Genomic DNA, 1,079,733 nt, shown 5'->3' with positions numbered 1-1,079,733 from the left:
ACGAAAAGTGTAGCCGTTTCATACAGAAGAGCGGACGATGTGACGATCTGTCATTAAGTCGATTCGATAGCAAATCTCGAAAACGGGCGGATTTCACAGGTTTTTACTACATATGAACACTTTTCACATTTTCTCGGGCAACTTGGCTTCTAGTCCTCATTTCAGGCAAAATCATAAGGTCCTAGCTCATGTCCAAGGCACCAAAGCCGGCTAAAAAGTCAATAATCGATAACAAAAACTTGAATTCTACTGCTTCTTAGTGACTATTACATCAACTTAGAAGCTTCTTCTGAGTACTACTATTGTGCTTTTAGTGTCTACGCATACCGCAGCACGCGACTTAGCTTTGCTGACGAAAAGTGTAGCCGTTTCATACAGAAGAGCGGACGATGTGACGATCTGTCATTAAGTCGATTCGATAGCAAATCTCGAAAACGGGCGGATGTCACAGGTTTTTATTGCATATGAACACTGTTTACTATCTCCCGTGCAACTTGGCTGCTAGACCTCCCTTCAGGCAAAATCTTAAGGTCCTAGCTCATGTCCAAGGCACCAAAGCCGTCTAAAAAATCAATAATCGATAACAAAAACTTGAATTGTACTGCTTCTTAGTGGCTATTACATCAACTTAGAAACTTCTTCTAAGTTCTACTATGGTGCTTTTATTGTCTCCGCATACCACAGCACGCGACATAGCTTTGCTGACGAAAAGTGTAGCCGTTTCATAGAGAAGAGCAGCGATGTGACGATCTGGCATTAAGTCGATTCAATAGCAAATGACGAAAACGGGCGGATTTATCATGTTTTTACTACATATGAACACTTGTTACATTCTCTCGTGCAACGTGGCTGCTAGTCCTCCCTTCAGGCAAAATCTGAAGGTCCTATCTCATGTCCAAGGCACCAAAGCCGGCTAAAAAGTCAATAATCGATAGCAAAAACTTGAATCGTACTGCTTCTTAGTGGCTATTACATGAACTTAGAATCGTCTCCTGAGTTCTACTATGGTGCTTTTAGTGTGTCCGCATACCGCAGCACGCGACATAGCCTTGCTGACGAAAAGTGTAACCGTTTCATACAGAAGAGCGGACGATGTGATGATCTGGCATTAAGTCGATTCTGCAAATGACAAAAACGAGCGGATTTCTAAGTTTTTAATTACATATGAACACTTCTGACATTTTCCCGTGCAACGTGGCTGCTGGTACTAGCTTCAGACAAAGTCTTAAGGTTCTAACTCCTGTCCAAGGCAACAAAGTCGCGCAAGAAGTCAATAATCGATAGCAAAAACTTGAGTTGTACTGCCTCTTAGTGGCTATTACATCAAGTTAGAAGCTTCTTCTGAGTTCTACTATGGTGCTTTTAGTGGCTCCGCATACCGCAGCATGCGATATAGCTTTGCAGACGAAAAGTGTAACAGTTTCATAGAGAAGAGCGGACGATATGACGATCTGGCATTAAGTCGATTCGATAGCAAATGACGAAAACGGGCGGATTCCTCAGGTTTTTACTACATATGAACACTTTTTACATTCTCTCGTGCAACGTGGCTGCTAGTCCTCCCTTCAGGCAAAATCTGAAGGTCCTAGCTCATGTCCAAGGCACCAAAGCCGGCTAAAAAGTCAATAATCGATAGTAAAAACTTGAATTGTACTGCTTCGTAGTGGGTATTACTGCAACTTATAAGATTCTTCTGAATTCTACTATGGTTCTTTAAGTGTCTCCGCATACCGCAGCACCCGACATAGCTTTGCAGACGAAAAGTGTAACCGTTTCATAGAGAAGAGCGGACGATGTGACGATCTGGCATTAAGTCTATTCGATAGCAAATTTCGAAAACGGGCGGATTTCTCAGGTTTTATTGCATATGAACACTGTTCACTATCTCCCGTCCGACGTGGCTGCTAGTCCTCGCTTCAGGCAAAATCTTAAGGTCCTAGCTCATGTCCAAGGCACCAAAGCCGGCTAAAAAGTCAATAATCGATAGCAAAAACTTGAATCGTACTGCTTCTTAGTGGCTATTACATGAACTTAGAAGCTTCTCCTGAGTTCTACTATGGTGCTTTTAGTGTGTCCGCATTTCTCAGGTTTTTACTACATATGAACACTTTTCACATTCTCCCGTCAACGTGGCTTCTGGTCCTCCATTCAGGTAAAATCTTACGTTCCTAGCTCATGTCCAAGGCACCTAAGCCGGCTAAAAAGTCAATAATCGATAGTAAAAACTTGAATTGTACTGCTTCGTAGTGGGTATTACTGCAACTCAGAAGCTTCTTCTGCATTCTACTAAGGTTCTTTTAGTGTCTCCGCATACCGCAGCACGCGACATAGCTTTGCAGACGAATAGAGTAGCCGTTTCATATAGAAGAGCGAACGATATGACGATCTAGCATTAAGTCGATTCGATAGGAAATGTAGAAAACGGCAGGATTTCTCAGGTTTTTACTACATATGAGACGTTTCACATTCTAGCGTGCAACGTGGCTGCTGGTCCTCCCTTCACGCAAAATCTTACGGTCCTAGCTCATGCCCAAGGCACCAAAGCCGGCTAAAAAGTCAATAATCGATAGTAAAAACTTGAATTGTACTGCTTCGTAGTGGGTATTACTGCAACTTAGAAGATTCTTCTGAATTCTACTATGGTTCTTTAAGTCTCCGCATACCGCAGCACCCGACATAGCTTTGCAGACGAAAAGTGTAGCCGTTTCATACAGAAGAGCGGACGATATGACGATCTAGCATGAAGTCGATTCGATAGGAAATGTAGAAAACGGCAGGATTTCTCCGGGTTTGTACTACATATGAGACGTATCACATTCTAGCGTGCAACGTGGCTGCTGGTCCTCCCTTTAGGCAAAATCTTACGGTCCTAGCTCATGTCCAAGGCGCCAAAGCCGGCTAAAAAGTCAATAATCGATAACTAAAACTTGAATTGCACTGCTTCTTAGTGACTATTACATCAACTTAGAAGCTTCTTCTGAGTTCTACTATTGTGCTTTTAGTGTCTACGCATACCGCAGCACACGACATAGCTTTGCTGACGAAAAGTGTAGCCGTTTCATAGAGAAGAGCAGCGATGTGACGATCTGGCATTAAACCGATTCAATAGCAAATGACGAAAACGGGCGGATTTATCATGTTTTTACTACATATGAACACTTTTTACATTCTCTCGTGCAACGTGGCTGCTAGTCCTCCCTTCAGGCGAAATCTGAAGGTCCTAGCTCATGTCCAAGGCACCAAAGCCGGCTAAAAAGTCAATAATCGATAACAAAAACTTGAATTCTACTGCTTCTTAGTGACTATTACATCAACTTAGAAGCATCTTCTGAGTTCTAGTATGGTGGTTTTAGTGTCTCCGCATACCGCAGCACGCGACATAGCTTTGCAGACGAAAAGAGTAGCCGTTTCATACAGAAGAGCGGACGATATGACGATCTAGCATTAAGTCGATTCGATAGGAAATGTAGAAAACGGCAGGATTTCTCAGGTTTTTACTGCATATGAGACGTTTCACATTCTAGCGTGCAACGTGGCTGCTGGTCCTCCCTTCAGGCAAAATCTTACGGTCCTAGCTCATGTCCAAGTCGCCAAAGCCGGCTAAAAAGTCAATAATCGATAGTAAAAACTTGAATTGTACTGCTTCGTAGTAGGTATTACTGCAACTTAGAAGATTCTTCTGAATTCTACTATGGTTCTTTAAGTGTCTACGCATACCGCAGCACCCGACATAGCTTTGCAGACGAAAAGTGTAACCGTTTCATAGAGAAGAGCGGACGATGTGGCGATCTGGCATTAAGTCGATTCGATAGCAAATCTCGAAAACGGGCGGATTTCACAGGTTTTTATTGCATATGAACACTGTTTACTATCTCCCGTGCAACTTGGCTGCTAGCCCTCCCTTCAGGCAAAATCTTAAGGTCCTAGCTCATGTCCAAGGCACCAAAGCCGTCTAAAAAATCAATAATCGATAACAAAAACTTGAATTGTACTGCTTCTTAGTGGCTATTACATCAACTTAGAAGCTTCTACTAAATACTACTATGGTGCTTTTAGTGTCTCCGCATACCACAGCACGCGACATAGCTTTGCTGACGAAAAGTGTAGCCGTTTCATACAGAAGAGCGGACGATATGACGATCTAGCATTAAGTCGATTCGATAGGAAATGTAGAAAACGGCAGGATTTCTCCGGTTTTTACTACATATGAGACGTTTCACATTCTACCGTGCAACGTGGCTGCTGGTCCTCCCTTCAGGCAAAATCTTACGGTCCTAGCTCATGTCCAAGTCACCAAAGCCGGCTAAAAAGTCAATAATCGATCGTAAAAACTTGAATTGTACTGCTTCGTAGTGGGTATTACTGCAACTTAGAAGATTCTTCTGAATTCTACTATGGTTCTTTAAGTGTCTCCGCATACCGCAGCACGCGACATAGCTTTGCAGACGAAAAGAGTAGCCGTTTCATACAGAAGAGCGAACGATATGACGATCTAGCATTAAGTCGATTCGATAGGAAATGTAGAAAACGGCAGGATTTCTCAGGGTTTTACTACATATGAGACGTTTCACATTCTAGCGTGCAACGTGGCTGCTGGTCTTCCCTTCAGGCAAAATCTTACGGTCCTAGCTCATGTCCAAGGCACCAAAGTCGGCTAAAAAGTCAATAATCGATAGTAAAAACTTGAATTGTACTGCTTCGTAGTGGGTATTACTGCAACTTAGAAGATTCTTCTGAATTCTACTATGGTTCTTTAAGTGTCTCCACATACCGCAGCACCCGACATAGCTTTGCAGACGAAAAGTGTAACCGTTTCGTAGAGAAGAGCGGACGATGTGACGATCTGGCATTAAGTCTATTCTGTAAATGACGAAAACGGGCGGATTTCTAAGTTTTTAATTAAATATGAACACTTCTCACATTTTCCCGTGCAATGTGGCTGCTAGTCCTAGCTTCAGGCAAAATCATAAGGTTCTAACGCCTGTCCAAGGCAACAAAGTCGCGCAAAAAGTCAATAATCGATAGGAAAAACTTGAGTTGTACTGCCTCTTAGTGGCTATTACATCAAGTTAGAAGCTTCTTCTGAGTTCTACTATGGTGCTTTTAGTGGCTCCGCATACCGCAGCATGCGACATAGCTTTGCAGACGAAAAGTGTAACCGTTTCATAGAGAAGAGCGGACGATTTGAGGATCTGGCATTAAGACGATTCGATAGCAAATGACGAAAACGGGCGGATTCCTCAGGTTCTTACTACATATGAACATTTTTCACATTGTACCGTGGAATGTGGCTGCTGGTCCTTCCTTCAGGCAAAATCTTACGGTCCTAGCTCATGTCCTAGGCACCAAACCCGGCTAAAAAGTCAATTATCGATAGTAAAAACTTGAATTGTACAGCTTCGTAGTGGGTATTACTGAAACTTAGAAGCTTCTTCTCAATTATACTATGGTTCATTTAGTGTCTCCGCATACCGCAGCACGCGACATAGCTTTACAGAAGAAAAGAGTAACCGTTTCATAGAGAAGAGCGGACGATATGACGATCTGGCATTAAGTCGATTCGATAGCAAATGACGAAAACGGGCGGATTTATCATGTTTTAACTACAAATGAACACTTTTCACATTGTACCGCGCAACGTGGCTGCTGGTCCTCCCTTCAGGCAAAATCGTACGGTCCTAGCTCATGTCCTAGGCACCAAAGCCGGCTAAAAAGTCAATAATCGATAGTAAAAACGTGAATTGTACTGCTTCCTAGTGGGTATTACTGCAACTTAGAAGTTTCTTCTCAATTCAACTATGGTTCTTTTAGTGTCTCCGCATACCGCAGCACGCGACATAGCTTTGCAGACGAAAAGTGTAACCGTGTCATAGAGAAGAGCGGACGATGTGACGATCTGGCATTAAGTCTAATCGATAGCATATATCAAAAACGGGGGGATTTCTCAGGTTTTTATTACATATAAACACTGTGCACTATCTCCTGAGCAACGTGGCTTCTAGTCCTCCCTTCAGGCAAAATCTTAAGGTCCTAGCTCATGTCCAAGCCACCAAAGCCGGCTAAGAAGTCAATAATCGATAGCAAAAACTTGAATTGTACTGCCTCCTAGTGGCCATTACATCAACTTAGAAGGTTCTTCAAAGCTCTGCTATGGTGCGTTTAGTGTCTCTGCATACCACAGCACGCGACATAGCTTTGCTGACGAAAAGTGTAGCCGTTTCATAGAGAAGAGCGGCGATGTGACGATCTGGCATTAAGTCGATTCAATAGCAAATGATGAAAACGGGCGGATTTTTCATGTTTTTACTACATATGAACACTTTTTACATTTTCTCGTGCAACGAGGCTGCTAGTCCTCCCTTCAGGCAAAATCTTAAGGTCCTAGCTCATGTCCAAGGCACCAAATCCGGCTAAAAAGTCAATAATCGATAACTAAAACTTAAATTGCACTGCTTCTTAGTGACTATTACATCAACTTAGAAGGTTCTTCTGAGTTCTACTATGGTGCTTTTAGTGGCTCCGCGTACCGCAGCATGCGATATAGATTTGCAGACGAAAAGTGTAACAGTTTCATAGAGAAGAGCGGACGATATGACGATCTGGCATTAAGTCGATTCGATAGCAAATGACGAAAACGGGCGGATTTCTCAGGTTTTTACTGTATTTGAACTCTTTTCACATTGTACCGTGCAACGTGGCTGCTAGTCCTCCCTTCAGGCAAAATTTTAAGGACCTACCTCATGTCGGAGGCACCAAAGCCAACTAAAAAGTCAATAATCGATAACAAGAACTTGAATTGTACTGCTTCTTAGTGGCTATTACATCAACTTACAAGCTTCTTCTGCGTTCTACTATGGTGCTTTTGGTATCTCCGCATACAGCAGCACGCGAAATAGCTTTGCAGACGAAAAGTGTAACCGTTTCATAGAGAAGTGCGGACGATTTGAGGATCTGGCATTAAGACGATTCGATAGCAAACGACGAAAACGGGCGGATTTCTCAGGTTTTTGCTACATAGGAACACTATTCACATTGTACCGTGCAATGTGGCTGCTGGCCTGCCTTCAGGCAAAATCTTACGGTCCTAGCTCATGTCCTAGGCACCAAACCCGGCTAAAAAGTCAATAATCGATAGCAAAAACCTGAATTGTACTGCTTCTTAGTGACTATTACATCAACTTAATAGCTTCTTCTGTGTTCTACTATGGTGCTTTTAGTGTCTCCGAATACCGCAGCACGCGACATAACTTTGCAGAAGATAAGAGTAACCGTTTCATAGAGAAGAGCGGACGATATGAAGATCTGGCATTAAGTCGATTCGATAGCAAATGACGAAAACGGCCGGATTTCTCAGGTTTTTACTACATATGAACACTTTTCACATTCTACCGTGCAACGTGGCTGCTAGTCCTCCCTTCAGGCAAAATCTTACGGTCCTAGCTGATGTCCAAGCCACCAAAGCCAGCTAAAAAGTCAATAATCGATATTAAAAACTTGAATTGTACTGCTTCCTAGTGGCCATTACAGCAACTTAGAAGCTTCTTCTGAGTTCTGCTATGGTGCGTTTAGTGTCTCCGCATACCACAGCAAGCGACATAGCTTTGCTGACGAAAAGTGTAGCCGTTTCATAGAGAAGAGCGGACGATGTGACGATCTAGCATTAAGTCGATTCGATAGGAAATGACGAAAACGGTCGGATATCTCAGGTTATTACTACATATCAACACTTTTCACATTCTCCCGTGCAACGTGGCTGCTAGTCCTCTCTTGAGGCAAAACCTTAAGTTCCTAGCTCATGACCAAGGCACCAAAGCCGGCTAAAAAGTCAATAATCGATAGCAAAAACTTGAATTGTACTGCTTCTTAGATTCTATTACATAAACTTAGAAGCTTCTTCTGAGTTCTACTATGGTGCTTTTAGTGACTCCGCATACAGCAGCACGCAACATAGCTTTGCTGACGAAAAGTGTAGCCGTTTCATAGAGACGAGCTGCGATGTTACGATCTGGCATTAAGTCTATTCAATAGCAAATAACGAAAACGGGCGGATTTCTGATGTTTTTACTACATATGAACACTTTTTACATTCCCTCGTGCAACGTGGCTGCTAGTCCTCCCTTCAGGCAAAATTTTAAGGTCCTTGCTCATGTCCAAGGCACCAAAGCCGACTAAAAAGTCAATAATCGACAGCAAAAACGTGAATCTTACTGCATCTTAGTGGGTATTACATCTACTTAGAAGCTTCTTCTGGGTTCTGCTATGGTGCTTTTAGTGTCTCCGCATACCGCAGCACGCGACATAGCTTTGCAGACGCAAAGAGTAACCGTTTCATAGAGAAGAGCGGACGATGTGACGAACTCGAATTAAGTCGATTCAATAGCAAATGATGAAAACGAGCTGATTTCTCAGGTTTTTACTACACATGAACTCTTTTCACATCCTCCCGTGCAACGTGTCTGCTAGTCCTCCCTTGAGGCAAAATCTTAAGATCTAGCTCATGACCAAGGAACCAAAGCCGGCTAAAAAGTCAATAATCGATAGCAAAAACTTGAATTGTACTGCTTCTTAGTGGCTATTACATCAACTTAGAAGCTTCTTCTGAGTTCTACTATGGTGCCTTTAGTGTCTCCGCATACAGCAGCACGCGACATAGCTTTGCAGACGAAAAGTGTAACCGTTTCCTAGAGAAGAGCAGACGATTAGACTATCTGGCATTAAGTCGATTCGATAGCAAATGAAGAAAACGGGCGGATTTCTCAGGGTTTTACCACATATGAACACTTATTACATTCTCTCGTGAAACGTGGCTGCTAGTCCTCCCTTCAGGCAAAATCTTAAGGTCCTAGCTCATGTCCCACAAATGACGGAGAAAAAGTCAATAATCTATAAAAAACGTGAATTTTACTGTTTCTAAGTGGCTACTACATCAACTTAGGTGCTTCATCTGAGTTCTACTGTGGTGCTTTTAGTGTTTCCTCATACCGCAGCACGTGACATAGCTGTGCAGACGAATAGTGTAACCGTTTCATAGAGAAGAGCGGACGATGTGACGATCCAGCATTATGTCGAATCGATAGGAAATGACGAAAACGGTCGGATATCTCAGGTTATTACTACATACGAACACTTTACACATTCTCCCGTGCAACGTGGCTGCTAGTCCTCATTTCAGGCAAAATCTTAAGGTCCTAGCTCATGTCCAAGGCACCAAAGCCAGCAAAAAGTCAATAATCGATAACAAGAACTTGAATTGTACTGCTTCTTAGGGGCTATTACATCAACTTAGACACTTCTTCTGAGTTCTACTATGGTGCCTTTAGTGTCTCCGCATACAGCAGCACGCGACATAGCTTTGCAGACGAAAAGTGTAACCGTTTCCTAGAGAAGAGCAGACGATTAGACTATCAGGCATTAAGTCGATTCGATAGCAAATGAAGAAAACGGGCGGATTTCTCAGGGTTTTACCACATATGAACACTTTTCACATTCTCCCGTGCAACGTGGCTGCTAGTCCTTCCTTGAAGCGGAATCTTAAGCTCCTAGCTCATGTCCAAGGCACCAATGCCAGCAAAAAGTCAATAATCGAAAACAAGAACTTGAATTGTACTGCTTCTTAGGGGCTATTACATCAACTTAGACTCTTCTTCTGAGTTCTACTATGGTGCTTTTAGTGTCTCCGCATACCATAGCACGAGACATAGCTTTGCTGAAGAAAAGTGTAGCCGTTTCATAGAGAAGAGCGGCGATGTGACGATCTGGCATTAAGTCGATTCAATAGCAATTACTACATATGAACACTTTTTGAATTTTCTCGTGCAACGTGGCTGCTAGTCCTCCCTTCAGGCAAAATCTTAATGTCCTAGCTCATGTCCAAGGCACAAATGCCGGAGTAAAAGTCAATAATCGATAACAAAAACTTCAATTGTACTGCTTCTAAGTATCTACTACATCATCTTAGAAACTTCTTCTGAGTTCTACTATGGAGCTTTTAGAGTCTCCGGATACCGCAGCACGTGACATAGCTTTGCAGACGAATAGTGCAACCGTTTCATAGAGATTGAATACTACAGGCACCATGTGGTCTCTCCTCCATGGGAGTAATGTCTCTAACTGTGTATGCTTTGATCGATTTCTGTAAGTCTCCATTGGAGGAATGTCTCAAACTGTCTACGCTTTGATCGTTTCCTGGAAGACAACTAATAGTTTCCGAAGTACAGCTGTACGCATTCTGTAATCAGTGGACCTTTAGAGTGTTGATAAAACACAGAAATTGCATCGGGATTGAATACAACAGGCACCATGCGGACTGTTATCCATGGGAGTGATGTCTCAAAGTGTCTACGCTTTGATCGACTTCTGGAAGACTCCATGGGAGTAATGTCTCAAACTGTCTACGCTTTGATCGTTCCCTGGAAGAACAGTAGTAGTTTGCGAAGCACATCTGGAATCATTCTGTAATCTGAGGACATTCAGAATGTTGATGAAACACAGAAATTGCATCGGGATTGAATACAACAGGCACCATGCGGACTCTTCTCAATGGGAGCAATGTCTCAAACTGTCTACGCTTTGATCGAAAACTATAAGACTCCATGGGAGTAACGTCTCAAACTGTCTACGCTTTGATCGTTCCCTAGAAGACCAGTAGTAGTTCCGAGGCACATCTGGAGCCATTCTGTAATCTGTAGACCTTCAGAGTGTTGGATGAAACACAGAAATTGCATCCGGATTAAATACAACAGGCACCATGCTGACTCTTCTCCATGGGAGCAATGTCTCAAACTGTCTACGCTTTGATCGATAACTGGAAGACTCCATGGGAGTAATGTCTCAAACTGTCTGCGCTTTGATCGTTCCCTGGAAGACCAGTAGTATTTTCCGAAGCACATCTGGAGGCATTCTGTAATCTGTGGACCCTCAGAGTGTTGGTGAAACACAGAAATTGCATGGGAACTGTATACAACAGGTACCATACGGACTCTTCTCAATGGGAGTAATGTCTCAAACTGTCTACGCTTTGATCGATTTCTGGAAGACTCAATGGGAGTAATGTCTCAAACTGTCTACGCTTTGATCGTTCCCTGGAAGACCAGTAGTAGTTTCCGAAACACATCTGAAGGCATTCTGTAATCTGCGGACCTTTAGAGTGTTGATGTAGCACAGAAATTGCTTGGGGATTGAATATAACAGACACCATGCGGTCAATTCTCAATGGGAGTAATGTCTCAAACTGTCTACGCTTAGATCGATTTCTGGAAGACTACATGGGAGTAATGTCTCAAGCCGTCTACGCTTTGATCGTTCCCTGGAAGACCAGTAGTAGTTTCCGAAGCACATCTGGAGGCATTCTGTAATCTGTGGACCTTCAGAGTGTTGATGAAACACAGAAATTGCATCGGGGTTGAATACAACACCACCATGCAGACTCTTCCTCATGGGAGTAATGTCTCAAACTGTCTACGCTTTGATCTATTTCTGGAAGACTCCATTGGAGTAATGTCTCATACAGTTTACGCTTTGATCGTTCCCTGGAAGACCAGTAGTAGTTTCTAAAGCACATCTGGAGGCATTCTGTAATATGTGGACCTTCAGATTGTTGATGAAACAAAGAAATTGCATCGTGATTCATTACAACAGGCACCATGCGGACTCTTCTCCATCGGAGTAACGTCTCAAACTGTCTACGCTTTGCTCGATATCTGGAAGCTTCCATGGGAGTAATGTATCAAACTGTCTACGCTTTAATCGTTCCCTGGAAGACCAGTAGTAGTTTCCGAACCACATTTGGAGGCATTCTGTAATCTGTGGACCTTCAGAGTGTTGATGAAACACAGAAATTGCATCGCGATTGAATACAACAGGCACGATGCGGACTCTTCTCCATGGGAGTAATGTCTCCAACTGTCTACGCTTTGATCGATTTCTGGAAGACTCCATGGGAGTAATGTCATAAACTGTCCACGCATTGAACGATTTCTGGAAGACTCCATGGGAGTAATGTGTCAAAATGTCTACGCTTTGATCGTTCCCTGGAAGACAAGTAGTAGTTTCCGAAGCCTATCTGGAGGCACTCTGTAATCTGTGGACCTTCAGAGTGTTAATGAAACACAGAAATTGCAGCGGGATTGAATACAACAGGCCCCATGCAAATTCTTCTCCGTGGAGTAATGTCTCAAACTGTCTACCTTTTGATCGATTTCTGGAAGACTCTATTTGAGTAATGTCTCAAACTGTCTACTCTTTGATCGTTCCCTGGAAGTCCAGTAGTAATTTCCGAAGCACATCTCGAGGCATTCTTTAATCTGTGAACCTCAGAGTGTTATTGAAACACAGAAATTGCATCGGGACTGAGTACAACAGGTACCATGAGCACTCTTCTCCATGGGTGTAATTTTTCAAACAGTCTACGATTTGATCGATTTCTGGAAGACTCAATGGGAGTAATGTCTCAACCTGTCTACGCTTTGTTCGTTCCCTGGAAGACCAGTAGTAGTTTCAGAAGCACATCTGGAGGCATTCTGTAATCCTTAGACCTTCAGAGTGTTGATGAAACAAAATTGCATCGGAATTGAATACAACAGGCACCATTAGGAATCTTCTCCATGGGAGTTATGTCTCAAACTGTCTACGCTTTTATCGATTTCTGGAAGACTCAATGGGAGTAATGTCTCAAACTGATTACGCTTTGATCGTTCCCTCGAAGACCAGTAGAAGTTTTCAAAGCACATCTGGAGCCATTCCGTAATCTGTGGACCTTCATTGTGTTTATGAAACACAGAAATTGCATCGGGATTGAAGACAACACGCACCATGCCGACTCTTCTCAATGGGAGTAATGTTTCAAACTGTCTGCGGTTTGATCGATTTCTGAAGGACTCCATGGGAGTAATGTCTAAAATTGACTACGCTTTGATCGTTCCCTGGAAGAACAGTAGTAGTTTCCGAAACACATCTGGAGGCATTCTGTAATCTGTCGACCTTCAGAGTGTTGTTGAAACACAGAAATTGCATCGGGGTTGAATACAAGAGGCACCATGCCGACTCTTCTCCATGGGAGTAATGTCTCAAACGGTATACGCTTTGATCGATTTCTGGAAGACTCAATGGGAGTAATATCTCAAACTGTCTACGCTTAGATTTTTCCCTGGAAGACCAGTAGTAGTTTCGGAAGCACATCTGGAAGCAATTTGTAATCCTTGGACCATCAGAGTGTTGATGAAACAAAATTGCATCGGGATTGAATACAACAGGCACCATGCGAACTCTTCTCGATAGAATAACGTCTCAAACTGTCTACGCGTTGACCGACTTCTGGAAGACTCCATGGGAGTAATGTCTCAAACTGTCTACGCTTTGATCGCTCCCTGGAAGACCAGTAGTAGTTTCCGAAACACATCAGGAGGAATTCTGTAATCTGTGGAGCTTCAGAATGTTGATGAAGCATAGAAATTCATCGGGATTGAATATAAAAGGCACCATGCGGTCTCTTCTCCATGGGAGTAATGTCTCAATCTGTCTACGCTTTGATCGATTTCTGGAAGACTACATGAGTGTAGTGTCTCAAACTGTGTACGCTTTGATCGTTCCCTGGAAGACAAGTAGTAGTTTCCGACGCACATTTGGAGGCATTCTGTAATCTGTGGACCATCTGAGTGTTGATGAAACACAGGAATATCATCGGCATTTAATACAACAGGCACCATGCGGACTCTTCTCCATGGGAGTAATGTCTCAAACTGTCTACGATTTGATAGTGCCCTGGAAGACCAGTAGTAGTTTCCGAAGCACATCTGTGAGGCATTGTGTAATCTGTGGACCTTCAGAGTGTTGATGAAACAAAGATATTGCATCGGGATTGAATACAACAGGCACCATGCGGACTGTTATCCATGGGAGTGATGTCTCAAAGTGTCTACGCTTTGATCGACTTCTGGAAGACTCCATGGGAGTAATGTCTCAAACTGTCTACGCTTTGATCGTTCCCTGGAAGAACAGTAGTAGTTTGCGAAGCACATCTGGAATCATTCTGTAATCTGAGGACATTCAGAATGTTGATGAAACACAGAAATTGCATCGGGATTGAATACAACAGGCACCATGCGGACTCTTCTCAATGGGAGCAATGTCTCAAACTGTCTACGCTTTGATCGAAAACTATAAGACTCCATGGGAGTAACCTCTCAAACTGTCTACGCTTTGATCGTTCCCTAGAAGACCAGTAGTAGTTCCGAGGCACATCTGGAGCCATTCTGTAATCTGTAGACCTTCAGAGTGTTGGATGAAACACAGAAATTGCATCCGTATTAAATACAACAGGCACCATGCTGACTCTTCTCCATGGGAGTAATGTCTCAAACTGTCTACGCTTTGCTCGATATCTGGAAGCTTCCATGGGAGTAATGTATCAAACTGTCTACGCTTTAATCGTTCCCTGGAAGACCAGTAGTAGTTTCCGAACCACATTTGGAGGCATTCTGTAATCTGTGGACCTTCAGAGTGTTGATGAAACACAGAAATTGCATCGCGATTGAATACAACAGGCACGATGCGGACTCTTCTCCATGGGAGTAATGTCTCCAACTGTCTACGCTTTGATCGATTTCTGGAAGACTCCATGGGAGTATTGTCATAAACTGTCCACGCATTGAACGATTTCTGGAAAACTCCATGGGAGTAATGTGTCAAAATGTCTACGCTTTGATCGTTCCCTGGAAGACAAGTAGTAGTTTCCGAAGCCTATCTGGAGGCACTCTGTAATCTGTGGACCTTCAGAGTGTTAATGAAACACAGAAATTGCAGCGGGATTGAATACAACAGGCCCCATGCAAATTCTTCTCCGTGGAGTAATGTCTCAAACTGTCTACCTTTTGATCGATTTTTGGAAGACTCAATGGAGTAATGTCTCAAAATGTGTACGCTTTGATCGTTCCCTGGAAGACCAGTTGTAGTTTCCGAAGCACATCTGGAGCCATTGTGTAATCTGTGGACCTCAGAGTGTTGATGAAACACAGGAATTGCATCGGGATTGAATACAGCAGGCACCATGCGGACATTTCTCCATGTGAGTTATGTTTCAAACTGTCTACGCTTTTATCGATTTCTGAAGGACTCCATGGGAGTAATGTCTCAAACTGTCTACGCTGTGATCGTTCCCTGGAAGACCAGTAGTAGCTTCCTTAACGCACCTGGAGCCATTCTGTAATCTGCGGACCTTCAGAGTGTTGATGAAGCACAGAAATTGCATCGGGATTGAATATAACAGGCACCATGCGGTCTCTTCTCAATGGGGGTAATGTCTCAAACTGTCTACGCTTAGGTCGATTTCTGGAAGACTACATGGGAGTAATGTCTCAAACTGTCTACGATTTGATCGTTCCCTGGAAGACCAGTAGTAGTTTGCAAAGCACATCTGGAGGCATTCTGTAATCTGTGGACCTTCAGAGTGTTGATGTAACACAGAAATGGCATCGCGGTTAAATACAACACCACCATGCGGACTCTTCTCCATGGGAGTAATGTCTCAAACTGTCTACGCTTTGCTCGATTTCTGGAAGACTCTATTTGAGTAATGTCTCAAACTGTCTACTCTTTGATCGTTCCCTGGAAGTCCAGTAGTAATTTCCGAAGCACATCTCGAGGCATTCTTTAATCTGTGAACCTCAGAGTGTTATTGAAACACAGAAATTGCATCGGGACTGAGTACAACAGGTACCATGAGCACTCTTCTCCATGGGTGTAATTTTTCAAACAGTCTACGATTTGATCGATTTCTGGAAGACTCAATGGGAGTAATGTCTCAACCTGTCTACGCTTTGTTCGTTCCCTGGAAGACCAGTAGTAGTTTCAGAAGCACATCTGGAGGCATTCTGTAATCCTTAGACCTTCAGAGTGTTGATGAAACAAAATTGCATCGGAATTGAATACAACAGGCACCATTCGGAATCTTCTCCATGGGAGTTATGTCTCAAACTGTCTACGCTTTTATCGATTTCTGGAAGACTCAATGGGAGTAATGTCTCAAACTGATTACGCTTTGATCGTTCCCTCGAAGACCAGTAGAAGTTTTCAAAGCACATCTGGAGCCATTCCGTAATCTGTGGACCTTCATTGTGTTTATGAAACACAGAAATTGCATCGGGATTGAAGACAACACGCACCATGCCGACTCTTCTCAATGGGAGTAATGTTTCAAACTGTCTGCGGTTTGATCGATTTCTGAAGGACTCCATGGGAGTAATGTCTAAAATTGACTACGCTTTGATCGTTCCCTGGAAGAACAGTAGTAGTTTCCGAAACACATCTGGAGGCATTCTGTAATCTGTCGACCTTCAGAGTGTTGTTGAAACACAGAAATTGCATCGGGGTTGAATACAAGAGGCACCATGCCGACTCTTCTCCATGGGAGTAATGTCTCAAACGGTATACGCTTTGATCGATTTCTGGAAGACTCAATGGGAGTAATATCTCAAACTGTCTACGCTTAGATTTTTCCCTGGAAGACCAGTAGTAGTTTCGGAAGCACATCTGGAAGCAATTTGTAATCCTTGGACCATCAGAGTGTTGATGAAACAAAATTGCATCGGGATTGAATACAACAGGCACCATGCGAACTCTTCTCGATAGAATAACGTCTCAAACTGTCTACGCGTTGACCGACTTCTGGAAGACTCCATGGGAGTAATGTCTCAAACTGTCTACGCTTTGATCGCTCCCTGGAAGACCAGTAGTAGTTTCCGAAACACATCAGGAGGAATTCTGTAATCTGTGGAGCTTCAGAATGTTGATGAAGCATAGAAATTCATCGGGATTGAATATAAAAGGCACCATGCGGTCTCTTCTCCATGGGAGTAATGTCTCAATCTGTCTACGCTTTGATCGATTTCTGGAAGACTATATGAGTGTAGTGTCTCAAACTGTGTACGCTTTGATCGTTCCCTGGAAGACAAGTAGTAGTTTCCGACGCACATTTGGAGGCATTCTGTAATCTGTGGACCATCTGAGTGTTGATGAAACACAGGAATATCATCGGCATTTAATACAACAGGCACCATGCGGACTCTTCTCCATGGGAGTAATGTCTCAAACTGTCTACGATTTGATAGTGCCCTGGAAGACCAGTAGTAGTTTCCGAAGCACATCTGTGAGGCATTGTGTAATCTGTGGACCTTCAGAGTGTTGATGAAACAAAGATATTGCATCGGGATAGTATACAACAGTCACCATGCGGACTCTACTCCATGGGAGCAAAGTCTCAAACTATCTACGCTTTGATCGATTTCTGGAAGACTCTATGGGAATAATGTCTCAAACTGTCTACGCTTTGATCGTTCCCTGGAAGACCAGTAGCAGTTTCCGGTACACATCTGGGGGCATTCTGTAATCTGTGGACCTTCAGAGTGTTGATGAAACACAGAAATTGCATCGGGATTGACGACAACATTCACCATCCGGACTCTTTTCCATGGGAGTATTGTTTCAAACTGTCTACGATTTGATCGATTTCTGGATGACTCCATGGGAATAATGTCTCAAACTGTCTACGCTTTTTAATCGTTCCCTGGAAGACCAGAAGTAGTTTCCGAAGCACATCTGGTGATATTCAGTTATCTGTGGCCCTTCAGCGTGTTGATGAAACACAGAAATTGCATCCGGATTGATTACAAAGGGCACCATTCGGACTCTTCTCCATGCGAGTAATGTCTCAAAATGTGTACGCTTTGATCCTTCCCTCGAAGACCAGTAGTAGTTTTCAAAGCACATCTGGAGGCATTCTGTAATCTGTGAAACTTCATTGTGTTCATGAAACACAGAAATTGCATCGGGATTGAACACAACACGCACCATGCCGAATCTTCTCAATGGGAGTATAGTTTCAAACTGTCTGCGCTTTGATCGATTTCTGGAGGACTCCATGGGAGTAATGTCTAAAATTGACTACGTTTTGATCTTTACCTGGAAGACCAGTAGTAGTTTCCGAAACACATCTGGAGGCATTCTGTAATCTGTGGACCTTCAGATTGTTGATGAAACACAGAAATTGCATCGGGATTGAATACAACAGGCACCATGCGGACTCTTCTCCATGGGAGTAATTTCTCAAACTGTCTACGCTTAGATCGATTTCTGGAAAACTCCATGGGAGTAATGTCTCAAACTGTCTACGCGTTGATCGTTACTTGGAAGACCAGTAGTAGTTTACAAAGCACATCTGGAGGCATTCTGTAATCTGCGGACATTCAGAGTGTTGATGAAAAGCAGAAGTAGGATAGGGATTGAATACAACAGGCACCATGCGGACTCTTCTCCATGAGAGCTATGTCTCAAACTGTCTACGCTTTGATCGATTTCTGGAAGACCAGTAGTAGTTTCCGAAGCACATCTGGAAGCATTCTGTAATCTGTGTAACTTCAGAGTGTTGATGAAACACAGAAATTGCATCGGGATTGAATACAAAGGGCACCATTCGGACTCTTCTCCATGGGAGTAATGTCTCAAACTGTCTACGCTTTGATCGATTTCTGGAAGACTCCATGGGAATAATGTCTCAAACTGTCTACGCTTTGATCGTTCCCTGGAAGACCAGTAGTAGTTTCCGAAGCACATCTGGAGGCATTCTGTAATCTTTGGACCTACCCTACAGAGTGTTGATGAAAGAAAATTGCATCCGGATTGAATACAACAGGCACCATGCGGACTCTTCTCCATGGGAGTTATGTCTCAAACTGTCTACGCTATTATTGATTTCAGGCAGAGTCAATGCGAGTAATGTCTCAAACTGTGTACGCTTTGATCTTTCCCTCGTAGACCAGTATTAGTTTTCAAAGCACATCTGGAGGCATTCTGTAATCTGTGGACCTTCATTGTGTTGTTGAAACACAGAAATTTTATCGGGATTGAATACAACAGGCACCATGCCGACTCTTCACCATGGGAGTAATTTTTCAAACTCTCTACGCTTTGATCGATTTCTGGAAGACCCCATTGGAGTAATGTCTCAAACTATATACGCTTTGATCGCTCCTGGAAGACCAGTAGTAGTTTCCAAAGCACATCTGGAGAAATCCTGTAATCTGTGGACCCTCATTGTGTTGATGAACACAGAAATTGCATCATGATTGAATACAACAGGCACCATGCGGACTCTTTTCCATGGGAGTAATGTCTCAACTGTCTACGCTTTGATCGCTTTCTGGATGACTGCATGGGAGTAATGTCTCAAACAGTCTACGCTTTGATCGTTCCCTGGAGGTCCAGTAGTAGTTTCCGAAGCACATCTGGAGGCATTCTGTAATCCATGGACCATCAGAGTGTTGATGAAACAAAATTGCACCGGGATTGAATACAACAGGCACCATGCGGATTCTTCTCCATGGGAGTAATTCCCCTAATGTCTACGCTTTGATCGATTTCTGGAAGACTCCATGGGAGTAATGTCTCCAACTGTCTACGCTTTGATCGTTCCCTGGAAGACCAGTAGTAGTTTCCGAAGCACATTTGGAGGCATTCAGTAATCTGTGGACCTTCAGAGTGTTGATGAAAACCGAAATTGCATCGGGATTGAGTACACAAAGCACCATGCGGACTCTTCTCCATGGGAGTAATGTCTCAAACTGTGTACGCTATGATCGATATCTGGAAGACTACATTGGAGTGATGTTTCAGACTGTCTACGCTTTGATCGTGTTCTGGAAGACAAGTAGTAGTTTCCGAAGCACATTTGGAGGCATTCAGTAATCTGTGGATCTTCTGAATGTTGATGAAACACAGGAATTGCATCGGGATTGAACACAACAGGCACCATGCGGGCTCTTCTACATGGTAGTAGTGTCTCGAACTGTCTACGCTTTGATCGATTTCTGGAAGACTCCATGGGAGTAATGTCTCAAACTCTCTACGCTTTGATCGTTCCCTGGGAGACCAGTACTAGTTTCCGAAGCACATCTGGAGGCATTCTGTAATCTGTGGAACTTCAGGGTGTTGATGAAACACAGAAATTGCATCGGGATTGAATACAAAGGGCACCATTCGGACTCTTCTCCATGGGAGTAATGTCTCAGCTTTGATCGCTTTCTGGAACACTCCATGGGAGTAATGTCTCAAACTGTCTACGCTTTGATTGTTCCCTGGAAGACCAGTAGTAGTTTTCGAAGCACATCTGGAGGCACTCTCTAATCTGTGGAACTTCAGAGTATTGATGAAACACAGAAATTGCATCGGGATTGAATACAAAGGGCACCATTCGGACTCTTCTCCATGGGAGTAATGTCTTAAACTGTCTACGCTTTGATCGATTTCTGGAAGACTCCATGGGAGTAATGTCTCAAACTGTCTACGCTTTGATCGTTCCCTGGAAGACCAGTAGTTGTTTCCGAAGCACATCTGGAGGCATTCTGTAATCTGTGGATCTTCAGAGTGTTGAGGAAACAAAGAAATTGCATCGGGATTGAGTGCAACAGACACCATGCGTACTCTTCTCCATGGGAGTAATGTCTCAAACTGTCTACGCTTTGATCGATTTCTGGAAGACCAGTAGTAGTTTCCGAAGCACATCTGGAAGCATTCTGTAATCTGTGTAACTTCAGGGTGTTGATGAAACACAGAAATTGCATCGGGATTGAATACAAAGGGCACCATTCGGACACTTCTCCATGGGAGTAATGTCTCAAACCCTCTATGCTTTGATCGATTTCTGGAAGACTCCATGGGAGTAATGTCTCAAACTGTCTACGCTTTGATCGGTCCCTGGGAGACCAGTACTAGTTTCCGAAGCACATCAGGAGGCATTCTGTAATCTGTGGAATTTCAGGGTGTGATGAAACACAGAAATTGCATCGGGATTGAATACAAAGGGCACCATTCGGACTCTTCTCCATGTTAGTAACGTCTTAAATTGTCTACGCTTTGATCGGTTTCTGGAAGACTCCATGGGAGTAATGTCTCAAACTGTCTAAGCTTTGATCGTTCCCCGGAAGACCAGTAGTAGTTTGCGAAGCAGATTTGGAGGCATTCAGTAATCTGTGGATCTTCTGAATGTTGATGAAACACTGGAATTGCATCGGGATTGAACACAACAGACACCATGCGGGCTCTTCTACATGGGAGTAGTGTCTCGAACTGTCTACGCTTTGATCGATTTCTGGAAGACTCCATGGGAGTAATGTCTCAAACTGTCTACGCTTTGATCGTTCCCTGGAAGACCAGTAGTAGTTTCCGAAGCACATCTGGAGGCATTCTGTAATCTGTGGACCTTCAGAGTGTTGAGGAAACACAGAAATTGCATCGGGATTGAGTGCAACAGACACCATGCGGACTCTTCTCCATGGGAGTAATGTCTCAAACTGTCTACGCTTTGATCGATTTCTGGAAGACTCCATGGGAGTAATGTCTCAAACTGTCTACACTTTGATCGTTCTCTGGAAGAAAATAGTACTTTCCGAAGCACATCTGGAGGCATTGTGTATCTGTGGACCTTTGGAGTGTTGATGAAAAACAGAAATTGCATCGTTAGTGAATACACAAGGCACCATGGGGACACTTCTCCATGTTAGTAGCATCTCAAATTGTCTACGATTTGATCGGTTTCTGGAAGACTCCATGGGAGTAATGTCTCAAACTGTCTACGCTTTGATCGTTCCCTGGAAAAACAGTAGTACTTTCCGAAGCACATCTGGAGGCATTCTATAATCTGTGGACCTTCATGGTGTTGATGAAACACAGAAATTGCATCGGGAGTGAATACACAAGGCAACATGCGGACTCTTCTCCAAGTTAGTAACGTGTCAAATTGTCTACGCTTTGATCGGTTTCTGGAAGACTCCATGGGAGTAATGTCTCAAACTGTCTACGCTTTGATTGTTCCCTGGAAGACCAGTAGTAGTTTCCAAGGTACATCTGGAGGCATTCTCTAATCTTTGGAACTTCAGAGTATTGATAAAACACAGAAATAGCATCGGGATTGAATACAAAGGGCACCATTCGAACTCTTCTCCATGGGAGTAATGTCTCAAACTGTCTACGCTCAGATCGATTTCTGGAAGACTCCATGGGAGTAATGTCTCAAACTGTCTACGCTTTGATCGTTACTTGGAAGACCAGTAGTAGTTTACAAAGCACATCTGGAGGCATTCTGTAATCTGCGGACATTCAGAGTGTTGATGAAAAGCAGAAGTTGGATAGGGATTGAATACAACAGGCACCATACATACTCTTCTCCATGAGAGCTATGTCTCAAACTGTCTACGCTTTGATCGATTTCTGGAAGACCAGTAGTAGTTTCCGAAGCACATCTGGAAGCATTCTGTAATCTGTGTAACTTCAGAGTGTTGATGAAACACAGAAATTGCATTGGGATTGAATACAAAGGGCACCTTTCGGACTCTTTTCCATGGGAGTTATGTCTCAAACTGTCTACGCTTTTATTGATTTCTGGCAGAGTCAATGCGAGTAATGTCTCAAACTGTGTACGCTTTGATCTTTCCCTCGTAGACCAGTATTAGTTTTCAAAGCACATCTGGAGGCATTCTGTAATCTGTGGACCTTCAGAGTGTTGATGAAACAAAGATATTGCATCGGGATAGAATACTACAGTCACCATGCCGACTCTACTCCATGGGAGCAATGTCTCAAACTATCTACGCTTTGATCGATTTCTGGAAGACTCTATGGGAATAATGTCTCAAACTGTCTACGCTTTGATCGTTCCCTGGAAGACCAGTAGCAGTTTCCGGTACACATCTGGGGGCATTCTGTAATCTGTGGACCTTCAGAGTGTTGATGAAACACAGAAGTTGCATCGGGATTGACGACAACATTCACCATCCGGACTCTTTTCCATGGGAGTAATGTTTCAAACTGTCTACGATTTGATCGATTTCTGGATGACTCCATGGGAATAATGTCTCAAACTGTCTACGCTTTTTAATCGTTCCCTGGAAGACCAGAAGTAGTTTCCGAAGCACATCTGGAGATATTCAGTAATCTGTGGCCCTTCAGCGTGTTGATGAAACACAGAAATTGCATCCGGATTGAATACAAAGGGCACCATTCGGACTCTTCTCCATGGGAGTAATGTCTCAAACTGTCTATGCTTTGATCGATTTCTGGAAGACTCCATGCGAGTAATGTCTCAAAATGTGTACGCTTTGATCCTTCCCTCGAAGACCAGTAGTAGTTTTCAAAGCACATCTGGAGGCATTCTGTAATCTGTGAAACTTCATTGTGTTCATGAAACACAGAAATTGCATCGGGATTGAACACAACACGCACCATGCCGAATCTTCTCAATGGGAGTATAGTTTCAAACTGTCTGCGCTTTGATCGATTTCTGGAGGACTCCATGGGAGTAATGTCTAAAATTGACTACGTTTTGATCGTTACCTGGAAGAACAGTAGTAGTTTCCGAAACACATCTGGAGGCATTCTGTAATCTGTGGACCTTCAGATTGTTGATGAAACACAGAAATTGCATCGGGATTGAATACAACAGGCACCATGCGGACTCTTCTCCATGGGAGTAATTTCTCAAACTGTCTACGCTTAGATCGATTTCTGGAAAACTCCATGGGAGTAATGTCTCAAACTGTCTACGCGTTGATCGTTACTTGGAAGACCAGTAGTAGTTTACAAAGCACATCTGGAGGCATTCTGTAATCTGCGGATATTCAGAGTGTTGATGAAAAGCAGAAGTTGGATAGGGATTGAATACAACAGGCACCATGCGGACTCTTCTCCATGAGAGCTATGTCTTAAACTGTCGACGCTTTGATCGATTTCTGGAAGACCAGTAGTAGTTTCCGAAGCACATCTGGAAGCATTCTGTAATCTGTGTAACTTCAGAGTGTTGATGAAACACAGAAATTGCATCGGGATTGAATACAAAGGGCACCATTCGGACTCTTCTCCATGGGAGTAATGTCTCAAACTGTCTACGCTTTGATCGATTTCTGGAAGACTCCATGGGAGTAATGTCTCAAACTGTCTACGCTTTGATCGTTCCCTGGAAGACCAGTAGTAGTTTCCGAAGCACATCTGGAGGCATTCTGTAATCTTTGGACCTACCCTACAGAGTGTTGATGAAAGAAAATTGCATCTGGATTGAATACAACAGGCACCATGCGGACTCTTCTCCATGGGAGTTATGTCTCAAACTGTCTACGCTATTATTGATTTCTGGCAGAGTCAATGCGAGTAATGTCTCAAACTGTGTACGCTTTGATCTTTCCCTCGTAGACCAGTATTAGTTTTCAAAGCACATCTGGAGGCATTCTGTAATCTGTGGACCTTCATTGTGTTGTTGAAACACAGAAATTCCATCGGGATTGAATACAACAGGCACCATGCCGACTCTTCACCATGGGAGTAATTTTTCAAACTGTCTACGCTTTGATCGATTTCTGGAAGACTCCATTGGAGTAATGTCTCAAACTATATACGCTTTGATCGCTCCTGGAAGACCAGTAGTAGTTTCCAAAGCACATCTGGAGAAATCCTGTAATCTGTGGACCCTCATTGTGTTGATGAACACAGAAATTGCATCATGATTGAATATAACAGGCACCATGCGGACTCTTTTCCATGGGAGTAATGTCTCAACTGTCTACGCTTTGATCGCTTTCTGGATGACTGCATGGGAGTAATATCTCAAACAGTCTACGCTTTGATCGTTCCCTGGAGGTCCAGTAGTAGTTTCCGAAGCACATCTGGAGGCATTCTGTAATCCATGGACCATCAGAGTGTTGATGAAACAAAATTGCACCGGGATTGAATACAACAGGCACCATGCGGACTCTTCTCCATGGGAGTAATTCCCCTAATGTCTACGCTTTGATCGATTTCTGGAAGACTCCATGGGAGTAATGTCTCCAACTGTCTACGCTTTGATCGTTCCCTGGAAGACCAGTAGTAGTTTCCGAAGCACATTTGGAGGCATTCAGTAATCTGTGGACCTTCAGAGTGTTTATGAAAACCGAAATTGCATCGGGATTGAATACACAAAGCACCATGCGGACTCTTCTCCATGGGAGTAATGTCTCAAACTGTGTACGCTATGATCGATATCTGGAAGACTACATTGGAGTGATGTTTCAGACTGTCTACGCTTTGATCGTGTTCTGGAAGACAAGTAGTAGTTTCCGAAGCACATTTGGAGGCATTCAGTAATCTGTGGATCTTCTGAATGTTGATGAAACACAGGAATTGCATCGGGATTGAACACAACAGGCACCATGCGGGCTCTTCTACATGGTAGTAGTGTCTCGAACTGTCTACGCTTTGATCGATTTCTGGAAGACCAGTAGTAGTTTCCGAAGCACATCTGGAAGCATTCTGTAATCTGTGTAACTTCAGGGTGTTGATGAAACACAAATTGCATCGGGATTGAATACAAAGGGCACCATTCGGACTCTTCTCCATGGGAGTAATGTCTCAGCTTTGATCGCTTTCTGGAACACTCCATGGGAGTAATGTCTCAAACTGTCTACGCTTTGATTGTTCCCTGGAAGACCAGTAGTAGTTTCCGAAGCACATCTGGAGGCATTCTCTAATCTGTGGAACTTCAGAGTATTGATGAAACACAGAAATTGCATCGGGATTGAATTCAAAGGGCACCATGCGGGCTCTTTTCCATGGGAGTAATGTCTCAACTGTCTACGCTTTGATCGCTTTCTGGATGACTGCATGGGAGTAATGTCTCAAACAGTCTACGCTTTGATCGTTCCCTGGTGGTCCAGTAGTAGTTTCCGAAGCACATCTGGAGGCATTCTGTAATCCATGGACCATCAGAGTGTTGATGAAACAAAATTGCACCGGGATTGAATACAACAGGCACCATGCGGATTCTTCTCCATGGGAGTAATTCCCCTAATGTCTACGCTTTGATCCATTTCTGGAAGATTCCATGGGAGTAATGTCTCCAACTGTCTACGCTTTGATCGTTCCCTGGAAGACCAGTAGTAGTTTCCGAAGCACATTTGGAGGCATTCAGTAATCTGTGGACCTTCAGAGTGTTGATGAAAACCGAAATTGCATCGGGATTGAGTACACAAAGCACCATGCGGACTCTTCTCCATGGGAGTAATGTCTCAAAATGTGTACGCTATGATCGATATCTGGAAGACTACATTGGAGTGATGTTTCAGACTGTCTACGCTTTGATCGTGTTCTGGAAGACAAGTAGTAGTTTCCGAAGCACATTTGGAGGCATTCAGTAATCTGTGGATCTTCTGAATGTTGATGAAACACAGGAATTGCATCGGGATTGAACACAACAGGCACCATGCGGGCTCTTCTACATGGTAGTAGTGTCCCGAACTGTCTACGCTTTGATCGATTTCTGGAAGACTCCATGGGAGTAATGTCTCAAACTGTCTACGCTTTGATCGTTCCCTGGGAGACCAGTACTAGTTTCCGAAGCACATCTGGAGGCATTCTGTAATCTGTGGAACTTCAGGGTGTTGATGAAACACAGAAATTGCATCGGGATTGAATACAAAGGGCACCATTCGGACTCTTCTCCAGGGGAGTAATGTCTCAAACTGTCTATGCTTTGATCGCTTTCTGGAACACTCCATGGGAGTAATGTCTCAAACTGTCTACGCTTTGATTGTTCCCTGGAAGACCAGTAGTAGTTTCCGAAGCACATCTGGAGGCATTCTCTAATCTGTGGAACTTCAGAGTATTGATGAAACACAGAAATTGCATCGGGATTGAATACAAAGGGCACCATTCGGACTCTTCTCCATGGGAGTATGTCTTAAACTGTCTACGCTTTGATCGATTTCTGGAAGACTCCATGGGAGTAATGTCTCAAACTGTCTACGCTTTGATCGTTCCCTGGAAGACCATTAGTTGTTTCCGAAGCACATCTGGAGGCATTCTGTAATCTGTGCACCTTCAGAGTGTTGAGGAAACAAAGAAATTGCATCGGGATTGAGTGCAACAGACACCATGCGTACTCTTCTCCATGGGAGTAATGTCTCAAACTGTCTACGCTTTGATCGATTTCTGGAAGACCAGTAGTAGTTTCCGAAGCACATCTGGAAGCATTCTGTAATCTGTGTAACTTCAGGGTGTTGATGAAACACAGAAATTGCATCGGGATTGAATTCAAAGGGCACCATTCGGACACTTCTCCATGGGAGTAATGTCTCAAACTGTCTAAGCTTTGATCGTTCCCCGGAAGACCAGTAGTAGTTTCCGAAGCAGATTTGGAGGCATTCAGTAATCTGTGGATCTTCTGAATGTTGATGAAACACTGGAATTGCATCGGGATTGAACACAACAGACACCATGCGGGCTCTTCTACATGGGAGTAGTGTCTCGAACTGTCTACGCTTTGATCGGTTTCTGGAAGACTCCATGGGAGTAATGTCTCAAACTCTCTACGCTTTGATCGTTCCCTGAAAGACCAGTAGTAGTTTCAGAAGCACATCTGGAGGCATTCTGTAATTTGTGGACCTTCAGTATGTTTGTGAAACACAGAAATTACATCGGGATTGAATACAACAGGCACCATGCGGACTCTTCTCCATGGGAGTAATGTCTCAAACTGTCTACGCTTTGATCGATTTCTGGAAGACTCCATGGGAGTAATGTCTCAAACTGTCTACGCTTAGATCGTTCCCTGGAAGACCAGTAGTAGTTTCCGAAGCACATCTGGAGGCATTCTGTAATCTGTGGACCTTCAGTGTGTTGATGAAACACAGAAATTGCATCGGGAGTGAATACACAATGCACCATGCGGACTCTTCTCCATGGGAGTAATGTCTCAAACTGTCTACGCTTTGATCGATTTCTGGAAGACTCCATGGGAGTAATGTCTCAAACTGTCTACACTTTGATCGTTCCCTGGAAGAAAATAGTACTTTCCGAAGCACATCTGGAGGCATTCTGTATCTGTTGGACCTTTGGAGTGTTGATGAAAAACAGAAATTGCATCGTTAGTGAATACACAAGGCACCATGGGGACTCTTCTCCATGTTAGTAACGTCTCAAATTGTCTACGATTTGATCGGTTTCTGGAAGACTCCATGGGAGTAATGTCTCAAACTGTCTACGCTTTGATCGTTCCCTGGAAAAACAGTAGTACTTTCCGAAGCACATCTGGAGGCATTCTATAATCTGTGGACCTTCGGAGAGTTGATGAAACACAGAAATTGCATCGGGAGTGAATACACAAGGCACCATGCGGACTCTTCTCCATGTTAGTAACGTGTCAAATTGTCTACGCTTTGATCGGTTTCTGGAAGATTCCATGGGAGTAATGTCTCAAACTGTCTACGCTTTGATTGTTCCCTGGAAGACCAGTAGTAGTTTCCAAAGCACATCTGGAGGCATTCTCTAATCTTTGGAACTTCAGAGTATTGATAAAACACAGAAATAGCATCGGGATTGAATACAAAGGGCACCATTCGGACTCTTCTCCATGGGAGTAATGTCTCAAACTGTCTACGCTCAGATCGATTTCTGGAAGACTCCATGGGAGTAATGTCTCAAACTGTCTACGCTTTGATCGTTACTTGGAAGACCAGTAGTAGTTTACAAAGCACATCTGGAGGCATTCTGTAATCTGCGGACATTCAGAGTGTTGATGAAAAGCAGAAGTTGGATAGGGATTGAATACAACAGGCACCATGCATACTCTTCTCCATGAGAGCTATGTCTCAAACTGTCTACGCTTTGATCGATTTCTTTAAGACCAGTAGTAGTTTCCGAAGCACATCTGGAAGCTTTCTGTAATCTGTGTAACCTCAGAGTGTTGATGAAACACAGAAATTGCATCGGGATTGAATACAAAGGGCACCTTTCGGACTCTTTTCCATGGGAGTTATGACTCAAACTGTCTACGCTTTTATTGATTTCTGGCAGAGTCAATGCGAGTAATGTCTCAAACTGTGTACGCTTTGATCTTTCCCTGTAGACCAGTATTAGTTTTCAAAGCACATCTGGAGGCATTCTGTAATCTGTGGACCTTCATTGTGTTGTTGAAACACAGAAATTCCATCGGGATTGAATGCAACAGGCACCATGCCGACTCTTCTCCATGGGGGTAATTTCTCAAACTGTCTACGCTTTGATCGATTTCTGGAAGACTCCATTGGAGTAATGTCTCAAACTATCTACGCTTTGATCGTTCCTGGAAGACCAGTAGTAGTTTCCCAAGGACATCTGGAGAAATTCTGTAATCTGTGGACCTTCATTGTGTTGATGAAACACAGAAATTGCATCATGATAGAATACAACAGGCACCATGCGGACTCTTTTCCATGGGAGTTATGTCTCAACTGTCTACGCTTTGATCGCTTTCTAAATGACTGCATGGGAGTAATGTCTCAAACAGTCTACGCTTTGATCGTTCCCTGGAAGACCAGTAGTAGTTTCCGAAGCACTTTTGGAGGCATTCTGTAATCCATGGACCATCAGAGTGTTGATGAAACAAAATTGCATCGGGATTGAATACAACAGGCACCATGCGGACTCTTCTCCATGGGAGTAATTCCCCTAATGTCTACGCTTTGATCGATTTCTGGAAGACTCCATGGGAGTAATGTCTCAAACTGTCTACGCTTTGTTCGTTCCCTGGAAGACCAGTAGTAGTTTCCGAAGCACATTTGGAGGCATTCAGTAATCTGTGGACCTTCAGAGTGTTGATGAAAACCAGAAATTGCATCGGGATTGAATACACAAAGCTCCATAGGGACTCTTCTCCATGAGAGTAATGTCTCAAACTGTGTACGCTATGATCGAATTCTGGAAGACTACATGGGAGTAATGTTTCAGACTGTCTACGCTTTAATCGTTCCTGGAAGACCAGTAGTAGTTTCCCAAGCACATCTGGAGTAATTCTGTAATCTGTGGACCTTCATTGTGTTGATGAAACACAGAAATTGCATCATGATTGAATACAACAGGCACCATGCGGACTCTTCTACATGGGAGTAGTGTCTCGAACTGTCTACGCTTTGATCGATTTCTGGAAGACTCCATGGGAGTAATGTCTCAAACTGTCTACGCTTAGATCGTTCCCTGGAAGACCATTATTAGTTTCCGAAGTACATCTGGAGGCACTCTGTAATCTGTGGACCTTCAGGGTGTTGATGAAGCACAGAATTTGCATCGGGATTGAATAGAACAGGCACCATGCTGTCTCTTCTCCATGGGAGTAATGTCTCAAACAGTCTACGCTTTGATCGATTTCTGGAAGACTCCTTGGGAGTAATGTCTCAAACTGTCTACGCTTTGATCGTTACTTGGAAGACCAGTAGTAGTTTACAAAGCACATTTGGAGGCATTCTGTATTCTGCGGACCTTCAGAGTGTTGATGAAAAGCAGAAGTTGCACAGGGATTGAATACAACAGGCACCATGCGGACTCTTCTCCATGAGAGCAATGTCTCAAACTGTCTACGCTTTGATCGATTTCTGGAAGACCAGTAGTAGTTTCCGAAGCACATCTGGAAGCATTCTGCAATCTGTGTAACTTCATTGTGTTGATGAAACACAGAAATTGCATCGGGATTAAATACAAAGGGCACCATTCGGACTCTTCTCCATGGGAGTAATGTCTCAATCTCTCTATGCTTTTTTATCGATTTCTGGAAGACTCCATATGAGTAATGTCTCAAACTGTCTACGCTTTGATCGTTCCCTGGAAGACCAGTACTAGTTTCCGAAGCACATCTGGAGGCATTCTGTAATCTGTGGAACTTCAGAGTGTTGATGAAACAAAGAAATTCCATCGGGATTGAATACAAAGTGCACCATTCGGACTCTTCTCCATGGGAGTAATGTCTCAAACTGTCTATGCTTTGATCGATATCTGGAACACTCCATGGGAGTAATGTCTCAAACTGTCTACGCTTTGATTGTTCCCTGGAAGACCAGTAGTAGTTTCCGAAGCACATCTGGAGGTATTCTCTAATCTGTGGAACTTCAGAGTATTGATGAAACACAGAAATTGCATCGGGATTGAATACAAAGGGCACCATTCGGACTCTTCTCCATGGGAGTAATGTCTCAAACTGTCTACGCTTTGATCGATTTCTGGAAGACTCCACGGGAGTAATGTCTCAAACTGTCTACGCTTTGATCGGTCCCTGGAAGACCAGTAGTAGTTTCCGAAGCACATTTGGAGGCATTCTGTAATCTGTATACCTTCAGAGTGTTGAGGAAACAAAGAAATTGAATCGGGATTGAGTGCAACAGACACCATGCGGACTCTTCTCCATGGGAGTAATGTCTCAAACTGTCTACGCTTTGATCGATTTCCGGAAGACTCCATGGGAGTAATGTCTCAAACTGTCTACAATTTGATCGTTCCCTGGAAGAACAATAGTACTTTCCGAAGCACATCTGGAGGCATTCTGTAATATGTGGACCTTCAGAGTGTTGATGAAACACAGAAATTGCATCGGGAGTGAATACACAAGGCACCATGCGGACTCTTCTCCATGTTAGTAACGTCTCAAATTGTCTACGCTTTATCGGTTTCTGGAAGACTCCATGGAAGTAATGTCTCAAACTGTCTACGCTTTGATCGTTCCCTGGAAGGACAATAGTACTTTCCGAAGCACATCTGGAGGCATTCTGTAATCTGGGGACTTTCAGTGTGTTGATGAAACACAGAAATTGCATCGGGAGTGAATACACAATGCACCATGCGGACTCTTCTCCATGTTAGTAACGTCTTAAATTGTCTACGCTTTGATCGGTTTCTGGAAGACTCCATGGGAGTAATGTCTCAAACTGTCTAAGCTTTGACCGTTCCCCGGAAGACCAGTAGTAGTTTCCGAAGGACATTTGGAAGCATTCAGTAATCTGTGGATCTTCTGAATGTTGATGAAACACTGGAATTGCATCGGGATTGAACACAACAGACACCATGCGGGCTCTTCTACATGGGAGTAGTATCTCGAACTGTCTACGCTTTGATCGATTTCTGGAAGACTCCATGGGAGTAATGTCTCAAACTCTCTACGCATTGATCGTTCCCTGGAAGACCAGTAGTAGTTTCAGAAGCACATCTGGAGGCATTCTGTAATTTGTGGACCTTCAGTATGTTTGTGAAACACAGAAATTGCATCAGGATAGAATACAACAGGCACCATGCGGACTCTTCTCCATCGAAGTAACGTCTCAAACTGTCTACGCTTTGATCAATTTCTGGAAGACTCCATGGGAGTAATGTCTCAAACTGTCTAGGCTTTTATCGTTCACTGGAAGACCAGTAGTAGTTTCCGATGCACATCTGTTGGAACTCTGTAATCTGTGGAGCTTCAGAGTGTTGATGAAGCACAGAAATTGCATCAGGATTGAATAGAACAGGCACCATGCGGTCTCTTCTCCATGGGAGTAATGTCTCAAACAGTCTACGCTTTGATCGATTTCTGGAAGACTCCTTGGGAGTAATGTCTCAAACAGTCTACGCTTTGATCGTTACTTGGAAGACCAGTAGTAGTTTACAAAGCACATCTGGAGGCATTCTGTATTCTGCGGACCTTCAGAGTGTTGATGAAAAGCAGAAGTTGCATAGGGATTGAATACAACAGGCACCATGCGGACTCTTCTCCATGAGAGCAATGTCTCAAACTGTCTACGCTTTGATCGATTTCTGGAAGACCAGTAGTAGTTTCCGAAGCACATCTGGAAGCATTCTGTAATCTGTGTAATTTCAGAGTGTTGATGAAACACAGAAATTGCATCGGGATTGAATACAAAGGGCACCATTCGGACTCTTCTCCATGGCAGTAATGTCTCAAACTGTATACGCTTTGATCGATTTCCAGAGGACTCCATGGGAGTAATGTCTCAAACTGTCTACACTTTGATCGTTCCCTGGAAGAACAATAGAACTTTCCGAAGCACATCTAGAGGCATTCTGTAATCTGTGGACCTTCAGTGTGTTGATGAAACACAGAAATTGCATCGGTAGTGAATACACAAGGCACCATGCGGACTCTTATCCATGTTAGTAACGTCTCAAATTGTCTACGATTTGATCGGTTTCTGGAAGACTCCATGGGAGTAATGTCTCAAACTGTCAAAGCTTTGATCGTTCCCCGGAAGACCAGTAGTAGTTTCCGAAGCACATCTGGAGGCATTCTGTAATCTGTGGACCTTCAGAGTGTTGATGAAACACAGAAATTGAATCAGGATTGAATACAACAGGCGCCACGCGGACTCTTCTCCATGGGAGTAATGTCTCAAACTGTCTACGCTTTGATCGATTTCTGGAAGACTCCATGGGGGTAATGTCTCAAAGTGTCTGCGCTTTGATGGTTCCCTGGAATACCAGTAGTAGTTTCCGAAGCACATCTGGAGGCATTCTGTAATCTTTGCACCTTCAGAGTGTTGATTCAACACAGAAATTGCATCTCGATTGAATACAACAGTTACCATGCGAACTCTTCTCCATGGGAGTAATGTCTCAAACTGTCTACGCTTTGATCGATTTCTGGAGGACTCCATGGGAGTAATGTCTAAAACTGTCTACGCTTTGATCGTTCCCTGGAAGACCAGTAGTAATTTCCGAAACACATCTGGAGGCTTTCTGTAATGTGTGGACTTTCGGAGTGTTGATGAAACACAGAAATTGCATCGTCATTGAATACAACAGGCACCAATAGGACTCTTCTCCATTGGAGTAATATTTTAAATTGTATACGATTTGATCGATTTCTGGAAGACTCCTAGGGAGTAATGTCTCAAACTGCCTACGCTCTGATCGTTCCCTGGAAGACCAGTAGTAGTTTCCGAAGCACTTCTGGAGGCATTCTGTAATCTGTGGACCTTCGGAGTGTTGATGACACACAGACATTATAGCGGGATAGAGTACAACACGCACAATGCGGTCTCTTCTCGGTGGGAGAAATGTCTCAAACTGTCTACGCTTTGATCGATTTCTGGAAGACTCCATTGGAGTAATGTCTCAAACTATCTACGCTTTGATCGTTCCTGGACGACCAGTAGTAGTTTCCCAAGGACATCTGGAGAAATTCTGTAATCTGTGGACCTTCATTGTGTTGATGAAACAAAGAAATTGCATCATGATTGAATACAACAGGCACCATGCGGACTCTTTTCCATGTGAGTTATGTCTCAACTGTCTACGCTTTGATCGCTTTCTAGATGACTGCATGGGAGTAATGTCTCAAACAGTCTACGCTTTGATCGTTCCCTGGAAGACCAGTAGTAGTTTCCGAAGCACTTTTGGAGGCATTCTGTAATCCATGGACCATCAGAGTGTTGATGAAACAAAATTGCATCGGGATTGAATACAACAGGCACCATGCGGACTCTTCTCCATGGGAGTAATTCCCCTAATGTCTACGCTTTGATCGATTTCTGGAAGACTCCATGGGAGTAATGTCTCAAACTGTTTACGCTTTGTTCGTTCCCTGGAAGACCTGTAGTAGTTTCCGAAGCACATTTGGAGGCATTCAGTAATCTGTGGACCTTCAGAGTGTTGATGAAAACCAGAAATTGCATCGGGATTGAATACACAAAGCTCCATAGGGACTCTTCTCCATGAGAGTAATGTCTCAAACTGTGTACGCTATGATCGAATTCTGGAAGACTACATGGGAGTAATGTTTCAGACTGTCTACGCTTTGATCGTTCCTGGAAGACCAGTAGTAGTTTCCCAAGCACATCTGGAGAAATTCTGTAATTTGTGGACCTTCATTGTGTTGATGAAACACAGAAATTGCATCGTGATTGAATACAACAGGCACCATGCGGACTCTTCTACATGGGAGTGGTGTCTCGAACTGTCTACGCTTTGATCGATTTCTGGAAGACTCCATGGGAGTAATGTCTCAAACTGTCTACGCTTTGATCGTTACTTGGAAGACCAGTAGTAGTTTACAAAGCACATCTGGAGGCATTCTGTATTCTGCGGACCTTCAGAGTGTTGATGAAAAGCAGAAGTTGCATAGGGATTGAATACAACAGGAACCATGCGGACTCTTCTCCATGAGAGCAATGTCTCAAACTGTCTACGCTTTGATCGATTTCTGGAAGACCAGTAGTAGTTTCCGAAGCACATCTGGAAGCATTCTGTAAACTGTGTAACTTCAGAGTGTTGATGAAACACAGAAATTGCATCGGGATTGAATACAAAGGGCACCATTCGGACTCTTCTCCATGGCAGTAATGTCTCAAACTGTATACGCTTTGATCGATTTCCAGAAGACTCCATGGGAGTAATGTCTCAAACTGTCTACACTTTGATCGTTCCCTGGAAGAACAATAGAACTTTCCGAAGCACATCTGGAGGCATTCTGTAATCTGTGGACCTTCAGTGTGTTGATGAAACACAGAAATTGCATCGGTAGTGAATACACAAGGCACCATGCGGACTCTTATCCATGTTAGTAACGTCTCAAATTGTCTACGATTTGATCGGTTTCTGGAAGACTCCATGGGAGTAATGTCTCAAACTGTCAAAGCTTTGATCGTTCCCCGGAAGACCAGTAGTAGTTTCCGAAGCACATCTGGAGGCATTCTGTAATCTGTGGACCTTCAGAGTGTTGATGAAACACAGAAATTGAATCAGGATTGAATACAACAGGCGCCACGCGGACTCTTCTCCATGGGAGTAATGTCTCAAACTGTCTACGCTTTGATCGATTTCTGGAAGACTCCATGGGGGTAATGTCTCAAAGTGTCTGCGCTTTGATGGTTCCCTGGAATACCAGTAGTAGTTTCCGAAGCACATCTGGAGGCATTCTGTAATCTTTGCACCTTCAGAGTGTTGATTCAACACAGAAATTGCATCTCGATTGAATACAACAGTTACCATGCGAACTCTTCTCCATGGGAGTAATGTCTCAAACTGTCTACGCTTTGATCGATTTCTGGAGGACTCCATGGGAGTAATGTCTAAAACTGTCTACGCTTTGATCGTTCCCTGGAAGACCAGTAGTAATTTCCGAAACACATCTGGAGGCTTTCTGTAATATGTGGACTTTCGGAGTGTTGATGAAACACAGAAATTGCATCGTCATTGAATACAACAGGCACCAATAGGACTCTTCTCCATTGGAGTAATATTTTAAATTGTATACGATTTGATCGATTTCTGGAAGACTCCTAGGGAGTAATGTCTCAAACTGCCTACGCTCTGATCGGTCCCTGGAAGACCAGTAGTAGTTTCCGAAGCACTTCTGGAGGCATTCTGTAATCTGTGGACCTTCGGAGTGTTGATGACACACAGACATTATAGCGGGATAGAGTACAACACGCACAATGCGGTCTCTTCTCGGTGGGAGAAATGTCTCAAACTGTCTACGCTTTGATCGATTTCTGGAAGACTCCATTGGAGTAATGTCTCAAACTATCTACGCTTTGATCGTTCCTGGAAGACCAGTAGTAGTTTCCCAAGGACATCTGGAGAAATTCTGTAATCTGTGGACCTTCATTGTGTTGATGAAACACAGAAATTGCATCATGATTGAATACAACAGGCACCATGCGGACTCTTTTCCATGGGAGTTATGTCTCAACTGTCTACGCTTTGATCGCTTTCTAAATGACTGCATGGGAGTAATGTCTCAAACAGTCTACGCTTTGATCGTTCCCTGGAAGACCAGTAGTAGTTTCCGAAGTACATCTGGAGGCACTCTGTAATCTGTGGACCTTCAGGGTGTTGATGAAGCACAGAATTTGCATCGGGATTGAATAGAACAGGCACCATGCTGTCTCTTCTCCATGGGAGTAATGTCTCAAACAGTCTACGCTTTGATCGATTTCTGGAAGACTCCTTGGGAGTAATGTCTCAAACTGTCTACGCTTTGATCGTTACTTGGAAGACCAGTAGTAGTTTACAAAGCACATTTGGAGGCATTCTGTATTCTGCGGACCTTCAGAGTGTTGATGAAAAGCAGAAGTTGCACAGGGATTGAATACAACAGGCACCATGCGGACTCTTCTCCATGAGAGCAATGTCTCAAACTGTCTACGCTTTGATCGATTTCTGGAAGACCAGTAGTAGTTTCCGAAGCACATCTGGAAGCATTCTGCAATCTGTGTAACTTCATTGTGTTGATGAAACACAGAAATTGCATCGGGATTAAATACAAAGGGCACCATTCGGACTCTTCTCCATGGGAGTAATGCCTCAATCTCTCTATGCTTTTTTATCGATTTCTGGAAGACTCCATTTGAGTAATGTCTCAAACTGTCTACGCTTTGATCGTTCCCTGGAAGACCAGTACTAGTTTCCGAAGCACATCTGGAGGCATTCTGTAATCTGTGGAACTTCAGAGTGTTGATGAAACACAGAAATTCCATCGGGATTGAATACAAAGTGCACCATTCGGACTCTTCTCCATGGGAGTAATGTCTCAAACTGTCTATGCTTTGATCGATATCTGGAACACTCCATGGGAGTAATGTCTCAAACTGTCTACGCTTTGATTGTTCCCTGGAAGACCAGTAGTAGTTTCCGAAGCACATCTGGAGGTATTCTCTAATCTGTGGAACTTCAGAGTATTGATGAAACACAGAAATTGCATCGGGATTGAATACAAAGGGCACCATTCGGACTCTTCTCCATGGGAGTAATGTCTCAAACTGTCTACGCTTTGATCGATTTCTGGAAGACTCCACGGGAGTAATGTCTCAAACTGTCTACGCTTTGATCGGTCCCTGGAAGACCAGTAGTAGTTTCCGAAGCACATTTGGAGGCATTCTGTAATCTGTATACCTTCAGAGTGTTGAGGAAACAAAGAAATTGCATCGGGATTGAGTGCAACAGACACCATGCGGACACTTCTCCATGGGAGTAATGTCTCAAACTGTCTACGCTTTGATCGATTTCCGGAAGACTCCATGGGAGTAATGTCTCAAACTGTCTACAATTTGATCGTTCCCTGGAAGAACAATAGTACTTTCCGAAGCACATCTGGAGGCATTCTGTAATATGTGGACCTTCAGAGTGTTGATGAAACACAGAAATTGCATCGGGAGTGAATACACAAGGCACCATGCGGACTCTTCTCCATGTTAGTAACGTCTCAAATTGTCTACGCTTTATCGGTTTCTGGAAGACTCCATGGAAGTAATGTCTCAAACTGTCTACGCTTTGATCGTTCCCTGGAAGAACAATAGTACTTTCCGAAGCACATCTGGAGGCATTCTGCATTCTGTGGACTTTCAGTGTGTTGATGAAACACAGAAATTGCATCGGGAGTGAATACACAATGCACCATGCGGACTCTTCTCCATGTTAGTAACGTCTTAAATTGTCTACGCTTTGATCGGTTTCTGGAAGACTCCATGGGAGTAATGTCTCAAACTGTCTAAGCTTTGATCGTTCCCCGGAAGACCAGTAGTAGTTTCCGAAGGACATTTGGAAGCATTCAGTAATCTGTGGATCTTCTGAATGTTGATGAAACACTGGAATTGCATCGGGATTGAACACAACAGACACCACGCGGGCTCTTCTACATGGGAGTAGTATCTCGAACTGTCTACGCTTTGATCGATTTCTGGAAGACTCCATGGGAGTAATGTCTCAAACTCTCTACGCATTGATCGTTCCCTGGAAGACCAGTAGTAGTTTCAGAAGCACATCTGGAGGCATTCTGTAATTTGTGGACCTTCAGTATGTTTGTGAAACACAGAAATTGCATCAGGATAGAATACAACAGGCACCATGCGGACTCTTCTCCATCGAAGTAACGTCTCAAACTGTCTACGCTTTGATCAATTTCTGGAAGACTCCATGGGAGTAATGTCTCAAACTGTCTAGGCTTTTATCGTTCCCTGGAAGACCAGTAGTAGTTTCCGAAGCACTTCTGGAGGCATTCTGTAATCTGTGGACCTTCGGAGTGTTGATGACACACAGACATTATAGCGGGATAGAGTACAACACGCACAATGCGGTCTCTTCTCGGTGGGAGAAATGTCTCAAACTGTCTACGCTTTGATCGATTTCTGGAAGACTCCATTGGAGTAATGTCTCAAACTATCTACGCTTTGATCGTTCCTGGACGACCAGTAGTAGTTTCCCAAGGATATCTGGAGAAATTTTGTAATCTGTGGACCTTCATTGTGTTGATGAAACAAAGAAATTGCATCATGATTGAATACAACAGGCACCATGCGGACTCTTTTCCATGTGAGTTATGTCTCAACTGTCTACGCTTTGATCGCTTTCTAGATGACTGCATGGGAGTAATGTCTCAAACAGTCTACGCTTTGATCGTTCCCTGGAAGACCAGTAGTAGTTTCCGAAGCACTTTTGGAGGCATTCTGTAATCCATGGACCATCAGAGTGTTGATGAAACAAAATTGCATCGGGATTGAATACAACAGGCACCATGCGGACTCTTCTCCATGGGAGTAATTCCCCTAATGTCTACGCTTTGATCGATTTCTGGAAGACTCCATGGGAGTAATGTCTCAAACTGTTTACGCTTTGTTCGTTCCCTGGAAGACCTGTAGTAGTTTCCGAAGCACATTTGGAGGCATTCAGTAATCTGTGGACCTTCAGAGTGTTGATGAAAACCAGAAATTGCATCGGGATTGAATACACAAAGCTCCATAGGGACTCTTCTCCATGAGAGTAATGTCTCAAACTGTGTACGCTATGATCGAATTCTGGAAGACTACATGGGAGTAATGTTTCAGACTGTCTACGCTTTGATCGTTCCTGGAAGACCAGTAGTAGTTTCCCAAGCACATCTGGAGAAATTCTGTAATTTGTGGACCTTCATTGTGTTGATGAAACACAGAAATTGCATCGTGATTGAATACAACAGGCACCATGCGGACTCTTCTACATGGGAGTGGTGTCTCGAACTGTCTACGCTTTGATCGATTTCTGGAAGACTCCATGGGAGTAATGTCTCAAACTGTCTACGCTTTTATCGTTCCCTGGAAGACCATTAGTAGTTTCCGAAGTACATCTGGAGGCACTCTGTAATCTGTGGACCTTCAGGGTGTTGATGAAGCACAGAAATTGCATCGGGATTGAATAGAACAGGCACCATGCGGTCTCTACTCCATAAGAGTAATGTGTCAAACAGTCTACGCTTTGATCGATTTCTGGAAGACTCCTTGGGAGTAATGTCTCAAACTGTCTACGCTTTGATCGTTACTTGGAAGACCAGTAGTAGTTTCCGAAGCACATCTGGAAGCATTCTGTAATCTGTGTAACTTCATTGTTTTGATGAAACACAGAAATTGCATCGGGATTGAATACAAAGGGCACCATTCGGACTCTTCTCCATGGGAGTAATGTCTCAATCTCTCTATGCTTTTCTATCGATTTCTGAAAGACTCCATTTCAGTAATGTCTCAAACTGTCTACGCTTTGATCGTTCCCTGGAAGACCAGTACTAGTTTCCGAAGCACATCTGGAGGCATTCTGTAATCTGTGGAACTTCAGAGTGTTGATGAAACACAGAAATTCCATCGGGATTGAATACAAAGGGCTCCATTCTTACTCTTCCTTATGGGAGTAATGTCTCAAACTGTCTACGCTTTGATCGATTTTTGGAAGACTCTATGAGAGTAATGTCTCAAACTGTCTAGGCTTTGATCGATGTCTGGAAGACTCCATGAGAGTAATGTCTCAAAATGTCTACTCTTTGATCATTCCCTTGAAGACCAGTAGTAGTTTCCGAAGCACATCTGGAAGTATTTTGAAATCTGTAAACCTTTAGAGTGTTAATGAAACACAGAAATTGCATCGCGATTGAACACAACAGGCACCAAGCGGGCTCTTCTACATGGGAGTAGTGTCTCGAACTGTCTACGCTTTGATCAATTTCTGGAAGACTCCTTGGGAGTAAGGTCTCAAACTGTCTACGCTGTGATCGTTCCCTGGAAGATCAGTAGTAGTTTCGGAAGCACATCTGGAGGCATTCTGTAACCTATGGACCTTCAGAGTGTTGATGAAGCACAGAAATTGCATCGGGATTGAATAGAACAGGCACCATGCGGTCTCTTCTCCATGGGAGTAATATCTCAAACTGTCTACGCTTTGATCGATTTCTGGAAGACTCCATGGGAGTAATGTCACAAACTGAATACGCATTGATCATTCCCTGGAAGACCAGTAGTAGTTTCCCAAGCACATCTGGAGGTATTCTGTAACCTGTGGACTTCCAGAGTGTTGATGAAACACAGAAATTGCATCGGGATTGAATAAAGCAGGCACCATGCGGACTCTTCTCCTTGGGAGTAATGTCTCAAACTGTCTACGCTTTGATAGATTTCTGGAAGACTCCATGGGAGTAATGTCTCAAAGTGTCTGCGATTTGATGGTTCCCTGGAAGACCAGTACTAGTTTCCGAAGCACATCTGGAGGCATTCTGTAATCTGTGCACCTTCAGAGTTTTGAATCAACACAGAAACTGCATCTCGATTGAATACAACAGGCACCACGCGAACTCTTCTCCATGGGAGTAATGTCTCAAACTGTCTACGCTTCGATCGATTTCTGGAAGACTCCATGGGAGTAATGTCTCAAACTCTCTACGATTTGATCGTTCCCTGGAAGACCAGTAGTAGTTTCCGAAGCACATCTGGAGGCATTATGCAATCTGTGGACCTTCAGAGTGTTAATGAAACACAGAAAATGCATCGGGATTGAATACAACGGGCACCATACGGACTCTTCTCCATGGTAGTAACGTCTCAAACTGTCTACGCTTTGATCGTTCCCTGGAAGACCAGTAGTAGTTTCCGAAGCACATCTGGAGGCATTTTGTAACCTGTAGACCTTCAGAGTGTTAATGAAACACAGAAATTGCATCGGGATTGAATACAACAGGCACCATGCGGGCTCTTCACCATTGGAGTTGTGTCTCGAACTGTCTACGCTTTGATCGATTTCTGGAAGACTCCATGGGAGTAATGTCTCAAACTGTCTACGCTTTGATCGTTCCCTGGAAGACCAGTGGTAGTTTCCGAAGCACATCTGGAGGCATTCTGTAATCTGTGGACCTTCAGAATGTTTGTGAAACACAGAAATTGCATCGGGATTGAATACAACAGCAACATGCGGACTGTTCTCCATGGGAGTAATGTCTCAAACTGTCTACTCTTTGATCAATTTCTGGAAGACTCCATGGGAGTAATGTTTCAAACTGTCTACGCTTTGATCGTTCCCTGGAAGACCAGTGGTAGTTTCCGAAGCACATCTGGAGGCATTCTGTAGTCTGTGGACCTTCAGAGTGTTGATGAAACACAGAAGTTGCATCGGGATTGAATACAACATTCTCCATGCGGACTCCTTTCCATGGGAGTAATGTTTCAAACTGTCAACGATTTGATCGATTTCTGGATGACTCCATCGGAATAATGTCTCAGACTGTCTACGCTTTGATCGTTCCCTGGAAGACCAGTAGTAATTTCCGAAGCACATGTGGAGGCATTCGGTAATCTATGGACCTTCAGTGTGGTGATGAAACACAGAAATTCAATCGGGATTGAATACAACAGGCACCATGCGGACTCTTCTCCATGGGAGTAATGATTTTAACTGTCTATGCTTTGATCGATTTCTAGAAGACTCCATGGGAGTAATGTCTCAAACTGTCTACGTTTTGATCGTTCCCTGGAAGACCAGTAGTAGTTGCCGAAGCACATCTGGAGACATTCTGTAATCTGTGGACCGTCAGAGTGTTGATGCAACACAGAAATTGCATCGGGATTGAATACACAATGCACCATGCAAACTCTTCTCTCTGGGAGTAATGTCTCAAACTGTCTACGCTTTGATCGTTCACTGGAAGACCAGTAGTAGTTTCCGAAGCACATCTGGAGGCATTCTGTATTCTGCGGACCTTCAGAGTGTTATTGAAAAGCAGAAGTTGCATAGGGATTGAATACAACAGGCACCATTCGGACTCCTCTCCATGGGAGTAATGTCTCAAACTCTCTATGCTTTGATCGATTTCTGGAAGACTCCATGGGAGTAATGTCTCAAACTGTCTACGCATTGATCGTTCCCTGGAAGACCAGTACAGGTTTCCGAAGCACATCTGGAGGCATTCTGTAATCTGTGGACTTTCAGAGTGGTGATGAAACACAGAAATTCCATCGGGATTGAATACGAAGGGCACCATTCGGACTCTTCTCCATGGGAGTAATGTCTCAAACTGTCTATGCTTTGATCGATTTCTGGAACACTCCATGGGAGTAATGTCTCAAACTGTCTACGCTTTGATTGTTCCCTGGAAGACCAGTAGTAGTTTCCGAAGCACATCTGGAGGCATTCTCTAATCTGTGGAAATTCAGAGTATTGATGAAACACAGAAATTGAATCGGGATTGAATACAAAGGGCACCATTCGGACTCTTCTCCATGGGAGTAATGTCTCAAACTGTCTACGCTTTGATCGATTTCTGGAAGACTCCATGGGAGTAATGTCGCAAACTGTCTACTCTTTGATCGTTCCCTGGAAGACCAGTAGTAGTTTCCGAAGCACATCTGGAGGCATTCTGTAATCTGTGGACCTTCAGAGTGCTGAGGAAACAAAGAAATTGCATCGGGATTGAGTGCAACAGACACCATGCGGACTCTTCTCCATGGGAGTAATGTCTCAAACTGTCTACGCCTTGATCGATTTCCGGAAGACTCCATGGGAGTAATGTCTCAAACTGTCTACAATTTGATCGTTCCCTGGAAGAACAATAGTACTTTCCGAAGCACATCTGGAGGCATTCTGCAATCTGTGGACCTTCAGAGAGTTGATGAAACACAGAAATTGCATCGGGAGTGAATACACAAGGCACCATGCGGACTCTTCTCCATGTTAGTAACGTCTCAAATTGTCTACGCTTTATCGGTTTCTGAAAGACTCCATGGAAGTAATGTCTCAAACTGTCTACGCTTTGATCGTTCCTTTGAAGCACAATAGTACTTTCCGAAGCACATCTGGAGGCATTCTGTAATCTGTGGACCTTCAGTGTGTTGATGAAACACAGAAATTGCATCGGGAGTGAATACACAAGGCACCATGCGGACTCTTCTCCATGTTAGTAACGTCTTAAATTGTCTACGCTTTGATCGGTTTCTGGAAGACTCCATGGGAGTAATGTCTCAAACTGTCTAAGCTTTGATCGTTCCCCGGAAGACCAGTAGTAGTTTCCGAAGCACATTTGGAGGCATTCAGTAATCTGTGGATCTTCTGAATGTTGATGAAACACTGGAATTGCATCGGGATTGAACACAACAGACACCATGCGGACTCTTCTCCATCGGAGTAACGTCTCAAACTGTCTACGCTTTGATCAATTTCTGGAAGACTCCATGGGAGTAATGTCTCAAACTGTCTACGCTTTTATCGTTCCCTGGAAGACCAGTAGTAGTTTCCGATGCACATCTGGAGGAACTCTGTAATCTGTGGAGCTTCAGAGTGTTGATGAAGCACAGAAATTGCATCGGGATTGAATAGAACATTCACCATACGGTCTCTTCTCCATGGGAGTAATGTCTCAAACAGTCTACCCTTTGATCGATTTCTGGAAGACTCCTTGGGAGTAATGTCTCAAACTGTCTACGCTTTGATTGTTACTTGGAAGACCAGTAGTAGTTTACAAAGCACATCTGGAGGCATTCTCTATTCTGCGGACCTTCAGAGTGTTGATGAAAAGCAGAAGTTGCATAGGGATTGAATACAACAGGCACCATGCGGACTCTTCTCTATGAGAGCAATGTCTCAAACTGTCTACGCTTTGATCGATTTCTGGAAGACCAGTAGTAGTTTCCGATGCATATCTGGAAGCATTCTCTAATCTGTGGAACTTCAGAGTATTGATGAAACACAGAAATTGCATCGGGATTGAATACAAAGGGCACCATTCGGACTCTTCTCCATGGGAGTAATGTCTCAAAGTGTCTACGCTTTGGTCGATTTCCAGAAGACTCCATGGGAGTAATGTCTCAAACTGTCTACACTCTGATCGTTCCCTGGAAGAACAATAGTACCTTCCGAAGCACATCTGGAGACATTCTGTAATCTGTGGACCATCAGAGTGTTGATGAAACACAGAAATTGCATCGGGAGTGAATACACAAGGCACCATGCGGACTCTTCTCCATGTTAGTAACGTCTCAAATTGTTTACGCCTTGATTGGTTTCTGGAAGACTCCATGGAAGTAATGTGTCAAACTGTCTACGCTTTGATCGTTCCCTGGAAGAACAAGAGTACTTTCCGAAGCACATCTGGAGGCATTCTGTAATCTGTGGACCTTCAGTGTGTTGATGAAACACAGAAATTGCATCGGGAGTGCATACACAAGGCACCATGCGGACTCTTCTCCATGTTAGTAACGTCTCAAATTGTCTACGCTTTGATCGGTTTCTGGAAGACTCCATGGGGGTAATGTCTCGAACTGTCTATGCTTTGATCGATTTCTGGAACACTCCATGGGAGTAATGTCTCAAACTGTCTACGCTTTGATTGTTCCCTGGAAGACCAGTAGTAGTTTCCGAAGCACATCTGGAGGCATTCTCTAATCTGTGGAACTTCAGAGTATTGATGAAACACAGAAATTGCATGGGGATTGAATACAAAGGGCACCATTCGGACTCTTCTCCATGGGAGTAATGTCTCAAACTGTCTACGCTTTGATCGATTTCCAGAAGACTCCATGGGAGTAATGTCTCAAACTGTCTACACTTTGATCGTTCCCTGGAAGAACAATAGTACCTTCCGAAGCACATCTGGAGACATTCTGTAATCTGTGGACCATCAGAGTGTTGATGAAACACAGAAATTGCATCGGGAGTGAATACACAAGGCACCATGCGGACTCTTCTCCATGTTAGTAACGTCTCAAATTGTTTACGCCTTGATTGGTTTCTGGAAGACTCCATGGAAGTAATGTGTCAAACTGTCTACGCTTTGATCGTTCCCTGGAAGAACAAGAGTACTTTCCGAAGCACATCTGGAGGCATTCTGTAATCTGTGGACCTTCAGTGTGTTGATGAAACACAGAAATTGCATCGGGAGTGCATACACAAGGCACCATGCGGACTCTTCTCCATGTTAGTAACGTCTCAAATTGTCTACGCTTTGATCGGTTTCTGGAAGACTCCATGGGGGTAATGTCTCAAACTGTCTAAGCTTTGATCGTTCCCCGGAAGACCAGTAGTAGTTTCCGAAGCACATCTGGAGGCATTCTGTAATCCTTGGACCTACCCTACAGAGTGTTGATGAAAGAAAATTGCATCGGGATTGAATACAACAGGCACCATGCCGACTCTTCTCCATGGGAGTAATGTTTCAAACTGTTTACGCTTTGATCGATTTCTGGAGGACTCCATGGGAGTAATGTCTAAAATTGTCTACGCTTTCATCGTTCCCTGAATGACCAGTAGTAGTTTCCGAAACACATCTGGAGGCTATCTGTAATCTGTGGACATTTGGAGTGTTGATGAAACACAGAAAAATGGCATCGTCATTGAAAACAACAGGCACCATTAGGACTCTTCTCCATTGGAGTAATATTTCAAACTGTCTACGCTTTGATCGATTTCTGGAAGACTCCATGGGAGTAATGTCTCAAATTGTCTACGCTTTGAGCGTTCTCTGGAAAACCAATAGTAGTTTCCGAAGCACAGCTGGAGGCATACTGCAATCTATGAACCTTCAGAGTGTTGATGAAACACAGAAATTGCATCGTGATTGAATACAACATGCACCATGCGAAATCTTTCCATGGGAGTAATGTCTCAAACTGTCTACGCATTGATCGATTTCTGGAAGACCCAATGGGAGTAAAGTCTCAAACTGTCTACGCTTTGATTGTTCCCTGGAAGACTAGTATTAGCTTCCGAAGCACATCTGGATGCATTCTGTAATCTGTGGACCTTCAGAGTGTTGATGAAACACAGAAATTGCATCGGGATTGAATGCACAAGGCACCATGCAAACTCTTCTCCATGGGAGTAATGTCTCTAATTGTCTCTGCTTTGATCGATTTCTGTAAGTCTCAATTGGAGTAATGTCTCAAACTATCTACGCTTTGATCGTTCCTGGAAGACCGGTAGTAGTTTCCGAAGCACATCTGGAGGCATTCTGTAATCTGTGGACTTTCAGAGTGGTGATGAAACAAAATTGCATCGGGATTGAATACAACAGGCACCATGCGGACTCTTCTCCATGGGAGTTATGTCTCAAACTGTCTACGCTTTGATCGATTTCTGGAAGACTCCATGGGTGTAATGTCTCAAAGTGTCTGCGCTTTGATGGTTCCCTGGAAGACCAGTAGTAGTTTCCGAAGCACATCTGGAGGCATTCTGTAATCTGTGCACCTTCAGAGTGTTGATTCAACACAGAAATTGCATCTCGATTGAATACAACAGTTACCATGCGAACTCTTCTCCATGGGAGTAATGTCTCAAACTGTCTACGCTTTGATCGATTTCTGGAAGACTCCATGGGAGTAATGTCGCAAACTGTCTACTCTTTGATCGTTCCCTGGAAGACCAGTAGTAGTTTCCGAAGCACATCTGGAGGCATTCTGTAATCTGTGGACATTCAGAGTGTTGAGGAAACAAAGAAATTGCATCGGGATTGAGTGCAACAGACACCATGCGGACTCTTCTCCATGGGAGTAATGTCTCAAACTGTCTACGCTTTGATCGATTTCCGGAAGACTCCATGGGAGTAATGTCTCAAACTGTCTACAATTTGATCGTTCCCTGGAAGAACAATAGTACTTTCCGAAGCACATCTGGAGGCATTCTGCAATCTGTGGACCTTCAGAGTGTTGATGAAACACAGAAATTGCATCGGGAGTGAATACACAAGGCACCATGCGGACTCTTCTCCATGTTAGTAACGTCTCAAATTGTCTACGCTTTATCGGTTTCTGGAAGACTCCATGGATGTAATGTCTCAAACTGTCTACGCTTTGATCGTTCCCTGGAAGAACAATAGTACTTTCCGAAGCACATCTGGAGGCATTCTGTAATCTGTGGACCTTCAGTGTGTTGATGAAACACAGAAATTGCATCGGGAGTGAATACACAAGGCACCATGCGGACTCTTCTCCATGTTAGTAACGTCTTAAATTGTCTACGCTTTGATCGGTTTCTGGAAGACTCCATGGGAGTAATGTCTCAAACTGTCTAAGCTTTGATCGTTCCCCGGAAGACCAGTAGTAGTTTCCGAAGCACATTTGGAGGCATTCAGTAATCTGTGGATCTTCTGAATGTTGATGAAACACTGGAATTGCATCGGGATTGAACACAACAGACACCATGCGGGCTCTTCTACATGGGAGTAGTGTCTCGCACTGTCTACGCTTTGATCGATTTCTGGAAGACTCCATGGGAGTAATGTCTCAAACTCTCTACGCATTGATCGTTCCCTGGAAGACCAGTAGTAGTTTCAGAAGCACATCTGGAGGCATTCTGTAATTTGTGGACCTTCAGAGTGTTTGTGAAACACAGAAATTGCATCGGGATTGAATACAACAGGCGCCATGCGGACTCTTCTCCATCGGAGTAACGTCTCAAACTGTCTACGCTTTGATCAATTTCTGGAAGACTCCATGGGAGTAATGTCTCAAACTGTCTACGCTTTTATCGATCCCTGGAAGACCAGTAGTAGTTTCCGATGCACATCTGGAGGAACTCTGTAATCTGTGGAGCTTCAGAGTGTTGATGAAGCACAGAAATTGCATCGGGATTGAATAGAACATTCACCATACGGTCTCTTCTCCATGGGAGTAATGTCTCAAACAGTCTACCCTTTGATCGATTTCTGGAAGACTCCTTGGAAGTAATGTCTCAAACTGTCTACGCTTTGATCGTTACTTGGAAGACCAGTAGTAGTTTACAAAGCACATCTGGAGGCATTCTCTATTCTGCGGACCTTCAGAGTGTTGATGAAAAGCAGAAGTTGCATAGGGATTGAATACAACAGGCACCATGCGGACTCTTCTCTATGAGAGCAATGTCTCAAACTGTCTACGCTTTGATCGATTTCTGGAAGACCAGTAGTAGTTTCCGAAGCACATCTGGAAGCATTCTCTAATCTGTGGAACTTCAGAGTATTGATGAAACACAGAAATTGCATCGGGATTGAATACAAAGGGCACCATTCGGACTCTTCTCCATGGGAGTAATGTCTCGAACTGTCTATGCTTTGATCGATTTCTGGAACACTCCATGGGAGTAATGTCTCAAACTGTCTACGCTTTGATTGTTCCCTGGAAGACCAGTAGTAGTTTCCGAAGCACATCTGGAGGCATTCTCTAATCTGTGGAACTTCAGATTATTGATGAAACACAGAAATTGCATCGGGATTGAATACAAAGGGCACCATTCGGGCTCTTCTCCATGGGAGTAATGTCTCAAACTGTCTACGCTTTGATCGATTTCCAGAAGACTCCATGGGAGTAATGTCTCAAACTGTCGACACTTTGATCGTTCCCTGGAAGAACAATAGTACTTTCCGAAGCACATCTGGAGACATTCTGTAATCTGTGGACCATCAGAGTGTTGATCAAACACAGAAATTGCATCGGGAGTGAATACACAAGGCACCATGCGGACTCTTCTCCATGTTAGTAACGTCTCAAATTGTCTACGCTTTGATCGGTTTCTGGAAGACTCCATGGAAGTAATGTGTCAAACTGTCTACGCTTTGATCGTTCCCTGGAAGAACAAGAGTACTTTCCGAAGCACATCTGGAGGCATTCTGTAATCTGTGGACCTTCAGTGTGTTGATGAAACACAGAAATTGCATCGGGAGTGAATACACAAGGCACCATGCGGACTCTTCTCCATGTTAGTAACGTCTCAAATTGTCTACGCTTTGATCGGTTTCTGGAAGACGCCATGGGGGTAATGTCTCAAACTGTCTAAGCTTTGATCGTTCCCCGGAAGACCAGTAGTAGTTTCCGAAGCACATCTGGAGGCATTCTGTAATCCTTGGACCTACCCTACAGAGTGTTGATGAAAGAAAATTGCATCGGGATTGAATACAACAGGCACCATGCCGACTCTTCTCCATGGGAGTAATGTTTCATACTGTTTACGCTTTGATCGATTTCTGGAGGACTCCAAGGGAGTAATGTCTAAAACTGTCTACGCTTTCATCGTTCCCTGAAAGACCAGTAGTAGTTTCCGAAACACATCTGGAGGCTATCTGTAATCTGTGGACATTTGGAGTGTTGATGAAACACAGAAATTGCATCGTCATTGAAAACAACAGGCACCATTAGGACTCTTCTCCATTGGAGTAATATTTCAAACTGTCTACGCTTTGATCGATTTCTGGAAGACTCCATGGGAGTAATGTCTCAAATTGTCTACGCTTTGAGCGTTCTCTGGAAAACCAATAGTAGTTTCCGAAGCACATCTGGAGGCATACTGCAATCTATGAACCTTCAGAGTGTTGATGAAACACAGAAATTGCATCGTGATTGAATACAACATGCACCATGCGAAATCTTTCCATGGGAGTAATGTCTCAAACTGTCTACGCATTGATCGATTTCTGGAAGACCCAATGGGAGTAAAGTCTCAAATTGTCTACGCTTTGATTGTTCCCTGGAAGACTAGTATTAGCTTCCGAAGCACATCTGGATGCATTCTGTAATCTGTGGACCTTCAGAGTGTTGATGAAACACAGAAATTGCATCGGGATTGAATGCACTAGGCACCATGCAAACTCTTCTCCATGGGAGTAATGTCTCTAATTGTCTCTGCTTTGATCGATTTCTGTAAGTCTCCATTGGAGTAATGTCTCAAACTATCTACGCTTTGATCGTTCCTGGAAGACCGGTAGTAGTTTCCGAAGCACATCTGGAGGCATTCTGTAATCTGTGGACTTTCAGAGTGTTGATGAAACAAAATTGCATCGGGATTGAATACAACAGGCACCATGCGGACTCTTCTCCATGGGAGTTATGTCTCAAACTGTCTACGCTTTGATCGATTTCTGGAAGACTCCATGGGTGTAATGTCTCAAAGTGTCTGCGCTTTGATGGTTCTTTGGAAGACCAGTAGTAGTTTCCGAAGCACATCTGGAGGCATTCTGTAATCTGTGCACCTTCAGAGTGTTGATTCAACACAGAAATTGCATCTCGATTGAATACAACAGTTACCATGCGAACTCTTCTCCATGGGAGTAATGCCTCAAACTGTCTACGCTTTGATCGATTTCTGGAATACTACATGGGAGTAATTTCTGAAACTGTCTACGCTTTGATCGTTCCCTGGTAGAAAAGTAATAGTTTAGGAAGCACATCTGGAGGCATTCTGTAATCTGTGGACCTTCAGAGTGTTGGTGAAACACAGAAATTGCATGGGGATTGAATACAACGGGCACCATGCGGACTTTTCTCCATGGGAGTAATATCTCAAACTGTCTACGCTTTGATCGGTTTCTGGAATACTACATGGGAGTAATTTCTGAAACTGTCTACGCTTTGATCGTTCCCTGGAAGACCAGTAGTTATTTCCGAAGCACATTTGGAGGCATTCAGTAACCTGTGGATGTTCTGAGTGTTGATGAAACACAGAAATTGCAGCGGGATTGAATACAGAATGCACCATGCAAACTCTTCTCCATGGCAGTAATGTCTCAAACTGTCTACGCTTTGATCGATTTCAGGAAATCTCCATGGGAGTAATGTCTCAAACTGTCTACGATTTGATCGTTCCCTGAGAGACCAGTAGTAGTTTCCGAAGCACATCTGGAGGCATTCTGTAATCTGTGGACCTTCAGAGTGTTAATGAAACACTGAAATTACATTGGGATTGAATACAACAGGCACTATGCGGACTCTTCTCCACAGGAGTAATGTCTCAAACTGTCTACGCTATGATCGATTTCTGGAAGACTCCATGGGAGTAATGTGTGAAACTGTCTACGCTTTGATCTTTCCCTAGAAGACCAGTAGCAGTTTCCGAAGTACATCAGGAGGCATTCTGTAATCTGTGGACATTCAGAGTGTTGATGAAACACAGTAATTGCATCGGGATTGAAAACAACAGGCACCGTGCGGACTTTTCTCGATGGTAGTAATGTCCCAATCTGTCTATGCTTTCATCGATTTCTGGAAGACTCTATGAGAGTAATGTCTCAAACTGTCTATGCTTTGATTGTTCCCTGGATACCAGTAGTAGTTTCTGAAGCTCATCTGGAGGAATTCTGAAATCTGTGAAACTTCAGAGTGTTGATGAAACACAGAAATTCCATCTTGATTGAATACAAAGGGCACCATTCTTACTCTTCCTTATGGGAGTAATGTCTCAAACTGGCTACGCTTTGATCGATTTTTGGAAGAATCTATGAGAGTAATGTCTCAAACTGTCTAGGCTTTGATCGATGTCTGGAAGACTCCATGAGAGTAATGGAAAATGTCTACGCTTTGATCGTTCCCTTGAAGACCAGTAGTAGTTTCCGAAGCACATCTTTAAGCATTTTGAAATCTGTAGACCATTAGAGTGTTAATGAAACACAGAAATTGCATCGCGATTGAACACAACAGGCACCATGCGGGCTCTTCTACATGGGAGTAGTGCCTCGAACTGTCTACGCTTTGATCGATTTCTGGAAGACTCCATGGGAGTAATGTCTCAAACTGTCTACGCTTTGATCGTTCCTTGGAAGACCAGTAGTAGTTTCCGAAGCACATCTGGAGGCATTCTGTAATAGGTGGACCTTCAGAATGTTTGTGGAACACAGAAATTGCCTCGGGATTGAATACAACAGCACGATGCGGACTCTTCTCCATGGGAGTAATGTCTCAAACTGTCTACACTTTGATCAATTTCTGGAAGACTCCTTGGGAGTAAGGTCTCAAACTGTCTACGCTGTGATCGTTCCCTGGAAGACCAGTAGTAGTTTCCGAAGCACATCTGGAGGCATTCTGTAACCTAGGGACCTTCAGAGTGTTGATGAAGCACAGAAATTGCATCGGGATTGAATATAACAGGAACCATGCGGTCTCTTCTCCATGGGAGTATTATCTCAAACTGTCTACGCTTTGATCGATTTCTGGAAGACTCCATGGGAGTAATGTCTCATACTGTCTACGCTTTGATCGTTCCCTGGAAGACCAGTAGTAGTTTCCGAAGCACATCTGGAGGCATTCTGCAATCTGTGGACCTTCAGAGTGTTGATGAAACACAGAAATTGCATCGGGAGTGAATACACAAGGCACCATGCGGACTCTTCTCCATGTTAGTAACGTCTCAAATTGTCTACGCTTTGATCGGTTTCTGGAAGACTCCATGGAAGTAATGTGTCAAACTGTCTACGCTTTGATCGTTCCCTGGAAGAACAAGAGTACTTTCCGAAGCACATCTGGAGGCTTTCTGTAATCTGTGGACCTTCAGTGTGTTGATGAAACACAGAAATTGCATCGGGAGTGAATACACAAGGCACCATGCGGACTCTTCTCCATGTTAGTAACGTCTCAAATTGTCTACGCTTTATCGGTTTCTGGAAGTCTCCATGCAAGTAATGTCTCAAACTGTCTACGCTTTGATCGTTCCCTGGAAGAGCAATAGTACTTTCCGAAGCACATCTGGAGGCTTTCTGTAATCTGTGTAACTTCAGAGTGTTGATGAAACACAGAAATTCCATCGGGATTGAATACAAAGGGCACCATTCGGACTCTTCTCCATGGGAGTAATGTCTCAAACTGTCTACGCTTTGATCGATTTCCAGAAGACTCCATGGGAGTAATGTCTCAAACTGTCTACACTTTGATCGTTCCCTGGAAGAACAATAGTACTTTCCGAAGCACATCTGGAGACATTCTTTAATCTGTGGACCATCAGAGTGTTGATGAAACTTACAAATTGCATCGGGAGTGAATACACAAGGCACCATGCGGACTCTTCTCCATGTTAGTAACGTCTCAAATTGTCTACGCTTTATCGGTTTCTGGAAGTCTCCATGCAAGTAATGTCTCAAACTGTCTAAGCTTTGATCGTTCCCCGGAAGACCAGTAGTAGTTTCCGAAGCACATCTGGAGGCATTCTGTAATCCTTGGACCTACCCTACAGAGTGTTGATGAAAGAAAATTGCATCGGGATTGAATACAACAGGCACCATGCCGACTCTTCTCCATGGGAGTAATGTTTCAAACTGTTTACGCTTTGATCGATTTCTGGAGGACTCCATGGGAGTAATGTCTAAAACTGTCTACGCTTTCATCGTTTCCTGGAAGACCAGTAGTAGTTTCCGAAACACATCTGGAGGCTATCTGTAATCTGTGGACATTTGGAGTGTTGATGAAACACAGAAATTGCATCGTCATTGAAAACAACAGGCACCATTAGGACTCTTCTCCATTGGAGTAATATTTCAAACTGTCTACGCTTTGATCGATTTCTGGAAGACTCCATGGGAGTAATGTCTCAAATTGTCTACGCTTTGAGCGTTCTCTGGAAAACCAATAGTAGTTTCCGAAGCACATCTGGAGGCATACTGCAATCTATGAACCTTCAGAGTGTTTATGAAACACAGAAATTGCATCGTGATTGAATACAACATGCACCATGCGAAATCTTTTCCATGGGAGTAATGTCTCAAACTGTCTACGCATTGATCGATTTCTGGAAGACCCAATGGGAGTAAAGTCTCAAACTGTCTACGCTTTGATTGTTCCCTGGAAGACTAGTATTAGCTTCCGAAGCACATCTGGATGCATTCTGTAATCTGTGGACCTTCAGAGTGTTGATGAAACACAGAAATTGCATCGGGATTGAATGCACAAGGCACCATGCAAACTCTTCTCCATGGGAGTAATGTCTCTAATTGTCTCTGCTTTGATCGATTTCTGTAAGTCTCCATTGGAGTAATGTCTCAAACTATCTACGCTTTGATCGTTCCTGGAAGACCGGTAGTAGTTTCCGAAGCACATCTGGAGGCATTCTGTAATCTGTGGACTTTCAGAGTGGTGATGAAACAAAATTGCATCGGGATTGAATACAACAGGCACCATGCGGACTCTTCTCCATGGGAGTTATGTCTCAAACTGTCTACGCTTTGATCGATTTCTGGAAGACTCCATGGGTGTAATGTCTCAAAGTGTCTGCGCTTTGATGGTTCCCTGGAAGACCAGTAGTAGCTTGCGAAGCACATCTGGAGGCATTCTGTAATCTCTGCACCTTCAGAGTGTTGATTCAACAGAGAAATTGCATCTCGATTGAATACAACAGTTACCATGCGAACTCTTCTCCATGGGAGTAAAGTCTCAAACTGTCTACGCTTTGATCGTACCCTGGTAGAAAAGTAATAGTTTAGGAAGCACATCTGGAGGCATTCTGTAATCTGTGGACCTTCAGAGTGTTGGTGAAACACAGAAATTGCATGGGGATTGAATACAACGGGCACCATGCGGACTCTTCTCCATGGGAGTAATATCTCAAACTGTCTACGCTTTGATTGGTTTCTGGAAGACTACATGGGAGTAATTTCTGAAACTGTCTACGCTTTGATCGTTCCCTAGAAGACCAGTAGCAGTTTCCGAAGTACATCAGGAAGCATTCTGTAATCTGTGGACATTCAGAGTGTTGATGAAACACAGTAATTGCATCGGGATTGAAAACAACAGGCACCATGCGGACTCTTCTCGATGGTATTAATGTCCCAATCTGTCTATGCTTTCATCGATTTCTGGAAGACTCTATGAGAGTAATGTCTCAAACTGTCTATGCTTTGATTGTTCCCTGGATACCAGTAGTAGTTTCTGAAGCTCATCTGGAGGAATTCTGAAATCTGTGAAACTTCAGAGTGTTGATGAAACACAGAAATTCCATCTTGATTGAATACAAAGGGCACCATTCTTACTCTTCCTTATGGGAGTAATGTCTCAAACTGGCTACGCTTTGATCGATTTTTGGAAGACTCTATGAGAGTAATGTCTCAAACTGTCTAGGCTTTGATCGATGTCTGGAAGACTCCATGAGAGTAATGGAAAATGTCTACGCTTTGATCGTTCCCTTGAAGACCAGTAGTAGTTTCCGAAGCACATCTTTAAGCATTTTGAAATCTGTAGACCATTAGAGTGTTAATGAAACACAGAAATTGCATCGCGATTGAACACAACAGGCACTATGCGGGCTCTTCTACATGGGAGTAGTGTCTCGAACTGTCTACGCTTTGATCAATTTCTGGAAGACTCCTTGGGAGTAAGGTCTCAAACTGTCTACGCTGTGATCGTTCCCTGGAAGACCAGTAGTAGTTTCCGAAGCACATCTGGAGGCATTCTGTAACCTAGGGACCTTCAGAGTGTTGATGAAGCACAGAAATTGCATCGGGATTGAATATAACAGGAACCATGCGGTCTCTTCTCCATGGGAGTAATATCTCAAACTGTCTACGCTTTGATCGATTTCTGAAAGACTCCATGGGAGTAATGTCTCAAACTGAATACGCATTGATCATTCCCTGGAAGACCAGTAGTAGTTTCCCAAGCACATCTGGCGGCATTGTGTAACCTGTGGACTTCCAGAGTGTTGATGAAACACAGAAATGGCATCGGGATTGAATAAAGCAGGCACCATGCGGACTCTTCTCCTTGGGAGTAATGTCTCAAACTGTCTACGCTTTGATAGATTTCTGGAAGACTCCATGGGAGTAATGTCTCAAAGTGTCTGCGATTTGATGGTTCCCTGGAAGACCAGTAGTAGTTTCCGAAGCACATCTGAAGCCATTCTGTAATCTGTGCACCTTCAGAGTGTTGATTCAACACAGAAATTGCATCTCGATTGAATACAACAGTTACCATGCGAACTCTTCTCCATGGGAGTAATGTCTCAAACTGTCTACGCTTTGATCGAATTCTGGAAGAGTCCATGGGAGTAATGTCTCAAACTGTCTACGCTTTGATCGTTCCCTGGAAGACCAGTAGTAGTTTCCGAAGCACATCTGGAGGCATTCTGCAATCTGTGGACCTTCAGAGTGTTAATGAAACACAGAAAATGCATCGGGATTGAATACAACGGGCAACATACGGACTCTTCTCCATGGTAGTAACGTCTCAAACTGTCTACGCTTTGATCGTTCCCTGGAAGACCAAAAGTAGTTTCCGAAGCACATCTGGAGGCATTCTGTAGTCTGTGGACCTTCAGAGTGTTGATGAAACACAGAAGTTGCATCGGGATTGAATGCAACATTCTGCATGCGGACTATTTTCCATGGGAGTAATGTTTCAAACTGTCTACGATTTGATCGATTTCTGGATGACTCCATCGGAATAATGTCTCAAACTGTCTACGCTTTGATCGTTCCCTGGAAGACCAGTAGTAATTTCCGATGCACATGTGGACGCATTCGGTAATCTGTGGACCTTCAGTGTGGTGATGAAACACAGAAATTCAATCGGGATTGAATACAACAGGCACCATGCGGACTCTTCTCCATGGGAGTAATGATTTAAACTGTCTATGCTTTGATCGATTTCTAGAAGACTCCATGGGAGTAATGTGTCAAACTGTCTACGTTTTGATCGTTCCCTGGAAGACCAGTAGTAGTTGCCGAAGCACATCTGGAGACATTCTGTAATCTGTGGACCGTCAGAGTGTTGATGAAACACAGAAATTGCATCGGGATTGAATACACAATGCACCATGCTAACTCTTCTCCATGGGAGTAATGTCTCAAACTGTCTACGCTTTGATCGTTCACTGGAAGACCAGTAGTAGTTTCCGAAGCACATCTGGAGGCATTGTGTAATCTGTGGACCTTCAGAGTGTTGATGAAACACAGAAATTGCATCGGGATTGAATACAAAGGGCACCATTCGGACTCTTCTCCATGGGAGTAATGTCTCAAACTGTCTATGCTTTGATCGATTTCTGGAACACTCCATGGGAGTAATGTCTCAAACTGTCTACGCTTTGATTGTTCCCTGGAAGACCAGTAGTAGTTTCCGAAGCACATCTGGAGGCATTCTCTAATCTGTGGAACTTCAGAGTATTGATGAAAAACAGAAATTGCATCGGGATTGAATTCAAAGGGCACCATTCGGACTCTTCTCCATGGGAGTAATGTCTCAAACCGACTACGCTTTGATCGATTTCCAGAAGACTCCATGGGAGTAATGTCTCAAACTGTCTACACTTTGATCGTTCCTTGGAAGACCAGTAGTAGCTTCCGAAGCACATCTGGAGGCATTCTGTAATAGGTGGACCTTCAGTGTGGTGATGAAACACAGAAATTCAATCGGGATTGAATACAACAGGCACCATGCGGACTCTCTCCATGGGAGTAATGATTTAAACTGTCTATGCTTTGATCGATTTCTAGAAGACTCCATGGGAGTAATGTGTCGAACTGTCTACGTTTTGATCGTTCCCTGGAAGACCAGTAGTAGTTGCCGAAGCACATATGGAGACATTCTGTAATCTGTGGACCGTCAGAGTGTTGATGAAACACAGAAATTGCATCGGGATTGAATACACAATGCACCATGCAAACAATTCTCCATGGGAGTAATGTCTCAAACTGTCTACGCTTTGATCGTTCACTGGAAGACCAGTAGTAGTTTCCGAAGCACATCTGAGGGCATTGTGTAATCTGTGGACCTTCAGAGTGTTGATGAAACACAGAAATTGCATCGGGATTGAATACAAAGGGCACCATTCGGACTCTTCTCCATGGGAGTAATGTCTCAAACTGTCTATGCTTTGATCGATTTCTGGAACACTCCATGGGAGTAATGTCTCAAACTGTCTACGCTTTGATTGTTCCCTGGAAGACCAGTAGTAGTTTCCGAAGCACATCTGGAGGCATTCTCTAATCTGTGGAACTTCAGAGTATTGATGAAACACAGAAATTGCATCGGGATTGAATACAAAGGGCACCATTCGGACTCTTCTCCATGGGAATAATGTCTCAAACTTTCTACGCTTTGATCGATTTCAAGAAGACTCCATGGGAGTAATGTCTCAAACTGTCTACACTTTGATCGTTCCCTGGAAGAACAATAGTACTTTCCGAAGCACATCTGGAGGCATTCTGTAATCTGTGGACCTTCAGAGTGTTGATGAAACACAGAAATTGCATCGGGAGTGAATAAACAAGGCACCATGCGGACTCTTCTCCATGTTAGTAACGTCTCAAACTGTCTATGCTTTTTTCGATTTCTGGAACACTCCATGGGAGTAATGTCTCAAACTGTCTACGCTTTGATTGTTCCCTGGAAGACCAGTAGTAGCTTCCGAAGCACATCTGGAGGCATTCTCTAATCTGTGGAACTTCAGAGTGTTGATGAAACACAGAAATTGCATCGTCAATGAATGCAACAGGCACCATTAGGACTCTTCTCCATTGGAGTAATATTTCAACCTGTCTACGCTTTGATCGATTTCTGGAAGACTCCATGGGAGTAATGTCTCAAATTGTCTACGCTTTGTGCGTTCCCTGGAAAACCAATAGTAGTTTCCGAAGCACATCTGGAGGCATACTGCAATCTATGTACCTTCAGAGTGTTGATGAAACACAGAAATTGCATCGTGATTGAATACAACATGCACCATGCGAAATCTTTTCCATGGCAGTAATGTCTCAAACTGTCTACGCTTTGATCGATTTCTGGAAGACCCAATGTTAGTAAAGTCTCAAACTGTCTAAGCTTTGATTGTTCCCTGGAAGACTAGTATTAGCTTCCGAAGCACATCTGGAGGCATTCTGTAATCTGAGGACCTTCAGAGTGTTGATGAAACACAGAAATTGTATCGGGATTGAATACACAATGCACCATGCAAACAATTCTCCATGGGAGTAATGTCTCAAACTGTCTACGCTTTGATCGTTCACTGGAAGACCAGTAGTAGTTTCCGAAGCACATCTGGAGGCATTGTGTAATCTGTGGACCTTCAGAGTGTTGATGAAACACAGAAATTGCATCGGGATTGAATACAAAGGGCACCATTCGGACTCTTCTCCATGGGAGTAATGTCTCAAACTGTCTATGCTTTGATCGATTTCTGGAACACTCCATGGGAGTAATGTCTCAAACTATCTACGCTTTGATCGTTCCTGGAAGACCGGTAGTAGGTTCCGAAGCACATCTGGAGGCATTCTGTAATCTGTGGACTTTCAGAGTGGTGATGAAACAAAATTGCATCGGGATTGAATACAAAAGGCACCATGCGAACTCATCTCGATGGGTGTAGTGTCTCAAACTGTCTATGCTTTGTCGATTTGTGGAAGACTCGTTGGGAGAAATGTCTCAAACTGTCTACGCTTTGATCGTTCCCCGGAAGACCAGAGTAGTTTCCGGAGCACATCTGGAGGCATTCTGTAATCTGTGGACCTTCAGAGTGTTGATGAAACACAGAAATTGAATCAGGATTGAATACAACAGGCGTCACGCGGACTCTTCCCCATGGGAGTAATGTCTCAAACTGCCTACGCTTTGATCGATTTCTGGAAGACCCCATGGGGGTAATGTCTCAAAGTGTCTGCGCTTTGATGGTTCCCTGGAAGACCAGTTGTAGTTTCTGAAGCACATCTGGAGGCATTCTGTAATCTGTGCAACTTCAGAGTGTTGATTCAACACAGAAATTGCATCTCGATTGAATACAACAGTTACCATGCGAACTCTTCTCCATGGGAGTAATGTCTCAAAGTGTCTACGCTTTGATCGATTTCTGGAAGAGTCCATGAGAGTAATGTCTCAAACTGTCTACGCTTTGATCGTACCCTGGTAGACCAGTAATAGTTTATTAAGCACATCTGGAGGCATTCTGTAGCCTGTGGACCTTCAGAGTGTTAATGAAACACTGAAATTGCATCGGGATTGAATACAACAGGCACCATGCGTTCTCTTCTCCATGCGAGTAATGTCTCAAACTGTCTACGCTTTGATCGATATTTGGAAGACTCTATGAGAGTAATGTCTCAAACTGTCTAGGCTTTGATCGATGTCTGCAAGACTCCATGAGAGTAATGTCTCAAAATGTCTACGCTTTGATCGTTCCCTGGAAGACCAGTGGTAGTTTCCGAAGCACATCTGGAGGCATTCTGTAGTCTGTGGACCTTCAGAGTGTTGATGAAACACAGAAGTTGCATCGGGATTGAATACAACATTCTCCATGCGGACTCTTTTCCATGGGAGTAATGTTTCAAACTGTCTACGATTTGATCGATTTCTGGAAGACTCCATGGGAGTAAGGTCTCAAACTGTCTCCGCTGTGATCGTTCCCTGGAAGACCAGTAGTAGTTTCCGAAGCACATCTGGAGGCATTCTGTAACCTAGGGACCTTCAGAGTGTTGATGAAGCACAGAAATTGCATCGGGATTGAATATAACAGGAACCATGCGGTCTCTTCTCCATGGGAGTAATATCTCAAACTGTCTACGCTTTGATCGAATTCTGAAAGACTCCATGGGAGTAATGTCTCAAACTGAATACGCATTGATCATTCCCTGGAAGACCAGTAGTAGTTTCCCAAGCACATCTGGCGGCATTGTGTAACCTGTGGACTTCCAGAGTGTTGATGAAACACAGAAATGGCATCGGGATTGAATAAAGCAGGCACCATGCGGACTCTTCTCCTTGGGAGTAATGTCTCAAACTGTCTACGCTTTGATAGATTTCTGGAAGACTCCATGGGAGTAATGTCTCAAAGTGTCTGCGATTTGATGGTTCCCTGGAAGACCAGTAGTAGTTTCCGAAGCACATCTGAAGCCATTCTGTAATCTGTGCACCTTCAGAGTGTTGATTCAACACAGAAATTGCATCTCGATTGAATACAACAGGCACCACGCGAACTCTTCTCCATGGGAGTAATGTCTCAAACTGTCTACGCTTTGATCGAATTCTGGAAGACTCCATGGGAGTAATGTCTCAAACTGTCTACGCTTTGATCGTTCCCTGGAAGACCAGTAGTAGTTTCCGAAGCACATCTGGAGGCATTCTGCAATCTGTGGACCTTCAGAGTGTTAATGAAACACAGAAAATGCATCGGGATTGAATACAACGGGCAACATACGGACTCTTCTCCATGGTAGTAACGTCTCAAACTGTCTACGCTTTGATCGTTCCCTGGAAGACCAAAAGTAGTTTCCGAAGCACATCTGGAGGCATTCTGTAGTCTGTGGACCTTCAGAGTGTTGATGAAACACAGAAGTTGCATCGGGATTGAATGCAACATTCTGCATGCGGACTCTTTTCCATGGGAGTAATGTTTCAAACTGTCTACACTTTGATCGTTCCTTGGAAGACCAGTAGTAGCTTCCGAAGCACATCTGGAGGCATTCTGTAATAGGTGGACCTTCAGTGTGGTGATGAAACACAGAAATTCAATCGGGATTGAATACAACAGGCACCATGCGGACTCTTCTCCATGGGAGTAATGATTTAAACTGTCTATGCTTTGATCGATTTCTAGAAGACTCCATGGGAGTAATGTGTCGAACTGTCTACGTTTTGATCGTTCCCTGGAAGACCAGTAGTAGTTGCCGAAGCACATCTGGAGACATTCTGTAATCTGTGGACCGTCAGAGTGTTGATGAAACACAGAAATTGCATCGGGATTGAATACACAATGCACCATGCAAACAATTCTCCATGGGAGTAATGTCTCAAACTGTCTACGCTTTGATCGTTCACTGGAAGACCAGTAGTAGTTTCCGAAGCACATCTGGAGGCATTGTGTAATCTGTGGACCTTCAGAGTGTTGATGAAACACAGAAATTGCATCGGGATTGAATACAAAGGGCACCATTCGGACTCTTCTCCATGGGAGTAATGTCTCAAACTGTCTATGCTTTGATCGATTTCTGGAACACTCCATGGGAGTAATGTCTCAAACTGTCTACGCTTTGATTGTTCCCTGGAAGACCAGTAGTAGTTTCCGAAGCACATCTGGAGGCATTCTCTAATCTGTGGAACTTCAGAGTATTGATGAAACACAGAAATTGCATCGGGATTGAATACAAAGGGCACCATTCGGACTCTTCTCCATGGGAATAATGTCTCAAACTGTCTACGCTTTGATCGATTTCCAGAAGCCTCCATGGGAGTAATGTCTCAAACTGTCTACACTTTGATCGTTCCCTGGAAGAACAATAGTACTTTCCGAAGCACATCTGGAGGCATTCTGTAATCTGTGGACCTTCAGAGTGTTGATGAAACACAGAAATTGCATCGGGAGTGAATAAACAAGGCACCATGCGGACTCTTCTCCATGTTAGTAACGTCTCAAACTGTCTATGCTTTGATCGATTTCTGGAACACTCCATGGGAGTAATGTCTCAAACTGTCTACGCTTTGATTGTTCCCTGGAAGACCAGTAGTAGCTTCCGAAGCACATCTGGAGGCATTCTCTAATCTGTGGAACTTCAGAGTGTTGATGAAACACAGAAATTGCATCGTCAATGAATGCAACAGGCACCATTAGGACTCTTCTCCATTGGAGTAATATTTCAACCTGTCTACGCTTTGATCGATTTCTGGAAGACTCCATGGGAGTAATGTCTCAAATTGTCTACGCTTTGTGCGTTCCCTGGAAAACCAATAGTAGTTTCCGAAGCACATCTGGAGGCATACTGCAATCTATGTACCTTCAGAGTGTTGATGAAACACAGAAATTGCATCGTGATTGAATACAACATGCACCATGCGAAATCTTTTCCATGGCAGTAATGTCTCAAACTGTCTACGCTTTGATCGATTTCTGGAAGACCCAATGGGAGTAAAGTCTCAAACTGTCTAAGCTGTGATTGTTCCCTGGAAGACTAGTATTAGCTTCCGAAGCACATCTGGAGGCATTCTGTAATCTGAGGACCTTCAGAGTGTTGATGAAACACAGAAATTGTATCGGGATTGAATACACAATGCACCATGCAAACAATTCTCCATGGGAGTAATGTCTCAAACTGTCTACGCTTTGATCGTTCACTGGAAGACCAGTAGTAGTTTCCGAAGCACATCTGGAGGCATTGTGTAATCTGTGGACCTTCAGAGTGTTGATGAAACACAGAAATTGCATCGGGATTGAATACAAAGGGCACCATTCGGACTCTTCTCCATGGGAGTAATGTCTCAAACTGTCTATGCTTTGATCGATTTCTGGAACACTCCATGGGAGTAATGTCTCAAACTATCTACGCTTTGATCGTTCCTGGAAGACCGGTAGTAGGTTCCGAAGCACATCTGGAGGCATTCTGTAATCTGTGGACTTTCAGAGTGGTGATGAAACAAAATTGCATCGGGATTGAATACAACAGGCACCATGCGAACTCATCTCGATGGGAGTAGTGTCTCAAACTGTCTATGCTTTGTCGATTTGTGGAAGACTCGTTGGGAGAAATGTCTCAAACTGTCTACGCTTTGATCGTTCCCCGGAAGACCAGAGTAGTTTCCGGAGCACATCTGGAGGCATTCTGTAATCTGTGGACCTTCAGAGTGTTGATGAAACACAGAAATTGAATCAGGATTGAATACAACAGGCGTCACGCGGACTCTTCCCCATGGGAGTAATGTCTCAAACTGCCTACGCTTTGATCGATTTCTGGAAGACCCCATGGGGGTAATGTCTCAAAGTGTCTGCGCTTTGATGGTTCCCTGGAAGACCAGTTGTAGTTTCTGAAGCACATTTGGAGGCATTCTGTAATCTGTGCAACTTCAGAGTGTTGATTCAACACAGAAATTGCATCTCGATTGAATACAACAGTTACCATGCGAACTCTTCTCCATGGGAGTAATGTCTCAAAGTGTCTACGCTTTGATCGATTTCTGGAAGAGTCCATGAGAGTAATGTCTCAAACTGTCTACGCTTTGATCGTACCCTGGTAGACCAGTAATAGTTTATTAAGCACATCTGGAGGCATTCTGTAGCCTGTGGACCTTCAGAGTGTTAATGAAACACTGAAATTGCATCGGGATTGAATACAACAGGCACCATGCGTTCTCTTCTCCATGCGAGTAATGTCTCAAACTGTCTACGCTTTGATCGATATTTGGAAGACTCTATGAGAGTAATGTCTCAAACTGTCTAGGCTTTGATCGATGTCTGCAAGACTCCATGAGAGTAATGTCTCAAAATGTCTACGCTTTGATCGTTCCCTGGAAGACCAGTGGTAGTTTCCGAAGTACATCTGGAGGCATTCTGTAGTCTGTGGACCTTCAGAGTGTTGATGAAACACAGAAGTTGCATCGGGATTGAATACAACATTCTCCATGCGGACTCTTTTCCATGGGAGTAATGTTTCAAACTGTCTACGATTTGATCGATTTCTGGAAGACTCCATGGGAGTAAGGTCTCAAACTGTCTCCGCTGTGATCGTTCCCTGGAAGACCAGTAGTAGTTTCCGAAGCACATCTGGAGGCATTCTGTAACCTAGGGACCTTCAGAGTGTTGATGAAGCACAGAAATTGCATCGGGATTGAATAGAACGGGCACCATGCGGTCTCTTCTACATGGGAGTAATGTCTCAAACTGTCTACGCTTTGATCGTTCCCTGGAAGACCAGTAGTAGTTTCCGAAGCACATCTGGAGGCATTTTGTAACCTGTAGACCTTCAGAGTGTTAATGAAACACAGGAATTGCATCGGGATTGAATACAACAGGCACCATGGGGTCTCTTCACCATGGGAGTAGAGTCTCGAACTGTCTACGCTTTGATCGATTTCTGCAAGACTCCATGGGAGTAATGTCTCAAACTGTCTACGCTTGGATCGTTCCCTGGAAGACCAGTGGTAGTTTCCGAAGCACATCTGGAGGCATTCTATAATCTGTGGACATTCAGAATGTTTGTGAAACACAGAAAGTGCATCGGTATTGAATACAAAAGGCACCATGCGGACTCTTCTCCATGGGAGAAATGTCTCAAACTGTCTACTCTTTGATCAATTTCTGGAAGACTCCATGGGAGTAATGTCTCAAACTGAATACGCATTGATCATTCCCTGGAAGACCATTAGTAGTTTCCGAAGCACATCTGGAGGCATTCTGCAACCTTTGGACTTTCAGAGTGTTGATGAAACACAGAAATTGCATCGGGATTGAATAAAGCAGGCACCATGCGGATTCTTCTCCTTGGGAGTAATGTCTCAAACTGCCTACGCTTTGATAGATTTCTGGAAGACTCCATGGGAGTAATGGCTCAAAGTGTCTGCGATTTGATGGTTCCCTGGAAGACCAGTAGTAGTTTCCGAAGCACATCTGGAGGCATTCTGTAATCTGTGCACCTTCAGAGTGTTGATGAAACACAGAAATTGCATCGGGATTGAATACAAAGGGCACCATTCGGACTCTTCTCCATGGGAGTAATGTCTCAAACTGTCTATGCTTTGATCGATTTCTGGAACACTCCATGGGAGTAATGTCTCAAACTGTCTACGCTTTGATTGTTCCCTGGAAGACCAGTAGTAGTTTCCGAAGCACATCTGGAGGCATTCTCTAAACTGTGGAACTTCAGAGTATTGATGAAAAACAGAAATTGCATCGGGATTGAATACAAAGGGCACCATTCGGACTCTTCTCCATGGGAGTAATGTCTCAAACCGACTACGCTTTGATCGATTTCCAGAAGACTCCATGGGAGTAATGTCTCAAACTGTCTACACTTTGATCGTTCCTTGGAAGACCAGTAGTAGCTTCCGAAGTACATCTGGAGGCATTCTGTAATAGGTGGACCTTCAGTGTGGTGATGAAACACAGAAATTCAATCGGGATTGAATACAACAGGCACCATGCGGACTCTTCTCCATGGGAGTAATGATTTAAACTGTCTATGCTTTGATCGATTTCTAGAAGACTCCATGGGAGTAATGTGTCGAACTGTCTACGTTTTGATCGTTCCCTGGAAGACCAGTAGTAGTTGCCGAAGCACATCTGGAGACATTCTGTAATCTGTGGACCGTCAGAGTGTTGATGAAACACAGAAATTGCATCGGGATTGAATACACAATGCACCATGCAAACAATTCTCCATGGGAGTAATGTCTCAAACTGTCTACGATTTGATCGTTCACTGGAAGACCAGTAGTAGTTTCCGAAGCACATCTGGAGGCATTGTGTAATCTGTGGACCTTCAGAGTGTTGATGAAACACAGAAATTGTTTCGGGATTGAATACAAAGGGCACCATTCGGACTCTTCTCCATGGGAGTAATGTCTCAAACTGTCTATGCTTTGATCGATTTCTGGAACACTCCATGGGAGTAATGTCTCAAACTGTCTACGCTTTGATTGTTCCCTGGAAGACCAGTAGTAGTTTCCGAAGCACATCTGGAGGCATTCTCTAATCTGTGGAACTTCAGAGTATTGATGAAACACAGAAATTGCATCGGGATTGAATACAAAGGGCACCATTCGGACTCTTCTCCATGGGAATAATGTCTCAAACTGTCTACGCTTTGATCGATTTCCAGAAGACTCCATGGGAGTAATGTCTCAAACTGTCTACACTTTGATCGTTCCCTGGAAGAACAATAGTACTTTCCGAAGCACATCTGGAGGCATTCTGTAATCTGTGGACCTTCAGAGTGTTGATGAAACACAGAAATTGCATCGGGAGTGAATAAACAAGGCAACATGCGGACTCTTCTCCATGTTAGTAACGTCTCAAACTGTCTATGCTTTGATCGATTTCTGGAACACTCCATGGGAGTAATGTCTCAAACTGTCTACGCTTTGATTGTTCCCTGGAAGACCAGTAGTTGCTTCCGAAGCACATCTGGAGGCATTCTCTAATCTGTGGAACTTCAGAGTGTTGATGAAACACAGAAATTGCATCGTCCATGAATGCAACAGGCACCATTAGGACTCTTCTCCATTGGAGTAATATTTCAACCTGTCTACGCTTTGATCGATTTCTGGAAGACTCCATGGGAGTAATGTCTCAAACTGTCTACGCTTTGATTGTTCCCTGGAAGACCAGTAGTAGTTTCCGAAGCACATCTGGAGGCATTCTCTAATCTGTGGAACTTCAGAGTATTGATGAAAAACAGAAATTGCATCGGGATTGAATACAAAGGGCACCATTCGGACTCTTCTCCATGGGAGTAATGTCTCAAACCGACTACGCTTTGATCGATTTCCAGAAGACTCCATGGGAGTAATGTCTCAAACTGTCTACACTTTGATCGTTCCTTGGAAGACCAGTAGTAGCTTCCGAAGTACATCTGGAGGCATTCTGTAATAGGTGGACCTTCAGTGTGGTGATGAAACACAGAAATTCAATCGGGATTGAATACAACAGGCACCATGCGGACTCTTCTCCATGGGAGTAATGATTTAAACTGTCTATGCTTTGATCGATTTCTAGAAGACTCCATGGGAGTAATGTGTCGAACTGTCTACGTTTTGATCGTTCCCTGGAAGACCAGTAGTAGTTGCCGAAGCACATCTGGAGACATTCTGTAATCTGTGGACCGTCAGAGTGTTGATGAAACACAGAAATTGCATCGGGATTGAATACACAATGCACCATGCAAACAATTCTCCATGGGAGTAATGTCTCAAACTGTCTACGCTTTGATCGTTCACTGGAAGACCAGTAGTAGTTTCCGAAGCACATCTGGAGGCATTGTGTAATCTGTGGACCTTCAGAGTGTTGATGAAACACAGAAATTGTTTCGGGATTGAATACAAAGGGCACCATTCGGACTCTTCTCCATGGGAGTAATGTCTCAAACTGTCTATGCTTTGATCGATTTCTGGAACACTCCATGGGAGTAATGTCTCAAACTGTCTACGCTTTGATTGTTCCCTGGAAGACCAGTAGTAGTTTCCGAAGCACATCTGGAGGCATTCTCTAATCTGTGGAACTTCAGTGTATTGATGAAACACAGAAATTGCATCGGGATTGAATACAAAGGGCACCATTCGGACTCTTCTCCATGGGAATAATGTCTCAAACTTTCTACGCTTTGATCGATTTCCAGAAGACTCCATGGGAGTAATGTCTCAAACTGTCTACACTTTGATCGTTCCCTGGAAGAACAATAGTACTTTCCGAAGCACATCTGGAGGCATTCTGTAATCTGTGGACCTTCAGAGTGTTGATGAAACACAGAAATTGCATCGGGAGTGAATAAACAAGGCACCATGCGGACTCTTCTCCATGTTAGTAACGTCTCAAACTGTCTATGCTTTGATCGATTTCTGGAACACTCCATGGGAGTAATGTCTCAAACTGTCTACGCTTTGATCGTTCCCTGGAAGACCAGTGGTAGTTTCCGAAGCACATCTGGAGCTATTCTGTAATCTGTGGACCTTCAGAATGTTTGTGAAACACAGAAATTGCATCGGGATTGAATACAACAGGCACCATGCGGACTCTTCTCTATGGCAGTAATGTCTCAAACTGTCTACTCTTTGATCAATTTGTGGAAGACTCCATGGGAGTAATGTCTCAAACTGTCTACGCTTTGATCGTTCCCTGGAAGACCAGTGGTAGTTTCCAAAGCATATCTGGAGGCATTCGGTAATCTGTGGACCTTCAGTGTGGTGATGAAACACAGAAATTCAATCGGGATTGAATACAACAGGCACCATGCGGACTCCTCTCCATGGGAGTAATGTTTTAAACTGTCTATGCTTTGATCGATTTCTGGAAGACTCCATGGGAGTAATGTCTCAAACTGTCTACGTTTTGATCGTTCCCTGGAAGACCAGTAATAGTTTCCGAAGCACATCTGGAGACATTCTGTAATCTGTGGACCGTCAGAGTGTTGATGAAACACAGAAATTGCATCGGGATTGAATACACAATGCACCATGCAAACTCTTCTCCATGGGAGTAATGTCTCAAACTGTCTACGCTGTGATCGTTCCCTGGGAGACCAGTAGTAGCTTCCGAAGCACATCTGGAGGCATTCTGTAATCTGTGGACCTTCAGAGTGTTGATGAAACACAGAAATTGCATCGGGATTCAATACAACAGGCGTCACGCGGACTCTTCTCCATGGGAGTAATGTCTCAAACTGCCTACGCTTTGATCGATTTCTGGAAGACTCCATGGGGGTAATGTCTCAAAGTGTCTGCGCTTTGATGGTTCCCTGGAAGACCAGTTGTAGTTTCTGAAGCACATCTGGAGGCATTCTGTAATCTGTGCAACTTCAGAGTGTTGATTCAACACAGAAATTGCATCTCGATTGAATACAACAGTTACCATGCGAACTCTTCTCCATGGGAGTAATGTCTCAAAGTGTCTACGCTTTGATCGATTTCTGGAAGAGTCCATGAGAGTAATGTCTCAAACTGTCTACGCTTTGATCGTACCCTGGTAGACCAGTAATAGTTTATTAAGCACATCTGGAGGCATTCTGTAGTCTATGGACCTTCAGAGTGTTAATGAAACACTGAAATTGCATCGGGATTGAATACAACAGGCACCATGCGTTCTCTTCTCCATGCGAGTAATGTCTCAAACTGTCTACGCTTTGATCAATTTCTGGAAGACTCCATGGGAGTAAGGTCTCAAACTGTCTACGCTTTGATCGTTCCCTGGAAGACCAGTAGTGGTTTCCGAAGCACATCTGGAGGCATTCTGTAATTTGTGGACCTTCAGAATGTCTGTGGAACAGAGAAATTGCATCGGGATTGAATAAACAGGCACCATGCGGACTCTTCTCCATGGGAGTAATGTCTCAAACTGTCTACGCTTTGATCGTTCCCTGGAAGACAAGTAGTAGTTTCCGAAGCACATCTGGAGACATTTCGTAACCTGTAGACCTTCAGAGTGTTAATGAAACACAGAAATTGCATCGGGATTGAATACAACAGGCACCATGCGTTCTCTTCTCCATGCGAGTAATGTCTCAAACTGTCTACGCTTTGATCGATTTTTAGAAGACTCTATGAGAGTAATGTCTCAAACTGTCTAGGCTTTGATCGATGTCTGCAAGACTCCATGAGAGTAATGTCTCAAAATGTCTACGCTTTGATCGTTCCCTGGAAGACCAGTGGTAGTTTCCGAAGCACATCTGGAGGCATTCTGTTGTCTGTGGACCTTCAGAGTGTTGATGAAACACAGAAGTTGCATCGGGATTGAATACAACATTCTCCATGCGGACTCTTTTCCATGCGAGTAATGTTTCAAACTGTCTACGATTTGATCGATTTCTGGAAGACTCCATGGGAGTAAAGTCTCAAACTGTCTCCGCTGTGATCGTTCCCTGGAAGACCAGTAGTAACTTCCGAAGCACATCTGGAGGCATTCTGTAACCTAGGGAGCTTTAGAGTGTTGATGAAGCACAGAAATTGCATCGGGATTGAATAGAACAGGCACCATGCGGTCTCTTCTACATGGGAGTAATGTCTCAAACTGTCTACGCTTTGATCGTTCCCTGGAAGACCAGTAGTAGTTTCCGAAGCACATCTGGAGGCACTTTTTAACCTGTAGACCTTCAGAGTGTTAATGAAACACAGGAATTGCATCGGGATTGAATACAACAGGCACCATGGGGGCTCTTCACCATGGGAGTAGAGTCTCGAACTGTCTACGCTTTGATCGATTTCTGCAAGACTCCATGGGAGTAATGTCTCAAACTGTCTACGCTTTGATCGTTCCCTGGAAGACCAGTGGTAGTTTCCGAAGCACATCTGGAGGCATTCTGTAATCTGTGGACATTCAGAATGTTTGTGAAACACAGAAAGTGCATCGGTATTGAATACAAAAGGCACCATGCGGACTCTTCTCCATGGGAGAAATGTCTCAAACTGTCTACTCTTTGATCAATTTCTGGAAGACTCCATGGGAGTAATGTCTCAAACTGAATACGCATTGATCATTCCCTGGAAGACCAGTAGTAGTTTCCGAAGCACATCTGGAGGCATTCTGCAACCTTTGGACTTTCAGAGTGTTGATGAAACACAGAAATTGCATCGGGATTGAATAAAGCAGGCACCATGCGGACTCTTCTCCTTGGGAGTAATGTCTCAAACTGCCTACGCTTTGATAGATTTCTGGAAGACTCCATGGGAGTAATGTCTCAAAGTGTCTGCGATTTGATGGTTCCCTGGAAGACCAGTAGTAGTTTCCGAAGCACATCTGGAGACATTCTGTAATCTGTGCACCTTCACAGTGTTGATTCAACACAGAAATTGCATCTCGATTGAATACAACAGGCACCATGCGAACTCTTCTCCATTGGAGTAATGTCTCAAACAGTCTACGCTTTGATCGATTTCTGGAAGACTCCATGGGAGTAATGTCTCAAACTGTCTACGCTTTGATCGTTCCCTGGAAGACCAGTGGTAGTTTCTGAAGCACATCTGGAGGTATTCTGTAATCTGTGGACCTTCAGAATGTTTGTGAAACACAGAAATTGCATCGGGATAGAATACAACAGGCACCATGCGGACTCTTCTCCATGGCAGTAATGTCTCAAACTGTCTACTCTTTGATCAATTTGTGGAAGACTCCATGGCAGTAATGTCTCAAACTGTCTACGCTTTGATCGTTCCCTGGAAGACCAGTGGTAGTTTCCAAAGCATATCTGGAGGCATTCTGTAGTCTGTGGACCTTCAGAGTGTTGATGAAACACAGTAGTTGCATCGGGATTGAATACAACAATCTCCATGCGGACTCTTTTCCATGGGAGTAATGTGTCAAACTGTCTACGATTTGATCGATTTCTGGATGACTCCATCGGAATAATGTCTGAAACTGTCTACGCTTTGATCGTTCCCTGGAAGACCAGTAGTAATTTCCGAAGCAAATGTGGAGGCATTCGGTAATCTGTGGACCTTCAGTGTGGTGATGAAACACAGAAATTCAATCGGGATTGAATACAACAGGCACCATGCGGACTCTTCTCCATGGGAGTAATGTTTTAAACTGTCTATGCTTTGATCGATTTCTGGAAGACTCCATGGGAGTAATGTCTCAAACTGTCTACGTTCTGATCGTTCCCTGGAAGACCAGTAATAGTTTCCGAAGCACATCTGGAGACATTCTGTAATCTGTGGACCGTCAGAGTGTTGATGAAACACAGAAATTGCATCGGGATTGAATACACAATGCACCATGCAAACTCTTCTCCATGGGAGTAATGTCTCAAACTGTCTACGCTGTGATCGTTCCCTGGGAGACCAGTAGTAGTTTCCGAAGCACATCTGGAGGCATTCTGTAATCTGTGGACCTTCAGAGTGTTGATGAAACACAGAAATTGCATCGGGATTCAATACAACAGGCACCATGCGGACTCCTCTCCATGGGAATAATGTCTCAAAGTGACTACGCTTTATTCGATTTCTGGACGACTCCATGGGAGTAATGTCTCAAACTGTCTACGGCTTGATCGTTCCCTGGAAGACCAGTAGTAGTTTTCGATGCACATCTGGAGGTATTCTGCAATCTGTGGACCTTCAGAGTGTTAATGAAACACAGAAAATGCATCGGGATTGAATACAACTGGCTCCATACGGGCTCTTCTCAATGGGAGTATGTCTCAAAGTGTCTAAGACTTGATCGTTCCCTTGAAGACCAGTAGTAGTCCCCGAAACACACCTGGACCCATTCTGCAATCTGTGGACCTTCAGAGTGTTAATGAAACACAGAAATTGCATCGGGATTGAATACACAAGGCACCATGCGGACTCTTTTCCATGGGAGTAATGTCTCAAACTGGCTACGCTTTGATCGGTTTCTGGAAGGCTACATGGGAGTAATTTCTCAAACTGTCTGCGCTTTGATCGTTCCCTGGAAGACCAGTAGTAGTTTCCGAAGCACATCTAGAGGCATTCGGTAATCTGTGGAACTTCAGTTTGGTGATGAAACACAGAAACTCAATCGGGATTGAATACAACAGGCACTATGCGGACTGTTCTCCATGGGAGTAATGTCTTAAACTATCTATGCTTTGATCGATTTCTGGAAGACTCCATGGGAGTATTGTCTCAAACTGTCTACGTTTTGATCGTTCCCTGGAAGACCAGTAGTATTTCTCGAAGCACATCTGGAAGCATTCTGTAATCTGTGGACCTTCAGAGTGTTAATGAAACACAGAAAATGCATCGGGATTGAATACAACGGGCGCCATACGGACTCTTCTCCATGGGAGTAATGTCTAAAACTGTCTACGCTTTGATCGTTCCCTGGAAGACCAGTAGTAGTTTCCGAAGCACATCTGCAGGCATTCTGTAATCTGTGGACCTTCAGAGTGTTTATGAAACACAGAAATTGCATCAGGATTGAATACAACAGGCACCATGCGGACTCTTCTCCATGGGAGTAATGTCACAAACTGTCTACGCTTTGAATGATTTCTGGAAGACTCCATGGGAGTAATGTCTCAAACTGAATACGCATTGATCATTCCCTGGAAGACCAGTAGTAGTTTCCGAAGCACACCTGGAGGCATTCTGCAACCTATGGACTTTCAGAGTGTTGATGAAACACAGAAATTGCATCGGGATTGAATAAAGCAGGCACCATGCGGACTCTTCTCCTTGGGAGTAATGTCTCAAACTGTCTACGCTTTGATCGTTCCCTGGAAGACCAGTGGTAGTTTCCGAAGCACATCTGGAGGTATTCTGTAACCTATGGACCTTCAGAATGTTTGTGAAACACAGAAATTGCATCGGGATTGAATACAACAGGCACCATGCGGACTCTTCTCCATGGGAGTAATGTCTCAAACTGTCTACGCTTTGATCAATTTCTGGAAGACTCCATGGGAGTAATGTCTCAAACTGTCTACGCTTTGATCGTTCCCTGGAAGACCAGTGGTAGTTTCCAAAGCACATCTGTAGGCATTCTGTAGTCTGTGGACCTTCAGAGTGATGATGAAACACAGTAGTTGCATCGGGATTGAATACAACATTCTCCATGCGGACTCTTTTCCATGGGAGTAATGTTTCAAACTGCCTACGATTTGATCGATTTCTGGATGACTCCATCGGAATAATGTCTCAAACTGTCTACGCTTTGATCGTTCCCTGGAAGACCAGTAGTAATTTCCGAAGCACATGTGGAGGCATTCGGTAATCTGTGGACCTTCAGTGTGGTGATGAAACACAGAAATTCAATCGGGATTGAATACAGCAGGCACCATGCGGACTCTTCTCCATGGGAGTAATGTTTTAAACTGTCTATGCCTTGATCGATTTCTGGAAGACTCCATGGGAGTAATGTCTCAAACTGTCTACGTTTTGATCGTTCCCTGGAAGACCAGTAGTAGTTTCCGAAGCACATCTGCAGGCATTCTGTAATCTGTGGACCTTCAGAGTGTTGATGAAACACAGAAATTGCATCAGGATTGAATACAACAGGCACCATGCGGACTCCTCTCCATGGGAATAATGTCTCAAAGTGACTACGCTTTATTCGATTTCTGGACGACTCCATGGGAGTAATGTCTCAAACTGTCTACGGCTTGATCGTTCCCTGGAAGACCAGTAGTAGTTTCCGAAGCACATCTGGAGGCATTCTGCAATCTGTGGACTTTCAGAGTGTTAATGAAACACAGAAAATGCATCGGGATTGAATACAACTGGCTCCATACGGGCTCTTCTCCATGGGAGTAATGTCTCAAAATGTCTAAGCCTTGATCGTTCGATGAAGACCAGTAGTAGTCCCCGAAACACATCTGGACCCATTCTGCAATCTGTGGACCTTCAGAGTGTTAATGAAACACAGAAATTGCATCGGGATTGAATACACAACGCACCATGCGGACTCTTTTCCATGGGAGTAATGTCTCAAACAGGCTACGCTTTGATCGGTTTCTGGAAGGCTACATGGGAGTAATTTCTCAAACTGTCTACGCTTTGATCGTTCCCTGGAAGACCAGTAGTAGTTTCCGAAGCACATCTAGAGGCATTCGGTAATCTGTGGACCTTCAGTGTGGTGATGAAACACAGAAATTCAATCGGGATTGAATACAACAGGCACCATGCGGACTCTTCTCCATGGGAGTAATGTCTCAAACAGGCTACGCTTTGATCGGTTTCTGGAAGGCTACATGGGAGTAATTTCTCAAACTGTCTACGCTTTGATCGTTCCCTGGAAGACCAGTAGTAGTTTCCGAAGCACATCTGGAGACATTCTGTAATCTGTGGACCGTCAGAGTGTTGATGAAACACAGAAGTTGCATCGGGATTGAATACACAATGCACCATGCAAACTCTTCTCCATGGGAGTAATGTCTCAAACTGTCTACGCTGTGATCGTTCCCTGGGAGACCAGTAGTAGTTTCCGAAGCACATCTGGAGGCATTCTGTAATCTGTGGACCTTCAGTGTGTTGATCAAACACAGAAATTGCATCGGGATTCAATACAACAGGCACCATGCGGACTCCTCTCCATGGGAATAATGTCTCAAAGTGACTACGCTTTATTCGATTTCTGGACGACTCCATGGGAGTAATGTCTCAAACTGTCTACGGCTTGATCGTTACCTGGAAGACCAGTAGTAGTTTCCGAAGCACATCTGGAGGCATTCTGCAATCTGTGGACCTACAGAATGTTAATGAAACACAGAAAATGCATCGGGATTGAATACAACTGGCTCCATACGGGCTCTTCTCCATGGGAGTATGTCTCAAAGTGTCTAAGCCTTGATCGTTCCCTTGAAGACGAGTAGTAGTCCCCGAAACACATCTGGACCCATTCTGCAATCTGTGGACCTTCAGAGTGTTAATGAAACACAGAAATTGCATCGGGATTGAATACACAAGGCACCATGCGGACTCTTTTCCATGGGAGTAATGTCTCAAACTGGCTACGCTTTGATCGGTTTCTGGAAGGCTACATGGGAGTAATTTCTCAAACTGTCTACGCTTTGATCGTTCCCTGGAAGACCAGTAGTAGTTTCCGAAGCACATCTAGAGGCATTCGGTAATCTGTGGACCTTCAGTGTGGTGATGAAACACAGAAATTCAATCGGGATTGAATACAACAGGCACCATGTGGACTGTTCTCCATGGGAGTAATGTATTAAACTACCTATGCTTTGATCGATTTCTGGAAGACTCCATGGGAGTATTGTCTCAAACTGTCTACGCTTTGATCGTTCCCTGGAGGACCAGTAGTATTTCTCAAAGCACATCTGGAGGCATTCTGTAATCTGTGGACCTTCAGAGTGTTAATGAAACACAGAAAATGCATCGGGATTGAATACAACGGGCACCATATGGACTCTTCTCCATGGGAGTAATGTCTCAAACTGTCTACGCTTTGATCGTTCCCTGGAAGACCAGTAGTAGTTTCCGAAGCACATCTGCAGGCATTCTGTAATCTGTGGACCTTCAGAGTGTTGATGAAACCCAGAAATTGCATCAGGATTGAATACAACAGGCACCATGCGGACTCTTCTCCATGGGAGTAATGTCTCAAACTCGCTACGCTTTGATCGATTTCTGGAAGACTCCATGGGAGTAATGTCTCAAACTGAATACGCATTGATCATTCCCTGGAAGACCAGTAGTAGTTTCCGAAGCACATCTGGAGGCATTCTGCAACCTATGGACTTTCAGAGTGTTGATGAAACACAGAAATTGCATCGGGATTGAATAAAGCAGGCACCATGCGGACTCTTCTCCTTGGGAGTAATGTCTCAAACTGCCTACGCTTTGATAGATTTCTGGAAGACTCCATGGGAGTAATGTCTCAAAGTGTCTGCGATTTGATGGTTCCCTGGAGGACCAGTAGTAGTTTCAGAAGCACATCTGGAGGCATTCTGTAATCTGTGCACCTTCAGAGTATTGATTCAACACAGAAATTGCATCTCGATTGAATACAACAGGCACCATGCGAACTCTTCTCCATTGGAGTAATGTCTCAAACTGTCTACGCTTTGATCGATTTCTGGAAGACTCCATGGGAGTAATGTCTCAAACTGTCTACGCTTTGATCGTTCCCTGGAAGACCAGTGGTAGTTTCCGAAGCACATCTGGAGGTATTCTGTAATCTGTGGACCTTCAGAATGTTTGTGAAACACAGAAATTGCATAGGGATTGAATACAACAGGCACCATGCGGACTTTTCTCCATGGGAGTAATGTCTCAAACTGTTTACTCTTTGATCAATTTCTGGAAGACTCCATGGGAGTAATGTCTCAAACTGTCTACGCTTTGATCGTTCCCTGGAATACCAGTAGTAGTTTCCGAAGCACATCTGGAGACATTCTGTAATCTGTGGACCGTCAGAGTGTTGATGAAACACAGAAATTGCATCGGGATTGAATACACAATGCACCATGCAAACTCTTCTCCATGGGAGTAATGTCTCAAACTGTCTACGCTGTGATCGTTCCCTGGGAGACCAGTAGTAGTTTCCGAAGCACATCTGGAGGCATTCTGTAATCTGTGGACCTTCAGAGTGTTGATCAAACACAGAAATTGCATCGGGATTCAATACAACAGGCACCATGCGGACTCCTCTCCATGGGAATAATGTCTCAAAGTGACTACGCTTTATTCGATTTCTGGACGACTCCATGGGAGTAATATCTCAAACTGTCTACGGCTTGATCGTTCCCTGGAAGACCAGTAGTAGTTTCCGAAGCACATCTGGAGGCATTCTGCAATCTGTGGACCTTCAGAGTGTTAATGAAACACAGAAAATGCATCGGGATTGAATACAACTGTCTCCATACGGGCTCTTCTCCATGGGAGTAATGTCTCAAAGTGTCTAAGCCTTGATCGTTCCCTTGAAGACCAGTAGTAGTCGCCGAAACACATCTGGACCCATTCTGCAATCTGTGGACCTTCAGAGAGTTAATGAAACACAGAAATTGCGTCGGGATTGAATACACAAGGCACCATGCGGACTCTTTTCCATGGGAGTAATGTCTCAAACCTGCTACGCTTTGATCGGTTTCTGGAAGGCTACATGGGAGTAATTTCTCAAACTGTCTACGCTTTGATCGTTCCCTAGAAGACCAGTAGTAGTTTCCGAAGCACATCTAGAGGCATTCGGTAATCTGTGGACCTTCAGTGTGGTGATGAAACACAGAAATTCAATCGGGATTGAATACAACAGGCACCATGCGGACTGTTCTCCATGGGAGTAATGTCTTAAACTATCTTTGCTTTGATCGATTTCTGGAAGACTCCATGGGAGTATTGTCTCAAACTGTCTACGTTTTGAACGTTCACTGGAAGACCAGTAGTATTTCTCGAAGCACATCTGGAGGCACTCTGTAATCTGTGGACCTTCAGAGTGTTAATGAAACACAGAAATTGCATCTGGATTGAATACAACAGGCACCATGCGGACTCATCTCGATGGGAGCAGTGGCTTAAAGTGTCTACGCTTTGATCGATTTTTGGAAGACTCCATGAGAGTAATGTGTCAAACTGTCTAGGGTTTGATCGATGTCTGGAAGACTCCATGGGAGTAATGTCTCAAAATGTCTATGCTTTGATCCTTCCCTGGAAGACCAGTTGTAGTTTCCGAAGCACATGTGGAGGCATTTTGTATTCTGTAGACCTTCAGAGTGTAAATGAAACACAGAAATTGCAGCGGGATTGAATACAACAGGCACCATGCGGACTCTTCTCGATGGGTGTAATGTCTCAAACTGTCTACGCTTTGATCGATTTTTGGAAGACTCCATGAGAGTAATGTCTCAAACTGTCTAGGCTTTGATCGATGTCTGGAAGACTCCATGGGTGTAATGTCTCAAACTGTCTACGCTTTGATCATTCCCTGGAAGACCAGTGGTAGTTTCCAAAGCACATCTGGAGGCATTCTGTAGTCTGTGGACCTTCAGAGTGTTGATGAAACACAGTAGTTGCATCGGGATTGAATACAACATTCTCCATGCGGACTCCTTTCCATGGGAGTAATGTTTCAAACTGTCTACGATTTGATCGATTTCTGGATGACTCCATCGGAATAATGTCTCAAACTGTCTACGCTTTGATCGTTCCCTGGAAGACCAGTAGTAATTTCCGAAGCACATGTGGAGGCATTCGGTAATCTGTGGACCTTCAGTGTGGTGATGAAACACAGAAATTCAATCGGGATTGAATACAACAGGCACCATGCGGACTCTTCTCCATGGGAGTAATGTTTTAAACTGTCTATGCTTTGATCGATTTCTGGAAGACTCCATGGGAGTAATGTCTCAAACTGTCTACGTTTTGATCGTTCCCTGGAAGACCTGTAGTAGTTTCCGAAGCACATCTGGTGGCATTCTGCAATCTGTGGACCTTCAGAGTGTTAATGAAACACAGAAAATGCATCGGGATTGAATACAACAGGCACCATACGGATTCTTCTCCATGGGAGTAATGTCTCAAAGTGTCTAAGCCTTGATCGTTCCCTGGAAGACCAGTAGTAGTCCCTGAAGCACATCTGGACCCATTCTGCAATCTGTGGAACTTCAGGGTGTTAATGAAACACAGAAATTGCATCGGGATTGAATACACAAGGCACCATGCGGACTCTTTTCCATGGGAGTAATGTCTCAAACTGTCTACGCTTTGATCGGTTTCTGGAAGACTACATGGGAGTAATTTCTCAAACTGTCTAAGCTTTGATCGTTCCCTGGAAGACTAGTAGTAGTTTCCGAAGCACATCTGGAGGCATTCGGTAATCTGTGGACCTGGAAACACAGAAATTCAATCGGGATTGAATACAACAGGCACCATGCTTACTCTTCTCCATGGAAGCAATGTCTTAAACTGTCTAGGGTTTGATCGATGTCTCGAAGACTCCATGGGAGTAATGTCTCAAAATGTCTATGCTTTGATCCTTCCCTGGAAGACCAGTTGTAGTTTCCGAAGCACATATGGAGGCATTTTGTATTCAGTAGACCTTCAGAGTGTAAATGAAACACAGAAATTGCATCGGGACTGAATACAACAGGCACCATGCGGACTATTGTCTATGGGAGTAATGTCTCAATCTGTCTATGCTTTGATCGATTTCTGGAAGACTCCATGCGAGTAATGCCTCAAACTGTCTACGCTTCGACTGTTCCCTGGAAAACCAGTAGTAGTTTACGAAGCTCAACTTGAGGCATTCTGTAATATGTGTAACTTCGAGTAATGATGAAACACAGAAATTGCCTCGGGATTGAATACAATGGGCACCATTCTTACTCTTATTTATGGGAGTAATGTCTCAAACTGTCTACGCTTTGATCGATTTCTGGAAGACTCCATGGGAGTAATGTCTCAAACTGTCTACGCTTCGATTGTTCCCTGAAGACCAGTAGTAGTTCCCGAAGCACATCTGGAGGCATTCTGTAATCTGTGCACCTTCAGAGTGTTGATGAAACACAGAAATTGCAGCGGGATTGAATACAACAGGCACCATGCGGACTCTTCTCGATGGGTGTAATGTCTCAAACTGTCTACGCTTTGATCGATTTTTGGAAGACTCCATGAGAGTAATGTCTCAAACTGTCTAGGCTTTGATCGATGTCTGGATGACTCTATGGGTGTAATGTCTCAAACTGTCTACGCTTTGATCATTCCCTGGAAGACCAGTGGTAGTTTCCAAAGCACATCTGGAGGCATTCGGTAATCTGTGGACCTTCAGTGTGGTGATGAAACGCAGAAATTCAATCGGGATTGAATACAACAGGCACCATGCGGACTCTTCTCCATGGGCGTAATGTTTTAAACTGTCTATGCTTTGATCGATTTCTGGAAGACTAGTAGTAGTTTCCGAAGCACATCTGGAGGCATTCGGTAATCAGTGGACCTGGAAACACAGAAATTCAATCGGGATTGAATACAACAGGCACCATACGGATTCTTCTCCATGGGAGTAATGTCTCAAAGTGTCTAAGCCTTGATCGTTCCCTGGAAGACCAGTAGTAGTCCCTGAAGCACATCTGGACCCATTCTGCAATCTGTGGAACTTCAGGGTGTTAATGAAACACAGAAATTGCATCGGGATTGAATACACAAGGCACCATGCGGACTCTTTTCCATGGGAGTAATGTCTCAAACTGTCTACGCTTTGATCGGTTTCTGGAAGACTACATGGGGTAATTTCTCAAACTGGCTAAGCTTTGATCGTTCCCTGGAAGACTAGTAGTAGTTTCCGAAGCACATCTGGAGGCATTCGGTAATCTGTGGACCTGGAAACACAGAAATTCAATCGGGATTGAATACAACAGGCACCATGCGGACTCTTCTCCATGGGAATAATGTCTCAAAGTGTCTACGCTTTAATCGATTTCTGGACGACTCCATGGGAGTAATGTCTCAAACTGTCTACGCCTTGATCGTTCCCTGGAAGACCTGTAGTAGTTTCCGAAGCACATCTGGAGAAATTCTGCATTCTGTGGACCTTCAGAGTGTTAATGAAACACAGAAAATGCATCGGGATTGAATACAACAGGCACCATACGGACTCTTCTCCATGGGAGTAATGTCTCAAAGTGTCTAAGCCTCGATCGTTCCCTGGGAGACCAGTAGTAGTCCTCGAAGCACATCTGGATTCATTCTGCAATCTGTGGACCTTCAGGGTGTTAATGAAACACAGAAATTGCATCGGGATTGAATACAACAGGCACCATGCGGACTCATCTCGATGGGAGTAGTGTCTCAAACTGTCTACGCTTTGATCGATTTTTGGAAGATTCCATGAGAGTAATGTCTCAAACTGTCTAGGCTTTGATCGATGTCTGGAAGACTCCATGGGAGTAATGTCTCAAAATGTCTACGCTTTGATCGTTCCCTGGAAGACCAGTAGTAGTTTCCGAAGCACATGTGGAGGCATTTTGTATTCTGTAGACCTACAGAGTGTTAATGAAACAAAGAAATTGCATCGGGATTGAATTCAACAGGCACCATGCGGACTATTCACTATGGGAGTAATGTCTCAATCTCTCTATGCTTTTATCGATTTCTGGAAGACTCCATGGGAGTAATGTCTCAAACTGTCTACGCTTCGATTGTTCCCTGGAAGACCAGTAGTAGTTTCCGAAGCTCATCTGGAGGCATTCTGTAATCTGTGGAACTTCGATTTTTGATGAAACACAGAAATTGCATCGGGATTGAATACAAAGGGCACCATTCTTACTCTTCCTTATGTGAGTAATGTCTCAAACTGTCTACGCTTTGATCCATTTCTGGAAGACTCCATGGGAGGAATGTCTCAAACTGTCTACGCTTTGATAGTTCCCAGGAAGACCAGTAGTAGATCCCGAAGCACATCTGGAGACATTCTGTAATCTGTGGACCTTCAGAGTGTTTATGAAACACAGAAATTGCATCGGGATTGAATACAACAGGCACCATGCGGACTCTTCTCCATGGGAATAATGTCTCAAAGTGTCTACGCTTTAATCGATTTCTGGACGACTCCATGGGAGCTATGTCTCAAACTGTCTACGTCTTGAACGTTCCCTGGAAGACCTGTAGTAGTTTCCGAAGCACATCTGGAAGCATTCTGCAATCTGTGGACCTTCAGAGTGTTAATGAAACACAGAAAATGCATCAGAATTGAATACAACAGGCACCATACGGACTCTTCTCCATGGGAGTAATGTCTCAAGGTGTCTAAGCCTTGATCGTTCCCTGGAAGACCAGTAGTAGTCCCCGAAGCACATCTGGACCCATTCTGCAATCTGTGGATCTTCAGGGTGTTAATGAAACACAGAAATTGCATCGGGATTGAATACACAAGGCACCATGCGGACTCTTTTCCATGGGAGTAATGTCTCAAACTATCTACGCTTTGATCGGTTTCTGGAAGACTACATGGGAGTAATTTCTCAAGCTGTCTACGCTTTAATCGATTTCTGGACGACTCCATGGGAGTAATTTCTCAAACTGTCTACGCGTTGATCGTTCCCTGGAAGACCAGTAGTAGTTTACGAAGCACATCTGGACCCATTCTGCAATCTGTGGACCATCAGAATGTTAATGAAACACAGAAATTGCATCGGGATTGAATACACAAAGCACCATGCGGACTCTTTTCCATGGGAGTAATGTCTCAAACTGTCTACGCTTTGATCGAATTAAGGAAGGCTCCATGGGAGTAATGTCTCAAACTGTCGACGCTGTGATCGTCCCCTGGGAGACCAGTAGTAGTTTCCGAAGCACATCTGGAGGCATTCTGTAACCTGTGGAGCTTCAGAGTGTTGATGAAACACAGTTATTTCATCGGGATTGAAAACAACAGGCACCATGCGGACTCTTCTCGATGGGAGTAATGTCTCAATCTGTCTATGCTTTGATCAATTTCTGGAAGACTCCATGGGAGTAATGTCTCAAACTGTCTACGCTTTGATTGTTCCCTGGAAGACCAGTAGGAGTTTCCGAAGCTCATCTGGAGGCATTCTGTAATCTGTGGAACTTCGAGTCTTGATGAAACACAGAAATTGCATCGGGACTGAATACAAAGGGCACCATTCTTACTCTTATTTATGGGAGTAATGTCTCAAACTGTCTACACTTTAATCGATTTCTGGAAGACTCCGTGGGAGTAATGTCTCAAACTGTCTACGCTTTGATAGTTCCCTGGAAGACCAGTAATAGTTTCTGAAGCACATCTGGAGGCATTCTGTAATCTGTGGACCTTCAGAGTGTTGATGAAACACAGAAATTGTAGCGGGATTGAATACAAAAGGCACCATGCAGACTCTTCTCGATGGGAGTAGTGTCTCAAACTGTCTATGCTTTGATCGATTTTTGGAAGACTCCATGAGAGTAATGTCTCAAACTGTCTTGGCTTTGATCGATGTCTGGAAGACTCCATGGGAGTAATGTCTCAAACTGTCTACGCTTTGATCATTCCCTGGAAGACCAATGGTTGTATCCGAAGCACATCTGGAGGCATTCTGTAATCTGTGGACCTTCAGAGTGTTGATGAAGCACAGAAATTGCATCAGAATTGAATAGAACAGGCACCATGCGTCGTCTTCTCCATAGGAGTAATTTCTAAAACAGTCTACGCTTTGATCAATTTCTGGAAGACTCCATGGGAGAAATGTCTCAAACTGTCTACGCTTTGATCGTTCCCTGCAAGCACAGTAGTACTTTCCGCAGCACATCTGGATGCATTCTGTAATCTGTGGACCTTCAGAGTGTTGACGAAACACAGAAATTGCATCGGGATTGAATACAACAGGCACCATGCGGACTCTTCTCTATGGGAATAATGTCTCAAAGTGTCTACGCTTTAATCGATTTCTGGACGACTCCATGGGAGTAATGTCTCAAACTGTCTACGCCTTGATCGTTCCCTGGAAGACCTGTAGTAGTTTCCGAAGCACATCTGGAGGCATTCTGCATTCTGTGGACCTTCAGAGTGTTAATGATACACAGAAAATGCATCAGGATTGAATACAACAGGCACCATACGGACTCTTCTATATGGGAGTAATGTCTCAAAGTGTCTAAGCCTTGATCGTTAACTGGGAGACCAGTAGTAGTCCCCGAAGCACATCTGGACCCATTCTGCAATCTGTGGACCTTCAGGGTGTTAATGAAACACAGAAATTGCATCGGGATTGAATACACAAGGCACCATGCGGACTCTTTTCCATGGGAGTAATGTCTCAAACTGTCTACTCTTTGATCGAATTGAGGAAGGCTCCATGGGAGTAATGTCTCAAACTGTCTACGCTGTGATCGTTCCCTGGAAGACCAGTAGTAGTTTCCGAAGCACATCTGGAGGCATTCGGTAATCTGTGGACCTGGAAACACAGAAATTCAATCGGTTTTGAATACAACAGGCACCAAGCGGGCTCATCTCCATGGAAGTAATGTCTTAAACTATCTATGCTTTGATCGATTTCTGGAAGACTCCATGGGAGTATTGTCTCAAACTGTCTCCGTTTTGATCGTTCCCTGGAAGACCAGTAGTAGTTTCCGAAGCTCATCTGGAGGCATTCTGTAATCTGTGGAACTTCGTGTGTTGATGAAACACAAAAATTGCATCGGGATTGAATACAGAGGGCACCATTCTTACTCTTCCTTAAGGGAGTAATGTCTCAAACTGTCTACGCTTTGATCGATTTCCGGAGGCCGCCAAGGGAGTAATGTCACAAACTGTCTACGCATTGATAGTTCCCTGGAAGACCAGTAGTATTTCTCGAAGCACATCTGGAGTCATTGTGTAATCTGTGGACCTTCAGAGTGTTGATGAAACACAGAAATTGCATCGGGATTGAATACAACAGGCACCATGCGGACTCATCTCGATGGGAGTAGTGTCTCAAACTGTCTACGCTTTGATCGATTTTTGGAAGATTCCATGAGAGTAATGTCTCAAACTGTCTAGGCTTTGATCGATGTCTGGAAGACTCCATGGGAGAAATGTCTCAAACTGTCTACGCTTTGATCGTTCCCTGCAAGCCCAGTAGTACTTTCCGAATCACATCTGGAGACATTCTGTAATCTGTGGACCTTCAGAGTGTTGATGAAACACAGAAATTGCATCGGGATTGAATTCAACAGGCACCATGCGGACTATTCGCTATGGGAGTAATGTCTCAATCTGTCTATGCTTTGATCGATTTCTGGAAGACTCCATGGGAGTAATGTCTCAAACTGTCTACGCTTCGATTGTTCCCTGGAAGACCAGTAGTAGTTTCCGAAGCTCATCTGGAGGCATTCTGTAATCTGTGGAACTTCGATTTTTGATGAAACACAGAAATTGCATCGGGATTGAATACAAAGGGCACCATTCTTACTCTTCCTTATGTGAGTAATGTCTCAAACTGTCTACGCTTTGATCCATTTCTGGAAGACTCCATGGGAGGAATGTCTCAATCTGTCTACGCTTTGATAGTTCCCTGGAGGACCAGTAGTAGATCCCGAAGCACATCTGGAGACATTCTGTAATCTGTGGACCTTCAGAGTGTTGATGAAACACAGAAATTGCATCGGGATTGAATACAACAGGCACCATGCGGACTCTTCTCTATGGGAATAATGTCTCAAAGTGTCTACGCTTTAATCGATTTCTGGACGACTCCATGGGAGTAATGTCTCAAACTGTCTACGCCTTGATCGTTCCCTGGAAGACCTGTAGTAGTTTCCGAAGCACATCTGGAAGCATTCTGCAATCTGTGGACCTTCAGAGTGTTAATGAAACACAGAAAATGCATCAGAATTGAATACAACAGGCACCATACGGACTCTTCTCCATGGGAGAAATGTCTCAAGGTGTCTAAGCCTTGATCGTTCCCTGGAAGACCAGTAGTAGTCCCCGAAGCACATCTGGACCCATTCTGCAATCTGTGGACCTTCAGAGTGTTAATGAAACACAGAAATTGCATCGGGATCGAATACACAAGGCACCATGCGGACTCTTTTCCATGGGAGTAATGTCTCAAACTATCTACGCTTTGATCGGTTTCTGGAAGACTACATGGGAGTAATTTCTCAAACTGTCTACGCTTTAATCGATTTCTGGACGACTCCATGGGAGTAATGTCTCAAACTGTCTACGCGTTGATCGTTCCCTGGAAGACCAGTAGTAGTTTACGAAGCACATCTGGACCCATTCTGCAATCTGTGGACCATCAGAATGTTAATGAAACACAGAAATTGCATCGGGATTGAATACACAAGGCACCATGCGGACTCTTTTCCATGGGAGTAATGTCTCAAACTGTCTACTCTTTGATCGAATTAAGGAAGGCTCCATGGGAGTAATGTCTCAAACTGTCTACGCTGTGATCGTTCCCTGGAAGACCAGTAGTAGTTTCCGAAGCACATCTGGAGGCATTCGGTAATCTGTGGACCTGGAAACACAGAAATTCAATCGGTTTTGAATACAACAGGCACCAAGCGGGCTCATCTCCATGGAAGTAATGTCTTAAACTATCTATGCTTTGATCGATTTCTGGAAGACTCCATGGGAGTATTGTCTCAAACTGTCTCCGTTTTGATCGTTCCCTGGAAGACCAGTAGTAGTTTCCGAAGCTCATCTGGAGGCATTCTGTAATCTGTGGAACTTCGTGTGTTGATGAAACACAAAAATTGCATCGGGATTGAATACAGAGGGCACCATTCTTACTCTTCCTTAATGGAGTAATGTCTCAAACTGTCTACGCTTTGATCGATTTCCGGAGGCCGCCAAGGGAGTAATGTCTCAAACTGTCTACGCATTGATAGTTCCCTGGAAGACCAGTAATATTTCTCGAAGCACATCTGGAGTCATTGTGTAATCTGTGGACCTTCAGAGTGTTGATGAAACACAGAAATTGCATCATGATTGAATACAACAGGCACCATGCGGACTCATCTCGATGGGAGTAGTGTCTCAAACTGTCTACGCTTTGATCGATTTTTGGAAGATTCCATGAGAGTAATGTCTCAAACTGTCTAGGCTTTGATCGATGTCTGGAAGACTCCATGGGAGTAATGTCTCAAAATGTCTACGCTTTGATCGTTCCCTGGAAGACCAGTAGTAGTTTCCAAAGCACATCTGGAGGCATTTTGTATTCTGTAGACCTTCAGAGTGATAATGAAACACAGAAATTGCATCGGGATTGAAAACAACAGGCACCATGCGGACTCTTCTCGATGGGAGTAATTTCTCAATCTGTCTATGCTTTGATCAATTTCTGGAAGACTCCATGGGAGTAATGTCCCAAACTGTCTACGCTTTGATTGTTCCCTGGAAGACCAGTAGGAGCTTCCGAAGCTCATCTGGAGGCATTCTGTAATCTGTGGAACTTCGAGTGTTGATGAAACACAGAAATTGCATCGGGATCTAATACAAAGGGCACCATTCTTACTCTTCCTTATGTGAGTATTGTCTCAAACTTTCTACGCTTTGATCCATTTCTGGAAGACTCCATGGGAGGAATGTCTCAATCTGTCTACGCTTTGATAGTTCCCTGGAAGACCAGTAGCATTTCTCGAAGCACATCTGGAGTCATTGTGTAATCTGTGGACCTTCAGAGTGTTGATGAAACACAGAAATTGCATCGGGATTGAATACAACAGGCACCATGCGCACTCATCTCGATGGGAGTAGTGTCTCAAACTGTCTACGCTTTGATCGATTTTTGGAAGATTCCATGAGAGTAATGTCTCAAACTGTCTAGGCTTTGATCGATGTCTGGAAGACTCCATAGGAGTAATGTCTCAAACTGTCTACGCTTTGATCCATTTCTGGAAGACTCCATGGGAGGAATGTCTCAATCTGTCTACGCTTTGATAGTTACCTGGAAGACCAGTAGTAGATCCCGAAGCACATCTGGAGACATTCTGTAATCTGTGGACCTTCAGAGTGTTGATGAAACACAGAAATTGCATCGGGATTGAATACAACAGGCACCATGCGGACTCTTCTCCATGGGAATAATGTGTCAAAGTGTCTACGCTTTAATCGATTTCTGGACGACTCCATGGGAGTAATGTCTCAAACTGTCTACGCCTTGATCGTTCCCTGGAAGACCTGTAGTAGTTTCCGAAGCACATCTGGAAGCATTCTGCAATCTGTGGACCTTCAGAGTGTTAATGAAACACAGAAAATGCATCGGGATTGAATACACAAGGCACCATGTGGACTCTTTTCCATGGGAGTAATGTCTCAAACTATCTACGCTTTGATCGGGTTCTGGAAGACTACATGGGAGTAATTTCTCAAACTGTCTACGCTTTAATCGATTTCTGGACGACTCCATGGGAGTAATGTCTCAAACTGTCTACGCGTTAATCGTTCCCTGGTAGACCAGTAGTAGTTTACGAAGCACATCTGGACCCATTCTGCAATCTGTGGACCATCAGAATGTTAATGAAACACAGAAATTGCATCGGGATGGAATACACAAGGCACCATGCGGACCCTTTTCCATGGGAGTAATGTCTCAAACTGTCTACGCTTTGATCGAATTAAGGAAGGCTCCATGGGAGTAATGTCTCAAACTGTCTACGCTATGATCGTCCCCTGGGAGACCAGTAGTAGTTTCCGAAGCACATCTGGAGGCATTCTGTAATCTGTGGAGCTTCAGAGTGTTGTTGAAACACAGTTATTTCATCGGGATTGAAAACAACACGCACCATGCGGACTCTTCTCGATGGGAGTAATGTCTCAATCTGTCTATGCTTTGATCAATTTCTGGAAGACTCCATGGGAGTAATGTCTCAAACTGTCTACGCTTTGATTGTTCCCTGGAAGACCAGTAGGAGTTTCCGAAGCTCATCTGGAGGCATTCTGTAATCTGTGGAACTTCGAGTGTTGATGAAACACAGAAATTGCATCGGGATTGAATACAAAGGGCACCATTCTTACTCTTATTTATGGGAGTAATGTCTCAAACTGTCTACGCTTTAATCGATTTCTGGTAGACTCCATGGGAGTAATGTCTCAAACTGTCTACGCTTTGATAGTTCCCTGGAAGACCAGTAGTAGTTTCTGAAGCACATCTGGAGGCATTCTGTAATCTGTGGACCTTCAGAGTGTTGATGAAACACAGAAATTGCAGCGGGATTGAATACACAGGCACCATGCGGACTCTTCTCGATGGGAGTAGTGTCTCAAACTGTCTATGCTTTCATCGATTTTTGGAAGACTCCATGAGAGTAATGTCTCAAACTGTCTAGGCTTTGATCGATGTCTGGAAGACTCCATGGGAGTAATGTCTCAAACTGTCTACGCTTTGATCATTCCCTGGAAGACCAGTGGTTGTATCCGAAGCACATCTGGAGGCATTCTGTAATCTGTGGACCTTCAGAGTGTTGATGACGCACAGAAATTGCATCGGAATTGAATAGAACAGGCACCATGCGGTGTCTTCTCCATAGGAGTAATTTCTAAAACAGTCTACGCTTTGATCAATTTCTGGAAAACTCCATGGGAGAAATGTCTCAAACTGTCTATGCTTTGATCGTTCCCTGCAAGCCCAGTAGTACTTTCCGAATCACATCTGGATGCATTCTGTAATCTGTGGACCTTCAGAGTGTTGACGAAACACAGAAATTGCATCGGGATTGAATACAACAGGCACCATGCGGACTCTTCTCTATGGGAATAATGTCTCAAAGTGTCTACGCTTTAATTGATTTCTGGACGACTTCATGGGAGTAATGTCTCAAACTGTCTACGCCTTGATCGTTCCCTGGAAGACCTGTAGTAGTTTCCGAAGCACATCTGGAGGCATTCTGCATTCTGTGGACCTTCAGAGTGTTAATGAAACACAGAAAATGCATCGGGATTGAATACAACAGGCACCATACGGACTCTTCTCCATGGGAGTAATGTCTCAAAGTGTCTAAGCCTTGATCGTTAACTGGGAGACCAGTAGTAGTCCCCGAAGCACATCTGGAACCATTCTGCAATCTGTGGACCTTCCGGGTGTTAATGAAACACAGAAATTGCATCGGGATTGAATACACAAGGCACCATGCGGACTCTTTTCCATGGGAGTAATGTCTCAGACTGTCTACTCTTTGATCGAATTAAGGAAGGCTCCATGGGAGTAATGTCTCAAACTGTCTACGCTGTGATCGTTCCCTGGAAGACCAGTAGTAGTTTCCGAAGGACATCTGGAGGCATTCGGTAATCTGTGGACCTGGAAACACAGAAATTCAATCGGGTTTAAATACAACAGGCACCAAGCGGGCTCATCTCCATGGAAGTAATGTTTTAAACTATCTATGCTTTGATCGATTTCTGGAAGACTCCATGGGAGTATTGTCTCAAACTGTCTACGCTTTGATCGTTCCCTGGAAGACCAGTAGTAGTTTCCGAAGCACATCTGGAGACATTCTGTAATCTGTGGACCGTCAGAGTGTTGATGAAACACAGAAATTGCATCGGGATTGAATACAAAATACACCATGCATCTTCTTCTCCATGGGAGTAATGTCTCAAACTGTCTACTCTTTGATCGAATTAAGGAAGGCTCCATGGGAGTAATGTCTCAAACTGTCTACGCTGTGATCGTTCCCTGGGAGGCCAGTAGTAGTTTCCGAAGCACATCTGGAGGCATTCTGTAATCTGTGGAGATTCAATGTGTTGATGAATCGCAATTATTGCATCGGGATTGAAAACAACAGGCACCATGCGGCCTCTTCTCGATGGGAGTAATTTCTCAATCTGTCTATGCTTTGATCAATTTCTGGAAGACTCCATGGGAGTAATGTCTCAAACTGTCTACGCTTTGATTGTTCCTTGGAAGACCAGTAGGAGTTTCCGAAGCTCATCTGGAGGCATTATGTAATCTGTGGAACTTCGAGTGTTGATGAAACACAGAAATTGCATCGGGATTGAATACAAAGGGCACCATTCTTACTCTTCCTTATGGGAGTAATGTCTGAAACTGTCTACGCTTTGATAGTTCCCTGGAAGACCAGTAGTAGTTTCCGAAGCACATCTGGAGGCATTCTGTAATCTGTGGAACTTCGAGTGTTGATGAAACACAGAATTTGCATCGGGATTGAATACAAAGGGCACCATTCTTACTCTTCCTAATGGGAGTAATGACTCAAACTGTCTACGCTTTGATCGATTTCTGGAAGACTCCATGGGAGTAATGTCTCAAACTGTCTACGATTTGACAGTTCCCTGGAAGACCAGTAGTATTTTTCGAAGCACATCGGGAGGCATTCTGTAATCTGTGGACCTTCAGAGTGTTGATGAAACACAGACATTGCATCGGGATTGAATACAACAGGCACCATACGGACTCTTCTCCATGGGAGTAATGTCTCAAACTGTCTACGCTTTGATCGATTTCTGAAAGACTCCATGGGAGTAATGTCTCAAACTGTCTACGCTTTGATCGTTCCCTGGGAGACCAGTAGTAGTTTCCGAAGCACATCTGGAGGCATTCTGTAATCTGTGGACCTTCAGAATATTGATGAAACACAGAAATTGCATCTGGATTGAATACACGGGCACCATGCGTTCTCTTCTCCATGGGAGTAATGTCTCAAACTGTCTACGCTTTGATCGATTTTTGGAAGACTCTATGAGAGTAATGTCTCAGACTGTCTAGGCTTTGATCGATGTCTGGAAGACTCCATGAGAGTAATGTCTCAAAATATCTATGCTTTGATCGTTCCCTGGAAGACCAGTAGTAGTTTCCGAAGCACATCTATAAGCATTTTGTAATCTGTAGGCCTTTAGTGTGTTAATGAAACACAGAAATAGCATCGCGATTGAACACAACAGGCACCATGCGTGCTCTTCTACATGGGAGTAGTGTCTCGAACTGTCTACGCTTTGATCGATTTCTATAAGACTCCATGGGAGTAATGTCTCAAACTGTCTACGCTTTGTTCGGTTGCTGGAAGACTCCATGAGAGTAATGTCTCAAACTGTCTACGTTTTGATCGTTCCCTGGAAGACCAGTAGTAGTTTCCGAAGCACATCTGGAGACATTCTGTAATCTGTGGACCGTCAGAGTTTGATGAAACACAGAAATTGCATCAGGATTGAATAAAACAGGCACCATGAGGAATCTTCTCGATGGGAGTAATGTGTCAAACTGTCTACGCTTTGATCGTTCCCTGGAAGACCAGTAGTAGTTTCCGAAGCATATCTGGAGGCATTCTGTAATTTGTGGAACTACAGAATGTTTGTGGAACACAGAAATTGCATCGGGATTGAATACAACAGGCACCATGCGGACTCTTCCCCATGGGAGTAATGTCTCAAACTGTCTACGCCTTGATCAATTTCTGAAAGACTCCATGGGAGCAATGTCTCAAACTGTCTACGCTGTGATCGTTCCCTGGATGACCAGTAGTAGTTTCCGAAGCACATATGGAGGCATTCTGTAACCTAGGGACCTTCCGAGTGTTGATGAAGCACAGAAATTGCATCGGGATTGAATAGAACAGGCCCCATGCGGACTCTTTTCCATGGGAATAATGTCTCAAACTGTCTACGCTTTGATCGGTTGCTGGAAGACTACATGGAAGTAATTTCTCAAACTGTCTACGCTTTGATCGTTCCCTGGAAGACCAGTAGTTGTTTCCGAAGCACATTTGGAGGCATTCAGTAAACTGTGGATCTTCTGAGTGGTGATGAAACACAGGAATTGCATCGGCACTTAATACAACAGGCACCATGCGGTGTCTTCTCCATAGGAGTAATGTCTCAAACAGTCTACGCTTTGATCCATTTCTGGAAGACTCCATGGGAGAAATGTCTCAAACTGTCTACGATTTGATCGTTCCCTGGATGACCAGTAGTAGTTTCCGAAGCACATCTGGAGGCATTCGGTAATCTGTGGACCTTCAGTGTGGTGATGAAACTCAGAAATTCAATCGGGATTGATTACAACAGGTACCATGCGGTCTCTTCTCCATGGGAGTAATGTCTTAAACTATCTAAGCTTTGATCGATTTCTGGAAGACTCCATGGGAGTATTGTCTCAAACTGTCGAAGTTTTGATCGTTCCCTGGAAGACCAGTAGTAGTTTCCGAAGCACATCTGGAGATATTCTGTAATCTGTGGACCGTCAGTGTTTGATGAAACACAGAAATTGCATCGGGATTGAATACACAATGCACCATGCAAACTCTTCCCCATGGGAGTAATGTCTCAAACTGTCTACGCTTTGATCGAATTCAGGAAGACCCCATGGAAATAATGTCTCAAACTGTCTACGCTGTGATTGTTCCATGGGAGACCAGTAGTAGTTTCCGAAGCACATCTGGAGGCATTCTGTAATCTGTGGACCTTCAGAGTGTTGATGAAACACAGAAATTGCATTGGGATTGTATTAAACAGGCACCATAGGAACACTTCTCGATGGGAGTAATGTGTCAAACTGTCTACGCTTTGATCGATTTCTGGAAGACTCCATGAGAGTAATGTCTCAAATTGTCTAGGCTTTGATCGATGTCTGGAAGACTCCATGGGAGTAATGTCTCAAAATGTCTACGCTTTGATCGTTCCCTGGAAGACCAGTAGTAGTTTCAGAAGCACATCTGGAGGCATTTTGTAATCTGTAGACCTTCAGAGTGTTAATGAAACACAGAAATTGCATCGGGAGTGAATACAACAGGCACCATGCGGGCTCTCCACCATGGGAGTAGTGTCTCGAACTGTCTACGCTTTGATCGTTCCCTGGAAGACCAGTGGTAGTTTCCGAAGCACATCTGGAGGCATTCTTTAATCTGTGGACCGTCAGAATGTTTGTAAAACACAGAAATTGCATCGGGATTGAATACAACAGGCACCATGCGGACTCTTCTCCATGGGAGTAATGTCTCACACTGTCTACTCTTGGACAATTTCTGGAAGACTCCATGGGAGTAATGTCTCAAACTGTCTACGCTTTGATCGTTCCCTGGAAGACCAGTGGTAGTTTCCGAAGCACATCTGGAGGCATTCTGTAATCTGAGGACCTTCAGAGTGTTGATGAAGCACAGGAATTGCATCGGGATTGAATAGAACAGGCACCATGCGGCGTCTTCTCCAGAGGAGTAATGTCTCAAACAGTCTACGCTTTGATCCATTTCTGGAAGACTCCATGAGAGAAATGTCTCAAACTGTCTACGCTTTGATCGTTCCCTGCAAGACCAGTAGTACTTTCCGAAGCACATCTGGAGGCATTCTGTAATCTGTGGACCTTCAGAGTGTTGATGAAACACAGAAATTGCATCGGGATTGAATACAACAGGCACCATGCGGACTCTTCTCCATGGCAATAATGTCTCAAAGTGTCTACGCTTTAATCGATTTCTGGACGACTCCATGGGAGTAATGTCTCTAAATGTCTACGCCTTGATCGTTCCCTGGAAGACCAGTAGTAGTTTCCGAAACACTTCTGGAGGCATTCTGCAATCTGTGGACCTTCAGAGTGTTAATGAAACACAGAAAATGCATCGGGATTGAATACAACAGGCACAATACGGACTCTACTCCATGGGAGTAACGTCTCAAACTGTCAAAGGCTTGATCGTTCCCTGGAAGACCAGTAGTAGTCCCCGAAGCACATCTGGACCCATTCTGCAATCTGTGGACCTTCAGAGTGTTAATGAAACACAGAAATTGCATCGGGATTGAATACACAAGGCACCATGCGGACTCTTTTCCATGGGAGTAATGTCTCAAACTGTCTACGCTTTGATCGGTTTCTGGAAGACTACATGGGAATAATTTCTCAAACTGTCTACGCTTTGATCGTTCCCTGGAAGACCAGTAGTAGTTTCCGAAGCACATCTGCAGGCATTCGGTAATCTGTCGACCTTCAGTGTGGTGATGAAACACAGAAATTCAATCGGGATTGAATAAAACAGGAACCATGCGGACTCTTCTCGATGGGAGTAATGTGTCAAATTGTCTACGCTTTGATCGATTTCTGGAAGACTCCATGAGAGTAATGTCTCAAACTGTCTAGGCTTTGATCGATGTCTGGAAGACTCCATGGGAGTAATGTCTCAAAATGTCTACGCTTTGATCGTTCCCTGAAAGACCAGTAGTAGTTTCAGAAGCACATCTGGAGGCATTCTGCAATCTGTGGACCTTCAGAGTGTTAATGAAGCACAGAAAATGCATCGGGTTTGAATACAACAGGCACCATGCGGGCTCTTCACCATGGGAGTAGTGTCTCGAACTGTCTACGCTTTGATCGATTTCTGGAAGACTCCATGGGAGTAATGTCTCAAACTGTCTACGCTTTGATCGTTCCCTGGAAGACCAGTGGTAGTTTCCAAAGCACATCTGGAGGCATTCTGTAATCTGTGGACCTTCAGAATGTTTGTGAAACACAGAAATTGCATCGGGATTGAATAGAACAGCCACCATGCGCTGTCTTCTCCATAGGAGTAATGTCTCAAACAGTCTACGCTTTCATCCATTTCTGGAAGACTCCATGGGAGAAATGTCTCAAACTGTCTACGCTTTGATCGTTCCCTGCAAGACCAGTAGTACTTTCCGAAGCACATCTGGAGGCATTCTGTAATCTGTGGACCTTCAGAGAGTTGATGAAGCACAGAAATTGCATCGGGATTGAATAGAACAGGCACCATGCGGTGTCTTCTCCATAGGAGTAATGTCTCAAACAGTCTACGCTTTGATCCATTTCTGGAAGACTCCATGGGAGAAATGTCTCAAACTGTCTACGCTTTGATCGTTCCCTGCAAGACCAGTAGTACTTTCCGAAGCACATCTGGAGGCATTCTGTAATCTGTGGACCTTCAGAGTGTTGATGAAACACAGAAATTGCATCGGGATTGAATACAACAGGCACCATGCGGACTCTTCTCCATGGGAATAATGTCTCAAAGTCTCTACGCTTTAATCGATTTCTGGACGACTCCATGGGAGTAATGTCTCAAAATGTCTACGCCTTGATCGTTCCCTGGAAGACCAGTAGTAGTTTCCGAAGCATATCTGGAGGCATTCTGCAATCTGTGGACCTTCAGAGTGTTAATGAAACACAGAAAATGCATCGGGTTTGAATACAACAGGCACCATACGGACTCTTCTCCATGGGAGTAATGTCTCAAACTGTCTAAGACTTGATCGTTCCCTGGAAGACCAGTAGTAGTCCCCGAAGCACATCTGGACCCATTCTGCAATCTGTGGACCTTCAGAGTGTTAATGAAACACAGAAATTGCATCGGGATTGAACACACAAGGCACCATGCGGACTCTTTTCCATGGGAGTAATGTCTCAAACTGTTTACTCTTTGATCGATTTCTGGAAGACTCCATGGGAGTATTGTCTCAAACTGTCGACGTTTTGATCGTTCCCTGGAAGACTAGTAGTAGTTTCCGAAGCACATCTGGAGACATTCTGTAATCTGTGGACCGTCAGAGTTTGATGCAACACAGAAATTGCATCGGGATTGAATACACAATGCACCATGCAAACTCTTCTCCATGGGAGTAATGTCTCAAACTGTCTACGCTCTAAACGAATTCAAGAAGACTCCATTTAAGTAATGTCTCAAACTGTCTACGGTGTGATCATTCCCTGGGAAACCAGTAGTAGTTTCCGAAACACATCTGGAGGCATTCTGTAATCTGTGGACCTTCAGACTGTTGATGAAACACAGAAATTGCATCGGGATTGAATAAAACAGGCACCATGCGGACTCTTCTCGATGGGAGTATTGTGTCAAACTGTCTACGCTTTGATCGATTTCATGAAGACTCCATGAGAGTAATGTCTCAAACTGTCTAGGCTTTGATCGATGTCTGGAAGACTCCATGGGAGTAATGTCTCACAATGTCTACGCTTTGATCGTTCCCTGGAAGACCAGTAGTAGTTTCAGAAGCACATCTGGAGGCATTTTGTAACCTGTAGACCTTCAGAGTGTTAATGAAACACAGAAATTGCATCGGGATTGAATACAACAGGCACCATGCGGGCTCTTCACCATGGGAGTAGTGTCTCTAACTGTCTACGCTTTGATCGATTTCTGGAAGACTCCATGGGAGTAATGTCTCAAACTGTGTACGCTTTGATCGTTCCCTGGAAGACCAGTGGTAGTTTCCAAAGCACATCTGGAGGCATTCTGTAATCTGTGGACCTTCAGAATGTTTTTGAAACACAGAAATTTGAATCGGGATTGAATAGAACAGGCACCATGCGGTGTCTTCTCCATAGGAGTAATGTCTCAAACAGTCTATGCTTTGATCCATTTCTGGAAGACTCCATGGGAGAAATGTCTCAAACTGTCTACGCTTTGATCGTTCCCTGCAAGACCAGTAGTAGTTTCCGAAGCACATTTGGAGGCATTCTGTAATCTGTGGACCTTCAGAGTGTTGATGAAACACAGAAATTGCATCGGGATTGAATACAACAGGCACCATGCGGACTCTTTTCCATGGGAATAATGTCTCAAAGTGTCTACGCTTTAATAGATTTCTGGACGACTCCATGGGAGTAATGTCTCAAAATGTCTACGCCTTGATCGTTCCCTGGAAGACCAGTAGTAGTTTCCGAAGCACATCTGGAAGCATTCTGCAATCTGTGGACTTTCATAGTGTTAATGAAACACATAAAATGCATCGGGATTGAATACAACAGGCACAATACGGACTCTTCTCCATGGGAGTAATGTCTTAAACTATCCATGCTTTGATCGATTTCTGGAAGACTCCATGGGAGTATTGTCTCAAAGTGTCGACGTTTTGATCGTTCCCTGGAAGACCAGTAGTAGTTTCCGAAGCTCATCTGGAGACATTCTGTAATCTGTGGACCGTCAGAGTTTGATGAAACACAGAAATTGCATCGGGATTGAATAAACAATGCACCATGCAAACTCTTCTCCATGGGAGTAATGTCTCAAACTGTCTACGCTTTGATCGAATACAGGAAGACTCCATGGAAAAAATGTCTCAAACTGTCTACGCTGTGATCATTCCCTGGGAGACCAGTAGTAGTTTCCGAAGCACATCTGGAGGCATTCTGTAATCTGTGGACCTTCAGAGTGTTAATGAAACACAGAAATTGCATCGGGAGTGAATACAACAGGCACGATGCGGGCTCTCCACCATGGGAGTAGTGTCTCGAACTGTCTACGCTTTGATCGATTTCTGGAAGACTCCATGGGAGTAACGTCTCAAACTGTCCACGCTTTGATCGTTCCCTGGAAGACCAGTGGTAGTTTCCGAAGCACATCTGGAGGCAATCTTTAATCTGTGGACCGTCAGAATGTTTGTAAAACACAGAAATTGCATCGGGATTGAATACAACAGGCACCATGCGGACTCTCATCCATGGGAGTAATGTCTCACACTGTCTACTCTTTGATCAATTTCGGGAAGACTCCATGGGAGAAATGTCTCAAACTGTCTACGCTTTGATCGTTCCCTGGAAGACCAGTGGTAGTTTCCGAAGCACATCTGGAGGCATTCTGTAATCTGTGGACCGTCAGAGTGTTGATGAAGCACAGAAATTGCATCGGGATTGAATATAACAGGCACCATGCGGCGTCTTCTCCATAGGAGTAATGTCTCAAACAGTCTACGCTTTGATCCATTTCTGGAAGACTCCATGAGAGAAATGTCTCAAACTGTCTACGCTTTGATCGTTCCGTGCAAGACCAGTAGTACTTTCCGAAGCACATCTGGAGGCATTCTGTAATCTGTGGACCTTCAGAGTGTTGATGAAACATAGAAATTGCATCGGGATTAAATACAACAGGCACCATGCGGACTCTTCTCCATGGCAATAATGTCTCAAAGTGTCTACGCTTTAATCGATTTCTGGACGACTCCATGGGAGTAATGTCTCTAAATGTCTACGCCTTGATCGTTCCCTGGAAGACCAGTAGTAGTTTCCGAAACACTTCTGGAGGCATTCTGCAATCTGTGGACCTTCAGAGTGTTAATGAAACATAGAAAATGCATCGGGATTGAATACAACAGGCACAATACGGACTCTACTCCATGGGAGTAACGTCTCAAACTGTCAAAGCCTTGATCGTTCCCTGGAAGACCAGTAGTAGTCCCCGAAGCACATCTGGACCCATTCTGCAATCTGTGGACCTTCAGAGTGTTAATGAAACACAGAAATTGCATCGGGATTGAATACACAAGGCACCATGCGGACTCTTTTCCATGGGAGTAATGTCTCAGGCTGTCTACGCTTTGATCGGTTTCTGGAAGACTACATGGGAATAATTTCTCAAACTGTCTACGCTTTGATCGTTCCCTGGAAGACCAGTGGTAGTTTCCAAAGCACATCTGGAGGCATTCTGTAATCTGTGGACCTTCAGAATGTTTGTGAAACACAGAAATTGCATCGGGATTGAATAGAACAGCCACCATGCGGTGTCTTCTCCATAGGAGTAATGTCTCAAACAGTCTACGCTTTCATCCATTTCTGGAAGACTCCATGGGAGAAATGTCTCAAACTTTCTACGCTTTGATCGTTCCCTGCAAGACCAGTAGTACTTTCCGAAGCACATCTGGAGGCATTCTGTAGTCTGTGGACCTTCAGAGAGTTGATGAAGCACAGAAATTGCATCGGGATTGAATAGAACAGGCACCATGCGGACTATTCTCCATGGGAAGAATGTCTCAAAGTGTCTACGCTTTACTCGATTTCTGGACGACTCCACGGGAGTAATGTCTCAAACCGTCTACGCCTTGATCGTTCCCTGGAAGACCAGTAGTAGTTTCCGAAGCACATCTGGAGGCATTCTGTAATCTGTGGACCTTCAGAGTGTTGATGAAACACAGAAATTGCATCGGGATTGAATACAACAGGCACCATGTGGACTCTTCTCCATGGGAATAATGTCTCAAAGTGTCTACGCTTTAATCGATTTCTGGACGACTCCATGGGAGTAATGTCTCAAAATGTCTACGCCTTGATCGTTCCCAGGAAGACCAGTAGTAGTTTCCGAAGCACATCTGGACCCATTCTGCAATCTGTGGACGTTCAGAGTGTTAATGAAACACAGAAATTGCATCGGGATTGAACACACAAGGCACCATGCGGACTCTTTTCCGTGGGAGTAATGTCTCAAACTGTTTACTCTTTGATCGATTTCTGGAAGACTCCATGGGAGTATTGTCTCAAACTGTCGACGTTTTGATCGTTCCCTGGAAGACTAGTAGTAGTTTCCGAAGCACATCTGGAGACATTCTGTAATCTGTGGACCGTCAGAGTTTGATGCAACACAGAAATTGCATCGGGATTGAATACACAATGCACCATGCAAACTCTTCTCCATGGGAGTAATGTCTCAAACTGTCTACGCTCTAAACGAATTCAAGAAGACTCCATTTAAGTAATGTCTCAAACTGTCTACGGTGTGATCATTCCCTGGGAAACCAGTAGTAGTTTCCGAAACACATCTGGAGGCATTCTGTAATCTGTGGACCTTCAGACTGTTGATGAAACACAGAAATTGCATCGGGATTGAATAAAACAGGCACCATGCGGACTCTTCTCGATGGGAGTATTGTGTCAAACTGTCTACGCTTTGATCGATTTCTTGAAGACTCCATGAGAGTAATGTCTCAAACTGTCTAGGCTTTGATCGATGTCTGGAAGACTCCATGGGAGTAATGTCTCACAATGTCTACGCTTTGATCGTTCCCTGGAAGACCAGTAGTAGTTTCAGAAGCACATCTGAAAGCATTTTGTAACCTGTAGACCTTCAGAGTGTTAATGAAACACAGAAATTGCATCGGGATTGAATACAACAGGCACCATGCGGGCTCTTCACCATGGGAGTAGTGTCTCTAACTGTCTACGCTTTGATCGATTTCTGGAAGACTCCATGGGAGTAATGTCTCAAACTGTCTACGCTTTGATCGTTCCCTGGAAGACCAGTGGTAGTTTCCAAAGCACATCTGGAGGCATTCTGTAATCTGTGGACCTTCAGAATGTTTTTGAAACACAGAAATTTGAATCGGGATTGAATAGAACAGGCACCATGCGGTGTCTTCTCCATAGGAGTAATGTCTCAAACAGTCTATGCTTTGATCCATTTCTGGAAGACTCCATGGGAGAAATGTCTCAAACTGTCTACGCTTTGATCGTTCCCTGCAAGACCAGTAGTACTTTCCTAAGCACATTTGGAGGCATTCTGTAATCTGTGGACCTTCAGAGTGTTGATGAAACACAGAAATTGCATCGGGATTGAATACAACAGGCACCATGCGGACTCTTTTCCATGGGAATAATGTCTCAAAGTGTCTACGCTTTAATAGATTTCTGGACGACTCCATGGGAGTAATGTCTCAAAATGTCTACGCCTTGATCGTTCCCTGGAAGACCAGTAGTAGTTTCCGAAGCACATCTGGAAGCATTCTGCAATCTGTGGACCTTCATAGTGTTAATGAAACACATAAAATGCATCGGGATTGAATACAACAGGCACAATACGGACTCTTCTCCATGGGAGTAATGTCTTAAACTATCCATGCTTTGATCGATTTCTGGAAGACTCCATGGGAGTATTGTCTCAAAGTGTCGACGTTTTGATCGTTCCCTGGAAGACCAGTAGTAGTTTCCGAAGCTCATCTGGAGACATTCTGTAATCTGTGGACCGTCAGAGTTTGATGAAACACAGAAATTGCATCGGGATTGAATAAACAATGCACCATGCAAACTCTTCTCCATGGGAGTAATGTCTCAAACTGTCTACGCTTTGATCGAATACAGGAAGACTCCATGGAAAAAATGTCTCAAACTGTCTACGCTGTGATCATTCCCTGGGAGACCAGTAGTAGTTTCCGAAGCACATCTGGAGGCATTCTGTAATCTGTGGACCTTCAGAGTGTTAATGAAACACAGAAATTGCATCGGGAGTGAATACAACAGGCACCATGCGGGCTCTCCACCATGGGAGTAGTGTCTCGAACTGTCTACGCTTTGATCGATTTCTGGAAGACTCCATGGGAGTAACGTCTCAAACTGTCCACGCTTTGATCGTTCCCTGGAAGACCAGTGGTAGTTTCCGAAGCACATCTGGAGGCAATCTTTAATCTGTGGACCGTCAGAATGTTTGTAAAACACAGAAATTGCATCGGGATTGAATACAACAGGCACCATGCGGACTCTCATCCATGGGAGTAATGTTTCACACTGTCTACTCTTTGATCAATTTCAGGAAGACTCCATGGGAGAAATGTCTCAAACTGTCTACGCTTTGATCGAATACAGGAAGACTCCATGGAAAAAATGTCTCAAACTGTCTACGCTGTGATCATTCCCTGGGAGACCAGTAGTAGTTTCCGAAGCACATCTGAAGGCATTCTGTAATCTGTGGACGTTCAGAGTGTTAATGAAACACAGAAATTGCATCGGGAGTGAATACAACAGGCACCATGCGGGCTCTCCACCATGGGAGTAGTGTCTCGAACTGTCTACGCTTTGATCGATTTCTGGAAGACTCCATGGGAGTAACGTCTCAAACTGTCCACGCTTTGATCGTTCCCTGGAAGACCAGTGGTAGTTTCCGAAGCACATCTGGAGGCATTCTGTAATCTGTGGACCGTCAGAGTGTTGATGAAGCACAGAAATTGCATCGGGATTGAATAGAACAGGCACCATGCGGCGTCTTCTCCATAGGAGTAATGTCTCAAACAGTCTACGCTTTGATCCATTTCTGGAAGACTCCATGAGAGAAATGTCTCAAACTGTCTACGCTTTGATCGTTCCGTGCAAGACCAGTAGTACTTTCCGAAGCACATCTGGAGGCATTCTGTAATCTGTGGACCTTCAGAGTTTTAATGAAACACAGAAATTGCATCGGGATTGAACACACAAGGCACCATGCGGACTCTTTTCCATGGGAGTAATGTCTCAAACTGTTTACTCTTTGATCGATTTCTGGAAGACTCCATGGGAGTATTGTCTCAAACTGTCGACGTTTTGATCGTTCCCTGGAAGACTAGTAGTAGTTTCCGAAGCACATCTGGAGACATTCTGTAATCTGTGGACCGTCAGAGTTTGATGCAACACAGAAATTGCATCGGGATTGAATACACAATGCACCATGCAAACTCTTCTCCATGGGAGTAATGTCTCAAACTGTCTACGCTCTAAACGAATTCAAGAAGACTCCATTTAAGTAATGTCTCAAACTGTCTACGGTGTGATCATTCCCTGGGAAACCAGTAGTAGTTTCCGAAACACATCTGGAGGCATTCTGTAATCTGTGGACCTTCAGACTGTTGATGAAACACAGAAATTGCATCGGGATTGAATAAAACAGGCACCATGCGGACTCTTCTCGATGGGAGTATTGTGTCAAACTGTCTACGTTTTGATCGATTTCTTGAAGACTCCATGAGAGTAATGTCTCAAACTGTCTAGGCTTTGATCGATGTCTGGAAGACTCCATGGGAGTAATGTCTCACAATGTCTACGCTTTGATCGTTCCCTGGAAGACCAGTAGTAGTTTCAGAAGCACATCTGGAGGCATTTTGTAACCTGTAGACCTTCAGAGTGTTAATGAAACACAGAAATTGCATCGGGATTGAATACAACAGGCACCATGCGGGCTCTTCACCATGGGAGTAGTGTCTCTAACTGTCTACGCTTTGATCGATTTCTGGAAGACTCCATGGGAGTAATGTCTCAAACTGTGTACGCTTTGATCGTTCCCTGGAAGACCAGTGGTAGTTTCCAAAGCACATCTGGAGGCATTCTGTAATCTGTGGACCTTCAGAATGTTTTTGAAACACAGAAATTTGAATCGGGATTGAATAGAACAGGCACCATGCGGTGTCTTCTCCATAGGAGTAATGTCTCAAACAGTCTATGCTTTGATCCATTTCTGGAAGACTCCATGGGAGAAATGTCTCAAACTGTCTACGCTTTGATCGTTCCCTGCAAGACCAGTAGTACTTTCCTAAGCACATTTGGAGGCATTCTGTAATCTGTGGACCTTCAGAGTGTTGATGAAACACAGAAATTGCATCGGGATTGAATACAACAGGCACCATGCGGACTCTTTTCCATGGGAATAATGTCTCAAAGTGTCTACGCTTTAATAGATTTCTGGACGACTCCATGGGAGTAATGTCTCAAAATGTCTACGCCTTGATCGTTCCCTGGAAGACCAGTAGTAGTTTCCGAAGCACATCTGGAAGCATTCTGCAATCTGTGGACCTTCATAGTGTTAATGAAACACATAAAATGCATCGGGAGTGAATACAACAGGCACCATGCGGGCTCTCCACCATGGGAGTAGTGTCTCGAACTGTCTACGCTTTGATCGATTTCTGGAAGACTCCATGGGAGTAACGTCTCAAACTGTCCACGCTTTGATCGTTCCCTGGAAGACCAGTGGTAGTTTCCGAAGCACATCTGGAGGCAATCTTTAATCTGTGGACCGTCAGAATGTTTGTAAAACACAGAAATTGCATCGGGATTGAATACAACAGGCACCATGCGGACTCTCATCCATGGGAGTAATGTCTCACACTGTCTACTCTTTGATCAATTTCAGGAAGACTCCATGGGAGAAATGTCTCAAACTGTCTACGCTTTGATCGTTCCCTGGAAGACCAGTGGTAGTTTCCGAAGCACATCTGGAGGCATTCTGTAATCTGTGGACCGTCAGAGTGTTGATGAAGCACAGAAATTGCATCGGGATTGAATAGAACAGGCACCATGCGGCGTCTTCTCCATAGGAGTAATGTCTCAAACAGTCTGCGCTTTGATCCATTTCTGGAAGACTCCATGAGAGAAATGTCTCAAACTGTCTACGCTTTGATCGTTCCCTGGAAGACCAGTGGTAGTTTCCGAAGCACATCTGGAGGCATTCTGTAATCTGTGGACCGTCAGAGTGTTGATGAAGCACAGAAATTGCATCGGGATTGAATACAACAGGCACCATGCGGACTCTTTTCCATGGGAATAATGTCTCAAAGTGTCTACGCTTTAATAGATTTCTGGACGACTCCATGGGAGTAATGTCTCAAAATGTCTACGCCTTGATCGTTCCCTGGAAGACCAGTAGTACTTTCCGAAGCACATCTGGAGGCATTCTGTAATTTGTGGACCTTCAGAGTGTTGATGAAACATAGAAATTGCATCGGGATTAAATACAACAGGCACCATGCGGACTCTTCTCCATGGCAATAATGTCTCAAAGTGTCTACGCTTTAATCGATTTCTGGACGACTCCATGGGAGTAATGTCTCTAAATGTCTACGCCTTGATCGTTCCCTGGAAGACCAGTAGTAGTTTCCGAAACACTTCTGGAGGCATTCTGCAATCTGTGGACCTTCAGAGTGTTAATGAAACACAGAAAATGCATCGGGATTGAATACAACAGGCACAATACGGACTCTACTCCATGGGAGTAACGTCTCAAACTGTCAAAGCCTTGATCGTTCCCTGGAAGACCAGTAGTAGTCCCCGAAGCACATCTGGACCCATTCTGCAATCTGTGGACCTTCAGAGTGTTAATGAAACACAGAAATTGCATCGGGATTGAATACACAAGGCACCATGCGGACTCTTTTCCATGGGAGTAATGTCTCAAGCTGTCTACGCTTTGATCGGTTTCTGGAAGACTACATGGGAATAATTTCTCAAACTGTCTACGCTTTGATCGTTCCCTGGAAGACCAGTGGTAGTTTCCAAAGCACATCTGGAGGCATTCTGTAATCTGTGGACCTTCAGAATGTTTGTGAAACACAGAAATTGCATCGGGATTGAATAGAACAGCCACCATGCGGTGTCTTCTCCATAGGAGTAATGTCTCAAACAGTCTACGCTTTCATCCATTTCTGGAAGACTCCATGGGAGAAATGTCTCAAACTGTCTACGCTTTGATCGTTCCCTGCAAGACCAGTAGTACTTTCCGAAGCACATCTGGAGGCATTCTGTAATCTGTGGACCTTCAGAGAGTTGATGAAGCACAGAAATTGCATCGGGATTGAATAGAACAGGCACCATGCGGACTATTCTCCATGGGAATAATGTCTCAAAGTGTCTACGCTTTACTCGATTTCTGGACGACTCCACGGGAGTAATGTCTCAAACCGTCTACGCCTTGATCGTTCCCTGGAAGACCAGTAGTAGTTTCCGAAGCACATCTGGAGGCATTCTGTAATCTGTGGACCTTCAGAGTGTTGATGAAACACAGAAATTGCATCGGGATTGAATACAACAGGCACCATGTGGACTCTTCTCCATGGGAATAATGTCTCAAAGTGTCTACGCTTTAATCGATTTCTGGACGACTCCATGGGAGTAATGTCTCAAAATGTCTACGCCTTGATCGTTCCCAGGAAGACCAGTAGTAGTTTCCGAAGCATATCTGGAGGCATTCTGCAATCTGTGGACCTTCAGAGTGTTAATGAAACACAGAAAATGCATCGGGTTTGAATACAACAGGCACCATACGGACACTTCTCCATGGGAGTAATGTCTCAAACTGTCTAAGACTTGATCGTTCCCTGGAAGACCAGTAGTAGTCCCCGAAGCACATCTGGACCCATTCTGCAATCTGTGGACCTTCAGAGTGTTAATGAAACACAGAAATTGCATCGGGATTGAACATACAAGGCACCATGCGGACTCTTTTCCATGGGACTAATGTCTCAAACTGTCTACTCTTTGATCGATTTCTGGAAGACTCCATGGGAGTATTGTCTCAAACTGTCGACGTTTTGATCGTTCCCTGGAAGACTAGTAGTAGTTTCAGAAGCACATCTGGAGACATTCTGTAATCTGTGGACCGTCAGAGTTTGATGAAACGCAGAAATTGCATCGGGATTGAATACACAATGCACCATGCAAACTCTTCTCCATGGGAGTAATGTCTCAAACTGTCTACGCTTTAAACGAATTCAGGAAGACTCCGTGGAAGTAATGTCTCAAACTGTCTACACTGTGATCATTCCCTGGGAAACCAGTAGTAGTTTCCGAAGCACATCTGGAGGCATTCTGTAATCTGTGGACCTTCAGAGTGTTGATGAAACACAGAAATTGCATCGGGATTGAATACAACAGGCACCATGCGGGCCCTTCACCATGGGAGTAGTGTCTCGAACTGTCTACGCTTTGATCGATTTCTGGAAGACTCCATGGGAGTAATGTCTCAAACTGTCTACGCTTTGATCGTTCCCTGGAAGACCAGTGGTAGTTTCCAAAGCACATCTGGAGGCATTCTGTAAGCTGTGGACCTTCACAATGTTTTTGAAACACAGAAATTGCATCGGGATTGAATAGAACAGGCACCATGCGGTGTCTTCTCCATAGGAGTAATGTCTCAAACAGTCTACGCTTTGATCCATTTCTGGAAGACTCCATGGGAGAAATGTCTCAAACTGTCTACGCTTTGATCGTTCCCTGCAAGACCAGTAGTACTTTCCGAAGCACATCTGGAGGCATTCTGTAATCTGTACACCTTCAGAGTGTTGATGAAGCACAGAAATTGCATCGGGATTGAATAGAACAGGCACCAGCGGTGTCTTCTCCATGGGAGAAATGTCTCAAACTGTCTACGCTTTGATCGTTCCCTGCAAGCCCAGTAGTACTTTCCGAAGCACATCTGGATGCATTCTGTAATCTGTGGACTTTCAGAGTGTTGACGAAACACAGAAATTGCATCGGGATTGAATACAACAGGCACCATGCGGTCTCTTCTCCATGGGAATAATGTCTCAAAGTGTCTACGCTTTAATCGATTTCTGGACGACTCCATGGGAGTAATGTCTCAAAATGTCTACGCCTTGATCGTTCCCTGGAAGACCAGTAGTAGTTTCCGAAGCACATCTGGAGGCATTCTGCAATCTGTGGACCTTCAGAGTGTTAATGAAACACAGAAAATGCATCGGGATTGAATACAACAAGCACAATACGGACTCTTCTCCATGGGAGTAATGTCTTAAACTATCTATGCTTTGATTGATTTCTGGAAGACTCCATGGGAGTATTGTCTTAAACTGTCGACGTTTTGATCGTTCCCTGGAAGACCAGTAGTAGTTTCCGAAGCTCACCTGGAGACATTCTGTAATCTGTGAACCGTCAGAGTTTGATGAAACACAGAAATTGCATCGGGATTGAATAAACAATGCACCATGCAAACTCTTCTCCATGGGAGTAATGTCTCAAACTGTCTACGCTTTGATCGAATTCAGGAAGACTCCATGGAATAAATGTCTCAAACTGTCTACGCTGTGATCATTCCCTGGGAGACCAGTAGTAGTTTCCGAAGCACATCTGGAGGCATTCTGTAATCTGTGGACCTTCAGAGTGTTGATGAATCACAGAAATTGCATCGGGATTGAATAAAACAGGCACCATGCGGACTCTTCTCGATGGGAGTAATGTGTCAAACTGTCTACGCTTTGATTGATTTCTGGAAGACTCCATGAGAGTAATGTCTCAAACTGTCTAGGCTTTGATCGATGTCTGGAAGACTCCATGGGAGTAATGTCTCAAAATGTCTACGCTTTGATCGTTCCCTGGAAGACCAGTAGTAGTTTCAGAAGCACATCTGGAGGCATTTTGTAACCTGTAGACCTTCAGAGTGTTAATGAAGCACAGAAATTGCATCGGGATTGAATACAACAGGCACCATGCGGGCTCTTCACCATGGGAGTAGTGTCTCGAACTGTCTACGCTTTGATCGATCTCTGTAAGACTCCATGGGAGTAATGTCTCAAACTGTCTACGCTTTGATCGTTCCCTCGAAGACCAGTGGTAGTTTCCGAAGCACATCTGGAGGCATTCTGTAATCTGTGGACCTTCAGAATGTTCGTGAACACAGAAATTGCATCGGGATTGAATACAACAGGGACCATGCGGACTCTTCTCCATGGGAGTAATGTCTCAAACTGTCTACTCTTTGATCAATTTCTGGAAGACTCCATGGGAGTAATGTCTCAAACTGTCTACGCTTTGATCGTTCCCTGGAAGACCAGTGGTAGTTTCCGAAACACATCTGGAGGCATTCTGTAATCTGTGGACCTTCAGACTTTTGATGAAGCACAGAAATTGCATCGGGATTGAATAGAACAGGCACCTTGCGTTGTATTCTCCATAGGAGTAATGTCTCAAACATTCTACGCTTTGATCCATTTCTGGAAGACTCCATGGGTGAAATGTCTCAAACTGTCTACGGTTTGATCGTTCCCTGCAAGACCAGTAGTACTTTCCGAAGCACATCTGGAGGCATTCTGTAATCTGTGGACCTTCAGTGTGTTGATGAAACACAGAAATTGCATCGGGATTGAATCCAACAGGCACCATGCGGACTCTTCTCCATGGGAATAATGTCTCAAAGTGTCTACGCTTTAATCGATTTCTGGACGACTCCATGGGAGTAATGTCTCAAAATGTCAACGCCTTGATTGTTCCCTGGAAGACCAGTAGTAGTTTCCGAAGCACATCTGGAGGCATTCTGTAATCTGTGGACCTTCAGAGTGTTAATGAAACACAGAAAATGCATCGGGATTGAATACAACAGGCACAATACGGACTCTTCTCCATGGGAGTAATGTCTCAAACTGTCTAAGCCATGATCGTTCCCGGAAGATTAGTAGTAGTCCCCGAAGCACATCTGGACCCATTCTGCAATCTGTGGACGTTCAGAGTGTTAATGAAACACAGAAATTGCATCGGGATTGAATACACAAGGCACCATGCGGACTCTTTTCCATGGGAGTAATGTCTCAAACTGTCTACGCTTTGATCGGTTTCTGGAAGACTACATGGGAATAATTTTTCAAACTTTCTACGCATTGATCGTTCCCTGGAAGACCAGTAGTAGTTTCCGAAGCACATCTGGAGGCATTTGGTAATCTGTGGACTTCAGTGTGGTGATGAAACACAGACATTCAATCGGGATTGAATACAACAGGCACCATGCGGACTCTTCTCCATGGGAGTAATGTCTCAAACTGTCTACGCTTTGATCGAATTCAGGAAGACTCCATGGAAGTAATGTCTCAAACTGTCTACGCTGTGATCATTCCCTTCGAGACCAGTAGTAGTTTCCGAAGCACATCTGGAGGCATTTTGTAACCTGTAGACCTTCAGAGTGTTAATTAAACACAGAAATTGCATCGGGATTGAATACAACAGGCATCATGCGGGCTCTTCACCATGGGAGTAGTGTCTCGAACTGTCTACGCTTTGATCGATTTCTGGAAGACTCCATGGGAGTAATGTCTCAAACTGTCTACGCTTTGATCGTTCCCTGGAAGACCAGTGGTAGTTTCCGAAGCACATCTGGAGGCATTCTGTAATCTGTGGACCTTCAGAATGTTTGTGAAACACAGAAATTGCATCGGGATTGAATACAACAGGCACCATGCGGACTCTTCTCCATCTGAATAATGTCTCAAAGTGTCTACGCTTTAATCGATTTCTGGACGACTCCATGGGAGTAATGTCTCAAAATGTCTACGCCTTGATCGTTCTCTGGAAGACCAGTAGTAGTTTCGGAAGCAGATCTGGAGGCATTCTGCAATCTGTGGACCTTCAGAGTGTTAATGAAACACAGAAAATGCATCGGGATTGAATACAACAGGCACCATACGGACTCTTCTCCATGGGAGTAATGTCTCAAACTGTCTACGCTTTGATCGGTTTCTGGAAGACTACATGGGAATAATTTCCCAAACTGTCTACGCTTTTATCGTTCCCTGGAAGACCAGTAGTAGTTTCCGAAGCACATCTGGAGGCATTCGGAAATCTGTGGACCTTCAGTGTGGTGATGAAACACAGAAATTCAATCGGGATTGAATACAACAGGCACCATGCGGACACTTCTCCATGGGAGTAATGTCTTAAACTATCTATGCTTTGATCGATTTCTGCAAGACTCCATGGGAGTATTGTCTCAAACTGTCGACGTTTTGATCGTTCCCTGGAAGACCAGTAGTAGTTTCCGAAGCACATCTGGAGACATTCTGTAATCTGTGGACCGTCAGAGTTTGATGAAACACAGAAATTGCATCGTGATTGAATACACAATGCACCATGCAAACTCTTCTCCATGGGAGTAATGTCTCAAACTGTCTACGCTTTGATCGAATTCAGGAAGACTCCATGGAAGTAATGTCTCAAACTGTCTACGCTGTGATCATTCCCTGGGAGACCAGTAGTAGTTTCCGAAGCACATCTGGAGGCATTGTGTAATCTGTGGACCTTCAGAGTGTTGATGAAACACAGAAATTGCATCGGCATTGAATAAAAGAGGCACCATGCGGACTCTTCTCGATGGGAGTAATGTGTCAAACTGTCTACGCTTTGATCGATTTCTGGAAGACTCCATGAGAGTAATGTCTCAAACTGTCTAGGCTTTGATCAAATTCAGGAAGACTCCATGGAAGTAATGTCTCAAACTGTCTACGCTGTGATCATTCCCTGGGAGACCAGTAGTAGTTTCCGAAGCACATCTGGTGGCATTCTGTAATCTGTGGACCTTCAGAGTGTTGATGAAACACAGAAATTGCATCGGGATTGAATGAAAGAGGCACCATGCGGACTCTTCTCGATGGGAGTAATGTGTCAAACTGTCTACGCTTTGATCGATTTCTGGAAGACTCCATGAGAGTAATGTCTCAAACTGTCTAGGCTTTGATCGATGTATGGAAGACTCCATGGGAGTAATGTCTCAAAATGTCTACGCTTTGATCGTTCCCTGGAAGACCAGTAGTAGTTTCAGAAGCACATCTGTAGGCATTCTTTAATCTGTGGACCTTCAGAATGTTTGTGAAAAACAGAAATTGCATCGGGATTGAATACAACAGGCACCATACGGACTCTTCTCCATGGGAGTAATGTCTCAAACTGTCTACTCTTTGATCAATTTCTGGAAGACTCCATGGGAGTAATGTCTCAAATTGTCTACGCTTTGATCGTTCCCTGGAGGACCAGTGGTAGTTTCCGAAGCACATCTGGAGGCACTCTGTAATCTGTGGACCTTCAGAGTGTTGATGAAACACAGAAATTGCATCGGGATTGAATACAACAGGCACCATGCGGACTCTTCTCCATCTGAATAATGTCTCAAAGTGTCTACGCTTTAATCGATTTCTGGACGACTCAATGGGAGTAATGTCTCAAAATGTCTACGCCTTGATCGTTCCCTGGAAGACCAGTAGTAGTTGCCGAAGCACATCTGGAGGCATGCTGCAATCTGTGGACCTTCAGAGTGTTAATGAAACACAGAAAATGCATCGGGATTGAATACAACAGGCACCATACGGACTCTTCTCCATGGGAGTAATGTCTCAAACTGTCTAAGCCTTGATCGTTCCCGGAAGACCAGTAGTAGTCCCCGAAGCACATCTGGACCCATTCTGCAATCTGTGGAGCTTCAGAGTGTTAATGAAACATAGAAATTGCATCGGGATTGAATACACAAGGCACCATGCGGACTCTTTTCCATGGGAGTAATGTCTCAAACTGTCTACGCTTTGATCGGTTTCTGGAAGACTACATGTGAATAATTTCTCAAACTGTCTACGCTTTGATTGTTCCCTGGAGGACCAGTATTAGTTTCCGAAGCTCATCTGGAGGTATTCTGTAATCTATGGAACTTCGAGTGTTGATGAAACACAGAAATTGCATCGGGATTGAATACAAAGGGACCCATTCTTACTCTTCCTTATGGGGGCAATGTCTCAAACTGTCAACGCTTTGATAGTTCCCTGGAAGACCAGTAGTATTTCTCGAAACACATCTGGAGGCATTCTGTAATCTGTGGACCTTCAGATTGTTGATGAAACACAGAAATTCAATCAGGATTGAATACAACATGCACCATGCGGACTCTTCTCCATGGGAGTAATGTCTCAAACTGTCTACGCTTTGATCGGTTTCTGGAAGACTACATGGGAATAATTTCTCAAACTGTCTACGCTTTGATTGTTCCCTGGAAGACCAGTATTAGTTTCCGAAGCTCATCTGGAAGCATTCTGCAATCTATGGAACTTCGAGTGTTAATGAAACACAGAAATTGCATCGGGATTGAATACAACAGGCACCATGCGGACTATTCTCTAAGGGACTAATGTCTCAATCTGTCTAAGCCTTGATCGTTCCCTGGAAGACCAGTAGTAGTCCCTGAAGCAGATCTTGACCTATTCTGCAATCTGTGGACCTTCAGAGTGTTAATGAAACACAGGAATTGCATCGGGATTGAATACACAAGGCACCATGCGGACTCTTTTCCATGGGAGTAATGTCTCAAACTGTCTACGTTTTGATCGGTTTGTGGAAGACTACATGGGAGTAATTTCTCAAACTGTCTACGCTTTGATCGTTTACTGGAAGACCAGTAGTAGTTTCCGAAGCACATCTGGAGTCATTCGGTAATCTGTGGACCTTCAGTGTGGTGATGAAACACAGAAATTCAATCGGGATTGAATACGACAGGCACCATGCGGACTCTTCTCCATAGGAGTAATGTCTTAAACTATCTATGCTTTGATCGATTTCTGGAAGACTCCATGGGAGTATTGTCTCAAACTGTCGACGTTTTGATCGTTCCCTGGAAGACCAGTAGTAGTTTCCGAAGCACATCTGGAGACATTCTCTAAGCTGTGGACCGTCAAGGTGTTGATGAAACACAAAAATTGCATCGGGATTGAATACACAATGAACCATGGATACTCTTCTCCATGGTAGTAATGTCTCAAATTGTCTACGGTTTGATCGAATTAAGGAAGGCTCCATGGGAGTAATGTCTCAAACTGTCAACGCTGTGATGGTTCCCTGGGTGACCAGTAGTAGTTTCCGAAGCACATCTGGTGGCATTCTGTAATCTGTGGACCTTCAGAGTGTTGATGAAACACAGAAATTTAGTCGGGATTGAATGAAAGAGGCACCATGCGGACTCTTCTCGATGGGAGTAATGTGTCAAACTGTCTACGCTTTGATCGATTTCTGGAAGACTCCATGAGAGTAAAGTCTCAAACTGTCTAGGCTTTGATCGATGTATGGAAGACTCCATGGGAGTAATGTCTCAAAATGTCTACGCTTTGATCGTTCCCTGGAAGACCAGTAGTAGTTTCAGAAGCACATGTGGAGGCATTCTGTAATCTGTGGACCTTCAGAATGTTTGTGAAAAACAGAAATTGCATCGGGATTGAATACAACAGGCACCATACGGACTCTTCTCCATGGGAGTAATGTCTCAAACTGTCTACTCTTTGATCAATTTCTGGAAGACTCCATGGGAGTAATGTCTCAAATTGTCTACGTTTTGATCGTTCCCTGGAGGACCAGTGGTAGTTTCCGAAGCACATCTGGAGGCATTCTGTAATCTGTGGACCTACAGAGTGTTGATGAAACACAGAAATTGCATCGGGATTGAATACAACAGGCACCATGCGGACTCTTCTCCATCTGAATAATGTCTCAAAGTGTCTACGCTTTAATCGATTTCTGGACGACTCAATGGGAGTAATGTCTCAAAATGTCTACTCTCTGATCAATTTCTGGAAGACTACATGGGAGTAATTTCTCAAACAGTCTACGCTTTGATCGTTCCCTGGAAGACCAGTAGTAGTTTCCGAAGCACATGTGGAGGCATTCGGTAATCTGTGGACCTTCAGTGTGGTGATGAAACACAGGAATTGCATCGGGATTGAATAGAAGAGGCACCATGCGGTGTCTTCTCCATAGGAGTAATGTCTGAAACAGTCTACGCTTTGATCCATTTCTGGAAGACTCCATGGGAGAAATGTCTCAAACTGTCTACGCTTTGATCGTTCCCTGCAAGACCAGTAGCACTTTCCGAAGCACATCTGGAGGCATTCTGTAATCTGTGGACCTTCAGAGTGTTGACGAAGCACAGAAATTGCATCGGGATTGAATAGAACAGGCACCATGCGGACTATTCTCCATGGGAATAATGTCTCAAAGTGTCTACGCTTTACTCGATTTCTGGACGACTCAATGGGAGTAATGTCTCAAAATGTCTACGCTTTGATCGTTCCCTGGAAGACCAGTAGTAGTCCCCGAAGCACATCTGGACCCATTCTGCAATCTGTGGACCTTCAGAGTGTTAATGAAACATAGAAATTGCATCGGGATTGAATACACAAGGCACCATGCGGACTCTTTTCCATGGGAGTAATGTCTCAAACTGTCTACGCTTTGATCGGTTTCTGGAAGACTACATGTGAATAATTTCTCAAACTGTCTACGCTTTGATTGTTCCCTGGAGGACCAGTATTAGTTTCCGAAGCTCATCTGGAGGTATTCTGTAATCTATGGAACTTCGAGTGTTGATGAAACACAGAAATTGCATCGGGATTGAATACAAAGGGACCCATTCTTACTCTTCCTTATGGGGGCAATGTCTCAAACTGTCAACGCTTTGATAGTTCCCTGGAAGACCAGTAGTATTTCTCGAAACACATCTGGAGGCATTCTGTAATCTGTGGACCTTCAGATTGTTGATGAAACACAGAAATTCAATCAGGATTGAATACAACATGCACCATGCGGACTCTTCTCCATGGGAGTAATGTCTCAAACTGTCTACGCTTTGATCGGTTTCTGGAAGACTACATGGGAATAATTTCTCAAACTGTCTACGCTTTGATTGTTCCCTGGAAGACCAGTATTAGTTTCCGAAGCTCATCTGGAAGCATTCTGCAATCTATGGAACTTCGAGTGTTAATGAAACACAGAAATTGCATCGGGATTGAATACAACAGGCACCATGCGGACTATTCTCTAAGGGACTAATGTCTCAATCTGTCTAAGCCTTGATCGTTCCCTGGAAGACCAGTAGTAGTCCCTGAAGCAGATCTGGACCTATTCTGCAATCTGTGGACCTTCAGAGTGTTAATGAAACACAGGAATTCCATCGGGATTGAATACACAAGGCACCATGCGGACTCTTTTCCATGGGAGTAATGTCTCAAACTGTCTACGTTTTGATCGGTTTCTGGAAGACTACATGGGAGTAATTTCTCAAACTGTCTACGCTTTGATCGTTTACTGGAAGACCAGTAGTAGTTTCCGAAGCATATCTGGAGTCATTCGGTAATCTGTGGACCTTCAGTGTGGTGATGAAACACAGAAATTCAATCGGGATTGAATACGACAGGCACCATGCGGACTCTTCTCCATAGGAGTAATGTCTTAAACTATCTATGCTTTGATCGATTTCTGGAAGACTCCATGGGAGTATTGTCTCAAACTGTCGACGTTTTGATCGTTCCCTGGAAGACCAGTAGTAGTTTCCGAAGCACATCTGGAGACATTCTCTAAGCTGTGGACCGTCAAGGTGTTGATGAAACACAAAAATTGCATCGGGATTGAATACACAATGAACCATGGATACTCTTCTCCATGGTAGTAATGTCTCAAATTGTCTACGGTTTGATCGAATTAAGGAAGGCTCCATGGGAGTAATGTCTCAAACTGTCAACGCTGTGATGGTTCCCTGGGTGACCAGTAGTAGTTTCCGAAGCACATCTGGTGGCATTCAGTAATCTGTGGACCTTCAGAGTGTTGATGAAACACAGAAATTTAGTCGGGATTGAATGAAAGAGGCACCATGCGGACTCTTGTCGATGGGAGTAATGTGTCAAACTGTCTACGCTTTGATCGATTTCTGGAAGACTCCATGAGAGTAAAGTCTCAAACTGTCTAGGCTTTGATCGATGTATGGAAGACTCCATGGGAGTAATGTCTCAAAATGTCTACGCTTTGATCGTTCCCTGGAAGACCAGTAGTAGTTTCAGAAGCACATCTGGAGGCATTCTGTAATCTGTGGACCTTCAGAATGTTTGTGAAAAACAAAAATTGCATCGGGATTGAATACAACAGGCACCATACGGACTCTTCTCCATGGGAGTAATGTCTCAAACTGTCTACTCTTTGATCAATTTCTGGAAGACTCCATGGGAGTAATGTCTCAAATTGTCTACGTTTTGATCGTTCCCTGGAGGACCAGTGGTAGTTTCCGAAGCACATCTGGAGGCATTCTGTAATCTGTGGACCTACAGAGTGTTGATGAAACACAGAAATTGCATCGGGATTGAATACAACAGGCACCATGCGGACTCTTCTCCATCTGAATAATGTCTCAAGGTGTCTACGCTTTAATCGATTTCTGGACGACTCAATGGGAGTAATGTCTCAAAATGTCTACGCCTTGATCGTTCCCTGGAAGACCAGTAGTAGTTTCCGAAGCACATCTGGAGGCATTTTGTATTCTGTAGACCTTCAGAGTGTTAATGAAACACAGAAATTGCATCGGGATTGAATACACAAGGCACCATGCGGACTATTCTCTAAGGGACTAATGTCTCAATCAGTCTAAGCCTTGATCGTTCCCTGGAAGACCAGTAGTAGTCCCTGAAGCAGATCTGGACCTATTCTGCAATCTGTGGACCTTCAGAGTGTTAATGAAACACAGGAATTGCATCGGGATTGAATACACAAGGCACCATGCGGACTCTTTTCCATGGGAGTAATGTCTCAAACTGTCTACGTTTTGATCGGTTTCTGGAAGACTACATGGGAATAATTTCTCAAACTGTCTACGCTTTGATCGTTTACTGGAAGACCAGTAGTAGTTTCCGAAGCCCATCTGGAGGCATTCGGTAATCTGTGGACCTTCAGTGTGGTGATGAAACACAGAAATTAAATCGGGATTGAATACAACAGGCACCATGCGGACTCTTCTCCATGGGAGTAATGTCTTAAACTATCTATGCTTTGATTGATTTCTGGAAGACTCCATGGGAGTATTGTCTCAAACTGTCTACGTTTAGATTGTTCCCTGGTAGACCAGTAGTAGTTTCCGAAGCATATCTGGAGACATTCTGTAATCTGTGGACCGTCAGAGTGTTGATGAAACACAGAAATTGCATCGGGATTGAATACACAACGCACCATGCATACTCTTTTCCATGGGAGTAATGTCTCAAACTGTTTACGCTTTGATCGAATTAAATAAGGCTCCATGGGAGTAATGTCTCAAAATGTCTACGGTTTGATCGTTCCCTGGAAGACCAGTAGTAATTTCCGAAGCACATCTGGAGGCATTTAGTGTTCTGTAGACCTTCAGAGTGTTAATGTAACACAGAAATTGCATCTGGATTGAATAGAACAGTCACCATATGGACTGTTCTCCATGGGAGTAATGTCTCAAACTGTCTAAGCCTTGATCGTTCCCTGGAAGACCAGTAGTAGTCCCCGAAGCACATCTGGACCCATTCTGCAATCTGTGGACCTTCAGAGTGTTAATGAAACACAGAAATAGCATCGGGATTGAATACACAAGGCACCATGCGGACTCTTTTCCATGGGAGTAATGTCTCAAACTGTCTACTCTCTGATCGATTTCTGGAAGACTACATGGGAGTAATTTCTCAAACAGTCTACGCTTTGATCGTTCCCTGGAAGACCAGTAGTAGTTTCCGAAGCACATGTGGAGGCATTCGGTAATCTGTGGACCTTCAGTGTGGTGATGAAACACAGGAATTGCATCGGGATTGAATAGAAGAGGCACCATGCGGTGTCTTCTCCATAGGAGTAATGTCTGAAACAGTCTACGCTTTGATCCATTTCTGGAAGACTCCATGGGAGAAATGTCTCAAACTGTCTACGCTTTGATCGTTCCCTGCAAGACCAGTAGCACTTTCCGAAGCACATCTGGAGGCATTCTGTAATCTGTGGACCTTCAGAGTGTTGACGAAGCACAGAAATTGCATCGGGATTGAATAGAACAGGCACCATGCGGACTATTCTCCATGGGAATAATGTCTCAAAGTGTCTACGCTTTACTCGATTTCTGGACGACTCAATGGGAGTAATGTCTCAAAATGTCTACGCTTTGATCGTTCCCTGGAAGACCAGTAGTAGTCCCCGAAGCACATCTTGACCCATTCTGCAATCTGTGGACCTTCAGAGTGTTAATGAAACACAGAAATTGCATCGTGATTGAATACACAAGGCACCATGCGGACTCTTTTCCATGGGAGGAATGTCTCAAACTGTCTACGCTTTGATCGGTTTCTGGAAGACTACATGGGAAAAATTTCTCAAACTGTCTACGCTTAGATTGTTCCCTGGAAGACCAGTATTAGTTTCCGAAGCTCATCTGGAGGCATTCTGTAATCTATGGAACTTCGAGTGTTGATGAAACACAGAAACTGCATCGGGATTGAATACAAAGGGCACCATTCATACTCTTCCTTATGGGGGCAATGTCTCAAACTGTCAACGATTTGATAGTTCCCTGGAAGACCAGTAGTATTTCTCGAAGCACATCTGGAGGCATTCTGTAATCTGTGGACATTCAGATTGTTGATGAAACACAGAAATTCAATCAGGATTGAACACAACATGCACCATGCGGACTCTTCTCCATGGGAGTAATGTCTCAAAAACTTTCTAGGGTTTGATCGATGTCTATAAGACTCCATGGGGGTAATGTCTCAAAATGTCTACGCTTTGATCGTTCCCTGGAAGACCAGTAGTAGTTTCCGAAGCACATCTGGAGGCATTTTGTATTCTGTGGACCTTCAGAGTGTTAATTGCATCGGGATTGAATACAACAGGCACCATGCGGACTATTCTCTAAGGGACTAATGTCTCAATCTGTCTAAGCCTTGATCGTTCCCTGGAAGAGCAGTAGTAGTCCCTGAAGCACGTCTGGACCTATTCTGCAATCTGTGGACCTTCAGAGTGTTAATGAAACACAGAAATTGCATCGGGATTGAATACACAAGGCACCATGAGGACTCTTTTCCATGGGAGTAATGTCTCAAACTGCCTTCGTTTTGATCGGTTTCTGGAAGACTACATGGGAGTAATTTCTCAAACTGTCTACGCTTTGATCGTTTACTGGAAGACCAGTAGTAGTTTCCGAAGCACATCTGGAGGCATTCGGTAATCTGTGGACCTTCAGTGTGGTGATGAAACACAGAAATTAAATCGGGATTGAATACAACAGGCACCATGCGGACTCTTCTCCATGGGAGTAATGTCTCAAACTGTCTACTCTCTGATCGATTTCTGGAAGACTACATGGGAGTAATTTCTCAAACAGTCTATTCTTTGATCGTTCCCTGGAAGACCAGTAGTAGTTTCCGAAGCACATGTGGAGGCTTTCGGTAATCTGTGGACCTTCAGTGTGGTGATGAAACACAGGAATTGCATCGGGATTGAATAGAACAGGCACCATGCGGTGTCTTCTCCATAGGAGTAATGTTTGAAACAGTCTACGCTTTGCTCCATTTCTGGAAGACTCCATGGGAGAAATGTCTCAAACTGTCTACGCTTTGATCGTTCCCTGCAAGACCAGTAGCACTTTCCGAAGCACATCTGGCGTCATTCTGTAATCTGTGGACCTTCAGAGTGTTGACGAAGCACAGAAATTGCATCGGGATTGAATAGAACAGGCACCATGCGGTGTCTTCTCCATAGGAGTAATGTCTCAAACAGACAACGCTTTGATCCATTTCTGGAAGACTCCATGGGAGAAATGTCTCAAACTGTCTACGCTTTGATCGTTCCCTGCAAGACCAGTAGTACTTTCCGAATCACATCTGGAGGCATTCTGTAATCTGTGGACCTTCAGAGTGTTGATGAAACAGAAATTGCATCGAGATTGAATACAACAGGCACCATGCGGACTATTCTCCATGGGAATAATGTCTCAAAGTGTCTACGCTTTAATCGATTTCTGGAAGACTCCACGAGAGTAATGTCTCAAACTGTCTACGCCTTGATCGTTCCCTGGAAGACCAGTAGTAGTTTCCGAAGCACATCTGGAGGCATTCTGCAATCTGTGAACCTTCAGAGTGTTAATGAAACACAGAAAATGCATCAGGATTGAATACAACAGGCATCATACGGACTCTTCTCCATGGGAGTAATGTCTCAAACTGTCTACGCTTTGATCGGTTTCTGGAAGACTACATGGGAATAATTTCTCAAACTGTCTACGCTTTGATCGTTCATTGGAAGACCAGTAGTAGTTTCCGAAGCACAACTGGAGTCATTCGGTAATCTGTGGACCTTCAGTGTGGTGATGAAACACAGAAATTCAATCGGGATTGAATACGACAGGCACCATGCGGACTCTTCTCCATAGGAGTAATGTCTTAAACTATCTATGCTTTGATCGATATCTGGAAGACTCCATGGGAGTATTGTCTCAAACTGTCGACGTTTTGATCGTTCCCTGGCAGACCAGTAGTAGTTTCCGAAGCACATCTGGAGGCATTCTGTAATCTATGGAACTTCGAGTGTTGATGTAACACAGAAATTGCATCGGGATTGAAAACAACAGGCACCATGCGGACTCTTCTCGATGGGAGTAATGTGTCAATCTGTCTATGCTTTGATCGATTTCTGGAAGACTCCATGGGAGTAATGTCTCAATCGTCTACGCTTTGATTGCTCCCTGGAAGACCAGTATTAGTTTCCGAAGCTCATCTGGCGGCATTCTGTTATCTATGGAACTTCGAGTATTGATGAAACACAGAAATTGCATCGGGATTGAATACAAAGGGTACCATTCTTACTCTTCCTTATGGGGGTAATGTCTCAAACTGTCTACGCTTTGATCGATTTCTGGAAGAGTCCTTGGGAGTAATGTCTCAAACTGTCTACGCTTTGATAGTTCCCTGGAAGACCAGTAGTATTTCTCGAAGCACATCTGGAGGCATTCTGTAATCTGTGGACCTTCAGATTGTTGATGAAACACAGAAATTCAATCAGGATTGAATACAACATGCACCATGCTGACTCTTCTCCATGGGAGTAATGTCTCAAACTGTCTAGGGTTTGATCGATGTCTGGAAGACTCCATGGGAGTAATGTCTCAAACTGTCTACGCTTTGATCGTTCCCTGGAAGACCAGTAGTAGTTTCCGAAGAACATCTGGAGGCATTTTGTATTCTGTAAACCTTCAGAGTGTTAATGAAACACAGAAATTGCATCGGGATTGAATACAACAGGCACCATGCGGACTATTCTCTAAGGGAGTAATGTCTCAATCTGTCTAAGCCTTGATCTTTCCCTGGAAGACCAGTAGTAGTCCCCGAAGCACCTCTGGACCCATTCTGCAATCTCTGGACCTTCAGAGTGTTAATGAAACACAGAAATTGCTTCGGGATTGAATACACAAGGCACCATGCGGACTCTTTTCATTGGGAGTAATGTCTCAAACTGTCTACGCTTTGATCGATTTCTGGAAGACTACATGGGAGTAATTTCACAAACAGTCTACGCTTTGATCGTTCATTGGAAGACCAGTAGTAGTTTCCGAAGCACATCTGGAGACATTCTCTAAGCTGTGGACCGTCAAGGTGTTGATGAAACACAAAAATTGCATCGGGATTGAATACACAATGCGACATGGATACTCTTCTCCATGGTAGTAATGTCTCAAACTGTCTACGGTTTGATCGAATTAAGGAAGGCTCCATGGGAGTAATGTCTCAAACTGTCTACGCTGTGATCGTTCCCTGGGTGACCAGTAGTAGTTTCCGAAGCACATCTGGAGGCATTCTGTAATCTGTGGAGCTTCAGAGTGTTGATGAAACACAGTTATTGCATCGGGATTGAAAACAACAGGCACCATGCGGACTCTTCTCCATGGGAGTAATGTCTCAATCTGTCTATGCTTTGATCGATTTCTGGAAGACTCCATGGGAGTAATGTCTCAAACTGTCTACGCTTTGATTGCTCCCTGGAAGACCAGTATTAGTTTCCGAAGCTCATCTGGTGGCATTCTGTAATCTATGGAACTTCGAGTGTTGATGAAACACAGAAATTGCATCGGGATTGAATACAAAGGGCACCATTCTTACTCTTCCTTATGGGAGTAATGTCTCAAACTGTCTACGCTTTGATCGATTTCTGGAAGAGTCCTTGGGAGTAATGTCTCAAATTGTCTACGCTTTGATAGTTCCCTGGAAGGCCAGTAGTATTTCTCGAAGCACATCTGGAGGCATTCTGTAATCTGTGGACCTTCAGATTGTTGATGAAACACAGAAATTCAATCAGGATTGAATACAACATGCACCATGTGGACTCTTCTCCATGGGAGTAGTGTCTCAAACTGTCTAGGGTTTGATCGATGTCTGGAAGACTCCATGGGAGTAATGTCTCAAACTGTCTACGCTTTGATCGTTCCCTGGAAGACCAGTAGTAGTCCCCGAAGCACATCTGGACCCATTCTGCAATCTGTGGACCTTCAGAGTGTTAATGAAACACAGAAATTGCTTCGGGATTGAATACACAAGGCACCATGTGGACTCTTTTCCATGGGAGTAATGTCTCAAACTGTCTACGCTTTGATCGGTTTCTGGAAGACTACATGGGAGTAATTTCTCAAACTGTCTACGCTTTGATCGTTCCCTGGTAGACCAGTAGTAGTTTCCGAAGCACATCTGGAGACATTCTGTAATCTGTGGACCGTCAGAGTGTTGATGAAACACAGAAATTGCATCGGGATTGAATACACAATGCACCATGCATATTCTTCTCCATGGGAGTAATGTCTCAAACTGTCTACGCTTTGATCGAATTAAGGAAGGCTCCATGGGAGTAATGTCTCAAACTGTCTACGCTTTGATCGGTTTCTGGAAGACTACATGGGAGTAATTTCTCAAATTGTCTACGCTTCGATTGTTCCCTGGAAGACCAGTAGTACTTTCCGAAGCACATCTGGGGGCATTCTAAAATCTGTGGACCTTCAGAGTGTTGATGAAACACAGAAATTGCATCGGGATTGAATACAACAAGCACCATGCGGACTCTTCTCCATGGGAATAATGTCTCAAACTGTCTAGGGTTTGATCGATGTCTGGAAGACTCCGTGGGAGTAATGTCTCAAACTGTCTACGCCTTGATCGTTCCCTGGAAGACCAGTAGTAGTTTCCGAAGCACATCTGGAGACATTCTGCAATCTGTGGACCTTCAGAGTGTTAATGAAACACAGAAAATGCGTCGGGATTGAATACAACAGGCATCATACGGACACTTCTCCATGGGAGTAATGTCTCAAACTGTCTACGCTTTGATCCGTTTCTGGAAGACTACATGGGAATAATTTCGCAAACTGTCTACGCTTTGATCGTTCCCTGGAAGACCAGTAGTAGTTTCCGAAGCACATCTGGAGGCATTCGGTAATCTGTGGACCTTCAGTGTGGTGATGAAACACAGAAATTCAATCGGGATTGAATACGACAGGCACCATGCGGACTCTTCTCCATAAGAGTAATGTCTTAAACTATCTATGCTTTGATCGATATCTGGAAGACTCCATGGGAGTATTGTCTCAAACTGTCGACTTTTTGATCGTTCCCTGGAAGACCAGTAGTAGTTTCCGAAGCACATCTGGAGACATTCTCTAATCTGTGGACCGTCAAGGTGTTGATGAAACACAAAAATTGCATCGGGATTGAATACACAATGCGCCATGGATACTCTTCTCCATGGTAGTAATGTCTCAAACTGTCTACGGTTTGATCGAATTAAGGAAGGCTCCATGGGAGTAATGTCTCCAACTGTCTACGCTGTGATCGTTCCCTGGGTGACCAGTAGTAGTTTCCGAAGCACATCTGGAGGCATTCTGTAATCTGTGGAGCTTCAGAGTGTTGATGAAACACAGTTATTGCATCGGGATTGAAAACAACAGGCACCATGCGGACTGTTCTCCATGGGAGTAATGTCTCAATCTGTCTATGCTTTGATCGATTTCTGGAAGACTCCATGGGAGTAATGTCTCAAACTGTCTACGCTTTGATTGCTCCCTGGAAGACCAGTATTAGTTTCCGAAGCTCATCTGGTGGCATTCTGTAATCTATGGAACTTCGAGTGTTGATGAAACACAGAAATTGCATCGGAATTGAATACAAAGGGCACCATTCTTACTCTTCCTTATGGGAGTAATGTCTCAAACTGTCTACGCTTTGATCGATTTCTGGAAGAGTCCTTGGGAGTAATGTCTCAAATTGTCTACGCTTTGATAGTTCCCTGGAAGGCCAGTAGTATTTCTCGAAGCACATCTGGAGGCATTCTGTAATCTGTGGACCTTCAGATTGTTGATGAAACACAGAAATTCAATCAGGATTGAATACAACATGCACCATGTGGACTCTTCTCCATGGGAGTAGTGTCTCAAACTGTCTAGGGTTTGATCGATGTCTGGAAGACTCCATGGGAGTAATGTCTCAAACTGTCTACGCTTTGATCGTTCCCTGGAAGACCAGTAGTAGTCCCCGAAGCACATCTGGACCCATTCTGCAATCTGTGGACCTTCAGAGTGTTAATGAAACACAGAAATTGCTTCGGGATTGAATACACAAGGCACCATGTTGACTCTTTTCCATGGGAGTAATGTCTCAAACTGTCTACGCTTTGATCGGTTTCTGGAAGACTACATGGGAGTAATTTCTCAAACTGTCTACGCTTTGATCGTTCCCTGGTAGACCAGTAGTAGTTTCCGAAGCACATCTGGAGACATTCTGTAATCTGTGGACCGTCAGAGTGTTGATGAAACACAGAAATTGCATCGGGATTGAATACACAATGCACCATGCATATTCTTCTCCATGGGAGTAATGTCTCAAACTGTCTACGCTTTGATCGAATTAAGGAAGGCTCCATGGGAGTAATTTCTCAAACTGTCTACGCTTTGATCGGTTTCTGGAAGACTACATGGGAGTAATTTCTCAAATTGTCTACGCTTCGACTGTTCCCTGGAAGACCAGTAGTACTTTCCGAAGCACATCTGGGGGCATTCTAAAATCTGTGGACCTTCAGAGTGTTGATGAAACACAGAAATTGCATCGGGATTGAATACAACAAGCACCATGCGGACTCTTCTCCATGGGAATAATGTCTCAAAGTGTCTACGCTTTAATCGATTTCTGGACGACTCCATGGGAGTAATGTCTCACACTGTCTACGCCTTGATCGTTCCCTGGAAGACAAGTAGTAGTTTCCGAAGCACATCTGGAGGCATTCCGCAATCTGTGGACCTTCAGAGTGTTAATGAAACACAGAAAATGCATCGGGATTGAATTCAACAGCCACCATACGGACTCTTCTCCATGCGAGTAATGTCTCAAACTGTCTAGGGTTTGATCGATGTCTGGAAGACTCCGTGGGAGTAATGTCTCAAACTGTCTACGCCTTGATCGTTCCCTGGAAGACCAGTAGTAGTTTCCGAAGCACATCTGGAGACATTCTGCAATCTGTGGACCTTCAGAGTGTTAATGAAACACAGAAAATGCGTCGGGATTGAATACAACAGGCATCATACGGACACTTCTCCATGGGAGTAATGTCTCAAACTGTCTACGCTTTGATCCGTTTCTGGAAGACTACATGGGAATAATTTCGCAAACTGTCTACGCTTTGATCGTTCCCTGGAAGACCAGTAGTAGTTTCCGAAGCACATCTGGAGGCATTCGGTAATCTGTGGACCTTCAGTGTGGTGATGAAACACAGAAATTCAATCGGGATTGAATACGACAGGCACCATGCGGACTCTTCTCCATAAGAGTAATGTCTTAAACTATCTATGCTTTGATCGATATCTGGAAGACTCCATGGGAGTATTGTCTCAAACTGTCGACTTTTTGATCGTTCCCTGGAAGACCAGTAGTAGTTTCCGAAGCACATCTGGAGACATTCTCTAATCTGTGGACCGTCAAGGTGTTGATGAAACACAAAAATTGCATCGGGATTGAATACACAATGCGCCATGGATACTCTTCTCCATGGTAGTAATGTCTCAAACTGTCTACGGTTTGATCGAATTAAGGAAGGCTCCATGGGAGTAATGTCTCCAACTGTCTACGCTGTGATCGTTCCCTGGGTGACCAGTAGTAGTTTCCGAAGCACATCTGGAGGCATTCTGTAATCTGTGGAGCTTCAGAGTGTTGATGAAACACAGTTATTGCATCGGGATTGAAAACAACAGGCACCATGCGGACTGTTTTCCATGGGAGTAATGTCTCAATCTGTCTATGCTTTGATCAATTTCTGGAAGACTCCATGGGAGTAATGTCTCAAACTGTCTACGCTTTGATTGCTCCCTGGAAGACCAGTATTAGTTTCCGAAGCTCATCTGGTGGCATTCTGTAATCTATGGAACTTCGAGTGTTGATGAAACACAGAAATTGCATCGGGATTGAATACAAAGGGAACCATTCTTACTCTTCCTTATGGGAGTAATGTCTCAAACTGTCTACGCTTTGATCGATTTCTGGAAGAGTCCTTGGGAGTAATGTCTCAAACTGTCTACGCTTTGATAGTTCCCTGGAAGACCAGTAGTATTTCTCGAAGCACATCTGGAGGCATTCTGTAATCTGTGGATCTTCAGATTGTTGATGAAACACAGAAATTCAATCAGGATTGAATACAACATGCACCATGTGGACTCTTCTCCATGGGAGTAGTGTCTCAAACTGTCTAGGGTTTGATCGATGTCTGGAAGACTCCATGGGAGTAATGTCTCAAACTGTGTACGCTTTGATCGTTCCCTGGAAGACCAGTAGTAGTCCCCGAAGCACATCTGGACCCATTCTTCAATCTGTGGACCTTCAGAGTGTTAATGAAACACAGAAATTGCTTCGGGATTGAATACACAAGGCACCATGTGGACTCTTTTCCATGGGAGTAATGTCTCAAACTGTCTACGCTTTGATCGGTTTCTGGAAGACTACATGGGAGTAATTTCTCAAACTGTCTACGCTTTGATCGTTCCCCTGTAGACCAGTAGTAGATTCCGAAGCACATCTGGAGACATTCTGTAATCTGTGGACCGTCAGAGTGTTGATGAAACACAGAAATTGCATCGGGATTGAATACACAATGCACCATGTATACTCTTCTCCATGGGAGTAATGTCTCAAACTGTCTACGCTATGATCGAATTAAGGAAGGCTCCATGGGAGTAATGTCTCAAACTGTCTACGCTTTGATCGGTTTCTGGAAGACTACATGGGAGTAATTTCTCAAACTGTCTACGCTTCGATTGTTCCCTGGAAGACCAGTAGTACTTTCCGAAGCACAAATGGAGGCATTCCGCAATCTGTGGACCTTCAGAGTGTTAATGAAACACAGAAAATGCATCGGGATTGAATTCAACAGCCACCATACGGACTCTTCTCCATGGGAGTAATGTCTCAAACTGTCTAGGGTTTGATCGATTTCTGGAAGACTACATGGGAGTAATTTCTCAAACAGTCTACGCTTTGATCGTTCCCTGGAAGACCAGTAGTAGTTTCCGAAGCACATGTGGAGGCATTCGGTAATCTGTGGACCTTCAGTGTGGTGATGAAACACAGGAATTGCATTGGGATTGAATAGAACAGGCACCATGCGGTGTCTTCTCCATAGGAGTAATGTCTGAAACAGTCTACGCTTTGATCCATTTCTGGAAGACTCGACGGGAGAAATGTCTCAAACTGTCTACGCTTTGATCGTTCCCTGCAAGACCAGTAGCACATTCCGAAGCAAATCTGGAGGCATTCTGTAATCTGTGGACCTTCAGAGTGTTGATGAAGCACAGAAATTGCATCGGGATTGAATAGAACAGGCACCATGCGGTGTCTTCTCCATAGGAGTAATGTCTCAAACAGTCTACGCTTTGATCCATTTCTGGAAGACTCCATGGGAGAAATGTCTCAAACTGTCTACGCTTTGATCGTTCCCTGCAAGACCAGTAGTACTTTCCGAATCACTTCTGGAGGCATTCTGTAATCTGTGGACCTTCAGAGTGTTGATGAAACAGAAATTGCATTGGGATTGAATACAACAGGCACCATGCGGACTATTCCCCATGGGAATAATGACTCAAAGTGTCTACGCTTTAATCGGTTTCTGGACGACTCCACAGGAGTAATGTCTCAAACTGTCTACGTCTTGATCGTTCCCTGGAAGACCAGTAGTAGTTTCCGAAGCATATCTGGAGGCATTCTGCAATCTGTGGACCTTCAGAGTGTTAATGAAACAAAGAAAATGCATCGCGATTGAATACAACAGGCATCATACGGACTCTTCTCCATGATTGTAATGTCTCAAACTGTCTACGATTTGATCGGTTTCTGGAAGACTACATGGGAATAATTTCTCTAACTGTCTACGCTTTGATCGTTCCCTGGAAGACCAGTAGTAGTTTCCGAAGCACATCTGGAGGCATTCGGTAATCTGTGGACCTTCAGTGTGGTGATGAAACACAGAAATTCAATCGGGATTGAATACGACAGGCACCATGCGGACTCTTCTCCATAGGAGTAATGTCTTAAACTATCTATGCTTTGATCGATTTCTGGAAGACTCCATGGGAGTATTGTCTCAAACTGTCGACGTTTTGATCGTTCCCTGGAAGACCAGTAGTAGTTTCCGAAGCACATCTGGAGACATTCTCTAATCTGTGGACCGTCAAGGTGTTGATGAAACACAAAAATTGCATCGGGATTGAATACACAATGCACCATGGATACTCCTCTCCATGGTAGTAATGTCTCAAACTGTCTACGGTTTGATCGAATTAAGGAAGGCTCCATGGGAGTAATGTCTCAAACTGTCTACGCTGTGATCGTTCCCTGGGTGACCAGTAGTAGTTTCCGAAGCACATCTGGAGGCATTCTGTAATCTGTGGAGCTTCAGAGTGTTGATGAAACACAGTTATTGCATCGGGATTGAAAACAACAGGCACCATGCGGACTGTTCTCGATGGGAGTAATGTGTCAAACTGTCTATGCTTTGATCGATTTCTGGAAGACTCCATGGGAGTAATGTCTCAAACTGTCTACGCTTTGATTGCTCCCTGGAAGAACAGTATTAGTTTCCGAAGCTCATCTGGTGGCATTCTGTAATCAATGGAACTTCGAGTGTTGATGAAACACAGAAATTGCATCGGGATTGAATACAAAGGGCACCATTCTTACTCTTCCTTATGGAGGTAATGTCTCAAACTGTCTACGCTTTGATCGATTTCCGGAAGAGTCCTTGGGAGTAATGTCTCAAACTGTCTACGCTTTGATAGTTCCCTGGAAGACCAGTAGTATTTCTCGAAGCACATCTGGAGGCATTCTGTAATATGTGGACCTTCAGATTGTTGATGAAACACAGAAATTCAATCAGGATTGAATACAACATGCACCATGTGGACTCTTGTCCATGGGAGTAGTGTCTCAAACTGTCTAGGGTTTGATCGATGTCTGGAAGACTCCATGGGAGTAATGTCTCAAACTGTGTACGCTTTGATCGTTCCCTGGAAGACCAGTAGTAGTCCCCGAAGCACATCTGGACCCATTCTTCAATCTGTGGACCTTCAGAGTGTTAATGAAACACAGAAATTGCTTCGGGATTGAATACACAAGGCACCATGTGGACTCTTTTCCATGGGAGTAATGTCTCAAACTGTCTACGATTTGATCGGTTTCTGGAAGACTACATGGGAGTAATTTCTCAAACTGTCTACGCTTTGATCGTTCCCCTGTAGACCAGTAGTAGATTCCGAAGCACATCTGGAGACATTCTGTAATCTGTGGACCGTCAGAGTGTTGATGAAACACAGAAATTGCATCGGGATTGAATACACAATGCACCATGTATACTCTTCTCCATGGGAGTAATGTCTCAAACTGTCTACGCTTTGATCGAATTAAGGACGGCTCCATGGGAGTAATGTCTCAAACTGTCTACGCTTTGATCGGTTTCTGGAAGACTACATGGGAGTAATTTCTCAAACTGTCTACGCTTCGATTGTTCCCTGGAAGACCAGTAGTACTTTCCGAAGCACAAATGGAGGCATTCCGCAATCTGTGGACCTTCAGAGTGTTAATGAAACACAGAAAATGCATCGGGATTGAATTCAACAGCCACCATACGGACTCTTCTCCATGGGAGTAATGTCTCAAACTGTCTAGGGTTTGATCGATTTCTGGAAGACTACATGGGAGTAATTTCTCAAACAGTCTACGCTTTGATCGTTCCCTGGAAGACCAGTAGTAGTTTCCGAAGCACATGTGGAGGCATTCGGTAATCTGTGGACCTTCAGTGTGGTGATGAAACACAGGAATTGCATCGGGATTGAATAGAACAGGCACCATGCGGTGTCTTCTCCATAGGAGTAATGTCTGAAACAGTCTACGCTTTGATCCATTTCTGGAAGACTCGACGGGAGAAATGTCTCAAACTGTCTACGCTTTGATCGTTCCCTGCAAGACCAGTAGCACATTCCGAAGCAAATCTGGAGGCATTCTGTAATCTGTGGACCTTCAGAGTGTTGATGAAGCACAGAAATTGCATCGGGATTGAATAGAACAGGCACCATGCGGTGTCTTCTCCATAGGAGTAATGTCTCAAACAGTCTACGCTTTGATCCATTTCTGGAAGACTCCATGGGAGAAATGTCTCAAACTGTCTACGCTTTGATCGTTCCCTGCAAGACCAGTAGTACTTTCCGAATCACTTCTGGAGGCATTCTGTAATCTGTGGACCTTCAGAGTGTTGATGAAACAGAAATTGCATTGGGATTGAATACAACAGGCACCATGCGGACTATTCCCCATGGGAATAATGACTCAAAGTGTCTACGCTTTAATCGGTTTCTGGACGACTCCACAGGAGTAATGTCTCAAACTGTCTACGTCTTGATCGTTCCCTGGAAGACCAGTAGTAGTTTCCGAAGCATATCTGGAGGCATTCTGCAATCTGTGGACCTTCAGAGTGTTAATGAAACAAAGAAAATGCATCGCGATTGAATACAACAGGCATCATACGGACTCTTCTCCATGATTGTAATGTCTCAAACTGTCTACGATTTGATCGGTTTCTGGAAGACTACATGGGAATAATTTCTCTAACTGTCTACGCTTTGATCGTTCCCTGGAAGACCAGTAGTAGTTTCCGAAGCACATCTGGAGGCATTCGGTAATCTGTGGACCTTCAGTGTGGTGATGAAACACAGAAATTCAATCGGGATTGAATACGACAGGCACCATGCGGACTCTTCTCCATAGGAGTAATGTCTTAAACTATCTATGCTTTGATCGATTTCTGGAAGACTCCATGGGAGTATTGTCTCAAACTGTCGACGTTTTGATCGTTCCCTGGAAGACCAGTAGTAGTTTCCGAAGCACATCTGGAGACATTCTCTAATCTGTGGACCGTCAAGGAGTTGATGAAACACAAAAATTGCATCGGGATTGAATACACAATGCACCATGGATACTCCTCTCCATGGTAGTAATGTCTCAAACTGTCTACGGTTTGATCGAATTAAGGAAGGCTCCATGGGAGTAATGTCTCAAACTGTCTACGCTGTGATCGTTCCCTGGGTGACCAGTAGTAGTTTCCGAAGCACATCTGGAGGCATTCTGTAATCTGTGGAGCTTCAGAGTGTTGATGAAACACAGTTATTGCATCGGGATTGAAAACAACAGGCACCATGCGGACTGTTCTCCATGGGAGTAATGTCTCAATCTGTCTATGCTTTGATCGATTTCTGGAAGACTCCATGGGAGTAATGTCTCAAACTGTCTACGCTTTGATTGCTCCCTGGAAGAACAGTATTAGTTTCCGAAGCTCATCTGGTGGCATTCTGTAATCAATGGAACTTCGAGTGTTGATGAAACACAGAAATTGCATCGGGATTGAATACAAAGGGCACCATTCTTACTCTTCCTTATGGAGGTAATGTCTCAAACTGTCTACGCTTTGATCGATTTCCGGAAGAGTCCTTGGGAGTAATGTCTCAAACTGTCTACGCTTTGATAGTTCCCTGGAAGACCAGTAGTATTTCTCGAAGCACATCTGGAGGCATTCTGTAATATGTGGACCTTCAGATTGTTGATGAAACACAGAAATTCAATCAGGATTGAATACAACATGCACCATGTGGACTCTTGTCCATGGGAGTAGTGTCTCAAACTGTCTAGGGTTTGATCGATGTCTGGAAGACTCCATGGGAGTAATGTCTCAAACTGTGTACGCTTTGATCGTTCCCTGGAAGACCAGTAGTAGTCCCCGAAGCACATCTGGACCCATTCTTCAATCTGTGGACCTTCAGAGTGTTAATGAAACACAGAAATTGCTTCGGGATTGAATACACAAGGCACCATGTGGACTCTTTTCCATGGGAGTAATGTCTCAAACTGTCTACGATTTGATCGGTTTCTGGAAGACTACATGGGAGTAATTTCTCAAACTGTCTACGCTTTGATCGTTCCCCTGTAGACCAGTAGTAGATTCCGAAGCACATCTGGAGACATTCTGTAATCTGTGGAGCGTCAGAGTGTTGATGAAACACAGAAATTGCATCGGGATTGAATACACAATGCACCATGTATACTCTTCTCCATGGGAGTAATGTCTCAAACTGTCTACGCTTTGATCGAATTAAGGAAGGCTCCATGGGAGTAATGTCTCAAACTGTCTACGCTTTGATCGGTTTCTGGAAGACTACATGGGAGTAATTTCTCAAACTGTCTACGCTTCGATTGTTCCCTGGAAGACCAGTAGTACTTTCCGAAGCACAAATGGAGGCATTCCGCAATCTGTGGACCTTCAGAGTGTTAATGAAACACAGAAAATGCATCGGGATTGAATTCAACAGCCACCATACGGACTCTTCTCCATGGGAGTAATGTCTCAAACTGTCTAGGGTTTGATCGATTTCTGGAAGACTACATGGGAGTAATTTCTCAAACAGTCTACGCTTTGATCGTTCCCTGGAAGACCAGTAGTAGTTTCCGAAGCACATGTGGAGGCATTCGGTAATCTGTGGACCTTCAGTGTGGTGATGAAACACAGGAATTGCATCGGGATTGAATAGAACAGGCACCATGCGGTGTCTTCTCCATAGGAGTAATGTCTGAAACAGTCTACGCTTTGATCCATTTCTGGAAGACTCGACGGGAGAAATGTCTCAAACTGTCTACGCTTTGATCGTTCCCTGCAAGACCAGTAGCACATTCCGAAGCAAATCTGGAGGCATTCTGTAATCTGTGGACCTTCAGAGTGTTGATGAAGCACAGAAATTGCATCGGGATTGAATAGAACAGGCACCATGCGGTGTCTTCTCCATAGGAGTAATGTCTCAAACAGTCTACGCTTTGATCCATTTCTGGAAGACTCCATGGGAGAAATGTCTCAAACTGTCTACGCTTTGATCGTTCCCTGCAAGACCAGTAGTACTTTCCGAATCACTTCTGGAGGCATTCTGTAATCTGTGGACCTTCAGAGTGTTGATGAAACAGAAATTGCATTGGGATTGAATACAACAGGCACCATGCGGACTATTCCCCATGGGAATAATGACTCAAAGTGTCTACGCTTTAATCGGTTTCTGGACGACTCCACAGGAGTAATGTCTCAAACTGTCTACGTCTTGATCGTTCCCTGGAAGACCAGTAGTAGTTTCCGAAGCATATCTGGAGGCATTCTGCAATCTGTGGACCTTCAGAGTGTTAATGAAACAAAGAAAATGCATCGCGATTGAATACAACAGGCATCATACGGACTCTTCTCCATGATTGTAATGTCTCAAACTGTCTACGATTTGATCGGTTTCTGGAAGACTACATGGGAATAATTTCTCTAACTGTCTACGCTTTGATCGTTCCCTGGAAGACCAGTAGTAGTTTCCGAAGCACATCTGGAGGCATTCGGTAATCTGTGGACCTTCAGTGTGGTGATGAAACACAGAAATTCAATCGGGATTGAATACGACAGGCACCATGCGGACTCTTCTCCATAGGAGTAATGTCTTAAACTATCTATGCTTTGATCGATTTCTGGAAGACTCCATGGGAGTATTGTCTCAAACTGTCGACGTTTTGATCGTTCCCTGGAAGACCAGTAGTAGTTTCCGAAGCACATCTGGAGACATTCTCTAATCTGTGGACCGTCAAGGAGTTGATGAAACACAAAAATTGCATCGGGATTGAATACACAATGCACCATGGATACTCCTCTCCATGGTAGTAATGTCTCAAACTGTCTACGGTTTGATCGAATTAAGGAAGGCTCCATGGGAGTAATGTCTCAAACTGTCTACGCTGTGATCGTTCCCTGGGTGACCAGTAGTAGTTTCCGAAGCACATCTGGAGGCATTCTGTAATCTGTGGAGCTTCAGAGTGTTGATGAAACACAGTTATTGCATCGGGATTGAAAACAACAGGCACCATGCGGACTGTTCTCCATGGGAGTAATGTCTCAATCTGTCTATGCTTTGATCGATTTCTGGAAGACTCCATGGGAGTAATGTCTCAAACTGTCTACGCTTTGATTGCTCCCTGGAAGAACAGTATTAGTTTCCGAAGCTCATCTGGTGGCATTCTGTAATCAATGGAACTTCGAGTGTTGATGAAACACAGAAATTGCATCGGGATTGAATACAAAGGGCACCATTCTTACTCTTCCTTATGGAGGTAATGTCTCAAACTGTCTACGCTTTGATCGATTTCCGGAAGAGTCCTTGGGAGTAATGTCTCAAACTGTCTACGCTTTGATAGTTCCCTGGAAGACCAGTAGTATTTCTCGAAGCACATCTGGAGGCATTCTGTAATATGTGGACCTTCAGATTGTTGATGAAACACAGAAATTCAATCAGGATTGAATACAACATGCACCATGTGGACTCTTCTCCATGGGAGTAATGTCTCAAACTGTCTAGGGTTTGATCGATGTCTGGAAGACTCCATGGGAGTAATGTCTCAAACTGTCTACGCTTTGATCGTTCCCTGGAAGACCAGTAGTAGTCCCCGAATCACTTCTGGACCCATTCTGCAATCTGTGGACCTTCAGAGTGTTAATGAAACACAGAATTTGTTCGGGATTGAATACACTAGGCACCATGCGGACTCTTTTCCATGGGAGTAATGTCTCAAACTGTCTACGCTTTGATCGGTTTCTGGAAGACTACATGGGAGTAATTTCTCAAACTGTCTACGCTTCGATTGTTCCCTGGAAGACCAGTAGTAGTTTCCGAAGCTCATCTGGAGGCATTCTGTAATCTGTGGAACTTCGAGTGTTGATGAAACACAGAAATTGCTTTGGGATTGAATACAAAGGCCACCATTCTGACTCTTCCTGATGGGAGTAATGTCGCAAACTGTCTACGCATTGATCGATTTCTGGAAGACTCCATGGGAGTAATGCCTCAAACTGTCTACGCTTTGATAGTTCCCTGGAAGACCAGTAGTAGTTCCCGAAGCACATCTGGAAGCATTCTGTAATCTGTGAACCTTCAGAGTGTTGATGAAACACAGAAATTGTAGCGGGATTGAATACAACAGGCACCATGTGGACTCTTAACGATGGGAGTAATGTCTCAAACTGTCTACGCTTTGATCGATTTTTGGAAGACTCCATGAGAGTAATGTCTCAAACTGTCAAGGCTTTGATCGATTTCTGGAAGACTCCATGGGAGTAATGTCTCAAAATGTCTACGCTTTGATCGTTCCCTGGAAGACCAGTAGTAGTTCAGAAGCACACCTGGAGGCATTTTGTAATCTGTAGACCTTCAGAGTGTTAATGAAACACAGAAATTGCATCGGGAGTGAATAGAACAGGCACCATGCGGTGTCTTCTCCATAGGAGTAATGTCTGAAACAGTCTACGATTTGATCCATTTCTGGAAGACTCCATGGGAGAAATGTCTCAAACTATCTACACTTTGATCGTTCTCTGCAAGACCAGTAGTACTTTCCGAAGCACATCTGGAGGCATTCTGTAATCTGTGGACCTTCAGAGTGTTGATGAAACACAGAAATTGCATCGGGATTGAATACAACAAGCACCATGCGGACTCTTCTCCATGGGAATAATGTCTCAAAGTGTCTACGCTTTAATCGATTTCTGGACGACTCCATGGGAGTAATGTCTCAAACTGTCTACGCCTTGATCGTTCCCTGGAAGACAAGTAGTAGTTTCCGAAGCACATCTGGAGGCATTCCGCAATCTGTGGACCTTCAGAGTGTTAATGAAACACAGAAAATGCATCGGGATTGAATTCAACAGGCACCATACGGACTCTTCTCCATGGGAGTAATGTCTCAAACTGTCTAAGCCTTGATCGTTCCCTGGAAGACCAGTAGTAGTCCCCGAAGCACATCTGGACCCATTCTGCAATCTGTGGACCTTCAGAGTGTTAATGAAACACAGAAATTGCATCGGGATTGAATACACAAGGCACCATGCGGACTCTTTTCCATGGGAGTAATGTCTCAAACTGTCTACGCTTTGATCGGTTTCTGGAAGACTACATGGGAGTAATTTCTCAAACTGTCTACGCTTTGATCGTTCCCTGGAAGACTAGTAGTAGTTTCCGAAGCACATCTGGAGGCATTCGGTAATCTGTGGACCTTCAGTGTGGTGATGAATACAGAAATTCAATCGGGACTGAATACAACAGGCACCTTGCGGACTCTTCTCCATGGGAGTAATGTTTTAAACTATCTATGCTTTGATTGATTTCTGGAAGACTCCATGGGAGGATTGTCTCAAACAGTCTACGTTTTGATCGTTCCCTGGAAGACCAGTAGTAGTTTCCGAAGCACATCTGGAGACATTCTCTAATCTGTGGACCGTCAGAGTGTTAATGAAACACAGAAAATGCATCGGGATTGAATACAACAGGGTCCATACGGACTCTTCTCCATGGGAGTAATATCTCAAAGTGTCTAAGCCTTGATCGTTCCCTGGGAGACCAGTAGTAGTCCCCGAAGCACATCTGGACCCATTCTGCAATCTGTGGACGTTCAGGGTGTTAATGAAACACAGAAATTGCATCGGGATTGAATGCACAAGGCACCATGCGGACTCTTTTCCATGGGAGTAGTGTCTCAAACTGTCTACTCTTTGATCGAATTAAGGAAGGCTCCATGGGAGTAATTTCTCAAACTGTCTACGCTGTGATCGATCCCTGGAAGACCAGTAGTAGTTTCCGAAGCTCATCTGGAGGCATTCTGTAATCTGTGGAACTTCGAGTGTTGATGAAACACAGAAATTGCATCGGGTTTGAATACAATGGGCACCATTCTTACTCTTCCTTATTGGGAGTAAAGTCTCAAACTGTCTACGCTTTGATCGATTTCTGGATGACTCCACGGGAGTAATGTCTCATACTTTCTAGGCTTTGAAAGTTCCTGGAAGACCAGTAGTATCTCCCGAAGCACATCTGGAGGCATTCTGTAATCTGTGGACCTTCAGAGTGTTGATGAAACACACAAATTGCATAGGGATTGAATACAACAGGCACCATGCGGACTCATCTCGATGGGTGTAGTGTCTCAAACTGTCTACGCTTTGATCGATTGTTGGAAGACTCCATGAGAGTAATGTCTCAAACTGTTTAGGCTTTGATCGATGTCTGGAAGCCTCCATGGGAGTAATGTCTCAAAATGTCTACGCTTTGATCGTTCCCTGGAGGACCAGTAGTAGTTTCCGAAGCACATCTGGAGGCATTTTGTAATCTGCAGACCTTCAGAGTGTTAATGAAACACAGAAATTGCATCGGGATTGAATACAACAGGCACCATGCGGGCTCTTCACCCAGGGAGTAGTTTCTCGAACTGTCTACGCTTTGATCGATTTATGAAAGACTCCATGGGAGTAATGTCTCAAACTATCTACGCTTTGATCGTTAACTGGAAGACCAGTAGTAGTTTCCGAAGCACATCTGGAGGCATTCTGTAACCTGTGGACCTTCACAATGTTGATGAAGCACAGAAATTGCATCGGGATTGAATAGAACAGGCACCATGCGGTGTCTTGTCCATTGGAGTAATGTCTCAAACAGTCTACGCTTTGATCAATTTCTGGAAGACTCCATGGGAGAAATGTCTCAAACTGTCTAAGCTTTGATCGTTCCCTGGAAGACCAGTAGTAGTTTCCGAAGCACATCTGGAGGCATTCTGTAATCTGTGGAGCTTCAGAGTGTTGATGAAACACAGTTATTGCATCGGGATTGAAAACAACAGGCACCATGCGGACTCTTCTCGATGGGAGTAATGTCTCAATCTGTCTATGCTTTGATCGATTTCTGGAAGACTCCATGGGAGTAATGTCTCAAACTGTCTACGCTTTGATTGCTCCCTGGAAGACCAGTATTAGTTTCCGAAGCTCTTCTGGTGGCATTCTGAAATCTATGGAACTTCGAGTGTTGATGAAACACAGAAATTGCATCGGGATTGAATACAAAGGGCACCATTCTTACTCTTCCTTATGGGGGTAATGTCTCAAACGGTCTACGCTTTGATCAATTTCTGGAAGACTCCATGGGAGAAATGTGTCAAACTGTCTACGCTTTGATTGTTATCTGGAAGACCAGTATTAGTTTCCAAAGGTCATGTGGAGGCATTCTATAATCTATGGAACTTCGAGTGTTGATGAAACACAGAAATTGCATCGGGATTGAATACAAAAGGCACCATTCTTACTCTTCCTTATGGGGGTAATGTCTCAAACTGTCTACGCTTTGATCGATTTCTGGAAGAGTCCTTGGGAGTAATGTCTCAAACTGTCTACGCTTTGATAGTTCCCTGGAAGACCAGTAGTATTTCTCGAAGCACATCTGGAGGCATTCTGTAATCTGTGGACCTTCAGATTGTTGATGAAACACAGAAATTCAATCAGGATTGAATACAACATGCACCATGTGGACTCTTCTCCATGGGAGTAGTGTCTCAAACTGTCTAGGGTTTGATCGATGTCTGGAAGACTCCATGGGAGTAATGTCTCAAACTGTCTACGCTTTGATCGTTCCCTGGAAGACCAGTAGTAGTCCCCGAAGCACATTTGGACCCATTCTGCCATCTGTGGACCGTCAGAGTGTTGATGAAACACAGAAATTGCATCGGGATTGAATACACAATGCACCATGCATACTCCTCTCCATGGGAGTAATGTCTCAAACTGTCTACGCTTTGATCGAATTAAGGAAGGCTCCATGGGAGTAATGTCTCAAACTGTCTACGCTTTGATCGGTTTCTGGAAGACTACATGGGAGTAATTTCTCAAACTGTCTACGCTTCGATTGTTCCCTGGAAGACCAGTAGTAGTTTCCGAAGCTCATCTGGAGGCATTCTGTAATCTGTGGAACTTCGAGTGTTGATGAAACACAGAAATTGCTTTGGGATTGAATACAAAGGCCACCATTCTGACTCTTCCTTATGGGAGTAATGTCTCAAACTGTCTACGCTTTGATCGATTTCTGGAAGACTCCATGGGAGTAATGCCTCAAATTGTCTACGCTTTGATAGTTCCCTGGAAGACCAGTAGTAGTTCCCGAAGCACATCTGGGAGCATTCTGTAATCTGTGGCCCTTAAGAGTGTTGATGAAACACAGAAATTGCAGCGGGATTGAATACAACAGGCACCATGCGGACTCTTAACGATGGGAGTAATGTCTCAAACTGTCTACGCTTTGATCGATTTTTGGAAGACTCCATGAGAGTAATGTCTCAAACTGTCTAGGCTTTGATCGATTTCTGGAAGACTCCATGGGAGTAATGTCTCAAAATGTCTACGCTTTGATCGTTGCCTGGAAGACCAGTAGTAGTTCACACCTGGAGGCATTTTGTAATCTGTAGACCTTCAGAGTGTTAATGAAACACAGAAATTGCATCGGGATTGAATACAACAGGCACCATGCGGGCTCTTCACTATGGGAGTAGTGTCTCGAACTGTCTACGCTTTGATCGATTTCTGGAAGACTCCATGGGAGTAATGTCTCAAACTATCTACGATTTGATCGTTCCCTGGAAGACCAGTAGTAGTTTCCGAAGCACATCTTAAGGCATTCTGTAATCTGTGGACCTTCAGAATGTTTGTGAAACACAGAAATTGAATTGGGGTTGAATACAACAGGCACCATGCGGACTCTTCTCCATGGGAATAATGTCTCAAGGTGTCTACGCTTTAATCGATTTCTGGACGACTCCATGGGAGTAATGTCTCAAATTGTCTACGCTTTGATCGTTCGCTGGAAGACCAATGGTAGTTTCCGAAGCACATCTGGAGGCATCCTGTAATCTGTGGACCTTCAGAGTGTTGATGAAGCACAGAAATTGCATCGGGATTGAATAGAACAGGCACCATGCGGACTCTTCTCCATGGGAATAATGTCTCAAAGTGTCTACGCTTTAATCGATTTCTGGACGACTCCATGGGAGTAATGTCTCAAACTGTCTACGCCTTGATCGTTCCCTGGAAGACAAGTAGTAGTTTCCGAAGCACATCTGGAGGCATTCCGCAATCTGTGGACCTTCAGAGTGTTAATGAAACACAGAATATGCATCGGGATTGAATTCAACAGGCACCGTACTGACTCTTCTCCATGGGAGTAATGTCTCAAACTCTCTAAGCCTTGATCGTTCCCTGGAAGACCAGTAGTAGTCCCCGAAGCACATCTGGACCCATTCTGGAATCTGTGGACCTTCAGAGTGTTAATGAAACACAGAAATTGCATCGGGATTGAATACACAAGGCACCATGCGGACTCTTTTCCATGGGAGTAATGTCTCAAACTGTCTACGCTTTGATCGGTTTCTGGAAGACTACATGGGAGTAATTTCTCAAACTGTCTACGCTTTGATCGTTCTTTGGAAGACTAGTAGTAGTTTCCGAAGCACATCTGGAGGCATTCGGTAATCTGTGGACCTTCAGTGTGGTGATGAATACAGAAATTCAATCGGGACTGAATACAACAGGCACCTTGCGGACTCTTCTCCATGGGAGTAATGTCTCAAACTGTCTACGCTTTGATCGAATTAAAGAAGGCTCCATGGGAGTAATGTCTCAAACTGTCTACGCTGTGATCGTTCCCTGGGAGACCAGTAGTACTTTTCGAAGGACATCTCGAGGCATTCTGTAATCTGTGGAGCTTCAGAGTGTTGATGAAACACAGTTATTGCATCGGGATTGAAAACAACAGGCACCATGCGGACTCTTCTCGATGGGAGTAATGTCTCAATCTGTCTATGCTTTGATCGATTTCTGGAAGACTCCATGGGAGTAATGTCTCAAACTGTCTACCCTTTGATTGCTCCCTGGAAGACCAGTATTAGTTTCCGAAGCTCTTCTGGTGGCATTCTGAAATCTATGGAACTTCGAGTGTTGATGAAACACAGAAATTGCATCGGGATTGAATACAAAGGGCACCATTCTTACTCTTCCTTTTGGGGGTAATGTCTCAAACGGTCTACGCTTTGATCAATTTCTGGAAGACTCCATGGGAGAAATGTCTCAAACTGTCTACGCTTTGATTGTTCCCTGGAAGACCAGTATTAGTTTCCAAAGCTCATGTGGAGGCATTCTATATTCTATGGAACTTCGAGTGTTGATGAAACACAGAAATTGCATCGGGATTGAATACAAAGGGCACCATTCTTACTCTTCCTTATGGGGGTAATGTCTCAAACTGTCTACGCTTTGATCGATTTCTGGAAGAGTCCTTGGGAGTAATGTCTCAAACTGTCTACGCTTTGATAGTTCCCTGGAAGACCAGTAGTATTTCTCGAAGCACATCTGGAGGCATTCTGTAATCTGTGGACCTTCAGATTGTTGATGAAACACAGAAATTCAATCAGGATTGAATACAACATGCACCATGTGGACTCTTCTCCATGGGAGTAGTGTCTCAAACTGTCTAGGGTTTGATCGATGTCTGGAAGACTCCATGGGAGTAATGTCTCAAACTGTCTACGCTTTGGTCGTTCCCTGGAAGACCAGTAGTAGTCCCCGAAGCACATTTGGACCCATTCTGCAATCTGTGGACCGTCAGAGTGTTGATGAAACACAGAAATTGCATCGGGATTGAATACACAATGCACCATGCATACTCCTCTCCATGGGAGTAATGTCTCAAACTGTCTACGCTTTGATCGAATTAAGGAAGGCTCCATGGGAGTAATGTCTCAAACTGTCTACGCTTTGATCGGTTTCTGGAAGACTACATGGGAGTAATTTCTCAAACTGTCTACGCTTCGATTGTTCCCTGGAAGACCAGTAGTAGTTTCCGAAGCTCATCTGGAGGCATTCTGTAATCTGTGGAACTTCGAGTGTTGATGAAACACAGAAATTGCTTTGGGATTGAATACAAAGGCCACCATTCTGACTCTTCCTTATGGGAGTAATGTCTCAAACTGTCTACGCTTTGATCGATTTCTGGAAGACTCCATGGGAGTAATGCCTCAAACTGTCTACGCTTTGATAGTTCCCTGGAAGACCAGTAGTAGTTTCCGAAGCACATCTGGAAGCATTCTGTAATCTGTGGCCCTTCAGAGTGTTGATGAAACACAGAAATTGCAGCGGGATTGAATACAACAGGCACCATGCGGACTCTTAACGATGGGAGTAATGTCTCAAACTGTCTACGCTTTGATCGATTTTTGGAAGACTCCATGAGAGTAATGTCTCAAACTGTCTAGGCTTTGATCGATTTCTGGAAGATTCCATGGGAGTAATGTCTCAAAATGTCTACGCTTTGATCGTTCCCTGGAAGACCAGTAGTAGTTCACACCTGGAGGCATTTTGTAATCTGTAGACCTTCAGAGTGTTAATGAAACACAGAAATTGCATCGGGATTGAATACAACAGGCACCATGCGGGCTCTTCACTATGGGAGTAGTGTCTCGAACTGTCTACGCTTTGATCGATTTCTGGAAGACTCCATGGGAGTAATGTCTCAAACTATCTACGATTTGATCGTTCCCTGGAAGACCAGTAGTAGTTTCCGAAGCACATCTTAAGGCATTCTGTAATCTGTGGACCTTCAGAATGTTTGTGAAACACAGAAATTGAATTGGGGTTGAATACAACAGGCACCATGCGGACTCTTCTCCATGGGAATAATGTCTCAAAGTGTCTACGCTTTAATCGATTTCTGGACGACTCCATGGGAGTAATGTCTCAAATTGTCTACGCTTTGATCGTTCGCTGGAAGACCAATGGTAGTTTCCGAAGCACATCTGGAGGCATCCTGTAATCTGTGGACCTTCAGAGTTTTGATGAAGCACAGAAATTGCATCGGGATTGAATAGAACAGGCACCATGCGGACTCTTCTCCATTACTTCCTTATGGGAGTAATGTCTCAAACTGTCTACGCTTTGATCGATTTCTGGAAGACTCCATGGGAGTAATGCCTCAAACTGTCTACGCTTTGATAGTTCCCTGGAAGACCAGTAGTAGTTCCCGAAGCACATCTGGAGGCATCCTGTAATCTGTGGACCTTCAGAGTTTTGATGAAGCACAGAAATTGCATCGGGATTGAATAGAACAGGCACCATGCGGACTCTTCTCCATTACTTCCTTATGGGAGTAATGTCTCAAACTGTCTACGCTTTGATCGATTTCTGGAAGACTCCATGGGAGTAATGTCTCAAACTATCTACGATTTGATCGTTCCCTGGAAGACCAGTAGTAGTTTCCGAAGCACATCTTAAGGCATTCTGTAATCTGTGGACCTTCAGAATGTTTGTGAAACACAGAAATTGAATTGGGGTTGAATACAACAGGCACCATGCGGACTCTTCTCCATGGGAATAATGTCTCAAAGTGTCTACGCTTTAATCGATTTCTGGAAGACTCCATGGGAGTAATGTCTCAAATTGTCTACGCTTTGATCGTTCGCTGGAAGACCAATGGTAGTTTCCGAAGCACATCTGGAGGCATCCTGTAATCTGTGGACCTTCAGAGTGTTGATGAAGCACAGAAATTGCATCGGGATTGAATAGAACAGGCACCATGCGGACTCTTCTATATGGGAATAATGTCTCAAAGTGTCTACGCTTTAATCGATTTCTGGACGACTCCATGGGAGTAATGTCTCAAACTGTCTACGCCTTCATCGTTCCCTGGTAGACAAGTAGTAGTTTCCGAAGCACATCTGGAGGCATTCCGCAATCTGTGGACCTTCAGAGTGTTAATGAAACACAGAATATGCATCGGGATTGAATTCAACAGGCACCATACTGACTCTTCTCCATGGGAGTAATGTCTCAAACTGTCTAAGCCTTGATCGTTCTCTGGAAGACCAGTAGTAGTCCCCGAAGCACATCTGGACCCATTCTGGAATCTGTGGACCTTCAGAGTGTTAATGAAACACAGAAATTGCATCGGGATTGAATACACAAGGCACCATGCGGACTCTTTTAAATGGGAGTAATGTCTCAAACTGTCTACGCTTTGATCGGTTTCTGGAAGACTACATGGGAGTAATTTCTCAAACTGTCTACGCTTTGATCGTTCCCTGGAAGACTAGTAGTAGTTTCCGAAGCACATCTGGAGGCATTCGGTAATCTGTGGACCTTCAGTGTGGTGATGAATACAGAAATTCAATCGGGACTGAATACAACAGGCACCTTGCGGACTCTTCTCCATGGGAGTAATGTCTCAAATTGTCTACGCTTTGATCGAATTAAAGAAGGCTCCATGGGAGTAATGTCTCAAACTGTCTACGCTGTGATCGTTCCCTGGGAGACCAGTAGTACTTTTCGAAGGACATCTCGAGGCATTCTGTAATCTGTGGAGCTTCAGAGTGTTGATGAAACACAGTTATTGCATCGGGATTGAAAACAACAGGCACCATGAGTACTCTCTCGATTGCAGTAATGTCTCAATCTGTCTTTGCTTTGATCGATTTCTGGAAGACTCCATGGGAGTAATGTCTCAAACTGTCTACGCTTTGATTGTTCCCTGGAAGACCAGTAGTAGTTTCCGAAGCTCATCTGGAGGCATTCTGTAATCTATGGAACTTCGAGTGTTGATGAAACACAGAAATTGCATCGGGTTTGAATACAAAGGGCACCATTCTTACTCTTCCTTATTGGGAGTAAAGTCTCAAACTGTCTACGCTTTGATCGATTTCTGGAAGACTCCACGGGAGTAATGTCTCAAACTTTCTAGGCTTTGATAGTTCCCTGGAAGACCAGTAGTATCTCCCGAAGCACATCTGGAGGCATTCTGTAATCTGTGGACCTTCAGAGTGTTGATGAAACACAGAAACTGCATAGGGATTGAATACATCAGGCACCATGAGGACTCATCTCGATGGGAGTAGTGTCTCAAACTGTCTACGCTTTGATCGATTGTTGGAAGACTCCATGAGAGTAATGTCTCAAACTGTTTAGGCTTTGATCGATGTCTGGAAGCCTCCATGGGAGTAATGTCTCAAAATGTCTACGCTTTGATCGTTCCCTGGAAGACCAGTAGTAGTTTCCGAAGCACATCTGGAGGCATTTTGTAATCTGCAGACCTTCAGAGTGTTAATGAAACACAGAAATTGCATCGGGATTGAATACAACAGGCACCATGCGGGCTCTTCACCATGGGAGTAGTGTCTCGAACTGTCTACGCTTTGATCGATTTATGAAAGACACCATGGGAGTAATGTCTCAAACTATCTACGCTTTGATCGTTAACTGGAAGACCAGTAGTAGATTCCGAAGCACATCTGGAGGCGTTCTGTAACCTGTGGACCTTCACAATGTTGATGAAGCACAGAAATTGCATCGGGATTGAATAGAACAGGCACCATGCGGTGTCTTGTCCATTGGAGTAATGTCTAAAACAGTCTACGCTTTGATCAATTTCTGGAAGACTCCATGGGAGAAATGTCTCAAACTGTCTACGCTTTGATCGTTCCCTGCAAGACCAGTAGTACTTTCCGAAGCACATCTGGAGGCATTCTGTAATCTGTGGACCTTCAGATTGTTGATGAAACACAGAAATTCAATCAGGATTGAATACAACATGCACCATGCGGACTCTTCTCCATGGGAGTAATGTCTCAAACTGTCTAGTGTTTGATCGATGTCTGGAAGACTCCATGGGAGTAATGTCTCAAACTGTCTGCGCTTTGATCGTTCCCTGGAAGACCAGTAGTAGTTTCCGAAGCACATCTGGAGACATTCTGTAATCTGTGGACCGTCAGAGTGTTGATGAAACACAGAAATTGCATCGGGATTGAATACACAAAGCACCATGCATACTCTTCTCCATGGGAGTAATGCCTCAAACTGTCTACGCTTTGATAGTTCCCTGGAAGACCAGTAGTAGTTCCCGAAGCACATCTGGAAGCATTCTGTATTCTGTGGACCTTCAGAGTGTTGATGAAACACAGAAATTGCAGCGGGATTGAATACAACAGGCACGATGCGGACTCTTAACGATGGGAGTAATGTCTCAAACTGTCTACGCTTTGATCGATTTTTGGAAGACTCCATGAGAGTAATGTCTCAAACTGTCTAGGCTTTCATCGATGTCTGGAAGACTCCATGGGAGTAATGTCTCAAAATGTCTACGCTTTGATCTTTCCCTGGAAGACCAGTAGTAGTTCAGAAGCACACCTGGAGGCATTTTGTAATCTGTAGACCTTCAGAGTGTTAATGAAACACAGAAATTGCAGCGGGATTGAATACAACAGGCACCATGCGGACTCTTAACGATGGGAGTTATGTCTCAAACTGTCTACGCTTTGATCGATTTTTAGAAGACTCCATGGGAGTAATGTCTCAAACTGTCTACACTTTGATCGTCCCCTGGAAGACCAGTAGTAGTTTCCGAAGCACATCTGGAGGCATTCTGTAATCTATGGACCTTCAGAATGTTTGTGAAACACAGAAATTGCATTGGGATTGAATACAACAGGCACCATGCGGACTCTTCTCCATGGGAATAATGTCTCAAAGTGTCTACGCTTTAATCGATTTCTGGACGAGTCCATGGGAGTAATGTCTCAAACTGTCTACGCTTTGATCGTTCGCTGGAAGACCAATGGTAGTTTCCGAAGCACATCTGGAGGCATCCTGTAATCTGTGGACCTTCAGACTGTTGATGAAGCACAGAAATTGCATCGGGATTGAATAGAACAGGCACCATGCGGTGTCTTCTCCATAGGAGTAATGTCTGAAACAGTCTACGCTTTGATCCATTTCTGGACGACTCCATGGGAGAAATGTCTCAAACTATCTACGCTTTGATCGTTCCCTGCAAGACCAGTAGTACTTTCCGAAGCACATCTGGAGGCATTCTGTAATCTGTGGACCTTCAGAGTGTTGATGAAACACAGAAATTGCATCGGGATTGAATACAACAAGCAACATGTGGACTCTTCTCCATGGGAATAATGTCTCAAAGTGTCAACGCTTTAATCGATTTCTGGACGACTCCATGGGAGTAATGTCTCAAACTGTCTACGCCTTGATCGTTCCCTGGAAGACAAGTAGTAGTTTCCGAAGCACATCTGGAGGCATTCCGCAATCTGTGGACCTTCAGAGTGTTAATGAAACACAGAAAATGCATCGGGATTGAATACAACAGGCACCATGCGGACTCTTTTCCATGGGAGTAATGTCTCAAACTGTCTACGCTTTGATCGGTTTCTGGAAGACTACATGGGAGTAATTTCTCAAACTGTCTACGCTTTGATCGTTCCCTGGAAGACCAGTAGTAGTTTCCGAAGCACATCTGGAGGCATTCGGTAAGCTGTGGACCTTCAGTGTGGTGATGAAACACAGAAATTCAATCGGGACTGAAAACAACAGGCACCATGCGGACTGTTCTCCATGGGAGTAATGTTTTAAACTATCTACGCTTTGATCGATTTCTGGAAGACTCCATGGGAGTAATGTCTCAAACTGTCTACGCTTTGATCGAATTAAAGAAGGCTCCATGGGAGTAATGTCTCAAACTGTCTACGCTGTGATCGTTCCCTGGGAGACCAGTAGTACTTTTCGAAGCACATCTCGAGGCATTCTGTAATCTGCTGAGCTTCAGAGTGTTGATGAAACACAGTTATTACATCGGGATTGAAAACAATAGGCACCATGCGTACTCTTCTCGATGGGAGTAATGTCTCAATCTGTCTATGCTTTGATCGATTTCTGGAAGACTCCATGGGAGTAATGTCTCAAACTGTCTACGCTTTGATTGTTCCCTGGAAGACCAGTAGTAGTTTCCGAAGCTCATATCTGGAGGCATTCTGTAATCTGTGGAACTTCGAGTGTTGATGAAACACGGAAATTGCATCGGGTTTGAATGCAAAGGGCACCATTCTTACTTTTCGTTATTGGGAGTAATGTCTCAAACTGTCTACGCCTTGATCGATTTCTGGAAGACTCCACGGGAGTAATGCCTCAAACTTTCTAGGCTTTGATAGTTCCCTGGAAGACCAGTAGTATCTCCCGAAGCACATCTGGAGGCATTCTGTAATCTGTGGACCTTCAGAGTGTTGATGAAACACAGAAACTGCATCGGGATTGAATACAAAGGGCACCATTCGGACTCTTCTCCATGGGAGTAATGTCTCAAACTCTCTATGCTTTGATCGATTTCTGGAAGACTCCATGGGAGTAATGTCTCGAACTGTCTACGCTTTGATCGTTCCCTGGAAGACCAGTACTAGTTTCCGAAGCACATCTGGAGGCATTCTGTAATCTGTGGAACTTCAGAGTGTTGATGAAACACAGAAATTGCATCGGGATTGAATACAAAGGGCACCATTTGGACTCTTCTCCATGGGAGTAATGTCTCAAACTGTCTATGCTTTGATCGATTTCTATAACACTCCATGGGAGTAATGTCTCAAACTGTCTACGCTTTGATCGTTCCCTGCAAGACCAGTAGTACTTTCCGAAGCACATCTGGAGGCATTCTGTAATCTGTGGACCTTCAGAGTGTTGATGAAACACAGAAATTCAATCAGGATTGAATAAAACATGCACCATGCGGACTCTTCTCCTTGGGAGTAATGTCTCAAACTGTCTAGGGTTTGATCGATGTCTGGAAGACTCCATGGGAGTAATGTCTCAAAAAGTCTACGCTTTGATCGTTCCCTGGAAGACCAGTAGTATTTCCCGAAGCACGTCTGGAGGCATTCTGTAATCTGTGGACCTTCAGAGTGTTGATGAAACACAGAAATTGCATCGGGATTGAATACAACAGGCACCATGCGGACTCATCTCGATGGGAGTAGTGTTTCAAACTGTCTACGCTTTGATCGAATTTTGGAAGACTCCATGAGAGTAATGTCTCAAACTGTCTAGGCTTTGACCGCTGTCTGGAAGAATCCATGGGACTAATGTCTCAAAATGTCTACGCTTTGATCGTTCCCTGGAAGACCAGTAGTAGTTTCCGAAGCACATCTGGAGACATTTTGTAATCTGTAGACCTTCAGAGTGTTAATGAAACACAGAAATTGCATCGGGATTGAATACAACAGGCACCATGTGGGCTCTTCACCATAGGAGTAGTGTCTCGAACTGTCTACGCTTTGATCGATTTCTGGAAGACTCCATGGGAGTAATGTCTCAAACTGTCTACGCTTTGATCGTTCCCTGGAAGACCAGTAGTAGTTTCCGAAGCACATCTGGAGGCATTCTGGAATCTGTGGACCTTCAGAGTGTTAATGAAACACAGAAAATGCATCGGGATTGAATACAACAGGCACCATGCGGACTCTTTTCCATGGGAGTAATGTGTCAAACTGTCTACGCTTTGATCGGTTTCTGGAAGACTACATGGGAGTAATTTCTCAAACTGTCTACGCTTTGATCGTTCCCTGGAAGACCAGTAGTAGTTTCCGAAGCACATCTGGAGGCATTCGGTAAGCTGTGGACCTTCAGTGTGGTGATGAAACACAGAAATTCAATCGGGACTGAATACAACAGGCACCATGCGGACTGTTCTCCATGGGAGTAATGTTTTAAACTATCTACGCTTTGATCGGTTTCTGGAAGACTACATGGGAGTAATTTCTCAAACTGTCTACGTTTTGATCGTTCCCTGGAAGACCAGTAGTAGTTTTCGAAGCACATCTGGAGACATTCTGTAATCTGTGGACCGTCAGAGTGTTGATGAAACACAGAAATTGCATCGGGATTGAATACACAATGCACCATGCTTACTATTCTCCATGGGAGTAATGTCTCAAACTGTCTACGCTTTGATCGAATTAAAGAAGGCTCCATGGGAGTAATGTCTCAAACTGTCTACGCTGTGATCGTTCCCTGGGAGACCAGTAGTACTTTTCGAAGCACATCTCGAGGCATTCTGTAATCTGCTGAGCTTCAGAGTGTTGATGAAACACAGTTATTACATCGGGATTGAAAACAATAGGCACCATGCGGACTCTTCTCGATGGGAGTAATGTCTCAATCTGTCTATGCTTTGATCGATTTCTGGAAGACTCCATGGGAGTAATGTCTCAAACTGTCTACGCTTTGATTGTTCCCTGGAAGACCAGTAGTAGTTTCCGAAGCTCATATCTGGAGGCATTCTGTAATCTGTGGAACTTCGAGTGTTGATGAAACACGGAAATTGCATCGGGTTTGAATGCAAAGGGCACCATTCTTACTTTTCCTTATTGGGAGTAAAGTCTCAAACTGTCTACGCTTTGATCGATTTCTGGAAGACTCCACGGGAGTAATGCCTCAAACTTTCTAGGCTTTGATAGTTCCCTGGAAGACCAGTAGTATCTCCCGAAGCACATCTGGAGGCATTCTGTAATCTGTGGACCTTCAGAGTGTTGATGAAACACAGAAACTGAATCGGGATTGAATACAAAGGGCACCATTCGGACTCTTCTCCATGGGAGTAATGTCTCAAACTCTCTATGCTTTGATCGATTTCTGGAAGACTCCATGGGAGTAATGTCTCGAACTGTCTACGCTTTGATCGTTCCCTGGAAGACCAGTACTAGTTTCCGAAGCACATCTGGAGGCATTCTGTAATCTGTGGACTTTCAGAGTGTTGATGAAACACAGAAATTCAATCAGGATTGAATACAACATGCACCATGCAGACTCTTCTCCATATGAGTAATGTCTCAAACTGTCTAGGGTTTGATCGATGTCTGGAAGACTCCATGGGAGTAATGTCTCAAAATGTCTACGCTTTGATCGTTCCCTGGAAGACCAGTAGTTGTTTCCGAAGCACATCTGGAGGCATTCTGTAATCTGTGGACCTTCAGAGTGTCGATGAAACATAGGAATTCAATCAGGATTGAATACAACATGCACCATTGCGACTCTTCTCCATGTTAGTAATGTCTCAAACTGTCTACACTATTATCGATTTCTGGAAGACTCCATGGAAGTAATGTCTCAAACTGTCTACGCGTTGATAGATCCCTGGAAGACCAGTAGAAGTTCCCGCAGCACATCTGGAGACATTCTGTAATCCGTGGACCTTCAGAGTGTTGATGAAACACAGAAATTGCATCTGGAGTGAATACAACAGGCACCATGCGGACTCTTCTGGATGGGAGTAATGTCTCAAACTGTCTACGCTTTGATCGATTTTTGGAAGACTCCATGAGAGTAATGTCTCAAACTGTCTAGGCTTTGATCGATGTCTGGAAGACTCCATGGGAGTAGTGTCTCGAACTGTCTACGCTTTGATCAATTTCTGGAAGACTAAATGGGAGTAATGTCTCAAACTGTCTACGTTTTGATCGCTCCCTGGAAGACCAGTAGTTGTTTCCGAAGCACATCTGGAGACATTCTGTAATCTGTGGACCGTCAGAGTGTTGATGAAACACAGAAATTGCATCGGGATTGAATACACAATGCACCATGCAAACTCTTCTCCATGGGAGTAATGTCTCAAACAGTCTACGCTTTGATCAATTTCTGGAAGACTCCATGGGAGAAATGTCTCAAACTGTCTACGCTTTGATCGTTCATTGCAAGACCAGTAGTACTTTCCTTAGCACATCTGGAGGCATACTGTAATCTGTGGACTTTCAGAGTGTTTATGAAACACAGAATTTCAATCAGGATTGAATACAACATGCACCCTCCAGACTCTTCTCCATGGGAGTAATGTCTCAAACTGTATAGGGTTTGATCGATGTCTGGAAGACTCGATGGGAGTAATGTCTCAAAATGTCTACGCTTTGATCGTTCCCTGGAAGACCAGTAGTAGTTTCCGAAGCACATCTGGAGGCATTCTGTAATCTGTGGACCTTCAGAGTGTTGATGAAAGACAGAAATTCAATCAGGATTGAATACAACATGCACCATGCGGACTCTTCTCCATGGGAGTAATGTCTCAGACTGTCTACGCTATTATCGATTTCTGGAAGACTCCATGGAAGTAATGTGTCAAACTGTCTACGCTTTGATCGTTCCCTGGAAGACCAGTAGCAGGTTCCGAAGCACATCTGGAGGCATTCTGTAATCTGTGGAGCTTCAGAGTGTTGATGAAACACAATAATTGCATCGGGATTAAAAACAACAGGCAGCATGCGGACTCAACTCGATGGGAGTAATGTCTCAATCTGTCAATGCTTTGATCGATTTCGGGAAGACTCCATGGGAGTAATGTCTCAAACTGTCTACGCTATGATTGTTTCCTGGAAGACCAGTAGTAGTTTCCGAAGCTCATCTGGAGGCATTCTGTAATCTGTGAAACTTCGAGTGTTGATGAAACACAGAAATTGCATCGGGATTGAATACAAAGGGCACCATTCTTACTCTTCCTTATGAGAGTAATGTCTCAAACTGTCTACGCTTTGATCGATTTCTGGAAGACTCCATGGGCGTAATGTCTCAAACTGTCTACGCTTTGATAGTTCCCTGGAAGACCAGTAGAAGTTCCCGAAGCACATCTGGAGACATTCTGTAATCTGTCTACCTTCAGAGTGTTGATGAAACACAGAAATTGCATCGGGATTGAATACAACAGGCACCATGCGGACTCTTCTGGATTGGAGTAATGTCTCAAACTGTCTACGCTTTGATCGATTTTTTGAAGACTCCATGAGAGTAATGTCTCAAACTGTCTAGGCTTTTATCGATGTCTGGAAGACTCCATGGGAGTAGTGTCTCGAACTGTCTACGCTTTGATCAATTTCTGGAAGACTCCATTGGATTAATGTCTCAAACTGTCTACGTTTTGATCGTTCCCTGGAAGACCAGTAGTAGTTTCCGAAGCACATTTGGACGCATTCTGTAATCTGTGGACCTTCAGAGTGTTAATGAAGCACAGAAATTGCATCGGGATTGAATAGAACAGGCGTCATGCGGCCTCTTCTCCATGGGAGTAATGTCTCATAATGTCTAGGCTTTGATCGATGTCTGGAAGACTCCATGGGAGTAATGTCTCAAAATGTCTGCGATTTGATCGTTCCCTGGAAGACCAGTAGTAGATTCCGAAGCACATCTGGAGGCATTTTGTAATCTGTGGACTTTCAGAATGTTGATGAAACACAGAAATTGAATCAGCATTGAATACAACAGGCACCATGCCGACTCTTCTCCATGGGAGTAATGTCTCAAACTGTCTACGCTTTGATCGATTTCCGGAAGACTCCATGGGAGTAATGTCTCAAACTGTATACGCATTGATCATTCCCTGGAAGACCAGTAGTAGATTCCGAAGCACATCTGGAGGCATTCTGTAATCTGTGTACCTTCAGAGTGTTGTTGAAACAAAAATTGCTTCGGGATTGAATATAACAGGCACCATGCGGACTCTTCTCCATGGGAGTAATGTCTCAAACTGTCTACGCTTTGGTCGATTTCTGGAAGACTCCATGGGAGTAATGTCTCAAACTGTCTACGCTGTGATCGTTCCCTGGAAGACCAAAGTAGTTTCTGGAGTACATCTGCAGGAATTCTGTAATCTGTGCACCTTCAGAGTGTTGATTCAAGACAGAAATTGCATCTCGATTGAATACAACAGACACCATGCGGACTCTTCTCCATTAGAGTAATGTCTCAAACTGTCTACGCTTTACTCGATTTATGGAAGAGTCCATGGGGGTAATGTCTTAAACTGTCTACGCTTTGATCGTTCCCTGGAAGACCAGTAGTAGTTTCCGAAGCACATCTGGAGGCATTCTGTAATCTGTGGACCTTCAGAATAATGATGAAACACAGAAATTGCATCGGGATTGAATACAACAGGCACCATGCGGTCTCTTCTCCATGGGAGTAATGTCTCATACTGTCTAGGCTTTGACCGATGTCTGGAAGACTCCATGGGAGTAATGTCTCAAAATGTCTACCATTTGATCGTTCCCAGGAAGACCACTGGTAGTTTCCGAAGCACATCTGGAGGCATTTTGTAATCTGTAGACCTTCAGAGTGTTAATGAAACACAGAAATTGCATCGGGATTGAACACAAAAGGCACCATGCGGGCTCTTCTATATGGGAGTGCGTAGACAGTTCGGACACCGCTCGTGTTGTCCACTCTCTAGACTTCAATGACGTTAAGCCGTGATACCTAAGACAGACCTGCACTCGATGACAGCCGGTCCCCACACATACATCTTGCTCTCCTTACGTCAGTATGCATCATACAAGTCTGTGACGCTGGCTTTGCAACATCTTGCGTGCCTTTAGGTTCGCCGCGATCAACACTTGGCATCCACTGACCACAAAACATGGAGGCGCCGGGGCTTGAACCCGGGACCTTTCACATGCAAAGCGAACGCTCTACCAACTGAGCTACTCCCCCATCCGCGACCAAGCTGCGCTATTCTCCATTCCTTGCGACTCTGATGTGCACGGAAACGATGCTTGGTTGGTTTGTAGCGCTGAAGGGACCAGAGTACAAAGGCGCGGACACGTTCATATACACAAGAATTCCAAGTAGTTTCGATGCTCTGGTATTACGAATGCAAATTCGGTCTGTTTTTAACGTCTTAAATTGAAAGGGGGGTCACAAATTGCTCCGTTTTCACTCCTTGTCGACAATCACACAGCACCTGAGGTAACAAGCACATCTCGAGCCCCAATCTGCACTCCACTGTTCATGCAAACTCAGTGCCTCGCTCTTTGCTACTGTGTACCACTCTTGTCGTCCAACTGCAAAACACTGGGCCACAACAAGTTTCCACGTCTCCATTGCACTGCGCAAACTACGAAACGCTCCCCAAACATGGCACTCGCCCATGCAGCCGACTTTTACGACTTCACGCAACGCTCACGCTAGTGACAGCCTCATTTATAGTTCGACGTCGCCCCAAAGCGAATGAGCACATTTCGCCTACGGCTTAGGCCGCCCTCCTAGTGTGGCTGCTCGGTGTCTGCAGGCAGCGAGGGGCTGCAAGCTTCCTGCGTTCGCACCTATGTCACCTGTGCTTGCTTGTCAGAGACAGACTATCGCAAAACATACAAATCACTCCATGAATTGATTGCTACGGCATCTGTTATCAGAAGTCACAACTAGCAACACCAGTAGCAGCCGACTGCACGCAAAGAATAGGAATGTGCAGTGGGATTTACGTGAACCCGGCGTAAGGCAGATCTTTCCGACGTAGGCTTAAGAATGTTATGGGAACACTTGTACTGTTTGTAAATTAAGTGTAGGAGTTGGAGGAGGGTGCTTCCTGCGCACGAATAACCGCACGCTTGCCAATTGTGGATGCTAATCGTTCTCTTGTATCTGCCTAGACACATCTGCTGGCTGTGAATTACTCCACTTGCATGGCAAGGTGTGCATGTAGGTGTGTTAAAAATTCTGCAGGCGCTGGGTATCGATCCCAGTACCTCTCGCATGCTAAGCGAGCGCTCTACCATCTGAGCTACGCCCCCTCCATGATAAATTGTGCTACATACAGCAATATCAATGTCACAGACGCTTGCACTCCCATTATTCCGCAGACAAACACTACTCTCTATGTATCTGTGAGGGTGTCTTTCAGGTTTCGTGCATTCTGTATTGAATCGTAGTTGGCCACAATGGAAGTGGCACGCATCACGTCGAAAATAGAATTCTGACACCGCTCTGAGTAAGACGAACGTGTTGTCCACTCTCTAGACTTCAATGACGTTAAGCCGTGATACCTAAGACAGACCTGCACTCGATGACAGCCGGTCCCCACACATACATCTTGCTCTCCTTACGTCAGTATGCATCATACAAGTCTGTGACGCTGGCTTTGCAACATCTTGCATGCCTTTAGGTTCGCCGCGATCAACACTTGGCATCCACTGACCACAAAACATGGAAGCGCCGGGGCTTGAACCCGGGTCCTTTCACACGCAAAGCGAACGCTCTACCAACTGAGCTACGCCCCCATCCGCGACCAAACTGCGCTATTCTCCATTCCTTGCGACTCTGATGTGCACGGAAACGATGCTTGGTTGGTTTGTAGCGCTGAAGGGACCAGAGTACAAAGGCGCGGACACGTTCATATACACAAGAGTTCCAAGTAGTTTCGATGCTCTGGTATTAAGAATGCAAATTCCGTCTGTTTTTAACGTCTTAAATTGAAAGGGGGGGGGGTCACAAATTGCTCCGTTTTCACTCCTTGTCGACAATCACACAGCACCTGAGGTAACAAGCACATCTCGAGCCCCAATCTGCACTCCACTGTTCATGCAAACTCAGTGCCTCGCTCTTTGCTACTGTGTACCACTCTTGTCGTCCAACTGCAAAACACTGGGCCACAACAAGTTTCCACGTCTCCATTGCACTGCGCAAACTACGAAACGCTCCCCAAACATGGCACTCGCCCATGCAGCCGACTTTTACGACTTTACACGACGCTCCCGCTAGTGACAGCCTCATTTATAGTTCGACGTCGCCCCAAAGCGAATGAGCACATTTCGCCTACGGCTTAGGCCGCCCTCCTAGTGTGGCTGCTCGGTGTCTGCAGGCAGCGAGGGGCTGCAAGCTTTCTGAGTTCGCACCTATGTCACCTGTGCTTGCTTGTCAGGGACAGACTATCGCAAAACATACAAATCACTCCATGAATTGATTGCTACGGCATCTGTTATCAGAAGTCACAACTAGCAACACCAGTAGCAGCCGACTGCACGCAAAGAATAGGAATGTGCAGTGGGATTTACGTGAACCCGGCGTAAGGCAGATCTTTCCGACGTAGGCTTAAGAATCTTATGGGAACACTTGTACTGTTTGTAAATTAAGTGTAGGAGTTGGAGGAGGGTGCTTCCTGCGCACGAATAACCGCACGCTTGCCAATTGCGGATGCTAATCGTTCTCTTGTATCTGCCTAGACACATCTGCTGGCTGTGAATTACTCCACTTGCATGGCAAGGTGCGCATGTAGGTGTGTTAAAAATTCTGGAGGCGCTGGGTATCGATCCCAGTACCTCTCGCATGCTAAGCGAGCGCTCTACCATCTGAGCTACGCCCCCTCCATGATAAATTGTGCTACATACAGCAATATCAATGTCACAGACGCTTGCGCTCCCATTATTCCGCAGACAAACACTACTCTCTATGTGTCTGTGAGGGTGTCTTTCAGGTTTCGTGCATTCTGTATTGAATCGTAGTTGGCCACAATGGAAGTGGCTAGCATCACGTCGAAAATAGAATTCGGACACCGCTCTGAGTACGACGAACGTGTTGTCCACTCTCTAGACTTCAATGACGTTAAGCCGTGATACCTAAGACAGACCTGCACTCGATGACAGCCGGTCCCCACACATACATCTTGCTCTCCTTACGTCAGTATGCATCATACAAGTCTGTGACGCTGGCTTTGCAACATCTTGCATGCCTTTAGGTTCGCCGCGATCAACACTTGGCATCCACTGACCACAAAACATGGAGGCGCCGGGGATTGAAACCGGGACCTTTCACACGCAAAGCGAACGCTCTACCAACTGAGCTACGCCCCCATCCGCGACCAAACTGCGCTATTCTCCATTCCTTGCGACTCTGATGTGCACGGAAACGATGCTTGGTTGGTTTGTAGCGCTGAAGGGACCAGAGTACAAAGGCGCGGACACGTTCATATACACAAGAGTTCCAAGTAGTTTCGATGCTCTGGTATTACGAATGCAAATTCCGTCTGTTTTTAACGTCTTAAATTGAAAGGGGGTCACAAATTGCTCCGTTTTCACTCCTTGTCGACAATCACACAGCACCTGAGGTAACAAGCACATCTCGAGCCCCAATCTGCACTCCACTGTTCATGCAAACTCAGTGCCTCGCTCTTTGCTACTGTGTACCACTCTTGTCGTCCAACTGCAAAACACTGGGCCACAACAAGTTTCCACGTCTCCATTGCACTGCGCAAACTACGAAACGCTCCCCAAACATGGCACTCGCCCATGCAGCCGACTTTTACGACTTCACGCAACGCTCACGCTAGTGACAGCCTCATTTATAGTTCGACGTCGCCCCAAAGCGAATGAGCACATTTCGCCTACGGCTTAGGCCGCCCTCCTAGTGTGGCTGCTCGGTGTCTGCAGGCAGCGAGGGGCTGCAAGCTTCCTGCGTTCGCACCTATGTCACCTGTGCTTGCTTGTCAGAGACAGACTATCGCAAAACATACAAATCACTCCATGAATTGATTGCTACGGCATCTGTTATCAGAAGTCACAACTAGCAACACCAGTAGCAGCCGACTGCACGCAAAGAATAGGAATGTGCAGTGGGATTTACGTGAACCCGGCGTAAGGCAGATCTTTCCGACGTAGGCTTAAGAATGTTATGGGAACACTTGTACTGTTTGTAAATTAAGTGTAGGAGTTGGAGGAGGGTGCTTCCTGCGCACGAATAACCGCACGCTTGCCAATTGTGGATGCTAATCGTTCTCTTGTATCTGCCTAGACACATCTGCTGGCTGTGAATTACTCCACTTGCATGGCAAGGTGCGCATGTAGGTGTGTTAAAAATTCTGCAGGCGCTGGGTATCGATCCCAGTACCTCTCGCATGCTAAGCGAGCGCTCTACCATCTGAGCTACGCCCCCTCCATGATAAATTGTGCTACATACAGCAATATCAATGTCACAGACGCTTGCACTCCCATTATTCCGCAGACAAACACTACTCTCTATGTATCTGTGAGGGTGTCTTTCAGGTTTCGTGCATTCTGTATTGAATCGTAGTTGGCCACAATGGAAGTGGCACGCATCACGTCGAAAATAGAATTCTGACACCGCTCTGAGTAAGACGAACGTGTTGTCCACTCTCTAGACTTCAATGACGTTAAGCCGTGATACCTAAGACAGACCTGCACTCGATGACAGCCGGTCCCCACACATACATCTTGCTCTCCTTACGTCAGTATGCATCATACAAGTCTGTGACGCTGGCTTTGCAACATCTTGCATGCCTTTAGGTTCGCCGCGATCAACACTTGGCATCCACTGACCACAAAACATGGAAGCGCCGGGGCTTGAACCCGGGTCCTTTCACACGCAAAGCGAACGCTCTACCAACTGAGCTACGCCGCCATCCGCGACCAAACTGCGCTATTCTCCATTCCTTGCGACTCTGATGTGCACGGAAACGATGCTTGGTTGGTTTGTAGCGCTGAAGGGACCAGAGTACAAAGGCGCGGACACGTTCATATACACAAGAGTTCCAAGTAGTTTCGATGCTCTGGTATTAAGAATGCAAATTCCGTCTGTTTTTAACGTCTTAAATTGAAAGGGGGGGGGGGGGGGGTCACAAATTGCTCCGTTTTCACTCCTTGTCGACAATCACACAGCACCTGAGGTAACAAGCACATCTCGAGCCCCAATCTGCACTCCACTGTTCATGCAAACTCAGTGCCTCGCTCTTTGCTACTGTGTACCACTCTTGTCGTCCAACTGCAAAACACTGGGCCACAACAAGTTTCCACGTCTCCATTGCACTGCGCAAACTACGAAACGCTCCCCAAACATGGCACTCGCCCATGCAGCCGACTTTTACGACTTTACACGACGCTCCCGCTAGTGACAGCCTCATTTATAGTTCGACGTCGCCCCAAAGCGAATGAGCACATTTCGCCTACGGCTTAGGCCGCCCTCCTAGTGTGGCTGCTCGGTGTCTGCAGGCAGCGAGGGGCTGCAAGCTTTCTGAGTTCGCACCTATGTCACCTGTGCTTGCTTGTCAGGGACAGACTATCGCAAAACATACAAATCACTCCATGAATTGATTGCTACGGCATCTGTTATCAGAAGTCACAACTAGCAACACCAGTAGCAGCCGACTGCACGCAAAGAATAGGAATGTGCAGTGGGATTTACGTGAACCCGGCGTAAGGCAGATCTTTCCGACGTAGGCTTAAGAATCTTATGGGAACACTTGTACTGTTTGTAAATTAAGTGTAGGAGTTGGAGGAGGGTGCTTCCTGCGCACGAATAACCGCACGCTTGCCAATTGCGGATGCTAATCGTTCTCTTGTATCTGCCTAGACACATCTGCTGGCTGTGAATTACTCCACTTGCATGGCAAGGTGCGCATGTAGGTGTGTTAAAAATTCTGGAGGCGCTGGGTATCGATCCCAGTACCTCTCGCATGCTAAGCGAGCGCTCTACCATCTGAGCTACGCCCCCTCCATGATAAATTGTGCTACATACAGCAATATCAATGTCACAGACGCTTGCGCTCCCATTATTCCGCAGACAAACACTACTCTCTATGTATCTGTGAGGGTGTCTTTCAGGTTTCGTGCATTCTGTATTGAATCGTAGTTGGCCACAATGGAAGTGGCTAGCATCACGTCGAAAATAGAATTCGGACACCGCTCTGAGTACGACGAACGTGTTGTCCACTCTCTAGACTTCAATGACGTTAAGCCGTGATACCTAAGACAGACCTGCACTCGATGACAGCCGGTCCCCACACATACATCTTGCTCTCCTTACGTCAGTATGCATCATACAAGTCTGTGACGCTGGCTTTGCAACATCTTGCATGCCTTTAGGTTCGCCGCGATCAACACTTGGCATCCACTGACCACAAAACATGGAGACGCCGGGGATTGAAACCGGGACCTTTCACACGCAAAGCGAACGCTCTACCAACTGAGCTACGCCCCCATCCGCGACCAAACTGCGCTATTCTCCATTCCTTGCGACTCTGATGTGCACGGAAACGATGCTTGGTTGGTTTGTAGCGCTGAAGGGACCAGAGTACAAAGGCGCGGACACGTTCATATACACAAGAGTTCCAAGTAGTTTCGATGCTCTGGTATTACGAATGCAAATTCCGTCTGTTTTTAACGTCTTAAATTGAAAGGGGGTCACAAATTGCTCCGTTTTCACTCCTTGTCGACAATCACACAGCACCTGAGGTAACAAGCACATCTCGAGCCCCAATCTGCACTCCACTGTTCATGCAAACTCAGTGCCTCGCTCTTTGCTACTGTGTACCACTCTTGTCGTCCAACTGCAAAACACTGGGCCACAACAAGTTTCCACGTCTCCATTGCACTGCGCAAACTACGAAACGCTCCCCAAACATGGCACTCGCCCATGCAGCCGACTTTTACGACTTCACGCAACGCTCACGCTAGTGACAGCCTCATTTATAGTTCGACGTCGCCCCAAAGCGAATGAGCACATTTCGCCTACGGCTTAGGCCGCCCTCCTAGTGTGGCTGCTCGGTGTCTGCAGGCAGCGAGGGGCTGCAAGCTTCCTGCGTTCGCACCTATGTCACCTGTGCTTGCTTGTCAGAGACAGACTATCGCAAAACATACAAATCACTCCATGAATTGATTGCTACGGCATCTGTTATCAGAAGTCACAACTAGCAACACCAGTAGCAGCCGACTGCACGCAAAGAATAGGAATGTGCAGTGGGATTTACGTGAACCCGGCGTAAGGCAGATCTTTCCGACGTAGGCTTAAGAATGTTATGGGAACACTTGTACTGTTTGTAAATTAAGTGTAGGAGTTGGAGGAGGGTGCTTCCTGCGCACGAATAACCGCACGCTTGCCAATTGTGGATGCTAATCGTTCTCTTGTATCTGCCTAGACACATCTGCTGGCTGTGAATTACTCCACTTGCATGGCAAGGTGCGCATGTAGGTGTGTTAAAAATTCTGCAGGCGCTGGGTATCGATCCCAGTACCTCTCGCATGCTAAGCGAGCGCTCTACCATCTGAGCTACGCCCCCTCCATGATAAATAGTGCTACATACAGCAATATCAATGTCACAGACGCTTGCACTCCCATTATTCCGCAGACAAACACTACTCTCTATGTATCTGTGAGGGTGTCTTTCAGGTTTCGTGCATTCTGTATTGAATCGTAGTTGGCCACAATGGAAGTGGCACGCATCACGTCGAAAATAGAATTCTGACACCGCTCTGAGTAAGACGAACGTGTTGTCCACTCTCTAGACTTCAATGACGTTAAGCCGTGATACCTAAGACAGACCTGCACTCGATGACAGCCGGTCCCCACACATACATCTTGCTCTCCTTACGTCAGTATGCATCATACAAGTCTGTGACGCTGGCTTTGCAACATCTTGCATGCCTTTAGGTTCGCCGCGATCAACACTTGGCATCCACTGACCACAAAACATGGAAGCGCCGGGGCTTGAACCCGGGTCCTTTCACACGCAAAGCGAACGCTCTACCAACTGAGCTACGCCCCCATCCGCGACCAAACTGCGCTATTCTCCATTCCTTGCGACTCTGATGTGCACGGAAACGATGCTTGGTTGGTTTGTAGCGCTGAAGGGACCAGAGTACAAAGGCGCGGACACGTTCATATACACAAGAGTTCCAAGTAGTTTCGATGCTCTGGTATTACGAATGCAAATTCCGTCTGTTTTTAACGTCTTAAATTGAAAGGGGGTCACAAATTGCTCCGTTTTCACTCCTTGTCGACAATCACACAGCACCTGAGGTAACAAGCACATCTCGAGCCCCAATCTGCACTCCACTGTTCATGCAAACTCAGTGCCTCGCTCTTTGCTACTGTGTACCACTCTTGTCGTCCAACTGCAAAACACTGGGCCACAACAAGTTTCCACGTCTCCATTGCACTGCGCAAACTACGAAACGCTCCCCAAACATGGCACTCGCCCATGCAGCCGACTTTAACGACTTCACGCAACGCTCACGCTAGTGACAGCCTCATTTATAGTTCGACGTCGCCCCAAAGCGAATGAGCACATTTCGCCTACGGCTTAGGCCGCCCTCCTAGTGTGGCTGCTCGGTGTCTGCAGGCAGCGAGGGGCTGCAAGCTTCCTGCGTTCGCACCTATGTCACCTGTGCTTGCTTGTCAGAGACAGACTATCGCAAAACATACAAATCACTCCATGAATTGATTGCTACGGCATCTGTTATCAGAAGTCACAACTAGCAACACCAGTAGCAGCCGACTGCACGCAAAGAATAGGAATGTGCAGTGGGATTTACGTGAACCCGGCGTAAGGCAGATCTTTCCGACGTAGGCTTAAGAATGTTATGGGAACACTTGTACTGTTTGTAAATTAAGTGTAGGAGTTGGAGGAGGGTGCTTCCTGCGCACGAATAACCGCACGCTTGCCAATTGTGGATGCTAATCGTTCTCTTGTATCTGCCTAGACACATCTGCTGGCTGTGAATTACTCCACTTGCATGGCAAGGTGCGCATGTAGGTGTGTTAAAAATTCTGCAGGCGCTGGGTATCGATCCCAGTACCTGTCGCATACTAAGCGAGCGCTCTACCATCTGAGCTACGCCCCCTCCATGATAAATTGTGCTACATACAGCAATATCAATGTCACAGACGCTTGCACTCCCATTATTCCGCAGACAAACACTACTCTCTATGTATCTGTGAGGGTGTCTTTCAGGTTTCGTGCATTCTGTATTGAATCGTAGTTGGCCACAATGGAAGTGGCACGCATCACGTCGAAAATAGAATTCTGACACCGCTCTGAGTAAGACGAACGTGTTGTCCACTCTCTAGACTTCAATGACGTTAAGCCGTGATACCTAAGACAGACCTGCACTCGATGACAGCCGGTCCCCACACATACATCTTGCTCTCCTTACGTCAGTATGCATCATACAAGTCTGTGACGCTGGCTTTGCAACATCTTGCATGCCTTTAGGTTCGCCGCGATCAACACTTGGCATCCACTGACCACAAAACATGGAAGCGCCGGGGCTTGAACCCGGGTCCTTTCACACGCAAAGCGAACGCTCTACCAACTGAGCTACGCCCCCATCCGCGACCAAACTGCGCTATTCTCCATTCCTTGCGACTCTGATGTGCACGGAAACGATGCTTGGTTGGTTTGTAGCGCTGAAGGGACCAGAGTACAAAGGCGCGGACACGTTCATATACACAAGAGTTCCAAGTAGTTTCGATGCTCTGGTATTAAGAATGCAAATTCCGTCTGTTTTTAACGTCTTAAATTGAAAGGGGGTCACAAATTGCTCCGTTTTCACTCCTTGTCGACAATCACACAGCACCTGAGGTAACAAGCACATCTCGAGCCCCAATCTGCACTCCACTGTTCATGCAAACTCAGTGCCTCGCTCTTTGCTACTGTGTACCACTCTTGTCGTCCAACTGCAAAACACTGGGCCACAACAAGTTTCCACGTCTCCATTGCACTGCGCAAACTACGAAACGCTCCCCAAACATGGCACTCGCCCATGCAGCCGACTTTTACGACTTTACACGACGCTCACGCAACGTTCACGCTAGTGACAGCATTATTTATAGTTCGACGTCGCGCCAAAGCGAATGAGCACATTTCGCCTACGGCTTAGGCCGCCCTCCTAGTGTGGCTGCTCGGTGTCTGCAGGCAGCGAGGGGCTGCAAGCTTTCTGAGTTCGCACCTATGTCACCTGTGCTTGCTTGTCAGAGACAGACTATCGCAAAACATACAAATCACTCCATGAATTGATTGCTACGGCATCTGTTATCAGAAGTCACAACTAGCAACACCAGTAGCAGCCGACTGCACGCAAAGAATAGGAATGTGCAGTGGGATTTACGTGAACCCGGCGTAAGGCAGATCTTTCCGACGTAGGCTTAAGAATGTTATGGGAACACTTGTACTGTTTGTAAATTAAGTGTAGGAGTTGGAGGAGGGTGCTTCCTGCGCACGAATAACCGCACGCTTGCCAATTGTGGATGCTAATCGTTCTCTTGTATCTGCCTAGACACATCTGCTGGCTGTGAATTACTCCACTTGCATGGCAAGGTGCGCATGTAGGTGTGTTAAAAATTCTGGAGGCGCTGGGTATCGATCCCAGTACCTCTCGCATGCTAAGCGAGCGCTCTACCATCTTTTTTTTGTTTTATTGTTTTACTTTTTTTATTTTATTTTTTTAATTTTTTTTTAATGTTTATTTTTTTCTCTATAAAGTAATTTCCCTTAAAAGCCCCTTAGGAAAATGGAACTAAAAAAACCCCTAAGTGCCACCGCCACTTTTCATCCTATAACAAAAAATCTGATCCACTTCAGGCGTTGGCTCCTGAGTAAACCCACCCCAGAGAGCTGCCTATATATCAGGGGAAATATGGGAAATCAAGGTTAGGGCTATCCTTTGCCACTTTTTTTTTGTTACATGTGAATTCTAGTAAGTAAGTGTTACAAGTAAGTGTTACAACAACAAAGGTGGCATAAAAATGTAATCCAGAAATAAAAACATAAATCACTGATATAATTCCAACTAAAAGGTTCTTCAATAATGTAACTGGTTCCACTTGGAGCCTCGTCATCGTTATCTGATATCTCCAATTGCGCCTTTGAAGGGCATCTGCAACGGAGGCATTCAGCTTCGCTAGTGCCTCAAGGAAAACAGCATCCTTGCAGCAGCTTGTCTCTTCCTTCGCTCATGGCTGACAAGGCAGAACGTTCAGCCGTTTGTGTGATGCGGCACAGAACATTAACCGCAGCTCGGCACTCCCCAGCTGAGTGGGGGGTTAACGAAAACGCTGCGTAAATAATTTGCGAAGAGCGTACGGTATTTCGGTGTGCGTTCGAGGGCATTGTGAGCATTTTGCAGGAACCACCAGTAATCAAGCTGCTCTTTCTCTCCGTCGCGAAAGATGTAGGCGACTGTAAGTCCTTTGAACCATGTAAGCGCATGATATTTTGCAGCCGGAAAGTAAGTTCCATCGGGACAGAGTAGGGTCTGAGGGTCAATCATATCAGGTGTAACCCGGAGGTAACAAGCCAATATCTTCTGTGTTAGTCGCCAAACTCCGGACGATGATGCGCAAGTAAAACGATGTTCATCAGTATCCAAAAGGTGACAATCTGGGCAATAAGGGGAGTCTGCCAGTCCAATAGTGTGAAGTCGCTGTAGTGTGGCATATTTTTTGTTGGCGATCTGATACCACTTCGAACGCACCGTGGAGGACAGAAAGTTGTGGTGTATCGTTTTCCACACTCTTGGCCAGTGAACCGTAGGGTACTTGTTTTCCACCACGTTATGGGGAACAGCACGCAGAAGGTTGGTGTAAAAATGTTTCGCCTTTGGTGGACGCGTGGCGGAGAGGTTCGAGCTGACATAGCTGTAATCAAGAATGAAGGTCGACACATGGGAGAGCTGTGGTGCGACGTGCGCAACCGACACCGGCGGGACGTTAGAGACTGGCATCAGAACCTGTAGTAGACGACCCGTGAGAGAGGTATATTGACTTTTCCATCGTTTCCTCATGTTGCTCATGTAAAGGCTAGCTGCTCTCGCCCTGACGTTGACCAATCCCAGCCCTCCTTTGTGCACTGGGAGGGTAAGAGTGTCGTATCGTACTTTAAAGATATGACCTGCGGAAACGTAGTAACTGAAGGCCGCTTGATGCCGGCGACCTATCTGCAGCGGTAGTGGGAGGACTTGTGCCACGTGATTGAGTTTTGATGCCACGTAGAGGTTCAGGTATTCAACACGTTGTAGCTGGTTCAAGTCCCGGAGCAGGTTCTGTCGCACCATTGCGCGTATGATCTGTAATAACCGTCGGTAGTTTGCTGCAGCTGTTTTACGTACATCTTTCTTGAACGTGATTCCCAAATATAGCAGATCAGAAACTGGTGGGAGGGGAGCGAGGGCTTCCGGTCCGAGATCTCGCCCAATATCCAACGCCGCCGACTTGTTGATGTTCAGAAGACTGCCGGCGGCCTGTCCGTATCGCTCAATCCAGGTTAGTACGCTTTGAACTTCGTCATTGGAACGAACCAGCAGTAGCAGGTCGTCAGCGTATGTCCTATAGCGAAAGGTGACGTCCCGCAGCGTGATGCCAGATAGGCGGTGGTTAAGGCCCCCTAGGAGTGGCTCGAGTGCGATGGCTTAAAGGTAGGTAGAAAGGGGACAACCCTGTCGTAGAGACCTCTTAATGGGTACTGGTCCTACCGTCCTTCCATTAACCTGGACGTGTGAGCTGGCTGTGGTCCAAAGACGCCGTAGGGTGTCGATGAGGCCCGGGGGGAATCCCATACAGTCCATCACTCGTAGGAGGAAGTTGTGGTGCACTCTATCAAAGGCGCGGTTGAAATCTACGGAGACGATCGCCGCTCTCAGACGGCACGCAGAAGCGATTGCTATTAAATCCTTGCAGTCACCGGTGGCCATGTGTATGTTGGCTTCTCCCCCCTGCGACGTCTGTTCAGGAGCGAGGATCATCGGCAAAGTCGTCTTAATACGGCTCGCCATAATCCTGGTGAAAATCTTGTAATCGGCGTTCAGCATTGTAAGCGGCCGATAGTCGTTAATCGATAGCCCTCCACCTGGCTTATGTACCGGTATGAGAAGTCCTTCTACAAACGCTGGCGGCACAACACAGTCTGGAGACGTAAGTTCGCGGAACATTATAACCCAGCGAGGCATCATGATGTCACGGAAAGTCCGGTAGAATTCGATGGGCAATCCATCAGGTCCAGGAGACTTATTGGCCGCACCTTTGTCCACGGCGTCTTCGACTTCTTCGAGTGAGATTTCCTCTGTTAGTGCATTCACGGTAGCCTCGTCGATAGTACGTGTTACCTGCTGTAACACTTCAGTAGTGGCCTCGTCATCGACGATTCTTTCCTTGTAAAGATGACGAAAATGATCCTCCACCGCCTTTACTATGGTTGCTTGGGTCGTACATAAGCGACCGTCGTGTGTCCTGAGTTGTGTGATTAAGTGTTGGCGTTGTCGGCGCTTATCCGCCACAACGTGATGCATAGTGGGTTCCTCCGCAAACGTTCGGTCGTGCCGTCGCGAGCGGACGACTGCACCTTCTAGTCGGCGCTTCGTCAATGATAGTATGTGAGCCTTGATTCTGCTTTGATCATGTTGTCTCTCCGGGGAAGGGGGTAAGGCGTCGAGGTCCCTGAGAGTCGCGTAGTAAAAATCGAGGGTCTGTCGATGCCACGCAGTCACGTCCTTGCCATATTGCATAAGTGTCCTACGGATTGCTGGTTTGGCACAGAGGAGCCACCACTCCAGGGTCGAGGCGTATCGAGGGTGGCGGCGTTCACAGTCAGTCCACGTTGCTGCAACTTGCCGACGGCAATCCAGGTCCTGGAGATGAGTTATGTTGAGCTTCCAAAAGCCATTGCTGCGCCAGACTTGTTGGGGGCGTAGGTGTATAGTGCAGATATAGGCACTGTGATCAGAATAGGCTTGAGGCCATAGTTCGGCGTCCACCACACCTTGTGTGAGATCTTGTGACACATATATGCGGTCGAGTCGGCTGGCCGAATGACTGGTAAGATGAGTGTGGCCAGAGCGGTTACCGTGGACTTTTTCCCACGTGTCGCACAAGTGAAGTTCTTGGATCATCGCACCCAGTTCCGGACAAGGCGTGTAATGTGGGATTTGGTCCTTGGGGTGAAGTACACAATTAAAATCGCCGGCGAAGACGCTGTGGTCGTATCGCCCTAGGAAAAGGGGAGCGACATCTGTGGAGTAGAATCTGGCGCGGTCGTGACGTCTTGTGGTACCCGACGGCGCGTAAACATTAATGAATCGGGTGTTGAGTGCCGTAAATGCTATTCCTCGAGCGGAGGGAAGAAACGTGACGTCGGTAACTTCAATTCCTTCACGCACTAATATTGCCACTCCGGTATCTGCAGGGCTACCGGGCGTCACATGTGTGGTGTACCCGTAAAAGTGCGGGAGTGCCGTCGTTTTCGCTTCTTGTAGGAAAGCAAAGTCAACCCCCATGGCTCGTATGGTTTCTTTCAAAAGTTGGATCTTGACAGGAGAACTGATCATGTTGATATTCATTGTCGCCAGGCGGTAAGCCTGGCAACGAGTTGTTTGGGCGAGGTTATCCATGGTGAAGGTGGAGAGAAGCGAACATCGGAAGTGATGTCACCCCCCGCCGAACGCGGTCCTCCTTGTGCTGCTTATGCTGCATGATCCGGCGGCGCCTCAGCTGGCCGCGGGTCGTGATCTTGTGTCTCAACGTCCTCGGCCCATGAAGCGGGCGCGGATGTCTGTTCATGGTCCATAGCCTCAGAATGTTTGATAGTAAGGGACCGGGCGACTTCGCTACCTGCACTGGTACCTTCCCGCTGCTTACTGTTTCTGTCAATGGGCTGATGGTCGAAAGCTGCATGTTTTTCTGTCTGTTCTGCTAGGTTGGAGTCAGTGGAAAAAGCTTCAGCTTCGGGGCTGGCTTCTTGAGTGGTCAGTCGTTCTTCCCCGGCCGAATGCGAACCGCTGTGTTCCGACACGGTCCGACGACGCCGCTTTCGGCGTTTCGGTGATCGCTGTTTCCGTACGTGGCCTTCATTGTCAGAAGACGGCACTGACTCATGCTCCGCCGGAACAAACGCTTCGGTCGGTACAATAAGGGAATCAATTGCCATCTTACTGGCGTCAATGTCTGTCGCGTTCGGTAGCTCCAGAGTTGTAGTGCTATTTTCCACCACTGGCCAGGTCGGCGGATCATCCAGGTCTTTGTCCGTGGAAAGTGATTCTTGTACCGCTGAAGCGGTCGGCCGTGTCTGTTGTGTGGAGAAAGTCGTGAGCGCCGCCGCGTAAGTAACGGGTAGAATAGTCTTCGCCGCTGGTGGTGCAACGTCCTTCGGTGGGAGTTGTGTGATCCGACGCTGGAGGCACTCGGAACGAAGGTGACCTTCCTTACCGCATCCGGAGCACGTCTTCGGTTGGCCGTCATAAATAACTATGGCCCGGCATCCACCTATCTGTAGATAGGATGGCACGTGTCGTTGGAGATCTATGCGCACTTGGCGTACTCCATTGAGTACTGGATACGTCTTAAACTGGGTCCATTTTTCAGCCACGTGTTCGTGTACCGTGCCGTAGGGGCGGAGCGCCGCTACAACTTCTGCCGCCGGGAGTTCAAATGGAAGTTCGAAGATGCGTATAGTCCGCAGTCCCATTGCGGCATGGCCGACCTCGACGTTGCCAACATTTCCATCTGCGTGGCAGAAGCGGAGTTCTTGTTTCATCTCTCGAAGCACCTTGTCGCAAGTAGTTTCGTTTATGAGCTTTACATAGACCGTGCTACTGACGATCGAAAAGTGAATGCCGACAATGTCGGCACCCGGGATCTTGGCTTCCTCTTTTAAAAAACGTTCGACTTCGAGCGCCTTTGGTCGGGTAAAGTCGTTCCGAAATGTGAACTTCAAGGTTGATCTTCTGTACTGGTTTGCCATGGTCTTGGAGCGCTACGGCGTCACGTTAGTGTCGGCCGAAGAAAGTAAACAAGGCGCGCGGGCCCTCTCTGCCAGCGGAGAGCACACACCGCACGTCCGCTTCGCTCGGCTGCGAGAGCCGCACTGACCATCTGAGCTACGCCCCCTCCATGATAAATTGTGCTACATACAGCAATATCAATGTCACAGACGCTTGCGCTCCCATTATTCCGCAGACAAACACTACTCTCTATGTATCTGTGAGGGTGTCTTTCAGGTTTCGTGCATTCTGTATTGAATCGTAGTTGGCCACAATGGAAGTGGCACGCATCACGTCGAAAATAGAATTCGGACACCGCTCTGAGTAAGACGAACGTGTTGTCCACTCTCTAGCCTTCAATGACGTTAAGCCGTGATACCTAAGACAGACCTGCACTCGATGACAGCCGGTCCCCACACATACATCTTGCTCTCCTTACGTCAGTATGCATCATACAAGTCTGTGACGCTGGCTTTGCAACGTCTTGCGTGCCTTTAGATTCGCCGCGATCAACACTTGGCATCCACTGACCACAAAACATGGAGGCGACGGGGCTTGAACCCGGGACTTTTCACATGCAAAGCGAACGCTCTACCAACTGAGCTACGCCCCCATCCGCTACCAAACTGCGCTATTCTACATTTCTTGAGACTCTGATGTGCACGGACACGATGCTTGGTTGGTTTGTAGCGCTGAAGGGACCAGAGTACAAAGGCGCGGACACGTTCATATACACAAGAGTTCCAAGTAGTTTCGATGCTCTGGTATTACGAATGCAAATTCCGTCTGTTTTTAACGTCTTAAATTGAAAGGGGGGTCACAAATTGCTCCGTTTTCACTCCTTGTCGACAATCACACAGCACCTGAGGTAACAAGCACATCTCGAGCCCCATTCTGCACTCAACTGTTCATGCAAACTCAGTGCCTCGCTCTTTGCTACTGTGTACCACTCTTGTCGTCCAACTGCAAAACACTGGGCCACAACAAGTTTCCACGTCTCCATTGCACTGCGCAAACTACGAAACGCTCCCCAAACATGGCACTCGCCCATGCAGCCGACTTTTACGACTTTACACGACGCTCCCGCTAGTGACAGCCTCATTTATAGTTCGACGTCGCCCCAAAGCGAATGAGCACATTTCGCCTACGGCTTAGGCCGCCCTCCTAGTGTGGCTGCTCGGTGTCTGCAGGCAGCGAGGGGCTGCAAGCTTCCTGCGTTCGCACCTATGTCACCTGTGCTTGCTTGTCAGAGACAGACTATCGCAAAACATACAAATCACTCCATGAATTGATTGCTACGGCATCTGTTATCAGAAGTCACAACTAGCAACACCAGTAGCAGCCGACTGCACGCAAAGAATAGGAATGTGCAGTGGGATTTACGTGAACCCGGCGTAAGGCAGATCTTTCCGACGTAGGCTTAAGAATCTTATGGGAACACTTGTACTGTTTGTAAATTAAGTGTAGGAGTTGGAGGAGGGTGCTTCCTGCGCACGAATAACAGCACGCTTGCCAATTGTGGATGCTAATCGTTCTCTTGTATCTGCCTAGACACATCTGCTGGCTGTGAATTACTCCACTTGCACGGCAAGGTGCGCATGTAGGTGTGTTAAAAATTCTGGAGGCGCTGGGTATCGATCCCAGTACCTCTCGCATGCTAAGCGAGCGCTCTACCACCTGAGCTACGCCCCCTCCATGATAAATTGTGCTACATACAGCAATATCAATGTCACAGACGCTAGCACTCCCATTATTCCGCAGACAAACACTACTCTCTATGTATCTGTGAGGGTGTCTTTCAGGTTTCGTGCATTCTGTATTGAATCGTAGTTGGCCACAATGGAAGTGGCACGCATCACGTCGAAAATAGAATTCGGACACCGCTCTGAGTAAGACGAACGTGTTGTCCACTCTCTAGACTTCAATGACGTTAAGCCGTGATACCTAAGACAGACCTGCACTCGATGACAGCCGGTCCCCACACATACATCTTGCTCTCCTTACGTCAGTATGCATCATACAAGTCTGTGACGCTGGCTTTGCAACATCTTGCATGCCTTTAGGTTCGCCGCGATCAACACTTGGCATCCACTGACCACAAAACATGGAAGCGCCGGGGCTTGAACCCGGGTCTTTTCACACGCAAAGCGAACGCTCTACCAACTGAGCTACGCCCCCATCCGCGACCAAACTGCGCTATTCTCCATTCCTTGCGACTCTGATGTGCACGGAAACGATGCTTGGTTGGTTTGTAGCGCTGAAGGGACCAGAGTACAAAGGCGCGGACACGTTCATATACACAAGAGTTCCAAGTAGTTTCGATGCTCTGGTATTAAGAATGCAAATTCCGTCTGTTTTTAACGTCTTAAATTGAAAGGGGGGGGGGGGGTCACAAATTGCTCCGTTTTCACTCCTTGTCGACAATCACACAGCACCTGAGGTAACAAGCACATCTCGAGCCCCAATCTGCACTCCACTGTTCATGCAAACTCAGTGCCTCGCTCTTTGCTACTGTGTACCACTCTTGTCGTCCAACTGCAAAACACTGGGCCACAACAAGTTTCCACGTCTCCATTGCACTGCGCAAACTACGAAACGCTCCCCAAACATGGCACTCGCCCATGCAGCCGACTTTTACGACTTTACACGACGCTCCCGCTAGTGACAGCCTCATTTATAGTTCGACGTCGCCCCAAAGCGAATGAGCACATTTCGCCTACGGCTTAGGCCGCCCTCCTAGTGTGGCTGCTCGGTGTCTGCAGGCAGCGAGGGGCTGCAAGCTTCCTGCGTTCACACCTATGTCACCTGTGCTTGCTTGTCAGAGACAGACTATCGCAAAACATACAAATCACTCCATGAATTGATTGCTACGGCATCTGCTATCAGAAGTCACAACTAGCAATACCAGTAGCAGCCGACTGCACGCAAAGAATAGGAATGTGCAGTGGGATTTACGTGAACCCGGCGTAAGGCAGATCTATCCGACGTAGGCTTAAGAATCTTATGGGAACACTTGTACTGTTTGTAAATTAAGTGTAGGAGTTGGAGGAGGGTGCTTCCTGCGCACGAATAACAGCACGCTTGCCAATTGTGGATGCTAATCGTTCTCTTGTATCTGCCTAGACACATCTGCTGGCTGTGAATTACTCCACTTGCACGGCAAGGTGCGCATGTAGGTGTGTTAAAAATTCTGGAGGCACTGGGTATCGATCCCAGTAACTCTCGCATGCTAAGTGAGCGCTCTACCAACTGAGCTACGCCCCCATCCGCTACCAAACTGCGCTATTCACCATTCCTTGCGACTCTGATGTGCACGGAAACGATGCTTGGTTGGTTTGTAGCGCTGAAGGGACCAGAGTACAAATGCGCGGACACGTTCATATACACAAGAGTTCCAAGTAGTTTCGATGCTCTGGTATTACGAATGCAAATTCCGTCTGTTTTTAACGTCTTAAATTGAAAGGGGGGTCACAAATTGCTCCGTTTTCACTCCTTGTCGACAATCACACAGCACCTGAGGTAACAAGCACATCTCGAGCCCCATTCTGCACTCCACTGTTCATGCAAACTCAGTGCCTCGCTCTTTGCTACTGTGTACCACTCTTGTCGTCCAACTGCAAAACACTGGGCCACAACAAGTTTCCACGTCTCCATTGCACTGCGCAAACTACGAAACGCTCCCCATACATGGCACTCGCCCATGCAGCCGACTTTTACGACTTTACACGACGCTCACGCTAGTGACAGCCTCATTTATAGTTCGACGTCGCCCCAAAGCGAATGAGCACATTTCGCCTACGGCTTAGGCCGCCCTCCTAGTGTGGCTGCTCGGTGTCTGCAGGCAGCGAGGGGCTGCAAGCTTCCTGCGTTCGCACCTATGTCACCTGTGCTTGCTTGTCAGAGACAGACTATCGCAAAACATACAAATCACTCCATGAATTGATTGCTACGGCATCTTTTATCAGAAGTCACAACTAGCAACACCAGTAGCAGCCGACTGCACGCAAAGAATAGGAATGTGCAGTGGGATTTACGTGAACCCGGCGTAAGGCAGATCTTTCCGACGTAGGCTTAAGAATCTTATGGGAACACTTGTACTGTTTGTAAATTAAGTGTAGGAGTTGGAGGAGGGTGCTTCCTGCGCACGAATAACAGCACGCTTGCCAATTGTGGATGCTAATCGTTCTCTTGTATCTGCCTAGACACATCTGCTGGCTGTGAATTACTCCACTTGCACGGCAAGGTGCGCATGTAGGTGTGTTAAAAATTCTGGAGGCGCTGGGTATCGATCCCAGTACCTCTCGCATGCTAAGCGAGCGCTCTACCATCTGAGCTACGCCCCCTCCCTGATATATTGTGCTACATACAGCAATATCAATGTCACAGACGCTTGCACTCCCATTATTCCGCAGACAAACACTACTCTCTATGTATCTGTGAGGGTGTCTTTCAGGTTTCGTGCATTCTGTATTGAATCGTAGTTGGCCACAATGGAAGTGGCACGCATCACGTCGAAAATAGAATTCGGACACCGCTCTGAGTAAGACGAACGTGTTGTCCACTCTCTAGACTTCAATGACGTTAAGCCGTGATACCTAAGACAGACCTGCACTCGATGACAGCCGGTCCCCACACATACATCTTGCTCTCTTTACGTCAGTATGCATCATACAAGTCTGTGACGCTGGCTTTGCAACATCTTGCGTGCCTTTAGGTTCGCCGCGATCAACACTTGGCATCCACTGACCACAAAACATGGAGGCGCCGGGGCTTGAACCCGGGACCTTTCACATGCAAAGCGAACGCTCTACCAACTGAGCTACGCCCCCATCCGCGACCAAACTGCGCTATTCTCCATTCCTTGAGACTCTGATGTGCACGGAAACGATGCTTGGTTGGTTTGTAGCGCTGAAGGGACCAGAGTACAAAGGCGCGGACACGTTCATATACACAAGAGTTCCAAGTATTTTCGATGCTCTGGTATTACGAATGCAAATTCCGTCTGTTTTTAACGTCTTAAATTGAAAGGGGGGTCACAAATTGCTCCGTTTTCACTCCTTGCCGACAATCACACAGCACCTGAGGTAACAAGCACATCTCGAGCCCCATTCTGCACTCCACTGTTCATGCAAACTCAGTGCCTCGCTCTTTGCTACTGTGTACCACTCTTGTCGTCCAACTGCAAAAAACTGGGCCACAACAAGTTTCCACGTCTCCATTGCACTGCGCAAACTACGAAACGCTCCCCATACATGGCACTCGCCCATGCAGCCGACTTTTACGACTTTACACGACGCTCACGCTAGTGACAGCCTCATGTATAGTTCGACGTCGCCCCAAAGCGAATGAGCACATTTCGCCTACGGCTTAGGCCGCCCTCCTAGTGTGGCTGCTCGGTGTCTGCAGGCAGCGAGGGGCTGCAAGCTTCCTGCGTTCGCACCTATGTCACCTGTGCTTGCTTGTCAGAGACAGACTATCGCAAAACATACAAATCACTCCATGAATTGATTGCTACGGCATCTGTTATCAGAAGTCACAACTAGCAACACCAGTAGCAGCCGACTGCACGCAAAGAATAGGAATGTGCAGTGGGATTTACGTGAACCCGGCGTAAGGCAGATCTTTCCGACGTAGGCTTAAGAATCTTATGGGAACACTTGTACTGTTTGTAAATTAAGTGTAGGAGTTGGAGGAGGGTGCTTCCTGCGCACGAATAACAGCACGCTTGCCAATTGTGGATGCTAATCGTTCTCTTGTATCTGCCTAGACACATCTGCTGGCTGTGAATTACTCCACTTGCACGGCAAGGTGCGCATGTAGGTGCGTTAAAAATTCTGGAGGCGCTGGGTATCGATCCCAGTACCTCTCGCATGCTAAGTGAGCGCTCTACCATCTGAGCTACGCCCCCTCCATGATAAATTGTGCTACATACAGCAATATCAATGTCACAGACGCTTGCACTCCCATTATTCCGCAGACAAACACTACTCTCTATGTATCTGTGAGGGTGTCTTTCAGGTTTCGTGCATTCTGTATTGAATCGTAGTTGGCCACAATGGAAGTGGCACGCATCACGTCGAAAATAGAATTCGGACACCGCTCTGAGTAAGACGAACGTGTTGTCCACTCTCTAGACTTCAATGACGTTAAGCCGTGATACCTAAGACAGACCTGCACTCGATGACAGCCGGTCCCCACACATACATCTTGCTCTCTTTACGTCAGTTTGCATCATACAAGTCTGTGACGCTGGCTTTGCAACATCTTGCGTGCCTTTAGGTTCGCCGCGATCAACACTTGGCATCCACTGACCACAAAACATGGAGGCGCCGGGGCTTGAACCCGGGACCTTTCACATGCAAAGCGAACGCTCTACCAACTAAGTTACGCCCCCATCCGCGACCAAACTGCGCTATTCTCCATTCCTTGCGACTCTGATGTGCACGGAAACGATGCTTGGTTGGTTTGTAGCGCTGAAGGGACCAGAGTACAAAGGCGCGGACACGTTCATATACACAAGAGTTCCAAGTAGTTTCGATGCTCTGGTATTACGAATGCAAATTCCGTCTGTTTTTAACGTCTTAAATTGAAAAGGGGGGTCACAAATTGCTCCGTTTTCACTCCTTGTCGACAATCACACAGCACCTGAGGTAACAAGCACATCTCGAGCCCCATTCTGCACTCCACTGTTCATGCAAACTCAGTGCCTCGCTCTTTGCTACTGTGTACCACTCTTGTCGTCCAACTGCAAAAAACTGGGCCACAACAAGTTTCCACGTCTCCATTGCACTGCGCAAACTACGAAACGATCCCTAAACATGGCACTCGCCCATGCAGCCGACTTTTACGACTTCACGCAACGCTCACGCTAGTGACAGCCTCATTTATAGTTCGACGTCGCCCCAAAGCGAATGAGCACATTTCGCCTACGGCTTAGGCCGCCCTCCTAGTGTGGCTGCTCGGTGTCTGCAGGCAGCGAGGGGCTGCAAGCTTCCTGCGTGCGCACCTATGTCACTTGTGCTTGCTTGTCAGAGACAGACTATCGCAAAACATACAAATCACTCCATGAATTGATTGCTACGGCATCTGTTATCAGAAGTCACAACTAGCAACACCAGTAGCAGCCGACTGCACGCAAAGAATAGGAATGTGCAGTGGGATTTACGTGAACCCGGCGTAAGGCAGATCTTTCCGACGTAGGCTTAAGAATCTTATGGGAACACTTGTACTGTTTGTAAATTAAGTGTAGGAGTTGGAGGAGGGTGCTTCCTGCGCACGAATAACAGCACGCTTGCCAATTGTGGATGCTAATCGTTCTCTTGTATCTGCCTAGACACATCTGCTGGCTGTGAATTATTCCACTTGCACGGCAAGATGCGCATGTAGGTGTGTTAAGAATTCTGGAAGCGCTGGGTATCGATCCCAGTACCTCTCGCATGCTAAGCGAGCGCTCTACCATCTGAGCTACGCCCCCTCCATGATAAATTGTACTACATACAGCAATATCAATGTCACAGACGCTTGCACTCCCATTATTCCGCAGACAAACACTACTCTCTATGTATCTGTGAGGGTGTCTTTCAGGTTTCGTGCATTCTGTATTGAATCGTAGTTGGCCACAATGGAAGTGGCACGCATCACGTCGAAAATAGCATTCGGACACCGCTCTGAGTAAGACGAACGTGTTGTCCACTCTCTAGACTTCAATGACGTTAAGCCGTGATACCTAAGACAGACCTGCACTCGATGACAGCCGGTCCCCACACATACATCTTGCTCTCTTTACGTCAGTTTGCATCATACAAGTCTGTGACGCTGGCTTTGCAACATCTTGCGTGCCTTTAGGTTCGCCGCGATCAACACTTGGCATCCACTGACCACAAAACATGGAGGCGCCGGGGCTTGAACCCGGGACCTTTCACATGCAAAGCGAACGCTCTACCAACTAAGCTACGCCCCCATCCGCGACCAAACTGCGCTATTCTCCATTCCTTGCGACTTTGATGTGCACGGAAACGATGCTTGGTTGGTTTGTAGCGCTGAAGGGACCAGAGTACAAAGGCGCGGACACGTTCATATACACAAGAGTTCCAAGTAGTTTCGATGCTCTGGTATTACGAATGCAAATTCCGTCTGTTTTTAACGTCTTAAATTGAAAAGGGGGGTCACAAATTGCTCCGTTTTCACTCCTTGTCGACAATCACACAGCACCTGAGGTAACAAGCACATCTCGAGCCCCATTCTGCACTCCACTGTTCATGCAAACTCAGTGCCTCGCTCTTTGCTACTGTGTACCACTCTTGTCGTCCAACTGCAAAACACTGGGCCACAACAAGTTTCCACGTCTCCATTGCACTGCGCAAACTACGAAACGCTCCCCATACATGGCACTCGCCCATGCAGCCGACTTTTACGACTTTACACGACGCTCACGCTAGTGACAGCCTCATTTATAGTTCGACGTCGCCCCAAAGCGAATGAGCACATTTCGCCTACGGCTTAGGCCGCCCTCCTAGTGTGGCTGCTCGGTGTCTGCAGGCAGCGAGGGGCTGCAAGCTTCCTGCGTTCGCACCTATGTCACCTGTGCTTGCTTGTCAGAGACAGACTATCGCAAAACATACAAATCACTCCATGAATTGATTGCTACGGCATCTGTTATCAGAAGTCACAACTAGCAACACCAGTAGCAGCCGACTGCACGCAAAGAATAGGAATGTGCAGTGGGATTTACGTGAACCCGGCGTAAGGCAGATCTTTCCGACGTAGGCTTAAGAATCTTATGGGAACACTTGTACTGTTTGTAAATTAAGTGTAGGAGTTGGAGGAGGGTGCTTCCTGCGCACGAATAACAGCACGCTTGCCAATTGTGGATGCTAATCGTTCTCTTGTATCTGCCTAGACACATCTGCTGGCTGTGAATTACTCCACTTGCATGGCAAGGTGCGCATGTAGGTGTGTTAAAAATTCTGTAGTCGCTGGGTATCGATCCCAGTACCTCTCGCATGCTAAGTGAGCGCTCTACCATCTGAGCTACGCCCCCTCCATGATAAATTGTGCTGCATACAGCAATATCAATGTCACAGACGCTTGCACTCCCATTATTCCGCAGACAAACACTACTCTCTATGTATCTGTGAGGGTGTCGTTCAGGTTTCGTGCATTCTGTATTGAATCGTAGTTGGCCACAATGGAAGTGGCACGCATCACGTCGAAAATAGAATTCGGACACCGCTCTGAGTAAGACGAACGTGTTGTCCACTCTCTAGACTTCAATGACGTTAAGCCGTGATACCTAAGACAGACCTGCACTCGATGACAGCCGGTCCCCACACATACATCTTGCTCTCTTTACGTCAGTTTGCATCATACAAGTCTGTGACGCTGGCTTTGCAACATCTTGCGTGCCTTTAGGTTCGCCGCGATCAACACTTGGCATCCACTGACCACAAAACATGGAGGCGCCGGGGCTTGAACCCGGGACCTTTCACATGCAAAGCGAACGCTCTACCAACTAAGCTACTCCCCCATCCGCGACCAAACTGCGCTATTCTCCATTCCTTGCGACTCTGATGTGCACGGAAACGATGCTTGGTTGGTTTGTAGCGCTGAAGGGACCAGAGTACAAAGGCCTGGACACGTTCATATACACAAGAGTTCCAAGTAGTTTCGATGCTCTGGTATTACGAATGCAAATTCCGTCTGTTTTTAACGTCTTAAATTGAAAGGGGGGTCACAAATTGCTCCGTTTTCACTCCTTGTCGACAATCACACAGCACCTGAGGTAACAAGCACATCTCGAGCCCCATTCTGCACTCCACTGTTCATGCAAACTCAGTGCCTCGCTCTTTGCTACTGTGTACCACTCTTGTCGTCCAACTGCAAAACACTGGGCCACAACTAGTTTCCACGTCTCCATTGCACTGCGCAAAGTACGAAACGCTCCCCAAACATGGCACTCGCCCATGCAGCCGACTTTTACGACTTTACGCGACGCTCACGCTAGTGACAGCCTCATGTATAGTTCGACGTCGCCCCAAAGCGAATGAGCACATTTCGCCTACGGCTTAGGCCGCCCTCCTAGTGTTGGTGCCATGGTGTCTCCAGCCAGCGAGGGGCTGCAAGCTTCCTGCGTTCGCACCTATGTCACCTGTGCTTGCTTGTCAGAGACAGACTATCGCAAAACATACAAATCACTCCATGAATTGATTGCTACGGCATCTGTTATCAGAAGTCACAACTAGCAACACCAGTAGCAGCCGACTGCACGCAAAGAATAGGAATGTGCAGTGGAGTTTTCGTGAACCCGGCGTAAGGCAGATCTTTCCGACGTAGGCTTAAGAATCTTATGGGAACACTTGTACTGTTTGTAAATTAAGTGTAGGAGTTGGAGGAGGGTGCTTCCTGCGCACGAATAACAGCACGCTTGCCAATTGTGGATGCTAATCGTTGTCTTGTATCTGCCTAGACACATCTGCTGGCTGTGAATTACTCCACTTGCACGGCAAGGTGCGCATGTAGGTGTGTTAAAAATTCTGTGGGCGCTGGGTATCGATCCCAATACCTCTCGCATGCTAAGCGAGTGCTCTACCATCTGAGCTACGCCCCCTCCATGATAAATTGTGCTACATACAGGAATATCAATGTCACAGACGCTTGCACTCCCATTATTCCGCAGACAAACACTACTCTCTATGTATCTGTGAGGGTGTCTTTCAGGTTTCGTGCATTCTGTATTGAATCGTAGTTGGCCACAATGGAAGTGGCACGCATCACGTCGAAAATAGAATTCGGACACCGCTCTGAGTAAGACGAACGTGTTGTCCACTCTCTAGACTTCAATGACGTTAAGCCGTGATACCTAAGACAGACCTGCACTCGATGACAGCCGGTCCCCACACATACATCTTGCTCTCCTTACGTCAGTATGCATCATACAAGTCTGTGACGCTGGCTTTGCAACATCTTGCGTGCCTTTAGGTTCGCCGCGATCAACACTTGGCATCCACTGATCACAAAACATGGAGGCGCCGGGGCTTGAACCCGGGACCTTCGACATGCAAAGCGAACGCTCTGCCAACTGAGCTACGCCCCCATCCGCGACCAAACTGCGCTATTCTCCATTCCTTGCGACTCTGGTGTGCACGGAAACGATGCTTGGTTGGTATGTAGCGCTGAAGGGACCAGAGTACAAAGGCGCGGACACGTTCATATACACAAGAGTTCCAAGTAGTTTCGATGCTCTGGTATTACGAATGCAAATTCCGTCTGTTTTTAACGTCTTAAATTGAAAGGGGGGTCACAAATTGCTCCGTTTTCACTCCTTGTCGACAATCACACAGCACCTGAGGTAACAAGCACATCTCGAGCCCCATTCTGCACTCCACTGTTCATGCAAACTCAGTGCCTCGCTCTTTGCTACTGTGTACCACTCTTGTCGTCCAACTGCAAAACACTGGGCCACAACAAGTTTCCACGTCTCCATTGCACTGCGCAAACTACGAAACGCTCCCCAAACATGGCACTCGCCCATGCAGCCGACTTTTACGACTTTACGCGACGCTCACGCTAGTGACAGCCTCATTTATAGTTCGACGTCGCCCCAAAGCGAATGAGCACATTTCGCCTACGGCTTAGGCCGCCCTCCTAGTGTGGCTGCTCGGTGTCTGCAGGCAGCGAGGGGCTGCAAGCTTCCTGCGTTCGCACCTATGTCACCTGTGCTTGCTTGTCAGAGACAGACTACCGCAAAACATACAAATCACTCCATGAATTGATTGCTACGGCATCTGTTATCAGAAGTCACAACTAGCAACACCAGTAGCAGCCGACTGCACGCAAAGAATAGGAATGTGCAGTGGGATTTACGTGAACCCGGCGTCAGGCAGATCTTTCCGACGTAGGCTTAAGAATGTTATGGGAACACTTGTACTGTTTGTAAATTAAGTGTAGGAGTTGGAGGAGGGTGCTTCCTGCGCACGAATAACAGCACGCTTGCCAATTGTGGATGCTAATCGTTGTCTTGTATCTGCCTAGACACATCTGCTGGCTGTGAATTACTCCACTTGCACGGCAAGGTGCGCATGTAGGTGTGTTAAAAGTTCTGGGGGCGCTGGGTATCGATCCCAGTACCTCTCGCATACTAAGCGAGCGCTCTACCATCTGAGCTACGCCCCCTCCATGATAAATTGTGCTACATACAGCAATATCAATGTCACAGACGCTTGCACTCCCATTATTCCGCAGACAAACACTACTCTCTATGTATCTGTGAGGGTGTCTTTCAGGTTTCGTGCATTCTGTATTGAATCGTAGTTGGCCACAATGGAAGTGGCACGCATCACGTCGAAAATAGAATTCGGACACCGCTCTGAGTAAGACGAACGTGTTGTCCACTCTCTAGACTTCAATGACGTTAAGCCGTGATACCTAAGACAGACCTGCACTCGATGACAGCCGGTCCCCACACATACATCTTGCTCTCCTTACGTCAGTATGCATCATACAAGTCTGTGACGCTGGCTTTGCAACATCTTGCGTGCCTTTAGGTTCGCCGCGATCAACACTTGGCATCCACTGACCACAAAACATGGAGGCGCCGGGGCTTGAACCCGGCACCTTCCACATGCAAAGCGAACGCTCTACCAACTGAGCTACGCCCCCATCCGCGACCAAACTGCGCTATTCTCCATTCCTTGCGACTCTGGTGTGCACGGAAACGATGCTTGGTTGGTTTGTAGCGCTGAAGGGACCAGAGTACAAAGGCGCGGACACGTTCATATACACAAGAGTTCCAAGTAGTTTCGATGCTCTGGTATTACGAATGCAAATTCCGTCTGTTTTTAACGTCTTAAATTGAAAGTGGGGGGGGGGTCACAAATTGCTCCGTTTTCACTCCTTGTCGACAATCACACAGCACCTGAGGTAACAAGCACATCTCGAGCGCCATTCTGCACTCCACTGTTCATGCAAACTCAGTGCCTCGCTCTTTGCTACTGTGTACCACTCTTGTCGTCCAACTGCAAAACACTGGGCCACAACTAGTTTCCACGTCTCCATTGCACTGCGCAAAGTACGAAACGCTCCCCAAACATGGCACTCGCCCATGCAGCCGACTTTTACGACTTTACGCGACGCTCACGCTAGTGACAGCCTCATGTATAGTTCGACGTCGCCCCAAAGCGAATGAGCACATTTCGCCTACGGCTTAGGCCGCCCTCCTAGTGTTGGTGCCATGGTGTCTCCAGCCAGCGAGGGGCTGCAAGCTTCCTGCGTTCGCACCTATGTCACCTGTGCTTGCTTGTCAGAGACAGACTATCGCAAAACATACAAATCACTCCATGAATTGATTGCTACGGCATCTGTTATCAGAAGTCACAACTAGCAACACCAGTAGCAGCCGACTGCACGCAAAGAATAGGAATGTGCAGTGGGATTTACGTGAACCCGGCGTAAGGCAGATCTTTCCGACGTAGGCTTAAGAATCTTATGGGAACACTTGTACTGTTTGTAAATTAAGTGTAGGAGTTGGAGGAGGGTGCTTCCTGCGCACGAATAACAGCACGCTTGCCAATTGTGGATGCTAATCGTTGTCTTGTATCTGCCTAGACACATCTGCTGGCTGTGAATTACTCCACTTGCACGGCAAGGTGCGCATGTAGGTGTGTTAAAAATTCTGTGGGCGCTGGGTATCGATCCCAATACCTCTCGCATGCTAAGCGAGTGCTCTACCATCTGAGCTACGCCCCCTCCATGATAAATTGTGCTACATACAGCAATATCAATGTCACAGACGCTTGCACTCCCATTATTCCGCAGACAAACACTACTCTCTATGTATCTGTGAGGGTGTCTTTCAGGTTTCGTGCATTCTGTATTGAATCGTAGTTGGCCACAATGGAAGTGGCACGCATCACGTCGAAAATAGAATTCGGACACCGCTCTGAGTAAGACGAACGTGTTGTCCACTCTCTAGACTTCAATGACGTTAAGCCGTGATACCTAAGACAGACCTGCACTCGATGACAGCCGGTCCCCACACATACATCTTGCTCTCCTTACGTCAGTATGCATCATACAAGTCTGTGACGCTGGCTTTGCAACATCTTGCGTGCCTTTAGGTTCGCCGCGATCAACACTTGGCATCCACTGACCACAAAACATGCAGGCGCCGGGGCTTGAACCCGGGACCTTTCACATGCAAAGTGAACGCTCTACCAACTGAGCTACGCCGCCATACGCGACTAAACTGCGCTATTCTCCATTCCTTGCGACTTTGATGTGCACGGAAACGATGCTTGGTTGGTTTGTAGCGCTGAAGGGACCAGAGTACAAAGGCGCGGACACGTTCATATACACAAGAGTTCCAAGTAGTTTCGATGCTCTGGTATTACGAATGCAAATTCCGTCTGTTTTTAACGTCTTAAATTGAAAGGGGGGGGGGGTCACAAATTGCTCCGTTTTCACTCCTTGTCGACAATCACACAGCACCTGAGGTAACAAGCACATCTCGAGCCCCATTCTGCACTCCACTGTTCATGCAAACTCAGTGCGTCGCTCTTTGCTACTGTGTACCACTCTTGTCGTCCAACTGCAAAACACTGGGCCACAACAAGTTTCCACGTCTCCATTGCACTGCGCAAACTACGAAACGCTCCCCAAACATGGCACTCGCCCATGCAGCCGACTTTTACGACTTCACGCAACGCTCACGCTAGTGACAGCCTCATTTATAGTTCGACGTCGCCCCAAAGCGAATGAGCACATTTCGCCTACGGCTTAGGCCGCCCTCCTAGTGTGGCTGCTCGGTGTCTGCAGGCAGCGAGGGGGTGCAAGCTTCCTGCATTCGCACCTATGTCACCTGTGCTTGCTTGTCAGAGACAGACTATCGCAAAACATACAAATCACTCCATGAATTGATTGCTACGGCATCTGTTATCAGAAGTCACAACTAGCAACACCAGTAGCAGCCGACTGCACGCAAAGAATAGGAATGTGCAGTGGGATTTACGTGAACCCGGCGTAAGGCAGATCTTTCCGACGTAGGCTTAAGAATCTTATGGGAACACTTGTACTGTTTGTAAATTAAGTGTAGGAGTTGGAGGAGGGTGCTTCCTGCGCACGAATAACAGCACGCTTGCCAATTGTGGATGCTAATCGTTCTCTTGTATCTGCCTAGACACATCTGCTGGCTGTGAATTACTCCACTTGCATGGCAAGGTGCGCATGTAGGTGTGTTAAAAATTCCGGAGGCGCTGGGTATCGATCCCAGTACCTCTCGCATTCTATGCGAGCGCCCTACCATCTGAGCTACGCCCCCTCCATGATAAATTGTGCTACATACAGCAATATCAATGTCACAGAAGCTTGCAATCCCATTATTCCGCAGACAAACACTACTCTCTATGCATCTGTGAGGGTGTCTTTCAGGTTTCGTGCATTCTGTATTGAATCGTAGTTGGCCACAATGGAAGTGGCACGCATCACGTCGAAAATAGAATTCGGACACCGCTCTGAGTAAGACGAACGTGTTGTCCACTCTCTAGACTTCAATGACGTTAAGCCGTGATACCTAAGACAGACCTGCACTCGATGACAGCCGGTCCCCACACATACATCTTGCTCTCCTTACGTCAGTATGCATCATACAAGTCTGTGACGCTGGCTTTGCAACATCTTGCGTGCCTTTAGGTTCGCCGCGATCAACACTTGGCATCCACTGACCACAAAACATGGAGGCACCGGGGCTTGAACCCGGGACCTTCCACATGCAAAGCGAACGCCCTACCAACCGAGCTACGCCCCCATCCGCGACCAAACTGCGCTATTCTCCATTCCTTGAGACTCTGATGTGCACGGACACGATGCTTGGTTGGTTTGTAGCGCTGAAGGGACCAGAGTACAAAGGCGCGGACACGTTCATATACACAAGAGTTCCAAGTAGTTTCGATGCTCTGGTATTACGAATGCAAATTCCGTCTGTTTTTAACGTCTTAAATTGAAAGGGGGGTCACAAATTGCTCCGTTTTCACTCCTTGTCGACAATCACACAGCACCTGAGGTAACAAGCACATCTCGAGCGCCATTCTGCACTCCACTGTTCATGCAAACTCAGTGCCTCGCCCTTTGCTACTGTGTACCACTCTTGTCGTCCAACTGCAAAACACTGGGCCACAACAAGTTTCCACGTCTCCATTGCACTGCGCAAACTACGAAACGCTCCCCAAACATGGCACTCGCCCATGCAGCCGACTTTTACGACTTCACGCAACGTTCACGCTAGTGACAGCCTCATTTATAGTTCGACGTCGCCCCAAAGCGAATGAGCACATTTCGCCTACGGCTTAGGCCGCCCTCCTAGTGTGGCTGCTCGGTGTCTGCAGGCAGCGAGGGGCTGCAAGCTTCCTGCGTTCGCACCTATGTCACCTGTGCTTGCTTGTCAGAGACAGACTATCGCAAAACATACAAATCACTCCATGAATTGATTGCTACGGCATCTGTTATCAGAAGTCACAACTAGCAACACCAGTAGCAGCCGACTGCACGCAAAGAATAGGAATGTGCAGTGGGATTTACGTGAACCCGGCGTAAGGCAGATCTTTCCGACGTAGGCTTAAGAATGTTATGGGAACACTTGTACTGTTTGTAAATTAAGTGTAGGAGTTGGAGGAGGGTGCTTCCTGCGCACGAATAACAGCACGCTTGCCAATTGTGGATGCTAATCGTTCTCTTGTATCTGCCTAGACACATCTGCTGGCTGTGAATTACTCCACTTGCATGGCAAGGTGCGCATGTAGGTGTGTTAAAAATTCTGGAGGCGCTGGGTATCGATCCCAGTACCTCTCGCATGCTAAGCGAGCGCTCTACCATCTGAGCTACGCCCCTTCCATGATAAATTGTGCTACATACAGCAATATCAATGTCACAGACGCTTGCACTCCCATTATTCCGCAGACAAACACTACTCTCTATGCATCTGTGAGGGTGTCTTTCAGGTTTCGTGCATTCTGTATTGAATCGTAGTTGGCCACAATGGAAGTGGCACGCATCACGTCAAAAATAGAATTCGGACACCGCTCTGAGTAAGACGAACGTGTTGTCCACTCTCTAGACTTCAATGACGTTAAGCCGTGATACCTAAGACAGACCTGCACTCGATGACAGCCGGTCCCCACACATACATCTTGCTCTCCTTACGTCAGTATGCATCATACAAGTCTGTGACGCTGGCTTTGCAACATCTTGCGTGCTTTTAGGTTCGCCGCGATCAACACTTGGCATCCACTGACCACAAAACATGGAGGCGCCGGGGCTTGAACCCGGGACCTTCCACATGCAAAGCGAACGCTCTACCAACCGAGCTACGCCCCCATCCGCGACCAAACTGCGCTATTCTCCATTCCTTGAGACTCTGATGTGCACGGACATGATGCTTGGTTGGTTTGTAGCGCTGAAGGGACCAGAGTACAAAGGCGCGGACACGTTCATATACACAAGAGTTCCAAGTAGTTTCGATGCTCTGGTATTACGAATGCAAATTCCGTCTGTTTTTAACGTCTTAAATTGAAAGGGGGGTCACAAATTGCTCCGTTTTCACTCCTTGTCGACAATCACACAGCACCTGAGGTAACAAGCACATCTCGAGCGCCATTCTGCACTCCACTGTTCATGCAAACTCAGTGCCTCGCTCTTTGCTACTGTGAACCACTCTTGTCGTCCAACTGCAAAACACTGGGCCACAACAAGTTTCCACGTCTCCATTGCACTGCGCAAACTACGAAACGCTCCCCAAACATGGCACTCGCCCATGCAGCCGACTTTTACGACTTCACGCAACGCTCACGCTAGTGACAGCCTCATTTATAGTTCGACGTCGCCCCAAAGCGAATGAGCACATTTCGCCTACGGCTTAGGCCGCCCTCCTAGTGTGGCTGCTCGGTGTCTGCAGGCAGCGAGGGGCTGCAAGCTTCCTGCGTTCGCACCTATGTCACCTGTGCTTGCTTGTCAGAGACAGACTATCGCAAAACATACAAATCACTCCATGAATTGATTGCTACGGCATCTGTTATCAGAAGTCACAACTAGCAATACCAGTAGCAGCCGACTGCACGCAAAGAATAGGAATGTGCAGTGGGATTTACGTGAACCCGGCGTAAGGCAGATCTTTCCGACGTAGGCTTAAGAATGTTATGGGATCACTTGTACTGTTTGTAAATTAAGTGTAGGAGTTGGAGGAGGGTGCTTCCTGCGCACGAATAACAGCACGCTTGCCAATTGTGGATGCTAATCGTTCTCTTGTATCTGCCTAGACACATCTGCTGGCTGTGAATTACTCCACTTGCATGGCAAGGTGCGCATGTAGGTGTGTTAAAAATTCTGGAGGCGCTGGGTATCGATCCCAGTACCTCTCGCATGCTAAGCGAGCGCTCTACCATCTGTGCTACGCCCCCTCCATGATAAATTGCGCTACATACAGCAATATCAATGTCACAGACGCTTGCACTCCCATTATTCCGCAGACAAACACTACTCTCTATGTATCTGTGAGGGTGTCTTTCAGGTTTCGTGCATTCTGTATTGAATCGTAGTTGGCCACAATGGAAGTGGCACGCATCACGTCGAAAATAGAATTCGGACACCGCTCTGAGTAAGACGAACGTGTTGTCCACTCTCTAGACTTCAATGACGTTAAGCCGTGATACCTAAGACAGACCGGCACTCGATGACAGCCGGTCCCCACACATACATCTTGCTCACCTTACGTCAGTATGCATCATACAAGTCTGTGACGCTGGCTTTGCAACATCTTGAGTGCCTTTAGGTTCGCCGCGATCAACACTTGGCATCCACTGACCACAAAACATGGAGGCGCCGGGACTTGAACCCGGGACCTTCCAAATGCAAAGCGAACGCTCTACCAACTGAGCTACGCCCCCATCCGCGACCAAACTGCGCTATTCTCCATTCCTTGAGACTCTGATGTGCACGGACACGATGCTTGGTTGGTTTGTAGCGCTGAAGGGACCAGAGTACAAAGGCGCGGACACGTTCATATACACAAGAGTTCCAAGTAGTTTCGGTGCTCTGGTATTACGAATGCAAATTCCGTCTGTTTTTAACGTCTTAAATTGAAAGGGGGGTCACAAATTGCTCCGTTTTCACTCCTTGTCGACAATCACACAGCACCTGAGGTAACAAGCACATCTCGAGCGCCATTCTGCACTCCACTGTTCATGCAAACTCAGTGCCTCGCCCTTTGCTACTGTGTACCACTCTTGTCGTCCAACTGCAAAACACTGGGCCACAACAAGTTTCCACGTCTCCATTGCACTGCGCAAACTACAAAACGCTCCCCAAACATGGCACTCGCCCATGTATGCGACTTTTACGACTTCACGCAACGCTCACGCTAGTGACAGCCTCATTTATAGTTCGACGTCGCCCCAAAGCGAATGAGCACATTTCGCCTACGGCTTAGGCCGCCCTTCTAGTGTGGCTGCTCGGTGTCTGCAGGCAGCGAGGGGCTGCAAGCTTCCTGCGTTCGCACCTATGTCACCTGTGCTTGCTTGTCAGAGACAGACTATCGCAAAACATACAAATCACTCCATGAATTGATTGCTACGGCATCTGTTATCAGAAGTCACAACTAGCAACACCAGTAGCAGCCGACTGCACGCAAAGAATAGGAATGTGCAGTGGGATTTACGTGAACCCGGCGTAAGGCAGATCTTTCCGACGTAGGCTTAAGAATGTTATGGGAACACTTGTACTGTTTGTAAATTAAGTGTAGGAGTTGGAGGAGGGTGCTTCCTGCGCACGAATAACAGCACGCTTGCCAATTGTGGATGCTAATCGTTCTCTTGTATCTGCCTAGACACATCTGCTGGCTGTGAATTACTCCACTTGCATGGCAAGGTGCGCATGTAGGTGTGTTAAAAATTCTGGAGGCGCTGGGTATCGATCCCAGTACCTCTCGCATGCTAAGCGAGCGCTCTACCATCTGAGCTACGCCCCCTCCATGATGTATTGTGCTACATACAGCAATATCAATGTCACAGACGCTTGCACTCCCATTATTCCGCAGACAAACACTACTCTCTATGTATCTGTGAGGGTGTCTTTCAGGTTTCGTGCATTCTGTATTGAATCGTAGTTGGCCACAATGGAAGTGGCACGCATCACGTCGAAAATAGAATTCGGACACCGCTCAGAGTAAGACGAACGTGTTGTCCACTCTCTAGACTTCATTGACGTTAAGCCGTGATACCTAAGACAGACCTGCACTCGATGACAGCCGGTCCCCACACATACATCTTGCTCTCCTTACGTCAGTATGCATCATACAAGTCTGTGACGCTGGCTTTGCAACATCTTGCGTGCCTTTAGGTTCGCCGCGATCAACACTTGGCATCCACTGACCACAAAACAAGGAGGCGCCGGGGCTTGAACCCGGGACCTTTCACATGCAAAGCGAACGCTCTACCAACTGAGCTACGCCCCCATCCGCGGCCAAACTGCGCTATTCTCCATTCCCTGAGACTCTGATGTGCACGGACACGATGCTTGGTTGGTTTGTAGCGCTGAAGGGACCAGAGTACAAAGGCGCGGACACGTTCATATACACAAGAGTTCCAAGTAGTTTCGATGCTCTGGTATTACGAATGCAAATTCCTTCTGTTTTTAACGTCTTAAATTGAAAGGGGGGTCACAAATTGCTCCGTTTTCACTCCTTGTCGACAATCACACAGCACCTGAGGTAACAAGCACATCTCGAGCCCCATTCTGCACTCCACTGTTCATGCAAACTCAGTGCCTCGCTGTTTGCTACTGTGTACCACTCTGGTCGTCCAACTGCAAAACACTGGGCCACAACAAGTTTCCACGTCTCCATTGCACTGCGCAAACTACGAAACGCTCCCCAAACATGGCACTCGCCCATGCAGCCGACTTTTACGACTTCACGCAACGCTCACGCTAGTGACAGCCTCATTTATAGTTCGACGTCGCCCCAAAGCGAATGAGCACATTTCGCCTACGGCTTAGGCCGCCCTCCTAGTGTGGCTGCTCGGTGTCTGCAGGCAGCGAGGGGCTGCAAGCTTCCTGCGTTCGCACCTATGTCACCTGTGCTTGCTTGTCAGAGACAGACTATCGCAAAACATACAAATCACTCCATGAATTGATTGCTACGGCATCTGTTATCAGAAGTCACAACTAGCAACACCAGTAGCAGCCGACTGCACGCAAAGAATAGGAATGTGCAGTGGGATTTACGTGAACCCGGCGTAAGGCAGATCTTTCCGACGTAGGCTTAAGAATCTTATGGGAACACTTGTACTGTTTGTAAATTAAGTGTAGGAGTTGGAGGAGGGTGCTTCCTGCGCACGAATAACAGCACGCTTGCCAATTGTGGATGCTAATCGTTCTCTTGTATCTGCCTAGACACATCTGCTGGCTGTGAATTACTCCACTTGCATGGCAAGGTGCGCATGTAGGTGTGTTAAAAATTCTGGAGGCGCTGGGTATCGATCCCAGTACCTCTCGCATGCTAAGCGAGCGCTCTACCATCTGAGCTACGCCCCCTCCATGATGTATTGTGCTACATACAGCAATATCAATGTCACAGACGCTTGCACTCCCATTATTCCGCAGACAAACACTACTCTCTATGTATCTGTGAGGGTGTCTTTCAGGTTTCGTGCATTCTGTATTGAATCGTAGTTGGCCACAATGGAAGTGGCACGCATCACGTCGAAAATAGAATTCGGACACCGCTCAGAGTAAGACGAACGTGTTGTCCACTCTCTAGACTTCATTGACGTTAAGCCGTGATACCTAAGACAGACCTGCACTCGATGACAGCCGGTCCCCACACATACATCTTGCTCTCCTTACGTCAGTATGCATCATACAAGTCTGTGACGCTGGCTTTGCAACATCTTGCGTGCCTTTAGGTTCGCCGCGATCAACACTTGGCATCCACTGACCACAAAACAAGGAGGCGCCGGGGCTTGAACCCGGGACCTTTCACATGCAAAGCGAACGCTCTACCAACTGAGCTACGCCCCCATCCGCGGCCAAACTGCGCTATTCTCCATTCCCTGAGACTCTGATGTGCACGGACACGATGCTTGGTTGGTTTGTAGCGCTGAAGGGACCAGAGTACAAAGGCGCGGACACGTTCATATACACAAGAGTTCCAAGTAGTTTCGATGCTCTGGTATTACGAATGCAAATTCCTTCTGTTTTTAACGTCTTAAATTGAAAGGGGGGTCACAAATTGCTCCGTTTTCACTCCTTGTCGACAATCACACAGCACCTGAGGTAACAAGCACATCTCGAGCCCCATTCTGCACTCCACTGTTCATGCAAACTCAGTGCCTCGCTCTTTGCTACTGTGTACCACTCTGGTCGTCCAACTGCAAAACACTGGGCCACAACAAGTTTCCACGTCTCCATTGCACTGCGCAAACTACGAAACGCTCCCCAAACATGGCACTCGCCCATGCAGCCGACTTTTACGACTTCACGCAACGCTCACGCTAGTGACAGCCTCATTTATAGTTCGACGTCGCCCCAAAGCGAATGAGCACATTTCGCCTACGGCTTAGGCCGCCCTCCTAGTGTGGCTGCTCGGTGTCTGCAGGCAGCGAGGGGCTGCAAGCTTCCTGCGTTCGCACCTATGTCACCTGTGCTTGCTTGTCAGAGACAGACTATCGCAAAACATACAAATCACTCCATGAATTGATTGCTACGGCATCTGTTATCAGAAGTCACAACTAGCAACACCAGTAGCAGCCGACTGCACGCAAAGAATAGGAATGTGCAGTGGGATTTACGTGAACCCGGCGTAAGGCAGATCTTTCCGACGTAGGCTTAAGAATCTTATGGGAACACTTGTACTGTTTGTAAATTAAGTGTAGGAGTTGGAGGAGGGTGCTTCCTGCGCACGAATAACAGCACGCTTGCCAATTGTGGATGCTAATCGTTCTCTTGTATCTGCCTAGACACATCTGCTGGCTGTGAATTACGCCACTTGCATGGCAAGGTGCGCATGTAGGTGTGTTAAAAATTCTGGAGGCGCTGGGTATCGATCCCAGTACCTCTCGCATGGTAAGCGAGCGCTCTACCATCTGAGCTACGCCCCCTGCATGATAAATTGTGCTACATACAGCAATATCAATGTCACAGACGCTTGCACTCCCATTATTCCGCAGACAAACACTACTCTGTATGTATCTGTGAGGGTGTCTTTCAGGTTTCGTGCATTCTGTATTGAATCGTAGTTGGCCACAATGGAAGTGGCACGCATCACGTCGAAAATAGAATTCGGACACCGCTCTGAGTAAGACGAACGTGTTGTCCACTCTCTAGACTTCAATGACGTTAAGCCGTGATACCTAAGACAGACCTGCACTCGATGACAGCCGGTCCCCACACATACATCTTGCTCTCCTTACGTCAGTATGCATCATACAAGTCTGTGACGCTGGCTTTGCAACATCTTGCGTGCCTTTAGGATCGCCGCGATTAACAGTTGGCATCCACTGACCACAAAACAAGGAGGCGCCGGGGCTTGAACCCGGGACCTTTCACATGCAAAGCGAACGCTCTACCAACTGAGCTACGCCCCCATCCGCGACCAAATTGCGCTATTCTCCATACCTTGCGACTCTGATGTGCACGGACACGATGCTTGGTTGGTTTGTAGCGCTGAAGGGACCAGAGTACAAAGGCGCGGACACGTTCATATACACAAGAGTTCCAAGTAGTTTCGATGCTCTGGTATTACGAATGCAAATTCCGTCTGTTTTTAACGTCTTAAATTGAAAGGGGGGTCACAAATTGCTCCGTTTTCACTCCTTGTCGACAATCACACAGCACCTGAGGTAACAAGCACATCTCGAGCCCCATTCTGCACTCCACTGTTCATGCAAACTCAGTGCCTCGCTCTTTGCTACTGTGTACCACTCTTGTCGTCCAACTGCAAAACACTGGGCCACAACAAGTTTCCACGTCTCCATTGCACTGCGCAAACTACGAAACGCTCCCCAAACATGGCACTCGCCCATGCAGCCGACTTTTACGACTTTACACGACGCTCACGCTAGTGACAGCCTCATTTATAGTTCGACGTCGCCCCAAAGCGAATGAGCACATTTCGCCTACGGCTTAGGCCGCCCTCCTAGTGTGGCTGCTCGGTGTCTGCAGGCAGCGAGGGGCTGCAAGCTTCCTGCGTTCGCACCTATGTCACCTGTGCTTGCTTGTCAGAGACAGACTATCGCAGAACATACAAATCACTCCATGAATTGATTGCTACGGCATCTGTTATCAGAAGTCACAACTAGCAACACCAGTAGCAGCCGACTGCACGCAAAGAATAGGAATGTGCAGTGGGATTTACGTGAACCCGGCGTAAGGCAGATCTTTCCGACGTAGGCTTAAGAATCTTATGGGAACACTTGTACTGTTTGTAAATTAAGTGTAGGAGTTGGAGGAGGGTGCTTCCTGCGCACGAATAACAGCACGCTTGCCAATTGTGGATGCTAATCGTTCTCTTGTATCTGCCTAGACACATCTGCTGGCTGTGAATTACTCCACTTGCATGGCAAGGTGCGCATGTAGGTGTGTTAAAAATTCTGGAGGCGCTGGGTATCGATCCCAGTACCTCTCGCATGCTAAGCGAGCGCTCTACCATCTGAGCTACCCCCCCTCCATGATAAATTGTGCTACATACAGCAATATCAATGTCACAGACGCTTGCACTCCCATTATTCCGCAGACAAACACTACTCTCTATGTATCTGTGAGGGTGTCTTTCAGGTTTCGTGCATTCTGTATTGAATCGTAGTTGGCCACAATGGAAGTGGCACGCATCACGTCGAAAATAGAATTCGGACACCGCTCTGAGTAAGACGAACGTGTTGTCCACTCTCTAGACTTCAATGACGTTAAGCCGTGATACCTAAGACAGACCTGCACTCGATGACAGCCGGTCCCCACACATACATCTTGCTCTCCTTACGTCAGTATGCATCATACAAGTCTGTGACGCTGGCTTTGCAACATCTTGCGTGCCTTTAGGTTCGCCGCGATCAACACTTGGCATCCACTGACCACAAAACATGGAGGCGCTGGGGCTTGAACCCGGGACCTTTCACATGCAAAGCGAACGCTCTACCAACTGAGCTACGCCCCCATCCGCGACTAAACTGCGCTATTCTCCATTCCTTGAGTCTCTGATGTGCACGGACACGATGCTTGGTTGGTTTGTAGCGCTGAAGGGACCAGAGTACAAAGGCGCGGACACGTTCATATACACAAGAGTTCCAAGTAGTTTCGATGCTCTGGTATTACGAATGCAAATTCCGTCTGTTTTTAACGTCTTAAATTGAAAGGGGGGTCACAAATTGCTCCGTTTTCACTCCTTGTCGACAATCACACAGCACCTGAGGTAACAAGCACATCTCGAGCGCCATTCTGCACTCCACTGTTCATGCAAACTCAGTGCCTCGCTTTTTGCTACTGTGTACCACTCTTGTCGTCCAACTGCAAAACACTGGGCCACAACAAGTTTCCACGTCTCCATTGCACTGCGCAAACTACGAAACGCTCCCCAAACATGGCACTCGCCCATGCAGCCGACTTTTGCGACTTCACGCAACGCTCACGCTAGTGACAGCCTCATTTATAGTTCGACGTCGCCCCAAAGCGAATGAGCACATTTCGCCTACGGCTTAGGCCGCCCTCCTAGTGTGGCTGCTCGGTGTCTGCAGGCAGCGAGGGGCTGCAAGCTTCCTGCGTTCGCACCTATGTCACCTGTGCTTGCTTGTCAGAGACAGACTATCGCAAAACATACAAATCATTCCATGAATTGATTGCTACGGCATCTGTTATCAGAAGTCACAACTAGCAACACCAGTAGCAGCCGACTGCACGCAAGGAATAGGAATGTGCAGTGGGATTTACGTGAACCCGGAGTAAGGCAGATCTTTCCGACGTAGGCTTACGAATCTTATGGGAACACTTGTACTGTTTGTAAATTAAGTGTAGGAGTTGGAGGAGGGTGCTTCCTGCGCACGAATAACAGCACGCTTGCCAATTGTGGATGCTAATCGTTCTCTTGTATCTGCCTAGACACATCTGCTGGCTGTGAATTACTCCACTTGCATGGCAAGGTGCGCATGTAGGTGTGTTAAAAGTTCTGGAGGCGCTGGGTATCGATCCCAGTACCTCTCGCATGCTAAGCGAGCGCTATACCATCTGAGCTACGCCCCCTCCAAGATAAATTGTGCTACATACAGCAATATCAATGTCACAGACGCTTGCACTCCCATTATTCCGCAGACAAACACTACTCTCTATGTATCTGTGAGGGTGTCTTTCAGGTTTCGTGCATTCTGTATTGAATCGTAGTTGGCCACAATGGAAGTGGCACGCATCACGTCGAAAATAGAATTCGGACAACGCTCTGAGTAAGACGAACGTGTTGTCCACTCTCTAGACTTCAATGACGTTAAGCCGTGATACCTAAGACAGACCTGCACTCGATGACAGCCGGTCCCCACACATACATCTTGCTCTCCTTACGTCAGTATGCATCATACAAGTCTGTGACGCTGGCTTTGCAACATCTTGCGTGCCTTTAGGTTCGCCGCGATCAACACTTGGCATCCACTGACCACAAAACATGGAGGCGCCGGGGTTTGAACCCGGGACCTTTCACATGCAAAGCGAACGCTCTACCAACTGAGCTACGCCCCCATCCGCGACCAAATTGCGCTATTCCCCATACCTTGCGACTCTGATGTGCACGGACACGATGCTTGGTTGGTTTGTAGCGCTGAAGGGACCAGAGTACAAAGGCGCGGACACGTTCATATACACAAGAGTTCCAAGTAGTTTCGATGCTCTGGTATTACGAATGCAAATTCCGTCTGTTTTTAACGTCTTAAATTGAAAGGGGGGTCACAAATTGCTCCGTTTTCACTCCTTGTCGACAATCACACAGCACCTGAGGTAACAAGCACATCTCGAGCCCCATTCTGCACTCCACTGTTCATGCAAACTCAGTGCCTCGCTCTTTGCTACTGTGAACTACTCTTGTCGTCCAACTGCAAAACACTGGGCCACAACAAGTTTCCACGTCTCCATTGCACTGCGCAAACTACGAAACGCTCCCCAAACATGGCACTCGCCCATGCAGCCGACTTTTACGACTTTACACGACGCTCACGCTAGTGACAGCCTCATTTATAGTTCGACGTCGCCCCAAAGCGAATGAGCACATTTCGCCTACGGCTTAGGCCGCCCTCCTAGTGTGGCTGCTCGGTGTCTGCAGGCAGCGAGGGGCTGCAAGCTTCCTGCGTTCGCACCTATGTCACCTGTGCTTGCTTGTCAGAGACAGACTATCGCAAAGCATACAAATCACTCCATGAATTGATTGCTACGGCATCTGTTATCAGAAGTCACAACTAGCAACACCAGTAGCAGCCGACTGCACGCAAAGAATAGGAATGTGCAGTGGGATTTACGTGAACCCGGCGTAAGGCAAATCTTTCCGACGTAGGCTTAAGAATCTTATGGGAACACTTGTACTGTTTGTAAATTAAGTGTAGGAGTTGGAGGAGGGTGCTTCCTGCGCACGAATAACAGCACGCTTGCCAATTGTGGATGCTAATCGTTCTCTTGTATCTGCCTAGACACATCTGCTGGCTGTGAATTACTCCACTTGCATGGCAAGGTGCGCATGTAGGTGTGTTAAAAATTTTGGAGGCGCTGGGTATCGATCCCAGTACCTCTCGCATGCTAAGCGAGCGCTCTACCATCTGAGCTACGCCCCCTCCATGATAAATTGTGCTACATACAGCAATATCAATGTCACAGACGCTTGCACTCCCATTATTCCGCAGACAAACACTACTCTCTATGTATCTGTGAGGGTGTCTTTCAGGTTTCGTGCATTCTGTATTGAATCGTAGTTGGCCACAATGGAAGTGGCACGCATCACGTCGAAAATAGAATTCGGACACCGCTCTGAGTAAGACGAACGTGTTGTCCACTCTCTAGACTTCAATGACGTTAAGCCGTGATACCTAAGACAGACCTGCACTCGATGACAGCCGGTCCCCACACATACATCTTGCTCTCCTTACGTCAGTATGCATCATACAAGTCTGTGACGCTGGCTTTGCAACATATTGCATGCTTTTAGGTTCGCCGCGATCAACACTTGGCATCCACTGACCACAAAACATGGAGGCGACGATGCTTGAACCCGGGACCTTTCACATGCAAAGCAAACGCTCTACCAACTGAGCTACGCCCCCATCCGCGACCAAACTGCACTATTCTCCATTCCATGAAACTCTGATGTGCACGGACACGATGCTTGGTTGGTTTGTAGCGCTGAAGGGACCAGAGTACAAAGGCGCGGACACGTTCATATACACAAGAGTTCCAAGTAGTTTCGATGCTCTGGTATTACGAATGCAAATTCCGTCTGTTTTTAACGTCTTAAATTGAAAGGGGGGTCACAAATTGCTCCGTTTTCACTCCTTGTCGACAATCACACAGCACCTGAGGTAACAAGCACATCTCGAGCCCCATTCTGCACTCCACTGTTCATGCAAACTCAGTGCCTCGCTCTTTGCTACTGTGAACCACTCTTGTCGTCCAACTGCAAAACACTTGGCCACAACAAGTTTCCACGTCTCCATTGCACTGCGCAAACTACGAAACGCTCCCCAAACATGGCACTCGCCCATGCAGCCGACTTTTACGACTTCACGCAACGCTCACGCTAGTGACAGCCTCATTTATAGTTCGACGTCGCCCCAAAGCGAATGAGCACATTTCGCCTACGGCTTAGGCCGCCCTCCTAGTGTGGCTGCTCGGTGTCTGCAGGCAGCGAGGGGCTGCAAGCTTCCTGCGTTCGCACCTATGTCACCTGTGCTTGCTCGTCAGAGCAGACTATCGCAAAACATACAAATCACTCCATGAATTGATTGCTACGGCATCTGTTATCAGAAGTCACAACTAGCAACACCAGTAGCAGCCGACTGCACACAAAGAATAGGAATGTGCAGTGGGATTTACGTGAACCCGGCGTAAGGCAGATCTTTCCGACGTAGGCTTAAGAATGTTATGGGAACACTTGTACTGTTTGTAAATTAAGTGTAGGAGTTGGAGGAGGGTGCTTCCTGCGCACGAATAACAGCACGCTTGCCAATTGTGGATGCTAATCGTTCTCTTGTATCCGCCTAGACACATCTGCTGGCTGTGAATTACTCCACTTGCATGGCAAGGTGCGCATGTATGTGTGTTAAAAATTCTGGAGGCGCTGGGTATCGATGCCAGTACCTCTCGCATGCTAAGCGAGCGCTCTACCATCTGAGCTACGCCCCCTCCATGATAAATTGTGCTACATACAGCAATATCAATGTCACAGACGCTTGCACTCCCATTATTCCGCAGACAAACACTACTCTCTATGTATCTGTGAGGGTGTCTTTCAGGTTTCGTGCATTCTGTATTGAATCGTAGTTGGCCACAATGGAAGTGGCACGCATCACGTCGAAAATAGAATTCGGACACCGCGCTGAGTAAGACGAACGTGTTGTCCACTCTCTAGACTTCAATGACGTTAAGCCGTGATACCTAAGACAGACCTGCACTCGATGACAGCCGGTCCCCACACATACATCTTGCTCTCCTTACGTCAGTATGCATCATACAAGTCTGTGACGCTGGCTTTGCAACATCTTGCATGCTTTTAGGTTCGCCGCGATCAACACTTGGCATCCACTGACCACAAAACATGGAGGCGCCGGGGCTTGAACCCGGGACCTTTCACATGCAAAGCGAACGCTCTACCAACTGAGCTACGCCCCCATCCGCGACCAAACTGCGCTATTCTCCATTCCTTGAGACTCTGATGTGCATTGACACGATGCTTGGTTGGTTTGTAGCGCTGAAGGGACCAAAGTACAAAGGCGCGGACACGTTCATATACACAAGAGTTCCAAGTAGTTTCGATGCTCTGGTATTACGAATGCAAATTCCGTCTGTTTTTAACGTCTTAAATTGAAAGGGGGGTCACAAATTGCTCCGTTTTCACTCCTTGTCGACAATCACACAGCACCTGAGGTAACAAGCACATCTCGAGCCCCATTCTGTACTCCACTGTTCATGCAAACTCAGTGCCTCGCTCTTTGCTACTGTGAACCACTCTTGGCGTCCAACTGCAAAACACTGGGCCACAACAAGTTTCCACGTCTCCATTGCACTGCGCAAACTACGAAACGCTCCCCAAACATGGCACTCGCCCATGCAGCCCACTTTTACGACTTCACGCAACGCTCACGCTAGTGACAGCCTCATTTATAGTTCGACGTCGCCCCAAAGCGAATGAGCACATTTCGCCTACGGCTTAGGCCGCCCTCCTAGTGTGGCTGCTCGGTGTCTGCAGGCAGCGAGGGGCTGCAAGCTTCCTGCGTTCGCACCTATGTCACCTGTGCTTGCTTGTCAGAGACAGACTATCGCAAAACATACAAATCACTCCATGAATTGATTGCTACGGCATCTGTCATCAGAAGTCACAACTAGCAACACCAGTAGCAGCCGACTGCACGCAAAGAATAGGAATGTGCAGTGGGATTTACGTGAACCCGGCGTAAGGCAGATCTTTTCGACGTAGGCTTAAGAATCTTATGGGAACACTTGTACTGTTTGTAAATTAAGTGTAGGAGTTGGAGGAGGGTGCTTCCTGCGCACGAATAACAGCACGCTTGCCAATTGTGGATGCTAATCGTTCTCTTGTATCTGCCTAGACACATCTGCTGGCTGTGAATTACTCCACTTGCATGGCAAGGTGTGCATGTAGGTGTGTTAAATATTCTGGAGGCGCTGGGTATCGATCCCAGTACCTCTCGCATGCTAAGCGAGCGCTCTACCATCTGAGCTACGCCCCCTCCATGATAAGTTGTGCTAGATACAGCAATATCAATGTCACAGACGCTTGCACTCCCATTATTCCGCAGACAAACACTACTCTCTACGTATCTGTGAGGGTGTCTTTCAGGTTTCGTGCATTCTGTATTGAATCGTAGTTGGCCACAATGGAAGTGGCACGCATCACGTCGAAAATAGAATTCGGACACCGCTCTGAGTAAGACGAACGTGTTGTCCACTCTCTAGACTTCAATGACGTTAAGCCGTGATACCTAAGACAGACCTGCACTCGATGACAGCCGGTCCCCACACATACATCTTGCTCTCCTTACGTCAGTATGCATCATACAAGTCTGTGACGCTGGCTTTGCAACATCTTGCGTACCTTTAGGTTCGCCGCGATCAACACTTGGCATCCACTGACCACAAAACATGGTGGCGCCGGGGCTTGAACCCGGGACCTTTCACATGCAAAGCGAACGCTCTACCAACTGAGCTACGCCCCCATCCGCGACTAAATTGCGCTATTCTCCTTTCCTTGAGACTCTGATGTGCACGGACACGATGCTTGGTTGGTTTGTAGCGCTGAAGGGACCAAAGTACAAAGGCGCGGACACGTTCATATACACAAGAGTTCCAAGTAGTTTCGATGCTCTGGTATTACGAATGCAAATTCCGTCTGTTTTTAACGTCTTAAATTGAAAGGGGGGTCACAAATTGCTCCGTTTTCACTCCTTGTCGACAATCACACAGCACCTGAGGTAACAAGCACATCTCGAGCCCCATTCTGCACTCCACTGTTCATGCAAACTCAGTGCCTCGCTCTTTGCTACTGTGTACCACTCTTGTCGTCCAACTGCAAAACACTGGGCCACAACAAGTTTCCACGTCTCCATTGCACTGCGCAAACTACGAAACGCTCCCCAAACATGGCACTCGCCCATGCAGCCGACTTTTACGACTTTACACGACGCTCACGCTAGTGACAGCCTCATTTATAGTTCGACGTCGCCCCAAAGCGAATGAGCACATTTCGCCTACGGCTTAGGCCGCCCTCCTAGTGTGGCTGCTCGGTGTCTGCAGGCAGCGAGGGGCTGCAAGCTTCCTGCGTTCGCACCTATGTCACCTGTGCTTGCTTGTCAGAGACAGACTATCGCAAAACATACAACGCACTCCATTAATTGATTGCTACGGCATCTGTTATCAGAAGTCACAACTAGCAACACCAGTAGCAGCCGACTGCACGCAAAGAATAGGAATGTGCAGTGGGTTTTACGTGAACCCGGCGTAAGGCAGATCTTTCCGACGTAGGCTTAAGAATGTTATGGGAACACTTGTACTGTTTGTAAATTAAGTGTAGGAGTTGGAGGAGGGTGCTTCCTGCGCACGAATAACAGCACGCTTGCCAATTGTGGATGCTAATCGTTCTCTTGTATCTGCCTAGACACATCTGCTGGCTGTGAATTACTCCACTTGCATGGCAAGGTGCGCATGTAGGTGTGTTAAAAATTCTGGAGGCGCTGGGTATCGATGCCAGTACCTCTCGCATGCTAAGCGAGCGCTCTACCATCTGAGCTACGCCCCCTCCATGATAAATTGTGCTACATACAGCAATATCAATGTCACAGACGCTTGCACTCCCATTATTCCGCAGACAAACACTACTCTCTATGTATCTGTGAGGGTGTCTCAGGTTTCGTGCATTCTGTATTGAATCGTAGTTGGCCACAATGGAAGTGGCACGCATCACGTCGAAAATAGAATTCGGACACCGCTCTGAGTAAGACGAACGTGTTGTCCACTCTCTAGACTTCAATGACGTTAAGCCGTGATACCTAAGACAGACCTGCACTCGATGACATCCGGTCCCCACACATACATCTTGCTCTCCTTACGTCAGTATGCATCATACAAGTCTGTGACGCTGGCTTTGCAACATCTTGCATGCTTTTAGGTTCGCCGCGATCAACACTTGGCATCCACTGACCACAAAACATGGAGGCGACGATGCTTGAACCCGGGACCTTTCACATGCAAAGCAAACGCTCTACCAACTGAGCTACGCCCCCATCCGCGACCAAACTGCACTATTCTCCATTCCTTGAAACTCTGATGTGCACGGACACGATGCTTGGTTGGTTTGTAGCGCTGAAGGGACCAGAGTACAAAGGCGCGGACACGTTCATATACACAAGAGTTCCAAGTAGTTTCGATGCTCTGGTATTACGAATGCAAATTCCGTCTGTTTTTAACGTCTTAAATTGAAAGGGGGGTCACAAATTGCTCCGTTTTCACTCCTTGTCGACAATCACACAGCACCTCAGGTAACAAGCACATCTCGAGCCCCATTCTGCACTCCACTGTTCATGCAAACTCAGTGCCTCGCTCTTTGCTACTGTGTACCACTCTTGTCGTCCAACTGCAAAACACTGGGCCACAACAAGTTTCCACGTCTCCATTGCACTGCGCAAACTACGAAACGCTCCCCAAACATGGCACTCGCCAATGCAGCCGACTTTTACGACTTTACACGACGCTCACGCTAGTGACAGCCTCATTTATAGTTCGACGTCGCCCCAAAGCGAATGAGCACATTTCGCCTACGGCTTAGGCCGCCCTCCTAGTGTGGCTGCTTGGTGTCTGCAGGCAGCGAGGGGCTGCAAGCTTCCTGCGTTCGCACCTATGTCACCTGTGCTTGCTTGTCAGAGACAGACTATCGCAAAACATACAAATCACTCCATGAATTGATTGCTACGGCATCTGTTATCAGAAGTCACAACTAGCAACACCAGTAGCAGCCGACTGCACGCAAAGAATAGGAATGTGCAGTGGGATTTACGTGAACCCGGCGTAAGGCAGATCTTTCCGACGTAGGCTTAAGAATCTTATGGGAACACTTGTACTGTTTGTAAATTAAGTGTAGGAGTTGGAGGAGGGTGCTTCCTGCGCACGAATAACAGCACGCTTGCCAATTGTGGATGCTAATCGTTCTCTTGTATCTGCCTAGACACATCTGCTGGCTGTGAATTACTCCACTTGCATGGCAAGGTGCGCATGTAGGTGTGTTAAAAATTTTGGATGCGCTGGGTATCGATCCCAGTACCTCTCGCATGCTAAACGAGCGCTCTACCATCTGAGCTACGCCCCCTCCATGATAAATTGTGCTACATACAGCAATATCAATGTCACAGACGCTTGCACTCCCATTATTCCGCAGACAAACACTACTCTCTATGTATCTGTGAGGGTGTCTCAGGTTTCGTGCATTCTGTATTGAATCGTAGTTGGCCACAATGGAAGTGGCACGCATCACGTCGAAAATAGAATTCGGACACCGCTCTGAGTAAGACGAACGTGTTGTCCACTCTCTAGACTTCAATGACGTTAAGCCGTGATACCTAAGACAGACCTGCACTCGATGACAGCCGGTCCCCACACATACATCTTGCTCTCCTTACGTCAGTATGCATCATACAAGTCTGTGACGCTGGCTTTGCAACATCTTGCGTGCTTTTAGGTTCGCCGCGATCAACACTTGGCATCCACTGACCACAAAACATGGAGGCGCCGGGGCTTGTACCCGGGACCTTTCACATGCAAAGCGAACGCTCTACCAACTGAGCTACGCCCCCATCCGCGGCCAAACTGCGCTATTCTCCATTCCCTGAGACTCTGATGTGCACGGACACGATGCTTGGTTGGTTTGTAGCGCTGAAGGGACCAGAGTACAAAGGCGCGGACACGTTCATATACACAAGAGTTCCAAGTAGTTTCGATGCTCTGGTATTACGAATGCAAATTCCGTCTGTTTTTAACGTCTTAAATTGAAAGGGGGGTCACAAATTGCTCCGTTTTCACTCCTTGTCGACAATCACACAGCACCTGAGGTAACAAGCACATCTCGAGCCCCATTCTGCACTCCACTGTTCATGCAAACTCAGTGCCTCGCTCTTTGCTACTGTGTACCACTCTTGTCGTCCAACTGCAAAACACTGGGCCACAACAAGTTTCCACGTCTCCATTGCACTGCGCAAACTACGAAACGCTCCCCAAACATGGCACTCGCCCATGCAGCCGACTTTTACGACTTTACACGACGCTCACGCTAGTGACAGCCTCATTTATAGTTCGACGTCGCCCCAAAGCGAATGAGCACATTTCGCCTACGGCTTAGGCTGCCCTCCTAGTGTGGCTGCTCGGTGTCTGCAAGCAGCGAGGGGCTGCAAGCTTCCTGCGTTCGCACCTATGTCACCTGTGCTTGCTTGTCAGAGACAGACTATCGCAAAACATACAACGCACTCCATGAATTGATTGCTACGGCATCTGTTATCAGAAGTCACAACTAGCAACACCAGTAGCAGCCGACTGCACGCAAAGAATAGGAATGTGCAGTGGGATTTACGTGAACCCGGCGTAAGGCAGATCTTTCCGACGTAGGCTTAAGAATCTTATGGGAACACTTGTACTGTTTGTAAATTAAGTGTAGGAGTTGGAGGAGGGTGCTTCCTGCGCACGAATAACAGCACGCTTGCCAATTGTGGATGCTAATCGTTCTCTTGTATCTGCCTAGACACATCTGCTGGCTGTGAATTACTCCACTTGCATGGCAAGGTGCGCATGTAGGTGTGTTAAAAATTCTGGAGGCGCTGGGTATCGATGCCAGTACCTCTCGCATGCTAAGCGAGCGCTCTACCATCTGAGCTACGCCCCCTCCATGATAAATTGTGCTACATACAGCAATATCAATGTCACAGACGCTTGCACTCCCATTATTCCGCAGACAAACACTACTCTCTATGTATCTGTGAGGGTGTCTTTCAGGTTTCGTGCATTCTGTATTGAATCGTAGTTGGCCACAATGGAAGTGGCACGCATCACGTCGAAAATAGAATTCGGACACCGCTCTGAGTAAGACGAACGTGTTGTCCACTCTCTAGACTTCAATGACGTTAAGCCGTGATACCTAAGACAGACCTGCACTCGATGACAGCCGGTCCCCACACATACATCTTGCTCTCCTTACGTCAGTATGCATCATACAAGTCTGTGACGCTGGCTTTGCAACATCTTGCGTGCTTTTAGGTTCGCCGCGATCAACACTTGGCATCCACTGACCACAAAACATGGAGGCGCCGGGGCTTGAACCCGGGACCTTTCACATGCAAAGCGAACGCTCTACCAACTGAACTACGCCCCCATACGCGACCAAACTGCGCTATTCTCCATTCCTTGAGACTCTGATGTGCACGGACACGATGCTTGGTTGGTTTGTAGCGCTGAAGGGACCAGAGTACAAAGGCGCGGACACGTTCATATACACAAGAGTTCCAAGTAGTTTCGATGCTCTGGTATTACGAATGCAAATTCCGTCTGTTTTTAACGTCTTAAATTGAAAGGGGGGTCACAAATTGCTCCGTTTTCACTCCTTGTCGACAATCACACAGCACCTGAGGTAACAAGCACATCTCGAGCCCCATTCTGCACTCCACTGTTCATGCAAACTCAGTGCCTCGCTCTTTGCTACTGTGTACCACTCTTGTCGTCCAACTGCAAAACACCGGGCCACAACAAGTTTCCACGTCTCCATTGCACTGCGCAAACTACGAAACGCTCCCCAAACATGGCACTCGCCCATGCAGCCGACTTTTACGACTTTACACGACGCTCACGCTAGTGACAGCCTCATTTATAGTTCGACGTCGCCCCAAAGCGAATGAGCACATTTCGCCTACGGCTTAGGCCGCCCTCCTAGTGTGGCTGCTCGGTGTCTGCAGGCAGCGAGGTGCTGCAAGCTTCCTGCGTTCGCACCTATGTCACCTGTGCTTGCTTGTCAGAGACAGACTATCGCAAAACATACAAATCACTCCATGAATTGATTGCTACGGCATCTGTTATCAGAAGTCACAACTAGCAACACCAGTAGCAGCCGACTGCACGCAAAGAATAGGAATGTGCAGTGGGATTTACGTGATCCCGGTGTAAGGCAGATCATTCCGACGTAGGCTTAAGAATCTTATGGGAACACTTGTACTGTTTGTAAATTAAGTGTAGGAGTTGGAGGAGGGTGCTTCCTGCGCACGAATAACAGCACGCTTGCCAATTGTGGATGCTAATCGTTCTCTTGTATCTGCCTAGACACATCTGCTGGCTGTGAATTACTCCACTTGCATGGCAAGGTGCGCATGTAGGTGTGTTAAAAATTCTGGAGGCGCTGGGTATCGATGCCAGTACCTCTCGCATGCTAAGCGAGCGCTCTACCATCTGAGCTACGCCCCCTCCATGATAAATTGTGCTACATACAGCAATATCAATGTCACAGACGCTTGCACTCCCATTATTCCGCAGACAAACACTACTCTCTATGTATCTGTGAGGGTGTCTTTCAGGTTTCGTGCATTCTGTATTGAATCGTAGTTGGCCACAATGGAAGTGGCACGCATCACGTCGAAAATAGAATTCGGACACCGCTCTGAGTAAGACGAACGTGTTGTCCACTCTCTAGACTTCAATGACGTTAAGCCGTGATACCTAAGACAGACCTGCACTCGATGACAGCCGGTCCCCACACATACATCTTGCTCTCCTTACGTCAGTATGCATCATACAAGTCTGTGACGCTGGCTTTGCAACATCTTGCGTGCTTTTAGGTTCGCCGCGATCAACACTTGGCATCCACTGACCACAAAACATGGAGGCGCCGGGGCTTGAACCCGGGACCTTTCACATGCAAAGCGAACGCTCTATCAACTGAACTACGCCCCCATACGCGACCAAACTGCGCTATTCTCCATTCCTTGAGACTCTGATGTGCACGGACACGATGCTTGGTTGGTTTGTAGCGCTGAAGGGACCAGAGTACAAAGGCGCGGACACGTTCATATACACAAGAGTTCCAAGTAGTTTCGATGCTCTGGTATTACGAATGCAAATTCCGTCTGTTTTTAACGTCTTAAATTGAAAGGGGGGTCACAAATTGCTCCGTTTTCACTCCTTGTCGACAATCACACAGCACCTGAGGTAACAAGCACATCTCGAGCCCCATTCTGCACTCCACTGTTCATGCAAACTCAGTGCCTCGCTCTTTGCTACTGTGTACCACTCTTGTCGTCCAACTGCAAAACACCGGGCCACAACAAGTTTCCACGTCTCCATTGCACTGCGCAAACTACGAAACGCTCCCCAAACATGGCACTCGCCCATGCAGCCGACTTTTACGACTTTACACGACGCTCACGCTAGTGACAGCCTCATTTATAGTTCGACGTCGCCCCAAAGCGAATGAGCACATTTCGCCTACGGCTTAGGCCGCCCTCCTAGTGTGGCTGCTCGGTGTCTGCAGGCAGCGAGGTGCTGCAAGCTTCCTGCGTTCGCACCTATGTCACCTGTGCTTGCTTGTCAGAGACAGACTATCGCAAAACATACAAATCACTCCATGAATTGATTGCTACGGCATCTGTTATCAGAAGTCACAACTAGCAACACCAGTAGCAGCCGACTGCACGCAAAGAATAGGAATGTGCAGTGGGATTTACGTGATCCCGGTGTAAGGCAGATCATTCCGACGTAGGCTTAAGAATCTTATGGGAACACTTGTACTGTTTGTAAATTAAGTGTAGGAGTTGGAGGAGGGTGCTTCCTGCGCACGAATAACAGCACGCTTGCCAATTGTGGATGCTAATCGTTCTCTTGTATCTGCCTAGACACATCTGCTGGCTGTGAATTACTCCACTTGCATGGCAAGGTGCGCATGTAGGTGTGTTAAAAATTCTGGAGGCGCTGGGTATCGATGCCAGTACCTCTCGCATGCTAAGCGAGCGCTCTACCATCTGAGCTACGCCCCCTCCATGATAAATTGTGCTACATACAGCAATATCAATGTCACAGACGCTTGCACTCCCATTATTCCGCAGACAAACACTACTCTCTATGTATCTGTGAGGGTGTCTTTCAGGTTTCGTGCATTCTGTATTGAATCGTAGTTGGCCACAATGGAAGTGGCACGCATCACGTCGAAAATAGAATTCGGACACCGCTCTGAGTAAGACGAACGTGTTGTCCACTCTCTAGACTTCAATGACGTTAAGCCGTGATACCTAAGACAGACCTGCATTCGATGACAGCCGGTCCCCACACATATATCTTGCTCTCCTTACGTCAGTATGCATCATACAAGTCTGTGACGCTGGCTTTGCAACATCTTGCGTGCTTTTAGGTTCGCCGCGATCAACACTTGGCATCCACTGACCACAAAACATGGAGGCGCCGGGGCTTAGACCCGGGACTTTTCACATGCAAAGCGAACGCTCTACCAACTGAGCAACGCCCCCATCCGCGTCCAAACTGCGCTATTCTCCATTCCTTGAGACTCTGATGTGCACGGACACGATGCTTGGTTGGTTTGTAGCGCTGAAGGGACCAGAGTACAAAGGCGCGGACACGTTCATATACACAAGAGTTCCAAGTAGTTTCGATGCTCTGGTATTACGAATGCAAATTCCGTCTGTTTTTAACGTCTTAAATTGAAAGGGGGGTCTCAAATTGCTCCGTTTTCACTCCTTGTCGACAATCACACAGCACCTGAGGTAACAAGCACATCTCGAGCCCCATTCTGCACTCCACTGTTCATGCAAACTCAGTGCCTCGCTCTTTGCTACTGTGTACCACTCTTGTCGTCCAACTGCAAAACACTGGGCCACAACAAGTTTCCACGTCTCCATTGCACTGCGCAAACTACGAAACGCTCCCCAAACATGGCACTCGCCAATGCAGCCGACTTTTACGACTTTACACGACGCTCACGCTAGTGACAGCCTCATTTATAGTTCGACGTCGCCCCAAAGCGAATGAGCACATTTCGCCTACGGCTTAGGCCGCCCTCCTAGTGTGGCTGCTCGGTGTCTGCAGGCAGCGAGGGGCTGCAAGCTTCCTGCGTTCGCACCTATGTCACCTGTGCTTGCTTGTCAGAGACAGACTATCGCAAAACATACAAATCACTCCATGAATTGATTGCTACGGCATCTGTTATCAGAAGTCACAACTAGCAACACCAGTAGCAGCCGACTGCACGCAAAGAATAGGAATGTGCAGTGGGATTTACGTGAACCCGGCGTAAGGCAGATCTTTCCGACGTAGGCTTAAGAATCTTATGGGAACACTTGTACTGTTTGTAAATTAAGTGTAGGAGTTGGAGGAGGGTGCTTCCTGCGCACGAATAACAGCACGCTTGCCAATTGTGGATGCTAATCGTTCTCTTGTATCTGCCTAGACACATCTGCTGGCTGTGAATTACTCCACTTGCATGGCAAGGTGCGCATGTAGGTGTGTTAAAAATTCTGGAGGCGCTGGGTATCGATCCCAGTACCTCTCGCATGCCAAGCGAGCGCTCTACCATCTGAGCTACGCCCCCTCCATGATAAATTGTGCTACATACAGCAATATCAATGTCACAGACGCTTGCACTCCCATTATTCCGCAGACAAACACTACTCTCTATGTATCTGTGAGGGTGTCTTTCAGGTTTCGTGCATTCTGTATTGAATCGTAGTTGGCCACAATGGAAGTGGCACGCATCACGTCGAAAATAGAATTCGGACACCGCTCTGAGTAAGACGAACGTGTTGTCCACTCTCTAGACTTCAATGACGTTAAGCCGTGATACCTAAGACAGACCTGCACTCGATGACAGCCGGTCCCCACACATACATCTTGCTCTCCTTACGTCAGTATGCATCATACAAGTCTGTGACGCTGGCTTTGCAACATCTTGCGTGCTTTTAGGTTCGCCGCGATCAACACTTGGCATCCACTGACCACAAAACATGGAGGCGCCGGGGCTTGAACCCGGGACCTATCACATGCAAAGCGAACGCTCTACCAACTTTTTTTTTTTTATTTTTCTTTGTTTTTCTTTTTCTTTTTTTTTTTTTTTTTGGGCCTCCCTTCTCCCCACACAGCCCATCCATTCGCTCTCCTTTTATGCCTTCTTCGGCGAGCTTCTATGCTATATCGACTGATTTTTTTTTCAAATATACTGTGACAGTTAGGGAAATGAAATGATGTTTGGCTTCTTCGCCATGTGAGGCTTCTCCTCTGTAGAACTGAAAATTGAAAAATTAAGGCTTCTTGGGAATTAATAAATTGTCACTCTTGCTTCATACTGAAAAAGAATTAAACAAAAATAGAAAGATTGTAACTGAGGAACACGTGCAAGAAGCTTCCACTGCATTGTGTGCAACGAAACCACCTTCCGATATTACCGAAATCCTGGAAAATCATCATAGATGAAAGTAGTTGCTGGAGATATGGGGTTCATCCAGCAGTAAGTGTGAAGCCGCAGTGCCGTTTGGGGGTTCTGTCCGAGGCCTTCACGGCTACCGTAGCGGCCCTGGGGCACACGAAGTCCCCACCGTACTTCACCCTCAACAGCGATCCCCTACTTTGGCCTGTGACTACATTTTTCGTAGACGAGGGCTATTAAGATGTTTATCCAATCCCTTGTCTCTGAAACAGAATGTGTAACATGTTACCAAAAGTTTTTTTTTGTGGTCCCTGCGCGTACATATCTGATAATATTTTGCTCGTTCGTATAATTCGTATTCTAAAACACGGTCATTGCCGTGTTCAGATATAACGTAATGTACATAATTGCCAAACAACCACAACACAGCATTGGTTTTCTGGACAGGGAAGAAAACACCATCGGGGAAGAGTAATTTTTCAACATTGATCTCAGTACTAACAGTTCTGGTTATAAAGGCTACCCGCCGTTGGAGTCCCCTCCATATTTCGGCGTATCCGCCACAGAGAAAGCGGTGGATCAATGTGTCAACTGCGTCACATCGGGTGCACACAATCGTGTCACTAAGACCAATGGAGTGCAACTTTTCGTTATTGGAAACTACGTTATTAACAACTCGGTACCAGGTTGCCTGAATGTCGGAAGACAGTTCACGATTACTAATATTTTTCCAAATTCTTTTCCAGTCTTTGTCGGGATATCTGCACTCCATTTTGTTGACATGTTCTTTCGTTGTTAAGAGTTCCATTAATTTCCTGCAATTCCTTGATTGTGGATTCGTGACAATACTGTCCATGTAGCTAATCTCTAAAAAGAACTGGCGAATATATTTCAATTTATAATTAATTCCGCCTATATTTATGGGTGGACGTAAATTTTCTGGCTGTAGGAGTCGATACAGCCTGGCTGTAATACTATGTGGATGTTTTTCTATAATTTGTAGGGTCCTCTTTATATATAACGCCGTAGTCTTCCGCCATATATCTGTTAAACCTAGGCCACCTTCAGCGGAAGGTAACGTAACTGTACCGACTGCTACTCTAAAAATATTCCCTGTCCATATAAATCGGCAAATGATACTCATTATACGTTTGGCAATGGGTTTCGAAACTGGCAATATTTGACCTATATATATAGCTTTTGATAAAATGGACCAATTAATTATTCTGATTCGTTGTTTAATGTTCAGATGTCTGGTCTGATTGAGTATTGTGGCTCCTCTGATTGTATCCAGTACTTTCTTCCAATTGTATGTCATGGTCTGAAGCGGACATCGGTAAAAGGTGACACCCAGAGCGGTGTGACGATCGACGGAGCGTGCCCATTCCAAACGGACATCTTGAAGACCTTTAAAATTTAAAAACGAACTCTTCACCTCGTTAACCCTAGCGCCTGTAGCTTCACAAAAGATCTGAATATTCGTAGTTAATTTCTCTAAATCTTCGTTACTACGAATAACCACTCCAACGTCATCAGCATATGCATTGGTGACGTTGTTAACGCCAGATATCGTGATGCCCTCAAGATCGACATCGAGTCTCCTTAGTAAAGGCTCCAGTGCAACAACATACAGGAGCATTGACAAAGGACTTCCCTGCGGGACGCCGTTGCGAATTTCAATGGGTGGAGTGAAATGCCCATTTACAGACACTTGTGTTTGGATGCCTTCAACAATGTTAATTAAAACTTGCACAAAATGTTGACTAAAACCCACATAGGTCAACACTCTGAACAAAAATAAGTGGCTGACCCTGTCAAAAGCCTTTGAGAAGTCGATAAAGGCAAGGCCTCCTGGTGAGGATGACGTTGTAAAAATTGCAGAGACATCCCTATATTCACAAACAGTTTTAAAAATATTCCGCCCCGAGAGACAGGTTTGGTGGTCACCTATGATCTTCTCCATTAGAGGTCTCAGTCTTTCCTTCAGTACACGTGCAATTATTTTATAATCCGAGTTCATCAAACATATTGGTCTCAATTGATTGAGATCTTTAACTGTCGCGTTCCTTCCCTTTGGTATTAGCACAGTTACGCTTTCTTTGAACTCGCGTGGAACAGTAACACCTTGCAACACTTCATTTATCACTTCTGTGAATTGATTACCGATGAGAGGCCAAAATTTACAATAAAACTCTACAGGCAAGCCATCAGGCCCTGGGGACTTACGGGTAGGCGAATATTTAAGTATATCAAACACCTCCTCACATGTGATCGCAGTGGTAAGGGACACATTGTCCTCGTCATTGATAACGTTGTCGATACCTGTAGTTCGTAGCAAATCGTTCGCACAGTCTAGATTATACCGGGTATCAGTATATAACGTACGATAAAATCCATAAACTGCATTTAAAATGTCAGAGTGTTCCGTCAGCACCCGGTTATCGCCCACTCTAAGACAAGCAATAAACGCTCGTCTTCTATTTCTTTCATGTTCGAGTAAGTGGTACAGCGATGCGTTTTCGTCCTCCACCGTTGTCGGGACATGAGATTTAATTTTTAAACCCTCCAGCTGTTGTCGCTTGAGACTTATGAGGTGAGCCTTGATCTTCTTTATTTCAATGAAAACCTCATCAGTCATCTGCTGAGCTGATAGTTCCCTTAAGCATGTATAGTAAAATTCAACGGTATTGCGAGACCACATCGCTCGCTCCCTCCCGTAAGCTATTAGGGATGATCTCAATTTCTTTTTAGCACATGAGGTCCACCACGCAAGGCGAGAGCTGTATTTATGGCGCATACGTAGAGCAGCCTGCCATACCTCCGCTACTGTTCTTGATAGGGCACCCTCGAACAACATATGGGTATTCAGCTTCCATAAGGGGCGACCCCAATACGTTCCTTGCTTCTGAAACCGAATGCTGCATTTCACTGCGAGATGGTCCGAAAAGGTAGTGGGAATTACTTCGATACTACTGATTTTATTTTCCAGGTTTGCTGTGACGTATATTCTGTCTATTCTGCTTTGCGAGCGACTACTGATGTACGTAAATTTGACTAACGTGGGGTATTTGCTTTCCCACACGTCTGTCCACTTCATGTTTGTCACCAAAGCCGCCAGTTCCCTGGAGAAGTTAAAATTTGGTCGCTGATCCTTTTTGTGAAGTACACAATTAAAGTCACCACCGATTAAAGCTTCCGCCGGATTCCCCTTAAGTAAATAGACCATATCGTTCTTAAAAAAATTAGCCCTATCATCTCTAGCGTTGTTACCAGAGGGGACATATACATTTAAAACAGTAGTAGTAAAAATTTTACAACTGATGCCCCTCCCATTTTCTAACAGACAGATATCCTTCACATCAATACCATCTTTGACAAGGATCGCAGTCCCACATGTGGCTTCCGGTGCAATATTTAAAATCTCTTGAAAACCTGGGACATAAAAGTTGTGGACATTAAATTCCTGTAGGAGGGCTATATCAGTATCCGACTGGTAAAGGAAATCTTTTAAAGAAGCGACTTTCGTTTCACTGCGAATCCGATTTATATTGATCGTGGTCACATTATATGTCAGTTCCGTTGGCATAGGTGCAGGTAAAAGAAATTGGCTAATGAAGTATACCCCATGCAGAGTCACGTCTGTACCATTCCATTCTGTCTGTCAGAAAGAAAAATAGACATTAAAAAAAAAAAAATTAAATGCCACTAGCATGTGTCAGGTCCATCTCCATTCCGTGGTCGGTGCGATCTTCTTGGGCATCGGCCCAATCAAGTCCTTTTCCTGAGACAGTTCGGTCTAAATCCATAGTAGTGCCGGTCTGCAAACCTGCGACGCCAAGCGGTGCGCGAGGTTGTTGTTGAAGATCATCTGCATCGGCACGACTCATCTCCGCTTCAGTACACTCGTTAACTCGTGCTACTGGGCATTGTTCTCGTAGTCGTTCATTATCCCTTAAATGTTTTAACTTTTCCCGCAATGCAGGAGCTAAACTCTCTGCTGCTTTGTGTGCCAATCTCCTCTTCTTGCCTTTCTTCGAAGATCTCTTCGGCGATCTAGCAGGAGATGAAGTTTGCGACCTGTCAGGAGAAGTATCGGATGATACGTCTGACGTCGCCTGTTCCTTTTTTCGGACAAAAGTCCGCGTATCGCATTCCACAACGGCAGAAGGAGGCGCATCTTTTTCCATGGCTCCCACTGGTAGCAACCCAGTCTCCAATTCTACACTATCGCTCGTTGTGGTTTCCTTGACGCAAGTGTCTTCTGTGGGCGCCAACGTGAAACCAATGTCCAGATTGCTATCTTCGTTCATAGTTCCCGCAGAGTGGATGCCTGGAGCGTCCACTCCTCGGAAGCTAGTGGCAATATCCTCACGTTGGTGGGAATCCTGACGACGCAAGGAAACCTCCGTTGCGGGTATTTGGGGATCTTCGGCCGAGTCCGCGGAAGAACGAACAACCACAGTGGGAGAGTTGGAAAAAGTTGGCGTCGGCATAGATTCGAGGGGCGCGGAGCTGATAGGCAGACCATCCGCAAATCTAGAGCTTGAAGCCGGAGTATCATCGACAACCGCCCGCGAGGCAGCAGGCTCCCCGCGCACAGGCGGCACCGACTCGCCTCGGCTGCGGAAGTCAGCAGCGGCAGCGTATGACAACTTCATACCAACAACAGGGCCGGAACTCGGCATCTCGTCACGCGGTAACTGCGGGACACGCCTCCGTGAACATTCTGCACGAATGTGTTCCGTGGAATTGCATAAAGCGCAAGTCCGCGGTTGCCCATCATAGATAATCAAAGCACGATACCCACAAATATTAAGATAAGAGGGGACATGCTTCTGTAATTCAATCTTAATTTGCCTTACGCCGTTCAAGACAGGAAACATATGAGCTTCAGACCACCTTTCTGCCACATTGGAAATAATTCTGCCATAAGGCCGAAGGGCAACATTAAGTTCTTCGGGCGGAATTTCAAAAGGGAGCTCAAACACTCTGATCGTACGAATCCCGTATCCAGCATGACTAACAGCAACGTCACTCACATTCCCATCAGAATAATTAAACTTCACGCTACCTCCGCAACGATCCACAATGCAACTACATAATTCTGGACTTTTCATCTTCAGATACACAGCATTTGTCACAAACGAGAGATAAACTCCGACAACATCATCACCGTTAATCAATACTTTTTCGATAAACCATGCTTTAATTTCAAATGCTTTAGGTCGAACGAAATTTCGATCGAAAGTAAACTTGATTGTGTCTTTCCTCAAATAATTCGACCTATTCATTCTAGAACTTCATGAATACAAGTGCAACACGAATAGCGGCTTAGCAGCACCACTAACCTCAAACGCAGCGACTCAGCCTGTGTTTACTACAGCCAGACGTCCAGCTCCGCCACACGTCCGTCCCGCTCGGCGGCTGACTCGCAACTGTCCAACTGAGCTACGCCCCCATCCGCGACCAAACAGCGCTATTCTCCATTCCTTGAGACTCTGATGTGCACGGACACGATGCTTGGTTGGTTTGTAGCGCTGAAGGGACCAGAGTACAAAGGCGCGGACACGTTCATATACACAAGAGTTCCAAGTAGTTTCGATGCTCTGGTATTACGAATGCAAATTCCGTCTGTTTTTAACGTCTTAAATTGAAAGGTGGGTCACAAATTGCTCCGCTTTCACTCCTTGTCGACAATCACACAGCACCTCAGGTAACAAGCACATCTCGAGCCCCATTCTGCACTCCACTGTTCATGCAAACTCAGTGCCTCGCTCTTTGCTACTGTGTACCACTCTTGTCGTCCAACTGCAAAACACTGGGCCACAACAAGTTTCCACGTCTCCATTGCACTGCGCAAACTACGAAACGCTCCCCAAACATGGCACTCGCCCATGCAGCCGAATTTTACGACTTCACGCAACGCTCACGCTAGTGACAGCCTCATTTATAGTTCGACGTCGCCCCAAAGCGAATGAGCACATTTCGCCTACGGCTTAGGCCGCCCTCCTAGTGTGGCTGCTCGGTGTCTGCAGGCAGCGAGGGGCTGCAAGCTTCCTGCGTTCGCACCTATGTCACCTGTGCTTGCTTGTCAGAGACAGACTATCGCAAAACATACAAATCACTCCATGAATTGATTGCTACGGCATCTGTTATCAGAAGTCACAACTAGCAACACCAGTAGCAGCCGACTGCACGCAAAGAATAGGAATGTGCAGTGGGATTTACGTGAACCCGGCGTAAGGCAGATCTTTCCGACGTAGGCTTAAGAATCTTATGGGAACACTTGTACTGTTTGTAAATTAAGTGTAGGAGTTGGAGGAGGGTGCTTCCTGCGCACGAATAACAGCACGCTTGCCAATTGTGGATGCTAATCGTTCTCTTGTATCTGCCTAGACACATCTGCTGGCTGTGAATTACTCCACTTGCATGGCAAGGTGCGCATGTAGGTGTGTTAAAAATTCTGGAGGCGCTGGGTATCGATCCCAGTACCTCTCGCATGCTAAGCGAGCGCTCTACCATCTGAGCTACGCCCCCTCCATGATAAATTGTGCTACATACAGCAATATCAATGTCACAGACGCTTGCACTCCCATTATTCCGCAGACAAACACTACTCTCTATGTATCTGTGAGGATGTCTTTCAGGTTTCGTGCATTCTGTATTGAATCGTAGTTGGCCACAATGGAAGTGGCACGCATCACGTCGAAAATAGAATTCGGACACCGCTCTGAGTAAGACGAACGTGTTGTCCACTCTCTAGACTTCAATGACGTTAAGCCGTGATACCTAAGACAGACCTGCACTCGATGACAGCCGGTCCCCACACATACATCTTGCTCTCCTTACGTCAGTATGCATCATACAAGTCTGTGACGCTGGCTTTGCAACATCTTGCGTGCTTTTAGGTTCGCCGCGATCAACACTTGGCATCCACTGACCACAAAACATGGAAGCGCCGGGGCTTGAACCCGGGACCTTTCACATGCAAAGCGAACGCTCTACCAACTGAGCTACGCCCCCATGCGCGACCAAACTGCGCTATTCTCCATTCCTTGAGACTCTGATGTGCACGGACACGATGCTTGGTTGGTTTGTAGCGCTGAAGGGACCAGAGTACAAAGGCGCGGACACGTTCATATACACAAGAGTTCCAAGTAGTTTCGATGCTCTGGTATTACGAATGCAAATTCCGTCTGTTTTTAACGTCTTAAATTGAAAGGGGGGTCACAAATTGCTCCGTTTTCACTCCTTGTCGACAATCACACAGCACCTCAGGTAACAAGCACATCTCGAGCCCCATTCTGCACTCCACTGTTCATGCAAACTCAGTGCCTCGCTCTTTGCTACTGTGTACCACTCTTGTCGTCCAACTGCAAAACACTGGGCCACAACAAGTTTCCACGTCTCCATTGCACTGCGCAAACTACGAAACGCTCCCCAAACATGGCACTCGCCCATGCAGCCGACTTTTACGACTTTACACGACGCTCACGCTAGTGACAGCCTCATTTATAGTTCGACGTCGCCCCAAAGCGAATGAGCACATTTCGCCTACGGCTTAGGCCGCCCTCCTAGTGTGGCTGCTCGGTGTCTGCAGGCAGCGAGGTGCTGCAAGCTTCCTGCGTTCGCACCTATGTCACCTGTGCTTGCTTGTCAGAGACAGACTATCGCAAAACATACAAATCACTCCATGAATTGATTGCTACGGCATCTGTTATCAGAAGTCACAACTAGCAACACCAGTAGCAGCCGACTGCACGCAAAGAATAGGAATGTGCAGTGGGATTTACGTGAACCCGGCGTAAGGCAGATCTTTCCGACGTAGGCTTAAGAATCTTATGGAAACACTTGTACTGTTTGTAAATTAAGTGTAGGAGTTGGAGGAGGGTGCTTCCTGCGCACGAATAACAGCACGCTTGCCAATTGTGGATGCTAATCGTTCTCTTGTATCTGCCTAGACACATCTGCTGGCTGTGAATTACTCCACTTGCATGGCAAGGTGCGCATGTAGGTGTGTTAAAAATTCTGTAGGCGCTGGGTATCGATCCCAGTACCTCTCGCATGCTAAGCGAGCGCTATACCATCTGAGCTACGTCCCCTCCATGATAAATTGTGCTACATACAGCAATATCAATGTCACAGACGCTTGCACTCCCATTATTCCGCAGACAAACACTACTCTCTATGTATCTGTGAGGGTGTCTTTCAGGTTTCGTGCATTCTGTATTGAATCGTAGTTGGCCACAATGGAAGTGGCACGCATCACGTCGAAAATAGAATTCGGACACCGCTCTGAGTAAGACGAACGTGTTGTCCACTCTCTAGACTTCAATGACGTTAAGCCGTGATACCTAAGACAGACCTGCACTCGATGACAGCCGGTCCCCACACATACATCTTGCTCTCCTTACGTCAGTATGCATCATACAAAAGTCTGTGACGCTGGCTTTGCAACATCTTGCGTGCTTTTAGGTTCGCCGCGATCAACACTTGGCATCCACTGACCACAAAACATGGAGGCGCCGGGGCTTGAACCCGGCACCTTCCACATGCAAAGCGAACGCTCTACCAACTGAGCTACGCCCCCATCCGCGACCAAACTGCGCTATTCTCCATTCCTTGAGACTCTGATGTGCACGGACACGATGCTTGGTTGGTTTGTAGCGCTGAAGGGACCAGAGTACAAAGGCGCGGACACGTTCATATACACAAGAGTTCCAAGTAGTTTCGATGCTCTGGTATTACGAATGCAAATTCCGTCTGTTTTTAACGTCTTAAATTGAAAGGGAGGTCACAAATTGCTCCGTTTTCACTCCTTGTCGACAATCACACAGCACCTGAGGTAACAAGCACATCTCGAGCCCCATTCTGCACTCCACTGTTCATGCAAACTCAGTGCCTCGCTCTTTGCTACTGTGTACCACTCTTGTCGTCCAACTGCAAAACACTGGGCCATAACAAGTTTCCACGTCTCCATTGCACTACGCAAACTACGAAACGCACCCCAAACATGGCACTCGCCCATGCAGCCGACTTTTACGACTTCACGCAACGCTCACGCTAGTGACAGCCTCATTTATAGTTCGACGTCGCCCCAAAGCGAATGGGCACATTTCGCCTACGGCTTAGGCCGCCCTCCTAGTGTGGCTGCTCGGTGTCTGCAGGCAGCGAGGGGCTGCAAGCTTCCTGCGTTCGCACCTATGTCACCTGTGCTTGCTTGTCAGAGACAGACTATCGCAAAACATACAAATCACTCCATGAATTGATTGCTACGGCATCTGTTATCAGAAGTCACAACTAGCAACACGAGTAGCAGCCGAATGCACGCAAAGAATAGGAATGTGCAGTGGGATTTACGTGAACCCGGCGTAAGGCAGATCTTTCCGACGTAGGCTTAAGAATCTTATGGGAACACTTGTACTGTTTGTAAATTAAGTGTAGGAGTTGGAGGAGGGTGCTTCCTGCGCACGAATAACAGCACGCTTGCCAATTGTGGATGCTAATCGTTCTCTTGTATCTGCCTAGACACATCTGCTGGCTGTGAATTACTCCACTTGCATGATAAGGTGCGCATGTAGGTGTGTTAAAAATTCTGGAGGCGCTGCGTATCGATCCCAGTACCTCTCGCAGGCTAAGCGAGCGCTCTACCATCTGAGCTACGCCCCCTCCATGATAAATTGTGCTACATACAGCAATATCAATGTCACAGACGCTTGCACTCCCATTATTCCGCAGACAAACACTACTCTCTATGTATCTGTGAGGGTGTCTTTCAGGTTTCGTGCATTCTGTATTGAATCGTAGTTGGCCACAATGGAAGTGGCACGCATCACGTCGAAAATAGAATTCGGACACCGCTCTGAGTAAGACGAACGTGTTGTCCACTCTCTAGACTTCAATGACGTTAAGCCGTGATACCTAAGACAGACCTGCACTCGATGACAGCCGGTCCCCACACATACATCTTGCTCTCCTTACGTCAGTATGCATCATACAAGTCTGTGACGCTGGCTTTGCAACATCTTGCGTGCTTTTAGGTTCGCCGCGATCAACACTTGGCATCCACTGACCACAAAACATGGAGGCGCCGAGGCTTGAACCCGGGACCTTTCACATGCAAAGCGAACGCTCTACCAACTGAGCTACGCCCCCATCCGCGACCAAACTGCGCTATTCTCCATTCCTTGAGACTCTGATGTGCACGGACACGATGCTTGGTTGGTTTGTAGCGCTGAAGGGACCAGAGTACAAAGGCGCGGACACGTTCATATACACAAGAGTTCCAAGTAGTTTCGATGCTCTGGTATTACGAATGCAAATTCCGTCTGTTTTTAACGTCTTAAATTGAAAGGGGGGTCACAAATTGCTCCGTTTTCACTCCTTGTCGACAATCACACAGCACCTGAGGTAACAAGCACATCTCGAGCCCCATTCTGCACTCCACTGTTCATGCAAACTCAGTGCCTCGCTCTTTGCTACTGTGTACCACTCTGGTCGTCCAACTGCAAAACACTGGGCCACAACAAGTTTCCACGTCTCCATTGCACTGCGCAAACTACGAAACGCTCCCCAAACATGGCACTCGCCCATGCAGCCGACTTTTACGACTTTACACGACGCTCACGCTAGTGACAGCCTCATTTATAGTTCGACGTCGCCCCAAAGCGAATGAGCACATTTCGCCTACGGCTTAGGCCGCCCTCCTAGTGTGGCTGCTCGGTGTCTGCAGGCAGCGAGGGGCTGCAAGCTTCCTGCGTTCGCACCTATGTCACCTGTGCTTGCTTGTCAGAGACAGACTATCGCAAAACATACAAATCACTCCATGAGTTGATTGCTACGGCATCTGTTATCAGAAGTCACAACTAGCAACACCAGTAGCAGCCGACTGCACGCAAAGAATAGGAATGTGCAGTGGGATTTACGTGAACCCGGCGTAAGGCAGATCTTTCCGACGTAGGCTTAAGAATCTTATGGGAACACTTGTACTGTTTGTAAATTAAGTGTAGGAGTTGGAGGAGGGTGCTTCCTGCGCACGAATAACAGCACGCTTGCCAATTGTGGATGCTAATCGTTCTCTTGTATCTGCCTAGACACATCTGCTGGCTGTGAATTACTCCACTTGCATGGCAAGGTGCGCATGTAGGTGTGTTAAAAATTCTGGAGGCGCTGGGTATCGATCCCAGTACCTCTCGCATGCTAAGCGAGCGCTCTACCATCTGAGCAAGGTGCGCATGTAGGTGTGTTAAAAATTCTGGAGGCGCTGGGTATCGATCCCAGTACCTCTCGCATGCTAAGCGAGCGCTCTACCATCTGAGCTACGCCCCCTCCATGATAAATTGTGCTACATACAGCAATATCAATGTCAGAGACGCTTGGACTCCCATTATTCCGCAGACAAACACTACTCTCTATGTATCTGTGAGGGTGTCTTTCAGGTTTCGTGCATTCTGTATTGAATCGTAGTTGGCCACAATGGAAGTGGCACGCATCACGTCGAAAATAGAATTCGGACACCGCTCTGAGTAAGACGAACGTGTTGTCCACTCTCTAGACTTCAATGACGTTAAGCCGTGATACCTAAGACAGACCTGCACTCGATGACAGCCGTTCCCCACACATACATCTTGCTCTCCTTACGTCAGTATGCATCATACAAGTCTGTGACGCTGGCTTTGCAACATCTTGCGTGCTTTTAGGTTCGCCGCGATCAACACTTGGCATCCACTGACCACAAAACATGGAGGCGCCGGGGCTTGAACCCGGGACCTTTCACATGCAAAGCGAACGCTCTACCAACTGAGCTACGCCCACATCCGCGACCAAACTGCGCTATTCTCCATTCCTTGAGACTCTGATGTGCACGGACACGATGCTTGGTTGGTTTGTAGCGCTGAAGGGACCAGAGTACAAAGGCGCGGACACGTTCATATACACAAGAGTTCCAAGTAGTTTCGATGCTCTGGTATTACGAATGCAAATTCCGTCTGTTTTTAACGTCTTAAATTGAAAGGGGGGTCACAAATTGCTCCGTTTTCACTCCTTGTCGACAATCACACAGCACCTGAGGTAACAAGCACATCTCGAGCCCCATTCTGCACTCCACTGTTCATGCAAACTCAGTGCCTCGCTCTTTGCTACTGTGTACCACTCTGGTCGTCCAACTGCAAAACACTGGGCCACAACAAGTTTCCACGTCTCCATTGCATTGCGCAAACTACGAAACGCTCCCCAAACATGGCACTCGCCCATGCAGCCGACTTTTACGACTTTACACGACGCTCACGCTAGTGACAGCCTCATTTATAGTTCGACGTCGCCCCAAAGCGAATGAGCACATTTCGCCTACGGCTTAGGCCGCCCTCCTAGTGTGGCTGCTCGGTGTCTGCAGGCAGCGAGGGGCTGCAAGCTTCCTGCGTTCGCACCTATGTCACCTGTGCTTGCTTGTCAGAGATAGACTATCGCAAAAAATACAAATCACTCCATGAGTTGATTGCTACGGCATCTGTTATCAGAAGTCACAACTAGCAACACCAGTAGCAGCCGACTGCACGCAAAGAATAGGAATGTGCAGTGGGATTTACGTGAACCCGGCGTAAGGCAGATCTTTCCGACGTAGGCTTAAGAATCTTATGGGAACACTTGTACTGTTTGTAAATTAAGTGTAGGAGTTGGAGGAGGGTGCTTCCTGCGCACGAATAACAGCACGCTTGCCAATTGTGGATGCTAATCGTTCTCTTGTATCTGCCTAGACACATCTGCTGGCTGTGAATTACTCCACTTGCATGGCAAGGTGCGCATGTAGGTGTGTTAAAAATTCTGGAGGCGCTGGGTATCGATCCCAGTACCTCTCGCATGCTAAGCGAGCGCTCTACCATCTGAGCAAGGTGCGCATGTAGGTGTGTTAAAAATTCTGGAGGCGCTGGGTATCGATCCCAGTACCTCTCGCATGCTAAGCGAGCGCTCTACCATCTGAGCTACGCCCCCTCCATGATAAATTGTGCTACATACAGCAATATCAATGTCAGAGACGCTTGGACTCCCATTATTCCGCAGACAAACACTACTCTCTATGTATCTGTGAGGGTGTCTTTCAGGTTTCGTGCATTCTGTATTGAATTGTAGTTGGCCACAATGGAAGTGGCACGCATCACGTCGAAAATAGAATTCGGACACCGCTCTGAGTAAGACGAACGTGTTGTCCACTCTCTAGACTTCAATGACGTTAAGCCGTGATACCTAAGACAGACCTGCACTCGATGACAGCCGGTCCCCACACATACATCTTGCTCTCCTTACGTCAGTATGCATCATACAAGTCTGTGACGCTGGCTTTGCAACATCTTGCGTGCTTTTAGGTTCGCCGCGATCAACACTTGGCATCCACTGACCACAAAACATGGAGGCGCCGGGGCTTGAACCCGGAACCTTTCACATGCAAAGCGAACGCTCTACCAACTGAGCTACGCCCCCATCCGCGACCAAACTGCGCTATTCTCCATTCCTTGAGACTCTGATGTGCACGGACACGATGCTTGGTTGGTTTGTAGCGCTGAAGGGACCAGAGTACAAAGGCGCGGACACGTTCATATACACAAGAGTTCCAAGTAGTTTCGATGCTCTGATATTACGAATGCAAATTCCGTCTGTTTTTAACGTCTTAAATTGAAAGGGGGGTCACAAATTGCTCCGTTTTCACTCCTTGTCGACAATCACACAGCACCTGAGGTAACAAGCACATCTCGAGCCCCATTCTGCACTCCACTGTTCATGCAAACTCAGTGCCTCGCTCTTTGCTACTGTGTACCACTCTGGTCGTCCAACTGCAAAACACTGGGCCACAACAAGTTTCCACGTCTCCATTGCATTGCGCAAACTACGAAACGCTCCCCAAACATGGCACTCGCCCATGCAGCCGACTTTTACGACTTTACACGACGCTCACGCTAGTGACAGCCTCATTTATAGTTCGACGTCGCCCCAAAGCGAATGAGCACATTTCGCCTACGGCTTAGGCCGCCCTCCTAGTGTGGCTGCTCGGTGTCTGCAGGCAGCGAGGGGCTGCAAGCTTCCTGCGTTCGCACCTATGTCACCTGTGCTTGCTTGTCAGAGATAGACTATCGCAAAAAATACAAATCACTCCATGAATTGATTGCTAAGGCATCTGTTATCAGAAGTCACAACTAGCAACACCAGTAGCAGCCGACTGCACGCAAAGAATAGGAATGTGCAGTGGGATTTACGTGAACCCGGCGTAAGGCAGATCTTTCCGACGTAGGCTTAAGAATCTTATGGGAACACTTGTACTGTTTGTAAATTAAGTGTAGGAGTTGGAGGAGGGTGCTTCCTGCTCACGAATAACAGCACGCTTGCCAATTGTGGATGCTAATCGTTCTCTTGTATCTGCCTAGACACATCTGCTGGCTGTGAATTACTCCACTTGCATGGCAAGGTGCGCATGTAGGTGTGTTAAAAATTCTGGAGGCGCTGGGTATCGATCCCAGTACCTCTCTCATGCTAAGCGAGCGCTCTACCATCTGAGCTACGCCCCCTCCATGATAAATTGTGCTACATACAGCAATATCAATGTCACAGACGCTTGCACTCCCATTATTCCGCAGACAAACACTACTCTCTATGTATCTGTGAGGGTGTCTTTCAGGTTTCGTGCATTCTGTATTGAATCGTAGTTGGCCACAATGGAAGTGGCACGCATCACGTCGAAAATAGAATTCGGACACCGCTCTGAGTAAGACGAACGTGTTGTCCACTCTCTAGACTTCAATGACGTTAAGCCGTGATACCTAAGACAGACCTGCACTCGATGACAGCCGGTCCCCACACATACATCTTGCTCTCCTTACGTCAGTATGCATCATACAAGTCTGTGACGCTGGCTTTGCAACATCTTGCGAGCTTTTAGGTTCGCCGCGATCAACACTTGGCATCCACTGACCACAAAACATGGAAGCGCCGGGGCTTGAACCCGGGACCTTTCACATGCAAAGGGAACGCTCTACCAACTGAGCTACGCCCCCATCCGCGACCAAACTGCGCTATTCTCCATTCCTTGAGACTCTGATGTGCACGGACACGATGCTTGGTTGGTTTGTAGCGCTGAAGGGACCAGAGTACAAAGGCGCGGACACGTTCATATACACAAGAGTTCCAAGTAGTTTCGATGCTCTGGTATTACGAATGCAAATTCCGTCTGTTTTTAACGTCTTAAATTGAAAGGGGGGTCACAAATTGCTCCGTTTTCACTCCTTGTCGACAATCACACAGCACCTGAGGTAACAAGCACATCTCGAGCCCCATTCTGCACTCCACTGTTCATGCAAACTCAGTGCCTCGCTCTTTGCTACTGTGTACCACTCTGGTCGTCCAACTGCAAAACACTGGGCCACAACAAGTTTCCACGTCTCCATTGCACTGCGCAAACTACGAAACGCTCCCCAAACATGGCACTCGCCCATGCAGCCGACTTTTACGACTTTACACGACGCTCACGCTAGTGACAGCCTCATTTATAGTTCGACGTCGCCCCAAAGCGAATGAGCACATTTCGCCTACGGCTTAGGCCGCCCTCCTAGTGTGGCTGCTCGGTGTCTGCAGGCAGCGAGGGGCTGCAAGCTTCCTGCGTTCGCACCTATGTCACCTGTGCTTGCTTGTCAGAGATAGACTATCGCAAAACATACAAATCACTCCATGAATTGATTGCTACGGCATCTGTTATCAGAAGTCACAACTAGCAACACCAGTAGCAGCCGACTGCACGCAAAGAATAGGAATGTGCAGTGGGATTTACGTGAACCCGGCGTAAGGCAGATCTTTCCGACGTAGGCTTAAGAATCTTATGGGAACACTTGTACTGTTTGTAAATTAAGTGTAGGAGTTGGAGGAGGGTGCTTCCTGCGCACGAATAACAGCACGCTTGCCAATTGTGGATGCTAATCGTTCTCTTGTATCTGCCTAGACACATCTGCTGGCTGTGAATTACTCCACTTGCATGGCAAGGTGCGCATGTAGGTGTGTTAAAAATTCTGGAGGCGCTGGGTATCGATCCCAGTACCTCTCGCATGCTAAGCGAGCGCTCTACCATCTGAGCTACGCCCCCTCCATGATAAATTGTGCTACATACAGCAATATCAATGTCACAGACGCTTGCACTCCCATTATTCCGCAGACAAACACTACTCTCTATGTATCTGTGAGGGTGTCTTTCAGGTTTCGTGCATTCTGTATTGAATCGTAGTTGGCCACAATGGAAGTGGCACGCATCACGTCGAAAATAGAATTCGGACACCGCTCTGAGTAAGACGAACGTGTTGTCCACTCTCTAGACTTCAATGACGTTAAGCCGTGATACCTAAGACAGACCTGCACTCGATGACAGCCGGTCCCCACACATACATCTTGCTCTCCTTACGTCAGTATGCATCATACAAGTCTGTGACGCTGGCTTTGCAACATCTTGCGTGCTTTTAGGTTCGCCGCGATCAACACTTGGCATCCACTGACCACAAAACATGGAGGCGCCGGTGCTTGAACCCGAGACCTTTCACATGCAAAGCGAACGCTCTACCAACTGAGCTACGCCCCCATCCGCGACCAAACTGCGCTATTCTCCATTCCTTGAGACTCTGATGTGCACGGACACGATGCTTGGTTGGTTTGTAGCGCTGAAGGGACCAGAGTACAAAGGCGCGGACACGTTCATATACACAAGAGTTCCAAGTAGTTTCGATGCTCTGGTATTACGAATGCAAATTCCGTCTGTTTTTAACGTCTTAAATTGAAAGGGGGGTCACAAATTGCTCCGTTTTCACTCCTTGTCGACAATCACACAGCACCTGAGGTAACAAGCACATCTCGAGCCCCATTCTGCACTCCACTGTTCATGCAAACTCAGTGCCTCGCTCTTTGCTACTGTGTACCACTCTGGTCGTCCAACTGCAAAACACTGGGCCACAACAAGTTTCCACGTCTCCATTGCACTGCGCAAACTACGAAACGCTCCCCAAACATGGCACTCGCCCATGCAGCCGACTTTTACGACTTTACACGACGCTCACGCTAGTGACAGCCTCATTTATAGTTCGACGTCGCCCCAAAGCGAATGAGCACATTTCGCCTACGGCTTAGGCCGCCCTCCTAGTGTGGCTGCTCGGTGTCTGCAGGCAGCGAGGGGCTGCAAGCTTCCTGCGTTCGCACCTATGTCACCTGTGCTTGCTTGTCAGAGACAGACTATCGCAAAACATACAAATCACTCCATGAATTGATTGCTAAGGCATCTGTTATCAGAAGTCACAACTAGCAACACCAGTAGCAGCCGACTGCACGCAAAGAATAGGAATGTGCAGTGGGATTTAGGTGAACCCGGCGTAAGGCAGATCTTTCCGACGTAGGCTTAAGAATCTTATGGGAACACTTGTACTGTTTTTTAAATTAAGTGTAGGAGTTGGAGGAGGGTGCTTCCTGCGCACGAATAACAGCACGCTTGCCAATTGTGGATGCTAATCGTTCTCTTGTATCTGCCTAGACACATCTGCTGGCTGTGAATTACTCCACTTGCATGGCAAGGTGCGCATGTAGGTGTGTTAAAAATTCTGGAGACGCTGGGTATCGATCCCAGTACCTCTCGCATGCTAAGCGAGCGCTCTACCATCTGAGCTACGCCCCCTCCATGATAAATTGTGCTACATACAGCAATATCAATGTCACAGACGCTTGCACTCCCATTATTCCGCAGACAAACACTACTCTCTATGTATCTGTGAGGGTGTCTTTCAGGTTTCGTGCATTCTGTATTGAATCGTAGTTGGCCACAATGGAAGTGGCACGCATCACGTCGAAAATAGAATTCGGACACCGCTCTGAGTAAGACGAACGTGTTGTCCACTCTCTAGACTTCAATGACGTTAAGCCGTGATACCTAAGACAGACCTGCACTCGATGACAGCCGGTCCCCATACATACATCTTGCTCTCCTTACGTCAGTATGCATCATACAAGTCTGTGACGCTGGCTTTGCAGCATCTTGCGTGCTTTTAGGTTCGCCGCGATCAACACTTGGCATCCACTGACCACAAAACATGGAGGCGCCAGGGCTTGAACCCGGGACCTATCACATGCAAAGCGAACGCTCTACCAACTGAGCTACGCCCACATCCGCGACCAAGCTGCGCTATTCTCCATTCCTTGCGACTCTGATGTGCACGGACACGATGCTTGGTTGGTTTGTAGCGCTGAAGGGACCAGAGTACAAAGGCGCGGACACGTTCATATACACAAGAGTTCCAAGTAGTTTCGATGCTCTGGTATTACGAATGCAAATTCCGTCTGTTTTTAACGTCTTAAATTGAAAGGGGGTCACAAATTGCTCCGTTTTCACTCCTTGTCGACAATCACACAGCACCTGAGGTAACAAGCACATCTCGAGCCCCATTCTGCACTCCACTGTTCATGCAAACTCAATGCCTCGCTCTTTGCTACTGTGTACCACTCTTGTCGTCCAACTGCAAAACACTGGGCCACAACAAGTTTCCACGTCTCCATTGCACTGCGCAAACTACGAAACGCTCCCCAAACATGGCACTCGCCCATACAGACGACTTTTACGACTTCACGCAACGCTCACGCTAGTGACAGCCTCATTTATAGTTCGACGTCGCCCCAAAGCGAATGAGCACATTTCGCCTACGGCTTAGGCCGCCCTCCTAGTGTGGCTGCTCGGTGTCTGCAGGCAGCGAGGGGCAGCAAGCTTCCTGCGTTCGCACCTATGTCACCTGTGCTTGCTTGTCAGAGACAGACTATCGCAAAACATACAAATCACTCCATGAATTGATTGCTACGGCATCTGTTATCAGAAGTCACAACTAGCAACACCAGTAGCAGCCGACTGCACGCAAAGAATAGGAATGTGCAGTGGGATTTACGTGAACCCGGCGTAAGGCAGATCTTTCCGACGTAGGCTTAAGAATCTTATGGGAACACTTGTACTGTTTGTAAATTAAGTGTAGGAGTTGGAGGAGGGTGCTTCCTGCGCACGAATAACAGCACGCTTGCCAATTGTGGATGCTAATCGTTCTCTTGTATCTGCCTAGACACATCTGCTGGCTGTGAATTACTCCACTTGCATGGCAAGGTGCGCATGTAGGTGTGTTAAAAATTCTGGAGGCGCTGGGTATCGATCCCGGTACCTCTCGCATGCTAAGCGAGCGCTCTACCATCTGAGCTACGCCCCTCCATGACAAATTGTGCTACATACAGCAATATCAATGTCACAGACGCTTGCACTCCCATGATTCCGCAGACAAACACTACTCTCTATGTATCTGTGAGGGTGTCTTTCAGGTTTCGTGCATTCTGTATTGAATCGTAGTTGGCCACAATGGAAGTGGCACGCATCACGTCGAAAATAGAATTCGGACACCGCTCTGAGTAAGACGAACGTGTTGTCCATTCTCTAGACTTCAATGACGTTAAGCCGTGATACCTAAGACAGACCTGCACTCGATGACAGCCGGTCCCCACACATACATCTTGCTCTCCTTACGTCAGTATGCATCATACAAGTCTGTGACGCTGGCTTTGCAACATCTTGCGTGCTTTTAGGTTCGCCGCGATCAACACTTGGCATCCACTGACCACAAAACATGGAGGCGCCGGGGCTTGAACACGGGACGTTTCACATGCAAAGCGAACGCTCTACCAAATGAGCTACGCCCAGATTCGCGACCAAACTGCGCTATTCTCCATTCCTTGAGACTCTGATGTGCACGGACACGATGCTTGGTTGGTTTGTAGCGCTGAAGGGACCAGAGTACAAAGGCGCGGACACGTTCATATACACAAGAGTTCCAAGTAGTTTCGATGCTCTGGTATTACGAATGCAAATTCCGTCTGTTTTTAACGTCTTAAATTGAAAGGGGGGTCACAAATTGCTCCGTTTTCACTCCTTGTCGACAATCACACAGCACCTGAGGTAACAAGCACATCTCGAGCCCCATTCTGCACTCCACTGTTCATGCAAACTCAGTGCCTCGCTCTTTGCTACTGTGTACCACTCTTGTCGTCCAACTGCAAAACACTGGGCCACAACAAGTTTCCACGTCTCCATTGCACTGCGCAAACTACGAAACGCTCCCCAAACATGGCACTCGCCCATGCAGCCGACTTTTACGACTTTACACGACGCTCACGCTAGTGACAGCCTCATTTATAGTTCGACGTCGCCCCAAAGCGAATGAGCACATTTCGCCTACGGCTTAGGCCGCCCTCCTAGTGTGGCTGCTCGGTGTCTGCAGGCAGCGAGGGGCTGCAAGCTTCCTGCGTTCGCACCTATGTCACCTGTGCTTGCTTGTCAGAGATAGAGTATCGCAAAACATACAAATCACTCCATGAATTGATTGCTACGGCATCTGTTATCAGACGTCACAACTAGCAACACCAGTAGCAGCCGACTGCACGCAAAGAATAGGAATGTGCAGTGGGATTTACGTGAACCCGGCGTAAGGCAGATCTTTCCGACGTAGGCTTAAGAATCTTATGGGAACACTTGTACTGTTTGTAATTTAAGTGTAGGAGTTGGAGGAGGGTGCTTCCTGCGCACGAATAACAGCACGCTTGCCAATTGTGGATGCTAATCGTTCTCTTGTATCTGCCTAGACACATCTGCTGGCTGTGAATTACTCCACTTGCATGGCAAGGTGCGCATGTAGGTGTGTTAAAAATTCTGGAGGCGCTGGGTATCGATCCCAGTACCTCTCGCATGCTAAGCGAGCGCTCTACCATCTGAGCTACGCCCAATCCATGTCAAATGGTGCTACATACAGCAATATCAATGTCACAGACGCTTGCACTCCCATTATTCCGCAGACAAACACTACTCTCTATGTATCTGTGAGGGTGTCTTTCAGGTTTCGTGCATTCTGTATTGAATCGTAGTTGGCCACAATGGAAGTGGCACGCATCACGTCGAAAATAGAATTCGGACACCGCTCTGAGTAAGACGAACGTGTTGTCCATTCTCTAGACTTCAATGACGTTAAGCCGTGATACCTAAGACAGACCTGCACTCGATGACAGCCGGTCCCCATACATACATCTTGCTCTCCTTACGTCAGTATGCATCATACAAGTCTGTGACGCTGGCTTTGCAACATCTTGCGTGCTTTTAGGTTCGCCGCGATCAACACTTGGCATCCACTGACCACAAAACATGGAGGCGCCGGGGCTTGAACCCGGGACCTTTCACATGCAAAGCGAACGCTCTACCAAATGAGCTACGCCCCGATTCGCTACCAAACTGCGCTATTCTCCATTCCTTGAGACTCTGATGTGCACGGACACGATGCTTGGTTGGTTTGTAGCGCTGAAGGGACCAGAGTACAAAGGCGCGGACACGTTCATATACACAAGAGTTCCAAGTAGTTTCGATGCTCTGGTATTACGAATGCAAATTCCGTCTGTTTTTAACGTCTTAAATTGAAAGGGGGGTCACAAATTGCTCCGTTTTCACTCCTTGTCGACAATCACACAGCACCTGAGGTAACAAGCACATCTCGAGCCCCATTCTGCACTCCACTGTTCATGCAAACTCAGTGCCTCGCTCTTTGCTACTGTGTACCACTCTTGTCGTCCAACTGCAAAACACTGGGCCACAACAAGTTTCCACGTCTCCATTGCACTGCGCAAACTACGAAACGCTCCCCAAACATGGCACTCGCCCATGCAGCCGACTTTTACGACTTTACACGACGCTCACGCTAGTGACAGCCTCATTTATAGTTCGACGTCGCCCCAAAGCGAATGAGCACATTTCGCCTACGGCTTAGGCCGCCCTCCTAGTGTGGCTGCTCGGTGTCTGCAGGCAGCGAGGGGCTGCAAGCTTCCTGCGTTCGCACCTATGTCACCTGTGCTTGCTTGTCAGAGACAGACTATCGCAAAACATACAAATCTCTCCATGAATTGATTGCTACGGCATCTGTTATCAGAAGTCACAACTAGCAACACCAGTAGCAGCCGACTGCATGTAAAGAATAGGAATGTGCAGTGGGATTTACGTGAACCCGGCGTAAGGCAGATCTTTCCGACGTAGGCTTAAGAATCTTATGGGAACACTTGTACTGTTTGTAAATTAAGTGTAGGAGTTGGAGGAGGGTGCTTCCTGCGCACGAATAACAGCACGCTTGCCAATTGTGGATGCTAATCGTTCTCTTGTATCTGCCTAGACACATCTGCTGGCTGTGAATTACTCCACTTGCATGGCAAGGTGCGCATGTAGGGGTGTTAAAAATTCTGGAGGCGCTGGGTATCGATCCCAGTACCTCTCGCATGCTAAGCGAGCGCTCTACCATCTGAGCTACGCCCCCTCCATGACAAATTGTGCTACATACAGCAATATCAATGTCACAGACGCTTGCACTCCCATTATTCCGCAGACAAACACTACTCTCTATGTATCTGTGAGGGTGTCTTTCAGGTTTCGTGCATTCTGTATTGAATCGTAGTTGGCCACAATGGAAGTGGCACGCATCACGTCGAAAATAGAATTCGGACACCGCTCTGAGTAAGACGAACGTGTTGTCCATTCTCTAGACTTCAATGACGTTAAGCCGTGATACCTAAGACAGACCTGCACTCGATGACAGCCGGTCCCCATACATACATCTTGCTCTCCTTACGTCAGTATGCATCATACAAGTCTGTGACGCTGGCTTTGCAACATCTTGCGTGCTTTTAGGTTCGCCGCGATCAACACTTGGCATCCACTGACCACAAAACATGGAGGCGCCGGGGCTTGAACCCAGGACCTTTCACATGCAAAGCGAACGCTCTACCAAATGAGCTACGCCCCGATTCGCGACCAAACTGCGCTATTCTCCATTCCTTGAGACTCTGATGTGCGCGGACACGATGCTTGGTTGGTTTGTAGCGCTGAAGGGACCAGAGTACAAAGGCGCGGACACGTTCATATACACAAGAGTTCCAAGTAGTTTCGATGCTCTGGTATTACGAATGCAAATTCCGTCTGTTTTTAACGTCTTAAATTGAAAGGGGGGTCACAAATTGCTCCGTTTTCACTCCTTGTCGACAATCACACAGCACCTGAGGTAACAAGCACATCTCGAGCCCCATTCTGCACTCCACTGTTCATGCAAACTCAGTGCCTCGCTCTTTGCTACTGTGTACCACTCTTGTCGTCCAACTGCAAAACACTGGGCCACAACAAGTTTCCACGTCTCCATTGCACTGCGCAAACTACGAAACGCTCCCCAAACATGGCACTCGCCCATGCAGCCGACTTTTACGACTTTACACGACGCTCACGCTAGTGACAGCCTCATTTATAGTTCGACGTCGCCCCAAAGCGAATGAGCACATTTCGCCTACGGCTTAGGCCGCCCTCCTAGTGTGGCTGCTCGGTGTCTGCAGGCAGCGAGGGGCTGCAAGCTTCCTGCGTTCGCACCTATGTCACCTGTGCTTGCTTGTCAGAGACAGACTATCGCAAAACATACAAATCACTCCATGAATTGATTGCTACGGCATCTGTTATCAGAAGTCACAACTAGCAACACCAGTAGCAGCCGACTGCACGCAAAGAATAGGAATGTGCAGTGGGATTTACGTGAACCCGGCGTAAGGCAGATCTTTCCGACGTAGGCTTAAGAATCTTATGGGAACACTTGTACTGTTTGTAAATTAAGTGTAGGAGTTGGAGGAGGGTGCTTCCTGCGCACGAATAACAGCACGCTTGCCAATTGTGGATGCTAATCGTTCTCTTGTATCTGCCTAGACACATCTGCTGGCTGTGAATTACTCCACTTGCATGGCAAGGTGCGCATGTAGGTGTGTTAAAAATTCTGGAGGCGCTGGGTATCGATCCCAGTACCTCTTGCATGCTAAGCGAGCGCTCTACCATCTGAGCTACACCCCCTCCATGACAAATTGTGCTACATACAGCAATATCAATGTCACAGACGCTTGCACTCCCATTATTCCGCAGACAAACACTACTCTCTATGTATCTGTGAGGGTGTCTTTCAGGTTTCGTGCATTCTGTATTGAATCGTAGTTGGCCACAATGGACGTGGCACGCATCACGTCGAAAATAGAATTCGGACACCGCTCTGAGTAAGACGAACGTGTTGTCCATTCTCTAGACTTCAATGACGTTAAGCCGTGATACCTAAGACAGACCTGCACTCGATGACAGCCGGTCCCCATACATACATCTTGCTCTCCTTACGTCAGTATGCATCATACAAGTCTGTGACGCTGGCTTTGCAACATCTTGCGTGCTTTTAGGTTCGCCGCGATCAACACTTGGCATCCACTGACCACAAAACATGGAGGCGCCGGGGCTTGAACCCAGGACCTTTCACATGCAAAGCGAACGCGCTACCAAATGAGCTACGCCCCGATTCGCGACCAAACTGCGCTATTCTCCATTCGTTGAGACTCTGATGTGCACGGACACGATGCTTGGTTGGTTTGTAGCGCTGAAGGGACCAGAGTACAAAGGCGCGGACACGTTCATATACACAAGAGTTCCAAGTAGTTTCGATGCTCTGGTATTACGAATGCAAATTCCGTCTGTTTTTAACGTCTTAAATTGAAAGGGGGGTCACAAATTGCTCCGTTTTCACTCCTTGTCGACAATCACACAGCACCTGAGGTAACAAGCACATCTCGAGCCCCATTCTGCACTCCACTGTTCATGCAAACTCAGTGCCTCGCTCTTTGCTACTGTGTACCACTCTTGTCGTCCAACTGCAAAACACTGGGCCACAACAAGTTTCCACGTCTCCATTGCACTGCGCAAACTACGAAACGCTCCCCAAACATGGCACTCGCCCATGCAGCCGACTTTTACGACTTTACACGACGCTCACGCTAGTGACAGCCTCATTTATAGTTCGACGTCGCCCCAAAGCGAATGAGCACATTTCGCCTACGGCTTAGGCCGCCCTCCTAGTGTGGCTGCTCGGTGTCTGCAGGCAGCGAGGGGCTGCAAGCTTCCTGCGTTCGCACCTATGTCACCTGTGCTTGCTTGTCAGAGATAGAGTATCGCAAAACATACAAATCACTCCATGAATTGATTGCTACGGCATCTGTTATCAGACGTCACAACTAGCAACACCAGTAGCAGCCGACTGCACGCAAAGAATAGGAATGTGCAGTGGGATTTACGTGAACCCGGCGTAAGGCAGATCTTTCCGACGTAGGCTTAAGAATCTTATGGGAACACTTGTACTGTTTGTAAATTAAGTGTAGGAGTTGGAGGAGGGTGCTTCCTGCGCACGAATAACAGCACGCTTGCCAATTGTGGATGCTAATCGTTCTCTTGTATCTGCCTAGACACATCTGCTGGCTGTGAATTACTCCACTTACATGGCAAGGTGCGCATGTAGGTGTGTTAAAAATTCTGGAGGCGCTGGGTATCGATCCCAGTACCTCTCGCATGCTAAGCGAGCGCTCTACCATCTGAGCTACGCCCCCTCCATGACAAATTGTGCTACATACAGCAATATCAATGTCACAGACGCTTGCACTCCCATTATTCCGCAGACAAACACTACTCTCTATGTATCTGTGAGGGTGTCTTTCAGGTTTCGTGCATTCTGTATTGAATCGTAGTTGGCCACAATGGACGTGGCACGCATCACGTCGAAAATAGAATTCGGACACCGCTCTGAGTAAGACGAACGTGTTGTCCATTCTCTAGACTTCAATGACGTTAAGCCGTGATACCTAAGACAGACCTGCACTCGATGACAGCCGGTCCCCATACATACATCTTGCTCTCCTTACGTCAGTATGCATCATACAAGTCTGTGACGCTGGCTTTGCAACATCTTGCGTGCTTTTAGGTTCGCCGCGATCAACACTTGGCATCCACTGACCACAAAACATGGAGGCGCCGGGGCTTGAACCCGGGACCTTTCACATGCAAAGCGAACGCTCTACCAAATGAGCTACGCCCCGATTCGCGACCAAACTGCGCTATTCTCCATTCCTTGAGACTCTGATGTGCGCGGACACGATGCTTGGTTGGTTTGTAGCGCTGAAGGGACCAGAGTACAAAGGCGCGGACACGTTCATATACACAAGAGTTCCAAGTAGTTTCGATGCTCTGGTATTACGAATGCAAATTCCGTCTGTTTTTAACGTCTTAAATTGAAAGGGGGTCACAAATTGCTCCGTTTTCACTCCTTGTCGACAATCACACAGCACCTGAGGTAACAAGCACATCTCGAGCCCCATTCTGCACTCCACTGTTCATGCAAACTCAGTGCCTCGCTCTTTGCTACTGTGTACCACTCTTGTCGTCCAACTGCAAAACACTGGGCCACAACAAGTTTCCACGTCTCCATTGCACTGCGCAAACTACGAAACGCTCCCCAAACATGGCACTCGCCCATGCAGCCGACTTTTACGACTTTACACGACGCTCACGCTAGTGACAGCCTCATTTATAGTCCGACGTCGCCCCAAAGCGAATGAGCACATTTCGCCTACGGCTTAGGCCGCCCTCCTAGTGTGGCTGCTCGGTGTCTGCAGGCAGCGAGGGGCTGCAAGCTTCCTGCGTTCGCACCTATGTCACCTGTGCTTGCTTGTCAGAGATAGAGTATCGCAAAACATACAAATCACTCCATGAATTGATTGCTACGGCATCTGTTATCAGACGTCACAACTAGCAACACCAGTAGCAGCCGACTGCACGCAAAGAATAGGAATGTGCAGTGGGATTTACGTGAACCCGGCGTAAGGCAGATCTTTCCGACGTAGGCTTAAGAATCTTATGGGAACACTTGTACTGTTTGTAAATTAAGTGTAGGAGTTGGAGGAGGGTGCTTCCTGCGCACGAATAACAGCACGCTTGCCAATTGTGGATGCTAATCGTTCTTTTGTATCTGCCTAGACACATCTGCTGGCTGTGAATTACTCCACTTGCATGGCAAGGTGCGCATGTAGGTGTGTTAAAAATTCTGGAGGCGCTGGGTATCGATCCCAGTACCTCTCGCATGCTAAGCGAGCGCTCTACCATCTGAGCTACGCCCGATCCATGTCAAATGGTGCTACATACAGCAATATCAATGTCACAGACGCTTGCACTCCCATTATTCCGCAGACAAACACTACTCTCTATGTATCTGTGAGGGTGTCTTTCAGGTTTCGTGCATTCTGTATTGAATCGTAGTTGGCCACAATGGAAGTGGCACGCATCACGTCGAAAATAGAATTCGGACACCGCTCTGAGTAAGACGAACGTGTTGTCCACTTTCTAGACTTCAATGACGTTAAGCCGTGATACCTAAGACAGACCTGCACTCGATGACAGCCGGTCCCCACACATACATCTTGCTCTCCTTACGTCAGTATGCATCACACAAGTCTGTGACGCTGGCTTTGCAACATCTTGCGTGCTTTTAGGTTCGCCGCGATCAACACTTGGCATCCACTGACCACAAAACATGGAGGCGCCGGGGCTTGAACCCGGGACCTTTCACATGCAAAGCGAACGCTCTACCAACTGAGCTACGCCCCCATCCGCAACCAAACTGCGCTATTCTCCATTCCTTGAGACTCTGATGTGCACGGACACGATGCTTGGTTTGTAGCGCTGAAGGGACCAGAGTACAAAGGCGCGGACACGTTCATATACACAAGAGTTCCAAGTAGTTTCGATGCTCTGGTATTACGAATGCAAATTCCGTCTGTTTTTAACGTCTTAAATTGAAAGGGGGGTCACAAATTGCTCCGTTTTCACTCCTTGTCGACAATCACACAGCACCTGAGGTAACAAGCACATCTCGAGCCCCATTCTGCACTCCACTGTTCATGCAAACTCAGTGCCTCGCTCTTTGCTACTGTGTACCACTCTTGTCGTCCAACTGCAAAACACTGGGCCACAACAAGTTTCCACGTCTCCATTGCACTGCGCAAACTACGAAACGCTCCCCAAACATGGCACTCGCCCATGCAGCCGACTTTTACGACTTTACACGACGCTCACGCTAGTGACAGCCTCATTTATAGTTCGACGTCGCCCCAAAGCGAATGAGCACATTTCGCCTACGGCTTAGGCCGCCCTCCTAGTGTGGCTGCTCGGTGTCTGCAGGCAGCGAGGGGCTGCAAGCTTCCTGCGTTCGCACCTATGTCACCTGTGCTTGCTTGTCAGAGACAGACTATCGCAAAACATACAAATCACTCCATGAATTGATTGCTACGGCATCTGTTATCAGAAGTCACAACTAGCAACACCAGTAGCAGCCGACTGCACGCAAAGAATAGGAATGTGCAGTGGGATTTACGTGAACCCGGCGTAAGGCAGATCTTTCCGACGTAGGCTTAAGAATCTTATGGGAACACTTGTACTGTTTGTAAATTAAGTGTAGCAGTTGGAGGAGGGTGCTTCATGCGCACGAATAACAGCACGCTTGCCAATTGTGGATGCTAATCGTTCTCTTGTATCTGCCTAGACACATCTGCTGGCTGTGAATTACTCCACTTGCATGGCAAGGTGCGCATGTAGGTGTGTTAAAAATTCTGGAGGCGCTGGGTATCGATCCCAGTACCTCTCGCATGCTAAGCGAGCGCTCTACCATCTGAGCTATGCCCCCTCCATGACAAATTGTGCTACATACAGCAATATCAATGTCACAGACGCTTGCACTCCCATTATTCCGCAGACAAACACTACTCTCTATGTATCTGTGAGGGTGTCTTTCAGGTTTCGTGCATTCTGTATTGAATCGTAGTTGGCCACAATGGAAGTGGCACGCATCACGTCGAAAATAGAATTCGGACACCGCTCTGAGTAAGACGAACGTGTTGTCCATTCTCTAGACTTCAATGACGTTAAGCCGTGATACCTAAGACAGACCTGCACTCGATGACAGCCGGTCCCCATACATACATCTTGCTCTCCTTACGTCAGTATGCATCATACAAGTCTGTGACGCTGGCTTTGCAACATCTTGCGTGCTTTTAGGTTCGCCGCGATCAACACTTGGCATCCACTGACCACAAAACATGGAGGCGCCGGGGCTTGAACCCGGGACCTTTCACATGCAAAGCGAACGCTCTACCAAATGAGCTACGCCCCGATTCGCGACCAAACTGCGCTATTCTCCATTCCTTGAGACTCTGATGTGCACGGACACGATGCTTGGTTGGTTTGTAGCGCTGAAGGGACCAGAGTACAAAGGCGCGGACACGTTCATATACACAAGAGTTCCAAGTAGTTTCGATGCTCTGGTATTACGAATGCAAATTCCGTCTGTTTTTAACGTCTTAAATTGAAAGGGGGGTCACAAATTGCTCCGTTTTCACTCCTTGTCGACAATCACACAGCACCTGAGGTAACAAGCACATCTCGAGCCCCATTCTGCACTCCACTGTTCATGCAAACTCAGTGCCTCGCTCTTTGCTACTGTGTACCACTCTTGTCGTCCAACTGCAAAACACTGGGCCACAACAAGTTTCCACGTCTCCATTGCACTGCGCAAACTACGAAACGCTCCCCAAACATGGCACTCGCCCATGCAGCCGACTTTTACGACTTTACACGACGCTCACGCTAGTGACAGCCTCATTTATAGTTCGACGTCGCCCCAAAGCGAATGAGCACATTTCGCCTACGGCTTAGGCCGCCCTCCTAGTGTGGCTGCTCGGTGTCTGCAGGCAGCGAGGGGCTGCAAGCTTCCTGCGTTCGCACCTATGTCACCTGTGCTTGCTTGTCAGAGACAGACTATCGCAAAACATACAAATCACTCCATGAATTGATTGCTACGGCATCTGTTATCAGAAGTCACAACTAGCAACACCAGTAGCAGCCGACTGCACGCAAAGAATAGGAATGTGCAGTGGGATTTACGTGAACCCGGCGTAAGGCAGATCTTTCCGACGTAGGCTTAAGAATCTTATGGGAACACTTGTACTGTTTGTAAATTAAGTGTAGGAGTTGGAGGAGGGTGCTTCCTGCGCACGAATAACAGCACGCTTGCCAATTGTGGATGCTAATCGTTCTCTTGTATCTGCCTAGACACATCTGCTGGCTGTGAATTACTCCACTTGCATGGCAAGGTGCGCATGTAGGTGTGTTAAAAATTCTGGAGGCGCTGGGTATCGATCCCAGTACCTCTCGCATGCTAAGCGAGCGCTCTACCATCTGAGCTACGCCCCCTCCATGACAAATTGTGCTACATACAGCAATATCAATGTCACAGACGCTTGCACTCCCATTATTCCGCAGACAAACACTACTCTCTATGTATCTGTGAGGGTGTCTTTCAGGTTTCGTGCATTCTGTATTGAATCGTAGTTGGCCACAATGGAAGTGGCACGCATCACGTCGAAAATAGAATTCGGACACCGCTCTGAGTAAGACGAATGTGTTGTCCATTCTCTAGACTTCAATGACGTTAAGCCGTGATACCTAAGACAGACCTGCACTCGATGACAGCCGGTCCCCATACATACATCTTGCTCTCCTTACGTCAGTATGCATCATACAAGTCTGTGACGCTGGCTTTGCAACATCTTGCGTGCTTTTAGGTTCGCCGCGATCAACACTTGGCATCCACTGACCACAAAACATGGAGGCGCCGGGGCTTGAACCCGGGACCTTTCACATGCAAAGCGAACGCTCTACCAAATGAGCTACGCCCCGATTCGCGACCAAACTGCGCTATTCTCCATTCCTTGATACTCTGATGTGCGCGGACACGATGCTTGGTTGGTTTGTAGCGCTGAAGGGACCAGAGTACAAAGGCGCGGACACGTTCATATACACAAGAGTTCCAAGTAGTTTCGATGCTCTGGTATTACGAGTGCAAATTCCGTCTGTTTTTAACGTCTTAAATTGAAAGGGGGTCACAAATTGCTCCGTTTTCACTCCTTGTCGACAATCACACAGCACCTGAGGTAACAAGCACATCTCGAGCCCCATTCTGCACTCCACTGTTCATGCAAACTCAGTGCCTCGCTCTTTGCTACTGTGTACCACTCTTGTCGTCCAACTGCAAAACACTGGGCCACAACAAGTTTCCACGTCTCCATTGCACTGCGCAAACTACGAAACGCTCCCCAAACATGGCACTCGCCCATGCAGCCGACTTTTACGACTTTACACGACGCTCACGCTAGTGACAGCCTCATTTATAGTTCGACGTCGCCCCAAAGCGAATGAGCACATTTCGCCTACGGCTTAGGCCGCCCTCCTAGTGTGGCTGCTCGGTGTCTGCAGGCAGCGAGGGGCTGCAAGCTTCCTGCGTTCGCACCTATGTCACCTGTGCTTGCTTGTCAGAGACAGACTATCGCAAAACATACAAATCACACCATGAATTGATTGCTACGGCATCTGTTATCAGACGTCACAACTAGCAACACCAGTAGCAGCCGACTGCACGCAAAGAATAGGAATGTGCAGTGGGATTTACGTGAACCCGGCGTAAGGCAGATCTTTCCGACGTAGGCTTAAGAATCTTATGGGAACACTTGTACTGTTTGTAAATTAAGTGTAGGAGTTGGAGGAGGGTGCTTCCTGCGCACGAATAACAGCACGCTTGCCAATTGTGGATGCTAATCGTTCTCTTGTATCTGCCTAGACACATCTGCTGGCTGTGAATTACTCCACTTGCATGGCAAGGTGCGCATGTAGGTGTGTTAAAAATTCTGGAGGCGCTGGGTATCGATCCCAGTACCTCTCGCATGCTAAGCGAGCGCTCTACCATCTGAGCTACGCCCCCTCCATGACAAATTGTGCTACATACAGCAATATCAATGTCACAGACGCTTGCACTCCCATTATTCCGCAGACAAACACTACTCTCTATGTATCTGTGAGGGTGTCTTTCAGGTTTCGTGCATTCTGTATTGAATCGTAGTTGGCCACAATGGAAGTGGCACGCATCACGTCGAAAATAGAATTCGGACACCGCTCTGAGTAAGACGAACGTGTTGTCCACTCTCTAGACTTCAATGACGTTAAGCCGTGATACCTAAGACAGACCTGCACTCGATGACAGCCGGTCCCCATACATACATCTTGCTCTCCTTACGTCAGTATGCATCATACAAGTCTGTGACGCTGGCTTTGCAACATCTTGCGTGCTTTTAGGTTCGCCGCGATCAACACTTGGCATCCACTGACCACAAAACATGGAGGCGCCGGGGCTTGAACCCGGGACCTTTCACATGCAAAGCGAACGCTCTACCAAATGAGCTACGCCCCGATTCGCGACCAAACTGCGCTATTCTCCATTCCTTGAGACTCTGATGTGCACGGACACGATGCTTGGTTGGTTTGTAGCGCTGAAGGGACCAGAGTACAAAGGGGCGGACACGTTCATATACACAAGAGTTCCAAGTAGTTTCGATGCTCTGGTATTACGAATGCAAATTCCGTCTGTTTTTAACGTCTTAAATTGAAAGGGGGGTCACAAATTGCTCCGTTTTCACTCCTTGTCGACAATCACACAGCACCTGAGGTAACAAGCACATCTCGAGCCCCATTCTGCACTCCACTGTTCATGCAAACTCAGTGCCTCGCTCTTTGCTACTGTGTACCACTCTTGTCGTCCAACTGCAAAACACTGGGCCACAACAAGTTTCCACGTCTCCATTGCACTGCGCAAACTACGAAACGCTCCCCAAACATGGCACTCGCCCATGCAGCCGACTTTTACGACTTTACACGACGCTCACGCTAGTGACAGCCTCATTTATAGTTCGACGTCGCCCCAAAGCGAATGAGCACATTTCGCCTACGGCTTAGGCCGCCCTCCTAGTGTGGCTGCTCGGTGTCTGCAGGCAGCGAGGGGCTGCAAGCTTCCTGCGTTCGCACCTATGTCACCTGTGCTTGCTTGTCAGAGACAGACTATCGCAAAACATACAAATCACTCCATGAATTGATTGCTACGGCATCTGTTATCAGAAGTCACAACTAGCAACACCAGTAGCAGCCGACTGCACGCAAAGAATAGGAATGTGCAGTGGGATTTACGTGAACCCGGCGTAAGGCAGATCTTTCCGACGTAGGCTTAAGAATCTTATGGGAACACTTGTACTGTTTGTAAATTAAGTGTAGGAGTTGGAGGAGGGTGCTTCCTGCGCATGAATAACAGCACGCTTGCCAATTGTGGATGCTAATCGTTCTCTTGTATCTGCCTAGACACATCTGCTGGCTGTGAATTACTCCACTTGCATGGCAAGGTGCGCATGTAGGTGTGTTAAAAATTCTGGAGGCGCTGGGTATCGATCCCAGTACCTCTCGCATGCTAAGCGAGCGCTCTACCATCTGAGCTACACCCCCTCCATGACCAATTGTGCTACATACAGCAATATCAATGTCACAGACGCTTGCACTCCCATTATTCCGCAGACAAACACTACTCTCTATGTATCTGTGAGGGTGTCTTTCAGGTTTCGTGCATTCTGTATTGAATCGTAGTTGGCCACAATGGAAGTGGCACGCATCACGTCGAAAATAGAATTCGGACACCGCTCTGAGTAAGACGAACGTGTTGTCCATTCTCTAGACTTCAATGACGTTAAGCCGTGATACCTAAGACAGACCTGCACTCGATGACAGCCGGTCCCCATACATACATCTTGCTCTCCTTACGTCAGTATGCATCATACAAGTCTGTGACGCTGGCTTTGCAACATCTTGCGTGCTTTTAGGTTCGCCGCGATCAACACTTGGCATCCACTGACCACAAAACATGGAGGCGCCGGGGCTTGAACACGGGACCTTTCACATGCAAAGCGAACGCTCTACCAAATGAGCTACGCCCCGATTCGCGACCAAACTGCGCTATTCTCCATTCCTTGAGACTATGATGTGCGCGGACACGATGCTTGGTTGGTTTGTAGCGCTGAAGGGACCAGAGTACAAAGGCGCGGACACGTTCATATACACAAGAGTTCCAAGTAGTTTCGATGCTCTGGTATTACGAATGCAAATTCCGTCTGTTTTTAACGTCTTAAATTGAAAGGGGGGTCACAAATTGCTCCGTTTTCACTCCTTGTCGACAATCACACAGCACCTGAGGTAACAAGCACATCTCGAGCCCCATTCTGCACTCCACTGTTCATGCAAACTCAGTGCCTCGCTCTTTGCTACTGTGTACCACTCTTGTCGTCCAACTGCAAAACACTGGGCCACAACAAGTTTCCACGTCTCCATTGCACTGCGCAAACTACGAAACGCTCCCCAAACATGGCACTCGCCCATGCAGCCGACTTTTACGACTTTACACGACGCTCACGCTAGTGACAGCCTCATTTATAGTTCGACGTCGCCCCAAAGCGAATGAGCACATTTCGCCTACGGCTTAGGCCGCCCTCCTAGTGTGGCTGCTCGGTGTCTGCAGGCAGCGAGGGGCTGCAAGCTTCCTGCGTTCGCACCTATGTCACCTGTGCTTGCTTGTCAGAGACAGACTATCGCAAAACATACAAATCACTCCATGAATTGATTGCTACGGCATCTGTTATCAGAAGTCACAACTAGCAACACCAGTAGCAGCCGACTGCACGCAAAGAATAGGAATGTGCAGTGGGATTTACGTGAACCTGGCGTAAGGCAGATCTTTCCGACGTAGGCTTAAGAATCTTATGGGAACACTTGTACTGTTTGTAAATTAAGTGTAGGAGTTGGAGGAGGGTGCTTCCTGCGCACGAATAACAGCACGCTTGCCAATTGTGGATGCTAATCGTTCTCTTGTATCTGCCTAGACACATCTGCTGGCTGTGAATTACTCCACTTGCATGGCAAGGTGCGCATGTAGGTGTGTTAAAAATTCTGGAGGCGCTGGGTATCGATCCCAGTACCTCTCGCATGCTAAGCGAGCGCTCTACCATCTGAGCTACGCCCAATCCATGTCAAATTGTGCTACATACAGCAATATCAATGTCACAGACGCTTGCACTCCCATTATTCCGCAGACAAACACTACTCTCTATATATCTGTGAGGGTGTCTTTCAGGTTTCGTGCATTCTGTATTGAATCGTAGTTGGCCACAATGGAAGTGGCACGCATCACGTCGAAAATAGAATTCGGACACCGCTCTGAGTAAGACGAACGTGTTGTCCATTCTCTAGACTTCAATGACGTTAACCCGTGATACCTAAGACAGACCTGCACTCGATGACAGCCGGTCCCCATACATACATCTTGCTCTCCTTACGTCAGTATGCATCATACAAGTCTGTGACGCTGGCTTTGCAACATCTTGCGTGCTTTTAGGTTCGCCGCGATCAACACTTGGCATCCACTGACCACAAAACATGGAGGCGCCGGGGCTTGAACCCGGGACCTTTCACATGCAAAGCGAACGCTCTACCAAATGAGCTACGCCCCGATTCGCGGCCAAACTGCGCTATTCTCCATTCCTTGAGACTCTGATGTGCACGGACACAATGCTTGGTTGGTTTGTAGCGCTGAAGGGACCAGAGTACAAAGGCGCGGACACGTTCATATACACAAGAGTTCCAAGTAGTTTCGATGCTCTGGTATTACGAATGCAAATTCCGTCTGTTTTTAACGTCTTAAATTGAAAGGGGGGTCACAAATTGCTCCGTTTTCACTCCTTGTCGACAATCACACAGCACCTGAGGTAACAAGCACATCTCGAGCCCCATTCTGCACTCCACTGTTCATGCAAACTCAGTGCCTCGCTCTTTGCTACTGTGTACCACTCTTGTCGTCCAACTGCAAAACACTGGGCCACAACAAGTTTCCACGTCTCCATTGCACTGCGCAAACTACGAAACGCTCCCCAAACATGGCACTCGCCCATGCAGCCGACTTTTACGACTTTACACGACGCTCACGCTAGTGACAGCCTCATTTATAGTTCGACGTCGCCCCAAAGCGAATGAGCACATTTCGCCTACGGCTTAGGCCGCCCTCCTAGTGTGGCTGCTCGGTGTCTGCAGGCAGCGAGGGGCTGCAAGCTTCCTGCGTTCGCACCTATGTCACCTGTGCTTGCTTGTCAGAGACAGACTATCGCAAAACATACAAATCACTCCATGAATTGATTGCTACGGCATCTGTTATCAGAAGTCACAACTAGCAACACCAGTAGCAGCCGACTGCACGCAAAGAATAGGAATGTGCAGTGGGATTTACGTGAACCCGGCGTAAGGCAGATCTTTCCGACGTAGGCTTAAGAATGTTATGGGAACACTTGTACTGTTTGTAAATTAAGTGTAGGAGTTGGAGGAGGGTGCTTCCTGCGCACGAATAACAGCACGCTTGCCAATTGTGGATGCTAATCGTTCTCTTGTATCTGCCTAGACACATCTGCTGGCTGTGAATTACTCCACTTGCATGGCAAGGTGCGCATGTAGGTGTGTTAAAAATTCTGGAGGCGCTGGGTATCGATCCCAGTACCTCTCGCATGCTAAGCGAGCGCTCTACCATCTGAGCTACACCCCCTCCATGACAAATTGTGCTACATACAGCAATATCAATGTCACAGACGCTTGCACTCCCATTATTCCGCAGACAAACACTACTCTCTATGTATCTGTGAGGGTGTCTTTCAGGTTTCGTGCATTCTGTATTGAATCGTAGTTGGCCACAATGGAAGTGGCACGCATCACGTCGAAAATAGAATTCGGACACCGCTCTGAGTAAGACGAACGTGTTGTCCATTCTCTAGACTTCAATGACGTTAAGCCGTGATACCTAAGACAGACCTGCACTCGATGACAGCCGGTCCCCATACATACATCTTGCTCTCCTTACGTCAGTATGCATCATACAAGTCTGTGACGCTGGCTTTGCAACATCTTGCGTGCTTTTAGGTTCGCCGCGATCAACACTTGGCATCCACTGACCACAAAACATGGAGGCGCCGGGTCTTGAACCCGGGACCTTTCACATGCAAAGCGAACGCTCTACCAAATGAGCTACGCCCCGATTCGCGACCAAACTGCGCTATTCTCCATTCCTTGAGTCTCTGATGTGCACGGACACGATGCTTGGTTGGTTTGTAGCGCTGAAGGGACCAGAGTACAAAGGCGCGGACACGTTCATATACACAAGAGTTCCAAGTAGTTTCGATGCTCTGGTATTACGAATGCAAATTCCGTCTGTTTTTAACGTCTTAAATTGAAAGGGGGGTCACAAATTGCTCCGTTTTCACTCCTTGTCGACAATCACACAGCACCTGAGGTAACAAGCACATCTCGAGCCCCATTCTGCACTCCACTGTTCATGCAAACTCAGTGCCTCGCTCTTTGCTACTGTGTACCACTCTTGTCGTCCAACTGCAAAACACTGGGCCACAACAAGTTTCCACGTCTCCATTGCACTGCGCAAACTACGAAACGCTCCCCAAACATGGCACTCGCCCATGCAGCCGACTTTTACGACTTTACACGACGCTCACGCTAGTGACAGCCTCATTTATAGTTCGACGTCGCCCCAAAGCGAATGAGCACATTTCGCCTACGGCTTAGGCCGCCCTCCTAGTGTGGCTGCTCGGTGTCTGCAGGCAGCGAGGGGCTGCAAGCTTCCTGCGTTCGCACCTATGTCACCTGTGCTTGCTTGTCAGAGACAGACTATCGCAAAACATACAAATCTCTCCATGAATTGATTGCTACGGCATCTGTTATCAGAAGTCACAACTAGCAACACCAGTAGCAGCCGACTGCACGCAAAGAATAGGAATGTGCAGTGGGATTTACGTGAACCCGGCGTAAGGCAGATCTTTCCGACGTAGGCTTAAGAATCTTATGGGAACACTTGTACTGTTTGTAAATTAAGTGTAGGAGTTGGAGGAGGGTGCTTCCTGCGCATGAATAACAGCACGCTTGCCAATTGAGGATGCTAATCGTTCTCTTGAATCTGCCTAGACACATCTGCTGGCTGTGAATTACTCCACTTGCATGGCAAGGTGCGCATGTAGGTGTGTTAAAAATTCTGGAGGCGCTGGGTATCGATCCCAGTACCTCTCGCATGCTAAGCGAGCGCTCTACCATCTGAGCTACGCCCAATCCATGTCAAATTGTGCTACATACAGCAATATCAATGTCACAGACGCTTGCACTCCCATTATTCCGCAGACAAACACTACTCTCTATGTATCTGTGAGGGTGTCTTTCAGGTTTCGTGCATTCTGTATTGAATCGTAGTTGGCCACAATGGAAGTGGCACGCATCACGTCGAAAATAGAATTCGGACACCGCTCTGAGTAAGACGAACGTGTTGTCCATTCTCTAGACTTCAATGACGTTAAGCCGTGATACCTAAGACAGACCTGCACTCGATGACAGCCGGTCCCCATACATACATCTTGCTCTCCTTACGTCAGTATGCATCATACAAGTCTGTGACGCTGGCTTTGCAACATCTTGCGTGCTTTTAGGTTCGCCGCGATCAACACTTGGCATCCACTGACCACAAAACATGGAGGCGCCGGGGCTTGAACCCGGGACCTTTCACATGCAAAGCGAACGCTCTACCAAATGAGCTACGCCCCGATTCGCGACCAAACTGCGCTATTCTCCATTCCTTGAGACTCTGATGTGCACGGACACGATGCTTGGTTGGTTTGTAGCGCTGAAGGGACCAGAGTACAAAGGCGCGGACACGTTCATATACACAAGAGTTCCAAGTAGATTCGATGCTCTGGTATTACGAATGCAAATTCCGTCTGTTTTTAACGTCTTAAATTGAAAGGGGGGTCACAAATTGCTCCGTTTTCACTCCTTGTCGACAATCACACAGCACCTGAGGTAACAAGCACATCTCGAGCCCCATTCTGCACTCCACTGTTCATGCAAACTCAGTGCCTCGCTCTTTGCTACTGTGTACCACTCTTGTCGTCCAACTGCAAAACACTGGGCCACAACAAGTTTCCACGTCTCCATTGCACTGCACAAACTACGAAACGCTCCCCAAACATGGCACTCGCCCATGCAGCCGACTTTTACGACTTTACACGACGCTCACGCTAGTGACAGCCTCATTTATAGTTCGACGTCGCCCCAAAGCGAATGAGCACATTTCGCCTACGGCTTAGGCCGCCCTCCTAGTGTGGCTGCTCGGTGTCTGCAGGCAGCGAGGGGCTGCAAGCTTCCTGCGTTCGCACCTATGTCACCTGTGCTTGCTTGTCATAGACAGACTATCGCAAAACATACAAATCACTCCATGAATTGATTGCTACGGCATCTGTTATCAGAAGTCACAACTAGCAACACCAGTAGCAGCCGACTGCACGCAAAGAATAGGAATGTGCAGTGGGATTTACGTGAACCCGGCGTAAGGCAGATCTTTCCGACGTAGGCTTAAGAATCTTATGGGAACACTTGTACTGTTTGTAAATTAAGTGTAGGAGTTGGAGGAGGGTGCTTCCTGCGCACGAATAACAGCACGCTTGCCAATTGTGGATGCTAATCGTTCTCTTGTATCTGCCTAGACACATCTGCTGGCTGTGAATTACTCCACTTGCATGGCAAGGTGCGCATGTAGGTGTGTTAAAAATTCTGGAGGCGCTGGGTATCGATCCCAGTACCTCTCGCATGCTAAGCGAGCGCTCTACCATCTGAGCTACGCCCCCTTCAAGATAAATTGTGCTACATACAGCAATATCAATGTCACAGACGCTTGCACTCCCATTATTCCGCAGACAAACACTACTCTCTATGTATCTGTGAGGGTGTCTTTCAGGTTTCGTGCATTCTGTATTGAATCGTAGTTGGCCACAATGGAAGTGGCACGCATCACGTCGAAAATAGAATTCGGACACCGCTCTGAGTAAGACGAACGTGTTGTCCATTCTCTAGACTTCAATGACGTTAAGCCGTGATACCTAAGACAGACCTGCACTCGATGACAGCCGGTCCCCATACATACATCTTGCTCTCCTTACGTCAGTATGCATCATACAAGTCTGTGACGCTGGCTTTGCAACATCTTGCGTGCTTTTAGGTTCGCCGCGATCAACACTTGGCATCCACTGACCACAAAACATGGAGGCGCCGGGGCTTGAACCCGGGACCTTTCACATGCAAAGCGAACGCTCTACCAAATGAGCTACGCCCCGATTCGCGACCAAACTGCGCTATTCTCCATTCCTTGAGACTCTGATGTGCGCGGACACGATGCTTGGTTGGTTTGTAGCGCTGAAGGGACCAGAGTACAAAGGCGCGGACACGTTCATATACACAAGAGTTCCAAGTAGTTTCGATGCTCTGGTATTACGAATGCAAATTCCGTCTGTTTTTAACGTCTTAAATTGAAAGGGGGGGTCACAAATTGCTCCGTTTTCACTCCTTGTCGACAATCACACAGCACCTGAGGTAACAAGCACATCTCGAGCCCCATTCTGCACTCCACTGTTCATGCAAACTCAGTGCCTCGCTCTTTGCTACTGTGTACCACTCTTGTCGTCCAACTGCAAAACACTGGGCCACAACAAGTTTCCACGTCTCCATTGCACTGCGCAAACTACGAAACGCTCCCCAAACATGGCACTCGCCCATGCAGCCGACTTTTACGACTTTACACGACGCTCACGCTAGTGACAGCCTCATTTATAGTTCGACGTCGCCCCAAAGCGAATGAGCACATTTCGCCTACGGCTTAGGCCGCCCTCCTAGTGTGGCTGCTCGGTGTCTGCAGGCAGCGAGGGGCTGCAAGCTTCCTGCGTTCGCACCTATGTCACCTGTGCTGGCTTGTCAGAGACAGACTATCGCAAAACATACAAATCACTCCATGAATTGATTGCTACGGCATCTGTTATCAGAAGTCACAACTAGCAACACCAGTAGCAGCCGACTGCACGCAAAGAATAGGAATGTGCAGTGGGATTTACGTGAACCCGGCGTAAGGCAGATCTTTCCGACGTAGGCTTAAGAATCTTATGGGAACACTTGTACTGTTTGTAAATTAAGTGTAGGAGTTGGAGGAGGGTGCTTCCTGCGCACGAATAACAGCACGCTTGCCAATTGTGGATGCTAATCGTTCTCTTGTATCTGCCTAGACACATCTGCTGGCTGTGAATTACTCCACTTGCATGGCAAGGTGCGCATGTAGGTGTGTTAAAAATTCTGGAGGCGCTGGGTATCGATCCCAGTACCTCTCGCATGCTAAGCGAGCGCTCTACCATCTGAGCTACGCCCCCTTCAAGATAAATTGTGCTACATACAGCAATATCAATGTCACAGACGCTTGCACTCCCATTATTCCGCAGACAAACACTACTCTCTATGTATCTGTGAGGGTGTCTTTCAGGTTTCGTGCATTCTGTATTGAATCGTAGTTGGCCACAATGGAAGTGGCACGCATCACGTCGAAAATAGAATTCGGACACCGCTCTGAGTAAGACGAACGTGTTGTCCATTCTCTAGACTTCAATGACGTTAAGCCGTGATACCTAAGACAGACCTGCACTCGATGACAGCCGGTCCCCACACATACATCTTGCTCTCCTTACGTCAGTATGCACCATACAAGTCTGTGACGCTGGCTTTGCAACATCTTGCGTGCTTTTAGGTTCGCCGCGATCAACACTTGGCATCCACTGACCACAAAACATGGAGGCGCCGGGGCTTGAACCCGGGACCTTTCACATGCAAAGCGAACGCTCTACCAACTGAGCTACGCCCCGATTCGCGACCAAACTGCGCTATTCTCCATTCCTTGAGACTCTGGTGTGCACGGACTCGATGCTTGGTTGGTTTGTAGCGCTGAAGGGACCAGAGTACAAAGGCGCGGACACGTTCATATACACAAGAGTTCCAAGTAGTTTCGATGCTCTGGTATTACGAATGCAAATTCCGTCTGTTTTTAACGTCTTAAATTGAAAGGGGGGTCACAAATTGCTCCGTTTTCACTCCTTGTCGACAATCACACAGCACCTGAGGTAACAAGCACATCTCGAGCCCCATTCTGCACTCCACTGTTCATGCAAACTCAGTGCCTCGCTCTTTGCTACTGTGTACCACTCTTGTCGTCCAACTGCAAAACACTGGGCCACAACAAGTTTCCACGTCTCCATTGCACTGCGCAAACTACGAAACGCTCCCCAAACATGGCACTCGCCCATGCAGCCGACTTTTACGACTTTACACGACGCTCACGCTAGTGACAGCCTCATTTATAGTTCGACGTCGCCCCAAAGCGAATGAGCACATTTCGCCTACGGCTTAGGCCGCCCTCCTAGTGTGGCTGCTCGGTGTCTGCAGGCAGCGAGGGGCTGCAAGCTTCCTGCGTTCGCACCTATGTCACCTGTGCTTGCTTGTCAGAGACAGACTATCGCAAAACATACAAATCACTCCATGAATTGATTGCTACGGCATCTGTTATCAGAAGTCACAACTAGCAACACCAGTAGCAGCCGACTGCACGCAAAGAATAGGAATGTGCAGTGGGATTTACGTGAACCCGGCGTAAGGCAGATCTTTCCGACGTAGGCTTAAGAATCTTATGGGAACACTTGTACTGTTTGTAAATTAAGTGTAGGAGTTGGAGGAGGGTGCTTCCTGCGCACGAATAACAGCACGCTTGCCAATTGTGGATGCTAATCGTTCTCTTGTATCTGCCTAGACACATCTGCTGGCTGTGAATTACTCCACTTGCATGGCAAGGTGCGCATGTAGGTGTGTTAAAAATTCTGGAGGCGCTGGGTATCGATCCCAGTACCTCTCGCATGCTAAGCGAGCGCTCTACCATCTGAGCTACGCCCCCTCCATGACAAATTGTGCTACATACAGCAATATCAATGTCACAGACGCTTGCACTCCCATGATTCCGCAGACAAACACTACTCTCTATGTATCTGTGAGGGTGTCTTTCAGGTTTCGTGCATTCTGTATTGAATCGTAGTTGGCCACAATGGAAGTGGCACGCATCACGTCGAAAATAGAATTCGGACACCGCTCTGAGTAAGACGAACGTGTTGTCCATTCTCTAGACTTCAATGACGTTAAGCCGTGATACCTAAGACAGACCTGCACTCGATGACAGCCGGTCCCCACACATACATCTTGCTCTCCTTACGTCAGTATGCATCATACAAGTCTGTGACGCTGGCTTTGCAACATCTTGCGTGCTTTTAGGTTCGCCGCGATCAACACTTGGCATCCACTGACCACAAAACATGGAGGCGCCGGGGCTTGAACCCGGGACCTTTCACATGCAAAGCGAACGCTCTACCAAATGAGCTACGCCCCGATCCGCGACCAAACTGCGCTATTCTCCATTCCTTGAGACTCTGATGTGCGCGGACACGATGCTTGGTTGGTTTGTAGCGCTGAAGGGACCAGAGTACAAAGGCGCGGACACGTTCATATAGACAAGAGTTCCAAGTAGTTTCGATGCTCTGGTATTACGAATGCAAATTCCGTCTGTTTTTAACGTCTTAAATTGAAAGGGGGGTCACAAATTGCTCCGTTTTCACTCCTTGTCGACAATCACACAGCACCTGAGGTAACGAGCACATCTCGAGCCCCATTCTGCACTCCACTGTTCATGCAAACTCAGTGCCTCGCTCTTTGCTACTGTGTACCACTCTGGTCGTCCAACTGCAAAACACTGGGCCACAACAAGTTTCCACGTCTCCATTGCACTGCGCAAACTACGAAACGCTACCCCAAACATGGCACTCGCCCATGCAGCCGACTTTTACGACTTTACACGACGCTCACGCTAGTGACAGCCTCATTTATAGTTCGACGTCGCCCCAAAGCGAATGAGCACATTTCGCCTACGGCTTAGGCCGCCCTCCTAGTGTGGCTGCTCGGTGTCTGCAGGCAGCGAGGGGCTGCAAGCTTCCTGCGTTCGCACCTATGTCACCTGTGCTTGCTTGTCAGAGACAGACTATCGCAAAACATACAAATCACTCCATGAATTGATTGCTACGGCATCTGTTATCAGAAGTCACAACTAGCAACACCAGTAGCAGCCGACTGCACGCAAAGAATAGGAATGTGCAGTGGGATTTACGTGAACCCGGCGTAAGGCAGATCTTTCCGACGTAGGCTTAAGAATCTTATGGGAACACTTGTACTGTTTGTAAATTAAGTGTAGGAGTTGGAGGAGGGTGCTTCCTGCGCACGAATAACAGCACGCTTGCCAATTGTGGATGCTAATCGTTCTCTTGTATCTGCCTAGACACATCTGCTGGCTGTGAATTACTCCACTTGCATGGCAAGGTGCGCATGTAGGTGTGTTAAAAATTCTGGACGCGCTGGGTATCGATCCCAGTACCTCTCGCATGCTAAGCGAGCGCTCTACCATCTGAGCTACGCCCCCTCCATGACAAATTGTGCTACATACAGCAATATCAATGTCACAGACGCTTGCACTCCCATTATTCCGCAGACAAACACTACTCTCTATGTATCTGTGAGGGTGTCTTTCAGGTTTCGTGCATTCTGTATTGAATCGTAGTTGGCCACAATGGAAGTGGCACGCATCACGTCGAAAATAGAATTCGGACACCGCTCTGAGTAAGACGAACGTGTTGTCCATTCTCTAGACTTCAATGACGTTAAGCCGTGATACCTAAGACAGACCTGCACTCGATGACAGCCGGTCCCCATACATACATCTTGCTCTCCTTACGTCAGTATGCACCATACAAGTCTGTGACGCTGGCTTTGCAACATCTTGCGTGCTTTTAGGTTCGCCGCGATCAACACTTGGCATCCACTGACCACAAAACATGGAGGCGCCGGGGCTTGAACACGGGACCTTTCACATGCAAAGCGAACGCTCTACCAAATGAGCTACGCCCCGATTCGCGACCAAACTGCGCTATTCTCCATTCCTTGAGACTCTGATGTGCACGGACACGATGCTTGGTTGGTTTGTAGCGCTGAAGGGACCAGAGTACAAAGGCGCGGACACGTTCATATACACAAGAGTTCCAAGTAGTTTCGATGCTCTGGTATTACGAATGCAAATTCCGTCTGTTTTTAACGTCTTAAATTGAAAGGGGGGTCACAAATTGCTCCGTTTTCACTCCTTGTCGACAATCACACAGCACCTGAGGTAACAAGCACATCTCGAGCCCCATTCTGCACTCCACTGTTCATGCAAACTCAGTGCCTCGCTCTTTGCTACTGTGTACCACTCTTGTCGTCCAACTGCAAAACACTGGGCCACAACAAGTTTCCACGTCTCCATTGCACTGCGCAAACTACGAAACGCTCCCCAAACATGGCACTCGCCCATGCAGCCGACTTTTACGACTTTACACGACGCTCACGCTAGTGACAGCCTCATTTATAGTTCGACGTCGCCCCAAAGCGAATGAGCACATTTCGCCTACGGCTTAGGCCGCCCTCCTAGTGTGGCTGCTCGGTGTCTGCAGGCAGCGAGGGGCTGCAAGCTTCCTGCGTTCGCACCTATGTCACCTGTGCTTGCTTGTCAGAGACAGACTATCGCAAAACATACAAATCACTCCATGAATTGATTGCTACGGCATCTGTTATCAGAAGTCACAACTAGCAACACCAGTAGCAGCCGACTGCACGCAAAGAATAGGAATGTGCAGTGGGATTTACGTGAACCCGGCGTAAGGCAGATCTTTCCGACGTAGGCTTAAGAATCTTATGGGAACACTTGTACTGTTTGTAAATTAAGTGTAGGAGTTGGAGGAGGGTGCTTCCTGCGCACGAATAACATCACGATTGCCAATTGTGGATGCTAATCGTTCTCTTGTATCTGCCTAGACACATCTGCTGGCTGTGAATTACTCCACTTGCATGGCAAGGTGCGCATGTAGGTGTGTTAAAAATTCTGGAGGCGCTGGGTATCGATCCGAGTACCTCTCGCATGCTAAGCGAGCGCTCTACCATCTGAGCTACGCGCCCTCCATGACAAATTGTGCTACATACAGCAATATCAATGTCACAGACGCTTGCACTCCCATTATTCCGCAGACAAGCACTACTCTCTATGTATCTGTGAGGGTGTCTTTCATGTTTCGTGCATTCTGTATTGAATCGTAGTTGGCCACAATGGAAGTGGCACGCATCACGTCGAAAATAGAATTCGGACACCGCTCTGAGTAAGACGAACGTGTTGTCCATTCTCTAGACTTCAATGACGTTAAGCCGTGATACCTAAGACAGACCTGCACTCGATGACAGCCGGTCCCCACACATACATCTTGCTCTCCTTACGTCAGTATGCACCATACAAGTCTGTGACGCTGGCTTTGCAACATCTTGCGTGCTTTTAGGTTCGCCGCGATCAACACTTGGCATCCACTGACCACAAAACATGGAGGCGCCGGGGCTTGAACCCGGGACCTTCCACATGCAAAGCGAACGCTCTACCAACTGAGCTACGCCCCCATTCGCTACCAAACTGCGCTATTCTCCATTCCTTGAGACTCTGATGTGCACGGACACGATGCTTGGTTGGTTTGTAGCGCTGAAGGGACCAGAGTACAAAGGCGCGGACACGTTCATATACACAAGAGTTCCAAGTAGTTTCGATGCTCTGGTATTACGAATGCAAATTCCGTCTGTTTTTAACGTCTTAAATTGAAAGGGGGGTCACAAATTGCTCCGTTTTCACTCCTTGTCGACAATCACACAGCACCTGAGGTAACAAGCACATCTCGAGCCCCATTCTGCACTCCACTGTTCATGCAAACTCAGTGCCTCGCTCTTTGCTACTGTGTACCACTCTTGTCGTCCAACTGCAAAACACTGGGCCACAACAAGTTTCCACGTCTCCATTGCACTGCGCAAACTACGAAACGCTCCCCAAACATGGCACTCGCCCATGCAGCCGACTTTTACGACTTTACACGACGCTCACGCTAGTGACAGCCTCATTTATAGTTCGACGTCGCCCCAAAGCGAATGAGCACATTTCGCCTACGGCTTAGGCCGCCCTCCTAGTGTGGCTGCTCGGTGTCTGCAGGCAGCGAGGGGCTGCAAGCTTCCTGCGTTCGCACCTATGTCACCTGTGCTTGCTTGTCAGAGATAGACTATCGCAAAACATACAAATCACTCCATGAATTGATTGCTACGGCATCTGTTATCAGACGTCACAACTAGCAACACCAGTAGCAGCCGACTGCACGCAAAGAATAGGAATGTGCAGTGGGATTTACGTGAACCCGGCGTAAGGCAGATCTTTCCGACGTAGGCTTAAGAATCTTATGGGAACACTTGTACTGTTTGTAAATTAAGTGTAGGAGTTGGAGGAGGGTGCTTCCTGCGCACGAATAACAGCACGCTTGCCAATTGTGGATGCTAATCGTTCTCTTGTATCTGTCTAGACACATCTGCTGGCTGTGAATTACTCCACTTGCATGGCAAGGTGCGCATGTAGGTGTGTTAAAAATTCTGGAGGCGCTGGGTATCGATCCCAGTACCCCTCGCATGCTAAGCGAGCGCTCTACCATCTGAGCTACGCCCAATCCATTTCAAATTGTGCTACATACAGCAATATCAATGTCACAGACGCTTGCACTCCCATTATTCCGCAGACAAACACTACTCTCTATGTATCTGTGAGGGTGTCTTTCAGGTATCGTGCATTCTGTATTGAATCGTAGTTGGCCACAATGGAAGTGGCACGCATCACGTCGAAAATAGAATTCTGACACCGCTCTGAGTAAGACGAACGTGTTGTCCATTCTCTAGACTTCAATGACGTTAAGCCGTGATACCTAAGACAGACCTGCACTCGATGACAGCCGGTCCCCATACATACATCTTGCTCTCCTTACGTCAGTATGCATCACACAAGTCTGTGACGCTGGCTTTGCAACATCTTGCGTGCTTTTAGGTTCGCCGCGATCAACACTTGGCATCCACTGACCACAAAACGTGGAGGCGCCGGGGCTTGAACCCGGGACCTTTCACATGCAAAGCGAACGCTCTACCAACTGAGCTACGCCCCGATTCGCGACCAAACTGCGCTATTCTCCATTCGTTGAGACTCTGATGTGCACGGACACGATGCTTGGTTGGTTTGTAGCGCTGAGGGGACCAGAGTACAAAGGCGCGGACACGTTCATATACACAAGAGTTCCAAGTAGTTTCGATGCTCTGGTATTACGAATGCAAATTCCGTCTGTTTTTAACGTCTTAAATTGAAAGGGGGGTCACAAATTGCTCCGTTTTCACTCCTTGTCGACAATCACACAGCACCTGAGGTAACAAGCACATCTCGAGCCCCATTCTGCACTCCACTGTTCATGCAAACTCAGTGCCTCGCTCTTTGCTACTGTGTACCACTCTTGTCGTCCAACTGCAAAACACTGGGCCACAACAAGTTTCCACGTCTCCATTGCACTGCGCAAACTACGAAACGCTCCCCAAACATGGCACTCGCCCATGCAGCCGACTTTTACGACTTTACACGACGCTCACGCTAGTGACAGCCTCATTTATACTTCGACGTCGCCCCAAAGCGAATGAGCACATTTCGCCTACGGCTTAGGCCGCCCTCCTAGTGTGGCTGCTCGGTGTCTACAGGCAGCGAGGGGCTGCAAGCTTCCTGCGTTCGCACCTATGTCACCTGTGCTTGCTTGTCAGAGATAGACTATCGCAAAACATACAAATCACTCCATGAATTGATTGCTACGGCATCTGTTATCAGACGTCACAACTAGCAACACCAGTAGCAGCCGACTGCACGCAAAGAATAGGAATGTGCAGTGGGATTTACGTGAACCCGGCGTAAGGCAGATCTTTCCGACGTAGGCTTAAGAATCTTATGGGAACACTTGTACTGTTTGTAAATTAAGTGTAGGAGTTGGAGGAGGGTGCTTCCTGCGCACGAGTAACAGCACGCTTGCCAATTGTGGATGCTAATCGTTCTCTTGTATCTGCCTAGACACATCTGCTGGCTGTGAATTACTCCACTTGCATGGCAAGGTGCGCATGTAGGTGTGTTAAAAATTCTGGAGGCGCTGGGTATCGATCCCAGTACCTCTCGCATGCTAAGCGAGCGGTCTACCACCTGAGCTACGCCCAATCCATGTCAAATTGTGCTACATACAGCAATATCAATGTCACAGACGCTTGCACTCCCATTATTCCGCAGACAAACACTACCCTCTATGTATCTGTGAGGGTGTCTTTCAGGTTTCGTGCATTCTGTATTGAATCGTAGTTGGCCACAATGGAAGTGGCACGCATCACGTCGAAAATAGAATTCGGACACCGCTCTGAGTAAGACGAACGTGTTGTCCATTCTCTAGACTTCAATGACGTTAAGCCGTGATACCTAAGACAGACCTGCACTCGATGACAGCCGGTCCCCATACATACATCTTGCTCTCCTTACGTCAGTATGCATCATACAAGTCTGTGACGCTGGCTTTGCAACATCTTGCGTGCTTTTAGGTTCGCCGCGATCAACACTTGGCATCCACTGACCACAAAACATGGAGGCGCCGGGGCTTGAACCCGGGACCTTTCACATGCAAAGCGAACGCTCTACCAAATGAGCTACGCCCCGATTCGCGACCAAACTGCGCTATTCTCCATTCCTTGAGACTCTGATGTGCACGGACACGATGCTTGGTTGGTTTGTAGCGCTGAAGGGACCAGAGTACAAAGGCGCGGACACGTTCATATACACAAGAGTTCCAAGTAGTTTCGATGCTCTGGTATTACGAATGCAAATTCCGTCTGTTTTTAACGTCTTAAATTGAAAGGGGGGTCACAAATTGCTCCGTTTTCACTCCTTGTCGACAATCACACAGCACCTGAGGTAACAAGCACATCTCGAGCCCCATTCTGCACTCCACTGTTCATGCAAACTCAGTGCCTCGCTCTTTGCTACTGTGTACCACTCTTGTCGTCCAACTGCAAAACACTGGGCCACAACAAGTTTCCACGTCTCCATTGCACTGCGCGAACTACGAAACGCTCCCCAAACATGGCACTCGCCCATGCAGCCGACTTTTACGACTTTACACGACGCTCACGCTAGTGACAGCCTCATTTATAGTTCGACGTCGCCCCAAAGCGAATGAGCACATTTCGCCTACGGCTTAGGCCGCCCTCCTAGTGTGGCTGCTCGGTGTCTGCAGGCAGCGAGGGGCTGCAAGCTTCCTGCGTTCGCACCTATGTCACCTGTGCTTGCTTGTCAGAGATAGAGTATCGCAAAACATACAAATCACTCCATGAATTGATTGCTACGGCATCTGTTATCAGACGTCACAACTAGCAACACCAGTAGCAGCCGACTGCACGCAAAGAATAGGAATGTGCAGTGGGATTTACGTGAACCCGGCGTAAGGCAGATCTTTCCGACGTAGGCTTAAGAATCTTATGGGAACACTTGTACTGTTTGTAAATTAAGTGTAGGAGTTGGAGGAGGGTGCTTCCTGCGCACGAATAACAGCACGCTTGCCAATTGTGGATGCAAATCGTTCTCTTGTATCTGCCTAGACACATCTGCTGGCTGTGAATTACTCCACTTGCATGGCAAGGTGCGCATGTAGGTGTGTTAAAAATTCTGTAGGCGCTGGGTATCGATCCGAGAACCTCTCGCATGTTAAGCGAGCGCTCTACCATCTGAGCTACGCCCAATCCATGTCAAATTGTGCTACATACAGCAATATCAATGTCACAGACGCTTGCACTCCCATTATTCCGCAGACAAACACTACTCTCTATGTATCTGTGAGGGTGTCTTTCAGGTTTCGTGCATTCTGTATTGAATCGTAGTTGGCCACAATGGAAGTGGCACGCATCAAGTCGAAAATAGAATTCGGACACCGCTCTGAGTAAGACGAACGTGTTGTCCATTCTCTAGACTTCAATGACGTTAAGCCGTGATACCTAAGACAGACCTGCACTCGATGACAGCCGGTCCCCATACATACATCTTGCTCTCCTTACGTCAGTATGCATCATACAAGTCTGTGACGCTGGCTTTGCAACATCTTGCGTGCTTTTAGGTTCGCCGCGATCAACACTTGGCATCCACTGACCACAAAACATGGAGGCGCCGAGGCTTGAACCCGGGACCTTTCACATGCAAAGCGAACGCTCTACCAACTGAGCTACGCCCCCATCCGCGACCAAACTGCGCTATTCTCCATTCCTTGAGACTCTGATGTGCACGGACACGATGCTTGGTTGGTTTGTAGCGCTGAAGGGACCAGAGTACAAAGGCGCGGACACGTTCATATACACAAGAGATCCAAGTAGTTTCGATGCTCTGGTATTACGAATGCAAATTCCGTCTGTTTTTAACGTCTTAAATTGAAAGGGGGGTCACAAATTGCTCCGTTTTCACTCCTTGTCGACAATCACACAGCACCTGAGGTAACAAGCACATCTCGAGCCCCATTCTGCACTCCACTGTTCATGCAAACTCAGTGCCTCGCTCTTTGCTACTGTGTACCACTCTTGTCGTCCAACTGCAAAACACTGGGCCACAACAAGTTTCCACGTCTCCATTGCACTGCGCAAACTACGAAACGCTCCCCAAACATGGCACTCGCCCATGCAGCCGAGTTTTACGACTTTACACGACGCTCACGCAACGCTCACGCTAGTGACAGCCTCATTTATAGTTCGACGTCGCCCCAAAGCGAATGAGCACATTTCGCCTACGGCTTAGGCCGCCCTCCTAGTGTGGCTGCTCGGTGTCTGCAGGCAGCGAGGGGCTGCAAGCTTCCTGCGTTGGCACCTATGTCACCTGTGCTTGCTTGTCAGAGACAGACTATCGCAAAACATACAAATCACTCCATGAATTGATTGCTACGGCATCTGTTATCAGAAGTCACAACTAGCAACACCAGTAGCAGCCGACTGCACGCAAAGAATAGGAATGTGCAGTGGGATTTACATGAACCCGGCGTAAGGCAGATCTTTCCGACGTAGGCTTACGAATCTTATGGGAACACTTGTACTGTTTGTAAATTAAGTGTAGGAGTTGGAGGAGGGTGCTTCCTGCTCACGAATAACAGCACGCTTGCCAATTGTGGATGCTAATCGTTCTCTTGTATCTGCCTAGACACATCTGCTGGCTGTGAATTACTCCACTTGCATGGCAAGGTGCGCATGTAGGTGTGTTAAAAATTCTGGAGGCGCTGGGTATCGATGCCAGTACCTCTCGCATGCTAAGCGAGCGCTCTACCATCTGAGCTACGCGCCCTCCATGACAAATTGTGCTACATACAGCAATATCAATGTCACAGACCCTTGCACTCCCATTATTCCGCAGACAAACACTACTCTCTATGTATCTGTGAGGGTGTCTTTCAGGTTTCGTGCATTCTGTATTGAATCGTAGTTGGCCACAATGGAAGTGGCACGCATCACGTCGAAAATAGAATTCGGACACCGCTCTGAGTAAGACGAACGTGTTGTCCATTCTCTAGACTTCAATGACGTTAAGCCGTGATACCTAAGACAGACCTGCACTCGATGACAGCCGGTCCCCACACATACATCTTGCTCTCCTTACGTCAGTATGCATCATACAAGTCTGTGACGCTGGCTTTGCAACATCTTGCGTGCTTTTAGGTTCGCCGCGATCAACACTTGGCATCCACTGACCACAAAACATGGAGGCGCTGGGGCTTGAACCCGGGAACTTTCACATGCAAAGCGAACGCTCTACCAACTGAGCTACGCCCCCATTCGCGACCAAACTGCGCTATTCTCCATTCCTTGAGTCTCTGATGTGCACGGACACGATGCTTGGTTGGTTTGTAGCGCTGAAGGGACCAGAGTACAAAGGCGCGGACACGTTCATATACACAAGAGTTCCAAGTAGTTTCGATGCTCTGGTATTACGAATGCAAATTCCGTCTGTTTTTAACGTCTTAAATTGAAAGGGGGGTCACAAATTGCTCCGTTTTCACTCCTTGTCGACAATCACACAGCACCTGAGGTAACAAGCACATCTCGAGCCCCATTCTGCACTCCACTGTTCATGCAAACTCAGTGCCTCGCTCTTTGCTACTGTGTACCACTCTTGTCGTCCAACTGCAAAACACTGGGCCACAACAAGTTTCCACGTCTCCATTGCACTGCGCGAACTACGAAACGCTCCCCAAACATGGCACTCGCCCATGCAGCCGACTTTTACGACTTTACACGACGCTCACGCTAGTGACAGCCTCATTTATACTTCGACGTCGCCCCAAAGCGAATGAGCACATTTCGCCTACGGCTTAGGCCGCCCTCCTAGTGTGGCTGCTCGGTGTTTGCAGGCAGCGAGGGGCTGCAAGCTTCCTGCGTTCGCACCTATGTCACCTGTGCTTGCTTGTCAGAGACAGACTATCGCAAAACATACAAATCACTCCATGAATTGATTGCTACGGCATCTGTTATCAGAAGTCACAACTAGCAACACCAGTAGCAGCCGACTGCACGCAAAGAATAGGAATGTGCAGTGGGATTTACGTGAACCCGGCGTAAGGCAGATCTTTCCGACGTAGGCTTAAGAATGTTATGGGAACACTTGTACTGTTTGTAAATTAAGTGTAGGAGTTGGAGGAGGGTGCTACCTGCGCACGAATAACAGCACGCTTGCCAATTGTGGATGCTAATCGTTCTCTTGTATCTGCCTAGACACATCTGCTGGCTGTGAATTACTCCACTTGCATGGCAAGGTGCGCATGTAGGTGTGTTAAAAATTCTGGAGGCGCTGGGTATCGATCCGAGTACCTCTCGCATGCTAAGCGAGCGCTCTACCATCTGAGCTACGCCCCCTCCATGACAAATTGTGCTACATACAGCAATATCAATGTCACAGACGCTTGCACTCCCATTATTCCGCAGACAAACACTACTCTCTATGTATCTGTGAGGGTGTCTTTCATGTTTCGTGCATTCTGTATTGAATCGTAGTTGGCCACAATGGAAGTGGCACGCATCACGTCGAAAATAGAATTCGGACACCGCTCTGAGTAAGACGAACGTGTTGTCCATTCTCTAGACTTCAATGACGTTAAGCCGTGATACCTAAGACAGACCTGCACTCGATGACAGCCGGTCCCCACACATACATCTTGCTCTCCTTACGTCAGTATGCATCATACAAGTCTGTGACGCTGGCTTTGCAACATCTTGCGTGCTTTTAGGTTCGCCGCGATCAACACTTGGCATCCACTGACCACAAAACATGGAGGCGCCGGGGCTTGAACCCGGGACCTTTCACATGCAAAGCGAACGCTCTACCAACTGAGCTACGCCCCGATTCGCGACAAAATTGCGCTATTCTCCATTCCTTGAGACTCTGATGTGCACGGACACGATGCTTGGTTGGTTTGTAGCGCTGAAGGGACCAGAGTACAAAGGCGCGGACACGATCATATACACAAGAGTTCCAAGTAGTTTCGATGCTCTGGTATTACGAATGCAAATTCCGTCTGTTTTTAACGTCTTAAATTGAAAGGCGGGTCACAAATTGCTCCGTTTTCACTCCTTGTCGACAATCACACAGCACCTGAGGTAACAAGCACATCTCGAGCCCCATTATGCACTCCACTGTTCATGCAAACTCAGTGCCTCGCTCTTTGCTACTGTGTACCACTCTTGTCGTCCAACTGCAAAACACTGGGCCACAACAAGTTTCCACGTCTCCATTGCACTGCGCAAACTACGAAACGCTCCCCAAACATGGCACTCGCCCATGCAGCCGACTTTTACGACTTTACACGACGCTCACGCTAGTGACAGCCTCATTTATAGTTCGACGTCGCCCCAAAGCGAATGAGCACATTTCGCCTACGGCTTAGGCCGCCCTCCTAGTGTGGCTGCTCGGTGTCTGCAGGCAGCGAGGGGCTGCAAGCTTCCTGCGTTCGCACCTATGTCACCTGTGCTTGCTTGTCAGAGATAGACTATCGCAAAACATACAAATCACTCCATGAATTGATTGCTACGGCATCTGTTATCAGAAGTCACAACTAGCAACACCAGTAGCAGCCGACTGCACGCAAAGAATAGGAATGTGCAGTGGGATTTACGTGAACCCGGCGTAAGGCAGATCTTTCCGACGTAGGCTTAAGAATGTTATGGGAACACTTGTACTGTTTGTAATTAAGTGTAGGAGTTGGAGGAGGGTGCTTCCTGCGCACGAATAACAGCACGCTTGCCAATTGTGGATGCTAATCGTTCTCTTGTATCTGCCTAGACACATCTGCTGGCTGTGAATTACTCCACTTGCATGGCAAGGTGCGCATGTAGGTGTGTTAAAAATTCTGGAGGCGCTGGGTATCGATCCCAGTACCTCTCGCATGCTAAGCGAGCGCTCTACCATCTGAGCTACGTCCCCTCCATGACAAATTGTGCTACATACAGCAATATCAATGTCACAGACGCTTGCACTCCCATTATTCCGCAGACAAACACTACTCTCTATGTATCTGTGAGGGTGTCTTTCATGTTTCGTGCATTCTGTATTGAATCGTAGTTGGCCACAATGGAAGTGGCACGCATCACGTCGAAAATAGAATTCGGACACCGCTCTGAGTAAGACGAACGTGTTGTCCATTCTCTAGACTTCAATGACGTTATGCCGTGATACCTAAGACAGACCTGCACTCGATGACAGCCGGTCCCCACACATACATCTTGCTCTCCTTACGTCAGTATGCATCATACAAGTCTGTGACGCTGGCTTTGCAACATCTTGCGTGCTTTTAGGTTCGCCGCGATCAACACTTGGCATCCACTGACCACAAAACATGGAGGCGCCGGGGCTTGAACCCGGGAACATTCACATGCAAAGCGAACGCTCTACCAACTGAGCTACGCCCCGATTCGCGACCAAACTGCGCTAATCTCCATTCCTTGAGACTCTGATGTGCATGGACACGATGCTTGATTGGTTTGTAGCGCTGAAGGGACCAGAGTACAAAGGCGCGGACACGTTCATATACACAAGAGTTCCAAGTAGTTTCGATGCTCTGGTATTACGAATGCAAATTCCGTCTGTTTTTAACGTCTTAAATTGAAAGGGGGATCACAAATTGCTCCGTTTTCACTCCTTGTCGACAATCACACAGCACCTGAGGTAACAAGCACATCTCGAGCCCCATTCTGCACTCCACTGTTCATGCAAACTCAGTGCCTCGCTCTTTGCTACTGTGTACCACTCTTGTCGTCCAACTGCAAAACACTGGGCCACAACAAGTTTCCACGTCTCCATTGCACTGCGCAAACTACGAAACGCTCCCCAAACATGGCACTCGCCCATGCAGCCGACTTTTACGACTTTACACGACGCTCACGCTAGTGACAGCATCATTTATAGTTCGACGTCGCCCCAAAGCGAATGAGCACATTTCGCCTACGGCTTAGGCCGCCCTCCTAGTGTGGCTGCTCGGTGTCTGCAGGCAGCGAGGGGCTGCAAGCTTCCTGCGTTCGCACCTATGTCACCTGTGCTTGGTTGTCAGAGACAGACTATCGCAAAACATACAAATCACTCCATGAATTGATTGCTACGGCATCTGTTATCAGAAGTCACAACTAGCAACACCAGTAGCAGCCGACTGCACGCAAAGAATAGGAATGTGCAGTGGGATTTACGTGAACCCGGCGTAAGGCAGATCTTTCCGACGTAGGCTTAAGAATGTTATGGGAACACTTGTACTGTTTGTAATTAAGTGTAGGAGTTGGAGGAGGGTGCTTCCTGCGCACGAATAACAGCACGCTTGCCAATTGTGGATGCTAATCGTTCTCTTGTATCTGCCTAGACACATCTGCTGGCTGTGAATTACTCCACTTGCATGGCAAGGTGCGCATGTAGGTGTGTTAAAAATTCTGGAGGCGCTGGGTATCGATCCGAGTACCTCTCGCATGCTAAGCGAGCGCTCTACCATCTGAGCTACGCCCCCTCCATGACAAATTGTGCTACATACAGCAATACCAATGTCACAGACGCTTGCACTCCCATTATTCCGCAGACAAACACTACTCTCTATGTATCTGTGAGGGTGTCTTTCATGTTTCGTGCATTCTGTATTGAATCGTAGTTGGCCACAATGGAAGTGGCACGCATCACGTCGAAAATAGAATTCGGACACCGCTCTGAGTAAGACGAACGTGTTGTCCACTCTCTAGACTTCAATGACGTTAAGCCGTGATACCTAAGACAGACCTGCACTCGATGACAGCCGGTCCCCACACATACATCTTGCTCTCCTTACGTCAGTATGCATCATACAAGTCTGTGACGCTGGCTTTGCAACATCTTGCGTGCTTTTAGGTTCGCCGCGATCAACACTTGGCATCCACTGACCACAAAACATGGAGGCGCCGGGCTTGAACCCGGGACCTTTCACATGCAAAGCGAACGCTCTACCAACTGAGCTACGCCCCCATCCGCGACCAAACTGCGCTATTCTCCATTCCTTGAGACTCTGATGTGCACGGACACGATGCTTGGTTGGTTTGTAGCGCTGAAGGGACCAGAGTACAAAGGCGCGGACACGTTCATATACACAAGAGTTCCAAGTAGTTTCGATGCTCTGGTATTACGAATGCAAATTCCGTCTGTTTTTAACGTCTTAAATTGAAAGGGGGTCACAAATTGCTCCGTTTTCACTCCTTGTCGACAATCACACAGCACCTGAGGTAACAAGCACATCTCGAGCCCCATTCTGCACTCCACTGTTCATGCAAACTCAGTGCCTCGCTCTTTGCTACTGTGTACCACTCTTGTCGTCCAACTGCAAAACACTGGGCCACAACAAGTTTCCACGTCTCCATTGCACTGCGCGAACTACGAAACGCTCCCCAAACATGGCACTCGCCCATGCAGCCGAGTTTTACGACTTTACACGACGCTCACGCAACGCTCACGCTAGTGACAGCCTCATTTATAGTTCGACGTCGCCCCAAAGCGAATGAGCACATTTCGCCTAGGGCTTAGGCCGCCCTCATAGTGTGGCTGCTCGGTGTCTGCAGGCAGCGAGGGGCTGCAAGCTTCCTGCGTTCGCACCTATGTCACCTGTGCTTGCTTGTCAGAGACAGACTATCGCAAAACATACAAATCATTCCATGAATTGATTGCTACGGCATCTGTTATCAGAAGTCACAACTAGCAACACCAGTAGCAGCCGACTGCACGCAAAGAATAGGAATGTGCAGTGGGATTTACGTGAACCCGGCGTAAGGCAGATCTTTCCGACGTAGGCTTAAGAATCTTATGGGAACACTTGTACTGTTTGTAAATTAAGTGTAGGAGTTGGAGGAGGGTGCTTCCTGCGCACGAATAACAGCACGCTTGCCAATTGTGGATGCTAATCGTTCTCTTGTATCTGCCTAGACACATCTGCTGGCTGTGAATTACTACACTTGCATGGCAAGGTGCGCATGTAGGTGTGTTAAAAATTCTGGAGGCGCTGGGTATCGATCCCAGTACCTCTCGCATGCTAAGCGAGCGCTCTACCATCTGAGCTACGCCCCCTCCATGTCGAATTGTGCTACATACAGCAATATCAATGTCACAGACGCTTGCACTCCCATTATACCGCAGACAAACACTACTCTCTATGTATCTGTGAGGGTGTCTTTCAGGTTTCGTGCATTCTGTATTGAATCGTAGTTGGCCACAATGGAAGTGGCACGCATCACGTCGAAAATAGAATTCGGACACCGCTCTGAGTAAGACGAACGTGTTGTCCATTCTCTAGACTTCAATGACGTTAAGCCGTGATACCTAAGACAGACCTGCACTCGATGACAGCCGGTCCCCACACATACATCTTGCTCTCCTTACGTCAGTATGCATCATACAAGTCTGTGACGCTGGCTTTGCAACATCTTGCGTGCTTTTAGGTTCGCCGCGATCAACACTTGGCATCCACTGACCACAAAACATGGAGGCGCCGGGGCTTGAACCCGGGACCTTTCACATGCAAAGCGAACGCTCTACCAAATGAGCTACGCCCCGATTCGCGAACAAACTGCGCTATTCTCCATTCCTTGAGACTCCGATGTGCACGGACACGATGCTTGGTTGGTTTGTAGCGCTGAAGGGACCAGAGTACAAAGGCGCGGACACGTTCATATACACAAGAGTTCCAAGTAGTTTCGATGCTCTGGTATTACGAATGCAAATTCCGTCTGATTTTAACGTCTTAAATTGAAAGGGGGGTCACAAATTGCTCCGTTTTCACTCCTTGTCGACAATCACACAGCACCTGAGGTAACAAGCACATCTCGAGCCCCATTCTGCACTCCACTGTTCATGCAAACTCAGTGCCTCGCTCTTTGCTACTGTGTACCACTCTTGTCGTCCAACTGCAAAACACTGGGCCACAACAAGTTTCCACGTCTCCATTGCACTGCGCAAACTACGAAACGCTCCCCAAACATGGCACTCGCCCATGCAGCCGACTTTTACGACTTTACACGACGCTCACGCTAGTGACAGCCTCATTTATAGTTCGACGTCGCCCCAAAGCGAATGAGCACATTTCGCCTACGGCTTAGGCCGCCCTCCTAGTGTGGCTGCTCGGTGTCTGCAGGCAGCGAGGGGCTGCAAGCTTCCTGCGTTCGCACCTATGTCACCTGTGCTTGCTTGTCAGAGACAGACTATCGCAAAACATACAAATCACTCCATGAATTGATTGCTACGGCATCTGTTATCAGACGTCACAACTAGCAACACCAGTAGCAGCCGACTGCACGCAAAGAATAGGAATGTGCAGTGGGATTTACGTGAACCCGGCGTAAGGCAGATCTTTCCGACGTAGGCTTAAGAATCTTATGGGAACACTTGTACTGTTTGTAAATTAAGTGTAGGAGTTGGAGGAGGGTGCTTCCTGCGCACGAATAACATCACGCTTGCCAATTGTGGATGCTAATCGTTCTCTTGTATCTGCCTAGACACATCTGCTGGCTGTGAATTACTCCACTTGCATGGCAAGGTGCGCATGTAGGTGTGTTAAAAATTCTGGAGGCGCTGGGTATCGATCCCAGTACCTCTCGCATGCTAAGCGAGCGCTCTACCATCTGAGCTACGCCCCCTCCATGACAAATTGTGCTACATACAGCAATATCAATGTCACAGACGCTTGCACTCCCATTATTCCGCAGACAAACACTACTCTCTATGTATCTGTGAGGGTGTCTTTCATGTTTCGTGCATTCTGTATTGAATCGTAGTTGGCCACAATGGAAGTGGCACGCATCACGTCGAAAATAGAATTCGGACACCGCTCTGAGTAAGACGAACGTGTTGTCCATTCTCTAGACTTCAATGACGTTAAGCCGTGATACCTAAGACAGACCTGCACTCGATGACAGCCGGTCCCCACACATACATCTTGCTCTCCTTACGTCAGTATGCATCATACAAGTCTGTGACGCTGGCTTTGCAACATCTTGCGTGCTTTTAGGTTCGCCGCGATCAACACTTGGCATCCACTGACCACAAAACATGGAGGCGCCGGGGCTTGAACCCGGGACCTTCCACATGCAAAGCAAACGCTCTACCAACTGAGCTACGCCCCGATTCGCGACCAAACTGCGCTATTCTCCATTCCTTGAGACTCCGATGTGCACGGACACGATGCTTGGTTGGTTTGTAGCGCTGAAGGGACCAGAGTACAAAGGCGCGGACACGTTCATATACACAAGAGTTCCAAGTAGTTTCGATGCTCTGGTATTACGAATGCAAATTCCGTCTGTTTTTAACGTCTTAAATTGAAAGGGGGGTCACAAATTGCTCCGTTTTCACTCCTTGTCGACAATCACACAGCACCTGAGGTAACAAGCACATCTCGAGCCCCATTCTGCACTCCACTGTTCATGCAAACTCAGTGCCTCGCTCTTTGCTACTGTGTACCACTCTTGTCGTCCAACTGCAAAACACTGGGCCACAACAAGTTTCCACGTCTCCATTGCACTGCGCAAACTACGAAACGCTCCCCAAACATGGCACTCGCCCATGCAGCCTACTTTTACGACTTTACACGACGCTCACGCTAGTGACAGCCTCATTTATAGTTCGACGTCGCCCCAAAGCGAATGAGCACATTTCGCCTACGGCTTAGGCCGCCCTCCTAGTGTGGCTGCTCGGTGTCTGCAGGCAGCGAGGGGCTGCAAGCTTCCTGCGTTCGCACCTATGTCACCTGTGCTTGCTTGTCAGAGACAGACTATCGCAAAACATACAAATCACTCCATGAATTGATTGCTACGGCATCTGTTATCAGAAGTCACAACTAGCAACACCAGTAGCAGCCGACTGCACGCAAAGAATAGGAATGTGCAGTGGGATTTACGTGAACCCGGCGTAAGGCAGATCTTTCCGACGTAGGCTTAAGAATCTTATGGGAACACTTGTACTGTTTGTAAATTAAGTGTAGGAGTTGGAGGAGGGTGCTTCCTGCGCACGAATAACATCACGATTGCCAATTGTGGATGCTAATCGTTCTCTTGTATCTGCCTAGACACATCTGCTGGCTGTGAATTACTCCACTTGCATGGCAAGGTGCGCATGTAGGTGTGTTAAAAATTCTGGAGGCGCTGGGTATCGATCCCAGTACCTCTCGCATGCTAAGCGAGCGCTCTACCATCTGAGCTACGCGCCCTCCATGACAAATTGTGCTACATACAGCAATATCAATGTCACAGACGCTTGCACTCCCATTATTCCGCAGACAAACACTACTCTCTATGTATCTGTGAGGGTGTCTTTCATGTTTCGTGCATTCTGTATTGAATCGTAGTTGGCCACAATGGAAGTGGCACGCATCACGTCGAAAATAGAATTCGGACACCGCTCTGAGTAAGACGAACGTGTTGTCCATTCTCTAGACTTCAATGACGTTAAGCCGTGATACCTAAGACAGACCTGCACTCGATGACAGCCGGTCCCCACACATACATCTTGCTCTCCTTACGTCAGTATGCACCATACAAGTCTGTGACGCTGGCTTTGCAACATCTTGCGTGCTTTTAGGTTCGCCGCGATCAACACTTGGCATCCACTGACCACAAAACATGGAGGCGCCGGGGCTTGAACCCGGGACCTTTCACATGCAAAGCGAACGCTCTACCAACTGAGCTACGCCCCCATCCGCGACCAAACTGCGCTATTCTCCATTCCTTGAGACTCTGGTGTGCACGGACACGATGCTTGGTTGGTTTGTAGCGCTGAAGGGACCAGAGTACAAAGGCGCGGACACGTTCATATACACAAGAGTTCCAAGTAGTTTCGATGCCCTGGTATTACGAATGCAAATTCCGTCTGTTTTTAACGTCTTAAATTGAAAGGGGGGTCACAAATTGCTCCGTTTTCACTCCTTGTCGACAATCACACAGCACCTGAGGTAACAAGCACATCTCGAGCCCCATTCTGCACTCCACTGTTCATGCAAACTCAGTGCCTCGCTCTTTGCTACTGTGTACCACTCTTGTCGTCCAACTGCAAAACACTGGGCCACAACAAGTTTCCACGTCTCCGTTGCACTGCGCAAACTACGAAACGCTCCCCAAACATGGCACTCGCCTATGCAGCCGACTTTTACGACTTTACACGACGCTCACGCTAGTGACAGCCTCATTTATAGTTCGACGTCGCCCCAAAGCGAATGAGCACATTTCGCCTACGGCTTAGGCCGCCCTCCTAGTGTGGCTGCTCGGTGTCTGCAGGCAGCGAGGGGCTGCAAGCTTCCTGCGTTCGCACCTATGTCACCTGTGCTTGCTTGTCAGAGATAGACTATCGCAAAACATACAAATCACTCCATGAATTGATTGCTACGGCATCTGTTATCAGACGTCACAACTAGCAACACCAGTAGCAGGCGACTGCACGCAAAGAATAGGAATGTGCAGTGGGATTTACGTGAACCCGGCGTAAGGCAGATCTTTCCGACGTAGGCTTAAGAATCTTATGGGAACACTTGTACTGTTTGTAAATTAAGTGTAGGAGTTGGAGGAGGGTGCTTCCTGCGCACGAATAACATCACGCTTGCCAATTGTGGATGCTAATCGTTTTCTTGTAACTGCCTAGACACATCTGCTGGCTGTGAATTACTCCACTTGCATGGCAAGGTGAGCATGTAGGTGTGTTAAAAATTCTGGAGGCGCTGGGTATCGATCCCAGTACCTCTCGCATGCTAAGCGAGCGCTCTACCATCTGAGCTACGCCCCCTCCATGACAAATTGTGCTACATACAGCAATATCAATGTCACAGGCGCTTGCACTCCCATTATTCCGCAGACAAACACTACTCTCTATGTATCTGTGAGGGTGTCTTTCAGGTTTCGTGCATTCTGTATTGAATCGTAGTTCTCCACAATGGAAGTGGCACGCATCACGTCGAAAATAGAATTCGGACACCGCTCTGAGTAAGAGGAACGTGTTGTCCACTCTCTAGACTTCAATGACGTTAAGCCGTGATACCTAAGACAGACCTGCACTCGATGACAGCCGGTCCCCACACATACATCTTGCTCTCCTTACGTCAGTATGCATCATACAAGTCTGTGACGCTGGCTTTGCAACATCTTGCGTGCTTTTAGGTTCGCCGCGATCAACACTTGGCATCCACTGACCACAAAACATGGAGGCGCCGGGGCTTGAACCCGGGAGCTTTCACATGCAAAGCGAACGCTCTAAAAACTGAGCTACGCCCCCATCCGCGACCAAACTGCGCTATTCTCCATTCCTTGAGACTCTGATGTGCACGGACACGATGCTTGGTTGGTTTGTAGCGCTGAAGGGACCAGAGTACAAAGGCGCGGACACGTTCATATACACAAGAGTTCCAAGTAGTTTCGATGCTCTGGTATTACGAATGCAAATTCCGTCTGTTTTTAACGTCTTAAATTGAAAGGGGGGTCACAAATTGCTCCGTTTTCACTCCTTGTCGACAATCACACAGCACCTGAGGTAACAAGCACATCTCGAGCCCCATTCTGCACTCCACTGTTCATGCAAACTCAGTGCCTCGCTCTTTGCTACTGTGTACCACTCTTGTCGTCCAACTGCAAAACACTGGGCCACAACAAGTTTCCACGTCTCCATTGCACTGCGCAAACTACAAAACGCTCCCCAAACATGGCACTCGCCCATGCAGCCGAGTTTTACGACTTTACACGACGCTCACGCTAGTGACAGCCTCATTTATAGTTCGACGTCGCCCCAAAGCGAATGAGCACATTTCGCCTACGGCTTAGGCCGCCCTCCTAGTGTGGCTGCTCGGTGTCTGCAGGCAGCGAGGGGCTGCAAGCTTCCTGCGTTCGCACCTATGTCACCTGTGCTTGCTTGTCAGAGACAGACTATCGCAAAACATACAAATCACTCCATGAATTGATTGCTACGGCATCTGTTATCAGAAGTCACAACTAGCAACACCAGTAGCAGCCGACTGCACGCAAAGAATAGGAATGTGCAGTGGGATTTACGTGAACCCGGCGTAAGGCAGATCTTTCCGACGTAGGCTTAAGAATCTTATGGGAACACTTGTACTGTTTGTAAATTAAGTGTAGGAGTTGGAGGAGGGTGCTTCCTGCGCACGAATAACATCACGCTTGCCAATTGTGGATGCTAATCGTTCTCTTGTATCTGCCTAGACACATCTGCTGGCTGTGAATTACTCCACTTGCATGGCAAGGTGCGCATGTAGGTGTGTTAAAAATTCTGGAGGCGCTGGGTATCGATCCCAGTACCTCTCGCATGCTAAGCGAGCGCTCTACCATCTGAGCTACGCACCCTCCATGACAAAATGTGCTACATACAGGAATATCAATGTCGCAGACGCTTGCACTCCCATTATTCCGCAGACAAACACTACTCTCTATGTATCTGTGAGGGTGTCTTTCATGTTTCGTGCATTCTGTATTGAATCGTAGTTGGCCACAATGGAAGTGGCACGCATCACGTCGAAAATAGAATTCGGATACCGCTCTGAGTAAGACGAACGTGTTGTCCACTCTCTAGACTTCAATGACGTTAAGCCGTGATACCTAAGACAGACCTGCACTCGATGACAGCCGGTCCCCACACATACATCTTGCTCTCCTTACGTCAGTATGCATCATACAAGTCTGTGACGCTGGCTTTGCAACATCTTGCGTGCTTTTAGGTTCGCCGCGATCAACACTTGGCATCCACTGACCACAAAACATGGAGGCGCCGGGGCTTGAACCCGGGACCTTTCACATGCAAAGCGAACGCTCTACCAACTGAGCTACGCCCCCATCCGCGACCAAACTGCGCTATTCTCCATTCCTTGAGACTCTGATGTGCACGGACACGATGCTTGGTTGGTTTGTAGCGCTGAAGGGACCAGAGTACAAAGGCGCGGACACGTTCATATACACAAGAGTTCCAAGTAGTTTCGATGCTCTGGTATTACGAATGCAAATTCCGTCTGTTTTTAACGTCTTAAATTGAAAGGGGGATCACAAATTGCTCCGTTTTCACTCCTTGTCGACAATCACACAGCACCTGAGGTAACAAGCACATCTCGAGCCCCATTCTGCACTCCACTGTTCATGCAAACTCAGTGCCTCGCTCTTTGCTACTGTGTACCACTCTTGTCGTCCAACTGCAAAACACTGGGCCACAACAAGTTTCCACGTCTCCATTGCACTGCGCAAACTACGAAACGCTCCCCAAACATGGCACTCGCCCATGCAGCCGACTTTTACGACTTTACACGACGCTCACGCTAGTGACAGCCTCATTTATAGTTCGACGTCGCCCCAAAGCGAATGAGCACATTTCGCCTACGGCTTAGGCCGCCCTCCTAGTGTGGCTGCTCGGTGTCTGCAGGCAGCGAGGGGCTGCAAGCTTCCTGCGTTCGCACCTATGTCACCTGTGCTTGCTTGTCAGAGACAGACTATCGCAAAACATACAAATCACTCCATGAATTGATTGCTACGGCATCTGTTATCAGAAGTCACAACTAGCAACACCAGTAGCAGCCGACTGCACGCAAAGAATAGGAATGTGCAGTGGGATTTACGTGAACCCGGCGTAAGGCAGATCTTTCCGACGTAGGCTTAAGAATCTTATGGGAACACTTGTACTGTTTGTAAATTAAGTGTAGGAGTTGGAGGAGGGTGCTTCCTGCGCACGAATAACATCACGCTTGCCAATTGTGGATGCTAATCGTTCTCTTGTATCTGCCTAGACACATCTGCTGGCTGTGAATTACTCCACTTGCATGGCAAGGTGCGCATGTAGGTGTGTTAAAAATTCTGGAGGCGCTGGGTATCGATCCCAGTACCTCTCGCATGCTAAGCGAGCGCTCTACCATCTGAGCTACGCCCCCTCCATGACAAATTGTGCTAATTACAGCAATATCAATGTCACAGACGCTTGCACTCCCATTATTCCGCAGACAAACACTACTCTCTATGTATCTGTGAGGGTGTCTTTCAGGTTTCGTGCATTCTGTATTGAATCGTAGTTGGCCACAATGGAAGTGGCACGCATCACGTCGAAAATAGAATTCGGACACCGCTCTGAGTAAGACGAACGTGTTGTCCACTCTCTAGACTTCAATGACGTTAAGCCGTGATACCTAAGACAGACCTGCACTCGATGACAGCCGGTCCCCACACATACATCTTGCTCTCCTTACGTCAGTATGCATCATACAAGTCTGTGACGCTGGCTTTGCAACATCTTGCGTGCTTTTAGGTTCGCCGCGATCAACACTTGGCATCCACTGACCACAAAACATGGAGGCGCCGGGGCTTGAACCCGGAACCTTTCACATGCAAAGCGAACGCTCTACCAAATGAGCTACGCCCCGATTCGCGACCAAACTGCGCTATTCTCCATTCCTTGAGACTCTGATGTGCACGGACACGATGCTTGGTTGGTTTGTAGCGCTGAAGGGACCAGAGTGCAAAGGCGCGGACACGTTCATATACACAAGAGTTCCAAGTAGTTTCGATGCTCTGGTATTACGAATGCAAATTCCGTCTGTTTTTAACGTCTTAAATTGAAAGGGGGGTCACAAATTGCTCCGTTTTCACTCCTTGTCGACAATCACACAGCACCTGAGGTAACAAGCACATCTCGAGCCCCATTCTGCACTCCACTGTTCATGCAAACTCAGTGCCTCGCTCTTTGCTACTGTGTACCACTCTTGTCGTCCAACTGCAAAACACTGGGCCACAACAAGTTTCCACGTCTCCATTGCACTGCGCAAACTACGAAACGCTCCCCAAACATGGCACTCGCCCATGCAGCCGAGTTTTACGACTTTACACGACGCTCACGCAACGCTCACGCTAGTGACAGCCTCATTTATAGTTCGACGTCGCCCCAAAGCGAATGAGCACATTTCGCCTACGGCTTAGGCCGCCCTCCTAGTGTGGCTGCTCGGTGTCTGCAGGCCGCGAGGGGCTGCAAGCTTCCTGCGTTCGCACCTATGTCACCTGTGCTTGCTTGTCAGAGATAGACTATCGCAAAACATACAAATCACTCCATGAATTGATTGCTACGGCATCTGTTATCAGAAGTCACAACTAGCAACACCAGTAGCAGCCGACTGCACGCAAAGAATAGGAATGTGCAGTGGGATTTACGTGAACCCGGCGTAAGGCAGATCTTTCCGACGTAGGCTTAAGAATCTTATGGGAACACTTGTACTGTTTGTAAATTAAGTGTAGGAGTTGGAGGAGGGTGCTTCCTGCGCACGAATAACAGCACGTTTGCCAATTGTGGATGCTAATCGTTCTCTTGTATCTGCCTAGACACATCTGCTGGCTGTGAATTACTCCACTTGCATGGCAAGGTGCGCATGTAGGTGTGTTAAAAATTCTGGAGGCGCTGGGTATCGATCCCAGTACCTCTCGCATGCTAAGCGAGCGCTCTACCATCTGAGCTACGCCCACTCCATGATAAATTGTGCTACATACAGCAATATCAATGTCACAGACGCTTGCACTCCCATTATTCCGCAGACAAACACTACTCTCTATGTATCTGTGAGGGTGTCTTTCAGGTTTCGTGCATTCTGTATTGAATCGTAGTTGGCCACAATGGAAGTGGCACGCATCACGTCGAAAATAGAATTCGGACACCGCTCTGAGTAAGACGAACGTGTTGTCCACTCTCTAGACTTCAATGACGTTAAGCCGTGATACCTAAGACAGACCTGCACTCGATGACAGCCGGTCCCCACACATACATCTTGCTCTCCTTACGTCAGTATGCATCATACAAGTCTGTGACGCTGGCTTTGCAACATCTTGCGTGCTTTTAGGTTCGCCGCGATCAACACTTGGCATCCACTGACCACAAAACATGGAGGCGCCGGGGCTTGAACCCGGAACCTTTCACATGCAAAGCGAACGCTCTACCAAATGAGCTACGCCCCGATTCGCGACCAAACTGCGCTATTCTCCATTCCTTGAGACTCTGATGTGCACGGACACGATGCTTGGTTGGTTTGTAGCGCTGAAGGGACCAGAGTGCAAAGGCGCGGACACGTTCATATACACAAGAGTTCCAAGTAGTTTCGATGCTCTGGTATTACGAATGCAAATTCCGACTGTTTTTAACGTCTTAAATTGAAAGGGGGGTCACAAATTGCTCCGTTTTCACTCCTTGTCGACAATCACACAGCACCTGAGGTAACAAGCACATCTCGAGCCCCATTCTGCACTCCACTGTTCATGCAAACTCAGTGCCTCGCTCTTTGCTACTGTGTACCACTCTTGTCGTCCAACTGCAAAACACTGGGCCACAACAAGTTTCCACGTCTCCATTGCACTGCGCAAACTACGAAACGCTCCCCAAACATGGCACTCGCCCATGCAGCCGACTTCTACGACTTTACACGACGCTCACGCTAGTGACAGCCTCATTTATAGTTCGACGTCGCCCCAAAGCGAATGAGCACATTTCGCCTACGGCTTAGGCCGCCCTCCTAGTGTGGCTGCTCGGTGTCTGCAGGCAGCGAGGGGCTGCAAGCTTCCTGCGTTCGCACCTATGTCACCTGTGCTTGCTTGTCAGAGATAGACTATCGCAAAACATACAAATCACTCCATGAATTGATTGCTACGGCATCTGTTATCAGAAGTCACAACTAGCAACACCAGTAGCAGCCGACTGCACGCAAAGAATAGGAATGTGCAGTGGGATTTACGTGAACCCGGCGTAAGGCAGATCTTTCCGACGTAGGCTTAAGAATCTTATGGGAACACTTGTACTGTTTGTAAATTAAGTGTAGGAGTTGGAGGAGGGTGCTTCCTGCGCACGAATAACAGCACGCTTGCCAAATGTAGATGCTAATCGTTCTCTTGCATCTGCCTAGACACATCTGCTGGCTGTGAATTACTCCACTAGCACGGCAAGGTGCGCATGTAGGTGTGTTAAAAATTCTGGAGGCGCTGGGTATCGATCCCAGTACCTCTCGCATGCTAAGCGAGCGCTCTACCATCTGAGCTACGCCCCCTCCATGACAAATTGTGCTACATACAGCAATATCAATGTCACAGACGCTTGCACTCCCATTATTCCGCAGACAAACACTACTCTCTATGTATCTGTGAGGGTGTCTTTCATGTTTCGTGCATTCTGTATTGAATCGTAGTTGGCCACAATGGAAGTGGCACGCATCACGTCGAAAATAGAATTCGGACACCGCTCTGAGTAAGACGAACGTGTTGTCCATTCTCTAGACTTCAATGACGTTAAGCCGTGATACCTAAGACAGACCTGCACTCGATGACAGCCGGTCCCCACACATACATCTTGCTCTCCTTACGTCAGTATGCATCATACAAGTCTGTGACGCTGGCTTTGCAACATCTTGCGTGCTTTTAGGTTCGCCGCGATCAACACTTGGCATCCACTGACCACAAAACATGGAGGCGCCGGGGCTTCAACCCGGGACCTTTCACATGCAAAGCGAACGCTCTACCAACTGAGCTACGCCCCCATCCGCGACCAAACTGCGCTATTCTCCATTCCTTGAGTCTCTGATGTGCGCGGACACGATGCTTGGTTGGTTTGTAGCGCTGAAGGGACCAGAGTACAAAGGCGCGGACACGTTCATATACACAAGAGTTCCAAGTAGTTTCGATGCTCTGGTATTACGAATGCAAATTCCGTCTGTTTTTAACGTCTTAAATTGAAAGGGGGGTCACAAATTGCTCCGTTTTCACTCCTTGTCGACAATCACACAGCACCTGAGGTAACAAGCACATCTCGAGCCCCATTCTGCACTCCACTGTTCATGCAAACTCAGTGCCTCGCTCTTTGCTACTGTGTACCACTCTTGTCGTCCAACTGCAAAACACTGGGCCACAACAAGTTTCCACGTCTCCATTGCACTGCGCAAACTACGAAACGCTCCCCAAACATGGCACTCGCCCATGCAGCCGAGTTTTACGACTTTACACGACGCTCACGCAACGCTCACGCTAGTGACAGCCTCATTTATAGTTCGACGTCGCCCCAAAGCGAATGAGCACATTTCGCCTACGGCTTAGGCCGCCCTCCTAGTGTGGCTGCTCGGTGTCTGCAGGCAGCGAGGGGCTGCAAGCTTCCTGCGTTCGCACCTATGTCACCTGTGCTTGCTTGTCAGAGACAGACTATCGCAAAACATACAAATCACTCCATGAATTGATTGCTACGGCATCTGTTATCAGAAGTCACAACTAGCAACACCAGTAGCAGCCGACTGCACGCAAAGAATAGGAATGTGCAGTGGGATTTACGTGAACCCGGCGTAAGGCAGATCTTTTCGACGTAGGCTTCAGAATCTTATGGGAACACTTGTACTGTTTGTAAATTAAGTGTAGGAGTTGGAGGAGGGTGCTTCCTGCGCACGAATAACAGCACGCTTGCCAATTGTAGATGCTAATCATTCTCTTGTATCTGCCTAGACACATCTGCTGGCTGTGAATTACTCCACTAGCATGGCAAGGTGCGCATGTAGGTGTGTTAAAAATTCTGGAGGCGCTCGGTATCGATCCCAGTACCTCTCGCATGCTAAGCGAGCGCTCTACCATCTGAGCTACGCCCCCTCCATGACAAATTGTGCTACATACAGCAATATCAATGTCACAGACGCTTGCACTCCCATTATTCCGCAGACAAACACTACTCTCTATGTATCTGTGAGGGTGTCTTTCAGGTTTCGTGCATTCTGTATTGAATCGTAGTTGGCCACAATGGAAGTGGCACGCATCACGTCGAAAATAGAATTCGGACACCGCTCTGAGTAAGACGAACGTGTTGTCCACTCTCTAGACTTCAATGACGTTAAGCCGTGATACCTAAGACAGACCTGCACTCGATGACAGCCGGTCCCCACACATACATCTTGCTCTCCTTACGTCAGTATGCATCATACAAGTCTGTGACGCTGGCTTTGCAACATCTTGCGTGCTTTTAGGTTCGCCGCGATCAACACTTGGCATCCACTGACCACAAAACATGGAGGCGCCGGGGCTTGAACCCGGGACCTTTCACATGCAAAGCGAACGCTCTACCAACTGAGCTACACCCCGATTCGGGATCAAACTGCGCTATTCTCCACTCCTTGAGACTCTGATGTGCACGGACACGATGTTTGGTTGGTTTGTAGCGCTGAAGGGACCAGAGTACAAAGGCGCGGACACGTTCATATACACAAGAGTTCCAAGTAGTTTCGATGCTCTGGTATTACGAATGCAAATTCCGTCTGTTTTTAACGTCTTAAATTGAAAGGGGGGTCACAAATTGCTCCGTTTTCACTCCTTGTCGACAATCACACAGCACCTGAGGTAACAAGCACATCTCGAGCCCCATTCTGCACTCCACTGTTCATGCAAACTCAGTGCCTCGCTCTTTGCTACTGTGTACCACTCTTGTCGTCCAACTGCAAAACACTGGGCCACAACAAGTTTCCGTCTCCATTGCACTGCGCAAACTACGAAACGCTCCCCAAACATGGCACTCGCCCATGCAGCCGAGTTTTACGACTTTACACGACGCTCACGCTAGTGACAGCCTCATTTATAGTTCGACGTCGCCCCAAAGCGAATGAGCACATTTCGCCTACGGCTTAGGCCGCCCTCCTAGTGTGGCTGCTCGGTGTCTGCAGGCAGCGAGGGGCTGCAAGCTTCCTGCGTTCGCACCTATGTCACCTGTGCTTGCTTGTCAGAGATAGACTATCGCAAAACATACAAATCACTCCATGAATTGATTGCTACGGCATCTGTTATCAGAAGTCACAACTAGCAACACCAGTAGCAGCCGACTGCACGCAAAGAATAGGAATGTGCAGTGGGATTTACGTGAACCCGGCGTAAGGCAGATCTTTCCGACGTAGGCTTAAGAATCTTATGGGAACACTTGTACTGTTTGTAAATTAAGTGTAGGAGTTGGAGGAGGGTGCTTCCTGCGCACGAATAACAGCACGCTTGCCAAATGTAGATGCTAATCGTTCTCTTGTATCCGCCTAGACACATCTGCTGGCTGTGAATTACTCCACTAGCATGGCAAGGTGCGCATGTAGGTGTGTTAAAAATTCTGGAGGCGCTGGGTATCGATCCCAGTACCTCTCGCATGCTAAGCGAGCGCTCTACCATCTGAGCTACGCCCCCTCCATGACAAATTGTGCTACATACAGCAATATCAATGTCACAGACGCTTGCACTCCCATTATTCCGCAGACAAACACTACTCTCTATGTATCTGTGAGGGTGTCTTTCAGGTTTCGTGCATTCTGTATTGAATCGTAGTTGGCCACAATGGAAGTGGCACGCATCACGTCGAAAATAGAATTCGGACACCGCTCTGAGTAAGACGAACGTGTTGTCCACACTCTAGACTTCAATGACGTTAAGCCGTGATACCTAAGACAGACCTGCACTCGATGACAGCCGGTCCCCACACATACATCTTGCTCTCCTTACGTCAGTATGCATCATACAAGTCTGTGACGCTGGCTTTGCAACATCTTGCGTGCTTTTAGGTTCGCCGCGATCAACACTTGGCATCCACTGACCACAAAACATGGAGGCGCCGGGGCTTGAACCCGGGACCTTTCACATGCAAAGCGAACGCTCTACCAACTGAACTTCGCCCCCATCCGCGACCAAACTGCGCTATTCTCCATTCCTTGAGACTCTGATGTGCACGGACACGATGCTTGGTTGGTTTGTAGCGCTGAAGGGACCAGAGTACAAAGGCGCGGACACGTTCATATACACAAGAGTTCCAAGTAGTTTCGATGCTCTGGTATTACGAATGCAAATTCCGTCTGTTTTTAACGTCTTAAATTGAAAGGGAGGTCACAAATTGCTCCGTTTTCACTCCTTGTCGACAATCACACAGCACCTCAGGTAACAAGCACATCTCGAGCCCCATTCTGCACTCCACTGTTCATGCAAACTCAGTGCCTCGCTCTTTGCTACTGTGTACCACTCTTGTCGTCCGACTGCAAAACACTGGGCCACAACAAGTTTCCACGTCTCCATTGCACTGCGCAAACTACGAAACGCTCCCCAAACATGGCACTCGCCCATGCAGCCGAGTTTTACGACTTTATACGACGCTCACGCAACGCTCACGCTAGTGACAGCCTCATTTATAGTTCGACGTCGCCCCAAAGCGAATGAGCACATTTCGCCTACGGCTTAGGCCGCCCTCCTAGTGTGGCTGCTCGGTGTCTGCAGGCAGCGAGGGGCTGCAAGCTTCCTGCGTTCGCACCTATGTCACCTGTGCTTGCTTGTCAGAGATAGACTATCGCAAAACATACAAATCACTCCATGAATTGATTGCTACGGCATCTGTTATCAGAAGTCACAACTAGCAACACCAGTAGCAGCCGACTGCACGCAAAGAATAGGAATGTGCAGTGGGATTTACGTGAACCCGGCGTAAGGCAGATCTTTCCGACGTAGGCTTAAGAATGTTATGGGAACACTTGTACTGTTTGTAAATTAAGTGTAGGAGTTGGAGGAGGGTGCTTCCTGCGCACGAATAACAGCTCGCTTGCCAATTGTGGATGCTAATCGTTCTCTTGTATCTGCCTAGACACATCTGCTGGCTGTGAATTACTCCACTTTCATGGCAAGGTGCGCATGTAGGCGTGTTAAAAATTCTGGAGGCGCTGGGTATCGATGCCAGTACCTCTCGCATGCTAAGCGAGCACTCTACCATCTGAACTACGCCCCCCCCATGATAAATTGTGCTACATACAGCCATATCAATGTCACAGACGCTTGCACTCCCATTATTCCGCAGACAAACACTACTCTCTATGTATCTGTGAGGGTGTCTTTCAGGTTTCGTGCATTCTGTATTGAATCGTAGTTGGCCACAATGGAAGTGGCACGCATCAAGTCGAAAATAGAATTCGGACACCGCTCTGAGTAAGACGAACGTGTTGTCCACTCTCTAGACTTCAATGACGTTAAGCCGTGATACCTAAGACAGACCTGCACTCGATGACAGCCGGTCCCCACACATACATCTTGCTCTCCTTACGTCAGTATGCATCATACAAGTCTGTGACGCTGGGTTTGCAACATCTTGCGTGCTTTTAGGTTCGCCGCGATCAACACTTGGCATCCACTGACCACAAAACATGGAGGCGCCGGGGCTTCAACCCGGGACCTTTCACATGCAAAGCGAACGCTCTACCAACTGAGCTACGCCCCCATCCGCGACCAAACTGCGCTATTCTCCATTCCTTGAGTCTCTGATGTGCACGGACACGATGCTTGGTTGGTTTGTAGCGCTGAAGGGACCAGAGTACAAAGGCGCGGACACGTTCATATACACAAGAGTTCCAAGTAGTTTCGATGCTCTGGTATTACGAATGCAAATTCCGTCTGTTTTTAACGTCTTAAATTGAAAGGGGGGTCACAAATTGCTCCGTTTTCACTCCTTGTCGACAATCACACAGCACCTGAGGTAACAAGCACATCTCGAGCCCCATTCTGCACTCCACTGTTCATGCAAACTCAGTGCCTCGCTCTTTGCTACTGTGTACCACTCTTGTCGTCCAACTGCAAAACACTGGGCCACAACAAGTTTCCACGTCTCCATTGCACTGCGCAAACTACGAAACGCTCCCCAAACATGGCACTCGCCCATGCAGCCGAGTTTTACGACTTTACACGACGCTCACGCAACGCTCACGCTAGTGACAGCCTCATTTATAGTTCGACGTCGCCCCAAAGCGAAGGAGCACATTTCGCCTACGACTTAGGCCGCCCTCCTAGTGTGGTTGCTCGGTGTCTGCAGGCAGCGAGGGGCTGCAAGCTTCCTGCGTTCGCACCTATGTCACCTGTGCTTGCTTGTCAGAGATAGACTATCGCAAAACTTACAAATCACTCCATGAATTGATTGCTACGGCATCTGTTATCAGAAGTCACAACTAGCAACACCATTAGCGGCCGACTGCACGCAAAGAATAGGAATGTGCAGTGGGATTTACGTGAACCCGGCGTAAGGCAGATCTTTCCGACGTAGGCTTAAGAATGTTATGGGAACACTTGTACTGTTTGTAAATTAAGTGTAGGAGATGGAGGAGGGTGCTTCCTGCGCACGAATAACAGCTCGCTTGCCAATTGTGGATGCTAATCGTTCTCTTGTATCTGCCTAGACACATCTGCTGGCTGTGAATTACTCCACTTGCATGGCAAGGTGCGCATGTAGGCGTGTTAAAAATTGTGGAGGCGCTGGGTATCGATCCCAGTACCTCTCGCTTGCTAAGGGAGCACTCTACCATCTGAGCTACGCCCCCTCCGTGATAAATTGTTCTACATGCAGAAATATCAATGTCACAGACGCTTGCACTCCCATTATTCCGCAGACAAACACTACTCTCTATGTATCTGTGAGGGTGTCTTTCAGGTTTCGTGCATTCTGTATTGAATCGTAGTTGGCCACAATGGAAGTGGCACGCATCAAGTCGAAAATAGAATTCGGACACCGCTCTGAGTAAGACGAACGTGTTGTCCACTCTCTAGACTTCAATGACGTTAAGCCGTGATACCTAAGACAGACCTGCACTCGATGACAGCCGGTCCCCACACATACATCTTGCTCTCCTTACGTCAGTATGCATCATACAAGTCTGTGACGCTGGGTTTGCAACATCTTGCGTGCTTTTAGGTTCGCCGCGATCAACACTTGGCATCCACTGACCACAAAACATGGAGGCGCCGGGGCTTCAACCCGGGACCTTTCACATGCAAAGCGAACGCTCTACCAACTGAGCTACGCCCCCATCCGCGACCAAACTGCGCTATTCTCCATTCCTTGAGTCTCTGATGTGCACGGACACGATGCTTGGTTGGTTTGTAGCGCTGAAGGGACCAGAGTACAAAGGCGCGGACACGTTCATATACACAAGAGTTCCAAGTAGTTTCGATGCTCTGGTATTACGAATGCAAATTCCGTCTGTTTTTAACGTCTTAAATTGAAAGGGGGGTCACAAATTGCTCCGTTTTCACTCCTTGTCGACAATCACACAGCACCTGAGGTAACAAGCACATCTCGAGCCCCATTCTGCACTCCACTGTTCATGCAAACTCAGTGCCTCGCTCTTTGCTACTGTGTACCACTCTTGTCGTCCAACTGCAAAACACTGGGCCACAACAAGTTTCCACGTCTCCATTGCACTGCGCAAACTACGAAACGCTCCCCAAACATGGCACTCGCCCATGCAGCCGAGTTTTACGACTTTACACGACGCTCACGCAACGCTCACGCTAGTGACAGCCTCATTTATAGTTCGACGTCGCCCCAAAGCGAAGGAGCACATTTCGCCTACGACTTAGGCCGCCCTCCTAGTGTGGTTGCTCGGTGTCTGCAGGCAGCGAGGGGCTGCAAGCTTCCTGCGTTCGCACCTATGTCACCTGTGCTTGCTTGTCAGAGATAGACTATCGCAAAACTTACAAATCACTCCATGAATTGATTGCTACGGCATCTGTTATCAGAAGTCACAACTAGCAACACCAGTAGCGGCCGACTGCACGCAAAGAATAGGAATGTGCAGTGGGATTTACGTGAACCCGGCGTAAGGCAGATCTTTCCGACGTAGGCTTAAGAATGTTATGGGAACACTTGTACTGTTTGTAAATTAAGTGTAGGAGATGGAGGAGGGTGCTTCCTGCGCACGAATAACAGCTCGCTTGCCAATTGTGGATGCTAATCGTTCTCTTGTATCTGCCTAGACACATCTGCTGGCTGTGAATTACTCCACTTGCATGGCAAGGTGCGCATGTAGGCGTGTTAAAAATTGTGGAGGCGCTGGGTATCGATCCCAGTACCTCTCGCTTGCTAAGGGAGCACTCTACCATCTGAGCTACGCCCCCTCCGTGATAAATTGTTCTACATGCAGAAATATCAATGTCACAGACGCTTGCACTCCCATTATTCCGCAGACAAACACTACTCTCTATGTATCTGTGAGGGTGTCTTTCAGGTTTCGTGCATTCTGTATTGAATCGTAGTTGGCCACGCATCACGTCGAAAATAGAATTCGGACACCGCTCTGAGTAAGACGAACGTGTTGTCCACTCTCTAGACTTCAATGACGTTAAGCCGTGATACCTAAGACAGACCTGCACTCGATGACAGCCGGTCCCCATACATACATCTTGCTCTCCTTACGTCAGTATGCATCATACAAGTCTGTGACGCTGGCTTTGCAACATCTTGCGTGCTTTTAGGTTCGCCGCGATCAACACTTGGCATCCACTGACCACAAAACATGGAGGCGCCGGGGCTTGAACCCGGGACCTTTCACATGCAAAGCGAACGCTCTACCAACTGAGCTACGCCCCCATCCGCGACCAAACTGCGCTATTCTCCATTCCTTGAGACTCTGATGTGCACGGACACGATGCTTGGTTGGTTTGTAGCGCTGAAGGGACCAGAGTACAAAGGCGCGGACACGTTCATATACACAAGAGTTCCAAGTAGTTTCGATGCTCTGGTATTACGAATGCAAATTCCGTCTGTTTTTAACGTCTTAAATTGAAAGGGGGGTCACAAATTGCTCCGTTTTCACTCCTTGTCGACAATCACACAGCACCTCAGGTAACAAGCACATCTCGAGCCCCATTCTGCACTCCACTGTTCATGCAAACTCAGTGCCTCGCTCTTTGCTACTGTGTACCACTCTGGTCGTCCAACTGCAAAACACTGGGCCACAACAAGTTTCCACGTCTCCATTGCACTGCGCAAACTACGAAACGCTCCCCAAACATGGCACTCGCCCATGCAGCCGACTTTTACGACTGTACACGACGCTCACGCTAGTGACAGCCTCATTTATAGTTCGACGTCGCCCCAAAGCGAATGAGCACATTTCGCCTACGGCTTAGGCCGCCCTCCTAGTGTGGCTGCTCGGTGTCTGCAGGCAGCGAGGGGCTGCAAGCTTCCTGCGTTCGCACCTATGTCACCTGTGCTTGCTTGTCAGAGACAGACTATCGCAAAACATACAAATCACTCCATGAACTGATTGCTACGGCATCTGTTATCAGAAGTCACAACTAGCAACACCAGTAGCAGCCGACTGCACGCAAAGAATAGGAATGTGCAGTGGGATTTACGTGAACCCGGCGTAAGGCAGATCTTTCCGACGTAGGCTTAAGAATGTTATGGGAACACTTGTACTGTTTGTAAATTAAGTGTAGGAGTTGGAGGAGGGTGCTTCCTGCGCACGAATAACAGCACGCTTGCCAATTGTGGATGCTAATCGTTCTCTTGTATCTGCCTAGACACATCTGCTGGCTGTGAATTACTCCACTTGCATGGCAAGGTGCGCATGTAGGTGTGTTAAAAATTCTGGAGGCGCTGGGTATCGATCCCAGTACCTCTCGCATGCTACGCGAGCGCTCTACCATCTGAGCCACGTCCCCTCCATGATAAATTGTGCTACATACAGCAATATCAATGTCACAGACGCTTGCACTCCCATTATTCAGCAGACAAACACTACTCTCTATGTATCTGTGAGGGTGTCTTTCAGGTTTCGTGCATTCTGTATTGAATCGTAGTTGGCCACACGTCACGTCGAAAATAGAATTCGGACACCGCTCTGAGTAAGACGAACGTGTTGTCCATTCTCTAGACTTCAATGACGTTAAGCCGTGATACCTAAGACAGACCTGCACTCGATGACAGCCGGTCCCCACACATACATCTTGCTCTCCTTACGTCAGTATGCATCATACAAGTCTGTGACGCTGGCTTTGCAACATCTTGCGTGCTTTTAGGTTCGCCGCGATCAACACTTGGCATCCACTGACCACAAAACATGGAGGCGCTGGGGCTTGAACCCGGGACCTTTCACATGCAAAGCGAACGCTCTACCAACTGAGCTACGCCCCCATCCGCGACCAAACTGCGCTATTCTCCATTCCTTGAGACTCTGATGTGCACGGACACGATGCTTGGTTGGTTTGTAGCGCTGAAGGGACCAGAGTACAAAGGCGCGGACACGTTCATATACACAAGAGTTCCAAGTAGTTTCGATGCTCTGGTATTACGAATGCAAATTCCGTCTGTTTTTAACGTCTTAAATTGAAAGGGGGGTCACAAATTGCTCCGTTTTCACTCCTTGTCGACAATCACACAGCACCTGAGGTAACAAGCACATCTCGAGCCCCATTCTGCACTCCACTGTTCATGCAAACTCAGTGCCTCGCTCTTTGCTACTGTGTACCACTCTTGTCGTCCAACTGCAAAACACTGGGCCACAACAAGTTTCCACGTCTCCATTGCACTGCGCAAACTACGAAACGCTCCCCAAACATGGCACTCGCCCATGCAGCCGACTTTTACGACTTTACACGACGCTCACGCTAGTGACAGCCTCATTTATAGTTCGACGTCGCCCCAAAGCGAATGAGCACATTTCGCCTACGGCTTAGGCCGCCCTCCTAGTGTGGCTGCTCGGTGTCTGCAGGCAGCGAGGGGCTGCAAGCTTCCTGCGTTCGCACCTATGTCACCTGTGCTTGCTTGTCAGAGACAGACTATCGCAAAACATACAAATCACTCCATGAACTGATTGCTACGGCATCTGTTATCAGAAGTCACAACTAGCAACACCAGTAGCAGCCGACTGCACGCAAAGAATAGGAATGTGCAGTGGGATTTACGTGAACCCGGCGTAAGGCAGATCTTTCCGACGTAGGCTTAAGAATGTTATGGGAACACTTGTACTGTTTGTAAATTAAGTGTAGGAGTTGGAGGAGGGTGCTTCCTGCGCACGAATAACAGCACGCTTGCCAATTGTGGATGCTAATCGTTCTCTTGTATCTGCCTAGACACATCTGCTGGCTGTGAATTACTCCACTTGCATGGCAAGGTGCGCATGTAGGGGTGTTAAAAATTCTGGAGGCGCTGGGTATCGATCCCAGTACCTCTCGCATGCTAAGCGAGCGCTCTACCATCTGAGCTACGCCCCCTCCATGATAGATTGTGCTACATACAGCAATATCAATGTCACAGACGCTTGCACTCCCATTATTCCGCAGACAAATACTACTCTCTATGTATCTGTGAGGGTGTCTTTCAGGTTTCGTGCATTCTGTATTGAATCGTAGTTGGCCACAATGGAAGTGGCACGCATCACGTCGAAAATAGAATTCGGACACCGCTATGAGTAAGACGAACGTGTTGTCCACTCTCTAGACTTCAATGACGTTAAGCCGTGATACCTAAGACAGACCTGCACTCGATGACAGCCGGTCCCCACACATACATCTTGCTCTCCTTACGTCAGTATGCATCATACAAGTCTGTGACGCTGGCTTTGCAACATCTTGCGTGCTTTTAGGTTCGCCGCGATCAACACTTGGCATCCACTGACCACAAAACATGGAGGCGCCGGGGCTTGAACCCGGGACCTTTCACATGCAAAGCGAACGCTCTACCAACTGAGCTACGCCCCCATCCGCGACCAAACTGCGCTATTCTCCATTCCTTGAGACTCTGATGTGCACGGACACGATGCTTGGTTGGTTTGTAGCGCTGAAGAGACCAGAGTACAAAGGCGCGGACACGTTCATATACACAAGAGTTCCAAGTAGTTTCGATGCTCTGGTATTACGAATGCAAATTCCGTCTGTTTTTAACGTCTTAAATTGAAAGGGGGGTCACAAATTGCTCCGTTTTCACTCCTTGTCGACAATCACACAGCACCTCAGGTAACAAGCACATCTCGAGCCCCATTCTGCACTCCACTGTTCATGCAAACTCAGTGCCTCGCTCTTTGCTACTGTGTACCACTCTGGTCGTCCAACTGCAAAACACTGGGCCACAACAAGTTTCCACGTCTCCATTGCACTGCGCAAACTACGAAACGCTCCCCAAACATGGCACTCGCCCATGCAGCCGACTTTTACGACTTTACACGACGCTCACGCTAGTGACAGCCTCATTTATAGTTCGACGTCGCCCCAAAGCGAATGAGCACATTTCGCCTACGGCTTAGGCCGCCCTCCTAGTGTGGCTGCTCGGTGTCTGCAGGCAGCGAGGGGCTGCAAGCTTCCTGCGTTCGCACCTATGTCACCTGTGCTTGCTTGTCAGAGACAGACTATCGCAAAACATACAAATCACTCCATGAACTGATTGCTACGGTATCTGTTATCAGAAGTCACAACTAGCAACACCAGTAGCAGCCGACTGCACGCAAAGAATAGGAATGTGCAGTGGGATTTACGTGAACCCGGCGTAAGGCAGATCTTTCCGACGTAGGCTTAAGAATGTTATGGGAACACTTGTACTGTTTGTAAATTAAGTGTAGGAGTTGGAGGAGGGTGCTTCCTGCGCACGAATAACAGCACGCTTGCCAATTGTGGATGCTAATCGTTCTCTTGTATCTGCCTAGACACATCTGCTGGCTGTGAATTACTCCACTTGCATGGCAAGGTGCGCATGTAGGTGTGTTAAAAATTCTGGAGGCGCTGGGTATCGATCCCAGTACCTCTCGCATGCTACGCGAGCGCTCTACCATCTGAGCCACGTCCCCTCCATGATAAATTGTGCTACATACAGCAATATCAATGTCACAGACGCTTGCACTCCCATTATTCCGCAGACAAACACTACTCTCTATGTATCTGTGAGGGTGTCTTTCAGGTTTCGTGCATTCTGTATTGAATCGTAGTTGGCCACACATCACGTCGAAAATAGAATTCGGACACCGCTCTGAGTAAGACGAACGTGTTGTCCACTCTCTAGACTTCAATGACGTTAAGCCGTGATACCTAAGACAGACCTGCACTCGATGACAGCCGGTCCCCACACATACATCTTGCTCTCCTTACGTCAGTATGCATCATACAAGTCTGTGACGCTGGCTTTGCAACATCTTGCGTGCTTTTAGGTTCGCCGCGATCAACACTTGGCATCCACTGACCACAAAACATGGAGGCGCCGGGGCTTGAACCCGGGACCTTTCACATGCAAAGCGAACGCTCTACCAACTGAGCTACGCCCCCATCCGCGACCAAACTGCGCTATTCTCCATTCCTTGAGACTCTGATGTGCACGGACACGATGCTTGGTTGGTTTGTAGCGCTGAAGGGACCAGAGTACAAAGGCGCGGACACGTTCATATACACAAGAGTTCCAAGTAGTTTCGATGCTCTGGTATTACGAATGCAAATTCCGTCTGTTTTTAACGTCTTAAATTGAAAGGGGGGTCACAAATTGCTCCGTTTTCACTCCTTGTCGACAATCACACAGCACCTGAGGTAACAAGCACATCTCGAGCCCCATTCTGCACTCCACTGTTCATGCAAACTCAGTGCCTCGCTCTTTGCTACTGTGTACCACTCTTGTCGTCCAACTGCAAAACACTGGGCCACAACAAGTTTCCACGTCTCCATTGCACTGCGCAAACTACGAAACGCTCCCCAAACATGGCACTCGCCCATGCAGCCGACTTTTGCGACTTTACACGACGCTCACGCTAGTGACAGCCTCATTTATAGTTCGACGTCGCCCCAAAGCGAATGAGCACATTTCGCCTACGGCTTAGGCCGCCCTCCTAGTGTGGCTGCTCGGTGTCTGCAGGCAGCGAGGGGCTGCAAGCTTCCTGCGTTCGCACCTATGTCACCTGTGCTTGCTTGTCAGAGACAGACTATCGCAAAACATACAAATCACTCCATGAACTGATTGCTACGGCATCTGTTATCAGAAGTCACAACTAGCAACACCAGTAGCAGCCGACTGCACGCAAAGAATAGGAATGTGCAGTGGGATTTACGTGAACCCGGCGTAAGGCAGATCTTTCCGACGTAGGCTTAAGAATCTTATGGGAACACTTGTACTGTTTGTAAATTAAGTGTAGGAGTTGGAGGAGGGTGCTTCCTGCGCACGAATAACAGCACGCTTGCCAATTGTGGATGCTAATCGTTCTCTTGTATCTGCCTAGACACATCTGCTGGCTGTGAATTACTCCACTTGCATGGCAAGGTGCGCATGTAGGTGTGTTAAAAATTCTGGAGGCGCTGGGTATCGATCCCAGTACCTCTCGCATGCTAAGCGAGCGCTCTAGCATCTGAGCTACGCCCCCTCCATGATAAATTGTGCTACATACAGCAATATCAATGTCACAGACGCTTGCACTCCCATTATTCCGCAGACAAACACTACTCTCTATGTATCTGTGAGGGTGTCTTTCAGGTTTCGTGCATTCTGTATTGAATCGTAGTTGGCCACGCATCACGTCGAAAATAGAATTCGGACACCGCTCTGAGTAAGACGAACGTGTTGTCCACTCTCTAGACTTCAATGACGTTAAGCCGTGATACCTAAGACAAACCTGCACTCGATGACAGCCGGTCCCCACACATACATCTTGCTCTCCTTACGTCAGTATGCATCATACAAGTCTGTGACGCTGGCTTGGCTACATCTTGCGTGCTTTTAGGTTCGCCGCGATCAACACTTGGCATCCACTGACCACAAAACATGGAGGCGCCGGGGCTTGAACCCGGGACCTTTCACATGCAAAGCGAACGCTCTACCAACTGAGCTACGCCCCCATCCGCGACCAAACTGCGCTATTCTCCATTCCTTGAGACTCTGATGTGCATGGACACGATGCTTGGTTGGTTTGTAGCGCTGAAGGGACCAGAGTACAAAGGCGCGGACACGTTCATATACACAAGAGTTCCAAGTAGTTTCGATGCTCTGGTATTACGAATGCAAATTCCGTCTGTTTTTAACGTCTTAAATTGAAAGGGGGGTCACAAATTGCTCCGTTTTCACTCCTTGTCGACAATCACACAGCACCTGAGGTAACAAGCACATCTCGAGCCCCATTCTGCACTCCACTGTTCATGCAAACTCAGTGCCTCGCTCTTTGCTACTGTGTACCACTCTGGTCGTCCAACTGCAAAACACTGGGCCACAACAAGTTTCCACGTCTCCATTGCACTGCGCAAACTACGAAACGCTCCCCAAACATGGCACTCGCCCATGCAGCCGACTTTTACGACTTTACACGACGCTCACGCTAGTGACAGCCTCATTTATAGTTCGACGTCGCCCCAAAGCGAATGAGCACATTTCGCCTACGGCTTAGGCCGCCCTCCTAGTGTGGCTGCTCGGTGTCTGCAGGCAGCGAGGGGCTGCAAGCTTCCTGCGTTCGCACCTATGTCACCTGTGCTTGCTTGTCAGAGACAGACTATTTGCAAAACATACAAATCACTCCATGAACTGATTGCTACGGCATCTGTTATCAGAAGTCACAACTAGCAACACCAGTAGCAGCCGACTGCACGCAAAGAATAGGAATGTTCAGTGGGATTTACGTGAACCCGGCGTAAGGCAGATCTTTCCGACGTAGGCTTAAGAATCTTATGGGAACACTTGTACTGTTTGTAAATTAAGTGTAGGAGTTGGAGGAGGGTGCTTCCTGCGCACGAATAACAGCACGCTTGCCAATTGTGGATGCTAATCGTTCTCTTGTATCTGCCTAGACACATCTGCTGGCTGTGAATTACTCCACTTGCATGGCAAGGTGCGCATGTAGGTGCGTTAAAAATTCTGGAGGCGCTGGGTATCGATCCCAGTACCTCTCGCATGCAAAGCGAGCGCTCTACCATCTGAGCTACGCCACCTCCATGATAAATTGTGCTACATACAGCAATATCAATGTCACAGACGCTTGCACTCCCATTATTCCGCAGACAAACACTACTCTCTATGTATCTGTGAGGGTGTCTTTCAGGTTTCGTGCATTCTGTATTGAATCGTAGTTGGCCACGCATCACGTCGAAAATAGAATTCGGACACCGCTCTGAGTAAGACGAACGTGTTGTCCACTCTCTAGACTTCAATGACGTTAAGCCGTGATACCTAAGACAGACCTGCACTCGATGACAGCCGGTCCCCACACATACATCTTGCTCTCCTTACGTCAGTATGCATCATACAAGTCTGTGACGCTGGCTTTGCAACATCTTGCGTGCTTTTAGGTTCGCCGCGATCAACACTTGGCATCCACTGACCACAAAACATGGAGGCGCCGGGGCTTGAACACGGGACCTTTCACATGCAAAGCGAACGCTCTACCAACTGAGCTACGCCCCCATCCGCGGCCAAACTGCGCTATTCTCCATTCCTTGAGACTCTGATGTGCACGGACACGATGCTTGGTTGGTTTGTAGCGCTGAAGGGACCAGAGTACAAAGGCGCGGACACGTTCATATACACAAGAGTTCCAAGTAGTTTCGATGCTCTGGTATTACGAATGCAAATTCCGTCTGTTTTTAACGTCTTAAATTGAAAGGGGGGTCACAAATTGCTCCGTTTTCACTCCTTGTCGACAATCACACAGCACCTGAGGTAACAAGCACATCTCGAGCCCCATTCTGCACTCCACTGTTCATGCAAACTCAGTGCCTCGCTCTTTGCTACTGTGTACCACTCTGGTCGTCCCACTGCAAAACACTGGGCCACAACAAGTTTCCACGTCTCCATTGCACTGCGCAAACTACGAAACGCTCCCCAAACATGGCACTCGCCCATGCAGCCGACTTTTACGACTTTACACGACGCTCACGCTAGTGACAGCCTCATTTATAGTTCGACGTCGCCCCAAAGCGAATGAGCACATTTCGCCTACGGCTTAGGCCGCCCTCCTAGTGTGGCTGCTCGGTGTCTGCAGGCAGCGAGGGGCTGCAAGCTTCCTGCGTTCGCACCTATGTCACCTGTGCTTGCTTGTCAGAGACAGACTATCGCAAAACATACGAATCACTCCATGAACTGATTGCTACGGCATCTGTTATCAGAAGTCACAACTAGCAACACCAGTAGCAGCCGACTGCACGCAAAGAATAGGAATGTGCAGTGGGATTTACGTGAACCCGGCGTAAGGCAGATCTTTCCGACGTAGGCTTAAGAATCTTATGGGAACACTTGTACTGTTTGTAAATTAAGTGTAGGAGTTGGAGGAGGGTGCTTCCTGCGCACGAATAACAGCACGCTTGCCAATTGTGGATGCTAATCGTTCTCTTGTATCTGCCTAGACACATCTGCTGGCTGTGAATTACTCCACTTGCATGGCAAGGTGCGCATGTAGGTGTGTTAAAAATTCTGGAGGCGCTGGGTATCGATCCCAGTACCTCTCGCATGCTACGCGAGCACTCTACCAGCTGAGCTACGTCCCCTCCATGATAAATTGTGCTACATACAGCAATATCAATGTCACAGACGCTTGCACTCCCATTATTCCGCAGACAAACACTACTCTCTATGTATCTGTGAGGGTGTCTTTCAGGTTTCGTGCATTCTGTATTGAATCGTAGTTGGCCACGCATCACGTCGAAAATAGAATTCGGACACCGCTCTGAGTAAGACGAACGTGTTGTCCACTCTCTAGACTTCAATGACGTTAAGCCGTGATACCTAAGACAGACCTGCACTCGATGACAGCCGGTCCCCACACATACATCTTGCTCTCCTTACGTCAGTATGCATCATACAAGTCTGTGACGCTGGCTTTGCAACATCTTGCGTGCTTTTAGGTTCGCCGCGATCAACACTTGGCATCCACTGACCACAAAACATGGAGGCGCCGGGGCTTCAACCCGGGACCTTTCACATGCAAAGCGAACGCTCTACCAACTGAGCTACGCCCCCATCCGCGACCAAACTGCGCTATTCTCCATTCCTTGAGACTCTGATGTGCACGGACACGATGCTTGGTTGGTTTGTAGCGCTGAAGGGACCAGAGTACAAAGGCGCGGACACGTTCATATACACAAGAGTTCCAAGTAGTTTCGATGCTCTGGTATTACGAATGCAAATTCCGTCTGTTTTTAACGTCTTAAATTGAAAGGGGGGTCACAAATTGCTCCGTTTTCACTCCTTGTCGACAATCACACAGCACCTGAGGTAACAAGCACATCTCGAGCCCCATTCTGCACTCCACTGTTCATGCAAACTCAGTGCCTCGCTCTTTGCTACTGTGTACCACTCTTGTCGTCCAACTGCAAAACACTGGGCCACAACAAGTTTCCACGTCTCCATTGCACTGCGCAAACTACGAAACGCTCCCCAAACATGGCACTCGCCCATGCAGCCGACTTTTACGACTTTACACGACGCTCACGCTAGTGACAGCATCATTTATAGTTCGACGTCGCCCCAAAGCGAATGAGCACATTTCGCCTACGGCTTAGGCTGCCCTCCTAGTGTGGCTGCTCGGTGTCTGCTGGCAGCGAGGGGCTGCAAGCTTCCTGCGTTCGCACCTATGTCACCTGTGCTTGCTTGTCAGAGACAGACTATCGCAAAACATACAAATCACTCCATGAACTGATTGCTACGGCATCTGTTATCAGAAGTCACAACTAGCAACACCAGTAGCAGCCGACTGCACGCAAAGAATAGGAATGTGCAGTGGGATTTACATGAACCCGGCGTAAGGCAGATCTTTCCGACGTAGGCTTAAGAATCTTATGGGAACACTTGTACTGTTTGTAAATTAAGTGTAGGAGTTGGAGGAGGGTGCTTCCTGCGCACGAATAACAGCACGCTTGCCAATTGTGGATGCTAATCGTTCTCTTGTATCTGCCTAGACACATCTGCTGGCTGTGAATTACTCCACTTGCATGGCAAGGTGCGCATGTAGGTGTGTTAAAAATTCTGGAGGCGCTGGGTATCGATCCCAGTACCTCTCGCATGCTAAGCGAGCGCTCTACCATCTGAGCTACGCCCCCTCCATGATAAATTGTGCTACATACAGCAATATCAATGTCACAGACGCTTGCACTCCCATTATTCCGCAGACAAACACTACTCTCTATGTATCTGTGAGGGTGTCTTTCAGGTTTCGTGCATTCTGTATTGAATCGTAGTTGGCCACAATGGAAGTGGCACGCATCACGTCGAAAATAGAATTCGGACACCGCTCTGAGTAAGACGAACGTGTTGTCCACTCTCTAGACTTCAATGACGTTAAGCCGTGATACCTAAGACAGACCTGCACTCGATGACAGCCGGTCCCCACACATACATCTTGCTCTCCTTACGTCAGTATGCATCATACAAGTCTGTGACGCTGGCTTTGCAACATCTTGCGTGCTTTTAGGTTCGCCGCGATCAACACTTGGCATCCACTGACCACAAAACATGGAGGCGCCGGGGCTTGAACCCGGGACCTTTCACATGCAAAGCGAACGCTCTACCAACTGAGCTACGCCCCCATCCGCGACCAAACTGCGCTATTCTCCATTCCTTGAGACTCTGATGTGCACGGACACGATGCTTGGTTGGTTTGTAGCGCTGAAGGGACCAGAGTACAAAGGCGCGGACACGTTCATATACACAAGAGTTCCAAGTAGTTTCGATGCTCTGGTATTACGAATGCAAATTCCGTCTGTTTTTAACGTCTTAAATTGAAAGGGGGGTCACAAATTGCTCCGTTTTCACTCCTTGTCGACAATCACACAGCACCTGAGGTAACAAGCACATCTCGAGCCCCATTCTGCACTCCACTGTTCATGCAAACTCAGTGCCTCGCTCTTTGCTACTGTGTACCACTCTTGTCGTCCAACTGCAAAACACTGGGCCACAACAAGTTTCCACGTCTCCATTGCACTGCGCAAACTACGAAACGCTCCCCAAACATGGCACTCGCCCATGCAGCCGACTTTTACGACTTTACACGACGCTCACGCTAGTGACAGCCTCATTTATAGTTCGACGTCGCCCCAAAGCGAATGAGCACATTTCGCCTACGGCTTAGGCCGCCCTCCTAGTGTGGCTGCTCGGTGTCTGCAGGCAGCGAGGGGCTGCAAGCTTCCTGCGTTCGCACCTATGTCACCTGTGCTTGCTTGTCAGAGACAGACTATCGCAAAACATACAAATCACTCCATGAACTGATTGCTACGGCATCTGTTATCAGAAGTCACAACTAGCAACACCAGTAGCAGCCGACTGCACGCAAAGAATAGGAATGTGCAGTGGGATTTACGTGAACCCGGCGTAAGGCAGATCTTTCCGACGTAGGCTTAAGAATCTTATGGGAACACTTGTACTGTTTGTAAATTAAGTGTAGGAGTTGGAGGAGGGTGCTTCCTGCGCACGAATAACAGCACGCTTGCCAATTGTGGATGCTAATCGTTCTCTTGTATCTGCCTAGACACATCTGCTGGCTGTGAATTACTCCACTTGCATGGCAAGGTGCGCATGTAGGTGTGTTAAAAATTCTGGAGGCGCTGGGTATCGATCCCAGTACCTCTCGCATGCTAAGCGAGCGCTCTACCATCTGAGCTACGCCCCCTCCATGATAAATTGTGCTACATACAGCAATATCAATGTCACAGACGCTTGTACTCCCATTATTCCGCAGACAAACACTACTCTCTATGTATCTGTGAGGGTGTCTTTCAGGTTTCGTGCATTCTGTATTGAATCGTAGTTGGCCACAATGGAAGTGGCACGCATCACGTCGAAAATAGAATTCGGACACCGCTCTGAGTAAGACGAACGTGTTGTCCACTCTCTAGACTTCAATGACGTTAAGCCGTGATACCTAAGACAGACCTGCACTCGATGACAGCCGGTCCCCACACATACATCTTGCTCTCCTTACGTCAGTATGCATCATACAAGTCTGAGACGCTGGCTTTGCAACATCTTGCGTGCTTTTAGGTTCGCCGCGATCAACACTTGGCATCCACTGACCACAAAACATGGAGGCGCCGGGGCTTGAACCCGGGACCTTTCACATGCAAAGCGAACGCTCTACCAACTGAGCTACGCCCCCATCCGCGACCAAACTGCGCTATTCTCCATTCCTTGAGACTCTGATGTGCACGGACACGATGCTTGGTTGGTTTGTAGCGCTGAAGGGACCAGAGTACAAAGGCGCGGACACGTTCATATACACAAGAGTTCCAAGTAGTTTCGATGCTCTGGTATTACGAATGCAAATTCCGTCTGTTTTTAACGTCTTAAATTGAAAGGGGGGTCACAAATTGCTCCGTTTTCACTCCTTGTCGACAATCACACAGCACCTGAGGTAACAAGCACATCTCGAGCCCCATTCTGCACTCCACTGTTCATGCAAACTCAGTGCCTCGCTCTTTGCTACTGTGTACCACTCTTGTCGTCCAACTGCAAAACACTGGGCCACAACAAGTTTCCACGTCTCCATTGCACTGCGCAAACTACGAAACGCTCCCCAAACATGGCACTCACCCATGCAGCCGACTTTTACGACTTTACACGACGCTCACGCTAGTGACAGCCTCATTTATAGTTCGACGTCGCCCCAAAGCGAATGAGCACATTTCGCCTACGGCTTAGGCCGCCCTCCTAGTGTGGCTGCTCGGTGTCTGCAGGCAGCGAGGGGCTGCAAGCTTCCTGCGTTCGCACCTATGTCACCTGTGCTTGCTTGTCAGAGACAGACTATCGCAAAACATACAAATCACTCCATGAACTGATTGCTACGGCATCTGTTATCAGAAGTCACAACTAGCAACACCAGTAGCAGCCGACTGCACGCAAAGAATAGGAATGTGCAGTGGGATTTACGTGAACCCGGCGTAAGGCAGATCTTTCCGACGTAGGCTTAAGAATGTTATGGGAACACTTGCACTGTTTGTAAATTAAGTGTAGGAGTTGGAGGAGGGTGCTTCCTGCGCACGAATAACAGCACGCTTGCCAATTGTGGATGCTAATCGTTCTCTTGTATCTGCCTAGACATATCTGCTGGCTGTGAATTACTCCACTTGCATGGCAAGGTGCGCATGTAGGTGTGTTAAAAATTCTGGAGGCGCTGGGTATCGATCCCAGTACCTCTCGCATGCTAAACGAGCGCTCTACCATCTGAGCTACGCCCCCTCCATGATAAATTGTGCTACATACAGCAATATCAATGTCACAGACGCTTGCACTCCCATTATTCCGCAGACAAACACTACTCTCTATGTATCTGTGAGGGTGTCTTTCAGGTTTCGTGCATTCTGTATTGAATCGTAGTTGGCCACGCATCACGTCGAAAATAGAATTCGGACACCGCTCTGAGTAAGACGAACGTGTTGTCCACTCTCTAGACTTCAATGACGTTAAGCCGTGATACCTAAGACAGACCTGCACTCGATGACAGCCGGTCCCCACACATACATCTTGCTCTCCTTACGTCAGTATGCATCATACAAGTCTGTGACGCTGGCTTTGCAACATCTTGCGTGCTTTTAGGTTCGCCGCGATCAACACTTGGCATCCACTGACCACAAAACATGGAGGCGCCGGGGCTTGAACCCGGGACCTTTCACATGCAAAGCGAACGCTCTACCAACTGAGCTACGCCCCCATCCGCGACCAAACTGCGCTATTCTCCATTCCTTGAGACTCTGATGTGCACGGACACGATGCTTGGTTGGTTTGTAGCGCTGAAGAGACCAGAGTACAAAGGCGCGGACACGTTCATATACACAAGAGTTCCAAGTAGTTTCGATGCTCTGGTATTACGAATGCAAATTCCGTCTGTTTTTAACGTCTTAAATTGAAAGGGGGGTCACAAATTGCTCCGTTTTCACTCCTTGTCGACAATCACACAGCACCTGAGGTAACAAGCACATCTCGAGCCCCATTCTGCACTCCACTGTTCATGCAAACTCAGTGCCTCGCTCTTTGCTACTGTGTACCACTCTTGTCGTCCAACTGCAAAACACTGGGCCACAACAAGTTTCCACGTCTCCATTGCACTGCGCAAACTACGAAACGCTCCCCAAACATGGCACTCGCCCATGCAGCCGACTTTTACGACTTTACACGACGCTCACGCTAGTGACAGCCTCATTTATAGTTCGACGTCGCCCCAAAGCGAATGAGCACATTTCGCCTACGGCTTAGGCCGCCCTCCTAGTGTGGCTGCTCGGTGTCTGCAGGCAGCGAGGGGCTGCAAGCTTCCTGCGTTCGCACCTATGTCACCTGTGCTTGCTTGTCAGAGACAGACTATCGCAAAACATACAAATCACTCCATGAACTGATTGCTACGGCATCTGTTATCAGAAGTCACAACTAGCAACACCAGTAGCAGCCGACTGCACGCAAAGAATAGGAATGTGCAGTGGGATTTACGTGAACCCGGCGTAAGGCAGATCTTTCCGACGTAGGCTTAAGAATCTTATGGGAACACTTGTACTGTTTGTAAATTAAGTGTAGGAGTTGGAGGAGGGTGCTTCCTGCGCACGAATAACAGCACGCTTGCCAATTGTGGATGCTAATCGTTCTCTTGTATCTGCCTAGACACATCTGCTGGCTGTGAATTACTCCACTTGCATGGCAAGGTGCGCATGTAGGTGTGTTAAAAATTCTGGAGGCGCTGGGTATCGATCCCAGTACCTCTCGCATGCTAAGCGAGCGCTCTACCATCTGAGCTACGCCCCCTCCATGATAAATTGTGCTACATACAGCAATATCAATGTCACAGACGCTTGCACTCCCATTATTCCGCAGACAAACACTACTCTCTATGTATCTGTGAGGGTGTCTTTCAGGTTTCGTGCATTCTGTATTGAATCGTAGTTGGCCACAATGGAAGTGGCACGCATCACGTCGAAAATAGAATTCGGACACCGCTCTGAGTAAGACGAACGTGTTGTCCACTCTCTAGACTTCAATGACGTTAAGCCGTGATACCTAAGACAGACCTGCACTCGATGACAGCCGGTCCCCACACATACATCTTGCTCTCCTTACGTCAGTATGCATCATACAAGTCTGAGACGCTGGCTTTGCAACATCTTGCGTGCTTTTAGGTTCGCCGCGATCAACACTTGGCATCCACTGACCACAAAACATGGAGGCGCCGGGGCTTGAACACGGGACCTTTCACATGCAAAGCGAACGCTCTACCAACTGAGCTACGCCCCCATCCGCGACCAAACTGCGCTATTCTCCATTCCTTGAGACTCTGATGTGCACGGACACGATGCTTGGTTGGTTTGTAGCGCTGAAGGGACCAGAGTACAAAGGCGCGGACACGTTCATATACACAAGAGTTCCAAGTAGTATCGATGCTCTGGTATTACGAATGCAAATTCCGTCTGTTTTTAACGTCTTAAATTGAAAGGGGGGTCACAAATTGCTCCGTTTTCACTCCTTGTCGACAATCACACAGCACCTGAGGTAACAAGCACATCTCGAGCCCCATTCTGCACTCCACTGTTCATGCAAACTCAGTGCCTCGCTCTTTGCTACTGTGTACCACTCTTGTCGTCCAACTGCAAAACACTGGGCCACAACAAGTTTCCACGTCTCCATTGCACTGCGCAAACTACGAAACGCTCCCCAAACATGGCACTCACCCATGCAGCCGACTTTTACGACTTTACACGACGCTCACGCTAGTGACAGCCTCATTTATAGTTCGACGTCGCCCCAAAGCGAATGAGCACATTTCGCCTACGGCTTAGGCCGCCCTCCTAGTGTGGCTGCTCGGTGTCTGCAGGCAGCGAGGGGCTGCAAGCTTCCTGCGTTCGCACCTATGTCACCTGTGCTTGCTTGTCAGAGACAGACTATCGCAAAACATACAAATCACTCCATGAACTGATTGCTACGGCATCTGTTATCAGAAGTCACAACTAGCAACACCAGTAGCAGCCGACTGCACGCAAAGAATAGGAATGTGCAGTGGGATTTACGTGAACCCGGCGTAAGGCAGATCTTTCCGACGTAGGCTTAAGAATGTTATGGGAACACTTGTACTGTTTGTAAATTAAGTGTAGGAGTTGGAGGAGGGTGCTTCCTGCGCACGAATAACAGCACGCTTGCCAATTGTGGATGCTAATCGTTCTCTTGTATCTGCCTAGACATATCTGCTGGCTGTGAATTACTCCACTTGCATGGCAAGGTGCGCATGTAGGTGTGTTAAAAATTCTGGAGGCGCTGGGTATCGATCCCAGTACCTCTCGCATGCTAAACGAGCGCTCTACCATCTGAGCTACGCCCCCTCCATGATAAATTGTGCTACATACAGCAATATCAATGTCACAGACGCTTGCACTCCCATTATTCCGCAGACAAACACTACTCTCTATGTATCTGTGAGGGTGTCTTTCAGGTTTCGTGCATTCTGTATTGAATCGTAGTTGGCCACGCATCACGTCGAAAATAGAATTCGGACACCGCTCTGAGTAAGACGAACGTGTTGTCCACTCTCTAGACTTCAATGACGTTAAGCCGTGATACCTAAGACAGACCTGCACTCGATGACAGCCGGTCCCCACACATACATCTTGCTCTCCTTACGTCAGTATGCATCATACAAGTCTGTGACGCTGGCTTTGCAACATCTTGCGTGCTTTTAGGTTCGCCGCGATCAACACTTGGCATCCACTGACCACAAAACATGGAGGCGCCGGGGCTTGAACCCGGGACCTTTCACATGCAAAGCGAACGCTCTACCAACTGAGCTACGCCCCCATCCGCGACCAAACTGCGCTATTCTCCATTCCTTGAGACTCTGATGTGCACGGACACGATGCTTGGTTGGTTTGTAGCGCTGAAGAGACCAGAGTACAAAGGCGCGGACACGTTCATATACACAAGAGTTCCAAGTAGTTTCGATGCTCTGGTATTACGAATGCAAATTCCGTCTGTTTTTAACGTCTTAAATTGAAAGGGGGGTCACAAATTGCTCCGTTTTCACTCCTTGTCGACAATCACACAGCACCTGAGGTAACAAGCACATCTCGAGCCCCATTCTGCACTCCACTGTTCATGCAAACTCAGTGCCTCGCTCTTTGCTACTGTGTACCACTCTTGTCGTCCAACTGCAAAACACTGGGCCACAACAAGTTTCCACGTCTCCATTGCACTGCGCAAACTACGAAACGCTCCCCAAACATGGCACTCGCCCATGCAGCCGACTTTTACGACTTTACACGACGCTCACGCTAGTGACAGCCTCATTTATAGTTCGACGTCGCCCCAAAGCGAATGAGCACATTTCGCCTACGGCTTAGGCCGCCCTCCTAGTGTGGCTGCTCGGTGTCTGCAGGCAGCGAGGGGCTGCAAGCTTCCTGCGTTCGCACCTATGTCACCTGTGCTTGCTTGTCAGAGACAGACTATCGCAAAACATACAAATCACTCCATGAACTGATTGCTACGGCATCTGTTATCAGAAGTCACAACTAGCAACACCAGTAGCAGCCGACTGCACGCAAAGAATAGGAATGTGCAGTGGGATTTACGTGAACCCGGCGTAAGGCAGATCTTTCCGACGTAGGCTTAAGAATCTTATGGGAACACTTGTACTGTTTGTAAATTAAGTGTAGGAGTTGGAGGAGGGTGCTTCCTGCGCACGAATAACAGCACGCTTGCCAATTGTGGATGCTAATCGTTCTCTTGTATCTGCCTAGACACATCTGCTGGCTGTGAATTACTCCACTTGCATGGCAAGGTGCGCATGTAGGTGTGTTAAAAATTCTGGAGGCGCTGGGTATCGATCCCAGTACCTCTCGCATGCTAAGCGAGCGCTCTACCATCTGAGCTACGCCCCCTCCATGATAAATTGTGCTACATACAGCAATATCAATGTCACAGACGCTTGCACTCCCATTATTCCGCAGACAAACACTACTCTCTATGTATCTGTGAGGGTGTCTTTCAGGTTTCGTGCATTCTGTATTGAATCGTAGTTGGCCACAATGGAAGTGGCACGCATCACGTCGAAAATAGAATTCGGACACCGCTCTGAGTAAGACGAACGTGTTGTCCACTCTCTAGACTTCAATGACGTTAAGCCGTGATACCTAAGACAGACCTGCACTCGATGACAGCCGGTCCCCACACATACATCTTGCTCTCCTTACGTCAGTATGCATCATACAAGTCTGTGACGCTGGCTTTGCAACATCTTGCGTGCTTTTAGGTTCGCCGCGATCAACACTTGGCATCCACTGACCACAAAACATGGAGGCGCCGGGGCTTGAACCCGGGACCTTTCACATGCAAAGCGAACGCTCTACCAACTGAGCTACGCCCCCATCCGCGACCAAACTGCGCTATTCTCCATTCCTTGAGACTCCTATGTGCACGGACACGATGCTTGGTTGGTTTGTAGCGCTGAAGAGACCAGAGTACAAAGGCGCGGACACGTTCATATACACAAGAGTTCCAAGTAGTTTCGATGCTCTGGTATTACGAATGCAAATTCCGTCTGTTTTTAACGTCTTAAATTGAAAGGGGGGTCACAAATTGCTCCGTTTTCACTCCTTGTCGACAATCACACAGCACCTGAGGTAACAAGCACATCTCGAGCCCCATTCTGCACTCCACTGTTCATGCAAACTCAGTGCCTCGCTCTTTGCTACTGTGTACCACTCTTGTCGTCCAACTGCAAAACACTGGGCCACAACAAGTTTCCACGTCTCCATTGCACTGCGCAAACTACGAAACGCTCCCCAAACATGGCACTCGCCCATGCAGCCGACTTTTACGACTTTACACGACGCTCACGCTAGTGACAGCCTCATTTATAGTTCGACGTCGCCCCAAAGCGAATGAGCACATTTCGCCTACGGCTTAGGCCGCCCTCCTAGTGTGGCTGCTCGGTGTCTGCAGGCAGCGAGGGGCTGCAAGCTTCCTGCGTTCGCACCTATGTCACCTGTGCTTGCTTCTCAGAGACAGACTATCGCAAAACATACAAATCACTCCATGAACTGATTGCTACGGCATCTGTTATCAGAAGTCACAACTAGCAACACCAGTAGCAGCCGACTGCACGCAAAGAATAGGAATGTGCAGTGGGATTTACGTGAACCCGGCGTAAGGCAGATCTTTCCGACGTAGGCTTAAGAATCTTATGGGAACACTTGTACTGTTTGTAAATTAAGTGTAGGAGTTGGAGGAGGGTGCTTCCTGCGCACGAATAACAGCACGCTTGCCAATTGTGGATGCTAATCGTTCTCTTGTATCTGCCTAGACACATCTGCTGGCTGTGAATTACTCCACTTGCATGGCAAGGTGCGCATGTAGGGGTGTTAAAAATTCTGGAGGCGCTGGGTATCGATCCCAGTACCTCTCGCATGCTAAGCGAGCGCTCTACCACCTGAGCTACGCCCCCTCCATGATAAATTGTGCTACATACAGCAATATCAATGTCACAGACGCTTGCACTCCCATTATTCCGCAGACAAACACTACTCTCTATGTATCTGTGAGGGTGTCTTTCAGGTTTCGTGCATTCTGTATTGAATCGTAGTTGGCCACAATGGAAGTGGCACGCATCACGTCGAAAATAGAATTCGGACACCGCTCTGAGTAAGACGAACGTGTTGTCCACTCTCTAGACTTCAATGACGTTAAGCCGTGATACCTAAGACAGACCTGCACTCGATGACAGCCGGTCCCCACACATACATCTTGCTCTCCTTACGTCAGTATGCATCATACAAGTCTGTGACGCTGGCTTTGCAACATCTTGCGTGCTTTTAGGTTCGCCGCGATCAACACTTGGCATCCACTGACCACAAAACATGGAGGCGCCGGGGCTTGAACCCGGGACCTTTCACATGCAAAGCGAACGCTCTACCAACTGAGCTACGCCCCCATCCGCGACCAAACTGCGCTATTATCCATTCCTTGAGACTCTGATGTGCACGGACACGATGCTTGGTTGGTTTGTAGCGCTGAAGGGACCAGAGTACAAAGGCGCGGACACGTTCATATACACAAGAGTTCCAAGTAGTTTCGATGCTCTGGTATTACGAATGCAAATTCCGTCTGTTTTTAACGTCTTAAATTGAAAGGGGGGTCACAAATTGCTCCGTTTTCACTCCTTGTCGACAATCACACAGCACCTGAGGTAACAAGCACATCTCGAGCCCCATTCTGCACTCCACTGTTCATGCAAACTCAGTGCCTCGCTCTTTGCTACTGTGTACCACTCTTGTCGTCCAACTGCAAAACACTGGGCCACAACAAGTTTCCACGTCTCCATTGCACTGCGCAAACTACGAAACGCTCCCCAAACATGGCACTCGCCCATGCAGCCGACTTTTACGACTTTACACGACGCTCACGCTAGTGACAGCCTCATTTATAGTTCGACGTCGCCCCAAAGCGAATGAGCACATTTCGCCTACGGCTTAGGCCGCCCTCCTAGTGTGGCTGCTCGGTGTCTGCAGGCAGCGAGGGGCTGCAAGCTTCCTGCGTTCGCACCTATGTCACCTGTGCTTGCTTGTCAGAGACAGACTATCGCAAAACATACAAATCACTCCATGAACTGATTGCTACGGCATCTGTTATCAGAAGTCACAACTAGCAACACCAGTAGCAGCCGACTGCACGCAAAGAATAGGAATGTGCAGTGGGATTTACGTGAACCCGGCGTAAGGCAGATCTTTCCGACGTAGGCTTAAGAATCTTATGGGAACACTTGTACTGTTTGTAAATTAAGTGTAGGAGTTGGAGGAGGGTGCTTCCTGCGCACGAATAACAGCACGCTTGCCAATTGTGGATGCTAATCGTTCTCTTGTATCTGCCTAGACACATCTGCTGGCTGTGAATTACTCCACTTGCATGGCAAGGTGCGCATGTAGGTGTGTTAAAAATTCTGGAGGCGCTGGGTATCGATCCAGGTCCCTCTCGCATGCTAAGCGAGCGCTCTACCATCTGAGCTACCCCCCTCCATGATAAATTGTGCTACATACAGCAATATCAATGTCACAGACGCTTGCACTCCCATTATTCCGCAGACAAACACTACTCTCTATGTATCTGTGAGGGTGTCTTTCAGGTTTCGTGCATTCTGTATTGAATCGTAGTTGGCCACAATGGAAGTGGCACGCATCACGTCGAAAATAGAATTCGGACACCGCTCTGAGTAAGACGAACGTGTTGTCCACTCTCTAGACTTCAATGACGTTAAGCCGTGATACCTAAGACAGACCTGCACTCGATGACAGCCGGTCCCCACACATACATCTTGCTCTCCTTACGTCAGTATGCATCATACAAGTCTGTGACGCTGGCTTTGCAACATCTTGCGTGCTTTTAGGTTCGCAGCGATCAACACTTGGCATCCACTGACCACAAAACATGGAGGCGCCGGGGCTTGAACCCGGGACCTTTCACATGCAAAGCGAACGCTCTACCAACTGAGCTACGCCCCCATCCGCGACCAAACTGCGCTATTCTCCATTCCTTGAGACTCCTATGTGCACGGACACGATGCTTGGTTGGTTTGTAGCGCTGAAGAGACCAGAGTACAAAGGCGCGGACACGTTCATATACACAAGAGTTCCAAGTAGTTTCGATGCTCTGGTATTACGAATGCAAATTCCGTCTGTTTTTAACGTCTTAAATTGAAAGGGGGGTCACAAATTGCTCCGTTTTCACTCCTTGTCGACAATCACACAGCACCTGAGGTAACAAGCACATCTCGAGCCCCATTCTGCACTCCACTGTTCATGCAAACTCAGTGCCTCGCTCTTTGCTACTGTGTACCACTCTTGTCGTCCAACTGCAAAACACTGGGCCACAACAAGTTTCCACGTCTCCATTGCACTGCGCAAACTACGAAACGCTCCCCAAACATGGCACTCGCCCATGCAGCCGACTTTTACGACTTTACACGACGCTCACGCTAGTGACAGCCTCATTTATAGTTCGACGTCGCCCCAAAGCGAATGAGCACATTTCGCCTACGGCTTAGGCCGCCCTCCTAGTGTGGCTGCTCGGTGTCTGCAGGCAGCGAGGGGCTGCAAGCTTCCTGCGTTCGCACCTATGTCACCTGTGCTTGCTTGTCAGAGACAGACTATCGCAAAACATACAAATCACTCCATGAACTGATTGCTACGGCATCTGTTATCAGAAGTCACAACTAGCAACACCAGTAGCAGCCGACTGCACGCAAAGAATAGGAATGTGCAGTGGGATTTACGTGAACCCGGCGTAAGGCAGATCTTTCCGACGTAGGCTTAAGAATCTTATGGGAACACTTGTACTGTTTGTAAATTAAGTGTAGGAGTTGGAGGAGGGTGCTTCCTGCGCACGAATAACAGCACGCTTGCCAATTGTGGATGCTAATCGTTCTCTTGTATCTGCCTAGACACATCTGCTGGCTGTGAATTACTCCACTTGCATGGCAAGGTGCGCATGTAGGTGTGTTAAAAATTCTGGAGGCGCTGGGTATCGATCCCAGTACCTCTCGCATGCTAAGCGAGCGCTCTACCATCTGAGCTACGCCCCCTCCATGATAAATTGTGCTACATACAGCAATATCAATGTCACAGACGCTTGCACTCCCATTATTCCGCAGACAAACACTACTCTCTATGTATCTGTGAGGGTGTCTTTCAGGTTTCGTGCATTCTGTATTGAATCGTAGTTGGCCACAATGGAAGTGGCACGCATCACGTCGAAAATAGAATTCGGACACCGCTCTGAGTAAGACGAACGTGTTGTCCACTCTCTAGACTTCAATGACGTTAAGCCGTGATACCTAAGACAGACCTGCACTCGATGACAGCCGGTCCCCACACATACATCTTGCTCTCCTTACGTCAGTATGCATCATACAAGTCTGTGACGCTGGCTTTGCAACATCTTGCGTGCTTTTAGGTTCGCCGCGATCAACACTTGGCATCCACTGACCACAAAACATGGAGGCGCCGGGGCTTGAACCCGGGACCTTTCACATGCAAAGCGAACGCTCTACCAACTGAGCTACGCCCCCATCCGCGACCAAAGTGCGCTATTCTCCATTCCTTGAGACTCTGATGTGCACGGACACGATGCTTGGTTGGTTTGTAGCGCTGAAGGGACCAGAGTACAAAGGCGCGGACACGTTCATATACACAAGAGTTCCAAGTAGTTTCGATGCTCTGGTATTACGAATGCAAATTCCGTCTGTTTTTAACGTCTTAAATTGAAAGGGGGGTCACAAATTGCTCCGTTTTCACTCCTTGTCGACAATCACACAGCACCTGAGGTAACAAGCACATCTCGAGCCCCATTCTGCACTCCACTGTTCATGCAAACTCAGTGCCTCGCTCTTTGCTACTGTGTACCACTCTTGTCGTCCAACTGCAAAACACTGGGCCACAACAAGTTTCCACGTCTCCATTGCACTGCGCAAACTACGAAACGCTCCCCAAACATGGCACTCGCCCATGCAGCCGACTTTTACGACTTTACACGACGCTCACGCTAGTGACAGCCTCATTTATAGTTCGACGTCGCCCCAAAGCGAATGAGCACATTTCGCCTACGGCTTAGGCCGCCCTCCTAGTGTGGCTGCTCGGTGTCTGCAGGCAGCGAGGGGCTGCAAGCTTCCTGCGTTCGCACCTATGTCACCTGTGCTTGCTTGTCAGAGACAGACTATTGCAAAACATACAAATCACTCCATGAACTGATTGCTACGGCATCTGTTATCAGAAGTCACAACTAGCAACACCAGTAGCAGCCGACTGCACGCAAAGAATAGGAATGTGCAGTGGGATTTACGTGAACCCGGCGTAAGGCAGATCTTTCCGACGTAGGCTTAAGAATGTTATGGGAACACTTGTACTGTTTGTAAATTAAGTGTAGGAGTTGGAGGAGGGTGCTTCCTGCGCACGAATAACAGCACGCTTGCCAATTGTGGATGCTAATCGTTCTCTTGTATCTGCCTAGACACATCTGCTGGCTGTGAATTACTCCACTTGCATGGCAAGGTGCGCATGTAGGTGTGTTAAAAATTCTGGAGGCGCTGGGTATCGATCCCAGTACCTCTCGCATGCTAAGCGAGCGCTCTACCATCTCAGCTACCCCCCTCCATGATAAATTGCGCTACATACAGCAATATCAATGTCACAGACGCTTGCACTCCCATTATTCCGCAGACAAACACTACTCTCTATGTATCTGTGAGGGTGTCTTTCAGGTTTCGTGCATTCTGTATTGAATCGTAGTTGGCCACAATGGAAGTGGCACGCATCACGTCGAAAATAGAATTCGGACACCGCTCTGAGTAAGACGAACGTGTTGTCCACTCTCTAGACTTCAATGACGTTAAGCCGTGATACCTAAGACAGACCTGCACTCGATGACAGCCGGTCCCCACACATACATCTTGCTCTCCTTACGTCAGTATGCATCATACAAGTCTGTGACGCTGGCTTTGCAACATCTTGCGTGCTTTTAGGTTCGCCGCGATCAACACTTGGCATCCACTGACCACAAAACATGGAGGCGCCGGGGCTTGAACCCGGGACCTTTCACATGCAAAGCGAACGCTCTACCAACTGAGCTACGCCCCCATCCGCGACCAAACTGCGCTATTCTCCATTCCTTGAGACTCTGATGTGCACGGACACGATGCTTGGTTGGTTTGTAGCGCTGAAGAGACCAGAGTACAAAGGCGCGGACACGTTCATATACACAAGAGTTCCAAGTAGTTTCGATGCTCTGGTATTACGAATGCAAATTCCGTCTGTTTTTAACGTCTTAAATTGAAAGGGGGGTCACAAATTGCTCCGTTTTCACTCCTTGTCGACAGTCACACAGCACCTGAGGTAACAAGCACATCTCGAGCCCCATTCTGCACTCCACTGTTCATGCAAACTCAGTGCCTCGCTCTTTGCTACTGTGTACCACTCTTGTCGTCCAACTGCAAAACACTGGGCCACAACAAGTTTCCACGTCTCCATTGCACTGCGCAAACTACGAAACGCTCCCCAAACATGGCACTCGCCCATGCAGCCGACTTTTACGACTTTACACGACGCTCACGCTAGTGACAGCCTCATTTATAGTTCGACGTCGCCCCAAAGCGAATGAGCACATTTCGCCTACGGCTTAGGCCGCCCTCCTAGTGTGGCTGCTCGGTGTCTGCAGGCAGCGAGGGGCTGCAAGCTTCCTGCGTTCGCACCTATGTCACCTGTGCTTGCTTGTCAGAGACAGACTATCGCAAAACATACAAATCACTCCATGAACTGATTGCTACGGCATCTGTTATCAGAAGTCACAACTAGCAACACCAGTAGCAGCCGACTGCACGCAAAGAATAGGAATGTGCAGTGGGATTTACGTGAACCCGGCGTAAGGCAGATCTTTCCGACGTAGGCTTAAGAATCTTATGGGAACACTTGTACTGTTTGTAAATTAAGTGTAGGAGTTGGAGGAGGGTGCTTCCTGCGCACGAATAACAGCACGCTTGCCAATTGTGGATGCTAATCGTTCTCTTGTATCTGCCTAGACACATCTGCTGGCTGTGAATTACTCCACTTGCATGGCAAGGTGCGCATGTAGGTGTGTTAAAAATTCTGGAGGCGCTGGGTATCGATCCCAGTACCTCTCGCATGCTAAGCGAGCGCTCTACCATCTGAGCTACGCCCCCTCCATGATAAATTGTGCTACATACAGCAATATCAATGTCACAGACGCTTGCACTCCCATTATTCCGCAGACAAACACTACTCTCTATGTATCTGTGAGGGTGTCTTTCAGGTTTCGTGCATTCTGTATTGAATCGTAGTTGGCCACGCATCACGTCGAAAATAGAATTCGGACACCGCTCTGAGTAAGACGAACGTGTTGTCCACTCTCTAGACTTCAATGACGTTAAGCCGTGATACCTAAGACAGACCTGCACTCGATGACAGCCGGTCCCCACACATACATCTTGCTCTCCTTACGTCAGTATGCATCATACAAGTCTGTGACGCTGGCTTTGCAACATCTTGCGTGCTTTTAGGTTCGCCGCGATCAACACTTGGCATCCACTGACCACAAAACATGGAGGCGCCGGGGCTTGAACCCGGGACCTTTCACATGCAAAGCGAACGCTCTACCAACTGAGCTACGCCCCCATCCGCGACCAAACTGCGCTATTCTCCATTCCTTGAGACTCTGATGTGCACGGACACGATGCTTGGTTGGTTTGTAGCGCTGAAGGGACCAGAGTACAAAGGCGCGGACACGTTCATATACACAAGAGTTCCAAGTAGTTTCGATGCTCTGGTATTACGAATGCAAATTCCGTCTGTTTTTAACGTCTTAAATTGAAAGGGGGGTCACAAATTGCTCCGTTTTCACTCCTTGTCGACAATCACACAGCACCTGAGGTAACAAGCACATCTCGAGCCCCATTCTGCACTCCACTGTTCATGCAAACTCAGTGCCTCGCTCTTTGCTACTGTGTACCACTCTTGTCGTCCAACTGCAAAACACTGGGCCACAACAAGTTTCCACGTCTCCATTGCACTGCGCAAACTACGAAACGCTCCCCAAACATGGCACTCGCCCATGCAGCCGACTTTTACGACTTTACACGACGCTCACGCTAGTGACAGCCTCATTTATAGTTCGACGTCGCCCCAAAGCGAATGAGCACATTTCGCCTACGGCTTAGGCCGCCCTCCTAGTGTGGCTGCTCGGTGTCTGCAGGCAGCGAGGGGCTGCAAGCTTCCTGCGTTCGTACCTATGTCACCTGTGCTTGCTTGTCAGAGACAGACTATCGCAAAACATACAAATCACTCCATGAACTGATTGCTACGGCATCTGTTATCAGAAGTCACAACTAGCAACACCAGTAGCAGCCGACTGCACGCAAAGAATAGGAATGTGCAGTGGGATTTACGTGAACCCGGCGTAAGGCAGATCTTTCCGACGTAGGCTTAAGAATCTTATGGGAACACTTGTACTGTTTGTAAATTAAGTGTAGGAGTTGGAGGAGGGTGCTTCCTGCGCACGAATAACAGCACGCTTGCCAATTGTGGATGCTAATCGTTCTCTTGTATCTGCCTAGACACATCTGCTGGCTGTGAATTACTCCACTTGCATGGCAAGGTGCGCATGTAGGTGTGTTAAAAATTCTGGAGGCGCTGGGTATCGATCCCAGTACCTCTCGCATGCTAAGCGAGCGCTCTAGCATCTGAGCTACGCCCCCTCCATGATAAATTGTGCTACATACAGCAATATCAATGTCACAGACGCTTGCACTCCCATTATTCCGCAGACAAACACTACTCTCTATGTATCTGTGAGGGTGTCTTTCAGGTTTCGTGCATTCTGTATTGAATCGTAGTTGGCCACAATGGAAGTGGCACGCATCACGTCGAAAATAGAATTCGGACACCGCTCTGAGTAAGACGAACGTGTTGTCCACTCTCTAGACTTCAATGACGTTAAGCCGTGATACCTAAGACAGACCTGCACTCGATGACAGCCGGTCCCCACACATACATCTTGCTCTCCTTACGTCAGTATGCATCATACAAGTCTGTGACGCTGGCTTTGCAACATCTTGCGTGCTTTTAGGTTCGCCGCGATCAACACTTGGCATCCACTGACCACAAAACATGGAGGCGCCGGGGCTTGAACCCGGGACCTTTCACATGCAAAGCGAACGCTCTACCAACTGAGCTACGCCCCCATCCGCGACCAAACTGCGCTATTCTCCATTCCTTGAGACTCTGATGTGCACGGACACGATGCTTGGTTGGTTTGTAGCGCTGAAGGGACCAGAGTACAAAGGCGCGGACACGTTCATATACACAAGAGTTCCAAGTAGTTTCGATGCTCTGGTATTACGAATGCAAATTCCGTCTGTTTTTAACGTCTTAAATTGAAAGGGGGGTCACAAATTGCTCCGTTTTCACTCCTTGTCGACAATCACACAGCACCTGAGGTAACAAGCACATCTCGAGCCCCATTCTGCACTCCACTGTTCATGCAAACTCAGTGCCTCGCTCTTTGCTACTGTGTACCACTCTTGTCGTCCAACTGCAAAACACTGGGCCACAACAAGTTTCCACGTCTCCATTGCACTGCGCAAACTACGAAACGCTCCCCAAACATGGCACTCGCCCATGCAGCCGACTTTTACGACTTTACACGACGCTCACGCTAGTGACAGCCTCATTTATAGTTCGACGTCGCCCCAAAGCGAATGAGCACATTTCGCCTACGGCTTAGGCCGCCCTCCTAGTGTGGCTGCTCGGTGTCTGCAGGCAGCGAGGGGCTGCAAGCTTCCTGCGTTCGCACCTATGTCACCTGTGCTTGCTTGTCAGAGACAGACTATCGCAAAACATACAAATCACTCCATGAACTGATTGCTACGGCATCTGTTATCAGAAGTCACAACTAGCAACACCAGTAGCAGCCGACTGCACGCAAAGAATAGGAATGTGCAGTGGGATTTACGTGAACCCGGCGTAAGGCAGATCTTTCCGACGTAGGCTTAAGAATCTTATGGGAACACTTGTACTGTTTGTAAATTAAGTGTAGGAGTTGGAGGAGGGTGCTTCCTGCGCACGAATAACAGCCCGCTTGCCAATTGTGGATGCTAATCGTTCTCTTGTATCTGCCTAGACACATCTGCTGGCTGTGAATTACTCCACTTGCATGGCAAGGTGCGCATGTAGGTGTGTTAAAAATTCTGGAGGCGCTGGGTATCGATCCCAGTACCCCTCGCATGCTAAGCGAGCGCTCTACCATCTGAGCTACGCCCCCTCCATGATAAATTGTGCTACATACAGCAATATCAATGTCACAGACGCTTGCACTCCCATTATTCCGCAGACAAACACTACTCTCTATGTATCTGTGAGGGTATCTTTCAGGTTTCGTGCATTCTGTATTGAATCGTAGTTGGCCACAATGGAAGTGGCACGCATCACGTCGAAAATAGAATTCGGACACCGCTCTGAGTAAGACGAACGTGTTGTCCACTCTCTAGACTTCAATGACGTTAAGCCGTGATACCTAAGACAGACCTGCACTCGATGACAGCCGGTCCCCACACATACATCTTGCTCTCCTTACGTCAGTATGCATCATACAAGTCTGTGACGCTGGCTTTGCAACATCTTGCGTGCTTTTAGGTTCGCCGCGATCAACACTTGGCATCCACTGACCACAAAACATGGAGGCACCGGGGCTTGAACCCGGGACCTTTCACATGCAAAGCGAACGCTCTACCAACTGAGCTACGCCCCCATCCACGACCAAACTGCGCTATTCTCCATTCCTTGAGACTCTGATGTGCACGGACACGATGCTTGGTTGGTTTGTAGCGCTGAAGGGACCAGAGTACAAAGGCGCGGACACGTTCATATACACAAGAGTTCCAAGTAGTTTCGATGCTCTGGTATTACGAATGCAAATTCCGTCTGTTTTTAACGTCTTAAATTGAAAGGGGGGTCACAAATTGCTCCGTTTTCACTCCTTGTCGACAATCACACAGCACCTGAGGTAACAAGCACATCTCGAGCCCCATTCTGCACTCCACTGTTCATGCAAACTCAGTGCCTCGCTCTTTGCTACTGTGTACCACTCTTGTCGTCCAACTGCAAAACACTGGGCCACAACAAGTTTCCACGTCTCCATTGCACTGCGCAAACTACGAAACGCTCCCCAAACATGGCACTCGCCCATGCAGCCGACTTTTACGACTTTACACGACGCTCACGCTAGTGACAGCCTCATTTATAGTTTGACGTCGCCCCAAAGCGAATGAGCACATTTCGCCTACGGCTTAGGCCGCCCTCCTAGTGTGGCTGCTCGGTGTCTGCAGGCAGCGAGGGGCTGCAAGCTTCCTGCGTTCGCACCTATGTCACCTGTGCTTGCTTGTCAGAGACAGACTATCGCAAAACATACAAATCACTCCATGAACTGATTGCTACGGCATCTGTTATCAGAAGTCACAACTAGCAACACCAGTAGCAGCCGACTGCACGCAAAGAATAGGAATGTGCAGTGGGATTTACGTGAACCCGGCGTAAGGCAGATCTTTCCGACGTAGGCTTAAGAATCTTATGGGAACACTTGTACTGTTTGTAAATTAAGTGTAGGAGTTGGAGGAGGGTGCTTCCTGCGCACGAATAACAGCACGCTTGCCAATTGTGGATGCTAATCGTTCTCTTGTATCTGCCTAGACACATCTGCTGGCTGTGAATTACTCCACTTGCATGGCAAGGTGCGCATGTAGGTGTGTTAAAAATTCTGGAGGCGCTGGGTATCGATCCCAGTACCTCTCGCATGCTAAGCGAGCGCTCTACCATCTGAGCTACCCCCCTCCATGATAAATTGTGCTACATACAGCAATATCAATGTCACAGACGCTTGCACTCCCATTATTCCGCAGACAAACACTACTCTCTATGTATCTGTGAGGGTGTCTTTCAGGTTTCGTGCATTCTGTATTGAATCGTAGTTGGCCACAATGGAAGTGGCACGCATCACGTCGAAAATAGAATTCGGACACCGCTCTGAGTAAGACGAACGTGTTGTCCACTCTCTAGACTTCAATAACGTTAAGCCGTGATACCTAAGACAGACCTGCACTCGATGACAGCCGGTCCCCACACATACATCTTGCTCTCCTTACGTCAGTATGCATCATACAAGTCTGTGACGCTGGCTTTGCAACATCTTGCGTGCTTTTAGGTTCGCCGCGATCAACACTTGGCATCCACTGACCACAAAACATGGAGGCGCCGGGGCTTGAACCCGGGACCTTTCACATGCAAAGCGAACGCTCTACCAACTGAGCTACGCCCCCATCCGCGACCAAACTGCGCTATTCTCCATTCCTTGAGACTCTGATGTGCACGGACACGATGCTTGGTTGGTTTGTAGCGCTGAAGAGACCAGAGTACAAAGGCGCGGACACGTTCATATACACAAGAGTTCCAAGTAGTTTCGATGCTCTGGTATTACGAATGCAAATTCCGTCTGTTTTTAACGTCTTAAATTGAAAGGGGGGTCACAAATTGCTCCGTTTTCACTCCTTGTCGACAATCACACAGCACCTGAGGTAACAAGCACATCTCGAGCCCCATTCTGCACTCCACTGTTCATGCAAACTCAGTGCCTCGCTCTTTGCTACTGTGTACCACTCTTGTCGTCCAACTGCAAAACACTGGGCCACAACAAGTTTCCACGTCTCCATTGCACTGCGCAAACTACGAAACGCTCCCCAAACATGGCACTCGCCCATGCAGCCGACTTTTACGACTTTACACGACGCTCACGCTAGTGACAGCCTCATTTATAGTTCGACGTCGCCCCAAAGCGAATGAGCACATTTCGCCTACGGCTTAGGCCGCCCTCCTAGTGTGGCTGCTCGGTGTCTGCAGGCAGCGAGGGGCTGCAAGCTTCCTGCGTTCGCACCTATGTCACCTGTGCTTGCTTGTCAGAGACAGACTATCGCAAAACATACAAATCACTCCATGAACTGATTGCTACGGCATCTGTTATCAGAAGTCACAACTAGCAACACCAGTAGCAGCCGACTGCACGCAAAGAATAGGAATGTGCAGTGGGATTTACGTGAACCCGGCGTAAGGCAGATCTTTCCGACGTAGGCTTAAGAATGTTATGGGAACACTTGTACTGTTTGTAAATTAAGTGTAGGAGTTGGAGGAGGGTGCTTCCTGCGCACGAATAACAGCACGCTTGCCAATTGTGGATGCTAATCGTTCTCTTGTATCTGCCTAGACACATCTGCTGGCTGTGAATTACTCCACTTGCATGGCAAGGTGCGCATGTAGGTGTGTTAAAAACTCTGGAGGCGCTGGGTATCGATCCCAGTACCTCTCGCATGCTAAGCGAGCGCTCTACCATCTGAGCTACGCCCCCTCCATGATAAATTGTGCTACATACAGCAATATCAATGTCACAGACGCTTGCACTCCCATTATTCCGCAGACAAACACTACTCTCTATGTATCTGTGAGGGTGTCTTTCAGGTTTCGTGCATTCTGTATTGAATCGTAGTTGGCCACAATGGAAGTGGCACGCATCACGTCGAAAATAGAATTCGGACACCGCTCTGAGTAAGACTAACGTGTTGTCCACTCTCTAGACTTCAATGACGTTAAGCCGTGATACCTAAGACAGACCTGCACTCGATGACAGCCGGTCCCCACACATACATCTTGCTCTCCTTACGTCAGTATGCATCATACAAGTCTGTGACGCTGGCTTTGCAACATCTTGCGTGCTTTTAGGTTCGCCGCGATCAACACTTGGCATCCACTGACCACAAAACATGGAGGCGCCGGGGCTTGAATCCGGGACCTTTCACATGCAAAGCGAACGCTCTACCAACTGAGCTACGCCCCCATCCGCGACCAAACTGCGCTATTCTCCATTCCTTGAGACTCTGATGTGCACGGACACGATGCTTGGTTGGTTTGTAGCGCTGAAGAGACCAGAGTACAAAGGCGCGGACACGTTCATATACACAAGAGTTCCAAGTAGTTTCGATGCTCTGGTATTACGAATGCAAATTCCGTCTGTTTTTAACGTCTTAAATTGAAAGGGGGGTCACAAATTGCTCCGTTTTCACTCCTTGTCGACAATCACACAGCACCTGAGGTAACAAGCACATCTCGAGCCCCATTCTGCACTCCACTGTTCATGCAAACTCAGTGCCTCGCTCTTTGCTACTGTGTACCACTCTTGTCGTCCAACTGCAAAACACTGGGCCACAACAAGTTTCCACGTCTCCATTGCACTGCGCAAACTACGAAACGCTCCCCAAACATGGCACTCGCCCATGCAGCCGACTTTTACGACTTTACACGACGCTCACGCTAGTGACAGCCTCATTTATAGTTCGACGTCGCCCCAAAGCGAATGAGCACATTTCGCCTACGGCTTAGGCCGCCCTCCTAGTGTGGCTGCTCGGTGTCTGCAGGCAGCGAGGGGCTGCAAGCTTCCTGCGTTCGCACCTATGTCACCTGTGCTTGCTTGTCAGAGACAGACTATCGCAAAACATACAAATCACTCCATGAACTGATTGCTACGGCATCTGTTATCAGAAGTCACAACTAGCAACACCAGTAGCAGCCGACTGCACGCAAAGAATAGGAATGTGCAGTGGGATTTACGTGAACCCGGCGTAAGGCAGATCTTTCCGACGTAGGCTTAAGAATCTTATGGGAACACTTGTACTGTTTGTAAATTAAGTGTAGGAGTTGGAGGAGGGTGCTTCCTGCGCACGAATAACAGCACGCTTGCCAATTGTGGATGCTAATCGTTCTCTTGTATCTGCCTAGACACATCTGCTGGCTGTGAATTACTCCACTTGCATGGCAAGGTGCGCATGTAAGTGTGTTAAAAATTCTGGAGGCGCTGGGTATCGATCCCAGTACCTCTCGCATGCTAAGCGAGCGCTCTACCATCTGAGCTACGCCCCCTCCATGATAAATTGTGCTACATACAGCAATATCAATGTCACAGACGCTTGCACTCCCATTATTCCGCAGACAAACACTACTCTCTATGTATCTGTGAGGGTGTCTTTCAGGTTTCGTGCATTCTGTATTGAATCGTAGTTGGCCACAATGGAAGTGGCACGCATCACGTCGAAAATAGAATTCGGACACCGCTCTGAGTAAGACGAACGTGTTGTCCACTCTCTAGACTTCAATGACGTTAAGCCGTGATACCTAAGACAGACCTGCACTCGATGACAGCCGGTCCCCACACATACATCTTGCTCTCCTTACGTCAGTATGCATCATACAAGTCTGTGACGCTGGCTTTGCAACATCTTGCGTGCTTTTAGGTTCGCCGCGATCAACACTTGGCATCCACTGACCACAAAACATGGAGGCGCCGGGGCTTGAACCCGGGACCTTTCACATGCAAAGCGAACGCTCTACCAACTGAGCTACGCCCCCATCCGCGACCAAACTGCGCTATTCTCCATTCCTTGAGACTCTGATGTGCACGGACACGATGCTTGGTTGGTTTGTAGCGCTGAAGAGACCAGAGTACAAAGGCGCGGACACGTTCATATACACAAGAGTTCCAAGTAGTTTCGATGCTCTGGTATTACGAATGCAAATTCCGTCTGTTTTTAACGTCTTAAATTGAAAGGGGGGTCACAAATTGCTCCGTTTTCACTCCTTGTCGACAATCACACAGCACCTGAGGTAACAAGCACATCTCGAGCCCCATTCTGCACTCCACTGTTCATGCAAACTCAGTGCCTCGCTCTTTGCTACTGTGTACCACTCTTGTCGTCCAACTGCAAAACACTGGGCCACAACAAGTTTCCACGTCTCCATTGCACTGCGCAAACTACGAAACGCTCCCCAAACATGGCACTCGCCCATGCAGCCGACTTTTACGACTTTACACGACGCTCACGCTAGTGACAGCCTCATTTATAGTTCGACGTCGCCCCAAAGCGAATGAGCACATTTCGCCTACGGCTTAGGCCGCCCTCCTAGTGTGGCTGCTCGGTGTCTGCAGGCAGCGAGGGGCTGCAAGCTTCCTGCGTTCGCACCTATGTCACCTGTGCTTGCTTGTCAGAGACAGACTATCGCAAAACATACAAATCACTCCATGAACTGATTGCTACGGCATCTGTTATCAGAAGTCACAACTAGCAACACCAGTAGCAGCCGACTGCACGCAAAGAATAGGAATGTGCAGTGGGATTTACGTGAACCCGGCGTAAGGCAGATCTTTCCGACGTAGGCTTAAGAATGTTATGGGAACACTTGTACTGTTTGTAAATTAAGTGTAGGAGTTGGAGGAGGGTGCTTCCTGCGCACGAATAACAGCACGCTTGCCAATTGTGGATGCTAATCGTTCTCTTGTATCTGCCTAGACACATCTGCTGGCTGTGAATTACTCCACTTGCATGGCAAGGTGCGCATGTAGGTGTGTTAAAAACTCTGGAGGCGCTGGGTATCGATCCCAGTACCTCTCGCATGCTAAGCGAGCGCTCTACCATCTGAGCTACGCCCCCTCCATGATAAATTGTGCTACATACAGCAATATCAATGTCACAGACGCTTGCACTCCCATTATTCCGCAGACAAACACTACTCTCTATGTATCTGTGAGGGTGTCTTTCAGGTTTCGTGCATTCTGTATTGAATCGTAGTTGGCCACAATGGAAGTGGCACGCATCACGTCGAAAATAGAATTCGGACACCGCTCTGAGTAAGACGAACGTGTTGTCCACTCTCTAGACTTCAATGACGTTAAGCCGTGATACCTAAGACAGACCTGCACTCGATGACAGCCGGTCCCCACACATACATCTTGCTCTCCTTACGTCAGTATGCATCATACAAGTCTGTGACGCTGGCTTTGCAACATCTTGCGTGCTTTTAGGTTCGCCGCGATCAACACTTGGCATCCACTGACCACAAAACATGGAGGCGCCGGGGCTTGAATCCGGGACCTTTCACATGCAAAGCGAACGCTCTACCAACTGAGCTACGCCCCCATCCGCGACCAAACTGCGCTATTCTCCATTCCTTGAGACTCTGATGTGCACGGACACGATGCTTGGTTGGTTTGTAGCGCTGAAGAGACCAGAGTACAAAGGCGCGGACACGTTCATATACACAAGAGTTCCAAGTAGTTTCGATGCTCTGGTATTACGAATGCAAATTCCGTCTGTTTTTAACGTCTTAAATTGAAAGGGGGGTCACAAATTGCTCCGTTTTCACTCCTTGTCGACAATCACACAGCACCTGAGGTAACAAGCACATCTCGAGCCCCATTCTGCACTCCACTGTTCATGCAAACTCAGTGCCTCGCTCTTTGCTACTGTGTACCACTCTTGTCGTCCAACTGCAAAACACTGGGCCACAACAAGTTTCCACGTCTCCATTGCACTGCGCAAACTACGAAACGCTCCCCAAACATGGCACTCGCCCATGCAGCCGACTTTTACGACTTTACACGACGCTCACGCTAGTGACAGCCTCATTTATAGTTCGACGTCGCCCCAAAGCGAATGAGCACATTTCGCCTACGGCTTAGGCCGCCCTCCTAGTGTGGCTGCTCGGTGTCTGCAGGCAGCGAGGGGCTGCAAGCTTCCTGCGTTCGCACCTATGTCACCTGTGCTTGCTTGTCAGAGACAGACTATCGCAAAACATACAAATCACTCCATGAACTGATTGCTACGGCATCTGTTATCAGAAGTCACAACTAGCAACACCAGTAGCAGCCGACTGCACGCAAAGAATAGGAATGTGCAGTGGGATTTACGTGAACCCGGCGTAAGGCAGATCTTTCCGACGTAGGCTTAAGAATGTTATGGGAACACTTGTACTGTTTGTAAATTAAGTGTAGGAGTTGGAGGAGGGTGCTTCCTGCGCACGAATAACAGCACGCTTGCCAATTGTGGATGCTAATCGTTCTCTTGTATCTGCCTAGACATATCTGCTGGCTGTGAATTACTCCACTTGCATGGCAAGGTGCGCATGTAGGTGTGTTAAAAATTCTGGAGGCGCTGGGTATCGATCCCAGTACCTCTCGCATGCTAAACGAGCGCTCTACCATCTGAGCTACGCCCCCTCCATGATAAATTGTGCTACATACAGCAATATCAATGTCACAGACGCTTGCACTCCCATTATTCCGCAGACAAACACTACTCTCTATGTATCTGTGAGGGTGTCTTTCACGTTTCGTGCATTCTGTATTGAATCGTAGTTGGCCACGCATCACGTCGAAAATAGAATTCGGACACCGCTCTGAGTAAGACGAACGTGTTGTCCACTCTCTAGACTTCAATGACGTTAAGCCGTGATACCTAAGACAGACCTGCACTCGATGACAGCCGGTCCCCACACATACATCTTGCTCTCCTTACGTCAGTATGCATCATACAAGTCTGTGACGCTGGCTTTGCAACATCTTGCGTGCTTTTAGGTTCGCCGCGATCAACACTTGGCATCCACTGACCACAAAACATGGAGGCGCCGGGGCTTGAACCCGGGACCTTTCACATGCAAAGCGAACGCTCTACCAACTGAGCTACGCCCCCATCCGCGACCAAACTGCGCTATTCTCCATTCCTTGAGACTCTGATGTGCACGGACACGATGCTTGGTTGGTTTGTAGCGCTGAAGGGACCAGAGTACAAAGGCGCGGACACGTTCATATACACAAGAGTTCCAAGTAGTTTCGATGCTCTGGTATTACGAATGCAAATTCCGTCTGTTTTTAACGTCTTAAATTGAAAGGGGGGTCACAAATTGCTCCGTTTTCACTCCTTGTCGACAATCACACAGCACCTCAGGTAACAAGCACATCTCGAGCCCCATTCTGCACTCCACTGTTCATGCAAACTCAGTGCCTCGCTCTTTGCTACTGTGTACCACTCTTGTCGTCAAACTGCAAAACACTGGGCCACAACAAGTTTCCACGTCTCCATTGCACTGCGCAAACTACGAAACGCTCCCCAAACATGGCACTCGCCCATGCAGCCGACTTTTACGACTTTACACGACGCTCACGCTAGTGACAGCCTCATTTATAGTTCGACGTCGCCCCAAAGCGAATGAGCACATTTCGCCTACGGCTTAGGCCGCCCTCCTAGTGTGGCTGCTCGGTGTCTGCAGGCAGCGAGGGGCTGCAAGCTTCCTGCGTTCGCACCTATGTCACCTGTGCTTGCTTGTCAGAGACAGACTATCGCAAAACATACAAATCACTCCATGAACTGATTGCTACGGCATCTGTTATCAGAAGTCACAACTAGCAACACCAGTAGCAGCCGACTGCACGCAAAGAATAGGAATGTGCAGTGGGATTTACGTGAACCCGGCGTAAGGCAGATCTTTCCGACGTAGGCTTAAGAATCTTATGGGAACACTTGTACTGTTTGTAAATTAAGTGTAGGAGTTGGAGGAGGGTGCTTCCTGCGCACGAATAACAGCACGCTTGCCAATTGTGGATGCTAATCGTTCTCTTGTATCTGCCTAGACATATCTGCTGGCTGTGAATTACTCCACTTGCATGGCAAGGTGCGCATGTAGGTGTGTTAAAAATTCTGGAGGCGCTGGGTATCGATCCCAGTACCTCTCGCATGCTAAACGAGCGCTCTACCATCTGAGCTACGCCCCCTCCATGATAAATTGTGCTACATACAGCAATATCAATGTCACAGACGCTTGCACTCCCATTATTCCGCAGACAAACACTACTCTCTATGTATCTGTGAGGGTGTCTTTCACGTTTCGTGCATTCTGTATTGAATCGTAGTTGGCCACGCATCACGTCGAAAATAGAATTCGGACACCGCTCTGAGTAAGACGAACGTGTTGTCCACTCTCTAGACTTCAATGACGTTAAGCCGTGATACCTAAGACAGACCTGCACTCGATGACAGCCGGTCCCCACACATACATCTTGCTCTCCTTACGTCAGTATGCATCATACAAGTCTGTGACGCTGGCTTTGCAACATCTTGCGTGCTTTTAGGTTCGCCGCGATCAACACTTGGCATCCACTGACCACAAAACATGGAGGCGCCGGGGCTTGAACCCGGGACCTTTCACATGCAAAGCGAACGCTCTACCAACTGAGCTACGCCCCCATCCGCGACCAAACTGCGCTATTCTCCATTCCTTGAGACTCTGATGTGCACGGACACGATGCTTGGTTGGTTTGTAGCGCTGAAGAGACCAGAGTACAAAGGCGCGGACACGTTCATATACACAAGAGTTCCAAGTAGTTTCGATGCTCTGGTATTACGAATGCAAATTCCGTCTGTTTTTAACGTCTTAAATTGAAAGGGGGGTCACAAATTGCTCCGTTTTCACTCCTTGTCGACAATCACACAGCACCTGAGGTAACAAGCACATCTCGAGCCCCATTCTGCACTCCACTGTTCATGCAAACTCAGTGCCTCGCTCTTTGCTACTGTGTACCACTCTTGTCGTCCAACTGCAAAACACTGGGCCACAACAAGTTTCCACGTCTCCATTGCACTGCGCAAACTACGAAACGCTCCCCAAACATGGCACTCGCCCATGCAGCCGACTTTTACGACTTTACACGACGCTCACGCTAGTGACAGCCTCATTTATAGTTCGACGTCGCCCCAAAGCGAATGAGCACATTTCGCCTACGGCTTAGGCCGCCCTCCTAGTGTGGCTGCTCGGTGTCTGCAGGCAGCGAGGGGCTGCAAGCTTCCTGCGTTCGCACCTATGTCACCTGTGCTTGCTTGTCAGAGACAGACTATCGCAAAACATACAAATCACTCCATGAACTGATTGCTACGGCATCTGTTATCAGAAGTCACAACTAGCAACACCAGTAGCAGCCGACTGCACGCAAAGAATAGGAATGTGCAGTGGGATTTACGTGAACCCGGCGTAAGGCAGATCTTTCCGACGTAGGCTTAAGAATCTTATGGGAACACTTGTACTGTTTGTAAATTAAGTGTAGGAGTTGGAGGAGGGTGCTTCCTGCGCACGAATAACAGCACGCTTGCCAATTGTGGATGCTAATCGTTCTCTTGTATCTGCCTAGACATATCTGCTGGCTGTGAATTACTCCACTTGCATGGCAAGGTGCGCATGTAGGTGTGTTAAAAATTCTGGAGGCGCTGGGTATCGATCCCAGTACCTCTCGCATGCTAAACGAGCGCTCTACCATCTGAGCTACGCCCCCTCCATGATAAATTGTGCTACATACAGCAATATCAATGTCACAGACGCTTGCACTCCCATTATTCCGCAGACAAACACTACTCTCTATGTATCTGTGAGGGTGTCTTTCAGGTTTCGTGCATTCTGTATTGAATCGTAGTTGGCCACAATGGAAGTGGCACGCATCACGTCGAAAATAGAATTCGGACACCGCTCTGACTAAGACGAACGTGTTGTCCACTCTCTAGACTTCAATGACGTTAAGCCGTGATACCTAAGACAGACCTGCACTCGATGACAGCCGGTCCCCACACATACATCTTGCTCTCCTTACGTCAGTATGCATCATACAAGTCTGTGACGCTGGCTTTGCAACATCTTGCGTGCTTTTAGGTTCGCCGCGATCAACACTTGGCATCCACTGACCACAGAACATGGAGGCGCCGGGGCTTGAACCCGGGACCTTTCACATGCAAAGCGAACGCTCTACCAACTGAGCTACGCCCCCATCCGCGACCAAACTGCGCTATTCTCCATTCCTTGAGACTCTGATGTGCACGGACACGATGCTTGGTTGGTTTGTAGCGCTGAAGAGACCAGAGTACAAAGGCGCGGACACGTTCATATACACAAGAGTTCCAAGTAGTTTCGATGCTCTGGTATTACGAATGCAAATTCCGTCTGTTTTTAACGTCTTAAATTGAAAGGGGGGTCACAAATTGCTCCGTTTTCACTCCTTGTCGACAATCACACAGCACCTGAGGTAACAAGCACATCTCGAGCCCCATTCTGCACTCCACTGTTCATGCAAACTCAGTGCCTCGCTCTTTGCTACTGTGTACCACTCTTGTCGTCCAACTGCAAAACACTGGGCCACAACAAGTTTCCATGTCTCCATTGCACTGCGCAAACTACGAAACGCTCCCCAAACATGGCACTCGCCCATGCAGCCGACTTTTACGACTTTACACGACGCTCACGCTAGTGACAGCCTCATTTATAGTTCGACGTCGCCCCAAAGCGAATGAGCACATTTCGCCTACGGCTTAGGCCGCCCTCCTAGTGTGGCTGCTCGGTGTCTGCAGGCAGCGAGGGGCTGCAAGCTTCCTGCGTTCGCACCTATGTCACCTGTGCTTGCTTGTCAGAGACAGACTATCGCAAAACATACAGATCACTCCATGAACTGATTGCTACGGCATCTTTTATCAGAAGTCACAACTAGCAACACCAGTAGCAGCCGACTGCACGCAAAGAATAGGAATGTGCAGTGGGATTTACGTGAACCCGGCGTAAGGCAGATCTTTCCGACGTAGGCTTAAGAATCTTATGGGAACACTTGTACTGTTTGTAAATTAAGTGTAGGAGTTGGAGGAGGGTGCTTCCTGCGCACGAATAACAGCACGCTTGCCAATTGTGGATGCTAATCGTTCTCTTGTATCTGCCTAGACATATCTGCTGGCTGTGAATTACTCCACTTGCATGGCAAGGTGCGCATGTAGGTGTGTTAAAAATTCTGGAGGCGCTGGGTACCGATCCCAGTACCTCTCGCATGCTAAACGAGCGCTCTACCATCTGAGCTACGCCCCCTCCATGATAAATTGTGCTACATACAGCAATATCAATGTCACAGACGCTTGCACTCCCATTATTCCGCAGACAAACACTACTCTCTATGTATCTGTGAGGGTGTCTTTCACGTTTCGTGCATTCTGTATTGAATCGTAGTTGGCCACGCATCACGTCGAAAATAGAATTCGGACACCGCTCTGAGTAAGACGAACGTGTTGTCCACTCTCTAGACTTCAATGACGTTAAGCCGTGATACCTAAGACAGACCTGCACTCGATGACAGCCGGTCCCCACACATACATCTTGCTCTCCTTACGTCAGTATGCATCATACAAGTCTGTGACGCTGGCTTTGCAACATCTTGCGTGCTTTTAGGTTCGCCGCGATCAACACTTGGCATCCACTGACCACAAAACATGGAGGCGCCGGGGCTTGAACCCGGGACCTTTCACATGCAAAGCGAACGCTCTACCAACTGAGCTACGCCCCCATCCGCGACCAAACTGCGCTATTCTCCATTCCTTGAGACTCTGATGTGCACGGACACGATGCTTGGTTGGTTTGTAGCGCTGAAGAGACCAGAGTACACAGGCGCGGACACGTTCATATACACAAGAGTTCCAAGTAGTTTCGATGCTCTGGTATTACGAATGCAAATTCCGTCTGTTTTTAACGTCTTAAATTGAAAGGGGGGTCACAAATTGCTCCGTTTTCACTCCTTGTCGACAATCATACAGCACCTGAGGTAACAAGCACATCTCGAGCCCCATTCTGCACTCCACTGTTCATGCAAACTCAGTGCCTCGCTCTTTGCTACTGTGTACCACTCTTGTCGTCCAACTGCAAAACACTGGGCCACAACAAGTTTCCATGTCTCCATTGCACTGCGCAAACTACGAAACGCTCCCCAAACATGGCACTCGCCCATGCAGCCGACTTTTACGACTTTACACGACGCTCACGCTAGTGACAGCCTCATTTATAGTTCGACGTCGCCCCAAAGCGAATGAGCACATTTCGCCTACGGCTTAGGCCGCCCTCCTAGTGTGGCTGCTCGGTGTCTGCAGGCAGCGAGGGGCTGCAAGCTTCCTGCGTTCGCACCTATGTCACCTGTGCTTGCTTGTCAGAGACAGACTATCGCAAAACATACAAATCACTCCATGAACTGATTGCTACGGCATCTGTTATCAGAAGTCACAACTAGCAACACAAGTAGCAGCCGACTGCACGCAAAGAATAGGAATGTGCAGTGGGATTTACGTGAACCCGGCGTAAGGCAGATCTTTCCGACGTAGGCTTAAGAATGTTATGGGAACACTTGTACTGTTTGTAAATTAAGTGTAGGAGTTGGAGGAGGGTGCTTCCTGCGCACGAATAACAGCACGCTTGCCAATTGTGGATGCTAATCGTTCTCTTGTATCTGCCTAGACATATCTGCTGGCTGTGAATTACTCCACTTGCATGGCAAGGTGCGCATGTAGGTGTGTTAAAAATTCTGGAGGCGCTGGGTATCGATCCCAGTACCTCTCGCATGCTAAACGAGCGCTCTACCATCTGAGCTACGCCCCCTCCATGACAAATTGTGCTACATACAGCAATATCAATGTCACAGACGCTTGCACTCCCATTATTCCGCAGACAAACACTACTCTCTATGTATCTGTGAGGGTGTCTTTCACGTTTCGTGCATTCTGTATTGAATCGTAGTTGGCCACGCATCACGTCGAAAATAGAATTCGGACACCGCTCTGAGTAAGACGAACGTGTTGTCCACTCTCTAGACTTCAATGACGTTAAGCCGTGATACCTAAGACAGACCTGCACTCGATGACAGCCGGTCCCCACACATACATCTTGCTCTCCTTACGTCAGTATGCATCATACAAGTCTGTGACGCTGGCTTTGCAACATCTTGCGTGCTTTTAGGTTCGCCGCGATCAACACTTGGCATCCACTGACCACAAAACATGGAGGCGCCGGGGCTTGAACCCGGGACCTTTCACATGCAAAGCGAACGCTCTACCAACTGAGCTACGCCCCCATCCGCGACCAAACTGCGCTATTCTCCATTCCTTGAGACTCTGATGTGCACGGACACGATGCTTGGTTGGTTTGTAGCGCTGAAGAGACCAGAGTACAAAGGCGCGGACACGTTCATATACACAAGAGTTCCAAGTAGTTTCGATGCTCTGGTATTACGAATGCAAATTCCGTCTGTTTTTAACGTCTTAAATTGAAAGGGGGGTCACAAATTGCTCCGTTTTCACTCCTTGTCGACAATCACACAGCACCTGAGGTAACAAGCACATCTCGAGCCCCATTCTGCACTCCACTGTTCATGCAAACTCAGTGCCTCGCTCTTTGCTACTGTGTACCACTCTTGTCGTCCAACTGCAAAACACTGGGCCACAACAAGTTTCCATGTCTCCATTGCACTGCGCAAACTACGAAACGCTCCCCAAACATGGCACTCGCCCATGCAGCCGACTTTTACGACTTTACACGACGCTCACGCTAGTGACAGCCTCATTTATAGTTCGACGTCGCCCCAAAGCGAATGAGCACATTTCGCCTACGGCTTAGGCCGCCCTCCTAGTGTGGCTGCTCGGTGTCTGCAGGCAGCGAGGGGCTGCAAGCTTCCTGCGTTCGCACCTATGTCACCTGTGCTTGCTTGTCAGAGACAGACTATCGCAAAACATACAAATCACTCCATGAACTGATTGCTACGGCATCTGTTATCAGAAGTCACAACTAGCAACACCAGTAGCAGCCGACTGCACGCAAAGAATAGGAATGTGCAGTGGGATTTACGTGAACCCGGCGTAAGGCAGATCTTTCCGACGTAGGCTTAAGAATGTTATGGGAACACTTGTACTGTTTGTAAATTAAGTGTAGGAGTTGGAGGAGGGTGCTTCCTGCGCACGAATAACAGCACGCTTGCCAATTGTGGATGCTAATCGTTCTCTTGTATCTGCCTAGACACATCTGCTGGCTGTGAATTACTCCACTTGCATGGCAAGGTGCGCATGTAGGTGTGTTAAAAATTCTGGAGGCGCTGGGTATCGATCCCAGTACCTCTCGCATGCTACGCGAGCGCTCTACCATCTGAGCTACGCCCCCTCCATGATAAATTGTGCTACATACAGCAATATCAATGTCACAGACGCTTGCAGTCCCATTATTCCGCAGACAAACACTACTCTCTATGTATCTGTGAGGGTGTCTTTCAGGTTTCGTGCATTCTGTATTGAATCGTAGTTGGCCACGCATCACGTCGAAAATAGAATTCGGACACCGCTCTGAGTAAGACGAACGTGTTGTCCACTCTCTAGACTTCAATGACGTTAAGCCGTGATACCTAAGACAGACCTGCACTCGATGACAGCCGGTCCCCACACATACATCTTGCTCTCCTTACGTCAGTATGCATCATACAAGTCTGTGACGCTGGCTTTGCAACATCTTGCGTGCTTTTTGGTTCGCCGCGATCAACACTTGGCATCCACTGACCACAAAACATGGAGGCGCCGGGGCTTGAACCCGGGACCTTTCACATGCAAAGCGAACGCTCTACCAACTGAGCTACGCCCCCATCCGCGACCAAACTGCGCTATTCTCCATTCCTTGAGACTCTGATGTGCACGGACACGATGCTTGGTTGGTTTGTAGCGCTGAAGGGACCAGAGTACAAAGGCGCGGACACGTTCATATACACAAGAGTTCCAAGTAGTTTCGATGCTCTGGTATTACGAATGCAAATTCCGTCTGTTTTTAACGTCTTAAATTGAAAGGGGGGTCACAAATTGCTCCGTTTTCACTCCTTGTCGACAATCACACAGCACCTGAGGTAACAAGCACATCTCGAGCCCCATTCTGCACTCCACTGTTCATGCAAACTCAGTGCCTCGCTCTTTGCTACTGTGTACCACTCTTGTCGTCCAACTGCAAAACACTGGGCCACAACAAGTTTCCATGTCTCCATTGCACTGCGCAAACTACGAAACGCTCCCCAAACATGGCACTCACCCATGCAGCCGACTTTTACGACTTTACACGACGCTCACGCTAGTGACAGCCTCATTTATAGTTCGACGTCGCCCCAAAGCGAATGAGCACATTTCGCCTACGGCTTAGGCCGCCCTCCTAGTGTGGCTGCTCGGTGTCTGCAGGCAGCGAGGGGCTGCAAGCTTCCTGCGTTCGCACCTATGTCACCTGTGCTTGCTTGTCAGAGACAGACTATCGCAAAACATACAAATCACTCCATGAACTGATTGCTACGGCATCTGTTATCAGAAGTCACAACTAGCAACACCAGTAGCAGCCGACTGCACGCAAAGAATAGGAATGTGCAGTGGGATTTACGTGAACCCGGCGTAAGGCAGATCTTTCCGACGTAGGCTTAAGAATCTTATGGGAACACTTGTACTGTTTGTAAATTAAGTGTAGGAGTTGGAGGAGGGTGCTTCCTGCGCACGAATAACAGCACGCTTGCCAATTGTGGATGCTAATCGTTCTCTTGTATCTGCCTAGACATATCTGCTGGCTGTGAATTACTCCACTTGCATGGCAAGGTGCGCATGTAGGTGTGTTAAAAATTCTGGAGGCGCTGGGTATCGATCCCAGTACCTCTCGCATGCTAAACGAGCGCTCTACCATCTGAGCTACGCCCCCTCCATGATAAATTGTGCTACATACAGCAATATCAATGTCACAGACGCTTGCACTCCCATTATTCCGCAGACAAACACTACTCTCTATGTATCTGTGAGGGTGTCTTTCAGGTTTCGTGCATTCTGTATTGAATCGTAGTTGGCCACGCATCACGTCGAAAATAGAATTCGGACACCGCTCTGAGTAAGACGAACGTGTTGTCCACTCTCTAGACTTCAATGACGTTAAGCCGTGATACCTAAGACAGACCTGCACTCGATGACAGCCGGTCCCCACACATACATCTTGCTCTCCTTACGTCAGTATGCATCATACAAGTCTGTGACGCTGGCTTTGCAACATCTTGCGTGCTTTTAGGTTCGCCGCGATCAACACTTGGCATCCACTGACCACAAAACATGGAGGCGCCGGGGCTTGAACCCGGGACCTTTCACATGCAAAGCGAACGCTCTACCAACTGAGCTACGCCCCCATCCGCGACCAAACTGCGCTATTCTCCATTCCTTGAGACTCTGATGTGCACGGACACGATGCTTGGTTGGTTTGTAGCGCTGAAGGGACCAGAGTACAAAGGCGCGGACACGTTCATATACACAAGAGTTCCAAGTAGTTTCGATGCTCTGGTATTACGAATGCAAATTCCGTCTGTTTTTAACGTCTTAAATTGAAAGGGGGGTCACAAATTGCTCCGTTTTCACTCCTTGTCGACAATCACACAGCACCTGAGGTAACAAGCACATCTCGAGCCCCATTCTGCACTCCACTGTTCATGCAAACTCAGTGCCTCGCTCTTTGCTACTGTGTACCACTCTTGTCGTCCAACTGCAAAACACTGGGCCACAACAAGTTTCCACGTCTCCATTGCACTGCGCAAACTACGAAACGCTCCCCAAACATGGCACTCGCCCATGCAGCCGACTTTTACGACTTTACACGACGCTCACGCTAGTGACAGCCTCATTTATAGTTCGACGTCGCCCCAAAGCGAATGAGCACATTTCGCCTACGGCTTAGGCCGCCCTCCTAGTGTGGCTGCTCGGTGTCTGCAGGCAGCGAGGGGCTGCAAGCTTCCTGCGTTCGCACCTATGTCACCTGTGCTTGCTTGTCAGAGACAGACTATCGCAAAACATACAAATCACTCCATGAACTGATTGCTACGCCATCTGTTATCAGAAGTCACAACTAGCAACACCAGTAGCAGCCGACTGCACGCAAAGAATAGGAATGTGCAGTGGGATTTACGTGAACCCGGCGTAAGGCAGATCTTTCCGACGTAGGCTTAAGAATGTTATGGGAACACTTGTACTGTTTGTAAATTAAGTGTAGGAGTTGGAGGAGGGTGCTTCCTGCGCACGAATAACAGCACGCTTGCCAATTGTGGATGCTAATCGTTCTCTTGTATCTGCCTAGACACATCTGCTGGCTGTGAATTACTCCACTTGCATGGCAAGGTGCGCATGTAGGTGTGTTAAAAATTCTGGAGGCGCTGGGTATCGATCCCAGTACCTCTCGCATGCTAAGCGAGCGCTCTACCATCTGAGCTACGCCCCCTCCATGATAAATTGTGCTACATACAGCAATATCAATGTCACAGACGCTTGCACTCCCATTATTCCGCAGACAAACACTACTCTCTATGTATCTGTGAGGGTGTCTTTCAGGTTTCGTGCATTCTGTATTGAATCGTAGTTGGCCACAATGGAAGTGGCACGCATCACGTCGAAAATAGAATTCGGACACCGCTCTGAGTAAGACGAACGTGTTGTCCACTCTCTAGACTTCAATGACGTTAAGCCGTGATACCTAAGACAGACCTGCACACGATGACAGCCGGTCCCCACACATACATCTTGCTCTCCTTACGTCAGTATGCATCATACAAGTCTGTGACGCTGGCTTTGCAACATCTTGCGTGCTTTTAGGTTCGCCGCGATCAACACTTGGCATCCACTGACCACGAAACATGGAGGCGCCGGGGCTTCAACCCGGGACCTTTCACATGCAAAGCGAACGCTCTACCAACTGAGCTACGCCCCCATCCGCGACCAAACTGCGCTATTCTCCATTCCTTGAGACTCTGATGTGCACGGACACGATGCTTGGTTGGTTTGTAGCGCTGAAGGGACCAGAGTACAAAGGCGCGGACACGTTCATATACACAAGAGTTCCAAGTAGTTTCGATGCTCTGGTATTACGAATGCAAATTCCGTCTGTTTTTAACGTCTTAAATTGAAAGGGGGGTCACAAATTGCTCCGTTTTCACTCCTTGTCGACAATCACACAGCACCTGAGGTAACAAGCACATCTCGAGCCCCATTCTGCACTCCACTGTTCATGCAAACTCAGTGCCTCGCTCTTTGCTACTGTGTACCACTCTTGTCGTCCAACTGCAAAACACTGGGCCACAACAAGTTTCCACGTCTCCATTGCACTGCGCAAACTACGAAACGCTCCCCAAACATGGCACTCGCCCATGCAGCCGACTTTTACGACTTTACACGACGCTCACGCTAGTGACAGCCTCATTTATAGTTCGACGTCGCCCCAAAGCGAATGAGCACATTTCGCCTACGGCTTAGGCCGCCCTCCTAGTGTGGCTGCTCGGTGTCTGCAGGCAGCGAGGGGCTGCAAGCTTCCTGCGTTCGCACCTATGTCACCTGTGCTTGCTTGTCAGAGACAGACTATCGCAAAACATACAAATCACTCCATGAACTGATTGCTACGGCATCTGTTATCAGAAGTCACAACTAGCAACACCAGTAGCAGCCGACTGCACGCAAAGAATAGGAATGTGCAGTGGGATTTACGTGAACCCGGCGTAAGGCAGATCTTTCCGACGTAGGCTTAAGAATCTTATGGGAACACTTGTACTGTTTGTAAATTAAGTGTAGGAGTTGGAGGAGGGTGCTTCCTGCGCACGAATAACAGCACGCTTGCCAATTGTGGATGCTAATCGTTCTCTTGTATCTGCCTAGACACATCTGCTGGCTGTGAATTACTCCACTTGCATGGCAAGGTGCGCATGTAGGTGTGTTAAAAATTCTGGAGGCGCTGGGTATCGATCCCAGTACCTCTCGCATGCTAAGCGAGCGCTCTACCATCTCAGCTACCCCCCTCCATGATAAATTGCGCTACATACAGCAATATCAATGTCACAGACGCTTGCACTCCCATTATTCCGCAGACAAACACTACTCTCTATGTATCTGTGAGGGTGTCTTTCAGGTTTCGTGCATTCTGTATTGAATCGTAGTTGGCCACAATGGAAGTGGCACGCATCACGTCGAAAATAGAATTCGGACACCGCTCTGAGTAAGACGAACGTGTTGTCCACTCTCTAGACTTCAATGACGTTAAGCCGTGATACCTAAGACAGACCTGCACTCGATGACAGCCGGTCCCCACACATACATCTTGCTCTCCTTACGTCAGTATGCATCATACAAGTCTGTGACGCTGGCTTTGCAACATCTTGCGTGCTTTTAGGTTCGCCGCGATCAACACTTGGCATCCACTGACCACAAAACATGGAGGCGCCGGGGCTTGAACCCGGGACCTTTCACATGCAAAGCGAACGCTCTACCAACTGAGCTACGCCCCCATCCGCGACCAAACTGCGCTATTCTCCATTCCTTGAGACTCTGATGTGCACGGACACGATGCTTGGTTGGTTTGTAGCGCTGAAGGGACCAGAGTACAAAGGCGCGGACACGTTCATATACACAAGAGTTCCAAGTAGTTTCGATGCTCTGGTATTACGAATGCAAATTCCGTCTGTTTTTAACGTCTTAAATTGAAAGGGGGGTCACAAATTGCTCCGTTTTCACTCCTTGTCGACAATCACACAGCACCTGAGGTAACAAGCACATCTCGAGCCCCATTCTGCACTCCACTGTTCATGCAAACTCAGTGCCTCGCTCTTTGCTACTGTGTACCACTCTTGTCGTCCAACTGCAAAACACTGGGCCACAACAAGTTTCCACGTCTCCATTGCACTGCGCAAACTACGAAACGCTCCCCAAACATGGCACTCGCCCATGCAGCCGACTTTTACGACTTTACACGACGCTCACGCTAGTGACAGCCTCATTTATAGTTCGACGTCGCCCCAAAGCGAATGAGCACATTTCGCCTACGGCTTAGGCCGCCCTCCTAGTGTGGCTGCTCGGTGTCTGCAGGCAGCGAGGGGCTGCAAGCTTCCTGCGTTCGCACCTATGTCACCTGTGCTTGCTTGTCAGAGACAGACTATCGCAAAACATACAAATCACTCCATGAACTGATTGCTACGGCATCTGTTATCAGAAGTCACAACTAGCAACACCAGTAGCAGCCGACTGCACGCAAAGAATAGGAATGTGCAGTGGGATTTACGTGAACCCGGCGTAAGGCAGATCTTTCCGACGTAGGCTTAAGAATCTTATGGGAACACTTGTACTGTTTGTAAATTAAGTGTAGGAGTTGGAGGAGGGTGCTTCCTGCGCACGAATAACAGCACGCTTGCCAATTGTGGATGCTAATCGTTCTCTTGTATCTGCCTAGACACATCTGCTGGCTGTGAATTACTCCACTTGCATGGCAAGGTGCGCATGTAGGTGTGTTAAAAATTCTGGAGGTGCTGGGTATCGATCCCAGTACCTCTCGCATGCTAAGCGAGCGCTCTACCATCTCAGCTACCCCCCTCCATGATAAATTGCGCTACATACAGCAATATCAATGTCACAGACGCTTGCACTCCCATTATTCCGCAGACAAACACTACTCTCTATGTATCTGTGAGGGTGTCTTTCAGGTTTCGTGCATTCTGTATTGAATCGTAGTTGGCCACAATGGAAGTGGCACGCATCACGTCGAAAATAGAATTCGGACACCGCTCTGAGTAAGACGAACGTGTTGTCCACTCTCTAGACTTCAATGACGTTAAGCCGTGATACCTAAGACAGACCTGCACTCGATGACAGCCGGTCCCCACACATACATCTTGCTCTCCTTACGTCAGTATGCATCATACAAGTCTGTGACGCTGGCTTTGCAACATCTTGCGTGCTTTTAGGTTCGCCGCGATCAACACTTGGCATCCACTGACCACAAAACATGGAGGCGCCGGGGCTTGAACCCGGGACCTTTCACATGCAAAGCGAACGCTCTACCAACTGAGCTACGCCCCCATCCGCGACCAAACTGCGCTATTCTCCACTCCTTGAGACTCTGATGTGCACGGACACGATGCTTGGTTGGTTTGTAGCGCTGAAGGGACCAGAGTACAAAGGCGCGGACACGTTCATATACACAAGAGTTCCAAGTAGTTTCGATGCTCTGGTATTACGAATGCAAATTCCGTCTGTTTTTAACGTCTTAAATTGAAAGGGGGGTCACAAATTGCTCCGTTTTCACTCCTTGTCGACAATCACACAGCACCTGAGGTAACAAGCACATCTCGAGCCCCATTCTGCACTCCACTGTTCATGCAAACTCAGTGCCTCGCTCTTTGCTACTGTGTACCACTCTTGTCGTCCAACTGCAAAACACTGGGCCACAACAAGTTTCCACGTCTCCATTGCACTGCGCAAACTACGAAACGCTCCCCAAACATGGCACTCGCCCATGCAGCCGACTTTTACGACTTTACACGACGCTCACGCTAGTGACAGCCTCATTTATAGTTCGACGTCGCCCCAAAGCGAATGAGCACATTTCGCCTACGGCTTAGGCCGCCCTCCTAGTGTGGCTGCTCGGTGTCTGCAGGCAGCGAGGGGCTGCAAGCTTCCTGCGTTCGCACCTATGTCACCTGTGCTTGCTTGTCAGAGACAGACTATCGCAAAACATACAAATCACTCCATGAACTGATTGCTACGGCATCTGTTATCAGAAGTCACAACTAGCAACACCAGTAGCAGCCGACTGCACGCAAAGAATAGGAATGTGCAGTGGGATTTACGTGAACACGGCGTAAGGCAGATCTTTCCGACGTAGGCTTAAGAATCTTATGGGAACACTTGTACTGTTTGTAAATTAAGTGTAGGAGTTGGAGGAGGGTGCTTCCTGCGCACGAATAACAGCACGCTTGCCAATTGTGGATGCTAATCGTTCTCTTGTATCTGCCTAGACACATCTGCTGGCTGTGAATTACTCCACTTGCATGGCAAGGTGCGCATGTAGGGGTGTTAAAAATTCTGGAGGCGCTGGGTATCGATCCCAGTACCTCTCGCATGCTAAGCGAGCGCTCTACCATCTGAGCTACGCCCCCTCCATGATAAATTGTGCTACATACAGCAATATCAATGTCACAGACGCTTGCACTCCCATTATTCCGCAGACAAACACTACTCTCTATGTATCTGTGAGGGTGTCTTTCAGGTTTCGTGCATTCTGTATTGAATCGTAGTTGGCCACAATGGAAGTGGCACGCATCACGTCGAAAATAGAATTCGGACACCGCTCTGAGTAAGACGAACGTGTTGTCCACTCTCTAGACTTCAATGACGTTAAGCCGTGATACCTAAGACAGACCTGCACACGATGACAGCCGGTCCCCACACATACATCTTGCTCTCCTTACGTCAGTATGCATCATACAAGTCTGTGACGCTGGCTTTGCAACATCTTGCGTGCTTTTAGGTTCGCCGCGATCAACACTTGGCATCCACTGACCACGAAACATGGAGGCGCCGGGGCTTCAACCCGGGACCTTTCACATGCAAAGCGAACGCTCTACCAACTGAGCTACGCCCCCATCCGCGACCTAACTGCGCTATTCTCCATTCCTTGAGACTCTGATGTGCACGGACACGATGCTTGGTTGGTTTGTAGCGCTGAAGGGACCAGAGTACAAAGGCGCGGACACGTTCATATACACAAGAGTTCCAAGTAGTTTCGATGCTCTGGTATTACGAATGCAAATTCCGTCTGTTTTTAACGTCTTAAATTGAAAGGGGGGTCACAAATTGCTCCGTTTTCACTCCTTGTCGACAATCACACAGCACCTGAGGTAACAAGCACATCTCGAGCCCCATTCTGCACTCCACTGTTCATGCAAACTCAGTGCCTCGCTCTTTGCTACTGTGTACCACTCTTGTCGTCCAACTGCAAAACACTGGGCCACAACAAGTTTCCACGTCTCCATTGCACTGCGCAAACTACGAAACGCTCCCCAAACATGGCACTCGCCCATGCAGCCGACTTTTACGACTTTACACGACGCTCACGCTAGTGACAGCCTCATTTATAGTTCGACGTCGCCCCAAAGCGAATGAGCACATTTCGCCTACGGCTTAGGCCGCCCTCCTAGTGTGGCTGCTCGGTGTCTGCAGGCAGCGAGGGGCTGCAAGCTTCCTGCGTTCGCACCTATGTCACCTGTGCTTGCTTGTCAGAGACAGACTATCGCAAAACATACAAATCACTCCATGAACTGATTGCTACGGCATCTGTTATCAGAAGTCACAACTAGCAACACCAGTAGCAGCCGACTGCACGCAAAGAATAGGAATGTGCAGTGGGATTTACGTGAACCCGGCGTAAGGCAGATCTTTCCGACGTAGGCTTAAGAATGTTATGGGAACACTTGTACTGTTTGTAAATTAAGTGTAGGAGTTGGAGGAGGGTGCTTCCTGCGCACGAATAACAGCACGCTTGCCAATTGTGGATGCTAATCGTTCTCTTGTATCTGCCTAGACACATCTGCTGGCTGTGAATTACTCCACTTGCATGGCAAGGTGCGCATGTAGGTGTGTTAAAAATTCTGGAGGCGCAGGGTATCGATCCCAGTACCTCTCGCATGCTAAGCGAGCGCTCTACCATCTGAGCTACGCCCCCTCCATGATAAATTGTGCTACATACAGCAATATCAATGTCACAGACGCTTGCACTCCCATTATTCCGCAGACAAACACTACTCTCTATGTATCTGTGAGGGTGTCTTTCAGGTTTCGTGCATTCTGTATTGAATCGTAGTTGGCCACAATGGAAGTGGCACGCATCACGTCGAAAATAGAATTCGGACACCGCTCTGAGTAAGACGAACGTGTTGTCCACTCTCTAGACTTCAATGACGTTAAGCCGTGATACCTAAGACAGACCTGCACTCGATGACAGCCGGTCCCCACACATACATCTTGCTCTCCTTACGTCAGTATGCATCATACAAGTCTGTGACGCTGGCTTTGCAACATCTTGCGTGCTTTTAGGTTCGCCGCGATCAACACTTGGCATCCACTGACCACAAAACATGGAGGCGCCGGGGCTTGAACCCGGGACCTTTCACATACAAAGCGAACGCTCTACCAACTGAGCTACGCCCCCATCCGCGACCAAACTGCGCTATTCTCCATTCCTTGGGACTCTGATGTGCACGGACACGATGCTTGGTTGGTTTGTAGCGCTGAAGGGACCAGAGTACAAAGGCGCGGACACGTTCATATACACAAGAGTTCCAAGTAGTTTCGATGCTCTGGTATTACGAATGCAAATTCCGTCTGTTTTTAACGTCTTAAATTGAAAGGGGGGTCACAAATTGCTCCGTTTTCACTCCTTGTCGACAATCACACAGCACCTGAGGTAACAAGCACATCTCGAGCCCCATTCTGCACTCCACTGTTCATGCAAACTCAGTGCCTCGCTCTTTGCTACTGTGTACCACTCTTGTCGTCCAACTGCAAAACACTGGGCCACAACAAGTTTCCACGTCTCCATTGCACTGCGCAAACTACGAAACGCTCCCCAAACATGGCACTCGCCCATGCAGCCGACTTTTGCGACTTTACACGACGCTCACGCTAGTGACAGCCTCATTTATAGTTCGACGTCGCCCCAAAGCGAATGAGCACATTTCGCCTACGGCTTAGGCCGCCCTCCTAGTGTGGCTGCTCGGTGTCTGCAGGCAGCGAGGGGCTGCAAGCTTCCTGCGTTCGCACCTATGTCACCTGTGCTTGCTTGTCAGAGACAGACTATCGCAAAACATACAAATCACTCCATGAACTGATTGCTACGGCATCTGTTATCAGAAGTCACATTTAGCAACACCAGTAGCAGCCGACTGCACGCAAAGAATAGGAATGTGCAGTGGGATTTACGTGAACCCGGCGTAAGGCAGATCTTTCCGACGTAGGCTTAAGAATGTTATGGGAACACTTGTACTGTTTGTAAATTAAGTGTAGGAGTTGGAGGAGGGTGCTTCCTGCGCACGAATAACAGCACGCTTGCCAATTGTGGATGCTAATCGTTCTCTTGTATCTGCCTAGACACATCTGCTGGCTGTGAATTACTCCACTTGCATGGCAAGGTGCGCATGTAGGGGCGTTAAAAATTCTGGAGGCGCTGGGTATCGATCCCAGTACCTCTCGCATGCTAAGCGAGCGCTCTACCATCTGAGCTACGCCCCCTCCATGATAAATTGTGCTACATACAGCAATATCAATGTCACAGACGCTTGCACTCCCATTATTCCGCAGACAAACACTACTCTCTATGTATCTGTGAGGGTGTCTTTCAGGTTTCGTGCATTCTGTATTGAATCGTAGTTGGCCACAATGGAAGTGGCACGCATCACGTCGAAAATAGAATTCGGACACCGCTCTGAGTAAGACGAACGTGTTGTCCACTCTCTAGACTTCAATGACGTTAAGCCGTGATACCTAAGACAGACCTGCACACGATGACAGCCGGTCCCCACACATACATCTTGCTCTCCTTACGTCAGTATGCATCATACAAGTCTGTGACGCTGGCTTTGCAACATCTTGCGTGCTTTTAGGTTCGCCGCGATCAACACTTGGCATCCACTGACCACGAAACATGGAGGCGCCGGGGCTTCAACCCGGGACCTTTCACATGCAAAGCGAACGCTCTACCAACTGAGCTACGCCCCCATCCGCGACCAAACTGCGCTATTCTCCATTCCTTGAGACTCTGATGTGCACGGACACGATGCTTGGTTGGTTTGTAGCGCTGAAGGGACCAGAGTACAAAGGCGCGGACACGTTCATATACACAAGAGTTCCAAGTAGTTTCGATGCTCTGGTATTACGAATGCAAATTCCGTCTGTTTTTAACGTCTTAAATTGAAAGGGGGGTCACAAATTGCTCCGTTTTCACTCCTTGTCGACAATCACACAGCACCTGAGGTAACAAGCACATCTCGAGCCCCATTCTGCACTCCACTGTTCATGCAAACTCAGTGCCTCGCTCTTTGCTACTGTGTACCACTCTTGTCGTCCAACTGCAAAACACTGGGCCACAACAAGTTTCCACGTCTCCATTGCACTGCGCAAACTACGAAACGCTCCCCAAACATGGCACTCGCCCATGCAGCCGACTTTTACGACTTTACACGACGCTCACGCTAGTGACAGCCTCATTTATAGTTCGACGTCGCCCCAAAGTGAATGAGCACATTTCGCCTACGGCTTAGGCCGCCCTCCTAGTGTGGCTGCTCGGTGTCTGCAGGCAGCGAGGGGCTGCAAGCTTCCTGCGTTCGCACCTATGTCACCTGTGCTTGCTTGTCAGAGACAGACTATCGCAAAACATACAAATCACTCCATGAACTGATTGCTACGGCATCTGTTATCAGAAGTCACAACTAGCAACACCAGTAGCAGCCGACTGCACGCAAAGAATAGGAATGTGCAGTGGGATTTACGTGAACCCGGCGTAAGGCAGATCTTTCCGACGTAGGCTTAAGAATGTTATGGGAACACTTGTACTGTTTGTAAATTAAGTGTAGGAGTTGGAGGAGGGTGCTTCCTGCGCACGAATAACAGCACGCTTGCCAATTGTGGATGCTAATCGTTCTCTTGTATCTGCCTAGACACATCTGCTGGCTGTGAATTACTCCACTTGCATGGCAAGGTGCGCATGTAGGGGTGTTAAAAATTCTGGAGGCGCTGGGTATCGATCCCAGTACCTCTCGCATGCTAAGCGAGCGCTCTACCATCTGAGCTACGCCCCCTCCATGATAAATTGTGCTACATACTGCAATATCAATGTCACAGACGCTTGCACTCCCATTATTCCGCAGACAAACACTACTCTCTATGTATCTGTGAGGGTGTCTTTCAGGTTTCGTGCATTCTGTATTGAATCGTAGTTGGCCACAATGGAAGTGGCACGCATCACGTCGAAAATAGAATTCGGACACCGCTCTGAGTAAGACGAACGTGTTGTCCACTCTCTAGACTTCAATGACGTTAAGCCGTGATACCTAAGACAGACCTGCACTCGATGACAGCCGGTCCCCACACATACATCTTGCTCTCCTTACGTCAGTATGCATCATACAAGTCTGTGACGCTGGCTTTGCAACATCTTGCGTGCTTTTAGGTTCGCCGCGATCAACACTTGGCATCCACTGACCACAAAACATGGAGACGCCGGGGCTTGAACCCGGGACCTTTCACATGCAAAGCGAACGCTCTACCAACTGAGCTACGCCCCCATCCGCGACCAAACTGCGCTATTCTCCATTCCTTGAGACTCTGATGTGCACGGACACGATGCTTGGTTGGTTTGTAGCGCTGAAGGGACCAGAGTACAAAGGCGCGGACACGTTCATATACACAAGAGTTCCAAGTAGTTTCGATGCTCTGGTATTACGAATGCAAATTCCGTCTGTTTTTAACGTCTTAAATTGAAAGGGGGGTCACAAATTGCTCCGTTTTCACTCCTTGTCGACAATCACACAGCACCTGAGGTAACAAGCACATCTCGAGCCCCATTCTGCACTCCACTGTTCATGCAAACTCAGTGCCTCGCTCTTTGCTACTGTGTACCACTCTTGTCGTCCAACTGCAAAACACTGGGCCACAACAAGTTTCCACGTCTCCATTGCACTGCGCAAACTACGAAACGCTCCCCAAACATGGCACTCGCCCATGCAGCCGACTTTTGCGACTTTACACGACGCTCACGCTAGTGACTGCCTCATTTATAGTTCGACGTCGCCCCAAAGCGAATGAGCACATTTCGCCTACGGCTTAGGCCGCCCTCCTAGTGTGGCTGCTCGGTGTCTGCAGGCAGCGAGGGGCTGCAAGCTTCCTGCGTTCGCACCTATGTCACCTGTGCTTGCTTGTCAGAGACAGACTATCGCAAAACATACAAATCACTCCATGAACTGATTGCTACGGCATCTGTTATCAGAAGTCACAACTAGCAACACCAGTAGCAGCCGACTGCACGCAAAGAATAGGAATGTGCAGTGGGATTTACGTGAACCCGGCGTAAGGCAGATCTTTCCGACGTAGGCTTAAGAATGTTATGGGAACACTTGTACTGTTTGTAAATTAAGTGTAGGAGTTGGAGGAGGGTGCTTCCTGCGCACGAATAACAGCTCGCTTGCCAATTGTGGATGCTAATCGTTCTCTTGTATCTGCCTAGACACATCTGCTGGCTGTGAATTACTCCACTTGCATGGCAAGGTGCGCATGTAGGGGTGTTAAAAATTCTGGAGGCGCTGGGTATCGATCCCAGTACCTCTCGCATGCTAAGCGAGCGCTCTACCATCTGAGCTACGCCCCCTCCATGATAAATTGTGCTACATACAGCAATATCAATGTCACAGACGCTTGCACTCCCATTATTCCGCAGACAAACACTACTCTCTATGTATCTGTGAGGGTGTCTTTCAGGTTTCGTGCATTCTGTATTGAATCGTAGTTGGCCACAATGGAAGTGGCACGCATCACGTCGAAAATAGAATTCGGACACCGCTCTGAGTAAGACGAACGTGTTGTCCACTCTCTAGACTTCAATGACGTTAAGCCGTGATACCTAAGACAGACCTGCACTCGATGACAGCCGGTCCCCACACATACATCTTGCTCTCCTTACGTCAGTATGCATCATACAAGTCTGTGACGCTGGCTTTGCAACATCTTGCGTGCTTTTAGGTTCGCCGCGATCAACACTTGGCATCCACTGACCACAAAACATGGAGGCGCCGGGGCTTGAACCCGGGACCTTTCACATGCAAAGCGAACGCTCTACCAACTGAGCTACGCCCCCATCCGCGACCAAACTGCGCTATTCTCCATTCCTTGAGACTCTGATGTGCACGGACACGATGCTTGGTTGGTTTGTAGCGCTGAAGGGACCAGAGTACAAAGGCGCGGACACGTTCATATACACAAGAGTTCCAAGTAGTTTCGATGCTCTGGTATTACGAATGCAAATTCCGTCTGTTTCTAACGTCTTAAATTGAAAGGGGGGTCACAAATTGCTCCGTTTTCACTCCTTGTCGACAATCACACAGCACCTGAGGTAACAAGCACATCTCGAGCCCCATTCTGCACTCCACTGTTCATGCAAACTCAGTGCCTCGCTCTTTGCTACTGTGTACCACTCTTGTCGTCCAACTGCAAAACACTGGGCCACAACAAGTTTCCACGTCTCCATTGCACTGCGCAAACTACGAAACGCTCCCCAAACATGGCACTCGCCCATGCAGCCGACTTTTGCGACTTTACACGACGCTCACGCTAGTGACTGCCTCATTTATAGTTCGACGTCGCCCCAAAGCGAATGAGCACATTTCGCCTACGGCTTAGGCCGCCCTCCTAGTGTGGCTGCTCGGTGTCTGCAGGCAGCGAGGGGCTGCAAGCTTCCTGCGTTCGCACCTATGTCACCTGTGCTTGCTTGTCAGAGACAGACTATCGCAAAACATACAAATCACTCCATGAACTGATTGCTACGGCATCTGTTATCAGAAGTCACAACTAGCAACACCAGTAGCAGCCGACTGCACGCAAAGAATAGGAATGTGCAGTGGGATTTACGTGAACCCGGCGTAAGGCAGATCTTTCCGACGTAGGCTTAAGAATGTTATGGGAACACTTGTACTGTTTGTAAATTAAGTGTAGGAGTTGGAGGAGGGTGCTTCCTGCGCACGAATAACAGCTCGCTTGCCAATTGTGGATGCTAATCGTTCTCTTGTATCTGCCTAGACACATCTGCTGGCTGTGAATTACTCCACTTGCATGGCAAGGTGCGCATGTAGGGGTGTTAAAAATTCTGGAGGTGCTGGGTATCGATCCCAGTACCTCTCGCATGCTAAGCGAGCGCTCTACCATCTGAGCTACGCCCCCTCCATGATAAATTGTGCTACATACAGCAATATCAATGTCACAGACGCTTGCACTCCCATTATTCCGCAGACAAACACTACTCTCTATGTATCTGTGAGGGTGTCTTTCAGGTTTCGTGCATTCTGTATTGAATCGTAGTTGGCCACAATGGAAGTGGCACGCATCACGTCGAAAATAGAATTCGGACACCGCTCTGAGTAAGACGAACGTGTTGTCCACTCTCTAGACTTCAATGACGTTAAGCCGTGATACCTAAGACAGACCTGCACTCGATGACAGCCGGTCCCCACACATACATCTTGCTCTCCTTACGTCAGTATGCATCATACAAGTCTGTGACGCTGGCTTTGCAACATCTTGCGTGCTTTTAGGTTCGCCGCGATCAACACTTGGCATCCACTGACCACAAAACATGGAGGCGCCGGGGCTTGAACCCGGGACCTTTCACATGCAAAGCGAACGCTCTACCAACTGAGCTACGCCCCCATCCGCAACCAAACTGCGCTATTCTCCATTCCTTGAGACTCTGATGTGCACGGACACGATGCTTGGTTGGTTTGTAGCGCTGAAGGGACCAGAGTACAAAGGTGCGGACACGTTCATATACACAAGAGTTCCAAGTAGTTTCGATGCTCTGGTATTACGAATGCAAATTCCGTCTGTTTCTAACGTCTTAAATTGAAAGGGGGGTCACAAATTGCTCCGTTTTCACTCCTTGTCGACAATCACACAGCACCTGAGGTAACAAGCACATCTCGAGCCCCATTCTGCACTCCACTGTTCATGCAAACTCAGTGCCTCGCTCTTTGCTACTGTGTACCACTCTTGTCGTCCAACTGCAAAACACTGGGCCACAACAAGTTTCCACGTCTCCATTGCACTGCGCAAACTACGAAACGCTCCCCAAACATGGCACTCGCCCATGCAGCCGACTTTTGCGACTTTACACGACGCTCACGCTAGTGACTGCCTCATTTATAGTTCGACGTCGCCCCAAAGCGAATGAGCACATTTCGCCTACGGCTTAGGCCGCCCTCCTAGTGTGGCTGCTCGGTGTCTGCAGGCAGCGAGGGGCTGCAAGCTTCCTGCGTTCGCACCTATGTCACCTGTGCTTGCTTGTCAGAGACAGACTATCGCAAAACATACAAATCACTCCATGAACTGATTGCTACGGCATCTGTTATCAGAAGTCACAACTAGCAACACCAGTAGCAGCCGACTGCACGCAAAGAATAGGAATGTGCAGTGGGATTTACGTGAACCCGGCGTAAGGCAGATCTTTCCGACGTAGGCTTAAGAATGTTATGGGAACACTTGTACTGTTTGTAAATTAAGTGTAGGAGTTGGAGGAGGGTGCTTCCTGCGCACGAATAACAGCTCGCTTGCCAATTGTGGATGCTAATCGTTCTCTTGTATCTGCCTAGACACATCTGCTGGCCGTGAATTACTCCACTTGCATGGCAAGGTGCGCATGTAGGGGTGTTAAAAATTCTGGAGGCGCTGGGTATCGATCCCAGTACCTCTCGCATGCTAAGCGAGCGCTCTACCATCTGAGCTACGCCCCCTCCATGATAAATTGTGCTACATACAGCAATATCAATGTCACAGACGCTTGCACTCCCATTATTCCGCAGACAAACACTACTCTCTATGTATCTGTGAGGGTGTCTTTCAGGTTTCGTGCATTCTGTATTGAATCGTAGTTGGCCACAATGGAAGTGGCACGCATCACGTCGAAAATAGAATTCGGACACCGCTCTGAGTAAGACGAACGTGTTGTCCACTCTCTAGACTTCAATGACGTTAAGCCGTGATACCTAAGACAGACCTGCACTCGATGACAGCCGGTCCCCACACATACATCTTGCTCTCCTTACGTCAGTATGCATCATACAAGTCTGTGACGCTGGCTTTGCAACATCTTGCGTGCTTTTAGGTTCGCCGCGATCAACACTTGGCATCCACTGACCACAAAACATGGAGGCGCCGGGGCTTGAACCCGGGACCTTTCACATGCAAAGCGAACGCTCTACCAACTGAGCTACGCCCCCATCCGCAACCAAACTGCGCTATTCTCCATTCCTTGAGACTCTGATGTGCACGGACACGATGCTTGGTTGGTTTGTAGCGCTGAAGGGACCAGAGTACAAAGGTGCGGACACGTTCATATACACAAGAGTTCCAAGTAGTTTCGATGCTCTGGTATTACGAATGCAAATTCCGTCTGTTTCTAACGTCTTAAATTGAAAGGGGGGTCACAAATTGCTCCGTTTTCACTCCTTGTCGACAATCACACAGCACCTGAGGTAACAAGCACATCTCGAGCCCCATTCTGCACTCCACTGTTCATGCAAACTCAGTGCCTCGCTCTTTGCTACTGTGTACCACTCTTGTCGTCCAACTGCAAAACACTGGGCCACAACAAGTTTCCACGTCTCCATTGCACTGCGCAAACTACGAAACGCTCCCCAAACATGGCACTCGCCCATGCAGCCGACTTTTGCGACTTTACACGACGCTCACGCTAGTGACTGCCTCATTTATAGTTCGACGTCGCCCCAAAGCGAATGAGCACATTTCGCCTACGGCTTAGGCCGCCCTCCTAGTGTGGCTGCTCGGTGTCTGCAGGCAGCGAGGGGCTGCAAGCTTCCTGCGTTCGCACCTATGTCACCTGTGCTTGCTTGTCAGAGACAGACTATCGCAAAACATACAAATCACTCCATGAACTGATTGCTACGGCATCTGTTATCAGAAGTCACAACTAGCAACACCAGTAGCAGCCGACTGCACGCAAAGAATAGGAATGTGCAGTGGGATTTACGTGAACCCGGCGTAAGGCAGATCTTTCCGACGTAGGCTTAAGAATGTTATGGGAACACTTGTACTGTTTGTAAATTAAGTGTAGGAGTTGGAGGAGGGTGCTTCCTGCGCACGAATAACAGCTCGCTTGCCAATTGTGGATGCTAATCGTTCTCTTGTATCTGCCTAGACACATCTGCTGGCCGTGAATTACTCCACTTGCATGGCAAGGTGCGCATGTAGGGGTGTTAAAAATTCTGGAGGCGCTGGGTATCGATCCCAGTACCTCTCGCATGCTAAGCGAGCGCTCTACCATCTGAGCTACGCCCCCTCCATGATAAATTGTGCTACATACAGCAATATCAATGTCACAGACGCTTGCACTCCCATTATTCCGCAGACAAACACTACTCTCTATGTATCTGTGAGGGTGTCTTTGAGGTTTCGTGCATTCTGTATTGAATCGTAGTTGGCCACAATGGAAGTGGCACGCATCACGTCGAAAATAGAATTCGGACACCGCTCTGAGTAAGACGAACGTGTTGTCCACTCTCTAGACTTCAATGACGTTAAGCCGTGATACCTAAGACAGACCTGCACTCGATGACAGCCGGTCCCCACACATACATCTTGCTCTCCTTACGTCAGTATGCATCATACAAGTCTGTGACGCTGGCTTTGCAACATCTTGCGTGCTTTTAGGTTCGCCGCGATCAACACTTGGCATCCACTGACCACAAAACATGGAGGCGCCGGGGCTTGAACCCGGGACCTTTCACATGCAAAGCGAACGCTCTACCAACTGAGCTACGCCCCCATCCGCGACCAAACTGCGCTATTCTCCATTCCTTGAGACTCTGATGTGCACGGACACGATGCTTGGTTGGTTTGTAGCGCTGAAGGACCAGAGTACAAAGGCGCGGACACGTTCATATACACAAGAGTTCCAAGTAGTTTCGATGCTCTGGTATTACGAATGCAAATTCCGTCTGTTTTTAACGTCTTAAATTGAAAGGGGGGTCACAAATTGCTCCGTTTTCACTCCTTGTCGACAATCACACAGCACCTGAGGTAACAAGCACATCTCGAGCCCCATTCTGCACTCCACTGTTCATGCAAACTCAGTGCCTCGCTCTTTGCTACTGTGTACCACTCTTGTCGTCCAACTGCAAAACACTGGGCCACAACAAGTTTCCACGTCTCCATTGCACTGCGCAAACTACGAAACGCTCCCCAAACATGGCACTCGCCCATGCAGCCGACTTTTGCGACTTTACACGACGCTCACGCTAGTGACAGCCTCATTTATAGTTCGACGTCGCCCCAAAGCGAATGAGCACATTTCGCCTACGGCTTAGGCCGCCCTCCTAGTGTGGCTGCTCGGTGTTGCAGGCAGCGAGGGGCTGCAAGCTTCCTGCGTTCGCACCTATGTCACCTGTGCTTGCTTGTCAGAGACAGACTATCGCAAAACATACAAATCACTCCATGAACTGATTGCTACGGCATCTGTTATCAGAAGTCACAACTAGCAACACCAGTAGCAGCCGACTGCACGCAAAGAATAGGAATGTGCAGTGGGATTTACGTGAACCCGGCGTAAGGCAGATCTTTCCGACGTAGGCTTAAGAATGTTATGGGAACACTTGTACTGTTTGTAAATTAAGTGTAGGAGTTGGAGGAGGGTGCTTCCTGCGCACGAATAACAGCTCGCTTGCCAATTGTGGATGCTAATCGTTCTCTTGTATCTGCCTAGACACATCTGCTGGCTGTGAATTACTCCACTTGCATGGCAAGGTGCGCATGTAGGGGTGTTAAAAATTCTGGAGGCGCTGGGTATCGATCCCAGTACCTCTCGCATGCTAAGCGAGCGCTCTACCATCTGAGCTACGCCCCCTCCATGATAAATTGTGCTACATACAGCAATATCAATGTCACAGACGCTTGCACTCCCATTATTCCGCAGACAAACACTACTCTCTATGTATCTGTGAGGGTGTCTTTCAGGTTTCGTGCATTCTGTATTGAATCGTAGTTGGCCACAATGGAAGTGGCACGCATCACGTCGAAAATAGAATTCGGACACCGCTCTGAGTAAGACGAACGTGTTGTCCACTCTCTAGACTTCAATGACGTTAAGCCGTGATACCTAAGACAGACCTGCACTCGATGACAGCCGGTCCCCACACATACATCTTGCTCTCCTTACGTCAGTATGCATCATACAAGTCTGTGACGCTGGCTTTGCAACATCTTGCGTGCTTTTAGGTTCGCCGCGATCAACACTTGGCATCCACTGACCACAAAACATGGAGGCGCCGGGGCTTGAACCCGGGACCTTTCACATGCAAAGCGAACGCTCTACCAACTGAGCTACGCCCCCATCCGCGACCAAACTGCGCTATTCTCCATTCCTTGAGACTCTGATGTGCACGGACACGATGCTTGGTTGGTTTGTAGCGCTGAAGGGACCAGAGTACAAAGGCGCGGACACGTTCATATACACAAGAGTTCCAAGTAGTTTCGATGCTCTGGTATTACGAATGCAAATTCCGTCTGTTTTTAACGTCTTAAATTGAAAGGGGGGTCACAAATTGCTCCGTTTTCACTCCTTGTCGACAATCACACAGCACCTGAGGTAACAAGCACATCTCGAGCCCCATTCTGCACTCCACTGTTCATGCAAACTCAGTGCCTCGCTCTTTGCTACTGTGTACCACTCTTGTCGTCCAACTGCAAAACACTGGGCCACAACAAGTTTCCACGTCTCCATTGCACTGCGCAAACTACGAAACGCTCCCCAAACATGGCACTCGCCCATGCAGCCGACTTTTGCGACTTTACACGACGCTCACGCTAGTGACTGCCTCATTTATAGTTCGACGTCGCCCCAAAGCGAATGAGCACATTTCGCCTACGGCTTAGGCCGCCCTCCTAGTGTGGCTGCTCGGTGTCTGCAGGCAGCGAGGGGCTGCAAGCTTCCTGCGTTCGCACCTATGTCACCTGTGCTTGCTTGTCAGAGACAGACTATCGCAAAACATACAAATCACTCCATGAACTGATTGCTACGGCATCTGTTATCAGAAGTCACAACTAGCAACACCAGTAGCAGCCGACTGCACGCAAAGAATAGGAATGTGCAGTGGGATTTACGTGAACCCGGCGTAAGGCAGATCTTTCCGACGTAGGCTTAAGAATCTTATGGGAACACTTGTACTGTTTGTAAATTAAGTGTAGGAGTTGGAGGAGGGTGCTTCCTGCGCACGAATAACAGCACGCTTGCCAATTGTGGATGCTAATCGTTCTCTTGTATCTGCCTAGACACATCTGCTGGCTGTGAATTACTCCACTTGCATGGCAAGGTGCGCATGTAGGTGTGTTAAAAATTCTGGAGGCGCTGGGTATCGATCCCAGTACCTCTCGCATGATAAGCGAGCGCTCTACCATCTCAGCTACGCCCCCTCCATGATAAATTGTGCTACATACAGCAATATCAATGTCACAGACGCTTGCACTCCCATTATTCCGCAGACAAACACTACTCTCTATGTATCTGTGAGGGTGTCTTTCAGGTTTCGTGCATTCTGTATTGAATCGTAGTTGGCCACAATGGAAGTGGCACGCATCACGTCGAAAATAGAATTCGGACACCGCTCTGAGTAAGACGAACGTGTTGTCCACTCTCTAGACTTCAATGACGTTAAGCCGTGATACCTAAGACAGACCTGCACTCGATGACAGCCGGTCCCCACACATACATCTTGCTCTCCTTACGTCAGTATGCATCATACAAGTCTGTGACGCTGGCTTTGCAACATCTTGCGTGCTTTTAGGTTCGCCGCGATCAACACTTGGCATCCACTGACCACAAAACATGGAGGCGCCGGGGCTTGAACCCGGGACCTTTCACATGCAAAGCGAACGCTCTACCAACTGAGCTACGCCCCCATCCGCGACCATACTGCGCTATTCTCCATTCCTTGAGACTCTGATGTGCACGGACACGATGCTTGGTTGGTTTGTAGCGCTGAAGGGACCAGAGTACAAAGGCGCGGACACGTTCATATACACAAGAGTTCCAAGTAGTTTCGATGCTCTGGTATTACGAATGCAAATTCCGTCTTTTTTTAACGTCTTTAATTGAAAGGGGGGTCACAAATTGCTCCGTTTTCACTCCTTGTCGACAATCACACAGCACCTGAGGTAACAAGCACATCTAGAGCCCCATTCTGCACTCCACTGTTCATGCAAACTCAGTGCCTCGCTCTTTGCTACTGTGTACCACTCTTGTCGTCCAACTGCAAAACACTGGGCCACAACAAGTTTCCACGTCTCCATTGCACTGCGCAAACTACGAAACGCTCCCCAAACATGGCACTCGCCCATGCAGCCGACTTTTGCGACTTTACACGACGCTCACGCTAGTGACAGCCTCATTTATAGTTCGACGTCGCCCCAAAGCGAATGAGCACATTTCGCCTACGGCTTAGGCCGCCCTCCTAGTGTGGCTGCTCGGTGTCTGCAGGCAGCGAGGGGCTGCAAGCTTCCTGCGTTCGCACCTATGTCACCTGTGCTTGCTTGTCAGAGACAGACTATCGCAAAACATACAAATCACTCCATGAACTGATTGCTACGGCATCTGTTATCAGAAGTCACAACTAGCAACACCAGTAGCAGCCGACTGCACGCAAAGAATAGGAATGTGCAGTGGGATTTACGTGAACCCGGCGTAAGGCAGATCTTTCCGACGTAGGCTTAAGAATGTTATGGGAACACTTGTACTGTTTGTAAATTAAGTGTAGGAGTTGGAGGAGGGTGCTTCCTGCGCACGAATAACAGCTCGCTTGCCAATTGTGGATGCTAATCGTTCTCTTGTATCTGCCTAGACACATCTGCTGGCTGTGAATTACTCCACTTGCATGGCAAGGTGCGCATGTAGGGGTGCTAAAAATTCTGGAGGCGCTGGGTATCGATCCCAGTACCTCTCGCATGCTAAGCGAGCGCTCTACCATCTGAGCTACGCCCCCTCCATGATAAATTGTGCTACATACAGCAATATCAATGTCACAGACGCTTGCACTCCCATTATTCCGCAGACAAACACTACTCTCTATGTATCTGTGAGGGTGTCTTTCAGGTTTCGTGCATTCTGTATTGAATCGTAGTTGGCCACAATGGAAGTGGCACGCATCACGTCGAAAATAGAATTCGGACACCGCTCTGAGTAAGACGAACGTGTTGTCCACTCTCTAGACTTCAATGACGTTAAGCCGTGATACCTAAGACAGACCTGCACTCGATGACAGCCGGTCCCCACACATACATCTTGCTCTCCTTACGTCAGTATGCATCATACAAGTCTGTGACGCTGGCTTTGCAACATCTTGCGTGCTTTTAGGTTCGCCGCGATCAACACTTGGCATCCACTGACCACAAAACATGGATGCGCCGGGGCTTGAACCCGGGACCTTTCACATGCAAAGCGAACGCTCTACCAACTGAGCTACGCCCCCATCCGCGACCAAACTGCGCTATTCTCCATTCCTTGAGACTCTGATGTGCACGGACACGATGCTTGGTTGGTTTGTAGCGCTGAAGGGACCAGAGTACAAAGGCGCGGACACGTTCATATACACAAGAGTTCCAAGTAGTTTCGATGCTCTGGTATTACGAATGCAAATTCCGTCTGTTTTTAACGTCTTAAATTGAAAGGGGGGTCACAAATTGCTCCGTTTTCACTCCTTGTCGACAATCACACAGCACCTGAGGTAACAAGCACATCTCGAGCCCCATTCTGCACTCCACTGTTCATGCAAACTCAGTGCCTCGCTCTTTGCTACTGTGTACCACTCTTGTCGTCCAACTGCAAAACACTGGGCCACAACAAGTTTCCACGACTCCATTGCACTGCGCAAACTACGAAACGCTCCCCAAACATGGCACTCGCCCATGCAGCCGACTTTTACGACTTTACACGACGCTCACGCAACGCTCACGCTAGTGACAGCCTCATTTATAGTTCGACGTCGCCCCAAAGCGAATGAGCACATTTCGCCTACGGCTTAGGCCGCCCTCCTAGTGTGGCTGCTCGGTGTCTGCAGGCAGCGAGGGGCTGCAAGCTTCCTGCGTTCGCACCTATGTCACCTGTGCTTGCTTGTCAGAGACAGACTATCGCAAAACATACAAATCACTCCATGAACTGATTGCTACGGCATCTGTTATCAGAAGTCACAACTAGCAACACCAGTAGCAGCCGACTGCACGCAAAGAATAGGAATGTGCAGTGGGATTTACGTGAACCCGGCGTAAGGCAGATCTTTCCGACGTAGGCTTAAGAATGTTATGGGAACACTTGTACTGTTTGTAAATTAAGTGTAGGAGTTGGAGGAGGGTGCTTCCTGCGCACGAATAACAGCTCGCTTGCCAATTGTGGATGCTAATCGTTCTCTTGTATCTGCCTAGACACATCTGCTGGCTGTGAATTACTCCACTTGCATGGCAAGGTGCGCATGTAGGGGTGTTAAAAATTCTGGAGGCGCTGGGTATCGATCCCAGTACCTCTCGCATGCTAAGCGAGCGCTCTACCATCTGAGCTACGCCCCCTCCATCATAAATTGTGCTACATACAGCAATATCAATGTCACAGACGCTTGCACTCCATTATTCCGCAGACAAACACTACTCTCTATGTATCTGTGAGGGTGTCTTTCAGGTTTCGTGCATTCTGTATTGAATCGTAGTTGGCCACAATGGAAGTGGCACGCATCACGTCGAAAATAGAATTCGGACACCGCTCTGAGTAAGACGAACGTGTTGTCCACTCTCTAGACTTCAATGACGTTAAGCCGTGATACCTAAGACAGACCTGCACTCGATGACAGCCGGTCCCCACACATACATCTTGCTCTCCTTACGTCAGTATGCATCATACAAGTCTGTGACGCTGGCTTTGCAACATCTTGCGTGCTTTTAGGTTCGCCGCGATCAACACTTGGCATCCACTGACCACAAAACATGGAGGCGCCGGGGCTTGAACCCGGGACCTTTCACATGCAAAGCGAACGCTCTACCAACTGAGCTACGCCCCCATCCGCGACCAAACTGCGCTATTCTCCATTCCTTGAGACTCTGATGTGCACGGACACGATGCTTGGTTGGTTTGTAGCGCTGAAGGGACCAGAGTACAAAGGCGCGGACACGTTCATATACACAAGAGTTCCAAGTAGTTTCGATGCTCTGGTATTACGAATGCAAATTCCGTCTGTTTTTAACGTCTTAAATTGAAAGGGGGGTCACAAATTGCTCCGTTTTCACTCCTTGTCGACAATCACACAGCACCTGAGGTAACAAGCACATCTCGAGCCCCATTCTGCACTCCACTGTTCATGCAAACTCAGTGCCTCGCTCTTTGCTACTGTGTACCACTCTTGTCGTCCAACTGCAAAACACTGGGCCACAACAAGTTTCCACGTCTCCATTGCACTGCGCAAACTACGAAACGCTCCCCAAACATGGCACTCGCCCATGCAGCCGACTTTTGCGACTTTACACGACGCTCACGCTAGTGACAGCCTCATTTATAGTTCGACGTCGCCCCAAAGCGAATGAGCACATTTCGCCTACGGCTTAGGCCGCCCTCCTAGTGTGGCTGCTCGGTGTCTGCAGGCAGCGAGGGGCTGCAAGCTTCCTGCGTTCGCACCTATGTCACCTGTGCTTGCTTGTCAGAGACAGACTATCGCAAAACATACAAATCACTCCATGAACTGATTGCTACGGCATCTGTTATCAGAAGTCACAACTAGCAACACCAGTAGCAGCCGACTGCACGCAAAGAATAGGAATGTGCAGTGGGATTTACGTGAACCTGGCGTAAGGCAGATCTTTCCGACGTAGGCTTAAGAATGTTATGGGAACACTTGTACTGTTTGTAAATTAAGTGTAGGAGTTGGAGGAGGGTGCTTCCTGCGCACGAATAACAGCTCGCTTGCCAATTGTGGATGCTAATCGTTCTCTTGTATCTGCCTAGACACATCTGCTGGCTGTGAATTACTCCACTTGCATGGCAAGGTGCGCATGTAGGGGTGTTAAAAATTCTGGAGGCGCTGGGTATCGATCCCAGTACCTCTCGCATGCTAAGCGAGCGCTCTACCATCTGAGCTACGCCCCCTCCATCATAAATTGTGCTACATACAGCAATATCAATGTCACAGACGCTTGCACTCCATTATTCCGCAGACAAACACTACTCTCTATGTATCTGTGAGGGTGTCTTTCAGATTTCGTGCATTCTGTATTGAATCGTAGTTGGCCACAATGGAAGTGGCACGCATCACGTCGAAAATAGAATTCGGACACCGCTCTGAGTAAGACGAACGTGTTGTCCACTCTCTAGACTTCAATGACGTTAAGCCGTGATACCTAAGACAGACCTGCACTCGATGACAGCCGGTCCCCACACATACATCTTGCTCTCCTTACGTCAGTATGCATCATACAAGTCTGTGACGCTGGCTTTGCAACATCTTGCGTGCTTTTAGGTTCGCCGCGATCAACACTTGGCATCCACTGACCACAAAACATGGAGGCGCCGGGGCTTGAACCCGGGACCTTTCACATGCAAAGCGAACGCTCTACCAACTGAGCTACGCCCCCATCCGCGACCAAACTGCGCTATTCTCCATTCCTTGAGACTCTGATGTGCACGGACACGATGCTTGGTTGGTTTGTAGCGCTGAAGGGACCAGAGTACAAAGGCGCGGACACGTTCATATACACAAGAGTTCCAAGTAGTTTCGATGCTCTGGTATTACGAATGCAAATTCCGTCTGTTTTTAACGTCTTAAATTGAAAGGGGGGTCACAAATTGCTCCGTTTTCACTCCTTGTCGACAATCACACAGCACCTGAGGTAACAAGCACATCTCGAGCCCCATTCTGCACTCCACTGTTCATGCAAACTCAGTGCCTCGCTCTTTGCTACTGTGTACCACTCTTGTCGTCCAACTGCAAAACACTGGGCCACAACAAGTTTCCACGACTCCATTGCACTGCGCAAACTACGAAACGCTCCCCAAACATGGCACTCGCCCATGCAGCCGACTTTTACGACTTTACACGACGCTCACGCTAGTGACAGCCTCATTTATAGTTCGACGTCGCCCCAAAGCGAATGAGCACATTTCGCCTACGGCTTAGGCCGCCCTCCTAGTGTGGCTGCTCGGTGTCTGCAGGCAGCGAGGGGCTGCAAGCTTCCTGCGTTCGCACCTATGTCACCTGTGCTTGTTTGTCAGAGACAGACTATCGCAAAACATACAAATCACTCCATGAACTGATTGCTACGGCATCTGTTATCAGAAGTCACAACTAGCAACACCAGTAGCAGCCGACTGCACGCAAAGAATAGGAATGTGCAGTGGGATTTACGTGAACCCGGCGTAAGGCAGATCTTTCCGACGTAGGCTTAAGAATGTTATGGGAACACTTGTACTGTTTGTAAATTAAGTGTAGGAGTTGGAGGAGGGTGCTTCCTGCGCACGAATAACAGCTCGCTTGCCAATTGTGGATGCTAATCGTTCTCTTGTATCTGCCTAGACACATCTGCTGGCTGTGAATTACTCCACTTGCATGGCAAGGTGCGCATGTAGGGGTGTTAAAAATTCTGGAGGCGCTGGGTATCGATCCCAGTACCTCTCACATGCTAAGCGAGCGCTCTACCATCTGAGCTACGCCCCCTCCATGATAAATTGTGCTACATACAGCAATATCAATGTCACAGACGCTTGCACTCCCATTATTCCGCAGACAAACACTACTCTCTATGTATCTGTGAGGGTGTCTTTCAGGTTTCGTGCATTCTGTATTGAATCGTAGTTGGCCACAATGGAAGTGGCACGCATCACGTCGAAAATAGAATTCGGACACCGCTCTGAGTAAGACGAACGTGTTGTCCACTCTCTAGACTTCAATGACGTTAAGCCGTGATACCTAAGACAGACCTGCACTCGATGACAGCCGGTCCCCACACATACATCTTGCTCTCCTTACGTCAGTATGCATCATACAAGTCTGTGACGCTGGCTTTGCAACATCTTCCGTGCTTTTAGGTTCGCCGCGATCAACACTTGGCATCCACTGACCACAAAACATGGAGGCGCCGGGGCTTGAACCCGGGACCTTTCACATGCAAAGCGAACGCTCTACCAACTGAGCTACGCCCCCATCCGCGACCAAACTGCGCTATTCTCCATTCCTTGAGACTCTGATGTGCACGGACACGATGCTTGGTTGGTTTGTAGCGCTGAAGGGACCAGAGTACAAAGGCGCGGACACGTTCATATACACAAGAGTTCCAAGTAGTTTCGATGCTCTGGTATTACGAATGCAAATTCCGTCTGTTTTTAACGTCTTAAATTGAAAGGGGGGTCACAAATTGCTCCGTTTTCACTCCTTGTCGACAATCACACAGCACCTGAGGTAACAAGCACATCTCGAGCCCCATTCTGCACTCCACTGTTCATGCAAACTCAGTGCCTCGCTCTTTGCTACTGTGTACCACTCTTGTCGTCCAACTGCAAAACACTGGGCCACAACAAGTTTCCACGACTCCATTGCACTGCGCAAACTACGAAACGCTCCCCAAACATGGCACTCGCCCATGCAGCCGACTTTTACGACTTTACACGACGCTCACGCTAGTGACAGCCTCATTTATAGTTCGACGTCGCCCCAAAGCGAATGAGCACATTTCGCCTACGGCTTAGGCCGCCCTCCTAGTGTGGCTGCTCGGTGTCTGCAGGCAGCGAGGGGCTGCAAGCTTCCTGCGTTCGCACCTATGTCACCTGTGCTTGCTTGTCAGAGACAGACTATCGCAAAACATACAAATCACTCCATGAACTGATTGCTACGGCATCTGTTATCAGAAGTCACAACTAGCAACACCAGTAGCAGCCGACTGCACGCAAAGAATAGGAATGTGCAGTGGGATTTACGTGAACCCGGCGTAAGGCAGATCTTTCCGACGTAGGCTTAAGAATGTTATGGGAACACTTGTACTGTTTGTAAATTAAGTGTAGGAGTTGGAGGAGGGTGCTTCCTGCGCACGAATAACAGCTCGCTTGCCAATTGTGGATGCTAATCGTTCTCTTGTATCTGCCTAGACACATCTGCTGGCTGCGAATTACTCCACTTGCATGGCAAGGTGCGCATGTAGGGGTGTTAAAAATTCTGGAGGCGCTGGGTATCGATCCCAGTACCTCTCGCATGCTAAGCGAGCGCTCTACCATCTGAGCTACGCCCCCTCCATGATAAATTGTGCTACATACAGCAATATCAATGTCACAGACGCTTGCACTCCCATTATTCCGCAGACAAACACTACTCTCTATGTATCTGTGAGGGTGTCTTTCAGGTTTCGTGCATTCTGTATTGAATCGTAGTTGGCCACAATGGAAGTGGCACGCATCACGTCGAAAATAGAATTCGGACACCGCTCTGAGTAAGACGAACGTGTTGTCCACTCTCTAGACTTCAATGACGTTAAGCCGTGATACCTAAGACAGACCTGCACTCGATGACAGCCGGTCCCCACACATACATCTTGCTCTCCTTACGTCAGTATGCATCATACAAGTCTGTGACGCTGGCTTTGCAACATCTTGCGTGCTTTTAGGTTCGCCGCGATCAACACTTGGCATCCACTGACCACAAAACATGGAGGCGCCGGGGCTTGAACCCGGGACCTTTCACATGCAAAGCGAACGCTCTACCAACTGAGCTACGCCCCCATCCGCGACCAAACTGCGCTATTCTCCATTCCTTGAGACTCTGATGTGCACGGACACGATGCTTGGTTGGTTTGTAGCGCTGAAGGGATCAGAGTACAAAGGCGCGGACACGTTCATATACACAAGAGTTCCAAGTAGTTTCGATGCTCTGGTATTACGAATGCAAATTCCGTCTGTTTTTAACGTCTTAAATTGAAAGGGGGGTCACAAATTGCTCCGTTTTCACTCCTTGTCGACAATCACACAGCACCTGAGGTAACAAGCACATCTCGAGCCCCATTCTGCACTCCACTGTTCATGCAAACTCAGTGCCTCGCTCTTTGCTACTGTGTACCACTCTTGTCGTCCAACTGCAAAACACTGGGCCACAACAAGTTTCCACGTCTCCATTGCACTGCGCAAACTACGAAACGCTCCCCAAACATGGCACTCGCCCATGCAGCCGACTTTTACGACTTTACACGACGCTCACGCTAGTGACAGCCTCATTTATAGTTCGACGTCGCCCCAAAGCGAATGAGCACATTTCGCCTACGGCTTAGGCCGCCCTCCTAGTGTGGCTGCTCGGTGTCTGCAGGCAGCGAGGGGCTGCAAGCTTCCTGCGTTCGCACCTATGTCACCTGTGCTTGCTTGTCAGAGACAGACTATCGCAAAACATACAAATCACTCCATGAACTGATTGCTACGGCATCTGTTATCAGAAGTCACAACTAGCAACACCAGTAGCAGCCGACTGCACGCAAAGAATAGGAATGTGCAGTGGGATTTACGTGAACCTGGCGTAAGGCAGATCTTTCCGACGTAGGCTTAAGAATGTTATGGGAACACTTGTACTGTTTGTAAATTAAGTGTAGGAGTTGGAGGAGGGTGCTTCCTGCGCACGAATAACAGCTCGCTTGCCAATTGTGGATGCTAATCGTTCTCTTGTATCTGCCTAGACACATCTGCTGGCTGTGAATTACTCCACTTGCATGGCAAGGTGCGCATGTAGGGGTGTTAAAAATTCTGGAGGCGCTGGGTATCGATCCCAGTACATCTCGCAAGCTAAGCGAGCGCTCTACCATCTGAGCTACGCCCCCTCCATCATAAATTGTGCTACATACAGCAATATCAATGTCACAGACGCTTGCACTCCCATTATTCCGCAGACAAACACTACTCTCTATGTATCTGTGAGGGTGTCTTTCAGGTTTCGTGCATTCTGTATTGAATCGTAGTTGGCCACAATGGAAGTGGCACGCATCACGTCGAAAATAGAATTCGGACACCGCTCTGAGTAAGACGAACGTGTTGTCCACTCTCTAGACTTCAATGACGTTAAGCCGTGATACCTAAGACAGACCTGCACTCGATGACAGCCGGTCCCCACACATACATCTTGCTCTCCTTACGTCAGTATGCATCATACAAGTCTGTGACGCTGGCTTTGCAACATCTTGCGTGCTTTTAGGTTCGCCGCGATCAACACTTGGCATCCACTGACCACAAAACATGGAGGCGCCGGGGCTTGAACCCGGGACCTTTCACATGCAAAGCGAACGCTCTACCAACTGAGCTACGCCCCCATTCGCGACCAAACTGCGCTATTCTCCATTCCTTGAGACTCTGATGTGCACGGACACGATGCTTGGTTGGTTTGTAGCGCTGAAGGGACCAGAGTACAAAGGCGCGGACACGTTCATATACACAAGAGTTCCAAGTAGTTTCGATGCTCTGGTGTTACGAATGCAAATTCCGTCTGTTTTTAACCTCTTAAATTGAAAGGGGGGTCACAAATTGCTCCGTTTTCACTCCTTGTCGACAATCACACAGCACCTGAGGTAACAAGCACATCTCGAGCCCCATTCTGCACTCCACTGTTCATGCAAACTCAGTGCCTCGCTCTTTGCTACTGTGTACCACTCTTGTCGTCCAACTGCAAAACACTGGGCCACAACAAGTTTCCACGTCTCCATTGCACTGCGCAAACTACGAAACGCTCCCCAAACATGGCACTCGCCCATGCAGCCGACTTTTACGACTTTACACGACGCTCACGCTAGTGACAGCCTCATTTATAGTTCGACGTCGCCCCAAAGCGAATGAGCACATTTCGCCTACGGCTTAGGCCGCCCTCCTAGTGTGGCTGCTCGGTGTCTGCAGGCAGCGAGGGGCTGCAAGCTTCCTGCGTTCGCACCTATGTCACCTGTGCTTGCTTGTCAGAGACAGACTATCGCAAAACATACAAATCACTCCATGAACTGATTGCTACGGCATCTGTTATCAGAAGTCACAACTAGCAACACCAGTAGCAGCCGACTGCACGCAAAGAATAGGAATGTGCAGTGGGATTTACGTGAACCCGGCGTAAGGCAGATCTTTCCGACGTAGGCTTAAGAATGTTATGGGAACACTTGTACTGTTTGTAAATTAAGTGTAGGAGTTGGAGGAGGGTGCTTCCTGCGCACGAATAACAGCTCGCTTGCCAATTGTGGATGCTAATCGTTCTCTTGTATCTGCCTAGACACATCTGCTGGCTGTGAATTACTCCACTTGCATGGCAAGGTGCGCATGTAGGGGTGTTAAAAATTCTGGAGGCGCTGGGTATCGATCCCAGTACCTCTCGCATGCTAAGCGAGCGCTCTACCATCTGAGCTACGCCCCCTCCATCATAAATTGTGCTACATACAGCAATATCAATGTCACAGACGCTTGCACTCCCATTATTCCGCAGACAAACACTACTCTCTATGTATCTGTGAGGGTGTCTTTCAGGTTTCGTGCATTCTGTATTGAATCATAGTTGGCCACAATGGAAGTGGCACGCATCACGTCGAAAATAGAATTCGGACACCGCTCTGAGTAAGACGAACGTGTTGTCCACTCTCTAGACTTCAATGACGTTAAGCCGTGATACCTAAGACAGACCTGCACTCGATGACAGCCGGTCCCCACACATACATCTTGCTCTCCTTACGTCAGTATGCATCATACAAGTCTGTGACGCTGGCTTTGCAACATCTTGCGTGCTTTTAGGTTCGCCGCGATCAACACTTGGCATCCACTGACCACAAAACATGGAGGCGCCGGGGCTTGAACCCGGGACCTTTCACATGCAAAGCGAACGCTCTACCAACTGAGCTACGCCCCCATCCGCGACCAAACTGCGCTATTCTCCATTCCTTGAGACTCTGATGTGCACGGACACGATGCTTGGTTGGTTTGTAGCGCTGAAGGGACCAGAGTACAAAGGCGCGGACACGTTCATATACACAAGAGTTCCAAGTAGTTTCGATGCTCTGGTATTACGAATGCAAATTCCGTCTGTTTTTAACGTCTTAAATTGAAAGGGGGGTCACAAATTGCTCCGTTTTCACTCCTTGTCGACAATCACACAGCACCTGAGGTAACAAGCACATCTCGAGCCCCATTCTGCACTCCACTGTTCATGCAAACTCAGTGCCTCGCTCTTTGCTACTGTGTACCACTCTTGTCGTCCAACTGCAAAACACTGGGCCACAACAAGTTTCCACGTCTCCATTGCACTGCGCAAACTACGAAACGCTCCCCAAACATGGCACTCGCCCATGCAGCCGACTTTTACGACTTTACACGACGCTCACGCAACGCTCACGCTCACGCTAGTGACAGCCTCATTTATAGTTCGACGTCGCCCCAAAGCGAATGAGCACATTTCGCCTACGGCTTAGGCCGCCCTCCTAGTGTGGCTGCTCGGTGTCTGCAGGCAGCGAGGGGCTGCAAGCTTCCTGCGTTCGCACCTATGTCACCTGTGCTTGCTTGTCAGAGACAGACTATCGCAAAACATACAAATCACTCCATGAACTGATTGCTACGGCATCTGTTATCAGAAGTCACAACTAGCAACACCAGTAGCAGCCGACTGCACGCAAAGAATAGGAATGTGCAGTGGGATTTACGGGAACCTGGCGTAAGGCAGATCTTTCCGACGTAGGCTTAAGAATGTTATGGGAACACTTGTACTGTTTGTAAATTAAGTGTAGGAGTTGGAGGAGGGTGCTTCCTGCGCACGAATAACAGCTCGCTTGCCAATTGTGGATGCTAATCGTTCTCTTGTATCTGCCTAGACACATCTGCTGGCTGTGAATTACTCCACTTGCATGGCAAGGTGCGCATGTAGGGGTGTTAAAAATTCTGGAGGCGCTGGGTATCGATCCCAGTACCTCTCGCATGCTAAGCGAGCGCTCTACCATCTGAGCTACGCCCCCTCCATGATAAATTGTGCTACATACAGCAATATCAATGTCACAGACGCTTGCACTCCCATTATTCCGCAGACAAACACTACTCTCTATGTATCTGTGAGGGTGTCTTTCAGGTTTCGTGCATTCTGTATTGAATCGTAGTTGGCCACAATGGAAGTGGCACGCATCACGTCGAAAATAGAATTCGGACACCGCTCTGAGTAAGACGAACGTGTTGTCCACTCTCTAGACTTCAATGACGTTAAGCCGTGATACCTAAGACAGACCTGCACTCGATGACAGCCGGTCCCCACACATACATCTTGCTCTCCTTACGTCAGTATGCATCATACAAGTCTGTGACGCTGGCTTTGCAACATCTTGCGTGCTTTTAGGTTCGCCGCGATCAACACTTGGCATCCACTGACCACAAAACATGGAGGCGCCGGGGCTTGAACCCGGGACCTTTCACATGCAAAGCGAACGCTCTACCAACTGAGCTACGCCCCCATCCGCGACCAAACTGCGCTATTCTCCATTCCTTGAGACTCTGATGTGCACGGACACGATGCTTGGTTGGTTTGTAGCGCTGAAGGGACCAGAGTACAAAGGCGCGGACACGTTCATATACACAAGAGTTCCAAGTAGTTTCGATGCTCTGGTATTACGAATGCAAATTCCGTCTGTTTTTAACGTCTTAAATTGAAAGGGGGGTCACAAATTGCTCCGTTTTCACTCCTTGTCGACAATCACACAGCACCTGAGGTAACAAGCACATCTCGAGCCCCATTCTGCACTCCACTGTTCATGCAAACTCAGTGCCTCGCTCTTTGCTACTGTGTACCACTCTTGTCGTCCAACTGCAAAACACTGGGCCACAACAAGTTTCCACGTCTCCATTGCACTGCGCAAACTACGAAACGCTCCCCAAACATGGCACTCGCCCATGCAGCCGACTTTTACGACTTTACACGACGCTCACGCTAGTGACAGCCTCATTTATAGTTCGACGTCGCCCCAAAGCGAATGAGCACATTTCGCCTACGGCTTAGGCCGCCCTCCTAGTGTGGCTGCTCGGTGTCTGCAGGCAGCGAGGGGCTGCAAGCTTCCTGCGTTCGCACCTATGTCACCTGTGCTTGCTTGTCAGAGACAGACTATCGCAAAACATACAAATCACTCCATGAACTGATTGCTACGGCATCTGTTATCAGAAGTCACAACTAGCAACACCAGTAGCAGCCGACTGCACGCAAAGAATAGGAATGTGCAGTGGGATTTACGTGAACCCGGCGTAAGGCAGATCTTTCCGACGTAGGCTTAAGAATGTTATGGGAACACTTGTACTGTTTGTAAATTGAGTGTAGGAGTTGGAGGAGGGTGCTTCCTGCGCACGAATAACAGCACGCTTGCCAATTGTGGATGCTAATCGTTCTCTTGTATCTGCCTAGACACATCTGCTGGCTGTGAATTACTCCACTTGCATGGCAAGGTGCGCATGTAGGGGTGTTAAAAAGTCTGGAGGCGCTGGGTATCGATCCCAGTACCTCTCGCATGCTAAGCGAGCGCTCTACCATCTGAGCTACGCCCCCTCCATGATAAATTGTGCTACATACAGCAATATCAATGTCACAGACGCTTGCACTCCCATTATTCCGCAGACAAACACTACTCTCTATGTATCTGTGAGGGTGTCTTTCAGGTTTCGTGCATTCTGTATTGAATCGTAGTTGGCCACAATGGAAGTGGCACGCATCACGTCGAAAATAGAATTCGGACACCGCTCTGAGTAAGACGAACGTGTTGTCCACTCTCTAGACTTCAATGACGTTAAGCCGTGATACCTAAGACAGACCTGCACTCGATGACAGCCGGTCCCCACACATACATCTTGCTCTCCTTACATCAGTATGCATCATACAAGTCTGTGACGCTGGCTTTGCAACATCTTGCGTGCTTTTAGGTTCGCCGCGATCAACACTTGGCATCCACTGACCACAAAACATAGAGGCGCCGGGGCTTGAACCCGGGACCTTTCACATGCAAAGCGAACGCTCTACCAACTGAGCTACGCCCCCATCCGCGACCAAACTGCGCTATTCTCCATTCCTTGAGACTCTGATGTGCACGGACACGATGCTTGGTTGGTTTGTAGCGCTGAAGGGACCAGAGTACAAAGGCGCGGACACGTTCATATACACAAGAGTTCCAAGTAGTTTCGATGCTCTGGTATTACGAATGCAAATTCCGTCTGTTTTTAACGTCTTAAATTGAAAGGGGGGTCACAAATTGCTCCGTTTTCACTCCTTGTCGACAATCACACAGCACCTGAGGTAACAAGCACATCTCGAGCCCCATTCTGCACTCCACTGTTCATGCAAACTCAGTGCCTCGCTCTTTGCTACTGTGTACCACTCTTGTCGTCCAACTGCAAAACACTGGGCCACAACAAGTTTCCACGTCTCCATTGCACTGCGCAAACTACGAAACGCTCCCCAAACATGGCACTCGCCCATGCAGCCGACTTTTACGACTTTACACGACGCTCACGCTAGTGACAGCCTCATTTATAGTTCGACGTCGCCCCAAAGCGAATGAGCACATTTCGCCTACGGCTTAGGCCGCCCTCCTAGCGTGGCTGCTCGGTGTCTGCAGGCAGCGAGGGGCTGCAAGCTTCCTGCGTTCGCACCTATGTCACCTGTGCTTGCTTGTCAGAGACAGACTATCGCAAAACATACAAATCACTCCATGAACTGATTGCTACGGCATCTGTTATCAGAAGTCACAACTAGCAACACCAGTAGCAGCCGACTGCACGCAAAGAATAGGAATGTGCAGTGGGATTTACGTGAACCCGGCGTAAGGCAGATCTTTCCGACGTAGGCTTAAGAATGTTATGGGAACACTTGTACTGTTTGTAAATTAAGTGTAGGAGTTGGAGGAGGGTGCTTCCTGCGCACGAATAACAGCACGCTTGCCAATTGTGGATGCTAATCGTTCTCTTGTATCTGCCTAGACACATCTGCTGGCTGTGAATTACTCCACTTGCATGGCAAGGTGCGCATGTAGGGGTGTTAAAAATTCTGGAGGCGCTGGGTATCGATCCCAGTACCTCTCGCATGCTAAGCGAGCGCTCTACCATCTGAGCTACGCCCCCTCCATGATAAATTGTGCTACATACAGCAATATCAATGTCACAGACGCTTGCACTCCCATTATTCCGCAGACAAACACTACTCTCTATGTATCTGTGAGGGTGTCTTTCAGGTTTCGTGCATTCTGTATTGAATCGTAGTTGGCCACAATGGAAGTGGCACGCATCACGTCGAAAATAGAATTCGGACACCGCTCTGAGTAAGACGAACGTGTTGTCCACTCTCTAGACTTCAATGACGTTAAGCCGTGATACCTAAGACAGACCTGCACTCGATGACAGCCGGTCCCCACACATACATCTTGCTCTCCTTACGTCAGTATGCATCATACAAGTCTGTGACGCTGGCTTTGCAACATCTTGCGTGCTTTTAGGTTCGCCGCGATCAACACTTGGCATCCACTGACCACAAAACATGGAGGCGCCGGGGCTTGAACCCGGGACCTTTCACATGCAAAGCGAACGCTCTACCAACTGAGCTACGCCCCCATCCGCGACCAAACTGCGCTATTCTCCATTCCTTGAGACTCTGATGTGCACGGACACGATGCTTGGTTGGTTTGTAGCGCTGAAGGGACCAGAGTACAAAGGCGCGGACACGTTCATATACACAAGAGTTCCAAGTAGTTTCGATGCTCTGGTATTACGAATGCAAATTCCGTCTGTTTTTAACGTCTTAAATTGAAAGGGGGGTCACAAATTGCTCCGTTTTCACTCCTTGTCGACAATCACACAGCACCTGAGGTAACAAACACATCTCGAGCCCCATTCTGCACTCCACTGTTCATGCAAACTCAGTGCCTCGCTCTTTGCTACTGTGTACCACTCTTGTCGTCCAACTGCAAAACACTGGGCCACAACAAGTTTCCACGTCTCCATTGCACTGCGCAAACTACGAAACGCTCCCCAAACATGGCACTCGCCCATGCAGCCGACTTTTACGACTTTACACGACGCTCACGCTAGTGACAGCCTCATTTATAGTTCGACGTCGCCCCAAAGCGAATGAGCACATTTCGCCTACGGCTTAGGCCGCCCTCCTAGTGTGGCTGCTCGGTGTCTGCAGGCAGCGAGGGGCTGCAAGCTTCCTGCGTTCGCACCTATGTCACCTGTGCTTGCTTGTCAGAGACAGACTATCGCAAAACATACAAATCACTCCATGAACTGATTGCTACGGCATCTGTTATCAGAAGTCACAACTAGCAACACCAGTAGCAGCCGACTGCACGCAAAGAATAGGAATGTGCAGTGGGATTTACGTGAACCTGGCGTAAGGCAGATCTTTCCGACGTAGGCTTAAGAATGTTATGGGAACACTTGTACTGTTTGTAAATTGAGTGTAGGAGTTGGAGGAGGGTGCTTCCTGCGCACGAATAACAGCACGCTTGCCAATTGTGGATGCTAATCGTTCTCTTGTATCTGCCTAGACACATCTGCTGGCTGTGAATTACTCCACTTGCATGGCAAGGTGCGCATGTAGGGGTGTTAAAAATTCTGGAGGCGCTGGGTATCGATCCCAGTACCTCTCGCATGCTAAGCGAGCGCTCTACCATCTGAGCTACGCCCCCTCCATGATAAATTGTGCTACATACAGCAATATCAATGTCACAGACGCTTGCACTCCCATTATTCCGCAGACAAACACTACTCTCTATGTATCTGTGAGGGTGTCTTTCAGGTTTCGTGCATTCTGTATTGAATCGTAGTTGGCCACAATGGAAGTGGCACGCATCACGTCGAAAATAGAATTCGGACACCGCTCTGAGTAAGACGAACGTGTTGTCCACTCTCTAGACTTCAATGACGTTAAGCCGTGATACCTAAGACAGACCTGCACTCGATGACAGCCGGTCCCCACACATACATCTTGCTCTCCTTACGTCAGTATGCATCATACAAGTCTGTGACGCTGGCTTTGCAACATCTTGCGTGCTTTTAGGTTCGCCGCGATCAACACTTGGCATCCACTGACCACAAAACATGGAGGCGCCGGGGCTTGAACCCGGGACCTTTCACATGCAAAGCGAACGCTCTACCAACTGAGCTACGCCCCCATCCGCGACCAAACTGCGCTATTCTCCATTCCTTGAGACTCTGATGTGCACGGACACGATGCTTGGTTGGTTTGTAGCGCTGAAGGGACCAGAGTACAAAGGCGCGGACACGTTCATATACACAAGAGTTCCAAGTAGTTTCGATGCTCTGGTATTACGAATGCAAATTCCGTCTGTTTTTAACGTCTTAAATTGAAAGGGGGGTCACAAATTGCTCCGTTTTCACTCCTTGTCGACAATCACACAGCACCTGAGGTAACAAGCACATCTCGAGCCCCATTCTGCACTCCACTGTTCATGCAAACTCAGTGCCTCGCTCTTTGCTACTGTGTACCACTCTTGTCGTCCAACTGCAAAACACTGGGCCACAACAAGTTTCCACGTCTCCATTGCACTGCGCAAACTACGAAACGCTCCCCAAACATGGCACTCGCCCATGCAGCCGACTTTTACGACTTTACACGACGCTCACGCAACGCTCACGCTCACGCTAGTGACAGCCTCATTTATAGTTCGACGTCGCCCCAAAGCGAATGAGCACATTTCGCCTACGGCTTAGGTCGCCCTCCTAGTGTGGCTGCTCGGTGTCTGCAGGCAGCGAGGGGCTGCAAGCTTCCTGCGTTCGCACCTATGTCACCTGTGCTTGCTTGTCAGAGACAGACTATCGCATAACATACAAATCACTCCATGAACTGATTGCTACGGCATCTGTTATCAGAAGTCACAACTAGCAACACCAGTAGCAGCCGACTGCACGCAAAGAATAGGAATGTGCAGTGGGATTTACGTGAACCCGGAGTAAGGCAGATCTTTCCGACGTAGGCTTAAGAATGTTATGGGAACACTTGTACTGTTTGTAAATTAAGTGTAGGAGTTGGAGGAGGGTGCTTCCTGCGCACGAATAACAGCACGCTTGCCAATTGTGGATGCTAATCGTTCTCTTGTATCTGCCTAGACACATCTGCTGGCTGTGAATTACTCCACTTGCATGGCAAGGTGCGCATGTAGGGGTGTTAAAAATTCTGGAGGCGCTGGGTATCGATCCCAGTACCTCTCGCATGCTAAGCGAGCGCTCTACCATCTGAGCTACGCCCCCTCCATGATAAATTGTGCTACATACAGCAATATCAATGTCACAGACGCTTGCACTCCCATTATTCCGCAGACAAACACTACTCTCTATGTATCTGTGAGGGTGTCTTTCAGGTTTCGTGCATTCTGTATTGAATCGTAGTTGGCCACAATGGAAGTGGCACGCATCACGTCGAAAATAGAATTCGGACACCGCTCTGAGTAAGACGAACGTGTTGTCCACTCTCTAGACTTCAATGACGTTAAGCCGTGATACCTAAGACAGACCTGCACTCGATGACAGCCGGTCCCCACACATACATCTTGCTCTCCTTACGTCAGTATGCATCATACAAGTCTGTGACGCTGGCTTTGCAACATCTTGCGTGCTTTTAGGTTCGCCGCGATCAACACTTGGCATCCACTGACCACAAAACATGGAGGCGCCGGGGCTTGAACCCGGGACCTTTCACATGCAAAGCGAACGCTCTACCAACTGAGCTACGCCCCCATCCGCGACCAAACTGCGCTATTCTCCATTCCTTGAGACTCTGATGTGCACGGACACGATGCTTGGTTGGTTTGTAGCGCTGAAGGGACCAGAGTACAAAGGCGCGGACACGTTCATATACACAAGAGTTCCAAGTAGTTTCGATGCTCTGGTATTACGAATGCAAATTCCGTCTGTTTTTAACGTCTTAAATTGAAAGGGGGGTCACAAATTGCTCCGTTTTCACTCCTTGTCGACAATCACACAGCACCTGAGGTAACAAGCACATCTCGAGCCCCATTCTGCACTCCACTGTTCATGCAAACTCAGTGCCTCGCTCTTTGCTACTGTGTACCACTCTTGTCGTCCAACTGCAAAACACTGGGCCACAACAAGTTTCCACGTCTCCATTGCACTGTGCAAACTACGAAACGCTCCCCAAACATGGCACTCGCCCATGCAGCCGACTTTTACGACTTTACACGACGCTCACGCTAGTGACAGCCTCATTTATAGTTCGACGTCGCCCCAAAGCGAATGAGCACATTTCGCCTACGGCTTAGGCCGCCCTCCTAGTGTGGCTGCTCGGTGTCTGCAGGCAGCGAGGGGCTGCAAGCTTCCTGCGTTCGCACCTATGTCACCTGTGCTTGCTTGTCAGAGACAGACTATCGCAAAACATACAAATCACTCCATGAACTGATTGCTACGGCATCTGTTATCAGAAGTCACAACTAGCAACACCAGTAGCAGCCGACTGCACGCAAAGAATAGGAATGTGCAGTGGGATTTACGTGAACCTGGCGTAAGGCAGATCTTTCCGACGTAGGCTTAAGAATGTTATGGGAACACTTGTACTGTTTGTAAATTAAGTGTAGCAGTTGGAGGAGGGTGCTTCCTGCGCACGAATAACAGCTCGCTTGCCAATTGTGGATGCTAATCGTTCTGTTGTATCTGCCTAGACACATCTGCTGGCTGTGAATTACTCCACTTGCATGGCAAGGTGCGCATGTAGGGGTGTTAAAAATTCTGGAGGCGCTGGGTATCGATCCCAGTACCTCTCGCATGCTAAGCGAGCGCTCTACCATCTGAGCTACGCCCCCTCCATGATAAATTGTGCTACATACAGCAATATCAATGTCACAGACGCTTGCACTCCCATTATTCCGCAGACAAACACTACTCTCTATGTATCTGTGAGGGTGTCTTTCAGGTTTCGTGCATTCTGTATTGAATCGTAGTTGGCCACAATGGAAGTGGCACGCATCACGTCGAAAATAGAATTCGGACACCGCTCTGAGTAAGACGAACGTGTTGTCCACTCTCTAGACTTCAATGACGTTAAGCCGTGATACCTAAGACAGACCTGCACTCGATGACAGCCGGTCCCCACACATACATCTTGCTCTCCTTACGTCAGTATGCATCATACAAGTCTGTGACGCTGGCTTTGCAACATCTTGCGTGCTTTTAGGTTCGCCGCGATCAACACTTGGCATCCACTGACCACAAAACATGGAGGCGCCGGGGCTTGAACCCGGGACCTTTCACATGCAAAGCGAACGCTCTACCAACTGAGCTACGCCCCCATCCGCGACCAAAGTGCGCTATTCTCCATTCCTTGAGACTCTGATGTGCACGGACACGATGCTTGGTTGGTTTGTAGCGCTGAAGGGACCAGAGTACAAAGGCGCGGACACGTTCATATACACAAGAGTTCCAAGTAGTTTCGATGCTCTGGTATTACGAATGCAAATTCCGTCTGTTTTTAACGTCTTAAATTGAAAGGGGGGTCACAAATTGCTCCGTTTTCACTCCTTGTCGACAATCACACAGCACCTGAGGTAACAAGCACATCTCGAGCCCCATTCTGCACTCCACTGTTCATGCAAACTCAGTGCCTCGCTCTTTGCTACTGTGTACCACTCTTGTCGTCCAACTGCAAAACACTGGGCCACAACAAGTTTCCACGTCTCCATTGCACTGCGCAAACTACGAAACGCTCCCCAAACATGGCACTCGCCCATGCAGCCGACTTTTACGACTTTACACGACGCTCACGCTAGTGACAGCCTCATTTATAGTTCGACGTCGCCCCAAAGCGAATGAGCACATTTCGCCTACGGCTTAGGCCGCCCTCCTAGTGTGGCTGCTCGGTGTCTGCAGGCAGCGAGGGGCTGCAAGCTTCCTGCGTTCGCACCTATGTCACCTGTGCTTGCTTGTCAGAGACAGACTATCGCAAAACATACAAATCACTCCATGAACTGATTGCTACGGCATCTGTTATCAGAAGTCACAACTAGCAACACCAGTAGCAGCCGACTGCACGCAAAGAATAGGAATGTGCAGTGGGATTTACGTGAACCTGGCGTAAGGCAGATCTTTCCGACGTAGGCTTAAGAATGTTATGGGAACACTTGTACTGTTTGTAAATTAAGTGTAGGAGTTGGAGGAGGGTGCTTCCTGCGCACGAATAACAGCTCGCTTGCCAATTGTGGATGCTAATCGTTCTCTTGTATCTGCCTAGACACATCTGCTGGCTGTGAATTACTCCACTTGCATGGCAAGGTGCGCATGTAGGGGTGTTAAAAATTCTGGAGGCGCTGGGTATCGATCCCAGTACCTCTCGCATGCTAAGCGAGCGCTCTACCATCTGAGCTACGCCCCCTCCATGATAAATTGTGCTACATACAGCAATATCAATGTCACAGACGCTTGCACTCCCATTATTCCGCAGACAAACACTACTCTCTATGTATCTGTGAGGGTGTCTTTCAGGTTTCGTGCATTCTGTATTGAATCGTAGTTGGCCACAATGGAAGTGGCACGCATCACGTCGAAAATAGAATTCGGACACCGCTCTGAGTAAGACGATCGTGTTGTCCACTCTCTAGACTTCAATGACGTTAAGCCGTGATACCTAAGACAGACCTGCACTCGATGACAGCCGGTCCCCACACATACATCTTGCTCTCCTTACGTCAGTATGCATCATACAAGTCTGTGACGCTGGCTTTGCAACATCTTGCGTGCTTTTAGGTTCGCCGCGATCAACACTTGGCATCCACTGACCACAAAACATGGAGGCGCCGGGGCTTCAACCCGGGACCTTTCACATGCAAAGCGAACGCTCTACCAACTGAGCTACGCCCCCATCCGCGACCAAAGTGCGCTATTCTCCATTCCTTGAGACTCTGATGTGCACGGACACGATGCTTGGTTGGTTTGTAGCGCTGAAGGGACCAGAGTACAAAGGCGCGGACACGTTCATATACACAAGAGTTCCAAGTAGTTTCGATGCTCTGGTATTACGAATGCAAATTCCGTCTGTTTTTAACGTCTTAAATTGAAAGGGGGGTCACAAATTGCTCCGTTTTCACTCCTTGTCGACAATCACACAGCACCTGAGGTAACAAGCACATCTCGAGCCCCATTCTGCACTCCACTGTTCATGCAAACTCAGTGCCTCGCTCTTTGCTACTGTGTACCACTCTTGTCGTCCAACTGCAAAACACTGGGCCACAACAAGTTTCCACGTCTCCATTGCACTGCGCAAACTACGAAACGCTCCCCAAACATGGCACTCGCCCATGCAGCCGACTTTTACGACTTTACACGACGCTCACGCTAGTGACAGCCTCATTTATAGTTCGACGTCGCCCCAAAGCGAATGAGCACATTTCGCCTACGGCTTAGGCCGCCCTCCTAGTGTGGCTGCTCGGTGTCTGCAGGCAGCGAGGGGCTGCAAGCTTCCTGCGTTCGCACCTATGTCACCTGTGCTTGCTTGTCAGAGACAGACTATCGCAAAACATACAAATCACTCCATGAACTGATTGCTACGGCATCTGTTATCAGAAGTCACAACTAGCAACACCAGTAGCAGCCGACTGCACGCAAAGAATAGGAATGTGCAGTGGGATTTACGGGAACCTGGCGTAAGGCAGATCTTTCCGACGTAGGCTTAAGAATGTTATGGGAACACTTGTACTGTTTGTAAATTAAGTGTAGGAGTTGGAGGAGGGTGCTTCCTGCGCACGAATAACAGCTCGCTTGCCAATTGTGGATGCTAATCGTTCTCTTGTATCTGCCTAGACACATCTGCTGGCTGTGAATTACTCCACTTGCATGGCAAGGTGCGCATGTAGGGGTGTTAAAAATTCTGGAGGCGCTGGGTATCGATCCCAGTACCTCTCGCATGCTAAGCGAGCGCTCTACCATCTGAGCTACGCCCCCTCCATGATAAATTGTGCTACATACAGCAATATCAATGTCACAGACGCTTGCACTCCCATTATTCCGCAGACAAACACTACTCTCTATGTATCTGTGAGGGTGTCTTTCAGGTTTCGTGCATTCTGTATTGAATCGTAGTTGGCCACAATGGAAGTGGCACGCATCACGTCGAAAATAGAATTCGGACACCGCTCTGAGTAAGACGAACGTGTTGTCCACTCTCTAGACTTCAATGACGTTAAGCCGTGATACCTAAGACAGACCTGCACTCGATGACAGCCGGTCCCCACACATACATCTTGCTCTCCTTACGTCAGTATGCATCATACAAGTCTGTGACGCTGGCTTTGCAACATCTTGCGTGCTTTTAGGTTCGCCGCGATCAACACTTGGCATCCACTGACCACAAAACATGGAGGCGCCGGGGCTTGAACCCGGGACCTTTCACATGCAAAGCGAACGCTCTACCAACTGAGCTACGCCCCCATCCGCGACCAAACTGCGCTATTCTCCATTCCTTGAGACTCTGATGTGCACGGACACGATGCTTGGTTGGTTTGTAGCGCTGAAGGGACCAGAGTACAAAGGCGCGGACACGTTCATATACACAAGAGTTCCAAGTAGTTTCGATGCTCTGGTATTACGAATGCAAATTCCGTCTGTTTTTAACGTCTTAAATTGAAAGGGGGGTCACAAATTGCTCTGTTTTCACTCCTTGTCGACAATCACACAGCACCTGAGGTAACAAGCACATCTCGAGCCCCATTCTGCACTCCACTGTTCATGCAAACTCAGTGCCTCGCTCTTTGCTACTGTGTACCACTCTTGTCGTCCAACTGCAAAACACTGGGCCACAACAAGTTTCCACGTCTCCATTGCACTGCGCAAACTACGAAACGCTCCCCAAACATGGCACTCGCCCATGCAGCCGACTTTTACGACTTTACACGACGCTCACGCTAGTGACAGCCTCATTTATAGTTCGACGTCGCCCCAAAGCGAATGAGCACATTTCGCCTACGGCTTAGGCCGCCCTCCTAGTGTGGCTGCTCGGTGTCTGCAGGCAGCGAGGGGCTGCAAGCTTCCTGCGTTCGCACCTATGTCACCTGTGCTTGCTTGTCAGAGACAGACTATCGCAAAACATACAAATCACTCCATGAACTGATTGCTACGGCATCTGTTATCAGAAGTCACAACTAGCAACACCAGTAGCAGCCGACTGCACGCAAAGAATAGGAATGTGCAGTGGGATTTACGTGAACCTGGCGTAAGGCAGATCTTTCCGACGTAGGCTTAAGAATGTTATGGGAACACTTGTACTGTTTGTAAATTAAGTGTAGGAGTTGGAGGAGGGTGCTTCCTGCGCACGAATAACAGCTCGCTTGCCAATTGTGGATGCTAATCGTTCTCTTGTATCTGCCTAGACACATCTGCTGGCTGTGAATTACTCCACTTGCATGGCAAGGTGCGCATGTAGGGGTGTTAAAAATTCTGGAGGCGCTGGGTATCGATCCCAGTACCTCTCGCATGCTAAGCGAGCGCTCTACCATCTGAGCTACGCCCCCTCCATGACAAATTGTGCTACATACAGCAATATCAATGTCACAGACGCTTGCACTCCCATTATTCCGCAGACAAACACTACTCTCTATGTATCTGTGAGGGTGTCTTTCAGGTTTCGTGCATTCTGTATTGAATCGTAGTTGGCCACAATGGAAGTGGCACGCATCACGTCGAAAATAGAATTCGGACACCGCTCTGAGTAAGACGAACGTGTTGTCCACTCTCTAGACTTCAATGACGTTAAGCCGTGATACCTAAGACAGACCTGCACTCGATGACAGCCGGTCCCCACACATACATCTTGCTCTCCTTACGTCAGTATGCATCATACAAGTCTGTGACGCTGGCTTTGCAACATCTTGCGTGCTTTTAGGTTCGCCGCGATCAACACTTGGCATCCACTGACCACAAAACATGGAGGCGCCGGGGCTTGAACCCGGGACCTTTCACATGCAAAGCGAACGCTCTACCAACTGAGCTACGCCCCCATCCGCGACCAAAGTGCGCTATTCTCCATTCCTTGAGACTCTGATGTGCACGGACACGATGCTTGGTTGGTTTGTAGCGCTGAAGGGACCAGAGTACAAAGGCGCGGACACGTTCATATACACAAGAGTTCCAAGTAGTTTCGATGCTCTGGTATTACGAATGCAAATTCCGTCTGTTTTTAACGTCTTAAATTGAAAGGGGGGTCACAAATTGCTCCGTTTTCACTCCTTGTCGACAATCACACAGCACCTGAGGTAACAAGCACATCTCGAGCCCCATTCTGCACTCCACTGTTCATGCAAACTCAGTGCCTCGCTCTTTGCTACTGTGTACCACTCTTGTCGTCCAACTGCAAAACACTGGGCCACAACAAGTTTCCACGTCTCCATTGCACTGCGCAAACTACGAAACGCTCCCCAAACATGGCACTCGCCCATGCAGCCGACTTTTACGACTTTACACGACGCTCACGCTAGTGACAGCCTCATTTATAGTTCGACGTCGCCCCAAAGCGAATGAGCACATTTCGCCTACGGCTTAGGCCGCCCTCCTAGTGTGGCTGCTCGGTGTCTGCAGGCAGCGAGGGGCTGCAAGCTTCCTGCGTTCGCACCTATGTCACCTGTGCTTGCTTGTCAGAGACAGACTATCGCAAAACATACAAATCACTCCATGAACTGATTGCTACGGCATCTGTTATCAGAAGTCACAACTAGCAACACCAGTAGCAGCCGACTGCACGCAAAGAATAGGAATGTGCAGTGGGATTTACGTGAACCTGGCGTAAGGCAGATCTTTCCGACGTAGGCTTAAGAATGTTATGGGAACACTTGTACTGTTTGTAAATTAAGTGTAGGAGTTGGAGGAGGGTGCTTCCTGCGCACGAATAACAGCTCGCTTGCCAATTGTGGATGCTAATCGTTCTCTTGTATCTGCCTAGACACATCTGCTGGCTGTGAATTACTCCACTTGCATGGCAAGGTGCGCATGTAGGGGTGTTAAAAATTCTGGAGGCGCTGGGTATCGATCCCAGTACCTCTCGCATGCTAAGCGAGCGCTCTACCATCTGAGCTACGCCCCCTCCATGATAAATTGTGCTACATACAGCAATATCAATGTCACAGACGCTTGCACTCCCATTATTCCGCAGACAAACACTACTCTCTATGTATCTGTGAGGGTGTCTTTCAGGTTTCGTGCATTCTGTATTGAATCGTAGTTGGCCACAATGGAAGTGGCACGCATCACGTCGAAAATAGAATTCGGACACCGCTCTGAGTAAGACGATCGTGTTGTCCACTCTCTAGACTTCAATGACGTTAAGCCGTGATACCTAAGACAGACCTGCACTCGATGACAGCCGGTCCCCACACATACATCTTGCTCTCCTTACGTCAGTATGCATCATACAAGTCTGTGACGCTGGCTTTGCAACATCTTGCGTGCTTTTAGGTTCGCCGCGATCAACACTTGGCATCCACTGACCACAAAACATGGAGGCGCCGGGGCTTCAACCCGGGACCTTTCACATGCAAAGCGAACGCTCTACCAACTGAGCTACGCCCCCATCCGCGACCAAAGTGCGCTATTCTCCATTCCTTGAGACTCTGATGTGCACGGACACGATGCTTGGTTGGTTTGTAGCGCTGAAGGGACCAGAGTACAAAGGCGCGGACACGTTCATATACACAAGAGTTCCAAGTAGTTTCGATGCTCTGGTATTACGAATGCAAATTCCGTCTGTTTTTAACGTCTTAAATTGAAAGGGGGGTCACAAATTGCTCCGTTTTCACTCCTTGTCGACAATCACACAGCACCTGAGGTAACAAGCACATCTCGAGCCCCATTCTGCACTCCACTGTTCATGCAAACTCAGTGCCTCGCTCTTTGCTACTGTGTACCACTCTTGTCGTCCAACTGCAAAACACTGGGCCACAACAAGTTTCCACGTCTCCATTGCACTGCGCAAACTACGAAACGCTCCCCAAACATGGCACTCGCCCATGCAGCCGACTTTTACGACTTTACACGACGCTCACGCTAGTGACAGCCTCATTTATAGTTCGACGTCGCCCCAAAGCGAATGAGCACATTTCGCCTACGGCTTAGGCCGCCCTCCTAGTGTGGCTGCTCGGTGTCTGCAGGCAGCGAGGGGCTGCAAGCTTCCTGCGTTCGCACCTATGTCACCTGTGCTTGCTTGTCAGAGACAGACTATCGCAAAACATACAAATCACTCCATGAACTGATTGCTACGGCATCTGTTATCAGAAGTCACAACTAGCAACACCAGTAGCAGCCGACTGCACGCAAAGAATAGGAATGTGCAGTGGGATTTACGGGAACCTGGCGTAAGGCAGATCTTTCCGACGTAGGCTTAAGAATGTTATGGGAACACTTGTACTGTTTGTAAATTAAGTGTAGGAGTTGGAGGAGGGTGCTTCCTGCGCACGAATAACAGCTCGCTTGCCAATTGTGGATGCTAATCGTTCTCTTGTATCTGCCTAGACACATCTGCTGGCTGTGAATTACTCCACTTGCATGGCAAGGTGCGCATGTAGGGGTGTTAAAAATTCTGGAGGCGCTGGGTATCGATCCCAGTACCTCTCGCATGCTAAGCGAGCGCTCTACCATCTGAGCTACGCCCCCTCCATGATAAATTGTGCTACATACAGCAATATCAATGTCACAGACGCTTGCACTCCCATTATTCCGCAGACAAACACTACTCTCTATGTATCTGTGAGGGTGTCTTTCAGGTTTCGTGCATTCTGTATTGAATCGTAGTTGGCCACAATGGAAGTGGCACGCATCACGTCGAAAATAGAATTCGGACACCGCTCTGAGTAAGACGAACGTGTTGTCCACTCTCTAGACTTCAATGACGTTAAGCCGTGATACCTAAGACAGACCTGCACTCGATGACAGCCGGTCCCCACACATACATCTTGCTCTCCTTACGTCAGTATGCATCATACAAGTCTGTGACGCTGGCTTTGCAACATCTTGCGTGCTTTTAGGTTCGCCGCGATCAACACTTGGCATCCACTGACCACAAAACATGGAGGCGCCGGGGCTTGAACCCGGGACCTTTCACATGCAAAGCGAACGCTCTACCAACTGAGCTACGCCCCCATCCGCGACCAAACTGCGCTATTCTCCATTCCTTGAGACTCTGATGTGCACGGACACGATGCTTGGTTGGTTTGTAGCGCTGAAGGGACCAGAGTACAAAGGCGCGGACACGTTCATATACACAAGAGTTCCAAGTAGTTTCGATGCTCTGGTATTACGAATGCAAATTCCGTCTGTTTTTAACGTCTTAAATTGAAAGGGGGGTCACAAATTGCTCTGTTTTCACTCCTTGTCGACAATCACACAGCACCTGAGGTAACAAGCACATCTCGAGCCCCATTCTGCACTCCACTGTTCATGCAAACTCAGTGCCTCGCTCTTTGCTACTGTGTACCACTCTTGTCGTCCAACTGCAAAACACTGGGCCACAACAAGTTTCCACGTCTCCATTGCACTGCGCAAACTACGAAACGCTCCCCAAACATGGCACTCGCCCATGCAGCCGACTTTTACGACTTTACACGACGCTCACGCTAGTGACAGCCTCATTTATAGTTCGACGTCGCCCCAAAGCGAATGAGCACATTTCGCCTACGGCTTAGGCCGCCCTCCTAGTGTGGCTGCTCGGTGTCTGCAGGCAGCGAGGGGCTGCAAGCTTCCTGCGTTCGCACCTATGTCACCTGTGCTTGCTTGTCAGAGACAGACTATCGCAAAACATACAAATCACTCCATGAACTGATTGCTACGGCATCTGTTATCAGAAGTCACAACTAGCAACACCAGTAGCAGCCGACTGCACGCAAAGAATAGGAATGTGCAGTGGGATTTACGTGAACCTGGCGTAAGGCAGATCTTTCCGACGTAGGCTTAAGAATGTTATGGGAACACTTGTACTGTTTGTAAATTAAGTGTAGGAGTTGGAGGAGGGTGCTTCCTGCGCACGAATAACAGCTCGCTTGCCAATTGTGGATGCTAATCGTTCTCTTGTATCTGCCTAGACACATCTGCTGGCTGTGAATTACTCCACTTGCATGGCAAGGTGCGCATGTAGGGGTGTTAAAAATTCTGGAGGCGCTGGGTATCGATCCCAGTACCTCTCGCATGCTAAGCGAGCGCTCTACCATCTGAGCTACGCCCCCTCCATGACAAATTGTGCTACATACAGCAATATCAATGTCACAGACGCTTGCACTCCCATTATTCCGCAGACAAACACTACTCTCTATGTATCTGTGAGGGTGTCTTTCAGGTTTCGTGCATTCTGTATTGAATCGTAGTTGGCCACAATGGAAGTGGCACGCATCACGTCGAAAATAGAATTCGGACACCGCTCTGAGTAAGACGAACGTGTTGTCCACTCTCTAGACTTCAATGACGTTAAGCCGTGATACCTAAGACAGACCTGCACTCGATGACAGCCGGTCCCCACACATACATCTTGCTCTCCTTACGTCAGTATGCATCATACAAGTCTGTGACGCTGGCTTTGCAACATCTTGCGTGCTTTTAGGTTCGCCGCGATCAACACTTGGCATCCACTGACCACAAAACATGGAGGCGCCGGGGCTTGAACCCGGGACCTTTCACATGCAAAGCGATCGCTCTACCAACTGAGCTACGCCCCCATCCGCGACAAAACTGCGCTATTCTCCATTCCTTGAGACTCTGATATGCACGGACACGTTGCTTGGTTGGTTTGTAGCGCTGAAGGGACCAGAGTACAAAGGCGCGGACACGTTCATATACACAAGAGTTCCAAGTAGTTTCGATGCTCTGGTATTACGAATGCAAATTCCGTCTGTTTTTAACGTCTTAAATTGAAAGGGGGGTCACAAATTGCTCCGTTTTCACTCCTTGTCGACAATCACACAGCACCTGAGGTAACAAGCACATCTCGAGCCCCATTCTGCACTCCACTGTTCATGCAAACTCAGTGCCTCGCTCTTTGCTACTGTGTACCACTCTTGTCGTCCAACTGCAAAACACTGGGCCACAACAAGTTTCCACGTCTCCATTGCACTGTGCAAACTACGAAACGCTCCCCAAACATGGCACTCGCCCATGCAGCCGACTTTTACGACTTTACACGACGCTCACGCTAGTGACAGCCTCATTTATAGTTCGACGTCGCCCCAAAGCGAATGAGCACATTTCGCCTACGGCTTAGGCCGCCCTCCTAGTGTGGCTGCTCGGTGTCTGCAGGCAGCGAGGGGCTGCAAGCTTCCTGCGTTCGCACCTATGTCACCTGTGCTTGCTTGTCAGAGACAGACTATCGCAAAACATACAAATCACTCCATGAACTGATTGCTACGGCATCTGTTATCAGAAGTCACAACTAGCAACACCAGTAGCAGCCGACTGCACGCAAAGAATAGGAATGTGCAGTGGGATTTACGTGAACCTGGCGTAAGGCAGATCTTTCCGACGTAGGCTTAAGAATGTTATGGGAACACTTGTACTGTTTGTAAATTAAGTGTAGCAGTTGGAGGAGGGTGCTTCCTGCGCACGAATAACAGCTCGCTTGCCAATTGTGGATGCTAATCGTTCTGTTGTATCTGCCTAGACACATCTGCTGGCTGTGAATTACTCCACTTGCATGGCAAGGTGCGCATGTAGGGGTGTTAAAATTTCTGGAGGCGCTGGGTATCGATCCCAGTACCTCTCGCATGCTAAGCGAGCGCTCTACCATCTGAGCTACGCCCCCTCCATGATAAATTGTGCTACATACAGCAATATCAATGTCACAGACGCTTGCACTCCCATTATTCCGCAGACAAACACTACTCTCTATGTATCTGTGAGGGTGTCTTTCAGGTTTCGTGCATTCTGTATTGAATCGTAGTTGGCCACAATGGAAGTGGCACGCATCACGTCGAAAATAGAATTCGGACACCGCTCTGAGTAAGACGAACGTGTTGTCCACTCTCTAGACTTCAATGACGTTAAGCCGTGATACCTAAGACAGACCTGCACTCGATGACAGCCGGTCCCCACACATACATCTTGCTCTCCTTACGTCAGTATGCATCATACAAGTCTGTGACGCTGGCTTTGCAACATCTTGCGTGCTTTTAGGTTCGCCGCGATCAACACTTGGCATCCACTGACCACAAAACATGGAGGCGCCGGGGCTTGAACCCGGGACCTTTCACATGCAAAGCGAACGCTCTACCAACTGAGCTACGCCCCCATCCGCGACCAAAGTGCGCTATTCACCATTCCTTGAGACTCTGATGTGCACGGACACGATGCTTGGTTGGTTTGTAGCGCTGAAGGGACCAGAGTACAAAGGCGCGGACACGTTCATATACACAAGAGTTCCAAGTAGTTTCGATGCTCTGGTATTACGAATGCAAATTCCGTCTGTTTTTAACGTCTTAAATTGAAAGGGGGGTCACAAATTGCTCCGTTTTCACTCCTTGTCGACAATCACACAGCACCTGAGGTAACAAGCACATCTCGAGCCCCATTCTGCACTCCACTGTTCATGCAAACTCAGTGCCTCGCTCTTTGCTACTGTGTACCACTCTTGTCGTCCAACTGCAAAACACTGGGCCACAACAAGTTTCCACGTCTCCATTGCACTGCGCAAACTACGAAACGCTCCCCAAACATGGCACTCGCCCATGCAGCCGACTTTTACGACTTTACACGACGCTCACGCTAGTGACAGCCTCATTTATAGTTCGACGTCGCCCCAAAGCGAATGAGCACATTTCGCCTACGGCTTAGGCCGCCCTCCTAGTGTGGCTGCTCGGTGTCTGCAGGCAGCGAGGGGCTGCAAGCTTCCTGCGTTCGCACCTATGTCACCTGTGCTTGCTTGTCAGAGACAGACTATCGCAAAACATACAAATCACTCCATGAACTGATTGCTACGGCATCTGTTATCAGAAGTCACAACTAGCAACACCAGTAGCAGCCGACTGCACGCAAAGAATAGGAATGTGCAGTGGGATTTACGTGAACCTGGCGTAAGGCAGATCTTTCCGACGTAGGCTTAAGAATGTTATGGGAACACTTGTACTGTTTGTAAATTAAGTGTAGGAGTTGGAGGAGGGTGCTTCCTGCGCACGAATAACAGCTCGCTTGCCAATTGTGGATGCTAATCGTTCTCTTGTATCTGCCTAGACACATCTGCTGGCTGTGAATTACTCCACTTGCATGGCAAGGTGCGCATGTAGGGGTGTTAAAAATTCTGGAGGCGCTGGGTATCGATCCCAGTACCTCTCGCATGCTAAGCGAGCGCTCTACCATCTGAGCTACGCCCCCTCCATGATAAATTGTGCTACATACAGCAATATCAATGTCACAGACGCTTGCACTCCCATTATTCCGCAGACAAACACTACTCTCTATGTATCTGTGAGGGTGTCTTTCAGGTTTCGTGCATTCTGTATTGAATCGTAGTTGGCCACAATGGAAGTGGCACGCATCACGTCGAAAATAGAATTCGGACACCGCTCTGAGTAAGACGATCGTGTTGTCCACTCTCTAGACTTCAATGACGTTAAGCCGTGATACCTAAGACAGACCTGCACTCGATGACAGCCGGTCCCCACACATACATCTTGCTCTCCTTACGTCAGTATGCATCATACAAGTCTGTGACGCTGGCTTTGCAACATCTTGCGTGCTTTTAGGTTCGCCGCGATCAACACTTGGCATCCACTGACCACAAAACATGGAGGCGCCGGGGCTTCAACCCGGGACCTTTCACATGCAAAGCGAACGCTCTACCAACTGAGCTACGCCCCCATCCGCGACCAAAGTGCGCTATTCTCCATTCCTTGAGACTCTGATGTGCACGGACACGATGCTTGGTTGGTTTGTAGCGCTGAAGGGACCAGAGTACAAAGGCGCGGACACGTTCATATACACAAGAGTTCCAAGTAGTTTCGATGCTCTGGTATTACGAATGCAAATTCCGTCTGTTTTTAACGTCTTAAATTGAAAGGGGGGTCACAAATTGCTCCGTTTTCACTCCTTGTCGACAATCACACAGCACCTGAGGTAACAAGCACATCTCGAGCCCCATTCTGCACTCCACTGTTCATGCAAACTCAGTGCCTCGCTCTTTGCTACTGTGTACCACTCTTGTCGTCCAACTGCAAAACACTGGGCCACAACAAGTTTCCACGTCTCCATTGCACTGCGCAAACTACGAAACGCTCCCCAAACATGGCACTCGCCCATGCAGCCGACTTTTACGACTTTACACGACGCTCACGCTAGTGACAGCCTCATTTATAGTTCGACGTCGCCCCAAAGCGAATGAGCACATTTCGCCTACGGCTTAGGCCGCCCTCCTAGTGTGGCTGCTCGGTGTCTGCAGGCAGCGAGGGGCTGCAAGCTTCCTGCGTTCGCACCTATGTCACCTGTGCTTGCTTGTCAGAGACAGACTATCGCAAAACATACAAATCACTCCATGAACTGATTGCTACGGCATCTGTTATCAGAAGTCACAACTAGCAACACCAGTAGCAGCCGACTGCACGCAAAGAATAGGAATGTGCAGTGGGATTTACGTGAACCTGGCGTAAGGCAGATCTTTCCGACGTAGGCTTAAGAATGTTATGGGAACACTTGTACTGTTTGTAAATTAAGTGTAGGAGTTGGAGGAGGGTGCTTCCTGCGCACGAATAACAGCTCGCTTGCCAATTGTGGATGCTAATCGTTCTCTTGTATCTGCCTAGACACATCTGCTGGCTGTGAATTACTCCACTTGCATGGCAAGGTGCGCATGTAGGGGTGTTAAAAATTCTGGAGGCGCTGGGTATCGATCCCAGTACCTCTCGCATGCTAAGCGAGCGCTCTACCATCTGAGCTACGCCCCCTCCATGATAAATTGTGCTACATACAGCAATATCAATGTCACAGACGCTTGCACTCCCATTATTCCGCAGACAAACACTACTCTCTATGTATCTGTGAGGGTGTCTTTCAGGTTTCGTGCATTCTGTATTGAATCGTAGTTGGCCACAATGGAAGTGGCACGCATCACGTCGAAAATAGAATTCGGACACCGCTCTGAGTAAGACGAACGTGTTGTCCACTCTCTAGACTTCAATGACGTTAAGCCGTGATACCTAAGACAGACCTGCACTCGATGACAGCCGGTCCCCACACATACATCTTGCTCTCCTTACGTCAGTATGCATCATACAAGTCTGTGACGCTGGCTTTGCAACATCTTGCGTGCTTTTAGGTTCGCCGCGATCAACACTTGGCATCCACTGACCACAAAACATGGAGGCGCCGGGGCTTGAACCCGGGACCTTTCACATGCAAAGCGAACGCTCTACCAACTGAGCTACGCCCCCATCCGCGACCAAACTGCGCTATTCTCCATTCCTTGAGACTCTGATGTGCACGGACACGATGCTTGGTTGGTTTGTAGCGCTGAAGGGACCAGAGTACAAAGGCGCGGACACGTTCATATACACAAGAGTTCCAAGTAGTTTCGATGCTCTGGTATTACGAATGCAAATTCCGTCTGTTTTTAACGTCTTAAATTGAAAGGGGGGTCACAAATTGCTCCGTTTTCACTCCTTGTCGACAATCACACAGCACCTGAGGTAACAAGCACATCTCGAGCCCCATTCTGCACTCCACTGTTCATGCAAACTCAGTGCCTCGCTCTTTGCTACTGTGTACCACTCTTGTCGTCCAACTGCAAAACACTGGGCCACAACAAGTTTCCACGTCTCCATTGCACTGCGCAAACTACGAAACGCTCCCCAAACATGGCACTCGCCCATGCAGCCGACTTTTACGACTTTACACGACGCTCACGCTAGTGACAGCCTCATTTATAGTTCGACGTCGCCCCAAAGCGAATGAGCACATTTCGCCTACGGCTTAGGCCGCCCTCCTAGTGTGGCTGCTCGGTGTCTGCAGGCAGCGAGGGGCTGCAAGCTTCCTGCGTTCGCACCTATGTCACCTGTGCTTGCTTGTCAGAGACAGACTATCGCAAAACATACAAATCACTCCATGAACTGATTGCTACGGCATCTGTTATCAGAAGTCACAACTAGCAACACCAGTAGCAGCCGACTGCACGCAAAGAATAGGAATGTGCAGTGGGATTTACGTGAACCTGGCGTAAGGCAGATCTTTCCGACGTAGGCTTAAGAATGTTATGGGAACACTTGTACTGTTTGTAAATTAAGTGTAGGAGTTGGAGGAGGGTGCTTCCTGCGCACGAATAACAGCTCGCTTGCCAATTGTGGATGCTAATCGTTCTCTTGTATCTGCCTAGACACATCTGCTGGCTGTGAATTACTCCACTTGCATGGCAAGGTGCGCATGTAGGGGTGTTAAAAATTCTGGAGGCGCTGGGTATCGATCCCAGTACCTCTCGCATGCTAAGCGAGCGCTCTACCATCTGAGCTACGCCCCCTCCATGACAAATTGTGCTACATACAGCAATATCAATGTCACAGACGCTTGCACTCCCATTATTCCGCAGACAAACACTACTCTCTATGTATCTGTGAGGGTGTCTTTCAGGTTTCGTGCATTCTGTATTGAATCGTAGTTGGCCACAATGGAAGTGGCACGCATCACGTCGAAAATAGAATTCGGACACCGCTCTGAGTAAGACGAACGTGTTGTCCACTCTCTAGACTTCAATGACGTTAAGCCGTGATACCTAAGACAGACCTGCACTCGATGACAGCCGGTCCCCACACATACATCTTGCTCTCCTTACGTCAGTATGCATCATACAAGTCTGTGACGCTGGCTTTGCAACATCTTGCGTGCTTTTAGGTTCGCCGCGATCAACACTTGGCATCCACTGACCACAAAACATGGAGGCGCCGGGGCTTGAACCCGGGACCTTTCACATGCAAAGCGATCGCTCTACCAACTGAGCTACGCCCCCATCCGCGACAAAACTGCGCTATTCTCCATTCCTTGAGGCTCTGATATGCACGGACACGTTGCTTGGTTGGTTTGTAGCGCTGAAGGGACCAGAGTACAAAGGCGCGGACACGTTCATATACACAAGAGTTCCAAGTAGTTTCGATGCTCTGGTATTACGAATGCAAATTCCGTCTGTTTTTAACGTCTTAAATTGAAAGGGGGGTCACAAATTGCTCCGTTTTCACTCCTTGTCGACAATCACACAGCACCTGAGGTAACAAGCACATCTCGAGCCCCATTCTGCACTCCACTGTTCATGCAAACTCAGTGCCTCGCTCTTTGCTACTGTGTACCACTCTTGTCGTCCAACTGCAAAACACTGGGCCACAACAAGTTTCCACGTCTCCATTGCACTGCGCAAACTACGAAACGCTCCCCAAACATGGCACTCGCCCATGCAGCCGACTTTTACGACTTTACACGACGCTCACGCTAGTGACAGCCTCATTTATAGTTCGACGTCGCCCCAAAGCGAATGAGCACATTTCGCCTACGGCTTAGGCCGCCCTCCTAGTGTGGCTGCTCGGTGTCTGCAGGCAGCGAGGGGCTGCAAGCTTCCTGCGTTCGCACCTATGTCACCTGTGCTTGCTTGTCAGAGACAGACTATCGCAAAACATACAAATCACTCCATGAACTGATTGCTACGGCATCTGTTATCAGAAGTCACAACTAGCAACACCAGTAGCAGCCGACTGCACGCAAAGAATAGGAATGTGCAGTGGGATTTACGTGAACCTGGCGTAAGGCAGATCTTTCCGACGTAGGCTTAAGAATGTTATGGGAACACTTGTACTGTTTGTAAATTAAGTGTAGGAGTTGGAGGAGGGTGCTTCCTGCGCACGAATAACAGCTCGCTTGCCAATTGTGGATGCTAATCGTTCTCTTGTATCTGCCTAGACACATCTGCTGGCTGTGAATTACTCCACTTGCATGGCAAGGTGCGCATGTAGGGGTGTTAAAAATTCTGGAGGCGCTGGGTATCGATCCCAGTACCTCTCGCATGCTAAGCGAGCGCTCTACCATCTGAGCTACGCCCCCTCCATGATAAATTGTGCTACATACAGCAATATCAATGTCACAGACGCTTGCACTCCCATTATTCCGCAGACAAACACTACTCTCTATGTATCTGTGAGGGTGTCTTTCAGGTTTCGTGCATTCTGTATTGAATCGTAGTTGGCCACAATGGAAGTGGCACGCATCACGTCGAAAATAGAATTCGGACACCGCTCTGAGTAAGACGAACGTGTTGTCCACTCTCTAGACTTCAATGACGTTAAGCCGTGATACCTAAGACAGACCTGCACTCGATGACAGCCGGTCCCCACACATACATCTTGCTCTCCTTACGTCAGTATGCATCATACAAGTCTGTGACGCTGGCTTTGCAACATCTTGCGTGCTTTTAGGTTCGCCGCGATCAACACTTGGCATCCACTGACCACAAAACATGGAGGCGCCGGGGCTTGAACCCGGGACCTTTCACATGCAAAGCGAACGCTCTACCAACTGAGCTACGCCCCCATCCGCGACCAAACTGCGCTATTCTCCATTCCTTGAGACTCTGATGTGCACGGACACGATGCTTGGTTGGTTTGTAGCGCTGAAGGGACCAGAGTACAAAGGCGCGGACACGTTCATATACACAAGAGTTCCAAGTAGTTTCGATGCTCTGGTATTACGAATGCAAATTCCGTCTGTTTTTAACGTCTTAAATTGAAAGGGGGGTCACAAATTGCTCCGTTTTCACTCCTTGTCGACAATCACACAGCACCTGAGGTAACAAGCACATCTCGAGCCCCATTCTGCACTCCACTGTTCATGCAAACTCAGTGCCTCGCTCTTTGCTACTGTGTACCACTCTTGTCGTCCAACTGCAAAACACTGGGCCACAACAAGTTTCCACGTCTCCATTGCACTGCGCAAACTACGAAACGCTCCCCAAACATGGCACTCGCCCATGCAGCCGACTTTTACGACTTTACACGACGCTCACGCTAGTGACAGCCTCATTTATAGTTCGACGTCGCCCCAAAGCGAATGAGCACATTTCGCCTACGGCTTAGGCCGCCCTCCTAGTGTGGCTGCTCGGTGTCTGCAGGCAGCGAGGGGCTGCAAGCTTCCTGCGTTCGCACCTATGTCACCTGTGCTTGCTTGTCAGAGACAGACTATCGCAAAACATACAAATCACTCCATGAACTGATTGCTACGGCATCTGTTATCAGAAGTCACAACTAGCAACACCAGTAGCAGCCGACTGCACGCAAAGAATAGGAATGTGCAGTGGGATTTACGTGAACCTGGCGTAAGGCAGATCTTTCCGACGTAGGCTTAAGAATGTTATGGGAACACTTGTACTGTTTGTAAATTAAGTGTAGGAGTTGGAGGAGGGTGCTTCCTGCGCACGAATAACAGCTCGCTTGCCAATTGTGGATGCTAATCGTTCTCTTGTATCTGCCTAGACACATCTGCTGGCTGTGAATTACTCCACTTGCATGGCAAGGTGCGCATGTAGGGGTGTTAAAAATTCTGGAGGCGCTGGGTATCGATCCCAGTACCTCTCGCATGCTAAGCGAGCGCTCTACCATCTGAGCTACGCCCCCTCCATGATAAATTGTGCTACATACAGCAATATCAATGTCACAGACGCTTGCACTCCCATTATTCCGCAGACAAACACTACTCTCTATGTATCTGTGAGGGTGTCTTTCAGGTTTCGTGCATTCTGTATTGAATCGTAGTTGGCCACAATGGAAGTGGCACGCATCACGTCGAAAATAGAATTCGGACACCGCTCTGAGTAAGACGAACGTGTTGTCCACTCTCCAGACTTCAATGACGTTAAGCCGTGATACCTAAGACAGACCTGCACTCGATGACAGCCGGTCCCCACACATACATCTTGCTCTCCTTACGTCAGTATGCATCATACAAGTCTGTGACGCTGGCTTTGCAACATCTTGCGTGCTTTTAGGTTCGCCGCGATCAACACTTGGCATCCACTGACCACAAAACATGGAGGCGCCGGGGCTTGAACCCGGGAACTTTCACATGCAAAGCGAACGCTCTAACAACTGAGCTACGCCCCCATCCGCGACCAAACTGCGCTATTCTCCATTCCTTGAGACTCTGATGTGCACGGACACGATGCTTGGTTGGTTTGTAGCGCTGAAGGGACCAGAGTACAAAGGCGCGGACACGTTCATATACACAAGAGTTCCAAGTAGTTTCGATGCTCTGGTATTACGAATGCAAATTCCGTCTGTTTTTAACGTCTTAAATTGAAAGGGGGGTCACAAATTGCTCCGTTTTCACTCCTTGTCGACAATCACACAGCACCTGAGGTAACAAGCACATCTCGAGCCCCATTCTGCACTCCACTGTTCATGCAAACTCAGTGCCTCGCTCTTTGCTACTGTGTACCACTCTTGTCGTCCAACTGCAAAACACTGGGCCACAACAAGTTTCCACGTCTCCATTGCACTGCGCAAACTACGAAACGCTCCCCAAACATGGCACTCGCCCATGCAGCCGACTTTTACGACTTTACACGACGCTCACGCTAGTGACAGCCTCATTTATAGTTCGACGTCGCCCCAAAGCGAATGAGCACATTTCGCCTACGGCTTAGGCCGCCCTCCTAGTGTGGCTGCTCGGTGTCTGCAGGCAGCGAGGGGCTGCAAGCTTCCTGCGTTCGCACCTATGTCACCTGTGCTTGCTTGTCAGAGACAGACTATCGCAAAACATACAAATCACTCCATGAACTGATTGCTACGGCATCTGTTATCAGAAGTCACAACTAGCAACACCAGTAGCAGCCGACTGCACGCAAAGAATAGGAATGTGCAGTGGGATTTACGTGAACCTGGCGTAAGGCAGATCTTTCCGACGTAGGCTTAAGAATGTTATGGGAACACTTGTACTGTTTGTAAATTAAGTGTAGGAGTTGGAGGAGGGTGCTTCCTGCGCACGAATAACAGCTCGCTTGCCAATTGTGGATGCTAATCGTTCTCTTGTATCTGCCTAGACACATCTGCTGGCTGTGAATTACTCCACTTGCATGGCAAGGTGCGCATGTAGGGGTGTTAAAAATTCTGGAGGCGCTGGGTATCGATCCCAGTACCTCTCGCATGCTAAGCGAGCGCTCTACCATCTGAGCTACGCCCCCTCCATGATAAATTGTGCTACATACAGCAATATCAATGTCACAGACGCTTGCACTCCCATTATTCCGCAGACAAACACTACTCTCTATGTATCTGTGAGGGTGTCTTTCAGGTTTCGTGCATTCTGTATTGAATCGTAGTTGGCCACAATGGAAGTGGCACGCATCACGTCGAAAATAGAATTCGGACACCGCTCTGAGTAAGACGAACGTGTTGTCCACTCTCTAGACTTCAATGACGTTAAGCCGTGATACCTAAGACAGACCTGCACTCGATGACAGCCGGTCCCCACACATACATCTTGCTCTCCTTACGTCAGTATGCATCATACAAGTCTGTGACGCTGGCTTTGCAACATCTTGCGTGCTTTTAGGTTCGCCGCGATCAACACTTGGCATCCACTGACCACAAAACATGGAGGCGCCGGGGCTTGAACCCGGGACCTTTCACATGCAAAGCGAACGCTCTACCAACTGAGCTACGCCCCCATCCGCGACAAAACTGCGCTATTCTCCATTCCTTGAGACTCTGATATGCACGGACACGATGCTTGGTTGGTTTGTAGCGCTGAAGGGACCAGAGTACAAAGGCGCGGACACGTTCATATACACAAGAGTTCCAAGTAGTTTCGATGCTCTGGTATTACGAATGCAAATTCCGTCTGTTTTTAACGTCTTAAATTGAAAGGGGGGTCACAAATTGCTCCGTTTTCACTCCTTGTCGACAATCACACAGCACCTGAGGTAACAAGCACATCTCGAGCCCCATTCTGCACTCCACTGTTCATGCAAACTCAGTGCCTCGCTCTTTGCTACTGTGTACCACTCTTGTCGTCCAACTGCAAAACACTGGGCCACAACAAGTTTCCACGTCTCCATTGCACTGCGCAAACTACGAAACGCTCCCCAAACATGGCACTCGCCCATGCAGCCGACTTTTACGACTTTACACGACGCTCACGCTAGTGACAGCCTCATTTATAGTTCGACGTCGCCCCAAAGCGAATGAGCACATTTCGCCTACGGCTTAGGCCGCCCTCCTAGTGTGGCTGCTCGGTGTCTGCAGGCAGCGAGGGGCTGCAAGCTTCCTGCGTTCGCACCTATGTCACCTGTGCTTGCTTGTCAGAGACAGACTATCGCAAAACATACAAATCACTCCATGAACTGATTGCTACGGCATCTGTTATCAGAAGTCACAACTAGCAACACCAGTAGCAGCCGACTGCACGCAAAGAATAGGAATGTGCAGTGGGATTTACGTGAACCTGGCGTAAGGCAGATCTTTCCGACGTAGGCTTAAGAATGTTATGGGAACACTTGTACTGTTTGTAAATTAAGTGTAGGAGTTGGAGGAGGGTGCTTCCTGCGCACGAATAACAGCTCGCTTGCCAATTGTGGATGCTAATCGTTCTCTTGTATCTGCCTAGACACATCTGCTGGCTGTGAATTACTCCACTTGCATGGCAAGGTGCGCATGTAGGGGTGTTAAAAATTCTGGAGGCGCTGGGTATCGATCCCAGTACCTCTCGCATGCTAAGCGAGCGCTCTACCATCTGAGCTACGCCCCCTCCATGATAAATTGTGCTACATACAGCAATATCAATGTCACAGACGCTTGCACTCCCATTATTCCGCAGACAAACACTACTCTCTATGTATCTGTGAGGGTGTCTTTCAGGTTTCGTGCATTCTGTATTGAATCGTAGTTGGCCACAATGGAAGTGGCACGCATCACGTCGAAAATAGAATTCGGACACCGCTCTGAGTAAGACGAACGTGTTGTCCACTCTCCAGACTTCAATGACGTTAAGCCGTGATACCTAAGACAGACCTGCACTCGATGACAGCCGGTCCCCACACATACATCTTGCTCTCCTTACGTCAGTATGCATCATACAAGTCTGTGACGCTGGCTTTGCAACATCTTGCGTGCTTTTAGGTTCGCCGCGATCAACACTTGGCATCCACTGACCACAAAACATGGAGGCGCCGGGGCTTGAACCCGGGACCTTTCACATGCAAAGCGAACGCTCTACCAACTGAGCTACGCCCCCATCCGCGACCAAACTGCGCTATTCTCCATTCCTTGAGACTCTGATGTGCACGGACACGATGCTTGGTTGGTTTGTAGCGCTGAAGGGACCAGAGTACAAAGGCGCGGACACGTTCATATACACAAGAGTTCCAAGTAGTTTCGATGCTCTGGTATTACGAATGCAAATTCCGTCTGTTTTTAACGTCTTAAATTGAAAGGGGGGTCACAAATTGCTCCGTTTTCACTCCTTGTCGACAATCACACAGCACCTGAGGTAACAAGCACATCTCGAGCCCCATTCTGCACTCCACTGTTCATGCAAACTCAGTGCCTCGCTCTTTGCTACTGTGTACCACTCTTGTCGTCCAACTGCAAAACACTGGGCCACAACAAGTTTCCACGTCTCCATTGCACTGCGCAAACTACGAAACGCTCCCCAAACATGGCACTCGCCCATGCAGCCGACTTTTACGACTTTACACGACGCTCACGCTAGTGACAGCCTCATTTATAGTTCGACGTCGCCCCAAAGCGAATGAGCACATTTCGCCTACGGCTTAGGCCGCCCTCCTAGTGTGGCTGCTCGGTGTCTGCAGGCAGCGAGGGGCTGCAAGCTTCCTGCGTTCGCACCTATGTCACCTGTGCTTGCTTGTCAGAGACAGACTATCGCAAAACATACAAATCACTCCATGAACTGATTGCTACGGCATCTGTTATCAGAAGTCACAACTAGCAACACCAGTAGCAGCCGACTGCACGCAAAGAATAGGAATGTGCAGTGGGATTTACGTGAACCTGGCGTAAGGCAGATCTTTCCGACGTAGGCTTAAGAATGTTATGGGAACACTTGTACTGTTTGTAAATTAAGTGTAGGAGTTGGAGGAGGGTGCTTCCTGCGCACGAATAACAGCTCGCTTGCCAATTGTGGATGCTAATCGTTCTCTTGTATCTGCCTAGACACATCTGCTGGCTGTGAATTACTCCACTTGCATGGCAAGGTGCGCATGTAGGGGTGTTAAAAATTCTGGAGGCGCTGGGTATCGATCCCAGTACCTCTCGCATGCTAAGCGAGCGCTCTACCATCTGAGCTACGCCCCCTCCATGATAAATTGTGCTACATACAGCAATATCAATGTCACAGACGCTTGCACTCCCATTATTCCGCAGACAAACACTACTCTCTATGTATCTGTGAGGGTGTCTTTCAGGTTTCGTGCATTCTGTATTGAATCGTAGTTGGCCACAATGGAAGTGGCACGCATCACGTCGAAAATAGAATTCGGACACCGCTCTGAGTAAGACGAACGTGTTGTCCACTCTCTAGACTTCAATGACGTTAAGCCGTGATACCTAAGACAGACCTGCACTCGATGACAGCCGGTCCCCACACATACATCTTGCTCTCCTTACGTCAGTATGCATCATACAAGTCTGTGACGCTGGCTTTGCAACATCTTGCGTGCTTTTAGGTTCGCCGCGATCAACACTTGGCATCCACTGACCACAAAACATGGAGGCGCCGGGGCTTGAACCCGGGACCTTTCACATGCAAAGCGAACGCTCTACCAACTGAGCTACGCCCCCATCCGCGACAAAACTGCGCTATTCTCCATTCCTTGAGACTCTGATATGCACGGACACGATGCTTGGTTGGTTTGTAGCGCTGAAGGGACCAGAGTACAAAGGCGCGGACACGTTCATATACACAAGAGTTCCAAGTAGTTTCGATGCTCTGGTATTACGAATGCAAATTCCGTCTGTTTTTAACGTCTTAAATTGAAAGGGGGGTCACAAATTGCTCCGTTTTCACTCCTTGTCGACAATCACACAGCACCTGAGGTAACAAGCACATCTCGAGCCCCATTCTGCACTCCACTGTTCATGCAAACTCAGTGCCTCGCTCTTTGCTACTGTGTACCACTCTTGTCGTCCAACTGCAAAACACTGGGCCACAACAAGTTTCCACGTCTCCATTGCACTGCGCAAACTACGAAACGCTCCCCAAACATGGCACTCGCCCATGCAGCCGACTTTTACGACTTTACACGACGCTCACGCTAGTGACAGCCTCATTTATAGTTCGACGTCGCCCCAAAGCGAATGAGCACATTTCGCCTACGGCTTAGGCCGCCCTCCTAGTGTGGCTGCTCGGTGTCTGCAGGCAGCGAGGGGCTGCAAGCTTCCTGCGTTCGCACCTATGTCACCTGTGCTTGCTTGTCAGAGACAGACTATCGCAAAACATACAAATCACTCCATGAACTGATTGCTACGGCATCTGTTATCAGAAGTCACAACTAGCAACACCAGTAGCAGCCGACTGCACGCAAAGAATAGGAATGTGCAGTGGGATTTACGTGAACCTGGCGTAAGGCAGATCTTTCCGACGTAGGCTTAAGAATGTTATGGGAACACTTGTACTGTTTGTAAATTAAGTGTAGGAGTTGGAGGAGGGTGCTTCCTGCGCACGAATAACAGCTCGCTTGCCAATTGTGGATGCTAATCGTTCTCTTGTATCTGCCTAGACACATCTGCTGGCTGTGAATTACTCCACTTGCATGGCAAGGTGCGCATGTAGGGGTGTTAAAAATTCTGGAGGCGCTGGGTATCGATCCCAGTACCTCTCGCATGCTAAGCGAGCGCTCTACCATCTGAGCTACGCCCCCTCCATGATAAATTGTGCTACATACAGCAATATCAATGTCACAGACGCTTGCACTCCCATTATTCCGCAGACAAACACTACTCTCTATGTATCTGTGAGGGTGTCTTTCAGGTTTCGTGCATTCTGTATTGAATCGTAGTTGGCCACAATGGAAGTGGCACGCATCACGTCGAAAATAGAATTCGGACACCGCTCTGAGTAAGACGAACGTGTTGTCCACTCTCCAGACTTCAATGACGTTAAGCCGTGATACCTAAGACAGACCTGCACTCGATGACAGCCGGTCCCCACACATACATCTTGCTCTCCTTACGTCAGTATGCATCATACAAGTCTGTGACGCTGGCTTTGCAACATCTTGCGTGCTTTTAGGTTCGCCGCGATCAACACTTGGCATCCACTGACCACAAAACATGGAGGCGCCGGGGCTTGAACCCGGGACCTTTCACATGCAAAGCGAACGCTCTACCAACTGAGCTACGCCCCCATCCGCGACCAAACTGCGCTATTCTCCATTCCTTGAGACTCTGATGTGCACGGACACGATGCTTGGTTGGTTTGTAGCGCTGAAGGGACCAGAGTACAAAGGCGCGGACACGTTCATATACACAAGAGTTCCAAGTAGTTTCGATGCTCTGGTATTACGAATGCAAATTCCGTCTGTTTTTAACGTCTTAAATTGAAAGGGGGGTCACAAATTGCTCCGTTTTCACTCCTTGTCGACAATCACACAGCACCTGAGGTAACAAGCACATCTCGAGCCCCATTCTGCACTCCACTGTTCATGCAAACTCAGTGCCTCGCTCTTTGCTACTGTGTACCACTCTTGTCGTCCAACTGCAAAACACTGGGCCACAACAAGTTTCCACGTCTCCATTGCACTGCGCAAACTACGAAACGCTCCCCAAACATGGCACTCGCCCATGCAGCCGACTTTTACGACTTTACACGACGCTCACGCTAGTGACAGCCTCATTTATAGTTCGACGTCGCCCCAAAGCGAATGAGCACATTTCGCCTACGGCTTAGGCCGCCCTCCTAGTGTGGCTGCTCGGTGTCTGCAGGCAGCGAGGGGCTGCAAGCTTCCTGCGTTCGCACCTATGTCACCTGTGCTTGCTTGTCAGAGACAGACTATCGCAAAACATACAAATCACTCCATGAACTGATTGCTACGGCATCTGTTATCAGAAGTCACAACTAGCAACACCAGTAGCAGCCGACTGCACGCAAAGAATAGGAATGTGCAGTGGGATTTACGTGAACCTGGCGTAAGGCAGATCTTTCCGACGTAGGCTTAAGAATGTTATGGGAACACTTGTACTGTTTGTAAATTAAGTGTAGGAGTTGGAGGAGGGTGCTTCCTGCGCACGAATAACAGCTCGCTTGCCAATTGTGGATGCTAATCGTTCTCTTGTATCTGCCTAGACACATCTGCTGGCTGTGAATTACTCCACTTGCATGGCAAGGTGCGCATGTAGGGGTGTTAAAAATTCTGGAGGCGCTGGGTATCGATCCCAGTACCTCTCGCATGCTAAGCGAGCGCTCTACCATCTGAGCTACGCCCCCTCCATGATAAATTGTGCTACATACAGCAATATCAATGTCACAGACGCTTGCACTCCCATTATTCCGCAGACAAACACTACTCTCTATGTATCTGTGAGGGTGTCTTTCAGGTTTCGTGCATTCTGTATTGAATCGTAGTTGGCCACAATGGAAGTGGCACGCATCACGTCGAAAATAGAATTCGGACACCGCTCTGAGTAAGACGAACGTGTTGTCCACTCTCTAGACTTCAATGACGTTAAGCCGTGATACCTAAGACAGACCTGCACTCGATGACAGCCGGTCCCCACACATACATCTTGCTCTCCTTACGTCAGTATGCATCATACAAGTCTGTGACGCTGGCTTTGCAACATCTTGCGTGCTTTTAGGTTCGCCGCGATCAACACTTGGCATCCACTGACCACAAAACATGGAGGCGCCGGGGCTTGAACCCGGGACCTTTCACATGCAAAGCGAACGCTCTACCCACTGAGCTACGCCCCCATCCGCGACCAAACTGCGCTATTCTCCATTCCTTTGGACTCTGATGTGCACGGACACGATGCTTGGTTGGTTTGTAGCGCTGAAGGGACCAGAGTACAAAGGCGCGGACACGTTCATATACACAAGAGTTCCAAGTAGTTTCGATGCTCTGGTATTACGAATGCAAATTCCGTCTGTTTTTAACGTCTTAAATTGAAAGGGGGGTCACAAATTGCTCCGTTTTCACTCCTTGTCGACAATCACACAGCACCTGAGGTAACAAGCACATCTCGAGCCCCATTCTACACTCCACTGTTCATGCAAACTCAGTGCCTCGCTCTTTGCTACTGTGTACCACTCTTGTCGTCCAACTGCAAAACACTGGGCCACAACAAGTTTCCACGTCTCCATTGCACTGCGCAAACTACGAAACGCTCCCCAAACATGGCACTCGCCCATGCAGCCGACTTTTACGACTTTACACGACGCTCACGCTAGTGACAGCCTCATTTATAGTTCGACGTCGCCCCAAAGCGAATGAGCACATTTCGCCTACGGCTTAGGCCGCCCTTCTAGTGTGGCTGCTCGGTGTCTGCAGGCAGCGAGGGGCTGCAAGCTTCCTGCGTTCGCACCTATGTCACCTGTGCTTGCTTGTCAGAGACAGACTATCGCAAAACATACAAATCACTCCATGAACTGATTGCTACGGCATCTGTTATCAGAAGTCACAACTAGCAACACCAGTAGCAGCCGACTGCACGCAAAGAATAGGAATGTGCAGTGGGATTTACGTGAACCTGGCGTAAGGCAGATCTTTCCGACGTAGGCTTAAGAATGTTATGGGAACACTTGTACTGTTTGTAAATTAAGTGTAGGAGTTGGAGGAGGGTGCTTCCTGCGCACGAATAACAGCTCGCTTGCCAATTGTGGATGCTAATCGTTCTCTTGTATCTGCCTAGACACATCTGCTGGCTGTGAATTACTCCACTTGCATGGCAAGGTGCGCATGTAGGGGTGTTAAAAATTCTGGAGGCGCTGGGTATCGATCCCAGTACCTCTCGCATGCTAAGCGAGCGCTCTACCATCTGAGCTACGCCCCCTCCATGATAAATTGTGCTACATACAGCAATATCAATGTCACAGACGCTTGCACTCCCATTATTCCGCAGACAAACACTACTCTCTATGTATCTGTGAGGGTGTCTTTCAGGTTTCGTGCATTCTGTATTGAATCGTAGTTGGCCACAATGGAAGTGGCACGCATCACGTCGAAAATAGAATTCGGACACCGCTCTGAGTAAGACGATCGTGTTGTCCACTCTCTAGACTTCAATGACGTTAAGCCGTGATACCTAAGACAGACCTGCACTCGATGACAGCCGGTCCCCACACATACATCTTGCTCTCCTTACGTCAGTATGCATCATACAAGTCTGTGACGCTGGCTTTGCAACATCTTGCGTGCTTTTAGGTTCGCCGCGATCAACACTTGGCATCCACTGACCACAAAACATGGAGGCGCCGGGGCTTGAACCCGGGACCTTTCACATGCAAAGCGAACGCTCTACCAACTGAGCTACGCCCCCATCCGCGACCAAACTGCGCTATTCTCCATTCCTTGAGACTCTGATGTGCACGGACACGATGCTTGGTTGGTTTGTAGCGTTGAAGGGACCAGAGTACAAAGGCGCGGACACGTTCATATACACAAGAGTTCCAAGTAGTTTCGATGCTCTGGTATTACGAATGCAAATTCCGTCTGTTTTTAACGTCTTAAATTGAAAGGGGGGTCACAAATTGCTCCGTTTTCACTCCTTGTCGACAATCACACAGCACCTGAGGTAACAAGCACATCTCGAGCCCCATTCTGCACTCCACTGTTCATGCAAACTCAGTGCCTCGCTCTTTGCTACTGTGTACCACTCTTGTCGTCCAACTGCAAAACACTGGGCCACAACAAGTTTCCACGTCTCCATTGCACTGCGCAAACTACGAAACGCTCCCCAAACATGGCACTCGCCCATGCAGCCGACTTTTACGACTTTACACGACGCTCACGCTAGTGACAGCCTCATTTATAGTTCGACGTCGCCCCAAAGCGAATGAGCACATTTCGCCTACGGCTTAGGCCGCCCTCCTAGTGTGGCTGCTCGGTGTCTGCAGGCAGCGAGGGGCTGCAAGCTTCCTGCGTTCGCACCTATGTCACCTGTGCTTGCTTGTCAGAGACAGACTATCGCAAAACATACAAATCACTCCATGAACTGATTGCTACGGCATCTGTTATCAGAAGTCACAACTAGCAACACCAGTAGCAGCCGACTGCACGCAAAGAATAGGAATGTGCAGTGGGATTTACGTGAACCTGGCGTAAGGCAGATCTTTCCGACGTAGGCTTAAGAATGTTATGGGAACACTTGTACTGTTTGTAAATTAAGTGTAGGAGTTGGAGGAGGGTGCTTCCTGCGCACGAATAACAGCTCGCTTGCCAATTGTGGATGCTAATCGTTCTCTTGTATCTGCCTAGACACATCTGCTGGCTGTGAATTACTCCACTTGCATGGCAAGGTGCGCATGTAGGGGTGTTAAAAACTCTGGAGGCGCTGGGTATCGATCCCAGTACCTCTCGCATGCTAAGCGAGCGCTCTACCATCTGAGCTACGCCCCCTCCATGATAAATTGTGCTACATACAGCAATATCAATGTCACAGACGCTTGCACTCCCATTATTCCGCAGACAAACACTACTCTCTATGTATCTGTGAGGGTGTCTTTCAGGTTTCGTGCATTCTGTATTGAATCGTAGTTGGCCACAATGGAAGTGGCACGCATCACGTCGAAAATAGAATTCGGACACCGCTCTGAGTAAGACGAACGTGTTGTCCACTCTCTAGACTTCAATGACGTTAAGCCGTGATACCTAAGACAGACCTGCACTCGATGACAGCCGGTCCCCACACATACATCTTGCTCTCCTTACGTCAGTATGCATCATACAAGTCTGTGACGCTGGCTTTGCAACATCTTGCGTGCTTTTAGGTTCGCCGCGATCAACACTTGGCATCCACTGACCACAAAACATGGAGGCGCCGGGGCTTGAACCCGGGACCTTTCACATGCAAAGCGAACGCTCTACCAACTGAGCTACGCCCCCATCCGCGACCAAACTGCGCTATTCTCCATTCCTTGAGACTCTGATGTGCACGGACACGATGCTTGGTTGGTTTGTAGCGCTGAAGGGACCAGAGTACAAAGGCGCGGACACGTTCATATACACAAGAGTTCCAAGTAGTTTCGATGCTCTGGTATTACGAATGCAAATTCCGTCTGTTTTTAACGTCTTAAATTGAAAGGGGGGTCACAAATTGCTCCGTTTTCACTCCTTGTCGACAATCACACAGCACCTGAGGTAACAAGCACATCTCGAGCCCCATTCTGCACTCCACTGTTCATGCAAACTTAGTGCCTCGCTCTTTGCTACTGTGTACCACTCTTGTCGTCCAACTGCAAAACACTGGGCCACAACAAGTTTCCACGTCTCCATTGCACTGCGCAAACTACGAAACGCTCCCCAAACATGGCACTCGCCCATGCAGCCGACTTTTACGACTTTACACGACGCTCACGCTAGTGACAGCCTCATTTATAGTTCGACGTCGCCCCAAAGCGAATGAGCACATTTCGCCTACGGCTTAGGCCGCCCTCCTAGTGTGGCTGCTCGGTGTCTGCAGGCAGCGAGGGGCTGCAAGCTTCCTGCGTTCGCACCTATGTCACCTGTGCTTGCTTGTCAGAGACAGACTATCGCAAAACATACAAATCACTCCATGAACTGATTGCTACGGCATCTGTTATCAGAAGTCACAACTAGCAACACCAGTAGCAGCCGACTGCACGCAAAGAATAGGAATGTGCAGTGGGATTTACGTGAACCTGGCGTAAGGCAGATCTTTCCGACGTAGGCTTAAGAATGTTATGGGAACACTTGTACTGTTTGTAAATTAAGTGTAGGAGTTGGAGGAGGGTGCTTCCTGCGCACGAATAACAGCTCGCTTGCCAATTGTGGATGCTAATCGTTCTCTTGTATCTGCCTAGACACATCTGCTGGCTGTGAATTACTCCACTTGCATGGCAAGGTGCGCATGTAGGGGTGTTAAAAATTCTGGAGGCGCTGGGTATCGATCCCAGTACCTCTCGCATGCTAAGCGAGCGCTCTACCATCTGAGCTACGCCCCCTCCATGATAAATTGTGCTACATACAGCAATATCAATGTCACAGACGCTTGCACTCCCATTATTCCGCAGACAAACACTACTCTCTATGTATCTGTGAGGGTGTCTTTCAGGTTTCGTGCATTCTGTATTGAATCGTAGTTGGCCACAATGGAAGTGGCACGCATCACGTCGAAAATAGAATTCGGACACCGCTCTGAGTAAGACGAACGTGTTGTCCACTCTCTAGACTTCAATGACGTTAAGCCGTGATACCTAAGACAGACCTGCACTCGATGACAGCCGGTCCCCACACATACATCTTGCTCTCCTTACGTCAGTATGCATCATACAAGTCTGTGACGCTGGCTTTGCAACATCTTGCGTGCTTTTAGGTTCGCCGCGATCAACACTTGGCATCCACTGACCACAAAACATGGAGGCGCCGGGGCTTGAACCCGGGACCTTTCACATGCAAAGCGAACGCTCTACCAACTGAGCTACGCCCCCATCCGCGACCAAACTGCGCTATTCTCCATTCCTTGAGACTCTGATGTGCACGGACACGATGCTTGGTTGGTTTGTAGCGCTGAAGGGACCAGAGTACAAAGGCGCGGACACGTTCATATACACAAGAGTTCCAAGTAGTTTCGATGCTCTGGTATTACGAATGCAAATTCCGTCTGTTTTTAACGTCTTAAATTGAAAGGGGGGTCACAAATTGCTCCGTTTTCACTCCTTGTCGACAATCACACAGCACCTGAGGTAACAAGCACATCTCGAGCCCCATTCTACACTCCACTGTTCATGCAAACTCAGTGCCTCGCTCTTTGCTACTGTGTACCACTCTTGTCGTCCAACTGCAAAACACTGGGCCACAACAAGTTTCCACGTCTCCATTGCACTGCGCAAACTACGAAACGCTCCCCAAACATGGCACTCGCCCATGCAGCCGACTTTTACGACTTTACACGACGCTCACGCTAGTGACAGCCTCATTTATAGTTCGACGTCGCCCCAAAGCGAATGAGCACATTTCGCCTACGGCTTAGGCCGCCCTCCTAGTGTGGCTGCTCGGTGTCTGCAGGCAGCGAGGGGCTGCAAGCTTCCTGCGTTCGCACCTATGTCACCTGTGCTTGCTTGTCAGAGACAGACTATCGCAAAACATACAAATCACTCCATGAACTGATTGCTACGGCATCTGTTATCAGAAGTCACAACTAGCAACACCAGTAGCAGCCGACTGCACGCAAAGAATAGGAATGTGCAGTGGGATTTACGTGAACCTGGCGTAAGGCAGATCTTTCCGACGTAGGCTTAAGAATGTTATGGGAACACTTGTACTGTTTGTAAATTAAGTGTAGGAGTTGGAGGAGGGTGCTCCTGCGCACGAATAACAGCTCGCTTGCCAATTGTGGATGCTAATCGTTCTCTTGTATCTGCCTAGACACATCTGCTGGCTGTGAATTACTCCACTTGCATGGCAAGGTGCGCATGTAGGGGTGTTAAAAATTCTGGAGGCGCTGGGTATCGATCCCAGTACCTCTCGCATGCTAAGCGAGCGCTCTACCATCTGAGCTACGCCCCCTCCATGATACATTGTGCTACATACAGCAATATCAATGTCACAGACGCTTGCACTCCCATTATTCCGCAGACAAACACTACTCTCTATGTATCTGTGAGGGTGTCTTTCAGGTTTCGTGCATTCTGTATTGAATCGTAGTTGGCCACAATGGAAGTGGCACGCATCACGTCGAAAATAGAATTCGGACACCGCTCTGAGTAAGACGAACGTGTTGTCCACTCTCTAGACTTCAATGACGTTAAGCCGTGATACCTAAGACAGACCTGCACTCGATGACAGCCGGTCCCCACACATACATCTTGCTCTCCTTACGTCAGTATGCATCATACAAGTCTGTGACGCTGGCTTTGCAACATCTTGCGTGCTTTTAGGTTCGCCGCGATCAACACTTGGCATCCACTGACCACAAAACATGGAGGCGCCGGGGCTTGAACCCGGGACCTTTCACATGCAAAGCGAACGCTCTACCAACTGAGCTACGCCCCCATCCGCGACCAAACTGCGCTATTCTCCATTCCTTGAGACTCTGATGTGCACGGACACGATGCTTGGTTGGTTTGTAGCGCTGAAGGGACCAGAGTACAAAGGCGCGGACACGTTCATATACACAAGAGTTCCAAGTAGTTTCGATGCTCTGGTATTACGAATGCAAATTCCGTCTGTTTTTAACGTCTTAAATTGAAAGGGGGGTCACAAATTGCTCCGTTTTCACTCCTTGTCGACAATCACACAGCACCTGAGGTAACAAGCACATCTCGAGCCCCATTCTGCACTCCACTGTTCATGCAAACTCAGTGCCTCGCTCTTTGCTACTGTGTACCACTCTTGTCGTCCAACTGCAAAACACTGGGCCACAACAAGTTTCCACGTCTCCATTGCACTGCGCAAACTACGAAACGCTCCCCAAACATGGCACTCGCCCATGCAGCCGACTTTTACGACTTTACACGACGCTCACGCTAGTGACAGCCTCATTTATAGTTCGACGTCGCCCCAAAGCGAATGAGCACATTTCGCCTACGGCTTAGGCCGCCCTCCTAGTGTGGCTGCTCGGTGTCTGCAGGCAGCGAGGGGCTGCAAGCTTCCTGCGTTCGCACCTATGTCACCTGTGCTTGCTTGTCAGAGACAGACTATCGCAAAACATACAAATCACTCCATGAACTGATTGCTACGGCATCTGTTATCAGAAGTCACAACTAGCAACACCAGTAGCAGCCGACTGCACGCAAAGAATAGGAATGTGCAGTGGGATTTACGTGAACCTGGCGTAAGGCAGATCTTTCCGACGTAGGCTTAAGAATGTTATGGGAACACTTGTACTGTTTGTAAATTAAGTGTAGGAGTTGGAGGAGGGTGCTTCCTGCGCACGAATAACAGCTCGCTTGCCAATTGTGGATGCTAATCGTTCTCTTGTATCTGCCTAGACACATCTGCTGGCTGTGAATTACTCCACTTGCATGGCAAGGTGCGCATGTAGGGGTGTTAAAAATTCTGGAGGCGCTGGGTATCGATCCCAGTACCTCTCGCATGCTAAGCGAGCGCTCTACCATCTGAGCTACGCCCCCTCCATGATAAATTGTGCTACATACAGCAATATCAATGTCACAGACGCTTGCACTCCCATTATTCCGCAGACAAACACTACTCTCTATGTATCTGTGAGGGTGTCTTTCAGGTTTCGTGCATTCTGTATTGAATCGTAGTTGGCCACAATGGAAGTGGCACGCATCACGTCGAAAATAGAATTCGGACACCGCTCTGAGTAAGACGAACGTGTTGTCCACTCTCTAGACTTCAATGACGTTAAGCCGTGATACCTAAGACAGACCTGCACTCGATGACAGCCGGTCCCCACACATACATCTTGCTCTCCTTACGTCAGTATGCATCATACAAGTCTGTGACGCTGGCTTTGCAACATCTTGCGTGCTTTTAGGTTCGCCGCGATCAACACTTGGCATCCACTGACCACAAAACATGGAGGCGCCGGGGCTTGAACCCGGGACCTTTCACATGCAAAGCGAACGCTCTACCAACTGAGCTACGCCCCCATCCGCGACCAAACTGCGCTATTCTCCATTCCTTGAGACTCTGATGTGCACGGACACGATGCTTGGTTGGTTTGTAGCGCTGAGGGGACCAGAGTACAAAGCCGCGGACACGTTCATATACACAAGAGTTCCAAGTAGTTTCGATGCTCTGGTATTACGAATGCAAATTCCGTCTGTTTTTAACGTCTTAAATTGAAAGGGGGGTCACAAATTGCTCCGTTTTCACTCCTTGTCGACAATCACACAGCACCTGAGGTAACAAGCACATCTCGAGCCCCATTCTACACTCCACTGTTCATGCAAACTCAGTGCCTCGCTCTTTGCTACTGTGTACCACTCTTGTCGTCCAACTGCAAAACACTGGGCCACAACAAGTTTCCACGTCTCCATTGCACGGCGCAAACTACGAAACGCACCCCAAACATGGCACTCGCCCATGCAGCCGACTTTTACGACTTTACACGACGCTCACGCTAGTGACAGCCTCATTTATAGTTCGACGTCGCCCCAAAGCGAATGAGCACATTTCGCCTACGGGTTAGGCCGCCCTCCTAGTGTGGCTGCTCGGTGTCTGCAGGCAGCGAGGGGCTGCAAGCTTCCTGCGTTCGCACCTATGTCACCTGTGCTTGCTTGTCAGAGACAGACTATCGCAAAACATACAAATCACTCCATGAACTGATTGCTACGGCATCTGTTATCAGAAGTCACAACTAGCAACACCAGTAGCAGCCGACTGCACGCAAAGAATAGGAATGTGCAGTGGGATTTACGTGAACCTGGCGTAAGGCAGATCTTTCCGACGTAGGCTTAAGAATGTTATGGGAACACTTGTACTGTTTGTAAATTAAGTGTAGGAGTTGGAGGAGGGTGCTTCCTGCGCACGAATAACAGCTCGCTTGCCAATTGTGGATGCTAATCGTTCTCTTGTATCTGCCTAGACACATCTGCTGGCTGTGAATTACTCCACTTGCATGGCAAGGTGCGCATGTAGGGGTGTTAAAAACTCTGGAGGCGCTGGGTATCGATCCCAGTACCTCTCGCATGCTAAGCGAGCGCTCTACCATCTGAGCTACGCCCCCTCCATGATAAATTGTGCTACATACAGCAATATCAATGTCACAGACGCTTGCACTCCCATTATTCCGCAGACAAACACTACTCTCTATGTATCTGTGAGGGTGTCTTTCAGGTTTCGTGCATTCTGTATTGAATCGTAGTTGGCCACAATGGAAGTGGCACGCATCACGTCGAAAATAGAATTCGGACACCGCTCTGAGTAAGACGAACGTGTTGTCCACTCTCTAGACTTCAATGACGTTAAGCCGTGATACCTAAGACAGACCTGCACTCGATGACAGCCGGTCCCCACACATACATCTTGCTCTCCTTACGTCAGTATGCATCATACAAGTCTGTGACGCTGGCTTTGCAACATCTTGCGTGCTTTTAGGTTCGCCGCGATCAACACTTGGCATCCACTGACCACAAAACATGGAGGCGCCGGGGCTTGAACCCGGGACCTTTCACATGCAAAGCGAACGCTCTACCAACTGAGCTACGCCCCCATCCGCGACCAAACTGCGCTATTCTCCATTCCTTGAGACTCTGATGTGCACGGACACGATGCTTGGTTGGTTTGTAGCGCTGAAGGGACCAGAGTACAAAGGCGCGGACACGTTCATATACACAAGAGTTCCAAGTAGTTTCGATGCTCTGGTATTACGAATGCAAATTCCGTCTGTTTTTAACGTCTTAAATTGAAAGGGGGGTCACAAATTGCTCCGTTTTCACTCCTTGTCGACAATCACACAGCACCTGAGGTAACAAGCACATCTCGAGCCCCATTCTGCACTCCACTGTTCATGCAAACTCAGTGCCTCGCTCTTTGCTACTGTGTACCACTCTTGTCGTCCAACTGCAAAACACTGGGCCACAACAAGTTTCCACGTCTCCATTGCACTGCGCAAACTACGAAACGCTCCCCAAACATGGCACTCGCCCATGCAGCCGACTTTTACGACTTTACACGACGCTCACGCTAGTGACAGCCTCATTTATAGTTCGACGTCGCCCCAAAGCGAATGAGCACATTTCGCCTACGGCTTAGGCCGCCCTCCTAGTGTGGCTGCTCGGTGTCTGCAGGCAGCGAGGGGCTGCAAGCTTCCTGCGTTCGCACCTATGTCACCTGTGCTTGCTTGTCAGAGACAGACTATCGCAAAACATACAAATCACTCCATGAACTGATTGCTACGGCATCTGTTATCAGAAGTCACAACTAGCAACACCAGTAGCAGCCGACTGCACGCAAAGAATAGGAATGTGCAGTGGGATTTACGTGAACCCGGCGTAAGGCAGATCTTTCCGACGTAGGCTTAAGAATGTTATGGGAACACTTGTACTGTTTGTAAATTAAGTGTAGGAGTTGGAGGAGGGTGCTTCCTGCGCACGAATAACAGCACGCTTGCCAATTGTGGATGCTAATCGTTCTCTTGTATCTGCCTAGACACATCTGCTGGCTGTGAATTACTCCACTTGCATGGCAAGGTGCGCATGTAGGGGTGTTAAAAATTCTGGAGGCGCTGGGTATCGATCCCAGTACCTCTCGCATGCTAAGCGAGCGCTCTACCATCTGAGCTACGCCCCCTCCATGATAAATTGTGCTACATACAGCAATATCAATGTCACAGACGCTTGCACTCCCATTATTCCGCAGACAAACACTACTCTCTATGTATCTGTGAGGGTGTCTTTCAGGTTTCGTGCATTCTGTATTGAATCGTAGTTGGCCACAATGGAAGTGGCACGCATCACGTCGAAAATAGAATTCGGACACCGCTCTGAGTAAGACGAACGTGTTGTCCACTCTCTAGACTTCAATGACGTTAAGCCGTGATACCTAAGACAGACCTGCACTCGATGACAGCCGGTCCCCACACATACATCTTGCTCTCCTTACGTCAGTATGCATCATACAAGTCTGTGACGCTGGCTTTGCAACATCTTGCGTGCTTTTAGGTTCGCCGCGATCAACACTTGGCATCCACTGACCACAAAACATGGAGGCGCCGGGGCTTGAACCCAGGACCTTTCACATGCAAAGCGAACGCTCTACCAACTGAGCTACGCCCCCATCCGCGACCACACTGCGCTATTCTCCATTCCTTGAGACTCTGATGTGCACGGACACGATGCTTGGTTGGTTTGTAGCGCTGAAGGGACCAGAGTACAAAGGCGCGGACACGTTCATATACACAAGAGTTCCAAGTAGTTTCGATGCTCTGGTATTACGAATGCAAATTCCGTCTGTTTCTAACGTCTTAAATTGAAAGGGGGGTCACAAATTGCTCCGTTTTCACTCCTTGTCGACAATCACACAGCACCTGAGGTAACAAGCACATCTCGAGCCCCATTCTGCACTCCACTGTTCATGCAAACTCAGTGCCTCGCTCTTTGCTACTGTGTACCACTCTTGTCGTCCAACTGCAAAACACTGGGCCACAACAAGTTTCCACGTCTCCATTGCACTGCGCAAACTACGAAACGCTCCCCAAACATGGCACTCGCCCATGCAGCCGACTTTTACGACTTTACACGACGCTCACGCTAGTGACAGCCTCATTTATAGTTCGACGTCGCCCCAAAGCGAATGAGCACATTTCGCCTACGGCTTAGGCCGCCCTCCTAGTGTGGCTGCTCGGTGTCTGCAGGCAGCGAGGGGCTGCAAGCTTCCTGCGTTCGCACCTATGTCACCTGTGCTTGCTTGTCAGAGACAGACTATCGCAAAACATACAAATCACTCCATGAACTGATTGCTACGGCATCTGTTATCAGAAGTCACAACTAGCAACACCAGTAGCAGCCGACTGCACGCAAAGAATAGGAATGTGCAGTGGGATTTACGTGAACCCGGCGTAAGGCAGATCTTTCCGACGTAGGCTTAAGAATCTTATGGGAACACTTGTACTGTTTGTAAATTAAGTGTAGGAGTTGGAGGAGGGTGCTTCCTGCGCACGAATAACAGCACGCTTGCCAATTGTGGATGCTAATCGTTCTCTTGTATCTGCCTAGACACATCTGCTGGCTGTGAATTACTCCACTTGCATGGCAAGGTGCGCATGTAGGGGTGTTAAAAATTCTGGAGGCGCTGGGTATCGATCCCAGTACCTCTCGCATGCTAAGCGAGCGCTCTACCATCTGAGCTACGCCCCCTCCATGATAAATTGTGCTACATACAGCAATATCAATGTCACAGACGCTTGCACTCCCATTATTCCGCAGACAAACACTACTCTCTATGTATCTGTGAGGGTGTCTTTCAGGTTTCGTGCATTCTGTATTGAATCGTAGTTGGCCACAATGGAAGTGGCACGCATCACGTCGAAAATAGAATTCGGACACCGCTCTGAGTAAGACGAACGTGTTGTCCACTCTCTAGACTTCAATGACGTTAAGCCGTGATACCTAAGACAGACCTGCACTCGATGACAGCCGGTCCCCACACATACATCTTGCTCTCCTTACGTCAGTATGCATCATACAAGTCTGTGACGCTGGCTTTGCAACATCTTGCGTGCTTTTAGGTTCGCCGCGATCAACACTTGGCATCCACTGACCACAAAACATGGAGGCGCCGGGGCTTGAACCCGGGACCTTTCACATGCAAAGCGAACGCTCTACCAACTGAGCTACGCCCCCATCCGCGACCAAACTGCGCTATTCTCCAGTCCTTGAGACTCTGATGTGCACGGACACGATGCTTGGTTGGTTTGTAGCGCTGAAGGGACCAGAGTACAAAGGCGCGGACACGTTCATATACACAAGAGTTCCAAGTAGTTTCGATGCTCTGGTATTACGAATGCAAATTCCGTCTGTTTTTAACGTCTTAAATTGAAAGGGGGGTCACAAATTGCTCCGTTTTCACTCCTTGTCGACAATCACACAGCACCTGAGGTAACAAGCACATCTCGAGCCCCATTCTGCACTCCACTGTTCATGCAAACTCAGTGCCTCGCTCTTTGCTACTGTGTACCACTCTTGTCGTCCAACTGCAAAACACTGGGCCACAACAAGTTTCCACGTCTCCATTGCACTGCGCAAACTACGAAACGCTCCCCAAACATGGCACTCGCCCATGCAGCCGACTTTTACGACTTTACACGACGCTCACGCTAGTGACAGCCTCATTTATAGTTCGACGTCGCCCCAAAGCGAATGAGCACATTTCGCCTACGGCTTAGGCCGCCCTCCTAGTGTGGCTGCTCGGTGTCTGCAGGCAGCGAGGGGCTGCAAGCTTCCTGCGTTCGCACCTATGTCACCTGTGCTTGCTTGTCAGAGACAGACTATCGCAAAACATACAAATCACTCCATGAACTGATTGCTACGGCATCTGTTATCAGAAGTCACAACTAGCAACACCAGTAGCAGCCGACTGCACGCAAAGAATAGGAATGTGCAGTGGGATTTACGTGAACCTGGCGTAAGGCAGATCTTTCCGACGTAGGCTTAAGAATGTTATGGGAACACTTGTACTGTTTGTAAATTAAGTGTAGGAGTTGGAGGAGGGTGCTTCCTGCGCACGAATAACAGCTCGCTTGCCAATTGTGGATGCTAATCGTTCTCTTGTATCTGCCTAGACACATCTGCTGGCTGTGAATTACTCCACTTGCATGGCAAGGTGCGCATGTAGGGGTGTTAAAAACTCTGGAGGCGCTGGGTATCGATCCCAGTACCTCTCGCATGCTAAGCGAGCGCTCTACCATCTGAGCTACGCCCCCTCCATGATAAATTGTGCTACATACAGCAATATCAATGTCACAAACGCTTGCACTCCCATTATTCCGCAGACAAACACTACTCTCTATGTATCTGTGAGGGTGTCTTTCAGGTTTCGTGCATTCTGTATTGAATCGTAGTTGGCCACAATGGAAGTGGCACGCATCACGTCGAAAATAGAATTCGGACACCGCTCTGAGTAAGACGAACGTGTTGTCCACTCTCTAGACTTCAATGACGTTAAGCCGTGATACCTAAGACAGACCTGCACTCGATGACAGCCGGTCCCCACACATACATCTTGCTCTCCTTACGTCAGTATGCATCATACAAGTCTGTGACGCTGGCTTTGCAACATCTTGCGTGCTTTTAGGTTCGCCGCGATCAACACTTGGCATCCACTGACCACAAAACATGGAGGCGCCGGGGCTTGAACCCGGGACCTTTCACATGCAAAGCGAACGCTCTACCAACTGAGCTACGCCCCCACCCGCGACCAAACTGCGCTATTCTCCATTCCTTGAGACTCTGATGTGCACGGACACGATGCTTGGTTGGTTTGTAGCGCTGAAGGGACCAGAGTACAAAGGCGCGGACACGTTCATATACACAAGAGTTCCAAGTAGTTTCGATGCTCTGGTATTACGAATGCAAATTCCGTCTGTTTTTAACGTCTTAAATTGAAAGGGGGGTCACAAATTGCTCCGTTTTCACTCCTTGTCGACAATTACACAGCACCTGAGGTAACAAGCACATCTCGAGCCCCATTCTGCACTCCACTGTTCATGCAAACTCAGTGCCTCGCTCTTTGCTACTGTGTACCACTCTTGTCGTCCAACTGCAAAACACTGGGCCACAACAAGTTTCCACGTCTCCATTGCACTGCGCAAACTACGAAACGCTCCCCAAACATGGCACTCGCCCATGCAGCCGACTTTTACGACTTTACACGACGCTCACGCAACGCTCACGCTCACGCTAGTGACAGCCTCATTTATAGTTCGACGTCGCCCCAAAGCGAATGAGCACATTTCGCCTACGGCTTAGGCCGCCCTCCTAGTGTGGCTGCTCGGTGTCTGCAGGCAGCGAGGGGCTGCAAGCTTCCTGCGTTCGCACCTATGTCACCTGTGCTTGCTTGTCAGAGACAGACTATCGCAAAACATACAAATCACTCCATGAACTGATTGCTACGGCATCTGTTATCAGAAGTCACGCCAGGTTCACGTAAATCCCACTGCACATTCCTATTCTTTGCGTGCAGTCGGCTGCTACTGGTGTTGCTAACACCAGTAGCAGCCGACTGCACGCAAAGAATAGGAATGTGCAGTGGGATTTACGTGAACCTGGCGTAAGGCAGATCTTTCCGACGTAGGCTTAAGAATGTTATGGGAACACTTGTACTGTTTGTAAATTAAGTGTAGGAGTTGGAGGAGGGTGCTTCCTGCGCACGAATAACAGCTCGCTTGCCAATTGTGGATGCTAATCGTTCTCTTGTATCTGCCTAGACACATCTGCTGGCTGTGAATTACTCCACTTGCATGGCAAGGTGCGCATGTAGGGGTGTTAAAAATTCTGGAGGCGCTGGGTATCGATCCCAGTACCTCTCGCATGCTAAGCGAGCGCTCTACCATCTGAGCTACGCCCCCTCCATGATAAATTGTGCTACATACAGCAATATCAATGTCACAGACGCTTGCACTCCCATTATTCCGCAGACAAACACTACTCTCTATGTATCTGTGAGGGTGTCTTTCAGGTTTCGTGCATTCTGTATTGAATCGTAGTTGGCCACAATGGAAGTGGCACGCATCACGTCGAAAATAGAATTCGGACACCGCTCTGAGTAAGACGAACGTGTTGTCCACTCTCTAGACTTCAATGACGTTAAGCCGTGATACCTAAGACAGACCTGCACTCGATGACAGCCGGTCCCCACACATACATCTTGCTCTCCTTACGTCAGTATGCATCATACAAGTCTGTGACGCTGGCTTTGCAACATCTTGCGTGCTTTTAGGTTCGCCGCGATCAACACTTGGCATCCACTGACCACAAAACATGGAGGCGCCGGGGCTTGAACCCGGGACCTTTCACATGCAAAGCGAACGCTATACCAACTGAGCTACGCCCCCATCCGCGACCAAACTGCGCTATTCTCCATTCCTTGAGACTCTGATGTGCACGGACACGATGCTTGGTTGGTTTGTAGCGCTGAAGGGACCAGAGTACAAAGGCGCGGACACGTTCATATACACAAGAGTTCCAAGTAGTTTCGATGCTCTGGTATTACGAATGCAAATTCCGTCTGTTTCTAACGTCTTAAATTGAAAGGGGGGTCACAAATTGCTCCGTTTTCACTCCTTGTCGACAATCACACAGCACCTGAGGTAACAAGCACATCTCGAGCCCCATTCTGCACTCCACTGTTCATGCAAACTCAGTGCCTCGCTCTTTGCTACTGTGTACCACTCTTGTCGTCCAACTGCAAAACACTGGGCCACAACAAGTTTCCACGTCTCCATTGCACTGCGCAAACTACGAAACGCTCCCCAAACATGGCACTCGCCCATGCAGCCGACTTTTACGACTTTACACGACGCTCACGCAACGCTCACGCTCACGCTAGTGACAGCCTCATTTATAGTTCGACGTCGCCCCAAAGCGAATGAGCACATTTCGCCTACGGCTTAGGCCGCCCTCCTAGTGTGGCTGCTCGGTGTCTGCAGGCAGCGAGGGGCTGCAAGCTTCCTGCGTTCGCACCTATGTCACCTGTGCTTGCTTGTCAGAGACAGACTATCGCAAAACATACAAATCACTCCATGAACTGATTGCTACGGCATCTGTTATCAGAAGTCACAACTAGCAACACCAGTAGCAGCCGACTGCACGCAAAGAATAGGAATGTGCAGTGGGATTTACGTGAACCCGGCGTAAGGCAGATCTTTCCGACGTAGGCTTAAGAATGTTATGGGAACACTTGTACTGTTTGTAAATTAAGTGTAGGAGTTGGAGGAGGGTGCTTCCTGCGCACGAATAACAGCTCGCTTGCCAATTGTGGATGCTAATCGTTCTCTTGTATCTGCCTAGACACATCTGCTGGCTGTGAATTACTCCACTTGCATGGCAAGGTGCGCATGTAGGGGTGTTAAAAATTCTGGAGGCGCTGGGTATCGATCCCAGTACCTCTCGCATGCTAAGCGAGCGCTCTACCATCTGAGCTACGCCCCCTCCATGATAAATTGTGCTACATACAGCAATATCAATGTAACAGACGCTTGCACTCCCATTATTCCGCAGACAAACACTACTCTCTATGTATCTGTGAGGGTGTCTTTCAGGTTTCGTGCATTCTGTATTGAATCGTAGTTGGCCACAATGGAAGTGGCACGCATCACGTCGAAAATAGAATTCGGACACCGCTCTGAGTAAGACGAACGTGTTGTCCACTCTCTAGACTTCAATGACGTTAAGCCGTGATACCTAAGACAGACCTGCACTCGATGACAGCCGGTCCCCACACATACATCTTGCTCTCCTTACGTCAGTATGCATCATACAAGTCTGTGACGCTGGCTTTGCAACATCTTGCGTGCTTTTAGGTTCGCCGCGATCAACACTTGGCATCCACTGACCACAAAACATGGAGGCGCCGGGGCTTGAACCCGGGACCTTTCACATGCAAAGCGAACGCTCTACCAACTGAGCTACGCCCACATCCGCGACCAAACTGCGCTATTCTCCATTCCTTGAGACTCTGATGTGCACGGACACGATGCTTGGTTGGTTTGTAGCGCTGAAGGGACCAGAGTACAAAGGCGCGGACACGTTCATATACACAAGAGTTCCAAGTAGTTTCGATGCTCTGGTATTACGAATGCAAATTCCGTCTGTTTTTAACGTCTTAAATTGAAAGGGGGGTCACAAATTGCTCCGTTTTCACTCCTTGTCGACAATCACACAGCACCTGAGGTAACAAGCACATCTCGAGCCCCATTCTGCACTCCACTGTTCATGCAAACTCAGTGCCTCGCTCTTTGCTACTGTGTACCACTCTTGTCGTCCAACTGCAAAACACTGGGCCACAACAAGTTTCCACGTCTCCATTGAACTGCGCAAACTACGAAACGCTCCCCAAACATGGCACTCGCCCATGCAGCCGACTTTTACGACTTTACACGACGCTTACGCAACGCTCACGCTAGTGACAGCCTCATTTATAGTTCGACGTCGCCCCAAAGCGAATGAGCACATTTCGCCTACGGCTTAGGCCGCCCTCCTAGTGTGGCTGCTCGGTGTCTGCAGGCAGCGAGGGGCTGCAAGCTTCCTGCGTTCGCACCTATGTCACCTGTGCTTGCTTGTCAGAGACAGACTATCGCAAAACATACAAATCACTCCATGAACTGATTGCTACGGCATCTGTTATCAGAAGTCACAACTAGCAACACCAGTATCAGCCGACTGCACGCAAAGAATAGGAATGTGCAGTGGGATTTACGTGAACCCGGCGTAAGGCAGATCTTTCCGACGTAGGCTTAAGAATGTTATGGGAACACTTGTACTGTTTGTAAATTAAGTGTAGGAGTTGGAGGAGGGTGCTTCCTGCGCACGAATAACAGCTCGCTTGCCAATTGTGGATGCTAATCGTTCTCTTGTATCTGCCTAGACACATCTGCTGGCTGTGAATTACTCCACTTGCATGGCAAGGTGCGCATGTAGGGGTGTTAAAAATTCTGGAGGCGCTGGGTATCGATCCCAGTACCTCTCGCATGCTAAGCGAGCGCTCTACCATCTGAGCTACGCCCCCTCCGTGATAAATTGTGCTACATACAGCAATATCAATGTCACAGACGCTTGCACTCCCATTATTCCGCAGACAAACACTACTCTCTATGTATCTGTGAGGGTGTCTTTCAGGTTTCGTGCATTCTGTATTGAATCGTAGTTGGCCACAATGGAAGTGGCACGCATCACGTCGAAAATAGAATTCGGACACCGCTCTGAGTAAGACGAACGTGTTGTCCACTCTCTAGACTTCAATGACGTTAAGCCGTGATACCTAAGACAGACCTGCACTCGATGACAGCCGGTCCCCACACATACATCTTGCTCTCCTTACGTCAGTATGCATCATACAAGTCTGTGACGCTGGCTTTGCAACATCTTGCGTGCTTTTAGGTTCGCCGCGATCAACACTTGGCATCCACTGACCACAAAACATGGAGGCGCCGGGGCTTGAACCCGGGACCTTTCACATGCAAAGCGAACGCTCTACCAACTGAGCTACGCCCCCATCCGCAACCAAACTGCGCTATTCTCCATTCCTTGAGACTCTGATGTGCACGGACACGATGCTTGGTTGGTTTGTAGCGCTGAAGGGACCAGAGTACAAAGGCGCGGACACGTTCATATACACAAGAGTTCCAAGTAGTTTCGATGCTCTGGCATTACGAATGCAAATTCCGTCAGTTTTTAACGTCTTAAATTGAAAGGGGGGTCACAAATTGCTCCGTTTTCACTCCTTGTCGACAATCACACAGCACCTGAGGTAACAAGCACATCTCGAGCCCCATTCTGCACTCCACTGTTCATGCAAACTCAGTGCCTCGCTCTTTGCTACTGTGTACCACTCTTGTCGTCCAACTGCAAAACACTGGGCCACAACAAGTTTCCACGTCTCCATTGCACTGCGCAAACTACGAAACGCTCCCCAAACATGGCACTCGCCCATGCAGCCGACTTTTACGACTTTACACGACGCTTACGCAACGCTCACGCTAGTGACAGCCTCATTTATAGTTCGACGTCGCCCCAAAGCGAATGAGCACATTTCGCCTACGGCTTAGGCCGCCCTCCTAGTGTGGCTGCTCGGTGTCTGCAGGCAGCGAGGGGCTGCAAGCTTCCTGCGTTCGCACCTATGTCACCTGTGCTTGCTTGTCAGAGACAGACTATCGCAAAACATACAAATCACTCCATGAACTGATTGCTACGGCATCTGTTATCAGAAGTCACAACTAGCAACACCAGTAGCAGCCGACTGCACGCAAAGAATAGGAATGTGCAGTGGGATTTACGTGAACCCGGCGTAAGGCAGATCTTTCCGACGTAGGCTTAAGAATGTTATGGGAACACTTGTACTGTTTGTAAATTAAGTGTAGGAGTTGGAGGAGGGTGCTTCCTGCGCACGAATAACAGCTCGCTTGCCAATTGTGGATGCTAATCGTTCTCTTGTATCTGCCTAGACACATCTGCTGGCTGTGAATTACTCCACTTGCATGGCAAGGTGCGCATGTAGGGGTGTTAAAAATTCTGGAGGCGCTGGGTATCGATCCCAGTACCTCTCGCATGCTAAGCGAGCGCTCTACCATCTGAGCTACGCCCCCTCCATGATAAATTGTGCTACATACAGCAATATCAATGTCACAGACGCTTGCACTCCCATTATTCCGCAGACAAACACTACTCTCTATGTATCTGTGAGGGTGTCTTTCAGGTTTCGTGCATTCTGTATTGAATCGTAGTTGGCCACAATGGAAGTGGCACGCATCACGTCGAAAATAGAATTCGGACACCGCTCTGAGTAAGACGAACGTGTTGTCCACTCTCTAGACTTCAATGACGTTAAGCCGTGATACCTAAGACAGACCTGCACTCGATGACAGCCGGTCCCCACACATACATCTTGCTCTCCTTACGTCAGTATGCATCATACAAGTCTGTGACGCTGGCTTTGCAACATCTTGCGTGCTTTTAGGTTCGCCGCGATCAACACTTGGCATCCACTGACCACAAAACATGGAGGCGCCGGAGCTTGAACCCGGGACCTTTCACATGCAAAGCGAACGCTCTACCAACTGAGCTACGCCCCCATCCGCAACCAAACTGCGCTATTCTCCATTCCTTGAGACTCTGATGTGCACGGACACGATGCTTGGTTGGTTTGTAGCGCTGAAGGGACCAGAGTACAAAGGCGCGGACACGTTCATATACACAAGAGTTCCAAGTAGTTTCGATGCTCTGGCATTACGAATGCAAATTCCGTCTGTTTTTAACGTCTTAAATTGAAAGGGGGGTCACAAATTGCTCCGTTTTCACTCCTTGTCGACAATCACACAGCACCTGAGGTAACAAGCACATCTCGAGCCCCATTCTGCACTCCACTGTTCATGCAAACTCAGTGCCTCGCTCTTTGCTACTGTGTACCACTCTTGTCGTCCAACTGCAAAACACTGGGCCACAACAAGTTTCCACGTCTCCATTGCACTGCGCAAACTACGAAACGCTCCCCAAACATGGCACTCGCCCATGCAGCCGACTTTTACGACTTTACACGACGCTCACGCTAGTGACAGCCTCATTTATAGTTCGACGTCGCCCCAAAGCGAATGAGCACATTTCGCCTACGGCTTAGGCCGCCCTCCTAGTGTGGCTGCTCGGTGTCTGCAGGCAGCGAGGGGCTGCAAGCTTCCTGCGTTCGCACCTATGTCACCTGTGCTTGCTTGTCAGAGACAGACTATCGCAAAACATACAAATCACTCCATGAACTGATTGCTACGGCATCTGTTATCAGAAGTCACAACTAGCAACACCAGTAGCAGCCGACTGCACGCAAAGAATAGGAATGTGCAGTGGGATTTACGTGAACCCGGCGTAAGGCAGATCTTTCCGACGTAGGCTTAAGAATGTTATGGGAACACTTGTACTGTTTGTAAATTAAGTGTAGGAGTTGGAGGAGGGTGCTTCCTGCGCACGAATAACAGCTCGCTTGCCAATTGTGGATGCTAATCGTTCTCTTGTATCTGCCTAGACACATCTGCTGGCTGTGAATTACTCCACTTGCATGGCAAGGTGCGCATGTAGGGGTGTTAAAAATTCTGGAGGCGCTGGGTATCGATCCCAGTACCTCTCGCATGCTAAGCGAGCGCTCTACCATCTGAGCTACGCCCCCTCCATGATAAATTGTGCTACATACAGCAATATCAATGTCACAGACGCTTGCACTCCCATTATTCCGCAGACAAACACTACTCTCTATGTATCTGTGAGGGTGTCTTTCAGGTTTCGTGCATTCTGTATTGAATCGTAGTTGGCCACAATGGAAGTGGCACGCATCACGTCGAAAATAGAATTCGGACACCGCTCTGAGTAAGACGAACGTGTTGTCCACTCTCTAGACTTCAATGACGTTAAGCCGTGATACCTAAGACAGACCTGCACTCGATGACAGCCAGTCCCCACACATACATCTTGCTCTCCTTACGTCAGTATGCATCATACAAGTCTGTGACGCTGGCTTTGCAACATCTTGCGTGCTTTTAGGTTCGCCGCGATCAACACTTGGCATCCACTGACCACAAAACATGGAGGCGCCGGGGCTTGAACCCGGGACCTTCCACATGCAAAGCGAACGCTCTACCAACTGAGCTACGCCCCGATCCGCAACCAAACTGCGCTATTCTCCATTCCTTGAGACTCTGATGTGCACGGACACGATGCTTGGTTGGTTTGTAGCGCTGAAGGGACCAGAGTACAAAGGCGCGGACACGTTCATATACACAAGAGTTCCAAGTAGTTTCGATGCTCTGGCATTACGAATGCAAATTCCGTCTGTTTTTAACGTCTTAAATTGAAAGGGGGGTCACAAATTGCTCCGTTTTCACTCCTTGTCGACAATCACACAGCACCTGAGGTAACAAGCACATCTCGAGCCCCATTCTGCACTCCACTGTTCATGCAAACTCAGTGCCTCGCTCTTTGCTACTGTGTACCACTCTTGTCGTCCAACTGCAAAACACTGGGCCACAACAAGTTTCCACGTCTCCATTGCACTGCGCAAACTACGAAACGCTCCCCAAACATGGCACTCGCCCATGCAGCCGACTTTTACGACTTTACACGACGCTCACGCTAGTGACAGCCTCATTTATAGTTCGACGTCGCCCCAAAGCGAATGAGCACATTTCGCCTACGGCTTAGGCCGCCCTCCTAGTGTGGCTGCTCGGTGTCTGCAGGCAGCGAGGGGCTGCAAGCTTCCTGCGTTCGCACCTATGTCACCTGTGCTTGCTTGTCAGAGACAGACTATCGCAAAACATACAAATCACTCCATGAACTGATTGCTACGGCATCTGTTATCAGAAGTCACAACTAGCAACACCAGTATCAGCCGACTGCACGCAAAGAATAGGAATGTGCAGTGGGATTTACGTGAACCCGGCGTAAGGCAGATCTTTCCGACGTAGGCTTAAGAATGTTATGGGAACACTTGTACTGTTTGTAAATTAAGTGTAGGAGTTGGAGGAGGGTGCTTCCTGCGCACGAATAACAGCTCGCTTGCCAATTGTGGATGCTAATCGTTCTCTTGTATCTGCCTAGACACATCTGCTGGCTGTGAATTACTCCACTTGCATGGCAAGGTGCGCATGTAGGGGTGTTAAAAATTCTGGAGGCGCTGGGTATCGATCCCAGTACCTCTCGCATGCTAAGCGAGCGCTCTACCATCTGAGCTACGCCCCCTCCATGATAAATTGTGCTACATACAGCAATATCAATGTAACAGACGCTTGCACTCCCATTATTCTGCAGACAAACACTACTCTCTATGTATCTGTGAGGGTGTCTTTCAGGTTTCGTGCATTCTGTATTGAATCGTAGTTGGCCACAATGGAAGTGGCACGCATCACGTCGAAAATAGAATTCGGACACCGCTCTGAGTAAGACGAACGTGTTGTCCACTCTCTAGACTTCAATGACGTTAAGCCGTGATACCTAAGACAGACCTGCACTCGATGACAGCCGGTCCCCACACATACATCTTGCTCTCCTTACGTCAGTATGCATCATACAAGTCTGTGACGCTGGCTTTGCAACATCTTGCGTGCTTTTAGGTTCGCCGCGATCAACACTTGGCATCCACTGACCACAAAACATGGAGGCGCCGGGGCTTGAACCCGGGACCTTTCACATGCAAAGCGAACGCTCTACCAACTGAGCTACGCCCCCATCCGCAACCAAACTGCGCTATTCTCCATTCCTTGAGACTCTGATGTGCACGGACACGATGCTTGGTTGGTTTGTAGCGCTGAAGGGACCAGAGTACAAAGGCGCGGACACGTTCATATACACAAGAGTTCCAAGTAGTTTCGATGCTCTGGCATTACGAATGCAAATTCCGTCTGTTTTTAACGTCTTAAATTGAAAGGGGGGTCACAAATTGCTCCGTTTTCACTCCTTGTCGACAATCACACAGCACCTGAGGTAACAAGCACATCTCGAGCCCCATTCTGCACTCCACTGTTCATGCAAACTCAGTGCCTCGCTCTTTGCTACTGTGTACCACTCTTGTCGTCCAACTGCAAAACACTGGGCCACAACAAGTTTCCACGTCTCCATTGCACTGCGCAAACTACGAAACGCTCCCCAAACATGGCACTCGCCCATGCAGCCGACTTTTACGACTTTACACGACGCTTACGCAACGCTCACGCTAGTGACAGCCTCATTTATAGTTCGACGTCGCCCCAAAGCGAATGAGCACATTTCGCCTACGGCTTAGGCCGCCCTCCTAGTGTGGCTGCTCGGTGTCTGCAGGCAGCGAGGGGCTGCAAGCTTCCTGCGTTCGCACCTATGTCACCTGTGCTTGCTTGTCAGAGACAGACTATCGCAAAACATACAAATCACTCCATGAACTGATTGCTACGGCATCTGTTATCAGAAGTCACAACTAGCAACACCAGTAGCAGCCGACTGCACGCAAAGAATAGGAATGTGCAGTGGGATTTACGTGAACCCGGCGTAAGGCAGATCTTTCCGACGTAGGCTTAAGAATGTTATGGGAACACTTGTACTGTTTGTAAATTAAGTGTAGGAGTTGGAGGAGGGTGCTTCCTGCGCACGAATAACAGCTCGCTTGCCAATTGTGGATGCTAATCGTTCTCTTGTATCTGCCTAGACACATCTGCTGGCTGTGAATTACTCCACTTGCATGGCAAGGTGCGCATGTAGGGGTGTTAAAAATTCTGGAGGCGCTGGGTATCGATCCCAGTACCTCTCGCATGCTAAGCGAGCGCTCTACCATCTGAGCTACGCCCCCTCCATGATAAATTGTGCTACATACAGCAATATCAATGTCACAGACGCTTGCACTCCCATTATTCCGCAGACAAACACTACTCTCTATGTATCTGTGAGGGTGTCTTTCAGGTTTCGTGCATTCTGTATTGAATCGTAGTTGGCCACAATGGAAGTGGCACGCATCACGTCGAAAATAGAATTCGGACACCGCTCTGAGTAAGACGAACGTGTTGTCCACTCTCTAGACTTCAATGACGTTAAGCCGTGATACCTAAGACAGACCTGCACTCGATGACAGCCGGTCCCCACACATACATCTTGCTCTCCTTACGTCAGTATGCATCATACAAGTCTGTGACGCTGGCTTTGCAACATCTTGCGTGCTTTTAGGTTCGCCGCGATCAACACTTGGCATCCACTGACCACAAAACATGGAGGCGCCGGGGCTTGAACCCGGGACCTTTCACATGCAAAGCGAACGCTCTACCAACTGAGCTACGCCCCCATCCGCAACCAAACTGCGCTATTCTCCATTCCTTGAGACTCTGATGTGCACGGACACGATGCTTGGTTGGTTTGTAGCGCTGAAGGGACCAGAGTACAAAGGCGCGGACACGTTCATATACACAAGAGTTCCAAGTAGTTTCGATGCTCTGGCATTACGAATGCAAATTCCGTCTGTTTTTAACGTCTTAAATTGAAAGGGGGGTCACAAATTGCTCCGTTTTCACTCCTTGTCGACAATCACACAGCACCTGAGGTAACAAGCACATCTCGAGCCCCATTCTGCACTCCACTGTTCATGCAAACTCAGTGCCTCGCTCTTTGCTACTGTGTACCACTCTTGTCGTCCAACTGCAAAACACTGGGCCACAACAAGTTTCCACGTCTCCATTGCACTGCGCAAACTACGAAACGCTCCCCAAACATGGCACTCGCCCATGCAGCCGACTTTTACGACTTTACACGACGCTTACGCAACGCTCACGCTAGTGACAGCCTCATTTATAGTTCGACGTCGCCCCAAAGCGAATGAGCACATTTCGCCTACGGCTTAGGCCGCCCTCCTAGTGTGGCTGCTCGGTGTCTGCAGGCAGCGAGGGGCTGCAAGCTTCCTGCGTTCGCACCTATGTCACCTGTGCTTGCTTGTCAGAGACAGACTATCGCAAAACATACAAATCACTCCATGAACTGATTGCTACGGCATCTGTTATCAGAAGTCACAACTAGCAACACCAGTAGCAGCCGACTGCACGCAAAGAATAGGAATGTGCAGTGGGATTTACGTGAACCCGGCGTAAGGCAGATCTTTCCGACGTAGGCTTAAGAATGTTATGGGAACACTTGTACTGTTTGTAAATTAAGTGTAGGAGTTGGAGGAGGGTGCTTCCTGCGCACGAATAACAGCTCGCTTGCCAATTGTGGATGCTAATCGTTCTCTTGTATCTGCCTAGACACATCTGCTGGCTGTGAATTACTCCACTTGCATGGCAAGGTGCGCATGTAGGGGTGTTAAAAATTCTGGAGGCGCTGGGTATCGATCCCAGTACCTCTCGCATGCTAAGCGAGCGCTCTACCATCTGAGCTACGCCCCCTCCATGATAAATTGTGCTACATACAGCAATATCAATGTAACAGACGCTTGCACTCCCATTATTCCGCAGACAAACACTACTCTCTATGTATCTGTGAGGGTGTCTTTCAGGTTTCGTGCATTCTGTATTGAATCGTAGTTGGCCACAATGGAAGTGGCACGCATCACGTCGAAAATAGAATTCGGACACCGCTCTGAGTAAGACGAACGTGTTGTCCACTCTCTAGACTTCAATGACGTTAAGCCGTGATACCTAAGACAGACCTGCACTCGATGACAGCCGGTCCCCACACATACATCTTGCTCTCCTTACGTCAGTATGCATCATACAAGTCTGTGACGCTGGCTTTGCAACATCTTGCGTGCTTTTAGGTTCGCCGCGATCAACACTTGGCATCCACTGACCACAAAACATGGAGGCGCCGGGGCTTGAACCCGGGACCTTTCACATGCAAAGCGAACGCTCTACCAACTGAGCTACGCCCCCATCCGCAACCAAACTGCGCTATTCTCCATTCCTTGAGACTCTGATGTGCACGGACACGATGCTTGGTTGGTTTGTAGCGCTGAAGGGACCAGAGTACAAAGGCGCGGACACGTTCATATACACAAGAGTTCCAAGTAGTTTCGATGCTCTGGCATTACGAATGCAAATTCCGTCTGTTTTTAACGTCTTAAATTGAAAGGGGGGTCACAAATTGCTCCGTTTTCACTCCTTGTCGACAATCACACAGCACCTGAGGTAACAAGCACATCTCGAGCCCCATTCTGCACTCCACTGTTCATGCAAACTCAGTGCCTCGCTCTTTGCTACTGTGTACCACTCTTGTCGTCCAACTGCAAAACACTGGGCCACAACAAGTTTCCACGTCTCCATTGCACTGCGCAAACTACGAAACGCTCCCCAAACATGGCACTCGCCCATGCAGCCGACTTTTACGACTTTACACGACGCTCACGCTAGTGACAGCCTCATTTATAGTTCGACGTCGCCCCAAAGCGAATGAGCACATTTCGCCTACGGCTTAGGCCGCCCTCCTAGTGTGGCTGCTCGGTGTCTGCAGGCAGCGAGGGGCTGCAAGCTTCCTGCGTTCGCACCTATGTCACCTGTGCTTGCTTGTCAGAGACAGACTATCGCAAAACATACAAATCACTCCATGAACTGATTGCTACGGCATCTGTTATCAGAAGTCACAACTAGCAACACCAGTAGCAGCCGACTGCACGCAAAGAATAGGAATGTGCAGTGGGATTTACGTGAACCCGGCGTAAGGCAGATCTTTCCGACGTAGGCTTAAGAATGTTATGGGAACACTTGTACTGTTTGTAAATTAAGTGTAGGAGTTGGAGGAGGGTGCTTCCTGCGCACGAATAACAGCTCGCTTGCCAATTGTGGATGCTAATCGTTCTCTTGTATCTGCCTAGACACATCTGCTGGCTGTGAATTACTCCACTTGCATGGCAAGGTGCGCATGTAGGGGTGTTAAAAATTCTGGAGGCGCTGGGTATCGATCCCAGTACCTCTCGCATGCTAAGCGAGCGCTCTACCATCTGAGCTACGCCCCCTCCATGATAAATTGTGCTACATACAGCAATATCAATGTAACAGACGCTTGCACTCCCATTATTCGGCAGACAAACACTACTCTCTATGTATCTGTGAGGGTGTCTTTCAGGTTTCGTGCATTCTGTATTGAATCGTAGTTGGCCACAATGGAAGTGGCACGCATCACGTCGAAAATAGAATTCGGACACCGCTCTGAGTAAGACGAACGTGTTGTCCACTCTCTAGACTTCAATGACGTTAAGCCGTGATACCTAAGACAGACCTGCACTCGATGACAGCCGGTCCCCACACATACATCTTGCTCTCCTTACGTCAGTATGCATCATACAAGTCTGTGACGCTGGCTTTGCAACATCTTGCGTGCTTTTAGGTTCGCCGCGATCAACACTTGGCATCCACTGACCACAAAACATGGAGGCGCCGCGGCTTGAACCCGGGACCTTTCACATGCAAAGCGAACGCTCTACCAACTGAGCTACGCCCCCATCCGCAACCAAACTGCGCTATTCTCCATTCCTTGAGACTCTGATGTGCACGGACACGATGCTTGGTTGGTTTGTAGCGCTGAAGGGACCAGAGTACAAAGGCGCGGACACGTTCATATACACAAGAGTTCCAAGTAGTTTCGATGCTCTGGCATTACGAATGCAAATTCCGTCTGTTTTTAACGTCTTAAATTGAAAGGGGGGTCACAAATTGCTCCGTTTTCACTCCTTGTCGACAATCACACAGCACCTGAGGTAACAAGCACATCTCGAGCCCCATTCTGCACTCCACTGTTCATGCAAACTCAGTGCCTCGCTCTTTGCTACTGTGTACCACTCTTGTCGTCCAACTGCAAAACACTGGGCCACAACAAGTTTCCACGTCTCCATTGCACTGCGCAAACTACGAAACGCTCCCCAAACATGGCACTCGCCCATGCAGCCGACTTTTACGACTTTACACGACGCTTACGCAACGCTCACGCTAGTGACAGCCTCATTTATAGTTCGACGTCGCCCCAAAGCGAATGAGCACATTTCGCCTACGGCTTAGGCCGCCCTCCTAGTGTGGCTGCTCGGTGTCTGCAGGCAGCGAGGGGCTGCAAGCTTCCTGCGTTCGCACCTATGTCACCTGTGCTTGCTTGTCAGAGACAGACTATCGCAAAACATACAAATCACTCCATGAACTGATTGCTACGGCATCTGTTATCAGAAGTCACAACTAGCAACACCAGTAGCAGCCGACTGCACGCAAAGAATAGGAATGTGCAGTGGGATTTACGTGAACCCGGCGTAAGGCAGATCTTTCCGACGTAGGCTTAAGAATGTTATGGGAACACTTGTACTGTTTGTAAATTAAGTGTAGGAGTTGGAGGAGGGTGCTTCCTGCGCACGAATAACAGCTCGCTTGCCAATTGTGGATGCTAATCGTTCTCTTGTATCTGCCTAGACACATCTGCTGGCTGTGAATTACTCCACTTGCATGGCAAGGTGCGCATGTAGGGGTGTTAAAAATTCTGGAGGCGCTGGGTATCGATCCCAGTACCTCTCGCATGCTAAGCGAGCGCTCTACCATCTGAGCTACGCCCCCTCCATGATAAATTGTGCTACATACAGCAATATCAATGTAACAGACGCTTGCACTCCCATTATTCCGCAGACAAACACTACTCTCTATGTATCTGTGAGGGTGTCTTTCAGGTTTCGTGCATTCTGTATTGAATCGTAGTTGGCCACAATGGAAGTGGCACGCATCACGTCGAAAATAGAATTCGGACACCGCTCTGAGTAAGACGAACGTGTTGTCCACTCTCTAGACTTCAATGACGTTAAGCCGTGATACCTAAGACAGACCTGCACTCGATGACAGCCGGTCCCCATACATACATCTTGCTCTCCTTACGTCAGTATGCATCATACAAGTCTGTGACGCTGGCTTTGCAACATCTTGCGTGCTTTTAGGTTCGCCGCGATCAACACTTGGCATCCACTGACCACAAAACATGGAGGCGCCGGGGCTTGAACCCGGGACCTTTCACATGCAAATCGAACGCTCTACCAACTGAGCTACGCCCCCATCCGCAACCAAACTGCGCTATTCTCCATTCCTTGAGACTCTGATGTGCACGGACACGATGCTTGGTTGGTTTGTAGCGCTGAAGGGACCAGAGTACAAAGGCGCGGACACGTTCATATACACAAGAGTTCCAAGTAGTTTCGATGCTCTGGCATTACGAATGCAAATTCCGTCTGTTTTTAACGTCTTAAATTGAAAGGGGGGTCACAAATTGCTCCGTTTTCACTCCTTGTCGACAATCACACAGCACCTGAGGTAACAAGCACATCTCGAACCCCATTCTGCACTCCACTGTTCATGCAAACTCAGTGCCTCGCTCTTTGCTACTGTGTACCACTCTTGTCGTCCAACTGCAAAACACTGGGCCACAACAAGTTTCCACGTCTCCATTGCACTGCGCAAACTACGAAACGCTCCCCAAACATGGCACTCGCCCATGCAGCCGACTTTTACGACTTTACACGACGCTCACGCTAGTGACAGCCTCATTTATAGTTCGACGTCGCCCCAAAGCGAATGAGCACATTTCGCCTACGGCTTAGGCCGCCCTCCTAGTGTGGCTGCTCGGTGTCTGCAGGCAGCGAGGGGCTGCAAGCTTCCTGCGTTCGCACCTATGTCACCTGTGCTTGCTTGTCAGAGACAGACTATCGCAAAACATACAAATCACTCCATGAACTGATTGCTACGGCATCTGTTATCAGAAGTCACAACTAGCAACACCAGTAGCAGCCGACTGCACGCAAAGAATAGGAATGTGCAGTGGGATTTACGTGAACCTGGCGTAAGGCAGATCTTTCCGACGTAGGCTTAAGAATGTTATGGGAACACTTGTACTGTTTGTAAATTAAGTGTAGGAGTTGGAGGAGGGTGCTTCCTGCGCACGAATAACAGCTCGCTTGCCAATTGTGGATGCTAATCGTTCTCTTGTATCTGCCTAGACACATCTGCTGGCTGCGAATTACTCCACTTGCATGGCAAGGTGCGCATGTAGGGGTGTTAAAAATTCTGGAGGCGCTGGGTATCGATCCCAGTACCTCTCGCATGCTAAGCGAGCGCTCTACCATCTGAGCTACGCCCCCTCCATGATAAATTGTGCTACATACAGCAATATCAATGTCACAGACGCTTGCACTCCCATTATTCCGCAGACAAACACTACTCTCTATGTATCTGTGAGGGTGTCTTTCAGGTTTCGTGCATTCTGTATTGAATCGTAGTTGGCCACAATGGAAGTGGCACGCATCACGTCGAAAATAGAATTCGGACACCGCTCTGAGTAAGACGAACGTGTTGTCCACTCTCTAGACTTCAATGACGTTAAGCCGTGATACCTAAGACAGACCTGCACTCGATGACAGCCGGTCCCCACACATACATCTTGCTCTCCTTACGTCAGTATGCATCATACAAGTCTGTGACGCTGGCTTTGCAACATCTTGCGTGCTTTTAGGTTCGCCGCGATCAACACTTGGCATCCACTGACCACAAAACATGGAGGCGCCGGGGCTTGAACCCGGGACCTTTCACATGCAAAGCGAACGCTCTACCAACTGAGCTACGCCCCCATCCGCAACCAAACTGCGCTATTCTCCATTCCTTGAGACTCTGATGTGCACGGACACGATGCTTGGTTGGTTTGTAGCGCTGAAGGGACCAGAGTACAAAGGCGCGGACACGTTCATATACACAAGAGTTCCAAGTAGTTTCGATGCTCTGGTATTACGAATGCAAATTCCGTCTGTTTTTAACGTCTTAAATTGAAAGGGGGGTCACAAATTGCTCCGTTATCACTCCTTGTCGACAATCACACAGCACCTGAGGTAACAAGCACATCTCGAGCCCCATTCTGCACTCCACTGTTCATGCAAACTCTGTGCCTCGCTCTTTGCTACTGTGTACCACTCTTGTCGTCCAACTGCAAAACACTGGGCCACAACAAGTTTCCACGTCTCCATTGAACTGCGCAAACTACGAAACGCTCCCCAAACATGGCACTCGCCCATGCAGCCGACTTTTACGACTTTACACGACGCTTACTCAACGCTCACGCTAGTGACAGCCTCATTTATAGTTCGACGTCGCCCCAAAGCGAATGAGCACATTTCGCCTACGGCTTAGGCCGCCCTCCTAGTGTGGCTGCTCGGTGTCTGCAGGCAGCGAGGGGCTGCAAGCTTCCTGCGTTCGCACCTATGTCACCTGTGCTTGCTTGTCAGAGACAGACTATCGCAAAACATACAAATCACTCCATGAACTGATTGCTACGGCATCTGTTATCAGAAGTCACAACTAGCAACACCAGTAGCAGCCGACTGCACGCAAAGAATAGGAATGTGCAGTGGGATTTACGTGAACCCGGCGTAAGGCAGATCTTTCCGACGTAGGCTTAAGAATGTTATGGGAACACTTGTACTGTTTGTAAATTAAGTGTAGGAGTTGGAGGAGGGTGCTTCCTGCGCACGAATAACAGCTCGCTTGCCAATTGTGGATGCTAATCGTTCTCTTGTATCTGCCTAGACACATCTGCTGGCTGTGAATTACTCCACTTGCATGGCAAGGTGCGCATGTAGGGGTGTTAAAAATTCTGGAGGCGCTGGGTATCGATCCCAGTACCTCTCGCATGCTAAGCGAGCGCTCTACCATCTGAGCTACGCCCCCTCCATGATAAATTGTGCTACATACAGCAATATCAATGTAACAGACGCTTGCACTCCCATTATTCCGCAGACAAACACTACTCTCTATGTATCTGTGAGGGTGTCTTTCAGGTTTCGTGCATTCTGTATTGAATCGTAGTTGGCCACAATGGAAGTGGCACGCATCACGTCGAAAATAGAATTCGGACACCGCTCTGAGTAAGACGAACGTGTTGTCCACTCTCTAGACTTCAATGACGTTAAGCCGTGATACCTAAGACAGACCTGCACTCGATGACAGCCGGTCCCCACACATACATCTTGCTCTCCTTACGTCAGTATGCATCATACAAGTCTGTGACGCTGGCTTTGCAACATCTTGCGTGCTTTTAGGTTCGCCGCGATCAACACTTGGCATCCACTGACCACAAAACATGGAGGCGCCGGGGCTTGAACCCGGGACCTTTCACATGCAAAGCGAACGCTCTACCAACTGAGCTACGCCCCCATCCGCAACCAAACTGCGCTATTCTCCATTCCTTGAGACTCTGATGTGCACGGACACGATGCTTGGTTGGTTTGTAGCGCTGAAGGGACCAGAGTACAAAGGCGCGGACACGTTCATATACACAAGAGTTCCAAGTAGTTTCGATGCTCTGGCATTACGAATGCAAATTCCGTCTGTTTTTAACGTCTTAAATTGAAAGGGGGGTCACAAATTGCTCCGTTTTCACTCCTTGTCGACAATCACACAGCACCTGAGGTAACAAGCACATCTCGAGCCCCATTCTGCACTCCACTGTTCATGCAAACTCAGTGCCTCGCTCTTTGCTACTGTGTACCACTCTTGTCGTCCAACTGCAAAACACTGGGCCACAACAAGTTTCCACGTCTCCATTGCACTGCGCAAACTACGAAACGCTCCCCAAACATGGCACTCGCCCATGCAGCCGACTTTTACGACTTTACACGACGCTTACGCAACGCTCACGCTAGTGACAGCCTCATTTATAGTTCGACGTCGCCCCAAAGCGAATGAGCACATTTCGCCTACGGCTTAGGCCGCCCTCCTAGTGTGGCTGCTCGGTGTCTGCAGGCAGCGAGGGGCTGCAAGCTTCCTGCGTTCGCACCTATGTCACCTGTGCTTGCTTGTCAGAGACAGACTATCGCAAAACATACAAATCACTCCATGAACTGATTGCTACGGCATCTGTTATCAGAAGTCACAACTAGCAACACCAGTAGCAGCCGACTGCACGCAAAGAATAGGAATGTGCAGTGGGATTTACGTGAACCCGGCGTAAGGCAGATCTTTCCGACGACACTAGATCGCGTGTTGAACACTTGTACTGTTTGTAAATTAAGTGTAGGAGTTGGAGGAGGGGTGCTTCCTGCGCACGAATAACAGCTCGCTTGCCAATTGTGGATGCTAATCGTTCTCTTGTATCTGCCTAGACACATCTGCTGGCTGTGAATTACTCCACTTGCATGGCAAGGTGCGCATGTAGGGGTGTTAAAAATTCTGGAGGCGCTGGTATCGATCCCAGTACCTCTCGCATGACTAAGCGAGCGCTCTACCATCTGAGCTACGCCCCCTCCATGATAAATTGTGCTACATACAGCATATATCAATGTCACAGACGCTTGCACTCCCATTATTCCGCAGACAAACACTACTCTCTATGTATCTGTGAGGGTGTCTTTCAGGTTTCGTGCATTCTGTATTGAATCGTAGTTGGCCACAATTGGAAGTGGCACGCATCACGTCGAAAATAGAATTCGGACACCGCTCTGAGTAAGACGAACGTGTTGTCCACTCTCTAGACTTCAATGACGTTAAGCCGTGATACCTAAGACAGACCTGCACTCGATGACAGCCGGTCCCCACACATACATCTTGCTCTCCTTACGTCAGTATGCATCATACAAGTCTGTGACGCTGGCTTTGCAACATCTTGCGTGCTTTTAGGTTCGCCGCGATCAACACTTGGCATCCACTGACCACAAAACATGGAGGCGCCGGGGCTTGAACCCGGGACCTTCCACATGCAAAGCGAACGCTCTACCAACTGAGCTACGCCCCGATCCGCAACCAAACTGCGCTATTCTCCATTCCTTGAGACTCTGATGTGCACGGACACGATGCTTGGTTGGTTTGTAGCGCTGAAGGGACCAGAGTACAAAGGCGCGGACACGTTCATATACACAAGAGTTCCAAGTAGTTTCGATGCTCTGGCATTACGAATGCAAATTCCGTCTGTTTTTAACGTCTTAAATTGAAAGGGGGGTCACAAATTGCTCCGTTTTCACTCCTTGTCGACAATCACACAGCACCTGAGGTAACAAGCACATCTCGAGCCCCATTCTGCACTCCACTGTTCATGCAAACTCAGTGCCTCGCTCTTTGCTACTGTGTACCACTCTTGTCGTCCAACTGCAAAACACTGGGCCACAACAAGTTTCCACGTCTCCATTGCACTGCGCAAACTACGAAACGCTCCCCAAACATGGCACTCGCCCATGCAGCCGACTTTTACGACTTTACACGACGCTCACGCTAGTGACAGCCTCATTTATAGTTCGACGTCGCCCCAAAGCGAATGAGCACATTTCGCCTACGGCTTAGGCCGCCCTCCTAGTGTGGCTGCTCGGTGTCTGCAGGCAGCGAGGGGCTGCAAGCTTCCTGCGTTCGCACCTATGTCACCTGTGCTTGCTTGTCAGAGACAGACTATCGCAAAACATACAAATCACTCCATGAACTGATTGCTACGGCATCTGTTATCAGAAGTCACAACTAGCAACACCAGTAGCAGCCGACTGCACGCAAAGAATAGGAATGTGCAGTGGGATTTACGTGAACCCGGCGTAAGGCAGATCTTTCCGACGTAGGCTTAAGAATGTTATGGGAACACTTGTACTGTTTGTAAATTAAGTGTAGGAGTTGGAGGAGGGTGCTTCCTGCGCACGAATAACAGCTCGCTTGCCAATTGTGGATGCTAATCGTTCTCTTGTATCTGCCTAGACACATCTGCTGGCTGTGAATTACTCCACTTGCATGGCAAGGTGCGCATGTAGGGGTGTTAAAAATTCTGGAGGCGCTGGGTATCGATCCCAGTACCTCTCGCATGCTAAGCGAGCGCTCTACCATCTGAGCTACGCCCCCTCCATGATAAATTGTGCTACATACAGCAATATCAATGTAACAGACGCTTGCACTCCCATTATTCCGCAGACAAACACTACTCTCTATGTATCTGTGAGGGTGTCTTTCAGGTTTCGTGCATTCTGTATTGAATCGTAGTTGGCCACAATGGAAGTGGCACGCATCACGTCGAAAATAGAATTCGGACACCGCTCTGAGTAAGACGAACGTGTTGTCCACTCTCTAGACTTCAATGACGTTAAGCCGTGATACCTAAGACAGACCTGCACTCGATGACAGCCGGTCCCCACACATACATCTTGCTCTCCTTACGTCAGTATGCATCATACAAGTCTGTGACGCTGGCTTTGCAACATCTTGCGTGCTTTTAGGTTCGCCGCGATCAACACTTGGCATCCACTGACCACAAAACATGGAGGCGCCGGGGCTTGAACCCGGGACCTTTCACATGCAAAGCGAACGCTCTACCAACTGAGCTACGCCCCCATCCGCAACCAAACTGCGCTATTCTCCATTCCTTGAGACTCTGATGTGCACGGACACGATGCTTGGTTGGTTTGTAGCGCTGAAGGGACCAGAGTACAAAGGCGCGGACACGTTCATATACACAAGAGTTCCAAGTAGTTTCGATGCTCTGGCATTACGAATGCAAATTCCGTCTGTTTTTAACGTCTTAAATTGAAAGGGGGGTCACAAATTGCTCCGTTTTCACTCCTTGTCGACAATCACACAGCACCTGAGGTAACAAGCACATCTCGAGCCCCATTCTGCACTCCACTGTTCATGCAAACTCAGTGCCTCGCTCTTTGCTACTGTGTACCACTCTTGTCGTCCAACTGCAAAACACTGGGCCACAACAAGTTTCCACGTCTCCATTGCACTGCGCAAACTACGAAACGCTCCCCAAACATGGCACTCGCCCATGCAGCCGACTTTTACGACTTTACACGACGATCACGCAACGCTCACGCTAGTGACAGCCTCATTTATAGTTCGACGTCGCCCCAAAGCGAATGAGCACATTTCGCCTACAGCTTAGGCCGCCCTCCTAGTGTGGCTGCTCGGTGTCTGCAGGCAGCGAGGGGCTGCAAGCTTCCTGCGTTCGCACCTATGTCACCTGTGCTTGCTTGTCAGAGACAGACTATCGCAAAACATACAAATCACTCCATGAACTGATTGCTACGGCATCTGTTATCAGAAGTCACAACTAGCAACACCAGTAGCAGCCGACTGCACGCAAAGAATAGGAATGTGCAGTGGGATTTACGTGAACCTGGCGTAAGGCAGATCTTTCCGACGTAGGCTTAAGAATGTTATGGGAACACTTGTACTGTTTGTAAATTAAGTGTAGGAGTTGGAGGAGGGTGCTTCCTGCGCACGAATAACAGCTCGCTTGCCAATTGTGGATGCTAATCGTTCTCTTGTATCTGCCTAGACACATCTGCTGGCTGTGAATTACTCCACTTGCATGGCAAGGTGCGCATGTAGGGGTGTTAAAAATTCTGGAGGCGCTGGGTATCGATCCCAGTACCTCTCGCATGCTAAGCGAGCGCTCTACCATCTGAGCTACGCCCCCTCCATGATAAATTGTGCTACATACAGCAATATCAATGTCACAGACGCTTGCACTCCCATTATTCCGCAGACAAACACTACTCTCTATGTATCTGTGAGGGTGTCTTTCAGGTTTCGTGCATTCTGTATTGAATCGTAGTTGGCCACAATGGAAGTGGCACGCATCACGTCGAAAATAGAATTCGGACACCGCTCTGAGTAAGACGAACGTGTTGTCCACTCTCTAGACTTCAATGACGTTAAGCCGTGATACCTAAGACAGACCTGCACTCGATGACAGCCGGTCCCCACACATACATCTTGCTCTCCTTACGTCAGTATGCATCATACAAGTCTGTGACGCTGGCTTTGCAACATCTTGCGTGCTTTTAGGTTCGCCGCGATCAACACTTGGCATCCACTGACCACAAAACATGGAGGCGCCAGGGCTTGAACCCGGGACCTTTCACATGCAAATCGAACGCTCTACCAACTGAGCTACGCCCCCATCCGCGACCAAAGTGCGCTATTCTCCATTCCTTGAGACTCTGATGTGCACGGACACGATGCTTGGTTGGTTTGTAGCGCTGAAGGGACCAGAGTACAAAGGCGCGGACACGTTCATATACACAAGAGTTCCAAGTAGTTTCGATGCTCTGGTATTACGAATGCAAATTCCGTCTGTTTTTAACGTCTTAAATTGAAAGGGGGGTCACAAATTGCTCCGTTTTCACTCCTTGTCGACAATCACACAGCACCTGAGGTAACAAGCACATCTCGAGCCCCATTCTGCACTCCACTGTTCATGCACACTCAGTGCCTCGCTCTTTGCTACTGTGTACCACTCTTGTCGTCCAACTGCAAAACACTGGGCCACAACAAGTTTCCACGTCTCCATTGCACTGCGCAAACTACGAAACGCTCCCCAAACATGGCACTCGCCCATGCAGCCGACTTTTACGACTTTACACGACGATCACGCAACGCTCACGCTAGTGACAGCCTCATTTATAGTTCGACGTCGCCCCAAAGCGAATGAGCACATTTCGCCTACGGCTTAGGCCGCCCTCCTAGTGTGGCTGCTCGGTGTCTGCAGGCAGCGAGGGGCTGCAAGCTTCCTGCGTTCGCACCTATGTCACCTGTGCTTGCTTGTCAGAGACAGACTATCGCAAAACATACAAATCACTCCATGAACTGATTGCTACGGCATCTGTTATCAGAAGTCACAACTAGCAACACCAGTAGCAGCCGACTGCACGCAAAGAATAGGAATGTGCAGTGGGATTTACGTGAACCTGGCGTAAGGCAGATCTTTCCGACGTAGGCTTAAGAATGTTATGGGAACACTTGTACTGTTTGTAAATTAAGTGTAGGAGTTGGAGGAGGGTGCTTCCTGCGCACGAATAACAGCTCGCTTGCCAATTGTGGATGCTAATCGTTCTCTTGTATCTGCCTAGACACATCTGCTGGCTGTGAATTACTCCACTTGCATGGCAAGGTGCGCATGTAGGGGTGTTAAAAATTCTGGAGGCGCTGGGTATCGATCCCAGTACCTCTCGCATGCTAAGCGAGCGCTCTACCATCTGAGCTACGCCCCCTCCATGATAAATTGTGCTACATACAGCAATATCAATGTCACAGACGCTTGCACTCCCATTATTCCGCAGACAAACACTACTCTCTATGTATCTGTGAGGGTGTCTTTCAGGTTTCGTGCATTCTGTATTGAATCGTAGTTGGCCACAATGGAAGTGGCACGCATCACGTCGAAAATAGAATTCGGACACCGCTCTGAGTAAGACGAACGTGTTGTCCACTCTCTAGACTTCAATGACGTTAAGCCGTGATACCTAAGACAGACCTGCACTCGATGACAGCCGGTCCCCACACATACATCTTGCTCTCCTTACGTCAGTATGCATCATACAAGTCTGTGACGCTGGCTTTGCAACATCTTGCGTGCTTTTAGGTTCGCCGCGATCAACACTTGGCATCCACTGACCACAAAACATGGAGGCGCCGGGGCTTGAACCCGGGACCTTTCACATGCAAAGCGAACGCTCTACCAACTGAGCTACGCCCCCATCCGCGACCAAACTGCGCTATTCTCCATTCCTTGAGACTCTGATGTGCACGGACACGATGCTTGGTTGGTTTGTAGCGCTGAAGGGACCAGAGTACAAAGGCGCGGACACGTTCATATACACAAGAGTTCCAAGTAGTTTCGATGCTCTGGTATTACGAATGCAAATTCCGTCTGTTTTTAACGTCTTAAATTGAAAGGGGGGTCACAAATTGCTCCGTTTTCACTCCTTGTCGACAATCACACAGCACCTGAGGTAACAAGCACATCTCGAGCCCCATTCTGCACTCCACTGTTCATGCAAACTCAGTGCCTCGCTCTTTGCTACTGTGTACCACTCTTGTCGTCCAACTGCAAAACACTGGGCCACAACAAGTTTCCACGTCTCCATTGCACTGCGCAAACTACGAAACGCTCCCCAAACATGGCACTCGCCCATGCAGCCGACTTTTACGACTTTACACGACGATCACGCAACGCTCACGCTAGTGACAGCCTCATTTATAGTTCGACGTCGCCCCAAAGCGAATGAGCACATTTCGCCTACAGCTTAGGCCGCCCTCCTAGTGTGGCTGCTCGGTGTCTGCAGGCAGCGAGGGGCTGCAAGCTTCCTGCGTTCGCACCTATGTCACCTGTGCTTGCTTGTCAGAGACAGACTATCGCAAAACATACAAATCACTCCATGAACTGATTGCTACGGCATCTGTTATCAGAAGTCACAACTAGCAACACCAGTAGCAGCCGACTGCACGCAAAGAATAGGAATGTGCAGTGGGATTTACGTGAACCTGGCGTAAGGCAGATCTTTCCGACGTAGGCTTAAGAATGTTATGGGAACACTTGTACTGTTTGTAAATTAAGTGTAGGAGTTGGAGGAGGGTGCTTCCTGCGCACGAATAACAGCTCGCTTGCCAATTGTGGATGCTAATCGTTCTCTTGTATCTGCCTAGACACATCTGCTGGCTGTGAATTACTCCACTTGCATGGCAAGGTGCGCATGTAGGGGTGTTAAAAATTCTGGAGGCGCTGGGTATCGATCCCAGTACCTCTCGCATGCTAAGCGAGCGCTCTACCATCTGAGCTACGCCCCCTCCATGATAAATTGTGCTACATACAGCAATATCAATGTCACAGACGCTTGCACTCCCATTATTCCGCAGACAAACACTACTCTCTATGTATCTGTGAGGGTGTCTTTCAGGTTTCGTGCATTCTGTATTGAATCGTAGTTGGCCACAATGGAAGTGGCACGCATCACGTCGAAAATAGAATTCGGACACCGCTCTGAGTAAGACGAACGTGTTGTCCACTCTCTAGACTTCAATGACGTTAAGCCGTGATACCTAAGACAGACCTGCACTCGATGACAGCCGGTCCCCACACATACATCTTGCTCTCCTTACGTCAGTATGCATCATACAAGTCTGTGACGCTGGCTTTGCAACATCTTGCGTGCTTTTAGGTTCGCCGCGATCAACACTTGGCATCCACTGACCACAAAACATGGAGGCGCCGGGGCTTGAACCCGGGACCTTTCACATGCAAAGCGAACGCTCTACCAACTGAGCTACGCCCCCATCCGCGACCAAACTGTGCTATTCTCCATTCCTTGAGACTCTGATGTGCACGGACACGATGCTTGGTTGGTTTGTAGCGCTGAAGGGACCAGAGTACAAAGGCGCGGACACGTTCATATACACAAGAGTTCCAAGTAGTTTCGATGCTCTGGTATTACGAATGCAAATTCCGTCTGTTTTTAACGTCTTAAATTGAAAGGGGGGTCACAAATTGCTCCGTTTTCACTCCTTGTCGACAATCACACAGCACCTGAGGTAACAAGCACATCTCGAGCCCCATTCTGCACTCCACTGTTCATGCAAACTCAGTGCCTCGCTCTTTGCTACTGTGTACCACTCTTGTCGTCCAACTGCAAAACACTGGGCCACAACAAGTTTCCACGTCTCCATTGCACTGCGCAAACTACGAAACGCTCCCCAAACATGGCACTCGCCCATGCAGCCGACTTTTACGACTTCACGCAACGCTCACGCTAGTGACAGCCTCATTTATAGTTCGACGTCGCCCCAAAGCGAATGAGCACATTTCGCCTACAGCTTAGGCCGCCCTCCTAGTGTGGCTGCTCGGTGTCTGCAGGCAGCGAGGGGCTGCAAGCTTCCTGCGTTCGCACCTATGTCACCTGTGCTTGCTTGTCAGAGACAGACTATCGCAAAACATACAAATCACTCCATGAACTGATTGCTACGGCATCTGTTATAAGAAGTCACAACTAGCAACACCAGTAGCAGCCGACTGCACGCAAAGAATAGGAATGTGCAGTGGGATTTACGTGAACCTGGCGTAAGGCAGATCTTTCCGACGTAGGCTTAAGAATGTTATGGGAACACTTGTACTGTTTGTAAATTAAGTGTAGGAGTTGGAGGAGGGTGCTTCCTGCGCACGAATAACAGCTCGCTTGCCAATTGTGGATGCTAATCGTTCTCTTGTATCTGCCTAGACACATCTGCTGGCTGTGAATTACTCCACTTGCATGGCAAGGTGCGCATGTAGGGGTGTTAAAAATTCTGGAGGCGCTGGGTATCGATCCCAGTACCTCTCGCATGCTAAGCGAGCGCTCTACCATCTGAGCTACGCCCCCTCCATGATAAATTGTGCTACATACAGCAATATCAATGTCACAGACGCTTGCACTCCCATTATTCCGCAGACAAACACTACTCTCTATGTATCTGTGAGGGTGTCTTTCAGGTTTCGTGCATTCTGTATTGAATCGTAGTTGGCCACAATGGAAGTGGCACGCATCACGTCGAAAATAGATTTCGGACACCGCTCTGAGTAAGACGAACGTGTTGTCCACTCTCTAGACTTCAATGACGTTAAGCCGTGATACCTAAGACAGACCTGCACTCGATGACAGCCGGTCCCCACACATACATCTTGCTCTCCTTACGTCAGTATGCATCATACAAGTCTGTGATGCTGGCTTTGCAACATCTTGCGTGCTTTTAGGTTCGCCGCGATCAACACTTGGCATCCACTGACCACAAAACATGGAGGCGCCGGGGCTTGAACCCGGGACCCTTCACATGCAAAGCGAACGCTCTACCAACTGAGCTACGCCCCCATCCGCGACCAAACTGCGCTATTCTCCATTCCTTGAGACTCTGATGTGCACGGACACGATGCTTGGTTGGTTTGTAGCGCTGAAGGGACCAGAGTACAAAGGCGCGGACACGTTCATATACACAAGAGTTCCAAGTAGTTTCGATGCTCTGGTATTACGAATGCAAATTCCGTCTGTTTTTAACGTCTTAAATTGAAAGGGGGGTCACAAATTGCTCCGTTTTCACTCCTTGTCGACAATCACACAGCACCTGAGGTAACAAGCACATCTCGAGCCCCATTCTGCACTCCACTGTTCATGCAAACTCAGTGCCTCGCTCTTTGCTACTGTGTACCACTCTTGTCGTCCAACTGCAAAACACTGGGCCACAACAAGTTTCCACGTCTCCATTGCACTGCGCAAACTACGAAACGCTCCCCAAACATGGCACTCGCCCATGCAGCCGACTTTTACGACTTTACACGACGCTCACGCAACGCTCACGCTAGTGACAGCCTCATTTATAGTTCGACGTCGCCCCAAAGCGAATGAGCACATTTCGCCTACGGCTTAGGCCGCCCTCCTAGTGTGGCTGCTCGGTGTCTGCAGGCAGCGAGGGGCTGCAAGCTTCCTGCGTTCGCACCTATGTCACCTGTGCTTGCTTGTCAGAGACAGACTATCGCAAAACATACAAATCACTCCATGAACTGATTGCTACGGCATCTGTTATCAGAAGTCACAACTAGCAACACCAGTAGCAGCCGACTGCACGCAAAGAATAGGAATGTGCAGTGGGATTTACGTGAACCTGGCGTAAGGCAGATCTTTCCGACGTAGGCTTAAGAATGTTATGGGAACACTTGTACTGTTTGTAAATTAAGTGTAGGAGTTGGAGGAGGGTGCTTCCTGCGCACGAATAACAGCTCGCTTGCCAATTGTGGATGCTAATCGTTCTCTTGTATCTGCCTAGACACATCTGCTGGCTGTGAATTACTCCACTTGCATGGCAAGGTGCGCATGTAGGGGTGTTAAAAATTCTGGAGGCGCTGGGTATCGATCCCAGTACCTCTCGCATGCTAAGCGAGCGCTCTACCATCTGAGCTACGCCCCCTCCATGATAAATTGTGCTACATACAGCAATATCAATGTCACAGACGCTTGCACTCCCATTATTCCGCAGACAAACACTACTCTCTATGTATCTGTGAGGGTGTCTTTCAGGTTTCGTGCATTCTGTATTGAATCGTAGTTGGCCACAATGGAAGTGGCACGCATCACGTCGAAAATAGAATTCGGACACCGCTCTGAGTAAGACGAACGTGTTGTCCACTCTCTAGACTTCAATGACGTTAAGCCGTGATACCTAAGACAGACCTGCACTCGATGACAGCCGGTCCCCACACATACATCTTGCTCTCCTTACGTCAGTATGCATCATACAAGTCTGTGACGCTGGCTTTGCAACATCTTGCGTGCTTTTAGGTTCGCCGCGATCAACACTTGGCATCCACTGACCACAAAACATGGAGGCGCCAGGGCTTGAACCCGGGACCATTCACATGCAAAGCGAACGCTCTACCAACTGAGCTACGCCCCCATCCGCGACCAAACTGCGCTATTCTCCATTCCTTGAGACTCTGATGTGCACGGACACGATGCTTGGTTGGTTTGTAGCGCTGAAGGGACCAGAGTACAAAGGCGCGGACACGTTCATATACACAAGAGTTCCAAGTAGTTTCGATGCTCTGGTATTACGAATGCAAATTCCGTCTGTTTTTAACGTCTTAAATTGAAAGGGGGGTCACAAATTGCTCCGTTTTCACTCCTTGTCGACAATCACACAGCACCTGAGGTAACAAGCACATCTCGAGCCCCATTCTGCACTCCACTGTTCATGCAAACTCAGTGCCTCGCTCTTTGCTACTGTGTACCACTCTTGTCGTCCAACTGCAAAACACTGGGCCACAACAAGTTTCCACGTCTCCATTGCACTGCGCAAACTACGAAACGCTCCCCAAACATGGCACTCGCCCATGCAGCCGACTTTTACGACTTTACACGACGCTCACGCTAGTGACAGCCTCATTTATAGTTCGACGTCGCCCCAAAGCGAATGAGCACATTTCGCCTACGGCTTAGGCCGCCCTCCTAGTGTGGCTGCTCGGTGTCTGCAGGCAGCGAGGGGCTGCAAGCTTCCTGCGTTCGCACCTATGTCACCTGTGCTTGCTTGTCAGAGACAGACTATCGCAAAACATACAAATCACTCCATGAACTGATTGCTACGGCATCTGTTATCAGAAGTCACAACTAGCAACACCAGTAGCAGCCGACTGCACGCAAAGAATAGGAATGTGCAGTGGGATTTACGTGAACCTGGCGTAAGGCAGATCTTTCCGACGTAGGCTTAAGAATGTTATGGGAACACTTGTACTGTTTGTAAATTAAGTGTAGGAGTTGGAGGAGGGTGCTTCCTGCGCACGAATAACAGCTCGCTTGCCAATTGTGGATGCTAATCGTTCTCTTGTATCTGCCTAGACACATCTGCTGGCTGTGAATTACTCCACTTGCATGGCAAGGTGCGCATGTAGGGGTGTTAAAAATTCTGGAGGCGCTGGGTATCGATCCCAGAACCTCTCGCATGCTAAGCGAGCGCTCTACCATCTGAGCTACGCCCCCTCCATGATAAATTGTGCTACATACAGCAATATCAATGTCACAGACGCTTGCACTCCCATTATTCCGCAGACAAACACTACTCTCTATGTATCTGTGAGGGTGTCTTTCAGGTTTCGTGCATTCTGTATTGAATCGTAGTTGGCCACAATGGAAGTGGCACGCATCACGTCGAAAATAGAATTCGGACACCGCTCTGAGTAAGACGAACGTGTTGTCCACTCTCTAGACTTCAATGACGTTAAGCCGTGATACCTAAGACAGACCTGCACTCGATGACAGCCGGTCCCCACACATACATCTTGCTCTCCTTACGTCAGTATGCATCATACAAGTCTGTGACGCTGGCTTTGCAACATCTTGCGTGCTTTTAGGTTCGCCGCGATCAACACTTGGCATCCACTGACCACAAAACATGGAGGCGCCGGGGCTTGAACCCGGGACCTTTCACATGCAAAGCGAACGCTCTACCAACTGAGCTACGCCCCCATCCGCGACCAAACTGCGCTATTCTCCATTCCTTGAGACTCTGATGTGCACGGACACGATGCTTGGTTGGTTTGTAGCGCTGAAGGGACCAGAGTACAAAGGCGCGGACACGTTCATATACACAAGAGTTCCAAGTAGTTTCGATGCTCTGGTATTACGAATGCAAATTCCGTCTGTTTTTAACGTCTTAAATTGAAAGGGGGGTCACAAATTGCTCCGTTTTCACTCCTTGTCGACAATCACACAGCACCTGAGGTAACAAGCACATCTCGAGCCCCATTCTGCACTCCACTGTTCATGCAAACTCAGTGCCTCGCTCTTTGCTACTGTGTACCACTCTTGTCGTCCAACTGCAAAACACTGGGCCACAACAAGTTTCCACGTCTCCATTGCACTGCGCAAACTACGAAACGCTCCCCAAACATGGCACTCGCCCATGCAGCCGACTTTTACGACTTTACACGACGCTCACGCAACGCTCACGCTAGTGACAGCCTCATTTATAGTTCGACGTCGCCCCAAAGCGAATGAGCACATTTCGCCTACGGCTTAGGCCGCCCTCCTAGTGTGGCTGCTCGGTGTCTGCAGGCAGCGAGGGGCTGCAAGCTTCCTGCGTTCGCACCTATGTCACCTGTGCTTGCTTGTCAGAGACAGACTATCGCAAAACATACAAATCACTCCATGAACTGATTGCTACGGCATCTGTTATCAGAAGTCACAACTAGCAACACCAGTAGCAGCCGACTGCACGCAAAGAATAGGAATGTGCAGTGGGATTTACGTGAACCTGGCGTAAGGCAGATCTTTCCGACGTAGGCTTAAGAATGTTATGGGAACACTTGTACTGTTTGTAAATTAAGTGTAGGAGTTGGAGGAGGGTGCTTCCTGCGCACGAATAACAGCTCGCTTGCCAATTGTGGATGCTAATCGTTCTCTTGTATCTGCCTAGACACATCTGCTGGCTGTGAATTACTCCACTTGCATGGCAAGGTGCGCATGTAGGGGTGTTAAAAATTCTGGAGGCGCTGGGTATCGATCCCAGTACCTCTCGCATGCTAAGCGAGCGCTCTACCATCTGAGCTACGCCCCCTCCATGATAAATTGTGCTACATACAGCAATATCAATGTCACAGACGCTTGCACTCCCATTATTCCGCAGACAAACACTACTCTCTATGTATCTGTGAGGGTGTCTTTCAGGTTTCGTGCATTCTGTATTGAATCGTAGTTGGCCACAATGGAAGTGGCACGCATCACGTCGAAAATAGAATTCGGACACCGCTCTGAGTAAGACGAACGTGTTGTCCACTCTCTAGACTTCAATGACGTTAAGCCGTGATACCTAAGACAGACCTGCACTCGATGACAGCCGGTCCCCACACATACATCTTGCTCTCCTTACGTCAGTATGCATCATACAAGTCTGTGACGCTGGCTTTGCAACATCTTGCGTGCTTTTAGGTTCGCCGCGATCAACACTTGGCATCCACTGACCACAAAACATGGAGGCGCCGGGGCTTGAACCCGGGACCTTTCACATGCAAAGCGAACGCTCTACCAACTGAGCTACGCCCCCATCCGCGACCAAACTGCGCTATTCTCCATTCCTTGAGACTCTGATGTGCACGGACACGATGCTTGGTTGGTTTGTAGCGCTGAAGGGACCAGAGTACAAAGGCGCGGACACGTTCATATACACAAGAGTTCCAAGTAGTTTCGATGCTCTGGTATTACGAATGCAAATTCCGTCTGTTTTTAACGTCTTAAATTGAAAGGGGGGTCACAAATTGCTCCGTTTTCACTCCTTGTCGACAATCACACAGCACCTGAGGTAACAAGCACATCTCGAGCCCCATTCTGCACTCCACTGTTCATGCAAACTCAGTGCCTCGCTCTTTGCTACTGTGTACCACTCTTGTCGTCCAACTGCAAAACACTGGGCCACAACAAGTTTCCACGTCTCCATTGCACTGCGCAAACTACGAAACGCTCCCCAAACATGGCACTCGCCCATGCAGCCGACTTCTACGACTTTACACGACGATCACGCAACGCTCACGCTAGTGACAGCCTCATTTATAGTTCGACGTCGCCCCAAAGCGAATGAGCACATTTCGCCTACAGCTTAGGCCGCCCTCCTAGTGTGGCTGCTCGGTGTCTGCAGGCAGCGAGGGGCTGCAAGCTTCCTGCGTTCGCACCTATGTCACCTGTGCTTGCTTGTCAGAGACAGACTATCGCAAAACATACAAATCACTCCATGAACTGATTGCTACGGCATCTGTTATCAGAAGTCACAACTAGCAACACCAGTAGCAGCCGACTGCACGCAAAGAATAGGAATGTGCAGTGGGATTTACGTGAACCTGGCGTAAGGCAGATCTTTCCGACGTAGGCTTAAGAATGTTATGGGAACACTTGTACTGTTTGTAAATTAAGTGTAGGAGTTGGAGGAGGGTGCTTCCTGCGCACGAATAACAGCTCGCTTGCCAATTGTGGATGCTAATCGTTCTCTTGTATCTGCCTAGACACATCTGCTGGCTGTGAATTACTCCACTTGCATGGCAAGGTGCGCATGTAGGGGTGTTAAAAATTCTGGAGGCGCTGGGTATCGATCCCAGTACCTCTCGCATGCTAAGCGAGCGCTCTACCATCTGAGCTACGCCCCCTCCATGATAAATTGTGCTACATACAGCAATATCAATGTCACAGACGCTTGCACTCCCATTATTCCGCAGACAAACACTACTCTCTATGTATCTGTGAGGGTGTCTTTCAGGTTTCGTGCATTCTGTATTGAATCGTAGTTGGCCACAATGGAAGTGGCACGCATCACGTCGAAAATAGAATTCGGACACCGCTCTGAGTAAGACGAACGTGTTGTCCACTCTCTAGACTTCAATGACGTTAAGCCGTGATACCTAAGACAGACCTGCACTCGATGACAGCCGGTCCCCACACATACATCTTGCTCTCCTTACGTCAGTATGCATCATACAAGTCTGTGACGCTGGCTTTGCAACATCTTGCGTGCTTTTAGGTTCGCCGCGATCAACACTTGGCATCCACTGACCACAAAACATGGAGGCGCCGGGGCTTGAACCCGGGACCTTTCACATGCAAAGCGAACGCTCTACCAACTGAGCTACCAATTGTGGATGCTAATCGTTCTCTTGTATCTGCCTAGACACATCTGCTGGCTGTGAATTACTCCACTTGCATGGCAAGGTGCGCATGTAGGGGTGTTAAAAATTCTGGAGGCGCTGGGTATCGATCCCAGTACCTCTCGCATGCTAAGCGAGCGCTCTACCATCTGAGCTACGCCCCCTCCATGATAAATTGTGCTACATACAGCAATATCAATGTCACAGACGCTTGCACTCCCATTATTCCGCAGACAAACACTACTCTCTATGTATCTGTGAGGGTGTCTTTCAGGTTTCGTGCATTCTGTATTGAATCGTAGTTGGCCACAATGGAAGTGGCACGCATCACGTCGAAAATAGAATTCGGACACCGCTCTGAGTAAGACGAACGTGTTGTCCACTCTCTAGACTTCAATGACGTTAAGCCGTGATACCTAAGACAGACCTGCACTCGATGACAGCCGGTCCCCACACATACATCTTGCTCTCCTTACGTCAGTATGCATCATACAAGTCTGTGACGCTGGCTTTGCAACATCTTGCGTGCATCTTGAACCCGGGACCTTTCACATGCAAAGCGAACGCTCTACCAACTGAGCTACGCCCCCATCCGCGACCAAACTGCGCTATTCTCCATTCCTTGAGACTCTGATGTGCACGGACACGATGCTTGGTTGGTTTGTAGCGCTGAAGGGACCAGAGTACAAAGGCGCGGACACGTTCATATACACAAGAGTTCCAAGTAGTTTCGATGCTCTGGTATTACGAATGCAAATTCCGTCTGTTTTTAACGTCTTAAATTGAAAGGGGGGTCACAAATTGCTCCGTTTTCACTCCTTGTCGACAATCACACAGCACCTGAGGTAACAAGCACATCTCGAGCCCCATTCTGCACTCCACTGTTCATGCAAACTCAGTGCCTCGCTCTTTGCTACTGTGTACCACTCTTGTCGTCCAACTGCAAAACACTGGGCCACAACAAGTTTCCACGTCTCCATTGCACTGCGCAAACTACGAAACGCTCCCCAAACATGGCACTCGCCCATGCAGCCGACTTTTACGACTTTACACGACGATCACGCAACGCTCACGCTAGTGACAGCCTCATTTATAGTTCGACGTCGCCCCAAAGCGAATGAGCACATTTCGCCTACAGCTTAGGCCGCCCTCCTAGTGTGGCTGCTCGGTGTCTGCAGGCAGCGAGGGGCTGCAAGCTTCCTGCGTTCGCACCTATGTCACCTGTGCTTGCTTGTCAGAGACAGACTATCGCAAAACATACAAATCACTCCATGAACTGATTGCTACGGCATCTGTTATCAGAAGTCACAACTAGCAACACCAGTAGCAGCCGACTGCACGCAAAGAATAGGAATGTGCAGTGGGATTTACGTGAACCTGGCGTAAGGCAGATCTTTCCGACGTAGGCTTAAGAATGTTATGGGAACACTTGTACTGTTTGTAAATTAAGTGTAGGAGTTGGAGGAGGGTGCTTCCTGCGCACGAATAACAGCTCGCTTGCCAATTGTGGATGCTAATCGTTCTCTTGTATCTGCCTAGACACATCTGCTGGCTGTGAATTACTCCACTTGCATGGCAAGGTGCGCATGTAGGGGTGTTAAAAATTCTGGAGGCGCTGGGTATCGATCCCAGTACCTCTCGCATGCTAAGCGAGCGCTCTACCATCTGAGCTACGCCCCCTCCATGATAAATTGTGCTACATACAGCAATATCAATGTCACAGACGCTTGCACTCCCATTATTCCGCAGACAAACACTACTCTCTATGTATCTGTGAGGGTGTCTTTCAGGTTTCGTGCATTCTGTATTGAATCGTAGTTGGCCACAATGGAAGTGGCACGCATCACGTCGAAAATAGAATTCGGACACCGCTCTGAGTAAGACGAACGTGTTGTCCACTCTCTAGACTTCAATGACGTTAAGCCGTGATACCTAAGACAGACCTGCACTCGATGACAGCCGGTCCCCACACATACATCTTGCTCTCCTTACGTCAGTATGCATCATACAAGTCTGTGACGCTGGCTTTGCAACATCTTGCGTGCTTTTAGGTTCGCCGCGATCAACACTTGGCATCCACTGACCACAAAACATGGAGGCGCCGGGGCTTGAACCCGGGACCTTTCACATGCAAAGCGAACGCTCTACCAACTGAGCTACGCCCCCATCCGCGACCAAACTGTGCTATTCTCCATTCCTTGAGACTCTGATGTGCACGGACACGATGCTTGGTTGGTTTGTAGCGCTGAAGGGACCAGAGTACAAAGGCGCGGACACGTTCATATACACAAGAGTTCCAAGTAGTTTCGATGCTCTGGTATTACGAATGCAAATTCCGTCTGTTTTTAACGTCTTAAATTGAAAGGGGGGTCACAAATTGCTCCGTTTTCACTCCTTGTCGACAATCACACAGCACCTGAGGTAACAAGCACATCTCGAGCCCCATTCTGCACTCCACTGTTCATGCAAACTCAGTGCCTCGCTCTTTGCTACTGTGTACCACTCTTGTCGTCCAACTGCAAAACACTGGGCCACAACAAGTTTCCACGTCTCCATTGCACTGCGCAAACTACGAAACGCTCCCCAAACATGGCACTCGCCCATGCAGCCGACTTTTACGACTTTACACGACGCTCACGCTAGTGACAGCCTCATTTATAGTTCGACGTCGCCCCAAAGCGAATGAGCACATTTCGCCTACGGCTTAGGCCGCCCTCCTAGTGTGGCTGCTCGGTGTCTGCAGGCAGCGAGGGGCTGCAAGCTTCCTGCGTTCGCACCTATGTCACCTGTGCTTGCTTGTCAGAGACAGACTATCGCAAAACATACAAATCACTCCATGAACTGATTGCTACGGCATCTGTTATCAGAAGTCACAACTAGCAACACCAGTAGCAGCCGACTGCACGCAAAGAATAGGAATGTGCAGTGGGATTTACGTGAACCTGGCGTAAGGCAGATCTTTCCGACGTAGGCTTAAGAATGTTATGGGAACACTTGTACTGTTTGTAAATTAAGTGTAGGAGTTGGAGGAGGGTGCTTCCTGCGCACGAATAACAGCTCGCTTGCCAATTGTGGATGCTAATCGTTCTCTTGTATCTGCCTAGACACATCTGCTGGCTGTGAATTACTCCACTTGCATGGCAAGGTGCGCATGTAGGGGTGTTAAAAATTCTGGAGGCGCTGGGTATCGATCCCAGTACCTCTCGCATGCTAAGCGAGCGCTCTACCATCTTTTTTTTTTTTTTTTTTTCTTTTTTTTTTTTTTTTTAGGGCCTCCTTCCTCCCCTTCAGCCCCGCCTTGCGCTCGCCATAAATCGCCTTCGTCGGCGTCGGCTTCATCTGCCATGATTTCTGAATTACTTATTCTTCTGAACTATTCCGATTTCCAAACCATAGATAATTTTTTTATAGAAAATGATAAAGGAACTCTGGTCCGCTAGAAAAACAGAAGAAAATAAAATAGTCCTTGTCGTAACACTGTTCAGTATACGTCACTGTGACATTTGAAGAAGAAGAAGAAGAAGAAAAAAAAAAAAAAAAAAAAAAAAAAAAAAAAAAAAAAAAAGCAATGTAGAATGAAGGAAAGAAAAAATACTTCTTTCATCGAAGAACGACTTCTAAAAAATTCGCATATCGTTTCCTGTAATGTCTCGTCTGTGAAATTATGTGAAACTGTAATGCCAGGTAAAGACAGAACGCCGCCTCACTCTTGGGTTCTTGCGTCTGTAAATAATGAACATAATGACCCTTCAACCAATTGACAGAGTTCCGTTTGGTGTTCGGGTACAGCACTGAATCCGGATACAGGAAATCTTCAGGTTTAATACAAAGCTGGGAAGTCCTCATAATCGTAGCCAGTTTTCGGCGAATGCATGGCCAAACTGCTTGGACAGTGGTGCACAGAAAACGATGTTCATCAGTATCAGGCGAGTTGCACGTTAGGCACAAAGGTGAGTCAGCCAAATGTAGAGCATGAAGTCGTGAATTGGTACTTATTTTACGGTTCACGACCCTGTACCAAGAGGCTTTCACTGACGTTGGTAAATCACGGCTATGTATGTTTTTCCATATCACTGGCCAGCGATGATTGGGGTATTTGTGTTCGATGTTGTTCCTGTTCTTGGTTGCCAGTAGTTTATTATAAACTAACTTCACCACGGAAAGCTCATTTTCTGGGAGAGTTGACCGTACGTAACTGAACTCAATGAAAAAGCTCTTAAAGTGAGTCAGCGCTGGCGGAATATGTTGAACAGAGACGGGAGGCTGCAGGCAGGCCGGCGCTATTTCGGTTAACAAGTGAGCCGTTAGACTGTTCGGTAACGACCTCCACCGTTTGTAGGTGGTGCATACGTACAAAGCTCGTGACTTGGAACGAACATCTGTTAAATTTAAGCCTCCATCGGTCGTGGAGAGAGTGAGCGTATCGTACTTGACTTTAAAAATGTGTCCACGTGTGACAAAATGGCCTAGAGCGGACATCATACGCTTCGCTGTCTCCTGTGGCATGGGCAGTACTTGTGCAACGTAGTTAATCTTTGAGGTGAGGTAGACATTAGCGAAGGTGACTTTCTGCAGTTCATCAAGGCTCCTTAGGTAGTGGGTCTGCATGCAAGCACGCATACTTGCCAGGAGATTCCTATAGTTCACCGCAATTGTGTGCTGTATGTTGCTCCTGTACTCAATACCAAGGCATTTCATTTTAGAAATTAGTTGCAACTGACCGTGATGGTGCAGCGAGATGCCGCGTCCTATGTTCATAATGCCAGATTTCCTGGCATTCAACTTCGCACCCGCAACAAGTTCGTACTTTTTGACGATCTGAAGGGCTTCCTCGACTTCACCTTCGTCCATGACCAAAAATCCGACGTCATCCGCATATGCAGTACAAACAATCTTAATGCCGTGGATGGTTAATCCTTGTAGACGCTGTGTCAAGGTGACAAGCAAAGGCTCAATGGCAATGGCAAACAAGGCCATTGACATAGGGCATCCCTGTCGCACTGAATTAGTAATATTAATTGATGCGCTCAGCTGGCCATTCACCATGAGTCGAGTTACTCCTTTACGAAGGAGCTCATGTATAAGATTGATAAAACGTAGTGGAAATCCCATGGCATGCATCGTCCGGATGAGAAACTGATGGTTTACTCTGTCGAATGCCTTTGAAAAGTCAAGGGAAACTAGCGCACACCGTATCTTGCACGCATCTGCAATGGCTATAACGTCCCTGTATTGAGACAAATTTTGGAAGATCGTCCTACCGACACCTACACTGGTCTGGTACTGACCAATGACAGTATTCATCAACATTTTCAATCTATTAGAAATAATACGTGCTAAAATTTTGTAGTCACTGTTCAGTAAAGTAAGCGGCCGAAAATCGTCAACAGAACTGCACATTGGGCGTTTAGGGATTAAAACCACGATGCCTTCCACGAGAGCCTGAGGAACATTAAAATCAGGCCGTAAAATTTCATTAAACATACTCAACAACTTGGGCTTTAATTTGTCGCAGAAAGTAAGATAAAATTCGGCAGTGAGACCGTCGGGTCCGGGCGATTTATTTTTTGGACTTCGTGATAGCGCAGAATCCAATTCGTCTTCATCAATTTCTCGCATGAGAGTTTCGACTTCAGCAGCACCCAAAGTCCTTTGCAAGTTATTGAGTAATTCATCGTGAGTTCCATCGTCGGTATGTGTCGTTGCCAGGAGATCTGCCAGGTGATTGTGAAGTGCGTTCCGTATGTCTTGTTGCCGCGTGAGCGCAACGCCTTCACTCAACTGAAGACGAGTTATTAATCTCCGCCGCCCCCTCTTATTTTCACGAATGACGTGAAACATGGATGTCATTTCGTCGTCTATCATATTCTGGGGCCTGGACCTTATTTGAAAGCCTTCTGCCTGCTGCCGCTGAAGTTTTAATAATTTTGCCTTAATTTTTTTAATCTGCATAAAATTTTCAGGTACAGTCACATCGGACTGGTAAAGCTCCCTGAGACAAGTAAAATAAAACTCAGACGTTTGCCGTTGCCACCAGGATTTGTCCCGAGCGTAGCGTTTAAACATTTTTGATAAAGTTGGTTTGGCATGTGTTATCCACCATTCAGTAACGGAGGCATACTGTGCAACCCGTCGTTCACATGCCTCCCATGTTGCGTTAAAGACACGGTGACAGTCAACATCGTTAAGGAGAGCATTGTTAAGTTTCCAGAAACCTCTGCCGCGAAATGTGCCTTGCTTGACCATGTTAACAGTACAAATATATGCGGCATGATCGGAAAAAATTGTGGGCCAAACTTCGGATTGGAGGACTTGAGTCTTCATACACGCCGATACATAGATTCTGTCTAGCCGGCTTGCAGAGTGGTTCGTGACATGAGTGAATCCAGGTGCCGCTCCGTGCGTATGCTCCCATGTGTCAATGAGGTTCATTTCTTGGACGATACGTTCTAGTTCTCCAGATTTGTTAAAATTAGGCGTCTGGTCTTTTGGACTTAAGACACAATTGAAGTCACCCGCAAAAATTATACGATCGTAGGTTCCCCTAAAAAGTGGGACTATGGCGCTTGTGAAGAACTCAGCCCTAGCACGCCTATTGCTACTGCCGGACGGGGCGTAAACATTGATTATGCGTGTCCGATGGAAAGTGACAGCGATCCCTCTATGATCAGGCAGTTTTTCTGCGTCGGTCGCTACAATCCCTTCTTTTAACAGAATCGCTGTCCCTAAATTCGCACCGCTCCCGGAATTGGAGAGAGTAGTATAACCAGTTATTCGGTCAAGTTCAATCGCAGCGACTTCTTGAAGTAACATAATATCGATATCCGCTGCGTATACAAAATCTTGTAAATTACGGAGCCGCCAGTACGACTGTATCTTATTGATGTTTAACGTGGCAATTTTATAGGCTTGGGGCTCGTTCATGGGAGAAGGCACATACTATTAATTAAACAGTCTTAGAAGGATGGCTAACGAAATTGAGGCCAAGCGCGTCAGTCGGAGTTCCTGTAGTTCCCGGTACGGTTGGTGTATGCTGCTCTGTGGGGGGTGCCGAAGATTCCGTCTCAATGGTCCGCATGACAGCCGCATCATTGCTCGCATCCAATATTTCCATTTCCTGTGCCCAATTCCCAGTGAGAGTGGCCTCTGACAATAGCGATCCTGCGTTTCCTTGAGCGTGGGTATCCGGCAAAACGACTCTACTCGAGGTATCACTATCTTCCACCCGTCGTGGATTCACAGGGGGAGACACTACAGGATCAATGTCCATTCGACCAGACGCAGGGAGACCAACTTCAGAGGGTTCGGAAGTGTTCTGACTCATTTGGCTGCTTATTCGTTTCGCTTTGTCGCGGAGCTGTGGGGCGAGCTGATTGGCTCCTTGATGTGCAAGTCTCCGCTTCTTTTTGGAAGGCTTCCTGTTAGGGTTCGCAGTATCATCAACATCCGAAGTGGACTGTTGACTCTGGGGTTGATCCGCCGGGAACACAGCGTCTGCTTCATCCTCAGTACCAGTGGCATCAACCACTGGGGAGTCATCCGTCGTTACCTCCATCTCTGAGTGTGGTAGCGGCGGTGCCGCGTCAGCACTCGGTTCTTTGACGTTGTCGGCCAAAACATCATTCAAACGAGGGGCATCTACAGGCGGGGTCGCGGGTGGAAGACCAGAAGCCGCGACAGCGTATGTCAGTGGCAGTGCCGTCGTCACAGGGGGGCTAGCGGCTTCACCGACAGGTATCTGCGTCACGCGTCTTTGTATACATTCAGAGCGCACGTGGCCGGGCGCACCACAGCCGGCACACGTTTTTGGCTGCCCATCATATATGACAATTCCGCGATGTCCACCTACGTAAATATATGAAGGTATGTGCTTCTGTAGATCGATCTTAACCTGCCTGACGCCGTTAAGCACCGGAAATTTGTGGGCTTTGGACCAACGCTCCGCAAAATTGTTAATGACCCTCCCGTAAGGTGTTAATGCAGAATTTATTTGCGCGGCTGATATTTCAAACGGGAGTTCGAAAATACGTGCCGTTCGGATGCCCAGTCCAGCATGCGTAATGCTGACGTCACTGACGGTACCATCGCTATGTTTAAACTTCAGTACACCTCCACTGGACTCCACAATTCTATCACACAGTTCAGAGGACGTTAATTTCACATAAACAACACTAGTCACGATAGAGAAATTTATCCCTACAATGTCATCAAAAGTAATATTAGCTGTTTCCTCTAACCATGCTTCAACTTCAAACGAAGTTGGTTTCGAAAAGTTCCTATCAAAGGTAAACTTCAAGGTATCTTTCCTGTTAGTCGGATTCATAATTCCATATCAGATCCTACAGAACGAATACTAATAAGCAGACGCTGTAAGCACGCGACTCACCGCCTGACGTAAACACTTCCTGCCGCAGCGCGCTGGCCCTGGAGGTCCGCTCACCACCGCTGCCGCAGGCAGACTGCGCCATCTGAGCTACGCCCCCTCCATGATAAATTGTGCTACATACAGCAATATCAATGTCACAGACGCTTGCACTCCCATTATTCCGCAGACAAACACTACTCTCTATGTATCTGTGAGGGTGTCTTTCAGGTTTCGTGCATTCTGTATTGAATCGTAGTTGGCCACAATGGAAGTGGCACGCATCACGTCGAAAATAGAATTCGGACACCGCTCTGAGTAAGACGAACGTGTTGTCCACTCTCTAGACTTCAATGACGTTAAGCCGTGATACCTAAGACAGACCTGCACTCGATGACAGCCGGTCCCCACACATACATCTTGCTCTCCTTACGTCAGTATGCATCATACAAGTCTGTGACGCTGGCTTTGCAACATCTTGCGTGCTTTTAGGTTCGCCGCGATCAACACTTGGCATCCACTGACCACAAAACATGGAGGCGCCGGGGCTTGAACCCGGGACCTTTCACATGCAAAGCGAACGCTCTACCAACTGAGCTACGCCCCCATCCGCGACCAAACTGCGCTATTCTCCATTCCTTGAGACTCTGATGTGCACGGACACGATGCTTGGTTGGTTTGTAGCGCTGAAGGGACCAGAGTACAAAGGCGCGGACACGTTCATATACACAAGAGTTCCAAGTAGTTTCGATGCTCTGGTATTACGAATGCAAATTCCGTCTGTTTTTAACGTCTTAAATTGAAAGGGGGGTCACAAATTGCTCCGTTTTCACTCCTTGTCGACAATCACACAGCACCTGAGGTAACAAGCACATCTCGAGCCCCATTCTGCACTCCACTGTTCATGCAAACTCAGTGCCTCGCTCTTTGCTACTGTGTACCACTCTTGTCGTCCAACTGCAAAACACTGGGCCACAACAAGTTTCCACGTCTCCATTGCACTGCGCAAACTACGAAACGCTCCCCAAACATGGCACTCGCCCATGCAGCCGACTTTTACGACTTTACACGACGATCACGCAACGCTCACGCTAGTGACAGCCTCATTTATAGTTCGACGTCGCCCCAAAGCGAATGAGCACATTTCGCCTACAGCTTAGGCCGCCCTCCTAGTGTGGCTGCTCGGTGTCTGCAGGCAGCGAGGGGCTGCAAGCTTCCTGCGTTCGCACCTATGTCACCTGTGCTTGCTTGTCAGAGACAGACTATCGCAAAACATACAAATCACTCCATGAACTGATTGCTACGGCATCTGTTATCAGAAGTCACAACTAGCAACACCAGTAGCAGCCGACTGCACGCAAAGAATAGGAATGTGCAGTGGGATTTACGTGAACCTGGCGTAAGGCAGATCTTTCCGACGTAGGCTTAAGAATGTTATGGGAACACTTGTACTGTTTGTAAATTAAGTGTAGGAGTTGGAGGAGGGTGCTTCCTGCGCACGAATAACAGCTCGCTTGCCAATTGTGGATGCTAATCGTTCTCTTGTATCTGCCTAGACACATCTGCTGGCTGTGAATTACTCCACTTGCATGGCAAGGTGCGCATGTAGGGGTGTTAAAAATTCTGGAGGCGCTGGGTATCGATCCCAGTACCTCTCGCATGCTAAGCGAGCGCTCTACCATCTGAGCTACGCCCCCTCCATGATAAATTGTGCTACATACAGCAATATCAATGTCACAGACGCTTGCACTCCCATTATTCCGCAGACAAACACTACTCTCTATGTATCTGTGAGGGTGTCTTTCAGGTTTCGTGCATTCTGTATTGAATCGTAGTTGGCCACAATGGAAGTGGCACGCATCACGTCGAAAATAGAATTCGGACACCGCTCTGAGTAAGACGAACGTGTTGTCCACTCTCTAGACTTCAATGACGTTAAGCCGTGATACCTAAGACAGACCTGCACTCGATGACAGCCGGTCCCCACACATACATCTTGCTCTCCTTACGTCAGTATGCATCATACAAGTCTGTGACGCTGGCTTTGCAACATCTTGCGTGCTTTTAGGTTCGCCGCGATCAACACTTGGCATCCACTGACCACAAAACATGGAGGCGCCGGGGCTTGAACCCGGGACCTTTCACATGCAAAGCGAACGCTCTACCAACTGAGCTACGCCCCGATCCGCGACCAAACTGCGCTATTCTCCATTCCTTGAGACTCTGATGTGCACGGACACGATGCTTGGTTGGTTTGTAGCGCTGAAGGGACCAGAGTACAAAGGCGCGGACACGTTCATATACACAAGAGTTCCAAGTAGTTTCGATGCTCTGGTATTACGAATGCAAATTCCGTCTGTTTTTAACGTCTTAAATTGAAAGGGGGGTCACAAATTGCTCCGTTTTCACTCCTTGTCGACAATCACACAGCACCTGAGGTAACAAGCACATCTCGAGCCCCATTCTGCACTCCACTGTTCATGCAAACTCAGTGCCTCGCTCTTTGCTACTGTGTACCACTCTTGTCGTCCAACTGCAAAACACTGGGCCACAACAAGTTTCCACGTCTCCATTGCACTGCGCAAACTACGAAACGCTCCCCAAACATGGCACTCGCCCATGCAGCCGACTTTTACGACTTTACACGACGCTCACGCAACGCTCACGCTAGTGACAGCCTCATTTATAGTTCGACGTCGCCCCAAAGCGAATGAGCACATTTCGCCTACGGCTTAGGCCGCCCTCCTAGTGTGGCTGCTCGGTGTCTGCAGGCAGCGAGGGGCTGCAAGCTTCCTGCGTTCGCACCTATGTCACCTGTGCTTGCTTGTCAGAGACAGACTATCGCAAAACATACAAATCACTCCATGAACTGATTGCTACGGCATCTGTTATCAGAAGTCACAACTAGCAACACCAGTAGCAGCCGACTGCACGCAAAGAATAGGAATGCGCAGTGGGATTTACGTGAACCTGGCGTAAGGCAGATCTTTCCGACGTAGGCTTAAGAATGTTATGGGAACACTTGTACTGTTTGTAAATTAAGTGTAGGAGTTGGAGGAGGGTGCTTCCTGCGCACGAATAACAGCTCGCTTGCCAATTGTGGATGCTAATCGTTCTCTTGTATCTGCCTAGACACATCTGCTGGCTGTGAATTACTCCACTTGCATGGCAAGGTGCGCATGTAGGGGTGTTAAAAATTCTGGAGGCGCTGGGTATCGATCCCAGTACCTCTCGCATGCTAAGCGAGCGCTCTACCATCTGAGCTACGCCCCCTCCATGTTAAATTGTGCTACATACAGCAATATCAATGTCACAGACGCTTGCACTCCCATTATTCCGCAGACAAACACTACTCTCTATGTATCTGTGAGGGTGTCTTTCAGGTTTCGTGCATTCTGTATTGAATCGTAGTTGGCCACAATGGAAGTGGCACGCATCACGTCGAAAATAGAATTCGGACACCGCTCTGAGTAAGACGAACGTGTTGTCCACTCTCTAGACTTCAATGACGTTAAGCCGTGATACCTAAGACAGACCTGCACTCGATGACAGCCGGTCCCCACACATACATCTTGCTCTCCTTACGTCAGTATGCATCATACAAGTCTGTGACGCTGGCTTTGCAACATCTTGCGTGCTTTTAGGTTCGCCGCGATCAACACTTGGCATCCACTGACCACAAAACATGGAGGCGCCGGGGCTTGAACCCGGGACCTTTCACATGCAAAGCGAACGCTCTACCAACTGAGCTACGCCCCCATCCGCGACCAAACTGTGCTATTCTCCATTCCTTGAGACTCTGATGTGCACGGACACGATGCTTGGTTGGTTTGTAGCGCTGAAGGGACCAGAGTACAAAGGCGCGGACACGTTCATATACACAAGAGTTCCAAGTAGTTTCGATGCTCTGGTATTACGAATGCAAATTCCGTCTGTTTTTAACGTCTTAAATTGAAAGGGGGGTCACAAATTGCTCCGTTTTCACTCCTTGTCGACAATCACACAGCACCTGAGGTAACAAGCACATCTCGAGCCCCATTCTGCACTCCACTGTTCATGCAAACTCAGTGCCTCGCTCTTTGCTACTGTGTACCACTCTTGTCGTCCAACTGCAAAACACTGGGCCACAACAAGTTTCCACGTCTCCATTGCACTGCGCAAACTACGAAACGCTCCCCAAACATAGCACTCGCCCATGCAGCCGACTTTTACGACTTTACACGACGATCACGCAACGCTCACGCTAGTGACAGCCTCATTTATAGTTCGACGTCGCCCCAAAGCGAATGAGCACATTTCGCCTACGGCTTAGGCCGCCCTCCTAGTGTGGCTGCTCGGTGTCTGCAGGCAGCGAGGGGCTGCAAGCTTCCTGCGTTCGCACCTATGTCACCTGTGCTTGCTTGTCAGAGACAGACTATCGCAAAACATACAAATCACTCCATGAACTGATTGCTACGGCATCTGTTATCAGAAGTCACAACTAGCAACACCAGTAGCAGCCGACTGCACGCAAAGAATAGGAATGTGCAGTGGGATTTACTTGAACCTGGCGTAAGGCAGATCTTTCCGACGTAGGCTTAAGAATGTTATGGGAACACTTGTACTGTTTGTAAATTAAGTGTAGGAGTTGGAGGAGGGTGCTTCCTGCGCACGAATAACAGCTCGCTTGCCAATTGTGGATGCTAATCGTTCTCTTGTATCTGCCTAGACACATCTGCTGGCTGTGAATTACTCCACTTGCATGGCAAGGTGCGCATGTAGGGGTGTTAAAAATTCTGGAGGCGCTGGGTATCGATCCCAGTACCTCTCGCATGCTAAGCGAGCGCTCTACCATCTTTTTTTTTTTTTTTTTTTTTTTTTTTTTTTTTTTTTTTAGGGCCTCCTTCCTCCCCTTCAGCCCCGCCTTGCGCTCGCCATAAATCGCCTTCGTCGGCGTCGGCTTCATCTGCCATGATTTCTGAATTACTTATTCTTCTGAACTATTCCGATTTCCAAACCATAGATAATTTTTTTATAGAAAATGATAAAGGAACTCTGGTCCGCTAGAAAAACAGAAGAAAATAAAATAGTCCTTGTCGTAACACTGTTCAGTATACGTCACTGTGACATTTGAAGAAGAAGAAGAAGAAGAAGAAGAAAAAAAAAAAAAAAAAAAAAAAAAAAAAAAAAAATAAAGCAATGTAGAATGAAGGAAAGAAAAAATACTTCTTTCATCGAAGAACGACTTCTAAAAAATTCGCATATCGTTTCCTGTAATGTCTCGTCTGTGAAATTATGTGAAACTGTAATGCCAGGTAAAGACAGAACGCCGCCTCACTCTTGGGTTCTTGCGTCTGTAAATAATGAACATAATGACCCTTCAACCAATTGACAGAGTTCCGTTTGGTGTTCGGGTACAGCACTGAATCCGGATACAGGAAATCTTCAGGTTTAATACAAAGCTGGGAAGTCCTCATAATCGTAGCCAGTTTTCGGCGAATGCATGGCCAAACTGCTTGGACAGTGGTGCACAGAAAACGATGTTCATCAGTATCAGGCGAGTTGCACGTTAGGCACAAAGGTGAGTCAGCCAAATGTAGAGCATGAAGTCGTGAATTGGTACTTATTTTACGGTTCACGACCCTGTACCAAGAGGCTTTCACTGACGTTGGTAAATCACGGCTATGTATGTTTTTCCATATCACTGGCCAGCGATGATTGGGGTATTTGTGTTCGATGTTGTTCCTGTTCTTGGTTGCCAGTAGTTTATTATAAACTAACTTCACCACGGAAAGCTCATTTTCTGGGAGAGTTGACCGTACGTAACTGAACTCAATGAAAAAGCTCTTAAAGTGAGTCAGCGCTGGCGGAATATGTTGAACAGAGACGGGAGGCTGCAGGCAGGCCGGCGCTATTTCGGTTAACAAGTGAGCCGTTAGACTGTTCGGTAACGACCTCCACCGTTTGTAGGTGGTGCATACGTACAAAGCTCGTGACTTGGAACGAACATCTGTTAAATTTAAGCCTCCATCGGTCGTGGAGAGAGTGAGCGTATCGTACTTGACTTTAAAAATGTGTCCACGTGTGACAAAATGGCCTAGAGCGGACATCATACGCTTCGCTGTCTCCTGTGGCATGGGCAGTACTTGTGCAACGTAGTTAATCTTTGAGGTGAGGTAGACATTAGCGAAGGTGACTTTCTGCAGTTCATCAAGGCTCCTTAGGTAGTGGGTCTGCATGCAAGCACGCATACTTGCCAGGAGATTCCTATAGTTCACCGCAATTGTGTGCTGTATGTTGCTCCTGTACTCAATACCAAGGCATTTCATTTTAGAAATTAGTTGCAACTGACCGTGATGGTGCAGCGAGATGCCGCGTCCTATGTTCATAATGCCAGATTTCCTGGCATTCAACTTCGCACCCGCAACAAGTTCGTACTTTTTGACGATCTGAAGGGCTTCCTCGACTTCACCTTCGTCCATGACCAAAAATCCGACGTCATCCGCATATGCAGTACAAACAATCTTAATGCCGTGGATGGTTAATCCTTGTAGACGCTGTGTCAAGGTGACAAGCAAAGGCTCAATGGCAATGGCAAACAAGGCCATTGACATAGGGCATCCCTGTCGCACTGAATTAGTAATATTAATTGATGCGCTCAGCTGGCCATTCACCATGAGTCGAGTTACTCCTTTACGAAGGAGCTCATGTATAAGATTGATAAAACGTAGTGGAAATCCCATGGCATGCATCGTCCGGATGAGAAACTGATGGTTTACTCTGTCGAATGCCTTTGAAAAGTCAAGGGAAACTAGCGCACACCGTATCTTGCACGCATCTGCAATGGCTATAACGTCCCTGTATTGAGACAAATTTTGGAAGATCGTCCTACCGACACCTACACTGGTCTGGTACTGACCAATGACAGTATTCATCAACATTTTCAATCTATTAGAAATAATACGTGCTAAAATTTTGTAGTCACTGTTCAGTAAAGTAAGCGGCCGAAAATCGTCAACAGAACTGCACATTGGGCGTTTAGGGATTAAAACCACGATGCCTTCCACGAGAGCCTGAGGAACATTAAAATCAGGCCGTAAAATTTCATTAAACATACTCAACAACTTGGGCTTTAATTTGTCGCAGAAAGTAAGATAAAATTCGGCAGTGAGACCGTCGGGTCCGGGCGATTTATTTTTTGGACTTCGTGATAGCGCAGAATCCAATTCGTCTTCATCAATTTCTCGCATGAGAGTTTCGACTTCAGCAGCACCCAAAGTCCTTTGCAAGTTATTGAGTAATTCATCGTGAGTTCCATCGTCGGTATGTGTCGTTGCCAGGAGATCTGCCAGGTGATTGTGAAGTGCGTTCCGTATGTCTTGTTGCCGCGTGAGCGCAACGCCTTCACTCAACTGAAGACGAGTTATTAATCTCCGCCGCCCCCTCTTATTTTCACGAATGACGTGAAACATGGATGTCATTTCGTCGTCTATCATATTCTGGGGCCTGGACCTTATTTGAAAGCCTTCTGCCTGCTGCCGCTGAAGTTTTAATAATTTTGCCTTAATTTTTTTAATCTGCATAAAATTTTCAGGTACAGTCACATCGGACTGGTAAAGCTCCCTGAGACAAGTAAAATAAAACTCAGACGTTTGCCGTTGCCACCAGGATTTGTCCCGAGCGTAGCGTTTAAACATTTTTGATAAAGTTGGTTTGGCATGTGTTATCCACCATTCAGTAACGGAGGCATACTGTGCAACCCGTCGTTCACATGCCTCCCATGTTGCGTTAAAGACACGGTGACAGTCAACATCGTTAAGGAGAGCATTGTTAAGTTTCCAGAAACCTCTGCCGCGAAATGTGCCTTGCTTGACCATGTTAACAGTACAAATATATGCGGCATGATCGGAAAAAATTGTGGGCCAAACTTCGGATTGGAGGACTTGAGTCTTCATACACGCCGATACATAGATTCTGTCTAGCCGGCTTGCAGAGTGGTTCGTGACATGAGTGAACCCAGGTGCCGCTCCGTGCGTATGCTCCCATGTGTCAATGAGGTTCATTTCTTGGACGATACGTTCTAGTTCTCCAGATTTGTTAAAATTAGGCGTCTGGTCTTTTTGACTTAAGACACAATTGAAGTCACCCGCAAAAATTATACGATCGTAGGTTCCCCTAAAAAGTGGGACTATGGCGCTTGTGAAGAACTCAGCCCTAGCACGCCTATTGCTACTGCCGGACGGGGCGTAAACATTGATTATGCGTGTCCGATGGAAAGTGACAGCGATCCCTCTATGATCAGGCAGTTTTTCTGCGTCGGTCGCTACAATCCCTTCTTTTAACAGAATCGCTGTCCCTAAATTCGCACCGCTCCCGGAATTGGAGAGAGTAGTATAACCAGTTATTCGGTCAAGTTCAATCGCAGCGACTTCTTGAAGTAACATAATATCGATATCCGCTGCGTATACAAAATCTTGTAAATTACGGAGCCGCCAGTACGACTGTATCTTATTGATGTTTAACGTGGCAATTTTATAGGCTTGGGGCTCGTTCATGGGAGAAGGCACATACTATTAATTAAACAGTCTTAGAAGGATGGCTAACGAAATTGAGGCCAAGCGCGTCAGTCGGAGTTCCTGTAGTTCCCGGTACGGTTGGTGTATGCTGCTCTGTGGGGGGTGCCGAAGATTCCGTCTCAATGGTCCGCATGACAGCCGCATCATTGCTCGCATCCAATATTTCCATTTCCTGTGCCCAATTCCCAGTGAGAGTGGCCTCTGACAATAGCGATCCTGCGTTTCCTTGAGCGTGGGTATCCGGCAAAACGACTCTACTCGAGGTATCACTATCTTCCACCCGTCGTGGATTCACAGGGGGAGACACTACAGGATCAATGTCCATTCGACCAGACGCAGGGAGACCAACTTCAGAGGGTTCGGAAGTGTTCTGACTCATTTGGCTGCTTATTCGTTTCGCTTTGTCGCGGAGCTGTGGGGCGAGCTGATTGGCTCCTTGATGTGCAAGTCTCCGCTTCTTTTTGGAAGGCTTCCTGTTAGGGTTCGCAGTATCATCAACATCCGAAGTGGACTGTTGACTCTGGGGTTGATCCGCCGGGAACACAGCGTCTGCTTCATCCTCAGTACCAGTGGCATCAACCACTGGGGAGTCATCCGTCGTTACCTCCATCTCTGAGTGTGGTAGCGGCGGTGCCGCGTCAGCACTCGGTTCTTTGACGTTGTCGGCCAAAACATCATTCAAACGAGGGGCATCTACAGGCGGGGTCGCGGGTGGAAGACCAGAAGCCGCGACAGCGTATGTCAGTGGCAGTGCCGTCGTCACAGGGGGGCTAGCGGCTTCACCGACAGGTATCTGCGTCACGCGTCTTTGTATACATTCAGAGCGCACGTGGCCGGGCGCACCACAGCCGGCACACGTTTTTGGCTGCCCATCATATATGACAATTCCGCGATGTCCACCTACGTAAATATATGAAGGTATGTGCTTCTGTAGATCGATCTTAACCTGCCTGACGCCGTTAAGCACCGGAAATTTGTGGGCTTTGGACCAACGCTCCGCAAAATTGTTAATGACCCTCCCGTAAGGTGTTAATGCAGAATTTATTTGCGCGGCTGATATTTCAAACGGGAGTTCGAAAATACGTGCCGTTCGGATGCCCAGTCCAGCATGCGTAATGCTGACGTCACTGACGGTACCATCGCTATGTTTAAACTTCAGTACACCTCCACTGGACTCCACAATTCTATCACACAGTTCAGAGGACGTTAATTTCACATAAACAACACTAGTCACGATAGAGAAATTTATCCCTACAATGTCATCAAAAGTAATATTAGCTGTTTCCTCTAACCATGCTTCAACTTCAAACGAAGTTGGTTTCGAAAAGTTCCTATCAAAGGTAAACTTCAAGGTATCTTTCCTGTTAGTCGGATTCATAATTCCATATCAGATCCTACAGAACGAATACTAATAAGCAGACGCTGTAAGCACGCGACTCACCGCCTGACGTAAACACTTCCTGCCGCAGCGCGCTGGCCCTGGAGGTCCGCTCACCACCGCTGCCGCAGGCAGACTGCGCCATCTGAGCTACGCCCCCTCCATGATAAATTGTGCTACATACAGCAATATCAATGTCACAGACGCTTGCACTCCCATTATTCCGCAGACAAACACTACTCTCTATGTATCTGTGAGGGTGTCTTTCAGGTTTCGTGCATTCTGTATTGAATCGTAGTTGGCCACAATGGAAGTGGCACGCATCACGTCGAAAATAGAATTCGGACACCGCTCTGAGTAAGACGAACGTGTTGTCCACTCTCTAGACTTCAATGACGTTAAGCCGTGATACCTAAGACAGACCTGCACTCGATGACAGCCGGTCCCCACACATACATCTTGCTCTCCTTACGTCAGTATGCATCATACAAGTCTGTGACGCTGGCTTTGCAACATCTTGCGTGCTTTTAGGTTCGCCGCGATCAACACTTGGCATCCACTGACCACAAAACATGGAGGCGCCGGGGCTTGAACCCGGGACCTTTCACATGCAAAGCGAACGCTCTACCAACTGAGCTACGCCCCCATCCGCGACCAAACTGCGCTATTCTCCATTCCTTGAGACTCTGATGTGCACGGACACGATGCTTGGTTGGTTTGTAGCGCTGAAGGGACCAGAGTACAAAGGCGCGGACACGTTCATATACACAAGAGTTCCAAGTAGTTTCGATGCTCTGGTATTACGAATGCAAATTCCGTCTGTTTTTAACGTCTTAAATTGAAAGGGGGGTCACAAATTGCTCCGTTTTCACTCCTTGTCGACAATCACACAGCACCTGAGGTAACAAGCACATCTCGAGCCCCATTCTGCACTCCACTGTTCATGCAAACTCAGTGCCTCGCTCTTTGCTACTGTGTACCACTCTTGTCGTCCAACTGCAAAACACTGGGCCACAACAAGTTTCCACGTCTCCATTGCACTGCGCAAACTACGAAACGCTCCCCAAACATGGCACTCGCCCATGCAGCCGACTTTTACGACTTTACACGACGATCACGCAACGCTCACGCTAGTGACAGCCTCATTTATAGTTCGACGTCGCCCCAAAGCGAATGAGCACATTTCGCCTACAGCTTAGGCCGCCCTCCTAGTGTGGCTGCTCGGTGTCTGCAGGCAGCGAGGGGCTGCAAGCTTCCTGCGTTCGCACCTATGTCACCTGTGCTTGCTTGTCAGAGACAGACTATCGCAAAACATACAAATCACTCCATGAACTGATTGCTACGGCATCTGTTATCAGAAGTCACAACTAGCAACACCAGTAGCAGCCGACTGCACGCAAAGAATAGGAATGTGCAGTGGGATTTACGTGAACCTGGCGTAAGGCAGATCTTTCCGACGTAGGCTTAAGAATGTTATGGGAACACTTGTACTGTTTGTAAATTAAGTGTAGGAGTTGGAGGAGGGTGCTTCCTGCGCACGAATAACAGCTCGCTTGCCAATTGTGGATGCTAATCGTTCTCTTGTATCTGCCTAGACACATCTGCTGGCTGTGAATTACTCCACTTGCATGGCAAGGTGCGCATGTAGGGGTGTTAAAAATTCTGGAGGCGCTGGGTATCGATCCCAGTACCTCTCGCATGCTAAGCGAGCGCTCTACCATCTGAGCTACGCCCCCTCCATGATAAATTGTGCTACATACAGCAATATCAATGTCACAGACGCTTGCACTCCCATTATTCCGCAGACAAACACTACTCTCTATGTATCTGTGAGGGTGTCTTTCAGGTTTCGTGCATTCTGTATTGAATCGTAGTTGGCCACAATGGAAGTGGCACGCATCACGTCGAAAATAGAATTCGGACACCGCTCTGAGTAAGACGAACGTGTTGTCCACTCTCTAGACTTCAATGACGTTAAGCCGTGATACCTAAGACAGACCTGCACTCGATGACAGCCGGTCCCCACACATACATCTTGCTCTCCTTACGTCAGTATGCATCATACAAGTCTGTGACGCTGGCTTTGCAACATCTTGCGTGCTTTTAGGTTCGCCGCGATCAACACTTGGCATCCACTGACCACAAAACATGGAGGCACCGGGGCTTGAACCCGGGACCTTTCACATGCAAAGCGAACGCTCTACCAACTGAGCTACGCCCCCATCCGCGACCAAACTGCGCTATTCTCCATTCCTTGAGACTCTGATGTGCACGGACACGATGCTTGGTTGGTTTGTAGCGCTGAAGGGACCAGAGTACAAAGGCGCGGACACGTTCATATACACAAGAGTTCCAAGTAGTTTCGATGCTCTGGTATTACGAATGCAAATTCCGTCTGTTTTTAACGTCTTAAATTGAAAGGGGGGTCACAAATTGCTCCGTTTTCACTCCTTGTCGACAATCACACAGCACCTGAGGTAACAAGCACATCTCGAGCCCCATTCTGCACTCCACTGTTCATGCAAACTCAGTGCCTCGCTCTTTGCTACTGTGTACCACTCTTGTCGTCCAACTGCAAAACACTGGGCCACAACAAGTTTCCACGTCTCCATTGCACTGCGCAAACTACGAAACGCTCCCCAAACATGGCACTCGCCCATGCAGCCGACTTTTACGACTTTACACGACGATCACGCAACGCTCACGCTAGTGACAGCCTCATTTATAGTTCGACGTCGCCCCAAAGCGAATGAGCACATTTCGCCTACAGCTTAGGCCGCCCTCCTAGTGTGGCTGCTCGGTGTCTGCAGGCAGCGAGGGGCTGCAAGCTTCCTGCGTTCGCACCTATGTCACCTGTGCTTGCTTGTCAGAGACAGACTATCGCAAAACATACAAATCACTCCATGAACTGATTGCTACGGCATCTGTTATCAGAAGTCACAACTAGCAACACCAGTAGCAGCCGACTGCACGCAAAGAATAGGAATGTGCAGTGGGATTTACGTGAACCTGGCGTAAGGCAGATCTTTCCGACGTAGGCTTAAGAATGTTATGGGAACACTTGTACTGTTTGTAAATTAAGTGTAGGAGTTGGAGGAGGGTGCTTCCTGCGCACGAATAACAGCTCGCTTGCCAATTGTGGATGCTAATCGTTCTCTTGTATCTGCCTAGACACATCTGCTGGCTGTGAATTACTCCACTTGCATGGCAAGGTGCGCATGTAGGGGTGTTAAAAATTCTGGAGGCGCTGGGTATCGATCCCAGTACCTCTCGCATGCTAAGCGAGCGCTCTACCATCTGAGCTACGCCCCCTCCATGATAAATTGTGCTACATACAGCAATATCAATGTCACAGACGCTTGCACTCCCATTATTCCGCAGACAAACACTACTCTCTATGTATCTGTGAGGGTGTCTTTCAGGTTTCGTGCATTCTGTATTGAATCGTAGTTGGCCACAATGGAAGTGGCACGCATCACGTCGAAAATAGAATTCGGACACCGCTCTGAGTAAGACGAACGTGTTGTCCACTCTCTAGACTTCAATGACGTTAAGCCGTGATACCTAAGACAGACCTGCACTCGATGACAGCCGGTCCCCACACATACATCTTGCTCTCCTTACGTCAGTATGCATCATACAAGTCTGTGACGCTGGCTTTGCAACATCTTGCGTGCTTTTAGGTTCGCCGCGATCAACACTTGGCATCCACTGACTACAAAACATGGAGGCGCCGGGGCTTGAACCCGGGACCTTTCACATGCAAAGCGAACGCTCTACCAACTGAGCTACGCCCCCATCCGCGACCAAACTGTGCTATTCTCCATTCCTTGAGACTCTGATGTGCACGGACACGATGCTTGGTTGGTTTGTAGCGCTGAAGGGACCAGAGTACAAAGGCGCGGACACGTTCATATACACAAGAGTTCCAAGTAGTTTCGATGCTCTGGTATTACGAATGCAAATTCCGTCTGTTTTTAACGTCTTAAATTGAAAGGGGGGTCACAAATTGCTCCGTTTTCACTCCTTGTCGACAATCACACAGCACCTGAGGTAACAAGCACATCTCGAGCCCCATTCTGCACTCCACTGTTCATGCAAACTCAGTGCCTCGCTCTTTGCTACTGTGTACCACTCTTGTCGTCCAACTGCAAAACACTGGGCCACAACAAGTTTCCACGTCTCCATTGCACTGCGCAAACTACGAAACGCTCCCCAAACATAGCACTCGCCCATGCAGCCGACTTTTACGACTTTACACGACGATCACGCAACGCTCACGCTAGTGACAGCCTCATTTATAGTTCGACGTCGCCCCAAAGCGAATGAGCACATTTCGCCTACGGCTTAGGCCGCCCTCCTAGTGTGGCTGCTCGGTGTCTGCAGGCAGCGAGGGGCTGCAAGCTTCCTGCGTTCGCACCTATGTCACCTGTGCTTGCTTGTCAGAGACAGACTATCGCAAAACATACAAATCACTCCATGAACTGATTGCTACGGCATCTGTTATCAGAAGTCACAACTAGCAACACCAGTAGCAGCCGACTGCACGCAAAGAATAGGAATGTGCAGTGGGATTTACGTGAACCTGGCGTAAGGCAGATCTTTCCGACGTAGGCTTAAGAATGTTATGGGAACACTTGTACTGTTTGTAAATTAAGTGTAGGAGTTGGAGGAGGGTGCTTCCTGCGCACGAATAACAGCTCGCTTGCCAATTGTGGATGCTAATCGTTCTCTTGTATCTGCCTAGACACATCTGCTGGCTGTGAATTACTCCACTTGCATGGCAAGGTGCGCATGTAGGGGTGTTAAAAATTCTGGAGGCGCTGGGTATCGATCCCAGTACCTCTCGCATGCTAAGCGAGCGCTCTACCATCTGAGCTACGCCCCCTCCATGATAAATTGTGCTACATACAGCAATATCAATGTCACAGACGCTTGCACTCCCATTATTCCGCAGACAAACACTACTCTCTATGTATCTGTGAGGGTGTCTTTCAGGTTTCGTGCATTCTGTATTGAATCGTAGTTGGCCACAATGGAAGTGGCACGCATCACGTCGAAAATAGAATTCGGACACCGCTCTGAGTAAGACGAACGTGTTGTCCACTCTCTAGACTTCAATGACGTTAAGCCGTGATACCTAAGACAGACCTGCACTCGATGACAGCCGGTCCCCACACATACATCTTGCTCTCCTTACGTCAGTATGCATCATACAAGTCTGTGACGCTGGCTTTGCAACATCTTGCGTGCTTTTAGGTTCGCCGCGATCAACACTTGGCATCCACTGACCACAAAACATGGAGGCGCCGGGGCTTGAACCCGGGACCTTTCACATGCAAAGCGAACGCTCTACCAACTGAGCTACGCCCCCATCCGCGACCAAACTGCGCTATTCTCCATTCCTTGAGACTCTGATGTGCACGGACACGATGCTTGGTTGGTTTGTAGCGCTGAAGGGACCAGAGTACAAAGGCGCGGACACGTTCATATACACAAGAGTTCCAAGTAGTTTCGATGCTCTGGTATTACGAATGCAAATTCCGTCTGTTTTTAACGTCTTAAATTGAAAGGGGGGTCACAAATTGCTCCGTTTTCACTCCTTGTCGACAATCACACAGCACCTGAGGTAACAAGCACATCTCGAGCCCCATTCTGCACTCCACTGTTCATGCAAACTCAGTGCCTCGCTCTTTGCTACTGTGTACCACTCTTGTCGTCCAACTGCAAAACACTGGGCCACAACAAGTTTCCACGTCTCCATTGCACTGCGCAAACTACGAAACGCTCCCCAAACATGGCACTCGCCCATGCAGCCGACTTTTACGACTTTACACGACGCTCACGCTAGTGACAGCCTCATTTATAGTTCGACGTCGCCCCAAAGCGAATGAGCACATTTCGCCTACGGCTTAGGCCGCCCTCCTAGTGTGGCTGCTCGGTGTCTGCAGGCAGCGAGGGGCTGCAAGCTTCCTGCGTTCGCACCTATGTCACCTGTGCTTGCTTGTCAGAGACAGACTATCGCAAAACATACAAATCACTCCATGAACTGATTGCTACGGCATCTGTTATCAGAAGTCACAACTAGCAACACCAGTAGCAGCCGACTGCACGCAAAGAATAGGAATGTGCAGTGGGATTTACGTGAACCTGGCGTAAGGCAGATCTTTCCGACGTAGGCTTAAGAATGTTATGGGAACACTTGTACTGTTTGTAAATTAAGTGTAGGAGTTGGAGGAGGGTGCTCCTGCGCACGAATAACAGCTCGCTTGCCAATTGTGGATGCTAATCGTTCTCTTGTATCTGCCTAGACACATCTGCTGGCTGTGAATTACTCCACTTGCATGGCAAGGTGCGCATGTAGGGGTGTTAAAAATTCTGGAGGCGCTGGGTATCGATCCCAGTACCTCTCGCATGCTAAGCGAGCGCTCTACCATCTGACCTACGCCCCCTCCATGATAAATTGTGCTACATACAGCAATATCAATGTCACAGACGCTTGCACTCCCATTATTCCGCAGACAAACACTACTCTCTATGTATCTGTGAGGGTGTCTTTCAGGTTTCGTGCATTCTGTATTGAATCGTAGTTGGCCACAATGGAAGTGGCACGCATCACGTCGAAAATAGAATTCGGACACCGCTCTGAGTAAGACGAACGTGTTGTCCACTCTCTAGACTTCAATGACGTTAAGCCGTGATACCTAAGACAGACCTGCACTCGATGACAGCCGGTCCCCACACATACATCTTGCTCTCCTTACGTCAGTATGCATCATACAAGTCTGTGACGCTGGCTTTGCAACATCTTGCGTGCTTTTAGGTTCGCCGCGATCAACACTTGGCATCCACTGACCACAAAACATGGAGGCGCCGGGGCTTGAACCCGGGACCTTTCACATGCAAAGCGAACGCTCTACCAACTGAGCTACGCCCCCATCCGCGACCAAACTGCGCTATTCTCCATTCCTTGAGACTCTGATGTGCACGGACACGATGCTTGGTTGGTTTGTAGCGCTGAAGGGACCAGAGTACAAAGGCGCGGACACGTTCATATACACAAGAGTTCCAAGTAGTTTCGATGCTCTGGTATTACGAATGCAAATTCCGTCTGTTTTTAACGTCTTAAATTGAAAGGGGGGTCACAAATTGCTCCGTTTTCACTCCTTGTCGACAATCACACAGCACCTGAGGTAACAAGCACATCTCGAGCCCCATTCTGCACTCCACTGTTCATGCAAACTCAGTGCCTCGCTCTTTGCTACTGTGTACCACTCTTGTCGTCCAACTGCAAAACACTGGGCCACAACAAGTTTCCACGTCTCCATTGCACTGCGCAAACTACGAAACGCTCCCCAAACATAGCACTCGCCCATGCAGCCGACTTTTACGACTTTACACGACGATCACGCAACGCTCACGCTAGTGACAGCCTCATTTATAGTTCGACGTCGCCCCAAAGCGAATGAGCACATTTCGCCTACGGCTTAGGCCGCCCTCCTAGTGTGGCTGCTCGGTGTCTGCAGGCAGCGAGGGGCTGCAAGCTTCCTGCGTTCGCACCTATGTCACCTGTGCTTGCTTGTCAGAGACAGACTATCGCAAAACATACAAATCACTCCATGAACTGATTGCTACGGCATCTGTTATCAGAAGTCACAACTAGCAACACCAGTAGCAGCCGACTGCACGCAAAGAATAGGAATGTGCAGTGGGATTTACGTGAACCTGGCGTAAGGCAGATCTTTCCGACGTAGGCTTAAGAATGTTATGGGAACACTTGTACTGTTTGTAAATTAAGTGTAGGAGTTGGAGGAGGGTGCTCCTGCACACGAATAACAGCTCGCTTGCCAATTGTGGATGCTAATCGTTCTCTTGTATCTGCCTAGACACATCTGCTGGCTGTGAATTACTCCACTTGCATGGCAAGGTGCGCATGTAGGGGTGTTAAAAATTCTGGAGGCGCTGGGTATCGATCCCAGTACCTCTCGCATGCTAAGCGAGCGCTCTACCATCTGACCTACGCCCCCTCCATGATAAATTGTGCTACATACAGCAATATCAATGTCACAGACGCTTGCACTCCCATTATTCCGCAGACAAACACTACTCTCTATGTATCTGTGAGGGTGTCTTTCAGGTTTCGTGCATTCTGTATTGAATCGTAGTTGGCCACAATGGAAGTGGCACGCATCACGTCGAAAATAGAATTCGGACACCGCTCTGAGTAAGACGAACGTGTTGTCCACTCTCTAGACTTCAATGACGTTAAGCCGTGATACCTAAGACAGACCTGCACTCGATGACAGCCGGTCCCCACACATACATCTTGCTCTCCTTACGTCAGTATGCATCATACAAGTCTGTGACGCTGGCTTTGCAACATCTTGCGTGCTTTTAGGTTCGCCGCGATCAACACTTGGCATCCACTGACCACAAAACATGGAGGCGCCGGGGCTTGAACCCGGGACCTTTCACATGCAAAGCGAACGCTCTACCAACTGAGCTACGCCCCCATCCGCGACCAAACTGCGCTATTCTCCATTCCTTGAGACTCTGATGTGCACGGACACGATGCTTGGTTGGTTTGTAGCGCTGAAGGGACCAGAGTACAAAGGCGCGGACACGTTCATATACACAAGAGTTCCAAGTAGTTTCGATGCTCTGGTATTACGAATGCAAATTCCGTCTGTTTTTAACGTCTTAAATTGAAAGGGGGGTCACAAATTGCTCCGTTTTCACTCCTTGTCGACAATCACACAGCACCTGAGGTAACAAGCACATCTCGAGCCCCATTCTGCACTCCACTGTTCATGCAAACTCAGTGCCTCGCTCTTTGCTACTGTGTACCACTCTTGTCGTCCAACTGCAAAACACTGGGCCACAACAAGTTTCCACGTCTCCATTGCACTGCGCAAACTACGAAACGCTCCCCAAACATGGCACTCGCCCATGCAGCCGACTTTTACGACTTTACACGACGATCACGCAACGCTCACGCTAGTGACAGCCTCATTTATAGTTCGACGTCGCCCCAAAGCGAATGAGCACATTTCGCCTACAGCTTAGGCCGCCCTCCTAGTGTGGCTGCTCGGTGTCTGCAGGCAGCGAGGGGCTGCAAGCTTCCTGCGTTCGCACCTATGTCACCTGTGCTTGCTTGTCAGAGACAGACTATCGCAAAACATACAAATCACTCCATGAACTGATTGCTACGGCATCTGTTATCAGAAGTCACAACTAGCAACACCAGTAGCAGCCGACTGCACGCAAAGAATAGGAATGTGCAGTGGGATTTACGTGAACCTGGCGTAAGGCAGATCTTTCCGACGTAGGCTTAAGAATGTTATGGGAACACTTGTACTGTTTGTAAATTAAGTGTAGGAGTTGGAGGAGGGTGCTTCCTGCGCACGAATAACAGCTCGCTTGCCAATTGTGGATGCTAATCGTTCTCTTGTATCTGCCTAGACACATCTGCTGGCTGTGAATTACTCCACTTGCATGGCAAGGTGCGCATGTAGGGGTGTTAAAAATTCTGGAGGCGCTGGGTATCGATCCCAGTACCTCTCGCATGCTAAGCGAGCGCTCTACCATCTGAGCTACGCCCCCTCCATGATAAATTGTGCTGCATACAGCAATATCAATGTCACAGACGCTTGCACTCCCATTATTCCGCAGACAAACACTACTCTCTATGTATCTGTGAGGGTGTCTTTCAGGTTTCGTGCATTCTGTATTGAATCGTAGTTGGCCACAATGGAAGTGGCACGCATCACGTCGAAAATAGAATTCGGACACCGCTCTGAGTAAGACGAACGTGTTGTCCACTCTCTAGACTTCAATGACGTTAAGCCGTGATACCTAAGACAGACCTGCACTCGATGACAGCCGGTCCCCACACATACATCTTGCTCTCCTTACGTCAGTATGCATCATACAAGTCTGTGACGCTGGCTTTGCAACATCTTGCGTGCTTTTAGGTTCGCCGCGATCAACACTTGGCATCCACTGACCACAAAACATGGAGGCGCCGGGGCTTGAACCCGGGACCTTTCACATGCAAAGCGAACGCTCTACCAACTGAGCTACGCCCCCATCCGCGACCAAACTGCGCTATTCTCCATTCCTTGAGACTCTGATGTGCACGGACACGATGCTTGGTTGGTTTGTAGCGCTGAAGGGACCAGAGTACAAAGGCGCGGACACGTTCATATACACAAGAGTTCCAAGTAGTTTCGATGCTCTGGTATTACGAATGCAAATTCCGTCTGTTTTTAACGTCTTAAATTGAAAGGGGGGTCACAAATTGCTCCGTTTTCACTCCTTGTCGACAATCACACAGCACCTGAGGTAACAAGCACATCTCGAGCCCCATTCTGCACTCCACTGTTCATGCAAACTCAGTGCCTCGCTCTTTGCTACTGTGTACCACTCTTGTCGTCCAACTGCAAAACACTTGGCCACAACAAGTTTCCACGTCTCCATTGCACTGCGCAAACTACGAAACGCTCCCCAAACATGGCACTCGCCCATGCAGCCGACTTTTACGACTTTACACGACGCTCACGCTAGTGACAGCCTCATTTATAGTTCGACGTCGCCCCAAAGCGAATGAGCACATTTCGCCTACAGCTTAGGCCGCCCTCCTAGTGTGGCTGCTCGGTGTCTGCAGGCAGCGAGGGGCTGCAAGCTTCCTGCGTTCGCACCTATGTCACCTGTGCTTGCTTGTCAGAGACAGACTATCGCAAAACATACAAATCACTCCATGAACTGATTGCTACGGCATCTGTTATCAGAAGTCACAACTAGCAACACCAGTAGCAGCCGACTGCACGCAAAGAATAGGAATGTGCAGTGGGATTTACGTGAACCTGGCGTAAGGCAGATCTTTCCGACGTAGGCTTAAGAATGTTATGGGAACACTTGTACTGTTTGTAAATTAAGTGTAGGAGTTGGAGGAGGGTGCTTCCTGCGCACGAATAACAGCTCGCTTGCCAATTGTGGATGCTAATCGTTCTCTTGTATCTGCCTAGACACATCTGCTGGCTGTGAATTACTCCACTTGCATGGCAAGGTGCGCATGTAGGGGTGTTAAAAATTCTGGAGGCGCTGGGTATCGATCCCAGTACCTCTCGCATACTAAGCGAGCGCTCTACCATCTGAGCTACGCCCCCTCCATGATAAATTGTGCTACATACAGCAATATCAATGTCACAGACGCTTGCACTCCCATTATTCCGCAGACAAACACTACTCTCTATGTATCTGTGAGGGTGTCTTTCAGGTTTCGTGCATTCTGTATTGAATCGTAGTTGGCCACAATGGAAGTGGCACGCATCACGTCGAAAATAGAATTCGGACACCGCTCTGAGTAAGACGAACGTGTTGTCCACTCTCTAGACTTCAATGACGTTAAGCCGTGATACCTAAGACAGACCTGCACTCGATGACAGCCGGTCCCCACACATACATCTTGCTCTCCTTACGTCAGTATGCATCATACAAGTCTGTGACGCTGGCTTTGCAACATCTTGCGTGCTTTTAGGTTCGCCGCGATCAACACTTGGCATCCACTGACCACAAAACATGGAGGCGCCGGGGCTTGAACCCGGGACCTTTCACATGCAAAGCGAACGCTCTACCAACTGAGCTACGCCCCCATCCGCGACCAAACTGCGCTATTCTCCATTCCTTGAGACTCTGATGTGCACGGACACGATGCTTGGTTGGTTTGTAGCGCTGAAGGGACCAGAGTACAAAGGCGCGGACACGTTCATATACACAAGAGTTCCAAGTAGTTTCGATGCTCTGGTATTACGAATGCAAATTCCGTCTGTTTTTAACGTCTTAAATTGAAAGGGGGGTCACAAATTGCTCCGTTTTCACTCCTTGTCGACAATCACACAGCACCTGAGGTAACAAGCACATCTCGAGCCCCATTCTGCACTCCACTGTTCATGCAAACTCAGTGCCTCGCTCTTTGCTACTGTGTACCACTCTTGTCGTCCAACTGCAAAACACTTGGCCACAACAAGTTTCCACGTCTCCATTGCACTGCGCAAACTACGAAACGCTCCCCAAACATGGCACTCGCCCATGCAGCCGACTTTTACGACTTTACACGACGCTCACGCTAGTGACAGCCTCATTTATAGTTCGACGTCGCCCCAAAGCGAATGAGCACATTTCGCCTACAGCTTAGGCCGCCCTCCTAGTGTGGCTGCTCGGTGTCTGCAGGCAGCGAGGGGCTGCAAGCTTCCTGCGTTCGCACCTATGTCACCTGTGCTTGCTTGTCAGAGACAGACTATCGCAAAACATACAAATCACTCCATGAACTGATTGCTACGGCATCTGTTATCAGAAGTCACAACTAGCAACACCAGTAGCAGCCGACTGCACGCAAAGAATAGGAATGTGCAGTGGGATTTACGTGAACCTGGCGTAAGGCAGATCTTTCCGACGTAGGCTTAAGAATGTTATGGGAACACTTGTACTGTTTGTAAATTAAGTGTAGGAGTTGGAGGAGGGTGCTTCCTGCGCACGAATAACAGCTCGCTTGCCAATTGTGGATGCTAATCGTTCTCTTGTATCTGCCTAGACACATCTGCTGGCTGTGAATTACTCCACTTGCATGGCAAGGTGCGCATGTAGGGGTGTTAAAAATTCTGGAGGCGCTGGGTATCGATCCCAGTACCTCTCGCATGCTAAGCGAGCGCTCTACCATCTGAGCTACGCCCCCTCCATGATAAATTGTGCTGCATACAGCAATATCAATGTCACAGACGCTTGCACTCCCATTATTCCGCAGACAAACACTACTCTCTATGTATCTGTGAGGGTGTCTTTCAGGTTTCGTGCATTCTGTATTGAATCGTAGTTGGCCACAATGGAAGTGGCACGCATCACGTCGAAAATAGAATTCGGACACCGCTCTGAGTAAGACGAACGTGTTGTCCACTCTCTAGACTTCAATGACGTTAAGCCGTGATACCTAAGACAGACCTGCACTCGATGACAGCCGGTCCCCACACATACATCTTGCTCTCCTTACGTCAGTATGCATCATACAAGTCTGTGACGCTGGCTTTGCAACATCTTGCGTGCTTTTAGGTTCGCCGCGATCAACACTTGGCATCCACTGACCACAAAACATGGAGGCGCCGGGGCTTGAACCCGGGACCTTTCACATGCAAAGCGAACGCTCTACCAACTGAGCTACGCCCCCATCCGCGACCAAACTGCGCTATTCTCCATTCCTTGAGACTCTGATGTGCACGGACACGATGCTTGGTTGGTTTGTAGCGCTGAAGGGACCAGAGTACAAAGGCGCGGACACGTTCATATACACAAGAGTTCCAAGTAGTTTCGATGCTCTGGTATTACGAATGCAAATTCCGTCTGTTTTTAACGTCTTAAATTGAAAGGGGGGTCACAAATTGCTCCGTTTTCACTCCTTGTCGACAATCACACAGCACCTGAGGTAACAAGCACATCTCGAGCCCCATTCTGCACTCCACTGTTCATGCAAACTCAGTGCCTCGCTCTTTGCTACTGTGTACCACTCTTGTCGTCCAACTGCAAAACACTTGGCCACAACAAGTTTCCACGTCTCCATTGCACTGCGCAAACTACGAAACGCTCCCCAAACATGGCACTCGCCCATGCAGCCGACTTTTACGACTTTACACGACGCTCACGCTAGTGACAGCCTCATTTATAGTTCGACGTCGCCCCAAAGCGAATGAGCACATTTCGCCTACAGCTTAGGCCGCCCTCCTAGTGTGGCTGCTCGGTGTCTGCAGGCAGCGAGGGGCTGCAAGCTTCCTGCGTTCGCACCTATGTCACCTGTGCTTGCTTGTCAGAGACAGACTATCGCAAAACATACAAATCACTCCATGAACTGATTGCTACGGCATCTGTTATCAGAAGTCACAACTAGCAACACCAGTAGCAGCCGACTGCACGCAAAGAATAGGAATGTGCAGTGGGATTTACGTGAACCTGGCGTAAGGCAGATCTTTCCGACGTAGGCTTAAGAATGTTATGGGAACACTTGTACTGTTTGTAAATTAAGTGTAGGAGTTGGAGGAGGGTGCTTCCTGCGCACGAATAACAGCTCGCTTGCCAATTGTGGATGCTAATCGTTCTCTTGTATCTGCCTAGACACATCTGCTGGCTGTGAATTACTCCACTTGCATGGCAAGGTGCGCATGTAGGGGTGTTAAAAATTCTGGAGGCGCTGGGTATCGATCCCAGTACCTCTCGCATGCTAAGCGAGCGCTCTACCATCTGAGCTACGCCCCCTCCATGATAAATTGTGCTACATACAGCAATATCAATGTCACAGACGCTTGCACTCCCATTATTCCGCAGACAAACACTACTCTCTATGTATCTGTGAGGGTGTCTTTCAGGTTTCGTGCATTCTGTATTGAATCGTAGTTGGCCACAATGGAAGTGGCACGCATCACGTCGAAAATAGAATTCGGACACCGCTCTGAGTAAGACGAACGTGTTGTCCACTCTCTAGACTTCAATGACGTTAAGCCGTGATACCTAAGACAGACCTGCACTCGATGACAGCCGGTCCCCACACATACATCTTGCTCTCCTTACGTCAGTATGCATCATACAAGTCTGTGACGCTGGCTTTGCAACATCTTGCGTGCTTTTAGGTTCGCCGCGATCAACACTTGGCATCCACTGACCACAAAACATTGAGGCGCCGGGGCTTGAACCCGGGACCTTTCACATGCAAAGCGAACGCTCTACCAACTGAGCTACGCCCCCATCCGCGACCAAACTGCGCTATTCTCCATTCCTTGAGACTCTGATGTGCACGGACACGATGCTTGGTTGGTTTGTAGCGCTGAAGGGACCAGAGTACAAAGGCGCGGACACGTTCATATACACAAGAGTTCCAAGTAGTTTCGATGCTCTGGTATTACGAATGCAAATTCCGTCTGTTTTTAACGTCTTAAATTGAAAGGGGGGTCACAAATTGCTCCGTTTTCACTCCTTGTCGACAATCACACAGCACCTGAGGTAACAAGCACATCTCGAGCCCCATTCTGCACTCCACTGTTCATGCAAACTCAGTGCCTCGCTCTTTGCTACTGTGTACCACTCTTGTCGTCCAACTGCAAAACACTTGGCCACAACAAGTTTCCACGTCTCCATTGCACTGCGCAAACTACGAAACGCTCCCCAAACATGGCACTCGCCCATGCAGCCGACTTTTACGACTTTACACGACGCTCACGCTAGTGACAGCCTCATTTATAGTTCGACGTCGCCCCAAAGCGAATGAGCACATTTCGCCTACAGCTTAGGCCGCCCTCCTAGTGTGGCTGCTCGGTGTCTGCAGGCAGCGAGGGGCTGCAAGCTTCCTGCGTTCGCACCTATGTCACCTGTGCTTGCTTGTCAGAGACAGACTATCGCAAAACATACAAATCACTCCATGAACTGATTGCTACGGCATCTGTTATCAGAAGTCACAACTAGCAACACCAGTAGCAGCCGACTGCACGCAAAGAATAGGAATGTGCAGTGGGATTTACGTGAACCTGGCGTAAGGCAGATCTTTCCGACGTAGGCTTAAGAATGTTATGGGAACACTTGTACTGTTTGTAAATTAAGTGTAGGAGTTGGAGGAGGGTGCTTCCTGCGCACGAATAACAGCTCGCTTGCCAATTGTGGATGCTAATCGTTCTCTTGTATCTGCCTAGACACATCTGCTGGCTGTGAATTACTCCACTTGCATGGCAAGGTGCGCATGTAGGGGTGTTAAAAATTCTGGAGGCGCTGGGTATCGATCCCAGTACCTCTCGCATGCTAAGCGAGCGCTCTACCATCTGAGCTACGCCCCCTCCACGATAAATTGTGCTACATACAGCAATATCAATGTCACAGACGCTTGCACTCCCATTATTCCGCAGACAAACACTACTCTCTATGTATCTGTGAGGGTGTCTTTCAGGTTTCGTGCATTCTGTATTGAATCGTAGTTGGCCACAATGGAAGTGGCACGCATCACGTCGAAAATAGAATTCGGACACCGCTCTGAGTAAGACGAACGTGTTGTCCACTCTCTAGACTTCAATGACGTTAAGCCGTGATACCTAAGACAGACCTGCACTCGATGACAGCCGGTCCCCACACATACATCTTGCTCTCCTTACGTCAGTATGCATCATACAAGTCTGTGACGCTGGCTTTGCAACATCTTGCGTGCTTTTAGGTTCGCCGCGATCAACACTTGGCATCCACTGACCACAAAACATGGAGGCGCCGGGGCTTGAACCCGGGACCTTTCACATGCAAAGCGAACGCTCTACCAACTGAGCTACGCCCCCATCCGCGACCAAACTGCGCTATTCTCCATTCCTTGAGACTCTGATGTGCACGGACACGATGCTTGGTTGGTTTGTAGCGCTGAAGGGACCAGAGTACAAAGGCGCGGACACGTTCATATACACAAGAGTTCCAAGTAGTTTCGATGCTCTGGTATTACGAATGCAAATTCCGTCTGTTTTTAACGTCTTAAATTGAAAGGGGGGTCACAAATTGCTCCGTTTTCACTCCTTGTCGACAATCACACAGCACCTGAGGTAACAAGCACATCTCGAGCCCCATTCTGCACTCCACTGTTCATGCAAACTCAGTGCCTCGCTCTTTGCTACTGTGTACCACTCTTGTCGTCCAACTGCAAAACACTTGGCCACAACAAGTTTCCACGTCTCCATTGCACTGCGCAAACTACGAAACGCTCCCCAAACATGGCACTCGCCCATGCAGCCGACTTTTACGACTTTACACGACGCTCACGCTAGTGACAGCCTCATTTATAGTTCGACGTCGCCCCAAAGCGAATGAGCACATTTCGCCTACAGCTTAGGCCGCCCTCCTAGTGTGGCTGCTCGGTGTCTGCAGGCAGCGAGGGGCTGCAAGCTTCCTGCGTTCGCACCTATGTCACCTGTGCTTGCTTGTCAGAGACAGACTATCGCAAAACATACAAATCACTCCATGAACTGATTGCTACGGCATCTGTTATCAGAAGTCACAACTAGCAACACCAGTAGCAGCCGACTGCACGCAAAGAATAGGAATGTGCAGTGGGATTTACGTGAACCTGGCGTAAGGCAGATCTTTCCGACGTAGGCTTAAGAATGTTATGGGAACACTTGTACTGTTTGTAAATTAAGTGTAGGAGTTGGAGGAGGGTGCTTCCTGCGCACGAATAACAGCTCGCTTGCCAATTGTGGATGCTAATCGTTCTCTTGTATCTGCCTAGACACATCTGCTGGCTGTGAATTACTCCACTTGCATGGCAAGGTGCGCATGTAGGGGTGTTAAAAATTCTGGAGGCGCTGGGTATCGATCCCAGTACCTCTCGCATGCTAAGCGAGCGCTCTACCATCTGAGCTACGCCCCCTCCATGATAAATTGTGCTACATACAGCAATATCAATGTCACAGACGCTTGCACTCCCATTATTCCGCAGACAAACACTACTCTCTATGTATCTGTGAGGGTGTCTTTCAGGTTTCGTGCATTCTGTATTGAATCGTAGTTGGCCACAATGGAAGTGGCACGCATCACGTCGAAAATAGAATTCGGACACCGCTCTGAGTAAGACGAACGTGTTGTCCACTCTCTAGACTTCAATGACGTTAAGCCGTGATACCTAAGACAGACCTGCACTCGATGACAGCCGGTCCCCACACATACATCTTGCTCTCCTTACGTCAGTATGCATCATACAAGTCTGTGACGCTGGCTTTGCAACATCTTGCGTGCTTTTAGGTTCGCCGCGATCAACACTTGGCATCCACTGACCACAAAACATGGAGGCGCCGGGGCTTGAACCCGGGACCTTTCACATGCAAAGCGAACGCTCTACCAACTGAGCTACGCCCCCATCCGCGACCAAACTGCGCTATTCTCCATTCCTTGAGACTCTGATGTGCACGGACACGATGCATGGTTGGTTTGTAGCGCTGAAGGGACCAGAGTACAAAGGCGCGGACACGTTCATATACACAAGAGTTCCAAGTAGTTTCGATGCTCTGGTATTACGAATGCAAATTCCGTCTGTTTTTAACGTCTTAAATTGAAAGGGGGGTCACAAATTGCTCCGTTTTCACTCCTTGTCGACAATCACACAGCACCTGAGGTAACAAGCACATCTCGAGCCCCATTCTGCACTCCACTGTTCATGCAAACTCAGTGCCTCGCTCTTTGCTACTGTGTACCACTCTTGTCGTCCAACTGCAAAACACTTGGCCACAACAAGTTTCCACGTCTCCATTGCACTGCGCAAACTACGAAACGCTCCCCAAACATGGCACTCGCCCATGCAGCCGACTTTTACGACTTTACACGACGCTCACGCTAGTGACAGCCTCATTTATAGTTCGACGTCGCCCCAAAGCGAATGAGCACATTTCGCCTACAGCTTAGGCCGCCCTCCTAGTGTGGCTGCTCGGTGTCTGCAGGCAGCGAGGGGCTGCAAGCTTCCTGCGTTCGCACCTATGTCACCTGTGCTTGCTTGTCAGAGACAGACTATCGCAAAACATACAAATCACTCCATGAACTGATTGCTACGGCATCTGTTATCAGAAGTCACAACTAGCAACACCAGTAGCAGCCGACTGCACGCAAAGAATAGGAATGTGCAGTGGGATTTACGTGAACCTGGCGTAAGGCAGATCTTTCCGACGTAGGCTTAAGAATGTTATGGGAACACTTGTACTGTTTGTAAATTAAGTGTAGGAGTTGGAGGAGGGTGCTTCCTGCGCACGAATAACAGCTCGCTTGCCAATTGTGGATGCTAATCGTTCTCTTGTATCTGCCTAGACACATCTGCTGGCTGTGAATTACTCCACTTGCATGGCAAGGTGCGCATGTAGGGGTGTTAAAAATTCTGGAGGCGCTGGGTATCGATCCCAGTACCTCTCGCATGCTAAGCGAGCGCTCTACCATCTGAGCTACGCCCCCTCCATGATACATTGTGCTACATACAGCAATATCAATGTCACAGACGCTTGCACTCCCATTATTCCGCAGACAAACACTACTCTCTATGTATCTGTGAGGGTGTCTTTCAGGTTTCGTGCATTCTGTATTGAATCGTAGTTGGCCACAATGGAAGTGGCACGCATCACGTCGAAAATAGAATTCGGACACCGCTCTGAGTAAGACGAACGTGTTGTCCACTCTCTAGACTTCAATGACGTTAAGCCGTGATACCTAAGACAGACCTGCACTCGATGACAGCCGGTCCCCACACATACATCTTGCTCTCCTTACGTCAGTATGCATCATACAAGTCTGTGACGCTGGCTTTGCAACATCTTGCGTGCTTTTAGGTTCGCCGCGATCAACACTTGGCATCCACTGACCACAAAACATGGAGGCGCCGGGGCTTGAACCCGGGACCTTTCACATGCAAAGCGAACGCTCTACCAACTGAGCTACGCCCCCATCCGCGACCAAAGTGCGCTATTCTCCATTCCTTGAGACTCTGATGTGCACGGACACGATGCTTGGTTGGTTTGTAGCGCTGAAGGGACCAGAGTACAAAGGCGCGGACACGTTCATATACACAAGAGTTCCAAGTAGTTTCGATGCTCTGGTATTACGAATGCAAATTCCGTCTGTTTTTAACGTCTTAAATTGAAAGGGGGGTCACAAATTGCTCCGTTTTCACTCCTTGTCGACAATCACACAGCACCTGAGGTAACAAGCACATCTCGAGCCCCATTCTGCACTCCACTGTTCATGCAAACTCAGTGCCTCGCTCTTTGCTACTGTGTACCACTCTTGTCGTCCAACTGCAAAACACTGGGCCACAACAAGTTTCCACGTCTCCATTGCACTGCGCAAACTACGAAACGCTCCCCAAACATGGCACTCGCCCATGCAGCCGACTTTTACGACTTTACACGACGCTCACGCTAGTGACAGCCTCATTTATAGTTCGACGTCGCCCCAAAGCGAATGAGCACATTTCGCCTACGGCTTAGGCCGCCCTCCTAGTGTGGCTGCTCGGTGTCTGCAGGCAGCGAGGGGCTGCAAGCTTCCTGCGTTCGCACCTATGTCACCTGTGCTTGCTTGTCAGAGACAGACTATCGCAAAACATACAAATCACTCCATGAACTGATTGCTACGGCATCTGTTATCAGAAGTCACAACTAGCAACACCAGTAGCAGCCGACTGCACGCAAAGAATAGGAATGTGCAGTGGGATTTACGTGAACCTGGCGTAAGGCAGATCTTTCCGACGTAGGCTTAAGAATGTTATGGGAACACTTGTACTGTTTGTAAATTAAGTGTAGGAGTTGGAGGAGGGTGCTTCCTGCGCACGAATAACAGCTCGCTTGCCAATTGTGGATGCTAATCGTTCTCTTGTATCTGCCTAGACACATCTGCTGGCTGTGAATTACTCCACTTGCATGGCAAGGTGCGCATGTAGGGGTGTTAAAAATTCTGGAGGCGCTGGGTATCGATCCCAGTACCTCTCGCATGCTAAGCGAGCGCTCTACCATCTGAGCTACGCCCCCTCCATTATAAATTGTGCTACATACAGCAATATCAATGTCACAGACGCTTGCACTCCCATTATTCCGCAGACAAACACTACTCTCTATGTATCTGTGAGGGTGTCTTTCAGGTTTCGTGCATTCTGTATTGAATCGTAGTTGGCCACAATGGAAGTGGCACGCATCACGTCGAAAATAGAATTCGGACACCGCTCTGAGTAAGACGAACGTGTTGTCCACTCTCTAGACTTCAATGACGTTAAGCCGTGATACCTAAGACAGACCTGCACTCGATGACAGCCGGTCCCCACACATACATCTTGCTCTCCTTACGTCAGTATGCATCATACAAGTCTGTGACGCTGGCTTTGCAACATCTTGCGTGCTTTTAGGTTCGCCGCGATCAACACTTGGCATCCACTGACCACAAAACATGGAGGCGCCGGGGCTTGAACCCGGGACCTTTCACATGCAAAGCGAACGCTCTACCAACTGAGCTACGCCCCCATCCGCGACCAAACTGCGCTATTCTCCATTCCTTGAGACTCTGATGTGCACGGACACGATGCTTGGTTGGTTTGTAGCGCTGAAGGGACCAGAGTACAAAGGCGCGGACACGTTCATATACACAAGAGTTCCAAGTAGTTTCGATGCTCTGGTATTACGAATGCAAATTCCGTCTGTTTTTAACGTCTTAAATTGAAAGGGGGGTCACAAATTGCTCCGTTTTCACTCCTTGTCGACAATCACACAGCACCTGAGGTAACAAGCACATCTCGAGCCCCATTCTGCACTCCACTGTTCATGCAAACTCAGTGCCTCGCTCTTTGCTACTGTGTACCACTCTTGTCGTCCAACTGCAAAACACTGGGCCACAACAAGTTTCCACGTCTCCATTGCACTGCGCAAACTACGAAACGCTCCCCAAACATGGCACTCGCCCATGCAGCCGACTTTTACGACTTTACACGACGCTCACGCTAGTGACAGCCTCATTTATAGTTCGACGTCGCCCCAAAGCGAATGAGCACATTTCGCCTACGGCTTAGGCCGCCCTCCTAGTGTGGCTGCTCGGTGTCTGCAGGCAGCGAGGGGCTGCAAGCTTCCTGCGTTCGCACCTATGTCACCTGTGCTTGCTTGTCAGAGACAGACTATCGCAAAACATACAAATCACTCCATGAACTGATTGCTACGGCATCTGTTATCAGAAGTCACAACTAGCAACACCAGTAGCAGCCGACTGCACGCAAAGAATAGGAATGTGCAGTGGGATTTACGTGAACCTGGCGTAAGGCAGATCTTTCCGACGTAGGCTTAAGAATGTTATGGGAACACTTGTACTGTTTGTAAATTAAGTGTAGGAGTTGGAGGAGGGTGCTTCCTGCGCACGAATAACAGCTCGCTTGCCAATTGTGGATGCTAATCGTTCTCTTGTATCTGCCTAGACACATCTGCTGGCTGTGAATTACTCCACTTGCATGGCAAGGTGCGCATGTAGGGGTGTTAAAAATTCTGGAGGCGCTGGGTATCGTTCCCAGTACCTCTCGCATGCTAAGCGAGCGCTCTACCATCTGAGCTACGCCCCCTCCATGATAAATTGTGCTACATACAGCAATATCAATGTCACAGACGCTTGCACTCCCATTATTCCGCAGACAAACACTACTCTCTATGTATCTGTGAGGGTGTCTTTCAGGTTTCGTGCATTCTGTATTGAATCGTAGTTGGCCACAATGGAAGTGGCACGCATCACGTCGAAAATAGAATTCGGACACCGCTCTGAGTAAGACGAACGTGTTGTCCACTCTCTAGACTTCAATGACGTTAAGCCGTGATACCTAAGACAGACCTGCACTCGATGACAGCCGGTCCCCACACATACATCTTGCTCTCCTTACGTCAGTATGCATCATACAAGTCTGTGACGCTGGCTTTGCAACATCTTGCGTGCTTTTAGGTTCGCCGCGATCAACACTTGGCATCCACTGACCACAAAACATGGAGGCGCCGGGGCTTGAACCCGGGACCTTTCACATGCAAAGCGAACGCTCTACCAACTGAGCTACGCCCCCATCCGCGACCAAACTGTGCTATTCTCCATTCCTTGAGACTCTGATGTGCACGGACACGATGCTTGGTTGGTTTGTAGCGCTGAAGGGACCAGAGTACAAAGGCGCGGACACGTTCATATACACAAGAGTTCCAAGTAGTTTCGATGCTCTGGTATTACGAATGCAAATTCCGTCTGTTTTTAACGTCTTAAATTGAAAGGGGGGTCACAAATTGCTCCGTTTTCACTCCTTGTCGACAATCACACAGCACCTGAGGTAACAAGCACATCTCGAGCCCCATTCTGCACTCCACTGTTCATGCAAACTCAGTGCCTCGCTCTTTGCTACTGTGTACCACTCTTGTCGTCCAACTGCAAAACACTGGGCCACAACAAGTTTCCACGTCTCCATTGCACTGCGCAAACTACGAAACGCTCCCCAAACATGGCACTCGCCCATGCAGCCGACTTTTACGACTTTACACGACGCTCACGCTAGTGACAGCCTCATTTATAGTTCGACGTCGCCCCAAAGCGAATGAGCACATTTCGCCTACGGCTTAGGCCGCCCTCCTAGTGTGGCTGCTCGGTGTCTGCAGGCAGCGAGGGGCTGCAAGCTTCCTGCGTTCGCACCTATGTCACCTGTGCTTGCTTGTCAGAGACAGACTATCGCAAAACATACAAATCACTCCATGAACTGATTGCTACGGCATCTGTTATCAGAAGTCACAACTAGCAACACCAGTAGCAGCCGACTGCACGCAAAGAATAGGAATGTGCAGTGGGATTTACGTGAACCTGGCGTAAGGCAGATCTTTCCGACGTAGGCTTAAGAATGTTATGGGAACACTTGTACTGTTTGTAAATTAAGTGTAGGAGTTGGAGGAGGGTGCTTCCTGCGCACGAATAACAGCTCGCTTGCCAATTGTGGATGCTAATCGTTCTCTTGTATCTGCCTAGACACATCTGCTGGCTGTGAATTACTCCACTTGCATGGCAAGGTGCGCATGTAGGGGTGTTAAAAATTCTGGAGGCGCTGGGTATCGATCCCAGTACCTCTCGCATGCTAAGCGAGCGCTCTACCATCTGAGCTACGCCCCCTCCATGATAAATTGTGCTACATACAGCAATATCAATGTCACAGACGCTTGCACTCCCATTATTCCGCAGACAAACACTACTCTCTATGTATCTGTGAGGGTGTCTTTCAGGTTTCGTGCATTCTGTATTGAATCGTAGTTGGCCACAATGGAAGTGGCACGCATCACGTCGAAAATAGAATTCGGACACCGCTCTGAGTAAGACGAACGTGTTGTCCACTCTCTAGACTTCAATGACGTTAAGCCGTGATACCTAAGACAGACCTGCACTCGATGACAGCCGGTCCCCACACATACATCTTGCTCTCCTTACGTCAGTATGCATCATACAAGTCTGTGACGCTGGCTTTGCAACATCTTGCGTGCTTTTAGGTTCGCCGCGATCAACACTTGGCATCCACTGACCACAAAACATGGAGGCGCCGGGGCTTGAACCCGGGACCTTTCACATGCAAAGCGAACGCTCTACCAACTGAGCTACGCCCCCATCCGCGACCAAAGTGCGCTATTCTCCATTCCTTGAGACTCTGATGTGCACGGACACGATGCTTGGTTGGTTTGTAGCGCTGAAGGGACCAGAGTACAAAGGCGCGGACACGTTCATATACACAAGAGTTCCAAGTAGTTTCGATGCTCTGGTATTACGAATGCAAATTCCGTCTGTTTTTAACGTCTTAAATTGAAAGGGGGGTCACAAATTGCTCCGTTTTCACTCCTTGTCGACAATCACACAGCACCTGAGGTAACAAGCACATCTCGAGCCCCATTCTGCACTCCACTGTTCATGCAAACTCAGTGCCTCGCTCTTTGCTACTGTGTACCACTCTTGTCGTCCAACTGCAAAACACTGGGCCACAACAAGTTTCCACGTCTCCATTGCACTGCGCAAACTACGAAACGCTCCCCAAACATGGCACTCGCCCATGCAGCCGACTTTTACGACTTTACACGACGCTCACGCTAGTGACAGCCTCATTTATAGTTCGACGTCGCCCCAAAGCGAATGAGCACATTTCGCCTACGGCTTAGGCCGCCCTCCTAGTGTGGCTGCTCGGTGTCTGCAGGCAGCGAGGGGCTGCAAGCTTCCTGCGTTCGCACCTATGTCACCTGTGCTTGCTTGTCAGAGACAGACTATCGCAAAACATACAAATCACTCCATGAACTGATTGCTACGGCATCTGTTATCAGAAGTCACAACTAGCAACACCAGTAGCAGCCGACTGCACGCAAAGAATAGGAATGTGCAGTGGGATTTACGTGAACCTGGCGTAAGGCAGATCTTTCCGACGTAGGCTTAAGAATGTTATGGGAACACTTGTACTGTTTGTAAATTAAGTGTAGGAGTTGGAGGAGGGTGCTTCCTGCGCACGAATAACAGCTCGCTTGCCAATTGTGGATGCTAATCGTTCTCTTGTATCTGCCTAGACACATCTGCTGGCTGTGAATTACTCCACTTGCATGGCAAGGTGCGCATGTAGGGGTGTTAAAAATTCTGGAGGCGCTGAGTATCGATCCCAGTACCTCTCGCATGCTAAGCGAGCGCTCTACCATCTGAGCTACGCCCCCTCCATGATAAATTGTGCTACATACAGCAATATCAATGTCACAGACGCTTGCACTCCCATTATTCCGCAGACAAACACTACTCTCTATGTATCTGTGAGGGTGTCTTTCAGGTTTCGTGCATTCTGTATTGAATCGTAGTTGGCCACAATGGAAGTGGCACGCATCACGTCGAAAATAGAATTCGGACACCGCTCTGAGTAAGACGAACGTGTTGTCCACTCTCTAGACTTCAATGACGTTAAGCCGTGATACCTAAGACAGACCTGCACTCGATGACAGCCGGTCCCCACACATACATCTTGCTCTCCTTACGTCAGTATGCATCATACAAGTCTGTGACGCTGGCTTTGCAACATCTTGCGTGCTTTTAGGTTCGCCGCGATCAACACTTGGCATCCACTGACCACAAAACATGGAGGCGCCGGGGCTTGAACCCGGGACCTTTCACATGCAAAGCGAACGCTCTACCAACTGAGCTACGCCCCCATCCGCGACCAAACTGCGCTATTCTCCATTCCTTGAGACTCTGATGTGCACGGACACGATGCTTGGTTGGTTTGTAGCGCTGAAGGGACCAGAGTACAAAGGCGCGGACACGTTCATATACACAAGAGTTCCAAGTAGTTTCGATGCTCTGGTATTACGAATGCAAATTCCGTCTGTTTTTAACGTCTTAAATTGAAAGGGGGGTCACAAATTGCTCCGTTTTCACTCCTTGTCGACAATCACACAGCACCTGAGGTAACAAGCACATCTCGAGCCCCATTCTGCACTCCACTGTTCATGCAAACTCAGTGCCTCGCTCTTTGCTACTGTGTACCACTCTTGTCGTCCAACTGCAAAACACTGGGCCACAACAAGTTTCCACGTCTCCATTGCACTGCGCAAACTACGAAACGCTCCCCAAACATGGCACTCGCCCATGCAGCCGACTTTTACGACTTTACACGACGCTCACGCTAGTGACAGCCTCATTTATAGTTCGACGTCGCCCCAAAGCGAATGAGCACATTTCGCCTACGGCTTAGGCCGCCCTCCTAGTGTGGCTGCTCGGTGTCTGCAGGCAGCGAGGGGCTGCAAGCTTCCTGCGTTCGCACCTATGTCACCTGTGCTTGCTTGTCAGAGACAGACTATCGCAAAACATACAAATCACTCCATGAACTGATTGCTACGGCATCTGTTATCAGAAGTCACAACTAGCAACACCAGTAGCAGCCGACTGCACGCAAAGAATAGGAATGTGCAGTGGGATTTACGTGAACCTGGCGTAAGGCAGATCTTTCCGACGTAGGCTTAAGAATGTTATGGGAACACTTGTACTGTTTGTAAATTAAGTGTAGGAGTTGGAGGAGGGTGCTTCCTGCGCACGAATAACAGCTCGCTTGCCAATTGTGGATGCTAATCGTTCTCTTGTATCTGCCTAGACACATCTGCTGGCTGTGAATTACTCCACTTGCATGGCAAGGTGCGCATGTAGGGGTGTTAAAAATTCTGGAGGCGCTGGGTATCGATCCCAGTACCTCTCGCATGCTAAGCGAGCGCTCTACCATCTGAGCTACGCCCCCTCCATGATAAATTGTGCTACATACAGCAATATCAATGTCACAGACGCTTGCACTCCCATTATTCCGCAGACAAACACTACTCTCTATGTATCTGTGAGGGTGTCTTTCAGGTTTCGTGCATTCTGTATTGAATCGTAGTTGGCCACAATGGAAGTGGCACGCATCACGTCGAAAATAGAATTCGGACACCGCTCTGAGTAAGACGAACGTGTTGTCCACTCTCTAGACTTCAATGACGTTAAGCCGTGATACCTAAGACAGACCTGCACTCGATGACAGCCGGTCCCCACACATACATCTTGCTCTCCTTACGTCAGTATGCATCATACAAGTCTGTGACGCTGGCTTTGCAACATCTTGCGTGCTTTTAGGTTCGCCGCGATCAACACTTGGCATCCACTGACCACAAAACATGGAGGCGCCGGGGCTTGAACCCGGGACCTTTCACATGCAAAGCGAACGCTCTACCAACTGAGCTACGCCCCCATCCGCGACCAAACTGCGCTATTCTCCATTCCTTGAGACTCTGATGTGCACGGACACGATGCTTGGTTGGTTTGTAGCGCTGAAGGGACCAGAGTACAAAGGCGCGGACACGTTCATATACACAAGAGTTCCAAGTAGTTTCGATGCTCTGGTATTACGAATGCAAATTCCGTCTGTTTTTAACGTCTTAAATTGAAAGGGGGGTCACAAATTGCTCCGTTTTCACTCCTTGTCGACAATCACACAGCACCTGAGGTAACAAGCACATCTCGAGCCCCATTCTGCACTCCACTGTTCATGCAAACTCAGTGCCTCGCTCTTTGCTACTGTGTACCACTCTTGTCGTCCAACTGCAAAACACTGGGCCACAACAAGTTTCCACGTCTCCATTGCACTGCGCAAACTACGAAACGCTCCCCAAACATGGCACTCGCCCATGCAGCCGACTTTTACGACTTTACACGACGCTCACGCTAGTGACAGCCTCATTTATAGTTCGACGTCGCCCCAAAGCGAATGAGCACATTTCGCCTACGGCTTAGGCCGCCCTCCTAGTGTGGCTGCTCGGTGTCTGCAGGCAGCGAGGGGCTGCAAGCTTCCTGCGTTCGCACCTATGTCACCTGTGCTTGCTTGTCAGAGACAGACTATCGCAAAACATACAAATCACTCCATGAACTGATTGCTACGGCATCTGTTATCAGAAGTCACAACTAGCAACACCAGTAGCAGCCGACTGCACGCAAAGAATAGGAATGTGCAGTGGGATTTACGTGAACCTGGCGTAAGGCAGATCTTTCCGACGTAGGCTTAAGAATGTTATGGGAACACTTGTACTGTTTGTAAATTAAGTGTAGGAGTTGGAGGAGGGTGCTTCCTGCGCACGAATAACAGCTCGCTTGCCAATTGTGGATGCTAATCGTTCTCTTGTATCTGCCTAGACACATCTGCTGGCTGTGAATTACTCCACTTGCATGGCAAGGTGCGCATGTAGGGGTGTTAAAAATTCTGGAGGCGCTGGGTATCGATCCCAGTACCTCTCGCATGCTAAGCGAGCGCTCTACCATCTGAGCTACGCCCCCTCCATGATAAATTGTGCTACATACAGCAATATCAATGTCACAGACGCTTGCACTCCCATTATTCCGCAGACAAACACTACTCTCTATGTATCTGTGAGGGTGTCTTTCAGGTTTCGTGCATTCTGTATTGAATCGTAGTTGGCCACAATGGAAGTGGCACGCATCACGTCGAAAATAGAATTCGGACACCGCTCTGAGTAAGACGAACGTGTTGTCCACTCTCTAGACTTCAATGACGTTAAGCCGTGATACCTAAGACAGACCTGCACTCGATGACAGCCGGTCCCCACACATACATCTTGCTCTCCTTACGTCAGTATGCATCATACAAGTCTGTGACGCTGGCTTTGCAACATCTTGCGTGCTTTTAGGTTCGCCGCGATCAACACTTGGCATCCACTGACCACAAAACATGGAGGCGCCGGGGCTTGAACCCGGGACCTTTCACATGCAAAGCGAACGCTCTACCAACTGAGCTACGCCCCCATCCGCGACCAAACTGTGCTATTCTCCATTCCTTGAGACTCTGATGTGCACGGACACGATGCTTGGTTGGTTTGTAGCGCTGAAGGGACCAGAGTACAAAGGCGCGGACACGTTCATATACACAAGAGTTCCAAGTAGTTTCGATGCTCTGGTATTACGAATGCAAATTCCGTCTGTTTTTAACGTCTTAAATTGAAAGGGGGGTCACAAATTGCTCCGTTTTCACTCCTTGTCGACAATCACACAGCACCTGAGGTAACAAGCACATCTCGAGCCCCATTCTGCACTCCACTGTTCATGCAAACTCAGTGCCTCGCTCTTTGCTACTGTGTACCACTCTTGTCGTCCAACTGCAAAACACTGGGCCACAACAAGTTTCCACGTCTCCATTGCACTGCGCAAACTACGAAACGCTCCCCAAACATGGCACTCGCCCATGCAGCCGACTTTTACGACTTTACACGACGCTCACGCTAGTGACAGCCTCATTTATAGTTCGACGTCGCCCCAAAGCGAATGAGCACATTTCGCCTACAGCTTAGGCCGCCCTCCTAGTGTGGCTGCTCGGTGTCTGCAGGCAGCGAGGGGCTGCAAGCTTCCTGCGTTCGCACCTATGTCACCTGTGCTTGCTTGTCAGAGACAGACTATCGCAAAACATACAAATCACTCCATGAACTGATTGCTACGGCATCTGTTATCAGAAGTCACAACTAGCAACACCAGTAGCAGCCGACTGCACGCAAAGAATAGGAATGTGCAGTGGGATTTACGTGAACCTGGCGTAAGGCAGATCTTTCCGACGTAGGCTTAAGAATGTTATGGGAACACTTGTACTGTTTGTAAATTAAGTGTAGGAGTTGGAGGAGGGTGCTTCCTGCGCACGAATAACAGCTCGCTTGCCAATTGTGGATGCTAATCGTTCTCTTGTATCTGCCTAGACACATCTGCTGGCTGTGAATTACTCCACTTGCATGGCAAGGTGCGCATGTAGGGGTGTTAAAAATTCTGGAGGCGCTGGGTATCGATCCCAGTACCTCTCGCATGCTAAGCGAGCGCTCTACCATCTGAGCTACGCCCCCTCCATGATAAATTGTGCTACATACAGCAATATCAATGTCACAGACGCTTGCACTCCCATTATTCCGCAGACAAACACTACTCTCTATGTATCTGTGAGGGTGTCTTTCAGGTTTCGTGCATTCTGTATTGAATCGTAGTTGGCCACAATGGAAGTGGCACGCATCACGTCGAAAATAGAATTCGGACACCGCTCTGAGTAAGACGAACGTGTTGTCCACTCTCTAGACTTCAATGACGTTAAGCCGTGATACCTAAGACAGACCTGCACTCGATGACAGCCGGTCCCCACACATACATCTTGCTCTCCTTACGTCAGTATGCATCATACAAGTCTGTGACGCTGGCTTTGCAACATCTTGCGTGCTTTTAGGTTCGCCGCGATCAACACTTGGCATCCACTGACCACAAAACATGGAGGCGCCGGGGCTTGAACCCGGGACCTTTCACATGCAAAGCGAACGCTCTACCAACTGAGCTACGCCCCCATCCGCGACCAAACTGCGCTATTCTCCATTCCTTGAGACTCTGATGTGCACGGACACGATGCTTGGTTGGTTTGTAGCGCTGAAGGGACCAGAGTACAAAGGCGCGGACACGTTCATATACACAAGAGTTCCAAGTAGTTTCGATGCTCTGGTATTACGAATGCAAATTCCGTCTGTTTTTAACGTCTTAAATTGAAAGGGGGGTCACAAATTGCTCCGTTTTCACTCCTTGTCGACAATCACACAGCACCTGAGGTAACAAGCACATCTCGAGCCCCATTCTGCACTCCACTGTTCATGCAAACTCAGTGCCTCGCTCTTTGCTACTGTGTACCACTCTTGTCGTCCAACTGCAAAACACTGGGCCACAACAAGTTTCCACGTCTCCATTGCACTGCGCAAACTACGAAACGCTCCCCAAACATGGCACTCGCCCATGCAGCCGACTTTTACGACTTTACACGACGCTCACGCTAGTGACAGCCTCATTTATAGTTCGACGTCGCCCCAAAGCGAATGAGCACATTTCGCCTACGGCTTAGGCCGCCCTCCTAGTGTGGCTGCTCGGTGTCTGCAGGCAGCGAGGGGCTGCAAGCTTCCTGCGTTCGCACCTATGTCACCTGTGCTTGCTTGTCAGAGACAGACTATCGCAAAACATACAAATCACTCCATGAACTGATTGCTACGGCATCTGTTATCAGAAGTCACAACTAGCAACACCAGTAGCAGCCGACTGCACGCAAAGAATAGGAATGTGCAGTGGGATTTACGTGAACCTGGCGTAAGGCAGATCTTTCCGACGTAGGCTTAAGAATGTTATGGGAACACTTGTACTGTTTGTAAATTAAGTGTAGGAGTTGGAGGAGGGTGCTTCCTGCGCACGAATAACAGCTCGCTTGCCAATTGTGGATGCTAATCGTTCTCTTGTATCTGCCTAGACACATCTGCTGGCTGTGAATTACTCCACTTGCATGGCAAGGTGCGCATGTAGGGGTGTTAAAAATTCTGGAGGCGCTGGGTATCGATCCCAGTACCTCTCGCATGCTAAGCGAGCGCTCTACCATCTGAGCTACGCCCCCTCCATGATAAATTGTGCTACATACAGCAATATCAATGTCACAGACGCTTGCACTCCCATTATTCCGCAGACAAACACTACTCTCTATGTATCTGTGAGGGTGTCTTTCAGGTTTCGTGCATTCTGTATTGAATCGTAGTTGGCCACAATGGAAGTGGCACGCATCACGTCGAAAATAGAATTCGGACACCGCTCTGAGTAAGACGAACGTGTTGTCCACTCTCTAGACTTCAATGACGTTAAGCCGTGATACCTAAGACAGACCTGCACTCGATGACAGCCGGTCCCCACACATACATCTTGCTCTCCTTACGTCAGTATGCATCATACAAGTCTGTGACGCTGGCTTTGCAACATCTTGCGTGCTTTTAGGTTCGCCGCGATCAACACTTGGCATCCACTGACCACAAAACATGGAGGCGCCGGGGCTTGAACCCGGGACCTTTCACACGCAAAGCGAACGCTCTACCAACTGAGCTACGCCCCCATCCGCGAACAAACTGTGCTATTCTCCATTCCTTGAGACTCTGATGTGCACGGACACGATGCTTGGTTGGTTTGTAGCGCTGAAGGGACCAGAGTACAAAGGCGCGGACACGTTCATATACACAAGAGTTCCAAGTAGTTTCGATGCTCTGGTATTACGAATGCAAATTCCGTCTGTTTTTAACGTCTTAAATTGAAAGGGGGGTCACAAATTGCTCCGTTTTCACTCCTTGTCGACAATCACACAGCACCTGAGGTAACAAGCACATCTCGAGCCCCATTCTGCACTCCACTGTTCATGCAAACTCAGTGCCTCGCTCTTTGCTACTGTGTACCACTCTTGTCGTCCAACTGCAAAACACTGGGCCACAACAAGTTTCCACGTCTCCATTGCACTGCGCAAACTACGAAACGCTCCCCAAACATGGCACTCGCCCATGCAGCCGACTTTTACGACTTTACACGACGCTCACGCAACGCTCACGCTAGTGACAGCCTCATTTATAGTTCGACGTCGCCCCAAAGCGAATGAGCACATTTCGCCTACAGCTTAGGCCGCCCTCCTAGTGTGGCTGCTCGGTGTCTGCAGGCAGCGAGGGGCTGCAAGCTTCCTGCGTTCGCACCTATGTCACCTGTGCTTGCTTGTCAGAGACAGACTATCGCAAAACATACAAATCACTCCATGAACTGATTGCTACGGCATCTGTTATCAGAAGTCACAACTAGCAACACCAGTAGCAGCCGACTGCACGCAAAGAATAGGAATGTGCAGTGGGATTTACGTGAACCTGGCGTAAGGCAGATCTTTCCGACGTAGGCTTAAGAATGTTATGGGAACACTTGTACTGTTTGTAAATTAAGTGTAGGAGTTGGAGGAGGGTGCTTCCTGCGCACGAATAACAGCTCGCTTGCCAATTGTGGATGCTAATCGTTCTCTTGTATCTGCCTAGACACATCTGCTGGCTGTGAATTACTCCACTTGCATGGCAAGGTGCGCATGTAGGGGTGTTAAAAATTCTGGAGGCGCTGGGTATCGATCCCAGTACCTCTCGCATGCTAAGCGAGCGCTCTACCATCTGAGCTACGCCCCCTCCATGATAAATTGTGCTACATACAGCAATATCAATGTCACAGACGCTTGCACTCCCATTATTCCGCAGACAAACACTACTCTCTATGTATCTGTGAGGGTGTCTTTCAGGTTTCGTGCATTCTGTATTGAATCGTAGTTGGCCACAATGGAAGTGGCACGCATCACGTCGAAAATAGAATTCGGACACCGCTCTGAGTAAGACGAACGTGTTGTCCACTCTCTAGACTTCAATGACGTTAAGCCGTGATACCTAAGACAGACCTGCACTCGATGACAGCCGGTCCCCACACATACATCTTGCTCTCCTTACGTCAGTATGCATCATACAAGTCTGTGACGCTGGCTTTGCAACATCTTGCGTGCTTTTAGGTTCGCCGCGATCAACACTTGGCATCCACTGACCACAAAACATGGAGGCGCCGGGGCTTGAACCCGGGACCTTTCACATGCAAAGCGAACGCTCTACCAACTGAGCTACGCCCCCATCCGCGACCAAACTGCGCTATTCTCCATTCCTTGAGACTCTGATGTGCACGGACACGATGCTTGGTTGGTTTGTAGCGCTGAAGGGACCAGAGTACAAAGGCGCGGACACGTTCATATACACAAGAGTTCCAAGTAGTTTCGATGCTCTGGTATTACGAATGCAAATTCCGTCTGTTTTTAACGTCTTAAATTGAAAGGGGGGTCACAAATTGCTCCGTTTTCACTCCTTGTCGACAATCACACAGCACCTGAGGTAACAAGCACATCTCGAGCCCCATTCTGCACTCCACTGTTCATGCAAACTCAGTGCCTCGCTCTTTGCTACTGTGTACCACTCTTGTCGTCCAACTGCAAAACACTGGGCCACAACAAGTTTCCACGTCTCCATTGCACTGCGCAAACTACGAAACGCTCCCCAAACATGGCACTCGCCCATGCAGCCGACTTTTACGACTTTACACGACGCTCACGCTAGTGACAGCCTCATTTATAGTTCGACGTCGCCCCAAAGCGAATGAGCACATTTCGCCTACGGCTTAGGCCGCCCTCCTAGTGTGGCTGCTCGGTGTCTGCAGGCAGCGAGGGGCTGCAAGCTTCCTGCGTTCGCACCTATGTCACCTGTGCTTGCTTGTCAGAGACAGACTATCGCAAAACATACAAATCACTCCATGAACTGATTGCTACGGCATCTGTTATCAGAAGTCACAACTAGCAACACCAGTAGCAGCCGACTGCACGCAAAGAATAGGAATGTGCAGTGGGATTTACGTGAACCTGGCGTAAGGCAGATCTTTCCGACGTAGGCTTAAGAATGTTATGGGAACACTTGTACTGTTTGTAAATTAAGTGTAGGAGTTGGAGGAGGGTGCTTCCTGCGCACGAATAACAGCTCGCTTGCCAATTGTGGATGCTAATCGTTCTCTTGTATCTGCCTAGACACATCTGCTGGCTGTGAATTACTCCACTTGCATGGCAAGGTGCGCATGTAGGGGTGTTAAAAATTCTGGAGGCGCTGGGTATCGATCCCAGTACCTCTCGCATGCTAAGCGAGCGCTCTACCATCTGAGCTACGCCCCCTCCATGATAAATTGTGCTACATACAGCAATATCAATGTCACAGACGTTGCACTCCCATTATTCCGCAGACAAACACTACTCTCTATGTATCTGTGAGGGTGTCTTTCAGGTTTCGTGCATTCTGTATTGAATCGTAGTTGGCCACAATGGAAGTGGCACGCATCACGTCGAAAATAGAATTCGGACACCGCTCTGAGTAAGACGAACGTGTTGTCCACTCTCTAGACTTCAATGACGTTAAGCCGTGATACCTAAGACAGACCTGCACTCGATGACAGCCGGTCCCCACACATACATCTTGCTCTCCTTACGTCAGTATGCATCATACAAGTCTGTGACGCTGGCTTTGCAACATCTTGCGTGCTTTTAGGTTCGCCGCGATCAACACTTGGCATCCACTGACCACAAAACATGGAGGCGCCGGGGCTTGAACCCGGGACCTTTCACATGCAAAGCGAACGCTCTACCAACTGAGCTACGCCCCCATCCGCGACCAAACTGCGCTATTCTCCATTCCTTGAGACTCTGATGTGCACGGACACGATGCTTGGTTGGTTTGTAGCGCTGAAGGGACCAGAGTACAAAGGCGCGGACACGTTCATATACACAAGAGTTCCAAGTAGTTTCGATGCTCTGGTATTACGAATGCAAATTCCGTCTGTTTTTAACGTCTTAAATTGAAAGGGGGGTCACAAATTGCTCCGATTTCACTCCTTGTCGACAATCACACAGCACCTGAGGTAACAAGCACATCTCGAGCCCCATTCTGCACTCCACTGTTCATGCAAACTCAGTGCCTCGCTCTTTGCTACTGTGTACCACTCTTGTCGTCCAACTGCAAAACACTGGGCCACAACAAGTTTCCACGTCTCCATTGCACTGCGCAAACTACGAAACGCTCCCCAAACATGGCACTCGCCCATGCAGCCGACTTTTACGACTTTACACGACGCTCACGCTAGTGACAGCCTCATTTATAGTTCGACGTCGCCCCAAAGCGAATGAGCACATTTCGCCTACGGCTTAGGCCGCCCTCCTAGTGTGGCTGCTCGGTGTCTGCAGGCAGCGAGGGGCTGCAAGCTTCCTGCGTTCGCACCTATGTCACCTGTGCTTGCTTGTCAGAGACAGACTATCGCAAAACATACAAATCACTCCATGAACTGATTGCTACGGCATCTGTTATCAGAAGTCACAACTAGCAACACCAGTAGCAGCCGACTGCACGCAAAGAATAGGAATGTGCAGTGGGATTTACGTGAACCTGGCGTAAGGCAGATCTTTCCGACGTAGGCTTAAGAATGTTATGGGAACACTTGTACTGTTTGTAAATTAAGTGTAGGAGTTGGAGGAGGGTGCTTCCTGCGCACGAATAACAGCTCGCTTGCCAATTGTGGATGCTAATCGTTCTCTTGTATCTGCCTAGACACATCTGCTGGCTGTGAATTACTCCACTTGCATGGCAAGGTGCGCATGTAGGGGTGTTAAAAATTCTGGAGGCGCTGGGTATCGATCCCAGTACCTCTCGCATGCTAAGCGAGCGCTCTACCATCTGAGCTACGCCCCCTCCATGATAAATTGTGCTACATACAGCAATATCAATGTCACAGACGCTTGCACTCCCATTATTCCGCAGACAAACACTACTCTCTATGTATCTGTGAGGGTGTCTTTCAGGTTTCGTGCATTCTGTATTGAATCGTAGTTGGCCACAATGGAAGTGGCACGCATCACGTCGAAAATAGAATTCGGACACCGCTCTGAGTAAGACGAACGTGTTGTCCACTCTCTAGACTTCAATGACGTTAAGCCGTGATACCTAAGACAGACCTGCACTCGATGACAGCCGGTCCCCACACATACATCTTGCTCTCCTTACGTCAGTATGCATCATACAAGTCTGTGACGCTGGCTTTGCAACATCTTGCGTGCTTTTAGGTTCGCCGCGATCAACACTTGGCATCCACTGACCACAAAACATGGAGGCGCCGGGGCTTGAACCCGGGACCTTTCACATGCAAAGCGAACGCTCTACCAACTGAGCTACGCCCCCATCCGCGACCAAACGGTGCTATTCTCCATTCCTTGAGACTCTGATGTGCACGGACACGATGCTTGGTTGGTTTGTAGCGCTGAAGGGACCAGAGTACAAAGGCGCGGACACGTTCATATACACAAGAGTTCCAAGTAGTTTCGATGCTCTGGTATTACGAATGCAAATTCCGTCTGTTTTTAACGTCTTAAATTGAAAGGGGGGTCACAAATTGCTCCGTTTTCACTCCTTGTCGACAATCACACAGCACCTGAGGTAACAAGCACATCTCGAGCCCCATTCTGCACTCCACTGTTCATGCAAACTCAGTGCCTCGCTCTTTGCTACTGTGTACCACTCTTGTCGTCCAACTGCAAAACACTGGGCCACAACAAGTTTCCACGTCTCCATTGCACTGCGCAAACTACGAAACGCTCCCCAAACATGGCACTCGCCCATGCAGCCGACTTTTACGACTTTACACGACGCTCACGCTAGTGACAGCCTCATTTATAGTTCGACGTCGCCCCAAAGCGAATGAGCACATTTCGCCTACAGCTTAGGCCGCCCTCCTAGTGTGGCTGCTCGGTGTCTGCAGGCAGCGAGGGGCTGCAAGCTTCCTGCGTTCGCACCTATGTCACCTGTGCTTGCTTGTCAGAGACAGACTATCGCAAAACATACAAATCACTCCATGAACTGATTGCTACGGCATCTGTTATCAGAAGTCACAACTAGCAACACCAGTAGCAGCCGACTGCACGCAAAGAATAGGAATGTGCAGTGGGATTTACGTGAACCTGGCGTAAGGCAGATCTTTCCGACGTAGGCTTAAGAATGTTATGGGAACACTTGTACTGTTTGTAAATTAAGTGTAGGAGTTGGAGGAGGGTGCTTCCTGCGCACGAATAACAGCTCGCTTGCCAATTGTGGATGCTAATCGTTCTCTTGTATCTGCCTAGACACATCTGCTGGCTGTGAATTACTCCACTTGCATGGCAAGGTGCGCATGTAGGGGTGTTAAAAATTCTGGAGGCGCTGGGTATCGATCCCAGTACCTCTCGCATGCTAAGCGAGCGCTCTACCATCTGAGCTACGCCCCCTCCATGATAAATTGTGCTACATACAGCAATATCAATGTCACAGACGCTTGCACTCCCATTATTCCGCAGACAAACACTACTCTCTATGTATCTGTGAGGGTGTCTTTCAGGTTTCGTGCATTCTGTATTGAATCGTAGTTGGCCACAATGGAAGTGGCACGCATCACGTCGAAAATAGAATTCGGACACCGCTCTGAGTAAGACGAACGTGTTGTCCACTCTCTAGACTTCAATGACGTTAAGCCGTGATACCTAAGACAGACCTGCACTCGATGACAGCCGGTCCCCACACATACATCTTGCTCTCCTTACGTCAGTATGCATCATACAAGTCTGTGACGCTGGCTTTGCAACATCTTGCGTGCTTTTAGGTTCGCCGCGATCAACACTTGGCATCCACTGACCACAAAACATGGAGGCGCCGGGGCTTGAACCCGGGACCTTTCACATGCAAAGCGAACGCTCTACCAACTGAGCTACGCCCCCATCCGCGACCAAACTGCGCTATTTTCCATTCCTTGAGACTCTGATGTGCACGGACACGATGCTTGGTTGGTTTGTAGCGCTGAAGGGACCAGAGTACAAAGGCGCGGACACGTTCATATACACAAGATTTCCAAGTAGTTTCGATGCTCTGGTATTACGAATGCAAATTCCGTCTGTTTTTAACGTCTTAAATTGAAAGGGGGGTCACAAATTGCTCCGTTTTCACTCCTTGTCGACAATCACACAGCACCTGAGGTAACAAGCACATCTCGAGCCCCATTCTGCACTCCACTGTTCATGCAAACTCAGTGCCTCGCTCTTTGCTACTGTGTACCACTCTTGTCGTCCAACTGCAAAACACTGGGCCACAACAAGTTTCCACGTCTCCATTGCACTGCGCAAACTACGAAACGCTCCCCAAACATGGCACTCGCCCATGCAGCCGACTTTTACGACTTTACACGACGCTCACGCTAGTGACAGCCTCATTTATAGTTCGACGTCGCCCCAAAGCGAATGAGCACATTTCGCCTACGGCTTAGGCCGCCCTCCTAGTGTGGCTGCTCGGTGTCTGCAGGCAGCGAGGGGCTGCAAGCTTCCTGCGTTCGCACCTATGTCACCTGTGCTTGCTTGTCAGAGACAGACTATCGCAAAACATACAAATCACTCCATGAACTGATTGCTACGGCATCTGTTATCAGAAGTCACAACTAGCAACACCAGTAGCAGCCGACTGCACGCAAAGAATAGGAATGTGCAGTGGGATTTACGTGAACCTGGCGTAAGGCAGATCTTTCCGACGTAGGCTTAAGAATGTTATGGGAACACTTGTACTGTTTGTAAATTAAGTGTAGGAGTTGGAGGAGGGTGCTTCCTGCACACGAATAACAGCTCGCTTGCCAATTGTGGATGCTAATCGTTCTCTTGTATCAGCCTAGACACATCTGCTGGCTGTGAATTACTCCACTTGCATGGCAAGGTGCGCATGTAGGGGTGTTAAAAATTCTGGAGGCGCTGGGTATCGATCCCAGTACCTCTCGCATGCTAAGCGAGCGCTCTACCATCTGAGCTACGCCCCCTCCATGATAAATTGTGCTACATACAGCAATATCAATGTCACAGACGCTTGCACTCCCATTATTCCGCAGACAAACACTACTCTCTATGTATCTGTGAGGGTGTCTTTCAGGTTTCGTGCATTCTGTATTGAATCGTAGTTGGCCACAATGGAAGTGGCACGCATCACGTCGAAAATAGAATTCGGACACCGCTCTGAGTAAGACGAACGTGTTGTCCACTCTCTAGACTTCAATGACGTTAAGCCGTGATACCTAAGACAGACCTGCACTCGATGACAGCCGGTCCCCACACATACATCTTGCTCTCCTTACGTCAGTATGCATCATACAAGTCTGTGACGCTGGCTTTGCAACATCTTGCGTGCCTTTAGGTTCGCCGCGATCAACACTTGGCATCCACTGACCACAAAACATGGAGGCGCCGGGGCTTGAACCCGGGACCTTTCACATGCAAAGCGAACGCTCTACCAACTGAGCTACGCCCCCATCCGCGACCAAACTGCGCTATTTTCCATTCCTTGAGACTCTGATGTGCACGGACACGATGCTTGGTTGGTTTGTAGCGCTGAAGGGACCAGAGTACAAAGGCGCGGACACGTTCATATACACAAGATTTCCAAGTAGTTTCGATGCTCTGGTATTACGAATGCAAATTCCGTCTGTTTTTAACGTCTTAAATTGAAAGGGGGGTCACAAATTGCTCCGTTTTCACTCCTTGTCGACAATCACACAGCACCTGAGGTAACAAGCACATCTCGAGCCCCATTCTGCACTCCACTGTTCATGCAAACTCAGTGCCTCGCTCTTTGCTACTGTGTACCACTCTTGTCGTCCAACTGCAAAACACTGGGCCACAACAAGTTTCCACGTCTCCATTGCACTGCGCAAACTACGAAACGCTCCCCAAACATGGCACTCGCCCATGCAGCCGACTTTTACGACTTTACACGACGCTCACGCTAGTGACAGCCTCATTTATAGTTCGACGTCGCCCCAAAGCGAATGAGCACATTTCGCCTACGGCTTAGGCCGCCCTCCTAGTGTGGCTGCTCGGTGTCTGCAGGCAGCGAGGGGCTGCAAGCTTCCTGCGTTCGCACCTATGTCACCTGTGCTTGCTTGTCAGAGACAGACTATCGCAAAACATACAAATCACTCCATGAACTGATTGCTACGGCATCTGTTATCAGAAGTCACAACTAGCAACACCAGTAGCAGCCGACTGCACGCAAAGAATAGGAATGTGCAGTGGGATTTACGTGAACCTGGCGTAAGGCAGATCTTTCCGACGTAGGCTTAAGAATGTTATGGGAACACTTGTACTGTTTGTAAATTAAGTGTAGGAGTTGGAGGAGGGTGCTTCCTGCGCACGAATAACAGCTCGCTTGCCAATTGTGGATGCTAATCGTTCTCTTGTATCTGCCTAGACACATCTGCTGGCTGTGAATTACTCCACTTGCATGGCAAGGTGCGCATGTAGGGGTGTTAAAAATTCTGGAGGCGCTGGGTATCGATCCCAGTACCTCTCGCATGCTAAGCGAGCGCTCTACCATCTGAGCTACGCCCCCTCCATGATAAATTGTGCTACATACAGCAATATCAATGTCACAGACGCTTGCACTCCCATTATTCCGCAGACAAACACTACTCTCTATGTATCTGTGAGGGTGTCTTTCAGGTTTCGTGCATTCTGTATTGAATCGTAGTTGGCCACAATGGAAGTGGCACGCATCACGTCGAAAATAGAATTCGGACACCGCTCTGAGTAAGACGAACGTGTTGTCCACTCTCTAGACTTCAATGACGTTAAGCCGTGATACCTAAGACAGACCTGCACTCGATGACAGCCGGTCCCCACACATACATCTTGCTCTCCTTACGTCAGTATGCATCATACAAGTCTGTGACGCTGGCTTTGCAACATCTTGCGTGCTTTTAGGTTCGCCGCGATCAACACTTGGCATCCACTGACCACAAAACATGGAGGCGCCGGGGCTTGAACCCGGGACCTTTCACATGCAAAGCGAACGCTCTACCAACTGAGCTACGCCCCCATCCGCGACCAAACTGCGCTATTTTCCATTCCTTGAGACTCTGATGTGCACGGACACGATGCTTGGTTGGTTTGTAGCGCTGAAGGGACCAGAGTACAAAGGCGCGGACACGTTCATATACACAAGATTTCCAAGTAGTTTCGATGCTCTGGTATTACGAATGCAAATTCCGTCTGTTTTTAACGTCTTAAATTGAAAGGGGGGTCACAAATTGCTCCGTTTTCACTCCTTGTCGACAATCACACAGCACCTGAGGTAACAAGCACATCTCGAGCCCCATTCTGCACTCCACTGTTCATGCAAACTCAGTGCCTCGCTCTTTGCTACTGTGTACCACTCTTGTCGTCCAACTGCAAAACACTGGGCCACAACAAGTTTCCACGTCTCCATTGCACTGCGCAAACTACGAAACGCTCCCCAAACATGGCACTCGCCCATGCAGCCGACTTTTACGACTTTACACGACGCTCACGCTAGTGACAGCCTCATTTATAGTTCGACGTCGCCCCAAAGCGAATGAGCACATTTCGCCTACGGCTTAGGCCGCCCTCCTAGTGTGGCTGCTCGGTGTCTGCAGGCAGCGAGGGGCTGCAAGCTTCCTGCGTTCGCACCTATGTCACCTGTGCTTGCTTGTCAGAGACAGACTATCGCAAAACATACAAATCACTCCATGAACTGATTGCTACGGCATCTGTTATCAGAAGTCACAACTAGCAACACCAGTAGCAGCCGACTGCACGCAAAGAATAGGAATGTGCAGTGGGATTTACGTGAACCTGGCGTAAGGCAGATCTTTCCGACGTAGGCTTAAGAATGTTATGGGAACACTTGTACTGTTTGTAAATTAAGTGTAGGAGTTGGAGGAGGGTGCTTCCTGCGCACGAATAACAGCTCGCTTGCCAATTGTGGATGCTAATCGTTCTCTTGTATCTGCCTAGACACATCTGCTGGCTGTGAATTACTCCACTTGGATGGCAAGGTGCGCATGTAGGGGTGTTAAAAATTCTGGAGGCGCTGGGTATCGATCCCAGTACCTCTCGCATGCTAAGCGAGCGCTCTACCATCTGAGCTACGCCCCCTCCATGATAAATTGTGCTACATACAGCAATATCAATGTCACAGACGCTTGCACTCCCATTATTCCGCAGACAAACACTACTCTCTATGTATCTGTGAGGGTGTCTTTCAGGTTTCGTGCATTCTGTATTGAATCGTAGTTGGCCACAATGGAAGTGGCACGCATCACGTCGAAAATAGAATTCGGACACCGCTCTGAGTAAGACGAACGTGTTGTCCACTCTCTAGACTTCAATGACGTTAAGCCGTGATACCTAAGACAGACCTGCACTCGATGACAGCCGGTCCCCACACATACATCTTGCTCTCCTTACGTCAGTATGCATCATACAAGTCTGTGACGCTGGCTTTGCAACATCTTGCGTGCTTTTAGGTTCGCCGCGATCAACACTTGGCATCCACTGACCACAAAACATGGAGGCGCCGGGGCTTGAACCCGGGACCTTTCACATGCAAAGCGAACGCTCTACCAACTGAGCTACGCCCCCATCCGCGACCAAACTGCGCTATTTTCCATTCCTTGAGACTCTGATGTGCACGGACACGATGCTTGGTTGGTTTGTAGCGCTGAAGGGACCAGAGTACAAAGGCGCGGACACGTTCATATACACAAGATTTCCAAGTAGTTTCGATGCTCTGGTATTACGAATGCAAATTCCGTCTGTTTTTAACGTCTTAAATTGAAAGGGGGGTCACAAATTGCTCCGTTTTCACTCCTTGTCGACAATCACACAGCACCTGAGGTAACAAGCACATCTCGAGCCCCATTCTGCACTCCACTGTTCATGCAAACTCAGTGCCTCGCTCTTTGCTACTGTGTACCACTCTTGTCGTCCAACTGCAAAACACTGGGCCACAACAAGTTTCCACGTCTCCATTGCACTGCGCAAACTACGAAACGCTCCCCAAACATGGCACTCGCCCATGCAGCCGACTTTTACGACTTTACACGACGCTCACGCAACGCTCACGATAGTGACAGCCTCATTTATAGTTCGACGTCGCCCCAAAGCGAATGAGCACATTTCGCCTACGGCTTAGGCCGCCCTCCTAGTGTGGCTGCTCGGTGTCTGCAGGCAGCGAGGGGCTGCAAGCTTCCTGCGTTCGCACCTATGTCACCTGTGCTTGCTTGTCAGAGACAGACTATCGCAAAACATACAAATCACTCCATGAACTGATTGCTACGGCATCTGTTATCAGAAGTCACAACTAGCAACACCAGTAGCAGCCGACTGCACGCAAAGAATAGGAATGTGCAGTAGGATTTACGTGAACCTGGCGTAAGGCAGATCTTTCCGACGTAGGCTTAAGAATGTTATGGGAACACTTGTACTGTTTGTAAATTAAGTGTAGGAGTTGGAGGAGGGTGCTTCCTGCGCACGAATAACAGCTCGCTTGCCAATTGTGGATGCTAATCGTTCTCTTGTATCTGCCTAGACACATCTGCTGGCTGTGAATTACTCCACTTGCATGGCAAGGTGCGCATGTAGGGGTGTTAAAAATTCTGGAGGCGCTGGGTATCGATCCCAGTACCTCTCGCATGCTAAGCGAGCGCTCTACCATCTGAGCTACGCCCCCTCCATGATAAATTGTGCTACATACAGCAATATCAATGTCACAGACGCTTGCACTCCCATTATTCCGCAGACAAACACTACTCTCTATGTATCTGTGAGGGTGTCTTTCAGGTTTCGTGCATTCTGTATTGAATCGTAGTTGGCCACAATGGAAGTGGCACGCATCACGTCGAAAATAGAATTCGGACACCGCTCTGAGTAAGACGAACGTGTTGTCCACTCTCTAGACTTCAATGACGTTAAGCCGTGATACCTAAGACAGACCTGCACTCGATGACAGCCGGTCCCCACACATACATCTTGCTCTCCTTACGTCAGTATGCATCATACAAGTCTGTGACGCTGGCTTTGCAACATCTTGCGTGCTTTTAGGTTCGCCGCGATCAACACTTGGCATCCACTGACCACAAAACATGGAGGCGCCGGGGCTTGAACCCGGGACCTTTCACATGCAAAGCGAACGCTCTACCAACTGAGCTACGCCCCCATCCGCGACCAAACTGCGCTATTTTCCATTCCTTGAGACTCTGATGTGCACGGACACGATGCTTGGTTGGTTTGTAGCGCTGAAGGGACCAGAGTACAAAGGCGCGGACACGTTCATATACACAAGATTTCCAAGTAGTTTCGATGCTCTGGTATTACGAATGCAAATTCCGTCTGTTTTTAACGTCTTAAATTGAAAGGGGGGTCACAAATTGCTCCGTTTTCACTCCTTGTCGACAATCACACAGCACCTGAGGTAACAAGCACATCTCGAGCCCCATTCTGCACTCCACTGTTCATGCAAACTCAGTGCCTCGCTCTTTGCTACTGTGTACCACTCTTGTCGTCCAACTGCAAAACACTGGGCCACAACAAGTTTCCACGTCTCCATTGCACTGCGCAAACTACGAAACGCTCCCCAAACATGGCACTCGCCCATGCAGCCGACTTTTACGACTTTACACGACGCTCACGCTAGTGACAGCCTCATTTATAGTTCGACGTCGCCCCAAAGCGAATGAGCACATTTCGCCTACGGCTTAGGCCGCCCTCCTAGTGTGGCTGCTCGGTGTCTGCAGGCAGCGAGGGGCTGCAAGCTTCCTGCGTTCGCACCTATGTCACCTGTGCTTGCTTGTCAGAGACAGACTATCGCAAAACATACAAATCACTCCATGAACTGATTGCTACGGCATCTGTTATCAGAAGTCACAACTAGCAACACCAGTAGCAGCCGACTGCACGCAAAGAATAGGAATGTGCAGTGGGATTTACGTGAACCTGGCGTAAGGCAGATCTTTCCGACGTAGGCTTAAGAATGTTATGGGAACACTTGTACTGTTTGTAAATTAAGTGTAGGAGTTGGAGGAGGGTGCTTCCTGCGCACGAATAACAGCTCGCTTGCCAATTGTGGATGCTAATCGTTCTCTTGTATCTGCCTAGACACATCTGCTGGCTGTGAATTACTCCACTTGCATGGCAAGGTGCGCATGTAGGGGTGTTAAAAATTCTGGAGGCGCTGGGTATCGATCCCAGTACCTCTCGCATGCTAAGCGAGCGCTCTACCATCTGAGCTACGCCCCCTCCATGATAAATTGTGCTACATACAGCAATATCGATGTCACAGACGCTTGCACTCCCATTATTCCGCAGACAAACACTACTCTCTATGTATCTGTGAGGGTGTCTTTCAGGTTTCGTGCATTCTGTATTGAATCGTAGTTGGCCACAATGGAAGTGGCACGCATCACGTCGAAAATAGAATTCGGACACCGCTCTGAGTAAGACGAACGTGTTGTCCACTCTCTAGACTTCAATGACGTTAAGCCGTGATACCTAAGACAGACCTGCACTCGATGACAGCCGGTCCCCACACATACATCTTGCTCTCCTTACGTCAGTATGCATCATACAAGTCTGTGACGCTGGCTTTGCAACATCTTGCGTGCTTTTAGGTTCGCCGCGATCAACACTTGGCATCCACTGACCACAAAACATGGAGGCGCCGGGGCTTGAACCCGGGACCTTTCACATGCAAAGCGAACGCTCTACCAACTGAGCTAAGCCCCCATCCGCGACCAAACTGCGCTATTTTCCATTCCTTGAGACTCTGATGTGCACGGACACGATGCTTGGTTGGTTTGTAGCGCTGAAGGGACCAGAGTACAAAGGCGCGGACACGTTCATATACACAAGATTTCCAAGTAGTTTCGATGCTCTGGTATTACGAATGCAAATTCCGTCTGTTTTTAACGTCTTAAATTGAAAGGGGGGTCACAAATTGCTCCGTTTTCACTCCTTGTCGACAATCACACAGCACCTGAGGTAACAAGCACATCTCGAGCCCCATTCTGCACTCCACTGTTCATGCAAACTCAGTGCCTCGCTCTTTGCTACTGTGTACCACTCTTGTCGTCCAACTGCAAAACACTGGGCCACAACAAGTTTCCACGTCTCCATTGCACTGCGCAAACTACGAAACGCTCCCCAAACATGGCACTCGCCCATGCAGCCGACTTTTACGACTTTACACGACGCTCACGCTAGTGACAGCCTCATTTATAGTTCGACGTCGCCCCAAAGCGAATGAGCACATTTCGCCTACGGCTTAGGCCGCCCTCCTAGTGTGGCTGCTCGGTGTCTGCAGGCAGCGAGGGGCTGCAAGCTTCCTGCGTTCGCACCTATGTCACCTGTGCTTGCTTGTCAGAGACAGACTATCGCAAAACATACAAATCACTCCATGAACTGATTGCTACGGCATCTGTTATCAGAAGTCACAACTAGCAACACCAGTAGCAGCCGACTGCACGCAAAGAATAGGAATGTGCAGTGGGATTTACGTGAACCTGGCGTAAGGCAGATCTTTCCGACGTAGGCTTAAGAATGTTATGGGAACACTTGTACTGTTTGTAAATTAAGTGTAGGAGTTGGAGGAGGGTGCTTCCTGCGCACGAATAACAGCTCGCTTGCCAATTGTGGATGCTAATCGTTCTCTTGTATCTGCCTAGACACATCTGCTGGCTGTGAATTACTCCACTTGCATGGCAAGGTGCGCATGTAGGGGTGTTAAAAATTCTGGAGGCGCTGGGTATCGATCCCAGTACCTCTCGCATGCTAAGCGAGCGCTCTACCATCTGAGCTACGCCCCCTCCATGATAAATTGTGCTACATACAGCAATATCGATGTCACAGACGCTTGCACTCCCATTATTCCGCAGACAAACACTACTCTCTATGTATCTGTGAGGGTGTCTTTCAGGTTTCGTGCATTCTGTATTGAATCGTAGTTGGCCACAATGGAAGTGGCACGCATCACGTCGAAAATAGAATTCGGACACCGCTCTGAGTAAGACGAACGTGTTGTCCACTCTCTAGACTTCAATGACGTTAAGCCGTGATACCTAAGACAGACCTGCACTCGATGACAGCCGGTCCCCACACATACATCTTGCTCTCCTTACGTCAGTATGCATCATACAAGTCTGTGACGCTGGCTTTGCAACATCTTGCGTGCTTTTAGGTTCGCCGCGATCAACACTTGGCATCCACTGACCACAAAACATGGAGGCGCCGGGGCTTGAACCCGGGACCTTTCACATGCAAAGCGAACGCTCTACCAACTGAGCTACGCCCCCATCCGCGACCAAACTGCGCTATTTTCCATTCCTTGAGACTCTGATGTGCACGGACACGATGCTTGGTTGGTTTGTAGCGCTGAAGGGACCAGAGTACAAAGGCGCGGACACGTTCATATACACAAGATTTCCAAGTAGTTTCGATGCTCTGGTATTACGAATGCAAATTACTTCTGTTTTTAACGTCTTAAATTGAAAGGGGGGTCACAAATTGCTCCGTTTTCACTCCTTGTCGACAATCACACAGCACCTGAGGTAACAAGCACATCTCGAGCCCCATTCTGCACTCCACTGTTCATGCAAACTCAGTGCCTCGCTCTTTGCTACTGTGTACCACTCTTGTCGTCCAACTGCAAAACACTGGGCCACAACAAGTTTCCACGTCTCCATTGCACTGCGCAAACTACGAAACGCTCCCCAAACATGGCACTCGCACATGCAGCCGACTTTTACGACTTTACACGACGCTCACGCTAGTGACAGCCTCATTTATAGTTCGACGTCGCCCCAAAGCGAATGAGCACATTTCGCCTACGGCTTAGGCCGCCCTCCTAGTGTGGCTGCTCGGTGTCTGCAGGCAGCGAGGGGCTGCAAGCTTCCTGCGTTCGCACCTATGTCACCTGTGCTTGCTTGTCAGAGACAGACTATCGCAAAACATACAAATCACTCCATGAACTGATTGCTACGGCATCTGTTATCAGAAGTCACAACTAGCAACACCAGTAGCAGCCGACTGCACGCAAAGAATAGGAATGTGCAGTGGGATTTACGTGAACCTGGCGTAAGGCAGATCTTTCCGACGTAGGCTTAAGAATGTTATGGGAACACTTGTACTGTTTGTAAATTAAGTGTAGGAGTTGGAGGAGGGTGCTTCCTGCGCACGAATAACAGCTCGCTTGCCAATTGTGGATGCTAATCGTTCTCTTGTATCTGCCTAGACACATCTGCTGGCTGTGAATTACTCCACTTGCATGGCAAGGTGCGCATGTAGGGGTGTTAAAAATTCTGGAGGCGCTGGGTATCGATCCCAGTACCTCTCGCATGCTAAGCGAGCGCTCTACCATCTGAGCTACGCCCCCTCCATGATAAATTGTGCTACATACAGCAATATCAATGTCACAGACGCTTGCACTCCCATTATTCCGCAGACAAACACTACTCTCTATGTATCTGTGAGGGTGTCTTTCAGGTTTCGTGCATTCTGTATTGAATCGTAGTTGGCCACAATGGAAGTGGCACGCATCACGTCGAAAATAGAATTCGGACACCGCTCTGAGTAAGACGAACGTGTTGTCCACTCTCTAGACTTCAATGACGTTAAGCCGTGATACCTAAGACAGACCTGCACTCGATGACAGCCGGTCCCCACACATACATCTTGCTCTCCTTACGTCAGTATGCATCATACAAGTCTGTGACGCTGGCTTTGCAACATCTTGCGTGCTTTTAGGTTCGCTGCGATCAACACTTGGCATCCACTGACCACAAAACATGGAGGCGCCGGGGCTTGAACCCGGGACCTTTCACATGCAAAGCGAACGCACTACCAACTGAGCTACGCCCCCATCCGCGACCAAACTGCGCTATTTTCCATTCCTTGAGACTCTGATGTGCACGGACACGATGCTTGGTTGGTTTGTAGCGCTGAAGGGACCAGAGTACAAAGGCGCGGACACGTTCATATACACAAGATTTCCAAGTAGTTTCGATGCTCTGGTATTACGAATGCAAATTCCGTCTGTTTTTAACGTCTTAAATTGAAAGGGGGGTCACAAATTGCTCCGTTTTCACTCCTTGTCGACAATCACACAGCACCTGAGGTAACAAGCACATCTCGAGCCCCATTCTGCACTCCACTGTTCATGCAAACTCAGTGCCTCGCTCTTTGCTACTGTGTACCACTCTTGTCGTCCAACTGCAAAACACTGGGCCACAACAAGTTTCCACGTCTCCATTGCACTGCGCAAACTACGAAACGCTCCCCAAACATGGCACTCGCCCATGCAGCCGACTTTTACGACTTTACACGACGCTCACGCTAGTGACAGCCTCATTTATAGTTCGACGTCGCCCCAAAGCGAATGAGCACATTTCGCCTACGGCTTAGGCCGCCCTCCTAGTGTGGCTGCTCGGTGTCTGCAGGCAGCGAGGGGCTGCAAGCTTCCTGCGTTCGCACCTATGTCACCTGTGCTTGCTTGTCAGAGACAGACTATCGCAAAACATACAAATCACTCCATGAACTGATTGCTACGGCATCTGTTATCAGAAGTCACAACTAGCAACACCAGTAGCAGCCGACTGCACGCAAAGAATAGGAATGTGCAGTGGGATTTACGTGAACCTGGCGTAAGGCAGATCTTTCCGACGTAGGCTTAAGAATGTTATGGGAACACTTGTACTGTTTGTAAATTAAGTGTAGGAGTTGGAGGAGGGTGCTTCCTGCGCACGAATAACAGCTCGCTTGCCAATTGTGGATGCTAATCGTTCTCTTGTATCTGCCTAGACACATCTGCTGGCTGTGAATTACTCCACTTGCATGGCAAGGTGCGCATGTAGGGGTGTTAAAAATTCTGGAGGCGCTGGGTATCGATCCCAGTACCTCTCGCATGCTAAGCGAGCGCTCTACCATCTGAGCTACGCCCCCTCCATGATAAATTGTGCTACATACAGCAATATCAATGTCACAGACGCTTGCACTCCCATTATTCCGCAGACAAACACTACTCTCTATGTATCTGTGAGGGTGTCTTTCAGGTTTCGTGCATTCTGTATTGAATCGTAGTTGGCCACAATGGAAGTGGCACGCATCACGTCGAAAATAGAATTCGGACACCGCTCTGAGTAAGACGAACGTGTTGTCCACTCTCTAGACTTCAATGACGTTAAGCCGTGATACCTAAGACAGACCTGCACTCGATGACAGCCGGTCCCCACACATACATCTTGCTCTCCTTACGTCAGTATGCATCATACAAGTCTGTGACGCTGGCTTTGCAACATCTTGCGTGCTTTTAGGTTCGCCGCGATCAACACTTGGCATCCACTGACCACAAAACATGGAGGCGCCGGGGCTTGAACCCGGGACCTTTCACATGCAAAGCGAACGCTCTACCAACTGAGCTACGCCCCCATCCGCGACCAAACTGCGCTATTTTCCATTCCTTGAGACTCTGATGTGCACGGACACGATGCTTGGTTGGTTTGTAGCGCTGAAGGGACCAGAGTACAAAGGCGCGGACACGTTCATATACACAAGATTTCCAAGTAGTTTCGATGCTCTGGTATTACGAATGCAAATTCCGTCTGTTTTTAACGTCTTAAATTGAAAGGGGGGTCACAAATTGCTCCGTTTTCACTCCTTGTCGACAATCACACAGCACCTGAGGTAACAAGCACATCTCGAGCCCCATTCTGCACTCCACTGTTCATGCAAACTCAGTGCCTCGCTCTTTGCTACTGTGTACCACTCTTGTCGTCCAACTGCAAAACACTGGGCCACAACAAGTTTCCACGTCTCCATTGCACTGCGCAAACTACGAAACGCTCCCCAAACATGGCACTCGCCCATGCAGCCGACTTTTACGACTTTACACGACGCTCACGCTAGTGACAGCCTCATTTATAGTTCGACGTCGCCCCAAAGCGAATGAGCACATTTCGCCTACGGCTTAGGCCGCCCTCCTAGTGTGGCTGCTCGGTGTCTGCAGGCAGCGAGGGGCTGCAAGCTTCCTGCGTTCGCACCTATGTCACCTGTGCTTGCTTGTCAGAGACAGACTATCGCAAAACATACAAATCACTCCATGAACTGATTGCTACGGCATCTGTTATCAGAAGTCACAACTAGCAACACCAGTAGCAGCCGACTGCACGCAAAGAATAGGAATGTGCAGTGGGATTTACGTGAACCTGGCGTAAGGCAGATCTTTCCGACGTAGGCTTAAGAATGTTATGGGAACACTTGTACTGTTTGTAAATTAAGTGTAGGAGTTGGAGGAGGGTGCTTCCTGCGCACGAATAACAGCTCGCTTGCCAATTGTGGATGCTAATCGTTCTCTTGTATCTGCCTAGACACATCTGCTGGCTGTGAATTACTCCACTTGCATGGCAAGGTGCGCATGTAGGGGTGTTAAAAATTCTGGAGGCGCTGGGTATCGATCCCAGTACCTCTCGCATGCTAAGCGAGCGCTCTACCATCTGAGCTACGCCCCCTCCATGATACATTGTGCTACATACAGCAATATCAATGTCACAGACGCTTGCACTCCCATTATTCCGCAGACAAACACTACTCTCTATGTATCTGTGAGGGTGTCTTTCAGGTTTCGTGCATTCTGTATTGAATCGTAGTTGGCCACAATGGAAGTGGCACGCATCACGTCGAAAATAGAATTCGGACACCGCTCTGAGTAAGACGAACGTGTTGTCCACTCTCTAGACTTCAATGACGTTAAGCCGTGATACCTAAGACAGACCTGCACTCGATGACAGCCGGTCCCCACACATACATCTTGCTCTCCTTACGTCAGTATGCATCATACAAGTCTGTGACGCTGGCTTTGCAACATCTTGCGTGCTTTTAGGTTCGCCGCGATCAACACTTGGCATCCACTGACCACAAAACATGGAGGCGCCGGGGCTTGAACCCGGGACCTTTCACATGCAAAGCGAACGCTCTACCAACTGAGCTACGCCCCCATCCGCGACCAAACTGCGCTATTCTCCATTCCTTGAGACTCTGATGTGCACGGACACGATGCTTGGTTGGTTTGTAGCGCTGAAGGGACCAGAGTACAAAGGCGCGGACACGTTCATATACACAAGAGTTCCAAGTAGTTTCGATGCTCTGGTATTACGAATGCAAATTCCGTCTGTTTTTAACGTCTTAAATTGAAAGGGGGGTCACAAATTGCTCCGTTTTCACTCCTTGTCGACAATCACACAGCACCTGAGGTAACAAGCACATCTCGAGCCCCATTCTGCACTCCACTGTTCATGCAAACTCAGTGCCTCGCTCTTTGCTACTGTGTACCACTCTTGTCGTCCAACTGCAAAACACTGGGCCACAACAAGTTTCCACGTCTCCATTGCACTGCGCAAACTACGAAACGCTCCCCAAACATGGCACTCGCCCATGCAGCCGACTTTTACGACTTTACACGACGCTTACGCAACGCTCACGCTAGTGACAGCCTCATTTATAGTTCGACGTCGCCCCAAAGCGAATGAGCACATTTCGCCTACGGCTTAGGCCGCCCTCCTAGTGTGGCTGCTCGGTGTCTGCAGGCAGCGAGGGGCTGCAAGCTTCCTGCGTTCGCACCTATGTCACCTGTGCTTGCTTGTCAGAGACAGACTATCGCAAAACATACAAATCACTCCATGAACTGATTGCTACGGCATCTGTTATCAGAAGTCACAACTAGCAACACCAGTAGCAGCCGACTGCACGCAAAGAATAGGAATGTGCAGTGGGATTTACGTGAACCTGGCGTAAGGCAGATCTTTCCGACGTAGGCTTAAGAATGTTATGGGAACACTTGTACTGTTTGTAAATTAAGTGTAGGAGTTGGAGGAGGGTGCTTCCTGCGCACGAATAACAGCTCGCTTGCCAATTGTGGATGCTAATCGTTCTCTTGTATCTGCCTAGACACATCTGCTGGCTGTGAATTACTCCACTTGCATGGCAAGGTGCGCATGTAGGGGTGTTAAAAATTCTGGAGGCGCTGGGTATCGATCCCAGTACCTCTCGCATGCTAAGCGAGCGCTCTACCATCTGAGCTACGCCCCCTCCATGATAAATTGTGCTACATACAGCAATATCAATGTCACAGACGCTTGCACTCCCATTATTCCGCAGACAAACACTACTCTCTATGTATCTGTGAGGGTGTCTTTCAGGTTTCGTGCATTCTGTATTGAATCGTAGTTGGCCACAATGGAAGTGGCACGCATCACGTCGAAAATAGAATTCGGACACCGCTCTGAGTAAGACGAACGTGTTGTCCACTCTCTAGACTTCAATGACGTTAAGCCGTGATACCTAAGACAGACCTGCACTCGATGACAGCCGGTCCCCACACATACATCTTGCTCTCCTTACGTCAGTATGCATCATACAAGTCTGTGACGCTGGCTTTGCAACATCTTGCGTGCTTTTAGGTTCGCCGCGATCAACACTTGGCATCCACTGACCACAAAACATGGAGGCGCCGGGGCTTGAACCCGGGACCTTTCACATGCAAAGCGAACCCTCTACCAACTGAGCTACGCCCCCATCCGCGACCAAACTGCGCTATTTTCCATTCCTTGAGACTCTGATGTGCACGGACACGATGCTTGGTTGGTTTGTAGCGCTGAAGGGACCAGAGTACAAAGGCGCGGACACGTTCATATACACAAGATTTCCAAGTAGTTTCGATGCTCTGGTATTACGAATGCAAATTCCGTCTGTTTTTAACGTCTTAAATTGAAAGGGGGGTCACAAATTGCTCCGTTTTCACTCCTTGTCGACAATCACACAGCACCTGAGGTAACAAGCACATCTCGAGCCCCATTCTGCACTCCACTGTTCATGCAAACTCAGTGCCTCGCTCTTTGCTACTGTGTACCACTCTTGTCGTCCAACTGCAAAACACTGGGCCACAACAAGTTTCCACGTCTCCATTGCACTGCGCAAACTACGAAACGCTCCCCAAACATGGCACTCGCCCATGCAGCCGACTTTTACGACTTTACACGACGCTCACGCTAGTGACAGCCTCATTTATAGTTCGACGTCGCCCCAAAGCGAATGAGCACATTTCGCCTACGGCTTAGGCCGCCCTCCTAGTGTGGCTGCTCGGTGTCTGCAGGCAGCGAGGGGCTGCAAGCTTCCTGCGTTCGCACCTATGTCACCTGTGCTTGCTTGTCAGAGACAGACTATCGCAAAACATACAAATCACTCCATGAACTGATTGCTACGGCATCTGTTATCAGAAGTCACAACTAGCAACACCAGTAGCAGCCGACTGCACGCAAAGAATAGGAATGTGCAGTGGGATTTACGTGAACCTGGCGTAAGGCAGATCTTTCCGACGTAGGCTTAAGAATGTTATGGGAACACTTGTACTGTTTGTAAATTAAGTGTAGGAGTTGGAGGAGGGTGCTTCCTGCGCACGAATAACAGCTCGCTTGCCAATTGTGGATGCTAATCGTTCTCTTGTATCTGCCTAGACACATCTGCTGGCTGTGAATTACTCCACTTGCATGGCAAGGTGCGCATGTAGGGGTTTTAAAAATTCTGGAGGCGCTGGGTATCGATCCCAGTACCTCTCGCATGCTAAGCGAGCGCTCTACCATCTGAGCTACGCCCCCTCCATGATAAATTGTGCTACATACAGCAATATCAATGTCACAGACGCTTGCACTCCCATTATTCCGCAGACAAACACTACTCTCTATGTATCTGTGAGGGTGTCTTTCAGGTTTCGTGCATTCTGTATTGAATCGTAGTTGGCCACAATGGAAGTGGCACGCATCACGTCGAAAATAGAATTCGGACACCGCTCTGAGTAAGACGAACGTGTTGTCCACTCTCTAGACTTCAATGACGTTAAGCCGTGATACCTAAGACAGACCTGCACTCGATGACAGCCGGTCCCCACACATACATCTTGCTCTCCTTACGTCAGTATGCATCATACAAGTCTGTGACGCTGGCTTTGCAACATCTTGCGTGCTTTTAGGTTCGCCGCGATCAACACTTGGCATCCACTGACCACAAAACATGGAGGCGCCGGGGCTTGAACCCGGGACCTTTCACATGCAAAGCGAACGCTCTACCAACTGAGCTACGCCCCCATCCGCGACCAAACTGCGCTATTTTCCATTCCTTGAGACTCTGATGTGCACGGACACGATGCTTGGTTGGTTTGTAGCGCTGAAGGGACCAGAGTACAAAGGCGCGGACACGTTCATATACACAAGATTTCCAAGTAGTTTCGATGCTCTGGTATTACGAATGCAAATTCCGTCTGTTTTTAACGTCTTAAATTGAAAGGGGGGTCACAAATTGCTCCGTTTTCACTCCTTGTCGACAATCACACAGCACCTGAGGTAACAAGCACATCTCGAGCCCCATTCTGCACTCCACTGTTCATGCAAACTCAGTGCCTCGCTCTTTGCTACTGTGTACCACTCTTGTCGTCCAACTGCAAAACACTGGGCCACAACAAGTTTCCACGTCTCCATTGCACTGCGCAAACTACGAAACGCTCCCCAAACATGGCACTCGCCCATGCAGCCGACTTTTACGACTTTACACGACGCTTACGCAACGCTCACGCTAGTGACAGCCTCATTTATAGTTCGACGTCGCCCCAAAGCGAATGAGCACATTTCGCCTACGGCTTAGGCCGCCCTCCTAGTGTGGCTGCTCGGTGTCTGCAGGCAGCGAGGGGCTGCAAGCTTCCTGCGTTCGCACCTATGTCACCTGTGCTTGCTTGTCAGAGACAGACTATCGCAAAACATACAAATCACTCCATGAACTGATTGCTACGGCATCTGTTATCAGAAGTCACAACTAGCAACACCAGTAGCAGCCGACTGCACGCAAAGAATAGGAATGTGCAGTGGGATTTACGTGAACCTGGCGTAAGGCAGATCTTTCCGACGTAGGCTTAAGAATGTTATGGGAACACTTGTACTGTTTGTAAATTAAGTGTAGGAGTTGGAGGAGGGTGCTTCCTGCGCACGAATAACAGCTCGCTTGCCAATTGTGGATGCTAATCGTTCTCTTGTATCTGCCTAGACACATCTGCTGGCTGTGAATTACTCCACTTGCATGGCAAGGTGCGCATGTAGGGGTGTTAAAAATTCTGGAGGCGCTGGGTATCGATCCCAGTACCTCTCGCATGCTAAGCGAGCGCTCTACCATCTGAGCTACGCCCCCTCCATGATAAATTGTGCTACATACAGCAATATCAATGTCACAGACGCTTGCACTCCCATTATTCCGCAGACAAACACTACTCTCTATGTATCTGTGAGGGTGTCTTTCAGGTTTCGTGCATTCTGTATTGAATCGTAGTTGGCCACAATGGAAGTGGCACGCATCACGTCGAAAATAGAATTCGGACACCGCTCTGAGTAAGACGAACGTGTTGTCCACTCTCTAGACTTCAATGACGTTAAGCCGTGATACCTAAGACAGACCTGCACTCGATGACAGCCGGTCCCCACACATACATCTTGCTCTCCTTACGTCAGTATGCATCATACAAGTCTGTGACGCTGGCTTTGCAACATCTTGCGTGCTTTTAGGTTCGCCGCGATCAACACTTGGCATCCACTGACCACAAAACATGGAGGCGCCGGGGCTTGAACCCGGGACCTTTCACATGCAAAGCGAACCCTCTACCAACTGAGCTACGCCCCCATCCGCGACCAAACTGCGCTATTTTCCATTCCTTGAGACTCTGATGTGCACGGACACGATGCTTGGTTGGTTTGTAGCGCTGAAGGGACCAGAGTACAAAGGCGCGGACACGTTCATATACACAAGATTTCCAAGTAGTTTCGATGCTCTGGTATTACGAATGCAAATTCCGTCTGTTTTTAACGTCTTAAATTGAAAGGGGGGTCACAAATTGCTCCGTTTTCACTCCTTGTCGACAATCACACAGCACCTGAGGTAACAAGCACATCTCGAGCCCCATTCTGCACTCCACTGTTCATGCAAACTCAGTGCCTCGCTCTTTGCTACTGTGTACCACTCTTGTCGTCCAACTGCAAAACACTGGGCCACAACAAGTTTCCACGTCTCCATTGCACTGCGCAAACTACGAAACGCTCCCCAAACATGGCACTCGCCCATGCAGCCGACTTTTACGACTTTACACGACGCTCACGCTAGTGACAGCCTCATTTATAGTTCGACGTCGCCCCAAAGCGAATGAGCACATTTCGCCTACGGCTTAGGCCGCCCTCCTAGTGTGGCTGCTCGGTGTCTGCAGGCAGCGAGGGGCTGCAAGCTTCCTGCGTTCGCACCTATGTCACCTGTGCTTGCTTGTCAGAGACAGACTATCGCAAAACATACAAATCACTCCATGAACTGATTGCTACGGCATCTGTTATCAGAAGTCACAACTAGCAACACCAGTAGCAGCCGACTGCACGCAAAGAATAGGAATGTGCAGTGGGATTTACGTGAACCTGGCGTAAGGCAGATCTTTCCGACGTAGGCTTAAGAATGTTATGGGAACACTTGTACTGTTTGTAAATTAAGTGTAGGAGTTGGAGGAGGGTGCTTCCTGCGCACGAATAACAGCTCGCTTGCCAATTGTGGATGCTAATCGTTCTCTTGTATCTGCCTAGACACATCTGCTGGCTGTGAATTACTCCACTTGCATGGCAAGGTGCGCATGTAGGGGTTTTAAAAATTCTGGAGGCGCTGGGTATCGATCCCAGTACCTCTCGCATGCTAAGCGAGCGCTCTACCATCTGAGCTACGCCCCCTCCATGATAAATTGTGCTACATACAGCAATATCAATGTCACAGACGCTTGCACTCCCATTATTCCGCAGACAAACACTACTCTCTATGTATCTGTGAGGGTGTCTTTCAGGTTTCGTGCATTCTGTATTGAATCGTAGTTGGCCACAATGGAAGTGGCACGCATCACGTCGAAAATAGAATTCGGACACCGCTCTGAGTAAGACGAACGTGTTGTCCACTCTCTAGACTTCAATGACGTTAAGCCGTGATACCTAAGACAGACCTGCACTCGATGACAGCCGGTCCCCACACATACATCTTGCTCTCCTTACGTCAGTATGCATCATACAAGTCTGTGACGCTGGCTTTGCAACATCTTGCGTGCTTTTAGGTTCGCCGCGATCAACACTTGGCATCCACTGACCACAAAACATGGAGGCGCCGGGGCTTGAACCCGGGACCTTTCACATGCAAAGCGAACGCTCTACCAACTGAGCTACGCCCCCATCCGCGACCAAACTGCGCTATTTTCCATTCCTTGAGACTCTGATGTGCACGGACACGATGCTTGGTTGGTTTGTAGCGCTGAAGGGACCAGAGTACAAAGGCGCGGACACGTTCATATACACAAGATTTCCAAGTAGTTTCGATGCTCTGGTATTACGAATGCAAATTCCGTCTGTTTTTAACGTCTTAAATTGAAAGGGGGGTCACAAATTGCTCCGTTTTCACTCCTTGTCGACAATCACACAGCACCTGAGGTAACAAGCACATCTCGAGCCCCATTCTGCACTCCACTGTTCATGCAAACTCAGTGCCTCGCTCTTTGCTACTGTGTACCACTCTTGTCGTCCAACTGCAAAACACTGGGCCACAACAAGTTTCCACGTCTCCATTGCACTGCGCAAACTACGAAACGCTCCCCAAACATGGCACTCGCCCATGCAGCCGACTTTTACGACTTTACACGACGCTTACGCAACGCTCACGCTAGTGACAGCCTCATTTATAGTTCGACGTCGCCCCAAAGCGAATGAGCACATTTCGCCTACGGCTTAGGCCGCCCTCCTAGTGTGGCTGCTCGGTGTCTGCAGGCAGCGAGGGGCTGCAAGCTTCCTGCGTTCGCACCTATGTCACCTGTGCTTGCTTGTCAGAGACAGACTATCGCAAAACATACAAATCACTCCATGAACTGATTGCTACGGCATCTGTTATCAGAAGTCACAACTAGCAACACCAGTAGCAGCCGACTGCACGCAAAGAATAGGAATGTGCAGTGGGATTTACGTGAACCTGGCGTAAGGCAGATCTTTCCGACGTAGGCTTAAGAATGTTATGGGAACACTTGTACTGTTTGTAAATTAAGTGTAGGAGTTGGAGGAGGGTGCTTCCTGCGCACGAATAACAGCTCGCTTGCCAATTGTGGATGCTAATCGTTCTCTTGTATCTGCCTAGACACATCTGCTGGCTGTGAATTACTCCACTTGCATGGCAAGGTGCGCATGTAGGGGTGTTAAAAATTCTGGAGGCGCTGGGTATCGATCCCAGTACCTCTCGCATGCTAAGCGAGCGCTCTACCATCTGAGCTACGCCCCCTCCATGATAAATTGTGCTACATACAGCAATATCAATGTCACAGACGCTTGCACTCCCATTATTCCGCAGACAAACACTACTCTCTATGTATCTGTGAGGGTGTCTTTCAGGTTTCGTGCATTCTGTATTGAATCGTAGTTGGCCACAATGGAAGTGGCACGCATCACGTCGAAAATAGAATTCGGACACCGCTCTGAGTAAGACGAACGTGTTGTCCACTCTCTAGACTTCAATGACGTTAAGCCGTGATACCTAAGACAGACCTGCACTCGATGACAGCCGGTCCCCACACATACATCTTGCTCTCCTTACGTCAGTATGCATCATACAAGTCTGTGACGCTGGCTTTGCAACATCTTGCGTGCTTTTAGGTTCGCCGCGATCAACACTTGGCATCCACTGACCACAAAACATGGAGGCGCCGGGGCTTGAACCCGGGACCTTTCACATGCAAAGCGAACCCTCTACCAACTGAGCTACGCCCCCATCCGCGACCAAACTGCGCTATTTTCCATTCCTTGAGACTCTGATGTGCACGGACACGATGCTTGGTTGGTTTGTAGCGCTGAAGGGACCAGAGTACAAAGGCGCGGACACGTTCATATACACAAGAGTTCCAAGTAGTTTCGATGCTCTGGTATTACGAATGCAAATTCCGTCTGTTTTTAACGTCTTAAATTGAAAGGGGGGTCACAAATTGCTCCGTTTTCACTCCTTGTCGACAATCACACAGCACCTGAGGTAACAAGCACATCTCGAGCCCCATTCTGCACTCCACTGTTCATGCAAACTCAGTGCCTCGCTCTTTGCTACTGTGTACCACTCTTGTCGTCCAACTGCAAAACACTGGGCCACAACAAGTTTCCACGTCTCCATTGCACTGCGCAAACTACGAAACGCTCCCCAAACATGGCACTCGCCCATGCAGCCGACTTTTACGACTTTACACGACGCTCACGCTAGTGACAGCCTCATTTATAGTTCGACGTCGCCCCAAAGCGAATGAGCACATTTCGCCTACGGCTTAGGCCGCCCTCCTAGTGTGGCTGCTCGGTGTCTGCAGGCAGCGAGGGGCTGCAAGCTTCCTGCGTTCGCACCTATGTCACCTGTGCTTGCTTGTCAGAGACAGACTATCGCAAAACATACAAATCACTCCATGAACTGATTGCTACGGCATCTGTTATCAGAAGTCACAACTAGCAACACCAGTAGCAGCCGACTGCACGCAAAGAATAGGAATGTGCAGTAGGATTTACGTGAACCTGGCGTAAGGCAGATCTTTCCGACGTAGGCTTAAGAATGTTATGGGAACACTTGTACTGTTTGTAAATTAAGTGTAGGAGTTGGAGGAGGGTGCTTCCTGCGCACGAATAACAGCTCGCTTGCCAATTGTGGATGCTAATCGTTCTCTTGTATCTGCCTAGACACATCTGCTGGCTGTGAATTACTCCACTTGCATGGCAAGGTGCGCATGTAGGGGTGTTAAAAATTCTGGAGGCGCTGGGTATCGATCCCAGTACCTCTCGCATGCTAAGCGAGCGCTCTACCATCTGAGCTACGCCCCCTCCATGATAAATTGTGCTACATACAGCAATATCAATGTCACAGACGCTTGCACTCCCATTATTCCGCAGACAAACACTACTCTCTATGTATCTGTGAGGGTGTCTTTCAGGTTTCGTGCATTCTGTATTGAATCGTAGTTGGCCACAATGGAAGTGGCACGCATCACGTCGAAAATAGAATTCGGACACCGCTCTGAGTAAGACGAACGTGTTGTCCACTCTCTAGACTTCAATGACGTTAAGCCGTGATACCTAAGGCAGACCTGCACTCGATGACAGCCGGTCCCCACACATACATCTTGCTCTCCTTATGTCAGTATGCATCATACAAGTCTGTGACGCTGGCTTTGCAACATCTTGCGTGCTTTTAGGTTCGCCGCGATCAACACTTGGCATCCACTGACCACAAAACATGGAGGCGCCGGGGCTTGAACCCGGGACCTTTCACATGCAAAGCGAACGCTCTACCAACTGAGCTACGCCCCCATCCGCGACCAAACTGCGCTATTTTCCATTCCTTGAGACTCTGATGTGCACGGACACGATGCTTGGTTGGTTTGTAGCGCTGAAGGGACCAGAGTACAAAGGCGCGGACACGTTCATATACACAAGATTTCCAAGTAGTTTCGATGCTCTGGTATTACGAATGCAAATTCCGTCTGTTTTTAACGTCTTAAATTGAAAGGGGGGTCACAAATTGCTCCGTTTTCACTCCTTGTCGACAATCACACAGCACCTGAGGTAACAAGCACATCTCGAGCCCCATTCTGCACTCCACTGTTCATGCAAACTCAGTGCCTCGCTCTTTGCTACTGTGTACCACTCTTGTCGTCCAACTGCAAAACACTGGGCCACAACAAGTTTCCACGTCTCCATTGCACTGCGCAAACTACGAAACGCTCCCCAAACATGGCACTCGCCCATGCAGCCGACTTTTACGACTTTACACGACGCTCACGCTAGTGACAGCCTCATTTATAGTTCGACGTCGCCCCAAAGCGAATGAGCACATTTCGCCTACGGCTTAGGCCGCCCTCCTAGTGTGGCTGCTCGGTGTCTGCAGGCAGCGAGGGGCTGCAAGCTTCCTGCGTTCGCACCTATGTCACCTGTGCTTGCTTGTCAGAGACAGACTATCGCAAAACATACAAATCACTCCATGAACTGATTGCTACGGCATCTGTTATCAGAAGTCACAACTAGCAACACCAGTAGCAGCCGACTGCACGCAAAGAATAGGAATGTGCAGTAGGATTTACGTGAACCTGGCGTAAGGCAGATCTTTCCGACGTAGGCTTAAGAATGTTATGGGAACACTTGTACTGTTTGTAAATTAAGTGTAGGAGTTGGAGGAGGGTGCTTCCTGCGCACGAATAACAGCTCGCTTGCCAATTGTGGATGCTAATCGTTCTCTTGTATCTGCCTAGACACATCTGCTGGCTGTGAATTACTCCACTTGCATGGCAAGGTGCGCATGTAGGGGTGTTAAAAATTCTGGAGGCGCTGGGTATCGATCCCAGTACCTCTCGCATGCTAAGCGAGCGCTCTACCATCTGAGCTACGCCCCCTCCATGATAAATTGTGCTACATACAGCAATATCAATGTCACAGACGCTTGCACTCCCATTATTCCGCAGACAAACACTACTCTCTATGTATCTGTGAGGGTGTCTTTCAGGTTTCGTGCATTCTGTATTGAATCGTAGTTGGCCACAATGGAAGTGGCACGCATCACGTCGAAAATAGAATTCGGACACCGCTCTGAGTAAGACGAACGTGTTGTCCACTCTCTAGACTTCAATGACGTTAAGCCGTGATACCTAAGACAGACCTGCACTCGATGACAGCCGGTCCCCACACATACATCTTGCTCTCCTTACGTCAGTATGCATCATACAAGTCTGTGACGCTGGCTTTGCAACATCTTGCGTGCTTTTAGGTTCGCCGCGATCAACACTTGGCATCCACTGACCACAAAACATGGAGGCGCCGGGGCTTGAACCCGGGACCTTTCACATGCAAAGCGAACGCTCTACCAACTGAGCTACGCCCCCATCCGCGACCAAACTGCGCTATTTTCCATTCCTTGAGACTCTGATGTGCACGGACACGATGCTTGGTTGGTTTGTAGCGCTGAAGGGACCAGAGTACAAAGGCGCGGACACGTTCATATACACAAGATTTCCAAGTAGTTTCGATGCTCTGGTATTACGAATGCAAATTCCGTCTGTTTTTAACGTCTTAAATTGAAAGGGGGGTCACAAATTGCTCCGTTTTCACTCCTTGTCGACAATCACACAGCACCTGAGGTAACAAGCACATCTCGAGCCCCATTCTGCACTCCACTGTTCATGCAAACTCAGTGCCTCGCTCTTTGCTACTGTGTACCACTCTTGTCGTCCAACTGCAAAACACTGGGCCACAACAAGTTTCCACGTCTCCATTGCACTGCGCAAACTACGAAACGCTCCCCAAACATGGCACTCGCCCATGCAGCCGACTTTTACGACTTTACACGACGCTCACGCTAGTGACAGCCTCATTTATAGTTCGACGTCGCCCCAAAGCGAATGAGCACATTTCGCCTACGGCTTAGGCCGCCCTCCTAGTGTGGCTGCTCGGTGTCTGCAGGCAGCGAGGGGCTGCAAGCTTCCTGCGTTCGCACCTATGTCACCTGTGCTTGCTTGTCAGAGACAGACTATCGCAAAACATACAAATCACTCCATGAACTGATTGCTACGGCATCTGTTATCAGAAGTCACAACTAGCAACACCAGTAGCAGCCGACTGCACGCAAAGAATAGGAATGTGCAGTGGGATTTACGTGAACCTGGCGTAAGGCAGATCTTTCCGACGTAGGCTTAAGAATGTTATGGGAACACTTGTACTGTTTGTAAATTAAGTGTAGGAGTTGGAGGAGGGTGCTTCCTGCGCACGAATAACAGCTCGCTTGGCAATTGTGGATGCTAATCGTTCTCTTGTATCTGCCTAGACACATCTGCTGGCTGTGAATTACTCCACTTGCATGGCAAGGTGCGCATGTAGGGGTGTTAAAAATTCTGGAGGCGCTGGGTATCGATCCCAGTACCTCTCGCATGCTAAGCGAGCGCTCTACCATCTGAGCTACGCCCCCTCCATGACAAATTGTGCTACATACAGCAATATCAATCTCACAGACGCTTGCACTCCCATTATTCCGCAGACAAACACTACTCTCTATGTATCTGTGAGGGTGTCTTTCAGGTTTCGTGCATTCTGTATTGAATCGTAGTTGGCCACAATGGAAGTGGCACGCATCACGTCGAAAATAGAATTCGGACACCGCTCTGAGTAAGACGAACGTGTTGTCCACTCTCTAGACTTCAATGACGTTAAGCCGTGATACCTAAGACAGACCTGCACTCGATGACAGCCGGTCCCCACACATACATCTTGCTCTCCTTACGTCAGTATGCATCATACAAGTCTGTGACGCTGGCTTTGCAACATCTTGCGTGCTTTTAGGTTCGCCGCGATCAACACTTGGCATCCACTGACCACAAAACATGGAGGCGCCGGGGCTTGAACCCGGGACCTTTCACATGCAAAGCGAACGCTCTACCAACTGAGCTACGCCCCCATCCGCGACCAAACTGCGCTATTCTCCATTCCTTGAGACTCTGATGTGCACGGACACGATGCTTGGTTGGTTTGTAGCGCTGAAGGGACCAGAGTACAAAGGCGCGGACACGTTCATATACACAAGAGTTCCAAGTAGTTTCGATGCTCTGGTATTACGAATGCAAATTACTTCTGTTTTTAACGTCTTAAATTGAAAGGGGGGTCACAAATTGCTCCGTTTTCACTCCTTGTCGACAATCACACAGCACCTGAGGTAACAAGCACATCTCGAGCCCCATTCTGCACTCCACTGTTCATGCAAACTCAGTGCCTCGCTCTTTGCTACTGTGTACCACTCTTGTCGTCCAACTGCAAAACACTTGGCCACAACAAGTTTCCACGTCTCCATTGCACTGCGCAAACTACGAAACGCTCCCCAAACATGGCACTCGCCCATGCAGCCGACTTTTACGACTTTACACGACGCTCACGCTAGTGACAGCCTCATTTATAGTTCGACGTCGCCCCAAAGCGAATGAGCACATTTCGCCTACGGCTTAGGCCGCCCTCCTAGTGTGGCTGCTCGGTGTCTGCAGGCAGCGAGGGGCTGCAAGCTTCCTGCGTTCGCACCTATGTCACCTGTGCTTGCTTGTCAGAGACAGACTATCGCAAAACATACAAATCACTCCATGAACTGATTGCTACGGCATCTGTTATCAGAAGTCACAACTAGCAACACCAGTAGCAGCCGACTGCACGCAAAGAATAGGAATGTGCAGTGGGATTTACGTGAACCTGGCGTAAGGCAGATCTTTCCGACGTAGGCTTAAGAATGTTATGGGAACACTTGTACTGTTTGTAAATTAAGTGTAGGAGTTGGAGGAGGGTGCTTCCTGCGCACGAATAACAGCTCGCTTGCCAATTGTGGATGCTAATCGTTCTCTTGTATCTGCCTAGACACATCTGCTGGCTGTGAATTACTCCACTTGCATGGCAAGGTGCGCATGTAGGGGTGTTAAAAATTCTGGAGGCGCTGGGTATCGATCCCAGTACCTCTCGCATGCTAAGCGAGCGCTCTACCATCTGAGCTACGCCCCCTCCATGATAAATTGTGCTACATACAGCAATATCAATGTCACAGACGCTTGCACTCCCATTATTCCGCAGACAAACACTACTCTCTATGTATCTGTGAGGGTGTCTTTCAGGTTTCGTGCATTCTGTATTGAATCGTAGTTGGCCACAATGGAAGTGGCACGCATCACGTCGAAAATAGAATTCGGACACCGCTCTGAGTAAGACGAACGTGTTGTCCACTCTCTAGACTTCAATGACGTTAAGCCGTGATACCTAAGACAGACCTGCACTCGATGACAGCCGGTCCCCACACATACATCTTGCTCTCCTTACGTCAGTATGCATCATACAAGTCTGTGACGCTGGCTTTGCAACATCTTGCGTGCTTTTAGGTTCGCCGCGATCAACACTTGGCATCCACTGACCACAAAACATGGAGGCGCCGGGGCTTGAACCCGGGACCTTTCACATGCAAAGCGAACGCTCTACCAACTGAGCTACGCCCCCATCCGCGACCAAACTGCGCTATTCTCCATTCCTTGAGACTCTGATGTGCACGGACACGATGCTTGGTTGGTTTGTAGCGCTGAAGGGACCAGAGTACAAAGGCGCGGACACGTTCATATACACAAGAGTTCCAAGTAGTTTCGATGCTCTGGTATTACGAATGCAAATTCCGTCTGTTTTTAACGTCTTAAATTGAAAGGGGGGTCACAAATTGCTCCGTTTTCACTCCTTGTCGACAATCACACAGCACCTGAGGTAACAAGCACATCTCGAGCCCCATTCTGCACTCCACTGTTCATGCAAACTCAGTGCCTCGCTCTTTGCTACTGTGTACCACTCTTGTCGTCCAACTGCAAAACACTTGGCCACAACAAGTTTCCACGTCTCCATTGCACTGCGCAAACTACGAAACGCTCCCCAAACATGGCACTCGCCCATGCATCCGACTTTTACGACTTTACACGACGCTCACGCTAGTGACAGCCTCATTTATAGTTCGACGTCGCCCCAAAGCGAATGAGCACATTTCGCCTACGGCTTAGGCCGCCCTCCTAGTGTGGCTGCTCGGTGTCTGCAGGCAGCGAGGGGCTGCAAGCTTCCTGCGTTCGCACCTATGTCACCTGTGCTTGCTTGTCAGAGACAGACTATCGCAAAACATACAAATCACTCCATGAACTGATTGCTACGGCATCTGTTATCAGAAGTCACAACTAGCAACACCAGTAGCAGCCGACTGCACGCAAAGAATAGGAATGTGCAGTGGGATTTACGTGAACCCGGCGTAAGGCAGATCTTTCCGACGTAGGCTTAAGAATGTTATGGGAACACTTGTACTTTTTGTAAATTAAGTGTAGGAGTTGGAGGAGGGTGCTTCCTGCGCACGAATAACAGCTCGCTTGCCAATTGTGGATGCTAATCGTTCTCTTGTATCTGCCTAGACACATCTGCTGGCTGTGAATTACTCCACTTGCATGGCAAGGTGCGCATGTAGGGGTGTTAAAAATTCTGGAGGCGCTGGGTATCGATCCCAGTACCTCTCGCATGCTAAGCGAGCGCTCTACCATCTGAGCTACGCCCCCTCCATGATAAATTGTGCTACATACAGCAATATCAATGTAACAGACGCTTGCACTCCCATTATTCCGCAGACAAACACTACTCTCTATGTATCTGTGAGGGTGTCTTTCAGGTTTCGTGCATTCTGTATTGAATCGTAGTTGGCCACAATGGAAGTGGCACGCATCACGTCGAAAATAGAATTCGGACACCGCTCTGAGTAAGACGAACGTGTTGTCCACTCTCTAGACTTCAACGACGTTAAGCCGTGATACCTAAGACAGACCTGCACTCGATGACAGCCGGTCCCCACACATACATCTTGCTCTCCTTACGTCAGTATGCATCATACAAGTCTGTGACGCTGGCTTTGCAACATCTTGCGTGCTTTTAGGTTCGCCGCGATCAACACTTGGCATCCACTGACCACAAAACATGGAGGCGCCGGGGCTTGAACCCGGGACCTTTCACATGCAAAGCGAACGCTCTACCAACTGAGCTACGCCCCCATCCGCGACCAAACTGCGCTATTCTCCACTCCTTGAGACTCTGATGTGCACGGACACGATGCTTGGTTGGTTTGTAGCGCTGAAGGGACCAGAGTACAAAGGCGCGGACACGTTCATATACACAAGAGTTCCAAGTAGTTTCGATGCTCTGGTATTACGAATGCAACTTCCGTCTGTTTTTAACGTCTTAAATTGAAAGGGGGGTCACAAATTGCTCCGTTTTCACTCCTTGTCGACAATCACACAGCACCTGAGGTAACAAGCACATCTCGAGCCCCATTCTGCACTCCACTGTTCATGCAAACTCAGTGCCTCGCTCTTTGCTACTGTGTACCACTCTTGTCGTCCAACTGCAAAACACTGGGCCACAACAAGTTTCCACGTCTCCATTGCACTGCGCAAACTACGAAACGCTCCCCAAACATGGCACTCGCCCATGCAGCCGACTTTTACGACTTTACACGACGCTCACGCTAGTGACAGCCTCATTTATAGTTCGACGTCGCCCCAAAGCGAATGAGCACATTTCGCCTACGGCTTAGGCCGCCCTCCTAGTGTGGCTGCTCGGTGTCTGCAGGCAGCGAGGGGCTGCAAGCTTCCTGCGTTCGCACCTATGTCACCTGTGCTTGCTTGTCAGAGACAGACTATCGCAAAACATACAAATCACTCCATGAACTGATTGCTACGGCATCTGTTATCAGAAGTCACAACTAGCAACACCAGTAGCAGCCGACTGCACGCAAAGAATAGGAATGTGCAGTGGGATTTACGTGAACCCGGCGTAAGGCAGATCTTTCCGACGTAGGCTTAAGAATGTTATGGGAACACTTGTACTGTTTGTAAATTAAGTGTAGGAGTTGGAGGAGGGTGCTTCCTGCGCACGAATAACAGCTCGCTTGCCAATTGTGGATGCTAATCGTTCTCTTGTATCTGCCTAGACACATCTGCTGGCTGTGAATTACTCCACTTGCATGGCAAGGTGCGCATGTAGGGGTGTTAAAAATTCTGGAGGCGCTGGGTATCGATCCCAGTACCTCTCGCATGCTAAGCGAGCGCTCTACCATCTGAGCTACGCCCCCTCCATGATAAATTGTGCTACATACAGCAATATCAATGTAACAGACGCTTGCACTCCCATTATTCCGCAGACAAACACTACTCTCTATGTATCTGTGAGAGTGTCTTTCAGGTTTCGTGCATTCTGTATTGAATCGTAGTTGGCCACAATGGAAGTGGCACGCATCACGTCGAAAATAGAATTCGGACACCGCTCTGAGTAAGACGAACGTGTTGTCCACTCTCTAGACTTCAATGACGTTAAGCCGTGATACCTAAGACAGACCTGCACTCGATGACAGCCGGTCCCCACACATACATCTTGCTCTCCTTACGTCAGTATGCATCATACAAGTCTGTGACGCTGGCTTTGCAACATCTTGCGTGCTTTTAGGTTCGCCGCGATCAACACTTGGCATCCACTGACCACAAAACATGGAGGCGCCGGGGCTTGAACCCGGGACCTTTCACATGCAAAGCGAACGCTCTACCAACTGAGCTACGCCCCCATCCGCGACCAAACTGCGCTATTCTCCATTCCTTGAGACTCTGATGTGCACGGACACGATGCTTGGTTGGTTTGTAGCGCTGAAGGGACCAGAGTACAAAGGCGCGGACACGTTCATATACACAAGAGTTCCAAGTAGTTTCGATGCTCTGGTATTACGAATGCAAATTCCTTCTGTTTTTAACGTCTTAAATTGAAAGGGGGGTCACAAATTGCTCCGTTTTCACTCCTTGTCGACAATCACACAGCACCTGAGGTAACAAGCACATCTCGAGCCCCATTCTGCACTCCACTGTTCATGCAAACTCAGTGCCTCGCTCTTTGCTACTGTGTACCACTCTTGTCGTCCAACTGCAAAACACTGGGCCACAACAAGTTTCCACGTCTCCATTGCACTGCGCAAACTACGAAACGCTCCCCAAACATGGCACTCGCCCATGCAGCCGACTTTTACGACTTCACGCAACGCTCACGCTAGTGACAGCCTCATTTATAGTTCGACGTCGCCCCAAAGCGAATGAGCACATTTCGCCTACGGCTTAGGCCGCCCTCCTAGTGTGGCTGCTCGGTGTCTGCAGGCAGCGAGGGGCTGCAAGCTTCCTGCGTTCGCACCTATGTCACCTGTGCTTGCTTGTCAGAGACAGACTATCGCAAAACATACAAATCACTCCATGAACTGATTGCTACGGCATCTGTTATCAGAAGTCACAACTAGCAACACCAGTAGCAGCCGACTGCACGCAAAGAATAGGAATGTGCAGTAGGATTTACGTGAACCTGGCGTAAGGCAGATCTTTCCGACGTAGGCTTAAGAATGTTATGGGAACACTTGTACTGTTTGTAAATTAAGTGTACGAGTTGGAGGAGGGTGCTTCCTGCGCACGAATAACAGCTCGCTTGCCAATTGTGGATGCTAATCGTTCTCTTGTATCTGCCTAGACACATCTGCTGGCTGTGAATTACTCCACTTGCATGGCAAGGTGCGCATGTAGGGGTGTTAAAAATTCTGGAGGCGCTGGGTATCGATCCCAGTACCTCTCGCATGCTAAGCGAGCGCTCTACCATCTGAGCTACGCCCCCTCCATGATAAATTGTGCTACATACAGCAATATCAATGTCACAGACGCTTGCACTCCCATTATTCCGCAGGCAAACACTACTCTCTATGTATCTGTGAGGGTGTCTTTCAGGTTTCGTGCATTCTGTATTGAATCGTAGTTGGCCACAATGGAAGTGGCACGCATCACGTCGAAAATAGAATTCGGACACCGCTCTGAGTAAGACGAACGTGTTGTCCACTCTCTAGACTTCAATGACGTTAAGCCGTGATACCTAAGACAGACCTGCACTCGATGACAGCCGGTCCCCACACATACATCTTGCTCTCCTTACGTCAGTATGCATCATACAAGTCTGTGACGCTGGCTTTGCAACATCTTGCGTGCTTTTAGGTTCGCCGCGATCAACACTTGGCATCCACTGACCACAAAACATGGAGGCGCCGGGGCTTGAACCCGGGACCTTTCACATGCAAAGCGAACGCTCTACCAACTGAGCTACGCCCCCATCCGCGACCAAACTGCGCTATTCTCCATTCCTTGAGACTCTGATGTGCACGGACACGATGCTTGGTTGGTTTGTAGCGCTGAAGGGACCAGAGTACAAAGGCGCGGACACGTTCATATACACAAGAGTTCCAAGTAGTTTCGATGCTCTGGTATTACGAATGCAAATTCCTTCTGTTTTTAACGTCTTAAATTGAAAGGGGGGTCACAAATTGCTCCGTTTTCACTCCTTGTCGACAATCACACAGCACCTGAGGTAACAAGCACATCTCGAGCCCCATTCTGCACTCCACTGTTCATGCAAACTCAGTGCCTCGCTCTTTGCTACTGTGTACCACTCTTGTCGTCCAACTGCAAAACACTTGGCCACAACAAGTTTCCACGTCTCCATTGCACTGCGCAAACTACGAAACGCTCCCCAAACATGGCACTCGCCCATGCAGCCGACTTTTACGACTTTACACGACGCTCACGCTAGTGACAGCCTCATTTATAGTTCGACGTCGCCCCAAAGCGAATGAGCACATTTCGCCTACGGCTTAGGCCGCCCTCCTAGTGTGGCTGCTCGGTGTCTGCAGGCAGCGAGGGGCTGCAAGCTTCCTGCGTTCGCACCTATGTCACCTGTGCTTGCTTGTCAGAGACAGACTATCGCAAAACATACAAATCACTCCATGAACTGATTGCTACGGCATCTGTTATCAGAAGTCACAACTAGCAACACCAGTAGCAGCCGACTGCACGCAAAGAATAGGAATGTGCAGTGGGATTTACGTGAACCTGGCGTAAGGCAGATCTTTCCGACGTAGGCTTAAGAATGTTATGGGAACACTTGTACTGTTTGTAAATTAAGTGTAGGAGTTGGAGGAGGGTGCTTCCTGCGCACGAATAACAGCTCGCTTGCCAATTGTGGATGCTAATCGTTCTCTTGTATCTGCCTAGACACATCTGCTGGCTGTGAATTACTCCACTTGCATGGCAAGGTGCGCATGTAGGGGTGTTAAAAATTCTGGAGGCGCTGGGTATCGATCCCAGTACCTCTCGCATGCTAAGCGAGCGCTCTACCATCTGAGCTACGCCCCCTCCATGATAAATTGTGCTACATACAGCAATATCAATGTCACAGACGCTTGCACTCCCATTATTCCGCAGACAAACACTACTCTCTATGTATCTGTGAGGGTGTCTTTCAGGTTTCGTGCATTCTGTATTGAATCGTAGTTGGCCACAATGGAAGTGGCACGCATCACGTCGAAAATAGAATTCGGACACCGCTCTGAGTAAGACGAACGTGTTGTCCACTCTCTAGACTTCAATGACGTTAAGCCGTGATACCTAAGACAGACCTGCACTCGATGACAGCCGGTCCCCACACATACATCTTGCTCTCCTTACGTCAGTATGCATCATACAAGTCTGTGACGCTGGCTTTGCAACATCTTGCGTGCTTTTAGGTTCGCCGCGATCAACACTTGGCATCCACTGACCACAAAACATGGAGGCGCCGGGGCTTGAACCCGGGACCTTTCACATGCAAAGCGAACGCTCTACCAACTGAGCTACGCCCCCATCCGGGACCAAACTGCGCTATTCTCCATTCCTTGAGACTCTGATGTGCACGGACACGATGCTTGGTTGGTTTGTAGCGCTGAAGGGACCAGAGTACAAAGGCGCGGACACGTTCATATACACAAGAGTTCCAAGTAGTTTCGATGCTCTGGTATTACGAATGCAAATTCCGTCTGTTTTTAACGTCTTAAATTGAAAGGGGGGTCACAAATTGCTCCGTTTTCACTCCTTGTCGACAATCACACAGCACCTGAGGTAACAAGCACATCTCGAGCCCCATTCTGCACTCCACTGTTCATGCAAACTCAGTGCCTCGCTCTTTGCTACTGTGTACCACTCTTGTCGTCCAACTGCAAAACACTGGGCCACAACAAGTTTCCATGTCTCCATTGCACTGCGCAAACTACGAAACGCTCCCCAAACATGGCACTCGCCCATGCAGCCGACTTTTACGACTTTACAGGACGCTCACGCTAGTGACAGCCTCATTTATAGTTCGACGTCGCCCCAAAGCGAATGAGCACATTTCGCCTACGGCTTAGGCCGCCCTCCTAGTGTGGCTGCTCGGTGTCTGCAGGCAGCGAGGGGCTGCAAGCTTCCTGCGTTCGCACCTATGTCACCTGTGCTTGCTTGTCAGAGACAGACTATCGCAAAACATACAAATCACTCCATGAACTGATTGCTACGGCATCTGTTATCAGAAGTCACAACTAGCAACACCAGTAGCAGCCGACTGCACGCAAAGAATAGGAATGTGCAGTGGGATTTACGTGAACCCGGCGTAAGGCAGATCTTTCCGACGTAGGCTTAAGAATGTTATGGGAACACTTGTACTGTTTGTAAATTAAGTGTAGGAGTTGGAGGAGGGTGCTTCCTGCGCACGAATAACAGCTCGCTTGCCAATTGTGGATGCTAATCGTTCTCTTGTATCTGCCTAGACACATCTGCTGGCTGTGAATTACTCCACTTGCATGGCAAGGTGCGCATGTAGGGGTGTTAAAAATTCTGGAGGCGCTGGGTATCGATCCCAGTACCTCTCGCATGCTAAGCGAGCGCTCTACCATCTGAGCTACGCCCCCTCCATGATAAATTGTGCAACATACAGCAATATCAATGTAACAGACGCTTGCACTCCCATTATTCCGCAGACAAACACTACTCTCTATGTATCTGTGAGGGTGTCTTTCAGGTTTCGTGCATTCTGTATTGAATCGTAGTTGGCCACAATGGAAGTGGCACGCATCACGTCGAAAATAGAATTCGGACACCGCTCTGAGTAAGACGAACGTGTTGTCCACTCTCTAGACTTCAACGACGTTAAGCCGTGATACCTAAGACAGACCTGCACTCGATGACAGCCGGTCCCCACACATACATCTTGCTCTCCTTACGTCAGTATGCATCATACAAGTCTGTGACGCTGGCTTTGCAACATCTTGCGTGCTTTTAGGTTCGCCGCGATCAACACTTGGCATCCACTGACCACAAAACATGGAGGCGCCGGGGCTTGAACCCGGGACCTTTCACATGCGAAGCGAACGCTCTACCAACTGAGCTACGCCCCCATCCGCGACCAAACTGCGCTATTCTCCACTCCTTGAGACTCTGATGTGCACGGACACGATGCTTGGTTGGTTTGTAGCGCTGAAGGGACCAGAGTACAAAGGCGCGGACACGTTCATATACACAAGAGTTCCAAGTAGTTTCGATGCTCTGGTATTACGAATGCAACTTCCGTCTGTTTTTAACGTCTTAAATTGAAAGGGGGGTCACAAATTGCTCCGTTTTCACTCCTTGTCGACAATCACACAGCACCTGAGGTAACAAGCACATCTCGAGCCCCATTCTGCACTCCACTGTTCATGCAAACTCAGTGCCTCGCTCTTTGCTACTGTGTACCACTCTTGTCGTCCAACTGCAAAACACTGGGCCACAACAAGTTTCCACGTCTCCATTGCACTGCGCAAACTACGAAACGCTCCCCAAACATGGCACTCGCCCATGCAGCCGACTTTTACGACTTTACACGACGCTCACGCTAGGGACAGCCTCATTTATAGTTCGACGTCGCCCCAAAGCGAATGAGCACATTTCGCCTACGGCTTAGGCCGCCCTCCTAGTGTGGCTGCTCGGTGTCTGCAGGCAGCGAGGGGCTGCAAGCTTCCTGCGTTCGCACCTATGTCACCTGTGCTTGCTTGTCAGAGACAGACTATCGCAAAACATACAAATCACTCCATGAACTGATTGCTACGGCATCTGTTATCAGAAGTCACAACTAGCAACACCAGTAGCAGCCGACTGCACGCAAAGAATAGGAATGTGCAGTGGGATTTACGTGAACCCGGCGTAAGGCAGATCTTTCCGACGTAGGCTTAAGAATGTTATGGGAACACTTGTACTTTTTGTAAATTAAGTGTAGGAGTTGGAGGAGGGTGCTTCCTGCGCACGAATAACAGCTCGCTTGCCAATTGTGGATGCTAATCGTTCTCTTGTATCTGCCTAGACACATCTGCTGGCTGTGAATTACTCCACTTGCATGGCAAGGTGCGCATGTAGGGGTGTTAAAAATTCTGGAGGCGCTGGGTATCGATCCCAGTACCTCTCGCATGCTAAGCGAGCGCTCTACCATCTGAGCTACGCCCCCTCCATGATAAATTGTGCTACATACAGCAATATCAATGTAACAGACGCTTGCACTCCCATTATTCCGCAGACAAACACTACTCTCTATGTATCTGTGAGGGTGTCTTTCAGGTTTCGTGCATTCTGTATTGAATCGTAGTTGGCCACAATGGAAGTGGCACGCATCACGTCGAAAATAGAATTCGGACACCGCTCTGAGTAAGACGAACGTGTTGTCCACTCTCTAGACTTCAACGACGTTAAGCCGTGATACCTAAGACAGACCTGCACTCGATGACAGCCGGTCCCCACACATACATCTTGCTCTCCTTACGTCAGTATGCATCATACAAGTCTGTGACGCTGGCTTTGCAACATCTTGCGTGCTTTTAGGTTCGCCGCGATCAACACTTGGCATCCACTGACCACAAAACATGGAGGCGCCGGGGCTTGAACCCGGGACCTTTCACATGCAAAGCGAACGCTCTACCAACTGAGCTACGCCCCCATCCGCGACCAAACTGCGCTATTCTCCACTCCTTGAGACTCTGATGTGCACGGACACGATGCTTGGTTGGTTTGTAGCGCTGAAGGGACCAGAGTACAAAGGCGCGGACACGTTCATATACACAAGAGTTCCAAGTAGTTTCGATGCTCTGGTATTACGAATGCAACTTCCGTCTGTTTTTAACGTCTTAAATTGAAAGGGGGGTCACAAATTGCTCCGTTTTCACTCCTTGTCGACAATCACACAGCACCTGAGGTAACAAGCACATCTCGAGCCCCATTCTGCACTCCACTGTTCATGCAAACTCAGTGCCTCGCTCTTTGCTACTGTGTACCACTCTTGTCGTCCAACTGCAAAACACTGGGCCACAACAAGTTTCCACGTCTCCATTGCACTGCGCAAACTACGAAACGCTCCCCAAACATGGCACTCGCCCATGCAGCCGACTTTTACGACTTTACACGACGCTCACGCTAGTGACAGCCTCATTTATAGTTCGACGTCGCCCCAAAGCGAATGAGCACATTTCGCCTACGGCTTAGGCCGCCCTCCTAGTGTGGCTGCTCGGTGTCTGCAGGCAGCGAGGGGCTGCAAGCTTCCTGCGTTCGCACCTATGTCACCTGTGCTTGCTTGTCAGAGACAGACTATCGCAAAACATACAAATCACTCCATGAACTGATTGCTACGGCATCTGTTATCAGAAGTCACAACTAGCAACACCAGTAGCAGCCGACTGCACGCAAAGAATAGGAATGTGCAGTGGGATTTACGTGAACCCGGCGTAAGGCAGATCTTTCCGACGTAGGCTTAAGAATGTTATGGGAACACTTGTACTGTTTGTAAATTAAGTGTAGGAGTTGGAGGAGGGTGCTTCCTGCGCACGAATAACAGCTCGCTTGCCAATTGTGGATGCTAATCGTTCTCTTGTATCTGCCTAGACACATCTGCTGGCTGTGAATTACTCCACTTGCATGGCAAGGTGCGCATGTAGGGGTGTTAAAAATTCTGGAGGCGCTGGGTATCGATCCCAGTACCTCTCGCATGCTAAGCGAGCGCTCTACCACCTGAGCTACGCCCCCTCCATGATAAATTGTGCTACATACAGCAATATCAATGTAACAGACGCTTGCACTCCCATTATTCCGCAGACAAACACTACTCTCTATGTATCTGTGAGGGTGTCTTTCAGGTTTCGTGCATTCTGTATTGAATCGTAGTTGGCCACAATGGAAGTGGCACGCATCACGTCGAAAATAGAATTCGGACACCGCTCTGAGTAAGACGAACGTGTTGTCCACTCTCTAGACTTCAATGACGTTAAGCCGTGATACCTAAGACAGACCTGCACTCGATGACAGCCGGTCCCCACACATACATCTTGCTCTCCTTACGTCAGTATGCATCATACAAGTCTGTGACGCTGGCTTTGCAACATCTTGCGTGCTTTTAGGTTCGCCGCGATCAACACTTGGCATCCACTGACCACAAAACATGGAGGCGCCGGGGCTTGAACCCGGGACCTTTCACATGCAAAGCGAACGCTCTACCAACTGAGCTACGCCCCCATCCGCGACCAAACTGCGCTATTCTCCATTCCTTGAGACTCTGATGTGCACGGACACGATGCTTGGTTGGTTTGTAGCGCTGAAGGGACCAGAGTACAAAGGCGCGGACACGTTCATATACACAAGAGTTCCAAGTAGTTTCGATGCTCTGGTATTACGAATGCAAATTCCGTCTGTTTTTAACGTCTTAAATTGAAAGGGGGGTCACAAATTGCTCCGTTTTCACTCCTTGTCGACAATCACACAGCACCTGAGGTAACAAGCACATCTCGAGCCCCATTCTGCACTCCACTGTTCATGCAAACTCAGTGCCTCGCTCTTTGCTACTGTGTACCACTCTTGTCGTCCAACTGCAAAACACTGGGCCACAACAAGTTTCCACGTCTCCATTGCACTGCGCAAACTACGAAACGCTCCCCAAACATGGCACTCGCCCATGCAGCCGACTTTTACGACTTTACACGACGCTCACGCAACGCTCACGCTAGTGACAGCCTCATTTATAGTTCGACGTCGCCCCAAAGCGAATGAGCACATTTCGCCTACGGCTTAGGCCGCCCTCCTAGTGTGGCTGCTCGGTGTCTGCAGGCAGCGAGGGGCTGCAAGCTTCCTGCGTTCGCACCTATGTCACCTGTGCTTGCTTGTCAGAGACAGACTATCGCAAAACATACAAATCACTCCATGAACTGATTGCTACGGCATCTGTTATCAGAAGTCACAACTAGCAACACCAGTAGCAGCCGACTGCACGCAAAGAATAGGAATGTGCAGTGGGATTTACGTGAACCTGGCGTAAGGCAGATCTTTCCGACGTAGGCTTAAGAATGTTATGGGAACACTTGTACTGTTTGTAAATTAAGTGTAGGAGTTGGAGGAGGGTGCTTCCTGCGCACGAATAACAGCTCGCTTGCCAATTGTGGATGCTAATCGTTCTCTTGTATCTGCCTAGACACATCTGCTGGCTGTGAATTACTCCACTTGCATGGCAAGGTGCGCATGTAGGGGTGTTAAAAATTCTGGAGGCGCTGGGTATCGATCCCAGTACCTCTCGCATGCTAAGCGAGCGCTCTACCATCTGAGCTACGCCCCCTCCATGATAAATTGTGCTACATACAGCAATATCAATGTCACAGACGCTTGCACTCCCATTATTCCGCAGACAAACACTACTCTCTATGTATCTGTGAGGGTGTCTTTCAGGTTTCGTGCATTCTGTATTGAATCGTAGTTGGCCACAATGGAAGTGGCACGCATCACGTCGAAAATAGAATTCGGACACCGCTCTGAGTAAGACGAACGTGTTGTCCACTCTCTAGACTTCAATGACGTTAAGCCGTGATACCTAAGACAGACCTGCACTCGATGACAGCCGGTCCCCACACATACATCTTGCTCTCCTTACGTCAGTATGCATCATACAAGTCTGTGACGCTGGCTTTGCAACATCTTGCGTGCTTTTAGGTTCGCCGCGATCAACACTTGGCATCCACTGACCACAAAACATGGAGGCGCCGGGGCTTGAACCCGGGACCTTTCACATGCGAAGCGAACGCTCTACCAACTGAGCTACGCCCCCATCCGCGACCAAACTGCGCTATTCTCCATTCCTTGAGACTCTGATGTGCACGGACACGATGCTTGGTTGGTTTGTAGCGCTGAAGGGACCAGAGTACAAAGGCGCGGACACGTTCATATACACAAGAGTTCCAAGTAGTTTCGATGCTCTGGTATTACGAATGCAAATTCCGTCTGTTTTTAACGTCTTAAATTGAAAGGGGGGTCACAAATTGCTCCGTTTTCACTCCTTGTCGACAATCACACAGCACCTGAGGTAACAAGCACATCTCGAGCCCCATTCTGCACTCCACTGTTCATGCAAACTCAGTGCCTCGCTCTTTGCTACTGTGTACCACTCTTGTCGTCCAACTGCAAAACACTTGGCCACAACAAGTTTCCACGTCTCCATTGCACTGCGCAAACTACGAAACGCTCCCCAAACATGGCACTCGCCCATGCAGCCGACTTTTACGACTTTACACGACGCTCACGCTAGTGACAGCCTCATTTATAGTTCGACGTCGCCCCAAAGCGAATGAGCACATTTCGCCTACGGCTTAGGCCGCCCTCCTAGTGTGGCTGCTCGGTGTCTGCAGGCAGCGAGGGGCTGCAAGCTTCCTGCGTTCGCACCTATGTCACCTGTGCTTGCTTGTCAGAGACAGACTATCGCAAAACATACAAATCACTCCATGAACTGATTGCTACGGCATCTGTTATCAGAAGTCACAACTAGCAACACCAGTAGCAGCCGACTGCACGCAAAGAATAGGAATGTGCAGTGGGATTTACGTGAACCTGGCGTAAGGCAGATCTTTCCGACGTAGGCTTAAGAATGTTATGGGAACACTTGTACTGTTTATAAATTAAGTGTAGGAGTTGGAGGAGGGTGCTTCCTGCGCACGAATAACAGCTCGCTTGCCAATTGTGGATGCTAATCGTTCTCTTGTATCTGCCTAGACACATCTGCTGGCTGTGAATTACTCCACTTGCATGGCAAGGTGCGCATGTAGGGGTGTTAAAAATTCTGGAGGCGCTGGGTATCGATCCCAGTACCTCTCGCATGCTAAGCGAGCGCTCTACCATCTGAGCTACGCCCCCTCCATGATAAATTGTGCTACATACAGCAATATCAATGTCACAGACGCTTGCACTCCCATTATTCCGCAGACAAACACTACTCTCTATGTATCTGTGAGGGTGTCTTTCAGGTTTCGTGCATTCTGTATTGAATCGTAGTTGGCCACAATGGAAGTGGCACGCATCACGTCGAAAATAGAATTCGGACACCGCTCTGAGTAAGACGAACGTGTTGTCCACTCTCTAGACTTCAATGACGTTAAGCCGTGATACCTAAGACAGACCTGCACTCGATGACAGCCGGTCCCCACACATACATCTTGCTCTCCTTACGTCAGTATGCATCATACAAGTCTGTGACGCTGGCTTTGCAACATCTTGCGTGCTTTTAGGTTCGCCGCGATCAACACTTGGCATCCACTGACCACAAAACATGGAGGCGCCGGGGCTTGAACCCGGGACCTTTCACATGCGAAGCGAACGCTCTACCAACTGAGTTACGCCCCCATCCGGGACCAAACTGCGCTATTCTCCATTCCTTGAGACTCTGATGTGCACGGACACGATGCTTGGTTGGTTTGTAGCGCTGAAGGGACCAGAGTACAAAGGCGCGGACACGTTCATATACACAAGAGTTCCAAGTAGTTTCGATGCTCTGGTATTACGAATGCAAATTCCGTCTGTTTTTAACGTCTTAAATTGAAAGGGGGGTCACAAATTGCTCCGTTTTCACTCCTTGTCGACAATCACACAGCACCTGAGGTAACAAGCACATCTCGAGCCCCATTCTGCACTCCACTGTTCATGCAAACTCAGTGCCTCGCTCTTTGCTACTGTGTACCACTCTTGTCGTCCAACTGCAAAACACTGGGCCACAACAAGTTTCCACGTCTCCATTGCACTGCGCAAACTACGAAACGCTCCCCAAACATGGCACTCGCCCATGCAGCCGACTTTTACGACTTTACACGACGCTCACGCTAGTGACAGCCTCATTTATAGTTCGACGTCGCCCCAAAGCGAATGAGCACATTTCGCCTACGGCTTAGGCCGCCCTCCTAGTGTGGCTGCTCGGTGTCTGCAGGCAGCGAGGGGCTGCAAGCTTCCTGCGTTCGCACCTATGTCACCTGTGCTTGCTTGTCAGAGACAGACTATCGCAAAACATACAAATCACTCCATGAACTGATTGCTACGGCATCTGTTATCAGAAGTCACAACTAGCAACACCAGTAGCAGCCGACTGCACGCAAAGAATAGGAATGTGCAGTGGGATTTACGTGAACCTGGCGTAAGGCAGATCTTTCCGACGTAGGCTTAAGAATGTTATGGGAACACTTGTACTGTTTGTAAATTAAGTGTAGGAGTTGGAGGAGGGTGCTTCCTGCGCACGAATAACAGCTCGCTTGCCAATTGTGGATGCTAATCGTTCTCTTGTATCTGCCTAGACACATCTGCTGGCTGTGAATTACTCCACTTGCATGGCAAGGTGCGCATGTAGGGGTGTTAAAAATTCTGGAGGCGCTGGGTATCGATCCCAGTACCTCTCGCATGCTAAGCGAGCGCTCTACCATCTGAGCTACGCCCCCTCCATGATAAATTGTGCTACATACAGCAATATCAATGTCACAGACGCTTGCACTCCCATTATTCCGCAGACAAACACTACTCTCTATGTATCTGTGAGGGTGTCTTTCAGGTTTCGTGCATTCTGTATTGAATCGTAGTTGGCCACAATGGAAGTGGCACGCATCACGTCGAAAATAGAATTCGGACACCGCTCTGAGTAAGACGAACGTGTTGTCCACTCTCTAGACTTCAATGACGTTAAGCCGTGATACCTAAGACAGACCTGCACTCGATGACAGCCGGTCCCCACACATACATCTTGCTCTCCTTACGTCAGTATGCATCATACAAGTCTGTGACGCTGGCTTTGCAACATCTTGCGTGCTTTTAGGTTCGCCGCGATCAACACTTGGCATCCACTGACCACAAAACATGGAGGCGCCGGGGCTTGAACCCGGGACCTTTCACATGCGAAGCGAACGCTCTACCAACTGAGCTACGCCCCCATCCGCGACCAAACTGCGCTATTCTCCATTCCTTGAGACTCTGATGTGCACGGACACGATGCTTGGTTGGTTTGTAGCGCTGAAGGGACCAGAGTACAAAGGCGCGGACACGTTCATATACACAAGAGTTCCAAGTAGTTTCGATGCTCTGGTATTACGAATGCAAATTCCGTCTGTTTTTAACGTCTTAAATTGAAAGGGGGGTCACAAATTGCTCCGTTTTCACTCCTTGTCGACAATCACACAGCACCTGAGGTAACAAGCACATCTCGAGCCCCATTCTGCACTCCACTGTTCATGCAAACTCAGTGCCTCGCTCTTTGCTACTGTGTACCACTCTTGTCGTCCAACTGCAAAACACTTGGCCACAACAAGTTTCCACGTCTCCATTGCACTGCGCAAACTACGAAACGCTCCCCAAACATGGCACTCGCCCATGCAGCCGACTTTTACGACTTTACACGACGCTCACGCTAGTGACAGCCTCATTTATAGTTCGACGTCGCCCCAAAGCGAATGAGCACATTTCGCCTACGGCTTAGGCCGCCCTCCTAGTGTGGCTGCTCGGTGTCTGCAGGCAGCGAGGGGCTGCAAGCTTCCTGCGTTCGCACCTATGTCACCTGTGCTTGCTTGTCAGAGACAGACTATCGCAAAACATACAAATCACTCCATGAACTGATTGCTACGGCATCTGTTATCAGAAGTCACAACTAGCAACACCAGTAGCAGCCGACTGCACGCAAAGAATAGGAATGTGCAGTGGGATTTACGTGAACCTGGCGTAAGGCAGATCTTTCCGACGTAGGCTTAAGAATGTTATGGGAACACTTGTACTGTTTATAAATTAAGTGTAGGAGTTGGAGGAGGGTGCTTCCTGCGCACGAATAACAGCTCGCTTGCCAATTGTGGATGCTAATCGTTCTCTTGTATCTGCCTAGACACATCTGCTGGCTGTGAATTACTCCACTTGCATGGCAAGGTGCGCATGTAGGGGTGTTAAAAATTCTGGAGGCGCTGGGTATCGATCCCAGTACCTCTCGCATGCTAAGCGAGCGCTCTACCATCTGAGCTACGCCCCCTCCATGATAAATTGTGCTACATACAGCAATATCAATGTAACAGACGCTTGCACTCCCATTATTCCGCAGACAAACACTACTCTCTATGTATCTGTGAGGGTGTCTTTCAGGTTTCGTGCATTCTGTATTGAATCGTAGTTGGCCACAATGGAAGTGGCACGCATCACGTCGAAAATAGAATTCGGACACCGCTCTGAGTAAGACGAACGTGTTGTCCACTCTCTAGACTTCAATGACGTTAAGCCGTGATACCTAAGAGAGACCTGCACTCGATGACAGCCGGTCCCCACACATACATCTTGCTCTCCTTACGTCAGTATGCATCATACAAGTCTGTGACGCTGGCTTTGCAACATCTTGCGTGCTTTTAGGTTCGCCGCGATCAACACTTGGCATCCACTGACCACAAAACATGGAGGCGCCGGGGCTTGAACCCGGGACCTTTCACATGCGAAGCGAACGCTCTACCAACTGAGCTACGCCCCCATCCGGGACCAAACTGCGCTATTCTCCATTCCTTGAGACTCTGATGTGCACGGACACGATGCTTGGTTGGTTTGTAGCGCTGAAGGGACCAGAGTACAAAGGCGCGGACACGTTCATATACACAAGAGTTCCAAGTAGTTTCGATGCTCTGGTATTACGAATGCAAATTCCGTCTGTTTTTAACGTCTTAAATTGAAAGGGGGGTCACAAATTGCTCCGTTTTCACTCCTTGTCGACAATCACACAGCACCTGAGGTAACAAGCACATCTCGAGCCCCATTCTGCACTCCACTGTTCATGCAAACTCAGTGCCTCGCTCTTTGCTACTGTGTACCACTCTTGTCGTCCAACTGCAAAACACTGGGCCACAACAAGTTTCCACGTCTCCATTGCACTGCGCAAACTACGAAACGCTCCCCAAACATGGCACTCGCCCATGCAGCCGACTTTTACGACTTTACACGACGCTCACGCTAGTGACAGCCTCATTTATAGTTCGACGTCGCCCCAAAGCGAATGAGCACATTTCGCCTACGGCTTAGGCCGCCCTCCTAGTGTGGCTGCTCGGTGTCTGCAGGCAGCGAGGGGCTGCAAGCTTCCTGCGTTCGCACCTATGTCACCTGTGCTTGCTTGTCAGAGACAGACTATCGCAAAACATACAAATCACTCCATGAACTGATTGCTACGGCATCTGTTATCAGAAGTCACAACTAGCAACACCAGTAGCAGCCGACTGCACGCAAAGAATAGGAATGTGCAGTGGGATTTACGTGAACCTGGCGTAAGGCAGATCTTTCCGACGTAGGCTTAAGAATGTTATGGGAACACTTGTACTGTTTGTAAATTAAGTGTAGGAGTTGGAGGAGGGTGCTTCCTGCGCACGAATAACAGCTCGCTTGCCAATTGTGGATGCTAATCGTTCTCTTGTATCTGCCTAGACACATCTGCTGGCTGTGAATTACTCCACTTGCATGGCAAGGTGCGCATGTAGGGGTGTTAAAAATTCTGGAGGCGCTGGGTATCGATCCCAGTACCTCTCGCATGCTAAGCGAGCGCTCTACCATCTGAGCTACGCCCCCTCCATGATAAATTGTGCTACATACAGCAATATCAATGTCACAGACGCTTGCACTCCCATTATTCCGCAGACAAACACTACTCTCTATGTATCTGTGAGGGTGTCTTTCAGGTTTCGTGCATTCTGTATTGAATCGTAGTTGGCCACAATGGAAGTGGCACGCATCACGTCGAAAATAGAATTCGGACACCGCTCTGAGTAAGACGAACGTGTTGTCCACTCTCTAGACTTCAATGACGTTAAGCCGTGATACCTAAGACAGACCTGCACTCGATGACAGCCGGTCCCCACACATACATCTTGCTCTCCTTACGTCAGTATGCATCATACAAGTCTGTGACGCTGGCTTTGCAACATCTTGCGTGCTTTTAGGTTCGCCGCGATCAACACTTGGCATCCACTGACCACAAAACATGGAGGCGCCGGGGCTTGAACCCGGGACCTTTCACATGCGAAGCGAACGCTCTACCAACTGAGCTACGCCCCCATCCGCGACCAAACTGCGCTATTCTCCATTCCTTGAGACTCTGATGTGCACGGACACGATGCTTGGTTGGTTTGTAGCGCTGAAGGGACCAGAGTACAAAGGCGCGGACACGTTCATATACACAAGAGTTCCAAGTAGTTTCGATGCTCTGGTATTACGAATGCAAATTCCGTCTGTTTTTAACGTCTTAAATTGAAAGGGGGGTCACAAATTGCTCCGTTTTCACTCCTTGTCGACAATCACACAGCACCTGAGGTAACAAGCACATCTCGAGCCCCATTCTGCACTCCACTGTTCATGCAAACTCAGTGCCTCGCTCTTTGCTACTGTGTACCACTCTTGTCGTCCAACTGCAAAACACTTGGCCACAACAAGTTTCCACGTCTCCATTGCACTGCGCAAACTACGAAACGCTCCCCAAACATGGCACTCGCCCATGCAGCCGACTTTTACGACTTTACACGACGCTCACGCTAGTGACAGCCTCATTTATAGTTCGACGTCGCCCCAAAGCGAATGAGCACATTTCGCCTACGGCTTAGGCCGCCCTCCTAGTGTGGCTGCTCGGTGTCTGCAGGCAGCGAGGGGCTGCAAGCTTCCTGCGTTCGCACCTATGTCACCTGTGCTTGCTTGTCAGAGACAGACTATCGCAAAACATACAAATCACTCCATGAACTGATTGCTACGGCATCTGTTATCAGAAGTCACAACTAGCAACACCAGTAGCAGCCGACTGCACGCAAAGAATAGGAATGTGCAGTGGGATTTACGTGAACTTGGCGTAAGGCAGATCTTTCCGACGTAGGCTTAAGAATGTTATGGGAACACTTGTACTGTTTATAAATTAAGTGTAGGAGTTGGAGGAGGGTGCTTCCTGCGCACGAATAACAGCTCGCTTGCCAATTGTGGATGCTAATCGTTCTCTTGTATCTGCCTAGACACATCTGCTGGCTGTGAATTACTCCACTTGCATGGCAAGGTGCGCATGTAGGGGTGTTAAAAATTATGGAGGCGCTGGGTATCGATCCCAGTACCTCTCGCATGCTAAGCGAGCGCTCTACCATCTGAGCTACGCCCCCTCCATGATAAATTGTGCTACATACAGCAATATCAATGTCACAGACGCTTGCACTCCCATTATTCCGCAGACAAACACTACTCTCTATGTATCTGTGAGGGTGTCTTTCAGGTTTCGTGCATTCTGTATTGAATCGTAGTTGGCCACAATGGAAGTGGCACGCATCACGTCGAAAATAGAATTCGGACACCGCTCTGAGTAAGACGAACGTGTTGTCCACTCTCTAGACTTCAATGACGTTAAGCCGTGATACCTAAGACAGACCTGCACTCGATGACAGCCGGTCCCCACACATACATCTTGCTCTCCTTACGTCAGTATGCATCATACAAGTCTGTGACGCTGGCTTTGCAACATCTTGCGTGCTTTTAGGTTCGCCGCGATCAACACTTGGCATCCACTGACCACAAAACATGGAGGCGCCGGGGCTTGAACCCGGGACCTTTCACATGCAAAGCGAACGCTCTACCAACTGAGCTACGCCCCCATCCGCGACCAAACTGCGCTATTCTCCATTCCTTGAGACTCTGATGTGCACGGACACGATGCTTGGTTGGTTTGTAGCGCTGAAGGGACCAGAGTACAAAGGCGCGGACACGTTCATATACACAAGAGTTCCAAGTAGTTTCGATGCTCTGGTATTACGAATGCAAATTCCGTCTGTTTTTAACGTCTTAAATTGAAAGGGGGGTCACAAATTGCTCCGTTTTCACTCCTTGTCGACAATCACACAGCACCTGAGGAAACAAGCACATCTCGAGCCCCATTCTGCACTCCACTGTTCATGCAAACTCAGTGCCTCGCTCTTTGCTACTGTGTACCACTCTTGTCGTCCAACTGCAAAACACTTGGCCACAACAAGTTTCCACGTCTCCATTGCACTGCGCAAACTACGAAACGCTCCCCAAACATGGCACTCGCCCATGCAGCCGACTTTTACGACTTTACACGACGCTCACGCTAGTGACAGCCTCATTTATAGTTCGACGTCGCCCCAAAGCGAATGAGCACATTTCGCCTACGGCTTAGGCCGCCCTCCTAGTGTGGCTGCTCGGTGTCTGCAGGCAGCGAGGGGCTGCAAGCTTCCTGCGTTCGCACCTATGTCACCTGTGCTTGCTTGTCAGAGACAGACTATCGCAAAACATACAAATCACTCCATGAACTGATTGCTACGGCATCTGTTATCAGAAGTCACAACTAGCAACACCAGTAGCAGCCGACTGCACGCAAAGAATAGGAATGTGCAGTGGGATTTACGTGAACCTGGCGTAAGGCAGATCTTTCCGACGTAGGCTTAAGAATGTTATGGGAACACTTGTACTGTTTATAAATTAAGTGTAGGAGTTGGAGGAGGGTGCTTCCTGCGCACGAATAACAGCTCGCTTGCCAATTGTGGATGCTAATCGTTCTCTTGTATCTGCCTAGACACATCTGCTGGCTGTGAATTACTCCACTTGCATGGCAAGGTGCGCATGTAGGGGTGTTAAAAATTCTGGAGGCGCTGGGTATCGATCCCAGTACCTCTCGCATGCTAAGCGAGCGCTCTACCATCTGAGCTACGCCCCCTCCATGATAAATTGTGCTACATACAGCAATATCAATGTCACAGACGCTTGCACTCCCATTATTCCGCAGACAAACACTACTCTCTATGTATCTGTGAGGGTGTCTTTCAGGTTTCGTGCATTCTGTATTGAATCGTAGTTGGCCACAATGGAAGTGGCACGCATCACGTCGAAAATAGAATTCGGACACCGCTCTGAGTAAGACGAACGTGTTGTCCACTCTCTAGACTTCAATGACGTTAAGCCGTGATACCTAAGACAGACCTGCACTCGATGACAGCCGGTCCCCACACATACATCTTGCTCTCCTTACGTCAGTATGCATCATACAAGTCTGTGACGCTGGCTTTGCAACATCTTGCGTGCTTTTAGGTTCGCCGCGATCAACACTTGGCATCCACTGACCACAAAACATGGAGGCGCCGGGGCTTGAACCTGGGACCTTTCACATGCAAAGCGAACGCTCTACCAACTGAGCTACGCCCCCATCCGCGACCAAACTGCGCTATTCTCCATTCCTTGAGACTCTGATGTGCACGGACACGATGCTTGGTTGGTTTGTAGCGCTGAAGGGACCAGAGTACAAAGGCGCGGACACGTTCATATACACAAGAGTTCCAAGTAGTTTCGATGCTCTGGTATTACGAATGCAAATTCCGTCTGTTTTTAACGTCTTAAATTGAAAGGGGGGTCACAAATTGCTCCGTTTTCACTCCTTGTCGACAATCACACAGCACCTGAGGAAACAAGCACATCTCGAGCCCCATTCTGCACTCCACTGTTCATGCAAACTCAGTGCCTCGCTCTTTGCTACTGTGTACCACTCTTGTCGTCCAACTGCAAAACACTTGGCCACAACAAGTTTCCACGTCTCCATTGCACTGCGCAAACTACGAAACGCTCCCCAAACATGGCACTCGCCCATGCAGCCGACTTTTACGACTTTACACGACGCTCACGCTAGTGACAGCCTCATTTATAGTTCGACGTCGCCCCAAAGCGAATGAGCACATTTCGCCTACGGCTTAGGCCGCCCTCCTAGTGTGGCTGCTCGGTGTCTGCAGGCAGCGAGGGGCTGCAAGCTTCCTGCGTTCGCACCTATGTCACCTGTGCTTGCTTGTCAGAGACAGACTATCGCAAAACATACAAATCACTCCATGAACTGATTGCTACGGCATCTGTTATCAGAAGTCACAACTAGCAACACCAGTAGCAGCCGACTGCACGCAAAGAATAGGAATGTGCAGTGGGATTTACGTGAACCTGGCGTAAGGCAGATCTTTCCGACGTAGGCTTAAGAATGTTATGGGAACACTTGTACTGTTTATAAATTAAGTGTAGGAGTTGGAGGAGGGTGCTTCCTGCGCACGAATAACAGCTCGCTTGCCAATTGTGGATGCTAATCGTTCTCTTGTATCTGCCTAGACACATCTGCTGGCTGTGAATTACTCCACTTGCATGGCAAGGTGCGCATGTAGGGGTGTTAAAAATTCTGGAGGCGCTGGGTATCGATCCCAGTACCTCTCGCATGCTAAGCGAGCGCTCTACCATCTGAGCTACGCCCCCTCCATGATAAATTGTGCTACATACAGCAATATCAATGTCACAGACGCTTGCACTCCCATTATTCCGCAGACAAACACTACTCTCTATGTATCTGTGAGGGTGTCTTTGAGGTTTCGTGCATTCTGTATTGAATCGTAGTTGGCCACAATGGAAGTGGCACGCATCACGTCGAAAATAGAATTCGGACACCGCTCTGAGTAAGACGAACGTGTTGTCCACTCTCTAGACTTCAATGACGTTAAGCCGTGATACCTAAGACAGACCTGCACTCGATGACAGCCGGTCCCCACACATACATCTTGCTCTCCTTACGTCAGTATGCATCATACAAGTCTGTGACGCTGGCTTTGCAACATCTTGCGTGCTTTTAGGTTCGCCGCGATCAACACTTGGCATCCACTGACCACAAAACATGGAGGCGCCGGGGCTTGAACCCGGGACCTTTCACATGCAAAGCGAACGCTCTACCAACTGAGCTACGCCCCCATCCGCGACCAAACTGCGCTATTCTCCATTCCTTGAGACTCTGATGTGCACGGACACGATGCTTGGTTGGTTTGTAGCGCTGAAGGGACCAGAGTACAAAGGCGCGGACACGTTCATATACACAAGAGTTCCAAGTAGTTTCGATGCTCTGGTATTACGAATGCAAATTCCGTCTGTTTTTAACGTCTTAAATTGAAAGGGGGGTCACAAATTGCTCCGTTTTCACTCCTTGTCGACAATCACACAGCACCTGAGGTAACAAGCACATCTCGAGCCCCATTCTGCACTCCACTGTTCATGCAAACTCAGTGCCTCGCTCTTTGCTACTGTGTACCACTCTTGTCGTCCAACTGCAAAACACTGGGCCACAACAAGTTTCCACGTCTCCATTGCACTGCGCAAACTACGAAACGCTCCCCAAACATGGCACTCGCCCATGCAGCCGACTTTTACGACTTTACACGACGCTCACGCAACGCTCACGCTAGTGACAGCCTCATTTATAGTTCGACGTCGCCCCAAAGCGAATGAGCACATTTCGCCTACGGCTTAGGCCGCCCTCCTAGTGTGGCTGCTCGGTGTCTGCAGGCAGCGAGGGGCTGCAAGCTTCCTGCGTTCGCACCTATGTCACCTGTGCTTGCTTGTCAGAGACAGACTATCGCAAAACATACAAATCACTCCATGAACTGATTGCTACGGCATCTGTTATCAGAAGTCACAACTAGCAACACCAGTAGCAGCCGACTGCACGCAAAGAATAGGAATGTGCAGTGGGATTTACGTGAACCTGGCGTAAGGCAGATCTTTCCGACGTAGGCTTAAGAATGTTATGGGAACACTTGTACTGTTTGTAAATTAAGTGTAGGAGTTGGAGGAGGGTGCTTCCTGCGCACGAATAACAGCTCGCTTGCCAATTGTGGATGCTAATCGTTCTCTTGTATCTGCCTAGACACATCTGCTGGCTGTGAATTACTCCACTTGCATGGCAAGGTGCGCATGTAGGGGTGTTAAAAATTCTGGAGGCGCTGGGTATCGATCCCAGTACCTCTCGCATGCTAAGCGAGCGCTCTACCATCTGAGCTACGCCCCCTCCATGATAAATTGTGCTACATACAGCAATATCAATGTCACAGACGCTTGCACTCCCATTATTCCGCAGACAAACACTACTCTCTATGTATCTGTGAGGGTGTCTTTCAGGTTTCGTGCATTCTGTATTGAATCGTAGTTGGCCACAATGGAAGTGGCACGCATCACGTCGAAAATAGAATTCGGACACCGCTCTGAGTAAGACGAACGTGTTGTCCACTCTCTAGACTTCAATGACGTTAAGCCGTGATACCTAAGACAGACCTGCACTCGATGACAGCCGGTCCCCACACATACATCTTGCACTCCTTACGTCAGTATGCATCATACAAGTCTGTGACGCTGGCTTTGCAACATCTTGCGTGCTTTTAGGTTCGCCGCGATCAACACTTGGCATCCACTGACCACAAAACATGGAGGCGCCGGGGCTTGAACCCGGGACCTTTCACATGCAAAGCGAACGCTCTACCAACTGAGCTACGCCCCCATCCGCGACCAAACTGCGCTATTCTCCATTCCTTGAGACTCTGATGTGCACGGACACGATGCTTGGTTGGTTTGTAGCGCTGAAGGGACCAGAGTACAAAGGCGCGGACACGTTCATATACACAAGAGTTCCAAGTAGTTTCGATGCTCTGGTATTACGAATGCAAATTCCGTCTGTTTTTAACGTCTTAAATTGAAAGGGGGATCACAAATTGCTCCGTTTTCACTCCTTGTCGACAATCACACAGCACCTGAGGTAACAAGCACATCTCGAGCCCCATTCTGCACTCCACTGTTCATGCAAACTCAGTGCCTCGCTCTTTGCTACTGTGTACCACTCTTGTCGTCCAACTGCAAAACACTGGGCCACAACAAGTTTCCACGTCTCCATTGCACTGCGCAAACTACGAAACGCTCCCCAAACATGGCACTCGCCCATGCAGCCGACTTTTACGACTTTACACGACGCTCATGCTAGTGACAGCCTCATTTATAGTTCGACGTCGCCCCAAAGCGAATGAGCACATTTCGCCTACGGCTTAGGCCGCCCTCCTAGTGTGGCTGCTCGGTGTCTGCAGGCAGCGAGGGGCTGCAAGCTTCCTGCGTTCGCACCTATGTCACCTGTGCTTGCTTGTCAGAGACAGACTATCGCAAAACATACAAATCACTCCATGAACTGATTGCTACGGCATCTGTTATCAGAAGTCACAACTAGCAACACCAGTAGCAGCCGACTGCACGCAAAGAATAGGAATGTGCAGTGGGATTTACGTGAACCTGGCGTAAGGCAGATCTTTCCGACGTAGGCTTAAGAATCTTATGGGAACACTTGTACTGTTTGTAAATTAAGTGTAGGAGTTGGAGGAGGGTGCTTCCTGCGCACGAATAACAGCTCGCTTGCCAATTGTGGATGCTAATCGTTCTCTTGTATCTGCCTAGACACATCTGCTGGCTGTGAATTACTCCACTTGCATGGCAAGGTGCGCATGTAGGGGTGTTAAAAATTCTGGAGGCGCTGGGTATCGATCCCAGTACCTCTCGCATGCTAAGCGAGCGCTCTACCATCTGAGCTACGCCCCCTCCATGATAAATTGTGCTACATACAGCAATATCAATGTCACAGACGCTTGCACTCCCATTATTCCGCAGACAAACACTACTCTCTATGTATCTGTGAGGGTGTCTTTCAGGTTTCGTGCATTCTGTATTGAATCGTAGTTGGCCACAATGGAAGTGGCACGCATCACGTCGAAAATAGAATTCGGACACCGCTCTGAGTAAGACGAACGTGTTGTCCACTCTCTAGACTTCAATGACGTTAAGCCGTGATACCTAAGACAGACCTGCACTCGATGACAGCCGGTCCCCACACATACATCTTGCACTCCTTACGTCAGTATGCATCATACAAGTCTGTGACGCTGGCTTTGCAACATCTTGCGTGCTTTTAGGTTCGCCGCGATCAACACTTGGCATCCACTGACCACAAAACATGGAGGCGCCGGGGCTTGAACCCGGGACCTTTCACATGCAAAGCGAACGCTCTACCAACTGAGCTACGCCCCCATCCGCGACCAAACTGCGCTATTCTCCATTCCTTGAGACTCTGATGTGCACGGACACGATGCTTGGTTGGTTTGTAGCGCTGAAGGGACCAGAGTACAAAGGCGCGGACACGTTCATATACACAAGAGTTCCAAGTAGTTTCGATGCTCTGGTATTACGAATGCAAATTCCGTCTGTTTTTAACGTCTTAAATTGAAAGGGGGGTCACAAATTGCTCCGTTTTCACTCCTTGTCGACAATCACACAGCACCTGAGGTAACAAGCACATCTCGAGCCCCATTCTGCACTCCACTGTTCATGCAAACTCAGTGCCTCGCTCTTTGCTACTGTGTACCACTCTTGTCGTCCAACTGCAAAACACTGGGCCACAACAAGTTTCCACGTCACCATTGCACTGCGCAAACTACGAAACGCTCCCCAAACATGGCACTCGCCCATGCAGCCGACTTTTACGACTTTACACGACGCTCATGCTAGTGACAGCCTCATTTATAGTTCGACGTCGCCCCAAAGCGAATGAGCACATTTCGCCTACGGCTTAGGCCGCCCTCCTAGTGTGGCTGCTCGGTGTCTGCAGGCAGCGAGGGGCTGCAAGCTTCCTGCGTTCGCACCTATGTCACCTGTGCTTGCTTGTCAGAGACAGACTATCGCAAAACATACAAATCACTCCATGAACTGATTGCTACGGCATCTGTTATCAGAAGTCACAACTAGCAACACCAGTAGCAGCCGACTGCACGCAAAGAATAGGAATGTGCAGTGGGATTTACGTGAACCTGGCGTAAGGCAGATCTTTCCGACGTAGGCTTAAGAATCTTATGGGAACACTTGTACTGTTTGTAAATTAAGTGTAGGAGTTGGAGGAGGGTGCTTCCTGCGCACGAATAACAGCTCGCTTGCCAATTGTGGATGCTAATCGTTCTCTTGTATCTGCCTAGACACATCTGCTGGCTGTGAATTACTCCACTTGCATGGCAAGGTGCGCATGTAGGGGTGTTAAAAATTCTGGAGGCGCTGGGTATCGATCCCAGTACCTCTCGCATGCTAAGCGAGCGCTCTACCATCTGAGCTACGCCCCCTCCATGATAAATTGTGCTACATACAGCAATATCAATGTCACAGACGCTTGCACTCCCATTATTCCGCAGACAAACACTACTCTCTATGTATCTGTGAGGGTGTCTTTCAGGTTTCGTGCATTCTGTATTGAATCGTAGTTGGCCACAATGGAAGTGGCACGCATCACGTCGAAAATAGAATTCGGACACCGCTCTGAGTAAGACGAACGTGTTGTCCACTCTCTAGACTTCAATGACGTTAAGCCGTGATACCTAAGACAGACCTGCACTCGATGACAGCCGGTCCCCACACATACATCTTGCACTCCTTACGTCAGTATGCATCATACAAGTCTGTGACGCTGGCTTTGCAACATCTTGCGTGCTTTTAGGTTCGCCGCGATCAACACTTGGCATCCACTGACCACAAAACATGGAGGCGCCGGGGCTTGAACCCGGGACCTTTCACATGCAAAGCGAACGCTCTACCAACTGAGCTACGCCCCCATCCGCGACCAAACTGCGCTATTCTCCATTCCTTGAGACTCTGATGTGCACGGACACGATGCTTGGTTGGTTTGTAGCGCTGAAGGGACCAGAGTACAAAGGCGCGGACACGTTCATATACACAAGAGTTCCAAGTAGTTTCGATGCTCTGGTATTACGAATGCAAATTCCGTCTGTTTTTAACGTCTTAAATTGAAAGGGGGGTCACAAATTGCTCCGTTTTCACTCCTTGTCGACAATCACACAGCACCTGAGGTAACAAGCACATCTCGAGCCCCATTCTGCACTCCACTGTTCATGCAAACTCAGTGCCTCGCTCTTTGCTACTGTGTACCACTCTTGTCGTCCAACTGCAAAACACTGGGCCACAACAAGTTTCCACGTCTCCATTGCACTGCGCAAACTACGAAACGCTCCCCAAACATGGCACTCGCCCATGCAGCCGACTTTTACGACTTTACACGACGCTCATGCTAGTGACAGCCTCATTTATAGTTCGACGTCGCCCCAAAGCGAATGAGCACATTTCGCCTACGGCTTAGGCCGCCCTCCTAGTGTGGCTGCTCGGTGTCTGCAGGCAGCGAGGGGCTGCAAGCTTCCTGCGTTCGCACCTATGTCACCTGTGCTTGCTTGTCAGAGACAGACTATCGCAAAACATACAAATCACTCCATGAACTGATTGCTACGGCATCTGTTATCAGAAGTCACAACTAGCAACACCAGTAGCAGCCGACTGCACGCAAAGAATAGGAATGTGCAGTGGGATTTACGTGAACCTGGCGTAAGGCAGATCTTTCCGACGTAGGCTTAAGAATGTTATGGGAACACTTGTACTGTTTATAAATTAAGTGTAGGAGTTGGAGGAGGGTGCTTCCTGCGCACGAATAACAGCTCGCTTGCCAATTGTGGATGCTAATCGTTCTCTTGTATCTGCCTAGACACATCTGCTGGCTGTGAATTACTCCACTTGCATGGCAAGGTGCGCATGTAGGGGTGTTAAAAATTCTGGAGGCGCTGGGTATCGATCCCAGTACCTCTCGCATGCTAAGCGAGCGCTCTACCATCTGAGCTACGCCCCCTCCATGATAAATTGTGCTACATACAGCAATATCAATGTCACAGACGCTTGCACTCCCATTATTCCGCAGACAAACACTACTCTCTATGTATCTGTGAGGGTGTCTTTCAGGTTTCGTGCATTCTGTATTGAATCGTAGTTGGCCACAATGGAAGTGGCACGCATCACGTCGAAAATAGAATTCGGACACCGCTCTGAGTAAGACGAACGTGTTGTCCACTCTCTAGACTTCAATGACGTTAAGCCGTGATACCTAAGACAGACCTGCACTCGATGACAGCCGGTCCCCACACATACATCTTGCTCTCCTTACGTCAGTATGCATCATACAAGTCTGTGTCGCTGGCTTTGCAACATCTTGCGTGCTTTTAGGTTCGCCGCGATCAACACTTGGCATCCACTGACCACAAAACGTGGAGGCGCCGGGGCTTGAACCCGGGACCTTTCACATGCAAAGCGAACGCTCTACCAACTGAGCTACGCCCCCATCCGCGACCAAACTGCGCTATTCTCCATTCCTTGAGACTCTGATGTGCACGGACACGATGCTTGGTTGGTTTGTAGCGCTGAAGGGACCAGAGTACAAAGGCGCGGACACGTTCATATACACAAGAGTTCCAAGTAGTTTCGATGCTCTGGTATTACGAATGCAAATTCCGTCTGTTTTTAACGTCTTAAATTGAAAGGGGGGTCACAAATTGCTCCGTTTTCACTCCTTGTCGACAATCACACAGCACCTGAGGAAACAAGCACATCTCGAGCCCCATTCTGCACTCCACTGTTCATGCAAACTCAGTGCCTCGCTCTTTGCTACTGTGTACCACTCTTGTCGTCCAACTGCAAAACACTTGGCCACAACAAGTTTCCACGTCTCCATTGCACTGCGCAAACTACGAAACGCTCCCCAAACATGGCACTCGCCCATGCAGCCGACTTTTACGACTTTACACGACGCTCACGCTAGTGACAGCCTCATTTATAGTTCGACGTCGCCCCTAAGCGAATGAGCACATTTCGCCTACGGCTTAGGCCGCCCTCCTAGTGTGGCTGCTCGGTGTCTGCAGGCAGCGAGGGGCTGCAAGCTTCCTGCGTTCGCACCTATGTCACCTGTGCTTGCTTGTCAGAGACAGACTATCGCAAAACATACAAATCACTCCATGAACTGATTGCTACGGCATCTGTTATCAGAAGTCACAACTAGCAACACCAGTAGCAGCCGACTGCACGCAAAGAATAGGAATGTGCAGTGGGATTTACGTGAACCTGGCGTAAGGCAGATCTTTCCGACGTAGGCTTAAGAATGTTATGGGAACACTTGTACTGTTTATAAATTAAGTGTAGGAGTTGGAGGAGGGTGCTTCCTGCGCACGAATAACAGCTCGCTTGCCAATTGTGGATGCTAATCGTTCTCTTGTATCTGCCTAGACACATCTGCTGGCTGTGAATTACTCCACTTGCATGGCAAGGTGCGCATGTAGGGGTGTTAAAAATTCTGGAGGCGCTGGGTATCGATCCCAGTACCTCTCGCATGCTAAGCGAGCGCTCTACCATCTGAGCTACGCCCCCTCCATGATAAATTGTGCTACATACAGCAATATCAATGTCACAGACGCTTGCACTCCCATTATTCCGCAGACAAACACTACTCTCTATGTATCTGTGAGGGTGTCTTTCAGGTTTCGTGCATTCTGTATTGAATCGTAGTTGGCCACAATGGAAGTGGCACGCATCACGTCGAAAATAGAATTCGGACACCGCTCTGAGTAAGACGAACGTGTTGTCCACTCTCTAGACTTCAATGACGTTAAGCCGTGATACCTAAGACAGACCTGCACTCGATGACAGCCGGTCCCCACACATACATCTTGCTCTCCTTACGTCAGTATGCATCATACAAGTCTGTGACGCTGGCTTTGCAACATCTTGCGTGCTTTTAGGTTCGCCGCGATCAACACTTGGCATCCACTGACCACAAAACATGGAGGCGCCGGGGCTTGAACCCGGGACCTTTCACATGCAAAGCGAACGCTCTACCAACTGAGCTACGCCCCCATCCGCGACCAAACTGCGCTATTCTCCATTCCTTGAGACTCTGATGTGCACGGACACGATGCTTGGTTGGTTTGTAGCGCTGAAGGGACCAGAGTACAAAGGCGCGGACACGTTCATATACACAAGAGTTCCAAGTAGTTTCGATGCTCTGGTATTACGAATGCAAATTCCGTCTGTTTTTAACGTCTTAAATTGAAAGGGGGGTCACAAATTGCTCCGTTTTCACTCCTTGTCGACAATCACACAGCACCTGAGGAAACAAGCACATCTCGAGCCCCATTCTGCACTCCACTGTTCATGCAAACTCAGTGCCTCGCTCTTTGCTACTGTGTACCACTCTTGTCGTCCAACTGCAAAACACTTGGCCACAACAAGTTTCCACGTCTCCATTGCACTGCGCAAACTACGAAACGCTCCCCAAACATGGCACTCGCCCATGCAGCCGACTTTTACGACTTTACACGACGCTCATGCTAGTGACAGCCTCATTTATAGTTCGACGTCGCCCCAAAGCGAATGAGCACATTTCGCCTACGGCTTAGGCCGCCCTCCTAGTGTGGCTGCTCGGTGTCTGCAGGCAGCGAGGGGCTGCAAGCTTCCTGCGTTCGCACCTATGTCACCTGTGCTTGCTTGTCAGAGACAGACTATCGCAAAACATACAAATCACTCCATGAACTGATTGCTACGGCATCTGTTATCAGAAGTCACAACTAGCAACACCAGTAGCAGCCGACTGCACGCAAAGAATAGGAATGTGCAGTGGGATTTACGTGAACCTGGCGTAAGGCAGATCTTTCCGACGTAGGCTTAAGAATGTTATGGGAACACTTGTACTGTTTATAAATTAAGTGTAGGAGTTGGAGGAGGGTGCTTCCTGCGCACGAATAACAGCTCGCTTGCCAATTGTGGATGCTAATCGTTCTCTTGTATCTGCCTAGACACATCTGCTGGCTGTGAATTACTCCACTTGCATGGCAAGGTGCGCATGTAGGGGTGTTAAAAATTCTGGAGGCGCTGGGTATCGATCCCAGTACCTCTCGCATGCTAAGCGAGCGCTCTACCATCTGAGCTACGCCCCCTCCATGATAAATTGTGCTACATACAGCAATATCAATGTCACAGACGCTTGCACTCCCATTATTCCGCAGACAAACACTACTCTCTATGTATCTGTGAGGGTGTCTTTCAGGTTTCGTGCATTCTGTATTGAATCGTAGTTGGCCACAATGGAAGTGGCACGCATCACGTCGAAAATAGAATTCGGGCACCGCTCTGAGTAAGACGAACGTGTTGTCCACTCTCTAGACTTCAATGACGTTAAGCCGTGATACCTAAGACAGACCTGCACTCGATGACAGCCGGTCCCCACACATACATCTTGCTCTCCTTACGTCAGTATGCATCATACAAGTCTGTGACGCTGGCTTTGCAACATCTTGCGTGCTTTTAGGTTCGCCGCGATCAACACTTGGCATCCACTGACCACAAAACATGGAGGCGCCGGGGCTTGAACCCGGGACCTTTCACATGCAAAGCGAACGCTCTACCAACTGAGCTACGCCCCCATCCGCGACCAAACTGCGCTATTCTCCATTCCTTGAGACTCTGATGTGCACGGACACGATGCTTGGTTGGTTTGTAGCGCTGAAGGGACCAGAGTACAAAGGCGCGGACACGTTCATATACACAAGAGTTCCAAGTAGTTTCGATGCTCTGGTATTACGAATGCAAATTCCGTCTGTTTTTAACGTCTTAAATTGAAAGGGGGGTCACAAATTGCTCCGTTTTCACTCCTTGTCGACAATCACACAGCACCTGAGGAAACAAGCACATCTCGAGCCCCATTCTGCACTCCACTGTTCATGCAAACTCAGTGCCTCGCTCTTTGCTACTGTGTACCACTCTTGTCGTCCAACTGCAAAACACTTGGCCACAACAAGTTTCCACGTCTCCATTGCACTGCGCAAACTACGAAACGCTCCCCAAACATGGCACTCGCCCATGCAGCCGACTTTTACGACTTTACACGACGCTCACGCTAGTGACAGCCTCATTTATAGTTCGACGTCGCCCCAAAGCGAATGAGCACATTTCGCCTACGGCTTAGGCCGCCCTCCTAGTGTGGCTGCTCGGTGTCTGCAGGCAGCGAGGGGCTGCAAGCTTCCTGCGTTCGCACCTATGTCACCTGTGCTTGCTTGTCAGAGACAGACTATCGCAAAACATACAAATCACTCCATGAACTGATTGCTACGGCATCTGTTATCAGAAGTCACAACTAGCAACACCAGTAGCAGCCGACTGCACGCAAAGAATAGGAATGTGCAGTGGGATTTACGTGAACCTGGCGTAAGGCAGATCTTTCCGACGTAGGCTTAAGAATGTTATGGGAACACTTGTACTGTTTATAAATTAAGTGTAGGAGTTGGAGGAGGGTGCTTCCTGCGCACGAATAACAGCTCGCTTGCCAATTGTGGATGCTAATCGTTCTCTTGTATCTGCCTAGACACATCTGCTGGCTGTGAATTACTCCACTTGCATGGCAAGGTGCGCATGTAGGGGTGTTAAAAATTCTGGAGGCGCTGGGTATCGATCCCAGTACCTCTCGCATGCTAAGCGAGCGCTCTACCATCTGAGCTACGCCCCCTCCATGATAAATTGTGCTACATACAGCAATATCAATGTCACAGACGCTTGCACTCCCATTATTCCGCAGACAAACACTACTCTCTATGTATCTGTGAGGGTGTCTTTCAGGTTTCGTGCATTCTGTATTGAATCGTAGTTGGCCACAATGGAAGTGGCACGCATCACGTCGAAAATAGAATTCGGACACCGCTCTGAGTAAGACGAACGTGTTGTCCACTCTCTAGACTTCAATGACGTTAAGCCGTGATACCTAAGACAGACCTGCACTCGATGACAGCCGGTCCCCACACATACATCTTGCTCTCCTTACGTCAGTATGCATCATACAAGTCTGTGACGCTGGCTTTGCAACATCTTGCGTGCTTTTAGGTTCGCCGCGATCAACACTTGGCATCCACTGACCACAAAACATGGAGGCGCCGGGGCTTGAACCCGGGACCTTTCACATGCAAAGCGAACGCTCTACCAACTGAGCTACGCCCCCATCCGCGACCAAACTGCGCTATTCTCCATTCCTTGAGACTCTGATGTGCACGGACACGATGCTTGGTTGGTTTGTAGCGCTGAAGGGACCAGAGTACAAAGGCGCGGACACGTTCATATACACAAGAGTTCCAAGTAGTTTCGATGCTCTGGTATTACGAATGCAAATTCCGTCTGTTTTTAACGTCTTAAATTGAAAGGGGGGTCACAAATTGCTCCGTTTTCACTCCTTGTCGACAATCACACAGCACCTGAGGTAACAAGCACATCTCGAGCCCCATTCTGCACTCCACTGTTCATGCAAACTCAGTGCCTCGCTCTTTGCTACTGTGTACCACTCTTGTCGTCCAACTGCAAAACACTTGGCCACAACAAGTTTCCACGTCTCCATTGCACTGCGCAAACTACGAAACGCTCCCCAAACATGGCACTCGCCCATGCAGCCGACTTTTACGACTTTACACGACGCTCACGCTAGTGACAGCCTCATTTATAGTTCGACGTCGCCCCAAAGCGAATGAGCACATTTCGCCTACGGCTTAGGCCGCCCTCCTAGTGTGGCTGCTCGGTGTCTGCAGGCAGCGAGGGGCTGCAAGCTTCCTGCGTTCGCACCTATGTCACCTGTGCTTGCTTGTCAGAGACAGACTATCGCAAAACATACAAATCACTCCATGAACTGATTGCTACGGCATCTGTTATCAGAAGTCACAACTAGCAACACCAGTAGCAGCCGACTGCACGCAAAGAATAGGAATGTGCAGTGGGATTTACGTGAACCTGGCGTAAGGCAGATCTTTCCGACGTAGGCTTAAGAATGTTATGGGAACACTTGTACTGTTTATAAATTAAGTGTAGGAGTTGGAGGAGGGTGCTTCCTGCGCACGAATAACAGCTCGCTTGCCAATTGTGGATGCTAATCGTTCTCTTGTATCTGCCTAGACACATCTGCTGGCTGTGAATTACTCCACTTGCATGGCAAGGTGCGCATGTAGGGGTGTTAAAAATTCTGGAGGCGCTGGGTATCGATCCCAGTACCTCTCGCATGCTAAGCGAGCGCTCTACCATCTGAGCTACGCCCCCTCCATGATAAATTGTGCTACATACAGCAATATCAATGTCACAGACGCTTGCACTCCCATTATTCCGCAGACAAACACTACTCTCTATGTATCTGTGAGGGTGTCTTTCAGGTTTCGTGCATTCTGTATTGAATCGTAGTTGGCCACAATGGAAGTGGCACGCATCACGTCGAAAATAGAATTCGGACACCGCTCTGAGTAAGACGAACGTGTTGTCCACTCTCTAGACTTCAATGACGTTAAGCCGTGATACCTAAGACAGACCTGCACTCGATGACAGCCGGTCCCCACACATACATCTTGCTCTCCTTACGTCAGTATGCATCATACAAGTCTGTGACGCTGGCTTTGCAACATCTTGCGTGCTTTTAGGTTCGCCGCGATCAACACTTGGCATCCACTGACCACAAAACATGGAGGCGCCGGGGCTTGAACCCGGGACCTTTCACATGCAAAGCGAACGCTCTACCAACTGAGCTACGCCCCCATCCGCGACCAAACTGCGCTATTCTCCATTCCTTGAGACTCTGATGTGCACGGACACGATGCTTGGTTGGTTTGTAGCGCTGAAGGGACCAGAGTACAAAGGCGCGGACACGTTCATATACACAAGAGTTCCAAGTAGTTTCGATGCTCTGGTATTACGAATGCAAATTCCGTCTGTTTTTAACGTCTTAAATTGAAAGGGGGGTCACAAATTGCTCCGTTTTCACTCCTTGTCGACAATCACACAGCACCTGAGGTAACAAGCACATCTCGAGCCCCATTCTGCACTCCACTGTTCATGCAAACTCAGTGCCTCGCTCTTTGCTACTGTGTACCACTCTTGTCGTCCAACTGCAAAACACTTGGCCACAACAAGTTTCCACGTCTCCATTGCACTGCGCAAACTACGAAACGCTCCCCAAACATGGCACTCGCCCATGCAGCCGACTTTTACGACTTTACACGACGCTCACGCTAGTGACAGCCTCATTTATAGTTCGACGTCGCCCCAAAGCGAATGAGCACATTTCGCCTACGGCTTAGGCCGCCCTCCTAGTGTGGCTGCTCGGTGTCTGCAGGCAGCGAGGGGCTGCAAGCTTCCTGCGTTCGCACCTATGTCACCTGTGCTTGCTTGTCAGAGACAGACTATCGCAAAACATACAAATCACTCCATGAACTGATTGCTACGGCATCTGTTATCAGAAGTCACAACTAGCAACACCAGTAGCAGCCGACTGCACGCAAAGAATAGGAATGTGCAGTGGGATTTACGTGAACCTGGCGTAAGGCAGATCTTTCCGACGTAGGCTTAAGAATGTTATGGGAACACTTGTACTGTTTGTAAATTAAGTGTAGGAGTTGGAGGAGGGTGCTTCCTGCGCACGAATAACAGCTCGCTTGCCAATTGTGGATGCTAATCGTTCTCTTGTATCTGCCTAGACACATCTGCTGGCTGTGAATTACTCCACTTGCATGGCAAGGTGCGCATGTAGGGGTGTTAAAAATTCTGGAGGCGCTGGGTATCGATCCCAGTACCTCTCGCATGCTAAGCGAGCGCTCTACCATCTGAGCTACGCCCCCTCCATGATAAATTGTGCTACATACAGCAATATCAATGTCACAGACGCTTGCACTCCCATTATTCCGCAGACAAACACTACTCTCTATGTATCTGTGAGGGTGTCTTTCAGGTTTCGTGCATTCTGTATTGAATCGTAGTTGGCCACAATGGAAGTGGCACGCATCACGTCGAAAATAGAATTCGGACACCGCTCTGAGTAAGACGAACGTGTTGTCCACTCTCTAGACTTCAATGACGTTAAGCCGTGATACCTAAGACAGACCTGCACTCGATGACAGCCGGTCCCCACACATACATCTTGCACTCCTTACGTCAGTATGCATCATACAAGTCTGTGACGCTGGCTTTGCAACATCTTGCGTGCTTTTAGGTTCGCCGCGATCAACACTTGGCATCCACTGACCACAAAACATGGAGGCGCCGGGGCTTGAACCCGGGACCTTTCACATGCAAAGCGAACGCTCTACCAACTGAGCTACGCCCCCATCCGCGACCAAATTGCGCTATTCTCCATTCCTTGAGACTCTGATGTGCACGGACACGATGCTTGGTTGGTTTGTAGCGCTGAAGGGACCAGAGTACAAAGGCGCGGACACGTTCATATACACAAGAGTTCCAAGTAGTTTCGATGCTCTGGTATTACGAATGCAAATTCCGTCTGTTTTTAACGTCTTAAATTGAAAGGGGGGTCACAAATTGCTCCGTTTTCACTCCTTGTCGACAATCACACAGCACCTGAGGTAACAAGCACATCTCGAGCCCCATTCTGCACTCCACTGTTCATGCAAACTCAGTGCCTCGCTCTTTGCTACTGTGTACCACTCTTGTCGTCCAACTGCAAAACACTGGGCCACAACAAGTTTCCACGTCTCCATTGCACTGCGCAAACTACGAAACGCTCCCCAAACATGGCACTCGCCCATGCAGCCGACTTTTACGACTTTACACGACGCTCATGCTAGTGACAGCCTCATTTATAGTTCGACGTCGCCCCAAAGCGAATGAGCACATTTCGCCTACGGCTTAGGCCGCCCTCCTAGTGTGGCTGCTCGGTGTCTGCAGGCAGCGAGGGGCTGCAAGCTTCCTGCGTTCGCACCTATGTCACCTGTGCTTGCTTGTCAGAGACAGACTATCGCAAAACATACAAATCACTCCATGAACTGATTGCTACGGCATCTGTTATCAGAAGTCACAACTAGCAACACCAGTAGCAGCCGACTGCACGCAAAGAATAGGAATGTGCAGTGGGATTTACGTGAACCTGGCGTAAGGCAGATCTTTCCGACGTAGGCTTAAGAATGTTATGGGAACACTTGTACTGTTTATAAATTAAGTGTAGGAGTTGGAGGAGGGTGCTTCCTGCGCACGAATAACAGCTCGCTTGCCAATTGTGGATGCTAATCGTTCTCTTGTATCTGCCTAGACACATCTGCTGGCTGTGAATTACTCCACTTGCATGGCAAGGTGCGCATGTAGGGGTGTTAAAAATTCTGGAGGCGCTGGGTATCGATCCCAGTACCTCTCGCATGCTAAGCGAGCGCTCTACCATCTGAGCTACGCCCCCTCCATGATAAATTGTGCTACATACAGCAATATCAATGTCACAGACGCTTGCACTCCCATTATTCCGCAGACAAACACTACTCTCTATGTATCTGTGAGGGTGTCTTTCAGGTTTCGTGCATTCTGTATTGAATCGTAGTTGGCCACAATGGAAGTGGCACGCATCACGTCGAAAATAGAATTCGGACACCGCTCTGAGTAAGACGAACGTGTTGTCCACTCTCTAGACTTCAATGACGTTAAGCCGTGATACCTAAGACAGACCTGCACTCGATGACAGCCGGTCCCCACACATACATCTTGCTCTCCTTACGTCAGTATGCATCATACAAGTCTGTGACGCTGGCTTTGCAACATCTTGCGTGCTTTTAGGTTCGCCGCGATCAACACTTGGCATCCACTGACCACAAAACATGGAGGCGCCGGGGCTTGAACCCGGGACCTTTCACATGCAAAGCGAACGCTCTACCAACTGAGCTACGCCCCCACCCGCGACCAAACTGCGCTATTCTCCATTCCTTGAGACTCTGATGTGCACGGACACGATGCTTGGTTGGTTTGTAGCGCTGAAGGGACCAGAGTACAAAGGCGCGGACACGTTCATATACACAAGAGTTCCAAGTAGTTTCGATGCTCTGGTATTACGAATGCAAATTCCGTCTGTTTTTAACGTCTTAAATTGAAAGGGGGGTCACAAATTGCTCCGTTTTCACTCCTTGTCGACAATCACACAGCACCTGAGGAAACAAGCACATCTCGAGCCCCATTCTGCACTCCACTGTTCATGCAAACTCAGTGCCTCGCTCTTTGCTACTGTGTACCACTCTTGTCGTCCAACTGCAAAACACTTGGCCACAACAAGTTTCCACGTCTCCATTGCACTGCGCAAACTACGAAACGCTCCCCAAACATGGCACTCGCCCATGCAGCCGACTTTTACGACTTTACACGACGCTCACGCTAGTGACAGCCTCATTTATAGTTCGACGTCGCCCCAAAGCGAATGAGCACATTTCGCCTACGGCTTAGGCCGCCCTCCTAGTGTGGCTGCTCGGTGTCTGCAGGCAGCGAGGGGCTGCAAGCTTCCTGCGTTCGCACCTATGTCACCTGTGCTTGATTGTCAGAGACAGACTATCGCAAAACATACAAATCACTCCATGAACTGATTGCTACGGCATCTGTTATCAGAAGTCACAACTAGCAACACCAGTAGCAGCCGACTGCACGCAAAGAATAGGAATGTGCAGTGGGATTTACGTGAACCTGGCGTAAGGCAGATCTTTCCGACGTAGGCTTAAGAATGTTATGGGAACACTTGTACTGTTTATAAATTAAGTGTAGGAGTTGGAGGAGGGTGCTTCCTGCGCACGAATAACAGCTCGCTTGCCAATTGTGGATGCTAATCGTTCTCTTGTATCTGCCTAGACACATCTGCTGGCTGTGAATTACTCCACTTGCATGGCAAGGTGCGCATGTAGGGGTGTTAAAAATTCTGGAGGCGCTGGGTATCGATCCCAGTACCTCTCGCATGCTAAGCGAGCGCTCTACCATCTGAGCTACGCCCCCTCCATGATAAATTGTGCTACATACAGCAATATCAATGTCACAGACGCTTGCACTCCCATTATTCCGCAGACAAACACTACTCTCTATGTATCTGTGAGGGTGTCTTTCAGGTTTCGTGCATTCTGTATTGAATCGTAGTTGGCCACAATGGAAGTGGCACGCATCACGTCGAAAATAGAATTCGGACACCGCTCTGAGTAAGACGAACGTGTTGTCCACTCTCTAGACTTCAATGACGTTAAGCCGTGATACCTAAGACAGACCTGCACTCGATGACAGCCGGTCCCCACACATACATCTTGCTCTCCTTACGTCAGTATGCATCATACAAGTCTGTGACGCTGGCTTTGCAACATCTTGCGTGCTTTTAGGTTCGCCGCGATCAACACTTGGCATCCACTGACCACAAAACATGGAGGCGCCGGGGCTTGAACCCGGGACCTTTCACATGCAAAGCGAACGCTCTACCAACTGAGCTACGCCCCCATCCGCGACCAAACTGCGCTATTCTCCATTCCTTGAGACTCTGATGTGCACGGACACGATGCTTGGTTGGTTTGTAGCGCTGAAGGGACCAGAGTACAAAGGCGCGGACACGTTCATATACACAAGAGTTCCAAGTAGTTTCGATGCTCTGGTATTACGAATGCAAATTCCGTCTGTTTTTAACGTCTTAAATTGAAAGGGGGGTCACAAATTGCTCCGTTTTCACTCCTTGTCGACAATCACACAGCACCTGAGGTAACAAGCACATCTCGAGCCCCATTCTGCACTCCACTGTTCATGCAAACTCAGTGCCTCGCTCTTTGCTACTGTGTACCACTCTTGTCGTCCAACTGCAAAACACTGGGCCACAACAAGTTTCCACGTCTCCATTGCACTGCGCAAACTACGAAACGCTCCCCAAACATGGCACTCGCCCATGCAGCCGACTTTTACGACTTTACACGACGCTCATGCTAGTGACAGCCTCATTTATAGTTCGACGTCGCCCCAAAGCGAATGAGCACATTTCGCCTACGGCTTAGGCCGCCCTCCTAGTGTGGCTGCTCGGTGTCTGCAGGCAGCGAGGGGCTGCAAGCTTCCTGCGTTCGCAACCTATGTCACCTGTGCTTGCTTGTCAGAGACAGACTATTGCAAAACATACAAATCACTCCATGAACTGATTGCTACGGCATCTGTTATCAGAAGTCACAACTAGCAACACCAGTAGCAGCCGACTGCACGCAAAGAATAGGAATGTGCAGTGGGATTTACGTGAACCTGGCGTAAGGCAGATCTTTCCGACGTAGGCTTAAGAATGTTATGGGAACACTTGTACTGTTTATAAATTAAGTGTAGGAGTTGGAGGAGGGTGCTTCCTGCGCACGAATAACAGCTCGCTTGCCAATTGTGGATGCTAATCGTTCTCTTGTATCTGCCTAGACACATCTGCTGGCTGTGAATTACTCCACTTGCATGGCAAGGTGCGCATGTAGGGGTGTTAAAAATTCTGGAGGCGCTGGGTATCGATCCCAGTACCTCTCGCATGCTAAGCGAGCGCTCTACCATCTGAGCTACGCCCCCTCCATGATAAATTGTGCTACATACAGCAATATCAATGTCACAGACGCTTGCACTCCCATTATTCCGCAGACAAACACTACTCTCTATGTATCTGTGAGGGTGTCTTTCAGGTTTCGTGCATTCTGTATTGAATCGTAGTTGGCCACAATGGAAGTGGCACGCATCACGTCGAAAATAGAATTCGGACACCGCTCTGAGTAAGACGAACGTGTTGTCCACTCTCTAGACTTCAATGACGTTAAGCCGTGATACCTAAGACAGACCTGCACTCGATGACAGCCGGTCCCCACACATACATCTTGCTCTCCTTACGTCAGTATGCATCATACAAGTCTGTGACGCTGGCTTTGCAACATCTTGCGTGCTTTTAGGTTCGCCGCGATCAACACTTGGCATCCACTGACCACAAAACATGGAGGCGCCGGGGCTTGAACCCGGGACCTTTCACATGCAAAGCGAACGCTCTACCAACTGAGCTACGCCCCCATCCGCGACCAAACTGCGCTATTCTCCATTCCTTGAGACTCTGATGTGCACGGACACGATGCTTGGTTGGTTTGTAGCGCTGAAGGGACCAGAGTACAAAGGCGCGGACACGTTCATATACACAAGAGTTCCAAGTAGTTTCGATGCTCTGGTATTACGAATGCAAATTCCGTCTGTTTTTAACGTCTTAAATTGAAAGGGGGGTCACAAATTGCTCCGTTTTCACTCCTTGTCGACAATCACACAGCACCTGAGGAAACAAGCACATCTCGAGCCCCATTCTGCACTCCACTGTTCATGCAAACTCAGTGCCTCGCTCTTTGCTACTGTGTACCACTCTTGTCGTCCAACTGCAAAACACTTGGCCACAACAAGTTTCCACGTCTCCATTGCACTGCGCAAACTACGAAACGCTCCCCAAACATGGCACTCGCCCATGCAGCCGACTTTTACGACTTTACACGACGCTCACGCTAGTGACAGCCTCATTTATAGTTCGACGTCGCCCCAAAGCGAATGAGCACATTTCGCCTACGGCTTAGGCCGCCCTCCTAGTGTGGCTGCTCGGTGTCTGCAGGCAGCGAGGGGCTGCAAGCTTCCTGCGTTCGCAACCTATGTCACCTGTGCTTGCTTGTCAGAGACAGACTATTGCAAAACATACAAATCACTCCATGAACTGATTGCTACGGCATCTGTTATCAGAAGTCACAACTAGCAACACCAGTAGCAGCCGACTGCACGCAAAGAATAGGAATGTGCAGTGGGATTTACGTGAACCTGGCGTAAGGCAGATCTTTCCGACGTAGGCTTAAGAATGTTATGGGAACACTTGTACTGTTTATAAATTAAGTGTAGGAGTTGGAGGAGGGTGCTTCCTGCGCACGAATAACAGCTCGCTTGCCAATTGTGGATGCTAATCGTTCTCTTGTATCTGCCTAGACACATCTGCTGGCTGTGAATTACTCCACTTGCATGGCAAGGTGCGCATGTAGGGGTGTTAAAAATTCTGGAGGCGCTGGGTATCGATCCCAGTACCTCTCGCATGCTAAGCGAGCGCTCTACCATCTGAGCTACGCCCCCTCCATGATAAATTGTGCTACATACAGCAATATCAATGTCACAGACGCTTGCACTCCCATTATTCCGCAGACAAACACTACTCTCTATGTATCTGTGAGGGTGTCTTTCAGGTTTCGTGCATTCTGTATTGAATCGTAGTTGGCCACAATGGAAGTGGCACGCATCACGTCGAAAATAGAATTCGGACACCGCTCTGAGTAAGACGAACGTGTTGTCCACTCTCTAGACTTCAATGACGTTAAGCCGTGATACCTAAGACAGACCTGCACTCGATGACAGCCGGTCCCCACACATACATCTTGCTCTCCTTACGTCAGTATGCATCATACAAGTCTGTGACGCTGGCTTTGCAACATCTTGCGTGCTTTTAGGTTCGCCGCGATCAACACTTGGCATCCACTGACCACAAAACATGGAGGCGCCGGGGCTTGAACCCGGGACCTTTCACATGCAAAGCGAACGCTCTACCAACTGAGCTACGCCCCCATCCGCGACCAAACTGCGCTATTCTCCATTCCTTGAGACTCTGATGTGCACGGACACGATGCTTGGTTGGTTTGTAGCGCTGAAGGGACCAGAGTACAAAGGCGCGGACACGTTCATATACACAAGAGTTCCAAGTAGTTTCGATGCTCTGGTATTACGAATGCAAATTCCGTCTGTTTTTAACGTCTTAAATTGAAAGGGGGGTCACAAATTGCTCCGTTTTCACTCCTTGTCGACAATCACACAGCACCTGAGGTAACAAGCACATCTCGAGCCCCATTCTGCACTCCACTGTTCATGCAAACTCAGTGCCTCGCTCTTTGCTACTGTGTACCACTCTTGTCGTCCAACTGCAAAACACTGGGCCACAACAAGTTTCCACGTCTCCATTGCACTGCGCAAACTACGAAACGCTCCCCAAACATGGCACTCGCCCATGCAGCCGACTTTTACGACTTTACACGACGCTCATGCTAGTGACAGCCTCATTTATAGTTCGACGTCGCCCCAAAGCGAATGAGCACATTTCGCCTACGGCTTAGGCCGCCCTCCTAGTGTGGCTGCTCGGTGTCTGCAGGCAGCGAGGGGCTGCAAGCTTCCTGCGTTCGCACCTATGTCACCTGTGCTTGCTTGTCAGAGACAGACTATCGCAAAACATACAAATCACTCCATGAACTGATTGCTACGGCATCTGTTATCAGAAGTCACAACTAGCAACACCAGTAGCAGCCGACTGCACGCAAAGAATAGGAATGTGCAGTGGGATTTACGTGAACCTGGCGTAAGGCAGATCTTTCCGACGTAGGCTTAAGAATGTTATGGGAACACTTGTACTGTTTATAAATTAAGTGTTGGAGTTGGAGGAGGGTGCTTCCTGCGCACGAATAACAGCTCGCTTGCCAATTGTGGATGCTAATCGTTCTCTTGTATCTGCCTAGACACATCTGCTGGCTGTGAATTACTCCACTTGCATGGCAAGGTGCGCATGTAGGGGTGTTAAAAATTCTGGAGGCGCTGGGTATCGATCCCAGTACCTCTCGCATGCTAAGCGAGCGCTCTACCATCTGAGCTACGCCCCCTCCATGATAAATTGTGCTACATACAGCAATATCAATGTCACAGACGCTTGCACTCCCATTATTCCGCAGACAAACACTACTCTCTATGTATCTGTGAGGGTGTCTTTCAGGTTTCGTGCATTCTGTATTGAATCGTAGTTGGCCACAATGGAAGTGGCACGCATCACGTCGAAAATAGAATTCGGACACCGCTCTGAGTAAGACGAACGTGTTGTCCACTCTCTAGACTTCAATGACGTTAAGCCGTGATACCTAAGACAGACCTGCACTCGATGACAGCCGGTCCCCACACATACATCTTGCTCTCCTTACGTCAGTATGCATCATACAAGTCTGTGACGCTGGCTTTGCAACATCTTGCGTGCTTTTAGGTTCGCCGCGATCAACACTTGGCATCCACTGACCACAAAACATGGAGGCGCCGGGGCTTGAACCCGGGACCTTTCACATGCAAAGCGAACGCTCTACCAACTGAGCTACGCCCCCATCCGCGACCAAACTGCGCTATTCTCCATTCCTTGAGACTCTGATGTGCACGGACACGATGCTTGGTTGGTTTGTAGCGCTGAAGGGACCAGAGTACAAAGGCGCGGACACGTTCATATACACAAGAGTTCCAAGTAGTTTCGATGCTCTGGTATTACGAATGCAAATTCCGTCTGTTTTTAACGTCTTAAATTGAAAGGGGGGTCACAAATTGCTCCGTTTTCACTCCTTGTCGACAATCACACAGCACCTGAGGAAACAAGCACATCTCGAGCCCCATTCTGCACTCCACTGTTCATGCAAACTCAGTGCCTCGCTCTTTGCTACTGTGTACCACTCTTGTCGTCCAACTGCAAAACACTTGGCCACAACAAGTTTCCACGTCTCCATTGCACTGCGCAAACTACGAAACGCTCCCCAAACATGGCACTCGCCCATGCAGCCGACTTTTACGACTTTACACGACGCTCACGCAACGCTCACGCTAGTGACAGCCTCATTTATAGTTCGACGTCGCCCCAAAGCGAATGAGCACATTTCGCCTACGGCTTAGGCCGCCCTCCTAGTGTGGCTGCTCGGTGTCTGCAGGCAGCGAGGGGCTGCAAGCTTCCTGCGTTCGCACCTATGTCACCTGTGCTTGCTTGTCAGAGACAGACTATCGCAAAACATACAAATCACTCCATGAACTGATTGCTACGGCATCTGTTATCAGAAGTCACAACTAGCAACACCAGTAGCAGCCGACTGCACGCAAAGAATAGGAATGTGCAGTGGGATTTACGTGAACCCGGCGTAAGGCAGATCTTTCCGACGTAGGCTTAAGAATGTTATGGGAACACTTGTACTGTTTGTAAATTAAGTGTAGGAGTTGGAGGAGGGTGCTTCCTGCGCACGAATAACAGCTCGCTTGCCAATTGTGGATGCTAATCGTTCTCTTGTATCTGCCTAGACACATCTGCTGGCTGTGAATTACTCCACTTGCATGGCAAGGTGCGCATGTAGGGGTGTTAAAAATTCTGGAGGCGCTGGGTATCGATCCCAGTACCTCTCGCATGCTAAGCGAGCGCTCTACCATCTGAGCTACGCCCCCTCCATGATAAATTGTGCTACATACAGCAATATCAATGTCACAGACGCTTGCACTCCCATTATTCCGCAGACAAACACTACTCTCTATGTATCTGTGAGGGTGTCTTTCAGGTTTCGTGCATTCTGTATTGAATCGTAGTTGGCCACAATGGAAGTGGCACGCATCACGTCGAAAATAGAATTCGGACACCGCTCTGAGTAAGACGAACGTGTTGTCCACTCTCTAGACTTCAATGACGTTAAGCCGTGATACCTAAGACAGACCTGCACTCGATGACAGCCGGTCCCCACACATACATCTTGCTCTCCTTACGTCAGTATGCATCATACAAGTCTGTGACGCTGGCTTTGCAACATCTTGCGTGCTTTTAGGTTCGCCGCGATCAACACTTGGCATCCACTGACCACAAAACATGGAGGCGCCGGGGCTTGAACCCGGGACCTTTCACATGCAAAGCGAACGCTCTACCAACTGAGCTACGCCCCCATCCGCGACCAAACTGCGCTATTCTCCATTCCTTGAGACTCTGATGTGCACGGACACGATGCTTGGTTGGTTTGTAGCGCTGAAGGGACCAGAGTACAAAGGCGCGGACACGTTCATATACACAAGAGTTCCAAGTAGTTTCGATGCTCTGGTATTACGAATGCAAATTCCGTCTGTTTTTAACGTCTTAAATTGAAAGGGGGGTCACAAATTGCTCCGTTTTCACTCCTTGTCGACAATCACACAGCACCTGAGGAAACAAGCACATCTCGAGCCCCATTCTGCACTCCACTGTTCATGCAAACTCAGTGCCTCGCTCTTTGCTACTGTGTACCACTCTTGTCGTCCAACTGCAAAACACTTGGCCACAACAAGTTTCCACGTCTCCATTGCACTGCGCAAACTACGAAACGCTCCCCAAACATGGCACTCGCCCATGCAGCCGACTTTTACGACTTTACACGACGCTCACGCAACGCTCACGCTAGTGACAGCCTCATTTATAGTTCGACGTCGCCCCAAAGCGAATGAGCACATTTCGCCTACGGCTTAGGCCGCCCTCCTAGTGTGGCTGCTCGGTGTCTGCAGGCAGCGAGGGGCTGCAAGCTTCCTGCGTTCGCACCTATGTCACCTGTGCTTGCTTGTCAGAGACAGACTATCGCAAAACATACAAATCACTCCATGAACTGATTGCTACGGCATCTGTTATCAGAAGTCACAACTAGCAACACCAGTAGCAGCCGACTGCACGCAAAGAATAGGAATGTGCAGTGGGATTTACGTGAACCCGGCGTAAGGCAGATCTTTCCGACGTAGGCTTAAGAATGTTATGGGAACACTTGTACTGTTTGTAAATTAAGTGTAGGAGTTGGAGGAGGGTGCTTCCTGCGCACGAATAACAGCTCGCTTGCCAATTGTGGATGCTAATCGTTCTCTTGTATCTGCCTAGACACATCTGCTGGCTGTGAATTACTCCACTTGCATGGCAAGGTGCGCATGTAGGGGTGTTAAAAATTCTGGAGGCGCTGGGTATCGATCCCAGTACCTCTCGCATGCTAAGCGAGCGCTCTACCATCTGAGCTACGCCCCCTCCATGATAAATTGTGCTACATACAGCAATATCAATGTCACAGACGCTTGCACTCCCATTATTCCGCAGACAAACACTACTCTCTATGTATCTGTGAGGGTGTCTTTCAGGTTTCGTGCATTCTGTATTGAATCGTAGTTGGCCACAATGGAAGTGGCACGCATCACGTCGAAAATAGAATTCGGACACCGCTCTGAGTAAGACGAACGTGTTGTCCACTCTCTAGACTTCAATGACGTTAAGCCGTGATACCTAAGACAGACCTGCACTCGATGACAGCCGGTCCCCACACATACATCTTGCACTCCTTACGTCAGTATGCATCATACAAGTCTGTGACGCTGGCTTTGCAACATCTTGCGTGCTTTTAGGTTCGCCGCGATCAACACTTGGCATCCACTGACCACAAAACATGGAGGCGCCGGGGCTTGAACCCGGGACCTTTCACATGCAAAGCGAACGCTCTACCAACTTTTTTTTTTTTTTTTTTTTTTTTTTTTTTTTTTTTTTTTTTTTTTGTGTAAGGAACTTGGCAGCATGAGGCAGGCGGAGGCAAAGCGGGCAGGGGTCAAAATCTCGAGGCCTGGCCGCGATGTCTCCACCCAGTCCTGTTGCTGAGGCGTGTCTTTATCATAGTTTTCAATAAGAAATTTTACATCATGTGGATACGTAGATATATGCTGTTTTGCCTTCGAAATCCTGAACCAAAAGATGCTTCATTTGAAACAAAATTTATGTCATGCCGAGGCAATAGAGATTGAAGGTTATTACTTTAGTGCTTTTTTTTTTTTTTTTTTTTTTTTTTTTCTCATCCACTGCTTCTCTGCAACCTAGCATACTTCTTTGTAATATATAATAAAGTTGTAGGAAGTAGTGGACCCTGAACCTGTATATTATTTTTTTTTAATTTCTGTTTAGTTTTTTTATTGTTATTATTATTATTTTTGTTTGTTTGTTATTTTTTTTATTGTAAAAGAAAAATCTTCATGGAATGTGAAGAAGGAATTTTATGTTAAGGCACTAATTCCATAGCCTCCTTTCCTTCTTGAGATTAATAATAATAATAAAAAAGTATGTTCCCTTCCATGGAAACAAATGAGACTTCCTTCTCAGTCATAAAATGAATGTATAAGAAAACAATTTATCTTTAATCCTGCGATACTGGCTTTCGGCTTCGGCTTCTTCTGTGCAATAAACAAAATAGCCTTCTTTGCCAGCAGAGGATAAGTGATTGTAATATGAAACTGTAAAATTGTACTTCTCCCCAATTGTTTTTGTTTAAGCGTCGTTTCGCTTAAATAAACGATTTTTGTTTATCTCGTTGGCTTGTCAACCAATGCCCAGTCGCTCGAATACAATTTTAAGCATATTGCCGTAGTTTTTCTTGTGGTCTTTATATTTCAGGGCGGTATAAAAAGCACACTTCAAGTACATGTAAAAATCAGTGGAATTGTCATTTCCCAGGTGATTAATTACGTAATTCACATAGTGTCCCATTAACCAATGGACCGAGTTGTTTTTTGCTGCTGGAAAATAGCAAGTCTGAGGCCTGAGGAATGTAACAGGGGGAAAATTTTCCACCGAAGATCTCGTAAGAAAAGCCAGTTGTTCCCTAATCCAATTACAGAGTTGTAGATTGCCACCGCACGTGAATCTGTGCACTAACGTGTCGATCAATTTACATTTGAGACATAGGTTCGTGTCGCTAACGCCGATTGCATGTAACCTTTCATTGGTGCTTACGGTCTCATTCACTGTTTTATACCACGCTGACTTGACGTCCGATGGTAGACCACGCATATTAATATTTTTCCATATGGCGTCCCAATCAGTGTGTGGGTATTTACTTTCCAATTTGTTTCTCCCCTCCATTTTCTTTCGATGGCACAGAATATCGCGGGCCGTGATCCGTCGTGAGTTGATGATGACACCGCCGAGATAGCTGAATTCCACAAAATATACACGAACGTACTGGAGCCGGTTATTTATTGTTTGCACATTCACCGGCGCCTGTAAACTGGCAGGCCTGACAACTTCAAATAATTTAGTTGTAATGCTATCAGCGTGGTCGCTAAGGATAGTGGCGGTCCTTTTTATAAAAAGCGCAGACGCCTTATTTCTGATGTCAACTAACCCCAAACCTCCATTCCTGGGATCTAAGGTCGCAGTTCTTGCGTCGACTCTGAATATATCCCCTCTCCAAAGATAGCTGGCAATGGTAGACATTATCTTTTTTCCAATCATTTTCGGTAGTGGGAAGATCTGTGCTATAAAGTAACTCCTGGAGAGAATGCAGTGGTTAATGAAAATCACCCTCTGAACTTGGTTCATGTTACGGTGGAGGTTTTCTCTTGTTGTTCCAAGAAGTTGTCCCGACGTATTTCTCCAATTGATAGCTGCCATTTTTAACGGACAAGGTGTCAGTGTTATTCCTAGTGCTTTGCATTGGGTGACCATTGTGGCCCAGGCTAAGGTGGTATGTTGAAAACCCCGCAGGTTTAGGAGTTTGCTTTTGTTTGCGTTGACACCTGCTCCGGAGACTCTACAGTACTTTTTAATTAGCGTTTCCAATTTCAAAATGTCGTCGGGATTTCGCAGGACGACTCCGACATCATCGGCATAGGCGTTTATGACTGTTCGGTGACCAGATAATGTGATGCCAGTTAGAGTGGCATGAACACTGCGGAGGAAAGGTTCTAATGAAAGCACGAATAGGAACATGGAGAGGGGGCTTCCTTGAGGAACGCCGCGCCTGATCTGAATCTGCTTTGTCCTCTGGCAGTTAACTGATATACAAGCGCTGATGCCTGTTGCAACATTTCTGATCACACTTACGACTCGCTCATTAAAACCTATTTTGTTCAGTGTGGCACTAAGGAATCTATGATCCACACGATCAAATGCTTTCTGGAAGTCAATAAACATGATAGCACATTTTATGGTGGTCACAGCAGTGATTGCAATTATATCTCTATATTCAGCTATGCTTTTGAAAATGCTCTTGGTAGGCACACAGGACTGGTATGGACTTACTATCTTTTTGGCCAACTGTGAGAGTCTGTTGTTTAAAATTCTGCCGATGATTTTATAATCGGAGTTTAACAGGGAGATAGGACGAAAGTTGTTGAGGTTTCTTTTTGCAGCATTTTTTGGGATTAGTACTATTGTGCTCTCTTTAAAAACAGCAGGTAAATGCTTTCCCTGAAGCACCTCGTTCGTCATTCGGGTAAACATGTCACCAATCAGTGGCCAGTATCGTTTATAAAATTCAACAGGCAAACCATCCGGTCCCGGCGATTTCCTCAGAGGAGATTTGCAGATGATTCTGTGGATATCTTCGTTAGTACACTCAACGAGAAGGTCTTCGTTTTCCTCGTCCGAGACCTGTGGAGCTATGTAACTAAGGAACTCATCGAAGGACTCTTCACATACCGGGTTGGCAGTGTATAGGTCTTCGTAATATTTGTGCACTGCATTGACGATGTCTCTCTGAGTCGTGAGTGTCTCGCCAGTTTCAGACTGAAGTCCATCAATGAAGGTGCGTCTCCTGTTTCTTTCGTGCTTCAGTAGATGGTACAAGGAAGCATGTTCATCCTCCACGACTGTCTTAGCCTTGGATTTTAATTTCAGACCCTCCATCTGCTGTCTTTTAAGACTGAGCAATTTGGCCTTAGTTTGCTTGATATCTGCCAGACGGACGTTGGAAGTGTTCGCCTGCTCATATAAATTTCGCAGCATGGTATAATAAAATTCTATGGAATTTTTCAAGTCTTTCGATCGTTGTACACTATACTGGATGAGAACTTTTCTCAGTTTAGGCTTTGCCCTGTTGCACCACCAGTCTAGTACGGAGACGTGTCTATCTGCAGAGCGGAGGCACAATGCCCACGCTTCTGTCAAACTTTCTTCTAATCCGTCGTCCTGCATCAGTGACGTATTAAGGTGCCATGAACTTCTAAAACGGCGAGTGGGTTGCGCAGTAAGGTTGATGGAAGCTAGCACGGAGCTATGATCAGAAAAGTAAACTGGAATCGTCTCTGCTTTAATGAAGGAGCTAACTAGACTTTGCGATATGTAGAGTCTGTCGATCCTGCTACGTGAGTGAGGACCTAGGAATGTAAATGCCACAAATGTGGGATACATTATTTCCCAAGCATCTTTAAGCTGTAAAACAGTGACGAAACGCTTCAGTTCAATGCAGTTATTAAAATTCGGAACCTGGTCTTTCTTATTTATCACACAATTAAAATCACCGCCTATTATAAGATCTTTTGGGTTTTTCCGTAATAAATAAATGATTTCTTCTTTATAGAACTGTGCTCTTTCCATTCTATTGGATGTGCCAGAAGGGGCATACAGATTGATAAGGGTAGAACCAAAGACTTTTATACCTATCGCTCTGCCGGAGTCCAACCTCTCGATATCCGAGACAGGAATCCCCTCCCTGACTAAAATTGCTGTACCGACGTTGGTGTCAAGTGAGACATTTAAAATCGCCAAATATCCAGGCACTGTAAGATTAGTCAGCACTACTTCCTGTAGGAAAGCAATGTCCGTCCCTGACTCATATAAATAATCCTTGAGCGCTGTAACTTTAGTCACGGATGTAATCCTGTTAATATTGATAGTCGTAATTGTATATGCCTGGGACATTTAGTTTGCATAAAAAGTAAATAAGTGATTAAAAAGATAACAAAATATTAATAAAAAAAAAAAAAAAAAAAAAGACGTGCAGCTTCTAGAAGGGAGAAACGACTCCGCTTAAACAAACATCTAAAAGAATAGTCAGTATTTGAAGCTCGGTAAACACTTCATCTGGTTCCTCTGAAATATGACTAAGACAGTAGTACAATTAGAAATGAAACTGGTTCAACAAAATCCTTTTTTTTTTCATCTTACAGCCTCATTTTGGTGCAGGATTCCGAACATCTCGGGTTTTAGTTTTACCGAGGGGCTTTGCATCACTAATGTCACTTGAAGGTACCTCCTTAGGTCTTTCCGTGATGATTTCATACAAGACGTTCTTGGCCGTCGCTTCCTCTTGTGCTGGTTGTTGTTTGCTTTGGTTACGGGAAGCTTTGAGATTAGGATGCGGTTTGAGTCGGCGTCTTCGGACATCTTGGTTCAACGCGCCGTCATTCGGATTGTCTATCTTTACCACCGTTGTGACCGAAGCTGCCTCAACAGCGTCCTTTTTACGAGTGCCATTTCCTTGTTCTTCCGTCACTAGCTCCAGAGCACTGACTGAGTCGGCGGTTTGTGGGTCTGTAAGTTCTTGAGTTGGGTTCCGCTCCGTCACCTCTTGTGCTTCGGAGTGCGCCTCTTCCGTCTCCGCGACAATCGTTACTGCGTCCCCTCCGTGGACCGTTTGTACCTGTTCAGCCGCCGACAGCGGCCGGGTTGCCTCAGCGGCTGTCGTCACGTCAATACATGTACTGTTTGTTTCCTCGAGCACATCCGCATTACACTGCTTCTGCTTGCGGGTGGAAGGCGAATTACGGGCGGACTCGCCGTCCGAGCCGTCATCGGTCGTTTCCAACGGTCGCTTCTTATTCTGGAGATCGCAATCGGGAACAGAAGGGTGTGATGTAATGACGCTCAGGGGAGGGAACTCCGTAGTAGTTATGGCGGGCACTGCAGAAGTACATGCACCACTGTCGTTAACCGAAAGAAGGGAAGTGCTATTTGGTAAGACATCGCTGAGGGTCAGTTTTTGACGCTGTGTTAGATTGTTCCGAAGAACAAAAACACGGCGCGGACAATCTTGTCGGAAATGACCTGTCTCATTGCAAATATTGCACGTGCGCTCCTGACCAGAATACACAACATGTGCTTTATGGCCTGCAACGGATATATGGGACGGAATGTTGGCTTTCACCTCCATTTCAACGGATCTAATGCCATTAAAACACTGTATCTTGTATAGCTTCGACCATCTTTCGTTATAGATAGATTTAACTTCGCCATATTTAGATAGAGCGTCCTTGATCAACTGATTATCAATTTCAATTGGAACATTCAAAATCCTGACATTGGTGTACATGATATCAGCTTTTCGTACAGAGACATTACTTTTTGAACCGTCTCGATGAACAAATTCGACGGAATTACCCCATTTTGCAAGCAACTTATCGACTGTCACTGAGTTCAGAAATTTAACAAAAACACAGTATTTTTCAGCATCTAATTGCGTGGTATGAACAGAGTCAGAAGTTATACCGATTACCTCAGTCAGCCAATCGTGGATTTCCAGCGCAGTGGGTTGGACCGGCCGTGTTTCTTTCTCGAACGAGAAGACTAAAGTGTTCTTCCTGACGGCGTCAGACATGGTCGTCGGTTCCGACGAAATTCCGGCAACAACCGAAATTGCGGCGAAGCACGAGACGTGGAACGGACGAAAGCACTATAAAAACACTTATCAGAGACACCACTCAAAAAATAACAGCGAAAATGTACAGCTAACTCCACGTAAACACCAAACACCGGCGATAGCGCTAACGTACGCGGAGTAAACAACAAGCACGTCCGACCGCGGCGACGGCTAAAGCCAGAATGCGCCAACTGAGCTACGCCCCCATCCGCGACCAAACTGCGCTATTCTCCATTCCTTGAGACTCTGATGTGCACGGACACGATGCTTGGTTGGTTTGTAGCGCTGAAGGGACCAGAGTACAAAGGCGCGGACACGTTCATATACACAAGAGTTCCAAGTAGTTTCGATGCTCTGGTATTACGAATGCAAATTCCGTCTGTTTTTAACGTCTTAAATTGAAAGGGGGGTCACAAATTGCTCCGTTTTCACTCCTTGTCGACAATCACACAGCACCTGAGGTAACAAGCACATCTCGAGCCCCATTCTGTACTCCACTGTTCATGCAAACTCAGTGCCTCGCTCTTTGCTACTGTGTACCACTCTTGTCGTCCAACTGCAAAACACTGGGCCACAACAAGTTTCCACGTCTCCATTGCACTGCGCAAACTACGAAACGCTCCCCAAACATGGCACTCGCCCATGCAGCCGACTTTTACGACTTTACACGACGCTCATGCTAGTGACAGCCTCATTTATAGTTCGACGTCGCCCCAAAGCGAATGAGCACATTTCGCCTACGGCTTAGGCCGCCCTCCTAGTGTGGCTGCTCGGTGTCTGCAGGCAGCGAGGGGCTGCAAGCTTCCTGCGTTCGCACCTATGTCACCTGTGCTTGCTTGTCAGAGACAGACTATCGCAAAACATACAAATCACTCCATGAACTGATTGCTACGGCATCTGTTATCAGAAGTCACAACTAGCAACACCAGTAGCAGCCGACTGCACGCAAAGAATAGGAATGTGCAGTGGGATTTACGTGAACCCGGCGTAAGGCAGATCTTTCCGACGTAGGCTTAAGAATGTTATGGGAACACTTGTACTGTTTGTAAATTAAGTGTAGGAGTTGGAGGAGGGTGCTTCCTGCGCACGAATAACAGCTCGCTTGCCAATTGTGGATGCTAATCGTTCTCTTGTATCTGCCTAGACACATCTGCTGGCTGTGAATTACTCCACTTGCATGGCAAGGTGCGCATGTAGGGGTGTTAAAAATTCTGGAGGCGCTGGGTATCGATCCCAGTACCTCTCGCATGCTAAGCGAGCGCTCTACCATCTGAGCTACGCCCCCTCCATGATAAATTGTGCTACATACAGCAATATCAATGTCACAGACGCTTGCACTCCCATTATTCCGCAGACAAACACTACTCTCTATGTATCTGTGAGGGTGTCTTTCAGGTTTCGTGCATTCTGTATTGAATCGTAGTTGGCCACAATGGAAGTGGCACGCATCACGTCGAAAATAGAATTCGGACACCGCTCTGAGTAAGACGAACGTGTTGTCCACTCTCTAGACTTCAATGACGTTAAGCCGTGATACCTAAGACAGACCTGCACTCGATGACAGCCGGTCCCCACACATACATCTTGCTCTCCTTACGTCAGTATGCATCATACAAGTCTGTGACGCTGGCTTTGCAACATCTTGCGTGCTTTTAGGTTCGCCGCGATCAACACTTGGCATCCACTGACCACAAAACATGGAGGCGCCGGGGCTTGAACCCGGGACCTTTCACATGCAAAGCGAACGCTCTACCAACTGAGCTACGCCCCCATCCGCGACCAAACTGCGCTATTCTCCATTCCTTGAGACTCTGATGTGCACGGACACGATGCTTGGTTGGTTTGTAGCGCTGAAGGGACCAGAGTACAAAGGCGCGGACACGTTCATATACACAAGAGTTCCAAGTAGTTTCGATGCTCTGGTATTACGAATGCAAATTCCGTCTGTTTTTAACGTCTTAAATTGAAAGGGGGGTCACAAATTGCTCCGTTTTCACTCCTTGTCGACAATCACACAGCACCTGAGGTAACAAGCACATCTCGAGCCCCATTCTGCACTCCACTGTTCATGCAAACTCAGTGCCTCGCTCTTTGCTACTGTGTACCACTCTTGTCGTCCAACTGCAAAACACTGGGCCACAACAAGTTTCCACGTCTCCATTGCACTGCGCAAACTACGAAACGCTCCCCAAACATGGCACTCGCCCATGCAGCCGACTTTTACGACTTTACACGACGCTCACGCAACGCTCACGCTAGTGACAGCCTCATTTATAGTTCGACGTCGCCCCAAAGCGAATGAGCACATTTCGCCTACGGCTTAGGCCGCCCTCCTAGTGTGGCTGCTCGGTGTCTGCAGGCAGCGAGGGGCTGCAAGCTTCCTGCGTTCGCACCTATGTCACCTGTGCTTGCTTGTCAGAGACAGACTATCGCAAAACATACAAATCACTCCATGAACTGATTGCTACGGCATCTGTTATCAGAAGTCACAACTAGCAACACCAGTAGCAGCCGACTGCACGCAAAGAATAGGAATGTGCAGTGGGATTTACGTGAACCTGGCGTAAGGCAGATCTTTCCGACGTAGGCTTAAGAATGTTATGGGAACACTTGTACTGTTTGTAAATTAAGTGTAGGAGTTGGAGGAGGGTGCTTCCTGCGCACGAATAACAGCTCGCTTGCCAATTGTGGATGCTAATCGTTCTCTTGTATCTGCCTAGACACATCTGCTGGCTGTGAATTACTCCACTTGCATGGCAAGGTGCGCATGTAGGGGTGTTAAAAATTCTGGAGGCGCTGGGTATCGATCCCAGTACCTCTCGCATGCTAAGCGAGCGCTCTACCATCTGAGCTACGCCCCCTCCATGATAAATTGTGCTACATACAGCAATATCAATGTCACAGACGCTTGCACTCCCATTATTCCGCAGACAAACACTACTCTCTATGTATCTGTGAGGGTGTCTTTCAGGTTTCGTGCATTCTGTATTGAATCGTAGTTGGCCACAATGGAAGTGGCACGCATCACGTCGAAAATAGAATTCGGACACCGCTCTGAGTAAGACGAACGTGTTGTCCACTCTCTAGACTTCAATGACGTTAAGCCGTGATACCTAAGACAGACCTGCACTCGATGACAGCCGGTCCCCACACATACATCTTGCTCTCCTTACGTCAGTATGCATCATACAAGTCTGTGACGCTGGCTTTGCAACATCTTGCGTGCTTTTAGGTTCGCCGCGATCAACACTTGGCATCCACTGACCACAAAACATGGAGGCGCCGGGGCTTGAACCCGGGACCTTTCACATGCAAAGCGAACGCTCTACCAACTGAGCTACGCCCCCATCCGCGACCAAACTGCGCTATTCTCCATTCCTTGAGACTCTGATGTGCACGGACACGATGCTTGGTTGGTTTGTAGCGCTGAAGGGACCAGAGTACAAAGGCGCGGACACGTTCATATACACAAGAGTTCCAAGTAGTTTCGATGCTCTGGTATTACGAATGCAAATTCCGTCTGTTTTTAACGTCTTAAATTGAAAGGGGGGTCACAAATTGCTCCGTTTTCACTCCTTGTCGACAATCACACAGCACCTGAGGTAACAAGCACATCTCGAGCCCCATTCTGCACTCCACTGTTCATGCAAACTCAGTGCCTCGCTCTTTGCTACTGTGTACCACTCTTGTCGTCCAACTGCAAAACACTGGGCCACAACAAGTTTCCACGTCTCCATTGCACTGCGCAAACTACGAAACGCTCCCCAAACATGGCACTCGCCCATGCAGCCGACTTTTACGACTTTACACGACGCTCACGCTAGTGACAGCCTCATTTATAGTTCGACGTCGCCCCAAAGCGAATGAGCACATTTCGCCTACGGCTTAGGCCGCCCTCCTAGTGTGGCTGCTCGGTGTCTGCAGGCAGCGAGGGGCTGCAAGCTTCCTGCGTTCGCACCTATGTCACCTGTGCTTGCTTGTCAGAGACAGACTATCGCAAAACATACAAATCACTCCATGAACTGATTGCTACGGCATCTGTTATCAGAAGTCACAACTAGCAACACCAGTAGCAGCCGACTGCACGCAAAGAATAGGAATGTGCAGTGGGATTTACGTGAACCTGGCGTAAGGCAGATCTTTCCGACGTAGGCTTAAGAATGTTATGGGAACACTTGTACTGTTTGTAAATTAAGTGTAGGAGTTGGAGGAGGGTGCTTCCTGCGCACGAATAACAGCTCGCTTGCCAATTGTGGATGCTAATCGTTCTCTTGTATCTGCCTAGACACATCTGCTGGCTGTGAATTACTCCACTTGCATGGCAAGGTGCGCATGTAGGGGTGTTAAAAATTCTGGAGGCGCTGGGTATCGATCCCAGTACCTCTCGCATGCTAAGCGAGCGCTCTACCATCTGAGCTACGCCCCCTCCATGATAAATTGTGCTACATACAGCAATATCAATGTCACAGACGCTTGCACTCCCATTATTCCGCAGACAAACACTACTCTCTATGTATCTGTGAGGGTGTCTTTCAGGTTTCGTGCATTCTGTATTGAATCGTAGTTGGCCACAATGGAAGTGGCACGCATCACGTCGAAAATAGAATTCGGACACCGCTCTGAGTAAGACGAACGTGTTGTCCACTCTCTAGACTTCAATGACGTTAAGCCGTGATACCTAAGACAGACCTGCACTCGATGACAGCCGGTCCCCACACATACATCTTGCTCTCCTTACGTCAGTATGCATCATACAAGTCTGTGACGCTGGCTTTGCAACATCTTGCGTGCTTTTAGGTTCGCCGCGATCAACACTTGGCATCCACTGACCACAAAACATGGAGGCGCCGGGGCTTGAACCCGGGACCTTTCACATGCAAAGCGAACGCTCTACCAACTGAGCTACGCCCCCATCCGCGACCAAACTGCGCTATTCTCCATTCCTTGAGACTCTGATGTGCACGGACACGATGCTTGGTTGGTTTGTAGCGCTGAAGGGACCAGAGTACAAAGGCGCGGACACGTTCATATACACAAGAGTTCCAAGTAGTTTCGATGCTCTGGTATTACGAATGCAAATTCCGTCTGTTTTTAACGTCTTAAATTGAAAGGGGGGTCACAAATTGCTCCGTTTTCACTCCTTGTCGACAATCACACAGCACCTGAGGTAACAAGCACATCTCGAGCCCCATTCTGCACTCCACTGTTCATGCAAACTCAGTGCCTCGCTCTTTGCTACTGTGTACCACTCTTGTCGTCCAACTGCAAAACACTGGGCCACAACAAGTTTCCACGTCTCCATTGCACTGCGCAAACTACGAAACGCTCCCCAAACATGGCACTCGCCCATGCAGCCGACTTTTACGACTTTACACGACGCTCACGCTAGTGACAGCCTCATTTATAGTTCGACGTCGCCCCAAAGCGAATGAGCACATTTCGCCTACGGCTTAGGCCGCCCTCCTAGTGTGGCTGCTCGGTGTCTGCAGGCAGCGAGGGGCTGCAAGCTTCCTGCGTTCGCACCTATGTCACCTGTGCTTGCTTGTCAGAGACAGACTATCGCAAAACATACAAATCACTCCATGAACTGATTGCTACGGCATCTGTTATCAGAAGTCACAACTAGCAACACCAGTAGCAGCCGACTGCACGCAAAGAATAGGAATGTGCAGTGGGATTTACGTGAACCTGGCGTAAGGCAGATCTTTCCGACGTAGGCTTAAGAATGTTATGGGAACACTTGTACTGTTTGTAAATTAAGTGTAGGAGTTGGAGGAGGGTGCTTCCTGCGCACGAATAACAGCTCGCTTGCCAATTGTGGATGCTAATCGTTCTCTTGTATCTGCCTAGACACATCTGCTGGCTGTGAATTACTCCACTTGCATGGCAAGGTGCGCATGTAGGGGTGTTAAAAATTCTGGAGGCGCTGGGTATCGATCCCAGTACCTCTCGCATGCTAAGCGAGCGCTCTACCATCTGAGCTACGCCCCCTCCATGATAAATTGTGCTACATACAGCAATATCAATGTCACAGACGCTTGCACTCCCATTATTCCGCAGACAAACACTACTCTCTATGTATCTGTGAGGGTGTCTTTCAGGTTTCGTGCATTCTGTATTGAATCGTAGTTGGCCACAATGGAAGTGGCACGCATCACGTCGAAAATAGAATTCGGACACCGCTCTGAGTAAGACGAACGTGTTGTCCACTCTCTAGACTTCAATGACGTTAAGCCGTGATACCTAAGACAGACCTGCACTCGATGACAGCCGGTCCCCACACATACATCTTGCTCTCCTTACGTCAGTATGCATCATACAAGTCTGTGACGCTGGCTTTGCAACATCTTGCGTGCTTTTAGGTTCGCCGCGATCAACACTTGGCATCCACTGACCACAAAACATGGAGGCGCCGGGGCTTGAACCCGGGACCTTTCACATGCAAAGCGAACGCTCTACCAACTGAGCTACGCCCCCATCCGCGACCAAACTGCGCTATTCTCCATTCCTTGAGACTCTGATGTGCACGGACACGATGCTTGGTTGGTTTGTAGCGCTGAAGGGACCAGAGTACAAAGGCGCGGACACGTTCATATACACAAGAGTTCCAAGTAGTTTCGATGCTCTGGTATTACGAATGCAAATTCCGTCTGTTTTTAACGTCTTAAATTGAAAGGGGGGTCACAAATTGCTCCGTTTTCACTCCTTGTCGACAATCACACAGCACCTGAGGTAACAAGCACATCTCGAGCCCCATTCTGCACTCCACTGTTCATGCAAACTCAGTGCCTCGCTCTTTGCTACTGTGTACCACTCTTGTCGTCCAACTGCAAAACACTGGGCCACAACAAGTTTCCACGTCTCCATTGCACTGCGCAAACTACGAAACGCTCCCCAAACATGGCACTCGCCCATGCAGCCGACTTTTACGACTTTACACGACGCTCACGCTAGTGACAGCCTCATTTATAGTTCGACGTCGCCCCAAAGCGAATGAGCACATTTCGCCTACGGCTTAGGCCGCCCTCCTAGTGTGGCTGCTCGGTGTCTGCAGGCAGCGAGGGGCTGCAAGCTTCCTGCGTTCGCACCTATGTCACCTGTGCTTGCTTGTCAGAGACAGACTATCGCAAAACATACAAATCACTCCATGAACTGATTGCTACGGCATCTGTTATCAGAAGTCACAACTAGCAACACCAGTAGCAGCCGACTGCACGCAAAGAATAGGAATGTGCAGTGGGATTTACGTGAACCCGGCGTAAGGCAGATCTTTCCGACGTAGGCTTAAGAATGTTATGGGAACACTTGTACTGTTTGTAAATTAAGTGTAGGAGTTGGGGGAGGGTGCTTCCTGCGCACGAATAACAGCTCGCTTGCCAATTGTGGATGCTAATCGTTCTCTTGTATCTGCCTAGACACATCTGCTGGCTGTGAATTACTCCACTTGCATGGCAAGGTGCGCATGTAGGGGTGTTAAAAATTCTGGAGGCGCTGGGTATCGATCCCAGTACCTCTCGCATGCTAAGCGAGCGCTCTACCATCTGAGCTACGCCCCCTCCATGACAAATTGTGCTACATACAGCAATATCAATGTCACAGACGCTTGCACTCCCATTATTCCGCAGACAAACACTACTCTCTATGTATCTGTGAAGGTGTCTTTCAGGTTTCGTGCATTCTGTATTGAATCGTAGTTGGCCACAATGGAAGTGGCACGCATCACGTCGAAAATAGAATTCGGACACCGCTCTGAGTAAGACGAACGTGTTGTCCACTCTCTAGACTTCAATGACGTTAAGCCGTGATACCTAAGACAGACCTGCACTCGATGACAGCCGGTCCCCACACATACATCTTGCTCTCCTTACGTCAGTATGCATCATACAAGTCTGTGACGCTGGCTTTGCAACATCTTGCGTGCTTTTAGGTTCGCCGCGATCAACACTTGGCATCCACTGACCACAAAACATGGAGGCGCCGGGGCTTGAACCCGGGACCTTTCACATGCAAAGCGAACGCTCTACCAACTGAGCTACGCCCCCATCCGCAACCAAACTGCGCTATTCTCCATTCCTTGAGACTCTGATGTGCACGGACACGATGCTTGGTTGGTTTGTAGCGCTGAAGGGACCAGAGTACAAAGGCGCGGACACGTTCATATACACAAGAGTTCCAAGTAGTTTCGATGCTCTGGTATTACGAATGCAAATTCCGTCTGTTTTTAACGTCTTAAATTGAAAGGGGGGTCACAAATTGCTCCGTTTTCACTCCTTGTCGACAATCACACAGCACCTGAGGTAACAAGCACATCTCGAGCCCCATTCTGCACTCCACTGTTCATGCAAACTCAGTGCCTCGCTCTTTGCTACTGTGTACCACTCTTGTCGTCCAACTGCAAAACACTGGGCCACAACAAGTTTCCACGTCTCCATTGCACTGCGCAAACTACGAAACGCTCCCCAAAGATGGCACTCGCCCATGCAGCCGACTTTTACGACTTTACACGACGCTTACGCAACGCTCACGCTAGTGACAGCCTCATTTATAGTTCGACGTCGCCCCAAAGCGAATGAGCACATTTCGCCTACGGCTTAGGCCGCCCTCCTAGTGTGGCTGCTCGGTGTCTGCAGGCAGCGAGGGGCTGCAAGCTTCCTGCGTTCGCACCTATGTCACCTGTGCTTGCTTGTCAGAGACAGACTATCGCAAAACATACAAATCACTCCATGAACTGATTGCTACGGCATCTGTTATCAGAAGTCACAACTAGCAACACCAGTAGCAGCCGACTGCACGCAAAGAATAGGAATGTGCAGTGGGATTTACGTGAACCCGGCGTAAGGCAGATCTTTCCGACGTAGGCTTAAGAATGTTATGGGAACACTTGTACTGTTTGTAAATTAAGTGTAGGAGTTGGAGGAGGGTGCTTCCTGCGCACGAATAACAGCTCGCTTGCCAATTGTGGATGCTAATCGTTCTCTTGTATCTGCCTAGACACATCTGCTGGCTGTGAATTACTCCACTTGCATGGCAAGGTGCGCATGTAGGGGTGTTAAAAATTCTGGAGGCGCTGGGTATCGATCCCAGTACCTCTCGCATGCTAAGCGAGCGCTCTACCATCTGAGCTACGCCCCCTCCATGATAAATTGTGCTACATACAGCAATATCAATGTCACAGACGCTTGCACTCCCATTATTCCGCAGACAAACACTACTCTCTATGTATCTGTGAGGGTGTCTTTCAGGTTTCGTGCATTCTGTATTGAATCGTAGTTGGCCACAATGGAAGTGGCACGCATCACGTCGAAAATAGAATTCGGACACCGCTCTGAGTAAGACGAACGTGTTGTCCACTCTCTAGACTTCAATGACGTTAAGCCGTGATACCTAAGACAGACCTGCACTCGATGACAGCCGGTCCCCACACATACATCTTGCTCTCCTTACGTCAGTATGCATCATACAAGTCTGTGACGCTGGCTTTGCAACATCTTGCGTGCTTTTAGGTTCGCCGCGATCAACACTTGGCATCCACTGACCACAAAACATGGAGGCGCCGGGGCTTGAACCCGGGACCTTTCACATGCAAAGCGAACGCTCTACCAACTGAGCTACGCCCCCATCCGCGACCAAACTGCGCTATTCTCCATTCCTTGAGACTCTGATGTGCACGGACACGATGCTTGGTTGGTTTGTAGCGCTGAAGGGACCAGAGTACAAAGGCGCGGACACGTTCATATACACAAGAGTTCCAAGTAGTTTCGATGCTCTGGTATTACGAATGCAAATTCCGTCTGTTTTTAACGTCTTAAATTGAAAGGGGGGTCACAAATTGCTCCGTTTTCACTCCTTGTCGACAATCACACAGCACCTGAGGTAACAAGCACATCTCGAGCCCCATTCTGCACTCCACTGTTCATGCAAACTCAGTGCCTCGCTCTTTGCTACTGTGTACCACTCTTGTCGTCCAACTGCAAAACACTGGGCCACAACAAGTTTCCACGTCTCCATTGCACTGCGCAAACTACGAAACGCTCCCCAAACATGGCACTCGCCCATGCAGCCGACTTTTACGACTTTACACGACGCTCACGCTAGTGACAGCCTCATTTATAGTTCGACGTCGCCCCAAAGCGAATGAGCACATTTCGCCTACGGCTTAGGCCGCCCTCCTAGTGTGGCTGCTCGGTGTCTGCAGGCAGCGAGGGGCTGCAAGCTTCCTGCGTTCGCACCTATGTCACCTGTGCTTGCTTGTCAGAGACAGACTATCGCAAAACATACAAATCACTCCATGAACTGATTGCTACGGCATCTGTTATCAGAAGTCACAACTAGCAACACCAGTAGCAGCCGACTGCACGCAAAGAATAGGAATGTGCAGTGGGATTTACGTGAACCCGGCGTAAGGCAGATCTTTCCGACGTAGGCTTAAGAATGTTATGGGAACACTTGTACTGTTTGTAAATTAAGTGTAGGAGTTGGGGGAGGGTGCTTCCTGCGCACGAATAACAGCTCGCTTGCCAATTGTGGATGCTAATCGTTCTCTTGTATCTGCCTAGACACATCTGCTGGCTGTGAATTACTCCACTTGCATGGCAAGGTGCGCATGTAGGGGTGTTAAAAATTCTGGAGGCGCTGGGTATCGATCCCAGTACCTCTCGCATGCTAAGCGAGCGCTCTACCATCTGAGCTACGCCCCCTCCATGATAAATTGTGCTACATACAGCAATATCAATGTAACAGACGCTTGCACTCCCATTATTCCGCAGACAAACACTACTCTCTATGTATCTGTGAGGGTGTCTTTCAGGTTTCGTGCATTCTGTATTGAATCGTAGTTGGCCACAATGGAAGTGGCACGCATCACGTCGAAAATAGAATTCGGACACCGCTCTGAGTAAGACGAACGTGTTGTCCACTCTCTAGACTTCAATGACGTTAAGCCGTGATACCTAAGACAGACCTGCACTCGATGACAGCCGGTCCCCACACATACATCTTGCTCTCCTTACGTCAGTATGCATCATACAAGTCTGTGACGCTGGCTTTGCAACATCTTGCGTGCTTTTAGGTTCGCCGCGATCAACACTTGGCATCCACTGACCACAAAACATGGAGGCGCCGGGGCTTGAACCCGGGACCTTTCACATGCAAAGCGAACGCTCTACCAACTGAGCTACGCCCCCATCCGCAACCAAACTGCGCTATTCTCCATTCCTTGAGACTCTGATGTGCACGGACACGATGCTTGGTTGGTTTGTAGCGCTGAAGGGACCAGAGTACAAAGGCGCGGACACGTTCATATACACAAGAGTTCCAAGTAGTTTCGATGCTCTGGTATTACGAATGCAAATTCCGTCTGTTTTTAACGTCTTAAATTGAAAGGGGGGTCACAAATTGCTCCGTTTTCACTCCTTGTCGACAATCACACAGCACCTGAGGTAACAAGCACATCTCGAGCCCCATTCTGCACTCCACTGTTCATGCAAACTCAGTGCCTCGCTCTTTGCTACTGTGTACCACTCTTGTCGTCCAACTGCAAAACACTGGGCCACAACAAGTTTCCACGTCTCCATTGCACTGCGCAAACTACGAAACGCTCCCCAAACATGGCACTCGCCCATGCAGCCGACTTTTACGACTTTACACGACGCTCACGCTAGTGACAGCCTCATTTATAGTTCGACGTCGCCCCAAAGCGAATGAGCACATTTCGCCTACGGCTTAGGCCGCCCTCCTAGTGTGGCTGCTCGGTGTCTGCAGGCAGCGAGGGGCTGCAAGCTTCCTGCGTTCGCACCTATGTCACCTGTGCTTGCTTGTCAGAGACAGACTATCGCAAAACATACAAATCACTCCATGAACTGATTGCTACGGCATCTGTTATCAGAAGTCACAACTAGCAACACCAGTAGCAGCCGACTGCACGCAAAGAATAGGAATGTGCAGTGGGATTTACGTGAACCCGGCGTAAGGCAGATCTTTCCGACGTAGGCTTAAGAATGTTATGGGAACACTTGTACTGTTTGTAAATTAAGTGTAGGAGTTGGAGGAGGGTGCTTCCTGCGCACGAATAACAGCTCGCTTGCCAATTGTGGATGCTAATCGTTCTCTTGTATCTGCCTAGACACATCTGCTGGCTGTGAATTACTCCACTTGCATGGCAAGGTGCGCATGTAGGGGTGTTAAAAATTCTGGAGGCGCTGGGTATCGATCCCAGTACCTCTCGCATGCTAAGCGAGCGCTCTACCATCTGAGCTACGCCCCCTCCATGATAAATTGTGCTACATACAGCAATATCAATGTAACAGACGCTTGCACTCCCATTATTCCGCAGACAAACACTACTCTCTATGTATCTGTGAGGGTGTCTTTCAGGTTTCGTGCATTCTGTATTGAATCGTAGTTGGCCACAATGGAAGTGGCACGCATCACGTCGAAAATAGAATTCGGACACCGCTCTGAGTAAGACGAACGTGTTGTCCACTCTCTAGACTTCAATGACGTTAAGCCGTGATACCTAAGACAGACCTGCACTCGATGACAGCCGGTCCCCACACATACATCTTGCTCTCCTTACGTCAGTATGCATCATACAAGTCTGTGACGCTGGCTTTGCAACATCTTGCGTGCTTTTAGGTTCGCCGCGATCAACACTTGGCATCCACTGACCACAAAACATGGAGGCGCCGGGGCTTGAACCCGGGACCTTTCACATGCAAAGCGAACGCTCTACCAACTGAGCTACGCCCCCATCCGCGACCGAACTGCGCTATTCTCCATTCCTTGAGACTCTGATGTGCACGGACACGATGCTTGGTTGGTTTGTAGCGCTGAAGGGACCAGAGTACAAAGGCGCGGACACGTTCATATACACAAGAGTTCCAAGTAGTTTCGATGCTCTGGTATTACGAATGCAAATTCCGTCTGTTTTTAACGTCTTAAATTGAAAGGGGGGTCACAAATTGCTCCGTTTTCACTCCTTGTCGACAATCACACAGCACCTGAGGTAACAAGCACATCTCGAGCCCCATTCTGCACACACTAGATCGCGTGTTACTCAGTGCTCGCTCTTTGCTACTGTGTACCACTCTTGTCGTCCAACTGCAAAACACTGGGCCACAACAAGTTTCCACGTCTCCATTGCACTGCGCAAACTACGAAACGCTCCCCAAACATGGCACTCGCCCATGTAGCCGACTTTTACGACTTTACACGACGCTCACGCTAGTGACAGCCTCATTTATAGTTCGACGTCGCCCCAAAGCGAATGAGCACATTTCGCCTACGGCTTAGGCCGCCCTCCTAGTGTGGCTGCTCGGTGTCTGCAGGCAGCGAGGGCTGCAAGCTTCCTGCGTTCGCACCTATGTCACCTGTGCTTGCTTGTCAGAGACAGACTATCGCAAAACATACAAATCACTCCATGAACTGATTGCTACGGCATCTGTTATCAGAAGTCACAACTAGCAACACCAGTAGCAGCGACTGCACGCAAAGAATAGGAATGTGCAGTGGGATTTACGTGAACCCGGCGTAAGGCAGATCTTTCCGACGTAGGCTTAAGAATGTTATGGGAACACTTGTACTGTTTGTAAATTAAGTGTAGGAGTTGGGGGAGGGTGCTTCCTGCGCACGAATAACAGCTCGCTTGCCAATTGTGGATGCTAATCGTTCTCTTGTATCTGCCTAGACACATCTGCTGGCTGTGAATTACTCCACTTGCATGGCAAGGTGCGCATGTAGGGGTGTTAAAAATTCTGGAGGCGCTGGGTATCGATCCAGTACCTCTCGCATGCTAAGCGAGCGCTCTACCATCTGAGCTACGCCCCCCTCCATGATAAATTGTGCTACATACAGCAATATCAATGTAACAGACGCTTGCACTCCCATTATTCCGCAGACAAACACTACTCTCTATGTATCTGTGAGGGTGTCTTTCAGGTTTCGTGCATTCTGTATTGAATCGTAGTTTGTTGGCCACAATGGAAGTGGCACGCATCACGTCGAAAATAGAATTCGGACACCGCTCTGAGTAAGACGAACGTGTTGTCCACTCTCTAGACTTCAATGACGTTAAGCCCGTGATACCTAAGACAGACCTGCACTCGATGACAGCCGGTCCCCACACATACATCTTGCTCTCCTTACGTCAGTATGCATCATACAAGTCTGTGACGCTGGCTTTGCAACATCTTGCGTGCTTTTAGGTTCGCCGCGATCAACACTTGGCATCCACTGACCACAAAACATGGAGGCGCCGGGGCTTGAACCCGGGACCTTTCACATGCAAAGCGAACGCTCTACCAACTGAGCTACGCCCCCATCCGCAAACCAAACTGCGCTATTCTCCATTCTTGAGACTCTGATGTGCACGGACACGATGCTTGGTTGGTTTGTAGCGCTGAAGGGACCAGAGTACAAAGGCGCGGACACGTTCATATACACAAGAGTTCCAAGTAGTTTCGATGCTCTGGTATTACGAATGCAAATTCCGTCTGTTTTTAACGTCTTAAATTGAAAGGGGGGTCACAAATTGCTCCGTTTTCACTCCTTGTCGACAATCACACAGCACCTGAGGTAACAAGCACATCTCGAGCCCCATTCTGCACTCCACTGTTCATGCAAACTCAGTGCCTCGCTCTTGCTACTGTGTACCACTCTTGTCGTCCAACTGCAAAACACTGGGCCACAACAAGTTTCCACGTCTCCATTGCACTGCGCAAACTACGAAACGCTCCCCAAACATGGCACTTGCCCATGCAGCCGACTTTTACGACTTTACACGACGCTCACGCTAGTGACAGCCTCATTTATAGTTCGACGTCGCCCCAAAGCGAATGAGCACATTTCGCCTACGGCTTAGGCCGCCCTCCTAGTGTGGCTGCTCGGTGTCTGCAGGCAGCGAGGGGCTGCAAGCTTCCTGCGTTCGCACCTATGTCACCTGTGCTTGCTTGTCAGAGACAGACTATCGCAAAACATACAAATCACTCCATGAACTGATTGCTACGGCATCTGTTATCAGAAGTCACAACTAGCAACACCAGTAGCAGCCGACTGCACGCAAAGAATAGGAATGTGCAGTGGGATTTACGTGAACCCGGCGTAAGGCAGATCTTTCCGACGTAGGCTTAAGAATGTTATGGGAACACTTGTACTGTTTGTAAATTAAGTGTAGGAGTTGGGGGAGGGTGCTTCCTGCGCACGAATAACAGCTCGCTTGCCAATTGTGGATGCTAATCGTTCTCTTGTATCTGCCTAGACACATCTGCTGGCTGTGAATTACTCCACTTGCATGGCAAGGTGCGCATGTAGGGGTGTTAAAAATTCTGGAGGCGCTGGGTATCGATCCCAGTACCTCTCGCATGCTAAGCGAGCGCTCTACCATCTGAGCTACGCCCCCTCCATGACAAATTGTGCTACATACAGCAATATCAATGTAACAGACGCTTGCACTCCCATTATTCCGCAGACAAACACTACTCTCTATGTATCTGTGAGGGTGTCTTTCAGGTTTCGTGCATTCTGTATTGAATCGTAGTTGGCCACAATGGAAGTGGCACGCATCACGTCGAAAATAGAATTCGGACACCGCTCTGAGTAAGACGAACGTGTTGTCCACTCTCTAGGACTTCAATGACGTTAAGCCGTGATACCTAAGACAGACCTGCACTCGATGACAGCCGGTCCCCACACATACATCTTGCTCTCCTTACGTCAGTATGCATCATACAAGTCTGTGACGCTGGCTTTGCAACATCTTGCGTGCTTTTAGGTTCGCCGCGATCAACACTTGGCATCCACTGACCACAAAACATGAGGCGCCGGGGCTTGAACCCGGGACCTTTCACATGCAAAGCGAACGCTCTACCAACTGAGCTACGCCCCCATCCGCGACCGAACTGCGCTATTCTCCATTCCTTGAGACTCTGATGTGCACGGACACGATGCTTGGTTGGTTTGTAGCGCTGAAGGGACCAGAGTACAAAGGCGCGGACACGTTCATATACACAAGAGTTCCAAGTAGTTTCGATGCTCTGGTATTACGAATGCAAATTCCGTCTGTTTTTAACGTCTTAAATTGAAAGGGGGGTCACAAATTGCTCCGTTTTCACTCCTTGTCGACAATCACACAGCACCTGAGGTAACAAGCACATCTCGAGCCCCATTCTGCACTCCACTGTTCATGCAAAACTCAGTGCCTCGCTCTTTGCTACTGTGTACCACTCTTGTCGTCCAACTGCAAAACACTGGGCCACAACAAGTTTCCACGTCTCCATTGCACTGCGCAAACTACGAAACGCTCCCCAAACATGGCACTCGCCCATGTAGCCGACCTTTTACGACTTTACACGACGCTCACGCTAGTGACAGCCTCATTTATAGTTCGACGTCGCCCCAAAGCGAATGAGCACATTTCGCCTACGGCTTAGGCCGCCCTCCTAGTGTGGCTGCTCGGTGTCTGCAGGCAGCGAGGGGCTGCAAGCTTCCTGCGTTCGCACCTATGTCACCTGTGCTTGCTTGTCAGAGACAGACTATCGCAAAACATACAAATCACTCCATGAACTGATTGCTACGGCATCTGTTATCAGAAGTCACAACTAGCAACACCAGTAGCAGCCGACTGCACGCAAAGAATAGGAATGTGCAGTGGGATTTACGTGAACCCGGCGTAAGGCAGATCTTTCCGACGTAGGCTTAAGAATGTTATGGGAACACTTGTACTGTTTGTAAATTAAGTGTAGGAGTTGGGGGAGGGTGCTTCCTGCGCACGAATAACAGCTCGCTTGCCAATTGTGGATGCTAATCGTTCTCTTGTATCTGCCTAGACACATCTGCTGGCTGTGAATTACTCCACTTGCATGGCAAGGTGCGCATGTAGGGGTGTTAAAAATTCTGGAGGCGCTGGGTATCGATCCCAGTACCTCTCGCATGCTAAGCGAGCGCTCTACCATCTGAGCTACGCCCCCTCCATGATAAATTGTGCTACATACAGCAATATCAATGTAACAGACGCTTGCACTCCCATTATTCCGCAGACAAACACTACTCTCTATGTATCTGTGAGGGTGTCTTTCAGGTTTCGTGCATTCTGTATTGAATCGTAGTTGGCCACAATGGAAGTGGCACGCATCACGTCGAAAATAGAATTCGGACACCGCTCTGAGTAAGACGAACGTGTTGTCCACTCTCTAGACTTCAATGACGTTAAGCCGTGATACCTAAGACAGACCTGCACTCGATGACAGCCGGTCCCCACACATACATCTTGCTCTCCTTACGTCAGTATGCATCATACAAGTCTGTGACGCTGGCTTTGCAACATCTTGCGTGCTTTTAGGTTCGCCGCGATCAACACTTGGCATCCACTGACCACAAAACATGGAGGCGCCGGGGCTTGAACCCGGGACCTTTCACATGCAAAGCGAACGCTCTACCAACTGAGCTACGCCCCCATCCGCAACCAAACTGCGCTATTCTCCATTCCTTGAGACTCTGATGTGCACGGACACGATGCTTGGTTGGTTTGTAGCGCTGAAGGGACCAGAGTACAAAGGCGCGGACACGTTCATATACACAAGAGTTCCAAGTAGTTTCGATGCTCTGGTATTACGAATGCAAATTCCGTCTGTTTTTAACGTCTTAAATTGAAAGGGGGGTCACAAATTGCTCCGTTTTCACTCCTTGTCGACAATCACACAGCACCTGAGGTAACAAGCACATCTCGAGCCCCATTCTGCACTCCACTGTTCATGCAAACTCAGTGCCTCGCTCTTTGCTACTGTGTACCACTCTTGTCGTCCAACTGCAAAACACTGGGCCACAACAAGTTTCCACGTCTCCATTGCACTGCGCAAACTACGAAACGCTCCCCAAACATGGCACTTGCCCATGCAGCCGACTTTTACGACTTTACACGACGCTCACGCTAGTGACAGCCTCATTTATAGTTCGACGTCGCCCCAAAGCGAATGAGCACATTTCGCCTACGGCTTAGGCCGCCCTCCTAGTGTGGCTGCTCGGTGTCTGCAGGCAGCGAGGGGCTGCAAGCTTCCTGCGTTCGCACCTATGTCACCTGTGCTTGCTTGTCAGAGACAGACTATCGCAAAACATACAAATCACTCCATGAACTGATTGCTACGGCATCTGTTATCAGAAGTCACAACTAGCAACACCAGTAGCAGCCGACTGCACGCAAAGAATAGGAATGTGCAGTGGGATTTACGTGAACCCGGCGTAAGGCAGATCTTTCCGACGTAGGCTTAAGAATGTTATGGGAACACTTGTACTGTTTGTAAATTAAGTGTAGGAGTTGGGGGAGGGTGCTTCCTGCGCACGAATAACAGCTCGCTTGCCAATTGTGGATGCTAATCGTTCTCTTGTATCTGCCTAGACACATCTGCTGGCTGTGAATTACTCCACTTGCATGGCAAGGTGCGCATGTAGGGGTGTTAAAAATTCTGGAGGCGCTGGGTATCGATCCCAGTACCTCTCGCATGCTAAGCGAGCGCTCTACCATCTGAGCTACGCCCCCTCCATGATAAATTGTGCTACATACAGCAATATCAATGTAACAGACGCTTGCACTCCCATTATTCCGCAGACAAACACTACTCTCTATGTATCTGTGAGGGTGTCTTTCAGGTTTCGTGCATTCTGTATTGAATCGTAGTTGGCCACAATGGAAGTGGCACGCATCACGTCGAAAATAGAATTCGGACACCGCTCTGAGTAAGACGAACGTGTTGTCCACTCTCTAGACTTCAATGACGTTAAGCCGTGATACCTAAGACAGACCTGCACTCGATGACAGCCGGTCCCCACACATACATCTTGCTCTCCTTACGTCAGTATGCATCATACAAGTCTGTGACGCTGGCTTTGCAACATCTTGCGTGCTTTTAGGTTCGCCGCGATCAACACTTGGCATCCACTGACCACAAAACATGGAGGCGCCGGGGCTTGAACCCGGGACCTTTCACATGCAAAGCGAACGCTCTACCAACTGAGCTACGCCCCCATCCGCGACCGAACTGCGCTATTCTCCATTTCTTGAGACTCTGATGTGCACGGACACGATGCTTGGTTGGTTTGTAGCGCTGAAGGGACCAGAGTACAAAGGCGCGGACACGTTCATATACACAAGAGTTCCAAGTAGTTTCGATGCTCTGGTATTACGAATGCAAATTCCGTCTGTTTTTAACGTCTTAAATTGAAAGGGGGGTCACAAATTGCTCCGTTTTCACTCCTTGTCGACAATCACACAGCACCTGAGGTAACAAGCACATCTCGAGCCCCATTCTGCACTCCACTGTTCATGCAAACTCAGTGCCTCGCTCTTTGCTACTGTGTACCACTCTTGTCGTCCAACTGCAAAACACTGGGCCACAACAAGTTTCCACGTCTCCATTGCACTGCGCAAACTACGAAACGCTCCCCAAACATGGCACTCGCCCATGCAGCCGACTTTTACGACTTTACACGACGCTCACGCAACGCTCACGCTAGTGACAGCCTCATTTATAGTTCGACGTCGCCCCAAAGCGAATGAGCACATTTCGCCTACGGCTTAGGCCGCCCTCCTAGTGTGGCTGCTCGGTGTCTGCAGGCAGCGAGGGGCTGCAAGCTTCCTGCGTTCGCACCTATGTCACCTGTGCTTGCTTGTCAGAGACAGACTATCGCAAAACATACAAATCACTCCATGAACTGATTGCTACGGCATCTGTTATCAGAAGTCACAACTAGCAACACCAGTAGCAGCCGACTGCACGCAAAGAATAGGAATGTGCAGTGGGATTTACGTGAACCTGGCGTAAGGCAGATCTTTCCGACGTAGGCTTAAGAATGTTATGGGAACACTTGTACTGTTTGTAAATTAAGTGTAGGAGTTGGAGGAGGGTGCTTCCTGCGCACGAATAACAGCTCGCTTGCCAATTGTGGATGCTAATCGTTCTCTTGTATCTGCCTAGACACATCTGCTGGCTGTGAATTACTGCACTTGCATGGCAAGGTGCGCATGTAGGGGTGTTAAAAATTCTGGAGGCGCTGGGTATCGATCCCAGTACCTCTCGCATGCTAAGCGAGCGCTCTACCATCTGAGCTACGCCCCCTCCATGATAAATTGTGCTACATACAGCAATATCAATGTCACAGACGCTTGCACTCCCATTATTCCGCAGACAAACACTACTCTCTATGTATCTGTGAGGGTGTCTTTCAGGTTTCGTGCATTCTGTATTGAATCGTAGTTGGCCACAATGGAAGTGGCACGCATCACGTCGAAAATAGAATTCGGACACCGCTCTGAGTAAGACGAACGTGTTGTCCACTCTCTAGACTTCAATGACGTTAAGCCGTGATACCTAAGACAGACCTGCACTCGATGACAGCCGGTCCCCACACATACATCTTGCTCTCCTTACGTCAGTATGCATCATACAAGTCTGTGACGCTGGCTTTGCAACATCTTGCGTGCTTTTAGGTTCGCCGCGATCAACACTTGGCATCCACTGACCACAAAACATGGAGGCGCCGGGGCTTGAACCCGGGACCTTTCACATGCAAAGCGAACGCTCTACCAACTGAGCTACGCCCCCATCCGCGACCAAACTGCGCTATTCTCCATTCCTTGAGACTCTGATGTGCACGGACACGATGCTTGGTTGGTTTGTAGCGCTGAAGGGACCAGAGTACAAAGGCGCGGACACGTTCATATACACAAGAGTTCCAAGTAGTTTCGATGCTCTGGTATTACGAATGCAAATTCCGTCTGTTTTTAACGTCTTAAATTGAAAGGGGGGTCACAAATTGCTCCGTTTTCACTCCTTGTCGACAATCACACAGCACCTGAGGTAACAAGCACATCTCGAGCCCCATTCTGCACTCCACTGTTCATGCAAACTCAGTGCCTCGCTCTTTGCTACTGTGTACCACTCTTGTCGTCCAACTGCAAAACACTGGGCCACAACAAGTTTCCACGTCTCCATTGCACTGCGCAAACTACGAAACGCTCCCCAAACATGGCACTCGCCCATGCAGCCGACTTTTACGACTTTACACGACGCTCACGCTAGTGACAGCCTCATTTATAGTTCGACGTCGCCCCAAAGCGAATGAGCACATTTCGCCTACGGCTTAGGCCGCCCTCCTAGTGTGGCTGCTCGGTGTCTGCAGGCAGCGAGGGGCTGCAAGCTTCCTGCGTTCGCACCTATGTCACCTGTGCTTGCTTGTCAGAGACAGACTATCGCAAAACATACAAATCACTCCATGAACTGATTGCTACGGCATCTGTTATCAGAAGTCACAACTAGCAACACCAGTAGCAGCCGACTGCACGCAAAGAATAGGAATGTGCAGTGGGATTTACGTGAACCCGGCGTAAGGCAGATCTTTCCGACGTAGGCTTAAGAATGTTATGGGAACACTTGTACTGTTTGTAAATTAAGTGTAGGAGTTGGGGGAGGGTGCTTCCTGCGCACGAATAACAGCTCGCTTGCCAATTGTGGATGCTAATCGTTCTCTTGTATCTGCCTAGACACATCTGCTGGCTGTGAATTACTCCACTTGCATGGCAAGGTGCGCATGTAGGGGTGTTAAAAATTCTGGAGGCGCTGGGTATCGATCCCAGTACCTCTCGCATGCCAAGCGAGCGCTCTACCATCTGAGCTACGCCCCCTCCATGATAAATTGTGCTACATACAGCAATATCAATGTAACAGACGCTTGCACTCCCATTATTCCGCAGACAAACACTACTCTCTATGTATCTGTGAGGGTGTCTTTCAGGTTTCGTGCATTCTGTATTGAATCGTAGTTGGCCACAATGGAAGTGGCACGCATCACGTCGAAAATAGAATTCGGACACCGCTCTGAGTAAGACGAACGTGTTGTCCACTCTCTAGACTTCAATGACGTTAAGCCGTGATACCTAAGACAGACCTGCACTCGATGACAGCCGGTCCCCACACATACATCTTGCTCTCCTTACGTCAGTATGCATCATACAAGTCTGTGACGCTGGCTTTGCAACATCTTGCGTGCTTTTAGGTTCGCCGCGATCAACACTTGGCATCCACTGACCACAAAACATGGAGGCGCCGGGGCTTGAACCCGGGACCTTTCACATGCAAAGCGAACGCTCTACCAACTGAGCTACGCCCCCATCCGCAACCAAACTGCGCTATTCTCCATTCCTTGAGACTCTGATGTGCACGGACACGATGCTTGGTTGGTTTGTAGCGCTGAAGGGACCAGAGTACAAAGGCGCGGACACGTTCATATACACAAGAGTTCCAAGTAGTTTCGATGCTCTGGCATTACGAATGCAAATTCCGTCTGTTTTTAACGTCTTAAATTGAAAGGGGGGTCACAAATTGCTCCGTTTTCACTCCTTGTCGACAATCACACAGCACCTGAGGTAACAAGCACATCTCGAGCCCCATTCTGCACTCCACTGTTCATGCAAACTCAGTGCCTCGCTCTTTGCTACTGTGTACCACTCTTGTCGTCCAACTGCAAAACACTGGGCCACAACAAGTTTCCACGTCTCCATTGCACTGCGCAAACTACGAAACGCTCCCCAAACATGGCACTCGCCCATGCAGCCGACTTTTACGACTTTACACGACGCTTACGCAACGCTCACGCTAGTGACAGCCTCATTTATAGTTCGACGTCGCCCCAAAGCGAATGAGCACATTTCGCCTACGGCTTAGGCCGCCCTCCTAGTGTGGCTGCTCGGTGTCTGCAGGCAGCGAGGGGCTGCAAGCTTCCTGCGTTCGCACCTATGTCACCTGTGCTTGCTTGTCAGAGACAGACTATCGCAAAACATACAAATCACTCCATGAACTGATTGCTACGGCATCTGTTATCAGAAGTCACAACTAGCAACACCAGTAGCAGCCGACTGCACGCAAAGAATAGGAATGTGCAGTGGGATTTACGTGAACCCGGCGTAAGGCAGATCTTTCCGACGTAGGCTTAAGAATGTTATGGGAACACTTGTACTGTTTGTAAATTAAGTGTAGGAGTTGGAGGAGGGTGCTTCCTGCGCACGAATAACAGCTCGCTTGCCAATTGTGGATGCTAATCGTTCTCTTGTATCTGCCTAGACACATCTGCTGGCTGTGAATTACTCCACTTGCATGGCAAGGTGCGCATGTAGGGGTGTTAAAAATTCTGGAGGCGCTGGGTATCGATCCCAGTACCTCTCGCATGCTAAGCGAGCGCTCTACCATCTGAGCTACGCCCCCTCCATGATAAATTGTGCTACATACAGCAATATCAATGTCACAGACGCTTGCACTCCCATTATTCCGCAGACAAACACTACTCTCTATGTATCTGTGAGGGTGTCTTTCAGGTTTCGTGCATTCTGTATTGAATCGTAGTTGGCCACAATGGAAGTGGCACGCATCACGTCGAAAATAGAATTCGGACACCGCTCTGAGTAAGACGAACGTGTTGTCCACTCTCTAGACTTCAATGACGTTAAGCCGTGATACCTAAGACAGACCTGCACTCGATGACAGCCGGTCCCCACACATACATCTTGCTCTCCTTACGTCAGTATGCATCATACAAGTCTGTGACGCTGGCTTTGCAACATCTTGCGTGCTTTTAGGTTCGCCGCGATCAACACTTGGCATCCACTGACCACAAAACATGGAGGCGCCGGGGCTTGAACCCGGGACCTTTCACATGCAAAGCGAACGCTCTACCAACTGAGCTACGCCCCCATCCGCGACCAAACTGCGCTATTCTCCATTCCTTGAGACTCTGATGTGCACGGACACGATGCTTGGTTGGTTTGTAGCGCTGAAGGGACCAGAGTACAAAGGCGCGGACACGTTCATATACACAAGAGTTCCAAGTAGTTTCGATGCTCTGGTATTACGAATGCAAATTCCGTCTGTTTTTAACGTCTTAAATTGAAAGGGGGGTCACAAATTGCTCCGTTTTCACTCCTTGTCGACAATCACACAGCACCTGAGGTAACAAGCACATCTCGAGCCCCATTCTGCACTCCACTGTTCATGCAAACTCAGTGCCTCGCTCTTTGCTACTGTGTACCACTCTTGTCGTCCAACTGCAAAACACTGGGCCACAACAAGTTTCCACGTCTCCATTGCACTGCGCAAACTACGAAACGCTCCCCAAACATGGCACTCGCCCATGCAGCCGACTTTTACGACTTTACACGACGCTCACGCTAGTGACAGCCTCATTTATAGTTCGACGTCGCCCCAAAGCGAATGAGCACATTTCGCCTACGGCTTAGGCCGCCCTCCTAGTGTGGCTGCTCGGTGTCTGCAGGCAGCGAGGGGCTGCAAGCTTCCTGCGTTCGCACCTATGTCACCTGTGCTTGCTTGTCAGAGACAGACTATCGCAAAACATACAAATCACTCCATGAACTGATTGCTACGGCATCTGTTATCAGAAGTCACAACTAGCAACACCAGTAGCAGCCGACTGCACGCAAAGAATAGGAATGTGCAGTGGGATTTACGTGAACCCGGCGTAAGGCAGATCTTTCCGACGTAGGCTTAAGAATGTTATGGGAACACTTGTACTGTTTGTAAATTAAGTGTAGGAGTTGGGGGAGGGTGCTTCCTGCGCACGAATAACAGCTCGCTTGCCAATTGTGGATGCTAATCGTTCTCTTGTATCTGCCTAGACACATCTGCTGGCTGTGAATTACTCCACTTGCATGGCAAGGTGCGCATGTAGGGGTGTTAAAAATTCTGGAGGCGCTGGGTATCGATCCCAGTACCTCTCGCATGCTAAGCGAGCGCTCTACCATCTGAGCTACGCCCCCTCCATGATAAATTGTGCTACATACAGCAATATCAATGTAACAGACGCTTGCACTCCCATTATTCCGCAGACAAACACTACTCTCTATGTATCTGTGAGGGTGTCTTTCAGGTTTCGTGCATTCTGTATTGAATCGTAGTTGGCCACAATGGAAGTGGCACGCATCACGTCGAAAATAGAATTCGGACACCGCTCTGAGTAAGACGAACGTGTTGTCCACTCTCTAGACTTCAATGACGTTAAGCCGTGATACCTAAGACAGACCTGCACTCGATGACAGCCGGTCCCCACACATACATCTTGCTCTCCTTACGTCAGTATGCATCATACAAGTCTGTGACGCTGGCTTTGCAACATCTTGCGTGCTTTTAGGTTCGCCGCGATCAACACTTGGCATCCACTGACCACAAAACATGGAGGCGCCGGGGCTTGAACCCGGGACCTTTCACATGCAAAGCGAACGCTCTACCAACTGAGCTACGCCCCCATCCGCAACCAAACTGCGCTATTCTCCATTCCTTGAGACTCTGATGTGCACGGACACGATGCTTGGTTGGTTTGTAGCGCTGAAGGGACCAGAGTACAAAGGCGCGGACACGTTCATATACACAAGAGTTCCAAGTAGTTTCGATGCTCTGGCATTACGAATGCAAATTCCGTCTGTTTTTAACGTCTTAAATTGAAAGGGGGGTCACAAATTGCTCCGTTTTCACTCCTTGTCGACAATCACACAGCACCTGAGGTAACAAGCACATCTCGAGCCCCATTCTGCACTCCACTGTTCATGCAAACTCAGTGCCTCGCTCTTTGCTACTGTGTACCACTCTTGTCGTCCAACTGCAAAACACTGGGCCACAACAAGTTTCCACGTCTCCATTGCACTGCGCAAACTACGAAACGCTCCCCAAACATGGCACTCGCCCATGCAGCCGACTTTTACGACTTTACACGACGCTCACGCTAGTGACAGCCTCATTTATAGTTCCACGTCGCCCCAAAGCGAATGAGCACATTTCGCCTACGGCTTAGGCCGCCCTCCTAGTGTGGCTGCTCGGTGTCTGCAGGCAGCGAGGGGCTGCAAGCTTCCTGCGTTCGCACCTATGTCACCTGTGCTTGCTTGTCAGAGACAGACTATCGCAAAACATACAAATCACTCCATGAACTGATTGCTACGGCATCTGTTATCAGAAGTCACAACTAGCAACACCAGTAGCAGCCGACTGCACGCAAAGAATAGGAATGTGCAGTGGGATTTACGTGAACCCGGCGTAAGGCAGATCTTTCCGACGTAGGCTTAAGAATGTTATGGGAACACTTGTACTGTTTGTAAATTAAGTGTAGGAGTTGGAGGAGGGTGCTTCCTGCGCACGAATAACAGCTCGCTTGCCAATTGTGGATGCTAATCGTTCTCTTGTATCTGCCTAGACACATCTGCTGGCTGTGAATTACTCCACTTGCATGGCAAGGTGCGCATGTAGGGGTGTTAAAAATTCTGGAGGCGCTGGGTATCGATCCCAGTACCTCTCGCATGTTAAGCGAGCGCTCTACCATCTGAGCTACGCCCCCTCCATGATAAATTGTGCTACATACAGCAATATCAATGTCACAGACGCTTGCACTCCCATTATTCCGCAGACAAACACTACTCTCTATGTATCTGTGAGGGTGTCTTTCAGGTTTCGTGCATTCTGTATTGAATCGTAGTTGGCCACAATGGAAGTGGCACGCATCACGTCGAAAATAGAATTCGGACACCGCTCTGAGTAAGACGAACGTGTTGTCCACTCTCTAGACTTCAATGACGTTAAGCCGTGATACCTAAGACAGACCTGCACTCGATGACAGCCGGTCCCCACACATACATCTTGCTCTCCTTACGTCAGTATGCATCATACAAGTCTGTGACGCTGGCTTTGCAACATCTTGCGTGCTTTTAGGTTCGCCGCGATCAACACTTGGCATCCACTGACCACAAAACATGGAGGCGCCGGGGCTTGAACCCGGGACCTTTCACATGCAAAGCGAACGCTCTACCAACTGAGCTACGCCCCCATCCGCGACCAAACTGCGCTATTCTCCATTCCTTGAGACTCTGATGTGCACGGACACGATGCTTGGTTGGTTTGTAGCGCTGAAGGGACCAGAGTACAAAGGCGCGGACACGTTCATATACACAAGAGTTCCAAGTAGTTTCGATGCTCTGGTATTACGAATGCAAATTCCGTCTGTTTTTAACGTCTTAAATTGAAAGGGGGGTCACAAATTGCTCCGTTTTCACTCCTTGTCGACAATCACACAGCACCTGAGGTAACAAGCACATCTCGAGCCCCATTCTGCACTCCACTGTTCATGCAAACTCAGTGCCTCGCTCTTTGCTACTGTGTACCACTCTTGTCGTCCAACTGCAAAACACTGGGCCACAACAAGTTTCCACGTCTCCATTGAACTGCGCAAACTACGAAACGCTCCCCAAACATGGCACTCGCCCATGCAGCCGACTTTTACGACTTTACACGACGCTCACGCTAGTGACAGCCTCATTTATAGTTCGACGTCGCCCCAAAGCGAATGAGCACATTTCGCCTACGGCTTAGGCCGCCCTCCTAGTGTGGCTGCTCGGTGTCTGCAGGCAGCGAGGGGCTGCAAGCTTCCTGCGTTCGCACCTATGTCACCTGTGCTTGCTTGTCAGAGACAGACTATCGCAAAACATACAAATCACTCCATGAACTGATTGCTACGGCATCTGTTATCAGAAGTCACAACTAGCAACACCAGTAGCAGCCGACTGCACGCAAAGAATAGGAATGTGCAGTGGGATTTACGTGAACCCGGCGTAAGGCAGATCTTTCCGACGTAGGCTTAAGAATGTTATGGGAACACTTGTACTGTTTGTAAATTAAGTGTAGGAGTTGGAGGAGGGTGCTTCCTGCGCACGAATAACAGCTCGCTTGCCAATTGTGGATGCTAATCGTTCTCTTGTATCTGCCTAGACACATCTGCTGGCTGTGAATTACTCCACTTGCATGGCAAGGTGCGCATGTAGGGGTGTTAAAAATTCTGGAGGCGCTGGGTATCGATCCCAGTACCTCTCGCATGCTAAGCGAGCGCTCTACCATCTGAGCTACGCCCCCTCCATGATAAATTGTGCTACATACAGCAATATCAATGTCACAGACGCTTGCACTCCCATTATTCCGCAGACAAACACTACTCTCTATGTATCTGTGAGGGTGTCTTTCAGGTTTCGTGCATTCTGTATTGAATCGTAGTTGGCCACAATGGAAGTGGCACGCATCACGTCGAAAATAGAATTCGGACACCGCTCTGAGTAAGACGAACGTGTTGTCCACTCTCTAGACTTCAATGACGTTAAGCCGTGATACCTAAGACAGACCTGCACTCGATGACAGCCGGTCCCCACACATACATCTTGCTCTCCTTACGTCAGTATGCATCATACAAGTCTGTGACGCTGGCTTTGCAACATCTTGCGTGCTTTTAGGTTCGCCGCGATCAACACTTGGCATCCACTGACCACAAAACATGGAGGCGCCGGGGCTTGAACCCGGGACCTTTCACATGCAAAGCGAACGCTCTACCAACTGAGCTACGCCCCCATCCGCGACCAAACTGCGCTATTCTCCATTCCTTGAGACTCTGATGTGCACGGACACGATGCTTGGTTGGTTTGTAGCGCTGAAGGGACCAGAGTACAAAGGCGCGGACACGTTCATATACACAAGAGTTCCAAGTAGTTTCGATGCTCTGGTATTACGAATGCAAATTCCGTCTGTTTTTAACGTCTTAAATTGAAAGGGGGGTCACAAATTGCTCCGTTTTCACTCCTTGTCGACAATCACACAGCACCTGAGGTAACAAGCACATCTCGAGCCCCATTCTGCACTCCACTGTTCATGCAAACTCAGTGCCTCGCTCTTTGCTACTGTGTACCACTCTTGTCGTCCAACTGCAAAACACTGGGCCACAACAAGTTTCCACGTCTCCATTGAACTGCGCAAACTACGAAACGCTCCCCAAACATGGCACTCGCCCATGCAGCCGACTTTTACGACTTTACACGACGCTTACGCAACGCTCACGCTAGTGACAGCCTCATTTATAGTTCGACGTCGCCCCAAAGCGAATGAGCACATTTCGCCTACGGCTTAGGCCGCCCTCCTAGTGTGGCTGCTCGGTGTCTGCAGGCAGCGAGGGGCTGCAAGCTTCCTGCGTTCGCACCTATGTCACCTGTGCTTGCTTGTCAGCGACAGACTATCGCAAAACATACAAATCACTCCATGAACTGATTGCTACGGCATCTGTTATCAGAAGTCACAACTAGCAACACCAGTAGCAGCCGACTGCACGCAAAGAATAGGAATGTGCAGTGGGATTTACGTGAACCCGGCGTAAGGCAGATCTTTCCGACGTAGGCTTAAGAATGTTATGGGAACACTTGTACTGTTTGTAAATTAAGTGTAGGAGTTGGAGGAGGGTGCTTCCTGCGCACGAATAACAGCTCGCTTGCCAATTGTGGATGCTAATCGTTCTCTTGTATCTGCCTAGACACATCTGCTGGCTGTGAATTACTCCACTTGCATGGCAAGGTGCGCATGTAGGGGTGTTAAAAATTCTGGAGGCGCTGGGTATCGATCCCAGTACCTCTCGCATGCTAAGCGAGCGCTCTACCATCTGAGCTACGCCCCCTCCATGATAAATTGTGCTACATACAGCAATATCAATGTCACAGACGCTTGCACTCCCATTATTCCGCAGACAAACACTACTCTCTATGTATCTGTGAGGGTGTCTTTCAGGTTTCGTGCATTCTGTATTGAATCGTAGTTGGCCACAATGGAAGTGGCACGCATCACGTCGAAAATAGAATTCGGACACCGCTCTGAGTAAGACGAACGTGTTGTCCACTCTCTAGACTTCAATGACGTTAAGCCGTGATACCTAAGACAGACCTGCACTCGATGACAGCCGGTCCCCACACATACATCTTGCTCTCCTTACGTCAGTATGCATCATACAAGTCTGTGACGCTGGCTTTGCAACATCTTGCGTGCTTTTAGGTTCGCCGCGATCAACACTTGGCATCCACTGACCACAAAACATGGAGGCGCCGGGGCTTGAACCCGGGACCTTTCACATGCAAAGCGAACGCTCTACCAACTGAGCTACGCCCCCATCCGCGACCAAACTGCGCTATTCTCCATTCCTTGAGACTCTGATGTGCACGGACACGATGCTTGGTTGGTTTGTAGCGCTGAAGGGACCAGAGTACAAAGGCGCGGACACGTTCATATACACAAGAGTTCCAAGTAGTTTCGATGCTCTGGTATTACGAATGCAAATTCCGTCTGTTTTTAACGTCTTAAATTGAAAGGGGGGTCACAAATTGCTCCGTTTTCACTCCTTGTCGACAATCACACAGCACCTGAGGTAACAAGCACATCTCGAGCCCCATTCTGCACTCCACTGTTCATGCAAACTCAGTGCCTCGCTCTTTGCTACTGTGTACCACTCTTGTCGTCCAACTGCAAAACACTGGGCCACAACAAGTTTCCACGTCTCCATTGAACTGCGCAAACTACGAAACGCTCCCCAAACATGGCACTCGCCCATGCAGCCGACTTTTACGACTTTACACGACGCTCACGCTAGTGACAGCCTCATTTATAGTTCGACGTCGCCCCAAAGCGAATGAGCACATTTCGCCTACGGCTTAGGCCGCCCTCCTAGTGTGGCTGCTCGGTGTCTGCAGGCAGCGAGGGGCTGCAAGCTTCCTGCGTTCGCACCTATGTCACCTGTGCTTGCTTGTCAGAGACAGACTATCGCAAAACATACAAATCACTCCATGAACTGATTGCTACGGCATCTGTTATCAGAAGTCACAACTAGCAACACCAGTAGCAGCCGACTGCACGCAAAGAATAGGAATGTGCAGTGGGATTTACGTGAACCCGGCGTAAGGCAGATCTTTCCGACGTAGGCTTAAGAATGTTATGGGAACACTTGTACTGTTTGTAAATTAAGTGTAGGAGTTGGAGGAGGGTGCTTCCTGCGCACGAATAACAGCTCGCTTGCCAATTGTGGATGCTAATCGTTCTCTTGTATCTGCCTAGACACATCTGCTGGCTGTGAATTACTCCACTTGCATGGCAAGGTGCGCATGTAGGGGTGTTAAAAATTCTGGAGGCGCTGGGTATCGATTCCAGTACCTCTCGCATGCTAAGCGAGCGCTCTACCATCTGAGCTACGCCCCCTCCATGATAAATTGTGCTACATACAGCAATATCAATGTCACAGACGCTTGCACTCCCATTATTCCGCAGACAAACACTACTCTCTATGTATCTGTGAGGGTGTCTTTCAGGTTTCGTGCATTCTGTATTGAATCGTAGTTGGCCACAATGGAAGTGGCACGCATCACGTCGAAAATAGAATTCGGACACCGCTCTGAGTAAGACGAACGTGTTGTCCACTCTCTAGACTTCAATGACGTTAAGCCGTGATACCTAAGACAGACCTGCACTCGATGACAGCCGGTCCCCACACATACATCTTGCTCTCCTTACGTCAGTATGCATCATACAAGTCTGTGACGCTGGCTTTGCAACATCTTGCGTGCTTTTAGGTTCGCCGCGATCAACACTTGGCATCCACTGACCACAAAACATGGAGGCGCCGGGGCTTGAACCCGGGACCTTTCACATGCAAAGCGAACGCTCTACCAACTGAGCTACGCCCCCATCCGCGACCAAACTGCGCTATTCTCCATTCCTTAAGACTCTGATGTGCACGGACACGATGCTTGGTTGGTTTGTAGCGCTGAAGGGACCAGAGTACAAAGGCGCGGACACGTTCATATACACAAGAGTTCCAAGTAGTTTCGATGCTCTGGTATTACGAATGCAAATTCCGTCTGTTTTTAACGTCTTAAATTGAAAGGGGGGTCACAAATTGCTCCGTTTTCACTCCTTGTCGACAATCACACAGCACCTGAGGAAACAAGCACATCTCGAGCCCCATTCTGCACTCCACTGTTCATGCAAACTCAGTGCCTCGCTCTTTGCTACTGTGTACCACTCTTGTCGTCCAACTGCAAAACACTGGGCCACAACAAGTTTCCACGTCTCCATTGAACTGCGCAAACTACGAAACGCTCCCCAAACATGGCACTCGCCCATGCAGCCGACTTTTACGACTTTACACGACGCTTACGCAACGCTCACGCTAGTGACAGCCTCATTTATAGTTCGACGTCGCCCCAAAGCGAATGAGCACATTTCGCCTACGGCTTAGGCCGCCCTCCTAGTGTGGCTGCTCGGTGTCTGCAGGCAGCGAGGGGCTGCAAGCTTCCTGCGTTCGCACCTATGTCACCTGTGCTTGCTTGTCAGAGACAGACTATCGCAAAACATACAAATCACTCCATGAACTGATTGCTACGGCATCTGTTATCAGAAGTCACAACTAGCAACACCAGTAGCAGCCGACTGCACGCAAAGAATAGGAATGTGCAGTGGGATTTACGTGAACCCGGCGTAAGGCAGATCTTTCCGACGTAGGCTTAAGAATGTTATGGGAACACTTGTACTGTTTGTAAATTAAGTGTAGGAGTTGGAGGAGGGTGCTTCCTGCGCACGAATAACAGCTCGCTTGCCAATTGTGGATGCTAATCGTTCTCTTGTATCTGCCTAGACACATCTGCTGGCTGTGAATTACTCCACTTGCATGGCAAGGTGCGCATGTAGGGGTGTTAAAAATTCTGGAGGCGCTGGGTATCGATCCCAGTACCTCTCGCATGCTAAGCGAGCGCTCTACCATCTGAGCTACGCCCCCTCCATGATAAATTGTGCTACATACAGCAATATCAATTTCACAGACGCTTGCACTCCCATTATTCCGCAGACAAACACTACTCTCTATGTATCTGTGAGGGTGTCTTTCAGGTTTCGTGCATTCTGTATTGAATCGTAGTTGGCCACAATGGAAGTGGCACGCATCACGTCGAAAATAGAATTCGGACACCGCTCTGAGTAAGACGAACGTGTTGTCCACTCTCTAGACTTCAATGACGTTAAGCCGTGATACCTAAGACAGACCTGCACTCGATGACAGCCGGTCCCCACACATACATCTTGCTCTCCTTACGTCAGTATGCATCATACAAGTCTGTGACGCTGGCTTTGCAACATCTTGCGTGCTTTTAGGTTCGCCGCGATCAACACTTGGCATCCACTGACCACAAAACATGGAGGCGCCGGGGCTTGAACCCGGGACCTTTCACATGCAAAGCGAACGCTCTACCAACTGAGCTACGCCCCCATCCGCGACCAAACTGCGCTATTCTCCATTCCTTGAGACTCTGATGTGCACGGACACGATGCTTGGTTGGTTTGTAGCGCTGAAGGGACCAGAGTACAAAGGCGCGGACACGTTCATATACACAAGAGTTCCAAGTAGTTTCGATGCTCTGGTATTACGAATGCAAATTCCGTCTGTTTTTAACGTCTTAAATTGAAAGGGGGGTCACAAATTGCTCCGTTTTCACTCCTTGTCGACAATCACACAGCACCTGAGGTAACAAGCACATCTCGAGCCCCATTCTGCACTCCACTGTTCATGCAAACTCAGTGCCTCGCTCTTTGCTACTGTGTACCACTCTTGTCGTCCAACTGCAAAACACTGGGCCACAACAAGTTTCCACGTCTCCATTGAACTGCGCAAACTACGAAACGCTCCCCAAACATGGCACTCGCCCATGCAGCCGACTTTTACGACTTTACACGACGCTTACGCAACGCTCACGCTAGTGACAGCCTCATTTATAGTTCGACGTCGCCCCAAAGCGAATGAGCACATTTCGCCTACGGCTTAGGCCGCCCTCCTAGTGTGGCTGCTCGGTGTCTGCAGGCAGCGAGGGGCTGCAAGCTTCCTGCGTTCACACCTATGTCACCTGTGCTTGCTTGTCAGAGACAGACTATCGCAAAACATACAAATCACTCCATGAACTGATTGCTACGGCATCTGTTATCAGAAGTCACAACTAGCAACACCAGTAGCAGCCGACTGCACGCAAAGAATAGGAATGTGCAGTGGGATTTACGTGAACCCGGCGTAAGGCAGATCTTTCCGACGTAGGCTTAAGAATGTTATGGGAACACTTGTACTGTTTGTAAATTAAGTGTAGGAGTTGGAGGAGGGTGCTTCCTGCGCACGAATAACAGCTCGCTTGCCAATTGTGGATGCTAATCGTTCTCTTGTATCTGCCTAGACACATCTGCTGGCTGTGAATTACTCCACTTGCATGGCAAGGTGCGCATGTAGGGGTGTTAAAAATTCTGGAGGCGCTGGGTATCGATCCCAGTACCTCTCGCATGCTAAGCGAGCGCTCTACCATCTGAGCTACGCCCCCTCCATGATAAATTGTGCTACATACAGCAATATCAATGTCACAGACGCTTGCACTCCCATTATTCCGCAGACAAACACTACTCTCTATGTATCTGTGAGGGTGTCTTTCAGGTTTCGTGCATTCTGTATTGAATCGTAGTTGGCCACAATGGAAGTGGCACGCATCACGTCGAAAATAGAATTCGGACACCGCTCTGAGTAAGACGAACGTGTTGTCCACTCTCTAGACTTCAATGACGTTAAGCCGTGATACCTAAGACAGACCTGCACTCGATGACAGCCGGTCCCCACACATACATCTTGCTCTCCTTACGTCAGTATGCATCATACAAGTCTGTGACGCTGGCTTTGCAACATCTTGCGTGCTTTTAGGTTCGCCGCGATCAACACTTGGCATCCACTGACCACAAAACATGGAGGCGCCGGGGCTTGAACCCGGGACCTTTCACATGCAAAGCGAACGCTCTACCAACTGAGCTACGCCCCCATCCGCAACCAAACTGCGCTATTCTCCATTCCTTGACACTCTGATGTGCACGGACACGATGCTTGGTTGGTTTGTAGCGCTGAAGGGACCAGAGTACAAAGGCGCGGACACGTTCATATACACAAGAGTTCCAAGTAGTTTCGATGCTCTGGTATTACGAATGCAAATTCCGTCTGTTTTTAACGTCTTAAATTGAAAGGGGGGTCACAAATTGCTCCGTTTTCACTCCTTGTCGACAATCACACAGCACCTGAGGTAACAAGCACATCTCGAGCCCCATTCTGCACTCCACTGTTCATGCAAACTCAGTGCCTCGCTCTTTGCTACTGTGTACCACTCTTGTCGTCCAACTGCAAAACACTGGCCACAACAAGTTTCCACGTCTCCATTGAACTGCGCAAACTACGAAACGCTCCCCAAAGATGGCACTCGCCCATGCAGCCGACTTTTACGACTTTACACGACGCTTACGCAACGCTCACGCTAGTGACAGCCTCATTTATAGTTCGACGTCGCCCCAAAGCGAATGAGCACATTTCGCCTACGGCTTAGGCCGCCCTCCTAGTGTGGCTGCTCGGTGTCTGCAGGCAGCGAGGGGCTGCAAGCTTCCTGCGTTCGCACCTATGTCACCTGTGCTTGCTTGTCAGAGACAGACTATCGCAAAACATACAAATCACTCCATGAACTGATTGCTACGGCATCTGTTATCAGAAGTCACAACTAGCAACACCAGTAGCAGCCGACTGCACGCAAAGAATAGGAATGTGCAGTGGGATTTACGTGAACCCGGCGTAAGGCAGATCTTTCCGACGTAGGCTTAAGAATGTTATGGGAACACTTGTACTGTTTGTAAATTAAGTGTAGGAGTTGGAGGAGGGTGCTTCCTGCGCACGAATAACAGCTCGCTTGCCAATTGTGGATGCTAATCGTTCTCTTGTATCTGCCTAGACACATCTGCTGGCTGTGAATTACTCCACTTGCATGGCAAGGTGCGCATGTAGGGGTGTTAAAAATTCTGGAGGCGCTGGGTATCGATCCCAGTACCTCTCGCATGCTAAGCGAGCGCTCTACCATCTGAGCTACGCCCCCTCCACGATCAATTGTGCTACATACAGCAATATCAATGTCACAGACGCTTGCACTCCCATTATTCCGCAGACAAACACTACTCTCTATGTATCTGTGAGGGTGTCTTTCAGGTTTCGTGCATTCTGTATTGAATCGTAGTTGGCCACAATGGAAGTGGCACGCATCACGTCGAAAATAGAATTCGGACACCGCTCTGAGTAAGACGAACGTGTTGTCCACTCTCTAGACTTCAATGACGTTAAGCCGTGATACCTAAGACAGACCTGCACTCGATGACAGCCGGTCCCCACACATACATCTTGCTCTCCTTACGTCAGTATGCATCATACAAGTCTGTGACGCTGGCTTTGCAACATCTTGCGTGCTTTTAGGTTCGCCGCGATCAACACTTGGCATCCACTGACCACAAAACATGGAGGCGCCGGGGCTTGAACCCGGGACCTTTCACATGCAAAGCGAACGCTCTACCAACTGAGCTACGCCCCCATCCGCGACCAAACTGCGCTATTCTCCATTCCTTGAGACTCTGATGTGCACGGACACGATGCTTGGTTGGTTTGTAGCGCTGAAGGGACCAGAGTACAAAGGCGCGGACACGTTCATATACACAAGAGTTCCAAGTAGTTTCGATGCTCTGGTATTACGAATGCAAATTCCGTCTGTTTTTAACGTCTTAAATTGAAAGGGGGGTCACAAATTGCTCCGTTTTCACTCCTTGTCGACAATCACACAGCACCTGAGGTAACAAGCACATCTCGAGCCCCATTCTGCACTCCACTGTTCATGCAAACTCAGTGCCTCGCTCTTTGCTACTGTGTACCACTCTTGTCGTCCAACTGCAAAACACTGGGCCACAACAAGTTTCCACGTCTCCATTGAACTGCGCAAACTACGAAACGCTCCCCAAACATGGCACTCGCCCATGCAGCCGACTTTTACGACTTTACACGACGCTTACGCAACGCTCACGCTAGTGACAGCCTCATTTATAGTTCGACGTCGCCCCAAAGCGAATGAGCACATTTCGCCTACGGCTTAGGCCGCCCTCCTAGTGTGGCTGCTCGGTGTCTGCAGGCAGCGAGGGGCTGCAAGCTTCCTGCGTTCACACCTATGTCACCTGTGCTTGCTTGTCAGAGACAGACTATCGCAAAACATACAAATCACTCCATGAACTGATTGCTACGGCATCTGTTATCAGAAGTCACAACTAGCAACACCAGTAGCAGCCGACTGCACGCAAAGAATAGGAATGTGCAGTGGGATTTACGTGAACCCGGCGTAAGGCAGATCTTTCCGACGTAGGCTTAAGAATGTTATGGGAACACTTGTACTGTTTGTAAATTAAGTGTAGGAGTTGGAGGAGGGTGCTTCCTGCGCACGAATAACAGCTCGCTTGCCAATTGTGGATGCTAATCGTTCTCTTGTATCTGCCTAGACACATCTGCTGGCTGTGAATTACTCCACTTGCATGGCAAGGTGCGCATGTAGGGGTGTTAAAAATTCTGGAGGCGCTGGGTATCGATCCCAGTACCTCTCGCATGCTAAGCGAGCGCTCTACCATCTGAGCTACGCCCCCTCCATGATAAATTGTGCTACATACAGCAATATCAATGTCACAGACGCTTGCACTCCCATTATTCCGCAGACAAACACTACTCTCTATGTATCTGTGAGGGTGTCTTTCAGGTTTCGTGCATTCTGTATTGAATCGTAGTTGGCCACAATGGAAGTGGCACGCATCACGTCGAAAATAGAATTCGGACACCGCTCTGAGTAAGACGAACGTGTTGTCCACTCTCTAGACTTCAATGACGTTAAGCCGTGATACCTAAGACAGACCTGCACTCGATGACAGCCGGTCCCCACACATACATCTTGCTCTCCTTACGTCAGTATGCATCATACAAGTCTGTGACGCTGGCTTTGCAACATCTTGCGTGCTTTTAGGTTCGCCGCGATCAACACTTGGCATCCACTGACCACAAAACATGGAGGCGCCGGGGCTTGAACCCGGGACCTTTCACATGCAAAGCGAACGCTCTACCAACTGAGCTACGCCCCCATCCGCAACCAAACTGCGCTATTCTCCATTCCTTGACACTCTGATGTGCACGGACACGATGCTTGGTTGGTTTGTAGCGCTGAAGGGACCAGAGTACAAAGGCGCGGACACGTTCATATACACAAGAGTTCCAAGTAGTTTCGATGCTCTGGTATTACGAATGCAAATTCCGTCTGTTTTTAACGTCTTAAATTGAAAGGGGGGTCACAAATTGCTCCGTTTTCACTCCTTGTCGACAATCACACAGCACCTGAGGTAACAAGCACATCTCGAGCCCCATTCTGCACTCCACTGTTCATGCAAACTCAGTGCCTCGCTCTTTGCTACTGTGTACCACTCTTGTCGTCCAACTGCAAAACACTGGCCACAACAAGTTTCCACGTCTCCATTGAACTGCGCAAACTACGAAACGCTCCCCAAAGATGGCACTCGCCCATGCAGCCGACTTTTACGACTTTACACGACGCTTACGCAACGCTCACGCTAGTGACAGCCTCATTTATAGTTCGACGTCGCCCCAAAGCGAATGAGCACATTTCGCCTACGGCTTAGGCCGCCCTCCTAGTGTGGCTGCTCGGTGTCTGCAGGCAGCGAGGGGCTGCAAGCTTCCTGCGTTCGCACCTATGTCACCTGTGCTTGCTTGTCAGAGACAGACTATCGCAAAACATACAAATCACTCCATGAACTGATTGCTACGGCATCTGTTATCAGAAGTCACAACTAGCAACACCAGTAGCAGCCGACTGCACGCAAAGAATAGGAATGTGCAGTGGGATTTACGTGAACCCGGCGTAAGGCAGATCTTTCCGACGTAGGCTTAAGAATGTTATGGGAACACTTGTACTGTTTGTAAATTAAGTGTAGGAGTTGGAGGAGGGTGCTTCCTGCGCACGAATAACAGCTCGCTTGCCAATTGTGGATGCTAATCGTTCTCTTGTATCTGCCTAGACACATCTGCTGGCTGTGAATTACTCCACTTGCATGGCAAGGTGCGCATGTAGGGGTGTTAAAAATTCTGGAGGCGCTGGGTATCTATCCCAGTACCTCTCGCATGCTAAGCGAGCGCTCTACCATCTGAGCTACGCCCCCTCCATGACAAATTGTGCTACATACAGCAATATCAATGTCACAGACGCTTGCACTCCCATTATTCCGCAGACAAACACTACTCTCTATGTATCTGTGAGGGTGTCTTTCAGGTTTCGTGCATTCTGTATTGAATCGTAGTTGGCCACAATGGAAGTGGCACGCATCACGTCGAAAATAGAATTCGGACACCGCTCTGAGTAAGACGAACGTGTTGTCCACTCTCTAGACTTCAATGACGTTAAGCCGTGATACCTAAGACAGACCTGCACTCGATGACAGCCGGTCCCCACACATACATCTTGCTCTCCTTACGTCAGTATGCATCATACAAGTCTGTGACGCTGGCTTTGCAACATCTTGCGTGCTTTTAGGTTCGCCGCGATCAACACTTGGCATCCACTGACCACAAAACATGGAGGCGCCGGGGCTTGAACCCGGGACCTTTCACATGCAAAGCGAACGCTCTACCAACTGAGCTACGCCCCCATCCGCGACCAAACTGCGCTATTCTCCATTCCTTGCGACTCTGATGTGCACGGACACGATGCTTGGTTGGTTTGTAGCGCTGAAGGGACCAGAGTACAAAGGCGCGGACACGTTCATATACACAAGAGTTCCAAGTAGTTTCGATGCTCTGGTATTACGAATGCAAATTCCGTCTGTTTTTAACGTCTTAAATTGAAAGGGGGGTCACAAATTGCTCCGTTTTCACTCCTTGTCGACAATCACACAGCACCTGAGGTAACAAGCACATCTCGAGCCCCATTCTGCACTCCACTGTTCATGCAAACTCAGTGCCTCGCTCTTTGCTACTGTGTACCACTCTTGTCGTCCAACTGCAAAACACTGGGCCACAACAAGTTTCTACGTCTCCATTGCACTGCGCAAACTACGAAACGCTCCCCAAACATGGCACTCGCCCATGCAGCCGACTTTTACGACTTTACACGACGCTCACGCAACGCTCACGCTAGTGACAGCCTCATTTATAGTTCGACGTCGCCCCAAAGCGAATGAGCACATTTCGCCTACGGCTTAGGCCGCCCTCCTAGTGTGGCTGCTCGGTGTCTGCAGGCAGCGAGGGGCTGCAAGCTTCCTGCGTTCGCACCTATGTCACCTGTGCTTGCTTGTCAGAGACAGACTATCGCAAAACATACAAATCACTCCATGAACTGATTGCTACGGCATCTGTTATCAGAAGTCACAACTAGCAACACCAGTAGCAGCCGACTGCACGCAAAGAATAGGAATGTGCAGTGGGATTTACGTGAACCCGGCGTAAGGCAGATCTTTCCGACGTAGGCTTAAGAATGTTATGGGAACACTTGTACTGTTTGTAAATTAAGTGTAGGAGTTGGAGGAGGGTGCTTCCTGCGCACGAATAACAGCTCGCTTGCCAATTGTGGATGCTAATCGTTCTCTTGTATCTGCCTAGACACATCTGCTGGCTGTGAATTACTCCACTTGCATGGCAAGGTGCGCATGTAGGGGTGTTAAAAATTCTGGAGGCGCTGGGTATCGATCCCAGTACCTCTCGCATGCTAAGCGAGCGCTCTACCATCTGAGCTACGCCCCCTCCATGACAAATTGTGCTACATACAGCAATATCAATGTCACAGACGCTTGCACTCCCATTATTCCGCAGACAAACACTACTCTCTATGTATCTGTGAGGGTGTCTTTCAGGTTTCGTGCATTCTGTATTGAATCGTAGTTGGCCACAATGGAAGTGGCACGCATCACGTCGAAAATAGAATTCGGACACCGCTCTGAGTAAGACGAACGTGTTGTCCACTCTCTAGACTTCAATGACGTTAAGCCGTGATACCTAAGACAGACCTGCACTCGATGACAGCCGGTCCCCACACATACATCTTGCTCTCCTTACGTCAGTATGCATCATACAAGTCTGTGACGCTGGCTTTGCAACATCTTGCGTGCTTTTAGGTTCGCCGCGATCAACACTTGGCATCCACTGACCACAAAACATGGAGGCGCCGGGGCTTGAACCCGGGACCTTTCACATGCAAAGCGAACGCTCTACCAACTGAGCTACGCCCCCATCCGCGACCAAACTGCGCTATTCTCCATTCCTTGAGACTCTGATGTGCACGGACACGATGCTTGGTTGGTTTGTAGCGCTGAAGGGACCAGAGTACAAAGGCGCGGACACGTTCATATACACAAGAGTTCCAAGTAGTTTCGATGCTCTGGTATTACGAATGCAAATTCCGTCTGTTTTTAACGTCTTAAATTGAAAGGGGGGTCACAAATTGCTCCGTTTTCACTCCTTGTCGACAATCACACAGCACCTGAGGTAACAAGCACATCTCGAGCCCCATTCTGCACTCCACTGTTCATGCAAACTCAGTGCCTCGCTCTTTGCTACTGTGTACCACTCTTGTCGTCCAACTGCAAAACACTGGGCCACAACAAGTTTCCACGTCTCCATTGCACTGCGCAAACTACGAAACGCTCCCCAAACATGGCACTCGCCCATGCAGCCGACTTTTACGACTTTACACGACGCTCACGCAACGCTCACGCTAGTGACAGCCTCATTTATAGTTCGACGTCGCCCCAAAGCGAATGAGCACATTTCGCCTACGGCTTAGGCCGCCCTCCTAGTGTGGCTGCTCGGTGTCTGCAGGCAGCGAGGGGCTGCAAGCTTCCTGCGTTCGCACCTATGTCACCTGTGCTTGCTTGTCAGAGACAGACTATCGCAAAACATACAAATCACTCCATGAACTGATTGCTACGGCATCTGTTATCAGAAGTCACAACTAGCAACACCAGTAGCAGCCGACTGCACGCAAAGAATAGGAATGTGCAGTGGGATTTACGTGAACCCGGCGTAAGGCAGATCTTTCCGACGTAGGCTTAAGAATGTTATGGGAACACTTGTACTGTTTGTAAATTAAGTGTAGGAGTTGGAGGAGGGTGCTTCCTGCGCACGAATAACAGCTCGCTTGCCAATTGTGGATGCTAATCGTTCTCTTGTATCTGCCTAGACACATCTGCTGGCTGTGAATTACTCCACTTGCATGGCAAGGTGCGCATGTAGGGGTGTTAAAAATTCTGGAGGCGCTGGGTATCGATCCCAGTACCTCTCGCATGCTAAGCGAGCGCTCTACCATCTGAGCTACGCCCCCTCCATGACAAATTGTGCTACATACAGCAATATCAATGTCACAGACGCTTGCACTCCCATTATTCCGCAGACAAACACTACTCTCTATGTATCTGTGAGGGTGTCTTTCAGGTTTCGTGCATTCTGTATTGAATCGTAGTTGGCCACAATGGAAGTGGCACGCATCACGTCGAAAATAGAATTCGGACACCGCTCTGAGTAAGACGAACGTGTTGTCCACTCTCTAGACTTCAATGACGTTAAGCCGTGATACCTAAGACAGACCTGCACTCGATGACAGCCGGTCCCCACACATACATCTTGCTCTCCTTACGTCAGTATGCATCATACAAGTCTGTGACGCTGGCTTTGCAACATCTTGCGTGCTTTTAGGTTCGCCGCGATCAACACTTGGCATCCACTGACCACAAAACATGGAGGCGCCGGGGCTTGAACCCGGGACCTTTCACATGCAAAGCGAACGCTCTACCAACTGAGCTACGCCCCCATCCGCGACCAAACTGCGCTATTCTCCATTCCTTGAGACTCTGATGTGCACGGACACGATGCTTGGTTGGTTTGTAGCGCTGAAGGGACCAGAGTACAAAGGCGCGGACACGTTCATATACACAAGAGTTCCAAGTAGTTTCGATGCTCTGGTATTACGAATGCAAATTCCGTCTGTTTTTAACGTCTTAAATTGAAAGGGGGGTCACAAATTGCTCCGTTTTCACTCCTTGTCGACAATCACACAGCACCTGAGGTAACAAGCACATCTCGAGCCCCATTCTGCACTCCACTGTTCATGCAAACTCAGTGCCTCGCTCTTTGCTACTGTGTACCACTCTTGTCGTCCAACTGCAAAACACTGGGCCACAACAAGTTTCCACGTCTCCATTGCACTGCGCAAACTACGAAACGCTCCCCAAACATGGCACTCGCCCATGCAGCCGACTTTTACGACTTTACACGACGCTCACGCTAGTGACAGCCTCATTTATAGTTCGACGTCGCCCCAAAGCGAATGAGCACATTTCGCCTACGGCTTAGGCCGCCCTCCTAGTGTGGCTGCTCGGTGTCTGCAGGCAGCGAGGGGCTGCAAGCTTCCTGCGTTCGCACCTATGTCACCTGTGCTTGCTTGTCAGAGACAGACTATCGCAAAACATACAAATCACTCCATGAACTGATTGCTACGGCATCTGTTATCAGAAGTCACAACTAGCAACACCAGTAGCAGCCGACTGCACGCAAAGAATAGGAATGTGCAGTGGGATTTACGTGAACCCGGCGTAAGGCAGATCTTTCCGACGTAGGCTTAAGAATGTTATGGGAACACTTGTACTGTTTGTAAATTAAGTGTAGGAGTTGGAGGAGGGTGCTTCCTGCGCACGAATAACAGCTCGCTTGCCAATTGTGGATGCTAATCGTTCTCTTGTATCTGCCTAGACACATCTGCTGGCTGTGAATTACTCCACTTGCATGGCAAGGTGCGCATGTAGGGGTGTTAAAAATTCTGGAGGCGCTGGGTATCGATCCCAGTACCTCTCGCATGCTAAGCGAGCGCTCTACCATCTGAGCTACGCCCCCTCCATGACAAATTGTGCTACATACAGCAATATCAATGTCACAGACGCTTGCACTCCCATTATTCCGCAGACAAACACTACTCTCTATGTATCTGTGAGGGTGTCTTTCAGGTTTCGTGCATTCTGTATTGAATCGTAGTTGGCCACAATGGAAGTGGCACGCATCACGTCGAAAATAGAATTCGGACACCGCTCTGAGTAAGACGAACGTGTTGTCCACTCTCTAGACTTCAATGACGTTAAGCCGTGATACCTAAGACAGACCTGCACTCGATGACAGCCGGTCCCCACACATACATCTTGCTCTCCTTACGTCAGTATGCATCATACAAGTCTGTGACGCTGGCTTTGCAACATCTTGCGTGCTTTTAGGTTCGCCGCGATCAACACTTGGCATCCACTGACCACAAAACATGGAGGCGCCGGGGCTTGAACCCGGGACCTTTCACATGCAAAGCGAACGCTCTACCAACTGAGCTACGCCCCCATCCGCGACCAAACTGCGCTATTCTCCATTCCTTGAGACTCTGATGTGCACGGACACGATGCTTGGTTGGTTTGTAGCGCTGAAGGGACCAGAGTACAAAGGCGCGGACACGTTCATATACACAAGAGTTCCAAGTAGTTTCGATGCTCTGGTATTACGAATGCAAATTCCGTCTGTTTTTAACGTCTTAAATTGAAAGGGGGGTCACAAATTGCTCCGTTTTCACTCCTTGTCGACAATCACACAGCACCTGAGGTAACAAGCACATCTCGAGCCCCATTCTGCACTCCACTGTTCATGCAAACTCAGTGCCTCGCTCTTTGCTACTGTGTACCACTCTTGTCGTCCAACTGCAAAACACTGGGCCACAACAAGTTTCCACGTCTCCATTGCACTGCGCAAACTACGAAACGCTCCCCAAACATGGCACTCGCCCATGCAGCCGACTTTTACGACTTTACACGACGCTCACGCAACGCTCACGCTAGTGACAGCCTCATTTATAGTTCGACGTCGCCCCAAAGCGAATGAGCACATTTCGCCTACGGCTTAGGCCGCCCTCCTAGTGTGGCTGCTCGGTGTCTGCAGGCAGCGAGGGGCTGCAAGCTTCCTGCGTTCGCACCTATGTCACCTGTGCTTGCTTGTCAGAGACAGACTATCGCAAAACATACAAATCACTCCATGAACTGATTGCTACGGCATCTGTTATCAGAAGTCACAACTAGCAACACCAGTAGCAGCCGACTGCACGCAAAGAATAGGAATGTGCAGTGGGATTTACGTGAACCCGGCGTAAGGCAGATCTTTCCGACGTAGGCTTAAGAATGTTATGGGAACACTTGTACTGTTTGTAAATTAAGTGTAGGAGTTGGAGGAGGGTGCTTCCTGCGCACGAATAACAGCTCGCTTGCCAATTGTGGATGCTAATCGTTCTCTTGTATCTGCCTAGACACATCTGCTGGCTGTGAATTACTCCACTTGCATGGCAAGGTGCGCATGTAGGGGTGTTAAAAATTCTGGAGGCGCTGGGTATCGATCCCAGTACCTCTCGCATGCTAAGCGAGCGCTCTACCATCTGAGCTACGCCCCCTCCATGACAAATTGTGCTACATACAGCAATATCAATGTCACAGACGCTTGCACTCCCATTATTCCGCAGACAAACACTACTCTCTATGTATCTGTGAGGGTGTCTTTCAGGTTTCGTGCATTCTGTATTGAATCGTAGTTGGCCACAATGGAAGTGGCACGCATCACGTCGAAAATAGAATTCGGACACCGCTCTGAGTAAGACGAACGTGTTGTCCACTCTCTAGACTTCAATGACGTTAAGCCGTGATACCTAAGACAGACCTGCACTCGATGACAGCCGGTCCCCACACATACATCTTGCTCTCCTTACGTCAGTATGCATCATACAAGTCTGTGACGCTGGCTTTGCAACATCTTGCGTGCTTTTAGGTTCGCCGCGATCAACACTTGGCATCCACTGACCACAAAACATGGAGGCGCCGGGGCTTGAACCCGGGACCTTTCACATGCAAAGCGAACGCTCTACCAACTGAGCTACGCCCCCATCCGCGACCAAACTGCGCTATTCTCCATTCCTTGAGACTCTGATGTGCACGGACACGATGCTTGGTTGGTTTGTAGCGCTGAAGGGACCAGAGTACAAAGGCGCGGACACGTTCATATACACAAGAGTTCCAAGTAGTTTCGATGCTCTGGTATTACGAATGCAAATTCCGTCTGTTTTTAACGTCTTAAATTGAAAGGGGGGTCACAAATTGCTCCGTTTTCACTCCTTGTCGACAATCACACAGCACCTGAGGTAACAAGCACATCTCGAGCCCCATTCTGCACTCCACTGTTCATGCAAACTCAGTGCCTCGCTCTTTGCTACTGTGTACCACTCTTGTCGTCCAACTGCAAAACACTGGGCCACAACAAGTTTCCACGTCTCCATTGCACTGCGCAAACTACGAAACGCTCCCCAAACATGGCACTCGCCCATGCAGCCGACTTTTACGACTTTACACGACGCTCACGCTAGTGACAGCCTCATTTATAGTTCGACGTCGCCCCAAAGCGAATGAGCACATTTCGCCTACGGCTTAGGCCGCCCTCCTAGTGTGGCTGCTCGGTGTCTGCAGGCAGCGAGGGGCTGCAAGCTTCCTGCGTTCGCACCTATGTCACCTGTGCTTGCTTGTCAGAGACAGACTATCGCAAAACATACAAATCACTCCATGAACTGATTGCTACGGCATCTGTTATCAGAAGTCACAACTAGCAACACCAGTAGCAGCCGACTGCACGCAAAGAATAGGAATGTGCAGTGGGATTTACGTGAACCCGGCGTAAGGCAGATCTTTCCGACGTAGGCTTAAGAATGTTATGGGAACACTTGTACTGTTTGTAAATTAAGTGTAGGAGTTGGAGGAGGGTGCTTCCTGCGCACGAATAACAGCTCGCTTGCCAATTGTGGATGCTAATCGTTCTCTTGTATCTGCCTAGACACATCTGCTGGCTGTGAATTACTCCACTTGCATGGCAAGGTGCGCATGTAGGGGTGTTAAAAATTCTGGAGGCGCTGGGTATCGATCCCAGTACCTCTCGCATGCTAAGCGAGCGCTCTACCATCTGAGCTACGCCCCCTCCATGACAAATTGTGCTACATACAGCAATATCAATGTCACAGACGCTTGCACTCCCATTATTCCGCAGACAAACACTACTCTCTATGTATCTGTGAGGGTGTCTTTCAGGTTTCGTGCATTCTGTATTGAATCGTAGTTGGCCACAATGGAAGTGGCACGCATCACGTCGAAAATAGAATTCGGACACCGCTCTGAGTAAGACGAACGTGTTGTCCACTCTCTAGACTTCAATGACGTTAAGCCGTGATACCTAAGACAGACCTGCACTCGATGACAGCCGGTCCCCACACATACATCTTGCTCTCCTTACGTCAGTATGCATCATACAAGTCTGTGACGCTGGCTTTGCAACATCTTGCGTGCTTTTAGGTTCGCCGCGATCAACACTTGGCATCCACTGACCACAAAACATGGAGGCGCCGGGGCTTGAACCCGGGACCTTTCACATGCAAAGCGAACGCTCTACCAACTGAGCTACGCCCCCATCCGCGACCAAACTGCGCTATTCTCCATTCCTTGAGACTCTGATGTGCACGGACACGATGCTTGGTTGGTTTGTAGCGCTGAAGGGACCAGAGTACAAAGGCGCGGACACGTTCATATACACAAGAGTTCCAAGTAGTTTCGATGCTCTGGTATTACGAATGCAAATTCCGTCTGTTTTTAACGTCTTAAATTGAAAGGGGGGTCACAAATTGCTCCGTTTTCACTCCTTGTCGACAATCACACAGCACCTGAGGTAACAAGCACATCTCGAGCCCCATTCTGCACTCCACTGTTCATGCAAACTCAGTGCCTCGCTCTTTGCTACTGTGTACCACTCTTGTCGTCCAACTGCAAAACACTGGGCCACAACAAGTTTCCACGTCTCCATTGCACTGCGCAAACTACGAAACGCTCCCCAAACATGGCACTCGCCCATGCAGCCGACTTTTACGACTTTACACGACGCTCACGCTAGTGACAGCCTCATTTATAGTTCGACGTCGCCCCAAAGCGAATGAGCACATTTCGCCTACGGCTTAGGCCGCCCTCCTAGTGTGGCTGCTCGGTGTCTGCAGGCAGCGAGGGGCTGCAAGCTTCCTGCGTTCGCACCTATGTCACCTGTGCTTGCTTGTCAGAGACAGACTATCGCAAAACATACAAATCACTCCATGAACTGATTGCTACGGCATCTGTTATCAGAAGTCACAACTAGCAACACCAGTAGCAGCCGACTGCACGCAAAGAATAGGAATGTGCAGTGGGATTTACGTGAACCCGGCGTAAGGCAGATCTTTCCGACGTAGGCTTAAGAATGTTATGGGAACACTTGTACTGTTTGTAAATTAAGTGTAGGAGTTGGAGGAGGGTGCTTCCTGCGCACGAATAACAGCTCGCTTGCCAATTGTGGATGCTAATCGTTCTCTTGTATCTGCCTAGACACATCTGCTGGCTGTGAATTACTCCACTTGCATGGCAAGGTGCGCATGTAGGGGTGTTAAAAATTCTGGAGGCGCTGGGTATCGATCCCAGTACCTCTCGCATGCTAAGCGAGCGCTCTACCATCTGAGCTACGCCCCCTCCATGACAAATTGTGCTACATACAGCAATATCAATGTCACAGACGCTTGCACTCCCATTATTCCGCAGACAAACACTACTCTCTATGTATCTGTGAGGGTGTCTTTCAGGTTTCGTGCATTCTGTATTGAATCGTAGTTGGCCACAATGGAAGTGGCACGCATCACGTCGAAAATAGAATTCGGACACCGCTCTGAGTAAGACGAACGTGTTGTCCACTCTCTAGACTTCAATGACGTTAAGCCGTGATACCTAAGACAGACCTGCACTCGATGACAGCCGGTCCCCACACATACATCTTGCTCTCCTTACGTCAGTATGCATCATACAAGTCTGTGACGCTGGCTTTGCAACATCTTGCGTGCTTTTAGGTTCGCCGCGATCAACACTTGGCATCCACTGACCACAAAACATGGAGGCGCCGGGGCTTGAACCCGGGACCTTTCACATGCAAAGCGAACGCTCTACCAACTGAGCTACGCCCCCATCCGCGACCAAACTGCGCTATTCTCCATTCCTTGAGACTCTGATGTGCACGGACACGATGCTTGGTTGGTTTGTAGCGCTGAAGGGACCAGAGTACAAAGGCGCGGACACGTTCATATACACAAGAGTTCCAAGTAGTTTCGATGCTCTGGTATTACGAATGCAAATTCCGTCTGTTTTTAACGTCTTAAATTGAAAGGGGGGTCACAAATTGCTCCGTTTTCACTCCTTGTCGACAATCACACAGCACCTGAGGTAACAAGCACATCTCGAGCCCCATTCTGCACTCCACTGTTCATGCAAACTCAGTGCCTCGCTCTTTGCTACTGTGTACCACTCTTGTCGTCCAACTGCAAAACACTGGGCCACAACAAGTTTCCACGTCTCCATTGCACTGCGCAAACTACGAAACGCTCCCCAAACATGGCACTCGCCCATGCAGCCGACTTTTACGACTTTACACGACGCTCACGCAACGCTCACGCTAGTGACAGCCTCATTTATAGTTCGACGTCGCCCCAAAGCGAATGAGCACATTTCGCCTACGGCTTAGGCCGCCCTCCTAGTGTGGCTGCTCGGTGTCTGCAGGCAGCGAGGGGCTGCAAGCTTCCTGCGTTCGCACCTATGTCACCTGTGCTTGCTTGTCAGAGACAGACTATCGCAAAACATACAAATCACTCCATGAACTGATTGCTACGGCATCTGTTATCAGAAGTCACAACTAGCAACACCAGTAGCAGCCGACTGCACGCAAAGAATAGGAATGTGCAGTGGGATTTACGTGAACCCGGCGTCAGGCAGATCTTTCCGACGTAGGCTTAAGAATGTTATGGGAACACTTGTACTGTTTGTAAATTAAGTGTAGGAGTTGGAGGAGGGTGCTTCCTGCGCACGAATAACAGCTCGCTTGCCAATTGTGGATGCTAATCGTTCTCTTGTATCTGCCTAGACACATCTGCTGGCTGTGAATTACTCCACTTGCATGGCAAGGTGCGCATGTAGGGGTGTTAAAAATTCTGGAGGCGCTGGGTATCGATCCCAGTACCTCTCGCATGCTAAGCGAGCGCTCTACCATCTGAGCTACGCCCCCTCCATGACAAATTGTGCTACATACAGCAATATCAATGTCACAGACGCTTGCACTCCCATTATTCCGCAGACAAACACTACTCTCTATGTATCTGTGAGGGTGTCTTTCAGGTTTCGTGCATTCTGTATTGAATCGTAGTTGGCCACAATGGAAGTGGCACGCATCACGTCGAAAATAGAATTCGGACACCGCTCTGAGTAAGACGAACGTGTTGTCCACTCTCTAGACTTCAATGACGTTAAGCCGTGATACCTAAGACAGACCTGCACTCGATGACAGCCGGTCCCCACACATACATCTTGCTCTCCTTACGTCAGTATGCATCATACAAGTCTGTGACGCTGGCTTTGCAACATCTTGCGTGCTTTTAGGTTCGCCGCGATCAACACTTGGCATCCACTGACCACAAAACATGGAGGCGCCGGGGCTTGAACCCGGGACCTTTCACATGCAAAGCGAACGCTCTACCAACTGAGCTACGCCCCCATCCGCGACCAAACTGCGCTATTCTCCATTCCTTGAGACTCTGATGTGCACGGACACGATGCTTGGTTGGTTTGTAGCGCTGAAGGGACCAGAGTACAAAGGCGCGGACACGTTCATATACACAAGAGTTCCAAGTAGTTTCGATGCTCTGGTATTACGAATGCAAATTCCGTCTGTTTTTAACGTCTTAAATTGAAAGGGGGGTCACAAATTGCTCCGTTTTCACTCCTTGTCGACAATCACACAGCACCTGAGGTAACAAGCACATCTCGAGCCCCATTCTGCACTCCACTGTTCATGCAAACTCAGTGCCTCGCTCTTTGCTACTGTGTACCACTCTTGTCGTCCAACTGCAAAACACTGGGCCACAACAAGTTTCCACGTCTCCATTGCACTGCGCAAACTACGAAACGCTCCCCAAACATGGCACTCGCCCATGCAGCCGACTTTTACGACTTTACACGACGCTCACGCAACGCTCACGCTAGTGACAGCCTCATTTATAGTTCGACGTCGCCCCAAAGCGAATGAGCACATTTCGCCTACGGCTTAGGCCGCCCTCCTAGTGTGGCTGCTCGGTGTCTGCAGGCAGCGAGGGGCTGCAAGCTTCCTGCGTTCGCACCTATGTCACCTGTGCTTGCTTGTCAGAGACAGACTATCGCAAAACATACAAATCACTCCATGAACTGATTGCTACGGCATCTGTTATCAGAAGTCACAACTAGCAACACCAGTAGCAGCCGACTGCACGCAAAGAATAGGAATGTGCAGTGGGATTTACGTGAACCCGGCGTCAGGCAGATCTTTCCGACGTAGGCTTAAGAATGTTATGGGAACACTTGTACTGTTTGTAAATTAAGTGTAGGAGTTGGAGGAGGGTGCTTCCTGCGCACGAATAACAGCTCGCTTGCCAATTGTGGATGCTAATCGTTCTCTTGTATCTGCCTAGACACATCTGCTGGCTGTGAATTACTCCACTTGCATGGCAAGGTGCGCATGTAGGGGTGTTAAAAATTCTGGAGGCGCTGGGTATCGATCCCAGTACCTCTCGCATGCTAAGCGAGCGCTCTACCATCTGAGCTACGCCCCCTCCATGACAAATTGTGCTACATACAGCAATATCAATGTCACAGACGCTTGCACTCCCATTATTCCGCAGACAAACACTACTCTCTATGTATCTGTGAGGGTGTCTTTCAGGTTTCGTGCATTCTGTATTGAATCGTAGTTGGCCACAATGGAAGTGGCACGCATCACGTCGAAAATAGAATTCGGACACCGCTCTGAGTAAGACGAACGTGTTGTCCACTCTCTAGACTTCAATGACGTTAAGCCGTGATACCTAAGACAGACCTGCACTCGATGACAGCCGGTCCCCACACATACATCTTGCTCTCCTTACGTCAGTATGCATCATACAAGTCTGTGACGCTGGCTTTGCAACATCTTGCGTGCTTTTAGGTTCGCCGCGATCATCACTTGGCATCCACTGACCACAAAACATGGAGGCGCCGGGGCTTGAACCCGGGACCTTTCACATGCAAAGCGAACGCTCTACCAACTGAGCTACGCCCCCATCCGCGACCAAACTGCGCTATTCTCCATTCCTTGAGACTCTGATGTGCACGGACACGATGCTTGGTTGGTTTGTAGCGCTGAAGGGACCAGAGTACAAAGGCGCGGACACGTTCATATACACAAGAGTTCCAAGTAGTTTCGATGCTCTGGTATTACGAATGCAAATTCCGTCTGTTTTTAACGTCTTAAATTGAAAGGGGGGTCACAAATTGCTCCGTTTTCACTCCTTGTCGACAATCACACAGCACCTGAGGTAACAAGCACATCTCGAGCCCCATTCTGCACTCCACTGTTCATGCAAACTCAGTGCCTCGCTCTTTGCTACTGTGTACCACTCTTGTCGTCCAACTGCAAAACACTGGGCCACAACAAGTTTCCACGTCTCCATTGCACTGCGCAAACTACGAAACGCTCCCCAAACATGGCACTCGCCCATGCAGCCGACTTTTACGACTTTACACGACGCTCACGCAACGCTCACGCTAGTGACAGCCTCATTTATAGTTCGACGTCGCCCCAAAGCGAATGAGCACATTTCGCCTACGGCTTAGGCCGCCCTCCTAGTGTGGCTGCTCGGTGTCTGCAGGCAGCGAGGGGCTGCAAGCTTCCTGCGTTCGCACCTATGTCACCTGTGCTTGCTTGTCAGAGACAGACTATCGCAAAACATACAAATCACTCCATGAACTGATTGCTACGGCATCTGTTATCAGAAGTCACAACTAGCAACACCAGTAGCAGCCGACTGCACGCAAAGAATAGGAATGTGCAGTGGGATTTACGTGAACCCGGCGTAAGGCAGATCTTTCCGACGTAGGCTTAAGAATGTTATGGGAACACTTGTACTGTTTGTAAATTAAGTGTAGGAGTTGGAGGAGGGTGCTTCCTGCGCACGAATAACAGCTCGCTTGCCAATTGTGGATGCTAATCGTTCTCTTGTATCTGCCTAGACACATCTGCTGGCTGTGAATTACTCCACTTGCATGGCAAGGTGCGCATGTAGGGGTGTTAAAAATTCTGGAGGCGCTGGGTATCGATCCCAGTACCTCTCGCATGCTAAGCGAGCGCTCTACCATCTGAGCTACGCCCCCTCCATGACAAATTGTGCTACATACAGCAATATCAATGTCACAGACGCTTGCACTCCCATTATTCCGCAGACAAACACTACTCTCTATGTATCTGTGAGGGTGTCTTTCAGGTTTCGTGCATTCTGTATTGAATCGTAGTTGGCCACAATGGAAGTGGCACGCATCACGTCGAAAATAGAATTCGGACACCGCTCTGAGTAAGACGAACGTGTTGTCCACTCTCTAGACTTCAATGACGTTAAGCCGTGATACCTAAGACAGACCTGCACTCGATGACAGCCGGTCCCCACACATACATCTTGCTCTCCTTACGTCAGTATGCATCATACAAGTCTGTGACGCTGGCTTTGCAACATCTTGCGTGCTTTTAGGTTCGCCGCGATCAACACTTGGCATCCACTGACCACAAAACATGGAGGCGCCGGGGCTTGAACCCGGGACCTTTCACATGCAAAGCGAACGCTCTACCAACTGAGCTACGCCCCCATCCGCGACCAAACTGCGCTATTCTCCATTCCTTGAGACTCTGATGTGCACGGACACGATGCTTGGTTGGTTTGTAGCGCTGAAGGGACCAGAGTACAAAGGCGCGGACACGTTCATATACACAAGAGTTCCAAGTAGTTTCGATGCTCTGGTATTACGAATGCAAATTCCGTCTGTTTTTAACGTCTTAAATTGAAAGGGGGGTCACAAATTGCTCCGTTTTCACTCCTTGTCGACAATCACACAGCACCTGAGGTAACAAGCACATCTCGAGCCCCATTCTGCACTCCACTGTTCATGCAAACTCAGTGCCTCGCTCTTTGCTACTGTGTACCACTCTTGTCGTCCAACTGCAAAACACTGGGCCACAACAAGTTTCCACGTCTCCATTGCACTGCGCAAACTACGAAACGCTCCCCAAACATGGCACTCGCCCATGCAGCCGACTTTTACGACTTTACACGACGCTCACGCAACGCTCACGCTAGTGACAGCCTCATTTATAGTTCGACGTCGCCCCAAAGCGAATGAGCACATTTCGCCTACGGCTTAGGCCGCCCTCCTAGTGTGGCTGCTCGGTGTCTGCAGGCAGCGAGGGGCTGCAAGCTTCCTGCGTTCGCACCTATGTCACCTGTGCTTGCTTGTCAGAGACAGACTATCGCAAAACATACAAATCACTCCATGAACTGATTGCTACGGCATCTGTTATCAGAAGTCACAACTAGCAACACCAGTAGCAGCCGACTGCACGCAAAGAATAGGAATGTGCAGTGGGATTTACGTGAACCCGGCGTCAGGCAGATCTTTCCGACGTAGGCTTAAGAATGTTATGGGAACACTTGTACTGTTTGTAAATTAAGTGTAGGAGTTGGAGGAGGGTGCTTCCTGCGCACGAATAACAGCTCGCTTGCCAATTGTGGATGCTAATCGTTCTCTTGTATCTGCCTAGACACATCTGCTGGCTGTGAATTACTCCACTTGCATGGCAAGGTGCGCATGTAGGGGTGTTAAAAATTCTGGAGGCGCTGGGTATCGATCCCAGTACCTCTCGCATGCTAAGCGAGCGCTCTACCATCTGAGCTACGCCCCCTCCATGACAAATTGTGCTACATACAGCAATATCAATGTCACAGACGCTTGCACTCCCATTATTCCGCAGACAAACACTACTCTCTATGTATCTGTGAGGGTGTCTTTCAGGTTTCGTGCATTCTGTATTGAATCGTAGTTGGCCACAATGGAAGTGGCACGCATCACGTCGAAAATAGAATTCGGACACCGCTCTGAGTAAGACGAACGTGTTGTCCACTCTCTAGACTTCAATGACGTTAAGCCGTGATACCTAAGACAGACCTGCACTCGATGACAGCCGGTCCCCACACATACATCTTGCTCTCCTTACGTCAGTATGCATCATACAAGTCTGTGACGCTGGCTTTGCAACATCTTGCGTGCTTTTAGGTTCGCCGCGATCATCACTTGGCATCCACTGACCACAAAACATGGAGGCGCCGGGGCTTGAACCCGGGACCTTTCACATGCAAAGCGAACGCTCTACCAACTGAGCTACGCCCCCATCCGCGACCAAACTGCGCTATTCTCCATTCCTTGAGACTCTGATGTGCACGGACACGATGCTTGGTTGGTTTGTAGCGCTGAAGGGACCAGAGTACAAAGGCGCGGACACGTTCATATACACAAGAGTTCCAAGTAGTTTCGATGCTCTGGTATTACGAATGCAAATTCCGTCTGTTTTTAACGTCTTAAATTGAAAGGGGGGTCACAAATTGCTCCGTTTTCACTCCTTGTCGACAATCACACAGCACCTGAGGTAACAAGCACATCTCGAGCCCCATTCTGCACTCCACTGTTCATGCAAACTCAGTGCCTCGCTCTTTGCTACTGTGTACCACTCTTGTCGTCCAACTGCAAAACACTGGGCCACAACAAGTTTCCACGTCTCCATTGCACTGCGCAAACTACGAAACGCTCCCCAAACATGGCACTCGCCCATGCAGCCGACTTTTACGACTTTACACGACGCTCACGCAACGCTCACGCTAGTGACAGCCTCATTTATAGTTCGACGTCGCCCCAAAGCGAATGAGCACATTTCGCCTACGGCTTAGGCCGCCCTCCTAGTGTGGCTGCTCGGTGTCTGCAGGCAGCGAGGGGCTGCAAGCTTCCTGCGTTCGCACCTATGTCACCTGTGCTTGCTTGTCAGAGACAGACTATCGCAAAACATACAAATCACTCCATGAACTGATTGCTACGGCATCTGTTATCAGAAGTCACAACTAGCAACACCAGTAGCAGCCGACTGCACGCAAAGAATAGGAATGTGCAGTGGGATTTACGTGAACCCGGCGTAAGGCAGATCTTTCCGACGTAGGCTTAAGAATGTTATGGGAACACTTGTACTGTTTGTAAATTAAGTGTAGGAGTTGGAGGAGGGTGCTTCCTGCGCACGAATAACAGCTCGCTTGCCAATTGTGGATGCTAATCGTTCTCTTGTATCTGCCTAGACACATCTGCTGGCTGTGAATTACTCCACTTGCATGGCAAGGTGCGCATGTAGGGGTGTTAAAAATTCTGGAGGCGCTGGGTATCGATCCCAGTACCTCTCGCATGCTAAGCGAGCGCTCTACCATCTGAGCTACGCCCCCTCCATGACAAATTGTGCTACATACAGCAATATCAATGTCACAGACGCTTGCACTCCCATTATTCCGCAGACAAACACTACTCTCTATGTATCTGTGAGGGTGTCTTTCAGGTTTCGTGCATTCTGTATTGAATCGTAGTTGGCCACAATGGAAGTGGCACGCATCACGTCGAAAATAGAATTCGGACACCGCTCTGAGTAAGACGAACGTGTTGTCCACTCTCTAGACTTCAATGACGTTAAGCCGTGATACCTAAGACAGACCTGCACTCGATGACAGCCGGTCCCCACACATACATCTTGCTCTCCTTACGTCAGTATGCATCATACAAGTCTGTGACGCTGGCTTTGCAACATCTTGCGTGCTTTTAGGTTCGCCGCGATCAACACTTGGCATCCACTGACCACAAAACATGGAGGCGCCGGGGCTTGAACCCGGGACCTTTCACATGCAAAGCGAACGCTCTACCAACTGAGCTACGCCCCCATCCGCGACCAAACTGCGCTATTCTCCATTCCTTGAGACTCTGATGTGCACGGACACGATGCTTGGTTGGTTTGTAGCGCTGAAGGGACCAGAGTACAAAGGCGCGGACACGTTCATATACACAAGAGTTCCAAGTAGTTTCGATGCTCTGGTATTACGAATGCAAATTCCGTCTGTTTTTAACGTCTTAAATTGAAAGGGGGGTCACAAATTGCTCCGTTTTCACTCCTTGTCGACAATCACACAGCACCTGAGGTAACAAGCACATCTCGAGCCCCATTCTGCACTCCACTGTTCATGCAAACTCAGTGCCTCGCTCTTTGCTACTGTGTACCACTCTTGTCGTCCAACTGCAAAACACTGGGCCACAACAAGTTTCCACGTCTCCATTGCACTGCGCAAACTACGAAACGCTCCCCAAACATGGCACTCGCCCATGCAGCCGACTTTTACGACTTTACACGACGCTCACGCTAGTGACAGCCTCATTTATAGTTCGACGTCGCCCCAAAGCGAATGAGCACATTTCGCCTACGGCTTAGGCCGCCCTCCTAGTGTGGCTGCTCGGTGTCTGCAGGCAGCGAGGGGCTGCAAGCTTCCTGCGTTCGCACCTATGTCACCTGTGCTTGCTTGTCAGAGACAGACTATCGCAAAACATACAAATCACTCCATGAACTGATTGCTACGGCATCTGTTATCAGAAGTCACAACTAGCAACACCAGTAGCAGCCGACTGCACGCAAAGAATAGGAATGTGCAGTGGGATTTACGTGAACCCGGCGTAAGGCAGATCTTTCCGACGTAGGCTTAAGAATGTTATGGGAACACTTGTACTGTTTGTAAATTAAGTGTAGGAGTTGGAGGAGGGTGCTTCCTGCGCACGAATAACAGCTCGCTTGCCAATTGTGGATGCTAATCGTTCTCTTGTATCTGCCTAGACACATCTGCTGGCTGTGAATTACTCCACTTGCATGGCAAGGTGCGCATGTAGGGGTGTTAAAAATTCTGGAGGCGCTGGGTATCGATCCCAGTACCTCTCGCATGCTAAGCGAGCGCTCTACCATCTGAGCTACGCCCCCTCCATGACAAATTGTGCTACATACAGCAATATCAATGTCACAGACGCTTGCACTCCCATTATTCCGCAGACAAACACTACTCTCTATGTATCTGTGAGGGTGTCTTTCAGGTTTCGTGCATTCTGTATTGAATCGTAGTTGGCCACAATGGAAGTGGCACGCATCACGTCGAAAATAGAATTCGGACACCGCTCTGAGTAAGACGAACGTGTTGTCCACTCTCTAGACTTCAATGACGTTAAGCCGTGATACCTAAGACAGACCTGCACTCGATGACAGCCGGTCCCCACACATACATCTTGCTCTCCTTACGTCAGTATGCATCATACAAGTCTGTGACGCTGGCTTTGCAACATCTTGCGTGCTTTTAGGTTCGCCGCGATCAACACTTGGCATCCACTGACCACAAAACATGGAGGCGCCGGGGCTTGAACCCGGGACCTTTCACATGCAAAGCGAACGCTCTACCAACTGAGCTACGCCCCCATCCGCGACCAAACTGCGCTATTCTCCATTCCTTGAGACTCTGATGTGCACGGACACGATGCTTGGTTGGTTTGTAGCGCTGAAGGGACCAGAGTACAAAGGCGCGGACACGTTCATATACACAAGAGTTCCAAGTAGTTTCGATGCTCTGGTATTACGAATGCAAATTCCGTCTGTTTTTAACGTCTTAAATTGAAAGGGGGGTCACAAATTGCTCCGTTTTCACTCCTTGTCGACAATCACACAGCACCTGAGGTAACAAGCACATCTCGAGCCCCATTCTGCACTCCACTGTTCATGCAAACTCAGTGCCTCGCTCTTTGCTACTGTGTACCACTCTTGTCGTCCAACTGCAAAACACTGGGCCACAACAAGTTTCCACGTCTCCATTGCACTGCGCAAACTACGAAACGCTCCCCAAACATGGCACTCGCCCATGCAGCCGACTTTTACGACTTTACACGACGCTCACGCTAGTGACAGCCTCATTTATAGTTCGACGTCGCCCCAAAGCGAATGAGCACATTTCGCCTACGGCTTAGGCCGCCCTCCTAGTGTGGCTGCTCGGTGTCTGCAGGCAGCGAGGGGCTGCAAGCTTCCTGCGTTCGCACCTATGTCACCTGTGCTTGCTTGTCAGAGACAGACTATCGCAAAACATACAAATCACTCCATGAACTGATTGCTACGGCATCTGTTATCAGAAGTCACAACTAGCAACACCAGTAGCAGCCGACTGCACGCAAAGAATAGGAATGTGCAGTGGGATTTACGTGAACCCGGCGTAAGGCAGATCTTTCCGACGTAGGCTTAAGAATGTTATGGGAACACTTGTACTGTTTGTAAATTAAGTGTAGGAGTTGGAGGAGGGTGCTTCCTGCGCACGAATAACAGCTCGCTTGCCAATTGTGGATGCTAATCGTTCTCTTGTATCTGCCTAGACACATCTGCTGGCTGTGAATTACTCCACTTGCATGGCAAGGTGCGCATGTAGGGGTGTTAAAAATTCTGGAGGCGCTGGGTATCGATCCCAGTACCTCTCGCATGCTAAGCGAGCGCTCTACCATCTGAGCTACGCCCCCTCCATGACAAATTGTGCTACATACAGCAATATCAATGTCACAGACGCTTGCACTCCCATTATTCCGCAGACAAACACTACTCTCTATGTATCTGTGAGGGTGTCTTTCAGGTTTCGTGCATTCTGTATTGAATCGTAGTTGGCCACAATGGAAGTGGCACGCATCACGTCGAAAATAGAATTCGGACACCGCTCTGAGTAAGACGAACGTGTTGTCCACTCTCTAGACTTCAATGACGTTAAGCCGTGATACCTAAGACAGACCTGCACTCGATGACAGCCGGTCCCCACACATACATCTTGCTCTCCTTACGTCAGTATGCATCATACAAGTCTGTGACGCTGGCTTTGCAACATCTTGCGTGCTTTTAGGTTCGCCGCGATCAACACTTGGCATCCACTGACCACAAAACATGGAGGCGCCGGGGCTTGAACCCGGGACCTTTCACATGCAAAGCGAACGCTCTACCAACTGAGCTACGCCCCCATCCGCGACCAAACTGCGCTATTCTCCATTCCTTGAGACTCTGATGTGCACGGACACGATGCTTGGTTGGTTTGTAGCGCTGAAGGGACCAGAGTACAAAGGCGCGGACACGTTCATATACACAAGAGTTCCAAGTAGTTTCGATGCTCTGGTATTACGAATGCAAATTCCGTCTGTTTTTAACGTCTTAAATTGAAAGGGGGGTCACAAATTGCTCCGTTTTCACTCCTTGTCGACAATCACACAGCACCTGAGGTAACAAGCACATCTCGAGCCCCATTCTGCACTCCACTGTTCATGCAAACTCAGTGCCTCGCTCTTTGCTACTGTGTACCACTCTTGTCGTCCAACTGCAAAACACTGGGCCACAACAAGTTTCCACGTCTCCATTGCACTGCGCAAACTACGAAACGCTCCCCAAACATGGCACTCGCCCATGCAGCCGACTTTTACGACTTTACACGACGCTCACGCTAGTGACAGCCTCATTTATAGTTCGACGTCGCCCCAAAGCGAATGAGCACATTTCGCCTACGGCTTAGGCCGCCCTCCTAGTGTGGCTGCTCGGTGTCTGCAGGCAGCGAGGGGCTGCAAGCTTCCTGCGTTCGCACCTATGTCACCTGTGCTTGCTTGTCAGAGACAGACTATCGCAAAACATACAAATCACTCCATGAACTGATTGCTACGGCATCTGTTATCAGAAGTCACAACTAGCAACACCAGTAGCAGCCGACTGCACGCAAAGAATAGGAATGTGCAGTGGGATTTACGTGAACCCGGCGTAAGGCAGATCTTTCCGACGTAGGCTTAAGAATGTTATGGGAACACTTGTACTGTTTGTAAATTAAGTGTAGGAGTTGGAGGAGGGTGCTTCCTGCGCACGAATAACAGCTCGCTTGCCAATTGTGGATGCTAATCGTTCTCTTGTATCTGCCTAGACACATCTGCTGGCTGTGAATTACTCCACTTGCATGGCAAGGTGCGCATGTAGGGGTGTTAAAAATTCTGGAGGCGCTGGGTATCGATCCCAGTACCTCTCGCATGCTAAGCGAGCGCTCTACCATCTGAGCTACGCCCCCTCCATGACAAATTGTGCTACATACAGCAATATCAATGTCACAGACGCTTGCACTCCCATTATTCCGCAGACAAACACTACTCTCTATGTATCTGTGAGGGTGTCTTTCAGGTTTCGTGCATTCTGTATTGAATCGTAGTTGGCCACAATGGAAGTGGCACGCATCACGTCGAAAATAGAATTCGGACACCGCTCTGAGTAAGACGAACGTGTTGTCCACTCTCTAGACTTCAATGACGTTAAGCCGTGATACCTAAGACAGACCTGCACTCGATGACAGCCGGTCCCCACACATACATCTTGCTCTCCTTACGTCAGTATGCATCATACAAGTCTGTGACGCTGGCTTTGCAACATCTTGCGTGCTTTTAGGTTCGCCGCGATCAACACTTGGCATCCACTGACCACAAAACATGGAGGCGCCGGGGCTTGAACCCGGGACCTTTCACATGCAAAGCGAACGCTCTACCAACTGAGCTACGCCCCCATCCGCGACCAAACTGCGCTATTCTCCATTCCTTGAGACTCTGATGTGCACGGACACGATGCTTGGTTGGTTTGTAGCGCTGAAGGGACCAGAGTACAAAGGCGCGGACACGTTCATATACACAAGAGTTCCAAGTAGTTTCGATGCTCTGGTATTACGAATGCAAATTCCGTCTGTTTTTAACGTCTTAAATTGAAAGGGGGGTCACAAATTGCTCCGTTTTCACTCCTTGTCGACAATCACACAGCACCTGAGGTAACAAGCACATCTCGAGCCCCATTCTGCACTCCACTGTTCATGCAAACTCAGTGCCTCGCTCTTTGCTACTGTGTACCACTCTTGTCGTCCAACTGCAAAACACTGGGCCACAACAAGTTTCCACGTCTCCATTGCACTGCGCAAACTACGAAACGCTCCCCAAACATGGCACTCGCCCATGCAGCCGACTTTTACGACTTTACACGACGCTCACGCAACGCTCACGCTAGTGACAGCCTCATTTATAGTTCGACGTCGCCCCAAAGCGAATGAGCACATTTCGCCTACGGCTTAGGCCGCCCTCCTAGTGTGGCTGCTCGGTGTCTGCAGGCAGCGAGGGGCTGCAAGCTTCCTGCGTTCGCACCTATGTCACCTGTGCTTGCTTGTCAGAGACAGACTATCGCAAAACATACAAATCACTCCATGAACTGATTGCTACGGCATCTGTTATCAGAAGTCACAACTAGCAACACCAGTAGCAGCCGACTGCACGCAAAGAATAGGAATGTGCAGTGGGATTTACGTGAACCCGGCGTAAGGCAGATCTTTCCGACGTAGGCTTAAGAATGTTATGGGAACACTTGTACTGTTTGTAAATTAAGTGTAGGAGTTGGAGGAGGGTGCTTCCTGCGCACGAATAACAGCTCGCTTGCCAATTGTGGATGCTAATCGTTCTCTTGTATCTGCCTAGACACATCTGCTGGCTGTGAATTACTCCACTTGCATGGCAAGGTGCGCATGTAGGGGTGTTAAAAATTCTGGAGGCGCTGGGTATCGATCCCAGTACCTCTCGCATGCTAAGCGAGCGCTCTACCATCTGAGCTACGCCCCCTCCATGACAAATTGTGCTACATACAGCAATATCAATGTCACAGACGCTTGCACTCCCATTATTCCGCAGACAAACACTACTCTCTATGTATCTGTGAGGGTGTCTTTCAGGTTTCGTGCATTCTGTATTGAATCGTAGTTGGCCACAATGGAAGTGGCACGCATCACGTCGAAAATAGAATTCGGACACCGCTCTGAGTAAGACGAACGTGTTGTCCACTCTCTAGACTTCAATGACGTTAAGCCGTGATACCTAAGACAGACCTGCACTCGATGACAGCCGGTCCCCACACATACATCTTGCTCTCCTTACGTCAGTATGCATCATACAAGTCTGTGACGCTGGCTTTGCAACATCTTGCGTGCTTTTAGGTTCGCCGCGATCAACACTTGGCATCCACTGACCACAAAACATGGAGGCGCCGGGGCTTGAACCCGGGACCTTTCACATGCAAAGCGAACGCTCTACCAACTGAGCTACGCCCCCATCCGCGACCAAACTGCGCTATTCTCCATTCCTTGAGACTCTGATGTGCACGGACACGATGCTTGGTTGGTTTGTAGCGCTGAAGGGACCAGAGTACAAAGGCGCGGACACGTTCATATACACAAGAGTTCCAAGTAGTTTCGATGCTCTGGTATTACGAATGCAAATTCCGTCTATTTTTAACGTCTTAAATTGAAAGGGGGGTCACAAATTGCTCCGTTTTCACTCCTTGTCGACAATCACACAGCACCTGAGGTAACAAGCACATCTCGAGCCCCATTCTGCACTCCACTGTTCATGCAAACTCAGTGCCTCGCTCTTTGCTACTGTGTACCACTCTTGTCGTCCAACTGCAAAACACTGGGCCACAACAAGTTTCCACGTCTCCATTGCACTGCGCAAACTACGAAACGCTCCCCAAACATGGCACTCGCCCATGCAGCCGACTTTTACGACTTTACACGACGCTCACGCTAGTGACAGCCTCATTTATAGTTCGACGTCGCCCCAAAGCGAATGAGCACATTTCGCCTACGGCTTAGGCCGCCCTCCTAGTGTGGCTGCTCGGTGTCTGCAGGCAGCGAGGGGCTGCAAGCTTCCTGCGTTCGCACCTATGTCACCTGTGCTTGCTTGTCAGAGACAGACTATCGCAAAACATACAAATCACTCCATGAACTGATTGCTACGGCATCTGTTATCAGAAGTCACAACTAGCAACACCAGTAGCAGCCGACTGCACGCAAAGAATAGGAATGTGCAGTGGGATTTACGTGAACCCGGCGTAAGGCAGATCTTTCCGACGTAGGCTTAAGAATGTTATGGGAACACTTGTACTGTTTGTAAATTAAGTGTAGGAGTTGGAGGAGGGTGCTTCCTGCGCACGAATAACAGCTCGCTTGCCAATTGTGGATGCTAATCGTTCTCTTGTATCTGCCTAGACACATCTGCTGGCTGTGAATTACTCCACTTGCATGGCAAGGTGCGCATGTAGGGGTGTTAAAAATTCTGGAGGCGCTGGGTATCGATCCCAGTACCTCTCGCATGCTAAGCGAGCGCTCTACCATCTGAGCTACGCCCCCTCCATGACAAATTGTGCTACATACAGCAATATCAATGTCACAGACGCTTGCACTCCCATTATTCCGCAGACAAACACTACTCTCTATGTATCTGTGAGGGTGTCTTTCAGGTTTCGTGCATTCTGTATTGAATCGTAGTTGGCCACAATGGAAGTGGCACGCATCACGTCGAAAATAGAATTCGGACACCGCTCTGAGTAAGACGAACGTGTTGTCCACTCTCTAGACTTCAATGACGTTAAGCCGTGATACCTAAGACAGACCTGCACTCGATGACAGCCGGTCCCCACACATACATCTTGCTCTCCTTACGTCAGTATGCATCATACAAGTCTGTGACGCTGGCTTTGCAACATCTTGCGTGCTTTTAGGTTCGCCGCGATCAACACTTGGCATCCACTGACCACAAAACATGGAGGCGCCGGGGCTTGAACCCGGGACCTTTCACATGCAAAGCGAACGCTCTACCAACTGAGCTACGCCCCCATCCGCGACCAAACTGCGCTATTCTCCATTCCTTGAGACTCTGATGTGCACGGACACGATGCTTGGTTGGTTTGTAGCGCTGAAGGGACCAGAGTACAAAGGCGCGGACACGTTCATATACACAAGAGTTCCAAGTAGTTTCGATGCTCTGGTATTACGAATGCAAATTCCGTCTGTTTTTAACGTCTTAAATTGAAAGGGGGGTCACAAATTGCTCCGTTTTCACTCCTTGTTGACAATCACACAGCACCTGAGGTAACAAGCACATCTCGAGCCCCATTCTGCACTCCACTGTTCATGCAAACTCAGTGCCTCGCTCTTTGCTACTGTGTACCACTCTTGTCGTCCAACTGCAAAACACTGGGCCACAACAAGTTTCCACGTCTCCATTGCACTGCGCAAACTACGAAACGCTCCCCAAACATGGCACTCGCCCATGCAGCCGACTTTTACGACTTTACACGACGCTCACGCTAGTGACAGCCTCATTTATAGTTCGACGTCGCCCCAAAGCGAATGAGCACATTTCGCCTACGGCTTAGGCCGCCCTCCTAGTGTGGCTGCTCGGTGTCTGCAGGCAGCGAGGGGCTGCAAGCTTCCTGCGTTCGCACCTATGTCACCTGTGCTTGCTTGTCAGAGACAGACTATCGCAAAACATACAAATCACTCCATGAACTGATTGCTACGGCATCTGTTATCAGAAGTCACAACTAGCAACACCAGTAGCAGCCGACTGCACGCAAAGAATAGGAATGTGCAGTGGGATTTACGTGAACCCGGCGTAAGGCAGATCTTTCCGACGTAGGCTTAAGAATGTTATGGGAACACTTGTACTGTTTGTAAATTAAGTGTAGGAGTTGGAGGAGGGTGCTTCCTGCGCACGAATAACAGCTCGCTTGCCAATTGTGGATGCTAATCGTTCTCTTGTATCTGCCTAGACACATCTGCTGGCTGTGAATTACTCCACTTGCATGGCAAGGTGCGCATGTAGGGGTGTTAAAAATTCTGGAGGCGCTGGGTATCGATCCCAGTACCTCTCGCATGCTAAGCGAGCGCTCTACCATCTGAGCTACGCCCCCTCCATGACAAGTTGTGCTACATACAGCAATATCAATGTCACAGACGCTTGCACTCCCATTATTCCGCAGACAAACACTACTCTCTATGTATCTGTGAGGGTGTCTTTCAGGTTTCGTGCATTCTGTATTGAATCGTAGTTGGCCACAATGGAAGTGGCACGCATCACGTCGAAAATAGAATTCGGACACCGCTCTGAGTAAGACGAACGTGTTGTCCACTCTCTAGACTTCAATGACGTTAAGCCGTGATACCTAAGACAGACCTGCACTCGATGACAGCCGGTCCCCACACATACATCTTGCTCTCCTTACGTCAGTATGCATCATACAAGTCTGTGACGCTGGCTTTGCAACATCTTGCGTGCTTTTAGGTTCGCCGCGATCAACACTTGGCATCCACTGACCACAAAACATGGAGGCGCCGGGGCTTGAACCCGGGACCTTTCACATGCAAAGCGAACGCTCTACCAACTGAGCTACGCCCCCATCCGCGACCAAACTGCGCTATTCTCCATTCCTTGAGACTCTGATGTGCACGGACACGATGCTTGGTTGGTTTGTAGCGCTGAAGGGACCAGAGTACAAAGGCGCGGACACGTTCATATACACAAGAGTTCCAAGTAGTTTCGATGCTCTGGTATTACGAATGCAAATTCTGTCTGTTTTTAACGTCTTAAATTGAAAGGGGGGTCACAAATTGCTCCGTTTTCACTCCTTGTCGACAATCACACAGCACCTGAGGTAACAAGCACATCTCGAGCCCCATTCTGCACTCCACTGTTCATGCAAACTCAGTGCCTCGCTCTTTGCTACTGTGTACCACTCTTGTCGTCCAACTGCAAAACACTGGGCCACAACAAGTTTCCACGTCTCCATTGCACTGCGCAAACTACGAAACGCTCCCCAAACATGGCACTCGCCCATGCAGCCGACTTTTACGACTTTACACGACGCTCACGCTAGTGACAGCCTCATTTATAGTTCGACGTCGCCCCAAAGCGAATGAGCACATTTCGCCTACGGCTTAGGCCGCCCTCCTAGTGTGGCTGCTCGGTGTCTGCAGGCAGCGAGGGGCTGCAAGCTTCCTGCGTTCGCACCTATGTCACCTGTGCTTGCTTGTCAGAGACAGACTATCGCAAAACATACAAATCACTCCATGAACTGATTGCTACGGCATCTGTTATCAGAAGTCACAACTAGCAACACCAGTAGCAGCCGACTGCACGCAAAGAATAGGAATGTGCAGTGGGATTTACGTGAACCCGGCGTAAGGCAGATCTTTCCGACGTAGGCTTAAGAATGTTATGGGAACACTTGTACTGTTTGTAAATTAAGTGTAGGAGTTGGAGGAGGGTGCTTCCTGCGCACGAATAACAGCTCGCTTGCCAATTGTGGATGCTAATCGTTCTCTTGTATCTGCCTAGACACATCTGCTGGCTGTGAATTACTCCACTTGCATGGCAAGGTGCGCATGTAGGGGTGTTAAAAATTCTGGAGGCGCTGGGTATCGATCCCAGTACCTCTCGCATGCTAAGCGAGCGCTCTACCATCTGAGCTACGCCCCCTCCATGACAAATTGTGCTACATACAGCAATATCAATGTCACAGACGCTTGCACTCCCATTATTCCGCAGACAAACACTACTCTCTATGTATCTGTGAGGGTGTCTTTCAGGTTTCGTGCATTCTGTATTGAATCGTAGTTGGCCACAATGGAAGTGGCACGCATCACGTCGAAAATAGAATTCGGACACCGCTCTGAGTAAGACGAACGTGTTGTCCACTCTCTAGACTTCAATGACGTTAAGCCGTGATACCTAAGACAGACCTGCACTCGATGACAGCCGGTCCCCACACATACATCTTGCTCTCCTTACGTCAGTATGCATCATACAAGTCTGTGACGCTGGCTTTGCAACATCTTGCGTGCTTTTAGGTTCGCCGCGATCAACACTTGGCATCCACTGACCACAAAACATGGAGGCGCCGGGGCTTGAACCCGGGACCTTTCACATGCAAAGCGAACGCTCTACCAACTGAGCTACGCCCCCATCCGCGACCAAACTGCGCTATTCTCCATTCCTTGAGACTCTGATGTGCACGGACACGATGCTTGGTTGGTTTGTAGCGCTGAAGGGACCAGAGTACAAAGGCGCGGACACGTTCATATACACAAGAGTTCCAAGTAGTTTCGATGCTCTGGTATTACGAATGCAAATTCCGTCTGTTTTTAACGTCTTAAATTGAAAGGGGGGTCACAAATTGCTCCGTTTTCACTCCTTGTCGACAATCACACAGCACCTGAGGTAACAAGCACATCTCGAGCCCCATTCTGCACTCCACTGTTCATGCAAACTCAGTGCCTCGCTCTTTGCTACTGTGTACCACTCTTGTCGTCCAACTGCAAAACACTGGGCCACAACAAGTTTCCACGTCTCCATTGCACTGCGCAAACTACGAAACGCTCCCCAAACATGGCACTCGCCCATGCAGCCGACTTTTACGACTTTACACGACGCTCACGCTAGTGACAGCCTCATTTATAGTTCGACGTCGCCCCAAAGCGAATGAGCACATTTCGCCTACGGCTTAGGCCGCCCTCCTAGTGTGGCTGCTCGGTGTCTGCAGGCAGCGAGGGGCTGCAAGCTTCCTGCGTTCGCACCTATGTCACCTGTGCTTGCTTGTCAGAGACAGACTATCGCAAAACATACAAATCACTCCATGAACTGATTGCTACGGCATCTGTTATCAGAAGTCACAACTAGCAACACCAGTAGCAGCCGACTGCACGCAAAGAATAGGAATGTGCAGTGGGATTTACGTGAACCCGGCGTAAGGCAGATCTTTCCGACGTAGGCTTAAGAATGTTATGGGAACACTTGTACTGTTTGTAAATTAAGTGTAGGAGTTGGAGGAGGGTGCTTCCTGCGCACGAATAACAGCTCGCTTGCCAATTGTGGATGCTAATCGTTCTCTTGTATCTGCCTAGACACATCTGCTGGCTGTGAATTACTCCACTTGCATGGCAAGGTGCGCATGTAGGGGTGTTAAAAATTCTGGAGGCGCTGGGTATCGATCCCAGTACCTCTCGCATGCTAAGCGAGCGCTCTACCATCTGAGCTACGCCCCCTCCATGATAAATTGTGCTACATACAGCAATATCAATGTCACAGACGCTTGCACTCCCATTATTCCGCAGACAAACACTACTCTCTATGTATCTGTGAGGGTGTCTTTCAGGTTTCGTGCATTCTGTATTGAATCGTAGTTGGCCACAATGGAAGTGGCACGCATCACGTCGAAAATAGAATTCGGACACCGCTCTGAGTAAGACGAACGTGTTGTCCACTCTCTAGACTTCAATGACGTTAAGCCGTGATACCTAAGACAGACCTGCACTCGATGACAGCCGGTCCCCACACATACATCTTGCTCTCCTTACGTCAGTATGCATCATACAAGTCTGTGACGCTGGCTTTGCAACATCTTGCGTGCTTTTAGGTTCGCCGCGATCAACACTTGGCATCCACTGACCACAAAACATGGAGGCGCCGGGGCTTGAACCCGGGACCTTTCACATGCAAAGCGAACGCTCTACCAACTGAGCTACGCCCCCATCCGCGACCAAACTGCGCTATTCTCCATTCCTTGAGACTCTGATGTGCACGGACACGATGCTTGGTTGGTTTGTAGCGCTGAAGGGACCAGAGTACAAAGGCGCGGACACGTTCATATACACAAGAGTTCCAAGTAGTTTCGATGCTCTGGTATTACGAATGCAAATTCCGTCTGTTTTTAACGTCTTAAATTGAAAGGGGGGTCACAAATTGCTCCGTTTTCACTCCTTGTCGACAATCACACAGCACCTGAGGTAACAAGCACATCTCGAGCCCCATTCTGCACTCCACTGTTCATGCAAACTCAGTGCCTCGCTCTTTGCTACTGTGTACCACTCTTGTCGTCCAACTGCAAAACACTGGGCCACAACAAGTTTCCACGTCTCCATTGCACTGCGCAAACTACGAAACGCTCCCCAAACATGGCACTCGCCCATGCAGCCGACTTTTACGACTTTACACGACGCTCACGCTAGTGACAGCCTCATTTATAGTTCGACGTCGCCCCAAAGCGAATGAGCACATTTCGCCTACGGCTTAGGCCGCCCTCCTAGTGTGGCTGCTCGGTGTCTGCAGGCAGCGAGGGGCTGCAAGCTTCCTGCGTTCGCACCTATGTCACCTGTGCTTGCTTGTCAGAGACAGACTATCGCAAAACATACAAATCACTCCATGAACTGATTGCTACGGCATCTGTTATCAGAAGTCACAACTAGCAACACCAGTAGCAGCCGACTGCACGCAAAGAATAGGAATGTGCAGTGGGATTTACGTGAACCCGGCGTAAGGCAGATCTTTCCGACGTAGGCTTAAGAATGTTATGGGAACACTTGTACTGTTTGTAAATTAAGTGTAGGAGTTGGAGGAGGGTGCTTCCTGCGCACGAATAACAGCTCGCTTGCCAATTGTGGATGCTAATCGTTCTCTTGTATCTGCCTAGACACATCTGCTGGCTGTGAATTACTCCACTTGCATGGCAAGGTGCGCATGTAGGGGTGTTAAAAATTCTGGAGGCGCTGGGTATCGATCCCAGTACCTCTCGCATGCTAAGCGAGCGCTCTACCATCTGAGCTACGCCCCCTCCATGATAAATTGTGCTACATACAGCAATATCAATGTCACAGACGCTTGCACTCCCATTATTCCGCAGACAAACACTACTCTCTATGTATCTGTGAGGGTGTCTTTCAGGTTTCGTGCATTCTGTATTGAATCGTAGTTGGCCACAATGGAAGTGGTACGCATCACGTCGAAAATAGAATTCGGACACCGCTCCGAGTAAGACGAACGTGTTGTCCACTCTCTAGACTTCAATGACGTTAAGCCGTGATACCTAAGACAGACCTGCACTCGATGACAGCCGGTCCCCACACATACATCTTGCTCTCCTTACGTCAGTATGCATCATACAAGTCTGTGACGCTGGCTTTGCAACATCTTGCGTGCTTTTAGGTTCGCCGCGATCAACACTTGGCATCCACTGACCACAAAACATGGAGGCGCCGGGGCTTGAACCCGGGACCTTTCACATGCAAAGCGAACGCTCTACCAACTGAGCTACGCCCCCATCCGCGATCAAACTGCGCTATTCTCCATTCCTTGAGACTCTGATGTGCACGGACACGATGCTTGGTTGGTTTGTAGCGCTGAAGGGACCAGAGTACAAAGGCGCGGACACGTTCATATACACAAGAGTTCCAAGTAGTTTCGATGCTCTGGTATTACGAATGCAAATTCCGTCTGTTTTTAACGTCTTAAATTGAAAGGGGGGTCACAAATTGCTCCGTTTTCACTCCTTGTCGACAATCACACAGCACCTGAGGTAACAAGCACATCTCGAGCCCCATTCTGCACTCCACTGTTCATGCAAACTCAGTGCCTCGCTCTTTGCTACTGTGTACCACTCTTGTCGTCCAACTGCAAAACACTGGGCCACAACAAGTTTCCACGTCTCCATTGCACTGCGCAAACTACGAAACGCTCCCCAAACATGGCACTCGCCCATGCAGCCGACTTTTACGACTTTACACGACGCTCACGCAACGCTCACGCTAGTGACAGCCTCATTTATAGTTCGACGTCGCCCCAAAGCGAATGAGCACATTTCGCCTACGGCTTAGGCCGCCCTCCTAGTGTGGCTGCTCGGTGTCTGCAGGCAGCGAGGGGCTGCAAGCTTCCTGCGTTCGCACCTATGTCACCTGTGCTTGCTTGTCAGAGACAGACTATCGCAAAACATACAAATCACTCCATGAACTGATTGCTACGGCATCTGTTATCAGAAGTCACAACTAGCAACACCAGTAGCAGCCGACTGCACGCAAAGAATAGGAATGTGCAGTGGGATTTACGTGAACCCGGCGTAAGGCAGATCTTTCCGACGTAGGCTTAAGAATGTTATGGGAACACTTGTACTGTTTGTAAATTAAGTGTAGGAGTTGGAGGAGGGTGCTTCCTGCGCACGAATAACAGCTCGCTTGCCAATTGTGGATGCTAATCGTTCTCTTGTATCTGCCTAGACACATCTGCTGGCTGTGAATTACTCCACTTGCATGGCAAGGTGCGCATGTAGGGGTGTTAAAAATTCTGGAGGCGCTGGGTATCGATCCCAGTACCTCTCGCATGCTAAGCGAGCGCTCTACCATCTGAGCTACGCCCCCTCCATGACAAATTGTGCTACATACAGCAATATCAATGTCACAGACGCTTGCACTCCCATTATTCCGCAGACAAACACTACTCTCTATGTATCTGTGAGGGTGTCTTTCAGGTTTCGTGCATTCTGTATTGAATCGTAGTTGGCCACAATGGAAGTGGCACGCATCACGTCGAAAATAGAATTCGGACACCGCTCTGAGTAAGACGAACGTGTTGTCCACTCTCTAGACTTCAATGACGTTAAGCCGTGATACCTAAGACAGACCTGCACTCGATGACAGCCGGTCCCCACACATACATCTTGCTCTCCTTACGTCAGTATGCATCATACAAGTCTGTGACGCTGGCTTTGCAACATCTTGCGTGCTTTTAGGTTCGCCGCGATCAACACTTGGCATCCACTGACCACAAAACATGGAGGCGCCGGGGCTTGAACCCGGGACCTTTCACATGCAAAGCGAACGCTCTACCAACTGAGCTACGCCCCCATCCGCGACCAAACTGCGCTATTCTCCATTCCTTGAGACTCTGATGTGCACGGACACGATGCTTGGTTGGTTTGTAGCGCTGAAGGGACCAGAGTACAAAGGCGCGGACACGTTCATATACACAAGAGTTCCAAGTAGTTTCGATGCTCTGGTATTACGAATGCAAATTCCGTCTGTTTTTAACGTCTTAAATTGAAAGGGGGGTCACAAATTGCTCCGTTTTCACTCCTTGTCGACAATCACACAGCACCTGAGGTAACAAGCACATCTCGAGCCCCATTCTGCACTCCACTGTTCATGCAAACTCAGTGCCTCGCTCTTTGCTACTGTGTACCACTCTTGTCGTCCAACTGCAAAACACTGGGCCACAACAAGTTTCCACGTCTCCATTGCACTGCGCAAACTACGAAACGCTCCCCAAACATGGCACTCGCCCATGCAGCCGACTTTTACGACTTTACACGACGCTCACGCTAGTGACAGCCTCATTTATAGTTCGACGTCGCCCCAAAGCGAATGAGCACATTTCGCCTACGGCTTAGGCCGCCCTCCTAGTGTGGCTGCTCGGTGTCTGCAGGCAGCGAGGGGCTGCAAGCTTCCTGCGTTCGCACCTATGTCACCTGTGCTTGCTTGTCAGAGACAGACTATCGCAAAACATACAAATCACTCCATGAACTGATTGCTACGGCATCTGTTATCAGAAGTCACAACTAGCAACACCAGTAGCAGCCGACTGCACGCAAAGAATAGGAATGTGCAGTGGGATTTACGTGAACCCGGCGTAAGGCAGATCTTTCCGACGTAGGCTTAAGAATGTTATGGGAACACTTGTACTGTTTGTAAATTAAGTGTAGGAGTTGGAGGAGGGTGCTTCCTGCGCACGAATAACAGCTCGCTTGCCAATTGTGGATGCTAATCGTTCTCTTGTATCTGCCTAGACACATCTGCTGGCTGTGAATTACTCCACTTGCATGGCAAGGTGCGCATGTAGGGGTGTTAAAAATTCTGGAGGCGCTGGGTATCGATCCCAGTACCTCTCGCATGCTAAGCGAGCGCTCTACCATCTGAGCTACGCCCCCTCCATGACAAATTGTGCTACATACAGCAATATCAATGTCACAGACGCTTGCACTCCCATTATTCCGCAGACAAACACTACTCTCTATGTATCTGTGAGGGTGTCTTTCAGGTTTCGTGCATTCTGTATTGAATCGTAGTTGGCCACAATGGAAGTGGCACGCATCACGTCGAAAATAGAATTCGGACACCGCTCTGAGTAAGACGAACGTGTTGTCCACTCTCTAGACTTCAATGACGTTAAGCCGTGATACCTAAGACAGACCTGCACTCGATGACAGCCGGTCCCCACACATACATCTTGCTCTCCTTACGTCAGTATGCATCATACAAGTCTGTGACGCTGGCTTTGCAACATCTTGCGTGCTTTTAGGTTCGCCGCGATCAACACTTGGCATCCACTGACCACAAAACATGGAGGCGCCGGGGCTTGAACCCGGGACCTTTCACATGCAAAGCGAACGCTCTACCAACTGAGCTACGCCCCCATCCGCGACCAAACTGCGCTATTCTCCATTCCTTGAGACTCTGATGTGCACGGACACGATGCTTGGTTGGTTTGTAGCGCTGAAGGGACCAGAGTACAAAGGCGCGGACACGTTCATATACACAAGAGTTCCAAGTAGTTTCGATGCTCTGGTATTACGAATGCAAATTCCGTCTGTTTTTAACGTCTTAAATTGAAAGGGGGGTCACAAATTGCTCCGTTTTCACTCCTTGTCGACAATCACACAGCACCTGAGGTAACAAGCACATCTCGAGCCCCATTCTGCACTCCACTGTTCATGCAAACTCAGTGCCTCGCTCTTTGCTACTGTGTACCACTCTTGTCGTCCAACTGCAAAACACTGGGCCACAACAAGTTTCCACGTCTCCATTGCACTGCGCAAACTACGAAACGCTCCCCAAACATGGCACTCGCCCATGCAGCCGACTTTTACGACTTTACACGACGCTCACGCTAGTGACAGCCTCATTTATAGTTCGACGTCGCCCCAAAGCGAATGAGCACATTTCGCCTACGGCTTAGGCCGCCCTCCTAGTGTGGCTGCTCGGTGTCTGCAGGCAGCGAGGGGCTGCAAGCTTCCTGCGTTCGCACCTATGTCACCTGTGCTTGCTTGTCAGAGACAGACTATCGCAAAACATACAAATCACTCCATGAACTGATTGCTACGGCATCTGTTATCAGAAGTCACAACTAGCAACACCAGTAGCAGCCGACTGCACGCAAAGAATAGGAATGTGCAGTGGGATTTACGTGAACCCGGCGTAAGGCAGATCTTTCCGACGTAGGCTTAAGAATGTTATGGGAACACTTGTACTGTTTGTAAATTAAGTGTAGGAGTTGGAGGAGGGTGCTTCCTGCGCACGAATAACAGCTCGCTTGCCAATTGTGGATGCTAATCGTTCTCTTGTATCTGCCTAGACACATCTGCTGGCTGTGAATTACTCCACTTGCATGGCAAGGTGCGCATGTAGGGGTGTTAAAAATTCTGGAGGCGCTGGGTATCGATCCCAGTACCTCTCGCATGCTAAGCGAGCGCTCTACCATCTGAGCTACGCCCCCTCCATGACAAATTGTGCTACATACAGCAATATCAATGTCACAGACGCTTGCACTCCCATTATTCCGCAGACAAACACTACTCTCTATGTATCTGTGAGGGTGTCTTTCAGGTTTCGTGCATTCTGTATTGAATCGTAGTTGGCCACAATGGAAGTGGCACGCATCACGTCGAAAATAGAATTCGGACACCGCTCTGAGTAAGACGAACGTGTTGTCCACTCTCTAGACTTCAATGACGTTAAGCCGTGATACCTAAGACAGACCTGCACTCGATGACAGCCGGTCCCCACACATACATCTTGCTCTCCTTACGTCAGTATGCATCATACAAGTCTGTGACGCTGGCTTTGCAACATCTTGCGTGCTTTTAGGTTCGCCGCGATCAACACTTGGCATCCACTGACCACAAAACATGGAGGCGCCGGGGCTTGAACCCGGGACCTTTCACATGCAAAGCGAACGCTCTACCAACTGAGCTACGCCCCCATCCGCGACCAAACTGCGCTATTCTCCATTCCTTGAGACTCTGATGTGCACGGACACGATGCTTGGTTGGTTTGTAGCGCTGAAGGGACCAGAGTACAAAGGCGCGGACACGTTCATATACACAAGAGTTCCAAGTAGTTTCGATGCTCTGGTATTACGAATGCAAATTCCGTCTGTTTTTAACGTCTTAAATTGAAAGGGGGGTCACAAATTGCTCCGTTTTCACTCCTTGTCGACAATCACACAGCACCTGAGGTAACAAGCACATCTCGAGCCCCATTCTGCACTCCACTGTTCATGCAAACTCAGTGCCTCGCTCTTTGCTACTGTGTACCACTCTTGTCGTCCAACTGCAAAACACTGGGCCACAACAAGTTTCCACGTCTCCATTGCACTGCGCAAACTACGAAACGCTCCCCAAACATGGCACTCGCCCATGCAGCCGACTTTTACGACTTTACACGACGCTCACGCTAGTGACAGCCTCATTTATAGTTCGACGTCGCCCCAAAGCGAATGAGCACATTTCGCCTACGGCTTAGGCCGCCCTCCTAGTGTGGCTGCTCGGTGTCTGCAGGCAGCGAGGGGCTGCAAGCTTCCTGCGTTCGCACCTATGTCACCTGTGCTTGCTTGTCAGAGACAGACTATCGCAAAACATACAAATCACTCCATGAACTGATTGCTACGGCATCTGTTATCAGAAGTCACAACTAGCAACACCAGTAGCAGCCGACTGCACGCAAAGAATAGGAATGTGCAGTGGGATTTACGTGAACCCGGCGTAAGGCAGATCTTTCCGACGTAGGCTTAAGAATGTTATGGGAACACTTGTACTGTTTGTAAATTAAGTGTAGGAGTTGGAGGAGGGTGCTTCCTGCGCACGAATAACAGCTCGCTTGCCAATTGTGGATGCTAATCGTTCTCTTGTATCTGCCTAGACACATCTGCTGGCTGTGAATTACTCCACTTGCATGGCAAGGTGCGCATGTAGGGGTGTTAAAAATTCTGGAGGCGCTGGGTATCGATCCCAGTACCTCTCGCATGCTAAGCGAGCGCTCTACCATCTGAGCTACGCCCCCTCCATGACAAATTGTGCTACATACAGCAATATCAATGTCACAGACGCTTGCACTCCCATTATTCCGCAGACAAACACTACTCTCTATGTATCTGTGAGGGTGTCTTTCAGGTTTCGTGCATTCTGTATTGAATCGTAGTTGGCCACAATGGAAGTGGCACGCATCACGTCGAAAATAGAATTCGGACACCGCTCTGAGTAAGACGAACGTGTTGTCCACTCTCTAGACTTCAATGACGTTAAGCCGTGATACCTAAGACAGACCTGCACTCGATGACAGCCGGTCCCCACACATACATCTTGCTCTCCTTACGTCAGTATGCATCATACAAGTCTGTGACGCTGGCTTTGCAACATCTTGCGTGCTTTTAGGTTCGCCGCGATCATCACTTGGCATCCACTGACCACAAAACATGGAGGCGCCGGGGCTTGAACCCGGGACCTTTCACATGCAAAGCGAACGCTCTACCAACTGAGCTACGCCCCCATCCGCGACCAAACTGCGCTATTCTCCATTCCTTGAGACTCTGATGTGCACGGACACGATGCTTGGTTGGTTTGTAGCGCTGAAGGGACCAGAGTACAAAGGCGCGGACACGTTCATATACACAAGAGTTCCAAGTAGTTTCGATGCTCTGGTATTACGAATGCAAATTCCGTCTGTTTTTAACGTCTTAAATTGAAAGGGGGGTCACAAATTGCTACGTTTTCACTCCTTGTCGACAATCACACAGCACCTGAGGTAACAAGCACATCTCGAGCCCCATTCTGCACTCCACTGTTCATGCAAACTCAGTGCCTCGCTCTTTGCTACTGTGTACCACTCTTGTCGTCCAACTGCAAAACACTGGGCCACAACAAGTTTCCACGTCTCCATTGCACTGCGCAAACTACGAAACGCTCCCCAAACATGGCACTCGCCCATGCAGCCGACTTTTACGACTTTACACGACGCTCACGCTAGTGACAGCCTCATTTATAGTTCGACGTCGCCCCAAAGCGAATGAGCACATTTCGCCTACGGCTTAGGCCGCCCTCCTAGTGTGGCTGCTCGGTGTCTGCAGGCAGCGAGGGGCTGCAAGCTTCCTGCGTTCGCACCTATGTCACCTGTGCTTGCTTGTCAGAGACAGACTATCGCAAAACATACAAATCACTCCATGAACTGATTGCTACGGCATCTGTTATCAGAAGTCACAACTAGCAACACCAGTAGCAGCCGACTGCACGCAAAGAATAGGAATGTGCAGTGGGATTTACGTGAACCCGGCGTAAGGCAGATCTTTCCGACGTAGGCTTAAGAATGTTATGGGAACACTTGTACTGTTTGTAAATTAAGTGTAGGAGTTGGAGGAGGGTGCTTCCTGCGCACGAATAACAGCTCGCTTGCCAATTGTGGATGCTAATCGTTCTCTTGTATCTGCCTAGACACATCTGCTGGCTGTGAATTACTCCACTTGCATGGCAAGGTGCGCATGTAGGGGTGTTAAAAATTCTGGAGGCGCTGGGTATCGATCCCAGTACCTCTCGCATGCTAAGCGAGCGCTCTACCATCTGAGCTACGCCCCCTCCATGACAAATTGTGCTACATACAGCAATATCAATGTCACAGACGCTTGCACTCCCATTATTCCGCAGACAAACACTACTCTCTATGTATCTGTGAGGGTGTCTTTCAGGTTTCGTGCATTCTGTATTGAATCGTAGTTGGCCACAATGGAAGTGGCACGCATCACGTCGAAAATAGAATTCGGACACCGCTCTGAGTAAGACGAACGTGTTGTCCACTCTCTAGACTTCAATGACGTTAAGCCGTGATACCTAAGACAGACCTGCACTCGATGACAGCCGGTCCCCACACATACATCTTGCTCTCCTTACGTCAGTATGCATCATACAAGTCTGTGACGCTGGCTTTGCAACATCTTGCGTGCTTTTAGGTTCGCCGCGATCAACACTTGGCATCCACTGACCACAAAACATGGAGGCGCCGGGGCTTGAACCCGGGACCTTTCACATGCAAAGCGAACGCTCTACCAACTGAGCTACGCCCCCATCCGCGACCAAACTGCGCTATTCTCCATTCCTTGAGACTCTGATGTGCACGGACACGATGCTTGGTTGGTTTGTAGCGCTGAAGGGACCAGAGTACAAAGGCGCGGACACGTTCATATACACAAGAGTTCCAAGTAGTTTCGATGCTCTGGTATTACGAATGCAAATTCCGTCTGTTTTTAACGTCTTAAATTGAAAGGGGGGTCACAAATTGCTCCGTTTTCACTCCTTGTCGACAATCACACAGCACCTGAGGTAACAAGCACATCTCGAGCCCCATTCTGCACTCCACTGTTCATGCAAACTCAGTGCCTCGCTCTTTGCTACTGTGTACCACTCTTGTCGTCCAACTGCAAAACACTGGGCCACAACAAGTTTCCACGTCTCCATTGCACTGCGCAAACTACGAAACGCTCCCCAAACATGGCACTCGCCCATGCAGCCGACTTTTACGACTTTACACGACGCTCACGCTAGTGACAGCCTCATTTATAGTTCGACGTCGCCCCAAAGCGAATGAGCACATTTCGCCTACGGCTTAGGCCGCCCTCCTAGTGTGGCTGCTCGGTGTCTGCAGGCAGCGAGGGGCTGCAAGCTTCCTGCGTTCGCACCTATGTCACCTGTGCTTGCTTGTCAGAGACAGACTATCGCAAAACATACAAATCACTCCATGAACTGATTGCTACGGCATCTGTTATCAGAAGTCACAACTAGCAACACCAGTAGCAGCCGACTGCACGCAAAGAATAGGAATGTGCAGTGGGATTTACGTGAACCCGGCGTAAGGCAGATCTTTCCGACGTAGGCTTAAGAATGTTATGGGAACACTTGTACTGTTTGTAAATTAAGTGTAGGAGTTGGAGGAGGGTGCTTCCTGCGCACGAATAACAGCTCGCTTGCCAATTGTGGATGCTAATCGTTCTCTTGTATCTGCCTAGACACATCTGCTGGCTGTGAATTACTCCACTTGCATGGCAAGGTGCGCATGTAGGGGTGTTAAAAATTCTGGAGGCGCTGGGTATCGATCCCAGTACCTCTCGCATGCTAAGCGAGCGCTCTACCATCTGAGCTACGCCCCCTCCATGACAAATTGTGCTACATACAGCAATATCAATGTCACAGACGCTTGCACTCCCATTATTCCGCAGACAAACACTACTCTCTATGTATCTGTGAGGGTGTCTTTCAGGTTTCGTGCATTCTGTATTGAATCGTAGTTGGCCACAATGGAAGTGGCACGCATCACGTCGAAAATAGAATTCGGACACCGCTCTGAGTAAGACGAACGTGTTGTCCACTCTCTAGACTTCAATGACGTTAAGCCGTGATACCTAAGACAGACCTGCACTCGATGACAGCCGGTCCCCACACATACATCTTGCTCTCCTTACGTCAGTATGCATCATACAAGTCTGTGACGCTGGCTTTGCAACATCTTGCGTGCTTTTAGGTTCGCCGCGATCAACACTTGGCATCCACTGACCACAAAACATGGAGGCGCCGGGGCTTGAACCCGGGACCTTTCACATGCAAAGCGAACGCTCTACCAACTGAGCTACGCCCCCATCCGCGACCAAACTGCGCTATTCTCCATTCCTTGAGACTCTGATGTGCACGGACACGATGCTTGGTTGGTTTGTAGCGCTGAAGGGACCAGAGTACAAAGGCGCGGACACGTTCATATACACAAGAGTTCCAAGTAGTTTCGATGCTCTGGTATTACGAATGCAAATTCCGTCTGTTTTTAACGTCTTAAATTGAAAGGGGGGTCACAAATTGCTCCGTTTTCACTCCTTGTCGACAATCACACAGCACCTGAGGTAACAAGCACATCTCGAGCCCCATTCTGCACTCCACTGTTCATGCAAACTCAGTGCCTCGCTCTTTGCTACTGTGTACCACTCTTGTCGTCCAACTGCAAAACACTGGGCCACAACAAGTTTCCACGTCTCCATTGCACTGCGCAAACTACGAAACGCTCCCCAAACATGGCACTCGCCCATGCAGCCGACTTTTACGACTTTACACGACGCTCACGCAACGCTCACGCTAGTGACAGCCTCATTTATAGTTCGACGTCGCCCCAAAGCGAATGAGCACATTTCGCCTACGGCTTAGGCCGCCCTCCTAGTGTGGCTGCTCGGTGTCTGCAGGCAGCGAGGGGCTGCAAGCTTCCTGCGTTCGCACCTATGTCACCTGTGCTTGCTTGTCAGAGACAGACTATCGCAAAACATACAAATCACTCCATGAACTGATTGCTACGGCATCTGTTATCAGAAGTCACAACTAGCAACACCAGTAGCAGCCGACTGCACGCAAAGAATAGGAATGTGCAGTGGGATTTACGTGAACCCGGCGTAAGGCAGATCTTTCCGACGTAGGCTTAAGAATGTTATGGGAACACTTGTACTGTTTGTAAATTAAGTGTAGGAGTTGGAGGAGGGTGCTTCCTGCGCACGAATAACAGCTCGCTTGCCAATTGTGGATGCTAATCGTTCTCTTGTATCTGCCTAGACACATCTGCTGGCTGTGAATTACTCCACTTGCATGGCAAGGTGCGCATGTAGGGGTGTTAAAAATTCTGGAGGCGCTGGGTATCGATCCCAGTACCTCTCGCATGCTAAGCGAGCGCTCTACCATCTGAGCTACGCCCCCTCCATGATAAATTGTGCTACATACAGCAATATCAATGTCACAGACGCTTGCACTCCCATTATTCCGCAGACAAACACTACTCTCTATGTATCTGTGAGGGTGTCTTTCAGGTTTCGTGCATTCTGTATTGAATCGTAGTTGGCCACAATGGAAGTGGCACGCATCACGTCGAAAATAGAATTCGGACACCGCTCTGAGTAAGACGAACGTGTTGTCCACTCTCTAGACTTCAATGACGTTAAGCCGTGATACCTAAGACAGACCTGCACTCGATGACAGCCGGTCCCCACACATACATCTTGCTCTCCTTACGTCAGTATGCATCATACAAGTCTGTGACGCTGGCTTTGCAACATCTTGCGTGCTTTTAGGTTCGCCGCGATCAACACTTGGCATCCACTGACCACAAAACATGGAGGCGCCGGGGCTTGAACCCGGGACCTTTCACATGCAAAGCGAACGCTCTACCAACTGAGCTACGCCCCCATCCGCGACCAAACTGCGCTATTCTCCATTCCTTGAGACTCTGATGTGCACGGACACGATGCTTGGTTGGTTTGTAGCGCTGAAGGGACCAGAGTACAAAGGCGCGGACACGTTCATATACACAAGAGTTCCAAGTAGTTTCGATGCTCTGGTATTACGAATGCAAATTCCGTCTGTTTTTAACGTCTTAAATTGAAAGGGGGGTCACAAATTGCTCCGTTTTCACTCCTTGTCGACAATCACACAGCACCTGAGGTAACAAGCACATCTCGAGCCCCATTCTGCACTCCACTGTTCATGCAAACTCAGTGCCTCGCTCTTTGCTACTGTGTACCACTCTTGTCGTCCAACTGCAAAACACTGGGCCACAACAAGTTTCCACGTCTCCATTGCACTGCGCAAACTACGAAACGCTCCCCAAACATGGCACTCGCCCATGCAGCCGACTTTTACGACTTTACACGACGCTCACGCTAGTGACAGCCTCATTTATAGTTCGACGTCGCCCCAAAGCGAATGAGCACATTTCGCCTACGGCTTAGGCCGCCCTCCTAGTGTGGCTGCTCGGTGTCTGCAGGCAGCGAGGGGCTGCAAGCTTCCTGCGTTCGCACCTATGTCACCTGTGCTTGCTTGTCAGAGACAGACTATCGCAAAACATACAAATCACTCCATGAACTGATTGCTACGGCATCTGTTATCAGAAGTCACAACTAGCAACACCAGTAGCAGCCGACTGCACGCAAAGAATAGGAATGTGCAGTGGGATTTACGTGAACCCGGCGTAAGGCAGATCTTTCCGACGTAGGCTTAAGAATGTTATGGGAACACTTGTACTGTTTGTAAATTAAGTGTAGGAGTTGGAGGAGGGTGCTTCCTGCGCACGAATAACAGCTCGCTTGCCAATTGTGGATGCTAATCGTTCTCTTGTATCTGCCTAGACACATCTGCTGGCTGTGAATTACTCCACTTGCATGGCAAGGTGCGCATGTAGGGGTGTTAAAAATTCTGGAGGCGCTGGGTATCGATCCCAGTACCTCTCGCATGCTAAGCGAGCGCTCTACCATCTGAGCTACGCCCCCTCCATGATAAATTGTGCTACATACAGCAATATCAATGTCACAGACGCTTGCACTCCCATTATTCCGCAGACAAACACTACTCTCTATGTATCTGTGAGGGTGTCTTTCAGGTTTCGTGCATTCTGTATTGAATCGTAGTTGGCCACAATGGAAGTGGCACGCATCACGTCGAAAATAGAATTCGGACACCGCTCTGAGTAAGACGAACGTGTTGTCCACTCTCTAGACTTCAATGACGTTAAGCCGTGATACCTAAGACAGACCTGCACTCGATGACAGCCGGTCCCCACACATACATCTTGCTCTCCTTACGTCAGTATGCATCATACAAGTCTGTGACGCTGGCTTTGCAACATCTTGCGTGCTTTTAGGTTCGCCGCGATCAACACTTGGCATCCACTGACCACAAAACATGGAGGCGCCGGGGCTTGAACCCGGGACCTTTCACATGCAAAGCGAACGCTCTACCAACTGAGCTACGCCCCCATCCGCGACCAAACTGCGCTATTCTCCATTCCTTGAGACTCTGATGTGCACGGACACGATGCTTGGTTGGTTTGTAGCGCTGAAGGGACCAGAGTACAAAGGCGCGGACACGTTCATATACACAAGAGTTCCAAGTAGTTTCGATGCTCTGGTATTACGAATGCAAATTCCGTCTGTTTTTAACGTCTTAAATTGAAAGGGGGGTCACAAATTGCTCCGTTTTCACTCCTTGTCGACAATCACACAGCACCTGAGGTAACAAGCACATCTCGAGCCCCATTCTGCACTCCACTGTTCATGCAAACTCAGTGCCTCGCTCTTTGCTACTGTGTACCACTCTTGTCGTCCAACTGCAAAACACTGGGCCACAACAAGTTTCCACGTCTCCATTGCACTGCGCAAACTACGAAACGCTCCCCAAACATGGCACTCGCCCATGCAGCCGACTTTTACGACTTTACACGACGCTCACGCTAGTGACAGCCTCATTTATAGTTCGACGTCGCCCCAAAGCGAATGAGCACATTTCGCCTACGGCTTAGGCCGCCCTCCTAGTGTGGCTGCTCGGTGTCTGCAGGCAGCGAGGGGCTGCAAGCTTCCTGCGTTCGCACCTATGTCACCTGTGCTTGCTTGTCAGAGACAGACTATCGCAAAACATACAAATCACTCCATGAACTGATTGCTACGGCATCTGTTATCAGAAGTCACAACTAGCAACACCAGTAGCAGCCGACTGCACGCAAAGAATAGGAATGTGCAGTGGGATTTACGTGAACCCGGCGTAAGGCAGATCTTTCCGACGTAGGCTTAAGAATGTTATGGGAACACTTGTACTGTTTGTAAATTAAGTGTAGGAGTTGGAGGAGGGTGCTTCCTGCGCACGAATAACAGCTCGCTTGCCAATTGTGGATGCTAATCGTTCTCTTGTATCTGCCTAGACACATCTGCTGGCTGTGAATTACTCCACTTGCATGGCAAGGTGCGCATGTAGGGGTGTTAAAAATTCTGGAGGCGCTGGGTATCGATCCCAGTACCTCTCGTATGCTAAGCGAGCGCTCTACCATCTGAGCTACGCCCCCTCCATGACAAATTGTGCTACATACAGCAATATCAATGTCACAGACGCTTGCACTCCCATTATTCCGCAGACAAACACTACTCTCTATGTATCTGTGAGGGTGTCTTTCAGGTTTCGTGCATTCTGTATTGAATCGTAGTTGGCCACAATGGAAGTGGCACGCATCACGTCGAAAATAGAATTCGGACACCGCTCTGAGTAAGACGAACGTGTTGTCCACTCTCTAGACTTCAATGACGTTAAGCCGTGATACCTAAGACAGACCTGCACTCGATGACAGCCGGTCCCCACACATACATCTTGCTCTCCTTACGTCAGTATGCATCATACAAGTCTGTGACGCTGGCTTTGCAACATCTTGCGTGCTTTTAGGTTCGCCGCGATCAACACTTGGCATCCACTGACCACAAAACATGGAGGCGCCGGGGCTTGAACCCGGGACCTTTCACATGCAAAGCGAACGCTCTACCAACTGAGCTACGCCCCCATCCGCGACCAAACTGCGCTATTCTCCATTCCTTGAGACTCTGATGTGCACGGACACGATGCTTGGTTGGTTTGTAGCGCTGAAGGGACCAGAGTACAAAGGCGCGGACACGTTCATATACACAAGAGTTCCAAGTAGTTTCGATGCTCTGGTATTACGAATGCAAATTCCGTCTGTTTTTAACGTCTTAAATTGAAAGGGGGGTCACAAATTGCTCCGTTTTCACTCCTTGTCGACAATCACACAGCACCTGAGGTAACAAGCACATCTCGAGCCCCATTCTGCACTCCACTGTTCATGCAAACTCAGTGCCTCGCTCTTTGCTACTGTGTACCACTCTTGTCGTCCAACTGCAAAACACTGGGCCACAACAAGTTTCCACGTCTCCATTGCACTGCGCAAACTACGAAACGCTCCCCAAACATGGCACTCGCCCATGCAGCCGACTTTTACGACTTTACACGACGCTCACGCTAGTGACAGCCTCATTTATAGTTCGACGTCGCCCCAAAGCGAATGAGCACATTTCGCCTACGGCTTAGGCCGCCCTCCTAGTGTGGCTGCTCGGTGTCTGCAGGCAGCGAGGGGCTGCAAGCTTCCTGCGTTCGCACCTATGTCACCTGTGCTTGCTTGTCAGAGACAGACTATCGCAAAACATACAAATCACTCCATGAACTGATTGCTACGGCATCTGTTATCAGAAGTCACAACTAGCAACACCAGTAGCAGCCGACTGCACGCAAAGAATAGGAATGTGCAGTGGGATTTACGTGAACCCGGCGTAAGGCAGATCTTTCCGACGTAGGCTTAAGAATGTTATGGGAACACTTGTACTGTTTGTAAATTAAGTGTAGGAGTTGGAGGAGGGTGCTTCCTGCGCACGAATAACAGCTCGCTTGCCAATTGTGGATGCTAATCGTTCTCTTGTATCTGCCTAGACACATCTGCTGGCTGTGAATTACTCCACTTGCATGGCAAGGTGCGCATGTAGGGGTGTTAAAAATTCTGGAGGCGCTGGGTATCGATCCCAGTACCTCTCGTATGCTAAGCGAGCGCTCTACCATCTGAGCTACGCCCCCTCCATGACAAATTGTGCTACATACAGCAATATCAATGTCACAGACGCTTGCACTCCCATTATTCCGCAGACAAACACTACTCTCTATGTATCTGTGAGGGTGTCTTTCAGGTTTCGTGCATTCTGTATTGAATCGTAGTTGGCCACAATGGAAGTGGCACGCATCACGTCGAAAATAGAATTCGGACACCGCTCTGAGTAAGACGAACGTGTTGTCCACTCTCTAGACTTCAATGACGTTAAGCCGTGATACCTAAGACAGACCTGCACTCGATGACAGCCGGTCCCCACACATACATCTTGCTCTCCTTACGTCAGTATGCATCATACAAGTCTGTGACGCTGGCTTTGCAACATCTTGCGTGCTTTTAGGTTCGCCGCGATCAACACTTGGCATCCACTGACCACAAAACATGGAGGCGCCGGGGCTTGAACCCGGGACCTTTCACATGCAAAGCGAACGCTCTACCAACTGAGCTACGCCCCCATCCGCGACCAAACTGCGCTATTCTCCATTCCTTGAGACTCTGATGTGCACGGACACGATGCTTGGTTGGTTTGTAGCGCTGAAGGGACCAGAGTACAAAGGCGCGGACACGTTCATATACACAAGAGTTCCAAGTAGTTTCGATGCTCTGGTATTACGAATGCAAATTCCGTCTGTTTTTAACGTCTTAAATTGAAAGGGGGGTCACAAATTGCTCCGTTTTCACTCCTTGTCGACAATCACACAGCACCTGAGGTAACAAGCACATCTCGAGCCCCATTCTGCACTCCACTGTTCATGCAAACTCAGTGCCTCGCTCTTTGCTACTGTGTACCACTCTTGTCGTCCAACTGCAAAACACTGGGCCACAACAAGTTTCCACGTCTCCATTGCACTGCGCAAACTACGAAACGCTCCCCAAACATGGCACTCGCCCATGCAGCCGACTTTTACGACTTTACACGACGCTCACGCAACGCTCACGCTAGTGACAGCCTCATTTATAGTTCGACGTCGCCCCAAAGCGAATGAGCACATTTCGCCTACGGCTTAGGCCGCCCTCCTAGTGTGGCTGCTCGGTGTCTGCAGGCAGCGAGGGGCTGCAAGCTTCCTGCGTTCGCACCTATGTCACCTGTGCTTGCTTGTCAGAGACAGACTATCGCAAAACATACAAATCACTCCATGAACTGATTGCTACGGCATCTGTTATCAGAAGTCACAACTAGCAACACCAGTAGCAGCCGACTGCACGCAAAGAATAGGAATGTGCAGTGGGATTTACGTGAACCCGGCGTAAGGCAGATCTTTCCGACGTAGGCTTAAGAATGTTATGGGAACACTTGTACTGTTTGTAAATTAAGTGTAGGAGTTGGAGGAGGGTGCTTCCTGCGCACGAATAACAGCTCGCTTGCCAATTGTGGATGCTAATCGTTCTCTTGTATCTGCCTAGACACATCTGCTGGCTGTGAATTACTCCACTTGCATGGCAAGGTGCGCATGTAGGGGTGTTAAAAATTCTGGAGGCGCTGGGTATCGATCCCAGTACCTCTCGCATGCTAAGCGAGCGCTCTACCATCTGAGCTACGCCCCCTCCATGATAAATTGTGCTACATACAGCAATATCAATGTCACAGACGCTTGCACTCCCATTATTCCGCAGACAAACACTACTCTCTATGTATCTGTGAGGGTGTCTTTCAGGTTTCGTGCATTCTGTATTGAATCGTAGTTGGCCACAATGGAAGTGGCACGCATCACGTCGAAAATAGAATTCGGACACCGCTCTGAGTAAGACGAACGTGTTGTCCACTCTCTAGACTTCAATGACGTTAAGCCGTGATACCTAAGACAGACCTGCACTCGATGACAGCCGGTCCCCACACATACATCTTGCTCTCCTTACGTCAGTATGCATCATACAAGTCTGTGACGCTGGCTTTGCAACATCTTGCGTGCTTTTAGGTTCGCCGCGATCAACACTTGGCATCCACTGACCACAAAACATGGAGGCGCCGGGGCTTGAACCCGGGACCTTTCACATGCAAAGCGAACGCTCTACCAACTGAGCTACGCCCCCATCCGCGACCAAACTGCGCTATTCTCCATTCCTTGAGACTCTGATGTGCACGGACACGATGCTTGGTTGGTTTGTAGCGCTGAAGGGACCAGAGTACAAAGGCGCGGACACGTTCATATACACAAGAGTTCCAAGTAGTTTCGATGCTCTGGTATTACGAATGCAAATTCCGTCTGTTTTTAACGTCTTAAATTGAAAGGGGGTCACAAATTGCTCCGTTTTCACTCCTTGTCGACAATCACACAGCACCTGAGGTAACAAGCACATCTCGAGCCCCATTCTGCACTCCACTGTTCATGCAAACTCAGTGCCTCGCTCTTTGCTACTGTGTACCACTCTTGTCGTCCAACTGCAAAACACTGGGCCACAACAAGTTTCCACGTCTCCATTGCACTGCGCAAACTACGAAACGCTCCCCAAACATGGCACTCGCCCATGCAGCCGACTTTTACGACTTTACACGACGCTCACGCTAGTGACAGCCTCATTTATAGTTCGACGTCGCCCCAAAGCGAATGAGCACATTTCGCCTACGGCTTAGGCCGCCCTCCTAGTGTGGCTGCTCGGTGTCTGCAGGCAGCGAGGGGCTGCAAGCTTCCTGCGTTCGCACCTATGTCACCTGTGCTTGCTTGTCAGAGACAGACTATCGCAAAACATACAAATCACTCCATGAACTGATTGCTACGGCATCTGTTATCAGAAGTCACAACTAGCAACACCAGTAGCAGCCGACTGCACGCAAAGAATAGGAATGTGCAGTGGGATTTACGTGAACCCGGCGTAAGGCAGATCTTTCCGACGTAGGCTTAAGAATGTTATGGGAACACTTGTACTGTTTGTAAATTAAGTGTAGGAGTTGGAGGAGGGTGCTTCCTGCGCACGAATAACAGCTCGCTTGCCAATTGTGGATGCTAATCGTTCTCTTGTATCTGCCTAGACACATCTGCTGGCTGTGAATTACTCCACTTGCATGGCAAGGTGCGCATGTAGGGGTGTTAAAAATTCTGGAGGCGCTGGGTATCGATCCCAGTACCTCTCGCATGCTAAGCGAGCGCTCTACCATCTGAGCTACGCCCCCTCCATGATAAATTGTGCTACATACAGCAATATCAATGTCACAGACGCTTGCACTCCCATTATTCCGCAGACAAACACTACTCTCTATGTATCTGTGAGGGTGTCTTTCAGGTTTCGTGCATTCTGTATTGAATCGTAGTTGGCCACAATGGAAGTGGCACGCATCACGTCGAAAATAGAATTCGGACACCGCTCTGAGTAAGACGAACGTGTTGTCCACTCTCTAGACTTCAATGACGTTAAGCCGTGATACCTAAGACAGACCTGCACTCGATGACAGCCGGTCCCCACACATACATCTTGCTCTCCTTACGTCAGTATGCATCATACAAGTCTGTGACGCTGGCTTTGCAACATCTTGCGTGCTTTTAGGTTCGCCGCGATCAACACTTGGCATCCACTGACCACAAAACATGGAGGCGCCGGGGCTTGAACCCGGGACCTTTCACATGCAAAGCGAACGCTCTACCAACTGAGCTACGCCCCCATCCGCGACCAAACTGCGCTATTCTCCATTCCTTGAGACTCTGATGTGCACGGACACGATGCTTGGTTGGTTTGTAGCGCTGAAGGGACCAGAGTACAAAGGCGCGGACACGTTCATATACACAAGAGTTCCAAGTAGTTTCGATGCTCTGGTATTACGAATGCAAATTCCGTCTGTTTTTAACGTCTTAAATTGAAAGGGGGGTCACAAATTGCTCCGTTTTCACTCCTTGTCGACAATCACACAGCACCTGAGGTAACAAGCACATCTCGAGCCCCATTCTGCACTCCACTGTTCATGCAAACTCAGTGCCTCGCTCTTTGCTACTGTGTACCACTCTTGTCGTCCAACTGCAAAACACTGGGCCACAACAAGTTTCCACGTCTCCATTGCACTGCGCAAACTACGAAACGCTCCCCAAACATGGCACTCGCCCATGCAGCCGACTTTTACGACTTTACACGACGCTCACGCTAGTGACAGCCTCATTTATAGTTCGACGTCGCCCCAAAGCGAATGAGCACATTTCGCCTACGGCTTAGGCCGCCCTCCTAGTGTGGCTGCTCGGTGTCTGCAGGCAGCGAGGGGCTGCAAGCTTCCTGCGTTCGCACCTATGTCACCTGTGCTTGCTTGTCAGAGACAGACTATCGCAAAACATACAAATCACTCCATGAACTGATTGCTACGGCATCTGTTATCAGAAGTCACAACTAGCAACACCAGTAGCAGCCGACTGCACGCAAAGAATAGGAATGTGCAGTGGGATTTACGTGAACCCGGCGTAAGGCAGATCTTTCCGACGTAGGCTTAAGAATGTTATGGGAACACTTGTACTGTTTGTAAATTAAGTGTAGGAGTTGGAGGAGGGTGCTTCCTGCGCACGAATAACAGCTCGCTTGCCAATTGTGGATGCTAATCGTTCTCTTGTATCTGCCTAGACACATCTGCTGGCTGTGAATTACTCCACTTGCATGGCAAGGTGCGCATGTAGGGGTGTTAAAAATTCTGGAGGCGCTGGGTATCGATCCCAGTACCTCTCGCATGCTAAGCGAGCGCTCTACCATCTGAGCTACGCCCCCTCCATGACAAATTGTGCTACATACAGCAATATCAATGTCACAGACGCTTGCACTCCCATTATTCCGCAGACAAACACTACTCTCTATGTATCTGTGAGGGTGTCTTTCAGGTTTCGTGCATTCTGTATTGAATCGTAGTTGGCCACAATGGAAGTGGCACGCATCACGTCGAAAATAGAATTCGGACACCGCTCTGAGTAAGACGAACGTGTTGTCCACTCTCTAGACTTCAATGACGTTAAGCCGTGATACCTAAGACAGACCTGCACTCGATGACAGCCGGTCCCCACACATACATCTTGCTCTCCTTACGTCAGTATGCATCATACAAGTCTGTGACGCTGGCTTTGCAACATCTTGCGTGCTTTTAGGTTCGCCGCGATCAACACTTGGCATCCACTGACCACAAAACATGGAGGCGCCGGGGCTTGAACCCGGGACCTTTCACATGCAAAGCGAACGCTCTACCAACTGAGCTACGCCCCCATCCGCGACCAAACTGCGCTATTCTCCATTCCTTGAGACTCTGATGTGCACGGACACGATGCTTGGTTGGTTTGTAGCGCTGAAGGGACCAGAGTACAAAGGCGCGGACACGTTCATATACACAAGAGTTCCAAGTAGTTTCGATGCTCTGGTATTACGAATGCAAATTCCGTCTGTTTTTAACGTCTTAAATTGAAAGGGGGGTCACAATTTGCTCCGTTTTCACTCCTTGTCGACAATCACACAGCACCTGAGGTAACAAGCACATCTCGAGCCCCATTCTGCACTCCACTGTTCATGCAAACTCAGTGCCTCGCTCTTTGCTACTGTGTACCACTCTTGTCGTCCAACTGCAAAACACTGGGCCACAACAAGTTTCCACGTCTCCATTGCACTGCGCAAACTACGAAACGCTCCCCAAACATGGCACTCGCCCATGCAGCCGACTTTCACGACTTTACACGACGCTCACGCTAGTGACAGCCTCATTTATAGTTCGACGTCGCCCCAAAGCGAATGAGCACATTTCGCCTACGGCTTAGGCCGCCCTCCTAGTGTGGCTGCTCGGTGTCTGCAGGCAGCGAGGGGCTGCAAGCTTCCTGCGTTCGCACCTATGTCACCTGTGCTTGCTTGTCAGAGACAGACTATCGCAAAACATACAAATCACTCCATGAACTGATTGCTACGGCATCTGTTATCAGAAGTCACAACTAGCAACACCAGTAGCAGCCGACTGCACGCAAAGAATAGGAATGTGCAGTGGGATTTACGTGAACCCGGCGTAAGGCAGATCTTTCCGACGTAGGCTTAAGAATGTTATGGGAACACTTGTACTGTTTGTAAATTAAGTGTAGGAGTTGGAGGAGGGTGCTTCCTGCGCACGAATAACAGCTCGCTTGCCAATTGTGGATGCTAATCGTTCTCTTGTATCTGCCTAGACACATCTGCTGGCTGTGAATTACTCCACTTGCATGGCAAGGTGCGCATGTAGGGGTGTTAAAAATTCTGGAGGCGCTGGGTATCGATCCCAGTACCTCTCGCATGCTAAGCGAGCGCTCTACCATCTGAGCTACGCCCCCTCCATGATAAATTGTGCTACATACAGCAATATCAATGTCACAGACGCTTGCACTCCCATTATTCCGCAGACAAACACTACTCTCTATGTATCTGTGAGGGTGTCTTTCAGGTTTCGTGCATTCTGTATTGAATCGTAGTTGGCCACAATGGAAGTGGCACGCATCACGTCGAAAATAGAATTCGGACACCGCTCTGAGTAAGACGAACGTGTTGTCCACTCTCTAGACTTCAATGACGTTAAGCCGTGATACCTAAGACAGACCTGCACTCGATGACAGCCGGTCCCCACACATACATCTTGCTCTCCTTACGTCAGTATGCATCATACAAGTCTGTGACGCTGGCTTTGCAACATCTTGCGTGCTTTTAGGTTCGCCGCGATCAACACTTGGCATCCACTGACCACAAAACATGGAGGCGCCGGGGCTTGAACCCGGGACCTTTCACATGCAAAGCGAACGCTCTACCAACTGAGCTACGCCCCCATCCGCGACCAAACTGCGCTATTCTCCATTCCTTGAGACTCTGATGTGCACGGACACGATGCTTGGTTGGTTTGTAGCGCTGAAGGGACCAGAGTACAAAGGCGCGGACACGTTCATATACACAAGAGTTCCAAGTAGTTTCGATGCTCTGGTATTACGAATGCAAATTCCGTCTGTTTTTAACGTCTTAAATTGAAAGGGGGGTCACAAATTGCTCCGTTTTCACTCCTTGTCGACAATCACACAGCACCTGAGGTAACAAGCACATCTCGAGCCCCATTCTGCACTCCACTGTTCATGCAAACTCAGTGCCTCGCTCTTTGCTACTGTGTACCACTCTTGTCGTCCAACTGCAAAACACTGGGCCACAACAAGTTTCCACGTCTCCATTGCACTGCGCAAACTACGAAACGCTCCCCAAACATGGCACTACACTAGATCGCGTGTTTTTACGACTTTACACGACGCTCACGCTAGTGACAGCCTCATTTATAGTTCGACGTCGCCCCAAAGCGAATGAGCACATTTCGCCTACGGCTTAGGCCGCCCTCCTAGTGTGGCTGCTCGGTGTCTGCAGGCAGCGAGGGGCTGCAAGCTTCCTGCGTTCGCACCTATGTCACCTGTGCTTGCTTGTCAGAGACAGACTATCGCAAAACATACAAATCACTCCATGAACTGATTGCTACGGCATCTGTTATCAGAAGTCACAACTAGCAACACCAGTAGCAGCCGACTGCACGCAAAGAATAGGAATGTGCAGTGGGATTTACGTGAACCCGGCGTAAGGCAGATCTTTCCGACGTAGGCTTAAGAATGTTATGGGAACACTTGTACTGTTTGTAAATTAAGTGTAGGAGTTGGAGGAGGGTGCTTCCTGCGCACGAATAACAGCTCGCTTGCCAATTGTGGATGCTAATCGTTCTCTTGTATCTGCCTAGACACATCTGCTGGCTGTGAATTACTCCACTTGCATGGCAAGGTGCGCATGTAGGGGTGTTAAAAATTCTGGAGGCGCTGGGTATCGATCCCAGTACCTCTCGCATGCTAAGCGAGCGCTCTACCATCTGAGCTACGCCCCCTCCATGACAAATTGTGCTACATACAGCAATATCAATGTCACAGACGCTTGCACTCCCATTATTCCGCAGACAAACACTACTCTCTATGTATCTGTGAGGGTGTCTTTCAGGTTTCGTGCATTCTGTATTGAATCGTAGTTGGCCACAATGGAAGTGGCACGCATCACGTCGAAAATAGAATTCGGACACCGCTCTGAGTAAGACGAACGTGTTGTCCACTCTCTAGACTTCAATGACGTTAAGCCGTGATACCTAAGACAGACCTGCACTCGATGACAGCCGGTCCCCACACATACATCTTGCTCTCCTTACGTCAGTATGCATCATACAAGTCTGTGACGCTGGCTTTGCAACATCTTGCGTGCTTTTAGGTTCGCCGCGATCAACACTTGGCATCCACTGACCACAAAACATGGAGGCGCCGGGGCTTCAACCCGGGACCTTTCACATGCAAAGCGAACGCTCTACCAACTGAGCTACGCCCCCATCCGCGACCAAACTGCGCTATTCTCCATTCCTTGAGACTCTGATGTGCACGGACACGATGCTTGGTTGGTTTGTAGCGCTGAAGGGACCAGAGTACAAAGGCGCGGACACGTTCATATACACAAGAGTTCCAAGTAGTTTCGATGCTCTGGTATTACGAATGCAAATTCCGTCTGTTTTTAACGTCTTAAATTGAAAGGGGGGTCACAAATTGCTCCGTTTTCACTCCTTGTCGACAATCACACAGCACCTGAGGTAACAAGCACATCTCGAGCCCCATTCTGCACTCCACTGTTCATGCAAACTCAGTGCCTCGCTCTTTGCTACTGTGTACCACTCTTGTCGTCCAACTGCAAAACACTGGGCCACAACAAGTTTCCACGTCTCCATTGCACTGCGCAAACTACGAAACGCTCCCCAAACATGGCACTCGCCCATGCAGCCGACTTTTACGACTTTACACGACGCTCACGCTAGTGACAGCCTCATTTATAGTTCGACGTCGCCCCAAAGCGAATGAGCACATTTCGCCTACGGCTTAGGCCGCCCTCCTAGTGTGGCTGCTCGGTGTCTGCAGGCAGCGAGGGGCTGCAAGCTTCCTGCGTTCGCACCTATGTCACCTGTGCTTGCTTGTCAGAGACAGACTATCGCAAAACATACAAATCACTCCATGAACTGATTGCTACGGCATCTGTTATCAGAAGTCACAACTAGCAACACCAGTAGCAGCCGACTGCACGCAAAGAATAGGAATGTGCAGTGGGATTTACGTGAACCCGGCGTAAGGCAGATCTTTCCGACGTAGGCTTAAGAATGTTATGGGAACACTTGTACTGTTTGTAAATTAAGTGTAGGAGTTGGAGGAGGGTGCTTCCTGCGCACGAATAACAGCTCGCTTGCCAATTGTGGATGCTAATCGTTCTCTTGTATCTGCCTAGACACATCTGCTGGCTGTGAATTACTCCACTTGCATGGCAAGGTGCGCATGTAGGGGTGTTAAAAATTCTGGAGGCGCTGGGTATCGATCCCAGTACCTCTCGCATGCTAAACGAGCGCTCTACCATCTGAGCTACGCCCCCTCCATGATAAATTGTGCTACATACAGCAATATCAATGTCACAGACGCTTGCACTCCCATTATTCCGCAGACAAACACTACTCTCTATGTATCTGTGAGGGTGTCTTTCAGGTTTCGTGCATTCTGTATTGAATCGTAGTTGGCCACAATGGAAGTGGCACGCATCACGTCGAAAATAGAATTCGGACACCGCTCTGAGTAAGACGAACGTGTTGTCCACTCTCTAGACTTCAATGACGTTAAGCCGTGATACCTAAGACAGACCTGCACTCGATGACAGCCGGTCCCCACACATACATCTTGCTCTCCTTACGTCAGTATGCATCATACAAGTCTGTGACGCTGGCTTTGCAACATCTTGCGTGCTTTTAGGTTCGCCGCGATCAACACTTGGCATCCACTGACCACAAAACATGGAGGCGCCGGGGCTTGAACCCGGGACCTTTCACATGCAAAGCGAACGCTCTACCAACTGAGCTACGCCCCCATCCGCGACCAAACTGCGCTATTCTCCATTCCTTGAGACTCTGATGTGCACGGACACGATGCTTGGTTGGTTTGTAGCGCTGAAGGGACCAGAGTACAAAGGCGCGGACACGTTCATATACACAAGAGTTCCAAGTAGTTTCGATGCTCTGGTATTACGAATGCAAATTCCGTCTGTTTTTAACGTCTTAAATTGAAAGGGGGGTCACAAATTGCTCCGTTTTCACTCCTTGTCGACAATCACACAGCACCTGAGGTAACAAGCACATCTCGAGCCCCATTCTGCACTCCACTGTTCATGCAAACTCAGTGCCTCGCTCTTTGCTACTGTGTACCACTCTTGTCGTCCAACTGCAAAACACTGGGCCACAACAAGTTTCCACGTCTCCATTGCACTGCGCAAACTACGAAACGCTCCCCAAACATGGCACTCGCCCATGCAGCCGACTTTTACGACTTTACACGACGCTCACGCTAGTGACAGCCTCATTTATAGTTCGACGTCGCCCCAAAGCGAATGAGCACATTTCGCCTACGGCTTAGGCCGCCCTCCTAGTGTGGCTGCTCGGTGTCTGCAGGCAGCGAGGGGCTGCAAGCTTCCTGCGTTCGCACCTATGTCACCTGTGCTTGCTTGTCAGAGACAGACTATCGCAAAACATACAAATCACTCCATGAACTGATTGCTACGGCATCTGTTATCAGAAGTCACAACTAGCAACACCAGTAGCAGCCGACTGCACGCAAAGAATAGGAATGTGCAGTGGGATTTACGTGAACCCGGCGTAAGGCAGATCTTTCCGACGTAGGCTTAAGAATGTTATGGGAACACTTGTACTGTTTGTAAATTAAGTGTAGGAGTTGGAGGAGGGTGCTTCCTGCGCACGAATAACAGCTCGCTTGCCAATTGTGGATGCTAATCGTTCTCTTGTATCTGCCTAGACACATCTGCTGGCTGTGAATTACTCCACTTGCATGGCAAGGTGCGCATGTAGGGGTGTTAAAAATTCTGGAGGCGCTGGGTATCGATCCCAGTACCTCTCGCATGCTAAGCGAGCGCTCTACCATCTGAGCTACGCCCCCTCCATGATAAATTGTGCTACATACAGCAATATCAATGTCACAGACGCTTGCACTCCCATTATTCCGCAGACAAACACTACTCTCTATGTATCTGTGAGGGTGTCTTTCAGGTTTCGTGCATTCTGTATTGAATCGTAGTTGGCCACAATGGAAGTGGCACGCATCACGTCGAAAATAGAATTCGGACACCGCTCTGAGTAAGACGAACGTGTTGTCCACTCTCTAGACTTCAATGACGTTAAGCCGTGATACCTAAGACAGACCTGCACTCGATGACAGCCGGTCCCCACACATACATCTTGCTCTCCTTACGTCAGTATGCATCATACAAGTCTGTGACGCTGGCTTTGCAACATCTTGCGTGCTTTTAGGTTCGCCGCGATCAACACTTGGCATCCACTGACCACAAAACATGGAGGCGCCGAGGCTTGAACCCGGGACCTTTCACATGCAAAGCGAACGCTCTACCAACTGAGCTACGCCCCCATCCGCGACCAAACTGCGCTATTCTCCATTCCTTGAGACTCTGATGTGCACGGACACGATGCTTGGTTGGTTTGTAGCGCTGAAGGGACCAGAGTACAAAGGCGCGGACACGTTCATATACACAAGAGTTCCAAGTAGTTTCGATGCTCTGGTATTACGAATGCAAATTCCGTCTGTTTTTAACGTCTTAAATTGAAAGGGGGGTCACAAATTGCTCCGTTTTCACTCCTTGTCGACAATCACACAGCACCTGAGGTAACAAGCACATCTCGAGCCCCATTCTGCACTCCACTGTTCATGCAAACTCAGTGCCTCGCTCTTTGCTACTGTGTACCACTCTTGTCGTCCAACTGCAAAACACTGGGCCACAACAAGTTTCCACGTCTCCATTGCACTGCGCAAACTACGAAACGCTCCCCAAACATGGCACTCGCCCATGCAGCCGACTTTTACGACTTTACACGACGCTCACGCTAGTGACAGCCTCATTTATAGTTCGACGTCGCCCCAAAGCGAATGAGCACATTTCGCCTACGGCTTAGGCCGCCCTCCTAGTGTGGCTGCTCGGTGTCTGCAGGCAGCGAGGGGCTGCAAGCTTCCTGCGTTCGCACCTATGTCACCTGTGCTTGCTTGTCAGAGACAGACTATCGCAAAACATACAAATCACTCCATGAACTGATTGCTACGGCATCTGTTATCAGAAGTCACAACTAGCAACACCAGTAGCAGCCGACTGCACGCAAAGAATAGGAATGTGCAGTGGGATTTACGTGAACCCGGCGTAAGGCAGATCTTTCCGACGTAGGCTTAAGAATGTTATGGGAACACTTGTACTGTTTGTAAATTAAGTGTAGGAGTTGGAGGAGGGTGCTTCCTGCGCACGAATAACAGCTCGCTTGCCAATTGTGGATGCTAATCGTTCTCTTGTATCTGCCTAGACACATCTGCTGGCTGTGAATTACTCCACTTGCATGGCAAGGTGCGCATGTAGGGGTGTTAAAAATTCTGGAGGCGCTGGGTATCGATCCCAGTACCTCTCGCATGCTAAGCGAGCGCTCTACCATCTGAGCTACGCCCCCTCCATGATAAATTGTGCTACATACAGCAATATCAATGTCACAGACGCTTGCACTCCCATTATTCCGCAGACAAACACTACTCTCTATGTATCTGTGAGGGTGTCTTTCAGGTTTCGTGCATTCTGTATTGAATCGTAGTTGGCCACAATGGAAGTGGCACGCATCACGTCGAAAATAGAATTCGGACACCGCTCTGAGTAAGACGAACGTGTTGTCCACTCTCTAGACTTCAATGACGTTAAGCCGTGATACCTAAGACAGACCTGCACTCGATGACAGCCGGTCCCCACACATACATCTTGCTCTCCTTACGTCAGTATGCATCATACAAGTCTGTGACGCTGGCTTTGCAACATCTTGCGTGCTTTTAGGTTCGCCGCGATCAACACTTGGCATCCACTGACCACAAAACATGGAGGCGCCGGGGCTTGAACCCGGGACCTTTCACATGCAAAGCGAACGCTCTACCAACTGAGCTACGCCCCCATCCGCGACCGAACTGCGCTATTCTCCATTCCTTGAGACTCTGATGTGCACGGACACGATGCTTGGTTGGTTTGTAGCGCTGAAGGGACCAGAGTACAAAGGCGCGGACACGTTCATATACACAAGAGTTCCAAGTAGTTTCGATGCTCTGGTATTACGAATGCAAATTCCGTCTGTTTTTAACGTCTTAAATTGAAAGGGGGGTCACAAATTGCTCCGTTTTCACTCCTTGTCGACAATCACACAGCACCTGAGGTAACAAGCACATCTCGAGCCCCATTCTGCACTCCACTGTTCATGCAAACTCAGTGCCTCGCTCTTTGCTACTGTGTACCACTCTTGTCGTCCAACTGCAAAACACTGGGCCACAACAAGTTTCCACGTCTCCATTGAACTGCGCAAACTACGAAACGCTCCCCAAACATGGCACTCGCCCATGCAGCCGACTTTTACGACTTTACGCAACGCTCACGCTAGTGACAGCCTCATTTATAGTTCGACGTCGCCCCAAAGCGAATGAGCACATTTCGCCTACGGCTTAGGCCGCCCTCCTAGTGTGGCTGCTCGGTGTCTGCAGGCAGCGAGGGGCTGCAAGCTTCCTGCGTTCGCACCTATGTCACCTGTGCTTGCTTGTCAGAGACAGACTATCGCAAAACATACAAATCACTCCATGAACTGATTGCTACGGCATCTGTTATCAGAAGTCACAACTAGCAACACCAGTAGCAGCCGACTGCACGCAAAGAATAGGAATGTGCAGTGGGATTTACGTGAACCCGGCGTAAGGCAGATCTTTCCGACGTAGGCTTAAGAATGTTATGGGAACACTTGTACTGTTTGTAAATTAAGTGTAGGAGTTGGAGGAGGGTGCTTCCTGCGCACGAATAACAGCTCGCTTGCCAATTGTGGATGCTAATCGTTCTCTTGTATCTGCCTAGACACATCTGCTGGCTGTGAATTACTCCACTTGCATGGCAAGGTGCGCATGTAGGGGTGTTAAAAATTCTGGAGGCGCTGGGTATCGATCCCAGTACCTCTCGCATGCTAAGCGAGCGCTCTACCATCTGAGCTACGCCCCCTCCATGATAAATTGTGCTACATACAGCAATATCAATGTCACAGACGCTTGCACTCCCATTATTCCGCAGACAAACACTACTCTCTATGTATCTGTGAGGGTGTCTTTCAGGTTTCGTGCATTCTGTATTGAATCGTAGTTGGCCACAATGGAAGTGGCACGCATCACGTCGAAAATAGAATTCGGACACCGCTCTGAGTAAGACGAACGTGTTGTCCACTCTCTAGACTTCAATGACGTTAAGCCGTGATACCTAAGACAGACCTGCACTCGATGACAGCCGGTCCCCACACATACATCTTGCTCTCCTTACGTCAGTATGCATCATACAAGTCTGTGACGCTGGCTTTGCAACATCTTGCGTGCTTTTAGGTTCGCCGCGATCAACACTTGGCATCCACTGACCACAAAACATGGAGGCGCCGGGGCTTGAACCCGGGACCTTTCACATGCAAAGCGAACGCTCTACCAACTGAGCTACGCCCCCATCCGCGACCAAACTGCGCTATTCTCCATTCCTTGAGACTCTGATGTGCACGGACACGATGCTTGGTTGGTTTGTAGCGCTGAAGGGACCAGAGTACAAAGGCGCGGACACGTTCATATACACAAGAGTTCCAAGTAGTTTCGATGCTCTGGTATTACGAATGCAAATTCCGTCTGTTTTTAACGTCTTAAATTGAAAGGGGGGTCACAAATTGCTCCGTTTTCACTCCTTGTCGACAATCACACAGCACCTGAGGTAACAAGCACATCTCGAGCCCCATTCTGCACTCCACTGTTCATGCAAACTCAGTGCCTCGCTCTTTGCTACTGTGTACCACTCTTGTCGTCCAACTGCAAAACACTGGGCCACAACAAGTTTCCACGTCTCCATTGCACTGCGCAAACTACGAAACGCTCCCCAAACATGGCACTCGCCCATGCAGCCGACTTTTACGACTTTACACGACGCTCACGCTAGTGACAGCCTCATTTATAGTTCGACGTCGCCCCAAAGCGAATGAGCACATTTCGCCTACGGCTTAGGCCGCCCTCCTAGTGTGGCTGCTCGGTGTCTGCAGGCAGCGAGGGGCTGCAAGCTTCCTGCGTTCGCACCTATGTCACCTGTGCTTGCTTGTCAGAGACAGACTATCGCAAAACATACAAATCACTCCATGAACTGATTGCTACGGCATCTGTTATCAGAAGTCACAACTAGCAACACCAGTAGCAGCCGACTGCACGCAAAGAATAGGAATGTGCAGTGGGATTTACGTGAACCCGGCGTAAGGCAGATCTTTCCGACGTAGGCTTAAGAATGTTATGGGAACACTTGTACTGTTTGTAAATTAAGTGTAGGAGTTGGAGGAGGGTGCTTCCTGCGCACGAATAACAGCTCGCTTGCCAATTGTGGATGCTAATCGTTCTCTTGTATCTGCCTAGACACATCTGCTGGCTGTGAATTACTCCACTTGCATGGCAAGGTGCGCATGTAGGGGTGTTAAAAATTCTGGAGGCGCTGGGTATTGATCCCAGTACCTCTCGCATGCTAAGCGAGCGCTCTACCATCTGAGCTACGCCCCCTCCATGATAAATTGTGCTACATACAGCAATATCAATGTCACAGACGCTTGCACTCCCATTATTCCGCAGACAAACACTACTCTCTATGTATCTGTGAGGGTGTCTTTCAGGTTTCGTGCATTCTGTATTGAATCGTAGTTGGCCACAATGGAAGTGGCACGCATCACGTCGAAAATAGAATTCGGACACCGCTCTGAGTAAGACGAACGTGTTGTCCACTCTCTAGACTTCAATGACGTTAAGCCGTGATACCTAAGACAGACCTGCACTCGATGACAGCCGGTCCCCACACATACATCTTGCTCTCCTTACGTCAGTATGCATCATACAAGTCTGTGACGCTGGCTTTGCAACATCTTGCGTGCTTTTAGGTTCGCCGCGATCAACACTTGGCATCCACTGACCACAAAACATGGAGGCGCCGGGGCTTGAACCCGGGACCTTTCACATGCAAAGCGAACGCTCTACCAACTGAGCTACGCCCCCATCCGCGACCGAACTGCGCTATTCTCCATTCCTTGAGACTCTGATGTGCACGGACACGATGCTTGGTTGGTTTGTAGCGCTGAAGGGACCAGAGTACAAAGGCGCGGACACGTTCATATACACAAGAGTTCCAAGTAGTTTCGATGCTCTGGTATTACGAATGCAAATTCCGTCTGTTTTTAACGTCTTAAATTGAAAGGGGGGTCACAAATTGCTCCGTTTTCACTCCTTGTCGACAATCACACAGCACCTGAGGTAACAAGCACATCTCGAGCCCCATTCTGCACTCCACTGTTCATGCAAACTCAGTGCCTCGCTCTTTGCTACTGTGTACCACTCTTGTCGTCCAACTGCAAAACACTGGGCCACAACAAGTTTCCACGTCTCCATTGCACTGCGCAAACTACGAAACGCTCCCCAAACATGGCACTCGCCCATGCAGCCGACTTTTACGACTTTACACGACGCTCACGCTAGTGACAGCCTCATTTATAGTTCGACGTCGCCCCAAAGCGAATGAGCACATTTCGCCTACGGCTTAGGCCGCCCTCCTAGTGTGGCTGCTCGGTGTCTGCAGGCAGCGAGGGGCTGCAAGCTTCCTGCGTTCGCACCTATGTCACCTGTGCTTGCTTGTCAGAGACAGACTATCGCAAAACATACAAATCACTCCATGAACTGATTGCTACGGCATCTGTTATCAGAAGTCACAACTAGCAACACCAGTAGCAGCCGACTGCACGCAAAGAATAGGAATGTGCAGTGGGATTTACGTGAACCTGGCGTAAGGCAGATCTTTCCGACGTAGGCTTAAGAATGTTATGGGAACACTTGTACTGTTTGTAAATTAAGTGTAGGAGTTGGAGGAGGGTGCTTCCTGCGCACGAATAACAGCTCGCTTGCCAATTGTGGATGCTAATCGTTCTCTTGTATCTGCCTAGACACATCTGCTGGCTGTGAATTACTCCACTTGCATGGCAAGGTGCGCATGTAGGGGTGTTAAAAATTCTGGAGGCGCTGGGTATCGATCCCAGTACCTCTCGCATGCTAAGCGAGCGCTCTACCATCTGAGCTACGCCCCCTCCATGATAAATTGTGCTACATACAGCAATATCAATGTCACAGACGCTTGCACTCCCATTATTCCGCAGACAAACACTACTCTCTATGTATCTGTGAGGGTGTCTTTCAGGTTTCGTGCATTCTGTATTGAATCGTAGTTGGCCACAATGGAAGTGGCACGCATCACGTCGAAAATAGAATTCGGACACCGCTCTGAGTAAGACGAACGTGTTGTCCACTCTCTAGACTTCAATGACGTTAAGCCGTGATACCTAAGACAGACCTGCACTCGATGACAGCCGGTCCCCACACATACATCTTGCTCTCCTTACGTCAGTATGCATCATACAAGTCTGTGACGCTGGCTTTGCAACATCTTGCGTGCTTTTAGGTTCGCCGCGATCAACACTTGGCATCCACTGACCACAAAACATGGAGGCGCCGGGGCTTGAACCCGGGACCTTTCACATGCAAAGCGAACGCTCTACCAACTGAGCTACGCCCCCATCCGCGACCAAACTGCGCTATTCTCCATTCCTTGAGACTCTGACGTGCACGGACACGATGCTTGGTTGGTTTGTAGCGCTGAAGGGACCAGAGTACAAAGGCGCGGACACGTTCATATACACAAGAGTTCCAAGTAGTTTCGATGCTCTGGTATTACGAATGCAAATTCCGTCTGTTTTTAACGTCTTAAATTGAAAGGGGGGTCACAAATTGCTCCGTTTTCACTCCTTGTCGACAATCACACAGCACCTGAGGTAACAAGCACATCTCGAGCCCCATTCTGCACTCCACTGTTCATGCAAACTCAGTGCCTCGCTCTTTGCTACTGTGTACCACTCTTGTCGTCCAACTGCAAAACACTGGGCCACAACAAGTTTCCACGTCTCCATTGCACTGCGCAAACTACGAAACGCTCCCCAAACATGGCACTCGCCCATGCAGCCGACTTTTACGACTTTACACGACGCTCACGCTAGTGACAGCCTCATTTATAGTTCGACGTCGCCCCAAAGCGAATGAGCACATTTCGCCTACGGCTTAGGCCGCCCTCCTAGTGTGGCTGCTCGGTGTCTGCAGGCAGCGAGGGGCTGCAAGCTTCCTGCGTTCGCACCTATGTCACCTGTGCTTGCTTGTCAGAGACAGACTATCGCAAAACATACAAATCACTCCATGAACTGATTGCTACGGCATCTGTTATCAGAAGTCACAACTAGCAACACCAGTAGCAGCCGACTGCACGCAAAGAATAGGAATGTGCAGTGGGATTTACGTGAACCTGGCGTAAGGCAGATCTTTCCGACGTAGGCTTAAGAATGTTATGGGAACACTTGTACTGTTTGTAAATTAAGTGTAGGAGTTGGAGGAGGGTGCTTCCTGCGCACGAATAACAGCTCGCTTGCCAATTGTGGATGCTAATCGTTCTCTTGTATCTGCCTAGACACATCTGCTGGCTGTGAATTACTCCACTTGCATGGCAAGGTGCGCATGTAGGGGTGTTAAAAATTCTGGAGGCGCTGGGTATCGATCACAGTACCTCTCGCATGCTAAGTGAGCGCTCTACCATCTGAGCTACGCCCCCTCCATGATAAATTGTGCTACATACAGCAATATCAATGTCACAGACGCTTGCACTCCCATTATTCCGCAGACAAACACTACTCTCTATGTATCTGTGAGGGTGTCTTTCAGGTTTCGTGCATTCTGTATTGAATCGTAGTTGGCCACAATGGAAGTGGCACGCATCACGTCGAAAATAGAATTCGGACACCGCTCTGAGTAAGACGAACGTGTTGTCCACTCTCTAGACTTCAGTGACGTTAAGCCGTGATACCTAAGACAGACCTGCACTCGATGACAGCCGGTCCCCACACATACATCTTGCTCTCCTTACGTCAGTATGCATCATACAAGTCTGTGACGCTGGCTTTGCAACATCTTGCGTGCTTTTAGGTTCGCCGCGATCAACACTTGGCATCCACTGACCACAAAACATGGAGGCGCCGGGGCTTGAACCCGGGACCTTTCACATGCAAAGCGAACGCTCTACCAACTGAGCTACGCCCCCATCCGCGACCAAACTGCGCTATTCTCCATTCCTTGAGACTCTGATGTGCACGGACACGATGCTTGGTTGGTTTGTAGCGCTGAAGGGACCAGAGTACAAAGGCGCGGACACGTTCATATACACAAGAGTTCCAAGTAGTTTCGATGCTCTGGTATTACGAATGCAAATTCCGTCTGTTTTTAACGTCTTAAATTGAAAGGGGGGTCACAAATTGCTCCGTTTTCACTCCTTGTCGACAATCACACAGCACCTCAGGTAACAAGCACATCTCGAGCCCCATTCTGCACTCCACTGTTCATGCAAACTCAGTGCCTCGCTCTTTGCTACTGTGTACCACTCTTGTCGTCCAACTGCAATACACTGGGCCACAACAAGTTTCCACGTCTCCATTGCACTGCGCAAACTACGAAACGCTCCCCAAACATGGCACTCGCCCATGCAGCCGACTTTTACGACTTTACACGACGCTCACGCTAGTGACAGCCTCATTTATAGTTCGACGTCGCCCCAAAGCGAATGAGCACATTTCGCCTACGGCTTAGGCCGCCCTCCTAGTGTGGCTGCTCGGTGTCTGCAGGCAGCGAGGGGCTGCAAGCTTCCTGCGTTCGCACCTATGTCACCTGTGCTTGCTTGTCAGAGACAGACTATCGCAAAACATACAAATCACTCCATGAATTGATTGCTACGGCATCTGTTATCAGAAGTCACAACTAGCAACACCAGTAGCAGCCGACTGCACGCAAAGAATAGGAATGTACAGTGGGATTTACGTGAACCCGGCGTAAGGCAGATCTTTCCGACGTAGGCTTAAGAATCTTATGGGAACACTTGTACTGTTTGTAAATTAAGTGTAGGAGTTGGAGGAGGGTGCTTCCTGCGCACGAATAACAGCTCGCTTGCCAATTGTGGATGCTAATCGTTCTCTTGTATCTGCCTAGACACATCTGCTGGCTGTGAATTACTCCACTTGCATGGCAAGGTGCGCATGTAGGTGTGTTAAAAATTCTGGAGGCGCTGGGTATCGATCCCAGTACCTCTCGCATGCTAAGCGAGCGCTCTACCATCTGAGCTACGCCCCCTCCATGATAAATTGTGCTACATACAGCAATATCAATGTCACAGACGCTTGCACTCCCATTATTCCGCAGACAAACACTACTCTCTATGTATCTGTGAGGGTGTCTTTCAGGTTTCGTGCATTCTGTATTGAATCGTAGTTGGCCACAATGGAAGTGGCACGCATCACGTCGAAAATAGAATTCGGACACCGCTCTGAGTAAGACGAACGTGTTGTCCACTCTCTAGACTTCAATGACGTTAAGCCGTGATACCTAAGACAGACCTGCACTCGATGACAGCCGGTCCCCACACATACATCTTGCTCTCCTTACGTCAGTATGCATCATACAAGTCTGTGACGCTGGCTTTGCAACATCTTGCGTGCTTTTAGGTTCGCCGCGATCAACACTTGGCATCCACTGACCACAAAACATGGAGGCGCCGGGGCTTGAACCCGGGACCTTTCGCATGCAAAGCGAACGCTCTACCAACTGAGCTACGCCCCCATCCGGGACCAAACTGCGCTATTCTCCATTCCTCGAGACTCTGATGTGCACGGACACGATGCTTGGTTGGTTTGTAGCGCTGAAGGGACCAGAGTACAAAGGCGCGGACACGTTCATATACACAAGAGTTCCAAGTAGTTTCGATGCTCTGGTATTACGAATGCAAATTCCGTCTGTTTTTAACGTCTTAAATTGAAAGGGGGGTCACAAATTGCTCCGTTTTCACTCCTTGTCGACAATCACACAGCACCTGAGGTAACAAGCACATCTCGAGCCCCATTCTGCACTCCACTGTTCATGCAAACTCAGTGCCTCGCTCTTTGCTACTGTGTACCACTCTTGTCGTCCAACTGCAAAACACTGGGCCACAACAAGTTTCCACGTCTCCATTGCACTGCGCAAACTACGAAACGCTCCCCAAAGATGGCACTCGCCCATGCAGCCGACTTTTACGACTTTACACGACGCTTACGCAACGCTCACGCTAGTGAAAGCCTCATTTATAGTTCGACGTCGCCCCAAAGCGAATGAGCACATTTCGCCTACGGCTTAGGCCGCCCTCCTAGTGTGGCTGCTCGGTGTCTGCAGGCAGCGAGGGGCTGCAAGCTTCCTGCGTTCGCACCTATGTCACCTGTGCTTGCTTGTCAGAGACAGACTATCGCAAAACATACAAATCACTCCATGAACTGATTGCTACGGCATCTGTTATCAGAAGTCACAACTAGCAACACCAGTAGCAGCCGACTGCACGCAAAGAATAGGAATGTGCAGTGGGATTTACGTGAACCTGGCGTAAGGCAGATCTTTCCGACGTAGGCTTAAGAATGTTATGGGAACACTTGTACTGTTTGTAAATTAAGTGTAGGAGTTGGAGGAGGGTGCTTCCTGCGCACGAATAACAGCTCGCTTGCCAATTGTGGATGCTAATCGTTCTCTTGTATCTGCCTAGACACATCTGCTGGCTGTGAATTACTCCACTTGCATGGCAAGGTGCGCATGTAGGGGTGTTAAAAATTCTGGAGGCGCTGGGTATCGATCCCAGTACCTCTCGCATGCTAAGCGAGCGCTCTACCATCTGAGCTACGCCCCCTCCATGATAAATTGTGCTACATACAGCAATATCAATGTCACAGACGCTTGCACTCCCATTATTCCGCAGACAAACACTACTCTCTATGTATCTGTGAGGGTGTCTTTCAGGTTTCGTGCATTCTGTATTGAATCGTAGTTGGCCACAATGGAAGTGGCACGCATCACGTCGAAAATAGAATTCGGACACCGCTCTGAGTAAGACGAACGTGTTGTCCACTCTCTAGACTTCAATGACGTTAAGCCGTGATACCTAAGACAGACCTGCACTCGATGACAGCCGGTCCCCACACATACATCTTGCTCTCCTTACGTCAGTATGCATCATACAAGTCTGTGACGCTGGCTTTGCAACATCTTGCGTGCTTTTAGGTTCGCCGCGATCAACACTTGGCATCCACTGACCACAAAACATGGAGGCGCCGGGGCTTGAACCCGGGACCTTTCACATGCAAAGCGAACGCTCTACCAACTGAGCTACGCCCCCATCCGCGACCAAACTGCGCTATTCTCCATTCCTTGAGACTCTGATGTGCACGGACACGATGCTTGGTTGGTTTGTAGCGCTGAAGGGACCAGAGTACAAAGGCGCGGACACGTTCATATACACAAGAGTTCCAAGTAGTTTCGATGCTCTGGTATTACGAATGCAAATTCCGTCTGTTTTTAACGTCTTAAATTGAAAGGGGGGTCACAAATTGCTCCGTTTTCACTCCTTGTCGACAATCACACAGCACCTGAGGTAACAAGCACATCTCGAGCCCCATTCTGCACTCCACTGTTCATGCAAACTCAGTGCCTCGCTCTTTGCTACTGTGTACCACTCTTGTCGTCCAACTGCAAAACACTGGGCCACAACAAGTTTCCACGTCTCCATTGCACTGCGCAAACTACGAAACGCTCCCCAAAGATGGCACTCGCCCATGCAGCCGACTTTTACGACTTTACACGACGCTTACGCAACGCTCACGCTAGTGACAGCCTCATTTATAGTTCGACGTCGCCCCAAAGCGAATGAGCACATTTCGCCTACGGCTTAGGCCGCCCTCCTAGTGTGGCTGCTCGGTGTCTGCAGGCAGCGAGGGGCTGCAAGCTTCCTGCGTTCGCACCTATGTCACCTGTGCTTGCTTGTCAGAGACAGACTATCGCAAAACATACAAATCACTCCATGAACTGATTGCTACGGCATCTGTTATCAGAAGTCACAACTAGCAACACCAGTAGCAGCCGACTGCACGCAAAGAATAGGAATGTGCAGTGGGATTTACGTGAACCCGGCGTAAGGCAGATCTTTCCGACGTAGGCTTAAGAATGTTATGGGAACACTTGTACTGTTTGTAAATTAAGTGTAGGAGTTGGAGGAGGGTGCTTCCTGCGCACGAATAACAGCTCGCTTGCCAATTGTGGATGCTAATCGTTCTCTTGTATCTGCCTAGACACATCTGCTGGCTGTGAATTACTCCACTTGCATGGCAAGGTGCGCATGTAGGGGTGTTAAAAATTCTGGAGGCGCTGGGTATCGATCCCAGTACCTCTCGCATGCTAAGCGAGCGCTCTACCATCTGAGCTACGCCCCCTCCATGATAAATTGTGCTACATACAGCAATATCAATGTCACAGACGCTTGCACTCCCATTATTCCGCAGACAAACACTACTCTCTATGTATCTGTGAGGGTGTCTTTCAGGTTTCGTGCATTCTGTATTGAATCGTAGTTGGCCACAATGGAAGTGGCACGCATCACGTCGAAAATAGAATTCGGACACCGCTCTGAGTAAGACGAACGTGTTGTCCACTCTCTAGACTTCAATGACGTTAAGCCGTGATACCTAAGACAGACCTGCACTCGATGACAGCCGGTCCCCACACATACATCTTGCTCTCCTTACGTCAGTATGCATCATACAAGTCTGTGACGCTGGCTTTGCAACATCTTGCGTGCTTTTAGGTTCGCCGCGATCAACACTTGGCATCCACTGACCACAAAACATGGAGGCGCCGGGGCTTGAACCCGGGACCTTTCACATGCAAAGCGAACGCTCTACCAACTGAGCTACGCTCCCATCCGCAACCAAACTGCGCTATTCTCCATTCCTTGAGACTCTGATGTGCACGGACACGATGCTTGGTTGGTTTGTAGCGCTGAAGGGACCAGAGTACAAAGGCGCGGACACGTTCATATACACAAGAGTTCCAAGTAGTTTCGATGCTCTGGCATTACGAATGCAAATTCCGTCTGTTTTTAACGTCTTAAATTGAAAGGGGGGTCACAAATTGCTCCGTTTTCACTCCTTGTCGACAATCACACAGCACCTGAGGTAACAAGCACATCTCGAGCCCCATTCTGCACTCCACTGTTCATGCAAACTCAGTGCCTCGCTCTTTGCTACTGTGTACCACTCTTGTCGTCCAACTGCAAAACACTGGGCCACAACAAGTTTCCACGTCTCCATTGCACTGCGCAAACTACGAAACGCTCCCCAAACATGGCACTCGCCCATGCAGCCGACTTTTACGACTTTACACGACGCTCACGCTAGTGAAAGCCTCATTTATAGTTCGACGTCGCCCCAAAGCGAATGAGCACATTTCGCCTACGGCTTAGGCCGCCCTCCTAGTGTGGCTGCTCGGTGTCTGCAGGCAGCGAGGGGCTGCAAGCTTCCTGCGTTCGCACCTATGTCACCTGTGCTTGCTTGTCAGAGACAGACTATCGCAAAACATACAAATCACTCCATGAACTGATTGCTACGGCATCTGTTATCAGAAGTCACAACTAGCAACACCAGTAGCAGCCGACTGCACGCAAAGAATAGGAATGTGCAGTGGGATTTACGTGAACCTGGCGTAAGGCAGATCTTTCCGACGTAGGCTTAAGAATGTTATGGGAACACTTGTACTGTTTGTAAATTAAGTGTAGGAGTTGGAGGAGGGTGCTTCCTGCGCACGAATAACAGCTCGCTTGCCAATTGTGGATGCTAATCGTTCTCTTGTATCTGCCTAGACACATCTGCTGGCTGTGAATTACTCCACTTGCATGGCAAGGTGCGCATGTAGGGGTGTTAAAAATTCTGGAGGCGCTGGGTATCGATCCCAGTACCTCTCGCATGCTAAGCGAGCGCTCTACCATCTGAGCTACGCCCCCTCCATGATAAATTGTGCTACATACAGCAATATCAATGTCACAGACGCTTGCACTCCCATTATTCCGCACACAAACACTACTCTCTATGTATCTGTGAGGGTGTCTTTCAGGTTTCGTGCATTCTGTATTGAATCGTAGTTGGCCACAATGGAAGTGGCACGCATCACGTCGAAAATAGAATTCGGACACCGCTCTGAGTAAGACGAACGTGTTGTCCACTCTCTAGACTTCAATGACGTTAAGCCGTGATACCTAAGACAGACCTGCACTCGATGACAGCCGGTCCCCACACATACATCTTGCTCTCCTTACGTCAGTATGCATCATACAAGTCTGTGACGCTGGCTTTGCAACATCTTGCGTGCTTTTAGGTTCGCCGCGATCAACACTTGGCATCCACTGACCACAAAACATGGAGGCGCCGGGGCTTGAACCCGGGACCTTTCACATGCAAAGCGAACGCTCTACCAACTGAGCTACGCCCCCATCCGCGACCAAACTGCGCTATTCTCCATTCCTTGAGACTCTGATGTGCACGGACACGATGCTTGGTTGGTTTGTAGCGCTGAAGGGACCAGAGTACAAAGGCGCGGACACGTTCATATACACAAGAGTTCCAAGTAGTTTCGATGCTCTGGTATTACGAATGCAAATTCCGTCTGTTTTTAACGTCTTAAATTGAAAGGGGGGTCACAAATTGCTCCGTTTTCACTCCTTGTCGACAATCACACAGCACCTGAGGTAACAAGCACATCTCGAGCCCCATTCTGCACTCCACTGTTCATGCAAACTCAGTGCCTCGCTCTTTGCTACTGTGTACCACTCTTGTCGTCCAACTGCAAAACACTGGGCCACAACAAGTTTCCACGTCTCCATTGAACTGCGCAAACTACGAAACGCTCCCCAAACATGGCACTCGCCCATGCAGCCGACTTTTACGACTTTACACGACGCTTACGCAACGCTCACGCTAGTGACAGCCTCATTTATAGTTCGACGTCGCCCCAAAGCGAATGAGCACATTTCGCCTACGGCTTAGGCCGCCCTCCTAGTGTGGCTGCTCGGTGTCTGCAGGCAGCGAGGGGCTGCAAGCTTCCTGCGTTCGCACCTATGTCACCTGTGCTTGCTTGTCAGAGACAGACTATCGCAAAACATACAAATCACTCCATGAACTGATTGCTACGGCATCTGTTATCAGAAGTCACAACTAGCAACACCAGTAGCAGCCGACTGCACGCAAAGAATAGGAATGTGCAGTGGGATTTACGTGAACCCGGCGTAAGGCAGATCTTTCCGACGTAGGCTTAAGAATGTTATGGGAACACTTGTACTGTTTGTAAATTAAGTGTAGGAGTTGGAGGAGGGTGCTTCCTGCGCACGAATAACAGCTCGCTTGCCAATTGTGGATGCTAATCGTTCTCTTGTATCTGCCTAGACACATCTGCTGGCTGTGAATTACTCCACTTGCATGGCAAGGTGCGCATGTAGGGGTGTTAAAAATTCTGGAGGCGCTGGGTATCGATCCCAGTACCTCTCGCATGCTAAGCGAGCGCTCTACCATCTGAGCTACGCCCCCTCCATGATAAATTGTGCTACATACAGCAATATCAATGTCACAGACGCTTGCACTCCCATTATTCCGCAGACAAACACTACTCTCTATGTATCTGTGAGGGTGTCTTTCAGGTTTCGTGCATTCTGTATTGAATCGTAGTTGGCCACAATGGAAGTGGCACGCATCACGTCGAAAATAGAATTCGGACACCGCTCTGAGTAAGACGAACGTGTTGTCCACTCTCTAGACTTCAATGACGTTAAGCCGTGATACCTAAGACAGACCTGCACTCGATGACAGCCGGTCCCCACACATACATCTTGCTCTCCTTACGTCAGTATGCATCATACAAGTCTGTGACGCTGGCTTTGCAACATCTTGCGTGCTTTTAGGTTCGCCGCGATCAACACTTGGCATCCACTGACCACAAAACATGGAGGCGCCGGGGCTTGAACCCGGGACCTTTCACATGCAAAGCGAACGCTCTACCAACTGAGCTACGCCCCCATCCGCGACCAAACTGCGCTATTCTCCATTCCTTGAGACTCTGATGTGCACGGACACGATGCTTGGTTGGTTTGTAGCGCTGAAGGGACCAGAGTACAAAGGCGCGGACACGTTCATATACACAAGAGTTCCAAGTAGTTTCGATGCTCTGGTATTACGAATGCAAATTCCGTCTGTTTTTAACGTCTTAAATTGAAAGGGGGGTCACAAATTGCTCCGTTTTCACTCCTTGTCGACAATCACACAGCACCTGAGGTAACAAGCACATCTCGAGCCCCATTCTGCACTCCACTGTTCATGCAAACTCAGTGCCTCGCTCTTTGCTACTGTGTACCACTCTTGTCGTCCAACTGCAAAACACTGGGCCACAACAAGTTTCCACGTCTCCATTGCACTGCGCAAACTACGAAACGCTCCCCAAACATGGCACTCGCCCATGCAGCCGACTTTTACGACTTTACACGACGCTCACGCTAGTGACAGCCTCATTTATAGTTCGACGTCGCCCCAAAGCGAATGAGCACATTTCGCCTACGGCTTAGGCCGCCCTCCTAGTGTGGCTGCTCGGTGTCTGCAGGCAGCGAGGGGCTGCAAGCTTCCTGCGTTCGCACCTATGTCACCTGTGCTTGCTTGTCAGAGACAGACTATCGCAAAACATACAAATCACTCCATGAACTGATTGCTACGGCATCTGTTATCAGAAGTCACAACTAGCAACACCAGTAGCAGCCGACTGCACGCAAAGAATAGGAATGTGCAGTGGGATTTACGTGAACCCGGCGTAAGGCAGATCTTTCCGACGTAGGCTTAAGAATGTTATGGGAACACTTGTACTGTTTGTAAATTAAGTGTAGGAGTTGGAGGAGGGTGCTTCCTGCGCACGAATAACAGCTCGCTTGCCAATTGTGGATGCTAATCGTTCTCTTGTATCTGCCTAGACACATCTGCTGGCTGTGAATTACTCCACTTGCATGGCAAGGTGCGCATGTAGGGGTGTTAAAAATTCTGGAGGCGCTGGGTATCGATCCCAGTACCTCTCGCATGCTAAGCGAGCGCTCTACCATCTGAGCTACGCCCCCTCCATGATAAATTGTGCTACATACAGCAATATCAATGTCACAGACGCTTGCACTCCCATTATTCCGCAGACAAACACTACTCTCTATGTATCTGTGAGGGTGTCTTTCAGGTTTCGTGCATTCTGTATTGAATCGTAGTTGGCCACAATGGAAGTGGCACGCATCACGTCGAAAATAGAATTCGGACACCGCTCTGAGTAAGACGAGCGTGTTGTCCACTCTCTAGACTTCAATGACGTTAAGCCGTGATACCTAAGACGGACCTGCACTCGATGACAGCCGGTCCCCACACATACATCTTGCTCTCCTTACGTCAGTATGCATCATACAAGTCTGTGACGCTGGCTTTGCAACATCTTGCGTGCTTTTAGGTTCGCCGCGATCAACACTTGGCATCCACTGACCACAAAACATGGAGGCGCCGGGGCTTGAACCCGGGACCTTTCACATGCAAAGCGAACGCTCTACCAACTGAGCTACGCCCCCATCCGCGACCAAACTGCGCTATTCTCCATTCCTTGAGACTCTGATGTGCACGGACACGATGCTTGGTTGGTTTGTAGCGCTGAAGGGACCAGAGTACAAAGGCGCGGACACGTTCATATACACAAGAGTTCCAAGTAGTTTCGATGCTCTGGTATTACGAATGCAAATTCCGTCTGTTTTTAACGTCTTAAATTGAAAGGGGGGTCACAAATTGCTCCGTTTTCACTCCTTGTCGACAATCACACAGCACCTGAGGTAACAAGCACATCTCGAGCCCCATTCTGCACTCCACTGTTCATGCAAACTCAGTGCCTCGCTCTTTGCTACTGTGTACCACTCTTGTCGTCCAACTGCAAAACACTGGGCCACAACAAGTTTCCACGTCTCCATTGAACTGCGCAAACTACGAAACGCTCCCCAAACATGGCACTCGCCCATGCAGCCGACTTTTACGACTTTACACGACGCTTACGCAACGCTCACGCTAGTGACAGCCTCATTTATAGTTCGACGTCGCCCCAAAGCGAATGAGCACATTTCGCCTACGGCTTAGGCCGCCCTCCTAGTGTGGCTGCTCGGTGTCTGCAGGCAGCGAGGGGCTGCAAGCTTCCTGCGTTCGCACCTATGTCACCTGTGCTTGCTTGTCAGAGACAGACTATCGCAAAACATACAAATCACTCCATGAACTGATTGCTACGGCATCTGTTATCAGAAGTCACAACTAGCAACACCAGTAGCAGCCGACTGCACGCAAAGAATAGGAATGTGCAGTGGGATTTACGTGAACCCGGCGTAAGGCAGATCTTTCCGACGTAGGCTTAAGAATGTTATGGGAACACTTGTACTGTTTGTAAATTAAGTGTAGGAGTTGGAGGAGGGTGCTTCCTGCGCACGAATAACAGCTCGCTTGCCAATTGTGGATGCTAATCGTTCTCTTGTATCTGCCTAGACACATCTGCTGGCTGTGAATTACTCCACTTGCATGGCAAGGTGCGCATGTAGGGGTGTTAAAAATTCTGGAGGCGCTGGGTATCGATCCCAGTACCTCTCGCATGCTAAGCGAGCGCTCTACCATCTGAGCTACGCCCCCTCCATGATAAATTGTGCTACATACAGCAATATCAATGTCACAGACGCTTGCACTCCCATTATTCCGCAGACAAACACTACTCTCTATGTATCTGTGAGGGTGTCTTTCAGGTTTCGTGCATTCTGTATTGAATCGTAGTTGGCCACAATGGAAGTGGCACGCATCACGTCGAAAATAGAATTCGGACACCGCTCTGAGTAAGACGAACGTGTTGTCCACTCTCTAGACTTCAATGACGTTAAGCCGTGATACCTAAGACAGACCTGCACTCGATGACAGCCGGTCCCCACACATACATCTTGCTCTCCTTACGTCAGTATGCATCATACAAGTCTGTGACGCTGGCTTTGCAACATCTTGCGTGCTTTTAGGTTCGCCGCGATCAACACTTGGCATCCACTGACCACAAAACATGGAGGCGCCGGGGCTTGAACCCGGGACCTTTCACATGCAAAGCGAACGCTCTACCAACTGAGCTACGCCCCCATCCGCGACCAAACTGCGCTATTCTCCATTCCTTGAGACTCTGATGTGCACGGACACGATGCTTGGTTGGTTTGTAGCGCTGAAGGGACCAGAGTACAAAGGCGCGGACACGTTCATATACACAAGAGTTCCAAGTAGTTTCGATGCTCTGGTATTACGAATGCAAATTCCGTCTGTTTTTAACGTCTTAAATTGAAAGGGGGGTCACAAATTGCTCCGTTTTCACTCCTTGTCGACAATCACACAGCACCTGAGGTAACAAGCACATCTCGAGCCCCATTCTGCACTCCACTGTTCATGCAAACTCAGTGCCTCGCTCTTTGCTACTGTGTACCACTCTTGTCGTCCAACTGCAAAACACTGAGCCACAACAAGTTTCCACGTCTCCATTGCACTGCGCAAACTACGAAACGCTCCCCAAACATGGCACTCGCCCATGCAGCCGACTTTTACGACTTTACACGACGCTCACGCTAGTGACAGCCTCATTTATAGTTCGACGTCGCCCCAAAGCGAATGAGCACATTTCGCCTACGGCTTAGGCCGCCCTCCTAGTGTGGCTGCTCGGTGTCTGCAGGCAGCGAGGGGCTGCAAGCTTCCTGCGTTCGCACCTATGTCACCTGTGCTTGCTTGTCAGAGACAGACTATCGCAAAACATACAAATCACTCCATGAACTGATTGCTACGGCATCTGTTATCAGAAGTCACAACTAGCAACACCAGTAGCAGCCGACTGCACGCAAAGAATAGGAATGTGCAGTGGGATTTACGTGAACCTGGCGTAAGGCAGATCTTTCCGACGTAGGCTTAAGAATGTTATGGGAACACTTGTACTGTTTGTAAATTAAGTGTAGGAGTTGGAGGAGGGTGCTTCCTGCGCACGAATAACAGCTCGCTTGCCAATTGTGGATGCTAATCGTTCTCTTGTATCTGCCTAGACACATCTGCTGGCTGTGAATTACTCCACTTGCATGGCAAGGTGCGCATGTAGGGGTGTTAAAAATTCTGGAGGCGCTGGGTATCGATCCCAGCACCTCTCGCATGCTAAGCGAGCGCTCTACCATCTGAGCTACGCCCCCTCCATGATAAATTGTGCTACATACAGCAATATCAATGTCACAGACGCTTGCACTCCCATTATTCCGCAGACAAACACTACTCTCTATGTATCTGTGAGGGTGTCTTTCAGGTTTCGTGCATTCTGTATTGAATCGTAGTTGGCCACAATGGAAGTGGCACGCATCACGTCGAAAATAGAATTCGGACACCGCTCTGAGTAAGACGAACGTGTTGTCCACTCTCTAGACTTCAATGACGTTAAGCCGTGATACCTAAGACAGACCTGCACTCGATGACAGCCGGTCCCCACACATACATCTTGCTCTCCTTACGTCAGTATGCATCATACAAGTCTGTGACGCTGGCTTTGCAACATCTTGCGTGCTTTTAGGTTCGCCGCGATCAACACTTGGCATCCACTGACCACAAAACATGGAGGCGCCGGGGCTTGAACCCGGGACCTTTCACATGCAAAGCGAACGCTCTACCAACTGAGCTACGCCCCCATCCGCGACCAAACTGCGCTATTCTCCATTCCTTGAGACTCTGATGTGCACGGACACGATGCTTGGTTGGTTTGTAGCGCTGAAGGGACCAGAGTACAAAGGCGCGGACACGTTCATATACACAAGAGTTCCAAGTAGTTTCGATGCTCTGGTATTACGAATGCAAATTCCGTCTGTTTTTAACGTCTTAAATTGAAAGGGGGGTCACAAATTGCTCCGTTTTCACTCCTTGTCGACAATCACACAGCACCTGAGGTAACAAGCACATCTCGAGCCCCATTCTGCACTCCACTGTTCATGCAAACTCAGTGCCTCGCTCTTTGCTACTGTGTACCACTCTTGTCGTCCAACTGCAAAACACTGGGCCACAACAAGTTTCCACGTCTCCATTGCACTGCGCAAACTACGAAACGCTCCCCAAACATGGCACTCGCCCATGCAGCCGACTTTTACGACTTTACACGACGCTCACGCTAGTGACAGCCTCATTTATAGTTCGACGTCGCCCCAAAGCGAATGAGCACATTTCGCCTACGGCTTAGGCCGCCCTCCTAGTGTGGCTGCTCGGTGTCTGCAGGCAGCGAGGGGCTGCAAGCTTCCTGCGTTCGCACCTATGTCACCTGTGCTTGCTTGTCAGAGACAGACTATCGCAAAACATACAAATCACTCCATGAACTGATTGCTACGGCATCTGTTATCAGAAGTCACAACTAGCAACACCAGTAGCAGCCGACTGCACGCAAAGAATAGGAATGTGCAGTGGGATTTACGTGAACCCGGCGTAAGGCAGATCTTTCCGACGTAGGCTTAAGAATGTTATGGGAACACTTGTACTGTTTGTAAATTAAGTGTAGGAGTTGGAGGAGGGTGCTTCCTGCGCACGAATAACAGCTCGCTTGCCAATTGTGGATGCTAATCGTTCTCTTGTATCTGCCTAGACACATCTGCTGGCTGTGAATTACTCCACTTGCATGGCAAGGTGCGCATGTAGGGGTGTTAAAAATTCTGGAGGCGCTGGGTATCGATCCCAGTACCTCTCGCATGCTAAGCGAGCGCTCTACCATCTGAGCTACGCCCCCTCCATGATAAATTGTGCTACATACAGCAATATCAATGTCACAGACGCTTGCACTCCCATTATTCCGCAGACAAACACTACTCTCTATGTATCTGTGAGGGTGTCTTTCAGGTTTCGTGCATTCTGTATTGAATCGTAGTTGGCCACAATGGAAGTGGCACGCATCACGTCGAAAATAGAATTCGGACACCGCTCTGAGTAAGACGAACGTGTTGTCCACTCTCTAGACTTCAATGACGTTAAGCCGTGATACCTAAGACAGACCTGCACTCGATGACAGCCGGTCCCCACACATACATCTTGCTCTCCTTACGTCAGTATGCATCATACAAGTCTGTGACGCTGGCTTTGCAACATCTTGCGTGCTTTTAGGTTCGCCGCGATCAACACTTGGCATCCACTGACCACAAAACATGGAGGCGCCGGGGCTTGAACCCGGGACCTTTCACATGCAAAGCGAACGCTCTACCAACTGAGCTACGCCCCCATCCGCAACCAAACTGCGCTATTCTCCATTCCTTGACACTCTGATGTGCACGGACACGATGCTTGGTTGGTTTGTAGCGCTGAAGGGACCAGAGTACAAAGGCGCGGACACGTTCATATACACAAGAGTTCCAAGTAGTTTCGATGCTCTGGTATTACGAATGCAAATTCCGTCTGTTTTTAACGTCTTAAATTGAAAGGGGGGTCACAAATTGCTCCGTTTTCACTCCTTGTCGACAATCACACAGCACCTGAGGTAACAAGCACATCTCGAGCCCCATTCTGCACTCCACTGTTCATGCAAACTCAGTGCCTCGCTCTTTGCTACTGTGTACCACTCTTGTCGTCCAACTGCAAAACACTGGGCCACAACAAGTTTCCACGTCTCCATTGAACTGCGCAAACTACGAAACGCTCCCCAAACATGGCACTCGCCCATGCAGCCGACTTTTACGACTTTACACGACGCTTACGCAACGCTCACGCTAGTGACAGCCTCATTTATAGTTCGACGTCGCCCCAAAGCGAATGAGCACATTTCGCCTACGGCTTAGGCCGCCCTCCTAGTGTGGCTGCTCGGTGTCTGCAGGCAGCGAGGGGCTGCAAGCTTCCTGCGTTCGCACCTATGTCACCTGTGCTTGCTTGTCAGAGACAGACTATCGCAAAACATACAAATCACTCCATGAACTGATTGCTACGGCATCTGTTATCAGAAGTCACAACTAGCAACACCAGTAGCAGCCGACTGCACGCAAAGAATAGGAATGTGCAGTGGGATTTACGTGAACCCGGCGTAAGGCAGATCTTTCCGACGTAGGCTTAAGAATGTTATGGGAACACTTGTACTGTTTGTAAATTAAGTGTAGGAGTTGGAGGAGGGTGCTTCCTGCGCACGAATAACAGCTCGCTTGCCAATTGTGGATGCTAATCGTTCTCTTGTATCTGCCTAGACACATCTGCTGGCTGTGAATTACTCCACTTGCATGGCAAGGTGCGCATGTAGGGGTGTTAAAAATTCTGGAGGCGCTGGGTATCGATCCCAGTACCTCTCGGATGCTAAGCGAGCGCTCTACCATGTGAGCTACGCCCCCTCCATGATAAATTGTGCTACATACAGCAATATCAATGTCACAGACGCTTGCACTCCCATTATTCCGCAGACAAACACTACTCTCTATGTATCTGTGAGGGTGTCTTTCAGGTTTCGTGCATTCTGTATTGAATCGTAGTTGGCCACAATGGAAGTGGCACGCATCACGTCGAAAATAGAATTCGGACACCGCTCTGAGTAAGACGAACGTGTTGTCCACTCTCTAGACTTCAATGACGTTAAGCCGTGATACCTAAGACAGACCTGCACTCGATGACAGCCGGTCCCCACACATACATCTTGCTCTCCTTACGTCAGTATGCATCATACAAGTCTGTGACGCTGGCTTTGCAACATCTTGCGTGCTTTTAGGTTCGCCGCGATCAACACTTGGCATCCACTGACCACAAAACATGGAGGCGCCGGGGCTTGAACCCGGGACCTTTCACATGCAAAGCGAACGCTCTACCAACTGAGCTACGCCCCCATCCGCAACCAAACTGCGCTATTCTCCATTCCTTGAGACTCTGATGTGCACGGACACGATGCTTGGTTGGTTTGTAGCGCTGAAGGGACCAGAGTACAAAGGCGCGGACACGTTCATATACACAAGAGTTCCAAGTAGTTTCGATGCTCTGGTATTACGAATGCAAATTCCGTCTGTTTTTAACGTCTTAAATTGAAAGGGGGGTCACAAATTGCTCCGTTTTCACTCCTTGTCGACAATCACACAGCACCTGAGGTAACAAGCACATCTCGAGCCCCATTCTGCACTCCACTGTTCATGCAAACTCAGTGCCTCGCTCTTTGCTACTGTGTACCACTCTTGTCGTCCAACTGCAAAACACTGGGCCACAACAAGTTTCCACGTCTCCATTGCACTGCGCAAACTACGAAACGCTCCCCAAACATGGCACTCGCCCATGCAGCCGACTTTTACGACTTTACACGACGCTCACGCTAGTGACAGCCTCATTTATAGTTCGACGTCGCCCCAAAGCGAATGAGCACATTTCGCCTACGGCTTAGGCCGCCCTCCTAGTGTGGCTGCTCGGTGTCTGCAGGCAGCGAGGGGCTGCAAGCTTCCTGCGTTCGCACCTATGTCACCTGTGCTTGCTTGTCAGAGACAGACTATCGCAAAACATACAAATCACTCCATGAACTGATTGCTACGGCATCTGTTATCAGAAGTCACAACTAGCAACACCAGTAGCAGCCGACTGCACGCAAAGAATAGGAATGTGCAGTGGGATTTACGTGAACCCGGCGTAAGGCAGATCTTTCCGACGTAGGCTTAAGAATGTTATGGGAACACTTGTACTGTTTGTAAATTAAGTGTAGGAGTTGGAGGAGGGTGCTTCCTGCGCACGAATAACAGCTCGCTTGCCAATTGTGGATGCTAATCGTTCTCTTGTATCTGCCTAGACACATCTGCTGGCTGTGAATTACTCCACTTGCATGGCAAGGTGCGCATGTAGGGGTGTTAAAAATTCTGGAGGCGCTGGGTATCGATCCCAGTACCTCTCGCATGCTAAGCGAGCGCTCTACCATCTGAGCTACGCCCCCTCCATGATAAATTGTGCTACATACAGCAATATCAATGTCACAGACGCTTGCACTCCCATTATTCCGCAGACAAACACTACTCTCTATGTATCTGTGAGGGTGTCTTTCAGGTTTCGTGCATTCTGTATTGAATCGTAGTTGGCCACAATGGAAGTGGCACGCATCACGTCGAAAATAGAATTCGGACACCGCTCTGAGTAAGACGAACGTGTTGTCCACTCTCTAGACTTCAATGACGTTAAGCCGTGATACCTAAGACAGACCTGCACTCGATGACAGCCGGTCCCCACACATACATCTTGCTCTCCTTACGTCAGTATGCATCATACAAGTCTGTGACGCTGGCTTTGCAACATCTTGCGTGCTTTTAGGTTCGCCGCGATCAACACTTGGCATCCACTGACCACAAAACATGGAGGCGCCGGGGCTTGAACCCGGGACCTTTCACATGCAAAGCGAACGCTCTACCAACTGAGCTACGCCCCCATCCGCGACCGAACTGCGCTATTCTCCATTCCTTGAGACTCTGATGTGCACGGACACGATGCTTGGTTGGTTTGTAGCGCTGAAGGGACCAGAGTACAAAGGCGCGGACACGTTCATATACACAAGAGTTCCAAGTAGTTTCGATGCTCTGGTATTACGAATGCAAATTCCGTCTGTTTTTAACGTCTTAAATTGAAAGGGGGGTCACAAATTGCTCCGTTTTCACTCCTTGTCGACAATCACACAGCACCTGAGGTAACAAGCACATCTCGAGCCCCATTCTGCACTCCACTGTTCATGCAAACTCAGTGCCTCGCTCTTTGCTACTGTGTACCACTCTTGTCGTCCAACTGCAAAACACTGGGCCACAACAAGTTTCCACGTCTCCATTGCACTGCGCAAACTACGAAACGCTCCCCAAACATGGCACTCGCCCATGCAGCCGACTTTTACGACTTTACACGACGCTCACGCTAGTGACAGCCTCATTTATAGTTCGACGTCGCCCCAAAGCGAATGAGCACATTTCGCCTACGGCTTAGGCCGCCCTCCTAGTGTGGCTGCTCGGTGTCTGCAGGCAGCGAGGGGCTGCAAGCTTCCTGCGTTCGCACCTATGTCACCTGTGCTTGCTTGTCAGAGACAGACTATCGCAAAACATACAAATCACTCCATGAACTGATTGCTACGGCATCTGTTATCAGAAGTCACAACTAGCAACACCAGTAGCAGCCGACTGCACGCAAAGAATAGGAATGTGCAGTGGGATTTACGTGAACCCGGCGTAAGGCAGATCTTTCCGACGTAGGCTTAAGAATGTTATGGGAACACTTGTACTGTTTGTAAATTAAGTGTAGGAGTTGGAGGAGGGTGCTTCCTGCGCACGAATAACAGCTCGCTTGCCAATTGTGGATGCTAATCGTTCTCTTGTATCTGCCTAGACACATCTGCTGGCTGTGAATTACTCCACTTGCATGGCAAGGTGCGCATGTAGGGGTGTTAAAAATTCTGGAGGCGCTGGGTATCGATCCCAGTACCTCTCGCATGCTAAGCGAGCGCTCTACCATCTGAGCTACGCCCCCTCCATGATAAATTGTGCTACATACAGCAATATCAATGTCACAGACGCTTGCACTCCCATTATTCCGCAGACAAACACTACTCTCTATGTATCTGTGAGGGTGTCTTTCAGGTTTCGTGCATTCTGTATTGAATCGTAGTTGGCCACAATGGAAGTGGCACGCATCACGTCGAAAATAGAATTCGGACACCGCTCTGAGTAAGACGAACGTGTTGTCCACTCTCTAGACTTCAATGACGTTAAGCCGTGATACCTAAGACAGACCTGCACTCGATGACAGCCGGTCCCCACACATACATCTTGCTCTCCTTACGTCAGTATGCATCATACAAGTCTGTGACGCTGGCTTTGCAACATCTTGCGTGCTTTTAGGTTCGCCGCGATCAACACTTGGCATCCACTGACCACAAAACATGGAGGCGCCGGGGCTTGAACCCGGGACCTTTCACATGCAAAGCGAACGCTCTACCAACTGAGCTACGCCCCCATCCGCGACCGAACTGCGCTATTCTCCATTCCTTGAGACTCTGATGTGCACGGACACGATGCTTGGTTGGTTTGTAGCGCTGAAGGGACCAGAGTACAAAGGCGCGGACACGTTCATATACACAAGAGTTCCAAGTAGTTTCGATGCTCTGGTATTACGAATGCAAATTCCGTCTGTTTTTAACGTCTTAAATTGAAAGGGGGGTCACAAATTGCTCCGTTTTCACTCCTTGTCGACAATCACACAGCACCTGAGGTAACAAGCACATCTCGAGCCCCATTCTGCACTCCACTGTTCATGCAAACTCAGTGCCTCGCTCTTTGCTACTGTGTACCACTCTTGTCGTCCAACTGCAAAACACTGGGCCACAACAAGTTTCCACGTCTCCATTGCACTGCGCAAACTACGAAACGCTCCCCAAACATGGCACTCGCCCATGCAGCCGACTTTTACGACTTTACACGACGCTCACGCTAGTGACAGCCTCATTTATAGTTCGACGTCGCCCCAAAGCGAATGAGCACATTTCGCCTACGGCTTAGGCCGCCCTCCTAGTGTGGCTGCTCGGTGTCTGCAGGCAGCGAGGGGCTGCAAGCTTCCTGCGTTCGCACCTATGTCACCTGTGCTTGCTTGTCAGAGACAGACTATCGCAAAACATACAAATCACTCCATGAACTGATTGCTACGGCATCTGTTATCAGAAGTCACAACTAGCAACACCAGTAGCAGCCGACTGCACGCAAAGAATAGGAATGTGCAGTGGGATTTACGTGAACCCGGCGTAAGGCAGATCTTTCCGACGTAGGCTTAAGAATGTTATGGGAACACTTGTACTGTTTGTAAATTAAGTGTAGGAGTTGGAGGAGGGTGCTTCCTGCGCACGAATAACAGCTCGCTTGCCAATTGTGGATGCTAATCGTTCTCTTGTATCTGCCTAGACACATCTGCTGGCTGTGAATTACTCCACTTGCATGGCAAGGTGCGCATGTAGGGGTGTTAAAAATTCTGGAGGCGCTGGGTATTGATCCCAGTACCTCTCGCATGCTAAGCGAGCGCTCTACCATCTGAGCTACGCCCCCTCCATGATAAATTGTGCTACATACAGCAATATCAATGTCACAGACGCTTGCACTCCCATTATTCCGCAGACAAACACTACTCTCTATGTATCTGTGAGGGTGTCTTTCAGGTTTCGTGCATTCTGTATTGAATCGTAGTTGGCCACAATGGAAGTGGCACGCATCACGTCGAAAATAGAATTCGGACACCGCTCTGAGTAAGACGAACGTGTTGTCCACTCTCTAGACTTCAATGACGTTAAGCCGTGATACCTAAGACAGACCTGCACTCGATGACAGCCGGTCCCCACACATACATCTTGCTCTCCTTACGTCAGTATGCATCATACAAGTCTGTGACGCTGGCTTTGCAACATCTTGCGTGCTTTTAGGTTCGCCGCGATCAACACTTGGCATCCACTGACCACAAAACATGGAGGCGCCGGGGCTTGAACCCGGGACCTTTCACATGCAAAGCGAACGCTCTACCAACTGAGCTACGCCCCCATCCGCGACCGAACTGCGCTATTCTCCATTCCTTGAGACTCTGATGTGCACGGACACGATGCTTGGTTGGTTTGTAGCGCTGAAGGGACCAGAGTACAAAGGCGCGGACACGTTCATATACACAAGAGTTCCAAGTAGTTTCGATGCTCTGGTATTACGAATGCAAATTCCGTCTGTTTTTAACGTCTTAAATTGAAAGGGGGGTCACAAATTGCTCCGTTTTCACTCCTTGTCGACAATCACACAGCACCTGAGGTAACAAGCACATCTCGAGCCCCATTCTGCACTCCACTGTTCATGCAAACTCAGTGCCTCGCTCTTTGCTACTGTGTACCACTCTTGTCGTCCAACTGCAAAACACTGGGCCACAACAAGTTTCCACGTCTCCATTGCACTGCGCAAACTACGAAACGCTCCCCAAACATGGCACTCGCCCATGCAGCCGACTTTTACGACTTTACACGACGCTCACGCTAGTGACAGCCTCATTTATAGTTCGACGTCGCCCCAAAGCGAATGAGCACATTTCGCCTACGGCTTAGGCCGCCCTCCTAGTGTGGCTGCTCGGTGTCTGCAGGCAGCGAGGGGCTGCAAGCTTCCTGCGTTCGCACCTATGTCACCTGTGCTTGCTTGTCAGAGACAGACTATCGCAAAACATACAAATCACTCCATGAACTGATTGCTACGGCATCTGTTATCAGAAGTCACAACTAGCAACACCAGTAGCAGCCGACTGCACGCAAAGAATAGGAATGTGCAGTGGGATTTACGTGAACCCGGCGTAAGGCAGATCTTTCCGACGTAGGCTTAAGAATGTTATGGGAACACTTGTACTGTTTGTAAATTAAGTGTAGGAGTTGGAGGAGGGTGCTTCCTGCGCACGAATAACAGCTCGCTTGCCAATTGTGGATGCTAATCGTTCTCTTGTATCTGCCTAGACACATCTGCTGGCTGTGAATTACTCCACTTGCATGGCAAGGTGCGCATGTAGGGGTGTTAAAAATTCTGGAGGCGCTGGGTATTGATCCCAGTACCTCTCGCATGCTAAGCGAGCGCTCTACCATCTGAGCTACGCCCCCTCCATGATAAATTGTGCTACATACAGCAATATCAATGTCACAGACGCTTGCACTCCCATTATTCCGCAGACAAACACTACTCTCTATGTATCTGTGAGGGTGTCTTTCAGGTTTCGTGCATTCTGTATTGAATCGTAGTTGGCCACAATGGAAGTGGCACGCATCACGTCGAAAATAGAATTCGGACACCGCTCTGAGTAAGACGAACGTGTTGTCCACTCTCTAGACTTCAATGACGTTAAGCCGTGATACCTAAGACAGACCTGCACTCGATGACAGCCGGTCCCCACACATACATCTTGCTCTCCTTACGTCAGTATGCATCATACAAGTCTGTGACGCTGGCTTTGCAACATCTTGCGTGCTTTTAGGTTCGCCGCGATCAACACTTGGCATCCACTGACCACAAAACATGGAGGCGCCGGGGCTTGAACCCGGGACCTTTCACATGCAAAGCGAACGCTCTACCAACTGAGCTACGCCCCCATCCGCGACCGAACTGCGCTATTCTCCATTCCTTGAGACTCTGATGTGCACGGACACGATGCTTGGTTGGTTTGTAGCGCTGAAGGGACCAGAGTACAAAGGCGCGGACACGTTCATATACACAAGAGTTCCAAGTAGTTTCGATGCTCTGGTATTACGAATGCAAATTCCGTCTGTTTTTAACGTCTTAAATTGAAAGGGGGGTCACAAATTGCTCCGTTTTCACTCCTTGTCGACAATCACACAGCACCTGAGGTAACAAGCACATCTCGAGCCCCATTCTGCACTCCACTGTTCATGCAAACTCAGTGCCTCGCTCTTTGCTACTGTGTACCACTCTTGTCGTCCAACTGCAAAACACTGGGCCACAACAAGTTTCCACGTCTCCATTGCACTGCGCAAACTACGAAACGCTCCCCAAACATGGCACTCGCCCATGCAGCCGACTTTTACGACTTTACACGACGCTCACGCTAGTGACAGCCTCATTTATAGTTCGACGTCGCCCCAAAGCGAATGAGCACATTTCGCCTACGGCTTAGGCCGCCCTCCTAGTGTGGCTGCTCGGTGTCTGCAGGCAGCGAGGGGCTGCAAGCTTCCTGCGTTCGCACCTATGTCACCTGTGCTTGCTTGTCAGAGACAGACTATCGCAAAACATACAAATCACTCCATGAACTGATTGCTACGGCATCTGTTATCAGAAGTCACAACTAGCAACACCAGTAGCAGCCGACTGCACGCAAAGAATAGGAATGTGCAGTGGGATTTACGTGAACCCGGCGTAAGGCAGATCTTTCCGACGTAGGCTTAAGAATGTTATGGGAACACTTGTACTGTTTGTAAATTAAGTGTAGGAGTTGGAGGAGGGTGCTTCCTGCGCACGAATAACAGCTCGCTTGCCAATTGTGGATGCTAATCGTTCTCTTGTATCTGCCTAGACACATCTGCTGGCTGTGAATTACTCCACTTGCATGGCAAGGTGCGCATGTAGGGGTGTTAAAAATTCTGGAGGCGCTGGGTATCGATCCCAGTACCTCTCGCATGCTAAGCGAGCGCTCTACCATCTGAGCTACGCCCCCTCCATGATAAATTGTGCTACATACAGCAATATCAATGTCACAGACGCTTGCACTCCCATTATTCCGCAGACAAACACTACTCTCTATGTATCTGTGAGGGTGTCTTTCAGGTTTCGTGCATTCTGTATTGAATCGTAGTTGGCCACAATGGAAGTGGCACGCATCACGTCGAAAATAGAATTCGGACACCGCTCTGAGTAAGACGAACGTGTTGTCCACTCTCTAGACTTCAATGACGTTAAGCCGTGATACCTAAGACAGACCTGCACTCGATGACAGCCGGTCCCCACACATACATCTTGCTCTCCTTACGTCAGTATGCATCATACAAGTCTGTGACGCTGGCTTTGCAACATCTTGCGTGCTTTTAGGTTCGCCGCGATCAACACTTGGCATCCACTGACCACAAAACATGGAGGCGCCGGGGCTTGAACCCGGGACCTTTCACATGCAAAGCGAACGCTCTACCAACTGAGCTACGCCCCCATCCGCGACCAAACTGCGCTATTCTCCATTCCTTGAGACTCTGATGTGCACGGACACGATGCTTGGTTGGTTTGTAGCGCTGAAGGGACCAGAGTACAAAGGCGCGGACACGTTCATATACACAAGAGTTCCAAGTAGTTTCGATGCTCTGGTATTACGAATGCAAATTCCGTCTGTTTTTAACGTCTTAAATTGAAAGGGGGGTCACAAATTGCTCCGTTTTCACTCCTTGTCGACAATCACACAGCACCTGAGGTAACAAGCACATCTCGAGCCCCATTCTGCACTCCACTGTTCATGCAAACTCAGTGCCTCGCTCTTTGCTACTGTGTACCACTCTTGTCGTCCAACTGCAAAACACTGGGCCACAACAAGTTTCCACGTCTCCATTGCACTGCGCAAACTACGAAACGCTCCCCAAACATGGCACTCGCCCATGCAGCCGACTTTTACGACTTTACACGACGCTCACGCTAGTGACAGCCTCATTTATAGTTCGACGTCGCCCCAAAGCGAATTAGCACATTTCGCCTACGGCTTAGGCCGCCCTCCTAGTGTGGCTGCTCGGTGTCTGCAGGCAGCGAGGGGCTGCAAGCTTCCTGCGTTCGCACCTATGTCACCTGTGCTTGCTTGTCAGAGACAGACTATCGCAAAACATACAAATCACTCCATGAACTGATTGCTACGGCATCTGTTATCAGAAGTCACAACTAGCAACACCAGTAGCAGCCGACTGCACGCAAAGAATAGGAATGTGCAGTGGGATTTACGTGAACCTGGCGTAAGGCAGATCTTTCCGACGTAGGCTTAAGAATGTTATGGGAACACTTGTACTGTTTGTAAATTAAGTGTAGGAGTTGGAGGAGGGTGCTTCCTGCGCACGAATAACAGCTCGCTTGCCAATTGTGGATGCTAATCGTTCTCTTGTATCTGCCTAGACACATCTGCTGGCTGTGAATTACTCCACTTGCATGGCAAGGTGCGCATGTAGGGGTGTTAAAAATTCTGGAGGCGCTGGGTATCGATCCCAGTACCTCTCGCATGCTAAGCGAGCGCTCTACCATCTGAGCTACGCCCCCTCCATGATAAATTGTGCTACATACAGCAATATCAATGTCACAGACGCTTGCACTCCCATTATTCCGCAGACAAACACTACTCTCTATGTATCTGTGAGGGTGTCTTTCAGGTTTCGTGCATTCTGTATTGAATCGTAGTTGGCCACAATGGAAGTGGCACGCATCACGTCGAAAATAGAATTCGGACACCGCTCTGAGTAAGACGAACGTGTTGTCCACTCTCTAGACTTCAATGACGTTAAGCCGTGATACCTAAGACAGACCTGCACTCGATGACAGCCGGTCCCCACACATACATCTTGCTCTCCTTACGTCAGTATGCATCATACAAGTCTGTGACGCTGGCTTTGCAACATCTTGCGTGCTTTTAGGTTCGCCGCGATCAACACTTGGCATCCACTGACCACAAAACATGGAGGCGCCGGGGCTTGAACCCGGGACCTTTCACATGCAAAGCGAACGCTCTACCAACTGAGCTACGCCCCCATCCGCGACCAAACTGCGCTATTCTCCATTCCTTGAGACTCTGATGTGCACGGACACGATGCTTGGTTGGTTTGTAGCGCTGAAGGGACCAGAGTACAAAGGCGCGGACACGTTCATATACACAAGAGTTCCAAGTAGTTTCGATGCTCTGGTATTACGAATGCAAATTCCGTCTGTTTTTAACGTCTTAAATTGAAAGGGGGGTCACAAATTGCTCCGTTTTCACTCCTTGTCGACAATCACACAGCACCTGAGGTAACAAGCACATCTCGAGCCCCATTCTGCACTCCACTGTTCATGCAAACTCAGTGCCTCGCTCTTTGCTACTGTGTACCACTCTTGTCGTCCAACTGCAAAACACTGGGCCACAACAAGTTTCCACGTCTCCATTGCACTGCGCAAACTACGAAACGCTCCCCAAACATGGCACTCGCCCATGCAGCCGACTTTTACGACTTTACACGACGCTCACGCTAGTGACAGCCTCATTTATAGTTCGACGTCGCCCCAAAGCGAATTAGCACATTTCGCCTACGGCTTAGGCCGCCCTCCTAGTGTGGCTGCTCGGTGTCTGCAGGCAGCGAGGGGCTGCAAGCTTCCTGCGTTCGCACCTATGTCACCTGTGCTTGCTTGTCAGAGACAGACTATCGCAAAACATACAAATCACTCCATGAACTGATTGCTACGGCATCTGTTATCAGAAGTCACAACTAGCAACACCACTGCACGCAAAGAATAGGAATGTGCAGTGGGATTTACGTGAACCCGGCGTAAGGCAGATCTTTCCGACGTAGGCTTAAGAATCTTATGGGAACACTTGTACTGTTTGTAAATTAAGTGTAGGAGTTGGAGGAGGGTGCTTCCTGCGCACGAATAACAGCACGCTTGCCAATTGTGGATGCTAATCGTTCTCTTGTATCTGGCTAGACACATCTGCTGGCTGTGAATTACTCCACTTGCATGGCAAGGTGCGCATGTAGGTGTGTTAAAAATTCTGGAGGCGCTGGGTATCTATCCCAGTACCTCTCGCATGCTAAGCGAGCGCTCTACCATCTGAGCTACGCCCCCTCCATGATAAATTGTGCTACATACAGCAATATCAATGTCACAGACGCTTGCACTCCCATTATTCCGCAGACAAACACTACTCTCTATGTATCTGTGAGGGTGTCTTTCAGGTTTCGTGCATTCTGTATTGAATCGTAGTTGGCCACAATGGAAGTGGCACGCATCACGTCGAAAATAGAATTCGGACACCGCTCTGAGTAAGACGAACGTGTTGTCCACTCTCTAGACTTCAATGACGTTAAGCCGTGATACCTAAGACAGACCTGCACTCGATGACAGCCGGTCCCCACACATACATCTTGCTCTCCTTACGTCAGTATGCATCATACAAGTCTGTGACGCTGGCTTTGCAACATCTTGCGTGCTTTTAGGTTCGCCGCGATCAACACTTGGCATCCACTGACCACAAAACATGGAGGCGCCGGGGCTTCAACCCGGGACCTTTCACATGCAAAGCGAACGCTCTACCAACTGAGCTACGCCCCCATCCGCGACCAAACTGCGCTATTCTCCATTCCTTGAGGCTCTGATGTGCACGGACACGATGCTTGGTTGGTTTGTAGCGCTGAAGGGACCAGAGTACAAAGGCGCGGACACGTTCATATACACAAGAGTTCCAAGTAGTTTCGATGCTCTGGTATTACGAATGCAAATTCCGTCTGTTTTTAACGTCTTAAATTGAAAGGGGGGTCACAAATTGCTCCGTTTTCACTCCTTGTCGACAATCACACAGCACCTGAGGTAACAAGCACATCTCGAGCCCCATTCTGCACTCCACTGTTCATGCAAACTCAGTGCCTCGCTCTTTGCTACTGTGTACCACTCTTGTCGTCCAACTGCAAAACACTGGGCCACAACAAGTTTCCACGTCTCCATTGCACTGCGCAAACTACGAAACGCTCCCCAAACATGGCACTCGCCCATGCAGCCGACTTTTACGACTTTACACGACGCTCACGCAACGCTCACGCTAGTGACAGCCTCATTTATAGTTCGACGTCGCCCCAAAGCGAATGAGCACATTTCGCCTACGGCTTAGGCCGCCCTCCTAGTGTGGCTGCTCGGTGTCTGCAGGCAGCGAGGGGCTGCAAGCTTCCTGCGTTCGCACCTATGTCACCTGTGCTTGCTTGTCAGAGACAGACTATCGCAAAACATACAAATCACTCCATGAATTGATTGCTACGGCATCTGTTATCAGAAGTCACAACTAGCAACACCAGTAGCAGCCGACTGCACGCAAAGAATAGGAATGTGCAGTGGGATTTACGTGAACCCGGCGTAAGGCAGATCTTTCCGACGTAGGCTTAAGAATCTTATGGGAACACTTGTACTGTTTGTAAATTAAGTGTAGGAGTTGGAGGAGGGTGCTTCCTGCGCACGAATAACAGCACGCTTGCCAATTGTGGATGCTAATCGTTCTCTTGTATCTGCCTAGACACATCTGCTGGCTGTGAATTACTCCACTTGCATGGCAAGGTGCGCATGTAGGTGTGTTAAAAATTCTGGAGGCGCTGGGTATCGATCCCAGTACCTCTCGCATGCTAAGCGAGCGCTCTACCATCTGAGCTACGCCCCCTCCATGATAAATTGTGCTACATACAGCAATATCAATGTCACAGACGCTTGCACTCCCATTATTCCGCAGACAAACACTACTCTCTATGTATCTGTGAGGGTGTCTTTCAGGTTTCGTGCATTCTGTATTGAATCGTAGTTGGCCACAATGGAAGTGGCACGCATCACGTCGAAAATAGAATTCGGACACCGCTCTGAGTAAGACGAACGTGTTGTCCACTCTCTAGACTTCAATGACGTTAAGCCGTGATACCTAAGACAGACCTGCACTCGATGACAGCCGGTCCCCACACATACATCTTGCTCTCCTTACGTCAGTATGCATCATACAAGTCTGTGACGCTGGCTTTGCAACATCTTGCGTGCTTTTAGGTTCGCCGCGATCAACACTTGGCATCCACTGACCACAAAACATGAAGGCGCCGGGGCTTCAACCCGGGACCTTTCACATGCAAAGCGAACGCTCTACCAACTCAGCTACGCCCCCATCCACGACCAAACTGCGCTATTCTCCATTCCTTGAGGCTCTGATGTGCACGGACACGATGCTTGGTTGGTTTGTAGCGCTGAAGGGACCAGAGTACAAAGGCGCGGACACGTTCATATACACAAGAGTTCCAAGTAGTTTCGATGCTCTGGTATTACGAATGCAAATTCCGTCTGTTTTTAACGTCTTAAATTGAAAGGGGGGTCACAAATTGCTCCGTTTTCACTCCTTGTCGACAATCACACAGCACCTGAGGTAACAAGCACATCTCGAGCCCCATTCTGCACTCCACTGTTCATGCAAACTCAGTGCCTCGCTCTTTGCTACTGTGTACCACTCTTGTCGTCCAACTGCAAAACACTGGGCCACAACAAGTTTCCACGTCTCCATTGCACTGCGCAAACTACGAAACGCTCCCCAAACATGGCACTCGCCCATGCAGCCGACTTTTACGACTTTACACGACGCTCACGCTAGTGACAGCCTCATTTATAGTTCGACGTCGCCCCAAAGCGAATAAGCACATTTCGCCTACGGCTTAGGCCGCCCTCCTAGTGTGGCTGCTCGGTGTCTGCAGGCAGCGAGGGGCTGCAAGCTTCCTGCGTTCGCACCTATGTCACCTGTGCTTGCTTGTCAGAGACAGACTATCGCAAAACATACAAATCACTCCATGAATTGATTGCTACGGCATCTGTTATCAGAAGTCACAACTAGCAACACCAGTAGCAGCCGACTGCACGCAAAGAATAGGAATGTGCAGTGGGATTTACGTGAACCCGGCGTAAGGCAGATCTTTCCGACGTAGGCTTAAGAATCTTATGGGAACACTTGTACTGTTTGTAAATTAAGTGTAGGAGTTGGAGGAGGGTGCTTCCTGCGCACGAATAACAGCACGCTTGCCAATTGTGGATGCTAATCGTTCTCTTGTATCTGGCTAGACACATCTGCTGGCTGTGAATTACTCCACTTGCATGGCAAGGTGCGCATGTAGGTGTGTTAAAAATTCTGGAGGCGCTGGGTATCTATCCCAGTACCTCTCGCATGCTAAGCGAGCGCTCTACCATCTGAGCTACGCCCCCTCCATGATAAATTGTGCTACATACAGCAATATCAATGTCACAGACGCTTGCACTCCCATTATTCCGCAGATAAACACTACTCTCTATGTATCTGTGAGGGTGTCTTTCAGGTTTCGTGCATTCTGTATTGAATCGTAGTTGGCCACAATGGAAGTGGCACGCATCACGTCGAAAATAGAATTCGGACACCGCTCTGAGTAAGACGAACGTGTTGTCCACTCTCTAGACTTCAATGACGTTAAGCCGTGATACCTAAGACAGACCTGCACTCGATGACAGCCGGTCCCCACACATACATCTTGCTCTCCTTACGTCAGTATGCATCATACAAGTCTGTGACGCTGGCTTTGCAACATCTTGCGTGCTTTTAGGTTCGCCGCGATCAACACTTGGCATCCACTGACCACAAAACATGGAGGCGCCGGGGCTTCAACCCGGGACCTTTCACATGCAAAGCGAACGCTCTACCAACTGAGCTACGCCCCCATCCGCGACCAAACTGCGCTATTCTCCATTCCTTGAGGCTCTGATGTGCACGGACACGATGCTTGGTTGGTTTGTAGCGCTGAAGGGACCAGAGTACAAAGGCGCGGACACGTTCATATACACAAGAGTTCCAAGTAGTTTCGATGCTCTGGTATTACGAATGCAAATTCCGTCTGTTTTTAACGTCTTAAATTGAAAGGGGGGTCACAAATTGCTCCGTTTTCACTCCTTGTCGACAATCACACAGCACCTGAGGTAACAAGCACATCTCGAGCCCCATTCTGCACTCCACTGTTCATGCAAACTCAGTGCCTCGCTCTTTGCTACTGTGTACCACTCTTGTCGTCCAACTGCAAAACACTGGGCCACAACAAGTTTCCACGTCTCCATTGCACTGCGCAAACTACGAAACGCTCCCCAAACATGGCACTCGCCCATGCAGCCGACTTTTACGACTTTACACGACGCTCACGCAACGCTCACGCTAGTGACAGCCTCATTTATAGTTCGACGTCGCCCCAAAGCGAATGAGCACATTTCGCCTACGGCTTAGGCCGCCCTCCTAGTGTGGCTGCTCGGTGTCTGCAGGCAGCGAGGGGCTGCAAGCTTCCTGCGTTCGCACCTATGTCACCTGTGCTTGCTTGTCAGAGACAGACTATCGCAAAACATACAAATCACTCCATGAATTGATTGCTACGGCATCTGTTATCAGAAGTCACAACTAGCAACACCAGTAGCAGCCGACTGCACGCAAAGAATAGGAATGTGCAGTGGGATTTACGTGAACCCGGCGTAAGGCAGATCTTTCCGACGTAGGCTTAAGAATCTTATGGGAACACTTGTACTGTTTGTAAATTAAGTGTAGGAGTTGGAGGAGGGTGCTTCCTGCGCACGAATAACAGCACGCTTGCCAATTGTGGATGCTAATCGTTCTCTTGTATCTGCCTAGACACATCTGCTGGCTGTGAATTACTCCACTTGCATGGCAAGGTGCGCATGTAGGTGTGTTAAAAATTCTGGAGGCGCTGGGTATCGATCCCAGTACCTCTCGCATGCTAAGCGAGCGCTCTACCATCTGAGCTACGCCCCCTCCATGATAAATTGTGCTACATACAGCAATATCAATGTCACAGACGCTTGCACTCCCATTATTCCGCAGACAAACACTACTCTCTATGTATCTGTGAGGGTGTCTTTCAGGTTTCGTGCATTCTGTATTGAATCGTAGTTGGCCACAATGGAAGTGGCACGCATCACGTCGAAAATAGAATTCGGACACCGCTCTGAGTAAGACGAACGTGTTGTCCACTCTCTAGACTTCAATGACGTTAAGCCGTGATACCTAAGACAGACCTGCACTCGATGACAGCCGGTCCCCACACATACATCTTGCTCTCCTTACGTCAGTATGCATCATACAAGTCTGTGACGCTGGCTTTGCAACATCTTGCGTGCTTTTAGGTTCGCCGCGATCAACACTTGGCATCCACTGACCACAAAACATGGAGGCGCCGGGGCTTCAACCCGGGACCTTTCACATGCAAAGCGAACGCTCTACCAACTGAGCTACGCCCCCATCCGCGACCAAACTGCGCTATTCTCCATTCCTTGAGGCTCTGATGTGCACGGACACGATGCTTGGTTGGTTTGTAGCGCTGAAGGGACCAGAGTACAAAGGCGCGGACACGTTCATATACACAAGAGTTCCAAGTAGTTTCGATGCTCTGGTATTACGAATGCAAATTCCGTCTGTTTTTAACGTCTTAAATTGAAAGGGGGGTCACAAATTGCTCCGTTTTCACTCCTTGTCGACAATCACACAGCACCTGAGGTAACAAGCACATCTCGAGCCCCATTCTGCACTCCACTGTTCATGCAAACTCAGTGCCTCGCTCTTTGCTACTGTGTACCACTCTTGTCGTCCAACTGCAAAACACTGGGCCACAACAAGTTTCCACGTCTCCATTGCACTGCGCAAACTACGAAACGCTCCCCAAACATGGCACTCGCCCATGCAGCCGACTTTTACGACTTTACACGACGCTCACGCAACGCTCACGCTAGTGACAGCCTCATTTATAGTTCGACGTCGCCCCAAAGCGAATGAGCACATTTCGCCTACGGCTTAGGCCGCCCTCCTAGTGTGGCTGCTCGGTGTCTGCAGGCAGCGAGGGGCTGCAAGCTTCCTGCGTTCGCACCTATGTCACCTGTGCTTGCTTGTCAGAGACAGACTATCGCAAAACATACAAATCACTCCATGAATTGATTGCTACGGCATCTGTTATCAGAAGTCACAACTAGCAACACCAGTAGCAGCCGACTGCACGCAAAGAATAGGAATGTGCAGTGGGATTTACGTGAACCCGGCGTAAGGCAGATCTTTCCGACGTAGGCTTAAGAATCTTATGGGAACACTTGTACTGTTTGTAAATTAAGTGTAGGAGTTGGAGGAGGGTGCTTCCTGCGCACGAATAACAGCACGCTTGCCAATTGTGGATGCTAATCGTTCTCTTGTATCTGCCTAGACACATCTGCTGGCTGTGAATTACTCCACTTGCATGGCAAGGTGCGCATGTAGGTGTGTTAAAAATTCTGGAGGCGCTGGGTATCGATCCCAGTACCTCTCGCATGCTAAGCGAGCGCTCTACCATCTGAGCTACGCCCCCTCCATGATAAATTGTGCTACATACAGCAATATCAATGTCACAGACGCTTGCACTCCCATTATTCCGCAGACAAACACTACTCTCTATGTATCTGTGAGGGTGTCTTTCAGGTTTCGTGCATTCTGTATTGAATCGTAGTTGGCCACAATGGAAGTGGCACGCATCACGTCGAAAATAGAATTCGGACACCGCTCTGAGTAAGACGAACGTGTTGTCCACTCTCTAGACTTCAATGACGTTAAGCCGTGATACCTAAGACAGACCTGCACTCGATGACAGCCGGTCCCCACACATACATCTTGCTCTCCTTACGTCAGTATGCATCATACAAGTCTGTGACGCTGGCTTTGCAACATCTTGCGTGCTTTTAGGTTCGCCGCGATCAACACTTGGCATCCACTGACCACAAAACATGGAGGCGCCGGGGCTTGAACCCGGGACCTTTCACATGCAAAGCGAACGCTCTACCAACTGAGCTACGCCCCCATCCGCGACCAAACTGCGCTATTCTCCATTCCTTGAGGCTCTGATGTGCACGGACACGATGCTTGGTTGGTTTGTAGCGCTGAAGGGACCAGAGTACAAAGGCGCGGACACGTTCATATACACAAGAGTTCCAAGTAGTTTCGATGCTCTGGTATTACGAATGCAAATTCCGTCTGTTTTTAACGTCTTAAATTGAAAGGGGGGTCACAAATTGCTCCGTTTTCACTCCTTGTCGACAATCACACAGCACCTGAGGTAACAAGCACATCTCGAGCCCCATTCTGCACTCCACTGTTCATGCAAACTCAGTGCCTCGCTCTTTGCTACTGTGTACCACTCTTGTCGTCCAACTGCAAAACACTGGGCCACAACAAGTTTCCACGTCTCCATTGCACTGCGCAAACTACGAAACGCTCCCCAAACATGGCACTCGCCCATGCAGCCGACTTTTACGACTTTACACGACGCTCACGCAACGCTCACGCTAGTGACAGCCTCATTTATAGTTCGACGTCGCCCCAAAGCGAATGAGCACATTTCGCCTACGGCTTAGGCCGCCCTCCTAGTGTGGCTGCTCGGTGTCTGCAGGCAGCGAGGGGCTGCAAGCTTCCTGCGTTCGCACCTATGTCACCTGTGCTTGCTTGTCAGAGACAGACTATCGCAAAACATACAAATCACTCCATGAATTGATTGCTACGGCATCTGTTATCAGAAGTCACAACTAGCAACACCAGTAGCAGCCGACTGCACGCAAAGAATAGGAATGTGCAGTGGGATTTACGTGAACCCGGCGTAAGGCAGATCTTTCCGACGTAGGCTTAAGAATCTTATGGGAACACTTGTACTGTTTGTAAATTAAGTGTAGGAGTTGGAGGAGGGTGCTTCCTGCGCACGAATAACAGCACGCTTGCCAATTGTGGATGCTAATCGTTCTCTTGTATCTGCCTAGACACATCTGCTGGCTGTGAATTACTCCACTTGCATGGCAAGGTGCGCATGTAGGTGTGTTAAAAATTCTGGAGGCGCTGGGTATCGATCCCAGTACCTCTCGCATGCTAAGCGAGCGCTCTACCATCTGAGCTACGCCCCCTCCATGATAAATTGTGCTACATACAGCAATATCAATGTCACAGACGCTTGCACTCCCATTATTCCGCAGACAAACACTACTCTCTATGTATCTGTGAGGGTGTCTTTCAGGTTTCGTGCATTCTGTATTGAATCGTAGTTGGCCACAATGGAAGTGGCACGCATCACGTCGAAAATAGAATTCGGACACCGCTCTGAGTAAGACGAACGTGTTGTCCACTCTCTAGACTTCAATGACGTTAAGCCGTGATACCTAAGACAGACCTGCACTCGATGACAGCCGGTCCCCACACATACATCTTGCTCTCCTTACGTCAGTATGCATCATACAAGTCTGTGACGCTGGCTTTGCAACATCTTGCGTGCTTTTAGGTTCGCCGCGATCAACACTTGGCATCCACTGACCACAAAACATGGAGGCGCCGGGGCTTCAACCCGGGACCTTTCACATGCAAAGCGAACGCTCTACCAACTGAGCTACGCCCCCATCCGCGACCAAACTGCGCTATTCTCCATTCCTTGAGGCTCTGATGTGCACGGACACGATGCTTGGTTGGTTTGTAGCGCTGAAGGGACCAGAGTACAAAGGCGCGGACACGTTCATATACACAAGAGTTCCAAGTAGTTTCGATGCTCTGGTATTACGAATGCAAATTCCGTCTGTTTTTAACGTCTTAAATTGAAAGGGGGGTCACAAATTGCTCCGTTTTCACTCCTTGTCGACAATCACACAGCACCTGAGGTAACAAGCACATCTCGAGCCCCATTCTGCACTCCACTGTTCATGCAAACTCAGTGCCTCGCTCTTTGCTACTGTGTACCACTCTTGTCGTCCAACTGCAAAACACTGGGCCACAACAAGTTTCCACGTCTCCATTGCACTGCGCAAACTACGAAACGCTCCCCAAACATGGCACTCGCCCATGCAGCCGACTTTTACGACTTTACACGACGCTCACACACACGCGAGACAGATACAGCCTCATTTATAGTTCGACGTCGCCCCAAAGCGAATGAGCACATTTCGCCTACGGCTTAGGCCGCCCTCCTAGTGTGGCTGCTCGGTGTCTGCAGGCAGCGAGGGGCTGCAAGCTTCTGCGTTCGCACCTATGTCACCTGTGCTTGCTTGTCAGAGACAGACTATCGCAAACATACAAATCACACCATGAATTGATTGCTACGGCATCTGTTATCAGAAGTCACAACTAGCAACACCAGTAGCAGCCGACTGCACGCAAAGAATAGGAATGTGCAGTGGGATTTACGTGAACCCGGCGTAAGGCAGATCTTTCCGACGTAGGCTTAAGAATCTTATGGGAACACTTGTACTGTTTGTAAATTAAGTGTAGGAGTTGGAGGGAGGGTGCTTCCTGCGCACGAATAACAGCACGCTTGCCAATTGTGGATGCTAATCGTTCTCTTGTATCTGCCTAGACACATCTGCTGGCTGTGAATTACTCCACTTGCATGGCAAGGTGCGCATGTAGGTGTGTTAAAAATTCTGGAGGCGCTGGGTATCGATCCCAGTACCTCTCGCATGCTAAGGCGAGCGCTCTACCATCTGAGCTACGCCCCCTCCATGATAAATTGTGCTACATACAGCAATATCAATGTCACAGACGCTTGCACTCCCATTATTCCGCAGACAAACACTACTCTCTATGTATCTGTGAGGGTGTCTTTCAGGTTTCGTGCATTCTGTATTGAATCGTAGTTGGCCACAATGGAAGTGGCACGCATCACGTCGAAAATAGAATTCGGACACCGCTCTGAGTAAGACGAACGTGTTGTCCACTCTCTAGACTTCAATGACGTTAAGCCGTGATACCTAAGACAGACCTGCACTCGATGACAGCCGGTCCCCCACACATACATCTTGCTCTCCTTACGTCAGTATGCATCATACAAGTCTGTGACGCTGGCTTTGCAACATCTTGCGTGCTTTTAGGTTCGCCGCGATCAACACTTGGCATCCACTGACCACAAAACATGGAGGCGCCGGGGCTTCAACCCGGGACCTTTCACATGCAAAGCGAACGCTCTACCAACTGAGCTACGCCCCCATCCGCGACCAAACTGCGCTATTCTCCATTCCTTGAGGCTCTGATGTGCACGGACACGATGCTTGGTTGGTTTGTAGCGCTGAAGGGACCAGCGTACAAAGGCGCGGACACGTTCATATACACAAGAGTTCCAAGTAGTTTCGATGCTCTGGTATTACGAATGCAAATTCCGTCTGTTTTTAACGTCTTAAATTGAAAGGGGGGTCACAAATTGCTCCGTTTTCACTCCTTGTCGACAATCACACAGCACCTGAGGTAACAAGCACATCTCGAGCCCCATTCTGCACTCCACTGTTCATGCAGAACTCAGTGCCTCGCTCTTTGCTACTGTGTACCACTCTTGTCGTCCAACTGCAAAACACTGGGCCACAACAAGTTTCCACGTCTCCATTGCACTGCGCAAACTACGAAACGCTCCCCAAACATGGCACTCGCCCATGCAGCCGACTTTTACGACTTTACACGACGCTCACGCTAGTGACAGCCTCATTTATAGTTCGACGTCGCCCCAAAGCGAATGAGCACATTTCGCCTACGGCTTAGGCCGCCCTCCTAGTGTGGCTGCTCGGTGTCTGCAGGCAGCGAGGGGCTGCAAGCTTCCTGCGTTCGCACCTATGTCACCTGTGCTTGCTTGTCAGAGACAGACTATCGCAAAACATACAAATCACTCCATGAATTGATTGCTACGGCATCTGTTATCAGAAGTCACAACTAGCAACACCAGTAGCAGCCGACTGCACGCAAAGAATAGGAATGTGCAGTGGGATTTACGTGAACCCGGCGTAAGGCAGATCTTTCCGACGTAGGCTTAAGAATCTTATGGGAACACTTGTACTGTTTGTAAATTAAGTGTAGGAGTTGGAGGAGGGTGCTTCCTGCGCACGAATAACAGCACGCTTGCCAATTGTGGATGCTAATCGTTCTCTTGTATCTGCCTAGACACATCTGCTGGCTGTGAATTACTCCACTTGCATGGCAAGGTGCGCATGTAGGTGTGTTAAAAATTCTGGAGGCGCTGGGTATCGATCCCAGTACCTCTCGCATGCTAAGCGAGCGCTCTACCATCTGAGCTACGCCCCCTCCATGATAAATTGTGCTACATACAGCAATATCAATGTCACAGACGCTTGCACTCCCATTATTCCGCAGACAAACACTACTCTCTATGTATCTGTGAGGGTGTCTTTCAGGTTTCGTGCATTCTGTATTGAATCGTAGTTGGCCACAATGGAAGTGGCACGCATCACGTCGAAAATAGAATTCGGACACCGCTCTGAGTAAGACGAACGTGTTGTCCACTCTCTAGACTTCAATGACGTTAAGCCGTGATACCTAAGACAGACCTGCACTCGATGACAGCCGGTCCCCACACATACATCTTGCTCTCCTTACGTCAGTATGCATCATACAAGTCTGTGACGCTGGCTTTGCCACATCTTGCGTGCTTTTAGGTTCGCCGCGATCAACACTTGGCATCCACTGACCACAAAACATGGAGGCGCCGGGGCTTCAACCCGGGACCTTTCACATGCAAAGCGAACGCTCTACCAACTGAGCTACGCCCCCATCCGCGACCAAACTGCGCTATTCTCCATTCCTTGAGGCTCTGATGTGCACGGACACGATGCTTGGTTGGTTTGTAGCGCTGAAGGGACCAGAGTACAAAGGCGCGGACACGTTCATATACACAAGAGTTCCAAGTAGTTTCGATGCTCTGGTATTACGAATGCAAATTCCGTCTGTTTTTAACGTCTTAAATTGAAAGGGGGGTCACAAATTGCTCCGTTTTCACTCCTTGTCGACAATCACACAGCACCTGAGGTAACAAGCACATCTCGAGCCCCATTCTGCACTCCACTGTTCATGCAAACTCAGTGCCTCGCTCTTTGCTACTGTGTACCACTCTTGTCGTCCAACTGCAAAACACTGGGCCACAACAAGTTTCCACGTCTCCATTGCACTGCGCAAACTACGAAACGCTCCCCAAACATGGCACTCGCCCATGCAGCCGACTTTTACGACTTTACACGACGCTCACGCTAGTGACAGCCTCATTTATAGTTCGACGTCGCCCCAAAGCGAATGAGCACATTTCGCCTACGGCTTAGGCCGCCCTCCTAGTGTGGCTGCTCGGTGTCTGCAGGCAGCGAGGGGCTGCAAGCTTCCTGCGTTCGCACCTATGTCACCTGTGCTTGCTTGTCAGAGACAGACTATCGCAAAACATACAAATCACTCCATGAATTGATTGCTACGGCATCTGTTATCAGAAGTCACAACTAGCAACACCAGTAGCAGCCGACTGCACGCAAAGAATAGGAATGTGCAGTGGGATTTACGTGAACTTTCCGACGTAGGCTTAAGAATCTTATGGGAACACTTGTACTGTTTGTAAATTAAGTGTAGGAGTTGGAGGAGGGTGCTTCCTGCGCACGAATAACAGCACGCTTGCCAATTGTGGATGCTAATCGTTCTCTTGTATCTGCCTAGACACATCTGCTGGCTGTGAATTACTCCACTTGCATGGCAAGGTGCGCATGTAGGTGTGTTAAAAATTCTGGAGGCGCTGGGTATCGATCCCAGTACCTCTCGCATGCTAAGCGAGCGCTCTACCATCTGAGCTACGCCCCCTCCATGATAAATTGTGCTACATACAGCAATATCAATGTCACAGACGCTTGCACTCCCATTATTCCGCAGACAAACACTACTCTCTATGTATCTGTGAGGGTGTCTTTCAGGTTTCGTGCATTCTGTATTGAATCGTAGTTGGCCACAATGGAAGTGGCACGCATCACGTCGAAAATAGAATTCGGACACCGCTCTGAGTAAGACGAACGTGTTGTCCACTCTCTAGACTTCAATGACGTTAAGCCGTGATACCTAAGACAGACCTGCACTCGATGACAGCCGGTCCCCACACATACATCTTGCTCTCCTTACGTCAGTATGCATCATACAAGTCTGTGACGCTGGCTTTGCCACATCTTGCGTGCTTTTAGGTTCGCCGCGATCAACACTTGGCATCCACTGACCACAAAACATGGAGGCGCCGGGGCTTCAACCCGGGACCTTTCACATGCAAAGCGAACGCTCTACCAACTGAGCTACGCCCCCATCCGCGACCAAACTGCGCTATTCTCCATTCCTTGAGGCTCTGATGTGCACGGACACGATGCTTGGTTGGTTTGTAGCGCTGAAGGGACCAGAGTACAAAGGCGCGGACACGTTCATATACACAAGAGTTCCAAGTAGTTTCGATGCTCTGGTATTACGAATGCAAATTCCGTCTGTTTTTAACGTCTTAAATTGAAAGGGGGGTCACAAATTGCTCCGTTTTCACTCCTTGTCGACAATCACACAGCACCTGAGGTAACAAGCACATCTCGAGCCCCATTCTGCACTCCACTGTTCATGCAAACTCAGTGCCTCGCTCTTTGCTACTGTGTACCACTCTTGTCGTCCAACTGCAAAACACTGGGCCACAACAAGTTTCCACGTCTCCATTGCACTGCGCAAACTACGAAACGCTCCCCAAACATGGCACTCGCCCATGCAGCCGACTTTTACGACTTTACACGACGCTCACGCTAGTGACAGCCTCATTTATAGTTCGACGTCGCCCCAAAGCGAATGAGCACATTTCGCCTACGGCTTAGGCCGCCCTCCTAGTGTGGCTGCTCGGTGTCTGCAGGCAGCGAGGGGCTGCAAGCTTCCTGCGTTCGCACCTATGTCACCTGTGCTTGCTTGTCAGAGACAGACTATCGCAAAACATACAAATCACTCCATGAATTGATTGCTACGGCATCTGTTATCAGAAGTCACAACTAGCAACACCAGTAGCAGCCGACTGCACGCAAAGAATAGGAATGTGCAGTGGGATTTACGTGAACTTTCCGACGTAGGCTTAAGAATCTTATGGGAACACTTGTACTGTTTGTAAATTAAGTGTAGGAGTTGGAGGAGGGTGCTTCCTGCGCACGAATAACAGCACGCTTGCCAATTGTGGATGCTAATCGTTCTCTTGTATCTGCCTAGACACATCTGCTGGCTGTGAATTACTCCACTTGCATGGCAAGGTGCGCATGTAGGTGTGTTAAAAATTCTGGAGGCGCTGGGTATCGATCCCAGTACCTCTCGCATGCTAAGCGAGCGCTCTACCATCTGAGCTACGCCCCCTCCATGATAAATTGTGCTACATACAGCAATATCAATGTCACAGACGCTTGCACTCCCATTATTCCGCAGACAAACACTACTCTCTATGTATCTGTGAGGGTGTCTTTCAGGTTTCGTGCATTCTGTATTGAATCGTAGTTGGCCACAATGGAAGTGGCACGCATCACGTCGAAAATAGAATTCGGACACCGCTCTGAGTAAGACGAACGTGTTGTCCACTCTCTAGACTTCAATGACGTTAAGCCGTGATACCTAAGACAGACCTGCACTCGATGACAGCCGGTCCCCACACATACATCTTGCTCTCCTTACGTCAGTATGCATCATACAAGTCTGTGACGCTGGCTTTGCCACATCTTGCGTGCTTTTAGGTTCGCCGCGATCAACACTTGGCATCCACTGACCACAAAACATGGAGGCGCCGGGGCTTCAACCCGGGACCTTTCACATGCAAAGCGAACGCTCTACCAACTGAGCTACGCCCCCATCCGCGACCAAACTGCGCTATTCTCCATTCCTTGAGGCTCTGATGTGCACGGACACGATGCTTGGTTGGTTTGTAGCGCTGAAGGGACCAGAGTACAAAGGCGCGGACACGTTCATATACACAAGAGTTCCAAGTAGTTTCGATGCTCTGGTATTACGAATGCAAATTCCGTCTGTTTTTAACGTCTTAAATTGAAAGGGGGGTCACAAATTGCTCCGTTTTCACTCCTTGTCGACAATCACACAGCACCTGAGGTAACAAGCACATCTCGAGCCCCATTCTGCACTCCACTGTTCATGCAAACTCAGTGCCTCGCTCTTTGCTACTGTGTACCACTCTTGTCGTCCAACTGCAAAACACTGGGCCACAACAAGTTTCCACGTCTCCATTGCACTGCGCAAACTACGAAACGCTCCCCAAACATGGCACTCGCCCATGCAGCCGACTTTTACGACTTTACACGACGCTCACGCTAGTGACAGCCTCATTTATAGTTCGACGTCGCCCCAAAGCGAATGAGCACATTTCGCCTACGGCTTAGGCCGCCCTCCTAGTGTGGCTGCTCGGTGTCTGCAGGCAGCGAGGGGCTGCAAGCTTCCTGCGTTCGCACCTATGTCACCTGTGCTTGCTTGTCAGAGACAGACTATCGCAAAACATACAAATCACTCCATGAATTGATTGCTACGGCATCTGTTATCAGAAGTCACAACTAGCAACACCAGTAGCAGCCGACTGCACGCAAAGAATATGAATGTGCAGTGGGATTTACGTGAACTTTCCGACGTAGGCTTAAGAATCTTATGGGAACACTTGTACTGTTTGTAAATTAAGTGTAGGAGTTGGAGGAGGGTGCTTCCTGCGCACGAATAACAGCACGCTTGCCAATTGTGGATGCTAATCGTTCTCTTGTATCTGCCTAGACACATCTGCTGGCTGTGAATTACTCCACTTGCATGGCAAGGTGCGCATGTAGGTGTGTTAAAAATTCTGGAGGCGCTGGGTATCGATCCCAGTACCTCTCGCATGCTAAGCGAGCGCTCTACCATCTGAGCTACGCCCCCTCCATGATAAATTGTGCTACATACAGCAATATCAATGTCACAGACGCTTGCACTCCCATTATTCCGCAGACAAACACTACTCTCTATGTATCTGTGAGGGTGTCTTTCAGGTTTCGTGCATTCTGTATTGAATCGTAGTTGGCCACAATGGAAGTGGCACGCATCACGTCGAAAATAGAATTCGGACACCGCTCTGAGTAAGACGAACGTGTTGTCCACTCTCTAGACTTCAATGACGTTAAGCCGTGATACCTAAGACAGACCTGCACTCGATGACAGCCGGTCCCCACACATACATCTTGCTCTCCTTACGTCAGTATGCATCATACAAGTCTGTGACGCTGGCTTTGCCACATCTTGCGTGCTTTTAGGTTCGCCGCGATCAACACTTGGCATCCACTGACCACAAAACATGGAGGCGCCGGGGCTTCAACCCGGGACCTTTCACATGCAAAGCGAACGCTCTACCAACTGAGCTACGCCCCCATCCGCGACCAAACTGCGCTATTCTCCATTCCTTGAGGCTCTGATGTGCACGGACACGATGCTTGGTTGGTTTGTAGCGCTGAAGGGACCAGAGTACAAAGGCGCGGACACGTTCATATACACAAGAGTTCCAAGTAGTTTCGATGCTCTGGTATTACGAATGCAAATTCCGTCTGTTTTTAACGTCTTAAATTGAAAGGGGGGTCACAAATTGCTCCGTTTTCACTCCTTGTCGACAATCACACAGCACCTGAGGTAACAAGCACATCTCGAGCCCCATTCTGCACTCCACTGTTCATGCAAACTCAGTGCCTCGCTCTTTGCTACTGTGTACCACTCTTGTCGTCCAACTGCAAAACACTGGGCCACAACAAGTTTCCACGTCTCCATTGCACTGCGCAAACTACGAAACGCTCCCCAAACATGGCACTCGCCCATGCAGCCGACTTTTACGACTTTACACGACGCTCACGCTAGTGACAGCCTCATTTATAGTTCGACGTCGCCCCAAAGCGAATGAGCACATTTCGCCTACGGCTTAGGCCGCCCTCCTAGTGTGGCTGCTCGGTGTCTGCAGGCAGCGAGGGGCTGCAAGCTTCCTGCGTTCGCACCTATGTCACCTGTGCTTGCTTGTCAGAGACAGACTATCGCAAAACATACAAATCACTCCATGAATTGATTGCTACGGCATCTGTTATCAGAAGTCACAACTAGCAACACCAGTAGCAGCCGACTGCACGCAAAGAATAGGAATGTGCAGTGGGATTTACGTGAACTTTCCGACGTAGGCTTAAGAATCTTATGGGAACACTTGTACTGTTTGTAAATTAAGTGTAGGAGTTGGAGGAGGGTGCTTCCTGCGCACGAATAACAGCACGCTTGCCAATTGTGGATGCTAATCGTTCTCTTGTATCTGCCTAGACACATCTGCTGGCTGTGAATTACTCCACTTGCATGGCAAGGTGCGCATGTAGGTGTGTTAAAAATTCTGGAGGCGCTGGGTATCGATCCCAGTACCTCTCGCATGCTAAGCGAGCGCTCTACCATCTGAGCTACGCCCCCTCCATGATAAATTGTGCTACATACAGCAATATCAATGTCACAGACGCTTGCACTCCCATTATTCCGCAGACAAACACTATTCTCTATGTATCTGTGAGGGTGTCTTTCAGGTTTCGTGCATTCTGTATTGAATCGTAGTTGGCCACAATGGAAGTGGCACGCATCACGTCGAAAATAGAATTCGGACACCGCTCTGAGTAAGACGAACGTGTTGTCCACTCTCTAGACTTCAATGACGTTAAGCCGTGATACCTAAGACAGACCTGCACTCGATGACAGCCGGTCCCCACACATACATCTTGCTCTCCTTACGTCAGTATGCATCATACAAGTCTGTGACGCTGGCTTTGCCACATCTTGCGTGCTTTTAGGTTCGCCGCGATCAACACTTGGCATCCACTGACCACAAAACATGGAGGCGCCGGGGCTTCAACCCGGGACCTTTCACATGCAAAGCGAACGCTCTACCAACTGAGCTACGCCCCCATCCGCGACCAAACTGCGCTATTCTCCATTCCTTGAGGCTCTGATGTGCACGGACACGATGCTTGGTTGGTTTGTAGCGCTGAAGGGACCAGAGTACAAAGGCGCGGACACGTTCATATACACAAGAGTTCCAAGTAGTTTCGATGCTCTGGTATTACGAATGCAAATTCCGTCTGTTTTTAACGTCTTAAATTGAAAGGGGGGTCACAAATTGCTCCGTTTTCACTCCTTGTCGACAATCACACAGCACCTGAGGTAACAAGCACATCTCGAGCCCCATTCTGCACTCCACTGTTCATGCAAACTCAGTGCCTCGCTCTTTGCTACTGTGTACCACTCTTGTCGTCCAACTGCAAAACACTGGGCCACAACAAGTTTCCACGTCTCCATTGCACTGCGCAAACTACGAAACGCTCCCCAAACATGGCACTCGCCCATGCAGCCGACTTTTACGACTTTACACGACGCTCACGCTAGTGACAGCCTCATTTATAGTTCGACGTCGCCCCAAAGCGAATGAGCACATTTCGCCTACGGCTTAGGCCGCCCTCCTAGTGTGGCTGCTCGGTGTCTGCAGGCAGCGAGGGGCTGCAAGCTTCCTGCGTTCGCACCTATGTCACCTGTGCTTGCTTGTCAGAGACAGACTATCGCAAAACATACAAATCACTCCATGAATTGATTGCTACGGCATCTGTTATCAGAAGTCACAACTAGCAACACCAGTAGCAGCCGACTGCACGCAAAGAATAGGAATGTGCAGTGGGATTTACGTGAACTTTCCGACGTAGGCTTAAGAATCTTATGGGAACACTTGTACTGTTTGTAAATTAAGTGTAGGAGTTGGAGGAGGGTGCTTCCTGCGCACGAATAACAGCACGCTTGCCAATTGTGGATGCTAATCGTTCTCTTGTATCTGCCTAGACACATCTGCTGGCTGTGAATTACTCCACTTGCATGGCAAGGTGCGCATGTAGGTGTGTTAAAAATTCTGGAGGCGCTGGGTATCGATCCCAGTACCTCTCGCATGCTAAGCGAGCGCTCTACCATCTGAGCTACGCCCCCTCCATGATAAATTGTGCTACATACAGCAATATCAATGTCACAGACGCTTGCACTCCCATTATTCCGCAGACAAACACTATTCTCTATGTATCTGTGAGGGTGTCTTTCAGGTTTCGTGCATTCTGTATTGAATCGTAGTTGGCCACAATGGAAGTGGCACGCATCACGTCGAAAATAGAATTCGGACACCGCTCTGAGTAAGACGAACGTGTTGTCCACTCTCTAGACTTCAATGACGTTAAGCCGTGATACCTAAGACAGACCTGCACTCGATGACAGCCGGTCCCCACACATACATCTTGCTCTCCTTACGTCAGTATGCATCATACAAGTCTGTGACGCTGGCTTTGCAACATCTTGCGTGCTTTTAGGTTCGCCGCGATCAACACTTGGCATCCACTGACCACAAAACATGGAGGCGCCGGGGCTTCAACCCGGGACCTTTCACATGCAAAGCGAACGCTCTACCAACTGAGCTACGCCCCCATCCGCGACCAAACTGCGCTATTCTCCATTCCTTGAGGCTCTGATGTGCACGGACACGATGCTTGGTTGGTTTGTAGCGCTGAAGGGACCAGAGTACAAAGGCGCGGACACGTTCATATACACAAGAGTTCCAAGTAGTTTCGATGCTCTGGTATTACGAATGCAAATTCCGTCTGTTTTTAACGTCTTAAATTGAAAGGGGGGTCACAAATTGCTCCGTTTTCACTCCTTGTCGACAATCACACAGCACCTGAGGTAACAAGCACATCTCGAGCCCCATTCTGCACTCCACTGTTCATGCAAACTCAGTGCCTCGCTCTTTGCTACTGTGTACCACTCTTGTCGTCCAACTGCAAAACACTGGGCCACAACAAGTTTCCACGTCTCCATTGCACTGCGCAAACTACGAAACGCTCCCCAAACATGGCACTCGCCCATGCAGCCGACTTTTACGACTTTACACGACGCTCACGCAACGCTCACGCTAGTGACAGCCTCATTTATAGTTCGACGTCGCCCCAAAGCGAATGAGCACATTTCGCCTACGGCTTAGGCCGCCCTCCTAGTGTGGCTGCTCGGTGTCTGCAGGCAGCGAGGGGCTGCAAGCTTCCTGCGTTCGCACCTATGTCACCTGTGCTTGCTTGTCAGAGACAGACTATCGCAAAACATACAAATCACTCCATGAATTGATTGCTACGGCATCTGTTATCAGAAGTCACAACTAGCAACACCAGTAGCAGCCGACTGCACGCAAAGAATAGGAATGTGCAGTGGGATTTACGTGAACCCGGCGTAAGGCAGATCTTTCCGACGTAGGCTTAAGAATCTTATGGGAACACTTGTACTGTTTGTAAATTAAGTGTAGGAGTTGGAGGAGGGTGCTTCCTGCGCACGAATAACAGCACGCTTGCCAATTGTGGATGCTAATCGTTCTCTTGTATCTGCCTAGACACATCTGCTGGCTGTGAATTACTCCACTTGCATGGCAAGGTGCGCATGTAGGTGTGTTAAAAATTCAGGAGGCGCTGGGTATCAATCCCAGTACCTCTCGCATGCTAAGCGAGCGCTCTACCATCTGAGCTACGCCCACTCCATGATAAATTGTGCTACATACAGCAATATCAATGTCACAGACGCTTGCACTCCCATTATTCCGCAGACAAACACTACTCTCTATGTATCTGTGAGGGTGTCTTTCAGGTTTCGTGCATTCTGTATTGAATCGTAGTTGGCCACAATGGAAGTGGCACGCATCACGTCGAAAATAGAATTCGGACACCGCTCTGAGTAAGACGAACGTGTTGTCCACTCTCTAGACTTCAATGACGTTAAGCCGTGATACCTAAGACAGACCTGCACTCGATGACAGCCGGTCCCCACACATACATCTTGCTCTCCTTACGTCAGTATGCATCATACAAGTCTGTGACGCTGGCTTTGCCACATCTTGCGTGCTTTTAGGTTCGCCGCGATCAACACTTGGCATCCACTGACCACAAAACATGGAGGCGCCGGGGCTTCAACCCGGGACCTTTCACATGCAAAGCGAACGCTCTACCAACTGAGCTACGCCCCCATCCGCGACCAAACTGCGCTATTCTCCATTCCTTGAGGCTCTGATGTGCACGGACACGATGCTTGGTTGGTTTGTAGCGCTGAAGGGACCAGAGTACAAAGGCGCGGACACGTTCATATACACAAGAGTTCCAAGTAGTTTCGATGCTCTGGTATTACGAATGCAAATTCCGTCTGTTTTTAACGTCTTAAATTGAAAGGGGGGTCACAAATTGCTCCGTTTTCACTCCTTGTCGACAATCACACAGCACCTGAGGTAACAAGCACATCTCGAGCCCCATTCTGCACTCCACTGTTCATGCAAACTCAGTGCCTCGCTCTTTGCTACTGTGTACCACTCTTGTCGTCCAACTGCAAAACACTGGGCCACAACAAGTTTCCACGTCTCCATTGCACTGCGCAAACTACGAAACGCTCCCCAAACATGGCACTCGCCCATGCAGCCGACTTTTACGACTTTACACGACGCTCACGCAACGCTCACGCTAGTGACAGCCTCATTTATAGTTCGACGTCGCCCCAAAGCGAATGAGCACATTTCGCCTACGGCTTAGGCCGCCCTCCTAGTGTGGCTGCTCGGTGTCTGCAGGCAGCGAGGGGCTGCAAGCTTCCTGCGTTCGCACCTATGTCACCTGTGCTTGCTTGTCAGAGACAGACTATCGCAAAACATACAAATCACTCCATGAATTGATTGCTACAGCATCTGTTATCAGAAGTCACAACTAGCAACACCAGTAGCAGCCGACTGCACGCAAAGAATAGGAATGTGCAGTGGGATTTACGTGAACCTGGCGTAAGGCAGATCTTTCCGACGTAGGCTTAAGAATCTTATGGGAACACTTGTACTGTTTGTAAATTAAGTGTAGGAGTTGGAGGAGGGTGCTTCCTGCGCACGAATAACAGCACGCTTGCCAATTGTGGATGCTAATCGTTCTCTTGTATCTGCCTAGACACATCTGCTGGCTGTGAATTACTCCACTTGCATGGCAAGGTGCGCATGTAGGTGTGTTAAAAATTCTGGAGGCGCTGGGTATCAATCCCAGTACCTCTCGCATGCTAAGCGAGCGCTCTACCATCTGAGCTACGCCCCCTCCATGATAAATTGTGCTACATACAGCAATATCAATGTCACAGACGCTTGCACTCCCATTATTCCGCAGACAAACACTACTCTCTATGTATCTGTGAGGGTGTCTTTCAGGTTTCGTGCATTCTGTATTGAATCGTAGTTGGCCACAATGGAAGTGGCACGCATCACGTCGAAAATAGAATTCGGACACCGCTCTGAGTAAGACGAACGTGTTGTCCACTCTCTAGACTTCAATGACGTTAAGCCGTGATACCTAAGACAGACCTGCACTCGATGACAGCCGGTCCCCACACATACATCTTGCTCTCCTTACGTCAGTATGCATCATACAAGTCTGTGACGCTGGCTTTGCCACATCTTGCGTGCTTTTAGGTTCGCCGCGATCAACACTTGGCATCCACTGACCACAAAACATGGAGGCGCCGGGGCTTCAACCCGGGACCTTTCACATGCAAAGCGAACGCTCTACCAACTGAGCTACGCCCCCATCCGCGACCAAACTGCGCTATTCTCCATTCCTTGAGGCTCTGATGTGCACGGACACGATGCTTGGTTGGTTTGTAGCGCTGAAGGGACCAGAGTACAAAGGCGCGGACACGTTCATATACACAAGAGTTCCAAGTAGTTTCGATGCTCTGGTATTACGAATGCAAATTCCGTCTGTTTTTAACGTCTTAAATTGAAAGGGGGGTCACAAATTGCTCCGTTTTCACTCCTTGTCGACAATCACACAGCACCTGAGGTAACAAGCACATCTCGAGCCCCATTCTGCACTCCACTGTTCATGCAAACTCAGTGCCTCGCTCTTTGCTACTGTGTACCACTCTTGTCGTCCAACTGCAAAACACTGGGCCACAACAAGTTTCCACGTCTCCATTGCACTGCGCAAACTACGAAACGCTCCCCAAACATGGCACTCGCCCATGCAGCCGACTTTTACGACTTTACACGACGCTCACGCTAGTGACAGCCTCATTTATAGTTCGACGTCGCCCCAAAGCGAATGAGCACATTTCGCCTACGGCTTAGGCCGCCCTCCTAGTGTGGCTGCTCGGTGTCTGCAGGCAGCGAGGGGCTGCAAGCTTCCTGCGTTCGCACCTATGTCACCTGTGCTTGCTTGTCAGAGACAGACTATCGCAAAACATACAAATCACTCCATGAATTGATTGCTACGGCATCTGTTATCAGAAGTCACAACTAGCAACACCAGTAGCAGCCGACTGCACGCAAAGAATAGGAATGTGCAGTGGGATTTACGTGAACTTTCCGACGTAGGCTTAAGAATCTTATGGGAACACTTGTACTGTTTGTAAATTAAGTGTAGGAGTTGGAGGAGGGTGCTTCCTGCGCACGAATAACAGCACGCTTGCCAATTGTGGATGCTAATCGTTCTCTTGTATCTGCCTAGACACATCTGCTGGCTGTGAATTACCCCACTTGCATGGCAAGGTGCGCATGTAGGTGTGTTAAAAATTCTGGAGGCGCTGGGTATCGATCCCAGTACCTCTCGCATGCTAAGCGAGCGCTCTACCATCTGAGCTACGCCCCCTCCATGATAAATTGTGCTACATACAGCAATATCAATGTCACAGACGCTTGCACTCCCATTATTCCGCAGACAAACACTACTCTCTATGTATCTGTGAGGGTGTCTTTCAGGTTTCGTGCATTCTGTATTGAATCGTAGTTGGCCACAATGGAAGTGGCACGCATCACGTCGAAAATAGAATTCGGACACCGCTCTGAGTAAGACGAACGTGTTGTCCACTCTCTAGACTTCAATGACGTTAAGCCGTGATACCTAAGACAGACCTGCACTCGATGACAGCCGGTCCCCACACATACATCTTGCTCTCCTTACGTCAGTATGCATCATACAAGTCTGTGACGCTGGCTTTGCAACATCTTGCGTGCTTTTAGGTTCGCCGCGATCAACACTTGGCATCCACTGACCACAAAACATGGAGGCGCCGGGGCTTCAACCCGGGACCTTTCACATGCAAAGCGAACGCTCTACCAACTGAGCTACGCCCCCATCCGCGACCAAACTGCGCTATTCTCCATTCCTTGAGGCTCTGATGTGCACGGACACGATGCTTGGTTGGTTTGTAGCGCTGAAGGGACCAGCGTACAAAGGCGCGGACACGTTCATATACACAAGAGTTCCAAGTAGTTTCGATGCTCTGGTATTACGAATGCAAATTCCGTCTGTTTTTAACGTCTTAAATTGAAAGGGGGGTCACAAATTGCTCCGTTTTCACTCCTTGTCGACAATCACACAGCACCTGAGGTAACAAGCACATCTCGAGCCCCATTCTGCACTCCACTGTTCATGCAAACTCAGTGCCTCGCTCTTTGCTACTGTGTACCACTCTTGTCGTCCAACTGCAAAACACTGGGCCACAACAAGTTTCCACGTCTCCATTGCACTGCGCAAACTACGAAACGCTCCCCAAACATGGCACTCGCCCATGCAGCCGACTTTTACGACTTTACACGACGCTCACGCTAGTGACAGCCTCATTTATAGTTCGACGTCGCCCCAAAGCGAATGAGCACATTTCGCCTACGGCTTAGGCCGCCCTCCTAGTGTGGCTGCTCGGTGTCTGCAGGCAGCGAGGGGCTGCAAGCTTCCTGCGTTCGCACCTATGTCACCTGTGCTTGCTTGTCAGAGACAGACTATCGCAAAACATACAAATCACTCCATGAATTGATTGCTACGGCATCTGTTATCAGAAGTCACAACTAGCAACACCAGTAGCAGCCGACTGCACGCAAAGAATAGGAATGTGCAGTGGGATTTACGTGAACCCGGCGTAAGGCAGATCTTTCCGACGTAGGCTTAAGAATCTTATGGGAACACTTGTACTGTTTGTAAATTAAGTGTAGGAGTTGGAGGAGGGTGCTTCCTGCGCACGAATAACAGCACGCTTGCCAATTGTGGATGCTAATCGTTCTCTTGTATCTGCCTAGACACATCTGCTGGCTGTGAATTACTCCACTTGCATGGCAAGGTGCGCATGTAGGTGTGTTAAAAATTCTGGAGGCGCTGGGTATCGATCCCAGTACCTCTCGCATGCTAAGCGAGCGCTCTACCATCTGAGCTACGCCCCCTCCATGATAAATTGTGCTACATACAGCAATATCAATGTCACAGACGCTTGCACTCCCATTATTCCGCAGACAAACACTACTCTCTATGTATCTGTGAGGGTGTCTTTCAGGTTTCGTGCATTCTGTATTGAATCGTAGTTGGCCACAATGGAAGTGGCACGCATCACGTCGAAAATAGAATTCGGACACCGCTCTGAGTAAGACGAACGTGTTGTCCACTCTCTAGACTTCAATGACGTTAAGCCGTGATACCTAAGACAGACCTGCACTCGATGACAGCCGGTCCCCACACATACATCTTGCTCTCCTTACGTCAGTATGCATCATACAAGTCTGTGACGCTGGCTTTGCAACATCTTGCGTGCTTTTAGGTTCGCCGCGATCAACACTTGGCATCCACTGACCACAAAACATGGAGGCGCCGGGGCTTCAACCCGGGACCTTTCACATGCAAAGCGAACGCTCTACCAACTGAGCTACGCCCCCATCCGCGACCAAACTGCGCTATTCTCCATTCCTTGAGGCTCTGATGTGCACGGACACGATGCTTGGTTGGTTTGTAGCGCTGAAGGGACCAGAGTACAAAGGCGCGGACACGTTCATATACACAAGAGTTCCAAGTAGTTTCGATGCTCTGGTATTACGAATGCAAATTCCGTCTGTTTTTAACGTCTTAAATTGAAAGGGGGGTCACAAATTGCTCCGTTTTCACTCCTTGTCGACAATCACACAGCACCTGAGGTAACAAGCACATCTCGAGCCCCATTCTGCACTCCACTGTTCATGCAAACTCAGTGCCTCGCTCTTTGCTACTGTGTACCACTCTTGTCGTCCAACTGCAAAACACTGGGCCACAACAAGTTTCCACGTCTCCATTGCACTGCGCAAACTACGAAACGCTCCCCAAACATGGCACTCGCCCATGCAGCCGACTTTTACGACTTTACACGACGCTCACGCTAGTGACAGCCTCATTTATAGTTCGACGTCGCCCCAAAGCGAATGAGCACATTTCGCCTACGGCTTAGGCCGCCCTCCTAGTGTGGCTGCTCGGTGTCTGCAGGCAGCGAGGGGCTGCAAGCTTCCTGCGTTCGCACCTATGTCACCTGTGCTTGCTTGTCAGAGACAGACTATCGCAAAACATACAAATCACTCCATGAATTGATTGCTACGGCATCTGTTATCAGAAGTCACAACTAGCAACACCAGTAGCAGCCGACTGCACGCAAAGAATAGGAATGTGCAGTGGGATTTACGTGAACCCGGCGTAAGGCAGATCTTTCCGACGTAGGCTTAAGAATCTTATGGGAACACTTGTACTGTTTGGAAATTAAGTGTAGGAGTTGGAGGAGGGTGCTTCCTGCGCACGAATAACAGCACGCTTGCCAATTGTGGATGCTAATCGTTCTCTTGTATCTGCCTAGACACATCTGCTGGCTGTGAATTACTCCACTTGCATGGCAAGGTGCGCATGTAGGTGTGTTAAAAATTCTGGAGGCGCTGGGTATCGATCCCAGTACCTCTCGCATGCTAAGCGAGCGCTCTACCATCTGAGCTACGCCCCCTCCATGATAAATTGTGCTACATACAGCAATATCAATGTCACAGACGCTTGCACTCCCATTATTCCGCAGACAAACACTACTCTCTATGTATCTGTGAGGGTGTCTTTCAGGTTTCGTGCATTCTGTATTGAATCGTAGTTGGCCACAATGGAAGTGGCACGCATCACGTCGAAAATAGAATTCGGACACCGCTCTGAGTAAGACGAACGTGTTGTCCACTCTCTAGACTTCAATGACGTTAAGCCGTGATACCTAAGACAGACCTGCACTCGATGACAGCCGGTCCCCACACATACATCTTGCTCTCCTTACGTCAGTATGCATCATACAAGTCTGTGACGCTGGCTTTGCAACATCTTGCGTGCTTTTAGGTTCGCCGCGATCAACACTTGGCATCCACTGACCACAAAACATGGAGGCGCCGGGGCTTCAACCCGGGACCTTTCACATGCAAAGCGAACGCTCTACCAACTGAGCTACGCCCCCATCCGCGACCAAACTGCGCTATTCTCCATTCCTTGAGGCTCTGATGTGCACGGACACGATGCTTGGTTGGTTTGTAGCGCTGAAGGGACCAGAGTACAAAGGCGCGGACACGTTCATATACACAAGAGTTCCAAGTAGTTTCGATGCTCTGGTATTACGAATGCAAATTCCGTCTGTTTTTAACGTCTTAAATTGAAAGGGGGTCACAAATTGCTCCGTTTTCACTCCTTGTCGACAATCACACAGCACCTGAGGTAACAAGCACATCTCGAGCCCCATTCTGCACTCCACTGTTCATGCAAACTCAGTGCCTCGCTCTTTGCTACTGTGTACCACTCTTGTCGTCCAACTGCAAAACACTGGGCCACAACAAGTTTCCACGTCTCCATTGCACTGCGCAAACTACGAAACGCTCCCCAAACATGGCACTCGCCCATGCAGCCGACTTTTACGACTTTACACGACGCTCACGCTAGTGACAGCCTCATTTATAGTTCGACGTCGCCCCAAAGCGAATGAGCACATTTCGCCTACGGCTTAGGCCGCCCTCCTAGTGTGGCTGCTCGGTGTCTGCAGGCAGCGAGGGGCTGCAAGCTTCCTGCGTTCGCACCTATGTCACCTGTGCTTGCTTGTCAGAGACAGACTATCGCAAAACATACAAATCACTCCATGAATTGATTGCTACGGCATCTGTTATCAGAAGTCACAACTAGCAACACCAGTAGCAGCCGACTGCACGCAAAGAATAGGAATGTGCAGTGGGATTTACGTGAACCCGGCGTAAGGCAGATCTTTCCGACGTAGGCTTAAGAATCTTATGGGAACACTTGTACTGTTTGTAAATTAAGTGTAGGAGTTGGAGGAGGGTGCTTCCTGCGCACGAATAACAGCACGCTTGCCAATTGTGGATGCTAATCGTTCTCTTGTATCTGCCTAGACACATCTGCTGGCTGTGAATTACTCCACTTGCATGGCAAGGTGCGCATGTAGGTGTGTTAAAAATTCTGGAGGCGCTGGGTATCGATCCCAGTACCTCTCGCATGCTAAGCGAGCGCTCTACCATCTGAGCTACGCCCCCTCCATGATAAATTGTGCTACATACAGCAATATCAATGTCACAGACGCTTGCACTCCCATTATTCCGCAGACAAACACTACTCTCTATGTATCTGTGAGGGTGTCTTTCAGGTTTCGTGCATTCTGTATTGAATCGTAGTTGGCCACAATGGAAGTGGCACGCATCACGTCGAAAATAGAATTCGGACACCGCTCTGAGTAAGACGAACGTGTTGTCCACTCTCTAGACTTCAATGACGTTAAGCCGTGATACCTAAGACAGACCTGCACTCGATGACAGCCGGTCCCCACACATACATCTTGCTCTCCTTACGTCAGTATGCATCATACAAGTCTGTGACGCTGGCTTTGCAACATCTTGCGTGCTTTTAGGTTCGCCGCGATCAACACTTGGCATCCACTGACCACAAAACATGGAGGCGCCGGGGCTTCAACCCGGGACCTTTCACATGCAAAGCGAACGCTCTACCAACTGAGCTACGCCCCCATCCGCGACCAAACTGCGCTATTCTCCATTCCTTGAGGCTCTGATGTGCACGGACACGATGCTTGGTTGGTTTGTAGCGCTGAAGGGACCAGAGTACAAAGGCGCGGACACGTTCATATACACAAGAGTTCCAAGTAGTTTCGATGCTCTGGTATTACGAATGCAAATTCCGTCTGTTTTTAACGTCTTAAATTGAAAGGGGGGTCACAAATTGCTCCGTTTTCACTCCTTGTCGACAATCACACAGCACCTGAGGTAACAAGCACATCTCGAGCCCCATTCTGCACTCCACTGTTCATGCAAACTCAGTGCCTCGCTCTTTGCTACTGTGTACCACTCTTGTCGTCCAACTGCAAAACACTGGGCCACAACAAGTTTCCACGTCTCCATTGCACTGCGCAAACTACGAAACGCTCCCCAAACATGGCACTCGCCCATGCAGCCGACTTTTACGACTTTACACGACGCTCACGCTAGTGACAGCCTCATTTATAGTTCGACGTCGCCCCAAAGCGAATGAGCACATTTCGCCTACGGCTTAGGCCGCCCTCCTAGTGTGGCTGCTCGGTGTCTGCAGGCAGCGAGGGGCTGCAAGCTTCCTGCGTTCGCACCTATGTCACCTGTGCTTGCTTGTCAGAGACAGACTATCGCAAAACATACAAATCACTCCATGAATTGATTGCTACGGCATCTGTTATCAGAAGTCACAACTAGCAACACCAGTAGCAGCCGACTGCACGCAAAGAATAGGAATGTGCAGTGGGATTTACGTGAACCCGGCGTAAGGCAGATCTTTCCGACGTAGGCTTAAGAATCTTATGGGAACACTTGTACTGTTTGGAAATTAAGTGTAGGAGTTGGAGGAGGGTGCTTCCTGCGCACGAATAACAGCACGCTTGCCAATTGTGGATGCTAATCGTTCTCTTGTATCTGCCTAGACACATCTGCTGGCTGTGAATTACTCCACTTGCATGGCAAGGTGCGCATGTAGGTGTGTTAAAAATTCTGGAGGCGCTGGGTATCGATCCCAGTACCTCTCGCATGCTAAGCGAGCGCTCTACCATCTGAGCTACGCCCCCTCCATGATAAATTGTGCTACATACAGCAATATCAATGTCACAGACGCTTGCACTCCCATTATTCCGCAGACAAACACTACTCTCTATGTATCTGTGAGGGTGTCTTTCAGGTTTCGTGCATTCTGTATTGAATCGTAGTTGGCCACAATGGAAGTGGCACGCATCACGTCGAAAATAGAATTCGGACACCGCTCTGAGTAAGACGAACGTGTTGTCCACTCTCTAGACTTCAATGACGTTAAGCCGTGATACCTAAGACAGACCTGCACTCGATGACAGCCGGTCCCCACACATACATCTTGCTCTCCTTACGTCAGTATGCATCATACAAGTCTGTGACGCTGGCTTTGCAACATCTTGCGTGCTTTTAGGTTCGCCGCGATCAACACTTGGCATCCACTGACCACAAAACATGGAGGCGCCGGGGCTTCAACCCGGGACCTTTCACATGCAAAGCGAACGCTCTACCAACTGAGCTACGCCCCCATCCGCGACCAAACTGCGCTATTCTCCATTCCTTGAGGCTCTGATGTGCACGGACACGATGCTTGGTTGGTTTGTAGCGCTGAAGGGACCAGAGTACAAAGGCGCGGACACGTTCATATACACAAGAGTTCCAAGTAGTTTCGATGCTCTGGTATTACGAATGCAAATTCCGTCTGTTTTTAACGTCTTAAATTGAAAGGGGGTCACAAATTGCTCCGTTTTCACTCCTTGTCGACAATCACACAGCACCTGAGGTAACAAGCACATCTCGAGCCCCATTCTGCACTCCACTGTTCATGCAAACTCAGTGCCTCGCTCTTTGCTACTGTGTACCACTCTTGTCGTCCAACTGCAAAACACTGGGCCACAACAAGTTTCCACGTCTCCATTGCACTGCGCAAACTACGAAACGCTCCCCAAACATGGCACTCGCCCATGCAGCCGACTTTTACGACTTTACACGACGCTCACGCTAGTGACAGCCTCATTTATAGTTCGACGTCGCCCCAAAGCGAATGAGCACATTTCGCCTACGGCTTAGGCCGCCCTCCTAGTGTGGCTGCTCGGTGTCTGCAGGCAGCGAGGGGCTGCAAGCTTCCTGCGTTCGCACCTATGTCACCTGTGCTTGCTTGTCAGAGACAGACTATCGCAAAACATACAAATCACTCCATGAATTGATTGCTACGGCATCTGTTATCAGAAGTCACAACTAGCAACACCAGTAGCAGCCGACTGCACGCAAAGAATAGGAATGTGCAGTGGGATTTACGTGAACCCGGCGTAAGGCAGATCTTTCCGACGTAGGCTTAAGAATCTTATGGGAACACTTGTACTGTTTGTAAATTAAGTGTAGGAGTTGGAGGAGGGTGCTTCCTGCGCACGAATAACAGCACGCTTGCCAATTGTGGATGCTAATCGTTCTCTTGTATCTGCCTAGACACATCTGCTGGCTGTGAATTACTCCACTTGCATGGCAAGGTGCGCATGTAGGTGTGTTAAAAATTCTGGAGGCGCTGGGTATCGATCCCAGTACCTCTCGCATGCTAAGCGAGCGCTCTACCATCTGAGCTACGCCCCCTCCATGATAAATTGTGCTACATACAGCAATATCAATGTCACAGACGCTTGCACTCCCATTATTCCGCAGACAAACACTACTCTCTATGTATCTGTGAGGGTGTCTTTCAGGTTTCGTGCATTCTGTATTGAATCGTAGTTGGCCACAATGGAAGTGGCACGCATCACGTCGAAAATAGAATTCGGACACCGCTCTGAGTAAGACGAACGTGTTGTCCACTCTCTAGACTTCAATGACGTTAAGCCGTGATACCTAAGACAGACCTGCACTCGATGACAGCCGGTCCCCACACATACATCTTGCTCTCCTTACGTCAGTATGCATCATACAAGTCTGTGACGCTGGCTTTGCAACATCTTGCGTGCTTTTAGGTTCGCCGCGATCAACACTTGGCATCCACTGACCACAAAACATGGAGGCGCCGGGGCTTGAACCCGGGACCTTTCACATGCAAAGCGAACGCTCTACCAACTGAGCTACGCCCCCATCCGCGACCAAACTGCGCTATTCTCCATTCCTTGAGGCTCTGATGTGCACGGACACGATGCTTGGTTGGTTTGTAGCGCTGAAGGGACCAGAGTACAAAGGCGCGGACACGTTCATATACACAAGAGTTCCAAGTAGTTTCGATGCTCTGGTATTACGAATGCAAATTCCGTCTGTTTTTAACGTCTTAAATTGAAAGGGGGGTCACAAATTGCTCCGTTTTCACTCCTTGTCGACAATCACACAGCACCTGAGGTAACAAGCACATCTCGAGCCCCATTCTGCACTCCACTGTTCATGCAAACTCAGTGCCTCGCTCTTTGCTACTGTGTACCACTCTTGTCGTCCAACTGCAAAACACTGGGCCACAACAAGTTTCCACGTCTCCATTGCACTGCGCAAACTACGAAACGCTCCCCAAACATGGCACTCGCCCATGCAGCCGACTTTTACGACTTTACACGACGCTCACGCTAGTGACAGCCTCATTTATAGTTCGACGTCGCCCCAAAGCGAATGAGCACATTTCGCCTACGGCTTAGGCCGCCCTCCTAGTGTGGCTGCTCGGTGTCTGCAGGCAGCGAGGGGCTGCAAGCTTCCTGCGTTCGCACCTATGTCACCTGTGCTTGCTTGTCAGAGACAGACTATCGCAAAACATACAAATCACTCCATGAATTGATTGCTACAGCATCTGTTATCAGAAGTCACAACTAGCAACACCAGTAGCAGCCGACTGCACGCAAAGAATAGGAATGTGCAGTGGGATTTACGTGAACCTGGCGTAAGGCAGATCTTTCCGACGTAGGCTTAAGAATCTTATGGGAACACTTGTACTGTTTGTAAATTAAGTGTAGGAGTTGGAGGAGGGTGCTTCCTGCGCACGAATAACAGCACGCTTGCCAATTGTGGATGCTAATCGTTCTCTTGTATCTGCCTAGACACATCTGCTGGCTGTGAATTACTCCACTTGCATGGCAAGGTGCGCATGTAGGTGTGTTAAAAATTCTGGAGGCGCTGGGTATCGATCCCAGTACCTCTCGCATGCTAAGCGAGCGCTCTACCATCTGAGCTACGCCCCCTCCATGATAAATTGTGCTACATACAGCAATATCAATGTCACAGACGCTTGCACTCCCATTATTCCGCAGACAAACACTACTCTCTATGTATCTGTGAGGGTGTCTTTCAGGTTTCGTGCATTCTGTATTGAATCGTAGTTGGCCACAATGGAAGTGGCACGCATCACGTCGAAAATAGAATTCGGACACCGCTCTGAGTAAGACGAACGTGTTGTCCACTCTCTAGACTTCAATGACGTTAAGCCGTGATACCTAAGACAGACCTGCACTCGATGACAGCCGGTCCCCACACATACATCTTGCTCTCCTTACGTCAGTATGCATCATACAAGTCTGTGACGCTGGCTTTGCAACATCTTGCGTGCTTTTAGGTTCGCCGCGATCAACACTTGGCATCCACTGACCACAAAACATGGAGGCGCCGGGGCTTCAACCCGGGACCTTTCACATGCAAAGCGAACGCTCTACCAACTGAGCTACGCCCCCATCCGCGACCAAACTGCGCTATTCTCCATTCCTTGAGGCTCTGATGTGCACGGACACGATGCTTGGTTGGTTTGTAGCGCTGAAGGGACCAGAGTACAAAGGCGCGGACACGTTCATATACACAAGAGTTCCAAGTAGTTTCGATGCTCTGGTATTACGAATGCAAATTCCGTCTGTTTTTAACGTCTTAAATTGAAAGGGGGGTCACAAATTGCTCCGTTTTCACTCCTTGTCGACAATCACACAGCACCTGAGGTAACAAGCACATCTCGAGCCCCATTCTGCACTCCACTGTTCATGCAAACTCAGTGCCTCGCTCTTTGCTACTGTGTACCACTCTTGTCGTCCAACTGCAAAACACTGGGCCACAACAAGTTTCCACGTCTCCATTGCACTGCGCAAACTACGAAACGCTCCCCAAACATGGCACTCGCCCATGCAGCCGACTTTTACGACTTTACACGACGCTCACGCTAGTGACAGCCTCATTTATAGTTCGACGTCGCCCCAAAGCGAATGAGCACATTTCGCCTACGGCTTAGGCCGCCCTCCTAGTGTGGCTGCTCGGTGTCTGCAGGCAGCGAGGGGCTGCAAGCTTCCTGCGTTCGCACCTATGTCACCTGTGCTTGCTTGTCAGAGACAGACTATCGCAAAACATACAAATCACTCCATGAATTGATTGCTACGGCATCTGTTATCAGAAGTCACAACTAGCAACACCAGTAGCAGCCGACTGCACGCAAAGAATAGGAATGTGCAGTGGGATTTACGTGAACCCGGCGTAAGGCAGATCTTTCCGACGTAGGCTTAAGAATCTTATGGGAACACTTGTACTGTTTGTAAATTAAGTGTAGGAGTTGGAGGAGGGTGCTTCCTGCGCACGAATAACAGCACGCTTGCCAATTGTGGATGCTAATCGTTCTCTTGTATCTGCCTAGACACATCTGCTGGCTGTGAATTACTCCACTTGCATGGCAAGGTACGCATGTAGGTGTGTTAAAAATTCTGGAGGCGCTGGGTATCGATCCCAGTACCTCTCGCATGCTAAGCGAGCGCTCTACCATCTGAGCTACGCCCCCTCCATGATAAATTGTGCTACATACAGCAATATCAATGTCACAGACGCTTGCACTCCCATTATTCCGCAGACAAACACTACTCTCTATGTATCTGTGAGGGTGTCTTTCAGGTTTCGTGCATTCTGTATTGAATCGTAGTTGGCCACAATGGAAGTGGCACGCATCACGTCGAAAATAGAATTCGGACACCGCTCTGAGTAAGACGAACGTGTTGTCCACTCTCTAGACTTCAATGACGTTAAGCCGTGATACCTAAGACAGACCTGCACTCGATGACAGCCGGTCCCCACACATACATCTTGCTCTCCTTACGTCAGTATGCATCATACAAGTCTGTGACGCTGGCTTTGCAACATCTTGCGTGCTTTTAGGTTCGCCGCGATCAACACTTGGCATCCACTGACCACAAAACACGGAGGCGCCGGGGCTTCAACCCGGGACCTTTCACATGCAAAGCGAACGCTCTACCAACTGAGCTACGCCCCCATCCGCGACCAAACTGCGCTATTCTCCATTCCTTGAGGCTCTGATGTGCACGGACACGATGCTTGGTTGGTTTGTAGCGCTGAAGGGACCAGAGTACAAAGGCGCGGACACGTTCATATACACAAGAGTTCCAAGTAGTTTCGATGCTCTGGTATTACGAATGCAAATTCCGTCTGTTTTTAACGTCTTAAATTGAAAGGGGGGTCACAAATTGCTCCGTTTTCACTCCTTGTCGACAATCACACAGCACCTGAGGTAACAAGCACATCTCGAGCCCCATTCTGCACTCCACTGTTCATGCAAACTCAGTGCCTCGCTCTTTGCTACTGTGTACCACTCTTGTCGTCCAACTGCAAAACACTGGGCCACAACAAGTTTCCACGTCTCCATTGCACTGCGCAAACTACGAAACGCTCCCCAAACATGGCACTCGCCCATGCAGCCGACTTTTACGACTTTACACGACGCTCACGCTAGTGACAGCCTCATTTATAGTTCGACGTCGCCCCAAAGCGAATGAGCACATTTCGCCTACGGCTTAGGCCGCCCTCCTAGTGTGGCTGCTCGGTGTCTGCAGGCAGCGAGGGGCTGCAAGCTTCCTGCGTTCGCACCTATGTCACCTGTGCTTGCTTGTCAGAGACAGACTATCGCAAAACATACAAATCACTCCATGAATTGATTGCTACGGCATCTGTTATCAGAAGTCACAACTAGCAACACCAGTAGCAGCCGACTGCACGCAAAGAATAGGAATGTGCAGTGGGATTTACGTGAACTTTCCGACGTAGGCTTAAGAATCTTATGGGAACACTTGTACTGTTTGTAAATTAAGTGTAGGAGTTGGAGGAGGGTGCTTCCTGCGCACGAATAACAGCACGCTTGCCAATTGTGGATGCTAATCGTTCTCTTGTATCTGCCTAGACACATCTGCTGGCTGTGAATTACTCCACTTGCATGGCAAGGTGCGCATGTAGGTGTGTTAAAAATTCTGGAGGCGCTGGGTATCGATCCCAGTACCTCTCGCATGCTAAGCGAGCGCTCTACCATCTGAGCTACGCCCCCTCCATGATAAATTGTGCTACATACAGCAATATCAATGTCACAGACGCTTGCACTCCCATTATTCCGCAGACAAACACTACTCTCTATGTATCTGTGAGGGTGTCTTTCAGGTTTCGTGCATTCTGTATTGAATCGTAGTTGGCCACAATGGAAGTGGCACGCATCACGTCGAAAATAGAATTCGGACACCGCTCTGAGTAAGACGAACGTGTTGTCCACTCTCTAGACTTCAATGACGTTAAGCCGTGATACCTAAGACAGACCTGCACTCGATGACAGCCGGTCCCCACACATACATCTTGCTCTCCTTACGTCAGTATGCATCATACAAGTCTGTGACGCTGGCTTTGCAACATCTTGCGTGCTTTTAGGTTCGCCGCGATCAACACTTGGCATCCACTGACCACAAAACATGGAGGCGCCGGGGTTTGAACCCGGGACCTTTCACATGCAAAGCGAACGCTCTACCAACTGAGCTACGCCCCCATCCGCGACCAAACTGCGCTATTCTCCATTCCTTGAGGCTCTGATGTGCACGGACACGATGCTTGGTTGGTTTGTAGCGCTGAAGGGACCAGAGTACAAAGGCGCGGACACGTTCATATACACAAGAGTTCCAAGTAGTTTCGATGCTCTGGTATTACGAATGCAAATTCCGTCTGTTTTTAACGTCTTAAATTGAAAGGGGGGTCACAAATTGCTCCGTTTTCACTCCTTGTCGACAATCACACAGCACCTGAGGTAACAAGCACATCTCGAGCCCCATTCTGCACTCCACTGTTCATGCAAACTCAGTGCCTCGCTCTTTGCTACTGTGTACCACTCTTGTCGTCCAACTGCAAAACACTGGGCCACAACAAGTTTCCACGTCTCCATTGCACTGCGCAAACTACGAAACGCTCCCCAAACATGGCACTCGCCCATGCAGCCGACTTTTACGACTTTACACGACGCTCACGCTACTGACAGCCTCATTTATAGTTCGACGTCGCCCCAAAGCGAATGAGCACATTTCGCCTACGGCTTAGGCCGCCCTCCTAGTGTGGCTGCTCGGTGTCTGCAGGCAGCGAGGGGCTGCAAGCTTCCTGCGTTCGCACCTATGTCACCTGTGCTTGCTTGTCAGAGACAGACTATCGCAAAACATACAAATCACTCCATGAATTGATTGCTACGGCATCTGTTATCAGAAGTCACAACTAGCAACACCAGTAGCAGCAGACTGCACGCAAAGAATAGGAATGTGCAGTGGGATTTACGTGAACCCGGCGTAAGGCAGATCTTTCCGACGTAGGCTTAAGAATCTTATGGGAACACTTGTACTGTTTGTAAATTAAGTGTAGGAGTTGGAGGAGGGTGCTTCCTGCGCACGAATAACAGCACGCTTGCCAATTGTGGATGCTAATCGTTCTCTTGTATCTGCCTAGACACATCTGCTGGCTGTGAATTACTCCACTTGCATGGCAAGGTGCGCATGTAGGTGTGTTAAAAATTCTGGAAGCGCTGGGTATCGATCCCAGTACCTCTCGCATGCTAAGCGAGCGCTCTACCATCTGAGCTACGCCCCCTCCATGATAAATTGTGCTACATACAGCAATATCAATGTCACAGACGCTTGCACTCCCATTATTCCGCAGACAAACACTACTCTCTATGTATCTGTGAGGGTGTCTTTCAGGTTTCGTGCATTCTGTATTGAAACGTAGTTGGCCACAATGGAAGTGGCACGCATCACGTCGAAAATAGAATTCGGACACCGCTCTGAGTAAGACGAACGTGTTGTCCACTCTCTAGACTTCAATGACGTTAAGCCGTGATACCTAAGACAGACCTGCACTCGATGACAGCCGGTCCCCACACATACATCTTGCTCTCCTTACGTCAGTATGCATCATACAAGTCTGTGACGCTGGCTTTGCAACATCTTGCGTGCTTTTAGGTTCGCCGCGATCAACACTTGGCATCCACTGACCACAAAACACGGAGGCGCCGGGGCTTCAACCCGGGACCTTTCACATGCAAAGCGAACGCTCTACCAACTGAGCTACGCCCCCATCCGCGACCAAACTGCGCTATTCTCCATTCCTTGAGGCTCTGATGTGCACGGACACGATGCTTGGTTGGTTTGTAGCGCTGAAGGGACCAGAGTACAAAGGCGCGGACACGTTCATATACACAAGAGTTCCAAGTAGTTTCGATGCTCTGGTATTACGAATGCAAATTCCGTCTGTTTTTAACGTCTTAAATTGAAAGGGGGGTCACAAATTGCTCCGTTTTCACTCCTTGTCGACAATCACACAGCACCTGAGGTAACAAGCACATCTCGAGCCCCATTCTGCACTCCACTGTTCATGCAAACTCAGTGCCTCGCTCTTTGCTACTGTGTACCACTCTTGTCGTCCAACTGCAAAACACTGGGCCACAACAAGTTTCCACGTCTCCATTGCACTGCGCAAACTACGAAACGCTCCCCAAACATGGCACTCGCCCATGCAGCCGACTTTTACGACTTTACACGACGCTCACGCTAGTGACAGCCTCATTTATAGTTCGACGTCGCCCCAAAGCGAATGAGCACATTTCGCCTACGGCTTAGGCCGCCCTCCTAGTGTGGCTGCTCGGTGTCTGCAGGCAGCGAGGGGCTGCAAGCTTCCTGCGTTCGCACCTATGTCACCTGTGCTTGCTTGTCAGAGACAGACTATCGCAAAACATACAAATCACTCCATGAATTGATTGCTACGGCATCTGTTATCAGAAGTCACAACTAGCAACACCAGTAGCAGCAGACTGCACGTAAAGAATAGGAATGTGCAGTGGGATTTACGTGAACCCGGCGTAAGGCAGATCTTTCCGACGTAGGCTTAAGAATCTTATGGGAACACTTGTACTGTTTGTAAATTAAGTGTAGGAGTTGGAGGAGGGTGCTTCCTGCGCACGAATAACAGCACGCTTGCCAATTGTGGATGCTAATCGTTCTCTTGTATCTGCCTAGACACATCTGCTGGCTGTGAATTACTCCACTTGCATGGCAAGGTGCGCATGTAGGTGTGTTAAAAATTCTGGAGGCGCTGGGTATCGATCCCAGTACCTCTCGCATGCTAAGCGAGCGCTCTACCATCTGAGCTACGCCCCCTCCATGATAAATTGTGCTACATACAGCAATATCAATGTCACAGACGCTTGCACTCCCATTATTCCGCAGACAAACACTACTCTCTATGTATCTGTGAGGGTGTCTTTCAGGTTTCGTGCATTCTGTATTGAATCGTAGTTGGCCACAATGGAAGTGGCACGCATCACGTCGAAAATAGAATTCGGACACCGCTCTGAGTAAGACGAACGTGTTGTCCACTCTCTAGACTTCAATGACGTTAAGCCGTGATACCTAAGACAGACCTGCACTCGATGACAGCCGGTCCCCACACATACATCTTGCTCTCCTTACGTCAGTATGCATCATACAAGTCTGTGACGCTGGCTTTGCAACATCTTGCGTGCTTTTAGGTTCGCCGCGATCAACACTTGGCATCCACTGACCACAAAACATGGAGGCGCCGGGGCTTGAACCCGGGACCTTTCACATGCAAAGCGAACGCTCTACCAACTGAGCTACGCCCCCATCCGCGACCAAACTGCGCTATTCTCCATTCCTTGAGGCTCTGATGTGCACGGACACGATGCTTGGTTGGTTTGTAGCGCTGAAGGGACCAGAGTACAAAGGCGCGGACACGTTCATATACACAAGAGTTCCAAGTAGTTTCGATGCTCTGGTATTACGAATGCAAATTCCGTCTGTTTTTAACGTCTTAAATTGAAAGGGGGGTCACAAATTGCTCCGTTTTCACTCCTTGTCGACAATCACACAGCACCTGAGGTAACAAGCACATCTCGAGCCCCATTCTGCACTCCACTGTTCATGCAAACTCAGTGCCTCGCTCTTTGCTACTGTGTACCACTCTTGTCGTCCAACTGCAAAACACTGGGCCACAACAAGTTTCCACGTCTCCATTGCACTGCGCAAACTACGAAACGCTCCCCAAACATGGCACTCGCCCATGCAGCCGACTTTTACGACTTTACACGACGCTCACGCTAGTGACAGCCTCATTTATAGTTCGACGTCGCCCCAAAGCGAATGAGCACATTTCGCCTACGGCTTAGGCCGCCCTCCTAGTGTGGCTGCTCGGTGTCTGCAGGCAGCGAGGGGCTGCAAGCTTCCTGCGTTCGCACCTATGTCACCTGTGCTTGCTTGTCAGAGACAGACTATCGCAAAACATACAAATCACTCCATGAATTGATTGCTACGGCATCTGTTATCAGAAGTCACAACTAGCAACACCAGTAGCAGCCGACTGCACGCAAAGAATAGGAATGTGCAGTGGGATTTACGTGAACTTTCCGACGTAGGCTTAAGAATCTTATGGGAACACTTGTACTGTTTGTAAATTAAGTGTAGGAGTTGGAGGAGGGTGCTTCCTGCGCACGAATAACAGCACGCTTGCCAATTGTGGATGCTAATCGTTCTCTTGTATCTGCCTAGACACATCTGCTGGCTGTGAATTACTCCACTTGCATGGCAAGGTGCGCATGTAGGTGTGTTAAAAATTCTGGAGGCGCTGGGTATCGATCCCAGTACCTCTCGCATGCTAAGCGAGCGCTCTACCATCTGAGCTACGCCCCCTCCATGATAAATTGTGCTACATACAGCAATATCAATGTCACAGACGCTTGCACTCCCATTATTCCGCAGACAAACACTACTCTCTATGTATCTGTGAGGGTGTCTTTCAGGTTTCGTGCATTCTGTATTGAATCGTAGTTGGCCACAATGGAAGTGGCACGCATCACGTCGAAAATAGAATTCGGACACCGCTCTGAGTAAGACGAACGTGTTGTCCACTCTCTAGACTTCAATGACGTTAAGCCGTGATACCTAAGACAGACCTGCACTCGATGACAGCCGGTCCCCACACATACATCTTGCTCTCCTTACGTCAGTATGCATCATACAAGTCTGTGACGCTGGCTTTGCAACATCTTGCGTGCTTTTAGGTTCGCCGCGATCAACACTTGGCATCCACTGACCACAAAACATGGAGGCGCCGGGGCTTGAACCCGGGACCTTTCACATGCAAAGCGAACGCTCTACCAACTGAGCTACGCCCCCATCCGCGACCAAACTGCGCTATTCTCCATTCCTTGAGGCTCTGATGTGCACGGACACGATGCTTGGTTGGTTTGTAGCGCTGAAGGGACCAGAGTACAAAGGCGCGGACACGTTCATATACACAAGAGTTCCAAGTAGTTTCGATGCTCTGGTATTACGAATGCAAATTCCGTCTGTTTTTAACGTCTTAAATTGAAAGGGGGGTCACAAATTGCTCCGTTTTCACTCCTTGTCGACAATCACACAGCACCTGAGGTAACAAGCACATCTCGAGCCCCATTCTGCACTCCACTGTTCATGCAAACTCAGTGCCTCGCTCTTTGCTACTGTGTACCACTCTTGTCGTCCAACTGCAAAACACTGGGCCACAACAAGTTTCCACGTCTCCATTGCACTGCGCAAACTACGAAACGCTCCCCAAACATGGCACTCGCCCATGCAGCCGACTTTTACGACTTTACACGACGCTCACGCTAGTGACAGCCTCATTTATAGTTCGACGTCGCCCCAAAGCGAATGAGCACATTTCGCCTACGGCTTAGGCCGCCCTCCTAGTGTGGCTGCTCGGTGTCTGCAGGCAGCGAGGGGCTGCAAGCTTCCTGCGTTCGCACCTATGTCACCTGTGCTTGCTTGTCAGAGACAGACTATCGCAAAACATACAAATCACTCCATGAATTGATTGCTACGGCATCTGTTATCAGAAGTCACAACTAGCAACACCAGTAGCAGCCGACTGCACGCAAAGAATAGGAATGTGCAGTGGGATTTACGTGAACCCGGCGTAAGGCAGATCTTTCCGACGTAGGCTTAAGAATCTTATGGGAACACTTGTACTGTTTGTAAATTAAGTGTAGGAGTTGGAGGTGGGTGCTTCCTGCGCACGAATAACAGCACGCTTGCCAATTGTGGATGCTAATCGTTCTCTTGTATCTGCCTAGACACATCTGCTGGCTGTGAATTACTCCACTTGCATGGCAAGGTGCGCATGTAGGTGTGTTAAAAATTCTGGAGGCGCTGGGTATCGATCCCACTACCTCTCGCATGCTAAGCGAGCGCTCTGCCATCTGAGCTACGCCCCCTCCATGATAAATTGTGCTACATACAGCAATATCAATGTCACAGACGCTTGCACTCCCATTATTCCGCAGACAAACACTACTCTCTATGTATCTGTGAGGGTGTCTTTCAGGTTTCGTGCATTCTGTATTGAATCGTAGTTGGCCACAATGGAAGTGGCACGCATCACGTCGAAAATAGAATTCGGACACCGCTCTGAGTAAGACGAACGTGTTGTCCACTCTCTAGACTTCAATGACGTTAAGCCGTGATACCTAAGACAGACCTGCACTCGATGACAGCCGGTCCCCACACATACATCTTGCTCTCCTTACGTCAGTATGCATCATACAAGTCTGTGACGCTGGCTTTGCAACATCTTGCGTGCTTTTAGGTTCGCCGCGATCAACACTTGGCATCCACTGACCACAAAACATGGAGGCGCCGGGGCTTGAACCCGGGACCTTTCACATGCAAAGCGAACGCTCTACCAACTGAGCTACGCCCCCATCCGCGACCAAACTGCGCTATTCTCCATTCCTTGAGGCTCTGATGTGCACGGACACGATGCTTGGTTGGTTTGTAGCGCTGAAGGGACCAGAGTACAAAGGCGCGGACACGTTCATATACACAAGAGTTCCAAGTAGTTTCGATGCTCTGGTATTACGAATGCAAATTCCGTCTGTTTTTAACGTCTTAAATTGAAAGGGGGGTCACAAATTGCTCCGTTTTCACTCCTTGTCGACAATCACACAGCACCTGAGGTAACAAGCACATCTCGAGCCCCATTCTGCACTCCACTGTTCATGCAAACTCAGTGCCTCGCTCTTTGCTACTGTGTACCACTCTTGTCGTCCAACTGCAAAACACTGGGCCACAACAAGTTTCCACGTCTCCATTGCACTGCGCAAACTACGAAACGCTCCCCAAACATGGCACTCGCCCATGCAGCCGACTTTTACGACTTTACACGACGCTCACGCTACTGACAGCCTCATTTATAGTTCGACGTCGCCCCAAAGCGAATGAGCACATTTCGCCTACGGCTTAGGCCGCCCTCCTAGTGTGGCTGCTGGGTGTCTGCAGGCAGCGAGGGGCTGCAAGCTTCCTGCGTTCGCACCTATGTCACCTGTGCTTGCTTGTCAGAGACAGACTATCGCAAAACATACAAATCACTCCATGAATTGATTGCTACGGCATCTGTTATCAGAAGTCACAACTAGCAACACCAGTAGCAGCCGACTGCACACAAAGAATAGGAATGTGCAGTGGGATTTACGTGAACCCGGCGTAAGGCAGATCTTTCCGACGTAGGCTTAAGAATCTTATGGGAACACTTGTACTGTTTGTAAATTAAGTGTAGGAGTTGGAGGTGGGTGCTTCCTGCGCACGAATAACAGCACGCTTGCCAATTGTGGATGCTAATCGTTCTCTTGTATCTGCCTAGACACATCTGCTGGCTGTGAATTACTCCACTTGCATGGCAAGGTGCGCATGTAGGTGTGTTAAAAATTCTGGAGGCGCTGGGTATCGATCCCAGTACCTCTCGCATGCTAAGCGAGCGCTCTGCCATCTGAGCTACGCCCCCTCCATGATAAATTGTGCTACATACAGCAATATCAATGTCACAGACGCTTGCACTCCCATTATTCCGCAGACAAACACTACTCTCTATGTATCTGTGAGGGTGTCTTTCAGGTTTCGTGCATTCTGTATTGAATCGTAGTTGGCCACAATGGAAGTGGCACGCATCACGTCGAAAATAGAATTCGGACACCGCTCTGAGTAAGACGAACGTGTTGTCCACTCTCTAGACTTCAATGACGTTAAGCCGTGATACCTAAGACAGACCTGCACTCGATGACAGCCGGTCCCCACACATACATCTTGCTCTCCTTACGTCAGTATGCATCATACAAGTCTGTGACGCTGGATTTGCAACATCTTGCGTGCTTTTAGGTTCGCCGCGATCAACACTTGGCATCCACTGACCACAAAACATGGAGGCGCCGGGGCTTGAACCCGGGACCTTTCACATGCAAAGCGAACGCTCTACCAACTGAGCTACGCCCCCATCCGCGACCAAACTGCGCTATTCTCCATTCCTTGAGGCTCTGATGTGCACGGACACGATGCTTGGTTGGTTTGTAGCGCTGAAGGGACCAGAGTACAAAGGCGCGGACACGTTCATATACACAAGAGTTCCAAGTAGTTTCGATGCTCTGGTATTACGAATGCAAATTCCGTCTGTTTTTAACGTCTTAAATTGAAAGGGGGGTCACAAATTGCTCCGTTTTCACTCCTTGTCGACAATCACACAGCACCTGAGGTAACAAGCACATCTCGAGCCCCATTCTGCACTCCACTGTTCATGCAAACTCAGTGCCTCGCTCTTTGCTACTGTGTACCACTCTTGTCGTCCAACTGCAAAACACTGGGCCACAACAAGTTTCCACGTCTCCATTGCACTGCGCAAACTACGAAACGCTCCCCAAACATGGCACTCGCCCATGCAGCCGACTTTTACGACTTTACACGACGCTCACGCTAGTGACAGCCTCATTTATAGTTCGACGTCGCCCCAAAGCGAATGAGCACATTTCGCCTACGGCTTAGGCCGCCCTCCTAGTGTGGCTGCTCGGTGTCTGCAGGCAGCGAGGGGCTGCAAGCTTCCTGCGTTCGCACCTATGTCACCTGTGCTTGCTTGTCAGAGACAGACTATCGCAAAACATACAAATCACTCCATGAATTGATTGCTACGGCATCTGTTATCAGAAGTCACAACTAGCAACACCAGTAGCAGCCGACTGCACGCAAAGAATAGGAATGTGCAGTGGGATTTACGTGAACCCGGCGTAAGGCAGATCTTTCCGACGTAGGCTTAAGAATCTTATGGGAACACTTGTACTGTTTGTAAATTAAGTGTAGGAGTTGGAGGAGGGTGCTTCCTGCGCACGAATAACAGCACGCTTGCCAATTGTGGATGCTAATCGTTCTCTTGTATCTGCCTAGACACATCTGCTGGCTGTGAATTACTCCACTTGCATGGCAAGGTGCGCATGTAGGTGTGTTAAAAATTCTGGAGGCGCTGGGTATCGATCCCAGTACCTCTCGCATGCTAAGCGAGCGCTCTGCCATCTGAGCTACGCCCCCTCCATGATAAATTGTGCTACATACAGCAATATCAATGTCACAGACGCTTGCACTCCCATTATTCCGCAGACAAACACTACTCTCTATGTATCTGTGAGGGTGTCTTTCAGGTTTCGTGCATTCTGTATTGAATCGTAGTTGGCCACAATGGAAGTGGCACGCATCACGACGAAAATAGAATTCGGACACCGCTCTGAGTAAGACGAACGTGTTGTCCACTCTCTAGACTTCAATGACGTTAAGCCGTGATACCTAAGACAGACCTGCACTCGATGACAGCCGGTCCCCACACATACATCTTGCTCTCCTTACGTCAGTATGCATCATACAAGTCTGTGACGCTGGCTTTGCAACATCTTGCGTGCTTTTAGGTTCGCCGCGATCAACACTTGGCATCCACTGACCACAAAACATGGAGGCGCCGGGGCTTCAACCCGGGACCTTTCACATGCAAAGCGAACGCTCTACCAACTGAGCTACGCCCCCATCCGCGACCAAACTGCGCTATTCTCCATTCCTTGAGGCTCTGATGTGCACGGACACGATGCTTGGTTGGTTTGTAGCGCTGAAGGGACCAGAGTACAAAGGCGCGGACACGTTCATATACACAAGAGTTCCAAGTAGTTTCGATGCTCTGGTATTACGAATGCAAATTCCGTCTGTTTTTAACGTCTTAAATTGAAAGGGGGGTCACAAATTGCTCCGTTTTCACTCCTTGTCGACAATCACACAGCACCTGAGGTAACAAGCACATCTCGAGCCCCATTCTGCACTCCACTGTTCATGCAAACTCAGTGCCTCGCTCTTTGCTACTGTGTACCACTCTTGTCGTCCAACTGCAAAACACTGGGCCACAACAAGTTTCCACGTCTCCATTGCACTGCGCAAACTACGAAACGCTCCCCAAACATGGCACTCGCCCATGCAGCCGACTTTTACGACTTTACACGACGCTCACGCTACTGACAGCCTCATTTATAGTTCGACGTCGCCCCAAAGCGAATGAGCACATTTCGCCTACGGCTTAGGCCGCCCTCCTAGTGTGGCTGCTCGGTGTCTGCAGGCAGCGAGGGGCTGCAAGCTTCCTGCGTTCGCACCTATGTCACCTGTGCTTGCTTGTCAGAGACAGACTATCGCAAAACATACAAATCACTCCATGAATTGATTGCTACGGCATCTGTTATCAGAAGTCACAACTAGCAACACCAGTAGCAGCCGACTGCACGCAAAGAATAGGAATGTGCAGTGGGATTTACGTGAACCCGGCGTAAGGCAGATCTTTCCGACGTAGGCTTAAGAATCTTATGGGAACACTTGTACTGTTTGTAAATTAAGTGTAGGAGTTGGAGGAGGGTGCTTCCTGCGCACGAATAACAGCACGCTTGCCAATTGTGGATGCTAATCGTTCTCTTGTATCTGCCTAGACACATCTGCTGGCTGTGAATTACTCCACTTGCATGGCAAGGTGCGCATGTAGGTGTGTTAAAAATTCTGGAGGCGCTGGGTATCGATCCCAGTACCTCTCGCATGCTAAGCGAGCGCTCTACCATCTGAGCTACGCCCCCTCCATGATAAATTGTGCTACATACAGCAATATCAATGTCACAGACGCTTGCACTCCCATTATTCCGCAGACAAACACTACTCTCTATGTATCTGTGAGGGTGTCTTTCAGGTTTCGTGCATTCTGTATTGAATCGTAGTTGGCCACAATGGAAGTGGCACGCATCACGTCGAAAATAGAATTCGGACACCGCTCTGAGTAAGACGAACGTGTTGTCCACTCTCTAGACTTCAATGACGTTAAGCCGTGATACCTAAGACAGACCTGCACTCGATGACAGCCGGTCCCCACACATACATCTTGCTCTCCTTACGTCAGTATGCATCATACAAGTCTGTGACGCTGGCTTTGCAACATCTTGCGTGCTTTTAGGTTCGCCGCGATCAACACTTGGCATCCACTGACCACAAAACATGGAGGCGCCGGGGCTTGAACCCGGGACCTTTCACATGCAAAGCGAACGCTCTACCAACTGAGCTACGCCCCCATCCGAGACCAAACTGCGCTCTTCTCCATTCCTTGAGGCTCTGATGTGCACGGACACGATGCTTGGTTGGTTTGTAGCGCTGAAGGGACCAGAGTACAAAGGCGCGGACACGTTCATATACACAAGAGTTCCAAGTAGTTTCGATGCTCTGGTATTACGAATGCAAATTCCGTCTGTTTTTAACGTCTTAAATTGAAAGGGGGGTCACAAATTGCTCCGTTTTCACTCCTTGTCGACAATCACACAGCACCTGAGGTAACAAGCACATCTCGAGCCCCATTCTGCACTCCACTGTTCATGCAAACTCAGTGCCTCGCTCTTTGCTACTGTGTACCTCTCTTGTCGTCCAACTGCAAAACACTGGGCCACAACAAGTTTCCACGTCTCCATTGCACTGCGCAAACTACGAAACGCTCCCCAAACATGGCACTCGCCCATGCAGCCGACTTTTACGACTTTACACGACGCTCACGCTAGTGACAGCCTCATTTATAGTTCGACGTCGCCCCAAAGCGAATGAGCACATTTCGCCTACGGCTTAGGCCGCCCTCCTAGTGTGGCTGCTCGGTGTCTGCAGGCAGCGAGGGGCTGCAAGCTTCCTGCGTTCGCACCTATGTCACCTGTGCTTGCTTGTCAGAGACAGACTATCGCAAAACATACAAATCACTCCATGAATTGATTGCTACGGCATCTGTTATCAGAAGTCACAACTAGCAACACCAGTAGCAGCCGACTGCACGCAAAGAATAGGAATGTGCAGTGGGATTTACGTGAACCCGGCGTAAGGCAGATCTTTCCGACGTAGGCTTAAGAATCTTATGGGAACACTTGTACTGTTTGTAAATTAAGTGTAGGAGTTGGAGGAGGGTGCTTCCTGCGCACGAATAACAGCACGCTTGCCAATTGTGGATGCTAATCGTTCTCTTGTATCTGCCTAGACACATCTGCTGGCTGTGAATTACTCCACTTGCATGGCAAGGTGCGCATGTAGGTGTGTTAAAAATTCTGGAGGCGCTGGGTATCGATCCCAGTACCTCTCGCATGCTAAGCGAGCGCTCTACCATCTGAGCTACGCCCCCTCCATGATAAATTGTGCTACATACAGCAATATCAATGTCACAGACGCTTGCACTCCCATTATTCCGCAGACAAACACTACTCTCTATGTATCTGTGAGGGTGTCTTTCAGGTTTCGTGCATTCTGTATTGAATCGTAGTTGGCCACAATGGAAGTGGCACGCATCACGTCGAAAATAGAATTCGGGCACCGCTCTGAGTAAGACGAACGTGTTGTCCACTCTCTAGACTTCAATGACGTTAAGCCGTGATACCTAAGACAGACCTGCACTCGATGACAGCCGGTCCCCACACATACATCTTGCTCTCCTTACGTCAGTATGCATCATACAAGTCTGTGACGCTGGCTTTGCAACATCTTGCGTGCTTTTAGGTTCGCCGCGATCAACACTTGGCATCCACTGACCACAAAACATGGAGGCGCCGGGGCTTCAACCCGGGACCTTTCACATGCAAAGCGAACGCTCTACCAACTGAGCTACGCCCCCATCCGCGACCAAACTGCGCTATTCTCCATTCCTTGAGGCTCTGATGTGCACGGACACGATGCTTGGTTGGTTTGTAGCGCTGAAGGGACCAGAGTACAAAGGCGCGGACACGTTCATATACACAAGAGTTCCAAGTAGTTTCGATGCTCTGGTATTACGAATGCAAATTCCGTCTGTTTTTAACGTCTTAAATTGAAAGGGGGGTCACAAATTGCTCCGTTTTCACTCCTTGTCGACAATCACACAGCACCTGAGGTAACAAGCACATCTCGAGCCCCATTCTGCACTCCACTGTTCATGCAAACTCAGTGCCTCGCTCTTTGCTACTGTGTACCACTCTTGTCGTCCAACTGCAAAACACTGGGCCACAACAAGTTTCCACGTCTCCATTGCACTGCGCAAACTACGAAACGCTCCCCAAACATGGCACTCGCCCATGCAGCCGACTTTTACGACTTTACACGACGCTCACGCTAGTGACAGCCTCATTTATAGTTCGACGTCGCCCCAAAGCGAATGAGCACATTTCGCCTACGGCTTAGGCCGCCCTCCTAGTGTGGCTGCTCGGTGTCTGCAGGCAGCGAGGGGCTGCAAGCTTCCTGCGTTCGCACCTATGTCACCTGTGCTTGCTTGTCAGAGACAGACTATCGCAAAACATACAAATCACTCCATGAATTGATTGCTACGGCATCTGTTATCAGAAGTCACAACTAGCAACACCAGTAGCAGCCGACTGCACGCAAAGAATAGGAATGTGCAGTGGGATTTACGTGAACCCGGCGTAAGGCAGATCTTTCCGACGTAGGCTTAAGAATCTTATGGGAACACTTGTACTGTTTGTAAATTAAGTGTAGGAGTTGGAGGAGGGTGCTTCCTGCGCACGAATAACAGCACGCTTGCCAATTGTGGATGCTAATCGTTCTCTTGTATCTGCCTAGACACATCTGCTGGCTGTGAATTACTCCACTTGCATGGCAAGGTGCGCATGTAGGTGTGTTAAAAATTCTGGAGGCGCTGGGTATCGATCCCAGTACCTCTCGCATGCTAAGCGAGCGCTCTGCCATCTGAGCTACGCCCCCTCCATGATAAATTGTGCTACATACAGCAATATCAATGTCACAGACGCTTGCACTCCCATTATTCCGCAGACAAACACTACTCTCTATGTATCTGTGAGGGTGTCTTTCAGGTTTCGTGCATTCTGTATTGAATCGTAGTTGGCCACAATGGAAGTGGCACGCATCACGACGAAAATAGAATTCGGACACCGCTCTGAGTAAGACGAACGTGTTGTCCACTCTCTAGACTTCAATGACGTTAAGCCGTGATACCTAAGACAGACCTGCACTCGATGACAGCCGGTCCCCACACATACATCTTGCTCTCCTTACGTCAGTATGCATCATACAAGTCTGTGACGCTGGCTTTGCAACATCTTGCGTGCTTTTAGGTTCGCCGCGATCAACACTTGGCATCCACTGACCACAAAACATGGAGGCGCCGGGGCTTCAACCCGGGACCTTTCACATGCAAAGCGAACGCTCTACCAACTGAGCTACGCCCCCATCCGCGACCAAACTGCGCTATTCTCCATTCCTTGAGGCTCTGATGTGCACGGACACGATGCTTGGTTGGTTTGTAGCGCTGAAGGGACCAGAGTACAAAGGCGCGGACACGTTCATATACACAAGAGTTCCAAGTAGTTTCGATGCTCTGGTATTACGAATGCAAATTCCGTCTGTTTTTAACGTCTTAAATTGAAAGGGGGGTCACAAATTGCTCCGTTTTCACTCCTTGTCGACAATCACACAGCACCTGAGGTAACAAGCACATCTCGAGCCCCATTCTGCACTCCACTGTTCATGCAAACTCAGTGCCTCGCTCTTTGCTACTGTGTACCACTCTTGTCGTCCAACTGCAAAACACTGGGCCACAACAAGTTTCCACGTCTCCATTGCACTGCGCAAACTACGAAACGCTCCCCAAACATGGCACTCGCCCATGCAGCCGACTTTTACGACTTTACACGACGCTCACGCTAGTGACAGCCTCATTTATAGTTCGACGTCGCCCCAAAGCGAATGAGCACATTTCGCCTACGGCTTAGGCCGCCCTCCTAGTGTGGCTGCTCGGTGTCTGCAGGCAGCGAGGGGCTGCAAGCTTCCTGCGTTCGCACCTATGTCACCTGTGCTTGCTTGTCAGAGACAGACTATCGCAAAACATACAAATCACTCCATGAATTGATTGCTACGGCATCTGTTATCAGAAGTCACAACTAGCAACACCAGTAGCAGCCGACTGCACGCAAAGAATAGGAATGTGCAGTGGGATTTACGTGAACCCGGCGTAAGGCAGATCTTTCCGACGTAGGCTTAAGAATCTTATGGGAACACTTGTACTGTTTGTAAATTAAGTGTAGGAGTTGGAGGAGGGTGCTTCCTGCGCACGAATAACAGCACGCTTGCCAATTGTGGATGCTAATCGTTCTCTTGTATCTGCCTAGACACATCTGCTGGCTGTGAATTACTCCACTTGCATGGCAAGGTGCGCATGTAGGTGTGTTAAAAATTCTGGAGGCGCTGGGTATCGATCCCAGTACCTCTCGCATGCTAAGCGAGCGCTCTACCATCTGAGCTACGCCCCCTCCATGATAAATTGTGCTACATACAGCAATATCAATGTCACAGACGCTTGCACTCCCATTATTCCGCAGACAAACACTACTCTCTATGTATCTGTGAGGGTGTCTTTCAGGTTTCGTGCATTCTGTATTGAATCGTAGTTGGCCACAATGGAAGTGGCACGCATCACGTCGAAAATAGAATTCGGACACCGCTCTGAGTAAGACGAACGTGTTGTCCACTCTCTAGACTTCAATGACGTTAAGCCGTCATACCTAAGACAGACCTGCACTCGATGACAGCCGGTCCCCACACATACATCTTGCTCTCCTTACGTCAGTATGCATCATACAAGTCTGTGACGCTGGCTTTGCAACATCTTGCGTGCTTTTAGGTTCGCCGCGATCAACACTTGGCATCCACTGACCACAAAACATGGAGGCGCCGGGGCTTGAACCCGGGACCTTTCACATGCAAAGCGAACGCTCTACCAACTGAGCTACGCCCCCATCCGAGACCAAACTGCGCTCTTCTCCATTCCTTGAGGCTCTGATGTGCACGGACACGATGCTTGGTTGGTTTGTAGCGCTGAAGGGACCAGAGTACAAAGGCGCGGACACGTTCATATACACAAGAGTTCCAAGTAGTTTCGATGCTCTGGTATTACGAATGCAAATTCCGTCTGTTTTTAACGTCTTAAATTGAAAGGGGGGTCACAAATTGCTCCGTTTTCACTCCTTGTCGACAATCACACAGCACCTGAGGTAACAAGCACATCTCGAGCCCCATTCTGCACTCCACTGTTCATGCAAACTCAGTGCCTCGCTCTTTGCTACTGTGTACCTCTCTTGTCGTCCAACTGCAAAACACTGGGCCACAACAAGTTTCCACGTCTCCATTGCACTGCGCAAACTACGAAACGCTCCCCAAACATGGCACTCGCCCATGCAGCCGACTTTTACGACTTTACACGACGCTCACGCTAGTGACAGCCTCATTTATAGTTCGACGTCGCCCCAAAGCGAATGAGCACATTTCGCCTACGGCTTAGGCCGCCCTCCTAGTGTGGCTGCTCGGTGTCTGCAGGCAGCGAGGGGCTGCAAGCTTCCTGCGTTCGCACCTATGTCACCTGTGCTTGCTTGTCAGAGACAGACTATCGCAAAACATACAAATCACTCCATGAATTGATTGCTACGGCATCTGTTATCAGAAGTCACAACTAGCAACACCAGTAGCAGCCGACTGCACGCAAAGAATAGGAATGTGCAGTGGGATTTACGTGAACCCGGCGTAAGGCAGATCTTTCCGACGTAGGCTTAAGAATCTTATGGGAACACTTGTACTGTTTGTAAATTAAGTGTAGGAGTTGGAGGAGGGTGCTTCCTGCGCACGAATAACAGCACGCTTGCCAATTGTGGATGCTAATCGTTCTCTTGTATCTGCCTAGACACATCTGCTGGCTGTGAATTACTCCACTTGCATGGCAAGGTGCGCATGTAGGTGTGTTAAAAATTCTGGAGGCGCTGGGTATCGATCCCAGTACCTCTCGCATGCTAAGCGAGCGCTCTACCATCTGAGCTACGCCCCCTCCATGATAAATTGTGCTACATACAGCAATATCAATGTCACAGACGCTTGCACTCCCATTATTCCGCAGACAAACACTACTCTCTATGTATCTGTGAGGGTGTCTTTCAGGTTTCGTGCATTCTGTATTGAATCGTAGTTGGCCACAATGGAAGTGGCACGCATCACGTCGAAAATAGAATTCGGGCACCGCTCTGAGTAAGACGAACGTGTTGTCCACTCTCTAGACTTCAATGACGTTAAGCCGTGATACCTAAGACAGACCTGCACTCGATGACAGCCGGTCCCCACACATACATCTTGCTCTCCTTACGTCAGTATGCATCATACAAGTCTGTGACGCTGGCTTTGCAACATCTTGCGTGCTTTTAGGTTCGCCGCGATCAACACTTGGCATCCACTGACCACAAAACATGGAGGCGCCGGGGCTTCAACCCGGGACCTTTCACATGCAAAGCGAACGCTCTACCAACTGAGCTACGCCCCCATCCGCGACCAAACTGCGCTATTCTCCATTCCTTGAGGCTCTGATGTGCACGGACACGATGCTTGGTTGGTTTGTAGCGCTGAAGGGACCAGAGTACAAAGGCGCGGACACGTTCATATACACAAGAGTTCCAAGTAGTTTCGATGCTCTGGTATTACGAATGCAAATTCCGTCTGTTTTTAACGTCTTAAATTGAAAGGGGGGTCACAAATTGCTCCGTTTTCACTCCTTGTCGACAATCACACAGCACCTGAGGTAACAAGCACATCTCGAGCCCCATTCTGCACTCCACTGTTCATGCAAACTCAGTGCCTCGCTCTTTGCTACTGTGTACCTCTCTTGTCGTCCAACTGCAAAACACTGGGCCACAACAAGTTTCCACGTCTCCATTGCACTGCGCAAACTACGAAACGCTCCCCAAACATGGCACTCGCCCATGCAGCCGACTTTTACGACTTTACACGACGCTCACGCTAGTGACAGCCTCATTTATAGTTCGACGTCGCCCCAAAGCGAATGAGCACATTTCGCCTACGGCTTAGGCCGCCCTCCTAGTGTGGCTGCTCGGTGTCTGCAGGCAGCGAGGGGCTGCAAGCTTCCTGCGTTCGCACCTATGTCACCTGTGCTTGCTTGTCAGAGACAGACTATCGCAAAACATACAAATCACTCCATGAATTGATTGCTACGGCATCTGTTATCAGAAGTCACAACTAGCAACACCAGTAGCAGCCGACTGCACGCAAAGAATAGGAATGTGCAGTGGGATTTACGTGAACCCGGCGTAAGGCAGATCTTTCCGACGTAGGCTTAAGAATCTTATGGGAACACTTGTACTGTTTGTAAATTAAGTGTAGGAGTTGGAGGAGGGTGCTTCCTGCGCACGAATAACAGCACGCTTGCCAATTGTGGATGCTAATCGTTCTCTTGTATCTGCCTAGACACATCTGCTGGCTGTGAATTACTCCACTTGCATGGCAAGGTGCGCATGTAGGTGTGTTAAAAATTCTGGAGGCGCTGGGTATCGATCCCAGTACCTCTCGCATGCTAAGCGAGCGCTCTACCATCTGAGCTACGCCCCCTCCATGATAAATTGTGCTACATACAGCAATATCAATGTCACAGACGCTTGCACTCCCATTATTCCGCAGACAAACACTACTCTCTATGTATCTGTGAGGGTGTCTTTCAGGTTTCGTGCATTCTGTATTGAATCGTAGTTGGCCACAATGGAAGTGGCACGCATCACGTCGAAAATAGAATTCGGGCACCGCTCTGAGTAAGACGAACGTGTTGTCCACTCTCTAGACTTCAATGACGTTAAGCCGTGATACCTAAGACAGACCTGCACTCGATGACAGCCGGTCCCCACACATACATCTTGCTCTCCTTACGTCAGTATGCATCATACAAGTCTGTGACGCTGGCTTTGCAACATCTTGCGTGCTTTTAGGTTCGCCGCGATCAACACTTGGCATCCACTGACCACAAAACATGGAGGCGCCGGGGCTTCAACCCGGGACCTTTCACATGCAAAGCGAACGCTCTACCAACTGAGCTACGCCCCCATCCGCGACCAAACTGCGCTATTCTCCATTCCTTGAGGCTCTGATGTGCACGGACACGATGCTTGGTTGGTTTGTAGCGCTGAAGGGACCAGAGTACAAAGGCGCGGACACGTTCATATACACAAGAGTTCCAAGTAGTTTCGATGCTCTGGTATTACGAATGCAAATTCCGTCTGTTTTTAACGTCTTAAATTGAAAGGGGGGTCACAAATTGCTCCGTTTTCACTCCTTGTCGACAATCACACAGCACCTGAGGTAACAAGCACATCTCGAGCCCCATTCTGCACTCCACTGTTCATGCAAACTCAGTGCCTCGCTCTTTGCTACTGTGTACCTCTCTTGTCGTCCAACTGCAAAACACTGGGCCACAACAAGTTTCCACGTCTCCATTGCACTGCGCAAACTACGAAACGCTCCCCAAACATGGCACTCGCCCATGCAGCCGACTTTTACGACTTTACACGACGCTCACGCAACGCTCACGCTAGTGACAGCCTCATTTATAGTTCGACGTCGCCCCAAAGCGAATGAGCACATTTCGCCTACGGCTTAGGCCGCCCTCCTAGTGTGGCTGCTCGGTGTCTGCAGGCAGCGAGGGGCTGCAAGCTTCCTGCGTTCGCACCTATGTCACCTGTGCTTGCTTGTCAGAGACAGACTATCGCAAAACATACAAATCACTCCATGAATTGATTGCTACGGCATCTGTTATCAGAAGTCACAACTAGCAACACCAGTAGCAGCCGACTGCACGCAAAGAATAGGAATGTGCAGTGGGATTTACGTGAACCCGGCGTAAGGCAGATCTTTCCGACGTAGGCTTAAGAATCTTATGGGAACACTTGTACTGTTTGTAAATTAAGTGTAGGAGTTGGAGGAGGGTGCTTCCTGCGCACGAATAACAGCACGCTTGCCAATTGTGGATGCTAATCGTTCTCTTGTATCTGCCTAGACACATCTGCTGGCTGTGAATTACTCCACTTGCATGGCAAGGTGCGCATGTAGGTGTGTTAAAAATTCTGGAGGCGCTGGGTATCGATCCCAGTACCTCTCGCATGCTAAGCGAGCGCTCTACCATCTGAGCTACGCCCCCTCCATGATAAATTGTGCTACATACAGCAATATCAATGTCACAGACGCTTGCACTCCCATTATTCCGCAGACAAACACTACTCTCTATGTATCTGTGAGGGTGTCTTTCAGGTTTCGTGCATTCTGTATTGAATCGTAGTTGGCCACAATGGAAGTGGCACGCATCACGTCGAAAATAGAATTCGGGCACCGCTCTGAGTAAGACGAACGTGTTGTCCACTCTCTAGACTTCAATGACGTTAAGCCGTGATACCTAAGACAGACCTGCACTCGATGACAGCCGGTCCCCACACATACATCTTGCTCTCCTTACGTCAGTATGCATCATACAAGTCTGTGACGCTGGCTTTGCAACATCTTGCGTGCTTTTAGGTTCGCCGCGATCAACACTTGGCATCCACTGACCACAAAACATGGAGGCGCCGGGGCTTCAACCCGGGACCTTTCACATGCAAAGCGAACGCTCTACCAACTGAGCTACGCCCCCATCCGCGACCAAACTGCGCTATTCTCCATTCCTTGAGGCTCTGATGTGCACGGACACGATGCTTGGTTGGTTTGTAGCGCTGAAGGGACCAGAGTACAAAGGCGCGGACACGTTCATATACACAAGAGTTCCAAGTAGTTTCGATGCTCTGGTATTACGAATGCAAATTCCGTCTGTTTTTAACGTCTTAAATTGAAAGGGGGGTCACAAATTGCTCCGTTTTCACTCCTTGTCGACAATCACACAGCACCTGAGGTAACAAGCACATCTCGAGCCCCATTCTGCACTCCACTGTTCATGCAAACTCAGTGCCTCGCTCTTTGCTACTGTGTACCTCTCTTGTCGTCCAACTGCAAAACACTGGGCCACAACAAGTTTCCACGTCTCCATTGCACTGCGCAAACTACGAAACGCTCCCCAAACATGGCACTCGCCCATGCAGCCGACTTTTACGACTTTACACGACGCTCACGCAACGCTCACGCTAGTGACAGCCTCATTTATAGTTCGACGTCGCCCCAAAGCGAATGAGCACATTTCGCCTACGGCTTAGGCCGCCCTCCTAGTGTGGCTGCTCGGTGTCTGCAGGCAGCGAGGGGCTGCAAGCTTCCTGCGTTCGCACCTATGTCACCTGTGCTTGCTTGTCAGAGACAGACTATCGCAAAACATACAAATCACTCCATGAATTGATTGCTACGGCATCTGTTATCAGAAGTCACAACTAGCAACACCAGTAGCAGCCGACTGCACGCAAAGAATAGGAATGTGCAGTGGGATTTACGTGAACCCGGCGTAAGGCAGATCTTTCCGACGTAGGCTTAAGAATCTTATGGGAACACTTGTACTGTTTGTAAATTAAGTGTAGGAGTTGGAGGAGGGTGCTTCCTGCGCACGAATAACAGCACGCTTGCCAATTGTGGATGCTAATCGTTCTCTTGTATCTGCCTAGACACATCTGCTGGCTGTGAATTACTCCACTTGCATGGCAAGGTGCGCATGTAGGTGTGTTAAAAATTCTGGAGGCGCTGGGTATCGATCCCAGTACCTCTCGCATGCTAAGCGAGCGCTCTACCATCTGAGCTACGCCCCCTCCATGATAAATTGTGCTACATACAGCAATATCAATGTCACAGACGCTTGCACTCCCATTATTCCGCAGACAAACACTACTCTCTATGTATCTGTGAGGGTGTCTTTCAGGTTTCGTGCATTCTGTATTGAATCGTAGTTGGCCACAATGGAAGTGGCACGCATCACGTCGAAAATAGAATTCGGGCACCGCTCTGAGTAAGACGAACGTGTTGTCCACTCTCTAGACTTCAATGACGTTAAGCCGTGATACCTAAGACAGACCTGCACTCGATGACAGCCGGTCCCCACACATACATCTTGCTCTCCTTACGTCAGTATGCATCATACAAGTCTGTGACGCTGGCTTTGCAACATCTTGCGTGCTTTTAGGTTCGCCGCGATCAACACTTGGCATCCACTGACCACAAAACATGGAGGCGCCGGGGCTTCAACCCGGGACCTTTCACATGCAAAGCGAACGCTCTACCAACTGAGCTACGCCCCCATCCGCGACCAAACTGCGCTATTCTCCATTCCTTGAGGCTCTGATGTGCACGGACACGATGCTTGGTTGGTTTGTAGCGCTGAAGGGACCAGAGTACAAAGGCGCGGACACGTTCATATACACAAGAGTTCCAAGTAGTTTCGATGCTCTGGTATTACGAATGCAAATTCCGTCTGTTTTTAACGTCTTAAATTGAAAGGGGGGTCACAAATTGCTCCGTTTTCACTCCTTGTCGACAATCACACAGCACCTGAGGTAACAAGCACATCTCGAGCCCCATTCTGCACTCCACTGTTCATGCAAACTCAGTGCCTCGCTCTTTGCTACTGTGTACCTCTCTTGTCGTCCAACTGCAAAACACTGGGCCACAACAAGTTTCCACGTCTCCATTGCACTGCGCAAACTACGAAACGCTCCCCAAACATGGCACTCGCCCATGCAGCCGACTTTTACGACTTTACACGACGCTCACGCAACGCTCACGCTAGTGACAGCCTCATTTATAGTTCGACGTCGCCCCAAAGCGAATGAGCACATTTCGCCTACGGCTTAGGCCGCCCTCCTAGTGTGGCTGCTCGGTGTCTGCAGGCAGCGAGGGGCTGCAACCTTCCTGCGTTCGCACCTATGTCACCTGTGCTTGCTTGTCAGAGACAGACTATCGCAAAACATACAAATCACTCCATGAATTGATTGCTACGGCATCTGTTATCAGAAGTCACAACTAGCAACACCAGTAGCAGCCGACTGCACGCAAAGAATAGGAATGTGCAGTGGGATTTACGTGAACCCGGCGTAAGGCAGATCTTTCCGACGTAGGCTTAAGAATCTTATGGGAACACTTGTACTGTTTGTAAATTAAGTGTAGGAGTTGGAGGAGGGTGCTTCCTGCGCACGAATAACAGCACGCTTGCCAATTGTGGATGCTAATCGTTCTCTTGTATCTGCCTAGACACATCTGCTGGCTGTGAATTACTCCACTTGCATGGCAAGGTGCGCATGTAGGTGTGTTAAAAATTCTGGAGGCGCTGGGTATCGATCCCAGTACCTCTCGCATGCTAAGCGAGCGCTCTACCATCTGAGCTGCGCCTCCTCCATGATAAATTGTGCTACATACAGCAATATCAATGTCACAGACGCTTGCACTCCCATTATTCCGCAGACAAACACTACTCTCTCTGTATCTGTGAGGGTGTCTTTCAGGTTTCGTGCATTCTGTATTGAATCGTAGTTGGCCACAATGGAAGTGGCACGCATCACGTCGAAAATAGAATTCGGACACCGCTCTGAGTAAGACAAACGTGTTGTCCACTCTCTAGACTTCAATGACGTTAAGCCGTGATACCTAAGACAGACCTGCACTCGATGACAGCCGGTCCCCACACATACATCTTGCTCTCCTTACGTCAGTATGCATCATACAAGTCTGTGACGCTGGCTTTGCCACATCTTGCGTGCTTTTAGGTTCGCCGCGATCAACACTTGGCATCCACTGACCACAAAACATGGAGGCGCCGGGGCTTGAACCCGGGACCTTTCACATGCAAAGCGAACGCTCTACCAACTGAGCTACGCCCCCATCCGCGACCAAACTGCGCTATTCTCCATTCCTTGGGGCTCTGATGTGCACGGACACGATGCTTGGTTGGTTTGTAGCGCTGAAGGGACCAGAGTACAAAGGCGCGGACACGTTCATATACACAAGAGTTCCAAGTAGTTTCGATGCTCTGGTATTACGAATGCAAATTCCGTCTGTTTTTAACGTCTTAAATTGAAAGGGGGGTCACAAATTGCTCCGTTTTCACTCCTTGTCGACAATCACACAGCACCTGAGGTAACAAGCACATCTCGAGCCGCATTCTGCACTCCACTGTTCATGCAAACTCAGTGCCTCGCTCTTTGCTACTGTGTACCACTCTTGTCGTCCAACTGCAAAACACTGGGCCACAACAAGTTTCCACGTCTCCATTGCACTGCGCAAACTACGAAACGCTCCCCAAACATGGCACTCGCCCATGCAGCCGACTTTTACGACTTTACACGACGCTCACGCTAGTGACAGCCTCATTTATAGTTCGACGTCGCCCCAAAGCGAATGAGCACATTTCGCCTACGGCTTAGGCCGCCCTCCTAGTGTGGCTGCTCGGTGTCTGCAGGCAGCGAGGGGCTGCAAGCTTCCTGCGTTCGCACCTATGTCACCTGTGCTTGCTTGTCAGAGACAGACTATCGCAAAACATACAAATCACTCCATGAATTGATTGCTACGGCATCTGTTATCAGAAGTCACAACTAGCAACACCAGTAGCAGCCGACTGCACGCAAAGAATAGGAATGTGCAGTGGGATTTACGTGAACCCGGCGTAAGGCAGATCTTTCCGACGTAGGCTTAAGAATCTTATGGGAACACTTGTACTGTTTGTAAATTAAGTGTAGGAGTTGGAGGAGGGTGCTTCCTGCGCACGAATAACAGCACGCTTGCCAATTGTGGATGCTAATCGTTCTCTTGTATCTGCCTAGACACATCTGCTGGCTGTGAATTACTCCACTTGCATGGCAAGGTACGCATGTAGGTGTGTTAAAAATTCTGGAGGCGCTGGGTATCGATCCCAGTACCTCTCGCATGCTAAGCGAGCGCTCTACCATCTGAGCTACGCCCCCTCCATGATAAGTTGTGCTACATACAGCAATATCAATGTCACAGACGCTTGCACTCCCATTATTCCGCAGACAAACACTACTCTCTATGTATCTGTGAGGGTGTCTTTCAGGTTTCTTGCATTCTGTATTGAATCGTAGTTGGCCACAATGGAAGTGGCACGCATCACGTCGAAAATAGAATTCGGACACCGCTCTGAGTAAGACGAACGTGTTGTCCACTCTCTAGACTTCAATGACGTTAAGCCGTGATACCTAAGACAGACCTGCACTCGATGACAGCCGGTCCCCACACATACATCTTGCTCTCCTTACGTCAGTATGCATCATACAAGTCTGTGACGCTGGCTTTGCCACATCTTGCGTGCTTTTAGGTTCGCCGCGATCAACACTTGGCATCCACTGACCACAAAACATGGAGGCGCCGGGGCTTGAACCCGGGACCTTTCACATGCAAAGCGAACGCTCTACCAACTGAGCTACGCCCCCATCCGCGACCAAACTGCGCTATTCTCCATTCCTTGAGGCTCTGATGTGCATGGACACGATGCTTGGTTGGTTTGTAGCGCTGAAGGGACCAGAGTACAAAGGCGCGGACACGTTCATATACACAAGAGTTCCAAGTAGTTTCGATGCTCTGGTATTACGAATGCAAATTCCGTCTGCTTTTCACGTCTTAAATTGAAAGGGGGGTCACAAATTGCTCCGTTTTCACTCCTTGTCGACAATCACACAGCACCTGAGGTAACAAGCACATCTCGAGCCCCATTCTGCACTCCACTGTTCATGCAAACTCAGTGCCTCGCTCTTTGCTACTGTGTACCACTCTTGTCGTCCAACTGCAAAACACTGGGCCACAACAAGTTTCCACGTCTCCATTGCACTGCGCAAACTACGAAACGCTCCCCAAACATGGCACTCGCCCATGCAGCCGGCTTTTACGACTTTACACGACGCTCACGCTAGTGACAGCCTCATTTATAGTTCGACGTCGCCCCAAAGCGAATGAGCACATTTCGCCTACGGCTTAGGCCGCCCTCCTAGTGTGGCTGCTCGGTGTCTGCAGGCAGCGAGGGGCTGCAAGCTTCCTGCGTTCGCACCTATGTCACCTGTGCTTGCTTGTCAGAGACAGACTATCGCAAAACATACAAATCACTCCATGAATTGATTGCTACGGCATCTGTTATCAGAAGTCACAACTAGCAACACCAGTAGCAGCCGACTGCACGCAAAGAATAGGAATGTGCAGTGGGATTTACGTGAACCCGGCGTAAGGCAGATCTTTCCGACGTAGGCTTAAGAATCTTATGGGAACACTTGTACTGTTTGTAAATTAAGTGTAGGAGTTGGAGGAGGGTGCTTCCTGCGCACGAATAACAGCACGCTTGCCAATTGTGGATGCTAATCGTTCTCTTGTATCTGCCTAGACACATCTGCTGGCTGTGAATTACTCCACTTGCATGGCAAGGTGCGCATGTAGGTGTGTTAAAAATTCTGGAGGCGCTGGGTATCGATCCCAGTACCTCTCGCATGCTAAGCGAGCGCTCTACCATCTGAGCTGCGCCTCCTCCATGATAAATTGTGCTACATACAGCAATATCAATGTCACAGACGCTTGCACTCCCATTATTCCGCAGACAAACACTACTCTCTATGTATCTGTGAGGGTGTCTTTCAGGTTTCGTGCATTCTGTATTGAATCGTAGTTGGCCACAATGGAAGTGGCACGCATCACGTCGAAAATAGAATTCGGACACCGCTCTGAGTAAGACAAACGTGTTGTCCACTCTCTAGACTTCAATGACGTTAAGCCGTGATACCTAAGACAGACCTGCACTCGATGACAGCCGGTCCCCACACATACATCTTGCTCTCCTTACGTCAGTATGCATCATACAAGTCTGTGACGCTGGCTTTGCCACATCTTGCGTGCTTTTAGGTTCGCCGCGATCAACACTTGGCATCCACTGACCACAAAACATGGAGGCGCCGGGGCTTGAACCCGGGACCTTTCACATGCAAAGCGAACGCTCTACCAACTGAGCTACGCCCCCATCCGCGACCAAACTGCGCTATTCTCCATTCCTTGAGGCTCTGATGTGCACGGACACGATGCTTGGTTGGTTTGTAGCGCTGAAGGGACCAGAGTACAAAGGCGCGGACACGTTCATATACACAAGAGTTCCAAGTAGTTTCGATGCTCTGGTATTACGAATGCAAATTCCGTCTGTTTTTAACGTCTTAAATTGAAAGGGGGGTCACAAATTGCTCCGTTTTCACTCCTTGTCGACAATCACACAGCACCTGAGGTAACAAGCACATCTCGAGCCGCATTCTGCACTCCACTGTTCATGCAAACTCAGTGCCTCGCTCTTTGCTACTGTGTACCACTCTTGTCGTCCAACTGCAAAACACTGGGCCACAACAAGTTTCCACGTCTCCATTGCACTGCGCAAACTACGAAACGCTCCCCAAACATGGCACTCGCCCATGCAGCCGACTTTTACGACTTTACACGACGCTCACGCTAGTGACAGCCTCATTTATAGTTCGACGTCGCCCCAAAGCGAATGAGCACATTTCGCCTACGGCTTAGGCCGCCCTCCTAGTGTGGCTGCTCGGTGTCTGCAGGCAGCGAGGGGCTGCAAGCTTCCTGCGTTCGCACCTATGTCACCTGTGCTTGCTTGTCAGAGACAGACTATCGCAAAACATACAAATCACTCCATGAATTGATTGCTACGGCATCTGTTATCAGAAGTCACAACTAGCAACACCAGTAGCAGCCGACTGCACGCAAAGAATAGGAATGTGCAGTGGGATTTACGTGAACCCGGCGTAAGGCAGATCTTTCCGACGTAGGCTTAAGAATCTTATGGGAACACTTGTACTGTTTGTAAATTAAGTGTAGGAGTTGGAGGAGGGTGCTTCCTGCGCACGAATAACAGCACGCTTGCCAATTGTGGATGCTAATCGTTCTCTTGTATCTGCCTAGACACATCTGCTGGCTGTGAATTACTCCACTTGCATGGCAAGGTGCGCATGTAGGTGTGTTAAAAATTCTGGAGGCGCTGGGTATCGATCCCAGTACCTCTCGCATGCAAAGCGAGCGCTCTACCATCTGAGCTACGCCCCCTCCACGATAAGTTGTGCTACATACAGCAATATCAATGTCACAGACGCTTGCACTCCCATTATTCCGCAGACAAACACTACTCTCTATGTATCTGTGAGGGTGTCTTTCAGGTTTCTTGCATTCTGTATTGAATCGTAGTTGGCCACAATGGAAGTGGCACGCATCACGTCGAAAATAGAATTCGGACACCGCTCTGAGTAAGACGAACGTGTTGTCCACTCTCTAGACTTCAATGACGTTAAGCCGTGATACCTAAGACAGACCTGCACTCGATGACAGCCGGTCCCCACACATACATCTTGCTCTCCTTACGTCAGTATGCATCATACAAGTCTGTGACGCTGGCTTTGCCACATCTTGCGTGCTTTTAGGTTCGCCGCTATCAACACTTGGCATCCACTGACCACAAAACATGGAGGCGCCGGGGCTTGAACCCGGGACCTTTCACATGCAAAGCGAACGCTCTACCAACAGAGCTACGCCCCCATCCGCGACCAAACTGCGCTATTCTCCATTCCTTGAGGCTCTGATGTGCATGGACACGATGCTTGGTTGGTTTGTAGCGCTGAAGGGACCAGAGTACAAAGGCGCGGACACGTTCATATACACAAGAGTTCCAAGTAGTTTCGATGCTCTGGTATTACGAATGCAAATTCCGTCTGTTTTTAACGTCTTAAATTGAAAGGGGGGTCACAAATTGCTCCGTTTTCACTCCTTGTCGACAATCACACAGCACCTGAGGTAACAAGCACATCTCGAGCCGCATTCTGCACTCCACTGTTCATGCAAACTCAGTGCCTCGCTCTTTGCTACTGTGTACCACTCTTGTCGTCCAACTGCAAAACACTGGGCCACAACAAGTTTCCACGTCTCCATTGCACTGCGCAAACTACGAAACGCTCCCCAAACATGGCACTCGCCCATGCAGCCGACTTTTACGACTTTACACGACGCTCACGCTAGTGACAGCCTCATTTATAGTTCGACGTCGCCCCAAAGCGAATGAGCACATTTCGCCTACGGCTTAGGCCGCCCTCCTAGTGTGGCTGCTCGGTGTCTGCAGGCAGCGAGGGGCTGCAAGCTTCCTGCGTTCGCACCTATGTCACCTGTGCTTGCTTGTCAGAGACAGACTATCGCAAAACATACAAATCACTCCATGAATTGATTGCTACGGCATCTGTTATCAGAAGTCACAACTAGCAACACCAGTAGCAGCCGACTGCACGCAAAGAATAGGAATGTGCAGTGGGATTTACGTGAACCCGGCGTAAGGCAGATCTTTCCGACGTAGGCTTAAGAATCTTATGGGAACACTTGTACTGTTTGTAAATTAAGTGTAGGAGTTGGAGGAGGGTGCTTCCTGCGCACGAATAACAGCACGCTTGCCAATTGTGGATGCTAATCGTTCTCTTGTATCTGCCTAGACACATCTGCTGGCTGTGAATTACTCCACTTGCATGGCAAGGTACGCATGTAGGTGTGTTAAAAATTCTGGAGGCGCTGGGTATCGATCCCAGTACCTCTCGCATGCTAAGCGAGCGCTCTACCATCTGAGCTACGCCCCCTCCATGATAAGTTGTGCTACATACAGCAATATCAATGTCACAGACGCTTGCACTCCCATTATTCCGCAGACAAACACTACTCTCTATGTATCTGTGAGGGTGTCTTTCAGGTTTCTTGCATTCTGTATTGAATCGTAGTTGGCCACAATGGAAGTGGCACGCATCACGTCGAAAATAGAATTCGGACACCGCTCTGAGTAAGACGAACGTGTTGTCCACTCTCTAGACTTCAATGACGTTAAGCCGTGATACCTAAGACAGACCTGCACTCGATGACAGCCGGTCCCCACACATACATCTTGCTCTCCTTACGTCAGTATGCATCATACAAGTCTGTGACGCTGGCTTTGCCACATCTTGCGTGCTTTTAGGTTCGCCGCGATCAACACTTGGCATCCACTGACCACAAAACATGGAGGCGCCGGGGCTTGAACCCGGGACCTTTCACATGCAAAGCGAACGCTCTACCAACTGAGCTACGCCCCCATCCGCGACCAAACTGCGCTATTCTCCATTCCTTGAGGCTCTGATGTGCATGGACACGATGCTTGGTTGGTTTGTAGCGCTGAAGGGACCAGAGTACAAAGGCGCGGACACGTTCATATACACAAGAGTTCCAAGTAGTTTCGATGCTCTGGTATTACGAATGCAAATTCCGTCTGCTTTTCACGTCTTAAATTGAAAGGGGGGTCACAAATTGCTCCGTTTTCACTCCTTGTCGACAATCACACAGCACCTGAGGTAACAAGCACATCTCGAGCCCCATTCTGCACTCCACTGTTCATGCAAACTCAGTGCCTCGCTCTTTGCTACTGTGTACCACTCTTGTCGTCCAACTGCAAAACACTGGGCCACAACAAGTTTCCACGTCTCCATAGCACTGCGCAAACTACGAAACGCTCCCCAAACATGGCACTCGCCCATGCAGCCGACTTTTACGACTTTACACGACGCTCACGCAACGCTCACGCTAGTGACAGCCTCATTTATAGTTCGACGTCGCCCCAAAGCGAATGAGCACATTTCGCCTACGGCTTAGGCCGCCCTCCTAGTGTGGCTGCTCGGTGTCTGCAGGCAGCGAGGGGCTGCAAGCTTCCTGCGTTCGCACCTATGTCACCTGTGCTTGCTTGTCAGAGACAGACTATCGCAAAACATACAAATCACTCCATGAATTGATTGCTACAGCATCTGTTATCAGAAGTCACAACTAGCAACACCAGTAGCAGCCGACTGCACGCAAAGAATAGGAATGTGCAGTGGGATTTACGTGAACCCGGCGTAAGGCAGATCTTTCCGACGTAGGCTTAAGAATCTTATGGGAACACTTGTACTGTTTGTAAATTAAGTGTAGGAGTTGGAGGAGGGTGCTTCCTGCGCACGAATAACAGCACGCTTGCCAATTGTGGATGCTAATCGTTCTCTTGTATCTGGCTAGACACATCTGCTGGCTGTGAATTACTCCACTTGCATGGCAAGGTACGCATGTAGGTGTGTTAAAAATTCTGGAGGCGCTCGGTATCGATCCCAGTACCTCTCGCATGCTAAGCGAGCGCTCTACCATCTGAGCTACGCCCCCTCCATGATAAGTTGTGCTACATACAGCAATATCAATGTCACAGACGCTTGCACTCCCATTATTCCGCAGACAAACACTACTCTCTATGTATCTGTGAGGGTGTCTTTCAGGTTTCTTGCATTCTGTATTGAATCGTAGTTGGCCACAATGGAAGTGGCACGCATCACGTCGAAAATAGAATTCGGACACCGCTCTGAGTAAGACGAACGTGTTGTCCACTCTCTAGACTTCAATGACGTTAAGCCGTGATACCTAAGACAGACCTGCACTCGATGACAGCCGGTCCCCACACATACATCTTGCTCTCCTTACGTCAGTATGCATCATACAAGTCTGTGACGCTGGCTTTGCCACATCTTGCGTGCTTTTAGGTTCGCCGCTATCAACACTTGGCATCCACTGACCACAAAACATGGAGGCGCCGGGGCTTGAACCCGGGACCTTTCACATGCAAAGCGAACGCTCTACCAACTGAGCTACGCCCCCATCCGCGACCAAACTGCGCTATTCTCCATTCCTTGAGACTCTGGTGTGCATGGACACGATGCTTGGTTGGTTTGTAGCGCTGAAGGGACCAGAGTACAAAGGCGCGGACACGTTCATATACACAAGAGTTCCAAGTAGTTTCGATGCTCTGGTATTACGAATGCAAATTCCGTCTGTTTTTAACGTCTTAAATTGAAAGGGGGGTCACAAATTGCTCCGTTTTCACTCCTTGTCGACAATCACACAGCACCTGAGGTAACAAGCACATCTCGAGCCCCATTCTGCACTCCACTGTTCATGCAAACTCAGTGCCTCGCTCTTTGCTACTGTGTACCACTCTTGTCGTCCAACTGCAAAACACTGGGCCACAACAAGTTTCCACGTCTCCATTGCACTGCGCAAACTACGAAACGCTCCCCAAACATGGCACTCGCCCATGCAGCCGACTTTTACGACTTTACACGACGCTCACGCTAGTGACAGCCTCATTTATAGTTCGACGTCGCCCCAAAGCGAATGAGCACATTTCGCCTACGGCTTAGGCCGCCCTCCTAGTGTGGCTGCTCGGTGTCTGCAGGCAGCGAGGGGCTGCAAGCTTCCTGCGTTCGCACCTATGTCACCTGTGCTTGCTTGTCAGAGACAGACTATCGCAAAACATACAAATCACTCCATGAATTGATTGCTACGGCATCTGTTATCAGAAGTCACAACTAGCAACACCAGTAGCAGCCGACTGCACGCAAAGAATAGGAATGTGCAGTGGGATTTACGTGAACCCGGCGTAAGGCAGATCTTTCCGACGTAGGCTTAAGAATCTTATGGGAACACTTGTACTGTTTGTAAATTAAGTGTAGGAGTTGGAGGAGGGTGCTTCCTGCGCACGAATAACAGCACGCTTGCCAATTGTGGATGCTAATCGTTCTCTTGTATCTGCCTAGACACATCTGCTGGCTGTGAATTACTCCACTTGCATGGCAAGGTACGCATGTAGGTGTGTTAAAAATTCTGGAGGCGCTGGGTATCGATCCCAGTACCTCTCGCATGCTAAGCGAGCGCTCTACCATCTGAGCTACGCCCCCTACATGATAAGTTGTGCTACATACAGCAATATCAATGTCACAGACGCTTGCACTCCCATTATTCCGCAGACAAACACTACTCTCTATGTATCTGTGAGGGTGTCTTTCAGGTTTCTTGCATTCTGTATTGAATCGTAGTTGGCCACAATGGAAGTGGCACGCATCACGTCGAAAATAGAATTCGGACACCGCTCTGAGTAAGACGAACGTGTTGTCCACTCTCTAGACTTCAATGACGTTAAGCCGTGATACCTAAGACAGACCTGCACTCGATGACAGCCGGTCCCCACACATACATCTTGCTCTCCTTACGTCAGTATGCATCATACAAGTCTGTGACGCTGGCTTTGCCACATCTTGCGTGCTTTTAGGTTCGCCGCTATCAACACTTGGCATCCACTGACCACAAAACATGGAGGCGCCGGGGCTTGAACCCGGGACCTTTCACATGCAAAGCGAACGCTCTACCAACTGAGCTACGCCCCCATCCGCGACCAAACTGCGCTATTCTCCATTCCTTGAGGCTCTGATGTGCATGGACACGATGCTTGGTTGGTTTGTAGCGCTGAAGGGACCAGAGTACAAAGGCGCGGACACGTTCATATACACAAGAGTTCCAAGTAGTTTCGATGCTCTGGTATTACGAATGCAAATTCCGTCTGTTTTTAACGTCTTAAATTGAAAGGGGGGTCACAAATTGCTCCGTTTTCACTCCTTGTCGACAATCACACAGCACCTGAGGTAACAAGCACATCTCGAGCCCCATTCTGCACTCCACTGTTCATGCAAACTCAGTGCCTCGCTCTTTGCTACTGTGTACCACTCTTGTCGTCCAACTGCAAAACACTGGGCCACAACAAGTTTCCACGTCTCCATTGCACTGCGCAAACTACGAAACGCTCCCCAAACATGGCACTCGCCCATGCAGCCGACTTTTACGACTTTACACGACGCTCACGCTAGTGACAGCCTCATTTATAGTTCGACGTCGCCCCAAAGCGAATGAGCACATTTCGCCTACGGCTTAGGCCGCCCTCCTAGTGTGGCTGCTCGGTGTCTGCAGGCAGCGAGGGGCTGCAAGCTTCCTGCGTTCGCACCTATGTCACCTGTGCTTGCTTGTCAGAGACAGACTATCGCAAAACATACAAATCACTCCATGAATTGATTGCTACGGCATCTGTTATCAGAAGTCACAACTAGCAACACCAGTAGCAGCCGACTGCACGCAAAGAATAGGAATGTGCAGTGGGATTTACGTGAACCCGGCGTAAGGCAGATCTTTCCGACGTAGGCTTAAGAATCTTATGGGAACACTTGTACTGTTTGTAAATTAAGTGTAGGAGTTGGAGGAGGGTGCTTCCTGCGCACGAATAACAGCACGCTTGCCAATTGTGGATGCTAATCGTTCTCTTGTATCTGCCTAGACACATCTGCTGGCTGTGAATTACTCCACTTGCATGGCAAGGTACGCATGTAGGTGTGTTAAAAATTCTGGAGGCGCTGGGTATCGATCCCAGTACCTCTCGCATGCTAAGCGAGCGCTCTACCATCTGAGCTACGCCCCCTACATGATAAGTTGTGCTACATACAGCAATATCAATGTCACAGACGCTTGCACTCCCATTATTCCGCAGACAAACACTACTCTCTATGTATCTGTGAGGGTGTCTTTCAGGTTTCTTGCATTCTGTATTGAATCGTAGTTGGCCACAATGGAAGTGGCACGCATCACGTCGAAAATAGAATTCGGACACCGCTCTGAGTAAGACGAACGTGTTGTCCACTCTCTAGACTTCAATGACGTTAAGCCGTCATACCTAAGACAGACCTGCACTCGATGACAGCCGGTCCCCACACATACATCTTGCTCTCCTTACGTCAGTATGCATCATACAAGTCTGTGACGCTGGCTTTGCCACATCTTGCGTGCTTTTAGGTTCGCCGCTATCAACACTTGGCATCCACTGACCACAAAACATGGAGGCGCCGGGGCTTGAACCCGGGACCTTTCACATGCAAAGCGAACGCTCTACCAACTGAGCTACGCCCCCATCCGCGACCAAACTGCGCTATTCTCCATTCCTTGAGGCTCTGATGTGCATGGACACGATGCTTGGTTGGTTTGTAGCGCTGAAGGGACCAGAGTACAAAGGCGCGGACACGTTCATATACACAAGAGTTCCAAGTAGTTTCGATGCTCTGGTATTACGAATGCAAATTCCGTCTGTTTTTAACGTCTTAAATTGAAAGGGGGGTCACAAATTGCTCCGTTTTCACTCCTTGTCGACAATCACACAGCACCTGAGGTAACAAGCACATCTCGAGCCCCATTCTGCACTCCACTGTTCATGCAAACTCAGTGCCTCGCTCTTTGCTACTGTGTACCACTCTTGTCGTCCAACTGCAAAACACTGGGCCACAACAAGTTTCCTCGTCTCCATTGCACTGCGCAAACTACGAAACGCTCCCCAAACATGGCACTCGCCCATGCAGCCGACTTTTACGACTTTACACGACGCTCACGCTAGTGACAGCCTCATTTATAGTTCGACGTCGCCCCAAAGCGAATGAGCACATTTCGCCTACGGCTTAGGCCGCCCTCCTAGTGTGGCTGCTCGGTGTCTGCAGGCAGCGAGGGGCTGCAAGCTTCCTGCGTTCGCACCTATGTCACCTGTGCTTGCTTGTCAGAGACAGACTATCGCAAAACATACAAATCACTCCATGAATTGATTGCTACGGCATCTGTTATCAGAAGTCACAACTAGCAACACCAGTAGCAGCCGACTGCACGCAAAGAATAGGAATGTGCAGTGGGATTTACGTGAACCCGGCGTAAGGCAGATCTTTCCGACGTAGGCTTAAGAATCTTATGGGAACACTTGTACTGTTTGTAAATTAAGTGTAGGAGTTGGAGGAGGGTGCTTCCTGCGCACGAATAACAGCACGCTTGCCAATTGTGGATGCTAATCGTTCTCTTGTATCTGCCTAGACACATCTGCTGGCTGTGAATTACTCCACTTGCATGGCAAGGTGCGCATGTAGGTGTGTTAAAAATTCTGGAGGCGCTGGGTATCGATCCCAGTACCTCTCGCATGCTAAGCGAGCGCTCTACCATCTGAGCTACGCCCCCTCCATGATAAATTGTGCTACATACAGCAATATCAATGTCACAGACGCTTGCACTCCCATTATTCCGCAGACAAACACTACTCTCTATGTATCTGTGAGGGTGTCTTTCAGGTTTCGTGCATTCTGTATTGAATCGTAGTTGGCCACAATGGAAGTGGCACGCATCACGTCGAAAATAGAATTCGGACACCGCTCTGAGTAAGACGAACGTGTTGTCCACTCTCTAGACTTCAATGACGTTAAGCCGTGATACCTAAGACAGACCTGCACTCGATGACAGCCGGTCCCCACACATACATCTTGCTCTCCTTACGTCAGTATGCATCATACAAGTCTGTGACGCTGGCTTTGCCACATCTTGCGTGCTTTTAGGTTCGCCGCGATCAACACTTGGCATCCACTGACCACAAAACATGGAGGCGCCGGGGCTTGAACCCGGGACCTTTCACATGCAAAGCGAACGCTCTACCAACTGAGCTACGCCCCCATCCGCGACCAAAATGCGCTATTCTCCATTCCTTGAGGCTCTGATGTGCACGGACACGATGCTTGGTTGGTTTGTAGCGCTGAAGGGACCAGAGTACAAAGGCGCGGACACGTTCATATACACAAGAGTTCCAAGTAGTTTCGATGCTCTGGTATTACGAATGCAAATTCCGTCTGTTTTTAACGTCTTAAATTGAAAGGGGGGTCACAAATTGCTCCGTTTTCACTCCTTGTCGACAATCACACAGCACCTGAGGTAACAAGCACATCTCGAGCCCCATTCTGCACTCCACTGTTCATGCAAACTCAGTGCCTCGCTCTTTGCTACTGTGTACCACTCTTGTCGTCCAACTGCAAAACACTGGGCCACAACAAGTTTCCACGTCTCCATTGCACTGCGCAAACTACGAAACGCTCCCCAAACATGGCACTCGCCCATGCAGCCGACTTTTACGACTTTACACGACGCTCACGCTAGTGACAGCCTCATTTATAGTTCGACGTCGCCCCAAAGCGAATGAGCACATTTCGCCTACGGCTTAGGCCGCCCTCCTAGTGTGGCTGCTCGGTGTCTGCAGGCAGCGAGGGGCTGCAAGCTTCCTGCGTTCGCACCTATGTCACCTGTGCTTGCTTGTCAGAGACAGACTATCGCAAAACATACAAATCACTCCATGAATTGATTGCTACGGCATCTGTTATCAGAAGTCACAACTAGCAACACCAGTAGCAGCCGACTGCACGCAAAGAATAGGAATGTGCAGTGGGATTTACGTGAACCCGGCGTAAGGCAGATCTTTCCGACGTAGGCTTAAGAATCTTATGGGAACACTTGTACTGTTTGTAAATTAAGTGTAGGAGTTGGAGGAGGGTGCTTCCTGCGCACGAATAACAGCACGCTTGCCAATTGTGGATGCTAATCGTTCTCTTGTATCTGCCTAGACACATCTGCTGGCTGTGAATTACTCCACTTGCATGGCAAGGTGCGCATGTAGGTGTGTTAAAAATTCTGGAGGCGCTGGGTATCGATCCCAGTACCTCTCGCATGCTAAGCGAGCGCTCTACCATCTGAGCTACGCCCCCTCCATGATAAATTGTGCTACATACAGCAATATCAATGTCACAGACGCTTGCACTCCCATTATTCCGCAGACAAACACTACTCTCTATGTATCTGTGAGGGTGTCTTTCAGGTTTCGTGCATTCTGTATTGAATCGTAGTTGGCCACAATGGAAGTGGCACGCATCACGTCGAAAATAGAATTCGGACACCGCTCTGAGTAAGACGAACGTGTTGTCCACTCTCTAGACTTCAATGACGTTAAGCCGTGATACCTAAGACAGACCTGCACTCGATGACAGCCGGTCCCCACACATACATCTTGCTCTCCTTACGTCAGTATGCATCATACAAGTCTGTGACGCTGGCTTTGCAACATCTTGCGTGCTTTTAGGTTCGCCGCGATCAACACTTGGCATCCACTGACCACAAAACATGGAGGCGCCGGGGCTTGAGCCCGGGACCTTTCACATGCAAAGCGAACGCTCTACCAACTGAGCTACGCCCCCATCCGAGACCAAACTGCGCTATTCTCCATTCCTTGAGGCTCTGATGTGCACGGACACGATGCTTGGTTGGTTTGTAGCGCTGAAGGGACCAGAGTACAAAGGCGCGGACACGTTCATATACACAAGAGTTCCAAGTAGTTTCGATGCTCTGGTATTACGAATGCAAATTCCGTCTGTTTTTAACGTCTTAAATTGAAAGGGGGGTCACAAATTGCTCCGTTTTCACTCCTTGTCGACAATCACACAGCACCTGAGGTAACAAGCACATCTCGAGCCCCATTCTGCACTCCACTGTTCATGCAAACTCAGTGCCTCGCTCTTTGCTACTGTGTACCACTCTTGTCGTCCAACTGCAAAACACTGGGCCACAACAAGTTTCCACGTCTCCATTGCACTGCGCAAACTACGAAACGCTCCCCAAACATGGCACTCGCCATGCAGCCGACTTTTACGACTTTACACGACGCTCACGCAACGCTCACGCTAGTGACAGCCTCATTTATAGTTCGACGTCGCCCCAAAGCGAATGAGCACATTTCGCCTACGGCTTAGGCCGCCCTCCTAGTGTGGCTGCTCGGTGTCTGCAGGCAGCGAGGGGCTGCAAGCTTCCTGCGTTCGCACCTATGTCACCTGTGCTTGCTTGTCAGAGACAGACTATCGCAAAACATACAAATCACTCCATGAATTGATTGCTACGGCATCTGTTATCAGAAGTCACAACTAGCAACACCAGTAGCAGCCGACTGCACGCAAAGAATAGGAATGTGCAGTGGGATTTACGTGAACCCGGCGTAAGGCAGATCTTTCCGACGTAGGCTTAAGAATCTTATGGGAACACTTGTACTGTTTGTAAATTAAGTGTAGGAGTTGGAGGAGGGTGCTTCCTGCGCACGAATAACAGCACGCTTGCCAATTGTGGATGCTAATCATTCTCTTGTATCTGCCTAGACACATCTGCTGGCTGTGAATTACTCCACTTGCATGGCAAGGTGCGCATGTAGGTGTGTTAAAAATTCTGGAGGCGCTGGGTATCGATCCCAGTACCTCTCGCATGCTAAGCGAGCGCTCTACCATCTGAGCTACGCCCCCTCCATGATAAATTGTGCTACATACAGCAATATCAATGTCACAGACGCTTGCACTCCCATTATTCCGCAGACAAACACTACTCTCTATGTATCTGTGAGGGTGTCTTTCAGGTTTCGTGCATTCTGTATTGAATCGTAGTTGGCCACAATGGAAGTGGCACGCATCACGTCGAAAATAGAATTCGGACACCGCTCTGAGTAAGACGAACGTGTTGTCCACTCTCTAGACTTCAATGACGTTAAGCCGTGATACCTAAGACAGACCTGCACTCGATGACAGCCGGTCCCCACACATACATCTTGCTCTCCTTACGTCAGTATGCATCATACAAGTCTGTGACGCTGGCTTTGCAACATCTTGCGTGCTTTTAGGTTCGCCGCGATCAACACTTGGCATCCACTGACCACAAAACATGGAGGCGCCGGGGCTTGAGCCCGGGACCTTTCACATGCAAAGCGAACGCTCTACCAACTGAGTTACGCCCCCATCCGAGACCAAACTGCGCTATTCTCCATTCCTTGAGGCTCTGATGTGCACGGACACGATGCTTGGTTGGTTTGTAGCGCTGAAGGGACCAGAGTACAAAGGCGCGGACACGTTCATATACACAAGAGTTCCAAGTAGTTTCGATGCTCTGGTATTACGAATGCAAATTCCGTCTGTTTTTAACGTCTTAAATTGAAAGGGGGGTCACAAATTGCTCCGTTTTCACTCCTTGTCGACAATCACACAGCACCTGAGGTAACAAGCACATCTCGAGCCCCATTCTGCACTCCACTGTTCATGCAAACTCAGTGCCTCGCTCTTTGCTACTGTGTACCACTCTTGTCGTCCAACTGCAAAACACTGGGCCACAACAAGTTTCCACGTCTCCATTGCACTGCGCAAACTACGAAACGCTCCCCAAACATGGCACTCGCCATGCAGCCGACTTTTACGACTTTACACGACGCTCACGCTAGTGACAGCCTCATTTATAGTTCGACGTCGCCCCAAAGCGAATGAGCACATTTCGCCTACGGCTTAGGCCGCCCTCCTAGTGTGGCTGCTCGGTGTCTGCAGGCAGCGAGGGGCTGCAAGCTTCCTGCGTTCGCACCTATGTCACCTGTGCTTGCTTGTCAGAGACAGACTATCGCAAAACATACAAATCACTCCATGAATTGATTGCTACGGCATCTGTTATCAGAAGTCACAACTAGCAACACCAGTAGCAGCCGACTGCACGCAAAGAATAGGAATGTGCAGTGGGATTTACGTGAACCCGGCGTAAGGCAGATCTTTCCGACGTAGGCTTAAGAATCTTATGGGAACACTTGTACTGTTTGTAAATTAAGTGTAGGAGTTGGAGGAGGGTGCTTCCTGCGCACGAATAACAGCACGCTTGCCAATTGTGGATGCTAATCGTTCTCTTGTATCTGCCTAGACACATCTGCTGGCTGTGAATTACTCCACTTGCATGGCAAGGTGCGCATGTAGGTGTGTTAAAAATTCTGGAGGCGCTGGGTATCGATCCCAGTACCTCTCGCATGCTAAGCGAGCGCTCTACCATCTGAGCTACGCCCCCTCCATGATAAATTGTGCTACATACAGCAATATCAATGTCACAGACGCTTGCACTCCCATTATTCCGCAGACAAACACTACTCTCTATGTATCTGTGAGGGTGTCTTTCAGGTTTCGTGCATTCTGTATTGAATCGTAGTTGGCCACAATGGAAGTGGCACGCATCACGTCGAAAATAGAATTCGGACACCGCTCTGAGTAAGACGAACGTGTTGTCCACTCTCTAGACTTCAATGACGTTAAGCCGTGATACCTAAGACAGACCTGCACTCGATGACAGCCGGTCCCCACACATACATCTTGCTCTCCTTACGTCAGTATGCATCATACAAGTCTGTGACGCTGGCTTTGCCACATCTTGCGTGCTTTTAGGTTCGCCGCGATCAACACTTGGCATCCACTGACCACAAAACATGGAGGCGCCGGGGCTTGAACCCGGGACCTTTCACATGCAAAGCGAACGCTCTACCAACTGAGCTGCGCCCCCATCCGCGACCAAACTGCGCTATTCTCCATTCCTTGAGGCTCTGATGTGCACGGACACGATGCTTGGTTGGTTTGTAGCGCTGAAGGGACCAGAGTACAAAGGCGCGGACACGTTCATATACACAAGAGTTCCAAGTAGTTTCGATGCTCTGGTATTACGAATGCAAATTCCGTCTGTTTTTAACGTCTTAAATTGAAAGGGGGGTCACAAATTGCTCCGTTTTCACTCCTTGTCGACAATCACACAGCACCTGAGGTAACAAGCACATCTCGAGCCCCATTCTGCACTCCACTGTTCATGCAAACTCAGTGCCTCGCTCTTTGCTACTGTGTACCACTCTTGTCGTCCAACTGCAAAACACTGGGCCACAACAAGTTTCCACGTCTCCATTGCACTGCGCAAACTACGAAACGCTCCCCAAACATGGCACTCGCCATGCAGCCGACTTTTACGACTTTACACGACGCTCACGCTAGTGACAGCCTCATTTATAGTTCGACGTCGCCCCAAAGCGAATGAGCACATTTCGCCTACGGCTTAGGCCGCCCTCCTAGTGTGGCTGCTCGGTGTCTGCAGGCAGCGAGGGGCTGCAAGCTTCCTGCGTTCGCACCTATGTCACCTGTGCTTGCTTGTCAGAGACAGACTATCGCAAAACATACAAATCACTCCATGAATTGATTGCTACGGCATCTGTTATCAGAAGTCACAACTAGCAACACCAGTAGCAGCCGACTGCACGCAAAGAATAGGAATGTGCAGTGGGATTTACGTGAACCCGGCGTAAGGCAGATCTTTCCGACGTAGGCTTAAGAATCTTATGGGAACACTTGTACTGTTTGTAAATTAAGTGTAGGAGTTGGAGGAGGGTGCTTCCTGCGCACGAATAACAGCACGCTTGCCAATTGTGGATGCTAATCGTTCTCTTGTATCTGCCTAGACACATCTGCTGGCTGTGAATTACTCCACTTGCATGGCAAGGTGCGCATGTAGGTGTGTTAAAAATTCTGGAGGCGCTGGGTATCGATCCCAGTACCTCTCGCATGCTAAGCGAGCGCTCTACCATCTGAGCTACGCCCCCTCCATGATAAATTGTGCTACATACAGCAATATCAATGTCACAGACGCTTGCACTCCCATTATTCCGCAGACAAACACTACTCTCTATGTATCTGTGAGGGTGTCTTTCAGGTTTCGTGCATTCTGTATTGAATCGTAGTTGGCCACAATGGAAGTGGCACGCATCACGTCGAAAATAGAATTCGGACACCGCTCTGAGTAAGACGAACGTGTTGTCCACTCTCTAGACTTCAATGACGTTAAGCCGTCATACCTAAGACAGACCTGCACTCGATGACAGCCGGTCCCCACACATACATCTTGCTCTCCTTACGTCAGTATGCATCATACAAGTCTGTGACGCTGGCTTTGCAACATCTTGCGTGCTTTTAGGTTCGCCGCGATCAACACTTGGCATCCACTGACCACAAAACATGGAGGCGCCGGGGCTTGAGCCCGGGACCTTTCACATGCAAAGCGAACGCTCTACCAACTGAGTTACGCCCCCATCCGAGACCAAACTGCGCTATTCTCCATTCCTTGAGGCTCTGATGTGCACGGACACGATGCTTGGTTGGTTTGTAGCGCTGAAGGGACCAGAGTACAAAGGCGCGGACACGTTCATATACACAAGAGTTCCAAGTAGTTTCGATGCTCTGGTATTACGAATGCAAATTCCGTCTGTTTTTAACGTCTTAAATTGAAAGGGGGGTCACAAATTGCTCCGTTTTCACTCCTTGTCGACAATCACACAGCACCTGAGGTAACAAGCACATCTCGAGCCCCATTCTGCACTCCACTGTTCATGCAAACTCAGTGCCTCGCTCTTTGCTACTGTGTACCACTCTTGTCGTCCAACTGCAAAACACTGGGCCACAACAAGTTTCCACGTCTCCATTGCACTGCGCAAACTACGAAACGCTCCCCAAACATGGCACTCGCCATGCAGCCGACTTTTACGACTTTACACGACGCTCACGCTAGTGACAGCCTCATTTATAGTTCGACGTCGCCCCAAAGCGAATGAGCACATTTCGCCTACGGCTTAGGCCGCCCTCCTAGTGTGGCTGCTCGGTGTCTGCAGGCAGCGAGGGGCTGCAAGCTTCCTGCGTTCGCACCTATGTCACCTGTGCTTGCTTGTCAGAGACAGACTATCGCAAAACATACAAATCACTCCATGAATTGATTGCTACGGCATCTGTTATCAGAAGTCACAACTAGCAACACCAGTAGCAGCCGACTGCACGCAAAGAATAGGAATGTGCAGTGGGATTTACGTGAACCCGGCGTAAGGCAGATCTTTCCGACGTAGGCTTAAGAATCTTATGGGAACACTTGTACTGTTTGTAAATTAAGTGTAGGAGTTGGAGGAGGGTGCTTCCTGCGCACGAATAACAGCACGCTTGCCAATTGTGGATGCTAATCGTTCTCTTGTATCTGCCTAGACACATCTGCTGGCTGTGAATTACTCCACTTGCATGGCAAGGTGCGCATGTAGGTGTGTTAAAAATTCTGGAGGCGCTGGGTATCGATCCCAGTACCTCTCGCATGCTAAGCGAGCGCTCTACCATCTGAGCTACGCCCCCTCCATGATAAATTGTGCTACATACAGCAATATCAATGTCACAGACGCTTGAAGTCCCATTAATCCGCAGACAAACACTACTCTCTATGTATCTGTGAGGGTGTCTTTCAGGTTTCGTGCATTCTGTATTGAATCGTAGTTGGCCACAATGGAAGTGGCACGCATCACGTCGAAAATAGAATTCGGACACCGCTCTGAGTAAGACGAACGTGTTGTCCACTCTCTAGACTTCAATGACGTTAAGCCGTGATACCTAAGACAGACCTGCACTCGATGACAGCCGGTCCCCACACATACATCTTGCTCTCCTTACGTCAGTATGCATCATACAAGTCTGTGACGCTGGCTTTGCCACATCTTGCGTGCTTTTAGGTTCGCCGCGATCAACACTTGGCATCCACTGACCACAAAACATGGAGGCGCCGGGGCTTGAACCCGGGACCTTTCACATGCAAAGCGAACGCTCTACCAACTGAGCTGCGCCCCCATCCGCGACCAAACTGCGCTATTCTCCATTCCTTGAGGCTCTGATGTGCACGGACACGATGCTTGGTTGGTTTGTAGCGCTGAAGGGACCAGAGTACAAAGGCGCGGACACGTTCATATACACAAGAGTTCCAAGTAGTTTCGATGCTCTGGTATTACGAATGCAAATTCCGTCTGTTTTTAACGTCTTAAATTGAAAGGGGGGTCACAAATTGCTCCGTTTTCACTCCTTGTCGACAATCACACAGCACCTGAGGTAACAAGCACATCTCGAGCCCCATTCTGCACTCCACTGTTCATGCAAACTCAGTGCCTCGCTCTTTGCTACTGTGTACCACTCTTGTCGTCCAACTGCAAAACACTGGGCCACAACAAGTTTCCACGTCTCCATTGCACTGCGCAAACTACGAAACGCTCCCCAAACATGGCACTCGCCCATGCAGCCGACTTTTACGACTTCACGCAACGCTCACGCTAGTGACAGCCTCATTTATAGTTCGACGTCGCCCCAAAGCGAATGAGAACATTTCGCCTACGGCTTAGGCCGCCCTCCTAGTGTGGCTGCTCGGTGTCTGCAGGCAGCGAGGGGCTGCAAGCTTCCTGCGTTCGCACCTATGTCACCTGTGCTTGCTTGTCAGAGACAGACTATCGCAAAACATACAAATCACTCCATGAATTGATTGCTACGGCATCTGTTATCAGAAGTCACAACTAGCAACACCAGTAGCAGCCGACTGCACGCAAAGAATAGGAATGTGCAGTGGGATTTACGTGAACCCGGCGTAAGGCAGATCTTTCCGACGTAGGCTTAAGAATCTTATGGGAACACTTGTACTGTTTGTAAATTAAGTGTAGGAGTTGGAGGAGGGTGCTTCCTGAGCACGAATAACAGCACGCTTGCCAATTGTGGATGCTAATCGTTCTCTTGTATCTGCCTAGACACATCTGCTGGCTGTGAATTACTCCACTTGCATGGCAAGGTGCGCATGTAGGTGTGTTAAAAATTCTGGAGGCGCTGGGTATCGATCCCAGTACCTCTCGCATGCTAAGCGAGCGCTCTACCATCTGAGCTACGCCCCCTCCATGATAAATTGTGCTACATACAGCAATATCAATGTCACAGACGCTTGCACTCCCATTATTCCGCAGACAAACACTACTCTCTATGTATCTGTGAGGGTGTCTTTCAGGTTTCGTGCATTCTGTATTGAATCGTAGTTGGCCACAATGGAAGTGGCACGCATCACGTCGAAAATAGAATTCGGACACCGCTCTGAGTAAGACGAACGTGTTGTCCACTCTCTAGACTTCAATGACGTTAAGCCGTGATACCTAAGACAGACCTGCACTCGATGACAGCCGGTCCCCACACATACATCTTGCTCTCCTTACGTCAGTATGCATCATACAAGTCTGTGACGCTGGCTTTGCAACATCTTGCGTGCTTTTAGGTTCGCCGCGATCAACACTTGGCATCCACTGACCACAAAACATGGAGGCGCCGGGGCTTGAACCCCGGACCTTTCACATGCAAAGCGAACGCTCTACCAACTGAGCTACGCCCCCATCCGAGACCAAACTGCGCTATTCTCCATTCCTTGAGGCTCTGATGTGCACGGACACGATGCTTGGTTGGTTTGTAGCGCTGAAGGGACCAGAGTACAAAGGCGCGGACACGTTCATATACACAAGAGTTCCAAGTAGTTTCGATGCTCTGGTATTACGAATGCAAATTCCGTCTGTTTTTAACGTCTTAAATTGAAAGGGGGGTCACAAATTGCTCCGTTTTCACTCCTTGTCGACAATCACACAGCACCTGAGGTAACAAGCACATCTCGAGCCCCATTCTGCACTCCACTGTTCATGCAAACTCAGTGCCTCGCTCTTTGCTACTGTGTACCACTCTTGTCGTCCAACTGCAAAACACTGGGCCACAACAAGTTTCCACGTCTCCATTGCACTGCGCAAACTACGAAACGCTCCCCAAACATGGCACTCGCCCATGCAGCCGACTTTTACGACTTTACACGACGCTCACGCTAGTGACAGCCTCATTTATAGTTCGACGTCGCCCCAAAGCGAATGAGCACATTTCGCCTACGGCTTAGGCCGCCCTCCTAGTGTGGCTGCTCGGTGTCTGCAGGCAGCGAGGGGCTGCAAGCTTCCTGCGTTCGCACCTATGTCACCTGTGCTTGCTTGTCAGAGACAGACTATCGCAAAACATACAAATCACTCCATGAATTGATTGCTACGGCATCTGTTATCAGAAGTCACAACTAGCAACACCAGTAGCAGCCGACTGCACGCAAAGAATAGGAATGTGCAGTGGGATTTACGTGAACCCGGCGTAAGGCAGATCTTTCCGACGTAGGCTTAAGAATCTTATGGGAACACTTGTACTGTTTGTAAATTAAGTGTAGGAGTTGGAGGAGGGTGCTTCCTGCGCACGAATAACAGCACGCTTGCCAATTGTGGATGCTAGTCGTTCTCTTGTATCTGCCTAGACACATCTGCTGGCTGTGAATTACTCCACTTGCATGGCAAGGTGCGCATGTAGGTGTGTTAAAAATTCTGGAGGCGCTGGGTATCGATCCCAGTACCTCTCGCATGCTAAGCGAGCGCTCTACCATCTGAGCTACGCCCCCTCCATGATAAATTGTGCTACATACAGCAATATCAATGTCACAGACGCTTGCACTCCCATTATTCCGCAGACAAACACTACTCTCTATGTATCTGTGAGGGTGTCTTTCAGGTTTCGTGCATTCTGTATTGAATCGTAGTTGGCCACAATGGAAGTGGCACGCATCACGTCGAAAATAGAATTCGGACACCGCTCTGAGTAAGACGAACGTGTTGTCCACTCTCTAGACTTCAATGACGTTAAGCCGTGATACCTAAGACAGACCTGCACTCGATGACAGCCGGTCCCCACACATACATCTTGCTCTCCTTACGTCAGTATGCATCATACTAGTCTGTGACGCTGGCTTTGCAACATCTTGCGTGCTTTTAGGTTCGCCGCGATCAACACTTGGCATCCACTGACCACAAAACATGGAGGCGCCGGGGCTTGAACCCGGGACCTTTCACATGCAAAGCGAACGCTCTACCAACTGAGCTGCGCCCCCATCCGCGACCAAACTGCGCTATTCTCCATTCCTTGAGGCTCTGATGTGCACGGACACGATGCTTGGTTGGTTTGTAGCGCTGAAGGGACCAGAGTACAAAGGCGCGGACACGTTCATATACACAAGAGTTCCAAGTAGTTTCGATGCTCTGGTATTACGAATGCAAATTCCGTCTGTTTTTAACGTCTTAAATTGAAAGGGGGGTCACAAATTGCTCCGTTTTCACTCCTTGTCGACAATCACACAGCACCTGAGGTAACAAGCACATCTCGAGCCCCATTCTGCACTCCACTGTTCATGCAAACTCAGTGCCTCGCTCTTTGCTACTGTGTACCACTCTTGTCGTCCAACTGCAAAACACTGGGCCACAACAAGTTTCCACGTCTCCATTGCACTGCGCAAACTACGAAACGCTCCCCAAACATGGCACTCGCCCATGCAGCCGACTTTTACGACTTTACACGACGCTCACGCAACGCTCACGCTAGTGACAGCCTCATTTATAGTTCGACGTCGCCCCAAAGCGAATGAGCACATTTCGCCTACGGCTTAGGCCGCCCTCCTAGTGTGGCTGCTCGGTGTCTGCAGGCAGCGAGGGGCTGCAAGCTTCCTGCGTTCGCACCTATGTCACCTGTGCTTGCTTGTCAGAGACAGACTATCGCAAAACATACAAATCACTCCATGAATTGATTGCTACGGCATCTGTTATCAGAAGTCACAACTAGCAACACCAGTAGCAGCCGACTGCACGCAAAGAATAGGAATGTGCAGTGGGATTTACGTGAACCCGGCGTAAGGCAGATCTTTCCGACGTAGGCTTAAGAATCTTATGGGAACACTTGTACTGTTTGTAAATTAAGTGTAGGAGTTGGAGGAGGGTGCTTCCTGCGCACGAATAACAGCATGCTTGCCAATTGTGGATGCTAATCGTTCTCTTGTATCTGCCTAGACACATCTGCTGGCTGTGAATTACTCCACTTGCATGGCAAGGTGCGCATGTAGGTGTGTTAAAAATTCTGGAGGCGCTGGGTATCGATTCCAGTACCTCTCGCATGCTAAGCGAGCGCTCTACCATCTGAGCTACGCCCCCTCCATGATAAATTGTGCTACATACAGCAATATCAATGTCACAGACGCTTGCACTCCCATTATTCCGCAGACAAACACTACTCTCTATGTATCTGTGAGGGTGTCTTTCAGGTTTCGTGCATTCTGTATTGAATCGTAGTTGGCCACAATGGAAGTGGCACGCATCACGTCGAAAATAGAATTCGGACACCGCTCTGAGTAAGACGAACGTGTTGTCCACTCTCTAGACTTCAATGACGTTAAGCCGTGATACCTAAGACAGACCTGCACTCGATGACAGCCGGTCCCCACACATACATCTTGCTCTCCTTACGTCAGTATGCATCATACAAGTCTGTGACGCTGGCTTTGCCACATCTTGCGTGCTTTTAGGTTCGCCGCGATCAACACTTGGCATCCACTGACCACAAAACATGGAGGCGCCGGGGCTTCAACCCGGGACCTTTCACATGCAAAGCGAACGCTCTACCAACTGAGCTGCGCCCCCATCCGCGACCAAACTGCGCTATTCTCCATTCCTTGAGGCTCTGATGTGCACGGACACGATGCTTGGTTGGTTTGTAGCGCTGAAGGGACCAGAGTACAAAGGCGCGGACACGTTCATATACACAAGAGTTCCAAGTAGTTTCGATGCTCTGGTATTACGAATGCAAATTCCGTCTGTTTTTAACGTCTTAAATTGAAAGGGGGGTCACAAATTGCTCCGTTTTCACTCCTTGTCGACAATCACACAGCACCTGAGGTAACAAGCACATCTCGAGCCCCATTCTGCACTCCACTGTTCATGCAAACTCAGTGCCTCGCTCTTTGCTACTGTGTACCACTCTTGTCGTCCAACTGCAAAACACTGGGCCACAACAAGTTTCCACGTCTCCATTGCACTGCGCAAACTACGAAACGCTCCCCAAACATGGCACTCGCCCATGCAGCCGACTTTTACGACTTTACACGACGCTCACGCAACGCTCACGCTAGTGACAGCCTCATTTATAGTTCGACGTCGCCCCAAAGCGAATGAGCACATTTCGCCTACGGCTTAGGCCGCCCTCCTAGTGTGGCTGCTCGGTGTCTGCAGGCAGCGAGGGGCTGCAAGCTTCCTGCGTTCGCACCTATGTCACCTGTGCTTGCTTGTCAGAGACAGACTATCGCAAAACATACAAATCACTCCATGAATTGATTGCTACGGCATCTGTTATCAGAAGTCACAACTAGCAACACCAGTAGCAGCCGACTGCACGCAAAGAATAGGAATGTGCAGTGGGATTTACGTGAACCCGGCGTAAGGCAGATCTTTCCGACGTAGGCTTAAGAATCTTATGGGAACACTTGTACTGTTTGTAAATTAAGTGTAGGAGTTGGAGGAGGGTGCTTCCTGCGCACGAATAACAGCATGCTTGCCAATTGTGGATGCTAATCGTTCTCTTGTATCTGCCTAGACACATCTGCTGGCTGTGAATTACTCCACTTGCATGGCAAGGTGCGCATGTAGGTGTGTTAAAAATTCTGGAGGCGCTGGGTATCGATCCCAGTACCTCTCGCATGCTAAGCGAGCGCTCTACCATCTGAGCTACGCCCCCTCCATGATAAATTGTGCTACATACAGCAATATCAATGTCACAGACGCTTGCACTCCCATTATTCCGCAGACAAACACTACTCTCTATGTATCTGTGAGGGTGTCTTTCAGGTTTCGTGCATTCTGTATTGAATCGTAGTTGGCCACAATGGAAGTGGCACGCATCACGTCGAAAATAGAATTCGGACACCGCTCTGAGTAAGACGAACGTGTTGTCCACTCTCTAGACTTCAATGACGTTAAGCCGTGATACCTAAGACAGACCTGCACTCGATGACAGCCGGTCCCCACACATACATCTTGCTCTCCTTACGTCAGTATGCATCATACAAGTCTGTGACGCTGGCTTTGCCACATCTTGCGTGCTTTTAGGTTCGCCGCGATCAACACTTGGCATCCACTGACCACAAAACATGGAGGCGCCGGGGCTTCAACCCGGGACCTTTCACATGCAAAGCGAACGCTCTACCAACTGAGCTGCGCCCCCATCCGCGACCAAACTGCGCTATTCTCCATTCCTTGAGGCTCTGATGTGCACGGACACGATGCTTGGTTGGTTTGTAGCGCTGAAGGGACCAGAGTACAAAGGCGCGGACACGTTCATATACACAAGAGTTCCAAGTAGTTTCGATGCTCTGGTATTACGAATGCAAATTCCGTCTGTTTTTAACGTCTTAAATTGAAAGGGGGGTCACAAATTGCTCCGTTTTCACTCCTTGTCGACAATCACACAGCACCTGAGGTAACAAGCACATCTCGAGCCCCATTCTGCACTCCACTGTTCATGCAAACTCAGTGCCTCGCTCTTTGCTACTGTGTACCACTCTTGTCGTCCAACTGCAAAACACTGGGCCACAACAAGTTTCCACGTCTCCATTGCACTGCGCAAACTACGAAACGCTCCCCAAACATGGCACTCGCCCATGCAGCCGACTTTTACGACTTTACACGACGCTCACGCAACGCTCACGCTAGTGACAGCCTCATTTATAGTTCGACGTCGCCCCAAAGCGAATGAGCACATTTCGCCTACGGCTTAGGCCGCCCTCCTAGTGTGGCTGCTCGGTGTCTGCAGGCAGCGAGGGGCTGCAAGCTTCCTGCGTTCGCACCTATGTCACCTGTGCTTGCTTGTCAGAGACAGACTATCGCAAAACATACAAATCACTCCATGAATTGATTGCTACGGCATCTGTTATCAGAAGTCACAACTAGCAACACCAGTAGCAGCCGACTGCACGCAAAGAATAGGAATGTGCAGTGGGATTTACGTGAACCCGGCGTAAGGCAGATCTTTCCGACGTAGGCTTAAGAATCTTATGGGAACACTTGTACTGTTTGTAAATTAAGTGTAGGAGTTGGAGGAGGGTGCTTCCTGCGCACGAATAACAGCATGCTTGCCAATTGTGGATGCTAATCGTTCTCTTGTATCTGCCTAGACACATCTGCTGGCTGTGAATTACTCCACTTGCATGGCAAGGTGCGCATGTAGGTGTGTTAAAAATTCTGGAGGCGCTGGGTATCGATCCCAGTACCTCTCGCATGCTAAGCGAGCGCTCTACCATCTGAGCTACGCCCCCTCCATGATAAATTGTGCTACATACAGCAATATCAATGTCACAGACGCTTGCACTCCCATTATTCCGCAGACAAACACTACTCTCTATGTATCTGTGAGGGTGTCTTTCAGGTTTCGTGCATTCTGTATTGAATCGTAGTTGGCCACAATGGAAGTGGCACGCATCACGTCGAAAATAGAATTCGGACACCGCTCTGAGTAAGACGAACGTGTTGTCCACTCTCTAGACTTCAATGACGTTAAGCCGTGATACCTAAGACAGACCTGCACTCGATGACAGCCGGTCCCCACACATACATCTTGCTCTCCTTACGTCAGTATGCATCATACAAGTCTGTGACGCTGGCTTTGCCACATCTTGCGTGCTTTTAGGTTCGCCGCGATCAACACTTGGCATCCACTGACCACAAAACATGGAGGCGCCGGGGCTTGAACCCGGGACCTTTCACATGCAAAGCGAACGCTCTACCAACTGAGCTGCGCCCCCATCCGCGACCAAACTGCACTATTCTCCATTCCTTGAGGCTCTGATGTGCACGGACACGATGCTTGGTTGGTTTGTAGCGCTGAAGGGACCAGAGTACAAAGGCGCGGACACGTTCATATACACAAGAGTTCCAAGTAGTTTCGATGCTCTGGTATTACGAATGCAAATTCCGTCTGTTTTTAACGTCTTAAATTGAAAGGGGGGTCACAAATTGCTCCGTTTTCACTCCTTGTCGACAATCACACAGCACCTGAGGTAACAAGCACATCTCGAGCCCCATTCTGCACTCCACTGTTCATGCAAACTCAGTGCCTCGCTCTTTGCTACTGTGTACCACTCTTGTCGTCCAACTGCAAAACACTGGGCCACAACAAGTTTCCACGTCTCCATTGCACTGCGCAAACTACGAAACGCTCCCCAAACATGGCACTCGCCCATGCAGCCGACTTTTACGACTTTACACGACGCTCACGCAACGCTCACGCTAGTGACAGCCTCATTTATAGTTCGACGTCGCCCCAAAGCGAATGAGCACATTTCGCCTACGCCCCCTCCATGATAAATTGTGCTACATACAGCAATATCAATGTCACAGACGCTTGCACTCCCATTATTCCGCAGACAAACACTACTCTCTATGTATCTGTGAGGGTGTCTTTCAGGTTTCGTGCATTCTGTATTGAATCGTAGTTGGCCACAATGGAAGTGGCACGCATCACGTCGAAAATAGAATTCGGACACCGCTCTGAGTAAGACGAACGTGTTGTCCACTCTCTAGACTTCAATGACGTTAAGCCGTGATACCTAAGACAGACCTGCACTCGATGACAGCCGGTCCCCACACATACATCTTGCTCTCCTTACGTCAGTATGCATCATACAAGTCTGTGACGCTGGCTTTGCCACATCTTGCGTGCTTTTAGGTTCGCCGCGATCAACACTTGGCATCCACTGACCACAAAACATGGAGGCGCCGGGGCTTGAACCCGGGACCTTTCACATGCAAAGCGAACGCTCTACCAACTGAGCTGCGCCCCCATCCGCGACCAAACTGCGCTATTCTCCATTCCTTGAGGCTCTGATGTGCACGGACACGATGCTTGGTTGGTTTGTAGCGCTGAAGGGACCAGAGTACAAAGGCGCGGACACGTTCATATACACAAGAGTTCCAAGTAGTTTCGATGCTCTGGTATTACGAATGCAAATTCCGTCTGTTTTTAACGTCTTAAATTGAAAGGGGGGTCACAAATTGCTCCGTTTTCACTCCTTGTCGACAATCACACAGCACCTGAGGTAACAAGCACATCTCGAGCCCCATTCTGCACTCCACTGTTCATGCAAACTCAGTGCCTCGCTCTTTGCTACTGTGTACCACTCTTGTCGTCCAACTGCAAAACACTGGGCCACAACAAGTTTCCACGTCTCCATTGCACTGCGCAAACTACGAAACGCTCCCCAAACATGGCACTCGCCCATGCAGCCGACTTTTACGACTTTACACGACGCTCACGCAACGCTCACGCTAGTGACAGCCTCATTTATAGTTCGACGTCGCCCCAAAGCGAATGAGCACATTTCGCCTACGCCCCCTCCATGATAAATTGTGCTACATACAGCAATATCAATGTCACAGACGCTTGCACTCCCATTATTCCGCAGACAAACACTACTCTCTATGTATCTGTGAGGGTGTCTTTCAGGTTTCGTGCATTCTGTATTGAATCGTAGTTGGCCACAATGGAAGTGGCACGCATCACGTCGAAAATAGAATTCGGACACCGCTCTGAGTAAGACGAACGTGTTGTCCACTCTCTAGACTTCAATGACGTTAAGCCGTGATACCTAAGACAGACCTGCACTCGATGACAGCCGGTCCCCACACATACATCTTGCTCTCCTTACGTCAGTATGCATCATACAAGTCTGTGACGCTGGCTTTGCCACATCTTGCGTGCTTTTAGGTTCGCCGCGATCAACACTTGGCATCCACTGACCACAAAACATGGAGGCGCCGGGGCTTCAACCCGGGACCTTTCACATGCAAAGCGAACGCTCTACCAACTGAGCTGCGCCCCCATCCGCGACCAAACTGCGCTATTCTCCATTCCTTGAGGCTCTGATGTGCACGGACACGATGCTTGGTTGGTTTGTAGCGCTGAAGGGACCAGAGTACAAAGGCGCGGACACGTTCATATACACAAGAGTTCCAAGTAGTTTCGATGCTCTGGTATTACGAATGCAAATTCCGTCTGTTTTTAACGTCTTAAATTGAAAGGGGGGTCACAAATTGCTCCGTTTTCACTCCTTGTCGACAATCACACAGCACCTGAGGTAACAAGCACATCTCGAGCCCCATTCTGCACTCCACTGTTCATGCAAACTCAGTGCCTCGCTCTTTGCTACTGTGTACCACTCTTGTCGTCCAACTGCAAAACACTGGGCCACAACAAGTTTCCACGTCTCCATTGCACTGCGCAAACTACGAAACGCTCCCCAAACATGGCACTCGCCCATGCAGCCGACTTTTACGACTTTACACGACGCTCACGCAACGCTCACGCTAGTGACAGCCTCATTTATAGTTCGACGTCGCCCCAAAGCGAATGAGCACATTTCGCCTACGGCTTAGGCCGCCCTCCTAGTGTGGCTGCTCGGTGTCTGCAGGCAGCGAGGGGCTGCAAGCTTCCTGCGTTCGCACCTATGTCACCTGTGCTTGCTTGTCAGAGACAGACTATCGCAAAACATACAAATCACTCCATGAATTGATTGCTACGGCATCTGTTATCAGAAGTCACAACTAGCAACACCAGTAGCAGCCGACTGCACGCAAAGAATAGGAATGTGCAGTGGGATTTACGTGAACCCGGCGTAAGGCAGATCTTTCCGACGTAGGCTTAAGAATCTTATGGGAACACTTGTACTGTTTGTAAATTAAGTGTAGGAGTTGGAGGAGGGTGCTTCCTGCGCACGAATAACAGCACGCTTGCCAATTGTGGATGCTAATCGTTCTCTTGTATCTGGCTAGACACATCTGCTGGCTGTGAATTACTCCACTTGCATGGCAAGGTGCGCATGTAGGTGTGTTAAAAATTCTGGAGGCGCTGGGTATCGATCCCAGTACCTCTCGCATGCTAAGCGAGCGCTCTACCATCTGAGCTACGCCCCCTCCATGATAAATTGTGCTACATACAGCAATATCAATGTCACAGACGCTTGCACTCCCATTATTCCGCAGACAAACACTACTCTCTATGTATCTGTGAGGGTGTCTTTCAGGTTTCGTGCATTCTGTATTGAATCGTAGTTGGCCACAATGGAAGTGGCACGCATCACGTCGAAAATAGAATTCGGACACCGCTCTGAGTAAGACGAACGTGTTGTCCACTCTCTAGACTTCAATGACGTTAAGCCGTGATACCTAAGACAGACCTGCACTCGATGACAGCCGGTCCCCACACATACATCTTGCTCTCCTTACGTCAGTATGCATCATACAAGTCTGTGACGCTGGCTTTGCCACATCTTGCGTGCTTTTAGGTTCACCGCGATCAACACTTGGCATCCACTGACCACAAAACATGGAGGCGCCGGGGCTTGAACCCGGGACCTTTCACATGCAAAGCGAACGCTCTACCAACTGAGCTGCGCCCCCATCCGCGACCAAACTGCGCTATTCTCCATTCCTTGAGGCTCTGATGTGCACGGACACGATGCTTGGTTGGTTTGTAGCGCTGAAGGGACCAGAGTACAAAGGCGCGGACACGTTCATATACACAAGAGTTCCAAGTAGTTTCGATGCTCTGGTATTACGAATGCAAATTCCGTCTGTTTTTAACGTCTTAAATTGAAAGGGGGGTCACAAATTGCTCCGTTTTCACTCCTTGTCGACAATCACACAGCACCTGAGGTAACAAGCACATCTCGAGCCCCATTCTGCACTCCACTGTTCATGCAAACTCAGTGCCTCGCTCTTTGCTACTGTGTACCACTCTTGTCGTCCAACTGCAAAACACTGGGCCACAACAAGTTTCCACGTCTCCATTGCACTGCGCAAACTACGAAACGCTCCCCAAACATGGCACTCGCCATGCAGCCGACTTTTACGACTTTACACGACGCTCACGCTAGTGACAGCCTCATTTATAGTTCGACGTCGCCCCAAAGCGAATGAGCACATTTCGCCTACGGCTTAGGCCGCCCTCCTAGTGTGGCTGCTCGGTGTCTGCAGGCAGCGAGGGGCTGCAAGCTTCCTGCGTTCGCACCTATGTCACCTGTGCTTGCTTGTCAGAGACAGACTATCGCAAAACATACAAATCACTCCATGAATTGATTGCTACGGCATCTGTTATCAGAAGTCACAACTAGCAACACCAGTAGCAGCCGACTGCACGCAAAGAATAGGAATGTGCAGTGGGATTTACGTGAACCCGGCGTAAGGCAGATCTTTCCGACGTAGGCTTAAGAATCTTATGGGAACACTTGTACTGTTTGTAAATTAAGTGTAGGAGTTGGAGGAGGGTGCTTCCTGCGCACGAATAACAGCACGCTTGCCAATTGTGGATGCTAATCGTTCTCTTGTATCTGCCTAGACACATCTGCTGGCTGTGAATTACTCCACTTGCATGGCAAGGTGCGCATGTAGGTGTGTTAAAAATTCTGGAGGCGCTGGGTATCGATCCCAGTACCTCTCGCATGCTAAGCGAGCGCTCTACCATCTGAGCTACGCCCCCTCCATGATAAATTGTGCTACATACAGCAATATCAATGTCACAGACGCTTGCACTCCCATTATTCCGCAGACAAACACTACTCTCTATGTATCTGTGAGGGTGTCTTTCAGGTTTCGTGCATTCTGTATTGAATCGTAGTTGGCCACAATGGAAGTGGCACGCATCACGTCGAAAATAGAATTCGGACACCGCTCTGAGTAAGACGAACGTGTTGTCCACTCTCTAGACTTCAATGACGTTAAGCCGTGATACCTAAGACAGACCTGCACTCGATGACAGCCGGTCCCCACACATACATCTTGCTCTCCTTACGTCAGTATGCATCATACAAGTCTGTGACGCTGGCTTTGCCACATCTTGCGTGCTTTTAGGTTCGCCGCGATCAACACTTGGCATCCACTGACCACAAAACATGGAGGCGCCGGGGCTTGAACCCGGGACCTTTCACATGCAAAGCGAACGCTCTACCAACTGAGCTGCGCCCCCATCCGCGACCAAACTGCGCTATTCTCCATTCCTTGAGGCTCTGATGTGCACGGACACGATGCTTGGTTGGTTTGTAGCGCTGAAGGGACCAGAGTACAAAGGCGCGGACACGTTCATATACACAAGAGTTCCAAGTAGTTTCGATGCTCTGGTATTACGAATGCAAATTCCGTCTGTTTTTAACGTCTTAAATTGAAAGGGGGTCACAAATTGCTCCGTTTTCACTCCTTGTCGACAATCACACAGCACCTGAGGTAACAAGCACATCTCGAGCCCCATTCTGCACTCCACTGTTCATGCAAACTCAGTGCCTCGCTCTTTGCTACTGTGTACCACTCTTGTCGTCCAACTGCAAAACACTGGGCCACAACAAGTTTCCACGTCTCCATTGCACTGCGCAAACTACAAAACGCTCCCCAAACATGGCACTCGCCCATGCAGCCGACTTTTACGACTTTACACGACGCTCACGCAACGCTCACGCTAGTGACAGCCTCATTTATAGTTCGACGTCGCCCCAAAGCGAATGAGCACATTTCGCCTACGGCTTAGGCCGCCCTCCTAGTGTGGCTGCTCGGTGTCTGCAGGCAGCGAGGGGCTGCAAGCTTCCTGCGTTCGCACCTATGTCACCTGTGCTTGCTTGTCAGAGACAGACTATCGCAAAACATACAAATCACTCCATGAATTGATTGCTACGGCATCTGTTATCAGAAGTCACAACTAGCAACACCAGTAGCAGCCGACTGCACGCAAAGAATAGGAATGTGCAGTGGGATTTACGTGAACCCGGCGTAAGGCAGATCTTTCCGACGTAGGCTTAAGAATCTTATGGGAACACTTGTACTGTTTGTAAATTAAGTGTAGGAGTTGGAGGAGGGTGCTTCCTGCGCACGAATAACAGCACGCTTGCCAATTGTGAATGCTAATCGTTCTCTTGTATCTGCCTAGACACATCTGCTGGCTGTGAATTACTCCACTTGCATGGCAAGGTGCGCATGTAGGTGTGTTAAAAATTCTGGAGGCGCTGGGTATCGATCCCAGTACCTCTCGCATGCTAAGCGAGCGCTCTACCATCTGAGCTACGCCCCCTCCATGATAAATTGTGCTACATACAGCAATATCAATGTCACAGACGCTTGCACTCCCATTATTCCGCAGACGAACACTACTCTCTATGTATCTGTGAGGGTGTCTTTCAGGTTTCGTGCATTCTGTATTGAATCGTAGTTGGCCACAATGGAAGTGGCACGCATCACGTCGAAAATAGAATTCCGACACCGCTCTGAGTAAGACGAACGTGTTGTCCACTCTCTAGACTTCAATAACGTTAAGCCGTGATACCTAAGACAGACCTGCACTCGATGACAGCCGGTCCCCACACATACATCTTGCTCTCCTTACGTCAGTATGCATCATACAAGTCTGTGACGCTGGCTTTGCAACATCTTGCGTGCCTTTAGGTTCGCCGCGATCAACACTTGGCATCCACTGACCACAAAACATGGAGGCGCCGGGGCTTGAACCCGGGACCTTTCACATGCAAAGCGAACGCTCTACCAACTGAGCTACGCCCCCATCCGCGACCAAACTGCGCTATTCTCCATTCCTTGCGAATCTGATGTGCACGGACACGATGCTTGGTTGGTTTGTATCGCTGAAGGGACCAGAGTACAAAGGCGCGGACACGTTCATATACACAAGAGTTCCAAGTAGTTTCGATGCTCTGGTATTACGAATGCAAATTCCGTCTGTTTTTAACGTCTTAAATTGAAAGGGGGGTCACAAATTGCTCCGTTTTCACTCCTTGTCGACAATCACACAGCACCTTAGGTAACAAGCACATCTCGAGCCCCATTCTGCACTCCACTGTTCATGCAAACTCAGTGCCTCGCTCTTTGCTACTGTGTACCACTCTTGTCGTCCAACTGCAAAACACTGGGCCACAACAAGTTTCCACGTCTCCATTGCACTGCGCAAACTACGAAACGCTCCCCAAACATGGCACTCGCCCATGCAGCCGACTTTTACGACTTTACACGACGCTCAAGCTAGTGACAGCCTCATTTATAGTTCGACGTCGCCCCAAAGCGAATGAGCACATTTCGCCTACGGCTTAGGCCGCCCTCCTAGTGTGGCTGCTCGGTGTCTGCAGGCAGCGAGGGGCTGCAAGCTTCCTGCGTTCGCACCTATGTCACCTGTGCTTGCTTGTCAGAGACAGACTATCGCAAAACATACAAATCACTCCATGAATTGATTGCTACGGCATCTGTTATCAGAAGTCACAACTAGCAACACCAGTAGCAGCCGACTGCACGCAAAGAATAGGAATGTGCAGTGGGATTTACGTGAACCCGGCGTAAGGCAGATCTTTCCGACGTAGGCTTAAGAATCTTATGGGAACACTTGTACTGTTTGTAAATTAAGTGTAGGAGTTGGAGGAGGGTGCTTCCTGCGCACGAATAACAGCACGCTTGCCAATTGTGGATGCTAATCGTTCTCTTGTATCTGCCTAGACACATCTGCTGGCTGTGAATTACTCCACTTGCATGGCAAGGTGCGCATGTAGGTGTGTTAAAAATTCTGGAGGCGCTGGGTATCGATCCCAGTACCTCTCGCATACTAAGCGAGCGCTCTACCATCTGAGCTACGTCCCCTCCATGATTAATAGTGCTACATACAGCAATATCAATGTCACAGACGCTTGCACTCCCATTATTCCGCAGACAAACACTACTCTCTATGTATCTGTGAGGGTGTCTTTCAGGTTTCGTGCATTCTGTATTGAATCGTAGTTGGCCACAATGGAAGTGGCACGCATCACGTCGAAAATAGAATTCGGACACCGCTCTGAGTAAGACGAACGTGTTGTCCACTCTCTAGACTTCAATGACGTTAAGCCGTGATACCTAAGACAGACCTGCACTCGATGACAGCCGGTCCCCACACATACATCTTGCTCTCCTTACGTCAGTATGCATCATACAAGTCTGTGACGCTGGCTTTGCAACATCTTGCGTGCCTTTAGGTTCGCCGCGATCAACACTTGGCATCACTGACCACAAAACATGGAGGCGCCGGGGCTTGAACCCGGTACCTTTAACATGCAAAGCGAACGCTCTACCAACTGAGCTACGCCCGCATCCGCGACCAAACTGCGCTATTCTCCATTCCTTGCGACTCTGATGTGCACGGACACGATGCTTGGTTGGTTTGTAGCGCTGAAGGGACCAGAGTACAAAGGCGCGGACACGTTCATATACACAAGAGTTCCAAGTAGTTTCGATGCTCTGGTATTACGAATGCAAATTCCGTCTGTTTTTAACGTCTTAAATTGAAAGGGGGGTCACAAATTGCTCCGTTTTCACTCCTTGTCGACAATCACACAGCACCTGAGGTAACAAGCACATCTCGAGCCCCATTCTGCACTCCACTGTTCATGCAAACTCAGTGCTTCGCTCTTTGCTACTGTGTACCACTCTTGTCGTCCAACTGCAAAACACTGGGCCACAACAAGTTTCCACGTCTCCATTGCACTGCGCAAACTACGAAACGCTCCCCCAACATGGCACTAGCCCATGCAGCCGACTTTTACGACTTCACGCAACGCTCACGCTAGTGACAGCCTCATTTATAGTTCGACGTCGCCCCAAAGCGAATGAGCACATTTCGCCTACGGCTTAGGCCGCCCTCCTAGTGTGGCTGCTCGGTGTCTGCAGGCAGCGAGGGGCTGCAAGCTTCCTGCGTTCGCACCTATGTCACCTGTGCTTGCTTGTCAGAGACAGACTATCGCAAAGCATACAAATCACTCCATGAATTGATTGCTACGGCATCTGTTATCAGAAGTCACAACTAGCAACACCAGTAGCAGCCGACTGCACGCAAAGAATAGGAATGTGCAGTGGGATTTACGTGAACCCGGCGTAAGGCAGATCTTTCCGACGTAGGCTTAAGAATCATATGCGAACACTTGTACTGTTTGTAAATTAAGTGTAGGAGTTGGAGGAGGGTGCTTTCTGCGCACGAATAACAGCACGCTTGCCAATTGTGGATGCTAATCGTTCTCTTGTATCTGCCTAGACACATCTGCTGGCTGTGAATTACTCCACTTGCATGGCAAGGTGCGCATGTAGGTATGTTAAAAATTCTGGAGGCGCTGGGTATCGATAACAGTACCTCTCGCATGCTAAGCGAGCGCTCTACCATCTGAGTTACGCCCCCTCCAAGATAAATTGTGCTACATACAGCAATATCAATGTCACAGACGCTTGCACTCCCATTATTCCGCAGACAAACACTACTCTCTATGTATCTGTGAGGGTGTCTTTCAGGTTTCGTGCATTCTGTATTGAATCGTAGTTGGCCACAATCGAAGTGGCACGCATCACGTCGAAAATAGAATTCGGACACCGCTCTGAGTAAGACGAACGTGTTGTCCACTCTCTAGACTTCAATGACGTTAAGCCGTGATACCTAAGACAGACCTGCACTCGATGACAGCCGGTCCCCACACATACATCTTGCTCTCCTTACGTCAGTATGCATCATACAAGTCTGTGACGCTGGCTTTGCAACATCTTGCGTGCCTTTAGGTTCGCCGCGATCAACACTTGGCATCCACTGACCACAAAACATGGAGGCGCCGGGGCTTGAACCCGGTAACTTTAACATGCAAAGCGAACGCTCTACCAACTGAGCTACGCCCCCATCCGCGACCAAACTGCGCTATTCTCCATTCCTTGCGACTCTGATGTGCACGGACACGATGCTTGGTTGGTTTGTAGCGCTGAAGGGACCAGAGTACAAAGGCGCGGACACGTTCATATACACAAGAGTTCCAAGTAGTTTCGATGCTCTGGTATTACGAATGCAAATTCCGTCTGTTTTTAACGTCTTAAATTGAAAGGGGGGTCACAAATTGCTCCGTTTTCACTCCTTGTCGACAATCACACAGCACCTGAGGTAACAAGCACATCTCGAGCCACATTCTGCACTCCACTGTTCATGCAAACTCAGTGCCTCGCTCTTTGCTACTGTGTACCACTCTTGTCGTCCAACTGCAAAACACTGGGCCACAACAAGTTTCCACGTCTCCATTGCACTGCGCAAACTACGAAACGCTCCCCAAACATGGCACTAGCCCATGCAGCCGACTTTTACGACTTCACGCAACGCTCACGCTAGTGACAGCCTCATTTATAGTTCGACGTCGCCCCAAAGCGAATGAGCACATTTCGCCTACGGCTTAGGCCGCCCTCCTAGTGTGGCTGCTCGGTGTCTGCAGGCAGCGAGGGGCTGCAAGCTTCCTGCGTTCGCACCTATGTCACCTGTGCTTGCTTGTCAGAGACAGACTATCGCAAAGCATACAAATCACTCCATGAATTGATTGCTACGGCATCTGTTATCAGAAGTCACAACTAGCAACACCAGTAGCAGCCGACTGCACGCAAAGAATAGGAATGTGCAGTGGGATTTACGTGAACCCGGCGTAAGGCAGATCTTTCCGACGTAGGCTTAAGAATCATATGCGAACACTTGTACTGTTTGTAAATTAAGTGTAGGAGTTGGAGGAGGGTGCTTTCTGCGCACGAATAACAGCACGCTTGCCAATTGTGGATGCTAATCGATCTCTTGTATCTGCCTAGACACATCTGCTGGCTGTGAATTACTCCACTTGCATGGCAAGGTGCGCATGTAGGTGTGTTAAAAATTCTGGAGGCGCTGGGTATCGATAACAGTACCTCTCGCATGCTAAGCGAGCGCTCTACCATCTGAGTTACGCACCCTCCAAGATAAATTGTGCTACATACAGCAATATCAATGTCACAGACGCTTGCACTCCCATTATTCCGCAGACAAACACTACTCTCTATGTATCTGTGAGGGTGTCTTTCAGGTTTCGTGCATTCTGTATTGAATCGTAGTTGGCCACAATCGAAGTGGCACGCATCACGTCGAAAATAGAATTCGGACACCGCTCTGAGTAAGACGAACGTGTTGTCCACTCTCTAGACTTCAATGACGTTAAGCCGTGATACCTAAGACAGACCTGCACTCGATGACAGCCGGTCCCCACACATACATCTTGCTCTCCTTACGTCAGTATGCATCATACAAGTCTGTGACGCTGGCTTTGCAACATCTTGCGTGCCTTTAGGTTCGCCGCGATCAACACTTGGCATCCACTGACCACAAAACATGGAGGCGCCGGGGCTTGAACCCGGTAACTTTAACATGCAAAGCGAACGCTCTACCAACTGAGCTACGCCCCCATCCGCGACCAAACTGCGCTATTCTCCATTCCTTGCGACTCTGATGTGCACGGACACGATGCTTGGTTGGTTTGTAGCGCTGAAGGGACCAGAGTACAAAGGCGCGGACACGTTCATATACACAAGAGTTCCAAGTAGTTTCGATGCTCTGGTATTACCAATGCAAATTCCGTCTGTTTTTAACGTCTTAAATTGAAAGGGGGGTCACAAATTGCTCCGTTTTCACTCCTTGTCGACAATCACACAGCACCTGAGGTAACAAGCACATCTCGAGCCACATTCTGCACTCCACTGTTCATGCAAACTCAGTGCCTCGCTCTTTGCTACTGTGTACCACTCTTGTCGTCCAACTGCAAAACACTGGGCCACAACAAGTTTCCACGTCTCCATTGCACTGCGCAAACTACGAAACGCTCCCCGAACATGGCACTCGCCCATGCAGCCGACTTTTACGACTTTACACGACGCTCACGCTAGTGACAGCCTCATTTATAGTTCGACGTCGCTCCAAAGCGAATGAGCACATTTCGCCTACGGCTTAGGCCGCCCTCCTGGTGTGGCTGCTCGGTGTCTGCAGGCAGCGAGGGGCTGCAAGCTTCCTGCGTTCGCACCTATGTCACCTGTGCTTGCTTGTCAGAGACAGACTATCGCAAAACATACAAATCACTCCATGAATTGATTGCTACGGCATCTGTTATCAGAAGTCACAACTAGCAACACCAGTAGCAGCCGACTGCACGCAAAGAATAGGAATGTGCAGTGGGATTTACGTGAACCCGGCGTAAGGCAGATCTTTCCGACGTAGGCTTAAGAATCATATGCGAACACTTGTACTGTTTGTAAATTAAGTGTAGGAGTTGGAGGAGGGTGCTTCCTGCGCACGAATAACAGCACGTTTGCCATTTGTGGATGCTAATCGTTCTCTTGTATCTGCCTAGACACATCTGCTGGCTGTGAATTACTCCACTTGCATGGCAAGGTGCGCATGTAGGTGTGTTAAAAATTCTGGAGGCGCTGTGTATCGATAACAGTACCTCTCGCATGCTAAGCGAGCGCTCTACCATCTGAGTTACGCCCCCTCCATGATAAATTGTGCTACATACAGCAATATCAATGTCACAGACGCTTGCACTCCCATTATTCCGCAGACAAACACTACTCTCTATGTATCTGTGAGGGTGTCTTTCAGGTTTCGTGCATTCTGTATTGAATCGTAGTTGGCCACAATGGAAGTGGCGCGCATCACGTCGAAAATAGAATTCGGACACCGCTCTGAGTAAGGCGAACGTGTTGTCCACTCTCTAGACTTCAATGACGTTAAGCCGTGATACCTAAGACAGACCTGCACTCGATGACAGCCGGTCCCCACACATACATCTTGCTCTCCTTACGTCAGTATGCATCATACAAGTCTGTGACGCTGGCTTTGCAACATCTTGCGTGCCTTTAGGTTCGCCGCGATCAACACTTGGCATCCACTGACCACAAAACATGGAGGCGAAGGGGCTTGAACCCGAGACCTTTCACATGCAAAGCGAACGCTCTACCAACTGAGCTACGCCCCCATCCGCGACCAAACTGCGCTATTCTCCATTCCTTGCGACTCTGATGTGCACGGACACGATGCTTGGTTGGTTTGTAGCGCTGAAGGGACCAGAGTACAAAGGCGCGGACACGTTCATATACACAAGAGTTCCAAGTAGTTTCGATGCTCTGGTATTAAGAATGCAAATTCCGTCTGTTTTTAACGTCTTAAATTGAAAGGGGGGTCACAAATTGCTCCGTTTTCACTCCTTGTCGACAATCACACAGCACCTTAGGTAACAAGCACATCTCGAGCCCCATTCTGCACTCCACTGTTCATGCAAACTCAGTGCCTCGCTCTTTGCTACTGTGTACCACTCTTGTCGTCCAACTGCAAAACACTGGGCCACAACAAGTTTCCACGTCTCCATTGCACTGCGCAAACTACGAAACGCTCTCCGAACATGGCACTCGCCCATGCAGCCGACTTTTACGACTTTACACGACGCTCACGCTAGTGACAGCCTCATTTATAGTTCGACGTCGCCCCAAAGCGAATGAGCACATTTCGCCTACGGCTTAGGCCGCCCTCCTAGTGTGGCTGCTCGGTGTCTGCAGGCAGCGAGGGGCTGCAAGCTTCCTGCGTTCGCACCTATGTCACCTGTGCTTGCTTGTCAGAGACAGACTATCGCAAAACATACAAATCACTCCATGAATTGATTGCTACGGCATCTGTTATCAGAAGTCACAACTAGCAACACCAGTAGCAGCCGACTGCACGCAAAGAATAGGAATGTGCAGTGGGATTTACGTGAACCCGGCGTAAGGCAGATCTTTCCGACGTAGGCTTAAGAATCTTATGGGAACACTTGTACTGTTTGTAAATGAAGTGTAGGAGTTGGAGGAGGGTGCTTCCTGCGCACGAATAACAGCACGCTTGCCAATTGTGGATGCTAATCGTTCTCTTGTATCTGCCTAGACACATCTGCTGGCTGTGAATAACTCCACTTGCATGGCAAGGTGCGCATGTATGTGTGTTAAAAATTCTGGAGGCGCTGGGTATCGATCCCAGTACCTCTCGCATGCCAAGCGAGCGCTCTACCATCTGAGCTACGCCCCCTCCATTATAAATTTTGCTACATACAGCAATATCAATGTCACAGACGCTTGCACTCCCATTATTCCGCAGACAAACACTACTCTCTATGTATCTGTTCCAAGTAGTTTCGATGCTCTGGTATTACGAATGCAAATTCCGTCTGTTTTTAACGTCTTAAATTGAAAGGGGGGTCACAAATTGCTCCGTTTTCACTCCTTGTCGACAATCACACAGCACCTCAGGTAACAAGCACATCTCGAGCCCCATTCTGCACTCCACTGTTCATGCAAACTTAGTGCCTCGCTCTTTGCTACTGTGTACCACTCTTGTCGTCCAACTGCAAAACACTGGGCCATAACAAGTTTCCACGTCTCCATTGCACTGCGCAAACTACGACACGCACCCCAAACATGGCACTCGCCCATGCAGCCGACTTTTACGACTTTACACGACGCTCACGCTAGTGACAGCCTCATTTATAGTTCGACGTCGCCCCAAAGCGAATGAGCACATTTCGCCTACGGCTTAGGCCGCCCTCCTAGTGTGGTTGCTCGGTGTCTGCAGGCAGCGAGGGGCTGCAAGCTTCCTGCGTTCGCACCTATGTCACCTGTGCTTGCTTGTCAGAGACAGACTATCGCAAAACATACAAATCACTCCATGAATTGATTGCTACGGCATCTGTTATCAGAAGTCACAACTAGCAACACCAGTAGCAGCCGACTGCACGCAAAGAATAGGAATGTGCAGTGGGATTTACGTGAACCCGGCGTAAGGCAGATCTTTCCGACGTAGGCTTAAGAATCTTATGGGAACACTTGTACTGTTTGTAAATTAAGTGTAGAAGTTGGAGGAGGGTGCTTCCTGCGCACGAATAACAGCACGCTTGCCAATTGTGGATGCTAATCGTTCTCTTGTATCTGCCTAGACACATCTGCTGGCTGTGAATTACTCCACTTGCATGGCAAGCTGCGCATGTAGGTGTGTTACAAATTCTGGAGGCGCTGGGAATCGATCCCAGTACCTCTCGCATGTTAAGCGAGCGCTCTACCATCTGAGCTACGCCCCTCCATGATAAATTGTGCTACATACAGCAATATCAATGTCACAGACGCTTGCACTCCCATTATTCCGCAGACAAACACTACTCTCTATGTATCTGTGAGGGTGTCTTTCAGGTTTCGTGCATTCTGTATTGAATCGTAGTTGGCCACAATGGAAGTGGCACGCATCACGTCGAAAATAGAATTCGGACACCGCTCTGAGTAAGACGAACGTGTTGTCCACTCTCTAGACTTCAATGACGTTAAGCCGTGATACCTAAGACAGACCTGCACTCGATGACAGCCGGTCCCCACACATACATCTTGCTCTCCTTACGTCAGTATGCATCATACAAGTCTGTGACGCTGGCTTTGCAACATCTTGCGTGCCTTTAGGTTCGCTGCGATCAACACTTGGCATCCACTGACCACAAAACATGGAGGCGCTGGGGCTTGAACCCGGTAACTTTAACATGCAAAGCGAACGCTCTACCAACTGAGCTACGCCCCCATCCGCAACCAAACTGCGCTATTCTCCATTCCTTGCGACTCTGATGTGCACGGACACGATGCTTGGTTGGTTTGTAGCGCTGAAGGGACCAGAGTACAAAGGCGCGGACACGTTCATATACACAAGAGTTCCAAGTAGTTTCGATGCTCTGGTATTACGAATGCAAATTCCGTCTGTTTTTAACGTCTTAAATTGAAAGGGGGGTCACAAATTTCTCCGTTTTCACTCCTTGTCGACAATCACACAGCACCTTAGGTAACAAGCACATCTCGAGCCCCATTCTGCACTCCACTGTTCATGCAAACTCAGTGCCTCGCTCTTTGCTACTGTGTACCACTCTCGTCGTCCAACTGCAAAACACTGGGCCACAACAAGTTTCCACGTCTCCATTGCACTGCGCAAACTACGAAACGCTCCCCGAACATGGCACTCGCCCATGCAGCCGACTTTTACGACTTTACACGACGCTCACGCTAGTGACAGCCTCATTTATAGTTCGACGTCGCCCCAAAGCGAATGAGCACATTTCGCCTACGGCTTAGGCCGCCCTCCTAGTGTGGCTGCTCGGTGTCTGCAGGCAGCGAGGGGCTGCAAGCTTCCTGAGTTCGCACCTATGTCACCTGTGCTTGCTTGTCAGAGACAGACTATCGCAAAACATACAAATCACTCCATGAATTGATTGCTACGGCATCTGTTATCAGAAGTCACAACTAGCAACACCAGTAGCAGCCGACTGCACGCAAAGAATAGGAATGTGCAGTGGGATTTACGTGAACCCGGCGTAAGGCAGATCTTTCCGACGTAGGCTTAAGAATCTTATGGGAACACTTGTACTGTTTGTAAATTAAGTGTAGGAGTTGGAGGAGGGCGCTTCCTGCGCACGAATAACAGCACGCTTGCCAATTGTGGATGCTAATCGTTCTCTTGTATCTGCCTAGACACTTCTGCTGGCTGTGAATTACTCCACTTGCATGGCAAGGTGCGCATGTAGGTGTGTTAAAAATTCTGGAGGCGCTGGGTATCGATCCCAGTACCTCTCGCATGCTAAGCGAGCGCTCTACCATCTGAGCTACGCCCCCTCCATGATAAATTGTGCTACATACAGCAATATCAATGTCACAGACGCTTGTACTCCCATTATTCCGCAGACAAACACTACTCTCTATGTATCTGTGAGGGTGTCTTTCAGGTTTCGTGCATTCTGTATTGAATCGTAGTTGGCCACAATGGAAGTGGCACGCATCACGTCGAAAATAGAATTCGGACACCGCTCTGAGTAAGACGAACGTGTTGTCCACTCTCTAGACTTCAATGACGTTAAGCCGTGATACCTAAGACAGACCTGCACTCGATGACAGCCGGTCCCCACACATACATCTTGCTCTCCTTACGTCAGTATGCATCATACAAGTCTGTGACGCTGGCTTTGCAACATCTTGCGTGCCTTTAGGTTCGCCGCGATCAACACTTGGCATCCACTGACCACAAAACATGGAGGCGCCGGGGCTTGAACCCGGTACATTCAACATGCAAAGCGAACGCTCTACCAACTGAGCTACGCCCCCATCCGCGACCAAACTGCGCTATTCTCCATTCCTTGCGACTCTGATGTGCATGGACACGATGCTAGGTTGGTTTGTAGCGCTGAAGGGACCAGAGTACAAAGGCGCGGACACGTTCATATACACAAGAGTTCCAAGTAGTTTCGATGCTCTGGTATTACGAATGCAAATTCCGTCTGTTTTTAACGTCTTAAATTGAAAGGGGGGTCACAAATTGCTCCGTTTTCACTCCTTGTCGACAATCACACAGCACCTTAGGTAACAAGCACATCTCGAGCCCCATTCTGCACTCCACTGTTCATGCAAACTCAGTGCCTCGCTCTTTGCTACTGTGTACCACTCTTGTCGTCCAACTGCAAAACACTGGGCCACAACAAGTTTCCACGTCTCCATTGCACTGCGCAAACTACGAAACGCTCCCCGAACATGGCACTCGCCCATGCAGCCGACTTTTACGACTTTACACGACGCTCACGCTAGTGACAGCCTCATTTATAGTTCGACGTCGCCCCAAAGCGAATGAGCACATTTCGCCTACGGCTTAGGCCGCCCTCCTAGTGTGGTTGCTCGGTGTCTGCAGGCAGCGAGGGGCTGCAAGCTTCCTGCGTTCGCACCTATGTCACCTGTGCTTGCTTGTCAGAGACAGACTATCGCAAAGCATACAAATCACTCCATGAATTGATTGCTACGGCATCTGTTATCAGAAGTCACAACTAGCAACACCAGTAGCAGCCGACTGCACGCAAAGAATAGGAATGTGCAGTGGGATTTACGTGAACCCGGCGTAAGGCAGAGCTTTCCGACGTAGGCTTAAGAATCTTATGGGAACACTTGTACTGTTTGTAAATTAAGTGTAGGAGTTGGAGGAGGGTGCTTCCTGCGCACGAATAACAGCACGCTTGCCAATTGTGGATGCTAATCGTTCTCTTGTATCTGCCTAGACACATCTGCTGGCTGTGAATTACTCCACTTGCATGGCAAGGTGGGCATGTAGGTGTGTTAAAAATTCTGGAGGCTCTGGGTATCGATCGCAGTACCTCTAGCATGCTACGCGAGCGATCTACCATCTGAGCTACGCCCCCTCCATGATAAGTTGTGCTACATACAGCAATATCAATGTCACAGACGCTTGCACTCCCATTATTCCGCAGACAAACACTACTCTCTATGTATCTGTGAGGGTGTCTTTCAGGTTTCGTGCATTCTGTATTGAATCGTAGTTGGCCACAATCGAAGTGGCACGCATCACGTCGAAAATAGAATTCGGACACCGCTCTGAGTAAGACGAACGTGTTGTCCACTCTCTAGACTTCAATGACGTTAAGCCGTGATACCTAAGACAGACCTGCACTCGATGACAGCCGGTCCCCACACATACATCTTGCTCTCCTTACGTCAGTATGCATCATACAAGTCTGTGACGCTGCCTTTGCAACATCTTGCGTGCCTTTAGGTTCGCCGCGATCAACACTTGGCATCCACTGACCACAAAACATGGAGGCGCCGGGGCTTGAACCCGGTACCTTTAAAATGCAAAGCGAACGCTCTACCATCTGAGCTACGCCCCCATCCGCGACCAAACTGCGCTATTCTCCATTCCTTGCGACTCTGATGTGCACGGACACGATGCTTGGTTGGTTTGTAGCGCTGAAGGCACCAGAGTACAAAGGCGCGGACACGTTCATATACATAAGAGTTCCAAGTAGTTTCGATGCTCTGGTATTACGAATGCAAATTCCGTCTGTTTTTAACGTCTTAAATTGAAAGGGGGGGTCACAAATTGCTCCGTTTTCACTCCTTGTCGACAATCACACAGCACCTTAGGTAACAAGCACATCTCGAGCCCCATTCTGCACTCCACTGTTCATGCAAACTCAGTGCCTCGCTCTTTGCTACTGTGTACCACTCTTGTCGTCCAACTGCAAAACACTGGGCCACAACAAGTTTCCACGTCTCCATTGCACTGCGCAAACTACGAAACGCTCCCCAAACATGGCACTCGCCCATGCAGCCGACTTTTACGACTTTACACGACGCTCACGCTAGTGACAGCCTCATTTATAGTTCGACGTCGCCCCAAAGCGAATGAGCACATTTCGCCTACGGCTTAGGCCGCCCTCCTAGTGTGGCTGCTCGGTGTCTGCAGGCAGTGAGGGGCTGCAAGCTTCCTGCGTTCGCACCTATGTCACCTGTGCTTGCTTGTCAGAGACAGACTATCGCAAAACATACAAATCACTCCATGAATTGATTGCTACGGCATCTGTTATCAGAAGTCACAACTAGCAACACCAGTAGCAGCCGACTGCACGCAAAGAATAGGAATGTGCAGTGGGATTTACGTGAACCCGGCGTAAGGCAGATCTTTCCGACGTAGGCTTAAGAATCTTATGGGAACACTTGTACTGTTTGTAAATGAAGTGTAGGAGTTGGAGGAGGGTGCTTCCTGCGCACGAATAACAGCACGCTTGCCAATTGTGGATGCTAATCGTTCTCTTGTATCTGCCTAGACACATCTGCTGGCTGTGAATTACTCCACTTGCATGGCAAGGTGCGCATGTAGGTGTGTTAAAAATTCTGGAGGCGCTGGGTATCGATCCCAGTACCTCTCGCATGCTAAGCGAGCGCTCTACCATCTGAGCTACGCCCCCTCCATGATAAATTGTGCTACATACAGCAATATCAATGTCACAGACGCTTGCACTCCCATTATTCCGCAGACAAACACTACTCTCTATGTATCTGTGAGGGTGTCTTTCAGGTTTCGTGCATTCTGTATTGAATCGTAGTTGGCCACAATCGAAGTGGCACGCATCACGTCGAAAATAGAATTCGGACACCGCTCTGAGTAAGACGAACGTGTTGTCCACTCTCTAGACTTCAATGACGTTAAGCCGTGATACCTAAGACAGACCTGCACTCGATGACAGCCGGTCCCCACACATACATCTTGCTCTCCTTACGTCAGTATGCATCATACAAGTCTGTGACGCTGGCTTTGCAACATCTTGCGTGCCTTTAGGTTCGCCGTGATCAACACTTGGCATCCACTGACCACAAAACATGGAGGCGCCGGGGCTTGAACCCGGTACCTTTAACATGCAAAGCGAACGCTCTACCATCTGAGCTACGCCCCCATCCGCGACCAAACTGCGCTATTCGCCATTCCTTGCGACTCTGATGTGCACGGACACGATGCTTGGTTGGTTTGTAGCGCTGAAGGGACCAGAGTACAAAGGCGCGGACACGTTCATATACACAAGAGTTCCAAGTAGTTTCGATGCTCTGGTATTACGAATGCAAATTCCGTCTGTTTTTAACGTCTTAAATTGAAAGGGGGGTCACAAATTGCTCCGTTTTCACTCCTTGTCGACAATCACACAGCACCTTAGGTAACAAGCTCATCTCGTGCCCCATTCTGCACTCCACTGTTCATGCAAACTCAGTGCCTCGCTCTTTGCTACTGTGTACCACTCTTGTCGTCCAACTGCAAAACACTGGGCCACAACAAGTTTCCACGTCTCCATTGCACTGCGCAAACTACGAAACGCTCCCCAAACATGGCACTCGCCCATGCAGCCGACTTTTAGGACTTTACACGATGCTCACGCTAGTGACAGCCTCATTTATAGTTCGACGTCGACCCAAAGCGAATGAGCACATTTCGCCTACGGCTTAGGCCGCCCTCCTAGTGTGGCTGCTCGGTATCTGCAGGCAGCGAGGGGCTGCAAGCTTCCTGCGTTCGCACCTATGTCACATGTGCTTGCTTGTCAGAGACAGACTATCGCAAAACATACAGATCACTCCATGAATTGATTGCTACGGCATCTGTTATCAGAAGTCACAACTAGCAACACCAGTAGCAGCCGACTGCACGCAAAGAATAGGAATGTGCAGTGGGATTTACGTGAACCCGGCGTAAGGCAGATCTTTCCGACGTAGGCTTAAGAATCTTATGGGAACACTTGTACTGTTCGTAAATTAAGTGTAGGAGTTGGAGGAGTGTGCTTCCTGCGCACGAATAACAGCACGCTTGCCAATTGTGGGTGCTAATCGTTCTCTTGTATCTGCCTAGACACATCTGCTGGCTGTGAATTACTCCACTTGCATGGCAAGGTGCGCATGTAGGTGTGTTAAAAATTCTGGAGGCGCTGGGTATCGATCCCAGTACCTCTCGCATGCTAAGCGAGCGCTCTACCATCTGAGCTACGCCCACTCCATGATAAATTGTGCTACATACAGCAATATCAATGTCACAGACGCTTGCACTCCCATTATTCCGCAGACAAACACTACTCTCTATGTATCTGTGAGGGTGTCTTTCAGGTTTCGTGCATTCTGTATTGAATCGTAGTTGGCCACAATCGAAGTGGCACGCATCACGTCGAAAATAGAATTCGGACACCGCTCTGAGTAAGACGAACGTGTTGTCCACTCTCTAGACTTCAATGACGTTAAGCCGTGATACCTAAGACAGACCTGCACTCGATGACAGCCGGTCCCCACACATACATCTTGCTCTCCTTACGTCAGTATGCATCATACAAGTCTGTGACGCTGGCTTTGCAACATCTTGCGTGCCTTTAGGTTCGCCGCGATCAACACTTGGCATCCACTGACCACAAAACATGGAGCCGCCGGGGCTTGAACCCAGGACCTTTCACATGCAAAGCGAACGCTCTACCAACTGAGCTACGCCCCCATCCGCGACCAAACGGCGCTATTCTCCATTCCTTGCGACTCTGATGTGCACGGACACGATGCTTGGTTGGTTTGTAGCGCTGAAGGGACCAGAGTACAAAGGCGCGGACACGTTCATATACACAAGAGTTCCAAGTAGTTTCGATGCTCTGGTATTACGAATGCAAATTCCGTCTGTTTTTAACGTCTTAAATTGAAAGGGGGGTCACAAATTGCTCCGTTTTCACTCCTTGTTGACAATCACACAGCACCTTAGGTAACAAGCTCATCTCGTGCCCCATTCTGCACTCCACTGTTCATGCAAACTCAGTGCCTCGCTCTTTGCTACTGTGTACCACTCTTGTCGTCCAACTGCAAAACACTGGGCCACAACAAGTTTCCACGTCTCCATTGCACTGCGCAAACTACGAAACGCTCCCCAAACATGGCACTCGCCCATGCAGCCGACTTTTAGGACTTCACACGATGCTCACGCTAGTGACAGCCTCATTTATAGTTCGACGTCGACCCAAAGCGAATGAGCACATTTCGCCTACGGCTTAGGCCGCCCTCCTAGTGTGGCTGCTCGGTATCTGCAGGCAGCGAGGGGCTGCAAGCTTCCTGCGTTCGCACCTATGTCACATGTGCTTGCTTGTCAGAGACAGACTATCGCAAAACATACAGATCACTCCATGAATTGATTGCTACGGCATCTGTTATCAGAAGTCACAACTAGCAACACCAGTAGCAGCCGACTGCACGCAAAGAATAGGAATGTGCAGTGGGATTTACGTGAACCCGGCGTAAGGCAGATCTTTCCGACGTAGGCTTAAGAATCTTATGGGAACACTTGTACTGTTCGTAAATTAAGTGTAGGAGTTGGAGGAGGGTGCTTCCTGCGCACGAATAACAGCACGCTTGCCAATTGTGGGTGCTAATCGTTCTCTTGTATCTGCCTAGACACATCTGCTGGCTGTGAATTACTCCACTTGCATGGCAAGGTGCGCATGTAGGTGTGTTAAAAATTCTGGAGGCGCTGGGTATCGATCCCAGTACCTCTCGCATGCTAAGCGAGCGCTCTACCATCTGAGCTACGCCCCCTCCATGATAAATTGTGATACATACAGCAATATCAATGTCACAGACGCTTGCACTCCCATTATTCCGCAGACAAACACTACTCTCTATGTATCTGTGAGGGTGTCTTTCAGGTTTCGTGCATTCTGTATTGAATCGTAGTTGGCCACAATGGAAGTGGCACGCATCACGTCGAAAATAGAATTCGGACACCGTTCTGAGTAAGACGAACGTGTTGTCCACTCTCTAGACTTCAATGACGTTAAGCCGTGATACCTAAGACAGACCTGCACTCGATGACAGCCGGTCCCCACACATACATCTTGCTCTCCTTACGTCAGTATGCATCATACAAGTCTGTGACGCTGGCTTTGCAACATCTTGCGTGCCTTTAGGTTCGCCGCGATCAACACTTGGCATCCACTGACCACAAAACATGGAGCCGCCGGGGCTTGAACCCAGGACCTTTCACATGCAAAGCGAACGCTCTACCAACTGAGCTACGCCCCCATCCGCGACCAAACTGCGCTATTCTCCATTCCTTGCGACTCTGATGTGCACGGACACGATGCTTGGTTGGTTTGTAGCGCTGAAGGGACCAGAGTACAAAGGCGCGGACACGTTCATATACACAAGAGTTCCAAGTAGTTTCGGTGCTCTGGTATTACGAATGCAAATTCCGTCTGTTTTTAACGTCTTAAATTGAAAGGGGGGTCACAAATTGCTCCGTTTTCACTCCTTGTCGACAATCACACAGCACCTTAGGTAACAAGCTCATCTCGTGCCCCATTCTGCACTCCACTGTTCATGCAAACTCAGTGCCTCGCTCTTTGCTACTGTGTACCACTCTTGTCGTCCAACTGCAAAACACTGGGCCACAACAAGTTTCCACGTCTCCATTGCACTGCGCAAACTACGAAACGCTCCCCGAACATGGCACTCGCCCATGCAGCCGACTTTTACGACTTTACACGACGCTCACGCTAGTGACAGCCTCATTTATAGTTCGACGTCGCCCCAAAGCGAATGAGCACATTTCGCCTACGGCTTAGGCCGCCCTCCTAGTGTGGCTGCTCGGTGTCTGCAGGCAGCGAGGGGCTGCAAGCTTCATGCGTTCGCACCTATGTCACCTGTGCTTGCTTGTCAGAGACAGACTATCGCAAAACATACAAATCACTCCGTGAATTGATTGCTACGGCATCTGTTATCAGAAGTCACAACTAGCAACACCAGTAGCAGCCGACTGCACGCAAAGAATAGGAATGTGCAGTGGGATTTACGTGAACCCGGCGTAAGGCAGATCTTTCCGACGTAGGCTTAAGAATCTTATGGGAACACTTGTACTGTTTGTAAATGAAGTGTAGGAGTTGGAGGAGGGTGCTTCCTGCGCACGAATAACAGCACGTTTGCCATTTGTGGATGCTAATCGTTCTCTTGTATCTGCCTAGACACATCTGCTGGCTGTGAATTACTCCACTTGCATGGCAAGGTGCGCATGTAGGTGTGTTAAAAATTCTGGAGGCGCTGGGTATCGATCCCAGTAACTCTCGCATGCTAAGCGAGCGCTCTACCATCTGAGCTACGCCCCCTCCATGATAAATTGTGCTACATACAGCAATATCAATGTCACAGACGCTTGCACTCCCATTATTCCGCAGACAAACACTACTCTCTATGTATCTGTGAGGGTGTCTTTCAGGTTTCGTGCATTCTGTATTGAATCGTAGTTGGCCACAATGGAAGTGGCACGCATCACGTCGAAAATAGAATTCGGACACCGCTCTGAGTAAGACGAACGTGTTGTTCACTCTCTAGACTTCAATGACGTTAAGCCGTGATACCTAAGACAGACCTGCACTCGATGACAGCCGGTCCCCACACATACATCTTGCTCTCCTTACGTCAGTATGCATCATACAAGTCTGTGACGCTGGCTTTGCAACATCTTGCGTGCCTTTAGGTTCGCCGCGATCAACACTTGGCATCCACTGACCTCAAAACATGTAGGCGCCGGGGCTTGAACCCGGTACCTTTAAGATGCAAAGCGAACGCTCTACCATCTGAGCTACGCCCCCATCCGCGACCAAACTGCGCTATTCTCCATTCCTTGCGACCCTGATGTGCACGGACACGATGCTTGGTTGGTTTGTAGCGCTAAAGGGACCAGAGTACAAAGGCGCGGACACGTTCATATACACAAGAGTTCCAAGTAGTTTCGATGCTCTGGTATTACGAATGCAAATTCCGTCTGTTTTAACGTCTTAAATTGAAAGGGGGGGTCACAAATTGCTCCGTTTTCACTCCTTGTCGACAATCACACAGCACCTCAGGTAACAAGCACATCTCGAGCCCCATTCTGCACTCCACTGTTCCTGCAAACTCAGTGCCTCGCTCTTTGCTACTGTGTACCACTCTTGTCGTCCAACTGCAAAACACTGGGCCACAACAAGTTTCCACGTCTCCATTGCACTGCGCAAACTACGAAACGCTCCCCAAACATGGCACTCGCCCATGCAGCCGACTTTTACGACTTTACACGACGCTCACGCTAGTGACAGCCTCATTTATAGTTCGACGTCGCCCCAAAGCGAATGAGCACATTTCGCCTACGGCTTAGGCCGCTCTCCTAGTGTGGCTGCTCGGTGTCTGCAGGCAGCGAGGGGCTGCAAGCTTCCTGCGTTCGCACCTATGTCACCTGTGCTTGCTTGTCAGAGACAGACTATCGCAAAACATACAAATCACTCCATGAATTGATTGCTACGGCATCTGTTATCAGAAGTCACAACTAGCAACACCAGTAGCAGCCGACTGCACGCAAAGAATAGGAATGTGCAGTGGGATTTACGTGAACCCGGCGTAAGGCAGATCTTTCCGACGTAGGCTTAAGAATCTTATGGGAACACTTGTACTGTTTGTAAATTAAGTGTAGGAGTTGGAGGAGGGTGCTTCCTGCGCTCGAATAACAGCACGTTTGCCATTTGTGGATGCTAATCGTTCTCTTGTATCTGCCTAGACACATCTGCTGGCTGTGAATTACTCCACTTGCATGGCAAGGTGCGCATGTAGGTGTGTTAAAAATTCTGGAGGCGCTGGGTATCGATCACAGTACCTCTCGCATGCTAAGCGAGCGCTCTACCATCTGAGCTACGCCCACTCCATGATAAATTGTGCTACATACAGCAATATCAATGTCACAGACGCTTGCACTCCCATTATTCCGCAGACAAACACTACTCTCTATGTATCTGTGAGGGTGTCTTTCAGGTTTCGTGCATTCTGTATTGAATCGTAGTTGGCCACAATGGAAGTGGCACGCATCACGTCGAAAATAGAATTCGGACTCCGCTCTGAGTAAGACGAACGTGTTGTCCACTCTCTAGACTTCAATAACGTTAAGCCGTGATACCTAAGACAGACCTGCACTCGATGACAGCCGGTCCCCATACATACATCTTGCTCTCCTTACGTCAGTATGCATCATACAAGTCTGTGACGCTGGCTTTGCAACATCTTGCGTGCCTTTAGGTTCGCCGCGATCAACACTTGGCATCCACTGACCACAAAACATGGAGGCGCCGGGGCTTGAACTCGGGACCTTTCACATGCAAAGCGAACGCTCAACCAACTGAGCTACACCCCCATCCGCGACCAAACTGCGCTATTCTCCATTCCTTGCGACTCTGATGTGCACGGACACGATGCTTGGTTGGTTTGTAGCGCTGAAGGGACCAGAGTACAAAGGCGCGGACACGTTCATATACACAAGAGTTCCAAGTAGTTTCGATGCTCTGGTATTACGAATGCAAATTCCGTCTGTTTTTAACGTCTTAAATTGAAAGGGGTGTCACAAATTGCTCCGTTTTCACTCCTTGTCGACAATCACACAGCACCTCAGGTAACAAGCACATCTCGAGCCCCATTCTGCACTCCACTGTTCATGCAAACTCAGTGCCTCGCTCTTTGCTACTGTGTACCACTCTTGTCGTCCAACTGCAAAACACTGGGCCACAACAAGTTTCCACGTCTCCATTGCACTGCGCAAACTACGAAACGCTCCCCAAACATGGCACTCGCCCATGCAGCCGACTTTTACGACTTTACACGATGCTCACGCTAGTGACAGCCTCATTTATAGTTCGACGTCGACCCAAAGCGAATGAGCACATTTCGCCTACGGCTTAGGCCGCCCTCCTAGTGTGGCTGCTCGGTATCTGCAGGCAGCGAGGGGCTGCAAGCTTCCTGCGTTCGCACCTATGTCACATGTGCTTGCTTGTCAGAGACAGACTATCGCAAAACATACAGATCACTCCATGAATTGATTGCTACGGCATCTGTTATCAGAAGTCACAACTAGCAACACCAGTAGCAGCCGACTGCACGCAAAGAATAGGAATGTGCAGTGGGATTTACGTGAACCCGGCGTAAGGCAGATCTTTCCGACGTAGGCTTAAGAATCTTATGGGAACACTTGTACTGTTCGTAAATTAAGTGTAGGAGTTGGAGGAGGGTGCTTCCTGCGCACGAATAACAGCACGATTGCCAATTGTGGGTGCTAATCGTTCTCTTGTATCTGCCTAGACACATCTGCTGGCTGTGAATTACTCCACTTGCATGGCAAGGTGCGCATGTAGGTGTGTTAAAAATTCTGGAGGCGCTGGGTATCGATCCCAGTACCTCTCGCATGCTAAGCGAGCGCTCTACCATCTGAGCTACGCCCCCTCCATGATAAATTGTGATACATACAGCAATATCAATGTCACAGACGCTTGCACTCCCATTATTCCGCAGACAAACACTACTCTCTATGTATCTGTGAGGGTGTCTTTCAGGTTTCGTGCATTCTGTATTGAATCGTAGTTGGCCACAATGGAAGTGGCACGCATCACGTCGAAAATAGAATTCGGACACCGTTCTGAGTAAGACGAACGTGTTGTCCACTCTCTAGACTTCAATGACGTTAAGCCGTGATACCTAAGACAGACCTGCACTCGATGACAGCCGGTCCCCACACATACATCTTGCTCTCCTTACGTCAGTATGCATCATACAAGTCTGTGACGCTGGCTTTGCAACATCTTGCGTGCCTTTAGGTTCGCCGCGATCAACACTTGGCATCCACTGACCACAAAACATGGGGCCGCCGGGGCTTGAACCCAGGACCTTTCACATGCAAAGCGAACGCTCTACCAACTGAGCTACGCCCCCATCCGCGACCAAACTGCGCTATTCTCCATTCCTTGCGACTCTGATGTGCACGGACACGATGCTTGGTTGGTTTGTAGCGCTGAAGGGACCAGAGTACAAAGGCGCGGACACGTTCATATACACAAGAGTTCCAAGTAGTTTCGGTGCTCTGGTATTACGAATGCAAATTCCGTCTGTTTTTAACGTCTTAAATTGAAAGGGGGGTCACAAATTGCTCCGTTTTCACTCCTTGTCGACAATCACACAGCACCTTAGGTAACAAGCTCATCTCGTGCCCCATTCTGCACTCCACTGTTCATGCAAACTCAGTGCCTCGCTCTTTGCTACTGTGTACCACTCTTGTCGTCCAACTGCAAAACACTGGGCCACAACAAGTTTCCACGTCTCCATTGCACTGCGCAAACTACGAAACGCTCCCCGAACATGGCACTCGCCCATGCAGCCGACTTTTACGACTTTACACGACGCTCACGCTAGTGACAGCCTCATTTATAGTTCGACGTCGCCCCAAAGCGAATGAGCACATTTCGCCTACGGCTTAGGCCGCCCTCCTAGTGTGGCTGCTCGGTGTCTGCAGGCAGCGAGGGGCTGCAAGCTTCATGCGTTCGCACCTATGTCACCTGTGCTTGCTTGTCAGAGACAGACTATCGCAAAACATACAAATCACTCCATGAATTGATTGCTACGGCATCTGTTATCAGAAGTCACAACTAGCAACACCAGTAGCAGCCGACTGCACGCAAAGAATAGGAATGTGCAGTGGGATTTACGTGAACCCGGCGTAAGGCAGATCTTTCCGACGTAGGCTTAAGAATCTTATGGGAACACTTGTACTGTTTGTAAATGAAGTGTAGGAGTTGGAGGAGGGTGCTTCCTGCGCACGAATAACAGCACGTTTGCCATTTGTGGATGCTAATCGTTCTCTTGTATCTGCCTAGACACATCTGCTGGCTGTGAATTACTCCACTTGCATGGCAAGGTGCGCATGTAGGTGTGTTAAAAATTCTGGAGGCGCTGGGTATCGATCCCAGTACCTCTCGCATGCTAAGCGAGCGCTCTACCATCTGAGCTACGCCCCCTCCATGATAAATTGTGCTACATACAGCAATATCAATGTCACAGACGCTTGCACTCCCATTATTCCGCAGACAAACACTACTCTCTATGTATCTGTGAGGGTGTCTTTCAGGTTTCGTGCATTCTGTATTGAATCGTAGTTGGCCACAATGGAAGTGGCACGCATCACGTCGAAAATAGAATTCGGACACCGCTCTGAGTAAGACGAACGTGTTGTTCACTCTCTAGACTTCAATGACGTTAAGCCGTGATACCTAAGACAGACCTGCACTCGATGACAGCCGGTCCCCACACATACATCTTGCTCTCCTTACGTCAGTATGCATCATACAAGTCTGTGACGCTGGCTTTGCAACATCTTGCGTGCCTTTAGGTTCGCCGCGATCAACACTTGGCATCCACTGACCTCAAAACATGTAGGCGCCGGGGCTTGAACCCGGTACCTTTAAGATGCAAAGCGAACGCTCTACCATCTGAGCTACGCCCCCATCCGCGACCAAACTGCGCTATTCTCCATTCCTTGCGACCCTGATGTGCACGGACACGATGCTTGGTTGGTTTGTAGCGCTAAAGGGACCAGAGTACAAAGGCGCGGACACGTTCATATACACAAGAGTTCCAAGTAGTTTCGATGCTCTGGTATTACGAATGCAAATTCCGTCTGTTTTAACGTCTTAAATTGAAAGGGGGGGTCACAAATTGCTCCGTTTTCACTCCTTGTCGACAATCACACAGCACCTCAGGTAACAAGCACATCTCGAGCCCCATTCTGCACTCCACTGTTCCTGCAAACTCAGTGCCTCGCTCTTTGCTACTGTGTACCACTCTTGTCGTCCAACTGCAAAACACTGGGCCACAACAAGTTTCCACGTCTCCATTGCACTGCGCAAACTACGAAACGCTCCCCAAACATGGCACTCGCCCATGCAGCCGACTTTTACGACTTTACACGACGCTCACGCTAGTGACAGCCTCATTTATAGTTCGACGTCGCCCCAAAGCGAATGAGCACATTTCGCCTACGGCTTAGGCCGCTCTCCTAGTGTGGCTGCTCGGTGTCTGCAGGCAGCGAGGGGCTGCAAGCTTCCTGCGTTCGCACCTATGTCACCTGTGCTTGCTTGTCAGAGACAGACTATCGCAAAACATACAAATCACTCCATGAATTGATTGCTACGGCATCTGTTATCAGAAGTCACAACTAGCAACACCAGTAGCAGCCGACTGCACGCAAAGAATAGGAATGTGCAGTGGGATTTACGTGAACCCGGCGTAAGGCAGATCTTTCCGACGTAGGCTTAAGAATCTTATGGGAACACTTGTACTGTTTGTAAATTAAGTGTAGGAGTTGGAGGAGGGTGCTTCCTGCGCTCGAATAACAGCACGTTTGCCATTTGTGGATGCTAATCGTTCTCTTGTATCTGCCTAGACACATCTGCTGGCTGTGAATTACTCCACTTGCATGGCAAGGTGCGCATGTAGGTGTGTTAAAAATTCTGGAGGCGCTGGGTATCGATCACAGTACCTCTCGCATGCTAAGCGAGCGCTCTACCATCTGAGCTACGCACACTCCATGATAAATTGTGCTACATACAGCAATATCAATGTCACAGACGCTTGCACTCCCATTATTCCGCAGACAAACACTACTCTCTATGTATCTGTGAGGGTGTCTTTCAGGTTTCGTGCATTCTGTATTGAATCGTAGTTGGCCACAATGGAAGTGGCACGCATCACGTCGAAAATAGAATTCGGACTCCGCTCTGAGTAAGACGAACGTGTTGTCCACTCTCTAGACTTCAATAACGTTAAGCCGTGATACCTAAGACAGACCTGCACTCGATGACAGCCGGTCCCCATACATACATCTTGCTCTCCTTACGTCAGTATGCATCATACAAGTCTGTGACGCTGGCTTTGCAACATCTTGCGTGCCTTTAGGTTCGCCGCGATCAACACTTGGCATCCACTGACCACAAAACATGGAGGCGCCGGGGCTTGAACTCGGGACCTTTCACATGCAAAGCGAACGCTCAACCAACTGAGCTACACCCCCATCCGCGACCAAACTGCGCTATTCTCCATTCCTTGCGACTCTGATGTGCACGGACACGATGCTTGGTTGGTTTGTAGCGCTGAAGGGACCAGAGTACAAAGGCGCGGACACGTTCATATACACAAGAGTTCCAAGTAGTTTCGATGCTCTGGTATTACGAATGCAAATTCCGTCTGTTTTTAACGTCTTAAATTGAAAGGGGTGTCACAAATTGCTCCGTTTTCACTCCTTGTCGACAATCACACAGCACCTCAGGTAACAAGCACATCTCGAGCCCCATTCTGCACTCCACTGTTCATGCAAACTCAGTGCCTCGCTCTTTGCTACTGTGTACCACTCTTGTCGTCCAACTGCAAAACACTGGGCCACAACAAGTTTCCACGTCTCCATTGCACTGCGCAAACTACGAAACGCTCCCCAAACATGGCACTCGCCCATGCAGCCGACTTTTACGACTTTACACGACGCTCACGCTAGTGACAGCCTCATTTATAGTTCGACGTCGCCCCAAAGCGAATGAGCACATTTCGCCTACGGCTTAGGCCGCTCTCCTAGTGTGGCTGCTCGGTGTCTGCAGGCAGCGAGGGGCTGCAAGCTTCCTGCGTTCGCACCTATGTCACCTGTGCTTGCTTGTCAGAGACAGACTATCGCAAAACATACAAATCACTCCATGAATTGATTGCTACGGCATCTGTTATCAGAAGTCACAACTAGCAACACCAGTAGCAGCCGACTGCACGCAAAGAATAGGAATGTGCAGTGGGATTTACGTGAACCCGGCGTAAGGCAGATCTTTCCGACGTAGGCTTAAGGATCTTATGGGAACACTTGTACTGTTTGTAAATTAAGTGTAGGAGTTGGAGGAGGGTGCTTCCTGCGCTCGAATAACAGCACGTTTGTCATTTGTGGATGCTAATCGTTCTCTTGTATCTGCCTAGACACATCTGCTGGCTGTGAATTACTCCACTTGCATGGCAAGGTGCGCATGTAGGTGTGTTAAAAATTCTGGAAGCGCTGGGTATCCATCACAGTACCTCTCGCATGCTAAGCGAGCGCTCTATCATCTGAGCTACGCCCACTCCGTGATAAATTGTGCTACATACACCAATATCAATATCACAGACGCTTGCACTCCCATTATTCCGCAGACAAACACTACTCTCTATGTATCTGTGAGGGTGTCTTTCAGGTTTCGTGCATTCTGTATTGAATCGTAGTTGGCCACAATGGAAGTGGCACGCATCACGTCGAAAATAGAATTCGGACACCGCCCTGAGTAAGACGAACGTGTTGTCCACTCTCTAGACTTCAATAACGTTAAGCCGTGATACCTAAGACAGACCTGCACTCGATTACAGCCGGTCCCCATACATACATCTTGCTCTCCTTACGTCAGTATGCATCATACAAGTCTGTGACGCTGGCTTTGCAACATCTTGCGTGCCTTTAGGTTCGCCGCGATCAACACTTGGCATCCACGGACCATAAAACATGGAGGCGCCGGGGCTTGATCCCGGGACCTTTCACATGCAAAGCAAACGCTCTACCAACTGAGCTACACCCACATGCGCAACCAAACTGCGCTATTCTCCATTCCTTGCGACTCTGATGTACACGGACACGATGCTTGGTTGGTTTGTAGCGCTAAAGGGACCAGAGTACAAAGGCGCGGACACGTTCATATACACAAGAGTTCCAAGTAGTTTCGATGCTCTGGTATTACGAATGCAAATTCCGTCTGTTTTTAACGTCTTAAATTGAAAGGGGGGTCACAAATTGCTCCGTTTTCACTCCTTGTCGACAATCACACAGCACCTCAGGTAACAAGCACATCTCGAGCCCCATTCTGCACTCCACTGTTCATGCAAACTCAGTGCCTCGCTCTTTGCTACTGTGTACCACTCTTGTCGTCCAACTGCAAAACACTGGGCCACAACGAGTTTCCACGTCTCCATTGCACTGCGCAAACTACGAAACGCTCCCCAAACATGGCACTCGCCCATGCAGCCGACTTTTACGACTTTACACGACGCTCACGCTAGTGACAGCCTCATTTATAGTTCGACATCGCCCCAAAGCGAATGAGCACATTTCGCCTACGGCTTAGGCCGCCCTCCTAGTGTGGCTGCTCGGTGTCTGCAGGCAGCGAGGGGCTGCAAGCTTCCTGCGTTCGCACCTATGTCACCTGTGCTTGCTTGTCAGAGACAGACTATCGCAAAACATACAAATCACTCCATGAATTGATTGCTACGGCATCTGTTATCAGAAGTCACAACTAGCAACACCAGTAGCAGCCGACTGCACGCAAAGAATAGGAATGTGCAGTGGGATTTACGTGAACCCGGCGTAAGGCAGATCTTTCCGACGTAGGCTTAAGAATCTTATGGGAACACTTGTACTGTTTGTAAATTAAGTGTAGGAGTTGGAGGAGGGTGCTTCCTGCGCACGAATAACAGCACGCTTGCCAATTGTGGATGCTAATCGTTCTCTTGTATCTGCCTAGACACATCTGCTGGCTGTGAATTACTCCACTTGCATGGCAAGGTGCGCATGTAGGTGTGTTAAAAATTCTGGAGGCGCTGGGTATCTATACCAGTACCTCTCGCATGCTAAGCGAGCGCTCTACCATCTGAGCTACGCCCACTCCATGATAAATTGTGCTACATACAGCAATATCAATGTCACAGACGCTTGCACTCCCATTATTCCGCAGACAAACACTACTCTCTATATATCTGTGAGGGTGTCTTTCAGGTTTCGTGCATTCTGTATTGAATCGTAGTTGGCCACAATGGAAGTGGCACGCATCACGTCGAAAATAGAATTCGGACACCGCCCTGAGTAAGACGAACGTGTTGTCCACTCTCTAGACTTCAATAACGTTAAGCCGTGATACCTAAGACAGACCTGCACTCGATTACAGCCGGTCCCCATACATACATCTTGCTCTCCTTACGTCAGTATGCATCATACAAGTCTGTGACGCTGGCTTTGCAACATCTTGCGTGCCTTTAGGTTCGCCGCGATCAACACTTGGCATCCACTGACCACAAAACATGGAGGCGCCGGGGCTTGAACCCGGGACCTTTCACATGCAAAGCGAACGCTCAACCAACTGAGCTACACCCCCATCCGCGACCAAACTGCGCTATTCTCCATTCCTTGCGACTCTGATGTGCACGGACACGATGCTTGGTTGGTTTGTAGCGCTGAAGGGACCAGAGTACAAAGGCGCGGACACGTTCATATACACAAGAGTTCCAAGTAGTTTCGATGCTCTGGTATTACGAATGCAAATTCCGTCTGTTTTTAACGTCTTAAATTGAAAGGGGGGTCACAAATTGCTCCGTTTTCACTCCTTGTCGACAATCACACAGCACCTGAGGTAACAAGCACATCTCGAGCCCCATTCTGCACTCCACTGTTCATGCAAACTCAGTGCCTCGCTCTTTGCTACTGTGTACCACTCTTGTCGTCCAACTGCAAAACACTGGGCCACAACAAGTTTCCACGTCTCCATTGCACTGCGCAAACTACGAAACGCTCCCCAAACATTGCACTCGCCCATGCAGCCGACTTTTACGACTTTACACGACGCTCACGCTAGTGACAGCCTCATTTATAGTTCGACGTCGCCCCAAAGCGAATGAGCACATTTCGCCTACGGCTTAGGCCGCCCTCCTAGTGTGGCTGCTCGGTGTCTGCAGGCAGCGAGGGGCTGCAAGCTTCCTGCGTTCGCACCTATGTCACCTGTGCTTGCTTGTCAGAGACAGACTACCGCAAAACGTACAAATCACTCCATGAATTGATTGCTACGGCATCTGTTATCAGAAGTCACAACTAGCAACACCAGTAGCAGCCGACTGCACGCAAAGAATAGGAATGTGCAGTGGGATTTACGTGAACCCGGCGTAAGGCAGATCTTTCCGACGTAGGCTTAAGAATCTTATGGGAACACTTGTACTGTTTGTAAATGAAGTGTAGGAGTTGGAGGAGGGTGCTTCCTGCGCTCGATTAACAGCACGTTTGCCATTTGTGGATGCTAATCGTTCTCTTGTATCTGCCTAGACACATCTGCTGGCTGTGAATTACTCCACTTGCATGGCAAGGTGCGCATGTAGGTGTGTTAAAAATTCTGGAGGCGCTGGGAATCGATCCCAGTACCTCTCGCATGCTAAGCGAGCGCTCTACCATCTGAGCTACGCCCCTCCATGATAAATTGTGCTACATACAGCAATATCAATGTCACAGACGCTTGCACTCCCATTATTCCGCAGACAAACACTACTCTCTATGTATCTGTGAGGGTGTCTTTCAGGTTTCGTGCATTCTGTATTGAATCGTAGTTGGCCACAATGGAAGTGGCACGCATCACGTCGAAAATAGAATTCGGACACCGCTCTGAGTAAGACGAATGTGTTGTCCACTCTCTAGACTTCAATGACGTTAAGCCGTGATACCTAAGACACATCTGCACTCGATGACAGCCGGTCCCCACACATATACATCTTGCTCTCCTTACGTCAGTATGCATCATACAAGTCTGTGACGCTGGCTTTGTAACATCTTGCGTGCCTTTAGGTTCGCCGCGATCAGCACTTGGCATCCACGGACCACAAAACATGGAGGCGCCGGGGCTTGAACCCGGGACCTTTCGACATGCAAAGCGAACGCTCTACCAACTGAGCTACGCCCCCCATTCGCGACCAATCTGCGCTATTCTCCATTCCTTGCGACTCTGATGTGCACGGACACGATGCTTGGTTGGTTTGTAGCGCTGAAGGGACCAGAGTACAATGGCGCGGACACGTCCATATACACAAGAGTTCCAAGTAGTTTCGATGCTCTGGTATTACGAATGCAAATTCCGTCTGTTTTTAACGTCTTAAATTGAAAGGGGGGTCACAAATTGCTCCGTTTTCACTCCTTGTCGACAATCACACAGCACCTCAGGTAACAGGCACATCTCGAGCCCCATTCTGCACTCCACTGTTCATGCAAACTCAGTGCCTCGCTCTTTGCTACTGTGTACCACTCTTGTCGTCCAACTGCAAAACACTGGGCCACAACAAGTTTCCACGTCTCCATTGCACTGCGCAAACTACGAAACGCTCCCCAAACATTGCACTCGCCCATGCAGCCGACTTTTACGACTTTACACGACGGTCACGCTAGTGACAGCCTCATTTAAAGTTCGACGTCGCCCCAAAGCGAATGAGCACATTTCGCCTACGGCTTAGGCCACCCTCCTAGTGTGGCTGTTCGGTATCTGCAGGCAGCGAGGGGCTGCAAGCTTCCTGCGTTCGCACCTATGTCACCTGTGCTTGCTTGTCAGAGACAGACTATCGCAAAACATACAACTCACTCCATGAATTGATTGCTACGGCATCTGTTATCAGAAGTCACAACTAGCAACACCAGTAGCAGCCGACTGCACGCAAAGAATAGGAAAGTGCAGTGGGATTTACGTGAACCCGGCGTAAGGCAGATCTTTCCGACGTAGGCTTAAGAATCTTATGGGAACACTTGTACTGTTTGTAAATTAAGTGTAGGAGTTGGAGGAGGGTGCTTCCTGCGCACGAATAACAGCACGCTTGCCAATTGTGGATGCTAATCGTTCTCTTGTATCTGCCTAGACACATCTGCTGGCTGTGAATTACTCCACTTGCATGGCAAGGTGGGCATGTAGGTGTGTTAAAAATTCTGGAGGCGCTGGGTATCGATCCCAGTACCTCTCGCATGCTAAGCGAGCGCTCTACCATCTGAGCTACGGCCCCTCGATGATAAATTGTGCTACATACAGCAATATCAATGTCACAGACGCTTGCACTCCCATTATTCCGCAGACAAACACTACTCTCTATGTATCTGTGAGGGTGTCTTTCAGGTTTCGTGCATTCTGTATTGAATCGTAGTTGGCCACAATGGAAGTGGCACGCATCACGTCGAAAATAGAGTTCGGACACCGCTCTGAGTAAGACGAACGTGTTGTCCACTCTCTAGACTTCAATGACGTTAAGCCGTGATACCTAAGACAGATCTGCACTCGATGACAGCCGGTCCCCACACATACATCTTGCTCTCCTTACGTCAGTATGCATCATACAAGTCTGTGACGCTGGCTTTGCAACATCTTGCGTGCCTTTAGGTTCGCCGCGATCAACACTTGGCATCCACTGACCACAAAACATGGAGGCGCCGGGGCTTGAACCCGGGACCTTTTGACATGCAAAGCGAACGCTCTACCAACTTTTCTTTCTGCTTCTTTTGGTTTTTTTTTTACACTCAGATTCAGGCCTGCGGAAACAAAGCGGGCAGGGGTCGAAACCCGAGGCCTGGCCACGATGACTCCACCGTCCTGTTTCCGAATGGCACCTGTACTACGGCGTCGTACTTTCCCCTACTGTCGCTGTTCTTGGTCTCACGTTTGTTTTCGTTGTTCGTCCTAAATATCCACGAAAACTTCAGTCCAGGTTTAGAAATGTAGTTTACAGAAAGGTGGCAAATCCAGAAACAGTATATAGGAAATCGGCTAACACAGGCGACCTTAGCCAACACCCTCCGTTTCAAATGTCAGGCTAAGCATATTTGCAAAATCTTCACGGAGTCCTGGCATGCGCAATCGGTTCCAGTAAGCAGTAAGAATGTACTGTCGAAACGTTAGGTGTTCATCCTCTTCATGACAACTAATAACAAAATGTACGAAGTGTCCAAGCAACCACATAACGGTATTGAGCTTCGTTCGCGGATAAAAGGAAGAATCGGGCCGTACGATGATGTCAATGGTGTAAGCGGTTTCGGCAGTCCTAGTGACAAAAGCCAGTTGTTTCCTGAGCCAAATCCAATTAGCAAGGTGCCCACTGCAGGTGAATCGATGCTCAAGTGTGTCCTGGAGACCACACCGAGTGTAGTTGTCGGTGTCAGAAAGACCAATACGGTGCAGTCGTACGTTGGTGGGGACCAAACCATTAACTACCGTACACCACGTGGACGCCACAGCCATAGTGTGGATCGGCAGACTAACATTCCTCCAGACGTTCTTCCAGGACACTGATGGAGACGCCAGTTCGATTGGATTGGGACCGGCCAGCCCCTCCCAACGGGCAATCAAGCTCTTGGTCGTTGGCACCGGTCGTCGCAAGAAGACGTCACCGAGGTAACTAACCGCAATATAAAATTCCCGGACGTGTTTCAACTTAAAATTGAGGCGACCGACGTCGACAGGTGGAGCAAGGCTCTTTGGACGCACAACAGTAAAAAGTCTGGATGTAATTGAAGTAACTTCTTGCGTAACAATTAGAGTCGTACGGCGGACGTACAAGGCAGATGCCTTGCGAGTAATGTCAGTGAGGCCCAAGCCTCCGGAGATACGCGGCTTCGTCATAACCTCGTAACGCAACTTGAATAGATGACCCTTCCATATAAACCTGCTAGACAATTGGCGCAACCTTTTCGCCACCGTAATGGGAAGTGGGAACAGCTGAGCAACATAATAGGCTTTACATAACACGTATGTGTCTAAAATTCTGATTTTTTGCAAAATGGTAGCAGAGCGCTGCTCATGGACCATCAGAGCCCCCTGTATCTTCTCGGTGACAGATTTCCAATTAAGAGCTGCCATTTTTATAGGACACCGATCAATGGTAATCCCCAATGACGTATGGCGATCGACAAAAGTGGCCCAAGGAACATCAGCATCGCGAAACCCTCGAATATCAAGGAACTTACACTTACCCTGATTAAGGCGCGCTCCAGAGACACAACAGTATGCATCGACTGCCCCTTTCAACAATGTGATATCATCACGTTGACGGAGGAGAACAACGACATCGTCCGCGTACGCCTTAACAGTGAGCTTCCCACCAGAGAGGGTCATGCCCTGAAGCTTGAAAGCAAGAGTCCGAAGCAGCGGTTCCAGGGACAATATGAATAGCGACATAGAGAGCGGACTACCCTGAGGTACCCCTCGGCGGATAGCAAAGGGCGGCGTCAGCTGCCCATTGACTGACACCCGAGCAGTTATTCCCCTATACAAATTACCAAGAACACCACGTGATGAAGCGTTAAAACCTATTGTATCTAAAACATGATCTAAAAACACATGACTGACTTGATCAAAAGCCTTATAAAAATCGAGAAAAGCAAAGGTACAATGAACGTTTGTAACCGCCGCAACCGAGACAACATCCCGATATTCGGCTACTGGGGTCAGAATAGATCTACCAGGAAAACAACATTGATGTGCATCAATCACACCCCGAAGCAGTGAAGACAATCGACTATTGAGTGCTCTAGCAGCTGTCTTGTAATCAAAGTTCAGCAATGTGAGCGGACGAAGATTGGCAGTAGATAAACGACCAGTGGACTTCGGAATTAAAACAATTTTCCCTACTTTAAAATCGGCAGGCACATCCATCCCCCTGACAATCTCATTTAAAATCTGCGTAAAAGTGCCACCCAAAAGAGGCCAAAAACGGAGATAAAATTCTTTAGGCAGGCCGTCTGGACCCGGCGATTTACCGGACGGAGAGTGAGAAATAAAATCAAAAACATCATCTACCTGCAACTCCCGGAGAAAGTCGCCGTTCGCGTCAGGCGTGATCGTCGCAGGAAGATCCTCAAGGACATCATCAGAAAGTGACGCACCAGAATCATCGGCAGAATAGAGATTAGCGTAATACTGATGAAGAGCACGAGTCATATCCTCCTGTGCAATAAGCTGTCGTCCATCATCCACCATAAGAGAAGAGATGAAGGAGCGACGACGTCGAGTCTGATGCCGCAGCAGGTGGTACAAAGAAGTCAGTTCACCTTCAACAAGAGAGTGAGGTTTCGACTTTACTCGCAGACCATCCAACTGTCGTCGTTTGAGGGTCAAGAGCTTGGCTTTAATACGACGAACATCATGGATCCGCAGAGGAGAAGGACCCGCCGCGTCATACAGTTCACGCAGGACAGAGTAGTAAAATTCATACGTGTACTTAAAATCACGCGCCCTTGCGGCACAGTAAAAAATCAAAGTCTGACGAATCTTGGGCTTGGCAAAAGCAGTCCACCAAACGAGCAAGGAGGGGTAACGCGGGACGGAGCGAAGACATCGCTCCCACACGGCACTTACAACTTCATCAATGGCACTGTCGGCAAGGTGGGAAACATTTAACATCCACTGGGAACGATAAAGTTTTGCTGGTTGGTGACTAAGGTTTACAGTTGCAGTAAAAGCACAATGGTCAGAAAAACTAGTAGGAATAACATCGACAGAAAGAATGTTATCACATAAAAAATCAGAGAAGTAGAATCTGTCGAGTCTACTGCATGAGGACGCGGTAAAATACGTAAATTTCACCAGGGTTGGATATTTGTGTTCCCAAACATCACGCAGATGCATCGTACGAACCAAGTCATGTAAATCTCGGCAATAATTAAAATTGGGGGACTGGTCTTCAGGGCGTAAAACACAATTAAAATCGCCTCCGAGCAGGAGACTCCGAGGACTCTTGCGCAAAAGATAAATAAGCTCTTCCTTATAAAAGCGCGATCGAGCCACAGTGCGACCCGAACCAGAGGGGGCATACAAAACAACTAGGTGGAGATCAAAAAGACGACAACCAATCCCACGGCCAGAGTCAAGGAATTCAATGTCAGTAATAGGAATACCTTCTCGAAAGAAAAGAGCAGTTCCTGTTGAATTCTCCGGTGCGACATTAAAAACAGTTTGAAATCCAGGTAGAGAGAGATCAGAAAACAATACTTCCTGCAAAAATACTACGTCCGCACAGGAGTCGTAAAGAAACTGCCGCAAAGAGGCAATGCGAACGTCGGACTCAATACGGTTAACATTTAAGGTAAGAAAGGTGTATGCCTGAACCATGGAGAGAAAAGCGAGGGAAGAAATCACCTACACCGACGCATCAACATCACAGTCCATAGCAGGGGAGACGGAGGCATCCGAGGGAGGGGGACTGCTACCCCCTTCCGCGGATCCCTTACGTTTCGGTTTTTTACGAACAGCATTGACGTTCGGCTGAACGCGCAACTTGCGTCGGCTGACGGGCAAGGAAGCGGCAGCCGCCGATGACGTAGGAGGGTCAAGTTCTGTATCTGACAACACCCGCGCCGGTCCACAGTCAGGGTCCGGGGTAGCGGTGGAAACATCCGACGAAACGGACTGGTCTACACCAGTATTAGCTTCCGGCAAACATGGACTACACGGAGGCGAAACGTGAGCAGGAAGCTCAGAAACTGCTAAGTTGGAAGGAAGCGGAGCAGCTCCGCTGGCAGAGGTGTGGGGCAGCGAAGCAGGAAGTTGTTGGGACTCAACTTGTTGTGACAACGAAGTCGGTTCGGAAGGCGGCGCCAACAGGCCGGACCGACGAGCCGACTCGAGAGAAGCCGTGTCGGAAGCCGGAGGGGCGTCAGCAGCCGCTACCGGGACAGCTACTTCTGGGGAACAGGGAGCATCTACACTACTCTGTGGCTCGGAGGATGTCGGTCTCTCGGATTGGGGCATCTCGGGGAGATCCTCATCCGTACTATTTCCATCTTGTGCGCGACGCCGTTTATTATTCAAAAGCGGCACACCCACCTGAGGAACCGACGGAACAACATCAGATTTGGCACGTAAAGGAGGAAATTCTGTGTCAGGGGCGTGCAAAACCTGCGGCTGGGCGCTACTACCACTGGACTGTTCGACACCAAGAGCAGAACCACCTGCAACGAGGTCAGCGACCGTTAACTTGCGACGCTGTTCGAGAGAATTTTTTAACACAAAAACCCTCCGCGGACAGTTGGTACGCACGTGGCCACTCTCATTACACAAAAAAAAGGTGCCAACCTGACCACTATATGTTACATGGACACGATATCCACCGATCTGCAGGTGCGAGGGAATATTCTGCTTCACGTGCATTTCGACGGAACGAATGCCACTGTAACACTGCAGGCGATGTTGTCTGGACCAGCGTTCAAGGCGAATACTCTTAACATCACCATACTTGAGTAAACCTTCCTTCAGATACACATTATCCACCTCCGGCGGAAGGTTGTAAACACGAACACTGGTGTACGTAATGGAAGCATTTGAAAGCAGTACGGTACTGACAGAATCATCCCGATGCCGAAAGAGAACCTGATGACCAAATTTGGAAATAATTTTATCAACCTGAAGGGGGTCCATAAATTTAACAAAGAACACATAGAGTTCTGTATCAAAATATGCAGTGTGCACCTGATCCGAATTAATGCCAAAGGTATCTACTAACCAATCATGAATCTCAAGGGAACTAGGTTGCACATGGCGGGTGGACTTGTCGAAAGCAAAACTAACTGTAGAATGACGAGGAATAACCTGAGACGACATTTTCAAAAACTACGCGGTCTAAACCGATACACAAAAAACACTGAAATACACACAGAAAGTAACACAAGGAATGAAACAACGACGGAGAAAAACTTACAGAAGGTACAACACTACACGTAAACAAACGATATCCCACTATACGTAACGCTACGGCGGAGCGGAAGACTAGGCACGTCCACACTGCACGGCGTCTGAAGCGGAACTGCCAACTGAGCTACGCCCCCCATTCGCGACCAAACTGCGCTATTCTCCATTCCTTGCGACTATGATGTGCACGGACACGATGCTTGGTTGGTTTGTAGCGGTGAAGGGACCAGAGTACAAAGGCGCGGACACGTTCATATACACAAGAGTTCCAAGTAGTTTCGATGCTCTGGTATTACGAATGCAAATTCCGTCTGTTTTTAACGTCTTAAATTGAAAGCGGGGTCACAAATTGCTCCGTTTTCACTCCTTGTCGACAATCACACAGCACCTGAGGTAACAAGCACATCTCGAGCCCCATTCTGCACTCCACTGTTCATGGAAACTCAGTGCCTCGCTCTTTGCTACTGTGTACCACTCTTGTCGTCCAACTGCAAAACACTGGGCCACAACAAGTTTCCACGTCTCCATTGCACTGCGCAAACTACGAAACGCTCCGCAAACATTGCACTCGCCCATGCAGCCGACTTTTACGACTTTACAAGACGCTCACGCAACGCTCACGCTAGTGACAGCCTCATTTATAGTTCGACGTCGCCCCAAAGCGAATGAGCACATTTCGCCTACGGCTTAGGCCGCCCTCCTAGTGTGGCTGCTCGGTGTCTGCAGGCAGCGAGGGGCTGCAAGCTTCCTGCGTTCGCACCTATGTCACCTGTGCTTGCTTGTCAGAGACAGACTATCGCAAAACATACAACTCACTCCATGAATTGATTGCTATGGCATCTGTTATCAGAAGTCACAACTAGCAACACCAGTAGCAGCCGACTGCACGCAAAGAATAGGAATGTGCAGTGGGATTTACGTGAACCCGGCGTAAGGCAGATCTTTCCGACGTAGGCTTAAGAATCTTATGGGAACACTTGTACTGTTTGTAAATTAAGTGTAGGAGTTGGAGGAGGGTGCTTCCTGCGCACGAATAACAGCACGCTTGCCAATTGTGGATGCTAATCGTTCTCTTGTATCTGCCTAGACACATCTGCTGGCTGTGAATTACTCCACTTGCATGGCAAGGTGCGCATGTAGGTGTGTTAAAAATTCTGGAGGCGCTGGCTATCGATCCCAGTAACTCTCGCATGCTAAGCGAGCGCTCTACCATCTGAGCTACGCCCCCTCGATGATAAATTGTGCTACATACGGCAATATCAATGTCACAGACCCTTGCACTCACATTATTCCGCAGACAAACACTACTCTCTATGTATCTGTGAGGGTGTCTTTCAGGTTTCGTGCATTCTGTATTGAATCGTAGTTGGCCACAATGGAAGTGGCACGCATCACGTCGAAAATAGAGTTCGGACACCGCTCTGAGTAAGACGAACGTGTTGTCCACTCTCTAGACTTCAATGACGTTAAGCCGTGATACCTAAGACAGATCTGCACTCGATGACAGCCGGTCCCCACACATACATCTTGCTCTCCTTACGTCAGTATGCATCATACAAGTCTGTGACGCTGGCTTTGCAACATCTTGCGTGCCTTTAGGTTCGCCGCGATCAACACTTGGCATCCACTGACCACAAAACATGGAGGCGCCGGGGCTTGAACCCGGGACCTTTTGACATGCAAAGCGAACGCTCTACCAACTGAGCTACGCCCCCCATTCGCGACCAAATTGCGCTATTCTCCATTCCTTGCGACTATGATGTGCACGGACACGATGCTTGGTTGGTTTAGAGCGGTGAAGGGACCAGAGTACAAAGGCGCGGACACGTTCATATACACAAGAGTTCCAAGTAGTTTCGATGCTCTGGTATTACGAATGCAAATTCCGTCTGTTTTTAACGTCTTAAATTGAAAGCGGGGTCACAAATTGCTCCGTTTTCACTCCTTGTCGACAATCACACAGCACCTGAGGTAACAAGTACATCTCGAGCCCCATTCTGCACTCCACTGTTCATGCAAATTCAGTGCCTCGCTCTTTGCTACTGTGTACCACTCTTGTCGTCCAACTGCAAAACACTGGGCCACAACAAGTTTCCACGTCTCCATTGCACTGCGCAAACTACGAAACGCTCCCTAAACATGGCACTCGCCCATGCAGCCGACTTTTACGACTTTACAAGACGCTCACGCAACGCTCACGCTAGTGACAGCCTCATTTATAGTTCGACGTCGCCCCAAAGCGAATGAGCACATTTCGCCTACGGCTTAGGCCGCCCTCCTAGTGTGGCTGCTCGGTGTCTGCACACAGCGAGGGGCTGCAAGCTTCCTGCGGTCGCACCTATGTCACCTGTGCTTGCTTGTCAGAGACAGACTATCGCAAAACATACAACTCACTCCATGAATTGATTGCTACGGCATCTGTTATCAGAAGTCATAACTAGCAACACCAGTAGCAGCCGAATGCACGCAAAGAATAGGAATGTGCAGTGGGATTTACGTGAACCCGGCGTAAGGCAGATCTTTCCGACGTAGGCTTAAGAATCTTATGGGAACACTTGTACTGTTTGTAAATTAAGTGTAGGAGTTGGAGGAGGGTGCTTCCTGCGCACGAATAACAGCACGCTTGCCAATTGTGGATGCTAATCGTTCTCTTGTATCTGCCTAGACACATCTGCTGGCTGTGAATTACTCCACTTGCATGGCAAGGTGCGCATGTAGGTGTGTTAAAAATTCTGGAGGCGCTGGGTATCGATCCCAGTACCTCTCGCATGCTAAGCGAGCGCTCTACCATCTGAGCTACGCCCCCTCGACGATAAATTGTGCTACATACAGCAATATCAATGTCACAGACCCTTGCACTCCCATTATTCCGCAGACAAACACTACTCTCTATGTATCTGTGAGGGTGTCTTTCAGGTTTCGTGCATTCTGTATTGAATCGTAGTTGGCCACAATGGAAGTGGCACGCATCACGTCGAAAATAGAGTTCGGACACCGCTCTGAGTAAGACGAACGTGTTGTCCACTCTCTAGACTTCAACGACGTTAAGCCGTGATACCTAAGACAGATCTGCACTCGATGACAGCCGGTCCCCACACATACATCTTGCTCTCCTTACGTCAGTATGCATCATACAAGTCTGTGACGCTGGCTTTGCAACATCTTGCGTGCCTTTAGGTTCGCCGCGATCAACACTTGGCATCCACTGACCACAAAACATGGAGGCGCCGTGGCTTGAACCCGGGACCTTTCACATGCAAAGCGAACGCTCTACCAACTGAGCTACGCCCCACATTCGCGACCAAACTGCGCTATTCTCCATTCCTTGCGACTCTGATGTGCACGGACACGATGCTTGGTTGGTTTGTAGCGGTGAAGGGACCAGAGTCCAAAGGCGCGGACACGTTCATATACACAAGAGTTCCAAGTAGTTTCGATGCTCTGGTATTACGAATGCCAATTCCGTCTGTTTTTAACGTCTTAAATTGAAAGGGAGGTCACAAATTGCTCCGTTTTCACTCCTTGTCGACAATCACACAGCACCTGAGGTAACAAGCACATCTCGAGCCCCATTCTGCACTCCACTGTTCATGCAAACTCGCTGACTCGCTCTTTGCTACTGTGTACCACTCTTGTCGTACAACTGCGAAACACTGGGCCACAACAAGTTTCCACGTCCCCTTTGCACTGCGCAAACTACGAAACGCTCCCCAAACATGGCACTCGCCCATGCAGCCGACTTTTACGACTTTACACGACGCTCACGCTAGTGACAGCCTCATTTATAGTTCGACGTCGCCCCAAAGCGAATGAGCATATTTCGCCTACGGCTTAGGCCGCCCTCCTAGTGTGGCTGCTCGGTGTCTGCAGGCAGCGAGGGGCTGCAAGCTTCCTGCGTTCGCACCTATGTCACCTGTGCTTGCTTGTCAGAGACAGACTATCGCAAAACATACAACTCACTCCATGAATTGATTGCTACGGCATCTGTTATGAGAAGTCACAACTAGCAACACCAGTAGCAGCCGACTGCACGCAAAGAATAGGAATGTGCAGTGGGATTTACGTGAACCCGGCGTAAGGCAGATCTTTCCGACGTAGGCTTAAGAATCTTATGGGAACACTTGTACTGTTTGTAAAATAAGTGTAGGAGTTGGAGGAGTGTGCTTCCTGCGCACGAATAACAGCACGCTTGCCAATTGTGGATGCTAATCGTTCTCTTGTATCTGCCTAGACACATCTGCTGGCTGTGAATTACTCCACTTGCATGGCAAGGTTCGCATGTAGGTGTGTTAGAAATTCTGGAGGCGCTGGGTATCGATCCCAGTACCTCTCGCATGTTAAGCGAGCGCTCTACCATCTGAGCTACGCCCCTTCCATGATAAATTGTGCTACATACAGCAATATCAATGTCACAGACCCTTGCACTCCCATTATTCCGCAGACAAACACTACTCTCTATGTATCTGTGAGGGTGTCTTTCACGTTTCGTGCATTCTGTATTGAATCGTAGTTGGCCACAATGGAAGTGGCACGCATCACGTCGAAAATAGAGTTCGGACACCGCTCTGAGTAAGACGAACGTGTTGTCCACTCTCTAGACTTCAATGACGTTAAGCCGTGATACCTAAGACAGATCTGCACTCGATGACAGCCGGTCCCCACACATACATCTTGCTCTCCTTACGTCAGTATGCATCATACAAGTCTGTGACGCTGGCTTTGCAACATCTTGCGTGCCTTTAGGTTCGCCGCGATCAACACTTGGCATCCACTGACCACAAAACATGGAGGCGCCGTGGCTTGAACCCGGGACCTTTCACATGCAAAGCGAACGCTCTACCAACTTTTTTTTTTTTTTTTTTTTTTTTTTTGTAGGGCCTCCTTCCTCCCCTTCAGCCCCGCCTTGCGCTCGCCATAAATCGCCTTCGTCGGCGTCGCCTTCGTCTGCCATGATTTCTGAATTACTTATTCTTCTGAACTATTCCAATTTCCAAACCAAAGATACTTCTAAACGTAATGCATAGTCCCGCAATGGTGACAAAGTAGATTATTTTTTTTTTTTTTTTTTTTTTGTGCGTGTGATGTATTCCATTTTCAGAGATTTGTCCTGGGCCTTCACGGCTACCGTAGCGGCGAGAGGGCCCACGAAGTCCCCACCGTACTTCACCCCAGGCAGCAATCCCCTACTTCTGGTCTGCAACACTCTTTCTGTTGTTTGTTGTTCTTTTTAGTGCTTTCGTTGTGTTGTTGGTTTTTTTATCAACTTTTATAATTGTTTATTTTTTATTATAATTTATTTTTTTTTTTAATAGAAAATGAAACAAGGAACTCTGGTCCTCTAGAAAAACAGAAGAAAATAAAATAGTCCTTGTCGTAACACTGTTCAGTATACGTCACTGTGACATTTGAAGAAGAAAAGAAAAAAACAAAGCAATGTAGAATGAAGGAAAGAAAAAAAATACTTCTTTCATCGAAGAACGACTTCTAAAAAATTCGCATATCGTTTCCTGTAATGTCTCGTCCGTGAAAGTATGTGAAACTGTAATGCCAGGTAAAGACAGAACGCCGCCTCACTCTTGGGTGCTTGCGTCTGTAAATAATGAACATAATGACCCTTCAACCAATTGACAGAGTTCCGTTTGGTGTTCGGGTACGGCACTGAATCCGGATACAGGAAATCTTCAGGTTTAATACAAAGCTGGGAAGTTCTCATAATCGTAGCCAGTTTTCGGCGAATGCATGGCCAAACTGCTTGGACAGTGGTGCACAGAAAACGATGTTCATCAGTATCAGGCAAGTTGCACGTAAGGCACAAAGGTGAGTCAGCCAAATGTAGAGCATGAAGTCGTGAATTGGTACTTATTTTACGGTTCACGACCCTGTACCAAGAGGCTTTCACTGACGTTGGTAAATCAGGGCTATGTATGTTTTTCCATATCACTGGCCAGCGATGATTGGGGTATTTGTATTCGATGTTGTTCCTGTTCTTGGTTGCCAGTAGTTTATTATAAAATAACTTCACCACGGAAAGCTCATTTTCTGGGAGAGTTGACCGTACGTAACTGAACTCAATGAAAAAGCTCTTAAAGTGAGTCAGCGCAGGCGCAATATGTTGAACAGAGACGGGAGGCTGCAGGCAGGCCGGCGCTATTTCGGTTAACAAGTGAGCCGTTAGACTGTTCGGTAACGACCTCCACCGTTTGTAGGTGGTGCATACGTGCAAAGCTCGTGACTTGGAACGAACATCTGTTAAATTTAAGCCTCCATCGGTCGTGGAGAGAGTGAGCGTATCGTACTTGACTTTAAAAATGTGTCCACGTGTGACAAAATGGCCTAGAGCGGACATCATATGCTTCGCTGTCTCCTGTGGCATGGGCAGTACTTGTGCAACGTAGTTAATCTTTGAGGTGAGGTAGATATTAGCGAAGGTGACTTTCTGCAGTTCATCAAGGCTTCTTAGGTAGTGGGTCTGCATGCAAGCACGCATACCTGCCAGGAGATTCCTATAGTTCACCGCAATTGTGTGCTGTATGTTGCTCCTGTACTCAATACCAAGGCATTTCATTTTAGAAAGTAGTTGCAAATGACCGTGATGGTGCACCGAGATGCCGCGTCCTATGTTCATAATGCCAGATTTCCTGGCATTCAACTTCGCACCCGCAACAAGGTCGTAGTTTTTGACGATCTGAAGGGCTTCCTCGACTTCACCTTCGTCCATGACCAAAAATCCGACGTCATCCGCATATGCAGTACAAACAATCTTAATGCCGTGGATGGTTAATCCTTGTAAACGCTGTGTCAAGGTGACAAGCAAAGGCTCAATGGCAATGGCAAACAAGGCCATTGACATAGGGCATCTCTGTCGCACTGAATTAGTAATATTAATCGATGCGCTCAGCTGGCCATTCACCATGAGTCGAGTTACTCCTTTACGAAGGAGCTCATGTATAAGATTGATAAAACGTAGTGGAAATCCCATGGCATGCATCGTCCGGATGAGAAACTGATGGTTCACTCTGTCGAATGCCTTTGAAAAGTCAAGGGAAACTAGCGCACACCGTATCTTGCACGCATCTGCAATGGCTATGACGTCCCTGTATTGAGACAAATTTTGGAAGATCGTCCTACCGACACCTACACTGGTCTGGTACTGACCAATGACAGTATTCATCAACATTTTCAATCTATTAGAAATAATACGTGCTAAAATTTTGTAGTCACTGTTCAGTAAAGTAAGCGGCCGAAAATCGTCAACAGAACTGCACATTGGGCGTTTAGGGATTAAAACCACGATGCCTTCCACGAGAGCCTGAGGAACATTAAAATCAGGCCGTAAAATTTCATTAAACATACTCAACAACTTGGGCTTTAATTTGTCGCAGAAAGTAAGATAAAATTCGGCAGTGAGACCGTCGGCTCCCGGCGATTTATTTTTCGGACTTCGTGATAGCGCAGAATCCAATTCGTCTTCATCAATTTCTCGCATGAGAGTTTCGACTTCAGCAGCACCCAAAGTCCTTTCCAAGTTATTGAGTAATTCATCGTGAGTTCCATCGTCGGTATGTGTCGTTGCCAGCAGATCTGCCAGGTGATTGCGAAGTGCGTTCCGTATGTCTTGTTGCCGCGTGAGCGCAACGCCTTCACTCAACTGAAGACGAGTTATTAATCTCCGCCGCCCCCTCTTATTTTCACGAATGACGTGAAACATGGATGTCATTTCGTCGTCTATCACATTCTGGGGCCTGGACCTTATTTGAAAGCCTTCTGCCTACTGCCGCTGAAGTTTTAATAATTTTGCCTTAATTTTTTAATCTGCATAAAATTTTCAGGTACAGTCACATCGGACTGGTAGAGCTCCCTGAGACAAGTAAAATAAAACTCAGACGTTTGCCGTTGCCACCAGGATTTGCCCCGAGCGTAGCGTTTAAACATTTTTGATAAAGTTGGTTTGGCATGTGTTATCCACCATTCAGTAACGGAGGCATACTGTGCAACCCGTCGTTCACATGCCTCCCATGTTTCGTTAAAGACACGGTGACAGTCAACATCGTTAAGGAGAGCATTGTTAAGTTTCCAGAAACCTCTGCCGCGAAATGTGCCTTGCTTGACCATGTTAACAATACAAATATATGCGGCATGATCGGAAAAAATTGTGGGCCAAACTTCGGAATGGAGGACTTGAGTCTTCATACACGCCGATACATAGATTCTGTCTAGCCGGCTTGCAGAGTGGTTCGTGACATGAGTGAACCCAGGTGCCGCTCCGTGCGTATGCTCCCATGTGTCAATGAGGTTCATTTCTTGGACGATACGTTCTAGTTCTCCAGATTTGTTAAAATTAGGCGTCTGGTCTTTTGGACTTAAGACACAATTGAAGTCACCCGCAAAAATTATACGGTCGTAGGTTCCCCTAAAAAGTGGGACTATGGCGCTTGTGAAGAACTCAGCCCTAGCACGCCTATTGCTACTGCCGGACGGGGCGTAAACATTGATTATGCGTGTCCGATGGAAAGTGACAGCGATCCCTCTATGATCAGGCAGTTTTTCTGGGTCGGTCGCTACAATCCCTTCTTTTAACAGAATCGCTGTCCCTAAATTCGCACCGCTCCCGGAATTGGAGAGAGTAGTATAACCAGTTATTCGGTCAAGTTCAATCGCAGCGACTTCTTGAAGTAACAGAATATCGATATCCGCTGCGTATACAAAATCTTGTAAATTACGGAGCCGCCAGTACGACTGTATCTTATTGATGTTTAACGTGGCAATTTTATAGGCTTGGAGCTCGTTCATGGGAGAAGGCACATACTATTAATTAAACAGTCTTAGAAGGATGGCTTACGAAATTGAGGCCAAGCGCGTCAGTCGGAGTTCCTGTAGTTCCCGGTACGGTTGGTGTATGCTGCTCTGTGGGGGGTGCCGAAGATTCCGTCTCAATGGTCCGCATGACAGCCGCATCATTGCTCGCATCCAATACTTCCATTTCCTGTGCCCAATTCCCAGTGAGAGTGGCCTCTGACAAAAGCGATCCTGCGTTTCCTTGAGCGTGGGTATCCGGCAAAACGACTCTGCTCGAGGTATCACTATCTTCCACCCGTCGTGGATTCACAGGGGGAGACACTACAGGATCAATGTCCATTCGACCAGACGCAGGGAGACCAACTTCAGAGGGTTCAGAAGTGTTCTGACTCATTTGGCTGCTTATTCGTTTCGCTTTTTCGCGGAGCTGTGGGGCGAGCTGATTGGCTCCTTGATGTGCAAGTCTCCGCTTCTTTTTGGAAGGCTTTCTGTTAGGGTTCACGCTGTCATCAACATCCGAAGTGGACTGTTGACTCTGGGGTTGATCCGCCGGGAACACAGCGTCTGCTTCATCCTCAGTACCAGTGGCATCAACCACTGGGGAGTCATCCGTCGTTACCTCCATCTCTGAGTGTGGTAGCGGCGGTGCCGCGTCAGCACTCGGTTCTTTGACGTTATCGGCCAAAACATCATTCAAACGAGGGGCATCTACAGGCGGGGTCGCGGGTGGAAGACCAGAAGCCGCGGCAGCGTATGTCAGTGGCAGTGCCGTCGTCACAGGGGGGCTAGCGGCTTCACCGACAGGTATCTGCGTCACGCGTCTTTGTATACATTCAGAGCGCACGTGGCCGGGCGCACCACAGCCGGCACACGTTTTCGGCTGCCCATCATATATGACAATTCCGCGATGTCCACCTACGTAAATATATGAAGGTATGTGCTTCTGTAGATCGATCTTAACCTGCCTGACGCCGTTAAGCACCGGAAATTTGTGGGCTTTGGACCAACGCTCCGCAAAATTGTTAATGACACTCCCGTAAGGTGTTAATGGAGAATTTATTTGCTCGGCTGATATTTCAAACGGGAGTTCGAAAATACGTGCTGTTCGGATGCCCAGTCCAGCATGCGTTATGCTGACGTCACTGACGGTACCATCTCTATGTTTAAACTTCAGTACACCTCCACTGGACTCCACAATTCTATCACACATTTCAGAGGACGTTAATTTCACATAAACAACACTAGTCACGATAGAGAAATTTATCCCTACAATGTCACCAAAAGTAATCTTAGCTGTTTCCTCTAACCATGCTTCAACTTCAAACGAATTTGGTTTCGAAAAATTCCTATCAAAGGTAAACTTCAAGGTATCTTTCCTGTTAGTCGGATTCATAATTCCATTTCAGATCCTACAGAACAGAACGAGTACTTATAAGCAGACGCTGTAAGCACGCGACTCACCGCCTGACGTAAACACTTCCTGCCACAGCGCGCTGGACCTGGAGGTCCGCTCACCACCGCTGCCGCAGGCAGACTGCCAACTGAGCTACGCCCCCCATTCGCGACCAAACTGCGCTATTCTCCATTCCTTGCGACTCTGATGTGCACGGACACGATGCTTGGTTGGTTTGTAGCGGTGAAGGGACCAGAGTACAAAGGCGCGGACACGTTCATATACACTAGAGTTCCAAGTAGTTTCGATGCTCTGGTATTACGAATGCAAATTCCGTCTGTTTTTAACGTCTTAAATTGAAAGGGGGGTCACAAATTGCTCCGTTTTCACTCCTTGTCGACAATCACACAGCACCTGAGGTAACAAGCACATCTCCAGCCCCATTCTGCACTCCACTGTTCACGCAAACTCAGTGCGTCGCTCTATGCTACTGTGTAACACTCTTGTCGTCCAACTGCAAAACACTGGGCCACAACAAGTTTCCACGTCTGCATTGCACTGCGCAAACTACGAAACGCTCCGCAAACATTGCACTCGCCCATGCAGCCGACTTTTACGACTTTACAAGACGCTCACGCAACGCTCACGCTAGTGACAGCCTCATTTATAGTTCGACGTCGCCCCAAAGCGAATGAGCACATTTCGCAAACGGCTTAGGCCGCCCTCCTAGTGTGGCTGCACGGTGTCTGCAGGCAGCGAGGGGCTGCAAGCTTCCTGCGTTCGCACCTATGTCACCTGTGCTTGCTTGTCAGAGGCAGACTATCGCAAAACATACAACTCACTCCATGAATTGATTGCTACGGCATCTGTTATCAGAAGTCACAACTAGCAACACCAGTAGCAGCCGACTGCACACAAAGAATAGGAATGTGCAGTGGGATTTACGTGAACCCGGCGTAAGGCAGACCGTTCCGACGTAGGCTTAACAATCTTATGGGAACACTTGTACTGTTTGTAAATTAAGTGTAGGAATTGGAGGAGGCTGCTTCCTGCGCACGAATAACAGCACGCTTGCCAATTGTGGATGCTAATCGTTCTCTTCTATCTTCCTAGACACATCTGCTGGCTGTGAATTACTCCATTTGCATGGCAAGGTGCGCATGTAGGTGTGTTAAAAAATTCTGAAGGCGCTGGGTATTGATCCCAGTACCTCTCGCATGCTAAGCGAGCGCTCTACCATCTGAGCTACGCCCCCTCGATGATAAATTGTGCTACATACAGCAATATCAATGTCACAGACCCTTGCACTCCCATTATTCCGCAGACAAACACTACTCTCTATGTATCTGTGAGGGTGTCTTTTAGGTTTCGTGCATTCTGTATTGAATCGTAGTTGGCCACAATGGAAGTGGCACGCATCACGTCGAAAATAGAGTTCGGACACCGCTCTGAGTAAGACGAACGTGTTGTCCACTCTCTAGACTTCAATGACGTTAAGCCGTGATACCTAAGACAGATCTGCACTCGATGACAGCCGGTCCCCACACATACATCTTGCTCTCCTTACGTCAGTATGCATCATACAAGTCTGTCACGCTGGCTTTGCAACATTTTGCGTGCCTTTAGGTTCGCCGCGATCAACACTTGGCATCCACTGACCACAAAACATGGAGGCGCCGGGGCTGGAACCCGGGACCTTTCACATGCAAAGCGAACGCTCTACCAACTGAGCTACGTACCCCATTCGCGAACAAACTGCGCTATTCTGCATTCCTTGCGACTCTGATGTGCACGGACACGATGCTTGGTTTGTTTGTAGCGGTGAAGGGACCAGAGTACAAAGGCGCGGACACGTTCATATACACTAGAGTTCCAAGTAGTTTCGATGCTCTGGTATTACGAATGCAAATTCCGTCTGTTTTTAACGTCTTAAATTGAAAGGGGGGTCACAAATTGCTCCGTTTTCACTCCTTGTCGACAATCACACAGCACCTGAGGTAACAAGCACATCTCCAGCCCCATTCTGCACTCCACTGTTCATGCAAACTCAGTGCCTCGCTCTTTGCTACTGTGTACCACTCTTGTCGTCCAACTGCAAAACACTGGGCCACAACAAGTTTCCACGTCTCCATTGCACTGCGCAAACTACGAAACGCTAAGCCAAACATGGCATTCGCCCATGCAGCCGACTTTTACGACTTTACACGACGCTCACGCTAGTGACAGCCTCATTTATAGTTCGACGTCGCCCAAAGCGAATGAGCACATTTCGCCTACGGCATAGGCCGCCCTCCTAGTGTGGCTGCTCGGTGTCTGCAGGCAGCGAGGGGCTGCAAGCTTCCTGCGTTCGCACCTATGTCACCTGTGCTTGCTTGTCAGAGACAGACTATAGCAAAACATACAACTCACTCCATGAATTGATTGTTACGGCATCTGTTATCAGAAGTCACAACTAGCAACACCAGTAGCAGCCGACTGCACGCAAAGAATAGGAATGTGCAGTGGGATTTACGTGAACCCGGCGTAAGGCAGATCTTTCCGACGTAGGCTTAAGAATCTTATGGGAACACTTGTACTGTTTGTAAATTAAGTGTAGGAGTTGGAGGAGGGTGCTTCCTGCGCACGAATAACAGCACGCTTGCCAATTGTGGATGCTAATCGTTCTCTTGTATCTGCCTAGACACATCTGCTGGCTGTGAATTACTCCACTTGCATGGCAAGGTGCGCATGTAGGTGTGTTAAAAATTCTGTAGGCGCTGGCTATCGATCCCAGTACCTCTCGCATGCTAAGCGAGCGCTCTACCATCTGAGCTACGCCCCCTCGATGATAAATTGTGCTACATACTGCAATATCAATGTCACAGACCCTTGCACTCCCATTATTCCGCAGACAAACACTACTCTCTATGTATCTGTGAGGGTGTCTTTCAGGTTTCGTGCATTCTGTATTGAATCGTAGTTGGCCACAATGGAAGTGGCACGCATCACGTCGAAAATAGAGTTCGGACACCGCTCTGAGTAAGACGAACGTGTTGTCCACTCTCTAGACTTCAATGACGTTAAGCCGTGATACCTAAGACAGATCTGCACTCGATGACAGCAGGTCCCCACACATACATCTTGCTCTCCTTACGTCAGTATGCATCATACAAGTCTGTGACGCTGGCTTTGTAACATCTTGCGTGCCTTTAGGTTCGCCGCGATCAACACTTGGCATCCACTGACCACAAAACATGGAGGCGCCGGGGCTTGTACCCGGGACCTTTCACATGCAAAGCGAACGCTCTACCAACTGAGCTACGCCCCCCATTCGCGACCAAACTGCGCTATTCTCCATTCCTTGCGACTCTGATGTGCACGGACACGATGCTTGGTTGGTGTGTAGCGGTGAAGGGACCAGAGTACAAAGGCGCGGACACATTCATATACACAAGAGTTCCAAGTAGTTTCGATGCTCTGGTATTACAAACGCAAATTCCGTCTGTTTTTAACGTCTTAAATTGAAAGGGGGGTCACAAATTGCTCCGTTTTCACTCCTTGTCGACAATCACACAGCACCTGAGGTAAAAAGCACATCTCCAGCCCCATTCTGCACCCCACTGTTCATGCAAACTCAGTGCCTCGCTCTTTGCTACTGTGTACCACTCTTGTCGTCCAACTGCAAAACACTGGGCCACAACAAGTTTCCACGTCTCCATTGCACTGCGCAAACTACGAAACGCTCCCCAAACATGGCACTCGCCCATGCAGCCGACTTTTACGACTTTACACGACGCTCACGCTAGTGACAGCCTCATTTATAGTTCGACGTCGCCCCAAAGCGAATGAGCACATTTCGCCAACGGCTTAGGCCGCCCTCCTAGTGTGGCTGCACGGTGTCTGCAGGCAGCGAGGGGCTGTAAGCTTCCTGCGTTCGCACCTATGTCACCTGTGCTTGCTTGTCAGAGACAGACTATCGCAAAACATACAACTCACTCCATGAATTGATTGCTACGGCATCTGTTATCAGAAGTCACAACTAGCAACACCAGTAGCAGCCGACTGCACGCAAAGAATAGGAATGTGTAGTGGGATTTACGTGAACCCGGCGTAAGGCAGATCTTTCCGACGTAGGCTTAAGAATGTTATGGGAACACTTGTACTGTTTGTAAATTAAGTGTAGGAGTTGGAGGAGGGTGCTTCCTGCGCAAGAATAACAGCACGCTTGCCAATTGTGGATGCTAATCGTTCTCTTGTATCTGCCTAGACACATCTGCTGGCTGTGAATTACTCCACTTGCATGGCAAGGTGCGCATGTAGGTGTGTTAAAAATTCTGGAGGCGCTGCGTATCGACACCAGTATCTCTCGCATGCTAAGCGAGCGCTCTACCATCTGAGCTACGCCCCCTCGATGATAAATTTTGCTACATACAGCAATATCAAAGTCACAGACCCTTGCACTCCCATTATTCCGCAGACAAACACTACTCTCTATGTATCTGTGAGGGTGTCTTTCAGGTTTCGTGCATTCTGTATTGAATCGTAGTTGGCCACAATGGAAGTGGCACGCATCACGTCGAAAATAGAGTTCGGACACCGCTCTGAGTAAGACGAACGTGTTGTCCACTCTATAGACTTCAATGACGTTAAGCCGTGATACCTAAGACAGATCTGCACTCGATGACAGCAGGTCCCCACACATACATCTTGCTCTCCTTACGTCAGTATGCATCATACAAGTCTGTCACGCTGGCTTTGCAACATCTTGCGTGCCTTTAGGTTCGCCGCGATCAACACTTGGCATCCACTGACCACAAAACATGGAGGCGCCGGGGCTGGAACCCGGGACCTTTCACATGCAAAGCGAACGCTCTACCAACTGAGCTACGCCCCCCATTCGCTAACAAACTGCGCTATTCTCCATTCCTTGCGACTCTGATGTGCACGGACACGATGCTTGGTTTGTTTGTAGCGGTGAAGGGACCAGAGTACAAAGGCGCGGACACGTTCATATACACAAGAGTTCCAAGTAGTTTGGATGCTCTGGCATTACGAATGCAAATTCCGTCTGTTTTTAACGTCTTAAATTGAAAGCGTGGTCACACATTGCTCCGTTTTCACTCCTTGTCGACAATCACACAGCACCTGAGGTAACAAGCACATCTCGAGCCCCATTCTGCACTCCACTATTCATGCAAACTCAGTGCCTCGCTCTTTGCTACTGTGTACCACTCTTTTCGTCCAACTGCAAAACACTGGGCCACAACAAGTTTCCACGTCTCCATTGCACTGCGCAAACTACGAAACGCTAAGCCAAACATGGCATTCGCCCATGCAGCCGACTTTTACGACTTTACACGACGCTCACGCTAGTGACAGCCTCATTTATAGTTCGACGTCGCCCAAAGCGAATGAGCACATTTCGCCTACGGCATAGGCCGCCATCCTAGTGTGGCTGCTCGGTGTCTGCAGGCAGCGAGGGGCTGCAAGCTTCCTGCGTTCGCACCTATGTCACCTGTGCTTGCTTGTCAGAGACAGACTATAGCAAAACATACAACTCACTCCATGAATTGATTGTTACGGAATCTGTTATCAGAAGTCACAACTAGCAACACCAGTAGCAGCCGACTGCACGCAAAGAATAGGAATGTGCAGTGGGATTTACGTGAACCCGGCGTAAGGCAGACCTTTCCGACGTAGGCTTAAGAATCTTATGGGAACACTTGTACTGTTTGTAAATTAAGTGTAGGAGTTGGAGGAGGGTGCTTCCTGCGCACGAATAACAGTACGCTTGCCAATTGTGGATGCTAATCGTTCTCTTGTATCTGCCTAGACACATCTGCTGGCTGTGAATTACTCCACTTGCATGGCAAGGTGCGCATGTAGGTGTGTTAAAAATTCTGGAGGCGCTGGCTATCGATCCCAGTACCTCTCGCATGCTAAGCGAGCGCTCTACCATCTGAGCTACGCCCCCTCGATGATAAATTGTGCCACATACTGCAATATCAATGTCACAGACCCTTGCACTCCCATTATTCCGCAGACAAACACTACTCTCTATGTATCTGTGAGGGTGTCTTTCAGGTTTCGTGCATTCTGTATTGAATCGTAGTTGGCCACAATGGAAGTGGCACGCATCACGTCGAAAATAGAGTTCGGACACCGCTCTGAGTAAGACGAACGTGTTGTCCACTCTCTAGACTTCAATGACGTTAAGCCGTGATACCTAAGACAGATCTGCACTCGATGACAGCAGGTCCCCACACATACATCTTGCTCTCCTTACGTCAGTATGCATCATACAAGTCTGTGACGCTGGCTTTGCAACATCTTGCGTGCCTTTAGGTTCGCCGCGATCAACACTTGGCATCCACTGACCACAAAACATGGAGGCGCCGGGGCTTGAACCCGGGACCTTTCACATGCAAAGCGAACGCTCTACCAACTGAGCTACGCCCCCCATTCGCGACCAAACTGCGCTATTCTCCATTCCTTGCGACTCTGATGTGCACGGACACGATGCTTGGTTGGTGTGTAGCGGTGAAGGGACCAGAGTACAAAGGCGCGGACACATTCATATACACAAGAGTTCCAAGTAGTTTCGATGCTCTGGTATTACGAACGCAAATTCCGTCTGTTTTTAACGTCTTAAATTGAAAGGGGGGTCACAAATTGCTCCGTTTTCACTCCTTGTCGACAATCACACAGCACCTGAGGTAAGAAGCACATCTCCAGCCCCATTCTGCACCCCACAGTTCATGCAAACTCAGTGCCTCGCTCTTTGCTACTGTGTACCACTCTTGTCGTCCAACTGCAAAACACTGGGCCACAACAAGTTTCCACGTCTCCATTGCACTGCGCAAACTACGAAACGCTCCCCAAACATGGCACTCGCCCATGCAGCCGACTTTTACGACTTTACACGACGCTCACGCTAGTGACAGCCTCATTTATAGTTCGACGTCGCCCCAAAGCGAATGAGCACATTTCGCCAACGGCTTAGGCCGTCCTCCTAGTGTGGTTGCACGGTGTCTGCAGGCAGCGAGGGGCTGCAAGCTTAATGCGTTCTCACCTATGTCACCTGTGCTTGCTTGTCAGAGACAGACTATCGCAAAACATACAACTCACTCCATGAATTGATTGCTACGGCATCTGTTATCAGAAGTCACAACTAGCAACACCAGTAGCAGCCGACTGCACGCAAAGAATAGGAATGTGTAGTGGGATTTACGTGAACCCGGCGTAAGGCAGATCTTTCCGACGTAGGCTTAAGAATGTTATGGGAACACTTGTACTGTTTGTAAATTAAGTGTAGGAGTTGGAGGAAGGTGCTTCCTGCGCAAGAATAACAGCACGCTTGCCAATTGTGGATGCTAATCGTTCTCTTGTATCTGCCTAGACACATCTGCTGGCTGTGAATTACTCCACTTGCATGGCAAGGTGCGCATGTAGGTGTGTTAAAAATTCTGGAGGCGCTGCGTATCGACACCAGTATCTCTCGCATGCTAAGCGAGCGCTCTACCATCTGAGCTACGCCCCCTCGATGATAAATTTTGCTACATACAGCAATATCAAAGTCACAGACCCTTGCACTCCCATTATTCCGCAGACAAACACTACTCTCTATGTATCTGTGAGGGTGTCTTTCAGGTTTCGTGCATTCTGTATTGAATCGTAGTTGGCCACAATGGAAGTGGCACGCATCACGTCGAAAATAGAGTTCGGACACCGCTCTGAGTAAGACGAACGTGTTGTCCACTCTATAGACTTCAATGACGTTAAGCCGTGATACCTAAGACAGATCTGCACTCGATGACAGCCGGTCCCCACACATACATCTTGCTCTCCTTACGTCAGTATGCATCATACAAGTCTGTGACGCTGGCTTTGCAGCATCTTCCGTGCCTTTAGGTTCGCCCCGATCAACACTTGGCATCCACTGACCACAAAACATAGGGGCGCTGGGGCTTGAACCCGGGACTTTCACATGCAAAGCGAACGCTCTACCAACTTTTTTTTTTGGTTATCTCGTTTTGCTCTATTTTGATCGTTGTACATTATCGGGGCGGACGTCTCGTGACACCCATTCAGGTTGTTCATTGAAACGTTCACTCAGTTTTTTTATTACAGACGGTTGCTAAACCCTCTGACCGAACACGCTGAGCTACCGTGACGGCAGCAACTGAGCTACGCCCCCATTCGCGACCAAACTGCGCTATTCTCCATTCCTTGCGACTCTGATGTGCACGGACACGATGCTTGGTTGGTTTGTAGAGGTGAAGGGACCAGAGTAAAAAGGCGCGGACACGTTCATATACACAAGAGTTCCAAGTAGTTTCGATGCTCTGGTATTACGAATGCAAATTCCGTCTGTTTTTAACGTCTTAAATTGAAAGGGGGGTCACAAATTGCTCCGTTTTCACTCCTTGTCGACAATCACACAGCACCTGAGGTAACAAGCACATCTCGAGCCCCATTCTGCACTCCACTGTTCATGCAAACTCAGTGCCTCGCTCTTTGCTACTGTGTACCACTCTTGTCGTCCAACTGCAAAACACTGGGCCACAACAAGTTTCCACGTCTCCATTGCACTGCGCAAACTACGAAACGCTCCCCAAACATGGCACTCGCCCATGCAGCCGACTTTTACGACTTTTACACGACGCTCACGCTAGTGACAGCCTCATTTATAGTTCGACGTCGCCCCAAAGCGAATGAGCACATTTTGCCTACGGCTTAGGCCGCCCTCCTAGTGTGGCTGCTCGGTGTCTGCAGGCAGCGAGGGGCTGCAAGCTTCCCGCGTTCGCACCTATGTCACCTGTGCTTGCTTGTCAGAGACAGACTATCGCAAAACATACAACTCACTCCATGAATTGATTGCTACGGCATCTGTTATCAGAAGTCTCAACTAGCAACACCAGTAGCAGCCGACTGCACGCAAAGAATAGGAATGTGCAGTGGGATTTACGTGAACCCGGCGTAAGGCAGATCTTTCCGACGTAGGCTTAACAATCTTATGGGAACACTTGTACTGTTTGTAAATTAAGTGTAGGAGTTGGAGGAAGGTGCTTCCTGCGCACGAATAACAGCACGCTTGCCAATTGTGGATGCTAATCGTTCTCTTGCATCTGCCTAGACACATCTGCTGGCTGTGAATTACACCACTTGCATGGCAAGGTGCGCATGTAGGTGTGTTAAAAATTCTGAAGGCGCTGGGTATCGATCCCAGTACCTCTCGCATGCTAAGCGAGCCCTCTACCATGTGAGCTACGCCCCCTCCATGATAAAATGTGCTACATACAGCAATATCAATGTCACAGACCCTTGCACTCCCATTATTCCGCAGACAAACACTACTCTCTATGTATCTGTGAGGGTGTCTTTCAGGTTTCGTGCATTCTGTATTGAATCGTAGCTGGCCACAATGGAAGTGGCACGCATCACGTCGAAAATAGATTTCGGACACCGCTCTGAGTAAGACGAACGTGTTGTCCACTCTCTAGACTTCAATGACGTTAAGCCGTGATACCTAAGACAGATCTGCACTCGATGACAGCCGGTCCCCACACATACATCTTGCTCTCCTTACGTCAGTATGCATCATACAAGTCTGTGACGCTGGCTTTGCAACATCTTGCGTGCCTTTAGGTTCGCCGCGATCAACACTTGGCATCCACTGACCACAAAACATGGAGGCGCCGGGGCTGGAACCCGGGACCTTTCACATGCAAAGCGAACGCTCTACCAACTGAGCTACGCCCCCATGCGCGACCAAACTGCGCTATTCTCCATTCCTTGCGACTCTGATGTGCACGGACACGATGCTTGGTTGGTTTGTAGCGGTGAAGGGACCAGAGTACAATGGCGCGGACACGTTCATATACACAAGAGTTCCAAGTAGTTTCGATGCTCTGGTATTACGAATGCAAATTCCGTCTGTTTTAACGTCTTAAATTGAAAGGGGGTCACAAATTGCTCCGTTTTCACTCCTTGTCGACAATCACACAGCACCTGAGGTAACAAGCACATTTCGAGCCCCATTGTGCACTCCACTGTTCATGCAAACTCAGTGCCTCGCTCTTTGCTACTGTGTACCACTCTTGTCGTCCAACTGCAAAACACTGGGCCACAACAAGTTTCCACGTCTCCATTGCACTGCGCAAACTACGAAACGCTCCCCAAACATGGCACTCGCCCATGCAGCCGACTTTTACGACTTTACACGACGCTCACGCTAGTGACAGCCTCATTTATAGTTCGACGTCGCCCCAAAGCGAATGAGCACATTTCGCCTATGGCTTAGGCCGCCCTCCTAGTGTGGCTGCTCGGTGTCTGCAGGCAGCGAGGGGCTGCAAGCTTCCTGCGTTCGCACCTATGTCACCTGTGCTTGCTTGTCAGAGACAGACTATAGCAAAACATACAACTCACTCCATGAATTGATTGCTACGGCATCTGTTATCAGAAGTCACAACTAGCAACACCAGTAGCAGCCGACTGCACGCATCGAATAGGAATGTGCAGTGGGATTTACGTGAACCCGGCGTAAGGCAGATCTTTCCGACGTAGGCTTAAGAATCTTATGGGAACACTTGTACTGTTTGTAAATTAAGTGTAGGAGTTGGAGGAAGGTGCTTCCTGCGCACGAATAACAGCACGCTTGCCAATTGTGGATGCTAATCGTTCTCTTGTATCTGCCTAGACACATCTGCTGGCTGTGAATTACACCACTTGCATGGCAAGGTGCGCATGTAGGTGTGTTAAAAATTCTGAAGGCGCTGGGTATCGATCCCAGTACCTCTCGCATGCTAAGCCAGCCCTCTACCATGTGAGCTACGCCCCCTCCATGATAAAATGTGCTACATACAGCAATATCAATGTCACAGACCCTTGCACTCCCATTATTCCGCAGACAAACACTACTCTCTATGTATCTGTGAGGGTGTCTTTCAGGTTTCGTGCATTCTGTATTGAATCGTAGTTGGCCACAATGGAAGTGGCACGCATCACGTCGAAAATAGAGTTCGGACACCGCTCTGAGTAAGACGAACGTGTTGTCCACTCTCTAGACTTCAATGACGTTAAGCCGTGATACCTAAGACAGATCTGCACTCGATGACAGCCGGTCCCCACACATACACCTTGCTCTCCTTACGTCAGGATGCATCATACAAGTCTGTGACGCTGGCTTTGCAACATCTTGCGTGCCTTTAGGTTCGCCGCGATCAACACTTGGCATCCACTGACCACAAAACATGGAGGCGCCGGTTCTTGAACCCGGGACCTTTCACATGCAAAGCGAACGCTCTACCAACTGAGCTACGACCCCCATCCGCGACCAAACTGCGCTATTCTCCATTCCTTGCGACTCTGATGTGCACGGACACGATGCTTGGTTGGTTTGTAGCGGTGAAGGGACCAGAGTACAAAGGCGCGGACACGTTCATATACACAAGAGTTCCAAGTAGTTTCGATGCTCTGGTATTACGAATGCAAATTCCGTCTGTTTTTAACGTCTGAAATTGAAAGGGGGGTCACAAATCTCCGTTTTCACATCTTGTCGACAATCACACAGCACCTCAGGTAACAAGCACATCTCGAGCCCCATTCTGCACTCCACTGTTCATGCAAACTCAGTGCCTCGCTCTTTGCTACTGTGTACCACTCTTGTCGTCCAACTGCAAAACACTGGGCCACAACAAGTTTCCACGTCTCCATTGCACTGCGCAAACTACGAAACGCTCTCCAAACATGGCACTCGCCCATGCAGCCGACTTTTACGACTTTACACGACGCTCACGCTAGTGACAGCCTCATTTATAGTTCGACGTCGCCCCAAAGCGAATGAGCACATTTCGCCTACGGCTTAGGCCGCCCTCCTAGTGTGGCTGCTCGGTGTCTACAGGCAGCGAGGGGCTGCAAGCTTCCTGCGTTCGCACCTATGTAACCTGTGCTTGCTTGTCAGAGACAGACTATCGCAAAACATACAACTCACTCCATGAATTAATTGCTACGGCATCTGTTATCAGAAGTCACAACTAGCAACACCAGTAGCAGCCGACTGCACGCAAAGAATAGGAATGTGCAGTGGGATTTACGTGAACCCGGCGTAAGGCAGATCTTTCCGACGTAGGCTTAAGAATCTTATGGGAACACTTGTACTGTTTGTAAATTAAGTGTAGGAGTTGGAGGAGGGTGCTTCCTGCGCACGAATAACAGCACGCTTGCCAATTGTGGATGCTAATCGTTCTCTTGTATCTGCCTAGACACATCTGCTGGCTGTGAATTACTCCACTTGCATGGCAAGGTGCGCATGTATGTGTGTTAAAAATTCTGGAGGCGCTGGGTATCGATCCCAGTACCTCTCGCGTGCTAAGCGAGCGCTCTACCATTTTTGTTTTCTTGCTATACGGCCACAACGCGCAACTGATTTCCAAAATTCATCTTTCTCCTGTGAGGATGGAACTTACGACGCCTGGTTTGTTAGAGCAGTGCTCTACCACTTTTTTTTTTTTTTTTTTTTAATTTTGACAGCATTCGAACCTGTAATCTTCAGATCCGAAGTCCGACGCCTTATCCATTTTTTTTTTTTTTTGCTTTTGTTTTCTTTTGTAATGACCCAGGGCAGGTAGGTGGAGGCGCGTTGGGCAGGGGTCGTATCCCGAGGCCTGGCCATGACGTCTCCTCCTCCCTGCACCGTAGCACAGTGTCACCAGTACGTTGTAATTGTCTTTGGTTCGGAGTCTTATGATATTTATATGTTAACACGGGACTTATGAAGCGTTGTCTATCCAAACAGTTATTTTGCCTTCCTGCCAAGATTGTACCTAAGAACTAGAATGTCTTCCTTGTCATGAAGTTAGCTCAGTATGCCCCTATACCGGTTCCATTAATGATTCAGGCGCAGGAGCGATCAATAGAAATTGAAACTTAACCAACTCCCTGCTTTTCGAAAACAATAGTAAGCACATTCGCAAAGTCCCTCTTAAGGTGTGGGAAAGACTTTTGCGTCCAGTACTCATGAAGCATGTAACCAGTAAACGAAATAAAATCGGTAAAACCATGATCATCAACCACTGCAAAAATGTAACGGCCAAGAAGCCACATAACGGTGTTGTTCTTGGTCCGGGGATAAAAAACCGTGTCCGGCCAGCAGAGAATATCAGTCTTAAATGCCGATTCGGAGCTCCTGGTGAGTAAAGCCAATTGTCGGCGCAGCCAGTGCCACATGCGATGACGGTCAGCGCAGGTAAATCGGTGTTGGAGTGTATCAACACAACCACACGTTTGACAAAGCGGAGAGACACATAAACCTATACGATGAAGGCGTTCGTTCGTAGGAATCAGCTGATTAACTACCTTATACCATAGGGAGGCAACAGTTGCTGAATGAACGGGTAAGCTAATATTCGTCCATATGTTACGCCAATTAAAACTGGGATAATGCAAAACAATCGGGTTGGGAGAAGAAGACCGGTGCCATTTGTCAAGCAGGGTTAGCGTAGTAATAACAGGACGACGTTGTAAGTGGAGATCTAGGTAACTAATCTCAATGTAGAAGTCCCGAACATGCCGTAGCTTCGCATTTAGAGGCCCAACGTTAATGGGCGGTGACAAGCTCGCAGGACGAACGACATGGAATAATCGCGATGTAACAGTTGGGGACTCAGATAATAAAAGATGGAGGGTTCGCTTAACATAAAGGACAGCAGCCTTGACACGGACATCGGTGAACGACAAGCCACCCTCAAAACGCGGCTTCGTAAGAACATCACAACGTAATTTAAAAATATGCCCCCGCCAAATATATCTGTTAATAAGCTGGACCATTTTTGCACCCTGCATTCGGGGAAGCGGAAACAACTGAGCAACGTAATATACTTTACATAAAACATAAGTGTCTAATAGACGCTTTTTTTGCAGTAGCGGTATCGAACGCCATGAGTGTTCTAATAAAACACCTTGCAGCTTGGAAATGGCCACTTGCCAATTTTTTGCAGCCATCCGAAGAGGACAACGTTCAAGATAGATACCTAAATGTGTATGGTGTTCAACAGCTGTAACCCACGGAACAACCACACGTTCAAAGCCCCGCAAATTCAGGAGCTTGCTTTTACGGGGATTGATACGAGAACCTGAGGCCGCAGAAAATTTATCGAGTTCCATTTTCAACTGCGGCACTTCTGCGGTGGAACGAAGCAAAACAACCAAATCATCAGCATAAGCTGTTGCCGTCTGGGTAACCCCAGAGATCGTAAGACTACGAAGTGTCGAGTTGAGACGTGTGAGAAGTGGTTGAAGGGAGAGAGCATAAAGGGTCATGGATAAAGGACTACCTTGCGGGAAGCCACGTTGAATATCAATGACCTTTGTTAGCTGGCCATTAATGTCAATCTTAGCAGAAATGCCAGTCGTCATATTCTTAAGTACCAGCAGCGCCTGTTCATTAAAACCGAGCCGGCGCAGCAGAAGCTCTAAAAACGAATGGGACACACGATCAAACGCCTTACTAAAATCAACAAATAAAAGCGCACAGGAAATATTGGTGACAGCGACAATCGACACGACATCACGATACCCCGCCAGAGACGTCAATATGGAGCGCCCTGGAAATCAGCTTTGACAAGGAGGTATCACAGGTGTAAGCAAAAGGGATAGACGTGCATTAACAGCCCTAGCGGCCGTCTTATAGTCAAAATTTAAAAGGGTTAAAGGACGAAAGTCACTAGCTGTCTTCAAACCAGCAGATTTAGGTATCAGGACAACCGTACCTCTCTTGAAATCGGCTGGAATTGTGCCACCATTCAAGATTTCATTCACAATATCCGTAAAAACAGGCCCTATAATAGGCCAAAAGCGAACAAAAAACTCCTTAGGTAGGCCATCAGGACCAGGAGATTTGTGAGATGCTGAACAAGCAATGAAAGCTGAAATTTCGTCTGCAGTAAAAGAAGCTAAAAATTTCGCATTATGGTCCTCTGTTAAAACTGATGGGATAGCAGTTAAAATCTCGTCAACATCAATCGGATCAGAATCAGCCGCAGTATATAACGTCTCATAGTAGCAGGTAATTTCATGGGTTATTTGATTCTGTAAGGTAAGCCGGCGACCATCAGCTGCCATAAGGCCGTCAATCAATACACGTCGACGGTTCTTGTGGTGACGAAACAGATGGTACATAGAAGTCATTTCATGTGCTAACGTGGACGGTGGTTTAGATTTAATCTTCAATCCTTCCATCTGAAGCCGCTTAATACTAAGAAGCTTGGCCTTAATTTTCCGAATCTCAGAAAGGTGGGCACATGTCATTGTAGAATTATCATAAAGTTCGCGAAGCACCGAATAGTAATACTCAAAAGTCAGTTTCTGATCTCGCGCTCTATTATAACTGTAGGACATTAAAGTGCGACGTAGTTCTGGCTTCACACAGTGGATCCACCAGTGAAGCTTAGACGGATAGTATCGCAGAGAACGTAAACAAATGTCCCACGCCGTCTGTATTAGAGGTTCGATGTCAGGGTCATCGAGCAAGGAGACATTTAATTTCCACAGCGGCCTATAAAGTTTAAGAGGTTGACGCTCCAAATTAATTATAACAGCAAGGGCACAATGATCCGTAAAACTGGCTGGAATAACATCTACATCTAAAACAGAAACACTAAGGGGATCAGAAATATACAATCGGTCAAGTCGACTACTTGAGGTGGCAGTAAAAAATGTAAATTTAACTAAGGTGGGGTGTTTAACCTCCCACGCATCGCGTAGTCGTAATTGACGTACAAGAGAATGTAGCTCGAAACAATAATTAAAATGAGGGGATTGGTCTTTAGCTTGTAACACACAATTAAAATCGCCCCCCAATATCAAGGTCGCAGGATTTTTTCGTAAAAGGTAAATCAGATCCTCTTTATAAAAACGAGACCTTTCCTGCCGCTTGCTAGAACCAGAGGGGGCGTAAATGTTAACCAAGGTCGTGTCAAATAACAACCAATGCCCCGTCCCGAGTCTAAAAGCTCAATTTCGGTAACGGGGATACCGTCACGAATTAGGAAAGCAGTACCTGCAGAAAACTCAGGTGCAAAATTTATAATAGTGCGAAAACCAGGAACAAACAGGTGTGCAACGGAGACTTCCTGCAGGAAAACAATATCAGCTGCAGAGTCATAAATAAACTGCTGCAGAGACGCTAACTTCAGAGAAGATTGAATGCCATTTATATTTAAGGTAATAAACGTGTACGCCTGCAACATCTACCAAAAAATGGGAAATGAACCCAAATTACACCACACTAGAAGCAACTACATCCATATCATCAACATCAGACATCGCAGAGGGTGATTGTCCAGAATCAACGGAATCAGAGTCGTCCTTCGCATGCTTATGTTTTTTCCGCACCGCGTGGAGATTGGGGGCACTTTCACCCGACGACGTATCTGATGCACACCAGATTCAAGAGCAGGCGGAGTGGGGGGTTCGAGATCAGGCACGTCAACCAAAGCGTCCGAAGGATTAGCAGGGCGAGAGGAGTCAGAAGGAGGAGCCATCAAGGAGAAAACTGCATCAGGAACATCGGCACCGGTTTCAGAATGTGTAGGTAGTGGAAGTGTAGGAGGTGGTAAGATAGGTTTGGAGTCTGCTGATGCGGAGCGCGCAGGTCTAGGAGCGGTTTTCCGACAAACAGCCGTCTCCACCGAAGTGTCGTCAACATGTTGTGATGCCTGTGGCGGTGGGGATGTCAACAACACCTCGACCGAATGTTGTGGCTCTTGCGCCGACGGCATGGCAGCAAGTTTGACGTCATCAGGCAAAGCAGGAGACACAGCGGGAACAGATTCCGAAACAGGCATGGGAGATTCTGGAATTCTCTCATCAGATTCGCAAACCGGCTGCGAAACAGCAGCTTCGTCATCAGTGCTACCGGTATCACTAGCACGACGGCGTTTGTTGTTGGAAACAGACGGAATCGGTATAGGAGCAGCCGATACGTCTGGGTGAGTGGGTAGCGGAGGAAAACCTGCATCAGGGGAGGGTGACACCTGTTGTGAAGAAGCTACTGCAGGAGGCAGATAGGAAACAGTGGAGGAAGCTGCTGGCACAAGATCGGCAACCGTTAATTTGCGGCGCTGTGCTAGGCCATTTTTAAGCACAAATACCCGCTTAGGGCAATTAGCTCGAACATTACCATGTTCATTACATAGGAAACATGTACCAAGCTGCCCCTCATAAGTAAGATGTACACGATAACCACATACAACCAGATGGGACGGTATATTAGACTTAATATGCATTTCAACTGATCTGACACCATTATAACATTGCAGCTTATGTTGTGCAGACCAACGTTCATTTCGAATTGACCGAACAGTACCATAACCAAGCAAAGCTTCCTTAAGATAGCTGTTGTCAACTTCAGGGGGTAAGTTATAAACCCGAACTGTGGTATACGTAATTTCACCATTTGAGACAGTAACACTGCTAACAGAACCATCCCCATGACGGAACGACACTTGCTCACCATGTTTAAGTAATATCTTATCCAGCAAAACCGGGTTCAACAATTTCACAAAAAAGCAGTATATTTCTGTATCAAAATACGCCGTATGTACCTGGTCCGATGTAATGCCAATCGTGTCCACAATCCATTCGTGAATTTCCAACGATGTCGGTTGGACATTCCTGGTAGCCTTGTTAAACTGAAAACTAAGAGTACACTTCCGCGGAAACAACCGGGAAGCCATAACACTTAATTAATGCGGCAAAAGCCGCAATACAACGCAAGACACAAAACAAACACTAAGGCAAAGAAACAACGAAAAACAGAAGACAAAGAAACGTCACACACAGAAGGTAAATATTCACAACCCGCGGGTAACGGCGGATCGAATACACAGCACGTCCGATCGCTGTCGCGTCTCAAGCGGAACTGATCTGAGCTACGCCCCCTCCATGATAAATTGTGCTACATACAGCAATATCAATGTCACAGACCCTTGCACTCCCATTATTCCGCAGACAAACACTACTCTCTATGTATCTGTGAGGGTGTCTTTCAGGTTTCGTGCATTCTGTATTGAATCGTAGTTGGCCACAATGGAAGTGGCACGCATCACGTCGAAAATAGAGTTCGGACACCGCTCTGAGTAAGACGAACGTGTTGTCCACTCTCTAGGCTTCAATGACGTTAAGCCGTGATACCTAAGACAGATCTGCACTCGATGACAGCCGGTCCCCACACATACATGTTGCTGTCCTTACGTCAGTATGCATCATACAAGTCTGTGAAGCTGGCTTTGCAACATCTTGCCTGCCTTTAGGTTCGCCGCGATCAACACTTAGCATCCACTGACCACTAAACATGGAGGCACCGGGGCTAGAACCCGGGACCTTTCACATGCAAAGCGAACGCTCTACCAACTTTTTTTTAGACGCTCTATCCATATTTTTTATTATTATTATTCTTTTTTTTACTTTTTTCTTTTTTTAATTGTTTTTTACTTTTTTCTTTTTTTTCCGTTACCCGTTTTTTTTGCGCGGGCAAGTGCTCTACCAATTTTTTTTTTATTTTTATTTTTATATATTTTTTTTTTTAAGGAAGTGAAAAATAATCATGTACTTCGATTCGTAATGAAAATAGAATGAACATAGTATTTATGAGTTGTAGGCTGCCGTTGCGCAATATAAGAAAAGAAAGGAAATGTCTTCTTGAGGTGCACAAAAGACTATCACATCATTGTCGAAAGGAAAGTTGCTCAGCCGCTTTGCGAGAGAGGAAAATGTTGAGAGGAAAATGGGAAGGAAAAAAAATGCCTTCTGCATTGGTTAGCATCTGAATAGTATCGTAAAATTCCGGCAAGAAATAAAGTCCCAGGAAGCAAATAGGATTCATACATACAGGCAACTGGCAACCTCTACTATCCAAATATTGTATTTGAAGCATTTAACCGTTAATTATGATTTTCAGCATATTTCCAAATATCCTCCTATAGTCACAATGTTGGCTTATTTTAAAGTGTTCAATTTCTGTGTAAGAATAATAGTCTAGAAAATTAGCATGCCTATTCTGTATAATAAACGATGCTGTGTGGCCCATGATCCACGTTGTAGCGTTGTTTTTTGCTCGTGGATACCTCAGTTTTTGTGGCTGAGTGATCTCTAAAAGTTCTACACCACTGGGCGTCGTACGGTCTATCACTGACAATCGTTGAAGAAGAAATGTTGTAATTTCTTCTGCCTGTCCGCAAGTGAACCTATGAAGGAGCGTATCGACTCTTCCGCATGCGTCACAGTTGGGCGTTGGTTGAAGGCCTATTTTATGTAGCTTTTCATTCGTTGCTACTTTATCGTTGACTGTGAGATACCAGTCTGCTATGACGCGTGATGGTAACATGTCGTTGTGCACATTCCGCCATATTATACTCCAATGTGTATGTGGATATTTTTCTTCGAGACGATTCCTGTGGTTTGTTGTCATGAGAAGGTCATAAAGCTTCCTGTTCGTCAGGCTTCCGGTATCGACGATGTTGTGTCGAACGTAGCTCATTTCCATGTAATATAGTCGCACATGTCGGTAAGAAAGTGGAATGCCGGCGATATTAACGGGTGGGTCCAAGCTATGAGGTTTCCACCGCTGAATGAGGTTTCTGATGAGACTGGTCCTCCGGGTACGAAACTCCTTCCTGATGCGATTTAGGTGCAGGGTGACACATTTTTTGTGTACTTTAATGAGGTTAAGGCCACCTTTGGACGAAGTTAAGGTTAAGGTATCGAATTGAACTTTGAAAATATGCCCCCTAAAAATAAACCAACATAACGCTAATTGTATACTCTTGGCTAGGTGGTCGGAGATTGTAAGAATTTGCGCCAAATAATTCATCTTGCTCGTAATGGCGATCTCGATGGTCTTAACTTTCTGTACTATGTTCAAGTCACGGTCGGAGTGAAGCATCAAAGCAGCACGTAATTTATGAAGCATGTGTGACCAGTTCTTCGTCAGGAATTTGTCTGGTTTGGCTTCAAAAGTAACACCGAGGGTTGTGTGAGAATCCTTTACCTTGCACCAGGTAACATGGGATATGTCTCCGATACCGCCACCGATCTGCAAAACTGTGGTTTTAGTTCTATTGAGTGTTGCTCCTGAAAGAAACGTGAATGTTTGTAGAAGAGTTGCTGCTGACAGAAGTTATTGCGACGATGACACAGTTACGCATATATCGTCAGCATACGCAGTGCATGGGATAGTGACAGACTCGACGCTAAGCCCGATCCCGCTATGCACTAAGTTGTTCAGGAGCGGCTCTACTGCAATGGCGTACAAAATCATTGAGAGAGGACATCCTTGGCGGATGGACTGCTCGATGGAAACTTCTTTTGTAAAATGGTCATTAATGAGAATCCGTGAAGAGGCGTTTGTAGTAAGTTTGCGAATTAATTCTATGAGTTGAGGTCCAAATCCTAGTTTCTTCATGCTTTGAAAGAGGAAATTATGAGGTACACGGTCATAAGCCTTCTCAAAATCTAGAAAGATCAGAGCGCCCTGTCCTTTAGTTTCAGCATATGAACAGATGATGTCCCTCAAATCGCAGGCAGCTGAGATTGCACTTCGACCTTGCACTGCACTGTACTGGTAACTGCCTAAAACCTTGTACATAACGGTTTGCATCCTTAGCTTAATCGATCTGGTGATGATTTTGAATTCGGCATTCAGGAGTGTGATGGGTCGCATGTTTTCGACCTTCCTGCTGTTCCCTTTTTTCGGTAAGGGCAGGATGATACCTTCCGTAAATGCTTTGGGTATGACTTCCAGGCGCCAGAGTTCATTCGCTATCTCGAGGAGTGTCGGACCGAGGACGTTCCAGTATCGCTGGTAAAACTCAGCGCTGAGACCATCAGGTCCTGGTGATTTCCTTTTCTATGCACTGTGAACCGCCAGTCGGATTTCGTCCTGTGTGAAAACAGATTCCAACTTTGCATTATCCTGTTGTGACAAGCGACAGCTCAAGGTCCTAAGAAAATCCTCGCACGAGTGTTCAACAACGAGTTGCTTCTTGTAAAGTTGACTATAATAGTCGTAGACGTGCGAGATGATGTCACGTTGCTTCGTGATGGCATTCTCAGCGTCATCAACGACGGCTTCAATCAACATGGCTTTACACCGTTTCGTCGTTCTCAGGATGTGATACAGAGAGGCCCGTTCTTCGGCGGCAACGTCCTTAGGGTGGGCTCGCACGATGATGCCATGCATTCGTTGGCGTTGTATCGCCGTGATTTTCGCTTTATATCGTTTGATCTTTACGTCGATGTCTCCAGAAGGATTGTTAGTGCGACTGTACAGTTCTCTCAAACAGCGATAATAAAATTCAATAGTCTGTTTCTGCCAAAAGCTTTTTTGTCGGGCGTAGCTCATGACGGTCAGGCGTAATTTAGGCTTAGCACACTGAATCCACCACTGTAGAACGCTAGCGTAACGACGTCGGTGCCGCTGGAGCTGTTGCCACGTTACGTTCACCTCCTCTTCAAGTTGGGCATCCTGCAGAAGGCTGACATTCAATTTCCAGTAGCCCTTCCTGCGGTAAATTGGCTGGCGGTGTAGGTTGAGGTAACACTGATATGCACAATGGTCGGAGATATTGACAGGAGCTATGTCACAGTTCAAGGTGTGTCGCTGGAGGGCATCGGACACATAGATCCTATCCAGCCGACTGGCAGAATGACTGGTTACAAAGGTGTACGCTACCCGTTCACCGCGCAGTTGTTCCCATGTATCGTGAAGACGCATGCCATGAATTAAATGTTCAAGTTCGATACATCTGTTCGTGTTAGGAGTTTGGTCTCTGTCGTTGAGCACACAAATGAAGTCACCACCAAGGATGAGATGTTCACGATAACCACTAAGAAGAATGGGAACCTCGGTTTTATAAAATTTTGAACGATCTCTCTTATGAGTGCTACCTGAGGGGGCGTACACGTTAACAATCTGCACACCATCCACTCGAAGAGAAATGCCACGACCACTGGTTAGCCGCTGCACTTCCGTAAAGGGTATACCGTCGCGCAGAAGGATGGCAGTGCCTACAGCATCCTGAAGATTGATGTTATCAATAAGAACGTAACCGGGCACTTCTAAGGCTGTGACTACCTCCTGTAGGAGGGCAATGTCAACGCTGGTACCATACAAGAAATCATTGAGCGAACGCAGTTTCACCGCACTTTGAATTCTATTGACGTTAAGTGTGGTAATGTTGTAGGTTTGGCTGTCACCCATGATGGTTCAGAGGACAATGAGCTGTGAGTTTCGCATCGTCCTTCTCTCCGGCTTTGAAGCAAACTCGTTGGTAACGTTTGGAGTACGAAACGAAATGTCAAAACCAACAACGGGTCAGGGAGGGGAAGGTCGCAGCGCGATGGTCATGCGCGAGAGCAGCTACTGCTGCATCTCCTCGTTCTGGTGCCACCACGGTTCATTGCAGTCGGGGTGCAGCGCGGTGCGCGCGCCGCCCTGCCCGCCACCGCCGGCTGAGTCCGTCAACGTGGTCGCATCCGCCTGGCCACCACGCGGGGCTGCGACTGACGTCAGCGAGTTCCTGCGGGAGCGCTGCTGCAGCTGCTCGCTGCTCTGCTCGCTCTTCCTCTTGGCCGTTACGGTGCTCTGATCCCTTTCAGCGCTCAGTAGTGCCTTCAGGTGTTTGGTTTGTTCATGAATGCGTTCTTGCCTCGCGGTGTCCTCGCAGCGCACGGAGCAAGAAGATTGAGGTTCAGTCTCGCTGCCACTTTCTGACATGTGTACGGGTCCTAAATCATTCGACTTTTCCTCTTTGCTACTATTCCCTTTGCTTCTCCTTCGGCGGCCTTTCTTCGTGTCTGCTACAGTCTCTACCGATAGGGGTGGTTCAGGCAAACTGATCTGCACCCGCTCCTGTATCTCACACGGCTTAGTTTCAGAGGTGGCTGGCGCATCGTTGGTATCCAGCGGTAATTGCCCCGGTGAGGATGACGGTGCCGAATCGACGTCCGTCCTACCACGAATGTCTTTGGCACTGCGTTCCACCTGAATTGGCACCTCCGCCTCGCTGACATGTTCCGGCTGCCGGGGTGGTGGTACAGTCCCCGCGACCACCTCACTCAATAGTGGTACCAGCTTTTCACTACCGTCTGCAGAACTTTCCCGTGGAAGTTGAAATGGACGTCTACGTGTACAGTTCATCCGCAGATGTTCAGTTGAATGGCAGATCGAACAGGTAGGGGGTTGACCAATGTAAGTTACCTGTGCACGACAGCCGCCAATGGCAACATACGAAGGTATATGCTTTTTCAAGTCTACACGTACACTGCGCACCCCGCTATTAACTTGGTAGCGATAGGCACTCGACCATTTTTCATTTGTAACTGAGAAAACAGTGCCCATTATTCCGCAGACAAACACTACTCTCTATGTATCTGTGAGGGTGTCTTTCAGGTTTCGTGCATTCTGTATTGAATCGTAGTTGGCCACAATGGAAGTGGCACGCATCACGTCGAAAATAGAGTTCGGACACCGCTCTGAGTAAGACGAACGTGTTGTCCACTCTCTAGGCTTCAATGACGTTAAGCCGTGATACCTAAGACAGATCTGCACTCGATGACAGCCGGTCCCCACACATACATCTTGCTGTCCTTACGTCAGTATGCATCATACAAGTCTGTGACGCAGGCTTTGCAACATCTTGCGTGCCTTTAGGTTCTCTGCGATCAACACTTTGCATCCACTGACCTCAAAACATGAACTCGGCGGGGCTTGAACCCGGGACTTTTCACATGCAAAGCGAACGCTGTACCAACTGAGCTAGGCCCCCATGCACGACCAAACTGCGCTCTTCTCCATTCTTTACAACTCTGATGGGCACGGACACGATGCTTGGTTGGTTTGCAGCGCTGAAGGGACCAGAGTACAAAGGCGCGGACACGTTCATATACACAAGAGTTCCAAGTAGTTTCGATGCTCTGGTATTACGAATGCAAATTCCGTCTGTTTTCTAACGTCTTAAATTGAAAGGGGGGTCACAAATTGCTCCGTTTTCACTCCTTGTCGACAATCACACAGCACCTCAGGTAACAAGCACATCTCGAGCCCCATTCTGCACTCCACTGTTCATGCAAACTCAGTGCCTCGCTCTTTGCTACTGTGTACCACTCTTGTCGTCCAACTGCAAAACACTGGGCCACAACAAGTTTCCACGTCCCCATTGCACTGCGCAAACTACGAAACGCTCCCCAAACATGGCACTCGCCCATGCAGCCGACTTTTACGACTTTACACGACGCTCACGCTAGTGACAGCCTCATTTATAGTTCGACGTCGCCCCAAAGCGAATGAGCACATTTCGCCTACGGCTTAGGCCGCCCTCCTAGTGTGGCTGCTCGGTGTCTGCAGGCAGCGAGGGGCTGCAAGCTTCCTGCGTTCGCACCTATGTCACCTGTGCTTGCTTGTCAGAGACAGACTATCGCAAAACATACAACTCACTCCATGAATTGATTGCTACTTCATCTGTTATCAGAAGTCACAACTAGCAACACCAGTAGCAGCCGACTGCACGCAAAGAATAGGAATGTGCAGTGGGATTTACATGAACCCGGCGTAAGGCAGATCTTTCCGACGTAGGCTTAAGAATCTTATGGGAACACTTGTACTGTTTGTAAATTAAGTGTAGGAGTTGGAGGACGGTGCTTCCTGTGCACGAATAACAGCACGCTTGCCAATTGAGGATGCTAATCGTTCTCTTGTATCTGCCTAGACACATCTGCTGGCTGTGAATTACTCCACTTGCATGGCAAGGTGCGCATGTAGGTGTGTTAAAAATTCTGGAGGCGCTGGGTATCGATCCCAATACCTCTCGCATGCTAAGTCAGCGCTCTACCATCTGAGCTACGCCCCCTACATGATAAATTGTGCTACATACAGCAATATCAATGTCACAGACCCTTGCACTCCCATTACTCCGCAGACAAACACTATTCACTATGTATCTGTGAGGGTGTCTTTCAGGTTTCGTGCATTCTGTATTGAGTCGTAGTTGGCCACAATGGAAGTGGCACGCATCACGTCGAAAATAGAGTTCGGACACCGCTCTGAGTAAGACGAACGTGTTGTCCACTCTCTAGACTTCAATGATGTTAAGCCGTGATACCTAAGACAGATCTGCACTCGATGACAGCCGGTCCCCACACATACATCTTGCTCTCCTTACGTCAGTATGCATCATACAAGTCTGTGACGTGGGCTTTGCAACATCTTGCGTGCCTTTAGGTTCGCCGCGATCAACACTTTGCATCCACTGACCACAAAACATGAAGGCGCCGGGGCTTGAACCCGGGACCTTTCACACGCAAAGCGAACGCTCTACCAACTGAGCTACGCCTCCATTCGCGACCAAACTGCGCTATTCTCCATTCTTTGCGACTCTGATGTGCACGGACACGATGCTTGGTTGGTTTGTAGCGGTGAAGGGACCAGAGTACAAAGGCGCGGACACGTTCATATACACAAGAGTTCCAAGTAGTTTCGATGCTCTGGTATTACGAATGCAAATTCCGTCTGTTTTTAACGTCTTAAATTGAAAGGGGGGTCACAAATTGCTCCGTTTTCACTCCTTGTCGACAATCACACAGCACCTGAGGTAACAAGCACATCTCTAGCCCCATTGTGCACTCCATTGTTCATGGAAACTCAGTGCCTCGCTCTTTGCTACTGTGTACCACTCTTGTCCTCCAACTGCAAAACTCCGGGCCACAACAAGTTTCCACGTCTCCATTGCACTGCGCAAACTACGAAACGCTCCCCAAACATGGCACTCGCCCATGCAGCCGACTTTTACGACTTCACGCAACGCTCACGCTAGTGACAGCCTCATTTATAGTTCGACGTCGCCCCAAAGCGAATGAGCACATTTCGCATACGGCTTAGGCCGCCCTCCTAGTGTGGCTGCTCAGTGTCTGCAGGCAGCGAGGGGCTGCAAGCTTCCTGTGTTCGCACATATGTCACCTGTGCTTGCTTGTCAGAGACAGACTATCGCAAAACATACAACTCACTCCATGAATTGATTGCTACGGCATCTGTTATCAGAAGTCACAACTAGCAACACCAGTAACAGCCGACTGCACGCAAAGAATAGGAATGTGCAGTGGGATTTACGTGAACTTGGCGTAAGGCAGATCTTTCCGACGTAGGCTTAAGAATCTTATGGGAACACTTGTACTGTTTGTAAATTAAGTGTAGGAGTGGGAGGAGGGTGCTTCCTGCGCACGAATAACAGCACGCTTGCCAATTGTGGATGCTAATCGTTCGCTTGTATCTGCCTAGACACATCTGCTGGCTGTGAATTATTCCACTTGCATGGCAAGGTGCGCAATTTAGGTGTGTTAAAAATTCTGGAGGCGTTGGGTATCTATCCCAGGACCTCTCGCATGCGAAGCGAGCGCTTCACCAACTGAGCTACACCAATTCCCTGATAAATCGTGCTACTTACAGCAATATCAATGCCACAGACCCTTGCACTCCCATTATTTCGCAGACAAACACTACTCTCTATGTATCTGTGAGGGTGTCTTTCAGGTTTCGTGCATTCTGTATTGAATCGTAGTTGGCCACTATGGAAGTGGCACGCATCACGTCGAAAATAGAGTTCGGACACCGCTCTGAGTAAGACGAACGTGTTGTCCACTGTCTAGACTTCAATGACGTTAAGCCGTGATACCTATGACAGATCTGCACTCGATGAATGCCGTTCCCCACACTTACATCTTGCTCTCCTTACGTCAGTATGCATCATACAAGTCTGTGACGCGGGCTTTGCAACATCTTGCGTGCCTTTAGGTTCGCCGCGATCAACACTTTGCATCCACTGACCACAAAAAATGAAGGCGCCGGGGCTTGAACCCGGGACCTTTCACACGCAAAGCGAACGCTCTACCAAGTGAGCTACGCCCCCATTCGCGACCAAACTGCGCTATTCTCCATTCTTTGCGACTCTGATGTGCACGGACACGATCCTTGGTTGGTTTGTAGCGGTGAAGGGACCAGAGTACAAAGGCGCGGACACGTTCATATACACAAGAGTTCCAAGTAGTTTCGATGCTCTGGCATTACGAATGCAAATTCCGTCTGTTTTTAACGTCTTAAATTGAAAGGGGGGTCACAAATTGCTCCGTTTTCACTCCTTGTCGACAATCACACAGCACCTGAGGTAACAAGCACATTTCGAGCCCCATTGTGCACTCCATTGTTCATGCAAACTAAGTGCCTTGCTCTATGCTACTATGTACCACTCTTGTAGTCCAACTGCAAAACACCGGGCCACAACAAGTTTCCACGTCTCCATTGCACTGCGCAAACTACGAAACGCTCCCCAAACATGGCCCTCGCCCATGCAGCCGACTTTTACGACTTTACACGACGCTCACGCTAGTGACAGCCTCATTTATAGTTCGACGTCGCCCCAAAGCGAATGAGCACATTTCGCCTACGGCTTAGGCCGCCCTCCTAGTGTGGCTGCTCGGTGTCTGCAGGCAGCGAGGGGCTGCAAGCTTCCTGCGTTCGCACCTATGTCACCTGTGCTTGCTTGTCAGAGACAGACTATCGCAAAACATACAACTCACTCCATGAATTGATTGCTACTTCATCTGTTATCAGAAGTCACAACTAGCAACACCAGTAGCAGCCGACTGCACGCAAAGAATAGGAATGTGCAGTGGGATTTACATGAACCCGGCGTAAGGCAGATCTTTCCGACGTAGGCTTAAGAATCTTATGGGAACACTTGTACTGTTTGTAAATTAAGTGTAGGAGTTGGAGGACGGTGCTTCCTGTGCACGAATAACAGCACGCTTGCCAATTGAGGATGCTAATCGTTCTCTTGTATCTGCCTAGACACATCTGCTGGCTGTGAATTACTCCACTTGCATGGCAAGGTGCGCATGTAGGTGTGTTAAAAATTCTGGAGGCGCTGGGTATCGATCCCAATACCTCTCGCATGCTAAGTCAGCGCTCTACCATCTGAGCTACGCCCCCTACATGATAAATTGTGCTACATACAGCAATATCAATGTCACAGACCCTTGCACTCCCATTACTCCGCAGACAAACACTATTCACTATGTATCTGTGAGGGTGTCTTTCAGGTTTCGTGCATTCTGTATTGAGTCGTAGTTGGCCACAATGGAAGTGGCACGCATCACGTCGAAAATAGAGTTCGGACACCGCTCTGAGTAAGACGAACGTGTTGTCCACTCTCTACACTTCAATGATGTTAAGCCGTGATACCTAAGACAGATCTGCACTCGATGACAGCCGGTCCCCACACATACATCTTGCTCTCCTTACGTCAGTATGCATCATACAAGTCTGTGACGTGGGCTTTGCAACATCTTGCGTGCCTTTAGGTTCGCCGCGATCAACACTTTGCATCCACTGACCACAAAACATGAAGGCGCCGGGGCTTGAACCCGGGACCTTTCACACGCAAAGCGAACGCTCTACCAACTGAGCTACGCTTCCATTCGCGACCAAACTGCGCTATTCTCCATTCTTTGCGACTCTGATGTGCACGGACACGATGCTTGGTTGGTTTGTAGCGGTGAAGGGACCAGAGTACAAAGGCGCGGACACGTTCATATACACAAGAGTTCCAAGTAGTTTCGATGCTCTGGTATTACGAATGCAAATTCCGTCTGTTTTTAACGTCTTAAATTGAAAGGGGGGTCACAAATTGCTCCGTTTTCACTCCTTGTCGACAATCACACAGCACCTGAGGTAACAAGCACATCTCTAGCCCCATTGTGCACTCCATTGTTCATGGAAACTCAGTGCCTCGCTCTTTGCTACTGTGTACCACTCTTGTCCTCCAACTGCAAAACTCCGGGCCACAACAAGTTTCCACGTCTCCATTGCACTGCGCAAACTACGAAACGCTCCCCAAACATGGCACTCGCCCATGCAGCCGACTTTTACGACTTCACGCAACGCTCACGCTAGTGACAGCCTCATTTATAGTTCGACGTCGCCCCAAAGCGAATGAGCACATTTCGCATACGGCTTAGGCCGCCCTCCTAGTGTGGCTGCTCAGTGTCTGCAGGCAGCGAGGGGCTGCAAGCTTCCTGTGTTCGCACATATGTCACCTGTGCTTGCTTGTCAGAGACAGACTATCGCAAAACATACAACTCACTCCATGAATTTATTGCTACGGCATCTGTTATCAGAAGTCACAACTAGCAACACCAGTAACAGCCGACTGCACGCAAAGAATAGGAATGTGCAGTGGGATTTACGTGAACTTGGCGTAAGGCAGATCTTTCCGACGTAGGCTTAAGAATCTTATGGGAACACTTGTACTGTTTGTAAATTAAGTGTAGGAGTGGGAGGAGGGTGCTTCCTGCGCACGAATAACAGCACGCTTGCCAATTGTGGATGCTAATCGTTCGCTTGTATCTGCCTAGACACATCTGCTGGCTGTGAATTATTCCACTTGCTTGGCAAGGTGCGCAATTTAGGTGTGTTAAAAATTCTGGAGGCGTTGGGTATCTATCCCAGGACCTCTCGCATGCGAAGCGAGCGCTTCACCAACTGAGCTACACCAACTCCCTGATAAATCGTGCTACTTACAGCAATATCAATGCCACAGACCCTTGCACTCCCATTATTTCGCAGACAAACACTACTCTCTATGTATCTGTGAGGGTGTCTTTCAGGTTTCGTGCATTCTGTATTGAATCGCAGTTGGCCACAATGGAAGTGGCACGCATCACGTCGAAAATAGAGTTCGGACACCGCTCTGAGTGAGACGAACGTGTTGTCCACTGTCTAGACTTCAATGACGTTAAGCCGTGATACCTAAGACAGATTTGCACTCGATGACAGCCGGTCTCCACAAGTACATCTTGCTCTCCTTACGTCAGTTCGCATCATACAAGTCTGTGACGCTGGCTTTGCAACATCTTGCGTGCCTTTAGGTTCGCCGCGATCAACACTTAGCATCCACTGACCACAAAACATGGAGGCGCCGGCGCTTGAAACCTTGACCTTTCACATGCAAAGCGAACGCTCTACCCACTGAGGTACGCCCCCATGCCCGACCAAACTGCGCTACTCTCCATTCTTTGCAACTCTGATGTGCACGGACACGATGCTTGGTTGGTTTGTAGCGGTGAAGGGACCAGAGTACAAAGGCGCGGACACGTTCATATACACAAGAGTTCCAAGTAGTTTCGATGCTCTGGTTTTACGAATGCAAATTCTGTCTGTTTTTAACGTCTTAAATTGAAAGGGGGGTCACAAATTGCTCCGTTTTCACTCCTTGTCGACAATCACACAGCACCTGAGGTAACAAGCACATTTCGAGCCCCATTGTGCACTCCATTGTTCATGCAAACTAAGTGCCTTGCTCTATGCTACTATGTACCACTCTTGTAGTCCAACTGCAAAACTCCGGGCCACAACAAGTTTCCACGTCTCCATTGCACTGCGCAAACTACGAAACGCTCCCCAAACATGGCCCTCGCCCATGCAGCCGACTTTTACGACTTCACACAACGCTCACGCTAGTGACAGCCTCATTTATAGTTCGACGTCGCCCCAAAGCGAATGAGCACATTTCGCCTACGGTTTAGGCCGCCCTCCTAGTGTGTCTGCTCAGTGACTGTAGGCAGCGAGGGGCTGCAAGCTTCCTGTGTTCGCACATATGTCACCTGTGCTTGCTTGTCAGAGACAGACTATCGCAAAACATACAACTCACTCCATGAATTGATTTCTACGGCATCTGTTATCAGAAGTCACAACTAGCAACACCAGTAACAGCCGACTGCACGCAAAGAATAGGATTGTGCAGTGGGATTTACGTGAAGTCGGCGTAAGGCAGATCTTTCCGACGTAGGCTTAAGAATCTTATGGGAACACTTGTACTGTTTGTAAATTAAGTGTAGGAGTGGGAGGAGGGTGCTTCCTGCGCTCAAATAACAGCACACTTGCCAATTGTGGATGCTAATCGTTCGCTTGTATCTGCCTAGACACATCTGCTGGCTGTGAAGTATTCCACTTGCATGGCAAGGTGCGCATGTAGGTGTGTTAAAAATTCTGGAGGCGCTGGGTATCTATCTCGGTACCTCTCGCAGGCTAAGCGAGCGCTCTACCATCTGAGCTACGCCCCTCCATGACAAATTGTGCTACATACTGCAATATCAATGTCACAGACCCTTGCACTCCCATTATTCCGCAGACAAACACTACTCTCTATGTATCTGTGAGGGTGTCTTTCAGGTTTCGTGCATTCTGTATTGAATCGTAGTTGGCCACTATGGAAGTGGCACGCATCACGTCGAAAATAGAGTTCGGACACCGCTCTGAGTAAGACGAACGTGTTGTCCACTGTCTAGACTTCAATGACGTTAAGCCGTGATACCTATGACAGATCTGCACTCGATGAATGCCGTTCCCCACACTTACATCTTGCTCTCCTTACGTCAGTATGCATCATACAAGTCTGTGACGCGGGCTTTGCAACATCTTGCGTGCCTTTAGGTTCGCCGCGATCAACACTTTGCATCCACTGACCACAAAAAATGAAGGCGCCGGGGCTTGAACCCGGGACCTTTCACACGCAAAGCGAACGCTCTACCAACTGAGCTACGCCCCCATTCGCGACCAAACTGCGCTATTCTCCATTCTTTGCGACTCTGATGTGCACGGACACGATCCTTGGTTGGTTTGTAGCGGTGAAGGGACCAGAGTACAAAGGCGCGGACACGTTCATATACACAAGAGTTCCAAGTAGTTTCGATGCTCTGGCATTACGAATGCAAATTCCGTCTGTTTTTAACGTCTTAAATTGAAAGGGGGGTCACAAATTGCTCCGTTTTCACTCCTTGTCGACAATCACACAGCACCTGAGGTAACAAGCACATCTCTAGCCCCATTGTGCACTCCATTGTTCATGCAAACTCAGTGCCTCGCTCTTTGCTACTGTGTACCACTCTTGTCGTCCAACTGCAAAACTCCGGGCCACAACAAGTTTCCACGTCTCCATTGCACTGCGCAAACTACGAAACGCTCCCCAAACATGGCACTCGCCCATGCAGCCGACTTTTACGACTTTACACGACGCTCACGCTAGTGACAGCCTCATTTATAGTTCGACGTCGCCCCAAAGCGAATGAGCACATTTCGCCTACGGCTTAGGCCGCCCTCCTAGTGTGGCTGCTCGGTGTCTGCAGGCAGCGAGGGGCTGCAAGCTTCCTGCGTTCGCACCTATGTCACCTGTGCTTGCTTGTCAGAGACAGACTATCGCAAAACATACAACTCACTCCATGAATTGATTGCTACTTCATCTGTTATCAGAAGTCACAACTAGCAACACCAGTAGCAGCCGACTGCACGCAAAGAATAGGAATGTGCAGTGGGATTTACGTGAACCCGGCGTAAGGCAGACCTTTCCGACGTAGGCTTAAGAATCTTATGGGAACACTTGTACTGTTTGTAAATTAAGTGTAGGAGTTGGAGGACGGTGCTTCCTGTGCACGAATAACAGCACGCTTGCCAATTGAGGATGCTAATCGTTCTCTTGTATCTGCCTAGACACATCTGCTGGCTGTGAATTACTCCACTTGCATGGCAAGGTGCGCATGTAGGTGTGTTAAAAATTCTGGAGGCGCTGGGTATCGATCCCAATACCTCTCGCATGCTAAGTCAGCGCTCTACCATCTGAGCTACGCCCCCTACATGATAAATTGTGCTACATACAGCAATATCAATGTCACAGACCCTTGCACTCCCATTACTCCGCAGACAAACACTATTCACTATGTATCTGTGAGGGTGTCCTTCAGGTTTCGTGCATTCTGTATTGAGTCGTAGTTGGCCACAATGGAAGTGGCACGCATCACGTCGAAAATAGAGTTCGGACACCGCTCTGAGTAAGACGAACGTGTTGTCCACTCTCTAGACTTCAATGATGTTAAGCCGTGATACCTAAGACAGATCTGCACTCGATGACAGCCGGTCCCCACACATACATCTTGCTCTCCTTACGTCAGTATGCATCATACAAGTCTGTGACGTGGGCTTTGCAACATCTTGCGTGCCTTTAGGTTCGCCGCGATCAACACATGGCATCCACTGACCACAAAACATGGAGGCGCCGGGGCTTGAACCCGGGACCTTTTGACATGCAAAGCGGAAGCTACACCAACTTTTTTTTTGGTTATCTCGTTTTGTTCTATTTTGATCGTTGTACATGATCGGGGCGGACGTCTCATGACACCCATGCAGGTTGTTCGTTGAACCGTTCACTCAGTTTTTTTATTACAGAGGGTAGCTAAACTCTCTGACCGAACACGCTGAGCTACCTTGCCGGCAGCAACTGGGCTACGCCCCCATTCGCGACCAAACTGCGCTATTCTCGATTCCTTGCGTCTCTGATGTGCACGGACACGATGCTTGGTTGGTTTGTAGCGGTGAAGGGACCAGAGTACAAAGGCGCGGACACGTTCATATACACAAGAGTTCCAAGTAGTTTCGATGCTCTGGTATTACGAATGCAATTTCCGTCTGTTTTTAACGTCTTAAATTGAAAGGGGTGTCACAAATTGCTCCGTTTTCACTCCTTGTCGACAATCACACAGCACCTGAGGTAACAAGCACATCTCTAGCCCCATTGTGCACTCCATTGTTCATGGAAACTCAGTGCCTCGCTCTTTGCTACTGTGTACCACTCTTGTCGTCCAATTGCAAAACTCCGGGCCACAACAAGTTTCCACGTCTCCATTGCAGTGCGCAAACTACGAAACGCTCCCAAAACATGGCACTCGCCCATGCAGCCGACCTTTACGACTTCACGCAACGCTCACGCTAGTGACAGCCTCATTTATAGTTCGACGTCGCCCCAAAGCGAATGAGCACATTTCGCATACGGCTTAGGCCGCCCTCCTAGTGTGGCTGCTCAGTGTCTGTAGGCAGCGAGGGGCTGCAAGCTTCCTGTGTTCGCACATATGTCACCTGTGCTTGCTTGTCAGAGACAGACTATCGCAAAACATACAACTCACTCCATGAATTGATTTCTACGGCATCTGTTATCAGAAGTCACAACTAGCAACACCAGTAACAGCCGACTGCACGCAAAGAATAGGAATGTGCAGTGGGATTTACGTGAACTTGGCGTAAGGCAGATCTTTCCGACATAGGCTTAAGAATCTTATGCGAACACTTGTACTGTTGTAAATTAAGTGTAGGAGTGGGAGGAGATTGCTTCCTGCGCACGAATAACAGCACGCTTGCCAATTGTGGATGCTAATCGTTCGCTTGTATCTGCCTAGACACATCTGCTGGCTGTGAATTATTCCACTTGCATGGCAAGGTGCGCAATTTAGGTGTGTTAAAAATTCTGGAGGCGCTGGGTATCTATCCCAGGACCTCTAGCATGCCCAGCGAGCGCTTCACCATCTGAGCTACGCCAACTCCTTGACAAATCGTGCTACTTACAGCAATATCAATGCCACAGACCCTTGCACTCCCATTATTCCGCAGACAAACACTACTCTCTATGTATCTGTGAGGGTGTCTTTCAGGTTTCGTGCATTCTGTATTGAATCGTAGTTGGCCACAATGGAAGTGGATCTCATCACGTCGAAAATAGAGTTCGGACACCGCTCTGAGTAAGACGAACGTGTTGTCCACTCTCTAGACTTCAATGACGTTAAGCCGTGATACCTAAGACAGATTTGCACTTTATGACAGCCGGGCCCCACACATACATCTTGCTCTCCTTACGTCATTTCGCATCGTACAAGTCTGTGACGCTGGCTTTGCAACATCTTGCGTGCCTTTAGGTTCGCAGCGATCAACACTTGGCATCCACTGACCACAAAACATGGAGGTGCCGGTGATTGAACCCGGGACCTTTCACATGCAAAGCGAACGCTCTACCAACTGAGCTAAGCCCCCATGCACGACCAAACTTCGCTATTCTCCATTCTTTGCAACTCTGATGTGCACGGACACGATGCTTGGTTGGTTTGTAGCGGTGAAGGGACCAGAGTACAAAGGCGCGGACACGTTCATATACACAAGAGTTCCAAGTAGTTTCGATGCTCTGGTATTACGAATGCAAATTGCGTCTGTTTTTAACGTCTTAAATTGAAAGGGGGGTCACAAATTGCTCCGTTTTCACTCCTTGTCGACAATCACACAGCACCTGAGGTAACAAGCACATTTCGAGCCCCATTGTGCACTCCATTGTTCATGCAAACTCAGTGCCTCGCTCTTTGCTACTGTGTACCACTCTTGTCGTCCAACTGCTAAACACTGGGCCACAACAAGTTTCCACGTCTCCATTGCACTGCGCAAACTACGAAACGCTCCCCAAACATGGCACTCGCCCATGCAGCCGACTTTTACGACTTTACACGACGCTCACGCTAGTGACAGCCTCATTTATAGTTCGACGTCGCCCCAAAGCGAATGAGCACATTTCGCCTACGGCTTAGGCCGCCCTCCTAGTGTGGCTGCTCAGTGTCTGCAGGCAGCGAGGGGCTGCAAGCTTCCTGTGTTCGCACCTATGTCACCTGTGCTTGCTTGTCAGAGACAGACTATCGCAAAACATACAACTCACTCCATGAATTGATTGCTACGGCATCTGTTATCAGAAGTCACAACTAGCAACACCAGTAGCAGCAGACTGCACGCAAAGAATAGGAATGTGCAGTGGGATATACGGGAGCTTGGCGTAAGACAGATCTTTCCGACGTAGGCTTAAGAATCTTATGGGAACACTTGTACTGTTTGTAAATTAAGTGTAGGAGTTGGAGGAGGGTGCTTCCTGCGCACGAATAACAGCACGCTTGCCAATTGTGGATGCTAATCGTTCTCTTGTATCTGCCTAGACACATCTGCTGGCTGTGAATTATTCCACTTGCATGGCAAGGTCCGCATATAGGTGTGTTAAAAATTCTGGAGGCGCTGGGTATCGACCCCAGTACCTCTCGCAAGCTAAGCGAGCGCTCTACCATCTGAGCTACGCTCCCTCCATGATACATTGTGCTACATACAACAATATCAATGTCACAGACCCTTGCACTCCCATTATTCCGCAGACAAACACTAGTCTCTATGTATCTGTGAGGGTGTCTTTCAGGTTTCGTGCATTCTGTATTGAATTGTAGTTGGCCACAATGGAAGTGGCACGCATCACGTCGAAAATAGAATTCGGACACCGCTCTGAGTAAGACGAACGTGTTGTCCACTCTCTAGACTTCAATGACGTTAAGCCGTGATACCTAAGACAGATCTGCACTCGATGACAGCCGGTCCCCACACATACATCTTGCTCTCCTTACGTCAGTATGCATCATACAAGTCTGTGACGCTGGCTTTGCAACACCTTGCGTGCCTTTAGGTTCTCTGCGATCAACACTTTGCATCCACTGACCACAAAACATGAAGGCGGCGGAGCTTGAACGCGTGACCTTTCACATGCAAAGCGAACGCTCTACCAACTGATCTACGCCCCGATTCGCGACCAAACTGCGCTTTTCTCCATTCTTTGCGACTCTGATGTGCACGGACACGATGCTTGGTTGGTTTGTAGCGGTGAAGGGACCAGAGTACAAAGGCGCGGACACATTCATATACACAAGAGTTCCAAGTAGTTTCGATGCTCTGGTATTACGAATGCAAATTCCGTCTGTTTTTAACGTCTTAAATTGAAAGGGGGGTCACAAATTGCTCCGTTTTCACTCCTTGTCGACAATCACACAGCACCTGAGGTAACAAGCACATTTCGAGCCCCACTGTGCACTCCATAGTTCATGCAAACTCAGTGCCTCGCTCTTTGCTACTATGTACCACTCTTGTCGCCCAACTGCAAAACACTGGGCCACAACAAGTTTCCACGTCTCCATTGCACTGCGCAAACTACGAAACGCTCCCCAAACATGGCACTCACCCATGCAGCCGACTTTTACGACTTTACACGACGCTCACGCTTTTTTTTTTTCCTTTATTGTCATTTTATACCTACAAAGGTAGGCCGGCAGCGGCCTAATATGCCGCTCTTCGGCCACAAGAAACATACAAGAGATAAAAACAGGAAGACATAATCTCAAAACACAGACATGGAGGACAAAAATCAGAAGACAACAGAGAATAAAAAGAATTGAAGTCGTTCACCGACGCAGCACTGTTTCAGTTTTAAAAAACGGGCAGCACAGCACGGAACAGAGAACACTAGCACAGGTGAACGGTGGAGCAGAAAACGAAGAAACACTCGAGGCACAGACGGGACGAAAGACACGGACACTGCGGAGATGGGCTTCGGCGCTTGCAGGGGCACTGTCCACACCGAAAAGCTGGGGGCCTGCCAAGGGAAAAAACAGGGGGAGGGAAGGAGGGAGGGGGAGATAGGATGCCAGGGAGGAGGAGGGGAGAAAACGAAAAGAGGGGGGTGGAAGCCCAGGGAGAGGGGAGGGGAGGTAAGGATGGAAGGAGGGAGAGAGGGAGGGAGAGAAGGGAGAGAGGGTGCCCACAGGAAAATGAGAGGAGAGGGGAAGGCAAGGCTCAAAGTTGGTTGGAGGGGTAGATGGAGGGGAGGAGGGCATCATCCGGGAGGGGGAGTCGGCGGAAGCCACCTTGGGAGAGGGTGTGGAGAGTGTGAAGATGGAGAGCAGGTGGGATACAGGAGTACAGGCGCGGCAGTGGGTTGGGGTGGACGCTCACGCTAGTGACAGCCTCATTTATAGTTCGACATCGCCCCAAAGCGAATGAGCACACTTCGCCTACGGCTTAGGCCGCCATCCTAGTGTGGCTGCTCAGTGTCTGCAGGCAGCGAGGGGCTGCAAGCTTCCTGTGTTCGCACCTATGTCACCTGTGCTTGCTTGTCAGAGACAGACTATCGCAAAACATACAACTCACTCCATGAATTGATTGCTACGGCATCTGTTATCAGAAGTCACAACTAGCAACACCAGTAGCAGCCGACTGCACGCAAAGAATAGGAATGTGGAGTGGGATTTACGTGAACTTGGCGTAAGGCAGATCTTTCCGACGTAGGCTTAAGAATCTTATGGGAACACTTGTACTGTTTGTAAATTAAGTGTAGGAGTGGGAGGAGGGTGCTTCCTGCACACGAATAACAGCACGGTTGCCAATTGTGGATGCTAATCGTTCGCTTGTATCTGCCTAGACACATCTGTTGGCTGTGAATTATTCCACTTGCATGGCAAGGTGCGCATGTAGGTGTGTTAACAATTCTGGAGGCGCTGGGTATCGATCCCAGTACCTCTCGCATGCTAAGGAAGCGCTCTACCATCTGAGCTACGCCCCCTCCATGATAAATTGTGCTACATACAGCAATATCAATGTCACAGACCCTTGCACTCCCATTATTCCGCAGACAAACACTAGTCTCTATGTATCTGTGAGGGTGTCTTTCAGGTTTCGTGCATTCTGTATTGAATTGTAGTTGGCCACAATGGAAGTGGCACGCATCACGTCGAAAATAGAATTCGGACACCGCTCTGAGTAAGACGAACGTGTTGTCCACTCTCTAGACTTCAATGACGTTAAGCCGTGATACCTAAGACAGATCTGCACTCGATGACAGCCGGTCCCCACACATACATCTTGCTCTCCTTACGTCAGTATGCATCATTCCAGTCTGTGACGCTGGCTTTGCAACACCTTGGGTGCCTTTAGGTTCGCCGCGATCAACACTTAGCATCCACTGACCACAAAACATGGAGGCGCCGGGGCTTGAACCCGGGACCTTTCACATGCAAAGCGAACGCACTACCAACTAAGCTACGCCCCGATGCACGACCAAACTGCGCTATTCTCCATTCTTTGCAACTCTGATGTGCACGGACACGATGCATGTTTGGTTTGTAGCGGTGAAGGGACCAGAGTACAAAGGCGCGGACACTTTCATATACACTAGAGTTCCAAGTAGTTTCGATGCTCTGGTATTACGAATGCAAATTCCGTCTGTTTTTAACGTCTTAAATTGAAAGGGGGGTCACAAGTTGCTCCGTTTTCACTCCTTGTCGACAATCACACAGCACCTTAGGTAACAAGCACATTTCGAGCCCCATTGTGCACTCCATTGTTCATGCAAACTCAGTGCCTCGCTCTTTGCTACTATGTACCACTCGTGTCGTCCAACTGCAAAACACTGGGCCACTACAAGTTTCCACGTCTCCATTGCACTGCGCAAACTACGAAACGCTCCCCAAACATGGCACTCGCCCATGCAGCCGACGTTTACGACTTTACACGACGCTCACGCTAGTGACAGCCTCATTTATAGTTCGACGTCGCCCCAAAGCGAATGAGCACATTTCGCCTACGGCTTAGGCCGCCCTCCTAGTGTGGCTGCTCAGTGTCTGCAGGCAGCGAGGGGCTGCAAGCTTCCTGTGTTCGCACCTATGTCACCTGTGCTTGCTTGTCAGAGACAGACTATCGCAAAACATACAACTCACTCCATGAATTGATTGCTACGGCATCTGTTATCAGAAGTCACAACTAGCAACACCAGTAGCAGCAGACTGCACGCAAAGAATAGGAATGTACAGTGGGATTTACGTGAACTTGGCGTAAGGCAGATCTTTCCGACGTAGGCTTAAGAATCTTATGGGAACACTTGTACTGTTTGTAAATTAAGTGTAGGAGTGGGAGGAGGGTGCTTCCTGCGCACGAATAACAGCACGCTTGCCAATTGTGGATGCCAATCGTTCGCTTGTATCTGCCTAGACACATCTGCTGGCTGTGAATTATTCCACTTGCATGGCAAGGTGCGCATGTAGGTGTGTTAAAAATTCTGGAAGCGCTGGCTATCGATCCCAGTACCTCTCGCATGCTAAGCGAGCGCTCTACCATCTGAGCTACGCCCCTCCACGGTAAATTGTGCTACATACAGCAATATCAATGTGACAGACCCTTGCACTCCCATTATTCCGCAGACAAACACTACTCTCTATGTATCTGTGAGGGTGTCTTTCAGGTTTCGTGCATTCTGTATTGAATCGTAGTTGGCCACAATGGAAGTGGCACGCATCACGTCGAAAATAGAATTCGGACACCGCTCTGAGTAAGACGAACGTGTTGTCCACTCTCTAGGCTTCAATGACGTTAAGCCGTGATACCTAAGACAGATCTGCACTCGATGACAGCCGGTCCCCACACATACATGTTGCTGTCCTTACGTCAGTATGCATCATACAAGTCTGTGAAGCTGGCTTTGCAACATCTTGCGTGCCTTTAGGTTCGCCGCGATCAACACTTAGCATCCACTGACCACTAAACATGGAGGCACCGGGGCTAGAACCCGGGACCTTTCACATGCAAAGCGAACGCTCTACCAACTTTTTTTTAGACGCTCTATCCATATTTTTTATTATTATTATTCTTTTTTTTTACTTTTTTCTTTTTTTAATTGTTTTTTACTTTTTTCTTTTTTTTCCGTTACCCGTTTTTTTTGCGCGGGCAAGTGCTCTACCAATTTTTTTTTTATTTTTCCTTTTTATATTTTATTTTTTTTTAAGGAAGTGAAAAATAATCATGTACTTCGATTCGTAATGAAAATAGAATGAACATAGTATTTATGAGTTGTAGGCTGCCGTTGCGCAATATAAGAAAAGAAAGGAAATGTCTTCTTGAGGTGCACAAAAGACTATCACATCATTGTCGAAAGGAAAGTTGCTCAGCCGCTTTGCGAGAGAGGAAAATGTTGAGAGGAAAATGGGAAGGAAAAAAAATGCCTTCTGCATTGGTTAGCATCTGAATAGTATCGTAAAATTCCGGCAAGAAATAAAGTCCCAGGAAGCAAATAGGATTCATACATACAGGCAACTGGCAACCTCTACTATCCAAATATTGTATTTGAAGCATTTAACCGTTAATTATGATTTGCAGCATATTTCCAAATATCCTCCTATAGTCACAATGTTGGCTTATTTTAAAGTGTTCAATTTCTGTGTAAGAATAATAGTCTAGAAAATTAGCATGCCTATTCTGTATAATAAACGATGCTGTGTGGCCCATGATCCACGTTGTAGAGTTGTTTTTTGCTCGTGGATACCTCAGTTTTTGTGGCTGAGTGATCTCTAAAAGTTCTACACCACTGGGCGTCGTACGGTCTATCACTGACAATCGTTGAAGAAGAAATGTTGTAATTTCTTCTGCCTGTCCGCAAGTGAACCTATGAAGGAGCGTATCGACTCTTCCGCATGCGTCACAGTTGGGCGTTGGTTGAAGGCCTATTTTATGTAGCTTTTCATTCGTTGCTACTTTATCGTTGACTGTGAGATACCAGTCTGCTATGACGCGTGATGGTAACATGTCGTTGTGCACATTCCGCCATATTATACTCCAATGTGTATGTGGATATTTTTCTTCGAGACGATTCCTGTGGTTTGTTGTCATGAGAAGGTCATAAAGCTTCCTGTTCGTCAGGCTTCCGGTATCGACGATGTTGTGTCGAACGTAGCTCATTTCCATGTAATATAGTCGCACATGTCGGTAAGAAAGTGGAATGCCGGCGATATTAACGGGTGGGTCCAAGCTATGAGGTTTCCACCGCTGAATGAGGTTTCTGATGAGACTGGTCCTCCGGGTACGAAACTCCTTCCTGATGCGATTTAGGTGCAGGGTGACACATTTTTTGTGTACTTTAATGAGGTTAAGGCCACCTTTGGACGAAGTTAAGGTTAAGGTATCGAATTGAACTTTGAAAATATGCCCCCTAAAAATAAACCAACATAACGCTAATTGTATACTCTTGGCTAGGTGGTCGGAGATTGTAAGAATTTGCGCCAAATAATTCATCTTGCTCGTAATGGCGATCTCGATGGTCTTAACTTTCTGTACTATGTTCAAGTCACGGTCGGAGTGAAGCATCAAAGCAGCACGTAATTTATGAAGCATGTGTGACCAGTTCTTCGTCAGGAATTTGTCTGGTTTGGCTTCAAAAGTAACACCGAGGGTTGTGTGAGAATCCTTTACCTTGCACCAGGTAACATGGGATATATCTCCGATACCGCCACCGATCTGCAAAACTGTGGTTTTAGTTCTATTGAGTGTTGCTCCTGAAAGAAACGTGAATGTTTGTAGAAGAGTTGCTGCTGACAGAAGTTATTGCGACGATGACACAGTTACGCATATATCGTCAGCATACGCAGTGCATGGGATAGTGACAGACTCGACGCTAAGCCCGATCCCGCTATGCACTAAGTTGTTCAGGAGCGGCTCTACTGCAATGGCGTACAAAATCATTGAGAGAGGACATCCTTGGCGGATGGACTGCTCGATGGAAACTTCTTTTGTAAAATGGTCATTAATGAGAATCCGTGAAGAGGCGTTTGTAGTAAGTTTGCGAATTAATTCTATGAGTTGAGGTCCAAATCCTAGTTTCTTCATGCTTTGAAAGAGGAAATTATGAGGTACACGGTCATAAGCCTTCTCAAAATCTAGAAAGATCAGAGCGCCCTGTCCTTTAGTTTCAGCATATGAACAGATGATGTCCCTCAAATCGCAGGCAGCTGAGATTGCACTTCGACCTTGCACTGCACTGTACTGGTAACTGCCTAAAACCTTGTACATAACGGTTTGCATCCTTAGCTTAATCGATCTGGTGATGATTTTGAATTCGGCATTCAGGAGTGTGATGGGTCGCATGTTTTCGACCTTCCTGCTGTTCCCTTTTTTCGGTAAGGGCAGGATGATACCTTCCGTAAATGCTTTGGGTATGACTTCCAGGCGCCAGAGTTCATTCGCTATCTCGAGGAGTGTCGGACCGAGGACGTTCCAGTATCGCTGGTAAAACTCAGCGCTGAGACCATCAGGTCCTGGTGATTTCCTTTTCTATGCACTGTGAACCGCCAGTCGGATTTCGTCCTGTGTGAAAACAGATTCCAACTTTGCATTATCCTGTTGTGACAAGCGACAGCTCAAGGTCCTAAGAAAATCCTCGCACGAGTGTTAAACAACGAGTTGCTTCTTGTAAAGTTGACTATAATAGTCGTAGACGTGCGAGATGATGTCACGTTGCTTCGTGATGGCATTCTCAGCGTCATCAACGACGGCTTCAATCAACATGGCTTTACACCGTTTCGTCGTTCTCAGGATGTGATACAGAGAGGCCCGTTCTTCGGCGGCAACGTCCTTAGGGTGGGCTCGCACGATGATGCCATGCATTCGTTGGCGTTGTATCGCCGTGATTTTCGCTTTATATCGTTTGATCTTTACGTCGATGTCTCCAGAAGGATTGTTAGTGCGACTGTACAGTTCTCTCAAACAGCGATAATAAAATTCAATAGTCTGTTTCTGCCAAAAGCTTTTTTGTCGGGCGTAGCTCATGACGGTCAGGCGTAATTTAGGCTTAGCACACTGAATCCACCACTGTAGAACGCTAGCGTAACGACGTCGGTGCCGCTGGAGCTGTTGCCACGTTAAGTTCACCTCCTCTTCAAGTTGGGCATCCTGCAGAAGGCTGACATTCAATTTCCAGTAGCCCTTCCTGCGGTAAATTGGCTGGCGGTGTAGGTTGAGGTAACACTGATATGCACAATGGTCGGAGATATTGACAGGAGCTATGTCACAGTTCACAGTGTGTCGCTGGAGGGCATCGGACACATAGATCCTATCCAGCCGACTGGCAGAATGACTGGTTACAAAGGTGTACGCTACCCGTTCACCGTGCAGTTGTTCCCATGTATCGTGAAGACGCATGCCATGAATTAAATGTTCAAGTTCGATACATCTGTTCGTGTTAGGAGTTTGGTCTCTGTCGTTGAGCACACAATTGAAGTCACCACCAAGGATGAGATGTTCACGATAACCACTAAGAAGAATGGGAACCTCGGTTTTATAAAATTTTGAACGATCTCTCTTATGAGTGCTACCTGAGGGGGCGTACACGTTAACAATCTGCACACCATCCACTCGAAGAGAAATGCCACGACCACTGGTCAGCCGCTGCACATCCGTAAAGGGTATACCGTCGCGCAGAAGGATGGCAGTGCCTACAGCATCCTGAAGATTGATGTTATCAATAAGAACGTAACCGGGCACTTCTAAGGCTGTGACTACCTCCTGTAGGAGGGCAATGTCAACGCTGGTACCATACAAGAAATCATTGAGCGAACGCAGTTTCACCGCACTTTGAATTCTATTGACGTTAAGTGTGGTAATGTTGTAGGTTTGGCTGTCACCCATGATGGTTCAGAGGACAATGAGCTGTGAGTTTCGCATCGTCCTTCTCTCCGGCTTTGAAGCAAACTCGTTGGTAACGTTTGGAGTACGAAACGAAATGTCAAAACCAACAACGGGTCAGGGAGGGGAAGGTCGCAGCGCGATGGTCATGCGCGAGAGCAGCTACTGCTGCATCTCCTCGTTCTGGTGCCACCACGGTTCATTGCAGTCGGGGTGCAGCGCGGTGCGCGCGCCGCCCTGCCCGCCACCGCCGGCTGAGTCCGTCAACGTGGTCGCATCCGCCTGGCCACCACGCGGGGCTGCGACTGACGTCAGCGAGTTCCTGCGGGAGCGCTGCTGCAGCTGCTCGCTGCTCTGCTCGCTCTTCCTCTTGGCCGTTACGGTGCTCTGATCCCTTTCAGCGCTCAATAGTGCCTTCAGGTGTTTGGTTTGTTCATGAATGCGTTCTTGCCTCGCGGTGTCCTCGCAGCGCACGGAGCAAGAAGATTGAGGTTCAGTCTCGCTGCCACTTTCTGACATGTGTACGGGTCCTAAATCATTCGACTTTTCCTCTTTGCTACTATTCCCTTTGCTTCTCCTTCGGCGGCCTTTCTTCGTGTCTGCTACAGTCTCTACCGATAGGGGTGGTTCAGGCAAACTGATCTGCACCCGCTCCTGTATCTCACACGGCTTAGTTTCAGAGGTGGCTGGCGCATCGTTGGTATCCAGCGGTAATTGCCCCGGTGAGGATGACGGTGCCGAATCGACGTCCGTCCTACCACGAATGTCTTTGGCACTGCGTTCCACCTGAACTGGCACCTCCGCCTCGCTGACATGTTCCGGCTGCCGGGGTGGTGGTACAGTCCCCGCGACCACCTCACTCAATAGTGGTACCAGCTTTTCACTACCGTCTGCAGAACTTTCCCGTGGAAGTTGAAATGGACGTCTACGTGTACAGTTCATCCGCAGATGTTCAGTTGAATGGCAGATCGAACAGGTAGGGGGTTGACCAATGTAAGTTACCTGTGCACGACAGCCGCCAATGGCAACATACGAAGGTATATGCTTTTTCAAGTCTACACGTACACTGCGCACCCCGCTATTAACTTGGTAGCGATAGGCACTCGACCATTTTTCATTTGTAACTGAGAAAACAGCGCCGTACAGTGACAGAGAACGTGCAATCAGATCATTAGGGCACTCGAGTGGCACATTAAATACCCTGACGGTTCTTACTCCGTATCCCGAAGGCACGATTTGGACATTACTAATACTGCCATCATTATGACGAAATGGTCTCACACCAACATGCTCCTCAGCGAATTTCTCGTAAGTGTCACTCGAAATAAATTTGATAAATAACGAGTACTGCACAAAGTCCAACTGGAATGTGTCGACTATATCTTCAGGCAATTTCAAATCCTCACAGATCCACTCATGAATTTCAAACGCCGTCGGTCGTAAGGCAACGCGATCGAAAACACACTGAACGCTGTTCGCTCTGTTAATTGTCGACATCTTACTTACAACAGTTATACAGAAACAAACGTTAACAGCGCTCGCACACGCTGCTCAGCTCTCCACCTCAGCACTGCTAGCGACGTAAACACTGGCCCGCGCTACCGCCCGTCACCGCGCGATGTGCACTGGCCGAGTGACGGAACACGACTGTGTCCAACTGGAACTGAGCTACGCACTCATGCACGACCAAACTGCGCTATTCTCCATTCTTTGCAACTCTGATGTGCACGGAACACATTGCTTGGTTGGTTTGAAGCGGTGAAGGGACCAGAGTACAAAGGCGCGGACACTTTCATATACACAAGAGTTCCAAGTAGTTTCGATGCTCTGGTATTACGAATGCAAATTCCGTCTGTTTTTAACGTCTTAAATTGAAAGGGGGGTCACAAATTGCTCCGTTTTCACTCCTTGTCGACAATCATACAGCACCTGCGGTAACAAGCACATCTCGAGCCCCATTGTGCACTCCATTGTTCATGCAAACTCAGTGCCTCGCTCTTTGCTACTGTGTACCACTATTGTCGTCCAACTGAAAAACACTGGGCCACAACAAGTTTCCACGTCTCCATTGCACTGCGCAAACTACGAAACGCTCCCCAAACATGGCACTCGCCCATGCAGCCGACTTTTACGACTTCACACGAGGCTCACGCTAGGGACAGCCTCATTTATAGTTCGACGTCGCCCCAAAGCGAATGAGCATATTTCGCCTACGGCTTAGGCCGCCCTCCTAGAGTGGCTGCTCAGTGTCTGTAGGCAGCGAGGGGCTGCAAGCTTCCTGTGTTCGCACCTATGTCACCTGTGCTTGCTTGTCAGAGACAGACTATCGCAAAACATACAACTCACTCCATGAATTGATTGCTACGGCATCTGTTATCAGAAGTCACAACTAGCAACACCAGTAGCAGCCGACTGCATGCAAAGAACAGGAATGTGCAGTTGGGATTTACGTGAACTTGGCGTAAGGCAGATCTTTCCGACGTAGGCTTAAGAATCTTATGGGAACACTTGCACTGATTGTAAATTAAGTGTAGGAGTGGGAGGAAGGGGCTTCCTGCGCACGAATAATAGCACGCTTGCCAATTGTGGATGCTAATCGTTCGCTTGTATCTGCCTAGACACATCTGTTGGCTGTGAATTATTCCACTTGCATGGCAAGCTGCGCATGTAAGTGTGTTAAAAATTCTGGAGGCCCTGGGTATCGATCCCAGTATCTCTCATATGCTAAGCGAGCGCTCTACCATATGAGCTACGCCCCCTCCATTATAAATTTTGCTACATACAGCAATATCAATGTCACAGACCCTTGCACTCCCATTATTCCGCAGACAAACACCACTCTCTATGTTTGTGTGAGGGTGTCTTTCAGGTTTCGTGCATTCTGTATTGAATCGTAGTTGGCCACAATGGAAGTGGCACGCATCACGTCGAAATTAGAGTTCGGACACCGCTCTGAGTAAGACGAACGTTTTGGTCACTCTCTAGACTTCAATGGCGTTAAGCCGTGATACATAAGACAGATCTGCACTCGATGACAGCCGGTCCCCACACATACATCTTGCTCTCCTTACGTCAGTATGCATCATACAAGTCTGTGACGCTGGCTTTGCAACATCTTGCGTGCCTTTAGGTTCGCCGCGATCAACACTTAGCATCCACTGACCACAAAACATGGAGGCACCGGGGCTTGAACCCGGGACCTTCCACATGCAAAGAGAACGCTCTACCAACCTTTTTTTTTTTTTTTTTAGAGCGTGACAGCATTCGAACCTGTAATCTTGAGATCCGAAGTCCGACGCCTGATCCATTTTTTTTTTTACTCAAAGCGACAATCGTTATTTGTTTTTTCAAGATACTGAAAAATGAAGGGGGCACCCGGGATTGAGCCGGGGACCTCTCGATCTGCAGTCGAATGCTCTACGACTTTTTTTTTTTTACTGCTCAATTGCTACATTAAAACGGTATGTTTCTTTTTCAGAACTGAAAAAACACGAGCGTGACAGCATTCGAACCTGTAATCTTCAGATCCGAAGTCCGACAATTTATCCATTTTTTTAATTGCCTTATCCACTTTTTTTATTTTTTTGTTTTATTTATTTATTTATTTATTTTAGTTTGGCGCCTTGGACCGTTTTTTATTGTTTTTTATAAGGATGCATATCAGTAGGCGCATGACGGGGACAACGAGGGCAGGGGTCAAAGAACTCGAGGCGTGGCCACGATGCCCCCACCATCACTCCCACCGAATTGCTCCTTCAGTGCAGTTTAATTGTTATAGAGAAGCGGGTATTGTCGTGTATATTTTTCGCCTGCTCTCTTTATTGTGGTAAGGAACACTGGTTGTACGACGTCTGGGGGGGAGATCTCATTGCAAAGCCGTCATTCGAGTTTTCAGTCAACAGACATTCGAGTATTAAACATGTGATTATATTGCAATATACATCGAGCATTTATGAGACACTTATTGGGTTGCAGACGTAACATAAAGGGATAAAAGAAGAGGCATTTCCTTCATCTTGAACGTAGATTCATACTTCACTTCTGCAGTACTCCTAAAATAGTAGATTTAGTGTTAGACTGTGCGCTTTAACCAACACCTATTCGTTCGAATAAAATGATCAGCATGTTTCCATACATTTTCCTGTGGTCTGCATATTGCTTAATGTTGCTGTACTCCATTTGCATGAAAAGCTTGAATTCCGTTTCGTCGTCACCACCTATTTTATTGATAATGTAATGGACAAACTGTCCCATTAACCAGTGTAATGCATTATTTTTGGTTTTGGGGTAATACTTAGTTTCAGGTCTGAAAAGCACCATAGGAGTAATGGAATTGGGTGACGTTCGTTGCAGTAGTGCAAGACTTTTCCTGAGCCAATGCCAATTGTTGAGATTTCCAGCACACGTAAATCTATGAATCACAGTGTCAACTAGTTTACGTTTCTGACATAAGGGGGTTTCAGCTTTCCCAATTTTATAAAGCCGCTCGTTGGTGCTGACAATATTATTGACGGCTTTGTACCATGCCGTTACCACATGTGAATTGAGCCCGTTAAAACTAATATTTTACCAAATTGCATCCCAGTTGTGACTCATATATTTCGTGGCAATTTTATTTTGTCCTTCATATTGTTGTCTTTGTCTCATGATATCTCTGGCTGTAATGTGCAGTGAAGTTCTGAGTTCCTCGTTAACATAGCTCAATTCTGTGTACAAGATCCTAAAGTATCGCAGGCGGGGGTTAAGTTTTTGTACGTTTGCCGGTGGTTGAAGACTTTCTGGTTGGACACATTTAAACAATTGTGTAGTAATACTGCCGGGGTTGGCGTGAAATATGTTTAAAGACCTTTTTATGAAAAGCGCAGATGCTTTATTGCGTATGTCCACCAGTCCGAGGCCTCTATTTCTAGGATGTAAAGTCACAGTTCTTAGGTTAATCCTGAAGATTTCCCCTTTCCATAAGAAATTTGCAACCCTCGACATTATTTTCTGAGCTATCAACTTCGGCAAGGGAAAAACTTGTGCCATATAGAATGCCTTTGAGAGAATGCATAAGTTAATGAACCTGACCCTCTGAACCTGGTTCATAGGTCGTTGTGAGTTCTCAATAAGTCCCCCTTGAATCTTTGTTAAAACCTCTTTCCAATTGAGGGCTGTCATCCTCATTGGACATGCCGTCAGGATTGTCCCCAGAGTTTTATGGGTGGTAACTGACTTCGCCCAATCGATGTGTATCCGTTCAAGACCCCGCATTCCCAGGATTGTACTTTTATTTTCGTTTGTTGTCGCACCCGATGCGCGGCAGTAGTTTTGAAGAATGGCCCCTAGTCGAATTACATCATCTTGCCCTCTTATGACGACACCAACATCGTCAGCATAGGCTCTCACTACAGTTTTCCTGCCAGTTATAGTTATGCCCTTTAACCTTTCATGAACACTTCTTAAAAAGGGCTCTAACGACACAACAAACAAAAACATAGATAAGGGACTTCCCTGTGGGATGCCGCGGTTTATTTGAATTTGCCGCGTCAGCTGACCGTTGACAGCTAATTTAGCGTTCAGACTAGTAGCAACGTTTTTTATAACATTAACTGTTTTGTGGACGAGTCCCATTTTTGTCAGTACCTCTAATAGGAAGCGGTGATTCACCGAGTCGAAAGCCTTATTAAAATCTATAAAAAGTAAAGCACATTTGATATTGGAAACCGGTGCTAAGGCGATGATGTCTCTATATTCAGAAATCGTATTAAAAATACTTCTACTTGCTGCAAATGACTGATGTTGACTAAATAATTTGTCGGTCAGAGGGGAGAATCTCTTTTTTAAAATCCTGCAGACTATTTTGTAGTCAGTGTTTAAAAGGGAAATAGGGCGGTAATTGTTTAAACTTTTCGTCCCTTTGTTTTTTGGTAAAAGTACAATTTTGCTGTCTTTAAAATCTGCAGGTATCGTCTGTTCGTTAAAAATCTCACTGACAATGCATGTAAACGTGTCACTAATTAAAAACCAGAACTTTCTGTAAAATTCTACAGGGAGTCCGTCGGGTCCAGCAGATTTATTCACCGGGGACTTGGTTATTGTCTCACGAACCTCTTCGTTACTGACTTCAGAAAGGATTTCGTCGTTTTCAGAACTTGTCAATTGTGAGGATAAAACACTGAGAAACTCTTGCAGAGACCCCTCGTGAGGTGGGCTGGAGGAATATAATGCATAGTAGTACTGGTATACTGCATTTAGAATCTCCTTCTGAGACGTCAGTGTTGTCCCATTGGGGGTTTTAAGTTCACTAATAACAGTGCGTCGCCTATTCTTTGCATGCCGAAGCAGATGATATAAGGATGTTGTTTCATCATCTACCACCGACTTCACCTTTGACGTCAGTTTTAAACCTCCCATCTGTTGTCTTTTAATGGCGAGTAATTTCGCTTTGGTGTGTCTGATGTCTTGTAATCTAATGGTTGACACGTTTGCCTATTCATAGAGGTCCCGCAACAAACTGTAATAAAATTCCATACTGTTTTTAACTCCCACGCTCTTTCTCTGCTGTATCTGGTACACACTTTTCTCAGTCTCGGCTTTGCAACCTTAATCCACCAGTCTAATACTGTGGGGTGCCTCTCGATCGACCGCAGACATAAGGTCCACGCATCCGATACCGCGTCTGTCAAACCTTGCTCTTTTAAGAGGGAGACATTTAGATGCCACTGGTTCCTAAAAATCTGAATCGGCTGTGGAGCTAAATTAATGCACGCCTTTATACTGCAGTGGTCACTAAAATATACAGGTACGATTTCTGAATTTAGTAGACATCTTTCCAAGTTTTGGGAAACATAAATTCTGTCTATTCTACTGCGCGAAGTCTGTGTTATATACGTATATTCAACCTTCGTTGGATATTTTAGTTCCCATGCGTCCTTAAGTTTTAGGTCGGTTACTAGGCGTTTAAGTTCCAAAGAACCGTTAAAATGTGGTTGTTGATCTTTACGATTTAACACACAGTTAAAATCACCGCCCATTATAAAACTGTTTGGGTTTCGACGTAATAAATATATAAGTTCCTCTTTATAAAATGCTGCCCTGTCCTGTCTATTACTATTTCCTGAGGGCGCGTATAAGTTAATCAATGTGGTACCTAAAACGTTAATACTAATTGCCCTTCCAGATTCCAACCGCTCCACTTGAGATACGGGAATCCCTTCCCTGAGCAGAACCGCTGTTCCTGTATGTGTTTCACAAGATACGTTAACAATTGCGGTGTATCCTGGTATTACAAATTCCGTCGATACAACCTCCTGTAGCAAAGCGATATTGGTTCCAGAGTCATACAAAAATTCCTTGAGAGCAGCTAGCCTTAATGAGGTTCGAATTTTATTTATATTGATCGTTGTGATAGAGTATGCTTGCATCTCTAACTTGCTATTGGCCACCGACAAAGTTGGTCAAAAAAAACTGTTGTACTTTTGGAGTGCTGAAATCCGGTTTAGAACTACAGTCATTCAGAACTTGGTAGCAGTCCTAGTAACACGGTCGCTAAACGTTAGTTTGTCTGCCATTGTCATCCTGCACCTTAGTACTGAGGGGCTGTTCGACATTGAGTGTGTCAGGAGGCTCATCTGGAGCACCTTCTCTGACAATTTCACATCGTATATTTTTCTGTGATTTTACGTCTGACTTGTCCGCTTTTTGTTTGGCTTGGGCGCGAGAAACAGTAAGATTCGGTTGTGGTTTTAGCGTACGGCGGTGGACGCCCTGAAAACCCTGACCTGATTTTGTTGTGGCAACACTCGACGCGGCCGCTTCAGCAGCAGTGTCTAGAGAGACCTGGTTTGTAAACACTGCCTGCTGTTTACAAGCTACCTTCGTTTGTTGTGATGCTTGAGACGGTGTTTGCTTATTTTCCGGTTCAGGAGTAAACACTTTCTCTTGTTTACACTCTGGTGCCGGTTGCTGTGCTGTTGCAGTGTCGCGGTGTTGTTGTTCTACCGCTTTCGCGAAGTTCCCGTCGGTAAACAGCTGATTATCGCTGTTTACAGCTGGGCAAGTTGTCACTGCTTGGGGGACTTCTACTTTCTCACTGTCGGCATCTGCCGTTGCATTTTCTGGCAGTGAGCGAGATGTATCAGAAACTGCAATTAAATCCACTTGCATTCCGTCTTGGGGCACATGCAGATTTTCATCGCCAGCTTTCTGTTTACGTACAGCAGGAGATTGTCGGGAGGTGTCATCATCAGCATGATCATCTGTATGTTCAAGTAGTCGTTTCTTGGTTAGTACGTCTAACTCACGGGCAGAGGAATCACAATTGAAGCGTGTTGCCAGGGGTGGAAAATCACTGCCATCAACTGCAATAGTTCCAGAACTAGGTACAGGATCCGAACCCTCACCCTGTTTGGCTGTGTTATCGGTTGCCAAAACTTCGCTCAAGGTCATCTTGCGGCGTTGGACTAAATTTGTTTTTAGTACAAAGACACGACGGGGACAGTCCTGCCTTAAATGACCCGATTCATTGCATATATGGCACGTAGGGGTTTGACCAGTATAAATCACGTGTGCTTTATGCCCGTCAACAGTTATATGAGATGGGATATTCGTCTTTACTTCCATCTCTACCGAACGAATACCATTGAAGCTCTGAATTTTAAATTGCTTCGACCAACGTTCGTTAACTATATCCTTTACCTCACCATATTGAGACAGGGCAACCTTGATTTTCTCATTATCTATCTCGATAGGTAAATTTAACACCCGCACAGATCTATAAAGAGCATCAGCTCTCCTGATAGCCACTTTACTTGTAGTGCCGTCTCTATGCAAAAATTCGACATGATACCCGAATTTTCCAATAATTTTATCGACCGAAACGGGATCCAAAAACTTTACGAAAACACAGTAGTTGTCAGTATCTAGCTGAGTGGTATGCACCATATCAGAATTTATGCCAAGTACCTGATCAAGCCAATCATGAATTTCCAGAGCAGTCGGCTGAACACGTCGTGTTTCCTTAGCGAAGGCAAAAACCAGCGTATTCTTCCTCACAGTTGTAGCCATGGTATGCAGTAATCAAAGGGAGATTCCGGTAATTACCGAAAACTCCACAAACGGCAAATAATCGTCGATAGAAAACACAAAAACAGAACACAGGAGGCAGAAAAATCACAAGTTACACACGAAGAAAATCACAAAACTCAAAAACACCGAGACGCAAAAGTAAACACTGGCGAAACAGTGACTACACGCAGCAAAAGGAGGCACGTCCGTACGCGTCGGCAGCTAGAGCCAGAATGAACCAACTGAGCTACGCCCCCATGCACGACCAAACTGCGCTATTCTCCATTCTTTGCGACTCTGATGTGCACGGACACGATGCTTCGTTGGCTTGTAGCGGTGAAGAGACCAGAGTACAAAGGCGCGGACACGTTCATATACACAAGAGTTCCAAGTAGTTTCAATGCTCTGGTATTACGAATGCATATTCCGTCTGTTTTTAACGTCTTAAATTGAAAGGGGGGTCACATATTGCTCCGTTTTCACTCCTTGTCGAATATCACACAGCACCTGAGGTAACAAGCACATCTCGAGCCCCATTGTGCACTCCATTGTTCATGCCAAATCAGTGCCTCGCTCTTTGCTACTGTGTACCACTCTTGTCGTCCAACTGCAAAACACTGGGCCACAACAAGTTTCCACGTCTCCATAGCACTGCGAAAACTACGACACGCTCCCCAAACTTGGCACTCGCCCATGCAGCCGACTTTTACGACTTCACACGACGCTCACGCTAGTGACAACCTCATTTATAGTTCGACGTCGCGCCAAAGGGAATGAGCACATTTCGCCTACGGCTTAGGCCGCCCTCCTAGTGTGTCTGCTCGGTGTCTGCAGGCAGCGAGGGGCTGCAAGCTTACTGTGTTCGCACCTATGTCACCTGTGCTTGCTTGTCAGAGACAGACTATCGCAAAACATACAACTCACTCCATGAATTGATTGCTACGGCATCTGTTATCAGAAGACACAACTAGCAACACCAGTAGCAGCCGACTGCACGCAAAGAATAGGAATGTCCAGTGGGATTTACGTGAACTCGGCGTAAGGCAGATCTTTCTGACGTAGGCTTAAGAATCTTATGGGAACACTTGTACTGTTTGTAAATTAAGTGTAGGAGTGGGAGGAGGGTGCTTCCTGCGCACTAATAACAGCACGCTTGGCAATTGTGGATGCTAATCGTTCCCTTCTATCTGCCTAGACACATCTGCTGGCTGTGAATTATTCCACTTGGAGACAAGGTGCGCATGTAGGTGTGTTAAAAATTCTTGAGGCGCTGGGTATCGATCCTAGTACCTCTCGCATGCTAAGCGAGCGCTCTACCGACCGACTGGAATAACAATATTAATGTGCTAATAGTAAACTGCAGAAGCGTCTATAGAAAGGTCCCAGAACTGCTCTCATTAATAAACGGTCACAACGCCCATATAGTACTAGGAACAGAAAGTTGGCTGAAACCAGACGTAAACAGTAATGAAATCCTAAACTCTGATTGGAATGTATACCGCAGAGATAGGCTGGACAGTGAAGGGGGAGGCGTGTTTATAGCGATAAGAAGTGCAATAGTATCGAAGGAAATTGACGGAGATTCGAATTGTGAAATGACTTGGGTGAAGGTCACGGTTAAAGCAGGCTCAGACATGGTAATTGGATGTCTCTATAGGCCCCCGGGCTCAGCAGCTGTTGTGGCTCAGCACCTGAAGAATAATTTGGAAAATATTTCGAGTAGATTTCCCCTCCATGTTATAGTTCTGGATGGAGATTTTAATTTGCCGGATATAGACTGGGAGACTCAAACGTTCATAACGGGTGGCAGGGACAAAGAATCCAGTGAAATATTTTTAAGTGCTTTATCTGAAAACTACCTTGAGCAGTTAAACAGAAAACCGACTCGTGGCGATAATATATTAGACCTTCTGGTGACAAACAGACCCGAACTATTTGAATCAGTTAATGCAGAACAGGGAATCAGCGATCATAAAGCGGTTACTGCGTCGATGATTTCAGCCGTAAATAGAAATATTAAAAAAAGGTAGGAAGATTTTTCTGTTTAGCAAAAGTGACAAAAAGCATATTACAGAGTACCTGACGGCTCAACACAAAAGTTTTGTCTCAAGTGCAGATAGTGTTGAGGATCAGTGGACAAAGTTCAAAACCATGGTACAATATGCGTTAGATGAGTATGTGCCAAGCAAGATCGTAAGAGATGGAAAAGAGCCACCGTGGTACAACAACCGAGTTAGAAAACTGCTGCGGAAGCAAAGGGAACTTCACAGCAAACATAAACATAGCCAAAGCCTTGCAGACAAACAAAAATTACGCGAAGCGAAATGTAGTGTGAGGAGGGCTATGCGAGAGGCTTTCAATGAATTCGAAAGTAAAGTTCTATGTACTGACTTGGCAGAAAATCCTAAGAAATTTTGGTCCTATGTCAAAGCGGTAGGTGGATCAAAACAAAATGTCCAGACACTCTGTGACCGAAATGGTACTGAAACAGAGGATGACAGACTAAAGGCCGAAATACTAAATGTCTTCTTCCAAAGCTGTTTCACAGAGGAAGACTGCACTGTGCTTCCTTCTCTAGATTGTCGCACAGTTGACAAAATGGTAGATATCGAAGTAGACGACAGAGGGATAGAGAAACAATTAAAATCGCTCAAAAGAGGAAAGGCCGCTGGTCCTGATGGGATACCAGTTCGATTTTACACAGAGTACGCGAAGGAACTTGCCCCCCTTCTTGCAGCGGTGTACCGTAGGTCTCTAGAAGAGCGAAGCGTTCCAAAGGATTGGAAAAGGGCACAGGTCATCCCCGTTCTCAAGAAGGGACGTCGAACAGATGTGCAGAACTATAGACCTATATCTCTAACGTCGAACAGTTGCAGAATTTTGGAACACGTATTATGTTCGAGTATAATGTCTTTTCTGGAGACTAGAAATCTACTCTGTAGGAATCAGCATGGGTTTCGAAAAAGACGATCGTGTGAAACCCAGCTCGCGCTATTCGTCCACGAGACTCAGAGGGCCTTAGACACGGGTTCACAGGTAGATGCCGTGTCTCTTGACTTCCGCAAGGCGTTTGACACAGTTCCCCATAGTCGTTTAATGAACAAAGTAAGAGCATACGGACTATCAGATCAATTGTGTGATTGGATTGAGGAGTTCCTAGATAACAGAACGCAGCACGTCATTCTCAATGGAGAGAAGTCTTCCGAAGTAAGAGTGATTTCAGGTGTGCCGCAGGGGAGTGTCATAGGACCGTTGCTATTCACAATATACATAAATGACCTGGTGGATGACATCGGAAGTTCACTGAGGCTTTTTGCAGATGATGCTGTGGTGTATCGAGAGGTTGCAACAATGGAAAATTGTACTGAAATGCAGGAGGATCTGCAGCGAATTGACGCATGGTGCACGGAATGGCAATTGAATCTCAATGTAGCGAAGTGTAATGTGATGCGAATACATAGAAAGATAGGTCCCTTATCATTTAGCTACAAAATAGCAGGTCAGCAACTGGAAGCAGTTAATTCCATAAATTATCTGGGAGTACGCATTAGGAGTGATTTAAAATGGAATGATCATATAAAGTTGATCGTCGGTAAAGCAGATGCCAGACTGAGATTCATTGGAAGAATCCTAAGGAAATGCAATCCGACAACAAAGGAAGTAGGTTACAGTACGCTTGTTCGCCCAATGCTTGAATACTGCTCAGCAGTGTGGGATCCGCACCAGGTAGGGTTGATAGAAGAGATAGAGAAGATCCAACGGAGAGCAGCGCGCTTAGTTACAGGATCATTTAGTAATTGCGAAAGCGTTACGGAGATGATAGATAAACTCCAGTGGAAGACTCTGCAGGAGAGACGCTCAGTAGCTCGGTACGGGCTTTTGTTGAAGTTTCGAGAACATACCTTCACCGAAGAGTCAAGCAGTATATTGCTCCCTCCTACGTACATCTCGCGAAGAGACCATGAGGATAAAATCAGAGAGATTAGAGCCCACACAGAAGCATACCGACAGTCCTTCTTTCCACGTACAATACGAGACTGGAATAGAAGGGAGAACCGATAGAGGTACTCAGGGTACCCTCCGCCACAAACCGTCAGGTGGCTTGCTGAGTAAGGATGTAGATGTAGATGTAGAAGTACGCCCCCTCCGTGATAAATGCTGCTACATACAGCAATATCAATGTCACTGACCCTTGCACTCCCATTATTCCGCAGACAAACACTACTCTCTATGTATCTGTGAGGGTGTCTTTCAGATTTCGTGCATTCTGTATTGAATCGTAATTGGCCACAATGAAAGTGGCACGCATCACGTCGAAAACAGAGTTCAGACACCGCTCTGGGTAAAACGAACGTGTTGTTTACTCTCTAGACTTCAATGACGTTAAGCCGTGATACCTAAGACAGATCTGCACTCGATGACAGCCGGTCCCCACACATACATCTTGCTCTCCTTACGTCAGTACGCATCATACAAGTCTGTGACGCTGGCTTTGCAACATCTTGCGTGCCTTTAGGTTCGCCGCGATCAACACTTAGCATCCACTGACCACAAAACATGGAGGCGCCGGGGCTTGAGCGCCGGAACTTTCACATGCAAAGCGAACGCTCTACCAACTGAGCTACGACCCCCATACACGACCAAACTGCGCTATTCTCCATTCTTTGCTACTCTGATGTTCACGGACACGATGGTTGGATGGTTTGTAGCGGTGAAGGGACCAGAGTACAAAGGCGCGGACACGTTCATATACACAAGAGTTCCAAGTAGTTTCGATGCTCTGGTATTACGAATGCAAATTCCGTCTGTTTTTAACGTCTTAAATTGAAAGGGGGGTCACAAATTGCTCCCTTTTCTCTCCTTGTCGACAATCACACAGCACCTGAGGTAACAAGCACATCTCGAGCCCCATTCTGCACTCCACTGTTCATGCAAACTCAGTGCCTCGCTCTTTGCTACTGTGTACCACTCTTGTCGTCCAACTGCAAAACACTGGGCCACAACAAGTTTCCACGTCTCCATTGCACTGCGCAAACTACGAAACGCTCCCCAAACATGGCACTCGCCCATGCAGCCGACTTTTACGACTTTACACGACGCTCACGCTAGTGACAGCCTCATTTATAGTTCGACGTCGCCCCAAAGCGAATGAGCACATTTCGCCTACGGCTTAGACCGCCGTCCTAGTGTGGCTGCTCGGTGTCTGCAGGCAGCGAGGGGCTGCAAGCTTCCTGTGTTCGCACCTATGTCACCTGTGCTTGCTGGACAGAGACAGACTATCGCAAAACATACAACTCACTCCATGAATTGATTGCTACGGCATCTGTTATCAGAAGACACAACTAGCAACACCAGTAGCAGCCGACTGCACGCAAAGAATAGGAATGTGCAGTGGGATTTACGTGAACTTGGCGTAAGGCATATCTTTCCCACGTAGGCTTAAGAATCTTATGGGAACACTTGCACTGTTTGTAAATTAAGTGTAGGAGTGGGAGGTGGGTGCTTCCTACGCACGAATAACAGCACGCTTGCCAATTGTGGAAGCTAATCGTTCGCTTGTATCTGCATAGACACATCTTCTGGCTGTGAATTATTCCACTTGCAAGGCAAGGTGCGCATGTAGGTGTGTTAAAAATTCTGGAGGCGCTGGGTATCGATCCCAGTACCTCTCGCATGCTAAGCGAGCGCTCTACTATTTTTTTTCTTATTTTGGGCCTCCCTTCTCCCCATACGGCCCATCCATTCGCTCTCCTTTTTGCCTTCTTCGGCTAGCTTATTCGCTTTAGTCTTTTTTTTTACGTTGTGAAGTTTAGTAAACCATAATGTGTTTTCATTGAAACATGGTAAAATAAATATGTTGGAATGGACGTACAAGTTTTCTTGTACATTTTCCTTAAAACCTGGGCCACTGTATGCTTGGTCCCTTTTGTAACTAAAGAAATGCCCACTAAAGAAAAAAGAAAAACATTTATATATACATGAATACTTTAAGATCGGCGAGTTGCAAATCCAGTAGGTGCGAGCATGCCTCCGCCTGATGCGACACTTGGTAGTGAAGCGTTTTCAGAGTTCTGTTGAGACCTTCTCGGCTACCGTAGCGGCCTCGGGGCCCTCGAAGTCCCCACCGTACTTCGCCCTCAGCAGCTATCCCCTACTTCAGCACTCTTCCAAGTTTGGCGCGGAACTGCACTCAGTTAGCCCACTCCAGGTCTCTCGAATAGAATGTTCAACATATTGCCGAAATTCTTTTTGTGATCCTTTTTACGATACAGTCTGTAATATTGTCCTCGTATAAATTCTGTATATTCCAGAATATTGTCATTCCCTTTTTTCTTGACAACGTAGTAGATGAAATTTCCCAGGAGCCATAACACTACATTGTTTTTCTGTGGAGGAAAGATAATCTCATCCGGGAAAAATATAGCGTCCAATGTAAGTTCTCGACCGTCAGTTCGCTTAATAAAACAAATCTGCTTCCGACGGTCGTTCCATATGTCTCTATATCCTTTACAAAGGAACCGATGGGATAAAGTATCAAGTTCAGAACATTGTAGACATTTATTTGTGTCACAAAGTCCGACGGAATATAATTTTTCATTGGTACTAACGATATCGTTTACTACCCTATACCATGCCACTTGGACGTCTGTAGGAAGGAATGCATTATGGAGATTTCTACAAATGTGTTTCCAGTTGCGATGTGGAAACTTTGTCTCCTGCTTATGTTGGGTAGCTCTTGACCTTAAACGATCGACCATATAGCGGCAGTTCCGCTTATGTATGTCTTGTAAAACAGACTCCATGTAGCTAATCTCCAAATAGTAAAATCGAATATGTTGCAATTTATAATTGATCGTGCTTATATCGACAGGTGGCTTCAAACTGGCCGGTCTAAAAAATTTGAACAATTGCGATGTTACGCCTGTCGGGTAGTCGTCAATGAGGTGCTGGGATCTCTTTATAAACAAGGCAGTAGTTTTCGTCTGGATATCCGTTACATCAAGTCCTCCTTCGTCCGGTTTTAAGGTAATCATTGCAGTAGGTACTCTAAAAATTTCTCCTTGCCAAATGTATCGACAGACTGTCGACATAATAGCTTTTGCTATGTCTTTAGGGATGGGTAAAATTTGCCCCACATACATGGCCTTAGACAGAACGGAAATATTTACAAGTTTAGTTTTTTGCTTTATATTGAGCTCTCTCATATGATGTAACATGAGAGCACCTCGAATCCTGCCCAACATTTATTTCCAGTTGGATGCAATTGTTCGAAGGGGACAACTATAAAAGGTAACACCCAGGGCCGTATGATGGTCGACACATTGCGCCCAAGCAATCGGAGCTTCCGGGAGACCGTTAAGAGGTAAAAACGCACTCTTCGCCTCATTAACTATTGCACCCGTTGCGTTGCAGTAAAGCTGCAAAACTTCTGTTAAACGCATTATGTCTTCATAGCTTCTTATTATCACACCAACGTCGTCAGCGTAAGCATTGGTAACTTTCTTCGTACCTGATACGGCGATGCCATCTAAAGCAACAGTTAAACGTGTTAAAAGAGGTTCGAGTGCAACAACATACAGCATCATGGATAATGGACTCCCTTGTGGAACTCCGTTTCTGATCAAAATATCCTGAGTGTAGTGGCCATTCATGCATATCTTGGTGCTGATACCTGTTAAAATGTTAGCAAAAAGTTTCACATTTGGAGCAGTTAATCCCATACACTTCAAGGTATGAAAAAGGTATCTGTGGTTGACCCTATCAAACGCCTTGGCGAAGTCGATAAAAGCAAGACCGCCTGGTTCAGTTGTGTTGGAAAAGATGGAGACTATGTCCCTATATTCACTGACAGTCTTGAACATACTGCGTCCAGGAAGACAGTTTCATGGAGACGGTTGCGAATGGTCCTCGCCGATACCCCAGGAGCAACACTGTCCCTAATTTGCTGAGAAGTGGCGGTGCGGTCCCCTACGGCACTGCGTAGGATCCTACGGTCTTGGCGTGCATCCGTGCGTCGCTGCGGTCCGGTCCCAGGTCGACGGGCACGTGCACCTTCCGCCGACCACTGGCGACAACATCGATGTACTGTGGAGACCTCACGCCCCACGTGTTGAGCAATTCGGCGGTACGTCCACCCGGCCTCCCGCATGCCCACTATACACCCTCGGTCAAAGTCCGTCAACTGCACATACGGTTCACGTCCACGCTGTCGCGGCGTGCTACCAGTGTTAAAGACTGCGATGGAGCTCCGTATGCCACGACAAACTGGCTGACACTGACGGCGGCGGTGCACAAATGCTGCGCAGCTAGCGCCATTCGACGGCCAACACCGCGGTTCCTGGTGTGTCCGCTGTGCCGTGCGTGTGATCATTGCTTGTACAGCCCTCTCGCAGTGTCCGGAGCAAGTATGGTGGGTCTGACACACCGGTGTCAATGTGTTCTTTTTTGCATTTCCAGGAGTGTATAATTGAGGCTGTCACTAGCGTGAGCGTCGTGTAAAGTCGGAAAAGTCGGCTGCTTGGGTGAGTGCCAAGTTTTGGAAGCGTTTCGTAGTTTGCGAAGTGCAATGGAGATGCGGAAACTTGTTGTGGCCCCCTGTTCTGCAGTTGGACGACAAGAGTGGTACACAGTAGTAAAGAGCGAGGCACTGAGTTGGCATGAACAATGGAGTGCACAATGGGGCTCGAGATGTGCTTGTTACCCCAGGTGCTGTGTGATTGTCGACAAGGTGTGAAAGTGGAGCAATTTGTGACCGCCCTTTGAATTCAAGACGTTAAAAGCAGACGGAATTTGCATTCGTAATACCAGAGCATCGAAACTACTTGGAACTCTTGTGTATATGAACGTGTCCGCGCCTTTGTACTCTGGTCCCTTCACCGCTACAAACCAACCAAGCATCGTGTCCGTGCACATCAGAGTCGCAGAGAATGGAGAATAGCGCAGTTTGGTCGTGCATGGGGGCGTAGCTCAGTTGGTAGAGCGTTCGCTTTGCATGTGGAAGGTCCCGGGTTCAAGCCCCGGCGCCTCCATGTTTTGTGGTCAGTGGATGCTAAGTGTTGATCGCGGCGAACCTAAAGGCACGCAAGATGTTCCAAAGCCAGCGTCACAGACTTGAATGATGCATACTGATGTAAGGAGAGCAAGATGTATGTGTGGGGACCGGCTGTCATCGAGTGCAGATCTGTCTTAGGTATCACGGCTTAACGTCATTGAAGTCTAGAGAGTGGACAACACGTTCGTCTTACTCAGAGCGGTGTCCGAACTCTACTTTCGACGTTATGAGTGCCACTTTCATTGTGGCCAACTAAGATTTGATACAGAATGCACGAAACCTGAAAGACATTCGAATCGCAGTCACGGTGCGGGACGGACGTGTGGCGGCAGCGCCGTCGCCTTGGTGTAAACAACGACTGTGTCGCTGGTAAAAGGTCTGTTTTGTACCGCTTCTTTCGTTATTGCGACTTGTTTACTTGGTATTTGAAGACAGAATGAATACGGTTAATGTTTTGAGGAAAGATACGATCAAATTTGCGTTTGACAGAAACTTTGTTAGACCGAAAGCTTTTGAGATTAAGCAGTGGTTTATGGAGAAAGTACAGATTTCTGTTGACGATGTTGTTGGTGTTCATTTGTCCTTTGTTGCAAATGCTGTCTTTGTTAAATTGCAAAGTCCTGACTTATGTTCTTCTATAGTAGATAAATGTGGTGGTGTCATCAAGTTTAATCATTCCGATTGGTCTGTCAGTGATGTTCTGGTTTCTCATGCTGGTCTTGGTATCAGAACTATTAGAGTCTTTGTGTTGCCCTTCGAGATTCCGGCGGAAGAGATAAATAAAGTTCTTCGGCTATATGGTAGGATTATTTCGAACATTGCAGAGAAATGGTCAGAGTCCTACATGTTCCCTGTCTTGAATGGCGTTCGTCAAATTAAGATTGAGCTTCAGAGGCACATACCTTCATATATAACAGTGTGTGGCTATCGCACAGTAGTTATATATGACGGACAACCCCGAACTTGCGCTCTCTGTAATTCGACTGAGCACATGAGGAATGAGTGCGCTAAGCGGCGTGCTCCACAGCTCCCGGCTGCAGACACTGTAGTTTCAGGCCCGGCGGTTAGTCTCAAGTTAACTTACGCGGCCGCTGCTTACACTCGCGACCCCGCAGTACTGGCCCCCGCGGGACGTGGGGAAGCTCCTTCTGCCCACGCGGTACCTGCAAGTATCTTAGTACCGAGTCTCGGTGCCGCTGTTCTGGAAACAGACAAGCGGCACTCACTTGATGAAACGCGTGAGATGTCCATTACAACTGAAAGTCTTTCAGGTGTGCAGCGGGAGATGCTGCACACTTCAGGAATTGACATTGTACGGCATTCTTCGACTTCTCAACAAGAGGGTCCGACGGCTTCAGATCAGTCAGGAAGGAATACTGCCGGTCCGCCAGTCCTTCATATAAAGGAAACTGACGGGCCAACGGAGGAAACGTCGAATGGAGGAGACGAGGCGGAAGCAAATGCGAAAGGTCACCACTGTGTACAGGCAGCAGATAAGGGCAAACCACCTAAAGTTATCGATGAACTGGTGTCGGAACCAAACATTGGGTATCCAACCGACAACGACAACATAAATTTAGATACACATAAGGGACAGAAGTCCTCAAAGGATTCCCCCACAAACTCCACAGGAAAATCTCCCGACTCGTCTCCTGTAAGATCCCCAAGGAGAAAAAGAAACTCCAAGAAGCGGAGATTGGCCCATGAAGCTGCCGAGAGTTTGGCTCCTGCTTTGAGAGACAAGCTCCGGACCATACAGGGGAAAGACAGGGAGTTGAAAGGTTCTCCTATGGCAAGTGCCGACGAGGGTCCTGCAGAACACGGCAGTCTTATGCAGTCTGAAACCGGACACTAACCTTCCCCTAATGAGATCACCACTACTCCTGCAGATATCGTAGACCAACCAGCCCTCGATCGAAGTACTGTAGGGACCAGACTGGACTGGGCAGAAGAAGGAGACGAATGTACTGATGAAGATATGGAAGAAGATTCCCTAAAAGACGAAGACAACTTTTATTAACAGAGTGGATTTACCGAATGTTATGTGTCATAAGAAGGAGAAATACGAACGACGCCAGGGCGGACGTATTTATTAATCTTTAGTACAACTTCAGCTCAAATGATTAAATAATCAGTATGCAACAAACTATCACGTGACTACGTTAAACATCAATAAAATACAGAATGACCTTAAAGTGGCTGCTCTTAGAGACTTTTTATACCAGTCTGACACAGATATTGCGTTCTTACAGGAAGTTCATATTAGAGATCTGTATGTAGCTGGGTACCGACAAGTATTAAATGTAGCTCCTGAGTGTCATTGTGGGACAGTGATCCTTGTCAGAAAGGTATCGAACTGACAGATGTATGTTTGTTGGATTCAGGGAGGGGCATTAGATGTACAATTTTTAATACTACTTTTATCAATATCTATGCTCCATCCGGAAATACTGCTAGGTACGAGAGGGCTAGGTTTTTTTAAAAAAGAGATTTTAAATTTACTTAAAGACAACCCGAGGGAGGTTCTCATTGGCGGCGACTGGAACTGCGTCTTAAAGGAAAAGGACCAACGTCCAAATTTTAATAAATCCAGCGAACTTGATTCTCTAGTCCACCAGATGAAATGGAAAGACGCGTGGGAAATAAAATATCCCACTGTGGTCCGATTTACATATGTCAGTAGTCGGTCGCAAAGCCGCATTGATAGAATCTATGTTTCCTCGAACTTAGAAGAGAAAGTTGTTGCAATTGAAGTCGTACCCACTACTTTCTCCGACCACCTGGGCGTACGATGCAGTGTGAAATTAATGAAGCAGAAGACGTACTGGGGTAGGCCTCTGTGGAAATTAAACATCACCATGTTGGCGGAGAACTCTCTCTCGGATCAAATTGCAGCGACTTGGCAAGCCTGTCTGAGACAGCGTTATAAATATACACTCCTGGAAATGGAAAAAAGAACACATTGACACCGGTGTGTCAGACCCACCATACTTGCTCCGGACACTGCGAGAGGGCTGTACAAGCAATGATCACACGCACGGCACAGCGGACACACCAGGAACCGCGGTGTTGGCCGTCGAATGGCGCTAGCTGCACAGCATTTGTGCACCGCCGCCGTCAGTGTCAGCCAGTTTGCCGTGGTATACGGAGCTCCATCGCAGTCTTCAACACTGGTAGCATGCCGCGACAGTGTGGACGTGAACCGTATGTGCAGTTGACGGACTTTGAGCGAGGGCGTATAGTGGGTATGGGGGAGGCCGGGTGGACGTACCGCCGAATTGCTCAACACGTGGGGCGTGAGGTCTCCACAGTACATCGATGTTGTCGCCAGTGGTCGGCGGAAGGTGCACGTGCCCGTCGACCTGGGACCGGACCGCAGCGACGCACGGATGCACGCCAAGACCGTAGGATCCTACGCAGTGCCGTAGGGGACCGCACCGCCACTTCCCAGCAAATTATGGACGCAGTTGCTCCTGGGGTATCGGCGAGGACCATTCGCAACGGTCTCCATGAAGCTGGGCTATGGTCCCGCACACCGTTAGGCCGTCTTCCGCTCACGCCCCAACATCGTGCAGCCCGCCTCCAGTGGTGTCACGACAGGCGTGAATGGAGGGACGAATGGAGACGTGTCTTCTTCAGCGATGAGAGTCGCTTCTGCCTTGGTGCCAATGATGGTCGTATGCGTGTTTGGCGCCGTGCAGGTGAGCGCCACAATCAGGACTGCATACGACCGAGGCACACAGGGCCAACACCCGGCATCATGGTGTGGGGAGCGATCTCCTACACTGGCCGTACTCCTCTGGTGATCGTCGAGGGGACACAGAATAGTGCACGGTACATCCAAACCGTCATCGAGCCCATCGTTCTACCATTCCTAGATCGGCAAGGGAACTTGCTGTTCCAACAGGACAATGCACGTCCGCATGTATCCCGTGCCACCCAACGTGCTCTAGAAGGTGTACGTCAACTACCCTGACCAGCAAGATCTCCGGATCTGTCCCCAATTGAGCATGTTTGGGACTGGATAACGCGTCGTCTCACGCGGTCTGCACGTCCAGCACGAACGCTGTTCCAACTGAGGCGCCAGGTGGAAATGGCATGGCAAGCCGTTCCACAGGACTGCATCCAGCATCTCTACGATCGTCTCCATGGGAGAATAGCAGCCTGCATTGCTGCGAAAGGTAGATATACACTGTACTAGTGCCGACATTGTGAATGCTCTGTTGCCTGTGTCTATGTGCCTGTGGTTCTGTCAGTGTGATCATGTGATGTATCTGACCCCAGGAATGTGTCAATAAAGTTTCCCCTTCCTGGGACAATGAATTGACGGTGTTCTTATTTCAATTTCCAGGAGTGTGGTTCGACGTCGCGCCAAAGCGAATGAGCACATTTCGCCTACGGCTTAGACCGCCGTCCTAGTGTGGCTGCTCGGTGTCTGCATGCAGCAAGGTGGCATCAAGCTTCCTGTGTTCGCACCCATGTCACCTGTGCTTGCTTGTCAGAGACAGACTATCGCAAAACATACAACTCACTCCATGAATTGATTGCTACGGCATCTGTTATCAGAAGTCACAACTAGCAACACCAGTAGCAGCCGACTGTACGCAAAGAATGGGAATGTGCAGTGGGATTTACGTGAACTCGGCCCAAGGCCGATCTTTCCGACGTAGGCTTGAGAATCTTATGGGAACATTTCTACTGTTTCTAAATTAAGTGTAGGAGTGGGAGGAGGGTGCTTCCTGCGCACGAATAACAGCACGCTTGCCAATTGTGGATGCTAATTGTTCGCTTGTATCTGCCTAGACACATCTGCTGGCTGTGAATTATTCCACTTGCATGGCAAGGTGCGCATGTAGGTGTGTTAAAAATTCTGGAGGTGCTGGGTATCGACCCCAGTTCCTTTCGCAGGCTAAGCGAGCGCTATACCATCTGAGCTACGCCCCTACCTGATGAATTGTGCTACATACAGCCATATCAATGTCACAGACCCTTGCTCTCCCATTATTCCGCAGACAAACACTACTCTCTATGTATCCGTAAGGGTGTCTTTCAGGTTTCGTGCATTCTGTATTGAATCGTAGTTGGCCACAATGGAAGTGGAACGCATCACGTCGAAAATAGAGTTCGGACACCGCTCTGAGTAAGACGAACGTGTTGTCCACTCTCTAGACTTCAATGACGTTAAGCCGTGATACCTAAGACAGATCTGCACTCGATGACAGCCGGTCCCCACACATACATCTTGCTCTCCTTACATCAGTATACATCATACAAGTCTCTGACGCTGGCTTTACAACATCTTGCGTGCCTTTAGGTTCACCGCGGCCATCACTTACCATCTACTGACCACAAAACATGGAGGCGCCGGGGCTTGAACCCGGGGCCTTTCACATGCAAAGCGAACGCTCAACCAACTTTTTGTTTCTTTTTTTTCGCCTTAAACATTTTTTTATTTTTTTTTTTAATATAAGCCGAAAAGGAGGCGTCAGGGGCAAAGCGGCCATGGGTCGAAACCCGAGACCTGACCGCGATGTCCCGTTCTCCTCCTCCAGGCCCAACCAACTAACTTGCTTCTTGTTATTTATTTAATTAATGTGTTTCAGTGCGCTGCCACTGTTGTTACGTAGTGAAGTATTTAAAAAAAAATCTTTTTTTTTCATTTGTTTTGCATTATTATAATAAAGGAAAGGAAATTGGAGTCTTTGTGGGCGGTAGCTTTCCAGCTGCCGTACGCACAGATTGCGGTGGAGCAGTATGTAGGGGGAAAAAAAAGAAAAAAAGCTCCTGGAAATTATAACATTTCTTCCTGAAGTATTTGTGTCCCGTGACTGGCGTGGGGACATGTCCTTTGACGTGTTGGCTCTTCGCAGTTATGCAAAAGTATTGTTTCCGGAGCGGAAGTAAGCCAATGTAGAACATCTCTCAGGTTGGAGGTACAGTGAAGATAAGAAAGTTTTGGAACAATTGTTTATACTTAGGACGTTGTTTCAAATGATAATGTTGGTCCTGAAGATACAAAATGAAGGCGCTGAGATCTGCATGATTTTTGGTAACAATGTAGTATGCACATTGTCCAAGGAGCCAGGCGTCACTATTATTCTTCGCGGTGGGGAACAATCGCCAATCCGGATGTAGCACATCTTCCACACTGATCGTATTTTCCGACGTCCTGTTAATAATCGACAGCTTTTTCCTCGTCCAGTTCCAGATGACGACATTCTCTCTGCAAACGAACGTGTGAGCCAGGGTATCTATAAGCTGACAACGAGTATAGTATGGCGTAGGGCGCAGTTTAATTTTATTCAGCTTTTCGCCTGTGATGATCTTTTCATTGACAATATCATACCATACCGACGGTACGTCCAACGGCAGAATTGGGTTGCTGATGTTCACCCATATACGTTGCCACATTTTTTCCGGATGTTTTGTTTCGATCGGATGTCTGTGCTGCCGCTTCGTCAGTTGAGTGTAAAGGGTTGAGGTAGTAAAATGTTGGGGCGACTGAGGCAGGTAGCTGATTTCCGTGTAATAGACGCGGACGTATCCCAACTGTTCATTGATGCGCCCAACATGGATTGGTGGCCGCATATCCTGAGGTAGTAAGGAGGTGAATAGGCTCTTCGATAGTCCAGTGTGATTACAGCGAAGTATTTTGGACGTTCTATTTATGAAGACTGCAAGTCACTGTGAGCGTACATCCTTGATGCCTAACCCGCCTGCGTGGCGAGCCAGTGTTAACGTGTGAAGTGGAGTTTTGAAGATATTGCCTCTCCAGACAAACCAATACATGGCAACAAGCAGCTTGTGAGCGACGTCATCGGGTATTGGCAACACGGCGGCGATGTGATAGATTTTACTAAGAACAAACATATTTATAAACTGCGCTCGTTGGAGACGGTTGAGGGATCTAGACTTATGTTCCTGGAGCGTTGCTCGAACTGTGTTGAGTATAAGTTGCCAGTTCGTCCTGGTCATCTCACGCGGGTCCGGCAGCAGAGTCATTCCAAGTTGCTTAATCTTGTCAACACGTTGCAACCAAGATGATACCATATATTCATCAATTGGACCGAGACGAAGAACTTTAGATTTGTGGGTATTGATCAACGCACCGGAGGAATGCATGTGCTGTGTGGTCAGGCGGCGCACCGTGTCAATATCATCCGTCGTATTTACAATGACGCTAATGTCATCAGCATATGCATGGCAAACTGTTTTGACATTAAAGACCGTGAGGCCGGCGAGTTGCGCATGCAGATTAAATAACAGCGGCTCAACCGCGATGGCAAACAACGACATCGAGAGAGGGCAGCCTTGGCGAACAGATTGCTTGATGGGCACACGAGTAGTGAGTTGACCATTAACCTTCATTTTAGACGTGGTTCCAACGATGCATTGCTGTAAAAGCTGAAGGAACTGATGATTGAACCCCATTTTGTGCATGACGTTTGTTAAAAACTTGTGGCTAATCCTATCAAAGGCCTTTTCAAAATCTAAAACCATAATTCCTAGTCGACATTTACAGAGCCAAGTTAAATGTAGGACGTCCCTGTAGGCACATAAAACATTCGTCATGGATCGACCTGTACCGACGCTTGTCTGGTACGTACCAATAACTTTCGAGAGAAGGGGTTTCAGCCGATGATGTAATAGATGAGTCAAGATATTAAAATCAGTGTTCAACAATGTAATGGGTCGATAATCGTGCAACGAACGGCTGCGCGCTATTTTGGGAATCAATACGACCAAGCCTTCAGTAGAGTCTATTGGAAAGGGGTCAGCATTCAGCAATTCATTGTACATAGTTGTTAATTCATCACCAATAAGGTCCCAGAAGCGGATGTAAAATTCAACAGGGAGACCGTCTAATCCCGCCGCTTTGTGTCGTGGTGATCCTGTTATGACAACCTTGAGGTCTTCATTTGTGACATTTTCCAGAAGTTCAACATTGTCGTCAGCAGTAACTGTCATTGCAATGGGAGATAAAGGAATTTCTTCCATTAATGAGTCGGTTTCCGGCTCTGCATAAAGGTTCGTATAGTATGCGACAACATGAGTTTTGATGTCGTTCTGCGTGTTGTACTCCCGTCCTCGGTCGTCTCGAAGATTGTGGAGTAGCTTCTGCCTTCCACGTTTAGCTTCCCTGATAATGTGGAAAATTGAAGGCCTTTCGTGCATAATATCAGTCCCAGTCCGCGCTCTTACTTTAGGACCATCCAGTGACCGCCGCATCAGAGTTGTAATTTTGGCTTTAATGCGTTTGATTTGAAGGTTGTGGCTGATGATCCGTGCGGGATCACCGTACAACTCGCACAAGCAGGAGAAATAAAACTCTAATGTGCGCTTCCTCCAGTATGCTGTGTCCCGGGCATATTGAACCACACATTTCTTGAATTGCGCCTTTACGAATTCGGTCCACCATACTACACGTCGTGCGTATCTCGCTTGATTGCGCATACACTTGTCCCAAGTGCGTGTGAGAGCTTGTCGCAGTTCGACGTCGTCTATTCTCCATTCTTTGAGACTCTGATGTGCACGGTACAACGGTTGGTTGGTTTGTAGCGGTGAAGGGACCACAGTACATAGGCGCGGACACGTCCAAATACACAAGAGATCCTAGTAGTTTCGATGCTCTGTTACTACGAATGCAAATTCCGTCTGTTTTTAACGTCTTAAATTGAAAGGGCGGTCACAAATTGCTCCGTTTTCACTCCTTGTCAACAATCACACAGCACCTGAGGTAACAAGCACATCTCGGGCCCCATTGTGCACTCCATTGTTCATGCCAACTCAGTGCCTCGCTCTTTACTACTGTGTACCACTCTTGTCGTCCAACTGCAAAACACTGGGCCTCAACAAGTTTCCGCATCTCCATTGTACTGCGCAAACTACGAAACGCTCCCCAAACTTGGCACTCACCCATGCAGCCGACTTTTCCGACTTTACACGACTCTCACGCTTTTTTTTTCTTTATTGTTATTTTATACCTATACATAGGTAGGCCAGCAGCGGCGTAACTAAGCCGCTCTTCGGCCACAGACAAGAACATAGTACAAGCAGTAAGAGATACAAAGAGAAATGGAGGTTAAAAACAGTAGACAAACAGAGTAAAATAACAGAAGCCGTTCACTGTGGAGCAGTCAAGTTAAAAGCGAGTCACACAGCACATAACGGAGAGATACAAAGTAGCACACGTAACGATGGAGCACGGAACAAGAGACACAGATGCACTAACAGGACGACAAAACACATAAGCACTGCGGCGACAATCTCCGGCGGTTGGTGATGCACTTGTCACACGAGTAAGGCCGGGGACCTGCCAGAGGGAAGGGGCGAGGGTAGGAGGGAATGGGGGAGGGGTTGATGCCAATGGGGAGAGGATGGGAGAGGGAGGGGTGGTGTGTGGAAGCTCAGTGAGAGGGGGAGGGGAGGGAAGGAGGGAGGGAGAGAAGGGAGAGAGGGTGCCCACAGGATAAGGAGAGGAGAGGGAAGGCAAGGCTCAAAGTTGGTAGGAGGGGTAGATGGAGGGGAGGAGGGCATCAGCCGTGAGGGGGAGTTGGCGGAAGCCACCTTGGGAGAGGGTGTGGAGAGTGTGAAGATGGAGAGCAGGTGGGATACAGGAGTACAGGTGCGGCAGCGGGTTGGGGTGGGAGAGGATGGGAGAGACAAGCAGGTGGGGAGGATCAAGCTTGCGGGAGGTGTAGAGGATCCGTATCCGTTCGAGGAAAAGGAGGAGGTGTGGGAAAGGGATGAGGTCATAGAGGATCCGCGTGGGGGAAGGGAGGCGGATGCGATAGGCGAGGCGGTGTGCATGGCGTTCAAGGATTTGAAGGGATAGGTAAAAGTTAGGAGGGATGGAGATCCAGGTGGGATGGGAATAACAAAGGATAGGACGGATGAGGGATTTATAGGTGTGGAGGACGGTGGACAGGTCCAGACCCCATGTGCGGCCAGAGAGGAGCTTGAGGAGGTGGAGTCGGGAGCGTGCCTTGGCTTGGATTGTCCGGAGATGAGGGGTCCAGGAGAGGCGACGATCAAGGGTGCCAAGGTACTTGAGGGTGGGGGTGAGGTTAATAGGACGGTCATAAATGGTAAGATAGAAATCAAGGAGACGGAAGGAAGGGGTGGTTTTGCCTACGATGATTGCCTGGGTCTTGGAAGGATTGACCTTGAGCAACCACTGGTTACACCAAGAGGTGAACCAGTCAAGATGGGATTGGAGAAGGTGCTGGGAGCGTTGCAGGGTGAGGGCGAGGGCTAGGAAGGTGGTGCCATCGGCGTACTGGAGAAGGTGTAGGGGGGGTGCAGGCAGAGGCATGTCCGCCGTATAAAGAAGGTTAAGAAGAGGGGAAAGGACGGAGCCTTGGGGCACACCGGCAGAGGGGTAGAAGGTGTAGGAATCCGTGTTGTGGATGGTGACATAGGAAGGACGGTGGGAAATGAAGGAGGCGACCAGACGGACGTAGTTTACGGGAAGGGCAAAGGTTTGGAGCTTGATGAGGAGACCAGAATGCCATACACGGTCATATGCGCGTTCAAGGTCGAGGGAGAGGAAGATGGCAGAGCGACAGGAGTTGAGTTGTTCTGAGAGGAGGTGAGTGAGGTGAAGGAGAAGGTCATCGGCAGAGAAGGTGGGCCAAAAGCCACATTGGGTGGAGGGAAGGAAGCGGTGCTGGTGGAGGTGCTGGTCGATGCGGCGGGTAAGAATGGATTCCAGGACGTTGCTGAAGACCGAGGTAAGGCTTATAGGACGGTAGGAGGAGACAGCGGAATGTGGTTTATCAGGTTTGAGGAACATCAGGATCCAGGAGGTTTTCCACAGGTCGGGGTAGAAGCCGGTGGACAAGACCACATTGTACAGTCTGGCCAGGGTGGAGAGGAAGGAGGCGGGAGCTTCACAGAGGTGATGGTAAGTAACACGGTCGTGACCAGGAGCGGTGTTGCGTTTGGTGCGGAGTATAGCTAGGATGTCTTGAGTAGTGATAGGGGTATTGAGTTCGGTGTGTGTAATGTTGTCCAAGTATTGGAAGCCAGGAGCGAGTGGAGGGACAGAGGTGTCAGTTCGATCGCGGACATCGGGAAAGAGGGAATAATCGAACTGGGGATCGTCAGGGATGGTAAAGGTATCCGTGAGGTAGGAGGCAAAATGGTTGGCCTCACTAAGGTTGTCAGGAAAGGGACGGTCATTATGGAGGAGAGGATAGTAAGGGGGGGGTTTAGATCCAGTAAGGCAGCGGAAGGCAGACCAGTACTTGGACGAGTTAAGAGGTAGGGTAGCATTAAGACGGGTGCATGTCTGTCGCCAGTCGCGAGCAAGTTCCGGATGTGTCTCTGGAGTTGCTGGTGGCGTCGTAGTGTGTCCCAGTCACGCGTGTGAAGGAAGGCGCGGTAAAGACGACGGGATTCTCGAAGGAGGAGAACGGCCTGTGGGGGTAAAGTGGGACGGTGGGGGTGGATAGCGATGGTAGGGATGTGGGCCTCCACGGCCTCAGACAAGGTCTGCTGGAGAAAGGACGCGGCATGGGTGATGTCATCAGGTTGGTGGTAGGTGAGGGGGTGGCTATCGACTCGGGCAGTAAGGGTATCCCGGTAGGCTTTCCAGTCGGCACGGGAGTAATCATGGACATACTTGGGGGGTGGGTGAAGGCGAGGGTTGGGACGGGGGCGACGACCGTCAGATATGGTAAGGAGGACAGGGAGATGGTCACTGCCAATAGGATCAAGGACGTCCACCACTATGCGGCCAAGGAGGTTGGGGGAGGCCAGGACAACATCGGGAGTGGTATTGGATTCAGGGCGGGTGTGTTGGGGAAAAGGAAGGACATCTCCTTGGAGGGTGGCGAGGAACCGATGCCACCGCTGTAGCTGGGCAGCGGAGCGACTATGGATGTTAAGGTCGGCGGCAATCACGTAGGAGGAGAAGGTACGGTCGATGTGGGAAAGGAAGTCGAAAGGAATAGGGGCAGTGGAGCGGACATAAATGGTGGCACAGGTAATGGTGAGGCCGTGGAAGAAGAGGCTGAGGATCAGATGTTCTGTGGGGTCAGGAAGGAGGGGTTGGAGCCGAACAGGGATCTGGCGGTGGTGGCCAATGGCGATTCCACCACGCGCTATTGGGAGGGGAATGTCGGAGTGATGAAGGAGGTAGGGGGAGGTGTGGACGGTGATGTGGGGCTGGAGAAAGGTTTCGTTCAGGAGGAAGGCATCCACGCGGTGGGTCGTGAGTGTATGCAGAAGGAGGTTCTTGTTGACAGGAAGGGAGCGGATGTTATTGAACAAGATACGGTGCTGTCGTGCCATGATGGGAATTTAGACGAGGGTGTCAAGACGGGAGAAGGTGAAGTGGGCCTGGTTGTGGGAGTAGGTGGCATAGGTATTGAGATGGAACACGAAGCGTGCGGCGAGGGATGTCTGCTGGAGGGTGTGGGGGCGCTGAAAAGGATGGACGTTATGGAGGACAATGGTGACAAAGTGGATGATGTCCTCGGCAGTGGGGGGGGGGGGACGAAGAGAGTTACCAGGGGGGTAGGGTCATCCAGAGGGCAGACAGGGACGGTGAGTTCAAGAGTGGAAGGGGCTGGTCGAGACTTGCATTTCTGGGAGTATGTGGGGTGAGGGAGGTTACAGGTGTTGCAGGATGGAGGCGACTGAAGGTTGGGGCACTGCCGGAGGAAGTGCGCTTGCTTGCAGTGCGGGCAGACAGGGGCCTCGCGGCACTCAGATGTTAGGTGTGCATTATAGCGCAGGCACCTCTGGCATCGGATGGACTGGGGAGGGGAGCGGGAAGGGTCGACCTTGTAGCGGCGGTTGAAGAGGAGGGCACCCTGCTTAAGGAGAAGGTCGATCGAAAGAGCGTGCTCAGAAAAAACCCGCATAAGGCGGGTGGGGCCGGCAGGGTTGTGGATCCGGCGAACGGCACGGACATCGAGGTAGGGATGCGCTTTAAGCACTGCCAACACCTCCTCCTCCGTGATCGTCGGACTAAGCCGAGTGATCACAGCGGTGAGGGTTGGCGGGCGACGCGGGGGTTGGGGTTGATGGGAGGAGGAAGGGGAAGTAGCAGGGGCGAGAGAGGCATCGGGGCCGAAGCGGGTAATGGGGATGCGGGATAGGATGTCGGTGTGGAGGGTGGGGCTAGAGGAGGTGATAAGGACGGAGTCCCTACGGGGGGTGAGAAGGGAGATAGGGGCGCCAGGAAAGTGTTGGCGGAGGAACAAGGTGAGGTTGCGGGCCTCCAGGAGAGAGGGATCTGGATGGGAAAGGAGGTATCTGTAGGAGGGGGTGGTAGAGGAAGCGGTAGAAGGGGCGGGCGGGGAGGAGGAGTAAGGGGTTGTGATTTCTTGGGAGTGGAGTAGGCAGGGGTGCCACTGGGACGTTTAACAGGATGAGAAGAGTGGCGGGGTACAGGAGCAACCGGGAGATGGTGGGAGGAGGCAGGTCCCGGCAGTGGTGCTGGGGCCGGTGCTGTAGATGATGCAGGTGCGGGCGCAGGTGCTGGTGCTGGTGCTGGTGCTGGTGAAGGTGCGGCATGGATGGTGGCTCTCTGAGCCACAACCCTGGCGGGGGCTGCATGAGCGGATGAAGTGGCGTGGGGGAGTGCAGAGAAGGGGTCAGGTGAGGCGGCTGGGGGAGAAGGAGCGGCAAAGGGAGCTGGGGAGGGAAGGGTGAGGAGGTGTGGGATGTAGGTGGCGGGAGGTGTTTGAGCACACCAAGTAATGGTGGTGGCAGCTGCTGAGGGGGAGTGTAAGTTATGGCTGTGATAGTGGCGGTGGTGGTAGGGGTGGTCATGGTGAAATGAAACAACTGAACGGGATGAGGGAAAAAGAAACACTAAGGATGACAGACAATGAAGACGAAGATGAAGACGAACACTACACTACAGTGCACAAGTCCAGGAAGGCGAAGACGGCGGCGGCGGCTGCTGCTGCGACGGCGGGGAGCGGGGTCCGGGGCCCCGCCCTGCTGCTGCGGCGGCGGAGGAGGACGGGCTCGGCGGCGGGCTGGCGGAGGCGGCGGCGATGACGACGAACGGGGCAGACTGCGTCAGCCGGCGACGAGAACGGCGAGCAGCAAGCGCTGCACCGGCGACAGGAGTCGCGCTGCGGGGGCGGTGGCTGCTGCTGCTGACACTGGTGCCTGCGCTGCCGGAACTGTTGGAACTGCTGGAACTGCGACGGGAACCGCTACTGGAACTGCTGCTGCTGCTGCTGCTGCTGCTGCTGCTGCTGCTGCTGAACCTATCGCTTCGACGATTGCGGAAATCAATCCTCGAAGGGAGCAACTCTCTCGAGTTCCGCCGAAGACCGGCCCTCACGCTAGTGACAGCCTCATTTGTAGTTCGACGTCGCGCCAAAGCGAATGAGCACATTTCGCCTACGGCTTAGGCCGCCCTCCTAGTGTGGCTGCTCGGTGTCTGCAGGCAGCGAGGGGCTTCAAGCTTCCTGTGTTCGCACCTATGTCACCTGTGCTTGCTTGTCAGAGACAGACTATCGCTAAACATACAACTCACTCCATGATTTGATTGCTACGGCATCTGGTATCGGAAGTCACAACTAGCAACACCAGTAGCAGCCGACTGTACGCAAAGAATGGGATTGTGCAGTGGGATTTACGTGAACTCGGCGCAAGGCAGATCTTTCTGACGTAGGCTTGAGAATCTTATGGGAACACTTGTACTGTTTGTAAATTAAGTGTAGGAGTGGGAGGAGGGTGCTTCCTGCGCACGAATAACAGCACGCTTGCCAATTGTGGATGCTAATCGTTCGATTGTATCTGCCTAGACATATCTGCTGGCTGTGAATTATTCCACTTGCATGGCAAGGTACGCATGTAGGTGTGTTAAAAATTCTGGAGGCGCTGGGTATCGATCCCAGTAACTCTCGCATGCTAAGCAAGTGCTCCACCATCTGAGCAACGCCCCCTCCATGATGAATCGTGCTACATACAGCCATATCAATGTCACAGACCCTTGCACTCCCATTATTCCGCAGACAAACACTGCTCTCTATGTATCTGTGAGGTTGTCTTTCAGGTTTCGTACATTCTGTATCGAATCGTAGTTGGACACAATGAAAGTGCCACGCATAACAGCGAAAATAGAGTTCGGACACTGCTCTGAATAAGACGAACGTGTTGTCCACTCTCTAGACTTCAATGAGGTTAAGCCGTGATACCTAAGACAGATCTGCACTCGATGAAACCTCGATAACAGCCGGTCCCCACACATACATCTTGCTCTCCTTACGTCAGTATGCATCATACAAGTCTGTGACGCTGGCTTTGCAACATCTTGCGTGCCTTTAGTTTCGCCGCGACCAACACTTACCATCCACATACCACCAAACACGGAGGCGCCGGGGCTTGAACCCGAGACCTTTCACATGCAAAGCGAACGCTCTACCAACTGAGCTACGCCCCCATGCACGACCAAACTGCGCTATTCTCCATTCTTTGCGACTCTGAGGTGCACGGACACGATGGTTGGTTGGTTTGTAGCGGTGAAGGGACCAGAGTACAAATTCGCGGACACGTTCATATACACAAGAGTTTCAAATAGTTTCGATGCTCTGGTATTACCAATGCAAATTCCGTCTGTTTTTGACGTCTTAAATTGAAAGGGCGGTCACAAATTGCTCCGTTTTCACTCCTTGTCGACAATCACACAGCACCTGAGGTAACAAGCACATCTCGAGCCCCATTGTGCACTCCATTGTTCATGCCAACTCAGTGCCTCGCTCTTTACTACTGTGTACCACTCTTGTCGTCCAACTGCAAAACACTGGGCCACAACAAGTTTCCGCGTATCCATTGCACTGCGCAAACTACGAAACGCTCCCCAAACTTGGCACTCACCCATGCAGCCGACTTTTACGACTTTACACGACGCTCACGCAACGCTCACACTAGTGACAGCCTCATTTATAGTTCGACGTCGCGCCAAAGCGAATGAGCACATTTCGCCTACGGTGTAGGCCGCCCTCCTAGTGGGGCTGTTCGGTGTCTGCAGGCAGCGAGGGGCTGCAAGCTTCCTGTGTTCGCACCTATGTCACCTGTGCTTGCTTGTCAGAGACAGACTATCGCTAAACATACAACTCACTCCATGAATTGATTGCTACGGCATCTGTTATCAGATGTCACAACTAGCAACACCAGTAGCAGCCGACTCCACGCAAAGAATGGGAATGTGCAGTGGGATTTACGTGAACTCGGGGCAAGGCAGATCTTTCCGACGTAGGCTTCAGAATCTTATGGGAATACTTGTACTGTTTCTAAATTGAATGTAGGAGTGGGAGGAGGGTGCTTCCTGCGCACGAATAACAGCACGCTTGCCAATTGTGGATGCTAATCGTTCGCTTGTATCTGCCTAGACACATCTGCTGGCTGTGAATTATTCCACTTGCATGGCAAGGTGCGCATGTAGGTGTGTTAAAAATTCTGGAGGCGCTGGGTATCGATCCCAGTACCTCTCGCATCTGAGCTACGCCCACCCTCCCGTTGACGAATGGTGCTACATACAGCCATATCAACGTCACAGACCCTTGCATACCCATTATTCCGCAGACAAAAACTACTTTCTATGTATCTGTGAGGGTGTCTTTCAGAATTCGTGCATTATGTATCGAATCGTAGTTGGCCACAATGAAAGTGGCACTCATAACGTCGAAAACAGAGTTCGGACACTGCTGTGAATAAGACGAACGTGTTGTACACTCTCTAGACTTCAATGAGGTTAAGCCGTGATACCTAAGGGAGATCTGTACTCGATGACACCTCGATAACAGCCTGTCCCCACACTTACATCTTGCTCTCCTTACGTCAGTAACAGACATGTTGTCAATGTAGGTCAGTCTTGTTTTGGTTTTTGAGCAATGAGCATGTAGCTGCTCCTTTTGTATTGTAAGTATTGTGGGCTAATGCAGTAATAATTTGATTTTGTTTTGAAAGTATAATAAAAATGAATAATCTTAACACAAGGTTAAACCAAATTAAGTCTCCAGTAGTTAATTAACAGTGACCTACAATGTACTCAGGACATAGACTGCGGCAGATCATGAGTAACAATGAACAACCCATTATTACGAGTAGTTAAGAATGTTATAAGCTAGCGTACACCTTCATAGTTTGTATATTTTGTTTAACAACATGGCAAACTTTTTTACTGTTGAGCACAACACATTTTGTGTTGCTTCGATATACATCTTAACATCTGCAATTTTCTATCTATTGCTCTACTAGTCATGATGGTCATTAAGAGAATCTACCTTCTGTTTCAACTCTGTAATGTTATTGTTAACTTCAGAAAGTACTTCAATATTTCGTCAGTGTGAAAATTCTTGGCTAAGTCATTGAACTTCTGTGGGATTGTGACTCGCAAATACTTCTCGTTTCATTGTATTTAGATCTTATGTAACACTTTTGTCGCTGGTTTACTGTGTTCATATAATGTTTCAAATTATCAATTTCAATGTTTGGATCTTGTTCCATATCACTGAAATTGGTGTGCACATTATCTAATTTCATGTTCATGTTAGGTAATAACTGTCATAGCAGTCAATCACTTGTACTACTGTGGGTACTGTCAGCTTTGTAACATGTTGACCAGATTCCTATTTGTATTGTACTGTTTCATGTGACTCTGGGAGCTGCATGACATTGTCTTGTCAATTGTAAAAATTGTGTCATCAAAGTATTCTGCTGTGGAGTGTCACCATCATTTGTCACACCTGGCACACTGATCTCTGACCTACTTAAACTTTTAGCAGCAGACATGCATGTCACCTCAACTTCAAGTGTGTGTTTGCACAATTCCATACTACCTCAGTCTATTGCATTTTTTCTATTGCTATCAACAATGGACATACATTTTCCTGCCATGTATGAATATGCAAAATAAAAATTTCACAAAAATGCTAAAATTTCATATGCTAATTATTGCTCTTAATTGTAATTTAAACGATGTCAAATCCTGTTTTACATGTATTATGATATGCAAATTATTGTCGCAATTCTTTATGTTTTACTGACAACGTGTAACACTGGGAAATTCCAGTTAATTTTCCGCAATAAAATTCAAGGAAGGGAATAATAAGGAAAAGCTATGTATTTACATTGAAAGAGGTGCTACCAAGCCTAAGCGTATAAGCAACTTGCAAAGCCATCCTATCTTTGCTGCGCCGAACAAAACGGCTTACTCTGGAGAATTTCACGTAGCCTGGGTCCAGTTCTTATTTCTCTCCAACATTTTCATCCTTTTTGGTTTACTTGCTCAGCATTGTGGTTCATGTAAACTGAAAATACAGGTGATTAGCTTTTAAGAGTAATAGCAATGTCATAGAAATCTCTTTCTATAACAGCAGTTAACGTACCATACTTACAACTGGTAGCCTGAAATAGTGGCACTTATCTCACCAGTTTTATTATAACAATAATAGAAATGGAAAAAAATAATGGATAGCACAATTACATTATTAGTAAATGACCTGTATGTATGAAATTGTGCTAGTCTTCCTTCACTTTAACTTGCATCTTTTTTTTTTTATTTTCATTATTTCGTCTTTTGAAAGCTTTCATAGTTCTGTTTATTTTATGAAATAGGTCCATGGATTCCTCTCACATTTCATTTCAATTGTAAATGATTCCAAGGAAACCAGTGCCTTTCAAGATGAAGGAAATCCTCCCAGCTTCACTCCACTTCATTTCAATACAAATAGTTAATGTTATTAAGTCTTCTCTTATTCTTATCCTGCATATGAGAGAGTGGAAAGAAAGAATGAGAGAGAGAAAGAAAAAAGTGCAACGAAAAGTGTATGATTTATTTTCTTCTGTCTGCTCCTTGCTGATCACTCATAATTAATGGCTTTTCTGATGTACATAGTCGTCAGTCCTCGCTTGTGTTATAATTGCTATTTCATTTTTTTGTTCTTTAATAAATTCTAACTTTACCACATCCCAACAGTCTTTCACAATGTACCTTCACATTGTCATCCTGACAAACTTTTGAAGGCATGAGCTCAATTCATTTAAGCTTATCAGCTTCACTGCAATCAGTCGAATGGAATAGGAACACAGAAGAAAAACAAAGATGTATTCATCTTTGCTGTTGTTGTTGTGGTCTTCAGTCCAGAGACTGGTTTGATGCAGCTCTCCATGCTACTCTATCCTGTGCAAGCTTCTTCATCTCCCAGTACCTACTGCAACCTACATCCTTCTGAATCTGCTTGGTGTATTCATCTCTTGGTCTCCCTCTACGATTTTTACCCTCCACGCTGCCCTCCAATACTAAATTGGTGATCCCTTGATGCCTCAGAACATGTCCTACCAACCGATCCCTTCTTCTAGTTAAGTTGTGCCACAAACTTCTCTTCTCCCCAATCCTATTCAATACCTCCTCATTAGTTACGTGATCTATCCACCTCATCTTCAACATTCTTCTGTAGCACAACATTTCGAAAGCTTCTATTCTCTTCTTGTCTGAACTATTTATCATCCATGTTTCACCTCCATACATGGCTACACTCCATACAAATACTTACAGAAAAGACGTCCTGACACTTAAATCTATACTCGATGTTAACAAATTTCTCTTCTTCAGAAACGCCTTCCTTGCCATTGCTAGTCTACATTTTATATCCTCTCTACTTCGATCATCATCAGTTATTTTGCTCCCCAAATAGGAAAACTCCTTTACTACTTTAAGTGTCTCATTTCCTAATCTAATTCCCTCAGCATCACCCGACTTAATTCGACTACATTCCATTATCCTCGTATTGCTTTTGTTGATGTCCATCTTATATACTCCTCTCCACACACTGTCCATTCCATTCAATTGCTCTTCCAAGTCCATTGCTGTATCTGACAGAATTACAATCTCATCGGCGAACCTCAAAGTTTTTATTTCTTCTCCATGGATTTTAATTCCTACTCCAAATTTTTCTTTTGTTTCCTTTACTGCTTGCTCAATATACAGATTGAATATCGGTGAGATGCTACAACCGTGTCTCACTCCCTTCCCAACCACTGCTTCCCTTTCATGTCCCTCGACTCTTATAACTGCCAGCGGGTTTCTGTACAAATTGCTAATAGCCTTTCGCTCCCTGTATTTTACCCCTGCCACCCTTAGAATTTGAAAGAGAGTATTCCAATCAACATTCTCAAAAGCTTTCTCTAAGTCTACAAATGCTAGAAACGTAGGTTTGCCTTTCCTTACTCTTTCTTCTAAGATAAGTCGTAAGGTCAGTATTGCATCACGTGTTCCAGTATTTCTACTGAGCCCAAACTGACCTTCACTGAGGTCAGCTTCTACTAGTCTTTCCATTCGTCTGTAAAGAAATCGTGTTAGTATTTTGCAGCTGTGACTTATTAAACTGATTGTTCGGTAATTTTCACATCTGTCAACACCTGCTTTCTTTGGGATTGGAATTATTATATTCTTCTTGAAGTCTGAGGGTATTTCACCTGTCTCGTACATCTTGCTCATCAGATGGTAGATTTTTGACAGGACTGGCTCTCCCAAGGCCGTCAGTAGTTCCAATGGAATGTTGTCTACTCCGGGGGCCTTGTTTCGACCCAGGTCCTTCAGTGCTCTGTCAAACTCTTCACGCAGTATCGTATCTCCCATTTCATCTTCATCTACATCCTCTTCCATTTCCATAATTTTGTCCTCCAGAACATTACCCCTGTATAGACCCTCTGTATACTCCTTCCACCTTTCTGCTTTCCCTTCTTTGCTTAGAACTAGGTTTCCATCTGAGCTCTTGATATTCATGCAAGTGGTTCTCTTTTCTCCAAAGGTCTCTTTAATTTTCCTATAGGCGGTATCTATCTTACCCCTAGTGAGATAAGCCTCTACATCCTTACATTTGTCCTCTAGCCATCCCTGCTTAGCCATTTTGCACTTCCTGTCGATCTCATTTTTGAGACGTTTGTATTCCTTTTTGCCTGCTTCAGTTATTGCATTTTTATATTTTCTCCTTTCATCAATTAAATTCAATATTTCTTCTGTTACCCAAGGATTTCTACTAGCCCTCGTCTTTTTACCTACTTGATCCTCTGCTGCCTTCACCACTTCATCCCTCAAAGCTATCCATTCTTCTTCTGCTGTATTTCTTTCCCCCATTCCTGTCAATTGTTCCCTTATGCTCTCCCTGAAACTCTGTACAACCTCTGGTTCTTTCAGTTTATCCAGGTCCCATCTCCTTAAATTCCCACATTTTTGCAGTTTCTCCAGTTTTAATCTACAGTTCATAACCAATAGAATGTGGTCGGAGTCCACATCTGCCCCTGGAAATGTCTTACAATTTAAAACCTGGTTCCTAAATCTCTGTCTTACCATTATATAATCTACCTGATACAATTTAGTATCTCCAGGGTTCTTCCATGTATACAACCTTCTTTCATGAGTCTTAAACCAAGTTTTAGCTATGATTAAGTTGTGCTCTGTGCAAAATTCTACCGAGCGGATTCCTCTTTCATTTCTTAGACCCAATCCATATCCACCTACTACGTTTCCTTCTTTCCCTTTTCCTACACTCGAATTCCAGTCACCCATTACTTAAATTTTCGTCTCCCTTCACTATCTGAATAATTTCTTTTATTTCATCATACATTTCTTCAATTTCTTCGTCATCTGCAGAGCTAGTTGGAATATAAACTTGTACTATTGTAGTAGGTGTGGGCTGCGTTCACTATGCTGTTTGTAGTAGCTTACCCGCATTCCTATTTTCCTACTCATTATTAAACCTACTGCTGCATTACCCCTATTTGATTTTGTGTTTATAACCCTGTAGTCACCTGACCAGAAGTCTTGTCCCTCCTGCCACCGAACTTCACTAATTCCCACTATATCTAACTTTAGCCTATCCATTTCCCTTTTTAAATTTTCTAACCTACCTGCCCGATTAAGGGACCTGACATTCCACGCTCCGATCCGCAGAACACTAGTTTTCTTTCTCCTGGTAACGACATCCTCTTGAGTAGCCCCGCCCGGAGATCTGAATGGGGGACTATTTTACCTCCGGAATATTTTACCCAAGAGGACACCATCATCATTTAATCATACAGTAAAGCTGCATGCCCTCAGGAAAAATTACGGCTGTAGTTTCCCCTTGCTTTCAGACGTTCGCAGTACCAGAACAACAAGGCCGTTTTGGTTATTGTTACAAGGCCAGATCAGTCAATCATCCAGACTGTTGCCCTCGCAACTACCCCTCTTCAGGAACCACACGTTTGTCTGGCCTCTCAACAGATACCGCTCCGTTGTGGTTGCACCTACAGTACAGCTATCTTTATCACAGAGACACGCAAGCCTCCCCACCAACGGCAAGGTCCATGGTTCGGAGGGGGTATTCATCTTTATAGTTGTATTTATGTATGAATGAATAAAGTAAAAAACTATAAAATTATTCACAACACAGTAATATTAGACAACCAATCATGCAACCTGATCCTTTCCACAATCTGCTCTCTTCCCATCGCAGTTAGCTGCACTGATACTGAAAGGGCTTCAGTTCTGTAGCAATACTACTGGAATAGGCATATTAAGAAGGATTCTCACTTTTATAATGTTTCCAGCTTTCTCTTGTTGCTACCTTTTGACTGAATGCCTGCTGTGTATTTTTTATTACGTAAGTTTTTAATAACACATTTGATGCAACACAGAATAATTTTCAGAATGTTTCTGATCATTTGATTGTCACACAAATTAGGCTGCTCAAAATTTGATGACAAATTACACAATATCAATCCCTCAGTGCTTGTGTTTGGTTATACTCCTGCAATATGGGCTTTTCAGATTAAAGATGCAGAAGTTTGAAAAAGTGATATAGCTGTAGCCTACATTGCACCTTAATGACAAATGGCCTTAGGTCAAGTAGGCCGCTTCTAGCTGAGTACCTTATGTGCTTAACAAATTCCTCATAGTTCATGACTTTGTGAAAAACTGGACTATTCTAGCACACATTGTATTTCAGTTTTCTTGCAGCCACTGAGGTACAAGAGTGGTAAGTAGCTGTTAACACCATTAGTGTCAGAATCTGATACACAGGGAGAGGCAGAACAGTGAGAAAATAGTGTGTATCCCTTCTATGGTTACGAAACATAGGACTAATTTAGTTTGGTTGGTCTACCTACCAGAAGTTTCTTTAAGATCTTCAAAAATATAGAAATTCAGTTTTTTCTCCGCTTAAAGTATTTTCCTGATTGATACATGCCAATGTGACCCAAGCTGTTATCTGCTATCCAAATTGGTATTCAGGAAGATGAGTGTGAAAACTTCCAGGCTAAGTGGATTTCACATCAATATTTATAATCTCAAGATTGGAACATGTAGACAACTTCAGAGCAGATAACATTTCTTTTGTAAACACTGACACGCCTCTTGCCAAACCCTACCATTTATCAAGATGAGCCAGGAAGTGTTTTTAAGGTAATGAGCTGCTCATTTGTCTCATTTGTATACCAGGATGGTATATTGACAATTTTATGGAAAAGATGTTGCTACTCACCTTATAGTAGATGGGGAGCAGGGCAGGGTGGGGCAGGGGCGGGGGCAGCAGGAAAGGAGAACAAAGAAGACTGTGCGCACTTGTGGAAGAGTGCTGTTTAGTGCTGTAGTGGGAACAGGAGAGGGGATAGGAGGAAAAGGATATTCTGTGGTGACATGACAAGCAATAAGCTGTCTGCATGAATGGGCACCAACAAACTATCGCCAAGAAACAGCTGGACCACCCAGTTGTGAGCATGCTGCCAACACAACCTCCTTCATTGCAAGGACTGCTTCACAGTCTCTGCGAATTGTTCTACCCACCAGTACCAGCTTTTCATAATTGCAAGGGTGAGAACTCTTCCTGCATCATCTGTTGTGTCTCTGTAACCCTCCTAGCCTCAACCAGGGCCAGTCACCTAAAATGTTAACATCTGTCTTTGTGAAAGTTCTTTTAGTATTCACTGCAATAACATTTTTGTTTATGAAGTTCATGCTTGCTAATTATTTGATCAACGTGTAATCATTATCCGTTTCAGTTTCAAAAGAGTCAATATTTATTGGTCACAGCAATAATGAGCCATTCACATTGGCTACGTTGTCTCCTACCACAAGGAGTGTGTGCTTCTTGATTGCAATAGATCTGGATCCTCTCAGCAAAATGATTTATTTAGACAGACAAAGATACCGATACTGCTTTCAGGAGAATTTCTTCTCTTGGCAGATGCAGTAGCTTATTTGCTTTATTTATTTATTTTCATTGGATCCATACACAACATACATTTTATGGATCCAGTCAAATTTGTATCACAAGAGTTGAAGTAGTATAATATGCTTAATAACTAGCATTTAGCAAAATATGACTGTATACATCACTATTTGAGTACCACACCATACCTTTTAATTACAATTTGCTTACATAATCTAAAAGTTCTGGTTGGTTGGTTGGTTTGTGGGATTAAAGGGACCAGACTGCTGCGGTCGTCGGTCCCTTCTGCCAGAACTTAAAATACCCACACAGAGTAAAAACGACAATGGAAAAAAGACAGACGACACAGTACAAGAGAAACTTAGACCAAGACCAGACAAGACGAACTAAAATCACAGAGTTTGATGGTGGTTGGCCAACCATAGAGACAAAAAAGGAAAAGCCAACCACCGAGAAACATTAAAATACCAGACTAAAATCGTAGGCAATAGGCCAGAATCAACACAAGAAGACAAACACTTACATTAAGCGAGAAAAGCCCCCTGCCCGAATAAAATGCAAAACTAAGCCTGCCATAGCAGTGTCATCAGTTAAAAGGGCAGGGAGCGTATCAGGCAGCGCAGTCTCCCAGAGCACACTTAAAAGTGGACAGTCCAACAAAATGTGGACCACTGTCAAAGCAGACCCACATTGACATAGAGGCGGGTCCTCATGCCACAGTATAAAGCTGTGTGTCAAGCGGGTGTGGCCAATGCGGAGCCGGCAAAGGACTACTGAGTCCCTACGACTGGCTCGCAGGGATGACTGCCACACAGTCGTTATCTCCTTGACAGCACGGAGTTTGTTAGGGGTGGTCAGATCGCGCCAATCAGTGTCCAAACGCGTGAGAACTGCGCAGCCTAAGACTGCCCGCAAATCAGTCTCCAGGAGGCCAAAGTCGACAGATGGTTTACTGGTGGCCTCTTTCGCCAGGTGGTCTACATGTTCATTGCAGGGTATCCCAACATGGCCTGGGGTCCACACAAATACCACAGAGCGTCTGCAACAGGCAAGAGCAGGGAGGGACTCCTGGACAGCCATCACCAGACAAGAGCGAGGGAAACACTGGTTGATAGCTCGTAAACTGCTCAGGGAGTCGTTACAGATAACAAAGGATTCACCTGAGCAGGATTGGATATACTCTACGGCACGAAAGATGGCGACCAGCTTAGCAGTGAAATCGATGCAGCCAGCCGGCAAGGATCGTTGTTTGTAATGGCCCCTAGAGTTAGAGCATAACCAACACGACCAGCAACCATCGAACCATCACTGTAAAATACGCTAAAGCCCTGATGGAATAAAAGCGGCGGCGGAATGCCTCCGGAAGGACTGAGTCCTTCGAGCCGTGTGCCAATTACAGCCGAAGGCACGGGCGGGGCACGCAGAGGGGTCCGGAAAGGAGGTGGAAGAGGAAAAACCCCAAGCCCGGAGAGAAGCTCTCATGTGTACCGCGACCGTACAACCTAACCGGGGCTGATGTTCTGGGAGATGGACATCCGCCTGGTAGAGCCGTAAGAGGGTAGATCGGTCGGCACCCAACCTGGTTTGGCTCAAGCATCCCAGAGCATTTAGATGCCGCCAACACATATGAGACAGCCAAGTCAACCGGGCATGAAAGACCACTCCCACAAACCTATGTGTGTCCACCACAGCAAGAAGTTCACCGGCAAGATAAAGCAGCGGCTCCGGGTGAACAGTGCATCACTGGCAGGAATGCGTAACGCAGGTCTTGGCTGCCGAAAACTGAAAGCCATGCGCTACAGCCCAAGACTGCGCCTTGCGGATAGCGCTCTGCAGATGACGTTCAGCAGCTGCAATGCCAATAGAGCTATAGTAAAAACACAAGTAATCAGCATACAAGGACACTGAGACAGACGTTCCACCGCCGCAGCAAGCCCGTTAATTGCTATTAAAAACAGGCAGACACTTAAAGCAGATCCCTGTGGCACCCCGCACTCCTGAACTCGGGAGGAACTATGGGAGGCCGCGACTTGCCTGCAGAAGGTTAGATGCAACAGAAACTTTCCGCTGAAAATCGGCAGCGGACCACGAAGACCCCAACCATGAAGCGTAGAGAGGATGAGATGGCGCCACGTCGTATCTTACACCTTACCACACGTCAAAAGACAGCAATGATGTGCTGACAGTGGGCACAGGCCGTACGGATGGCGGACTCCAGCCTCACCAGATTGTCGGCGGCAGAGCGGCCTTTACGGAACCCACCCCAGCCAGGAGGCCCCCGAGACTCGAGTACCCAACTCAATCGCTTGCTCAGCATCCGTTCAAGCAGCTTACAAAGAACGCTGGTGAGGCTAATGGGGCAGTAGCTGTCCACTTCCAAAGGGTTCTTGCCAGCTTTCAAAACAGTGATGACAATGCTTTCCCGCCATTGCGGCGGAAACTCACCCTCGACCCAAATACAGTTGTAAAGGTCGAGGAGGCGTCGCTTGCAGTCCACTGAAAGGTGTTTCAGCATCTCACAGTGGATGCAATCTGGCCCAGGAGCGGTATCAGGGCAAGCGGCTAGGGCACTGTGAAATTCCCACTCACTGAATGGAAAGTTGTAGGATACAGGATGGTGGGCGCGAATTGAAAGGCTCTGATGTTCCTCAACTCTTTAATGGAGCAGAAGGTCAGTGGTTAATTTGCAGAAGCGGAACTCAGAGCAAAATGCTCTGCTAAACGGTTGGCAATTAGGTCGGAGTTATTACAAACTGCTCCATTCAGTGAGGGAAGCTGAAAGGTGTCCGATAGCCATAGAGGCATCTAATCTTGGTCCAGACTTGCAATGGAGATACATGGAGGCCAATGGTGGACACAGCACTCCTGCTTGTGTTGGCGAATAATGCGGTGGGCCCGCACACGGACCCATTTAAATGCGAAGAGGTTTTCTAAAAATTGATGCCGCTTGTGATGCTGGAGCACCTGCCAACGATACTTAATCGCCTCGGGGATCACAGGGGACCACCAAGGCACAGTACTCCGCCCAGGGGACTCACTAGAACGGGGAATGGCAAATTCTGCGACAGTAACAATGCCGGTGGTGACCGAGTGAACCATCACATCAATGTCGTCATTAGAAAGAGGCTTAATAGCGGCAATGGGGGACAACAAGTCTCAGTCCACCTTATTCATAGCCCATCTGCTAGGGCACCCAGAAGAGTGACGCTGTGGCAGTGACAGAAAGATCAGAAAGTGGTCACTACCACAGACGTCATCTAAAAGTGCTTTCAAACCGTTTCTTGGTACCTATCTTTACAGCCTGTTATAAACGTAATGTATTCAGACCTTAGTAGCACTTGCCTCCAAGATTTAACAGTTCCCTTTCCAAGAAGGCATTGGAGAATTAGCCAGGAATGTGCAGTATTGGCCAAAAATACGATTTTAGTACCACTACATTGTTGGAAAATTGCTCCATTACACAATGCAAGATTGAGACCTCTCCATGTATCCAATTCACGGTAGCACAGGGAATGGAGTTTTTGACACTGGGTCTTTGGGGGCAAGATCCAGACCTGTCAGTAGCTTCCACTGTGACTGCAACAAACAGTAGCCATTCTGGCATGTGAAATACACCCCAGGAGTTCACTGTGGTTGGTGTTACACAAGATGTAGTTTTACACTTCTCGTCTCCCCCAAACTGCTGTATCAGCTTAACACTAAGATGGCTGATAACGAGAAGTTTACTTCTCCAAAATAAAGGTTCTGTAAGTACTCCATTGCAAATAAGCTTCTAGCTTGCTGTAGTGCTTCATTATGGCACCCTGTCTTTTTTATTTATTTATTTCACCCCAATGATCACATTTGTGATCTAGGATTTGTCAGTGTACATTTTAACAATTATATAATATCTATACAAAATTTTTATCCATGCTGAATTCGTATGAATCTATCTTATGTTTAATATAATATACAACAAATAAGTTTTTTTATAACCATTTCTTGTGTGCTTGACAGACATATTCACTAATGTAATTTCATTTTCACAGTTATTATATACAGTTATATTCTTATACAGTTGCACAGAGATATTCAGTTATGCTGTAATAAGTTCTTTGTAACAGTTTTAATTTTATCCTCATTTTCCAGCTCTCTGATATGTTTTGGTAGTGCATTAAAAAGTTTGATGCCTTGATAAATAACATGTTTCTGACTTCGGGTCCTTGACAAATTTAGATCTATCCCAACTACACTATTTCGCCTTATAGCGTCCCCAGTGAGGTATTAAGAAAACACTTAAGAAACAGTATTTATGAAGAACAGGCATTTAAAAATTTAAAAAATATATTTTTATCATGTAGCCGTAAAACAATAATTTCGCTGTCTAAGTTTCGAATGCAAAGAAATATAACAAAGTGATCTAAAGAGACGACAAGATACGCTCTTTTGTTAATTTTTTGGTTGTCTTCACTTATCTTTTCTTAGTTGTGTGTAGATGGACATCTTTCGAGCGCTGGCAAATGTAAGCATATTTGTATGAGTTACGCAGATAATATATTGATTTAATATTACTGTGCACTTTTGATTTGTAAGAGGTGATCCCGATTTCATGTGCGCTTTCCTTGAATGAACCTGCATTCAAGTAATTTACAGTTCAACAATCACAGTGGCCGATGCATCCAACGACGCCATTACGTGGCGATATTAACTTACGCAAAATTAGCGGAAGCAAAATACTCGCCCGCTATTAACATTATATTAATTTTTATCCACAGCTGCATGAAGTTGCAGAAATACGTAGATTTAAGAGTCTAATTTTCAGTACCATAGCCAACAACCAGAGCCAGGACTCAGACTACATGGCAATGGTTAACGGAGGTAAGAAAAAATACTCTCGCACGTGTGTGGGCCGCAATTGTAATTAATAACTAAAGATCTTTTGCTTTCAAGTGAGCTGACTACCCGAGGAAATTAATATGCAAAGTTTATTACATTGTTCAGTTTATAAACTCATGTTTTAGGATTCAGCAAGTCTAACATTCATTAACGTAACAAATAATTTGAGATTAATATTGTTAAAAAGGAGAACTTCAGGAAAGCATCTAATTGGAAATCAAAATTGAATGAAATATTTTTATCAAGTCCCACCATGTAAGTCGGCAACAATCAAAAAATAATAATAACAATAATAATATATTAAATTACGAATGCCGACAGACGCGAGAACCTCTTCCAATTTAGTTATTTCTTTTGTGTATTCCAGTACAGCTGTTTCGGTACTTCTTCCAACTTGAAATCCATGCTGATTACTGTTTATCAGATTGTGGAAATTAAGATAATGTGTGACACTATATTTCATCAGTATCTCTAAAAGCTTAGAGAAAGATGGGAGAAGTGAGACATGTCTGTAGTTTTCTATTTTAAGCTTATCACCCTTTTTCAACAGGGGAACGACTTAAGAAATTTTCAGTTTGTGTGGAAATGCCTTCAGCCATTGACAAGCTTGCTATATGCGCCAATGGTTTCGCTATTTGATTAGCTGTTTTCTTTGCAAGTATTATTGGCACCTCATCTACGCCAGCTGACATCTTGGACTTGAGGCTTTTAATTGCTTTTAAAACTTCCTTTTTGTTTGTTGGAACTGCCATCATACTGCTGGTTGCCTTGGTAGCTTCCATCTTAACCTGCTCCCCAAAATTCCAGCTTAATGTCTGGGGTACATTTAAAAAGTAACTCTTTATACAATTACGCATGGCATATTTATCTACCATTTTATTCTCCTCATCTTTTAGAATAATTTCCTTGTCTTTGATAGGTACCCTGGTTTCTTTTCTCACAATATCCCATGCTATTTTAGTTCTATTTCTGGACTGTTTTATTTCCATATCATTACTTAGCAAATTTGCATTTGCAATTACTCTGTGGTATATTTTCCTATACCTTTTTACATGTTCTATAAAATCAGTATCTGTACACTCCCTCAACTCTGAATTCAGTTTTTTCATGTTTTCACATGATTTCTTAATGCCAAGAGGCATCCAAGAACTTGACTTTTTGTGTCCAGTAGACTTGATTCTGGTCAGTTTCTTTGGAAAACAGACCTCAAAGTTCATAATGTAAATCGATGCAAATACATTATACGCCTCATCTGTACTTGTTTGTTTCATAACATCTAACAAATTTTCATTTTCTAAGATACTTATGAACTGACAACTGCTGTTCACATAGAAGTTTCTTTCGTAAATGTTATTTACACCTCATCTTCCTTTGACCTTAAAGGGATTCTATAGTGAGAGCATTGCAGTCAGACAATCCTAAATCTATGTTTGTTACCTCTATTTCAGTTGCTGACATATTTGAGAAAATGTTATCTATGAGGCTATTAGAGGTGTGTCATTCAAGTTGAATTGTTTATATGTGGTCACATCTTCAAGTAGGAAAAGCAACAGAAACAAGAAACCTTTGGTACAACAGGATTTTTGGTATCCGCCCATAATGGAAACTCCAAGTTAACAGTGTTATACGAAAGGAGAAATACCACTGGTGCTCACTCCCTTGTTTTAATGATTATGACTAAATGTGCAATGCCTCAAGAACAAATACTGTGAACTTGAAATAGCAGTAAGTAACACCCAACCTGATATCTTGTGTATTACTGAACACTGGTGTAAGGACCATGAAATTATTAGTATTCATATTAATCCAATTAAACTGACAAATCATTATAGTAGGAAAATTGCAAAAGGTGGTGGAGTCAGTATTTACCTTAGACAAGAGTTACAATTTTAAATGAGATGTGAAGCTGAGAACGCAAGTATGGAAAAGTTTTTTGAAGCACCTGCTGTCCAGCTATATGGCCTGATGAAAAAAGTCAGTCATAACAGTGTATAGGTCACCATGTGGAAACACAGAAGTCTTTTTTGATAAATTAGAATTGTTGCTAATTAAATTTTACAAAAACGGATTATCCTTTGTGGTGATTTCAATATTAATCTTCTAGTTGAAGGTCAACAACTGAGAAGGGAGTTTAGGAAGTGCCTCTGCTAGTTAAGTCAGAGAAACAAACGGATCATCAGGCTGGACAAGAACTTGCCAGCATCAGACATGGATTATATGACAAGGTCATCTGTGACAGAACAGTTACAAATGCCACTTACCATTCATCAGAAAGAGAAGCATAATGAACTTGTGTACCATACACACTTGTGATTCACTAGCGTAGCAATCCTTTTTAAGTCACATACTGCTCATAATGTTCAGTAAGCTTTCAAATGCCAATAGTAGTTTGTTTTAGTTACTTTAATTTTTGAAAATTAAAAAGAACTTTTTGGTGCAAAAGCGATACTAGTCCAATTTCTTCAATTCAATAAATATAATTCTTTGGTTATATGGTAGACAATTATAATTGTGTTTGTAGTCTAAATAAGGTTGGATGAAGACAACGCCAGTTAATGAAGTTCTATTGCAGGATTTTTTTTTTTATTTTTTTTGGAAGCATGAAAAATGTAACTTATATTGTTATTGCACCAATGCATTCATCTGTCTGCACATTTGTAGCAGAAACAGCAAAACTGAAAAAATGGACCTAGTATTATAGTACGTAAAATTTCAGTTGTTGCAGAGGGTATGAACAGTGTTTTACTAAATTTCATGTTATTAACAAATTTCCCTTAAATAAATTGCAATTTCTTCCTACAGGGGGTTGAAAGTGATTGTCAACCCCTCTTGAGTTTATGCATGAAGTATGTACATCTCCCGAAATACTTCTCAGGAACTCTAGAACTACTCTATAAAGGTTCTCAATTCACTTGGCAGTTTGCTTTTATAATGAACAGTGCATTGGATATGGCATAAATGTAGAAATCAAGCTATGTTACAAACCAATTTGTAATTTGTAACCACAATCATTACTTCCTCATCAGATTTGCTGGCTGTGCAACAATTTTTCACCTTTCAAACTTATCTATGCCTGGATCTGATCTATGGATTGGTCTGTCACCACAACCACGAAAAAGTAGAAATTAGTGAGCTTGCACAGCACTATTACACACTGAAACCCAAATGTAGTTTCTGATAACCAAGTTAATTTCGCTCTGGCATTTCAATGGTTTATTATGGTTTTAGGGCACAAAACTGCTACGGTCGTTAGCGCCCAGTCTGTGACTTAGGTAAAAAAAAAAAAAGAAAACACTAGAAACCAGCAGCAATGGGAACGAAAATCAAAAAATTGGAGAAACTAAAAACAGAAGGAAAGCTTAAAACCACTATAGAAGAGGGTTGCTTGTCTCCAAAACGAGCTCCAAGTGACTGACATCATCTCACTGGCACTAATAAACTCGAGAACGCGATCGGCTGAGTGCGCGTCATCTGCTAAAATGGAAGATATATCAGGTGACATCTGTAGACGGGCTCGTAACGGAGTAAAATAGGGGCACTCAGTTAAAAGGTGTCTTACCGTCCACAGCTGAGAGCAGTGGGGGCAGAGTGGGGGAGGATCGCCACTTAAAAGATGTCAATGGCTAAAAGACAGTGCCCTGTCCAGAGTCTAGTTAAAACTACCTCCTCCCGACGACGCTTTCGAGAGTAAGAGGTCCAAGCACAGGGAAGAGCTTTCACGTCCCACAATTTATTATGAGGAAGTATCGACCAATGTGCGTGCCATAGGAGAACAACACGACAACATAAAACACTCCATACATCGGCGAAGGGAATTGATCAAATAGCTGGCTGAAGAAGAGAGACTGCAGCCTTGGCCGCTATATCGGCCGCCTCATTTCCACAGATACCAACGTGTCCTGGGATCCAGAGGAATGCCACCGAAACGTCCCCAAGTGGAGCAAGTGCAAGCAGTCCTGAATCCGGTGGACCAGAGGGTGGACAGGGTACAGAGCTTGGAGAGTGAGGAGAGAGCTGAGAGAATCATAACAGATAACATACTGTATCTGCTGATGGCGACAGATGTATTGGACAGCCGGAGAACAGCGTAAAGCTCCGCAGTATGAACCGAACACTGGTTGGGAAGCCGAAATCGAGTTGGGGTGTTGCCAACAATAGGCACTCCCAGCACCAAACGATGTTTTGGAGCAATCAGTGTAAATAAATGTGGCTTCCTTCATTTGTGCACACAGAGCAGGAAATGCTTGACGATAAACAAGTGTAGGGGTTCCATCCTTGGGAAACTGAAAGGTCATGGAGCAGGCAGGTCTGGGGACAGAGCCAAGGCGGTACTGTATACCAGGTTGTCAAGAAAGTTTCAGGAAAGCAGAAGGAAAGAGTACAGAGCAGTTGCCGGAAGCAAACTCCCAGTGGTAGTAGGGAGGGAGGGCGGCCTGCATACCCTAAATCCAAGGAGGCGTCGAAAAAAATGTCATGGGCCGGATTAGCAGGCATGAAAGACAGATGGCTAGCATAACGACTAATTAGGACTGCCCGCCGATTGCACAGCGGAGGTTCAGCAGTCTCAGCATAAAGGCTTTCCACAGGGCTGGTGTAAAAAGCTCCAGACACTAAACGTTATCCACGGTGGTGGATAGAGTTGAGACGAAGAAGAATAGACGGCTGAGCAGAGGAGTAAACTATGCTTCCATAGTCCAATTTCAAGTGCACTAAGGCGCAATAGAGGCGGACAAGGACCACTCTGTCTGCTCCCCAGGAGGTACCATTCAGGACACTGAGGGTGTTGAGGGATCTCAGACAGCGATCCGAAAGATAGGAAATGTGGGAGGACCAGCAAAGATTTCTGTCAAACAGAAGAACCAAGAATATAGCAATGTCCGAAAACAGAAGAGTGACAGGTCCTAGATGTAAGGAAGGTGGAAGAAACTCCGTACGATGCCAAAAATTAGCACAAACGGTCTCACTGAGGGAAAAACGGAAGCCTGTTTCGACGCTCCAAGAGTGGAGGCCATCTAGACAGCCTTGAAGATATCGTTCAGGAAGGTTGGTCCGTTGAGAGCTGTAGTAGATTGCAAAATCGCTCACAAAGAGGGAGCCCGAGACATCAGGAAGGAGACAATCCGTAATTGGATTTATGGCAATGGCAAACAGCACAACACTTAGCACGGAGCCCTGGGGTACCCCGTTTTCTTGGGAGAAAGTACGGGAGAGAGTAGTGTTCACCCCCACTCTAAATGTGCGCTCTGCCATAAATTTGCGAAGAAAAAGGGGCAACCGACCGCGAAAGCCTGAAGACAACAGTGTGCGGAGGATGCCTGTCCTCCAACAGGCATTGTATGCTCTCTCCAGACCAAAAATATTGCTACTGTTTGGAGTTTCCGGAGAAAATTCTTCATGATATTATGGAGAGAGAGCAACAAGATGGTCAACTGCAGAACGATGCTTTCGGAAACCGCATTGGGCACGTGTTAAAAGACTGCGGGACTCCAGCCACCAAGCTAAACGGCTATTCACCATACGCTCCAAAACCTTACACACACTACTCATGAGAGAAATGGGGCGATAGCTAGAGGGGAGATGTTTGTCCTTTCCAGGTTTCGGAACAGGAACGACAGTAGCTTCCCTCCATCGTCTGGAAAAAGTACTTTCGGTCCAAATTCGATTATAAAGGCTAAGGAGGTAATGCAGACTATGGGTTGATAAATGCAGCAACATGTGGATGTGGATACCATCCGGTCCTGGGGTGGCGGAGCGAGAAGAAGAGAGTCCATGTTGGAGTTCCCGCATAGACAAAACAGTATTGTAGCTTTCGCGATTTTGAGAGGAAAAAGCAAGAGGTGGCACTTCCGCTGCACTTTTATTCGGGAGAAACGTTGGCGGGTAATTTGAAGAGCTCGAAATCTCAGCAAAGTGTTGACCCAATGAGTTAAAAATTACGATGGGGTCCACTAACGTATCATGCGCGACAGGGGCCCAGAGACCGGGGAGAAATTAGGCGCATCTGATAACCGTTGAATCCTACTCCGAACTTCCTAGGAGGGAGTGAAGGTGTTAATGAGCTAGTAAAGAAGTCCCAGCTTGACTTCTTGCTATCGCGGATGACGTGACAGCATCGCGCACGGAACTGCTTATAGCGGATACAGTTGGCCAATGTAGGATGGTGGCTGAAAACGCGAAGGGGACGCCGCCGCTCACGTATTGCGTCACGACATGCCTCGTTCCATCAAGGAACTGGGGGGCAATTCGGAGGTGCGTGGTATTGAAAGTTCTGCAGCTGTAAGAAGAATGTCTGTAATACGTGTGACCTCAACGTCGACGCTCGGAAAGTAACGGTCATCGAATGTCGCTAGAGACGAGAAAAGGGTCCAATCGGCTTGGGCGAACTTCCAGCGTCGGGGGTGCATGTATGGCAGTTGAGGTTGCAGTCTAAGGACACATGGAAAGTGGTCACTCGAGTCTGTATCATCAAGGGCGAACCATTCGAAGCGCCGAGCTAGCGGAACAGTACCGACCGAAAGGTCCAAATGAGATAAGTTTGTTGTGGAGGCAGACAAAAATGTAGGGTCCCCAGTGTTGAGGCAAACTAGAGCCGCTTGGTGGAAGACGTCTAGTAATAGTGAGCCACGCTGACAAGGATGTGGGGATCCCCAAAGAGGATGGTGGGCATTGAAGTCCCCAACCCGCAAATAGGGGGGTGGAAGCTGACCAAGAAGATGAAGGAGATCAGCTTGTGCCATTGGTGTGGACGATGGAATGTATACACTACAAAGAGAGAAGGTGTATCCAGAAAGAGAAAGACGGACAGCGACAGCTTGGTAGCAAGTGTTTAAGGGCATTGGGTGATAATGGAGAATATCATGGAGAAGAATCATGAGTCCATGTACTGGAGTGCCTTCAACAGATGTGAGATCAAAATGGACGGAATAAATGGGAGAGAACAAAGTGGTCATGGGGACGCAGCTTTGTTTCCTTAAGACAGAAGATGACCAGCGAGTGGGATCGTAAGAGGATCGTCAATTCATCCTGTTTCGCTCGGATGTCGCAGATATTCCAATGGAAGAATGTGACCAAGGTTGCCGTCAACTCAACGACTGCTCAGAGGTTGCGACCGACAGCGTGGACCGGCACTCAGCCAAATGCAGAAGATCCTGATCCATAGGTTGTTCAGGAGCAGCTCCTGCCACAAGCGATCGGCCGGTTGATCGGCCGCCAGCAGTGCACCTTAGCGACACAAAAGACTGCCAAGGGCAGTGATCGCCAGGTGGTGCTATAGATGAGACTCACTGTGGCGGAGAAGGATAGGATCTGGGTTACTTATTAGCCTTCTTGGAAACATGATGTTTAGATGAATGTTGTGAAGTAGGGGTACGTAAAAATCTTCAGGAGTAGCCACTTTTTGGGAGTTCCGGGTGTCTGACTTTCAGGCTCGAGATTTAGCAGAAGCCGATGAAGGGTGAGCCATAGAGTGAGTAGGCGAAAGTGGGGAGGTTTAACAGGTGATCTTTGCGCTGGCCGATCTGACGACCATGTCACTAAAGGTGAGATCACTAGTCTGCGTGGCCGCCTCATTTGTTGGCCGAGGAGAGGCAAGGACAGTGGTGTATTTTTCTGCCTGAGGCACAGTGGGCTTTCGACTGGCGAATATTTTTCGAGCAGCAAAGGTCAACACCTTTTCCTTCACTCTGATTTCCTGAATGAGCTTTTCGTCGTCTTTAAAAATGGGGCAATGTTGAGAGGAAGCAGCATGGTCACCCATACAGTTGATGCAACGAGGGGATGGAGGGGGACAAGCACCCTCATTGGCATCCTTGCCACACGTGACACATTTGGCCGGGTTGGAACAGGACTGGCTGGTATGATTGAACCGCTGACACCGATGTCAACGTGTAGGGTTTGGGACATAGCGACGAACGGAAATTATCTAATAGCCCGTTTTTATGTTCGATGGCAGTTGAACTCTGTCAAATGTCAAGAAGACAGTACGGGTTGGAATGATGTTCGTGTCAACCCTTTTCATGACTATGAACAGCCGTTACGCCCTCGTCAGACAGGTAGTGTTGAATTCCCTCGTCAGACAATTTGTCGGTGGAGTGTGTATAAACGTGTATAAACGACTCCAAGTGAGGAATTGAAAGTGGGGTGCGCTTCCACCCGGCCAGGGAAGGTGTGTAGCAGTGAAGCATGCAGCAATTTTTGTGCCTGGAGGGCACTGACTGTTTCTAACAACAAGGTGCCATTCCGTAATCTGGAACACGACTTTACAGGACCTGCAATTGTGTTAACACCTTTGTGAATAATTAAAGGGTTGACCGTGGAGAAGTTGTGACCTTCGTCAGATCGAGAAACAACAAGGAACTGTGGCGACGATGGAAGAACTGTCTGTGGCTGAGATTCATTGAACTTACGCTTGTGAGCAGACATAGTAGAAGATGAGGAAACCATTGCAGAAGTATCCCCCATGATTACCGGCGTCTCTGATGGTGCGCTCCTTCCTTGTGGGGGCCCTCTCTGAGGGCACTTCCGCCTTATGTGATTGTTCACGCCTCAGGTCACACATCCCAAAAAACGGACGGAGGGACCAATCGACACTTTCGGAAGGTATCAGCTCGAGTAATCACCCCTCCCTGGGCCTGGCCGTTGCCAGGGGGTACGTACGTGTCCTACCTGTCTACCCAGAGCGGGGAATGCGTTAGCCTGTCACAGGCTACACATGGCAATGTGTGGGTCGGCCTTCAGACACCCACAGGGAGGAAAATAGAGAAAGGGCAGAAGAGAGGTCTCAAATGCCGCAGAGGAGAAAGGGGTAAAGAGAAGAGGTAAGGAAAACAGAAGGACAAATGAAGGATTAAGACTTGCAAGCAGAGAAAATGAAGGATGCGTTACATTCTCGAGCGTCCATCTCCGGACATAGGCATAAAACATACTCCCAAAGGGGGAGAAAGGGCAGGAAAGAGACGGAGGTGGGGGGGGGGGGGGGTGGAATGGGGGTGGGTGGAGGAGGGCAGAGATGGGGGATGGGGAAGGATGCGGAGAAAGAAGGTATGCAGCCCTGAAAGGAAGGAGGGCCACATTAGCTCGGGGTCCCATGCTTGCTATGCACGTATCCACGAAAGTTTTGGACCCCCTGGGGAGGCATGTAGTTTCTGATAACCAAGTTAATTTGGCACTGGCATTTCAATGAACAGAGCTGATTTAGGTGAACACAACACACTGCTAATCTTAACGATTATTGATGCTAGTGACTAATGATCGTTGTCATTACTGCTACAAGACCACATTCAACGTGAATCCAGGCATTTGGTTCAATTAATAGCCCTTCACAAGTTCAGCAGTCGGTGACTTCCAGGAGTGGCTCTAAACTGGCAGAGGCTGGTGGCACCATGTCTGAAGGTTCTACAGAACAAGATAGGAATCAGCATGGGTTTCGAAAAAGAAGGTCGTGTGAAACCCAGCTCGCACTATTCGTCCACGAGACTCAGAGGGCCTTAGACACGGGTTCACAGGTAGATGCCGTGTTTCTTGACTTCTGCAAGGCGTTTGACACAGTTCCCCACAGTCGTTTAATGAACAAAGTAAGAGCATACGGACTATCAGATCAATTGTGTGATTGGATTGAGGAGTTCCTAGATAACAGAACGCAGCATGTCATTCTCTTTGGAGAGAAGTCTTCCGAAGTAAGAGTGATTTCAGGTGTGCCGCAGGGGAGTGTCATAGGACCGTTGCTGTTCACAATATACATAAATGACCTGGTGGATGACATCGGAAGTTCACTGAGGCTTTTTGCAGATGATGCTGTGGTGTATCGAGAGGTTGCAACAATGGAAAATTGTACTGAAATGCAGGAGGATATGCAGCGAATTGACGCATGGTGCACAGAATGGCAATTGAATCTCAATGTAGACAAGTGTAATGTGATGCGAATACATAGAAAGATAGGTCCCTTACCATTCAGCTACAAAATAGCAGGTCAGCAACTGGAAGCAGTTAATTCCATAAATTATCTGGGAGTACTCATTAGGAGTGATTTAAAATGGAATGATCATATAAAGTTGATCGTCGGTAAAGCAGATGCCAGACTGAGATTCATTGGAAGAATCCTAAGGAAATGCAATCCGACAACAAAGGAAGTAGGTTACAGTACGCTTGTTTGCCCAATGCTTGAATACTGCTCAGCAGAGTGGGATCCGCACCAGGTATGGTTGATAGAAGAGATAGAGAAGATCCAATGGAGAGCAGCGCGCTTCGTTACAGGATCATTTAGTAATTGCGAAAGCGTTACGGAGATGATAGACAAACTCCAGTGGAAGACTCTGCAGGAGAGACGCTTTTGTTAAAGTTTTGAGAACATACCTTCACCGAAGAGTCAAGCAGTATATTGCTCCCCCCTACGTATATCTCACGAAGAGACCATGAGGATAAAATCAGAGAGATTAGAGCCCACACAGAAGCATACAGACAATCCTTCTTTCCACGTACAATACGAGACTGGAATAGAAGGGAGAACCGACAGAGGTACTCAGGGTACCCTCCGCCACACACCGTCAGGTGGCTTGCGGAGTATGGATGTAGATGTAGATAACCATAATATACTGATCACTTTATACAAACTCTCAAAGAGATTACTTCAACTGTTTCACTTTATTATTGCAGGTGGCAGAATGAAAGCACCAACATGTGATCCATCATGTCTAGAAAGGCACCGGCAGCATCCATGCAGTATTTTAATACATATTCCTTCTTGTTATGCAAGTATTCACTGAGGCCATTTACACAGGCTGAAATCTCATTACTTTATGAATGTGTAAGAAATAGCTTTTTAATCAATGTTACTGGAGATTGGTGGAAGTTTTATGAATGTAACAGCTAGTGAGGTGGTACTGAATCTAGTTGAGGACAATTTATAGCATCATCTGACTAAAAGATGAGATCAATTTATAGAACAACGTTGCAGTACAGTGTATAGACCTGCAATGATGACGAACAATGTATTACAGTGTTCACAATACACTTTATGGGACTTCAATGTACACTGACAGTTTTCAACAGCAGTGAAGCCACTGTCACATGAAAATACTCAGTCCAGTTAATAATGAAAATTAGCTATGTATTTCAGTTGCGGCTTGTTAGTTACACATAATAGGATAAAGACATGAACAATGAAGATGAAGAGAAACAGGTACACAATTTATTTACCTTATTAACACCACTTGGATTTCCACATCACCATAGAGGTACCAAGAATGATGCATTACTCTATATTTTACATGGCGAGTTTCCCAGTAGGCCTATGAACCCTGATAAACACAAAACCAAGAAAATGTGTGTTTTAAAGATAGAAGAAAATACCATGTATCAGCAAAATGCGTCACCAAATATGAATAATAAGGGACAAAATTAAATATTTTCAGATATCTATGTAAGAATCTCTGCAAGTGCTATGGCTACAGTAAAATCAAATACAAAGCAACTGGCATTAAAAAGCTTCGTGTCCCTCTACAGGAAGCACTACAACATGTGAGACAGGGATGAAACAGATTCAATGATGATGGCAGAGCGAAATTTGTCTATAAAAATCTAAACAATGTAAACAGGGTTCCAAAAGGAACTTGAGAAAGAATTCCACATGCAACAAGTGTTTTTTTCTTGTAAGCATACCACAGAGGCATGGTCTAAATGAAGCCTGGCGTGTTAATAAAGACTAACAGTACAAACAGAAAGTTCAAGAATATACATAGCTATGTCTTTTCCTGGAGCTACAAGCTCAGAAAAGGAACATTTCATGGAACATGACCTGCACAGGAATGATTTTAAAAGCCATACTGTGCAAACGAATGCCAGATATCTAAGAAAAGAAACACAGATCAATCCCACTGTCAACACTGAAAGAAACATTAATCAATATCCCAATGACAACCATCACTGACTTAGGAAAATGAAGGAGAAACATCATCAACCCTGCAGAAGAAGGCATCACTGATCCCACCAGAAAAAAGCATTATCATTCACAGAGCACATGGCAGGAAATTGGGGAGGAAGAGAAAGAACCAAGAAACACAAAAATCTGGATGACTAGGTTTTCTGCACCAGCCCAAGGAGGGGTGGGGGTAACAAAAATATAGATAGAAATACAAATGTTCTACTGTTGACATCTTACACTACAGTACACATGGAGTGAAATAGATTAAGCAGAAGCAGCAGTAGCAGCAGAACTAACAAATTTCACTATTAAAGTACACGAATATTATTTTCTAACAAACAAAACTATAAAAAGGTGGCTGACTTCTGTAGACGTGAATAGAATTGTGGAGGAGCTGCAGTACATGAAAGGAGGAAATTCATTCCATGATCAGTGGACAAGTGAAAAATGTAATTTGAATTAGCAGCAATACTGACAATGCTGAAAAGAGAAAACTGCTTGGACATCAGGACTAGGGTTTCTGAAGGAGCTTGAACTGCTTTCACACAGGACTGTCTGCATTGTCTTGCATAACGGCAGTAGGTGATCGAAACATGAACTCATTGGAAGACAACTGTGATACTGAAACAGCCCTACAAAGGGCAGTGAAATTACAGAGACACAGATCATGTAATTGTCAATTTACCACTTTACAGCAGAGTTACACGTCTTAAATAGAGCCACTGCAGATGGCAGTCAGGAAGATACAGGAAATTACAGAGCAGTAAATATTGCATCAACATTATCTAAAACAACAGAATGTAATTAAAGCCAATAGTTAATTTTATAGGAGAAATATGCCCAGCATGGCTTTAGGAATTTTAGTTCTACCAGAATAACAACAGCTGTCTGTTTAGTTTTTGTAACTAAGGCACTAGGTAAACAGACATTTGTGGCATATTTCTTGACTATTCAGCGGTCATTGCATGTGCCACAACATATACTACTAGATATTCTCCTTGACTGTGTACTGGGGAAAGGGGCTGGTATAAAATTATCCATAGGAAATGAAGATGTGTGGAAAGGAAAGTCAACAGCTCTATTACAAGTATCTGTACAAATTTTTAATTTATTTAAACAATGGAAATTCTAGGTTAGAATATAAACATTATTATGGAAAGGATACATTGGTACTCACTGTGAAGACTAACCACTGAGGTCCAGATATACATGATGGAAAGACTGATGTATCATCCTTCAGCCAAAAACTTCTTCAAAAAAAAAACACACACTTAAGTCCCTATTCCACCATGTGCCTAAACAATAGACCTGTGCACCAGCACCCCAAGCATGTTTATCTGTAACTGCAGGCCAGTTCATGTAGAGCTATTACAACATCCTAGTGTGCATGCTCAGTAAATAGTGGTAATGCGCGAAATGTGAACAGAAGTGTCATCCACTTGAATTATTCATAAGAAAATGGATATCATTATTTATGAAGTAACAGTTATTCTCTCATGTAGGTTACTACTGTTCTGAATTGAAAACTCAGCAGTTTTATATTATGACACTCAGTTACACAAGTATATGTATTTTTACAACATTTTGCACATGGAGTACCCATCTGCATTTGGAGCTATTGCCCTGGTAGTAACAGTAAATCTTTGGATAAGGGCAGAACAATGACAAAAATAAAAAGCAGGATGTCATCGAGTTCAATCCTGGCTGAAAAGAAGGGATGAAGGCAGGAGATTATATTCGCTGCTTAGGAAAGAACTGAGGGTTAAAGATCCACACGAATTTCAGAGATTCGTGAGGATGGACATGGTCTGTTTCGAGAAGTTGCTGTCAATAATAGAAGATGGAATTAGGAAGTGTGACAGTCACGAGGAAGGCTGCCTCACATTCTCGATAATAAAAATAAATCATATGGTTATACATTTTGTGATTATACCAGCCTAAACGACAAATAAAATACCGTTAAATGCCCTGTTACATTGCAGGCTGGATTTAACATTATGCTTACTGGGGACTGGGCAATCTTAATTGTCTGGTGTTTAGCCACAAAATAGCACAGCACACTATTTCAAAAGTTGTTGTGGATATATGCACTGCAGACTGTAACACTTCACAGAACCATTACTTAAAGGTGTACTTGTGCTATTCTTCCACGTTTGGACTATGTATGTGTGTGCGCTACTCAGTTTCTCAGTCATCCGTCACACTAGGCGAAACTGCAAGGCCTTTCTTCCTTTCACTACCAGTTTCTTTTTTCTGGCATGCTGAAATAATGGATGAGATGCAATAGAATCAAATGTGAGCTTTCATAAGATAAGGTATTACGATACAAATTAAATATCACCCTGTAACATTACACACATACTACTCGGAAAGAAATGATCTTCTACTACCTTATTAGGATACAGTGAGTCATGCATACAACTTTCCTCACTGTATGCCTGATTTAGGACACTTAATGTCTCTTTGCTCCATTTCATTTCTAGAATACGAAGCTATTAGCAGAAAATATCCTTTCGCAAACAGCTAGAATGAGAGAGTCTACTGCAAAAAAATTCAGAGGTAGCAATCATGTGTACACATGTCTGCTTTGGTGAATGAGAGTACATTTTTCTTTTCTGATGGATTTAACTGGAAGCTTATACATAATAGTCATCTCATCATGCCTGCCTGGAAACCAGGATGTCATCTTTATAGTGAATAACAATCTATACTTTCCATACTAAGTTGGAATTTCTTTCATTCCTCGTCTTGCGCTTCTGGTTCTGTAGGACAAAAAGGAAGAGCGAATCCCTAATGACGGACAATTAAAATGTACACAAATTCTATCTAGACAACTTTCTGCTTGTGTATATTAGCACAATCAACATAGTAACACAATCAACATAGTTACACAAGAATCAGTTTAATCATTTTTCAGGAATTTCCCAAGAATGTGAGAGTATTTGACCTACTACCTTTCTTTTTTTACATGGAAAAGATGTGCCTCAAATTAGGTGGAAATGCTTCACTACTTGTAATTTCAGTTCAACAGTCTACTTACAAAACATTCTCAAAATATGAAACTGGAAACAGGCACTTTGATAATATATCTTTTATAAAAAGTAACAAATCCACACGTAAGCAAATACATGCAAGTAAAACAATTTGAAAAATGTTGCACACTTTGCACTAAAAGAGTTCCAAGTAACATCTGCCATGAATTGAGTTCATCAACATTTCTGATGAAAAAATGTCACTACAGCATACACATGGACACTTGTAACAGCGTACCATGCGCTACTTAATTCACAACTATTTTATGGTATCGTGGCCTGTGGAAGTTCTGGAAACACACACATACAAACATAAGTGAAGTTAAAAAAGAAAGCTATAACATATACTGAAATACGACTTCTTAAATATACTTACAGACATAGATTTATGGAACTGAACATTAAGGCTAAAGGGCACTTTCAGTGTCAGCAGCTCCCGCATTGTGTGCAGATGTTGGCAAATTGTGAATGTTGGTCACAGCCAAACAGGTGACTGTATTCAAGAGCCGATGAGAATGGTTTCCTTCAGTGGAACACACAAATTAATTACATTTCTTTTTGTTATGCAGAGCACAAGAGTAACTTTTGCTCATCTAGTTATCATGAATTGCAGATTTGGTTAATGTTTCACGTACTTTCAAAAGAAGTGCTGACAGACTGACCAGTAGCATAGCCCGAGGCCTATGTTATGTTGGAATGTAACATTTTGGTTGAGTTACCGAGAGCCAACAAGTCAACAAGAAAATTTGTGAGTTCTAATAGCTTGACATGTAGTGCAGATGGAGAGAGATGTTCATCATTACAATAATGTACTGATACTTCTATTTCTGATTTTGCCTCAAATTCTGACAGCTTAGTCAAATTCTAATCTACTGGAACAAAAATCAGCTTACTTTATTCACAAACTATTAAATATAGGTATGAGCATTCAAGTTGGCTACTGACCACTGACTCCTGATCCATCAGATTCAGTTCTCACTGTTTGTCAAGAGAGTTGTTACCATCATCAGTACACAATGCTAAAGCCACCAACCACCTAAGTGCAATTTTCCTGAACACTAAACAGTATGATCATTGCACTTTAAGGAAACCAATGTTTATGTAAAAACTAAGTGTGCTGCATTACTAAACACATACTTATGATTTTAACCCAAGGGAAAACTGTAATCTTGCTGAAGCAACCATGCTAAAATTGACCAACAGAATCCATAAACACAACATGCTTCCTACACAGTGATCTGCCATTGTAATACGGATGAAACAAAATGTGGCTGCTTTCAAAGAAAATCTTTAATCCAGTTTGTAACAGTACCTGGAAGCTAACAATTATGTAACATACAGAGAATCACTTCTTTCGTTTACATACTCATGTATCTGTAATTCTGGACTACATTTAGTCATGACGTGTCAAGTATCATTATTTGAAAGAAGAATGATAACTAATCGTGCACAAAAATCAAGGTTATATTGATTTAACTCTTACCGTATATGTTCAGGATTAACATCCTTTGTCAGTACTCCCCTTTCACATGCGCACTACAGAAGATGGCAAAAATCCCTCATGACAGAGGTTCAGCCACATCTTCTCTGCTTCAGTGTGGCTGGAGAATCCAAAATCCTTTTTACACTGAGATGCCACATTTTACCTGCAACATTACACTTGTTAATTCAACTGCCATCTAATCAGTAACTACCAATGACTATACATTATCTTTCACTTTTAATATAATTCAATCATCCTGGGTGACAGGATTTGGCTGAAGCAAATTACTGACTGTAATTTTTGATATGGGTAAGATGTGGAAAAGATAGCACTAATATGTTTGTGTGATTATTCCGTGCCATTTGAATTTGGAGGATATATTTTGGCCACCCTGTGTATCCTCACATACTGCACAATCGTCAGCACAACCCATTTTAAGAATGATGAGACACTTTTTAGTACATGTTTTATCTCACAATTTTTTGATAAAACTAGCAACCTCTCATTAGTTGTAGTCTTAAAAAATATTACTTGAAGACACAGCAATTTACTGAATTTTAATTACTCCTATCCATTAACTCATTCATGTTGATGATGATTATAGGCTTTTCATAGGACACGAGAAACATTGTACATGATACATTAACTCAACATCACCATGTAGTGTAGGTAAGAAATTATTAATTAAGTGCATAGAGGTAATGCATACTAAATTTATGAATCCCACTTGTATCTCAGACACATCAGTCTCAAACACTGTCGCACTGTGATGGAACGGAATTGGAGGTATGAAGCTACAAAGGAGAAACAGCAACTACTCATCCAGTTGAACAGCCATATATCAATTAAGGCTAATATAGGTACTGGCAGTGACCAGCGCTGAGTTGACAGTCCCGCCACCCTCAGTACAGGTTTACAATAGTGCAGCAGAATGATAAAACTACCCCTCTGTTTCTCGGGTTCCAAGCTCTCAGTTGTACATGCGCACACACACCACAAGTAATGGTCATGTATCAAATGGGCCCAGCAACATCAGCAGTATAATCACATCTGCCAGTCACTGACTAGCCTGTCACAATTGCCTCCTTTTGTATCTCCTGTCCACTTCTGAAATATGGGTTGCTTGATAAAATGGTCTTTCACATTTACTCTTCATTCTGAGTCCCACATATCTGAATTATCAGTGCCTAACTTGAAATGTCACTTTATGGTTCAGTTATTTTACTGAAAGAATAGGGTACTGTTTCACGAGCAACTATCAATGATGAGTTGAACACAATTATACTCTACCCGTGGAAAACTGGTGCCCATGGATTCAAGTTTTACACGGAATAAAGGTCCACTGGACGTCCATCTGTCTCGCTGAGTGCACTGTAAAGACATAAAAGTCGCTGATATTAATTTGAGATGGTTTATCAACAGAAAATTCTATTTGGCAGTTGACACACTACAATTACATTTGAAGACTAGCACAGTATCAAGTATGAGTATTAGGTGGACAAGAGGAGATTGAATTATATTAAACACGAGTATACCGTACCTCACAAAAATTGGCGCCTCTGGATTCAGGACATGTTTTTTCCTCTCTCTTGCACTCAAATTGAATTATTTGTGTTACATTAGAAAGCATCATTACAACCAAATTGATGAAATGAACATATTTTAACATACAATCAAGTAACTACTTACATTTGTGATAGGGAAACAAAGATAGCAAAGTCAACATAAATATAATAGCAATTCACAGCATTGTCTCATATGTCATGGGATTTCAACACTTTGACAGATACAGGTAGTTATAAAATAGATACATGGTTGATGCATGGATATAACTAAATACAACTTCAGATTGTATGCAGACAGTTCCTGCACCATTCATTATGCTGATAAGATAGCTGTAATCATTTCTGAGCATGTAGCTGTGTTCTTAGTTCTTGGACGTGAATATGCAGTACTTCAACAGAGAAGCATGGATAGAACTATTACCTTTGATATGGGACCTTGAGGAACAGCTGGAATGAAATGCCTTTTTGCCATACCCATTTTTTGTGGTATCCATCATATGTAAAATCATTCACTCAAGCTAACCAGTATCTAACAATTCCTTTTAGCCAAAAGCAGCTGATTTTTTGTCTACACAAGCAATTCCATTATTTGTAATAATATCTACGCTGAGGGTCACACAAAATTGGACACAAACAAACCATTACATACGTGGAATCATTCCTTGTTAACACCCTCAATTGTGCAGACCACAATCGGAATGAAACTAAATTAAGAGTGGGCAGACAGCATCACTCTAGGCTCAGTATTTGGCACACCAACCAATACGAATATAAAATTACACAAATCCACAGAGTCTTTTCCTTCAGACATGTTCAAAAGAACACACACCACACAGTCGTAACTGATTTGCCTCAATGGGCAATAGATGCACCAGACCCAGTGTCCGACCTCCTCCTGGAATCGGAAAGTAGTGAGCATGAAGGAAATGAACAGAGACAGGTGGCAAGAGATAGGAAGAGGTGTGCCAAGATAGCTAGGATAAACATTGTGTCTGGGTGGCGCTGTGGTTCCCAACTTCGAATCTTAGGCCAGCACTCACACTCACTCATCTCCATTTATGCTGTGCAGAATCCTGATGCAGCACATGTCAATATTCCTTTCCCTCCCATTCTCCCCTCTCCTTCAATTTACATAATAAATATAAAAGACAATGAATGACTCTATAAAATGAAGTTTGCTGATATAAGCACAAGGATTAAGAGCACAAACAGTTATTGTAAAATAAACAATAATAGTGAAATGTTATCAGTTTATTATCATCAATTTCCTTATACTACCCATTTTCCTACAAAGCAGTGTAAGGTGAAAACTGCCAAGCACCCAGCGTTCTCAAATGAAAATGGCCCAATTTCTTTTCTTTTATGCCCTAAGTCAATTAAATATCCTCACATTTCCATAAATTAAGTCACCAGGATACTGTTTTCCAGAAATTAAGAATGCATGTCAATTAATAATAAATTGAATGCTAATGGGTTAGTACAATTTATTATTGTTTAATTGTCTTTTTGGAAGTTTCTTCTGTTTTTGTTGATGATAACTGGTCTTATCCATAATAAAACAATTCTCTTATGAACCACAAATTTCGAAACCCATGTTCCTATATATCACTATTCCCTTCATGATAACTGGATTTCCTGGATGCAAGTACTAGCCTAAAGCGATGTTCATGTTACCCCACTGAAGTTTTCTTTGCCAGGCAGTGCTTTCATCCTGCCATTGCCTTCTCAATCCAGTGAAATGTGTCACCTGGCATCATCTTTTTGATTGAGCTGAAGTGAAAATCTTCCTTCACATTTTGTCTATTCTGAAAACTAGCTCTAGCTACTGTAACATCAGAATCTCTCCATCAAAACCAGCCTTTGTAGCCTTGCACTTTCTGTACCAGTGTTACTGTACTGAAATATGTGCCACCTTTTACCTCAGGAAGCAAGCAATAGTCATAAAATTCCAACCATCACAATCAACAATGTACTGCTGGAAATCGTCCAAATAAGTGACAATTCTTCATTAGTATCTTTCCGAAGACAGAAGCCACCTATTGACCACAGCATTCCATTGATTGTACTTCTGCAAAGATTCTCAGTACAATTTGTAGTGGAACACCATATGCTTTGGGTGACTCAGTCTGTTGTTTCAATACTATTTCACCCCTTCTGTCATTCTCTTTAAGCCTGTGAAAAAATTCATATCCTCATGTGACTACCTCTCAAACGAAATAGCAATACTAACCGATGCAAATCACTGCTCTCTTTGCAGACACTTCCACGCAATCATGACACAACCAAACACTGGTAACTGTGTAGCATGAAAATTGCTAAATTATGCCAGAAACAGCACAAATTAGGCACAGTATTGACACATGAATACTCTGAAGGACAAGTGTGGGTTCGAGTGTCATTACTTCATCCAATGTTACCCGAACAGCACCTGTAGCAGAAATAATACTGTGCCAGTGCTGTGAGCTTAGAATCACAGTCAAGTGAGGCTACCCCAAAGTCTTCCCTCTCTAGAACCTAAGGGAAGATGAGGGGCTGAGAGAACTGTCCTACACCACACGACCCAAAAGGCACCCTAGCTGATGCCTGGTACATCAACAAATGCCAACAAAAGTGAATAAAAACCATTTTAAATTCCTTTAAACATGTGCGTACCATACATCATAATTATCGGATAATCTGTATGCTCAATTGTATGCTCAGTTTTGAACACTAACACACTGAGAAACACAAGAAAGAATTTTTACACCTAAACAACAAATGTATACCCACATTACAGGAGCATTAAATCAAACACATAAGTAGCTCTGTACAGCCAAATTCAATAGTTTTTGGTGCCCTTCACACATGGCAAATGCACCAATTACAAATTCACTTCTGAAAGATGGTCCCACTTACTGTAATATCCAACATCAAACCTACACAAAGCTACAATTTTCTCAATATACCCCAACAGACTAATCACAAAGATAGTTCTGTTATATTCGTTGAACCAATCTTCATTTTTGCATACCACAGATGAAAGTAAATTATCAGGAGCTAGAGCTAAAACCTGTGTCTTTGACAAGAGAAGCTAGTGTTGAATGCTTCCTGCCTTTTTATCAAAACACCCTAACCAGCATTTGATATTTCTCTTAATGTAATATTGTTGTTACATAGCTGAAGTAGACCAATAGGAGTTGCCAACTTCCCAGAATCCAGTGCAAGTAGTATCCAGTGAACAATGCCTTCGTCACAGTACAGTACTTTTGTGAAGTACCAGAATACCTGGAGGTAGCAACTGGCAATGTAACAGTGGGACAATATAGCACGTGTTTTGGAACTGACTGTATACTCCGCAGCTAAGAGCTGTTTCACCAGTGACTGAACAATACACAAACACTAAAGAATTACCTCCATGAGTAGAAACAGGTTTTCTTATCTGAGTATACATATCACTTACTGCAGCCATAGCAATAAACTTAACCATAATAACAAAGCTTTTCTTATTTCTCAATTTCAGTGTTTTATTAATGGTTAGCCTAGCTCATAATGAAAATAACTTTATATTGCCACATAATATAATTAGCACTGCCAATCAGGCGAACATGAAACAAAGCATCAGAAATAAGCTTAATAAACCACTCTTTTACACAAACCATACCTGACTTCCACCAAGCCCTCAGCAGTACATCCTGGATGTATGGCTTCCAGTCTGCTCTGCAGAACAGATGGCCTGGTCTGCACACTGCAAAGAAAATGTTAACTGCCAAAGCAGGTTTTTTTCAGTGCAGCAATGGAAAGAGAAATTTTGTAGTAAAAACCTGGGCACAGGAATTTCAATTTAAGCTCAAGGTGAAAGCTTAAACCTGACATACCCGGCATAATTGAGCTCTGGGATATAGCAAAATTAATTATTTTTATGCATCACATGGATTGGAGAAAACTTTTCAAAGCTCCTGCTTCATACACAACACGAAAAACTCATAGTGAAATACCGGGATGAACTGAGAAGCAGGGATGCAGTTTTCCATCACTGGACAGAATCTATGAATGAACTATCTGCAATATCAATGTCTTGGTTTTCCATTTTATCCACAAAGTCGACATAGATTGTGAATTAGTGCACCAGGTCCACAATGTACATTGATCTCTATATGAAAAACACTAATATTCTGCTTTAACAATAGTCACACTCAGATTCGCTACACTGAGGTTCAACAGCACAACCAATACTGCATTAATATACTACAGAAAGACAATACAGTAACTAACAGATGGAGAATGGAAGCAGACAAATACAAATTCACCATTTCACTGCACAACACACACTCCCAAAGCAAAAATAGGACATCGTACCTTCATTCTCCATACATACCACAAGTGGCTCCATTTGAGCTGACAGACACAGATTTGGGGTGGCTTGGTGGCAGAGTAATTTAGATTTTGACACAGATTGTAAACATCTGAAATGAAAAAATTCTATTACCTCCTACACTAACTTAAGAGGTAAAGGTTCCTATGTACATTACACTAAAATAATATTCCACTAATAACATCCAGTAACTTAATGTTCTCCAGACAAATTGCCTTAACACAGTGATTTCCCATTTTATATCAGCCTGATTCATAGAATATGCTACAGCACAATATTCTGGGTCAAGATGCTAGCATCTCACTTGCCAGATTGTACCGAGGACATAAGAAATGAACATCCTTGCTAAAGGCTGATTTAAGGACGTTCTGCCAAACACCACTTTACAGTATGGAAAGATCTATACTTTCCCCTGTACAATAAACAAATTGTGATATTCAAGTTCTTCACACTATTAAATATTCCTATCAACTGTCTGTGGCAATGAAAAAATATTGCTGAATATCGTATTGTTTCTATACGCTACTCATCAGACTCATAGCATCTTAATATTACAGTTATATATGCAGCAGTACTGACAGTAAGTTGTGAATCATTTCACATACAAGCCAATCGCATACACAAGTGACACTACAAATAAATATAATTACAGATAATATCATTAACACCATTGTTTGGATCTGGAATATCAACCCAAGCAACCTCCTGACATAGCCACGACCTCAGACTATGTGACATTATTGTCTCCACTAAAAGAGGTAAAGGAGCAAAATAGGTCAATTCATCCAACCTAATCTAGAACTCTGGTTTCATAACAACATCCTCAAAAACAAACAAGGTAAACAATGTTTTCACTGGTGGTAGGAGAACAGTGTAATGACAACTGTAGCAACCATCCCCAATAAATCTATGTACTTGTATCAAACGTCATGAACAACAGACACCCCCCTCCCTTTCCACAAGATCTAAATGATATTGTAATCACAAACAAAATACATCTGGCCATCTATAACAAACCACAGATACTTGCAGGCGCCTACAAAAGTCACTTCGAAGACTATGCCATTGAACTACATCATTTACTAGATACGCAAAGAAAGTTAAATGGACTGTTCTGCTCCTGAATGTAGACATCAATGCCACGTTATACCACACATCAAATCAGGGGCCCAGTACTGTTGGTTGGACTCAAGAACAAGTAACTGTTTATTTGCTACACGTTTAAAGCCAAACCTAAGGTAAGCATAAATGAGTACCAAAACAATCATTAACTAAGAACTTTTATAGAATATATAGGATAAGCATACTGTACCGAACAAAGATCTCCAGACACTCCGGTAGATTACAGCACGTACAATCATTGGCTGGAGAGAAAGAAAAAAAAAAAGAACATTAATTTTCAGTGAAACTTAGAACAATGTATTTTAAATATTAATTCTTACTTCATTTTGCAAAATTCCAAGAGATTAAAAAACTATCAGTTATGAAATGTCTAAGTAAGTGGCAATTAATGTACAGCTTTAACCGTATATCTTTACATTAAATCCAGTAACACTACATAGAGCAGTTTTGTTCCGAAATGCTTTCAAAGGAATAGTTGCGTTCATTTTACTGCGCATCATTTATATTTGGTTTCATTTTTTCCTCCATGGATTATAAACGATAATATTTTCAAATTTTTCCTGGCTAACGTGAACTTTGTGAAAGTTCTCACTATGATTACAGCAAAAAACTAAAGCAAGCTATCGTATATGGAACAAAATGCCTCCTCTTCGTAAAATCATCTACCGATTATAATGCATGAATAATTTGGTAACGAAATTCTATCTGGTATGAAGAAAGAATAGAGTAGCATAGCCAAGTAAATATGCAAGATGGGTAACATATCTACAGAAGTAGTCGATGTTCTAAGCTTTAGCATGAAATTTAGGTAGAACAGTGTAGCCTTACACCTGTTTCTGGTTGCCCGATTTAGAATGGAAACCATATTCCAGATTCAACCTGGCGAACACGTGGAAAGACAGTATACGTAAAATGGCTCCCGCTATTCATATTAAACTGCACACAAAACAAAAACCTTCATTTTCTCGATCTTTATTTCACTGGGTAGCACCGCATCGCGCATAAACTCTTTCGGACCTGAACATATGTGAGTAGTAGTGCTAGAATTCTACCTCTATCCTAAACCGGTAATAAACCACGTGTATACCTATGCCGCTTATACAGATAACATACTATGCACAAAACGCATACGTCTATGCAGGGAAATACGTAACAACATAAAATACCAGATACATACTACTTAAATCGACTAGCAAAGCGTTCTTCATCACTCAACAGACTCTACCATCTACACAATTTACAAAATACTATTTGCAAACGCTTACCGTCAGCCATTTCAAATGTGTGATTCGGTTACCAAAAATACTCAAACAGCAACTACACCTGAAACAGCAAGAATAGAATTCCGCTCCTTTCCCCGCCTAAGGTAAGCGTCTCATCTTTGCTTCAGTTGTGCCAACATTACGACTTTCTTAGGCCAAGTTTCGTGGTGTAATCGATTACATGCTGGATTATTTTGCACCAGTAATGAGCATCATAAACAAATTCGACAACAGAGCAAAAAAATCTGATGACAGGAAATTCACAGAACATGAAATTCTGCTTTAAACACATAAATCCCAAAAAACATCCGTAGCGTAAGGGAATGATAGTGAAGTACGTTGTCGATTGTTCAGCCTGTTTCCGAAATATGGTACAATTATCAACATTAAAACCATTTAAACAACGAGCATTGTACGAAAGATAATATTATGGCCCGATTAAATTTTATGTAACAAAGCCACAGTGTAGTGTGATTAGGCCTATGTTGTCAGCAACCTTTGAATGCAGGGAAATATGTGGCATTTGTGTTAATTTTTCGTGTTCCCGCAAACGATTTCTTATAAGATGTTTCATTGACAAGGATAATTAATTTACTGAGATGACGATGGTTTGCCCAATGAGCTATTTGTAAACTAAAGAGAGAGTGCTGATAGATATGACAAAACAAAATTGTTCATTTTGCTTTCTCGAAAGATCAACAACGACCAGCACGGATGTAGTTTACAAAGAAGCACCATAGAGGCCACTGACAAATTTCTTAAATACAATCTGGCGTGAGTGTCATAGGATAGCGTGAGAAGGAAGTTTATCTGAAATTGCTCACGAAACGACCCTCGCGCAGCGGAGAGATATATTTGTCTAGATCGCCAAATTCGCGAAAATGTTGCTATGAAACAAAAATGCTACAATAATCGCTATGTACAACTTCTCTGTCACGAAGTACGATATAATTAACAGTTAACTGTGTAGATTTTCTAATAAAAATTACATATACAAGACCTCTTAACAATTTTGGTGTTCTACATTTTATTTCAGATTATAGTCGAAATACGTATTTGTGGAAGGCACTGTGCGGAATATATGGTTCCAGGTTTACAATCCGGAAGGATTTGTTCAGACATTTGAAAGCTTTCCGTGATATCGACGTAAATTAAAAAGCGAATAATGAAATATGTAACATGCCAGTATCTTACGATATGTTTACCAACAGAGTTTTCCTCGATCGCCACTAGAAAACGTGTACGCCAGTTCCTCAAAAACTACCAAATAAAATATGAGATAGTATTATAGCGTAATGTTTTTTTATTCACATCTATAAATTATAAATTTTATCAGAACGTGTTACCCACTCAATAAATAACTTGCTTTTAGTTTTACGTTTCTTACCTCACTTTTAAACAATCGCACACAGAGTGGTGTTTCTTTACATGCAGTACCAGAGAAGAGTTAAAACGGTAATGGATTGTGAACATGGAAGGAATCCGAAAACACAAGAAATGTAGTTTGATTCGTTGGGACAAAAACGGAGGAATGTGCTCTGATCTTAGGCCTTCAAAGATGATATGCAGAGGACAAACTGACTGAACTGTTTCAGATATGAATATGCTGGGTATCCAGTACTTTTAGTGCACTGTCACAAAGCAGGTCTAGGTCTTTCGTAATCGGATGCAGTAAATCAAGCTCACTAGTGAGTGTGCCCGTACCGAGTTTTTTTAAAGGAATACTCACATTGTAAGGCTAATGTCCTCCCTCAATGTTAATTATTGGTGTTACAAAAATTATAAGATTTGGGTAAGTCCTAGCATGGCTGTAAAGTTCTAAAAATTTTTATCACCTACAGATACTGGTTGTGTCAGAAATCAGTTTGTTGCTCATTTGTGCTAATATACATTCACACAACCTCTTCAAAAAAGCTTTCCCCCTCACAAGCAAAATTTTGACATATATATATCTTAAGTTCGATGGAGCTGTGGGTTCTTGGGAAAGCTTGTTATGGGCATATTATCTTCATGCGGTACAACAGCTCTTTCACTGCCAGAAACACTATGTTACATAGCACTGTGCTGACAGCGTTCACTATTCGTCATACTTAAGGCTAAAAATTCTGATTCTGTTGATGACAGAGACACTATCGGGTGTTTTTTAGATGCCCAAGAAACACTACAACCCAAAACTTTGAAAAGATAACCACTTGTGGACTTCTATGTCCTCTGCGACCAGCCCAGTCAGAGTGAACATAGCCAATTATGGTAACAGTGCAATTTTCATCTTTAGCACAAATTAACCTCATTTTATGGTTCACCTAATTTAATGCAACACAGATATAAAACATTCTATAAACAAAGACTATCTTATGTTTGGTACCTTGTCACAATACTTATTGCTACATGAATATCTGGTATGGAACATAATGTGAAATACATCAATGATCCCATTAACTTTTTACATCAGTTCTCAATGTCTTCTTTTTCATGTTATTCTCTTTTTCAACACACTTTACTACATGGGAACTGAAACAGAAGTACGTTAATATATATCAAACACTTTTATTACTTTATCACAACGGGAAACTTCACAATAGTAACAATACCCTTCACTAAATCTTGAAAAAAATTCATTCCCAGATAGTTCCTAATCTGACTTTAATCCTTAATTTTGAAGTTATCACTTAGTAACATCTGTAAGTCATCTATTCCACTTAGGAAAGTAGAAGCTACCAGCAGATCATCAATGTAAACAAGTACGTTTTATTGCTCTTTTCAGACTTAAATACAAGCAATTCTCATAATCACTGCTCACAGTTCCTAAGTCAGCTATTACTTTGTCAAATGTAACATTCATAATTTGAGGGAGTGCTTTAAACCATACAGACTCTTTCTAAGCTTTTACTTCAATATCTAGTCCTTAGGATTACAATATAAACTGTATTTTATCTTGTAAATACCTAACCATGTCCAATTTCCTTGTATATATTCTATACATATAGGATTTGAAGGACTAAGTAAATAAATACAAACATCAAGGAGATACCAGGTAGAGTTACTCTCATTTGTAGTATGTCTACACGGGACGTACAAAAGACCTGTCAACTAGTCTTACATTTAAATAATGTTAGTCGCATACATATAATTAACTCCGAAATAAATTTGTAAGCTCTGCAGTTACTATATCCTACATATACAGGATCAAAACTACCACAGGAGTGAAACAGTAAAGGTGAATATCAGTCTTGGAATATAGTCTAAATATAAACATAATGAGGTACAATGACCTTCTCTGTGCCAACTAGCACCATTTTCGAAACCATCAGTTGTGCAAAATCTGACATGCACTTTACTCACATTGCATCTTGAGAGCCATGGATCGAAGCAGCTAACTCTAAATCACAACAGGTTTTTCACCCAGAAAAAGGTCGATTGAAATGGGCATATGTGTTGCCACACCTCAACAAATTTATGTACAATCTTGAATTAAAGTAGCAGGAACTTGAGTTGATTTAATGTATTCCTGAGGTAACTGGAGTAGTTGAGATACATTTATCCTGTAAAATCCGGATTCTTCATAACTGCCAGCCTCCGGATTCTTCTTAACTGTCAGCCAGCCACATCTTGCTGAGTTCTATAGCCTTCTACAGGTTTTTCTCTCTAAATTTTACAACAGAGACCATGACACAGGTATTGTTATTTCAATGATAATGTATCTGAACATGGGAGAGGGAAGAATAAGATGTCATGTATAAATCCATCATTCAACCATCACTTGACTATTGTTTCTTGTCGCAGGAACTTTCCCTAAGTTAATTAACTGTAGAGACAGAAAAATTCAGAGAAGAGTTGCTGTGCTTGTCTCATGTTTGCTTGGGCAGCATTTGAATGTCACAGGAGTGCTCAAGAAACTGCAGAGGGAGACTTAACAAGAAAGACATCAAAGCAACAGAAGCTTTACTCTTAAAATTCCATTAGCGCTACTACATGTTCCAAAATGAAAACAGACACGTGTTATTCCAACATAAATACAAGATAATGAGACTGGCCTCAAAATTAAAATAACTCAGGCTCATACAGTGTTGTAATGACACTCTTTGTATATTAAAGTAATATTACTTTTCTGGTCATGCAGATAAACGGAATGATTTGAGAATATTGCTTACCACTAAAAACGTGCATTGTAATGTTAACTTTCCACCAGATTTACACATAAAAACAATATAATAACATACAACATTTTCGTAGGTAAACATCTAATCAGTGACATAAATGTTATCCAATAGTGAATTATCTCTGTGACCATGATGCACAACTAGCCATACTAAATTGTATCATACAAAACTTACGAATAAATCACCAAACAACAGAAACTTTCAATGCAGTCTTACAAAAGATTCATTAGAAAATGTATATAATGTGAAAGACTTCAATTCCAGCGAGTTGAATGTATTTATATACTGGATTTGATCAAGCTCTAACAGCTGCTTTCCCAATGAAATGACAGAGTACCAAATGGGAAAAATATATTAAAAACAAAGATTCCAAGGCTTACCGAGCGGGAAAGCGCCGGTAGATAGGCACAATGAATAAAACACACAAACACACACACAGAATTTCGAGCTTTCGCAACCGGCGGCTGCGTCGTCAGGAAAGAGGCAAGGAAAAGGAAAGATGAAAGGATGTGGGTTTTAAGAGAGAGGGTAAGGAGTCATTCCAATCCCGGGAGCGGAAAGACTTACCTTAGGGGGAAAAAAGGATAGGTATATTCTAGCGCGCACACACACACACACACACACACACACACACACACACACACACGCATATCCATCCATACATACACAGACACAAGCAGACGTATTTAAAGGCAAAGAGTATGGGCAGACACATCTCGTTTTTAATATTAAAAACAAAGATTCCAAGACTCAAGACTTACCAAGCGGGAAAGTGCCGGTAGATTGGCACGATAAATAAAACACACAAACACACACACAGAATTTCTAGCTTTCGCAACCGGCGGTTGCTTCTTCAGGAAAGAGGGAAGGAGAGGGAAAGACGAAAGGATAAGGGTTTTAAGGGAGAGGGTAAGGAGTCATTCCATCCTGGGAGCAGAAAGACTTCCCTTAGGGGGAAGAAAGGACAGGTATACACTCGCACACACACACACATCCATCCCCACATACACAGACACAAGCAGACATTTGTATAGGCAAAGAGTTTGGGCAGAGATGTCAGTCGAGGCGGAAGTACAGAGGCAAAGAAGTTGTTGAAAGACAGGTGAGGTATAAGATGCGGCAACTTGAAATTAGCGGAGGTTGAGGCCTGGCGGATATCGAGAAGAGAGGATATACTGAAGGGTGAGTTCCCATCTCCGGAACAGCCATGGGTACCAGGATGGCCCCTTCGTATGCCAACCTATTTATGGGCCGCTTAGAGGAAGCTTTCTTGCTTACCCAAGCCTTCCAACCCAAAGTTTGGTACAGATTTATTGACGACATCTTCATGATCTGGACTCACAGTGAAGAACAACTCCTGAATTTCCTCTCCAACCTCAACTCCTTTGGTTCCATCAGATTCACCTGGTCCTACTCCAAATCCCATTCCACTTTCCTTGACGTTGACCTCCATCTGTCCAATGGCCAGCATCACACATCCGTCCACATCAAACCCACCAACAAGCAACAGTACCTCCATTATGACAGCTGCCATCCATTCCATATCAAATGATCCCTTCCCTACAGCCTAGGCCTTTGTGGCAAACGAATCTGCTCCAGTCCTGAATCCCTGAACCATTACACCAACAACCTGAAAACAGCTTTCGCATCCCGCAACTACCCTCCCGACCTGGTACAGAAGCAAATAATCAGAGCCACTTCCTCATCCCCTCAAACCCAGAACCTCTCACAGAAGAACCCTAAAAGTGCCCCACTTGTGACAGGATACTTCCCGGGACTGGATCAGACTCTGAATGTGGCTCTCCAGCAGTGATACGACTTCCTAAAATCCTGCCCTGAAATGAGATCCATCCTTCATGAAATCCTCCACACTCCACCAAGAGCGTCTTTCCGCCGTCCACCAAACCTTCGTAACCTCTTGGTTCATCCCTATGTAATCCCCAAACCACCTTTCCTACACTCTGGCTCCTACCCTTGTAACCGCCCCCGGTGTAAAACCTGTCCTATGCACCCACCCACTACCATCTACTCCAGTTCTGTAACCCGGAAGGTGTACATGATCAAAGGCAGAGCCACGTGTGATAGCACCCACGTGATTTACCAACTGACCTGCCTACACTGTGACGCTTTCTATGTGGGAATGACCAGCAACAAACTCTCCATTTGCATCAATGGACACAGGCAGACAGTGTTTGTTGGTAATGAGGATCACCCTGTGGCTAAACATGCCTTGGAGCACGGCCAGCACATCTTGGCACAGTGTTACACCGGCCGGGTTATTTGGATACTTCCCACCAACACCAACCTATCCGAACTCCGGAGATGGGAACTCACCCTTCAGTATATCCTCTCTTCTCGATATCCGCCAGGCCTCAACCTCCACTAATTTCAAGTTGCCGCATCTTATACCTCACCTGTCTTTCAACAACTTCTTTGCCTCTGTACTTCCGCCTCGACTGACATCTCTGTCCAAACTCTTTGCCTATTCAAATGTCTGCTTGTGTCTGTGTATGTGTGGATGGATGTGTGTGTGTGTGCGAGTGTACATCTGTCCTTTTTTCCCCCTAAGGGAAGTCTTTCTGCTCCCGGGATTGGAATGACTCCTTACCCTCTCCCTTAAAACCCTTATCCTTTCGTCTTTCCCTCTCCTTCCCTCTTTCCTGAAGAAGCAACCGCTGGTTGCGAAAGCTAGAAATTCTGTGTGTGTGTTTGTGTGTTTTATTTATTGTGCCTATCTACCGGTGCTTTCACGCTTGGTAAGTCTTGGAATCTTTGTTTTTAATATGTTTTTCCCATGTAGAAGTTTCTTTCTATTTTATTTACATCAGTTTAACTAATATTTATGTTTATAGTAAAGTTATTGTGTATGTTAACAATGATTGCATAACGTGTCTCCATAAACAATCAACCCATTAAATTATACTGAATAACTGACCCACACAAAAGTTAACATCACTTGATCACTGATACAGCAAATGTCATCGTGTAAAAACGTTAAGTTCATCTTAAATAATTAATATGAAGTACAAAAAATAGTGGCCAACTTAAGTACTTTGGATCTCCTTAGTTAAAAATCCCGCAGTGAAACCTATTTGTTCACTAAAACCATTTTCACTTAATATTCATATAAACACTCCTATTTTAGATGAAAACCATTGTAATTCTTAATAATTCATGTTATTTACTTATTTATGCAAATTAGACAAGTCAATGGGCAAACTTCTAAAAAATGGCCTTTTCGTAACAAAGAATTATTCTGTCAAGTCAGAAACTGTGTCTGTCATTTTAATAACCTGTTAAATTATGTCACTTGATATAAATCAATAACTTTTCAGCATAAATTATGGTAACAGATGTATATGTGACTTATAAACTATATCTCTTTTTTAGTAGTTCTTTGACAAAGTTATAAATACAAGCAGCAAGAAGGGTCGAGAGTGCAGTCGGAATGTCACTGTGGTAAAGTGTGTTTCTGTGTTATTGTTTAAGGTGGATAAACAATGCGAAGAACATGTAAAACAAGTACTACTTTGTGTTGTCATTGTCTTTGGTGCACAGTGGAATTAAGTTGGACACTAGAGTAGTGAATAAGTGAAGTTTAAACATTTGTTGGTTTTGCTCGTTATTTATCATCAAAAGCCCATCAAAACATGGGACCTCATCTTTTTACCCCTATACAACCTGACTTAGAGCCAGCATCAGCATTGAGACACAGCAGAAATCCAGCAAGCAGCAATTATTACCACAATGCATTTTAATGGTGCCAACCTAACATCAAGTGCTAACAAGCTCCGTAAATGGGAGTGAAATAGTGCGATTATAGCAATATCTACGACCAGGCAACCATTACAAGAGGCATCAAAAGGGAAGGACATCTGCAGATCTTACACATTGTGTTGCAGGAGTGGAGGACAGTGGTCTGCATTGTAGTTGGAAAATTTTAGGTTTACTGCACCCAGTGTCCAGTACTAAGGACACACGTCAAGTAAAGAGAGCATTAAACCACTTTGTCTCTCAGAACTTGAATGGGCTGTTGTCATTTGTTACTGATGGAAACTATTACAACAAATTGAAACCATATGTGTCTGCCATCTCGCACCCTCTCAATGAGCTCCACAAGTGCAAAGCTTATTTGGTCACACACATATTGGAATGATTTTTTGTGGTTAAAACATTATTTATGCTCTGCCCCTCACCTCACTACCATTCTTCTGAAGGAAACCTTAATACTGCCCACAGATGCATTGCAGAAGCCAGTTTCTTTTGTGATTGATACCCTTTCACACAGCCAAAAGAATTACTCCCAGATAGAGAGAAGGTGTCAAAAAGTTTCAAGTTTTTCAGTATGGCTAAAAATTTCAGTTGATCACAGATCATAAACTGTTGGTATAATTGTTGAAACATAAGGCTAGACTTCCTGACTGAATGGCCCACATGACAGTGTTCAGAATATTTGTCAACAATTACTTTGATGATACCTGTTTTTGGCACATCAGCCAGCACGCTAAGGCCAATACCTTGTCCTAGTTTCTCGTGGGTCCTGATATGGAGTTTGATAGGGAAGAAATATTGGTTTTGTCGTTGACAATACTTTAGAAACAACACTGAAATACTTATCATCAAAGAAGTATCAGTAGACACAAGTCATAGCTCAGTGTTGTGCAGTATTGTTGTAACAGATCAATTGTCATGACCTGCTCACCTTCCTAAGGAAGCCCATTGCAATTTTTTACCTTGTTGCAGTATGAAACAGGGAATCAGCCTGTCAGGCTATATTGTTGCTTGCAATGGATGATGAATGTCACATTGTAGTTGCACCTTCACCTTTACCTTGTCCACAGGTCCTCCAGTTGCTGCACACTTATCACTGGAGTGTGACACGCATGAAAGCATTAGCTTGATGGCACATATATTGGCCCGAGATAAGCTGCTGTATTGAATGTCAGGTTAGGCTGTGTCACACTTGTTCATGATACTCAGTGACCACTCCCAGGAAGTTTTCACCTTGCACTCAACTGGCTCACAAACAGATTTTCTGATACCTTTCCTCGGAAAATGTGGTTGATACTGGTGGAGCTCCAGTCCTACTTCCGCTATATAGCATGGATGTCCACAACAGCAGCACAAAACAGTGAGATCCACCAGCAAGAGGAGGGTGCACCTGCAATGCTACTGACACCCAAGGTTTGATGCATTCAGTCACTGCAGTGGTATATAGTCCCTGGCCACCACTATCTTCCATCAAATATTGAACTCGAAGGTTGAGTGGAACGTCAGGATATTTGAGACATAAATGTGGAATGTTGTGCAAACAGTGACAGTAAATGATGATTTTCCACAATTCTTAGCCATGAACTGTGCCTATTGAGTAAATGAGTATAGTCAGATGGAATTTCTACACAGATGACAGCTCTGTATGTTGTAAGATCTTTTGCACTTTTGCTACTAGCAGCCATGTTCTATGCCCAGTCCAGTTTCCTGTTGTGTGTGTGTGTGTGTGTGTGTGTGTGTGTGTGTGTGTGTGTGTGTGTGTGTGTGTGTGCATGGTGTTGAAAATGTACAATGACACACACACTCGGAGCGTAGTGGCAGTGGGCAGTGGGGAGTCCGGTGCACAATGTGGTACACTCCAGGTGTTACATGGTTTACCCACTATCCCTGCTGTCGAGACATCTTTGTGGGTACTAGGTGCGGTTGGGCCACTCTCTCACCAAGCTAAACGGCGGGTTCAGCAGCATTCGCAGTACAAGAGGCGGAGGGTCAATGTGGAGGCTGGCCACGTGGCATTTCCCACTCTGCCTGTGAGTGGACATGTGGTCGATCCTTCAGCAAGGTCCGAGGAGGCACACGGGAGGAGGATGTTATTAGTGATTGAGAGCTCCAACATTACGCGGGTGATGGAGCAAATTACGGAAATAGCGGAAAGGTCGGGGAAGAAGCCCAGTGTTCACTCTGTCAGCTTGCCGGGGCGTCTCATCCGAGATGTGTACGAGGCTCTGCCTGCGGTGATAGTGAGCACTGGGTTCAGAGGTCATCCTTAGTTTGTACAGGTGGTTGGAGGAATAGGTGAAGGCAGAAAGCCTCACTTGTGGGGTGGAATCTGAGCTAACTATTTTTACTATCGTTCCCAGAACTGATCGCGGTCCTCTGGTTTGGAGCCAAGTGGAAGGCTTAAACCAGAGGCTCAGACGATTCTGCGGAGATCTGGGGGTGCAAATTTCTCGACCTCTGCTGTTGGGTGGAGAAATGTAGGGTCCCCCTGAATAGGTCAGGCATGCACTACATGCAGGAAGTGGCTACAAGTGTAGCGGAGTATGTGTGGAGTGCACATGGGGGTTTTTTAGGTTAGAGAATTCCCTCCCTAGGCCCGACAAGACGCCTCCTGAGACACGGCATGGTAGGAGTAGGCAAAATGAAACAGGGAATAACAATATTAATACGCTAATAGTAAACTGCAGGAGCATCTATAGAAAGGTCCCAGTACTGCTCTCACTAATAAACGGGCACAGTGCCCACATAGTACTAGGGACAGAAAGTTGGCTGAAAGCAGATGTAAACAGTAATGAAATTCTAAACTCAGATTGGAATGTATACCGCAGAGACAGCCTGGACAGTGAAGGAAGACGCATGTTTATAGGGATAAGAAGTGTGATAATATGGAAGGAAATTGATGGAGATCTGAAATGTGAAATAATTTGGGCGAAGGTCACGGTTAAAGCAGGCTCAGCCATGAAAATTTGATGTCTCTATACGTCCCCTGGCTCAGCAGCTGTTGTGGCTGAGCACCTGAAGGATAATTTTGAAAATATTGCAAGTAGGTTTCCCCGCCATGTTATAGTTCTGGGTGGAGATTTTAATTTGCCTGATATAGACTGGGAGACTGAAATGTTCATAATGGGTGGCAAGGACATAGAATTCAGTGAAATTTTTTAAGTGCTTTATCTGAAAAGTACCTTGAGCAGCTAAACAGAGAACCGACTCGTGGCGATAACATATTAGACCTTCTGGTGACAAACAGATCTGAACTATTTGAAACAGTTAACGCAGAACAGAGAATCAGCTATCATAAAGCGCTTACTGCATCAATGATTTCAGCTGTAAATAGAAATATTAAAGAATGTAGGAATATTTTTCTGTTTAGCAAAAGTGACAAAATGCAGATTTTAGAGTACCTGATGGCTCAACACAAAAGTTTTATTTTAAGTACAGATAGCGTTGAGGATCAGTGGACAAAGTTCAAAATCATCGTACAATAGGTGTCAGATGAGTATGCGCCAAACAATATCGTAAGAGATGGAAAAGAGCCACCATGGTACAACAACCATGTTAGGAAAGTGCTGTGGAAGCAAAGGGAACTACACAGCAAACATAAACATAGCCAATGCATTGCAGACAAACAAAAATTATGCAAAGTGAAATGAAATGTAATGTGAGGGGGGCCATGCAAGAGGCATTCAATGAATTCGAAAGTAAATTTCTATGTACTGACTTGACAGAAAATGGTTCTGAAACATAGGATGACAGACTAAAGGCCGAAATACTAAATGTCTTTTTCCAAAGCTGTTTCACAGAGGAAGACTGCACTGTAGTTCCTTCTCTAGATTGCCGCATGGATGACAAAATAATAGATATCGAAATAGATGACAGAGGGATAGAGAAACAATTAAAATCACTCAAAAGAGGAAAGGTAACTGAAACTGATGGAATACCAGTTTGATTTTACACAGAGTTGCCCCCTTTCTTTCAGCGGTGTACCGTAGGTCTCTAGAAGAGCGTAGCATTCCAAAGGATTAGAAAAGGGCACAGGTCATCCCCGTTTTCAAGAAGGGATGTCGAACAGATGTGCAGAACTATAACATAATACGTGTTCCAAAATTCTACAACTGATCGACGTTAGAGATACAGGTCTAGAGTATAATGACTATACTGGAAACTAGAAATCTACTCTGTAGCAATCAGCATGGGTTTTGAAAAAGACAATCGTGTGAGTCCCAGCTTGTGCTATTCACCCACAAGACTCAGAGGGCCAGAGACACGGGTTCCCAGGTAGATGCCCTGTTTCTTGACTTCCGCAAGGTGTTAGATACAGTTCCCCACAGTCATTTAATGAACAAAGTAAGTGCATATGGACCATTGGACCAATTGTGTGATTGGATTGAAGAGTTTTTAGATAACAGAACGCAGTATGTTATTTTCAATGGAGAGATGTCTTCCGAAGTAAGAGTGATTTCAGGTGTGCCGCAGGGGAGTGTCGTAGGACCGTTGCTATTCACAATATACATAAATGACCTTGTGGATTATATCAGATACACTGAGGCTTTTTGCAGATAATACTGTGGTATACAATGGAAAATTGTACTGAAATGCAGGAGGATCTGCAGCGAAGTGATGCATGGTGTAGGGAATGGCAATTGAATCTCAATGTAGACAAGTGTAATGTGCTGCGAATACATAGAAAGAAAGATCCCTTACCATTTAGCTATGATATAGCAAGTCAGCAAGTAGTTAATTCCATAAATTATATGGGAGTATGCATTAGGAGTGATTTAAAATGGAATGTTCATATAAAGTTGATCATCGGTAAAGCAGATGCCAGACTGAGATTCATTGGAAGAATTCTAAGGAAATGCAATCCGGAAACAAATAAAGTAGGTTATAGTACGCTTGTTTGCCCACTGCTTGAATACTGCCCACCAGTGTGGGATCCATACCAGATAGGGTTGATAGAAGAGATAGAAAAGATCCAACGGAGAGCAGCTCACTTCATTACAGGATCATTCAGTAAACGTGAAAGCATTACGGACATGATAGATGAACTCCAGTGGAAGATCCTGCAGGAGAGATGCTCATTATCTCGGTATGGGCTTTTGTTGAAGTTTCGAGAACATACCACTACCGAGGAGTCAAGCAGTATATTGCTCCCTCCTACATATATCTCACAAAGAGATCATGAGGATAAAATCAGAGAGATTGGAGCCCACACAGAGGCATACCGACAATCCTTCTTTCCACGAACAATACGATACTGGAATAGAAGGGAGAACCGATAGAGGTACTCAAGGTACCCTCCGCAACACACTGTCAGGTGGCTTGCTGAGTATGAATGTAGATGTAGATGTAGATGTAGATGTAGATGTGTCTTCCCATGCCAACCAGAAGGGCTCCAAGAAATCAAAGAAAGGCAAATGATATGCTTCTTTATCAGCTCGGAGATCCTCCGTGATGGTGTAAACACGATATCCATCGCTGGCTGACCACCTTGTTGCCGGTATGCACCACCAGCCATTTCTCTGCTCTGAATTCCAAGGAGAGACAGAATGAGAATGCTGACACCTCTGTAGATCTTATGGAGGCGGAATCTGCAGCCTCTTTGCCCTGTTGCAGTGAACTGCCACTCGATACCCACTGAGGTGACACCCCCTCCATTATTTCCCTTTCCCCTTTCCTAATCATTACAATCTTCAAGTGGAATGTTTGTGGCTCTTTGATCCAACAAAGAGGATTTATTGCTGCTCTTGGAATCACAGCCTCTACTTGTTTTCTGCTTCCAGGAAACAAAATTGCATGCTCACGACCTGCTTTGAACTCTCTCATTTGTTTCCAGTCTGCTTTGACATGCCCCCAACCTCACACCATCACCCAGGGACAGATTCCATTCATGCAGAGGAGTTGTGCTGCTCATTAAGATGACATTCATAGTCTTCCTGACAACCCAGCTTCAAGCTATTCCTGTCTGCCTTTTACTTCCTCTCCTGCACTGTTCCATTTCTACATGAAAATGGCAGCTTTCCAAGGATGACTAGAGATTTTATGCTCCATGGCACCTGTCGAGAAACATTATTTCTGCAGTTAGAAATGTAATCATTACTGCCAACAAAGTTCACTTCATCTTTACCATGCCATGTCACAGTCACTCGATTGACTGAGTCATGTTGGGACTGAACTCACATGCAGAGATGTGCTCTCCATGTTTTTAATCATCATTCTATGACGGCAAACAACATTCATTATAAACAGTTGGACACACAGTGTCGTTGCACCCTTCAGGATGGAAAAAAAATTGCCAGATTTAATTTACTAGTTCTTTTAACAGTTCTACTCCATTTTCTGTTGTGTGGCTCAACATCAGATTGCTCTCTGGGACCATGATCCATTCACAAAGTCCTGGCCTGATAGCAGCAGATGGAGTGATGATGGACTCAATCACTATCTCTATGATCTGTGATTTTATGCCAGACGTAGTGGCAAAGTGGTTCTAGGCGATACAGCCAGGAACCGCACGACCGCTATGGTCGCAGGTTCGAATCCTGCTATGGGCATGCATTTGTGTGATGTCCTTAGGTTAGTTAGGTTTAAGTAGTTCTAAGTTCTAGGAGACTTATGCCCTCAGCAGTTACGTCCCATAGTGCCCAGAGCCATTTGTATATATTGTCATTTTATAATGGTATGTTACTCATTTCCCCTTCCATGATCCTTTGGACTACTACACCAGGTCATAGCTGAGGCATGTTTGATGCAGCAAACTATGCTGTACTTCTATTTTGATCACTGGCAGTATCCTTATACCAGCCTTCAAACATCCAGCAGCTCTGGTTTGCATTCACACCCCACTGACTAGCATTTTGTGGGCACCTTTGTCCTACTCTGCAACAGTGGCTGTATGTGACAGTTGGCAGCTCTAGTGAATTCATACCGTTAAGCTCAATTAAAATAAAAATATTTTGTGTTTCTTAACTTGGATCATTATGCTGTTTTAACCAGTCTCACATTAATAAAATTCCGTATCTATCTACTCGTCACTGCACCAGATACCTATTCGCTATCAACATTTAATTTAGCAATATATCAACACTTAGATGGGCATGTGCAGTGAGATGACATACCACTGACACATATAGAGGTGTTTGATTGACACTTAAATTAATTGATGTAAAGTTATTCTCCTTTTTAATTTTTTTGCAGGGGCCACAACAGGTGCAGGCAGAGGAGGTAGTAGCCGGTGAGAGTTTCACTTTCTTCAGTAGCTTAATTACATGTTAAAGTTATCACTTTAGTGTTGTCTTGTGTGGCATTTTTTTTCATCTTTTTCTTTGACATTAATTATTCTTTGGTGATGTGCTAAAGTATATCACTGAAACAGTTGTTTAGAATTTTATGCTTGATCCTGACACTGGATATTAATTACGTAGTACATAATTCATACTGAAAATTGGCAGTGCCTTTGTAACTACAAGAGATTGGTCACAAATGTGCAGTTGTGTTTCAAACGTGTACTTTGGTAGATTGTGTGGGAAATATGATAAAAAAGAATGAAGACAAATTTTTAGGTACCAAATTTACATTTAAAAATAAGTCATTGTATAGGTAAGCTAACATTACAAATTGGCACACCACAATAAGTACTAATGTTTAGATCAGTCCCCTTAATTCATAGTCATGGCTCATATTAAAAGCATCATCCTTGGATGAATATAGTAGTAACATGGTTCATGTTTCCCATTGCATTTCACACAGAGTAGACTGGGAACTGTCTCCTAGGCGTGCCCAATGTGAACTGACTGGGCACAGCCCGTGCTGCCTGAGTTGTTGTTGTTCTGCTGGCAGAGGTCGCTGCCAAATTCTTGTGTGCCCTCTGATGGACGAGACTCTACTTGCAGCAACTACTGTCCATAACACACCTGCGATCTTTCTCGTGGCTACTGCACTCCTTCTCCTTTGGGGTGTCAAGCCACTGTGTCGAAGGTGGAGCGTTGTGCAGGAGCGATGACCTCCACATCCATCAGAAGGCTGGAGTTGAGGGGATCTGCCAACTCTTGAGCTGAAACCTTCGAATATGGCTGGAAGTGACCCACATGAAGAGGCCCCCGTCATCCCACCACCGGAGCCCAGGACAGAACCGGAGACAAGCTGTTGAATTTCAGATCCTGGTCCACCTCGGGAGGGGCAACACCCAGTGGCAGGGACGATGGGGAATGGACGACCACAGGTGATCCATCGTCCTGAGAAACCAGGTCTGCGAGGGGGGCCAGCTCTCATTAGGGATCTCGAATGATGGCTGTGGCGGTGTTGGAGCTACTGGAGGCTGCCAAGACTGAGAACCATCACAGTGTGGTGGAGTCACAGGGGGGAGGGGTGGTAGCGTCCACTGAGAAACCAACATGGCTGCCAGCAATGGGGAAGCCAGTGCCTGAGGGGTCGTAGGGTGGGTGCCCAAACGTGGATGTAGCTGATGTCAACGCCTCCTCCGCAGGAAATTTGCGCCAATACTTTTTCATCTGTGCCTTAAATGTGCACACCATGCACTTGGCTTCCCCATTCGATTGTGGATGAAAGGGGGGACAGCAAATGTGCCGAATACCAAAGTGCCTACAAAAATCCTGGAAGGTCTGCGAAATAAACTGTGGACCATTGTCCGAGACCAGTTTGACTGGCAGACCTTCTACAGAAAAGATTTTTTCCATCACCTGGATTGCAACTTCTGAAGTGGTTGAGGAGCAGCAAACCACATATGGGAATAGGGAATAAGCATCAATGACAATGAGCCAGAAGCCATTGAGAAATGGGCCCACGGAATTGATGTGAACATGTTCCCATTCCTGGGTTACAGGCGGCCATGAAGAGAACACTGACCTGGGAGATGGCTGTCGGCAGACCTTCACAAACTTGCAGGAACAACCATGCGAGGAGCTGTGTCATCAGTAGCCAGAAGGAAAACTCCTTCCAAGACAGAGAGGCAGTCTCATAGAACAAAATAATTATGAAGAGGGTCCGAGGCCCGGCCTGGAGATTGGGATGACCACCTCTGCTGAATGAGGTGAACTACTTGCTGGAGAACTGGGTCAGCTGCCGTTTCCCTGGCGACTCTAGAACTAGTGATTGGGAAGCCATCAACTTCTCAGCAGGGCGCCACATCCAAATGAAAACACATAATCTTCTCTCGTATGAACTTATGATCCGGGCCCACCGGAAGATGGGAAATAGCGTCTGCGTTGGCATGCTGTCCGGTAGGTCGAAAATGAATGTCATAATGGTACTTAGAGAGGAACAAGGCCCAGTGCTGTAATGTGTGGGCCGCCCTCGCCGGAATCTGAGAGGCAGGGCTAAATAATGATATTAATGGATTACGGTCAGTGATTAACTTAAACTTCATCCCATACAAAAAAGGATGAAACTTGGTAACAGCCTAGACAATGGCCAAAGCCTCTTTTTCCACCTGGGAGTAATGGGCCTGTGCGGGATTAATAGTTTTAGACGCAAACACCAGTGGCTCCTCGGAACATTCCTTGTTGCAATGGGCCAGGACCACCACAACCCCATACTGCAAAGCATCTGTAGCCAGGACCAATGGCTTATGGGGGTCAAAAGTAGCCAAACAAGGCGCTGATGTGAGAAGGCCTTTCAATGACGTGAATGCTCACTCACATGCAGGTGACCAATCAAATTGAACACCCTTGCGCAGCAGGCAGTATAGGGGGCAAGCTATGGTGGAAGCCCTGGGAATGAACCGGTGGTAATAGGCAGTCATGCCTAAAAAAGCTTGTAACTCCTTCAGTGAAGTAGGCCTCGGAAGGTTGACGATAACTTGGACTAAACTTCCTAGAGGCTGGACACTGTGCCTAGAGATGGTGTAGCCCACATACTCAATGGACGGTTGGAAGAAGTTCGACTTACGCAAACCCACAGACCTGAATTTGAGAAAGAGGGTAAGAAGGTTGTGCAGGTGTTCCCCCATGCTGCAGCCTGTGACAATTACATCATCCAGTTAATTAATACAATGAGGGATTTTCGACGTGACTTGCTCAAGATAATGCAGGAATATCGCAAGGGCACTGGATATTCCGAAGGCCAAACGAGGTGTTGACAACTGCCAGCCGTTTGGAGTCCTCATCAAGTGGTAGCTGATGATAAGCCTTCGAAAGATCGATTTTCGAAAAATATTGACCTCCGGCAACGGTGGAGAACAATTCATCAGCATGAGGCAAAGGATAGGTGTCCACCACCAATTGGGAATTAATGGTGGCCTTGAAGTCGCCACAAATACGTAATTTTCCTGAGGGTTTCCTGACAATAACGAGGGGCGCAACCCACTCACTAAAAGAAATGGGAAGAACATCCCCGAGGGCTGTCAGCTAGTCTAGTTCTTCTTTTACCTGAGTGCGGAGAGCCAAGGGGATCTTCCTCGCGCATAGAAAATGTTAAGTGAGCTTCAAAGTCTGAAACACAACCCAGGCCCTCCTCAAAGATATCCAGAAAGTCCTAGATCAAAGATCCCAATGATTGATAGGGAACGTCTTTCGAGACCAACTGTATGGTGTCAGCGATAGTAAAACCGAAAGCTTGAAAGGCATCCAAACCAAAAAGGTTAGCAGAGGTCGCATCACTGACAACAATAAAAGTAATAGCCCGAGTAACTGATTTGTAATTCATGTTGGTAGTGAATTGACCCAGTAGGGGAATGAACTCTTCACCATAACCGTGTAGACGCTGGTAAACTGGTGCCAACGGGGGCGACCCAAGGTTGGAGTAAGTCTGTGCATTCAACAAAGTAACTGCCGCCCCCATATCTACTTGCAGCTATAATTGGTGAGATCGAACCAACACCTCAATAAAGAGTTTTTGTGCCGATGCATCGGGAGCCTGACCTGATGAAACTTCCTGAATGTCAACGTCCGTGTCCTCTGTACTCACTTCCTTCGATTCTTTTGAGGCTGAGTGGCAAACTTTAGAAATTTTATTACATCTGTGACAAACGGCTTAATGCTTTTGTTAAAGTTTCGAGAACATACCTTCACTGAAGCGTCAAGCAGTATATTGCTCCCTCCTACGCATATCTCGTGAAGAGACCATGAGGATAAAATCAGAGAGATTGGAGCCCACACAGAGGCATACCGACAATCCTTCTTTCCATGAACAATACGATACTGGAATAGAAGGGAGAACTGATAGAGGTACTCAGGGTACCCTCCGCCACACACCGTCAGGTGGCTTGCGGAATATGGATGTAGATGTAGATGTAGATGTAGATATACGTAGAATGCTGGGGGCACTCTGACCGATCGTGATGTATATATCACGACGCACAGTATGGTAACAGGGGCCGGTGGCCGGAACTCTGTTTACGCGCCATGTGGGAGCGGCCGTAACGTCTGGATTGTACTGCTTGCACGTCGCCATCCCGGACGCAGTGGACGCGTGCGCGCCATCCTGAACCGCCGCGACGCCGCATGACGCTTCCAACTGTTGACCTTCAGGTTGAGAGGCTTCATATGATTGAGCAATGGGCAGGACTTCCTCGAGGGAAAGGTCTTCTAACTGCAGGGCCCATTGCCGGACCTCCCTATCAGGAGCCGAATGAACAATGACGTCGCACACCATAATGTGGCATACAACTCTGCACCTGCTCCGTGACAAAATTACACTTGCGGCTAAGACCGTGCAGGGTAGCGGTAAGACTGATGGGGCTGCTATTTAAGTATACAACTAACACTCAACATAGTTAAACTTCTTAAATAGGAAACTGCCAATGTTATTGGGGACTGGAATAAGTTAACCACACTCATGGCCAGTGATTTGAAACCTCATCATCATGTCTTGAAATGAAGAATATTGCACCTGTAATCCTTCTTCTCTCCCAAAGTCATATTTTGCCACCTGACTAATGTGTGAAATAGCCTGACACATCTGGGTGCCACAGTTATCCCTCGCCTGCCAAGAGGTTAATTGACTACCAAATGACAACATGCTACAGAGTACAAGGTGCCTGACTTGTTGGTAGCTCCACAACATATATACTGCATTCTCAAGACCCGTTTTGGCCGAAAAGGAGAAAAGTGAAGACTGGAAGTGATGGTGGAATGAGGGCTGAGCAGTGCTGGAATAAGAAGGTATGGATGTATGAGAAAAGTGAATAACCAAGGTGGAGGACAAGAGGGTCGTAGGAACATAAAATATGTTCCCAGGGAGAGTTCCCACTTTCACATTTCGGAAAAGCTGGTGTTTGTGGGCATGATCTGTATGTCTCAGACAGTGAAGCAGTCACTGAAATGAAGGATGTTGTGTTGGGCAGCCTGCCGAGCACCACGGTATAAACTTGTTTCTTGATGCAAACTTGTTTTTTGCCCTGTTTATAGGTGGCCCTCTATGTGGACAGACAGCTTGTTTGTTGTCATGCCAACATAAAATGTAGCACAATGGTTGCATCTTAGCTTATATATCACATGACTGGTATCACAGGTAGCATCTACATCTACATCTACATAACTACTCTGCAATTCACATTTAAGTGCTTGGCAGAGGGTTCATCGAACCACAATCATACTATCTCTATACTATTCCACTCCCGAACAGCGCGCGGGGAAAACGAACACCAAAACCTTTCTGTTCGATCTCTGATTTATCTTACTTTATTTTGATGATCATTCCTACCTATGTAGGTTGGGCTCAACAAAATATTTTCGCATTCGGAAGAGAAAGTTGGTGACTGAAATTTCGTAAAAAGCTCTCGCCGCGACGAAAAACGTCTTTGCTGTAATGACTTCCATCCCAACTCGTGTATCATATCTGCCACACTCTCTCCCCTATTACGTGATAATACAAAACGAGCTGCAATTTTTTGCACCCTTTCGATGTCCTCCGTCAATCCCATCTGGTAAGGATCCCACACCGCGCAGCAATATTCTTACAGAGGACTAACGAGTGTAGTGTAAGCTGTCTCTTTAGTGGACTTGTTTCATCTCCTAAGCGTCCTGCCAATGAAACGCAACCTTTGACTCGCCTTCCCCACAATATTATCTATGTTGTCCTTCCAACTGAAGTTATCGTAATTTTAACACCCAGGTACTTAGTTGAATTGACAGCCTTGAGAATTGTACTATTTATCGAGTAATCGAATTCCAACGGATTTCTTTTGGAACTCATGTGGATCATCTCACACTTCTCGTTATTTAGAGTCAACTGCAACATGACACACCATACAGCAATCTTTTCTAAATCGCTTTGCAAGTCATACTGGTCTTCGGATGACCTTACTAGACGGTAAATTACAGCATCATCTGTGAACAATCTAAGAGAACTGCTCAGATTGTCACCCAGGTCATTTATGTAGATCAGGAACAGCAGAGGTCCTAGGACGCTTCCCTGGGGAACACCTGATATCACTTCAGTATTACTCGATGATTTGCCGTCTATTACTATGAACTGCGATCTTCCTGACAGGAAATCACGAATCCAGTCGCACAACTGAGACGATACCCCATAGGTCCGCAGCTTGATTAGAAGTCGCTTGTGAGGAACGTTGTCAAAAGCTTTCCAGAAATCTAGAAATACGGAATCAACTTGAAATCCCCTGTCGATAGCGGCCATTAGTTCTCGCGAATAAAGAGCTAGCTGCGTTGCACAAGAGCGATGTTTTCTGAAGTCATGCTGATTACGTGACAATAGATCGTTCCCTTCGAGGTGATTCATAATGTTTGAATACAATATATGCTCCAAAACCCTACTGCAAACTGACGTCAATGATAAAGGTCTGTAGTTAAATGGATTACTCCTACTACCCTTCTTGAACACTGGTGTAACCTGCGCAATTTTCCAATCTGTAGGTACAGATCTATCGGTGAGGGAGCGGTTGTATATGAGTGCTAAGTAGGGATCTATAGTATCAGCGTAATCTGAAAGGAACCTAATCGGTATACAATCTGGACCTGAAGACTTGCCCGTATCAAGCGATTTGAGTTGCTTCGTAACCCCTAAGGTATCTACTTCTAAGAAACTCATGCTAACAGATGTTTGTGTTTCAAATTCTGGAATATTCCATTCGTCTTCCCTGGTGAAGGAATTTCGGAAAACTGCATTCAATAACTCCTCTTTAGCAGCACAGTCGTCGGTAACAGTACCATCGACACTGTGCAGCAAAGGTATTGACTGCGTCTTGCCGCTTGTGTAATTTACATACGACCAAAATTTCTTCGGATTTTCTACCAAATTTCGAGACAATGTTTCGTTGTGGAACCTATTAAAGGCATCTCGCATCGAAGACCGTGCCAAATTTCGCGCGTCTGTAAATTTTAGCCCATCTTCGGGATTTTGCGTTCTTCTGAGCTTCGCATGCTTTTTCTGTTGCTTCTGCAACATCGTTTGAACCTTTTTTGTGTACCACAGGGGATCCATTCCATCTCTGCCTTTTATGGGATAGGTGGTGAATGTGACCGGACTGGAGCACTAGGTGGTGGTGGTGGTGGTGGTGGTAGGATGTATGGGACAGGTCTTGCATCTACGTCTGTTACATGGATATGAGTGATGGGGTAATGGGTTGAAAATACTTCCTAAACACTTATCTCGTTCAGGTTCACTGAAGACACCTTTGTGATCTGGATGGAGATTGAAGACACGCCATTCACATCCCACAGAACCTCAACAGCTTCTCTCCCTTTGCTTCACCTGGACCTTCTCAAGCCAACAAGCCACCTTCATAGAAGTTGACATCCACTTCAAAGATGGCTACATCACTGCTTCTGTCTATATCACATCTACTAACCACAAATTATGCCTCTATTTTGACGACTGCCACCCATTCCATACCTAGAAGTTCCTTCCATACAGCCTATCCACCCACAGTTCTGACATCTACAGTGATCAGCATTACTCCGTGAAATATACTGTGAGTCTCAATAAAGCTTACAAAAACCAATCTCTTGTGCCTTATCTTTGCAGTCTCCCACAACCCCCCAAGTCTGTCTGTCTGTCTATCCACAAAGGAGCATTCACCTCATAGCTCAGTGCCACCCAGAACTGGAACAACTGAATTACAGTCTCCGCCAAGGTTTTGACTACCTGTCATTGTATTCTGAAATTTGAAATACCATGCCTGCTATCCTTCCCACCCCTCCCACAGTGGTTTTGCTCCATCCATCAAACCTATACTATATAATTGGCCATCCAAACATAGCCCCTACTACCAACCCCTTACATCATGGCTCATATCCCTATAACAGAACTAAATGCAAGACCTGTCCCATACATCCTTCCACCGTCACCTACTCCAATCAGATTACATACTTCACCTACCCACCAAAGGCATGGTTTCCTGTGAAACCAGTAATGTGATTTACAAAGTAAACTGCAACCACTGTGAACCTTTTTGCATGGGACTGACAAGCAACAAGCTGATTGAAACCGTGTGCCCGACCGAGACTTGAACTCGGGACCTTTGCCTTTGGCGGGCAAGTGCTCTACCATCTGAGCTACCAAAGTATGACTCACGTCCGGTTCTCACAGCTTTACTTCTGCCAGTACCTTGCCTCCTACCTTCCAAACTTTACAGAAGCTCTATTGCGAACCAAGCAGAACTAGCACTCCTGAAAGAAAGGATACTGCGAAGACATGGCTTAGCCACAGCCTGGGGGGTGTTTCCAGAATGAGATTTTCACTCTGCAGGAGAGCTTCTGTAAAGTTTGTAAGGTAGGAGGCGAGGTACTGTCAGAAGTAATGCTGTGAGAACCGGGCATGAGTCGTGCTTCAGTAGCTCAAATGGTAGAGCACTTGCCCGCGAAAGGCAGAAGTCCCGAGTTTGAGTCTCAGTTGGGCACACTGTTTTAATCTTCCAGGAAGTTTCATATCGGAGCACACTCCGCTGCAGAGTGAAAATCTCATTCTGGAAACAAGTTGTCTGTCTGGAGGAAAGGCCACTTACAAACTGGCCAGTAAACAAGTGGACCACCCTGCTACTGCGCATGCTGCCCAACATTACATCATTCACTTCAATGACTGCTTGAGAGCCTGTGCCATTATGGATCCTTCTCACCAACCCCAGCTTTTCTGAACTGCACAAGTGGGAACCCTGCCTGCAGTACATCCTTTGTCCCCATAACACTCCTGGCCTCAACCTTGTGTAGTCAGTTTCCTCACCCATTCTGTCTCCATAGAAGAAATGTTTTCACACATGTGGAGAGAATGGCTGATAATAAGGATCCAACAATAATTTAAGTACAGTATCACTATCCCTTTGTTCATAAAATATTTTCCACTAAGATTTTTGCTACAATTTGTTCCCAGACCAATCTGTTTTTGTTTTATTTACTTATTCTGGGTGATATGATGGTACACAGTGTGTTGCAGATGTAGGAAAATGTCAGTTAACATTGTTAACATATATTAATATGGGCCCATAGTATCCTAATGTATTATATTGCTCAATGTTTTCAATTTAATAGAAATAGCAAGATTACTGTTCTAAGTATTCATTTACAGAGTATAAACAGTGACACAACAAATATGACTTCACAACTTTGCTAAATTTTATGTTGTCTTTGATGGACTTAACACTTGTGAGAAGATTGTTTAACAGTTGGAGGCCCATGTGGAAAGCTCCCTATTTTACACAGTTAAGTGTTTGTACGTAAAACATGCAGATTCGCATTTTTCCTGGTGTTGTGTTCATGTATTTCATTATTTTTTATGACTCTGGGGTCAGTTGGCACTATGTGGTTTCTGAAAAATTTTAGAGTCTTGAGAATGTAGAGGCTAGGCAGTGAAAATATTTCCAACTTTCTGAAGATGGGTTTGCAGGAGTCTCCGGGTTTTCTCCCAGTAATAATCCTCATTGCTCTCTTCTGGATTCTGAATGTGCTCCAAGCACTTGGAGAATTTCCCCAGAATATTACACCATATTTTAGGTAGGCTCGTATGTAATCACAGTATGTGCTGGTTAATGTTTTCAGGCTTCCACATTTTCAATACACTCAATGCAAAACACCCAGTACAAATCCTGGCATTTACCTCTCCTGTATGTGTATTCCATTTCAGGTTATCTTGAACCCACAGACTCAGGTATCTGAAAACAGTGTTGGTATATATTTGCTGGTTATTTACAGTGACAAATGACTAAGAGGAATTTGTGCTTTGTGTTGTGTGAAAGTTCATGGAATCTTTATTTTTGGTATTAATAGTTAATCTGTTGATTTTAGCCCATATGCTGAGTTGTTCAGTGGCCAAGTTCTCAGCTTTTTACACAGCCTCTGTATTCTCCCCTTTGAGGAGTACAGTTGTGTCATCAGCAAATATTATTGTTCTGTGTGCGTCAACATTCAGGCTCAAGTCATCAATATACAGGAGGAAAACTAGAGGTCCCAATACTGAGACCTGTGGAACATCTTGTCTTACAGTTTTATTACTTGATATTATTTCGGTTATTGAGTTGCTTTGTCTATTAGTGTATTTCATGCTGACTCTCTGCATTCGATTGGTTAGGAATGTAGCAATCTAGATGTTTGCAATTCCTCTGATACCATAGTGTTCTATTTTTTCCAGTAATATTTTGTGATCAACAGTGTCAAAAGCCTTTGGAAGATCCAGAAATATGCCTGTTATGGGTTCTTTTCTATCTAACAGTTCTAATAGCATATTTATGCAATCATATACTGCAATTTCAGTAGATTTGTTGCTTCAGAACCAGTGTTGAGCTAAACTTAATAAACTTTTTTTTGTTTGTTTGTTTTTCAATGAAGTTCATCATTTTTTTGTACATTATTTTTTCAAAAACTATAAAAAAGCAGTATGAGATTGAGATAGGCCTGTAGTTATTCATGTCTTTATCTCCACCTTTTTTGAAGACAGGAATTACTTCAGAAAGTTTCAGAGCGTCAGGCAAGATACCTTCCTGGAAAGAACAGCCACAGAGGTGAGTTAATGGTTCAGCAATTGTGTGTTCACAATTTTTATTGCAGCTGCTGGGATACCACCAATTCCAGCTGAATATGAATTTTTTAACTCTCTGGGGGCTTTTGCAACATCATTTTCAGTGACTTTGGTAATTAAAGTTTACTCTGCACATGTACGATATTTTTGGTTTGCTGGTTGTTAATTTGTATTAGGATTATTTTCGACAATTTTTCAGCTATGGTCGTAAAGAAATTGTTGAAAGAATTCACCACAATGTTGGGATTAGATACAGATTCATTGTTGACTTTAATTTCTATGTTAGTGTGTGAACTTTTCATTTCCCCTCTTTACCTTTTTATGAAATTCCACATTGCTTTTACTTTATTGCTGGATTTGTCAGTGTACTCATCATTTTGCATCTTTTTTGCTTGTCCTATCACTCTTCTTAGGATAAATGTGTAGTTTTTTATAATATTCTGTTAGTTCGGGAGTCACTACTTTGTTTCATAACATATGGAGTATTCTTTTATGTTTGCAAGAGATTTTTATAGCTGGTGTAATCCAACTCTTGTTTCTATTATTATTATTACTATTATTTATTCTTACTGGTTTTTGTTGAAAGGCCTCTTCAAAGTGGTGGATCATTTTGTCAAGAAATATCTTGAATATCATGTTGACATCATTGGTTGTGTACATATCTGTCCACTTTTCTTTACTAAGGAGGGCATTAAGCTTGTTGAAGTACTCTTGGGTGAAAAACTTTAAAGTTTTAGGGGGGCTGGGTATGAGGTATCTTTGCTCACATTGACCTTTAGAATTGCAGCTTTGTGGCTGCTGAATCCTGCATTGTATACTCGTAGAGTTGGGTTAAGTTTATTCCTATTTGCAAAAATTTGATCTAGAGCTGTCTTGGATGTGGGTGTTATTCTATTGGGCTCGTTTAGAGGGCCATGCAGATTAAAAGTTTTTGTACTGTTAATCAATGTTTCCCTGTGTCTGTTGTGAGTGAGAAAGTCTATATTGAAGTCACCACATATAATCACATCTTGTTTCCACTGACTTATTTTGGATAGAAACAAGTCCATTTGTAACAGAAAATCTTTAATACTACTGGAAGGGGGATGGTAAATTGTAGCTACAATTACATTTAGATTTGTAGGCTTTATGGCTGCACATTCAAAGATCTTGTCTGTTCCTATTTCCTTTAGGGTAGAAAGTGGGCTATATTCAATGTGTTGATTGATGGAGATGGCAACACCACCATGTCCATCATTTGATCTGGAGTAGTGTTAAGCCAATTTGAGGTTCGGTAGTGAGATTAACTTAACTACATCAGTGCAGAGCCAGTGCTCTGCTAGGCTTACTACTGAGATGTCACTGAGTTCACTGGTCAGCAAAATGCTTAAGTCATCAGTTTTGTTGCTCAAGGATTGGACATTGTGATAACGGATTTTCAGGTCTGAGTGGGTTTTACTCAGAGGGGCTCGAAGTCATATTTACTGTGTCACTGACCTTTAGTTTAAATTGTGCTGTATTCCAGAAATGTTGACATCTGAGCAGCTATGCTGGTTCTGTTGGTTGTCCTTGGCAGTTGACTCATCTTCCAGGTGGGCCTGAAAAGTGTCCACATGCACTTCACACTGCTGAGGCATCACATTGACATTTTGGAGGGACATATTCATAATGTTCACCATCACATTATTGATCCTTTCCGGTTCCAGACCTTTATGAGGTGTCAAGGGGTTTGTGTTTCATCTCTGTGACTTTGTCACCCATTTGTCTAGTGCAGTTTGCACGTTAAGGTCACTATTACTCTTTTAATTTCCCATCTTGTTTGTCTTTATCCAATTGCTTATTAGCATCTGTTTATGGTTTCTAAATTTTGGTTTCTTATTGTCACCCACAGTTGTCAGGAAGGCCAGTCTATTGCAAATAATCTCCATACCACATTTGTTTAGGTGTAAGCCATTTATTGTGAAGTGGTTTCTGGCTAGTCTCTCTATTTCAACGTTTGGAGCAATTCTTCTTTTGTATGCATGTTTTTTTAAATTCAGGCGGAGGTTTGCAGTATCAATTTTACTACTTAAATTTTGAACATCATATCTCCTGGGTGTAGAATGGATAATGATATTCATTTTGTGACTTCGAGCGAGTGTTGTTGCCAATGGTTCTACCACATGTTTCAACATTAGATTCAGAGGTTTGTCTATGTCATTAGAACCACCTATTATGTTCAAAGTATGAGGGCTATCCACATAGTATATTACGTATTGGAATTAAATACAAATAAAGTACTGGAAAAGTTTATTATATACAGATGAAAGCCACATTTAAATACTACTTCTCTACATAGATGACATTTAAATTAAGGCACTTTTCGTAGCAAGGGTCGAGCTTGAAATTTCCTTAGTGATAAAATTCAGCCGCCTGCACCTTCAACCACGTGGTTACCTCATTTGGGACAGAAAAGGTGTGACTTTTGTGGATTTCCCAGAAAGAGGCACTACAATAAACTCTCAAAAGTATTGCCAAACTCTGCACAACCTCAGAAAGAGCAATACAAAACAAGCGCAGGGGAAAGTTGGGCTCAAAGATCTTGCTGATTCATGACAACACCTGGGCACACACACAAATGTCACTCGTGAAGTTCTCAAATCTTTAAACTGGGGCTTGTTTCCTCATCCATCTGACAGTCCCGACCTGGCACCGAGCCAGCAATGAAGAACTGGTTGGCTATGCAGTGTTTTGATGACGACGCACAGCTTCAAGAAGAGGTAACCACGTGTTTGAAGGTGCAGTCAACTGAATTTTATGATGCAGGAATGTCCAAGCTTGTCCATCGCTACAACTTCCTTAATTTAAATGGCAACTAAGTAGAATAGTAGTATTTAAGTGTGGCTTTCATCTGTATATAATTAAAAAAATTCCAATGCTTTATTTTTAATTACAAATCATAATTTACTTTGTGGATAGACCTCGTATCACATGTACTGAAGTTTCTTGTCAAATTTTCTGCGTTTTTTATCACCTTTTTAGTGGGGTGCCAGGTTTTACTATGCTTTTTACCTGATACGGGGGCCCTAGTTTTTCTTACAGTTTTTGAGCACAGGCCCCTCCATCACTGTCACTTATTATTAGTACTTTCATTTTTTTCCAAAATTTTCTTGCTCTGTAACATTCTGTAATTTCTTTCGCTTTTGTCCTGCACATATATTGGTGCTTGAGAAACTATGTTCGTCAGTGGATTACTCGTACACTTTGTGGCAGATTGTTCACTTTAGGTTAATTTTTGTGTAAGATATTGTGCAACGTTAGGCTGTAAATTAATCTTGCTAGCATCTTGCACCAGGTGGTTATCAGAAGTTACACTTTTAAAATAACTTTCTGGATCCATTTCACATAGGTCTACCCCCACATTAGCTTTGTTTTCCATTGCAGTTTGTTTACATGCAGATTTTACAGAGCTATTATCACACATTGTGCTAGACAACACATGATTTCTGAGCATTGCATTCTGAGCATGATTTACAGCTTGACTATTTCTCATAGCACGCTGTCCTGTCAAATGCCAGCTTTTGTTACCAATATTTACATTCAAGGTGCGGATAAAGAGTTCATTGTTTGTGTTTTTACTGGTTATTGCCACTTGAAATTCATTACACTTCACTAATAGTTCATGATACTTAACCAGTTGGCTTTTATCCTTATGGTTGAGGTCAATTGTTTCTTGTTTCAGCGACATAATTATGTGATCCTGCATTTTTAGAGTATTGTTTACTTTGGATTCAGATGCTAGTATGATGCACTGGTGGCATGTCCACTGTTCTTCTCTGTTAAAGTATTTCAGGTGAACTTTGATGCATTTTTCGTGGTACCAGTAATTGCAGTTAATACACAGAATACCTCGTATAACTCTTTTTGAACATATTTTGCACTTATTACGGTCGAAATTCGATAGAGCTGTTTGTATTCCTGCTTCACCTCTCTACAGGGAGTACAGCAGGGAGCTGCTATTGGCCACCCAAACTCATGGTCATATCTCCCACCTAATGTGGATGATCCATGCGCAAGGAGAGAAATGTTGCTCAGGTAGCAATAACGTTACTACTTCGTTGCAACACAGAAGGCACATGATAATGTTGTACAAGTGAATCAGTTTCCTAGTGCAAGCAACATAAAAATGGTTCTTACATACTCTAAGGTTGTCACTAACATGAGAATCATTCTTTAAGGTGTCAGGTGAGCACTGCAAATTGGACTGGTGATGTCCTCGATTCCAATGTTGTTGATGTGCTCAGTGTAAAAGTTGTCTATATAGCAGCAAAAAATATAACTGTCATCCTCATGGAGGCAATGGCAGTGCCATCCAGGAGGCACAGACCTGGAAGAATAATACAGTAATAAGGCCACATCATCATTGAAGAAGATGGTGAGGTGGAATGACACTGGTAATAAGTTTCCAGAAACAAAGAAGTAATGAAAATAACACAAGAACAGAGATGTTCCTGAGTAGTCAAATGGAACAGAGCTTCATAGCAACACAGATTGTGTGTAACAGCATGCAGCTAATGAAACACATTTCTAGTGAAGGCAAGATAGAGAATGCCCTGTTCCACTGAAAGATATTTGCTACTATGAGAACTATTCTGGAATCTCCAGTTCAGCCCTCAGTTGGTAACAACTGAGAACCACTGCTGTAGGCACCTGGAGTGTAGGATGCACTGGTGACGCCAATATTGACGGCTGCATTCTTATTAAAACAGCCATGGCACACTGAAGTAGATAGGTGATGTAGAGTTTGTGACCCAGGTTGGCTGGTAAGCCACTGTGCAGTGATCTATGAAGGCTGTGCATTGCTGGAGTACTGGAAAATTGTTCAGTGTTATGGGCCTCTGTACAGAAATTATACAGAGCCTGTCATGGGCAAGATGAGCTGCACTGAGTTTGTTTCAGGCCCCCTAACATGCAAGCAACAGAGCCCTTTGTTCAATTTCACAAGATGGCATTGTAAGGTACCTTCCAGATGGTACACCACCCACTTTCACCTCATTCCTATTATGTCTCCTACTCCATCCTGTTGCCATACCCATCAAAGTACGTCCTGCCTCACCTCTATGAAGAATGCACCTGAGAAATACCCCACATCATCTGCCATGCTTGCTTGTAGCTGTATGTACCCATCTGTAAGAAAAGAATGAAGGGTTGCATTGTATTTGTTTCATGCGGCAGTTTGATTGCATGAACAGCAAAAATGTGGTAAGTGATAAACATTTTTTCTGTTACTTTGTGTGAGGCATTGCTGAGAAATATTCATAATAATTAGAAATTGGGGGTGAAGTTTACTGCAAGTAACTAAGTGCTCTCGTTATAAAATACTTGATGAATATAATATTTGCATATGCCTAAAGTGAGTGAGGCTTCGTACACAGTCATACATACAGTACCTAACTTGCCACAGTGAATTAATCCTGTAACATAAAGTTGTATTTTTCAATAAGCACATTACTACAGGATTGTAAAAAAATAGTCAATAATTATGTGAAATGTTGACTGAAAATTTATTTGCACCTGGAAGCCTTCAGATAGCAGCCACCAAATGGAATAAAGTTTTGGCTTTCTTGGAAACAGTTAGTAATGTTCACTACTGAACATAATTGTGTAGATCAGATGCTCAGTTATTCACTGATCATTAGGCACTCTAAAAGCTTGAAATAATTCTGTTCTTTATCATGTCATATTGTAACATTCTTAGTGAATCACCTGTTTGTTTTACCTTTGCAGATAAAGTTGTTTTTATATTAACACGCAATTTCTTTTCTTGTCAATCAGGCCCTGTCGAGGAGCAAGGTCCACCTCCTATTGCTCAGGCAAGTGAAACTAGAGGGTAGCACCTGTGAGACTGGCAGAACATGGGTGAGTTTCACCAGTAGCAAAACAAGTTTGGTTTTGTGGCATGTAATGAACACCACACAGTTTCCTGGCCTCCTCCTAGGGTGCTCACTAATTTCATCATCCAAGGGTTTTCATCCCTTGTGTGTGCTGCCCTTCACAACCTCATTTTAATTAATCAACTCCTTTCTATGTATCCTATTCATCTCCACTTTCTTTCTCATTGTTTTTTGCACTCCACTCCTTCCTGGCCCCTATGACATATGCAACTTTGTTTACACTGGTTACCAAAATGTTATCTCAAATCCATTATCATAATAAAATTGTATACTGAACAGTCCAAAAACTCTTCTCAAACAATACTTTCATACTGGCTAATGGCAGCTCACCACCATGTTTTTCTCCTGATACAATGACAGTTGCCACTATGCTAACAGATCTATGGGCTAGGCACATCACTGAACAAGAATGAGGTAGCAAGGAATAAACCAAAAATCAGCAGGTATGGTGAAGCCTAATAATGCAAATATCGTTTTCCCACTCTGCAGCAATTCTTCATAAATTTGCAACAGAGTTCATTCACAAGAGAAAAAAATTCCTGAAGTGAATAAAAGTTTAAATCAACTGTTTGAACTAAAATATGGCTATATTGCTGCAGCCATTGTTCATCGGTACTATAGACATTGTGAAATTATGTAACTTTACCCAAGTTTTAGGTTACACAGCAGTAGATATGATAACTAATTTGTCTAAAATATTTAGTTATTGCAACTACACAAGAAGTACCTTCCTACATTGATAGCAGAGTCACTATTCTTGCTATTATCCTAGCCAGACAAACTTCAAAAAATCTTCTACGGATACTTTTGTGGCTATTTAATATATATCCTGTGCATTTCATAGAGAGGTCATCTTGTCTCTGGGTGTGAAGATTTTAACACATGTAGCTTAGTAATTCAATAAAACTAACTTTATGTTTGGTTGCTCATGTATCACAGATTGTGCTGAGTGAAGTAAAAGTAAGTGTGTAGCTACTTTTGTTTTTTGGGATTTGCTTCCAGTAATATTCAGATAGGTCTCTGATACATGAAATAGAATCAAATGATAAATATTTGGATGATTATCCAAATCTTGTACTGATTTCTGTTTCCTGCAATGACTATACAATCAATATGCATGCTGTGTGTCGTAAGAATTTGACTGTACAGTGTCTGCCACAAAGAGTGAAACTCTGAGGACAAGGCTCATTCCACATTAACTTATGCTGCCATAGACATTGCAAAAATATCTTTAATGTGATCACAATGAGACTAATTAATCCAAATTGATAAAAATGTTTGCTGTTGCACACAGTAGTGTGTGTTTTGTGAAGCTGTGGATATTAGGTGCTGCTTTGACATTGTTTACAATTTTAAAATGATCATTAGCTGGATGCTAGAATAAACCTGAAGTTCTAATATCCTCATCATTTTCAAGCAGAAAAAAAATTTGTCGCTTGCACCACTGAGGGGATACTTTTAAATAGTGTGGCACTGTTTCTGTACCATTTCCATAGTGAAGATCCACTTCTGATCAATATGTTCACGAGACCTTGCTGGAGCTCAATTTCAGCCCTTACTGTATCACAACCTGAGATACAGTGGTCCATATTGAAATGATAAGTGAGAATCTTTGCTGCCTCACTCTGCTCACTCTCTTCGTGAGCTAATCGTATCAGACACTGTGCTGCAAGGAAGGGGGCACAAGTCATTGTGTATGTGATGGTCCTTTATTGGTATTCCTGAGGTGGTGAAGATCTATCACTCCTCCACAATATTCACTGGAAAGTGTGATCTTCAATTATAACCAGAACTTGTCGATACATGTTCTCCATGTCTACTGTGAAGCAATGTGTTGCATGTGGAAGTATAATCATACAGAGTACAAATAATATTTCTTGGTTGTTCCTACCATTGGAAGACGGTTGAGTGACAAATTCGTATTCCATTTGGCAAGACAGTAAAACATTACTCTTGCTTTAGTAGTTAAGCTAGTTTTTTAAAGATATCTGATGTGGCATGTAATATGAAATGGCATCTGTTATGATTACTATTACCATATGTCGTAAATATTATAGTTCCTCATAAACTCTGTGTAGCTTTCAACAAACTTTGATTGTCTTGCTAGTTTCTGCTCAGTTTAAGAGAAGCATTTTGATCCATTGTGGAAAGAATTGCATAACAAACTCAGCTCTTCCTGAAATGGAAGATGAACAATGAATCTATCTTTTGAATCTTCAGTTGTTTATTGTCAGGAAGTGTGAATCACACTGCTGCTCTTCTTCTGTAATAAAAACATTGATATCTCAGAACTTGGGTTGGAACAGCTTTAAGCAAAAGAAATGAAATGTCGACTCGCATATTTTGTCACTTATTGTATGTAATACACTTTAATACATACCAAAATAATTATTATTATTATTACAATTTATTAACTTTTTAAAAATTACAATACTCACAGTTGAAACTTGAACAGGCTTAATTAATTAGAAGCCGTATTTTGTCAATTGTACCATTATGCACAGGGCATGAAATTCGAAGTACACAGGTTACAAAACAAGGAAACGTCACACAAATTGGGCAGGTTCAACAAAAAAATTTATCAGTCAAATGAACTACAATGACAGACAGAAAGTGAGCTAACAACTTGCAGCTTTTGTAGCTGTTACACAATTGAATAACATTCATCCAAATACAAGAACATTCGCAAGTCACACAACTGATTGTAGCTGTTGGAAGGCTGCTTCGTAATGTATAACACTTAAGAGAAAGAAACAAAAGCCCATAAGAAGTAACCCATGCATTGCAAACAAACATTAAAAATTACCTTTATAAATATACAATCTACCAAAATTCGGAGCAGGCTGAGAGCTACAGCAGAGAGCTATAGCAGTCAAAATGGAACAAGCAGCCAAATTCCCCAAGTGGAGTTAGGTAATGACTATTCACCGAGGTAACAATTGACAGTTTATACTGATATCTAACAGGGTTTGAAACTTAATGTGTTGAGAATTAGTAATAAAAATACAAGGTTTAATCAAGTAGTTAAAGGTATAATGAGGAGGAACCTCTGGCGCGGTAAATATACCTTAATCTCCAGATCTCAATAAATTCACCAAAAAGACTACTGGTTCCTACCCAGTGGTCACACTCCACCATGGCTCATGTCAAATGAGCAACTTCACTTCCCTTGAGCCACAATGGGGTGACTAGTAGGGCAACAGACAGCCAGTCAATCTGGGTGCCACATGACGAAGGAAGTGCCACCATGGCAAAATGCAAACATATTTCTGCTCTAAGCCTAGGGAACTGGAACACCAAATTTTCTGCTGACACATATCAATGGAATCAGTAATCTGCACAAATAAAGCTTCACACAATAAGGGCCAGAAAGTAGAAAATGTGAAAGACTGGCACAACTGACTAGCAATACAAATTAACACTCTTTAAAATTTGCATTATTCAGAAGCAAATATTTCTACAAGTGTTGATACATTAGCTCAAGCAAAAACATGTACCGAGATTGCTTTGCCTCTGACACAGGTTGTGTTGGAGTAGATTTCCTTCATGAGACTTAAAACATGGAATACTCATGCACTTGCATGACGCGTGACCCAGAACACAAAGTGCAATTCATAACATTGACAGATGATCAAGCACTGAATCACTCGTAGGTGCATTATTATTGTAGACACAATTCTAAACAACACAGACATGACCTTACTCAAATATAACAAAACAACTCAAAACTTGACTCAGATGTGAAGGAGCAGTGCCTTGCAGGATTCCAGCCAGGGTATTATTGTATCAGCAGCATCTTGGGACACACATGCACACATGAACAATTGCGCATGTGCATCAATCAAAGATCTTTGCTTGTGACACTCAATCCAGTCAATATCAGCAGTCTAAGTAGTTAGTGATACCAGTAGAATGCTGTGTCACTGAGATAAGAGATACTGTGGTTCAGACATGATTTGATCCTTCTGTTTTTCACAGTTTCTTCAAGAAAGACAGCCTAAGTTTTCACAGAACACAACACGAATGGATACTTTGACAAAATTTTGTGTTCTACCAATTGATACTGCTTTGACATACATAACCCAACACAGTTCTGCTTTTTGAAGCACATGATGATCAGTTCCTATGGAGAGAGTCCTTGCCTTCTGAATGTACAGACAAACTTCTGCTCCCAACATCATGTTGATCTTGCAAGGTGACCAAAATTCTGGATCAACAATTTTTATACTCATCAAATCCGACACATTGGGATTGAGATGAGATGTCAGTTATCTCCAGCAACATTTAACAGGCAGAAGGTAAAATGAAGACGTTTATTCACGAGTCTACTTGAACAGAGATGCACTGTTTTGTTTCTGGTATAATCCCATCTGTTCCCTGAATGGGTGCTCTACTTTGCCATTTGTGAAGTCAGAGGCACTGTGCACATGCTTCAGATGTAAATCGTGCCTGTGAGTGTGAACTGAGAGAGCATAAATTTTTCATGTGCCATTGCTATCTTTTAACGATATTGCCACTGTTGTAAGCAGCAATTTTTTCTGCCAGGGATGACTTAAGTGAGCAATAACACAATTTACTTGATAGAAGTATACCATTGTGTTTGTGTTTTATGTCACTAGGACAATCGTACCTTGTTCCATTTTGTGTGTTTTGTTTCTGTGTGGCGTCATTTTTGACAAGCATGACAGCATACAGATGTGCAACTAGAAGCCCTATGGACACCCTTCAGGCAATTTGGCAAACACTTTGTTGGGCATCATAATAGGTTTGTGTTCACTACACATGGCTTGTCTGAATTTTCTGTATTTCTGCAAAGCATGAAGCAAGTGGCACATGACAAATGCAGCACAAGCAGGGACTAGATTCATCTCAAATGGACAAAGTGCTTGGAGTTGCAGGTGGTCTGATGTTTATTCCCATAATCGCTGAGCCATGTTGCTCTGTAGCCTTCACGATTTCAGATTTGCTTTTATTTTAGAGAAAAGCCTATATCTTTCCTAATATCAGAAAGCTTTTGAAACTCCAGTGGGATTTAAATTCTGTTCTTACAGACTGGTCAACATTTTCTGCAAATAGATTAGATACAACTATGTCTTGCAAGGATACAAATAGTTGTAATGCCATCAGCACATGAACATTGTTTGAAGTAGTCCATGAAGTTTACTTGCACCAGTCACTAAAGGAAGCACCAACTTGTTTTCCAGATGTGCTCCCACAATCAATCTAGGCTTATTCTATGTATTGCAAACCGTATCAAAAGCTGCATTAAAATTAATGCTATTCGCCAGAAAATGGGTGTTTTTTATTGCGAGCAGCACATATTACTGAACTAAGAAAATGGTTATTTTAGCAGTGTCCTATAATTCCTCGTTATTTACCACAAGACTCAAAAATGTCACAAAAATGCCTGCACTGCTTTACTTAACCTTTGAATGATGGCAATTTTATGATGGGCAACTTGATGGTACATTCTGATGCACTAAAGTCAGATCCCTTGCTGGGGTCTCACAGTTGTTTTGTGACTTCACACATGGCACAGATGGGGCAATACAGCCAGTTTTTCTTTCCTGCCTGCATTTGTCAACTTCCTCTCCCTCTCTATCCTTGCTCATTCTCCAATGCCCCCTCCTTCTCCTTTCTCAGTGTTCAGATTCAAATTGACATGGCTATCCACCCGCTTTCCTGTATTGTTCACAATTTTGTTCCTTTTGCCTGTTCACTCATACTTTTTGGTGTTTAGGTCCCCACTTGAGGTTTGACCTCCACTTCTAAATTTCCTGTTTTTTAGTGTGAGCCACTTGGGGAACAACTCCCTCCCTGGTATCTGTGGTGTGGATTCCTCCCCCCCCCCCCCCCCCTTTGTTCCCTCGCCCTTCCCCCCTGTAGCCCTCTTCCATCCTGCTAAGTCACCAGAGTGATGAGGCTGTTACGTACCCATATGGGTGAGCCCCTTGACGACACAAGGATCACACTCCTGATTCCTCTGTTGTTCACTCCACATGTATGGCAAGTAGTGTTTTCTCTCCCTCTCGGATAATTGGAAACCCTGGCAGCAGCTGTCATGTCAGACGGCCCTTGCTGTGGCTGGGTGACACCCTTGTGGAGAGCCCCTGGTCAGAGTGGCTGTTATTGTGGGAGATGAATGACACATTAAGCATATTGAGTTACAAAGTTCTTTCTGATCTCAGAAGGAAGTTTCTATGAATTGTGAACAATCATTGAATGCAACTTCATATTAGACAGCAACTTTTCCTTTTCTGCCTACACCATTGGAGTAGGGACTTGCTTCCCTACCTTTTCTCGCATTTGATAGAGAGATGCTTCTGTCAAAGATCAGTAAGACAACACATTCTGAACACACTGCACTGTTGCCAGTGTGATCATTATGACCGCACTCTGATGTCCTGGTCACACCCAGCCAACTGTGTAACCTTGCTGCCTCCTCCTCCCTGCTGCAAAAGTTGTAATGGTGACCATGCCATCTCCTCCTTCCGTGTACCTTGATGATTGGGCATCTGTGAAATCTGGGTCAAGGAAAAAGGTGCCCTTCCAGGTCACTTGCAAATTGTCAGCTTCTCAGTAATCCTGTGTTCTACCATCAGGCAGTTCCAGTATTTTTCTTGCTACATCTCAGTTCATGAAGGACATGGACATCCAGACATGTGATGAGAAATACAGCACTGCAGTTGTAAAATCACCCAGTGTCATAGTAGCAGCCCATCTCCTCCTCCTTCTGCTCCTCCTGCTCCTTCTGCTCCTCCTCCTCCGTCTGCTCCTCCTCCTTCTTCTGCTCCTCCTCCTCCTCCTGCTCCTCCTTCTCCTTCTTCTCCTCCTCCTCCTTCTGCTCCTGCTGAATTTGCCCTGATGATGATCTCATCATTATGTATGGTACGAAATCAAGTGACCATTTGCCATCCATTTTCTAACTCCTACCCCACCTAAGTGCCCACCCAAATGGCAGCTTTCTAAGGATGATTAGAGATTTAATGCTCCCTGTCACCCTTCGAGAATCATTATTTCCCCACTTACAAATGTAATCATTACTGCCAACAATGTTCCATTCTTGCACTTCAACTTTACTGGGCAATGTCACAGTCCCTCATTTGACTGAGCCATGTTGGGGCTCTTCTCACATGCAGAGATGTGCTCTCCATGTTTTTAACCATCATTCTATGATGGCAAACAACATTCATTGTAAACAGTTGCACACTTTGTGTCGTCGAACCCTTAAGGATAGCAAAAAACTTGCTGGATTAAATTTACTAGTTCTTTTAAACAGTTCCACTTCCACTTCTGTTGTGTGGCCCAACCTCAGATAGCTCTGTGGGACCAAGATCCATTCACAAATTCCTGGCCCGATAGTAGCAGATGTAGCCATGATGGACCCAATCACTATCTCTACGATCTGTGATTTTATAATGTCTGTTATTCATTTCCCCTTCCGTGATCCTTTTGACTACTACACCAGGTCATAGTTGAGGAGTGTTCACTCCAGAAAACTATGCTGTACCTCTGTTTTTGTCACTGGTAGTATCCTTACACCAGCCTTCAAGCATCCATCAGCTATGATCTGAATTCCCACCCTGCCTACTTGCGTTTTGTGGGCACCTTTTCCCTACTCTGTGACAGTTGCTGTATGTGGCAGCTGGCAGCTCTAGTGAATTCATACTGTTAAGCTCAATTAAAATTGAAATATTTTGTGATTCTTAACTTGTATCAATATGCTGTTTTCATCAGTCTCACATTTATAAAATTCCATATCTATCTACTTGTCACTGCACCTGATTCCTAATTGCTATCAATATTTAATTTACCAACTTATTAACACTTAGATGAGCATGTGCAGTGAGATGACATACCACTGCCACGTTTCAAGGTTTTTGATTTGCACTTAAATTAAGTCGATGTAAAGTTGTCCAGTTTTTTAACTTTTTTGCAGGAGCCAGAACAGGTGCAGGCAGAGGAGGAATTAGCAGGTGAGATTTTCGCTTTCCTCAGTAGCTTAATTAGATGTTAAAGTTATGACTTTAATGTTGTCTTGTGTGGCACATACATTTTCATCCTTTTCTTTGACATAAATTCTTCATTGGTGGTGAGGTAAAATATATATTTTAACAGTGAAACGGTTGTTCAGAATTTTATGCTTGAACCTGACACTGGATAGTAATTACGAGGTACATAATTTGTGTATGTGTGTGTGTGTGTGTGTGTGTGTGTGTGTGTGTGTGTGTGTGTGTGAGGAGAAAAGTGAAGACTGGCTACAATGGTGGAATGAGGGCTGAGCAGTGCTGGAATAGGAAGGTATGGATATATGAGAAAAGTGAATAACTGAGGTGGAGAGTCATAGGAGCATAGAATATATTCCCTGGAGGGTTCCCACCTTCACATTTCGGAAAAGATGGTGTTTGTGGGCATCATCTGTATGTCTCAGGCAGTGAAACAGTCATTGAAATGAAGGATGTTGTGTTGAGCATCCCACAAACTTGTTTCTTGCCCTGTTTGTAGGTGGCCCTTTATGTGGACAGACAGCTTGTTTGTTGTCCTGTCATCATAGAATGCAGCACAATGGTTGAAACTTAGCTTATTTATAAAATGACTGGTTTCACAGGTACTCTTGCCCTTGATGGGACAGCTGGTGAATGGGACCAGAGTGGAGCAGTAGGTGGTGGTGTTGGTGGTGGTGGTAGGATGTATGGGACAGGTCTTGTAGCTAGGTCTGTTGCATGGATATGAGTGATGAGGTAATGGACTGAAAATCCTTCCTAAACACTCAGAATCCTAAAGCCGTCCTCTCGTTCAGGTTCACTGAGCACATCTTGCGATTTGGACTGAGATTGAAGACAACCTATCCACATCCCACCGAACCTCAACATCTTCTCCCCCTTTGCTTCCCCTGGACCTTCTCAAGCCAACAAGCCACCTTCATAGTAGTTGACATCCACTTCAAAGGTGGCTTCTTCACTGCTTCTGTCCATATTGAACCTACTAACCACAAGTGATGCCTCCATTTTGACAACTGCCACCCATTCCATACCTAGAAGTTCCTTCCATACAGCTTATCCACCCACAGTTCTCACATCTACAGTCATGAGCATTATTCCTCGAAGTTACTGGGGGTCTCAATAAAGCGTACAATAACAAATCTCCTGTGTCTTATCTTTGCAATCTCCTCCCAAGTCTCTCTGTCTGGCCACAGAGGAGCATTCCCCTCATAACTAAGTACCAACCACAATTGGAACAACTGAATTACATTCTCCACCAAAGTTTTGAATACCCGTCATTGTGTTCTGAAATTTGAAATGCCATTACTACTATCCTTCACACCCTTCCCACAGTGGTATTGCTCTGTCCACCAACTTACAAAATATAATTGGCTATCTGAACACAGCCCCTGCTCCCAACCCATTACATCATGGCTCATATCCCTGTAACAGAACTAAATGTAATACCTGTCCCATACATCCTTCCGCTGTCACCTACTCCCGTCAGGTCACAAATATCACATACCCACCAAAGGCAAGATTTCCTGTGAAACCAGTCATGTGATTCACAAGCTAAACTGCACCCACTGTGCTGCTATCTGCATGGGACTGACAAGCAACAAGCTGTCTGTCTGCAGGAAAGGCCACTTACAAACTGTGACCAGTAAACAAGTGGACCACCCTGGTCCTGAGCAAGCTGCCAACATCACATCATTCACTTCAATGACTGCTTGACAGCCTGTGCCATTATGGATCCTTCTGAACTGCACAAGTGGGAATCCTGCCTGCAGTATATCCTTTGTTCCCATAACACTCACGGCCTCAACCTTACGTAGTCAGTTTCCTCACCCATTCTGACCTTTCCCTGTCTCCATAGAAGAAATGTTTTCATGCACATGGAGAGAATAACTGATAATAAGTATCCAAAGATAATGTATGTACAGTTTCTCTGTCACTTTGTTGGCAAAATATTTCCCATTAAGATATTTGCTACAGTCTGTTCCCAGACCAATCTGTTTGTATTCATGCCTCACTTCTGTACTGGGAGTCCAGCACGGAACTGCCATCTACCACCCATACTCGTGGTCATATGCACAAGGAGAGAAATATTGCTCAGATTGACATAACATTAGAACTTTGTTGTGATACAGAAGGCACATGTTAATGTTGTGCAAGTGAAGCAGCTTCCTAGTGCAAGCAACATAAAACTACTTCGTATATGCACTAAGCTTGTCACTAATATGAGAATCATTTTTGAAGTGTTAGGTGAACACTGCGAAGTTGCACTGGTGATATCCCAGATTCCAATGTTGTTGTTGTGCTCAGAGGAAGAGTTTTCTATACAGCAGCAAAAAATATATCAACTGTCACCCTCATGGAGGCAATGGCAGTGGCATACAGGAGGCACAGACCTGGAAGAATAATACAGGAATCGAGCTGCATGATTATTGAAGGAGGATGGTGAGGTGGAATGACACAGAGATCAAGGCTATGCAGTGGAACACAAGGTAGAGGTAATAATTTTCCAGAGGCAAAGAAGTAATGAAAACAGCACAAAAAGAGAGATGTTCCTGAGTAGCTAAGTGGAATAGAGCTTCATTGCAACACAGACTGTGTGTAACAACATGCAGCTAATGAAACACATTTCTAGTGAAGGCAAGATAGAGAGTGCCCCATTCCACTGAAAGATATTTGCTACTATGAGAACTATTCTTGAATCTCCAGTTCAGCCCTCAGTCGGTAACAACTGAGAAGGACTGCTGTAGGCACCTGGAGTGTAGGTTGCACTGGTGACGCCAATATTGACGGCTGCATTCTTATTAGTATAGTCATGGCACCTGTGAGACTGGCAGAGCATGGGTGAGTTTCACCAGTAGCGAAACAAGTTTGGTTTTGTGGCATGTAATGAACACCACACAGTTTCCTGGCCTCCTCCTCAGGGTGCTCACAAATTTTGCCAGCCCAGTGTTTTCAGCCTTTCTGTGCACTGCCCTTCATAAACCCCATTTCAATTAATCTGCTCCTTTCTTTATATCCTATTCATCTCCACTTCATTCTGATGGTTTTTTGCACTCCAATCCTTCCTGGCCCCACAACCTTTGCAACTTCATCTTCACTGTTAACTGAAATGTTAGCTCAAATCCATTATCACAATAAAATTGTATACTGAACAGTCCAAAAACTCTTCTCAAACAATACTTTCATACTGGCTAATGACAGCTCACCTTCATGTTTTTCTCCTGATACAATGACAGTTGCCACTGTGCTTACAGATCTATGGGCTAGGCACATCACTGAACAAGAATGAGGTAGCAAGGAATAAACCAAAAATCAGCAGGTACGCTGAAGCCTCATAATGCAACTATCGTTGTCGCACTCTGTAGAAATTCTTCATTCATATGCAACAGAGTTCATCCACAAGAGAAAAAACATTTGTGAAGTGAATAAAAGTGTAAACCCACTGACTGGCCACTACAGCCATCATTCATAGATACTATAGACATTGCAAAATATGTAACTTTATGCTACAGGAGAATGCTGAAGATTAGATGGGTAGATCACATAACTAATGGGGAGGTATTTGAATAGGATTGGGGAGAAGAGGAGTGTGTGGCACAACTTGGCTAGAAGAAGGGTTTGGTTGGTAGATCATGTTCTGAGGCATCAAGGGATCACCAATTTAGTATTGGAAGGCAATGTTGAGGGTAAAAATCATAGAGGGAGACCAAGAGATGAATACATGAAGCAAATTCAGAAGGATGTAGGTTGCAGAAAGTACTGGGAGATGAAGAAGATTGCACAGGATAGAATAGGATGGAGAGCTGCATCAAACCAGTCTCAGGGCTGAACACGACAACAACAATGACAACAAACCAAGTGATATGTTACACTACTGTAGATGTTATAGCTACAGTTGTCAAACATATTGAAACTACAAAACAAGTACCTTTTTTAAAAATGATAGCAGAGTAACTCTTCTTGTTATTATCGTACCCAGACAAACTTCAAATAATCTTCATAGACTATTTTTGTGTCTGTTAAATAGATATCTTGTGCACTTCATAGAGAGGTCTTCTTGTCTCTGGGTGTCAACACATGCAGCTTAATAATTCAATAAAACTAATTTCGTGTTTGGTAGCTCATGTTCACAGATTGTGCTGAGTGAAGTAAAAGTACGTGTGTAGCTACTTCTGCTTTTTGGGATTTGCTTCCAGTAATATTCAGATAGGTCTCTGATTCAGGAAATAGAATCAAATAGTAAATCTTTTGAGAATCATACAGATCTTGTACTGACTTCTGAATGCTGATAGGTGTCCCTCCTGCAATGACTGTATGATCAATGTGCATGGTGCCTGTCATAAGAATTCGACTGTATAGTGTCTGCCGCAAGGAATGCAACTCCGAGGGCAAGGGATCGTTCCACATTAACTTATGCTGCCATAGACATTGCAAAAATATCCTTAATGTAATCACAATGGGACTAATTAATCCAAAAGGATAAAAATGTTTGCTGTGGCACACAGTAGTATGTGTTTTGTGAAACTGTGGATATTAGGTTTGACATTGTTTGCAATTTTAAAATGATCATCAGCTGGATGCTAGAATAAAGCTGAAGTTCTAATATCCTCAACATTATCAAGCAGTGAAAGTAGTTGTCTCTTGCACCACTGAGGGGATACTTTTAAATAGTGTGGCACTGTTTCTGTACTATTTCCATAGTGAATATCCACTTCTGATCAATATCTTCAAGATCTTGCTGGAGCTCGATTTCTGCACTTACTGAATCACAACATGAGATACAGTGGCCGATATTGAAATGATTAGTGAGAATTTTTGCTGCCTCACTCTGCTCACTCTCTTTGTGAGCTAATCATAATAGACACTGTGCTAGAAGGAAGGGGCCACAAGTCATTGTGTATTTCTGAAGTGATGTAGATCTATCACTCCTCCACAATATTCATTGGAACGTGACCCCCCTGTGGGTCCAGGGGTTAGAATAGGCCTGAGGTATTCCTGCCTGTCATAAGAGGCGACTGAAAGGAGTCCCTCCACCTCAATGGGGTAGTTAGCACCTGCGTCCGGAGACGGATGGTTCTAAGACCTATATTTGCGGTCATTTTGGCTTTTCACTTCCGGTTTCTTCCTTCCTTTGGTTGTTTCCTTTCTTTGTTCTTATCCATCTCACTGTCTTTCTTACTCTTCTCTTTGCCTCCTGCTCCTTGCCTTCTTCTCCATGCCTTCTTCTCCATACCATCTTTCCCCGTGTCCTTTCTTTCCCCCTGTCCTTTCTTTCCCCCTGTCCTTTCTTTCCCCCTGTGCATGCCTGAAGGCCGAACCACGTGTTTGCACGCATAGCCGGTGACGGGTAACGCGTAATTCCCCACCCTGGGTAGACAAGTAAGGCACGCACATACCCCCTGGTAAAGGCCAGGCCCAGGGAGGGCTGATTGCCGGAGCTGATACCTTCTGACCATGTCGATTGGTCCCTGCGTCCGTTTCTCGGGAGGTGTGACCTGAGGTGTGAACAATCACCTAAGGTGGGAGTTCCCTCTGAGAGGGTCCCACAAGGAAGGTACGCACCATTGGAGATGCTGGCAGTCATGGGGGATTACTCCGCAATGGATATCTCTTCTTTTCTCTCTTGACTTCCGCCCACAAACGGAAACTTGACCAGGCACCAGTGACAAAAGTACTCCCACCTGCCCCACAGTTCCTCGTAGTTTCTCGATCTGAGGACAGAAAGGATTTTTCCTTTGTCAACCCTTACGTTATCCAGAAGGGCGTAAATGCCATAGCAGGATCGGTCAAGTCTTGTACCAGGTTGCGTAACGGTACCTTGTTACTAGAAACTGAAAGCACCTTTCAGCCACAAAAATTGCTTTGGGCCACACCCTTGTACACATTCCCTGTCCGGGTGGAGGCACACTGCACTTTGAATTCGTCTCGTGGTGTGATATATGCTAGATGAGTCAACGGATTGACAGACGAGGAGATTTTCTTTCCTCGCTGAGCAGGGCCTGATGGCTCTCCATAGGGTCATGAAAAAGGTCAACAATTACCTTGTACCGACCAGGACACTTTTCTTGACCTTTGATAGTGTTCAGCTGCCGTCGCGCATCAAAGCGGGCTACGTGGTTATTTCCGTTCGCCCCTATGTCCCGACACTTACGCGCTGCTACCAGTGTCAGCGTTTTAATCACACTCGCCAGTCTTGTTCGAATGTGGCAAAATGTGTCACTTGTGGCGTGGCTGGGATGCCCATGAGGCTGACTGTCCACCTCCGTCTCCTCGTTGTGTGAACTGTCGCTGTGACCATGCAGCGTCCTCCCGCGACTGTCCCATCTACAAGGAAGAACGCTGTATACAAGAAATTCGGGTCAAAGAGAAAGTGTCCACCTCGGCTACTTGCAAGCTATTTTGTAATAGGAAGCCTACGCTGCTCCCAGTGCAGATGTAAAGTACTGTCCTCTACTCTCCTTGGACTACAAGGAGGTGGCGACACAGACATGCGATCTGACCTTCAGCACTACGATCGTCTGTTCAGCGAGTGCTAAGATCGCCCGGTCAACGTCCCCTCTTCCACCCATCACCCCTAAGCCACAAGCACCTTCATCAGCTTCTGCCAAGATGAAGACCCAGAAGTCCGATGGACGGGCCTTCAAGAAGGAACCGTCTCGTGCAGACTTCCTACGTACCTCGAATTCCCAGCCATCGACCAATACTTCCACAAAACGGCCTTCCAAGAAGGCTCATAGGAAGCACAGTTCTCCTTCCCCACCACGGCGCATTTCTTCTCCTGCGCCACCCAGCGGTTGCCGCCCCAGGCTGTCATCCGTTTCACCTGGCTGCACTGCAGGTAGCTGAACATCTGTCCGTTCACCAGCAGAGGACGCTTCCCATGCCGGCCATCTTAACAAGATGGCCAATGAATCTATAGAACAAATGGACGATGACTGTCTGCCTACTGCTAGCGGCGGCAGTGCTCGCTCGAAGCTGGGCCCTCAGCGGCCTTCAAGATGACCCCTTCTTGCATCTTCTTCTTCTCACAATGGCATTTATTCACTGGAATATTCACAGCTTTGCTCCAACCGAGAGGACTTACACCTGCTGCTCCACTTGCACCGTCCGCTCATCGTATCCCTCCAGGAAACGAAGCTACGCCCATACAATCACATTGCATTGGCACACTACACCTCTGTGCGTTTTGACCTACCCCCTGTGGCAAGTATTCCGGCTCATGGAGAGGTTATGTTGCTGGTCCGGGATGATATCTACTATGATCCCATCAGATTGCACACTGGCCTGCAGGCAGTTGCTGTCCACATTACTCTCCCCACTTTTACATTTTACATCTGTACCGTTTACCCTCCATTGTCGTCTGCTGTTACCAGGGCAGACATGATGCAAATTATTGCTCAGCTACCTGCACCATTTTTGTTAAATGGCAACTTCAATGCTCACAATCCTCTTTGGGGCTCTCCAGCATCCTGTCCGAGGGGCTCCCTGTTAGCAAACGTTTTCAACCAGCTCAATTTTGCCTGCCTCAATACTGGCGCCCCTACTTTTCTTTCAGACACATCTCAAACCTATTCCCATTTAGACCTCTCTGTATGTACTACCGAACTTGCACGCCGGTTTGAGTGGTATGCACTTTCTGATACATATTCGAGAGACCACTTCCCATGTGTTATCCATCTCCTGCATCATATCCCCTCTCCGTGCTCAACTAGTTGGAACACCTCCAAAGCAGACTGGGGGCTCTTCTCTTAATGGTGACCTTTCAGGATCAAACCTTCACAAGCTGCAATAGTCAGGTCGCAAATCTCATGGAAGTCATTCTCAATGCTGCTGAATATTCCATCCCTCTCACTACTTCTTCTCAAAGTCGTGTACCGGTCCCCTGGTGGACCGCAGCATGTAGAGACACTTTACATGCTCGTCGACTTGCTTTACGCACCTTTAAACACTACTCTACAGTGGCAAATTTTATCAATTATAAACGATTATGTGCGCAGTGTTGTCATATTACTAAAGAAAGCAAGAAAGCCAGCTGGGCTGCTTTCACAAGCTCCTTCAACAATTTTACTTCTTCTGTTGTCTGGGGTAGCTTGAACTGGCTATCTGGCACTAAGGTCTACTCACCTGTTTCTGGTTTGACTGTCTTGAATGACGTCCTTGTGGCCCCTGAGGATGTCTCCAATGCCTTTGGCCGCTTTTTTGCAGAGGTTTCTAGCTCCGCTCATTATAACCCTGCCTTCTTCCCCCGAAAACAGGGAGAGGAGGCTCGGCCACCTAACTTCCACTCCTCGAATCGTGAAAGTTATAATGCCCTGTTCACCATGCGGAAACTCGAAAATGCGCTTGCCCGGTCACGGTCCTCTGCTCCAGAGCCTGTTTCTATACATATTCAGATGCTGAAGAACCTTTCTCCTGCTGGTAAAGGTTTCCTTCTTCGTACTTACAATTGCATCTGGATTGAGGGACATGTTCCCGCATGCTGGCGCAAGTCTATTGTTGTTCCGATTCTTAAGCCGGAGAAGGACAAGCACTTTCCAGTTATCAACCCATTTCGCTTACCGGCTGTGTCTGTAAGGTGATGGAGTGAATGGTTAACTCTTGTTTGGTTTGGCTGCTCGAATCTCGACACCTACTTACCAATGTACAATGTGGATTTCGTAGGCGCCGCTCTGCTGTTGATTATCTGGTTACCTTGTCGACCTTCATTATGAATAACTTCTTGCGGAAGCGCCCGACCGCTGCTGTGTTCTTTGATTTGGAGAGGGCTTAAGACACCTGTTGGAGGAGGGCATTCTCCGCACCATGCATACATGGAGCCTTCGCAGTCACCTCCTTCATTTTATTCATTCATTTTTCATGGATCGACAGTTCAGAGTACGTGTGGGTTCTGTCCTGTCGGACACCTTTCGCCAGGAGAATGGGGTGCCACAGGGCTCAGTTTTGAAATTGCTCTCTTCGCCATAGTGATCAATCCAATGATGGATTGCCCCCCAGCTGATGTATCAGGCTCCCTTTGCATGGATGATTTTACCATCTATTGTAGCGCGCAGTGTAGATGTTTCCTGGAGCGCTGTCTTCAGCGTTCTCTTGACCGTCTTTACTTGTGGAGTGTCGCCAATGGCTTCCGTTTTTCTGCCGAGAAGACAGTCTGTATTAACTTCTGGCACTACGAAGAGTTTCTTCCACCATTCTTAAGACTCGGTCCCGTTGCTCTCCCATTCGTGGAGACAACAAAATTTTTAGGTCTTACATTTGACAGGAAACTTAGTTGGTCTCCACATGTGTTATATTTGGCTGCCTGTTGCAACCGTTATCTAAATGTCCTCCGTGTTCTCAGTGGTATGTCATGGGGAGTGGATCAAACCGTCCTACTTCACCTATTTCAGTCAATCATCTGCTCCAAGTTGGATTATGGGAGCTTCGTATACTCCTCTGCACGGCCGTCCATCTTAGGCCGCCTCAACTCCATACAACATCGGGGTGTAAGTCTTGCAAACAGAGCGTTTTATACTAGTCCCTTTGAGAGTCTTCACGCTGAAACCGGTGAATTGCCACTCATCTACCGGCGCGATATACTATTTTGTCGTTATGCCTGTCGGCTACTCTCAAAGCCCGACCACCCAACGTATCGTTCCTTGCTTGACGATTCTCTCGACCATCAATACGGGTTGTATGTCTAAGCCCTGCTACCCCCTGGAGTTAGCTTTTGTCGCCTCCTTCATCATCTTGATCATTCACTCCCTGCACCCTGCAACCTTTAGAGTGGGAGAGAGCCACACCCCATCTTGGCTCAGGTTCGTGTTCACCTTGATCTCAGCTTGCTCCCAAAGGAGGTTACCCCCTGTTTGGTATACCACTCCGGTTTGTCGAACTTTGTTCAAAGTTCGTTAATATGATGTTCATTTATACAGATGGCTCTAAAACCAATGACAGGGTCGGGCTTTCATTTATTGTCGGGGCACAAAGTTTCAAATACCGGCTACATGGCCATTGTTCAGTCTTCACAGCTGAGCTCTTTGCCCTCTACCAGGCTGTTCTTTACATCTGCTGCCACCGACATTCTGGTTATGCCATTTGCTCTGATTCTCTGAGCGCCATCCAGAGCCTCAGTGATTGGTATCCAGTTCACCCATTCGTGCACCGGATCCAACGATCTCTTCATCAGCTGGTGGACAACGGTTCTCCAGTTAGCTTTATGTGGGTTCCTGGCCATGTCAGTATCCCTGGGAACGAAGCTGCAGATGCCACGGCCAAGGCTGCGGTTCTGCATCCTCGGACAGCTGCTTGTTGTGCCCTTCATCAGATTGTAGCTTGGTCATTTGTCGGCGAGTTTTATCACTGTGGCGTGCCCATTGGGCTGCACATACGGACAACAAGCTTCGGGCCTTGAAACCTCTTCCAGCGTCTTCAACATCCTCCTCACGTCCTTCTCAGTGGGAGGATGTCGTTTGGGCCGGGCTGTGAATTGGACACTGCGGGTTCAGCCATCGCCATGTGCTGATGGCTGCGCCAGCACCATTCTGTCCATGTGGGCAATTGCTGATGGTCCGCCACATTTTAGCGTCCTGTCCAGATTTTACTGCACTGCGTCTTGATCTTGGCCTGCTATGTACTCTGGATGCCATTGTAGTGGATGACCCAGGAGCTGCAGCATGTGTACTTTGTTTTATCAACTTGACACACCTGTCTAAGGACGTTTGATTATGCTGTTGCTTTTTTTTTTTAATCCCATGCCTGTTAATATGTCTTTTATAGTGTTGTCCCTTTTAGTGTGCCTCGCGGTGTATTCCTAACTTAGTAAGGGCGCTAATGACCATAGTAGTTGTGCGCACAAAAAAAAAAAAAAAAAAAATAAAATAAAATAAAATAAAAAAAAAATAAATAAAAAAAAGTTGGAAAGTGCAATCTTCAATTACTATCAGAATGTGTCGATACATATTCTCCGTGTCTACTGTGAAAGCAATGCGTTGCATGTCAAAGTATAATCATACAGAGTACAAATAGTATTTCATGATTGGTCCTATCATTGGAAGACTCTTCAGTGACAAATTCATATTCAATTTGGCAAAGCAAACAAACATTACTCTTCCTTTAGGAGTTGAGATGGGTTTTTTAAGAGATAGCTGATGTGGCATGTTATATGAAATTGCATGTGTCATGACTACTATCACCATATGACAAAACTTCACACTTTCTCATAAACTCTGTGCAACTTTCCACAATCTTTGATTCTTGCTACTTTAAGAGAAGCATTTGGGTTAATTATGGAGAGAACTGCATAACAAACTCGGCTCTTCCTGAAATGGAAGATGAACAATGAATCTATCTTGTGAATCTTCAGTTGTTTTTTGCCAGGAAGTGTGAATCACATTGCTGCTCTTCTTCTGTTACAAAGACATTGATACCTCATAACTTGGGTTGGAACAGCTTTAAGGAAAAGAAATGGAATGTGGATTCACATATTTTGTCACTTGTTATTTTATGTAATACACCTGATTACTTACCGACATTATTATTATTTCACTCTTATCTCAGATGTTATGTCTGGTCAGAAGTAGAAAGTGACGCAGACCTTGATCAAGCGTGACTTCCTTTTATCTGTGTAGTATATGTTACACTGCATTTAGGAACTTTCAGGTAATTGAACATGTATCAATAACTATAGATTTCTGTAGTTGTATATCCAAGTTTGGATGTAGCTGTATTGCATTGATGTACTGATGGATATTGTGTGGTATGACTCCTGTAGTTGATAGTATAATTGGTATAATGTCAACTTTATCCTGATGCCACATATCCTTGACTTCCTCAATCAGTTGGATGTATTTTTCAATTTTTTCTCCTGTTTTCTTTTGTATATTTGTTGTATTGGGTATTGATATTTTCATTAGTTGTTAATGTCTTCTTTTTATTGGTGAGTATGATGTCAGGTTTGTTATGTGGTATTGTTTTGTCTGTTATGCTGGTTCTGTTCCAGTATAATTTGTATTCATCATTCTCCAGTACAATTTGTGGTGCATACTTGTATGTGGGAACATGTTGTTGTATAAGTTTATGCTGTAAGGCAAGCTGTTGATGTATTATTTTTGCTACATTGTCATGTCTTCTGGTGTATTCTGTATTTGCTAGTATTGTACATCTACTTTTGATGTGATCTATTGTTCCTATTTGTTGTTTGCAGAGTCTGCATTTATCTGTTGTGGTACTGGGATCTTCAACAATATGCTTGCTGTAATATCTGGTGTTTATTGTTTGATGCTGTATTGCAATCATGAATCCTTCCGTCTCACTGTATATATTGCTTTTTCTTAACCATGTGTTGGATGCGTATTGATCGATGTGTGGCTGTGTTTGATGATACAGGTGCTTGCCATGTAGTGTTCTCTTTTTCCAATTTACTTTCTTTGTATCTGTTGATGTTATGTGATCTAAAGGGTTGTAGAAGTGGTTATGAAATTGCAGTGGTGTAGCCGATGTATTTATATGAGTGATTGCTTTGTGTATTTTGCTAGTTTCTCCTCGTTCTAGAAAGAATTCTCTTAAATTGTCTACCTGCCCATAATGTAGGTTTTTTATGTCAATAAATCCCCTTCCTCCTCCCTTTCTGCGTAATGTGAATCTTTCTGTTGCTGAATGTATGTGATGTATTCTATATTTGTGGTATTGTGATCGTGTAAGTGCATCGAGTGCTTCTAGGTCAGTATTACTCCATTTCACTATTCCAAATGAGTAGGTCAATATTGGTATAGCATAATTATTTATAGCTTTTGTCTTGTTTCTTGCTGTCAATTCTTTTTTCAGTATTTTTATTAGTCTTTGTCTATATTTTTCTTTTAGTTCTTCTTTACTATTTGCATTATCTATTCCTATTTTTTGTCTGTATCCTAGATATTTATAGGCATCTGTTTTTTCCATCACTTATATGCATTCTCTCATTGCTGAATACTTCTGTTATCTTTAGTAATTGGTTGAGTTGTTGATTTGATGCTGCCATTAGTTTTAGATCATCCATCTATAGCAAATGTGTGATTTTGTGTGGGTATGTTCCAGTAATATTGTATCCATAATTTGTATTATTTAGCATGTTGGATAGTGGGTTCAGAGCAAGGCAGAACCAGAAAGGACTTAATGAGTCTCCTTGGTATATTCCACACTTAATCTGTATTGGTTGTAATGTGATATTATTTGAATTTGTTTGGATATTAAGTGTGGTTTTCCAATTTTTCAGTACTATGTTTATGAACTGTATCAATTGATGATCAACTTTGTATATTTCCCATATTTGTAGTAACCATGAGTGGGGTACACTATCAAAAGCTTTTCGGTAATCAATATATGCATAGTGTAGCGACCTTTATTTAGTTTTAGCTTGATATGTCACCTCTGCATCTATTATCGGTTGCTCTTTACATCCTCGTGATCCTTTGCAACAACCTTTTTGTTCTTCATTTATAATTTTGTTCTTTGTTTTATGTGTCACTAATTTCTGTTTAATGACTGAAGTTAATACTTTGTATATTGTTGGTAGGCATATTATGGGGCGGTATTTAGCTGGGTTTGCTGTGTGTACTTGATCTTTAGGTTTCATGTAAGTTATTCCATGTGTAAGTGTATCAGGAAATGTTTATGGGTCTGCAATGTATCTGTTAAATAATTTAGTTAGATGTGAATGTGTTGAGGTAAACTTCTTTAGCCAGAAATTTGCTATTTTATCTTTTGTAATTGTGAGTGGAATTAATTGCTTGGGTGACTTCATGTTGCAAAATTATCACTTCAGGCATTTGTGGTATCATCTTGTATGTGTCTGTTTCTGCTTGTATCCACCATGCATGCCTGTTACGCTGTACCAGGTTTGACCACATGTTGCTCCAGAAGTGTTCCATGTCTGTTATGTTTGGTGGATTGTCTATTTTAATGTGTGTTATCTATTGTGTGGTAAAATTTCTTTTGGTTTGTGTTGAATGTTTGGTTTTGTTTTCTTATATTTTCACTTTTTTGTATCTTGTAAGTTGTTTGGCCAAAGCTTGTAATTTCTGCTTCTTTTTATCTAATTGCTCTATTGCTTCTTGTTGTGAGATTTTACCTAACCTTTTTCGTATTTTTCTGACATTTGATGTGTTATAAATTGTGTTAGCTGTCCAATGTCTTTTCTCAGTTTTTCTATTCTGATCTGTAGCCTGTGTTGCCATGCTGGTTTTGTGGGTTTCTTCTATGTGTTGGTTGGTTCTGATCTCTGCCTAGTGTGTATATTTAGTGTAGTGAGTGCTCCTATATAAACCAGTAGTTGTAACTCTTCCATAGTTGTGTTTTCATTTATTTTGTTGTGTATGACTGTGTTGATAGTTTTTTTTTTATTGTTTCGACTTGTGGGTTAGTTGGCAATCTATGCAAGAATTGTCTAATGTCTGTATTTGTGTTTTTGTATTCCATATATGTCAGCTGAAATTTTTCTTCTATATCTAACATGTGTGTCACTTCGAGTTCTATTTGTACTTGTTCTGGTGGCAGTCTTAAGATTTCGTTTTCCTCTGATTGTTTAATTAATGCATGTTGCTCTTTGTTTTTTTGTTCTGGGATGTGTGAGTCCATTACTGTATTTTCTTCTTCTTCTTCTGTTTGCACATTATTTTGTTCTAGTATTTGTTGTACTTGTTGTTTTATGTGTTCTAATTCTGACTGTGGTATCCTGTTATTTTTTATCATTACACGAATCTGATCAGCTAGTCATTGTTCTGTTATGAATTGTAATTCGGGGTATCTGGTAATAAAAGTTGTGTATACTTGAGATCTGTATCCAGTTGTGTTTGTTCCTATGTTTGTTGCATGGTAATAACAGAACATGAGGTGTTGATTAACTTCTTCTGACCATCTCATTCTCTGTCTTTGTTTTCCTACTAAGGTTGTTGCAGGAAAGATATCCTGCAAAACAGCTCTATTTGGATTTAAATAATTTTCCAGTTGGCTTGCAGTGTCATTACCATTGTGGGCGGGCATAGGGTTCAAGCGTCGTCCCCGACCATGACGGCGTTTGTCTGAGGCTTCTTTAGTTGTGTCTTGAACCAACTAATCACACTAAAAGTGAGGTTAGCCCTATTAGTGGTTTGTTTTTTTCGACGCCTTTGACTGGTAAGGCATACTGGAGGCCAATTCTTTTCCCGGTCCTCCACGGGGATTATTATTATTATTATTATTATTATTATTATTATTATTATTGTTACTACTACTACTACTACTGCTACTACTACTACTACAACTACAAATTAATAAACTACTTATAGTCACAATACTCACAGTCAAAACTTGAACAGGATTAATTAATTGGAAGCCGTATTTTGTCAATTATACCATTTTGCACAGGGCATGAAATTGGAAGTACACAGGTCACAAAACAAGGAAATGTCACACTGATTGGGCAGGTTCAACAAAGAAATTTATCAGTCCAATGAACTACAATGACAGACAGAAAATGAGCTAACAACTTGCAGCTTTTGCAACTGTTAGACAATTGAATAACATTATTCCAAATACAGGAAGATTCACAAGTCACACCACTGATTGAAGCTGTTGCAAGGGCTCTTAGTAATGTATAACACTTAAGAAAAAGAAAGAAAAGACCTTAAGTAGTAATTAATACATTGCAAACAAACATAAAAAATAACCTTTTATGAATATACCATCATCCAAAATTCAGAGCAAGCTGAGAGCTACAGCAGAGAGCTATCACAGTCAACAAGAAACAAGCAGCCAAATTCCCCAAGTGGAGTTAGCTAATGACTATTCACCGTGGTAACAATTGACAGATTATACTGATGGCTAACAGGGTTTAAACTTAATGTGTTGAAAATTAGTAATAAAAATACAAGGTTTAATCAACTAGTTAAAGGTATAATAAGGAGGGACCTGAGGCTTGGTAAATATGCCTTAATCTGCTGATCTCAATCAATTCACCAAAAAGAGCAAACTACTGGTTCCTGCCCAGAGGTGACACTCCACCACGGCACATGTCAAATGAGCAACTTCATTTCCCTCGAGCCACCACAGTGCGACCAGTAGGGGCAGCAGACTGCCTGTCAATCTCGGCGCCACGGGTTGATGAAAGTGCCACCATGGCAAAATACAAACATAGCTCTGCTCTAGGCCCAGGGAACTGGAACAACCATTTCCTGCTGCCACACATCAATGGGAACAGTAATCTGCGCAAATATAGCTTCATACGATAAGGGACAGGAAGTAGAAAATATCAGCATCTGTTGATACATTAGCTCAAGTGTACATATGTACCAAGATTGCTTTGCCTCCAACACAGATTGTGTTAGAGTAGGTTCCCTTCATGAGAGTTAAAACATGGAATACTCTTACACTTGCATGACGCATGACCCAGAACACAAAGTGCAATTAATAACATTGACTATTGATCATGCACTGAATCACTCATAGGTGCATTATTATTACAGACGCAATTCTAGATAGCACGGACAGGACCTTACTCAAATATAATAAAACAACTCCAAACTCAACTCAGTTGTGAAGGAGCAGTGCCTTGCAGGATTCCAGCCAGGGTATTATTGCATCCTAGCCCCACAGGTGATTGTCGAGGATGCATAAAATTTAAGTTTGTAGAGTAAGCCATTAACTTGCCAATCAGTTTGCATGCAATGTCTGTATGTCTTCACGCAGGTCACCACTATTGGTCCTCATGTGATCCGGCTCAGTTTGCCCCAACCGATTCAAACTTCAGCGGCATCTCGGGACACACATGCACACATGCACAATTGCGCGTGTGCATCAATCGAAGATCTTAGCTTGTGGCAACCAATCGAATCAATATGGGCAACCTAAGTAGTTTGTGATACCAGTGGAATGTAGTTCCACCAAGATTAGAGGTACTGTGGTTCAGACATGATTTGATCCTTTTGCCCTTCACAGTTTCTTCAAGAAAGACAGCCTAAGTTTTCACAGAACACAACACGAATAGATACTTTGACAAAATTTTGTGTTCTACCAATTGATACTGCTTTGACATACATAACCCAACACAGTTCTGCCTTTTGAAGCACATGATAATCAGTTCCTATGGAGAGAGTCCTTGCCTTCTGAATGTACAGACAAACTTCTGCTCCCAACATCATGTTGATCTTGCAAGGTGACCAAAATTCTGGATCAACCATTTTTATACTCATCAAATCCGACACATTGGGATTGAGATGAGATGTCAGTTACCTCCAGCAACATTAAACAGACAGAAGGTAAAATGAAGACATTTATTCACAAGTCTACTTGAACAGAGATGCACTGTTTTGTTTCTGGTATGTTTCCATCTGTTCCCTGAATGGGTGCCCTACTTTGCCATTTGTGAATTCAGAGGCACTGTGCACATGCTTCAGATATAAATCGTGCCTGTGAGTGTGAACTGAGAGAGCATAAGTTTTTCATGTGCCATTGCTATCTTTTAACCATATTGCCACTGTTGTAAGCAGCATTTTTTTCTGCAAGGGATGACTTAAGTGAGGAATAACACAATGTACTTGATGGGTGTATACCAATGTGTTTGTGTTTTATTTCACTAGGGCAATCGTACCTTGTTCCACTTTGTGTGTTTTATTTCTGTATGGTGTCATTTTTGACAAGCATGACAGCATACAGATGTGCAACTAGAAGCCCTATGGACACCCTTCAGGCAATTGGGCAAACACTTTGTTGGGCATCATAATAGGTTTTTGTTCAATACACATGGCACTTCAGCAAAGTATCAAGCAAGTGGCACATGACAAATGCAGCACTAGCAGGGACTAGATTCATCTCAAATGCCCTATGTGGCAGACGGCCCTTGCTTTGGCTTGGTGGCGCCCTTGTGGAGAGCCCCTGGTCAGAATGACTGGTATTGGGGTGGTTGCTAGATGCATGAAACCTATTGAGCTGCAAAATTCTGGACGATCTCAAACAGCTGTTTCTATGAATGGTGAACAATCATTGAATGCAACTTCATATTACCCAGCAACCTTTCATTCCCTGGCTACACTGTGTTGTGAGGGCCAGGTTTGCCTTCCTTTCTTTTTTTCATATTTGATAGAGTGATGCTTCCATCAAAGAGCAGTAAGACAACACATTCTGAACAAAATGCACTGCTACCAGTGTCAACATAATGACCACACTCAAATGTAATGGTGACACCCAGCCAACTGTGTAACCTGGCTGCCTCCTCCTCCCTGCTGCAGAAGTTGTAATGGTGACCATGCCACATTCTCCCCAGATTGTCTCGTGTACCTTGATGGTCGGGCATCCAGGAAATCTAGGTCAAGGAAAAAGATGCCTCACAAGGTCACTCACAAATTGTCACCTTGTCAATAACCCACAGCCTCTCCTCTTGCCCCATCCTTTCCAAACAAGCCACAAACTTTTGTCTCACAGGAGAAAGTCACCTGCTACACAACTGACAGGCCAGGAAGGGTAGAAGTAATACTCCCACAAAAACTTTCCATGTTCATCCAGCCAACAAACATCTGAGTCTTCCTCTGCCAACCAGAAAGGCTCCAAGAAATCAAAGAAAGGCAAACGATCATCTTTATTGGCTCGGAGATCCTCCTTGATGGTGTCAGCACATGATGTGCTTGGCTGGCTGACCACCTTGTTGCCAGAATGCACCTCCAGCCATTTTTCTGCTCTGGACTTAAAGGACGGTTAGAATGAGAATGCTGATACCTCTGTAGATCTCATAGAGGCAGAATCTCCAGCCTCTTTGCCCTATAGCTGTGAGCTGCCACTCGATAGCCACTGAGGTGACACCCTTCCATTTTTTCCCTTTTCCCCTTGTTGCACTCTTCCAGTGGAATGTTTGTGGCTTTTGATACAACAAAGTGGATTTATGGCTGCTCTTGGTATCACAGCCTCTACTTTTTCTCTGCTTCCAGGAAACAAAATTGCATGCTCACAACCTGCTTTGAACTCTCTCATTTTTACCCAGTCTGCTTTGACATGCCCCCAAACTCTCACCATCACCCAGGGGACATATTACATGTCATGCAGTGGAGTTGGGCTGCTTATGAAGGATGATGTTCATAGTCTTCCTGACAACCCATCTTCAAGCTATTCCTGTCTGCCTTTAACTTCCTCACCTCGACTTTTCCATTTGTACTGTTTACCTTCCTCAGTCACTGGACAATCTGCTTCCAGCTTACTGGCCAACTCCCTCACCCATTTCTGCTGCTCCCCTGGGGACTCTCCCTGAACCTGTCAGAGAGGTTCCCTCTTAGCTGACCTCCTCAGTCACCTTAACCTCATTTGACTTACTGTGGCAGTACCCACATTTCTTTCACACTCCATGCGCTCCTACCCCCATCTGGACCTCTCCTGCACCGCCGAATTTGTCCTGAAGATGATCTCATTATTATGTGTGGTACAAAATCAAGCGACCATTTCCCATTTGCTATACATTATTGTCTCCTACCAGACATACATTCACACCCAAATGGATAACTGGAGATATACTGCTCCCTGATGATGTTCAAGAAACATTATTTCCCCAGTTTTGATGACCAGGCAGAATATCTTACAAATGTTATTCTTACCACCCCAGTGTTCCATTCTCGCACTTCTTTTGCATGCCGTGTTCTGGTCCCTTGGTAGACTGAGGTGTTTTGTGTCCTGACTTTTTTACAGAGATGTGCTCTCCATGTTTTTACCCCTCATTCTGCATTGGCAAACTGTCTTCATTATAAACAGTTCCATATTCAATGTTGTCACAGCTTTGAGAATAGCAAAAAATTGGCTGTATTTTATTTGCTAGTTGTTTTCAGTTCCACTCCCTCTTCTGTTGTGTAGGCCAACGTCCAATGGTTTAATGGGACCAAGATGGATTCTCAAGTTTCTGTCCCGACAGCAGAAGATTCACTATCTCCAATACATTGGACTCCTATTTTTCATAGATTTTGATCTCCACCCACTATCACTTTGCTTTCTTCCATCAGAAACAAGTGACGGAATCTCAGGCAATAACCTTCTTTTGCCAGATTCGTGAGTGCCTCAAGCTCTTGCCCTCATTTTCTTGCCGATCCTCCACCCCATTGCTGGATGATGTTCCCATTCAGATGTTGCAAAACCTTTTCGTCGTGTGCAAGCACTTGCTGCTTCATATGTACAATCACATCTGGACAGAAAGCATGTCTCCGAGATGCTAGCATGAATCCACTGTCATACCCATACCGAAGCACAATAAGGACGAACAACTTCCTTCTAGTTACTGTCCCGTTTCTCTCATGAGCTGTGTTTGCAAGGTCATATAATTCATGCTCGGCTGGTGCAGTGGCTAGAGTCTGGCAATTTACCACTCACTACACACTGTGGATTTCGAGCTGGCCGTTCTGCATTTGGCCATCACGTCACTTCATCAACCTGTGTCATGAAAGGTTTTCTGTGGAAATAGCAACTGTGGCAGTGTTTTTCAATTTGGAGAAAGCCTAAAACACCTCTTGAAGGATTGGTATCATCAATGCTCTTTACATGTGGGGCTTCACAGGCCACGTGTTCCATTTCCTCCAGGAATTTTTAAAATACGGAGTTTCTAAGGTACGTGTGGGGTCTGTCTTGTTTGGACACCTGTATCAGGAAGACAGTGTTCCTAGGGGTACTGCCCTGAGCATTGCCCTCATTACTATTGCCTTTAATCCTTTTATGTTCTGTCTCCCTTATGTCATCTCTAGCAGTTTACTGTCCCCACCCCTGCAACTGGTATCCCTCACCCTCCCTGTCCCAGCCTCTTCCTTACCCTGCTTGGTTGCCTGTCCCATCACATGCAGTTTCTGCCAGTCTGGCTTCAGCTGCCAGAGACTGTGGTCACACGTGTGCAAGTTGTGTGTGTGTGTGTGTGTGTGTGTGTGTGTGTTTGTGTGTGTGTGTGTGCGTGTGTTTGTTACCTATTTCCAATGAAGGCCTTGTTGACTGAAAGCTCACTTTCTGACAGTTTTTTTGTTGTGTCTGTCTGTGACTCAGCATCTCTGCTTTATGGTGAGTAGCAGTTACCCTTTTCATAATATTTTTGAATTTGTTTTTGAAGGATTGTGATGACTTGAGGCATTAAGGTGCAGAGGTATGGGCCAGTGTACACTCATCAGCAAACAAAAAATTGTGCCTCAGCAGACAAAAGGCAGGAAAGATCAGACCATTTGGCAATAGTGATATAGCAACTGGGCCAGAGAGTGATTTTGTAGAAATGAAGAGGGTCATCAGTTCTGTAAATGTGAACTGTCTCATACTAACTCAATTTTCACTTCTGCCACCATGTGCTAGAGATTGCTTGCTTAACTGCATGGATTATGGACCTGACTGTCAGAAGTTTCATGTCAGTGACTGTCATGAATGCTAATAAATATGCTGCATGGAGGCTCTGAAAGGCTAAGAGTGTGCTTGTAAGTGCTCACTCTCTACCATTCAGTTGACTAAGAATGGAAGACCAATTTTACCAACACGTTTTTTATATTTTGCAGTGACTCATATTCATCTCTTTCAACTTGAAAATATATCTTTGCATGTTTTGGAACAAAGGTTAGGGCAACAAAATTACCTTCTGTTAGCATGTGGAGTCCGCCTCACATCCATTCCTCAAAGTGTAATGACAGAAGCATTGCTTGGTAAGCTGAGGTTGCAGAGTTCAATGCTACAGGTTTCCATTTCTTTAATTTTTGTACAAATTCGAGAGAGAGAGAGAGAGAGAGAGAGAGAGAGAGAGAGAGAGAGAGAGAAAGAGAGAGAGAGAGAGAGAGAGAAGGAGGGAGGGAGGGAGACCGTGATATTTTGGGCAACATTTATGCAAATTATGGAATTGAGTGTGAGAGAAATAAAATTTCTGCCCTTTTTGCAAATGGGTTTCACTCTTCCAGATTATTTTCTTAACATACCTGTAGCTAAAGTCATGAAAGTTAAAATGTCTTGTGATAGAGAAAATAACCAATCACAAAAGAAACATTTGAAGAGCTCTTTTCAAAATACATAATGGAACATGAAACCATTACCAATTTGTCATAAGAAATGTTACAAATTAGTACAGCTGCACATAATACTTAAAATCCTTAAATATTTAAATCTGTGTTTAAATTTTCTCAATAAATTAATGACTCAATGCGTTGAGAAAGTGTGATCAATTAACAATGTACTTGTGCACCTACATGCAGCCATTAAAGCTCTATTGGATGCGCAGCATTATCAAATTACTTAAGCAACATTGCTGGGTCACCTACTTGCCAGAGAATATTAACTATGTAATATATTACATGTATTATGAACCACTAGACAAAATGAAAGTCAGCAGCAAAAGATTTCAGATGCATATGATCTTGGATGCTCACCTCTTAAGCACTGACTTGCATGCATTTGCTGATTTAAATGTGGAATTTGCTTTAAGTTTGATATAGCTTGTTGAATGCAAACCAGACATCAATGTAAAGAATAGAAACAGTAAAACTAATAATTAACAGTATCATCCAGTTCCTGCCCTAGGTAAGTAAAGTGTTCCAACAAGATACTTGATCATAATCCAACACATATCATCTGTTACATGTGCAAAACTATAATTTCACTTCCCATTACTGTGCTTGTGTATGATCCAGCACAATGTTGACACTATAAAGTGCACTTCCATAAACATTTCTACAGCAAAAAGAAGGTTCAATTGCTTCTTGGGATTTACGATATTATACAGGTTATCGTCGTACGATGTGTGTTTTGAATGGGAGTCCTAGTGCACTGTATATCCTGTGGATGCACCTGCAGTTATTTACAAGCTCTTTGACAACAGACTAATTGTTCAAAAAACAGTGAGATTGGGGTGGTGGTGGTGGTGGTGGTGCTGGTGGTGATGGGCTGCAGTCTTGTGATAGACCATCATAGCAACAATTTTTAGGGACACAGAGCAGTGGAAAGTGTCATGGGAGGCCTTTCAACACGAGTGAGACCCTATTTACTAGTAACAAACATAACAAATAAACATAAATAAATAAATGAATACACCTTTGGTTGTTATTACCCATGCCCTCAGACCATCTCAAATCATTGATGTCTGCTTGACTGTGATATTCTTGGGTTTCTGATTGTGAATGGATGTCTGTAACTGAGGTATTGCAAAAAGTGTTTGTCTTATATGTCAGGAATGGCAAATTAATCCAATGTTGATTTCTCTCTTGTCATGCTGATAATGGTGAAAGTGTTAAAGGAACTTTCCTTCGACCACATGGACTATACTCCAGTGTAAGCTGTGCAAGATTCAGCAAACATCTGCATTATGCAGATAATTTGACTTTCCATCTGTGCATGTCGCATATCTGGCAGATTCATGAATTTCTAGGTATCCTGTGTTGATGTTGTTGTTGTTGTTGTTATCTTCAGTCCTGAGACTGGTTTGATGCAGCTCTCCATGCTACTCTCTCCTGTGCGAGCTTCATCTCCCAGTACCTACTGCAGCCCACATCCTTCTGAATCTGCTTAGTGTATTCATCTCTTGGTCTCCCTCTATGATTTTTACCCACCACACTGCCCTCCAATACAAAATTGGTGATTCCTTGATGCCTCAGAACATGTCCAACCAATCGATCCCTTCTTCTAGTCAAGTTGTGCCACAAATTCCTCTTCTCCCCAATCCTATTCAATACCTCCTCATTAGTTATGTTATCTACCCATCTAATCTTTAGTGTTCTTCTATAGCACCACATTTCGAAAGCTTCTATTCTCTTGTTGTCCAAACTATTTATCGTCCATGTTTCACTTCCATACATGGCTACACTCCATACAAATACTTTCAGAAACAACTTCCTGACATTTAAATATATACTCGATGTTAACAAATTTTTCGTCTTCAGAAACGCTTTCTTTGCCATTGCCAATCTACATTTTATATCCTCTGTACTTGCACCATCATCAGTTATTTTGCTCCCAAAATAGCAAAACTCCTTTACTACTTGACGTGTCTCATTTCCTAATCTAATTCCCTCAGCATCACCCAACTTAGACTACATTCCATTATCCTTGTTTTGCTTTTGTTGATGTCCATCATATACCCTCCTTTAAAGACACTGCCCATTCCTGTGTTCATATGACAACTATTCAGAGGTAGTAATATGTATTTTTAAAGCTATACAAATTCACCTCAAGGGCGACTATGGGAATGGAAGTTGCCTTAGTACTGGGAACTTTGGATTAAATATCAACCTGTGTGATGGATGAATCTTTGGAATGTCAGAAGTCTAACCCTAAACTTGATCTCTGGATCCAGTAAATGAATGGTGTTCAGGACAAACAAACAAACAAACAAACAAACAGCCTGACACACATCACCTAAAGTGTCTGCTGTAGCTACACTATGGGATCAAAACTATCTAGAGACCCCCAAAAACATATGTTTTTCATATTAGGTAGAGTGTGCTGTCACTTACTGCTAGGTACTCGATATCAGCAACCTCAGCAGTCATTAGAGATTGTGGGAGAGCAGAATGGGGCTCTCTGTGGACTTTAAGTGTGGTCAGATAATTGTATGTCATTTGTGTCATACGTCTGTATGGAAAATTTCCACACACCTAGACTTCCCTAGATCCACTCTTTCAGTTGTGATAGTGACATGAAAATGTGAAGGGACATGTACAGCACAAATGTGTACAGGCTGGCCTCATCTGTTTACTGAGAGGGACTGCAGACAGTTGGAGAGGGTTGTGATGTGTAACAGGCAGACATCTATCCAGATGATCACACAGGAATTCCAAACTGCATCAGGATCCACTGCAAGTACCATGAAGTTAGGTGAAAGGTGACATAACTTGGATTTCATGGTTGAGTGGCAGCTCATAAGCCACACATCACATCAGTAAATGCTATATGCTGCCGTACTTGGTGTAAGGAGCATAAACATTGGACAACTGAACAGTGGAAAAACATTGTACCGAGTCACAAATCATGGCACACAATGTGGCGATCTGATGGCAGGGTGTGGGTGTGGCGAATGCCTGGTGAACATCATCTGCAAGCGTGTCTAGTGCCAACAGTAAAATTTAGAAATCCTGGTATTATGGTGTGGTTGTGTTTTTCATGGAGGGGGTTTGCTCCCTTTTGTTGTTTTTCATGGCACTTCCACAGCACAGGCCCACATTGCTGTTTTAAGAACTTTCTTCCTTCCCACCATTAAAAAGAAATTGGGGGATGGACATGCATCTTTGAACACAATTGAGCACCTGTTCATAATGCACAGCCTGTGGCAGAGTGGTTACATGACAATAACATCCCTTTAATGGACTTGCTTGCACAGTCCTGACCTGAATCCTATTGAAAACCTATGGGAAGTTTTGGAATGCCAACTCCATGCCAGGCCTCACCAACTGACAGATACATCTTCTTAGTGCAGCAGTCCACAAATAATGGGCTGCCATTCCCCAAGGAAACTCCTAGTAAGTGACTGAACATATGCGTGCGAGAGGGAAAGCTATCATCAAGGCTACGGGTAGGTCAACACCATATTGAATTCCATCATTACTAATGGAGGACGCCATGAACATGTCATTTTCAGCCAGGTGTCCAGATGCTTCTACTGACATAGTGTATTTCTATTCTTCTTCCTTTCGATAAGAAATCAAGATGGGATACATGCATATTAAAATAGTTCATCCCTGGACCAAATTCAAACTAACAACCTCTGTCTTTTCACCTTAGTTCCCTCTGCAACAAGAGGTCAACCAGACGAACTTTTTCCCTTTATCTATATATCTTTCAAAGACATTAGACTTTGACATGTCTGCTATAGCCACTGGCATTCAGCAACTGCACAGTACAGTTATCAATTATTTGTTCAAATTTGACTAAGTTTGTTAAGAACTAGGTAACAAATTTTTGTTTAGGGAAAAACACAGGTATGGACAGATGAGCATAATCTCAAGGTAACATCATACATGCAACATGTGGGACTCAAATCTATGACCGCTAAAATGTCTCACCCTACACCTCCCCAGGCTAGAGCCGCGTAGGTTTATGTCGAGACTTAGTGATATGTCTGTCGCCACTGCCGTTCCTGATGGCAAAATGTATACTTCCTCCCCAGGCATCAGCACAAGAGCACCAAGAGGAAATAACATCAGGAGCACTCAGTTGTGATAGCTCACCAGAAGCATTCCACATTCTGATTGAAGAAGACAAGTTTTTGACTGGAGATGAATATAGAATATATGGCATGCCATTCACTACTCCAAAGAGATGTTGGAACAGTTATGTTGAAAGAGGCATATTGGCAGAATTCCTGGTTTGAGGAATTGTCAGTTCCCTGGAGGGGTTGGATTTCTGTGAGAGGAGCAGGAATGCTTCCTTAATAGCAGGCAGTATGCCAACATTTTGAAGAAAGTAGTGCTGCCTGTAGTGTGAATGCTATATTGATGAGAAGAATTAATGCTACAAAAAGTACATTCACTTGGGTACAAGTCTACTTCATTAAACAGCAGCTGTCCAAAATGGACATAAAAGTAATGGACTGGCTGTGACTGACTGCTTACATGAATGCAATGTAAAATGTGTGTTTGGAGGTAGCAGGAACTCTGTCAGAGAACTGGTTGTGAAACAAACCATTTATAGCTGATGTTCTTTGTGGTTGCTTTATTGAAGCTGTGGAGGGAATTGGCTCTTCTGACAATTATGGCCAGTGCTTCACATATTCAGTGTCCGGGTGCATGACTGAAGTTAGAAATAATGGGGTATTCTGAATAAAAAATGAAGCCCTTAAAATATTTTACTTTCTTTGTTCTGCTGCTCAGTATTCTGACAGTGGGAGCTAGCACAAAAACCCTTGGCACTGAAAAATACTGTACATGAGATAAGAAAATTTGAGCTAGTTCTATTTAACATTCTTCTTGAAACTGAAATAAATTTCTTGTAATTTTATGTTTTGAATAGTACATCCTCTTTACTTGCTCCCTGCCTATATACATAACACAAATAAATCAAGATTTTGCCGGCCGCGGTGGTCTCGCGGTTCTAGGCGCGCAGTCCGGAACCGTGCGACTGCTACGGTCGCAGGTTCGAATCCTGCCTCGGGCATGGATGTGTGTGATGTCCTTAGGTTAGTTAGGTTTAAGTAGTTCTAAGTTCTAGGGGACTAATGACCACAGCAGTTGAGTCCCATAGTGCTCAGAGCCATTTTTGAAATCAAGATTTCCATTTTTAAGGCTATTTCACATTACATTAAAATCATCTCTCACTTCCCTTTTATTGCCACCCACTGGACTCGTCTAAAAATGTGCAAAACATACCTTCTAACATTATATTCTCTCTCTCTCTCTCTCTCTCTTTCTCTCTCTCTCTCTCTCTCTCTCTCTCTCTCTCTCTCTCTCTCTCTCTTTCACTCTGACACACACACACACACACACACCACACACACACACACACACACACACACACACACACACACATGTACAATTTGTTTTACAAATGTCAATGTCTCTGATGACCATATAAGAAAACAGGACATTATGATAATTTGTAGTTTCTAATAGTGTTTAAATATTGAAATTTGTCTGTGTGCTGCATTTGTATGATGGAGCACACATGTTCTCTCATGATTCATGTGGAATAAGAAACAATATGGCATTTTGTTTGTGTTGAGACAAGCAACAAACATATTTTGTCCAAGGCTGGACTACAGCATTGATCTGTTTCCAGACATCATTCTACCTGTAATGGAGAAAAACTGCAACTGCAACTGCGGTCTCTGCATTATGTAATACCTACCATCCATCCTCCACACCCTGTTGTGAATGCCATTGGGACCCTAATTTGCAATGGCCTCTTTATTGAACGTGTTCACATTAGTCACATTGTGTTTCTGCTATCATAATGTCAGCTTCTATCTCAGACAGCAATGACTACAGAGATACACTTGGCCAAAATACAAAGAAGCTTAAAAATTGTCCACAGCCACTGCTCTGACAGTTTCCCAATCAAATGCTCGACTGCACCAAAATGGAGTACAGATGCATTGCCTGTAGTTCTATCAAACTGTACCCTTATTGATTATTTTAAAGCCTTCAGTTTCAACATTTCCTTTCCTCTCCATGTGATGTAAGACTCACTATTTTCCTGTCCCAAAAAACCAAATTGATATTGCAGTTGGATTTAGTATAAATGTTTTATTAGATTCTTGCAAAAGTTGTAACAGCAGTAACTGTAAGGATTGCCACACTTATTCATGATAGTTTTGCTGGTTACGCTACATATCCACATTGAAATATGGTTCCTTTAGTTGCTGGATATAAAATTTTGGATGTGTTGGAACTCCCATGTGAGTATGTTGTTTCTTCACTCAGTCACTGTTCCTCTCTGCACTGTTGCTATGTTTGCAGTCTGCTATAGCCATGTGAACTGCAGTAGTTATTGACTGTAGTTTTGGGCTAACTGACCATGTGCTAATCAACACAAATTATGTAGATTCACATAGAGAGAAAATGGCTATCCAAGACCTAACCAACAATGTACCTTGAACAACCTACCTGCATAAGTAAGAAGCTGCCCAACAGAGTTGCGTGACTGAATAAAATTGAAAACGTGCTTGCTGGCCCTGCATCTTAAGTATCCGTGGGCACATGTTCAACATATTAAATTTCCTTGACCTAACCTCTGGTGCAGTTGGATTCCAAGATATGAACTCTGATGATGAATTACTTTAACACAGCAATGTTGTGGGACAGGTTAGTACATCCGTAAATCGACATATCTCATAAAATCATAGTGTATTGTTGATGCCAGGTTCCTCCAGTTTTGTAGGTATACAGTCATTACAACAGTTGCAAGGAGTTCAAAGTGCTTCATTCAGCATTCCCACTGGTTGTGTGACCTCTACGGCATCCTATGAACATCACACTCCCAATACACAAGAAAGTGAGTCACCAATGAATTTAAAGTTGTAAGCTGCCACAATTTTGCTACACTACATGGCATATGATTCCTGATTTCTGCCACATGGAACTACAAACTACCATGGCTCAAAATTTTGGGATCTGTTGGTGATCAGTAACCTGTAAACTTATGGAACACTGTTAGTATTATACATGACATAATTTCTCCAACCTCCTAACTGAGACAGTCTGCAATTTTATAATGATCTATTATTCTTTTCTACTTTCATGAGGGGTGTTCATTCCAGCAAATGATGCTGTACTTTTATTTTGGTTACTGACAGTATTTTTACTCCAATAATCAAACATCTATCAGCTATGATGTGCATTCCCACCCTGCTGACTTGCATTTTGTGGGTACTTTTGTATTGATATGTGACGGTAGTTGTTGTGGCAGCTATCAGCTCTAGTGAATTCAGACCCTTAAGTTCAATTAAAATTTAAAAAAATTGGAGTTTCTTCAAGTGGATCATTATTCACTTTTTGTCAATCTCTCTTTAATAAAATTTCACATCTACCTACTAGTCACTGCATCTGATTCCTATCTCAATCATTTCAGTTTACCAACTTATTAAAACTGAGGTGAGCATGTGCAGTGAGATGACATAGGACTGCCATGTTTCAAGGTGTTTGACTTACACTCAAATTCAGTTGATGTAAAGTTATTCATCTTTGTAAATTTTTTTTTGCAGGGTCCGCAGAAGTTACCAATGGTACAGGTATTGGCAGGTGAGTTTTTAGCTTTATTCAGTAGCATAATTACACTTTAAATTTGCAACTTCAACATTTTCTTACGTGGTAAATTATTTTTCATCATTTCCTTTGACATTCATTCTTCATTGATGATGTGCTACAGTATTTCTGTAAAACAGTTTTTTAAAATTGTATACTTTGACTTAACACTGGATGTTAATTATGTAGTACACACATCATACTGAAAATTGGCAGTGTTATCGTAAATACAAATGATTGGTTACAAATGTGTAGATGCTTTTAAAATGTGTAATGTGGTAGATTGCGAAGGAAATGTGCTCAAAGGGAAAGAAGACAAATTTTTAAGTACCAAATTGACATTTAAAAGTATGCCACTTTAAAGATAAGCAAACATTACAAATTAGCACAATATGGTAAGTAGTAATATTTAACTCACAATTCCTTTATTCCATTAACATAGCACATATTGAAATTGTCATCTTGAGATAAATATATTTAAGTATACAACTATCACTCTTCATAGTTGAGCTCCTTAGAAAAACTTGCCTACGTTATTGGGATCTGGAACAAGTTAACCACATTCATGCCAAATGACAGAATGACAATATGAAAATCAAATAGCTACTGTGAACTAAAATACAAAATGGCAATTTATAAATAAACCAATAGCAACCAGAATACCAACATGCAAAAAAAAACCTAGCTACTTGAGCTCCAACCTAATATTTTTAATTTTTTGTGTCTAGGTTTCATAGGGAAAATAAATTTACTTTTAAAGGAATTTTTGCCACTTGCCATTGAAACCACTTATTATAAGCACCACTGTTCTCATTTTGCCCATTTAGCCATTTTAAATTAAAATCTATTAATGCTTTGTGTCAACATAATATTCATAGGTTGACTATTTATTTAAAAGAATGTGTCCACATTAGGTGACAATGAGGTAATGTACTCCATAAAAATTGTGAAAAAGCAGACTGTATCCTTTGGGTTCTAGGCATATCAACTTGTCTCAGATCACATGTAATGTCACTAACAACAAAAAGCACAAAGATGGGAAAGGCTGACTAAATGCATGCATTGTGTGCTCACTGTTACCATTATTGGTAGCAGCTGCATAAAGACGTCTCTCATTTGTGCTCCTAACATCTAATGTACCAGCATCACAAAATGTTGATGGGTTCTTTCACTAAGATATGTACAAAACAAATGAAATTAGTGACAAGGCTGAGGATATATCTGTTGGTAGGACTTTACATAGAATTACATAGAACATTGCAGAAGTAACTTAAGATGTGCTCCAAGGAAGTGTATTGGGCCCTTGGTGTTGATGTTGTGTACTAATAATGTTGCAGACATAATTACTCCTATTTTTTTTCATTTTTTTTGCCTTTGGGACATCTAATGACCACATGTTAATTACAATGCTTACTCCTTTGTTCCTCTTTCTTCTTCTTCCAGGTTTCTTTCATCTTCTCACTATCTATCCATTTTCTCTTCTCAGACCATTATGACCCTGTCCTCTTCTTCCTCCTGCCTTGGAATCCTTCCATTTGCAAAACTTGCTTCTTGAAAATCTGCCTTTGTACTGCACATGTTTCTTGTATTTCTTTTGAAATCTTTCGTAACTTCTTGTGTTGATGCTATTGTTGACACTTTGACCCAAAGATGCTTAACACTCTGTTTGGTTAACCTGTTGCTGTTTATTCTTCATAAATGGCCAAAAAATAGCAGTCAACTCTCCTGTATCAATTCAGTTGTGTTTCATATGTTGCAGTATACTACTTCTTTACTCCTTAATATCTATACCTCTAGATTTCTTAGCAAACTGAGTATTTTTCAAGTGATTCATCATTCTAGGACATAAAGTTTGTATAATTAGTAATTCAACATAAAACATTCACCTTCATAGAGACTTTTTTCACCATTTTTGTTAATCCAAATGCATTCTTCACTGCTCTATTCATTTCTTTGGATAATTCCTCCACTTTCCTGATTTAGCTGTTTTAATTACTTCTGAAAAATGTTTTACTGTCTCCTTTGTTTTGTTAAGCCTGTCTGTGCCACATTCAATGAATGTTTTCTGTGTCTTTTGATTTTTATTAGGGAGAAGATTCAGTTCAATTTTCGTTAGATAATGATCAGCTTTATTATCTCATTTTCTTGTTACTTTCAAATTTTTTGCTAGAAGTTGACATTAACTTCAACTGAATTGTTCTACTAAGATTATTTATTCTTGACCTTCTTCTCGTTGGTTCCTTTATGGGCTAGATATTCTCTTAATATTCTCCACCATTATCACATTATGTGCTTTTGGAATTTTTTATATAGTGTTTTCCAAAAGTTCCCAGAGTGCTTTTACTTCACTCATAGTTTTCTTATTGTCATCATTAATTGGAACTTGGCAATTAGCAATGGTATCCTGATTATTTTTCATGTCACTGTGTTAATCAGTTTGAATTGTCACAAAATGTTCTAAATTTTTCAGAATATAGAAAGCAGTACCAGGTAGTCCTATTTTTTCATAATTTTTAATCCTTTTTACCCCTAAAATGCTTGTGGTTTTTCAATTCTGTAACATTTTTGTCTAAAATACATATTTCTTGTACTGCCAAAAACATTGTATGTTATGCTTATGTAATTGCATTGTCTGAGATGCCTTGCCCCTTGCCACTGTTGGCGTGGGTTTCTTAGTGAGCTACGCTATCCGTAGTTCTGAATATCATTGTTCACATAGAACTAATAGAGATGAAAAACAAACCTGAGACAGAACTCAGCAGCACTGAATGCAAGTTCGAAAGAGAAGATTAAGATTAGCATTATGTTGCTAGCAGCAAGTACTGTTAATGAATGGAACAGGTTTGTTTCCCAGCAATACATAGCACGTATAATTTATATTTGCAGTGTTGTGCTGATGAATTCAGTACATCTAAAATACTATGAAATTTTCACCTAGATCTATTCATTATTTGACTAGTTCTTTGAAACCTTCACCAGAAATAGCATTGGGATGACTTGTGTCTTTGGCTCACATTGTAGCACACTTCCATGTTACAGTGTTGTTTATTATTTCCAGTATCCCTGAAAGAGCTGTGACAGTGTGCGTTTCCTTACAGATGGGTTGCTTTAAGGAAGAGTTTCTTGAAACACCATTAAGCAAAAGCAGTATATGTGCAATATGTACTGACTAGACTTGTTGTTTCCATCCACAACCAATCAAAATTAATTCTATACTTCACTGATTAGAACCTCCCCCCATTTACTTCCTCAATGTGTATGCGCTGGTTTGTGCCATACTCCTCACTGCATTGGCTATCTCAAGCTGCAAGATTACTCAGCCATAAATGAGAAGACTAGCCAAGCACTATACACAAGTCGAATGCCTTTGGACTGAAACATTATCTAGAGCTGATGAATGAAATTTCTGGCTACTACTTGAATAGGGCAATGAACAATTGAATAGTGGCAGATGAAAATTTCTTCAGTATTGAAATTCAAACAGTTTTTTCTCATTTTACACATTTGTTCTCTTTCTCCTATTTCCACAGCTGAGCATATAGTTTCTCACCCAATGCTGCTGTGACAGCTGTCCCATGCTGGAGGTTTATACTTTCTCATGACGTAACTCACCATAAACAAAATGGAAATAAATCTAATAAACCTAATGAACGATATTTGTATGTATGTATGGCCAGTTGTTTTGTGTTACTTAATTCATAGTGTATTAGTGACATATTTTTTTTAAAATGTCAGTCTTTGTTAAGAGACATCGGTATGTTCATCACTCCTTCAAAGTGGTTTATATAAGCATGGACCATGAAAGTTGTTCCAATGGACACTGTCAAAAAATTTTCTTTTTACACACACCATGTATGTGGCTTTCTATTTCTTAGTAATTCCTTCTGAGATTAGTAGTGCTCCTTACCGCTGTTGGATAAGCAGCTGCAGCAGCAAGTTGTATAACATTAGCTTACTTATTTGTTAGATAGTTTAATTAATTTCTTTGAGTGTTTTTGGGTACTTGCATTGTTTAATTCCTATATTTCGGGCGTATTATAGTATTTGAGGGTTGTAGCATCGCACCTTAATACCTGAATAGTGTAAATTCGCATAGTCGTCTGTCTTCTGTTTTTGTTTTGAACAGCCAGTGTCGGTTGGTCACAGCCATTGAGCTCCCTGCCGCCGTTGGATAAGCAGCTGCAGCAGCAAGTCGTATAACACTAGCTTACTTATTTGTTAGATAGTTTAATTAATTTCTTTGCATGTTTTTGGGTACTTGCCTTGTTTAATTCATATATTTTGGGAGTATTATAGTATTTGACAGTTGTAGCATCACGCTTTAGTGTTTACTTGGTAGATTCTTATTTAAATTGTGTGTGAGTTTCGTATAGGAGGTGCAATTTAAAGTTTTAGTTACTGTAATCGTAAATTCAGCAGATTGTAGCACAGTCGTTAGGCATTTGTACAGGTTAGTTGATACATTCTTTGCGTGTTTCGCTTGCGTTATCTAGGCACGGACTCGTGTTTCAGTAACTGTTGTTCAACATCGATTAGAATGGACAGGGACTGCAATTGCTGTGTTCGGATAAGGGTTGACTTGGAATCCCTTCGCTCACAGCTACAATCGGCGCTGACTTCGATCACGCAGCTTGAGGCTGTTGCCAATGGGCACCACTGTGGGGAGCCGGACTTGGGTATCACGGGGATGTCAACCTCGTCCCGTCTGGTCCCAGATCGGTCTGCCGCTGTGGTTGCCCCGGTTGCTGCCCGCAGTGGGGCTGAGCCCTCGCCTGTGGTTGATTGGGAGGACGTTCCAAGGCATGGCAGGCAGCGAAAGACGTCCCCGGAGGCTGATCAGAAAGCCTCCCCGGTGCGTCTGACAAACCGGTTTCAGGCACTGTCTCTGGCTGAGCCAGATGCAGCTGCCTGCCCTGTTTCAGAGGATCATTCTCAGCCTTCAAGGTCCGGGCAAACGTAGAATATGGGCTTACTGGTAGTTGGGAGCTCCAATGTTAGGTGCGTAATGGGGCCCCTTAGGGATACAGCGGCTAAGGAGGGGAAGAAATCCAGTGTGCACTCCATGTGCATTCCGGGAGGAGTCATTCCTCATCTGGAAAGGGTCCTTCTGGATGCCATGAAGAGCACAGGGTGCAGCCAGCTGCAGGTGGTGGCACATGTCGGCACTAATGACGTGTGTCGCTTTGGATCTGAGGAAATTCTCTCTGGATTCCAGCGGCTATCTGATTTGGTGAAGGCTGCTTACAAGATGAAGGCAGAGCTCACCATCTGCAGCATCGTTGACAGAACCAACTGCGGACCTTTGGTGCAGAGCCGGGTGGAGGGTCTGAATCAGAGGCTCAGACGGTTTTGCGACCGTATTGGCTGCAGATTCCTTGACTTGTGCCATAGGGTGGTGGGGATGCGGGTTCCGCTGAATAGGTCAGGAGTTCACTACACTCAGCTAACGGCTACATGGGTAGCGGAGGCTGTGTGGCGTGGACTGGGCGTTTTTTTAGGTTAGAAGGACTCGGGAAAGTGCGGGATGGGCTGCGATGTCAAAGGGTGCTTGGCAATTACAGGACGTGCTTGGATCAAGGAACAGTCAGAATTATAGTTGTGAATTGTTGTAGTTGCGCTGGAAAAGTCCCTGAGCTTCAAGCGCTAATAGAAAGCACAGAAGCTGATATTGTTATAGGTACAGAAAGCTGGCTAAAGCCTGAAATAAGTTCTGCAGAAATTTTTACGAAGTCTCAGACGGTGTTCGGGAAAGATAGATTAGGCAGAATTGGTGGTGGAGTGTTTGTGTCTGTCAGTAGTGGTTTATCTTGTAGTGAAGTCGAAGTAGATACTCCGTGCGAATTGGTATGGGTGGAGGTTATACTTAACAGCCGAATTAAGTTAATAATTGGCTCCTTCTACCGACCCCCAGACTCCCATGATACAGTTGCTGAATAGTTCAGAGAAAGTTTGAGTCTCGTAACAAATAAATACCCCACTCATACGGTTATAGTTGGTGGGGACTTCAACCTACCCTCGGTATGTTGGCAAAAATACTTGTTCAAAACCGGTGGTAGGCAGAAAACGTCTTCCGAGATTGTCCTAAATGCTTTCTCCGAAAATTATTTCCAGCAGTTAGTCCACGAACCCACGCGAACTGTAAATGGTTGCAAAAACACACTTGACCTCTTAGCCACAAACAATCCAGAGCTGATAGAGAGCATCATGACTGATACAAGGATTAGTGATCACAAGGTCGTTGTAGCTATGCTCAATACCATTTCTTCCAAATCCTTCAGAAACAAACGCAAAATAATTTTATTTAAAAAAGCGGATAAAGTGTCACTACAAGCCTTCCTAAAAGACAATTTCCATTCCTTCCGAACTGACTATGCGAATGTAGACGAGATGTGGCTCAAATTCAAAGATATAGTAGCAATTGAGATATTCATACCTCATAAATTGGTAAGAGATGGAACGGATCCCCCGTGGTACACATAAAAGGTCCGAACGCTGTTGCAAAGGCAACGGAAGAAGCATGCGAAGTTCAGAAGAATGCGAAATCCCGAAGAGGGGCTAAAATTTACAGACGCGCGAAATTTGGCAGGGACTTCGATGCGAGATGCCTTTAATAGGTTCCACAACGAAATATTGTTTCGAAATTTGGTAAAAAATCCGAAGAAATTCTGGTCGTATGTAAAGTACACAAGCGGCAAGACGCAGTCAATACCTTCGCTGTGTAGTGCCGATGGTACTGTTATCGACGACTGTGCCGCTAAAGCGGAGTTATTGAACGCAGTTTTCCGAAATTCCTTCACCAGCGAAGACGAATGGAATATTCCAGAATTTGAAACACGAACATCTGCTAGCATGAGTTTCTTAGAAGTAGGTACCTTAGGGGTTGCGAAGCAACTCAAATCGCTTGATACGGTGTAACATTACAGGACATATTGGGACATATTGAAGTATTCGATACTGTAGACTTTTAGGGGATGTCAATACAGATATGCAAAATGTAAAGGGAAACTTTGGTGATGTTTAAATATTGTACTGTGTCAATATTAGGACATTTTGCACAGAAGGAACAAAAATAGAATTAATGTAAATATATATTAGTGTTAGTAACCTATTTTCATTCAATTTTGTAATTATATTTCATTTTGTAAAAGAAAGACTCACTGTTTGCTGTAGCTCTGATTAATTGTATAAATTATCAGTTTTGAGCTAAATCATTTCGTATAATATGGACAAGATACTTTTAAAACTCACCAGCTAAAGAGAAAGTCTGTAAATGAACGTTTAATGCACACTTCTGGAACTTTCTATCGAGAAATTCTATATTATGATCGCAAAAATACGAAAACTTGTGAAAACTGTTTCATAACCTAATTTCAAAAGACGATTTGTGTCAATAAATATTGCTAAAAAGATTTATTTACGTTTTGAAACACGATTTAAATCATTTTACATACAAATAGTTGTTCTAAATCACTCAAGAAATATCCAGAATCAAATGTCAAGATATTTCTGGAAACATCGGTACAAATCTGGTGAAGGTTATCCAGAAGCTGGTAGAAAAATGTTATAAAATCTATTTGGAAATCATGCTTGTAAGAATTTATATGTACTGATCCTTTTACTTACTTTAATCTGTACTAAAATTCTGTAATGTCTAATTTAGTTTTAAGTCGTGAATTGCTATCGTATTGTAAACAAAACATTGTCAAAGACTCTCATTGTTTGGAAAAATATTAATACACCTAGGAGTTGTCAGTTGCCAGTTCGGATATGCAGAGCAGTTAGCTCTGAGTGTCAGTTGTTGAGTCTGTGAAGTCTGTCAGTTCTGTTTGTAAATAAACATCTGTAATGAAGAATTACTTGTTGTCCTCAATATGAACTCAAGACCTTTTGCACGAAGCAGACACCTCCTAATGCAACGTTTTAATTTGGTGTTGAGGAGCTGAAATGTTTTAATTTGGTTGAGGAAGCTGGGATCGCTATATGTGCAAACAAATTGAAGTGGAACGTTATAATTTGGTGGAGGAGCTGGGATATTATAACGGGCAAGTCTTCAGGTCCAGATTGTATACCGATTAGGTTCCTTTCAGATTACGCTCATACTATAGATCCCTACTTAGCACTCATATACAACCGCTCCCTCATCGATATATCTGTACCTACAGATTGGAAAATTGCGCAGGTTACACCAGTGTTCAAGAAGGGTAGTAGGAGTAATCCAATTAACTACAGACCTATATCATTGATGTCGGTTTGCAGTAGGGTTTTGGAGTATATACTGTATTCAAACATTATGAATCACCTTGAAGGGAACGATCTGTTGACACGTAATCAGCATGGCTTCAGAAAACATCGCTCTTGTGCAACGCAGCTAGCTCTTTATTCGCACGAAGTAATGACCGCTATCGACAGGGGATTTCAAGTTGATTCCATATTTCTAGATTTCCGGAAAGCTTTTGACACCATTCCTCACAAGCGACTTCTAATCAAGCTGCGGAGCTATGGGGTATCGTCTCAGTTGTGCGACTGGATTTGTGATTTCCTGTCAGGAAGGTCGCAGTTCGTAGTAATAGATGGCAAATCATCGAGTAATACTGAAGTGATATCAGGTGTTCCCCAGGGAAGCGTCTGGGGACGTCTGCTGTTCCAGATCTGTATAAATGACCTGGGTGACAATCTGAGCAGTTCTCTTAGATTGTTCGCAGATGATGCTGTAATTTACCATCTAGTAAGGTCATCCGAAGACCAGTATCAGTTGCAAAGCGATTTAGAAAAGATTGCTGTATGGTGTGTCAGGTTGCAGTTGGCGCTAAATAACGAAAAGTGTGAGATGATCCACATGAATTCCAAAAGAAATCTGTTGGAATTCGATTACTCGATAAATAGTACAATTCTCAAGGCTGTCAATTCAACTAAGTACCTGGGTGTTAAAATTACGAACAACTTCAGTTGGAAGGACCACATAGATAATATTTTCGGGAAGGCAAGCCAAAGGTTGCGTTTCATTGGCAGGACACTTAGAAGATGCAACAAGTTCACTAAAGAGACAGCTTACACTGCACTCGTTTGTCCTCTGTTAGAATATTGCTGCGCAGTGTGGGATCCTTACCAGGTGGGATTGATGGAGGACATCGAAAGGGTGGAAAAAGAGCAGCTCATTTTGTATTATCACGTTATAGGGGAGAGAGTGTGGCAGATATGATACACGAGTTGGGATGGAAGTCATTACAGCATAGACATTTTTTGTCGCGGCGAGATCTTTTTACGAAATTTCAGTCACCAACTTTCTCTTCCGAATGCGAAAATATTTTGTTGAGCCCAACCTACATAGGTAGGAATGATCATCAAAATAAAATAAGAGAAATCACAGCTCGAACAGAAAGGTTTAGGTGTTCATTTTTCCCGCTTGGTGTTCGGGAGTGGAATAGTAGAGAGATAGTATGATTGTGGTTCGATGAACCCTCTGCCAAGCACTTAAATATGAATTGCAGAGTAGTCATGTAGATGTAGATGTAGTAGTATTCTCAATATGGCACTTTGTATGTTAAAAGATGTATATATGGCAGTTGTTGCAGCTGTAATTTCAAAATAGTAGAAGCAGCAATTCATTAAAGCAGTAAATAAGGTTATTAAAAGATGCTTTCCTCTCTGTGTGTATAGCTGCAGCTGCTGAAAGACGGCAGCAGCTCGAGCAAGAGGACAAGGCTGGGGAGGCCAAGCACTCAGTGGGTGAGTAGCAGTGGGAGCACACAAGGGGAGGCTTGTGAATCAAATGTATCAGGTCACCTATTAGTGAACATTAAGATAGTGTGTGTGTGTCCACCCGTCTCCATTATAGTGGCTTGAACTCTTCTGTTAACACCCAGACCTCTGTGAAGGAATGGCAGCCCATTCTTCCTTCTGAGCCAAACCCAAAGAAGGTAGAGATGTAGGACATTGAGTTTGGAGTGAAGTCACCATTATAACTTGTCCCTAAGATAATCCATTGTTTTCTGGTTGGAATATTGGCAGGCAAGCTCAATGCAGGAATATAACTGTCCATAAGTTTTTGCCTCACGATACTAGTTCATCTCAGGTGGTATTGTTGAGCTGATTCAGTCAGTTATTGTGTCTGAACTGTTCCACTGCTGTAGACAGTACACTGCTGTCAAATACACATTTATCCTTCTGCATTTAGCATTCTCTAAAGTGTGATAAGGAGGGAACAAGTTAAGAGGAGCAATTGCATACTGTCACACTGCCTCCTCTGCACATCATTGTTGGCACTAATGATGATGGCACGTAAAGTTAACAGCGTTCAGCTAACACAACTCCTTCCATCACATTGCCATAGAGTACAGAATGATTTGTCACTTCGCTCCAAATCCCTTGCTTCCAAATGTCTCATTACATGACCTTCAGCATTGCTTAATGTTGAGACCAGGAATGTGTGGGTTTCAGAATCAGCCCAGCTATTGTAACCAGGACTGCTGAGTGAGAGTGAGGACTGGCCATGGGGCAAGATGTATGACTTGGTCCCACCTACATATATAGCAACCCAATTTTATTACCAATGTAATGTATCTGAACTGACTCTGAAAGTTTGCATAAGTTAAACCTGTGTGTGTGTGTGTGTGTGTGTGTGTGTGTGTGAGTGAGATTTATTGTATTAAACTGATTATTTTCATTGTATAATAATAAAATTTTATTGTTATTTTGCAGAAGGTTTGACATGAAACATAACATAGTCTGGGGAGTATTGATGATATAGGAAAAATACACATTGAGATAAAATCTAAAGTAAATATAATTTCTTATTAAACACACAACTTACCTGTATATTTGCAATTGATGAAGTACATACAGTGTCACTTCTTGGTCTCTTGATTTATCTCTGGTGCCAGGCTCTTCCCTCATAAATTATTTCCCATTAAGACTTTCACTACAGTCTGTTTGTCTTCCTGCCTCACCTCCCTACAGGGAGCCTAGCAAGGAACTGTCTTGCCCCATCTGCCACCCACACTCATAGTAACACATCCAACCTATTGTGGATGATCCATGCCCAGGTAGCCATAACATTAGAACTTCATTGCAACACAGAAGTCACATGATAGTGTTGGGTAAGTGAACCAGCTTCCTATTGCAAGCAACATAGAAATATTCCTGATGTGATGTAAGATTGAAATTAGTATGAGAATCATTCTTCAAGGTGCAAGTTGAACACTGCAAGTTGTACTGGTGATGTCCTAGATTCCAATGTTGTTGTTGTGCCCAGAGGAAATTTTGTGACTGTAACAGCAGCCAAAAATATGACAACTGTCATCTCCATGGAGGAGATGGCAGTGCCACTCAGGAGGCACAGTTATGGACGGAAGGGGGGGGGGGGGGGAGGGGGAAACTACAGGAATCAGGCCAGGACATTGTTAAGGAGGAATGGGATGGACGGGTGGTGCGGGTAGAATTACAACAGAATGAAGAAATGAAGTGGTACAAGACAGAGACAAGATAAAACAAATAATAATAAGGTAATGAATCAAAGAACATGCAAGAACAAAAATGTAGAGCCATCTGCAACTCAGAAGAAATGGAAACCATTTTGGTCATGAAGCAAAATCATCCAAAAAGTCTGCAGAAGCACTAGAACACAGAGGTGAAGGCTACCCAATGGAACAGAAGACACTGGAAGTAAGTTCTCAGGGACAAAGAAGTAATGAAAAAAAGCAGAAGAAGAGAGATGTTCCCGAGTATCTAAGAGGAATAGAGTTTCATTGCAGCACAGGTTGTATGTGACAACACACAGCAAATGAAACAGATTTCTAGTGAAGGCAAAGTAGCGATTATCCTAATCCACTTATAGATTGTCCCTAATATGAGTACTATTCTTGAAGCTTCCAGTTCAGCACTCTGTAACAACTGACAAACATTGTTGTAGGCACCTTTGGTGTATGTTGCACTGGAAATGACAATTTTGTGGGCTGCATTCTTATTAATATAATCATGGCACTCGGAAGTAGATAATTGATGTCAAGTTTAGGACTTCGGTTGGCTGCAGAGCCACTGCACAGTGACGTATGAAGACTGTGCAGTGGCGGTATATTGGAAAGTTGTCCAGTATCACATGGCCCCTGTACAAAAACTGTGCAGTGTCTGTCTGGGCAAGATGAACTGCACTGAGTTTGTTTCAGGCCTCTTAACATGCCAGCAACAGACAGCCCTGCATTGTGTGGCATAAGGCAGGATCATAAGGCACCACTGACATGCTACACAACCCACTTCCACATCATTCTTATGATGTCTCCTACTCCATACTGTCATCGTATCCATCAGTTTTTCATCCCACCTCACCACTACAAATACAGCACCTTAGAAATATCACACCTCATCTACCATTCATTCTCCTGACTTCGTGTACCCAGCTGTAAGTAAGGAAAAGAGGGTCGCTTTGTATGTGTTATGATGTGGCAATTTTACTGCATGAACAGCAAAAATGTAGTATGTTATAAACAATTTTGCTATTACTTTGTGTCGGGTAACCCTGAGAGAAATTTATGATAATTTGAATGATGTGTGAAGTTATCTGCAAGTCACTAAGTGCTCTCAATGTCAAATAGTGGCTGAATATAATTTTGGCATATGACTGCAGTTAGTGAGGCTGCATATACAGTCATACACACAGTTCCTAACTTTTACACAGGCCGCAGTGAGTTAATCCTGTAACATAAAGTTGTATGTTTTTATAAGCAGATTACTAAAGGATTTTACATATTAAAATTTTGTCAATAATTATGTAAAACATTGACTGTAAAATTTTATTTGTCCCAGTCAGTCTTCAGATAGCCAGCCTGCAACTGAAATAAAGTTCTGGCTTTCTGGAACAAGGTTAGTAATTATCACTGTTGTACATAATTCAGTAGATTAGATGCTCAGTAATTCACTGATCAGTAGGCACTCTAATAAATTGAAATAATTGATTCTGTTCTTTATCCTGTAATGTTGAAACAATCTTTGTGTATTACTTGTTTGTTTGTTTTTTACTTATGCATTTAAGTATTTTTTTATATTAAATCGAATTTTTTTCTGTCAATCATGTTCAGGTGTTTTCTCTCCTATTGCTGAGGAGTGTGAAATTGAAGAGGGGACTCTAGAGACCAGTGGAACAAGGGTAAGTTTCACCACTGGCAAAAAGTTAACTTTGTGGCATGTAATTAACACCATCCTCCTTCCTGGACTCATTCCAGGGCGCTCACAACTTTCATCAGCTCAGGGCTTTGAGCCATTACAATACTTCCCACATGTTACTGAGTTAATTAATCAAGTAAACTCCTTTCTACATATCCTATTCATTTCCATTCCATTCTAATTACATCTCCCATGCTGGTTTGTTTCCTGACCCCACAAACTTTTTAACATCTATTACACTGGTTACTGAAATGCCATCTCAAGTCTAAATTATCTGCTAAATGACCCAAAACATTTCTCAAAGACCAGTCACATACTGGCTCTTAATTTACAACAAGCAACTTTCCTTAATAATTAATGCTGTGTTGTGTGTGAGTGGTTTGTAACCAGAATCTTAATGACAGTTAAACTTCATCTTCACTTTCCTGATGTAATTCCAGATTTCACAGTGATCACAGATGTAGGGGGAAGGCATATCACTGACCCAGAATGAGACAGTATGCAATAAAAAGTGGCAGGACTGGACCATGCAAAAATTGGGACTTTGAATGGATGCTGATAACCATGCAATTGAGTGCCCCCCTAACCAGATATCTTTATCTTTATCATGGAATAAATCACTCAAATCATCACGTACTATGAAGGACAATAAAGCAACTATCATTATCCCACCCTGCAGAAATGCTGCATCAATCTGTACAAGATTTCATGTACAAGATGGAAAGTTTCTAAAGTGAATAAAAGTTTAAATGCACCATTTCAAATAAAGAATGACTTTCTGATGGTGACCATTGTTCATCGGTACTGTAGACATTACACTGTGAGATCCATAATTTTACCAAAGCGAGAAATTACATCATAGTTGATACTCACTAAACATGACAATTGATCTTCTTAAAAATGTCTAACATTTTTCTAGAATGATAGGACTCATTCTTGTCAATACAATCATAGCCTGACAAACTTCCTAATGTCTTCTGAAAAAACTTTATGGGTTGCGAAATAAGTACAAAGTGCCCTTCTTCAAGAGGTCTTCTTGTCTTAGGAGTTATTGTGTTTTACATGTAGTGATTAGTAGTAATTCAATAAAACTACCTTAGTGTACTTCAGCAAGTTTATCACAAATTGTGCAGTGTGATGTAAAAGTAACTGTTCAGCTAATATCATTCTTTGGGTTTGCTTTTCATAATATTAAGATAGGTGTCTGGTACATGAAACAGAATCAAATGATAATTATTCTGATGGTCTTTCAGATCTTGCATTGACTTCCTTGCCAGCTCTCATCACCATGACAAACAGTCCATTATCTAGTAAGTGGTTTCTTTTTTTATACACCTTGTTCCACAGGACCAATTTCAGGAGAAAATCTGAGGTCATGGAATGTGTCAGAAAAAATAAAATGTTTATGAAACTAAAACAAAGCCACAAGTTTATGTAAACACAATCAAGAATAGGAGACCCATTCTTGTGGTCGCTGATTGGAAATGGATGCCACAGTATACTGTACACCTTTCTACAGAAAAGTCCAGGAAGTGCCATCCAAATGCAGATTGGATTTGTATGTAGTGTTAACTGAGTGAATGCTGCTAATTCTTGGGAATAAGCTGATATTGTTCACAAGAAATGACAGCAGAGAATATATGTATATTAATAGGCTAATGTCACCTTACTCATACTAATAAACAGTTATCAATGGGACGTTCACAAACTTACACCACTTACTGCCTGAACCCCCATTTCTGAGCCAAAAACATCCTTTGCAGAATGGAAGAGTTATCCCAAAATATAATACTATATGTCATAATCAAATGAAAATGAACAAAGTAGATTAATATTTTGTATTGAACTATCATTTACTTCAGATACTCTTCAAATAGTGAAAACGCCAGCATTAAGTCTTTGAACAAGATTCTGAACAATCAGAAATTGGAAATTGTAAATTTCACTAATTGTAAAAATCTTGGCTTTTGTTGAATTGTGTGTTAGAAATTGTAAAAACTGATTCTTGCCATGATTAAGCATTAGTTTATTCTCTACAAGCCATGAACTTGTCTTGAACTGCATTACTTGAAACAGTGCCAGTACTGAACGCAACATTCTTCACTACCAAGCTAGTGTCATCAGCAAACAGACGGCATACCATTTGTATAAATAAGGAACAGGAGTGGACCCAGCAATTTCAAGATCAGATTTATTACATAATACTGACACCACTCTGTTGAGGTATGTAGGCCTCAGGGAATGTGTAATGTGAAAGCTGTATTTACTGCTAAAGATAACATGTAAATATATAAATACACAGCCTAAGCTCTGTTCATTAAATGTTATACTAGTACAGACATGATTTTTGCATTGATGATTTATCAGCAGGAGGAGGATATGTGAGAATTTGAGAAGTGCCTTGAGTCTCATCTGGTTATATATTCCTTGCAGTGAATGGAAGCCCAATGGCACATGGCATTTTCTGACAACACATTGAGAGCACCTGAAACATCCCAGCAATTACAATAAAGAACACACTTTTGAGGTCTTTAATCATTTGTGTTGAGTAGTAGTTGTCTCCCACGAGTTGAATAAGGCTAGGCTTAAAAACCTATTAAGGATCCTCATCCTCAGGACAATGGAATGTGCAGAATATTCAAAGGGAAAAGGAGTGCGGCGGGGGCGGGGGTGGGGGGTGAACTGACGACTCCTGAAATTATAGGGATGATTATATCAGTATCAGTGTGGCTTTAGACTATCTATGTATGCAGACAAAGGAAGCTCCTGGAAACTACTGAAATGTCTCAAGGTTGGTGGCTGAAAAAATGCATCCAGTTTGTCTTCAGAAAAGTGTATTTCATGACCTTCTATGGACTTGATAAAGAAGGCATCAATACTCATTAAAGAGACAGTTCTTCCAAGGTCCTATTTTTATTACAGGGAAAAGTTAGATAAGTTCTAAGAAACCTTGGAAGAAATCTTCTCTTTGTCTCATTAGCTGATTGTAGATGGAGCTGTGTAGGTCAAATACAGGTAAGGCTAACAGTCTCAAATTTTATAGTCATTCTAATGTGTTAAATGACTTTGTCAAATCAGCAATTTCTCTTGATTTTTTTTATCTGATGAGCCCAAATATCAAGCCCCTCTTGTCCTAAGTTCATATTTGCTACTTTTCACATATGCTGCAATTGCTCTCCTATTACTGTGCCGCCCCCCTTACCCCTCCCTCTCTCCCAAGAACCATGGATCTTGCCATTTCCTCAGCGATACAGATAGCCGTACCCTAGGTGCAACCACAATGTAAGCGTATCTATTGAGAGGACTGACAAACATGTGGTTCCTGAAGAGGGGCAGCAGCCTTTTCAGTAGTTTCACGGGTAATAGTCTGGATGATTTTATGATCTGGCCTTGCAACACTAATAAAAACGGTCTTGCTGTGCTGGTACTGCAAATGGATGAAAGCAGGGGAAACCACAGCTGTAATTTTTCACAAGGGCTTGCAGCCTTACTGTATGGTTAAATGATGATGGCGTCCTCTTGGGCAAAATATTCCAGAGGTAAAATCATCCTCCATTTGGATCTCTGGGCGGGGACTACTCAAGAGAACATTGTTTCAGGAAAAAGAAAACTGGGATTCTACAGATTGGAGCATGGAATGTAAGATCCCTTAATCGATCAGATAGGTTAGAAAATCTAAAAAGGAAAATGGATAGGTTGAAGTTTGATATAGTGGGAATTAGTGATGTTCGGTGTCAGGACGAACAAGACTTTTGGTCAGGTGAATACAGAGTTATAAATACAAAATCAACTAGAGTTAATGCAGGAGTAGGTTTAATAATGAATAAAAAAATAGGTGTATGGGTATGCTACTACAAACAGCATAGTGAATGCATTATTGTGGCAAAGATATACACAAAGCCCACACCTACTACAGTAGTAAAAGTTTATATGCCAACTAACTCTGCAGATGACGAAGAAATTGAAGAAATGTATGATGAAACAACAGAAATTATTCAGATAGTGAAGGGAGATGAAAATTTAATAGTCATGGGTGAATGGAATTTGGTAGTAGGAAAAGAGAGAGAAGGAAATGTAGTAGATGAATATGGATTGGGGCTAAGAAATGAAAGAGGAAGCCGTCTGGTAGAATTTTGCACAGAGCACAACTTAATCATACTTAATCATAGCTAACACTTGGTTCAAGAATCATAAAAAAGGTTGTATACATGGAAGAAGCCTGGAGATACTAGAAGGTATCAGATAGATTATATCATGGTAAGACAGAGATTTAGGAACCAGGTTTTAAATTTTAAGACAATTCCGGGGCCAGATGTGGGCACTGACCACAATCTATTGGTTATGAGCTGTAGATTAAAACTGAAGAAACTGCAAAAGTTGGGAATTTAAGGAGATGGGACCTGGATAAACTGACTAAACTTGAGGTTGTGCAGAGTTTCAGGGAGAACATAAGGGAACAATTGACAGGAATGGGGGAAAGAAATACAGTAGAAGAAGAATTGGTAGCTTTGGAGATGAAGTAGTGAAGGCATCAGAGGATCAAATAGGTAAAAAGACGAGGGCTAGTAGAAATCCTTGGGTAACAGAAGATATGTTGAATTTAATTGATGAAAGGGGAAAATATAAAAATGCAGTAAATGAAGCAGGCAAAAAGGAGTACAAACGTCTCAAAAATGAGATAGAGAGGAAGTGCAAAATGGCTAAGCAGGCATGGCTAGAGGACAAATGTAAAGATGTAGAGGCTTATCTCACTAGGGGTAAGATAGATACTGCCTACAGGAAAATTAAAGAGACCTTTGGAGAAAATAGAACCACTTGTATGAACATCAAGAGCTCAGATGGAATCCCAGTTCTAAACAAAGAAGGGAAAGCAGAAAGATGGAAGGTGTATAAAGAGGGTCTATAAAAGGGTGATGTACTTGAAGACCATATTACGGAAATGGAAGAGGATGTAGATGAAGATGAAATAGGAGATAAGATACTGCCTGAAGAGTTTGACAGATCACTGAAAGACCTGAATTGAAACAAGGCCCCCGGAGTAGACATTATTCCATTAGGACTACTGATGGCCTTCGGAGAGCCAGTCCTGACAGAACTCTACTATCTGGTGAGCAAGATTTATGAGAGAAAGCTTTTGACAATGTTGACTGGAATACTCTCTTTCAAATTCTGAAAATGGCAGGTGTAAAATACAGTGCGTGTAAGACTATTTACAATTTGAACAGGAACCAGATATCAATTATAATAGTCGAGGGTCATGAAAGTGGAGCAGTGGTTGGGAAGGGAGTGTGAGAGGGTTGTATCCTATCCTCGATGTTATTTAATCTGTTTATTGAGAAAGCAATAAAGGAAACAAAAAAAAAAATTGGAATAAGTATTAAAATCCTTGGAGAAGAAATAAAAACTTTGAGGTTCACCGATGACATTGTAATTCTGTCAGACAGCAAAGGACTTGGAAGAGCAGTTGAATGGAATGGACAGTGTCTTGAAAGGAGGATACAAGATGAACATCAACAAAAGCAAAATGATGATAAGGGAATGTAGTCGAATTAAGTCGGGTGACGCTGAGGGAATTAGATTAGGAAATGAGACACTTAAAGTAGTAAAGGAGTTTTTCTATTTGGGGAGCAAAATAACTGATGATGGTCAATGTAGAGGTGATATAAAATGTAGACTGTCAATGGCAAGGAAAGTGTTTCTGAAGAAGAGAAATTTGTTAACATCAAGTATAGATTTAAGTGTCAGGAAGTCGTTTCTGAAAGTATTTGTATGTAGCATAGCCATGTATGGAAGTGAAACATGGACGATAACTAGTTTAGTTAAGAGTAGAATAGAAGATTTCGAAATGTGGTGCTACAGAAGAATGCTGAAGATTAGATGGGTAGATCACGTAACTAATGAGGAGGTATTGAATAGGATTGGGGAGAAGAGCAGTTTATGGCACAACTTGACTAGAAGAAGGGATCTGTTGGTAGGACATGTTCTGAGGCATCAAGGGATCTCCAATTTGGTATTGGAGGGCAGCATGGAGGGTAAAAATTGTAGAGGGAGACCAAGAGATGAATACACTAAACAGATACAGAAGGATGTAAGTTGCAGTAGGTACTAGGGAGATGAAGTAGCTTGCACAGGATATAGTAGCATGGAGAGCTTCATCAAACCAGTCTCAGGACTGAAGACCACAGTAACAACATACTGTGCCCACAAAGTTTCTTCTATGTAATTCCAAAATTGCACCCTCACTGGCTTAGAGAATGTTTCTGCCTTCTTGGTCTATATCTACATCTATATCCATACTCTGCAAGCCACCTGATGCTGTGTGGTGGAGGGAAGGTTTTGGCTGAATCTGCATGCTGCTTCATTCCAGTATGGTGCAGGACTGTCGTGGGAAAAATTTGGCACATATTCATGTGCAAAATTTTTTTCAACTATAATCTTCTTACTTTTGTCACTATTTGACTTTCTCAAATACGCGTATAACATCTTGGGTCTGAAACAGGTTATTTGAAATACAAAGAAAACAGTATAGCAGAGGTGCTGAATCTTGATAGTCACAATAAAAAGATTCACACACCCATAGCTTTTGGCCAGTCAGGCCTTTGTCATAAATTGTTACATTCCACCTGAATTTTCCATTGTTTAACAAAGAAAACAATGACTGACAAACAAAAAAAAGAACATTTGTATGAAGATCATGGATAACTTTTATTATTATTTTTTTTTTTCCTGTGAACAGAACATTTCAGCCCCCCTGCAGGTTCGGGGGTAAGAACAGGCCCGCGGTATTCTTGCCTGTCGTAAGAGGTGACTAAAAGGAGTCCCTCCCCCTCAAGGGGGTAGATAGTGCTTGCGTCCGGAGATGGACGGATTCACGACCTATATTTGCGTTCATTTTGGTTTTTCACTTCTTCTGGTTTCTTCCTTCCTTTGGTTGGTTCATTTTTATGTTCTTCTCCATCTCACTGTCTTAGTTACACTTCTCCTGGACTTCTTCTCCTTGCCTTCTTCTCCTTGTATTCTTCTCCTTGCCTTCTTCTCCTTGCTTCTTCTCCTTGCCTTCTTCTCCTTCCCTGGTCTCCGCTTCAGCGTTTGAGACAGTCTGTCCTTTCTTTCCCTCTCTCCTTTCTTTTTCCTCTTCTTCCTTCCTCCCTGTGCGTGCCTGAAGGCCGACCCACGCGTTCGCACGCGTACCCGGTGACAGGGTAATGCATAATTTCCCGCCCTGGGTAGACAAGTAAGGCACCAACATACCCCCTGTTAAAGGCCAGGCCCAGGAAGGGGTGATTGCCTGAGCTGACACCTTCCGACCATCCCGATTGCTCCCTCCGTCCGTTTCGCGGGAGGTGTGACCTGAGGTGTGAACAATCACCTAAGGCGGAAGTGCCCTCTGAGAGGATCCTCACAAGGAACGAATGCACCACTGGAGACGCTGGCAATCATGCGGGATTCCTCCGCAATGGATTTCTCTTCTCCTTCTCTCTCAACTTCTGCCCAAAAACGGAAACTTGACCAGCCACCAGTGACAAAAGTATTTCCGCTTGCCCCACAGTTCCTCGTAGTTTCTCGATCTGAGGACCGAAAGGATTTTTCCTCTGTCAACCCTTTTGTTATCCAGAAGGGTGTAGATGCCATAGCCAGATCTGTCAAGTCTTGTACCAGGTTGCGTAATGGTACCTTGTTACTAGAAACTGAGAGCGCCTTTCAGGCACAGAAGCTGCTTTGGGACACACACCTGTACACGTTCCCTGTCCGGGTGGAGGCTCACCACGCTTTCAATTCGTCTCGTGGTGTGGTATTTACTAGATCACTCGATAGATTGACTGACGAGGAGATTCAGTCTTTCCTCGCTGAGCAGGGCGTGACGGCTGTCCATAGGGTCATGAAAAAGGTCAACAATGACCTTATACCGACCCAGACACTTTTCTTGACCTTTCATAGTGTTCAGCTGCCGTCGCGCATCGAAGCGGGCTACGAGGTTATTTCTGTTTGCCCCTATGTCCCGACACCTACGCGCTGCTACCAGTGTCAGCATTTTAATCACACTCACCAGTCTTGTTCGAATGTGGCAAAATGTGTCACTTGTGGCAGGGATGCCCATGATGGTGACTGTCCACCTCCGTCTCCTCGTTGTGTGAACTGCCACGGTGACTATGCAGCATCCTCTCCCGACTGTCCCATCTACGAGGAAGAACGCTGTATCCAAGGAATTCGGGTCAAAGAGAAAGTCTCCACCTCGGCTGCTCGCAAGCTATTCGCTAGTAGGAAGCCCACATTGCTCCCAGCGAGGAAGTACAGTACTGTCCTTGCCTCTCCTCGGACTACCAGGGAGGTGGCGACACAGACATGCGATCTGACCTTCAGCACTACGGTCGTCCGTTCGGCCAGCGGCCTTCGAGATGACCCCTTCTTGTATCTTCTTCTTCTCACGATGGCACTTATTCACTGGAATATTCGCAGCATTCGCTCCAACCGAGAGGACTTGAAATTGCTGCTCCACTTGCACCGTCCGCTCGTCGTAGCCCTCCACGAAACGAAGCTACGCCCATGCGATCACATTCCCTTGGCACACTACACCTCTGAGTGTTTTGACTTAACCCCTGTGGCAGGTATTCCGGCTCATGGAGGGGTTATGTTGCTGGTCCAGGATGATATCTACTATGATCCCATCACATTGCACACTGGCCTGCAGGCAGTTGCCGTCTGCATTAATCTCCCCACTTTTACATTTTCCATTTGTACCATTTACACTCCATCGTCATCTGCCGTTATCAGGCTAGACATGCTGCAAATTATTGCTCAGCTACCTGCACCATTTTTGTTAACTGGAGACTTCAATGCTCACCATCATCTTTGGGGCTCTCCAGCATCCTGTCCGACGGACTCCCTGTTAGCAGACTTTTTCAACCAGCTCAATCTTGTTTGCCTCAATACTGGAGCCCCTACTTTCCTTTCAGACACCTCTCTCACCTATTCCCATTTAGACCTCTCTGTATGTACTACCGAACTTGCACGCCGGTTGGAGTGGTATGCGCTTTCTGATACATATTAGAGCGACCACTTCCCGTGTGTTATCCATCCCCTGCATCATACCCCCTCTCCGTGCTCAACTAGTTGGAACATCTCCAAAGCAGACTGGGGGCTGTTCTCTTCCAGGGCGACCTTTCAGGATCAAACCTTCACAAACTGCGATAGTCAGGCCGCACACCTCATAGAAGACATTCTCACTGCTGCTGAATATTCCATCCCTCACACTACTTCTTCTCCAAGCCGCGTACCGGTCCCCTGGTGGACCGCAGCATGTTGAGACTCCTTACGTGCTTGTCGACGTGCCTTACACACCTTTAAACGCCACCCTACAGTGGCGAATCGTATCAATTATAAACGATTAAGTGTGCAGTGTTGTCGTATTTTTAAAGAAAGCAAGAAAGCCAGCTGGGCTGCTTTCACAAGCACCTTCAACAGTTTTATTCCTTCTTCTGTTGTCTGGGGTAGTTTCTGGCTTGGCAGTCGCGAATGACGTCCTTGTGGCCCTGAGGATGTCTCCAATGCCTTCGGCCGCTTTTTCGCAAGGGTTTCGAGCTCCAATCATTACCCCCCTGCCTTTCTCTCCCGAAAACAGGCAGAGGAGGCTTGGCCATCTAATTTCCACTCCTCGAATTGTGAAAACTACAATGCCCCATTCACCATGCAGGAACTCAAAAATGCACTTGCCCGGTCACGGTCCTCCGCTCCGGGACCTGATTCTATTCATATTCCGATGCTGAAGAACCTTTCTCCTACTGGTAAAGGTTTCCTTCTTCGTACTTACAATTGAATCTGGGATTGAAGGACATGTTCCTGCATGCTGGCGCGAGTCTATTGTTGTACTGATTCCTAAGCCAGGGAAGGACAAGCACTTGCCTTCCAGTTATCGACCCATCTCGCTTACCAGCTGTGTCTGTAAGGTGATGGAGCGAATGGTTAACTCTCGTTTGGTTTGACTGCTCGAATCTCGACGCCTACTTACCAATGTACAATGTGGATTTAGTAGGCGCCACTCTGCTGTTGACCATCTGGTTACCTTGTCGACCTTCATTATGAATAACTTCTTGCAGAAGCGCCCGACTGCGGCTGTGTTCTTTGATTTGGAGAAGGCTTAAGACACCTGTTGGAGGGCGGGCATTCTCCGCACCATGCATACATGGGGCCTTCGCGGTCGCCTCCCACTTTTTATTCTTTCCTTTTTAATGGATCGACAGTTCAGGGTACGTGTGGGTTCTGCCCTGTCAGACACCTTTGGCCAGGAGAATGGGGTGCCATAGGGGTCCGTTTTGAGCGTCGCTCTCTTCACCATAGCCTCTCATATGATGTATCGGGCTCCCTTTTCGTGGACGATTTTACCATCTATTGCAGCGTGCAGCGTACATGTTTCCTGGAGCGTTGTCTTCAGCGTTTTCTTGACCATATTTACTCCTGGAGCATCGCCAATGGCTTCCGTTTTTCTGCCGAGAAAATGGTCTGTATTAACTTCTGGCGCTACAAAGAGTTTCTCCCACCGTCCTTACGACTCGGCCCCGTTGCTCTCCCATTCGTGGAGACAACAAAATTTTAGGTCTTACATTTAACAGGAAAATTAGTTGGTACCCTCACGTGTCATATTTGCCTGCCCATTGTACCTATTCTCTAAATGCCCTCCATGTTCTCAGTGGCACGTCGTGGGGAGCAGATCGAACCATCCTACTTTGCCTATATTGGTCGATTGTCCACTCCAAGCTGGATTATGGGTACTTTGTATACTCCTCTGCACAGCCGTCCATCTTACGCCGCCCCAACTCCATACAACATCAGGGTTTACGGCTTGCGATCGGTGCGTTTTATACTAGTCCCGTAGAGCGTCTTCATGCTGAAGCCAGTGAATTGCCACTCACCTACCGGCGTGATATACTGCTTTGTCGTTACGCCTTCGTCGCCTCCGTGAACACCTTGATTTTTCACTCCCTGCAACCTTTAGAGTGGGCGAGAGCCACACGCCACCTTGGCTCCAGGCTCAGCTTTACGTTCACCTTGACCTCCGCTCGCTCCCAAAGGAGATTACCCCCGGTTCAGTATACCACTCCCATTTTGTCGAACTTCGTTCGAAGTTCATTAATATGACCTTCATTTATACAGATGGCTCTAAGATCAATGACGGGGTCGGGTGTTCTTTTATTGTCGGGGCACAAAGTTTCAAATGCCGGCTACATGGCCATTGTTCGGTCTTCACAGCTGAGCTCTTTGCCCTCTACCAGGTTGTTCTTTACGTCTGCCGCCACCGACATTCTGCTTATGTCATCTGCTCTGATTCTCTGAGCATCATCAAGAGTCTCAGTGATCCGTATCTGGTTCACCCTTTCGTTCACCTGACCCAACACTCTCTTCAGCAGCTGGTGGACGACGGGTCTCCAGTTAGCTTTATTTGGGTTCCTGGCCATGTCGGTATCCCTGCAAACGAAGCTGCAGATGCCGCGGCCAAGGCTGTGGTCCTCCAGCCTCGGACGGCTTCTTGTTGTGTCCCTTCATCAGATTGTAGCACGGTCATTTGTTGGCGCATTTTATTGCTGTGGCATGCCGATTGGGCTGCACTTACGGACAACAAGCTTCGGGCCTTGAAACCTCTTCCCGCAGCTTGGACGTCCTCCTCATGTCCTTCTCGGCGGGAGGAGGTCATTTTGGCCCGGCTACGAATTGGACACTGCCAGTTCAGCCTTCACCATCACCTGACGGCAGCGCCGGCGCCGTTCTGTCCATGAGGGCAATTGCTCATGGTCCGCCACATTTTAACATCCTGTACGGATTTTACTACGCTGCGTCTTGATCTTGGCCTGCCATGTACTCTGGATGCCATTTTAGCAGATGATCCAGGAGCTGCTGCTCGCGTTCTTCGTTTTATCAACTTGACACATCTGTCTAAGTACGTTTGATTATGCTATAGTTTTTTGATGCTATGCCTGTTAATACGTGTTGTCCCTTTTAGTTGCTGTTTTAACCTTGTGCCTCGCGGTATATTCCTAAATTAGTCAGGGCGCTAATGACCATTGTAATTGTGCGCCCTAAAACCACAAAAAAAAAATACCATTTCAGGACCATATTTGAGTTTCATTTAAATTTGAAATATTTTTTTTATTACAGTGTATTTCAACATGAATTTGTAATTTCCAACCTTCTGCTGTGTTTTGTGGTCTTAATATTTTTGTTGCAACTCTCCTTTCTAATACTACCAATTTATCTAAATTGTAGTGTAATGCTAGGCATTCACTTGAATATAAGCATTGTGACTTCATTACTGTTGTTGTAATGCCTTATCTTTGCAATTTTTGTGAGGCACTTTTTATTCCACAGTTCTTTAGTGATGATCTATGCTCTCCCCAGTGTATTCAAATTCTTTTTGTACTGCATAATTTTGTAAATCACTTTCTTGTGTTATCTCCCCTAGATATTTTAATTTTTATTACCCTCTCTATTTGGACATCTCTTTTCAGGGATTTCTAGCTTTCTTAACATTTGTTAAATTGTTTTTGTCCTATGTAAGTCTTTAAGCCAGTTCTACTGCCTATTTCTTACAGAAATTTGTGTTGTAGTAGATGCCACATTATTTTATCTATAGTTATTCTGTCAACATAATGAAAAGCCTTCTTGTTATCCACAAGATAACTACAGTGTCCTTTGAATTAAGTAACTGATGATGAATTACTGCCTGGGGAATAAATATTTGTTATGACCATGAACATTCCTTCCTAAAACAACCTTGATATTCACCTAAATGGTCATCTAGTGTTGTTGTTGTTCTGTTTTAAAAATACTTAGATGCTACTGACAGTAAATAGATTACTATGTAGTTGTTTACATCCTTTTTATTATCTTCCATGTGCAGTGGATGTATCAAGGCAAATCTCCATTCTCTGGAATTTTTTTCTTTTTTCCAGATTTCTTCAAAGAGTAAATCTAGCTCACTTGCTTTATTTGGCAAAGACCACTTCAAAAGCTCAGCTGTAATAGAATCTTCTCCACAAGCTTTGTTATTTTTGAGGGTGTTAATTAATTCTTCAGTTTCTTATATAGCTGGTGGTAAAACATCAGAATTTTAATTAATATCTCATAATTCAGATGTATGACTTTGTTCAGAACAGTTCAGAAGCTGATGATGATATCTTGCCAGTATATCATAATTTCCAGTGTTGCTCAACCCAGTTTGGCCATTTCCAATTTGGTATCCATGTCATTTGTTCTTCAAAGTTTGTTAAAAATCATGGGAAATATTTTTACAAAGTTTTGTCTATGTGCAAAAGTTTCTCATTTTCAAATGCTCATTGGTATTTCTGATTAATCTGGCTATTTTTTTTTTGTTTAAATTGATCATAATCTTGAATTTCCTTGAGTATTTCCATGTTTCTCGCCTTTTAGGCCTCTCTGCTATGGTTTGTTTGCATATTTCATTCCACCATATTTTCCTTTAATTTTTTATAGATTGAAATATTTTTTGTGCAGCATTATTGATCGCTGTGGATATGTTTTTGCCAGCTGCCATGTTTAGTCAGTTTAATTTCATGCTAATAGCTTTTAACAGATTCTTTTGGTATAGCGAGTCTGTCTGCATTATATTTTAGTGACCTTTGTGTCTCTCTTCATTCTTTATTAGGTAGGAGTTGGACTTCAAATTCACCATTCCTTACTACTTTCAAATTCATAATTTCCACTGTACTTCTTTGTGGAATAAGCACAAGATCTACAGTTTTTTCCGGATATTGTGTTTTGAGACACCCATTTGGAGCTTCCCTTGGGAGGTTCGTAAGGTAGGATGACATTAGTTTCAAATGATTGGCACCAATTGTGTTGGTTTTTCTGTAAGATGAGTGATGCCCTACTTCATGCATCAATTTTTCTTCTTTTCCTTTATTTTCATTACTGACATGATTTTGGCATCAAGCCCTTACCAAGTACATAAAAATATGTGTCAGACAGGTAACAAACCTGTTTTCATTGATCCACAGAATAGACAATACAGTCATTACATGTGCTGTTTCTCGGAACATGTTAACAAATCACTGTGAAGTTTGAGATCAGTTTGGTTACAACATTACAGTAATTACAAGAAAAGTATCTTCCTTCATCTTTTGTAAAATGCTCATTTGGCTGAGGAGGACCACTAGCAGTTAGTATTCTTTTCTAATTACTTTATTACATTTTCTGGAAATTCTAAAAGGTCTTGAATTTGTATGCATGGTTCATCATTTACAGACCTGCATCAAGTTAGTGTGGCACCCTTGGCAGAACTTCCAAAGCTTAACCCCCTCCTCTTGTCCAGACCTAGTACTTAAGGTGATGATGCAGTCTATTGCAGTGTCACAAATATAGTATGAAACATTGTGAATTTTACATAAGCATCTCTTAGCACCTACTTGAAAATATCTAATAGGGAAGCCTTGTCAGTGTTTAATTCTGTGCTTTCAGGAGTCCTGCACAGTTTTTAGCATTTTATGCATAATATTTTGATGACATATTGAGCAGGCCCTTTCAGTTGCTGCATGTCTGGAGTTACATGAACTCAGTGCTAGGTATCCAACCTGACAAAGAAGCCTTTGTTGTTGGTCATGTACCACTATCAATAACAAAGTTTGATTGCTCATATCCACTATGCCATTTCATGTACTACTGTTTGGAGTCCTCTTCGATATTCCATGACATGGAACTATTGTGTGTTTATCTCAGCACTGGTGAATTTGGTTGGCTGTGATAGCTTAATAAATTCAGCATTGCACTCCAAGCCTTGTTAAATTGAACTGACTGTTTATGTTTATCAGATTTTCTGACATATTTATTTCAACACTCCTTAACCCTTGGCGGTTGTGCTGATTTTTGTAATGCGAGCAAGCATGTGGCATACTTTATACACATGTAAAGGGTGGCTGTCTTATTACTGAGGTAAACACATATGAGAAAATGACAGTTTAATCTTAATTTAACCAAGCAGTGATAAAAAAAACCCCTGCTATATCAGCTGAGTCACTTTTTAACTAAACAGTAACAAAATAAACTTCATTGTATAACTCTGTTGCCGCATAAGAGTGTTGTTGCACAATTATGACCTACTCAGAGTATCAAACAGCACAGTTGCATCAGATCCCTGCCAGACATATATTCAAGTACTAATTATCTCATAGGCAATT

At 47.7% G+C, this 1,079,733-nt stretch overlaps 794 non-coding genes across 794 annotated transcripts; 1 reads left to right on the top strand and 793 right to left on the bottom strand.

The window, feature by feature from the left end:
* Positions 1–156,519: 156,519 nt before the first annotated feature.
* Trnaa-ugc (transfer RNA alanine (anticodon UGC)) lies at positions 156,520–156,592 on the bottom strand. The gene has a single exon. It is a non-coding gene; the product is annotated as a tRNA-Ala (tRNA).
* Positions 156,593–157,598: 1,006 nt separating this feature from the next.
* Positions 157,599–157,671, bottom strand: Trnaa-agc (transfer RNA alanine (anticodon AGC)). Its single transcript has one exon. It is a non-coding gene; the product is annotated as a tRNA-Ala (tRNA).
* Positions 157,672–158,084: 413 nt separating this feature from the next.
* Positions 158,085–158,157, bottom strand: Trnaa-ugc (transfer RNA alanine (anticodon UGC)). Its single transcript has one exon. It is a non-coding gene; the product is annotated as a tRNA-Ala (tRNA).
* Positions 158,158–159,167: 1,010 nt separating this feature from the next.
* On the bottom strand, positions 159,168–159,240 carry Trnaa-agc (transfer RNA alanine (anticodon AGC)). The gene has a single exon. It is a non-coding gene; the product is annotated as a tRNA-Ala (tRNA).
* A 413-nt stretch (positions 159,241–159,653) lies between these two features.
* Positions 159,654–159,726, bottom strand: Trnaa-ugc (transfer RNA alanine (anticodon UGC)). The gene has a single exon. It is a non-coding gene; the product is annotated as a tRNA-Ala (tRNA).
* A 1,005-nt stretch (positions 159,727–160,731) lies between these two features.
* Trnaa-agc (transfer RNA alanine (anticodon AGC)) lies at positions 160,732–160,804 on the bottom strand. The gene has a single exon. It is a non-coding gene; the product is annotated as a tRNA-Ala (tRNA).
* Positions 160,805–161,217: 413 nt separating this feature from the next.
* On the bottom strand, positions 161,218–161,290 carry Trnaa-ugc (transfer RNA alanine (anticodon UGC)). The gene has a single exon. It is a non-coding gene; the product is annotated as a tRNA-Ala (tRNA).
* Positions 161,291–162,306: 1,016 nt separating this feature from the next.
* On the bottom strand, positions 162,307–162,379 carry Trnaa-agc (transfer RNA alanine (anticodon AGC)). Its single transcript has one exon. It is a non-coding gene; the product is annotated as a tRNA-Ala (tRNA).
* Positions 162,380–162,792: 413 nt separating this feature from the next.
* On the bottom strand, positions 162,793–162,865 carry Trnaa-ugc (transfer RNA alanine (anticodon UGC)). Its single transcript has one exon. It is a non-coding gene; the product is annotated as a tRNA-Ala (tRNA).
* A 1,005-nt stretch (positions 162,866–163,870) lies between these two features.
* Trnaa-agc (transfer RNA alanine (anticodon AGC)) lies at positions 163,871–163,943 on the bottom strand. Its single transcript has one exon. It is a non-coding gene; the product is annotated as a tRNA-Ala (tRNA).
* A 413-nt stretch (positions 163,944–164,356) lies between these two features.
* Positions 164,357–164,429, bottom strand: Trnaa-ugc (transfer RNA alanine (anticodon UGC)). The gene has a single exon. It is a non-coding gene; the product is annotated as a tRNA-Ala (tRNA).
* Positions 164,430–165,920: 1,491 nt separating this feature from the next.
* Trnaa-ugc (transfer RNA alanine (anticodon UGC)) lies at positions 165,921–165,993 on the bottom strand. The gene has a single exon. It is a non-coding gene; the product is annotated as a tRNA-Ala (tRNA).
* A 6,960-nt stretch (positions 165,994–172,953) lies between these two features.
* On the bottom strand, positions 172,954–173,026 carry Trnaa-ugc (transfer RNA alanine (anticodon UGC)). Its single transcript has one exon. It is a non-coding gene; the product is annotated as a tRNA-Ala (tRNA).
* A 1,006-nt stretch (positions 173,027–174,032) lies between these two features.
* Positions 174,033–174,105, bottom strand: Trnaa-agc (transfer RNA alanine (anticodon AGC)). The gene has a single exon. It is a non-coding gene; the product is annotated as a tRNA-Ala (tRNA).
* A 413-nt stretch (positions 174,106–174,518) lies between these two features.
* Positions 174,519–174,591, bottom strand: Trnaa-ugc (transfer RNA alanine (anticodon UGC)). The gene has a single exon. It is a non-coding gene; the product is annotated as a tRNA-Ala (tRNA).
* Positions 174,592–175,604: 1,013 nt separating this feature from the next.
* Positions 175,605–175,677, bottom strand: Trnaa-agc (transfer RNA alanine (anticodon AGC)). Its single transcript has one exon. It is a non-coding gene; the product is annotated as a tRNA-Ala (tRNA).
* A 1,006-nt stretch (positions 175,678–176,683) lies between these two features.
* Trnaa-agc (transfer RNA alanine (anticodon AGC)) lies at positions 176,684–176,756 on the bottom strand. The gene has a single exon. It is a non-coding gene; the product is annotated as a tRNA-Ala (tRNA).
* Positions 176,757–177,169: 413 nt separating this feature from the next.
* On the bottom strand, positions 177,170–177,242 carry Trnaa-ugc (transfer RNA alanine (anticodon UGC)). The gene has a single exon. It is a non-coding gene; the product is annotated as a tRNA-Ala (tRNA).
* Positions 177,243–178,248: 1,006 nt separating this feature from the next.
* On the bottom strand, positions 178,249–178,321 carry Trnaa-agc (transfer RNA alanine (anticodon AGC)). Its single transcript has one exon. It is a non-coding gene; the product is annotated as a tRNA-Ala (tRNA).
* A 413-nt stretch (positions 178,322–178,734) lies between these two features.
* Trnaa-ugc (transfer RNA alanine (anticodon UGC)) lies at positions 178,735–178,807 on the bottom strand. Its single transcript has one exon. It is a non-coding gene; the product is annotated as a tRNA-Ala (tRNA).
* Positions 178,808–179,814: 1,007 nt separating this feature from the next.
* Positions 179,815–179,887, bottom strand: Trnaa-agc (transfer RNA alanine (anticodon AGC)). The gene has a single exon. It is a non-coding gene; the product is annotated as a tRNA-Ala (tRNA).
* A 413-nt stretch (positions 179,888–180,300) lies between these two features.
* On the bottom strand, positions 180,301–180,373 carry Trnaa-ugc (transfer RNA alanine (anticodon UGC)). The gene has a single exon. It is a non-coding gene; the product is annotated as a tRNA-Ala (tRNA).
* A 1,493-nt stretch (positions 180,374–181,866) lies between these two features.
* Positions 181,867–181,939, bottom strand: Trnaa-ugc (transfer RNA alanine (anticodon UGC)). The gene has a single exon. It is a non-coding gene; the product is annotated as a tRNA-Ala (tRNA).
* A 1,493-nt stretch (positions 181,940–183,432) lies between these two features.
* Positions 183,433–183,505, bottom strand: Trnaa-ugc (transfer RNA alanine (anticodon UGC)). The gene has a single exon. It is a non-coding gene; the product is annotated as a tRNA-Ala (tRNA).
* A 1,006-nt stretch (positions 183,506–184,511) lies between these two features.
* On the bottom strand, positions 184,512–184,584 carry Trnat-agu (transfer RNA threonine (anticodon AGU)). Its single transcript has one exon. It is a non-coding gene; the product is annotated as a tRNA-Thr (tRNA).
* A 413-nt stretch (positions 184,585–184,997) lies between these two features.
* On the bottom strand, positions 184,998–185,070 carry Trnaa-ugc (transfer RNA alanine (anticodon UGC)). The gene has a single exon. It is a non-coding gene; the product is annotated as a tRNA-Ala (tRNA).
* A 1,499-nt stretch (positions 185,071–186,569) lies between these two features.
* Positions 186,570–186,641, bottom strand: Trnaa-ugc (transfer RNA alanine (anticodon UGC)). Its single transcript has one exon. It is a non-coding gene; the product is annotated as a tRNA-Ala (tRNA).
* Positions 186,642–188,139: 1,498 nt separating this feature from the next.
* On the bottom strand, positions 188,140–188,212 carry Trnaa-ugc (transfer RNA alanine (anticodon UGC)). The gene has a single exon. It is a non-coding gene; the product is annotated as a tRNA-Ala (tRNA).
* Positions 188,213–189,218: 1,006 nt separating this feature from the next.
* On the bottom strand, positions 189,219–189,291 carry Trnaa-agc (transfer RNA alanine (anticodon AGC)). Its single transcript has one exon. It is a non-coding gene; the product is annotated as a tRNA-Ala (tRNA).
* A 413-nt stretch (positions 189,292–189,704) lies between these two features.
* Positions 189,705–189,777, bottom strand: Trnaa-ugc (transfer RNA alanine (anticodon UGC)). Its single transcript has one exon. It is a non-coding gene; the product is annotated as a tRNA-Ala (tRNA).
* A 1,006-nt stretch (positions 189,778–190,783) lies between these two features.
* Trnaa-agc (transfer RNA alanine (anticodon AGC)) lies at positions 190,784–190,856 on the bottom strand. The gene has a single exon. It is a non-coding gene; the product is annotated as a tRNA-Ala (tRNA).
* Positions 190,857–191,269: 413 nt separating this feature from the next.
* Trnaa-ugc (transfer RNA alanine (anticodon UGC)) lies at positions 191,270–191,342 on the bottom strand. Its single transcript has one exon. It is a non-coding gene; the product is annotated as a tRNA-Ala (tRNA).
* Positions 191,343–192,348: 1,006 nt separating this feature from the next.
* On the bottom strand, positions 192,349–192,421 carry Trnaa-agc (transfer RNA alanine (anticodon AGC)). The gene has a single exon. It is a non-coding gene; the product is annotated as a tRNA-Ala (tRNA).
* A 413-nt stretch (positions 192,422–192,834) lies between these two features.
* Trnaa-ugc (transfer RNA alanine (anticodon UGC)) lies at positions 192,835–192,907 on the bottom strand. Its single transcript has one exon. It is a non-coding gene; the product is annotated as a tRNA-Ala (tRNA).
* A 1,006-nt stretch (positions 192,908–193,913) lies between these two features.
* Trnaa-agc (transfer RNA alanine (anticodon AGC)) lies at positions 193,914–193,986 on the bottom strand. Its single transcript has one exon. It is a non-coding gene; the product is annotated as a tRNA-Ala (tRNA).
* A 413-nt stretch (positions 193,987–194,399) lies between these two features.
* Trnaa-ugc (transfer RNA alanine (anticodon UGC)) lies at positions 194,400–194,472 on the bottom strand. The gene has a single exon. It is a non-coding gene; the product is annotated as a tRNA-Ala (tRNA).
* Positions 194,473–195,478: 1,006 nt separating this feature from the next.
* On the bottom strand, positions 195,479–195,551 carry Trnag-acc (transfer RNA glycine (anticodon ACC)). Its single transcript has one exon. It is a non-coding gene; the product is annotated as a tRNA-Gly (tRNA).
* A 413-nt stretch (positions 195,552–195,964) lies between these two features.
* Positions 195,965–196,037, bottom strand: Trnaa-ugc (transfer RNA alanine (anticodon UGC)). The gene has a single exon. It is a non-coding gene; the product is annotated as a tRNA-Ala (tRNA).
* A 1,006-nt stretch (positions 196,038–197,043) lies between these two features.
* On the bottom strand, positions 197,044–197,116 carry Trnaa-agc (transfer RNA alanine (anticodon AGC)). The gene has a single exon. It is a non-coding gene; the product is annotated as a tRNA-Ala (tRNA).
* Positions 197,117–197,529: 413 nt separating this feature from the next.
* Trnaa-ugc (transfer RNA alanine (anticodon UGC)) lies at positions 197,530–197,602 on the bottom strand. The gene has a single exon. It is a non-coding gene; the product is annotated as a tRNA-Ala (tRNA).
* A 1,006-nt stretch (positions 197,603–198,608) lies between these two features.
* Trnaa-agc (transfer RNA alanine (anticodon AGC)) lies at positions 198,609–198,681 on the bottom strand. The gene has a single exon. It is a non-coding gene; the product is annotated as a tRNA-Ala (tRNA).
* A 413-nt stretch (positions 198,682–199,094) lies between these two features.
* Positions 199,095–199,167, bottom strand: Trnaa-ugc (transfer RNA alanine (anticodon UGC)). The gene has a single exon. It is a non-coding gene; the product is annotated as a tRNA-Ala (tRNA).
* A 1,006-nt stretch (positions 199,168–200,173) lies between these two features.
* Positions 200,174–200,246, bottom strand: Trnaa-agc (transfer RNA alanine (anticodon AGC)). Its single transcript has one exon. It is a non-coding gene; the product is annotated as a tRNA-Ala (tRNA).
* Positions 200,247–201,737: 1,491 nt separating this feature from the next.
* Positions 201,738–201,810, bottom strand: Trnaa-agc (transfer RNA alanine (anticodon AGC)). Its single transcript has one exon. It is a non-coding gene; the product is annotated as a tRNA-Ala (tRNA).
* A 413-nt stretch (positions 201,811–202,223) lies between these two features.
* Positions 202,224–202,296, bottom strand: Trnaa-ugc (transfer RNA alanine (anticodon UGC)). Its single transcript has one exon. It is a non-coding gene; the product is annotated as a tRNA-Ala (tRNA).
* Positions 202,297–203,302: 1,006 nt separating this feature from the next.
* Trnaa-agc (transfer RNA alanine (anticodon AGC)) lies at positions 203,303–203,375 on the bottom strand. The gene has a single exon. It is a non-coding gene; the product is annotated as a tRNA-Ala (tRNA).
* Positions 203,376–203,788: 413 nt separating this feature from the next.
* On the bottom strand, positions 203,789–203,861 carry Trnaa-ugc (transfer RNA alanine (anticodon UGC)). The gene has a single exon. It is a non-coding gene; the product is annotated as a tRNA-Ala (tRNA).
* Positions 203,862–204,867: 1,006 nt separating this feature from the next.
* On the bottom strand, positions 204,868–204,940 carry Trnaa-agc (transfer RNA alanine (anticodon AGC)). Its single transcript has one exon. It is a non-coding gene; the product is annotated as a tRNA-Ala (tRNA).
* A 1,974-nt stretch (positions 204,941–206,914) lies between these two features.
* On the bottom strand, positions 206,915–206,987 carry Trnaa-ugc (transfer RNA alanine (anticodon UGC)). Its single transcript has one exon. It is a non-coding gene; the product is annotated as a tRNA-Ala (tRNA).
* A 1,006-nt stretch (positions 206,988–207,993) lies between these two features.
* Positions 207,994–208,066, bottom strand: Trnaa-agc (transfer RNA alanine (anticodon AGC)). The gene has a single exon. It is a non-coding gene; the product is annotated as a tRNA-Ala (tRNA).
* A 413-nt stretch (positions 208,067–208,479) lies between these two features.
* On the bottom strand, positions 208,480–208,552 carry Trnaa-ugc (transfer RNA alanine (anticodon UGC)). The gene has a single exon. It is a non-coding gene; the product is annotated as a tRNA-Ala (tRNA).
* Positions 208,553–209,558: 1,006 nt separating this feature from the next.
* On the bottom strand, positions 209,559–209,631 carry Trnaa-agc (transfer RNA alanine (anticodon AGC)). Its single transcript has one exon. It is a non-coding gene; the product is annotated as a tRNA-Ala (tRNA).
* A 413-nt stretch (positions 209,632–210,044) lies between these two features.
* On the bottom strand, positions 210,045–210,117 carry Trnaa-ugc (transfer RNA alanine (anticodon UGC)). Its single transcript has one exon. It is a non-coding gene; the product is annotated as a tRNA-Ala (tRNA).
* A 1,006-nt stretch (positions 210,118–211,123) lies between these two features.
* Trnaa-agc (transfer RNA alanine (anticodon AGC)) lies at positions 211,124–211,196 on the bottom strand. The gene has a single exon. It is a non-coding gene; the product is annotated as a tRNA-Ala (tRNA).
* A 413-nt stretch (positions 211,197–211,609) lies between these two features.
* On the bottom strand, positions 211,610–211,682 carry Trnaa-ugc (transfer RNA alanine (anticodon UGC)). The gene has a single exon. It is a non-coding gene; the product is annotated as a tRNA-Ala (tRNA).
* Positions 211,683–212,688: 1,006 nt separating this feature from the next.
* Trnaa-ggc (transfer RNA alanine (anticodon GGC)) lies at positions 212,689–212,761 on the bottom strand. Its single transcript has one exon. It is a non-coding gene; the product is annotated as a tRNA-Ala (tRNA).
* Positions 212,762–220,056: 7,295 nt separating this feature from the next.
* On the bottom strand, positions 220,057–220,129 carry Trnaa-agc (transfer RNA alanine (anticodon AGC)). Its single transcript has one exon. It is a non-coding gene; the product is annotated as a tRNA-Ala (tRNA).
* A 413-nt stretch (positions 220,130–220,542) lies between these two features.
* Positions 220,543–220,615, bottom strand: Trnaa-ugc (transfer RNA alanine (anticodon UGC)). The gene has a single exon. It is a non-coding gene; the product is annotated as a tRNA-Ala (tRNA).
* A 1,494-nt stretch (positions 220,616–222,109) lies between these two features.
* Positions 222,110–222,182, bottom strand: Trnaa-ugc (transfer RNA alanine (anticodon UGC)). The gene has a single exon. It is a non-coding gene; the product is annotated as a tRNA-Ala (tRNA).
* A 1,492-nt stretch (positions 222,183–223,674) lies between these two features.
* Positions 223,675–223,747, bottom strand: Trnaa-ugc (transfer RNA alanine (anticodon UGC)). The gene has a single exon. It is a non-coding gene; the product is annotated as a tRNA-Ala (tRNA).
* A 1,100-nt stretch (positions 223,748–224,847) lies between these two features.
* Positions 224,848–224,920, bottom strand: Trnaa-agc (transfer RNA alanine (anticodon AGC)). Its single transcript has one exon. It is a non-coding gene; the product is annotated as a tRNA-Ala (tRNA).
* Positions 224,921–225,333: 413 nt separating this feature from the next.
* Positions 225,334–225,406, bottom strand: Trnaa-ugc (transfer RNA alanine (anticodon UGC)). The gene has a single exon. It is a non-coding gene; the product is annotated as a tRNA-Ala (tRNA).
* A 1,100-nt stretch (positions 225,407–226,506) lies between these two features.
* Trnaa-agc (transfer RNA alanine (anticodon AGC)) lies at positions 226,507–226,579 on the bottom strand. Its single transcript has one exon. It is a non-coding gene; the product is annotated as a tRNA-Ala (tRNA).
* A 413-nt stretch (positions 226,580–226,992) lies between these two features.
* Positions 226,993–227,065, bottom strand: Trnaa-ugc (transfer RNA alanine (anticodon UGC)). The gene has a single exon. It is a non-coding gene; the product is annotated as a tRNA-Ala (tRNA).
* Positions 227,066–228,071: 1,006 nt separating this feature from the next.
* On the bottom strand, positions 228,072–228,144 carry Trnaa-agc (transfer RNA alanine (anticodon AGC)). Its single transcript has one exon. It is a non-coding gene; the product is annotated as a tRNA-Ala (tRNA).
* A 413-nt stretch (positions 228,145–228,557) lies between these two features.
* Positions 228,558–228,630, bottom strand: Trnaa-ugc (transfer RNA alanine (anticodon UGC)). Its single transcript has one exon. It is a non-coding gene; the product is annotated as a tRNA-Ala (tRNA).
* Positions 228,631–229,636: 1,006 nt separating this feature from the next.
* Positions 229,637–229,709, bottom strand: Trnaa-agc (transfer RNA alanine (anticodon AGC)). Its single transcript has one exon. It is a non-coding gene; the product is annotated as a tRNA-Ala (tRNA).
* A 413-nt stretch (positions 229,710–230,122) lies between these two features.
* Trnaa-ugc (transfer RNA alanine (anticodon UGC)) lies at positions 230,123–230,195 on the bottom strand. The gene has a single exon. It is a non-coding gene; the product is annotated as a tRNA-Ala (tRNA).
* A 1,007-nt stretch (positions 230,196–231,202) lies between these two features.
* Trnaa-agc (transfer RNA alanine (anticodon AGC)) lies at positions 231,203–231,275 on the bottom strand. The gene has a single exon. It is a non-coding gene; the product is annotated as a tRNA-Ala (tRNA).
* A 413-nt stretch (positions 231,276–231,688) lies between these two features.
* Positions 231,689–231,761, bottom strand: Trnaa-ugc (transfer RNA alanine (anticodon UGC)). Its single transcript has one exon. It is a non-coding gene; the product is annotated as a tRNA-Ala (tRNA).
* Positions 231,762–234,330: 2,569 nt separating this feature from the next.
* Trnaa-agc (transfer RNA alanine (anticodon AGC)) lies at positions 234,331–234,406 on the bottom strand. Its single transcript has one exon. It is a non-coding gene; the product is annotated as a tRNA-Ala (tRNA).
* Positions 234,407–235,895: 1,489 nt separating this feature from the next.
* On the bottom strand, positions 235,896–235,968 carry Trnaa-agc (transfer RNA alanine (anticodon AGC)). The gene has a single exon. It is a non-coding gene; the product is annotated as a tRNA-Ala (tRNA).
* Positions 235,969–237,460: 1,492 nt separating this feature from the next.
* Trnaa-agc (transfer RNA alanine (anticodon AGC)) lies at positions 237,461–237,533 on the bottom strand. Its single transcript has one exon. It is a non-coding gene; the product is annotated as a tRNA-Ala (tRNA).
* Positions 237,534–239,025: 1,492 nt separating this feature from the next.
* On the bottom strand, positions 239,026–239,098 carry Trnaa-agc (transfer RNA alanine (anticodon AGC)). Its single transcript has one exon. It is a non-coding gene; the product is annotated as a tRNA-Ala (tRNA).
* A 1,491-nt stretch (positions 239,099–240,589) lies between these two features.
* Trnaa-agc (transfer RNA alanine (anticodon AGC)) lies at positions 240,590–240,665 on the bottom strand. The gene has a single exon. It is a non-coding gene; the product is annotated as a tRNA-Ala (tRNA).
* A 410-nt stretch (positions 240,666–241,075) lies between these two features.
* Positions 241,076–241,148, bottom strand: Trnaa-ugc (transfer RNA alanine (anticodon UGC)). The gene has a single exon. It is a non-coding gene; the product is annotated as a tRNA-Ala (tRNA).
* A 1,002-nt stretch (positions 241,149–242,150) lies between these two features.
* On the bottom strand, positions 242,151–242,223 carry Trnaa-agc (transfer RNA alanine (anticodon AGC)). Its single transcript has one exon. It is a non-coding gene; the product is annotated as a tRNA-Ala (tRNA).
* A 1,492-nt stretch (positions 242,224–243,715) lies between these two features.
* Positions 243,716–243,788, bottom strand: Trnaa-agc (transfer RNA alanine (anticodon AGC)). Its single transcript has one exon. It is a non-coding gene; the product is annotated as a tRNA-Ala (tRNA).
* Positions 243,789–245,279: 1,491 nt separating this feature from the next.
* On the bottom strand, positions 245,280–245,352 carry Trnaa-agc (transfer RNA alanine (anticodon AGC)). The gene has a single exon. It is a non-coding gene; the product is annotated as a tRNA-Ala (tRNA).
* Positions 245,353–246,844: 1,492 nt separating this feature from the next.
* Positions 246,845–246,917, bottom strand: Trnaa-agc (transfer RNA alanine (anticodon AGC)). Its single transcript has one exon. It is a non-coding gene; the product is annotated as a tRNA-Ala (tRNA).
* A 1,492-nt stretch (positions 246,918–248,409) lies between these two features.
* Trnaa-agc (transfer RNA alanine (anticodon AGC)) lies at positions 248,410–248,485 on the bottom strand. The gene has a single exon. It is a non-coding gene; the product is annotated as a tRNA-Ala (tRNA).
* Positions 248,486–249,974: 1,489 nt separating this feature from the next.
* Positions 249,975–250,047, bottom strand: Trnaa-agc (transfer RNA alanine (anticodon AGC)). Its single transcript has one exon. It is a non-coding gene; the product is annotated as a tRNA-Ala (tRNA).
* A 1,492-nt stretch (positions 250,048–251,539) lies between these two features.
* On the bottom strand, positions 251,540–251,615 carry Trnaa-agc (transfer RNA alanine (anticodon AGC)). Its single transcript has one exon. It is a non-coding gene; the product is annotated as a tRNA-Ala (tRNA).
* Positions 251,616–253,104: 1,489 nt separating this feature from the next.
* On the bottom strand, positions 253,105–253,177 carry Trnaa-agc (transfer RNA alanine (anticodon AGC)). Its single transcript has one exon. It is a non-coding gene; the product is annotated as a tRNA-Ala (tRNA).
* A 1,493-nt stretch (positions 253,178–254,670) lies between these two features.
* Positions 254,671–254,743, bottom strand: Trnaa-agc (transfer RNA alanine (anticodon AGC)). The gene has a single exon. It is a non-coding gene; the product is annotated as a tRNA-Ala (tRNA).
* Positions 254,744–256,235: 1,492 nt separating this feature from the next.
* Positions 256,236–256,308, bottom strand: Trnaa-agc (transfer RNA alanine (anticodon AGC)). Its single transcript has one exon. It is a non-coding gene; the product is annotated as a tRNA-Ala (tRNA).
* Positions 256,309–257,801: 1,493 nt separating this feature from the next.
* On the bottom strand, positions 257,802–257,874 carry Trnaa-agc (transfer RNA alanine (anticodon AGC)). The gene has a single exon. It is a non-coding gene; the product is annotated as a tRNA-Ala (tRNA).
* Positions 257,875–259,852: 1,978 nt separating this feature from the next.
* Trnaa-ugc (transfer RNA alanine (anticodon UGC)) lies at positions 259,853–259,925 on the bottom strand. Its single transcript has one exon. It is a non-coding gene; the product is annotated as a tRNA-Ala (tRNA).
* Positions 259,926–260,931: 1,006 nt separating this feature from the next.
* Trnaa-agc (transfer RNA alanine (anticodon AGC)) lies at positions 260,932–261,007 on the bottom strand. The gene has a single exon. It is a non-coding gene; the product is annotated as a tRNA-Ala (tRNA).
* Positions 261,008–264,547: 3,540 nt separating this feature from the next.
* Positions 264,548–264,620, bottom strand: Trnaa-ugc (transfer RNA alanine (anticodon UGC)). The gene has a single exon. It is a non-coding gene; the product is annotated as a tRNA-Ala (tRNA).
* A 1,503-nt stretch (positions 264,621–266,123) lies between these two features.
* On the bottom strand, positions 266,124–266,196 carry Trnaa-ugc (transfer RNA alanine (anticodon UGC)). The gene has a single exon. It is a non-coding gene; the product is annotated as a tRNA-Ala (tRNA).
* Positions 266,197–267,202: 1,006 nt separating this feature from the next.
* On the bottom strand, positions 267,203–267,275 carry Trnaa-agc (transfer RNA alanine (anticodon AGC)). Its single transcript has one exon. It is a non-coding gene; the product is annotated as a tRNA-Ala (tRNA).
* Positions 267,276–268,766: 1,491 nt separating this feature from the next.
* On the bottom strand, positions 268,767–268,839 carry Trnaa-agc (transfer RNA alanine (anticodon AGC)). Its single transcript has one exon. It is a non-coding gene; the product is annotated as a tRNA-Ala (tRNA).
* Positions 268,840–270,330: 1,491 nt separating this feature from the next.
* On the bottom strand, positions 270,331–270,403 carry Trnaa-agc (transfer RNA alanine (anticodon AGC)). Its single transcript has one exon. It is a non-coding gene; the product is annotated as a tRNA-Ala (tRNA).
* A 413-nt stretch (positions 270,404–270,816) lies between these two features.
* On the bottom strand, positions 270,817–270,888 carry Trnaa-ugc (transfer RNA alanine (anticodon UGC)). The gene has a single exon. It is a non-coding gene; the product is annotated as a tRNA-Ala (tRNA).
* A 1,016-nt stretch (positions 270,889–271,904) lies between these two features.
* On the bottom strand, positions 271,905–271,977 carry Trnaa-agc (transfer RNA alanine (anticodon AGC)). The gene has a single exon. It is a non-coding gene; the product is annotated as a tRNA-Ala (tRNA).
* A 1,492-nt stretch (positions 271,978–273,469) lies between these two features.
* On the bottom strand, positions 273,470–273,542 carry Trnaa-agc (transfer RNA alanine (anticodon AGC)). The gene has a single exon. It is a non-coding gene; the product is annotated as a tRNA-Ala (tRNA).
* Positions 273,543–275,034: 1,492 nt separating this feature from the next.
* Trnaa-agc (transfer RNA alanine (anticodon AGC)) lies at positions 275,035–275,110 on the bottom strand. The gene has a single exon. It is a non-coding gene; the product is annotated as a tRNA-Ala (tRNA).
* Positions 275,111–275,520: 410 nt separating this feature from the next.
* Trnaa-ugc (transfer RNA alanine (anticodon UGC)) lies at positions 275,521–275,593 on the bottom strand. The gene has a single exon. It is a non-coding gene; the product is annotated as a tRNA-Ala (tRNA).
* A 1,006-nt stretch (positions 275,594–276,599) lies between these two features.
* On the bottom strand, positions 276,600–276,672 carry Trnaa-agc (transfer RNA alanine (anticodon AGC)). Its single transcript has one exon. It is a non-coding gene; the product is annotated as a tRNA-Ala (tRNA).
* Positions 276,673–277,085: 413 nt separating this feature from the next.
* Trnaa-ugc (transfer RNA alanine (anticodon UGC)) lies at positions 277,086–277,158 on the bottom strand. Its single transcript has one exon. It is a non-coding gene; the product is annotated as a tRNA-Ala (tRNA).
* Positions 277,159–278,164: 1,006 nt separating this feature from the next.
* Trnaa-agc (transfer RNA alanine (anticodon AGC)) lies at positions 278,165–278,240 on the bottom strand. Its single transcript has one exon. It is a non-coding gene; the product is annotated as a tRNA-Ala (tRNA).
* Positions 278,241–278,650: 410 nt separating this feature from the next.
* On the bottom strand, positions 278,651–278,723 carry Trnaa-ugc (transfer RNA alanine (anticodon UGC)). Its single transcript has one exon. It is a non-coding gene; the product is annotated as a tRNA-Ala (tRNA).
* A 1,006-nt stretch (positions 278,724–279,729) lies between these two features.
* Trnaa-agc (transfer RNA alanine (anticodon AGC)) lies at positions 279,730–279,802 on the bottom strand. The gene has a single exon. It is a non-coding gene; the product is annotated as a tRNA-Ala (tRNA).
* A 1,503-nt stretch (positions 279,803–281,305) lies between these two features.
* Trnaa-agc (transfer RNA alanine (anticodon AGC)) lies at positions 281,306–281,381 on the bottom strand. Its single transcript has one exon. It is a non-coding gene; the product is annotated as a tRNA-Ala (tRNA).
* A 1,489-nt stretch (positions 281,382–282,870) lies between these two features.
* Positions 282,871–282,943, bottom strand: Trnaa-agc (transfer RNA alanine (anticodon AGC)). Its single transcript has one exon. It is a non-coding gene; the product is annotated as a tRNA-Ala (tRNA).
* A 413-nt stretch (positions 282,944–283,356) lies between these two features.
* On the bottom strand, positions 283,357–283,429 carry Trnaa-ugc (transfer RNA alanine (anticodon UGC)). Its single transcript has one exon. It is a non-coding gene; the product is annotated as a tRNA-Ala (tRNA).
* Positions 283,430–284,446: 1,017 nt separating this feature from the next.
* Trnaa-agc (transfer RNA alanine (anticodon AGC)) lies at positions 284,447–284,519 on the bottom strand. Its single transcript has one exon. It is a non-coding gene; the product is annotated as a tRNA-Ala (tRNA).
* A 1,490-nt stretch (positions 284,520–286,009) lies between these two features.
* Positions 286,010–286,082, bottom strand: Trnaa-agc (transfer RNA alanine (anticodon AGC)). The gene has a single exon. It is a non-coding gene; the product is annotated as a tRNA-Ala (tRNA).
* A 413-nt stretch (positions 286,083–286,495) lies between these two features.
* On the bottom strand, positions 286,496–286,568 carry Trnaa-ugc (transfer RNA alanine (anticodon UGC)). Its single transcript has one exon. It is a non-coding gene; the product is annotated as a tRNA-Ala (tRNA).
* Positions 286,569–288,071: 1,503 nt separating this feature from the next.
* Positions 288,072–288,144, bottom strand: Trnaa-ugc (transfer RNA alanine (anticodon UGC)). The gene has a single exon. It is a non-coding gene; the product is annotated as a tRNA-Ala (tRNA).
* Positions 288,145–289,161: 1,017 nt separating this feature from the next.
* Positions 289,162–289,234, bottom strand: Trnaa-agc (transfer RNA alanine (anticodon AGC)). Its single transcript has one exon. It is a non-coding gene; the product is annotated as a tRNA-Ala (tRNA).
* A 413-nt stretch (positions 289,235–289,647) lies between these two features.
* Trnaa-ugc (transfer RNA alanine (anticodon UGC)) lies at positions 289,648–289,720 on the bottom strand. The gene has a single exon. It is a non-coding gene; the product is annotated as a tRNA-Ala (tRNA).
* Positions 289,721–290,737: 1,017 nt separating this feature from the next.
* Positions 290,738–290,810, bottom strand: Trnaa-agc (transfer RNA alanine (anticodon AGC)). The gene has a single exon. It is a non-coding gene; the product is annotated as a tRNA-Ala (tRNA).
* Positions 290,811–291,209: 399 nt separating this feature from the next.
* On the bottom strand, positions 291,210–291,282 carry Trnaa-ugc (transfer RNA alanine (anticodon UGC)). Its single transcript has one exon. It is a non-coding gene; the product is annotated as a tRNA-Ala (tRNA).
* Positions 291,283–292,288: 1,006 nt separating this feature from the next.
* Trnaa-agc (transfer RNA alanine (anticodon AGC)) lies at positions 292,289–292,361 on the bottom strand. The gene has a single exon. It is a non-coding gene; the product is annotated as a tRNA-Ala (tRNA).
* Positions 292,362–292,760: 399 nt separating this feature from the next.
* On the bottom strand, positions 292,761–292,833 carry Trnaa-ugc (transfer RNA alanine (anticodon UGC)). The gene has a single exon. It is a non-coding gene; the product is annotated as a tRNA-Ala (tRNA).
* A 1,006-nt stretch (positions 292,834–293,839) lies between these two features.
* On the bottom strand, positions 293,840–293,912 carry Trnaa-agc (transfer RNA alanine (anticodon AGC)). Its single transcript has one exon. It is a non-coding gene; the product is annotated as a tRNA-Ala (tRNA).
* A 413-nt stretch (positions 293,913–294,325) lies between these two features.
* Positions 294,326–294,398, bottom strand: Trnaa-ugc (transfer RNA alanine (anticodon UGC)). Its single transcript has one exon. It is a non-coding gene; the product is annotated as a tRNA-Ala (tRNA).
* Positions 294,399–295,404: 1,006 nt separating this feature from the next.
* Positions 295,405–295,477, bottom strand: Trnaa-agc (transfer RNA alanine (anticodon AGC)). The gene has a single exon. It is a non-coding gene; the product is annotated as a tRNA-Ala (tRNA).
* Positions 295,478–295,876: 399 nt separating this feature from the next.
* Positions 295,877–295,949, bottom strand: Trnaa-ugc (transfer RNA alanine (anticodon UGC)). The gene has a single exon. It is a non-coding gene; the product is annotated as a tRNA-Ala (tRNA).
* Positions 295,950–296,955: 1,006 nt separating this feature from the next.
* On the bottom strand, positions 296,956–297,028 carry Trnaa-agc (transfer RNA alanine (anticodon AGC)). Its single transcript has one exon. It is a non-coding gene; the product is annotated as a tRNA-Ala (tRNA).
* Positions 297,029–297,427: 399 nt separating this feature from the next.
* Positions 297,428–297,500, bottom strand: Trnaa-ugc (transfer RNA alanine (anticodon UGC)). Its single transcript has one exon. It is a non-coding gene; the product is annotated as a tRNA-Ala (tRNA).
* A 1,007-nt stretch (positions 297,501–298,507) lies between these two features.
* Trnaa-ugc (transfer RNA alanine (anticodon UGC)) lies at positions 298,508–298,580 on the bottom strand. The gene has a single exon. It is a non-coding gene; the product is annotated as a tRNA-Ala (tRNA).
* Positions 298,581–298,979: 399 nt separating this feature from the next.
* On the bottom strand, positions 298,980–299,052 carry Trnaa-ugc (transfer RNA alanine (anticodon UGC)). The gene has a single exon. It is a non-coding gene; the product is annotated as a tRNA-Ala (tRNA).
* Positions 299,053–300,058: 1,006 nt separating this feature from the next.
* Positions 300,059–300,131, bottom strand: Trnaa-agc (transfer RNA alanine (anticodon AGC)). Its single transcript has one exon. It is a non-coding gene; the product is annotated as a tRNA-Ala (tRNA).
* A 399-nt stretch (positions 300,132–300,530) lies between these two features.
* Trnaa-ugc (transfer RNA alanine (anticodon UGC)) lies at positions 300,531–300,603 on the bottom strand. Its single transcript has one exon. It is a non-coding gene; the product is annotated as a tRNA-Ala (tRNA).
* Positions 300,604–301,609: 1,006 nt separating this feature from the next.
* Trnaa-agc (transfer RNA alanine (anticodon AGC)) lies at positions 301,610–301,682 on the bottom strand. The gene has a single exon. It is a non-coding gene; the product is annotated as a tRNA-Ala (tRNA).
* Positions 301,683–302,095: 413 nt separating this feature from the next.
* Trnaa-ugc (transfer RNA alanine (anticodon UGC)) lies at positions 302,096–302,168 on the bottom strand. Its single transcript has one exon. It is a non-coding gene; the product is annotated as a tRNA-Ala (tRNA).
* Positions 302,169–303,174: 1,006 nt separating this feature from the next.
* Trnaa-agc (transfer RNA alanine (anticodon AGC)) lies at positions 303,175–303,247 on the bottom strand. The gene has a single exon. It is a non-coding gene; the product is annotated as a tRNA-Ala (tRNA).
* A 413-nt stretch (positions 303,248–303,660) lies between these two features.
* On the bottom strand, positions 303,661–303,733 carry Trnaa-ugc (transfer RNA alanine (anticodon UGC)). Its single transcript has one exon. It is a non-coding gene; the product is annotated as a tRNA-Ala (tRNA).
* Positions 303,734–304,739: 1,006 nt separating this feature from the next.
* Positions 304,740–304,812, bottom strand: Trnaa-agc (transfer RNA alanine (anticodon AGC)). Its single transcript has one exon. It is a non-coding gene; the product is annotated as a tRNA-Ala (tRNA).
* Positions 304,813–305,211: 399 nt separating this feature from the next.
* Trnaa-ugc (transfer RNA alanine (anticodon UGC)) lies at positions 305,212–305,284 on the bottom strand. Its single transcript has one exon. It is a non-coding gene; the product is annotated as a tRNA-Ala (tRNA).
* Positions 305,285–306,290: 1,006 nt separating this feature from the next.
* Positions 306,291–306,363, bottom strand: Trnaa-agc (transfer RNA alanine (anticodon AGC)). Its single transcript has one exon. It is a non-coding gene; the product is annotated as a tRNA-Ala (tRNA).
* Positions 306,364–306,776: 413 nt separating this feature from the next.
* Trnaa-ugc (transfer RNA alanine (anticodon UGC)) lies at positions 306,777–306,849 on the bottom strand. Its single transcript has one exon. It is a non-coding gene; the product is annotated as a tRNA-Ala (tRNA).
* Positions 306,850–307,855: 1,006 nt separating this feature from the next.
* Positions 307,856–307,928, bottom strand: Trnaa-agc (transfer RNA alanine (anticodon AGC)). The gene has a single exon. It is a non-coding gene; the product is annotated as a tRNA-Ala (tRNA).
* A 399-nt stretch (positions 307,929–308,327) lies between these two features.
* Positions 308,328–308,400, bottom strand: Trnaa-ugc (transfer RNA alanine (anticodon UGC)). Its single transcript has one exon. It is a non-coding gene; the product is annotated as a tRNA-Ala (tRNA).
* Positions 308,401–309,406: 1,006 nt separating this feature from the next.
* Positions 309,407–309,479, bottom strand: Trnaa-agc (transfer RNA alanine (anticodon AGC)). The gene has a single exon. It is a non-coding gene; the product is annotated as a tRNA-Ala (tRNA).
* Positions 309,480–309,892: 413 nt separating this feature from the next.
* Positions 309,893–309,965, bottom strand: Trnaa-ugc (transfer RNA alanine (anticodon UGC)). The gene has a single exon. It is a non-coding gene; the product is annotated as a tRNA-Ala (tRNA).
* Positions 309,966–310,971: 1,006 nt separating this feature from the next.
* On the bottom strand, positions 310,972–311,044 carry Trnaa-agc (transfer RNA alanine (anticodon AGC)). The gene has a single exon. It is a non-coding gene; the product is annotated as a tRNA-Ala (tRNA).
* Positions 311,045–311,457: 413 nt separating this feature from the next.
* Positions 311,458–311,530, bottom strand: Trnaa-ugc (transfer RNA alanine (anticodon UGC)). Its single transcript has one exon. It is a non-coding gene; the product is annotated as a tRNA-Ala (tRNA).
* A 1,491-nt stretch (positions 311,531–313,021) lies between these two features.
* On the bottom strand, positions 313,022–313,094 carry Trnaa-ugc (transfer RNA alanine (anticodon UGC)). Its single transcript has one exon. It is a non-coding gene; the product is annotated as a tRNA-Ala (tRNA).
* A 1,006-nt stretch (positions 313,095–314,100) lies between these two features.
* Positions 314,101–314,173, bottom strand: Trnaa-agc (transfer RNA alanine (anticodon AGC)). Its single transcript has one exon. It is a non-coding gene; the product is annotated as a tRNA-Ala (tRNA).
* A 413-nt stretch (positions 314,174–314,586) lies between these two features.
* Trnaa-ugc (transfer RNA alanine (anticodon UGC)) lies at positions 314,587–314,659 on the bottom strand. The gene has a single exon. It is a non-coding gene; the product is annotated as a tRNA-Ala (tRNA).
* Positions 314,660–316,150: 1,491 nt separating this feature from the next.
* Trnaa-ugc (transfer RNA alanine (anticodon UGC)) lies at positions 316,151–316,223 on the bottom strand. Its single transcript has one exon. It is a non-coding gene; the product is annotated as a tRNA-Ala (tRNA).
* A 1,006-nt stretch (positions 316,224–317,229) lies between these two features.
* Trnaa-agc (transfer RNA alanine (anticodon AGC)) lies at positions 317,230–317,302 on the bottom strand. The gene has a single exon. It is a non-coding gene; the product is annotated as a tRNA-Ala (tRNA).
* A 399-nt stretch (positions 317,303–317,701) lies between these two features.
* On the bottom strand, positions 317,702–317,774 carry Trnaa-ugc (transfer RNA alanine (anticodon UGC)). The gene has a single exon. It is a non-coding gene; the product is annotated as a tRNA-Ala (tRNA).
* A 1,006-nt stretch (positions 317,775–318,780) lies between these two features.
* On the bottom strand, positions 318,781–318,853 carry Trnaa-agc (transfer RNA alanine (anticodon AGC)). Its single transcript has one exon. It is a non-coding gene; the product is annotated as a tRNA-Ala (tRNA).
* Positions 318,854–319,266: 413 nt separating this feature from the next.
* On the bottom strand, positions 319,267–319,339 carry Trnaa-ugc (transfer RNA alanine (anticodon UGC)). The gene has a single exon. It is a non-coding gene; the product is annotated as a tRNA-Ala (tRNA).
* A 1,006-nt stretch (positions 319,340–320,345) lies between these two features.
* Positions 320,346–320,418, bottom strand: Trnaa-agc (transfer RNA alanine (anticodon AGC)). The gene has a single exon. It is a non-coding gene; the product is annotated as a tRNA-Ala (tRNA).
* A 413-nt stretch (positions 320,419–320,831) lies between these two features.
* On the bottom strand, positions 320,832–320,904 carry Trnaa-ugc (transfer RNA alanine (anticodon UGC)). The gene has a single exon. It is a non-coding gene; the product is annotated as a tRNA-Ala (tRNA).
* A 1,006-nt stretch (positions 320,905–321,910) lies between these two features.
* Trnaa-agc (transfer RNA alanine (anticodon AGC)) lies at positions 321,911–321,985 on the bottom strand. Its single transcript has one exon. It is a non-coding gene; the product is annotated as a tRNA-Ala (tRNA).
* Positions 321,986–322,395: 410 nt separating this feature from the next.
* Trnaa-ugc (transfer RNA alanine (anticodon UGC)) lies at positions 322,396–322,468 on the bottom strand. The gene has a single exon. It is a non-coding gene; the product is annotated as a tRNA-Ala (tRNA).
* Positions 322,469–323,474: 1,006 nt separating this feature from the next.
* Trnaa-agc (transfer RNA alanine (anticodon AGC)) lies at positions 323,475–323,547 on the bottom strand. The gene has a single exon. It is a non-coding gene; the product is annotated as a tRNA-Ala (tRNA).
* A 413-nt stretch (positions 323,548–323,960) lies between these two features.
* Trnaa-ugc (transfer RNA alanine (anticodon UGC)) lies at positions 323,961–324,033 on the bottom strand. Its single transcript has one exon. It is a non-coding gene; the product is annotated as a tRNA-Ala (tRNA).
* Positions 324,034–325,039: 1,006 nt separating this feature from the next.
* On the bottom strand, positions 325,040–325,112 carry Trnaa-agc (transfer RNA alanine (anticodon AGC)). Its single transcript has one exon. It is a non-coding gene; the product is annotated as a tRNA-Ala (tRNA).
* Positions 325,113–325,525: 413 nt separating this feature from the next.
* Trnaa-ugc (transfer RNA alanine (anticodon UGC)) lies at positions 325,526–325,598 on the bottom strand. The gene has a single exon. It is a non-coding gene; the product is annotated as a tRNA-Ala (tRNA).
* A 1,006-nt stretch (positions 325,599–326,604) lies between these two features.
* Trnaa-agc (transfer RNA alanine (anticodon AGC)) lies at positions 326,605–326,677 on the bottom strand. Its single transcript has one exon. It is a non-coding gene; the product is annotated as a tRNA-Ala (tRNA).
* A 413-nt stretch (positions 326,678–327,090) lies between these two features.
* Positions 327,091–327,163, bottom strand: Trnaa-ugc (transfer RNA alanine (anticodon UGC)). The gene has a single exon. It is a non-coding gene; the product is annotated as a tRNA-Ala (tRNA).
* A 1,006-nt stretch (positions 327,164–328,169) lies between these two features.
* On the bottom strand, positions 328,170–328,242 carry Trnaa-agc (transfer RNA alanine (anticodon AGC)). Its single transcript has one exon. It is a non-coding gene; the product is annotated as a tRNA-Ala (tRNA).
* Positions 328,243–328,641: 399 nt separating this feature from the next.
* Trnaa-ugc (transfer RNA alanine (anticodon UGC)) lies at positions 328,642–328,714 on the bottom strand. The gene has a single exon. It is a non-coding gene; the product is annotated as a tRNA-Ala (tRNA).
* A 1,006-nt stretch (positions 328,715–329,720) lies between these two features.
* Trnaa-agc (transfer RNA alanine (anticodon AGC)) lies at positions 329,721–329,793 on the bottom strand. Its single transcript has one exon. It is a non-coding gene; the product is annotated as a tRNA-Ala (tRNA).
* A 399-nt stretch (positions 329,794–330,192) lies between these two features.
* Positions 330,193–330,265, bottom strand: Trnaa-ugc (transfer RNA alanine (anticodon UGC)). Its single transcript has one exon. It is a non-coding gene; the product is annotated as a tRNA-Ala (tRNA).
* A 1,006-nt stretch (positions 330,266–331,271) lies between these two features.
* Trnaa-agc (transfer RNA alanine (anticodon AGC)) lies at positions 331,272–331,344 on the bottom strand. Its single transcript has one exon. It is a non-coding gene; the product is annotated as a tRNA-Ala (tRNA).
* A 413-nt stretch (positions 331,345–331,757) lies between these two features.
* Positions 331,758–331,830, bottom strand: Trnaa-ugc (transfer RNA alanine (anticodon UGC)). Its single transcript has one exon. It is a non-coding gene; the product is annotated as a tRNA-Ala (tRNA).
* A 1,478-nt stretch (positions 331,831–333,308) lies between these two features.
* Positions 333,309–333,381, bottom strand: Trnaa-ugc (transfer RNA alanine (anticodon UGC)). Its single transcript has one exon. It is a non-coding gene; the product is annotated as a tRNA-Ala (tRNA).
* A 1,006-nt stretch (positions 333,382–334,387) lies between these two features.
* Positions 334,388–334,460, bottom strand: Trnaa-agc (transfer RNA alanine (anticodon AGC)). The gene has a single exon. It is a non-coding gene; the product is annotated as a tRNA-Ala (tRNA).
* Positions 334,461–334,859: 399 nt separating this feature from the next.
* On the bottom strand, positions 334,860–334,932 carry Trnaa-ugc (transfer RNA alanine (anticodon UGC)). The gene has a single exon. It is a non-coding gene; the product is annotated as a tRNA-Ala (tRNA).
* A 1,006-nt stretch (positions 334,933–335,938) lies between these two features.
* Positions 335,939–336,011, bottom strand: Trnaa-agc (transfer RNA alanine (anticodon AGC)). The gene has a single exon. It is a non-coding gene; the product is annotated as a tRNA-Ala (tRNA).
* A 399-nt stretch (positions 336,012–336,410) lies between these two features.
* Trnaa-ugc (transfer RNA alanine (anticodon UGC)) lies at positions 336,411–336,483 on the bottom strand. The gene has a single exon. It is a non-coding gene; the product is annotated as a tRNA-Ala (tRNA).
* A 1,006-nt stretch (positions 336,484–337,489) lies between these two features.
* Trnaa-agc (transfer RNA alanine (anticodon AGC)) lies at positions 337,490–337,562 on the bottom strand. Its single transcript has one exon. It is a non-coding gene; the product is annotated as a tRNA-Ala (tRNA).
* A 399-nt stretch (positions 337,563–337,961) lies between these two features.
* On the bottom strand, positions 337,962–338,034 carry Trnaa-ugc (transfer RNA alanine (anticodon UGC)). Its single transcript has one exon. It is a non-coding gene; the product is annotated as a tRNA-Ala (tRNA).
* Positions 338,035–339,040: 1,006 nt separating this feature from the next.
* Positions 339,041–339,113, bottom strand: Trnaa-agc (transfer RNA alanine (anticodon AGC)). The gene has a single exon. It is a non-coding gene; the product is annotated as a tRNA-Ala (tRNA).
* Positions 339,114–339,526: 413 nt separating this feature from the next.
* On the bottom strand, positions 339,527–339,599 carry Trnaa-ugc (transfer RNA alanine (anticodon UGC)). The gene has a single exon. It is a non-coding gene; the product is annotated as a tRNA-Ala (tRNA).
* A 1,491-nt stretch (positions 339,600–341,090) lies between these two features.
* Trnaa-ugc (transfer RNA alanine (anticodon UGC)) lies at positions 341,091–341,163 on the bottom strand. Its single transcript has one exon. It is a non-coding gene; the product is annotated as a tRNA-Ala (tRNA).
* Positions 341,164–342,654: 1,491 nt separating this feature from the next.
* Positions 342,655–342,727, bottom strand: Trnaa-ugc (transfer RNA alanine (anticodon UGC)). The gene has a single exon. It is a non-coding gene; the product is annotated as a tRNA-Ala (tRNA).
* Positions 342,728–343,733: 1,006 nt separating this feature from the next.
* Trnaa-agc (transfer RNA alanine (anticodon AGC)) lies at positions 343,734–343,806 on the bottom strand. Its single transcript has one exon. It is a non-coding gene; the product is annotated as a tRNA-Ala (tRNA).
* A 413-nt stretch (positions 343,807–344,219) lies between these two features.
* Positions 344,220–344,292, bottom strand: Trnaa-ugc (transfer RNA alanine (anticodon UGC)). Its single transcript has one exon. It is a non-coding gene; the product is annotated as a tRNA-Ala (tRNA).
* A 1,006-nt stretch (positions 344,293–345,298) lies between these two features.
* Positions 345,299–345,371, bottom strand: Trnaa-agc (transfer RNA alanine (anticodon AGC)). The gene has a single exon. It is a non-coding gene; the product is annotated as a tRNA-Ala (tRNA).
* A 413-nt stretch (positions 345,372–345,784) lies between these two features.
* On the bottom strand, positions 345,785–345,857 carry Trnat-ugu (transfer RNA threonine (anticodon UGU)). The gene has a single exon. It is a non-coding gene; the product is annotated as a tRNA-Thr (tRNA).
* A 1,006-nt stretch (positions 345,858–346,863) lies between these two features.
* Positions 346,864–346,936, bottom strand: Trnaa-agc (transfer RNA alanine (anticodon AGC)). The gene has a single exon. It is a non-coding gene; the product is annotated as a tRNA-Ala (tRNA).
* A 413-nt stretch (positions 346,937–347,349) lies between these two features.
* Trnaa-ugc (transfer RNA alanine (anticodon UGC)) lies at positions 347,350–347,422 on the bottom strand. Its single transcript has one exon. It is a non-coding gene; the product is annotated as a tRNA-Ala (tRNA).
* Positions 347,423–348,428: 1,006 nt separating this feature from the next.
* On the bottom strand, positions 348,429–348,501 carry Trnaa-agc (transfer RNA alanine (anticodon AGC)). Its single transcript has one exon. It is a non-coding gene; the product is annotated as a tRNA-Ala (tRNA).
* A 413-nt stretch (positions 348,502–348,914) lies between these two features.
* Trnaa-ugc (transfer RNA alanine (anticodon UGC)) lies at positions 348,915–348,987 on the bottom strand. The gene has a single exon. It is a non-coding gene; the product is annotated as a tRNA-Ala (tRNA).
* A 1,006-nt stretch (positions 348,988–349,993) lies between these two features.
* Positions 349,994–350,066, bottom strand: Trnaa-agc (transfer RNA alanine (anticodon AGC)). Its single transcript has one exon. It is a non-coding gene; the product is annotated as a tRNA-Ala (tRNA).
* Positions 350,067–350,479: 413 nt separating this feature from the next.
* Trnaa-ugc (transfer RNA alanine (anticodon UGC)) lies at positions 350,480–350,552 on the bottom strand. The gene has a single exon. It is a non-coding gene; the product is annotated as a tRNA-Ala (tRNA).
* Positions 350,553–351,558: 1,006 nt separating this feature from the next.
* Trnaa-agc (transfer RNA alanine (anticodon AGC)) lies at positions 351,559–351,631 on the bottom strand. The gene has a single exon. It is a non-coding gene; the product is annotated as a tRNA-Ala (tRNA).
* Positions 351,632–352,044: 413 nt separating this feature from the next.
* Positions 352,045–352,117, bottom strand: Trnaa-ugc (transfer RNA alanine (anticodon UGC)). Its single transcript has one exon. It is a non-coding gene; the product is annotated as a tRNA-Ala (tRNA).
* Positions 352,118–353,123: 1,006 nt separating this feature from the next.
* Positions 353,124–353,196, bottom strand: Trnaa-agc (transfer RNA alanine (anticodon AGC)). The gene has a single exon. It is a non-coding gene; the product is annotated as a tRNA-Ala (tRNA).
* A 413-nt stretch (positions 353,197–353,609) lies between these two features.
* Trnaa-ugc (transfer RNA alanine (anticodon UGC)) lies at positions 353,610–353,682 on the bottom strand. The gene has a single exon. It is a non-coding gene; the product is annotated as a tRNA-Ala (tRNA).
* Positions 353,683–354,688: 1,006 nt separating this feature from the next.
* On the bottom strand, positions 354,689–354,761 carry Trnaa-agc (transfer RNA alanine (anticodon AGC)). The gene has a single exon. It is a non-coding gene; the product is annotated as a tRNA-Ala (tRNA).
* Positions 354,762–355,174: 413 nt separating this feature from the next.
* Trnaa-ugc (transfer RNA alanine (anticodon UGC)) lies at positions 355,175–355,247 on the bottom strand. The gene has a single exon. It is a non-coding gene; the product is annotated as a tRNA-Ala (tRNA).
* Positions 355,248–356,251: 1,004 nt separating this feature from the next.
* Trnaa-agc (transfer RNA alanine (anticodon AGC)) lies at positions 356,252–356,324 on the bottom strand. Its single transcript has one exon. It is a non-coding gene; the product is annotated as a tRNA-Ala (tRNA).
* A 413-nt stretch (positions 356,325–356,737) lies between these two features.
* Positions 356,738–356,810, bottom strand: Trnaa-ugc (transfer RNA alanine (anticodon UGC)). The gene has a single exon. It is a non-coding gene; the product is annotated as a tRNA-Ala (tRNA).
* A 1,006-nt stretch (positions 356,811–357,816) lies between these two features.
* On the bottom strand, positions 357,817–357,889 carry Trnad-auc (transfer RNA aspartic acid (anticodon AUC)). Its single transcript has one exon. It is a non-coding gene; the product is annotated as a tRNA-Asp (tRNA).
* Positions 357,890–358,302: 413 nt separating this feature from the next.
* Trnaa-ugc (transfer RNA alanine (anticodon UGC)) lies at positions 358,303–358,375 on the bottom strand. The gene has a single exon. It is a non-coding gene; the product is annotated as a tRNA-Ala (tRNA).
* Positions 358,376–359,381: 1,006 nt separating this feature from the next.
* Positions 359,382–359,454, bottom strand: Trnaa-agc (transfer RNA alanine (anticodon AGC)). The gene has a single exon. It is a non-coding gene; the product is annotated as a tRNA-Ala (tRNA).
* A 413-nt stretch (positions 359,455–359,867) lies between these two features.
* On the bottom strand, positions 359,868–359,940 carry Trnaa-ugc (transfer RNA alanine (anticodon UGC)). Its single transcript has one exon. It is a non-coding gene; the product is annotated as a tRNA-Ala (tRNA).
* Positions 359,941–360,957: 1,017 nt separating this feature from the next.
* On the bottom strand, positions 360,958–361,030 carry Trnaa-agc (transfer RNA alanine (anticodon AGC)). Its single transcript has one exon. It is a non-coding gene; the product is annotated as a tRNA-Ala (tRNA).
* A 412-nt stretch (positions 361,031–361,442) lies between these two features.
* Trnaa-ugc (transfer RNA alanine (anticodon UGC)) lies at positions 361,443–361,515 on the bottom strand. Its single transcript has one exon. It is a non-coding gene; the product is annotated as a tRNA-Ala (tRNA).
* Positions 361,516–362,521: 1,006 nt separating this feature from the next.
* Trnaa-agc (transfer RNA alanine (anticodon AGC)) lies at positions 362,522–362,594 on the bottom strand. The gene has a single exon. It is a non-coding gene; the product is annotated as a tRNA-Ala (tRNA).
* A 412-nt stretch (positions 362,595–363,006) lies between these two features.
* Trnaa-ugc (transfer RNA alanine (anticodon UGC)) lies at positions 363,007–363,079 on the bottom strand. Its single transcript has one exon. It is a non-coding gene; the product is annotated as a tRNA-Ala (tRNA).
* A 1,006-nt stretch (positions 363,080–364,085) lies between these two features.
* Trnaa-agc (transfer RNA alanine (anticodon AGC)) lies at positions 364,086–364,158 on the bottom strand. The gene has a single exon. It is a non-coding gene; the product is annotated as a tRNA-Ala (tRNA).
* Positions 364,159–364,571: 413 nt separating this feature from the next.
* Positions 364,572–364,644, bottom strand: Trnaa-ugc (transfer RNA alanine (anticodon UGC)). Its single transcript has one exon. It is a non-coding gene; the product is annotated as a tRNA-Ala (tRNA).
* A 1,006-nt stretch (positions 364,645–365,650) lies between these two features.
* Positions 365,651–365,723, bottom strand: Trnaa-agc (transfer RNA alanine (anticodon AGC)). The gene has a single exon. It is a non-coding gene; the product is annotated as a tRNA-Ala (tRNA).
* Positions 365,724–366,136: 413 nt separating this feature from the next.
* Trnaa-ugc (transfer RNA alanine (anticodon UGC)) lies at positions 366,137–366,209 on the bottom strand. Its single transcript has one exon. It is a non-coding gene; the product is annotated as a tRNA-Ala (tRNA).
* Positions 366,210–367,215: 1,006 nt separating this feature from the next.
* On the bottom strand, positions 367,216–367,288 carry Trnaa-agc (transfer RNA alanine (anticodon AGC)). The gene has a single exon. It is a non-coding gene; the product is annotated as a tRNA-Ala (tRNA).
* Positions 367,289–367,701: 413 nt separating this feature from the next.
* On the bottom strand, positions 367,702–367,774 carry Trnaa-ugc (transfer RNA alanine (anticodon UGC)). Its single transcript has one exon. It is a non-coding gene; the product is annotated as a tRNA-Ala (tRNA).
* Positions 367,775–368,780: 1,006 nt separating this feature from the next.
* On the bottom strand, positions 368,781–368,853 carry Trnaa-agc (transfer RNA alanine (anticodon AGC)). Its single transcript has one exon. It is a non-coding gene; the product is annotated as a tRNA-Ala (tRNA).
* Positions 368,854–369,266: 413 nt separating this feature from the next.
* Trnaa-ugc (transfer RNA alanine (anticodon UGC)) lies at positions 369,267–369,339 on the bottom strand. The gene has a single exon. It is a non-coding gene; the product is annotated as a tRNA-Ala (tRNA).
* Positions 369,340–370,362: 1,023 nt separating this feature from the next.
* Trnaa-agc (transfer RNA alanine (anticodon AGC)) lies at positions 370,363–370,435 on the bottom strand. Its single transcript has one exon. It is a non-coding gene; the product is annotated as a tRNA-Ala (tRNA).
* Positions 370,436–370,848: 413 nt separating this feature from the next.
* Trnaa-ugc (transfer RNA alanine (anticodon UGC)) lies at positions 370,849–370,921 on the bottom strand. The gene has a single exon. It is a non-coding gene; the product is annotated as a tRNA-Ala (tRNA).
* A 1,006-nt stretch (positions 370,922–371,927) lies between these two features.
* On the bottom strand, positions 371,928–372,000 carry Trnaa-agc (transfer RNA alanine (anticodon AGC)). The gene has a single exon. It is a non-coding gene; the product is annotated as a tRNA-Ala (tRNA).
* Positions 372,001–372,413: 413 nt separating this feature from the next.
* On the bottom strand, positions 372,414–372,486 carry Trnaa-ugc (transfer RNA alanine (anticodon UGC)). The gene has a single exon. It is a non-coding gene; the product is annotated as a tRNA-Ala (tRNA).
* A 1,006-nt stretch (positions 372,487–373,492) lies between these two features.
* On the bottom strand, positions 373,493–373,565 carry Trnaa-agc (transfer RNA alanine (anticodon AGC)). Its single transcript has one exon. It is a non-coding gene; the product is annotated as a tRNA-Ala (tRNA).
* A 413-nt stretch (positions 373,566–373,978) lies between these two features.
* Positions 373,979–374,051, bottom strand: Trnaa-ugc (transfer RNA alanine (anticodon UGC)). Its single transcript has one exon. It is a non-coding gene; the product is annotated as a tRNA-Ala (tRNA).
* Positions 374,052–375,057: 1,006 nt separating this feature from the next.
* Positions 375,058–375,130, bottom strand: Trnaa-agc (transfer RNA alanine (anticodon AGC)). The gene has a single exon. It is a non-coding gene; the product is annotated as a tRNA-Ala (tRNA).
* Positions 375,131–375,543: 413 nt separating this feature from the next.
* Trnaa-ugc (transfer RNA alanine (anticodon UGC)) lies at positions 375,544–375,616 on the bottom strand. Its single transcript has one exon. It is a non-coding gene; the product is annotated as a tRNA-Ala (tRNA).
* Positions 375,617–376,639: 1,023 nt separating this feature from the next.
* On the bottom strand, positions 376,640–376,712 carry Trnaa-agc (transfer RNA alanine (anticodon AGC)). The gene has a single exon. It is a non-coding gene; the product is annotated as a tRNA-Ala (tRNA).
* A 413-nt stretch (positions 376,713–377,125) lies between these two features.
* On the bottom strand, positions 377,126–377,198 carry Trnaa-ugc (transfer RNA alanine (anticodon UGC)). The gene has a single exon. It is a non-coding gene; the product is annotated as a tRNA-Ala (tRNA).
* A 1,006-nt stretch (positions 377,199–378,204) lies between these two features.
* On the bottom strand, positions 378,205–378,277 carry Trnaa-agc (transfer RNA alanine (anticodon AGC)). Its single transcript has one exon. It is a non-coding gene; the product is annotated as a tRNA-Ala (tRNA).
* Positions 378,278–378,690: 413 nt separating this feature from the next.
* Positions 378,691–378,763, bottom strand: Trnaa-ugc (transfer RNA alanine (anticodon UGC)). Its single transcript has one exon. It is a non-coding gene; the product is annotated as a tRNA-Ala (tRNA).
* A 1,006-nt stretch (positions 378,764–379,769) lies between these two features.
* Positions 379,770–379,842, bottom strand: Trnaa-agc (transfer RNA alanine (anticodon AGC)). The gene has a single exon. It is a non-coding gene; the product is annotated as a tRNA-Ala (tRNA).
* Positions 379,843–380,255: 413 nt separating this feature from the next.
* On the bottom strand, positions 380,256–380,328 carry Trnaa-ugc (transfer RNA alanine (anticodon UGC)). The gene has a single exon. It is a non-coding gene; the product is annotated as a tRNA-Ala (tRNA).
* Positions 380,329–381,334: 1,006 nt separating this feature from the next.
* On the bottom strand, positions 381,335–381,407 carry Trnaa-agc (transfer RNA alanine (anticodon AGC)). Its single transcript has one exon. It is a non-coding gene; the product is annotated as a tRNA-Ala (tRNA).
* A 413-nt stretch (positions 381,408–381,820) lies between these two features.
* Positions 381,821–381,893, bottom strand: Trnaa-ugc (transfer RNA alanine (anticodon UGC)). The gene has a single exon. It is a non-coding gene; the product is annotated as a tRNA-Ala (tRNA).
* Positions 381,894–382,899: 1,006 nt separating this feature from the next.
* Trnaa-agc (transfer RNA alanine (anticodon AGC)) lies at positions 382,900–382,972 on the bottom strand. The gene has a single exon. It is a non-coding gene; the product is annotated as a tRNA-Ala (tRNA).
* Positions 382,973–383,385: 413 nt separating this feature from the next.
* On the bottom strand, positions 383,386–383,458 carry Trnaa-ugc (transfer RNA alanine (anticodon UGC)). The gene has a single exon. It is a non-coding gene; the product is annotated as a tRNA-Ala (tRNA).
* A 1,006-nt stretch (positions 383,459–384,464) lies between these two features.
* Trnaa-agc (transfer RNA alanine (anticodon AGC)) lies at positions 384,465–384,537 on the bottom strand. The gene has a single exon. It is a non-coding gene; the product is annotated as a tRNA-Ala (tRNA).
* Positions 384,538–384,950: 413 nt separating this feature from the next.
* On the bottom strand, positions 384,951–385,023 carry Trnaa-ugc (transfer RNA alanine (anticodon UGC)). Its single transcript has one exon. It is a non-coding gene; the product is annotated as a tRNA-Ala (tRNA).
* Positions 385,024–386,029: 1,006 nt separating this feature from the next.
* Positions 386,030–386,102, bottom strand: Trnaa-agc (transfer RNA alanine (anticodon AGC)). Its single transcript has one exon. It is a non-coding gene; the product is annotated as a tRNA-Ala (tRNA).
* Positions 386,103–386,515: 413 nt separating this feature from the next.
* Trnaa-ugc (transfer RNA alanine (anticodon UGC)) lies at positions 386,516–386,588 on the bottom strand. Its single transcript has one exon. It is a non-coding gene; the product is annotated as a tRNA-Ala (tRNA).
* A 1,006-nt stretch (positions 386,589–387,594) lies between these two features.
* On the bottom strand, positions 387,595–387,667 carry Trnaa-agc (transfer RNA alanine (anticodon AGC)). Its single transcript has one exon. It is a non-coding gene; the product is annotated as a tRNA-Ala (tRNA).
* A 413-nt stretch (positions 387,668–388,080) lies between these two features.
* Trnaa-ugc (transfer RNA alanine (anticodon UGC)) lies at positions 388,081–388,153 on the bottom strand. Its single transcript has one exon. It is a non-coding gene; the product is annotated as a tRNA-Ala (tRNA).
* A 1,006-nt stretch (positions 388,154–389,159) lies between these two features.
* Trnaa-agc (transfer RNA alanine (anticodon AGC)) lies at positions 389,160–389,232 on the bottom strand. Its single transcript has one exon. It is a non-coding gene; the product is annotated as a tRNA-Ala (tRNA).
* Positions 389,233–389,645: 413 nt separating this feature from the next.
* Positions 389,646–389,718, bottom strand: Trnaa-ugc (transfer RNA alanine (anticodon UGC)). The gene has a single exon. It is a non-coding gene; the product is annotated as a tRNA-Ala (tRNA).
* A 1,006-nt stretch (positions 389,719–390,724) lies between these two features.
* Trnaa-agc (transfer RNA alanine (anticodon AGC)) lies at positions 390,725–390,797 on the bottom strand. The gene has a single exon. It is a non-coding gene; the product is annotated as a tRNA-Ala (tRNA).
* Positions 390,798–391,210: 413 nt separating this feature from the next.
* On the bottom strand, positions 391,211–391,283 carry Trnaa-ugc (transfer RNA alanine (anticodon UGC)). The gene has a single exon. It is a non-coding gene; the product is annotated as a tRNA-Ala (tRNA).
* Positions 391,284–392,289: 1,006 nt separating this feature from the next.
* Positions 392,290–392,362, bottom strand: Trnaa-agc (transfer RNA alanine (anticodon AGC)). The gene has a single exon. It is a non-coding gene; the product is annotated as a tRNA-Ala (tRNA).
* A 413-nt stretch (positions 392,363–392,775) lies between these two features.
* Positions 392,776–392,848, bottom strand: Trnaa-ugc (transfer RNA alanine (anticodon UGC)). The gene has a single exon. It is a non-coding gene; the product is annotated as a tRNA-Ala (tRNA).
* Positions 392,849–393,854: 1,006 nt separating this feature from the next.
* Positions 393,855–393,927, bottom strand: Trnaa-agc (transfer RNA alanine (anticodon AGC)). Its single transcript has one exon. It is a non-coding gene; the product is annotated as a tRNA-Ala (tRNA).
* A 413-nt stretch (positions 393,928–394,340) lies between these two features.
* Trnaa-ugc (transfer RNA alanine (anticodon UGC)) lies at positions 394,341–394,413 on the bottom strand. Its single transcript has one exon. It is a non-coding gene; the product is annotated as a tRNA-Ala (tRNA).
* A 1,006-nt stretch (positions 394,414–395,419) lies between these two features.
* Trnaa-agc (transfer RNA alanine (anticodon AGC)) lies at positions 395,420–395,492 on the bottom strand. Its single transcript has one exon. It is a non-coding gene; the product is annotated as a tRNA-Ala (tRNA).
* Positions 395,493–395,905: 413 nt separating this feature from the next.
* Trnaa-ugc (transfer RNA alanine (anticodon UGC)) lies at positions 395,906–395,978 on the bottom strand. Its single transcript has one exon. It is a non-coding gene; the product is annotated as a tRNA-Ala (tRNA).
* Positions 395,979–396,984: 1,006 nt separating this feature from the next.
* Trnaa-agc (transfer RNA alanine (anticodon AGC)) lies at positions 396,985–397,057 on the bottom strand. Its single transcript has one exon. It is a non-coding gene; the product is annotated as a tRNA-Ala (tRNA).
* A 413-nt stretch (positions 397,058–397,470) lies between these two features.
* Trnaa-ugc (transfer RNA alanine (anticodon UGC)) lies at positions 397,471–397,543 on the bottom strand. The gene has a single exon. It is a non-coding gene; the product is annotated as a tRNA-Ala (tRNA).
* Positions 397,544–398,549: 1,006 nt separating this feature from the next.
* On the bottom strand, positions 398,550–398,622 carry Trnaa-agc (transfer RNA alanine (anticodon AGC)). The gene has a single exon. It is a non-coding gene; the product is annotated as a tRNA-Ala (tRNA).
* Positions 398,623–399,035: 413 nt separating this feature from the next.
* On the bottom strand, positions 399,036–399,108 carry Trnaa-ugc (transfer RNA alanine (anticodon UGC)). Its single transcript has one exon. It is a non-coding gene; the product is annotated as a tRNA-Ala (tRNA).
* Positions 399,109–400,114: 1,006 nt separating this feature from the next.
* Trnaa-agc (transfer RNA alanine (anticodon AGC)) lies at positions 400,115–400,187 on the bottom strand. Its single transcript has one exon. It is a non-coding gene; the product is annotated as a tRNA-Ala (tRNA).
* A 413-nt stretch (positions 400,188–400,600) lies between these two features.
* Trnaa-ugc (transfer RNA alanine (anticodon UGC)) lies at positions 400,601–400,673 on the bottom strand. The gene has a single exon. It is a non-coding gene; the product is annotated as a tRNA-Ala (tRNA).
* Positions 400,674–401,679: 1,006 nt separating this feature from the next.
* Positions 401,680–401,752, bottom strand: Trnaa-agc (transfer RNA alanine (anticodon AGC)). Its single transcript has one exon. It is a non-coding gene; the product is annotated as a tRNA-Ala (tRNA).
* Positions 401,753–402,165: 413 nt separating this feature from the next.
* On the bottom strand, positions 402,166–402,238 carry Trnaa-ugc (transfer RNA alanine (anticodon UGC)). Its single transcript has one exon. It is a non-coding gene; the product is annotated as a tRNA-Ala (tRNA).
* A 1,006-nt stretch (positions 402,239–403,244) lies between these two features.
* On the bottom strand, positions 403,245–403,317 carry Trnaa-agc (transfer RNA alanine (anticodon AGC)). Its single transcript has one exon. It is a non-coding gene; the product is annotated as a tRNA-Ala (tRNA).
* A 413-nt stretch (positions 403,318–403,730) lies between these two features.
* Positions 403,731–403,803, bottom strand: Trnaa-ugc (transfer RNA alanine (anticodon UGC)). The gene has a single exon. It is a non-coding gene; the product is annotated as a tRNA-Ala (tRNA).
* Positions 403,804–404,809: 1,006 nt separating this feature from the next.
* Trnaa-agc (transfer RNA alanine (anticodon AGC)) lies at positions 404,810–404,882 on the bottom strand. The gene has a single exon. It is a non-coding gene; the product is annotated as a tRNA-Ala (tRNA).
* Positions 404,883–405,295: 413 nt separating this feature from the next.
* Trnaa-ugc (transfer RNA alanine (anticodon UGC)) lies at positions 405,296–405,368 on the bottom strand. The gene has a single exon. It is a non-coding gene; the product is annotated as a tRNA-Ala (tRNA).
* A 1,006-nt stretch (positions 405,369–406,374) lies between these two features.
* Positions 406,375–406,447, bottom strand: Trnaa-agc (transfer RNA alanine (anticodon AGC)). The gene has a single exon. It is a non-coding gene; the product is annotated as a tRNA-Ala (tRNA).
* Positions 406,448–406,860: 413 nt separating this feature from the next.
* On the bottom strand, positions 406,861–406,933 carry Trnaa-ugc (transfer RNA alanine (anticodon UGC)). The gene has a single exon. It is a non-coding gene; the product is annotated as a tRNA-Ala (tRNA).
* Positions 406,934–407,939: 1,006 nt separating this feature from the next.
* Trnaa-agc (transfer RNA alanine (anticodon AGC)) lies at positions 407,940–408,012 on the bottom strand. The gene has a single exon. It is a non-coding gene; the product is annotated as a tRNA-Ala (tRNA).
* Positions 408,013–408,425: 413 nt separating this feature from the next.
* Trnaa-ugc (transfer RNA alanine (anticodon UGC)) lies at positions 408,426–408,498 on the bottom strand. The gene has a single exon. It is a non-coding gene; the product is annotated as a tRNA-Ala (tRNA).
* A 1,006-nt stretch (positions 408,499–409,504) lies between these two features.
* Positions 409,505–409,577, bottom strand: Trnaa-agc (transfer RNA alanine (anticodon AGC)). Its single transcript has one exon. It is a non-coding gene; the product is annotated as a tRNA-Ala (tRNA).
* Positions 409,578–409,990: 413 nt separating this feature from the next.
* On the bottom strand, positions 409,991–410,063 carry Trnaa-ugc (transfer RNA alanine (anticodon UGC)). The gene has a single exon. It is a non-coding gene; the product is annotated as a tRNA-Ala (tRNA).
* A 1,005-nt stretch (positions 410,064–411,068) lies between these two features.
* On the bottom strand, positions 411,069–411,141 carry Trnaa-agc (transfer RNA alanine (anticodon AGC)). The gene has a single exon. It is a non-coding gene; the product is annotated as a tRNA-Ala (tRNA).
* A 413-nt stretch (positions 411,142–411,554) lies between these two features.
* On the bottom strand, positions 411,555–411,627 carry Trnaa-ugc (transfer RNA alanine (anticodon UGC)). Its single transcript has one exon. It is a non-coding gene; the product is annotated as a tRNA-Ala (tRNA).
* Positions 411,628–412,633: 1,006 nt separating this feature from the next.
* On the bottom strand, positions 412,634–412,706 carry Trnaa-agc (transfer RNA alanine (anticodon AGC)). Its single transcript has one exon. It is a non-coding gene; the product is annotated as a tRNA-Ala (tRNA).
* A 413-nt stretch (positions 412,707–413,119) lies between these two features.
* Trnaa-ugc (transfer RNA alanine (anticodon UGC)) lies at positions 413,120–413,192 on the bottom strand. The gene has a single exon. It is a non-coding gene; the product is annotated as a tRNA-Ala (tRNA).
* Positions 413,193–414,198: 1,006 nt separating this feature from the next.
* Trnaa-agc (transfer RNA alanine (anticodon AGC)) lies at positions 414,199–414,271 on the bottom strand. Its single transcript has one exon. It is a non-coding gene; the product is annotated as a tRNA-Ala (tRNA).
* A 413-nt stretch (positions 414,272–414,684) lies between these two features.
* Trnaa-ugc (transfer RNA alanine (anticodon UGC)) lies at positions 414,685–414,757 on the bottom strand. The gene has a single exon. It is a non-coding gene; the product is annotated as a tRNA-Ala (tRNA).
* A 1,006-nt stretch (positions 414,758–415,763) lies between these two features.
* On the bottom strand, positions 415,764–415,836 carry Trnaa-agc (transfer RNA alanine (anticodon AGC)). Its single transcript has one exon. It is a non-coding gene; the product is annotated as a tRNA-Ala (tRNA).
* A 413-nt stretch (positions 415,837–416,249) lies between these two features.
* Trnaa-ugc (transfer RNA alanine (anticodon UGC)) lies at positions 416,250–416,322 on the bottom strand. Its single transcript has one exon. It is a non-coding gene; the product is annotated as a tRNA-Ala (tRNA).
* Positions 416,323–417,328: 1,006 nt separating this feature from the next.
* Trnaa-agc (transfer RNA alanine (anticodon AGC)) lies at positions 417,329–417,401 on the bottom strand. Its single transcript has one exon. It is a non-coding gene; the product is annotated as a tRNA-Ala (tRNA).
* A 413-nt stretch (positions 417,402–417,814) lies between these two features.
* Positions 417,815–417,887, bottom strand: Trnaa-ugc (transfer RNA alanine (anticodon UGC)). Its single transcript has one exon. It is a non-coding gene; the product is annotated as a tRNA-Ala (tRNA).
* A 1,006-nt stretch (positions 417,888–418,893) lies between these two features.
* Trnaa-agc (transfer RNA alanine (anticodon AGC)) lies at positions 418,894–418,966 on the bottom strand. The gene has a single exon. It is a non-coding gene; the product is annotated as a tRNA-Ala (tRNA).
* A 413-nt stretch (positions 418,967–419,379) lies between these two features.
* On the bottom strand, positions 419,380–419,452 carry Trnaa-ugc (transfer RNA alanine (anticodon UGC)). Its single transcript has one exon. It is a non-coding gene; the product is annotated as a tRNA-Ala (tRNA).
* A 1,085-nt stretch (positions 419,453–420,537) lies between these two features.
* On the bottom strand, positions 420,538–420,610 carry Trnaa-agc (transfer RNA alanine (anticodon AGC)). Its single transcript has one exon. It is a non-coding gene; the product is annotated as a tRNA-Ala (tRNA).
* Positions 420,611–421,023: 413 nt separating this feature from the next.
* Trnaa-ugc (transfer RNA alanine (anticodon UGC)) lies at positions 421,024–421,096 on the bottom strand. Its single transcript has one exon. It is a non-coding gene; the product is annotated as a tRNA-Ala (tRNA).
* A 1,023-nt stretch (positions 421,097–422,119) lies between these two features.
* On the bottom strand, positions 422,120–422,192 carry Trnaa-agc (transfer RNA alanine (anticodon AGC)). The gene has a single exon. It is a non-coding gene; the product is annotated as a tRNA-Ala (tRNA).
* A 413-nt stretch (positions 422,193–422,605) lies between these two features.
* Trnaa-ugc (transfer RNA alanine (anticodon UGC)) lies at positions 422,606–422,678 on the bottom strand. Its single transcript has one exon. It is a non-coding gene; the product is annotated as a tRNA-Ala (tRNA).
* Positions 422,679–423,695: 1,017 nt separating this feature from the next.
* On the bottom strand, positions 423,696–423,768 carry Trnaa-agc (transfer RNA alanine (anticodon AGC)). Its single transcript has one exon. It is a non-coding gene; the product is annotated as a tRNA-Ala (tRNA).
* Positions 423,769–424,181: 413 nt separating this feature from the next.
* Positions 424,182–424,254, bottom strand: Trnaa-ugc (transfer RNA alanine (anticodon UGC)). The gene has a single exon. It is a non-coding gene; the product is annotated as a tRNA-Ala (tRNA).
* A 1,017-nt stretch (positions 424,255–425,271) lies between these two features.
* On the bottom strand, positions 425,272–425,344 carry Trnaa-agc (transfer RNA alanine (anticodon AGC)). The gene has a single exon. It is a non-coding gene; the product is annotated as a tRNA-Ala (tRNA).
* A 413-nt stretch (positions 425,345–425,757) lies between these two features.
* On the bottom strand, positions 425,758–425,830 carry Trnaa-ugc (transfer RNA alanine (anticodon UGC)). The gene has a single exon. It is a non-coding gene; the product is annotated as a tRNA-Ala (tRNA).
* Positions 425,831–426,836: 1,006 nt separating this feature from the next.
* Positions 426,837–426,909, bottom strand: Trnaa-agc (transfer RNA alanine (anticodon AGC)). The gene has a single exon. It is a non-coding gene; the product is annotated as a tRNA-Ala (tRNA).
* A 1,492-nt stretch (positions 426,910–428,401) lies between these two features.
* Trnaa-agc (transfer RNA alanine (anticodon AGC)) lies at positions 428,402–428,474 on the bottom strand. The gene has a single exon. It is a non-coding gene; the product is annotated as a tRNA-Ala (tRNA).
* A 413-nt stretch (positions 428,475–428,887) lies between these two features.
* Trnaa-ugc (transfer RNA alanine (anticodon UGC)) lies at positions 428,888–428,960 on the bottom strand. Its single transcript has one exon. It is a non-coding gene; the product is annotated as a tRNA-Ala (tRNA).
* A 1,017-nt stretch (positions 428,961–429,977) lies between these two features.
* Positions 429,978–430,050, bottom strand: Trnaa-agc (transfer RNA alanine (anticodon AGC)). Its single transcript has one exon. It is a non-coding gene; the product is annotated as a tRNA-Ala (tRNA).
* Positions 430,051–430,463: 413 nt separating this feature from the next.
* Trnaa-ugc (transfer RNA alanine (anticodon UGC)) lies at positions 430,464–430,536 on the bottom strand. The gene has a single exon. It is a non-coding gene; the product is annotated as a tRNA-Ala (tRNA).
* A 1,017-nt stretch (positions 430,537–431,553) lies between these two features.
* Trnaa-agc (transfer RNA alanine (anticodon AGC)) lies at positions 431,554–431,626 on the bottom strand. Its single transcript has one exon. It is a non-coding gene; the product is annotated as a tRNA-Ala (tRNA).
* A 413-nt stretch (positions 431,627–432,039) lies between these two features.
* Trnaa-ugc (transfer RNA alanine (anticodon UGC)) lies at positions 432,040–432,112 on the bottom strand. The gene has a single exon. It is a non-coding gene; the product is annotated as a tRNA-Ala (tRNA).
* A 1,006-nt stretch (positions 432,113–433,118) lies between these two features.
* Positions 433,119–433,191, bottom strand: Trnaa-agc (transfer RNA alanine (anticodon AGC)). Its single transcript has one exon. It is a non-coding gene; the product is annotated as a tRNA-Ala (tRNA).
* A 413-nt stretch (positions 433,192–433,604) lies between these two features.
* On the bottom strand, positions 433,605–433,677 carry Trnaa-ugc (transfer RNA alanine (anticodon UGC)). Its single transcript has one exon. It is a non-coding gene; the product is annotated as a tRNA-Ala (tRNA).
* A 1,017-nt stretch (positions 433,678–434,694) lies between these two features.
* Trnaa-agc (transfer RNA alanine (anticodon AGC)) lies at positions 434,695–434,767 on the bottom strand. Its single transcript has one exon. It is a non-coding gene; the product is annotated as a tRNA-Ala (tRNA).
* A 413-nt stretch (positions 434,768–435,180) lies between these two features.
* Positions 435,181–435,253, bottom strand: Trnaa-ugc (transfer RNA alanine (anticodon UGC)). The gene has a single exon. It is a non-coding gene; the product is annotated as a tRNA-Ala (tRNA).
* A 1,006-nt stretch (positions 435,254–436,259) lies between these two features.
* On the bottom strand, positions 436,260–436,332 carry Trnaa-agc (transfer RNA alanine (anticodon AGC)). Its single transcript has one exon. It is a non-coding gene; the product is annotated as a tRNA-Ala (tRNA).
* Positions 436,333–436,745: 413 nt separating this feature from the next.
* Positions 436,746–436,818, bottom strand: Trnaa-ugc (transfer RNA alanine (anticodon UGC)). Its single transcript has one exon. It is a non-coding gene; the product is annotated as a tRNA-Ala (tRNA).
* A 1,017-nt stretch (positions 436,819–437,835) lies between these two features.
* On the bottom strand, positions 437,836–437,908 carry Trnaa-agc (transfer RNA alanine (anticodon AGC)). Its single transcript has one exon. It is a non-coding gene; the product is annotated as a tRNA-Ala (tRNA).
* A 413-nt stretch (positions 437,909–438,321) lies between these two features.
* On the bottom strand, positions 438,322–438,394 carry Trnaa-ugc (transfer RNA alanine (anticodon UGC)). The gene has a single exon. It is a non-coding gene; the product is annotated as a tRNA-Ala (tRNA).
* Positions 438,395–440,976: 2,582 nt separating this feature from the next.
* Trnaa-agc (transfer RNA alanine (anticodon AGC)) lies at positions 440,977–441,049 on the bottom strand. Its single transcript has one exon. It is a non-coding gene; the product is annotated as a tRNA-Ala (tRNA).
* Positions 441,050–441,462: 413 nt separating this feature from the next.
* Trnaa-ugc (transfer RNA alanine (anticodon UGC)) lies at positions 441,463–441,535 on the bottom strand. The gene has a single exon. It is a non-coding gene; the product is annotated as a tRNA-Ala (tRNA).
* Positions 441,536–442,552: 1,017 nt separating this feature from the next.
* Positions 442,553–442,625, bottom strand: Trnaa-agc (transfer RNA alanine (anticodon AGC)). The gene has a single exon. It is a non-coding gene; the product is annotated as a tRNA-Ala (tRNA).
* A 413-nt stretch (positions 442,626–443,038) lies between these two features.
* Trnaa-ugc (transfer RNA alanine (anticodon UGC)) lies at positions 443,039–443,111 on the bottom strand. The gene has a single exon. It is a non-coding gene; the product is annotated as a tRNA-Ala (tRNA).
* Positions 443,112–444,128: 1,017 nt separating this feature from the next.
* Positions 444,129–444,201, bottom strand: Trnaa-agc (transfer RNA alanine (anticodon AGC)). The gene has a single exon. It is a non-coding gene; the product is annotated as a tRNA-Ala (tRNA).
* A 413-nt stretch (positions 444,202–444,614) lies between these two features.
* On the bottom strand, positions 444,615–444,687 carry Trnaa-ugc (transfer RNA alanine (anticodon UGC)). Its single transcript has one exon. It is a non-coding gene; the product is annotated as a tRNA-Ala (tRNA).
* Positions 444,688–445,704: 1,017 nt separating this feature from the next.
* Positions 445,705–445,777, bottom strand: Trnaa-agc (transfer RNA alanine (anticodon AGC)). Its single transcript has one exon. It is a non-coding gene; the product is annotated as a tRNA-Ala (tRNA).
* Positions 445,778–446,190: 413 nt separating this feature from the next.
* Positions 446,191–446,263, bottom strand: Trnaa-ugc (transfer RNA alanine (anticodon UGC)). The gene has a single exon. It is a non-coding gene; the product is annotated as a tRNA-Ala (tRNA).
* A 1,006-nt stretch (positions 446,264–447,269) lies between these two features.
* Positions 447,270–447,342, bottom strand: Trnaa-agc (transfer RNA alanine (anticodon AGC)). The gene has a single exon. It is a non-coding gene; the product is annotated as a tRNA-Ala (tRNA).
* A 413-nt stretch (positions 447,343–447,755) lies between these two features.
* On the bottom strand, positions 447,756–447,828 carry Trnaa-ugc (transfer RNA alanine (anticodon UGC)). The gene has a single exon. It is a non-coding gene; the product is annotated as a tRNA-Ala (tRNA).
* A 1,017-nt stretch (positions 447,829–448,845) lies between these two features.
* Trnaa-agc (transfer RNA alanine (anticodon AGC)) lies at positions 448,846–448,918 on the bottom strand. The gene has a single exon. It is a non-coding gene; the product is annotated as a tRNA-Ala (tRNA).
* A 413-nt stretch (positions 448,919–449,331) lies between these two features.
* Positions 449,332–449,404, bottom strand: Trnaa-ugc (transfer RNA alanine (anticodon UGC)). Its single transcript has one exon. It is a non-coding gene; the product is annotated as a tRNA-Ala (tRNA).
* Positions 449,405–450,410: 1,006 nt separating this feature from the next.
* On the bottom strand, positions 450,411–450,483 carry Trnaa-agc (transfer RNA alanine (anticodon AGC)). The gene has a single exon. It is a non-coding gene; the product is annotated as a tRNA-Ala (tRNA).
* Positions 450,484–450,896: 413 nt separating this feature from the next.
* Trnaa-ugc (transfer RNA alanine (anticodon UGC)) lies at positions 450,897–450,969 on the bottom strand. Its single transcript has one exon. It is a non-coding gene; the product is annotated as a tRNA-Ala (tRNA).
* Positions 450,970–451,986: 1,017 nt separating this feature from the next.
* Trnaa-agc (transfer RNA alanine (anticodon AGC)) lies at positions 451,987–452,059 on the bottom strand. Its single transcript has one exon. It is a non-coding gene; the product is annotated as a tRNA-Ala (tRNA).
* A 413-nt stretch (positions 452,060–452,472) lies between these two features.
* Trnaa-ugc (transfer RNA alanine (anticodon UGC)) lies at positions 452,473–452,545 on the bottom strand. The gene has a single exon. It is a non-coding gene; the product is annotated as a tRNA-Ala (tRNA).
* Positions 452,546–453,562: 1,017 nt separating this feature from the next.
* On the bottom strand, positions 453,563–453,635 carry Trnaa-agc (transfer RNA alanine (anticodon AGC)). Its single transcript has one exon. It is a non-coding gene; the product is annotated as a tRNA-Ala (tRNA).
* Positions 453,636–454,221: 586 nt separating this feature from the next.
* Positions 454,222–454,294, bottom strand: Trnaa-agc (transfer RNA alanine (anticodon AGC)). Its single transcript has one exon. It is a non-coding gene; the product is annotated as a tRNA-Ala (tRNA).
* Positions 454,295–455,737: 1,443 nt separating this feature from the next.
* Positions 455,738–455,810, bottom strand: Trnaa-agc (transfer RNA alanine (anticodon AGC)). The gene has a single exon. It is a non-coding gene; the product is annotated as a tRNA-Ala (tRNA).
* A 413-nt stretch (positions 455,811–456,223) lies between these two features.
* On the bottom strand, positions 456,224–456,296 carry Trnaa-ugc (transfer RNA alanine (anticodon UGC)). The gene has a single exon. It is a non-coding gene; the product is annotated as a tRNA-Ala (tRNA).
* A 6,730-nt stretch (positions 456,297–463,026) lies between these two features.
* Trnaa-ugc (transfer RNA alanine (anticodon UGC)) lies at positions 463,027–463,099 on the bottom strand. Its single transcript has one exon. It is a non-coding gene; the product is annotated as a tRNA-Ala (tRNA).
* Positions 463,100–464,116: 1,017 nt separating this feature from the next.
* Positions 464,117–464,189, bottom strand: Trnaa-agc (transfer RNA alanine (anticodon AGC)). Its single transcript has one exon. It is a non-coding gene; the product is annotated as a tRNA-Ala (tRNA).
* Positions 464,190–465,692: 1,503 nt separating this feature from the next.
* Trnaa-agc (transfer RNA alanine (anticodon AGC)) lies at positions 465,693–465,765 on the bottom strand. The gene has a single exon. It is a non-coding gene; the product is annotated as a tRNA-Ala (tRNA).
* Positions 465,766–466,178: 413 nt separating this feature from the next.
* On the bottom strand, positions 466,179–466,251 carry Trnaa-ugc (transfer RNA alanine (anticodon UGC)). The gene has a single exon. It is a non-coding gene; the product is annotated as a tRNA-Ala (tRNA).
* A 6,747-nt stretch (positions 466,252–472,998) lies between these two features.
* Positions 472,999–473,071, bottom strand: Trnaa-ugc (transfer RNA alanine (anticodon UGC)). Its single transcript has one exon. It is a non-coding gene; the product is annotated as a tRNA-Ala (tRNA).
* Positions 473,072–474,088: 1,017 nt separating this feature from the next.
* On the bottom strand, positions 474,089–474,161 carry Trnaa-agc (transfer RNA alanine (anticodon AGC)). Its single transcript has one exon. It is a non-coding gene; the product is annotated as a tRNA-Ala (tRNA).
* A 413-nt stretch (positions 474,162–474,574) lies between these two features.
* On the bottom strand, positions 474,575–474,647 carry Trnaa-ugc (transfer RNA alanine (anticodon UGC)). The gene has a single exon. It is a non-coding gene; the product is annotated as a tRNA-Ala (tRNA).
* A 1,017-nt stretch (positions 474,648–475,664) lies between these two features.
* On the bottom strand, positions 475,665–475,737 carry Trnaa-agc (transfer RNA alanine (anticodon AGC)). Its single transcript has one exon. It is a non-coding gene; the product is annotated as a tRNA-Ala (tRNA).
* A 413-nt stretch (positions 475,738–476,150) lies between these two features.
* On the bottom strand, positions 476,151–476,223 carry Trnaa-ugc (transfer RNA alanine (anticodon UGC)). The gene has a single exon. It is a non-coding gene; the product is annotated as a tRNA-Ala (tRNA).
* Positions 476,224–477,240: 1,017 nt separating this feature from the next.
* Trnaa-agc (transfer RNA alanine (anticodon AGC)) lies at positions 477,241–477,313 on the bottom strand. The gene has a single exon. It is a non-coding gene; the product is annotated as a tRNA-Ala (tRNA).
* A 413-nt stretch (positions 477,314–477,726) lies between these two features.
* Positions 477,727–477,799, bottom strand: Trnaa-ugc (transfer RNA alanine (anticodon UGC)). Its single transcript has one exon. It is a non-coding gene; the product is annotated as a tRNA-Ala (tRNA).
* A 1,005-nt stretch (positions 477,800–478,804) lies between these two features.
* On the bottom strand, positions 478,805–478,877 carry Trnaa-agc (transfer RNA alanine (anticodon AGC)). The gene has a single exon. It is a non-coding gene; the product is annotated as a tRNA-Ala (tRNA).
* A 413-nt stretch (positions 478,878–479,290) lies between these two features.
* On the bottom strand, positions 479,291–479,363 carry Trnaa-ugc (transfer RNA alanine (anticodon UGC)). Its single transcript has one exon. It is a non-coding gene; the product is annotated as a tRNA-Ala (tRNA).
* A 1,016-nt stretch (positions 479,364–480,379) lies between these two features.
* On the bottom strand, positions 480,380–480,452 carry Trnaa-agc (transfer RNA alanine (anticodon AGC)). Its single transcript has one exon. It is a non-coding gene; the product is annotated as a tRNA-Ala (tRNA).
* Positions 480,453–480,865: 413 nt separating this feature from the next.
* Positions 480,866–480,938, bottom strand: Trnaa-ugc (transfer RNA alanine (anticodon UGC)). The gene has a single exon. It is a non-coding gene; the product is annotated as a tRNA-Ala (tRNA).
* Positions 480,939–481,955: 1,017 nt separating this feature from the next.
* Positions 481,956–482,028, bottom strand: Trnaa-agc (transfer RNA alanine (anticodon AGC)). The gene has a single exon. It is a non-coding gene; the product is annotated as a tRNA-Ala (tRNA).
* Positions 482,029–482,441: 413 nt separating this feature from the next.
* Positions 482,442–482,514, bottom strand: Trnaa-ugc (transfer RNA alanine (anticodon UGC)). Its single transcript has one exon. It is a non-coding gene; the product is annotated as a tRNA-Ala (tRNA).
* Positions 482,515–483,520: 1,006 nt separating this feature from the next.
* On the bottom strand, positions 483,521–483,593 carry Trnat-agu (transfer RNA threonine (anticodon AGU)). Its single transcript has one exon. It is a non-coding gene; the product is annotated as a tRNA-Thr (tRNA).
* A 413-nt stretch (positions 483,594–484,006) lies between these two features.
* Trnaa-ugc (transfer RNA alanine (anticodon UGC)) lies at positions 484,007–484,079 on the bottom strand. The gene has a single exon. It is a non-coding gene; the product is annotated as a tRNA-Ala (tRNA).
* Positions 484,080–485,085: 1,006 nt separating this feature from the next.
* Positions 485,086–485,158, bottom strand: Trnaa-agc (transfer RNA alanine (anticodon AGC)). The gene has a single exon. It is a non-coding gene; the product is annotated as a tRNA-Ala (tRNA).
* A 413-nt stretch (positions 485,159–485,571) lies between these two features.
* Trnaa-ugc (transfer RNA alanine (anticodon UGC)) lies at positions 485,572–485,644 on the bottom strand. The gene has a single exon. It is a non-coding gene; the product is annotated as a tRNA-Ala (tRNA).
* Positions 485,645–486,650: 1,006 nt separating this feature from the next.
* On the bottom strand, positions 486,651–486,723 carry Trnaa-agc (transfer RNA alanine (anticodon AGC)). The gene has a single exon. It is a non-coding gene; the product is annotated as a tRNA-Ala (tRNA).
* A 413-nt stretch (positions 486,724–487,136) lies between these two features.
* Positions 487,137–487,210, bottom strand: Trnaa-ugc (transfer RNA alanine (anticodon UGC)). Its single transcript has one exon. It is a non-coding gene; the product is annotated as a tRNA-Ala (tRNA).
* Positions 487,211–488,215: 1,005 nt separating this feature from the next.
* On the bottom strand, positions 488,216–488,288 carry Trnaa-agc (transfer RNA alanine (anticodon AGC)). The gene has a single exon. It is a non-coding gene; the product is annotated as a tRNA-Ala (tRNA).
* A 413-nt stretch (positions 488,289–488,701) lies between these two features.
* On the bottom strand, positions 488,702–488,774 carry Trnaa-ugc (transfer RNA alanine (anticodon UGC)). The gene has a single exon. It is a non-coding gene; the product is annotated as a tRNA-Ala (tRNA).
* A 1,006-nt stretch (positions 488,775–489,780) lies between these two features.
* On the bottom strand, positions 489,781–489,853 carry Trnaa-agc (transfer RNA alanine (anticodon AGC)). The gene has a single exon. It is a non-coding gene; the product is annotated as a tRNA-Ala (tRNA).
* A 413-nt stretch (positions 489,854–490,266) lies between these two features.
* Positions 490,267–490,339, bottom strand: Trnaa-ugc (transfer RNA alanine (anticodon UGC)). Its single transcript has one exon. It is a non-coding gene; the product is annotated as a tRNA-Ala (tRNA).
* A 1,006-nt stretch (positions 490,340–491,345) lies between these two features.
* Trnaa-agc (transfer RNA alanine (anticodon AGC)) lies at positions 491,346–491,418 on the bottom strand. Its single transcript has one exon. It is a non-coding gene; the product is annotated as a tRNA-Ala (tRNA).
* A 413-nt stretch (positions 491,419–491,831) lies between these two features.
* Trnaa-ugc (transfer RNA alanine (anticodon UGC)) lies at positions 491,832–491,904 on the bottom strand. Its single transcript has one exon. It is a non-coding gene; the product is annotated as a tRNA-Ala (tRNA).
* A 1,006-nt stretch (positions 491,905–492,910) lies between these two features.
* Trnaa-agc (transfer RNA alanine (anticodon AGC)) lies at positions 492,911–492,983 on the bottom strand. Its single transcript has one exon. It is a non-coding gene; the product is annotated as a tRNA-Ala (tRNA).
* Positions 492,984–493,396: 413 nt separating this feature from the next.
* Positions 493,397–493,469, bottom strand: Trnaa-ugc (transfer RNA alanine (anticodon UGC)). Its single transcript has one exon. It is a non-coding gene; the product is annotated as a tRNA-Ala (tRNA).
* A 1,006-nt stretch (positions 493,470–494,475) lies between these two features.
* Trnaa-agc (transfer RNA alanine (anticodon AGC)) lies at positions 494,476–494,548 on the bottom strand. The gene has a single exon. It is a non-coding gene; the product is annotated as a tRNA-Ala (tRNA).
* Positions 494,549–494,961: 413 nt separating this feature from the next.
* Trnaa-ugc (transfer RNA alanine (anticodon UGC)) lies at positions 494,962–495,034 on the bottom strand. The gene has a single exon. It is a non-coding gene; the product is annotated as a tRNA-Ala (tRNA).
* A 1,006-nt stretch (positions 495,035–496,040) lies between these two features.
* On the bottom strand, positions 496,041–496,113 carry Trnaa-agc (transfer RNA alanine (anticodon AGC)). Its single transcript has one exon. It is a non-coding gene; the product is annotated as a tRNA-Ala (tRNA).
* Positions 496,114–496,526: 413 nt separating this feature from the next.
* On the bottom strand, positions 496,527–496,599 carry Trnaa-ugc (transfer RNA alanine (anticodon UGC)). The gene has a single exon. It is a non-coding gene; the product is annotated as a tRNA-Ala (tRNA).
* Positions 496,600–497,605: 1,006 nt separating this feature from the next.
* On the bottom strand, positions 497,606–497,678 carry Trnaa-agc (transfer RNA alanine (anticodon AGC)). The gene has a single exon. It is a non-coding gene; the product is annotated as a tRNA-Ala (tRNA).
* Positions 497,679–498,091: 413 nt separating this feature from the next.
* On the bottom strand, positions 498,092–498,164 carry Trnaa-ugc (transfer RNA alanine (anticodon UGC)). The gene has a single exon. It is a non-coding gene; the product is annotated as a tRNA-Ala (tRNA).
* Positions 498,165–499,170: 1,006 nt separating this feature from the next.
* On the bottom strand, positions 499,171–499,243 carry Trnaa-agc (transfer RNA alanine (anticodon AGC)). Its single transcript has one exon. It is a non-coding gene; the product is annotated as a tRNA-Ala (tRNA).
* A 413-nt stretch (positions 499,244–499,656) lies between these two features.
* Positions 499,657–499,729, bottom strand: Trnaa-ugc (transfer RNA alanine (anticodon UGC)). The gene has a single exon. It is a non-coding gene; the product is annotated as a tRNA-Ala (tRNA).
* A 1,006-nt stretch (positions 499,730–500,735) lies between these two features.
* On the bottom strand, positions 500,736–500,808 carry Trnaa-agc (transfer RNA alanine (anticodon AGC)). Its single transcript has one exon. It is a non-coding gene; the product is annotated as a tRNA-Ala (tRNA).
* A 413-nt stretch (positions 500,809–501,221) lies between these two features.
* Trnaa-ugc (transfer RNA alanine (anticodon UGC)) lies at positions 501,222–501,294 on the bottom strand. The gene has a single exon. It is a non-coding gene; the product is annotated as a tRNA-Ala (tRNA).
* A 1,006-nt stretch (positions 501,295–502,300) lies between these two features.
* Trnaa-agc (transfer RNA alanine (anticodon AGC)) lies at positions 502,301–502,373 on the bottom strand. The gene has a single exon. It is a non-coding gene; the product is annotated as a tRNA-Ala (tRNA).
* Positions 502,374–502,786: 413 nt separating this feature from the next.
* Trnaa-ugc (transfer RNA alanine (anticodon UGC)) lies at positions 502,787–502,859 on the bottom strand. Its single transcript has one exon. It is a non-coding gene; the product is annotated as a tRNA-Ala (tRNA).
* A 1,006-nt stretch (positions 502,860–503,865) lies between these two features.
* On the bottom strand, positions 503,866–503,938 carry Trnaa-agc (transfer RNA alanine (anticodon AGC)). Its single transcript has one exon. It is a non-coding gene; the product is annotated as a tRNA-Ala (tRNA).
* Positions 503,939–504,351: 413 nt separating this feature from the next.
* Trnaa-ugc (transfer RNA alanine (anticodon UGC)) lies at positions 504,352–504,424 on the bottom strand. Its single transcript has one exon. It is a non-coding gene; the product is annotated as a tRNA-Ala (tRNA).
* Positions 504,425–505,441: 1,017 nt separating this feature from the next.
* Positions 505,442–505,514, bottom strand: Trnaa-agc (transfer RNA alanine (anticodon AGC)). Its single transcript has one exon. It is a non-coding gene; the product is annotated as a tRNA-Ala (tRNA).
* A 413-nt stretch (positions 505,515–505,927) lies between these two features.
* On the bottom strand, positions 505,928–506,000 carry Trnaa-ugc (transfer RNA alanine (anticodon UGC)). The gene has a single exon. It is a non-coding gene; the product is annotated as a tRNA-Ala (tRNA).
* A 1,006-nt stretch (positions 506,001–507,006) lies between these two features.
* On the bottom strand, positions 507,007–507,079 carry Trnaa-agc (transfer RNA alanine (anticodon AGC)). The gene has a single exon. It is a non-coding gene; the product is annotated as a tRNA-Ala (tRNA).
* A 412-nt stretch (positions 507,080–507,491) lies between these two features.
* Trnaa-ugc (transfer RNA alanine (anticodon UGC)) lies at positions 507,492–507,564 on the bottom strand. The gene has a single exon. It is a non-coding gene; the product is annotated as a tRNA-Ala (tRNA).
* A 1,006-nt stretch (positions 507,565–508,570) lies between these two features.
* On the bottom strand, positions 508,571–508,643 carry Trnaa-agc (transfer RNA alanine (anticodon AGC)). Its single transcript has one exon. It is a non-coding gene; the product is annotated as a tRNA-Ala (tRNA).
* Positions 508,644–509,056: 413 nt separating this feature from the next.
* Positions 509,057–509,129, bottom strand: Trnaa-ugc (transfer RNA alanine (anticodon UGC)). Its single transcript has one exon. It is a non-coding gene; the product is annotated as a tRNA-Ala (tRNA).
* Positions 509,130–510,135: 1,006 nt separating this feature from the next.
* Trnaa-agc (transfer RNA alanine (anticodon AGC)) lies at positions 510,136–510,208 on the bottom strand. Its single transcript has one exon. It is a non-coding gene; the product is annotated as a tRNA-Ala (tRNA).
* Positions 510,209–510,621: 413 nt separating this feature from the next.
* On the bottom strand, positions 510,622–510,694 carry Trnaa-ugc (transfer RNA alanine (anticodon UGC)). Its single transcript has one exon. It is a non-coding gene; the product is annotated as a tRNA-Ala (tRNA).
* A 1,006-nt stretch (positions 510,695–511,700) lies between these two features.
* Positions 511,701–511,773, bottom strand: Trnaa-agc (transfer RNA alanine (anticodon AGC)). The gene has a single exon. It is a non-coding gene; the product is annotated as a tRNA-Ala (tRNA).
* A 413-nt stretch (positions 511,774–512,186) lies between these two features.
* Trnaa-ugc (transfer RNA alanine (anticodon UGC)) lies at positions 512,187–512,259 on the bottom strand. Its single transcript has one exon. It is a non-coding gene; the product is annotated as a tRNA-Ala (tRNA).
* A 1,006-nt stretch (positions 512,260–513,265) lies between these two features.
* Trnaa-agc (transfer RNA alanine (anticodon AGC)) lies at positions 513,266–513,338 on the bottom strand. The gene has a single exon. It is a non-coding gene; the product is annotated as a tRNA-Ala (tRNA).
* A 413-nt stretch (positions 513,339–513,751) lies between these two features.
* Trnaa-ugc (transfer RNA alanine (anticodon UGC)) lies at positions 513,752–513,824 on the bottom strand. Its single transcript has one exon. It is a non-coding gene; the product is annotated as a tRNA-Ala (tRNA).
* Positions 513,825–514,830: 1,006 nt separating this feature from the next.
* Trnaa-agc (transfer RNA alanine (anticodon AGC)) lies at positions 514,831–514,903 on the bottom strand. The gene has a single exon. It is a non-coding gene; the product is annotated as a tRNA-Ala (tRNA).
* A 413-nt stretch (positions 514,904–515,316) lies between these two features.
* On the bottom strand, positions 515,317–515,389 carry Trnaa-ugc (transfer RNA alanine (anticodon UGC)). The gene has a single exon. It is a non-coding gene; the product is annotated as a tRNA-Ala (tRNA).
* Positions 515,390–516,406: 1,017 nt separating this feature from the next.
* Positions 516,407–516,479, bottom strand: Trnaa-agc (transfer RNA alanine (anticodon AGC)). Its single transcript has one exon. It is a non-coding gene; the product is annotated as a tRNA-Ala (tRNA).
* Positions 516,480–516,892: 413 nt separating this feature from the next.
* Trnaa-ugc (transfer RNA alanine (anticodon UGC)) lies at positions 516,893–516,965 on the bottom strand. The gene has a single exon. It is a non-coding gene; the product is annotated as a tRNA-Ala (tRNA).
* Positions 516,966–517,971: 1,006 nt separating this feature from the next.
* Positions 517,972–518,044, bottom strand: Trnaa-agc (transfer RNA alanine (anticodon AGC)). The gene has a single exon. It is a non-coding gene; the product is annotated as a tRNA-Ala (tRNA).
* Positions 518,045–518,457: 413 nt separating this feature from the next.
* On the bottom strand, positions 518,458–518,530 carry Trnaa-ugc (transfer RNA alanine (anticodon UGC)). Its single transcript has one exon. It is a non-coding gene; the product is annotated as a tRNA-Ala (tRNA).
* Positions 518,531–519,536: 1,006 nt separating this feature from the next.
* Positions 519,537–519,609, bottom strand: Trnaa-agc (transfer RNA alanine (anticodon AGC)). Its single transcript has one exon. It is a non-coding gene; the product is annotated as a tRNA-Ala (tRNA).
* A 413-nt stretch (positions 519,610–520,022) lies between these two features.
* Trnaa-ugc (transfer RNA alanine (anticodon UGC)) lies at positions 520,023–520,095 on the bottom strand. Its single transcript has one exon. It is a non-coding gene; the product is annotated as a tRNA-Ala (tRNA).
* Positions 520,096–521,101: 1,006 nt separating this feature from the next.
* Positions 521,102–521,174, bottom strand: Trnaa-agc (transfer RNA alanine (anticodon AGC)). Its single transcript has one exon. It is a non-coding gene; the product is annotated as a tRNA-Ala (tRNA).
* A 413-nt stretch (positions 521,175–521,587) lies between these two features.
* Positions 521,588–521,660, bottom strand: Trnaa-ugc (transfer RNA alanine (anticodon UGC)). Its single transcript has one exon. It is a non-coding gene; the product is annotated as a tRNA-Ala (tRNA).
* A 1,006-nt stretch (positions 521,661–522,666) lies between these two features.
* Positions 522,667–522,739, bottom strand: Trnaa-agc (transfer RNA alanine (anticodon AGC)). The gene has a single exon. It is a non-coding gene; the product is annotated as a tRNA-Ala (tRNA).
* A 413-nt stretch (positions 522,740–523,152) lies between these two features.
* Trnaa-ugc (transfer RNA alanine (anticodon UGC)) lies at positions 523,153–523,225 on the bottom strand. The gene has a single exon. It is a non-coding gene; the product is annotated as a tRNA-Ala (tRNA).
* A 1,006-nt stretch (positions 523,226–524,231) lies between these two features.
* Trnaa-agc (transfer RNA alanine (anticodon AGC)) lies at positions 524,232–524,304 on the bottom strand. The gene has a single exon. It is a non-coding gene; the product is annotated as a tRNA-Ala (tRNA).
* A 413-nt stretch (positions 524,305–524,717) lies between these two features.
* Positions 524,718–524,790, bottom strand: Trnaa-ugc (transfer RNA alanine (anticodon UGC)). Its single transcript has one exon. It is a non-coding gene; the product is annotated as a tRNA-Ala (tRNA).
* A 1,017-nt stretch (positions 524,791–525,807) lies between these two features.
* On the bottom strand, positions 525,808–525,880 carry Trnaa-agc (transfer RNA alanine (anticodon AGC)). Its single transcript has one exon. It is a non-coding gene; the product is annotated as a tRNA-Ala (tRNA).
* Positions 525,881–526,293: 413 nt separating this feature from the next.
* On the bottom strand, positions 526,294–526,366 carry Trnaa-ugc (transfer RNA alanine (anticodon UGC)). The gene has a single exon. It is a non-coding gene; the product is annotated as a tRNA-Ala (tRNA).
* A 1,006-nt stretch (positions 526,367–527,372) lies between these two features.
* Positions 527,373–527,445, bottom strand: Trnaa-agc (transfer RNA alanine (anticodon AGC)). The gene has a single exon. It is a non-coding gene; the product is annotated as a tRNA-Ala (tRNA).
* A 413-nt stretch (positions 527,446–527,858) lies between these two features.
* Positions 527,859–527,931, bottom strand: Trnaa-ugc (transfer RNA alanine (anticodon UGC)). Its single transcript has one exon. It is a non-coding gene; the product is annotated as a tRNA-Ala (tRNA).
* A 1,017-nt stretch (positions 527,932–528,948) lies between these two features.
* Positions 528,949–529,021, bottom strand: Trnaa-agc (transfer RNA alanine (anticodon AGC)). Its single transcript has one exon. It is a non-coding gene; the product is annotated as a tRNA-Ala (tRNA).
* A 413-nt stretch (positions 529,022–529,434) lies between these two features.
* Positions 529,435–529,507, bottom strand: Trnaa-ugc (transfer RNA alanine (anticodon UGC)). The gene has a single exon. It is a non-coding gene; the product is annotated as a tRNA-Ala (tRNA).
* Positions 529,508–530,513: 1,006 nt separating this feature from the next.
* Positions 530,514–530,586, bottom strand: Trnaa-agc (transfer RNA alanine (anticodon AGC)). Its single transcript has one exon. It is a non-coding gene; the product is annotated as a tRNA-Ala (tRNA).
* A 413-nt stretch (positions 530,587–530,999) lies between these two features.
* Positions 531,000–531,072, bottom strand: Trnaa-ugc (transfer RNA alanine (anticodon UGC)). The gene has a single exon. It is a non-coding gene; the product is annotated as a tRNA-Ala (tRNA).
* A 1,017-nt stretch (positions 531,073–532,089) lies between these two features.
* Positions 532,090–532,162, bottom strand: Trnaa-agc (transfer RNA alanine (anticodon AGC)). Its single transcript has one exon. It is a non-coding gene; the product is annotated as a tRNA-Ala (tRNA).
* Positions 532,163–532,575: 413 nt separating this feature from the next.
* Trnaa-ugc (transfer RNA alanine (anticodon UGC)) lies at positions 532,576–532,648 on the bottom strand. Its single transcript has one exon. It is a non-coding gene; the product is annotated as a tRNA-Ala (tRNA).
* A 1,006-nt stretch (positions 532,649–533,654) lies between these two features.
* Positions 533,655–533,727, bottom strand: Trnaa-agc (transfer RNA alanine (anticodon AGC)). Its single transcript has one exon. It is a non-coding gene; the product is annotated as a tRNA-Ala (tRNA).
* A 413-nt stretch (positions 533,728–534,140) lies between these two features.
* Trnaa-ugc (transfer RNA alanine (anticodon UGC)) lies at positions 534,141–534,213 on the bottom strand. The gene has a single exon. It is a non-coding gene; the product is annotated as a tRNA-Ala (tRNA).
* A 1,006-nt stretch (positions 534,214–535,219) lies between these two features.
* On the bottom strand, positions 535,220–535,292 carry Trnaa-agc (transfer RNA alanine (anticodon AGC)). Its single transcript has one exon. It is a non-coding gene; the product is annotated as a tRNA-Ala (tRNA).
* A 413-nt stretch (positions 535,293–535,705) lies between these two features.
* Positions 535,706–535,778, bottom strand: Trnaa-ugc (transfer RNA alanine (anticodon UGC)). Its single transcript has one exon. It is a non-coding gene; the product is annotated as a tRNA-Ala (tRNA).
* A 1,006-nt stretch (positions 535,779–536,784) lies between these two features.
* Trnaa-agc (transfer RNA alanine (anticodon AGC)) lies at positions 536,785–536,857 on the bottom strand. The gene has a single exon. It is a non-coding gene; the product is annotated as a tRNA-Ala (tRNA).
* Positions 536,858–537,270: 413 nt separating this feature from the next.
* On the bottom strand, positions 537,271–537,343 carry Trnaa-ugc (transfer RNA alanine (anticodon UGC)). The gene has a single exon. It is a non-coding gene; the product is annotated as a tRNA-Ala (tRNA).
* A 1,006-nt stretch (positions 537,344–538,349) lies between these two features.
* Trnaa-agc (transfer RNA alanine (anticodon AGC)) lies at positions 538,350–538,422 on the bottom strand. Its single transcript has one exon. It is a non-coding gene; the product is annotated as a tRNA-Ala (tRNA).
* A 413-nt stretch (positions 538,423–538,835) lies between these two features.
* Trnaa-ugc (transfer RNA alanine (anticodon UGC)) lies at positions 538,836–538,908 on the bottom strand. The gene has a single exon. It is a non-coding gene; the product is annotated as a tRNA-Ala (tRNA).
* A 1,006-nt stretch (positions 538,909–539,914) lies between these two features.
* Positions 539,915–539,987, bottom strand: Trnaa-agc (transfer RNA alanine (anticodon AGC)). The gene has a single exon. It is a non-coding gene; the product is annotated as a tRNA-Ala (tRNA).
* Positions 539,988–540,400: 413 nt separating this feature from the next.
* On the bottom strand, positions 540,401–540,473 carry Trnaa-ugc (transfer RNA alanine (anticodon UGC)). Its single transcript has one exon. It is a non-coding gene; the product is annotated as a tRNA-Ala (tRNA).
* A 1,006-nt stretch (positions 540,474–541,479) lies between these two features.
* On the bottom strand, positions 541,480–541,552 carry Trnaa-agc (transfer RNA alanine (anticodon AGC)). The gene has a single exon. It is a non-coding gene; the product is annotated as a tRNA-Ala (tRNA).
* A 413-nt stretch (positions 541,553–541,965) lies between these two features.
* On the bottom strand, positions 541,966–542,038 carry Trnaa-ugc (transfer RNA alanine (anticodon UGC)). The gene has a single exon. It is a non-coding gene; the product is annotated as a tRNA-Ala (tRNA).
* A 1,006-nt stretch (positions 542,039–543,044) lies between these two features.
* Trnaa-agc (transfer RNA alanine (anticodon AGC)) lies at positions 543,045–543,117 on the bottom strand. Its single transcript has one exon. It is a non-coding gene; the product is annotated as a tRNA-Ala (tRNA).
* Positions 543,118–543,530: 413 nt separating this feature from the next.
* Positions 543,531–543,603, bottom strand: Trnaa-ugc (transfer RNA alanine (anticodon UGC)). The gene has a single exon. It is a non-coding gene; the product is annotated as a tRNA-Ala (tRNA).
* A 1,006-nt stretch (positions 543,604–544,609) lies between these two features.
* Positions 544,610–544,682, bottom strand: Trnaa-agc (transfer RNA alanine (anticodon AGC)). The gene has a single exon. It is a non-coding gene; the product is annotated as a tRNA-Ala (tRNA).
* Positions 544,683–545,095: 413 nt separating this feature from the next.
* Trnaa-ugc (transfer RNA alanine (anticodon UGC)) lies at positions 545,096–545,168 on the bottom strand. The gene has a single exon. It is a non-coding gene; the product is annotated as a tRNA-Ala (tRNA).
* A 1,006-nt stretch (positions 545,169–546,174) lies between these two features.
* Positions 546,175–546,247, bottom strand: Trnaa-agc (transfer RNA alanine (anticodon AGC)). Its single transcript has one exon. It is a non-coding gene; the product is annotated as a tRNA-Ala (tRNA).
* A 413-nt stretch (positions 546,248–546,660) lies between these two features.
* Trnaa-cgc (transfer RNA alanine (anticodon CGC)) lies at positions 546,661–546,733 on the bottom strand. The gene has a single exon. It is a non-coding gene; the product is annotated as a tRNA-Ala (tRNA).
* A 1,006-nt stretch (positions 546,734–547,739) lies between these two features.
* Positions 547,740–547,812, bottom strand: Trnaa-agc (transfer RNA alanine (anticodon AGC)). The gene has a single exon. It is a non-coding gene; the product is annotated as a tRNA-Ala (tRNA).
* Positions 547,813–548,225: 413 nt separating this feature from the next.
* On the bottom strand, positions 548,226–548,298 carry Trnaa-ugc (transfer RNA alanine (anticodon UGC)). The gene has a single exon. It is a non-coding gene; the product is annotated as a tRNA-Ala (tRNA).
* A 1,006-nt stretch (positions 548,299–549,304) lies between these two features.
* Positions 549,305–549,377, bottom strand: Trnaa-agc (transfer RNA alanine (anticodon AGC)). The gene has a single exon. It is a non-coding gene; the product is annotated as a tRNA-Ala (tRNA).
* A 413-nt stretch (positions 549,378–549,790) lies between these two features.
* Trnaa-ugc (transfer RNA alanine (anticodon UGC)) lies at positions 549,791–549,863 on the bottom strand. The gene has a single exon. It is a non-coding gene; the product is annotated as a tRNA-Ala (tRNA).
* Positions 549,864–550,880: 1,017 nt separating this feature from the next.
* Positions 550,881–550,953, bottom strand: Trnaa-agc (transfer RNA alanine (anticodon AGC)). The gene has a single exon. It is a non-coding gene; the product is annotated as a tRNA-Ala (tRNA).
* Positions 550,954–551,366: 413 nt separating this feature from the next.
* Positions 551,367–551,439, bottom strand: Trnaa-cgc (transfer RNA alanine (anticodon CGC)). Its single transcript has one exon. It is a non-coding gene; the product is annotated as a tRNA-Ala (tRNA).
* Positions 551,440–552,445: 1,006 nt separating this feature from the next.
* On the bottom strand, positions 552,446–552,518 carry Trnaa-agc (transfer RNA alanine (anticodon AGC)). The gene has a single exon. It is a non-coding gene; the product is annotated as a tRNA-Ala (tRNA).
* A 413-nt stretch (positions 552,519–552,931) lies between these two features.
* Trnaa-cgc (transfer RNA alanine (anticodon CGC)) lies at positions 552,932–553,004 on the bottom strand. The gene has a single exon. It is a non-coding gene; the product is annotated as a tRNA-Ala (tRNA).
* Positions 553,005–554,010: 1,006 nt separating this feature from the next.
* Positions 554,011–554,083, bottom strand: Trnaa-agc (transfer RNA alanine (anticodon AGC)). The gene has a single exon. It is a non-coding gene; the product is annotated as a tRNA-Ala (tRNA).
* Positions 554,084–554,496: 413 nt separating this feature from the next.
* Trnaa-cgc (transfer RNA alanine (anticodon CGC)) lies at positions 554,497–554,569 on the bottom strand. The gene has a single exon. It is a non-coding gene; the product is annotated as a tRNA-Ala (tRNA).
* Positions 554,570–555,575: 1,006 nt separating this feature from the next.
* On the bottom strand, positions 555,576–555,648 carry Trnaa-agc (transfer RNA alanine (anticodon AGC)). Its single transcript has one exon. It is a non-coding gene; the product is annotated as a tRNA-Ala (tRNA).
* Positions 555,649–556,061: 413 nt separating this feature from the next.
* Positions 556,062–556,134, bottom strand: Trnaa-cgc (transfer RNA alanine (anticodon CGC)). The gene has a single exon. It is a non-coding gene; the product is annotated as a tRNA-Ala (tRNA).
* Positions 556,135–557,140: 1,006 nt separating this feature from the next.
* Trnaa-agc (transfer RNA alanine (anticodon AGC)) lies at positions 557,141–557,213 on the bottom strand. The gene has a single exon. It is a non-coding gene; the product is annotated as a tRNA-Ala (tRNA).
* A 413-nt stretch (positions 557,214–557,626) lies between these two features.
* On the bottom strand, positions 557,627–557,699 carry Trnaa-cgc (transfer RNA alanine (anticodon CGC)). The gene has a single exon. It is a non-coding gene; the product is annotated as a tRNA-Ala (tRNA).
* A 1,006-nt stretch (positions 557,700–558,705) lies between these two features.
* On the bottom strand, positions 558,706–558,778 carry Trnaa-agc (transfer RNA alanine (anticodon AGC)). The gene has a single exon. It is a non-coding gene; the product is annotated as a tRNA-Ala (tRNA).
* A 413-nt stretch (positions 558,779–559,191) lies between these two features.
* Positions 559,192–559,264, bottom strand: Trnaa-ugc (transfer RNA alanine (anticodon UGC)). The gene has a single exon. It is a non-coding gene; the product is annotated as a tRNA-Ala (tRNA).
* A 1,006-nt stretch (positions 559,265–560,270) lies between these two features.
* On the bottom strand, positions 560,271–560,343 carry Trnaa-agc (transfer RNA alanine (anticodon AGC)). The gene has a single exon. It is a non-coding gene; the product is annotated as a tRNA-Ala (tRNA).
* A 413-nt stretch (positions 560,344–560,756) lies between these two features.
* On the bottom strand, positions 560,757–560,829 carry Trnaa-ugc (transfer RNA alanine (anticodon UGC)). Its single transcript has one exon. It is a non-coding gene; the product is annotated as a tRNA-Ala (tRNA).
* A 1,006-nt stretch (positions 560,830–561,835) lies between these two features.
* Positions 561,836–561,908, bottom strand: Trnaa-agc (transfer RNA alanine (anticodon AGC)). The gene has a single exon. It is a non-coding gene; the product is annotated as a tRNA-Ala (tRNA).
* Positions 561,909–562,321: 413 nt separating this feature from the next.
* Positions 562,322–562,394, bottom strand: Trnaa-ugc (transfer RNA alanine (anticodon UGC)). Its single transcript has one exon. It is a non-coding gene; the product is annotated as a tRNA-Ala (tRNA).
* Positions 562,395–563,411: 1,017 nt separating this feature from the next.
* On the bottom strand, positions 563,412–563,484 carry Trnaa-agc (transfer RNA alanine (anticodon AGC)). The gene has a single exon. It is a non-coding gene; the product is annotated as a tRNA-Ala (tRNA).
* Positions 563,485–563,897: 413 nt separating this feature from the next.
* On the bottom strand, positions 563,898–563,970 carry Trnaa-ugc (transfer RNA alanine (anticodon UGC)). Its single transcript has one exon. It is a non-coding gene; the product is annotated as a tRNA-Ala (tRNA).
* A 1,006-nt stretch (positions 563,971–564,976) lies between these two features.
* Positions 564,977–565,049, bottom strand: Trnaa-agc (transfer RNA alanine (anticodon AGC)). The gene has a single exon. It is a non-coding gene; the product is annotated as a tRNA-Ala (tRNA).
* A 413-nt stretch (positions 565,050–565,462) lies between these two features.
* Trnaa-ugc (transfer RNA alanine (anticodon UGC)) lies at positions 565,463–565,535 on the bottom strand. Its single transcript has one exon. It is a non-coding gene; the product is annotated as a tRNA-Ala (tRNA).
* A 1,006-nt stretch (positions 565,536–566,541) lies between these two features.
* Trnaa-agc (transfer RNA alanine (anticodon AGC)) lies at positions 566,542–566,614 on the bottom strand. Its single transcript has one exon. It is a non-coding gene; the product is annotated as a tRNA-Ala (tRNA).
* A 413-nt stretch (positions 566,615–567,027) lies between these two features.
* On the bottom strand, positions 567,028–567,100 carry Trnaa-ugc (transfer RNA alanine (anticodon UGC)). The gene has a single exon. It is a non-coding gene; the product is annotated as a tRNA-Ala (tRNA).
* A 1,006-nt stretch (positions 567,101–568,106) lies between these two features.
* Positions 568,107–568,179, bottom strand: Trnaa-agc (transfer RNA alanine (anticodon AGC)). Its single transcript has one exon. It is a non-coding gene; the product is annotated as a tRNA-Ala (tRNA).
* Positions 568,180–568,592: 413 nt separating this feature from the next.
* On the bottom strand, positions 568,593–568,665 carry Trnaa-ugc (transfer RNA alanine (anticodon UGC)). Its single transcript has one exon. It is a non-coding gene; the product is annotated as a tRNA-Ala (tRNA).
* A 1,006-nt stretch (positions 568,666–569,671) lies between these two features.
* Positions 569,672–569,744, bottom strand: Trnaa-agc (transfer RNA alanine (anticodon AGC)). The gene has a single exon. It is a non-coding gene; the product is annotated as a tRNA-Ala (tRNA).
* A 413-nt stretch (positions 569,745–570,157) lies between these two features.
* On the bottom strand, positions 570,158–570,230 carry Trnaa-ugc (transfer RNA alanine (anticodon UGC)). The gene has a single exon. It is a non-coding gene; the product is annotated as a tRNA-Ala (tRNA).
* Positions 570,231–571,236: 1,006 nt separating this feature from the next.
* Positions 571,237–571,309, bottom strand: Trnaa-agc (transfer RNA alanine (anticodon AGC)). The gene has a single exon. It is a non-coding gene; the product is annotated as a tRNA-Ala (tRNA).
* Positions 571,310–571,722: 413 nt separating this feature from the next.
* On the bottom strand, positions 571,723–571,795 carry Trnaa-ugc (transfer RNA alanine (anticodon UGC)). Its single transcript has one exon. It is a non-coding gene; the product is annotated as a tRNA-Ala (tRNA).
* A 1,006-nt stretch (positions 571,796–572,801) lies between these two features.
* Trnaa-agc (transfer RNA alanine (anticodon AGC)) lies at positions 572,802–572,874 on the bottom strand. The gene has a single exon. It is a non-coding gene; the product is annotated as a tRNA-Ala (tRNA).
* A 413-nt stretch (positions 572,875–573,287) lies between these two features.
* On the bottom strand, positions 573,288–573,360 carry Trnaa-ugc (transfer RNA alanine (anticodon UGC)). The gene has a single exon. It is a non-coding gene; the product is annotated as a tRNA-Ala (tRNA).
* Positions 573,361–574,366: 1,006 nt separating this feature from the next.
* Positions 574,367–574,439, bottom strand: Trnaa-agc (transfer RNA alanine (anticodon AGC)). Its single transcript has one exon. It is a non-coding gene; the product is annotated as a tRNA-Ala (tRNA).
* Positions 574,440–574,852: 413 nt separating this feature from the next.
* Trnaa-ugc (transfer RNA alanine (anticodon UGC)) lies at positions 574,853–574,925 on the bottom strand. The gene has a single exon. It is a non-coding gene; the product is annotated as a tRNA-Ala (tRNA).
* Positions 574,926–575,931: 1,006 nt separating this feature from the next.
* Positions 575,932–576,004, bottom strand: Trnaa-agc (transfer RNA alanine (anticodon AGC)). Its single transcript has one exon. It is a non-coding gene; the product is annotated as a tRNA-Ala (tRNA).
* Positions 576,005–576,417: 413 nt separating this feature from the next.
* On the bottom strand, positions 576,418–576,490 carry Trnaa-ugc (transfer RNA alanine (anticodon UGC)). Its single transcript has one exon. It is a non-coding gene; the product is annotated as a tRNA-Ala (tRNA).
* Positions 576,491–577,496: 1,006 nt separating this feature from the next.
* Trnaa-agc (transfer RNA alanine (anticodon AGC)) lies at positions 577,497–577,569 on the bottom strand. Its single transcript has one exon. It is a non-coding gene; the product is annotated as a tRNA-Ala (tRNA).
* Positions 577,570–577,982: 413 nt separating this feature from the next.
* Positions 577,983–578,055, bottom strand: Trnaa-ugc (transfer RNA alanine (anticodon UGC)). The gene has a single exon. It is a non-coding gene; the product is annotated as a tRNA-Ala (tRNA).
* Positions 578,056–579,061: 1,006 nt separating this feature from the next.
* On the bottom strand, positions 579,062–579,134 carry Trnaa-agc (transfer RNA alanine (anticodon AGC)). The gene has a single exon. It is a non-coding gene; the product is annotated as a tRNA-Ala (tRNA).
* Positions 579,135–579,547: 413 nt separating this feature from the next.
* On the bottom strand, positions 579,548–579,620 carry Trnaa-ugc (transfer RNA alanine (anticodon UGC)). The gene has a single exon. It is a non-coding gene; the product is annotated as a tRNA-Ala (tRNA).
* A 1,007-nt stretch (positions 579,621–580,627) lies between these two features.
* On the bottom strand, positions 580,628–580,700 carry Trnaa-agc (transfer RNA alanine (anticodon AGC)). The gene has a single exon. It is a non-coding gene; the product is annotated as a tRNA-Ala (tRNA).
* Positions 580,701–581,113: 413 nt separating this feature from the next.
* Positions 581,114–581,186, bottom strand: Trnaa-ugc (transfer RNA alanine (anticodon UGC)). The gene has a single exon. It is a non-coding gene; the product is annotated as a tRNA-Ala (tRNA).
* Positions 581,187–582,193: 1,007 nt separating this feature from the next.
* Trnaa-agc (transfer RNA alanine (anticodon AGC)) lies at positions 582,194–582,266 on the bottom strand. Its single transcript has one exon. It is a non-coding gene; the product is annotated as a tRNA-Ala (tRNA).
* A 413-nt stretch (positions 582,267–582,679) lies between these two features.
* On the bottom strand, positions 582,680–582,752 carry Trnaa-ugc (transfer RNA alanine (anticodon UGC)). Its single transcript has one exon. It is a non-coding gene; the product is annotated as a tRNA-Ala (tRNA).
* A 1,006-nt stretch (positions 582,753–583,758) lies between these two features.
* Trnaa-agc (transfer RNA alanine (anticodon AGC)) lies at positions 583,759–583,831 on the bottom strand. Its single transcript has one exon. It is a non-coding gene; the product is annotated as a tRNA-Ala (tRNA).
* A 413-nt stretch (positions 583,832–584,244) lies between these two features.
* Trnaa-ugc (transfer RNA alanine (anticodon UGC)) lies at positions 584,245–584,317 on the bottom strand. The gene has a single exon. It is a non-coding gene; the product is annotated as a tRNA-Ala (tRNA).
* A 1,017-nt stretch (positions 584,318–585,334) lies between these two features.
* Positions 585,335–585,407, bottom strand: Trnaa-agc (transfer RNA alanine (anticodon AGC)). Its single transcript has one exon. It is a non-coding gene; the product is annotated as a tRNA-Ala (tRNA).
* Positions 585,408–585,820: 413 nt separating this feature from the next.
* On the bottom strand, positions 585,821–585,893 carry Trnaa-ugc (transfer RNA alanine (anticodon UGC)). Its single transcript has one exon. It is a non-coding gene; the product is annotated as a tRNA-Ala (tRNA).
* Positions 585,894–586,910: 1,017 nt separating this feature from the next.
* On the bottom strand, positions 586,911–586,983 carry Trnaa-agc (transfer RNA alanine (anticodon AGC)). The gene has a single exon. It is a non-coding gene; the product is annotated as a tRNA-Ala (tRNA).
* Positions 586,984–594,565: 7,582 nt separating this feature from the next.
* On the bottom strand, positions 594,566–594,638 carry Trnaa-agc (transfer RNA alanine (anticodon AGC)). Its single transcript has one exon. It is a non-coding gene; the product is annotated as a tRNA-Ala (tRNA).
* Positions 594,639–595,051: 413 nt separating this feature from the next.
* On the bottom strand, positions 595,052–595,124 carry Trnaa-ugc (transfer RNA alanine (anticodon UGC)). The gene has a single exon. It is a non-coding gene; the product is annotated as a tRNA-Ala (tRNA).
* Positions 595,125–596,141: 1,017 nt separating this feature from the next.
* On the bottom strand, positions 596,142–596,214 carry Trnaa-agc (transfer RNA alanine (anticodon AGC)). Its single transcript has one exon. It is a non-coding gene; the product is annotated as a tRNA-Ala (tRNA).
* A 413-nt stretch (positions 596,215–596,627) lies between these two features.
* Positions 596,628–596,700, bottom strand: Trnaa-ugc (transfer RNA alanine (anticodon UGC)). Its single transcript has one exon. It is a non-coding gene; the product is annotated as a tRNA-Ala (tRNA).
* Positions 596,701–597,706: 1,006 nt separating this feature from the next.
* Trnaa-agc (transfer RNA alanine (anticodon AGC)) lies at positions 597,707–597,779 on the bottom strand. The gene has a single exon. It is a non-coding gene; the product is annotated as a tRNA-Ala (tRNA).
* A 413-nt stretch (positions 597,780–598,192) lies between these two features.
* On the bottom strand, positions 598,193–598,265 carry Trnaa-ugc (transfer RNA alanine (anticodon UGC)). The gene has a single exon. It is a non-coding gene; the product is annotated as a tRNA-Ala (tRNA).
* A 1,006-nt stretch (positions 598,266–599,271) lies between these two features.
* On the bottom strand, positions 599,272–599,344 carry Trnaa-agc (transfer RNA alanine (anticodon AGC)). Its single transcript has one exon. It is a non-coding gene; the product is annotated as a tRNA-Ala (tRNA).
* Positions 599,345–599,757: 413 nt separating this feature from the next.
* On the bottom strand, positions 599,758–599,830 carry Trnaa-ugc (transfer RNA alanine (anticodon UGC)). The gene has a single exon. It is a non-coding gene; the product is annotated as a tRNA-Ala (tRNA).
* Positions 599,831–600,836: 1,006 nt separating this feature from the next.
* Positions 600,837–600,909, bottom strand: Trnaa-agc (transfer RNA alanine (anticodon AGC)). The gene has a single exon. It is a non-coding gene; the product is annotated as a tRNA-Ala (tRNA).
* Positions 600,910–601,322: 413 nt separating this feature from the next.
* On the bottom strand, positions 601,323–601,395 carry Trnaa-ugc (transfer RNA alanine (anticodon UGC)). Its single transcript has one exon. It is a non-coding gene; the product is annotated as a tRNA-Ala (tRNA).
* Positions 601,396–602,412: 1,017 nt separating this feature from the next.
* Trnaa-agc (transfer RNA alanine (anticodon AGC)) lies at positions 602,413–602,485 on the bottom strand. The gene has a single exon. It is a non-coding gene; the product is annotated as a tRNA-Ala (tRNA).
* Positions 602,486–602,898: 413 nt separating this feature from the next.
* On the bottom strand, positions 602,899–602,971 carry Trnaa-ugc (transfer RNA alanine (anticodon UGC)). Its single transcript has one exon. It is a non-coding gene; the product is annotated as a tRNA-Ala (tRNA).
* A 1,006-nt stretch (positions 602,972–603,977) lies between these two features.
* Trnaa-agc (transfer RNA alanine (anticodon AGC)) lies at positions 603,978–604,050 on the bottom strand. The gene has a single exon. It is a non-coding gene; the product is annotated as a tRNA-Ala (tRNA).
* Positions 604,051–604,463: 413 nt separating this feature from the next.
* Positions 604,464–604,536, bottom strand: Trnaa-ugc (transfer RNA alanine (anticodon UGC)). The gene has a single exon. It is a non-coding gene; the product is annotated as a tRNA-Ala (tRNA).
* A 1,006-nt stretch (positions 604,537–605,542) lies between these two features.
* Positions 605,543–605,615, bottom strand: Trnaa-agc (transfer RNA alanine (anticodon AGC)). The gene has a single exon. It is a non-coding gene; the product is annotated as a tRNA-Ala (tRNA).
* A 413-nt stretch (positions 605,616–606,028) lies between these two features.
* On the bottom strand, positions 606,029–606,101 carry Trnaa-ugc (transfer RNA alanine (anticodon UGC)). Its single transcript has one exon. It is a non-coding gene; the product is annotated as a tRNA-Ala (tRNA).
* Positions 606,102–607,596: 1,495 nt separating this feature from the next.
* On the bottom strand, positions 607,597–607,669 carry Trnaa-ugc (transfer RNA alanine (anticodon UGC)). The gene has a single exon. It is a non-coding gene; the product is annotated as a tRNA-Ala (tRNA).
* Positions 607,670–608,674: 1,005 nt separating this feature from the next.
* On the bottom strand, positions 608,675–608,747 carry Trnaa-agc (transfer RNA alanine (anticodon AGC)). Its single transcript has one exon. It is a non-coding gene; the product is annotated as a tRNA-Ala (tRNA).
* Positions 608,748–609,160: 413 nt separating this feature from the next.
* Positions 609,161–609,234, bottom strand: Trnaa-ugc (transfer RNA alanine (anticodon UGC)). Its single transcript has one exon. It is a non-coding gene; the product is annotated as a tRNA-Ala (tRNA).
* Positions 609,235–610,241: 1,007 nt separating this feature from the next.
* Trnaa-agc (transfer RNA alanine (anticodon AGC)) lies at positions 610,242–610,314 on the bottom strand. The gene has a single exon. It is a non-coding gene; the product is annotated as a tRNA-Ala (tRNA).
* A 413-nt stretch (positions 610,315–610,727) lies between these two features.
* Trnaa-ugc (transfer RNA alanine (anticodon UGC)) lies at positions 610,728–610,800 on the bottom strand. The gene has a single exon. It is a non-coding gene; the product is annotated as a tRNA-Ala (tRNA).
* Positions 610,801–611,806: 1,006 nt separating this feature from the next.
* Trnaa-agc (transfer RNA alanine (anticodon AGC)) lies at positions 611,807–611,879 on the bottom strand. The gene has a single exon. It is a non-coding gene; the product is annotated as a tRNA-Ala (tRNA).
* A 413-nt stretch (positions 611,880–612,292) lies between these two features.
* Trnaa-ugc (transfer RNA alanine (anticodon UGC)) lies at positions 612,293–612,365 on the bottom strand. Its single transcript has one exon. It is a non-coding gene; the product is annotated as a tRNA-Ala (tRNA).
* A 1,017-nt stretch (positions 612,366–613,382) lies between these two features.
* On the bottom strand, positions 613,383–613,455 carry Trnaa-agc (transfer RNA alanine (anticodon AGC)). The gene has a single exon. It is a non-coding gene; the product is annotated as a tRNA-Ala (tRNA).
* Positions 613,456–613,868: 413 nt separating this feature from the next.
* Positions 613,869–613,941, bottom strand: Trnaa-ugc (transfer RNA alanine (anticodon UGC)). The gene has a single exon. It is a non-coding gene; the product is annotated as a tRNA-Ala (tRNA).
* A 1,006-nt stretch (positions 613,942–614,947) lies between these two features.
* Positions 614,948–615,020, bottom strand: Trnaa-ggc (transfer RNA alanine (anticodon GGC)). The gene has a single exon. It is a non-coding gene; the product is annotated as a tRNA-Ala (tRNA).
* Positions 615,021–615,433: 413 nt separating this feature from the next.
* Positions 615,434–615,506, bottom strand: Trnaa-ugc (transfer RNA alanine (anticodon UGC)). Its single transcript has one exon. It is a non-coding gene; the product is annotated as a tRNA-Ala (tRNA).
* Positions 615,507–616,523: 1,017 nt separating this feature from the next.
* On the bottom strand, positions 616,524–616,596 carry Trnaa-agc (transfer RNA alanine (anticodon AGC)). The gene has a single exon. It is a non-coding gene; the product is annotated as a tRNA-Ala (tRNA).
* A 413-nt stretch (positions 616,597–617,009) lies between these two features.
* On the bottom strand, positions 617,010–617,082 carry Trnaa-ugc (transfer RNA alanine (anticodon UGC)). Its single transcript has one exon. It is a non-coding gene; the product is annotated as a tRNA-Ala (tRNA).
* Positions 617,083–618,088: 1,006 nt separating this feature from the next.
* On the bottom strand, positions 618,089–618,161 carry Trnaa-agc (transfer RNA alanine (anticodon AGC)). Its single transcript has one exon. It is a non-coding gene; the product is annotated as a tRNA-Ala (tRNA).
* Positions 618,162–618,574: 413 nt separating this feature from the next.
* On the bottom strand, positions 618,575–618,647 carry Trnaa-ugc (transfer RNA alanine (anticodon UGC)). The gene has a single exon. It is a non-coding gene; the product is annotated as a tRNA-Ala (tRNA).
* A 1,006-nt stretch (positions 618,648–619,653) lies between these two features.
* Trnav-aac (transfer RNA valine (anticodon AAC)) lies at positions 619,654–619,726 on the bottom strand. The gene has a single exon. It is a non-coding gene; the product is annotated as a tRNA-Val (tRNA).
* A 413-nt stretch (positions 619,727–620,139) lies between these two features.
* On the bottom strand, positions 620,140–620,212 carry Trnaa-ugc (transfer RNA alanine (anticodon UGC)). Its single transcript has one exon. It is a non-coding gene; the product is annotated as a tRNA-Ala (tRNA).
* A 1,006-nt stretch (positions 620,213–621,218) lies between these two features.
* On the bottom strand, positions 621,219–621,291 carry Trnaa-agc (transfer RNA alanine (anticodon AGC)). Its single transcript has one exon. It is a non-coding gene; the product is annotated as a tRNA-Ala (tRNA).
* A 413-nt stretch (positions 621,292–621,704) lies between these two features.
* Positions 621,705–621,777, bottom strand: Trnaa-ugc (transfer RNA alanine (anticodon UGC)). The gene has a single exon. It is a non-coding gene; the product is annotated as a tRNA-Ala (tRNA).
* Positions 621,778–622,794: 1,017 nt separating this feature from the next.
* Positions 622,795–622,867, bottom strand: Trnaa-agc (transfer RNA alanine (anticodon AGC)). The gene has a single exon. It is a non-coding gene; the product is annotated as a tRNA-Ala (tRNA).
* Positions 622,868–623,280: 413 nt separating this feature from the next.
* On the bottom strand, positions 623,281–623,353 carry Trnaa-ugc (transfer RNA alanine (anticodon UGC)). The gene has a single exon. It is a non-coding gene; the product is annotated as a tRNA-Ala (tRNA).
* A 1,006-nt stretch (positions 623,354–624,359) lies between these two features.
* Trnaa-agc (transfer RNA alanine (anticodon AGC)) lies at positions 624,360–624,432 on the bottom strand. The gene has a single exon. It is a non-coding gene; the product is annotated as a tRNA-Ala (tRNA).
* A 413-nt stretch (positions 624,433–624,845) lies between these two features.
* On the bottom strand, positions 624,846–624,918 carry Trnaa-ugc (transfer RNA alanine (anticodon UGC)). Its single transcript has one exon. It is a non-coding gene; the product is annotated as a tRNA-Ala (tRNA).
* Positions 624,919–625,935: 1,017 nt separating this feature from the next.
* Positions 625,936–626,008, bottom strand: Trnaa-agc (transfer RNA alanine (anticodon AGC)). Its single transcript has one exon. It is a non-coding gene; the product is annotated as a tRNA-Ala (tRNA).
* Positions 626,009–626,421: 413 nt separating this feature from the next.
* Positions 626,422–626,494, bottom strand: Trnaa-ugc (transfer RNA alanine (anticodon UGC)). Its single transcript has one exon. It is a non-coding gene; the product is annotated as a tRNA-Ala (tRNA).
* Positions 626,495–627,511: 1,017 nt separating this feature from the next.
* Trnaa-agc (transfer RNA alanine (anticodon AGC)) lies at positions 627,512–627,584 on the bottom strand. The gene has a single exon. It is a non-coding gene; the product is annotated as a tRNA-Ala (tRNA).
* A 413-nt stretch (positions 627,585–627,997) lies between these two features.
* On the bottom strand, positions 627,998–628,070 carry Trnaa-ugc (transfer RNA alanine (anticodon UGC)). Its single transcript has one exon. It is a non-coding gene; the product is annotated as a tRNA-Ala (tRNA).
* A 1,016-nt stretch (positions 628,071–629,086) lies between these two features.
* On the bottom strand, positions 629,087–629,159 carry Trnaa-agc (transfer RNA alanine (anticodon AGC)). The gene has a single exon. It is a non-coding gene; the product is annotated as a tRNA-Ala (tRNA).
* Positions 629,160–629,572: 413 nt separating this feature from the next.
* Trnaa-ugc (transfer RNA alanine (anticodon UGC)) lies at positions 629,573–629,645 on the bottom strand. The gene has a single exon. It is a non-coding gene; the product is annotated as a tRNA-Ala (tRNA).
* A 1,017-nt stretch (positions 629,646–630,662) lies between these two features.
* Positions 630,663–630,735, bottom strand: Trnaa-agc (transfer RNA alanine (anticodon AGC)). The gene has a single exon. It is a non-coding gene; the product is annotated as a tRNA-Ala (tRNA).
* A 413-nt stretch (positions 630,736–631,148) lies between these two features.
* Positions 631,149–631,221, bottom strand: Trnaa-ugc (transfer RNA alanine (anticodon UGC)). The gene has a single exon. It is a non-coding gene; the product is annotated as a tRNA-Ala (tRNA).
* A 1,016-nt stretch (positions 631,222–632,237) lies between these two features.
* On the bottom strand, positions 632,238–632,310 carry Trnaa-agc (transfer RNA alanine (anticodon AGC)). The gene has a single exon. It is a non-coding gene; the product is annotated as a tRNA-Ala (tRNA).
* Positions 632,311–632,723: 413 nt separating this feature from the next.
* Positions 632,724–632,796, bottom strand: Trnaa-ugc (transfer RNA alanine (anticodon UGC)). The gene has a single exon. It is a non-coding gene; the product is annotated as a tRNA-Ala (tRNA).
* Positions 632,797–633,813: 1,017 nt separating this feature from the next.
* Positions 633,814–633,886, bottom strand: Trnaa-agc (transfer RNA alanine (anticodon AGC)). The gene has a single exon. It is a non-coding gene; the product is annotated as a tRNA-Ala (tRNA).
* Positions 633,887–634,299: 413 nt separating this feature from the next.
* Trnaa-ugc (transfer RNA alanine (anticodon UGC)) lies at positions 634,300–634,372 on the bottom strand. Its single transcript has one exon. It is a non-coding gene; the product is annotated as a tRNA-Ala (tRNA).
* A 1,017-nt stretch (positions 634,373–635,389) lies between these two features.
* On the bottom strand, positions 635,390–635,462 carry Trnaa-agc (transfer RNA alanine (anticodon AGC)). The gene has a single exon. It is a non-coding gene; the product is annotated as a tRNA-Ala (tRNA).
* Positions 635,463–635,875: 413 nt separating this feature from the next.
* On the bottom strand, positions 635,876–635,948 carry Trnaa-ugc (transfer RNA alanine (anticodon UGC)). Its single transcript has one exon. It is a non-coding gene; the product is annotated as a tRNA-Ala (tRNA).
* A 1,006-nt stretch (positions 635,949–636,954) lies between these two features.
* Positions 636,955–637,027, bottom strand: Trnaa-agc (transfer RNA alanine (anticodon AGC)). The gene has a single exon. It is a non-coding gene; the product is annotated as a tRNA-Ala (tRNA).
* Positions 637,028–637,440: 413 nt separating this feature from the next.
* Positions 637,441–637,513, bottom strand: Trnaa-ugc (transfer RNA alanine (anticodon UGC)). The gene has a single exon. It is a non-coding gene; the product is annotated as a tRNA-Ala (tRNA).
* A 1,017-nt stretch (positions 637,514–638,530) lies between these two features.
* Trnaa-agc (transfer RNA alanine (anticodon AGC)) lies at positions 638,531–638,603 on the bottom strand. The gene has a single exon. It is a non-coding gene; the product is annotated as a tRNA-Ala (tRNA).
* Positions 638,604–639,016: 413 nt separating this feature from the next.
* Trnaa-ugc (transfer RNA alanine (anticodon UGC)) lies at positions 639,017–639,089 on the bottom strand. The gene has a single exon. It is a non-coding gene; the product is annotated as a tRNA-Ala (tRNA).
* Positions 639,090–640,095: 1,006 nt separating this feature from the next.
* Positions 640,096–640,168, bottom strand: Trnaa-agc (transfer RNA alanine (anticodon AGC)). Its single transcript has one exon. It is a non-coding gene; the product is annotated as a tRNA-Ala (tRNA).
* Positions 640,169–640,581: 413 nt separating this feature from the next.
* Positions 640,582–640,654, bottom strand: Trnaa-ugc (transfer RNA alanine (anticodon UGC)). Its single transcript has one exon. It is a non-coding gene; the product is annotated as a tRNA-Ala (tRNA).
* Positions 640,655–641,660: 1,006 nt separating this feature from the next.
* Trnaa-agc (transfer RNA alanine (anticodon AGC)) lies at positions 641,661–641,733 on the bottom strand. The gene has a single exon. It is a non-coding gene; the product is annotated as a tRNA-Ala (tRNA).
* A 413-nt stretch (positions 641,734–642,146) lies between these two features.
* On the bottom strand, positions 642,147–642,219 carry Trnaa-ugc (transfer RNA alanine (anticodon UGC)). Its single transcript has one exon. It is a non-coding gene; the product is annotated as a tRNA-Ala (tRNA).
* Positions 642,220–643,236: 1,017 nt separating this feature from the next.
* On the bottom strand, positions 643,237–643,309 carry Trnaa-agc (transfer RNA alanine (anticodon AGC)). The gene has a single exon. It is a non-coding gene; the product is annotated as a tRNA-Ala (tRNA).
* Positions 643,310–643,722: 413 nt separating this feature from the next.
* Positions 643,723–643,795, bottom strand: Trnaa-ugc (transfer RNA alanine (anticodon UGC)). Its single transcript has one exon. It is a non-coding gene; the product is annotated as a tRNA-Ala (tRNA).
* A 1,017-nt stretch (positions 643,796–644,812) lies between these two features.
* Positions 644,813–644,885, bottom strand: Trnaa-agc (transfer RNA alanine (anticodon AGC)). Its single transcript has one exon. It is a non-coding gene; the product is annotated as a tRNA-Ala (tRNA).
* A 413-nt stretch (positions 644,886–645,298) lies between these two features.
* On the bottom strand, positions 645,299–645,371 carry Trnaa-ugc (transfer RNA alanine (anticodon UGC)). The gene has a single exon. It is a non-coding gene; the product is annotated as a tRNA-Ala (tRNA).
* A 1,017-nt stretch (positions 645,372–646,388) lies between these two features.
* On the bottom strand, positions 646,389–646,461 carry Trnaa-agc (transfer RNA alanine (anticodon AGC)). The gene has a single exon. It is a non-coding gene; the product is annotated as a tRNA-Ala (tRNA).
* A 413-nt stretch (positions 646,462–646,874) lies between these two features.
* On the bottom strand, positions 646,875–646,947 carry Trnaa-ugc (transfer RNA alanine (anticodon UGC)). The gene has a single exon. It is a non-coding gene; the product is annotated as a tRNA-Ala (tRNA).
* Positions 646,948–647,964: 1,017 nt separating this feature from the next.
* On the bottom strand, positions 647,965–648,037 carry Trnaa-agc (transfer RNA alanine (anticodon AGC)). Its single transcript has one exon. It is a non-coding gene; the product is annotated as a tRNA-Ala (tRNA).
* Positions 648,038–648,450: 413 nt separating this feature from the next.
* Trnaa-ugc (transfer RNA alanine (anticodon UGC)) lies at positions 648,451–648,523 on the bottom strand. The gene has a single exon. It is a non-coding gene; the product is annotated as a tRNA-Ala (tRNA).
* A 1,017-nt stretch (positions 648,524–649,540) lies between these two features.
* Trnaa-agc (transfer RNA alanine (anticodon AGC)) lies at positions 649,541–649,613 on the bottom strand. Its single transcript has one exon. It is a non-coding gene; the product is annotated as a tRNA-Ala (tRNA).
* A 413-nt stretch (positions 649,614–650,026) lies between these two features.
* Trnaa-ugc (transfer RNA alanine (anticodon UGC)) lies at positions 650,027–650,099 on the bottom strand. Its single transcript has one exon. It is a non-coding gene; the product is annotated as a tRNA-Ala (tRNA).
* A 1,006-nt stretch (positions 650,100–651,105) lies between these two features.
* On the bottom strand, positions 651,106–651,178 carry Trnaa-agc (transfer RNA alanine (anticodon AGC)). Its single transcript has one exon. It is a non-coding gene; the product is annotated as a tRNA-Ala (tRNA).
* A 413-nt stretch (positions 651,179–651,591) lies between these two features.
* Trnaa-ugc (transfer RNA alanine (anticodon UGC)) lies at positions 651,592–651,664 on the bottom strand. The gene has a single exon. It is a non-coding gene; the product is annotated as a tRNA-Ala (tRNA).
* Positions 651,665–652,670: 1,006 nt separating this feature from the next.
* On the bottom strand, positions 652,671–652,743 carry Trnaa-agc (transfer RNA alanine (anticodon AGC)). Its single transcript has one exon. It is a non-coding gene; the product is annotated as a tRNA-Ala (tRNA).
* Positions 652,744–653,156: 413 nt separating this feature from the next.
* Positions 653,157–653,229, bottom strand: Trnaa-ugc (transfer RNA alanine (anticodon UGC)). Its single transcript has one exon. It is a non-coding gene; the product is annotated as a tRNA-Ala (tRNA).
* Positions 653,230–654,235: 1,006 nt separating this feature from the next.
* On the bottom strand, positions 654,236–654,308 carry Trnaa-agc (transfer RNA alanine (anticodon AGC)). The gene has a single exon. It is a non-coding gene; the product is annotated as a tRNA-Ala (tRNA).
* A 413-nt stretch (positions 654,309–654,721) lies between these two features.
* Trnaa-ugc (transfer RNA alanine (anticodon UGC)) lies at positions 654,722–654,794 on the bottom strand. The gene has a single exon. It is a non-coding gene; the product is annotated as a tRNA-Ala (tRNA).
* Positions 654,795–655,811: 1,017 nt separating this feature from the next.
* Positions 655,812–655,884, bottom strand: Trnaa-agc (transfer RNA alanine (anticodon AGC)). The gene has a single exon. It is a non-coding gene; the product is annotated as a tRNA-Ala (tRNA).
* Positions 655,885–656,297: 413 nt separating this feature from the next.
* Trnaa-ugc (transfer RNA alanine (anticodon UGC)) lies at positions 656,298–656,370 on the bottom strand. Its single transcript has one exon. It is a non-coding gene; the product is annotated as a tRNA-Ala (tRNA).
* Positions 656,371–657,376: 1,006 nt separating this feature from the next.
* Positions 657,377–657,449, bottom strand: Trnaa-agc (transfer RNA alanine (anticodon AGC)). Its single transcript has one exon. It is a non-coding gene; the product is annotated as a tRNA-Ala (tRNA).
* Positions 657,450–657,862: 413 nt separating this feature from the next.
* Trnaa-ugc (transfer RNA alanine (anticodon UGC)) lies at positions 657,863–657,935 on the bottom strand. The gene has a single exon. It is a non-coding gene; the product is annotated as a tRNA-Ala (tRNA).
* Positions 657,936–658,941: 1,006 nt separating this feature from the next.
* Trnaa-agc (transfer RNA alanine (anticodon AGC)) lies at positions 658,942–659,014 on the bottom strand. Its single transcript has one exon. It is a non-coding gene; the product is annotated as a tRNA-Ala (tRNA).
* A 413-nt stretch (positions 659,015–659,427) lies between these two features.
* On the bottom strand, positions 659,428–659,500 carry Trnaa-ugc (transfer RNA alanine (anticodon UGC)). Its single transcript has one exon. It is a non-coding gene; the product is annotated as a tRNA-Ala (tRNA).
* Positions 659,501–660,506: 1,006 nt separating this feature from the next.
* Positions 660,507–660,579, bottom strand: Trnaa-agc (transfer RNA alanine (anticodon AGC)). The gene has a single exon. It is a non-coding gene; the product is annotated as a tRNA-Ala (tRNA).
* Positions 660,580–660,992: 413 nt separating this feature from the next.
* Trnaa-ugc (transfer RNA alanine (anticodon UGC)) lies at positions 660,993–661,065 on the bottom strand. The gene has a single exon. It is a non-coding gene; the product is annotated as a tRNA-Ala (tRNA).
* A 1,006-nt stretch (positions 661,066–662,071) lies between these two features.
* On the bottom strand, positions 662,072–662,144 carry Trnaa-agc (transfer RNA alanine (anticodon AGC)). The gene has a single exon. It is a non-coding gene; the product is annotated as a tRNA-Ala (tRNA).
* A 413-nt stretch (positions 662,145–662,557) lies between these two features.
* Positions 662,558–662,630, bottom strand: Trnaa-ugc (transfer RNA alanine (anticodon UGC)). Its single transcript has one exon. It is a non-coding gene; the product is annotated as a tRNA-Ala (tRNA).
* A 1,006-nt stretch (positions 662,631–663,636) lies between these two features.
* Positions 663,637–663,709, bottom strand: Trnaa-agc (transfer RNA alanine (anticodon AGC)). The gene has a single exon. It is a non-coding gene; the product is annotated as a tRNA-Ala (tRNA).
* Positions 663,710–664,122: 413 nt separating this feature from the next.
* Positions 664,123–664,195, bottom strand: Trnaa-ugc (transfer RNA alanine (anticodon UGC)). Its single transcript has one exon. It is a non-coding gene; the product is annotated as a tRNA-Ala (tRNA).
* Positions 664,196–665,212: 1,017 nt separating this feature from the next.
* Trnaa-agc (transfer RNA alanine (anticodon AGC)) lies at positions 665,213–665,285 on the bottom strand. Its single transcript has one exon. It is a non-coding gene; the product is annotated as a tRNA-Ala (tRNA).
* A 413-nt stretch (positions 665,286–665,698) lies between these two features.
* Trnaa-ugc (transfer RNA alanine (anticodon UGC)) lies at positions 665,699–665,771 on the bottom strand. The gene has a single exon. It is a non-coding gene; the product is annotated as a tRNA-Ala (tRNA).
* A 1,006-nt stretch (positions 665,772–666,777) lies between these two features.
* Positions 666,778–666,850, bottom strand: Trnaa-agc (transfer RNA alanine (anticodon AGC)). Its single transcript has one exon. It is a non-coding gene; the product is annotated as a tRNA-Ala (tRNA).
* Positions 666,851–667,263: 413 nt separating this feature from the next.
* Positions 667,264–667,336, bottom strand: Trnaa-ugc (transfer RNA alanine (anticodon UGC)). The gene has a single exon. It is a non-coding gene; the product is annotated as a tRNA-Ala (tRNA).
* Positions 667,337–668,342: 1,006 nt separating this feature from the next.
* Trnaa-agc (transfer RNA alanine (anticodon AGC)) lies at positions 668,343–668,415 on the bottom strand. Its single transcript has one exon. It is a non-coding gene; the product is annotated as a tRNA-Ala (tRNA).
* A 413-nt stretch (positions 668,416–668,828) lies between these two features.
* Positions 668,829–668,901, bottom strand: Trnaa-ugc (transfer RNA alanine (anticodon UGC)). Its single transcript has one exon. It is a non-coding gene; the product is annotated as a tRNA-Ala (tRNA).
* A 1,006-nt stretch (positions 668,902–669,907) lies between these two features.
* Trnaa-agc (transfer RNA alanine (anticodon AGC)) lies at positions 669,908–669,980 on the bottom strand. Its single transcript has one exon. It is a non-coding gene; the product is annotated as a tRNA-Ala (tRNA).
* Positions 669,981–670,393: 413 nt separating this feature from the next.
* Positions 670,394–670,466, bottom strand: Trnaa-ugc (transfer RNA alanine (anticodon UGC)). The gene has a single exon. It is a non-coding gene; the product is annotated as a tRNA-Ala (tRNA).
* A 1,006-nt stretch (positions 670,467–671,472) lies between these two features.
* On the bottom strand, positions 671,473–671,545 carry Trnaa-agc (transfer RNA alanine (anticodon AGC)). The gene has a single exon. It is a non-coding gene; the product is annotated as a tRNA-Ala (tRNA).
* A 413-nt stretch (positions 671,546–671,958) lies between these two features.
* Positions 671,959–672,031, bottom strand: Trnaa-ugc (transfer RNA alanine (anticodon UGC)). Its single transcript has one exon. It is a non-coding gene; the product is annotated as a tRNA-Ala (tRNA).
* A 1,006-nt stretch (positions 672,032–673,037) lies between these two features.
* On the bottom strand, positions 673,038–673,110 carry Trnaa-agc (transfer RNA alanine (anticodon AGC)). Its single transcript has one exon. It is a non-coding gene; the product is annotated as a tRNA-Ala (tRNA).
* A 413-nt stretch (positions 673,111–673,523) lies between these two features.
* On the bottom strand, positions 673,524–673,596 carry Trnaa-ugc (transfer RNA alanine (anticodon UGC)). Its single transcript has one exon. It is a non-coding gene; the product is annotated as a tRNA-Ala (tRNA).
* A 1,017-nt stretch (positions 673,597–674,613) lies between these two features.
* Positions 674,614–674,686, bottom strand: Trnaa-agc (transfer RNA alanine (anticodon AGC)). The gene has a single exon. It is a non-coding gene; the product is annotated as a tRNA-Ala (tRNA).
* A 413-nt stretch (positions 674,687–675,099) lies between these two features.
* On the bottom strand, positions 675,100–675,172 carry Trnaa-ugc (transfer RNA alanine (anticodon UGC)). Its single transcript has one exon. It is a non-coding gene; the product is annotated as a tRNA-Ala (tRNA).
* A 1,006-nt stretch (positions 675,173–676,178) lies between these two features.
* On the bottom strand, positions 676,179–676,251 carry Trnaa-agc (transfer RNA alanine (anticodon AGC)). The gene has a single exon. It is a non-coding gene; the product is annotated as a tRNA-Ala (tRNA).
* A 413-nt stretch (positions 676,252–676,664) lies between these two features.
* Positions 676,665–676,737, bottom strand: Trnaa-ugc (transfer RNA alanine (anticodon UGC)). The gene has a single exon. It is a non-coding gene; the product is annotated as a tRNA-Ala (tRNA).
* Positions 676,738–677,743: 1,006 nt separating this feature from the next.
* Positions 677,744–677,816, bottom strand: Trnaa-agc (transfer RNA alanine (anticodon AGC)). The gene has a single exon. It is a non-coding gene; the product is annotated as a tRNA-Ala (tRNA).
* A 413-nt stretch (positions 677,817–678,229) lies between these two features.
* Positions 678,230–678,302, bottom strand: Trnaa-ugc (transfer RNA alanine (anticodon UGC)). Its single transcript has one exon. It is a non-coding gene; the product is annotated as a tRNA-Ala (tRNA).
* Positions 678,303–679,308: 1,006 nt separating this feature from the next.
* Positions 679,309–679,381, bottom strand: Trnaa-agc (transfer RNA alanine (anticodon AGC)). Its single transcript has one exon. It is a non-coding gene; the product is annotated as a tRNA-Ala (tRNA).
* Positions 679,382–679,794: 413 nt separating this feature from the next.
* Positions 679,795–679,867, bottom strand: Trnaa-ugc (transfer RNA alanine (anticodon UGC)). The gene has a single exon. It is a non-coding gene; the product is annotated as a tRNA-Ala (tRNA).
* A 1,017-nt stretch (positions 679,868–680,884) lies between these two features.
* Positions 680,885–680,957, bottom strand: Trnaa-agc (transfer RNA alanine (anticodon AGC)). The gene has a single exon. It is a non-coding gene; the product is annotated as a tRNA-Ala (tRNA).
* Positions 680,958–681,370: 413 nt separating this feature from the next.
* Trnaa-ugc (transfer RNA alanine (anticodon UGC)) lies at positions 681,371–681,443 on the bottom strand. The gene has a single exon. It is a non-coding gene; the product is annotated as a tRNA-Ala (tRNA).
* A 1,005-nt stretch (positions 681,444–682,448) lies between these two features.
* On the bottom strand, positions 682,449–682,521 carry Trnaa-agc (transfer RNA alanine (anticodon AGC)). The gene has a single exon. It is a non-coding gene; the product is annotated as a tRNA-Ala (tRNA).
* Positions 682,522–682,934: 413 nt separating this feature from the next.
* Trnaa-ugc (transfer RNA alanine (anticodon UGC)) lies at positions 682,935–683,007 on the bottom strand. Its single transcript has one exon. It is a non-coding gene; the product is annotated as a tRNA-Ala (tRNA).
* Positions 683,008–684,013: 1,006 nt separating this feature from the next.
* Trnaa-agc (transfer RNA alanine (anticodon AGC)) lies at positions 684,014–684,086 on the bottom strand. The gene has a single exon. It is a non-coding gene; the product is annotated as a tRNA-Ala (tRNA).
* A 413-nt stretch (positions 684,087–684,499) lies between these two features.
* Trnaa-ugc (transfer RNA alanine (anticodon UGC)) lies at positions 684,500–684,572 on the bottom strand. The gene has a single exon. It is a non-coding gene; the product is annotated as a tRNA-Ala (tRNA).
* Positions 684,573–685,578: 1,006 nt separating this feature from the next.
* Trnaa-agc (transfer RNA alanine (anticodon AGC)) lies at positions 685,579–685,651 on the bottom strand. The gene has a single exon. It is a non-coding gene; the product is annotated as a tRNA-Ala (tRNA).
* A 413-nt stretch (positions 685,652–686,064) lies between these two features.
* Trnaa-ugc (transfer RNA alanine (anticodon UGC)) lies at positions 686,065–686,137 on the bottom strand. The gene has a single exon. It is a non-coding gene; the product is annotated as a tRNA-Ala (tRNA).
* A 1,006-nt stretch (positions 686,138–687,143) lies between these two features.
* Trnaa-agc (transfer RNA alanine (anticodon AGC)) lies at positions 687,144–687,216 on the bottom strand. The gene has a single exon. It is a non-coding gene; the product is annotated as a tRNA-Ala (tRNA).
* A 413-nt stretch (positions 687,217–687,629) lies between these two features.
* On the bottom strand, positions 687,630–687,702 carry Trnaa-ugc (transfer RNA alanine (anticodon UGC)). Its single transcript has one exon. It is a non-coding gene; the product is annotated as a tRNA-Ala (tRNA).
* Positions 687,703–688,708: 1,006 nt separating this feature from the next.
* On the bottom strand, positions 688,709–688,781 carry Trnaa-agc (transfer RNA alanine (anticodon AGC)). Its single transcript has one exon. It is a non-coding gene; the product is annotated as a tRNA-Ala (tRNA).
* Positions 688,782–689,194: 413 nt separating this feature from the next.
* Positions 689,195–689,267, bottom strand: Trnaa-ugc (transfer RNA alanine (anticodon UGC)). The gene has a single exon. It is a non-coding gene; the product is annotated as a tRNA-Ala (tRNA).
* A 1,006-nt stretch (positions 689,268–690,273) lies between these two features.
* Positions 690,274–690,346, bottom strand: Trnaa-agc (transfer RNA alanine (anticodon AGC)). Its single transcript has one exon. It is a non-coding gene; the product is annotated as a tRNA-Ala (tRNA).
* Positions 690,347–690,759: 413 nt separating this feature from the next.
* Positions 690,760–690,832, bottom strand: Trnaa-ugc (transfer RNA alanine (anticodon UGC)). The gene has a single exon. It is a non-coding gene; the product is annotated as a tRNA-Ala (tRNA).
* A 1,006-nt stretch (positions 690,833–691,838) lies between these two features.
* Positions 691,839–691,911, bottom strand: Trnaa-agc (transfer RNA alanine (anticodon AGC)). Its single transcript has one exon. It is a non-coding gene; the product is annotated as a tRNA-Ala (tRNA).
* A 413-nt stretch (positions 691,912–692,324) lies between these two features.
* Trnaa-ugc (transfer RNA alanine (anticodon UGC)) lies at positions 692,325–692,397 on the bottom strand. The gene has a single exon. It is a non-coding gene; the product is annotated as a tRNA-Ala (tRNA).
* A 1,006-nt stretch (positions 692,398–693,403) lies between these two features.
* Positions 693,404–693,476, bottom strand: Trnaa-agc (transfer RNA alanine (anticodon AGC)). Its single transcript has one exon. It is a non-coding gene; the product is annotated as a tRNA-Ala (tRNA).
* Positions 693,477–693,889: 413 nt separating this feature from the next.
* On the bottom strand, positions 693,890–693,962 carry Trnaa-ugc (transfer RNA alanine (anticodon UGC)). The gene has a single exon. It is a non-coding gene; the product is annotated as a tRNA-Ala (tRNA).
* A 1,006-nt stretch (positions 693,963–694,968) lies between these two features.
* Positions 694,969–695,041, bottom strand: Trnaa-agc (transfer RNA alanine (anticodon AGC)). The gene has a single exon. It is a non-coding gene; the product is annotated as a tRNA-Ala (tRNA).
* Positions 695,042–695,454: 413 nt separating this feature from the next.
* Positions 695,455–695,527, bottom strand: Trnaa-ugc (transfer RNA alanine (anticodon UGC)). The gene has a single exon. It is a non-coding gene; the product is annotated as a tRNA-Ala (tRNA).
* Positions 695,528–696,533: 1,006 nt separating this feature from the next.
* On the bottom strand, positions 696,534–696,606 carry Trnaa-agc (transfer RNA alanine (anticodon AGC)). Its single transcript has one exon. It is a non-coding gene; the product is annotated as a tRNA-Ala (tRNA).
* A 413-nt stretch (positions 696,607–697,019) lies between these two features.
* Trnaa-ugc (transfer RNA alanine (anticodon UGC)) lies at positions 697,020–697,092 on the bottom strand. The gene has a single exon. It is a non-coding gene; the product is annotated as a tRNA-Ala (tRNA).
* Positions 697,093–698,584: 1,492 nt separating this feature from the next.
* On the bottom strand, positions 698,585–698,657 carry Trnaa-ugc (transfer RNA alanine (anticodon UGC)). The gene has a single exon. It is a non-coding gene; the product is annotated as a tRNA-Ala (tRNA).
* Positions 698,658–699,663: 1,006 nt separating this feature from the next.
* Trnaa-agc (transfer RNA alanine (anticodon AGC)) lies at positions 699,664–699,736 on the bottom strand. Its single transcript has one exon. It is a non-coding gene; the product is annotated as a tRNA-Ala (tRNA).
* A 413-nt stretch (positions 699,737–700,149) lies between these two features.
* Positions 700,150–700,222, bottom strand: Trnaa-ugc (transfer RNA alanine (anticodon UGC)). The gene has a single exon. It is a non-coding gene; the product is annotated as a tRNA-Ala (tRNA).
* Positions 700,223–701,239: 1,017 nt separating this feature from the next.
* On the bottom strand, positions 701,240–701,312 carry Trnaa-agc (transfer RNA alanine (anticodon AGC)). The gene has a single exon. It is a non-coding gene; the product is annotated as a tRNA-Ala (tRNA).
* A 413-nt stretch (positions 701,313–701,725) lies between these two features.
* On the bottom strand, positions 701,726–701,798 carry Trnaa-ugc (transfer RNA alanine (anticodon UGC)). Its single transcript has one exon. It is a non-coding gene; the product is annotated as a tRNA-Ala (tRNA).
* Positions 701,799–702,815: 1,017 nt separating this feature from the next.
* On the bottom strand, positions 702,816–702,888 carry Trnaa-agc (transfer RNA alanine (anticodon AGC)). Its single transcript has one exon. It is a non-coding gene; the product is annotated as a tRNA-Ala (tRNA).
* Positions 702,889–703,301: 413 nt separating this feature from the next.
* On the bottom strand, positions 703,302–703,374 carry Trnaa-ugc (transfer RNA alanine (anticodon UGC)). Its single transcript has one exon. It is a non-coding gene; the product is annotated as a tRNA-Ala (tRNA).
* A 1,006-nt stretch (positions 703,375–704,380) lies between these two features.
* Positions 704,381–704,453, bottom strand: Trnaa-agc (transfer RNA alanine (anticodon AGC)). Its single transcript has one exon. It is a non-coding gene; the product is annotated as a tRNA-Ala (tRNA).
* Positions 704,454–704,866: 413 nt separating this feature from the next.
* On the bottom strand, positions 704,867–704,939 carry Trnaa-ugc (transfer RNA alanine (anticodon UGC)). Its single transcript has one exon. It is a non-coding gene; the product is annotated as a tRNA-Ala (tRNA).
* Positions 704,940–705,956: 1,017 nt separating this feature from the next.
* Trnaa-agc (transfer RNA alanine (anticodon AGC)) lies at positions 705,957–706,029 on the bottom strand. Its single transcript has one exon. It is a non-coding gene; the product is annotated as a tRNA-Ala (tRNA).
* Positions 706,030–706,442: 413 nt separating this feature from the next.
* Positions 706,443–706,515, bottom strand: Trnaa-ugc (transfer RNA alanine (anticodon UGC)). The gene has a single exon. It is a non-coding gene; the product is annotated as a tRNA-Ala (tRNA).
* A 1,006-nt stretch (positions 706,516–707,521) lies between these two features.
* Trnaa-agc (transfer RNA alanine (anticodon AGC)) lies at positions 707,522–707,594 on the bottom strand. The gene has a single exon. It is a non-coding gene; the product is annotated as a tRNA-Ala (tRNA).
* Positions 707,595–708,007: 413 nt separating this feature from the next.
* On the bottom strand, positions 708,008–708,080 carry Trnaa-ugc (transfer RNA alanine (anticodon UGC)). Its single transcript has one exon. It is a non-coding gene; the product is annotated as a tRNA-Ala (tRNA).
* Positions 708,081–709,097: 1,017 nt separating this feature from the next.
* On the bottom strand, positions 709,098–709,170 carry Trnaa-agc (transfer RNA alanine (anticodon AGC)). Its single transcript has one exon. It is a non-coding gene; the product is annotated as a tRNA-Ala (tRNA).
* Positions 709,171–709,583: 413 nt separating this feature from the next.
* Trnaa-ugc (transfer RNA alanine (anticodon UGC)) lies at positions 709,584–709,656 on the bottom strand. Its single transcript has one exon. It is a non-coding gene; the product is annotated as a tRNA-Ala (tRNA).
* Positions 709,657–710,662: 1,006 nt separating this feature from the next.
* Positions 710,663–710,735, bottom strand: Trnaa-agc (transfer RNA alanine (anticodon AGC)). Its single transcript has one exon. It is a non-coding gene; the product is annotated as a tRNA-Ala (tRNA).
* Positions 710,736–711,148: 413 nt separating this feature from the next.
* On the bottom strand, positions 711,149–711,221 carry Trnaa-ugc (transfer RNA alanine (anticodon UGC)). The gene has a single exon. It is a non-coding gene; the product is annotated as a tRNA-Ala (tRNA).
* A 1,006-nt stretch (positions 711,222–712,227) lies between these two features.
* Trnaa-agc (transfer RNA alanine (anticodon AGC)) lies at positions 712,228–712,300 on the bottom strand. The gene has a single exon. It is a non-coding gene; the product is annotated as a tRNA-Ala (tRNA).
* A 413-nt stretch (positions 712,301–712,713) lies between these two features.
* Positions 712,714–712,786, bottom strand: Trnaa-ugc (transfer RNA alanine (anticodon UGC)). The gene has a single exon. It is a non-coding gene; the product is annotated as a tRNA-Ala (tRNA).
* A 1,503-nt stretch (positions 712,787–714,289) lies between these two features.
* Trnaa-ugc (transfer RNA alanine (anticodon UGC)) lies at positions 714,290–714,362 on the bottom strand. The gene has a single exon. It is a non-coding gene; the product is annotated as a tRNA-Ala (tRNA).
* A 1,006-nt stretch (positions 714,363–715,368) lies between these two features.
* Trnaa-agc (transfer RNA alanine (anticodon AGC)) lies at positions 715,369–715,441 on the bottom strand. Its single transcript has one exon. It is a non-coding gene; the product is annotated as a tRNA-Ala (tRNA).
* A 413-nt stretch (positions 715,442–715,854) lies between these two features.
* Trnaa-ugc (transfer RNA alanine (anticodon UGC)) lies at positions 715,855–715,927 on the bottom strand. The gene has a single exon. It is a non-coding gene; the product is annotated as a tRNA-Ala (tRNA).
* Positions 715,928–716,933: 1,006 nt separating this feature from the next.
* On the bottom strand, positions 716,934–717,006 carry Trnaa-agc (transfer RNA alanine (anticodon AGC)). Its single transcript has one exon. It is a non-coding gene; the product is annotated as a tRNA-Ala (tRNA).
* A 413-nt stretch (positions 717,007–717,419) lies between these two features.
* Positions 717,420–717,492, bottom strand: Trnaa-ugc (transfer RNA alanine (anticodon UGC)). The gene has a single exon. It is a non-coding gene; the product is annotated as a tRNA-Ala (tRNA).
* A 1,006-nt stretch (positions 717,493–718,498) lies between these two features.
* Positions 718,499–718,571, bottom strand: Trnaa-agc (transfer RNA alanine (anticodon AGC)). Its single transcript has one exon. It is a non-coding gene; the product is annotated as a tRNA-Ala (tRNA).
* Positions 718,572–718,984: 413 nt separating this feature from the next.
* Positions 718,985–719,057, bottom strand: Trnaa-ugc (transfer RNA alanine (anticodon UGC)). Its single transcript has one exon. It is a non-coding gene; the product is annotated as a tRNA-Ala (tRNA).
* Positions 719,058–720,063: 1,006 nt separating this feature from the next.
* Positions 720,064–720,136, bottom strand: Trnaa-agc (transfer RNA alanine (anticodon AGC)). The gene has a single exon. It is a non-coding gene; the product is annotated as a tRNA-Ala (tRNA).
* A 413-nt stretch (positions 720,137–720,549) lies between these two features.
* Positions 720,550–720,622, bottom strand: Trnaa-ugc (transfer RNA alanine (anticodon UGC)). The gene has a single exon. It is a non-coding gene; the product is annotated as a tRNA-Ala (tRNA).
* A 1,006-nt stretch (positions 720,623–721,628) lies between these two features.
* Trnaa-agc (transfer RNA alanine (anticodon AGC)) lies at positions 721,629–721,701 on the bottom strand. Its single transcript has one exon. It is a non-coding gene; the product is annotated as a tRNA-Ala (tRNA).
* A 413-nt stretch (positions 721,702–722,114) lies between these two features.
* Positions 722,115–722,187, bottom strand: Trnaa-ugc (transfer RNA alanine (anticodon UGC)). The gene has a single exon. It is a non-coding gene; the product is annotated as a tRNA-Ala (tRNA).
* A 1,006-nt stretch (positions 722,188–723,193) lies between these two features.
* Trnaa-agc (transfer RNA alanine (anticodon AGC)) lies at positions 723,194–723,266 on the bottom strand. Its single transcript has one exon. It is a non-coding gene; the product is annotated as a tRNA-Ala (tRNA).
* Positions 723,267–723,679: 413 nt separating this feature from the next.
* On the bottom strand, positions 723,680–723,752 carry Trnaa-ugc (transfer RNA alanine (anticodon UGC)). The gene has a single exon. It is a non-coding gene; the product is annotated as a tRNA-Ala (tRNA).
* Positions 723,753–724,747: 995 nt separating this feature from the next.
* On the bottom strand, positions 724,748–724,820 carry Trnaa-agc (transfer RNA alanine (anticodon AGC)). The gene has a single exon. It is a non-coding gene; the product is annotated as a tRNA-Ala (tRNA).
* A 413-nt stretch (positions 724,821–725,233) lies between these two features.
* On the bottom strand, positions 725,234–725,306 carry Trnaa-ugc (transfer RNA alanine (anticodon UGC)). Its single transcript has one exon. It is a non-coding gene; the product is annotated as a tRNA-Ala (tRNA).
* Positions 725,307–726,323: 1,017 nt separating this feature from the next.
* Trnaa-agc (transfer RNA alanine (anticodon AGC)) lies at positions 726,324–726,396 on the bottom strand. Its single transcript has one exon. It is a non-coding gene; the product is annotated as a tRNA-Ala (tRNA).
* A 413-nt stretch (positions 726,397–726,809) lies between these two features.
* Positions 726,810–726,882, bottom strand: Trnaa-ugc (transfer RNA alanine (anticodon UGC)). Its single transcript has one exon. It is a non-coding gene; the product is annotated as a tRNA-Ala (tRNA).
* Positions 726,883–727,888: 1,006 nt separating this feature from the next.
* Trnaa-agc (transfer RNA alanine (anticodon AGC)) lies at positions 727,889–727,961 on the bottom strand. The gene has a single exon. It is a non-coding gene; the product is annotated as a tRNA-Ala (tRNA).
* A 413-nt stretch (positions 727,962–728,374) lies between these two features.
* Positions 728,375–728,447, bottom strand: Trnaa-ugc (transfer RNA alanine (anticodon UGC)). Its single transcript has one exon. It is a non-coding gene; the product is annotated as a tRNA-Ala (tRNA).
* Positions 728,448–729,464: 1,017 nt separating this feature from the next.
* On the bottom strand, positions 729,465–729,537 carry Trnaa-agc (transfer RNA alanine (anticodon AGC)). Its single transcript has one exon. It is a non-coding gene; the product is annotated as a tRNA-Ala (tRNA).
* A 413-nt stretch (positions 729,538–729,950) lies between these two features.
* On the bottom strand, positions 729,951–730,023 carry Trnaa-ugc (transfer RNA alanine (anticodon UGC)). Its single transcript has one exon. It is a non-coding gene; the product is annotated as a tRNA-Ala (tRNA).
* A 1,017-nt stretch (positions 730,024–731,040) lies between these two features.
* Trnaa-agc (transfer RNA alanine (anticodon AGC)) lies at positions 731,041–731,113 on the bottom strand. The gene has a single exon. It is a non-coding gene; the product is annotated as a tRNA-Ala (tRNA).
* Positions 731,114–731,526: 413 nt separating this feature from the next.
* Trnaa-ugc (transfer RNA alanine (anticodon UGC)) lies at positions 731,527–731,599 on the bottom strand. The gene has a single exon. It is a non-coding gene; the product is annotated as a tRNA-Ala (tRNA).
* Positions 731,600–732,616: 1,017 nt separating this feature from the next.
* On the bottom strand, positions 732,617–732,689 carry Trnaa-agc (transfer RNA alanine (anticodon AGC)). The gene has a single exon. It is a non-coding gene; the product is annotated as a tRNA-Ala (tRNA).
* A 413-nt stretch (positions 732,690–733,102) lies between these two features.
* Trnaa-ugc (transfer RNA alanine (anticodon UGC)) lies at positions 733,103–733,175 on the bottom strand. The gene has a single exon. It is a non-coding gene; the product is annotated as a tRNA-Ala (tRNA).
* Positions 733,176–734,190: 1,015 nt separating this feature from the next.
* Positions 734,191–734,264, bottom strand: Trnaa-agc (transfer RNA alanine (anticodon AGC)). Its single transcript has one exon. It is a non-coding gene; the product is annotated as a tRNA-Ala (tRNA).
* Positions 734,265–734,678: 414 nt separating this feature from the next.
* Positions 734,679–734,751, bottom strand: Trnaa-ugc (transfer RNA alanine (anticodon UGC)). The gene has a single exon. It is a non-coding gene; the product is annotated as a tRNA-Ala (tRNA).
* Positions 734,752–735,758: 1,007 nt separating this feature from the next.
* Positions 735,759–735,831, bottom strand: Trnaa-agc (transfer RNA alanine (anticodon AGC)). Its single transcript has one exon. It is a non-coding gene; the product is annotated as a tRNA-Ala (tRNA).
* Positions 735,832–736,244: 413 nt separating this feature from the next.
* On the bottom strand, positions 736,245–736,317 carry Trnaa-ugc (transfer RNA alanine (anticodon UGC)). Its single transcript has one exon. It is a non-coding gene; the product is annotated as a tRNA-Ala (tRNA).
* A 989-nt stretch (positions 736,318–737,306) lies between these two features.
* Trnaa-agc (transfer RNA alanine (anticodon AGC)) lies at positions 737,307–737,379 on the bottom strand. Its single transcript has one exon. It is a non-coding gene; the product is annotated as a tRNA-Ala (tRNA).
* Positions 737,380–737,792: 413 nt separating this feature from the next.
* Trnaa-ugc (transfer RNA alanine (anticodon UGC)) lies at positions 737,793–737,865 on the bottom strand. Its single transcript has one exon. It is a non-coding gene; the product is annotated as a tRNA-Ala (tRNA).
* A 989-nt stretch (positions 737,866–738,854) lies between these two features.
* On the bottom strand, positions 738,855–738,927 carry Trnaa-agc (transfer RNA alanine (anticodon AGC)). Its single transcript has one exon. It is a non-coding gene; the product is annotated as a tRNA-Ala (tRNA).
* A 413-nt stretch (positions 738,928–739,340) lies between these two features.
* Trnaa-ugc (transfer RNA alanine (anticodon UGC)) lies at positions 739,341–739,413 on the bottom strand. Its single transcript has one exon. It is a non-coding gene; the product is annotated as a tRNA-Ala (tRNA).
* Positions 739,414–740,402: 989 nt separating this feature from the next.
* On the bottom strand, positions 740,403–740,475 carry Trnaa-agc (transfer RNA alanine (anticodon AGC)). Its single transcript has one exon. It is a non-coding gene; the product is annotated as a tRNA-Ala (tRNA).
* A 413-nt stretch (positions 740,476–740,888) lies between these two features.
* Trnaa-ugc (transfer RNA alanine (anticodon UGC)) lies at positions 740,889–740,961 on the bottom strand. Its single transcript has one exon. It is a non-coding gene; the product is annotated as a tRNA-Ala (tRNA).
* A 989-nt stretch (positions 740,962–741,950) lies between these two features.
* On the bottom strand, positions 741,951–742,023 carry Trnaa-agc (transfer RNA alanine (anticodon AGC)). Its single transcript has one exon. It is a non-coding gene; the product is annotated as a tRNA-Ala (tRNA).
* A 413-nt stretch (positions 742,024–742,436) lies between these two features.
* On the bottom strand, positions 742,437–742,509 carry Trnaa-ugc (transfer RNA alanine (anticodon UGC)). The gene has a single exon. It is a non-coding gene; the product is annotated as a tRNA-Ala (tRNA).
* Positions 742,510–743,498: 989 nt separating this feature from the next.
* On the bottom strand, positions 743,499–743,571 carry Trnaa-agc (transfer RNA alanine (anticodon AGC)). The gene has a single exon. It is a non-coding gene; the product is annotated as a tRNA-Ala (tRNA).
* A 413-nt stretch (positions 743,572–743,984) lies between these two features.
* On the bottom strand, positions 743,985–744,057 carry Trnaa-ugc (transfer RNA alanine (anticodon UGC)). Its single transcript has one exon. It is a non-coding gene; the product is annotated as a tRNA-Ala (tRNA).
* Positions 744,058–745,560: 1,503 nt separating this feature from the next.
* Positions 745,561–745,633, bottom strand: Trnaa-ugc (transfer RNA alanine (anticodon UGC)). Its single transcript has one exon. It is a non-coding gene; the product is annotated as a tRNA-Ala (tRNA).
* A 1,017-nt stretch (positions 745,634–746,650) lies between these two features.
* Trnaa-agc (transfer RNA alanine (anticodon AGC)) lies at positions 746,651–746,723 on the bottom strand. Its single transcript has one exon. It is a non-coding gene; the product is annotated as a tRNA-Ala (tRNA).
* Positions 746,724–747,136: 413 nt separating this feature from the next.
* Positions 747,137–747,209, bottom strand: Trnaa-ugc (transfer RNA alanine (anticodon UGC)). Its single transcript has one exon. It is a non-coding gene; the product is annotated as a tRNA-Ala (tRNA).
* A 989-nt stretch (positions 747,210–748,198) lies between these two features.
* On the bottom strand, positions 748,199–748,271 carry Trnaa-agc (transfer RNA alanine (anticodon AGC)). The gene has a single exon. It is a non-coding gene; the product is annotated as a tRNA-Ala (tRNA).
* Positions 748,272–748,684: 413 nt separating this feature from the next.
* Positions 748,685–748,757, bottom strand: Trnaa-ugc (transfer RNA alanine (anticodon UGC)). Its single transcript has one exon. It is a non-coding gene; the product is annotated as a tRNA-Ala (tRNA).
* Positions 748,758–749,763: 1,006 nt separating this feature from the next.
* On the bottom strand, positions 749,764–749,836 carry Trnaa-agc (transfer RNA alanine (anticodon AGC)). Its single transcript has one exon. It is a non-coding gene; the product is annotated as a tRNA-Ala (tRNA).
* Positions 749,837–750,249: 413 nt separating this feature from the next.
* Trnaa-ugc (transfer RNA alanine (anticodon UGC)) lies at positions 750,250–750,322 on the bottom strand. The gene has a single exon. It is a non-coding gene; the product is annotated as a tRNA-Ala (tRNA).
* A 1,006-nt stretch (positions 750,323–751,328) lies between these two features.
* Trnaa-agc (transfer RNA alanine (anticodon AGC)) lies at positions 751,329–751,401 on the bottom strand. Its single transcript has one exon. It is a non-coding gene; the product is annotated as a tRNA-Ala (tRNA).
* A 413-nt stretch (positions 751,402–751,814) lies between these two features.
* Positions 751,815–751,887, bottom strand: Trnaa-ugc (transfer RNA alanine (anticodon UGC)). The gene has a single exon. It is a non-coding gene; the product is annotated as a tRNA-Ala (tRNA).
* Positions 751,888–752,892: 1,005 nt separating this feature from the next.
* Positions 752,893–752,965, bottom strand: Trnaa-agc (transfer RNA alanine (anticodon AGC)). The gene has a single exon. It is a non-coding gene; the product is annotated as a tRNA-Ala (tRNA).
* Positions 752,966–753,378: 413 nt separating this feature from the next.
* Positions 753,379–753,451, bottom strand: Trnaa-ugc (transfer RNA alanine (anticodon UGC)). Its single transcript has one exon. It is a non-coding gene; the product is annotated as a tRNA-Ala (tRNA).
* Positions 753,452–754,457: 1,006 nt separating this feature from the next.
* Positions 754,458–754,530, bottom strand: Trnaa-agc (transfer RNA alanine (anticodon AGC)). Its single transcript has one exon. It is a non-coding gene; the product is annotated as a tRNA-Ala (tRNA).
* A 413-nt stretch (positions 754,531–754,943) lies between these two features.
* On the bottom strand, positions 754,944–755,016 carry Trnaa-ugc (transfer RNA alanine (anticodon UGC)). Its single transcript has one exon. It is a non-coding gene; the product is annotated as a tRNA-Ala (tRNA).
* A 1,005-nt stretch (positions 755,017–756,021) lies between these two features.
* Trnaa-agc (transfer RNA alanine (anticodon AGC)) lies at positions 756,022–756,094 on the bottom strand. Its single transcript has one exon. It is a non-coding gene; the product is annotated as a tRNA-Ala (tRNA).
* A 413-nt stretch (positions 756,095–756,507) lies between these two features.
* On the bottom strand, positions 756,508–756,580 carry Trnaa-ugc (transfer RNA alanine (anticodon UGC)). Its single transcript has one exon. It is a non-coding gene; the product is annotated as a tRNA-Ala (tRNA).
* Positions 756,581–757,586: 1,006 nt separating this feature from the next.
* Positions 757,587–757,659, bottom strand: Trnaa-agc (transfer RNA alanine (anticodon AGC)). Its single transcript has one exon. It is a non-coding gene; the product is annotated as a tRNA-Ala (tRNA).
* Positions 757,660–758,072: 413 nt separating this feature from the next.
* On the bottom strand, positions 758,073–758,145 carry Trnaa-ugc (transfer RNA alanine (anticodon UGC)). The gene has a single exon. It is a non-coding gene; the product is annotated as a tRNA-Ala (tRNA).
* Positions 758,146–759,151: 1,006 nt separating this feature from the next.
* Positions 759,152–759,224, bottom strand: Trnaa-agc (transfer RNA alanine (anticodon AGC)). The gene has a single exon. It is a non-coding gene; the product is annotated as a tRNA-Ala (tRNA).
* Positions 759,225–759,637: 413 nt separating this feature from the next.
* Trnaa-ugc (transfer RNA alanine (anticodon UGC)) lies at positions 759,638–759,710 on the bottom strand. The gene has a single exon. It is a non-coding gene; the product is annotated as a tRNA-Ala (tRNA).
* A 989-nt stretch (positions 759,711–760,699) lies between these two features.
* Positions 760,700–760,772, bottom strand: Trnaa-agc (transfer RNA alanine (anticodon AGC)). The gene has a single exon. It is a non-coding gene; the product is annotated as a tRNA-Ala (tRNA).
* A 413-nt stretch (positions 760,773–761,185) lies between these two features.
* Trnaa-ugc (transfer RNA alanine (anticodon UGC)) lies at positions 761,186–761,258 on the bottom strand. Its single transcript has one exon. It is a non-coding gene; the product is annotated as a tRNA-Ala (tRNA).
* Positions 761,259–762,264: 1,006 nt separating this feature from the next.
* Trnaa-agc (transfer RNA alanine (anticodon AGC)) lies at positions 762,265–762,337 on the bottom strand. The gene has a single exon. It is a non-coding gene; the product is annotated as a tRNA-Ala (tRNA).
* Positions 762,338–762,750: 413 nt separating this feature from the next.
* Trnaa-ugc (transfer RNA alanine (anticodon UGC)) lies at positions 762,751–762,823 on the bottom strand. The gene has a single exon. It is a non-coding gene; the product is annotated as a tRNA-Ala (tRNA).
* A 1,006-nt stretch (positions 762,824–763,829) lies between these two features.
* On the bottom strand, positions 763,830–763,902 carry Trnaa-agc (transfer RNA alanine (anticodon AGC)). The gene has a single exon. It is a non-coding gene; the product is annotated as a tRNA-Ala (tRNA).
* Positions 763,903–764,315: 413 nt separating this feature from the next.
* On the bottom strand, positions 764,316–764,388 carry Trnaa-ugc (transfer RNA alanine (anticodon UGC)). Its single transcript has one exon. It is a non-coding gene; the product is annotated as a tRNA-Ala (tRNA).
* A 989-nt stretch (positions 764,389–765,377) lies between these two features.
* Trnaa-agc (transfer RNA alanine (anticodon AGC)) lies at positions 765,378–765,450 on the bottom strand. The gene has a single exon. It is a non-coding gene; the product is annotated as a tRNA-Ala (tRNA).
* A 413-nt stretch (positions 765,451–765,863) lies between these two features.
* Trnaa-ugc (transfer RNA alanine (anticodon UGC)) lies at positions 765,864–765,936 on the bottom strand. Its single transcript has one exon. It is a non-coding gene; the product is annotated as a tRNA-Ala (tRNA).
* Positions 765,937–767,428: 1,492 nt separating this feature from the next.
* Trnaa-ugc (transfer RNA alanine (anticodon UGC)) lies at positions 767,429–767,501 on the bottom strand. Its single transcript has one exon. It is a non-coding gene; the product is annotated as a tRNA-Ala (tRNA).
* A 1,006-nt stretch (positions 767,502–768,507) lies between these two features.
* Positions 768,508–768,580, bottom strand: Trnaa-agc (transfer RNA alanine (anticodon AGC)). The gene has a single exon. It is a non-coding gene; the product is annotated as a tRNA-Ala (tRNA).
* Positions 768,581–768,993: 413 nt separating this feature from the next.
* On the bottom strand, positions 768,994–769,066 carry Trnaa-ugc (transfer RNA alanine (anticodon UGC)). The gene has a single exon. It is a non-coding gene; the product is annotated as a tRNA-Ala (tRNA).
* Positions 769,067–770,072: 1,006 nt separating this feature from the next.
* On the bottom strand, positions 770,073–770,145 carry Trnaa-agc (transfer RNA alanine (anticodon AGC)). The gene has a single exon. It is a non-coding gene; the product is annotated as a tRNA-Ala (tRNA).
* A 413-nt stretch (positions 770,146–770,558) lies between these two features.
* Positions 770,559–770,631, bottom strand: Trnaa-ugc (transfer RNA alanine (anticodon UGC)). The gene has a single exon. It is a non-coding gene; the product is annotated as a tRNA-Ala (tRNA).
* A 1,006-nt stretch (positions 770,632–771,637) lies between these two features.
* Positions 771,638–771,710, bottom strand: Trnaa-agc (transfer RNA alanine (anticodon AGC)). Its single transcript has one exon. It is a non-coding gene; the product is annotated as a tRNA-Ala (tRNA).
* A 413-nt stretch (positions 771,711–772,123) lies between these two features.
* Positions 772,124–772,196, bottom strand: Trnaa-ugc (transfer RNA alanine (anticodon UGC)). Its single transcript has one exon. It is a non-coding gene; the product is annotated as a tRNA-Ala (tRNA).
* Positions 772,197–773,202: 1,006 nt separating this feature from the next.
* Trnaa-agc (transfer RNA alanine (anticodon AGC)) lies at positions 773,203–773,275 on the bottom strand. Its single transcript has one exon. It is a non-coding gene; the product is annotated as a tRNA-Ala (tRNA).
* Positions 773,276–773,688: 413 nt separating this feature from the next.
* Trnaa-ugc (transfer RNA alanine (anticodon UGC)) lies at positions 773,689–773,761 on the bottom strand. Its single transcript has one exon. It is a non-coding gene; the product is annotated as a tRNA-Ala (tRNA).
* Positions 773,762–774,767: 1,006 nt separating this feature from the next.
* Trnaa-agc (transfer RNA alanine (anticodon AGC)) lies at positions 774,768–774,840 on the bottom strand. The gene has a single exon. It is a non-coding gene; the product is annotated as a tRNA-Ala (tRNA).
* A 413-nt stretch (positions 774,841–775,253) lies between these two features.
* On the bottom strand, positions 775,254–775,326 carry Trnaa-ugc (transfer RNA alanine (anticodon UGC)). Its single transcript has one exon. It is a non-coding gene; the product is annotated as a tRNA-Ala (tRNA).
* A 1,006-nt stretch (positions 775,327–776,332) lies between these two features.
* Positions 776,333–776,405, bottom strand: Trnaa-agc (transfer RNA alanine (anticodon AGC)). The gene has a single exon. It is a non-coding gene; the product is annotated as a tRNA-Ala (tRNA).
* Positions 776,406–776,818: 413 nt separating this feature from the next.
* On the bottom strand, positions 776,819–776,891 carry Trnaa-ugc (transfer RNA alanine (anticodon UGC)). The gene has a single exon. It is a non-coding gene; the product is annotated as a tRNA-Ala (tRNA).
* A 1,006-nt stretch (positions 776,892–777,897) lies between these two features.
* On the bottom strand, positions 777,898–777,970 carry Trnaa-agc (transfer RNA alanine (anticodon AGC)). Its single transcript has one exon. It is a non-coding gene; the product is annotated as a tRNA-Ala (tRNA).
* Positions 777,971–778,383: 413 nt separating this feature from the next.
* Trnaa-ugc (transfer RNA alanine (anticodon UGC)) lies at positions 778,384–778,456 on the bottom strand. Its single transcript has one exon. It is a non-coding gene; the product is annotated as a tRNA-Ala (tRNA).
* A 1,006-nt stretch (positions 778,457–779,462) lies between these two features.
* On the bottom strand, positions 779,463–779,535 carry Trnaa-agc (transfer RNA alanine (anticodon AGC)). Its single transcript has one exon. It is a non-coding gene; the product is annotated as a tRNA-Ala (tRNA).
* Positions 779,536–779,948: 413 nt separating this feature from the next.
* On the bottom strand, positions 779,949–780,021 carry Trnaa-ugc (transfer RNA alanine (anticodon UGC)). The gene has a single exon. It is a non-coding gene; the product is annotated as a tRNA-Ala (tRNA).
* A 1,017-nt stretch (positions 780,022–781,038) lies between these two features.
* On the bottom strand, positions 781,039–781,111 carry Trnaa-agc (transfer RNA alanine (anticodon AGC)). Its single transcript has one exon. It is a non-coding gene; the product is annotated as a tRNA-Ala (tRNA).
* A 413-nt stretch (positions 781,112–781,524) lies between these two features.
* On the bottom strand, positions 781,525–781,597 carry Trnaa-ugc (transfer RNA alanine (anticodon UGC)). Its single transcript has one exon. It is a non-coding gene; the product is annotated as a tRNA-Ala (tRNA).
* A 1,017-nt stretch (positions 781,598–782,614) lies between these two features.
* Positions 782,615–782,687, bottom strand: Trnaa-agc (transfer RNA alanine (anticodon AGC)). The gene has a single exon. It is a non-coding gene; the product is annotated as a tRNA-Ala (tRNA).
* Positions 782,688–783,100: 413 nt separating this feature from the next.
* On the bottom strand, positions 783,101–783,173 carry Trnaa-ugc (transfer RNA alanine (anticodon UGC)). Its single transcript has one exon. It is a non-coding gene; the product is annotated as a tRNA-Ala (tRNA).
* A 1,017-nt stretch (positions 783,174–784,190) lies between these two features.
* Positions 784,191–784,263, bottom strand: Trnaa-agc (transfer RNA alanine (anticodon AGC)). The gene has a single exon. It is a non-coding gene; the product is annotated as a tRNA-Ala (tRNA).
* Positions 784,264–784,676: 413 nt separating this feature from the next.
* Positions 784,677–784,749, bottom strand: Trnaa-ugc (transfer RNA alanine (anticodon UGC)). The gene has a single exon. It is a non-coding gene; the product is annotated as a tRNA-Ala (tRNA).
* A 1,006-nt stretch (positions 784,750–785,755) lies between these two features.
* Positions 785,756–785,828, bottom strand: Trnaa-agc (transfer RNA alanine (anticodon AGC)). The gene has a single exon. It is a non-coding gene; the product is annotated as a tRNA-Ala (tRNA).
* Positions 785,829–786,241: 413 nt separating this feature from the next.
* Positions 786,242–786,314, bottom strand: Trnaa-ugc (transfer RNA alanine (anticodon UGC)). Its single transcript has one exon. It is a non-coding gene; the product is annotated as a tRNA-Ala (tRNA).
* Positions 786,315–787,320: 1,006 nt separating this feature from the next.
* Trnaa-agc (transfer RNA alanine (anticodon AGC)) lies at positions 787,321–787,393 on the bottom strand. The gene has a single exon. It is a non-coding gene; the product is annotated as a tRNA-Ala (tRNA).
* A 413-nt stretch (positions 787,394–787,806) lies between these two features.
* Trnaa-ugc (transfer RNA alanine (anticodon UGC)) lies at positions 787,807–787,879 on the bottom strand. The gene has a single exon. It is a non-coding gene; the product is annotated as a tRNA-Ala (tRNA).
* Positions 787,880–788,885: 1,006 nt separating this feature from the next.
* Trnaa-ugc (transfer RNA alanine (anticodon UGC)) lies at positions 788,886–788,958 on the bottom strand. The gene has a single exon. It is a non-coding gene; the product is annotated as a tRNA-Ala (tRNA).
* A 413-nt stretch (positions 788,959–789,371) lies between these two features.
* On the bottom strand, positions 789,372–789,444 carry Trnaa-ugc (transfer RNA alanine (anticodon UGC)). The gene has a single exon. It is a non-coding gene; the product is annotated as a tRNA-Ala (tRNA).
* A 1,006-nt stretch (positions 789,445–790,450) lies between these two features.
* Positions 790,451–790,523, bottom strand: Trnaa-agc (transfer RNA alanine (anticodon AGC)). The gene has a single exon. It is a non-coding gene; the product is annotated as a tRNA-Ala (tRNA).
* Positions 790,524–790,936: 413 nt separating this feature from the next.
* Trnaa-ugc (transfer RNA alanine (anticodon UGC)) lies at positions 790,937–791,009 on the bottom strand. The gene has a single exon. It is a non-coding gene; the product is annotated as a tRNA-Ala (tRNA).
* A 1,017-nt stretch (positions 791,010–792,026) lies between these two features.
* Positions 792,027–792,099, bottom strand: Trnaa-agc (transfer RNA alanine (anticodon AGC)). Its single transcript has one exon. It is a non-coding gene; the product is annotated as a tRNA-Ala (tRNA).
* Positions 792,100–792,512: 413 nt separating this feature from the next.
* Positions 792,513–792,585, bottom strand: Trnaa-ugc (transfer RNA alanine (anticodon UGC)). Its single transcript has one exon. It is a non-coding gene; the product is annotated as a tRNA-Ala (tRNA).
* A 1,006-nt stretch (positions 792,586–793,591) lies between these two features.
* On the bottom strand, positions 793,592–793,664 carry Trnaa-agc (transfer RNA alanine (anticodon AGC)). The gene has a single exon. It is a non-coding gene; the product is annotated as a tRNA-Ala (tRNA).
* A 413-nt stretch (positions 793,665–794,077) lies between these two features.
* On the bottom strand, positions 794,078–794,150 carry Trnaa-ugc (transfer RNA alanine (anticodon UGC)). The gene has a single exon. It is a non-coding gene; the product is annotated as a tRNA-Ala (tRNA).
* A 1,006-nt stretch (positions 794,151–795,156) lies between these two features.
* Trnaa-agc (transfer RNA alanine (anticodon AGC)) lies at positions 795,157–795,229 on the bottom strand. The gene has a single exon. It is a non-coding gene; the product is annotated as a tRNA-Ala (tRNA).
* A 413-nt stretch (positions 795,230–795,642) lies between these two features.
* Positions 795,643–795,715, bottom strand: Trnaa-ugc (transfer RNA alanine (anticodon UGC)). The gene has a single exon. It is a non-coding gene; the product is annotated as a tRNA-Ala (tRNA).
* A 1,006-nt stretch (positions 795,716–796,721) lies between these two features.
* On the bottom strand, positions 796,722–796,794 carry Trnaa-agc (transfer RNA alanine (anticodon AGC)). Its single transcript has one exon. It is a non-coding gene; the product is annotated as a tRNA-Ala (tRNA).
* A 413-nt stretch (positions 796,795–797,207) lies between these two features.
* On the bottom strand, positions 797,208–797,280 carry Trnaa-ugc (transfer RNA alanine (anticodon UGC)). Its single transcript has one exon. It is a non-coding gene; the product is annotated as a tRNA-Ala (tRNA).
* Positions 797,281–798,286: 1,006 nt separating this feature from the next.
* Trnaa-agc (transfer RNA alanine (anticodon AGC)) lies at positions 798,287–798,359 on the bottom strand. Its single transcript has one exon. It is a non-coding gene; the product is annotated as a tRNA-Ala (tRNA).
* Positions 798,360–798,772: 413 nt separating this feature from the next.
* Trnaa-ugc (transfer RNA alanine (anticodon UGC)) lies at positions 798,773–798,845 on the bottom strand. Its single transcript has one exon. It is a non-coding gene; the product is annotated as a tRNA-Ala (tRNA).
* Positions 798,846–799,861: 1,016 nt separating this feature from the next.
* Trnaa-agc (transfer RNA alanine (anticodon AGC)) lies at positions 799,862–799,934 on the bottom strand. The gene has a single exon. It is a non-coding gene; the product is annotated as a tRNA-Ala (tRNA).
* A 413-nt stretch (positions 799,935–800,347) lies between these two features.
* Positions 800,348–800,420, bottom strand: Trnaa-ugc (transfer RNA alanine (anticodon UGC)). The gene has a single exon. It is a non-coding gene; the product is annotated as a tRNA-Ala (tRNA).
* A 1,005-nt stretch (positions 800,421–801,425) lies between these two features.
* Positions 801,426–801,498, bottom strand: Trnaa-agc (transfer RNA alanine (anticodon AGC)). Its single transcript has one exon. It is a non-coding gene; the product is annotated as a tRNA-Ala (tRNA).
* Positions 801,499–801,911: 413 nt separating this feature from the next.
* Trnaa-ugc (transfer RNA alanine (anticodon UGC)) lies at positions 801,912–801,984 on the bottom strand. Its single transcript has one exon. It is a non-coding gene; the product is annotated as a tRNA-Ala (tRNA).
* Positions 801,985–802,989: 1,005 nt separating this feature from the next.
* Trnaa-agc (transfer RNA alanine (anticodon AGC)) lies at positions 802,990–803,062 on the bottom strand. The gene has a single exon. It is a non-coding gene; the product is annotated as a tRNA-Ala (tRNA).
* A 413-nt stretch (positions 803,063–803,475) lies between these two features.
* On the bottom strand, positions 803,476–803,548 carry Trnaa-ugc (transfer RNA alanine (anticodon UGC)). Its single transcript has one exon. It is a non-coding gene; the product is annotated as a tRNA-Ala (tRNA).
* A 1,005-nt stretch (positions 803,549–804,553) lies between these two features.
* Trnaa-agc (transfer RNA alanine (anticodon AGC)) lies at positions 804,554–804,626 on the bottom strand. The gene has a single exon. It is a non-coding gene; the product is annotated as a tRNA-Ala (tRNA).
* Positions 804,627–805,039: 413 nt separating this feature from the next.
* Positions 805,040–805,112, bottom strand: Trnaa-ugc (transfer RNA alanine (anticodon UGC)). The gene has a single exon. It is a non-coding gene; the product is annotated as a tRNA-Ala (tRNA).
* Positions 805,113–806,118: 1,006 nt separating this feature from the next.
* Trnaa-agc (transfer RNA alanine (anticodon AGC)) lies at positions 806,119–806,191 on the bottom strand. The gene has a single exon. It is a non-coding gene; the product is annotated as a tRNA-Ala (tRNA).
* A 413-nt stretch (positions 806,192–806,604) lies between these two features.
* Trnaa-ugc (transfer RNA alanine (anticodon UGC)) lies at positions 806,605–806,677 on the bottom strand. Its single transcript has one exon. It is a non-coding gene; the product is annotated as a tRNA-Ala (tRNA).
* Positions 806,678–807,683: 1,006 nt separating this feature from the next.
* On the bottom strand, positions 807,684–807,756 carry Trnaa-agc (transfer RNA alanine (anticodon AGC)). Its single transcript has one exon. It is a non-coding gene; the product is annotated as a tRNA-Ala (tRNA).
* A 413-nt stretch (positions 807,757–808,169) lies between these two features.
* Positions 808,170–808,242, bottom strand: Trnaa-ugc (transfer RNA alanine (anticodon UGC)). The gene has a single exon. It is a non-coding gene; the product is annotated as a tRNA-Ala (tRNA).
* Positions 808,243–809,259: 1,017 nt separating this feature from the next.
* Positions 809,260–809,332, bottom strand: Trnaa-agc (transfer RNA alanine (anticodon AGC)). The gene has a single exon. It is a non-coding gene; the product is annotated as a tRNA-Ala (tRNA).
* A 413-nt stretch (positions 809,333–809,745) lies between these two features.
* Positions 809,746–809,818, bottom strand: Trnaa-ugc (transfer RNA alanine (anticodon UGC)). The gene has a single exon. It is a non-coding gene; the product is annotated as a tRNA-Ala (tRNA).
* A 1,017-nt stretch (positions 809,819–810,835) lies between these two features.
* Trnaa-agc (transfer RNA alanine (anticodon AGC)) lies at positions 810,836–810,908 on the bottom strand. Its single transcript has one exon. It is a non-coding gene; the product is annotated as a tRNA-Ala (tRNA).
* A 413-nt stretch (positions 810,909–811,321) lies between these two features.
* Positions 811,322–811,394, bottom strand: Trnaa-ugc (transfer RNA alanine (anticodon UGC)). The gene has a single exon. It is a non-coding gene; the product is annotated as a tRNA-Ala (tRNA).
* A 1,017-nt stretch (positions 811,395–812,411) lies between these two features.
* Positions 812,412–812,484, bottom strand: Trnaa-agc (transfer RNA alanine (anticodon AGC)). The gene has a single exon. It is a non-coding gene; the product is annotated as a tRNA-Ala (tRNA).
* A 413-nt stretch (positions 812,485–812,897) lies between these two features.
* Trnaa-ugc (transfer RNA alanine (anticodon UGC)) lies at positions 812,898–812,970 on the bottom strand. The gene has a single exon. It is a non-coding gene; the product is annotated as a tRNA-Ala (tRNA).
* A 965-nt stretch (positions 812,971–813,935) lies between these two features.
* On the bottom strand, positions 813,936–814,008 carry Trnaa-ugc (transfer RNA alanine (anticodon UGC)). The gene has a single exon. It is a non-coding gene; the product is annotated as a tRNA-Ala (tRNA).
* A 965-nt stretch (positions 814,009–814,973) lies between these two features.
* On the bottom strand, positions 814,974–815,046 carry Trnaa-ugc (transfer RNA alanine (anticodon UGC)). The gene has a single exon. It is a non-coding gene; the product is annotated as a tRNA-Ala (tRNA).
* Positions 815,047–816,063: 1,017 nt separating this feature from the next.
* On the bottom strand, positions 816,064–816,136 carry Trnaa-agc (transfer RNA alanine (anticodon AGC)). The gene has a single exon. It is a non-coding gene; the product is annotated as a tRNA-Ala (tRNA).
* A 413-nt stretch (positions 816,137–816,549) lies between these two features.
* Trnaa-ugc (transfer RNA alanine (anticodon UGC)) lies at positions 816,550–816,622 on the bottom strand. Its single transcript has one exon. It is a non-coding gene; the product is annotated as a tRNA-Ala (tRNA).
* Positions 816,623–817,627: 1,005 nt separating this feature from the next.
* On the bottom strand, positions 817,628–817,700 carry Trnaa-agc (transfer RNA alanine (anticodon AGC)). The gene has a single exon. It is a non-coding gene; the product is annotated as a tRNA-Ala (tRNA).
* A 413-nt stretch (positions 817,701–818,113) lies between these two features.
* On the bottom strand, positions 818,114–818,186 carry Trnaa-ugc (transfer RNA alanine (anticodon UGC)). The gene has a single exon. It is a non-coding gene; the product is annotated as a tRNA-Ala (tRNA).
* Positions 818,187–819,202: 1,016 nt separating this feature from the next.
* Trnaa-agc (transfer RNA alanine (anticodon AGC)) lies at positions 819,203–819,275 on the bottom strand. Its single transcript has one exon. It is a non-coding gene; the product is annotated as a tRNA-Ala (tRNA).
* Positions 819,276–819,688: 413 nt separating this feature from the next.
* On the bottom strand, positions 819,689–819,761 carry Trnaa-ugc (transfer RNA alanine (anticodon UGC)). Its single transcript has one exon. It is a non-coding gene; the product is annotated as a tRNA-Ala (tRNA).
* A 1,006-nt stretch (positions 819,762–820,767) lies between these two features.
* On the bottom strand, positions 820,768–820,840 carry Trnat-agu (transfer RNA threonine (anticodon AGU)). The gene has a single exon. It is a non-coding gene; the product is annotated as a tRNA-Thr (tRNA).
* Positions 820,841–821,252: 412 nt separating this feature from the next.
* Trnaa-ugc (transfer RNA alanine (anticodon UGC)) lies at positions 821,253–821,325 on the bottom strand. The gene has a single exon. It is a non-coding gene; the product is annotated as a tRNA-Ala (tRNA).
* Positions 821,326–822,817: 1,492 nt separating this feature from the next.
* Trnaa-ugc (transfer RNA alanine (anticodon UGC)) lies at positions 822,818–822,890 on the bottom strand. Its single transcript has one exon. It is a non-coding gene; the product is annotated as a tRNA-Ala (tRNA).
* Positions 822,891–824,382: 1,492 nt separating this feature from the next.
* Trnaa-ugc (transfer RNA alanine (anticodon UGC)) lies at positions 824,383–824,455 on the bottom strand. The gene has a single exon. It is a non-coding gene; the product is annotated as a tRNA-Ala (tRNA).
* Positions 824,456–825,947: 1,492 nt separating this feature from the next.
* Positions 825,948–826,020, bottom strand: Trnaa-ugc (transfer RNA alanine (anticodon UGC)). The gene has a single exon. It is a non-coding gene; the product is annotated as a tRNA-Ala (tRNA).
* Positions 826,021–827,026: 1,006 nt separating this feature from the next.
* On the bottom strand, positions 827,027–827,099 carry Trnaa-ggc (transfer RNA alanine (anticodon GGC)). Its single transcript has one exon. It is a non-coding gene; the product is annotated as a tRNA-Ala (tRNA).
* Positions 827,100–828,071: 972 nt separating this feature from the next.
* Positions 828,072–828,146, bottom strand: Trnav-aac (transfer RNA valine (anticodon AAC)). Its single transcript has one exon. It is a non-coding gene; the product is annotated as a tRNA-Val (tRNA).
* A 1,489-nt stretch (positions 828,147–829,635) lies between these two features.
* Trnaa-agc (transfer RNA alanine (anticodon AGC)) lies at positions 829,636–829,708 on the bottom strand. Its single transcript has one exon. It is a non-coding gene; the product is annotated as a tRNA-Ala (tRNA).
* A 413-nt stretch (positions 829,709–830,121) lies between these two features.
* Trnaa-ugc (transfer RNA alanine (anticodon UGC)) lies at positions 830,122–830,194 on the bottom strand. The gene has a single exon. It is a non-coding gene; the product is annotated as a tRNA-Ala (tRNA).
* A 2,572-nt stretch (positions 830,195–832,766) lies between these two features.
* On the bottom strand, positions 832,767–832,839 carry Trnaa-agc (transfer RNA alanine (anticodon AGC)). Its single transcript has one exon. It is a non-coding gene; the product is annotated as a tRNA-Ala (tRNA).
* A 413-nt stretch (positions 832,840–833,252) lies between these two features.
* On the bottom strand, positions 833,253–833,325 carry Trnaa-ugc (transfer RNA alanine (anticodon UGC)). Its single transcript has one exon. It is a non-coding gene; the product is annotated as a tRNA-Ala (tRNA).
* A 1,006-nt stretch (positions 833,326–834,331) lies between these two features.
* Trnaa-agc (transfer RNA alanine (anticodon AGC)) lies at positions 834,332–834,407 on the bottom strand. The gene has a single exon. It is a non-coding gene; the product is annotated as a tRNA-Ala (tRNA).
* A 410-nt stretch (positions 834,408–834,817) lies between these two features.
* On the bottom strand, positions 834,818–834,890 carry Trnaa-ugc (transfer RNA alanine (anticodon UGC)). Its single transcript has one exon. It is a non-coding gene; the product is annotated as a tRNA-Ala (tRNA).
* A 1,006-nt stretch (positions 834,891–835,896) lies between these two features.
* On the bottom strand, positions 835,897–835,969 carry Trnaa-agc (transfer RNA alanine (anticodon AGC)). The gene has a single exon. It is a non-coding gene; the product is annotated as a tRNA-Ala (tRNA).
* Positions 835,970–836,382: 413 nt separating this feature from the next.
* On the bottom strand, positions 836,383–836,455 carry Trnaa-ugc (transfer RNA alanine (anticodon UGC)). The gene has a single exon. It is a non-coding gene; the product is annotated as a tRNA-Ala (tRNA).
* Positions 836,456–837,461: 1,006 nt separating this feature from the next.
* Positions 837,462–837,534, bottom strand: Trnaa-agc (transfer RNA alanine (anticodon AGC)). The gene has a single exon. It is a non-coding gene; the product is annotated as a tRNA-Ala (tRNA).
* A 1,978-nt stretch (positions 837,535–839,512) lies between these two features.
* On the bottom strand, positions 839,513–839,585 carry Trnaa-ugc (transfer RNA alanine (anticodon UGC)). The gene has a single exon. It is a non-coding gene; the product is annotated as a tRNA-Ala (tRNA).
* Positions 839,586–840,591: 1,006 nt separating this feature from the next.
* Positions 840,592–840,664, bottom strand: Trnaa-agc (transfer RNA alanine (anticodon AGC)). Its single transcript has one exon. It is a non-coding gene; the product is annotated as a tRNA-Ala (tRNA).
* A 413-nt stretch (positions 840,665–841,077) lies between these two features.
* Positions 841,078–841,150, bottom strand: Trnaa-ugc (transfer RNA alanine (anticodon UGC)). The gene has a single exon. It is a non-coding gene; the product is annotated as a tRNA-Ala (tRNA).
* Positions 841,151–842,156: 1,006 nt separating this feature from the next.
* Positions 842,157–842,229, bottom strand: Trnaa-agc (transfer RNA alanine (anticodon AGC)). The gene has a single exon. It is a non-coding gene; the product is annotated as a tRNA-Ala (tRNA).
* A 1,978-nt stretch (positions 842,230–844,207) lies between these two features.
* Trnaa-ugc (transfer RNA alanine (anticodon UGC)) lies at positions 844,208–844,280 on the bottom strand. Its single transcript has one exon. It is a non-coding gene; the product is annotated as a tRNA-Ala (tRNA).
* A 1,492-nt stretch (positions 844,281–845,772) lies between these two features.
* Positions 845,773–845,845, bottom strand: Trnaa-ugc (transfer RNA alanine (anticodon UGC)). The gene has a single exon. It is a non-coding gene; the product is annotated as a tRNA-Ala (tRNA).
* Positions 845,846–847,337: 1,492 nt separating this feature from the next.
* On the bottom strand, positions 847,338–847,410 carry Trnaa-ugc (transfer RNA alanine (anticodon UGC)). The gene has a single exon. It is a non-coding gene; the product is annotated as a tRNA-Ala (tRNA).
* A 1,006-nt stretch (positions 847,411–848,416) lies between these two features.
* On the bottom strand, positions 848,417–848,491 carry Trnaa-agc (transfer RNA alanine (anticodon AGC)). Its single transcript has one exon. It is a non-coding gene; the product is annotated as a tRNA-Ala (tRNA).
* A 412-nt stretch (positions 848,492–848,903) lies between these two features.
* Positions 848,904–848,977, bottom strand: Trnaa-ugc (transfer RNA alanine (anticodon UGC)). The gene has a single exon. It is a non-coding gene; the product is annotated as a tRNA-Ala (tRNA).
* Positions 848,978–849,984: 1,007 nt separating this feature from the next.
* Positions 849,985–850,057, bottom strand: Trnaa-agc (transfer RNA alanine (anticodon AGC)). Its single transcript has one exon. It is a non-coding gene; the product is annotated as a tRNA-Ala (tRNA).
* A 7,310-nt stretch (positions 850,058–857,367) lies between these two features.
* Positions 857,368–857,441, bottom strand: Trnaa-ugc (transfer RNA alanine (anticodon UGC)). Its single transcript has one exon. It is a non-coding gene; the product is annotated as a tRNA-Ala (tRNA).
* Positions 857,442–858,459: 1,018 nt separating this feature from the next.
* On the bottom strand, positions 858,460–858,532 carry Trnaa-agc (transfer RNA alanine (anticodon AGC)). The gene has a single exon. It is a non-coding gene; the product is annotated as a tRNA-Ala (tRNA).
* A 1,493-nt stretch (positions 858,533–860,025) lies between these two features.
* Trnav-aac (transfer RNA valine (anticodon AAC)) lies at positions 860,026–860,098 on the bottom strand. Its single transcript has one exon. It is a non-coding gene; the product is annotated as a tRNA-Val (tRNA).
* Positions 860,099–867,097: 6,999 nt separating this feature from the next.
* On the bottom strand, positions 867,098–867,170 carry Trnaa-agc (transfer RNA alanine (anticodon AGC)). Its single transcript has one exon. It is a non-coding gene; the product is annotated as a tRNA-Ala (tRNA).
* Positions 867,171–867,583: 413 nt separating this feature from the next.
* Trnaa-ugc (transfer RNA alanine (anticodon UGC)) lies at positions 867,584–867,657 on the bottom strand. The gene has a single exon. It is a non-coding gene; the product is annotated as a tRNA-Ala (tRNA).
* A 1,492-nt stretch (positions 867,658–869,149) lies between these two features.
* Positions 869,150–869,222, bottom strand: Trnaa-ugc (transfer RNA alanine (anticodon UGC)). The gene has a single exon. It is a non-coding gene; the product is annotated as a tRNA-Ala (tRNA).
* A 1,493-nt stretch (positions 869,223–870,715) lies between these two features.
* On the bottom strand, positions 870,716–870,788 carry Trnaa-ugc (transfer RNA alanine (anticodon UGC)). The gene has a single exon. It is a non-coding gene; the product is annotated as a tRNA-Ala (tRNA).
* A 1,007-nt stretch (positions 870,789–871,795) lies between these two features.
* Positions 871,796–871,868, bottom strand: Trnaa-agc (transfer RNA alanine (anticodon AGC)). Its single transcript has one exon. It is a non-coding gene; the product is annotated as a tRNA-Ala (tRNA).
* A 413-nt stretch (positions 871,869–872,281) lies between these two features.
* Positions 872,282–872,354, bottom strand: Trnaa-ugc (transfer RNA alanine (anticodon UGC)). Its single transcript has one exon. It is a non-coding gene; the product is annotated as a tRNA-Ala (tRNA).
* Positions 872,355–875,584: 3,230 nt separating this feature from the next.
* Trnaa-ugc (transfer RNA alanine (anticodon UGC)) lies at positions 875,585–875,657 on the bottom strand. Its single transcript has one exon. It is a non-coding gene; the product is annotated as a tRNA-Ala (tRNA).
* A 1,490-nt stretch (positions 875,658–877,147) lies between these two features.
* On the bottom strand, positions 877,148–877,221 carry Trnaa-ugc (transfer RNA alanine (anticodon UGC)). Its single transcript has one exon. It is a non-coding gene; the product is annotated as a tRNA-Ala (tRNA).
* Positions 877,222–891,212: 13,991 nt separating this feature from the next.
* Trnaa-ugc (transfer RNA alanine (anticodon UGC)) lies at positions 891,213–891,285 on the bottom strand. The gene has a single exon. It is a non-coding gene; the product is annotated as a tRNA-Ala (tRNA).
* A 1,493-nt stretch (positions 891,286–892,778) lies between these two features.
* On the bottom strand, positions 892,779–892,851 carry Trnaa-ugc (transfer RNA alanine (anticodon UGC)). Its single transcript has one exon. It is a non-coding gene; the product is annotated as a tRNA-Ala (tRNA).
* A 1,492-nt stretch (positions 892,852–894,343) lies between these two features.
* On the bottom strand, positions 894,344–894,416 carry Trnaa-ugc (transfer RNA alanine (anticodon UGC)). The gene has a single exon. It is a non-coding gene; the product is annotated as a tRNA-Ala (tRNA).
* A 3,057-nt stretch (positions 894,417–897,473) lies between these two features.
* Trnaa-ugc (transfer RNA alanine (anticodon UGC)) lies at positions 897,474–897,546 on the bottom strand. The gene has a single exon. It is a non-coding gene; the product is annotated as a tRNA-Ala (tRNA).
* A 3,229-nt stretch (positions 897,547–900,775) lies between these two features.
* On the bottom strand, positions 900,776–900,848 carry Trnaa-ugc (transfer RNA alanine (anticodon UGC)). The gene has a single exon. It is a non-coding gene; the product is annotated as a tRNA-Ala (tRNA).
* A 27,262-nt stretch (positions 900,849–928,110) lies between these two features.
* Positions 928,111–928,183, top strand: Trnaa-ugc (transfer RNA alanine (anticodon UGC)). Its single transcript has one exon. It is a non-coding gene; the product is annotated as a tRNA-Ala (tRNA).
* A 15,365-nt stretch (positions 928,184–943,548) lies between these two features.
* On the bottom strand, positions 943,549–943,621 carry Trnaa-ugc (transfer RNA alanine (anticodon UGC)). Its single transcript has one exon. It is a non-coding gene; the product is annotated as a tRNA-Ala (tRNA).
* Positions 943,622–1,079,733: the final 136,112 nt, after the last annotated feature.

This window comes from Schistocerca gregaria, chromosome 6 (assembly GCF_023897955.1).
Source record: "Schistocerca gregaria isolate iqSchGreg1 chromosome 6, iqSchGreg1.2, whole genome shotgun sequence".
Classification (NCBI taxonomy): Eukaryota; Metazoa; Arthropoda; class Insecta; order Orthoptera; family Acrididae; genus Schistocerca; species Schistocerca gregaria.
This window is presented reverse-complemented; position numbering and strand designations above follow the sequence as displayed.